At 40.9% G+C, this 1,153,433-nt stretch overlaps 25 protein-coding genes and 3 pseudogenes across 68 annotated transcripts in view; 16 read left to right on the forward strand and 12 right to left on the reverse strand.

The window, feature by feature from the left end:
• Window positions 1–90,320: 90,320 nt before the first annotated feature.
• On the forward strand, window positions 90,321–115,842 carry POU2AF2 (POU class 2 homeobox associating factor 2; the record flags this gene model as incomplete). Its single annotated transcript, XM_081062391.1, has 4 exons — window positions 90,321–90,428; window positions 111,331–111,373; window positions 113,874–114,169; window positions 115,441–115,842. The coding sequence occupies exons 2-4, from the start codon at window positions 111,367–111,369 to the stop codon at window positions 115,840–115,842; spliced, it is 705 nt and encodes a 234-aa protein (XP_080918517.1). The 5' UTR covers window positions 90,321–90,428; window positions 111,331–111,366.
• An 11,752-nt stretch (window positions 115,843–127,594) lies between these two features.
• Window positions 127,595–135,657, forward strand: POU2AF3 (POU class 2 homeobox associating factor 3). Its single transcript, XM_081064264.1, has 4 exons — window positions 127,595–127,929; window positions 131,932–131,986; window positions 133,384–133,613; window positions 134,993–135,657. Exons 1-4 carry the CDS (start codon window positions 127,744–127,746, stop codon window positions 135,365–135,367), a joined length of 846 nt encoding a protein of 281 aa, XP_080920390.1. The 5' UTR covers window positions 127,595–127,743; the 3' UTR covers window positions 135,368–135,657.
• Window positions 135,658–193,593: 57,936 nt separating this feature from the next.
• Window positions 193,594–218,742, reverse strand: POU2AF1 (POU class 2 homeobox associating factor 1; the record flags this gene model as incomplete). Its single annotated transcript, XM_081063014.1, has 5 exons — window positions 193,594–195,690; window positions 198,322–198,587; window positions 198,672–198,714; window positions 199,190–199,320; window positions 218,565–218,742. 5 exons carry the CDS (start codon window positions 218,740–218,742, stop codon window positions 195,376–195,378), a joined length of 933 nt encoding a protein of 310 aa, XP_080919140.1. The 3' UTR covers window positions 193,594–195,375.
• Window positions 218,743–255,228: 36,486 nt separating this feature from the next.
• Window positions 255,229–308,642, forward strand: LOC308503461 (uncharacterized protein; the record flags this gene model as incomplete). Its single annotated transcript, XM_081062737.1, has 32 exons — window positions 255,229–255,578; window positions 258,091–258,232; window positions 280,193–280,318; window positions 282,474–282,567; window positions 282,809–283,026; window positions 284,687–284,792; window positions 285,040–285,162; window positions 285,268–285,439; window positions 285,550–285,712; window positions 286,377–286,556; window positions 287,447–287,621; window positions 288,245–288,366; window positions 288,981–289,055; window positions 289,364–289,599; window positions 289,738–289,859; window positions 290,560–290,787; window positions 291,097–291,432; window positions 291,894–292,328; window positions 293,371–293,541; window positions 293,992–294,149; window positions 295,507–295,647; window positions 295,934–296,051; window positions 296,295–296,479; window positions 296,679–296,804; window positions 296,937–297,129; window positions 297,849–297,971; window positions 299,968–300,119; window positions 300,814–300,900; window positions 302,496–302,642; window positions 303,049–303,246; window positions 306,735–306,857; window positions 307,728–308,642. The coding sequence occupies 32 exons, from the start codon at window positions 255,229–255,231 to the stop codon at window positions 307,731–307,733; spliced, it is 5,331 nt and encodes a 1,776-aa protein (XP_080918863.1). The 3' UTR covers window positions 307,734–308,642.
• Window positions 308,643–321,655: 13,013 nt separating this feature from the next.
• Window positions 321,656–325,730, reverse strand: BTG4 (BTG anti-proliferation factor 4; the record flags this gene model as incomplete). The annotated part of the gene is made up of 4 exons (XM_081062827.1): window positions 321,656–321,838; window positions 323,785–323,983; window positions 324,947–325,084; window positions 325,558–325,730. The coding sequence occupies 4 exons, from the start codon at window positions 325,728–325,730 to the stop codon at window positions 321,656–321,658; spliced, it is 693 nt and encodes a 230-aa protein (XP_080918953.1).
• Window positions 325,731–340,567: 14,837 nt separating this feature from the next.
• Window positions 340,568–376,152, forward strand: HOATZ (HOATZ cilia and flagella associated protein). Its single transcript, XM_081062291.1, has 6 exons — window positions 340,568–341,197; window positions 342,815–342,853; window positions 343,332–343,402; window positions 372,902–372,961; window positions 373,565–373,617; window positions 375,672–376,152. Exons 1-6 carry the CDS (start codon window positions 340,972–340,974, stop codon window positions 375,727–375,729), a joined length of 507 nt encoding a protein of 168 aa, XP_080918417.1. The 5' UTR covers window positions 340,568–340,971; the 3' UTR covers window positions 375,730–376,152.
• A 3,492-nt stretch (window positions 376,153–379,644) lies between these two features.
• Window positions 379,645–397,555, forward strand: LAYN (layilin). 2 transcript variants are annotated; one of them, XM_081062292.1, is made up of 8 exons: window positions 379,719–379,988; window positions 380,606–380,629; window positions 382,809–383,106; window positions 386,643–386,800; window positions 391,216–391,248; window positions 392,412–392,495; window positions 394,738–394,837; window positions 396,435–397,555. In XM_081062292.1, exons 1-8 carry the CDS (start codon window positions 379,904–379,906, stop codon window positions 396,796–396,798), a joined length of 1,146 nt encoding a protein of 381 aa, XP_080918418.1. In that variant the 5' UTR covers window positions 379,719–379,903; the 3' UTR covers window positions 396,799–397,555. The 2 variants fall into 2 exon arrangements, with proteins under 2 accessions (XP_080918419.1, XP_080918418.1); XM_081062293.1 differs by lacking the exon at window positions 380,606–380,629 and having other exon boundaries at window positions 379,645–379,988; window positions 396,435–397,548.
• A 26,654-nt stretch (window positions 397,556–424,209) lies between these two features.
• Window positions 424,210–425,118, reverse strand: LOC308503462 (ubiquitin-conjugating enzyme E2 D3-like; the record flags this gene model as incomplete). The annotated part of the gene is made up of 1 exon (XM_081062738.1): window positions 424,210–425,118. The coding sequence occupies one exon, from the start codon at window positions 425,116–425,118 to the stop codon at window positions 424,798–424,800; it is 321 nt and encodes a 106-aa protein (XP_080918864.1). The 3' UTR covers window positions 424,210–424,797.
• Window positions 425,119–437,042: 11,924 nt separating this feature from the next.
• Window positions 437,043–557,803, forward strand: SIK2 (salt inducible kinase 2). 3 transcript variants are annotated; one of them, XM_081062450.1, is made up of 15 exons: window positions 437,043–437,332; window positions 448,575–448,691; window positions 451,078–451,141; window positions 516,875–517,036; window positions 529,180–529,304; window positions 529,747–529,870; window positions 531,170–531,390; window positions 532,948–533,100; window positions 538,867–539,028; window positions 547,717–547,945; window positions 548,412–548,696; window positions 548,840–549,003; window positions 549,756–549,863; window positions 550,481–550,572; window positions 551,276–557,803. In XM_081062450.1, the coding sequence occupies exons 1-15, from the start codon at window positions 437,198–437,200 to the stop codon at window positions 551,886–551,888; spliced, it is 2,754 nt and encodes a 917-aa protein (XP_080918576.1). In that variant the 5' UTR covers window positions 437,043–437,197; the 3' UTR covers window positions 551,889–557,803. The 3 variants fall into 3 exon arrangements, with proteins under 3 accessions (XP_080918576.1, XP_080918574.1, XP_080918575.1); XM_081062448.1 differs by having other exon boundaries at window positions 437,058–437,332; window positions 547,717–547,957; XM_081062449.1 differs by having other exon boundaries at window positions 437,058–437,332; window positions 547,717–547,957; window positions 550,484–550,572.
• Window positions 554,581–591,569, reverse strand: PPP2R1B (protein phosphatase 2 scaffold subunit Abeta; the record flags this gene model as incomplete). 10 transcript variants are annotated; one of them, XM_081062456.1, is made up of 17 exons in its annotated part: window positions 591,402–591,569; window positions 590,515–590,605; window positions 590,013–590,113; window positions 586,863–587,095; window positions 586,380–586,527; window positions 581,412–581,567; window positions 581,086–581,200; window positions 580,593–580,663; window positions 580,112–580,246; window positions 579,303–579,476; window positions 577,005–577,065; window positions 572,994–573,148; window positions 572,487–572,629; window positions 572,023–572,114; window positions 564,121–564,242; window positions 555,767–555,867; window positions 554,581–554,742 (listed from the first exon to the last, which is right to left on the reverse strand). In XM_081062456.1, the coding sequence occupies exons 1-17, from the start codon at window positions 591,513–591,515 to the stop codon at window positions 554,718–554,720; spliced, it is 2,037 nt and encodes a 678-aa protein (XP_080918582.1). In that variant the 5' UTR covers window positions 591,516–591,569. The 10 variants fall into 10 exon arrangements, 9 of the variants coding, with proteins under 9 accessions (XP_080918582.1, XP_080918583.1, XP_080918585.1 ...); XR_013994165.1 differs by having other exon boundaries at window positions 554,639–554,742; window positions 555,767–557,653; XM_081062457.1 differs by lacking the exon at window positions 555,767–555,867 and having other exon boundaries at window positions 554,594–554,742.
• An 11,154-nt stretch (window positions 591,570–602,723) lies between these two features.
• Window positions 602,724–697,014, reverse strand: ALG9 (ALG9 alpha-1,2-mannosyltransferase). Of its 4 annotated transcripts, none has more exons than XM_081062285.1 (16): window positions 696,758–697,014; window positions 695,727–695,865; window positions 694,733–694,867; window positions 688,255–688,325; window positions 684,511–684,599; window positions 682,495–682,630; window positions 678,425–678,512; window positions 678,029–678,134; window positions 669,464–669,586; window positions 666,633–666,787; window positions 664,532–664,661; window positions 663,260–663,407; window positions 662,185–662,314; window positions 632,808–632,938; window positions 606,120–606,238; window positions 602,724–605,850 (listed from the first exon to the last, which is right to left on the reverse strand). In XM_081062285.1, the coding sequence occupies exons 1-16, from the start codon at window positions 696,886–696,888 to the stop codon at window positions 605,810–605,812; spliced, it is 1,872 nt and encodes a 623-aa protein (XP_080918411.1). In that variant the 5' UTR covers window positions 696,889–697,014; the 3' UTR covers window positions 602,724–605,809. The 4 variants fall into 4 exon arrangements, with proteins under 4 accessions (XP_080918411.1, XP_080918413.1, XP_080918414.1 ...); XM_081062287.1 differs by lacking the exon at window positions 696,758–697,014 and adding an exon at window positions 696,122–696,702; XM_081062288.1 differs by lacking the exon at window positions 696,758–697,014 and adding an exon at window positions 695,979–696,100.
• Window positions 697,015–698,875: 1,861 nt separating this feature from the next.
• On the reverse strand, window positions 698,876–703,222 carry FDXACB1 (ferredoxin-fold anticodon binding domain containing 1). Its single transcript, XM_081062284.1, has 5 exons — window positions 702,999–703,222; window positions 702,608–702,764; window positions 701,562–701,765; window positions 701,247–701,405; window positions 698,876–700,878 (listed from the first exon to the last, which is right to left on the reverse strand). The coding sequence occupies exons 1-5, from the start codon at window positions 703,210–703,212 to the stop codon at window positions 699,699–699,701; spliced, it is 1,914 nt and encodes a 637-aa protein (XP_080918410.1). The 5' UTR covers window positions 703,213–703,222; the 3' UTR covers window positions 698,876–699,698.
• Window positions 703,223–703,470: 248 nt separating this feature from the next.
• On the forward strand, window positions 703,471–706,674 carry CFAP68 (cilia and flagella associated protein 68). Its single transcript, XM_081062289.1, is given in 5 exon segments — window positions 703,471–703,625; window positions 705,298–705,528; window positions 706,034–706,100; window positions 706,344–706,504; window positions 706,506–706,674. Coding segments are annotated over 5 exon segments (525 nt in total). The 5' UTR covers window positions 703,471–703,583; the 3' UTR covers window positions 706,530–706,674.
• Window positions 706,675–722,101: 15,427 nt separating this feature from the next.
• CRYAB (crystallin alpha B) lies at window positions 722,102–726,763 on the reverse strand. Of its 2 annotated transcripts, XM_081061636.1 has the most exons (4): window positions 726,724–726,763; window positions 724,962–725,360; window positions 723,706–723,828; window positions 722,102–722,447 (listed from the first exon to the last, which is right to left on the reverse strand). In XM_081061636.1, exons 2-4 carry the CDS (start codon window positions 725,160–725,162, stop codon window positions 722,244–722,246), a joined length of 528 nt encoding a protein of 175 aa, XP_080917762.1. In that variant the 5' UTR covers window positions 725,163–725,360; window positions 726,724–726,763; the 3' UTR covers window positions 722,102–722,243. The 2 variants fall into 2 exon arrangements, with proteins under 2 accessions (XP_080917762.1, XP_080917761.1); XM_081061635.1 differs by lacking the exon at window positions 726,724–726,763 and having other exon boundaries at window positions 724,962–725,532.
• HSPB2 (heat shock protein family B (small) member 2) lies at window positions 725,575–727,414 on the forward strand. The gene is made up of 3 exons (XM_081061634.1): window positions 725,575–725,705; window positions 726,148–726,297; window positions 726,773–727,414. The coding sequence occupies exons 1-3, from the start codon at window positions 725,657–725,659 to the stop codon at window positions 727,225–727,227; spliced, it is 654 nt and encodes a 217-aa protein (XP_080917760.1). The 5' UTR covers window positions 725,575–725,656; the 3' UTR covers window positions 727,228–727,414.
• A 2,657-nt stretch (window positions 727,415–730,071) lies between these two features.
• On the forward strand, window positions 730,072–737,126 carry LOC308502991 (uncharacterized protein C11orf52). Its single transcript, XM_081061637.1, has 4 exons — window positions 730,072–730,789; window positions 734,570–734,607; window positions 735,923–735,987; window positions 736,219–737,126. Exons 1-4 carry the CDS (start codon window positions 730,758–730,760, stop codon window positions 736,465–736,467), a joined length of 384 nt encoding a protein of 127 aa, XP_080917763.1. The 5' UTR covers window positions 730,072–730,757; the 3' UTR covers window positions 736,468–737,126.
• Window positions 737,127–737,570: 444 nt separating this feature from the next.
• On the forward strand, window positions 737,571–811,636 carry DIXDC1 (DIX domain containing 1; the record flags this gene model as incomplete). 4 transcript variants are annotated; one of them, XM_081061631.1, is made up of 21 exons in its annotated part: window positions 737,571–737,738; window positions 738,796–738,887; window positions 773,559–773,688; window positions 777,511–777,636; window positions 779,756–779,987; window positions 780,720–780,827; window positions 786,219–786,331; window positions 787,784–787,932; window positions 790,840–790,929; window positions 791,661–791,714; window positions 793,080–793,130; window positions 795,204–795,308; window positions 795,694–795,747; window positions 796,225–796,317; window positions 796,539–796,610; window positions 797,346–797,435; window positions 797,778–797,939; window positions 798,451–798,517; window positions 805,556–805,658; window positions 806,614–806,722; window positions 808,249–811,636. In XM_081061631.1, exons 2-21 carry the CDS (start codon window positions 738,831–738,833, stop codon window positions 808,327–808,329), a joined length of 2,046 nt encoding a protein of 681 aa, XP_080917757.1. In that variant the 5' UTR covers window positions 737,571–737,738; window positions 738,796–738,830. The 4 variants fall into 4 exon arrangements, with proteins under 4 accessions (XP_080917757.1, XP_080917759.1, XP_080917756.1 ...); XM_081061630.1 differs by lacking the exons at window positions 737,571–737,738; window positions 738,796–738,887 and adding an exon at window positions 745,227–745,692; XM_081061632.1 differs by lacking the exons at window positions 737,571–737,738; window positions 738,796–738,887; window positions 773,559–773,688; ... (1 more) ...; window positions 779,756–779,987; window positions 780,720–780,827 and adding an exon at window positions 783,122–783,609.
• A 2,227-nt stretch (window positions 811,637–813,863) lies between these two features.
• DLAT (dihydrolipoamide S-acetyltransferase) lies at window positions 813,864–840,527 on the forward strand. Of its 2 annotated transcripts, XM_081061638.1 has the most exons (14): window positions 813,864–814,233; window positions 814,672–814,773; window positions 815,099–815,223; window positions 815,393–815,546; window positions 817,685–817,811; window positions 819,566–819,753; window positions 820,709–820,862; window positions 825,323–825,390; window positions 826,249–826,341; window positions 826,680–826,787; window positions 831,625–831,740; window positions 834,919–835,081; window positions 835,644–835,780; window positions 836,363–840,527. In XM_081061638.1, exons 1-14 carry the CDS (start codon window positions 813,955–813,957, stop codon window positions 836,490–836,492), a joined length of 1,944 nt encoding a protein of 647 aa, XP_080917764.1. In that variant the 5' UTR covers window positions 813,864–813,954; the 3' UTR covers window positions 836,493–840,527. The 2 variants fall into 2 exon arrangements, with proteins under 2 accessions (XP_080917764.1, XP_080917765.1); XM_081061639.1 differs by lacking the exons at window positions 813,864–814,233; window positions 814,672–814,773 and adding an exon at window positions 814,530–814,624.
• PIH1D2 (PIH1 domain containing 2) lies at window positions 840,435–847,096 on the reverse strand. Of its 4 annotated transcripts, none has more exons than XM_081061645.1 (7): window positions 846,746–847,087; window positions 846,247–846,360; window positions 845,313–845,515; window positions 844,569–844,692; window positions 843,946–844,191; window positions 843,346–843,611; window positions 840,451–841,404 (listed from the first exon to the last, which is right to left on the reverse strand). In XM_081061645.1, exons 3-7 carry the CDS (start codon window positions 845,487–845,489, stop codon window positions 841,270–841,272), a joined length of 948 nt encoding a protein of 315 aa, XP_080917771.1. In that variant the 5' UTR covers window positions 845,490–845,515; window positions 846,247–846,360; window positions 846,746–847,087; the 3' UTR covers window positions 840,451–841,269. The 4 variants fall into 4 exon arrangements, with proteins under 4 accessions (XP_080917770.1, XP_080917773.1, XP_080917771.1 ...); XM_081061646.1 differs by having other exon boundaries at window positions 846,857–847,012; XM_081061644.1 differs by lacking the exon at window positions 846,247–846,360 and having other exon boundaries at window positions 840,435–841,404; window positions 846,746–847,012.
• On the forward strand, window positions 846,986–856,320 carry NKAPD1 (NKAP domain containing 1). Of its 3 annotated transcripts, none has more exons than XM_081061649.1 (6): window positions 846,986–847,122; window positions 848,260–848,336; window positions 850,404–850,504; window positions 851,978–852,127; window positions 853,531–853,584; window positions 854,004–856,320. In XM_081061649.1, exons 2-6 carry the CDS (start codon window positions 848,268–848,270, stop codon window positions 854,503–854,505), a joined length of 876 nt encoding a protein of 291 aa, XP_080917775.1. In that variant the 5' UTR covers window positions 846,986–847,122; window positions 848,260–848,267; the 3' UTR covers window positions 854,506–856,320. The 3 variants fall into 3 exon arrangements, with proteins under 3 accessions (XP_080917775.1, XP_080917774.1, XP_080917776.1); XM_081061648.1 differs by having other exon boundaries at window positions 847,053–847,674; XM_081061650.1 differs by having other exon boundaries at window positions 847,087–847,674; window positions 854,007–856,320.
• On the reverse strand, window positions 852,908–858,497 carry TIMM8B (translocase of inner mitochondrial membrane 8 homolog B). The gene is made up of 2 exons (XM_081061660.1): window positions 858,359–858,497; window positions 852,908–856,885 (listed from the first exon to the last, which is right to left on the reverse strand). The coding sequence occupies exons 1-2, from the start codon at window positions 858,485–858,487 to the stop codon at window positions 856,718–856,720; spliced, it is 297 nt and encodes a 98-aa protein (XP_080917786.1). The 5' UTR covers window positions 858,488–858,497; the 3' UTR covers window positions 852,908–856,717.
• Window positions 858,497–910,390, forward strand: SDHD (succinate dehydrogenase complex subunit D). Of its 8 annotated transcripts, none has more exons than XM_081061651.1 (6): window positions 858,551–858,681; window positions 861,433–861,546; window positions 863,056–863,200; window positions 903,702–903,846; window positions 908,072–908,170; window positions 909,749–910,390. In XM_081061651.1, exons 1-6 carry the CDS (start codon window positions 858,630–858,632, stop codon window positions 909,938–909,940), a joined length of 747 nt encoding a protein of 248 aa, XP_080917777.1. In that variant the 5' UTR covers window positions 858,551–858,629; the 3' UTR covers window positions 909,941–910,390. The 8 variants fall into 8 exon arrangements, with proteins under 8 accessions (XP_080917783.1, XP_080917777.1, XP_080917779.1 ...); XM_081061653.1 differs by having other exon boundaries at window positions 908,376–910,386; XM_081061654.1 differs by having other exon boundaries at window positions 909,605–910,386.
• Window positions 910,391–914,964: 4,574 nt separating this feature from the next.
• On the reverse strand, window positions 914,965–934,150 carry IL18 (interleukin 18). The gene is made up of 5 exons (XM_081061659.1): window positions 933,954–934,150; window positions 926,944–927,048; window positions 922,057–922,191; window positions 920,969–921,102; window positions 914,965–916,381 (listed from the first exon to the last, which is right to left on the reverse strand). Exons 2-5 carry the CDS (start codon window positions 927,038–927,040, stop codon window positions 916,163–916,165), a joined length of 585 nt encoding a protein of 194 aa, XP_080917785.1. The 5' UTR covers window positions 927,041–927,048; window positions 933,954–934,150; the 3' UTR covers window positions 914,965–916,162.
• Window positions 934,151–940,524: 6,374 nt separating this feature from the next.
• LOC308502999 (carotenoid-cleaving dioxygenase, mitochondrial-like) lies at window positions 940,525–986,780 on the forward strand (annotated as a pseudogene). Its single transcript has 13 exons — window positions 940,525–940,596; window positions 941,338–941,449; window positions 962,068–962,272; window positions 971,821–972,032; window positions 972,228–972,343; window positions 972,998–973,100; window positions 976,177–976,305; window positions 977,366–977,526; window positions 978,584–978,751; window positions 983,195–983,332; window positions 983,875–984,058; window positions 985,305–985,415; window positions 986,534–986,780. The product of its transcript is annotated as a carotenoid-cleaving dioxygenase, mitochondrial-like (transcript).
• Window positions 950,576–951,015, reverse strand: LOC308503531 (pre-mRNA-splicing regulator WTAP-like; annotated as a pseudogene). The gene has a single exon. The product of its transcript is annotated as a pre-mRNA-splicing regulator WTAP-like (transcript).
• Window positions 986,781–1,129,244: 142,464 nt separating the features above from the next.
• LOC308503463 (testis-expressed protein 12-like) lies at window positions 1,129,245–1,132,564 on the forward strand (the record flags this gene model as incomplete). Its single annotated transcript, XM_081062739.1, has 4 exons — window positions 1,129,245–1,129,307; window positions 1,130,050–1,130,161; window positions 1,130,259–1,130,314; window positions 1,132,424–1,132,564. 4 exons carry the CDS (start codon window positions 1,129,245–1,129,247, stop codon window positions 1,132,562–1,132,564), a joined length of 372 nt encoding a protein of 123 aa, XP_080918865.1.
• Window positions 1,132,565–1,135,435: 2,871 nt separating this feature from the next.
• The window catches only part of LOC308503637 (carotenoid-cleaving dioxygenase, mitochondrial-like), a 37,214-nt gene continuing 19,216 nt past the window's right edge, over window positions 1,135,436–1,153,433 (forward strand). Inside the window, exons 1-3 of one of the 9 annotated variants that reach the window (XM_081063088.1) lie at window positions 1,135,442–1,135,583; window positions 1,149,364–1,149,657; window positions 1,150,792–1,150,996. In XM_081063088.1, the coding sequence (XP_080919214.1) occupies window positions 1,135,496–1,135,583; window positions 1,149,364–1,149,657; window positions 1,150,792–1,150,996 (587 nt within the window). In that variant the 5' untranslated portion in view covers window positions 1,135,442–1,135,495. Of the gene's footprint in view, window positions 1,135,584–1,139,706; window positions 1,139,866–1,149,363; window positions 1,149,658–1,150,791; window positions 1,150,997–1,153,433 lie in introns of all 9 variants that reach the window. The other 8 variants (XM_081063091.1, XM_081063089.1, XM_081063096.1 and 5 more) reach the window with 8 other exon arrangements.
• Window positions 1,139,285–1,139,724, reverse strand: LOC308503638 (pre-mRNA-splicing regulator WTAP-like; annotated as a pseudogene). The gene has a single exon. The product of its transcript is annotated as a pre-mRNA-splicing regulator WTAP-like (transcript).

Below are 1,153,433 nucleotides of genomic sequence, written 5' to 3' on the forward strand. Positions count from 1 at the left end.
CATATCCTAGCCAACATTTGGTGTCATCAATCTTTTTAATTGTACCATACAGTGATGTGCAATGGTATTACATCATGGTTTTTATTTGCATTTCGCTGATATTAATGATATTGAGCATTTGTCATGTACTTATTAGCCATTTAAATATCTTCCTTTGTGAACTGTCTACTCAAGTCTTTTGCTCAATTGTAAATTGGGCTGCCTCTTTATTATTGATTTGTAGGAGTTCTTTATATATTCTAGATATGCCTTTTGTCAGATATATATGTGACAATTTTTCTCTCCTAGTTATGAATTAATTATGCATTTTCTTAACAATAATCTTAAAAGGTTTGATCTTTTAATGATCAGAAGTGTTTCATTTGATAAACTCCAATTTTTCATTATTTTTTCTTTTATGACGAAGTGCTCTCTGGGTTCAACTAAGAAATCTTTGCCTTAACCCAAAGTTGCAAAAATATTCTCCTATGCTTTCTTCTGGAAAAGTATTTCCCAACTTTTTTTACATTCTCACTCCTGTATTTGTTTCCCAGGGTTGCTGTAACAGAGTAACAAACTAAGTGGCTTAAGACAACAGAAATGTATTCTTTTCACAGTTCTAGAGGCTAGAAGTCCAAAATCAAGGTCCCAGCAGAGCCATGCTCTCTTTGACAGTTCTAGGAAAGGATCCTTCCTTGCCTTTCACTAGCCTCTGGTGGTTTGCCAGGAATCCTTGGCATTTCTTCGCTTGTAAACACTTCATGCGATGCTCTGCCTCTGTCTTCACGTGGCTTTCTCCTGTGTCTGTCTCTATGTTTTGTCTCCTCTTCTTATAAAGACTCTAGTTACATTGAATTAGGGGCCCACGCTACTCCAGTATGACCTCATCTTAACTTACTTCTTAATTACATCTGCAAAGACCCCATTTCCAAATAAGATCACATTCACAGGTACCAGGGGTTATGATTTCAACATACCTTTTTTGGCTCAGTTCAAACCACAACAATTCCAAAGGAGACTTTTTAGGTTTGTTTGTTTGTTTTTCCTAATTATCCATCTCCAACATGAAATGTTAGTACCACAGATATAGTGTGTATCTGTTTTTGTGCTATGGTTCTTTAGAGGACCACAAACTATTGTAAGAGTTAAGATGTTTTCACCCTCCAAAAACCAGTTTTCACCCCCCTTCACATTGAGGACTATTACCCATTTCTAACTAATTTTTGTGTATTGTGTGAGGTATATGTTGAAGATCACTTTTCTATATGGATATCAAGTTGTTGCAGAATCATTTGTTCAAAAGGTTTTTCTTTTGTCATTGCCTAATTTTAGTGCCTTAGTCTCAAGGCGTAGATTTATTTCTGAATTCTTACTGTGTGGCATTTATTTAGTTGTCAATTTTATTTTATTTTTAATTTATTGCGGTGACAATTGTTAGTGAAATTACATAGATTTCAGGTGTACAATTCTGTATTACATCATCTATAAAGCCCATTGTGTGTTGACCACCCAGAGTCAGTTCTCCTTCCATCACCATATATTTGATCCCACTTACCCTCATCTCCCACCCCCCATCCCCTTACCCTCTGGTAACCACTAAACTATTGTCTGTGTCTATGAGTTTTTGTTTCTCATTTGTTTGTCTTGTTCTTTTGTTGTTTTTGGCTTACATACCACATATCAGTGAAATCATAGGGTTCTCTGCTTTTTCTGTCTGACTTATTTCGCTTAGAATTATACTCTCAAGATCCATCCATGTTGTCACAAATGTTCCTATATCATCTTTTCTTACTACCGAATAGTATTTCATTGTGTATACATACCACAACTTCTTTATCCATTCATCTATCGAAGGACATTTTGGTTGTTTACATATAATGGCCACTGTAAACAAAGTTGCAATGAACATTGGAGAACACGTGTCTTTACGGATAAATGTTTTCAGATGTTTTTGGGTAGATACCCAGGAAAAGGATTGTTGGGTCATATGGTAATTCTACTTGTAATTTTTTGAGGAACCTCCATACTGCCTTCCATAACGGCTGCACCAGTCTGCATTCCGAACAACAGTGGATGAGGGTTCCTTTTTCTCCACAGCCTCTCCAACACTTGTTACTATTTGTCTTGTTGATGATGGCCATTCTGACTGGGGTGAGGTCATTTCTCTGATGATTAGTGATGTTGAGCATTTTTTCATATGTCTATTTGCCATTTGTATGTCCTCTTTGGAGAAATGTCTCTTCAGGTCCTCTGCCCATTTTTCAATTGGGTTGTTTGTATTTTTGTAGTTGAGCTTCATGAGTTGCTTGTATATTTTGGAGATTAGCCCCTTATCGGAGGCACTGTTTGCAAAAATCTTCTCCGTTCAGTTGGTTGCCTCTTTATTTTGTCGATGGTTTCTTTTGCTGTACAGAAGCTTTTAAGTTTCATATAGTCCCATTCATTTATTTTAGCTTTTACTTCCAGTGCCTTTGGAGTCAAATTCATGAAATGCTCTTTGAACCCAAGGTCCATAAGTTTAGTACCTATGTTTTCTTCTATGCAGTTTATTGTGTCAGGTCTTATGCTTAAGTCTTTGATCCATTTTGAATTAATTTTGGTACATGTTGACAGATAGCAGTCCACTTTCATTCTTTTGCACGTGGCTGTCCAATTCTCCCAGCACCATTTATTGAAAAGGCTGTCTTTCCTCCATTGTATGTTTTTAGCTTCTTTGTCAAAAATTATCTGTCCATATTTATGTGGTTTTATTTCTGGGTTCTCAATTCTATTCCATTGGTCTATGTGTCTGTTTTTCTGCCAATACCATGTTCTTTTTATTATTGTAGCCCTGTAGTACAAGATAAAGTCAGGGAGTGCGATACCTCCAGTATTGTTCACTTTTCTTAAGATTGCTTTGGCTATTCGGGGTCTTTTGTGGTTCCAAACAAATCTGATGATTTTTTGTTCTATTTCTCTAAAAAAAATGTCATTGCGATGTTGATGGGGATTGCACTAAATCTGTATATTGCTTTGGGTAATATGGCCATTTTAACTATGTTGATTCTTCCAATCCATGAGAACAGAATGTCTCTCTATTTCTTTGTGTCTTCTTCAATTTCTTTCAAAAATGTCTTATAGTTTTCAGCATATAGGTACTTCACATCTTTGGTTAAGTTTATTTCTAGGTATTTTATTCTTTTTGCTGCAATTGCAAAGGAAATTGTTTCTTGTATTTCTTTTTCTGAGATTTCATCGTTAATATATAGGAATGCAATGGACTTTTGTATGTTGATTTTGTAGCCAGCAACTTTACTGTATTCATTGATTGTTTCTAACAGCTTTTTGGTGGAATCTGTAGGGTTTTCTATATATAGCATTATGTCATCTGCAAAGAGTGATAATTTAACTTCTTCATTCCCAATTTGGATGCCTTTTATTTCTTTCTCTTGCTTGATTGCTCTGGCAAGGACTTCCAACACTATGTTGAAAAGCAGAGGCGATAGGGACAGCCCTGTCGTGTTCCTGAATGTAGAGCAAAGGGCTTCAGTTTTTCACCATTAATTATGAGATTAGCTGAGGGGTTGTCATATATGGCCTTTATTATGTTAAGGTATTTTCCTTCTGTACCTATTTTATTAAGTGTTTTAATCATAAATGGATGCTGTATCTTCTCAAATGGTTTTTCTGCGTCAATTGATAAAATCATGGTTTTTGTCCTTTGTTTTGTTTATGTGATGTATCACATTAATGGATTTGTGGATGTTGAACCAACCTTGTGCCCCGGGGGTGAACCCCACTTGGTCGTGATGAATAATCTTTTTAATGCATTGTTGTATTCGATTTGCTAGAATTTTGTTTAGGATTTTTGCATCAGTATTCATCAAAAGTATTGGTCTGTAGTTTTCTTTTTTTGTGTTGTCCTTACCAGGTTTTGGTATCAGGGTAATGCTAGCCTCATGAAACAACTTAGGGAGTACTATCTCTTCTTCAATTTTTTTGGAAGAGTTTGAGCAGGATTGGTATTAGATCCTGTTTGAAGGTTTAGTAGAATTCACTAGTGAAGCCATGTGGTCCAGGACTTTTGCTTTTGGGAGGTTTTGGATGACTGATTCAATTTTGTTATGGTGATCGATCTGTTTAGATTTTCCAGTTCTTCATGGTTCAGCCTTTGAAGGCTACATGTTTCTAAGAACTTGTCCATTTCTTCTAGGTTATTGAATTTGGTGGCATATAGTCCTTCATAGTATTCTTGGATAATCCTTTGTATTTCTGTGGTGTCTGTGATAACTTCCCCTTTTTCATTTCTGATTTTGTTAGTGTCTTGTCTCTTTTTATCTTAGTGAGTCTAGCCAAGAATTTCTCGATTTTGTTAATCTTTTCAAAGAACCAGCTCTTTGTCACATTAATTTTTTCTATTTTCTTTTTCTTCTCTATTTCATTTAGTTCCGCTCTGATTTTTGTTATTTCCTTTCTTCTGCTGACCTTGGGTTTCACTTGTTCTTCTTTTTCTAGTTCTTTAAAGTGTAGCATGAGGTTATTTATTTGGGATTTTTCTTCTTTCTTGAGATAGGCCTGTAATGATATAAATTTCCATCTTAAAACAGCTTTCGCTGCATCCCAAAAATTTTGGAAGGATGTATTTTTGTTGTCATTTGTTTCTAGGTATCTTTTGATCTCTCCTCTAATATGTTCTTTGACCCAGTCCTTCTTTAAAAGTATGTTGTTTAATCTCCATGTATTTGTGTTTTTTTCTGCTTTCTTTTCGCAGTTGATATCCAATTTCAAAGCCTTGTGATCAGAGAATATGCTTGGTATGATTTCAATCTTCTTAAATTTGCTGAGGCTGATTTTATGTCCAATATATGGTTTATTCTTGAGAATGTTCCATGTATACTAGAAAAGAATGTATAATCTGATGTTTTAGGATGAAGTGCTCTATATATGTCAATTATGTCCATTTCATCTAATGTGTCATTTAAGGCTGCTATTTCGTCATTTATTTTTTATTTGGATGATCTATCCATAGCTGTCAATGACGTATTTAGGTCCCCTAGTATAATTGTCTTTTGATCAATTTCTCCCTTTAGTTCTGTTACTAGTTGCTTGGTATATTTCGGTGCTCCCGCTTGGGGGCATAAATATTGATGACTGTTATGTCTTCTTGTGGTGTAGTCCCCTAGGGGACTATACAACACAATGGACCATTATGAAATGTCCATCTTTGTCTCTTGTTACCTTTTTTCACCCTGAAGTCTGTTTCATCTGATATCATTATGGCTACACCTGATTTTTCTCTGGGTACCATTTGCTTGGAGTGTCATTTTCCACCCTTTCACTTTGAGTCTATGCTTGTCCTTGTAGCTGAGATGTGTCTCTTGGAGACAGCATATGGTTGGGTTTAGTTTTCCAATCCAATCTGCTACTCTGTGCCTTCTTACTGGTGAGTTCAGTCCATTTACATTTAGGGTGATTATTGTTACGTGAAGATTTCCTGTCATTCTATCTTTAGTTTTCTGTTAAGTCTGTGTGTCTCCATTGTTTCTTTGCCTTTTTGTTGTTATCTATTATTTCTATGTGGTGGTATTGTATGAGGTTTCCCTCTGTTTCTTCTTTTATTACAGTATCTTTTTCATTCCGTATTTTTTTTTTTGAGTGGTTACCCTTAAGTTTACGTAAATCAAAGTTTGATATTTGGAGTATTCCGTTTTCTTCAGCACGCTTACTTTTTCCATTCCTATATTCCTGTTCAGGCCTTTACTCTCCCCCTTTTTATGTTGCCACAAATTGTCCCTGTTGATGGTGGTCAAATAGCCTCCATTAGTATTTCTTTTAGTGCAGGTTGTGTATTAGAAAATTCCTACAGCTTCTGTATGTCTGCAAAGGTCTTTATTCCTCCTTCATATCTAAAGGATATCTTTGCTGCATATATTATTTTTGGTTCATAATTTCTCTCTTTCAATAGTTTGAATATTTGGTTCCACTCCCTCCTCGCTTGTAGGGTTTCTACTGAAAAATCTGATGATAATCTAATGGGCTTTCCTTTGTAGGTTACCGTCTTCTTTTCCCTGGCTGCCTTGAGAATTCTTTCTTTGTCTTTGATTTTAGACAGCTTCAATACAATGTGCCTTGGAGAAGGCCTGTTGGAATTGAGGTAATTAGGTGTTCTATTTGCTTCTTGGATTCGAGGATCCAGTTCTGTCCACAAGTTGGGGAAGTTCTCATCAACAATTTGTTTGAATATATTCTGTTTCCTTCTCTCTTTCTTCTCCTTCTGGAATGCCCATTATTCTTATATTGCTCTTTCTGTTGGAGTCAGAAAGTTCTTGTAGAGTTCTTTCATTTCTTGTAAGTCTCAAGTCTCTTTCTTCTTCCATCTGTGTAATTTCCAGGTTTCCATCTTCGATGTCACTGATTCTTTTCTCCATATGGTCAACTCTACTACCTAAGCTGGTTATTTCATTCTTAATTTCTTCTATTGAGTTCTTTATCTCCAGAAATTCCATTTAGTTCTTTTTAAAAATTTCAATGTCTTACATAAAATGTTCATGTAGTTCTTTGATTGCATTTCTGAGTTCATTAAATTGCCTTTCTGTGTTTTCTTGCATCTCGTTGAGTGTTTGAGAACTGCCATCTTGAATTCTCTGTCATTTAAGTCACATATTTCCATATCTTTAAGTTCCTTTTCTGGAGACTTTTCACTTTCTTTCTGAGCTGTCTTGTTTCCTTGGTTATTCATGGCAATTACTGATTTATTATTTCTCTTCCTACACATCTACAGGAGTGGCTTCTGCAACAGGTTGATAGGAAGAGGTCTTTCTTTTGTTTTCCAGTACTTGTTGCTAGAATGTTTTATTTTCTCTCCAACTGTATCCTTTTTTTCTCTCTCACATGGTAGTGCTATGTCTTCTCTGCACTATTCCAGCTTCTCACACAATGGGGGGGATTCCCTGGGAAATGGGCTTCTCCTCTGTTCGCCTGGGTCATAGGTAGCCACGTCCCTGTGGGGATGCGGAGAGCTTTTGAAGTTCCAAAGCTCTTTGTGCACCAGATTCAGAGCCTGTATGTTTCAGCAGTTCTGTTTACTCCTGCAGGGATCCGACCAGATAGGTGGGGCCAGGGGTGGGGTGAATTGTGAGAGGTGGCCCAGAGCAATGGCACCGACCACCACCACAGCCGTCCGCTTCCACAGCTCCCTCCCCTTTATTGGAACTAGTTGGGCTGCAAATCTGTGTCTTCCGTCCACAGTTCTCAGAACAGAAAATATTCTGTTCTTTTGATCTGAGACTGCTAGTGTTCCGCTTCTAGCACCGGGCAGGTGGGGGCCAGCCGAGCTCTGGGAGATTGGGAGGTGGTGGCTAGTCTCAGTGCCTAAGGCTTCCGTTCTCTGCTCGGCAGTGAGGGCTTAAACCACTGTTTTCAGCCTTCTTCCTTCTGTCTTTTCTCCGAGGTCTCTGCCGTGAGCTTTGGGTTCAGCCATGTTACATGCTGCCCCCTCAGCCCTGTGGGCCATAAGCGGAGCCCTAGCAGTCTGAGTTTTTCCTTCTCCCGCAGCTGCGGTATCTCCGAGATGCCGTGAGCTCGGAGCACTGAGCTAGGTCTGCGTCCTGCGCCCTCGCGGCTACGTCTCCCTTCCAGCACGGCACTTCTCCCTTCCCTCCTCCTCTGCTCGCGGGATTCTCCCACCTTTAGGTGAATTCAGTAGTGGGCCTGTTCGTCATCTTGCCTGTCTGCTGTGCAGGGAGTCCTTTGTGGAGTTATTGTTGTTCCAATTTTTATATCTATATCTAATGCAGGTTTATAGTACAGTTCTTTTTAAAGATTATTTTGGAGATACACACACACACACACACACAAGGTCTGACAATTACGTTTGCGAACTCATCCTAGAAAAAGTGCTACATACCTTATTCCTTAATATCACGGTGGTCACCTTCGAAGCACTCCGCTGGGGAAGTTATGCCCTGACACCAGTGCCTAGTGCACCTTTCAAAGCAGTTTTGGAACTCTTCCTGGAATGGCCTTCAGAGCTGTCGTCGTATTACCCTTGATGTCCTCAATATCATCAAAATGTCTTCTTTTCAATATTTCCTTTCTCTTCAGGTAAAGAAAGAAGTCATTGGGGGCCAGATCAGTGAGTAGGGAGGATGTTCCAATACAGTCATTTGTTTACTGGCTGAAAACTCTCTAGCAGACAGGGCCATGTATTGTCGTGATAAAAGAGCCATGTATTGTTGGTGAAAAGTTCAGGTTGTCTAACTTTGCCATGCAGCCTTTTTAGTACTACCAAATAGTAAACTTGTTAACAGTTTGTCCAATTGGTACAAATTCATAATGAATAATCCGTCTGATATCAAAAAAAGGTTAGTAACATCATTGCAACAAAGTTCACAAACTTAATTGTCAGACCTTGTGTTTGTGTGTGTGTGTGTGTGTGTGTGTGTGTGTGTGAGTACACAGAGGGTGCCAAAAAATGTATACACATTTTAAGAAAGGAAAAATCTGTATTAAAATTGTAATAATATATACCAATAACAAAAGATGAATACAAATCTTGTGCATACATTTTTTTACTCCCAGTATACATTAGGTTGGTGTGAAAGTAATTGTGGTTTTTGCGATTATTTTTAACCTTGTAAACCGCAATTACTTTTGCACCAACCTAATATGTAACATGTTATCTATAAACAAAGAAACTTTTTCATCCTTTTCAATTTATATGCCTTTTAATTTTTTTTATTTGGTTTATTACCATGGCCAGAACCTCTAATACAATGTCAAACAGAAATAGTGACAGTGGACGTTTTTGCCTTGTTTCCAATCTAAAGATGGCAATTTTCAGATTTCACCATTAAATATCATACTAGCTGTGGGTTTTTTGTAGATGCCCTTTATCAGACTGAGAAAATTTCTTCTATTTCCAGTCACTTCTAGTTCCAGCGGTGTTTTTTGTAAACAAATAGGTTTTATATTTTGACAAATATTTTTTTCTCTGTTGAGATTCTGTGATATTTGTCCTTTATTTTTTTAATGTGGTAAGTTACATTAACAGATTTTCAAATTTTGAACCAATCTTATATTTATGAAATAAACACTAATTGGTCATGATGTATTATACTTTGTATATGTCACTGAATTCAATTTGCTAACAACTTGATAAGACTTGAACATCTATATCCATCAAGAAAACTTGTTTGTAGCTGGGTTGTTGTTGTTTTTTTCTCCGTTTGAGTTTTTATAAGAGTTTATAACTGATGTTATATACCGGAGTAAGATCTCAAAAGATCCAGAGAACAAAGTTTTGCAGCTTCTTTTATTTGAAATTAAGGAGTGGATGTAAGGAAAATTAGAGAAAACAGGGCTAGAATTGGTTTACAGGATAGCTAACAAGACTATGTGCTCTTCTGAGGGTTAATAACCCTTTTTGAGGGGTATTACTTCTCATATTTCAAAAATGTGTTAACTTAGATGTACAAGAACAATGGACAGGGTTGGCTTAAAGCAAATATAAACCTTTTACTGAAAAGTTATATGCCTGGGCCATGACTACCACCATGACCTGCCCAGTTAGGAATTTATAACCTCACCCTGTGAGATTACTTTCCATAGAACCCCATTTTTGTCCATAGTTCCCCCTTTTGGTCATAAATTAATCCAATGGATGCATTGACTACCAACCTTTTGATCAAATAGTGTGGTCTCACAATTCTTAGAAGTCTCATTCCTAGGAATTCTCAGTACCGACATCTTTTTGAACAATGGGGTTGAGGCAATACCAATACCATGGGATCTGAGTTGAGGTCAAATCTTTCCCCAAAAGGTAAGGGCAGGTAAATGAAAGGCAGTTAGGTCTTACGGCCTTCATTAAGAGAAAAACACTCTGGATCATTTCTATTGTATGTACTATCGTGATCCAAGTTTTACCTTCTATATCATTATTCCTGTAGTTGGCATCTAGTATAACATTTACCTAAGCCATAAAAAAGGCTATTAACAGTTACTGTATACATATTTAGTAATTATAAACAGTCAGAAAATAGAAAAACCCAGAGAACAACTATAACTATTATTATGACTAATATCATTAGCAAAAAGGTAAAAACAATCAAACAAAATGGATTCTAAGTTCAATAACAATCCATACGTATACAGGCCTTGGGATAGCTCTCTACCTCTGATGTCAGCAGCTTCTCATCCTAGAAGATTCTTTGATGTTTGATGTCCATTGTAGGTGGCCGTTAATGTCAAAGACAAAGGTACATATCTGTTCATGTTTAGAAGTCTGATAAGGACCCTTCCTACTAGACTGGAGAGTGACTTTTATTTGATGTTCTTTCTAAAAAAAAAAAAAAAAAAAAAAGAAAGCAGTATCTAAAGTCTTTGTCTCCTGGGAGCTCACTGTGAAAGGAAGTGGTTACCAACTTGGCATTTTCTTGTAGTGATTCTATCAAATTTTGGAAATAGTGTAAGATGTTTTATTTCAATAATTTCAGTTCCTAAGTTCCTTTGTCTACATCCAGTCTAAATGCACTGTGATGCATGAAAAATGGGGAGCCAGGAAGCAGGAATGAACCAAGCAGCTGTCTTGGGTTTCCCATAGCCCTAACTATTTGTTTAATTTACAACCATTTTTTATCCATACAATATACCCTAGAAATTTTCCACACTTATTTTATAATGTTTCCCATGCAATTTCAAATCCTTTTAGGTGTTCCAGGAACCCCTCTGAAACACAATGTGGGGACAGAGCCAGGAGTGCAGTTTCCAGGCTCCCACCCTCATGTGAAAAGGTGCTGGCTCAGGTAGTAAATGGCCATCAACTGTGATTAGATGGCCATCAGCTGTGGTTAGTTGGCCATCAGCTGTAACCAGTGAGCCATTGGCCACTAATATAATTGCCGTGGCTATGCTAGCAGAAAATGGGGACCAGCAAGAAGATGGTGGCTGAGCTAGCAAGTGCGGATTGCAGCTAGCAAGTGGGGTTGGCAGAGGCAAGTGGACGGCAGAATGTGGATAGTGTGGCTCCTGCTTCCTGTGTCTCCAACCCAGCTCCCAGTGAGAATATAGTTGCCTGACTCCCCTATCTATGGCTCCGTGGGTGTTCCTTTTTGGCCTCACCATGTCCTGAGTTCTTAGGCTGGGAGCGGGACTACAGACCCCACATGACACCCTGCATGATGCACAGTATAGTTATTCCCACATATATTGAGATTTTAACCCTTAAAATCCCAATGTCTAATGAAAACTAAGAGATAATCAATTAAGCTTGAACACTTTATAACCTCTAAAAACATTTTTCATATACATAAAAGTCAATTATCAACATGAACTTATTTTTGTAAAACCCAGGCAAAATAAAGACATGTCTGTTTCACTTAAACCAACAAACTTAAGGTAGCTTTTATTTACTAAGGATTAGTCTTAGATCATGGAAACTTGAAAAACATTTGAGTTAATTTCTATATTTCTGAGAATTTTAGAATACCCAATTCTTACAAGCTCTTGCCTTTAAATTAATTTTAACAATACCATCGAAAGGTAGAAAATTACTTGACGTTTACAACATACATATATAGAGAGACAGATACACAGACAGACAAAAGCCTTTTAGTCATGAGAAAAACTCATTACTTTATAAAAGAACAGTTGGATCCAAAATTTGCCCTGGGGCATTTACAATTTACCGTGTTTCCCCGAAAATAAGACCTAGCCAGACAATCAGCTCTAATGCTTCTTTGGAGCAAAAATTAATATAAGACCCAGTCTTATTTTACTATAATATAAGACTGGGTCTATAATATAATATAATATAATATAATATAATATAATATAATATAATATAATATAATATAATGTAATGTAATGTAATATAATTAATATAATTAATATATAATATAATATAATATAATAATACTGGTCTTACTGATTGTCCAGCTAGGTCTTATTTTCGGGGAAACACGGTATATCTGTCTTTGACAAGTCAAGTTGCAAATGACCTTCCTCTTTTAAAGGAAGGATAGTCATTTTTAATACCTCAAAGAATTGGGTTGACACCTAAAGACATCATAGGTTGATCTATTTACTTAATTCTTTTCTTTTGAAGCTTCAAGAGACCAATTAAATGTGTTTTCCATTCATTCTGACTAATTTTATAGTTGGCTTTTCTTAATTGTGCACACAAAAATTTAGAAGTATTCTACAGAATCCTCATTTTGGCCATTTTAGTATTAATAGAAGCTGACCTCATGGAGACTTGTCAGCCTCAGAGGCACAATTTCCTGTGTTAATTTTGAGGTCTGTAGAGTCTGAACAAACTTCTAGGGAAAACCAGCCTTACATGCACATCTCTGGACAAGCCAAATGCCATGGGTATCCCCATAGAACTGCTTTATACCCTAGAGGAAATTTTCCTCAGGCAACCCCACAAAGATTCTTAGTCACCAAAATATACTCCAGCAAGGGCCAGCAAGAGCTTCCCAGAAGCCACTGGAACCACAACTCTTTACAAAGCACGGGCCCCTCTCTAAGGCTCCTCTCTCTCTGGCTGAACCCATTCAGGGCTCCCTCAGAGCTTCTGCCAGCTTCTCTGGGATCAGCTGCATTACAGCACTGAACAACACCCAGCATCCATATCCACCACTCTGGATTTGGGAACCTGAACAACTATCATCACCTCATTGACTATTCAAATTAGAAAAGCAAGTGTCCTCTCTCTTTCAGAGCTAAAGAGAGTTCAGCCCCTTATTTACCCAGCAAAGATTTTGTTCAGACTCTCAGTAAGCAATCCAATTAAAAAGCCAAAATTAAAAGTAGCAACACATTTCCCCTTGCCCCAGTTTACCTCAACCCTTAACCACCTCCAGGATTTTCTAAGAACAGCTCAAATAAAGTCATGGCTGCTACTTAAAGCAAGGAATTCTGAGGGAAACTCACCCAAGTCCTCTCCATGCAAAGTGGTGAGCTGGTGTAGCCCAATGAGTCCTTGCTTGTACCTAAAAGGGGATCTAGGTCTGCAGGGTGGTCCTGGGCGGCCTTTTTTTTTTTGGAATCCTACCAACTACAGCAAGTAAATGTCAATGTAAGAAATGTCCAAACCTGTAGAGAATTTTTATAAAGGTTTATTTGAGCCAAACTGATGACATATGTGGGAGAGCAAGATCTCAGATGCTCCCAGTTTGTTGTTTTCACTTAAGGTCATTAGTTTTGGCATCAAAGGAGTATAATTCTGGCCTCATAAAATGAATTGGGAAGTATTATCTCCTCTTCTATTTTTCAAAAAGAAATTGCTTAGGATTGGCATTTTTTTAAACTGTTTGGTAGAAGTCAACCATGTAAACAGGTGCACTTTTCTTTCTTTTTTTTTATCATTGATTCTAAATCTTTCTTTTTTCTAATATAAGTATTAAAGCTATAAACGCTTCATATCTTTTCTGAGTTTTTGTCTACTTTTTTTATATCAATTTTTGACAGAAGATTGTTGAAATCTCCAAATACAGTTGTGGATTGGTATATTTCTCAACTAAATTTTGTCAGTTTTATTTTCATGTGTTTTTAGCTCTGTTACTAGGTGCATGCATAATTAAGACTGTTACATCTTCTTTATTAATTGACCTATTTATTATGATATGTACCTCTTTATTCTAATAATGCTCTCCATCTTGATGTCTACTTTACCTGATGTTAATAGAGCCAAACCAGCTTTCCTATGATTACTGTTTGCATGACTTTTTTCTGTACTTTTGATTTCAATCTGGCAGTGTCTTATAAAGTGAATCTCTTGTGAACAGCATATAATTGGGTCTGTAGTTTTCCAATCTGACCATCTTGCTTTTTAAATTTGAGTGTTTGTTGTATTTGTATATAATGTAATTATTGGTATGATTGGGTTTAAATCTACCATTTTGCTATTTGTTTTCTATATGTGCTCTCTGTTCATTTTTACTTCTTTTCCTATTTTAGGTTAACTAAAATATGCTTAGCACTCCATATTATTTCTTCTATGGATTTCAATCTTTTTAAAATTTGTTTTAATGTCTAGAAGTTATTCTGGGTTTTACAACTCTAACTTATCACAGAAAATGTTAAAATAATATTATGTCACTTCCTATATATATAGCAAGAATGTTATAACAGTATATTTCCATTTGCACCCTCCCATTCTTTATGCTATTGCTATGCATTTTACTTCTAAATTCCACAATAAATTATTATTATTTTGTTTTAAATAGAGATTAATAATTTTAACATTATTGAGATATAATCGGTATACATATTTAAAAATCTTTGCCTAATCAAAAGTTACAGAGATTTATTTTCCTATGTTCTTCTAGAAGCTTTATAGTTTTAGGTTTGAATTTTAGGATTATAATCCATTTTGAGTTAATTTTGTACATACTGTGAGAAATGGATTAAGTTTTTTTTGTTTGTTTGTTTGTTTTTTCCTTTTTGGCTTATGGACATCTAATTGTTTCAGGAATATTTGTTGAAAATATTATTCTTTCTCCACTGAATTACGTTTGCATTTCGTTAAAATCAATTGACCACATATGTGTGAGTGTATTTCTGTACTCTTTTTTCTATTTCACTGATCTATTTGTTTGTCTTTACACTATTACCACAACATCTTGGATACTGTAGCTTTATAATAAATCTTGAAGTCAAGTACTGTAAGGCTTCCAAATTTACTTTTCTCTTTTCAAAGTTATTTAGCTATTCCAGTTTCTTTGTATTTCCACATGAATTTTTAAATTAATTTCTAAATAAAAGCGCCTGAAATTTTGATTAGGATAGCTTTGAATCTATAAGTCAAATGAATTGATATCTTAACAACATTGAGTCTTCCGATACATGAACATGTTATATATCTCCATTTATTTAGGTTTCTCATTTCATTCAGAATATTTGTGTAGTTTTCAGTGTATAGGTCTTGCACATTATCTGTTAGATTTATCTCTAAATATTTCCTTATTTTTATGTAATTGTAAATGGTAGAGGTTTTCTAAATTTCAGATTGCTTATTGTTAGTATAAAGAAATACAATTGATTTTTGTATATTGATCTTATATCGTGCATGCACTTACTGATTCTAGTGGCTTTTTTGTGGATTCCCTAAGATGTTGATCATGCAACTGTGAATAAAGGCAATTTTATTTCTCCTTTTATGATCTTTTATGTCTTTTCTATCTTTTCTTTACCATATTACATTCTAGAACCTCTAGCACAATGTTGAATAGATTCCTACCTTGTTCCTTATTCTAGAGGATTTTCCCATTAAATATGACATTAACTCCAGATGCCCTTCAGCAAACTGGGGAAATTGTCCTCTAGCCCTAGTTGGCTGAGACACTTTATAAGGATTAAATTTTAAATTTTGTCAAATACCTTTTCTGTACCTATTGAGATTATCAGTTTTGCTTTGCTTTGCTTTTTGTTTCAGTCTATCATAGTGAATTAAGTTGATTGATTTTCAAAGATTTCATCAACCATGTATTCCAGTGACAAACCTCACTTGGCCATAATGTATTATTTTTTATGTAAATTGTACGATTTGATTATATAAAATTGTGTTAAGAAATTTTTCAACTATGTAGTTTTCTTTTCTTGTAATAGTTATGCTTTGTTTTGACACCAGAGTAAGGCTAGCCTCATAGAATGAATTGGAAAGTATTCCCTTTTTCTTGATTTTCTTGAAGATTTTATATAGAATGGTATAATTTCTTCCTTAAATATTTGGTATAATTCACCAGTGAAGCAATTTGGAACGGATTTTGTACGTGTGTGGGGTGGGGGGAAGGATTTAACATCAAATTTCATTACTTTAATAGATACGGAATATTTAGGTTATCTATTTCCTCTTGAATATACTTTGATACATAGTATGTATCTTTCATGAAATTGGTCCTTTTCATCTAAGTTGTCAAACTTTATAAAGCTGTTTATAATATTCCTTCATTATATTCTGAATATGTGTAGAATCTTAACTGATGTCACTCCTCTTGTTTCTGATATTGGTAATTTGTGCCTTCTCTCTTTAATTCATAATCAGTCAGGTTTGAGCTTAATCGATTATATTGATCTTTTAAAAAACTAACTTTTGGGTTCGTTGAGTTTCTCTATTGGTTTCCTGTTTTCAGTTTCATTGATTTCTGCTCTAATCTTTATTATTTCCTTTCTTCTCCACACCTTGGATATCATTTGTTATTTTTCCCCCTAGTTTCTTAATGTGTAAACTGAGGTCATTAATTTAAGAACTTTATTTTTAGTGCTATAAATGTCCCACTAACAATGGTTTAGCAGCATCCCAGAAATTGTAATATTTGCAGTTTTATTTTTATTCAGTTCAAAATACTCCCTAATTTTTCTTTTTATTTCTTCTTTGACCCATGAGACATTAAGATATATGGAGGCAAATAAGCATATGAAAATTTGCCTATGTCCATACAAAGACATGTATTCAAATGTTCATACTGGTTTTTTATTTTTTATTTTTTATTTTTTGTAATAGCAAAGAACACAAAATGACTTAAATCAACTGTGGTATAGCCATACCATGGAATAATACTCCACAATAAAAAGGGATAACTATTGATACATGCAACAACATGAATGAATATTGTGGGGACAAAGCCCCAAAAAAAACAGTTTCCAGGCTCTCGGCCTCACAATAGAAAGGTGCTGGCTCGGGTAGTAAATGGCCATCAACTGTGATCAGATGGCCAGCAGCTGTGGCTAGTTGGCCGTCAGCTGTAACCCGTAAGCCATTGGCCACTAATATAACTGCTGTGGCTACGCTAGCAAAAAAGAATGGGGGCTAGCGAGAAGATGGTGGCTGGCAAGCGCGGACTGCTGTTAGGCAGATTATGTAGATCCTGCTTCCTGTGTCTCCAGCCCAGCCGCCAGCGAGAACATATTGGTTTGACTTCCCTACCTATGGCTCCGTGGGTGTTCCTTTTTGGCCTTACCGTGTCCTGCATTCTTGGGCGGGGAGTGGGAGCTGAAACCCTGCACGACAAATGGCGCAGCGAACAGGGTCCCCCGCGTGACAAATATTTAAATAATTATGCTGCATGAAAGATGACAAATAACTAAGAGTACATACTATATTACTAACATAAAATTCTGAAAATGCAAATTACTTTGTAGTGGCACAAAACAGATGAGTGATTGCCTAGGGAAAGTGAGAGAGGACAGGGAGGGTGCAAAGGAGGGATTACAAAAGGACAAGAGGAAAGTTTGGGAGAAATGGACATGTTCATTATCTTGACTCTGATGATTTCACAGGTGCATACATGTGTCAAACCTACCAGTTTTACACATTAAATGTGTCTGGTTTATTGCATGTGAATTATACCTACATATGGCCCTTAAGGAAAAAATTCAAATCCAGAATAGAAACATTGGCTCATCTCTGCTCAGAATATTATGGCAGCTCTGGAAAGAGGTTATCCCTTTCCCTACTTCAGGGGCTCTGAAGTTCTTTGATTTACTAGTTGCTATGTCTACTTACTCCTCTCCTACTCTCCCTGTTTCACTGCCTTGTGTGTGCGCGTGTGCTATGTTGTGTTGTGTTGTGTTAAAACTCCCCAAGCGAGGAAGATCATAGGAGGAGCCTGGCTACGTCAGAGGTCATGAGATCTCTTTTATGATTGTCCTTATTAGATTTGTGTATCCAGTGTCTTGTTCAATCTATCGTGGCCAGAGAATCAGGCTGCCATGACAGAAAGCAAAAGATCCTATGTGGCAAGAGCTGTCTTTGGTTGTTTCCTCGAGGAGACGACTGTGACTAAGAGCGTTTCTTAGACTCACATCCTCCTTGCTGGTACAAGTAAAGAGGCCACAGCTCCCTGTTCACATGGTTTTCCAGAAACTCAGGCAACCCTTCCTTGTACCAGATTCTTGAAATAGGCTTAAAACCTCTTTCCAGTCCTTCTGCTTCTACACGCGCACACGCACACAGAAAAACAGATCACGTCAATGTTATCAAGAAAGGTGCCAATCAAACCAAGATAAAAATTAAAATTTTTAAGAATAATAATGACTTACTCAAAAATATGCTACCCTGAAGTATTTTAGAAGACATCACCATCGTTGTGCCTAACCACGTCATAATCTGTGCTCTAAAGGGGGAAAATGCAGTTCTCAACGTTTATCATCATCATCTCATCAGAGCCTTCAAGTCATAGTAACCCATCATCTCACACTTTAAATTTCTTCCTGATCTTACACATTCTGAAATATTTCCTAGTTTAAGGATGTTGATTCTCTAAATGTTTTATCATGCTGCTACTGTCAATTTTCTCCATCACTAGACTGCCTGTTGTACTAAGTCAGCATTCGAGTTCAAGAAGACAAAACCCAGAGGCCAGAACCAGAATTCATACTCAGAGTTTCTACCCTGCTTCATTTTTGGCTTTAACTTATTTCAATAGTTTAAAAAACTAGGTTCCTTGCCGAAAGTGCTTCATGAATAAGCAGTAAGAAATTCACTCCAAAATTGGAAGATGATTTAAACTTCACATTTTTCTTCCTGCATAATTTAGAGTTTGAATAAACAGACAAATTAATTTTAACCCAAAACAAAATAATCACTGCGTGAGCTTGACTTCAGTGGATGACTTCAAGTAAAATTATTCAAAATGTATACTATAAAAATTGTGTTGCTCTTTTATGTACCTCATTAAAATGTCTGGGGAACGGTTTCTTTCCTTTTTAAGTGCTATATAGCACCTATTGATTATGTTTTGACTGCATCTTTTTCTTTGTGAATTATAAAAATGGTAAAGGAATAAAATAACTGAAATAGAATTGACTGAGTCAGATCCATAGAGCAGAGAAGCCTGATTTTTCAGACCTGTGAGGGATGGCGTCAGTTGTTGCAAGCCTGCCTCATGTTGACACAGAGCTGAAGCTGCATTTTCTGCTCTCTCTTCTTCCTTTTAGCCAGGAGCACAGGGATGCATGAATTCACCTGCCACCCAGTATATACATGTGGCCACACTGCCTGCAGCACCTAACCCTCTCTCTTTGCTACCATCTCATCCCCAACTGCTATTACAACTCTACCGGAACGAGGATGCATTCGAACCACACAGAGGAGCAGCTTCACTGACAGCCCTAAATCTGACAGCTTGGCTAAGTGGATAGTTTCCACTTCAGCTAAGCTTTAGCTGAGTTTGAATGGTGCTGAAAGAATGATTTGCTATTCCAGCACCCGGGACACTCTTTCAGTACCTCCCAGAATAGCAAGAAAGACTAGGCTAATGAAACATCTGCCTAAGTGAAACAAGAGAAACTGTTCACAACCAGGTAGTGTGATTGTTACGGGAAGATGGCCAGTTGCTGCTGTACTCAACCTCCTCCCTGCTAACTCAACTCTATGCACAACTTGGTCCACCCAGCCCTAACCCATCCCACAATCACCAGTCTCCCACAGGGTAACGCCACTGTGCTTCCAGGTTTCCAGGTCTCTAAAATGGGGCACAGACACATCCCCCTGACTGATGGCATTCTTTCTCCCTTGTAGTAAATGGAGATGGCCAGTGTTCTCAGTTCTTTATAAAGCAATCATCACTCCTTTTATACAGCAGCCAACCACAAAAGGAAGGGAAGGGAGGGGTGTATAGATATATCACAATGGCTGAGCAGAACCAGTTGTTTGTTACAAGGACAAACTATGTGGGAGGAAGAAGGAGAAAAGGCAAAAGTGTACAGCATTTTGTTAAGTCTGAATTCTTTGTTATTAGTTCAAATAAATAACCCTGAGAAAAACGGCTCAAAATTCAAATCTTAGATATCTACTATGAATGCTTTTAAGCTGACTTTTAATGGGCTACAAATAAACAGAATAAGAAAATGGGTAACTACATCACAGAAGTGTTCAAAAGGATCACCAGATTGAAATCTAGTGCTTCCTCATTACATCATTAGAAATAATATTCCTTATGCTTCAAACTCCAGACTGCTCATGGTTTTAAGCTTTTAATCTGGCACTTAAAAATGGCAAAGAAAAAAACTTGTGCCAACTACCTTATCTGAGACAACATCAATTAGACTATTTCTTCTCTCCATAATCTGTCTTTATTTTGAGCAGATACTCCTCTAAATTAGATCACCCTGACCTAACCTCCCATTACTTACCGAGGAACACGAAGCAATAACAAAACTATTTTCTGTGATGGTGACTATGATTTGATTTTTATAATGATCCCAGAGAAAGCTGACTCTGTGTTTAAAAGATAAAAATCTTTTTCAAAAGTTCAAAATTCTTTGAATTGTGAATCTTGTTCTCAAGAATTAATTGTGTTGGAGCATTAACAAAATGCTTCATTTGGAATGTACTTTGCATCTCATTCTTTCTTTTAAAAGCATATCAGATTCTATGGTTGCTTGCCAAAAACAAAAGGTGAAATTTCATAAGTATAAAATTTTAACAATTGCAAGAAAGAATACCTCTTAAAATTAAATGGTTAACTTATAAATTTTCTAAAATGGCCATGCTTTACTTTTTGTAAAGAGCTGAATTTATAAATGAACTGTGTTTTAATAAAGTTTGAAATAAAATTCGCTTGTCCAAAGAAAAATAAAAATAAGGCCTGATCGCTCGGTGTGAGGTCAGAGGGTTAGTGGATGGGGGGTGGGGGGTTCACAGTGTGAGGGATATAAATGATGAACGTCTAAGTATTACCTTGTCTTGTACACCTGAAACTAATAAATTAAACAAAAATAAAAAAAATGCATGTCAGAAGTTATAACAATACCTAAGTGTGGCTTTGATCCCAGAAGTAAAATTGCTCACAGTGGCTGTAAAAACAAGCAATTAGTGCCCACCTTCTGGCCCATAAGACCACACACATTCTTTGAAAGTCCTTCAAATACAAGGAATTAAGCCATGATTCTTTCCTATAAAAAAATATGTTATATGAGAAAACTTCACAATACATTGGAAAACTTCACAATACACTTATACATTGAATTGAAAGTTAATAGCATCTTCTGAAAAATAGCATAATTAAAATTAAAAAATCTTCAAAGCAGAAACTATTGTTTTCCCAATATACATTTCCTCCTTTCTCCTTGGTATGAGTACAGAGGCTTGCATTATTGGGTGTGGCAATTTACCCAAATATAAAACTGCATTTCTAAGTGTCTCTTATAGATAGGAATGGCCAAAGAGATCAGAGTGAAAGTCATTGAGTGTGATTTCTTGAAAAGAGGATTGACTCAGATGGGAGGGAGGATGAGAAAGCCATGGCTATTGCAACCATCTTGAGAGCATGAGGTTACCCTGAAGGTGGAAGCCATTTACTAAGGGTAGTGGAGCAGAAAGATAGAAGGATACTGGCTTCTTGATAACTATGGAGTCACCATACTAGCCTCAATAACCTACATATAAACATATATTTCAAAGGAAAAGATACATCTCTGTCTTATTTAAGTCACTCTTACTTTGGGTTTTTCTTAATAGCATCCAAACCTAATAGTTTCTCCCTATTCTCTTTTCAATGTGCTTGATAGATATGATGACTAGGATATTAAACTAAATTATTAAAATTTAACTTAGATTATTCCAGCTATAGGAAAATAGCACCTTGCAGTTCCTGAGCATGATCACTTTAATGAAGAAGAATCTTGGGAAGGCAAAGAGAGGCATAGTAAGCAATAATTTAGGAGGGATTAGGAATCCTTCAATTAAAAAAAGAAAGAAAAAGACTCATTATAAAAATTAAATGATGGACATTGGCCTTCAGAAGGGCAAAGTCCTATACAGAGAGAGCTCAAAATCCAGAAAAACAGTCAGGAGAAAGAGGCCAAGGAGAAATGTATGTGTATGTGTATTTAATTAATCAGTGGAGGTGGTGAAAAATGGTTCGGGCAGCTATAAAGTATAGAAATCTTTGGCAATTAGAGAAAAAAGCTTCGGGAATAGAAATTTGAGACCTGTGGGCTTATAGGATAGATGTCATGTATCTATGGTAGAAGATACCTTTATCAGCAACATTTAAACATGTTAGAATTAATTAAGCTGGGGTCTACAAAATCATACTCCTGGCTTAGCACCCAGGCCCAAGGCTGAACTGGCCTGATGAGGCAATTGCTGACCTGTACAGAGCAATCGGAACACTTAATTTGAAGACCCCATCGTTGCTTCTATTTCTGCATCAGAAGCTGACCTCAGCTGCACCATTTGCTCCACAACTAAGCCTATTTCCTCATAACATTCTGCTCTTATGTCTGTCATGCATCTTCCTGCAAAAGAGCCTGGGAATTTGAGGGTTGACTTCTACATTGGGAAGGAAGACTCAACACAAAGAAATTTCCCCAAATACACAGAAGGACTGTGGGGACAGAGCCCCAGAGAGCAGTTTCCAGGCTCTCGGCCTCATGTGGAGAGGTGCTGGCTTGGGTAGTAGATAGCCGTCAGCTATGGCTAGTTGGCCATCAGCGGTAACCATGAGCCATTGGCCACTAATATAACTGTCGTGGCTACATTGGGGAGTCGAGGAGAGTTGAGGGAAGTCGAGGAGAATCGAGGAGAGTTGAGAAGAGTCGATCGGTTGACAGCAAAGCGGACAGTAGGTCGCACGTCGTGTGAACCCAGCCTCCAGTGAGACCATAGTGGTATGACTTCCCTACCTATGGCTCCTGGGTGTTCCTTTTTGGCCTCACCATATCCTGCGTTCTTATGTGGGGAGCAGGAGCAGACTTCGCAGGCCGCCCTGCACGACAAGGACTTATCAAAATATGATGGAAAGCTATGAATAAAATAAATATGTGCCACAAACCTACTAAAGAGGAAGAATTCAGGAAGTTTTGATTGTTAAAACTGAGAGAAACAACTGGTTAAAGAATTGAGACAACTGGTATAAGTACTGTCTTATTCTGAAATGAGGGCTACCCCTGGGACTAAGAAAGTCATGGCGTGCGTTCCACAGACACATGACTCCTCCCAGTCAGCAAGTAGTTATTGGGTACAAATACATGCCAGGCCCTGTTGTATCACCAGAGATTCTGCAGTGAACTGATATAAACTGATACAAGTTCTTGCCCCCATGGAGCTTACAATTTTTCACTGATGAAACAAATAACCTGAAAAGCCAGAAATAAGAGTTAGCCATTGCATACCTGCAATTTATCCAGGTTTATCAACCTGTGTTCTCTAAGTCTTTACCCAGTATCTCCCAAAATATGTTGTGCCAAGTGACAAAATGTGCTACAAGAATAAAAAGGGTTTGGTGATCATTGGGGAAATGACAGGAAACGAGAGTAAACAGGTTCGTTAAAGGCAGGATTTCACAGATGTTTTAATACATTTAATATATTCCAATATGTGCACTGGAAATCTCCAAGAGGGGGATTAGATTATGTATGACATGTGCCCAAACTTACATTACCATAGAACCTTTTTTATGAAGCATCTTGCCAAACTATAATACCCAATAACACTTTAGAAAATGCTTCCTTACTCTGTAACAAAGTTGATTTTGTTTTCAAAATAAGTCGTTGAGAAAGTGGAGGATGTGGCCCATAGAACAACAGTGAAGCTTTGGGTTTGGTTCTAAGAAGACTAGTCTTTGCTCTTTGGGTGACCCCAGTAGGAGGACGAAGCAGTATACATGAAAATATCATGTTTTAGGAGACCCTAGGCAGTTTTCACATAAGTGAATTAGCTAAAGGAGACAAATAGAAAAAGGAAATCATAGTTGAGTTGAGGAGGGAACCCAACAACAGAGAAATACATAAAACATAAGCAATGAACCATCTTATATTCAATTAAGGGAACTTATTCACAGAAAGAAAATTAATTAAGGATTATATACAAAAGAAACTTTTTTTTCTCTTATTAGGAGAATAAAATGTACAATTCATATGCTTTTCAAATTACCAACAGGTAACACCACATGGAAAGCAGTAATTTTAATTCCTTTCCTCACCAAACCTTTCATTACAACTATGGAAAAAAAAGTGTCAAACACCTCTAATTTTAATCTGATCTGTCCGTACACTTACGGGGTACTGATGAGTAGGTGAAAACTCAAAACACTTTTCTAGAATCTAGATGTACACATGTGCACAGACACACACACACACACACACACACACACACACACGGAAGAAACATAAGGGAAATGAATAATCTCTACAGGGTGGAGAAAAATGCCTTTAGATAATTGACAGGTAACAGAAATCCCTACAGGGAATAAGGACAAGTCTTGAGCACAGAAGACACCAAACATAAGGAAATATTTTTGAAAGATTACGTGAATCCTACCTCCTTTTCCCAGAGACCAAAGTCAGACAAACAAATCAGCATTTTGAACTCTGAACCATCCTCCATCTTTTAAGAGTCCTGACTTAGAATTTTAAAAGTCAGGGAAATTTTTCATTCCATTTCTTCTGTGTTAGTAGATGATGAAACACCACATTCTTTTTGAAGTTCTGCTTAAAATGGACAGTGTGTAAATACTGGGCATGTGAGATCAGATGGTTTATTTTCTAAAACTCAACAGGTATTTTCACAGGATCAAATCAAAAATAATCAGCCTTGAAATACACAAAATAATTTCTGGTTGAAAAACATCTATAGACCACCCCTCTCTGTATTATTGGTTTTCATCAGATTCAGTGTGTATGATTAGGCATGCTGAGACCATATTGACAAATATTGAGACCGTGCTGACAAAACTAAATTTCAAAAATTATTGTGGAGTAACTTGTATGTTCTCAAAATTATGTTCGTTTTTATGAGAGATATATTAAGGAAGTAAATGGCATAGTCCCACCCTCAGGAGCTGATAATCCCTTTGAGGGGTAATATTATACATGGGAAACAACCAGATTTGTAACAAATGAGGCCCTATGGAGGCAGAGGCCTCCTAGCTTGGAGCAATGGAGAAAAACGCCAGCTTCATGAAAGGAAAGAATCAGCTTCCACATACGGCTCTGGAATGTACTTCAGAGAGGCCCCTTGGGACAGAGAAAAAGGAAACAGAAGGGAAGGAGCCCTTCCAAGAGCCAAAGCTTGAGAGAACCAGGAAGAGAGAGAAAGAGATTATTGAGAAACAACCAAAGCCAAGGGGAAGGAGGTATTTCTGGGTAGCCTACAATGTTCCTCCAAGTCAGATGAAGCATTCCTGTCTGTTGTCCTTCATTCACCCACTCTGCTGTTCTTTATAATATTTTGTACATTCCTCTACTCATAACAGAGCATTATAATCACTTTGTTTATATGTCTTTTCCCTGCTAGACAATAAATCCCTCCAGGTCAGGGGCCAGACCACACTGAACTTTGTGTGGCCTAACAGTAGAGCCTAATCTACTGTGGTCTTTTCACTGACCACAGGGATGGGGACAGTCACAGGATCACTGCCAAGCAAACTGGGCAGCAGAAGGAGGATGGAAGAGCCACAGAGGAGAAGAGTCTGGCAGGGTCTAGGAGTCAGGTCAGAGGTCTGGGTGGGTAAGTCTGAATTTCATAGGAGAGAAAGTTGAGAAGAAATATCCTGAAGGGTAACCGAGGTTTCATTTCATTTTCATTCTCGTTTCTCCCCTAAAATTGATGTTTCTGTTCAACTTCCTCCTTTAAAAGATAAAAGCAATGGCTTAAAAATTCAGCCTTCCTTGGATACCAGCCAGAGTTCTTCTAACAAATATATGAAGTCTTCATCCAAAGAGACTAGCAGAAGTATTTGGAATTGCTGAATAGATTGCTAATTATTCTCAGTTCTTGCCAAAATATGAAGGGGAGAGAAAGTGATTTCTTTGTTATCTGACCATAAAATCTCTGTCCAAACCACAGTTACTAGTTAGGGTTGATGTGGTAAAGCCATGGCCCACTGGAATGAGAAGCCCTGTGGCTGCTCACCGAGTCACTCTGGTGCCTCCCTTTGCCTTACATGGCACAGAGCCTGCATATGGATTTAGCATCCGAGCGTTGCTATCTGTGATACACTGGACAACCAATTTTTTGGCAGTGCAGCCACCGTCTTATAGGTGCTGCCCATGTCAGCGTTGCCTTCTCCTATCATAAGCTGGCAACATTGCAAAGTAGAGCCTGTACAATTTTCCTCTTACAAGACCTAAGATAAGCTATGGTCCTCTTGAAGCTTAACAATGCCTGTTGGTGGTAATAAAAAATGTAAACCACTGTCTTGATATTTACCATAACCACACATTAATTATCATAGGTCTTCAGGAAGATAAAGAGATAGATAGAGATACACGTACTGATAGAGATACAGACAGAGAATCAGAGTTACTAAGAGACAAAGACTCAATCAAATAATGCCAAAGCATACATTTAAAAGATATTTAAATGGCGGATCTATTCATTAAGTGCCTAGACTGTGAATTATATGTAATCCCTTAATGAATCACATCCAGCCTTCTGTGCCTTTCTGAATTGTCATGACACTCAGCTATTTACTTGTTTGTGTCTCCCACTAGACTACCAGCTACCTGAGGGCAGGGACACAATCTTACTCCCTGCCTCTAGGAGTCTCATAAAGGACACTCAAAACTGTTGCTGAATGAATATTGACTGGTTCTTCCCCTCAAGGAGTTTATAAAATAGTCCTACGCGTTGCATATAGAAAAATATTGATAATACAAGGTAGAAAGTAATACATTTTATAAAGGAACTTAAAAACAACGTAGCACTTCAGTTCTATAAAGTTGCTATGAACACTGAATTAGCAAAGATGAAACTATTGCTTTTAGGGGAAATTCAGGATTAGGTTGCTGGGAGTCTCAGGTCACAACATTTTCATCAACTGAAATCCCCTTTGCATTATATAGATGTGTTTGCTAACTTCCTTGTAAAACAAGCCTATCTCATCAGCATCGAAAGCCTGCTCCTCCAAGGTACCTTTTTCCTGAATAATACTAGCATGCATTTTTCTAAATTCTTTTCCAGCCTCCTGATCTGCAGAACCTGCCTTTCCTACAAATTTAACATCTTACATGCCATATTGCCTTTTGGAATGTGTGAATCAGCCAAGACAACACTAGCCAGGAGGGGTTTAACATTTTCCTGACCGTGGGTAATGCAACCATAAATCTCTTTGGCTTTCAGCCTCACGAGTGCCTTCCACTCTGCTTTGCTTATGGGTCATCATCACATGAATCCACAAGTGTAGCTGCTTTTCTGTCTTTTCCATAACTTCATCATGCACTAGGAATGTTACTTTAGCACTTTCCAGAGTACCCTCATGTCCAGATCAGTGAAATTCCCCTTCTTTTTTTGGACGGACTGTATTGTTGATTCATTAACATTGAATCCATGCCCATGCCTATAACTCATGCCTGAACAACGCTTATCGAACACACATATTTTCTCTGGAAGGCACATCACAGCATCCTTCCACTTAGAAATACTAGACAACACTTCAGCACTACGTTTTGGACTATGATAAACAACAAAATTGCTACCCAAAAAACCCACAAAAATGCAAAATATGTGGCACTAAATAGACTGAGAAAAGGACACTTGTTGATAGGACGAGAGCTGAAACAAGAAGTTAGAACATCACCTTGTTCTTTGTTTCACCTAAGCTTAGAACATGTATGTTTAGCAATTTGAATTTTTCACCACTCTATACATATCCAAGAATGACCTCTGAAGTGCCAGAAGTATTCGTTATGGGGTTACAAATAAGTTTTTGCAAGTAAATGTGTTCACAAATATGGAATCTGAGAAAATCAGGAGCTACTGTACTATGGGGATGAGGTCCAGAGGAGGGAAATGTCTCTAATGAGATTATTTTGAGAATCAAAGGAGACAACATATAGAGTTCAGCACAATGCCTGACATATGTGTATAATTAGCAGTCAATAAATTCTTATTCTCGGGCTGATAAAATGAGGCCACACTTCAGAGACAGGTAACTTTTCAGCTGGCTCCTGAAAGATGGATAAGATATGGACATGCATAGATAAGAAGAATAATATTCCAGGCAGAGACAACAGTATAAGCCAAGGTGCACAGTCAGGACATTGAAGAATATGTATAGAGGAAATGAAATGGCCATACCTGGCTCAATCGTAAGATGTACAATGGAACTTGGTAAGAAAGAACTTGAAAAGATAGGTTGGGACCAATTTATAGAGCTCCGTAAGTTCCAGGCTGAGGAATCTGGACACATAAGTCTATAGGCAACAGAGCAGCTTTGGTATTCTTTGAACAGGAAAATGATAATCAGAGCTGAATTTTCAGAAGGATAAGCTGGTGATGGTGTGTAAAATGAATGATGAGAATGGGGTCAGCAACTCAGGAAACCCTTCAGAAAGTAAGAGCATCATTAATTTCAATAATTATGTGGTAATGTTGTGATTTTAGAGGAATATAAGAGGATCAAAAAGGAAGAAAGAGGAGGTGTTCCAAAATAAAGTGTTTTCCCAAACTACTTGATGAAAAGAAGTACTTGAGTTTCTCATTAACAATACAAATTCCGCAGCCCTAACCCATACCCCGTAGAATCATAACCTCCAGGACAGTGGCCTGGTGAGCCATCTGTCTTCCAAGCAATTTTGATTATTTCCATTAGGGAAGTTTGGGAAGCATAATTTCTGATAGAAACGAAGAACAGCTGCTCTCTTTCAGGTAGTCGAGCTGTGATCAAGAGAATATTTCCCTCCCATCCTAGATCATGTGTCCACAGGACATACTTGGGACAGAGACTATCTGCTTAGTTCCAGGCTTCACTACTGTTGACTTGTTTTGTCAAGCAAGTCTCTCTACCTTCTTAGAGAAGCAAGCATACTAACATTACCACAGAGCCCGTCACCCTGGGCCTAGTGAGGAGTGAGTGCAAATGGTTTCACAACAGATCAGCCTCAGAGAGGAATTTCATTAAAAAGCAGAGAAAATTGACTGTATTAATTTGAAATAAGTTTTGCTCTTTCTTTCTAAACTCTAAGGATAAACTCATTAATTTGTAATTCATTTTTAAATCCAACTTGCATAAAGCTATGAATAGTTTAATATGCACTCCAACTGCTAATGGACAAGTTTCTAAAAACATATAGCCTTCCAAGGCTGAACCATGAAGAACTGGAAAATCTAAACAGACTGATCACCAGTAACGAACTTGAATCAGTCATCCAAAACCTTCCCAAAAGCAAAAGTCCGGGACCGCATGGCTTCACTAGTGAATTCTATCAAACCTTCAAACAGGATCTAATACTAATCCTGCTCAAACTTTTCCAAAAAATTGAAGAAGAGACAGCAATCCCTAACTCATTTTATGAGGCCAACATTACCCTGATACCAAAACCTGGTAAGGACAACACAAAAAAAGAAAACTACAAACCAATATCTCTGATGAATACTGATGCTAAAATCCTAAACAAAATTCTAACAAATCGAATACAACAATGCATTAAAAAGATTATTCATCACGACCAAGTGGGGTTCATCCCTCGGGCACAAGGATTGTTCAATATCCACATATCCATCAATGTTATACATAACATAAACAAAAAAAAGAACAAAAACCATATGATTATATCAATTGATGCAGAAAAAGCATTTGACAAGATACAACATCCATTTATGATTAAAATCTTAATAAAATAGGTATAGAAGGAAAATACCTTAACATAATAAAGGCCATCTATGACAAGCCCTCAGCTAATCTCATAATTAATGGTGAAAAACTGAAGCCCTTTGCTCTACGTTCAGGAACACGACAGGGCTGTCCCCTATCACCTCTGCTTTTCAACATAGTGTTGGAAGTCCTCGCCAGAGCAATAGGTAAGAGAAAGAAATAAAAGGCATCCAAATTGGGAATGAAGAAGTTAAATTGTCACTCTTTGCAGATGACATGATGCTATATATAGAAAACTCTAAAGACTCCACCAAAAAGCTATTAGAAACAATCAATGAATACAGTAAAGTTGCTGGCTATGAAATCAACATACAAAAGTCCATTGCATTCCTACATACTAACAATGAAATCTCAGAAAAAGTAATTAAAAACAATTTCTTTTGCAATTACAGCAAAAAGAATAAAAATACCTAGGAATAAACTTAACCAAGGATGTGAAGGACCTATATGATGAAAACTGTGAGACATTTTTAAAAGAAATTGAAGAAGACACAAAGAAATGGAAAGACATTCCGTGCTCATGGATTGGAAGAATCAACATAGTTAAAATAGTCACATTACCCAAAGCAATATACAGATTTAATGCAATCCCCATCAAAATCCTAATGGCATTTTTAAAAGAAATAGAACAAAAAATCATCAGATTTGCTTGGAACCACAGAAGACCCAGAATAGCCAAAGCAATCTTAAGAAAAAAGAACAATCCCTGACTTTAGCTTGTTTTACAGAGCAACAATAATCAAAACAGTGTGGTATTGGCAGAAAAACAGACACATAAACCAATGGAATAGAATTGAGAACTCAGAGATAAAACCACATAAATATGGACAGATAATTTTTGACAAACAAGCAAAAAACATACAATGGAGAAAAGACAGCCTGTTCAAAAACCACGTGGAGAATTGGATAGCCATGTGAAAAAGAATGAAACTGGATTGCTATCTATCACCATGTACCAAAATTAATTCAAAATGGATCAAAGACTTAAACATAAGACCTGAAACAATAAACTGCATAGAAGAAAACATAGGTACTAAACTTATGGACCTTGGGTTCAAAGAGCATTTCACGAATTTGACTCCAAAGGTAAGGGAAGTAAAAGCTAAAATAAATGAATGGGACTATATGAAACTTAAAAGCTTCTGCACAGTAGAAGAAACTATCAACAAAATAAAGAGGCAACCAACTGAATGGGAGAAGATTTTTGCAAACAGTGCCTCTGATAAGGGGTTAATATCCAAAATATACAAGAACTCATGCAACTCAACAATAAAAAGACAAACAACCCAATTGAAAAATGGGCAGAGGACCTGAAGAGACATTTCTCCAAAGAGGACAGACATATGGCCAATAGACATGTGAAAAAATGCGCAACATCACTAATCATCAGAGAAATACAAATAAGAACCACAAGGAGACATCACCTCACCCCAGTTAGAATGGCTATCATCAACAAGACAAATAGTAACAAGTATTGGAGAGACTGTACAGAAAAAGGAACCCTCATACACTGTTGGTGGGAATGCAGACTGGTGCAGCTGTTATGGAAGGCAATGTGGAGGTTCCTCAAAAAATTACGAATAGAATTCCCTATGACCCAGCAATCCCTCTCCTGGGTATCTACCCAAAAAATCTGAAAACATTTATCCGTAAAGACACGTGTGCTCCAATGTTCATTGCAGCTTTATTTACAGTGGCCAAGACATGGAAACAACCGAAATGTCCTTTGATAGATGAATGGATAAAGAAGTTGTGGTACATATACACAATGGAATACTATTCGGCGTTAAGGAAAGATGATATAGGAACATTTGTGACAACATTGATGGATCCTGAGAGTATAATGCTAAGCGAAATAAGTCAGACAGAAAAAGCAGAGAACCATATGATTTCACTGATGTGTGGTATATAAACCAAAAACAACGAAATAACAAGACAAACAAATGAGAAACTAAAACTCATAGACATACAGACAATAGTTTAGTGGTTACCAGAGGCGGGAGGGGGTGGTAGATGAGGGTAAAGGGGATCAAATATATGGTGATGGAAGGAGAACTGACTCTGGGTGGTGAACACACAGTGGGATTTATAGATGATGCAATATAGAATTGTACACCTGAAATCTATGTAACTTTACTAACAATTGTCACCCCGATAAACTTTAATTTAAAAAAGACACATCATAATTAAAATGCCAAAGGTTAAATACAAAGAGAGAATCTTCAAAGCAGCAAGACAAAATCCATTAGTTACCTACAAGGGAGCTCGCAGAATGCTGTCAGCTGATTTCTCAACAGAAACTTTGCAGGCAAGAAGGGAGTGGCAGGAAATATTCCAAGTGATGAAAAGCAACAACATACATCCAAAATTGCTCTACCCAGCAAAGCTGTCATTTAGAATTGAAGTACAGGTAAGGAGCTTCCCAGACAAGAAAAAGCTGAAGGAGTTCATCATCACCAAACTAGTATTACAAGGAATCTTAGAGGGACTTCTTTAAGATGGGAGGGAGGTTAAGGATGGGTGAAAGGGGAAGGGATTTAGAAGTACAAGTTGGTTGTTATACAGTAGTCATGTGGATGTAGGGTATAGCATAAGGAATATAGTCAATAACATTGTAATAACTAGGGATGGTGCCAGATAGGTACTAGACCTATCAGGGTGATAGATGGGAGTGGGGTTAGGGGAAGGGTGAAAAAGGTGAAGGCATTAAGAAATACAAATTGATAATTATTACAGTATGGGGAATATAATCAACAATGTTGTAAAGATCATGTAAGGTGCCAGATGGGCACTGGACTTATCAGGGGAATCACGTCACAGACTGTGTAGATGCCTGACCAATGTGCTATACACCTGAAGAGCTGAAGTAGAATAATATTGAATGTCAACTATAACTAAATATATAGGTATATATTGTCACAGGATGTGGAGTACAACATAGGGACGATAGTCAATGGTATTGTAACAGCTATGTAAGATGTCAGAGGAGTAGTAGCTTGGGGATGGGGGGTTATCACTTTATGAGGGGTTTAAATGTCTAACTATTACATTGCTTTGTATAACTGAAACTAATAAAAAAATAAAATAAAATATTATTTATATTTACACTTAAGTAAACAGGTATGAAGCAAGTAAAAATTTGTCCAAAATTGATTTTGAATGAACTATGGATATCTACAAAATGGGGAAGCATTTTCCTGCCCCATGTCGTGGAGGATTGATGGTATTAGTGGCCAGGATAAACCAGCAGAGATCATGGAACAAAGGCCCATGCAGAATGAACAAAACTAGCTGGAGCCACAGTGGCACTAACTGGTGTGGCAGAATTCAAAATAAGGGTAACATGGACCCTGGGCACAGATAGTTCACCTCATGATGATGCTTAGAAATACTTGAGTGAAGGGTTTTAAGATGAATGAGGGCTCAGAATGAGTGTGCACATCTGTGTGTGGTTATATGTGTGTGTATAAAGTTACAAGTGAGTAGTCACAAATCCTCCCAGCTTGAAGTTGCTTTCTCTGGTCCAAACTCTTCCTCTTGGTTTCATTCTTGCCTGCAACCTGGCCCAAGATGCTTAAAAGAACAGTTTCAGGAGCACATACTGGGTTATAATCTTGGCTCTACCACATAAAGCTGTGACTTAGGCCATTGTTTCAACCTTTCCGTGCTCCAATATTCAGGTGCTAATGTTAGTATGGCCCCATTTACACAAACCTGCTCTCAAAACTTGGGGCATTCAAGTAACATAAGTAAGGAAAAAGAATCACTCCTATATTATAGGGGCCCACATCATTTTTTTTGTTAATTAATTCCTCCTATCCACTTCTCTGCCCATGTCTCATTTCTCAGAGAGTCTGAACCAACATTCCTACTGGGTGGGCAGCCAGGTTATCATGCCCATCTACTTAGCCACAGCCCTTTGAGCCAAGAGTAGACACCTAGCACAGCATCAGATCTCTCATACTATTCTGAATTGAGATTCAGAGTCAGGTCAGACTATGACATGTACCTGAAGTGATATAAAGCTGGAGTCTAGTCAAGTATGTGCGAAGAAGACAGAGCCATTTTGCACAAATAGAGAACAGTGATGTAAGCAGGGGAGCAGAGATGTGAGAACACACAGCCTGTAAGAAGGAGAGGGAAGAGGAAGCCAGCTGCACTTCTTAGCCTTGGTTCAGTGAGTTATTCCTGTATCCTTCCAATGACGTCCCCTCATGTATTTAAGCTTGCCTGAGTGGCATTCTGATCTTTGGCACCTGTCTTAGTCTGTTCAGGCTGCTATAACAAAAATTTCATAGATTGGATGGTTTAAACAACAAACGTTTATTTCTCACAATCTGGAGGCTGGGAAGTCCAAGATTAAGGTGCTGGCAGATTCAGTATCTGGTGAGGGCCCAATTCCTGGTTCATAAATGGCTGTCTTCTGACTAAGTCCTCACATGACAGTAAGGGGACCAGAGAGCTCTCTGTGGTCCTTTTATTAGGGCACTAATCCCATTAATGAGCCCTCCACCCTCATAACCTAAGGCCCCACTACCTAATAGCATTACTTTGGGGATTAGAATATGAATTTGGGGGAGACACAAATATCCAGTCCATAACAGTACCAAACAAGTCCAACTAAGACAACTGCTCCCCACAGGAGTCTCAATAGGTTAGCAGTACCTCTCCAATGTCATCCTTACACAAGGAGTAGCCACAAACAACACCTTAAACAAGGTGTGGCCACAAACAACAGCTGAGACAAGGGGTAGCCACAAAGAGCTGTCGCTATTGAAACAGCACAAGGTATTTAGTTCCAGGTTGCCTCAGAGGGCAGTAGATAAAAAAAATAATGCTCTCTAATTCAGGCTAAAAAGCCAGCCTCTGTACTTTCTTTGATGTGACCCTGCACATCATCAGACCAAATTATCTACCAAAATCTCCCATTAGTTTTGTCTTTTAAAGTTACCTTTTAATTATCTGTTTAAAAGTGCATTATAAATAGGTATGACAAAAATTACCACATTTGAGTTCTCGTTCTTAACCTATATTTAGCTTTAAGCTAAAAAAATTATTTATAAATGAGACAAAATATAAAAGCCACTGTGATGACACACCATTCCTACTTTAGCTTGCTGGGATAACATTCAGATGCTGTTTCAAGAAATAACATAAAGATGTCTTCAAAAAGCAAAACCCAGGTGTCCTCTGTACCATCGCTATGTGTGTGGGGCTACATGTATACTGTGTGTCAGGGGAGTATACATGTGTCAGTGTGTGCATATTGTGTGTACATGCTTGCAGCAAGTTACAAGTGAGCAGTCACAAATTCTCTGCTTTATAGATTCTTTCTCTGGTCCAAACTCTTCCTTCTGACTTCATTCCTGCTTGCATCCCTGCACAAGACGCTTAAGATGGCAGGCTCAGGGGCAAAGTGCTGGGTTCTAATCCTACCACTCCCTCATAGGGCTGCGACTTCAGGCAATTGTTTGTTTTAACTTTTCTATGCCTCAATTTTCTCATCTGCAAGAAGGGCCTATAGTAATACCTATTTCACAATTTTGTAAAGATTAAATGAGTACATATAAAACTCTCAGAAACATGTTTAATCACCAACTAAATATTCAAAACTACTGCTATTATTAATCATACCCTTTCATTATCAAAAATTTTCTTCATTACCTGAATCCCAGATCCACCCCTCAATTTCAGGTTGAAACTGTTCTGCTTATTGGTGAAACCTTGATTTAATAACCCCAGAATCTAACATAAGATTTTCTGGTGTTAATCTCTGCTATAAGGATCCATTAGCCCCCAGAAGGTTATCACCTCAGGGCTGCCCTCACTTTTAAGGTTTTATAACCCGATCCTTGCTTCATGGAGACCCCAGAGTTGCAGATTCAACCTTCCTAATACAGCATAAGGTGGTCTCTTCAGACAAGCAAAGAGTTTTTTAAGACAGATGGTTTAGATCAGTTATTTTATTATTCAAAATTCTGCCCCTCAACAGGAATCCATAGAAGTTTAAACTGAAGACGAGTGGCCATTCGCAGCCAGAGTCATCCTCATCCTGAAAAATACCTCTTCTCTTATGTTTAGGTTACACTTCCCTTTGATGGACAAACAGCTCCAGCTGTTTCAGCCCTTGAAGTGCCCCAAGCCTTCCTGGGCAGGCTTTATATCCCACTTGTCCTACAGAGACAAGGAGTCTGCATTCAGCCCCTGAGGATTAGAGAGGACCCATGTTTTCCCTCTGATTGTAGGCTAATTCTTTTTAGTAAATATAAATACATCCTCTTAGACTACAGCTCTGTAGGCCTCATTCACCCCAAAAACAGGAACTCCCAGTGTTTGCTACTGAGTACAATTTTATAAAGAAAAAAGAAAAAGAAAATTTAACATACCAGTCAATGGATATACAAATGTCGTTGGATGAACAGGAGAAAGTTCATTGGTAGAGCTGGGATTCTTACCAAATTCATACCGACAAACTTCCCATGATATCACCAAAACATTATTGTCAATTTCATTTGCTTTCATACGCAGTGTTTTGTTTTGTTTTTAAGGTATAGATTGACTTTTTCTAACTTTCTGGCCTTCGTTACTCAAGATCATATACAGTTCGTAATCTTTACCAACCAGATGTAATTCATTCCCTTCTTGATGTCAGACAGTGTGTTTGACAGATCTCATATTATAAACATCAAGACCGTTTCCTTCAAATCAAAGGCCAATTGCTGCATTTCCCATTTTATCAAATGTGGTAGCTTCCATTTTGCAATTAGAGCATTATATTTTATTCATCCATTTGATAGTTAAGAGTGAAAAATCTACTGTCAACTGGACTTGAACCTGACAGATAGACCTTGGTTCCTTTTATTCAAGTGGAAACTTATGTGCTGCCTCAGAAGACATTGAACAGAATGTATTAGCCCGGTTAGTGACATCCCTAGAGAAAAGTTCATTTTTCTTGCCAACAGTAATTCTACTGGGAATAGCTTTCTGGCTTAGGTAAAAATAGCTATTTTAATCAGTCATCACACTTCCTGTTCAGCTTTTATGTACATACAATTTTTACAAAAGAAAAGAATGTGGAGGAGTGAGACTTTAAATGGTATCAAATTCATAGTCTACATCTGTATTGAAAAACAGTTTAAAGTAGAAATTATAAATAAAGAAAAGTAAGAACTTTTCCCATATCAAAGAAACTGATAATTACAGACGCTTCCTGAGATTGACAAGATAGCCCTCATTCGATGAGACCAAATCTCACAGGCACAGTAAAATGCAGAAAGCCCAGCTTATCACCACATTGTGGTCTAGACCAAAAGCAAAGAGGCATTGCTTTCAGGGGAAGTAGATCTTTTGACAGAAAGTATGTTGGTAGCTACTTTCAGATAGCTAATAAGAGTAAAAATAAAAGTAAAAAGTTTAAGATGTGGTCACTCAAGGGTTATTCCTCCCACCATGGAAAACACTTTTGTAGTGAGGATATTTACCTTTGACATGTTCTTACAAACGTACCAAGATGTCATTTTTTAATATCCTAGAAATTATCTAAATATATAATAAAGATAAAGGAGGTGCATTCGTATCTACAACACTGTATTTATCAAAAATATCTTATTCTACCCCCAATTTATCAGATATTAAAATCGTGGCAGTTCAGAGATGGAAAGTGCTTTAGAACAACGAGGTCCTTAAGGTCTAAAGACACTTAAGGCTTGAGCAGCTGTGTGATTCCAACGTGCAGCCAAGGTTGAAAAGGAGCATTCCAAATCTATGATTCTCAAACCTTAATGGGCAAATTACTTGAGGATATTGTTGAAGGGCAGAGTCTGACTGAGCAGGTATGGCGTGGGACCTGAGACTCTATCAAGCTTCCAGGAGAAGCAAATGTTGGCATCTGAGATCACACTGAGGTAGCAACATCTCAGAGATCTCCTAGCACAGTGGCTATCAAACTGTGTTCTCAGAACTCTGGGATTCTGTGGGACCTGCAATCCTAGATTTACATTCGCTAGAAATGAGGTTCATTCGAGCCTGTGTCCAGAGCCCACTCTCCACCACCCCACATCTCCCAATTTAAATTGGTCTATTTATTAAAATAGAATCTGTCCTTCTCAGTGAATTACTTTACGATGTGTAAATGTTATAAATGTGAACTGAAAAATATAACATTTATTTGACAAGAGTGTACACTGCTAAAAACACTTCTCTCTTTCCCTCTATTTTACAGATGAAAAAACTGAGACCCAGATAATTGACTTTATGGAAATCATATCATATTTAGTTACAAGGCAGCACAATTCCCTTTCACAACACTCAGTTTCCTTGTAAAATTCAAGAGGAAACAACCCAACTGAGGTCAAAGAAATGGAAATGCAATTTGGCTTACAGATCTGTTCATTTATATGCCACTGTTTAAACTACGAAAGCAACAAGACTTAGAAATGCTGACATAACTCCTGGGCATGCTGGGTATGGTCACTCTAGTTTGTGGGATGGTCCTGACAGGGACTTGGTTGAAAATGAAAGGAAGACCATTTTTAGAAGCTCCAAGTAAACAAAAAGAAAAGAAATTGTGATTTGTAGAGAAACTCTCTAAAGGAATAGCAATCAGAAAGCAAAAAATGCAGGGGGGTGGGGAAAGAGACACACACTGAGGAGAGGCAGACAGGGAGAACCAAGACTGCTCTCTGAGGTGGATTGGCACAAGGTGAGAGCTACGAATTCAAGAAGAACTCTGACCAGGAAGGAGTTCATGCAAGCAGCCGTCTGATGGCCCAAAGGGCTACAGAGACCACAGCTTTGATTCGGAACCCGCGGTGAAGGTGGGAGCAAAGCTTTGATTCCTTGGGGGCTAAAGCAGGGTAAACGTAATAAAGGTGAATACTCTGGTTTTCATCTGGTGAATGTAATAAAGGAGAATCAGGTGTCAAACTGCAGAGACTGTTAGAGATCTGATTGTTGTATTCATTCACTTGCACTGATTTGGCCATGATTACACTTTGTACCTTGATATTCTTTTATCCTGGGATCTTCTTATAGTTAGTTTTTACATTTTAGCCACTGGGTAAAGCTATATAGTAAGAAGACCCCCTGTGGGCAGCACACTGTCAGGGGGGTGAAAAGTGAAGCCCCAGATCAAGGGAGTAGAATTCTAGGAACACGTCCCCTGTTGCTTTGGATGATGGCAGAATCAGTTGGGGAACCTTCCATTTGGAAACTCCTCAGAGGTTTTGCTGTTCTTATAATACTAAACAGTAAACTTACTGAAAGACATTTTAAAATCAAAGAACAGTATGTATAATATGTATATATAGTATGTATGTGTAATATATTTATATGTGTATATGTATACATGTGTGTGTGTGTGTATATATATATATATATATATATATATATATATATATATATATGATATATAGAACATGTGTGTGTTGATTTATTTAACAGGGCCCCAGCAGGAAACAGATGGCACATTCAAACAGGATAATTGAGGACAGTTTGTGGCGGAATATCAGGCGGAGTCTCAGCTCCCGCTCCCCGCACAAGAACGCAGGATATGGTGAGGCCAAAAAGGAACACCCATGGAGCCATAGATACGGGAGTCATACCACTATAGTCTCACTGGCAGCTGGGCTGCAGACACAGGAAGCAGGAGCCACACGATCCGCAACCTGCCATCCTCTTCTCTGCCAACCAACCAAACAACCCCACTAGCTAGCTGCAATCCTCCATCTGCTTCTCTGCCAACAAACCCCCTAGCGTAGCCACAGCAGTTATATCAGTGGCCAATGGATAACTAGTTACAGTTGATGGCCAACTAGTCACAGCTGATGGCCCTCTACTATCTGAGTCAGCAGCTTTCTACATGAGGTGGAGAGCCTGGAAACTGCTCTCTGGGACTCTTTCCACATAAGGGAGTTTTCACAAAGAAGATGTCATGGTTAAGATAAACCAGGGATGGTGAAGCACCCTGGAATAGCAACAGCAGGGAGCTGTACTCACCCCTAGGCCTGAAAGAGCAAGGACAACAAGCATTTACAGAAATCCAATGGGACCAATGGCTGAAGAAAAGGCTACCCAGGCCCAGCTGGACCTGCGACCTCACGTTGAGCTACTGCCAACCTACAGCCTAGCAAGGAGTGCTCCTGAGGGAATAAAGGCCCTGTCCTCCGTTTCCTTCTTTCTTCTTGCAACTCACCAGTGCTCCCGTTGGCTGAATATAACCAGAGGCCAAAGGGCAAATGAGCTTAGCTGACTCTGTGCATGGAGGTCAGCCTCCTGGGACACAGAGCAAGGGGGTGATCGAATCTAGAGCACAGGCTGATCTTCCCATTGTCGCCTGACATCCTGCAGTCACAGCAGGCTCCTCCTCGCTCTTCCACCACATACCATCCCTCTTTTTGTCTCCATGCTCTTTCTCCTTCCTGGAATACCCTGATGTCACCTCTTTTGTATATCTAAGTCCTCCCAACCTTCAAGGCTCTGGTCACACAGCTTTACACAATAAACCTTCCACTTTGGGTATAGTAGTGTTGTCCACTCAAATGAACAATAAACTTTTTGAAGGTGTGGCCACAATTGTCTCCAGCAAAAAGAAGACAGCCTATTTCCAGCAGCAGCCTGCTTAGCAGAAGCTATCACGCGATTCTCACTGCCCAAGCTCAGCGTATGCAGCTTAACAGTTTACCACGTAATCAGGGAGAGAGGCAGCATGCCAATGGGTGCACTGAGCTGCACATTATATTTTTGTCCTGCCTGCCTGTCCCCTATACCCTGCGTCTCTTAGTCACTAAATCCTCGACCATCTGTGATATAAACCCAACCTGCATAGGGGTTTGTAGTCTATACAACGAATTAACATTTGCAAGTTAGCTGCCATCATTTAAAATTCAGGAGATGCCACCTAATCTTGGTATACTACTTCTTTTAGAAAATTGGAAAATTTGGCAACACTAGGTCTCATTCTCTTGTGACAACAGCCAGCTGGAGCTGAGCGGTGACTGCTCCTTCAAATTGAGCACATGCTGTCCAGTCCATTCACAATACCCCCAATCTGTCATTAACTGTAGCTGATGTTTCCCAGTGCCATTTAAGTTTGAGATTCCTTTTTTATGGGCATCAATACTACAACATTCCCTTCCCTCTGACCAGTAATCTCTTACTGACCCCGTGTTTAATCCTTTCTGTTTATTTATGAAGCCCTCACTCTATTATAAACAAAATCGTCTTCCCTCAGTCTCATTTTGCAATGTCTCTTCTAGTCCCTTCCTTTGCGAGTTGAACTGTGTTCTCCAAAAGATATGATGAAATCCTAATGTCCGTGTATGTGAATATGACCTTATTTGGAAATAGCATCTTTGTAAATGTAATTAAAATAAGATGAGGTCATATTGGATTAGGGTGGCCCTACATTCAATGGCTGGAGTCCTTATAAGGAAAGAGAGATTTGAAGACGCAGAGGAGATACTGAAAAGAAAGCCATATGAAGATGGAAGCAGAGATTGGAGTTATACTATCACAAACCAAGGAACACTGAGGATTGCCAACAACCACCAGAAGCTGAAAGAGGCAGGGAAGATTCTCCCTCAGAACTATCAGAGGGAGCATGTCTTTGCCCAAACCATGATTTCAGACTTTGCCTCCAGGACTTGGACAGAAGACATTTCTGTTGTTTTCAGCCACTGAGTTGCAGTACTTTGTTATGGCAGCCTTAAGAAACTGATACACCTTCCTTTAACTGATTTTCTCTGAAAAATTCCCAAGAGAAGGATGGTCAAGGATTGATATTCTCATTGTACCAAACTGCCTGGGTCCATTCATTTGCGCTTATTCACAATTCACCTTCTTTTGAGGCCTATGACATTAGGTGGTGCATGCCCTTGCTCCATTATCACCTATCATAGAGGATAGGGTCCCCCCCTTTTTTAATTCCAATGCTTACCATTCCCTTGAATATCTTCAACGTTTGTGTAGTTGGGTTAACCATCTTGACCCTGGGGTCCTGGGCACCTCAGTTCCTCCCTTCAGATGACTTTCCCATCCTCCAGTTAGGCAGCTGCTCCCATGGCTACACCTGGAGATGGCAGGTCTGTCCACAAAATGTATAACCTTATTCTTTAATCATAATCACCTAATTTCCCCTGTCATCTTCCAAATACGCCTGTTCTTCATGGAGTCCTCTCAGTCAGAGGGGCTCTTCACTTGGAGTCCTTGATCCCCTAGATGGATTTCAGGGTTTCTGTGAATATCTTAAAATTACATGCAGATTGCAGTGTACACCTGAAGCTGAAGCTGAATAATAATGAAAGTCAACTGTAAATATATATATATAGTCATGAGATGTGGAGTGCAGCATAGGGAATAGAGTCAATGGAATTGACTGACAGCTATATATGATGTCAGAGGGGTAGTAGATTGGGGGAGGGAGTTATCACTTTGTGAGGGGTGTAAATGTATAATTATTACATAGTTTTGTACACCTGAAACTAGTAAAAATTTTATTACGAATTATTTGTCCAAGCTGCAGTTTACTGCTAGATAAAAATTATACATCCATGCAAATTAGAGCCACCACAATATGTGGATGACCCACAGTGCTGACCAGAAGTCCTCTTATTTCTTCTGAGGAAATCCTTTATTCCTTCAATCACCACCTCCAACAAACGTACAAGCTTCACCACCTTGCTGAAGCCCAGCAAATCACCACTCTCATTTTTCCCTCCAGAAACCTTGTTTGCTGCTTCACCACCTCCTTAAACTTGTGTATTAATGTGTCCAACCTTCCTTTGTTAACTTCTGTCTCAGAGGAAGAAACATTACACCTTTGCTCTCTGCTGTAGAAAGAGAAGAAAGACCCCTGGGGGGGGAGGGTCATCTCCCAAGCATCCTGTTCCAAGTGCCAATTGTTGTGGTTACTCCACAGAGGAGATGGATCATCCTACACAAACGTTGGTCCAAATGTCACGTCTGAAGCTGCTACACATGCACCAAAAAGGTATGAAAGGTTTATTACTCACATAATGAGACTTCCTGGCCAGAGTAGGGCAAGCTTCCGAGAAGGTCCAAAAATGGCTTGAGAGAGCAGAGAGAGGAGACTGGCTTGGCTGTTATTGTGATTAGAGGGTGGAGCTGATAAGAGGGCTCTCCTGCAGAAGCTGGGGCTTGTGTGGTTTGGACTTCCCACCAGCACTGAAAAAGGGGGAACCCAGACTTTCTTATCAGCTTGCCCAGATGGGGGCAGAAAATGAATGGGGAGTAGTGGAGCTTAAAAACTGCCAGCAGCCAAACATTAAAAATGAAGTCAAACTCTTTATTACATTCTCCAAGAAGAACTGAATTTGAATCCTAAGTATATTACTTAGAGCTGGGTGGCCCTAAGAAGTCATTTAACCATGGTGAGCCTAACCTCCTCACATGTTACGGGAGGTACAGGTGGCTAGTAACACCTTCCACAGTGTTGTTGTAAGAATTAAATAAGATAACATATCCTCAATGCCTAGCATATGGTGAATACTCAATAATGTTGGGAGTTTAGCTTCTCCAAGGCCAACCCTTTACCAAGTGCCTCAATCCCCTCCCCTCATGCCTTCTCTAAGGTCACGCTCTACCACTTATCATCTCTTTCTTCTGTATCTTCAATTTCTTTCTCGCCACTTATTTCTTCTCTAACTATTGGACACTTGAAGAGCAGTTACCTCCATCAATACATTCCGAACACAAACCCTTAACTACCCCACATTAACACATGCCATCAACCACAAGTCTTTGTGGTGCTCCAGAAACGTTAGTGTTGTTCTTAATATCTTCCTTCCACATGCCAAACATCTAAGTGGTGGCCTAATTTTGTGGAGTCCAGCTCAGAAATTTCTCCCAACTCTTTTATCTCTAACTCTACGACCATTGCTTTGTCCAATATCTCATTCTCTCTCATAGAATCCTTATTGATCTCTCTCACAAGTTTCTCAAGGCCCCAGTTTAGCTTCCAGTTTAATTAACTACTTCGTTTTTAAACCTCTGTCGATTGTTTTAGTTGTATGAAAAGCTGCTGGAATTACAATTTAAAAAAAGGTGGGGGAGGTAAATGTACAAAAGCCTTATAAACAGGATAAAACTGGAAAGAAATCAACTAAAATGTTAACGGTGACTTTCTCTGGTAGCAAGATAAGTACTTTTTCTTTGTACTTTTGTACTTTTGTATACTTTGTACTTTTCTACAACTGTACATATTACTTTCATAAATGTTATTTAAAATTGCAAACTCCACTGATTCCCTTACGATTATATTTTAAAATCCAACTCCTGGGCTATACATACAAGACACTTCACAGACTGGCCCCGTGGTAGCCAGCTTCCAAAATGACCCTCATCATTCTTGCCTTCCAGCTTTTATGCCCTTGTGTAGGCCCCTCTCTTACTGAATACTGTGTTTCCCCGAAAATAAGACTGGGTCTTATATTAATTTTTGCTCCAAAAGACACATTAGGGCTTATTGTCAGGGGATGTCATCCTGAAAAATCATGCTAGGGCTTATTTTCCAGTTAGGTCTTATTTTCGGGGAAACACGGTGGGGCCGACCTGTGTAACCATTAGGATATTGTAGAAACAATGAGTGTAACTTCTAAGGCCAGGTTACAGAAGACATCTGGCTTCTGCCTTATACTCTCTCACATCTGAGGAAGCCAGCTGACATGTCATGAGGACACTTAAGCAACCCTCTAGAATGGCCCATGACATGAAAAACTGAAGTCTTCTGCCAAAAGCCAACACTAACTTGTCAGGCATATGAGTGAGCCACCTTTGAAGCAGATTCTCCCATTCTCACCTGCAGATAACCACAGACCACGTGGATATCTTCACTGCAGCCTCATAAGAAACCCCCAGCCAGAACCACAAAGCTAAGCTGCTCCCCAGTTGACCTGCAAAACTGTGAAATAATTTCTTGTTTTTATGCTACTAAGTTTTGAGGTAATTTTTTATACACCAATAGATAATTAATATGGTCCCCAGAATATCTTTCTAATTTTATCTTCCAGAACTCTTCCTTATGCTTTATACTCCTATCGTACTGAACTTCTAAGCAATTCTTAGACATCTTCAGGAATTTATTCCCTTGCATTTGTTATTTCTTTTATTTAATTCTCCTTCTTTTATAGTCCTTCAAAACGTAGCTCAAAACTCACCTTCCCAGTGAGGCAGAATTAGTTCCACCCTCTTCTGCCCAGCCCTGGCCCTCTGTTCCTACCTTGATGACAGCATATATTCTTCTCCATTGTAATAAATCTATGGGTGTTATCACATCTCCCTCTGAACTGTGAGGTATTCCAGGCCACAGCCTCAACTTTATTTGTCTTTGTGTCCCCAGCACCTAAAAGTGCCTGACACACAGAAGATGAAAATAAATGGTTGATAAATGAACAAATATACAGACACCTGAATGACTGAGTGAAGAATTATTGTACCAAGACTGTCTTAACCAGAGAAGGAAACTCATACAAAAATCTCTGCATGCTAGCTCAGACAAGAGATTAAAAAACATCTTTGTGAAAGCAGTGACCCATAAACCACATTAACAATCCACAATCACTAATTAATCAGGGCAATATTATGTGAGCTGTGGAGTTAGCTAGTGAATAAATACCAAAGAATGAAATAAAATAGGCAAAATCTAAATTCAGAAGAAAACACAGTAGAATCCTACCATAGCAGGGCTCATTTGAATGTGGATTTAGATATAACTTTGGCTGATTTGTGTCTCTTAGAATATTATAACTGCCAAGGAAGGGGTAACTATGACATAGGGCTGATTCCCAGTAATTACTATACTGTTTGTAAATATTTTTCTTCTGAAGCCAGTGCTATGAATTGATCAGTAAAGTTAACTATCAAGATACATTTATCTGAAACACTTGTTGTTTTCAAATCAAGAAATGTGTGCCTTTTAGCGTGTACTGATTTTCATTAAAACTGTGGCTCAATTACTTGTTTGTAAAAATTTGTAAGGAGTCAAAATTTCATTTAAGTCTCTCTAAGATCCTGTCATATTACTTTTGAAGAATTAGGAATTTATAATAGGCCATGTCTAAGTTCATATGGCCATGGCTCAACCTCATCCACAAAGCAAAGAGATTTCCAAAATTGAAACTCAGAATCACAGAAAACGTTCATATAACAATGGTACTATATAGCAAATATAAATTATATTTGCTAGCAATCATCTATGAAATCCTCTGGGTCTCATGCATTTTTGTTTGTTGTTTCTCTTTTGGGAGAATTGGATGTTATATTTTTAACTACTGACTGAATTGCTTTAGTAATTTTAGATCTATTCAGGTTTTCTCTTTTTTCTTAAGTCAGTGTCATTCAATTTTATTTTTCCAGATAATTTTTTATTTCATATTTTAAATCTATTGGAACAAAGTTGTTCACAGATGTTCTTTTTATTTTTGTTAATATCCACTGGATCTAAAGTTTTGTTCCCTTTTATTTCTATTATTGTTTATTTATTCTATATCCTTTTTTATCTTAATAAGCTTTGTCAATATTTTGTCTACTTTACTAATGTTTTTAAAGAGCAACTTTGATTTCATTGAGCTGTATACTTAAGATTTGTACACTTTTTTGTATGTTGATTATACCTCAAAATTACTTTAATGAAAAATAAAGCAAGGGAATGTTAAACACAGGATTCAGAATGATGACTACTTTGAGTTGAGGAAGGCAGGGGAATGGGATGGGAGAACCACAGCAGTAGATTTAGACTCTTACCAAGGTCCTGGCTTTTGGTTGGTGTGGTGGTTTCATGCATTCTTATTATATTATTTAAAAAATAAATATACAGGGCAGCTGGATGGCTCAGTTGGTTAGAGCGCAAGCTCTCAACAAAAAGTTGCCAGTTCAATTCCCGCATGGGATGGTGGGCTGTGCCCCCTGCAACTAAAGATCGAAAACGGTCACTGGACTTGGAGCTGAGCTGTGCCCTCCATGGCTAGATTGAAGGACAACGACTTGGAGCTGATGGGCCCTGGAAAAACACTGTACCCCAATGTTCCCCAATAATTTTTTTTATAAAAAATAAATACACAAGTAGGCTTTGCTTAGACCAATGATGAGAATGATGAGTGTTTCATGGACCAAGGATTATAGTTAACCCAGTTCTGTGAACCTGGGTCCAAAGATTTTGTGGGGAGTCTTGACCAGTCCCGTAGCAATGTGGCATTGGTGCCTTCAGGTTGTGGCAGATGGCTGAATGCTCTTTTCTTTCTGTCTTGGAATGCTCCCTGCATTCCTCAGAGGTCCCCTCTTCTGAGAATCAACATCTGCATTTTCCTGTGCATGAGCAACCCTTCTCAAGGGGCCATTCAGGAGAACCCCAATTCTTGGTTTGGGGGTTCTATATCCAAAATCTTCTTGCTGTAATCATACCACTTCCTAAGCAAAATCTTTTTTCGGAGTCTCCCATCCACAGAGTCCACATCTGACCCACAGAACATTCATTACTACCCCCATTCAGTGGAAATGTTGCTTCCTCCCATTAGAACCACCTGTCACCACTCTGCCTTAAGGCATCTAGCCAGCCTCTTGCCAATATATATTTCCAAGCATAAACAGAAACCGGTTCCTACATCTCCTAAATCCCAGAATATAGGGAAAAGCTGTCTAAGTAGTTATATTTAACCTCCCACCCCCATTTGACTAGAAGAATGGGAGAGAACACTGAGCTCATCTACAACTCTCTCTCTCTAAAGAATTCTTCACTCTGGAATTCCTCTTAATCAATATTCAAACTTCTCCTTACCTACTCTGAAGGCAGGTCAAAAATCAATTTACAAATTTCACTTGTTCTCATAGGTGATCTGACACATGTTGTTCTCAGACTTTGGGGATCCTGTCAAAATTCTAAGACCACAGAAACACTGTTTAACATCGTAATTTGGATTGTGAGTTCCTCTTTAGCAGGGTCTTGTCAATGGGAATTCCGTGCAAACTACAGAGTCCTTTTGCACTCCTTCTTGCCAGGATATTACTGGCTCAGGGAAAATTTTTTGTGTTAATTTTTTAGCAGATAACATAAATTTAAACCCCAAGCCAGCATAAAGCATAAGCTTGTCATTAACACTTCTTACATTTTTCCACCCATGACTGACAGTCTTCCTTGTCACCTCTCTGTACCAATTAACTTTCTTCTTAGTTCATTCTTTTACATCCATTACATCTTTTCTACGTGTAAAACAATGTTGCTCCTCATTTCTTAAAAGCTGATAGGAAGCTAATTCACACCAACCAATGATTCCCATTCCTTGTCACCACCAGTCAGCCATTGACAGTCCAGTGGCTCTTCTCATAGACAGCATTCCTCCCACTGACCCCGTCTGTAGAAAACATGGAGCCCCCCAGTTCTAGACAGTAATCTGTAAGTGCCAATCTTCTCACACCCAAAAGTAAGCCCAGTCTTGGGTTTGTCTTGGTTAGGATACAGTGTGAAGGGCTCTCTCTGCCCTTCACCAAAATGGGACAGGACAGAGCCAACCAGGCCGTCAGTGGACACACCACCCAGGTTATAACACACTCCTGCCACTCTTTCTTACCCTCCTCCCAATCCAGATCCTATCCTTCTTTCAAGGTCAAATTTAGGAGTCTGTGGAGTCTTTCCCCATTGCTAGAACCCACACTCAGGTCACCATGATCCATGGTATTCTGTATCCCACCTGGTTATGTCTTGCTTCACACCATCCTTTGTTTTATGTATTAATATATATCAATTTAGTGACTTGCTTCAGTTTTACAACCCATTGCATTCACAATGGTAACTGATTTAAAAAAAAATTAGAATATTAGAATTTATGGATCTAACCAAAGGTAGTTTGAAGAAAAAAATTATATGCACAATATTCATATATATGTGTGTACTCTTATAATGTTATCATTGCTGAAAACACTTTCTTAATTCCGACACATTTCTTTATGGTCACATCTCAAATGTCTTAAATCTTCACTAAAACTAAGTTCTTAGAAGGCAGGAATCATGTTGGATACTTTCTAAAGCTCACACATGTACCAGATATACTGAAGTAGAGTTAGAGTGAGGTCCCTGGATGAGACATGATGAAGCGACTGGAAAACTGAGGTAAGGCATTGAGAGACCAGGATCTGACACAGGGAAATGGCTGGGGAAGCTGTCAAAAGTGGAACATGTTTAAAGGAGGGAAAAAATGTCCCTGACAATTAAGTCTGTGTTCTACATCAGCCATATTCCCCCATCACATCGGCAACTCTTGACCATGCTCTGTTTGTCTCTAGGAATCCCTTGAAAGACAAGGGCTCTCAGGTGAAAGTATTTCTTGCTCTTTACTGTTAGGCTTGGTACTAGAGAAGAAAACAGGAAACACTAGGACACTGTGAGAAGACCAGGAAGCAGGTTCTCTGCTCAGATACTTTTCAGTGCAGAATTTAAGCTTGAAGACAGGCATTCATGAGCGTTTTATTTCCTGTTTGTATCCCCAGCATTTCTACAGCACATAGTAGACACTCAGTGAATGTTTGTTGAATGAATGAGTGTTAGCAAGTTAAAGCCTTCTAGAAGCATGCTACCTGGTTTCCAGCTAACTGTCCAGGCCCTCAGGACTGACTAACTGACTTGACTTAAAGGTGTGAACTAGATGCATACTTACATCAGTGGAAAATTTCATTTCTCTGAAATGTTGTGAACTGAAAAACCAGTTGCATGATATAAATATAGGAAAATTAAAGGGCAGAATTAAAGCTAAACTGGAGTAAGACCTACTGTTCTTGAATGATGATTCTCTAATTCCTTACAATAGTTTTTATTAATTTTAATATTTAAACAAACATTTAAGTATTTAAATAGATGCAATTACAAGAAATGTGTTATCTCAATCTGGGCAAAGACAGCAGGCACTCAAGACAAGAGACCGCATGGTGACAGGCAAAATCTAGGAGCAGTTCATGCCTTCCTATCATCTGATGGAACATGAAGCCTTGGGCCCAATAGGTTCCAGCCTTAATTCTTTCGTCTAAATTCATTGTTGACACTTGGTAAATATGAAAAGTCTTCACTGATTTCCAAGAAATTATGAGGAGTATATTGCTTTAGATGACTTACAATTTTGGTATTTTTTAATGCTGCAAATGCTTTGCTGTTACAAATCTGAAGCAACACAAAAGAAAACTTGTGTTCTCACTAGCACCAAATTTTAGTGAAAATGTATGAAATTCCATTTTTATAAGCATCAAGTGTACTTCTAGTAACAAATGTTCCCAAAATATATCCCTTTAATTGTAGATAAATGTGCATAAACACACTCTATGCAGTATATGAAACCACACAATCTATGACTCACCGAGAATCAATGTTTGTATAGAATGTAATCCCAGTGGGAAGCCATGTTTAATAGTAAAAATATTTTCCTGTGGAGTTTTTGATAAAGGCTAAACCAAAAAAATAAAAACTCACATTTATACAACTAAAACAGAAATATTTTTAAACACTTTTTAGGGTAGCTCTATTTCTAATTTATGAATTCTTTTTGTGAACTTTACTCTAGAAACAGAGGTTATCAAGTGCCTCTGACCCTAGATTCTGGTTGGAGATAGCTGGGACAGGAAGCATAGAAAACTGCTGACTCAGATGAAGGCACCACATTAGGTGCTTGGGGCCCACAAATGTGTAAGAGCAACAAGCCCAGCCACTCTCCCTGGGAGCTGCCATACCATTAAGAGAGGACCATCACACTACAGTTTTCTACCCTCCTTTGAAAGAATGTCAGGGCCAATCCCACTATGCCTTCTACCCATTATCCCCAAACTCTCATCTCCACCCTGCTACCTCTACGCCTAATTCTGACCTATTCCTTCCTTCACAAATCCATCAGCTGGGTCCTTGATCCTCCCAATCTATAATTAGCAAACTCTCTTGTATCTTCTATTTCTTCTTGTGCCTTAAGTTAGTCCCCGGCTTCCTCCTGTGGATACTCTCTGGCCTCCTGCCCTCTCAGCCCTCTGGAAGCAGCTTTACATTCCTTTGGTAGGGGTCTTCTGGGTCCCCAGTGCTGCTTCCAAATAATTGTTCACATGTTCTTGGTCCTGAGAAGTTCTTGACACCTTCTACCTCTCCTCATAGCTGCTGTCTCCTCAACTTGTAATCACTTCCCTCAGTTTTTTGAAGAATTTGACTCCTACCCAGGGAAAACTTGGCACCCCAACTCATTACCTTTATCTGATGTCTCATGTGGTCTTTAATAAACATCTGAAGAAAGCAAAACTATATGGGAAAATGGTGAATGTCATTAGCAATTAAGCAAATGCAAATGAAAACAAAACTCATCATTTTCAATTGCTATCAGATTGGCAAAAAATTTTAAATTATAAGCCTGATAAATTGAGTTTGTTGGAGATGTGGATATGGAGAATTCTCACACACTCATGGGACTGTGTATTGGTTATAGCCACAGTAGAGAGTGATTTTGCAATAAAAGCCAGGTTGGAGACAAACATACCCAGAAACACTTCTTCTAGATACATGTACACAGAAATAAATATTGCAAAGTTGATTTCATTATTTTTATACCAGTATAATAACTCAAATGTCCGTTAACAAATGAATGAACAATTCATTGCTGCTTATTCATACACTAGAATAGTACATAGCAATTAAAATACATATACACAAAAATAAAAGCATGAATTTGGATAAAGGTTATTCTGGGGTAAGAAAGAGGGTCATGAGTCTGGGGATGGGTACACATGCATCTTCATCAATATCTATTATATTTTATATTACATTAAAAAGGAGAGAGAAAAACATGAAACAAAGCAAAAGAGTTAAACCTCAGTAACAGGTAAATTTAAAAAGAAAAAATATGTTCAGTCAATTCTTCTTGGTTACAAGATTGGAAATCCTAGATAATCTGAGAATTTCAAATAATCTCCTAGCAATATAAATGTTGTTTACATAGGAAAAAAGAAAGATGTTTGGCAGCTATTCAGTTAATTATGTCAGTATTAGACATCCAAGCTTAAAATTTGCATGAAATTAATTCATGTGAGGAATGAATTATTCTTGGGCATTTAACATTGATCATAATTACCAAATAACAGTCAAATCCACACTTCACTTTGTACTATATGGAAACAATCTTATGCAAGTTCAAATCTCCAAAAGGTTCAACAACAAAAAAGTAATTTGTTTCTACACCTGGCCTTACTTAAGGAGAGTAATACTTTATTTATTCAACATCATTGTGAAATGAAGTGTTTCAAATAATTTTATGCCTTTAAGTGCCAAGACATTTTTATTAATAATTTTAACCACTTGGATTGGAATCATTTTTGGAAAGCTAGTTGGAAGTTTTTCTCCCCTTTCTTAATACTGTAGACAGAATATGATTAAAGTTTTCATATTGACCTGGGGTCAAGACCAGTTCGGCTCCTAATCTCAATTTGTCTTATAATTCCAAAAGACCCTTGTTATCTTTGTCTTCTAGAAATATACATTGTACTAGTAGTTCCCTGTATTCTTTGGGCTGCTAAGCAATTTGTGAATGTTTCTCCAGAAAATTGCTTTTTCATATCCACTTAAACCACTGCTTCAATCAATTTCACTAAGCTTGAGTAACATCGCTTCATAAACACACATATGCCAATATCCCTTTATTTCTACAATGCTTCTGATTGATCTGTTCCACGTTTCATAATTGTCTTCACCAAAATCAATAGCAGTAATCTGTACATAAGGACGGTTTATCACAGCAGTAAATGACCACAAGGACAGGGATTTTGAATTGTTGTGTCTGTTTTAGACCTATGTCCTCCTTTACTCTCAGGTTGTCAGCCCCCAGCAGCAGCTGTCTTATTCCCCCCTTACTAATTTGCTGATTATGATCCATCCAGGGCTAGAAAATCAGGCGATTTATTCTAAAGAATAAATATGCTGTTAGTAATAAGCTAGAGTCTTTCCTGTGAAGGAAGTGTGTAAGCTTGGGTACATGAACCATTTTTCAAGCTCTGCATGTATGTCTATTTCTTGCCCCGGATAACCAAATCACTAGAGGCTCCCTCTGAAATGGTGAGCCATTGCTACGCATGGAGCCACCACCGTCTGTAAGTCAGAGGTGAATGGATCCCAGTGACTCATTTGCACTGTTATAGAATTTACCCTGCTTTGGATTCCTCCTCTGAACAGACAGGATGACATTTGATATTCGTTTTTTCTTGCTCTTGAAAACTTTCAGGTAAAATTCTGGTACTTGGGAAGTTTTCTTAAAGGACTGCTGACAAACAGATAGCAAAAGCATCCCTGTCATTACTATTCCATGCTAGATTTTATAAGTTGCCTACTAGCATTTATTTAATTCCACTTACTTTCAAACAAAGAAAAAGTTTGAAGTGGACATTCTACTCTCTAAGCCAGTTTGCTGAAACTACAGCCTGCAGGCCAAATGCGGGCAGTTTTTATAAATAAAGTTTTATTAGAACTCAGCTCATTATTTTACATATAATCTATGATTGCTTTCATGCTACAATGGCAGAGTTGAGTGGTTGAGACATAGAATGTATGGCCCAGAAAGCCTAAAACATTTATCAAAAAAGTTATGATTTAAGTTAACTAGTCACTCTCACCTGACAACGTTTATTTCCACAAAGAGTTAAATTCCAACAATATCAGACAGATTACTGCACAAATGCTTAATAGTTTCTGAGTGACTTTAATATGATTGGTCAGTTCTTAATGGTTGACATCGTTCCCACAGGACAAAAGCAGTTATAGGCAACAGTAGAGTTTACGTAAGCACTTCATAAGGGTACCAGAGATGCAGCAAAACTGCAGAGGAGAGAGCACATTATAATCTGTCTCAGACATAAAATTAGATAAGAAATGGAAAGTTCCTTAAATAATAATCGTGCTATACAATGTAAGGCACAATTGATGTGTTAGACCCACAGTTTGGAAAAATTAAAAACACTGAGAAATGGCTGGTAATTAATAGACTGTAATGGTATTAAAATTTATACTTTTTAAGAAACAAAATGTAAACATTATTTGGACCTACTTACATTTTATCTGGGTTATAGTAATATAACATTAAGAAAATACAATATAATTTTTTCCAAAATGATACCAGAAAATAGATACTTATAAAACTTATATTTTGTGATACATATGGAGCATTTGCTTGCTGGATATATTTATAATGTTTGAAGGCACATGAATTGCCTTATGTTAACCCAAATCCATGAAATAACTATTTAAATCTTTATAACATAAATGTATGTTAATCACATGTTGAATAGGCTCATTGAGTAGGATTTCATTAAAACTCAACTTTCTTTTTGTCTCCCCAATGCCCTTTGAAACTATTTGGTGAAAGAAGTTTTGCCCTTGCACTAGTTAAAAACTCAGCAGTTCTCATGAGTTTTCTATTTGTTTTAAGGTAATAGACACTGCCACAGTCAAGTAATGAAATACAGTCTCATTTCAAAAATTAAGAGTCCAGTTCAGGACTTTAATCCACACTTCACTCTCCAACCAATGTTACACATGACAGGTACTTACTAAGGACAGGTACTATTCTGTGTATTTTCCCTAAAAAACAACCTGAAAAGCTACAATACTCAAACGGCACGATACTGATGAAATAATAGAAACATACATTGGAAAAGATCAGAACAGAATAGAGAGCCCAGGAATAGACTAAAACAAATATAGTCAGCTGATCTTTGAAAATAGAGCAGCAATTCAATGGAAAAAAGGACAGTCTCTTTAACATATGACACTGGAACAATTAGATGTCCATATGAAGAAGAAAAAAAATCAACCTAGACACAAAGCTTTTACAAAAATTAACTTGAGTAGACCTAAATATAAAAGGCAAAACATAAAATTTCCAAAAGAAAATATAATTGAAAATCTAGGTGACATTGGATTTGGCAATGAATTTTAAATACAACAACCAAAGCAAAATCCATGTAGGAAAAATTGATGGAAATTTTTCCATCAATGGAAATTTAGTAAAATTAAAAAATTCTGTTTCATGAAAGACACTGTGAAGAGAATGAAAAACACAATCCACAAACTGGGCAAAAATCTTTGCAAAACACTTATCTAACAAGGGTATCACTTCAAAGACTGTACAGATGCCTGACCAATGCAGTGTACAACTGAAGTAGAATAATATTGAATGTCAACTATATCTAAATATATAGTCACAGGATGTGGAGTACAACATAGAGAAGATAGTCAATGGTATTTTAACAGCTACATAAGATGTCAGAGGGGTAGTAGCTTGGAGATGGAGGGTTATCACTTTGTGAGGGGTGTAAATGTCTAACTATTATGTTGCTTTGTACACCTGAAACAGGGGGAGAACCCTCATAAAACTCAACAATAAGAAAACAAACAACCCAAATAAAATTATAGGCAAAATGCCTGAACAAATATCTCACCAAAGAAGATATATGGATAACAAATAAGTGTATGAAAAGATGCTCAACATCATTTGTCATCAGGAAACCACAGATTAAAATAATCAGATCTCACCATACAGCTATTAGAATGGCTAAAATCCAAAAACGTGACAATACCAATGCTAACAATGATGCAAAACAGTAAGAATTCTCATTCATTGTTGATGGGAATGAAAAATCATACATCCACATTGGAAGACACTCTGGCAGTTTCTTAGAAAGCTACGTACAGTTCCATGACACACTCTTAGGTATTTATCGAACTGATGTGAAAACTTGTATGTCTACACAAAAATCTGCACACACATGTTTATAGCAGCTTTATTTATAATTGCCCAAAACTGGAAGCAGCCAAGATATCCTTCACTAGGCGAATGGATAAAAAACTTTGGAACATTCATACAATATAATATTATTCAATGATAAAGCAAATTAAGCTATCAAGACACAAAGAGACGTGGGTGAATCTTAAATGAATATTGCTAAGTGAAAAAGCTAGTCTGAAAAGGCTACATACTGTATGATCCCAATGATATTTTTTCTCTCATATCATTTTGGTAAACATCACTTTTATATCTTAATGCCTCACTTGGGACTTCAATTTTAATGCCCCGTTTTAAATATACATAAGCACATATTCAGCGTCTGAGAAATATTTAGCCACAAGTCACAATTCTAAATATAAATGTACTGATGTTATGTTGTTTCTCTATAAGTTTCTCAAGTGCTGTAACTGTATCTTGTACTTCTTTGTAATGTACACAAACACACACACACACGCACACAGAAACATAAATTCTATCCCAAAATTGACTCAATAAATACTGGTAGCTAACTTGTTGATGATTTATCTGTGTATACTTAATTCTACAAAAGCAATCAAGCATGAATCTGCTGTCAGAACACATAATTTGGAGCCAGAACTTGGACTGCTGAGTTTCCAGCTAAATCATTGGTTGGCCACTTGCAAAGCTGGCATTGGTTAATACAATTATCATCAGCCAAAGAAAGATCCAGATTACACGTCAACTCTAAAGATACATGGAATGACCGGATTGCATCCAGAGCAAACCGAACATCCAAATTGCTATCATAATACATCACTCAGGTAAAATATTATTTTATACCTTACAATTCATTTGAATCTGTAAAATTATCAACATTTTTAGTTGGGAGTTTAGTCATTCTAGACTAAAATGACACATTTCACCTGAATTTTGAGACTTAAAATTCAGAACTTAAAATTCAGGTGAAATGTGTCATTTTTACTAACAAGCTAGCAAGTCAGCTCATTTCATACTGAAGTATATGACAACAGGAACATGCCTCGGGTTTCCTTTGGGTCAAGGAAAATCCCACTGTTTCTGAACAGTTCCTCCTTGAGTGAGGATAAAGTTTTGAAGTTTTCCTCTTTTAACCGCTTCCTCATATAAGATGTTCCAAATCCCTCATCCTCTGTTCAGGGACTTGCAAGGATCCAAGACTGTAAGACAACAGGTTATGAACAAGCAGTGGATGGATTGGTAAATGCCAAGGGCCAATCACTCGCTCCATCTCTAATCTTCACCAAACCTGGGTTTCTTCAAACCCACTTCAAACACGCCAGTCTGCTTTATCCCTCCATTTCCTCTTCCCTTTTTCCTACCTACAGGCTTACCTCGCCTTTGGGCATGGAAAACTCTAGCTAACCATAAGCCTGCGTCAGGGTCTTCTCTTCCTGAGTTAGGCCAAGGGCTCCTTTAAGTCTTTGCTTCTGTGTGGGCTATGGAGGGGAAAACAGCCCCCAGGGAACCAGTGAGAGAGCAGAGAGGGCAAGTTATACTGACCATGTGTCAGAAAACTCAGAGATTTAATACTATGAACTATATAGCCCTGCCATAAATGCTTTCCAACCAGTACCCTTTCCTCTTTGCAAAAACTGCTGTCCTTATTCACCTCCTGTGTTGTGTTCTTTAAAAGCAAAATGGTTTGAAAACAAAAAGTGACACAGTTTAAAAATGTTTAACCAAGATAGACAGCAGAGTTTAATAGGCAGAGCAAAGGTCATGGCCCAATAAGAGAATTTAATAAGTTAAACTAAGTTGAGGTCATGGTCAGGGACAATGAGAAGGAAATCTTAGACAGACTTAAGGTCACAATTGATGGCCAAGACAAGGAAAGCAATCACAGGCTGAGAGAAGTTACGTCTAGTGTCCAGGCAAAAGTGGTGTCCATACAAGGTAGGTGCATTTTTCCGCACTTAGGTGTAGGTGTAGGTGGGGGAAGTGTTACTAAACTCTGAAGTAACTCTTAGTCCTAAGAGAATTAATTGGCATTCCTGTAGGCCGAGTATTTGAATTCAATCAGTCAAGACAGATGTGGCTTCTAGAATAGCTCCAAAGATGTTCCCATATGTAAGCCTGCTCTGAGAAATTTTTAATAGACATAATTTTTTAAATTCTTGATGAACTTTGAATCTACTCTAAGGAAGCTAGCAAGGAAAGTTTAGGCCAATAATCCTTAATCTTAGTCCCCCTATTTCACCCCAAAAAACATGGAAATCTATTAAGACCTCACACCAAGTGGCTTTTTATAATTTGCTTTTGATTAAAATATTGGTGTTAGGCAAAATTTGTTTTATACCAGTAACTTTTATAACTTCCCATTAATAAAGGGATCTCCAATCTATATTATAAACATTTCTTTTAAAGATTTAAAGATGTCTGTGTCCCTTTGGGGACAAATTATTTTTAAAAGGCTAGTAACAAGTATATTTCTCTGTCTCAGCTCAGTGGTATATGAACATGATGTAGTTTTATTTTTCTCTGATTATTGTCTTCAACCAAACTCAGTCAAATCTGTCTTTTGCATTTCTTAGTGACATCTTAGGCAGATTTCAGAATATTTTTTTGTTATTTTCAATTATTAAGCTGAGTCCAATTGAAACTTCAATCTAGAACTTGGTTTATGTATCACATCTTCTCACATTAGAACAGTTTTGAACTGAAACTCTTGGTGTTGAGATAGGAAGAGGGCACGGGAAGCTCGGAGCTGCCTTCCCTATCTCTTTTTTCAAGGCCTAATCTCCCCAGCACATTGGCAGGAGGGAGGCAGAGAGAGGTGTTTCTTATTTAACTGGCCCCTGTGGTTCCTTTCCCCATCCACTGCTTTGCTTCAGCATAACATTTACTACCTACAGACACCCCTATGTGCTTGTTGTTCAAATATCTGACCTTCAAAGAGCCTGTGTGGGAGTTCTTGTTGCGGCTACTGGGCCTTGGCCCAGCACTCTTCCCTGACTCAGGAGATCTACCTCTGGTTCTACTGTTTCCACCCCCGCCCCTCACAATTCCACCTTCAGAGGACGATGTCACATCATGGCAGCTAATGCCCAGGAGCCCTCTTGGTGGAAAGCTCTCTTAAGTGATGAAAGCCCAGCTGCCTTCCACTGTATCCTCTGGGCCCATAGGAGACATGTATCTGCACACGGCACACTTCTCTCTACCCCACCATCTCCTAGTCTTCTTTCCCCTGTTCAGAAGAGACCAGATGGGATCTGCCCTGGGTAGATCAGCAAGTTATCCACATGGAGATCAAGATGCCCATCTCCCCTTCTCCAATTTCTACAAGCAATTTTCTAGAAGTCTCCCCTTCTTGGCTTTTTGGCATAATATAACTCGTCTCCCAGGGGATAGAGAATGAATCATTTCTCAACAGAAATTCTGTACATCCATGGCTTTCCCCACACACACACAACCTCCTCCTTGTTCACTCCCTCTTTAGTTTTCTTGTGTAGACTTGGGGGGATAGGGTGTGGTTAGCAAGCAGCTGGTGGGACTATTTATTATTACTTCCTAATAAGCCTGGAGGAGGTGACTTCCCAGGGTCTTCCATAAGTTGGTGGCTCTCTACACAATGGCAGTTAGTTTCTGCTTGTTTTCAGCTTTGAGATATCAGGAGAAAGATCACTCAACATCCTTTAGCAGGATTCAACAGAAAAATGAACAAGCTTAAAAGAAGAAGGAGAAGGAGGAGGAGGACGAGGAGGAGGAAGAAGAGAAGGAGAAAGAGGAGAAGGAGGAGGAGGAGGAGGAGGAAGAGTAAGAAGAAGAAGAAGAAGGAGAAGAAGACAATATTTTCACCCCAGAATCCACGGCACAAATCTTTTTGTTAGGGATGAGTGAGGCTGTGTGTCTTTTTGTGTAGACTTGGAAAGCTTCTCCTATATGGAAAGTTCATCCCTTTTGCAAGCCAGTCAAGAAGGAATGACTATTTCTCTAGCTGAGGAAACCCAACAGCTGTTTGGTGACAGGAGACAGACCCTGAAGGTCTCAGGACCCTTTGGTGTCTCCTCTGATATCTGAGCTCATGTGAGAGTCAATTTCCCCTCATTCTCTGGTCTCCATTTAACACGAAAAGTCAGTCAATAGCCACTAATTGAAGGACAAATCTGAGTACATAAAGCACAGACAATTCAGAGAAGTCTAAGAAGTAAAGAGAGCTGTTATCAATAGAATATATGCTATTCCCTCTGTGATTTTCAGAGTAGACCCCTGATGAGATGGGAATTTTATTTTACCACTTGATTTAGAAAATAGAGGCCTACTGTGTCCAGGGGACTGTGTTCTCTCCCTTCACGGCTCTGTATCCCCCATAGTCAATGAATTGATGACTCTGCAGACCCTACTGTTCATAATGAGAATATAGCTGGTTCCTACCCCTAGGCTGCTGGAAGTGAAGATACACACTCCATTAACAACACCTCAGCAGATGATAACACAGTATCTGGCCATGAGAGCAACAGAACAAATGTTTTAAACCAAACTGATTTCAAAGATTTTGTATCTACTAGAGGATGCAGAAATGGAAAGAAAAAATGCCAAGTTAGATACACGATGGTTACAAAGGGATGAAGTGTCACGAGCAGGCTGGTCGTTGGGGGAGAGGCAAAGGGGCCAAGGGGAGGCAGCCAGCCTTGCATAGGAACACTGCTGTATAGTCTGAAGGCTCTGCTTACAAGGATATGGTCAACTGGAAGAAATTCAAGACCAGAAGAGCAGACTAACAGTCTTCTACCAGCTTTGTGGTCAGAGGTAGAGCCTTCCCAGTCCTGGGAACAGGAGGCATACTGTTTTGGAGAAAAGAATGGAAAAGACTTGGACTGATATTCTCTCACCAGGGCCAGTGAGATGACAAATTGATCCTATCAGGGACTAAATTTTGCTTGGTTTGATCTAGTACCTAACCTGAACGGGCCTAATAAATAATAGCTATGCTACCACAATGTAACAATCTTGAGGCAGGTCACTTTCCTTATCCCCATTTTATAGATGAGGAAACTGAGGCATGGAGAAGTCATGTGACTTGCCCATGTTTACATAGTTTATAAGTGCATTCAAACCAGGTTCAAACGTGACACAATAAATAGATCCAGGGCCTGTGCTTTTAACCACTTGGCGTGGCTGCCTCCCAGGAAGAGACTGGAGTTTCTACAGCAGGATCCCGCAAAGAAAGAGGCTCCTTCTCTACGTGCTGTTACCTACTTCAATTAGCAGCAAAAGGCAGAGGGAAGAGTCAGAGGAACAGGCAGAGAAGTTGGGGAAATGATCTCCTTCTCCGCAGGCAGCCATGGAAAGAACATTTAGGTTGATTGGCTTCCAGAATTTTCGGGAAAAAAAGAGTACATTCCTTCTATATTACTGCAGTTCCCCCCACCACCACCACCACCACACCAAAAAAAAAAAAAAAAAAAAAAAAAAAATCTTGTTCTTAACCCAGCTGTCAGAGCGAGCACTTTGATGAGCGACTGATAGGGTTGAGGCACCACCTAGTGGCTTAAACTGAAAATAGTCCCAAAGGAAGTCCCTGGAAAATCAGAGGCAGAGGGAAACAGTGATCAGTCCAGGACAGGAAAACACAAAGCTAAAACTACCCATGCCCAAAGACTTTCTGTATTTCCCTGTAGCCTATAGCCATACATCTTTTAAAGATGTCTTTTTTTTTTATGCCAGCCTATTCAAAGATTCACCCAGCGTATCAGGAACAAAGCAAGAGCTAGTAGAATCCTGATCTAAATCCCAGGCTCCAGTCCTTTACTCTCCAACAGACTGAAAAATTGTGTCTCCTATATCTCTCTCCAGAACTGAAAACCATCCTGGATATCTGTGCACCTTACTCAACATCTGGGGAAAATACACCGGGAAAGGTTGTGGACAATGAAGGAGCAGGAAGACAAAGGGGAAATGGGAAAGAGAAACTTCTTCCTTCTCAAAGAACCATTTCGCTGTGCTTATGCAAAACCTCACAGTAACAGGGGAAGGGCTACAGAATGTACTATTACAGGGTGTACCCCTTACTCCTTGTGATTTCAGGAGTCGTTAGTGGATGTTTATCCCTTGGCCCTTACACATGAAGGAGCATCCCGAGGGGATCTAACCAAGCAAGAACAAGGCAGCACACCTGAGACGAAAGTGTCACACACTTTTCTACAGCAACGACGTTTGCAGGTTAGGTCAACACCCCCAACTGAACTCTGGCCTAGATCGGGCATGTGACAATGAAGAGTTTAGGAAAGGGAGACAGTTAGGAGATGCAGTCTGATGAAACAGGATGTGAGCACAGCTTCCAGAACCCTGAGTAATGGTCATGCTCTGGTGTCAGGTGCAGATGAGACCATTAACTGGTGAAGACAGTTCAGGGTGGTTGGCAAGAAGGGTTTGTGGCAGGGTTCCGCCTCAGGAAACCAGGCCGCTGACTGGCTTCTCCCACCCTACCTGGGAGATGAAGACATTCCAAGCATTCAAAGGATCAGACAGGATGAATCTAAACAGAAATAGTAGATTTGGGAAGGAGTCAAATGTAGTGTCAACCAATGCCAGGTTCAGTGTCGGTCATTCTACACAGACATGGTCCCAAATAAGTTCAAGGTAGCTTCATGCTAAGTGTGAAAAACTCTTTACCTTGAAGGAACCATGATTCTGGTACATTTTCTAAGAGTGAGCCTGCAGACATTCCTCTCTGTCCCTAGGCTTTATTACACCTACTCTACAGGCAGCCTGGCCCCTGCAAGCCCCCAGTATTCAGACCAAGGCAGAGGATGGTATTTTAGCCTCAAGAATTCTTGCTCTCAGGTACACCTGGCCTGGAATTGCAGTTTACTCCTCCACCTTCCTATTAGTTTCTATGTTCAAGTCCCTAAATTTCCAGGAACCCTTGACCCTGTCTTGTCATTTAGGGTCATCTTTTTTTTCAGTTTTCAAGGTTGGTTATATCCTTGGGTGAAGTGTGGCCTCTTCACCTATTCTTCTAAGCTGAGCTCAGGGCTTAGTCTCACCGGAGATCATATGGCCTCCCTGGTCAGGAACCTCTCCATTGTATGCCAGATTCCTGCCACAGCTGCCAGAGCGCTATCTCTCCTTATTGCAAAGGCTCAGGCCATTGAAGAACTTACCCTAAACCCATTCAGGATGGAAGGGTCACCCCTAGAGCTTCATCTGTTTGTCACACAGAGCTGATTGGCATCCCCTGGTATCAACGAATGAATGAGCCTTCTTCTGTAGATGTTAATGGCCTCCCCTACTTATGTGTGTTCCCCATTGTATTTATTTGAAAGGCAAAACTACTGTAACAAAGAGACCTTGAATTCGAGTGGCTTAAAAATAAAGTTTCTTTCTCTCTCATGTTATAGTTCAGAAAAGTAACAAACTGTTTGTTGGGTATAATCATTCAAGATCTCACCTATTTTACCTCTTCACCATGTTTTAGAGAATTCTATGTTTAGTAAATATTTGAGCACTTATTATGTAAAATGTGATGGATTGTGTTCCTTAGCAGATATAGTCTCAGCCTTCTCAGAACTCCCCATCTAATGGGAAGACAAAGCAAGTGAATAAGTATGTTCAGAGAAGAAAAACAAGAACAATAGAGGGTCTGTAGGGATGAAAGGAGGGAGGACTCACCTTCGATTCAGGGGCAACAGGAAAACCTGCACAAAGGAAATTGTAGTGAGATGGAATTTGAAGGATAAGTAAAATTTTAGTAGATAAAAAAGAGAATAAAATGTTACCAATGGAAAATACAGTATGAGCTAAAGCTTGAATATAATACAATGTAGAAAATCTAGGAAGCAGTGTATTAGCAGAACAAGACTGGAAGAGGAAGGGAGAGACTGACTCATTGTAAGGGGCAGATAAGGAACCAATCTTTCATTTGTTGGGCCACGGAGTGTCTTTTGGGATTCCAAGATGAGTGAATGGTCAGAGCTCTAAAGTTGATTGAGACAGGGGGACTACAGGGGGAGGCTGAAGAAGGGGAAACTAATAGAAAACCACCACAATGGTCAAAGAGGAGACAACACTGGCTGGAATCAGTTTATAGGTACAGAGAAAGGAGCCTAAAGGGAAACCCTTTAAAGAGAGAACTGACAAGATTTGACAACTGGTTGAATGTTGGAAGTGAAAAGAAGAAAACATAACTCAGAGTGGTCAAGGTTTAGCTATTCAATCAATGGTGATGCTGCTGAGCTATGGAAATCAGAGTGTGAGTGAGATAGGACAAGGACAGATGGGTGAAAGGTTCAGTTTCCAATGTTGAGTTTATATTCCTAGTGACTCATAGAGAGGTTTTCTAAAAGCAGGTCAAAATCTAAGTCTGAAGTTGAGAAGATAAAGTTATTTCTAGCATAAGAGACGGATTTAAAAGTAGTCTGTAGGGAAAGAGATCCAAAAGGATAAGAGAACAAAAGATTGCCAAGGAAGAGGGCTTAAAGTACTTAAAGCAAGGAGAAAATCCACACACAATAATAGTCCAAGAAAGAATCTTCAGGAAAAGGAAAACTTATCTGAAAAGCTAAAAATCAGAGGTGTGCCATGTCCTGCGAGAGGAAAGAAAGAGTACTCAACGAAGACCAACTATGTCAAAAACAAAGAGAACTCCAGGATAACACAGCTAGAGAAGAAGGCATTGAATTTGATACTTAGTGTGTAAATCATAACTTTCAGAAGAGTATTTGAGTAAATGGGAAAGGATGAAAACAAATATATTAATCACTGAGTTAGGAAAAAAAACATAGAAAGTCAGGAAAGGAACAACAAAATAAACCAAAAGAAAGTTGGAGTAAAGAATTAATAAAGCAGAAATTATTGGTTAGAAAATAGAACTAATAAGTAATGCAAAAGGTGTATCTTTACAAAAATAAACTACTAGCTAACCTAGTTAATAAAAAGATAAAGCACCAATATACACAAAAAGAAATAAGTGAGAAACCACCACGCATAAAGAGAAATGAAAAGAATCATAATAGTCTACTTTGCTCAACTCTACATAAATAAATTTGAAAATCCAGGTTAAAATGATAATTTTATATATATATATATATATATATATATATATGTAATTTACCTAAACCATTACCAGATGATATGATTGTATAGTTGAAAAATACAATATAAATGACGGTAAAACTACTAGAAACAATCAGAAATCAGTAACATAAAAAGGTGCTAAATTAATATATAGAAATCAACAGCTTTTATATATACAATTATGAGTTAAAGTATAGTGGAAGAAAAGACTCCATTTTCCATTCCAAAATAGATAAAATAAATGAACAAATGTAATAAGAAATGAGGAAAATATATAAGTAAAATTTAAACAGCATCAAAATGGCGGCGTGAGGTGAGCCTCTGTAAAACTCCCCTGGAATTTACAACTAATCGAACAACAATAAATCCACAAAGGACTCCCTGCACAGCAGACAGGCAAGATGAACAGGCCCACTACTGAATTCACCTAAAGGTGGGGGAGGAGGGAAGGGAGAAGTGCGGAGACGGAGCCGCGCGGACATAGGACGCAGACCTAGCTCAGTGCTCTGAGCTCACTGCATCCAGGAACTACCGCAGCTGCAGGAGAGGGAAGAACTCGGACTGTTAGGACTCCACTTATGGCCCACAGGGATAAGGGGGCAGCATACAACACGGCTCAACCCAACACTCACCACAGAGACCTCGGAGAAAAGACTGAGGGAAGAAGCCTGAAAACGGTGGTTTAAACCCTCACTGCTGAGCAGAGAACGGAAGCCTTAGGCACTGAGAGTAGCCGCCCCCTCCCTACCCTCCCAGAGCTCAACCCGCAGCCACCTGCCCAGTGCTAGAAGACGAATAGTAACAGTGTCAGATCAAAAGAACAGAATATTTGCTGTTCTGAGAACTGTGGACCGCAGACACAGATTCACAGCCCAACTAGTTCCGCCAAGGCGAGGGAGCTGTGGAAGCGGGACCGGCTGTGGTGGTGGTGGCTGCCATTGCTCTGGGCCACCTCTCACAACTCAACCCACCCCTGGCCCCACCTATTTGGGTGAATCCCTGCAGGAGTAAACAGAACTGCTGAAACATACGGGCTCTGAATCTGGTGCAGGAAAAGCTTTAGAAATTCAAAACCTCTCCGCATCCCCACAAGGACATGGCGCCCTACTACCCAGGCGAACTGTTAACAGAGCAGAAGCCCATTTCCCATAAAATCCCCCCATTGTGTGAGAAGCTGGAATACTGCAGAGAAAACATAGCACTACTTTGTGAGAGAGGGAAAAAAAAAAGGCTGCAGTCAGAGAGAAAATAAAACATTCTACCAACAAGTATTGGCAAACAAAAGAAAGACGTCTTCCTATTAACCTGTTGCAGAAGCCACTCCTGTAGATGTCTAGGAAGAGAAATAAATCAGTAATTGGCATGAATAACCAAGGCAACAAGACAGCTCAGAAAGAAAATGAAGTCTCCAGAAAAGGAACTTAAAGATATGGAAATATGTGATTTAAATGACAGAGAATTCAAGATTGCAGTTCTGAAAAAACTCAACGAGATGCAAGAAAACACAGAAAGGCAATTTAATGAACTCAGAAACGCAATCAAAGAACAACATGAGCATTTTACAAAAGAAATTGAAATTTTAAAAAAGAACCAAATGGAATTTCTGGAGATTAAGAACTCAATAGAAGAAATTAAGAAAGAAATAACCAGCTTAGGTAGTAGAGTTGACCATATGGAGAAAAGAATCAGTGACATCGAAGATGGAAACCTGGAAATTACACAGATGGAAGAAGAAAGGACTTGAGACTTACAAGAAATGAAAGAACTCTACAAGAACTTTCTGACTATCAGAAAGAGCAATATAAGAATAATGGGCATACCACAAGTAGAAGAAAGAGAGAAGGGAACACAGAATATATTCAAACAAATTGTTGATGAGATCTTCCCCAACTTGTGGACAGAACTGGATCCTCAAATCCAAGAAGCAAATAGAACACCTAATTACCTCATCTCAAGAGGCCTTCTCCAAGGCACATTGTATTGAAGCTGTCTAAAATCAACGACAAAGAAAGAATCCTCCAGGCAGCCGAGGAAAAGAAGACGGTAACCGACAGAGGAAAGCTCATTAGATTATCATCAGATTTTTCAGCAGAAACTCTACAAGCCAGGAGGGAGTGGAACCAAATATTCAAACTATTGAAAGACCTAAATTATGAGCCAAGAATAATATATCCAGCAAAGATAGCCTTTAGACATGAAGGAGGCATAAAGACCTTTCCAGACATACAGAAGCTGAGGGAATTTTCTAATACACGACCTGCACTACAAGAAATACTAAAGGAGGCTATTTGACCACCATCAACAGAGACAATTTGTGGCAACATAAAAAGGGGGAGAGTAAAGGCCTGAACCAGAATATGGGAATAGAGAAAGTAAGCGTGCTGAAGAAAATGGAATACTCTAAATATCAAACTTTCTTTACATAAACTTAAGGGTAACCACTCAAAAAAAAATCGAGAACTGAAACATATACTGTAATAAAAGAAGAAACAGAGGGAAACATCATAGAATACCACCACACAGAAATAATAGACAACAACAAAAAGGCAAAGAAACAATGGATACACACACAACCTTACCAGAAACCTAAAGATAGAATGACAGGAAATCCTCACGTATCAATAATCACCCTAAATTTAAATGGACTGAACTCACCAATAAAAAGGCACAGAGTAGCAGAGTGGATCAGAAAATTAAACCCAACCATATGTTGCCTCCAAGAGATACATCTCAGCTACAAGGACAAGCATAGACAAAGTGAAAAGGTGGAAATTGACACTCCAAGCAAATGGTAAACAGAAAATCAGGTGTAGCCATAATGATATCAGATGAAACACTTCAGGGTGAAAAAGGTAACAAGAGACAAAGATGGACATTTCATAATGGTAAAAGGGACTATAAAACAAGAAGACATAACAGTCATCAATATTTATACCCCCAATCAGGGAGCACCAAAATATACCATGCAACTAGTAACAGAACTAAAGGGAGAAATTGGCCAAAACACAATTATACTAGGGGACTTAAATACATCATTGATAGCTATGGATAGATCATCCAAACAGAAAATAAGTAACAAAATAGCAGCCCTAACTGACACATTAGATGAAATGGACATAATTGACATATATAGAGCACTTCATCCTAAAACATCAGATTATACATTCTTTTCGAGTGTACATGGAACATTCTCAAGGATAGACCATAGATTGGGACATAAAATCAGCCTCAGCAAATTTAAGAAGATTGAAATCATACCAAGCATATTCTCTGATCACAAGGCTTTGAAGTTGGATATCAACTGCAAAAAGAAAGAGGAAAAACAAAAATACATGGAGATAAAACAACATACTTTTAAAGAATGACTGGGTCAAAGAAAAAATTAGAGGAGAGATCAAAAGATACATAGAAATAAATGACAATGAAAATACATCCTACCAAAATTTTGGGGATTCAGCGAAAGCAGTTTTAAGAGGGAAATTTATATCATTACAGGCCTAGCTCAAGAAACAAGAAAAATCCCAAATAAATAACTTCATGTTACACCTTAAAGAACTAGAAAAAGAAGACCAAGTGAAACCCAAGGTCAGCAGAAGAAAGGAAATAATAAAAATCAGAGCAGAACTAAATGAAATAGAGAACAAAAAGACAATAGAAAAAATTAATGTGACAAAGAGCTGGTTCTTTGAAAAGATTAACAAAATCAACAAACCCTTGGCTAGACTCACTAAGATAAAAAGAGAAAAGACACTGATTAACAAAATCAGAAATGAAAAAGAGAAAGTTATCACGGACACCACAGAAATACAAAGGATCATGCAAGAATACTATAAAGGACTATATGCCTCCAAATTCAATAACCTAGAAGAAATGGACAATTTCTTAGAAACATATAGCCTTCCAAGGCTGAACCATGAAGAACTGGAAAATCTAAACAGACCGATCACCGGTAACGAAATTGAATCAGTCATCCAAAACCTTCCCAAAAGCAAAAGTCCGGGACCAGATGGCTTCACTAGTGAATTCTACCAAACCTTCAAACAGGATCAAAACCAATCCTGCTCAAACTCTTCCAAAAAATTGAAGAAGACAGTACTCTTTAACTCATTTTATGAGGCCAGCATTACCCTGATACCAAAACCTGGTAAGGACAACACAAAAAAAGAAAACTACAGACCAATATCTCTGATGAATACACATGTAAAAATCCTAAACAAAATTCTAGCAAATCGAATACAACAATGCATTAAAAAGATTATTCATCACGACCAAGTGGGGTTCATCCCCGGGGCACAACGATGGTTCAACATCCGCAAATCCATCAATGTGATACATCACATAAACAAAATAAAGGACAAAAATCATATGATTATATCAATTGATGCAGAAAAAGCATTTGACAAGATGCAACATCCATTTATGATTAAAACACTTAATAAAAAAGGTATAGAAGGAAAATACCTTAACATAATAATGGCCATATATGACAAGCCCTCAGCTAATCTCATAATTAATGGTGAAAAACTGAAGCCCTTTGCTCTACGTTCAGGAACATGACAGGGCTGTCCCCTATCACCTCTGCTTGTCAACATAGTGTTGGAAGTCCTTGCCAGAGCAATCAGGCAAGAGAAAGAAATAAAAGGCATCCAAGTTGGGAATGAACAAGTTAAATTATCACTCTTTGCAGATGACATGATGCTATATATAGAAAACCCTAAAGATCACCAAAAAGATGTTAAAACAATCAATTAATACAGTAAAGTTGCTGGCTACAAAATTAATGTACAAAACTACATTGCATTCCTATATACTAACAATTAAATCTCAGAAAAAGAAATACAAAAAACAATTCCCTTGCAATTGCAGCAAAAAGAATAAAATACCTAAGAATACACTTAACCAAGGATATGAAGGACCTGTATGCTGAAAACTATAAGACATTTTTGAAAGAAATTGAAGAAGACACAAAGAAATGGAAAGACATTCTGTGCTCATGGATTGGAAGAATCAACGTAGTTAAAATGGCCATATTACCCAAAGCAATATACAGACTTAATGCAATCCCCATCAAAATCCCAATGGCATTTTTTAAAGAAATAGAAGAAAAAATCATCAGATTTATTTGGAACCAGAAAAGACCCCGAATAGCCAAAGCAATCTTAAGAAAAAGGAACAATACTGGAGGTATCACAATTCCTGACTTTAGCTTGTACTATAGGGCTACAATAATGAAAACAGCATGGTATTGGCAGAAAAACAGACACATAGACCAATGGAATAGAATTGAGAACTCAGAAATAAAACCACATAAATACGGACAGATAATTTTTGTCAAAGAAACTAAAAACATACAATGGAGGAAAGACAGCGTCACGCAGGGGACCCTGCTCGCTGCGCCATTTGTCATGCGGGGCGGCAGTCGGGGTCTCAGCTCCCGCTCCCCACATAAGAATGCAGGACATGGTGAGGCCAAAAAGGAACACCCACGGAACCATAAGTAGGGGAGTCATATCACTATATTCTCACCGGTGGCATTCACCTCTCTGCAATCCGCTCTTGCTAGCCCCCAATTTTTTCTTTTTTCTAGCGTAGCCACAGCAGTTATATTAGTGGCCAATGGCTTAGGGGTTACAGCTGACAGCCACCTAGCCACAGCTGATGGCGATCTGATCACAGTTGATGGTCATTTACTACCCGAGCCAGCACCTTTCTATGTGAGGCTGAGAGCCTGGAAACTGCTTTTTGGAGCTTTGTCCCCACAGACAGCCTCTTCAATAAATGGTGCTGGGAGAATTGGATAGCCACGTGTAAAAGAATGAAACTGGACTGCAATCTGTCACCATGTACCAAAATTAATTCAAAATGGATCAAAGACTTAAGCATAAGACACAATAAACTGCATAGAAGAAAACATAGGTACTAAACTTATGGACCTCTGGTTCAAAGAGCATTTTATGAATTTGACTCCAAAGGCAATGGAAGTAAAAGCTAAAATAAACAAATGGGACTATATCAAACTTAAAAGCTTCTGTACAGCAAAAGAAACCATTGACAAAATGAAAAGGCAACCAAATGAATGGGAGAAGATTTTTGCAAACAGTGCCTCCGATAAGGGGCTAATATCCAAAATATACAAGCAACTCATGAAGCTCAACTACAAAAATACAAACAACCCAATTGAAAAATGGGCAGAGGACCTGAAGAGACATTTCTCCAAAGAGGACTTACAAATGGCAAATAGACATATGAAAAAATGCTCAACCTCACTAATCATTAGAGAAATGCAAATAAAACCACAATGAGATATCACCTCACCCCAGTCAGAATGGCTATCATCAACAAGACAAATAGTAATAAGTGTTGGAGAGGCTGTGGAGAAAAAGGAACCCTCATACACTGTTGGTGGGAATGCAGACTGGTGCAGCCGTTAAGGAAGGCAGTGTGGAGGTTCCTCAAAAAATTATGAATAGAATTACCATATGACCCAGCAATCCCTCTCCTGGGTATCTACCCAAAATATCTGAAAACATTTATACATAAAGACACGTGTGTTCCAATGTTCATTGCAGCTTTGTTTATGGTGGCCAAGACATGGAAACAACCAAAATGTCTATCGATAGATGAATGGATAAAGAAGTTGTGGTATATATACACAATGGAATACTATTCAGCGGTAAGAAAAGATGATATAGGAACATTTGTGACAACACGGATGGATCTTGAGAGTATAATTCTAAGCGAAATAGGTCAGACAGAGAAAGCAGAGAACACTATGATTTCACTGATATGTGTATATAAACCAAAAACAACAAAAGAACAAGACAAACAAATGAGAAACAAAAACTCATAGACACTCCAATTCAAAAATCAGTATGCACTCCTATATTTATTGCAGCACTTTACACAATAGCCAAGATATGGAAACAATCAAAATGCCCATCGGTAGACGACTGGATTAAGAAGCTGTGGTACATTTATACAATGGAGTATTACGCAGCCATAAAGAAGAAAAAAATCTTATCATTTGCAACAACATGGATGGATCTAGAGTACATTATGTTAAGTGAAATAAGTCAGAAAGAGAAAGACAAGTACCATATGATCTCACTTATATGCAGAATCTAAAGAAAAGAATATGTGAATGAACTAATCAGAAACAGTTTTGAGGACACAAAGAAAAAACGGAGAGTTGTTAGATGGGCGGGGGGTGGGGGATTTGGGGATAAGGGGAAAGGTGAAGGGATTAGGAAGCAGCTGGTAACCACAAGATGGCCTCAGGGTTTTTTGAAAATTAATTTGGGGAACGTATTCAATAATGTTGTAAAGATTTTGTTGGGTATCCGATGGACATGCGTCCTATTTGGGAGACCACCTCAGGGATACTGTGGATGCCTGATCATGGCATTGTATACCAGAAGCTAAACATTAATGAATGCCAACTATAATTTTATATATATAATGTGATGGCTCGGTGTGAGGTCGGAGGTATAGTGGATGGGGGGAGATGGGTTCACAGTGTGAGGGATATAAATGATGAACGTCTAAGTATTACCTTGTCTTGTACACCTGAAACTAATAAATTTTTTAAAAAATTAAAAAAAAAAGAATTGTGAAAAAAAAAAAAACTCATAGACACAGACAATAGTTTAGTGGTTACCAGAGGGTAAGGGGGTGGAGGGAGGGAGATGAGGGTAAGTGAGATCAAATATATGGTGATGGAAGGAGAACTGACTCTGGGTGGTGAACACACAGTGGGATTTATAGATGATGTAATACAGAATTGTACACCTGAAATCTATGTAATTTCACTAACAATTGTCACCCCAATAAATTTTTAAAAAAATTAAACACAATAGAAAGATAACAAAAAAGACATTTTATCAAACAAAATGCATTAATTTGTAACTGTAACATGAACCCGATAAATAAACATACCCGAAGTATTTTTTCTCATTTTTTTAACTTTCTTTTCTTTCTTCTTCTTTTTTCTTTTTTTCTCTTTTTCTTCTTTCTTTCTTTCCTTTTTGTGACTAGACAATCTAATTTTAAATTTCATATGGGGGAGGGGGAATGAATTAGAATTACTAGGAAAACTCTGTGAAAAGAAGAGCAAAGAGGACTGGCTATCCCTATTAGATATTAAAACATAAACTCTCAACAATTCAAATGGTGTTTTGGTACATAAATAGACTAATGGAACAGAATAGAACATCAAGAAATACACTAAAATATATACAGAAATTTAGAATATGATAAAAGAGTCACCTCAAAACAATGCAGGAAAGATGAACTATTCAAAAACTTGTTTTGCTATCTGAATTCCAATTGGATTCAGGAGTTAAATATTTAAAAATGAATAAAATACTAAAGGGAAACATGGAAGTACTCCTTTACAAATCTGGCATGAGAAAGGACTTTCTAACTCAAAAACTAGAAGCCTTGGAGAAAAGATTGATAAATCCTGCTGCACAAACATAAAACCTACAAAAAAAAAAAAAACCTACAAAAATTAAAGCCATAGCAAAGTCAAAAGACAAATGAAAAACAAGGAAATTATTTGCAACTCATATCACAGAAAGAACTGATCTCAATTTATCAAATACTCCTAGATTTTGATAAAAATGAAAAATAATCAACCCAAAGTAAAAATAGACAGATCACAGAAAGTGAAATAAATATATAAAAAGATGCTCAATCTCACTGATAATAAGGGAAATGTAAGTTAAAACTATGCTGAGATAATATTTATCACCCATAGGCAATAATCTATAAATTTGATAACATAATGTATTCGTTTTCTATTGCCATTGTGACAAATTACCACAAATTCTAAGGCTTAAACAACACAAATTAATTATCTTAAAGTTTCATTGGACTAAAATCAAGGTGTCAGTAGGGCTACATTCCTTTCTGGAGGTTCTAAGGCAATACCTGTTCCCTGCTCATTCCAGCTTCTAGAGCCATCTACATTCCTTTGCTGGTGGTCCCATTCCTCCACCTTTGAAGCCAAAAACATTGCATCTCTCATTGCCTTTCTTCTATAGTCACATCTGCCTCTGACAGACTCTTCTCCTGTCTCTTTCCTGTACTTTTAAGGACATTTGTGGTTACATTGGGCCCAATTAGATGATCCAGAAAAGCCTCTTTATTTTAAGGTCTGCTGAGTATCAACCTTAATTTCTCTTTGCCATGTTACCTAACATAGTCACATACTAGGATTTAGACATGTTGCGGGGGGAAGCATTATTCTCCCCACTGCACATTCTGCCAGTGAGATGGACGGAAGCAGGCACACCATCATTACTGGTGGGAGGAAATTGTTGCAAGGACTGTATAGAGTAATTTGGCAATAGCGCTCAAGATTTGAAATGCATATAACCTTCCCAGTATACACATATAGCAAATCGTTATGTTGTACACCTTAAACTTATACAATGCTAGATGTCAGTTCTATCTCAATAAAACTGAGGAACATGTTAATAAAAAATTAAAATAAATGAATAAATGCACATGACCTTTACTCCAGCAATTCAACTTTGAGAATCTATTCCACAGATATACTTGCATCTACATGAAATTGATGAATGTCCCTGATTTATTGTAGCAATAATTGTAGCAGAAGATTGGACGACATGTCAAGTGTTTATTAGTAGGAAACATTGAATTAGTGCTGGTACATTCAAACAAAAGAATACTATGCAGAAATTTAAAAGAATAATCTCCAAGACAATTAAGTTAGGAAGCAAAAATTGGAAGGTGGCAGAATAGTATGTACAGTGTTTTAACATTTTTGTAGAAGCTGAGAGCTAGATAAGAATTCTATTTGTATTTACCCGTGAATGCATATAGAACTCCTGGGAAAATTCACAAGAAACAAATAATAATGATTATTTATACGGTTGGGTTGATAGGAAACTTTTAATTATATACCAACACATAGACACACATTTTCAAAACTCAGCTCAAATGCCTCCTTCTCTAAGAGTCCTTTCTGCCTTCTGAACACCTTCGCTAGGCCATTCATAGACATTTTGTGTCAATATTAGACCTTTGTGACAATATTAGAGAATCTATGTTCTTCTTTAAATTACCTTAATTTGAACAGAATTATTTTTTCCACTGAGAAGAAGAAAGAGGAGGAGAAGGAGGGGTAAAAAGGGGAAGAGGGAAGAGAAAGGGGGAAGAAAACGGGGTGGAAGTTGCCACTTTCTGAATCTTTAGAAGGAGATTTTTAATGTTTTAACAAAAATAAACATGAATTTTTAAGTGGTTGAGAATCAGTCCACTGCACTGCAAACACTTAGGGCAGGGACCATAATCTCCAAGCTGTACTTATCACACTGCACATTAATCATCCATTTATTTCTGCCTTCCCCACTGAACCATGAGCCCCTTAAGAGAATGGATTTTGCAGTTTCCTTGCACACAGTAAGCAATCCACTTGAAGGACTGAGTGAATTTGTATTTCTGACTAGAGGATAAGTTGGCAGCTTAGAAAAATGAATAGTCAGATACACAAATCTTATGAATTCTTTCTTATTTTATGGATTCTATGATGCATATGTTTTCACATTTCAGCATCTCTGAAATTCGCATGGCACCACGCGATCCCTGATGTACAAGCAGTGGTTATGGCTAGTCAGTTATCGCTGCCTGTGTCACTGCAACTTGGTGATAGCCGTTCATGCTGCCACTTCAATGGAGGTATGTGTAAGGTGACCACAGAATTTGATCTTCCAAACTGAGACTCTTCTGAAAGTGAAAGGGCACACTAACTGGAGGGATGCCATGACAAGAGTAAATGCGGACGTTCCCGTGGTAACGTGGACAGAGGGTCATCTTAAGGGTGTTAGATTTAAATGTCACCATGTATGTTAGATTTAAATGTCATTCAAAATGTCTTCTAATAGAATACACTGTGATAAGCATTAAAGTTAAAAAATGTCATGTCCACAAAAAGCACAGAAACAGCAATGGGACATAAATTTTATATTACTAAAACAAATACTCATTTTTGGAGAAATGACCACAATTCCATGTTTTCTTACACAGCAAAAACTAAGTAAAGTAGATACCTCAAGTCCACAGAGGAGTGTCACATTTTGGGATGGAAAACACATTGCAAAAGCATGTTTTAATAAATATATTTAAATGCTAAACATTACAGCTAAAGGTAGGAAAAATCATCACATCTTTCAAATGTGATGTAAGAGATTTCAAAGCAATGAGAGGCTCTGTAATCAATTCATATATCAGAACTATTGGCACTGATAATTTAAATGGCAGCTTTTGCTTTCCTTCTCTGTGACAACACAAAGTCAGACTGTGTCTTATAATTAAAGCACCTTAGATTCAAAGAGATATGATACTTTGTCCAGATAAATGCAAAAATCTTCCTCATCATGACAGACCAGGCTGTATGTATCAAACTAGAAGCTGCTTGTCGGGGAAGTTTGTCAAGTCTCCTCAGCGCCCCCTGCAGATGTGCTCAGGCTGCGCTTCAGGCCAAGCTCCTGCCAGAAAGCAAGAATCTCTGAGTGGGCTTACCTACCTCTTGCACTTAATAAATGTGAAATAAAATCCTTATTTAAATATAATCTACTGAGTCCACTTCTTGACATATATAGTCAAGCTCTCCACTTCAATTGCCACGTTCAAGATTCTCAAATATACGGGAACCTCATGAGTCTAAAATCCTGGCATTTTTGCTAAACATGGTTAGGAAGAGGGTTTATTTTCATCCCTTCTGTCAGTGCTTATTCCCCTCACTACACCATAGTTAAGGGACTCAGAAGCAGGTTCTTTCACCAAAGAGAAAGGTATGAGAGTTGAGGGTGGGAATGGGCAGGCATTCACCTTCTATACCACTATACCTGCACTCTTAGATTTTTCCCAAATCCCTGAAATTCCCTCTCTAAAGGATTCTGGGAATGAGCTCAAGGAATTGACTGGTGTCCTTAAGTGTAAGGTTCAGGGTCCAAGAACCAACTCAGGCCCTATGCACTGCTCAGCAAAAAAGCTCATCTAGCTCCCCTGTCTCCAGAAAGACACTTGGAGCAATCTCATTGCTTCCTGGAAGGGCCTATGGGTGTCCCATATTAAGCGTAACCTGAGAAATAAAATAACTGCTTCCCCAAAGGCTGTTTTAGGCCATATCATTCATTCTCTCCCAGGGCGAGAGATCAGTCTCCCCCTGAAGCATGCCCTGCCTCCAAAACATCCCCCCGCCGGGGGAGCTTCCAGAACCCTCTTGTCTGCAAGGCCGATGTACCTGCAAATAAAATGCCAGCATGGATTCAACCATTTTTTCAGGAGTGGTGACCTGCTCTGATCCAGCTGGTCTAGCATTTTTTTCCCATGCGAACTGAGAAATATAGGCTACCTGATGTCCGATGTCCCTTCCAGTGGAAACAGTCTATTATCCATATTTTATTCCCCAACTGAGCTCCCACATGCCCAAATGCCAGAATATTTGCAAAACAGCTGTTTTTGGATTCGAGGGAAAGCTTGCAGCCATGAAATTAGCCACCTGTAGAAGAATGGGATGACAAGTGTCCAGGTCACCCTGCTACTATAAATGTCTGGCAGGTTCGTTCCTTCAAATGACCAATCAGCTGGCTTAGAGTAACACATCTGGCATCTTCCCTGCCCTTCATTGTACCTCAGGCCAGGTATTGGCTCTATTCTCAAGCCATCTTTACACTTACATGGCAAACTCTGGTGTTTATACCCCTCCTCTCTGCTCAGACTTCTTCAGGATGACTATGCCTCTCCCGCACAGTGAAGCATGAAGCTGACGGAGCAGACCCAGAAACTTGCCATGGGGACAGATGCAGCCACCCCCTCTCAGAGTGCCTGAGCCCCACCAATCTTCACACCTATCCAAGTGTAGGAAGGAAAGAAATATCTGTCTGCACGTGAGAATTCCACCAGGCCCACTGGGCATGTGTTTGTTCATGCCTGAAAGGGGGGAAAAAGAAAAAGTGAGAAAGTTCCCTACTCCAACACTTCTGACACCAAATGTGTGGGTTTTCGCACACCAAGCAATTCTACAGTTCTCAGTGAATGCTAACTGAGTGTCCTCCAATTAAATTAAATTCTGACACTAACTACAGAGAGTTAGAGCAGACCCCACAGGTTAAGGGTTCAGTCCCATAAGACTTCCTCCCCATTTCAGACACCAATCACAAGTCCCACGTTGTCACATGTACTTCTGACTACCAGCTATAAATTGGGAGTTCCCATGATTCCTTCCTGAGGTTCAATAATTTGCTAAAACTGTTCACAGAACCCAGAGAAAGAGTTTACTTACTATTAACCAATTTATTATAAAAAATACAACTAAGGTATAGTCAAAAAGAAGAGATACACAAAGCAAGGGGTACAGAGCTGCCATGTCCTCTATGAAGGTATTACTTTCCCAGCAAGATGTGTTCACCAACATTTAAGCTTTTGGGCCCTGTAGTTTAGGGATTTTTATTGAGGCTTCTTCATATTAGTATGAGTAATTATTAAGTCAATCTCCAGCCCCTCTCCCCTCCCTGGAGGATGGGTGGTAGGGCAGAAAGTTCCAAGTTTTTAATCATGTGTTTGTCTTTCTGATGACCAGCTCCCATCCTGAAGCTATCCAGGAGCCACCAAATGTTGTCTTATTAGAACAAAGACACGCTTGTCATCTAGGAAATTCCAAGGGATTTAGTAGTTCTGTGTCAGGCACTGGAGTCAAAGACCAAATATTACAAAAATGAGATGCTCCCAGCACCCCTATTGCTCAGGAAAATACAAGGGTCTTAGGAGCTCTGTCAAGAACCCGGGGTAGAAACCAAACATATATTTCTTATTTTTGTCACAATGCTCATTCTTTTCTCCATTTAAAAAGTATCTCACGTGTTACTAGCACATTTCTCTTCTACATCCTAGTAGAATCCTTTCCCTTCTTCTCCTGTACCCTGTAGTAAGGGTGTCCTGGGTCCCTATCCACTGTGTAAAAGGAGTAGAACATTTCCCCCAAACCACTAAGCGGCCTTAACTGTTTCCTTCAACTCTTTCTCACAGTTAGGCCTTGGAAATACTAGAAAGCCTTGGAACAAAGATACAGTGGGAGGAACAGAGGTGGCTGCCCCGGTATCTCTCACACCTGCCCTCCACACCCTCACCTCCACTGTGTCTAAGCTCAGGAGCTACCCAAGCCACACAGCAGGTGCCCAGCCATGGAATGAATAAGGAAGCTGATACAGAAACGTTGTGGTTGGGAGTATCTGAGGGGTGTTCCCGATACGAGATAAAGAAGACAAATAGTACTCATGTCTGTGCTCTGGGGATTTGTGTTTACTCTACCCAAACTTACCCTTGTTTTCCCCTCCTTCACAGGCTGCCCCAGACCATCATCGTACCTCACTGTGACCCAACAATGCACCTGACTGCACATGTGCAGTGTTTTTGAACTCAACCACAACTGAACAAAACAGATAACACCCATCACCAACACACATCCTTCCACTCAAATCTGCCACAGACTCTTCCTTAGTATAAGAATACAACCTTTTCTGGTATTTTTTTTTTAATGTACTTAGTTCTCTGTAAACAATGCTGGAGTTCCATGCAAATGCAGCAAGCATACGAGAGGGTTTTTATAGCACGAGCACGTATCTATTGCAAATCAATTTCCCAGCTTGAATACATTTCAGCTCTTACGATGACATTTAACATCTGCAATGCTTCTACAGAGACATTTCTACATCAAACTTCCTCTCGAAAATCATCATGACTTTGAGTTTTGGGTACAGGACCAGCCTACAGGACGATGGTTACAAACTCTTCAGTGTTGTGTTCTGATTTTTGAAAGAGAAATTGGTTATATTTGTAACATTCCTTCATCATAAAAAATGATGCTATACTTCATCTTTTATGTACTGCTGTTCATACTCAGAAACCATTGTTTCTGATGGATTCTATGGCAGAGTTCAGCATGGCCAGCACTCACTGGGGACCTACTATGTGCACAGCACCATAAACACAGTTAAGTACTGTGGGAATTTAGAGAAAAGGAGAGAGACAAACTGGTTGCGGGTAGGGGGTGGATATGCAAAGGAGTGGCCAGAATGGAAAGTAGCATGAAATAAGTGCCATTACAGAGATTCAAGCAAGAGGCACTATTAAATGGGCCAGTGACTCCATCTTGGTGAATATACAAGCAAACTCTGGGGAGAAGATAGCATTTGTACTGAATGAATCTTGAAGACCACTGAGTTATCAGCAAGAGCTAGAACTGGGGCTTCCATATTTATTAAGAATCACAAGACAAACAAATGAAGAAACGAAAACTCATAGACACAGGCCACAGTTTAGTGGTTACTGGAGGGGGAGGGAGAGGGGGTGGTAGATGAGGGTAAAGGGGATCGAACACTGTATGGTGATGGAAGGAGAACTGACTCTGGGTGGTGAACACACAATATGAGATACAGATGATGTGTTATTGAATTGTACACTTGAAACCTATTCAATTTGACTAACCTTTGTCACCCCAACAAATTTAATTTTAAAAGAAGAATCATATAAATAGCAGGTAGAGGGAGCTTGTTTAAAATGCAGATTACCTGACATGATCGCCAGGTATTGTGATTCAGTATATCTAGAATAAATGGCATTTTTTAAGCATTGCAGGTGATTCTGAGGCAAGTGGTCCAGGACCACAATGTGCACTGGCATAGAGGCTGCGTGGAGGGAAGAAATGGTAGACAAAAGGAAAGGTAGGATGGGCCCAGATCACAGAGAGCTTCGAATGCCATGCTGAGGAGGTTGGACTTTTTTCTACCAGCAATGGAGTGTCACATCTGTGTTTTAAAACGGTTCCATCCTGCTTGAAATATTTAAAATATTCCAGCCTCTTTTAAAAGTACAGTGTCTAGAATAATCTACATGCTGGAGGAATATACTCGAGAAATAGTAAGTTCATGGGCCGGCCCGTTGGCTCAGGTAGTTGGAGTGCCGTGCTCCTAGCACCGGTGGCAGGCCGTGGGCTGCCAGGAGCAGCCGGTGGCCAGCGTGAGTGGCCGGCAGCCATCATGAGTGGCCGGCAGCCATCATGAGTGGTCGGCAGCCGGCGAGAGTTGCCGTGAACAGCCGACCGACTGCCTCAGCCAGGGAAGAGCGCAAGGCTCATAACACCAGCTTGGGCCAGGGAGCTGTGTCCTACACAACTAGACTGAGAAACAATGGCTTGAACTGGAGTGGAAGCAGGGGGAGGAGGAAAAAGGGGGGGGGAATAAAAAAAAAAAGTCAAGGAATTCATTTAAAAAAAAAGAAAAACATAGTAAGTTCACTTAATGATTTAATATTTTATTTTAATAGAGAGCTATTGGTTGGATGAGTAAGCAGGAATGAATTGGGATGACTGCTAGGGCACCTCTGCTTGAAAAAAGATACAAATCTCGGAGGCTATAGGATCAGTATAGTTATGCTCTTCCTTTTTCTTCTCCTTTGCTTAAAGGAGTAAAGGAAACAGGTGCTGGAAACTGGGAAATTGAGACAAATTATGTGTCACCCGATTTGTTTTAGAAATGTAGCAACCCTAAGAAGTGTGGTGTATCAGTAAGAGTGGCACAGACACAAATGTCTCAAATTTGACTGTGAGTTAGAGCACCAAACACTCATTTAAACTATAGATATCCTACCTGATGAGTGGGTCTCAGACCTTATCAAGGATCGCAAAGAGCTTTTTTTTAATGTGACTTGTATCCACATATATTTATTATATTAAAAATTAAAACTAAGAATTTAAAAATATTAATTTCAAATAATAAGCTATTACATGTTGCTATAAATAACCTTTAATAAAAAATAACTATGCTTTCCTTATCAAAAAACTTTATCGAGAGGGGTGGCACTGTTTTACAATTTTGCAAATGTCCTAAATGTCTGGTTTCATAGAAAATAGCTGGATTCTCATATCTACTTCTCCATTCAGTCTGTTACTATGTCACACGTCATGTAGCCTCTAGAAAACTCCTCTGTACATTCAAGGGAGAATGAGAGAGAAAAAGGCAAATAACCTATTAGTTTTATTATGAAATTAGTTTGGACTTCGTCGGTCTTCTGAATCAGTCTCCAGGACACCTGGGGATCTCCAGAACACACCCTGAGAGCAACTGCTCTCTAAATTCCATGGATCTGACGTGATTAGGACATGTGATGCAGGGAGCCAGGTTGGAGGAAACACTAGATGATACCCATTTGAAACTCTGAAATACCAAGTGTTACACAAATCCACACTGACTAGGAAGATGTCAGTAAGTAACTGTTTAGGATCAGGAGACAGAACCAAGATTAGGTTACATTACATTAAACAGTTGTGGATAAAGATGAAGAGGAAAATATCAGAAAGTACCTAAATCGGTTTCTTTAAATTTTGCTCTAGAGGAGTTCACGACATGACTGTGCATCAAAAAAGGCCCTTTTAAAAACAAAAATCAGAATGTTTATTTTAAAATACAGCGATCTGGGCCCTACTTCAAAAGATTTTGTATTAGAATGGGGATAGGGGCTGGACAAAGGGAGTTTTAACCAACTCGACAATGTTTAGGAACCTCTGCTACTTATCATATGTTTAGGTTTTGTTATATAATAAAAAGGCTATCCGATTGCATTAAGATGACATTCATTTTGATTTTTATTCCTAAATAAAAATGTCTTCCTGAGATTCCATCTGAAAGATGGCTAGCTGTTAAAAAATCATTCCATAATCTAAATATTCCAGGCATTGTGCCTTTATTTCCTACTGGGAAATACGGGCTTTTTCAGACAATCTATTTTTTAAAACCTAATTCTAAATTAAAGGGATAGAAATACCACTGTTATTCATAAAAAATAATCAATTCTTTGTTTCCATAATAAACTTTTAAAGGAGTTTGTTCCTAATGGAAACTCATTGTTACTGAATAAAAATCTTCTGGAGGAAAAAAGTACCTTCATATATAATCTACATTGGGGATGCAAATTGTAGAGAAACAGACACCAAAGGATTTGCATTTAATCAAATCTAAAGCAAGTCATTTCAGAAGCATCACTACCATGCACAGAAGCCTTTCCCATCAGTATCTGGCTGACCTTTCCAGGAGATCAAGGAGAATACGCCATTCACCAGAAACCCTACGTTGCCATTAAGAAGGAAATTCACCAGAACCATCCAGTATGGAAAGTGGTGAGTCAATGTCAATTATTAAAATTAGAAAAAAAAAGACTTTAATAATCCTAATGTTTATTTTTGATATCAGAAAATCATAACATAAAGCAAAGGACAAGAAGAAATATCCTTAACTCTGTCTAGGACATATAAAAATTTAAAAACACAGACCAGGGACCAACAATTTAGAACTCTTGGTAACATTTTCATAATTCTAGGCACATTTAATTACTAATTGTTAGATTTACTTTGCTGCATAGAGTTTAGGTATGTACTTATTCTGAAATATCAACTCTATTGAACATTATATTTATAAAATGAGGACTTGGATATTAAAGCATTCTTTTTCAGTATAGTGAACTTTTTTGTTAAATGTAACAACTTTTAGTTAACCTTGAATTTTAAGAAAAGTGCAGAAGAATTCACATTTATATAGAACCTGAAACAGCTTTTATTCATGCATCTTGCTTTAGGCTCTTAGGCTAAAAATGAAGGACTTTCCACATACAGAAGATGAGGAAGAGCTTGAGCCACTGTTTCATGAATTCTAACTATATATCTTTCTCAGTTTGTTCACTCTGAAGATACAAATGTTAGTGTCAACATAGAATTTGTTTAGGAACAAATCTGAGATTAGAAAGTTAGCGTTTTAAATGTGAATAAATAATGACAAGAGACATATTTCAAAATGTGTTGTAAAATACCTTAAAAGAAAAAATACTATTTTTTAAAACATCACAGCTTTTCAAAGTCTGATCTCAAAAAATAAGAAGATAGCAAGAGTCATAAATGCATCTGCTTTCTGCAGCATGGAACTGGTTATTGACAGAAATACTAAGGTTTGGGATCCTGCTACGGGGCTTAAAAGGTAGAAGAAAAGGTTCGCTTGTGGATGTCTGCTGTATTGGCAAACCAAACTTCTACAAAATCCTAACAGCTTAACTAATTTGGCCTTCCTCCTTTAAAAGTTTCAGTCTCTATTCCAGTTGAGGTTTCATAAGTGGTATATATTATTTTCTGCTTAATAATTAATGTTTTGAATATTTCAAGATTGGTAGCTGAACTTGCCTTTCCTTGTATTCTCGTGGAAGTTTCCCATAATAAAATTAATATGATATCATTTCCCCAAATCAGAAGTGGAACCACAAATGCTGAGCCTCTAGAGGGTGCGGACGTATATCAGATTCCTCAGTGGGTATCTACCTCCCCTGGTTGAGGGGATTCTGATGCTCAGCAAGGCAGGCTGAGCTGGGTTAGTGACGTGAGGAGCAGGGCACCCATAGAGCCGAGCCACATGGCACACCAACACCCTGCATTGCCACTGGGCTGTTTAGAACCTGTTCTTAGCACTTCCCTGACCCACAGAAATAGAACCAGCATGGACACCGTCCACCAATAAGCCATCATTCGGGATTTTTATTCTGCTCTGTCTTGAGTAGTAGTGTGCTTATATTCTGTACCTTGAGGGTCTACGATTCAGAGATATATCACCTATTATCTTAAATCTGCCATTGTCTAATGATGTAATTCAAAACACGAACTGTTCTTTTCTCAATTTACAGTATGGCTTTTTTGCTGTATTTTGTTGTTGTTGTTGTTTTGAACTACCGCTTTATTTCCATGTAACAAAACCTGTTTAGAGACTCTATAGAATTTAAAAGAAAAAAACATATATTCCAAAGAATAGAATGTCATCAAAAAATAATAAAATAAGAAGGTTCTTCAAATTCCATAAATGTATTTGATACTTAAAAACTAAAAGCAGTTTAGGAATTACCTGTATTTTAAATATTCAATTTCAGAACATAGAGTTTGGTTTGATACAGAAAATGTTTACTTTTCAAAAACAATATGAAAGCAACAGCACCATTAACTTTACCATGGGCCAAATTCAGCAAAGTAGACAGGAGGAATAAGGAGAGGATGTGACTGAGACAATTTGCTGCATATATATATATATATATATATATGTATATATATATATATATATATATGTGTGTGTGTGTATATATATATATATATATATACACATACATATATATATACAGTCATAATACTATAGTACAAATCTTTTTTCCAAATTCTAAAGGTTAAATTGATTCTTATTAATAAATTTGCTTGTATCTTCTCTCCGGAAACACATGTCTTTGTTTTCTCAACAACTGATCTGAATGCAAGTTTGTATCTAGAGTATTTGAATAAAAACTCTTCACCCTCTCCTGGTTTATGCAGGTGTGTAGTCTTTAAATAGACACAATGCATAGGGAAAACAATGTTTGGGAGTAGGAATACTGGTAACATTTTAAAACTCTGAATATCACTCCTCTCCAAAAAAGGAGGGCAGGGTAGGTTTAGGCACTGTCAGAATTCTCAAAAACATGAAGAATATTATAGATGATCATTTAAAGAATTTGTACTGTGTTCCATTGTTTAGTTACAATTTATTTTAATTCATCTTATGTGCTATGTAAACTGTTGGTATTTTCTCTTATGTACCACAGCTTCAGAATATGGTTTATCCCCATTGCCCCTGTTTACTCACCACCAGAGAAAAGGTTTCATTCCTACCTCTTGTGAAATTGTTCTCCCACTTTTAAAAAAGATCTGTACCTTTCCAAACCTTATGGTTTTCTGGGCCTTCATTTTCCTTAGCTTCTCTGAGGCATTTTATTTACTTCACAAGTATTTATTAAACACCTACTAGGTGCCAGCTACTTGACACCACACCACGAGTTATTCATCTTTCTCTATACTCCCTCTTTCTTTCATTTCCCTGATGCTACCACTCTGGTACATTACCTGCCTACATTTCTGACCTCCCCTCTCCTTTGCCCCCCTCAACCTTCCCTGTCCCCTGCCTTCCTCTGAGCATCAGAACTGTAGCATTTTCCTGAGACTCAGTGCTTGGATTTCTACTCTTCTTTTGATACAAAGTCTTCCTTGGAAAACTTGATTTTCATAGCTTCAATTACCATAGTTTTAGAGCTATTTCGTAGATGTACAATTAAGCCACCACAATCACACTAGTTCCTTACCCTTTCTACACGTGCCTTGCTCCTACCTGCCTCTGCTTTTGCTCATGCCATGCCTGATGTCTGCAATACCTTTCTTCCTCCTCCTAACCCATCCACATCCTTCTAAGTCCAACCTAAGTCCCATCCCTTCCCACAAAACGTCCATCAACAATTCAAAGTATACTCTTCCCCTCCCTTACTCTTTCACATGTGAATGTCTTATTTCTCTCACCTAAATAGGATCTCTTGGAGTACATCTGTTATGTGTTCTAAACTTATTTTGCATCCCCTGCGGCATATATAGCCCCAAACTTTGCACTAAGTTGGTGCCAACTAGTACGTAAGACAGACTGTTTTATGACAAAACTTCAGAAGTGTTGATCTGGTTATTTGCCGTCTCATGAACTTTATCCCTCTATTTATTACCATGTGGTTATTTGTTAAACTTATTTAGAATAGGTGTATTTCCTCTAGGCTTTTTGGCATATACATAAAGCATAAATAGGCATCCAAATTGAAATCATCAATTAAAAAGCCCTTCCAAAAAAAAGTGAAACCAAGACTGCCAACACACAACAGATCCAGTATGAACCTCTTCAACTCCCACCCATTTCTCCTTCTCATTCCTAAGTCCACAGCCAGCATCAACCAGTCAGATGTTCCCCTTTTTGCTCAGCCAGGGATACCTAGGCGAGACTTGGCCCCCACCTCCACAGAAACCATATACAGTCCTTACTCTTTTGTATACCTGTGGTTCTCAAACTTCAGAGAACATCAGTCTCCTGGAGGGCTTATTAAAATACAGATTGCTGGGCCCCCACACCTAAGATTCTGACTCAGTACATCGGGAGGAGGACCTGAGAATCTGCATGTCTACGTTTCTAGCTGCTGCTGCTGGTCCGGAGATCAGACTTCAAGGACCACTGTTGTGTATTCTCTCTTTGACTTGTCTATCTGGTTTTGTCCCCTGCCGTGTTCTGACATTTTGTACTTGAGTCATTCTCCTGCACCAAGCTGCTTCTAGGGGCACTAGAGGAGTCTTCGTCACTGGGCCGTCCACCCGGTCGCCACTCTCCCCTGCCCTTCTTTATTCCAGTTTCAGTGGCTGAGAGCCAATTTGTCCCTTGATCCCATTTTCTTGCTTCCTTTTTAAAACATACTTCCACCATTTTCTCCCTCTTTACTAAATCTTTAGTCCCTTCCTCTGTCCTGTTTAAACATCCTCAAATTTAAATACCCTCAAATATCTACCCATAGGTAGATATAAAAACATAAGCAAACCTCTCCTTGACCCTGGAGTTCTCTCCAATTATCATCCAACCTCCTGCTTCCCTTTTTCATTCAAACTTCAATAATAAGTAGTTTCTTTCCCTGTCTCCACCTTTTCCCTTGACATTATTATCTGTGAGGGGAGAGTATTGGGAGAGGAGATCAGACATATGGAGCAAGGTTCTAGCTACCCAACACGTCCAAAATTGCCACTGCTGAAGTCTAACACCAACACTGAACTGAAAGTATTTGATGCTTTGCTGTCTTCATCTCCCTGGATCATTCTGCTGCATTTCATATTTTTTCCTTCTCTCTTGAAATCTCTTCCCCTGATTCTGTGATGCCTTATTTCTCCGGTTTTTCCTGGTTCTTCTCCAACTGGTTCCTTCTTCTTCACAAGTCCTCTCTTCCTCTGACAACTCTTCAAGTGGGGATGTTTCCCAGGCTTCCATCTTTAGCCTTGGAGTCCAGAGCTTTCCAACCAGTGTGTCAGGAATTGGCGTTGTAGGAGTTCTCAAGATATTGATTCTCACAGCCCTTGGGAGTCGCATGGTCTGTTTATTCCAATGCGCCAGACACATTGTCTCTATGTGTGCCATTATAGGCCTCTACCTTTCAAACTGTTCCCAAGAAATTTCGTTCATTCTCTTTCTTGGTTTCTTTACCATCAACGTGCTGGCTCTGGACCTTATGTTCCAGACTAACCCCATGGTGGAAACTGGAGAATCACCCTTGAATCTTCCCTCTCCTTTCCCTCCCACATCCACATAATTTCCAAATTTGTCTGCTCCTTGCTCTCCTATTTATCATTACTCTTGCTGGAATTACTCTAGAATCCCTGCAGTTTTGTGATTCTTAAGTCCACCCCCTTCACACAGAAGCCGGAAAAGTCTATCCGGAAAATGCAAGTCTAACCACACTATGCCCATGCTTAAAAGCCTGCAATGGCTCAGTACTGATAGAATGAAGTCCAAATGCCTTTGCACACAAGAAACTTCATGACTGAGCCCTATTCACTTCGTTTCTGCAGGCTCACTTCCTACCGTTACTTTCTTCACACTCCTCTTTCTACACTTGCTCTCTATGCCTGATTGCTCTTGCCCATTTTGCCATCACCACACACCCTTACCTCAGTTTATGTGTCACCTTGACATCCTTAACTCCCTCCCACCCTCACAAGGCATTGACACTTTCTGTGTTTTTCCGAATATCCTAGTCATATTTCTCTTGTACTTAGCACATTTGCATTATAATTATTTTGTAAGTATTTCTCTCCGCCCACCCAACAGCACACAATGCCTGATACAGAAAACACTCGGTAAATTGGTGAATAGCTTGGGCTTTCCTAAGAGAGAAGACATCACACACAATTCTAGGAACACTGATTTCTTTGGAACAAACATAGGGTCATTAAGCTTCATATCTGAAGTAAAAGATATATAGACCAAATCCTGTCAAAATTAGACCCAAAAGACCATTCAAATAACTTTATTTTGCTGAAATCAGATTGTGTGTGGCTTTATTTGAATTAAATAATACATTGTCTTGGAAACTAGATATTTTTTCTCCATTTTGTACAGGCCTTTTGTGTAAACTTGGTAGTTTTCAAGCATTCCCTCCGGTATATATCATAAAACTCTGAAGTCAGCTATGAGGTGATTATTACACCTACTTTACAGATGAAGAAAATGGGGCTGAGAATCGTGATTTTTCCCAAATCAGTGACTAAAGCCTAGTTGTGTAGTACCGACTCCCAGGCCAACAGCCTTTTTTTTTTTTTTTTTTTTTTTTTTAGGTTTTGGAAATAACATTTATTTTTTTAAAGTTAATATGTGCATATAATAAGAAAGTGAAAACACAAGACAAAGTCATAATCACAAGCAGTTTGGTTTGATGTGTCCTTCTAGGTCCTGTGTGTATCTACACAACTAAGCTTCCATTTTTATGTAATTAAGATTGTATAGTTATGTATCAAGCTTTTTCACACATATGAATATTTACTATTTCAAAATCCCAAAACTATATGAGTGTTTTGATAACCAAGAACACACTATACCAACTCAATCTGGAAGAAAAAAAATGTAATTCTGCCTTTCTTGGCGACAAAAATTTTATAAAGGATAAAAATGACAACAGGCTTCTATGATAAAAGTACCAACAGCCGTTTGTATTCAACGCATCACTCTGTCTGTGGTTTGGGTTTGTTTTTTTTCTTTTCATTCTCTTTGTAATGAGATTTGACTCCTAAGTCAAATATATCCCAGACTATCTACAAATTCAACTAGGGAGTATTTTTGGTTATATATTTAATGCACATGTATGCATATGTTAGTATGTTCTGCCACACTCACTGATGCTGAGTTCTGCGCCAGCTGAAATGTCTGGTAAGCCAGGAACACTTCAATGAATTGAAGCCATCCAACCTTCTATAGAACAACAATTTCAGAGTTAGAAAATATCTTATTATTCCTCTAGTTCAACTACTAATTCAGTGCTTAAAGACTTTCTATAATAATCCAAACAAAATGTTCTCCTGTCTTTGTTTGATCATCCTTAGTGACAAGGAACTCACTCTCCCTAGAAGCAACGTTGCCAATTTCAGAACCTTGAAGAAACATAGTCTGTTATCTCTCTGTAATTTCCTCAGGGTAAAAATGGCAAATTTTTGTGGTCGTTAGAGCTACAATGAGACCTACATCTGGATCTCAGCTACTAAGTCACCCGATAAGTAGCTGTGAGAGCTTGGCAACATAACTTAGCCCCCAACATCAGTTTCTTCATCTGCAAAATGGATCAAATGAAATAATACATGTAAATTGTCAAGCACTATAATATGTTCAATAAGTATATGTGGTAAGTGCTTAATAAATATTTGTTGAATGAATGATTCTTCCCTTATCCTTGCCTAGTTTCAACTCAGCAACTCCTCATGTTGAATCACTGTATTTTCAAAAATAAAAAATACATAAATTAGTACAGTAAACAGAAACAAATGACTTTCTTCTTAGGAACATAATCTTCTTAAAACAGTCCCGTTGACCTGCTCACCACGTCAGGTAAAATTACTATACAGCAGGAACACTGTGTCTCTGTAACCTGAATCATGCAAATCCAACTTTTGCATCATGTAGTAAGAAGCGTGATTTCCAGTTGCATCAAATCCCTGATTTTGTGATGGAAGCATAAATTTTAAGTATTCCTGGAGTAAATCTCGACAAACCAGAGTACAAAAAAAAAGAGGACATTTTAAAGAGCTGTTGTGTAGAAGACGGAATAGTGTTTCGCTTACGCAGAGCTTGGATGAGTTTCTGTCAAGGACCAGTATGGGGCTGAATGACCTCTACTGAAGTCACTTCAAATTCAGGTCTATCATTCTAACGAGAAAATAGCATCATAATGATCAGCCCTGCATGCCTTCCTCCAGAGGTTACCCTGATCACTCCGTCCGCATTTCATTGTTACTATTCCATCTGCTTCAGTCCCAGGAGACTACAGCAAACGAGTGTATCAAGGTGTGCGAGTGAAGCACACAGTCAAAGACCTACTGGCAGAAAAGCGATCCAGGCAGACAAGCAACTCAAGATTTAATGTAAGTCTCAATTTAATACAGTCTGTAGTCTTTGGGGCTTTTAGTCTTCTATTAAGGTTAGTTCTCCCCTCTCCTTTATGTACACACCAATTTCTCACCTCTTGAGTCTGGTATTCTCCATCACAAAGCCCTCCTTCAACTGGCACAAACAATAGAATTACTATTATTAACACTACGGCACATCTGACAAGCCACAAGCAAACATTCCAAGAGCTCTACCAAGAACTTACTGGCTGGCAATAGTAGCAATGAAAGAATAATGCGTCCTTTTTCATTTCCCCCAGTCAGGAATTAACAAAGGCTCAGTTGGTGGAAATAATGCTGGCCTTCATCCACGTTGTTCTAAACCTGATAAGAGAACTTAGACAAATCCTCTCTGTAAAATGCAAAGTCAGATAATAAAATCCTAGTAGGAGATGTCTTAAATCTAAAACATCTATCTGCCATCCGTGTCTTCATCAATAGCACCATTCTATGCCTAAAACATTTATGTACCTGCACAAAATGATTCTAGAGTAGAAATAGCAATTGGCTGTAAAAGATGGGTATCTAATCATTTTTCTATTAGGTAAAATATAACATAATCATTATTCTATTAGGTAAAACATAACAACATGAATGTCAGGCATCTGTCCTGCTGGGTGCGGGACCTAAGAGCAGAAGGCCAGGAATATCTGAGACAACCATGTACAGTACCTAGAATTTCCAGTGCTTCTGCTCGGCGGGTGCCGGGCCCCCCGGGGCGTCTGCTCAGAAATTTGGCACCACAGACAAAGCTGTTCTCAAATCAAACTTGTAGAATTTATTTCAAGTGAACAACCCCAGATTCAATTCCTCCCATCCAACAACACCTTTTCTGTACATTTGCTGCCTCCCTTTCTTTTAAATCATCTCCTCTCTTCTAGTGCAACAAACGGAGCTTAGCTAATAAAGAGAAATCTAAATAATTGGCTCCTTGTCTGCTCCTAGTGCAGTGTTTCTCATGGTACCTGCTCAAAATCATCAGTGTGTGTTAAAAATATCCAAACCAATCAAGCTGAGAGAGAAAGAGAGAGAGAGAGAGAGAGAGAGAGAATCCAGAGTCTTCTCTCAATGAACCACAGCTTCATGGACGTAATGTGAACTGCTTGGCAGCCACTATAACTAAAATTGTGCAAATTCCAGGCATGCTGTCAATTAGGAAGACACGCGTCACAATGAGGATAACACCATAAACGAGGAGCAGATACTGTGTCTGCCTGATGTACGTGAGGCTATAACTCACCCCTTGGAGTGTCATCAATACCTGGAAGCAAATGACAAGGCCCTATACCCGACAGAGTTACATAAAAATACAGGAAGGTATATATCCAAATGGTAGATATAAATACAGTTTTCTTTAAAACATTGCCTAACATAACTTCTTGTTCAAGATCTGTGACTACCACATAGTGTGTTTTCTTCATGTTTGATAAGTTTTTACTTTTAAAGAGCGACAACAACATAAGCATAATTAATAATAAGCCACATTATTTGATTTAATTTTAACATGCAGCTTCCTGGTCCCTGTCCCATGTCTATTAACACAGTTATTGGGCTGGAGCCAAGGAATGGCCATTGGTAACAAGCTCCTTTAGGTGATTCTTTACCATGGAGCAAAGAGCAAAGCATCCAATCCTCACACACCACAGCCAAGGCTCTTATCGCTCCCCAGATATGAATTTCTTGGGTATTTCTACCTGCCCCGTGACACTGAAAGCACTGCACTGAATGCTAAAGACAAAAGACCAGCCAGCATGGCCATGCGGTATGAAGTCTGTAATGCTATTTACATAAGGACAGTTTAAAGTGCACTTCCTTCTGTGTTATCTCATTTGATAAACACACTAATCCTGTGAGACTGATATTTATGGCGTTTCCCATTTAACAGATTAAAAAGTTGAGAACAAAAGAAAGGAAGTGATTGTTTTCAAGCTGCACAGTTAGCAAGTGACAGGTTTTCTGATTTCTAATTCTATATTCCTTTTAAAAGGAAAGATCAATGTGGGCTAGAGTGGAAAAATCTCAGATTCATGCTGTCTTCATTTGAGCTGCCATAACAAAATACCACAAACTGGATAGCTTATACTTCTCACAGTTCTGGAGGCTGGAAGCCTAGATCAGGGTGGCAGTATGGTTGTATTCTGGTGAAGACCCTCTTCCAGGCTGCAGATTTCTTGTTGCGTCCTCACATGGTGGGAGGGCCTAGGGAGCTCTCTAGGGTCTCTTTTATAAAAGCATGACTCCCATTCATGAGGGCTTTGCCTTCACGATCTAATCACCTCCCAAAGTCCCCACCTCCTAATACCATCTCATTGGGCATTAGCATTTCAACATATGAATTGGGGGGGGACCCAAACATTCAGATCATAGCACATGCAAACAAAGAAAATCAAAACATAAGAAAATATATTATGTAGAAAGAACTTCTAGTGCTAGACATGTGCAAACCAGCTCTGACTGTGGCACTTATTCTCAGGCATCAGGTACGTCGGCCGTATGAACTTAGCCTTAACCTCATGTCCACGTACATTATCCAATGTCTAAACGCTGGTATCTTACTCTCATCCTCATTTCAATGACCTTTTAAATTTGGGTAATTAAATGCATATAAACTCAAAGTGTGGTTATTTGGACTTTAGGTATCTCCAAGAATTGACCTGACTGCCTACATGCTCATGTTTTACCTTCTCAACCACTATTCTAGAATATCTGTATATTCTAAGAAGGATATCATATTCATTAATCATCCACTCTTAATGACCTATTTCTGTGCCTGTTGCAAATGCAACCCAATGAGCAGGGATCCTGGAGACTCACATTACTGGCAGGCACTTTGGGGGGCTCTAATTGCATGGGTAATACTGAGAGTACCTCTTATTCTTTATACCAATGCACTAGGTGACAATGAGTCAGATATCTCAGATCATTTGTTAAAATGTTTTCAAAATTTGCTACTGACAACATAGACAATAACCAGTCAAAGGCTAACGTGAGGAGATTGGAAGCCCTGCCATGCAGTTTCACCTTACATATTGTGCTTGGCCAGAAAAATGAACCTCCCAACATCTTACGTCAGATCTCTGGACCCTCTGAATGTTGCCTTATGTGGCAAAATATGTGATAAAGTTAAGAATCTTGAAAGGAGACACTTACCCTGTATTATCTGGGTGGGTCTCAAATGTAATCGCATGTATCCCTGTAACAGGAAGTTTGAGAGACACACACACAGAGGTGAAGACACACAGAAGAGGAAGACGCAATATGATGACAGAGGCAGAGGTTGGAGTCAGGCAGCCCCAAGTCAAGGAATGTAGACAGCCACCAAAATCTGAAAGAGGCAAGGAATGTGTTCTCCCCGGAGTCCCACAGGGAGCACAGCCCTTCCAACATCTTGATTTGGATTTCTGGCCTCCAGATCCGTGGAAAATAAATTTCGGTCCTTTTAAGCCACCTTTTTGTGGTGGTTTGTTACAGTAGCCCTAGGAAGCTAATACACATAATACACATAACTGTCCCCCTGAATGAGTATTCTTTCGGAAGCTCCTATTCGATGTCCAAATTGCTGCCCTGTTCCTTGTGGTGATACTTTGATAAATTTATACTGGCTGTGTTGTTCCACAATTTCTGTCAAGGACATCTGTTTTTGATACAATGAAATGTTTCTCACATCTTTGCAGTACGAATTAAAGGAGGGGTGGGGGATATCCCTTGCATCAAAAAAGACTTTCACCAGACTGGATTTAAAACCACTTCTGTACATTGTAACCATAACTCTGTGGTTTCACACTATTATCATTGATATCTGTTTTTAAGTAATGGCTTTTCTCTTTCTTTCTCATGTTTCTGTTATTCTTTACTATACTACTAGGTCTTCTACCAGAATATTTAAGATATGAGCCATTCACCAACATCTAGTACCAAAACATGTATAAACTTTTGATGTAGGTTTATGTTGTATTTTTTCAATTACATTATTTCAGTTGAGTTCCAAAAAAAGCTAATCATTGAAAAATGTTAATAACATCACAAAATTCAATGAACTCTGAATTATCTATAGTAAAGAAAAAAGAGAATAACAAGAAGCAGCGGCAATATACACCTAACAACCACAAGTTTTCAGTTTGCTTTGAAATTCAATGAAAGATTTGCAGGCTATTGAGCTTTCCAATCAAGTTTTTCTTAAGCTATTATAAAGATTGATTTAAAATCATTGAATATACAATAGCTGGCATGAGGGGGGTGGAATTTTAACTTGCTGAGTAGGATAAAAATCAGTTTGGAATTAAAATTATGTAGTTTGGGGAGATTAAAAATTGGCCTGGGAATCAGGATCTGATGTTCAATCTAATTTTTTGGTTTATGGACTCGCTAATAGCTAGCCTGCTCTGCACATTCATCAAAATGCTATAGTGAAGAACAATAAGGAAATGGCTATGAAAATTATTTTAATATTCTACATGAAGGTGAGGAAAAATAAGTGAAGATTGGTGGTTGTTTCGGAAAGTCTGAACTGAGGAAAATGTTGAGGAGGTATAGCCCAATAGGAAATATATTTGGGTTATATTAAACTTGAATTATACCTGTTATACATATACAGACCAAAATTTAACTTTTTCTACTTGGCATCATTCTTTTATACCAACCTCAAGTGTTTGCTTCGCAAATTATAATTACTTACAATTATTTTCTCTTTTTATATCTTCCCAAATCCTTACATTTAAATTAGCTGCTAAAATCTCAAGAACACATAGGTTAAGACCATATTGTCAGCTGGGCATCTTGGTTAAAATCTTTCCTAATTATTTTTGGGAGGAAACCATTGTAAGTACAGAAAGATGACAATAGTATATACTGATTGGGAAAATTTGGAGGAACAGACGGTAAATAGGTGCCATATCATGCTTTTATGGCACAGAGTAATTGAACATGTTTGATCTTTGTTGAGAGGTGTAAACCCTAACTGCAGAACAGATGTGCATTGCCTAGCTCCATCCCTAATAACTGTCTGTCTTTCCATCAGGACTGCTAGTTAGAAGTTTGTTTAGTTATATATCCAGCTGCTATTTTGTGGCACCAATCACAGGTATTCTTCAGTTACTTCCCAGTGTAAACGTGATGTCCATATCTGTGATTTGCATTTGGATTTCTTGGGAAATATAAAAAAAAAAAACCCACACACAATTGGAAACTGTATATTGTAACATCTCAGAATGTATTTGATTTCCCTGAAGGTTTGGAAGATGCATCCAAGACATCTCTTCCACACCAAAAGAGAAATTGCTCCTTTTTCAGTCTGTTTGAACCCCTCCTTCTGGCTATCAGTGGTTTCAGACAATTTTTTCTCCTTTCTGGGCTTCAGTTTCCTTATCGGTAGAAGTAGAGAGTTGAGTCCCTCCCATGTCAGTATTCAATTTTAATACCCAAACTTTAAAAAGTTTATCCCATGCCTGTATCTTCTTTATTATTGTTATTCATGTTTCAAATGTTCCCATTTCACTGATTAGGATGTAAAGTAGATCTGACTTTCTGAGAATTAACTCATACCCACGGTGAAGCATCTTAGAACTGATGTTTCAGATTACTCGTCTGGTAACCTACACTTAGGTTGCGTGTGAAGTTCATCATCTAAGACACTGGCAGCATAGCATGGTGAAGAGTTTGGGCTCTGGATCCAGGTGACCCGAATTCGAATCCCAGCTCTACAATTTGCCAACTGTACAATAACTTAATCTTGTTGTTAAAGGAAGAAAATAGTACCGCCTTGCAAGGTTATCATAAGGGTCAGATTTAATATTTGTCAAGGACTTGGCACACGGTTATGTGCTCAATCAATGTTATTGCTATTAAATACTGACTGAATGCAAAGAACATTTGAATTCAAAGTGATGTAAGAAATTATGCGACCTGAAGAAATGTACAGTCCAGCTGTGGAAGAACAATTTACACACGAAATAAGTAATTAAAAATAAAAAGATGGGTGTGCTCCAATCTGAACGTGTGATCATGGCCGTCAATGAGCACTGTGGGGGTTCAGAAGAGGGGGAGCAAAGTGTGGACAGGGTGGGTGGGAGAAGACTTTTTGGAGGAGGAGGAATTTTGAGCTAAAATTGGAAAGTAGAAGATAATTCAGGTGAGCAGTGAAGAGGATGGAGTCCAAACAAAACACATGGAGTGGTCTAAAAAGAGAGGTGGCACTCTGTTGTGACATGCAGTGGGTGGACCAATTTGGTCTGCAGGGTGAAGTGAAACAGACGGTTGAAAGTTCTGGCCTGGTACATGACCCTTCAAAATTCAGTTCTAGTCTTGCCTTCTAAGATCTCTCAGATATTCTCCTTTACTCCCAGAGCCTCCAGGATATTTATCTGCTAAAATATTTATTATATTGCCCTATAACTGCTTGTTTTCTTAAATCTCTCTCCCAACAGACTAATGTCTTTCAATTTCCATTTATTCCTTTTGGAGTCTCCAGTCCAGGAGAAATGGCAGGGTGATAGAATGGTTAAGAGCTTGCGTTTATGAATCAGACAGACTGAGGATCTGACTCTAATGAGTGAAAGTGGCCTAATTTCTCTGGGCCTCAGTTTCCTCCTATGCAAATGGGGATACAGTTGGCATGAAAATGAAATTAGATAGTGTCTATGAAGCCCCTGGTACCGCTGTTACGTGGCATGTTGTAAGTGCTTGGCGAAAGGCAGCTTTTATGGTTTTTATAGTACCTGGAACATGGTAGCACTTAATGCTAAATAAGCGTTACAATGAAAGTATGCTGCCCAAATGTAAGTATCCACAAGACTGTGGCCAGCTCTGGATAGCAGACTTGGGCATTAGATACTCCTGTTTTTATTACTATAGATTCTAACATTATATAAGTAAGTCAAACTATTAAAAAGGCTATTGGGTGACTTTTGTAGGTTTGAAATATTGATTCATTATGAGGAATTAAACTATAAAACAGTAGAAGCCACAGTTAGGAACCTTATTTTTATTCTGACTCAGCAATGTCACCCTGCTCCATTCTGCAAGATAGCATGGCTAGAGGTAAAGCTCCAACTTGGGGCGTTTCATTAAGATAAATTCAACTGCTCCCATTCTGCAGTTATAAATATCCAAAGACTTAACTACTCTTGGATAACAAAACACGTATTACACTTACGCATCATGGGCTACTATTATATGAATGCTCCAGCCTCAAAAGGCAGGAGAAGGAAAGAAAAGTCTTAACATTTTAGTCAGGATTTGCTACCTATTTACCTACTTAATGAATATGTTACTTTTTTAAGCCAACATTACCTCAATTACAAAGGATCATATAATCTCATGAGTGGTGCAGATGGGAGGAGACTGGTTCTCATAATGTTTTTAATGTATCCTCTTCTCCCCACTGGGTACAGCTTTTTCTCTTTCTGACTTCATAGCTTTACCTGACTTTAGAGCATGTCCCATCCACAGGCACCTCTACCCCCAACCTCCAAGGCCAACCTGAACACCCTCTTTCTTCCGAGAATGGTAAATCCCCTTTCCTCTAGTTCAACTAGACTCTTGCAGTTTGAGGTTGCAAAAGAAATAGGGAACAGAAAAATCACATAAAACACAAGAACAATTATATGACATGCCAATGTTGTGACACTAACTGGTCGAAGATTGTCATGGGTGGGACAATTGGGATGACTTCTAGGACTGGGTCCCCTTTCATCACCTCAAATTTTCTCTGGGATAAATAATAATTCTTGAAAATAATAGCTATCATTTACTTCTAAACTCTTAAATAGGAACTTCACAAATATTTTCATTTATTCACATTCAAATGTATTTCATTTATCAACAAGAAGCACAACAGCCTTAAGAGGGTGGCACTCATCTATTTTTCAGATGCAGAAACTAAGACTCAGAAAGCAGTGAAGGTAAGATTTGTACCCAGGTTTTTTGAACTCCAAGGTCTTTACCCAATGTACCGACTTCTTAAATTTACATTTCTGGTCCAGGGAAAAACTAGCTTTGGAATAACCACTTCGTTCAGGTCCTCCGCTCAATGCTCATCTCACACTTCACACTCCATACATGATGTTGGGCCCCAGACATGACTTTGGTTCACTCTCCACCTCATGTCTGCTGCCCGGCAATGATTCTGTAGACTGCTCGGATGATGCTACACCCAGCTCAAATCAGAACCCAAGCCTTTCTTTCCTCCAATACCCAGACATCTAGATACAAGTTCTTAATTTCTTTCTAAAACCTATCTGTAGTTTTGTCCCAGAACCTGCTTTCATGTTATAGTTCCCCTCTGCCATTCCCCACCACTCCTGGACCCCTTAGTTTCTTAGGCACTTTGTGGTACTTGGTCCCCTCTGGAAAAGAGGAAAACATACCATTCTGACCTTGCAGAAGCCTCTTTGCTGTTCTCTTAGAGGTCCCTAGGGCCTGCCTGCCCTACCCATTTTGCACTGACCTTTTCTTCTTGCCTGAAGCTTACTCTCCTGCTATACCTTCTGATGAAGTATGACTTCTTTTCTGAATATTGCCAAGCTGACCTGAGAGGCTGGTATCCTATGGCTCACTCTTGGGACTGGAGGGAGAATGCAACTTCTCCCTCTTGAGAAGGCAGAAATCATAATCAGCTCCCTTTTGAGTGCTAGAAGAGATCCCTGAGCCCAAGAAAACATAGAGCTTACCAGCTCCATTGACCTGCTGTCTCTGGGGATCCACATTTTAGATGCTCTCCCAACCTCCTTGGTGTCCAGCATTCGCTCATAATTTTACACTTTAAAGAATCATATGCATATTATTAATAAATATAATAGCCACTAAGGAAAGGGGAGGGTAATTTCCTTATGCTCTTATCTTCTCATTAAAGTATGGGAAAAGATGCAGCGAAGGTGACCACCAATGGGCTCAATTCTTAAGTACTAAGCCAATTTTTAGTAGTCCTTATAAAAGACATATATGGGAGCCTTTACTAATATCAAAATTTAATTTTAATCACGATATACCCTCCAAACCCTACTAAAACTTGAACAATTTATGCATTCTGCTACTTCTCTTCTCTAATGGTGGTGCTAAACAACAATGAAAAGGCCAAAAGAAGAAAGAAGCAGGACATAAATAAGGCTATAAACTGATTATTCATGCCTTAAATTTAGGGAGTTGGCCATACATAAATTCAAGGACAAAATCACAGCTATTGCAGCCATCACTATACTAGCAAATCTAAGAAGAGAGCACATATATGTTATGTGGTTAGAGCAAGGGTAGGCTTTGGACAGACATCCCAAGCTCTGAAGACATATGAGTGCAAAAGTCTGTACCACTGCCATCACAAGAAATGTTCATGCTCTCCTCTGATTTCTTATAATTTACCATAAAAATTATTTTTCATTTCTTCTACTCTCATAAACTGAACCCATCCTACAATGTGTTCCAGCTTTAGTAAGATTTTCACACTTGCTTGGGCACAGCAAATGGTCATCAGATGGCCCAGTATGTGTCTACCTGCTTTGCTATTGTTTTATTTCTCTTATACTGTTTTTATTTTTTTTTTAGCAGTACCTGGTATCTTTGTATGCAATTACTAAATTTCTTGGGAAAACCATAATTTTTCTTTAATAAATACACCTCATTTTCCCTTCCTGCTTTTTTCGGAATTGCAAGCAGAAGGATGTATTTATTGGTAATATTTTCAGGTTATTGATAAAGGGAACCTGTGTACCCTAGCACACTTTTTTGCTCACTCTCATAGCACAGTGTTTTGCATACTGCTTGTTAGCATTGCCAACTAACCCTCTTCATGAGGCCAGAAAGAATTTAAAAAGAAAAAAAAACATTTTCTGAGCAGGTAATGCCTTATAAACTTAAAATACCAATGTTTGAATACAGAGGTACACCTTATATCCTTGGCATTCATTTGGATGAATGTTCTACCTAAGTCTTTCAAAATGTCCCATTGTCTGACTTTAATTAGCCCTCTGTCCTGCCCTGTTTAGAGAACTGAACCACATTTCTAAGGCTTTCTATGTTCCCAACCCAACCACCTGCTCCTTCACAATTGGAGAAATTAATAATAATAATAAAGGTGAATCTTTTGCAAGCAACTTATTTTTTCAGCTGTTCTATTGGTACTGTCGTTTCGTATTGTTTTTTTTTTGTTTTTTTAATGTCATGAAATTTAAAATATTTCCTGGTGGGGAATTTTTTCACACAGCTTGCAAAAATAATCAGGTTTGCAGCACAATAGCCGCAGCAAGTCCATCTGGCAGGGCTGAAGTTCTGCAGATTCTGTGACGGCCAAAGTATGCAGGACCACTTACCAACGTGCATCCCAGTGGCTCCTGTTGTTCTAACTTAGCTACATAAATACGAAAAGGATTCCAAAGGCACACCAAAACCCAAGGGTAAAAATTTTAAAAAATAAAAAATAAAAATGTGTTTTAATTTGTAACAGGCAACAGAAAACAGAAATCACTTCCTCACAGAGACAGCCTGGACATAATTTTGTGCCAAGCAGGAGAATTTTAACCATAAAATTTCAAGAAACTGTCAGAAAGTTGGAATTCTGTAACCATGCTAGCTTTCCAAAGGACATAAAATAGTTTATATAACAGAAACTTTTTTTTAAGACCCTTGGAATCATAGTTTTGTTTTTTTTTAATGAGATTTACAATAAATATACAATTCTGTTTTTTAAACCTTTATTAGCTAGTTGTTTTAATTACAAAAACAATGCCTGGTACAATTTCAAACAGAATACAAAAGTATAAAGTGAAAAGCAGAAGTCTGTTGACCTCCCTGACATCTCCTCCTACTTCCCAGGAGTCACCACACTAAGTTTCAGGTACAACCTTCCAAAATTTTGCTATGATATAAAATTAGGAAGAAATTAAGTTGTGGCACCAAGTTAATGAACATTAAAATCTATGTTAGATATTTACATTCATGATTACAAAATGCATAAATTAATGTTTTCGTGGAAAGTCCCCCAGAGAGACTTTAAACATGTGTTTTAGTCTTCATTTTACCTCTATACGTTTGAAGGCCTTAAACAAATCACTTAATCCTGTTTTATAGCAATTACCTAGCACCTGCTGATGCTGAGGCTAGTGATAATGCAGACAAGCTGCACAAAACCAGATGAGCTCTTCCTTTGTGAGCTAAATCCCCTATAATCAAGGCTCTGTAGAGACAAGGGAAATGTTTTTAAGGATATATGCTTCAATATTCCTTCCTCATAAATTCTTATTGGCCTTGGGATTGGGCTTATACAATGTACTATTAAATCATTTAAGAATGTCAGCTTTTTCTTTGTAAATAGAGCAGTATGAGGAAGACCAGCTAGTCCCCTCTTTACACACAGGTATCAGTGGAGAGGTTGGCAATAAAGAAGGAAAGAGAGAAAGAACCCTGGGAATTGGTACAACTGGGACAGGTGGCCAGCAGCCCTCAGCACCAACAGGGCGAGTATCAGCCCTTGGCAGTCTCCAAAACAAAGTCAGATAGAGGTGGATGTAAACATCACCTGCTAGCCTCCTGAAACCCCGCCCCTAAGGAGAGCTCATCAGACCCTGATCACTGAATCTCTGTTCAACTACAATAGCAGATACTGACCCCACCAACCATTCCTGACCCGTCATTTTCAGCACCAGATTAAATTACCTAGAATGCCACTTTCACCATGTCTACACTGCTAAGAAATTTCTAAAGGACCCTTGCCTGCTACCGGGCAAACAACCAAGCTCCTCAGCATAGCTCAAAAAAGCTTCTCATAACCTGGCTTCCACACTCTCCTCCAGCTTCTCTTCAGCTTTTCTGTCTGCACACTTCCCACACACATTCTGGGACATGCTATCCACACACTCAAGCCTTGCCTTGCTCCCCTGATCCTATCTGCTTACCGATTACCTTTCATGCTGCAAAACTGGACTCAGATATCACCTACAGTAGGATGTGTCCCATCACCTTCCCCCAAGACAGCCACTCCCTACTCTCATCCTTACTCCTCGCCACCTACCTACACTAAATACAGGTGACAGTGGATCTAAATTGGAATCCAGCCTAGGTCACTTACTAGCTTTGTGACTTTGGACAAGTCCTTTATACTGCCTATTAGTTGTCTCATCTGTAATCTAGAGATAATAACTTCCAACAATCTTTGTCATTGGTTAACAGTGAAGATTTAATGAAATAATGCATGTAAGTCATTTAGCACAGGGCAAAACACACAAATGTTAATTGTTACTGAACATGGGAAAACACACTATTATATGTAAAGTACCTGACACAGAGTCTGGCATGAAGTAGGTATTGATGAAACGCTAGTCCTCTTAACCCTTATCTTTATTATTGCACCAATTATGTATACATTTATGCAGTTGTGTTCCTTACGAACCTGTGTGCTCCCTAAGAACAAAATCCATGCCTTACTCCTTTTCGTATTTCTGGAAATCACCACAATCCTGATACATAATAAACACACAATACATTTTTATTTAATAAATTAAATGAAACTTCTGCTCCTGACAAACCAACTTGCTTATCATTCCTTGAAGAATACGAGGCAGAGGTGCTTTCCCACCTCTGTGCTTGGTTCACAAAATGCCTTGCATCTAGGAGCTTCCTTTTGCTTCCTTGCATCCTCTCATCTTCAGTCCTCAAATCCTTAGCACAGTGATATCTCCCCTCATCTGACTTCTAGAGGCTGCGTAGCATGGACCACGCACCTGGAAACTTGGTACCTGCTGTTATGCCATGAGCTACTTTGTCCTGGGTATGTCTGTGTCAGTTACCTAGTGCTGTATAAGAACCCCCCAAACCTTAGGAGTTGATAATACTGGTTTATGATTTCTCACAGTTGTCTGGGTTGACTGGGCATTTCTCTGCTGGTATCCCCAGGGTTCACTCGTACAGTAGCATGTAGCTGGAGCATCAGCCATGCTGGAAAGTCAAGGTAGCTCCTTCCCACATCTGCAAGTTGGTGCTAGCCATCAGCATGGCTGCCTGGCTTCACTCCCGCGTCATTCATCCTCCAGGAGGCTAGACTGGCTTCCTTAAGAGGAAATTGTAATGCAACATTTAAAGCAAGCGAAGGTAACAGCTGCAAATCCTCTTGAATCCTAGACTCTGAAACTCACCCAGCATCACCTCTGCCACGTTCGATTAGTCAAAGCAAGTCACAAAACCATCCCAGATTCAAGGGGTAAAGGTATAGATTCCACTTCTTGATGGCAGGAGCTGCAAAAAAAAAAAAAAATTATGGTCATATTTAATCAACCACAAATGGCTTGTGTCCCTGAGTAGGTCCTAATCTAAGCTGTTGGGTTGCATTCTTTCTAGCACCTGCAAATTTCAGCACTGTGCCTTGCACATCAGAGGTGCCCAGTAAATATCTGTGACCTGATAGAAGGCTACTGCAGAGAACCTGCTTGTTATGTCAGTGGCAGGTTAAGGGAGCATAAGTTTGGGAGTCAGAGAGATTGGGTTTAAATCCTACTTTTGTAGTTTACTAGATGGGTAACTTGGGACATATTACTTAACTTCCCTGTGCTTTCGTCTTTTGTAAATCTGAAATGATAATAACTACTTTATAATAAGATAACATTATGTAAAACACCTGGCACATGGTAGATGCTTCCAACTGTAGTTCCTATTCATTATGGGGATTCTTTCTAATTATGATTAAATAACTATGTAACGCAGATAAATGGTCCAGAAATCAAAACTTGTTTCAAACTTTGCAAAACTAATAAGATATATTAGAACAGGCTCGGTATAGTTTAATCACTGTATAAGATTTCACACCAGTCAGAATGCCCCTGGTCCTACTACATACTTGTCACATTAACTAAGGCATCTAATTCTCTTTGTCTATTTTCTTCTGGAAGAGAAAGGTATTTCAGCTTAACATTGGGTACCCATATAAAGGCTAACTGTGTCACATCCAGCATTAACTTTTCATTCATTTCAAAGCTAGAGGAAAATCATATGACCTATAGTGCATCTAAATTCAGATATTAAAACATGGTTTCAGAATGTTCAGTATAATATCATCACTTCCACTTCTCTCCCAACCATAGATATAATGACAGTGAGAAATTAAATATATAAAATATTGCGACTTCTTTGAAAAGGGACCCCAGCTATTCACAAGTGGTTATGATTATTACTATTATTATTTAAGCAGTAATAGCAATATATTTAAGTTTAAAGAGACACTTTCTAAACTATATCGTCAGAATTTTTAAAATATATTACACAGCCGAGTGAAAAATCTTGTACTAGTCAGAGATCTCTTCCTTAGTACGTTTCAATATATTCCTTTCACTTGGTTGGCACCTAAAAATATTATAGGGTCATAAAAATGACTATAAATGTACTCAAAGGAAACTCTTATCACTTTACCACCTTGGTGACCTAATACTTCAAATTAATTCATTTTCATTGAGGGGCTTTTGGGGCAGCTGTGAGGCTGCGGTGTTAGCTACAGGAAGTTGCAGACTGGCAAATTTCATTCAAATATAAACCTCTAAATTTGGCTACCTGGCATTGCAGGATCCTGTTGTTTGCAGTATGCAAAATAAAAATTATATACCATCTCATTTGGTCAAAAGTTATGAGCTGTTCAATATTAATTTCAATATTATTCCTGGAGGGTTCTTATGGTGAGAGGCAACTGTGTGAGTATAATATTTTGCACAAGGAAGAAAGGAATGTGTTTTCCCTTCACATGAGCAATGACAACTAGTGCTCATGCTGAAGGCTCGTGTTTCAGGCTGTTCTTTCTTAACCTATAAAATCTGGAAATGGAATGGAGGAGTAAGTTCTTCAATCTGTCCAGTAAAATCCTTCCCAGTCCCAATGGAGGCCCTTTAAAACTCTTCCATGTTCTGTGAGATTAACTGAAGTAACGCATTATCATTGTTTTTTATATTTATTGATCTGTTTCCCAGAATATCATAGAGAGGGCAGCACTAATTATAGCTACAAAATAATTAATTTTATGGAAATATTTTACATCATGCTTTTGATGGTGGCTTACACAAGTTTGTCAAATTTCTCATTCATCAAACTGTACACTTAAAATTTGCGAATTTTATTATATTAAATTATACCTCAATAAACCTGACCACTCAAAAAATTGAATATCCACTGAAAGACTAAGGAGATTATAGATGATAGATAGATAGATAGATAGATAGATAGATAGATAGATAGATAGATAGATAGATAGATACCAGACAGAGAAGTATAAATCTACTCAATCATCTTTGTGAGCTTTTATATAATTATATGATCCCTCTGGATTAGTACAAAGCCTCCTTTGTACTAAAATTTTTTAACTATGATGATTTCTTATTTTTACTTTTGAAGTATTAAAATGCTTAGAAGGCAAAAGGTCCTAATTTGATCCTACCCACCACCACCACCCACCTCTCCTGCAGGAGAACTTAGGTTATACTCTCTGTGTTTCAGTTTCCTCATCATTAAGATGAGAATCATGCTATCACCTTATCTTCTGGGGTTTTTGTGATAATTAAATGAAATAATGCTATAACACATTTGGCCATGTGCCAAACAGTGTGTTTACGAAATTACTATAAGTATGTGTTTATGAATTACTTCTATTATAACTTAAATCTCTGCTGGAAAATGTTGGAAATTATGGAAAAATAAAAGGTTTTGTACTGTGTAAAAACCAGGAGGATATCTACATCTAGTTCTAATATTTAGGGATTCAACTCTGTTTCAGGCAGACTAGACAGTCTAGCGGTGGGGACATCTCACTACAACAAGACTGGATCCTGCATAAAACACATTTTACTGAATTGTTGAGCTGGCAGGAAGTAAGGGAAAGCTGAGTGTGGGGGTGTGTAGGGTGGACATGGGCGATTGGGGAAAGGTTTGAGCAAAAATTAAAATATTGTATGATAAGAGGGTGATCACACCAGGAAAGCCTAATTTGTCACCATTTTCAAAATTTCATCATATTGTACACTTAAAACCTGAATTTCATTATATATAAATTATACCTCAATAAAACTGACCCCCCCTGGAAACAGAATATCCACTGAAGGACTAAGGACACCTGTCCCTGAGGCCAGGTGTCCAAATTAGTTTTATGTATGAAGATTGGTCTTTGAACTGTTCTTGCCAAGGTAAAGTTGCTGAACCTAGGACCCCAGTATTAAGCTGGGAACATGGGAGGGAGCTGGCTCCCATGAAATGCATACATAAATCTTCTGAAAAAAAGCAACCTCAATTTAGGACTCTAGATTTCCACAGGTTAAGGTTAACCAGATATGAATGTCAATCACCAAATGCGTGAAGAAACAAACCACTGTGAATGAGTGTCAGCATAAACAATCAACAATAAATTTAAATTCTCAGAACTTTCAGATATTAGAATTACCAGATACAAAACATACAATAAGTTAATAAATAATGAACACTGAACAATACTATCAACAATTACCAAACATTATTAATTTTTTGAAAGTGAAATGGAATTTATAGAAATGAAAAATGCACAATCATTAATAATTTTAAAAACTCAATGTATGAGTAAAACAACAAATTAACTACAGTTGAAGAAAGAATAAGTGAACTGGATGTAGATTTGAAGAAATCTGTATCAAGCTATGCCAAAATATAGAACAGAGAATTGTGTATATATGAAAAGTAAGGAGAGGTTAAGGGACACAGAGGATAAAGGTAAAAGACTGAACACACATTTAAACAGAGTCCCAGAAGGAAAATATAGGGAAGGCAATCTTTAAAAAGAGAATGGATGCAAGTTTCCCAGAACTTATGAAAAACATAAATCCTCAGACACATGGAGCACATTCTATACCAAGCAGGACAAATGTTTTAAAATCTACCTCTAAATAAAATGAGGTGAACTTGAGAATACTTAAAGACAAAGGGAGTATATTAAAATCAGTCAGAAAGGGAAGAAAGATTGTCACAAAGAATAACTATAAGGTTGATAGCAAACTTCTCAACAACAATCGTGGCAGCCAATCATAGAGTGATAGCTTGAAATTGCTGAGAGAAAAATAACTATAAAGTCACAATTGTGAATCCAACAATATTATCTTTCAAATACAAGGGCAAAAGAAATGATATTTTCAGATACAACTGAAACAATTTACCACCAACACCACATACGTAAAAGGAATTTTCTAAAGGATTACTTTAGAAGAAGGAAAAATTAATCTAAGTGAAAAAGTCTGGAAGAAGAGTAAGCAAAGAAAATGATGAATATGTAAGTAAATCTAATACAGATTTACTTAATAAAATGATGATAATTATGATGTTTAATTTGTGTAAGTTTAATAAACACAAGCTAAAATGGAAGCATATAACCTACCCATAACTTCGGAGAACAGTAGTAAGAATTAGTGTTCTAAGGATCTTGTCTGTCAGTGGGAGGTTTAAGATATTGTTTGTAGTCTTTGTCAAATACACAAGGTAAAACTTTTTAGGTAACCATAAAGAATGGAAATAGAGTGTTTCATTTTCACAGCAGGTAGTGGGCTGTAGAAGAAACAAACACAAGAGTCTTCTTTTCATCACATAATAAATCAAATCAACTACACTCATATATGTGAAACCTATGTAGAGTCTTCAGGTATTAAAATTGGGTTGGGCAGGATACAGTGCTGGGAATTCCACAGTAATAATTAAACCTGGGCAGAAGGAAAAGAAGGAGTGTAAGAAGAACCTAGGGATTGTTGGTGGGGTGGTGGAAGAGAAAAACAGGAAAGCTTTTACAGCAGAGATGTTAAAAGCTAAAGGGGCTGTGTGAGCAAAGACTGAGACGTTGCCATGCCTTGTGTAGAGGCTGGAGGCTGATGAAACAATGGCTGGCAGATGCTGAGGGGAGAATAGGATGCTGAAACTTATGCCCATCAAATTGGGCGTGTGTCTGCCTCTCACAGGAGCCCCCTCCTGGCCCCAGCCTTGTCCAGATCAGCTTAAGAGGAACAGACAGGGAGAGAAAGTGGGAGATGTGCAATGGGACGTCTCCCCAGACAGCACTCAGGACAGCTACCACCCTGCCACACCCTTCTGACACAGAAGGATGGTGAGGCAGAAGAAACCAGAGGGTGTAGGCCTTGGCACAGGCCGTCAACAAAAGACCCAGCCAGACAGCTGGGAATTGGAAGGAAACACTGGATAACACTGGATAACAACATGGGGAAATGTGCCCAAACACAAGTGCTTTTGTAATTCAGCACTGCCTCCTTTCCTTCCCATGCAAGGTGCTTGCTCTACAGCTGCCTGACTCCACCTGCCCAACAGTTCCCGTGTGCCACTAAAAAGGGTTAACTTATTAAACAAGAAAACACATAAATCAGAACATGTTTAGAAGAATATGTCATAGATTTGAAGGATATAAAAATGCATCTGGGAGATAATAGCTAATACTTATATCCTGCTTACACTATGCCAGACACTATTCTCAGTGCTTGACATATATGATCTCATTTAATCGCACGTGCCCAAGATCACACAGCTAATAAGAGGCAGAGTTGTGATTCAAACACAGACATTCTGGTTCTAGAGTCTTTACTCTTAAACATTATGCTGCTTCTGAGTGGTTGGAGGCTATGTCACCTGGAGAAGATAGAATTCCACGTCGGCTCCATGAACTGAATGTTGTGTTTCCCCAGAATTCATATGTTAATAATCTAATCCCCAAATGTAACGGTATTAGGAAGTGGGGCCTTTGGGAGGTGATTGGGTCATGAGGGTGGAACCCTCATGAATGGGATCAGTGTGCTTATAAGGGACACATGAGAAAAATGATCTCTCTGCCACATGAAGATACAGGAGACCAGCCATCTTCAAACCTCCACAAGAACCCAACCATGCTGGCACCTTGATATCAAGCCTCCAGAAATGTTGTTGTTGAGAAATGTTGTTAAGCCACTCAGTCTATGACATTTGTTATAGCAGCCTGAACTGATTAAGACAGTTGGGAAATGATGGGTTGTCTTGAAATATTTGAAGGGCCATAATGGAAGAAAGGTTAAACTTCTTCCGTATGGACTAAAGAGATTGTAATTTTAAAAGTGACCCTTTTATGCCTGGTCATGGCATTGTACACCAGAGGCTGGACATTAATGAATGCCAACTATAATTTTATGTGTATAATGTGATGGCTCGGTGTGAGGTCAGGGTGGTGGTGGATGGGGGGAGGGGGGTTCACGGTGTGAGGGATGTAACAATAAAATAAAATAAAATAAAACTACAAAAAAATAAATAAAAATAAATAAATAAATAAATAAAGTACAGCATAAAAATAAATAAATAAATAAATGCAAAAAAAAAAAAAAAAAGAAAAGTGACCCTTTTCAGCCTACTTTGTAACAGTCAGAGGACCCCAAAGAAGAAATGGGCTTTCTCAAGGGGTGCTTATTTCTTCATCACTAGAAGCTAAATGCACCCAGTGTTAATAATGTGGAGAGGATTTCATCATTGAGTGGGTAGTTGGATGAGACTCTGTAAAATCTCTTCCATGCTTTGAGAATCTATAGGACATGGAGGGTCAGGGCTAAGAGCTCAGATCCACAGAACTAGGTATTGAGAACTCTTAACTTTTATAACAGCTACATTTACCACCGAACTTTCTTCCTGAGCATCTTGAAGCCAGAATTTGCATTGGTATGTTTTAAGACTCTACCCACCTGAGTGCCCTTCCTTCAGAGGTCAGCGTAGGCATCATCTCCTCCATCCTTAATACCAGTTTAGGTGCCTTCCTCCCCTCCATCTTTCCCCAACCATGCCACTTCTCACACTGTAGTGAACTGTCTGTTTCATCATCCATCACTCCCTATATTTATTTCCTAAGGCTGAAGTAACAAATTACCACAAAAAGAGTGGCTTAAAACAACAGATATTTATTGTTTCACAATTCTGGAGACTAGAAATCCCAAATCGATGTGTTGGCGGGGCCAGCTTCGCTCTGATGGCTCTAGGGGACCATGCTTCCTTGCCTCTTCCTAGCTTCTGGTGGTTGCTGACAATCCTTGTCGTTCCTTAGCTTGAGGTCGCATCACTGACATTTCTGCCTGTCTTCACAGGGCCTTCTCCCCTCTGAGCCTATGTCTCTGTGTCTCTCTCTTCGTATAAGGACACCAGTCATGTTGGACTTAGAGCCCCTCTAATCCAGTATGACCTCATCTTAATTTAACTAGTTCCATCTTCAAAAATCCTGTTTCCCAATAAGGTCACATTCACAGGTACTGAGGGTTACAACCTCAATACATCTTTTGCAGGGACAGAATTCAATCAACATCCCCCAGCCTCCCATGCTCAATAGACTGTAGCTCTTTGAAGACTGTATATTTATTCCACATATTTTTATTACGTTGACTATGAACCACACTGTTCTGGGCACTGAGGACAAGTCACAGTCAAGGTCCTGACCCTTGGTGGAATTTCAGTTCTATGTGGAGGCAAATAGCAAAAAAGTGGTCATTCAATGTTGAAGCCTAATGTCAAGCATATGTAGATAGATAGATAGATAGATAGATAGATAGATAGATAGATAGATAGATAGATAGATAGATACTTAATATATATTTGATGAAGGATATTAGTGCAAGCTGTAAAAAAAAAAAAAAAAGGATAAATTATTCTATTTCATCCAGCTGGTGGTTTTTGGCATGTTTACCAGAATCTAAAATTTTGCTTTCCACTCTGTCCCTTGTAAAACTTGGTTCTCTGGAACTTGCTTTCTTATTCTCAATTGACTCCCCCCACCTTACCACCTCAAATAACATTTCTTAGTATCAGAAAGTAAAGCTTGTAAAATACATTTCTAATCTTTTTTTTTTTTTAATTCAAACTTGCAATTAAAGAAGAAACACTTGCTCTTTTTTGCTTTCAGGGCAGTGTCAGTTCCTCTCCAGCTGCCTTTGTCCAGATGCCTGGTGAGTACTTCAGTGCAATGTGCGATTCATTCATTCCCCTTTGAGTGTTAATGGGGCATTTGAGCTTCCATTATTTTATAACTGTCTTACACAGCACTTTCAAAATTTGGCTTTTTTAAAATAGTTGTTTTTAAAATATAAAATCAATGAAGAAAGACCTAATTAAGTCATTCTTGAATTTAGAATTCAGTCTGTCTTGAAGGTAGCCTTTTGATGTCTTGCCTAGCAGAAGCTTATGGGGGAAAAGCAATAGCATTTAGGCCCTTGATACAATTTTAAAATGTCTAAAATTTTGGTACCATGATCCAATGGATTAAGGACCTGCTTTAGAATGCAAAAAGAAAGACCTGTGGGCAGATGAAAGAACTTCCATTTGTAGGGTGCTCTCTGTTTGTCAGGCACTGAGTTAGGCATTTTGTATTCATTTCAATATGTCTTTTCATTAAATACTCCAGAGAGGATAGAAAAAGGGGTGCATTCTTCATAACAGTGTTGGGCACTCTCATGTGCATACTCACACATGTACATAGACACACACATTCCTTCCAGGAGAGGCATAGGCTTTCTCAATAATTTTAGTAACTTTCAGAGATGGATAAGGGAAAAGAATAAGAGAAGTAGAAGATGTTTGAATGTCTCTCCGTTGTTTCCCAATCACATTCACTGTCACTGGAATCGGCTCCCTTCTATTGAAGAAAATTTCTGCAGCTTCTCTTACCATCTACAATTATTCTTCCTCTTTTTAAAGAGAAATATATATGCTTAAGAGAGCAGTGAGTTTTTTCTTTGTAGTTGTTTTTATTCAGAAGTTGGAAATATAGACACTAAGACCCCAAAAGCCTTATTTACATAGTCTTTATTTTGTTCTCAGCCTTAACCACTCCTATGGATACAAATTCATGGTGTGAAACAGAACCTTGTTTATTGATATTAATTTTCATTTGCTCCAATTTTTTTTCTAGGGAAGTAATGCGTATGATAAACCCCTAGCTGCAACTTTCAAATTCATGAACAGATTAGAGGCTTGGGGCTATAAAACTTAAGATGAAAGTGGGGTGAGTAGAACCGTGCTGCAAGTTTCTATGAGGGCTTTTGATTTCTTCTTCTGAATTAATAAATTTACATGTAATTGCTGAACACAGTGTTAAATACTGGGTTTACAGACAATGTATAAGACATAAGCTCTGCCCCCGTAGAATCTGCAGGTCGATTGGAAAGAAGGTTGTAGCTCAGGTGAGAGAGTAGGGAACATAATACGAAGTGCCACATCATGTGTCAAATGCCAGCGTGCTGTCTGTGTAGAGTAATGTATGACTGAGTCATGATAACAAGGGACAGGCATCCTGATGAATCGGACTTCCTACAGAGGAGAGGGCAGAGTGGGCAGAGACAAAGCTCGGAAGTGGTCCAGTGCTGTTGGGGACAGGTCAGTAAGTGAAGCGCTGCATCTGCCTCCCAGCTCAGCCCTTTTGTGGACTCAGGGTGGAGGTCTTAGCTAGTTAGACCACGTCAGCCACCGGGTGAAACAATCTGTTTTATAGACCTTGATTGAGTCCATGCCCGTGAACATGTAAATATAACTGTGTTTCTTGCTACAGATGAGCTACAGAGTCAGAAAGTCTTTAGCAAACACATCTCTTCCCTTCTGTGTCCACTGGCCTTTCCTTAAATAAGACTCTTCTTAGTTTCAGTTTCTTCCCCTGTTTGCACCAAGGGAAACTTTCTGTGCCAGGCATTCTCTCCCCAAACTTGCAGTGCCCAGGTGAGCTGAGTGAGAGACTCAGTATGGCCACAAGAGGGCAGCAGATAACATGAGACTCCTCAAAGCCAGGAAACACTTTTTGTGGTCCTCCAACTTGGCTAAACAGAAGTCATTACCATCCCAAAGCAAGCAAGCCATGTCTGCTACATAGGTGCAAGACACAGATGTTAAAAGTCAGTCAGATTACAAAGAATTAGAAAAGTAGAGTACAACCTGCCTCGGATTGGGGGTTGGGGTCATAGCATCACCTTATCTAGAGACACTGAATCTCAGATAACATGCCCAGAAGCAGTTTCTTGTTAATGGTCCTGTGTCTATGAGGACAAAGCTCCAAGCTGTGGAAAAGATGCTTCATCCGATAAAAGGTAAAGGCCAAGGGATTCTTCTCTCGTTAAGCCCAACCCCTCTCTAGCACAGTGCATGGCACAAAGAAGGGACACAGAAAATGTATGTTGAGGGAGTGAATGATTGAACAGTTATTGGACCATCTAAAGGGAACTCATCCCCAAAAGGCAGAGGAACTTTAAACCTATCACTTATTTGGGCTGGACCAGTTAAAAGAGGTGATACAGCAGGATTTAACAGTGTCAAGAGATTTATCTATTTAAATGTTAGCCTTGTTGTCAGGCATAGTTAAGAAACACCATCTCACAGGTGGAGAAAGGAGTTCCAACAGAGATGCCTTGACTTTCTTTCCCAAGAGGAAAGTTTTGCCTGTTTGTTTTCATTTGCCAACAGGTTCACCGATCATGTCAGGTTACTATGGTGTCAGAAGATCGTTCCTATCTGACTCCGACTTCCACAACACCAAATTTGCAAACGACGCCAGCACCTCCAGCCTGGGGAAGCCCTTTCCCTGCGAGTCTTCCGCAGGGCAGAGCCACCCGACCCTCCTGGATTCCTACTTCTCGGAGCCCTACGGGGACCACAGAACGCCGGCCCTGAACCCCAACACTGGCTCTCTGTTTAGCGCCTCGCCCCTGCCGCCGCTCCTGCCGCCGCCCTTCCCCAGTGACCCCACACACTTGGTGCTGGTGAGTATGCAGATGTTTCATGGGTAGGGAGTAAGGTCCTGCAGGGCTGGGCAGGCAGCCCACGTGCTTGGCAACCAGGCTGAAGCCAGGTCTGGCTCGCTCTGGAAACCAGTGAGTCTGCTCTGCAGCAGTCCTGGGAGATGGCAGGACAGGACGTACTGCCAGGACACACTCCTAAGGAGCCTTCCATAACGCTCCGTACCACCCACTCCAGCAAGAGAGTCTATCTAGGGATCGGGAGAGGACAACTGATAGGGCAGGGTTTCTATCCATTTTATTCATACTCAATTGGTTTTACCAGATGTTCCCCCATCATTCCCCCAGCGCCTAAGGAAACAGCCCTGAAATTACACCTCAGACAACACTAGGCTTTAATCTTCCAGGGCAGGTATATCTGGACTGCTCTTGCCCTTCCAGTCCCCTGCCTCCCCATCCCCAACATTTCTACCTTATAGAACCTTGTTCTCTCTCAATCCTTTCAAAGAGGTGAGATCTTAAACATCTGAAGAACACTAACACCCTTCCTACAGAAAACTGTAAAGCCTCCAACCACAAAGGAATGAATCTCTAAAGATGGGATTTTAGACCAAAGGGGGTGGGGTGGGGATTGACATTATTGAGTACCTACTCCAGCCAGGAACTTTTATGTGCCTTTGTTCCTTTAATATTTGCAACATCTCAGGATGCAGTTATTAAAGCCCCATTTTACAAATAAACTAAGTGAGATGCTCAATCAGGAAGGCCGTAAGTGGCACAGCCATGAGTTAAACCAAAAATCCTTCCAGCTCCAAAGATGTTCCTACCTCTTAGCTGAGGGCACCGTGGCCTCCCCAGCCCCTTCAAAAGCCCACCACATAGTTTAGAGGCCCACTCCTTCCAGGAGCAGCTGGCCTGACTTTCCCACTGTGGAAAGGGCATTCTAGGACCCCAAGTATTGTGACAGTCAAAAAGAATGCTTGACGTAAGGGCATTGCAAATGTCAAAATAGTGCGTAAATGTTCATTTTATTATTCTCGTGTTTTACTCATTTAATGTTGTTTTTTAGGGAAAGGAATCTTAATGCACACAGGGAATTTAATTCTAGAGTAAGAAGGGAACTAAAAATTTCACTTCTGGTGTCAATCACCAGAGGGAAAGGCTGCGTGGTAAGAAGGCTTTGGACAGCAGAGGGAGGACTCTAAGTCCAGCAACACCCCAGGTTGGAGAGGAAATCTGTCCACAACAGAGTATCATCTAATGACTAACCCTGGTGACCTTTCCCTTCTCCTCAGAGGGACTCATGGGAGCAAACAGTGACGGATGGTCTCAACCAACCAGACCCTATGCCCACCGATGTCCTGCAGACCTTGCCACCCAGCACAAGTTGCCTCTCCCAGCTGGAATCAGGGAGCATCACCCAGCACAGGAGTTCAAGCTGGGGGCCATCCCTAGCTGGAACTCAGTCCTACTCACTGCATTCACTGGAAGATCTGTACCATACACCAGGGTACCCAACCCCGTCCCCCTACCCTTTCACCCCTTTCACAACAATGTCCAACGACCTACAACCCAAGGTGGTGCCCCTCTCCCCAGATGAGGGGGCAGATGCCTCTCCCCTTCAGGACCCTTCTCCATGGACCAAAGAAGATGGAAGCATGGTGTGGGGGTCATATGAATGCCGCAGAGCTTACTAAGGCGGGGGGGTTGGGGTTGGAGCACCAAGGAACTCATTTACTTTTCTTTCACTTGGGTTCTGTAATCCACAGATTGTTTTTGGTGTGGCAGCTCACTCAGAACTAGATTTTCAAGATAAGCCATCATGCCACCCTTTGTTAATGGATAATGGCATTTATTTGTAATCCTCCCCACCATAACCCCACTGAAAGCAACACAAAGTTAATTGCATTTATCAGGGACCGTATTCTAACGAGACAACCTGATAGTGAAGACTCTTTGGAACTTTAGTAACCCATTACATTCTGAATTTCCTGTTATCTTTGAAATATCATTTTTGGCACTGATATTTTTTTCTTAAATTACATTAAAAAGATTTTACAGATCATAAAACATACCGATTTTTCTGTTCAATTTTTCTTAGTTATGAACTATGTGTGTTCTTTAGTGAAGAGAATGCATAGGGTATAATATAGATTAGGGCATACAAAACAAACTACATTTTATATCATGTGACTTTAAAGCATGAATCATTATATATATATTTCTCTCCTTACAGTGGCTTGTAAAGGACCAAGAAAAAATATATCACCATATACAAATGCTTTATTGTCATTAAAGTAGGATAAGGTCAGGAGGGTATAGCTTCATAAATATATACTTTTGATTCTGCCCTAAAGCCCAAGATGTTTAAAAATTAGGCTAATCCGGAAATTCCCATCGGTAGATGACTGGATTAAGAAGCTGTGGTACATTTATACAATGGAGTATTACGCAGCCATAAAGAAGAAAGAAATCTTATCATTTGCAGCAACATGGATGGATCTAGAGAACATTATGTTAAGTGAAATAAGTCAGAAAGAGAAAGACAAGTACCATATGATCTCACTTATATATGGAATCTAAAGAAAAGACTATGTGAATGAACTAATCAGAGACAGTTTTGGGGACGCAGAGAAAAAACCGAGAGTGGTTAGATGGGTGTGTGGGAGGGGGTTGGGGATAAGGGGAAAGGTGAAGGGATTTGGAAGCAGCTGGTAACCACAAGATGGCCTCAGGGTTTTTTTTAAAATTAATTTGGGGAAGGTATTCTATAATGTTGTAAAGATTTTGTTCGGTATCCGATGGACATGCGTCCTATTTGGGAGACCACCTCAGGGATACTGTGGATACCTGATCATGGCATTGTACACCAGAAGCTAAACATTAATGAATGCCAACTATAATTTTATATATATAATGTGATGGTTCAGTATGAGGTCGGAGGAATAGTGGATGGGGGGAGGGGGGTTCACAGTATGAGGGATATAAATGATGAACGTCTAAGTATTACCTAGTTTTGTACACCTGAAACTAATAAATAAATAAATTAATTTAAAAAAAAATTAGGCTAATCCGAAAAACAATAAAGGCCAAAACTTACTTTGATCCATGGTAGCTGCAATTAAGCTAGACATCGTCTCTGTGATGGAATAAACCTTCCAGTTATAAGAGTGGATTAGTAAAATGGGCATTCTGTGATCAAATAAGGACCAATGCATTGTAAAGAAAATACAGAGAGCAGGACTGGGCTATCAGCAAGAAACAGTGGACAGCAGAACACCAAGAAGCAAAGGGACTTTGAAGGAAATATTGTCAGATGTGGGCCAGTAGCCTTACCCACAACGTCCACCATCTAAAGGAAGATCTTGTTGGTGGCTCATTGGTCAGAATTGTACAGCTCTTACTATGTATAAATGAAGAAACTGACATCTGAAGCATTCATCTATCTCATGTAAGTCTGACTGGTGTGGATTCCTTTACCAATTAAGTTCCACGAGTAATTCCCACCAAACTGTGTGCCTGTCTGCAAGTCAAGGCCATCTAAATGCCTCGCATACACTTTGACTTTGCAATGCATGAGTCAGGGCCCACAGGTCACACTTACACTATTCCTTTTATCTTCCTACCACCTTCCTTTATTCCTGTAACACATTTTCTTGACCCCTCTGGTCCCTTGTGACCTAATGCCGGTTCCCTCTATCTCCTGAGGACCCAGTCCTCTCATTTTCCACCTGGTTGCCCAAAACCCCTCAAGAGTCTTCATCAAATCCACTGTGTCTCATGCTCTGCCTTGCTAGGTAGGAGTCCAGAAAATCAAATAAAGACACTAATTTACACATAGAAGTGAATAATTCTTCTCTGGGCCTTGAAAGGTACTTCCTGGCTAAGCAAACACTCTCCTAATGTATGGAATGCTTGGATAGGGTGTCTTCCTTTACCTCACACTTCTCAGCTCTCTCCTGGGAGAGCATCTCTGCAAGAGCAGACCTAGGAGCACTGGTGATCCTCAGCTGTTAGGCCAGTCCCCTGCCTCACCTCTTCCCTCCTGCCTCTCCTTTTCACCACCTGATCTTTACTTTGCTCAGTATTTGCTTTCAATGGATTGGGGGAAACTTCTACTGTGGGAGAGATAGCTGCTCTTTCTTAAATCCACTGAGACTTGAGACCTCAGTCCTGGTTCCCGATACCCTTGGCAGAGCCATCTGTCACCCAGTCTCACTCATACCTGGACAGCAGATCCTTGCATCAGAAAGATGAGGTCTGGCCCTCTCTATAGGTTTAGGGGTTTTCACAAATGTCTCAAAGTCATTTTTCTAGATTGATTATTTAAAAACTATAATAATTGCAGTTATCTACTGCTTACCATTTGTTACTAAACAGCACACACATAACAATGGCTGTGTAAATCATAAGTATGTGTCCATATCACTTTAACTTTTGTTTGATTATAATGCCAAATGTCAGGTATGCTCATTTCTCCTAGTTTGCTATCTTCTCATATATTATATTCATCTCTTCACAACCAGAGGATGCATGGCTCTCAGATAAATATAGCTCAGCAACCAGTGGTGTCTACATTCTTTTCTTCTTAAACCTTTCCAACCTTTCATAACGCCTGACAAAATAAAAAAAGAGACATACACAGGCCCACTCTATCTATAATCCATTTAAGTTACCTAGTCTAAAAGGGATGGGGGTGGGGAGTGATGCTAATAATTCCACATGATAAATTATTTTTAAGAATTCTATTTGGCTTGACAATGTATTTCTATATTACATATATTTCAGTTTGGTTCAGGGAATTTATAATATTGTGTGAAAAAGTGAAACCAAGCTACAAAATTATGACAGGGAAATTAATGATATTTCCCTATCCCATTTCCCATTCGAGTACTGTCTATTTCCTACTGAATGCTGCGGGCTAAGCACATCTTTTAATAATAATGGACAATGCCAGCATAAGAAAAAAAATGCACATTCTCTTCCTCTTCTTCCTTAAAGCTGCTGTGCTCTGACTCACAGCTGTCCTGGGAAAGCCAGAGAAAATTAGAGAGCTTGGGTTCAAAATGCTATCTCTCTCAGGTCCTTTAAGCTTTAAAGTAAGCACAAATGGTAATGTCAAGTTCAAGCTACTTAAGAAAGCTGAGTAGATGGTAACGTCAAAAAGAAGCTGAAAACAAAATGTGGTCATGCAAAAGCAGTCCTTCCATAAATCACTGGAAACAGACATTATAACAGTTGTTTAAAGTGTTTATGTGTCTCTTACCATGTTATACAAGCCCTTAAAATGAGAAAAGAAAGGCATATCTTATCTCATTTATTTAATAAATGCTCTTAAGTGAGCATTATTACTTGCTACAGTTCAGTTACTAATACAATACGCGTATAATTGTACTATTGTGGCAGGGGAAGCAGTACTCTAATAGTGCACTACAAGAAATTCCACAAAGGGAAAAGAGTTACTAACCCCAATAGTAAAATATATATTTACATACATACATGCATACATACATATATAAAGTATTACTACTATCTTTTTGATCTACTATTCAATATGTAAATCTAAATAATACACTTATAAGAAGTGAAGCATCAGTAATATTTTAAAAACTGAAATAAAACAAAAACAGACTCATAGATACAGGGAAGAAACTGATGGTTTCCAGAGGGAAGGAGGGTGGAAGGATGGAAAGAAAGGGTGAAAGAGAGTAAGTACAAACTTCCAGTTATAAAATAAATAAGCCACGGGATGTAATGTACAGCCTAGGGAAAATAATAATAGTGTAATAGCTTTGTATTGTGACAGATGGTTACTACACTTATTGTGGTGATCACATCATAAGGTATATAAATGTTGAATCACTGTGTTGTACACCTGACACTAATATAATATTGTATGCCAACTATATTTGAATAAAAAATAAATTTTAAAAAAGAACTGAAATAACAATTGATGGCCAAGGTTTAAGTCACTTTACATTACAATGAGTCTACCAATCACACACCATAATTATTGTGTTCTGTCTCAAGTATCCTCTCTATTCAAAACAACATGACACTGTTCCTCTTATATACCATATTTAGTAACTATTTAAACTCTAGAGAATTTAGTCCAAAATCATACATCTTGTGAAAGAGTGACTGTCTAACTAGACTCGTCAAGGGGAAGACTCATGAATGGCTCAGCAATGTATCTCCAGCATCTGGCTTCGTGCCCAGAATGTTGTACGTGCTCAGTAAAATCTTTATTAAACTGAACTAAAACTAGACCACAAAGATGAATAACTATTTAGACCCTGATTCTGTGGGTGATGACTCTCTGAGACTGAGGTATAAGGAAACCTTCCCCATATTTAGTATTTAACATTAGACATACCCTCTGCAAATCTGACAATGGTGGATATTGGGTTTCCGTGGTAATATATTTAACTGATCAGTTTAGTATTTTTAAATGTGTCTAAGAAGGAAAATTACTGAACCTTTGACGTAGCACAGAAAAACGTTTATATATTCATTTAGTATCTACGTATACCATAATGTCAAGACAGCTTATAAATAAAAGTTATTCAAAGTTTGGCATTGTCTCCAATGTGATTTTAAAAATATGAAAAATAGATCAGGAGCCAGAATCCCCAATGATCAGGCTAAATAAACAGGGAGAAAATCTTCCATAATTATGGGCAAATGATGACACCATGTTATTTTTCATCTTTGATATAAACACGTCCTCTAATCATAACCTCTGATAAACAAGATATGTGAGTTTGTAACACGCAGTATCATTGTCGGTAAAACATTTGACAAGTTCCAAAAGGAAAAACAAATGTAGACAAAACAAATAATATCTAAGAATTCACTCTTTTGTATTAAGAAAATTGATAGATGTTCCTACTAACCTTCTCCCTAACCAAATATCTTGAGGGGGATAATCCAAGTTTAATGCTTAATAAATTAATTTGGTCATAAATGAAAGATCACTGAACTGTGTCATTGCTTAACCATGGTAAGATATTCATAGGCTTGTATCATGGTCATCTGTAGATATGTTTTTGTATGACATGTATTACATAATAAAAATGTTTTAAGTAAAAGATGAACCTTGCGAGCAGTGTCTGATGGTATTTTATTTAAATGATAAATCATTAAATGTTCACTCCCCGTGGAAGCTTCTTAAGGAAAAGTGAAAACTTTGAATATGTTTTATGGAAAGAGACTGACTTACTACAAATCATTACATAACCTCCAGCTAATAGTCTCCCTGGTCATTTTCATATGGACCAAACATTCACTCTGAGCTCAGTAACTACTTGTTTCCTCCACAGTTTGGGAACTTGATATTTCCCACAAAGTTTGGTAACAGTGTCTTAAAGATGAAACGACAAAAGAACTTTGCATTAATAAAGAGAGTTTAGAGTTGTAGTCAAATTTGGAGGGAATAAAGTCCTCTTTTTCCTTATACTGAAAGTCTTTTCATATTCATGTGTCTAAGTTCAATAAAGTCTCATACTTTGAGGAAAAAAAATACAATGTTCTGCAGTGTCATTTTGTATACAAAAGCCTGCCAAAAAATTCAGTGAAAATATCAATTTGAAACTTTAAAAAGAAGTGTATTTATTCTATTTCCACTATTCTGGGTGCTGAGCAACATTAAGAGGGTCAATGACAAACTAAAGGGTTTCTAAGCTCAGTGTCTCTGAAATCTGAAAAACTGTAATGTATGAAGAACTAGAGAAACTACAGATGGGAAATCTCAAAAAGAAAAGGCTTGGGGCAGGGGAGGGCATGGTAACTTTTTCAGATTTAGCACTGGGCCTGGTCAGAGTAGATAATCAGTATATGCTTGTTGAATGAACAAATGAATGAATGAATGAATGAATGAATGAATGAATGAATGAATCCATAGAGGAGAAGCAGTAGTGTAGAAGTGGGAAACAATATTCCATGTTCCTCACAGAGCAGTTGATGACAGAAAGCAGGACTTACTTATCTTTGTATTCCGGGTATTTAATACCATTCCTGGTACACAGATGGTACTCAATTAATACCTAACTGGCATTTGGTTCATTATATTTAAAGCAGTCCAACAGTCCAATAGAACAGGCTGTGTGACAAATAGTGAGCTCCCATTTCCTCAACACACGTCTACTATAGGCCCAGCCAAGCAATGGAGGGAGCCTGAGGCTAGATGACAACCAGCCAAGAAGTTGACAAAAGACTTGGTCTCTCTCAGCACCTCAAAGATCCCTTTCAACAGTCAAACATCAGGATCCTGTGTTACACTTTTAAGCAGGCGAGCCTGATAAAGCCTGTTGAAACCTCACATTTTTCAGCCTTGTAGTAGGACCCCCAGATGATTATCGGGACATCTTAGAGGTGACAATGCCCCCAGCAAGGGGAAGAATTCCCTGTCTGAGAAGTACAAACTGTCATTAGCATAATTAACAGCTCAGACTTCCTTCTGGCCAGCCTCTTCTTCCAGGTTCTGGTGTCCCCAGTGCTTACAGAATACTCTCAAGCCAGTATGCTGCACTGCCTTCGTCTCCTTGCACATCCTGATAGGAAAACAGATAGCACGTCAAAATGCTCCCACATGCACAGCAGGGATACGTATTTGCATGTCTCGTAGACAGTATTTTTCCAATGTTAGTCACAATGCATTAGTGGGCCACTAAATTATCTTAGTGACCAACATAGATTTTTTTCATCAATAGAATGAAGTGGAAAAGATGGAAATTTTCAGAGTGCTTCATATACATAGGTGTATGCTGTCTCATGAAGTTTGTTATAAATATGTAGATGTTATTATAGATACAGTATCGAACATGTAAACTGAATTTGTTACTGTGGGTTGAAGTCGAAAAAGTTTGCAAGGCTCTGCTATAAAAAATCAGGAAGGCAATAATGATAGTTAAGAGTCAGGACGTTAGCATCAGACTTAGTTTGATATGCAATCCTGCCATTTATGTGCTCAATAATCTTGGGCGTGTTGCTTACCCCTATGTGCCTGCTTCCTCATCTGTGAATCAGGGAAGCTACACAATACAGTGCCTGTTATCCAATCAACGCTCAATAAATGACAACTTCAAAAAGTGTCCTGTGAGGGACATCCAACTCTACGGGGTCTCAGGGCAGACCTGGTTGCTGCAGGTCGCATGGCATGCAGACCTGTAAAGATAAAGAGGACCACAGCATGCATTGAGAAAGGATTCTCCCTTACTCTTACTCTTACTCTTGAATACCATGTTAGAGTCTTACAATTACAGAAACAGCAGAAACCAAAACGTTTTAATGTTGGGCTAAAAAAACAAGGGATTTCTTTCTCAAAATAGGGCTCAGCCCTGAGGAACCCGTTTTTTGAAGCTGCTGGCCAGCAACAGCACAGGAACATCATCCCAGCATCAGGGGCCAACACGCAAGCCCCAGCACTGCTGCCATAGTTCAGGCAGAGGATTCTGGGCAAGGGACAGAGTTCTTCACTATCCTTACAGACCCCTGAGACTTCCAAGGAGCTCAGCTCTCACCAGCCCACCCCTTCTTCTTCACAGGGCAGCCAGTCATTAGCATCTACTTCAGGGACATTGCCACTGGAACTCTAAGGCCTCCTGCCATCCCTGTTCATCTCCATGGGAAAAGAAAGATTAGCAAAGTATTGAGCCTGGAAAAGCACCCCAGAACAGGGGAAAACAGACACTTGCGAGGAGCCAGGGAGAAAAAACCCCAATGCAGGCAAGAAATGGAGGAAAGCAGTGACAAGAAGAGAGGCAAAGAAAAGGAAACTCGGGGATGGGGTGGGGAATAAACAAAAAGGCCAAAGGACAAAGAGGAAGATGTTTTAAAGAAAACCAAAAAATAAGTATAAAACAAAAAGGAGGATAAAAAAGAAGTAACGGAAAAAACTATTAGGACAAGAGGCCATCCTTAATTCCACGCTGCTTTGTGTACTGTTCCTTCAGAAGAAGTGCCCAGGCAGGGAAGGGAGAAAGGAAACAGGGGTCCTCTGAATTCCAATGTACTTCCCCTCCTCATGAGTCTGGTCCTCAGCCTGACTTCCATCAAAGAAACTCAGGACACAGGCTCAGGGGGCTTTGGAGAAAGAGGCTTCAAGAAACACAGATTCCAGCTGAGCTGGAGATAAGCATACCCCATCGTGCCCTCCACTGTCAAGTGCTGTCTCATGTCTTCTCAGCCCTGATCCCCTCCCCCAGAGATAAGGCTTCAGCTGCCACACAATTGCTATCCATCAGACTCTGGTGTCTTGTCACTCTCAGAGAGCCCTGTTTCCTCACTGCCATATGTTCCACCTTGCATCAGACACATTTGAGGATATTCAGGTATTTTTCTAGTGGCCTATAGGGCTCAACTCCACTTTTGCATTTCAGAGAACTCTGGGAACGAGAACAGAGGCCTATAACATCTCTTGACCTGGCCTCATGGGAATGACTTGGCTTATTTGCCTGTCTTCCAGTGTTGCCCCCTTCCCTCGGGGGCTAGGAGAGGGTTTGGCCTGGCACTCTCTCCCTCTCTGGTCTACTTCTGTCTTCTCAAACCTCCAAATCACACAGAGGCAAAACAAGTGCTTGGAGTAAATGACCTAACGCAGTCCCTAATTATTTGTGAGGGGCTCAGCCCTGGACCAAGGGGGCAGCCTGACCTCATATCCCTCCCTCCTCTCACTCCAAAGTGTGAAGGCTTGAACATATCATGTCATTTCAGCTAAAATGAGCAGGAGCTAAGCTTATTATCATTTCTCAACACAAGCTCTTGCAGCAAACCTGCAGGGATTGTTCTTGAGGGTGAAAGAGGAGAGAAGCGAGAACTTCACAGGGAAGAAACCACCAGTCTCAGAAAATCTCCAGACTGTGAGACCCCATGGGCCTCCCCAGCTCCTTGGGGAGGAGCAAAGGGTCTTAACAGGCAGGGCTTCTGTGTTGAAACCCCAGTGTCTGGGGACCAGACAGAGAGTGGACAAAAGGGGAGGAAAGCCTCCCCTTGGTCAGGCAAGGCCAGAAGGAGATGAGGTGCAGAGCTAAGGCCTCTGCTGGGCCTCAGGCCTGCAATCTGGGCCCAGAGCAACTTCTTGCTATGCTGTACCTACTTGCTGCCAAGTTCACTCCCCAAAACCTGAGGTTTTCCCCTTAAAATAGAGATTGGGGATGTGGGAATCAGTCTGACCAGTCAGCCTGGCTCAGGTGGTCATGAAGTCCAGCCTAAGTTACTCAGGGCTCCTGAAGCTGCTTTTGAGGCAGAAATACAGAGCATCTTTGAGCACTCCTGCTCTGTCTGTGGGAAGGTGGGCAAAATGCTCAAAATATAATAAAAGCAAGGGTCAGGACCCAAAGGGGTCTCACTCCCTGTTTCTCTGGACTCTCTGTGGGGTGCCTGTGTGCAGGATTTCTGCAGAAGATAGTCCATTTTGTTAAGCCTTTGAATATTCAAATTGAAAGTACCGCGCAATCATTGATTGTCAAATCATGGGTTTCTAGAGGTTTTAAATACTTGGCATGAGGGGGAAAAAACTCAAACCTATACCCGAAGGTATAAAACATTAATTCTGTTTGTCTCCTGCTCCAGGAACCTGGGTGCAGCTGGATGCTTTGTGAAACTTTAAAAATGTTGCATCTCTGCTTCTCTCCTTGCACAGGAGCCCTCCTAGGCGCTGAGCCCCTGCAGCTGCAGCATCCAGCCACGGACCCAGCTTCTGCTGACCACCATGTCGGGTAACTCGGCTGCTTCTCCTGGGGTAGGGTCACGCGGGCCAGGGGCGTTTTGATCTGGGTGTATTTCCACATCTTTTCCTGCACAGAACAGAGAGGCACAAAGTCAGAGCATGCAAGGATGTGCCGGGGATCGTGTGAGAGGGCACGGGCCACACTGTGGCCGCTCCCCCTCGGCGCCTGCTCCCGAGAGCAGAGGTCCAGTGGCGGGGTTGGCCGCTGCGGACGTCCGCGTACCCCGGCCCACCACCCGCCCTCCCTCTTTGCCACAGCTGTGACCCTGGGACTTCGCAGCGCGGATTCTGCGCACCCAGAAGCGGCGGCGGGGGGAGCTAGAGGCTCACGGTGAGCCCGGGACGCGAGCAGGGCGCGCGGGGCGCACAGAGCTAAGCTGTGGCGGTCCCCGTGCCGACCCCGAGCTGCGCCCGCAGCCCGCGGAGCCGCGAACCCGGCGAGGAAAGCGGGGGGAGCGAAGGGACCGCGCAGGGGGCGCGGCGCCCAGGCCCTGCGGGCCGAGCACGGAATTCCCTGCGTCTGGGCGACAAATAGCGCGTCCTCTTTTCCTGGGGAGACCCCTCGCTCCTGGGTCCTGGCCTGGGGGCTCCCTGCTGTCCAGCTGCGGTCTCCGCAGTGACCAGGCGAGGCGCTGGCGGCCTGGCACGGTCGCCAGGCGCACAGGCTGCTCGCACGGCCGCCACAAGGCGCGGCGCCCGGCCCCTCCCCGCGCGAGTCACCGGCGCTCCCTCCAAGGTCGAGGTCAGAGTTGGAGTCGCACCGGGCTCCTGCGGCCACCCCCGACCGCGAAGGCTCCCGGGCGGGGCCCGGTGGGCTCTCCAGCCCGACCTACTCACTGCGGCTCAGCGGGGCCCACGGGCCGCGTCTGTCCCGCTCCCGGCACGCCGAGGCGCCCCCCCGCCGACCCTCCGGCGAGCGCTCGGCTGACCTCGCCAGCCCGGGCTGCCCGGCTCGGCCCTGCCGGCCCCGAGGGCGGCCCTTCCGGAGGGCGGCCTCCCAGCCGAGTGCGCGATCCTCGGGAGACCCACACGGCTTTCCCGGAACTCGCGCCGCGCCGACCAGACTAGGAGCCTCTGTGCGCCGCTGAGAAATGCCTGCACCAGGAAGGGAGGGGGTGTGGAGAGACGGGAGGAAGGGGAGAACAGGAGCGGGGCCTAAGGAGGGAGGAGGAAAAGACAGAGAGCAGGAAAGGCGGAGGAAGGGGGCGAGGGAGGGAAGTCTGAAGAAAGAGATGGACGGGAAGGAAGGAGGGAGTTCTCCGGGTCTGGGCCTTTTACTGGGGTCAGTCTGGCAGATCCCTCACCGGCCCAAGTATACAGCTCGCCCAACCCCACAGCTTGCCCCAGGGCTGGCTTCCAGACCAAGGGCAGGTAAAGGTCGGAGTCTCCTGAGAAGCCACACCTGGCCTGGTGGAAAAGGAAGGGACTCAGAGCTTGCGTGGGAGCATCACGGTGGGGTGGGCTAGGTCAGTGGCTACAGATCAGAAAGTGCCCTTGCTCCAAGCTCCCCCCCCAATTCCCCCCCCCCCCCCCCCCCCGCCCGCCCTGGCCCTCTCCAGGTCCATAATACCCTCTCCCAGGCCAGCGGGCTGGGCCCAGATACCCCCAACTTAGCCAAGGTGGCAAGCTCCCCTGGATTGGTCTCCACATTCCTGAGCAGAAAAACCCGTGTGCTATTGGTCTAGGCATAGGACCCAGCTTGGGGTGGGTGGTCACACAGGTTTCCATATGTTCTGATTCCCACTGAGTAGCTGCAACCTGCCCAGTTTCTCTTCACCCCTTCAAGTTTGATAAATTTGAATTTCTTTCCCACTTGTCTTTTAGCATTTTCTCTGTGTTCTCCAAACCTAGAAATCTGGCCTTAGATGCCATGGTCTATAAAGAGGACTCCCCCCCCACACCCCAGCCTGACACCCAGACTTCACACTTGACCACTGACTCACTCGGTTGCCTTTCCCCAGAAAAACCAAAGGTGTATCAAGGTGTCCGGGTGAAGATCACGGTGAAGGAGCTGCTGCAGCAGAGAAGGGCTCACCAGGCAGCCTCGGGGGGAACCGTAAGCATAAAACCTTCACTTACTCCCAACTCCTATACGACCTCATTCAACCTTGCATCTGGGAAGGGGTAGAGGCTACCCTGGGCCCCAGTCGCTAACCCCAGACCTCGCCTTCCTCCGGTGTTCTTATAACTTCAGTGCCCAGCTTCATCCCAGTTCACCACAGGAAGCCACAAAGAACAGCTGTGGCATGTTGTGGGGCTCAGGATTTGGGGGAATCCCATCCTTCACTGATCCTAGTTGAGTATGAAGGGCTTGTTGATCCTGTGCAGGGAGAGGAGCAGCCAGCAGGTAAGTAGGTTGTTATTCTGTTAGGAAGACAGTGTATGTGCCCTCACATATGCAAAGAAAATCTCTCCCAGAAACTCACTTCATTTTAGGAAGCCCTTCAAAAATAGAATCTCTGTGAAACAGACCCCCTTCCTTCCTCATTCTTCTGGAATAAATGCCTTTGAGGTCATTTATCTGTAAATCACCAGTTACTAAAAGTTCCCAATGGAAAGGGACCATGTCTGCAGAGGAGACAACTTGGAATATAGAACCACATCCTTAAGCTGTAATGAAGCCTTAAGTAGTTCCAGATTCACACAAGATTGACCTGGGCTGTCATAAGTGTTCCCTACCACTTATATGTGTCCTAAACCATAGTGCTACTAAGAGCTCTCAGGGTAATGGCAGAACCAAATAAACTAGGTCAGGTTATCCTCCAAGAGAGGGCAATTCATTGCCGAAAGCCCTTGGTCTTAGAATTGCTTGTGGTTGGTTTGGGCGTGGATGTAGGATCTGATAGCTGGGGCCCACATTGCCAATGTCAGCATTGGTCCTATCTCCAGCTTAGGGTTTTGTGCTGGTGCTGTTTGTGTGCAATGCACGACTTCATAAAATGGGCCTTTGTGGGAAGAGGCAAATGATGTAAGGGTGGTGATCATAGGTTCTAGAGTGGACTGGATTCGAAGCTCAGCACCTCCATGGTATATATCCTCTGAGCAAGTTACTGCGTCTCTTTTGCCTCAGTTTTCTCATCTTTAAACTGGAGATAATAAGATTCTGTGAGGGTTAAATGAGTTATTGCATATAAAGCACTTAGAAGAGCACTTTCCCCATAGTAAGTGCTCATTAATGTTAGTTATCATTATTATTTGTGAAAAGTAACAACAATAAAATTACGACCAAGGCTTGAAAGCCAGCTATCAATAATGTTCATCCACACCCTTTGCCCAGAGTTTAAAGTTCAAGTGTGAGCTTGCTGTGATATGGTACTAACAGCACCAATATTACATTTGCTGGAGAGTGTAGTACCTCCACATGCAGAATTTCAGCTAACAATAAAACTTCCACTTGTAGAGGATTTTACAGTGGTTCTCTTAAAGCATTTTTGCACACTCATTATTTCATTTAGTTCTTATAATAACCAGGGGAAGTAAGTGAGATCATGATATGCCTCTGTTACAGCTGCAGTTCAAAGTCTTGCAGTTATTGACAGTAGAGTTAAAAGTAGAACCAAGGTCTTATTCTTAATACAAAAAAATCCCCACCTATTGGCTCCCTAAATTCATCTTTCTACAGATCCAGCTGTGCTGAGCAGGAGTCTGATAGCCTCAACCATCAACCCCTTCAATTCAGAGATAATTATAAAATTAATAAAACCAGGAACAAGGGAACTGGGAAATGCTTCTGGAGCAAAAATAAAATAAAATAATCATCAAGATGTTCATAACAAAATGTAATCTTTCATTACGGAGCTTTGGTACATGGTAGAATTCTGCTTCAGCTGCACCTGTACAAGTACCACTGGGCATAGCAATTTTATTGCTGTTGGCCTCTTACAGATTGGTTTGGCCACTGTTCTCCTGTTAGCTAGCTGCAGGAAGAAAGGCAAGGGTTAAATATTTCACTTGTGTATCTGACCAGTATCTGTTCCCTGGGGAGATTTTACTTATCTCAGTTTTTCTGAATTCCCCCCACCCCGAGAAATAAAATAAAGCGGTACTGCTGAACCAGTGCCTTGCAGAGCAAAACTTGCTCTCTACTTCGCTTCCTTGAATATTATATCTGCCTCTGCCTGGAGTAACACACAGATGATTTAATTACAAGAGCCAGATGTAAAAATCCTTCCCTGGGAACCATCAGAAGGATCTGGGATTCCAGGAAAGCTGTGAAGGTATGCTCAGTAGGCAAGGATGGTAACACCAGGGGATAATGTATGCGCGCTTCTTGGTGTAGACTCTTCCAGTTCAACAGAGATGATCTCCAACTTGTTCAATGGTGGAAAGACACCTCTAGGAAGCTTTAAGCCAAGGAGAGAGTTAATTTTATCAAATATACAAAGCAGGAAGAAATTTATCTTAATTTATAAAGTCAAAGTAGTATCCACAATTTGACATTTTAAGAAGGCAATTGTGAATGGAAGTTGTGGATGGAGACAAATATCAGGGTCTCAAACAATGCCAGGAGAAATGTGTGCATGTGTACATGCAGGATTTCTAAATTTGATTTAAAAAAAGAAACAAAAAACAAAAAAACTTATTTAGGCCAGGTCAATTTGCAAACAACCCTGCACACACACACACACACACACACACACACACACAATTCTTTTACCTTTAGGATAAAGGGAAACTTGATAGTACTTATCAAAAGATATAATTTACCCTTTTTATAACCATTAAGTTTTTTAACAGCTTTGATGTGTTTTTTAAAATGTAGATTGTAGATTTTTGTGCTGTTTGAAATCTAAGTGAGGTGCCTTTCTTTGTATTTGTGGAGCAAAGTAGAAAGTGAACCCATGACTAGAAAGATAATATCAAGTAGGATATTGTAAATATACCTGAGGGAGATAAGGTGGGGAAGCAGACAAACAGACCATTCCGGGGGAGGAATGGGGTTAATGAGAACTCTACAATGAAGCAGAGTTTTTAAAACCCACTCCTTCCAAGTCCTTTAGCTCAAGCTGCAGCCAAATATTTGCATGAAGAGCTGGTGAAGGATTCCAGCTTCCTGGTTCATGACATTACAGCATGGATCATTTTCAAAATTAACACCACCTCCTGTTTCAGCAGTGGCTGTAAAATCTCCCAGTGGCTCCATGTACGGGAGTAAGTATACCCTGTAACCCGAGAGAGAGAGATGTGGTGAGCTCAGCTTCCCAGCACAGAATCAAAGAGTGATGCTGGTCCCTTTAAACTTTAAAGCCACCACCTGAAACCTAAAGAAAATAATAATAATAAAAAATCCTAAATTACTTGGTTAGTAATTTAACTCAATTTAATTAGAAGATACAAGTGCTTTACTTTAAATAGTTAGAAGGAACAATCTCATAAACTTCAAGTATTTAAATATAGCAGTGAAAAAAGTAACTTTTATAAAAATGAGTAACAAACAAAGAGTTGAAATATTTCCTGACCATTAACTAGAATATACATAGGCTTCAACTCGATGAATAGAGCTTTAAGTAAATATTTTCTATTTTAATATTTCATAGCTAGTAAGAACATGTGAATATTTTGAGCTATCCACGATTATCAAAGTTAGGAATTGTGTCCTTCAGGGAAAACAAATTCCTAAGACTAAGCAGCCAGATACTATATGAAAATTTTGAAGAAAATGATTGACTTGGTCACAGAAGTTAAGATTAAATCAATGTAAGTCCTTATTAATTTTAAATTAAATAGTTTAATAGGCTCTTTACTGGATTGTTTTTTTTTAATTGTTACATTTCTCTAATGTAAAAATCATTTAAATTAAATTTTTCTCAAAATCAACAGCTTTTAAAATGAAGTGGGAGGATCTGATACTGGAAAAAAAATCCCCAAGCAAACCTGAAAACTGAATCTAAATAAAATACAACATTGGTTGTATTTAACGACAGCACCTTTTATTAGAAGAAAGAATCTGGCTTACCTTAAAGCAGAAGGCAACATAGTTCACGTCAAAATGTCTTAGCTTTCCCTATATAGAACTTTGATTTCATTTTGTTTTATGGTCGTATTCTTGTTTTGGCAGCTGTCCGGAGAGAATAGTATCCACCTTCCAGATCCAGTCACAGCATCTTCTGCAGGTCAGTACAGCCAGCATTATAATTCCCTCAAAAACTCTTTCAAAAGTCCATCTCGAAAGTCTTTCAATGCTTGATTCAGGGGTTAAGATAGGCACCACCATTTAATTGCAATCCAACCAATCAGAAGGTGAAATAGGCACAGTGACTCCTGATGGAAGCCCCGCAAGGAAACAAAGTGCAAATGTTTTCTTCTTTCTAAACTGTCTGTTCTCTGCTGTCTCATCTGTCCTGAGTTTGTTCTTCTCATTTATTCCAGTCCCTCATCTCCAAGTAACTAAACTAGACTCAAAGATCAGAATTGTTTTTAGAAACTTGTTGTCATTTTTTAATGTACCATTAGATGGAATAGAGGTCCTGGAATTATGCCTTTGCTCTAGTTTAGTCAGTTTCTAGCCGACAGGGGCTTCCCTCCTCTTCTTTTCTCTCTCCCCAGAAAGCAGTTCAAACAAGTGTAAGTTTTCTCAGCCCAATATGAATAACTCTATTACATAAACACTCCTACCTATGTCACTCAACAGCTAAGAGTTTAAAGAGGTTATATATAAGGAAATATGCTTTTATGGTAGCTCACCACTGAATGTTCCACTTTCACTTAACCTCAAAGGAACCTTGAGATTTACAAAACTCCAGTGTTCTGTCGTTCCTCTGATAAACACACTCTAAACTTACCTCCTTTGAGCATTTAAGGATAATAACCACAAATTGGGCCTATTAATACTAAAAAGGAAAAGGAGTCGCATTTTCAGCATTGTTCTTGTTTGGTATTTAACAACGTATTTTAATGTCATTATCATGTTAACATGTTCCCTAAGAAAGCATTTTTACTTTTTGTAATTTAGAATAAATCGTACTAATTTGTCCCCTACATTCCTGGTTTCTATTTTTATAATTTGCATTGCCATTTATACTGCATCACTCCTCAAAATTTAAGTTGCTGAGTAAGTGTGAAAAGTTAATAACCCTAAATTAAGAGGATTACTTCCCATGACATCAGTTTTTCTAAAGCCGCAAATAATTCTGTATGGTACTTCTGAGAGGTTTACTTAAACTGTCGTAGGGGCTAGATGTGGATGCTTTTTATGGTCCAAGAAAGTAGAAGCTTGAACATTATTTGACAGTGACTGTTGGACACAGGTTGGATCACCATTCTTTCATTTTAGCTCTAGTCACATTCACAGCCAATTTCCACATTATTAACCAGATTCATTTCACTGGAACTTGAATTAGCTAAGGCAATGAAAAAATCCAGATTGCCTGCCTGTTTACTTTTGTAGAACTTCTTAAGCTTCCTTTTCCCTTAGACCTAGTAAATACTCAGATTATAAAATAGAAATTCATTGAAATCAATTAAGTGCAATTTTTAAACAACAAAAAAATATTTTTCCTTTCTCTTCTAGGACTGTATTTTGAACCTGAATCGATTTCTTCCACGCCCAATTATTTTCAACCCCGAGAGTTTTCCAGTTGTGTTTCTTGTGAAGAAAACCCAAGCTGCCTTGACCAGATCTTGGATTCCTACCTTCAGACAGAGACACACCTGGACCCTTTGCTCAATTCCATGCAAAGTACTTCACACTATTTCCCAGACAGCTTCCAGACTGCCCCTCTCTGCTTTAACCAGAGCCTGGTAATTTATTTCTGTTCTTAGCAAAACCTATTTATTGCTTACTATGGGGTAATAATGCTTTGTAAGAAAGTCTGCATCATCTCGTGAGAAATCATACAAACACTATCAACAAGGAAATCATCCAGGAAGGAAGCAGAGAACCATTTACAACTCTGGAGGTAAAAATAGCCACACATTTCCCAAGTCCTGTGCCAAGTTGGTGTGGGGCAATAAAAAGGTTTCCTGGCAATATATACTTAATGTTTTTAAACTGTAAAGTTAAGACATCTACTAATTGGAAATCACTGATTTAAACAATGGCCCTTGGATTTAGGGGTTGTTGAAAATGGAATTAAGGCTGTATCTACACAGTACCAAATGGTCATTCTGATAAGTGGGGTTTTTTGCTTTTTGGTTTTTGGGTTTTTTATGGTCCTTTTTTTTTTTGACATTGAATTGGCTCTACTAACTGGTTGTTTTGGTCTGGTTTAGACACAAGAACTCATTTGAGTCTGAGATGGTCAGTAAAAATGAAGCCCTAATACTTGAAAGAATTTGGATGGTCTGTTCTTGATGGACCTCAAATGTTTGAAAATGTATTATTTAAAATGGGGTAAGGTTTTCATTAGTAGATACTAATTGTTTTAGATGTCTTTTGGATACTCATATCATTTTTTTAAACCTTAAAATAAGTGTTTTTAATGTAAATACTTTTTTCTTTTGGTTAGTCAAAAGTCTGTGTAGGTCTCAGACTACTTTTAAGGGAATAGGAAATTAATGCCACAAAATGTGGACACAGGGCCCCCAGTCATCCAATTTCAATCCAGTTTGCAAGTTAGGCTTTCTCAATAACAATTTTAGACCTATGTAAGAGAAAACAGAAAGTACCTTTCTCCTCGGGACAAGACTTTGGTGACTGTAAGAGTATGTTCCGATCTTGGAGTCTCCCAGACACTGGATCATTGAAGATCCTAGTCCTATCTGAGTATGTTCACCTTGTTCTCCACAGCCAAGGTTGTGGAGAAACATCCAAGGTGCCACCTGCAGCTTATATTGTGGCACACAGCAGGATTTGATATGCAGGTGACTTGAAATACAATGGGATTTTGTGGTTTAAGGACAAAGCATCCTCTAAAGTATGGTTATAACAAAGAAAGCCAGTGAAGCAAGGCAATTAATTGTTGGGAAAGAAATACGTAAATATAGAATGTGGTATCATGAAATCAGACGATCATAAAATAAAATTACTTCTGCAGACTTGGGTTGGGTTGGGTGTTTTGTTGTGTTCTTTTCCTTTACCCCTAATGTTCTTAGTCTGAGTTAATAAATCCACTCTATTCAGTTCTCTTAATCCTATCTAAGTTATCAAGCTCTTTGTTCCTTGGTTTTCATTTCTCTAGACCCCAGGATCGCCTTCAGATTCCTCCACTCTCTCTGGTTCCTTAGACTACAGTTATTTGCCGGCTCAGCTACCTTCATATGCTCCAGAGAATTACAGTTCTCCCTCTTCTCTGGACATCAGAAACTATGGCTATCCCTCAGAAGACTACTCCTACCCTCACTTGCCCTCTCACGCCCAGTACGACTGCTTCTCCTCAGCCACCACCTCTGGCTGCTACTGTGCGTGCTGTGAGGCCGAACACTTGGACACCATCAGAGCATCTGAGTATTTTTCCTATCCCAGCACAGACTATGTGAACTTTGCTCCCTCAGCAGCAGCAACCAGTGATTTCTATATGAGAGAAACAAACTGTGACATCTGCTATAATTCATAGGAGTTCATTAATGTGGAACATGGCATGCGTGTATGTTTCTACCACGCCGAGTGACAACTCAAAATAGGCAATCTATGAACAAAATATCACAGGCGCAGGTTACGTGTCACAGCTTTCAATTTTCTGACGCTAACTTAGGCATTAAGATGAAGTCCTCAGACCCATCACTGTGCCATTCCTACTTTGTATGCTTACAGTTAAAATTTTTATAGGGAACATTCAATTGTTTTACTTTACTGTGTAATGAACAAATTCTAATTTTTTTACTAATAAATAATTTTGTATTATTAATTGTTGGCTTATTTTTTTTTAATTTTGAACAATGGTTTCCAATTTGTTTGAATAGTATCAATTACTTCTGGAAATCACTAATTACTTTTCAGTAGTTTATCTCACTTATTCATGAATTTAAAATTATTTTAATGTGGCGAGGTGCTTTGGCTCCCATGAGGATGGAGGGTACACACACCTGTGATGGGAGAAAAGTGAAAGTCAGCCTCACCTTTAAATGAGGATGTATGTATATCTTGGAGCAATATCACAGAAAGACATTTATGAATCATTAGTTTCTCGAATCTAACATTAGTCAATGAAATATTAATATGACCAAAAAGCACATCTTACCTACAGCAATATCAACCTGTAGATAATTCTTTTTTATTTCCAAAGTCTTGTTTTGTATACTTTCTGGGCAAATATTTAATCTTCTTTCTCCTGATGTCTACCTTGCAGTTGATGTATCGTAAAGTTTTAGAATACGTTGTTACCTTATATTTTTGAATGTCTGCTTTAGGTCCTTAAAAATGCATTACTTGTATTTACAGATTGATTTACAGGATTGGCCATGTTATTTACAACTGAATTTCAGAATTTAATTTCTCTATTAATCTATTTGAACAAGCCCAAATTTTCAAGGTGAAGAGAGTTACTTAAGCTACCTATGCTAGACCATATTGTTAAATCCTGTTTGCTGAGGACACTGAGTAAGGCACAGGACTTAATCCCCGCAGTGAAGTCTGGGAGGCATTGTCCACGTCCCAAGGTTCAGCACAATGATAGCAATACTGGTACCACTGGCACTGGCCAGAGCTGCCGTTTTCTGAGCCCTTCCTGTGCAAGAATTGTCTACAGGTTTTCTCACACATCATCTCATTTAATCTTCACAACAACATTGGTAGCAAAATGAGGAGTCTAAAGTTCAGCCACCTGCCCAAGGTCACCTCACCAATAAGCACCCGAACTTGGGTCTGAAGGACATCACAGATGTGCTTCTTTACTCACTCTCTGGTGAAGAATTTGATCCACTGTTTGTGAAAGACTGTTCAGGAACCTGTAAAACCATCCCCCATTAAACCCCAACTTCCTCTTACACACAAAGATATGTTCTCATCACAGCTAGTCAGAGCTCCCCAGAGGGGCTGGACTGTCCAGAGGCTACAAAGATACCAAGCATAAGAGCTTTCAGAGACCACCACTTTAGGGTCCAAGGGGAAGAAGCTGACCGATTGCCACTTCAGTGGGCTTCTTTCTATTGGAGGCAGATATGCTTTCAAAATCACACTGCCTGATTGTCCCCTTCTTGGTGACTCCACTAAGGCTTGGGCAAACAGGACAAGTTGCAACCTGCTTCATGGGATAGATATGCCAGGAAAAGAGAACAATTACTGCCTTTCGGAAATGCCAACAAAACTAAATTTTTAATAGTTTCAAACTAAATTGAAACTGGCCTGTTGTCAACAAATACCCATTCACACAGCCCCTGCATACCTGCCATCCACCCCCAAGGGACAAAAAGCAGAGAACAAAAAGATGTCCAGTGGTTGGCACCAAAATATCCCTTTCCTAGATGCCTTTTTTTTTTTTTTTTGATTCCCCACTTGTATTGTCTGCTTTCTGAATCGGTTATCTTGTAGCTCTAACAGAGAACATTTCTACCTCTTTGTTTCTTTGTTCTTGCTTCACATGTCCCTGAGTTTTTGCCTAAACTTAGTGTGGGAAAGATGCAAAAAGGAATGGGGGTTAGCTAGATTAACTTTACCTGAAATTGGTCTTTATGATATTTCTTAAATTCGGACCAACAGGTCACCTGGCACACAATGAAGTCAATGCACGCTGCCCACCCAGTCTCTTAATCACTACAGCTCATACAGAACAGCACAGGGCCCCTACAGCAGCAGGTAAAACACTGCCTGCAGCACTGGGACAACCGAGAATGCCTCTCATCAACATGTAACTGGGAAGCTATAGAAAAGATAGGCAGGTGCCTGTGTCTCCATGTGAGAAAGCCTAAGTCAGTAAGTCTGGGGAGCGCCCAGGCTTCTGCATTTTTTAAATGTACCTAAGTTGATTCTGATATAGATGGTCCTCTGTCTACATTTGAAAAACACTGACGTATTCAATGTCCACATTGTTCACTTGTAGGACCTAGCAGCACAAAAATGAGAGCTTACATGAACTAAGCTCTTTCTATGGGCCAGTGCTGTGGGCCTTATCTCAGTTAATGCTCAAACAACCACAGAAAATAGATACTACTATTGTCCTCATTTTAATTGATGATGAAACTAAAGTTTGGACAGATAAAATAACTTGCCCGAGGTCATATAACCTACAAATCAGAGTGAGAGTTCTCCAATTCAGGCTGTCTGATGCCTCAGTGTGAATGAACTTCCAGTAGACTCAGTAAACTTTCCATGCATTATACTTGCAGGAATTCAATCTTTTGCCTTAAAAAGTCACATGTATATCTGTAGCCAGTTCCTTATACCACAGGGGCATTTAATAAGATTATCATGGAAGTTCAAATGAATATATATATATATTCAGAACCATTAGAGAGATTAATAAAACAAAATAATGTAAGTGCTTACCACGTGCAAGATTAATTGTATGCCTTCAAAATACAGTCAAAGTTTAAAAAGGATGTAATTTCAAAAATTAAAACTTGAAGAATTTCAGGTAGGATGGGCATGGACTGATTTTCAAACTCTTGGGAAATTTTAATTAGAGGTCAACCCTTGAAGGCTGAGAGAGATAAGATCAAAGAAAGTCGAAGGTAGTAAACATTTGGAAACTATTACCTCAAGCAATGGCCCAAAGTGGTTGCATCTTGGCAGCTAACCTAAGCCTGCAGGTGGACATCAAGGAGAAAGGTATAGATAAGCATAGCTGAAATGATGGAGCTGGGGCAGGGGCAGGGAGATGGGAAAGAGATAGAGGTGGAGTGCTATCTTTTGATAAAAAAATGTTTTTAAAAATCATTATTCAGCCTAGAAAGACGAAGGCTAAAAAGAGAATCAAAGCCAATGAAAGTGTGAATAATGTAATTTAAAATAAACATGGTTTACCATCATTTCTCAATCCTCAAAACCTAGGTAACCCCCAGTACAATTCCCAGCAGGGTTGCCCGGGAACATAATTAACCCTCACACTGCCTCTCTTCCTCTTACAGATAAAGGGATGACAATGTCTTCCCTAAAAAACAGGTTTGGTCTGGGGGCATCGCAAAGCCTTGGGGGCTGGATTTTAGTGTGGCGGGGAAAGGGGATGGAACATTCGGGGATAGGTGGCTCTGTGCTTTAACAGGCAGTGTAATTGGGCCCATTTCTTATGCTCCCATAGGCCTCTGAGTAAAATGTAGGGTGGACAAATTTACCATTTGGAGGATGGACAAATCTGAGAGGACACAGCTCTGCACGGTAACAAAGCATCAAACTCATTGAGGACAGGAATCTGTCTAGAAAACAGTTTCTCTTACTTAATATGGATAGAGAACATGTGATTGGTCCTTGGGAAATGTGAAGTGTGTGTGTGTGTGTGTGTGTGTGTGTGTGTGTGTGTGTTCCATTCATTGCCACCTGGTTAATTCAGAGGAAAGAGGAGACATCTGCCCTTTAGCCTGTCAAGATTGGACCTGGAGTGCCAAAGATCTGAAGCCACCATCTCCCTTCCCCATTGTACAATTCTTGGTTGAATAAGCTAGATTTTGAGAAGAGCTCTGCTGTGGGTTACTCCAGTCCTAGGATAGCCCTGATGGGGGGATAGGGTGAATCCTAGGGAAAGATCAATTTGGGGGTAGGTGACACTTTCTGTAAAGGGGGGTAGGGTGAGAATCTAGACTAAGAATTGGGATACATCCTCAAGTGGGCTCACTGTGAAAGGTTTAATTTGGGGGTGCTTTTTCTTTTGGGATGTGAACACAGTCTCATTCAGTATTATGTTTAAATTTTTATCCTCCCGCACTGTAACTCCTGTTTGTTAACTGTAACTGTGCAGGCAGTCAGGTTTCCCATAGAGCTCTGGGTAGAAGTACAGAGACTAAAATGAAGGGATTTTAAAGGGAAGCAAGTCTGGCCCAGTTCACCCCTCTCTGTATAGACATGTGTGGAGCTGGTAGCATTTATTGCAAGGACTTGTTGTCCAGGGCAAACAGGAAGTGATCTGCAGCCAGTGAGTGGTGGCCGAGCGGAGGCGAGAATCATGGGGAAGGGCATTGATTGAGAAGATGCAGCTTCAATATAGTTAGAGGATAATGCTTGAAAGTGAAAGAGGCTGGAGCCCAGGTCACTCAAATAAGGGGTAACTTTAGGACAAATAAAAGAAAGTTTTTCTACAGAGGGTAATAAACTTAAAAAAACATATTACCCCTGCAAGTAGAACATTTAAATAGTTTCAAGAAGGGTTCAGATTAATTTGACTGATAATATTTTAGGGCTGGAAAGGGACCCAGAGATCATCTAGTTCAGTGGTTCTAAACCCTGGCTGCACATTACAATCACCTGAGGAGGTTTTAAAAAACATCGACGTCCAAGCCCAGATCAATGAATCACAATCTCTAGGGTGGGATTTGGGCATTAGAATTTTTTTTAACTCTTTATTTTGAAATTACAGTAAGTTGCAAAAGTAATACATAGAGTCCTATGTACCCTTCATCCAGCTTCCGTCAGTGGTGACTGACATCTTAAATAACTGTAGTACAATATCAAAATCAGAAGTTGACACTGGTACAATGCTGTTTACTAGGCTACGGATTTGATTCCGTTTTCACCATTTTTTACATGCATGCATTTATGTGTTATCAGTGTGTGGGGAGTTCTATGAAATAAGCATGAATATTTTTTTTTAAATCCCCTGAAGATCCTAATGTTCTCATCCCAGAGATGACAACTGGTGTTTCAGTCCCACCAACCTGCATTCCACGGGTGAGGAAATTGAGTCCAGAGTAGCAAAGTGACTTGTCCCAGGAAACCACCATGTTTCAGTAGGGAAGGCAGTGATGTCTCAGTTCAGTGTCCTTTATTGTTCATAAAGTTGTTACAGGGCAACAATGTGCTATTGAAAAAGAGCTGATTGTCTGAGGGTTGAAGAAAGAGGTAGAAGAGGTATACGCCTAATTTTTGAAGTTGTCTTAAGAGACAAACACACAAAAAGACTGGTTTCCAAACTGTATTCCAATATAGGTTACTGCAATACATTTTTTAAAAAATTGCAGAAAGCGTGGGCCCTGACCACTAATAGACATCCTCCTGTGTTCATTATTATTATCAGACAGTTCGGGCCTAGATGGGCCACAAGTCTGGCATCATGTGAACATTCTCATGTTCTTGTACTTTCTGTGTGGCTCCTTTTACTTGCTTCACTTTCAGTGGCTGGGAACATGTAGTCAGACTCGTTAAAATGAGTGTTCTCCCCAGGGAATATTCCTCCCATCTACACTTGAAACATTGAGCCCGGGTGAGCTCACTTACTTTCTGTGGGGCTTGTGTCTTCATTTTATGTGCTTTGGGCCTGAATAAGCCACAGAAACATTTTTTCCCTTCTACAGTACCCTGCTTCTACACAGTGAATCTCCAACCGCTCTCTGTGTGAAACACAGTACATCCAGGAGAATGCATAGAAAATGGCCGCTGCGTGAGTAAGATGGCTCCACACTAAGCCCGTCTCAGCCTCAGCACCTCACCCGTCTTAGTAAATCTTTTTGCACACCACCCTTTACTCGAAACAGAAAAACACAGCAAGGACCTCCGTGTAAACTTCAACTGGAGTCTGGGCCTAGGAAAGCTGCAGTGAATTGAGGTTCTCCAGAGATGGCTGTAGCAGATTAGAAGCCTGGAGCTCTTGATCCTGACTCTCCTCTGAGTGCTCTCCTGGGACCTGCTCATCAGTCCACCAGCTGCAGTCAAACTGAATTGGGTTTGAGGAGCCAGACTATTCCTGAACAGCTTGTCTCTCTGCCATGGGCTTAGAAAGCAGAACTAGACGTAGACTGCTGGAGAATCTCCCTGCACCCTCTTTAAATTTCTCTTTCAAGACTTTTAAGCATTCACTCGCAGCCAAGCTTTATGAATAAGAAAATGTAAAGGCTGAGGTTTTGTCTCTGTCCCCAACATTTCACAGGAGGTAAAGGAGGAATCAAAGCTACGATGGGCTTGGCTGCCCTTTCCTAAGGCTTCGTCTCCTCTTCTGTGGGAATGGATAGAGGAGGACCCCTTGCTTGGTGAGCAACCATTTGTGCCACCCCCACCATGTGCTGGCACGTTGCCTTTTCCTGGCTGGGGAGCAAGAACTCAATGATTAACTGGAGGAGGCCATCTGTGCAGGACGTAACTGAGCCTTCTGATCTGGTCAGTCATGCAGAGCCTGGCCTTGGTGTTATAGGAGAAAGGTGCATTCACTTCTGTACTTCTTCCTGCAGCAGGAAGAGAGGAATCCAGCTTCCCAGACATCGGCATCATTTCCACACAGAGCAGTACAGCCCAGACTTAAGCGCTCTAGAGCCAGACAAACTTAGGTTTGATTCCTGGTTCTACCATTTATTTGCTCTGTGATATTGGACAAATGCCTTAACCTCTCTGGTCTACAATTTAGTGACCAAAGTGCACAAATCAATGGGGTAAAACCTATTCATTCAGAAAAATTGGTTTTGTCCTGGGAACAACTTGTGAAATGCCATATATAAATGGAGATCATGTCAGGTGTCATCCCAGGAAGTCCGGTCATATCACATGGCCAGACTATCCAACACCTTTACAAATTTTCTAAGACATTGAAAAAAGAAGCCATCTTGTCTTGGAGAAAATGAGGATTGTGATAGCATCATCAATGGCACAAATGTCTAAGAAGAGTCATTTTTATTCCCTGGGAAGACTTCCCTGCCTATCTGGTTTTTATGTTGTCTCTGCACTTTAGGAAAAATTCATGTTTTGTTAACTTTAGCTGGTTACCCCTTGCAGATGGAGCTCCCCAGTTATTTTGTGTCTGCTAGACCATCTACCTGCCTCTATCTCATTTGATCCCTATAACCAGCCATTTTATAGATGAGATTGTTATCCCATTTTGTTATTGTTATCCCATTTTATAGATGAGAAAACTGAAATGCAGAGAGATTGAATCAAACGCCCAAGCCAATAAATCGTGTATGTTATGTGCCATTGAGTCAGTTATGACTCCTGGTGACCCTACGAATGAGTGATGTCCACCATGTCCTATCCTCAACAACCCTGCTCAACTCCTATAAATTCATGCTATAGCTTCTTGTATGGAGTCAATCATCTTATATTTGGTCTTCCTCTTTTCCTGCTGCCCTCTATTTTTCTCATAATTATTATCCTTTCCAAAGAACCCAGACTTCTCATGATGTACCCAAAGTAGGGCAGCTTCAGTTTTGACATTTTTGCCTTCAGTGAGGTTTCAGGCTTATTTGCTCTAGGAGCCACCTGTTCATTTTTCTGGCAGTCCAGGGTATCCATAGAGCTCTCCTCCAACACCATATTTTAAATGAATCAATTTCAAATTAATCAGTTCCAAATGAAACCAATAAATTAGAGGACCATAATTTAAATCTAAATCTGTCTAACCCCTTAATCGATGTCCTTCTTCCCATAGGAAAGAACCCAGCTGCTTCTAAAACAGAATTCTCCTGAGGTGGGTATTTCCCTGCCCTGACCCACTCTTCATCCATGCTCAGCATTGTCCATCGCTGAATGAGAGCATGCCTGACTCTGACAATGCTGAATTGGAAAGCTATGCAGTAAAACACGGTGCAGAACAGAAAAGGAACTAAGAGACTTTGATCAGATATTATCATCACCTCTATGAGGAAACTGCTACAGTATAACAGTATAATTTCAAACAATACCATAGAACTATTATTTTAAATGTCCTAAAAGTATGTCTTTAAAGGCCCTTTTGAGAAGCATTTTTGAAAAGAGCCTGGAGTCACTAGGCTTTTCCCCATTCAAAAAACATTTATTGTGCAGCTATTGTATAGAAAATGCATGCGGCACCAGACAATCTGCAGGTGGAAAGGTGATAAAAACACAGTCCCTGTTGACAAAACCTCACAATCTCATGTGAAATTCTCATATATGTATAATCAGGAGAGATGCAAAAATTTGAGTACTAAACAAAAATATAATAGAAATACAAGTAAAATGTTATTTACTCTAAGTAGAAGTACTTAATAAGTTGTTCTTTGTTCTTCTCTCTCATAAGTGCACACAGATGGCTAAATGCTTTTGTTGAGCTATTTTCAGAGACCTCAGCCTGTGGGGTGACTCAGAAAACAGGTGATGTTCAGTGGACGAGGTACTTGAAGTGTACCCAAGAATTTGGTTTCAGTAAACTTCACTGTTTAATAGAAGTGTTTTTGAGTAATTAGTTCTTATGAGCCAGTCTTGTTATTAGGTACATCATGAGTGGTTAAATATTTTTTTAAATAATAAAAAGTTATGTTCCTATAAAAAAAAAAGGATGAACTGAATTATGATCAGTTATCTCTGCCTTCTGCTCTTGAGAAAAATCCAACTGCCTCGGGCACACAGCCACAGGCCAAGACTGTGAGCATATCTCACTTATTCGAGTGTCACAGGGGTTCTCGTGACAGGGGAGATTGTGACTGGGCAGGTCTGGGGTGGGGCCTGAGAGCCTGCGTTTCTAACAGCCTCTCAGCTGATGGTGACACTGCTGGTCTCTTGACCACACTCTGCGGAGCAAGGGACAAAGATGATGGTTTACCTTGTGTCACATACACAAATCATAGTAATGGTGTCCAGAAATATATAATATACTTTGATAGGGCTAATCTCATGGACCCAAACATATGAAGCAAAAGCAAACATCATCACCCACTAGTGATGGTTTATTAATCTAAGAGTTCATTCTAGATTGGATTGCCTCCCACCAGCGCCTGATTCCTGAACACTTGCTAAACGCTGATACTCTACTTTTCCTTCTGGAGGTTGTAGGTTACAGGGGCTAAGTACAAGAGCACTAGGCATGTTAGCTTGGCTAAATGACTTAACCTTTCCTAAGCCTCAGTTTTCTCCTGTGTAAAATGGGCATCAAGACAGCACTTGTTTGCCTCCCATGGTTGTTTAAGGACTCAAGAATGTACATGAAGCAGCTAATCTGGTGCCTGGCCCTTAGCAAGGGCACCATCAGCCTCAGCTACGTAACCTTCAGGTTTCCCCTAAACCCTGCTGTGGAGACTTCTTGGCCCCTTCTCTCATGCATCTCGGCATTGTGGTCACAGCATGTTGCAACGGAAAACCAAGTTTTCTCCTTTGAAGTCTGGATAATGATATATGTTCATCTGAAATGATAATCCTATGAGTAGAATTAGGCAAATTCAGTTTTTATTTTCTTTGTGTTAGTTTTTCAGGTAGGCTGAGTCAGAAACTTAAGGCTCAGATATTTTTTAGTTTTTCCAGCCACTAAGAATTTTTGTTGCCAGCAGAGGAATAAAGAAATGCAGAGAAGGGGGAACTCTAGACTTACCTAGTTGGTATCCAAGACCTTTCTTCTGCTGAAAAAGGGTCTATTCATGGAAACAAGCAGCTGTGGGGGTGACACTGTGCTGAGAACAGGACGAGCAATTCAGGGCAGAAACAAACATCCATCAGCTACCAAAGCTGCCTGAGTAGCAGCCAGAGCCACAACCAAAGAAAGCGACCCAGAAGGGCTTGGGGAGGGAAGATAGTGATTCTGCTCTGGTCTCTGCAGTGTAGTCACAGGCCCGCCAGGAAAAGCCTCACTGAGAACCATGCTGACAAAGGTTTCTAGGAAGTCCCTGCATATTCCAGGAGGCTTGCAAGTTCAGGGAGCCCACAGCTCTGTGAAGGAGTCACAATTGTCAAGGGTTGAGACCAAAATCGATGTATTTTTTAAAAGGTTTGGGAAAGATAGGAAAGAAGAGGAAAACCAAGGAGCAGAGGAGGTTAAAGGAAAGAAAGAAGGAAAAAAGTAAGGACTCTATTCCAAGAATATGTCACAAATGTTGATTACAAAGAAACAGAACAAAGGTGAGGATTCTAGAATATTCACTGGGGGATGGCTCCTGACTTCTCCAAGAAAAGGAAATTCTCCATCTGAGCCAAAAAGAAGAGATATACACTCAAAGAGAAAACTGGTGGGTTTTGGCAGCTTGTCATACTGGGAAGAGCAGAACTGGGTTACCTTTTCTTCAAGGAAGACTGAGAAGTAGCCCTCTTTGTCCTCTATTTCTTTCACTTATAGCTTGTGAAGCTGGGGGAATGGCACCCACCGAGGGGATAAAGGGCTGAAACTAAGAGAACATCAGCCAGCTCCCAAGCTCTAGTCAGATGTCTCCAAAACCGTCTATCAAACCCCTGTGTCTTCAATTTGGGCCTGACTCATGCAACCATTACCTGCCTCTCTTTCTCCAATCTCATCTCCCCAAGTGGAGTGGGGGTTATACCTGACTCTCCAAGCGGGGAGCTAGGTGAGCCAAGATTAAGCGGAGGTCTCAGACTCACCCGCAACGTGATTTGCAGAAATCTGCTCCTCCTGGCCTAGTGAAGCTCCTCTTCACCCTGGTACCTCACAGCAATCAGCTTCCATTGCTAACAAGTATAAGGCCAAGTGGAGAAAACAGTGGTAAAGTTGTATCCACAAAGACCGCAGCTTCTCCAGCTACTGTGACTTTTTCCTTCATTTGCTGGAGGAGAATAAGATCGTCTTGTTTGATTCACAAGTCTGCACCTCTACGGGGTTGTTCCACTTTTTGGAAACTCAGGAGAACGCTGAGTGAACCAGAACTGCCCTCCACCCTCTCACCCAAATCTGAATTGTGTTCACCTGACTGGGGCTTCAGAACTGTAGGCTGGTTGACAAGGTTTTTGAGAATAAAGCTAATTTCAGGCTAAATTGATCAAAATCAAGACCCCAGGCTAATCTAGACAATTCTTTTATGACTCTCCATTAAGCCAGACCCACCCTCTCAAAAAGTGTCTCTGCAGAAACACCTTGCAGTCCATCATAGAGCCTTTCTTGGCAAAGGCTGTGCAGAGAATTTTTACAAGCCCCTGAAACAGTCAATCTGCCCTATCTGCTCCATGGCAGCAAACCAATGATACTTTGTAAAATTAGCCAAGTTCTCATAAAACATCAGAGTTTTGTCCTGAGATTGTTCTCAGAGATACACTATGCAAATATCCAGTTGATATCACCAGGGAACAGGAATTTAGCTTGGAAAATCGCAGTGACTAAGAAGCCAGAGCAAGGGCTCGGGGTCTCAAACTGGACCACTGGTCCAGAACGTCTTTGAGAGGGCTTCAGGGGGACCTGGCAGAGGTTGTCAACATCGGAGGCCACATTCCTGGTGTGACACCTTGTTCTCACTCTGGGTTTCTTAGACAAATGATCTTGGGCATGTCGCTTAAGTGATCAGAGCTTGGTTTGCTCACCATGATAATAATTGTAATACTGCCAACCTCACAGGGTTCTTGTAAATGCCAAGGGGAAGACTGGGGCCAAGGAATGCAGCCCTCCTGACATGAGAAAGGGGCAGAGAGAAATGAAGGAACTTGCCTGAGGTCAATTAGTGGCAAGCTGTGGTTTAAACCGAGGTGTGTCTGACATATACTGTGTTCTCTTTCCACTAAGCCCTGGATACGATGGACAAGAAACATGCATTTGCACATTGTGACTGCTATAGTTCCCAACTGGGAAATATAGCTGAGCTAAACCTCTCAAGCCATTTCAGGCCAGCAGAGACTTTTCAGGTGCAAAGTTCTGTCACACTCACACAGCCCTTTCTCAGCAACCTGGTGAAGCCCAGCTTTCCTACCTGTTCAAACTCAGAGTAAACTCCCTCTCACAGCTGACTACCTGCAACTGCGCTCCTCCAAGTCAGAACAAGCGAGATATCATGGCAGCCTCATAACACATTCTTGTACCTATCCCTGTCCACTCCCCTCTGAGCATATTCTAGCTCAGAGCTCTCAATGTTTCAAAAGCAGCTAATACCACTAAAAATAATGATTATTCATTTTAAGGAGCACCTAGAAAGGTAGGTCAGGCTTTTGTAATATTTGATATTCAAAGTGAAACTGAAGGTAAGTATTTTTCACCATTCCCATTTTATGGTAAAAAGAAGATGAGGTATAGAGAGGTGACATGACCTGCCCAAGGTCAAACAACCAAGAAAGGTGGGCAGGATTCGATACCAGATTCTTATACCAGAACCAGGCTTGTCCCAGGATGCCCTGCATATCTCTCGTTGCTGCTGAAGAGCCAGTGGCAGCAAGGGCAATACACCCAGCACCCCCATCCCCCTGCAGCCAAGCCAGACTCTCAAAACTGCAAAACATGCAGGACAGGCAGCAGTGGAAACGTGCACCCAGTCCAAAGTGGCTCTACCTTGACAGAAGCAAACCAGGTGGCCAGTTGGCCGTGGAATGTGCCCTACTGATAACAAGGCAAATGTCTGCCACCTTGTGCAGCCAGGACATGTGTCGGGTTTCACTGCTGGGCTGTGGCCAGGCAGAAGCTGTATGTGGTCTCCACCTGCTAGGACTAGCTGGCACTGATGCCTACAGCCCGCCAGGCATGACAAGCAGTGTGCCTCAAGGGGGCCTCCTCTTGCCCTAGGCAGCTATTCTAATGTCTTCCTGGTGGGAAGCCCCATGAGGCAGGAAACAAAGGAACACGGCTCCTTATAGACCTCTGCATTCCCCAACCCTACCCTTCTTTCAGTGACAACTCAGGCCACCCTCCATTATACAGACTCCAGTGCCAGCTCTAGCCAACTCCAGCTGTTCCGCCTTGGGTGGCTTATATCATGTCTCTGAGTTTCAGTGCCCTTTTGTGAATAAAACGACAGTAAAAAATGTTGTGGGGACGGAGTCCCAGACAGCAGTTTCCAGGCTCTCGCTGGGGGAGTGAATGACCATCAACTGTGATTGGTTGGCTGTCAGCTGCAACTGATTGGCCGATTGGTTACTGAGGTAACTGTGTGGCTGCATTGATTGGTTGGTTGGTTGGCAAGCACTGGAAGTGTATGGCGGACTGCGGATCGTGTGGCTACTACTGCGTGTGTCTCGCCTGGCCGCCAGAAAGATTATAGTTGTATGACTCCCCTACCTATGGCTCCGTGGGTGTTCCTTTCTGACCTCACCACATCCTGCGTTCTTATGTGGGGAGCGGGACCAGAGGCTCCATGTGTCCCTGAAGGACACATTGCGCAATGAGCAGGGTCTCCCGCATGGCCAATGTCCATCTCCCATGGTTATGGTAAAAATTAAGGTGTCCAGCCCTGTGAAGCCTGGCACATGATAAGTGCTCAGTAAATGCTAGGCACCCCCTCACCTCTCATAGTGGCCGCTCTACCCTTGCATTTCAATTCCTCTCATCGCCTTCTTCATTCAAGTTACCATTTTATTAAACACTGGCTTTGGTCTGTTTAGCTCATCTTTTTCTAGTAACGTGTAAGTCTTATCTCTCCCAAAGCTCCTTAGAGCTAAACTATATGGCCCATCTTTCTCTTGTCACCCCATGGAATACTGGGCACAGTTAGAACTACAGTATGACCAACCCATCAGTTGCTGCTGGGTTGGAGCACCTAAGTATGTTGAGAATACATTAAACAGAGAGGGAAACATTCTGTGAGAGTTTTTAAGCATCATATGTGCTATACTGTGTGATTTACATAATTATGTATTCCATCTTGGCAAAATGAACCGTTGTTTGTATTTCCAGTGTACATGTAACCAAGCCAGCGTGGCTAAATGAAGTAACCATAGTCACAAGGAAAAGTCAGGATTTGAATCCACATCTGTCCAACTCTAAAGCTCATGTTTTCAACTACTATCTTAATCCCAGTTACTGAGTCAGGGGCTATTCTCCTGTTGAACCACAGTATCCCACAAAAAGAAAAAGAAAAAAAAATGCCCACCAGTACTTAAAGAAAAAAGCAAAAATAGACAAGGAAAGATCAAAACAATCCCTGGCAGAGGGGGTGCCCAGAGTTAGCTAGTATCTTCCTCTCTGATGCAAGATTGACCCCCCCATCATTGTCCAAAAAACAGCCCCCATCCCACTCTTGCTAAACTTATACACAGAAAACAATGTGTCATATCGAAAAGCATGGAAAAAATCCTTCTTTTTAGAATTTCCTCCTTGAATATTTCCCTCTTGAACACCATAACCTAAAAGGACCCCAGGGTGGAAGAAACCCAAACCATTTCTACAGGAAAAAATAATCTCGCTTTTTAGCTATTAGCTTTGCGACAAGATCTACCAACAACGTGCTGGCCTATGAGCGTTGATTCCACCTGTCTGTTACACCTCAAATTAAAACCATTTGCATATTGGCTAGAGGGCTTTGAAATTTAGAAATTCATAATTTGAAAGCCAAAAAAGTCAATCAGAGCCAGCCAGGACTTGTTCCCAGGATATAAAAACTGAAATGTACAAGAACCCACCCCAGTGATTTTGGGTGCTTTCCCTGCAGGGAGACTGTCGCCGCTGTCTGGGTCTCAGCCGAGTCTGGCCTCCCCTCTCCAGGCGGCTGGACTGGGAGCCTAGCCTGGCTTTGTCAGTTACTCTAAGCCCTGGCTCCAAGTATGGGGCCCAACCCAAGTTGCTCTGGGCCTTCGTGGATGCTTCTGGACTCAAGGAAGACAGAGCAGATTGTGAGAGAAGGTGGCCTCAGGACCAACGTGTTAAGCAGACCAGGAGTGATTCCAAAGAGAGACACAAAGAAAGGAGCTCCTGTTCTATGCCAAGCCCTTGGAAGTATGTGAGCACCTTTAACTGAACCAACCACAGCTCAGAGATCAGGAATATTACCCCCGTTTTATAGAGGAAAAAACGAAGGCTTAGAAAGGCAAAGTTAGGAAATGGAATCAGGATTCAAGCTCAGGCCTGCTGGCCCCAGAGTTCACCTTGTTGCCGTTGGTCACTTTCCCCCTGAGAGCCAATAGCACCAGCACAAGGAGCTCACAGGGATGGGCCGGCACATTACCTGCACATACCACAGCCAGGCAGCTCAACTGCTTCATCCTGGGTCTCAGGTCAGATGGAGTGATAACTGGGATAAAGGGTCAAATGAGGTGGCCGCAGGGATCACCATTTGACTGTTTTCATGTCCTGGCGGCAGTGCTTGGTGTCTGGCAGCAGAGACAGTGGCTGGGGATGTGCAAGGTCCCAGCCAGGTACAAAGGTTAGTTTCTGAAAGGCCCCTGAAGCCAGCCAGCCCCATATCTCCTTACTGGCTTCAGGGTCCTACACTTTACAGGCCAGCCCTGGGCCCTGTTATCTCTCTCCAGGCTCCAGGCTTGTTGAGGCCTTGGCCCCAATCTGGCTTGGAAACACAAAGAGGAATGCAGGTGGCCAACCCAGCATCCCCACCGCCACCAGCCATCCAATATCAAACACACAGCACATGCTTCCCTGGCTAAAAATCCATTCCTGAGGGGTGCTGAGGGATCTGAGTCTAATAGAAATAGTAACCAGACTGTCTGTGGCCACGTGCCTCATTTTTAACAGCAGAAGAGAGCTGGGAGAAGGGAATTAGCATGTATAGAGTACCTCCTCTTTGCCAGTCACTGAGCAGATAGCATACTCATCGGTTCTTTCCTGGTCTCCAGCCTGCTAGCCCACACTGCAGATTTTAAATTTGCCAGCCTCCTTAATTACATGAGCCAATTTCTTAAGACAAATCTCTCTATATAGAGAGAGCTATCTATCTATCTAGCTATCTATCTATCTACACACATCCTATTAGTTCTGTTTCTCTGGAGTTACAGATAATAATACCTGATAATACAGATAATGATAACACCTCATGGGTTCGTAGGGTCCCTGTGAGAAATAATGAATTAAGATATGTACAGTTCTTAGCACCTTGCCTGGCACCTGATAAAATGACAATGTGTGTCACTTTATGCTGTACAGATGAGAACAATCGGTGAAATAACATAGCTAAGAGTTGAAATCCAGGACTGTCTGACTTTCAGGTTGGGTGAGGGGATTGGGATTGCTAATTGCTGAGACACAGAGGAGACAATGACACAAAGCCCATGGGTAAGAAAAATAAGGTGCCCAGACCCCATGCTGAACTCTAGTGGGTCAGAGCCAAGGGCATCCGGGTTTACACTCAGCCCAAGACCAAGGGCAGAAGGGTCTTGCCCTAATCCTTGGGGAAGAGAGTTTAGGGTACAAAGCAACTTGTCCTAGTTTACCCAAGACTCTCCCAGTGTTAGCACTCAAAGTCACATATCCCTAAAACTCCTTTAGTCTTGGGAAAACTGGAACAGTTGGTCACCCCAGGAACAATGTTCCTGGAAAAGCAGAGATCTGGAAATTGAGAAGCTCTTCATACTCATGAGACCCTCAGATTCACTAGTTTTGCTTTAGGATTTCTTGGAAACTCTGTTAATGTAAAGAGACTATTTGCGAATTTTACCAAGGAAGAGACAAGCCTCCTCTGCCAAAACTGTTGGGCTCTGTTCAACTGCATGCACTGTGAGCTGACAATCTCCCAAGCCTCTCACTCCACAGACAAGAAAACCAAAGCTCAGCGCCAAAGAGAGTTGCCCAAGGTTACCCAACTCCTTAGTCCTGGTCTCGGGGCTCCCAGTCCTATATTCTGTCAGTCACACCCAGGGTTAGAATACCATTTATGTTGGTTTTGGAGAGGGCAGTTCAGATACAGGCAAACCCCACAAGAAATGGTTTACCCTTAAAGATGGTGATGGTTGGGCCAAGTGCTGCTGAGCATGACTCGACAGGCCCTGGGGTGTGCAGTTTCCTGCAGACTAAAAGCCCCTGATGCCCAGACAGATCCACCTTCCTGTGCCCAGCTCACCCCATGTCTTTCCCTCCCAGGAAACAGGAGTTTTCAGGCTGCTCAGTGTGCACAGTGTGACTGTTGTCACACTGTGAAGGGAGTGTGACTTCTGAAGAAGGGAGAACTAACATTATAGTACTGGAGGTGAAGGGGGACACAACTGAGTCACCAAACAAGGATGGTTCCAAGCAGAAGGGTTTGCTTTAGAAGCTCCTTCTTCTCTCCTCTCTCCTCTCTCCCCCACACCCCATCTCCTCTCTCCTCTTTCCCCACGCCCCCTTCTCTCTCCTCTCTCCCCTACTCCCCTCCTGTCTGGTCTCTTCCCTACTCCTCCTCCTCTCTCCCCCACCCCTTCTCTCTCTCTCTCTCTCTCTCTCTCTCTCTCTCTCTCTCTCTCTCTCTCTCTCTCTCTCTCTCCATACTTAGGCCTGCTCTCCCAGGGCAGGTGTCTAAACCTCCCCACCATCAAAGCTGACCTCTCTGTTGTGCTGTTCTCTCACTGCCCTGTCTCAGCATTTCCATCTGACAGAAAACCAGCTCTGATGAGTTCCAAGCTAATATGCTTCTCCTCCTGTGGAATTTTCACCTTGGGTTTCAGCAGCATTTAAAAGCTAGAAAAAGAGGGATTAGGCCCGGGGCAATCCTTTGGTACAATGGAGTTGGGCATAAGGAAGGATGTAAGTGGGAGATGATAGTTTTAAGAAGCTCATAAGGGTTCAAGAGCTCTGGTTTCAGTACCAATCCACCATGCAAATTTCAGATCACCATGAAGGTCTCCAAGAAGCAGGTCTGGTATGCATGACCCCTTTGCTTTCTCCTGAGCCAAGGTTTGCCAATGTTGGTCTTACCTACCAGGCCTAAGAGAAGGCCACTTCTAAGGAGAGCTGGGTCCAGCCTGGCACTTGGAGGTCAGTTATTGCTATCATGGTTATGTTTACCCAGGTTGTCACAAATGCCTTTGCTACCTCCCCTGGCTTCCAGGCCCATCTCAGTCCCACAACCACTATGGTACCCAGTGGGGGAATTCCCACACAGATGAGTTCTGTACCTGTTCCCTTCCTTCCTCCCATCAGGGTCAGGATGTGCCCTCTCACTCTGAGGGTGTTTCTGGAGCCTTGTATATCAATCTGTTACCTCTCCCAATAAAACTTTTTGAGACATGGAGACACTAAGTCACTTGCCCAAGATCACAGAGCTAATGGATGTGAACCCACATTTGCCCCCAGGACCACCACGTACTTCTTATTGTGAGCACTAAATTAGATAATAACACACATACAATGATTAATCGGCACAATGTCTGGTATATTTTAAGTGTTCCACAAGCATTAGCTTTTCTTACAGACAATAGTATCTAATTTTTATAAAGGATTAGGACTTCAAGCAGTTCCCCAGTTTTCAAGATTACTCATATTAAGTGAAGGTCAGAGCCAAGAGGACTATGCCATGCTGATAAGGAAATGAAACCAATGAAATGAAGCATTGCTACTTTACTGGCATTGCCTTGATTGTCTAAAACCCTGCACATTAGACACACAAAATGTTAAAGAAATTAAGGTTTAAAAGTTAGGATATTTCAAAGGCAAAAACATCAAGAGCATTTCTTGTGTTTGTAATTTTCATAAAAAGGTAATGAATGTCTATGCTATACAGTCTTCTACCTCTCCTAGGCTGGCCTGTCAAACTGCAGGTCATGGCTTTTGTGGCTTATAGCTCTACTTTTAAGTTGGCTGGACGTCAATGCCATATTATCCAGTCTTTTGCCACCAAGGGATGGCAGGTGGGTCCAGCCCAGGTGTGGGCTTGCCGTCCCTCAAGGATATTCCAGGAAAGATAGCCCGGAACATTCCCTGTCCTCATTTCCTTCCCATGTAGCTAATGACAACTGTCAGCAAGTGCTTTGTATGTACTGGGACTTTTCATGTATCATCTTAATTAATCCTTACAACAGCCCTCTGAGTTAGTGAGATTTTTGCAGATGTGAACACTGAGGGTCAAAGAGGTTGTCCCCTGCCCAACTGGAAGGCCATGAAGCCACAGCTCACAACACTCACTGCCCACTGTCTGAGTGAGTGTGCTTTTGCCATGTAAGCCCATTTTCTCTTGTGTTGTCTTCCCTGGAGAAATGGTACTTTTCTGCAACGTGTGTGTAGCAATTGTTGAAAAGTTATTTATTGGGCAGCCACTTTGGAGGATCATTTATCAGTATCTATCAACATTTAAAATTTGCATAGTCTATCACATAAAAAATCTACTTCTGCCCTAGAAAAATACTCCCAAAATTGCACAGGATTTATGTTCAAGGATCTTGGTTGAAACATTGTGATAATGGAAATTTAGTAATAATTCAAATGTTCACCGACTTGGAAGTGACCAAAAAAAATAGGAAACAGAAAACTATGGTATACATAGTTTGATAATTAAATTGGCAAACTCATTCTAGAAAAAGTGCTACATACCTCATTGCTGTATATCACTACAGTCACTTTTGAAGTACTCCCCTTGGGAAGCTATGCACTGATGCCAGAGCCTAGTCCACCCTTCAAAGCAATTTTGGAACTCTTTTTCTGGAATGGCCACAGAGCTGTCATCATATTACCCTTGATGTCCTGAGTATCATCAAAATGTTTACCGTTCAATATTTCTTTTATCTTTGGGTAAAGAAAGCAGTCATTGGAGGCCAGATCAGGTGAGTAGGGAGGGTATTCCAATACAGTTATTTGTTTACTGGCTAAAAACTCCCTCGTAGACAGTACCGTGTGAGCTGGTGCATTGTCGTGATGCAAGAGCCATGAATTGTTGGCGAAAAGTTCAGGTTGTCTAACTTTTTCACACAGCCTTTTCAGCACTTTCAAATAGTAAACTTGGTTAACTGTCCAGTTGGTACAAATTCATAATGAATAATCCCTCTGATATCAAAAAAGGTTAGCAGCAGTGTTGCAACAAGTTCGTGAACTTAATTGTCAGATCTCGTATACCCATAATTCTAAATTCTAGGCAACAGTAGAAAGGAACAGATGAATCTCCTTATGGTTATGTGGAAAGAGTGCAAGACAAATTGTGAAGTTAAAGCAGCTCCACAATGATGCTGGTAAGCCTGATACCATGTATTAATGAATAGCAAATGATGCTGATGTTTTCTTTTTTGCTTAATATGGTTCAATTATAATGTGAAATATATCTATTTGTACAATAAAACACTATGACAAGATTTTTTTCCTTAAAAGTCTAGCTTTAAATTCTGCCCCACCCTATATATGTTCTGTCTCTCTATTTTCATTCCACTGTGTACTTGGGAACACTTTAGTGTACTCTACACATAGTTTTATACCTGGCTCTTAACTTCAGAATGTATCCAGTTCTGTAGATCAGAGTGTAGCAGTCCTCCTTACTCAATTCACAGGTATGGAAAACTGCTGCGCAGATGGGCCATGATGCATTTAGCCACTTCCCATAGGCATTTAAAGTGTTTCCACGAACAGCTTCTGCACCCATAAGCACACCTACTTAAGGCCCATTTAAATTGAGAAAGTATGTGTTAGGCTTAGCACTGGAGGATATTAGGCATGATGGTGATGGTAACATATTTCTTTTTGTTTGTTTAACTGCCCTTCATCTGGCTCCAACAAGGTCACTCTCCCATTGGTATTGATGATGGCTTCTGTGAAGTGGGAATGGGGATCATCCTAGTCACACTGATGGGAATAAGAATCCTTGGAAACTCCTCCTCCTTTGTCTTTATAACTTCACTGTGTTAATTAGAAACAAATTAAGACCCACTAACATAATTCTCAACCAACTGGTCTTAGCCAACTTCTTGGTGCTTTTATCCAGAGGGATCCCTCATATAATGGCAGCCTTTGTATCAAAAAAAAATTCCTGAAAGAGACTGGGTATAAACTTCTCTTTTATTTCCAGAGAGTGGCCAGAGGGTGTCGCTTCAGCACTACCTCCCTCCTCAGTGGCTCTCAAACCATTAGGCTTTGCCCCCATCTCTCTATGTAGATGGAGCTCAGAATGAGATTCCCCAAAGTACATTGGTTTCTGCTGTTTCCTCTGCTAGATGATGCATCTCTTAGTGAATATCTTTGTTCCTACCAAAATGACTGGTCCAATGCTTAACAAAAACTTTAGTGTGAAAATAAATTATTCCACACTCAATCCAGACAGATTTACAGGGTTTGTACTTGTAGTCATGTTCTCCTGACTGACCTTATGTATTTGGGCCTCATGGTCTATGCTAGTGGCTCCATGGTCCTTTTCCTACAGAGGCACTAGCAGCCAGTCCAACATATTCGGAGCAACCACAGATCTCCTAAGGCCAAAGCCACGTGTATCATCTTGAGCTCCTTCTCCTCCTTTTACTCATTGTCTTCTCTTTTGTCTATTTCGATAACTCTATTTGTTATTCTAGGCCGGTGGCTGATGGACTGCTCTATGTTTGTGTCTTCATGTTTCCCAACACTCAGCCCCTTTGTGCTCATTTACAGTGATACTCGTGTTTTGTTTTATCTGTGCCAGGAAATATCCATACCTGCCTACAGGATGGAATGGCGTGGGACCACACATCACTACCATGGTCTCCTGACCCACCATGCTGGTGCTGAGTGCCCTTCGCAAGGGTTTGCGGCACTGTATTCTGATGTTTTCTATGCTTACATTTACATGTATGTAAATCTATAGGAAAAGCTCTGAAATGATATTAACCAAACTGAGAATAATTACCAGTTGAGTGGGGAAAAGTGCAGAAAATAGGGTGTATTGATCAAAGGGGATTCCAGCCTTATTTAGCAGTTTTAATTTTTTTCACAAGAATAATGTATTTATGTGTTACTTGTGCGATTATAGTATATTTAAACTGGAGTTGATTCAATCATTTACATTAGAGAAATGGTAGCTTGTGGTTGTAAAGGTGGACCCCTATAGATCTTGGCTTTCATCCTGGCTTGACCACCCTAGAGATGTGTGACTTAAGTAAGTTGCTTGACCTCTCTGTGTCTCTTTAGCCTTATCTATAAAATGAACTTGATAATAATACTTAGCTCAGAAGGTATAATTAAATGAGACAATGGGTAAAGCACTTACCCCTGTCCCTAGAACCTAAATAATAATCAATAATTGTTGGCAACTTTTACTGCTTTTAAAGACCTCTGAGGAACTGTGATTTATACCATGGAGCTGGCAGAGATATACAGTGGTACCTCGGTTTTCGAACGTCTCCATTGATGAACATCTTGGTTTATGAACACTGTAAACCCAGAAGTAAATGCTTCGGTTTTCGAACACAACTAGGAAGTTGAACATGTCACGTGGCTTCCGCTGAGTGCAATATCCTGAAGCCTAGCTGTCGACTGTTTTTGAATGTTTCAGAACTGTGTATTACGTTCAAAAACTGAGATACCACTGTATTGGGGAGTACTAAATATTCCATCACAACTCCAGGATTTCCATCAGGAAAATACTGAGAGTTCATCACACACACACACACACATACACACACACACACACCATAGGAAGAGAAATGGAAGGAAAAGTGATATCCAGGAGAGCTGAGTGGAGAAAAGGGCGATACTAGTACTTGTTTGCTGAGATCAAAGGATGTTTATGAGAGCAGGGCCAGGACCCAGGCCTTAGCCACAGAGTATCTAACATCCTATCCCTAACATGGCAGAGCCTCTGAGTTCTGAGGACAGGCAGTCACCCCCAGGGAGACCAAATCCCTAGAAAGATTCATTTGGAAATAGAAAGGGGCAAATACAATAACTTAAAGAGAGTGTTCTTCCTTCCGGTAAGACTCGCTTGATTGACCCTGCTTAGCCCTGGCTGAGCAGAGAAAGTGGACAGAGGTGGGGGGACCGGGGCATGGGGGGCAGCAATAGGAAGAGTTTCCCTAACTGGGAAAGTCCAGTTAGGATAGGGGGCCTTTTCACAGAGAGTAAGGGCTGGAGCCCCAGGCTCTGCCCCTCCAGCCCAGCCCAGACAGAATCCCAGAATGGCTATCTAGGGGGCGCTATACAACACTGTGTATTCATTTAAATTCCTGTGACTATTTTTGGAGAAAATAACTCTGTAATCTTACCCTTAAAACGTGGGAAAGACTAATACTTTCCTTGGCTCCTAGCCAGAGTCTGCAAACACAGGTCCTGAGTGTCACCTTTATAGAGCCGAATGCCATGTATCCTGATTAAATATTGACAAGAGCCCTACCTGTCTTATCTTGATTTGATGGAAACCCCTTCCCCGAGCAGCCGCGCACTGCAGAATTCACCCTCCACATCACACACCTTAGAGTCCCTCACAAGCCCTCTCTGCCAAGAAACTACTGTAAGATACATAGAATCCAATCCATACTCCTCAGCCAAATAAGTTTTCCAAATTATTAAACCCTAAAATAAAAGTCTCCTTCAGCCAGCTGGGTTTTGGAGGCAAAGAGCAGGACTATCACCTGTGGGACTTACTAATTCACTCATTAACTTCTACTGGCAGGTTACCTTGCAGGTGCGGGGGAGTGGGGATTGGGAGGGGTTGAAGGGCTGGGAGCTGATCCCTGTACCTGGGGCTGCTCACTAAATCCAGGCCCTTCTATCCCAGGGTCAGCAGGGACCTGCTGGTCAAAGGGAATCCAAGAGTGCCAGGCCTAAAGGAAAGGACTAGCCTGAAGCAAAGGTTCAAAGGGGCAAAGGTTGTCCTCAGTCCCAGCTCGCCCAGTTCTCATCACATGGGGCCTCCATACTATGCTACCCAGGACCCCCGCCCCTTCGCTGTGTCTTCCCTGGGAACATCCCAGGTCCCTGCTCAAGACCCCTGTCCTACCCCTTAACGCCTGATAAAGGGGCAGGACTAGAATATGATTATCTCCCTGGAGGTGAGGCAGGGGTGGTCCCACATCCTAGGTAGGTCTCCTTGTGGACAAGGACATCAGAGTCTTCCTTACACGGAGGGCTTCTAATGTCATGCGTCACTACAGTGAGGAGGGCGGGGAGCTTAGGCTTTTGTAACTCACTCAGGGGTGGGCTGGGGTAGAGGGGCTGTTCTGCGGTGAGCCAGACATTCCTTGTTCACCCTAGCAGAGTAGTGAATCTAATTCGAACACAAATGCACAGGACTGAGTTTTCAGTATTCTAGACTCTTCTGGTAAAATCTTTGATTCAGTGTCATCCTCTGTTCTCTTCTGCCTCTCAACAGCCAGCAGATTGTCGAAGGGGATGCGGAGCCCCATGCAGGTGAGACACCTAGCCAACCCCAGAGTTCAGTGAGAGGGAACCACATGTCTCTAGAACACTGCAGATGATCTTCTGTTCTGGGAAGAATATGTTAGCATCGGATCCCATAGGCTTCAGAGAGGAGTCTCTGAGAGAACAGGTTTTCTTCCTCCTTATCATCCCAGCCACAGTCACTAAGATGGCAGGCCCTAGGCTAAATGCTTTATGTATATTATCTCATCTAATCTTTATGGCAATCCTTTGAAGGCTTACTTTATAGATGAAGAAACTAGAGCAGAGGGGCACCAAGCAACTTGCCCACAGTCACTCCACTACTGAGTGATAGAATCGGGATTTGAAACTAGATCTGTCTGACCTCACAGGTCAAGCTCTCGGCCAGTCACAAACTCCAGAGCAGAAGTGCTGAGGTTACTATAAGATGAAATGAATGAATACCTGTGAAGTACTTACAGCAGTGCCTAGCATATAGTAAGAGCTATACAAGTGCTTATTAAATAATAAAAAATGTTGTGGGACCACAGGAGATGACCCTGCACATCTGCGCCACCCTGATGAAGCCTACACATGAGGGTGTGGAGTGGGCTAGGCTGAAGAGCCTCTCAGCCCTCGCTGCCCCTTCCAAACTCCTGACCTTACTCCTAACCCAATATAGTGAGAAGACAGAGTCACCTCCAGCATAATTCTCACCCCAGACATAAGTTCTGTATGTATTTTTGCTGTCCTTGGGGCAAGAGAAGGGAAGGCTGATGTCCTACAAGGGCTCCCAGGAATGGGCCAATCAGCCCCCGAAGCCTAGGAAGTAATACAGCTGGAGTTCATTGGCATTGGGTTTGCAGGGCACTGAATCCTTCAGGAGATAAATCTGCATTATGCAAATCACTTGTACCAGGATCCTCCAGAAATTACCAAGTCACAGGGGAATTGCCTAACTGCTTGATCCTTTCTACCCAGCTATATAGCAAAAACAGACACTGTTGATGGATGCAAAGAGGTTTCCTGGATATGACAACCTGAATAGAAGAGGGTGAGACTGCTCAGAGTGGTTTTGTCCTTATAGTGGATTTGAAGCCCAAGCGCTGCTTCTCCATACCTCTTGAAGGGTAATGAGCTCCCTCTGGGCGATCCTTGTGGAAGCTCAGTCATTTGACTGGCCTGATCTCGGGGGTTCTCAGAGAAAGTAGTACGTGTTTGAATTGGGCATTGGAGGTGAGTCAATAAGGAAAGAAAGGGCAGGTCAAGGTCACAGAGGCAGGAAGTTACACAGCGTTTTTCTGGAACAGCAAGTGATCTAAGTGAAGTGGACTAGGTCACAAATAAAGGCAAAGTGTACTTTTTGTTTAAAAAAATCACTGTAACAAAGCTAAGAATGTTTAATAGAATCATAAGTTCATGTCTACAAGTTATAAAATTCACCACCTGAACAAGAAACAAACAACAAGAAAAAAAAAGAACAAACGATTGTTCAAATTTCCTAGATAGATTCCCCTCTGGTGGGCATTGGAGGTTTAGAAGGAAAAGGTGAGGTCTGAACAAATACAAATTTGTAACTGTTATTTGCATAGCTGAGCTCCTGGGTCTAGCTGGAGCAGCCATGCCTGAGGAGGACCAACAGCTTGGCCACCTGGGGCTTAGACTGCCAGGTGAAAAGCAAGGAATGACTCCTTTACGGAAGGTCACTTTCTCCAGGTGAGTGGCAGCTTGAGACGTCAGCTTCTCTTATGGCTTCCTTAAGAAGGAGTCTTGGAATCTTAGGGCAGGCAGCCAACCAGAGATCATCTTATCAATCCCTCTGCCTCCAGGCCAAACTGTACTACATACAACTAATGAAGATAAATAGCTGATGCTCATCAAATGTGTGTTGTGACAGTAATGTTCACAGGCCAGCCCCCCTCTGTGATACTGAGAGCTCTTGATGATTTCATTCACCCTCTGGTGATAATGTCTCATCACCTCTATAACCAAAAGCTTTTTCTTTAGAGTTAACCTTGAGCCCTGGAGTAAAACTGTGAGCAGCCATGTCTTTCGATGATCGACAATGAACCACTTTTTCTACATATGCTTCCTATATTGGCCCTCACTTATCATTTAACATGCCACTCTGAATTTCTCAAATTCTCCTTCCACTTAATCTATGAAAACATATCAGAATGGCCAAGAGCCAGGCACTGGAGTAAGATAGAAACAAGGCTCTGGTAATCACTAACCACTGTGTTCTTGGGAAAGTCCCTTAATTCTTGTGGACTCAGTTTCATCATAAAATGGCGATAGCAGCATCACTTTTCTGTAAGATTGCTATGAAGATCAAAGGACAGCATAGAAGCTAATTCTGTTCATAAATGATACACTATAAATATAAAATATTATGGTATTACTTCTACTTACAAAGGTACACCAATACCACTGAGCAAACAGTAAGCATAAGGAGGCTAAAGTGTCTATATTAACATCAAATAAAGTAGACTTCAAAACAAACAGCATGGCCAGAGATAAAGAAGTATATTTCATAATGATAAAATAATCTATTTATAAGGAAGGCATAACAACCATAATGTGTATGTACCTAATAACAAAGATTCAAAATACATGAATCAAAAGTCAACACAACTCAATGAAGAAATAAACTCACAATCATAGTTAAAGATTTTAACATCCCTTTATAGTAATTGATAGAGTAACTAGACAAAGATAATCAGTAAATACATAGTAGATCTAAACAACACTATCAATCACCTTAACTGAATTAATGTTTATAGAACACCTCATCCAACAATTAGAGAATTTGTTTTTCTTTCAAGAGACCTTAATATGTTCACCAAGAAAGACCAAATGTTGATCCATAAAACAAGTCTCAATACATTTAAAAAGATTGCAATCTTATAGAGTATACTCTCTCACAATGGAATTAAATGGCAAGTTGGTAATATTATAAAATGCCAAAATATTTGGAAATTAAATATAACACATTTAAATAATCTATGGGCCAAAGAAGAGATCACAAGAGAAATTAGAAAATATTCCTAACTGGATGATAATGAAACTATATCAAAATTTGTGATATTCAGCTAAGGTAATATTAAAGGGAAATTTATAGATGTAAATGTATATATTAGGGGTGCCAAAAAGTTGTATACACATGACTTGTACTCATCTTTTGTTATCTGTATATATTGAGTATTACAATTTTAATATAGCTTTTCCTTTCTTAAAATGTGTATACTTTTTTTGCCATATATATATATATGTACATATGTTTCATATATATATATATGAAAAATCAATGATCTTAGGATATATCTTTAAAATATAGATCAAATATAATTCTCAACCAGGAATGATTTTGTTCCTCAGGGGACATTTGTCATTTTTGATGTCACAACCGGATGAGGGAGAACTACTAGCCTCTGGGGGGTAGAGGCCAAGTTTGATCCTAAACATCCTACAATGCACTGGACAGCCTCCCACAACAAGGAATTATCCAGTCAAAAATGTCAATAGTGGAGGTTGAGAACCCTCATTAAATATGTCATCAAAAACATTCATTCCCACGAGAAAGCTATAGGCCCAGGTAATTTCACTGATAAATTATATCAAACATTTCAGGGAAAAATTAACACCAATCTTATACAAACTATTACAGAAAATGGAGAGAGAACACTTCCCAATTCATTTTGTGAGGCTAGCATAACCTGATAACAAACCCTGATAAAGATACTACATGAGAAGAAAATTACAGACCAATAGCCCTCTTCAATAGAGATGAAAAAATTTTACCAAAAAAAGTTACATTGTAGCCAAGTGAGATTTATCCCAGGAGTACAAGGTTAATTTAACTTAAAACAAAAACAAAAACAAAAAACACTGTCAATGTAATTAACCATGTGGGCAGAATGAATGAAAAAAAAAATACTTCATGATTATCTCAATAGATCAAGAAAGAAATCATATTACAAATTAAGCACATTTTTAAAAACTCAGCAAATTAGAAATAAAAGGATATTTCCTCAATCTGATAAAGGGCATGCATAAAAAACAAAACAAACAAACAAAAACAAACAAACAAACAAACAAACAAACAAAAACCACCGGCAACTAATATTATACATGTGGTGAAATAGTGAATGGTTTCTCCCTAAGACTGGGAATAAGGCAAGTAGGTTGTGTCTCACTACTTCTACTCAACATTTTACTGGAGGTTCTATCCCATGCAACAAAACAAGAAAAAAAATTAATCCAAAAAGATTGGACAGAAAGAAGTAAAACTTCTATGCAGACATGAATATTTACATAGAAAATCCTAAGGAATCTACAAAAAAAATAGCTATCAGAACCAATAAATGAGTTTAGCAAGATTGTAGAATATAATGACACTTTGTATCCTGATAGAAATTAATATTCACAAATATTAATTGTATTTGATATACTAGCAGCAATTAGACAATAAAACTTAGAAGTATAATCTCTTTTATAATAACACCAAAATTATCAAGAATAATTTTTTTTAGATATGTGTAGCACTTGTACATTGAAAACTACAAAACTTTACTGAAAAAATTTAAAAGATCTAAATATGTGAAGAAACATGCCACGTTCATATATTAAGATGCAATGTTTTAAGATGCCAATTATCTACAAATTGATCTATAAATTCAGTGCAATCCCAATAATAATCTCATCAGGTTTTTTTGTAGGAATTGACAAGCTGATTCTAAAATTTACATAGAAATGAAAAGGACCTAAAATATTCAAAGCAATCTTGAAAAAAAGGAGAACAAAGACTTACATATTTGATTTCAAGGTTTATTATAAAGTTACATTAATTAAGATAATATAATACTGGCATATGGATAGATAAAGGTATCAAAAAATAAGAAAAGAAAGTCCAAAAACAGAATCATACTTATATAGTCATTTTATTTCAACAAAAATATTAGAGAAATGCAATGAGAAAAGGAAATGCTTTTTAACAAATTGTATTTTAAAAACTGACTGTTCATGTAGGGAAAAAAAAAGAATCTTGAGTCCTATCTCATACAACACATACACAAAAATGGATTTTAGTTTTCAATATAACATAAAACTATCAAGCTTCTAGAAGAAAATAGTGACCATCTTCACAACTTGGGGACAGGAAACAATTCTTAGATAAGATACAGAAATAAACACCCATAAAAGGAAAAAATAATAAATTGTGCTGCATCAAATTTAAAAGCTTATCCTCACCAAAAGACATTATTAGAAAAATTAATGGGCAAGCTGCATCCTGGAGAAAAATATTCACAAAACATATACCTGACAAAGGAATTATATTCAGAATATACAAAGAACCCCTATAACTCAATAAAAGGAAGACAAATTACCCTATTTAAAATGAGCAAAAGATTTGAACTGACATTTCACAAAGGACGATAAATGAACAATACTTAGGTGCAGGATAAAGTGTACAACATCATTAATCATCAAAAAAATGCAAATTAAAACCAAAGTGAGATCATCTAAATGTTGCCCAGGATGTAACAGGAACTCTCACACGTTTTTGGTTGGAGTGTAAAATGGCACAACCACTTTGGAAAACTATCTGGCAGTTTTCTTATGAAACTAAACATTTACTTATTGTATGATCCAATAATTTCATTCTTAGGCATTTACCCAAGAGGAAAAAAAATATGTACACATACAAAGTAAACCAACCTGTACGTGAATGTTCTTAGCAACTGTATTTATAATAGCCCCAAACTTAAAATAGCCCAGGTGTCAATCAATAAGAAAATAGATAAACAAACTGTGGTATATTCATGCAATGGAATAGTACTCAGCAATAAAAAAGAAAAAATTACCTATGTATGCAACAACATGATGAATACAAAAAACATTATGCTGAGTGAAAGAAGAGTTACTCAAGACAGTGTATATTGTGTGATTCCATTCATATTAATTCTACAACAGGCAACACTAATCTATGTTGAAAAGAAAAAATGGTGGTTACCTCTAAGGAGGTGGAAGTAGAGAATGACTGATTAGGGGCATGAGGGAATTTGAGGGTTGATAATGATGCTTTGTCCTCATAGGGATTTAAGTTACACAGGTGTACTCATTGAATTTACATGCTACACTATATACAAATTTGACCTCACAATAAAAAAACAAGAACCCTAATCTAATATCAGTTCAACATTTGCATCCTAAAGTATTTAACAGTGAGTGTACTGATGTCTGCAACTCACATTGAAATACATCTAAATATAAAACAGAGTAATGGAGAAATAGAGGGTAGGTAGATGGATTGGACAGATTTGTGATAAAACAGAGATAAATGTTAACTGTAGGATCTATGAGGTGAGTATATGGGTGTTCACCAAACAATTCTTGACACTTTTGTGCATGTTTGAAAATTTTCATAATAAAAAAGGTAAGTAGAAAAAAGTAACACTGATGTGAAACATCACAACTCTCTCTGGTAACCTGAAAGCATAACCCTGAAGAATTCAGCCTCGGGTAGATGGGCCTTATCTCACCCCACCGCATACCAGCCCACCAACCCACCTGTGCCATGTACGGGCTTCTGATAAACCCATGTCATTGTATTGAATTTTCCCAGAAGAAGAATATACAGTGTTTTCTGTAAGTCTGTGTGTACATTCTAATTTTAACAACTGGGGTTACCAGTCTGACAAAGTTTATGACAACTACATTATTTCACTATATTAAAGGTGCTCTTACTTCAGACTTAAAACTGGTGAAAAATGACTGCTATAAATAGGAAGTTAAATTATTTTCCAGCCAGAACATTCTATTCCAATATCAGCTGTAAGAAAATTAATTTGCTTTTACATTTGTTTGTAAAGTGTTTCTAGCATACCTGGGAGCTCTTTTTAAATGTTAAAAGTTCAAGATGCAAGAACTTCTAACCTTCTACTTAAAAGGAACTAACATTTGTGGAAGGCTTATGATACGTCAGACATTACCGTGAACACTTAATTATATTATTGCATGTATTACACCCATTCAAACCTAATTTTGTCTGCTCCAAACTGTTCTTTCCATTCTGCTCCACTGCCTTAGAGGAGATGTCAATGGATTTTGACAAGTGGAAGAGCTTGTTATTCCATTTCAAATGTGCATCTAATCAAGACTTGGATATGGAACACAGCAGTGATTACACAGCAGTCTGAACCCATCCCTGTGATTGGAAGTGAGCTAGCAGTTCTACTCAAAAGCCCCTTCAGCATTATGAGGATCTCCTGCCTGCTTCTTTGTCTTCAAGTACACATCCAGTCACTGCACGCCAGAGAGGTTGGGGGGCGGGTCGTGGTGGTGGTAAATAGGGCCAACTGCTGCAACTCTGAAAAATCTTTATCTTGACTTACTTATCTAAGCAGAAAGAAGGCACTTTTCTAGAAATCCAGGTCAGCCATGACGGTTAGATATTTTTCAGGCATCTTTCCTCCTTGGACTCTTTATTAGCTTCTGCAGAAGGGATTATGCTATTTCTGTTTAATAAAATGGCTCGTAGACTTCTGTTTAAAAGGAGGGAACATGGGGGGTGGCTGGATGGCTTAGTTTGTGTCATGTGGGGGACCCTGCTCGCTGCGCCATTTGTCGTGCGGGGCGGCCTGCGGGGTCTCAGCTCCTGCTCCCCACATAAGAACGCAGGATATGGTGAAGCCAAAAAGGAACACCCACGGAGCCATAGATAGCGGAGTCAGACCACTATATTCTCACTGGCGGCATCTGCCTCTCCCAATCCAAGGTTGCTAGTTCAGCCACCCTCTTCTTGCTAGCCCCCATTTTCTGCTAGTGTAGCCACGGCAGTTATATTAGTGGCCAATGGCTCACTGGTTACAGCTGACGGCCAACTGGCCACAGCTGATGGCCATCCAGTCACAGTTGATAGCCATTTACTACCTGAGCCAGCATCTATCCATGTGAGGCCGAGAGCCTGGAAACTGCACTCCTGGCTTTGTCCCCACAGTTGGTTAGAGCACAAGCTCTGAAAAACAGGGTTGCCAGTTCGATTCCCACATGGGCCAGTGAGCTGCGCCCTTTACAATTAGATTGAAGACAGTGAGCTGCAGCTGAGCTGATGGAAGGGCAGCCAGATGGCTCAGTTTGTTAGAGCGCGAGCTCTAACCGGTTCAATTCTCACATGGGATGGTGGGCCGTGCCCCCTGCAACTAAGATTGAAAATGGCAACTGGACTTGGAGCTAAGCTGCATCCTCTACAAGTAGATTGAAGGACAATGACTTGGAGCTGATGGGCCTTGGAGAAACACACTGTTCCCCAATATTCCCCAATTTTAAAAAAATTACCAAAAAAAAGCTGAAAGATAAATAAATAAAAGGAGGGGACATGGACATGTAAGTCTAAGTTGTTTGAAAAAACAAAAGAGTATCCCTTTCAGAGTAGAAAGAAATACCTATTTCAAATTATCTCTATAAAAAATTCATACTGTGTTGAAATTGGCCAAAATGTTTAATGCATTTTATTTTAGCCCTTTAAATGTTCTGATTTGTGTTAAGTATGTCAAGAGACAAAGACGTAAGGAAACAAATTCTTGATTTGTAAAGTGTTCCAACACCAGGGCTGACATAATAGTTGCTCACCCTGATACTGTGATTGTGGGGACAGAGCCAGGAGTGCAGTTTCCAGGCTCTCGGCTCACATGGAAAGGAGCTGGCCCAGGTAATAAAGGGCCATCACTGTGATTGGGTGGCCATCAGCTGTGGCTAGTTGGCCGTCAGCTGTAACCAGTGAGTCATTGGCCACTAATATAACTGCTATGGCTACGCTAGCAGAAGAATGGGGGCTAGCAAGAAGATGGTGGCTGAGCCTGCAAGTGGTGCAGTGAGGGTTGCGAAGTGTGGCTCCTGCTTCCTGTGTCTCCAACCCAGCTGCCAGCGAGAATATAGTAGTATGACTCCCCTACCTATAGCTCCATGGGTGTTCCTTTTTGGCCTAGCCATGTCCTGCCTTCTTATGTGGGGAGCGGGACTAGAGACCCCGCAGGCCGCCCTGCATGACACATGGCGTAGCGAGCAGGGTACAGTGCCAGCCAAAGCTCTCCAAAGGATGGTAGAGCAGTTTGCACATATGAACACTCAGTCTCAGGAAGACCAGGAGGAGCAGCTGCTGGAGAGCTGGACCCGCGTGGAAGGTTGGAAAGATGTGGACTATTCCACAATCAGCATAAGACGGAGAAAGCGAAGGTCTTTGCGGCCTTGTGGGCTAGGAAGTTCTTGCTGAGACAGCCCAGATGCAAGACTTGTCTGTGGGGACAAAGCCCCAAAAAGCAGTTTCCAGGCTCTCGGCCTCACATAGAAAGGTGCTGGCTCGGGTAGTAAATGGCCATCAACTGTGATCAGATGCCAGCAGCTGTGGCTAGTTGGCCGTCAGCTGTAACCCGTAGGCCATTGGCCACTAATATAACGGCTGTGGCTACGCTAGCAGAAAAGGAATGGGGGCTAGCAAGAAGATGGTGGCTGGCAAGCGCGGACTGCTGTTAGGCAGCTTATGTAGATCCTGCTTCCTGTGTTTCCAGCCCAGCCACCAGCGAGAATATATTGGTTTGACTCCCCTATCTATGGCTCCATGGGTGTTCCGTTTTGGCCTTACCATGTCCTGCGTTTTTGGGCGGGAAGTGGGAGCTGAGACCCTGCACGACAAATGGTGCAGTGAGCAGGGTCCCCCGCATGACATGTCCCAGGAGGAAACGCTTGCTGTGAGATGAGAGTGAGGTCAAGGTCATTCCTCACCCCCAGGACAGCCTGGAGAATGACTATGGACTATGGAGAATTGCCTTCTATCCCTAATTTAATGGACCGCTTAAACATACCGCCATGTAGTGAAACTGGCAGATGTTTGCTTTTGTGACTTGACAGGCCGCCATTGAGAATATGTAAGCACCTTGACTGTGAGCCGCTGTTGTTCCAGCACGGTACCCTGAGAGGCCCAGGAGAGTCAGTGCCCTGAGAGTCCTGGCTGAGTCCAGGAAGTCTGGCTGTGCCCAGAGAGAGTGGCAGTGCCCTGAGAGACCCTGGCTGTGCCCAGGGAGACTGGTGGTACCCTAAGAAGCCCAGGAAGTCTGGTTGTGCCCAGAAGCACTGGTGGTGCCCTGAGAAACCCTGACTGTGCTGAGTGCTTGGCTGTGTCCAGGATATTGCATTCACCTCCAGGCTCCTCGCACAGCGCCCTCATGGAAGACGCTTGTCGCGTAGATTGTGAGGCGAAACCCAGTAGGAGTGGAGTGTGGGGACAAAGCCAGGAATGCAGTTTCCAGGCTCTCGGCCTCACGTGGAAAGGTGCTGGCTCAGGTAGTAATTGGCCATCAACTGTGATTAGATGGCCATCAGCTGTGGCTAGTTGGCCGTCAGCTGTAACCAGTGAGCCATTGGGCACTAATATAACTGCTGTGGCTATGCTAGCAGAAAATGGGGGCTAGCAAGAAGATGGTGGCTGAGCCTGCAAGTGGTGCAGTGAGGGTTGCGAAGTGTGGCTCCTGCTTCCTGTGTCTCCAACCCAGCTGCCAGCGAGAATATAGTAGTATGACTCCCCTACCTATAGCTCCATGGGTGTTCCTTTTTGGCCTAGCCATGTCCTGCCTTCTTATGTGGGGAGCGGGACTAGAGACCCCGCAGGCCGCCCTGCATGACACATGGCGTAGCGAGCAGGGTACAGTGCCAGCCAAAGCTCTCCAAAGGATGGTAGAGCAGTTTGCACATATGAACACTCAGTCTCAGGAAGACCAGGAGGAGCAGCTGCTGGAGAGCTGGACCCGCGTGGAAGGTTGGAAAGATGTGGACTATTCCACAATCAGCATAAGACGGAGAAAGCGAAGGTCTTTGCGGCCTTGTGGGCTAGGAAGTTCTTGCTGAGACAGCCCAGATGCAAGACTTGTCTGTGGGGACAAAGCCCCAAAAAGCAGTTTCCAGGCTCTCGGCCTCACATAGAAAGGTGCTGGCTCGGGTAGTAAATGGCCATCAACTGTGATCAGATGCCAGCAGCTGTGGCTAGTTGGCCGTCAGCTGTAACCCGTAGGCCATTGGCCACTAATATAACGGCTGTGGCTACGCTAGCAGAAAAGGAATGGGGGCTAGCAAGAAGATGGTGGCTGGCAAGCGCGGACTGCTGTTAGGCAGCTTATGTAGATCCTGCTTCCTGTGTTTCCAGCCCAGCCACCAGCGAGAATATATTGGTTTGACTCCCCTATCTATGGCTCCATGGGTGTTCCGTTTTGGCCTTACCATGTCCTGCGTTTTTGGGCGGGAAGTGGGAGCTGAGACCCTGCACGACAAATGGTGCAGTGAGCAGGGTCCCCCGCATGACATGTCCCAGGAGGAAACGCTTGCTGTGAGATGAGAGTGAGGTCAAGGTCATTCCTCACCCCCAGGACAGCCTGGAGAATGACTATGGACTATGGAGAATTGCCTTCTATCCCTAATTTAATGGACCGCTTAAACATACCGCCATGTAGTGAAACTGGCAGATGTTTGCTTTTGTGACTTGACAGGCCGCCATTGAGAATATGTAAGCACCTTGACTGTGAGCCGCTGTTGTTCCAGCACGGTACCCTGAGAGGCCCAGGAGAGTCAGTGCCCTGAGAGTCCTGGCTGAGTCCAGGAAGTCTGGCTGTGCCCAGAGAGAGTGGCAGTGCCCTGAGAGACCCTGGCTGTGCCCAGGGAGACTGGTGGTACCCTAAGAAGCCCAGGAAGTCTGGTTGTGCCCAGAAGCACTGGTGGTGCCCTGAGAAACCCTGACTGTGCTGAGTGCTTGGCTGTGTCCAGGATATTGCATTCACCTCCAGGCTCCTCGCACAGCGCCCTCATGGAAGACGCTTGTCGCGTAGATTGTGAGGCGAAACCCAGTAGGAGTGGAGTGTGGGGACAAAGCCAGGAATGCAGTTTCCAGGCTCTCGGCCTCACGTGGAAAGGTGCTGGCTCAGGTAGTAATTGGCCATCAACTGTGATTAGATGGCCATCAGCTGTGGCTAGTTGGCCGTCAGCTGTAACCAGTGAGCCATTGGGCACTAATATAACTGCTGTGGCTATGCTAGCAGAAAATGGGGGCTAGCAAGAAGATGGTGGCTGAGCCTGCAAGTGGTGCAGTGAGGGTTGCGAAGTGTGGCTCCTGCTTCCTGTGTCTCCAACCCAGCTGCCAGCGAGAATATAGTAGTATGACTCCCCTACCTATAGCTCCATGGGTGTTCCTTTTTGGCCTAGCCATGTCCTGCCTTCTTATGTGGGGAGCGGGACTAGAGACCCCGCAGGCCGCCCTGCATGACACATGGCGTAGCGAGCAGGGTACAGTGCCAGCCAAAGCTCTCCAAAGGATGGTAGAGCAGTTTGCACATATGAACACTCAGTCTCAGGAAGACCAGGAGGAGCAGCTGCTGGAGAGCTGGACCCGCGTGGAAGGTTGGAAAGATGTGGACTATTCCACAATCAGCATAAGACGGAGAAAGCGAAGGTCTTTGCGGCCTTGTGGGCTAGGAAGTTCTTGCTGAGACAGCCCAGATGCAAGACTTGTCTGTGGGGACAAAGCCCCAAAAAGCAGTTTCCAGGCTCTCGGCCTCACATAGAAAGGTGCTGGCTCGGGTAGTAAATGGCCATCAACTGTGATCAGATGCCAGCAGCTGTGGCTAGTTGGCCGTCAGCTGTAACCCGTAGGCCATTGGCCACTAATATAACGGCTGTGGCTACGCTAGCAGAAAAGGAATGGGGGCTAGCAAGAAGATGGTGGCTGGCAAGCGCGGACTGCTGTTAGGCAGCTTATGTAGATCCTGCTTCCTGTGTTTCCAGCCCAGCCACCAGCGAGAATATATTGGTTTGACTCCCCTATCTATGGCTCCATGGGTGTTCCGTTTTGGCCTTACCATGTCCTGCGTTTTTGGGCGGGAAGTGGGAGCTGAGACCCTGCACGACAAATGGTGCAGTGAGCAGGGTCCCCCGCATGACATGTCCCAGGAGGAAACGCTTGCTGTGAGATGAGAGTGAGGTCAAGGTCATTCCTCACCCCCAGGACAGCCTGGAGAATGACTATGGACTATGGAGAATTGCCTTCTATCCCTAATTTAATGGACCGCTTAAACATACCGCCATGTAGTGAAACTGGCAGATGTTTGCTTTTGTGACTTGACAGGCCGCCATTGAGAATATGTAAGCACCTTGACTGTGAGCCGCTGTTGTTCCAGCACGGTACCCTGAGAGGCCCAGGAGAGTCAGTGCCCTGAGAGTCCTGGCTGAGTCCAGGAAGTCTGGCTGTGCCCAGAGAGAGTGGCAGTGCCCTGAGAGACCCTGGCTGTGCCCAGGGAGACTGGTGGTACCCTAAGAAGCCCAGGAAGTCTGGTTGTGCCCAGAAGCACTGGTGGTGCCCTGAGAAACCCTGACTGTGCTGAGTGCTTGGCTGTGTCCAGGATATTGCATTCACCTCCAGGCTCCTCGCACAGCGCCCTCATGGAAGACGCTTGTCGCGTAGATTGTGAGGCGAAACCCAGTAGGAGTGGAGTGTGGGGACAAAGCCAGGAATGCAGTTTCCAGGCTCTCGGCCTCACGTGGAAAGGTGCTGGCTCAGGTAGTAATTGGCCATCAACTGTGATTAGATGGCCATCAGCTGTGGCTAGTTGGCCGTCAGCTGTAACCAGTGAGCCATTGGGCACTAATATAACTGCTGTGGCTATGCTAGCAGAAAATGGGGGCTAGCAAGAAGATGGTGGCTGAGCCTGCAAGTGGTGCAGTGAGGGTTGCGAAGTGTGGCTCCTGCTTCCTGTGTCTCCAACCCAGCTGCCAGCGAGAATATAGTAGTATGACTCCCCTACCTATAGCTCCATGGGTGTTCCTTTTTGGCCTAGCCATGTCCTGCCTTCTTATGTGGGGAGCGGGACTAGAGACCCCGCAGGCCGCCCTGCATGACACATGGCGTAGCGAGCAGGGTACAGTGCCAGCCAAAGCTCTCCAAAGGATGGTAGAGCAGTTTGCACATATGAACACTCAGTCTCAGGAAGACCAGGAGGAGCAGCTGCTGGAGAGCTGGACCCGCGTGGAAGGTTGGAAAGATGTGGACTATTCCACAATCAGCATAAGACGGAGAAAGCGAAGGTCTTTGCGGCCTTGTGGGCTAGGAAGTTCTTGCTGAGACAGCCCAGATGCAAGACTTGTCTGTGGGGACAAAGCCCCAAAAAGCAGTTTCCAGGCTCTCGGCCTCACATAGAAAGGTGCTGGCTCGGGTAGTAAATGGCCATCAACTGTGATCAGATGCCAGCAGCTGTGGCTAGTTGGCCGTCAGCTGTAACCCGTAGGCCATTGGCCACTAATATAACGGCTGTGGCTACGCTAGCAGAAAAGGAATGGGGGCTAGCAAGAAGATGGTGGCTGGCAAGCGCGGACTGCTGTTAGGCAGCTTATGTAGATCCTGCTTCCTGTGTTTCCAGCCCAGCCACCAGCGAGAATATATTGGTTTGACTCCCCTATCTATGGCTCCATGGGTGTTCCGTTTTGGCCTTACCATGTCCTGCGTTTTTGGGCGGGAAGTGGGAGCTGAGACCCTGCACGACAAATGGTGCAGTGAGCAGGGTCCCCCGCATGACATGTCCCAGGAGGAAACGCTTGCTGTGAGATGAGAGTGAGGTCAAGGTCATTCCTCACCCCCAGGACAGCCTGGAGAATGACTATGGACTATGGAGAATTGCCTTCTATCCCTAATTTAATGGACCGCTTAAACATACCGCCATGTAGTGAAACTGGCAGATGTTTGCTTTTGTGACTTGACAGGCCGCCATTGAGAATATGTAAGCACCTTGACTGTGAGCCGCTGTTGTTCCAGCACGGTACCCTGAGAGGCCCAGGAGAGTCAGTGCCCTGAGAGTCCTGGCTGAGTCCAGGAAGTCTGGCTGTGCCCAGAGAGAGTGGCAGTGCCCTGAGAGACCCTGGCTGTGCCCAGGGAGACTGGTGGTACCCTAAGAAGCCCAGGAAGTCTGGTTGTGCCCAGAAGCACTGGTGGTGCCCTGAGAAACCCTGACTGTGCTGAGTGCTTGGCTGTGTCCAGGATATTGCATTCACCTCCAGGCTCCTCGCACAGCGCCCTCATGGAAGACGCTTGTCGCGTAGATTGTGAGGCGAAACCCAGTAGGAGTGGAGTGTGGGGACAAAGCCAGGAATGCAGTTTCCAGGCTCTCGGCCTCACGTGGAAAGGTGCTGGCTCAGGTAGTAATTGGCCATCAACTGTGATTAGATGGCCATCAGCTGTGGCTAGTTGGCCGTCAGCTGTAACCAGTGAGCCATTGGGCACTAATATAACTGCTGTGGCTATGCTAGCAGAAAATGGGGGCTAGCAAGAAGATGGTGGCTGAGCTAGCAAGGGGTGCAGTGAGGGTTGTGAACAGTGTGGCTCCTGCTTCCTGTGTCTCCAACCCAGCTGCCAACGAGAATATAGTAGTATGATTCCCCTACCTATGGCTCTGTGGGTGTTCTTTTTGGCCTCACCATGTCCTGAGTTCTTATGTGGGGAGCGGGAGCAGAGAACCCACAGGCTGCTTGCTCGACAGTGATTTATAATAAGAAAAGTATATATTTGATCTTCCTCCCATTCCTGGCATTGAGCTCCCGAAACCCTTGGAATTTCCTAAGTGAGCTGAGAGTAGAAAAGAGTCTTTTGTTATGTTAATGAGGTGAATTTTAGAAAGTCCCCAGTAACCAAAAAATGGGGGTTAGTTGTCAGGAGGGAAACCAGTCATGTAATTAGAGGGTGGGTACTTTCAGTCCCACCAGCCCCCCACCCCAACTTCTGGGGAAAGGGAGAATGATTGGCTGTTGAATCCATCACTAATGGACAATGATTTAATCAATCATGTGAATGTAGTGGAGCCTCCATAAATACCCAAAAGGAGGTGGTTCAGAGAGCTTCCTCATTGGTGAGTATGTGTTGATTTGGGGAGAGTGGTTCACTCTGTAGGAGAGAGCATGGAAATTCCAGGGCCTTTCCCCATACCTTGTACTATGCTTCACTTCCATCTTCCATTCCATTCCACTTCCATTAAGTAGAATGTTTCTCTGAGTTCTGTGAGCTTCTCTAGCATATTAATCAAACCTAAGGAGGAGGTCATTGGAACCTCCAATCTATAGCCAGTCAGTCAGAAACACAGCCTGAACTTAAAATTGGCATCTGAAGAGGGGGTAGGGGTTGTCTCCTGGGACTGAGCCTTTAATCTATGGGATCTGATGGCTATCTCCAGATAGTGTCAGGTTAAAATTGCAGAATTGAAGTCACTAAAGCATTTGTTGAATGGGTAGACAAAATACCAACAAGAACGGGAGAAGGAGAAGGAGAAGGAGGAGAAGAAGGAGAAGAAGGAGAAGAAGGAGAAGAAGGAGAAGAAGGAGAAGAAGGAGAAGAAGGAGAAGGAGAAGAAGAAGGAGAAGAAGAAGAAGAAGAAGAAGCATAATGAAAATAATGTCCCTTGATTTTTGTAAAGCAACCAAGCATCAGCTTGCATTAAATGCTTTGCAGCTACAATTTACTAATCCTCAAAATTCCTCACTCTAAGAAGTGGGGAAATGATACTGCCTTTGATTTATAGAGAGAGAAAAAATATGAGCCCATAGGTGGCAAGGCAGGCTTACAATCTTAATGGCAACTTTCAGGATCCAGAGACCTGAAGAAGAGTTTTGGCACACAACCATGGTGCTGCCTCTGCCAATCTACTTATTGGCTGTAGGTCAACTAAGGGAAAAGCTTCATAAAGACCACAAAAGTACAAAATGGTAAGAATTCCAGCTACAATCCATGCAATCCATTTAATATATCCAATTGTGTATATCTACATCCATTCATCTAACTTATCTATATTGTGTGTATACTCTGCGTCCAAAATGACATTACCTTATCTAGCAAAAACCCCTGGGGCTTTGAACATTAGTACATAAATAATCAGCACTGTGAGATGAAAGTTTAGGGTACCATGAGGCTATTAGAGAGCATATATAATTTTGAGAAGAAGCACAACTCACCATCTGGATTCTAGATCTCAGGGTCACAGAGCAACCAGCATGCTGGTCTAACATCTTTCTAACACATCCCTTCTCTCTACACATCCACTCTGGATCAAGTGCTAACTGAGGGTCTTGGAGCACATGCATGAAAGCTTCACATCTACCTCTCCCTTCAAGCTCCCTTTGGAATAGATTCTCCAATATGCATACTCCCTGAGTTACTATAATTTGAGGGACTCTATGTGGGGGTAGAGTGTCTGGTTATCTTTACCCATAGTGTCTGGCACAGGGTAGACAATAAGTACTCGATGAATTGATGTCAACTGGAGTTACATCTTTTAAAAATAAAAGTAAAAGGCATCCAGATGCTGTCAATAACATTATTGGTTGTATGACACAATGATTAAAACAATGAACTTTCACTTCTTGTCAAGATGGCTCAGTAGGTAAACACTGTGCTCACTTCCTCTCACGACCACATCAAAATTACAACTAAACTATAGAACAACCATCCTGAGGACCACCTGAAGATTAGTGGAACAGAACTCTTATAACTAAAGATATAAAAAAAAGAAGCCACGTCAATACGAGAGGGCAGAGCACGAAATGGGCTGGTTCCACACCCCTATGTGCTGGTTAAAAATTCGGAGGGATATCGTGGCTGCAGAAGCCCCACTGAGGAGCAAGGTTTCCCAGACTCACACCAGGCTCCCCAGCCTGGAGTACAAGTGTCAGTAACAGGATTCCCTATAACAGCTGGCTGTGAAATCCACAGGGACTCAGTCTGGGTGAAATGGAGAAATGCTATAGACTCAGGTATCTTCTTAAAGGATGCAAGCACAGACTCACACACTCACAAACACTCATTCTAAGCTCCAGAGAAGGGACAGCACCCAGACACATATGGAGAGGAATTGACTTGTCTAACATCAGGGTGAGGGTTGGAGGGACAGCTCTCTCTAGAACTAAATTGCCATCAGATCCCATTGTTCCTTTGTTGAGCTCCCCCTTCTCCTCTCCTCACCCCCCCCCCACACACACACAGGCTGCAGGCACTGGTGGGAGCCAAATCTGAGTCTCCATTAACCTGGCTAACACTGCTCTAGGCACACACTGGTGATTCCCTGAGACCTCACCCTGCACAATTCAGATGCCTGGTGCGAACCCTTTTCAGAGGCTAATCCACACAAGTAGCAGGCTTAGCCCTGTGCTACAGACTTTCCTAAAATTTCTCAAAGGTCTACAAATCCCAAACAAGCAGTGGCTGGCCTTAGCATGTCCTGTACCTCTTCCTAAGTGGCCTCTTTCTAAGTGGCCTCATGCCTGGCATTAGTAACAGCCAGCCAAGTTTCATAGCATAATCACGCACAGGTGCCTCCAAGCCTAGCACAGGCAGCTACCAACAACAGATTACTTTGCAGCTACTACCAGGTGGCCCCCAGCTGGACTCAGGCAGAGTCTGACGTTGGCCTGCACCAGAGCTCCTCCCAAGAGGTCCCAGAATCAACACACTTAGTGGCCAGATTCAGACCATATCAGAGCACTATCCAACCTCCTCCACAAATAACACATCCAAACGGCAGACTGGGCAGGCACCAGAGTCCTGCTAAAGTCAATCCTGCTCCATAGGGTCAGCCCCTACACAACAGCTTATCTGTTGTAGTCCTTATAGCCAGTCAACCTGGGGGTCAATCCCACCCACTGACATGCCAACAGTAACCAAGGCTCAACCACAACAAGAGAACACACACAAAACCCACACAAGGGATACTCCTGGAGCACCTGGCTCAGGTGAATAAGGAGACTGTACCACTGAGCCCCACAGGACACCTACTACATTAGGTCACTGTGCCAAGATTGGGAGATATAACAGATCTACCTAATGTAAGAAACAAATACGGCAGCTGAAATAAGGAGACAAAGAAACATGCCCCCAATAAAATAACAGGACAAAACTCCAGAAAAAGAACTAAACAAATGGAGGCGAGCAATCTACAGATGCAGAATTCAAAACACTGGTTATAGGATGCTCAATGAACTTAGGGGAAGAATAGATGATCTCAGTGAGAACTTCAACAAAGAATAGGAAACATAGAAAAGGAGGTAGAAAACATTAAAAAAAATAGTCATGAATGAAGAATACAATAGTTGAAATGAAGAATATGTTAGATGAAATTAACAGCAATTTAGATAGAACAGAGGATTAAATCAGTGATTTGGAAGACAAGGTAGGAGAAAACACTCAATCAGAACAGCAAAAAGATAAAACAATTTTTTAAAATTAGGATAATTTAAGGGACCTCTGAGACATCAAGCATACAATATTCACATGATGGGGGTACCCGAAGAAGAGAGAGAGCAAAGGATTGAAAACCTATTTGAAGAAATAATGACTTAAAACTTTCCTTACCTGGTGAAGGAAATAGATATACAAGCCCAGGAAGCATAGAGAGTCCCACACAAGATAACCCAAACATCCCAACACCAAGACACTCATAATTAAAATGGCAAAGGTTAAAGACAAAGAAAGTATATTAAAAGCAGCAAGAGAAAAACAGTTAGATACCTACAAGAGAGCTCCCATAAGACTGTCAGATGATTTATCAAAAGAAACCTTGCAGGCCAGAAAAGATTGGCACAGAATATTCAATGTGATGAAAAGCAAGGACCTACAACCAAGATTACTCTACCCTGCAAGGCTGTCATTTAGAATCAAAGGATAAATAAAAAGTTTCCCAGACAAGAAAAGGCTGAAGGAGTTCAACACTCGCAAACAAGTATTACAAGAAATGTCAAAGGGACTTCATTAAAAAGAAGAAAAAAATATAAAGTATGAATCAGAAAATACCATAAGGAAAAAATTTCACATTGACAAAGGCAAACACCTAATAAAAGCAGTGGATCAACCAACACTAAAGCTAGTACAAAGGTTAAAAAAACAAAAATAGGAAGATCATGTGTAATTACAACAGTAAATTAAGGGATACACACAAACACACACAAACAAAAGATGTAAAAAATACTAGCAAAAACATAAATGTGGAGGGGGTGAGTTAAAATGATAATGATTTTGGAATGTGTTCAAACTTAACCAACCATCAACTTAAAATAGACTGTTATAAACACAGCTTAGTATATTTGAAGCACATGGTAACCACAAACCAAAAATCTACAAGAGACATACAAGAAATAAAGAGGGGAATCCAAAACAACACTAAAGAAAGCCATCAACATACAAGGGAAAAGAGCAAGAGAATAAGAAAGGAACAGAAAAGAACTACAAAAGCAATCAGAATACAATTAATACAATGACAGTAACTACATATCTATCAATAATTACTTTAAATGTAAATGGTTTAATTGCTCCAATCAAAAGACGAGTGCATAAAGAAGTGGTACATATATACAATGGAATATTACTCGGCCATAAAAAAGAATGAAAACTTACCATTTACTACAACATGAACGTACCTAGAGGGTATTCTACTAAGTGAAATAAGTCAGACCGAGAAAGACAAATGTCATAGTATGATCTCACTTGTATGGGGAATCCAAAAAAAAAAAAGCCAGGGGGCTGGCCCGATGGCTCAGGGGGTTGGAGCTCCGTGCTCCTAAATCCGAAGGCTGCCGGTTCGATTCCCACATGGGCCAGTGGGCTCTCAACAAAAAAAAAAAAAAAAAAAAAAAAAAAAAAAAAAAAAAAACACACAAAAATAAATAAATAAATAAATAAATGAACAAACAAAACAGAAACAACTCATAGATAACACACTGATGGTTGCCAGATGGAAGAGAGCTGAGTGAAAAAGATGAAGGGATTAAGAAGTACAAACTGGCAGTTACAAAATAGTCACAGGGATGTGAAGCACAGAGTAGGGAATATAGTCAATATTATTGTAATATAATCAATATTATTGTAATAACTATGTATGGTGTCAGGTGAGTACTAGACTTATGAGGTGAATCACTTCATAAGTTATATAAATGTCTAATCACTATGCTGTACAACTGAAACTAATATAATATTAAATGTCAACTGTAATTAAAAAGAACTTTTTAAATTAAAAAAAACACCACATACATTGTAAAAAATAAAAATAATAAATAAAATAAAAATATTTTTAAAAAGAATGAACATTGAACAAGCAGTGTTTGAACACCCACATGGCCATTTATTAATTATGTAAACTCGGACAGATTACTTACCTTTCTTAAGTCTGTTTCTTCCCCCCTATAAATGGGAATTAAAATGGTATATTCCTTATTTGTTTTTTGTAAGGATTAAATGAGATAGTGGTAACAACTTCATTAGCAAATGTGAAGGAGGTAAAGCATTTGCCTACCGATATTATTTCATTATATTGTAACCTTCCATTTTCCCCACTAACTCTGAGTTTCTTTTCTTTTCTTTTTTTAAATTTTTATTGGGGAATATTGAGGAACAGTGTGTTTTTCCAGGACCCATCTACTCCAAGTCAAGTCATTGTCCTTCAGTCTAATTGTGGAGGATGCAGCTCAGCTCCAAGTCCAGTCGCCGACTGCCAGCAACCTTGTTGTTAAGAGCTCACGCTCTAACCAACTGAGCCATCCGGCTGCCCCAACTCTGAGTTTCTCATAGTCAGGATTTTGCCTGACTTGTCTTTTAATTCTTTGATAGTACCCAGCACATAAATGCTATTGCACGTGGTAAATGAAGCAAGGATCTCCAGTCTGAGTTATCAGAAATTGGTGACAGCCTTCCTTAGTCTCCTGAGACCCCAGTCCTCCAGCTCTCTCATGCCTTCCAGACATCAAAATCTTTTTTCCACTGAAATGTGTAGAATCTAAGACAGCAAATACGGACACCAGTCATTGTTTAGTTATACCCTATTATTGGGATAAATAGATTTCTCAGTCACACATGGTTCATTCCTTACAGTTTGTTTGGCTTAAATGTCATAAAGCCCTCTGCCCAAGAAGGCCCCTGAATTGACCATAAGCAAAGGCTTAAATGGGGGAATTCTGCCATAGCTTCTATCTCCATTATCCTTTTTCAGCTGGCCCAACCCACTCCATATTTGAATACATCAATCCATTTCCAAAGTTCAAAAGTACACAGGTGAGAAAAGGGGAAGAAGGCTCCAACATCCTGCTATTTTCTTTATGTCCCATGCTTGCATTTGCTTGTGAGTGTACACACATTAAAAGAAAATCCTTGTGCTGTGATAATGGGCATTTAAAATGACTTAACTGGTATCTCTCAACTGAATATCCACTCTAGAGGCCTCATCTAGTGACTGTTAAGACCATTGGGCTTTCATTCTCTAATGGAGAGATTTTGCAAAGTTATAACCCTGCCTAGTTTGTAGGAAAACAACTGTAATTAAATAGAACAGCATCAAATCTTTGTGCCACACATAGGTGCATTTGAGATCTCTTTTTCAGCATTCAGACCTGACAACAATCCCACTACCACTAGAGGGGAAAGGGTAGGTGAACAATGGTTCTTAGCTTTGGCTGCACATTGGAATAACCTGGAGAGCTTTAAAAAGTGATGCCTGTTTCCTACTCCCAGCAATTCTGTTTTCACTAGTCTCAGGGACTACCTGGACACAGGGATTTTTAAAACTCCCCAAGTGATCCTAATGTGCAGTGAAGGTTCAGAATTGCTGAGACAGTTTCCCACCTAATTGAATTGGATGGGAGGAGATGGCATCTTGACCTTATGAACAATAGTTTCAGTATTGTGTGAACTTATATGTGGAATCACTTATATGTGGAATCTAAAAAGACTGAACTTATAGAAACAGAGACTAGAACAGTGGTTACCAGGAGCTGAGGGTGGGAGGAAATGGGAGATGTCAGTCAAAGAGTGCAAACTTCCAATTAAAAGATGAAGGCGTTCTGGTGAGTCTAATGTACGGCATGATGATTATAGGTTAATGATACCGTATTATGTACTTAAAAGTTTCCAAGAGAGTAGATCTTAAATGTTCTCACTGCAAAAAGAGAAATGGTAATTATGTGACGTGATGCAGTAGCAATCATTTTGCAATATACAAATGTATCAAATCAACACATGCACACCTTAAATTTACACAACGATATTGTCAATTATATCTCAATAAAGCTGAAAAAAACATATAAAATGACAACCTGTTGGTTTCCTCCTAAGATTTTTCCATATGAGTTGGCATTATCATATTAATATAGGTGTCACTTTAGGAACAGGTTGCAGAAAGGAAGCTGTATGTGAGAACTTGATTTTAATTTTAGGGAAGCGTGTAATGACTGTGTATCCCATACTACTCAAAGGAGAAACACCAGGATCCCTCCCTCATAGAACTTTAGAACCCATCATGGCAGAGTTCTTCAGGCCAGAGCTAGCTTCCCTCATGTAGTCACTAGAGGAGCTTTTAGTGAGAGTTTGGGCAAGCAAGAATCCCTAATACAAGATCCAAAGTGGGGTGCATGTATTCTAGGGATAACAGGAAACAATACATTGGAGAGCAGGAAGAAACTACTAATTTATAGGAAAAAAAGAAATTAAGATCTACTTGAATTTAATATGTGGACTGGGGTGACCAAATGTCCCAGTTAGCCCCTGATTGAAGGATTTCCTAGAAAGTAGGATTTTTTATGCTATACCAGAAAAGTTCCAGGCAAACCAGGACTAATTGGCCACACTAATGTGGACTAACTTGGTTATGTGTGACCGTTGGTTCTGAGAGTGTACTCAGGGACAAGAGGAAGTCATTCATGGGAGAAGCGGTGATGATAGTGGTACCCTCCCTCAGTTCATTCAGTTCCAACATATTGAGGTTTACAGGATGATTATTGGTGTGATTAATTTTATAGGCATAATACCTTTGAATGATACAATCTTTATAATGGTAAAAGATTCTATTGCACCACAAAGAGAATTACTGATTATTTCATGGCAGAAGACCCCAAAGAACTGTCAACCTTAAATATGAATTATATATTTTTAAAAAACACAAATATAATCATACTAAATTTGCTGATCTCTTTTGGTTGATAAGTTGACTGTCCAAAAGATGCTACCTCCAGATATTTTTAAAATAATAAACACAATTTGCATTTAACCGGGTCCATCAAGGTAAAGATAACACTTTAATGATGCTTTTAGAAACCCAGGCAACGGGGAAAACATTTAGAAAGTGTAAGTTTGGTGGATGTTTGGTAATATTTCTGTCATGTGATATGTTGCTGAAAACAATATAGGTGGATGTCACCTATAAAAACCTCTCATATCTTCACACTGTTTTTTTTTTTTAAATGTAGTAGCAGAATTTTTTAGTTTGTATAAAACTTTTTCAAATAAAAAATTTGAGTGGTTTTAACTCAATGTGTTAAAAATAGAAATGGCAACACATTCAATGAGTTGCAAGACTAGTTGACGTAAACTAAGATGAGAATTTACTAGTCAAATTTTTTGGATGGTTTTGTGCTACATCTTTTTCAACTGTGACAACCATTCAAAGTACTGAAATCAATTGAACTTAGACCCAGATCTTCAAATTGGTATATCACAAAGATTTTAGAAAATAATTAGACATATTCAATATCATTTCTCCTTCTAAATATTATTCATAGTTAATGAGCTCAGAAGATTTTCCTACCATTAATAAATTAGTTAAAATATTATTTATTTTATATTTACTTGGTCTGTTTAAATTTCTACATTATGACTAATTTTATAATGAATATTCTATTCATAGAGTAGTTCAGGGATATAGTTTATAAATAAGTAAATATACATATATAAGAATTGACATCATACTAAAAAAAAAAAAAAATCACTGAGCTAGAAAACTATTCCAAAGCAGAATCTTTAATAATTCATGATGCCTGCCTAGCCCAGAGTTGGCACTCAATAATATACATTCAATGAATAAATGAATGAACCTCTTCTCAAGGTTCATAGATGTTGCCACATATTGCAGAATTTCCCTTTTTAAGGCTGAATAATATGTCATTGTATGTATATGCCACATTTTTCTTTATGCATTGAGGACATTATACTGAGAGAAATTAGCCAGTCACAAAAGGACAAAAACTACATGATTCTACTTATACGAGGCATCTAAAGTAGTCAAACTCATAGAAGTAAAGAATAAAAGGGTGGTTATCAGAGGCTGAGGGGGAACAAAGGGGATAATAATCAATAGGTATGTAATTTCAGTTATGCAAGATAAATACATTCTAGAGATCTGAATTACGACATTATGCCTATAGATAACAATAGTATATTGTACACTTAAAATGTGCTAAGAGAATAAGTCTCTTACGTGTTCTTATCCACATTTAAAATTTTTTAATTAAAAAAAATTTTTAATTAAAAAATGTTTAGGGGCTGACCCAGTGGCTCAGGCGGTTGGAGCTCTGTGCTCTTAATGCTGAAGGCTGCCTGTTCGATTACCACATGGGCCAATGGGCTCTCAACCACAAGGTTGCCAGTTCAATTCCTAGAGTCCTGCAAGGGATGGTGGGCTCTGCCCCCTGCAACTAACAATGGCAACTGGACCTGGAGCTGAGCTGCACCCTCCACAACTACGATTGAAAGACAACAACTCGACTTGGAAAAAATCCTGGAAGTACACACTGTCCCCCAATAAATGTCTCGTTCCCCTGTCCCAATAAAAAATTCTTTAAAAAAAAACTTACTAAAAAAAAGAATGTTTAAAGCCCTTCTACAGGAACCATAGCTATACATAGCTATACATGGATGAACTGACAAATAGATTAAGAACAGCAGCTTGTGAAAGTTTCTATCAAAGCATTCAGAAAAAAAGCTTCTGAGGAGCATCATGTGTCTATAAGTCTAACAAAGGAGATTTCAAATAATCAGTTGCAATAATTCATATCGGTATTTTCTAAATAGAATGTAATACAGAATCTCCCTAATCAATTCAATTGATAGGAATAATCAAGTGCCTCATATTTGACTCACAAATGAAGAAACTTAATATGAAATAACTTACCTGTGATTTCTGACTTCAAGAAATTCGTGAGAGGACGTCATCAAAATGGCGGCATGAGGTGAGCCTCTGTTAAGCTCCCCTAGAATTTACAATTAATCGAACAACTATAACTCCACAAAGAACTCCCTGCACAGCAGACAGCCAAGAAGAAGAGGCCCACTACTGAATTCATAAAGGTGGGTGAATCTCACAAGTGGGGGAGGAGGGAAGGGAGAAGTGCGGAGATGGACCCTCACGGGCGAAGGACGCAGACCCGCAACTACCACAGATGCGAAAGGGGGAAGAACTCAGACTGCTAGGGATATGCTATGGCCCACAGGGCTGAAGTGGCAGCATATAACACAGGGGAACCCAACGCTCACAGCAGAGATCTCGGAGAAAAGACTGAGAAAAGAAGGCAGAAAACGGTGGTTTAAGCCCTCACTGCCGAGAAGAGAATGGAAGCCTTGGGCACTGAGACTAGCTGCCCCCTCCCGACCCTCCCAGAGCTCACCCAGCCCCAACCAGCCCGGTGCTGGAAGCAGAACAGTAGCAGTGTCAGATCAAAAGAACAGAACATTTGCTGATCTGAGAACTGTGGACCGAAGACACAGAATAGCAGCCCAACTAGTTCCAGCAAAGGGGAGGGAGCTGTGAAAGCGGGACTGGCTGTGGTGGTGGTCGCCGCCATTGCTTTGGGGCACCTCTCACAACTCACCCCACGCCTGGCCCGATCTATCTGGGCGGATCCCTGCAGGAGTAAACAGAACTGCTGAAACATACGGGCTCTGAATCTGGTGCAGAAAGAGCTTTGAAACTTCAAAACCTTTCCGCATCCCCACAGAGACGTGGCGCCCTATGACCCAGGTAAACTGTTAACAGAGCAGAAGCCCATTTCCCAGGGAATCCCCCAGTTGTGTGAGAAGCTGGAATAGTGCAGGGAAAACATAGCACTACTGGGTGAGAGAGGGAAAAAAAGGCTGCAGTCAGAGAGAAAATCAAACATTCTACCAACAAGTACTGGAAAACAAAAGAAAGACCTCTTCCTATCAACCTGTTACAGAAGTCACTCCTGTAGATGACTAGGAAGAGAAATAATAAATCAGTAATTGCCATGAATAACCAAGGCAACAAGACAGCTCAGAAAGAAAGTGAAAAGTCTCCAGAAAAGGAACTTAAAGACATGGAAATATGTGACTTAAATGACAGAGAATTCAAGATTGCAGTTCTGAAAAAACTCAACGAGATGCAAGAAAACACAGAAACACAATTTAATAAACTCAGAAACGCAATCAAAGAACATGAGCATTTTAAGAAAGAGATTAAAATTTTAAAAAAGAACCAAATGGAATTTCTGGAGATTAAGAACTCAATAGAAAGAATTAACAATAAAATATCCAGCTTAGGTAGTAGAGTTGACCAGATGGAGGAAAGAATCAGTGACATCGAAGATAGAAACCTGGAAATTACACCGATGGAAGAAGAAAGAGACTTGAGACTTAAAAGAAATGAAAGAACTCTACAAGAACTTTCTGACTCTATCAGAAAGAGCAATATGAAAATAATGGGCATACCAGAAGGAGAAGAAAGAGAGAGGGGAACAAAGAATATATTCAAACAAATTGTTGATGAAAACTTCCCAAACTTGTGGACAGAACTGGATCCTCGAATCCAAGAAGCAAATAGAACATCTAATGACCTCAATCCCAACGGACCTTCTCCAAGGCACATAGACTCAAAGTGAAAGGGTGGAAATGGACACTCCAAGCAAATGGTACCCAGAGAAAATCAGGTGTAGCCATAATGATATCAGGTGAAACACTTCAGGGTGAAAAAGGTAACAAGAGACAAAGATGGACATTTCATAATGGTAAAGGGGACTATACAACAAGAAGACATAACAGGCATCAATATTTATGCCCCCAATCAAGGAGCACCGAAATATACCAAGCAACTACTACCAGAACTAAAGGGAGAAATTGACCAAAACACAATTATACTAGGGGACTTAAATACATCATTGACAGCTATGGATAGATCATCAAAACAGAAAATAAATGACGAAATAGCAGCCCTAAATGACACATTAGATGAAATGGATATAATTGACATATATAGAGCACTTCATCTTAAAATATCAAACTATAAATTTTTTTTGAGTGTACATGGAACATCCTCAAGGGTAGACCATATATTGGCACATAAAATCAAACTCAGCAAATTAAAGAAGATTTAAATCATACAAAGCATATTCTCTGATCACAAGGCTTTAAAATTGGTTATCAACTACAAACGAAAGCAGGAAAAAACACAAATACATGGAGAATAAACAACATACTTTTAAAGAACAACTAGGTCAAAGAAGAAATTAGAGGAGAGATCAAAAGATACATAGAAACAAATGACAATGAAAATACATCCTACCAAAATTTTGAGGATGCAGCAAAAACAGTTTTAAGAGAGAAATTTATATCATTACAGGTCTATCTCAAGAAACAAGAAAAATCTCAAATAAATAACCTCACGTTATACCTTAAAGAACCAAGAAAAGAAGAACAAGTGAAACCCAAGGTCAGCAGAAGAAAGGAAATAACAAAAATCAGAGCAGAACTAAATGAAATAGAGAACAAAAAGACAATAGAAACAATTAAAGAGCTGATTCTTTGAAAAGATTAATAAAATTGACAAACCCTTGGCTAGACTCACCAAGATAAAAAGAGAGAAGACACTAATTAACAAAATCAAAAATGAAAAAGGGGAAGTTATCACGGACACCACAGAAATACAAAGGATCATTCAAGAATACTATGAAGGACTATATGTCAGCAAATTCAATAACCTAGAAGAAATGGACAAGTCTTAGAAACATATAGCCTTACAAGGTTGAACCATGAAAAACTGGAAAATCTAAACAGACTGATCAGCAGTAACAAAATTGAATCAGTCATCCAAAACCTCCCAAAAGCAAAAGTCCAGGACGAGATGGCTTCACTAGAGAATTCTACCAAATCTTCAAAGAGGATCTAATACCAATCCTGCTCAAACTCTTCCAAAAAATTGAAGAAGAGACAGTACTCCCTTACTCATTTTATGAGGCCAACATTACCCTGATACCAAAACCTGGTAAGACAACACAAAAAAAGCAAACTACAGACCAATATCTCTGATGAATACACATGCAAAAATCTTAAACAAAATTCTATCAAATTGAATACAACAATGCATTAAAAAGATTTTCATCATGACCAAGTGGGGTTCATCCCCAGGGCACAAGGATGGTTCAACATCTGCAAATCCATCAATGTGATACATCACATAAACAAAATAAAGAACAAAAATCATATGATTCTATCAATTGATGCAGAAAAATCATATGACAAGATACAACATCCATTTATGATTAAAACACTTAATAAAATAGACATAAAAGGAAAGTCCCTCAACATAATAAAGGCCATATATGACAAGCCCTCAGTTAATCTCATAATTACTGGTAAAAAACTGAAGCCCTTTGCTCTACGTTCAGGAACACGACAGGGCTGTCCCCTATCACCTCTGCTTTTCAACATAGTGTTGAAAGTCCTTGCCAGAGCAATCAGGCAAGAGAAATAAATAAAAGGCATCCAAATTGAGAATGAAGAAGTTAAATTATCACTCTTTGCAGATGACATGATGCTATATATAGAAAACTCTAAAGACTCCACCAAAAAGCTATTAGAAACGATCAACGAATACAGTGAAGTTGCTGGCTACAAAATCAACATACAAAAGTCCATTGCATTCCTATATACTAACAGTGACATCTCAGATAAACAAATACAAAAAACAATTCCGTTTTCAATTGCAGCAAAAAGATTAAAATACCTAGGAATAAACTTAACCAAGGATGTGAAGGACCCATGTGCTGAAAACTATAAGACATTTTTGAAAGAAATTGAAGAAGACACAAAGAAATGGAAAGACATTCCATGCACATGGATTGGAAGAATCAACATAGTTAAAATGGCCATATTACCCAAAGCAATATACAGATTTAATGCAATCCTCATCAAAATCCCAATGGCATTTTTCAAAGAAATAGAACAAAATCATCAATTTGTTTGGAACCACAAAAGACCCTGAATAGCCAAAGCAATCTTAAGAAAAAAGAACAATACTTGGAGGTATCGCACTCCCTGACTTTAGCTTTTACTACAGGGCTACAATAATCAAAACAGCATGGTATTGGCAGAAAAACAGACACATAGACAAACCAATGGAATAGAATTGAGAACCCAGAAATAAAACCACATAAATATGGACAGATAATTTTTGACAAAGAAGGTAAAAACACACAATGGAGAAAAGACAGCCTCTTCAATAAATGGTGCTGGGAGAATTGGATAGCCACGTGAAAAAGAATGAAACTGGACTGCTATCTGTCACCATGTACCAAAATTAATTCAAAATGGATCAAAGACTTAAGCATAAGACCTGACACATAAACTGCATAGAAGAAAACATAGGTACTGAACTTATGGACCTTGGGTTCAAAGAGCATTTTATGAATTTGACTCCAAAGGCAATGGAAGTAAAAGCTAAAATAAACGAATGGGACTATATGAAATTTAATACCTTCTGCACAGCAAAGGAAACCATCGACAAAATAAAGAGGCAACCAACTGAATGGGAGAAGATTTTTGCAAACAGTGCCTCTGATAGGAGCCAATATCCAAAATATACAAAGAACTCATTAAACTCAACAACAAAAAAACCAACAACCCAATTGAAAAATGGGCAGAGGACCTAAAGAGACATTTCTCCAAAGAGGACATACAAATGGCAAATAGACATATGAAAAAATGCTCAACATCACTAATCATCAGAGAAATGCAAATAAAAACCACAATGAAATATCACCTCACCCCAATCAGAATGGCTGTCATCAACAAGACATATAGTAACAAGTGTTGGAGAGGATGTGGAGAAAAAGGAACACTTATACACTGTTGGTGGGAATGCAAACTGGTGCAGCCGTTATGGAAGGCAGTGTGGAGGTTCTTTAAAAAATTACGAATAGAATTGCCATATGACCCAGCAATCCCTCTCCTGGGTATCTATCCAAAAAATCTGCAAACATCTATACATAGAGACATGTGTAAATTAGTCCTCTTTGGCACAGGAAGGTTTGGCCTCACCTACATGACCATTTGTGATGATGTTCCTGAAATTTTCTGATCTTGAGTGCTCTCAGTAAATCTTGTTAGTATTTATGAAGCTATTTGAACCATCTCTTCTTTTCTCTTTCTATCGTTTTTTCAATTCTCCACTTATCCTCTGCTGATCTACCCGATGCTTATAAAGTTTAGATTTCGGTTCAGTTGTAATTGCCAAAGAGGAGAAGTTAGCAATTAGGTCTGGGGCCTAGGAAAGATAGAAACATGAAATTTCTATGAGAATTCCAACAATCTGAACTGGTTGAAAGGGCAGCACATAGAAACTCCCAGCTTTCCAGGTTATCTCAAATGAGATGGAAACCCTGAAGCTGTGGGGACCTCGATGCTAATAGCATTTTTTTAACTCCCTTGGACACCACAGGAGGTTTAGGGACTTCTTAATGCAGCATTTTCCAAGGTATAAGAAACTACTGGAATAAGAAATAAAGGAGAGGCCTTTAGTGCAAGATTTCTGATTGTTCTTCAGTCTTAAAACATCTTAAAAGTAATGACATACAGGTTAAAAATTCTCAGATAGCTGTTTTGAAGGTCTGCATGTGTGTGGTTCAGTTTAACAAAGACTGTGCCCCAAATGGCCAATTTTCTGTGTTCTTTCTGAAATGCATTAGAACCCAGGGCTTGATGATAGCCAAGGTAAGGATAAGCACCAATCACAAACTTGGATGTATGTTTCCTTTTACCTATACTTTCACCTATAAAAGAAGCTATTTGTTTACTGTTCCCAGATCTTTTGTTTTCTATGCTTTGGTGTTCACAATGAAATGTCACTCAGGACACAAATTCTCCTTGAAAAAGGAACCATGGGCATCTGGGTTAGAAAGATAATAATGATTCCATCACTAGTAGTGGAAATAGTTGTGATGGTAGACAACATGGAACACTCGCCACATGTCAGGCAACCTTTTGAAGAAGAGTTCAGATGGATATGCAGCTGCCTTTGACATATAGTCAGTGTGGACTTGGTTGGGCTGGAGCTGTCACTCAAGTTTGGGAGGGAAAAGGGGACAGAAGAACAACAACAACAAAAAGACATGTGTGCTCCAATGTTCATTGCAGCTTTGGTTACGGTGGCCAAGACATGGAAACAACCAAAATGTCCTTCGATAGATGAATGGATAAAGAAGTTGTGGTATATATACACAATGGAATACTATTTGGCAATAAGAAAAGATGATATAGGAACATTTGTGACAACATGGATGGATCTTGAGAGTATAATGCTAAGCGAAATAAGTCAGACAGAAAAAGCAGAGAACCCTATGATTTCACTGATATGTGGTATATAAACCAAAAACAACAAAAGAACAAGACAAACAAATGAGAAACAAAAACTCATAGACACAGACAATAGTTTAGTGGTTATCAGATGGTAAGGGGGGTGGGGGGTGGGAGATGAGGGTAAGGGGGATCAAATATATGGTGATGGAAGGAGAACTGACTCTGGGTGGTGAACACACAATGGGATTTATAGATGATGTAATACAGAATTGTACACCTAAAATCTATGTAATTTTACTAACAATTGTCATTCCAATAAAAATTTTTTTTTAAAAAGAAATTCGTGTGTAGCTTTAGAACATGTCTTCCAGCTTCCACTTGGACATGGGTGCAGACTTGTGTTTTGAGAACTTGAGCCACTTGGTGTGATTTCATTCTTTAGTAGATGTTCAGCTGCTTCATCTCACCACACTCATCCTCTTCTTGTTCCCCTATTTCATGCTAGAAATGAAAGCACCAGTTTACCAGATGCTGGCCACCCTTTTCATGTTGGAGGTCCAGTAGTTCACAGTTTCACATTTTTAAGAGATCTTCCCCTATAGTGGAGCCTGAATAAAGCTGGAAGGGGGGATCCCTCAAATCCCTTTTCTTCCATGTATTCTATCTGGGTTATGATCAATATGGAGAATAAACAAAAAATACAATTTAAATAATCTAAAGTGAGCTAAATAACTGAATGCACTATTGTCCCCCAAAATCTGGAAATACGACATATGAAAGAATAAGGTGGACTATTAAATAATAATAAAAATAATAACTCGGTAAATATTAACAACAAAGGCAGGGAGTTCACAAGAACTTAGTAAACTCGTAAAAACACCAGGAAAAGGAGACCCCTCCAAACTGTTACGCACTCCAAGGATTGGAGTTAGAGGGGATTGGCGTTAGAGGGGATTGGCTGGCTTCTTGAATTTCCATTTCATTATGATGTGTGGCCTGAAGAGACAGTTTCCTTTGGGAATAGCACTTTGCATCATGTCGCATGGCCCTGGGTTCTGACTGCTGGACTTTAAGAGCCTGCTATGGAAATGCCAATGGTTGAACTTATCCCTAGACACCCAGGGTCATGAGAAGTTACTAGTGTAACATGACGAACAGGAAGAGCAATAATTAAAAAGCTTTGCTTCCTCTCCTCAGATCCCTGCTCTCCTGGAGACCAGCCTATTGGCCTGGGACTTTCTACTTGGGAGAACTGAACTGCAGGCACAGCACGCTGGTTTTGTCTTCCCCTTACAGCAGATCAAGTTGCAAAATCAACAAGACTGGTGTAAGCTCATTCCTATAATGATATGGGATTGTAAACTAAAGGGGGTTAATTTCATAAGAAATAAAACACTTTGGCACGGAAAAGTCTGAGCAAGTCTTTATTGAAAATGTTTCCATCTTAGCAGGAAAACCCAGGAAGAAAGCTAGATGGACTACTGCAACCAAGACATTTTACCTCAAGATAACAAGAAAAAAAGACACCATGTAAAACTTAGCAAATATGTAAAGTATTTTATTTCTTCACTAGTTTTTGCCAGCTTTACACTCCCTTATGGAGATTGCTTCTGCATCCTTGCAAATCCTCAAACAGTAAGCTAAATGATCTTGCATAGTGTTTTCTATAAGAAACCAAGGCTTTTAATCAAACAGACCTGAGACTGCCCCCCGCCCCAACCTGGCTATTCACCATCACTAGCAACAAAGATGGAAATTAGTCATCTAAAATGCTGTCGTAACCTTTTAAATCTAAAAATTAAGTCTGAATAAAAATAATTCAAGATATTTGTATTGAGATTTTAGGCAGATACTGAGAAATTTGGGTCAAAATAAACCCAAAATAGAAAAAAAAATGTTTTTAAAGGCAGCTTTATCAAGAGTTTTTATTTTAAATAGCCAAAAAAAAAAAAAAAAAAAAGTCAAAGGAACTGTCATGTCCCAGAAAAGTCTATTACTTCTACATGGATAACACCAACTAATATGTCTACCTAATAGTGACAGTGATGTCATTAGCAGACTGGTGTGCCAGTTCCCAAAGCACACAGCCAGTGTCAGGAGCTAAGCCCCCCAGTGACAACTGTGCCCAGGCCTCCACGTATTTGATGTTTCTCCAGAAAAAAAATTAAAATGGAAAGGAAGCATAATGGTACTTCTGGCTGAGGCTCTAAAAGTTCCCAGGAAGGATGCTGCTTGGGGAGGAGGCCTTGGTACCACATGATGGTGGCTTATGTAGGCTTTTAAGACACTAAAGAAGCACATGTGACAGCACTACGCAAGGGTCCAGTCATCACTGAGCCTCAGTGGGTCTTGGCATACACACAGCACCTCAGAGGGTCTGGACATGGGAAGAAATAGCCAGACACATCACTTGTCCTGATTATAAGAGCTCAGTTTTCCTTGCAAGTATCACCTGGAGATTAGCAAAACCACCTATCAAGGAAATATTTTTCTTTCATTTATTCTCCATAATATCCAAGTAATCTGGAACCAAACCATTCCTCTTGTGTAAAACTAAACCCCTCCCTCCCCCCCTTCCATCATATACACACACCCCATATTCACACATCATGTACGCATCCCTCCTCTGTCCCTCTGACTATGCCCCAAACTTCTCTGAGGTTCCTTTTTCACCCCTACCCCCACCCACCACCCCGCTGAGCCCCAGGCCTTGAGACTGATGCCTAGACTATAAATCTGGCCCATGCTGAGAACAGCAAAGAAAGGAGCAACTGTGAGAACTGACAGCTCAAGAACTTTGGCATTGGGTGTACCCTTGAAGGTGCTGGCAGGGCCAGTCTTTCCATGGGACACCCCGCACATCTCAAAATGACAGAGGGCAGGGCATCACTGATCAAATGAAGATGGCTCAGCAGGGCTGCTGCTCCAATGAAGCAGTGGGCACTCCAGAGAAGGATCCTTCTCCAGAAATGAAATGTGGCTGAAATAAAAGTACCTCGGCCACAGATATGCAATACTTGGCATCGAATATTATTCTAAAATTCCTATAATTCTGTCCCAAAAAGGAACTGAAATAGGGGGATGATGACAAAGGGAGACGAAGAAAGAAAGGAAAGGAGGGAGGAAGGAAAACAAAGGAGAGAGGGAGGGAGGGAGCGAGGGAGGGAGGAAGCGAAAAAGGGAGGGAGGAAGGACGATGTCAATCTACAATTCTAGCTTTGGGTAAAAAGTGTAGTCATGAAATGGCAACTCCATACAGATATGAATCTGAGGTTCAACACCAGTTTCAGGAGACGGGATTCTCAGGTGGGAGGGAGCCCCCCTAAAAGCCTTCCACGGAGAGCGTGTGGTTGAGCGCATAGGCGTCGCTCTCCTCCTCCTCCAAAAGCAGCTTGTCGATGGTCAGGGAACTGATGGCTCTCCTGGGGTCTTCCATGTCCTGAAGGACTGGCTCAGGGATGGAGATGGGGAGCTGGACAAACTGAGGCCCGGGCAGGGCTGGTGCCGGAGGCTGGTACTGCAGGGTGGAGGTGGGCAGTGTAGACAGGGGTTGAGGCCACGGGAAGTAGGTGAGAGGTGCCTGGTGCTCTGGGCCTTCCAGCTGGGGACCCACTGTGGGCGGGGCGGCGCTTCTGGTCTGTGATAGGGGAGACACAGGACTGAGGATTAACAAGGCCCTTTCCTGCTGTCTTTCTCACTCCAGGGGGCTCCACCTCCACCTGCTCAAAGACTCCCCCAGGGAGAAGCCAGAGGTACTTCTGTATCCCTGATTCTGTCACTCACTAGCTGTATGTCCTTGCTCATGCTGCTTCCCCTCTGAAGCCTATTTGCTCATCTGTAAAATAGGTTACAAATAGGACTGATATCATAGGGCTGAGCAAATTAGAGATGCTTCTCCAGATTTCATTGAATATAAAATTCATCCCAATTTTAGAGGTGTTAAAATGCTGGAGGCAGGCATGTGCATTTTAAAATCAATGGAAATACCACATATTAAACAATAAGCCTGTCACATAGCATAGAAGCTGTGTTACAAATGTGGCCACAGTCCTGCCCAAAGACAAAAACAGGCCTCATTCCACACAGCAGCTTTGGCATTCTGAGGTGCCCTTGGGCCAACACAGCTCCACTCACCTCCCATGAACTCAACTTCCTGTGTCTTTGAGCTGGACCATTGCAGGGACCTCCAAAAGTTAGGGCCCTGTTCCCAGATGCTCTACAAACAACCCTCTCATCTGCACAGCGACCACCCTACAAACCCCGGGTCAAGCCTGCAAGAGAGACACGGCCTGAATTCTCACTGTTTCCCACCATCGAGGAAGCAGGTGGAAGAGGAAAGTTTTTGCATGGAATGATGTGTGAGGGCCAGAGTGTCCCCTTCCCACCCCTGCCTCCCCTATCATATTTCTCTCCAGTTGTCACTGTGTCTTGAGAGTAAACTATTATAATCATTTAGGGAAAAGATTATTTCAATGTCCTGGGGATCTTGTGACAACAAAGATTCCAGTACATTAGGGCAGGGGTGGGGCCTGGATTCTGCATGTCTAATCAGATCCCAGGTGATGCCAATATAGCTAATCCAGAGACCATAGTTTAAACAGCAAGACTTTAGGGTGCTTTTCTATGCAATGATGGAGCTGGAAAGGGTCTCAGAGGCCTTCTGGCCTCCCAACAAGCCCTTGTTATTTCCAATATTTCAAAAATCCAAATGGAAGTCCTTCATTTTCCAGTTTGAAACCTGTGCAGGACAACTGCAACTGCAGATTTCTTTGCTCAGGGATAGAATTACACCAACCCAGTGCCATAACAGGTCTTATCTCCCGCTGATCAGGAATACCGATTGGGTAGCTCTAACCAGCTTTGATGAGTCAATTTACAAAATGGCAAAACAAATAAATTATTTCTTAATAAATATAGTTTGTTTGATACACAGAAATTTTCAAAGCAGGAGGTGGGGATGATGAAAGGATACATAATAAAAGAAATCCTTGGTCATGAAATGGTTGGGAACCATTAAGTCTGCCACCCCTCACCCCTCACCCCAGACCCCCTGATATGGAAATGAGTTAGTTGCCTGGGAGAGGTATTAAATTACCTCCTTCCTATCCAACATCATCCAGGCCCAATTTGTTTGCTGGATTGCCAGGTGGACATAGGGTAGGAGGGCTCCTGCAGGCCATACCTGGATGATACTTGAAGTTCAGGCGCATCAGGATGACACTGGACCTTTCAGGGAAACCTAGAGGATTTGGGGAACCAAAGCAAGCTCCACCATCAAGGGTGGACTCTGCAACTACTCATGAGGCCCCAGCTTCACCTCCCAGTTTTTCTTGGACTGGAGGTGGACACAGCTGTAACCATAGGCCCTTTCTCCTCTGAACACTCAGGGATTCCCATTCCTTTGGTCAAACAGGTACCATTCACATGAAATTATTTCTCTTCCTTCCCCCATTCCTGGGGGAGCAGGACCTTCCTTTCCTATCTGGCACTTGAAGGCAGCCCTTGATTCATGTTGTTAGCCGACTTTGAGGCAATTGTACTAACTAGCATTTATTGAGTGCTCTCTATATGCCAGTAACTATGCTAAGTATCATTCCATTGATCCTGACACCAACTCTCTTGTTAGTATTCCCATTTTACAGATGAGGACACTGAGGCTTAGAGAAATTAGGTCACTCAGCCCAGGGTTACAAAGCTATTAAGTGAAGGGGCATGAATTTGAACCCAGACAATCTTGACACTAGAGGCTGAACTCAAAAAATTATCCTGCAGGTGGACCTGACTCCATCAAAAGTAGTTTTCTAAAAGGTTATATCACTTGTTGCTCAGCCTAGAAATCTCTGGTAAATTCCATTGTTATGTGAATGATCACCCCCTAAGTTATCTGAATAGAAAGGAAAGGCTGCCTCTTGCAGGAGACCCCACGCATATCTCACGTGGTACCCCATTCATTGAAAACAGACTCATAACAAGACTCACTACTTATGGGGCAACAGGGATGCTTTAGAACAGAGAATCAGGAGAACGTCTCAACCCTGAGGAGCATGAGACATGACAAGGGAGACCTTGACATGTGGAAAATATTTTAGGTCAGTGGGATAAGAACAGGCCCTTTGGGAGGATGAGATGGGCTTAGATGACCTGACTATCCTGGGAATGAACAGCAGGGAAGATCAGGGGTCAGGAAGCCAACCCACGTTCTAAAAGGGTACTCTAGGCTGGGTTGGTGCAGGGTGGGTTGGTGCAGTTCTGCCTTTGTGTGACATACCGTGACATTAGTGATGAGCGGCTGGGAGGCGTAGGTCAGCACAGAAGAAGGCCCCACAACCGTGTAGCTGGGGCACACTGGCTGCACATACATGTCAGCTGAGTAAGGGCAGCTGACAGCTTCATGTGACACATACTCGGTATAGGGCGTCCACGGGGCCAGAGGCTGGAGGGTGGTGGGGGCTGGCTGAGAGAGCCAGCCGGCACACAGGGCCCCCTCTTCCGTCACTGTGGAGGCAGAGACCTCCATGTCAAGGCAGGAAGGACCTGTGGGAAGAAGGAAATTACAGAGCTGCAGGTGCCACTTAGATGAGGGGCCTGGATGAGGCCAGGGCTGTGAGGAGCTCTTACCCACTGTGGTATAGGTGGCCAAAGGCTGATGGGGCAGGACCACCTGGAGGGGAGAAGAGAAGACGAGGGTCAGTGTTCAGCCATCTCCAACTAGCCCTCTGCAGGAACCTCGCCCAAAGGACCCCAGGGAAGAAAAGTATGGTGGGGGGGAGCATCTGCTTTGTTAGAACAAAATGCCTGCCCCTATCCCAACCATTACCACCTATACTTTTGGGGGATCTCTTTTTCACCACCCATTTGCCAGTGGGAGCTCCCAACTCACACCGGCATGTGTAAGTCATTCCCTCACTCAGGCTCTGGCAATAGCTTTGTTCAGGGGGCCAAGGCAGCCACCCACATTCCTCATCCTACTTCAAGGAACCACCAACTTGTTCTGCCCTAGGTCCATTCTCCAGCAGCCATTACTCACTGCAATATCTTGCCTTTATGCCCCCAGTGAGCATCCCATGGAAGAAGGAAGTACACTCCTCCCTGACCCCCTGGCCCACACATACTCTGGCCACAGAGGACCCTCTCACCGCAGTAGGTGCAACTGCTGCCCCGCTGCTGGCATGGCCACGTTTCCTCCTCAGCAGTTCCTTCACTGGCTCCTTCACACGAACACCCTGGTACGGTCGGGGTGGGGCCGGGGCTTGTTCTGGAGCTGTGGCTGTGAAAAGTAGTGTCACTGGTGCTCATCTCCCTTCTCAGACAAGTCCTCACATCAAAGGTCTGCTCTCCTCAAGGATCTACTCACCCAAGTTGTATCTGAGCACAGAGGATCACATGACACTTCCTAGAATATTTCTCCCAGTATTGCCACTGCTCCTGCCCCCAAACTTCTATGGCTCCCCTCCACCCAGACAATTAAGGCCCAGTTCCTTACTCTAGAATTGAAAGTACTCCAGAGAATGAACTCAACCTATTTTTCCAACCACTTCACACACTAACGACCACATAAACCCTGACTCCAGCCAGAAGGTCTATCTAGACTTCTCTACATGTTCCTTGCCTGTCTCACTTTTTCATCTTTACTTGAGATTTCCCATGCTCAGAATTCCCTCTCACTTTTCTCAACCCCTTGATTCTTCCTGACACAAGACTAGTGCAACCTTCCTGGCCGACCAGTGTAGCCCACAGAATTTGTTTCATCCTACTACCTCTTAAACCCTTGGAGACCTGGCTAGTATTCATCACAGGGGGCAGTAGAGGACGACAGTCAGAGCAGGAGCTCTGAGTCAGATGGCACAGGCCTCCAAACCTTCCTCTGTCACATTCTAGCTGTGTAATCCTGGGCAAGTTATTACACTTCTCTGTGCCTCTTAACCTGCAATTTAAGGAATGTTATAAGGACTGACTGACATAGTAAATGGGAAGTATAGTATATGCTTAACATAAAATCAGATATAGAGTAAGCATTCAATACATTTTTAGACTGTGTAATAATTAGTTATCCTTTGTGGTATAAATTTCTTATGCCCCTAACTAGATTACAAATTTCTCAGTGCCAGGTATTGTACTTCATTTCTCTATATCTTCCCAAGTGGCATGTTCATAATAAGCTTAGTAAGTTATTTGTTAATTACTTGATTGTATGATTATTCAAAAAGTGCTGCCTGCCATTCATCTTCCCTCCACCTGTCCTGGGCCTTTAGAAAGGGCTGAAGCAAATAGTTCCCAGTTTCTCCATGGCTCCCAGGACCCAGGAAAAATAACCAGTGGTGATCCATGTGCTCTGGAGTCAGAGGGTGTCCAGCCTTGCTGCTGAGAGAAGGTTCCCTATGCTTTTTGTCATCAAAGCCAGAAAACCAAAACATGGAGCTGGAACATAGGGCTCTTCCTGGACTGGCAGAGCAAGCCCAAAGCAGCCATCACCCAGACAGCCCACAGCGTAAGGTGGCATGTAGCACTGGCCCTTAGGACTCATGCAGGGAGTTCATTATCATCCACTGATAAGGGAGCCAGGGACTGGGCTCTGAATCAAAAGCCCGGAAGCCTGGGTATCTATTAAACCCGGATCTGCAGCGTTGCCCTTGTTGAACTTTGCTCAGTAAATACCCAACTGATAAGATCCCATGGCTGACTCAGCACCAGAACTCCATCTGTGCTCCAGGCCCACACATGGCCTGGCCTCGAAGCTCAGCAGGCAGAGAAGGCAGCAGGAAGTGGGAAGGGGTGTCCAAGAGCCTCAGGAAAACATGATGTGGTGTCAGAGAACCCCAAACGCAGATTCATCCATGGGGACTTCCTGACCCGGCCACATAGCGTTTCAAAATACAGATACCCAGGGCCTACTCCCAGGGAGTCTGATTCTGGAGGTCTGATGTGGGCCTAGGAATCCTAGGATTTTATAAAGATCCCTCAGGTGATTTGGAAGCTGTGCTAGGATGAGACCCACTGATCATTCATCTCTGATCTAATACAAGGAACTTTCTCCAACATCCTGATAGGAGAGTGATTATCCTCTTAACTTCCCCTGTCATAACAAGAGATCTCTATTGGTATTCATGCATTCTTTCAGATATCCCAAGGCACTAGGAATATAGCCCTGAATAAGACAGGTGTGCCCCTTGCCCACATGCATCTTACAGTCTAGTGGGAGAGACAAGCAATAAAGCATTTACAACTTGTGAATTCAGGCTGAAATGGGAGTGTATAACAAAGGGAGCCAGCCTATTACCTGTCTATTACCTGGTCCTGTGCCCAGGACCACCTGTGGACCATCACCTTCATTCTAAGCTGAAGTGACAATGGACTTGAAAGTCAAAATTACTTTTATTCAAGTCTCAGATGATTTATTTAATATCCCGGAGCCTCAATTTCTTCATCTGTGAAAGGGGGATAAGAATTCCTGTCTCACACAGTAGTTATGAGGATTAACTGAAATAATACCTGGGAAGCTCCCAAAGCCATGTCCAGCATATGGTAGTTACTCAGCACATGTTATTTTCCTCCCCATCCCCACACCCACTTCCACCTTCCTCTGGAAAGCTGTAATATCAGAAAGCTTTTCCTCCTGCTAGACCTGCCTCCTGGTAATGATTTTTCCTTGCATCACCTTCTAATGAAACTCACAATTTGTAATCCACTCAGAGCTTCGTCATCTATAAAAAGAGGATCATAATGGTATGTATTTTGTAGGATAATTTGAGAATTACATGTAAATGTTTAACACAGAGCTTGCACTGAGTCAGCATCAAATCAAAGTGAGCTAACATATCCAGTAGTAGTAGTAGTAGTAACCCTTTCCAGCATCTGAAGACAGATACCAGGTCCCCTGCAGAGTTGGAACGAATATCTCTTTCCTTTAGCTCTTTCTTACTGACATGTTTTGAATCCCTCCATGTGTCCTGGGCACATCACTCCTGCACAAGTTCTACTTGCCACTTCCCCTTGTATAGGTGATGCCTAGTGTTGACCACCAACCCCAGGTGTAGCCTGACATGGCAGAGAACAGGGGCACCTGCCCTCCCACACTCTGCTTACTCATTCTCACAGTCACCCACGGCCACATCAGCCTTGTTCATACCCATATGGCTCAACCTACACTTGTCTCCAATTCGGTTTCCAGCTGTTCTTAAGCACAAAGTGCAGCCTGAGGCATTGCGCCCTTGGGAGAAACTCAGGGCACAGAGTTATTTGGAGGTGTGAGCACTGTAGCCACAGTCTTAATTCAGCTGGGGACAAGACAGTTTCAATCCCACATGCACACATCTCAGATCAGATCAAAGACAGGTATATGGCTAATCCCCCTCTGATTTGCATGTACTCTGGGGAAGGACTGAGAGCACGCTGGATCCTACTCCCTCCCAGGAAGTAGGCACATCCAACACTTGGCTGCAAAGTGGCCAGCTAGGCATTTTCAGGATCTTGTCAAGCAAAGGCTTCCTGCCTCCTGTTGTTTTTGAATCAATGAACAAAGAGGGCTTGGGGGAGGTGTTATGAGCAGAGGGCATCACCCTCTGATGTCTGGACTTCCTTGGAACTCACAGTGTCAACAGGTATGCAAGTCCTGGAACAACCACCATATGGAAAGCAGTACCTATTGCAGTCACAAAGCTACCACAGCTCCCAAGGAGCTCCCGACTGACTGCCCATCCATAAGTCTACCACCAGCTGTCAAAGTATCCTGTGACTGACTCCAGGTGAGTAGGCAAGAGTGAGGGTGCTTCTGATAGTATCTTTGCAAAGTGACCCTGAACTATCAGAGTCTAAAGACTCAAGACAATTCCCACAGGAGCCCAACGGCCAAGTGTATTTGCAAGGTGAAAACTTGCAGTTGGTGCCTTTCACACCAACCTTTGTGAAGCAACAATAAACACTTCTAATTCCACAGTAAACACTGTGCTCCCTACTGCCACCAGCATGAGAAATGAGCCCACAAATACAAATTTGGAAGAGGAAACAAAGTTTGTCTGAAATAATAATTGCTTTGCCTTGGGGCTTCTGGATCCTTGCATTGAGCTAGCTTTAAAACAACTAAACTATAATATTTAAAAGAAAAACTTTAAGATTATTAAAATAATTTCTTAAAATAATAATAAATAAACAAGAGCCAAAGCAAACAAAACAGGAGATTGAAATAATGAAAGTCCAGTTATCTAGAGTAGAGTTGACCAGAGATTTTGATAGCCTCCTGATCAAATTTCAGCTGCAGATAATACACCCTCAAAGCCTGTAGCATTCTCACCATTTTTCTTGTGTTCTGAAGGCCCTGTAAGTCTTCTGTGGGCATCCAAGTATCCACCACTGAGAAAAATCTTTTCACCTAAACAAGAGTCTCTTGTCCCTCTTTGGTAATCTCCTTTTCCAGTCTGAGAAGTTCAGCCATTTTGCCTTTCCACCAGTGGAAATCAGTCACCAGTGGAGTTTGGGAAGAAAACAAAACTCATTTACAGAAAAACCTATAAATTTGGCCCCAGTGAGGGCTTCCCTTTTCCAAAAAGAGCAACGAAAGAAATCTGAAGGTATAAAAAGTCAGCACAGGACATTTCAGTTCCTCCTGCCACACACCCGGACATGGTCCACACCACAAAAATAAGAGTCATGCAGCTGCCGTTCCACTGGAGAGCACAGACCATGACAGCCCTAAGCTGACTGGTCACCTCAGACAGAGCTCTGGCTGCATTGCGGGCATTATGCTTGCCTTGCACCAAGCTTAGGGAACATGTGGATTCTACTGATTTAAATAAACATGGCCCTCCAGTGCCTTGATGAAGGTATAAGAAATATCACTGAGGAGATATGCAAAATTGTCAGCACTTGTTTATTTAATGACTCTGTGCAAACCACATTTGTGCCAAAGTGAGGAAGCTACTCAGCTAAGAAGGCAGGTCCCTCCTAATGTCTTCTAGAGGAACCAGCACCCAGGCATTGATTGCTGCAACTTCTCCTCTGGGCGGCTTTAAGAGAGCCCTCTTCTGACAGGTGTTCCTAGAACAGCCTTCAAGATGCTCGTGAAAGAAGACGTCTCTCAGCCATTGTCCTGTTACAGATTTGCCAAGAGCTACCAGACCCAAGCAGTAAGTGGGACACCAGTTGAGACTCCTGCTCTAAGGGCTAAGTGAGATTCAGGTAAGCCCACATTTTCATTACCAGGGAACCAGGAAGAGGAATTGATCCCACCCATCTTGACAAGCTAGCTCTCTGGAAACGCTTTCCATTTACAACTGACTGGTTGAACCTCAAAGCTGCAGCCACACAAGGCCATTTTGAAAGACAAAACCTTCCTTACTCAGAAGGACACGTGATAGACTATTAATCACTGCAAGTAACCACAGTAAATATTATTCTCTTTTGTGGCTGAATCGTCAGTATTATTTAAAAAAAAAAAAAAAAAAAAAAAGACTCACTAAGGAGAAATACAAATAATTTTCTCTTTACTTGTAGCAAAACCAAAAACAAATAATTAAACAATAGGAATTCAAGCCTAGGGCTAACAAACTTGTCCTAGCTTCTAACTGAAAATAAAGTCAGAAAAGTTGCTGACACTTTTCACTTCAATGTAAAGAAGATTGTTTGTTTCTCGGCCTAAGATAGCTGAGGACTCCTGGGAAAGTTTAACTTAGGGAAGCTAAAGGATTATTCAGATCCTTAACTGAAACACTAACGCAAGTGTTCTTCTTATAGTGAAAGTTTGAGTGTCAAAGTTTTCAAATTTGTTCTTTCTATTCACGAACAATGGCTGATTTTTTTCCAAACGGGAAGAAAGAACTTGGACTTTGGCCAAAATTGGACTTGACACGCTATAGAAAGGCTTTCCCGCCCAATTTACACTAGATTATAGTGTACTGTTTTAAAAAAGTGTTGGCCAACAGAGAGATCCCATACGTATGTAAATGTGGGCTTTCTGCTCACTAATGTTTGAACTGAGAGGCCCAGCAACCAGGAAATACCAACACATCACCCATATATGCTAGCAATCTGGATAACACCCGGCCAGTGGGGAAAAATAAGTGCACAAAAAAGGAAGCTTTAAAGAAGGTGTTCAGAAGATACGAGAAAGTGGAACCTCAACTTAATTACAGTTTGGTCTCACTTGTGAGGCTGCTGGGACAGCCAAAGAGGAGTAAGTCATGACGTCTTAATGTCTCTATCAAAAAAAATCTCAAAAATGGCGGTAGACTCCATGTTCTCTGGTCTAGTCAAAGAAGGGAAGAGAACGGTCAGTGGCTTTTGCCTTCCCTGTGTCCCCATTCTAAGAAGCATATTCCCATCAGTCCCCACAGAGCTCACTCACCAACCATGGGCAGGTCACTGGGAAAGACTAAAGGAGGGCCACAATTAGTTAGAATTTCTCTAGAACTAAAAAATTCTAGAATGTTTTAGAATTTTTAGAACTAGAATTTCTCTAGAACAAAAAACCTACAGGGAACACCCTGATGAAGAAAGCCATGAGAAGCTCTCAAAATACTTTTGGGGTGATTGCAAAGAATTGTTCAGTCTTAGACCCACAGAGTCCCAGACCAAAAGTGTCTAAGAGCCAAGTGATCCCTCTTTAAAGGAAGCTACAGCCAGCCTGGAATGGTCACCCAGGGTGATCACACTCCTCCCAAATTACACTAGGCTTAAGTAGAGAGCCCGTTTACCCACAGCCCACACTCATCCACCAATCTCCTGCCTGAGGTGTACCCACTCTGCAGCCTCAGGATTACTTGGATTGTCCCAAAAGTTCTGGATGGTCCACCCCATGATCTTGGGTAGGGTCAGCCAAAAGACCTGTAGTGCCAGAGCCTTTAGACTTTTTCCTTCTATGCAATCCTGCTAAAGGTATCCTTCTTCCAGGAGCTTTTAGCACCTTTCACACCATGCATCCATCCTTCTTCTAAACCTCTTGCAGAGCAAGGAGACAGGGAAAGCTGTTGGATTCCACTCTTTACTCCCAGAGATAGTGTCAATTCCTCTTCTTTGTGAAGACTTGGGTATGTTGAATGAATGCATGCCAAGGGTCCATGTGTTTCCTGGTCACAACCTTAACTCCCAAGAACTCAGAAATAACCACAGTCACCTTTGCGTGATGTACTGTGCCTCACAAATCCTTTGACACAAATGATTTCATGTGAAGCCTCACCACAGCTTCTGAGATTGGCAGGGGATGTCTTCCTCTCACCCTCCTTTTCACTGATGAGGAAAGTAATGCTCAAAGGTGTTAAGCAACTTGCTCAAGGACTGTACTTGTGAATAACAGCGTCATCAATTAAACCCAGGACTTCTGATTCCAAGCACAGTCCATTTCTGCCTTACTGTCGACCTCTTTCCTACCCAGGCAAGCAACGTTTAGTTTTCTGGGTAACAGGAGGTCAGTCATTGAATGATGCCCTGTCCAATTCTAACCCTTCTTCATCCAGTTGGAGTCTGAGCTTGGACCATTCTGATTTAGTCTCCATTGATGGCCAACTCCCCCGCAAGAAATAGTGTTTCCCAGCTGAGAGAGAAAGTCCATGAGAAGTTTACCAGCAATCTGCTCACATGAGGAATGACGAGAACTGAGAGACCCAAACAATTCCCCGCAAAGTTTTATTTTTGGTATTTTCAACTGAAATGACAGTGGATAGGTCCACCTGAGAAACCAGCTGCATCTGCCCGCCTTTTACAGAAACTGGGGTCACTAGAGCAGAAAGGGCTCCCATGTCACATACACCACGTCCCAGGTGAGGGGCAAGACTAGAAGATCCCTGTCAGAGCATTCACTGAACAAGTACTTGCTGAGCAGAGTAAACCATGTTGCTGCCACCATGGAACTTACAGTTTAGTCTAGTGGGAGGTGTAGACTTTATGAAATAATTGCACAAGCAAACCTAGAATTACAAACTATAACAGGACTACATCTGCCTCGTGGTTGAAGGGTTCGGTCTTGTTTGGCTGGTTTCCATATTTACTTGATTCAGTAGGGCTTTAATGAGCAGCAAGCTGGGGGTCCCAATCTATAGGGGCTGTATAAAGAGGAAAGTGGCAAGAGACATGATTGCTCTATCTCTAGTGCAGAGTCTGCTCTAGGGTCATGTTCTACCCACACCATGAATGTAAGTCTTGCCTAAGGCATACAAAGTATCCCCAGATGTTCAGGGTTCTTCCCTAGTCTAGGGACCTGGATAAATCCAAAGATGTTTCACCAGCTGGTCCTATCCTCTCTTTGCAGATTAGCCCACTAGGGGAAGACCAGTCCTAAGAACTCAGATTCTAAGACAGAGATCAGCTGGCTTCAGAGGGTCTATACTGAATCTCAGATATAACATCCTGAGATTCAAATTTGCAGGGGCTTTTGAGTCAGACTACCACTACCCTCAATGAAATCAGAGCCCACCTCCATCTAAGGGTGGGTGTATTTCAATTGGGAGGGAAAGAAGCATCTAATGCAACCCTAAAATCCTTGGCATTGAGAAGTGGTATGGTGTAGTTTGGGACTCAAACAGACCTAGTTTAGAAAGGCTACTACATAGCTTATCACTGTGTGACTCTTTGCAAATCACTTAACCTGTATGTGCCATTTGCAAAATGAGAATAATATCCAACTGATGGGTTATTGTGAGGACTACATAAAACTAACACCGTTAAACACCCAGTCCATAGTAGGTGCTCATAAGTGGCTGGTTCTCCTTTGATCGCAGCCAACAATCCACTGCCCAGCACTTAGCAGAGAAGTACCCCTGCTTGGTCCAGTGGCCCTGGCTTGCCCGCACCTTGCTGCATCCTGACTCTGAATGTCTCTATCCTCAGAACATTCAGGACTCTCTAGTGCCGGCAAGGCTCTTCTCTACCTGCCTTCATTGTGCTTCTGGAAGTCATCCTTCAGATGCCTGGGCTTCGTGTCCCCAAGAAGGAGACAGGGAGGCCAATGATACCACAGAGAGACTAACCCAATACCTCACTTGCAAACAGGAGACATCAAAATCCTGGCATTGGCCTCTGGTAAAGATACCATGAGCTGAGCAGGATTTCGTTCTTCAGACACCACCAGAGGATTAAGTTTATGGAAAATTTGAGCTTTTAAAAGATGACCCCAGGGATATCCGATGGATATGCGTCCTATTTGGGAGACCACCTCAGGGATACTGTGGATGCCTGATCATGGCATTGTACACCAGAAGCTAAACATTAATGAATGCCAACTATAATTTTATACATATAATGTGATGGCTCAGTGTGAGGTCAGAGGGATTGTGGATGGGGGGAGGGAAGTTCACAGTGTGAGGGATATAAATGATGAACGTCTAAGTATTACCTTGTCTTGTACACCTGAAACTAATAAATTTAAAAAAAAAAAAGATGACCCCAGGGAGATTTTTGGAGATTTTTGAGTGGCAGACAAAGTAAGATGGCACGCTCTTGTCCTGACATGAGGAACCTGTACATATTTGCAAAAGGACAGGGACATAGTCATGGATACTTCTTCAAGGGGCTGGACGCCTCAGAGCCCATATCACATATGAGACAAAAATGTGAGGGGGCTCTTCAGTGGTCAGAGAGAGGACTTTTATCACCTACTAGTGCAAGGCAGATTTCTAGCTGACATATTGGGCATTGCCTCAGCTTCACGGAGAGCAGCAGGGATCAAAGCAGAAGAGAAAGAGCCCACACTGAGAGCACAAGACCATATCAGGGGGTGAACCAAACCAAGACGTCCACCCAAGTTCTATAGCAAGGCAGCACGGAAAGAGGAGGTGGAGCAGAGGACACTGGTACATCTTTCCTTATTAGATCAAGACCATAGCCTGGATCTAGAACGGCCAGTCTGATCTGGAACAGGAAAACTGTATGGTTAGGAAGCTGGAGGAAAGAAAATCTCGTTGCTTGTTCCTCAATTCAAGCAACATCTAGTTTGGAATTGTCTTTTTTTTTTTTTAAGGATAAAGAATATTCATTATAATTTAATACGCTCATTGCATTATTTTTTTAATTAAAGTTTATTGGGGTGACAACTGTTAGTAAAGTTACATAGATTTCAGGTGTACGATTCTTATTACATCATCTATAAATCCCATTGTATGTTCACCACCCAGAGTCAGTTCTCCTTCCAACACTATATATTTGATCCCCTTTACCCTTACCTACCACCCGTCTCCCCGCTTACCAAAGAGATTCTTACAGAAGAAATAAGTGCTCCCTGAGACCCTTAGGTATGGACCATTTCCTTGGAAGAAGGACTCTTCAAACCCAGCAACACCTGTACATTCTGGGTCCAACCCAACTATCCAAGCCCCAAAACTGATGGTAGCCTGGGGTGCAACATGTATGAGTAGCCCTAACCATTGAGTCATGATGTGGCATAACTGCCAGTCAAGATGAGCTCTTGTGCTAAGTCTCTGGGTTACTACCAATGGCCCCACAATGTGGGGGAGATTCCCTTGTGAAGGACATTGGAGAAGTGATAGAATGTCAAGCCTGGAAAAGAAGTCTTTAGGTTAATCTTTGAGGAATGTACCTCCCTCATAATTCCCACATAGACACCCACATTGACTGAAAATATGACCATCACAGCTTCATAAAGACAAATACAACTTGCTTCACAATAACTTTTCTCTAGGAACAAGGTCCCTACGCTGGAAGTAACCAAGGACCTGTGACCAGCTGTCAGGGGTCTTGCTGAAGGAAAGGAAGGTTGGTCCAGGTCAGGACTGTCAAGCTGTGATCTAAAGAACCCTGGAATACAGCAAAGGTGCCTATAGTTGCCGACACAAGAAAGGAAGCAGAGAGGTATGGGAGTGAATGAGCAACCAGAGCTCTGATATCCCGCAAAACTGTTCCACTTTTATTTTTGTTTTGGAGTTCTGCAGTAGATTTCGTTTGAATAAAGAAATCTGTGACAAAAATGTAGACATCAGCCTACATGTCCTTGGGTTTTCTTCCCTGTGCTCATATTTTCTGTCCTAAGATGCCTCTTCACCCCCAGCATCTAAGCAAAAAGTCTGGTTATCATTTATTCTTGAGGCTTCACATCCAATGCCATAGGCTCCATGACACCTTCCTTAAGTCCATCTTCCCCTTCCTCCTGCTGAAGATAACTGATTTTAGTAGTTGAATTCTCTGTTTGAAAATAATTCCATTATTGGATGGATGCATGCATGGGGTGATAAATGGAAGGTTGATTTTCTTTCCACACCTTTCTTTCCTGCATTGGTATTGCTATTATTCAGCATTAAAACTTGCTCCTATTTTCAAATTTTCTGCCTCTCTCTCTCTTTTTTCCTTTCTTTTTCATGTTCCCAGAAATTCTCAGTCCTGGAAAGTTATAACAATATTTGGACTCTTGCAATTAAATTATGATTCTTTCCAGAGGATTAAAAAATAATTCAGCTTTTCTTACATGTGGTCAAATCCTTTTTGGTCCCAACACCTGGTATGAGAATGACTCTGGTTTATAATTCTTTGGCTACCTGCTCTTCCCAGAAAGTGATACTAATGAAACCATTACTAAGAAAAGCAGGCAGCACATTGCTGTTTCAGTTTTCGGTATCATTTGTGCTATTTCTTGCATGCTCAAATGTCATCCTCCTTGCATCGAGATTATAAACACGTCAGTTCAATCTTGTGAATTAAAAAAACAAATACAAGTTGGCCAGTAAGTACAAGCCTGCTGCCATCCACCTTACGAAGTTGGTAGGAAATTGTGGCCCAGGTTCCAAGTTTGGTCACAGAATGGACAGCATAACCGTCAGCATTAGCCCTGATCAGAGTTACGAGACTGGAAATACGTGTTCTGCTATTTCACAAGAAATGCGAATTCAGAGGCCACACAAACTGTAATCTAGAATTACCTACATAACCTTTGTCCTCAGAGGTAAAAGTGAGAGAGAATGGGAAAATGATAATAGTAACTAATATTTATTAGATATAGAGTTAATGCCAAGCACAGGAGTAAACACCTACCACAACCCTCTGAAGTAAGAACTGTATTCCCATTGTGTACCAAAGGAAATGGCAGCAGAGTGAGGCAAAGGGACTTGCCTGCATCATACGACCAGTGAGGTATAAATCTGGGATTCAAACTCAGATCTGTCTGCTCCAGAGGCTAACTTTAAAACCACTAACGGCAAAGAAAGAACAGAGATGTCACTGTCTAATTCAAAATTAAACCCTACTCTCTATACCTTGCTTTCCACACCCTTACCTATACACACACACACACACACACACACACGCATGCATGTGCATGCACAAAGGAATAGCCTGACTCTTCTGAAGTCTAGACAGTTCAGAATGAAAGAAGTGCCAAGGAGGCAGAAGCCTTCGCTTCCAGCACAGGCTGTCACACAGGACTCTTCATTCGTGCTGCCAGAAAACAGGTGGGCTGGGTTATTTTGGGGACATTCTACGTCCCTCTCTTCCTTTTGAGCCCCCCATTGCAGCTAAAATATATGCAAAGAACCCATTGGAGGAGCCATAGCAGCAAAGCAAAGACCTTATTTCCTTCAATAAGTAAGCTGCATTAAAAACAAGTTTTCAACGTATTGAAGGACATTTGTTTCCATTTTTCTTTATTCTAAACTATTATCAAACATCTTCTTAAAAATTGTATTGTATCAATATAAAATATATACACAAAATGTACATTAAAATATGTATGGAGCTCAATAAATTATTATTAACTAGATAAATAGTTCAAAGAACAGAGTATTGAGAATCCCGGAAGTTTTCTTCAGATTCCCTCCCAAACATTCCTCTCTCTCTCCTCTTCAAAGTTTACAAGTATATGGTTTCTAACATTGTATATTAGTTTTTCTATTTTTAAACTTTACATAAATAGAATAGTCCAGTAAATAATTGCTTATGAGGGTGGCCGGTTAGCTCAGTTGGTTAGAGCATGGTGCTCTTAACAATAAGGTTGCCCGTTCGATCCCCACATGGGCCACTATGAGCTGGGCCCTCCAAAACTAGATTGAAAGAACTACTTGAGTTGGAGCAGATGGGTCCTGGAAAAACACGCTTAAAATAAATAAAAGTTTTTTTTAAATAAATAAATAAATAAAATTAAAATAATTGCTTATATTTGTGTTACTTGGCTCAAATTGTTGGATTTGTTTATTTTTGTACATGTAGTCATAGTTCAATGTTTTTATTGTTATATAATGTTCTGTTGACTTATTTGGAGTGGATGATATTTGCATGGTTACTAGTTTGTGGCTATTATGATTAATAATGTTGTAAATATTCTCGTACATACATATTCTTATATACACTAATGCATTTCTGCTAGATATTGCCAGATTATATATTATGTTTAAATTTAGTTGATAATGCCAATGTGTTTTCTAAAATGTTTGAAGCAAACGCTCAGTATTGACAAGGATACCATTGATCTACATTCTTACCAAACTTAAATTATAAAAATTTTTATTTTTAGACATTTTGATGAATGTCTAAAATAAGGATATCTCATTATTGTTTTATTTTCCATTTTACTGATGCTGATATAACTTCATATAATCATTGTCTATTTTGTTAAGTACCTTTTCAAATTTCTTACAATTTTTTATTATATCATCTTACTGATTTGTAATTGATTGTAAGTTAAATTTCTTATTGATTTGAACGCATTCTTTACTTATCTTGATAGGAGTCCTTTTTTGTTTATGTATAATGAAAACATCTCCCTCCCACAAAAAATGAGTTCTCAAGATATCAACAGACATCTGCCAGCTGGTGCATTTCATTTTGCCATCGGTCCTTTATCTAACATGGAAGGCCTGTGCTTTTACCAAGAACATTCTCCTAAGCCCTGTGAGTGAGACAGAGTAGCTTAGCAAGACAATATCCATGGTCTGGTTCAGATGGTTTTAGTTGTGTAGATGAATTACTAACCTAATTTTTAAGCTTCAGTTTTCTCATCTATGAAATGGAGCTTAAAATAGAACCTACCTCATGGAGTTTCTATTTAAATGAGATATGTATTCAAAGTGTGGTAAAGACCCACAGATGCCACAACCCAACATTGGCCCTCTCCTTCCTGACCAACACCCTTTGCATTATGGGAAGTGGCAATGTGCCCAGCCAAACCATTACACTATTGTCCCCTGCAGATAGGAGTGGCCATTAGATGTCAGCAGAAGATGTGTGTTGGTGGGGAAGACAATGATAGAAAGGCATAATGTTTTTGACTTTTCCTTTCCTTCTAATCTTAGTTATTCAAAACACAGATGTAATGGCTAAAGCTACAGTGGCAACTATGAAGCAGTCTTGAGGACAAAAGCCACATCCAAGGACAGCAGACCAGAAAGACAAAAGTGGCCTGGGATGTTGTGGCCACTGTAGAGACTCCACACAGTGCTACACAGCCTACTGTGGGCTTCTTTTATGTGAGAGAATGTGTATCACTGTCCTATTTAAATCCATGTTGTTTCAGGTCTCTTCACTAGCAACCAAATGTAATTCAAACAGATCCGACAGGACATTTGGTACACTGCATGCACCAAATAAGTACTCGATGCCCAAGAGTAGATATTTATCCCTATGAAAAGGATTGGGCATGTTCTGCTCACAAGTAGGGTAATGTCCAAAAGTATAGTAGAAGCCATCAATTTCAGTCTCCAGGTCAGTGGTCCTCACAGTGACTATATTAGAGTCACCTGGGAAGCATTTGAAAATCTAATGCCCAGGACAACTTCATGAGAACCTCTGTCTGGGTTGGGACCTAGGCCTCAGTATTTCTTAAATCTCCCAGAGCATTCCAATGTGTAGCCAAGGTTTAAAAGCACTGCTGTAAGCAGATGCAAGAATCCCTTCTGTTAAATTAAGGCTTCGCGTTTGAAAACATATATTTCTTTTTTATAAGCACTCATAAGAGCTCAGCAATTAAAGCTGGAAAACTGCAGTCGAGTTCAGTCTCCTTACCCTGAGGCAGGAAAAGGCAAGTCCCATTTTACAGCTGGAACACTTGAGACCCAAAGTGGTTAGGTGGTTTGCCTAATTACCCATGGATTGGAAAATAGAATCCATGTCCCCTGCCTGCAACAGCCATGTTTTGTCCATAGCATCATACAACCAGGACCAGAAGACTTCAGAGAAGGCCTCTCCATCATAGGCAGGCCCACTCTTACAGTTACTCTACAAAAATGAGAAAACTAGAATGTTGCTAAGAATTTCATAAAGGTAAAAATTATGTTAATGATCATAATCAATTAGCTAACTTTGGTATTTTTGGCTCAAAGGGAGAAACTGACGGACATCTTTATTCTGTGGGAAAATAAACTACTTTAGAAAGAATTCAGAGGAAAAAACACCTTTATTTTGAAAATGTTTAGAAGTAAAATTTTGCAGAACTTCTAAGTAAATTAAATGTCCAGATATTTAGTTAATAAGTGTAGACAATTTTTGTTGTTGTTGTTCCTCACAAACAGCAGAATAGATTTGCAGCTTTGAATGGAAGAGAGCTTTCAAAATCTCTGACTTGAGAACTTTCTGGGCGTCGAGGGAGACAAAGTTGCATTTTTCTGTAGTAACTTTAGGGAGAAGGAAGTGAAGCATCTACCTTGAAAATCATCTGCTCTTTTACCGGTTAATCTGTGAGTTTAGTAGATGTCACTTACTTCCCCTCCTTCTGAGAATGTGAATTCCTACCTGTCTTTTGGATCCTACTTGTCCTTATCAACAAGAACCATTGAATCAACAGATAAACATAGTACGAAGCCAAGGCGCTTATTAAGTAAGCAAAGGTTGTAACACAGAAGAGAAATATTAGAAACTGTCCAGAGACCTAAATTACTTCTTGTTATTTTTCTGAAGTTATGCAGGGGATAGAGTTCCAAAAATTATATGTTTATTACAAGTTTTTCTTATCTTTAACTGCATTTTTAACTGCCCTAAGGAATTGACCATTTAGTGGAACCCTGGAGTAAATCCAGAGTTCTATGTTAATGAGAATTTTGAGACCCTAATTTATCTGTCTGGTGAACCTCTGCTCTGTTCAAGTTGTCTGAAAGCAAAGGCACATCCATGCCATAATAATATGATAATAACTATTTCCTGTGCCTAAGGTGCCTCCTTAAGCACTACAGCAAAGAAATGCCAAGTCCAAGTCTATGGGACATCAGATAGACAGCCAGTTCAAAGGAAATCAGTCAGACCTGCCTTTCATTATCATGTAGATTTCCCCCTAATACAAGTAACGACAATAAAAATCAGTTCTTCAGTTCATTCATTTTCTAACAAATGGTGTTTAGTTTATTATACACGGTACCATTGCTTTTGAAAAAGAAGTCAACTGACTCTAATTTCGGCATCATGCAAATCACTTAATCAATTGACTGCAAGCTTTATCTCCATTGGTGCTGGCATTGTGCAAACTCAGGATACTGAGTGACCTAAGGAAATGAATAGCAAAGGTATTACCCAAATCATTTTAAGTCCAAGGTCAGCCAACGTTTTCTGCAAAAAGCCAGATAGTAAATATTTTAGGCTTTGCAGGCCGTATGGTCTCTGTGCCAACTACTCAACCCTTCCGTTGTAGCAAAAGCAGCCCCGACAATATGTAAATGAATAGACAGGGCTGTGTTCCTGTAAAATTACAACCCAGGACTGGTTTGGCACTCAGGCCATAATGTGCAGACCCCTTGGAAAACTGTTCATCAGATCATATCATTTAAGAATATTTTGATTGTGCCTTTTTATCTATTCTAATCAAAGTGTGGAAAAGGATAGACAGGAAGGACTTTGGTGTCACTCTGGTCACTCGAGATGGGCTTACAGGAGGTGTCACTGGAGGGAAGGTGCTCTCTCATGACTGTCATTACGTATCAGGAGACTTCATGACACTTTCCCTACATTCTCTACTTTAGCTCTGACAAAAACTTTGTAAGGCACACCTAAGATGTCCCATTTTCTATATTTTTAAAAATCTAGGTTTAAATAATTAAGTTGCAGAGCCAACTTTCAAACCCAGACTTGCTGACTCCATCGTGCCTGCTCTTTATGCTGCACTGTTAGTCGCTGGCCTTAACAAGGGCTTCTTCTTGGAGTGGATGTTAGTTCCTCACATCCACACGGGACCTAGAGGACCAAGTGCAGAATCCAGGGGGAGAATCTGCAGGTGGAGGGACTTTTTTATCCAATTGATCAGTCACGTAAATCTCAAATGTGTAGATGGGGCTTGAAGATTTCTACTTCTGTGTGCTATCAGGTCTGAGCTGATCTGAACAAAAGCCCATGTTCACACTTAGTCCACAAAGGAGGGTCATGGGCCAGGTAAGGAAGAGGCAACATTTACAAAGTGAATGTTTTCTTAACCCTTTCCAGAACCCTATAGTACAGTCATTTCAGCTCATGCCTTGAGGGTGTTTTCTGAAAAAAGAAAGTGCCTTTTCAGCACTCTTGGTGTCTGATTTCAAACCCTGCCCTTCCAGCAGGTGATTCTAAGTGGGCTGACAATGCTGCCCTGTTTTTACTGGTTTTCCCACAGGGTTTAGTCACCCAGGTGCCCTCGGTGCCCTAGACAAGGGCCTGACTTGGATCCTAGACAAGGGGTTGCGTCCAGTGCCCACGGCCTTTCCTAAGTTCCTCTAAGGTGCTAAAGGACAATTAAAGAGAATTTTGGTTGTGTGCATCTGAACACGTAGAACTGTTCACCCCAGTTATTCAACTGACAAGATTACAATGTGCCCTCCCCAGGGATGGAGTTATGCTGCACCTGATTTGACCTCCAGGGTGTGAACAGGAAACATGCCTTCAGCATCCCCTTTTAAAAAATTTCTAGTCTCTTAGGAGGAATTAAAGAAGAAAAAAAATGTAGTGTATATAACCAAGAGGGGAGAATATAAACACAGAGAAGCAAACTAGGTCTCAGACACTGAAACAAAACTAGAGCAATCAACATCATTTTGGTGGCATCTCTGCTTACTAAGGGGAGCTCTGCAGAATGGGTATTATCTCTACCCCATTTTACATTTGAGAAACCTAAAGATTATACATAAAAGGGGACTGACTTGCTCTGCATAGGTAGGAACAAGGCAGAAATCCCTCCAGGGCCTCACATAAAACCCAATGATTCAGTTCTAAGGGCATATGGACGTGCAGCAACTTCCACTAAAGACATTAATGCCCACCTGTCCTCTGCCACTTGGCACTCCCGTGGGGCTGGCTATCATTGCCCCCACAGGTTAGCTCTCTTCTCATTGAGGTAGCAGTTGCAAACCACCCATGCTAGAATAACTCCAATGATCTTAGAAGGATTCCATAAATCTCTAACTCAAATTAGAATTCACTTCTTTTTATTTAAAAAAAAATTGCATCTTGCTAATATCAAACAGTGATGAGACTTCAAAATCTGAGAAATTCTAAAATCTTTCTTCCATCTTACACATCAACCAGCTCAATTTCAGAGAATTTACACAAGAAATAAAGAAACAATGAATTAATGATAAAATGACAGTCGGTTATGTTTAATCAATGAAGGTATATTTTCGGAACTTTAAGGGCTCCAATAGAATATCTTTTTGTGGAAGAAATGCACTCCCTAATTTATCTTTTTCTGTAAATCTAGATTTTCTTATATTAAGTTTGCTTTTTATATTAAGTTTAAGGTGTACATAAATTTGTTAAAAAGCATTTGAAAGACCTTTAAAAAGACAGAGCAATTTTTTAGTAGTATTTCTTTCTTGAGGAAGTACAGAACTAAGCCCCAATAAGATTCAACTCTTATGAGGCCATTGAGTCGACTTTGTTATTTCAAGAAAGGAATGTTGTAGATAATCTCTGTATGACTTCAATTATTAATAACACAAGTCTCTGTTCAGTCCCACATAGTGGAAAATAAAGTTCACAGTTGTTCCATCCAACTGCAGGGATAAACATTAAGGTCAAAGATAAACCTGCTGCCCCCTTGTGCGGGGACACGCACGGCTTGCCACTGAATGGGAAGAAGAAAGACAAGAGGGAAGACAGTGAAGCGAGTGAAGACATGCTTGACAAAGCCAACTTCCCACAATGTCCCAATGAACTCACAGAAACAAATCACACCTTTGGCAGAAAGCTAAGTAACTCACAGAGAAACAGGCCAACAGACTTGAACCTAAAGACTTGGGCTGAAGAGTAGCTGTTTATAAAGTAGTAACATGTAAGAACTCCACAGCTTTCCCCTCCCAGCCCCAAACCAATATCACATTTGATATTTGTATTGTGAATCATAAACTGCCCTTTCTTCACCACAGTGATTCATGCACAGCAGCGGAGGTATGATGAGCTGTCCCACCTTGGAACAGTAGTTCGTTCCCCTCCAGCCTGGAAAATCAGCATCACCTCTGACAGGCTTGTTTCTCCACCAGGCTCTATCTCGCCCACCTCACTCCTCCCTGCTCCCCTGGCGAGGAACCTAGACTGCTGTTGCCCCCATCACCACTACCAGCTCTCTAATTACGGGCTAACTGGTAAACCCCCAGCCCCTACCTATGCTTACATGGCTCTGACAGCCACGGACAAACCACTTACGTTTTTGCCAGAGCATGGCCTGTGACAGGATGTTGCCTTTTCTCTTTGAAGCAGACAGTTTGGCTTCTTTAATGTGAGATCTGGGTGTGCTTTCCTCCAGTGTAGCCACTGCTTGCTCAGGCTGTTTCCTCAGCTTTTTAAAGGCCCAAGTTCCCGCTGCGCAGGGGCACAGCGTCATCACACCCTCCCACCTCAGGCACCATGCACTTTTTCTTCAGTGAGGCTGCCTGCCACCCCCCTGTGCACACCCTCAGAGGCCCACCGGCTGCAAACTACTTCACTCGAGGAGCCAGCCAGCTGAATCTGAACAACAACACAGCACAGAAAGCCCTGGTCCTTCAGACATGGCCACAGAGTGTGATGTGATGCATGGTGAGCGTGAAAGTGTGTATGAGTGTGAACAGTTGAGCATAAGTGTCAAGTCATATACCTCCACACACCAACAATGAGCCCAAAAGACCCCGTGGAAAACTCTGGGTTTTCTATGGTCCCCATTCAAGCTTCTACACCATCAGGATGTCAGTAAGACTCCGTCTGCCATGGGCCCTGCTCAGCGGGAAATGCTATTCCCAGGGGTCACTCGTTCTCACTTAGCACAGGAGGAAACACCTGTAGTCTCTTCAAGCCTCACTAAACAACCTCCTCATTCTTTTAATATTGCTTTTCTGTTTATTCCATTTTAAAACACCCCTCCCCTTGCCCTCCAGCTGCCACCAAAATGGTAAGGCTTAATCATGCTTCAATATGGGGGAACACTGGTTCTGATCATACATACACCCATTAAGAAAGAGGCCAACTCACTTGGGAAAGAAAAGAGAAGACACCCATGCTCTTTAACTGGAGCTGGTTACTCAAAGGGAACTTGCAGGCACAATATCAACAGGGCCTCTCTCCCAGCACCCACACAGCTGTTAGTATGAAGCTTCTCAAAGGAAGGTAGTGGGGTTCGCCATCAAATAGTGTATGGAGTGTCAGGCCAGACACCTTCTCAGTTTGGAAGCTGCTTTCTGCCATGGTTTAAGTAAAGTCCAAGACATGCTCAGGCCCTGGTGATCCAGTCAGTTTGGGGTTAAGATCACCTGGTGAGGGCCCCCTAGGTCAGTCTGGGGCCTTGCTGCTCTGCCCTCCAAGCTGCCTTAGAGCCAACTTATACAACCTAGATTGAATCACGCCATTCTGCAGCTTAAAAAGCCTCCCCCCACTCCCTTCAGCTACAGAACTAGAGGCACGTAAGGTCCCTCACAATCTAGTCTTATCGACATTTCTAGCACCATCACCCCCCACACCCCTCCACCCCCACCACCCCCACCACTGGTCCCCAGTGCCTTCTAAGCTCCATTCGTCACACATATGCAGCTCCCTGTCTTTGACCTTGATGCCCTCTCTTGCTGGGTTCCTATTCCCTAGTTCCTCACCTGAAAATCTTCTCTTCATTTTTCAAGATCCAGCTCAAATAGTACCTTTTATGGTTAAAAAAAAAAATGTTCTGACCCACCAAATCTCCCAGTCCGGAAAATATTAGTCCCTCTTTTCTTACCTCCTGGAACACTTTCTTCATTATATGACAGCAAATTGTTACATGAGTCCATAGGTTTCTTAAAGAGGTTTCATCTTTGTCTCCCTGGTACCTCCCATAGGACATGGAACATACTTGTCCCTCAATGAATGTTCATTTAATGAAGTAATGGATTTAATGAGTTACTGCATCTAATGGGTTGTTGGTTTGAGGGCAGGTCTTGAGGAGAAATGCTGTCTACATAAATAACTCACTCACAGAGAAGTTTATCTCCTGGCTGAGTTATGAGCCATCACTCCAAACCCTCTGGACTTTAGGACTTGGATGGCCCCATGCTGTCAGTGGCCTGGTAGGTAGCAATGTCACAAGGCTTTGGGCCACACTAAGAGTGTCCACTGGAAACAGAGACACATCCGTCAGGCCCGGCTCAGTTATAGGAGATGTGGCTCCCATCAAGGCTCTGCCACTGACTCGCTGTGCCCCCTTAACCAAGTCAGGTAACTCTTCTGAGTCTCCCTTTCCTTGTCTATAAAATGAAGAAGCAGTGGCAGACAGGTGACTCAGTTGGTTAGAGTGCGAGCTCTGGGCAAAGAGGCTGCTGGTTCGATTATCAAATGGGCCAGCGAGCTGCGCCCTCCACAACTAGAATGAAGTCAATGAGCTGACACTCAGCTGTTGGGTGGACAGATGGCTCAGTTGGTTGGAGCGCATCCTCTCAACCACAAGGCTGCCAGTTCAACTCCTTGACTCCCGCAAGAGATGGTGGGCTGCGTCCCCTACAACTAGCAACGGCAACTGGACCTCCTGGAGCTGAGCTGTGCCCTCCACAACTAAGACTAAAAGGACAACAACTTGATTTGGAAAAGTCCCAGAAGTACACACTGTTCCCCAATAAAGTCCCTATCCCCCTTCTCCCCTCAAAAAATAAAAAATAAAATGAAGAAGCAGTCCTCAGAATGTTTCACAGGGTCCCCAGAATGTCTCACAGGGTTCTTAGGAGAATATGTGACCTCACTGGTCTTCCCTCACATTGCTCTGTATTTTGGGTATCTCTCTTATTCTCTCCAAGTTCCATAAAATTAAGAACTTTCGAAATTCATCTTTGTTTCTCCACATAGGCCTAGCATAATGATTTCCATGAAAAATAATATTAACTAATTACTATGCACCAAGCTCCATGTTAAGCCTTAACTACATTACATAATCTAGTCAACTCTGGGAGGAAACTTCTAGCCATATTGTTTAGAGAAAAAAAGAAATGCTTAGGAAATTTAATTTTCCCAGTGTCATAGGGCTATCAGGTATAGGCTGGGTGTCAGATGCAAGTTCATCTGACTGGATCCAGAGCTTTAAAGAATTACACTAGTAGATATTCATTAAGTTGAAATCAGTGAAAGCCAAATGTCAGCCATGTTTATTAGTAGTAATATAGGATCACTGACATTAAAACCTGGAGCAGATCAATAGAAGTTTGTATCCCCTAGGATAAATCCTTGTCCTCTGGATAGAGGAGAGGAAGAGGACAAACCCAGAGATGCTCTGACAAATCAAATCTTGTATAGTGGTAGAGGAAAAAAAAAATGTCAGTAGGCAAGTCCACCCTCATGACTAGCCACCTCTGACAACCTTGAAGCACAGGAAACAGATTCCAGCTCAGTGCTTCCAGCGAGACCCTAGATATTAATCACCACTTATGGGCAGATAGTTGGGAACCAAGACTTGATCAAAATAGCAAATATTTTCTGAAGAGACGTTTTCTGTGACTCAGAATCAAAAGTCAAATTACATGGCATAATTCAAAAGAGGACAAGGTGTCCATGTTTATGCAATAACTCAAGAAGTAGAGGAAAAGAAAAAAATCCTGTTGTCATCCAGATGTCTCCAAACACAGGTGTGCTCACATTTGTAAAAAAATTTGATATACCAAATTAAAACTGCTAAAATAATTCAATAAAGAGCACTGATCCATATTGCAAAAAGAACTCAGCTTTGCAAAACGGATTCACCGTAGACTTCATTTCTTCCTTCTCTCAACAAATATTTACTAAGTGCTCATTATGTGCTATCATCCATACGAGGCCTTATTTTTCTCTTTCCATTTGGGTTTGCTCATCCTCTTTATCCGTGGCACTTTATCATCATTGGTCCACAAAAGGTCCCTCTCTCATTTATTTAGTCATTCATTCTTTTGTTCATTCATTCATTCACTCACTTTCCTTCCCATCTTCCATGCCTATTCTTTTTCCTGTTTCCCCCCACCTCCATCAGACATCCCCCATTCCAATCAAAGCAACTATTTTCATCTGGTTGATATCAATCCTTTTATTCGTAGCCGTTTGTAACCTGTTGTTACAAAATGTGTATTGCTTTGCGCACATGGATTTTTAATTCATTTAAGTGGTGTAGAATTACAGAGCTCATAGTGTTTCATATCTCAGCACTATGCTGTAAGATTCATCCACATTGCTATGTATACATTCCAACTGTCACTTCTAATAGCTTGAAAGTATTTCATGGACTACAAACACTGTATTTTCCTCAACCAGATTGTTTCTAACCTCTCCTTCCACAAAGCAAAGCAGCAGTAAACATTTTGATATGCATCCTTTCACAGGGGCATGTGAAAATTTCCTTGGGGTTATATCCCAGAAATAGAATTCCTAAGTCAAAGAATATGCGGCTATTTGACTAATTATAAACAGATTGCTCTCCAGACTCCCGGTAGCAGTTAATGAAGCTTCTTCGCATATTTCCACTTCAGCACCAGACTTGGCATCATCCAGCTTTCTGATTTTTGCCACCTAATAGATGTAGTGATAATTTATTGTGATTTTATTTTATATTACTAATACTAATGAATTTGAGAGTCTCTCATATGCTTCTTAACCTTCTGGATTTCCTCTTCCCTAAAATGTCTGTTCATTCCTTTGCCAATTTCTCTACTGGTATTGCTATGTGTTTCTTGTGGATTAGCAGTTTTTGTATATTCTACATGTACAATTCTAGCTATCCCCAGTTTTACTCAATACAAATTTCTTCTCCTAATCTGCCATCTCTCATGTTTTTTTTTTTCATCTCTTAGCTTTATTCATGGTGTCCTTTCTTTTAATAGAAATAATTAAGTTACATATATGGGCCTGCCTTTGAACTGTATTTTATTTCATTGATCTCATTGTCTGTTCCTGTACTAACACTTTACAGGTTTCATTATTTTTATTACAGTACATCTTAAAATTTTAGAATAAGTTTATCAAGTCCTTCAAAAACAATCCGACTGGAATTTTAAAAATCCAATTTCATTTAATTTATTGACTGATTTAAGGAGAGTCAAAATCGTTATACGAGTAATTTGGCACATCTAAGCATGGAATAGCTCTCCAACTATTGAGATCATATTCTATGTTCTTTATTATTAGAGTTTTAATTTTTTTCCATAGAAGTCAGTGTATTCTTAGATAAGTTAATTTTAATTACTTTCTAGTTTCTTTTGACATTGTGAATAGCATTTCATTTTTTATTACATTTTCCAGTTCGTTGTTGGTGTAAAAAAATTCTAATAGTATTTATGAGTTTATTTTTGGTAAACATGCTGAACTCTCTTATTAGTCCTAATAGTTTGTCTGTTGATTATGATGGTCCTTCTAAGTAAATGAGCATCTTTTCTGAAAATAATAGCAGTTTTATCTTTTCCCTTCTAATCCTTATATCTCTATTTCTTTCCTTAAAGTTTTGGCCAGTCTTACGATAAACTGCAATGGTGACAGTGGTTATTTTTGTCTTTTCCTTGTCTTGAAGATATGATAAAGATAAATACCGAAAACTTTTTTTTAATTATAAATTATCTAAGATTAAAAGTACTCGTGAACAGTACTCATGAACAGTCAAACAACAGAGGTAAGGAAAAACTAACACCTGGACACATTATAATACAATTTAAAAATAACTTATACAAAGAGGAAATTCTAAAAGCTTACTGAGAAAAAAAGAGGATATTAATAGTTGAAGAACAAGAATCATATTGATAATATACTTCTCAATAGCAAAATTAGATGCAAACAGAAATTTTTTCCCCCATGGAAAAATACTTTTTTAAAAAATTTTTTATTGGGAAATGTTGGGGAACAGTGTGTTTTTCCAGGGCCCATCAGCTCCAACTCAAGTCGTTGTCCTTCAAACTAGTTGTGGAAAACGCAGCTCAACTCCAAGTCCAGTCGCTGTTTTCAATCTTAGTTGCAGGGGGCATAGCCCACCATCCCATGCAGGAATTGAACCCCAACCTTGTTATTGAGAGCTCACGCTCTAACCAACTTAGCCATCTGGCCACCCCAGAAATATTTTTAATGCATTGAAGAAAAGAACATTGAACCTACAATTTTAAATCCAGCCAAACTGTCATTCAAATATTGTAACATGAGAAAAGTATCCTCAAGCAGACAAGGCCTCACATTAAAATTGCTCTTGGAGAAAGCACTCAAATAAAATAGGCAATCCAACAGGATGCTACAAAAAATATGGGAGCAAACAGTGGTCAAATACCTGGATAAAGTTTACTATTTTCTTAAAGTTAGAAAAAAAAGAGAAAATACATGCATAAGAATTCAGAACAAAATGTATAGAAAATATCAACATGATTGCAGAAGTCCAGGGGACACCATTCACATTTTATTTTATTTGTGCAGGCGTGTAATGTGTGGCCCTAAAGGAGACCAAAGGGAATTTAAAATGTAGTAATGTTTTTGTTTTATAAAGGAGAAAATGTAGCTATTGATAAATTTAAGAAATCGAAAGGGAAAATAAGTGTAAGTAGGGCACTGAGGTAAGGGGCATCTGCCACTTTTGTCCTTACTATAAGAACAGAAATAGAATGCATACTTTTCAAACCAGCTGAAGAAAGCTGATCTTTCTATGGAAAACAGGAAAGGGTTATTAAAAAAAACACAGTGACTGGAAAATAGAAATAAAGTAACAGGATGATTTCTAACATTACAGTAACTATAATGAATATAAAAAGATTAAACTAACCAGTTAAAAGACACAGATTCCTGGATTGAATTTAAATTTTTAAAAAATCCAATAATAAGTTGTCTCTTAGATATAGTAAAAAACAGAAAAAAAATCTAAGGTAGATTTCAAATAAAAAACTGATGTAATTCTTGATTTCAAAACTAGATAAGGTCAATACAAGAAAAGAAAGTTATAGGCCCATTTAATTTATGAACATAGATTCAAAAATCCTAAATAAAATATTAGTTTGCTGAATTCAGTGTTGTATTAAAAATAACATATGATGACGACATTATAATAATAATAGTAACAACACATCACAATAAAGTAGGATTTATCCTAGGAATGAAAGGATGGTTTATTCTATAAAATTTTATCAATGTAATTCACTGCATTAATAAATTGTAGGAGAAAAATTATGAAATTACCTTTATCAATGCCTAAACACTTGATAAAGTCCAACACCTATTTGTAATTGTTTTGTAAATAACTCCTAGAAAATTAGGACTAGAAGGAAATTTCCTTGGCTTAGTAAAGTTTATATACCAAAAATCTTCCATGATGTATATAATGGATAAATTACAGATAAATTCCCTTTAAGAACAAGTTTTCCTACTGCATTTATGTGATTAATTTCTAAACACTTTTACACACAACAATTTTCAGAAACATATTAAATACGAAAAATAAACATACAGATTATATCATGTAATTGAGCCAAGTACTGTTCTAGGCTTTAAGGATACAGCAATAAGCAAAACAGAAAATCGTTAGCATCGTACAGCCAGACATTTTGGTGGTGGGTAGACAGAAAATCCATGTGACTTTTCAATGAATGATTTATCATAAGTGCTGCTATGGGCAGACTAGAGTGTAGAGAAATTGATGTCCTACAGGCGAAATAGCCCCTGGACTATACAGATCATCTCTGACTCAGAAATTCAGAACAATTTATAAAGTCAAATATCTAGAGAAAGAGTTCTTGACCATAGAGGTGGAGTGGGAGGGAGGGGGAGAGCCTGGGTAATTTTAAAGGAGGGTCCTGTGTGCACATATACATTTTCCTTGGCAGACAGTCCGCAAAGTTCATGAGAATTCCGAGGTTAAGAACCACTGTTTAATTTAGAGAAATACTATGATATCAAATTTTTATACACATGAAAAATAAATTGCATATGTCCAGCTAGAACAATAATGGGCCCTGAGTGATGTGGGTAGAATATCAAACGCCATTGCTGCCTACAGGCAATCTCCCATGTTTCCTTCACACACTGAGGCAGCTAAGCCCATTTCTCATTTCTCCTGCAAATGAATATCATTTCATTCTTCCATAGAATTTGCCTCTGGCCAAGGCAACAGGGTATAGTGAAGAGATCACTCGAGTCAGAGGACCTGGTTTGGAATCTGGCTACACTGCTAGCAGTGTGGTCTTGAGTTGTTTAAACTCCCCTTGCTTTAGCTTCCTCCTCTTCAAAATCAAAGTAATAATAATAATAGTTGTTGTTGTTGCAATTATTAAATGCAACAGCCTAATGCAGAATCCTCTAATATATTAATTTTCATTGTTTCATTCCAATCAAGAGGCTACATAACTGAATTTATGATTTTGTTCTCAAAATTCATGTACAACAGGTCCCTACCACTTCAAGCTTCACTAATGTGTACTTTTCCAAGAGAAGAGCAGGCCCCTCTGCCCCTGCCAAAGAAGCGATGGGATTCTGACCACATCTCATCATCCCCAGTTCCCAGCCACCATTTGCAAATATGGCTGACAGCTATATGGCAGGTCCTTTTCTAGGAATGGCCTTAATGATTGGGATTTTCAGAAATTTTGTGCCTTAAATAATTAGATATTATGAATAGGAATAATTAAAAAGGAAATAGCATTTGTTCTGATGAAATAGAGATTGCATAGACCCAAGCCAGAGTGGCCTGGATGGGCACCAGTGTTCAGAAGCTAAGGATTTATTTTATGTAACAGGCTGGACTCTGTGGCAGGCTGGAGGATGCCCATCTCTCTTCATGGCTACCCTGAGTGCCCTCTGATGCTAGAAAGATGGAGTCTAGTCGTGTTGACCTCTCTTCAACACAGGCAGCATGCAAGTGACCATGCCCCCATTTTGCTAATGAGAAAACCAAGGAGTGTGGCTTTAATTATTATCTACTGCGAAAGGCTGCCATAAATAATCCTGGAAGATAAGGAAAAAAAAAAACAAAGCAAAAACCTAGTAATTATTACCTTTGATGTCCTTGTTACCATGGAGCTTTTGAAAATAGCCTTTGTAAAAGAAAACGTCTCTAGGCTATTCTACCCAACACTTGGTCCTTCCAAGGCAAAGAGGAGTTTTTGTTGTTTTGTTTTGTTTTACCATTATTTGGCACCACCACACTGAATAAAGGCCTTAATTTGATAGTTTTACATTCATGTCACCAACAGTAACTTCCTCCACAGTCTGCACAGTTAATGACTAACTTCAAGAAATATATTCCATGATACTTCTACAAATGCTTATTGAGTGCTCTGTGCTAGGAATCATGTTAGATGTTAGAAATACTAAGGTGAGGAAGACACAATCCCTGTGCTCAAGCAATTATCACTGGTGTGAAAAAATCTGATTTTTAAAAATAATGGAAAGTCCTACAAGAATTCCTAGAGTGGTTCTCATCCGTATTACACAAGATAATTATTACAAAAAGGTATTCCAGGGCCCCACCCTCAGAAAAACTCAGTAAGTCTGGAGTGGTCCATGACTCTGTTGGCTGGTTGGTTGTTTTCGTAAGAAAAAAAAAAAATCAGGTGACATTACACTGGGATTTAGAAAGAACCTATGCAATCTAATACTGGTTGTCACGCAGGGTGTCAGGCGGGGTCTCTGGTCCCGCTCCCCACATAAGAACGCAGGACATGGTGAGGCCAAAAAGGAACACCCACGGAGCCATAGATAGGGGAGTCATACCACTATAGTCTCGCTGGCGGCTGGGCTGGAGGCACAGGAAGCAGGAACCACACTATCCGCAACCTGCCCTCCACCTCTCTCTGCCAACCAACCCCACTTGCCAGTTCAGCCACCATCTTCTTGCTAGCCCCTATATTTCTGCTAGCGTAGCCACAGCAGTTATATTAGTGGCCCATGGCTCACTGGTTACAGCTGATGGCCATCCAATCACAGTTGATGGCCATTTACTACCTGAGCCAGCATCTTTCCACGTGAGACCAAGAGCCTGGAAACTGCACTCCTGGCTCTGTCCCCACACTGGTCCTCCCTTTTTCCTCAAGATCCCTTTTGCTATCTATCGTCTTTCAACTCTTATTCATTGGAATGCCCCTAGAAAGCCCTGATTAAGAAGAAAAACAATAATCTCCAGTTTAAGAGTAGCGTGGAAGATCCTTTGTCTAGCTAAGCACATAACCATTATTTGCCCCATACAGGAGGGAGCTTGCTCTACACCCAAAGACAATCCCTTTTCTGGAGTCCCCCGTCCCTCCACCAGCCAAGGAATAGTGATCAGGTGACCCTGTGACCAGGCACCCACGCTGCACACCCATGACTCACACCGCTCAGCCTCATTGCTTCTCTGTGTAGTATTTAAAGACCTCCAAGTGACCAGAGCCCCGCAAACAACAGACATAAGGGATACTGTTGTCCCTTGTTCCCCTTGAGCTAAAGGCTCAAAGGGGTAAAATAAAGGGCGTTTGTCCAAGGATTGAGGTGATACATGTTAATCATCCTTCCTTCTAAAAATGCAAAAAAGAACCTCCTCCTTTTCGTCTTCCTGAAACACCAAGCCCTCCAGTGACTCAGGATTTTCACCAGGTGTAATTCATGATTTGTGCCCAAACATTATGGAAACAGGAATTTCAATAAAGTCAAAGTCCATTTCCTTGTGAATCAAAGGTTTAGTTTACTACAAAAAGGAAAAAGCTCCAGCACGTCAAGACAAGTCTATTTGCATGCGTGCCATGCTCCTGGGCAACTTTCGGTCACGGGTGGAGCTGTTGGGCGGGCAGCTGTGCTGCTTTTTTTTGAACTGCCACTTCTCTAACTTAGTGGGAGAGCAACTTGAATGAATGAATTGAAGAGATAGAGAAGATAAAAAGAAATGTAAGTGGAGGAAGAAGAAGTAGAAAAGGGTGAGAAAGGAGAAAGACAACTCAGAATTTTAGATATCTGTCATGCAGGGCATCCGGCAGGGTCTCTGCTCCCGCTCCCCACATAAGAACGCAGGACATGGTGAGGCCAAAAAGGAACACCCACGGAGCCATAGGTAGGGAAGTCATACCACTATGGTTTCGCTGGAGGCTGGGTTTACACGACGTGCAACCTGCTGTCCGCTTTGCTGCCAACCGACCAACTCTCCTTGACTCTCCTTCACTCTTCTCCAGTCCCCCCCTTCACTCTCATCCAGTCTCCTCCTTCACTCTCCTCGGCTCCCCTCCATAGCCGCGGCAGTTATATCAGTGGCCAATGACTTAATGGGTACAGCTGATGGCCAACCAGCCACAGCTGACGGCCATCCACTACCCAAGCCAGCACCTCTCCACATGAGGCCGAGAGCCTAGAAACTGCTTTCTGGGGCTCTGTCCCCACAATATCTTCAAGGTCAAAGGAAAAAATTGCCTCCAAAGAACAGTTAACTCAATCAAGCAGTAAATCAATGTGAGGTATGTGTGGCCACAGTAACACCAGAAAGAGACTAGTGAATGAAGTAAGCTAAGCCTCACCTGTGTGAATCCAGAGACCGTCAGATACTAACAGTCAGTCGATACCTGAGTATTCATGATCTCCTGATCCAAGCAATGACTTAGCCACCAAAATATATAACAGCCGGCACATAGTAAAGGCTATAAATAGTAAAGTACATAAATTGTAGCCATTACTGTTGTTACTGTTTTCTCCTAATTATGACTATGAAAGCTTTTGACTTGAACTGTGTCTCTTCTCTATAGGAGCAAGTACAAAAAATGAAAAGCAAAACAGAGTAAGAGATGTAACAAGCATAAATAAGTATAAATTGATTGGCATGAGTATTTTTTTCTTAAAAAACAAATCTCCTTTAGCTAACATGTTCAATAAATAGGCACAATCAAATCATGGGGAAAAAGTAAGGAGAAGAGGATGGAAATAAAACAACTTCAGGAATTCCACGTGTACGTTCCAGTTTGCAAAACCAATGATAGGCAAGATTTCTGGCCATTTATTATATGCCAGGAACTCTAAATACTTTGCACATATTATTTCATTTAATCCTCATAACAATGCTTTGAAGTATTAGCTTCATTATACAGATGAGGAAACAGACAGAATGAGGTTAAGAAATTTGGCTAAAACACACAGCTCATTAGAAGAGCCGGAGTCCAACCTGGGCAAACTGATTGCCAGCTGTTTGTTTCCTTTTTTTAATTAAATATAATTGACATGTTATAATAGTTTCAGATGAGCAACACAACGATTTGATGTATGTATATATTACGAAATGATCACCACAAAGAGCCACGATTTTTTTCTATGATAAGAACAGCTCCTATCACTATATAACACTAACTCCCCACAAGAGAGTTTAGTCCCAGCCAATTATTCACGCATCTATCCCTCCATTCATCCCTCTATTCATCTGCCCATCCATTTACTTATCATTCATTCATTCATCTACCCATTCATTCAGCAAATATTTGTTGACTATCATCCTACTGTCATCCAATCTGTACCTAGCACCGAGGCTGTAACAGTGAACAAGGAAAACAAGGTCCCTGACTTCAAGGACCTCACATTCTAGTGAGCGTGGCAGCGGGGTCTGGAGGAGAGACAGCCAGCACAAATATCTTCCCACCAGGAGGAAAGCAGTAAATCAGAAAGCATCTCTCCAAATAAATATCTTGAGCCTTCCAGCCTTATATTTTCATAGGGCATATTTAGCAAAGCATTTCTGTGGTGATTGTAGTTAATCCTATTCTATATACTTGGAAGTTGTAAAGAGAGTGGATCTGAAATGTTTTCACTACAAAAAGAAATGGCAATTAAGAAATGGGAATTATATGACACGATGGACGTATTAGCTAAGGCTATGATGGTAATCATTTTGCAATATATAAACATCAAATCAACACTGTACATTTCAAACTTACACAATGTTGTATATCAATTATATCTCAATAAAACTGGAAAAATGCAAATACTAAAAAAGAAAGGAAGGAAGAGAGAGGGGGAGGGAGGGAGGGAGATGAAGAGAGAGGGAAAGAGTGAGAGAGAAGAAAGAGAGAGAGAGAGAGAGAGAGAGAGAGAGAGAGAGAGAGAGAGAGAGCATTTCTAAAAACCCAACTAAGCGAACATTAGAAACCATCCATGGCATGAAACCCTGATAGTCTATATACACCAAATACAGCAAACATCAGGTGAGCACCAGCCATTGTCCTCACAATGGCAAAGTGAAAACTGAGCTCAGGGAGGCCCAGGTTCACTCAGATAGTAGGAAGTGGGGACTGGGGCTGTGGTGGGCTTTCCACTCTGCCGCAGATGCCTAGGAGGGTTTTAACCAGGGAATGGTGAGCCCAAAAGCTAAAAGTCTAAATAGGACTCTGAACATCCTTGCCCTCCCTCTTTTTCCAAAGCATTGCAGTCACACATACACAGCCTGGGATGCCACTTAGACCACTTGTCTCTCTAAAACAAGGCGACCATTTGCACCGGTGAGGTGGCTTTCCCGGGCAGATGCACAGACTCCAGAGCCAAGTTGCAGACAGATTGCTAAGCGCTCCAGACCCACACTCAGGTGGAGTGTGGATTGCACCACATATAGATAATGCCAAGCCATGGAACGCAGAACCCTTGGCAAACGGCCTCTTCTGTGCAAGCTGTGTGAGTTCCTTAGGGAGCATCTCAGGTTCCTCTTGTGGCCACAAAATCTGACACAATGCCAACTGTGCTCAAAAAAGTCTCATGGACCTATTATTGATCACTGGTCCCTTTTTCTTTTTCAGAGGATGAGACAACCAGGTAGACATCAGTGGCTGCACCTGAAGTTGGGAGCACGTTCCCCAGCCCGTGTACGTTGACTGCAGTCACTAAACCCCAAGGACATTATTCAGGATGCTGATTGACGATTCCAATGGCTCCAGTTGCCACACTATGAGACTCAATCTCATGCTGTTGCCAATGCATCTATTTTCTGTTACTCCAAACATTTTGTAGGTTTTGAAACTCAGGCAGGAAATATATCCAGGTTTGTCTGGAGAAATGTCATGTGAGGTCCAGGGAAGAGCACAGTTTCGCTAAATGTTGCATGAGAATCTTATTTTTTCTTTCTTTCTTTCTCTTTCTTTCTTTCTTTCTTTCTTTCTTTCTTTCCTTCCTTCCTTCCTTCCTTCCTTCCTTCCTTCCTTCCTTCCTTCCTTCCCTCCCTCCCTCCCTCTTTTCTTTCTTTCTTTCTTTCTTTCTTTCTTTCTTTCTTTCTTTCTTTCTTTCTTTCTTTCTTTCCTTCCTTCTTTCCTTCCTTCCTTCCTTCCTTCCTTCCTTCCTTCCTTCCTTCCTTCCTTCCTTCCTTCCTTCCTTCCTTCCTTCCTTTCTTTCTTTCTGTCTTTCTTTCTTTCTGCCACTGGATTATGTTCTGTAGAAACTAGGACCTCTGCTGGCCAGGACTCCTTCCTTCTAACCATCCTACACACCTGTGTGTCCTGAGCAGAGTTGTGTCTGAGGCCTCTGCCATTTACAAGGATCAGACGCAGGCGGTCCTTCTTGGTGTTGCATTTGGAAAGCATAGACAATAGGGGGAGGGTCGCTGGACATTTTTAACTGAGGAACAACAAGGTCAGAGTTATGCTCCCTTTAAAATGTGGCTTTGGAAACAGTGTGGAAATATATTGGAGTTAGGAGAAAGTGGAGGTAGAAAGAGAGTCTTTCTAACAATGGCTCCAGCAAAAATTAACTAAGGTTGAATCTCGAGTAGGGACCATAGATGATCCCAAACCCCCTGGCTGTCATTGTGTTCCATTCCGCAGGGACAGTATCTTTGTATTCTCATAATCTGTCACATGGTAGGCACTCAAGTAATGTGTGTTGGATTAATGAAAAGTAAATGAACCTGGAGTGAGCCCTTCGTTTTAGAGATGGGGAAACCAAGATTAGAGAGATGAAATTATCTGCCCATGTTCATCTAGCTAGGCAATCTGGGTGCATATATTATAAAATTTTTGTAAGGATTAGATTCATTAATATGTAAAACACTACAACAGTGCCTGGCAAATAGTAAGCATCTAAGAGGGACAGCTATTACTATTACAATACCGTGGATGGGCTTGAGCCCGGGCCCCAGGGAAGTCCTGTGGTATTGCCTAGAACACAGGAAGGCATGAGAACAGGTAACAGGGTGATGAGAGATTACATGATACAGTCACCTAGATTCATCAACGAGTACAAAGATTGCTAGAAGCACAGAGATCACTGTGGACTGATGCTGTCTAGATCTCCCAGGCTTCCTCCAAGTCCACCGTTATCATGGCACTCTCCTGTTATTTCTCTGGGTCAAGGAACTAGTTTATACATGACAATGAGTCACATAATCTAATCTAGGCAGCTATATGCTCCCATCTGTCAGGGGCTGTGATGCCAGCGTGGACTGATTAGATTGACCAAAGCAAATGGCAGCCATCAAACATTTGAACACCTGCTCCTGTCCAGCCTCCAAATGCCTTCAGGCAGCATCAGCCGCTGACTGTGGAGCTCAGCCTCCACGGATGCCTGAGAAGGACAGCTGAAACCAGGCAGTAACTGGGTGTGGGTCCATGACGTGCTAGCCACCCAGAGAATTCTGTATTTGGAGGTCTTCTACTTTAGCCTGACATTTTGGATGCACCATCGGACTTCTAGAAGAATTTCCTCATTAGCCACTCCTGTCTTTGGGAAGCAGCTGGGAAGGGTTGCAAAAAGAAGCCATGATGGATGGCTCCCAAATTACTAAAGACGACAGTGTCTGAGGCTAGTGTGGGAAGGAAACACTCAAGGAGGGAAGGATGACTGACCAAGTGACATGACCCATTCCCCAAGTTCCATCTCACTCTGCAACTTTGTTCTCCCAGAGAGCTCTACCACCCCTTGAAAAGTTTCCTCCAAGCTTGAACTTTAGAAAGTATCCACAGCAAAAAGCAGTTAAGAATTTGATCTCTAGAATCAGATGTAGGTATAAATCCTGGCTCCAAAAATAAATAAATAAATAAATAAATCCTGGCTCCATGATTTAAACTGTGTTACGTTTAACAGGTCACTTAATGTCTCAATTTCCTCATCTGTAAAATACAGATAATAATTCCTCACCAGGCTGTTGTAAGGATCAAATAAAATACTACATGAAAAGGAGCACCACAGTTCCAGCAATAGTAGATACCCAACAAAGTTGGCCATTATATTATCAAAAACTGGTCAAGAGAGACTGCCCTGGGACTGAGCCCCGAGAATGCCAGGTGTGGTAAAGAAATCGAACCAACAAAGTCCAGCTTTTGGAACTTGCCATAAGCAGCTTATTCTCACAGGTCCTGCCTTTTACATACACGATGTGCAAACTAATGCCAGGTGCGTGGCCCACCTTCACTGCCTCCTCACTTCTGCGGTTTATCTCTACGTCAGCCCACCCTGACTCCACCCTCAGACGCTTGTGCCTGAGCCCGTGCGTGGTCTGAGATGCAAGCCTCCTCCCCAAGTGACTGACACCAAAAATGGTGCTGTCATCTCATCCAATTACTCCCACCTACCAAAATGTAGTTATACCTGTGTTGGCCCAACATTCTTAACACAGTGGTACAGCCCCAGCACACTCATAAAATCATTCCATGTAAAAGTCCATGACAGCCTACGAGGTGTCCTGTCCCATCCAAGCCTTCCCCCTTGGAAGCTGTTTCATTAGATCTTAGTCTCCCTGACACAGGGAGTGTCTCAGGATAGTTGGGCCATGAGGTGGCTAAGGGAGAAGGCTGAGCAACCTGAACACAGTGGAGAATCCTTCCAGGAGCAGAGCGGCCGTCCTCAAACATACCAGCAAATAAGGAAGGAATTGGCCCGGCCAGCGGGGCTGAAGCAGGCTTCCCAGCAACCGCTCCTGACATCTTCCAGGTGCCAAGGGCTCCGCTGCAGGTGTGGTCAGGAGATGTGCCAGGGGAGGCTGGCTTGGGATCCCCTGTGGCTTCCTGCCTGGACAAACACGCCCCCACAGCCCCGGTGGACTGTCACCTCCGCTGGGCCCCTCAGGCAGCACTCACACTGGCCCATTGTTCTTCCTCTGCTGGCAGTTCTGGAGCTCTTGCCCCCACCCCACCCCCCATGCCTGCCCCCAGCGACCACAGCAGAGCCTCACCTGGTCTGTGCACCCTGAGCAGATTTAGGGGCTCAGTGCTACCACCGCGGTGGGTGCCACAGCAGTCTGGGTGCTCAACCAGTACCTCCCCTATTTGGGGGACATTCCTTCAAACAGGGACCAAAACAGAATTTTCAACTCATTTCTGTCATCAGAATCTTTTTTTAAATATGAATTATGAAACGGATCCCCCAAATATAAAACAAATAGAAGAGGACCAACTCCAGTGAAAACAGGGAGGAGCATTAGGCTATCTTTGGGTTCTCTGGCCCTGAGTCCGGGGGGCCCCACCAGCATCTCCAGAGAACACGCACGGTTAGAAATGCTCTGCCCATGACACTCCCCTTTGAACTGACTTTGCAGACTAATGTCTTCTGGCCAGGCTGTGCCTGTTTTCTCTCAGCCTGGCCCAGACCTGCTGTTGCAGGTTCTAGTTTTAGTCCCTCTGCCCTTCAACGTCCTCCCCACCTGCTGCCAGGGTGGTGGCAGGTGATTATCAAGTGCCAACTTGTACCTAGGACTTGAGGGCAATTCAGAGCCAAGCCTAGCCTTCAGAACACAAGACCAGAATGTCTCAGTGCTGAGGGGCAAAGAGTGGGGCTTCCGGTGGGTGTGGCTTTAGAAATGGCCCCTTCCGTTACGTGTAACTTCTAAAAACTTCTTTGGCACTAGTAACGTGTTGAAAACCATAGCATACTGATATCTGCAGTGACCAGTCAGAGTTATAGAAGGCAGTGCCAGGGCCCCTTGCTCCCCCAGGCATTGTCCAAATCAACCCCACGTGCCTTTCCAGCCATGTCCACCCGCAGCTCCTAGTCTGCTGCTGTTCCATCAGGTGCAGCAGAAAAGTGACCACTCATTAAGAGGAGAATATTTACGACTCCCTATTCTTTGCTAAAAGCTACTCTGCTTTTCTATTACATCTGAGGTTCAGTGGACTTTTCCTGAAAATCAAGACAAATTAAAACTACAAATGTGGATCCCACCCAGAAAGCCCACTGCTTATACCCCCAACCCCCACACCACACACACACACACACTGTCCTCCCCATGCTTGGCCATCTACCCACTTCCCAGGGTCCTTCAAAGCCTTGCCCAAGACTCACATCTTCAGTGAAACTACTTCTTCTACTACTCTTTTTAGAGTGTTGATTCCATCCTCACTTTTTGATAATTAATCACATATTGCTTGTATTTTCAATGAACATGGAAGTGTTTTTATTTCCGTAGCTCAATTGTTAGTTTCTTGAGGGCAAGGACCAAGCATTCCTGGAATTCCCGATGGTGTCCAGCCATGTTTTAGTTTGTGATTTGCAAATGACTAGTGTTCAATTAACATTAGTTGACTCACTGGTGCTGTTGGCTACATACTTCATGTGTTGGATATACATACACTCTTTGAAGATAGCTGCTATAGGTCGGTTTTAACAAAAATGGGCTGAAAAAGAACATAAGAGGAAACCTACATTTTAATCTCATAATTTCATAGTTCATTTCATATTTTTCCTAAGCAAACATTCCTAAATTTAGTCTATATAATACACATCTCGTGTCTCTCAATATCCACTCTTCCCCGCTCCAATCCACTCTCCAAGATGCAGCCGAGAGATTTACTTTTCATGAAAATCTGTCATCTTCTTCCACTGCTTTAACTCCTCAGTGGCTTCCAATTGCCTTTCGGCCCTAATCCAAATCCTTCATCTAACTTTCTTGGCCCTCCGGGGTCCAGAGCTGCTGTCTCTCTCATCTCATCTTGTGTCATGTTCCCCTGTGCCCTCTAGGGTCCCACATATTTGGTTTGCATTTCTTAAAACTTCCATGCCATGCCTCTCTCAACTCCAGGACTCACACAAGCCCTTTCTCTGTCTATGAGACATAAGCCCTTTCTCTTTTCCTCCCTCCCCTATATCCCTTCACCTGGCTGATTCCAGTTCAACATTCAGTTTTCAGATTAAACCTCACTTACCCAGAGAGGACTTATCTGAGCCCCGGAACTAAGATCAGAGAAACTGCCAGATGCTCTCCCAGCATCTTTGCTGTGTCTCCTCTTCACTCGCGGTCTTCTAACCTGTTTGTTTTCCCTCCGAGATCCTGAGGTTACAGATAGTGTCCCTTTTGGCGGTGACACATCCCCAGTACCAAGAATCGTGCTAGTTGAGTAGAAGTGAAATGTCCCCACATTTCAGCCAATATTCAGGACAGCTTTCCCACGTAGTGCTCCAGGCCATGAAGATATCACTCTGCAGGTGAATGCTTTGGAATCACTGTTTTGAGATAAAATTTACAATGAATAGCATATACAGATGTCGTATTACTAAGATGTAGACCTGAAACTTATATAATGTTATTAACCAATGTCACCCCAATACATTTAATTTTAAAAAAAGAAATACTCTGCAGAAGATTTCCATGGCCGCTAATTCAGTTTAATTTAGCTTAACAAATCAAATCACTTAACTCCCCTACCAAAACCTTATTCTCTGTCTCTGCCCTGTCCACCAGCCTCACTTGTGGTCTATGGCTTTTGGGGCAGAAGACGAAGGAAGGGCGGAGTTATGACCACCAACATAACTACCACCAGTCAATACTACAACCCAGTATGTTGTGGCCACTTTAAATAAAACTGTCCTTTCTACTGGAAGAAAAGGTTCTAACACTGCTGGTGGTCTGCAGATCTGAGACAGCTTCAGTCAATCGACAAGGAACCACAGATGACTTATGGGTACAGGGACAAGCCAACCACTTACGGAGTGTGGTTTCACAGGGTACTCCAGCCCTCCATCTACATTTCCCCTACTCCTGACCAAAACACCCCAGTTTTTAGACGTTGGTCCTTTTGCTTAAAGCATTCTCTAACGTTAGTGTGCATCAGAATCACCTGGAAACTTAATAAAACAGATTTCTGGACCCCACCACAGAGTTTCTGATTGAGAAGGTCTGATTCGGGCCCCAAAATTTGCATTCCTAAATTCTCAGGAAACGCTGATGCTGCTGGTCTAGGGACCACACACTGAGAACCTCGCATTTAAACCACCATAGGAATGGTTTTCAGCCCTAGTTGTGCATGAGAACCCCCTGTGGAACTTTTTAACTATAGAGCTTGAGTGGGGCCAGGCTTCTGCATTTATCAATGTACCACCAGTGATTCTAACACATGGCCAAGGTTGAGAACCACATGTAAGTGTTTATCCCTGTCTAAAGGCAATGGTCCTTCTAAAGGACTAACACTTTGAAGTGGAATCAGTGCTTTATATGCCAGTATGAATGAGTGCCCGAGCTTTCCTGAGAGATTTTAGTGGAGGGAAAGGAAGTAAGTACTGAAGACCCTATACAGAGGGGCGTATGTAGATGAGGCACAGCAAGGGGAGGAAAACTGAGTCAGCCGAAAACCATCTGTACTCACTTCACCAAGAGGGTTGTCCAGCCTCTGAGAGCCATGTGCAGGAGCAGCCCTTGATGCTACAGTTGCAGCCACTTGCTTGGGCTCTCGCTCCCTTTGGTTCTGCTTCTTGGGCTCACTGACTATGGCCAAGACCGTCAAAATGGGCAATGTGAAAACCCAGCTGGTCAGACATTCTGACTGAAGACCTGGATACCACTTAGTCTCTGACCAGGGGACGGCCCTGAGCCTGACCTCTGGGCCCTTCATTGTCCAGAGAGGCCCTAGAGAGCACTTCAATATGTATTTAAGCATTGTACTCCACTTGTGCACAGGAACTGAGTGGGACTTTAAGTTCCATTTCTTTTACTTGGAGAAATGACATTTCTCTTTAGCTGAACATATCCAGTCACATGCTTGTCTCATAGCCTTTTAACCCTAGTTGAAGTGAGTGGGGGCGGGTAAGGAGGGACAATGTTTTCCTAGTTTCTTCCCCCAAATGCCAGCTTTGAGTTCTCACTGCCTCTTAAGAAGGTAAGACTTATTATCTTAGTCTTTCCATGGCTTTAAGCCGGCTCAGTCTTCTAAGGGAATTGCTCTCCTTGTTCCTGGCACAGCGGTCTCTAAGAATGAACTCCAAATTTAATAGAGTTTTCACTGTCAAATTGCAGCATCTCTAGCCCAGGACAGAACCTGGCTAAACTGGGAGTGAGGCCTCCAGCGCCTTGCTGGAGGATAGGAGGTCCTCTTGCTTTCAAGTTGCAGAGATGAGTTGGGTGTGAGTGGGGCATGAAGGTGTTTGCAAAATGTTTCCCTTAATCCTGTGTTGTCCTACGGATGGCCTGGATACAGGCCTTATCCCTGGTCTGCAGAAAGGAATGGAAGGCCGTGACTGTGGAAGCAGCTGGGTGGGTGGGGACAGAGATTGTACACATTCCCTCAGTTGCTACGGTGGTCGCACAGAGGAATTTACAGGGAAAGAGCCCTGAGAAACAGAAGGCCTAGTTTTCCTCCAATTGGCTAGCAACCTCAGAAAAATAGTGCCTCCTTTCTGGGTCTCAATTTCCTCATCTGGAGGAAACTGAGGGGGCTAGACCAAATGATTCTTGCATCTTACCCAGCCCCAATGTTCTATAAGTTCACAGTTATGTGATGGAACTGTTATTGGGTCATTTACTTTAAAATACATGCAATAAGCAGTTGCTATAACTCTATTAAACTTAAGAAAAGGTATTTCATCTGTAATACTCGAGTTAATTTATTAACAAGAACTTCAGAACCCTTCAATGAAAACACTCCCTCTCTTTCTCTCTGATATGAGTTCATGTTAAATGATGAATTTTCTAAATAAGGTGCTGTACAGATTAAATTTATGAACTTTAACATAACATCCCTTAAAGGGGAAATGCTATGATGCCCAAAGCCCTTAATCCCATAGACAGGATATGTAAGTGAGGAAAACTCAAGAGAAAAGGAAGCCATCTTCCAGGAGGCAGAGTTGAATTCCTCCTCCCCTTGAGAGTGAACTTAGTGACTAACTTCTGACATAAATTCTATAAAGAGGAAACATAACTGTGGTAGAGAAACCTGGCAGGTAACATCTTAACCAAAAGACCAAAGTCAACATGACCAGTGAGAAGTCATGTTGATGTCATGCATCCCTGATATAATGTTATGAGAAGGACATTTCACCTCCGTGACATTCTTTCCCCCAAATCCACAACCCAAGTCTAATCATGAGGAAAAAAACATCAAACCCAAATTCAGGGACATTCTACAAAATACCTAACCAGTACTCTTTAAAACTATCAAAATCATAAAAACAAGGAAAGACTGAGAAGGCGTCACAGATTGGAGGAGGCTAGCATTATAACTAAATGCAACGAGGTATCTGGGATGGGATCCTAGAGCAGCAAAACGACATTAATAGGAAAATTGGTGAACTCCAAATAAAGTCTGTAATCTAGGTTAGCATTATGCCAATATTAACTTCTCAGTTTTGATAAATGTGCCATAGTTATGAACATAGAGGGAAGCTGGATGAAGGGTATGTAGGAGTTCTGTTCATTTTTGCAACATTTCTGTAAATCTAAAATTATTTTCAAATAAAAAGCTGAAAACAAGACTCTGTGTGAGGTGGACAAAGTCATTAATGCTGAAAATGTGTTAACTAGTAATAAATATGGCATAACTCTTTGGATATAAGACATCTTTTTAAATGTAAGATTCGAAATCTGTATATCATTAAACCTGAATTAAATGTCAAAAAAACATGGCACCACTATCTTTGTCTCCACATTCACTAAATTACCCCATAATCTGTATGAGAGATTTTCTTTCTTGTTCATCACTGTATCCCTATCACCTAACTCAGAGTAGACATTCAGAATGTATGTGTTGAGTGAGTGAATGATGCTATTCTGGGCTTTATACACAGATAATTAAATAAGCTCAACCCCTGAATTCTTGGAACTTACACTCTAACAAGATATATTTAAATATTTTTATTTATATAAAATATATTTTATTCTGTATTAATTCATATAAATATGATAAATCTAAGATTTATATATAAAATATAAGAATATATACATTATATATAAAATACACACTCATATATAATCAGAGCACAATAATAATATTAAGCCAATCTGAGGGAAAGTGAATTTATCTTGGTTGGGATTTTTGTCTGTTTTTATTCACTGATGTATCCTCAACACCTAGAACAGGTTTGGCATTGGCTGACGCTCAACAAATATTTGTTCAATGAATAAATAGATCGGCCTCGAGTTCAAGCCAAAGGAATGCCTTCCAATTCCTCTCAGGTGAGTGTGTAGGAAGAGTGGGGTTGTTGCAGAGAAGCCCACAGTCTCCCAGCCTTAAGGCAAGTTGGCATGTGCTATGTTTGTGCTAAATGTTTCCCTTAGATGCCTTAGAGATCCTCCCACTCTGCCTTCCATGGCCTTTCAGAATCCGCATTGTGCACAAAGGTCTGACTGTGTTTTTATCCAAAAGCAAAAAAAGAAATACCACATCGGAAATGTCTCCACTCACTCATTTCCACATTGTAATTTGTGTTGACTTGGTGAAGAAATTCAACGGAACCGAACACCCCTTTTGCAGAGTGGAACTTTACCTGACAGCCCCCAAGCAAAAATATTAGAATGAGTCCCTTTACCCCATTGAATTACCAAATAAACATCTCTCCAGAGAAGGGTTGCTCTTGTGGGATCCCTAAGTGGTATTTCTGTCCATCTTCCAATGAGCATGACTCTGGACACAGCATGTGTAATTTCTCTACTTCAGAGACCCTCAAAGTATAGCCTCGAGTTACAAAGATGAAACACAATTGTGTACATAGAAATCTGTCTGGGAAGCCAAATGTAATTAACTGTGTGCTTTTTATGCTTCAGAATCATAACCCAAACATTGCTGTTGTTCTCTTTCAGCTACTCCCATTATTGTGGGCTAAAATTGAAGTGTGTTTTCTTCACCATGACATGATAATTAATAGGGAAAAGGGAAGTGATTTTAGTGGGCTAAGGTCTTCTTTACCTGCAATGTTACCATTGTTATTCATGGCAGAACAAAGAGAACTCAGTGGAAGAATTTGTCTCTGGGACAGATCCAACAGCTGCAGAGGAGGCCATGTGAGGAGCATCCAACAGTCCATACAACCAAAACTAACTTCCTTTCTTTCCCACAAGGTACTAAAATTGTCAGCATTAGTTTTCAGCAAGTCACTCCCTTGTCTCTGAAAACTTGAATAAAGATATTATCTGAGTTGGGTGACAAATGAAGCCATCGTCACAAAAAGAGAGCTCAGTATTTATCAGATTAGCCAGTCAGTCATTTTAAAAGGACCTAAGGGAATGGGTACGGGATTTACTGGTTAGATTGTAATGGTGGTGATGGTGGTGAGGATACGATGGTGGGGATGATGGTGTCGGTAATGGTGGTGGTGATGATGGTGACGACATTGCTAATGATGGTGGTAATGATGACGGCGATGATGGTGGTGACAGTGATGGGATGTTATTGGTAGTAGAGCTAATAATAACAGAAATATACCGTTTTAGAAAAATGTATTATGTACCAGTCACTATGATAAGCACTCTGTATTAATTATTTCAATTCATTCTCACATTCACTTTTATATATTCATTTTGTAGATGAGAAAAACTAAAGCTGAGATTAAGCAACTTGTCCAAAGTCACCCAGTTAGGAGAGAAAGGGCTAAAGCCCATCAGATTTAAGATGGTGCCCTAGCTGAGCGCCCCACACTTCCAGGGTTAGGGAGCAGTTTCAAGGTCCCTGGGAAGGTAAAAGCACACAAAAAAGGAGTAGACCTTGGCCTACCTTGGCCTCAAGTCCCCTCTGTTCACATCACTATGACAGTTACTACTCAGGGGTGACAGACCCCAAATTGACTTCTCTACCACCTCTGATGAAGAAATACATAGGAAAGGACAAAGACACATCTTGCTGAACATGACAGGAGCTGTTGGGTGAAGAATGTTTTTTTACATGGAATTTTTTTTTCTTCCCTAGGAAGGAAAGACACATTACCCATGCTGGGTACAGAGTCCCGAAGAAAACTTAGAACTTTGAGAAAAAGACCAGGAGATGAATGAGACACAACTAGCGATATGTTCCATTCATCTCCTACAGTCTCATTGTCAATCCTGAACAATTTCATGTGTTATTACATTATTACATCATGGTATTACCTTGTTATCTTGATCTATTGTTTCATCCATTTGATCTTTCCAACTACACTGCTAACTTTTTGTGGATGGAGAACACAATCCTGTTTCTTTTCTACATCATGCCCCCATGCCCTGGCCCAGTGCTGGGGCATGTTGTAAGTGCCTAATGAATATTTGTAATCTGATTGACGTACTTCCACTGCAGTCAGGCTCAGCTACCAGGGGCTCTGAAGGATACTGAGATGTCAGAACAATCAGAACCCAGGGAATTTAGAGCGATTATCTGGCCTACCTATAAGAACAAAGATGGCTCTCTTGATACTTTTCTACTAGCATCAGGGAAGCTTTCCCAAGGTTTGGGATCTGTAACAGACTCAAGACACTTCTCCAAATGTAGAGTGAGCTCAGTGTGAAGAATGGCCAGTTCCCCTGTTCAGGGAGCAGAGAGGATTACTTGAGATTACTGAAACATTCATAGGCATGCTTTATAAATGCTCATGTTCACATTCATCTTAACCACATGGCCGTCAAGAGCACAGACTTGGAGCCAGATTGCCCATATTTGAACGCTGATTTTGCTACTTACTAGCTGTGTGACTTTGGACAATTTACTTCTCTGTACCTCAGTTTTTCATCTGCAAAATGGATGTAATACCACTTATCTCATAAGATGTCTGAGAATTAAATATATATAAAGCACTTAGAAGAGTTCCGGACATATAGCAAATGCTGCATATGGGTTAGATGCTATTATTGCTATTATTTTAGCTATTTGTTTGTTTATTATAAAAGCATTCTGCAGATATGTTATCTTTATCACTCTTCATAATGTGTGATATTTCACTTTCTCCCCACAGATTCATGAGATTTTATTAGTAACCTCACTTTAGATAAGAGAAACATTAAGATCATAAGATTTAAGTGACTTGTTAACAATCCTGTGCTAGTTTCACTACACCATTCTTGTCCTTTGATGATGGTGCAGATAGTGACCTTCAGGTGACAGTCAGGTCCTGCGGTGCCTGGAGTGGGGCAGGGCAGATGGCGCAGCAAGGCATTGCTGGCCCCAATAGGCAGGAGGATCATGCCTCTTCATCGGCTCACCACCACATGATTAACTCCATGCTTGTGCCACCATCTTACCTCTGCGTACTCCTCACATACAGTCCCTAGCTGCAAAATGAACCCCCATTTTCCTTATTCTAATTAGCTCGGTGGTCATTTTCTCCCATTGTAGTATGCCTTGTGTACTCTAAGTGCTTTTCCCTGGGGGAAATAAATCTGCTATCTGCTGCCAGGCTCAGATACAGCCTATTTAGTTGGGCCAGAAATGAGCAGGAGACCAGGGCTTTGGGGACTGGGTACTGGGCTGCAGGTACTGGGTACATCCTCCCTCCCCAGGGTATTAGCTACTGAAGAGCTGGCATGTTCACTGATGGCATCTCCATGACCACTGCAAACCTGGAGCAATGTACAGGAGAGGTTATAAGGTTGAATCAGACACAGGCAATGCACCCATGAGAGTCACAGCCCAGAGGTGGGTGCAAAGCCCACATACAGCAAACTTTAATATTGGAGCCAGCCTACCACATTTCAAATGCTGCTCTTCAGCTCTTACTAACTTCGTATCCTTAGGCAAGTTGCTTAACTTTTCTGTGCCTCAGTTTCTTGTCTATCAAATTTGGATCACCATTATACCTACCTTGTCAGGATTCAGTGAATGAGTACACATAATTATTAGTATACATTATTATTAAAATAACTATATTTTATTACATGTTCTCTAGTAATACCAAGGAAAGAGTGATCATTTCTGACAAAGTGGGGTTGAGAAAGATGTAGTTATAAAACAACATACGAGTCACTATTTGTTGAGAGCTCAAAACATGCTAAGCCCTTCATAAGCATTATCTAATACAATCTTCACAAAACTCCATGAGTGGATGTTTACCACATTTTGGATGACAAAACTAATCTTCAGAGAGGGTAAGTAACTTGCACAGCAGTCCAGGTGGGGTCAGGATTTGCACCCAAGTCAGACTGCCTCCAGAGTACAAGTTCTTAACCAGCATGCCTTATTCCTCAGGATGTGTAGCTTCTGATGAAGATCAGAAAGGCAGGAAAGGTGTAGTAGGTGGGAGTCAGGATGGAGAGGGGCATGGATGCCTCTAGAGCCAGGAAACAGCGCTGGGGCAGCGTGGCTCTGTCAGGGCAAATGCAAGAATGGTGAAGCCCCCTCCATGCGGCACAGTCTCAGCTAGATCAGGGCCAGGCTCGTGTAATACTCAGCCTCTCCTGTCCTAAGCCATCAAGCTCACGTGGTATACCAAATGAAAGTCACAGAGGACAAGTGGAAATGGCTGTGCAAGTCGTCGGAGCTGGAACCACACTTGATTGATGGGGTGGTAGGAGGCAGGAAACCATCCCCCTTCTCATCTATCGCTCTTATATTCTCCCACTTCCTTTGTCTCCTGGCTGCTGAGATACCAATCACCAAGACCTACTCAGAGTCCCATGAGTCTGACTCACTGGCCCTGGGGAAAAATTCTTTAAGGGCAGAGGCTGCTGCAGCACCTGAAGGAAGGTCCCCAGCAGGAGTGAGTGAAGGAGCAGGCTCACTGCTGGGAGAATCAGGAGCTGCTAATGACTGGCCAACCCTGCCTCGTCCAGAAGCCATCCTCAACATCCTTACCTACCTCCATCATCTGAGAGAGTATTTCAGATAAACAGGACGGATACACAGCGGGGCCATAGTCAAAACAGAATAGCTCTGCTGTCATTCATTTCTGATTGAGGCTGAGAGGTATAAAGAGAGCCTGGACAAACTGGAGACGTTTTTCTCACCAGGAAATCCAGACCCTTTGAGGGCTGATAAAAGAGAAGCTAATGACATCATCTTCTGGGCAACCTAAGTAAGCACCATGCATGCATTCATTTATCAAAAAACATTTATTAAGAATATACTATGTGCCAGGCACTAGGCAGCTATAGAGATAAATAGGATCCTTACATTTTAGTGAGGGAGGCTTTTGAGTTAACAAATATGGAAGAAATCCAAAAAAATATGGATTTATGTTTGATAGAGGACAACAGTAGAGGGGCACCCAATAGCCAAAAGAGGGTGGACGGGGCAGGTGCAGCAACCTCTGAGTTGAGTTGTGAAGAATATGTGGAAATTAGAGTTAACTGAGGAAAGAGGCAAGATAACACCATTTCAGAAGGAGGAGGGGTTATGCAGACGTTTGTCAGTTGTAGTCACAAGAAATTAAAGGCATTCTTATTCAATAGCCAATATTTTCTCTAAGAGTGATGGAAGAAGTGGTGGAAGAGAGAAAGGTTTTAAAATCACCCTTTTAGGATGTGAAAGGAGCTGAAAAGGCAGCTGACTAGATACACTCATGAGGTTCACACAACTCTCCCATGTCTGAGTTCTCTTCCTAATGGTGCACTCAGTTTGGATTCTGATTATTTCCTCTAGTTTGGGTGGCTTTGGCATAAGAAATGCTGTGTGTTGTGCTAGGAAAAAAGCAGTTTCATCAAACAATTTTATGTAAATTATTTCATTTGATGAACTCTGTTTTACAAATGAAGAAGCTGAGTTATACAGGGGATAAGTAACTTGCACAGTGTCACATGCCTGCAGAAATGGAGGCCTAAGGAAGGTAAGGAACTTGGCTAATGGCAATGATGGGAGTTGAGCATAGATCTTCCAGCTCTAAATCTTAAGTTTGGCACTGTGTGTCAAGAGACATAGTTCTGGTCTCAGTTCTGCTACTAACCTGCAGTGGGATCTTAAATTAGTCACTTAACTTCTCTAGGCTTCAATTTCCTTATTTGTAAATGAATCTATGAGTCTTTCTGAAACCCTTTCTTATTCTCAGTTTGTAGAGTATCTTATAAGGAAACTTGCACAATCACTATCCCCTTGATCCGAGATTCAAGAATTGAATTGGCACTTGGGAGCCAACTCATGCTCCCTCTAATCCAGAAATGAGGCTTTGACGGGAAATATCATAGACGGCTTTCCCTACATTTCCACATCCCCATAAGATTTGAAAATTCCCCTAAATAAACAAATTTGCCTTAACAATTCATTGATCTAGAATCTATGCAAGAAAGGTTAGTGTGTAATGAATAGAAAAGACTGAAAACATGCTCTACAACCAACTAATTATATGCCCTTGATCAAAGCCTCACACAGACAGTTTGTTCATCTATAAATCATCGAAACAGATGATCATTAAAATTTATTAAATGTCTCCCACCTTAACTCATATAAGCAACTGCCTCCTCAGTATATCTGTTTAATATGCTACAGGCCCATGGACTATGCTTTGAGTAGCAAGAATATACAGTATATAGCAGGCATTAATTTGTTTATTGTCTGTCTTTCCCACTAAAATGTAAGCTCAGTGAGGGCCAGAACTTTGTTTGGTTTACTTCTGTAGTCCCTAGCACTTATATTACTGATTGGCACAGAATAGACATAAAATAAATGTCATTGTGTGAATGAATGAGGGAATCGTGAGGGTGTGGAGCAAGTATGGCAAGAACCCCAGAAAGACAACTAATAAAGTGCTAGGAGTTGAAGTGGAGTCCAATGGGATGATTTCCTGAAGCAGACAGAAATGCGATCACCCAGACAAAGCAACAGAGTTAAATCAGTTCAGCTGTATCCATCCAGTCATCAGATTTAAGAAATAAGTGGGGCTAGCTATGAGAGGCGAGATCCAAGAGTCGGAGCAGTAATGGACCGGAAAGCTACAGCAAGGGCAAAAGAGAAGTGAGAAGTTTCAAGAAAATTGCTTCAGTCGTGACTGCAATGCTCAAAGCCCACTTACGGTATGGACGTTACATGGTACATCATGCTCGTGGTTTAAAGGCACAGGACTGGGAAGGACAAATTTCATTTCAACCCATCTTGGAACTACTAATTTTAGAACATGAGAAACATGCACTCTAACATTTACTATTCACTGCATTTGATTTCATTTGTTCTAAATTTATTTCTTTCTCACTTGAAAGGTGTCCCATAACTCAAGTATTCCAGTACAATATGATAATCTGATAGTATACTGTCTACCACGTTAATGTCAACATGGTTTTTCGGATGATGATGACAATAATTATGTATATCCATCTTGACTTTCAAGAGGATTTGAGGCATTTTATAAAATAACAACAAAAAATCACATTCATGTGGTACTTACTATATGCCGACCACTGTCCTAAAGACTTTATAGATATTAACTCATTTAGTCCTCCCAACAATCTTATGAGATAGCTATCACTGTTATCCCCATTTTATAGGTGAGAAAACTAAATCCCAAGAGGTTAAGTGAGTTGTCCAAGATCACTCAGCTAGCTAATGGCAACATATACAATAAAACAAAAAATAAATTCTTTAAGAACCAGCAGGAGGAAAACTCAGGGGAGAAAACACTCCTAAAACTCACCACAAAACTTAACTATGAGCTTCCTTGCAGCCCAGGGGAAAAGGAAAATGGGATGGTTTCCAGCCATAGATGACCTCCGGCAAATTGTAAGACAGCCTTGTGAGACTAAGCCAGAAACATTTAAGGGGGGTAGTCAGTGTGAGCAATGCTGCTCTAGCGGGCAGAGTCAAATAGAGAGAAGAGCATAATCGGAGGCAAGAGAGGAAAAGATCAGCAACAGGGCTGTGTGAAATAAAGCCTAGAAGGATGAGGCAGGAGGTCCCAAACACAGAGGAGGTAAGAGTCAGTGTAAGCAATGGACACACAGTAGGATCAGCACCCACAAAAACCCTGGAAATGCAGGATTCTAATCAGATAGTCCTTTAGTACCTTGCTACTCAAAGTGTGATCCTTGGATCAGTAGCATCTGCAGCACCTGGGAACTTACCAGAAATATAGAATTTCAGGCCTACCTCGTTCTACTAAACCCGAATCTAAACTTTTAACAAGAGCCTCAGGTGATGTAAAAACACATGCAGGTTTGAGAAGCACTGCTATAGCATAGACCTTGGTGAATTTCCACATAGCACTAGGTTCCAGACACGAACCAGGTGCTTCACCGCCACGATCCCTTTGATCCTCATAATAATAATACAATAAAGATATCTTTTTTGTACCCACTTTACAGATGAGGAAATTGAGACCCACAGTGACAGTCACACACTTAATGAATGGCAGAGATTTGTTCCCAAACCAATTTGCTTCAAATTCAGTGCTCATTGGTAATTCAGTAGAAATCCACAGTAAGGGCCTGAGAAAAGGGTGACCTGACCAGGAGAACAACAGAGAAGCTATTGCTTGCATGTATCAAAGTTTGTTACAGTGAACAATTGAAAAAGGCTCCTACAGTAGAGATGGAAAGAAAGAAGGTAGATGTGAGTGGGTATAATTAATGTCTTATAGGAAGATCCAACCAGAGCCTTCTGAGAGCATGGCAAAGTTGTCCCTGAATCCTTTAAGAAAACAAATCCTTCCAATGTTACTACAGGGGACGTGTGGAGGAAGCTCCAGCCATGACATGCTGCCTTATCCTGAGCACCCCTCTCCTGTCCGCCCCCAGCTCAGCTAGCTGCAGTGGTGCTATCCTTCTGTTCCGTTCGTTCAGCAAAATGTCAGTGTGGGAGCAAACCGAGAGTGAATGGGTCTTTCATGTGCCAATTAGTCATGTACCACTAACTGCTCGTGTATGATTTATGTGTGTGTGTGTGTGTGTGTGTGTGTGTGTGGTTTGTTATTTAACTTTTCATTTATTATGGTCGGTCTCTCCACTCAATTTTTATTAAGTTCCATGTGGGTCAGGACTGTCTTGTATTTAACTGGATTCCCCAGAGCACAAGACAGACACACAGTGTGTATTTAATAAGGTTTATGTGATGGATTGCCTCTTCTGGAGAGTGAAAGCAGCCCAGCCTCACCCAGGTCCCTCAAGCTCCCTCCAGGAAGAGCAGTAGTGGTGGAGGTGACAAGTCCTGATTGCTAAGTGTGTCCATCCCACGGACTGGCCTGACGGTCTCAGTTGACCTCCCCATCCAGGGCTCAGGGAATCCCTGGTGTGCCTCACCTTCCACTTTCATCTTCATGGGAAACGGCAACATCACCGCATGTGGGTGTGTGGTGTGAAGACATAAGGTGGGGTTCTCGCCTGGGCAGCTGTTTTGCTGCGTTGTTTTCCTGCCCCTTCCTGAGGAGATAAAATCTAGACAGGCTTGCGGTTCTCTCCCACCGACCCTCAAAGGCAACCAGCAACCAAGTTCCCATTACTCAGGCGCCTCCTCAGAATCACACCCCGTTTCAATATCTGTAATGAGATCCGGGTCATTTAAAAGCAGCAGCGAAGAAAAACGAAAAACGCAGCTTCCCAGAACACAGGGAAGATCAATGTCTCTGAGCTTCCCTTTCTTCTCTGAAGATCTCCAGGCAAAACTGATTTGCATGGGCTGCCGAGTCAGTACCTCACAGAGGGAGTCTCAAGCCTGAAGTTGCTGGAGATGCTGCCACCTTCCCCGGCCCTGGGAGATGAGGGGAGACGATGACCTAAGAGAGAACTCACTGTGGGGGTCGTAGGGGAGCCTAGGGAGAGGGAAGCACTGCTCTGGAAAGATAGAAGAATACAGTCATATATCCTTGAAGAGGGAGACACAGCTAAAAGGAACAAATGGCTATGCACACAAACCCTGCTTCCTACCTGGCTCTGTAATCAGATTCCAGTTGCAAGGTGCCCTACGGTAATGGACTAACTCCTCTGGAACCCAGGCTGAAGCAGAGGTGGTCTTTCATGCAAAGTGCAGAATTAGCCCTGCTCAGTGAGCCTGTGACTGGTTTGCTGATTCCTAGTGAGTTCTGCCAGCCCCAGCGGAGGAAATCACACCTTCTTCTTCCAAGCCTTCTCCTTCTCCTTTATTACTCTTCAGTCCCCCTCATTTTATAAGCTGGTGATACCAGTCACCTTGATGCAAATACTTAACTGAGAAATCAGAGAGAGTGAGTATAAAAGATAGCACTGTGCAGAGGGCTTAAAAGGACAGAGGGTAAAAGAATTAGAAATGTCTTTTTTTACTTAAAAAGAATCATGCTCTCCTGACCTTAGGTCTCAGAGGTCAGGCTGAGGAAAGGGAGAGAGAGAGAGAGAGAGAGAGAGAGAGAGAGAGAGAGAGAGAGAGAGAGAGAGAGAGAGAGAGAGAGAGACTGGGACTCCTTATTCATCTCCTGGTAAGAAAAACAGCAGGACAAAGAGGCAGTGTGCCCCCATGGGACCTAGGGATGGCCTCTCCAAGTGGCCAGTCCAACAGCCTCGCACAACACATCCACATGGAACAAATAAAAGAACTGGTCTCCAGAATGGAAGTCCACAGGTTTGGAGGGTGTGGAAAAGGGAAAGCTGGGGTATTACTGATGGGATAGCCTGGTTGGGGAAATGAGATTATACAGACTGAGTCGGTTCCTTTCCGGACCCCTGGTTAGAAAGAATTGAGTCTCTCCCTCTCTGACCTCTTCTTGGTTATGTAATTACATTTAATCCTAGGTAAGGTATGCCCCTCACTTGACGTCCCCCAGACTTCTGGGGGCTCTGACTTCCTGAGGTTAGATCAGAATAGATTTGAGAAGCCATCAGTCATGCCAATGGAATTGAATAATTTGAGGTACCTCAGGTAGACCCAGAGCACACCTTGGTTCTAGTTCAATACCCATGCCTCCCCCCAGTACATCTCAAACCCACCAAAAGGCACAGAAGGTGTCTGCCTAAGGCAGAACCGTGTGACCATCAGAGCGCAGGCTTTGGGGTCAGAGCCCCTGGTCTTGTATTCTGGCTGCACCATGTACTTTGTAACCTGGACAAAACCATTTGACTTCTCTGTACCTCATTTTCTCACATGTAGGAAGGGGATAACAATGGTCTTTGATAGGACTAAATGAGATACTGCGTGTGCCTAGCACTGTGCCTGGGCAGATCAAACGCTCAGTTACTAATAGTGATCCTTATTACTTTTATTCCTATTATCATTGTTTTCCCCCAGATTGGTAGCCTCAATGGGCCTGCAATGAGTCCTCGTAGAGTGTATTTTCGATGACGCGAGCCCCCCAGCACTTTCCAAGTCCCAGTAAACTCTTGAGGACGTCAGTATGCACAGTTTGCTATATGTTAGTTTAACCATGATGGTCAGGATAGTAACGTGCCGCCTGAGGGTGGGCCTACCTTTTGAGCAGAGTTTGGTGACTCCAACAATTCTGTCTTATGCCTCGGGGTCTGAACCAGCTTTTTCATAGACTGAGAGATTAACTACATGAACATGCCCTTGTCAAAGTTTTATCAACTCTGATGGAAGGATTGAACATGATATTAACGAGCAGCTCTGACTAGGTTTCTGCCAGTCACTGCTTTGCATGGCTGCCTCAGCTTCTCTTTCTCTTCCTCTTCCTGTCCTCCCTTTGCTGATCTGGACTCAGCTTGGTATTCTTGTCACATGGTCATTGCCCAGGTGAGCTCAGCTCAGCATGAAACAAACAGCTCATCTAAAGGCACCACACTGTCTGTAGAGGGAGGGATACCGCCCTCCTCAATCTCATCCTCTGACAAGTGGGCTCTTTCAGTTCCACTTCGCAAAAGCCAGGCAGAAAGGGTTTTCATCTAAGCGCGTGCAGCCCTCCAGTGGGGACCACAAGCCGCCCTTTGGGTGCTGGGTGGTCTGCACCCACTCCCTCATTGCACCGTCTGGGGGTTGACCACTCAGCTTTAAAAGATGTCTTGGCACAATGTTTTCAAAAGGCTTGTATGTTTGTTATTTTTTGAACTTCAGTTTGAGATCGATTTGGGTGTTCTCCAGAGGAGAGCCATGCTGATTTGGCATTCAACCGTTCTCGCTCCCACACTCTCCTCCCTGCTCCCAAGCGTCTTGAATCCCTGCTGCACCAGCTGCTGGTTTGTGCATCTGAGGCTTTTTCGTGTTCTTGGGCCGTGGGGCGTATTTTATAAACACACGGTCAGTTTACACTGCCTGGGAACTTAGGGGCTTTCCTCTCTGCGGGAAACAGCTGTGAGGAGCTTGACCAACCTTTGCTTTGTGGAGAGCAAGACGTCGCCTCTGATCATGCAGTGGGGCAGGTGCACTGGCTGGGTTCCTGTTATTATGCCTGAGGATTCTCCCAGAAACGCTAAGAAGGGAAGCTCATTATGCTCTCCTCCCTCGTTTCCAGTTCAGTTGTTCATAAGTGACTTTGCATACTACAAATCCCCCGCATGTGTTCACCTTCATACTATTTGCCAGCAGCACCTTCCACCTTCTGACTGCTGTGGGCCTCTGAGGTCACAGAATCATGGAATCAGAAAGCTGGAAGGGACGTCAGGAAAGTCATTCATCCAACAAACAAGATGAGCTCACTATGTACAAAGCACTGTACCAGATTTCATGGGTGAAGGAAGGTAAACAAGACCAAGTCTCTGCCTTGGTAGAAGAAAGACTTCTGGTTCTGTCCTCACCTCCTTGAAACCTTCTGTGACCCCCTCCGGCAGGCGCAGGTTGTCTTCCTTTATGGTCCCATGTCCCTCTGCTAACCACTATCATGACACCTACATGCTTCAGCGAAACAATCTCCATGTCTTTCTTCCTCATAGAATGTGAGCTTCTGGAGGGTAGGACATGCTGGATGACACTGAGATTCTGCAGCTCATATCATAAGGTTTTCATAAAGGTGAAATAAGAAGAGATATGCTTTGTTTATTAGCCACCAATAGTGGTAGATATTTGGATAAACACCCAAACAAGATGAGGTTGGTGGCTTCCAGAAGAGGAGAGAACTGGAAAAACCAGAGGGATACCACCAGTCTTGAAAGCCCAAGAGATCAGTCAAAATAGGATAGTCCAAGCTACTTCTCTCATGGACCTTCTGCAAACCTTCTCTGCTATGTCTGGAGAAGGTTGTATTCATTTGCTAGAACAGCATGACAAAGTACCGCAGACTAGGTGGTTTAAATAACAGGCATGTATTCTCTCACAATTCTGGAGGCTAGAAGTCTAAGATCGAAGGATAGTAAGACTGGTTTCTTCTGAGAACCTCTCTTCTTGGCTTGCAGATGACCACTTTCTCCCTGTGTCTTCACATGGCCTTTTCTCTAATCGCTTCTTCTGATAAGAACACCACTCCCCATTAGATTAGGGCCCACCTATATGACCTCATTTTACCTTAATTACCTTTCTTAAGACGTTGTCTCCAAATACAGTCATATTCTGAGGTACTGGGGGTTAGGACTTCAACATATGGATTGCTGGGCTCCAGGGGGCAGAGAGACATAATTCTGCCCATAATAGAGATCAACGCTCTTGCTCACAGAAGCGCCAGAGAGTTCCTGATAAAAGCCACAGCCAATCAATCCAGGATCCAAGAAATAGGCCTGTGACTTCCTCCCTTCTTGGCTGACTTACAACTCTGGAGATTCCAAGCTTCAACCAACACTGGTGGCCAAACATACCCTATTTTATCACCCCCATTTCCTGTAAATGCCTCCTCATCCCTTCACCTCCCAATAGCATTGGTACTACCTGAGGTTTCTGTAGTTGAGCCAGGGGCAAAAGAAGGTGTCAATGTGGGAAAAAAGTAAAGAAACATGTCTCCCTTGGGACTAGGATGGGAAATGACATTGATGGAGGTGATTTCCAAGGAGAGCTACTGGCTTGTTTCCCAAGCTCATAAGCAGAACATAGAGAAAAGATCCAAATGCCCTGGCTAGATGGAGGAGAGCCAAGCCACCAACAAGCACCAGCAGTGCATTGCTGACTGCCAGCCAGCAGGAACCAAGATGGAGTGGAGAGAGAGGCATGGCAGCCGGATGGCCCTGCCCGCACCACAGTCCCTGCCGTTGGCTCGTGCAGGGTCATGCGTTCTCGGCAGCCTCGGTTCCCAGGGCTGTTCTTCACTGTTGGGTGCCAGGTGGCTAAATGTCATGTTGGAAAAGAGTACAGGATGCAAGCTTCCAGATCAACCGAATCATTGTAACAGACTTGGCTTAGCGTGGCTGCACAATGCCCAACAGCAGGGAGATGTTGCTGACTCAGCACAGGGGAGTTCAAGGACAGGCAGGTGAGGGAGTGGCTGGGGGTGGAGCTCGCCCACTAAGACAACTGGAGTGGCCTAGAGATGCACAGAGCTCAGCCAGCAAGCTGCCACCCAGTTCTCTAGAGGAAGCCAACTTCACAGGCAGGTGGCTCAGCTGCCCCAGAGCCAGGTTTCAAGGTGCGAAGTCCTGGAGGACTTGCAGAATCCAGATGCAGACTTCTCCAGATGTTAGAGCTTCTCCAAAACCATTCCAAGTAGTCCGGATGACCTGCTTCTGAAATTGCATCTATGGCAGGGTAGACCAAGTTCAGAAGCCTAGCTCTGGAGCTATAACTCAGGAGATGATAGCCAACAAACTTCCCTGGACCAGGTGGCATTCTGGGCTTTGCCTGGAGAAAGCCACATTTTTCGCACAAATACTAGAAGGCTAACAATCAGGAGGAAGAAGGCAGGGGGCCTGGTAGGAAATGGACCCTACCTTAGCAGGAGCAGATAAAAACAGGAGGAGATGAAACTAATGATCATCTTACAAGAGGTGAGCATCAAAAATCATAGGCTCTGCATGTAAAACTCCTTAGTCCACCTGTGGTTCTCCCCTTCCATGGGTAAGAACAGCACCTACACATTCTGGGGCAGGATTCTGTCAGCTAGAAGGTGGGAAGGATTCCTCTGGCAACATGATAGGCCCATTCGTTCACTCATCAGCACATATTGTTGAACACCTAATTTGTGCCTGGCACTGTGCTAGGTTGTAAACAAGATCAACTCATAAGCCCTACCCTCATGAAGCTCACATTCTAGCAGAGAAAAGATAATCAATTATACAATTCAAGCTATTTATAATTGTCACAAATGCTATCGGAGGCTTTGAGAGCATATGATAGGTCCTAGTCTGGGAGGTCTGAGAAGGCTTCCATGGAAATGACGCCTAGCCTGGGCTCTGAAAGATAAGTGGGAATTACCTAGATAAAAGGATGGGATGAGGAGAGGGAAGAACATGCAAGGAAAAAGGAGAAACACATGCAAAGACCTTGAAGTTGGAAAGAGCATGACAGAATCAAGAAACTAAGAGATCCAGAGTGACAGGAGTCCAAAGAATGATGTGAGATGGGCCTAAAGAGCATCCTTCTCTGGAAGGTCATATTATGTGAGGCCTTGCAGACTTTCTAAAGGGTTTTGATCTTTATCTATGATCAGTGAGGAGCCGTAAAAAGACTTGAAGGAGGAAGAGGTGACATAACTAGGTATGCCAACCTAAGCACTTAGGCCTCCCTTCTTACCTAATGTTACAGATGGGGAGACTAGACCTTGTGTCTGGGTCCATCATGATCTGAAAACTCTACATTGGACAACTCAAGAGAATTAGTTTGTTTCTAGTGAGCAGAGCAAGCCAAGTCATTTGCAATGATAAAGTTTAGGTTTGCACTTGTGTGTGCAGAAGGGCTGCACACACAAGTCCCTGTGGGCTCCAACCTAGGCCACACATTAACTGGTGTCGGCACTGCAGAGAGTCCACAGCATCCAGGATTCAGGAAAGAGAAAGTGAGGCAGGCTTCAACAGCACTGCTCCACACTGAGGCCTACAGGTGAGAGATGTGACAGGTGACAGTGCTTTTTTCATGGTACCATTGAGATCAAACTCATGGGACTTACAAAGCACGCGAGCTACTCTCCATCTCTGAAACTCTGTGGTTCACAGCAAATTCCATCACAAACAAGAAGGCAGTCTCTTCTCCTTTCACCCAAAGGGAATGTCTAATCCCCCGGTCTGGTAGAATTTTCCTAACTGCTCTGAGCCACACAGGCTCTTCTCTGACCCCAAACAGGAAGAATGTAGAGAGGGTCCTTCTGGTCCCAGGGAACTTCAAAAAGAATTCCAGCAAATTCTTCACCCACCTCTGAGCCAACCACCCTCCCTGGCACCCCAGTGTTCATGCCCAAGGTGCAAAGATTCGTCTTAGAAGTCATTAATAAGAGTAGAGTGATTCTGGATAAGACTACATGGCCCCACTTCTGTGGGCTTCTTTCCCACCTGCCCGTGAGAAATGGCTCCTGAGCTCAGCCTCTCACACCTTCCTGCCCCCTCCTGCTCCAAAGCCTGGACTCACACGAGCCAGTCTCATCTCACACACATGCAGGACTGACGACAAACCCAATGTCCTGTCCACAGGCTTCCCACAGCCTCATCTAGCATGAAACAGAGGTGGAGAAGCGGCTGTGCGACCTTCTGAGAAAGGGAAAATGCAAGTATCACCTGAGTATAAGACCTGCAGGAGATGGACATTCATGCAACTCACACCACCTCCCAGCACAAGAGTCCTGGGGACAGACATGCACATACACGTCTGTCCCACAAATGCTCACATGGCCACCGCAAGCACTGAAACAGAAGAATGTGTCCCTTTATCTCACCCTCATCTCCCCCCAGTCGAAAGCTGGGGGTCAGGTGCCTGGCAAAATAGTCAACCTGAGTCCAGAAGAAACTGTTACCACTTGGAAACATTCTCATCTAGAACCTTCCTGCCTTTGGCTGCAGATTGGCCAGGACCAGAGCAAGGCACCTCCTTGAGGGCCGCTCAGTGAGCGTGGACACGAGGCAGTTTCACAGGGCACATTCAGGGACTCCAGGTTCCATGCTGGGCCCCGCTGCAGCCAGACCCTGTGTGAGGACTATTCCAGTATGTAGGTGCTGTGGCAGCTACAGTCTTAGTGAGACCACACCCCTTCCTCCCTTTCCTCCTCACTAAGACACCCTAAGTCAGGACATTCGTGCAATTTGTGTGTGTGCTTAGCCTGAGCACCTTTCCAATCCTTGGGCACCAGACAAAATGGATTTCCACTTCTTTTCCAGGTGAGGCTCCAACAGCCTGTGATTTTTTTATCTATTCTTGAATAGTAATTCAGCGCATGCCTACAAAAGAGAGCCCCCTTTGGCCACTCCCCAAACCCCTCCTGAGGTCCCCAGACAGACCCACACCCCACAGGCAGGAAGAGGAAGCACTACAGTGACAGAGCTCCCCCTGCTGACAGCTCAGTGTGGTGGCAGGCCCAGGAAGGCCTGTGGGGTGAGTCTCTCTTCTAATCAACGTTCTGTGAAACTTGGTTCCCTGAATACCTTCTGGCTCCCCTCAATCCACCACTCCCAAATAAGTACAGCTTATCCAGGAGATCTTGAGAAGCAAATTTCTTTATGTCGGTGCCAAGGCTCCCCAGACAACACAGAAGGCAGAGCTTGAAATGACACCGAGGCCAGGCCCTTAACTCAGTACTGGGCCAGACAGATGGGATGTGTTCCAGGGTCCTCAATGCACCGAGCTCAAAGAATCATGTGTGCCAGGAGATTCAAATAAGTGCCCACGCTGACCGCCACCCAGAGAGCTGGCTTACCCCTCCCCAAAGGACTTCTTAGACACTTTGCCCACCTCTCACACTAAGCACATGCCTACAGCTTCTGAGGGACCCGTTGATGTCCATGAAATGAGTAACAATATAATGTACTTGGTTCTCAGCATACATGACATTGGTTATCTCATTTAATGCTCAACACCTCTACAATCCCCCTGCTCATTACGCAGATGTCACCAATCAGATGAGGAAACTGAGGCATGGAGAGATGAGGTCATGTGCCAGAGCTATTGAGCTGAGGACCCTAAGGAGTAGGCATCTGGGAACTAGGAAACCTCTGAGGCCTGAGATCTCAGGATCCTGCCAGACAAAAGAACCAAACTTTTCCTTCTTAGGCACTGAGTTCACCATAGGAAGCCTCCTCAGATCTGTACAGCCTTAGAGCCACCAACACTCCTGGAGAAGCAAAACAGAGGAGGGGAATTAGTACAGGCTCATAGACTTGACTGGCCTCTCCTGTCCTGACCATCACTATGAAATGCATCTTCAGGAGGGTCCAGGAGAGCTGTCAACTGGAAGGATGATAAGCTCTTCACGGGTTCGACCTCAGGGCATCTCCCGTCACAGCCCAGGTCGGTATAACCCTGTGCCCACACCACTTGGTGTAGGATTCACCTCGAGGTAAATTTTGCTGTAAGACAACAAATGCTAATTTGTTCACAGTTATGAGAGTTAATTAATCAATGCAGCAGCAGCAGCATAAATGAATGCTAATTGGCCTCAAAGTTATTCATCATCATTAAAGCTGAAAGATTGTGTGGTTACTAATCAACCAGACTTAAAGATAAGAGTAAAATATTTACCAGTCAGTTAGGTATTCATTTATTAATTCAGTAGATTTTACCTATAATAGTACCTTCCTGAGGAAAACATTGTATTAGGTGAAAAGATGAAATAAAATATCCCTGAAAAGATGAATAAAATATCCCTGTCCTCAAATAATTCAAACCTTAGTAGAGCACGATATGAGAAGTCCTCAAATATGCCAAGTGCCACTGGAGGGTAAAAACTGCCATGACAGTACAGAGAGGGGCTGATCATGTTCCTCTAGGCAATCACAGAGGACTTCATGAAGGAGGTGAGACTTGGGCTGGATCTTGAAAAGTGGGTAGAAGTAGAACAGACAGAGATGGTGGAACATGCATTCCAGGGAGAACATGTACAGTGGCAGAGGTGGGGGAAATGAAGGGTATTTTTTGGAAGCAGTGAGGATTTCTGATAGTAGCAGCATTTGTGTATAGGGAATAGTCCACAAGCATTGCTCAGGCCTGCCATGTGCCAGGCTGTGTGCTACAGGCAGGCTCTATACCAATCGTGGGGATACACCACTAAACAAAACAAGGTCTCTGACCTCACAGAGCTACAGTCCCTCCAAGGATAAGGCTGAAAAGGAAGATGGAGAACCCCCAATTCTGCCCTTTGAAGTAGTTTGGGGATTTTCAAGTTGGCACTAGGGAGTTAGTGACAGTTTTTCATATTGAAAGGTTGTGATCAGAGCCCTTTGGAAGATTGATCTGGCCCCAGAGTATAAGGCAAATTTCAGAAGAAAGAAGCAAAAATTTGAAAGTCCTGTTAGGAAGCTATTGCAATAACTTAGATAAGACATGATGACCAAAACCATGGTGACAAGTAAAAAGGAAAATAAAGGTATGAATGGAACAAACACTACCCAGATAGACTATACTGAATTTGGGAATTAGCTGGATGCAGAAGCAGGACGAGGAAAGCATCAAACTGAACTGGGCTCTAGAGCCCATGTGACTTAGAGAATGCTGGTGCCGTTAAAGTCAAGAGGAACACATTGGGATGGAAAGATGATGCGTTCAGGGAGGGTATGCCCAATGTCTTGCCCACCAAGGAGGCAAGGGATGTTCCATTCAAAGAGAGATGAGAATAGCCAAGAAACCAAGAAGAGAGGGCCAGTGGGAAGGGAAGGGAAATGTAAAAATGGCAAAGGAGGGCTAGATAGTGAGCAGTTACATCTCCTCAAAACCCTGGCACTTATTGTTGTCTCTACATGTCTCCAGAACTCTTTAAAATACACCTTCTCTCCTAAAAACCATAGCTTCTCCCCCAGAAGACCATGCAACAGAGAATACAGTAGAAACATGTGTGACAAATGTGGTGGGGATATTGAAAGGGATTTGGATTCTAGTGGTCGTGGGTGGCCCAGGGTTTTCATCTCCAATGTCCCTGGCAGTTCTCATACTTTACCTTGGCTTTTCCTCTGACAGTGATTCTCCTTCCATGTTCCAGAGACCCCAACTGCTGGTCCAAAGATCCTGACTCATCAGTTTTCCCATTACCCCCAGAGTCCAGGCTGGTCCTATTCCAGATGATGGCTACCACTGGCATCAGAAGGAGCAGATCAGAAGTCACGCTCTTGGCCCACACCCAGGGCCTCTTACCTCTTACCCCTTTACCCCCTATCACACTACATCAGAGGCAGGCAGGCCCAGGCAGGTCTGGAATGGCAGCTCCCAGGCTGGGATGGGAAAGTGACCTTTCCTCGGAGTTTACTCCAAGTGCATGTGCTCTAACAGAGCATGTCCTTTGGGACCGACCTCACAGGGACTGTGGTTGGCACAATTAGGACATTTCTCAGGCTTCCAGCAGCCAAATACAAGCATCTCCAATTTGCAACCCACCACCAGTCTCAAAAACAGAATGAAAATCAATTTCTACAAAGGAATTGATTTGCTTGGAGACCTAGAATTCCCTCAGTGGCAGAGTTTCTTCACAGATGGGTAAGAAAAGTCACTGCTGCCTCCATTTTCCTATTGGAACATGTCTTTTCTCTCATGATGCCATTAAACAAACCCCGGCAAATTGAAAAATAATTATTAAATGATCAGTTCTCTACACATCTCCAGCCCAGGAGATTAGAGGAAAAATGAGATCCAAGCACAGAACGATTCTCCTCTTTCCGGAGAAAGGCAGCCACATTATAGACTCTCTGAGCTGTGGAACGAAGCAGGATCCTCCAAGAGAGGCCAGGAGAGAGATGGTCGGCAGGCCAGGAGCGTCATCGTCACTCCGCCGACATTGCCGATGACCCAAATAACCGACCTCGGCTCACAGCTCGCAAAGTGCTCTTACCTCATTCAGGCAATATATGGCTAACTCCACATGAAAGGGCAGAAGAATAAAAAGGGATTTTTCCTAATAAATATTCTTTTGCAGCTAATCCACCCTTTGTAACTGTCAGGCTTCATGGGGCTGGCAATGAGCCCATCAGATAACAATGCAGCTGTGACCTGAGAAACGTGAGAAGAGAAGCAGATTAATAAAGATGAAAAACATGTTTGGTAACTGTGTCTGAGGGGAGGTGTGAGGGGAGTCCTCAGAGGGATACCCTGACAGCTCAGGGACCCCAAAACCAATGCCACCCAGAAGCTGCGCTACCCCACAGGGTGGGGGTCAGATGTGTGGGCCCTGAAAGTAATCAGCTGGTTTCTCTTACTTTTCGCACAGGTGTTTGCTTGCTGAGCCTTCCTGAGCTGGCTTAATGGCAAATGGCCACAAAATGGCAGAGCTGTCACATCACAAAAGGCACATTCTTTTGGTGTCTCTGATCCCCAGCGTTAAACTGAGGACACACACAGCTCTGCTGGGAGGCAACCCGAGGCAGTATCACGCTGCCCTCCCACTCTGACAATTCCCCGATAAGCAGCTCCCTCTGAGGATGAAGTGGTAGAGAGAGGGATTTGACCAATGACCATGAGTTAGGACAAACGGCCCGACAAGTTTATGGGTAAGGTGGAGATACCAGGGCAGAAAATTTCTGAGTTAGGGCTGTCCTGAAAATTCTAGGATTTGTACGACTGATCAAGTATAGAATGGCAATACTGGACTTCTTGGCTAATGGATGTGATAAGGAATGTGACATAGATAAAAGAAGAAGAAGATGATGAATGAATTGAGTTCCTTGTTTACATCTCCACCTGTTCCTCCAATCTCCCTCCCTCCATCACTGTCTATAATTATATCGTAAAGAACGATCTCCCGCAAACCAGCCCTCAGGATTTCTTCAAACCCAGCCGCGTGCTTCCTGCTGCTTTTCTTTGCATCCCTGTGCTGTGAGCCTACACAGGCCGTGCTGACCGACAGAGCTTTTCAGAGCCTCCAATCACAGATCCTCCTCTTCTACCCAAAAGGAACTGGAAACTGCAGGCTTGGGCTCCACAGTAACCACATGGGGAACAGCAGGCCAGTGGGGACAATAATCAGGCATCACTAGTGCCGTTCCCCATCCAGTTAAACTGCGGCCTGCAGGCCCAGAGCCCCAGGACACAAAGCCCGATGTTAAATTTTTATTGACTCCCCTCCACTATCCACCATTCTCTCCTGTGGGGAGTTACTCCTAGCCCTTGGTCATCAGCTGTCTGGAGCAGTTCAAGAAAAGTGGCCATACAGGCATTCACTCAGCTCCCTGAAAAGTCAGTGTGAATGATACCAGCATGACAGACACCAGTGTGAGAGACAGGAAGTGCTCCAGGGCCAGCCTCTGATAACCAGGAAGACAGAGGGAGGGTCTTGGCAGCTCAAGGAAGAGTAGGTCCAATGATAGACCACTAAATAATTAAGCAAAATTATAAGCGCTATATTAGACCACTCAGTATGGTCCAAGGAGTGTTCTAAATTTTTTCCATCCACTACTTTGTCCCATCGTCACAACCTACTTTTTTTTATTCAGATAAAAGTCACATAACATAAAATTCACCGTTTTACTTTTTATCTTTTTAATATTTAAGTATAGTTGGTATGCAATATTATGTTAGTTATATTAGTTTTAGGTGTACACTATAGTGATTTGACAATTTTATACCTTACAATGTGATCACCTCATTAATTCTATTATTCATCTGTCACCATGGGAACTTATCACGTAATATTATTGATTATATTCTCCTTAACCTTTTTCACTCATCCTCTCCCCTCTGGCAACCATACCTTTGGTCTCTGTTTCTATGCGTCCATTTTTGTTTTCTTTTGTTTGTTTAGTGTTTTTTTAGACTCCACATAAAAGTGAAACTATACAGTGTTTGTCTTTCTCTGTTTGATTTATTTCACTTAGCATAACACCCTCTAGGTTCATCCATGTTGTCGCAAATGGCAAGATTACGTTTGTTTTTATTGCTGTGTTATATATGTTATATATTATACATTATATATTATATATTTATATATATATAGATATATCATATATATCTATATATAGATATATATCACACATCTTCTCTACTCATTCATCTATCAATGGACATCTAGGTTGCTTCCATATCTTGTCTATTATAAACAACGCCACGAAGAACATAAAGATGCATATATCTTTTCAAATTAGCATTTTCATTTCCTTTGGATACTCAGAAGTGGAATTGCTGAGTCATATGGTGGATCTGTTTTTAATTTTGGGGGGAATCTCCATAGTGTTTTCTATAATGGCTGAACCAATTTGTTCTGCCACCAACAGTGGAAAAGAATTCCCTTTTCTCCACATCCTTGCCAACACATGTTATAGTTGACTTTTTGATAATAACCATTATGACTGGTGTGAGGTGGTATCTCATTGTGGTTTTGTTTTGCATGTTTCTGATGATTATTGATGTTGAGCATCATTTCACATGTCTGTTGTCATCTGTATGTCTTCTTTGGAGAAATGTCTTTTCATGTCTTCTGCCCATTTTTTACTTGGATTATTTATTTTTATGCTATTGAGTTGTATGAGTTCCTTGTATATTTTGGATATCAGCCTCTTATCAGATATATCATTTGCAAATATATTCTCCCATTCAGTAGGCTGTCTTTTTGTTTTGTTGGAGGCTTCCTTGGATGTACAGAAGATTTTTAGTTTGATGAAGTCCCATTTATTTTTTCTTTTGTTTCCCTTGATCCAAAAAGGTATTCTCAGACTGATGTCAAATACTACGTAGTTTACTACCTATGTTGTATTCTAACAGTTTTATGGTTTCAGGCCTTACATTTAAGTCTTTAATCCATTTGGAGTTTATTTTTGTATATACTGTAAGAGAGTGGTCCATTTTCAGGTTTTTGCATGTATCTGTACTTTTCCCAACACCATTTATTGAAGAGGCTGTCATTTCTCCATTGTATATTCTTGCTTCCTTTCTCACAGATTAGTTGACCATGGGTTTATCTCTGGACCTTCTATTCTGTTCCATTGATCTATGTGTCTGTTTTTATGCCAGTACCATGTTGTTTTGATACTATAGCCTTGTAGTATAGTTTGAAATCAGGGAGTGTGATACCTCCAACTTTGTTCTTCTTTCTCAAGATGGCTTTGGTTATTTGTGGTCTTTTGTAGTTCCATATAAATTTTAGGATTATTTATTCTAGTTCTGAGAAGAATGCCATTGGTATTTTGATAGGGATTGCATTGAATCTCTAGATTGCTTTGAGTAATATGGTCATTCTAACAATTAAAAATCACCATTTTAAATATTTATAAGTATATAATTTTGTGACTTCCAGTACATTCATAATGTTGTGCAACCATCCCCCTATTTAATTCCAGAACATTTTTATCAGCCCCCAAATCAAGCACCATGTCTTTTAAGCAGTTACTCACAAGAACCTGCTTTTGAGGTAGTGACCCCTACTGACAAAGCTTAGCATCATGCTTGCTGGAGGGAGAAATGTTTAGAGACCAACCAGTGTTGCAGAGCAAGTACTGGAAGGTGAACTTGGAGCCAGAGGCAATAAATAGATAAAAGGCACATTATTCAAATTTTGCACATGAGGAAATAGAGCATGGGACGTTAAGTAACTTGCTCCAGGTCACACAAGTGAAGTCAGGCTGTCTGACTCCAGAATGAGGCAGATACTTCTATCTGGAAGATAAAGGCTAAGAAGAAAGATGTTTCATATCTTCTCAATGATAAACAGTACAGATGAGGTGTCCATGAATTTGCTGACTAAACCTGAAGATATTAGGGAAAAAGGCACATTTATGAAACTTTGAACCAGACAGTTTTACAAAATTGAATGGAAGCACTCAAGAAGATTAGTAAACCTGTGAAAATTCATTATATAGAGAGACATGAGCCCGCCTAAATAGGCCAAGAATTTCAGTAGCAAATAATGAGAATTTGCTGAGCAAAGTACCATATGAGGCACAATGGACAATATAAAGAAATGACTCCCCAACTTCTCCTTCAATGGCTCCCACTTAATTTCTCATATCTTCCCAGATTATGCTCTCTATTCAAGCCCTGATGTATAGCCTACTGTCATCATACATTCCTTAGTCTTTCGGGGCTCTGTATTGTTGTTTTTTGTTTTGTTTTCCATCTATAGAGGATTCTTTTCTCTTCTTAATTTATCTAAATCCTGTCCCTTCTGATTAGCACAGGCCTTGGTGAACTCTTTTATTTGAATGCAGAAAAGACACAACAATAATAATAGTACTTAACAGTTATAATTAACACAATAATAATAGTTATTAACACCTTGCCATGTGTCATGCACTGTGATACGCACTTTTCAATGCATGACGTCATTTAATCCTCACAAAAGAACCCAGATGAGGAAACTGATACCTAGAGAGGTTGGAAAACTTACTCAAAGTCATAAAGCACTAAATGGCAGATCCAAGATTAGAATGTGGTCTTTGTGATTCCAGAACCTAATCTCTTAACCACCGTATTATGGGGCCTCTCAACTGAGTCTGGCCATCTGTAGCCCTTCATCATATAGAGCTAATATCGTCTCCTCATTATTCCATACATACTAGCCTTTCCTTCCTACCAGGTTACTTCAAAGACAGGTGCCATGATATAAAAGCAGTTCAGCACAGTGCCTCACATGTACAAATCCATCTCCTTCTTCTCACTGTGCCCCCAAAGTGTCCATGTCAGTGCTGAAATGGTTCCACCTCCAGAAGCAGAAATTAATGGATTTGTCTGAAGGGAGAACTGGTCCTTGCACTTTGATCCAGAGGATAAAGGAGGAATGTAGTTTCAGTAATGTACTAAGAGGTGAACTGGGGGTGGGGAAGTGCAATGCAAGCTGCACACGCTGCTTTGTGGCTGGCCTCGAACCCCGGGCTCAGCATGAATGTCAGCCTACTAATAACAACAACAGTCCCATTTTTCAAACCTCTGATATGTGTTAGACCCTGTCATAAGCTCTGAATTCACACAGCTCATGAGTCTACGTACTGAACCTACAAGGTAGGTGGTGTTATTATCGCTCCTTTATGGGTGAAGAAATCAAAATTCAGAGAAGTAACTTTTCTAAAAGTTCCTAGCTGCTAAATAGTAATTTTAGAATTTGAACTCAAGGTTTTCTGATTCCAAAATCAAAGAGGAGAGGAAGACCCCCAAAAAACTATTTAAGGAATAGCACTTCTCACCTGAGTTCAAATATTCAACTTTGATAAACTTTTCATATTATCAAATATTCATGACATATAAAGAGGTGTTAGGTGATATATAAAAGATATGGCCACTGCTGTGGAAACGCTCACAATTTAGGCAAGAGGATAGATGAAGGGAAAGAACTGGGACCACTGCCAGGGTCGGGCAACAACGAAATGGGCTGCTTTGTGAGGGAGCTGATGGGAGTAGAGTAAAAGCACAGGAAATTTAGGTAAGGGATCTGATTAGACAAAGTCTAATTTGTTTTCCAACACTAATATTCTGTCCTTCTGTTAATTGGCCAACAGTCAATGGGAGATGTAAGAAGTCAATTCTAGCAAGGTTCAGAGCTGAGGACACACGCTTCATAGCCATCAGCACAAAAGTAGTAGATGCTGTCACAAGAGTGGCTGGGGTCCCAGTGCAGGACACGGAGAGGGATCAGAGCAGAAGCCAGAGAACTGGATAGCAAGGAACACTGAGAATAGAGCCAAGGAGACTGTCAGAGATAAGGAGAATATAACAAGCTGGTCAGAGGGCGGCAGCAAGAGGGAGAATAGCTCAGTGCAAATCAGTGAGCCCTTAGGAGTAGCTACTTTTCATGCCTTTGACATTCTAGTCATTAACAAGTATTCCTTGAGTGCTACTCTGTGCCAAGCTCTGTTCCTGGAGCTAGAAAGACAGCAATGAACACACAAGTAAAACCCAGCTCTCTTTACGCTGACACTCTTGGGGAATGCTTATGAACGGGGCATTTCATTGTGGGGTGACATAGAGCATGATCCCTATGCCCAAATCAGTCAAAGCTGGCCTATGGATACTAAACAAACACATGGCAAGCTAAATTGCAATCCAATATTTAAGTAAGATGTAAAGAAAATAAAGGGAAAAAAAACTAGCAAGTCAAATAAAATTGTGTCCTGCCAGGTAGAACACGTTCGAAGGCAGGGAAGAATGCTAAACAAATTTAATTGAATACTGCTCTAGGCTATTTAAAAAATAAACATTCATATTTTTCAGAAACTGAATCTTATTACTGCTACTTCTCAAATAATAGATGTGCCGCTCCTAGGAGTAGTTCTAGGAGCCCTGTCATCTCAGCTGGGCCCAGTCAGGCAGACTTTCCAGAAGGGGAGACAGGAAGGAGCTGGTGTTCAGAATTCATTCATAAACCAGCATTTATTGTTCACACTGGGTCAATGACATAAAATGGTCATAAGATGTACACCAAAGATAGAAGGGATCTTAAAGATGATCCAGCCTGTTTTCTTTATTTTATAAATGAAGAAACTGAGGCATGGGATATAAACTGTTTTGCCCGTGCTTAATTGATGTCATCGACAGACTCAAATCCAAGTTTTCTAGTGAGCTCTCTTCCTCCGGATAGAAAAAGGACCATCTGTCCAGGAAGAGGTGGGGAGACAGGGAATTTCTGAGGGCCTCCTCGACAATATCTTTATTGACCCACCTCACCTATCACTCTCCCTGCCTCACTCTTTTTCATCAGCCATTCCAATTCTGGCTGCAGAATATAAGATTTCACCGGCAGGTCTCTACAGTTCAGACCTCAACTGGTCCTGGGAGTCTCCAGCAAGATGAAACTCAGAAAGACTGGTGCAGGCTTCCCCAGGGCTGCTGACTTCTGACCAGAACTCTGAAGTGTAGCAGTACATGCCCTGGAGGATCCAAAACCCATCTCAGCTTCTCAAAGCAAACAGAGATGAGGGCACCAGGCATAGGCAATGGCAAAAGACCTCTTTTGGTGGTTTTCTTGGCTGCAATGCACCTGCACCAGCACCACCCAGGGTTCGGAAGGAAATCCAACAACCCAGCCCCGGTCTCCACTGGGCCAAGGGAAGCGTCAAGCCTACTCTGTTCTCAAGGGCTGAGACCAGGGGTGAGCAAGATATCTAGGGTAGTGTTGGACAACACGAGGCCTCTTGGGGGTGGGTGGGGACTGGAGAAGGTCGGCTGCCACGACAGGTGGGAAGGGGAAGAAGGACTCCTGTTTCCCTGGAGGCTGCACCCTGCCCTGCAGAGAGCAGTTCCCCAGAAATGATACTTGAGGGCCTGGCTTGGGGCCACGAGAGCATAGAGCTGAGGGTTTGGTTTCCTTTTTACAAATGGAGGCAGGCAAGGAAAGGAATTCTTTGGCTGAGTAACACAATACTTGTGGGTCCAGCCTACCAGGTTTGGCCCTGGGAAGAGCAAACAAGCTGCCTGCCCTGTCCCAACAGGTTTGTGGACACTGGCTGCCAGCTGCCATTCACTGTGCTGAGGTGTGGACATGGAAGGAGAGGAAAGAAGCCAATCCTGGAGCAGTGGGGATGCTGGGGAAGCTCTCTACCCTAGTCCAGCCTCAACCCCCCAGAGCAAGGCCAGGGCCCAGCACTTACTGACACCAAACCATTAGCTGTAACTCGGTACCTTCACCTGAACTGATGCTATCTCAGTTCCCACTTTCCTCACTGACCCAGGCCCCAGAACACAACTGTAAGTCCAGGGTTTCTTCTCTATACACCCCATAAATTGAGGGACTTACCCAACGCTACCTGCCCAGATGGTGAGCCTCACGTATGCATATGTGTTCTGCATGTCACAAGCCAGGAGCAAGTACCCATGACCCAAATGGTCAGCCACAGAAGTAAAATGTTAACAACAATAGCATTCCTGAAATAGTCTACAATTTACAACGTACTTTTTATAAATATTTCTGTCCTCCTAACGACATTCTAAGTTAGGCATCATCATCTCCCCATTTTACAGATACAGAAGGAAGAGGCTCAAACAGGCATTCATTGCAATGGCAAAGTCAGGTCTTGACCCCAAGCTACCTAACTCTACTATTCACACTGGATCTGGCGCTACACACTCAGCGTCTTGCTCATTGGTATTGGCGGTCAGTAGAAGGGGTTATAACTGACTACAGCTTTTCTACCCCTGGCCTTCCAAACCTGGCATCTGAATGAATGAGAGGGTCTCACCTGGCAGCCTGAGTACATACTTGGGTACAGACCTCCCTGACCCCTGCACCCGCAGGCAGCCAGCCCAGGCCACAGCACAGCAGAGTCCCCACCCACTGGCAGGCGCAGGCGCACCTCTCCCTCCACCCACCCTGCCACACACTTCAGACCAGCACCCTCCATGCTGTTTGTTTTGCTGAGAGTTTCCGTTGGCTCGCGTGTGGGTGTTTGTTGTATTTCTTCTGCAGATGGCAGGCAGCGTGCCCTCCCCGCCATCACCCCATCCCGAGGGCTGTGTGGAAAGCAGACGCTGCAGGACAGAACAAAAGCCTAACAGGTGAACAGCCCGTCTGCCGGCATCTTTTATCCAACCCAAGTCCAGACAATATCTTTACAAAATTCCTTTCAACTCCCCCATCATCTGGGGCTCTGCCTGGCTGGCTCCCAATCAACTGGAGCCCCCAACATGCCCCCACCCTCATAGAGACATCTGCTCTTCTCATGGGGCAAAGGACACACAGTTCCTAAAAGCAATTTGCTTTGTTTGGGGCAGGAGTTTATTTTGTTCTGGTTTTTTTTTTTTTTTTTGGCTTTAATCTATTAGGTCCCCTCAGAACCCAGAGACCCCCATGCTCACAGAAACTTCTAGCAAAAAGAGAGGGGTGTATTGATCTGTGGAAGGCAGAAGACAATTCTCATCCTCCATGTTCAGATCTCCCCTCAGCAGAAGGGCCCACAGTGACCCTCCAATTTTACTGCCCCTGAAAATGTCCTTGATGCTAGAAAAGGATGGAATTTCTCTGCTTTTAAAGCAAATGTATCTCATTCCCAAATTCCCATCTGGCCCCAAGAGCTGTGCTCAGCTTGGCAATACTCTGGCAATACTGTGGGCCAATGCCAGCTAGCACAGGATACAGGGGCTGGCAATCTTCTGAGTGTCCTTCTGCCCATGCCTGAGCAAGAGGTTCCGTAGTGAATACCTGCAGCCATTCCCTGTACCCCCACCACTGCCCAGTGATCAGGAACCAGGCCGACACCCCAGTTTTCAACCTGTGGTCTCTTACCTGCTTCTACCACTCTGCCCAGGTTCTCAAATTGATGGCTTGACTACCCAGAGCTCCTGGGTTTTCTTTTCAGCCCCAGTCATTTCTTGGGTGATCTCCATCAGCAACACATCTTACAGCTCAAAGGCGCATCTCATTCCACCCTCATGCTCAGCTCAGATCTGCAGGACCCCAGATAGGTCCAGCGTCTGGCGGGCCGAGAAACTAAAGTCTACTACTCCTGACCCCTGCTGGACAATGTTTTTGCCCACCTGGAAGTAAGACCTTGGAGATGTCCAAGCCAACCCTGTTATCAAGGACCTAGAAGCAGCTAAAGATGCTGCTTAAGGGAAAAGGCAAAGAAACATGCCAGGGCGTCCATAGAGCCATCAGCAGGCAGGCAACAGGAGTCTCCGGGGCCACCCACTGGCAGTTCTGCAGATGCTGACACAGGGTCCCAGGCTCCTGAGACTGGACTCCATAGTTTGTGGGTTAAACTGCTGACTCCAACTCATGCAGGCCAAATGCGAGCACAGAAAGAGAACTTGGGCCTTGATGTGCAGAGGCTGCTTTGCCCAGTCCCTAAAGACACAATGGGACCCAGAGCACATTGGCAGCCTGCACCCTGTGCTTTCCAACTTGAACCCCTTGGTTCCCCAGCTCCTACCCTCTCACCTTCCCTGGCCTCCAGACCTTCAAGGCCTGGCCCCTTCCTAACTGAAGCCAAACCTTGTCTTAGGGCATTTCTTCCAGTGCTTACCAAATTCCGCCAGGTATTTTAGTTATCTAAGTACACATTTTATCTGTAAAATCCTGAAGGACAGAGCTATCTTACTCATCTCTGTTCTCACAGACCTCCCACTGCTCCCTGCCCCCACCACCTAGCACTGTACCTTCCATAAGCAAACATTTTCTGGATCAATAAATCCAGGTTAATCCCCCTAAGTCCTTCTGATAGGCCACTCGGGATCCTGGCTAATGGTTGAGAAAAAAAGAAATACAAGAAAACCAAAACATGTCCACTCCTCAGCAACAATATATATTACTCAAAGTTTCAAAAGAGAGAATGCTAGAGAACGCCCTGGTAATATTGTCAGAAGGTCCCTGGATAGAAGAACCTTCCCCATTCTTACTGGATATTGTCCTGAATTTCCACTTATACTTTCCTGGTGACACTTCTGCCCCTACACTCCTATTCATCCATGGGAAACTTCTGGTGGACATATTAAACACTTTTTCAAAACCCCAATTTTCTGAACTTGAGGAAAAACAGGCTTCCCTTGCCTGGGGAGCTGGGTGTTGCCCCGTCCATCCAGCGTGTGAGGCTGCCCTCTCTCCCTCACACACACCCCAGCGGGCGGCAGCTAAGCCTCTGTGGTCAGGACCCCAGTGAGGCCTCCTGGTGATTTGCATATAATTACACACAATGCCAGGCACAACAAAGCCACTCCACACAGCAGAGCCTTCTCAGCTGAGTTTAAGGTTTAATCTCCTTAATACAAAAGTTTCTGCTTTGCTTTGGATGGGTTCTGGGACTCTTGCTAATGATGCTAAACAAATAATCGCCCTTTATCCCCCTCCAGGAGACTTTGCCCCTCGCATTGTGGCCGCACAAGCCTGGTTGTTGTGGTTTACGGGCCAGGCCTGCACCTGCACTGTTTGTGTGAGATCACTGGGCACGCACAAAGCTCTTTAAAGGGAGCCAAGCACAGCGGGGCGGGGGCAGCCAGGAGAAGGCACCAGCCCAAGGGCTACTTGAATCCCTCACTAGACACCAGCTCTAGGCTTCCCATACTCACACAGGCTCCTGTTCTTCCCCCAACCACCACCATCCCACTCACTCACCCCCATGCCCTGCTCCCAAAATCCAGCTCCTTCTTTTCTGGTCTTCCAAGTTGATCCTCATCCTTTTCCAGATAGTGTTCGGCCCCCTCATACTTCCCTCCCAGACTCACCCAGCCCCTCAGTTTATGCACCCTTTGCCCCACTATCTGAGAGTCATTGAGTAGGTCAGTTTCCTATTTATTTCAGCACTCCACCCCTAGGACTCATAGGGTAGCCCAAGCAGAGAGTCTCTACGACACTATTTCAGAGTGATACTTAATACCTTTAGTCTTGGCTCCAGCCCTCTGCCACATCATTTTGAAAATGAACCATGATCTTCTGTCTCATATTGATATGGGATTTGGAAGTCTATAATTAAACAGGTGGCCTAGATGGGAGAACCTTGGCTGTCTCGGTTTATTGCTATGTAATAACCCCCAAATCTAGAAGTATAAAGCAACAATCATATTACATCTCACAATGTTGTCACTCAGAAATTTGTTCAGGGCAATTCTTCTGCTCTATGTGGCATCAATAAGGGTTATTCTGTGGTACTCAGCTGGTAAATGGGCTGATCTGGGAGTCTAAGACAGTGTCACTCTCAGGTCTCATGACTTGGTAAGTGTCGCCAGAAGGCTTGGCTCTGCTGGGACTATTGACCAAAGGGCCTATCCTTACATAGCAAATCAAGGCTGCCAGATAGAATGTTCCAAAAGAACTGGACAGAAGCTGAAAGTCTTCATAGGACCTAAATTCAGAAATCCCAGAACTTCACTTCTGTCACGTTCAATTGGTCAAGCAGTTTCAAGATGAGCAAATTTGCAGACATCTTTAGTTTACCACACCAGCTAAAAAGGTCTTGTCAGAATCCACCAGCCCCTGTAACCAGTACAGGAGCAATGTCCTGGGCCCAAAGCCTGAATAGCCTAACCTTGCAAATAGAACATTGCAGTTTTCCAGCCTGTATGCCCTAGGTGCTAACATCACTCTCCTTCTTTTTCCCAGAGACTCACACAAATTGTCTCCCCCTTGCCTAGTACAGCATCCCCAGTTGACATATTGTTGCCCTGTGGGGAGAATCTTTCATTTTTCTTGGCTGCTGCCAGACCTACAGCTGCCCTTTTCAAGTTTTTGTTCACAGATAGCTTTAGATGAGAGATAAGGAAGTTTGAGTCCATTTTTGCAGAGGCAAAGATACTACCCCAAGATAGGGGATTAATGTTCCAGACTTTCAATCCCATCCCAGCCATGGCAGAATCACACCAGCAGCAAGTCCCTTTTGAGGGAAAGGGTGGTCACCTGTATCGTGCTCTAAGGCTCTCTGTGAGTCAAAGGTGAGCCTTGAGCATGAGCAGGACAACAAAAATGGGGAGTGGGGAGGGACGTTTTTATCTGCCATACCACTTAGGTATTGAGTAACATACACACCAAGCAATGCTGGTCAGACAGGCTCCAGCAGACCCACCTGGCCCAAACTAGCTGCATTTTTCCTGGCTCCAGGCTAGGAGTGGCAGGCGTCTGGCAAAGCCAATTTTGCTCCAGGAGCAAGGGTGCAGGGTCATGTACGCCAGGGCCACACAGGCCTTTTGTAGTTTCGTCTTTAATATGTTTCAAATTTTATTATGAAATATTTAAGCCATACAAAAAGGAATCGTGAATGCAAAAATGAACATCCATGCACCCACCCCTCACTTAAGAAATAAAATGTCACTGACACTGTTGACATTCCCTGTGCCACATGTATTTTCAGGGACCTGGAGAGTTAGAGAGAAAAGGGTGTCTGCTCATTTCTACCCAGGAAGGGGAGAAGCATTGATAGGGAACAGGGAGGTTAACCTCAGCATTGGCAATCGCTGCTCCTTCCAGAGAAGGACCACTTATTGTGGTCCCAGTCAAGGGAGATTTTATGAGTCTGGGGAATGGACCATAGCAAATGTAGAACACTGTTTCCTTTAACTCCCAGCTCAGAGACTTCCCAGATCCCACAGTATGAGTTAGTCACTAGTTCCTTAGGGATTCTTCAGAGATTGACTTTTTCTATCTCCCACACTCAACTGTGAATTTCCTCCACGACTGTGCATTATTCATTTTTGATCTCTCACAAAGTTCTTGTGCAGAGTCACGAGTCTTTGTTATTGACTTGAATTTGTGATTAAGTCTTAGGAAACCCCCATGGTCAATGGGCAGGGGACAGGAAACTTAACAAAAGGAAAAGGAAAAGTGGGTTGAAAAAGAAGAGACCAGAGCACACTTAGCATCCAGATCTTGGTTTCTAATACCATTCCAGCACAAAAGGAATCAGGACTCCTTGGAGAAATGACTCATTCTAAGACTGGGGCAAGAAATAGACAAGATGGGCCTAGGGCATTTTCTAGTGCTGGAAAGTAAAGAAATGCTAAACAACAACAACAAAATACCCACAATGATAAATTATGTCAAAGGACCCAGGAGCCAACTGAAAGAGCTCCCAATGGCAAATGCTGGACCATTTTGAGAGAGAGAGAAAAAAAAAGAAAAACAGAAAGAAGTACAACCCAAAGTAAGAAATCAATAGCTATGAGTCCATACTCTATAAATAAATAACTGAATAAATAAATAGGGGAGAAGAAATCAATCTCTCGTGCAGAAGAATTCTATATAGTTATGTATTAGGTGGGTGCAAAAGTAATTGCAGGTTTTGAATTATTTTTGTCCTTTTAAACCACAATTACTTTTGCACTGACCTAATAGGTACTCCACCCTCAGGGAGGTGGAGCATAGCTCTCTCCTTCTTAAGTGTAGGGTATATATAGTGACTTCCTTCCAAGGGGTACAGTATAAAATGGAGAAAAATAAAAAGTAATGTTACAATGGAGAAAACCTGACAAACACCTCAGCCAGCTAATCAAGGTGATTACATCAGCAGTGATGCCTCCTACTGACAGTATACACCCTTGATGTGAAATGGTGAAAACAGCACCTTATCTCTGTGGTCTTCTTCCCAAAATCCCATGATGCCAGTCTGGTCATTAGAAAAACATCAGACAAATCTCAATAGAGGGATGGCCTGCAGTACATCTCATCAGTACGCCTCAAAACTGCAGGGTCATTGAAAACAAGGGAAGTCTAAGAAACTGTCACAACCAAGTGGAGCCAAAGAGACAGGACAACTACATGTAATCGGGGATCCTGGAATAGAAAAGGACATCAGGTAAAAGCTAAGAAAATCTAGACAAAATATGGACTTTACTTAATAATAATGTATTGGTTCATTAATTATAACAAATGTACCATATTAGTGTAAGATGTTAATTATAGGAAACTGGATGAAAGGTATAATATGTGGGAACTCTCTGTACCACCTTTGCAATTTTTCTGTAAATCTAAAACTGTTCTTTAAAAAAGTGTATCAAAAATAAAAATCAGCATGTTACAGGAAAAACTTAAATACAACTGTAAAAACAGAGAGAAAAGCATAAGAGACTGAGAGGACTTCAGAATCACGGACGTGAAGAAGTCCCCAACCTGTCTGAACCAGTGGAGAGTCAGTTAAAATCAGAACTGAAAGCTCTAGACCAGCTGGTGGTACTGCCAATGGCCTTGGAGAGGGCAGTGTTAGGAGATGAAGAGTATGGAAGGCAGAAAGCTAGGGGAGATAGTGCAAGGACATGGAAAGAGCAAATGTAGACAGACTCAGAAAGTGTGGCCTTTGGGGATAAACAAAAAGATGGGTGACACACTAAGCCTCAGTTAGAAGACTCAAACTAGATACACACTGAGAAACACAGGTGAATCTTTCAACCAGTGCTGAGGGGAAAAGTAAAAAACAAAACAAAATCTCACAATAACCTTTACTAACATTTTTAAGTGCACGTGCATAAACAATACTAATTTTGCACGGACACTCATAAACATGTATTAAATTTATTAGAATGATTGCTGTGGGGAGATGGGAGAATGAATGGGAAAAATAAGTGGATACAATAGGAGAGAGTTCCTGCCCAGACCAGCAATGAAAATATGCCATGAGCTGAGTAGGAACTCAAAGGGAACTCATCACTTTTCTGAACTCAAACTTCTACACCTGAGGAATGTAGGGGTATGGGGGAGAGATTGGCAAGAAAGAAAGGGAAGAGAAGGGAAACAGGAGAGCCGTGTTGCCAAGAAGTAATGGAATCAGATTTTCTTCAAAACTGGAGAAAAGGCAAAAGAAAAGGAAGTAGTGGAAAGGGAGAGGTAGGCGATGCCAAAGAAGAAAGGCAGGAGAGCACAGCATCTAAAGCCTAGTGGGGGATTTCTTTGTAGGAGAGGAGGAGCGAGGGTGGACTATATTAAACTCTCAATCAGGAAGTTTGTTTTTGAAAGCCACAAACATCCCTGTCAAGCAGGACACTCTGATATAAGCTTTAAGGAACAGGAAAAAAAATAAAGATCAATAAATATTGGTGCTGGGGTGAAAAGGAGAGACTGGCAGCTCAAAGGAAAACCTAAGGTTCCAATCAGGGTATCACGAAAAAAGCACTGATGGGAATTTGGGCACCTCATTCTCCCATCAACCAGTTATGTGACCTTGTGAAAAAAATCCCTTCATCTCTCTTAGCCTTGTTTTCTCATCGATGTCTAAGCTTCCTTCGCTGATTCCACCAATTAATGCAATTTGTGAGTTAAGGCAGGAAGGAAAATAAATAGCATCCCCTGAGAGTGGCTGGTGTTCTACCAGGCCTTTGTCATTTACTCTCCCACTCTCATTGCTTATTATGCCAATGAAGTCCAGGGAACATTCTCTTTCTGGGCCCTTTCAGCACGTATAGTCATTAGCACCGATTCTCTCTCTTTCATTGTGCCCTCATTTGTCATATAGGAATATACAGCCTATGAGGGCAGCGTCCATTCGTGTCTTGTGCTTTTTTTTTTTTTTGTATTCCCACAGGTCTGGGCTAAGGAAAGGGGCTCATTCAACACTTTGCCACTTCGTAGGCTCAAAATATATTCAATAGCTCTGAGGCCAGGCTTCCCAGGAAAGAATAATCAGGATCAGATTTTTTTATTCAATCTTTGATCTGAGGAGCAATCTGAACTTTCTTTTTTCTCTTTTCCAATTTATTATTTCTAGAAATCTGATCCAGCAACCTGACCTTATGGAAATTTTCCATCTTGGCTTGTGTTGACCCAAGACAAATCACTTCCCTTCCCTGGGCCTCAGTTTCCTCGTCTGCAAAATAAGAAGATTGAAGGACACAACCCCTAGGGTCTCTTTTAGCTGGAATACTCTCCACCCACTGGAGTAATCTGATGCTATTTAGGCCGCCAGCACCCTTTTACCAGCCAAGTACAATCTCACAGGCCCATTCACTGGGTAGAAATGACTGTTGAGATTGATTTCACAGCAAAAAGGGGAATGAGGAGATTTTCTGGCCATGATTGCAATAGACACAGGATAAAGAGAGTTCAGAAGGCTACAGAATTTCCCATAAGATCTCAGAGCAAGAAAAACTTCACCTATCTTCTCACAGAGGAAGGAAGGGTGATGAGATGAACCCACATTCTGCCACCTGGGAAATTTATGTGATTGATATGGAAAGTACATGCCTGGGAGCCAGATTACCTGGGTTCTACCCTTGACCTCACTTCCTATTAACAGTATGATCTTAAGCAAGTGACCTAACCTTATTGAGCCTCCATTTCTTACATGATAAGATGGGGTTAAGCACAATGTCTGTCGCATAAGATAGTTGTATCAGAAAGGATCGTGTATGTCAAAGTTCTTACAAAACTTCTCTGCATAAAATGTAGTAACTATGGCCTTATCTGAGAGTTTGTTAGAAATGTAGAATCTTCGTCCCCGCCCTATATCACCTTTAGTACTGAATCAGAATCTCTCTTTTAGGTACTCAAACAATCAATAGCAAGACAACAATCAACCCAATTTAAAAATGGGCAAAGGACTTGAATAGACATTTCTCAAAATAAGAAATACAAATTGCCAACAGACATATGAAAAGATGCTCAACATCACTAATTATCAGGGAAATGCAAATCAAAACCACAGTGAGATATCATCTCACACCTGTTAGAATGGATATCATCAAATAGACAAAAGATAACAAGTATTGGCAAGGATGCAGAGAAAAGGGAATCCTTGTGCACTGTTGGTGGGAATGTAAATTGCTACAGGCATTATGGAAAACAGTATGGAAGTTCCTCAAAACATTAAAAATAGAACTACCATAGGATCCAGCGATTCCACTTCTGGGTATTTATCAACATGAAATTAAATCAGTATGTTAAAGAGATATCTACACTCCCATGTTCACTGCAGTGTTATTCACAATAGCCAAGTTATGGAAACAGCACAAGTGTCCATCAATGAATAAATAGATAAAGCAACTGTGGGATATATAATGGAATATTAGTCAGCCATGAGAAAGAAGGAAATCCTGACATTTGCGACAGCATGGATGAAGCTGAAAGACATTAAGCTAAGTGAAAGAAACCAAACAGAGAAAGACAAACTCTCTGATATCACTTATAAGTGGAATCTAAAAAAAAAAATAGGGACATGTTTGATAAGGGGCACAAAGTTTCAGTTAGGTAAAATGAATAAGTCTAGAGATCTAATATACAGCATGGTAACTATAGTTAATAATACTGTATCGAATACTAGAAACATGCTAAGATAGTATATTTCTGGTGTTCTCATCACACACAAAAAAATAACTATGTGAGGAAACATGTTAATTAGGAAATACGTGAATTATATAGTCACTTCACTATATATGTATATCAAATCATCATGCTGTATACTTTAAATGTATACATCTTTATCTTGAAAAAATATATAAAGAAAAGTAAATAAAATTAAAAAATAAAAGATCCCCAGGTGATTGGTAGGGACGATACAGTTTTAGAATTGTTGTAAAACATTACATAGATGTTAATCTCAATTTCCACCAAAATAATTAAGGTAATGATACTAATTTACACACACACACACACACACACACACAAGTTCTCCCTTGTAACAGCTTTTCTTCTCCCTCCATTAGAGCAACCTCACCACCACCAACCACTACCGCCATTTCCTGCAAGCTCACAGTGCCACCTTCTGGAAATACAATGGCAGGACAACTCAATCACTCAAGGACAAAGCAGAGGACAGAGAGAGGGCAAAGGTGGGAGTGCGCTGCGGCTCACAAGCCTGCAGAGAAGTGGCTTTGCTGGAAGATGACACTCTGTGCTATCCAATATGGTAATCACTAGCCACTTAAGGCTACTGGACACTTGAAATGCGGCTAATCTGAACTGAAATGTGTTGTTAAGTATAAAATGGATTTCAAAGACTCAGTATGAAAAAATGTAAAATGGCATATTATTTGTTTTTATGTTGATTACATGTTGAAGTAATATTTTAGATACATTGGGTTAAAAGAACATCTTATTAAAATTAGTTTCACCTGTTTCTTTTTATTTTTATAATATAGCTACTACCGTGTTTCCCCAAAAATAAGACCTAACTGGAAAATAAGCCCTAGCATGATTTTCCAGGATGACATCCCCTGAACATAAGCCCTAATGCATCTTTCGGAGCAAAAATTAATATAAGACCCAGTCTTCTTTGGGGGGAAACACGATAGAAAATTTTAAATTATGTGTGTGACACATTATATTTTCATTGGACAGCACTGCAAGCTGTGTTCTTTCAGAATACGGGTTCCCAGGGATCTTAATTTCTTCCCCCTCAAATATACTTCTGCACCCCAGCAATCCTCCTTCTGGCTTCAGCTCCACAAACAGCACCCAACAATCTTGTAGTGCTTTTGGCACATTCTTATAGGAATCACCAGTCCTAGAAGACAGCGTGGTATATAAGTAAGCGCACAACAAATCTTTGTTGAATGAATGAATGAATGAATGAATGAATGAATGAATGAATGAATGAAGTGTCCTCAAGTAGAGGGACACCTTGTCCTTAACTGGTGGACCTCTTTTTAGAAGTAAGTAAGTCGTAAGTCAGTCAGAGGAAAATTTGGCTAATTAAGTGGGACAGATCAAATCAGATACACAATTTATCATGTTTTAAACCAAGATCTGAGTACAACGTCATACAACAAGTTCCCTTAAGGCTCTCCTAACCCAGTACTATTCAAACTGGAGTCAGAGGTCTCGTTTACCATTTGTAAGTTGTGCTTACAAACTGGGTGGCCATGAAAATCCCAGAACCTCACTTCCTTTCCTGAATAGCCACACTTTCCTTCACAGCCACACCTCATCCATTAGCGCTTCTGTTAACACTTCATGGCTTCCCAAGCACTGTCAGACCTGTTACTTGATTGATTTCCACAACTGTTATGGAGAAAACCAAGTAGCATTATTTATTATCACATTTTTACAAGTGATAAGTCAACTGATTATCCAATTTCCAAAGATAATCAACAACAAGGCCGGGACTTTAGCCTTTCTCTCCACAACCTGCTGCGTGCTTTATCCATTGCATCACGGGTTATTCCAAGGGCTCACTGGCTGGTTTACATTTCCAGGTATTTCGTGCGTGCCTATACTTCAAGAGCGCTTGACTGGTTGTGTGAATTTATTGAAACTTTCCACTTTTCTGGCCTCAGTCTTCTCATCTATAAATTGGGAGGACAGAACTAAATGATCTCTAAGGTCCTTTCTAATGTTGAAATCATGTGGATCTCTGGGCTGAACATGCACCAAAGGCAGAATATGTTTCATTCCCTTTGCAACTTTCCTGCAGGATTTTATACACACTGCTTAAATGAGGTTGACTGACTTTGCCTTGCAAAAGGAGGGAGCTGGCATGTCCCTTGCTCCCACAGAGCCCAGTTACACACACGCACGCGCGCGCACACACACACACACACACACCGGCTGCTCTAGCAAGTAAAATTGTATATGAAGAGAGGAAAAAGAAGGTGACACTATTTAAGTTGTGTGGGCCAAAGCTGCCCAGAAGATCCATATCTCAGATTTCATCTTCATAAAATATTCAGTGAGTGCTTCCTGAAGCTCCTGTGAGTGGCAGAGGCTCGCCTTTCTAGGCATTTCTCTCTACGTACAGATCCCTGGGCCCATCACTCTCTGTGCTGCTCCCATCCTGATCTCATCCTCTCCTGCTGTTGCTCTTTTGCTGTGTCTTTGCCTTCTGCTCCTCTCTCTCCATCTGCATCCCCAGAGGTCTTTCTGGGACACTGTCCTCCCCCCACCTCCATGTCTGCCTCTCTCCCTGCCACTCTCAACCCTGCTCAGGTGAGGATTTTCCCCTTCAGGACATGGGCCTGTGTAGCTCTCCTCTGCTTTGCCCTCCAGAGCGCCACGTGCCTGAACAGGAAGAATCCCCAGGACTGTGGGGACAAGAAACCCTGTACAGAAGAAGAGCCGGAGCAAGCAGGGTGTCCACAGGGTAGGGGTTGGGACTGAATTTGCTCCAAAGGAGTTGGGGATAAATTGACTAGTGGGGAAAGAAAAACATCTTTGAGGGGAGATGCTGGCTTTAGGAGATACCTAGGCTGGTCAGAAGCCCCTATATCAGGAAAGAGAACAGTCAGGGATCCACCAAGGGCCCCTGGGGAAATCACCTGGGGCCTCACAGCTTCCGGGAGCTTAGTCGTAGCCCTAATTACTGTGCGCTTGTAACTCCACAGGTAAACTCTGTCCTAGTGTACCACCTGCTCCCTGTCCCCCTGGAACTTTCCTCTCCAGACTGAGTCCCCACAACACCCCCTTCTGCCACCTCTGCCCTCGGGGATTCTTCAACCCCTGGCCTGGCCAGGATGCCTGTTATCCCTGTGGCTCGGTGGCCACACAACCGGAAGAGGGCAAGGAGACGTGCATCTGCCCTGGGCCCGGCCAAGTCTTCCAGGTATGTCCTCTGGCGGTGGGACCCAAGGACAGGGGGCATTTCCAGGACTGTTATGGTCTCTAGTCAAGTTCAGCTCAGGTATAACCCGACCTGGGTTAGCTCAGGTTTCCAAGTGACGTGGGGGTAGGGTTGCCCAGTTAAACCTGAATTTCAGATAAATTATGGATGAGTTTTCAGCATAAATATGTCTCAAATATTCAATGGGACGTACTTATACAAAGAAATTATTTATCTGAAATTCAATTTAACTGGGTATCCTCTATTTTTACTTACTAAATCTGGCAAACCTACTAGGAGGAAAGGGCAGACTTTTATTATTCTCCACCATGACCACTCTCAAAACACATGCTGCCCAACCCCTTCCAACTTGAACTTTTCCCATAAGCCAATAAATATGCCTGTGAATTCCTCCTTTCCTAAAATTCCCAAGTCTTTTTGACCAAAATGGATCCTAACCAGCATGTGCTAGGAACCTTCCCCTCTGATCTGACTCCTGTCCAGCCCGGTCCAGGAGGTTGATCCCTCACTTCCCCAACCCCACCCTTATTTTCTGGCCCATGTCAGGCGGTCACAGCCAAGGGGTTGTGTGTGGTTCACTTCAACCATGTATTAACCAGCCAGCCTGAAACTGTATTCCCTCCCTCCCCAACCCCTAGCCTAGTGACGGGCTATGCCCCTGCCTCCCAGGCTACCAAGACCTTGGGGAGCCAAGGGGCTGTGTTCAGCGGGAACACAAAAGCTGCAAGGATGGGGCCACCTGGAACCAGGAGGGGTTATGTTTGACCAAGGACCAATGGAATGACCACTGTGCCAATGAGGTAGAAGGCTGCTGATATATTGCACCCCTTGCATTCCTGGCCCTCTGCCCAACCGTTCACATGCCCAACCTCATAGCCTCTGGGCTCATTCCACTCACATTTCTCTGGAAACATGGAAACAGCTACACTCTGAAGCTGGAAAGAACTGGTGGGAGCTTCCCCCAGGGAGGGGTCCCCAAAAGTTAGTCTTTGTACAGGTATGTGCCACACCAGAGGATGCCCGTGGCTATGACCCAGGCCTGGGGCTCTGTCAGTGCTGGGGACAATACTCAAGTGGAATGTGTGGCCCCCCGTGCGCAGAGAGACAGAGACACATCCTGCAGCTCAGCTGCTCTGAGGGCATCGCACAGATTTCTATTGCTGAAGACACCGGGAGCCAGGTAGAGTGCCCTGAGGTCCAACCCCATGCTGAGCTGGGCCACTGCTGAAAGCAGAGACCTGTGGCCTCTGCCTCCTAAAGGGGAGTGTATGTGACATATGTGGGCACCAGATTCAGGCCCTGCTCACTGACCCATGTCACTGGCACAATCTCTGGTACCATAAAAATAGCCCCGTTGTTAATTTAATTTCATCCTATCAAACTCCTTGAATAACTCATTGTGTCCATTAAAGAAGGGAACTGTTATGGAAATATTCCCACGTAAGCAAGAGACATACCCAGAGTCATCACTCCAGGTTGCCTCTGCCCCACAGAGCTCTTCAACCTCTTCCCACCACCACCTCCCTCCAACAGGACACTCAGAGAGGGCTCGAGGAAGCCCTGTGCTCTCCTCACCTCCCTGCCAGCCAGTGTATTATAGTGTCTTAAGGGAAGAACTAACACTGGACCTCCCTGTTCCCAGGAATTTTATCTTCTGGACAGGCCTTCCTCACCACGCTCTGTGGGCCATCCATGCAACTTAGACCAAAGGCAGAAACCTGTCCCTCTGTATGTGGTCTGGATGGACGGTAAGAGAGCTGGACAGAGGGTGGCCCCAGGGAGGCCCGCGGCACAGGACCACATGTGGGCAAGCCTTGTCCACGCCCGGTGTAAGCGTTGCCCCTGCAAGTAGAAGCTGAGGGCTCCCCAAGAAGTACATGTGGATTCTGACCCCTCAGTTTTTTCAGAAAATTGAATCCTTCCATATGCAAATCAGGGATGGAAATCATCACTTATATCCATGCACCAGGAAAACTCTCTCCATGGGCCCTGTAGGTTCAGGAGAGCCCTGTCTTGTTCTAGAGACTGGCTTTCTGGGCTTGACCAGACCGGGCCGTGAACTGCTGCTTGCCCTCAGCCTGCCCCTCAGAGAGCCCAGGCTCCCAGGCCAGGACGCAGGTGAGTATCCCCACTGACACCTGTTGCCTCCTCCACCCTCACCAGTCTCAGCATGAATCCATTTGAAGAGTGGCTGCTCTCCCTCATGTTCTCAATCTTGACCAGGAAAGTCAAGGGAAGGACATCTGTCCTCTCCTTGGTCACTGAGCCTCAACTCCACACACCTTGGGGATCTGTCGACCCCAGAGCCAGGCATCCGAAACCCCACAGTCTGCCTCCAAATCAACAATACACTGGCCTTCCTGGTGACCCGTGAGCATTACCCTGAGTATGACCTGTGAGTGTCCAGAGAACATGGCCCTACCACTGAGCCTCCGGAGGGGAAATGCTCCTGTGCCTACAGCCACCTCTAAGAGACAGTATACCCCCTCTTTTCTCTATCCCCAGGGGCCACTTCTATAACACACTAAGGGAGTTTGACTGGGGACGCTTCCGGGCACTTGCTGAGGAATCCCCCCTCCATGATCAAAGCCCCTTCCTCTTTCTGCATCAGTTCCAGCAACCTGGGGTCTATGTCTTCCATCTGAGTAGCAACCGGCATCGGAAGATGGTTTGTCTATGATGGTTTGCTTCACTTAAGACGTTATCCCTGTATCTCCCCTCTCTTTAAAAAATACCGCCTCGTAACCATCCCAGACAGATCTGGGATGCCATGGATGGCCCACCCCCACCCCAGATTTCAGTCCTAACAGATAATTCTGGGGATGCCAAGAAGTTGCTCCATAATGCCCAACCTGTGAGGTGTGAGGAGGGGAAGACTGTGAGGATGAAAATTCAATGTGTATGTAAAGACATCAGAACATCTGTTTGTCTCTCACGGCCCTCGTCATTTTCCCCATCCCTACCCTCTTTCGTCCTGAGTGCACATATCCCAAGCCGCTCTACACAGGCTTTTCGCCATGTGACCTGCACATGACGCCACCACTGATGCTAGTGCTCTGTCTTGGTCAAATGCAGGATTTAGTATCTCAACCTCTCAGCGCACTTCTAAGAGGGGGTGCTGACTTAGCCCAGGAACATGCAGACAAGTAGTTATCTGACGTGAATTCTTTTCCCAGAGAAAACCCAACTTCTGCTCCCCTCAGGTTTGCATAAAGATCTGGACTATTCAGTTAATATTGACAGCCCTGGGTTCCCACTTCCCCCGCCCCCCATGCCCCGCCAGTCTCTGGCAGACAGTGGGACAAAGGCTAAACAGACTTTTTTTCATCTAGTACATCCGTACCCTCCCGCCAGGGGGCCAGTGCTTTGGGGAAGGGCCCTACTCCTTCACGACTCCCAGGTATCTCATCCAAACTGGCATTGCCAGGATCCCCAGGCTCCCGAAGAGTTCTGATTGGCCGGGAATCCTAGGGGAGATTGTCCTGCTGCTGGGTCTCTGCCTACTTCTGTTGGTGAGTAAAGCAGGACTAGTGACATTTTAACCACTATGCCACTCCAATCCCATGTAAATGGATCTTCCAGTCCTCTGTTACAGTAGGCATTATAACAGTTGCTAAGATGTCAAAGTGACAAAGGTACAGCCTCAGGCCTCCAGTGGGCTACCTTTAGTAGGGAGAATATAGACAAGGAAACACATAAATGCCAGTAAGTGTTGCAGAGCTATGGTGAAAGTATGTCCAGAGTGCCCTAGCTACACAAAGGAGGGAGTCGACTGTTCTCCCTGGAGGGTCAGACTTTCCAGAAGACGTGATTCCGGAATGAGGCTTGAAATATGAGACTATAAGAATGCAGTCCCTGTACTAACAAAGAGGTTGGCGAGCTGGGCGGTGGGAGGGTAAGGCAATTGGGAGGAGAGGAGGGAGGAGAAGAAAGGGAATATTATGATCAAGTCACAGAGGCATGACACAGCATTCACCTGCTCAGGGAACCAAACGTGGTCCCCAGAGACTGAAGCTTAGGGTGCAAGGACAGGAATGGGGCTGGCACTGGGAGACAGACCAAGTTGTGGATAGTCTCATGGGCCCTGCTAAGAAGTTTGGACTTTATTCTCTGGGCAGTGGGGATCCATTAAGAAATTTGAGCAAGGGAGAAACCCTAGTGAGACTTCCATTGTTTTCTCTAGCAAGACTTATGCTTATTCTAGCAATAGGGTGGAAGTTGGAAATGATTAGGGAGGAGAAAGCCCCAAAGACATAGGCTGTTAAAATAGTCCAAACAAGAGAAGATGAGGTGCTCTCTAACCATAGCTGTGCAGGGATCTTCCTCCTCTCAGAGTCTTCAGAAAGGATGCTTCTCCCTCACTTCCCCCTTTCCTTCACATCACCCATTATGTACCCTGTAGATTCAGTGTCACAGCCTGAGCTGGGCTCGGAAAGCTGCTCCCTACCCCACCTTCAGGAAGCATCAGCAAGGATACAACCTGGACGCCTACACTTCTCCAAAAACTGGGATGACATCAGTGAGGAGAGGCCTATCACACCAAGACTCTGATACCCCCAGGATGGAGGGAGGTCATGGTGAGTGACAGACTTGGGCTAGAATCCCAGCGGGGCTCACAAACCCAGCTGGCCAGCTCCTGCATCCTTCGTGCATCTTCCTAGATTACTCATTGTTCCATTCCTCTTCATTCACTCATTCATTTGCTCAATAAATATTTATTGAGTGGCTACTGTATGCCAGATACTGTCAGGTTCTAGGAATGTAAAGTGTAGAGGGGGACAAGGACCTCTAAGTACAAACTTTCCAAAAGAGAAGTGATATACCATGTACAAAGTGACAAGTCAGGGAATGACCAGTACTACCTAGAGGAGCAACTTGCAGAAGGCCTTACATGTCATGCTGACATGTTTCACCTGTCTACCCTTGCTACTCAAAGCATGGCCTTTAGATGGCAGCCTGGGATTCATTTGTTCTTCTCAAACTTCGGTAAGATGACAAATTACCTCGGGATCTTCTGCTGCAGTAGGTCTGGGTTGGGGTCTAGAATTCTGCATTTCTAACAAGTTCTTCAGCAAAGCTGAGGCTGCTCTTCCAAGGACCATACTTTCAGTAGCAAGACTGTGCCTAAACCATTGAGGAGCTGTAGGGAAGCTCATGTTTGCATTTCAGCAGGATAATCCTGCTTCCCGTCCCTGCATAGGTGGGAGCTGGGGGGCCGAGGAGCAGGTGGACCTGGAGTGGTTTGACACCGAAACCTTCTTTGAGGTCCTGCTCAGGCAGTCTCTGTCAGTGACGGCCAAACTCAGCCAGACCAAGGAAGAGGTAAGTGGAGAAGCTGGGCAAGCAAGTGGAGCTGGAAACAGATTCGCCTCTGGGAGAGTTGGTTATGGAACATAGAGCATAAATAAATCCTCAGTCTATCAGTAAGGAAGCATAAAAAAGGAGAGCATACAAGAGGGAAGACAGAAGGTTTCAGATTACAATTAAGACTGAGTTTATGAGATGTAAGGCCTCAGATCAATAGTAGGAATCTGCCAAGGTCACCTCTAGAGTTTCTTCTTAGATCCCCATTCCTGGTCTTCAGTAGCCCAACTGGGTGAGTAAATTCAGGCAGTAGGTGACAAATATTGGGAGCAAAAAGAACACACTAGAAGTCCACGTATGTAAACTAGGCCAGCGGTTCCCCAGACGGAATGTGCAAACTGACACTTGCCAACACCTTCTTCAACCGGTCTCCACCCCCATTCCTTCCAAGTGTCTCAGGCATGTTGTCCTCGGGAGTCCCTCCACAAACTAGCAGCAGGGGGCACTGTAATCACAGCAGTGAAAGAGGCTGGGTGGCCCCAGTAGCCAAGCTCAGGGGAGTACTACACCATCTCTCACAGCTCAAACTCCTCTGCCTCAAACTCGTGAGTGAAGCCCATTCTCTCCGGCAGCTGTGGGGTGCTGAGCGTGGCATCCCAGCCTCCACTGACCAGATTCTGGGGAGCCCCCAGAAGGAACGGCAACAGGTTGGGCTGTGTTCTTTCACACCTTTCCATCTGGCCCTTGTGCCCAAATGTGATTCTCCCTCCTCACTGAGGCCCATGCTCTCCTCTGAGCATGTCTCCCACCCATTCCACCTCCCAGGCCCCAGGGTAAAAGCCGCACACCCACACCCACCCCTGGGGATTTCTCACTCCCCTTGCCACTGCTGCCATCCCTGCCCAGAATGCTCTGGAGTTCCCAGGGGAAGCTGGGTGTCCAGTCCCCAAGGCTGCTGTCTCTGGTTGGCTATAACCCCTGCAGATAAGCCAGCCAGGGTTTTCTTTGCCCCCAGGCTGCTGAGGCAGCTGCCAGGGCTGCGGAGGAGGAGGCCAGGCAAAGGGGGCACCTGGCAGGCGAGTATGCAGCATGCCTCAGTTATCAACTGAAGCTCCTTCGCCAAGACCTCCATGCCAGGCAGGACCAGTGGGCCTCTTTCTGCTCAGCACTGATGGCAGCTCAGCGGCTACTGAAGGCACAGACAGGCTCCAGGCCCAAGAAGTCCTCTCAGGCTGGGCAGAACCCCAAAGGGTGTGTACTTAGTGAGATCTGCACTGAGGGAGGAATGAGGGTGGCTTCACTGGGTCCTGGAACTGACCACACCAATGTGTCCTTTTTCCATCCCTAATTGCCCCTCCCCCTGATGAGCCCACCCCCATGCCCCTACAGGGAAGTCCCCCAGCTGGATGCTGTGCTGGGCCACCTGTCCCAGGCCCTGCTGCAGGAGGGCCACCGCCTGAAGGCCTGGGGCATCCTGGGCACTGGCACGGGTGCAGAGCTGCTGCGGCCAGGTGAGCCCTTTCTCGGTCTCAGCCAGGACCCCAGGAAACCTGGCCCTGCATTCAGGGTGACAGGCCTTGCAGTAACTAGAGTTCCACCCTCAAGACACTCTGCAGGGGAGGAAGGGAGAAGGACAAAACAAAGTGGAAACCCCCAAGGTGGGGAGGGGCTTCCTGTGCAGTGCTCTGGGCAAGTGTCTGTGTGACAGAAGAAGGAGCTTCAAAAATGGGAAGAACAGAGAAGGAAAGAGACAAAACCACCACAAATTATAACTGTATGTATAAGGTAGCACTTCCTGAGAGCAAAAGCCTGACAAATGAATGCAAACCCCCAAGTTTGGAAAACGCTGGGCTTGCCTGGAAAGGAAAAGTGGGAGAAGGATCCCCTTGGGAACCCTGTGGGGCATGCTGAGTTCTGGGATTCCCCTAGTCCCATCTGATCACCCCATGCGCTGTCACCACCATCCCCCAAGGCTTTTTCCAGTTACTGCTGGCCTGCAACATAATGATGTCAAAGCATCATATTTTGAATGTGGAGTCCTGCCCTGGACTCAGTAAAAGATGAGATTCCCTGCCCTCGGGAAGTACCTACTGTGGGTGTTGTGGTGCGCTTCCTGATGGTGGCTCAGTGGCCAGTCACCAGCCAAGGGAGCCCCTTGCCTTCCTTGTTGGCCTCAGACCCTGGGCTGAGCAGACATTTGCTTTCCTGCAGCCTCAGCAGGCCCTGAAAGGGACGCTGATGACATCAGTGTGAATCCCATCACCAAGTTAATGGTCCCTGGCCCCAACTGTGCAATGCTTCCAGCCAGTGGCCACGCAGGGTCCATACCCCGTGGCTACTTCGTCCACCCTGACACTGGGCGGGTGCTGCCTGAGGCTGGAAATCTGGGATACGATCTGCAGGGAGCCACCCTCGTGCCCACCACTGACTTCAGTTCCGGTGAGACCCTGACCGCTAAGTAGCCCCAGCCCAGCCCTGGGCTCAGGGGGGCACTCTGGAATGAACCCCCAGGGGCACAGTGCAGGAAGGGCTCTCTCTTTGCGCGGGGTGTGGGGCTTGGTGACCAGCGGATCACTAAGGGCTTTCTCCCCACTTCCTCACTTTAACATTCTTGCTGCAGAGGGCGCCATGTTAGAGGGAGCGGCTAGATGAAAAAGCAAGCGCCAAAACCACTGTGCTCTGGCTCTGCAGCACTAGGGAGGGAGACTGGTGTGTCAAGGTTATCTAGGCCTCCCTGTCTCCACCCAGGTGCTGTGCGAACATCAGAAGCTGCCATCCTTCCCTATGTGCCCTACCCAACCTGTCCTGCCACAGAGTCCCCTGCAGCCACCCGCCTGCCTATCCTGCAGCCAAGAAGGACATCACAGCTGGGGGCTCTCATGACGGACCCCATTACCGGCATCGAGGTGCCTGTGCTCGCTGTGACTCTGCACCCCCAAACAAGACAGTGGCTCACTCTTGGGGGGACATACTGCAATCCCCTCACCAAGACCTTGGCTCCTCTAGAGTTGGGGAGTCCCATGGAGGATCCAGTCACAGGAGGCATCTCACCAATCCTGGGAGTCGGGTTGGACGAAAACACAGGTCTCCTGGCAGCCCTCAGTGCTGTCCTTCAACCTCTCCTCCCTGCCTGGCCTGGCTTCCCAATCCCCCCACCCTCACCCCCAGTCTCCTAGACCTTCACCCCAGCCGGTCTTTCCACCTACCATCCTCACTCTGCCTCTTATCCCCACTTTCCCTCTCCTTCCCAGCTCCCCTCACCCTTTCCCCATCTCCAGCAGAGTGCCCCAGAGAGGAAAAAGAGAATTGAGCTGTTGCTGCAGTAAAAGTAAATGGCTGTTTTCAACCAAGAAGGGGCATCATTCCCCCTCCTGCCACCACAGTGCCCTGTCCTTCGCCCCTTACTCTCCCCCAACCTGCAGCTTCCAGTCCCCCACCTCTGTGGCTCATTCTGCCCTTAGGCCCTGGTCCTCGCTTATGCCTTCCCTGTCTGCATCTCTGTGGCAGCCACTTTCCACCTCAACCTCTTGGGTTCCCAATTTCAGGTCAGGTGCTGGCACTGGGAGGGCTGCGAGATGCCTCAGGGAACCTCATGTTACCTGGTGACAGCTTTGTGGAGCCACTGAGTGGAAAGACAGTCCGCCTCCAAGGTGCTTCCCGACAGGAGGGCCGGACACTGCCCCACATGGGAGGGTCACAGACCCTGCTGGACGCCAATGTGCTGGTGGCCCAGAGGCGAGTGATTGCAGTGCTCCAGCAGTACCAGCAGAGGCCAGCATCGAGGGTACAGGGGCTTCTGGAGGCTGCCATCAGGGACATGAGACACGCACTGGCTTTGAGTCTGCACCATGTCCTACAGCAGGCTCGGAGATTGGAGCGACAGCTGGAGGCGGCACATGGCATCGAGGCCAGCGGTGGCAGGATAGGTACATGTCGACCTAACTCTCAGGCCCTGAAATCGCAGGCCCAGTGGTGCTTCGGTGAGGCTCAGCCTATAAGCTCAGGGATAGGACTGCAGCCCCACTGGCCATGCACACCCATGACCCGTACAGGGAAAGAGAGAAGGAATTCAATGACTTCATGCCCTGACCCATCAATGCTTGGCTGCCTCCCAGTCTTTTAAACTCTTGACAATTCCATTGGGTCTTAACACTTTATGTTTATAAAGTGTGTACTCTCTTATTTTGTAAGCTCCCCAAACACCATAACAAGTGTTACTATACCCATGCTCCATTGACAATCTGAACTTCAGGGAATTATGTAACTTGCCCAGCCAGGGTCCCCATAGCTAGTTAGCAGCACAGCCAGGCCTAATGCCCAAGACTCCTGAGTCTGAGTCCTCGATGCTCTTCTCACTTTTATTCCTGCAACAGCCTTCAACTTCCCGTTAACAAACTCAGGGGAGGAGCCCACCCAAACCCTCTAGGCGCCCCCACCCCAGCATTAATACAAGGAAGGGCAGGAACAGGAAGTAGGAATAGAATCTTCCCAGAGCTTATCTCACTTGCTCTTTCTAGAAGCATCCTTCTGCCCATGGTTTGACAAAAAAAGAACCAGAGTATGGGGCAGAGCTGACTTGAGTTTGAAGACTTGCTCCACCATCTATTAAATCTTTAACCTTGGGCAAGTTACTAAACCTCGCTCTGCCTCTGTTTTGGCATCTTTAAAATGATTGATATAGTACATACTTCAGAGATTTAGTTGTGAGAACAAAGAAAATATAACTTATATGGGGTTCTTAGCTCAGGTTCTGGTTATGGTAGGTACTCATCAATGTTTGTCCTCTTCTCATCTACCTCTTCAGTGTAGCCTAGAAATTGTTTCCAGCTTCCCAAACGTCCGGATGTCACTCAGTTCTTCCCTTCTGAATTCAAACTGCTAAGCTGATCCCAGAGGAAACAAATGAAATCTTTGCGGGAAGCGTCTCTGGCTAGGGATGTAGTCCTTTGAACCTGGACAGACCTTCAGCGTGGCACTTACCCCTCATCTCCTCCTCTCTGTACCCCCGCCCCCTTCTGTTAGGAATGATGTGCTATCCTGGGACAGAACTGTGGGTCCCTGTCCTTTATGGGATGGAGATCCCAGACCCTGAGGGCTCAGGGCTCATGGTACCCATCCTGGGCATGGAGAGTGATGGCAATGCTGCTGATACCACTCCTCTGGCAGGTTCCATGGAAGATGCCAACGGCAAAGGTAGGAGGGAACTTGTGGCCTCTGAAAACCCCAAGAATGTGACCTAGCCCGGGGAGAGAAAACCCTGTAAATCTCAGAGGGGTTCCCCCAGTCCACTTACTCATGTGGCAAGGAATGGGGTCATTCTGACGCTTCTGCTAGGGCTGCTGAGACCCAAAATAAAGGTGCTCAGATATTCCAGAACCCCAAAACCACCAGTCATGAACCCCCACTGATCAAATTTGGTCCTTTCAAAGACTAGTGCTTCAGGAACTCACCACCCACCCCCACCCTCAGGGTCTATGGCCACCAGAAAGTCCTCCAATCCAGTGCAGCCCCTCAAAGAGTTAAAGGGGTTCTGGGGGCCTTTTAAGCTCCTTTCCAGCCATGTTTCTTTCTTCCCATGACTGCCCTTCCTTCTTTCCCCCATCACTGGTTACTAAAGCCAGTGGTGGTCTTGGTACCCCACAGGTCTTGTCCCAATCTCAATTGGGGCTCAAGCCATAGACCCCTTGACTGGGGAACCTGGTCCTGTCATTGGTGCTCAAACGGATCCATCTACAAGAGTGGTGGTGCCCATCGTCCAGGCGCTGGAGGCCCTGCCTCGGGGAGTGAGAGGCCATGGGCTGGTATGTAAGGGAAGTTTGTTCTATTCACTTCTTCATTCACTCAGCAACTCCATATAGAGAACCTTTTATGTTCTAGGCACTGTGTTAGGTGTTGACATGGAAAGGCAGCTAGACAGGGTTGCTGTCTTCAGGGAACTGGCTGGACTTGGGTTCCTTTCTTCACTGTGGTTTACACGCACAGACGAGGGCCGTTTAGGCCACATGGAGGAGAGTTCAAGGAAGGCTTTCCAAAAGAGGCAACACCTGAGCTGAAACCTGAAGAAGCATCAGAAAAAGGCCTCGGGGCCAGCAAGTGCCAAGGTGGCAGATGTGAGATCACAGATGTCCTAGGAGAATGAAGAAGGTGTAGGGGCAAAGGCAGCAGGAGATTCCAATGAGGAAGGCAGGAAACAAATCTTGAAAAGCCTTGTATGTTTGGCTGAGGCCAAGAAATGTGACTTTTATCATGAAAGCCATGAGGAGCCACTGAAGGATTCTAAGTAGGTATGTTATATGATCAGATATGAAAACTTTTAAGACTTTTAAATTTGGAAAATATGTAACAATACAAGTAGGAAATAAATTACTCATAATCCTATTACATTTTAATTATGTAAATGAAGCATCAAAAGCTTCCTCCATTCCATTCCTCACTCCATCTGCCATCAGCACTCCCCATTGTGCTCTTCTATCCAGACACTACTCTCCTCTAGTCTCTCACCAAATGCATCTTTTATTAACAGGTTGGCACACCTCTCAGACATTTTTATTCTTATGTATGTGTATATAGAATCAGCATTCTAGAAAGTTCTCTCTGGCAGCAGCAGTGCAGAGGATAGATGGGAACAGGGCCAGACTGAAGCAGAAAGCTGTCAAGAGGCTATTGCAGTAATTCAGCCCTTGGCATATCTCCATGAAATGAAAATGATTTAGTGTTTTCCCATACCTTCTCAGACTAGTTACAGTTTCAAAAACAAAGATGGAGATGTTATAAAAGATTTTCGTTAGAAGGCAAGAAATTTAAATTCTAGCCCAGCTCACAGTTTCACAGATGAGTATGAAGGGGAGATATGAGCAGGTGAGAACGACTTCCCACTGCCATGTGCCGTCTCCCCTGGCCTCCCAAGAAAAAAGGTGGGTCGAAGGATAGGTGACTCTGGAAAGTCCAGGTGTTAGAAGGAGGGAGGGAGGGACTGGGAGCTTGAAGAAGGTGAATGGTTATTATTTTTCCTTTTACAAACAAGTCAACTGCTTCACCAAGCTTAGTCATGGGTACCCAGGGGTGGGAGAGTCTTGAGGAGCTTTGGAATCTTCAGTCAGACCATGTGGGGCTGGGAGGAGAAATAGCTTATGAGCCTAAACAAGCTGGATGTGGTAGCTGGACACCCTGGAGAGCGAGTTGAGAGCCCGGGAGCAGTACTGGCATCACCAGGAGCAGGAAGAGGTGCGGCTAGCAGAACACCTAGGGAACCTGAGCCAGGAGCTCCTCTCCACTCCAGGCAAAGATGCCAGGCAGCAGGTGAGGCCGAGAAGCACCACCTCACAGCCCCCACCTGCCTATCAGCCCAGACTCACGGGTTTCCCTGGGAAGTGGGAAGCCCTTGACTCTCCCTGACTACCTGAATGGAGCCCATCTCAGGGCAGACAACTCCCAAGATTCCCCAGCTGCAGGCCCTAGATTCCAGTCTCCCTATGTGTCTCAGCAGGATGGAGGCGGGGGAGAAGGGGCCAACATGAGGTGGCCCAGCCCAGAGCTCTGGCCTTTCCCTCATGGCCCATTCCTCTGTGCTTCCTGTCCTGTGTAGTTGAGGGCCGTTGAGGAGGCCTGTGCAAACCTGGAGTCCCGCTGCCTGCAGGAGACCGAGAGGAGAGCCAGAGCCCTAAGTGCGCAGAATGGTCCAGAACGGGTCCTACTCTCCCAAGGTGCAAAAGCATCCCCTGGGCACAGATCCCCAGAGCAGAAGTCTTCTGGGAGTGGTGCCACCACCCACAGCTGCCCAGTGCAGAGTCTCTCCTACCCACTGAATGTGCTCATCTCCCAGGCTTCCAGCCAGGTCCCAGCTCTGACCTGGCAGGGTCCCCTGGCTCCAATAAACCACGGTCTTTTCTTCTCCTCCCTAACCCCAATTGTGGCCGCTATGTCACCCTTTTCTCTGCTCCTTGCAGCGGACCGAGAGGAGTGGGAACGGGAGGCCCAGGTGGCACTGGGCATGCGGAAAGTCCTACAGAGTTTAGGACATGCAGCAGAAAAGCTCAGACAAGCAGCTGGCCGGCTGCAGGCCCAGGAGGAGGAGATGTGGCTACAGAAGAAAAGGAATCAGAGCCCACAGATCTGGAACCGTCCCAGGAAGGTGAGACTCGGAGGCTAACAAGAAGACCCATGAGGGATGTGCACATCCTCCCAGATCATCAGAGGTGGCTCTTCGGGGCAACGTAATTAATACTCAGGGATAGGTGGGCCCACGGAGCAGAGGATGAGCTAGGAAGGGAGCAGGAAGACAGAGAAAGAAGCTCCATTTTAAATTGAGGATTATGTTTCCTGTGTTCTAGGTGGTTCAGCATCTCTCTGATGAGTTTCAGGCAGTGGTGAGGGAGAGACAGAGCTTCCTGGATAGGGCCCTGGGTCAGTTGCAGTACCAACGGGAGCTGAGCCGCCTCCAGCTCTTGCACACTCAGGTATTGACCTCTGGACGTGGCCAAGGAGATCTGTATGTCATTCTCTGATGGGGGCTTCAGAGAGAAGCTCCCAAAGAAGTCACATGGGACAGGTATGAACCAAGCATGGAACTAGGTGCTATTTCATCCTAGATTGTTGCCTCAGGAACCCCCGTGTGTTTGGAGAATTACCCTGGAAACAGATTTTATGGAACAGTCACCACTTCTCTCAGGGACCAGGCTGCTGCCTGCCCACTATTAATCCCGTTCCTGAAGAGCCTCACTGCAGCTCTAGTGGCAGCTCAAGGCCATGGTCCAGGATTGGAGGACTGGGGCCCAGGAACAGGTAAGGCTGATCCAGGTCCAACGTTCCCTTCTGTTGCCAATTCTGATCATGTTTTGATAAGTTCTAATACCAGTTCTAATGAGGGCTTCAGGCACCATAAGAGTGTGGCTATGTGTACTTGAAGAAGAACATAGAGAAACCCACCATATTAGTTATACATTACTGCATAACAAATTACTCCAAAATTTTGTGGCTTAAAACAACAAATGTTTATTACCTCACAGTTCCTATGGGTCAGGAATCTGGGTGCAGCTTAGTGGGGGCCTCTACCTCAGGGTGTCAGACCAGGACTGCAGTCATCTTAAGGTTTGACTGGGGAACCCAAATGCACTCTTGCAGCTATTGGCAGACCTCAAGTCCTCACTTTTGGTGGCCAGAGACATCAATTCCTTGCCACATTGACTTCATAGGGTAGCTTACAACATGGCAGATGGCTTCCTTCAGCGCAAGGGAGAGAGGGCAAAAGAAAAAAAAAAAGGAAACCGCAGTCTTGTTGTATACTGATCTCATCACTTTTGCCATATTCTATTCATTAGAAGTACATCACTAGATCCAACCCACATTCAAGGGGAGGGGATTACACAGGGGCTTGGATCCACGTGGGGGGGGGGACATCTTAGAGACTGTCTGTCACACCTGATGCTATGTCTGGCTCTTTTTGACTTTGGCCACAGTTCTATGCCCTTACTTCAACAACTATTTTCTTCCCCTTTGTTCAGATGCAGATAAAGTTGACATCATGTGGACCTTACCACTCTTCTCCACCCTAAAGAAAGTAGACATCTGGTCCCAAGTCTACAAGGAGAGAGCTGAACTTCAAGGAAAAGTGTATCACAAACCAGGTAACTGCTTTACCCTGGTAGCCCCTGTTTGGAATTATCATGGCACACTAAAGGTATTCCATAGTGTAACCCCCAAGGACTAGGAAGGTCAGAATCCTGCCTGGCCAATCATCCCTTTCTTCATACCCTGACCCTAAGATTCCTAAGAAATTTTTCCATATAAGGAATAACAAATAGAAATTGAAGTCCCACTGTAATAATAACTTGGCTAATTCCTAAAAGGAAATTCCTAAAGGCACTCTATTATCCTACTAAACACTGACTCCAAATCTTGGGATTTTATCCTAGACTGACCAGCCACATCTCACAAGGAGTTAATGGGAAAAAATGTGACACATGGGGAGAAAGACAGAGGAGGCAAAGAGAGAGAAGAACTTGCCCCCACAAATAGGGGCCCCAGATCATATTACCACTCCTTGGAATTGGAAGTCAAAGGAGAATGTGCCTGGCTTGCCCTGAGGGTCTGTTTCAACTTGCCCACCTCCCAAGTGGAGGAGGATTAACAGAAAACCAGTGCATTCCTTTCAGTTGACCTCGATGCAGGCCACTAGTAAGCATAGTTCTGTGAACATCCTTGAACTGAACCAGAGGTCAGCAAACGGTGTCCCATAGGCCAACTCTAGTTTGCTATCGGTTTTTGTATGGCCCACAAGCTAAGAATGGTTTTACATTTGTAAATGACTGGAGGGAAAATGTCAAAAGAAGAATAACACTTTGCTGGAGTGCTCTACATACAATATGTGCTCTTCTAAATCTTTGGATATGTTAGCTCATTTAATCTTTACAACAACCCAGTGAAGTAGGTACTTACTCATTTTGTAGATAAGAAAATGAAGTTTCTGAATAGGTCAAGTAAGTGGTCAAAAATCTTACTGCTATTGAGTTCAGCTGGAATTCAATCCCAGGGAGTCTTACCCCAGAGTCTGTGCTCTCAGCCTGCATCCCCATATGAAAAATTATCGAACATTATAAAGGCTGTGCCAAAGGGAGATACAGGCACCACATTCTGGTGAGTTCCCAAAAATACAGATCACTGTCTATCAGAGAAACAAGGGAAGATTTTTTAGGAGAATGAGGCCACGCTTCTACCATGATGACAGGGAACATTACATTTGAACCCCGATTTTGGCTCTTGGCTGGGAAAGCCTAAAATATTTACTCTCTGACCCTTTACAGAAAAAGTTTGCTGACCCCAGAACTTGACCAATCTTAGTATTAATTCTGCCTCCCTTTGGGGGAAACTTAGAAGAGTATGGCAGAGAGGTGGGTCCTCCTTTGAGAGTTCCCACCACTACTTCAACCTTTTTCATCTTACAATTATGTTGAGTTTATAATATTGAAAGCAATTTTATATACAATTTTGTGTACACTTGGAAAACCAAACTCTAATTCTGTAAGGTAGTGGAAAATTAACTTATTTTTTTTTTTTTATAAATGAGAGAACTGATGCTCAAAAAAGGTAAGTGGCTTTCCCAGGGTCTTACAGAACCTGACCCAGAACTCATGTCTTCTGACCGTTAGTTCATCCCTCTTTCCTATATCATGCTACCCAAGCATTTCGTCATTGACCTCTCAAGAACAAAATGACAACAGAAAATGTTTAAAGAGCCAAGTCCCATTAGAGATGGTTTTGTAGGAAAATAACACTGCTGATACAGCTAACATTTACTGAGTAGATACCGTGCACCAGACACTGTCCTGAATACATTTAATGCTCTGAACAGCCCTATGAAACAGAAGAAAATCTGTTGCCATCTTTCCAGATCCCTCATTCTGTCATCTGGCTCCTCTTCCTATTAACTGAGACTCAATGGCTTTTCCATAAAGATGGGCAGGAGAACCAGAGGCACAGTGTATACACGTATATAGCACAGGAAGATGGATGGATGGATGGATGGATGGATGGATGGATAGTCACCTTTTCCTAAGCTGAATTGTGTTGTTATTAATATATCATTACTGTGAAATCATTACTGGTTTTTCTTGATCTCTGTAGCCCCAAAAAGCTCTTTGCAGGATGTCCCTAAACCTCAAATAATGCAGAAGGAAGCGCTGATAACTGTGCAGTCCACAGACCTTTCTGCCAGGGAGTTTGTGGTTTACCAGCATGGCGTCTCCATCCTGCACCTCCTCATCCCCCAGCTCCATGTAAGTCTGGTTTCTGGCCTCTCTGGGGATCAGTCATCCTTGGAACAAAGAAGGTCAGGGTGATTAGGAAGGAGGTTTTGAGGTGGTGGAAATTCCTTAGGATTAAGCACCTGGAGCAGGGAACTTTCTAGTCTCTCCTTTAAGTGGACTGATGGGAATCATTTTACCAATCTAAAGTCTAATTTCTCAAATGACATTAATAATAAATAGAATGAATTAAGCACTTTGTATATGCCAGAAAATGTTCTAATAATTTGCATGAATTAACTCATTTAATCTTCACAAAAACCCTGTGACATAGGTACTATTAGTTTTTTTTCATTTTAAAATTGAGGGGGAAAAATACAGAATGGTTGAGTCAACCTACTCAAGATAACACAACCAGAAGGTTAGAGCCAGGTTAGAATCCAGGCATCATGGTTCGAGAGCCCTGATGCGACCCTAGCTTACCTGTATTTAAAAAAGTAGTAAATTCATTCTTGTAGTTACCATAAATATCAAACACATAGTTGAATACTCTTTCCACTTTCCTATAGTGTATACTAAATCAACTTACCCTGTTAAAATTTAAATTAATGTTCCAATGCACTTACTTCCCATTGATTTTGTGGCGCTATGTAGCTGAGCTGCATGAGAATTTTTTAGCAAAAGTATGGGTTTCGTTTTCATTTCTGCTTGGTTTTTATCATTTCAGGCTCCAGAAATCACCCTGCAGATTGCTTCTCATCTTCCTGCTATGGAAGCCCCTGACAATGCCTTCCAAGGTTCCTTCTTCTATCAGGTACTGCAAATTCAGCTCTAGATGTGGGGTTACATAATTCTAGGGTCTAGTAAAGATAGACAGAAGGAAAAAAAAGTTATAAAACATTTTTCTCTCTCAAGTCCTGACATGTTTTATTCCCCCTTGGTAATAAATCATTTAGCTAAGGCATAGTAAATGTAGCCATGTAAGAGCTTTCTCTAATCATTGAAATGAATATGTCCTGGCTGGTGCCCAGAGAATCATAATGGCTTTGTGAACATTAATGAATCTCTATTATTACCAAAGCCAGTGGTTCCAGACTGGTGCTTCCCGTAAGAGTCATGGTTCCAGCTTCAGGAAATCCTGCACAATCAGCATCTTTCTACAGAAATGGATCTAAATTGTTGCTGTCTTGGTAGTTCTTCAGATATGTAGATTGTCAGTGATTTGGTGGAAACTCCAAGCCAGTGTATATAGACCTTAAATACTGATACCAGTACATTGGTAAACACTGATTGTGAGAGGAGGAACTGCTAATCAATGTTAGAGGACTAGGAAATGATTTATACTTGACTAGAGGTTGTTAGGGGATTTAAGGAGACCAAAAATTACTCATCTGTGGTACTCTCCAGCCATTATTTCACTTGATCATCAAAGCAATCTATGAAGTAGGCAAGCATTTAATCTCATTTTACTGATGGGAAAACAAACTCAGGATTCACTGAGTGCTGTGTGTCAGACACTTGGCCATGTGCTGCATGCATTATCTCATTTACAACTTACAGCAGCCCAGCCCCATTTTATGAATTAGGAAGTTGAGGCCCAGAGAGGCCAAGTAACTTAACCAGAATCACAGTATCAGCAAAAGGTAAAACTTCAGTCCAGGTATATTTGGCACCAAACTCATGTCTTACCTACTAGTTGGTGGTGCCACCCACAGCTGATTCCAGGGACAGAGCTCGGAACTGTCTGATTCCAAACCACCTAAGTCTCTTTCATGCCACACTACTGCCTCTTAAGAGAATGAACAAAGTTATTTCAAATCAATTCCACAACATGAATGTGAGAACTTAGTATTGATTACAATAAAGGCATGAAAGACAAAGAGAGCCTGAGAACCCTCTGAGACAAGATTCTCAAACTGTGGTCCTTGGACCTCACGCATCAACCACCTGGAGAGCTTGGTAAAAATGGAAAAGCTGAGGCCTCACCTAAAGCCCACAGAACCAGCAGTTCTGGGACAAGCCCCAAAAATGGAATCATTGAAGTGTGATTCTTATTCACAGTCAAGTTTGAAAACCATTGCATAAGGAACTAGCGATTGGAGAACATTGATAAAGAACAGATACATGAGTAATTTTGCTCTGAATTTCCAATAGTTTGTTTTCTGAAAGATGAGGAAAGCAAAAAAATTGGGAGGCAGTGGAGAATATGATTTATTCAGAGAGTTGAACTAAAATAATTTTTTCTTTGCCATCTGAATCTTTCCTTCAGTAAATTTCCATTAAGCCCAGGGAGTCCCTGACTTTATGATTTGAAAAGTTATTTTAGACTATATAAAACTAGAAAAAGAAAGGCAGTGGAAATGTTCCCTGAAGATACCATCTCTGTGTTTGGGTATTTTCTCCACCCAGAGTGCTGAAAACACACTGTTTATTGAGAGAGAGTGTTTGGCATCGGTGGGAAGCTTTGTTCTGCTGTTGATCCACTGCCTGGCCCACATCGTTGCTGAGGACTTCCATCAGGACTCCAGTCCCGCCTTTCAGAGGTCATTTTACAAGGTGCACAGGACTTTGTGCTTCTCTTTCTCTGTGACTAAGACCCCACTCCCCAGGATAATAAAGGCTATCAGCTTTGCAACATTTCAAATCTACTGATGTCCTATTGGTGGTCTTTGGTTCCTACTGCCTGGCCAGGAAGACTTTCCTGATGATGCATCCACCACTCTGTGAGAATTCTGGAGAGAAGTGGTCTTCCTATGAGAACAGCATCACAGCTTTCTGTGGCTCTTTCATTGTCAACACTAAGACTCACCATAATTATAAATGACAACAGTAACCCATGATGAGGACAAGTAAAAGTGATAAATCTCAAGCCCCATTTTTCTTTCAACTATGATTCTAAAGCTTTAATAGCAATTGCCTGAAAGTGTTACTGATCTTCCCCCTTCACCTCTTCCTTGACCAGGGGTTGAAGGCCTATTTCAGGGAAGCATTCTCTATCACACTGCAAATTTCAGCCATTTCCCGGGACAGGAAGCTGGATCAAAGCATAAGTGCTATTCTGCTGGAAGAGCAGCCCATCTCTGAAAGAGGAAGAGATCTTCTCTCTACACTCATTGAAAGGAAGCATGAGTCTCACTTGGAGCCAGAGTCATCAGAAGAGGTAACTAATTCTAACTTGTGTAGCACATGGTCTTGATTAAAACTGACTACTTGGGGCAGACCAGTGGCTCAGATGGTTAGAGCGCAAGCTCTGGGCAATGGGTCTGCCAGTTCGATTCCCACATGGGCCAATGAGCTTCATCCTCCGCAACTAGAAGGAAGTCAATGAGCTGCCACTCAGCTCCCGGGTGGCCAGTTGGTTGGAGCGTGGGCTCTCAACCACAAGGATGCCAGTTCGACTTCTTGACTCCCACAAGGGATGGTGGGCTGCACCCCCTGCAACTAGCAACGGCAACTGGACCTGAAGCTGAGCCGTGCCCTCCACAACTAAGATTGAAAAGACAATAACTTGACTTGGAATAGTCCTGGAAGTACACACTGTTCCCCAGTAAAGTCCTGTTCCCCTACCCCAATAATAAAAAACAAACAAACAAATAAAAAACTGACTTCTTCACAGAGTAAATGCCTCAGTATATGACCTATTCGGATATTTCTGGGTTCTCTAGGTAGTACACTGCCTTGACACTCAGCCTGCTTCTCAAACCATATATGACAGTGTCTTTTTTTTTAACTTTCATTTATTTTAAGTGTGTTTTTCCAGAACCCATCAGCTCCAAGTCAAGTAGTTGTTTCAATCTAGTTGTAGAGAGGACAGCTCACACAGGCCCATGCGGGGATTGAACCAGCAACCCTGGTGTTACCAGCATCGTGCTCTAACCAGTTGAGCTAACTGACTGCCGCAACAGTGTCTTTTTAATTCTGTATTCTACACGGCAGACAGTGGGTACCTGGCTCTTTGAATCATGCATGGGGATTGCAAATGTGTCTTCATATTTACTTAACTTATGTCCCACTAACATATTATCAATAAGTGAGAATTCCATATGTAAAACTCACTGCTACTTAGAGACTAAATTTAGATGCCCCAGTGGTAGCCTATTTACCAGAACTTACAGTGTGCTGTTTTCTGTGCAAGCTTCACAGTGGCATTCTTAATACTGTGTTCCTTTAAAGCACTTTTATGAGAATATTATCATCTCAGCTTTCTAACTATTAAAACTATAAAATTTAAATCTATGATCTTAAAAAGGTCATCCTCCATTAAAGGTCAATTCATTCCTGAATTATAAATAAGAACATACCTTCTTTTCCTTATTTATATTAAACTTTTAAAATTTCAAAGCACTTTTACATATATTGTCTCATTTGATCCACCCAGCAATCCTGCAAAATAGGTAAAACATATTTTTAGTCACATTTTGTACTTAATGAGAGATTAAGCAATTTGCCCAAATCATGAAGCTATTTGTAATGGTGGATCTGAGACTGGATTCTAGATCTCCTGACTCCTAAGCAAATGTTCCATATACATCTCTCTGTAATCAAACCTCTGTAAGTTACTAAGTTAGAGGTTTATTTTGTAGTTGATGCTGTAGATGGTGATATTGGTTACCCAGATCACAGAATTCTGTTACAAACTAGCTCCCACAAGTCACAGAGAATGGTCAGTTTCCTGTCCTCACCTAACAACAGCATTTGATACATCTGATCACTTTCTCCTCCTGGATACACATTCTTCACTTGGCTCCCAGGATACCAGCCTCCTCTGGTTTTCCTCCTTCCTCTCTGGCTATTCCTTCTCAGCGTCCTTTGCTGATCCCTCCTCTTCTCCCAGGCCTCTTAATGTTGGATGGCCAGGATCAGTCCTGTCCTCTCTCTTCTAAGTCTATATTCATTGGGGATCTCATCCAGTCTTCAACTTTAAATCCCATCCATATGTCAGTGACTTTCAAATTTTTATTTCAGCCCTAACTCATCTCTCTAACTCAACTCATATATCCAGCTGCTCACGACTCATCTCCCTCTGTCTAATAAGTATCTCAAAATCAACATGCTCCAAACCATTGTTTTTTGCAAACCTGCTCCATTCAAAACCTTCCCCATCTCAATTGATGACAACTCTATTCTTCTAGTTTTTCAGGCCAAAGTCTTCCTTGAAAACTCTGTGTGTGTGTGTGTGTGTGTGTGTGTGTGTGTGTGTGTGTGTGTGTGTGTGTGTGTTACATATACCCCACAACAAATCCATCAGGAAATCCTGTTGCTCTATCTTCAGAGTATATCCAGAATCTGACTTCTCATCACCTGCACTGCTACCTGCCCTGTACAAGGGGCCACCATCATCTCTTGCCTGGTTTACTATAACACTTACTACCTGGTCTCCCTAAGTCCAACTTTGTCTCTCTTCAGTCGGAGTGATCCTTTTAAAATGAAAATCAGATCGGTTCAAAATCCTGCTGTGGCTCCCTATTTCACTTAGAGTAAAGGCAAAAAAGCCAGTCCCCTTGTCTACCACCCCCTCACCTATTACTCTTCCCCTCATTCACTCAACTCCAACCACAGTTTCCTCCTTGCTGTTCTTCAGACATACCAGGCACAATCCCTTCCTAAGGGTTCCGTCTTCCTACAATACTCTTTCTTTTAAGGCAGTGGTCTTTAACCAGAAACATTTTTCCCCCACAGGACATTTGGCAATGTCTGGAGACATTTTTGATTGTCCTGACTCAGGAGACGGGGTTGATGTCAACTAGCGGTATACTGGATAGAGGCCCAGAATACTGCTAAACATCCTACAATGTATGGGGTAGCCCCCACAACAAAAAATTATCCATAAAAACATCAATAGTGCTGAGGTTGAGAAACCCTGACCTAAGGAGTTAGAGCATGCCTGCCTCCCTCACCTCCTTCATGTCTTTGTTCAAGTATCACCTTCTCGATGAGGCCTACCCTGACTAGCCTATCTTAATTTGCAACCCTCTTTACCCCCTACTTATCAGCTATTCCTTACTCTGTTCTACTTTCATTTTTAATATGTCACTTCCTAACATACTACATAATTTACTTACTTAAGCTTGCTATTACTTTTCTTCCCCTACTAGAATGTAAGCTCCATGAGGGCAGAGATGTTCGTTTTGTTTCCTGATATAATCCATGTACCTGGCTTATAGTAGGCTTTTGATACGTAGGCTTTTATTCACTACTATGTTATTGAATAAATAGATTTATATGCACCTTGATGCTAAATACTGCAACATTTCAATCTGCTAGAGCTAACTATAAGGAAGGTAATAGTAAACATTTATATCACACTTGCCACATGCCAGATGTTATACTAGGAGATTTACCTGCATTATCTCATTTACTCTTCCTCGTGCACTTATTGGGCAGATACTACTTTTATTCCTAATTTATAGATGAGGAAACTGAGGCTTAGCAGTGTTAAAAACAATGTGCCCAAGACAGAGATAGTTATGGAGCTGGAATGTGAGTCCTCTGACAAACAACATCTATAAAGAGATCTCATTTTATTTTAAAAGCAGAATTATATGAATATATAGTACTCCCAAGTCTACACTCTGGCTAAGAAGATCCAAGAGTACTTAAAAGAAATGGGAGCAAAAGTATTAACTTTGTACTCCACACTGTCTCTAGTACATTAAGAAAAACAAAGATCTTCTCCTCTTCACCAATATGGAACATTTCCTGAAAAGCATCCTCGCTGCAGAGCAACAAATCCCAAGAAAACCAAGAGATCAATTTGGAGGTGAAGATAAGGTGAGGGGCCCTTAGGATCTACAGCATTAAGATTATACTTTGTTACACACCTTGAAATTTTTTATTATGTGTTTGGGGCCATATTTATAATTGAACATGTCAGAATAAATGATTAGAAATTAATGGTGGCATAAATAAGTTGTATCATCAGCTTTTTATTTAGCTTTCCCAGTACCAACAGATGGTGGATCTTAGATCTAAGGGTTAGAAAGGACGCAAGTGATCACAGAGTTTTTATCTCTCTGCCTTTAAGCAGGTAAAGTATTAATCCTAGAGAGCAGAAATTGAGATTCAGACCTGCCCAAGTTTACCCAGCTGAAAGAGGACAAAAAGTAATTAGAATTTGGGTCCTCTGCCTTCTCATTCAGGGGTTTTTCTACTGTATCATAATGATGCCTACTGCTAGTTTATAAAAGATTGTTTGTTTTTAATCATAAGTATTTAAAATGTTATATCTTTAAAAACCAACAAATAATTGAATATGTTCAACTTTAGTAGATACTACAACCAGACTTCCAAAGTGATTGTATAAACACATACTACCACCAGCAGTGGATTAGAGTTCTGGTTACTCTTCATCTTTACCTGCACTTAATATTTTTCATCTTTTTTATTTTATCCATTTTTCTGGGTGTGTGGTTTTAATTTGTACTTCCTTGATGGCCAGTGAAAGTGAGCACCTTTCATATATTTATATACCATTTGAATATCCTCTCTTGAGAAGTGCCTATGCAAGTATTTTGTCATATATATTCAAGTATGTCATTATATATATTCAGTTTGTCATTATATTTGTCATTATATATGTCATTATATATATTCAGTTTGTCATTATATTCAAGTATATAATTTTTTTTCATTTTATTTTAGCTCTAGAAAGAAAACGGTGATCTCATTTCAGCCTGCATGATTAAATGGTATTAAATATGTCAATACAACATCTGATGAAGCTAAGAGAATTTTTAAAAATACCTACAACATTCATGTATAAATCACACAAGTATTTATTATAATCCTTGGTGGATATATAATATAACAAGGGTAAATATTTGACACAGACGATAAAGAACATGCTGACATTTTCACTCTGACTAAAAGATCATTAGACCACATATCTTATTAAAATATTCATTGTTTAAAGACACTGAATGAACCTCTTTTTAAAGATGTAAAATTTCTATTTATTATTATTTGTCAGGCTGACTAACTTATCTAAAATTGTCTGTTACCAAGTCACATAAAGTAGTTAGATATATTTGCACAATATTTGGTGATCTGGAATGAGAGTACATTAAATATAGTCCATGTGGAATACACAAAATTCACTTTGGAGGCCCTGTTTAGAATCCCTCAGAGATAAACAGTCATCTAAAACGAAGTTCCAGAATTTGAGTGCTGATCAAGAAACATACAACCCTCACATGAAAATGTGTAAGCGGAAAAAAAATTTTTTTCAAATACAAACACCAAATCAAAAGCCTGCTCAAAATTACAAACCCAATGCCAGCAATTCAGGTTGCTTCTTACATGAATAATTCTCCTTACTGTGCTCAAAGATGAGTAGCAAAGGGGATTTATATATAAAACAATTGTTGGTATGATTTGGTAGGTTATTTTGGGGTCTGGGAATGCTCGAAAATTTTTCCATGTCAATTAATGGTAATTGCTTCTTTGTTTTATGCCACTTTGGCTCATGAAAGGTTCAGTAGGAACGCTCTACTTCCAAATAGCGGAGGGAGCCTGTAAATGAGTTCCCTATAAACAAATACAATTTAATCGGTTGGTAAACAAAATAAATAAATAAATAAATAAATAAATAAATAAATAAAACAATTGTTGAGACTCTTGAGCAATGCAAGGAAGGCAGGCTAGTAAAGAAAACTTCAAACAAACACTATGTGGGTAGATAATGAATAACTAATTAGTGAATTCAATGTATAATTCATATTCAACATTTTTTAGCCCTCCAGGTCTTTTGTCATAATTAAGAGATGTTCACGCATAAATGAGGATTTAACTCTAAATCCAATCAAAATACTACTGGTGAATTCCTTTAAGAAAAATAAAATTAAAAACACTGTGCGACAACATGACAAGAAACTTTACAATTAAGGTTTAACAAAGAGTTTTAAATCAAGCCATGAGGAAGATCTGCTCAGAATCAACTCACTACACCTAATTCCTCCATTTCTCCCATCTTACACTGACCTTCAGCTCTGATTTCTTTGCTGCTAGAGGTTGGTCACTTAGTCATCTTAAGTAGTCATTCAGATTAAATGATTAGATTCACCATCAGGCTAAGTACCAATCTGTCAACCTTAAAACTCTTTCATTTAGTTACTATCTTAATGAAAATCACCAGCTCCCTTCATAGCACAGATACCAATAAAATGTTAGTTGCCCATAAGAATGAACTACAAACTGGGAATTCTTATACAAAGCACATCCCCTAATCAATGCATAATAACTTTTTAAGATTAAAGACTTCAGAGACGTCATCAAAATGGTGGTGTGAGCCTCTGTAAAGTTCCCCTGGAATTTACAACTAATCGGACAACAATAACTCCACAAAGGACTCTGCACAGCAGACAGGCAAGACGAAGAGGCCCACTACTGAATTCACCTAAAGGTGGGAGAATCGCGCGAGCAGGGAGGAGGAAAGGAAGAAGTGCGGAGACGGAGCCATGCGAGCGCAGGATGCAGACCTAGCTCAGTGCTCCGAGCTCCCTGCCTCCCAGATCACCAGTAACGAAATTGAATCAGTCATCCAAAACCTTCCCAAAAGCAAAAGTCCGGGACCAGATGGCTTCACTAGTGAATTCTACCAAACTTTCAAGGAGGATCTAATACCAATCCTGCTCAAACTCTTCCAAAAAATTGAAGAAGAGACAGTACTCCCTAACACATTTTATGAGGCCAACATTACCCTGATACCAAAACCTGGTAAGGACAACACAAAAAAAGAAAACTATAGACCAATATCTCTGATGAATACTGATGCAAAAATCCTAAACAAAATTCTAGCAAATCGAATACAACAATGCATTAAAAAGATTATTCATCACGACCAAGTGGGGTTCATCCCTGGGGCACAAGGATGGTTCAACATATGCAAATCCATTTATGTGATACATCACATAAACAAAATAAAGGACAAAAATCATATGATTATATCAATTGATGCAGAAAAAGCATTTGACAAGATACAACATCCATTTATGATTAAAACACCTAATAAAATAGGTATAGAAGGAAAATACCTCAGCATAATAAAGGCCATCTATGACAAGCCCTCAGCTAATCTCATAATTAATGGTGAAAAACTAAAACCCTTTGCTCTATGTTCAGGAACACAACAGGGCTGTCCCCTATCACCTCTGCTTTTCAACATAGTGTTGGAAGTCCTTGCCAGAGCAATCAGGCAAGAGAAAGAAATAAAAGGCATCCAAATTGGAAATGAAGAAGTTAAATTATCACTCTTTGCAGATGACATGATGCTATATATAAAAAACCCTAAAGACTCTACCAAAAAGCTGTTAGAAACGATCAACGAATACAGTAAAGTTGCTGGCTACAAAATCAACGTACAAAAGTCCATTGCATTCCTATATACTAACAATGAAATCTCAGAAAAAGAAATACAAAAACAATTCCCTTTGCAATTGCAGCAAAAAGATTAAAATACCTAGGAATAAACTTAACGAAAGATGTGAAGGACCTATATGCTGAAAACTATAAGACTTTTTTGAAAGAAATTGAAGAAGACACAAAGAAATGGAAAGACATTCCGTGCTCATGGATTGGAAAATCAACATAGTTAAAATGGCCATATTACCCAAAGCAATATACAGATTTAATGCAATCCCCATCAAAATCCCAATGCCATTTTTAAAGAAATAGAACAAAAAATCATCAGATTTGTTTGGAACCACAAAACCCCGAATAGCCAAAGTAATCTTAAGAAAAAAGAACAACACTGGAGATATCACACTCCCTGACTTTAGCTTGTACTACAGGGCTACAATAATCAAAACAGCATGGTATTGGCAGAACAACAGATACATAGACCAATGGAATATTACTGCGAACACAGAAATAAAACCACATAAATATGGACAGATAATTTTTGACAAAGAAGCTAAAAACATACAATGAAGGAAAGACAGCCTCTTCAATAAATGGTGCGGGGAGAATTGGATAGCCACGTGCAAAAGAATGAAACTGGACTGCTATCTGTCACCATGTACCAAAATTAATTCAAAATGGATCAAAGACTTAAGCATAAGACCTGACACAATAAACTGCATAGAAGAAAGTATAGGTATTAAACTTATGGATCTTTGGTTCAAAGAGCATTTTATGAATTTGACTCAGAAAGCAATGGAAGTAAAAGCTAAAATAAACGAATGGGACTATATGAAACGTAAAAGCTTCTGCACAGGAAAAGAAACCATCGACAAAATAAAGAGGCAACCAACTGAATGGGAGAAGATTTTTGCAAACAGTGCCTCCGATAAGGGGCTAATATCCAAAATATTCAAGGTACTCATGAAGCTCAACAACAAAAAAACAAACAACCCAATTGAAAAATGGGCAGAAGACCTGAAGAGACATTTCTCCAAAGAGGACATACAAATGGCAAATAGACATATGAAAAAACGTTCAACATCACTAATCATCAGAGAAATGCAAATAAAAACCACAATGAGATATCACCTCACCCCAGTCAGAATGGCTATCATCAACAAGACAAATAGTAGCAAGTGTTGGAGAGGCTGTGGAGAAAAAGGAACCCTCATACACTGTTGGTGGGAATGCAGACTGGTGCAGCTGTTATGGAAGGCAGTGTGGAGGTTCCTCAAAAACTTATGAATAGAATTACCATATGACCCAGCAATCTCTCTCCTGAGTATCTACCCCAAAAATTTGAAAACATTTATACATAAAGACACGTGTGCTCCAATATTCATGCAGCTTTGTTTATGGTAGCCAAGACTTGGAAACAACCAAAATGTCCTTCGATAGATGAATGGATAAAGAAGTTGTGGTGTATATACACAATGGAATACTATTTGGCGTTAAGGAAAGATGATATAGGAACATTTGTGACAACATGGATTGATCTTGAGAGTATAATGCTAAGTGAAATAAGTCATACAGAAAAAGCAGAGAACCCTATGATTTCACTGATATGTGATATACAAACCAAAAACAACAAAAGAACAAGACAAACAAATGAGAAACAAAAACTCATAGATACAGACAATAGTTTAATGGTTACCAGAGGGTAAAGGGGGTGGGGGGAGGGAGATGAGGGTAAAGGGTATCAAATATATGGTGATGGAAGGAGAACTGACTCTGGGTGGTGAACACACAATGGGATTTATAGATGATGTAATACAGAATTGTACACTTGAAATCTATGTAAATTTACTAACAATTGTCACCCCAATAAATTTAATTAAAAAATAATAATTAAAAAAAATAAAAATAAATAAAAAAATAAAAGATTAAAGACTTCTCCAGTACTTTGAGAAGAAGGTAAATCTTTGTTGTGATAAACACTGAATGTGTGTCCTCAAGAATTTTATTTAGTTATTCACATAAATTATGAAATATATTTCCTCGAGATTAGAGTGAAGATTAATTATGCCAGACATACAAGACTATTTAGGACATTTAGGTCAAAAGCTCAGGGCCTCTGAGAGAGATGGTAAAAAAAATGTCATGCAGAAATTAAAGATGTTTCTTTTGTATTCTTATTCTTGGCTGAGCAAGGCATCTACCAAAACATGATTCTATTAACTTCCTGGCTGATTTCTTGGGCCTTCAGTCTGATTCCACTAATACACTAACAGCTGTAGGCTTTTAATAAGCACATGCTTTCTAATGGAAATGCCAGATTACAAGGCAGGGATCATGTTCTCCTGCCTGCTGCATTATGTATATTTATTGCTGAATTTAATCAATAGCAATTTCTTCTTTTAAGTTTTGAGATTCTAGTTATCTTTAAGAAATTAGCTTGTATGCGCATACATATACACACACATGCACGGCCCACTGACAAGGAAAAGGATAAGAAAACTTTAATAGATACAGAAGCCATATTTTACCAACTTTTAACAAAAAGGATCCTTCTTCCCAAAATATAATAATTGTTTTAATAAAATTTTGTTTTTAGTTTCAAAAGTGGTAATATTCTTCTGCTTCCAAGAAGGTGAAGTAGGCATACTTTTCCTTCCTCCTCCCACCAAACACAACTAAAATCCCTGGACAGTATGTAAAAACAAACAAGAATATTCTGAAAGATATAGAGAAGAAAATACACCAACAAGGGATCCTGAGAACCCAACACAGGATATGATCGTGAACGCCACAGATTTTCTTTTTCCCTCATGTATTCCAGACTTGGAAATAAAAAAGCCAGCAACCCATAAACACCAAAGGGTATAGACCAAAAAATTTCCCCCAAAGCCTGCTTTCTCTAACCAAAGGAATAAGAAAGGAGCAGCCTAGCAAGGCACAAAACTTTTAGACAATAACTGCTTTTCTCCAGCCAAACATCACAGGCAAACAAACAACAACAAAAAAAAAAACTGTCTCCACCCACACCAACAAAAGATGAGTGGGGAGTCTAGACTTTCCACCTTGTCAGCCTGTAACAAGGCATCCCAACCTCCTTCTATGGTACCAAGCAGAGAGATGGGAATTTTCATCTTTTTATCCCCAGAGGGCAATAACAAACCCCCTCCACTCATGATGTCAGTCCATATGGGAAATCTAGATATCTATCAACATATGCAAGTAATAAGTCCCGTCACCACCACCTCCCTGCTGGAGTGGCATTAGCAGAAGCCAAGTGAAGAGTCAAAACTTTCACCATTGCTCATTGGTAATGAGGTCACCTCACCAAAGTAGTAGTGGAAACCACATGGGTAGCTGGATCTCCTATACCTGTCCAGCAGGTCTGAGGAATCCCTTCCTTGAGTATTAATGGAGACCAAGTGGGGAACATGGACTTTTATCTCCCATCAGGCAATAACAAGTCAACACCTTCTGGTTCTGCCCCCCCTCACTGCAATGGTGTCAAAGAAAATCAGCTTGCACAAAGTTTAAATAAGATTCCAAGTCTTATAACATAGCATCAAAAATGTATTTATACAAGACAAAAATCAAAAAGGATATAAAAGAACTCAACACTATCAATCAATAGTACTAATTAATATTTATGGAACGTTGTCCCAAACAACAGCAAAATACATTCTTTTCACACGTCCAATGAATAGCATCAAGATAAACTATATCATCAGGTATAGAAAAAATTTAAAAGACCTGAAAACATACAGAGTATATTTTCCCACCAGAATGGAATCAAGTCAGAAATCACTAACAGAAAAATACAGATAAATCTCAAAACACTTAGAAACCAAACAATACACTTCTAAATAATCCAAGGGTCAAAGAAGTCACCTCAAAGAAAACTTTTAAAATACATTGAACTGAATGACAATGAAAAGTTAACATCTCAAAGTTTATGGAACACAGCTCAAGTAGAGCTGAGAGGGAAATTTATAATACATACATTAGAAAAGAGAAAAAGTCTCAGATCAATAACCTAAGCTTTTCCCTCAAGAACCTGGAAAAAGAAGAGTAAAAAGCCAAAGCAAGCAGAAAAAATAAAATAATAAAGAACAGAAATCAATAAAATTAAAAAGAAAAAAATAGGAAAAAATCAACAAAACAAAGAGCTGTTTTCATTGGAAAGGTCAATAAAATTGACAAACCTTTAGCAAGACTAACAATGGAAAAGAGAGAGAAGATACAAATTACCAATATCAGGAATCAATGTAGAGATATCACTACAGACCTTGCAGACATCAAAAAGATAATAAGGAAACATGAACAACTCTACAAAACATAAATTTGACAGATCAAATGGACCACTTTTTCAAAAAACACAAACTACCACAACTCACCCAATATAAAACAGATTATTTGAATAGCTTTATAACTATTAAGGAAATTGAACTCATAATTTTGAAATTCCCAAAGAAGAAATTTCCAGGCCCAGATGGCTTCACCATATAATTCTACCAAACATTTAAAAACAGAATTAACACCTATTGAACACAAACTCTTCCAGAAAATATAAGAGGGATCACTTCCCAAGTTGTTTTAGGAAGTATTTATACTGTGTGTATATATTATATTTATGTATATTTATAGCATGATGATATTACCCTTATACCAAAGACAGTACAAAAAGGAAAACTACAAACCAATATTATTCATGAGTATAGGTGCAAAAATCCTTAAACTATTAGTGAACAAAATTCAGCAATATATAAAAATAATTATGTGTCACAATCAAGTGGGCTTTATTTCATAGATGCAAAGTTGGTTCAATATTCAAAAAAATCAATGTAATCCACATATCAACGGATTAATGCAGAAAACCACAAAATCATATCAGTGGATACAGAAAAGACATCTGACAAAATTCAAAGAAGCATTTGACAAAATTTGACTCATTTATGATTAAAACTCTCAGAAAATAGAAATAGAAGTGAATGTCCTCAATCTGATATAAGATCATCAACAAAAATGGTAAATATCTGCTTAATAGTGAAAGAACAACTGCTTTCCCCTAAGCTTAGAACAAAGCAAGGATGTCTGTTGCCACTATTCTCATTCAACCTAGTGCTGGAAGGTCTAGCCACTTCAACAAGACAAGAAAATGAAATAAAAGGCATCCAGATTGAAAGGGAAGAAATAAAGCTGTTCCTATATAAAGATATCATTATTATCTACTGGAAAATCCCAAGGAATCTACAAAAAAAATAAAAATAAAAAGGTTTTGGAACTACTGAGTTCAGCAAGGTCACAGAACAAGAGGTAAACATACAAAAGTCAATTGTATTTATATACAGAGGGTCCAAAAAAATGTATACACATTTTAAGACAGGAAAAAACTATTAAAACTGTAATACTCAATATATACCAATAACAAAAGATGAATACAAGTCACGTTTGACTTCTGCAATTACAAGAGGTGCTCCAGACACTTCTGATTATGGCAAACTACTGCTTGAGCTACGTTGACCAAAGTGTCCACTTGTATACATTTTTTGGCACCCCATATATTACCAATGAACACGTGGATAGATACCAAAATTAAACATACAACACGACTTGTAACTACTCAAAAATGAAATTCTTAGATGTACATTTAAAGTACACGTACAGGACTTGTATGCTAAAAACTACAAAATGCTGATGAAAGGAATCAAAGATAATCTAAATACATGGAGAAATATATTGCGTTCTTGGACTAGAAGACTCAATGTAGTAGAGGTGTTGATTTTCCCCAAATTCATATACAGGCTTAAAGCAATTCTTTTTAAAATTTCAGCAAGAGATTTTTTTATAGACATAGACAAGATTATTCTAAAGTATTTATGGAAAGGCAAAGGAACTCAAATAACTAAAACAAATTTTTAAAATGAAGAATAAAGTGGGAAGAATCAATCCACTCAATTTCAAGATTTTTATAGCTACTGTAATCAAGACTGTGTAGTATTGGCACAAGAATAAACACACAGATCAATAGAACAGAATATAGAAGACAGAACTTAACCCACATATATACGCCTAACTGAATTTTCACAGATGCTAAAACAATTCAATGGAAGCAAGATAGCTTTTTCAGCTAATGGTACAGGAGCAAGTGGATACTCACAGAAAAAAAAAAATAATGAACTTCACCAAAGTCTCATCACTCATACAAAATTTAACACAAAATGGATCACAAACTTAAATGTAAAACTATAAGACTTTGAGGGGGAAAAAAACAGAAAATCTTCAGGATCTAGGGCTGATTGGAAATGTCAGACTTGATGCCAAAGCACAATCCATAAAAGAAAAAAACTAATGAATTAAAGTTAATCAAAATTAAAAATGTTTGCTCTGCAGAAGACCCTATTTAAAAGGTAGAAAGATATGCTACAAGCTGGAAGAAACTATTTTCAAACCACATTATCTGACAAAGGACAGGTATCTAGAATAAAGAACTCAAAACTCAATTGATTAAAAAAGTAAACAATCCAATTTTTAAAATGGCCAGAAGACATGCACAGACATTTCACCATATAAGATATACAGACAGAAAATAAGTACGTGAAAAGATGTTTGACATCACTAGTCATCAAGGAAATGTAAATTAAAACTACAATGAGGTGACACTATTTTTTTTATTTTAGCCATTCTGATAAGTGTGTTGTGATAACACCAAAGGCTGGTACAGATATGGGAAAACGAGATCACTCATACATTGCTGGTGGGAATGTAAAATGGTACAACCACTCTCTAAAACAGGTTGGCAGTTTCTTAAAAATCTAAGCAGTACCATATGACCCAACAATTATACTCTTAGGCATTTATCCCAGAAAATTAAAAATTATGTTCCCACTCTATGTATATGAATGTTTACAGCAGATTGATTCATAATCCGCAAACTAGAAACAACCAGTTGTTGTCCTTCAATAGGTAAGTGGTTAAATAAGTCATGGTATATCCATACCGTGACACACTACTCAGCAATAATAAGGAACAAACTATTAATACATGCAACAACCTGAATAAATCTCCAGAGAACTATGCTTAGTGAAAAAAGCCAATCCCAAAAGGTTACCTACCGTATAATTCTATTTATGTTCTTCTTGAGGTGAAAAAATTATAGAAATGGAGAATAGATTACTAGTTGCCAGGGGGTTAAAGAAGGGATGAAAGTGGGAGGGAAGTGAGTGTGACTATATGAGGTGTGATCAAACAATATGGTGAATGTTTAAATAAATAAAAAATTTTACAGTAAAAGATACATCACCATTTAATACCCCTCAAAATACTTCCGCTTGTTTTGAACACACTTATCCCATCATTCTTGGCACTTTCTGAAGCAGTTCTGGAAATCCTCTTTCGTGAGTGTCTTTAGTTGTGCTGTCGTGGCTGCCTTGATGTCCTGAATCAATTCAAAAAGTTTACCTTTCATGGTCATTTTGATTTGGGGGAAAAGCCAGAAGTCACACAATGCTAGATCTGTGAATAAGGTGGATGAGGACACACCATAGTGTTTTTGACAAAAATTGCCGTACCAGAAGTGATGTGTGACACGGAGCATTGTCATGATAAACGATGAAGTAAAGATATTCATGAAAGAGGACTTCCAGAATTGCTTCAGAAAGTGGCAAGAATGATGGGATAAGTGTGTTCGAAGTGAGGGGGAGTATTTTGAGGGGAATTAATGGCAGTGTGTCTTTTACTGTAATGATTTTTTTTAAACATTCTCCTTATTGTTTGATCCCACCTGGTAAAAGGGCAACAAAGGGGATGTTTGTGGGTAATGGAAATGTTCTTTGTCTTGACGGAATCAATGTCAATATTACTATAGTAGAGTTTCACAAAATGTCACCATTGGTGGAAACTGGGTAAAAAGTATGCATGATCTCTTTATTTATTAACTGCATGTGAATCTACAATTCTCTCAAAAGTTTAATTTTTAAAAAAGAAAAAAATAGTACATACTCATAGAAAATCTCAAAATGCAGCTTAAGAAGATCTAATTTGGTTATTATACTGATATACTAATAGATACTAATATTCATTTATTTGGGACTTTTCAAATGTATTGACTACTTTTAACCACAGCAAAAATGTATATATGGTTCATTATATTTTCTCCTATACATTTGCTTCAGGGCCAAATAAGAATTTCTAAAGAATTATACAGGGCACTAAAGCTTTGGGTCAAATCCTACAACAGTGACGAAATTGATTTCTTCCTGAGTACCAACTTAAAACAATTCATTTTAATGGCTATCTCTAGTACTGTGTCGCATAGAATCTTGAGGCAATCTCTGTACCCAATTAAGAATATTGAGATTGATTAGCAATGTTCATCATTGGCATGGCGTAGAGGAGTGGTAAATATTTACCACAGATTTATCATCTCTGTTGGCAGGAATAAGGTTTTTTCAAACCATCCCCACAAACTTCAAGAGACACTTTGTTAATAAAACCCTCTGTGCAAAGGTTCTTAGAAACCCATCGTTCTGTCACAACTAGGTATTATGTTACATTTTACATATAATAACTATTTTATACAGTTCTTTCACTTTTCAGTCCCATAAATTGTACATGTGAATAACACCTACAGAAAAAGTCACTAACTGAAATCCAAAATAACACCATTATGGAATAAATAAGGCAGAAGCAAGAAACGCTAGACAGGACTGAGAACCAAACTGGCGGAAGGAAGGCTTAAGACAATTACAGTTTTTAAAAAAAGATGAACGATATTAAGGTAATGGGATAAATTATAGTTATAACAGACAAAAAATGATCCAGAATAAAAAGAGTTGGTGTTCCTAAAATGAATGGACAAAGAAAGTATTCAAAGATAATACTGCAGAAGTTTGCTCTAGAAAAATTAAACCTGCAGGTCAGAAAGTGGCACAATGTTTCACGAAAAATTGATACAGGATGATTGACTAAGACATAGGCTCCAAGTATAGGCATACCTTAGAGATAGTGCAGTTTTGGCTTAAGACCATGATAATGATAAAGCGAGTATCTCAAAAAAGGAAGTCATGATCTTTTGGCTGGTGGAGAGTCTTGCCTTCCATTTGTGACAAAAAAAAAAATAGGCAACACCTGTGAAACATGATAAAGTGAAGCTCAATAAAATGAGGCATGTCTGTATAGAGAGTTTTTCAGACTGACAGTCAAAGAAGTTACCTAAAAATGTAAGTGTACATGTTTGTTCACATGGCAGGGAGTTGGGGAAATCAAGGTGGCCTCGGATGTCTCCACAGCAACATATAATGCCAGAAACATAAGATTAGTGTGATGTCTACGAGTTTTTGTTTCTTCATGTGTTTGCCTCTTTAGTTGTTAGTGGTTACCAGAGGGTAAGGGGGGAGGGGGTGGTAGATGAAGGTAAAGGGGATCCAATACATGGTGATGGAAGGAGAACTGACTCTGGGTGGTGAACACACAATGTGATATATAGATGATGTAATACAGAATTGTACACCTGAAATCTATGTAACTTTACTAACAATTATCACCCCAATAAACTTTAATTAAAATATTATTAATAATAATAATAACAATAATAATAATAATAATAAAAGATTAGTGTGATGTCTACAAAGTTATAAGGGAAAGAAAGTATGACCTAAGATTTTAGTACTCAGCCAAGTTGTCTTTCACAAGTATTAAAGGACAGAGATCATCTCAGGCACAAATAAACTCCCAGAGTATAACACCTATGAGCCATTTATGAAAAAGCTGCTTAACAATAAAATCCAGCTAACGAAAGATGAATCAAAATAGATTTCACATATGCAAAAAGTTTATTGCTGAGCACTGAATCAGTTTAAATATAGAACTAAGAAAAAAACAACTGTAGGAATAATTGTTTTAAGACAGAACATAAATGTTAAATCTTGACATTAAAAGTGTTACGTATTTGAAAGTTGCCAAGAAAATGAATCTTAAAAGTTCTCATCACAAGAAAAGAAACATTGAAACTGTATAGTGATGGATAATAACTAGACTTATTGTGGTGATCATTTCACAATGTATGCAAATATCCTAATTATGTTGTACACCTGAAACTAATAAAATGTTGTATGTCGATTACAACTCAGTTTTTAAAAGTAACAGGAAATAAGGGACAAAGAAAAAATTAAGAGTGCTAATTTCTACAGCTTACCTAGCAACAAATAATCAATACTTTATAAAAAAATAATTTTTTTAAGTTTTAAAGATTGTTCCAGCCTCCTGGTGTTTTCCTTTAGAAAAAAAAAAAGCATAAAGAAGTCTTTTAGGAAATAAAATACTTTGTGATAGAAAAGCTTATGACTATTTCAACACTTCTTTCAGTTTCACTTAGGTTTCTTCCAAGTAAAATAACATTTTTCCAGGATCTCCTGTAGTATGGTTTTCTTATTAAATTATCTGTACATAGTTTCTTACATCTGTATATATAAGAAGATGACTAGGAAGATGGTCACCATTTAATGTTAATGGCAATTTCTGGCTGGATGGGATCAATTTTTACTTGCTTGGTGCTGTTTTTCTGCTTAGCTTGAATTCTTCATGATGAGAATGTATCACTCTTACAAAATTTTAAGTCATAATTATTAAGGCTATTAAAAGGTTTAGAAGTAAACTAATTTTTTAAAAAGGGAATTTTGTATCTTAAAGAGTCATTTTCAAACAAGCTGTCACTGGCCTTATGAAATAAAACAATGATGGTACACAGGTAATAAAGTAAAACGAGAATACTATATTATGTGGCTCACTCATTCCTAAATGAAGATTTACTTTTTTTTAATGGCTAATGAAGAAACATAAACTTGTAAAATGTTCTTGTAATAAACTGAAGTAGGAAAATATTAAAAACACATTTATTTAAACTGTTACTTTTCATAATTCATTGAATCTTATCACAGGTCAATATCTTCATTCTATCACCTTATTGGGTACACTCATTAGTGTTACATAAAACTTCATATAAAATTAAATAGTGTTACATAAAACTTCATATAAAATTAAATAAGAATTAAAAGTACAGCTAAGAACATAGTCATGATCTGTGTGAGAGAATTCACCACCATGCACCCTGGTCCCTAATGTGGTTATTTTTCCTGGGCCTCTCAACCTTAGACTAGTTTTGTTTTAGAGAAAAAAGTGGCTCCTCTGAGCTCTTTCCCACTTAGTGCCCAGCCACTGCATTATCGGTTTGTGTTGACCCAGTGGTACCTGTCCACCCGGTGTACAGCAGCAGGCCTCTGACCCTTAGGATTCTTATGCAACGCATGATAAGCATTTGCTAGGAGGCCCATATGGCCATCCATCATTTTCTTTTTGCAGGGGATTTGGAACCAAGATTGAAAGGGTTGTTTCAAGTTTTCAACCTGGAAAAAAAAGCGGGGGGAAGGTGTATGAAGATCTTTTATAAACTAATAAACTAGCTCTAAGGATTAAATAAAGTCTGTAACTCAGAAGTTAAACCTTTCAAACGCATAAGAAGTACAAATGAATAGAAATAAAAGTGGATAATCATGTTTGGAAAATTGACTAGTATTAGGGGTGGGGTATAAAGTAAGTCACTTCATACCTTTTAATAAAGTCAATTTTTTAGTCCAACTAAAATTTTTAAAAACACATTTATGCAAATTTCTATATATTCTTGAGTTCTTCCCTACCTCACTCCACCTCACTGACCCAACCCAAAACTGCCTAACCATGATCTCTGGGGTTGAGGTCTAGAAATATTCATTTTAAACATCTGAAATGACCAATATAGATGTTTTGCAGACCATATTTTGAAAGGATATTGCTCTAGAAGAATATAGCTGACTATGGATCTGAGCTCTAAGTGGAAGATGATCTTTCTAAACATAAAAATAGAATTAAGGGCAAATACTTCACTACCTAATTTTAAACTTGTAACACATATAGAACTATATATAAACTACACACACATATTTATATATATATATACATATATATATATGGTTTAGAAAACTAAACAAGCTAGAGAAGAAATATGTGCCAGTAATATGACAAGGAGTTAAAATATTTCTAAAGTTCGAAGAGCCTGTAAGAATACAATCAGAACTCAAACAATAGGTGGGTAAAGAAAAGTCATAAGACAGTAAATGCCTAAAACATTTGGGGACATAGAGATTTTTTAAATGTTTCATTTAATTAATAATATCTGCAATAGATAGTATTGTTATCAAACTATTTTTAAGTGAAAATACTCAATTTTAGGAAAAATGGTAAAGATTATCACACAAAGCTTGTTACACTACAAATAAATACAACTTTCTAGGAGGTACTTTGGCCATATATTGAGAACGAGTAAAATATCCATACCGATGACCCAGTAATTCCTTGTCTAAGAATCAAGTCTCCAGAAATAATTTAAAATTCAGACATCTCTGTACAAGTTATCAGCTTTTTTATATCACAACAACGTGGAAACAATCTAGATATCTGCCAATAGTTGATTAACTAAGTAAATTACTAGGAAAGCAAATGAATATCAAAATGTTAAATAAAATTGCTTTAACATGTTAATACATAGGGATTAATTTAAGAAAACATATAAACAAATATCAGGTTGGTACAAAAGTAATTGTGTTCTTTGCAATTTTTTTAACCTTTTAAACTGCAATTACTTTTGCACCAACCTAATATATACGTACAAAATGTCAACAGAGGTTCTCTCTAGATCAGTGTTTTTCAAACCATGAGTTGCCGCCATTAGTGAGTCATGAAATCAATTTAGGTGGTTGAAATCAATTTAATTTAATACAAAGTGTCAGGGGCATTGTACCTAGTAAGGATAAGTATTATTTCATGAAACCTATTTCAAAAATATAGCTAGGCATATCTTTCTATGGTTTTTGTTGTTGTTGTTTTGTTTTTTTAGCAAAACTGCTCTGTTAATGGGATTGCAGACTTTTGACCATTTCTTAATATTCCAAATTTCCTGAGAGGTATGTTATTTTCTATTGTCAAAAAAGCCCACTGATTTTAATATTTAATTCTGAAGAAATTTAAGTGAAAGGAAACATGTTCAAATACTATATGGAAAAATGGGCCTGCAAAAGATGAGATTGATCCTGAGCACCCAGCCAAGTAGAGGAACTACATATAGAAGAAAAAAACAGAAAAATCATTTTGTCAGAATATTAATATTGTGATTTTAATCTTTACAGTTTTGCTGTTTCCGTGTTTTCCAATTGTTTGTTTCTTTGCTTTTACAGTGAGCATATTCTTTTCAAAATTAGAATAGAAAATAATTAGAATAGAAAACAAAAGTATAGAGAAGAACTGGAACACACTTTACCTGATAAATACTCTTTGGATTGCTAACTTTAGGAATAACCTGAGGTTCTTTGTTACAACTTTCTTCATCGGAGGAAGTGCCGGAGAAGTAGTCTAGTGTGGCTCTATTAACAGCATAACTGATTTGTTGGGAGAGTTCCCATTCTTCCCACCTGCCTTTGAAAGAAGCAACTGTAAATGGATGATTTTTCTCACCATACCTAAATAGGAAAGGAAAATAAAGTATTCAATAGGGATTCAACTTCTCAGTTTTCTCTCCAATATTTTCTGGAGATAACTCAATAACTTACAAAAAGTTATTTTTAAAAACAAATTGAAATGACTTGACAGCAAAGAAAATTGAGAGATATTATCACCTTCAACTACTACACTGTCGTAATTAGTGGGGGTATTCTGTAAGAGCTATCTTGGTTAATTGCTCAGGTAAAAACAAAGACTAGTTTGTTTTAAATTAGTTTCAGGTGTACAAAACAACGTACTAGACATTTACACCCCTCCACCAATCTACTACCCCTACGACATCGTATATAGCTGTTACAGTTCCATTGACTCTATTCCTCATGCTGTACTCCACATCCTGTGACTATATATATTAAATTATAGTTGACATTTAGTGTTATTGAACTTCAGCTTCAGGTGTACAGCACAGTGGTCAGGCATCTACACTGTCAATTTGGAAAGATTAGTTTCTTTTGATTCAAGTAATGGGCTCAATTGCCCTGTGGTAGATAACTCCTCTTGCCCTTTGATTCTGCCTATAATACTTAGACATTATAATTTACTCTTGGTGTAATACAGAATTGTACACCTGAAATCTATGTAATTTCACTAACAATTGTCACCCCAATAAATTTTAAAAAATAACTTTTTAAAAATTAAAAAACAATAATAATAGTAATTTACTCTTGGCAATAGGGTGCAGGCATTAAAATCAAATTTAAAATATTATGCAAAGTCTTTGTGCTTCCCACTCTATCCACTTCTACTGGAAGTTTTTTGTCTAATAAAGTTTTATCTAAAATCTTAATCAACCAGTGCCCTCAGTGCCAATCTAAGGCTTTAGAGCACATTGTTTCACAAAGTTGTACAGAGCTGACTAAATAACCGAAGGTTTTCAGGTGTCAGAGAGCACACAAACTCTTAACTCCAATGAGAATACTCACCTACAGCAAACCTCAAAGGGATCTACCCATATGGTCATCTCCTTTGGAAGTCCCAGGTGGGAAAAATCCACATTACTTTCAGCACAAGCCCTTTGTAGAATGGGATCTTTATTCTGATTATGGTTTAACCTGATACACCTTTAAAAACAAAGAAAGGGAAACAAAGGCATGATAACTGATGCTTTAGCAAAAGAATCATGTTGGAGGCATACTGCTCCAATATACACAGCTCCCACCTCACCCCTGCCTTCTGCTGACCCCTTGCCCACCTTCCACAATTTTACAAGAGTAAAACATCCTCAATTTTTCTCTCAGCAACTCAGAATGTGGGTTGCATCACTAAGTCACACAATTAGTTCACCGAAAGTTCATTGCTTATCTTTCATGGTAAATACAAGTTAGAAATTGTTTAATCCACCTCACATAAGGGTTTTTTTTCTTTAATTTCAACCACACTGTCACCTACGGCATCTCTTTCTTTCAAGCCCACCTTCAAACAAATAAATGTAAGCCCATAAAACTTTCATTACTCATAGACTGCCAACACAATCGTTGCTGAGGGCATTACTTGGTTGTTACTTCCCTTCGCCATACTACATACTAGCTCTCACCTGAAGGCTTGCCCTTTAGAAGGGCAATCAGAGTGCCAGTGACTTCTGTATGTTTCAAACAAGATAGTCATCAGCTTTTCTGCAAAGTTTTCTACTTGCTGTTTACTCAATTTACCATGTTTTTTCACCAATCTTGTGACAAAGAAAACTGTTGTTGCAATTTCATCTCTCATGATTCAAGAAAAATCTATGAGGAGGTCTGCAACCATTAAAAGGAAGCAAGAAGAAATTAAAAAGAAACAAGGGTCTAATTTATCAACATGTAATTGCCATTTGGAAATTTTATAAACCTTAAATTTAAGACAAAAATCATTTGCTCATCCTTAATGAACTAAATAAGCACATCAATAGTATCAATCAACAAAACAGCCAAGAATACCAATTCCTCAACGAGCCAGTTTTTAACGATTTTCAAAGGAAAAAAAACATTTTATAAAACTTTAATACACTTAAGAAACAAATGAAACATCATTATGCAACTTACATTTTAAAAGTCCTGATTTAAGACAGTAATTACACCAAGCACCACTGTTTAAAAACGTATTTGCAGAGAGCAAAAGCATTTCAGGATACAGTATCATTCTAAATTGTGGCTCTTGGGTTGCATGCTTTAAGTAAAGGTTAAGATTAATCAAACATATTATACTTGCCAGCAAAAACTCTTTAGCCCCAACAAAAAGTGGGCCAGAGTTAGAAGACCAACTATGCTTTAAGTTTTCAATTCTCAGCCACACCTGTTTGTTACCTTTTAGGCTGAAATTTATATAAGCCTGAGCCCCAAAGCCTGATAAGTATTTAACCTTACACAGGCGCTGTCTTTTAGGATAATCAGGTAGTTGTTTCTAGGTCCGCGTGAGAGTGCCCCTTAGTATATGTAGAGTGGGTTCTTGAAGGTGTTTAAAGATTTTGAAACCAGATTAGTATCTTCCATTTTACTATTAGAGTCCTGTCTTTTTGACCGAGATTGAGAAGCAAGCCTTCTCCTTCCATATCCTAATATCCTACATTCCAATAATTTCATCTCTAATTGTAACTGTCAACATATTAAAGAATTTTGTCTTGAATCTTTTATAAAACTTAAGACAACTTTCTTTGAACAGTCATTATGTTGACTACACACATTTTTTACTAAATGTTTATTTGCAAAATAAATAGAAGAGATTTCAGAGTTTATCTAAGTGTGGGTCACTGACCACCTGCTTTGGACTCACCAGGCTGTTTGTTTAAAATGCAGATTCTTGGATATTTTCCCAGATCTACTGAGTCAATACTTCTAAACGTGAGGCCCGGAAATCGGTATTTAACAAGTTTCCCCAGGTGATTCTTATACCCACTAAAATGAAGAACCACCACACCTAACATATAAGTGTTTGACACCCACAATAAGTGGTCATTCAGGTTCTTCAACCGTAGAAAAGAATTCATTCTCTTACAAGGAAGCCCATTTCATTTCTAAAAAGCTGCAAACACCAGGCAGTCCTTCCTCCCTATGAGGAGCCAAATCCACCTCTTTTATTCTCTATATGTGCAGCCTAGTTTTTCCCTCTGGATATATATGGATTATATCTCATCCTCCACCACACAAAAACAGTTCAAATATTCTTCAGCCTTCTCTGAGTCTCCTCTTCAGGGGGCTAAGTATTCTCAACATTTTAATGGTTCTTCCTATAGAATTTCCTATACAACTGAGCCACTTTACATACTGGGCACTCACGTTGGGCTGAGTTTCAGGTGTGTCAGTAATGCTCTTTTAAAGTGTGGAGCCCAGAATCACACACAATCACCTACTCTGCCATTCCAGAACGGAGTGGGACTGGCCCCTCCCTTGCTTTGAAGACTCTATTTCTACAGTGCAGCCTCAGGTGACAGTCACCTTGTGACACCACTCACCTTGTGACACCACTGCCTCACAATGAACTAATGCTATTGTTTTGTGGCTTCTTTCCCTTCCTGCACAGCACAATGTTTAAGAATATGGGCTTTGGAGTCAGACAGACCTGGGTGTGAACTGCAACTTTCCGACTCACTATCTGTGTAACCTTGAGCAAGTTGCTTAACTTCTTGAACTTTCAGTTTCCTGTCTGCGAAATGGAGGGATAACAGCGACCTCATAGGGTTGTTATCAAGATTACAACCACTAATGTATTAAAGCATCTGACCTAACTACTAGTTACCTAGTAGTTGTTATAGGAAGGCAGTATAGCAGAGCACGCAGTTAAGAAAACAGCTATGAAATCAAGCATCATGGAATTAAATCCCAATCCTTCCGTTTACCAGAAATTTGGGTAAGTTTCTCAACCGCTCTAATCTTTAAAATCTCATTTGTGAAAAGGGGGTAAGAAGTATACCTAAGGCTTTGGAATTAGACTGCCAGATTTGTATCCTAGGTCAATTTACGGTGTGATTTTAACAAGTTATTCAACTTCTCTGTGCCTCAATTTCCTCATGTATATAAAGAAGAGAATAGCAGTGCCCACATTGTAGGGTTGTTATGAGAATTAAGTATAAAATGCCTAGAACAGCACCTGGTACTCAGTAAAAGCTCTATAAATGTTAGATATTACTACATTAGTAGTAGTACAATTACCATACTACTACTATTATCTCATGAGGATTTTGTCAAGGTTAAATTATAAAATTATATAATGCACTTAGCAGAATGCCTGGATATAGTAAGTACTCAAAAAGTGGAGGTATTTTTATTAATATAAGTTTATATCTATCATTTTAGTATAAATCATTTCTAATTCTTTGTGGATTAAGTGGAGTATAAAAGTACATATTACAACTATATCTATCATATTTCATTGCGTTAAATTTAAATTATCACTATAGGGAACTGAAATCATCTGTGATCCTGATTTTTGTCATCCAGTAAATTCTCTTTTTGGCTACCTGACATTTGTAAATTTGACAAGAAATCCACCTATGTCCTCCCACAAGTAATGAATAAACAAGTGAATAGGATAGAGATCAAGCAGAGTGCTTTGACAAAATCCTAGGATATGTTCCTTAAATACAGTCACTTCCACTCAAACAATTCATTCTGTTATCATCACCCAGTGAAAGCTAGTCAAGGGTGGATAAAGATATCACCCATTGCCTTGCTGCAATCTGCATACACTATTCCTTTAAACTACCAGTATTATAAAATCTAATTGAATAGAAAAGAAGACAAGTAGTTTAACCTGGTATGCCTTGTTCTTTAAGAGCCCAGGCTGCTCCAAGTAATCCCAACTTCCATAATAATTAGAAACCATCTATTTGGCAAGATGTTTCAAAATTTTGTCCCTCTTGAGGTCAAGATCATTGGTCTATAATTTAAGGTTTATATCGTCTTCCCCTTGTGAAAAACCAAGAAAATATGTAACTATCTCTAGTCGTAGAGCATCACTTTATGAAATATTCATATTAGAAGAACATCATTAATAAAATGTGTAATTACTATATCCCAACAGGTCAAAATTTAGATACATTTACAGTAGCATACATGTATGAATCTGGCACTTAAAATCAAAGCTCCATATCTTAACATCTGAGAATAGAAATTAGAGCCACTTTGTTTTCATATACTTATATAAGTTTAAAATCTTGTACAGTCCACCATTACGTATGTAAAGTTAGCATTCATTTATGGGATTTGAAACTCAAATGTAATATTTACAGTCTGCACCCCATAACTCAATTCTGTTTTTAAATTTTCATTTGCTTTCACAAAATGAAGTCAAAAGACGTAAGTTATAGTATATCTCCACTGTTCCCTGTGGTTATGGGAAAATTAATTAATCTTACTGTATTTCTGTTTTGTCTAATCATCCCTGTATCAATTTAGCTGCTCTGAATTTTTTAGAAAAAAACTAAATAAGATGTCTCAGTCTATAATATGAGCAAATATATAACATGAAAGACAATGGTAAAATAAATTTCTCCTTAGAAGTTCAAAATGAATGAAAAATCAAGTTAATCTTTAGGATTTACTATGCTTATATTCTACTAACAAGATGAAAATGATATCTAAAAACAACAACACACACAAGAAGAAATATTTCAGGTGCCTCTAGAACACAGTGGAATATGATTATTTTTTAAAAATCATTCTGTAGCCCAATTGTTTACAGTAGTATTAGTATTACTATTTTGAAACTATTATCTATAATATATAATAAAATGTAATTATAATATTATATAACATATAATTATGATTATTATATATAAAGTTTTATATTTATAACATTTTATATATTATAGATAATAGTTTCAGAATACTAATACTAATATTACTGTAAACAATTAAGTTTACTAATTGTATTTACTAATTAATATGATAAATAGCAAATATATATCTAAAGAGGGAGAGAGAATAGGCTAGGGTAATACAGATATTTATTTGTGTTTTATGAACTAAAATTTTCAACGTAAGGAAAAAAGGATAAAAGTGTAATATCAAAGAAATTAAGTAAACTCCTAAAATGTTAAATTTGAAAGGGCAATATTAATATTAACTTGTAATATTTTTTTCTTTACAAAAATATGTATTTTAGTTTTGTCCAGTGAAAAGGCCTACAATCAACAAACAATCCTAACACTCTTTTGTGGTTTCTAAATACCATTTCCCTCTTTAAAAAAAGAAATTCCTTAAAGAAATAGCTGATTCCAGTTCTAGTTCAGGTAATATATTAGATGAGCCTGGAATGTATTTTACCAGAAAGGAAGGAAGCTATACAAAATCAAAAGGTTATGTCAAAAGACAAAGGAGCCTACATGAAGCACTCCCATAGGCCAAAGACAAGTAATTCTGAACTTGATCATAGATACTGCAGTCCTTCAACCAGTTCCCCTCTTCAGGGTCAACACAGTCATCCTCCAATTTCTGTAACAGTCAGATACTATGGGTCATAGCTGCATCCCTCACTGGGAATTCTTCTCAGAAACTACCTCAGAATAAAGTCATCTGTCCCTTCCCCATGGGGTAGCTTGCAGCCCTTGACTGGCCATTGTGGGAATACAAAAATCTGGCCCCCTTGCTTCAATTTGCAACAATTCTGAAGGGCCATTCATCTCCAGAGCTTCCCCAAAGATAGGCTGAGGCCTCCATTGCGACCATGTCACTGAGCCAGTTGTTTCTCTGCCCATTTCTATCTTTCTCACTCCCTTTTGGCTAGATCTCTCAAGAGGACTCCCCAGTAAAACTTCTGCATGCAACTCCCATCTCAGAGCCTGTTTCTAAAGAATAGAATCTAAGACAGTTTGTACCAGGAAAGATTTAAGAAAGCTGACTCTACAATGGGATTTTGGAGATGGATTACTCACCTGTTGACTTGAATACAAACCTTATTGCTAGTGGTAGTAGAATATATGCATATGGATGGCTCCTGGCATGCTGGAGTGCTGTAACTGTGAAAATTTTCATCAGTGATGAAGATGAAGTACAGGTATTCGGGGGTGCATTGGCTAGTGTAATATCTTTGATGCTTAAGAGGTATGAGAAATAATAATATAAGAACTATGGAAATGGATGGCTGAGCACCTTGATATCTAGTAATGACATGATTTAATAAGGCTAATTCAATTCAATTCAGTAAGTATTTAAGTATCTCTATACAGAACATATAAAAAGAAAATAAAGTTGCAACTAGGACCTTAATGATCTTCCTCTTTCACTGTATCATTTATTTCAGCTTTCCATGATATATTTCTTACTCTCCCTATTCAATTACAGGAATTCCCAAATTGCTGCACTTTGGAATTACCTGAATATCTGTTTAAAATGCTGATGCCTGACTCCTACCCCCCAGACATTCTGATTTAATTGAGGTGAAGTGCAACCTGGGCATCAGGATTTTTAAAAGCTCCCCAAATGATTCTAATGTGCAGCAAAGGCAGATAATCATTAAGATAGATATCTCCTAGCTATCAAGGAGATTTTAAATTTACACTTTTGATTGCTTAGTAATGCCTTAAGCTTTAACAAAGATTATTATGACAAATTTATTCTCATTTTTTCTAGCCTTTGCTAGAATAACTTTTGCAAAGATTATTTTTTAAATTTATGTTAGAAATAACAAAATTGGAAATCAGGACAATTATGTATTGCTGAAATACAATTTGCTTCAGAACTAAAGGCAACATATGCATTAGCACATATTCAAATTTTTCCTTTTCAAATGATCAGTGTTTGCATTGATATTATTAAAACGATATCAGGTATTTAATAATTCTTTCATTATTTCACCTTCCCGGATGACATACTATTCTATTGCACTTTGAATTGGTGAAATACGTTAGCTGATGAAGCTTTGAACCCTCTCCTACCATTATTTTCTCCAACAGGCCCAGGCAGGCCTTGGAAGTTATGAATAGAACAGTACGATAACAATGTACTTAGATTTCAAGAAAGAACAATCAAATACAAACTAAACATCATGCAAGACTTCCTTCAGTTACTTGTTTATGATTTTAAACTCCTTATTTAAATCACCTCCTACACATTAATGACAACTATACCTTCTGCTATAATTAACATTCACTCAGTGACTATTTACTGACCATGTATTACATATTAGACACTGCTAAGTGGCCACCGAAATTGGTTACTGAAATTTGAAGGCAAAAGGCAGCTTTTCCACAGTGTTTATGTGGTGTCTAAAATTCCCATTACAGGACACTTATTCCCTTGATTAAGACATAGTCTTTCCAGGATTTCCTTTTGAAATTGTCAAGTGAGTTATCCACAGTAGAACAAAAGGATCATGTTCTGTCTGGAGATGTTTGTAAGAGGGGAGGAAGCCTGGGGGAGACACCACAGAAAACGGGAAACACGAGGTTTCTGGCTATTGGGAATGAGCAAGAAGAACAGAAAGAAGGAGAACATCAAAGACACATTTTACCTTCTTATTAAGCCTGTAACAGAGAATCAAATGGTGCTAAACGTGAAGATGACCAAAATGACCTTGTACAGTAACAGTTTCCAGAATTGCATATCTTCATTTTAACTGAGGGAATTCAACTTGATCGCTAAGGTATCTTCAAGCCCCAAGGTTCATCAATGACGGTAAACCTTGAAAATCTGATTCTACATTTGTCTTCTTGATTTTATCTAGACGTCAACTATAAAATGATAATATTTTTGCATGTAAGAGTTTAAAATAGGCAAATAATTTAAAATACCATCTAAATTGAACAATTAAATTCACTAGGCTTTTGATGTCATAGCCAATCAGACCTATTTGATTTCATTAGTTTTATTTCCTTAAGTTGCAAAGTACATTTCTAGGCTCATCTATCCATTTACTAGTGCGTGTCATTGTTAATAAATTAAAAAATATAGACGTTTTAGCAAAAATCTCAGTTCTGACAGACTGCATTTTTTTGACAACAGCAAGTAATGTAGCACCATTTTATATGACAATAAACTATTCTACAACCCATGCATGAACTCAGTCCCATTATGTTCAAACCACCTTCAGGAAGTTACATTAATTAGTGAAACAAAATTCATATGCCAAAATGTTACCTAATAAAATTGTACAGTCAAGCAATATTGAACCCAAAAGAAATTAAGTTTAGAGTTGCCTAATCTGCTAAGTGAAACACATTTACTGATAAATTAAATGAACCTTAAACTATATGATGATTCTTTTTCATAGTTACCACACAGTGCTTTATTTACAACAAGCATTTTTCCTACTTTGTATTTCCCATGTGCATTACTGAGCACTCATAATGTAAGTGGCATTGTGCTGGAGAGTGCAAATATGTATATATAGCATGCACCAACCTGGAAACCAAGATAGCCCACTAAAGATAATTCAGGGTATAAGAAAATTCATATACAGTGCTCTGTACTAATACAATAAATGTGTAATATGTACCAGCACACTCTGTTATTATAATAAAATGCTTTTCTTCAAAATGCAATTAGATGTTGGGGAATAACACTCTCCTACTAATGGAAGATACTAATTGTAGAGTGAATAAATTAAGTGCAAAGTGATTTAGAGAATAATCAGGATGAGCTAAGGTACCAAGAAGATTTTACCCAAGAAGTAAGATTTGAGCTAGAGATTTCAACAAGCTATAAATGAGCTAAGAGGGGAAAGACAATGTGATGAAATGAAATCCTTGAGACATATTCTATGGATATAGAGGAAATAAAGATAACAAATGAGAGCTATGTAATTTTTTACAACTAAAACATATAAATTTTACCTAGAAAAAAAGAAATAAATGGGGAGAGCAAAAATCAAAACAAGAATAAATAGACATAGAATGATGCTTTTAAAAATAGCATACAGTATTTTTGTTCTTGTAAATGAATTAATTAACAAGATAATCAATCAATGTCTTCCTTTTGCCTTCATAGAATTACAGAACACATCTGAGAGCTCTTAAGGGGCTCTTTCTTCACTGTGCACTACACTTTCAACCGTGCACCAGACTACTTGTTTGATGCACTGAAACCCTTAAATTATCTCAATAAACCTTAAAAATCTAGTCGAGGTCTTTTGGAAAGGTGACAGAGGCGGTCATGTAGTGACAGGCAGCCATGAAAGTTATTCTATTTATTAATAGCCTAGAGAAGTTCATGGACACTTTACTCACTCATGAATAAGGCACTGAGACAAACTGTTCTGGCTGCCCTGTGGCTAATTCCACTGACCAAATCTTGTGATGAGATGGTGCCTAGGTAGCAGTTACCCTTGAATTCATATGTGTATATGACCCCGTTTAAAACAGCTTGGCTCTCATGAGAGTCCTCTCTTCTGCTTCTCCTTCTTTGTGGGCTAACACTTCTCAAGGTTTATTTCTTCCTGCCAGCCTCTAAATAAGAGATGGATTCTTCAAAGTTGGTCCTGAGCATTCTGCTTTCCTGACTCTGTTCCCTATTCAAGAACTCATTGCTGTCAGTCGCCTACTCTGTCATGAGTGAACGATAGCAGGTGCGGGAGGGTCAATGAAAAAGAAGACAACGTAGCTCCTTGGCCATCTCATTTATCCTAGCAACTTCAACTATTACAGCTTCAGAAAACTGCGAAATCTCTATTTTCCGTTCTGGTCTCTTTCCAGAGTTCCAGCTCCATATATCTAATTCCACCACAATATCTTTCCCTTACCTAAAACTAAACATGCTTAAACCTAAACACATCATAATTAAGTACCATCTTGATACTAATATAATTACATATAACTATCTAAATAATACCTAAAATTATTGTATTGTACATATTAATAATAATTAATAGTCAGTCAGCCCTCCATACCCATGGGTTCTGCATCTGCAGATTTACCCTACCATGGATCAAAAATGTTTTTTAAAAATGTTACGTTGTTGCTGACCTGTACTATATAGGTAGGCCTAGGGTGCTTATGTCTATACTGAACATGTACAGACTTTTTCTTGTCATTATTCCCTGAACAATACAGTATAACAACTATTTACATAGTACATTTTAGAGAATCCCTACACTGAGTTCTCTAAAAATGTAAATATGCAACATGTTTGCTCCTACTGCTAAGCCATAACTAAGGACTCAAGCAACTTTAATTATAAAGCCTAGTTTTAGATTATCTCTGATTTACTAAAAGATTAATTTAACATTTTCATATTGAAAGCAACATTGTTGATTAATCAATAAGTATAAACAAAAAGTTAATTAAAATCTGGTGCACTCTTACTAATGAGAGTACAATGAAATGAAATCAGAAGTATAAAATTATAAAAACTGCTGGCAATTCATTTTAGCTACAAAGGAAACTCCTCTCATAATTAAACAGATTCAGTGATGTTTAGTTCTTCAAAGGCACTTAGCTGACTTCAATCTAGTCTTTCTTCAACATATAAACTAGTTCCTAAATGTATTATCATGAATGTTAATAAGATAATCTGACATTTATTGATCTATATAAAAACCGAAACATGGTTTTATATTTCCTAAGAAAATATGCCTTTAAAAACAGGTTTAAAAGAAGCCACTAAACTCCAATAATTTCTAATCAGTCTGATTCATCATTTCTTACTCCCTAACAACATCCTTCAAAAGCTATGGAAGACAGAAAATGTTCAGATGGTGTGTTCGTATGCATTGAAAGGAGAGAGCATGTTGTCTCCATCTTTTATAATTCCCACCTCGCACCACTCTAGTCTTTTATGTATGAGTGGTAAGTTTAGCCAATATAAATTTGCCAAAGCTAAAGCAGAAGGTATTCCTTTTCTATACTCTTCTTGGTTTCCTCCTAATCACTAATCTCACCTCCCTTCCTTAGTGCCCCTTCCCCATCTTCCTATTCACCAAAAGCCCAGAAATTAAATAAAACAGTAAACAATTCCACTGCAAGGTACCTTCCTGGTGCTGTCTAAAACAAACACAGTCTTCTGTTTGGGCATTTTAAACACCACAAGCATTCTTACTTAGATTAAAATCATGGGTCTCCCTGGTCTCCAGGCATGCCTAGACATGAACCATAAAGGGAATGAGAGCCTTGGAGTTTCTCTAGTAACTGCAGGCCAAATCAACAGCAACCCTAAGAACAAGCATTCTCTCTCTCTCTCTCTCTCTCTCTCTCTCTCTCTCTCTCTCTCTCTCTCTCTCTCTCTCTCTCTCTCTCTCTCTCTCTCCAGAACTAGGCCACACACGTTTTTTCTCGTTATTTCACTTTTTTAGTTGTACTACATACAAAATAAACTGCATTTCAAACAATTTATTGCAGTGGGCAAAGCATCTTGATGATTTTTATATGTGAGTTTTCTTTATTTTTTATTATCTTTGAAGAAAAGTTTTAAAAATCTAAATTTCAAGGCATCTACTGCAGCTATTGCCTTGGATGGCAACAATCCAGTTCAGGTAAGACATGTAAGATGCAACTAATAATCATAGAACGTCAATCAGGAAGAGATATTAAATCTTGTATTGGATAAAAATGACTAACAATTTGAAAGAATAGAATTGTTTTTTGTAACCATGTCCTAATCAAGACTTAGAAGTTGGTATATTGCTAATGTAATGGAGGCTATTTCATCCCTGATTTTATTTATATGTGTATATTTAAATATAAAATACAAAATTGGCTCTACAGTTCTCGCTAGAGAGCTCAGAGGTTAATTAGCTCAGATTTTAGTGTTGCCTGGTATGGCTTGCTATATTGCCCACGTGAAAGGAGGGTGAGGACTTATATAATGTGCCGTATGGTTCTGTGCCACGCCCAAACACAAGGTGAATACAAATTATTGCTAGTTGTAAGTAACCTGTCTTTTGCAATTTAACTTTACAAGTTAATTTTCACAATTAACATTTTCTGTACTGTACATTCTATACTTCACTTTGGTTTCTTACTCTTCACTTTGGTGTGCACAGAACAAGAGATGAATTTGACCCAAAAAATGTGCCTTCATATTCAATGATAATGCTATAACTTACTCAAACTCATCCTTGAGAAGTTCTGGTGTTTTAATAGTGTGAGTTTGGAATCTGTGTCGAGTGATCTAGGTCACGGGCCCCTATCCATGTTACTAGTGGGACTATTTACTGGGTTTAGGGAATCAATCTACCAGGGATGTAAAAAAAAAAAAATGTATACAAGTAGACACTTTGGTCAACGTTGATCAAACAATAGTTCGCTGTAATCAGAAGTGTCTGGACGCTGATGGTAAGGACTTTGAGCACCTCTTGTCATTGCAGAAGTCAAACGTGACTTGTATTCATCTTTTGTTATCGGTATATATTGCGTACTACAATTTTAATAGTCTTTTTCCTTTCTTAAAATAGGTATACAGTTTTGGGCACCCTCTGTAGAGCTGGGAAGTTTTGCTTTGTGGAAATAATTTAGAACTAAGCTTTCAGTGTCAACAACGGGTGCACTCCACTGGTGAAGATTTCCAGTTGAGTTCCACAAAATGTGGAATCGGAGAATATTCTTTATCCTCTTGTGATTCATTCATTGAAGGAAAAAGGAGGGGAGTAGAGTAACTAAAGGAAAGAATTATCAATAGAAGTCTCCCAGAAACCTTCTGTAACTGTCTTCTTTGCCCAACCTACTCCAAATACACATATATAAACACACCTACATCATCAAACGTGGGATTGTGAGGATAAGAAACCGTAACTGGTCGCAAGACATTGTTTCTCTGGCCTCCACCGTCCTTACCCCAAATATCCAAATTTAGTCTTGCTAAAGGACCTACTCAGTGTCACCTCCATGACACCTCCCTGACCAATTACAGTTCTCAATGCCGCACCCTTCTATTTCTACCCAGGTCGGTGATGTATTACTACTGTCTTGATCGGTAATGTGTTCCCTTTGTGTTATCACTTAGATTGTACATAGGGAGGGTGTAATGTATGACCTTGGGTGCTGAACACATAGCAGGTATTTAAATAAATATGTACTGGAAGTAGGAAGAGTTTTGTCTAAAGCAGACCTTGAGAGTACAAAACTGTGACGTTGATCTTAAGAGGACCCCACTTTGATCCAACTAACGGGCTGGATGGTTCCCTATCTGACTAACTGATCCAGCCTTCCACCTCACTGCATAGGCCTCCAAGGCTATAATGGGAACCCAAGGGGAATGCAAGGGTGCAGATGGGGCTTCCAAAGGCAGTCCTCTGGCATGTCACAGGGTACCCAGGTCTATCTCCATTTGGAAAATTCAATCTACAATTTGGTGCCTAGCAAGCTGTCTTCCCTGTGGACATGAGAAGTGGGCTTGTGGGGCTTCTTGAGGAGGCAGGAGGGGAGGAGGAGCTCTTTGTCCTTAGCCATAGCAGGTAGAGAAACTTTTCAAGAATCTGTGCCCTGGTCTCCTGAGCCTCTTCCTTACAGGGACCCGCCCTCCGCCCCTTCTCGCAGCTTCCTCCGCACCGCTGTTCCGCCCCTCCCCCATCCTACCCCAACACGCCCGCCCCGCCCCTCTGCCCGCGGGGTTCCAAGGGCGGTTGGCCGGCGGAGGCCAAGATCACTAAGCTGCTGGGAGCTGCGGGGAGCGCGGGGTTGAGAGTTTGGGCTGGGAACTAACTGCAGAGAAGTTATCTGGAGCCGCTGGACTGGGAGTGAGGGAGGTGGGAGCCTGGCCCGAGAAAGCTCAGGGGAAAGGAACTGGGAAGGGAACCTGGCGGGGAGGGCCCTGGGAGGTGCGGGAGCCTGCGGGACAGCGGAGGCCGGGAGCCGGGACTCTGCGGCTAAGATGAAACCGGCCAGCTGAGCGCGCCCGGGAGTCACCTGGGGCTGGGGTCCGGCCCCGGGGGTGCAGGTCCCCTCTGGAGCGCCGCCCGCTGGCCGTGCCGCGCCAAGTGTGAGCGGCGAGTCCTGCGGGACAGGTCAGCCTGCCCACCGGGCGAGAGCCCCCAGGGGGCCCGGGGGCGTCCTCCGGGGAGCCTTGCGCCCGGGCACTGGCGGGCATCGCCCAGGTGAAGTGTGGGGGCTAGGCGGGCCCCAATCCCGGGCTTGCCGGCTTGGGGACACCGCGTCGGCGCTGCGGACCGTCAGGGAGCTGCAGCCCGCGGGCGCCCGGTGCTCGGTTTGTAGGCAGTGTAATTAGCTGATTGTACTCTGGTGCTTACAATCACTAACTCCACTGCCATCAAAACAAGGCACACATCATCCGTCGCCCCGCCGGGAGGAGGACGCCACCCTCGGTGACACACGGCCGACCTGAAGCGTTTGAGAGGAGAAAGCTGCCCTTGGAGATCTGATGCGTCAGCGTTTGGTCGGCATTGCGCCGCTCGGCGAGCGCGTCGTCCAAGTGCGAGTAAACCCCCTGCAGACTCCGGCGGGCTGCTGCTTCTACATACACTTAAACTGTCCCCCCTCTCAGAGTAAAAACAAGAGCGTGCAATCCCGTGTAAGGAAAGCGAAATCTGTGGAGTTTAATGGCTTCAATTGTAAGATATTAGACTTTTAAACTGCTGGGAGGAACCCCCAGGTAACGTTTAATGCTGCATAGCTGTGATTTATTGTGCCTGTTTTTATGTAGTAGGGCATTCACGAACCCACAACTAAAGTGAGCTACAGCTGAACAATGACTTGTCTCTCCAGGCATGGGGGCGCCAACTTAAGACTGCAGTTTGTGATGAAAGTAAACCTTTTTTTTTTTTCCCTGTGAGTCTAGTTACTAGGCAGTGTAGTTAGCTGATTGCTAATAGTACCAATCACTAACCACACGGCCAGGTAAAAAGATTTGGGAGTTCATCCAAATAAGCTACCTGTGCACATCATTGTGTTTGGGGGTGGGAGTGGGAGGTTTGGAATAGGTAATATTATCGTTGCCTATGTATCAATAGCTCAGCCAAGAGAGAAATCAACATTTTAGCTTCTAAATAGACAACATATGTAAGATATATGTATTTTTATATATTTTTTCAATATTCCTTCAGGCTCTTAACCAGAAAATTTTCAGATTAGGGAATAGGAAATTTCCCTTAGCTGATATATGCTGTATAAACTTTGATTATCAAATTTTGAAGCATCTTCTCTATGAGACTGTATTAATATTTTCAAAGAATAAAGTGCCATAACATTGTAAGTTGTTATTATCCTGTGTCCATTTCCTTTCCTAAATTGCTTTGAGGATCATCTCAATTCCTGCCACAGTAATTACAGCTTTCTTATGGCTGAAATGGTTAAATCGTTCCTAGATTAACAAAATCTCCTGGGAAAGCTATTCACAAGCACTTGCTAATATTTTTATAAAACTACACTAACAAAAGTTTTCATAATTTATTTTTCACGAAGGGACTGAGTCCACTCATCAAATATGTTCCTTCTTTTAAGTAATCATTTCCAACTGTTGCAGTCTAGGCAGCTTTCAGTGGGACTGATTAGTAAATACAGTTACAATCTAAATCCAGCTTCTTTCCTAACGTTTGTCTTTAAATGATTCAAGGGGAAATGTATAACAAAAACTATATTCATGGTTACCTATTGGCCCAGTTCATACCTCTAGCTCCCAATCGGATGTTAAGGGCCCTACTCTTCATCCGAAGCAGACCCAGAGCTTCCCTGTAGAGGGTGCTGAGCTACGGCAATCTGGTGTGGAAGGGGAGATTGCAGCGTGGAGCTAAGGAATTGAAAGCTTTATTAGATATTTTGGGGGACATGGCAGCTGGAAAACAGGGAAAGCGAGTAGAAGAAGGCTGACTAAGGATATGAGAGCTGAAGTGCTCCCCCACTGACTCTAACAGGACAAGACACGCCCCCAAGTTGATGTTTCAACTCTCCTATCTCGACTCCAACGCTAAAGTTGATCCCCAAGCCTGTGATCACTGCAAAAGTGGGCTTCAGATGGCCCACCAACGGTAGATGGTCCCAAACATCTATCGAGGAAACTAAGGGCTTCCGGGCGGTTGTTGTTAACTTGGCGGTTCTCCAAGGGGCGGGGCTGGAAGAGGGGCGAGGGAGCGTGGAGAAGCGTCCTGAGTTGCCATGGAAACAGGGCCCAGTGCAAGTCCTAGCAGCGGAAAGGAGTCCTGTGAAATTTGTTCCCAGGGATTACTGGTGTTCACAGGTTCTTCGGAAAAGGACACCAACTTGGCCAAGCAGTTCTGGATCCGGGCGTCCATGTACCCTCCTAACGAATCCCAGTTGGTGCTGTCCAGAGGTAGCGCTCAGCGCCTGCCGGTGGCACGGTCCTCTAAGAGCAGTGAGCCTGGTGAGTAGCTCCCTCTAATTGGTGATTTCTACCTCCGTCATAACGAACTTGGAAGATACCAGAGCCCCTCCCAAGAAAAACTACTCAACATAATTCTTTTCTTTTTTTTTTGTCAATTACAGTTGACATACAATATTATATTAGTTTCAGGTATATGGACATAGTGATTAGACATTTATATAACTTAGGAAGTGGTCACCCCATAAGTGTAGTACCCATCTGACACCATACATAGTTACTATAATAGTATTACCTATGTTCCCTATGCTAGTCGATTCATCTTTTTTACCCAATAATCCAGCCCACTCACATCTGGCAACCACCAGTTTGTTCACTGTATCTATGAGTCTTATTTTTTAGATTCTGCAAATAAGTGAAATCATATGGTATTTGTTGTCTATGTCTGAATTATTCTCTCTGAAATATTCTCATAGAATTATTCTGAATAATTCTATGTCTGAATTATTTCACTTAGCATAATACTCTCTAGGTCCATCCACATTGTTGCAAATAGCAGATTTCCTTCTTTTTATGGCTGAGTAATATTCCACTGTATATATGTACCACACATCTTGATGCATTTGTCTAGCGAACCTAATTCTAAAATGAATATCTTTCATTTCAAGTGTCTAAAACCCTATAGAAATAGTTCTTAAACATTCTCAGCAATCCTTCCACCCCCAAAAGATCAGTGGTATCTTCGTTACATCTAAAAGTATAAGAGATATTTTAAAATAAAGTATCCCTTAGGTTATGGCATCTATTTGGCCAAATGGTATAGAATAATCTGAGGAAATGTTATATCGTAGCTGAAAAGATATTAAGGATAGTTGTTTACATAATTGAGTTCAAATATGAAATATCTAAAGAAAGTTGAAGGCAGAGTCAACCTTAGGAATCAAGTTCCCTGACCTGTAAGATCTTAGTAAGGCCTAAGACGTGAAAACTGTTATGCCAAAATAGTATTTCATTGTGTATATATACCACATCTTCTTTATCCAATCATCTATCAAAAGACACTTTGGTTGTTTCCATGTCTTGGCCACCATAAATAAAGCTGCAATGAATATGGGAGCACATATATCTTTATGGATAAATGTTTTCAGATTTTGGGGGCGTATATATGCAGGAGAGGAATTGCTGAGTCATATGGTAATTCTATTCGAAAAGATGAAATAGTGTCATTATGCTAAATGAAATAAGTCAAACAGAAAAAGTCGAGAACCGTATGATTTCACTGATAAATGGGATATAAAACTGAAAGCAACAAAGGAACAAGACATACAAAGAAACAAAATACTCAATAGACACAGACAATAGTTTAGTGGTTACCAGAGGGGAAGGGGAAGGGCTGATAGGTAAGGGTAAGGGGGATCAAATATATGCTGATGGAAGGAGAACTGACTCTGGGTGGTGAACACACAATGTGACATATAGATTATGATATACAGAATTATACACTTGAAACCTATGTAATTTTACTAACCATTGTACCCCAATAAATTTTAATTTAAAAAAAGAAAATTGTTATGCAATTTTTATAGGTATAGAAAGTTTAAATACTTTTAATACTGTGGTTTTCCAATGATTTCTTTACTTTCCTTTTGTATTTTTCAGTGAAACATTATTTGCAGTCTTTTTTCTTTGAGAAAAACAGTAAGTACCAAGTTTTATGCCTTTCAACATCCTGATTCTTAAATTCTTCAGGAAATGAGTAGAAAGTACAAGGATACAACTTTATATGTTGGCATAACTTTCTGAATTGCATACCAACACCCTGCCTCAGAAACCACCCTATTTATCCAGAGGAAAATGCCTCAATTCCTATAACACGTTGAATAGGAATGTGGAAATTAGAATCTCTGATAGTGCAAGTAGGTTCTCTTCAGAGACCTTTTCTTGTCTCTGAACTCAGGCTTACTCATCTTCTAACAAGATCGGAGGTTCACTGTAGCCGTAGCTAAGTCCATATCCAATTACATATGAATCTGGTTTATAAAGTTTCAAGACAGTACGTATTTGTGTTTACCTTCCTACTATATCAGTCTTTGACTCTTTGTCCAATTTTATATCAACATTATTGTAAAATCATGATAAAATCACTTCTGATTGAATTTGACTTTATTTCCTTTAGAGGGCATAGATGTCATTGCTGAAACCCTAAAGAGTCAGGAATCTGAAGAGAAAGAAAAGTATCTCCAAAAGGTAAGCCAATATTTCAGAAGGTCATCTGATTTTCATTAAACTTTATAAATAATCCCAATTATTCTTTTTTAACATATGTATATAAAAACTTGCTACTTCTGGTGTGTCTGCCTGAGCAAATGGAAAAGCTTTATCAAATTTTAATTGAAGATTGAGATGAGGGTAAGGGGGATCAAATATATGGTGATGGAAGGAGAACTGACTCTGGGTGGTGAACACACAATGGGATTTATTGATGATGTAATACGGAATTGTACACCTGAAATTATGTAATTTCATTAACAATTGTCACCCCAATAAATAAATTTAAAAAAAAAAAGAAATTCTATTAAACTTTGGCTATTCTCAGTCTCTGCAAAAGCCCAAGGATGTATAGGAACAACAGAATTAGAGGAGAAAGATGGATTCACAGACTTTCCATCCAATAAGGCCCCAAGCCATATACAATGTTGTAAGAACAGAAACATTATAAGAACAGGAAAAATTGAATAGAATTGACTGTCTTCATATGTCAAAATTAAATGATTAGAGGAATGAGTCTGTCATCTAGAACCATTTTCATCGCTAAAGGCTGAAATCAAACACATTGGTATTGTCAAACCAAGTGAACATGTCCTTTTTTTTTTTTTTTGGCAATATCCTTTGTTTGCTTTTCATGATGCAGGCATAGCCTTTAATTCAGCAATTAATGCAGTGATTTATAGAAACACTTTGTTTAGTTAATGGACAAATTCCATTCCTGTAACTGTTCCTGTGCTATAAAAACAAAGACAGAGGATTCGCTTTGGCCTAATGTCTTTAATCATTGGACATATTGGCAAACTCTGAAAGACTTATCGGGAATTCTACATAAATTACAGAACAATACATTTTAAGTTTACTGATCATATTAATTCACTTTGTGGACTATTGGTGATTCCTCCAAACAAATTAGGTGATTAGAAATAGTCAGCATTTTCTTCTCTCTTGAGGATATTAGGTACTGTATATTTATACCAGGACTTAACAGGAGGGAGGGAGCCTAAACTTCAGTGAGGTAAAAATCATTTAAAATGACTTTTTCAGCCTTTTTTGAGTTAAATTTTCATTTAATTTCATTTTTGGAAGGGATTAGAAGTAAAAGGTTAAAGTCAAACTGTTATCAATTTTTATCATCTTTTGTCAAACAATTAAGATAATATAATATGAGTTACAGGTAGATGTTCTGCTATGGACTATTATATTAGTAGCCTAAAAATTGGGTTCCTTGCCTCAGTATCTTCTATTAACTTACTGATTACTTAATTCCACAGGTATTTATTGAGAACCTGCTCTGTGCCAAGTACTTTACTAAGTTCTTGGAATGCAGAGATAAGTTGTGATCTCTGGTCTCAAGGAGTTTACAATCTGGTGGGAGAGATAGCCAATTAAAGTCAATAATTATGAGATATTATTATGATAGATTTGCAGAACATTGAAATCAGGCTTAAGGAATCAAGAACTCTTCCCAAAGGAGCTGAGTTGCAAAGACTGTATAGAGTTGACCAAACAAAAAATAGGCAAAGTAATTCTCCACATGGTTATCTTCCTACAACCCAAATCCAATTATGCTGTTCTCGTGCTATATTAGTCTACTAGGGCTGCCAGAACAAAATACTACAGAGTAGGTGGCTTAAACAACAGAATTTTGTTCTCTTACAGTTCTAGAGGCTGGAAGTCTGAGGTCAAGGTGCTGTCAGAGTTGGTTTCTGATGAAGCCTCTCTGCCTGGCTTACATAGATGGCCACCTTTTCATTTTGTCCTCACATGGCATTAGAGAGCTCTGGTGCCTCTTCCTCTTCTTATAAGGACACAAGTCTTACCATATTAGGGCCCCACCTTTATGACTTTATTTAACTTTATTACCTCCCTAAAGGCACTATCTTCAAATACAGTTACACTGAGGGGGAGTTAGGACTTCAATATAGGAATTTGGGGGTGACACAATTCAGTCCATACACCTACTTTCAGTTTTTTTCTGTGGCTCTCCATTTCTGTAGGATTAAGACCAAACCCTTCAGTGTGGCATTTAAGTTTCTTTTCAATCTGACCATAACCTGACTGGCTTCTCCTATCACTCTCTTCCCCTATATCTCTCCCCCACCCACGATGTAATATACTCTGTACAGTTGGTTCTCAACCACCAAAGTGGTGAACAGGTAAAATGTAGTTTTGCTAAACCTAAACATATACATTATTTTGTGGTATCTGCCAAATTGTACATTATTTTAAGTGGGTCCTGCAATGCAGTATAGAAGATTCTATTTTTGAAAGTAAAAGAAGCCTAACAAAACAGCCAGCCAGAGGGGAAGAAAGAGAATGTTACTGAAACTATGACTTGTGAGTATATAGGAAAGCTTAGTCAGTACTGCACAATACAGTTCTCTTCAAACAATCCCATGGTGCAAAGAGCAACCAAGAGAATCCTTCAATAACTGAATACTTTTATAGATAGCCTCAGATATTACTGTGATGTAGTATTCCTACCATGTTTCCTCGAAAATAAGACCTAGCCAGACAATCAGCTCTAATGCGTCTTTTGGAGCAAAAAATAATATAAGACCCAGTCTTATTTTACTATAACATAAAATCGGGTCTTATTTAATATGATAATATGATATGATATGATATGATATGATATGATATGATATGATATGATATGATATGATATGATATGCTTTGATATGATGTGATACTGGGTCTTATATTAATTTTTGCTCCAAAAGATACATTACTGCTGATTGTCCAGCTGGGTCTTATTTTCAGGGAAACACAGTAACAGTCAATTTAATGAGGGCATGCCATGTGCTATATAGTAAGCTGAGAAGTTTACATGTAGCTACTCATATTCTCCTTAAAACAGCCTCATGATGATTATCCCCATTTGATCAAACAAGGTTTAAACGACTTTCCAAAGTTCCCACAACTAGGAAGTGACAGAGCCTGCATTCAAAGCCTGTATCCTAACTCCAAAGCCCAAGACACTCATTGTGTGTAATGATTGCTGGCCATGGCATTGTTCAGGTATGCTGCCAAATATTCTAAAATTCAAAACTGCAGTATGAATACAAGTGTGAGAAACACCGATCCCAGCCCTGCAGGACCATAAGCTGTTTCTTCAACCTGCAATGCACTTTTATGTCTCTACCTAAAATGCTCCCCCCCATTTATCTTCAAGGCCAAGCTCAAATACCACATTCTCTGTGAAGCCTCCCCAGAAGTGACCTAGAGACGAACAGATGAACAACTTCCTTCTCTATGCTCCCATAGGAGGTCCCATATACCTCTCTCCTAGTATTTATCACAATCTCTGATCTGTGTTACAGGTAATTGTGTATGTTTCCATCTTTCCTGCTTGATTACAGGCACCATAGTATAGAGGACTTTGGAGACAAAGTAGGTTTGGAAGTCTAACTCTGCCACTTACTATTTATGTGACTTTGAGCAACCTATTAAACCCCTGTGAGGTTCAGCTTCCTCAGATACAAAAGTAGGCATGATAAAAACATCCACCTCATAGAGTTGATATAAGATGTAAAGTACCTGGCCACAGTTTGCCCTCAAAAACTGTTCATTTTCTTTTCCTCTGTTAGGAGAAAGGTTATTTCTTATTTGCTTACCCCCAGGACCTTTCCAGTTATTGAAACTCAAATATTTGTTTATTGAATAAATATATGAATAATTGAATTAATGAGTGAAGGTATGCTCTATAGTGATATTTCCCTTTTGTTTCGCCTTTCAACATATATCCATCTGGCAAATTTTCTAGGCTGATAATTTTTGCAGGAATACTCCCAAAAGCTAATCTGTTGGCAAGTCTGCTTAGGACCATTTTAGCGCATCACCTCTCTTACCAGTTTTGTGTTTATCTCTTGGGTCTATGTATGATGAGAGGAAAGGTAACTCCCTGTAATTATTAAAACATGAAATCTATTTTTGAATACCACCGTTTTTCTTAATTCATAGTACTCTCTGTGCATTGCTACCACCCCCATTTCAGAATTTTTAGCTTTAACTAATAAAACATTTATAATGATCTATTTAAGAGAAGCTACATCGTTTGACCACCTACATTCATAAGTAAATTCCTGGTATAATTTTCATTTTTAAGTGGGAAAAATATTTCCCATCACTTCTATTATAGGTTTTTTCTTCCACTATCTCCTTAAAATTAATGAAAATTTTAAAATGTATTTTCCATCTCTCCTAAAAAGTACCTTTATAGCTTTTTCTCCTCAACTGACATTGATTTTTCAGTTGTTGAAATTTTTTGAAACTTTAATGTTATCCTCCATTTTGGAATATTTTCCAGGTATACATTATAAATGCTTTTGGTTAGTGGACAAAATGCTATTAATCACAACTTCTATTTCTGTGATGGGTGTTCATGGCAGAAAATCAAAAACAATTGAGTCTGTCAAGATTAGATGGCTTACTCTGTCCATAAAGGGAAACTTATAGCACTATACTGAACCATTATTCTTCCTTTGAGAGTTCTAAAGTAGTCTCAAAACATTATAATAAATGAATAGTCAGCTCATTCTTTGAAATCATAAAACTAATTTGCTTTCTAGTTTTGCCACCTTTAAGAAAGCTCTTTAGATGATTATCTCTTTATAAAAAGAATTATAAATGATTCATCTGCTGGGAGAAAGAAAAAGAAATGAAAGCAGTATTTTAAGGCATGTATAGATGACATATTTGGAAATGTCCATCAGTAATCAAAGTTTTAACAAGAGGGAATATAAACTAAAAATTTTTACAAGGAAGCTATTCAATCTGCAGATCAACATCTCAGATAAACAATCTGTCCTATCATACAACCTTTACAACCAACACTGACCATAGTGTAAGTCTAACTCAAAAGTGAGTTTGCTTTATGCAACTGCTGTGAAACAGAAGCAAATTGTGCTATGATGAGGACATTCTTAAAAGAATTTTAGAAGCTTCACAAAAGTGTATTTCTACGCACTGAATCATGAAAGTGGAAAACTTTAATGTTGTCCTTTGTTATCCTACACTTTCAAAGTAGAAAGAGGGATACTCAGAATCACTAAAAGTAGTGTCATTGAGCCAAACCATATATGTAGGGAATTTCCTTAATGTCATTGCCAGGATGCTTAGATAAAGAAAATCCTCTATGACGTCATCAAAATGGTGGCGTGAGGTGTGCCTCTGTAAATCTCCCCTGGAATTTACAACTAATTGAACAACTGTAACTCCACAAAGAACTCCCTACACAGCAGACAGGCAAGACGTAGAGGCCCACTACTAAATTCACCTAAAGGTGGGAGAATCACGTGAGCGGCGGAAGAGGGAAGGGAGAAGTGGGTGATGGAGCCCCGCGGGCCCAAGACACAGACCTAGCTCAGTGCTCCGAGCTCGCTTCATCCCGGAACTACCACAGCTGTGGAAGAGGGAAGAACTCGGACTGCTAGGGCTCCACCTATGGCCCACAGGGCTGAGGGGGCAGCATATAACACGGCTGAACCCAACACTCATGGCAGAGACCTCAGAGAAAAGACTGAGGGAAGAAGGCTGAAAACGGAGGTGTAAGCCCTCACTGCTGAGCAGAGAACAGAAGCCTTAGGCACTGAGACTAGCCGCCCGCCTTACCCATCCAGAGCTCACCCTGCCCCGACAACCCCTTGACAGAAGCAGAACAGTAGCAGTGTCAGATCAAAAGAACAGAATATTTGCTGTTCTGAGAACTGTGGACCGCAGACACAGATTCGCAGCTCAACTAGATCCGGCAAAGGGGAGGGAGCTATGGAAACGGGACCGGCTGTGGTGGCGGTTGCCGCCATTTCTCTGGGCCACCTCTCACAACCCACTCCACCCTTGGCCCACCTATCTGGGAAGATCCCTGAAGGAATAAACAGAACTGCTGAAACATACGGGCTCTGAATCTGGTGCAGGAAAGCTTTGGAACTTCAAAAGCTCTCCGCATACCCACACGGATGCTGCACCCTGTGACCCAGGCGAACTATTAACAGAGGAGAAGCCGTCTCTCAGGGAATCCCCCCATTAAATGAGAAGCTCGAATAGTGCAGGGAAAACATAGCACTACAGTGTGAGAGAGAAAAAAAGGCTACATTCGAAGAGGAAATAAAACATTCTACCAACAAGTACTGGAAAACAAAAGAAAGACTTCTTCCTATCAACCTGTTGCAGAAGCCACTACTGTAGATGTCTAGGAAGATAAATAATAAATCAGTAATTGCCATGAATAACCAAGGAAACAAGACAGCTCAGAAAGAAAGTGAAAAGTCTCCAGAAAAGGAACTTAAAGGTATGGAAATATGTGACTGAAATGACAGAGAATTCAAGATTGCAGTTGTGAAAAAACTCAACGAAGTGCAAGAAAACACAGAAAGGCAGTAGAATGAACTTAGACACACAATCAAAGAGCAACATGGGCACATTACAAAAGAGATTGAAATTTTTTACAAGAACCAAATAGAATTTCTGGAGATTAAGAACTCAATAGAAGAAATTAAGAATGAAAGAGCCAGCTTAGATAGTAGAGTTGACAAGATGGAGGAAAGAATCAGTGATAAAGAAGATAGAAACTTGGAAATGACACGGATGGAAGAAGAAAGAGACTTGAGACTTAAAAGAAATGAAAGAACTCTACAAGAACTTTCTGATTCCATCAGAAAGAGCAATATAAGAATAATGGACACACCAGGAGGAGAAGAGAGAAGGGAACAGAGAATATATTCAAACAAGTTGTCGATGAGAACTTCCCAAACTTGTGGACAGAACTGGATCTTCGAATCCAAGAAGCAAACAGAACACCTAATTACCTCAATCCCAAAAGCCTTCTCCAAGGCACATTGTATTGAAACTGTCTAAAATCAATGACAAGAAAGAATCCTCAAGGCAGCCAGGGAAAAGAAGACAGTAACCTACAAAGGAAAGCAGATTAGGTTATCATCGTATTTTTCAGCAGAAACTCTACAAACCAGGAGGGAGTGGAACCAAATATTCAAACTATTGAAAGAGAGAAATTATGAGCCAAAGATATTCTTTAGATATGAAGGAGGCATAAAGACCTTTGCAGACATATAGAAGCTGAAAGAATTTTCTAATACACGACCTGCACTACAAGACATACTAAAGGAGGCTATTCAACCACCATTAACAGGGACAATTTGTGGCAACCGAAACATAAAAAGGGAGAGAGTAAAAGCCGGAACCAGAATATGGGAATGGAGAAAGTAAGCATGCTGAAGAAAATGGAATACTCTAAATATCAAACTTTCTTTTACATAAACTTAAGGGTAACCACTCAAAACAATTCCAGAACTGAAAAATACACTGTAATAAAAGAAGAAACAGAGGGAAATATCATAGAATACCACCACACAGAAATAATAGACAACAACAAAAAGGCAAAAAAACAATGGAGATACAGAATTACCATAAAACTAAAGAAAGAATGACAGGAAATCCTCACATATCAATAATCACCCTAAACGTAAATGGACTAAACTCACCAAAAAAAAGACACGGAGTAGAAGATTTGAAAAAAGCTAAACCAAACCATATGCTGTCTCCAAGAGACACATCTCAGCTACAAGGACAAGTATAGACTCAAAGTGAAAGGGTGGAAATTGACACTCCAAGCAAATGGTACCCAGAGAAAATCAGGTGTAGCCATAATGATATCAGATGAAACAGACTTCAGGGTGAAAAAGATAACAAGAGACAAAGATGGACATTTCATAATGGTAAAGGGGACTATACAACAAAAAGACATAACAGTCATCAATATTTATGCCCCCAATCAGGAAGCACCAAAATATACCAAACAACTACTAACAGAACTAAAGGGAGAAATTAACCAAAACACAATTATACTAGGGGACTTAAAGACATCATTGACAGCTATGGATAGATCATCCAAACAGAAAATAAATAACGAAATAGCAGCCCTAAATGGCACATTAGATGAAATGAACATCATTGACATACATAGAGCACTTCATCCTAAAACATCAGACTATACATTCTTTTCGAGTGTACATGGAACATTCTCAAGGATAGACCATATATTGGGACATACAATCAGCCTCAGCAAATTTAAGAAGATTGAAATCATACCAAGCATATTCTCTGGTCACAAAGCTTTGAAATTGGATTTCAAATGCAAAAAGAAAGCAGGAAAAAACACAAATACATGGAGATTAAACAACATACTTTTAAAGAATGACCAGGTCAAAGAAGAAATTAGAGGAGAGATCAAAAAATACATAGAAACAAATGACAATGAAAATACATCCTACCAAAATTTTTGGGATACAGCGAAAGCAGTTTTATGAGGGAAATTTAAATCATTACAGGCCTATCTCAAGAAATAAGAAAAATCCCAAATAAATACCTCATGTTACACCTTAAAGAACTAGAAAAAGAAGAACAAATGAAACCCAATGTCAGCAGAAGAAAGGAAATAACAAAAATCAGAGCAGAACTAAATGAAATAGAGAACAAAAAGACAATAGAAAAAATTAATGTGACAAAGAGCTGGTTCTTTGAAAAGATTAACAAAATCGACAAACCCTTGGCTAGACTCACTAAGATGAAATGAGAAAAGACACTAATTAACAAAATCAGAAATGAAAAAGGGGAAGTTATCACGGACACCACAGAAATGCAAAGGATCATCCAAGAATACTATGAAGGACTATATGCCTCCAAATTCAATAACTAGAAGAAATGGACAAGTTCTTAGAAACATAGAGCCTTCCTAGGCAGAACCATAAAGAACTTCCTAGGCTGAACCATGAAGAACTGGAAAATCTAAGCAGACCTATCACCAGTAACAAAATTGAATCAGTCATCCAAAATCTTCCCAAAAGCAAAAGTCCAGATGGCTTCACTACTGAATTCTACCAAACCTTTAAAGAGGATCTAATACCCATCCTACTCAAACTCTTCCAAAAAATTGAAGAAGAGACAGTACTCCCTAACTCATTTTATGAGGCCAACATTACCCTGATACCAAAACCTGATAAGGACAACACAAAAAAAGAAAACTACAGACCAATATCTCTGATGAATACTGATGCTAAAATCCTAAACAAAATTCTAGCAAATCGAATACAACAGTGCATTAAAAAGATTATTCATCATGACCAAGTGGGGTTCATCTCAGGGTCAAAACGATGGTTTAACATTCGCAAATCCATCAATGTGATACATCACATAAAAAAAATACTGGACAAAAATCATATGATTATGTCAATTGATGCAGAAAAAGCATTTGACAAGGTACAACATCCATTTATGATTAAAACACTTAATAAAATAGATAGAGAAGGAAAATACCTTAACATAATAAAGGCCATATATGACCTTTATATATAACCTCAGCTAATCTCAAATTAATGGTGAAAAACTGAAGCCCTTTGCTCTACGTTCAGGAACACGACAGGGCTGTCCCCTATCACCTCTGCTTTTCAACATAGTGTTGAAAGTCCTTGCCAGAGCATTCAGGCAAGAGAAATAAATAAAAGACATCAAATTTGGGAATGAAGAAATTAAATTGTCACTCTTTGCAGATCACATGATGCTATATATAGAAAACCCTAAAGACTCCACCAAAAAGCTATTGGAAACAGTCGACGAACACAATAAAGTTGCCGGCTACAAAATCAATATACAAAAATCCATTGAATTCCTATATACTAACTATGAAATCTCAGAAAAAGAAATACAAAACACAATTTATTTTGCAATTGCACAAAAAGAATAAATACCTAGGAATAAACTTAATCAAGGATGTGAAGAACCTATATGCTAAAAACTACAAGACATTTTTAAAAGGAATTGAATAAGACCCACAGAAATGGAAAGACATTCCGTGCTCATGGATTGGAAGAATCAGCATAGTTAAAATGGCCGTATTACCCAAAGCAATATACAGATTTAATGCAATCCCCATCAAAATCCCAATGCCATTTTTTAAAGAAATAGAACAAAAAATCATCAGATTTGTTTGGAACCACAAAAGACCCCGAATAGCCAAAGCAATCTTAAGAAAAAAGAACAACACTGGAGGTATCACATTCCCTGGCTTTAGCTTGTACTACAGGGCTACCATAATCAAAACAGCATGGTATTGGCAGAAAAACAGACACATAGACCAATGGAATAGAATTGAGAACGCAGAAATAAAACCACATAAATATGGACAGATAATTTTTGACAAAGAAGCTAAAAACATACAGTGGAGGAAAGACAGCCTATTCAATAAATGGTGCTAGGAGAATTGGATAGCCACATGCAAAAGAATGAAACTGGACGGCTATCTGTCATCATGTACCAAAATTAATTCAAAATGGACCAAAGACTTAAGCATAAGACCTGGCACAATAAACTGCATAGAAGAAAACATAGGTACTAAACTTATGGACCTTGGGTTCAAAGAGCATTTTATGAATTTGACTCCAAAGGCAAGGGAAGTAAAAGCTAAAATAAATGAATGGGACTATGTGAAACTTAAAAGCTTCTGCACAGCAAAAGAAACCATCGAGAAAATAAAGAGGCAACAGACTGAATGGGAGAAGATTTTTGCAAACAGTGCCTCCGATAAGGGGCTAATATCCAAAATATACAAGGTACTCATGAAACTCAACAACAAAAAAACAAACAACCTAATTGAAAAACGGGCAGAGGACCTGAAGAGACATTTCTTCAAAGAGGACATACAAATGGCAAATAGATGAAAAAATGCTCAACATCACTAATCATCCGAGAAATGCAAATAAAAACCACAATGAGATATCACCTCACCCCAGTCAGAATGGCTTTCATCAACAAGACAAATAGTAACAAGTGTTGGAGAGGCTGTGGAGAAAAAGGAACCCTCATACACTGTTGGTGGGAATGCAGACTGGTGCAGCCGCTATGGAAGGCAGTGTGAAGGTTCCTCAAAAAATTATGAATTGAATTACCATATGACCCAGCAATCCCTCTCCTGGGTATCTACCCAAAAAATCTGAAAAACATTTATACATAAAGTCACGTGTGCTCCAATGTTCATTGCAGCTTTGTTTACGATGGCCAAGACATGGAAACAACCAAAATGTCCTTCAATAGATGAATGGATAAAGAAGTTGTGGTATACATACACAATGGAATACTATTCGGCGGTAAGAAAAGATGATATAGGAACATTTGTGACAACATGGATGGATCTTGAGAGTATAAGCAAAATAAGTCAGAGAGAAAAGGCAGAGAGCCATATGATTTCACTGATATGTGGTATGTAAACCAAAAACAACAAAAGAACGAGACAAACAAATGAGAAACAAAACTCATAGACACAGACAATAGTTTAGTGGTTACCAAAGGGTAAGGGGTTGGGGGATGGGAGATGAAGGTAAGGGTGATCAGATATATGGTGATGGAAGGAGAACTGATTCTGGGTAGTGAACACACAATGGGATTTATAGATGATGTAATACAGAATTGTACACTTGAAATCTATGTAATTTTACTAACAATTGTCACCCCAATAAATTAAAAAAGAAAATAAAAGAAAATCCTCTTTGGTGTCAGCATTTATCAGGATTGGCTTCCCAGACAAAGATAAATTTTCTCAGTAACAGTGTTATCTGGCTTTGTTTTAATTTTGCTGTCCTGCCCTATTGTAATATTAACAAAGTTCCTTTTTGCTCATAAAACAAATGCCATTAGGAAGTGGTGGATTTCTCCTTCACCAATAAAAGATACTTACTCATTTAAATTTTTTTTCCTAATTTGTCAAAAAATTCAATTGGAATAATGATAAAAACAGACTGTGCATTCATAGTAACAAGCGAATATTTTGGTAGCAAATGTTAAAAGACTGTATAAATATGAATTACTCTTTTATATCATCTATAGTACCACTTTGTTTTCAAACATTATTTAATCTTGGGGAATGTTTTCAGTTAACAGATGAGGTTCCCCTCTTAATCTTCTTTAGTCACATCTGCAGTCCATGAAAACATACTTGGGAAAAGGAATGAGATTTGGGATCAAATAGCTAAATTCATTGCCCCAGAGTTGGATAAGGCCATGCTTCCAGATGCATGTGTCTTTTTTCCAAAGATCTGTATACTTTATCTTCTATACACATTCACCTTAAGAACAAAATTGAAACCCAAGGTGCAATTGGACAGGGACCCATACTGATTATCTGCTTATAAAACATGGTTGAATGAAACTGTTAAATGCAGAATGAAGCAAAAAAAAACGGATTATGTATTTTTTAAAATAAATGCAGCACTAACAATTTGATTCCAGTTACCGAAGCCTTATTTTTCAAATTAGTAAGCACCTTAAAAGCAGTAGGGCAAATCAAATAGGGTTTATTGGAGAACTGGATTATTCCGTGGATCAAATGACTCAGAAAAGAATCATGACATACCTGATATCAAAACTATAACTACCTGTTTCCTTTGCCTCTATCAAAGGCAAGATGAAAAATCTGTGGGCAAGCTATATTGGAGCCAGATAATAAATTTAAACAATTTCTGTATCTATATTTAGTTCATAATTGTATCATTTTTTATGATAAGTATGTTAGTCACATGAAGTGTGGTCAAGAATGCCCTCAGTCCCTGAGGTGATACAGTCATTTGTCTATTTAGCTCTTGAGATTTTACAGTTCCCCAAGCCACTGTGTTGGTAGTATAGTCAATCCTCATTTTCACGGGCTCCATATTTGCAAATTCACTTACTAGCTCCAATTTATCTATAACCCTCAAATTAATCATCATGGTGTTTTCATGGTCATTGGTGGAAGCTCACAGAACAGTAAAAAGTATGAGTTGCCCAACACACGTTTCTAGCTGAGATTGAACAAAGTGCTGCTCTGCCGTCTTCTTTCAGCTCTGATACTATGAACAGATTTCCTTTCTGTGGTTTATTTAGTGCCATATTTTTAGCTTTTTAAAAAATGATTTTGCTGTTTAAAAAATAGCCTCCAAGTGCTGAAGTGCTAGCAAATGTTACCAAGAGCAAGAAGTTGTGATGTGCCTTATGGAGAAAATATATACATTAGATAAGCTTTGTTCAGACATGAGTTATAACTCATGGCCCTGAGTTCGATATTGATGAATCAACAATGTATTTTAAATAAGGTGTCTTGAAAGATAAACACACATAAAACAAAGTTACATATTGATCCATCAATGAAATGTGACCAAAGGCAGGCAGGAACCTAGGAGCAATGGTTCAGTATTTGCTAATTCAGTGGTCACAGAAACCTTATGAACCATAGCTACCACAAATGAGAATTGACTGCACTAAAATTGGTTGAATCATAGTTTAATAATAAAGTCTTTCACTGTCTGCCTGCTGCTATACCTCCTCAGCCTCATTTACCACCATTCCCCTTTAAGTGCAATTCACACTATGGCCATTTGGAACAACTTGTAGTTCCAAGAACCCACCAAGTTGTTTCATACCTCTGTGACATTGAGCGGACCATTTCTTCTACCTGAAAATGCCTTTCTCCCATTCTTCCCACTTAGCTAATGCCTACCTGTACTTAAAAGCTATTCAACGGTTACATTCAAGTCTTTTCTTACCATCACCTATTCCCCGGTCTGATACAAATGCCCCTGTCATAGTCTTGACATATAGTACTGTGGTATATTTCTCCTGCAGGTTCTGCATTCCTTAAGGAAAAGGATCATGACTTCTTTGACTTTATAATCACAGGGTCTTGCAAATAGTAGATGATCTTCTAACTTACAAAATAAATGTTTACAAAGAAATAGATGCCTGATTTAACTTATCTCAGCCAGAATCCTGCATGATAGCCCAGTTCCTCACATTGACCAAAACTCAGAAGCCTCACAGACTCATAGGTCTGTGCAGACATGTAGTCAATTGTGCAAAAAGATGTGCAAGCAACAGACAAGAGTGAAAACACAGTCTATTGGTCACAGAAGAAAGTCACAGTAGATGAACATTGTATATTCTTTGAAGGAAGTGATACCAAGAAAAGACAAAAGACAGAAATTTAAGGTCATGTTGCCAAGGTTCAATAGCATGTAAGAGGAACCTTGACATAGGAATTTGGATACAGGGTCATGAGTGAAAAATAAGACAGTACCACTGTCCCAGAGTAGCTGGGATACTGTACAGGGAAACAAAACAAAGAATTGACATGGGACAAGACAATATTCCATATACCAGAACTGTGGTATGAGAGAGGACTGATTATACATAAGAAAGCAAAGTCCTAGAAGCATATACCCTTCCCCCAAATCACAGTCACATTGCTAAACAATTGTGTATTCCCTAGTGCCATGCCCAGAAAATTACTTTAGAGTCATCGGTATACAAGACAAACAAATTGACAAACTATGGTAATTTGGGGGATGGGGGCAAGCCAAAAATTTTGTTCAAAAATCAATTTACAGTTGATTCTATTGTTGAGATAAGCTCTGTTAAATAACTTTTTTAAAACGCATATTTTTTCATTGTAACCGTAATTCAGTAATTTATTCAAAAAAACTTAGAAGTTATTTAGGATAGTACAGCAGTTCCCTCTTACCATAGAAGATGTGTTCTAAGACACCACCCGAAACCACAGATAGGACTGAAACTTATCTATACTGTTTTTTCCTATACATATGTAAATACCTATGATAAAGAGTAATTTATAAATTTGGCACAGTAAGAGATTAACAACAATAACTAATAATAAAATAGAACAATAATAACAATATACTGTAATAAAAGTTATGTGAATGTGATCTCTCTCTCAAAATATCTTATTGTACTGTACTCATCCTTCTTCTGATGATGGTGTGAGGTGATACAATGCCTATGTGATGAGTTAAAATGAGGTGAATGACGTAAGCATTGTGACACTGCATTAGGCTACTATAAGAGTTACTTGAACACAAGCACTGTGATACCATGACAGTCAACCTGATAACCCAGATGGCTAAGTGACTAATGGGAGGGTATCGTATACATCATGAGTACACTGGACAAAGGGATGATTCACGTCCCAGGTGGAACAGATTGGGAAGGCACAATATTTCATCATGCCACTCAGAACAGGATGCAATTAAAACTCATGAACAGTTTATTTCTGGGATTTTCCATTTAATACTTTTGGCCCAAAGTTGACCGAAGGTAACTGAAACCATGAAAAGCAAAACCACAAATAAAGGGGGGCTACTGTATATCTAAACTTTGAAACTTTCATTATAAAGGATAAATTTTTAGAGCACTGAATAAGTAAAAACAGAAAGGAAAAAGATTGTGCTAAGGACTGGGGTACAACGATGAACAACAAAAAACATGTTTTAAAGATACAAACTGAGCCCTTACATGAAACTTGCAATCTAATCAGCGATACAGGTATTTATGAAAGAATTATACATGAAGTTAGGCAAACATTTACTAGGGCAATATTGATCTAATCAAGTGAATCAGGGAGGATTTCTGCAAAGATTATGCTGAGATTAGAAGGAAAAGTGGGCATTAATTAGGCCAGGAGGAGGGGGTAAGAGGAGCATAGTGAAAGCATTCCAGGTAGAACAAACAGCCATGCAAAAACCTTGTGCTTTGAAAAGGCATAGCTCATTTCAGAAACTGAATGGGCACTGTAGTAATGTGAAGGTTAGGCAATAGTGAGGACAATAAGAAGCCAAGGAAGGGTTTTAAGTCAGAGGATGACAATATCAGATTTGTTTGAAAAAGTTCAGGAGACTTAATATGGAGAATGTATTGAAAGTGGGGAAACCAGAGTGGAGGCCATTGCAATCATTCAGTTGGGAGGTGATGGTAGCTTGGATTAGGAAAAAGTAGATAGATCTGAAACGTATTTAAGAAGTAAAATAGCTAGGACTTGAGTAACATGTTGGATATGGAAGGTGCATATCAGGGTATCAAAGATAACTCCTGGTTTTCTGGATTGCCTAACAGGATGGATGGTGCCATTTTTTGAAACAAGGAACATCAAACAAAGGTCAGGTGTTGAGGTTTTTTGGAGGGGAGAAGGGGTTAAAAGTTCAGTTTAGAGTTATCCAGTTTGAGGTACCTTTGAGATAAGCAAAGATAAGCGTATTTGAGCTGTCAAATAAGCCCATGAATGTATGGGCTTGAGAAGTATGGGCCAGAGATGAGATAGAATGGGGAATCTGCCACCCCCTCCTTCTTACATCCTAATGGGCAAGACAGGAAAGATATATCTGAAAAATGAGGTCAGTCCATTTCACCCATTCATCATATCTATGTAACCATTAACATGATGAAAACCTTATTTATTTGTTTGCTAAGGACAAGCCTTAATAATTATTGCAGACTGAATCATCAATAGTACATAATTCAGTCATATATAGAAGTATTCTTCAAATATCTATATTTAATTTAAAATGTAATGTTTATTTTATGCTCATGTTTTTCAACATTAAAATTTAAATCTCACTGCTTTTTTAAAACAATGTTCCTTTAGAACAGCATCAAAGCAGTTTTTAAAAATCACTTACACTTTTACTTTCATGCATTTGTTCTGTGTAAGTATTTTAAAACAAGAGCTATGCTCTTCAGGTAATTATTATTGGTTTTCCATTATTATATATGTAACAGAACTAAGAAAAAAACGTATAACATTTTTTATAAAAAATGTATAACAACCAAGAAAATACACATTTTTCTCCTTCAAAACAGATAACTTCATATTTTATTGAAACCTACATTTAAGAAAAAAATATATCAACTCCCTCTTATGTAATGACTGATATGTTTTTCTCATTTTAGTAAGCTGTCATTTTTTAAATGAAAATTATATGTGACAGAGCTGGGAATTGAGCCAGGATCAAGCAATTTCCAGTAGGTATGGAAAGGTGCTGAGATATGCATTTTTTCCTGCAAGTCAGACTTCTTCCTCCATCTGATTAATAATTCTCTAGTATCTTTCATCAACTCTCATGGATAACTGCATTAGGTCTGCCTTCTAAAACTCAGATTCCTGCTGGAGAAAGTCATTTCACTGATTATTAGTCGGCCTTTTAAAGTGCATAGTAGATCATTTAAGGCCCAACATTTCTGTATCTTATTCTGGTAGACATACAAAATTTACTACATGGAAATTATAGAATCTACATAGCAGATTTCAATTAATAGACACAGCAAATGATATTAAATTCACAGAAGAAATTCATAGTTGAAGCATTCTGTTATCAGAATCAACAAGCTACAAGGTCCATACTGCCTGTTGGAAACAAACTCAAATGTGATACTTTTTATGAATACATAGTTTTACTTTAAGCCAATAGTAATTCTCACCTTCCTCAAGATTGCATTTGAAACAGAGACTAGAAATGGATCCTATGAAGAATTCAGACTCTGTGTAGAATAAGAACTAAAATTCCCTAGTGATCCTATTGGACATTTAACCCCCAATCAATAGCATAGAATTAAAAATTAAATTCTGGAGCCGTAAGAAAAAAATTAGACAATGTTCTCAATCTTTGTGAAACCATAGAACCTTGGTTCTGTTTAGGTAATATTCTAAATTTAGGGTGTAATTACCATTTTATACTCAACTTATAATCAAAAATCCTATCATAAATATTTAGTTTACATTAAATAAGATCATAAAAAGCTCATCAATTTAAAAGTGCCACCATAATTCAACTATTATTTACCCCTTAAAATGTCTTTTTAATCAAATGGCAGCGTGAGGTGAGCCTCTGTAAAGCTCCCCCGGAATTTACAACTAATCGAACAACAATAACTCCACAAAGGACTCCCTGCACAGCAGACAGGCAAGACGTAGAGGCCCACTACTAAATTCACCTAAAGGTGGGAGAATCACGTGAGCTGGGGAGGAGGGAGGGAGAAGTGCGGAGACGGAGCCACGTGGGCGGAGGACGCAGACCTGGCTCAGTGCTCCGAGCTCGCTGCATCCTGGAACTACCGCACCTGTGGGAGAGGGAAGAACTCAGACTGCTAGGTCTCCACTTATGGCCCACAGGGCTGAGGGGGCAGCATATAACATGGCTGAACCCAACGCTCATGGCAGAGACCTCGGAGAAAAGACTGAGGGAAGAAGGCTGCAAACGGTGGTGTAAGCCCTCACTGCGAAGCAGAGAATGGAAGTCTTAGGCACTGAGACTAGCCGCCCCCTCCCTACCCTCCCAGACCTCGCCCCGCCCCCACCTGCCTGGTGCTAGAAGCAGAACAGCAGCAGCGTCAGATCAAAAGAACAGAATATTTGCTGTTCTGAGAACTGTGATGAAGGAGGAATAAAGACCTTTCCAGACATACAGAAGCTGAGGGAATTTTCTAATACATGACCTGCACTACAAGAAATACTAAAGGAGGCTATTCGACCATCATTAACAGGGACAATTTGTGGCAACATAAAAAGGGAGAGAGTAAAGGCCTGAACCGGAATATGGGAATGGAGAAAGTAAGCGTGCTGAAGAAAATGGAACACTCTAAATATCAAACTTTCTTTTACATAAACTTAAGGGTAACCACTCAAAAACAATTTAGAAATGAAATATATACTGCAATAAAAGAAGAAACAGAAGGAAACATCATAGAATACCACCACAGAAATAATAGACAACAACAAAAAGGCAAAGAAACAATGGAGATACAGAATTACCAGAAAACTAAAGAAAGAATGACAGGAAATCCTCACATATCAATAATCACCCTAAATGTAAATGGACTGAACTCACCAATAAAAAGGCACAGAGTAGCAGGTTGGATCAAAAAACTAAACCCAACCATAGGCTGTCTCCAAGAGACACATCTCAGCTACAAGGACAAGCATAGACTCAAAGTGAAAGGGTGGAAATTGACACTACAAGCAAACGGTACCCAGAGAAAATCAGGTGTAGCCATAATGATATCAGATGAAACAGACTTCAGGGTGAAAAAGATAACAAGACACAAAGATGGACATTTCATAATGGTAAAGGGGACCATACAACAAAAAGACATAACAGTCATCAATATTTATGCCCCCAATCAGGAAGCACCAAAATATACCAAACAACTACTAACAGAACTAAAGGGAGAAATTAACCAAAACACAATTATACTAGGGGACTTAAAGACATCATTGACAGCTATGGATAGATCATCCAAACAGAAAATAAATAACGAAATAGCAGCCCTAAATGGCACATTAGATGAAATGAACATCATTGACATACATAGAGCACTTCATCCTAAAACATCAGACTATACATTCTTTTCGAGTGTACATAGAACATTCTCAAGGATAGACCATATATTGGGACATAAAATCAGCCTCAGCAAATTTAAGAAGATTGAAATCATACCAAGCATATTCTCTGATAACAAAGCTTTGAAATTGGATCTTTAGAGTATGATGCTAAGCGAAATAAGTCAGACAGAAAAAGCAGAGAACCCTATGATTTCACTGATTTGTGGTATATAAACCAAAAACAACAAAAGAACAAGACAAACAAATAAGAAACAAAAACTCATAGACACAGACAATAGTTTAGTGGTTACCAGAGGGTAAAGAGGGTGGGGGGCGGGAGATGAGGGTAAGGGGGATCAAATATATGAAGGAGAACTGACTCTGGGTGGTGAACACACAATGGGATTTATAGATGATGTAATACAGAATTGTACACCTGAAATCTATGTAATTTCACTAACAATTGTCACCCCAATAAATTTTTTAAAAATGTCTTTTTATTTTTCAGTTACTGTTGACATTCAATATTATATTAGTTTCAGGTGCACAGCATAGTGGTTAGACATTTATATAACTTACGAAATGATCCCCCCAATAAATCTAGTCAGGTGGGTACTAGTCTAGTCTAATACCCACCTGACACCATACACAGTTATTACAATGTCATTGACTGTATTCCCTATGCTACACTTTACATCCCCATGACTATTTCGTAACTGCCAATTTGTACTTCTTATCCTTTCATCTTTTTAACCCAACTCCCAAACCCCCCTCCTATCTGGTAACCATCACTTTGTTCTATCTATAAGTTTGTTACTGCTTTGTTTGTTCATTTATTTTGCTTTTTAGATTCTGCATAGAAGTGAAATCATATGGTATTTGTCTTCCTCTGTTTGACTTGTTTCACTTAGCATTATACCCTCTAGGTCCATCCCTGTTGTCACAGACGGTAAGATTTCATTCTATTCATGGCCAAGTAATATTCATATATATATATATGTATATATATATATGTATATATATATATATATATATATATATAAACTTCTTTATTCATTTGTCTGTCAATGGACACTTAAGTTGCTTCAATATCTTGGCTATTGTAAAATAATGCTGCAGTGAACATAATGATGCATGTATCTTTTTGAATTAGTGTTTTGGATTTCTTTGGATAAATACCCAGAAGTGGGATTGCTGGGTCATATGATAGTTCTATTTTCAATTTTTTTGCGGAAACTCCATACTGTTTTCCATAGTGGCTGCATCAATTTGCAACACCACCAACAGTGCACATGGGTTCCCTTTACTCCACATTCTCGCTAACTAATGTTGTTTGTTGATTTATTGATGATAGCCATTCTGACAGGTGTGAGTTGATAGCTCATTGCGGTTTTAATTTGCATTTCTCTGATCATTAATGATGTTGAGCATCTCTTCATATGTCTATTGGCCATCTGTATGTCTTCTTTGGAGAAATGTCTTTTCCTGTTCTCTGCCCACTTTTTAATGAATTATTTGGGTTTTTTATTTAGTGTTAAGTTGTATAATTTCCTTATATATTTTGGGTATTAACCCCCTATTGACTGTATCATTGGCAAATATCTTCTCCCATTGAGTAGGTTGTCTTTTTGTTTTGTTGATGGTTTCCTTGGCTGTGCAAAAACTTTTTAGTTTGATGTAGTCCCATTTGTTTATTTTTCTTTTTGCTTTCCTTGCCTGAAGAGACATATCTAAAAAAATATTACTAAGAGCAATGTCAAAGAGTTTACTGCCTATGTTTTCTTCTAGGAGTTTTATGGTTTTGGATCTTACGTTTAAGTCTTTAATCTATTTTCAGTTTATGCTTGTATATGGTGTAAGAAAGTAGTCTAGTTTCTTTTTTTTTATATGTATCTGTCCAGTTTTCCCAACACCATTTATTGAAGAGACTGTCTTTATCCCATAATATATTCTTGTCTCCTTTGTCATTGGTTAATTGATCACATATGAGTAGATGTGGGTTTATTTCTGGGCTCTCTATTCTGTTCCATTGATCTATGTGTCTGTTTTCATGCCATTAACATGCTGTTTTGACTACTGTAGCCTTGTAATATTGTTTGCTATCAGATAGCATGACACCTCCAACTTTGTTCTTTCTCAAGATTGCTTTGTCTATTTGGAGTCTTTTGTGGTTCCATGTAAATTTTAGGATTATTTGTTCTAGTTCTGTGTAAAATGCCATTGGTGTTTTGATAGGGATTGCACTGAATCTATAGATTGTTTGGGTCGTATGGACATTTTAACTATGTTAAGTCTGCCTATCCATTAGCACAGTATATGTGTCCAGTTATTTGCATCTTCTTCCATTTTTTTGTTCAATGTCTTGTAGTTTTCTGAGTACAAGTCTTTCACCTCCTTAGTTGCATTTATTCCTAGGGTTTTTTTGGTTGTTTGTTTTTTGATGCAATTGTAAATGGGATTGTGTTCTTAATTTCTCTTTCTAATAGTTTGTTATTGGTGTATAAAAATGCAAGCGATTTCTGAATATTAATTTAATATCCTGCTACTTCACTGAATTCATTTATCAATTTTTATAGTTTTTTTTGGTGGAATCTTTAAGGTTCTCTCTATAATAGTACCATGTCATCTGCACATAGATAGTTTTACTTATTCTTTTCCAATTTGGATGACTTTTATTTTTTTCTTGTCTAACTGATGTGGCTAGGACTTCCAATACTATGTTGAATAAAAGTGGTGACAGTGTACATCTTGCCTTGTTTCTGATCCTAAGGAAAACACTTTTAGCTTTTCACCATGGAGTATGATGTTAGCTGTGGATTTGTCATATATATGGCCTTTATTATGTTGAAGAATATTCCCTCTATTCCCACTTTGCTGACAGTTTTTATCATAAACGGATGCTGGATTTTGTCAAATGCTTTTTCTGCATCTATTGATATGATCATATGATTTTTTTATCCTTTATTTTGTTTATGTGGTGTATCACATTAATTGATTAGTGAATAGTGAACCAAACATGCATCCCAGAAATAAATCCCACTTGATCATGGTGTATGATCTTTCTAATGTATTGCTGAATTCAGTTTGTTAATATTTTTTGAGGACTATTCTTTTTACCCTTTAACCACTTTTTGCAAAGTGCTCCATGATACCATAAAATTAGTAAATTAATTTTGAACTAAATTGACTGTAAACTGGATTAGCTACCGCCAAGTGTGTATTCCATAGCACCCATTTTCTACTGGAATACGAATTTTTCTGTGAGAGTAGAGACTGTATTTGTCTTCTTCACTATGGTTAATCCCAATTAATTCTTCATTTTCAGAATGACTATTGAATGAAGAAGCTATTCTGTCAATGCTTTTGTTTAAGGTGTAAGTGTACCAAAATCTCTAGTATGTGTTTAAAGTAGTATAGCCAAAAAAGCATATGGAGTCAAACAGAACTGGGAGGCCAGGTACTAGTTAGTTAATAGTTAAGTGACCCTGAGGAAGGCTGTTCATTTTTATGTGGTTGAGTTCCTTCTATGTGTAAAGAAGTAACAATAATGATATCATATTTACCTCACTGTGTTAAGATTAAATGAGTAATCCCTCACCTCACACAGGCCTGACATCCAGCAGTTACTCAATTAAAGTTTGTTTTTATCTTCTCTGTGTTCCCTCTTTTTTGTCACCCATACTGAAAAAATAAAAGTTTAGCAGGTACAAAACAAGCTTTAGTATTAGATTAAATGTTTTGACCAAATTGGTAAATCTCAAAGGGTGATGAGCACATTACTAAAAGCATGGTCACCCAAGTATCCACAGCCTGATTAAAAGACAGGATTAAGACTGACTTGCTTGCTCATGCTGTTAAAGAGACTCTCATGATATTTTTTCCTTAATCTTCTTTATTTATGAACTGCAAAAATAAAAATTAACACTGAAAATATATTTTGAAATTTCAACTATGGAGCAAAAATGTGTGGGCAAAGTTAATTTAACCCTTGCAGGTAAATAAAAAGTAATGGAATTTATCGTAATGCCTCTCTCTACAAGTGTAGATTAAGAAATGAATGTCGTAATGATTCTGAAGGTCTGGATCAGTGGTTCTCAACCAGAACCCTATCAAAAATCAAGTATCAAAGGAATATTTTCAACTACACACAGCCTTTGCAACAACAGTTCTTGGAAACCTAGAGAAAGATTCTAGTAGACACTAACTTACTGAAGCCAAGGCACTATTAGAAGTGGTAAATCGTACAGCAAGTAGACCCAAGTAAATAGAGTTGATAAGCTAAATGGTGACTAAAATTAGTTGAAATGATTAATATGGCTGTAATCTACGTAAGTACCATACGTTTGATTTGCTTATTTATTTTGGTTTTCTGTTTGAGTAAATAGGATGGGCCTGTCTTCTATTTCTTGAAATAATTTAGTAAGTTATTTTTTTCTAGAAACTTTTCTGTTTCATTTACATTTTTAAATTTATTGGTGTAAAGAGTTCATAGTGTTTTTTAAACATCTTTTTAATCTCTACCATAGCTCTAGTTATAACCCTTTTTATTTCTAATCATTTGTATCTTTTTTCTTAAGTAATTATGGCAAAGCATTATCTATTTTAAATCTTTCCAAAAACCAACATTTGGCTTTATTATCCTCTATTGTATTTTGGGGTTTTATATTATTAGCTATTGATTTTTACTGCTTTTCCTTTCCATTTTGGGTTAGTTATTTTCCTTCTACCTTCTTTCCCTTTTCACTTGTTTCTTAATTTTCTGTTTTATCTCTTTTCTAATATAATCATTTATAGCTATGAATATCTCTCAAATTACTATTTTAATTGTACCTCATAAGCTATATAGTATTTTCATTATTATACCATTTTAAGTATTTTTAAATTTCTACTTTGATTTACAATTTGTCTCATGAATTATTTTGAAATATGCGCTTTAATTTTCAAATATTAGAATTCTTAAGTTATCTAATTTTTATTGCTAATTTAATTATATTGAGGTCAGAAACATAGTTCCTATCTTCTACTAAATTAAGTTTAAACAGAGATATCTTTACGTCAAGGTCCTCAGTATGATACCATTCAACTGTCCTACCCTTTATACCCCTATTCCCCAAAACACACATTTTTATCCTTGTAAAGCCAGGCTTATTACTATCTTTAAGCACGTTTAAGTTCATTTGTACCTCCATGTCTCCGCTTATTTTTAATTGGACTGCTGTTTTCTTTTCATCACTGAGCATGCTTTTTGTATTACCAGTATGATCATTAAACTAGCCCACTGCTTCCCTAGCTGCCTTTTTCCCTGTGATGCATTATTTTTAAATCCTTAGCAAATTGTTTATTTTGCAGCTTCTTTAATTCTTCTAAAGTTTTTATGTTTTAAAGTTTTAAACTTATACTAAGATTCAACAATGGATTTGTAAAAATATTATCTCCTTTTATGTGCTTTTTTATTCACATTTTCTGATGTTTGTGCCATAAGCATATATTGCATTTATATTCAATGGTAAGAATAAATGTATTTTTTTTAATTTACATTTAAATTAACGTATTTCTCCCAGTGCTTCTTCGTCTGTTTTCTTCATGGTTTTTTTCTCTTCCAGACCACCTGCTCCTCTCACTATATAATAATATTTTTGAGAACTAGCTACATAGCACGTAAACTATAAGTCCTTTACTCACATTCTCATTTAATCCTCAGAACAATTTTGTCTGAGAAGCATTATAATTATCTCTAGTACAGTTAGGAAGCTGAAGCTGAAACATGTAAGTGACTTATTTAAAGTCACACAGCTAAAATATAGTAAAGACAGTTTGAACCGGGTCTATATGACAATGGAACCAAGGTGCTTAACAACTATACCACACTGGTATCAAGAGTTTCTAAATTCTCTAAGTACTGGGATGGTTGCCAAGTAACGAAGCAAAGAGCTGATTTTGGAATCAATGCAATACTGCTCTAAGGTATTCTTAAGATTAAATTCAATAATTCAGCTTTTATACTATAGTCAAGAGAAATTTTCTTTTGGTAATGTAGATAAGTAATTTGATGAATGTTTCAGTCAAAAGATTTCAACAATAATACAAGGAAGAAATGCATTTTTCATACGCGAACCAGGTCTTAAGAAGAAAGGACCTTTCTTTTAAAGTCTAGTGTGTATTAAAAGGTTTTTTTTATACCTTAAGATTAACGAAGAAGAACGTTTATAATATACTGGAGAATTTGTAGACAGAGGAATTTGCACTTCATAACTCAGGGCAAATAATATCTTAGATATCTCTCCTGTCTTCCTTCCAACTCTATTCACCAACTCACCCATAGGTCAGAGGTTGAGTCATCAGAAATCCTCCATGCCTGTACACAGAAGGTGAGCTATCCATTGTTCTCTTCTTCTTCCCACTCTTCCAAAATTTGAAAGCATTGAAAGAAAAAATTTCTCTCATCATCATCATCACCACATAATATGATAGCTACCATTTATTAAATATGCACCATATGCCATGCGTTAGGTTAAGCAACGTTTGTATGGTTTCCAATTTTCCAACAACAACCTGATTTCCAATGATTTCCAACAACAACCTTCTTTATAGATGAGAAATCTAAGATTCAGAGAAGTGGTTCTTAGATTTACCTTAGATCACAAACTTTTAACCTGTGGATTAGTGATTACAGTTGGAGGGAAGAAAGGAAGAGCCAGGAGGTATAGTTAAGATATTATTTGCCTTCAATCACATGGCAGAATTGGGATTCAAATCCAAATGTATTTGACTCCACTAATCTATGTTTTCCCCCAAGTTGTTTGGCTCTGAATAGCCAAAAGTAGAGAACTAAGCAGTTTAATTATAGAAGTGACGCTAAAATTCATTATCCTTCTATGAGACATTAAATTTATACATTATCATATCCTAATTTCCTGGAATGAACTTTTATTCCATAATTTACTTTTTCAAGAATAGTATATAAATATAAATAATATAAATAAAATGTATAAGAAAATATCCAATATTAAAATATTGTAACTATAAGTTCTGACCCCCTTTTAGTATTATTTTTAAAATTAATATAGTAAATGAGTAAAATATCATAAAATTCCACTAATGAGCACAACTAAAACACTATAATTAGAAATAAAAATTCTTTTTTTGTTTTGAAATTAACAATTCAATTATTTATCCCTACTAATAAGGTAAATAATAAGGATTTTCTCTTACCACTGAATTTAGTTATCCTACCAGAGACTTCTTAGAAGAGACAGCAGTGTTTTAGTTCTGATGACACAGTTGTTTACAGTAGTTTTATTATTCATTCCCAGGAAACATGTCCAGGAAGCAGAAATCAAATCATATTTGAAAGCTTTGTTTCTGGCATATTATATTATATTATATTATATATTATGAAACTGATTAAACACTAAAAATCATCATAATAAAAAAAAACCTGAAATAAAAATAAAAAATTATTTTTTAATTTTTTTATTTTAGAATTATCTTGTAACTAAATATTTGTCTATTTTTATATTATTATACAAGCATTATGACAATACAACTTCCTATGGCTACCCAATGGTTGCACAGAAAATAATCATGTAGTTTTGTTCATAGGGGATTTTAAAAACTAAACTTATACCTGTTTAATTTCATTTTCTAAAACTTTTTTTTTTGCTTAGGCTAATAATTGCATGTTAGACAATGTAATGATTTCATTTCTACATCATGACGCAATTCAATTCAAGAAAAACTCATTGAGTATCATATACGAGGCACGACTAAGCTCTAAGGAAGGATAAAAAGATAAATAAGGTTCTGAAAGGGACATGGTAGCACCTATGAGATAAAGCAGGGAAAATAAGATCGATATCGTAATAAAGGTATACTCGTAAAGAGTTATGTAATCGCTGTATGGGGGCAATTGATTCTAATTGATTACATGTGTAATGGAAAAGTTGGAAAGAAAACTAACATTGAATACATACATTGAAAATATCCCAGGTCTTTATCTACAGACATAATTTTATTAAATCCACAGCAAGTTGACAAGTATTGTGAAACTTAGTTTTAAAAATACGTTGAATTTTTTTCTTTCAATAACTGATGTATGATAGCGAATATTCAAGTACACAGTAGAAATCTTGTCCCAAAATGAGTAACATAAAAACTTTGTAGGCTCATAAAAGGCAAGATTAATATGACTTGAACAGAATGATGCCAAGCCAAGGCACCTTTAAGCACCCTGCTGATCCCTCCTGGCCCCCAGCATGGGCTCTTCCTCTCACGTGTCTCAGTGGAGCACGCCTGAGGTTTGCAGCTTCTCTCACAGGCATCAGGACTGAAGAATCATGTTGAAGAATAACTCAGCAAGGCAGCACCTTCTAGGGTTTTGTACACCCTGTTTCCTCTGCCTCAAAAGCTTTCTTCCCCATTCTGTCTTTATTGTTATCTGGTGACTACCACTTTCAGGTCTAACCTTGGACATGACCTCCTCTGGGACATCTCTGAGTACCCCAACAGATACTTATGAGGGGTGATCAAAAAAAATGGTGAATGTTTAAATAAAATGTATTGATTGCAGTAAAAGACACATTGCCATTCATCCCCCTCAAAATATTCCCCCTTGCTTCAAACACACTTATCCCATCGTTCTTGCCACTTTCTGAAGCAGTTCTGGAAGTCCTCTTTCTTGAGTGTCTTTAGTTGCACTATCATGGCTGCCTCGATGTCCTGAATCATTTTCACTTTGGGGAAGAGCCAGAAGTCACACGGTGCCAGATCCAGTGAATAAGGTAAATGAGGACACACCGTAATGTTTTTATTTGACAGAATTGTCATATAGCAGAAGTGATGTGTGACATGGAGCCTTCCCATTGTGATCACCTTATTCACCGGATCTGGCAGTGTGCCTCAAAATGTGATCTTATTTGGAAATAGAGTCATGGTACATTAATTAGTTAAGAAGTTAATACTGGAGTAGGGTGGGCCCCTAATCCAATAAGACTGGTGTCTTTATAAGATGGCCATGTAAAGACAGAAACACACAGGAAGAAATCAGTGTGACAACAAAGACAGAGATTGGAATTATACAGCTGCAAACCAAGGAATGCCACAGATTGCTGGCAAGCCACCAGAAACCAGGAGATAGCAAGGAAAGACTCTCCACTACAGATTTCAGAGGGAGCATGGCCCTCCCATACCTTGATTTTGTACTTCTAGCCTCCAGTGCTGTGAGACAATAAATATCTGTTGTTTTAATCCTCCCAGTTTATGACACTTTGTTACAGCAGCCCTGGGAAAATATTGCAGTGCTCAATAAATTGGAATGGACGGATGGATGACTTAGAATTTTTACCTGGCTATGACAAATCTATGTCTACTCTCAGTTATTTCTTGCTTCTAGCCTAATCTAAACAGAGCTTCTTTCATTTTATTTGGCCATTTGAAGCGACAAGTTTTATTTTTCAGATTCTTAGGTTTTTCTTTTGTTCTCACCTACACCGGATACAATTTTCTGCCTGGCCGTCTCCAAAACTGAACATAACTGAATTCTATAAAAAAAAATTTTGTACCTATATTTGCCTCTTTTTATATAATCTATGTCTTGATAAATCGTCATGCCTGAACTAAACTAGTTTTTTACACTTAGGAAAACTTACCTCAGAATGTGCATATTTGTTATTCTAAGATAGAGGAGAGGTGAAAGAATAAGGCTGTCTTCCATATGCAAGCTACTAAGAAGAGCCCTGTTGTCGTGGACTTAGGCAGTGGTATGCTGATTGAGCTTGCTGATTTTGTATCTTGCTACTAACTTAATGGCAATTTAGGGTGGCAGTCAATAGCTTGGGCTCCATTGTCAAATACAGCTGGTATCAAATCCAGTTCTGCCACTTAATAGGTTGGGTAAGCTATTTAACCTTAGTAAGTTTCAGATTCCTCATCTGTAAAACAGGATAATAGTAATGTCAGACTTCTGAGTTATTGTAAGAAAATAATGACACAATGTATATGAAGTTCTTAGCAGAGTCCATATAGTAAAGTCTTAATAAAAGTTAGTTATTGTTAAATGGAGAAAAAAAAACCTTCCAAATTATATTGTAAAGCAGCATCCTTTGGAATAAAAACTGGATTGTGTTACAAATGAAAATCTATCACGGAAAAAAAAAATTTAATTCTGCCAAAAAATACAAGAAGGAAAATGGAAAAAAAAATTCTACCTTCGATGGACACAAAGCTTTATTAATGAATCAAAAGACTCACCCACTTTTTATTCCCCTTTTAAACAGGCTACAAGGAGAGATGAGATTCTTCAACTCTTAAGAAAACAAAGAGAAGAAAGGATCTCGGTGAGACATAAATGAGGCATTTGGATAAGTCTATCTGGGGCAAGTGAACTGTGGCAAATTCTCAGAGGTTTTATAGATTGACCCCTTAAATCTAGATACCCATGGTCTAGAGCTTCCTAGATACTAAAAGGGCGCAGGCTATAGACATCAGAGAATTTTCCAATCCTTGATAAAAACCAAATATATCTCCAGAATGTGTAGTTCTGCTGGCTTAGAAATGAGGTGTTACTGTCAGTGGGCATATTGTCACATACTATAAACCTGTAGTTTATTTACATGAGCTACTTCAGTGTTAATATTTGTTTTTCAGTGATTGATCTTACTTAGATCATACAAAAACAAATGTTAAATGAAGAGGAACAAACAATAAAAACAATATAGCACCCCGTAAACTTATGAATGTACAAGCATACACTCTCCTGAATGAACCCCAAATTCCCTAATCTGGAACACTTCTGACCCCCCACAGTCTCCAGATTTAAGAAGCTAGTCTGTATAAACTCTGTGATAATTTTACCTCAGTTTCTAATCAAGTAAGTTAATTTTAGTCAGTGCAAGAAGTAAAACATTTCCTTTTTCATTTTTTCGTTTCGTTTCTTTTAGAAAGAACTGGTTTCCCTTCCTTATAAACCTAAGGCCAAAGTACACAAAGCAAAGTAAGTTTACTTCTGTCAAATAGTCTCACCTTTCTAGTTCCCCCATAAAGAAGCACTTTTTTCTTACTCACTTTGTCCCCTACCCTCAAATCCTCTAAAAACCCACCCTCTGTTTTAGAAATTTCTTGCCTTGAATAAGTTTTCTTCTCGTCTACATTAATATTTGTGTGCCCACTTCCATATCTGGGCAATATGCAAGCACAAGTTGGTATAAAAAGGAAAGTAAATCAACCTTGAATCTCTGTACACATTCTCTTTCCCTCCTTTCTCATCCTGGGTTATTGTATTCATCTGCCATCTCTCCTTCTCAGCTCCCCTCTTCCCTACCCACACCTAGCCCCACCATCTTTAGCAAATCAGCAGGCCTTCTAGATTATCAATTCTGATATCACCAGTGGCATACCTAAGGTTGCTAAATCTAAATTCATGTAACAAGGGCTTTAGCCTCACAGTGACAGGTTAATAGCCTTATCCCTGGAATAACGTTAGAACAGGACCAGGCACATGGTCCAGAAGAGTTTAACCAGCTACCCCTAATAAAATTTTTTAAAATCTATTTTTGTATTATGACTGAAAACCCATATGGCTGACTCAACATTAATTTGACAAGTATTTATTTGCATACTACCTTAAAGAAAGAATAGATAGAAAATAATAGAATTTTTATTCTTATCTAATTAGTATTGAGGCTTGCTCCCTTTATCAAATGTTATTAAAGAAAAATGAATGTGTCTATACTAATTTTAATAACTTCTGGAAAAATGGAAAAATCATGTAATCATCTGGCTAAATTGTCTACATAATGCTCAGTAACTTAATTTCGTACTGTTTAGCCAGATGATTAGACGTAGCTTCGAAGGGTGGAGCAACAGTAGTCCACCTGAAAGATTCATTTACCTGATTCAAATAATGGATGAAGAGTGCTACGTGAAGAGCATCAACAGATGTATCTGGATGCCTTGGATTTCTGTGCATATTTTTACAGGAATGATCAGAATATTTCTGCTATTATGCATGGGGATCCACCTAAGAGTAAAACATTACTTCACAGCTTGAACAGATAATGTCCTTAATGATTTAAATGCTTACCTAATTCCTTTTGTGTATCAGCTTGCGCATTCTCTCTCCTCTTGTCCTGAAGCCTTGACTTTCATCCCATTACACTGTGAGATCTTCTTCCTCTGAGCTTTTTACACAATTACCATCTGTATCCTTCTTTTGGCAATTGACCAGGCACTATTTTCTGCCCATATTTTATACGTATTTAATTCTTATTATCTCGTGAGTTGTTATTTAATTTTTCACATGGTTTTAACTTGCAAGCTCTAGGAGAAACTAGGTCACCAAAGTGCCTAGCACCCTGCCTATATGTAGGAATTCAGAAAATATTTGTAACCAAAAAAATTTACTTCAAAAAGATCATGTAGTTCAGTATTAGCTAATTTAGGAAAAGATGTTTTTATAGTGTACATTCATTTATAAACTTTTTCATATTTTAAAATATTTTAGACACATTTGTAAAAACTTTAATTTGCCCTCTCTTTTCTCCCTCCATTCTTTCCTGTCTGCCACAAACCCCCCTACATACACAGATACACCCTTATCATTCCTTCTCCAACAGATCCTAAGACAATCCAGGTACCCTTCTGTCAGAAAGAAAGAACTAGAAAGTGTGTATATAATAAGATTTTAGTAGCAATATGTTTATTATCCACCCCAGGAATATTTGCATTATAAAGAAGGCTAACTGGAAGGAACAATGGGTAATCCAAAGAAATCAATTACCAATGATGAACTCTCATACGTTGACTTTTTGGAGAGTACAATATATTTAGGGTTAGGTGGTCTTCTCCCATGCCCTTCAAACCACACTCCACAGTACAGACTACTTCTCCATATAAGTTTATACACTTGGTTGCAAAATCTAATGCATATTCAGAATCCAAGACAGTAAATCTTTAATGGGGAAACTTTCAAAAGTTGTTTTCATGCTGCATTGTGTTCACAACTACAGAGTTCTGTGTCTTGGAACTGATTCATGTTACTGCCAACAGGAAAGTGATTCCAGAGTCAGATAAAGAAGACCAAGAAGAAGTCAAAGGCTTGGATTAATTTGACTGACACATGGTAGAGGATGGTTCACTTAGATCTTCACTTTTGAAACAACCTGCTCTTATAGCAGGATTATTGAAACCACTTAGTTAAAATAGACAAACAAATAAAAGTAAAATATGCAACACTTCTAGGAATTTTACCTGTTATTGGATACTTGTGTCTAGTTTACTTATTGGGTACTACTGAATTTGACACCACACAATAATCACCTCTCATTTTTCCATTCTTAAACTCCTATTTATCTTGTTTTCATTTGAAGGGTATTTCCAGAATTGCTATATTTGATCTATATTATGAATATCAGATAAATAAGAAATAGGGGCTTTATGTACCCCAACTTGTAGACCACCAGTAAAAACAATTAGTAAGGAAATAGGGATGAAGGGGTAGTCCTGAAAACTTGAAAGTCTTCTTATTATTAAAAAAATTACAAAATTTGATTTATTCAGTTTCTGGAACATGTCTGAAGTCAGAAATGAATTGCTTCTAGGTCTGTACCCAGCTGGCTTAGCATTCCTATGTCTTACACACATGTACGTAATACCAGTGCCAACCTCCCTCACTTTCAAAGGTCATTCCATTGGGTATATTTTGGAAAAAAGAAGGTTAATTATTTCTCCCTTCTGCATTGTCCAACTGGCAGTCTTACTCAGGGTGATATGCTGTGCTCCAGTGCTCGCAGCATTACGTAGAACAACCATTCATTTTTCTCTTGACTGCTACCTGCCACTCCTGGGCATAACATCCATACAATGCGGCTCCCACTCCACAGTGCCAACAGAGGAATGGGTGACCCACGGGTCAGAACTTAATCACAGGGACACACCAAACCTCAAGGAGGCTGAGAAACAGTCTTTAAATGGGTGGGGAGGGGTATCTGTCTAGTTAAAATTCAGGACTCTATCACTAAAGACGTTTAAAATGGATATTAGTAGACCACTAATGGTTTCTGCCACAACACTATTTGAAGAAAAAAGTCTTTGGAACATAAGGAAGGCAGTCAGGCCTAGAAAAGGGAAGTTTAGAAAGTTACGAAATGACAACTCATCTCAGCAGTATCAAGAATAAAAGGTACCCCATCAGGATGGTGTGTTTGTCTGCCAGGCAGATCGATCTCTAATGTAAAGATGGACATAGCAGATTTTCAAAGCCTAAACTTTCAAATCATGTAACTAATTCCCTTTGTTCTGATTCCATGCTCACTAAGAAATCTTCTGCCCAGAGGGAGAGTATACACTTAACAGGCCAATTCAAACATTGGTTTGCCTGATAATTATATTTCTCCATCTGTAAATATAATAATCTCTTAGATTGGGTGTAAGCTTCTCAAACTAAGGATTGGACCCTGGACCAAGATAATTTTACCAAGAAAAATTCCACTTTGTGAGCTTTCTTGGCAACCAGCCTTCCCCTGATAACCATTCTCTGCATTACCAAGTGTAATGGTTAGGTATTACTCAACAACACTTCATGTCAAAGTGATGTAAAACAAACATTTATTCTTGCTCACACATCTGTCAGTCAGCTGGGGGGCTGGCTGATCCAGGCTTGGCGAGACAGCCCTGCTTCAGGCTACGGCACCTAGGGCAGGTCTGCTTGCCACTACGCATCCGTTGATTGAGGCAGTTCTGCTCTTTGTATCTTCTTTGGGAAATGCATGGACCAGTGGGATATCTGAGCTATGTTCCTCTCAGAGAGTAGCAGAGAAGCAAAAGAACAAGCAATAACATGTGAGGTCTTTTCTAGCCTCAGAAACTTCTAGTTGATTCTATTGGCCAAACAAGTCACATGGTCAAACACCAAGACAATAAGTGGGGAAATATACTCTGCCCCTTTAGTGAGAGGAACTCAAAGTCACATAGTAAAAGGTGTGGATACAGGGTGGTGTGAAGAATTGGGGTTATTACTTCATAGACTGTGTAGATGACTGACCAATATGCTATACAGCTGAAGTTGAAGTAGAATAATATTGAATGTCAACTGTAATCATATATATATATATATGTATATATATATATATATATGGGTTGTGGAGTACAGCATAGGGAAGATAGTCAATGAGTCAATGGTATTGTAACAGCTGTATATGATGTTAGAGGAGTAGTAGATTGGTGGGGGAGGTTATCACCTTGTGAGGGGTGTAAATATCTGACTATTACATTGCTTTGTACACCTAAAACTAAAATAATAATAATAATAAATAAATAAATAAAAAATAAATTGGAGTTGTTATTGTAATCTACCACACTAGGTTGACTGCATACCTTAACAAAATCTATGTGGACCAAGGACCAGGGTATCAAAGGGAGAATTCAGGGCACAATCTAAGTAATTGGACCAAGGAAAAGCTTCTCTAAAGCCTCTCTAACTTGTAATAAATGTTGTAATATTGGAAATAAATATTTTGCACTTGACATTAAGTGCCCAGCTGTCTACATACTTGAATATTTCTTTGCCTTATCAACCCTTCACAAAACTCTTAAGGTAACTTTTAGTGTTAGGAAAAAAAAAAAACTTGAAGAAAAGCGGGACTGGAAACAGATATTAGATGCCAATTCAAGGGCTGCTTTTCACCATAGCCACTCTCTTTGATTGTTGTGATAATCAGGAGTTTCTAGAAAGAATGTATGTTGGATAAGAGATATTCTAATTCGGACATAAAGATAGGCTGTAAATGAACATGCCATAAAGTGAGTTCTCATCATGCTGATACTACTGTTTTCTGCAGTAGCAGAGCTTCCCCATATTACCGTGCTTCCCCCAAAATAAGACCTCGCCGGACAATCAGCTTCATTGCATCTATTGGAGCAAAAATTAATATAAGACCCAGTATTATATTATATTACATATTTACTATATTAAAGACTTGGTCCTATATTATAGTAAAATAAGACAGGGTCTTATATGAATTTTTCCTTCAAAAGACGCATTAGAACTGCTTGTCCGGCTAGGTCTTATTTTCGGGGAAACACGGTATCAGCTGGTACTGAAAAAGACTCCTCCTGCTCTCCATCCTGTATTCAGGCCTGTCTGTCTAGAACTGCAGGGGCTCCACTGAGACCAAAACCCAGTGGTCAGCAGCCCAGACGGACTTTCTGCTATGCTTCATAAGAGCATGGTGTGGGGGAAAGGCCAAGGAAATCACACCCACCTTCTGCCACTTAGACCTTTAGTTTTTGGACAGGAGGCTCACACTTTATTGTCTTAATATATTTGAAAATGTTTTGCTTACTACTATAAGAAGCAAACGTAGAATACAACTACTGTGGGAGTGTAGAATGAGCCCACACTGAGGGTTGGGTTGCTGAGGAAAGCTTTCCCAGAAGAACTGGGATCACTATTTGGGGAGGAGGAAAAGGGCGGTGATTCATTTCGCTTCTAATCACAAGTCCAAGGCTGAACAATCACCCCCACCTCCTAACGTGTGCCCCGCAAAAAGTAGTACAGTATTACTTCCTTGCTGATTTCAGGGTCACCCTTTGGCTTCTGGTGGGGCTACTGTCCTCTCAGCCAGAACTCCAACTTAGTCTCCTTCTCTGGACGCTATCGGAGCTGTCCCACAACTTGCCTGGCCAGTAGGCATATTGCCTACCTCAGCATCTCATTTCTCAGCAGCAGTCCTTACTCAGGGGTAGAACTGAGCGCCTGGACCGCACCCTACCCAGCCTCAGCCTCTGCCTTTGGCCCACACTGCAGAGCCTAGAGGGCTGGGGGACTCTGGCTATGCCCCCAGGAGTGCGGCTGAGATGAGGTCCTGTTTTTAGCCACAGTGCTCTCTTCCTCAGATTTTAGAGAAGCCAGCTGGGGTTTTCCCGGGCCCTGCGCTCTGGGCAAAGGCAGGAGCTCCCTGGAAAGCTCGGAGTGGGGCGGGAAGCTGGCTCCCCTCCTCTGCTCGCTCCCCTACCGCGGGTTGGGTGTCTGGCGCCTTGCTTGCAGGAGTAGGCTATCGGGGGCGGGGCAGCCCGAGGGGCTACCCTCTCCGCAGTGACGTCCCAGGGGGCGGAGGGGCGACAGGCTGGCTCCGCGCCCTCCCCGCCTCCTCCGGGTGCCGGGCCCGTCGGTCCTCCCGAGATGTTGCTGCCGTCTTTGCAGTTGTGGTGCATGCCGCTGCCTGTCCGCCGACTCCACCGGGGTAGCGCCCGTGTGTCCGAGGGCGCAGTAGAGCCGAGCCATGCAGCTGGGAGCTGCGCTGCAGGCCGTGCTGCTGGCCGCGCTGCTGGCGGAGCCTGGGGGCGCGACTGGTCGTCTGCAAAGTGGTGAGTGCGCGCGCTGGGGCGGAGGCTGGTTCCCCGACCGGCTCGGCTGATTCACCCACTGCACCCCAGCTGCTGCTGACCGGTTTCAGGGATGCCGCGCCTTTTCTCTGGTAGTCGGCGGAGAGAGGGGCGCCCCCACCCTGCTAGTAGACAGCCCTCCGGCGTCCCCTCTTCTAAAGGAGCAAACTCCCCGCGAATGAGACCCGCGCGGGTTCCCTGTACATCCTGCATAGCTCGAAGTGCTGTCCCAGCCCAGGGTTACGGGAAGTCGGGAGACGTAGGCTGGGTAGGACAGTGAGTAGATCTGCCCAGTAGGCTCCCCCTCCGCCCGCTCCACTGGGCGGCGAAGCAAAACCGCGACCCCAGCGCAGGGCGGGTTCACCAAGTCCCTTGTCCTGCGCCCTGGAGACGGAGGGCGTAGTAGGGATTCTGGATCGAAGGTGCCGTGGGAACCCAGCCCGTTACTCCCGGTCGCCTCTGTGGGGAGGATGGCTGCATGCAGCGCCTGCAATATGAGCGCTTAGAGATCGAGAAAGTAACCTAGTTAGCGCGGGACGTGCCCCGCCTGACTCCGGGAGATGACTCTCTGCTTCCTTCCTCTTGTCGTGTCACTGCAGCCTCGGACTTGGACCTCAGAGGAGGTACAGTGCTTTGGCCTCTTGCCTCTTCCATTCGTTCTGCATGTCGGGGAGAAAATGTCCGTGCTCCTTTCTCAGGTCCGCCTCGCAGGCGGCAGGCTCGCGGAAAGGGATGGAGAATGAAAACCTGCACTCGCTGATCCATGCTTCCGCTGCTGAGTAAAAGAATCTAAAGCTGGTTTCAGGATAGAGTGGGGTGCGGGGCAGCAGAAGCGGAGGGTAACTGAGTTAGGCTGCCTGGGTTAGGGCCGCATGGATTCTGTCCGTGGCCGTGGGGGCAGAAGGCCCTCCCGCCCTTCCCCTTCCTGCAAACGAGAAGAGAAAGACACTTCCTGAAGGCAGGGGAACCAGATGTGGCCCTGGGCCTCCTTCCAGCTCTGGCACTCACCAGCTGACTTGGGATGTATGACCAGGCTGGACCCACACAGGAAACTCCTTTACGGTCTCAGGTTTTCCCTTGGTAATCCCACGGTGGGAAAGCGGGGCCTGCCAGTAAATTTAACTCCAGTTTATGTTTTGCTGGTGGCGGAGATGAGGGTTCCTGGGACTCATTCATTTGTTGCTGCCTCATTTGGAGCCACCTCTAAGCACTCGTAGGAGCTGGGCTGACCCAGCCTACTCCGTAGACAGCAGCCCAGCCACAGACTCTTGGGCGGGTGGTCGCAGTCTCTCTGGACACACTTCTTTAGTGAGAATGTCCCGCTTTTGAGGCCTCCTATTTTCCTGGTGGACCAGTCATATTAATTTCTCCACTTAGCAATAGCAGAATGACAGACCGAGGAACAAGATGCAAACCTCTTATAACTTGTTGCTTATTGAGAATTTCTTTACCAAAGCGATGAAAGAAAAAACAGAAAATAAGAAATCACAGGAGCTTTCTGGATTATTTGAAAGTGCTCTGTTCTCATTTAGCACTGAAAATAATGAATGCTATCTGGCTCACTGCACCGCTGCAAAACAAGATAGGAAAATGAGAACATTCCATGAGGGCTGGGAAGAGGTTCCCAAACCAAAATCCTTTATCCCTTGCTCTATGGCAGCAATTCACACCCACAGCCTACGATTGGGCTCTCCAATGCAAGGGATTCCCCTTGTTGCCATTTGGTTTTCACTTTGTACATCTGGATCCAGAAACACATGCTGTCTGCTCCTGTGGGCTAGGAACTGGCATTGATTTCTGTATTTCCAGCACCTAGCACAGTGCCAGGCACAGTGTACATTCAGTACATGTGATTAAACAAAGGAATAATGAGGCTAATGTTTCAGGTGCAGCAAGGCTCCAGGCACCCAGACACAAGCCAGGTGTGTACCAGTGAACAATTTATTTGCACCTCAGTAGAATCCCATCTATTTGAAATGGTCTTCTGCCCTCAGGTGTCAATCAGATGAGACACGTTGCATGGGCTCCAGAGCAACCCGAGCCTGGGGTGGACTGGGAAATGGGCAATATAGTTCAGTGGTTACCGGCACGACTTTGTTATTAGATCTGTGTTCTGACTCGGGCAATGCTGCTGAGTGACCTTAGCCAAATTACTTAATTTTCCTAAGCCTCAGTTTTCTCATCTATAAAATGGGGCATAAACAATACCTACATCAGGGCATTACTATGAGAGTTCAGTGAGATAAAGAATGGGTGTAAATGTAAAAGCCCATAGCATAGCTCATGGCACATACTGAGAGTTCGGTAAACCTTAGCTGACCAGTAGCAGAAAAGCCCACGGATCTGATGCTCATAGTTTCTGCTTATACCACAGACTGGGTGAATTCTCTGCCACATAGGCAGAGGGCTCCAGGGTAGAGAAGCCCACACCCAACTTCAGAATGGCTCTCTTACCTGAAAGAATAACCAAACAGAGCTAACTCACTTTTAGCCACACTGTCACCTGATTTGTATGCCTTCCTCTACCTCTCTTTTAAAGGATAGTAAAAAATGTCTGCTTTTCAAGAATTTAGAATGGAACAAACAAAACATGGAGTCCCTACACAGTATAGTTTAACTCACGCATCTCCAGGTTGGAAGGGGTATTAATTTGTTCAGAGAACCCTAAGTGACATTGTAACAGTCCACTGGTGAGTAATCAGAATTCTTGCCCAGGGATGGCTTCATTCACAGGCTTCTAAGCACCCCTGCCCTGGTATATCTGAGGAGACACTGAAATATATTGGCTTCCTTTTTCTCTAGGGCAGCTGGTCTGTCGGGGAGGGACAAAAAGGCCTTGTTATAAAGTCATTTACTTCCATGATGCTTCTCGAAGACTGAACTTTGAGGAAGCCAGAGCAGCCTGCCGGAGGGATGGGGGCCAGCTAGTCAGCATCGAGTCTGAAGATGAACAGAGACTGATAGAAAAGTTCATTGAAAACCTCCTGGCATCTGATGGTGATTTCTGGATTGGGCTCAGGAGGCGTGAGGAGAAACAAAGCAATGGCACAGCCTGCCAGGATCTTTACGCTTGGATCGATGGCAGCACATCAACATTCAGGTGAGTATGTGGAACCCACAGCAGCTAACTCACTTGACACAACTCAAAAAGGAGGCAGCCTGCATCACTGCCAGGTCAGTGAGGAAGAGGAGGACTCACGAGGCTGATAATAGGCTGGTTGACATCAACTCTCTGAGCCATCTTGTCTCCCTGATTGCTTTAAGGCCTCTCACTAGATGCTTTCTGGTGGGCTTTAATATGTGAGAGAGTCTCATACTTTATGCCTACTGCCTTATCTATTCACATCTCTCTATCCAATGGCTCCTTGTCTCCAATCTTCCACTCTTTCTCCTTTAAGAAAGATTTTTTTCTGCTGATCAGCCGGCCAAGCTCTCTGCCCTACTCCTGAGTCTTTCTACATTCTCACCTCCAATAACTACTCTTCCCATACAAAGAGGTTAATTAGGTGCACTAACCAAGCTCTGGCCATTGGGAGAATGTCCCCTTACCACTTGGTCTTTCAAGGCCACCTCTGAGTGGGGCTATATTGCAGCTGTGGTCCATTTGGAGTTGTACTCCCATACTTGCCTGACCTACCACAAAGCAAGCTCAGGCTGCGTCTATCTTCTGGTTGTAAGGGATTCCCTTATGCAGCTGTAGGTGTAAGCTGAGAGAGGGGCTCTGGTACTACAGTGGGAGATGTCATGGCCATCTGCTCTGCCCACTCACACAGTGCTCTTTGGTCCTGTACATACCTCTCTCATCTTACAATGGACTGACCCCAGGCCTGCCCAACCTATGACTAGGTGTGTCTGACTGTACCTCACTCACGATGGGCAAATTGGATTGCATGGTCTCTTGGTGCTCCTTGCCTCGTAGTAAGCCAGGAGTTGTTTTACAAAGGGCGATCTTTCTCAGTTACAGATGACATGGCCTTACTGCAGGATCGTAGGTGTCTGTATTGTGATTCTCTCACTGGGGCTTGTCACAAATTCTATATGAGAGACATTATTTTCCCCACCACTGATACTTCTAATAGTCGACTTGATCCTATGGCCCAAGTGGCAAACAACTTGCACCACAGCCGAGGCCTGCTTCAGAGTCCTTTCCTGCTCTGGACCCCATTTTGTGTCAGCTGGTATATGGGCCACAGCAATATTTCCAGGTGTGAAATATGCTGCCTCTAAAACCCAAATAGGTTTACTAGGTGCTATGCTTCCTTCTTCAAGTTATTGCATGAAATCCCTTTTATCCATAAGGGATGCTCTGCATTCCCTAAATCACTAGACATGTACACATTTTCATGAAATGGCAGGCCCCTGAATTTTCACAGGATTTATCTCCAACCCTTGCAGCACATGAGTCTTACTTACTAAGGCCTCCAATGTACTAGCTACTTCTTGTCCATCTGACTAAATTAGCATGATGTCCACAAGATAGTGGACGAGTGTGATTTTCTGCAAGATGTGTAGGCAGCCCAGGTCTCCTCACACCATATTCTGACATAGGGTAGGAAAATTAGTATAGTCCTGGGGCAAGACCATAAATGTATACTGTCGTCCATTCCAAGTGAATGCAGGCTATTTCTGATTGTTTTTCTGATACTGATTGAAAAGAAAGTGTTCACCCAATCTACGTACTAAGTACTGAGGGCATGTTAACCTGCTCTAGCAAAAAGCTAGGGTGCTCACAGCTACCACTGAGACTTCTACTTGGTTGAGTTTATGCTACTCCAGTATCATCCTTCAGGATCTGCCTTTCTTTTTCCAGGAGCCAGACTAGTGAATTAAATAGAGATATGAGGAGGAATACCACCCTTGCATTCTCTAGATCTTTAGGGGTGGCACTACTTTCTGTCATCTTCCCCTGGATAAGATGTTGCTTTGGAGAAGGTGGGGAAGAATGCAGTTTCAGAGGCTTCCACTTGATCACCTCCACTATTTTAACTCTTTCCACATAGGCTTTCAATTTGTATATTTGGGGACTGGGGAATTACCACTAGGCGGGTTCCATGGTGAGCTGGTCCCGGGCCAGAACTCCACTTAATACCTGGCCTCCATAGGTGCCCACTCCAATGGGTAGCCTTGATGACACTTCAAGACTTTGGGCATCAATGCTAACTTATACCCTGTGTCCAACAGTCCTTATAATATTTGGGCATTCCTCTTCCCCCAGTGTATGGTTATTTAAATAAGCGGTCCTGGGTCCCTTTGGGAGAATAGGAGAAATCATTACCATGTGCGTCTGCACGGTCCTCCCTCCCAAGAACTTAGTCTCTCCTTCCATCTGTGAGTTCTGAGCCTGAAAGCTGGCTCAAGTCCAGAAACTAGGTGCCAGGTTTAATATTCCATCCATTCCATCACCTGTGAAATGAAATAGCATGAAGGCATAAGGCCCGTGGGAAGGAAAACGGGCAAGTCAGGGTAGGAGGCCCACCAATGTGGTTGTGAAATGGCCTGGAGGTAACTAATGAGGCGCAGAGCCCAGCCTCAGCCAGGGCCCCCAGCTATCCAGGCATAGTGTCCCAGCAGCTTTTCAAACTCAGTTGTTGTCCAGGCATATTCAACCCAGAGGGTAGAGGGAAGGATCTTTGTTTTAGTGGACAGCAACACAGCACTCAAACAGAGCCATAATGGGGTGCTATCAGGAGACCTATCTCTTAGCTGTCTCCTAAGGGGGGCTCTGACAAGAGTTAGGCAGAGCAGCAGGGCCCAGCTAATAATCTGAGCATCAGATAAGATCTGAGCGCTAGAAGGAAACAGCTCAGGTGGGTAACCAGGCAGACTAGAGAGCCCAGCACTGGGTCAACGCATGTGGTGGGTGCTCACAGCACATAGACTCTCTATGGAGTCCAAAGCCTTAAGTAACACCCACATATCCAACTGAGTGGTAGCATCATTTAATTCCAAGTACCACTGGATAGTGGAGCTGAGGCTACTAACGCATCCATCCAGGAGTTAGTGAGACAAAGACAAGAAATCTAACAGTGGAGGTTTACAGAAGGGCTCATGAGCCTGACAAAGTGGAAACAACTGCAAAAGACTTTGTGGGCCCCCTGCTCTTGTCTCCACCCCCTCACCTGCTTTGACAGCCTCTATATTTTGGAAAGTCTTGCTCAGATGCTTGAATTTTCCATCTGCTTCCCAGGGCTGGGAAGGTAGTTATAGCCAATTAAAAATGGGGAGATGGGTAGCAGGGCAAGCTCTGGGTGAGGTTAAATCATGCCTCTTCTCAGTGCATCAATTTCTAAAAATAGAAAAACAAACCTAGTTATCAAAAAGCAAGAAAGGGGTAATATTGTCCAGACTGGCACTGCTAACTGCTTTTTCTCATAATTACTTTGCAGAAATCATATAGTAATATATTCCTCCCTGCAAAGAGTTTGAGGTAAATGTCAGATGATTGACTGTGATGTCCATATTAGAAAGCGTGTGATTCTACTTACTGGCAGTACTTCTATTCCTCTCTTTCTGTGTATTGTGTTCTGAAGTAGAATCTTAAGTTCATGGCACAGTGGAATTTTATAGGAAATTAAAGGCTTTGAAGTCCTGTGGTACCTTCTCCAGTTACCTCTATTGTTGACTCCTTTCCTACAGGAACTGGTATGTGGATGAACCTTCCTGTGGCAGTGAGGTCTGCGTGGTCATGTACCATCAGCCTTCAGCACCCACTGGTATCGGGGGCCCCTACATGTTCCAGTGGAATGATGACCGATGCAACATGAAGAATAATTTCATTTGCAAATATTCCGATGGTAATGAATCCTCTCTCAAGTTATGTGGCTGAATTCTCAACTTCCTCTCTCATTTCTCAAGCAACTGCTAGTTCCAAGAATTTGTTAAGTAGTCTCTAAGAAAGCTTGCTGCAAATGCCAGCAGTGTTAAAGAATTGGGAATTCTTACAAGGGGAAATGTAATAACACTTTCTCATTGAAGAGTAATTCTAGCAAAGTGGAAGGGTATCAGATGCTAAGAGAAGGGATAAAGAAAAGAAAGGGGCTGATTTATATATGATAAAGCAAGAATTATGAGAACTTCAGGAAACAAAAAGCCCTCTAAGTGTACGATTACAAATTCTTATTCTTTCCACATGTGAGGTTGGCTGTAGGAACTTGGAATCAAGAAGAAATATGAAAGGAAGCTGGCCATTGTTCCTGAAAGTCTTCTAACAGCCATATGAGATTATTTTCTGGGGCTTTAAGGAAACAGAATAATTTCTGGGGCTTTAAGGAAACCAGAGAAGGTCGATGATAAAATACACCAGTTTCACTGAGACTGGGCAGAGAGCAGACACTTTGATGATCAGGCTCAAACTCCCAGGCCACCTTCTATGTATGCCTTGCAAATTCAACTGGCATTTGCTTATAGATCTGTTAAGGATTTGGGCTACAAGACTGTAGTCTCATTCTACTAGAGTCTCCCAAATTCCTCCATTATAACTGACTATGATCTAAACTTGAAGTAATTTTTGATCTGTCCCTGAAGTTTCTCATCTCCGTGAAGCCAACTTCTTGGCTCTAATTCTGCATCCTTTCCTGACCGGAGTAGAATGACTTGTTAGTTATATCCAATTGGTGATTAAATAATTCTATCATTTAAATATTGTTTGAATTGGACTATGCTTTTGCTGAAATTTTTGCTGCTAAAAGGTTTCTTTCCTCCCTTTTCACCCCCCTCGAATGAATTCTTTTCTCCAGAGACTTGGGCCTCTCCACTACACAGAGCTGTCTTAGGCAGGGAGATTGCAAAGACGGAGGCTGGCTTACTAGGTTACCTTTCAGAGCAATGAAAGCAAGACATTTGTTACACACTGGCTTCCCATCACTTTGGTTCATTATATTCTATTAGTGCCATAATTTTAAATTTTGTACTTTTTAAACATTTTTTAAAATGTGAGATTATGACAGTTGTTTTCATAGCCTTTCTTTTTTTGGATTCTGAACCTAGTTCAGTTTTTTGTTTGTTTGGTTGGTTGGTTGTTTTTTTTAATCATATTCTTCATTACTTTTGCTTTTACCTATATTAGACTGAGTCCTGGCAGGAAAAAGATGTCAGGGTTTAATGTCAGAGGAGAGTATAGTAAAGAGAGTATAGTAAAAGATGTCAGAGGAGAGTATAGTAAAAGGATATTTGCAGAAGTATGGGCAAAGAGCAAGAGAAGTGCCCGGGTACCAGCTATGATTGAAGCTGTTACTACCCATAGGCCTAAAGGAGTGAGGGGAGAGAATGGCTTTAGCAGAACCCACAGAAAGCTTGGAGTCATGAAAGAGGAGCCACCTAAAAAGGGGCTATAACCATACAATGCAGCTACTGTCAAAGTACAGTGAAGTGAGAAGGGGACCTGGGCCATAAATACCGGAACCTCTCTATCCTCCTGCTTTCTGATCTCCTACCTCTGCCTCCCTTTGGTTAAGACCAATCAGAAGCCAAAGGACAAGGGAGCCCCAATGACACAATCCATAGAGGTCAGCTTCCCAGGACACAGAGAACAACTAGAATAGATCTGGCAGAGGGAGATTAGCACATAGAAAAAACTAACACCTTGCTTTTATGTGGCCCCCCATCCTCAGGCTAAGTTCGCACACCTTAGCCTGCCATAAAGAGATCTGTGATCAGACCCTTGCCTGCCTCCAGCCTCATTTCTCACCACCCCTTTCCCCATCCCACCTTCTCTGCACTCTGTGAAGTTCCCCAAGAGTTCTTAAGTGCTGTTTCCTGTGCTTGAAAACCTCTTCTTTCTCGTCAACTCAGTCTCACCTTTCAGGCGCAGGTTAAACATCACCTTCTTTCATAACAACTGAGTGCAACAGGTGATTGTGGGTTGGATTCTGGATGATGATGATGATGATGATGATGACTTATAAAGAGCATTAGGAAAATTGGGAGAATTTAAATAAGATCTGTAGGTTAGATAATAGGATATCAATGCCGATTTCTTAGTTTTGATCACTGTACTGTGGTGATGTAAGAGAATGCTTCCCACCCCCACCTTCTAAAATACACATTGAAGGGCCGGCCCTGGCTCAGGCGGTTGGAGCTCCGTGCTCCTAGCTCCAGGGGCTGCCGGTTCGATTCCCACATGGGCCAGTGGGCTCTCAACCACAAGGTTGCCAGTAAAATACACATTGAAGTACTTAAGAGTAAAGTGTAACCATGTCTACAACTTACTCTCAAGAAAAAACTTATGCATGTGTCTGTATATGTTTTTATACATATATGTGGCTCTATGTAGACATAAATAAAAATATAGAGAGAGATAAATATAGATAGATACATAAAGAGAATAATTAAATAAATGAAATATGATAAAATGAGAACATTTGGGTGGAAGATACATAGGAATTCTTTATACTATTCTTGCAAATTTTCATAAATCTGAAATTACTTCAAAATAAGATTTTAAAAAAATAATTTCTTCTGGGAAACATTCAAGGGCCCCTCAAAACTAGGTTAGGTGTTCCTTCTATGAGGATCCTAACCACACACACACACACACACACACACACACACACACACGGTACTTTAACTGCCAGTGTACAAGCTTGCTGTTTACAAGTTTGTCCCCTTCACTATAGGGTTGGCATGAGGTCTGGAAACGTACGTGCTTCGCCAATTAATCCTGCCACTTGGTGGGCTGAGGGAAGTTCATCCAGTGTGGTTCCAACAAGATGTCACACCATCCATTATGCCAGACTGGCAAGAGACCCCGTTGAATAACATCAAAAACTAGATTTGACAACCATGACCACAAAAAGTAGGTGGCGTGCTAGCCAGACCTGAACACTTGATTACATCTGGGATATGCTAACGGCACAGGTGGACACGGTGAAAATCAGAGACAGGTCATCAGAGGCAACCTATTGCAGGTGCACTGCAGGGCTGAAGGAAATGATGCGTTCATGTGCTGTTTACCGAAATGTTTCCCAATGAATAGAACCATGGAGAAACAGGAAAATGAATAGATCATATATGCAATTGAGTATACTGTACATTGTAACATAATAGCACAAAATCAATATTTATTAATATTGTCCTGCGTTTCCATATTTTATGGCCAAACTGATAAGAGCCTTAGAGGGATGGGACCATTTCTTATTTGCTATTGAATCTCCACTACCTAGCACAGAGTTTGTCTCCTTGTGATTTGAACTTTTATTTGAATATTTTCTTCAAATCCCCCTGCGAGATTTGGACAAGTTATTTAATCTCCTTGTACCGCCGTTTCCTAGTGTACAAAATCAGGACCTAACTCAAAAGGCTGTTATCAGGATAAATTGTGTTTATTTTTATAACACAGAACATAATGATGTTTCCATTATATAGCATGCTCTATATAAGTGTTTTTTAAATAAATTAATGGATTTGCATCACCTCTACAAATTCACACACTTGTGAGAAGATGATTGAGTTTTCTCTTGAATAGATTTGAAATCCTGGCCTTAGGACTATGAATTCTAAAATCTTGCCCTTAAGAACCCCATCCCTATGAATCCCAGAGCATCTGATTAGCATAAGAGAGTGACTGCCAATATAAGAGGTTGACACACTCCCAGCCAAAAGTGAAAACATTTGACGTAAGTTGTCTGTGCAACCTGACTTTCCCAAGGCTCTGAAATATTTAAAGTGACTCAGGATTCTAGATCACCAGTCTTTGCCTTGGGGCTGGTCAGTGATCTATTTAGCCCCTCAAGCATTTCCACTGCTTGGAGATTCATGTTTGTTGCTTTCTAAAACATCCCCAGCAGGAATTGTTAAAATGTCTTGGGTTGCTTTAAAATAATCCAGACCTCAGTGTAGTTGGGGAGAAGTAGGGATTATTGCTGAAACTATGTTAGCCACATGTTGATAAGAGTTGACGCTAAGTGACGGTACATAGAGGTTCATTATACCAGTCTCTCTATTTTGTGTATGTTTGGAAATTCCCATATTTGAAAGTTTCAAAATACTTTTAAAAAAGAAAAAAGTGCCCAAGCAAAGCTAGGGGAAGGCTAGTTTTTGTGCACAAGTGATTCTTTTGACTTACTAACCCCATTTCTGGCATCAAGTAACACTAAGATAGTTTATTGGATGACTGAATGAGCAAATAAATGGATGCCATGATCGGGACAATTTCATTCAGATGGCATGGAAAGTTAACTACTATCTTCATTTTTGTTTCTTTCTACAACAGAGAAATCAACAGCTCCTTCTACGGGGTCCGGAGGTAAGCCTGTCTTTTGAGATTTGCGTTAATTTGGGCTATTTCGCAGCCCTTCTTCATAGGTTTAGAACCATATCTCCTTTAGACCAGATTATTCAACAGAAAAACCACTGGTGTTAACCCAGACCATTTGGACAGGTATACGAGGCCTGACAATTAAGTTTGAGAACTCATCCTAGAAAAAGTGCTACATTGATCACTATGGTCACCTTTAAAGTACTCCCCTTGGGAAGTTATGCACCTATGCCAGCACCTAGTCCACCCTTCAATGAAATTTTGGAATTCTTTTTCTGGAATGGCCATCAGAGCTGTCATCATATTACCCTTGATGTCCTGAATGTCATCAAAGTGTCTTCCTTTCAATATTTCCTTTATCTTCGGGTAAAGAAAGAAATCACTGGGAGCCAGATCACATGAGTAGAGAGGGTGTTCCAGCACAGTTATGTGTTTACTGGCTAAAATCTCCCTCACAGACAGTGCTGTGTGAGCTGGTGAATTGTCGTGATGCAAGAGCTATGAATTGTTGGTGAAAAGTTCAGGTCATCTAACTTTTTCATGCAGCGTTTTCAGCACTTCCAAATAGTAAACTTGGTTAATTGTTTGTCCAGTTGGTTCAAATTCATAACGAATAGCCCCTCTGATGTCAAAAACAGCAACATCGTTGCAACAAGTTCGCAAACTGAATTGTCAGCCATGTATGCCTCACCCAGCCATGGTAATCTCACTCTCTACTGTTGTCTATTTTTCAAAGTTGAAAAGAAATAGTTGCAAATTTGGTTTGGAAAGTTACTCATCATTATTGACAATATTAAAGGAAGAACTCGATCTAATTAAACAAGAAGTGAGACAAACTGACAATTTATGGTTCTAGAAGTGAGTCATTGGCTCTTCACCTTAGCACCTCAGTACTTTGTGTGCCTTGATGTCAACTGCTTGCTGGATATTCCAGTACATGATTCTTGGCAGCAAGAGTCTCACCAGAAAGATGAAGATAATTCAACCTCTACACCAACAGATTCTACCCTTTACTTTTCTATGTTTATAAATGGCACTGGTCACATTGCTACTGCTTTTTGGCATCCCACCTTGAACATGGTAGGACCTCAGGGAACATCTGGATTATGATGCCTTCCTCAAGGTTCTCAAGTCCATGTGTGTGTTTCCAGGTGAAGGAACAGAGCCAGCCATACCTATACTTCCAGAAGAGATAGAGAAAGAAGAGGCCAAAGAAACATTTAAAGAAAACAAAGGTATATTCAGAAGTCTCCTGGGAAAAATAGATAATGGCACTCTCTTGATCACAAATTACCTATGGTTGCATTCCCTATTTTCTTCTTTCCCACAGCTACTTAATAATGGCACTACATGGCATTTATGACTTTGCAGAAATTCTATTAAAGGTTAGATTTCATCAGAAATATGCAAATGAAGCTATCCTAAGATATTGGGGAGATTAGACTAAACAGGGGGTGAAAAATCTGTGTGAAGTCAGAGCCCTGGGAACCACCCAGAAGTGATGGGGAGGTGAAGAGGGCAGAGACTGAGAAAATAGACATAGAGAAATAAGAGTAGAAAGACCCAGGCTATATTGCATAACATCTAGGATTAATATTCATTTGTGAAACAAACAGAGAAAATGGGCAAAAACATTTTAAAAGTTAAATCACAAAAGACTTTTTAAAAATGAGATGATTAATTGGAGTGTTGATTGACTTTCAAACTCGACTCTCATCTTGAGTTTCAAGAGGGAAATCTGGGTTTCTGTCACTGGACAACAACAACAATAACAAAAACAACAAAAAAAAAACACTTAATTTCTCTGTGCTTCAGTTTAATGATTTGCATAACAGAAGTAATATTTTTCTCACCTACCTAAGAGACTGTGTCCATAAAATGAAATAAGATATTGCAATACTGCAATTACATTCTGACAGTAACCACCCCAAGTTATTGCAGACACTACAGGTTAAGGGGCTCAGACCCCAATAACAATGCCTTCATTTCACACATCAGCCACAAGTTCTGGGGGTCCCCAGGCCACCCACACTTCCGATTAAGTGGCTATAAATCAAAGGGGTGCCGACAACCCCCTCAGGTTCATTAATTTGGGAGAACAGCTCAGAGAACTCAGGAAAATGCTATAGTTATGACTACATTTCATTATAAAGGATACAAATCAGGACGAGCCAAATGAAACACATAAAATGAAGTCTGGAAAGGTCCCAAATGAGGAGCTTCTGTGTCCTCTCTCTGTAGAATCAGGATGCTTTTTCATGCTCCTGACACATCATCGATGAGTGCCCCAACCAGAAAGCTCCATTGAGCTTTGGTGTGCAGACGTTTTATTGGGGTATCATTACACAGACATGTTTGATTTGATCATTGGCCATGTAATTGAACTCCCTTCCCACCAGCCTCCATCCTGAGACATCTCTGTCGGCATAAACTCTGATGTGGTCTGAGGGGCTCATGAATAACAGTCACTCCTATTATCTGATAACTTTCAAAGATTTAAAGCCTCCCTCCCAGGAACCAAGGGCAAAGGCCAATCAAATTCATTATAATACAACAAATATGTGAAATATGTGAAATAATATGTGAAAATGTTTTGATAAAAGTACGAAGTGCTAGGCAGAGGTGGCACTTTTATTTTGTTACTAGTGTGGTAAAGTGGGTTTTGTTTTGGGGGTCTTCTGTTGGTCTTTTGTTTTTTGTTTTTGGGGTTTTTTTGATAGTTGTCAAGTTTGCAGCCTCACAGAAAAACAAAGCAACAGCCTCTGAATGGCCGGGAATCTTGGATCAGTGGGAGTAAAAAAGGGGTCAGTCCCCAATCCATGATTTCTCCCAAAGCCACTTGTGGAAAAATTCTCTGGTTCTAAGACTTAAAGGACAGGAAAGATCAGGAAAGCAGACTGCGAAGCATCCACCACAATCACTGCTCATGCACCCAACTGGATGCAGTTAGTCTTAATCAGAAATGTTGGGAAGTTTCTAGTCTGATTCATGTTCTTCATGTGACCTTCCTTTCCTGGTAAAAACTCCAAGACTTCTGGCTTGCTTCTTCTTGCAAGACTTCTGGCTTGCTTCCCCCACCCCTCCCCACCTTGGGAACTACCATTTCTGACCTTAGAGTCAAAGACATCCACACTGCCCAAGCAGAGCCTTTGTTAAGGGAGAAGAAGGACAAGAAAAGAGAGAATCTATTTCCTCTGGAAAAAAGAATTTAATAAACAAAACTGCCCTTTTGATATTTTGCACGAGACCCAAAATTTTAAATTTCTCTTCTCTACCATTTAGGATATTGGAACAGGTTATTTAAAATGCTCATTTGTTGAAACTGGAAGACTTTGCTAACTGGGTAATTAATTGCGTATCCCTTTCCTTCCAGGAATATGCTCTTTGGAATACTTTATGTTGATTATGCTTTTGGAAGACTGTTTTGCAGCACACAAAAACATCATTAATACTGATAACGTGTGTTTTTCTTTTCAGAAGCTGCCTTGAATCTTGCCTACATCCTAATCCCCAGCATTCCCCTTCTCCTCCTTGTCGTCACCACAGTTGTATGTTCGGTTTGGATCTATAGAAAAAGGCAAGTAACACCTTCATCGCGTAAACTTTTGTGTCTTCTGAACTCTTTAAGATTTGGACAATGCCCTGTTTACTTTGTTAAAAGTCATGGCAGCTCCAAGAGAACCACCACTGCAGAGATAAGAGTAAATTCTCTGCCGTGCGCAAAGCATTCAGAAATACTAAGCGTTTGTGTTTAGTTGTGATTAAGAGAATGATCTTACATCCTTTCATTTTTGTGTGTGGAAGATTTTAAACGACTTGAGGGGTGAGACTGTGTTATTCACCTCCTGTGTGTCCACTCAGCACTCCTCAAAGTTCTCTCACGAATGTATGCTTTCACTCCAAAAATTCTCGTTGGGTGAGTGAAGGACTGAATAGTGAACCATAGGAAAAATGATTGTTCCAAGGCATTCTGGCAAACATCTGAAACTAAATCACTTTATTCAAAATAAAATAGCCAAACTCTTTTAATTGAATTTTCTTTCAATTGTATACATAACTATAGATTGCTACGAAATAGCTACACTAAGTAACCTAGGGCTTCTCTGTTTATGGATCATGTACCACCATTTTTGAGGTGCCCAGAGCTCTTTTCAGCTACCTTTTTATTCCCCACCATCATGGTATACATAGTAGAAGGCTGGTGTGCTCATTTTACAACAGGAAAACTAAGGTCCGATTTAAGATTTGATACCCTTTGATGACCAATTTAAGACGAATTAGTAAGATTCTGGTGTAGAACCTACTTCATTTAATAACAACTTCCTTATAGGATTATTAGAATTAAAGCAGTTAATACATGCAGAATAGGCATGTAGTCAGCACTCAAAAATGTTAGCCCTTTCTATGATCATTTTTATTAGGTAATTCCTTTTAATCTGAAAATAGAATTCATTTCAAAAAGTTACAAATATATTTTCCAACTGCTTACTCTGCAGTTGGTTCTTGATTTCTCTTCCTTACTATTTAGCATCTCGCCAGGATTTGGGAATTGTGACTCAGACACTGGAGTCTATCTCAGAGGTTTTTAAACTTTTTGTGTGAGCCACAGATCCCTATAGCAGGCTGGTGAAGCCTACGCCCTCCTGCCCAGAACAATATTTTTTAATGCACAAAATAAACTACATTGGATTGAAGTAGAGATGAGTGTAAAATATGTTAAGGCATACATGTGACGTGATGAAATAGCTATGATTTCTGTTGGTGATCAAGGCAAAGGTATTACTAATTCTACTCTGGCTTGTTGCCTACATTCAGAATTGAAGGGCACACTAAATTTCACTTAGAGCTGGGTTTTTAAACGTGATATTCCCCCGCCCCCCCCCCATCCAATCCTATTCATGGACCCTCTGGGGGCTCTGGGGAATCCCAGGATAAGCACCTCTGCTCTATGCTCTGGCAGCAGTGAATGATAGATACACAATGGCTTTGATCATAACCACACTTTCCTGTTTGGTGAGCACGCCCCACCCCAAAGCCCTGACCTGTAAGTTCAGGTCAATGAGAAGAGCAGCATAGTGACTGCGGAATGGCTTCCTCCCGCCTGACCAGGAGGCACAGGGACAGTCTGAGTCCCCTCGTCTAAAATCCTCAGCCCTGGTTTTGTTTCATCCTAGGAAACGAGAGCAGCCAGGCCCCAGCACAAAGGAGCAGCACACCATTTGGCCCTCTTCTCATCGAGGAAACAGTCCGGACCTAGAGGTTTACCATGTGATACGAAAACAAAGTGAAGCGGATTTAGCCGAGACCCGGCCAGACTTGAAAAACATTTCATTCCGAGTCTGTTCGGGAGAAGCCACTCCTGATGACATGTCTTGTGACTATGACAACATGGCTGTGAACCCATCTGAGAGCGGATTTGTCACTCTGGCGAGCATAGAGAGTGGCTTTGTGAACAATGACATTTATGAGTTCTCTCCAGACCCAATGGGGAGGAGCAAGGAGTCTGGATGGGTGGAAAATGAAATATATGGTTATTAGGACACACAGAAAACAAGAACCAACAAGAATGGGAAAGAAAAGAAGCAAAATTCTCCTATTTTCTATAAGGAAAACACTCAGCCTATGAAAATGCTCAGATCAGGTCCTGGGGGTGAGCATGTGACCTCCATTAGCTCCTATTGTCCCCCAAGTTTGGGCTATAGCCCTTATTCCAGTCTCTCACCCAGCTCAACTTTATGAGGAAATACCTTGCTGAGGGTGTGGCTTGAAAATAAATGGCTTGAAAATAAAAGTTGAAAATAAATGTCAATTGATCGGTTATATCTCACGTTCAAAGGACAGTGCTTTCATTGGCAGAGATAGATTGTAGATGTGGGACTGGAAACCCATGCCTAGGTTCTGTTTTCCTTGCTCTATACAGTACCACATAATCACAGAGAGATAAAAAATTAGAGAAGCTCTCAAAGCCCCTGTATGCTAGCATTGGGCTGGCCTGCGCATCAGCAATTCTTATATCTCTTTTTTTCTTCAAAGAATTGAATCAAATAAAAAGCAGGAAGCACAGTGTTAGTCGATCTGCGTCTACAGTCCTTCCTCTGCATATGGTCTCAGGGGACCTTTGTTCTTTCTCTGACATCCAAACTTGGAAATACGCAACTTGGAAATACTTTAGAAACTAAAAATGAAATTTGAATCTTGGCTTCTCGGCTTATTTGTATTGCCAACCCTGATATTGCACATTGTTCGGTTTGTAAGTTTGTTCCAGCAAAGCATCAACATGATATTACTAATAATGAAAATAATGCTTCCTTTTTTGTTTTAGGGACCTGACTGTTTCTAACACCTTTGGACTCAAATCCAGAGAAACGTTTCATAGCCTCACATTGAAAGCCATTATTTAAAATTACTAGCAACCTCTATCGGTTGAATAATCCTATTATTTTAACCATTCTTCATATATCTTATTTTTGAAGAGTTTGTAACTTTGCCTCACATACGTAGCGCCAAGCTAGATAAAATGGACTGGCCTGGGTCAGAGCTGTATGGAACGCAGTGGATTGTATTCACTGCCCGATAACCCTGCCCACTAGGGCAGGGAACAGGGTGGACACAAAAACATCATGTATGCCTGCTTCGGGGAAGTGTGTTTTGTGGAATTACCACATTTCAACCAGAAACAGTGACCATGTGGTCTGAAGGACTAACTCATTGCTCTAAAACACCAAAGTCCCCATTTTGTGTCACACGTCTTGGCTCTGTGATCTGCCCCTTTATCCTCCTCTATGCCCCTCAACTCTGGCCCCTATTGGGCTACAAGCACCGTGAGGGTAGGGATTGTATCCACCCTGTCAGCGCTGTACCTCCTACAACCAAGAAAGACACTACCTTGCACAGGGTAGACAGTTAACACCTGTTGAATGGATGAAGAATTCATCTTTTAGGCTGATACACAAGTCTAAATATTTCAGCTTAAAAGTGTGTAGGGCCTGTTTTTCACAATCTACCTGAAGGGGGAGGCAACTGGGTCATTTTAGTTTGGAAAGCACTCCGACTGCCTAGGAAGAAGGGGGCGCAGTAACAAGTAAACGAAGCTGGTGAATTGTGTTAACAACTTACGTTAATCATGTCACTAAAACTTGAAATGAGGACCCATTCTTAAGGTTATCAGAGTAACCCATTCAACATCTTCCCTTTGTCATTACTGTGGTATCTCCGCTGGGACCCACAGATCTCTTCCTTCTGGGTTTGCACACAGTCAGTCTTACCCTGTATTTAAATTATTCCATTTCGTTTTCCTCCTCCGATTTACTAGCCTGAATTTATCCAACTCCATTTCTATCTCTGATAATTGCACTTTACTAATTTAACACACTTTGTTAAGTGTTTGTTTTGTTCAAATTAACCCTGAGCTTATTCATCCTGGTATGGTTTTTAAATGTTGTAAACCTGTTTCATCATTTAAAGAACCACAGTTCCCAGCATCCCCCCCCCCCAACTGTGTCACATACAACAGATGAAATGTATGTATCAAATAATTCCTTGGGTCTATCCACTTGAATTTATTGACTACCTACTATGTGCCATACACTGTGTTAGATATGACACAAAGCCAGCTGTCAGGCCAAGGCTTGGATAAGTTTGGTTGTAGGTTACATACATTTCCTGACATGCTAGCTATAAAGCTCTTTGTTTTTCTCACGTTATTCATTCCTTTATTCACAAAGTTTAAGCATACCTATTTTGTGTCAGAAAATATGCTAAGTGCTGGGCGTGTAATGGTAAATAAGATAGATACAGGCTCTATCTCATGGAGCTGACATTTGAGTAGCAAAAGAAGATACATTAGAACATAAGTGAGTAAAAGAGAATTTGCTATTATGTGTTTTTTGGGGTTTTTTTTGTTTTTGTTTTGTGTTGTTTGTTTTTGGTTTGTATACAACTCTTTCTATTCTTCCTCTCATTTCCCTTGCCTTTCCTTCCTCTCTGTTCCTGAACAGAAAGGAACTTCAGTCCCAACGGTATTAGGTAAGTCACAGGAAGGTAGGCGTCCATATCCAGGGAGGTGAGGGGACATGGTAGCTCAGAATGAGGGGCCGACCTAAGCAGGATGAAAAAGAGGTCCATACTGAGGACAGACCTTGCTCGCGTGTGACCGGAGTGCGTGAGGAGGCCATCTCGCAGGGCGTGGAGCAGCAGCCACAGCGGAATGTTGGTTGCAACGGGGGCGTTGATGAAATAAGTCAGCATACTAAGGACAAGTAGAACCAGGTTTCTCGCTGTCAAAGAAAGGAGTTGCAGATGTGAAAAGGGAAAAACTGGAGTGGAATCTGTGGCATTATATTTAAATTAGAAACACTGTTGTGACCTCATGATTTTCCATATAGTGTATATATCATATATCACATATATGTGTATACATACTACACATAAGCTAACACTGAGATCTTGGCTTCTAAATAACATTCTTCATGAAAATAAATCAGGACACCTTGGGGGAAAAAAGCCTGATTCCATGGCTGGAGCTGGGAAAATACTAAATTATCTTGGTAAAAATTTTGTGCCAGAAAGCAAGGAAATTTTCAAGAATAATGGGAATGTGTCAATAGATCGAAGAAGCCAGCTTATAGTGTCCAAATGTGGGATGATTTGAGCATCAAAATAAATAATTATAGTGATGGATTATAACCCACTGCAAAAACAGGATGAATCCACACTAATATAAAATAATAAATTGATATTTTGATGAGTTATGGAATATTTACATAGTTTCAAAATATGCTCACAAAATGCTTACTAATTACAAAGGCAACACTGCATGCCGATACCACTTTAAATCAAGTAATCAATGTGAACAACATCAATAATGTTGCAAATAATAATAATAATAATAATAATAATGAGGCAAATTGAAATTATATGCCACCTAATCAGATACAATGAGATAAACTCAGCATCATATCTGTGGTATTTCTGTCAAAGATGCATAATCTGAATCAAATTATGAGGAAGCATCATGCAAAAACAAATTGATGGACCTTCTATAAAATAATTGCAAACTTTAAAAGTCTCAAGGTAATGAAAGTCAAAAAAGACTGAGGAATTGATCTAGAGTGAATAAGACTAAAGAGAGTTGACAACTAAAAGCACTATTTGATTCTAAACCTAGTCCTGTTGTTATTAAGGAAATTATTGGAACATCTGGCAAAACTTGGATAGGGTCTGAGGACTAAACACCAGTACTTTATCAGTGTTAATTTCCTGATGTATTGAGGTCATCTAAGGATGTATTGAGGTCATTTAAGAGAACATCCTTGTTTGTGGAAACACACATGAGAATATTAATGGATGATGAGACATCAGGTTGACAACTTACTCTCAAAGGGAAAAATGTTTTTTGTACTGTACTTGCAGCTTTCCTCTTAGTTTCAAGTTGTTTGAGGGAAAGCATTTGCAAACAGTGGCGCTGTAATTATTAGTAACGTATTACCTGCAGTATACCTTGCATCTAAGCTCAACACACCAGTTTGTCATGATATTGTGGTTGAAAGCATTTGATCAAAGACAAAAATAAATCATTATGAAAGCTGTCCATCAGTACCCCCACCTCAGCCTCAGGGTCAGTGCCACATCCCACCTTGGCCATGTCCTTGAAGGCTACAGGAAGCCATACTGAGTACTTTCTGATTTGGACCATTACCACCCCAAAAGTCAATTCAGGAATTACTTTCTTCCAAGATTTCCCAAAGTTCCCCTGTGAAAACACAAACATATAGTGTGACCTAGACTAGAAAAGCTCTCGGGTGTCTCCCAGCTCTAAAATCAGTTGATTTCAATGTGATTGTTTTCTGGTTTATTGTTGAACATGTTATGTTACATCACTTCTGAACTTGCAGTAAGACATACTGAATGGTGGATAGCAAACTATATAGAGAGGTGCCAAATGAAAGTCAATTGCATGTCAGTAGATGGAAAAGCAACAAAGCCAATTTTTCTGTACAGCCCTCTTTTTTTCTTTCGAAGAGTAGTTAATGGTTAGTAATTGCTAATTAATCTTGAGTTATTTTTGAATCCTGAGTTTGAACAGCAGAAAGAAATTGGTGTCTAAAATGAGTCATCACGGCAATAAATCAGAAGAAACCAGTTTTCCAAAATAGAATAAGGCCCAATTAGGTCTCAAAAATATATAGGTTTTGAAAATGTAAAGTTGTTAAATATATGTTATCACAAAATAGGTACTCAAGAGTTTCCTATGGTAGGTTACATTATTTCATTCAGCAAAATTTAGATCGCTTCAGAGGCTCAACATTGGTACTGCTTTGCTATTATTTTTTTCTTACATTACTTGTGTTTGATTGAAAGCAGGATCAACCAGAATTCATAATTTCTTGACTGTATTGGTGTAATTAGGGGAAAAGGCCAGTGAGCATTTCATGCAACTTTTGCTGGGAAGTTGGAAACTGTTCTACCACCAGGTGGCAGTGTTAGGGCACCATAGAAATTTTACTTACTGTCAATGCTCAGTTTCTAGCAAGTAACCTCCTGCAGTTTTAAGGAAAGGGGCAGTAAAAAGTGATGTAAGGAGAAATAAGACAGTATAATGAAGTAGGTAAAATCCTGGGTTCTGTAAGTAGAGTGTCTAGGTTCTAAATCCTGTTTCTGCTACTTACTGGCTGTGCAATCATGAACAAACTACTTAATTATTTCCTCAATTGATCGGACATATAACAATAAGAAATGTCAAAAGGTGAAGGGATTGATAAGTACAAATTGGCAGCTACAAAATAGTCACAGGGATGTAAAGTACAGCATAGAGAATATATTTAATATGATTGTAATAACTATGCATGATGTCAGGTGGGTGATAGATTAATCAGGGGGATCACTTCGTAAGTTATATAAATGTCTAATCACTACTCTGTACACCTGAAATTAATAAAATATTGTATGTCAACTGTAATTTAAAGCTAAAAAAAAATTCAATAGGTAAAAAGTAAGAAATGACAATCATAACTTGGATGGCCAGCACAAAAACAAAAACAACAACAACAACAACAACAAAAAAAAGCACCACACACACACAAAAAAAAAAAACAGAAAAGAGGGAGTCACAAAAAAAAATAGTGATCAGTGTGTAATACCCAACACTACATAAGAGGCAAGGCCCTCAAATTTAACCAGTTTATTTCCAATGGTAGTCCGTTCATATTCCAGAGATGCATGCAAAAGCAATCATAGACTGGGAACCTCTGAATCATGTAACTAACCCCTAATTTGGATGCTTGGATTACAAAGCAATTTTAATAAGCATAAATAAGCTTCTCACGTAGATTTATCGACTGGGAGAAATACTCAGGCCATGGGCATTCTAGTCTGCATGATATTTATTTCATTACAGATTATCAGTTATTAGTCTGGTGTATATATAAGGCCATCATGATTTGATTCCTGTGACTCTATCTCCAGACTGAGTCCAGTTCACTCTGAGACCCTGGAAAGATATTGTTTCTACATCTGCAAATAAATGACACAGGCTCTTTTCTATCCCAGGACCTCAATGTGCATTTACTGTTCCCTCTCTTTAAGAGATGCCTTCTATGCCATTCCACTTTGTCTGGCTAACACTAATTTGTCCTTTATGACTCCAGCTTCAAGGTTATTTTCTCCACAAAGCTTTTCTAATCTCTGTCTATCTTGATTATGTGGGGCAACATGAAGTCAGGAACTTTGCATGTTCACCTCTACGTCTCCAGCGCTTAGCTCAATACCTGGCCCATAACTTGTCCTCTTTACGGGGTTGAAAGTACACTTAGATGAGAATGCTTATTGGATTCGTTTTTATGTCTTTCCAGAGAGCAAAGAAAAAGGCCATGTAACAGTAGATCAATAAATACTTGTTAGATATATAAATGACTAAATGTAACAAGTGAGTTCTTTCTTTTTATATTCCAAGGGAAAATATAATAAATAATCATGATACTAGAGCCGAACAAATCCAAAGGAACCTCCAGGAAACAAAAATGCAAATGTACCAAGAGGTTTTACAAGGTAAGTCCATATGGGATTTTTAAAAACAACACAAGTGTTGTAGGACTTTATTGTGAATTGGATCTGCCAATAGCAATACTGAAGAAGCCAATCCTGAAGCCAAATACAAGCATTTGTTTCCCAAACACTGATTAAAACAAATATTTTTCAGTTGCCATAGCTTTGGATCTATTTTTGACATGCACACGGAATGTAGCAAACAATATGGAAAGTCTGGCTCCTTTCATTGCTATTTGACATTGAGGAACCTAACCTCACTAGTGAGGCCAGAAAACACCAGCTTTACAACCACAAAAGATAACTTTCCTTGGTTCCAGGCAGCCAACTCCAGTACAATCTTTGTTGGTGGTTTGTCATTTCTACTGGTAGCATAGTCTTTAAAATTGAACACAGCCTCAAAGCAGCCTTCAAGTTTGGAAACTAGTTAAATTAGACTAAGCCCTATGTCATTGAATAAAAGCACTGACAATCTCTCTTTAATACTGCGTGTAGCCCTTTATATTATTATTTTTTAAATATGGAAATATTAGAATATACTGCCAACCCTCTGTATCTCCAGGTTCTGCATCCACAGATTCTACAACTGCAGATTCAACCAACCGTGGATCAAAAATATTCAGAACAGAAAAAGTTACATTGTGGTTGATGTGCACGGCGTGGTAAAGCATACAATTGCCTCTGTGTTGAGCATGTACAGACTTTTTTCTAGCCATTATTCCCTAAACAATACAGTTAACAATTATTTACATAGCATTTATATTGTATTAGGTATTATAAGAAACCTAGAGATGATTTAAAGTATATGGGAGAATGTGTATAGGTTATATGCAAATACTACGTCATTTTATATGAGGGACTTGAGCGTCCTGGGATTTTGGTATCTGTGGGAGGGTCCTGGAATCAATCCCCTGCACATACCAAGGGATGACTGTATACAGAATTAGAGAAAAGGGTAAAAAGATCTGAAGTACCTTTCACCCAGCTTCAACAATTACCAAATGTGAAAGAGGAACTCAGACACAAAACCATTAATTAAAGAATTTTTTATTTCACTATTCTGTAGGAGAGACCGTATTTGAGAACAACTGTGCTCTCCAAACAAAGGACACAGCAGGTATTTAGAGAGAAAAAAATTGAAAGTTGCTAAAATAGTAGTCAGTTTGTTCCTCACATAATTATAATATTGCAGGGGTTGTCATCAATCTGTAAAAATCAACATTGCGGGAATAAATTTGTTTGCCTTAGGTTGTTAGCAGCATATACCGTGTTTCCCTGAAAATAAGACCTAGCTGGACAATCACCTCTGATGTGTCTTTTGGAGCAAAAATTAATGTAAGACCCGGTATTATATTATATTATATTATATTATATTATATTATATTATATTATATTATATTATATCATATTATATTATTTTATATTACCGGGTCTTATTTTTACTATCAAATAAGACCGGGTCTTATAGTAAAATAAGAGCAGGTCTTATATTAATTTTTGCTCCAAAAAATGCATTAGAGCTGATTGTCCAGCTAGGTCTTATTTTGGGGGAAACACAGTAAGAAGAGTTCAGGTCTTCATTTAGAGGCTAATACCATGTTTCCCGGAAAATAAGCCCCAGTTAAGATTTTCAGCCAGACGGACACATTTAGTACATTATGACGATGTTCCAGAAGAAGATGACATGACTGTATTTGAATAAATGTTGATTGTTGTACGTGAAAAAATAAGACACTCCTGAAAATAAGCCCTAATGCGTCTTTTGTAGCAAAAATTAATATAAGACTTGGTCTTACTTTTAGGGAAATGTGGTATAAGACCTGGTCTTATTTTTGGGGAAACACGGTATTAAACAGGGCATTTCTGTCTTTTTAAAATTTATATAAGAATGCCAAGTATTTGTAGGGTTTTTGTTGTTTTATTTTCTCTTTTTTATGACTGTGGTACATGATGTGCTAAGTCAAAATGGCTGCAGGGCAAGTATCATTCTGCTTGCTTTGTCCCTCCTTCTGGCCACTTCCTGCCCCTTAAGCATAGTCCTGACCATAAAAGTTTGTTCTGCAATTTAATTATTTATACCATTAACTTCGTGGGTTTTTCTACTTGGCCACTTTAATTTACATAGGAGCCACAAGAGGTGTTAATTAATACACAAAGATTTCCTTATTGTATGGTTTAAAAAAAAATAAAGCCATACAATACTAATGCTTGGCAAATTAATTTCTAAAGTCTAAAGGCTTCATAAAGTCCCTTGTCATACTTTCATCATATCAGCGTTACAGAAGTATTTGAATTGCTTTTATCCATTTATCCTTTCTAAGTCTAGGAACAAAGACTTCCAGTTTTCCTTTACCATGCTTTCCTGCAGTAGCTATATAACTGAGTGTCCTTCCTTCTCTGAACATATCTGTCAATGTTCTTCATCTGTCAGGAAGTCACATTGTTAATTAACTATAAGGCTGAGATTTCAGTAGCCATAGAGCATCTACAAGGTAAGTTTTCTGGGAGGATTCTATAGGCAGCATGTCCGCATATGAAGTGCAGTCCTTGTTTCTTAACAGTGAGCTTATCGTTTCTAATTAAATGAGATTTGGTTTTGATTATGATATTTCTGACATGGTCTCTGTTACAAACTTTTTTATTTAATCATATCTCAGTAGGAAAAAGGCAGGTTTGTTCTGAACCCATGTAAATAAAGATATGATCGTGGAAAAGTAAAAGAAAAGCAATAAATGGCACTTTTGATGGAAAGAATCATTGTTCTGTGTAGTTTTACAGACGAAGCCAATCAATGCGTCACTATTTTCCTCAGAATCACTTCTTAGTTATCATTTCACAACATATACAAATATTGACTCATTATGCTGTATCTGAAACTTATATGTCAATTTTATCTCAATTTTTAAAATATATAAATCAAATAAAATATTTGTCAAAAAATAATTTTTCTTAGATTTTCATCTTAATTTATTAGCTTATAATCTATTTCCTAAGATATTTTATAGATTTGTTTTTCTGAATTCTGAGAGAAATTCAATAAGAAATTTCAATAAGAAATGCAATGAGACATCATTTAAAAAGTGTTTTGTGGGGTGGCTGGGTGACTCAGGTGGTTGGAGCACTGTGTTCCTAACACCGAGGTAGCCAGTTTGATTCCCAAATGAGCCAATGAGCTGCGCCCTCTACAGCTAGATTGAGAACAACGGCTGGACCTGGAGCTGAGCTGCCGTGTGCTGCCGGAGCAGCTGGTGGCCAGTGTGAGTGGCCGGACAGCAGCAGGCGACTGACTGGCTCAGCTGGGTAGAGTGCAATGCCCACAATACCAACATGGGCCAGTGAGCTGCGTCCTCCACAACTAGACTGAGAACAATGCCTTGACTCAGAATTGGGAGGGGGGGAAAGGAAGGGATGGAGGGAGTAAATAAAAAAGTGTTTTGTTCCACTTTGCACAGAGCTAGCTTGTTAAATCGAGAATAAGTGATAAATCCAGAAGAAAGAAGTGTTCCTATTTACCCAAAAGAATATAGAACATTATACACAAGCAAATTTTTCACCTTAATTTCCTTCATTCCAAGAGATTCAAGATGGCAGAGCAGAAAAACACTGTGCTGGCATTCTTCTGTGAACACACAAAAATTACAACTAAATTATAGAACAATCAACCTGGGAAACCAGCTAAAGTCTAGCTGAACAGAAGTCCTATAACTGAAAATATAAAGAAGAAGCCACCTCGAGACTGGTAGGAGAGGTGGAGATGCGGAACAGGCCCCACACCTGTGTGTATCGGTTGAGAATCAGGAGGGTTATCTTGGCTGCCTTGGTTCCCCCCAGAGTAGTGAGGGACCCCAGGCCCCCACACCAGGCTCCCCAGCTCAGAATACAGATGCCGAGAAGAGGAGTCCCCACAACATCTGGCTGTAAAAAACAGTGGAGATTCCAACCATTCAGGTGGACTGGAAGGCTGTGGGAAAACCAGACATCCTCTTAAAATGTCCATGCATAGAATCACTCACTCACAGACACGCACCTTGAGCTCCAGTGGAGGGATGGTGACTCTGGGGTCCTTGGAGACATACAGGGGACAGACTGAGGTGTGTGTCTCTGGGGGGAGAACTGGAGGAGTGTTGGCATTTTCCAAGTGAAGGGTCTACCTTCCATGCAACCAGCAGGTGGGCACCATCTTTCCTGTGTTGAGCCCGGCCAAATCTGAATCTGATTGGTCTGGTGACCTCCACTGCTCCACTCTGCTGACTCACTGGGACCCTGCCCCACCCAACTCAAGCAACTCCGGAGGCACTTTCTCTGCAAGCATCCAGCTCCAAGGGAATTGCACTCTTTCTTGAAAAACTATCAGATTCCAGCAGGCCCCAGGCAGGTGGTGACTGGCCTCGGTGTGCTCTGAGACTTTTGCTGAGTTGTTCCAGGCTCAGCACTGGCACCGAACCAGAATTGACATTAATTCTTCCCAATCTAGTGACCCCTGAGACCCTGCCTCACCCAACTCACATAGGGCATGAGACGTTTGTCGCATCCCGCGCAACAAGGGCAGTGAGGAGGCAAGAAGGGGCTGTTTGGGTTAAGTTTTTAAGAAAGAAACAAACAGAGACTTAATGTTGTTAAATCTCTCAGAAGGCCAGGGGTCTCTCAGTCTCAGAGTACTGGAGCCCAGAATAAGGCTGACTGAGGGTTTTTATTGATAAGTATACAACTACAAGAAAGCAACATTGTTTTTTACAAGGTCTGTGAGACTCATACATCATAGTAGAAAAATGTCTATTCCAATCTCCCTTTGTCTGTATACAGCCGAAGTACAAGGTCCCATGATGTCTTACCTAAGGTATGTACCTTCTCAGGGTCAAGTCTCTCATATTGTAACAGCTCCATTGAGATAAGTGGAGAGAACTGATCTTTATTGTTCTCATGACTTCTCTCACAAACAGGTGCAAGGGAAAAGCCAGGGCGCGCAACAGACTTTCCCAGGCAGGGGGAAGGGGAGGCAAGGCCCCTTCCCTTATTCTTCTAAGGTAGCTCTTTAGGGGTCCCCACTCGGTTCCGCCTGGCTTAGGTTGTATCTCCCGTGAGATATCTTACCCGTATTTGGCTGCAAACCATCTTTTGGGGACCAGACAGAGAGACATAATGTGTAAACACAAGGATGGAACAGAGTCCCAGAAAGGCACAATCTCACAGACTCTTCTTTCCTTAAGGAAAGACATGGAGGGACAGTGGTCTAGGCTGTTGTGCGACTACAGGCATTATCAATGGCTGAAATTTAAGGGAGCTAGCAGCTGGCAGCAGGCCTCAGGGTGTCCTGGGTTTTTGTGGAGCTATCCCAGACCTGATACTGGTGGTCCTCAGTTCATAGCGTGGCCTCTCCCATGTGCCTCCCAGTCCAGCACAGGCAGTGAATTACTGCAGATCACTTTGTAGCTCCTACCAAGCAGCCCCTGGCCAATCATAGGCAATGGCTGACCTGGGCCTTCACCAGAGCTCCTCCCAACAGGTCGCAGAACCAACATACTTGGACGTTGGCTTCAGACCACAGCAGAGCACTGACCAATTAGCTTCACGAGCGGCCCACAGAATGGGTGGTCTCAACAAGCACCAGAGCCCACTGGAACAAATCCCACTCAGTGGGGTAAGCCCCCTGCATAGCAGCCCATAAGCTGTGGACATGGCCAAACCCCACAGCCAGTTAGCATAAGGGTCAATCCCACCCACTGAGGTGCCAAGAGCGATCAAGGCTCAACTATAACAGGAGGCACACACAACCCACACAAGGGACACTCCTAAGAACCCAGCTCAGGTGACCAGGGAGACTTTGTCACTGGGTCCCAGAGGATACCTACTACATAAGGCCAAGGCTGGGAGATGTAGCAGATCTACCTAATACACAGAAACAAACACAGAGGCAGCCAAAATGAGGAAACAAACAAACAAAAATATGTCCCAAATAAAACAACAGGAGAAAACTCCAGAAAAAAAAATTAAATGAAATGGAGACAAGCAACCTATCAGAGACAGAGTTCAAAACAATGGTTATAAGAATGCTCAAGAAACTTAGTGAGAACTTCAACAAAGATAAAAAAGGACACAGAAACCATAAAAAAGAACTACTCAGAAGTGAAGACTACAGTAACTGAAATGAAGAATGCACTAGAAGGCATCACCAGCATACTAGATGAAGCAGAGGATCAAATCAGAGATTTGGAAGACAAGATAGCAAAAAACACCTTTATCATCAATAAATCAACAAACAACAAATGCTGGTGCGGATGTGGAGAAAAGGGAATTCTAGTGCACTGTTGGTGGGATTGCAGATTAGTGCAGCCACTATGGAAAACAGTATGGAGGTATCTCAGGAATCTGAAAATGGAACTACCCTATGATCCAGTAATTCCACTCCTAGGCATCTACCCGGAGAAATCCATAACTCCAATTCAAAAATCAGTATGCACTCCTATGTTTATTGCAGCACTTTACACAATAGCCAAGATATGGAAACAACCGAAATGCCCATCGGTAGATGACTGGATTAAGAAGCTGTGGTACATTTATACAATGGAGTATTACGCAGCCATAAAGAAGAAAGAAATCTTATCATTTGCAACAACATGGATGGATCTAGAGAACATTATGTTAAGTGAAATAAGCCAGAAAGAGAAAGACAAGTACCATATGACCTCACTTATATGCGGAATCTAAAGAAAAGAATAAGTGAATGAACTAATCAGAAACAGTTTTGGGGACACAAAGAAAAAACCGAGAGTTGTTAGATGGGTCGGGGGGGTAGGGATAAGGGGAAAGGTGAAGGGATTAGGAAGCAGCTGGTAACCACAAGATGGCCCCAGAGTTTTTTGAAAATTAATTTGGGGAACGTATTCAATAATGTTGTAAAGATTTTGTTGGGTATCCGATGGACATGCATCCTATTTGGGAGACCACCTCAGGGATACTGTGGATGCCTGATCATGGCACTGTACACCAGAAGCTAACCATTAATGAATGCCAACATTTTATATGTATAATGTGATGGCTCGGTGCGAGGTCGGAGGGATAGTGGATGGGGGGAAGGGGGTTCACAGTGTGAGGGATATAAATGATGAACGTCTAAGTATTACCTTGTCTTGTACACCTGAAACTAATAAAATTTAAAAAAATAAAAAATAAATAAAAATAGATGAAAAAAAATTAGTTACCACAAAAAAAAGAAAAGAAAAGAAAACACCCAATCAGAACAGCAAGAAAGAAAAAAGAATCCGAAAAAAATGAGGATAGTTTAAGAGACCTCTAGGACATCAAACATTACAACATTTACATCATAAGGGTACCAGAAGGAAAAGAGAGAAAGCAAGGGACTGAGAACATACTTGAAGAAATAATGACTGAAAACTTCCCTAACCTGGTGAAGAAAATAGACATATAAGTCCAGGAAATACAGAAAGTCCCAAACAGGAAGAAACAAAACAGGCCCACACCAAGACACATTATAATTAAAATGGCAAAGGTTAAAAACAAAGAGAAAATCCTAAAATTATCAAGAGAAAGACAACTAGTAACTTATAAGGAAGCTCCCATAAGACTGTCAGCTGATTTCTCAACAGAAACTTTGCAGGACAGAAAGGATAGGCATGAAATATTCAATGTGATGAAAAGTAAGGACCTATAACCAACACTAATCTATCCAGCAAGGCTATCACTTAAAATCAAAGGACAGATAAAAAGAGCTTCCCAGACAAGAAAAAGCTAAAGGAGTTCATCACCACCAAACTAGTACTACAAGGAATGTTAAAGGGACTTCTTTAAAATGAAAAAAAATAATAATAAATATATATATATATATATATATATATATATATATATATATATATATATATAGTGAATAATAAAATGGCAATAGCTACATATCTATTAATTACTATCTAAAATGGATTAAATGCACCAATCAAAAGACATACATAGAAGGGATGTATGAATGAGAAAACAAAACACTTACGTATGCCACCTACAAGAGACTCACTTCAGATTGAAAGACACACACAGACAGAAAGCAAAAGGATAGGAAAAGATATTTCATGAAAATGGAAATGGAAAAAAAAACTGGGGTAGCAATACTTATACCAGATAAAATAGACTGAAACAAAGGCTATAAGAAGAGACAATGAAGGACCCAGTAATCCCACTTCAGGATATTTATCTGAAGAAACCAAAATGCTACTTCGAGGGGATGTGTACATCCATATGTTCATTTCAGCATTGTTTACAATGGACAAGATGTGGAGGCATCCAAGGTGTCTGTTGACGGATGAATGGATAAAGAGTAGGTGATACATATATACACTGGAATATTGCTTGACCATGAAAGAGAATTGGTTCTTGCCATCTGTGGCAGCATGGATGGACCTGGAGGGTACTGTGCTAAATAGAGTATATCAGACAGAGAAAGACAAATGCAATGTGATTTCACTTATATGTGAATTCTAAGAACAAAATTAAGAAACAAAACAGAAACAAACTCATACAGTGTTTCCCCAAAAATAAGACATAGCCGGACAATCAGCTCTAATGCGTTTTTGGAGCAAAAATTAATATAAGACCCGGTATTACATATTATATTATGTTATATTATGTTACATTATATTATATTTATTATATTATATTATATTATATTATATTATATTATATTATATTGTATTGTATTATATTTATTATATTATATTTACCCAGTCTTATAGTAAAATAAGACCAGATCTTATATTAATTTTTGCTCCAAAAGACGTATTAAAGCTGATTGTCCAGCTAGGTCTTATTTTGGGGGAAATACGGTAGATACAGAAAACATTTTGATGGTTTCCAGATGGGAGGAGGGTTGGGGTGTGGGTGAAAAAAAGGGGAAGGGATTAAGAAGTATAAATTGGTTGTTACAAAGCAGTTATGGGGATGTAGGGTATAACATAAAGAATATAGCCAATAATATTTTAATAACTATTATAGTGTCAGATGGATACTAGATTTGTTGGGGTGATAGATGGGAGGGGGTTGGGGGCAGGATGAAAAAGGTGAAGGGATTAAAAAGTACAAATTGGTAGTTACAAAATAGTCATGGGGATGGAAAGTAAAGCATAGGGAATATAGTCAATGATATGGTAATCACTATGTAGTGCCAGGTGGGTATAAGACTAGTCAGGGGACCACTTCTTAAAACTAACCACTATGCTGGACACCTGAAATTAACATAAAATAATACTGAGTGTCAACTGTAATTGATACATTTAAAATAGGGGGACGGAGGAAGAAGAATACAATTTCCAAATTTCCTGGTATAAAACAAATAAGTCACAGGGATGTAATGTACGGCATGGGTAATATAGTCAATAATATTGTGATAGCATACTATGGTGTCAGATGGTTGCTGGACTTATCATGGTGATCACTTCGTTAGGTATATAAATGTTGAACAACTATGGTGTACACCTGAAACTAATATAATACTATATGTTAGCTATATTTTTAATAAAAAATCTTTTTAAATTTTTCCTTTATTCCTAGATAATTAATTCTTGTTTTCTATTCTTAGTATAATTGGTATACTATCACAAAGTCATCTGCTTTGGGACTGAAAAAAGTCCTGGAAATCTTCAGTCACACCGTCCAACTGTGTGCTTTGTGACGTCAGGCTTATACTGGAAAGCCTGTACTTGTGAATCTATTGCATTTAGTGTCAATAGTTAAGAGTACCTACTTCGGGCCTTTAGTGAGGTTATGACTCCTTTGATGTTTCTTGCAGAAGATGCCATTACTAGTATATAGCCTAACAACTGGGGTGTTTATGCAATTGTTAAGGAAAGAAGAACCCACCTATTAATGACAGAACTGAATGGCTTGGGTTAATGTACTATAATAACTAACAATATCTACAAGAAGAAAAATGAGACATAATGCATAATTGTTTTATAAGGATTTAATCAACAATTTCCCTGAGAGTAGTAACATGGTATGGACTACTAGAGCATTGACTGATCTCCAGAGCTTTTTACTTTATCCCATTAAGTGTGTATTTCATTGTAAGTAATTGACACAGATATTTTAAAATAGAAAACTGTGAATAAATTTTGTTGAGTTATTGTGCCAGTCTTTGCACATGAGCACGAGTACACTGTATCCCTCCTGAAGATACACAGTTGCTAAAAAATTTCATTTTAATATTAATAACACCTTACTTGTATACCTTGTATGCAACTGACCTCTGAAGGTTGATTTGCCAGCTCTTCCCACACTGTGGGCTTGACACACAGCTCTCACAATACAGAGTGCTCCTAATGATTTCTAGCATCCTTCCTTTTACAAAATGAGAAAGTAAATCTTTGGTGTTGTCCAGCAGCTGTCTGAGAAACCTCAAAAATAGTTTGGTTGCAAAAGACACCTGAGCAGTTTTCTAATTCGGAATTTGGGGCTGGATTTGTATAAGCCAATATGAAAAGTTGTCAGAAGAGACAAGATGAGAGCATATATCATAGATGACTAAACACAAGAAACTGTTACAGTCTTGGATATAGTGAATATAGACAGCAGTAAATAGCATTAAGTATCAGGAGCTGTACCCTTTTTAGAAGTAGACTTTTGTTTAAAAAATTATTTATGTACATAACCAAAAAATTTCACAAAATGTTAACAGGCTCTCTAAAGTATATTTTAGTGACACGTGGAATCTCTTCTAGCTGGGCATAGAATAACTTTTTGCTATTTCTTGTTCAGAGCAGATTGGATACTCAAAGCTCAATGTTCTTCAGAAATAGTGTACCAACTTTCTCTTCTTCAACATTTATAAGCTCCCTTTGTTTAATAATTTTAACCTTCCATCATAGGCATATATTTAGACATACAAAAATAAACATTCAGTTAAGTGGCAAGCATGAAGCTTTTAATTTTAATTTAAAAACATATTGCTCTTACCAGAATATTATGAGATAATGTTTATCTACATTAAATTTATTATCTTAATAAAACTGTAACATTTCCAGGTAAAGACAGTCTATTTAATAAATGGTGCTGGGCAAACTGGATAGATGCATGCAAAAAATGAAACTGGACCACCTTCTTAAGCCATATACAAGAATAAACTCAAAATGGATTAAAGATGTAAATGCAAGACCCGAAACCATAAAACTCCTAGAAGAAGATATAGGAAGTAAACTCTCAGACATAACCCTTAGTAACATTTTCATTGCTATATCTCCTCAGGCAAGGGAAACAAAAGAAAAAAATAAACAAATGGGACTACATCAAACTAAAAAGTTTTTTTCACAGCAAAGGAAACAAAACAAAACATCAACAAAACAAAAAGACATCTTACTAAGTGGGATAAGATATTTGCCAATGATATATCTGATAAAGGGTTAATATTCAAAATTGATTTTTTAAAAAACTCATGTAACTCAACACCAAAAAAATAAACAATCCAATTAAAAAGTGGGCAGACGACCTGAATAGACATTTCTCCAAAGAGGACATACAGATGGCCAACAGACATATGAAAAGATGCTCAACGTCACTAATCATCAGAGAAATGCAAATAAAAACCATAAGGAGATACCACCTCACTCCTATCAGAATGGCTATCATCAATAAAGCAACAAACAACAAGTGTTGGCGAGAATGTGAAGAAAAGGGAACCTTCATGCACTCTTGGTGGGATTGCAAATTGGTGCGGCCACTACGGAAAACAGTATGGAGAGTCCTCAAAAAATTAAAAATAAAACTACCTTATGACACAACCATTCCACTCCTGGGTATTTATCCAAAGAAATCCAAAACACTGGTTTGAAAAAATATATGCACCCCTATGTTTACTGCAGCGCTGTACAGAAACAACCAATATGCCCAACAATAGATGATTAGGATAAAGAAAGTGTGGTGCCGTTATACAATGCAGTATTACTCTGCCATAAAAAAGAATGAATTCTTACTATTTGCAACGACACGGATGGACCTAGAAGAGATTATGCTAAATAAGTCAGACTGAGAAAGAAAACTACCATATGATCTCACCTATATGTGGAATCTAAAGAACAGAATCAATGAGCAAACAAAACAGAAATAGACTCATAGATACAGAGGAAAAACTAATGGTTGCTAGGTGGGAGAGGTTTGGGGGTAAGGGAGAAGGTGAGGAATTAGAAAGTACAAATTGATAGTCACAAAATAATCACAGGGATGTGAAATACAGTATGTGGAATATAATCAATAATGTTGTAAAGACTACGTAGGGTGTCAGATGGGTACTGGACTTATAAGGGGATCACACCATAGATTATATAAATGTCTAACCACTGCGCTGTACATCTGAAACTAATATAAAATAATATTGAATGTCAACTATAATTAAATATGCCACCAAATTCAATAACCTAGAAGAAATGGACAAGTTCTTAGAAACATATGGCCTTCCTAGGCTGAACCAAGAGGAATTGGGAAATCTAAACAGACCAATCAGCAGTAACGAAATTGAATCAGTCATCCAAAACCTTCCCAAAAGCAAAAGTCCAGGTGGCTTCACTAGTGAATTCTACCAAACCTTTAAAGAGGATCTAATACCCATCCTGCTCAAACTCTTCCAAAAAATTGAAGAAGAGACAATACTCCCTAACTTATTTTATGAGGCCAACATTACCCTGATACCAAAACCAGGTAAGGACAACGCAAAAAAAGAAAACTACAGACCAATATCTCTGATGAATACAGATGCAAAAATCCTAAACAAAATTCTAGCAAATTGAATGCAATAATGCATTAAAAAGATTATTCATCCCGACCAAGTGGGGTTCATCCCAGGGGCACAAGGATGGTTCAACATCCGCAAATCCATCAATGTGATACATCACACACAAAAAATAAAGGACAAAAATCATATGATTATATCAATTGATGCAGAAAAAGCGTTTGACAAGATACAACATCCATTTATGATTAAAACACTTAATAAAATAGGTATAGAAGGAAAATACCTTAACATAATAAAGGCCATATATGACAAACCCTCAGCTAATCTCATAATTAATGGTGAAAAACTGAAGCCCTTTGCTCTACGTTCAGGAACACGACAGGGCTGTCCCCTATCACCTCTGCTTTTCAACATAGTGTTGGAAGTCCTCACCAGAACAATCAGGCAAAAGAAAGTAATAGAAGGCATCCAAATTGGGAATGAGGAAGTTAAATTGTCACTCTATGCAGATGACATGATGCTGTATATAGAAAACCCTAACTACTCCACCAAAAAGCTATTAGAAACAATCAACGAATACAGTAAAGTTGCTGGCTACAAAATCAACGTACAAAAGTGCATTGCATTCCTATATACTAACAATGAAATCTCAGAAAAAGAAATTAAAAAAAATTCCTTTTGCAATTGCAGCAAAAAGAATAAAATACCTAGGAATAAACTTAACCAAGGATGTGAAGAACCTATATGCTGAAAATGGATCAAAGACTTAAGCATAAGACCTGACACAATAAACTGCATAGAAGAAAACATAGGTACTAAACTATGGACCTTGGGTTCAAAGAGCATTTCATGAATTTGACTCCAAAGACAAGGGAGGTAAAAGGTAAAATAAATGAATGGGACTATATCAAACTGAAAAGCTTCTGCACAGCAAAAGAAACCATCGACAAAATAAAGAGGCAACCAACTGAATGGGAGAAGATTTTTGCAAACAGTGCCTCTGATAAAGGGCTAATATCCAAAATATACAAGGAACTCATGTAACTCAACAACAAAAAAAAAACAACAACCCAATTGAAAAATGGGCAGAGGACCTGAAGAGACATTTCTCCAAGGAGGACATACAAATGGCAAATAGACATATGAAAAAATGCTCAACATCACTAATCATCAGAGAAATGCAAATAAAACCACAATGAGATATCACCTCACCCCAGTCAGAATGGCTTTCATCAACAAGACAAATAGTAACAAATGTTGGAGAGGCTGTGGAGAAAAAGGAACCCTCATACACTGTTGGTGGGAATGCAGACTGGTGCAGCCGCTGTGGAAGGCAGTGTGGAGGTTCCTCAGAAAATTACAGAATGACCGTATGACCCAGCAATCCCTCTCCTGGGTATCTACCTAAAAAATGTGAAAAGATAAATGTGTGCTCCAATGTTCATTGCAGCTTTGTTTACTGTGGCCAAGACATGGAAACAACCAAATGTTCTTTGATAGATGAATGGATAAAGAAGTTGTGGTATATATACACAATGGAATACTATTCGGTAGTAAAAAAAAAGATGAAATAGTACCACTTGTGACAACATGGATGGATCCTGAGATTATAATGCTAAGCGAAATAAGTCAGAGAGGAAAAGCAGAGAACCCTATGATTTCACTGATATGTGGTATATGAACCAAAAACAACAAAAGAACAAGACAAACAAATGAGAAACAAAAACTCATAGACACAGACAATAGTTTAGCGCTTACCAGAGGGTAATTCATTCATACTGATATTTCCAATTCAAAATCAGAACTATAGATATAATCCTTCTAATCTGAGAAGCTTGGAAACTCATTGACCCTAACAGAGTTTCTGAAATCTATCTGATCAGCCTGTTTTGAATCTCATTGAATTTACACTATATGGGGTTACAAAAATAAAGGAAAATTTTGCGGGAAAGTGTTTGAAAATAATCCAGAACACAGGAATTAGAAGGAAACTTCGAGATCATGTAGTGACCAAAACTCTCATTTATAAGTGAGGAAAAGGGGGCCTAGCAAAGTTCAGTGAACTTGCTCCAAGTTTGATAACTACTTAGTGCCCCAGGCAGAACTAGGACTAGGCCACCTAACCCCTAACATTGTTTCTTCTGACTCTTTGCCCTAGTGTAACCACTCTCATGTTGCAGAACTGAGACAACAGAGCAGAGAGGAACAGAAGGAGGGTAAAATTCACTTGGGATTTCATAGTTCCTCTGTGGAACTGAGAACTCAGAGCTCAGTTATACCAGGGGTGCCAAAAAAATGTATGCAAGTGGACACTTTGGTCAATGTTGCTCAAGCAATAGTTCGCCGTAATCAGAAGTGTCTGGACGCTAATGGTAAACACTTTGAGCACCTCTTGTGATTGCAGAAGTCAAACGTGACTTGTATTCATCTTTTGTTATTGGTATATGTTGAGTATTATAATTTTAATACAGTTTTCCTTTCTTGAAATGTGTATACATATTTTTGGCACCCTCTACATGTAAGAAGCACTACTTATCCACCTTCAGTAGAAAACATTCCTTTGTTTTTCCCAAACACTTAGATGGTGCTGTGTCTTTTGCATTCTGTCCTTCACTTTTACCAGTGAACAAGCAGTTACACACTAGGTTGGCCAAATTTGGGTCATCTCAGCAAAGTAAAAGAGCTCAATTAACCAGCCCACTCAGGAACAGAATTAATGACGTGGTCTCATTAGTGCCACACACAAAAACAATCGATTAAGCAGGCAACATGGTGTAATGCCTCTTCAGTGAAGGATTTTTAAAGGATTCTGTCAATCCCTCCCTAAGCATATTAATCTTGTCCAATAGTCAGTTGTTCATTACCTCTTTCAGTGCTTTTTAAACTTTTCCACTGAAGTACCACGAGAGGAGAGTGCCAGCTGCACGCAACACATACACACCCACAACATCCCCACACACACACTGTGTGTGTGTCTGTGTGTGTGTGTGTGTATAAATGCACAACTCTGGGAAAGTGGCCCAACATAATCTTTAGGAAATAAACATTTCTCCAAAGTCCTTCATTCACCTTATATATTTGTTTAAATTTCTACCTACTCTTCTTTCATATGTAAATAAAAGTTTAAAAGGGAAAATTTGTATTCCAGAAGATGTAGTATGCTTAACAAAGACTTTGAGGAATCCTTCCCCCTCCTTAACCATAGCACATCGCATATCCTCATTTAAGAAACCCCACTTGAGAAACTGCTCATATAATAGATATTTATTGCTCTGGGGTAGAATTCATATTCATAAATGCGATTTAATATTTTTTAAATTTGCATTTTATCTACTCAACCAACTTTTATGGAGTAACTACTATTTTTTTTTACTCTTAGCAAAATCACTAATTAAGCTGTTATTATGAAGATTTTCATATAATTTATGTTTTACCAGTACTAAAGATATAAAATTAAAATGTAAGTGCATTTAAATTATATAAAATATGTTCATAAAAATGTAAACTAAATGTAAAAAATAAAAATGCAAAGTTATGTTTGCATCTATAGTCAAACAAGTTACATCTCTTCTAAATTATTCAAAGCACCTATTAAAATTAAAAGGAAAAATATAAATTAAAATTAATAAAAGTTAATTTTAAACTTTTTAAATTTTTGAAATTTTAATTAAATGTTATTAAATGGTATATAAAACAATTCCTCATTCAGAATTTATCATCCTTCTGGTTCCCAATGCAAAGAATTGATATCATGCTTCATAAATGTTTTAGTTAGATCTTCATATATATAATTTAAGAAGGATATCAATTATTTAATGTTGCAAAATACTCTTCAGCCACCATGTACAACAGTTGTGAAACCACCCCAAATTTATGAGCACAAAAGAAGTAAAACAAATGTACACTTAGCACTACTGCAGAATAGCAATTGAATATGCAAGGATCTATTCATTCTTGTTGAAAGAGAAGATTTGAAGACTGATTAATTTGCCTTTCCTCTTATCTAAGCATTTCCATCACTCAAATGCTCTCCACACTTCAGAGCAGCGTGAGCCTATCTTTGGGAACAGTACAACCCACAAACCTTTGTAGCATTCAGAGGCAGCTATCCTCTGTTTTGATGACATAAGGCAAGAGATATGGGGAAAGGTTTTCCTGGGGCTTAAACAGTGTTAGTTATATAATAAAAGGAGATATTTAGGTTTATGGTTATGTTATGTCAATGTTGAATGCCCAAGTGAGAGAGAAGCCTATGTGTTTTTTAATAATTTGGGGATAGGGGTGGGTGGATATGGGGGTGGGGTGCATTGTGACATGTAAGACCCTCTACAGCCAGCGCAGGCCTTGCTTGCTCTAGACTGAAGACAGTCAGAAGTTTTCAGCAGACAGGTGCATAATGAAATAGAAAAAGTGGATGTGATGTAACCCCCTCTACTCTGCTCCAGAGAGAATACAGAGAAGTGGACCTAGGAACAGAGTTTACAAAGTGCTTTCTCATATATTACCTAACTACCCAGTGAAGTTAGCATACAAAGCAGATATGATTACAGTATTACTACTTTACAAATAAGAAAACTGAGGCAAAAACTGAACTGAAGTGACTATCCAGCGGTTATCTAGCTACAGCTTGGTGGAGCCAAAACCAGAACCCAGGGCTCCTTGCTCCGCACACGCAGAAACTTACTGCCTTGTATCTAGCTTCTGGGTGTTCAGAGTTGCTCCTAAACTTCTGGCAAGGTTTTGTATCAAGTATTATGCGAGTCGAAAAGAACAAGAACAACAACAAAAAACCATCATATTGTTTTGCAGTCTTTAGTGTTTAAGGATTTGGAGGTGTAAGGAATGGAGGAAAAGGGAAGTCATTTTAATAGATGTTTTCTTAACTTTATTATTGAACTTCCACATCTTAGAACCAACATACCCTGAAATGTTTCTGGTCAGATAGTGATTATGGGCACAACAATAAAATTACTGTATTTAGTCTCCTGGGGAGTGGTCAGTATCTTCTTTCATCCTTTTGATTTGGATTTCCTTGGGCTACTGGACGGGGATGTTTTCTGTTCTTACATGGCAATTTGAGAGGAATAGCTAAGTAGCATAATTGTTATTTACTATGTGGTGTGCACTATTTGGGAATTTGGGGCTGAACCTGACAGAAAATTAAATGTGATTTCTGCCCTCAGAGGTCCTTATTTTACTCTGATGAATAGATTTGACATGTAAACACAGGAAGGAGAAGAGAACAGGAACTTCAGGGGAAATGGGGTAGAAACACACCCCAAAAAAACCCAGACGTCTGTGAGAGTAACTAATAAGTTTAATTTGATGATGAGTTGAAGAAAATCCATAGATTTTTCAGTTGTAAAGCAAAGGCTATAGATGCTGCCTCAAGCTGACCTCCACATCTCCAATATCCGTCCCCAAAAGTTTTTGTACAAGTCATTACATGGCATCTGCCCACAGACCAGGTTCTTGGTGACATTCTGTCTTCTTCACAAGAAAAGACATATCCCTCTCTTTCTCACTGTCAACTCTGCCCTCCAAAAAAAAAAATCAGCACTATAAATAACAAATTATCTTTACTCACAGGACTAGATGAATGCTATTTAGGAAGACTTTTATGACAAAATGTGGCTAACCAGTAGAGGGGGCATGAGCTTCAAATGGGTGTTCTTTAAAGAAATAAGAAACCAGAAAGAAGAGTGCTGGGATTTGGGCACAAAGTAGAATAAATTATGTGTAGACCAAATTTACAACCACTAAAAAGATTTTGCGAACATTCTCTTTATACCTTTCCATTCTTGCGTGGCACACGAAAAAGGAACATTATGCAGACTAAGGAAATGAATAACTCTTGATCCAATTGTGTATGGCATTTCTTACTTGAGCTTTCTTGCATTCAAATTTTTATTACTCAATATGATATGTGACTTCATTTTAACACAACTTTTCCATTATTACATGCATGTACAAATTCCTCAATTTGTCATGGCATACTTGTGCGGCAAAATACGTAAATGTGAAGTGAACTCTTACTGTCACATATTTAGAGATTGTTATCCTCAGCAGAACAACAGCTCTTGGTTGGTATCCTAGAGTCAAACAGATGAGACTTCAAATTCTAGATTGTACCACGTGCAAGCTTTGTGGACTCGAGCAAGTTTACAGAGTCATCTGTAAAAAGGGGTTATAGTAGTAACCAAAAATAGGATTGTTGTGTGGATTAATGATGACTAATAATAAAAGCAAAACATGGTGAGGAAGTTGATGTTGTCTTTTGTTTCCCACTCTCAAGTGCACAGAGTTGGATTATCTTGATTTATGACACTCTCATCATTGGCCTACGTATGACCCACTTTGTTTTTATTTATACATATTACGTAGTTATTTGTGTGTTTGTTTCTTATTATTAATAATATAAATACTTGTGAACCAACCACCAAACATAAAAATTAGAACATTAATAATCATTTACACCACCTATGGGCTCTCCCCAATCCATTCCTCTATTTCCCCTTCCTTGAATCTTTTTATTGTTTTCAAAAAGAACAGGTTTTAATGTGGCTATATGGATACACCAGAAACTGAAACACATAAAGCAATCTTCATCTGAATTTATCAAAAACAAAAATATAAAATAATATCAACAAAAATGTCCACTTATTTTGGAAACATATTACAATGTAAAACCAAAATTCTTACTCTGACAGCACCTTGGTTATAAGATTGTTAGAATAGTGCCAACTATTTACTTTTTAGTAATCAGATACTCTAAGGCATATTACTAATGACAAATCATTTTTAATATTCAGCAGTATATATATAGGAGGAAACAGAAATAAAAGAATATAGAAAACAGTATTTTGAAAATGGGACATTTTATGAAAGACTAGTAAACAGAGTAGATTTCAAAGTTTTTGACTTTTCTAGTGTGCTACCAGTCTTTCTGAATTTTCGTTGTTTTTTACAAATCTATACAGGTCACTTTACATAATTTCTAACATAAATGCTTGTGGTGTTATAAACTTTGGGTCAAATAGCATAGTTTGCTCTGCCCCCCCCTCTTTTTTTTTTTACTTTTTGCTATGACAAGTTTATTAGTATTGGCAAAGACAGACATTAAAGCATTTAAATGCTTATACTGTATATATTACATACAGTCACAAATAATTTAAAATTATGTTTGAGGACATAACTTTTTAAATTGTTTTTCATTTTTCAATTACAGTTGACATACAATATTGTATTAGTTTCAGGTGTACAAATAGTGATTAGACATTTATATAACTCACAAAGTGATTACCCTGATAAATCTAGTACCTATCTGGCACCATACATAGTTATTACAATATTATTGACTATATTCTCTATACTGTAATTTACATCTCCGTGACTATTTTGTAATTACCAATTTGTACTTCTTACTCCCTTCCCCTTTTTCACCCATCCCCTCAATCCCCACCCCACCCCCCATCTGGTAACTATCAGTTTGTTCCCTGTATCTATGAGTTTGCTTGTTTGTTCATTTATTTTGTTCTTTAGATTCTACATATAAGTAAAGTCATATGGCACTTGTCTTTCTCTGTCTGACTTGCTCCACTCAGCACAATAGTCTCTAGAGCCATCCATGTTGCTGCAAATGGCAAGATTTTGTTCATTTTTTATGGCTGAGTAATATTCCATTGCATACTATATGTACCACCTTTCTTTATCCATTCACCCATAGATGGACACCCAGGTTGCCTCTATATCTTGGCCATTGTAAATAATGCTGTAACAAACACATGGAAGTACATGTCCCTTTAAATTCGTGATTTTTGGGATTTCTTCAGATAAATACCCAGAAGTGGAATTACTGGGACCTTCTGTTTCTCATTATAGCATTTGTTTTAAAGTCTATTTTATCTGGTATAAGTATTGCTACTCCAACATTTTTTTTTGTTTGTTTGTTTTTGGTTTATGCAACTTTATTGAAGAAAAATAAATCAAATACTAGCAGAGCTATTAGTTGATCACTCATCCATTGACAACTTGCATCATTTATTCAGTGCTATATTAAACAGTGTATTGGAAGATAGATTAACTAATAGCTCCAAGCCTCCTAACAATTTAAATGAAAATTACAAAATGTTTGAGACCCTATTTTGGAATACAAAGGGTGTTTGACTTCCAATTTCCATTCTCTGTAGAACAAGAACAGGTCATTCCTTTATTGACATGCATAAAATACATCACATTTTCTGTTCTGCTGATGCTATAAATTCAATACCAATTCTCCAGCCACATCAGTTATGAGCATAAAGTATATCATGTAACCTCAGATCTCTAACAGTGGAAGGCTTAAACAAGAATGGATGCTGTTTGAATAATGCGGCTTCCTTTGATGTGACAACTGAGCATCCATCTCCCTCCCCCTCTGGTGATTTCTTCAGCATGTTAGAGCAGTGAGGAATGGTTTTAGTCTCATAACCAAGTCAGAGTGAAGACATTGGCCACATAATACACATGCTCCATTTTTTTTAAAAATTCTGAATCTTGGGCAACTGTTCTCTTGTAACTACTTTACAGTTTCTAAAAGCAGTTATTGTCCAAAGCTGGAAGAACTTAAGTCTTCTCAGATGAGCATGTGAATGAATGGAGGGAGGTAAACAAAAAATAAAATTAAAAAAGATGAGGTCTGATAGGGGAGCAGCCGGATAAGAAAATCAAAAAAGGAACAGTAATTTAAAGTTTATTCCAGCTATAATGCAGGTTATTCTGACTTTAAGGTAGCATCACATGGCATACTTCTGAGTCCATTCCCGAGATATTCTGTTGTACTTATCTCTGTCTGTTTTATAGATCCGTGCGATCTCTGGCACTAGGGGGTCATCTGGGTTTGGATCACATAGCAGTGAACAAATGGATAAAAGAACTTTAGAAATAGTTAAAGCAGGAGACCATTGTGACCTTAGAATATCGAGACAAATGCTGCCATTACTGTTAATATTTGGATGATAAATTCTTGTTGTAAATGCAACCTTAGGTGGTTTGAAGGCTACTCCAACATTTTTGTTGTTGTTTCCATTTGCATGAAATATCTTTTTCCATCCCATTACTTTCAGTCTATGTGTGTCTTTCGATCTGACGTGGGTCTCTTATAGGTAACATATGTATGGGTCATTCAGCCACCCTATGTCTATTGATCGGAGCATACATTTACATTTAAAGTGATTTTTGATAGGAACATAGTTATAGTCATTTTATTATTCATAGTTTTGATCTTCTTTTGTTTGTTTGTTTTCCCACTTCTTAAAGAAGTCCCTTTAACATTTCTTGTAATACTGGCTTGGTGGTAACAAATGCCTTTGGCTTTTTCTTGTCTGGGGAAGCTCTTTCTCTCTCCTTCAATTTAAAATGATAGTTATGCTGGGTAGAGTAGTCTTGGTTATGGACCCTTGTTTCTCATGACTTTGAATATGGTGTAGAATATTGTGTAGTCTATTATAGACATACTTTCTCATTTTGTTTTTTTGGTTTTTGCCAGTTTTTGAAAGACAACACCAAACTTTCTCCAGGTATTTATCTTTACTTTATATATCTCTAGTAGCATTTCCTGAATTTTCTTTTCTTGAGTACCTTTCCCAATACTGTTTTCAATATGGGTCTTTGTGTGACAAACCTTTTGAGGCCTTATATGCCTGAAAATATTTTTATTATGCCCTCACATTTAAATGAGAATCTGGCTGGATATAAATCTAGTCTCAAAGTTCTTTTGTCTTTTCAATACTTTAAAAACATTACCATTGTCTTCTTGTCATTCCTGAAAAGTCTAAGATCCTGATGCTTTTTGTTTCCTTATAGTTGATCAGCTCTTTCTCTAGAAACTTTTAGAATTTTATCTTTGCCTGTAAAACTCTAATTTCATTATAATATTATCAGGGTTCATTTCTCATTGCTCTTGTTTGGTACTACATAAATATGGCATCTTTCATCTTTCTTTAATTCTGGAAAACTTATTTCCATTTCTTCAAATAGTTCTTCTCCGTTTTTATTTTTCTCTCTTCCTGACATTCCTATTATCTGTAAGTTGAAATTCGCATTCCAATTTGATCTTACTTGTCCCTTAGATTTTATTTTATATATTATTTTCTTTATTCTTCCCTGCTTTTTTTTTAGAAGAGCTCCTTAATCTGCTCTTTCAGCTCACTAATTTGTTTATTAGCCATGTCTATTCTACTATCTATCTCATCTGTTATGTTATCTCTACTATTACATATTTTTCATGCCTAGTATTTCATGCGTAGTATTCTTGTCTTTTACAAATTTCTTATCACTTATTTATTATTCTTATTTTATATGAAGTCTGACAATTAGGTTCATGAATTCATCCTAGAAAAAGTGCTACATACCTCATTGCTGACTATCACTCTGGTCACTTTTGAAGTACTCCCCTTGGAAAGCTATACATCGATACCAGCGCCTAGTCCACCCTTCAAAGCAATGTTGGAACTCTTTTCCTGGAATGGCCATCAGAGCTGTCATCATATTACCCTTGATGTCCTGAATATCATCAAAATGTTTTCATTTCAATGTTTCCTTTATCTTTGGGTAAAGAAAGAAGTCATTGGGGGGGCAGATCAGTTGAGTAGGGAGGGTATTACAATACAGTTATTTGTTTACTGGCTAAAAACTCCCTCACAGACAGTGCCATGTGAACTGGTGCATTGTCGTGATGCAAGAGCCATGAATTGTTGGCGAAAAGTTCAGGTCATTTTTGTCTCTTTCACACAGCGTTTTCAGCACTTCCAAATAGTAAACTTGGTTAACTATTTGTCCAGTTGGTACAAATTCATAATGAATAATCCCTCTGATATCAAAAAAGGTTAGCAACATCATTGCAACAAGTTTGTGAACTTAATTGTCAGACGCCGTATTTGTTGACCATCAGATTTGCTTGTGGCGGCATTTGTAATCCAGGTTGTTGTTTGCTTTTGAAGTAGCTATGCTCTTGAGATATCTCATTACTTTGGCTTGTGAGCCTATATTTCTCTGATAGTATCAGCTATTGTGTCTGGGCATTTGGTATGGGAAAAGACCAAAGGGCAGATCCCAGGCTTTGTCAACATCCAGTGAGATCAAGGAGAGAGGAAAAGATAACCTTAGGGTAGAGAGTTCCAAGCACCAGACTAACCACCATTAATTGTTCAGGCTGGGTATCATGCCACTAAGTAATTCTTCTGGCCAGGGCCCTATCATGAGGCTCAACGCACTCACCCATTAAGGAAAAGCAGCCTTAAGAAGGAGACACTCCTAGATAGTAATTCACCAGCCCTAGGAGCTGGAAGGAATTGGGGAACGCAAGTGAGTAAATGATCAAGGTCAGTCAATCCTCACCAGTTTTTTACACTCTAGCTTGCTTCTGCCCTGAAGGAAGGACACACACCAGTAGTGGAGGACACACCGTGGAGGACACACACCAGCAGTCGGAGCCTTTGTTGATAATCTCCATAGAAGTCTCCTGCCCCAGGCTTCAGATGTACAAAGAGATATACACACAATACACATACATACACACACCAGTTCAAAACAGGCTTTTCTGTCCCGGAGATTTCTCTGTTTTGTTTTCCCCCTATTATTTCCTTGTTTCATGATGATTTTCCTCTATAGTTCCATCAAGACTGATCTTGGGGTCAGCAGCCAGTCCACGGTAATTCTCTATCTTGGCAAGATTGGAGGTTTTATGTAGGTTTATATTAGACAAAATTGTGAAACAAGTATTTCCTAGGACCTTAGTTGCACCAGCACAAACTGAGATTCAAAATCTCCATTACAATGTTTACCTATCTGAGCCTCTCTTCCCCATCATCAGTCAAAGGTCTCTGTGCTATTCCTTGCCTTCCTGAATCTCATTAATTGATGTTTGTTTTTTCCCTATGCAAAGACTTAATTAACTCAATCATAAAGCTAATGGAAAAAAATCACACCAGCAGAGAGGAAGGAGACCAGAGATTCTTCAGGTAACCAAAGTGCATTTTAATGGTCTTTGGAAGGCATTTGCTTTGTTTATTCCAAAGGAATAAGGCTTTGTAGAAAGGAAGTAGGAGGCAAGTGCAAGAAACATTTTAGACAAATACAATCTTTCAGCTTTCAAATTTCACTGTGTAGAATCGCACATCCATATATTATAATTCCTTTAATGTTTATAAACTAACAACAATAATTATAAGTCAACTTCTCCCACTTCAAACCTAATAGGTCAAAATGCACTTCATGATTTAGTATATATGGAACCTTATGTAATATGGTCCTAGCATACCCCTTCAGCCCCATCCTTATAGCTCCATTGTTACTACTCAATTGGAGTATTTACAGCTTCTTCCCACCTCAAGATATTCAAAAATCTTTTTACTTTCATTGGTAAGGCTTTCCCCACATCTCATCCCCTGGCTTACTCCTACTGATTTCTCAGATCTCACCTTAAATGTCACTTCCTTGGGAAAACTTCTTGACCCTCCACCCCCCAGACTAGATTAGGAACCCATGTTATACAATCTCATAGCACAGAGTATTTTTATTTTAGAGCATTTTCCATAATTATAATTAACTAATGAAATATATGGGGGATAGGGAAATTAGTGTAATATACTAGAAAGTGGAAACTAAAGCATTCTGATTCAGTTTTTGAACAAACATATACTGAAAACTTACTATGTTCCAAGCATTGGGAATATAGCAGAGGAAGAGGCAGACCACTCCTCTTCAGTTCAATCACAAATTCTTGAAGACTTATCATCACCTAAAACCATATCTAACTTAAATTATCAACATAGATATCATTCCTTCTCAAGATCTTTTACACCCTCGCTTTGTCTATCTCATTTATGCTCCAGACTCTTGAGCCCTCTGTTTCCGTCAGTCTCCCTGCACCTTCTTATTTTTACTTATTTTTCTATCGAGACTACATGGTACTTGTTTTCAGTAATTTTCTTGCTGAATCCTCAACTCCCTTGCCCTTTTGACATTCTGTAGGGTCTACCCAGCAAACTACAGCCCTATCATCAATGTGACATCCAGGCTACCAAACATTGTTGCAAAAAGTCCCATGATCATGTGAATTGGTATTTCTACCAATTCATAGTTTTCCTGCTTCAATTGAACCCTCTTGAAGCTTCTTATTGCCCTGCAAGTTTTTCTATACATCCTAATCAATTTCCTCTCCCATTCTCATAGCAGTTTCTTCCAAACCTTCACAACTCATAAAAAGCCTCCTATTCCTCCACTCTTACATTCTGAGGAAGATCTGCTTCCTACTTCACAGAAGAAACGGATGCCTAGTGTAAACTTCCTGCGAAGTCCTCACTTACCTGCAGCCAAAGCTGCTCTTGCTTTCTTCCCCAACCACATCAGAGTAAAGGAGGCATCTCACCTCCAGACTAAAGAGTCCCTTTTGTTCTAGATTTCATTACCCTCTATAGATGATTTCTAATCACCTTTGTTTCAATCTTTCCCTCCCTCTGGCTCTTTCCAAAATACTTTCCAAAAATGCTCAACTCTCTACCAACTGAAAAAACAAAAAACAGACTTCTCTTGACTCTATATCCCCTTCTATCTTCATTCCTTCACAGACAATTTCTTGAAAAAACAGTCTACACTCTTCTTCATCACTTCCCACTCATTCCAGTTTGACTTCCGCCCTCAGTATTCTGAAATCCTCTGAGAAGGTTATTAATTATCTCTTCATGCCTAAATGCAATGAATTATTTTCATCTTCATCTTGCTTGACATTTTTTCAGTGATTGAAAGTACACCCTACTTCTGACATTCTCCTCCTTTAAACTCTCTTTTCCCTTGATTTTAAAGATACTTTCCCTCTCCTCCATTCTCCTTCTATTTCTCTGATCTCTCTTCCTAGGCAGGGAGAGGATACCGCTCTTTATTTGCCCATTCTCCTGAGTGCTGAACAAATACTGTAGATTTGATTCTGTCTTCTTCACTTTTTTTTTGTGGGGGGGGGGGAGTGAGGAGTTTTTTATTGGCTTGTTTTTCTATTTTGTTATCTTTAGGCCAATTAAGTAAGCAAATAAATATATTCCTCAGTCTTGGAGACTAGAAATACATGTGATTGAAATAATAATTTTTGTAGTTACGAATACAAGAAATTTAAGTTGAACAAACACTTAACGTAAAAGTATCTGCTAAAACTAGGTTAAAATTAATAGTCACCAAAATTGGATATAATTATACAAAACTGAAATTTACATATTAATAGCTCCTAAAATATACCTACAAAACCAAAAGGAACAGGTCCATTAGTAAATTAGTAGCTAATAAGGCTCCAATTTTCACAGTATAACACATTTTCTGAGACTGAAGATTAGAAAAGAATGACTATTTACTTCCTTGTAATATTTGTTTCTTTCAGAGATGAGTCATAATGGCAAAAACCCAACACTGGCTCTCCAGTCTGTGGGTGTACCGCCTTGAGCTGTAAGTAACAGGCTCCTAGACTAGCAGAAGGCAAGGTGGCCGCACGTTCTTCTCCTTCCCTCCTGATAACCCCACTGCGTGATATCATCCACACGCTTGACTTCAACCATCAGTACTATCAATCTCTAAATTTGCAGCCTTGATCTCTCCACCAAGTTCCAGAATTACATATCCAGAGTTTGTAAATGCCAATGCAGAAATTTCACTCCTAGTACAACTCATTTTGCTCCAGTACACAGACATTATATATATTCATTTCTAATTATTTACTAGTCTTCCACAATATATACAGAGGGTGCCAAAACATGTATACATATTTTAAGAAAGGAAAAAACTGCATTAAAATTGTAATACCTATATATACGGAAAACAAAAGATGAATACAAGTCATGTGTATATATTTTTTGGCACATGGTATATTAGAGAAATAAGGACGAAATGTCTGAGTGAAATAGATTACGTGCTCTTTAAGAGCCAGGTCCATATTTCATCCACCTTTGTATGTCCAGTGCCCAGCAGAGTAAATGGCACATGTTAAGCTCTCAGTAATTGATTTTATCTATTCACCCCTGTCAAGAACCTGAGAGCAATCTTTGACATTTCTCTCTCTCCCATCCCTTATTGCCATCCCTTACATGTCATCATGCCACAGTTGTAAGCTACCGCTCCAGCAACTTATTACCGAGTTACAACTTCAGAATTTCTCTTTGGAGGGGTTTAGGAGCAACAGTCTGGCTGGAAAGGGAAGAGGAAGCCCTCCATGACCTGGTCCCATGTAGCTTTCCGTTTTATCTGTGGACACTCTCATGACTGAGTCTCAATGTTCACAACTGACGGTCCTAACCTGAGCACATCATGACTCTTCATACCTTCAGAACCATTGCTCATGCTGTTTCTTCTTCAAATGCTCATAAAAATCTTTTTTCACCTGGCTGACTCTTATGAGGCCTTTACAATTCTGAGGCAGAGAAAGGTTAAGCAACTTTGCCAAGGTCACCAGCTAGTATGTAGTAGAGCCACCGTTCGCACTTAAGCAGTCCGATTTGAGAGCTCCCATTGTAACCATGAATTCTCCAGGGCAGGGACGATGCCTTATTCTTGTTTGCATCCCGAGTCTACTACGGTGTCCAGCGTATGATGCAATAGCTGTCAAACAAAACTGCATTTTGAATTCTGCTTAAAATGTTTAAGAATTTCAAAAATGACTAAGATCTTTTCCAAAGAAGTTCACGATCTCGTGGGGTTGGCGAAGATTAATAAAATACTCCAGTAATAAAAAAGAATGAACTAAAGCGAAAGTAACTGAGAGGTAACTTATACATTGAAACGTTTGTATTAGAATGTTGAGGACACTCTTTAAAATCTTATCCCTGCAGCACAAACATAGAACTCATGTAAAAAAACCAAATCAAATTAAATGAATGTTGACCAATAAATTGTTGAAAGTACACCTGGAAGATGTCTATTAGCAAATATTAAAATTTGGCCCAGGCTTTGCCTTATTTACCAGTTTACCCATCTAGTCATGAACCTTCCAGGAGCCACACACTTGCACTAGGAGAGGTGATACAAAGACTAATGACTGCAATAAAGATATAGAAGGTGTGCTGGTCGAATTTGCAGATGGTTCAGAGAACTAAAGATTAGTTAATATAATAGATGGCAGAGTGAAGAAACAAAATGATTCTATTATCTGGAACAATGAGCAAAATTAACAAGATGACTTTTCAACGATCAGAATTTCCATTTATATTTTAAAAAAACCAATTGCCCAAGAAAATGGGAACAGTAATTATTATTTTAAAAGACCCAGGGGTTTTAGTTGGCCTTGATCTTAACCGTGGGCTATAGATGCTGAAAAGAAAATTAGCACAATCTTTGGCTGAATTAGCATGAGTTGAGTGTCTGGATTGAAGAGGGACTGGTCAATGGCCAGTATTCTGCATTTCTTAGACTATACCCAGGCTACTGAATTCAGTTTAGGGAACAACATTTAAAGAGGGACATTGACAAATCAGAGACCAGAGAAGCACAAGAAGAAAGGGTAGACTTCTAGAAACATAGTCAGCTTGACAGTGAATTTGGGAATGGTTTGCTTGGAGAATTGAAGAAAGACTGTGATAATAGGTGTGTGTCTACTTATTTGTAATGTCTTGCACCAGGGTAAAAACTAAAACTATAGACAGGAGTCAGAAAGAAGTAGCTATGAAGCCAATATGAGGAAGCATTTTCTACTAATACGAACTGTCTCACATATATCACATGTGAGACATGCAATGAAGCATGAAGCTGTAAAACAAGGCTTGATGCCATCTGTCAAGTGTCTAGAGATTTCTGTATCAGATGGGAAGATGAATTCGTATGATACGCTCTAAGATCTCTTTCAAATTTAAGATCCTAGGAAAATCTGTCATCTGGGAGGAGATACGAAAATTTTGAAATTATTTTCAAAGTTTGGAGAGAATCACATGTTCTTCATTTAAAGAAGGTCTATCACAGCTAAAACTAAACTTAGAAAAATTTAAACCAGGGCATGGTTACCCATCATTTTAAAGAACTAAAGAAATTTTCTTTAAATTACCTCAAGTCTCTAGTTTATCGTCTATCCATAATAGTACCTTAAACACTGTGTGTCACCAACATTAATGCGTGTTTCAGGATTACATGTATTTTATAATAAAAAGAAGTACTTATAATTGGCATGAGTCAGTGATTTGGATTTTCTCATGTACTTTCTGCCTTTTGTAATATAAAAAGCTAAGTATTCATTCTAGCTTTATAATCTTTTTTTTCTAAGCAAAGTCCTCTAATAAAGAGTTCATCAGTTTTCAATTTGAACTAAATCCAAATTCAGGCCTAAGCCTACTGGTGCATTGACTTTCATTTAGTCCTGAAATAATAAAACAGTAAAAATGAAGACATTGTTAATGATCAAGGAAACATATGGCACACACCTTGTTTTTCAAGTTCATGGGGTGTCTGTTTCACAAAATATGTATAGCACTGTGAGCCATGAAGTTTTATTTCCTCGCAATTCAAATTATTCTTTCATTACCTCTCTGCTAACTACTCTCCTCATTCCACATTTTTGTTCTAAGTCCATTTTATTCTAAGTTAAAGATGCTACAGAATTAATTCTTATTTTAGTCTCTTATAATCTTTCTTAATTATTTCCATATCTACACCCTTTTGCTTTTTGAAGTGTTATCTTAACTTTTTTAAATCAGTTCAATGGCAAATATAGCATTATACTCACAGCATTAGCTAGAAATGTTACATTTCAAAGTTCAAGCAAATAGGAAATCTGGTGACTACAGCACTCTACCTCCATGATACAAAAAACCCCAGATGAAAAAGATAGGAACCGTATGAAGCCTCTTTTCTTCTTCTCCCTCTTATCTTTTATTCTTTTTCCTGAGAGGTGGTGGTGGTGGTGGTGGTGGTATGTGTATGTGTTTGTGTGTGTCTAGGGAGAGAAAAAGAGAAAAGAAGAGGAAAAATAGGGAGAAAAAAAGAGCAGAAGAAAGTAGGAGTTGGATAATATTAATAAATGTTAAAACATATTTAGCTAATATTTAATTGAAGCAAAAGCACATAAGATACATACAGGTTGAAATTGGAGAGGGAGCAGTAGATCTTTTGGATTGCGGAAATAGAGCTGAATCGTGGATTCCAAGGCTGCAATATTGTAACAGTCCCCATGTATTTCTCCAGAGTCACATTTACAACCTACCACAATGCTCAGTGGCACACCCACTGCATTTCCAAGTAGCCAAGATTTGTTTATGGCATAGTCCCTCCTACCTTTCCCTAATCTCTGGCTGCCCTTTTTCCAACCTCTAGATGCTCAGCACGCTCACAATGAACTGTGGTTTGCAGAAAACATTTTGGTCCTCCGTGCCATTCCCTTATTTCCAGCCCTAAATCAAATCTTACTCCAAGATTGTCCACATAGGCAGTTGGCCTGTTATCTGATAAAAATAATCAGCTAGAAGTGAGTCTTAATATCTGTTCAAAAGACATACTTTAAAGGAGGAGGTTGTTCACTCCACTGGGTCTCTGTGTGCATTTTCTGGTTCTTGAGGAAGTAGCTTTTCATCAGAGTCTCAAAGGGACCTCCAAAGCAATTAGAACTCGTCAATCTAATAGGCAAAATGTATAAAGGAATAATTTTTTTAACGGGTACATATGTGGGTTCCTCCTGCTCAGTTAGATGAGCTCTCATATACTACTCCCAAATCTTATCAGTCTTAAAGCCTCTTCCCACCTTCCTCGACTTTGCAAACAACATAACTCACAGTAAATAAGGTATTGCTTGGGGAGAGTGAAGGGCAGAAGCACAGTGAGCAGGTGGAGGGCTCAAGAGTCTGTCGATCTTACACAAGGAATGTGAAAGTTAAATTAAAATAATAAAATAAAATGTATACATATATACTACTTCATTAAAAAATTTAAGCTCCATTAGAATTGCAAGAATACAATACACTATTGTATACTCTCTACCTAGATTTATCAATTTAACCTTTTGCCACATTTGCCTTATCTATCTTTGCTAAACCATTTGATAGTAAGTTGCATATATCAAAACCTTTATCCCTAAATACTTCAGTGTGTATCACTTAATAAGGGTACTCTCTTTCATAACTACAGCACAATTATGAAATTCAAGAAGCTTAATATTTAAACTGTACTATTATCTAATATATAATCCATATGTAAATCTCAACAATTCTCCTGAAAATATTCCTTTACGGAAATTTTTTTTCCCAATCCAGGATCACAGTTTGTCTGTAGTAGTATGTCTCTTTAATCCCTTAAATCTAGAATAGTCCCTAATCTTTTCTTTGTCTTTCACGACACTGACATTTTTTAAGAGTACAGACCAATGGTTGCATAGACTGTTTCTCAATTTGCATTTTTCTGACTTGTTTCTTTGTGATTAGATTCAGAATATGTATTTTTAACAGGGATACTACATAAGAGATATGTCCTTACTATCTCACATCAGGAGGCATGTCATGTCATTTTATCCCATAATTGGTGGCATTAACTTTGATCATTTTGTTAGGGAGATGTCTGTCATATTTCTCCACTGTAAAGGTACTGTGTTTATTCCTTATTTTAATGAGTAAAAACATCCAAAGGTATTTTGAGATTATGTAAATATCCTGTTCACCAGGCACTTTCACCCAATGATTTTAACATCTATTGATAATCCTGTCTGAATCAATTATTGCTATAATGGTTGCAAAATGGTGATTTTCCTAATTTCATCATTTCTTCTATGTGTATTATTAGTTGGCATTCCACTGTCAGGGAGAATTGTCATTTCCCCCTTTATATTTATTTAAAATTTTTAGGAATAAGTATGTACTTGTGAATTCCTTTTTAAAAACTCATTTCTATCATTAGTCATTCATGATACTCAAATTATCCCAGATTTGGTAAGTGGAGGGACACTCAAGCTAGCTTCTATTTCCTTTAGACATTTTTTGAAAATCTTGCTCTCTCATACAAGATCTTTCAAGGGCATTTAATACTTTCCCTTTCTCTGCCCCGGAATCAGCCATTTCTTCAAGGAGTCTGATTCCTTTCAGTGGAGAATGGTATTTAGAAATCAAGATCTGGAGGCATATATTTCCAAATTTTAAAATAACACTGTACCTGTTTCCTTGAGTCACCATGCGGAAGACTGGTGTGATTTGCAATCCTCACTCTAACATTACCTGCGTGACCTTGGCAATTCCCTTCATTCCGTGGGACATGAGTACTCATCTGAAAAGAAATTGGATTACATTAGGACGTATTTCTTAACCTTTTCGTGGTCACTCACAGGTTTGGGAATCTGATAAAAGCTATGGTCCTATCTCCTCAGAGACAAGTAAGCCAAAATTTGCATACATTTTAGGAGGTTCAAGGATCCCAGACCCATTTGAGACTACGAATTCCTGCATTAAATGATCTCTAGGGTCTCTTCAACGCTGACGTTCAGTGAGTCTATAAGCGACCTGCTGCTGTCAGGAGGATTCCTCAGTGACATCAAATGTGGAGGGATTTATATAGAAACAAGATGAGAAAAGGATACAAAGAAAGGAGCCTGTGAGCAATGCATTGCTCAGCCACTGTTCTTTGCCCGTGCCAAATTTAGGACGCACTGTAGTCATAGGTGAGAGGTTTTGGCGGGAAGGTCCCGGGGTGGGAGAACGCTGGCGCTGGAGAAGGAGACCTCAGGCCGGGTCCAGGTCGCTGCACCCCTCCGCTCCGCCCACCAGGGCTCGCTCTTGGCCTTCGGCTGGGAGGACGAGGAACTGGGCGGGCCAGGGGACCACCCCGCCCCAGGCCGCCGCAGCGCCGAAGGGAGAGCGGAGGGCGCCGGAGCCCGGAAAGAACGCCCCGTCCAAGCCCCGCCCGTCTTCTCTCCCTCCCTTCCTCCCTCCCGCCGCCGACGTCGACGCTGCTCCGGTCGCCATGGCGACCAATCAAGACCCGGTCCCACCCCCGCCCCCCTGCTCCGGCCCCCTGACGTCGGCGCACGTCAGCAGCCGCGCGCGCCTGGCTGGGCCCTGCGGAGCGGGAGGGACGGAGCGGAGGAGCGAGCGGAGCGGCGGTCGCCGGAGCTCAGCCGCGCCACCCGAGCTCAGCCGCGCCGCCCGCCCGCCCGCCAGCCCGCGCTCCAGTCCGCCGTGTCTAGCAGCGGGGCCCAGCATGGTCATGGCGGATGGCCCGAGGCACTTGCAGCGCGGGCCGGTCCGGGTGGGGTTCTACGACATCGAGGGCACGCTGGGCAAGGGCAACTTCGCCGTTGTGAAGCTGGGGCGGCACCGGATCACCAAGACGGAGGTGCGGCCGGGGGCTCGGCGGGAGCGTCCGAGGCTAGGGTTCGGGAGAGGAGCCGTTTCCCGAGCGGGGCGGCTGCAGCGGGGCCTTGGGGACACCCGGGAGGCCGGGTCATAGCCGAGACCGGAGGGCCTGGGACTGAGGACCCAGGCGGTGCAGGCGCTCGGTGAGCGCCTCAGGGATCGGGGTCCGGTCTCCCTTAGGCGCTCACCGCGTGTCGTCTGATTGGAAACCCACCGGCCAGGGCTTTGCCTTCCCTGCGCCACCCCCTGTGGCCACACAGAATTTCGCGCAGAGCCATCCACCCTGGCCCTGACCTGGTCTGTGGCCTCCGCTCCGGAGCCCAAGTTCCGCGTCTTCCCAGCTTTCGGCTGGGGGTGGGGTGGGAGGGGAAGTCTCGGTGCTCCCGGGCTGCGCGGTGAGAGACGTCGCCAGCCCCGGGGACGGGACCGCCCGCGCCCGAACTCCCGAGACGGGGCATCGCGCGTTCCCTGTGACCCGGCGCCCCTCCCCGGCCCGGCGAGGAAGGGGGCCCGGTGGCCGAGAAAGCCCCAACGGCCACTGTCCACCTTCTTTCCCTCCTTTTCCCCGACTGTGTCTCTGATTTGGTGTCACGCTAGCTTGTCGTCGTGCCTGAGGCATTTCCCTCTAATATTCCAGACAATGGAACTGGTTAAAAGGGTCATCTCTGCATTTGCATGGTTAGTAGGTCGGCCTTTCTCATCCCGGCTTGTCTCTTTACCAGGTGTACCTTCTGGCTGTGAATACTGGTTCCTTAAGCCGCGCAGATTCTACCTCTCTGCTCTTAGAGCCCTCAGCTGCTCCCCGACGGTGAATTCAGTCAGCATCACCCCCCCGTCCCCCCCCCCTCCATTGCACAGTCTAGTGCACGGCACACATTTTCTCCCAAGTCTCTGTTCTTACCTAACCCACCCCCTTCCTCCACTGCCTCAAGCTGCTCTCCTCGGGGTCTCTATTTTAAGACTCACAAATTAAATACTTTAGAAAACGGTAGACACAAAACCATTCTTTAGAATAAAACCTCGTGTTTTTGACATACTCTACTCTGCCTCGTTGTAGTTCTGGGATTTCATTCTTTTTCAGGTTTTTTTTTCCCTCCAGTTTTCATCCTTTTCAGTCCCCCCCCCCCCCTAATGGTGAATGCACTAGAGTTTGAATATGGAATAACATAGGGCTTTTTTTTTCTCAGAATGGTAGTGTAAGGTGAAGGGCATTTGAAAACTTGAGTGATTTTTTGTAGCTGTTTTTCTTAGAAGTTTTGCTTAACTTTGTTTATGCTTTGTTTTTGTGAAGGACTCTTATTTCCAAAAAGAAGAGGTATATGTCATTGTGTCATCTTCACTTTTTGCCCTCCCCTATTGATCCTGAAACAGTCCAAATATGACTTATTTTGTAGCATCAGGACCAAGGTCATAAGTTTTCCTCTCAAAAATTTCTCAGTGTTAGCAATTTAGATTAAGTGTGTAATGATAAATACTGTGACTATAGTGAAATTACTGTGATCCCTGCAGTTTTGAAAATGAAGAAATTGGTACCGTTCTTAAGAACCATGGCCTAATGCCATGGCGTTTCCCCTTAAATTATATGAAAAGAAGCCGTTTTCAACGTGTATTTTTGTATGCGCCCTTTCTTAATGACTGTCTAAATATGTAACAAATTGCACGTTGCAGAGAGCTTCTACAGAAACCCTTTAGGTCGTAAATATTTTTTGCTCATCAGCTCTTATCAGTATTAGTAGCACTATTTTATGAAGTCAGCTGTTATTTGTTAGGTCAAATTGAGGCAGTACAGTGTCTGTTTAAGAACTGCTTAAGTGGAGCTGATAGTGACTGATACTTTCTCTTGCGGTTCACAGTTCCAACGAAGTCTCTCTTGAACTGACATCTCCTGTAGAGCTAGGGGGCACTGTGGAGTAGTGTCACGGCTTGGCTATGTGAGATGGAGTGAGATCAATTTGTAATTGAAGGCACAGGTCAGGTTATGAAAGAGCACCCAGATCCAGAATTGTGTGTGTAGTGTATGTGTGTAAAACGATTAAGTTGAAAGTTAAATTTCTAGTCCACAGAGCCCATCTCCCTTGTGCTTTTCTAAAGAAGGTGTCCTTAACATATAAAAAGAAAGTGTGCAGTTAAGATGGATGAGTGTGTGAAAATTTGGTGTGATTGAAGATACCACAGTTGAGAGGCGTGAGTGAAATAGCCGCTTAATAGTGAAAAGTTCCTATAGATCTCAGGTTTGTAAAGTTGCTCTGTGAACTTTTATGGTAATTTCCACTTAGGAATTGTTTAGCTACAGCGCAGATACAATTATTTGTTAAAGTCTACTGTTCGTTGCTAGAGTTTTTTAAAGCAGTATTTGTTATCTTCATGCATTCATTGTATACACATTTATGCCTTTGACAAATACAACAACTTCTTCAAATACTATAAATAAGATGGCTAGTGGAAACTTTCGTTTTATTTAACATTACTTTAAGTTTTCATTGCTGAACATACTACAGTAATTACAGTGAAACCAATTAATGTATAAAGAACAATATCAGAAAAATATTATTTTACTTACTGCTTATAAAAGTCTCTTCAATATACTTTAACATCAATATAAGTTTGTGTGTTTTAAAACTTGCAGGTCTTTTTTACCAAGTTTGAACCCAAGGCAAATTTTAGGGCTTAGCTTAAACATCAATGTCATAAACAATTAGACTCTTATTTTTAATGGGCTCTTCTCTGTCTCTTGTTCTGTTTTGTTTTTTCTTTTTTTTTCTTTTACAGAACTTGGGAGATCCAAGACTGTTTGCCTTTTAGGAAGAAAAAAAATCAGTAGACAAAAGAGATCTTCATTTTGGCTTAATATAGCAAATAGCTTAACATTGTTTAAGAAATATAATTACATCATCATCTGAAGTGGTATTCTCATGTTAGATCTCTGTAAATTTTGCATGCAGAAGGGAAAGCAGGTGGTGGTCGAATCCAGCTTCCTAATATAATACTTCATAAAAGCTTTGTAGTATTGGTTTGTGATTTATGAATTAGAGTAGCTAATTTTATAAAATTAGCATAATGGGAAAAGAATAATAGCATTTAGACTGTTAAACTATTTTAGGCAGTAGTGGTTGCTAGTTTGCTATGCTATACATGTCCTTGAGTAGTGTTTTATTATTACTGTACTAGCAAATAACTTTTTCCTTCTATGACTAGTTTTTTGTCTATTAAATAAAATTTCAGAAAAGTCATTTGTGCCTTTAAACTTTTTTGTTTTCTGACTTCTAAAGTAATACAGTCTTAATGTAGAAAATCTAAAGAATATACACGTACAATTCCTCCACCAATGGGAATAAATAATTCTTAACATTATGGCATATTTCCTCTAGTCATCTTTTTAAAATACATTTTCCAGAGATCACATGGTAGGTACATTTATATAAATTGTACCCTTTTTTTCCACTTATCAGTATAGCCTGATCATTTTGTTTGGTATATAACTTTATAAAACATTTTTAATAGCTGTAGTGTTCTGCCTTTAGATGAATCCTATTTTACTTAACGATTTCATATTACTGGACATTATATAGTTTCTAATGTTCACTTATAGTAAATAATTTGCAGTGAATAATTTTTGTGTATACGAGGCTGTGTCTACATTTTTAATTTTTTCAGGGAGGAGGAATTAGGGGTAAATTCCTAGAAGGGAAATTTCCAAGTGAAAAGGTATTATTTTTACATTAAAGAGTAATATATATTCATCAAATCTGTCATGTTTATTATTGAAAAACTAAAAAGTATAGATAAACGATAAGAATTACCCGTTATATCATCACCCAGCAATAACCATCATTAGTTATTTTCAGACCTTTTCTATGACAGATAATTGAGTTTTCCTCAATACCATGCCTCTTTTATTACTTAGCTAAAGAGCATATAAATGTGTTGCCCATGGACTCTTAAGGTAATTTCACAGAGGTTCTGAAAATTACCGTATTAAAATGGCACTTAGGTGTTGGGAGAACCTGGACTGCAAACCTGATAGCAAGGACATTCTGTAAACTGCTTTGATTCACTGAATAGCTTTCTCTGTGCATTTGAGGGCTTTTATATTTAGGCATAATTCTGAAACTACTATCTTTAAAAGTTAGTATTTTTAAAGCTTTCCAACTAGTTAAAGTATCAAAATTGCATTTTTAGAGCAAGGGTAGAAACCAGAGAAGGGCATATTATACCCTGATTGCAACATTTCTTGAAGAGAACTTATTTTTTAATACCATTGAATTTTATATTTTGCTTTAAAATTTTAAGATTCCTCTTAGTAGTCTTAATATTAATCTTGTGCTCTGAAATATTCCAGATTTCATCTTACCATTTGCGACAACATGGATGGACCTAGAGGATATTATGCTAAGTGAAATAAGTCAGACTGAGAAAGAAAAATACCGTATGATATCACTTATATGTGGAATCCAAAGGACAGAATAAATGAGCAAACAAAACAGAAATAGATGATTGCTAGATGGGAGGGGGTTGGGAGTGGGGAAGAAGGTGAAGGGGTTAGAAAGTACAAATTAGTAGTCACAAAATGGTCACGGGAATGTGAAATACAGTATGGGGAATATAATCAATAATGTTGTAAAGACTAAGTAGAGTGTCACATGGGTACTGGACTTCTTGGAGGGATCACTTCATAGATTATATAAATGCCGAACCATTGCACTGTAAACCTGAAGCAAATATATAACAATAACTTTTAAAAAAACAGCAAAAAAAATGGCAGATTTCAACAAGTAAATGTACTATGTGCAACAAAAGGACTTGTTGCCAAATAATTTAATCACTAATACTTGTATCTAGATCTAGTCTGATCTTTGTGTGTTGAAATAAAAATTTTAGTTGTCATGAAGTATATATGTTTTATTAGAAATTGTTCCCTAGTTTCTTGGGTCTCAGACAAGTAATATTAGCAAATTATTCTGTTCAAATGTCCTGTTCTTTTTGGGGGAGTTGGGGAAGACATACATGAAAAATAAAGAGTTGTGTAAATTTTTATATTCTGTAGAAATTTTTAACTCTGACAGAGTTTGTGTTTTTTTAATTCCATTGGGAAAGTCTATCTCAGTATCAGGCAATTAAGAAAACATTTATTTGGAAATAACTGAAATTGGCCTCAATTCTTGGATTCACATGATGACATTTGATTTATGGCCCTCTGCTGATGACAGATTCATTTCCTTGGAGCCAAATGGATTCCAGAAATTCATTAAAATACTTTTTTTCTCTTTAGGATACCTAGTACCTCTTCTGCCTTCCACTTCTATATTTTTGAAATAAGTTATTTATGTAAAAGTTCCACTATACAGAACATTTGTGGAGAATGCTTTTTCACTCTTCAAAGAGAAAGAGCCCATGTATCCAGTTTGAGATTATTAGAAGAGTAAGAGACAATTACATTTGGGAATGTCATCAGAAAAATCTTCATTTTAAAAAACATTTTAAAAATACTTTAAACAAGTTAAGAGATGACTCTTGGATGAATTAAAAGAAAAAAATGATACTAAAATTTGCTTTAAGTTTTTTAAAATAAACATAGTATTTAGGTGTTTTTTTTCCTCCAATTACAAAAGGAATTATAAACATTGCTTATTTATTGTAGACATTGTTAAAGAGCTCAAAGAAGAAAATAAACATCCTTAATTCCACCATCCAGTCCAAGAGATAACCACTGTTAATATTTGGTTCAGATCCTCTTAGTTATTCACATGTATTTTATATGTAGGTAATTAAATTGATGTCATTTGTACATATAATCTGTGTTTTTCACTTAATGTGTTATGAACATTTTTCCCAAGTTTAAAAAAACTGTTGAAAACATGGTTAAATAGTATCCTTGCATATGACCTTCTGTATTTTATTTAATGAATTTCCTGTTATTGAACATTTAGATTATTTCTCTTGCTGTTTCTCTTTCTGAAATAATGTTCCAGAGAGCATTCCTGTATATACATCTTTATGTACCTATCTGATTATTTCCTCAGGGTAATCCTATAGCAATAGAAATGCTTGGGTCAAGGGGTATGTCCTTAGATCCATATCTTATGGCATAAGATGCTAAATTATCTTCCAGAAAAAGAGTACCTATTAATCCTCACCAGGAGGAATGCATATTTACCAGAAATTTGATTTTTAAACATTTTCCAATTTGATGGGAGAAAATATTATTCTAATGTGCATGTCTTTGATTACACAATTTCATATGACTATTTACATTTCTTTTGTAAATTGCTTTTTGTTCTTTGGCCCAATTTTTAAGTGAGTGTCTTTTTTGTTGATTTGTTTAAATAATTTTAAGATAGGTTATTTTTAATCAGTTCTTTCATTGTCTTTTTATGGATATAAAAGTATGCCGACGTTTACCTTTCTTCCAATTTTCCCTTACCCGAGTATTAAAATAATCAAATCCTTATATTTTAAAAGTCAAAATTTAAATTAGAAAACGTTTAACTTATTTTAAAGGGTAGTTGGAGAACTACCCATGTCATTTATACTACTGATTCTTTTACTGCTTTCAGAAACTCGCTCATTGTAGTCTACTCAATCACATTCACTTTTCAATCAAATGATATAGGCTGGTATGTTCTGATTCCACCTGTGATTTGATGTATAAGTTTTAAAAGTGTATTTAATTTTTAACTTCGACATCTAATTGTATGGTAAGCATATGCTACTTGGTACTTCAGAGGGACAGTGTAGAATTTGTGTATTAGTAGTAAATGTAACTGAAGCAGGTCTTACTTGAGGTAATTACTTGAGCAAATATGTTAATCCCTTCTGATTTGTTACTAGAAAAATAGTTCTTATTGTGTTACTTCCTGATAAAATCCCCCAAAGCCACTTTTATATGTGTGGTTCAAAGAAAAATTGCACAGAAAAGTATAAAGCAAAAAAATAAAACAATCCATTATTTTTTCACCCACTGATAACGTTTTTGTCATATTTGTATCTAGTTTTTCCTGGTGTTTTTCTATACATATCTTGTATTGAGACTGCACTGATACTCTGATTTTTAATTTACTATTTAGTCTAAGCATTTATCCATGTTATTAAAGGAACCATTTTAATGGTTGTGTAATAGTTATAAAGTTACCATAATTCATGTAGTTATTTTCCTAATTACTATTTCTATTTTTAATACTCTAGTGAATATATTTACACATAAATACTTATCATTTCAGATTATTTCCTTCAAATAATTTCTCAGAAGTAGAATCCTTAGGCTAAATGGGATGGATGATTTTTAAAGTTCTTGATAAAGATTGTCAGATTACCTTCCAGAAAAATTATAACCTATTTTATATTCTTACCAGCAATATGTAAACATGGCCTTCTCATTGAACCTTAACTCACAAGTGTGTTTGTTTTTTAATCTTTGTAGATATAATAAGTGAAAATGGTATTTTTGAGATATAATTAACATATTAGACGTTTTAATTCACATTTTCCTATTTATGAGATTGAATATTCAATGCTGCTACTTTACGTGGGATATAGTTTGATAGTAATCATTCTAGCCTACGCAGTACGCTCTATAAAGTTGTATAGGGATACCTAGAAGAAGGAATATTAATTTTTCTATCTCCAATAAATTCACTGAAGTTTTTTTTTTAAAAGATCATACATAATTAGGAATTAGAGAGTTGTATAATTTAGATGAACAATAACAACAAAGGGATCCTTCAGTTTACAAAGTCCCTTGCTTGAGTTTGTTACCACCATGCAGATTTTGTACTTGGCACTGTGTTCGAAACTAAATAGAGAAGGGGTGTGGAGAGGAAGTTCCAAGAAATCTAAGTTCATAGTTATCTTCAAAATGAACTGTTGGAATACAACCCTTTTGTAAGTTCAGACTTTTGTACACCATTGGGGAAATCCCCAAATGCAAATCATTTTTGGATAAAATTTGTTTTCCAAAATGCATTCTCTTTGTTCCCACAGGTCTATTAAGTTCCTTGAGGATAGGAATCAGATCTCGTTCATTTTTGTATCTCAAGCATAATTCTGGGCACACAACACGTGCTCAGTAAATGTGTGAATAATAGACTCTTTGAAATAGTTAGAAAGTCTGCGTTTTTTTTCCCCCATTAATTCACGTGAGCTTTGGGACCTTTGTAGATTATGAAACATATTTTGAACCTCACTTTCATCAACTCCTGGATGTACTGCTTGTTCCATATATGAAGTTGAGAAATGAGATAAACCTTGTTAAAATATGTTAAAGTGTTCTGTTTAAAAGTGCTGCACAGTTGTGAAAGACACCATCGTCATTATTTTATTTCTGAGAAGTACTTGGTAGGGTCCCATTGTTAAGAAATTACCTGGAAGAGTATGGCAGAGACTGCTAGCTCACCCGAAATTCAGTTTCCTCTTCTTCCTGGTCCTGCATCACTGTTTCTTGGCCTCCCTTGCATTTAGGTAGGGTCATGTGACTAAGTTCTAACTGATGAAGTGAACAGAAATAATGTGTACCACTTCTGGACCTGGCCCATAAAAACCTCTCATGAGGGATCCTCTGAGCTTTTTTCTCTTTCTCTCTGGTTGGAATGGAGACAGCCTTTAGAGTAACCATGGAAGCCACCCATTAAAGGTAGTTAGGCCTCCTGGAATCTCCAATGCCTTCATGGAAGAGGGCCACCTGCTATCTTTTCACCCATCCAGTTCTGCTACATGAGCAAGAAATAAGCTGCTTTTGTGTTTGAATCATTATTTGTGGGATCTTGTTGTTATAGCGGCTTCATTAGCCCTAACTATAATAAGGAACATGCTAACACGGTCTACTTTTTCGTTAGTGCTTTTCTTTTTCATAATCTTATAGCAGCCTTATAAACAAGGGATAACAATATAAAGATATAAATATAGAGACCTGTGGTCCATATATATATATATATATATGGACCGTGTGTGTGTATACATATACATATATATGGACCCAAGATAAAATTGAGAGAATTATATTTTGTCATTTGAAATTTTTTTTGGCTGGAAAACGTTAAGTAAAGTTTATAACTTCTTAAAATTTAATTAGATAATTTATATATTTTTCACTTTTTCATTGAGGCCAAGTTTCCAAAAGAGTATAAAAGAGAAGATATCTCTTGGTAATATCTTGCTTTAATTGGTATTTAGTATCCGAACTTTTTCTTTAACATTAAATACGATACTCAAGATGCATATAATAAAAATTTTTCTTAACAGTAATCATGAGCAATTTTACAAGTCATGATTCTTTTTACTTCAATTCTTTTTCTATTTATTAGATGGTTATGACCCATTTTGTTATAAAAGCTTTCTCTTGGGGAGGGGTTACTGGTGTCTAGACACACCAAAAATTGTAGGGCAACACATTTTCTTCAAAGTATGCCCTTGTACCTTCCTAAGGAATATTGAAGAGATTCAAGTATACATTTATGTTTTTGTTTGTCAACTTTTACCCAAAGTTACCCGAAGTAAATGATAATACTGTGCTATATTGGGCAGGAAGGTCACTTTAAATGTATTAGGTTGGTGCAAAAGTAATTACGATTTAAAAAGTTAAAAATAATTGCAAAAATCGCAATTACTCTTGCACCAACCTAATATTTAGGTTTGAGGTGGTCTCATACTATCCCTAATAGCAAGTACAATGTCAGTCTACTTTCTAGCAAAGTTTAGTACCTTTTGCTTTCTAGAATATTTTGATTACAGAAATAAAATACTAACAAACAATGAAAATAACAATCATAAAACTTACGTACTTTATTGCCTAGCACAGGAGCTACCCCCCTTCTTAGGCAAAATTTAGTTTTACACATTGAATTTAGTAATCTGATTTCCCCTGGGAAGCTTGAGTTCTTCTGTGGGTTACAATTAATTCAAATCAGGAAACAAGCTGTGACAGCAAATTAGAAATAGAGAAAGGTAAGAAATAAACCTTACAGTAAAGCTTTAAGAGACAACAGCGAAGGACAGAGTAGCCATAAGGAAAGAAGAGAAAACTAATTGCATAAACAGGAGTCTAAGGGAATGAAGTGAATTGACGAGCTGAGTACTATTTTCTTGGATACCTTTTAGGAGTATTGAAGTATTATAGCACTTACAATAATTGATAATTAAAAATTACCTTGTAAGGGGATCAAATATATGGTGATGGAAGGAGAACTGACTCTGGGTGGTGAACATGCAATGGGATTTATAGACGATGTAATACAGAATTGTACACCTGAAATCTATGTAAATTTACTAACAATTGTCACCACAATAAAATTAATTAAAAAAAAAATTACCTTGAAACAGCAACTTAAAACTGAATTATGTTCAGAACACGTTTTGGTAGAATGTGAAGTACATTTTCAAGTTTCTTCAGAACTTAACTATAGTTAAGTTTGGGTGGTTCCTAATTATCTGAAAATTTTGTTTAAGTCAGAATGGCTTATTTTCTAACTAAATACCTACTAATTTTTAAAAAATTAGTCTTTTTTGGTTGCATGAAAAAAAAATACATGATTGTTGGTTTCTGATTACCTAGTTATTCACCTTCAAATGAAGTTCTTTCAAATTAGTTATGACAGGAAAAGGTTACATTTTTCAAAATCAGATTCCTTTAAGGGAGTCAAAATTTAGTGTAACTACTGACACTTGAGCTTTTGCGCTTTCACTTTTAAAACAAAATTTAGTCCAATCGGTATCTTTTCATGTAGATGGATTTTGATACTTTATTTTTAGCCTTTTTCCAGAAAGGTTTGTCTATATTCTTTGGAACCTATCACTTGCTTTTCTAGAAAAGTTTTATATCAGTACAATACAAACTTCCTACTTGGCTGATCATTTGTTTATAGATACTTTGTGGAGGAATGATAAGTAGTTGAAACTTAAGATTTTATTTCTTCAATTTAAAATGGAGTGAAAAGACATTACGGTTGTACTGAAAGAGAAATATGTTTTATTAAAGTAATTTATCAGGGTTATTCTTCATAGCACACTAAATACACGGCCAAACAAAATCTACCATAGTGTCTTAACATATGGTAGATGTTTAAGAAATATTTGTTGAACGAATGAATGAATGAGCATTGAATTTAAACTAGTTATCATCTTGTCATAGGAACCTGCAGGTGAAGTCTGAGATGTCATTTATTAAAAAGATTCTTAACTGGAAAATGTAAACTATTTTATACTAATTGTATTTATTTGTGTCTGGGATGCAGGTGGCGATAAAAATTATAGATAAATCTCAGCTGGATGCAGTGAACCTTGAGAAAATCTACCGAGAAGTACAAATAATGAAAATGTTAGACCACCCTCATATAATCAAACTTTATCAGGTATGACTTAGCCTTATAGCTCTCCATGCTTCTCACATTCAGTTCTCTATTTTGCATCATCATTTTTCTCTTTTATATTAGTTTTTTCAGTCTACAAAAAGGATAATGACATGCTTTTATTATATTGAGTACTTCCATCTTTCTATATTTAAATAAAAAATTAGGAAATTAAAAACTAGTAGCTGAATTTTAACTTGTCTCTCAGACTGTAAGTTACTCATTTAAAAAGTTTACAGTTGTGTATTTATGATACCATGCTTCAACCTGCTGGTTTTGGTGGGGATTAATGAGGATATGGCAGTTTTGCTTATTTATAAAATATGCTGCTTATGTTTTATGAAATACAAAGGCCAAAATAGCATATTACTTAGTGGCATACTTTGTAATACCTAGAACCAAATCTTGTATTTTTGGGGAATTGTTTTGTCAGATAAAGTAAATGAGACTTTAAAAAAAAAATCAACATTATTAAGATATAATTTTTGTAAAATAAACTTCAACCATTTGAAGTATATAAGCTATGTTTTTTACAAGGAAGATTTTTCTCAGATTTTTAAAGAGTAATTCATGTTTAAGAATGGTAATGTAATACAAAGCACTTAGTATTTCTATTTATTAATATATAGAATTTTTGTATTGGAAAACTAGTTTTAAACTAAAATGTTACTGTATGCTAGCCTATGACTTTGGTCTCCAAAGTATGATGTATGCACCTAGTGGTATGCTGAATTTAGCCTGTGCTGGCTGATGAGAGCTGATTGTTAAATTTTTAGAAGTTTAGCAAGCTGATTAACATCATGTTAGTAGCTCAAAATCAGCGATGGCAGGAGTATTTACACCACAGACGTTGGTTTATAAGCCAGAGCCTTTTATTTTCCCCTCAGAGCTGGTACTAGCGCACCACATTGTGCACTGAAATGGATCAGCATAAGTGTCTGTTGGGGTGTAATAAGAAAATATTAGAACTTCTAATTATGTTTATTTTTTAGATTTATCTTCTGTGCATTTTTTTCATCTTAGAACAAACTTATTTTGTGTGCTGGTTTGGTCGGTCCATGGCTTTTTGTTTTCCAACTTGGATTCTGTGTGTATTTTATAATGTATATAATGTATTTATACAGTGGCACAGTATGTAATTTATGTCTCCATGTATATATTCATAAGTACATATATATTTGACTAAAAAAAACTTCATTGATAGAAATTTGCAATTAAAAAGGTTTGAAGACCATTAACATTACTATTAGCTAAGATTAAGAGGCTGTGGTGTTTGCCACTCAAAACAATTCCTGAAGTTCTAAACCTGTGGAAGACCTCTTAGGTCAAATTTATATCAGAGTATTTCTCCCTTTAAGATTTTTTATTTTGATTCCTAAAGAGGATACTTATAAGAAAATAGTAACATTCTTAGAAGTCTCTAATGAACCGTAAGTCAAACTGAGGTTAAAAACTAAAAAGAGTCACATGATAATTCTGTGTGTTTGAACTAATAATCAGTTTAATTGATTTACTATTTGACCTGTTTAGACCGATATGGTAGGTAGCTCTTAGTTTTCTGGCCTGACAGGGAATAATGCTAAACCTACATGTTAGAGCAAAATTAGTTTTAGCTTTTTAGTAGATAGCAATTAAATTTTATATTATTAGTTTGTGCCAGTACACAAAAGGATAGAGTGTTAGAGAGAAGCAATCTAAAATTCATTCATTTTGAATTTACAGATTCATTTCCTTTCAGCTCAGTATAGTTTGAAACGTAAAATTTATGATAATGACACATTTCCTTTCTGAACCTAAAAAAACTAATTTAAATAAAAATGTATAACAGTGGAGTTATGAAGAAACTTTTGAACAATGTTTTGAAATAACAGTACTTTGTAACAATATTAAAGTATGGTAGGAGGAATATCACATTGTGCTCGAATAGCTCGGCTACAGGCTGAATAAACTGAACTCTATTTTATTATTATTTTCTTAATCAGAGTCTACCACAGGGCTAGAAAAGTCAGTGAGGGGGTGGTAAAAAGTTGATCTTCAAAACTCCTGTTACCTATATCAGTGTTTCTGAAACTTAAATGTGCATAATAATCACCTGGGGATTTTGTTAAAATGTAAATTCTTTGTCAATAGGTCTGGGTTGGGGCCTGAGATCCTGCATTTCTAACATACTCCTGGGCAGTACTGCTGCTGCTGGTCCGTGGAAGAGCAAGCGTCTAGATTTTTCACAAAAGTGTTAGCATGAGAATATTTTCAGTTTTATAAACTTTGCCATATTCTGAATTATTTATAATTTTGACACTTCGTAGTTTAAAAATAAATAACTTCATAGAATGTTGTGGTAAATTGCAATCCTTTCCTGTCAGACTAATATGCAATTATTTATCAATAGGTAATGGAGACCAAAAATATGTTGTACCTTGTGACAGAATATGCCAAAAATGGAGAAATTTTTGGTAAGCACTTTTTCTTAACTTTTTTTATTTGAAAATGTCACTGATCTTCATGAATGGAGTATTTTCTATTAATTCTCCTGCCTGTTTAAGAATTGGTAACATGAACTAGAAATTTTTAAGCATTAAAACATAATAAAATATCCAGTAAGCTAAAAATATGGAATAGGATATATTCTCTTATATTTATAATATTAAAGCTACTGCTGAATTCTCTTATCTGTGTTAAAGAGATTGGAGAGTCAAAGCTAGGGAGAAACTTTCATATTGCAAGGGAGATTTTCTTTCCTTTTATCTTCCTTTTCACCTTTCTTTTTAGGGGAAAGATCAGCAACAAATATTTATTGAACTCCTGCCGTGTCCTAGGCATTGTACTAGGTATAAGGGATATAGTGGTGACCCAAATAACACAATCCCTGCCGTTAAGGACCCTAAATAGTTTAGTAAGCCATTAGCTCTAATTGTAATCCCTAGGGCAAGTCACTATACTTCTCTGGAACTCAGTTCCTTTATCTCTAGTAAGAAAGTATTTGACTAACTGGTTTCTTTGATCCATTCTAACCCTTAAAAAAAATTGTAAATATATTATTAGTTCTTGCTTTCATCTATTTTATTTTTACTTTGTGGAGCCAGAGCACTGTATGTAGTCTAAGTATTTTTGTTTTTTAACCTAAATTTAAGTTCAAAATTGTTTTCTAAACAGCCTTATTGAGGAATAATTCATATACAATAAGTTGCACATGTTTAATGGATACAATTTAATGTTTTCACACGCATGCATACTGTGTGTGCATGCATGTGAAAGAAACCACCACTACAATCAAGATATCCATCACTCCCAAAAGTTTCTTTGTGCCCTTTAATCTCTTTCCCCACCTCAGCACCATGCAACCATTGATCTGTCTTCTGTCACTATAAATTAGTTTGTATCTTCTGGAATTTTATGTATAAATGTAATCATATAATATGTACTCTTTGGTTTTTTTCTCTGAGTATAATTATTTTAAGATCCATTCATTTTGTTGTGTGTATCAACATATCATTTCTTTTTATTGTAAGTAGATCCTGTTGTATGAATATACCCCAATTTACTTATCTATTCATGTACTGATGGACATTTGGGTTGGTTTCAGTTTTGGGCTATTACAAATGAATTGCTCTGAACATTCATGTACAGATATTTAACTTATAGTCTACCTTCAAGTAATATTCAGCACTTCACATATAGTGTAAGAAGCTTGCAATAATATACCAGTACTTCCATTTGTCTTTCTGACCTTTGTGTTCTTGACATACATTTTTCTTATACCTATTTTATGCAGCACAAAATACAGTGTCGTTATTTTTGTCTAAAAAGTCAATTATGGTTTAAAGAGATTTCAATCTTTTTTAAAAAATTACATATTTACCAGTAGGGTTACTCTTAACCATTGCCACATCCCCATATATAGATGCATGTTTTCATCTTCATTTTTTTGTATGGATACATATTTTCATCTGATGTCATTTTTCTTCAGCCTGAAGGATTTTCTTTACCATTTCTTTAGTGCAGGTCTCTTAATGATATAGTCTTTCAGCTTTCATATGTCTAAAATAATTGTTATTTTGTCTGTTTTTGAAAAATATTTGCACTGGGTATATAACTATAGATTGACTATTTTCCCTTCAGTACTTTAGAGATGTTGCTCCACTGTCTTCTCACTTGCATTGTTTCTGACAAGAAATCTGCTATCGTAGTTTTCATTACTTCTCTGTATATAATGTACCTTTTTTCTTTGGCTACTTGTAAGGTTTTCTCTTTATCACTGGTTTTAGCAATTTGATTATGGTGTGCCTTTGTGTGGTTTTCTTCATGATTCTTATGTTTGGTTTTCATTGAGCTTGCTCGATTTGTGAATGTACAGTTTCCATCAAATTAAGGAAATTTTCAGCCATTATTTTCTTAAATAATTTTTCTGGCCTACCCCTCTCTCTTCTTCAGAGATTCCAATTATACATATGTTAGGCTGTTTGAAAATGTTCCACAACTCACTGATCTTTTCCATTTAAAAGAATTCCTATTTCTCTCTGTATTTCATTTTCGATAGTTACTGTTTCTGTGTCTTCAAGTTCACTAATCTGTTCTTCTTCAATGTCTAATCAGCCATTAATCTCATCCAGTGTAATTTTTTTCATCTCAGACATTGTCAGCTCTATAAGCTTGAGGGCCTTTTTAAAAAACATCTTCCATTGCTTTAGTTAGCTTTTTGAACATACTTTTAATAACTTTCAATGTCCATGTCTCCTAATTTGGCATCTCTATTAGTTCTAGGTCAGTTTTAAATAGTTGATGTTTCTCGTCAGTTTTGGTCATATTTTCCTGCCTCATATGCCTAGTAGTCTTTGATTAGATGCCAGACATTGTCAATTTTACCTAATTGGTTGCCACGTGTTTTTGTATTCCTGTACCTCACCTTGAGCTTTGTTCTGGGATGTAGTTAAGTTACTTGGAAACAGTTTGATCCATTTGGCTCTTCCTTTTATGAGTGGAGCAATGCTCAGTCTAGGTCTTAATTATTTCCCACTTCAGAGTACTCTACCAATGAATTCTGAGTTTGTTTGGTTTTTTGGTTTTATGTTTGGCCTGGCCAGTAGGAACAGGCACTATTCCTGGTACCCGGCACTGTTCTCTCCAATCCTCTCATATGGTTCTTTCTTGGCCTCGGGTAGTTTTCTCACATGTGTGGCAATCAGTACTCTCCTGAATGCTCAAGGGGGATCTTCTGCAGATTTTCAGAGTTTTCTCTTTGTGCAACTCTCTGTTCTCTGGTATTCTGTTTCGTGGCCTCTATTTGCTTTGTTCTTCCCAAACTCGGAGCTCTGTCTCCTCAACTCAAGGACTTTGCTAAGCTCTGCCGGGGTTTCCCCACCCTATGTTGTGTTCTACACACTTTCTCAAGGCATTAGTTAGAGCATTCATTGGTTTTACCTCATTTATTTCCTGTCTCTCAGGGATAGCTCTCCTTTGCCTGATGTTCAGTGTCCTGTTAACTAATATCATATATGTTTTTATCCATTTTTTTGTTTGTTTGTTTATTTGTTGGAAGGAGAAGATGTTTTCAGGCAGGATGATAAATTTGATTCCTGTTACTCCATCTTGGTTGAAAGCAGAAGTCTCTAATCCTCTCAGAATTATTTTTCAGTTATTTTAAAAACAAGGAATTACATATACTGCTGTAGTTTTTTTAAATGTATTATATAGAGTTGATTTTAAATAAATAGCTCCAATTCAATTATTTTGTAATCATATTTAAAGAAAGACAGTTGGCTTGCCTCTTTTACTTATTTTTTTTCTTTTATATGCTACTGCTTATTAAGCTTATTTAAATTCTTAGGATATTTCTTTCAACTAGAAACTTCCTTTTTTAAAAAAATTCGTTTCAGGTGTACAAAGCAAAGTTTCAGGTGTACAAAACATTTAGACATTTAAACCCCTCATAAAGCGATAACCCCTCCCCCCAAGCTGCTACCCCCGCTGACATCTTATATAGCTATTACATTGCCATCGACTATTTTTCCTGTGTTGTACTCCACATCCCATGACTATATATACCTATATATTTAGTTATAGTTGAGTTTAGGCAATTCTCAATAATGGTTGTTCCGTAGATTAGTTGTAATTTTGATATGGTTGTGTATGAGAGAAGGTAAACACAGCATTTACTTACTGTGCCATCTTGGTTGTCTCAACTAGAAACTTTTTTACTGGTGTTATAATTGATTGATATGGGCTTTGAAGCCAAGCTGATCTGGTTTATGATGTTGGCTATACCATATTGATTGTTGCATTGCTTTGAGCAAGTTTCCTCCTTTCTTTCCATTCTTCTTTCTTTTTGTTCTTTTCGTTTCTCTTTCTGTCTTTCCTTTTCTTCCTTAAATTCACTCATTCAGGTAGTCATTCAATTTTTCAGGAAACCTTTAATGAAAACCAACAAATCTTTAATGAAAACAGTGACACACTGTTCTGTGTGAAGAATAGCACAACAAACAAAACAGACAAAAATCCCTGTTCTCAAGAAGTTTACCTACTAGTGTGGGGAGACAATAAACAAAACAACTAAATTATGTAGCATGTTAGATCACGATAAGAACTATGGAAATAGTACAGCAAGCAAAGGGACATGAGGAGTAGAGAAGTTGATTACAAAATAGAATGGTCAGGGAAGGCCTCTCTGACATTTGAGCAAAGACTGAAAAGTGCATTCATAGAGATATGTGGGAAAGAAGGTGATCCCGGGAGAGAGAAGATTAAATGCAAAGGTCCTGAGTCAGCAGTGTGTTTGGTGTGTTCAAGGAATAGCAGGGAGGCCAGTATGGCTGGAAAGGAAAAAGCAAGAGAAAACAAAGAAGAAAAGTAGTAGAAAATGAGGTCAGAAAGGTAAATAGGAGACAGGAGTGGGGCCCATTTGTAGGTCACTGTAAGGACTTTAGCTCTTACCTTGAATAAAATTGGGAGCCACTAGAGGTGTTTGAGCAAAGAAGTGATTTCATCTAACTTAACGTTTTAAAAGCATCCCTCTGGCTGCTGTGTTGAGAATAGATTGTAGTGAGCAAGGGTGGAAACAGGGAAAACAGGTCGGAGGCTGTTGCAGTACTCCCGGCTTAGACTGCGGAAGTAGCACTGCACTAGTGCTAAGTGGTCAGACTTATGATATGCTTTGAAAGTAGAATCAGTAAAATTTCTTGACAGATGGAAACGACCTAAATAGTGAATATAATTAGGGAAGACACCAATGTCTGATCCCTGAGGCCCTCAATGATGAAGAATTTGGGGGGCCAGCCTGGTGGCTCAAGTGGTTGGACCGCCGAGGTTGATGGCTCTATTCCCACATGGGCCAGTGAACTACGCCCTTTACAGCTAAGATGGTGAACAACAGCCCTCCCTGGAGCTGGACTGCCGTGAGTAGCTGGAGGTCGATGTGAACTATGGTGGGCTTCCGCAGGCTGCTGAGTGCTTCTGCGGGCTACCATGAGCCACCATGAGCAGCCAGCAGCCAGCATGAGTGGCCGGCAGCCAGCGTGTGCTGCCATAGGCTGCTGTGTGCTGCCGTGGGCTACCGTGTGCTGCCATGAGTGGCCGGTGGCTAGCGTGAGTGGCCGGCAGCCAGCGTGAGTGGCTGGCAGCCATCGTGAGCGGCTGGCAGCTGGCGAGAACTGCCGTGAACTGCTGTGAGCGGCCGACCAATGACTGGCAACCAACTGCCTCAGCAGGGGGAGCACAAGGCTCATAATACCAGCATGGGCTAAGGAGCTGTGTCCTACACAACTAGGCTGAGAAACAACAGCTTTAACCAGAGTGGGCGGGGTGGGGGCCGGAGGCGGAAGAAGGGGGTGAAGAATTTGGGAAAAGAGGAGGAACCAGCCCCCAAAGGAGACAGAGAAGAAAACCAAGAGAATGCAGTATCCTGAAAATCACGTGGCATTTGGCTACAGAGGTGTTTTGGGGTGAAATACTAGGAAGATGAGTGTTAATATAGAATAGATTTAATTCATTCTGTGATGTAGCGGATGAGACATCAGGGAAAGAGCAGTACATTAGACATTATCCTGTGGGGAAAGGTTTAGAGCAGCTGGTGGTGCTCATATGATAGTCAAGGGATGAATAAAAGCATCAGTAATTAGCAGAGAGGGAGTTCGTGGTATTCTCATAGTCAGCAGTCCTTTCCAACCCAGGAGGAGAAAAAAGACAATATGAATGACCCAGGGTGGGGATTGGAGTGGTAAAAGGTCAAGTGCACATAGGAGTTGCTGTGGCCAGAGAGGTCAGAGTTGAAATGGCTGACTGTGAAAACCAAATTCAGGAGGGAGATAAGTGAAGCAACAAAGGCATCTCATGAGGTGAGAAAATAGAACAGTGGATGGATAAAGGTTATTAAAAAAAAAATGAAGTACTTTTGGGAAAAACATTCGTATACAAAAAATAAAAACTCTAAAGTTGAGCCTGTACATAACTTCCCAGCAGCTTGCCACTTTCAAGTTTTCTTCTGCTCCTGGCACTGACTGCCCTAACTATCCATGTTAATTCAGGAAGGGCTTTAGGTCTTTGCACTTTGCTCAGCTGCTGCTTCTTTGCACAGAGAGAGGTTTCCTGTACCATCTGGTGTTCTTGCTCCATCTGACTAGGTTTACACCAAAAGAGTGATTTTGGTGCCATGCTGGGACTGAGTCTACAATGTATGATTCATACATTGTGAAGCTGTAGTGTTTATGCCCTTTATTTTTGTTTGGTTAATTAGATTGCACCTCATTCCATAAACAGTTGAAATAAGGAGAATAATACAAAAACAATACTTCTAAAATATAAATAAGAAGAAGTTAATCAGAAAATATATAGAAGAGTAGAACACAATCACGGGAGGTGGGGGAAGAGAACACAATTGTTCAGGCAGTAAAGTAAGGTCCTAAGAGCTTCAAATTTGGCTCTAAACTTTCTGGCTGTCACAGTGAAAATATTTAGTTATTTACAGAATTTTATCTAAGAGAACTACAGGTATCTGTCCTCAAAGAAAGCAAAACTTTTTAGTAGTGAATTCTAGATTAAGTTTTTCCTTTGGGGAGTCTTATAAGAGGCACTAAGTTAGAGCGCGAGTTCTGAAAAACAGGGTTGCCGGTTAGATTCCCACATGGGCCAGTGAGCTGCGCCCTCTACAACTAGATTGAAGACAACGAGCTGCCACTGAGCTTCCGGAGGGGTGGTCGGATGGCTCAGTTGGTAGAGCGCGAGCTCTCAACAACAAGATTGCCGGTTCAATTCCCACATGGGATGGTGGGCTGTGCTCCCTGCAACTAAAGATTGAAAACAGCAACTGAACTTGGAGCTGAGCTGCTCCCTCTGCAACTAGATTGAAGGACAATGACTTGAAGGTGATGGGCCCTGAAGAAACATACTGTTCCCCAATATTCCCCGATAAAATTTAAAAACAAACAAACCAAAAAAAGGCACTAAGTAAGCCATATCTTTAAAACAAAAATCTGATTGAAACTGTTAAAAATTTTGCAGGAGCTTCAACTGTTTTAGGAATAAAGTCCAGAATCCTTAACAAGGCCAACAAGGATTATTACACTCTACACTCCCTAGCCTTAAAAACAATACAAATAAAGACGATCGTTTCTTGAACACTTACCATGTGCTAGGCATTGTGCTAATTCCCATACATATACAATGTCATTTTGTCCTCTAAAAACCCTTATAGATAGGGGCTATTAATATCTCTATTTTACAATAGAGGAAACTGAGGAACAGAAAAGTTAAACAATTTGCCCAAGTCACAGAGCAAGTAAGTCAATTAGTGGCATAACCAAGGCTTGAAGTCATAGTGTGATGTCAAAACCTGAGCTTTTAACAACTCTACTGTGCTAACTATTTATATACCTCCTTAAAGTTCTTTGAATTTAACAAGTTTTTTCTGTCTCTGACTCTGCGCATTACTCTTTGTTTTACCAGCGGTATTCTCTGCCCTCCCTTCGTCCCCTTAAGCATGTCAGTTAATTGAATTGAATCTTGATAGGTACCATTAATTTAATGTTATCATTATAGCTAGAAACAGGCAAAGCACGTTAACAGTTTTTTCCACTATGGTGGGTAAACTATTCTTGCTATAGCTTCTTATGTCACTTTGGTCCTATATTTCCTCCTTATCTTTTGTGGATGTAGGAAACACTTGGGCCCCTGTCTTCAGGGCTTTGGAAACTGGCCAGTGGACTTCTTACCAAATTTAATGACCAAATCTAATCTAATGACCACAAAACCCATACATAAATAGACTGTTCTCTACATTGGTTTACAAAGTAGAACATGTAAATTTCTGATTCCAAATCTGTGCTCACGTTGATCTGGAGCCTTAGAAAAAGCGCTTTGGTCTCTACATATTCAAATATGCCCCTTTTTAAGGGCCTAGCTGAAGTTCCATCTCTTCGATAAAGTCTCAATGAATTCAATCCACATTAATTTCCTCTTATGAGGATCATAGTTCTCTTGCCTGCACCTCATTTTAGAATTTATCTAATACTGCCTTTCATTGTTATTTAAAGATTTCATGTGTGTCTTTTTATCTCTAGTAGATTGTAGGCTGAGGACTTAGCACAATATACAGCATTTTATAAACACCTGTTGAATGAGTGATGTAATAGTCTACTTTGGCCTTATACACCTTATTTACTCAGTGAAACCAACAGGAGAACACTGCCAGGTTAAGAAGTCTGAGGTACTTCTTTGTTCAGATTTTGAAAGGAGTTTTCTGTTGGTTTATACTTCCGCAGATAAACATGAGTGAGGAAATGCTAACTGAATGGAGGGAGAGAAAATTGGCTTCCTCTAGTGTACTAAGCAGTTTTGAGTTCTTACTGGTAGTTACCTCCCTACAGTTACATTCTTTCTTCCAACTCCCTAAAATAACCTTTTCAGAGTATAATGGTAAATAAGGACATATAAATTTAATCTGAGTGATTTTTGTTTTCCAATTCTTGTATAGTAGTTGGTGCTCATCTCTGAAGGATATTATTTTCTTGATCTGGCAGCACGGAGTATATAATGGCAGAAGAATTTGCTAAAAAGAACCTTGGGTTATTTATAAATATAAGGTTTTAACTCTGAAATTTTCCTTTGAAATCATAGGTGAGATTAACAAAAGTTATTCAAGATTCCTACATGCTTTAGAAGTACTTCTCATATTTGTCCTGTGGTCACATGCAATAAATGGTGCAAAAATCTTAGGGTGGTCACCTCATCAGACAGTTTAAGCACTATTCAAACAATTAAACCGGCAGTCAGCAGATTCCGGCCTGGTAATTAAATTACCCGGGGCCTTTGTTTTCAGATTTCTGCTGCTTGATATGGTGTATCTTTCCAAGCCAAGCATGTGCCTGAGGTTTATTGATTCATTTCCTGTCTTTCCCTTTCAATGGTAGCATATTAGGATGCTGGTTGTGGTGACTAAAAAGGGGCTTTGTTTTAGCCAAAATACCTTTAGACACTTGGTTACTCAGAGAATCTAAAGGACAATTTTTGTGACCTTTGGTTACTATCTTAACAGTATGACAGTAATGGTAGAAAAGTTGTTCGTTTGCCCTTCATTGTGAGCTTAAATAAACTTTGAAGGTTTGAGTCACTTTGTAACATCAGTATTACTCTAGTAAGTTTTAGTTATTTGAGTTTTTAAATTGTGAAGCAATTGCAGTACTACTTAAATCTGTACTCATTTCTCCAATTTGTTCCATCATTCTTTTAGTTTGGACCTTCATCATTTCTCACTTGACTTACTTCAGCAAGCAGCGTAAGGTCTCTTTGCCTCCAGATTTGTCCGTCTTCTAATCTGTCTTCCATGCTGCTGTCAAAATTATCTTTCTAAAATGCAAGATCTGATCCTTGTGTTTTGCACTTAAAGTGTTTCTGTAGTTCCCCACTGCCTCCAGTATAAAATCAAGTTAGTATAGAATTGATACAATGATGCAGCCCCTACCTTTCCAGTCACACCCCCATCACGTTATATGAGTTTATTAACTGAACACAAAAGATATGTAGGAGAACGTTGCTTTCACACGTCTGAGGATGGTACCTGTCAGTGCAGAAAGATATTAAATTGGTGTATACTTCAGAAGGGGTATATGCAAATGTTGCATTCATGCAAATTAAATTGGACTGTCTTTGGATATATAAAATTTAGGATCTTTCCTTTTGAATTTTTGTTAGTTGCCTATAATACAATTACCTTTGAATAGGGCACATCTAATTAGATTATTTGTAAATCTTCCTGGTTAACTTTGAGGGAGACTAGTCACTGCATGAAAGAGCCGACATGATTTATGATTCAAAAATTTGTTGCTCCCCCCCTCACCTTTGTATAAATTAAGTCAAACATTAAAAGAAAAGTCTGGAGTGAGGTCTGTTTACTAGTCCTAGATCTAACTTCTAATACAAACATCTGGAGCAAGCCACATATTTCTGAACCTCAGTGTCTTCTAAAAATGAGGGAGTTGTATGAGTTTATTAAGTACTATGACTAGTGCTGGGGATTTATAAGAAAAAAAGAAATGAGTGACTTGGCCACTGCACTAGGAGAGATAACAGTCAATTTTCTAGGTCTAAAAATTTGATGTCTGTAAATCTCAGGAAATAAAGTTCATTTTATGAATATTTGATGAATGAAATGGATTTGTCAAAGATGACTAAATAAATTATTTTTAAGCTTCATATATTTGGAAATATAAGCATAACAGGCCTTAATTGAATAGACACTTTTGAAAAGCTGTCCAGTTTTCCTGTTAACTTCTATTTTAATTTCAGCTATCTCCTGCTGATTATTGGCAGCCTGCCCTTAGTTATGGTTCAAAGCTGACATTCTGTGCTGTGAGCAGTGAGCTTTTCCCATGTCTGGCAGCTGCAGCTAGGCTACAGTGAAGGGAGAGAGAGAAGCATCAGCTATTCTCATCTTGGCCATAACCATTCCCAGCCGAATTCTATGCATGTGAGGCTTTTGGCAGCCTATGTTTTCTGTTTCTTTCAGGATAAATTTCCATTAAGTGAATCATACTATTAAGGAATTTCAATAAGGTTGGATTAATTCAGAGCAAGTTATTTCTTTGTTTGTGAAAGGGGAGAACCAGAGGTAGATTTTATCTGCTAATTAAGGTGGTAAGAGGGATAGATTTCCTACTTAGGATAAAATGGGAAAACCATAGTCCACATAGAGACTGATCTTTTCTTCCCCTTTTGGAGAATATTCTTTCTGCTTTCAGAAAGAGGTCTCTCAGTGAGACCTTGTATTTCTGAAAATGCCAGCATTTTATCCTCATACATGAATAGATAGTCTGATTGTGCTATTGCTCCATTGTCTACTTAAATTATTTTTTTATTTCTATGAAAGCAATGCATTGTTTATTGAGGGTCTGTTGTATATGAGACATGGTTCTAGTCGCTCAGAACACATCAGTGAACATAACATATAGTCCTTGCCCTCTTGGAACTTATAGTGAGATTGTTTCAGGTTGGAGGGATTAAAAGAAAAAGTATTACGCCAGTGCGTCAGAGAAGGAAGACAGGGAAGTCAGGATGGGGTTGAAGATTTGTTCTTTTATAAAAGGTGGTCAAGGAAAGCCTTACTGGTACATGTTTGAGCAGAAACCTGAAGAAAGGATAATAGTACATTTTTTTGAGACCTTACATGGCTTGAGATCTTCCATGTTAACAATAACACTTCATAGTTAGTCTTAGAATAGAATTTTAAGTTGGAAATGATTTCCCTTCAGAATGAGGACATTGTTCTGTTGCCTTGTAGTTTCCAGGATTGCTTTTAAAAAAGCTTAAAGTGATCCAATTCCTGATATTTTGCTGGGAATTATCGTTTTCTGTCTGTGAGTTTGTAAGATCTTCTCTTTGTCCCTAGTGTTCTGAAATTTCAAAATGACGTGCCTTGGTTTTAGTGTAGGTCTGTTTTCCTTCATGGTGCTGGGCTATTGGGAGGCCCTTTAAGTCTAGAAACTCATATCCTTCTGTTCTAGGAAATTATCTTGAATTACTTAGTTGCTGGTTTTCTTCCCTCATTTTCATTGTCTTCTCTTTCACAAATTCCTATTATTCAAATATTGACATCCTGGACTGGCCCTCTAGTTTTTTTCTTTTTTTATTCTCCTCTTTTCCATGTCTTTGTCTCTTTGCTCTGCTTTCTGGTGGAGTTCATTAAGTTTTTCTCCAACTTTTATTTTGCTCTTGTATTTTATGAGTCAATTTTGGTTCCTGATTGTTCCTTTTAAAATCACATTCATTTTTTTGTTTGATGATTTTACAATGTCTTAGCTCTCTGAGAACAACAATAATTTTGTCGTGTTTTCTTCTTTTTATATAGTCACTTTTTTTTCCCTAAAAGTTGATATTTTTTCTGTTGGTGTATATGTTTTGGTCTATATTTTGTTAGAGTGTTTCTTTTTCTTTTTTTTCCAATTTATTGGGGTGACAATTGTTAGTGTAATTACATAGATTTCAGGTGTACAATTCTGTATTACATCATCTATAAATCCCATTGTCTGTTCACCACCCAGAGTCAGTTCTCCTTCCATCACCATATATTTGATCCCCCTTACCCTCATCTGCCTCCCCCCACCCTCTTTACCCTCTGGTAACCACTAAACTATTGTCTGTGAGTTTTTGTTTCTCATTTATTTGTCTTGTTCTTTTGTTGTTTTTTGTTTATATACCACGTATCAGTGAAATCATAGGGTTCTCTGCTTTTTCTGTCTGACTTATTTCGCTTAGCATTATACTCTCAAGATCCATCCATGTTGTCACAAATGTTCCTATATCATCTTCTCTTACCGCCGAATAGTATTCCATTGCGTATATATACCACAACTTCTTTATCCATTCATCTATTGAAGGACATTTTGGTTGTTTCCATGACTTGGCCACCGTAAACAAAGCTGCAATGAACATTGGAGCACACGTGTCTTTATGTATAAATGTTTTCAAATTTTTTGGGTAGATACCCAGGAGAGGGATTGCTGGGTCATATGGTAATTCTATCCGTAATTTTTTGAGGAACCTCCACACTGCCTTCCATAATGGCTGCACCAGTCTGCATTCCCACCAACAGTGTATGAGGGTTCCTTTTTCTCCATAGCCTCTCCAACACTTGTGACTATTTGTCTTGTTGATGATAGCCATTCTGACTGGGGTGAGGTGATATCTCATTGTGGTTTTATTTGCATTTCTCTGATGATTAGTGATGTTGAGCATTTTTTTGTATGTCCTCTTTGGAGAAATGTCTCTTCAGGTCCTCTGCCCATTTTTCAATTGGGTTGTTTGTTTTTTTGTTGTTGAGCTTCATGAGTTCCTTGTATATTTTGGATATTAGCCCCTTATCGGAGGCACTGTTTACAAAAATCTTCTCCCATTCAGTTGGTTGCCTCTTTATTTTGTCGATGGTTTCTTTTGCTGTGCAGAAGCTTTTACGTTTCATATAGTCCCATTCGTTTTCATATAGTCCCATTCGTTCCAATGGAACTTTTACTTCCATTGCCTTTGGAGTCAAATTCATAAAACGCTCTTTGAACCCATGGTCCATAAGTTTACTACCTATATTTTCTTCTATGCAGTTTATTATGTAAGGTCTTATGCTTACGTTTTTGATCCATTTTGAATTAATTTGGTACATGGTGACAGATAGCAGTCCAGTTTCATTCTTTTGCATGTGGCTGTCCAATTCTCCCAGCACCATTGATTGAAGAGGCTGTCTTTTCTCCAGTGTATGTTTTTAGCTTCTTTGTCAAAAATTATCTGTCCATATTTATGTGGTTTTATTTCTGCGTTCTCAATTCTATTCCATTGGTCTATGTGTCTGTTTTTCTGCCAGTACCATGCTGTTTTGATTATTGTAGCCCTGTAGTACAAGCTAAAGTCAGGGAGTGTGATATCTCCAGTACTGTCCTTTTTTCTTAAGATTGCTTTGGCTATTCGGGGTCTTTTGTGGTTGCAAACAAATCTGATGATTTTTTGTTCTATTTCTTTAAAAAATGCCATTGGGATTTTGATGGGGATTGCATTAAATCTGTATATTGCTTTGGGTAATATGGCCATTTTAACTATGTTGATTCTTCCAATCCATGAGCACGGAATGTCTTTCCATTTCTTTGGGTCTTCTTCAATTTCTTTCAAAAATGTCTTATAGTTTTCAACATATAGGTCCTTCACAATCTTGGTTAAGTTTATTCCTAGGAGTTTTAATCTTTTTGCTGCAATTGCAAACGGAATTGTTTTTTGTATTTGTTTTTCTGAGATCTCATTGTTAGTATATAGGAATGCAATAGACTTTTGTACGTTGATTTTGTAGCCAGCAACGTTACTTTATTCGTTGATTGTTTCTAATAGCTTTTTGGTGGAGCCTTTAGGGTTTTCTACATATAGCATCATGTCATCTGCAAAGAGTGATAATTTAACTTCTTCATTCCCAATTTGGATGCCTTTTATTTCTTTCTCTTGCCTGATTGCTCTGGCAAGGACTTCCAACACTGTGGTGAAAAGCAGAGGTGATAGGGGACAGCCCTATCGTGTTCCTGAACATAGAGCAAAGGGCTTCAGTTTTTCACCATTAATTATGAGATTAGCTGAGGGCTTGTCATGTATGCCCTTTATTATGTTAAGGGATTTTTCCTTCTATACCTATTTTATTAAGTGTTTTAATCATGAATGGATGTTGTATCTTCTCAAATGCTTTTTCTGCATCAATTGATATAATATAATCATATGATTTTTGTCCACTATTTCGTTTATGTGATGTATCACATTGATGGATTTGCAGATGTTGAACCATCGTTTTGTCCCGGGGATGAACCCCAGTTGGTTGTGGTGAATAATCTTTTTAATGCATTGTTGTATTCAATTTGCTAGAATTTTCTTTAGGATTTTTGCATCAGTATTCATCAGAGATATTGGACTGTATTCTTTTTTTGTGTTGTCCTTATCAGGTTTTGGCATCAGGGTAATGTTGGCCTCATAAAATGAGTTAGGGAGTACTGTCTCTTCTTCAATTTTTTGGAAGTGTTTGAGCAGGATTGGTATTAGATCCTCTTTGAAGGTTTGGTAGAATTCACTAGTGAAGCCATCTGGTCCCGGACTTTTGCTTTTGGGAAGCTTTTGGATGACTGATTCAATTTCTTTACTGGTGATTGGTCTGTTTAGATTTTCCAGTTCTTCATGGTTCAGCCTTGGAAGGCTATATGTTTCTAAGAACTTCTAGGTTATTGAATTTGGTGGCATATAGTCTTTCATAGTATTCTTGGATGATCCTTTGTATTTCTGTGGTGTCCGTGATAACTTCCCCTTTTTCATTTCTCATTTTGTTAATTAGTATCTTTTCTCTTCTTATCTTCGTGAGTCTAGCCAAGGGTTTGTCGATTTTGTTAATCTTTTCAAAGAACCAGCTCTTTGTCGCATTAATTTTTTCTATTGTCTTTTTGTTCTCTATTTCATTTAGTTCTGCTCTGATTTTTGTTATTTCCTTTCTTCTACTGACCTTGGGTTTCATTTGTTCTTCTTTTTCTAGTTCTTTAAGGTGTAACATGAGGTTATTTATTTGGGATTTTTCTTGTTTTTTGAGATAGGCCTGTAATGATATAAATTTCCCTCTTAAAACTGCTTTCGCTGCATCCCAAAAATTTTGGTAGGATGTATTTGCATTGTCATTTGTTTCTATGTATCTTTTGATCTCTCCTCTAATTTCTTCTTTGACCCAGTCATTCTTTAAAAGTATGTGGTTTAATCTCCATGTATTTGTGTTTTTTCCTGCTTTCTTTTTGCAGTTGATATCCAGTTTCAAAGCCCTGTGATCAGAGAATATGGGTGGTATGATTTCAATCTTCTTAAATTTGCTGAGGCTTATTTTATGTCCCAATATATGGTCTATCCTTGAGAATGTTCCATGTACACTAGAAAAAAATGTGTAGTCTGATGTTTTAGGATGAAGTGCTCTACATATGTCAATTATGTCCATTTCATCTAATGTGTCTTTTAGGGCTGCTATTTCGTTACTTATTTTCTATTTGGGTGATCTACCCACAGCTGTCAATGATGTCTTTAAGTCCCCTAGTATAATTGTATTTTGGTCAATTTCTCCATTTAGTTCTGTTAGTAGTTGCTTGGTATATTTTGGTGCTCCCTGACTGGGGGCATAAATATTGATGACTGTTATGTCTTCTTGTTGTATAGTCCTCTTTACCATTATGAAATGTCCATCTTTGTCTCTTGTTACCTTTTTCACCCTGAAGTCTGTTTCATCTGATATCATTATGGCTACACCTGATTTTCTCTGGGTACCATTTGTTTGGAGTGTCAATTTCCACCCTTTCTCTTTGAGTCTATGCTTGTCCTCGTAGCTGAGATGTGTCTCTTGGAGACAGCATATGGTTGGGTTTAGTTTTTTGATCCAATCTGCTACTCTGTGCCTTTTTATTGGTGAGTTCAGTCCATTTATATTTAGCATGATTATTGATAATGTGAGGATTTCCTATCATTCTATCTTTAGTTTTCTGGTAAGGCTGTGTCTGCATTGTTTCTTAGCCTATTTGTTGTTGTCTATTATTTCTGTGTGGTGGTATTCTATGATGTTTCCCTCTGTTTCTTCTTTTATTACAGTATATGTTTTAGTTCTGGAATTGTTTTGAGTGGTTACCCTTAAGTTTATGTAAAAGAAAGTTTGATATTTAGAGTATTCCGTTTTCTTCAGCATGCTTACTTTCTTTATTCCCATATTCTTGTTCAGGCCTTTACTCTCCCCCTTTTTATGTTGCCACAAATTGTCCCTGTTGATGGTGGTCGAATAGCCTCCTTTAGTATTTCTTGTAGTGCAGGTCGTGTATTAGAAAATAAGTTAGGGTGTTTCTTTAGATAATTACTGGACATACTTGGTTGTCAATTCCTAGTTAAGAGTGAGGAACTAAGTAAGAGCCAGTGGATGGGATCTATCAGCTATGAAATTTAGAGTAGAGCAACCTGACTGTGTTCTTTTATTGAAGATTCCCAGTGTTTGTATCTTTATTCTTGAGTTAACAGAGTCTTAGGAGAAGACTTCTACCCAGAAGGTAAAGGCCTGGTTGCCATAGTTTTGGCTATGAGGGTAAAGAAGGCTGAAGCATGTCAGTATCCAGAATGCATGTGTACTTAATCTCCGTTTTCAATGTGGTATCCTTGTGCTCACCTGTATCTAGGCCTTAAGTTAAGAAACCCTCTGTTTTAGTCTCTCAAAAGACTAAGCCTTTAGATTTCTTCTGGAATGTAAGTCAGGGTACTCACCCAATTACATAGAATGAGAGATGAAATCTAGGGGTGAAAACAGCTTCAACTGATCACCCTTGTTTTAGCTCACTCACACCAACTTTCAGCATTTCCTTGTGCCATCAGTTCTTGAGTCTTTGCAGTTGTCTGCTGTGATAACTATATTGATTCAAGGCAGTTTTTATTTTATTTTTTGCTGAAGGTTCAGGTTTCTCAAGTCTATTGAGGTTTGTTTTTCAGTAGCTTTTTTGTTTCCAAATTGTCTAATGATTTTTTCCGATTTCCTATACTTTTTTTCTTAAATGGGGTATATTCCCTTATTTCTGGGAAGATATTAAACACAAATATTAATTTCTAGATGTTCTTTTTTCTTATCACTATGTTTTCCTTTAAACATTTGAACATAGTTATAATAATTCCTTTAATGTCATTATCTGCTAATTCCTCCATCACTTTCATTTCTGAGTCTGTTTCTATTGTCTGTTTTTCTCCGTGTTATAGGTTACATTTTCCTGCTTCTTGGTATGTGTAATACTTTTTTTTTTATTGGACGCTGGACATTGTGAACTTCATATTGTCATGCCTCTGGATTTTGTTGTCTTCCTTTAAAAAGTATTGAGCTTTGTTAGGCAATAAAATTATTTATAGTTCTGTTGATCCTTCTAAGTTTTGTTAGGATGTGTGTTAGAGGATAACCTTTACACTAGAGATAATTTAGCATCATTATTAAGGCATGGTTTTTCTAAGGTCTCTATTGAATGCCTTGAATGATCAATAAGAACCCTCCACTTTGGCTGATAGAAATTTGATGATTCTCAGCTCCGTGTGAGCTCTGCGAACCATTCAGCCCACAGCACCCTACTCATTCTTTGCCCAACCTTGTAAAATGTCATCCCGTGCACACTTGCCTTAATATTATATTTAGCGAAGACTTAATGCTACCCCCATGCAAATTTGTAAGCTCTTTTCTGCTTAGTTCTCTCCTCTCTAGAATTTTGCTTCACATCTTCCAGAAACCTCAGGCTTCTTGAATTCTGATTTCTGTCTCTACTGAGCAAGACAGCCATGCTCAACTTTGGATCTCGTTCCCTGCTGTGAAGTCAGCATGTGCCTCCAGACAGAAAGCCAGGAGATCGGAGGCCTCACCTCATTCATTTCCCCTCCCTCAGGGATCCTATGTTGCCTATTGTCCAGTGTCTGAACACAGTTTTCTTATATATTTTTTCCAGTTTTCTAGTTGTTTTAAATGAAGAGTACATCTGGTTTCACTTACTTCATTATGGTTAGAAGTGGAAGTCAACATACTTATTTTAAAATCCTATCATGATTATATTTTAACTCTTTCTTGGGATATGTTCTTCATTTGTTAAGCTTGTTTTCTGTATTTAACGGTATTTACATTCCTCGAATGTAAGAATGAGAGTTTGCTCATTCTTTAACTATATATGCATCTTTATAATTGAAATTCCTTGTTAGATTCTCTCCTGCCTCTCTTTGTGCAGCCTACTTGGGAGAAGACTAAGACCTGCCTTTCGAATTTTCACTCGATTTTCAGTGGAAGTAAAGGAGTGAGTAGAAAGTATTTCTGGGCTGGATATCCTGGTGACTGATCTACTAGGAATGAACACTTTCCTTTCTTCCTAGATGTCATTAGCAACCCAGGACACTGCCCTGTCACTCTAAGATGTTATACTCATTATTCCTTCGTGGGGTCATATACCCTCTGTCACTGCCAGGGGTGTTTTGCAGGGGATGATCATGGGCGGATTTGACTTGGCTGCACAGCAATGTGGCATTCTAACTAATAATGCTGTTGATTGCCACTTGGCCCTTTTCTGTTTCTGTATTCCAGGTGGGCATGGAATACCTGGTAGTTCTATTGCCATTTTTTGTGTCTGTATTACCTTTGAGGATCCATGTTGATCTTAGCCTGTAATTACCTCTTTAATTTGGTTTAGTCTATTGTAGATCACAGATTATTCCCAGTTTCTACCTCTTCAATTCCTTAGTTCTCGTGTAAACACTAACTTTCTGTCATTTCCAGGGTTTGGTGGAGGAGGAGAAAACTAGCCAGTGCTCAGGCTGCCATCTTGAAACAGGCAGAATAATTTCTTTTGACCCTGTCTATCTTTAACCATTTTTAAATACATTTGTTTTTCATTAAATATCAGGGTTTGTTTTGTGTGTTTTTTTTTAAATAAACACCTAGCTTTATTGTTGGTAAAGCAAACATTAAATAGTGTAACATTTTCTCTGTGCTTCTTCATCCCATTGTGGGCCATTTGTTTGGAGTTTTGTTTAAGAAATAATTATTGAACTTCTTCTCTAGGTATTTGAGGGAGAAAGTACTGTCTAAAAGGAGAATTAAAGATACAACTATGCCATAATATAGTGTGTGATAGTGCTATTAGAAAGTATAAGAAAAGTTCTGTAGAAAGTCAGAAAAAAAAGTAGATAATCATTAATAAGCAGAGACAGTTAAGTATTTGCAGAATGTAGTTACAAACGCAGTGGCAATATAGCATCTGACAAAGGTCACCAGTGACCCAATGGCCAAATTCTGTGCTGCTTTTTTGTCCTCATTCTGTCTTCACTGCAGCAACTTGACACATATCAAGCACTCCTTTTTTCTTAGAAATTGTCTTCTGTGACAAGTTTCTTTTCCTGCTTTTAAGATTTGCCTGTCTGTCTCATTTTCCTGTCCCCTAAAAGAAGGAATTCTGTGTATTCTCTCACTGTGAACTCCTATATTCCAAAGGCTTCAGTGCCTCCAGGAAGGTGATTCTCAAGTCTTTGACCTGAGTCTTTACATTAGCCTGAACTCCACATCCTTACTTTCTGCCTTGATATCTGGGAAATAAGTTACGATACAGAACACATTCCTTTCCCTTCTAAGTAAGCTCTTCCTATGTTCAAAATTCTTATCACCACTGAATATCTTACTCACCTTCCTTCTTTGTGTTTATATTTAGTTATTTGCCTAGTCTTGCAGATTTTGTCTTTGAAATATTTCTCATTTCTGCTCTATATTTTATATTTCCATTGCCTTAACACTAATTTAGGCCCTTATTGATTTACTTCTAGCTCATAATTAAGCATTGCAAGTGCTCTGTTGCCTCTAGTATTTCCCTTATCCCTATCTTGCCAGTTTAATCTAAAGCTAATTCATTCACATTCTCATGGTTTTGTCTGTTGTAAAGTATCTTTATCAGTTTATGTATCTTTCTCCTATTCCACTGTGATATCCTCTAGGGCAGGGGCTGTGTCTAATTCATTATCTATATCTTTAGCATTTTCTAGCATCTTCTATATCTTTATCATTTTCTATATCTTTCATTTTCTATATCTATAGGATAAATACTTTAGCCAATAAAGTATTTGGCACATAATAGGCACTCAGTAGTTGAATGAATGAGGTAGGACTTGTTTTGATTTTAAGGTATATTACATTTTAAAATGTAGAGTAGGTAGTCAGGTAATCATTACAAATATCAATAGATTTTATTTTTTATAACAGTTTTTCATAATGGACTAATAATTTTTGGATATTGATTTTATTGCTTCACAAAAAGTAGGCAGTACCTTGAGGAAAACAAAACCCATGGGCATTATAATAAGACATTATTATCTGTTACCATGTCAAACAAATGTAGAAAATACTATTTTCCCAGAAGGAACTGGGAAAAAGGTGAAATTTTTCCTAACATATTAGCCACATGGCCTATATCTTGTTTTCTACGTGACTGCTCTCAATATTTCTACTGCTAAGAGCAATATTATTATCACTGGTTTGGGGAAATTCAGATTTGCTTAGAATGAGAAAAACTCTGCTACACATTCACCTGTTAGTTTATTTCCAAATTTATATTCTAAATGTATGATATGTCTCATGCTATGAAATGTGAAGGAATCTGAAAAAGAGGAAAACTAAAAGACTCAGAAACTCTCACCAAAAGGTTTTGCTTCTACATGGTATGAAGAATTTGATTTACAAATGTAGCACTGCTTTCTTGACTAACATACTTAAAAGCTTTCATTTATTTTAACTGGAATACAGACAGTCTGGTTACAAAATATTGGTTTTGTTCCCATCCAGTCATTGTTCTTTTACATATCTTTCCTGTTTTAAATTACAGTATAATTTCTGTACAATAAAGTGCACAAATCTTAGTTTATAGCTTGATGAATTTTCTATATAGGTGCCGTCTCAGGTAACCATCTCCTAACACAGAACATAGAACGTTTCCATCACCCTTGAAAACTCCCTCATGCCCCCTCCCAGTCAGTAGCCTCACAAGAGTAACCATTAGCCTTATCTGTCACCATAGATTAGTTTTGCCTGATTTTGAATTTCAGATAAATGTAATAGTACCCTTTTATGTACACTTATTTACTCAACCTTATATCTCTGAGAGTCATCCATGTTTATTATATTTATCAGTAGTTCATTATTTTTCATTGCTATTACATATTTTAAAGTTTATCATTTTTCACAAATGTAATATATTTATTGAACAAATTTTGGAAAGTATGTAAAAGTTAGAAGTGAAGATGGGGAGAAGAGAGAAGCAGATCCTGTAGTGCCCAAAACAAATATTCCTATGTTTTGGCTTGTTTTCTTTCATTTTTATTGTTTGTATATACGTATAGTTTTCCATAGTTAGAATCATGATATTTAAATTATTATGTATCCATTTTTTATTACATAATATGTAAATACTTTTGGAGTCACCAAGCAAAGCCAGTTGTCCTTCTGTTTAATCCTGGTTGAAATTACTAATGGGCTGCAAATTTCATTTATTCATTTAGTAATTCAACAAATATTTGGTCAGCACTGTTCCAGTTGCTGTTCTAAGTGCTAGGAGTAAAACAGTGGACAAGACAGGACAATTCCCTGTTGTTATGGAGGTTATAGTCTACCCTGGGGAAAGATGGACATTAAACAAGTAAAAGAAAACAAATTTTTAGGTAGCAGTAAGTGCTATGAAGATAATACATGGATATGAAGCTATAGGAACTTTCATATACTGTTGGTAGTATATAAATTGTAAAGTCAAAAATAATGTCCACCAATTGTAGAATGGATAAATACATTGTAATATATTCATACAACAGAATACTATATAGCAACAAAAACCAATGTTAGTACACTCTCTGAATGATTCTTAAAAATATGTTGGGGGAAAGAAAACAGACAGAATACATTTTATTTATATAAACCCAAAATTATGCATAAAAACCCCACTAAGTTATATTGTTTGGGGATACATACTTAGACAGTAAAATTAGTTTTTAAAGAAGTCATTACCATAAAAGTTAGTATAGGGTTACCTCTGGGGAGAAGGAGGAACTTGTGATTATGAAGGGGAATGTGGGAGAGGTCCTTCTGGGGTGCTGGAAATATTCTATTTCTTGACCTTAGTGGTGGTTATATGTGCATGTATGATTCATTAAACTACAAGTTTATGTTTTAGGCACTTTTCCATTTATGTTTTATATTTCAAACAAAGCAGTGGGATGATAGCATAACTATTGTGTGTGGGTATAGGGGGGAGGATATTAGTTGACACCTTTATTAAGGTACAATTGACAAACCATAAACTACACATTAAGACTATTCAGTTGGAAAATTGGGACAGAGGGTCCACAACCCCCAAAAGTTTTCTCATTTCCCTTTGTAATCCTTCCCTCCCATCTGTTCCTCCTCATCCCCTCACCCCCCAGCAATCACTGATCTGCTTTCTGTCACTATAGATTAACTTGTAGAATTCTCGAATTTTATATAGATGGAGTCATATAGTATGTACTCTTATGTTTTTGTCTGCTTTCTTTCACTCGGCATAATTATTTTGAGACTCATCCTTGGTGTTGCATATATCAGTAGTTTATTTTAATACTGAGTTGTATTCCCTGTTTGAATATACCACAGTTTGTTTATCCATCAGTTTGTTTTTCCATTTAATGTTGATGGATATTTGGGTTGTTTCCAGTTTCTGGCTATTACAAATAAAATTGCTATAAACATTCATGTACAAATTTGTGTATAAATACAAGTATATGCTTACTTTTCTTTCGGTTAAATACCTAGGAATGGAATGGCTGGATAATATGATAGATGTTTATTTAACTTTCTAGTAAATAAATATAAGTATACTTTTATACCTCCTAATAGCATGAAAATGTTTTAAAGTCAATAAATATATTCCTGTAAAATTATTTTAAATCACTATGTAATAGTCCGTCAATTAAATAAGAATAATGTGTTTAACCAGTTCTTTGTAGATGGACGTTTAGATTCTTTCCACTATTTACACATTATCATGAACATCCTTGAAACTAAGTCTTTGAACATGTTCCTAATTTTTTATTTAAGATAAATGAATAGAAATAAAATTGCTTGGTCAAACATTCAAGGTTTTGTTACAGATTGCGTTCTAGACAGATGACAAATTAAATCTTCATAAATCAGATTTATTTCATTTGAATGCTAGATTTATGTCAGATATAATTAGTCAAAACTATATGTTAGATACAGTTAGTCAAAATATTCCCTTTGTGTAATGAAGCATTTTTACTTTCTTTAGGATTTAAGGTGAAAATAACTCTAAAATCTTAAAATGGTTTGTTCTTTTTGTACCTGTTTCCCCGAAAATAAGACCTAGATGGACAATCAGCTCTAATGCATCTTTTGGAGCAAAAATTAATATGAGACCTGATCTTATTTTACTATAAGACTATAATGTAAGACTATATATAAGACTATATTAGACTTATTTGACTATAAGATAAGACTATAATATAATATAATGTAATATAATATAATATAAAATATAATAATACCACGCCTTATATTAATTTTTGTTCCAAAAAATGCATTAGAGATGATTGTCTGGCTAGGTCTTATTTTCGGGGAAATATGGCATTATTTAGTAAATGAAATTTCTCTTTCTGATTCAAAAGTAGCTGTGAACGAATTAGCCTTGGAATTAGGGAATGTATAAATTTAAGATATAAATTATTAAGAGAAAATAAATTGCAGAATAGTATGTATGGTATTTAGGTTTTCAAATACATTATTACTATCTATTACTGTTTAGTCCTCAAAGCAGTTTATTTAATATATGGTTCATATTGATATGATGTATTTATATAACAAATGTATTCATACATGCAACCTTTGTATTTCATCATACATAACATTTTCATAGACATAGGGAAAAGTTTAGAAAATATGAAGTGAGCTATACAATGGTGTGTCTGAGGGGTGAGTTTATTGGAGGCTTTCATTTATACTTTGTGTGTTTCTGTTTGAAGTTTTTTCCACAATGAGTATACACAGCTTTTTTATTGGAAAAAATAAATTTTCATTTGGAAAAATATGAGACAGCTCTGCACTTAAGGTCAGAAGACATTTTAGAGTGTAGATCTTTTTCTATTAAAATTTATTGGGGTGACAATGGTTAATAAAATTACATAGGTTTCAATTGTACAATTCTGTAATACATCATCTGTATATCACACTGTAGGTTCATCACCCAGAGTCAATTCTCTTTCCATCACCATGTATTTGACCCCATTTATCCCCACCTACTCCCCTCTCCCCGCCCTTACCCTCTGGTAACCACTGAACTGCGGTCTGTGTCTATGAGTTTTCGTTTCTTTATTTGTTTGTCTTGTTCCTTTGTTGCTTTCAGTTTTATATCCCACATATCAATGAAATCATATGGTTCTCGACTTTTTTTGTGTGACTTATTTCGCTCAGCATAATAATCTCAAGATCCATCCATTTTGTCACAAATGGCACTAGTTCATCTTTTCAAAGTGTAGATCTTTTGGATAAGTTTCAACTAGATGGGAGGCTAAGACGGGAGCGCCCTATTGCTGGAATATATGTCTTGTTTACCAATGACGCTCTGCCAGTCAATGTTTGTGTTCTTGAATTTTTAGTCAGCAAAATGAATACTTTTTTACACTTCCCTAAATTCTGTCAGGCTACACATATTCTGTAATGGATATGTTATGTCGCTTGTCAGTTCCGGTGTTTTAGTGCCTATTATATTTCAGCATACTGCAGCTGGTTAGGATAGTGTGACATAGTTTCATTCCTTTTTCCTGTGCTTTCGTCTCTCCATCTGTGAGTACAGCATTTTGTTGATCCTTGCGCATATTCCTTGTATCTGTCTACACTTTGACTTTGAATCTGCTCATCATACATTATACACGCTAGCTGGTGACCTCTGTGTTCTAATGTATTGTTGTTTTCCCAGAGCAGTTAACATCTTATCTACCAAGATAACCACAGGTAACAAAGTGAAGGTATTTGAATTCTGGATGTTTATGGTGTTATAAGTGGAAATGAGTTAACTAGATACCAGGAGACCCATGTGATTATCTTAGCTCTGTTGTGTACTTAGGAAGTTATATCATCTACATGAGGCTCACAATATTTGCCTGCTGAGGTAATGTAAAAAGGAATAAATATTCATTCATTCATTCATTCATTCATTCATGAGGATTAAGCGATGTAATGTATGTGAGAGTATTTTATAAATGATAAAGGACAATGCAGATATAGAAACACATGACTATCATTATCATTAGTTGTATATTCTACTTGCTGTTGTTTAAGACCCTGAGAGATTTTTGACCTCTGTATTGGAAGTCAATAAGAAAAAGCTCTTAATGAAAGTAGCGTTCCCCTAAAAAGCAGAAGTACTTCTTGCTTGTCATTTTGAAAATATTTACTGTGCACTTATTACAGAAATTGCAATTATATAATGCTCTAATTATAAAATCTTTGGCATAATTATTAATTTGGGGAAGTAAAAGCTAGCATCAGTATTTTTTAAATATTAGAAACATTTTGTTGATCTTAAATAACTCTCAACTTCTTCCTTTTTTCTATTCAGACCTCCAGTAATTCAAACACCAAAATATAAATTCTTTGAATTAACCATATTGCTTGTTTTTCCTAAATTATTTTATGTTTAAAATAAGAAAAATGCTTTTCTTAAAATTATGTTCTGTAAATGAAAGTAAAAATAATAATCTTAAAGCAAAATGTATTCAACAGAGCTAAAACCAAAGTGAGCTCTACTTTTATGTTTACCTAACAATATGGCAGGTCTCAGTAGGCATGAGTGTTCTAGAAATAGTACCCTTTCTTTATGAGTTTTAGCATCAAGGAAAAGTTATGTTTTCTACCTTTGATTTTATATATAAAAATAAAATTGATTTTTACTGCTTTTAGTGGCCTCTTTTGTTAAGAACACTTCTGAGTTCAAGTTAGATATATAATATTGTTAACTTGCCCCAAATACATATTCTTTGCTAAAACATTTAATCTTTCACATATAATATACATGGAAGATGGGTCTTTCATTCACTTGAGTAAATTAAAATTAAATAAAGATAATTTAAATTTGAGTTACTACTGTAATGATCTGTAGGAATTAGATAAGCTTTAACTGAGATCTAATGGGAAACTTACTTGTTTTCAGTTTGGGTGCTTTTTTTTTTCAAGACAAAATAATGCGCTTACTTCATTTTAGTCCAGTTGATGTATATAAAGGTAACCATTGTTTGTACATTCATTCATTCGTTGAACAGATATGCATTGAACACGTACATTATGTCAGGCACTTCAGTTTGATTAATTTGCTTCAGTATAAAAAGTTGTGGTTTTGGCTTTGTCGGTAGCAAATACTCTTATATTACTCTGGCCCGGGTGGCTTCACAGGCTCTGTAGCTTTCTTTTGGTGGGCTGATAATTTTAATGGAAATAATTTATGTAACACCTAAAGTGTTACATAAATGTTATATAAAAGTAATTATTAGCTGTACATTAGCTGTACCAAGAAGCCAATATCAGCTTTTTATACAAATGTGGATCCCATATAGCTTTATAATTGAAGATGATACATGGGTGCTTCTAAGATCTCATCTAGACACACTGTTTCTTTTAAAATCTGTCAAAATTATTGAGTATATACTAAAAAACTTACAGTAAAAAAGGGATAAATATTATATATAAATGTGTGTATATGTATAGTTATATATACATTGTTTTATATATATATCTACACACGTACACACACATTGTTATATATATAAATGTAATCCTGAGTTAACACAAAAAACATGTATAACTTGTCATTGGATACATTAAACTATGGGAAATTGGTGACTAGAGAGCTATGGCCAAAATTAATCACTTCTAACTTTTTAACATCTTTAAAGTCAAATGGGCCACTATGTGGAGGGGATTGGAAGTGGGAGAGAATGACAGAAATTTGTAAAGCGCCAGAATCAAATCTCCTGATCTGCAGCTTTGCCAAGAATCCTGGTGATAGACGGTTTGTCATTAATATCATCTTGAGGCAATGGTCTGCCTTGGCTCATCACTCCAATTTTAAACAAGTTTTTATGAAAAATGTGGACCACTTAGATGTGAATGAGAGTAACTTGAATTCGTGTGACAGGGCACCTAATTATTAATATAAGTGCTTGGAGAGACAAAACCAGCCAGATTCAAATGGCCTTGATTATAAAAGCTAAGTTTTAAGTTATTGTTTATAATGCTAATAACAATAACTGAAATTTATTGAATAATTACCATATGCCAGGTAATCAGCTGATTGCTTTCTACATCTTGTCCCGTAGGTAGATATGTTATTCTCATCCTCATGTAGATGAGGAAAGGGAGACTCATGGTAAAATAAATTTGTCCATGGTGACATAGTTAATAAGTGGAAGAGGTAGGATTCAGATTCTTGATGCTCTTAACCATTATAGTAATGTTTCTCAAAATGTATTTTGTAGACCACAGAGACCACCTCAGGGATACTGTGGATGCCTGATCATGGCATTGTATACCAGAAGCTAAACATTAATGAATGCCAACTATAATTTTATATATATAATGTGATGGCTCGGTGTGAGGTCGGAGGGATAGTGGATGGGGGGAGGGGGGTTCAGTGTGAGGGATATAAATGATGAACGTCTAAGTATTACCTTGTCTTGTGCACCTGAAACTAATAAATTAAAATTTAAATAAATAAATAAATAAATAAAATTATATTGGATAACTATATAAAAAAGGTTTCTAGGTCCCATACCAGACCTGCTGAATCAGATTTCTTGGGAATAGTATCCAGGGCTCTGCATTTTTAACAGACTTCTCAGTGTGATTTTTATAAACACTAAAGTGTGAGAACCACTACACTATATACTATATTGCTACATAGTTTGGGAATGTAAAGACAAATAATAAGGACTTAATAGGTAGGGTATTCCTATTATTACATGTGAAATCATGGACATGTGAATAGTTCCATGAGGACTGGCAATATTGGTAATATTGGAAAACATAGGTTGTGTAATAGAGGACTTACAGGACTCGGAAGTCTAAGTTAAAGATTATGACCGTGCTTTAGAAAATTCCTTCTTTTTAGAAAATAAGGAATTTCCCAGTAGATGGAGCAGAGTTGCGTGCGAACTTATCCTGCCCCATTAACACCTTGCTCACATCTTTATTTTGTACAGTGCTGAAACACTGTATTTCAGTTGTCTCTTTCTGCGTTAGACTACATCCTTAAGACTGGATATTCTATTTACTCGTGGCTGCGTTCCCATCTCTTAACCTAGTTAGTCCCTAGTACATACAGATCCATAATAGACATCAAAGTATCTCACTTTTTTAAAGCTGTTGGAAGGCCCAGACTGGTCTGGAGTCCTTTCTGGGCCAACTTTTAGCAATTTGACAGCCTTGAGTATCACCTTCATGTCTAGACCCTCAGATCCAAGAAGGAGCTTCAAGCTGTGACTTGGCTTCCATGAACCAACCACTGAAATTTAACCAAACCTGAAATCTATTTCCAGAGGCCCCAAGAAGAAAATTCGAGGAGCACACAGCAGCCTCTCTTCCTTCCTGCTCAGCAATACTGATAGAGGGCTCAGTAACTTGACCCTCAGCCCTGGGACCAACTATCCTTCCCCTCCACCAGAAAGAAGGGCCACCCCAAGAACAGGACAGACAGGAAACCATCCAACAATAGAGGTAATAGGAAAAGACATTATTAGTTCAATTCTGAAAAGACAATTTAGAAATCCTTCAGTCACAGTATACGTTATAAAAATAACTTCAGACTTGAATTTGAGTGTTGTTATTTCTTGAATCGTTCTGGGAAATGTAGAGTGAGAAGAGTAGCCTCTCCTTCTTCGTCCTCAACTCTGAAATGCTTAGAAACATGTCTCTCAACCCCAGTACCCTCCTTCCTCTGCACTAGAATAATTGTTCCAAAAGCAGGAGAGAAAAAAGAAAATCCAGCAAGAGAGGCAGTGGAAAAGGAAATTGGCATTTTCAGAGAGGCTTCTGACACTGGTTTAATGGAGGTTTGTCTTTCTCACAGGATGGAGATCAGATTGGATACAGACGTAAATGAATATAGCTTTGCACAGCAGCTTTCTAAGAACTTAAAACGGTGAGGAATGGTCAGTCATAGCAACAGGATGCAGATTTATGCCAAAGAATCATATCAGAAGAGAGATTCCATCCAGTTTCAGTGCCAGTACCAAAATGTTCCACACGTAATTTTAGGATCACTGTGTGGCAAGCTGGGAGGTTTCTGGAATGCAAGTTGTCTTTTTCCCTTCTCAGATCTGTCTTTCATCCCCTTTTATATCATCTGCAATTTATAAGTTATCTATATAGATTGAACACCTTTCTGATTTCACTTTACTTTATTCCATTTTATTGATTAGGGATTCTTTGGCACCTGTATGTGTGTTCTAGAATTCTAAAGTCAATTGTAAGATGGGATCCACTGTTAAGAATTTGAAACAAAAAGTAGAAGCAAAAGTAGAAATTGTTTTAGTGAAACATGATTGTGATAAAGTATATGTTAGTAAATATTTTTCCTCCATAACAATGATCTTATTATTCCCTCTTAAAGGAGTTTCTACTGTTTCACTTCATGTTGTTTGGTACAAAATTACCATGGTTAAAGGGGAGAAAAAACTCCTAGAAGCTCCAATGATGGGGCTAATTCTTATGGATAAACAAAAAGGAAAAAAAACTAGATGGCAGGGTTAGAGTAGATGATTTCTGATTTCCTTTTCTCTGCTAAATATTATTTCATTTTCTTGTTGAAATCTCTGATCATTTTATGTTCTCCTATGCTGCAGATTTTTACTCTTTGCAATATAAAATGGTCCAAGATTTGAGTCATTATTATTCAAACAGTATTTGGCCACTGTCAGCTTGTTTAGCCAAAATAGGTACCATTTACCTGCCTCTTCACTTATTTCTTGACTTAGTTGTATGATTTTTGTCATTTGGTACCCTGTATAGTTGTTATCTATATAAAAACCCAATTATGAGTTATTTCAAATAAAACGTAAATTCTTTAATATTGTGCTACATTTAATTGGCATAAAGTAACTTTTTTACATGTTGTTTTACAGTTCTAAGACAGGCATCTCAAGTAGCTTTTAAATTAATTCCCCACACCTAAATGCAAGTGAGAATTGTACATTTTTCTGCTTGTCATCAACTGCCTTTTCTCCTCAATCTTATCCATGTTTCACTAACCATGTCCATCTGTTGTGTCTTATTAAGAATCTGTACACCCATCAGCTTCACACTTTTAGAGGAGTACATAGTACAAACGCTTCCTGGAGAACATGACTTTATGTTTTACATGAGGAGAAATTTCCCTCCCCAGGTAAAGACTGTTTTTATTTTTCACTATAAATGCAAACCCTTTAGAAGATAATTATGAGTATGAAATCTGATGTCAGAAACAAATTCCTTTGAGGGAAAATTTAATTAAAATACTTAAAACATTCTGCAATGCAGCAATTTATTAGATTTATCAGTGGATCCTTTATATATTAATATATATTTATAATATATATAATGATGTATAAGGGACAGATTTTTAAATATTTTACACTTAAATATTTAAATTTTACAGATTTTTTTTCTTTCTTTCTTTTTTTCTTTTTTTTGGTCACCTTGTCTGACATCCTAAACTTCTCATATAGGTCGGGATATCAGTAATGTTTTTCATTTCTATATTTTATATTAACTCTTGCTTAAAGTCTGTATGGGGAATCTGCTGCTTTTTTAGCTGTGTATGGAGAGCCTTTTTTTGATGATAATGTTAGTGGTGATAGATGTTATTGAACGAACAATGGCCTGAGAAAGCCTTTCTAACTCCCTCATGCTAGGGAGTTGGGCAGAGCTCGCTTCTCTGTGCTTTTGTGATGGCTTGTGCATCACTCTCAATGTTGTACTTCCCGTTTTATAATTCTAGGTGCGTCTCCCCTACTAGACTGAATTCCTTGGGGGCAAAAAATATTTTTTATTTATGTTTGTACTTTCAGTTCCTGGCAGAGTGCTGCCATCAGCATATTATAAATATTCTGTACATGCTTATTAAGGAATTGAGAAAATTGACTAACATTTATGATTACTGTTTTGAACTTGATTGTGCTTCTGTGGACCAAGATAGTCAGACAGAAACATATTTATACTGCGTTTAACGACTTCTCTGTTATTAATAGTTCTAGTTATTCATTTACTAGAGAATGTGTTATTTTTCTGTTTATCAAGGTTTAATGTCTCAAGTGTATTTATGTGTAGATAATTTTGTTCAGTATAGTTGAGTGCTGATAGGCCTTAACATAAAGATACTGCATCCTGGTTACTATATGACTTCAAGCTAGTTTGTTACCCATTCTCCAAATGTACAGCTCACCAGTTTCTAGTTTATCACTCTATGAGGATAGCTGACATAGTAGTTGTCCCCATTTTTTATCTCTTTTTAGAGGAACTCTTTAGTGGATAGAAACAGGGATAAGTTATTCATAATGCAAAATAACTTATTCAATTTGTTTCTGAAATGCATTTGTTAACATTTTTGAAATGTCTAATCTGAAATTGTTTTGCGTTGTGCCTTACATGCACATAATATGTGATCTTTACTGTGAGTAATTTCGGCATTCCAAGTAAAATAATCATGTTATGAAACTATGACTTCAGTTGCTACTACCCATTTCAATTCCCATTCAATTTCCCACTTAACTTTTCTCAGAAACTTCTATTCCTCTGTTAACACAATATCATCACACATTTTAATTGTGTTTTTATACTCTAAACTAGATATTTAGCTAACTCAAATTCCCTTTGAGGGAGAAATAGAAAGCCTTTAAAAGGCCTTTCCTATTATTTTAACCTGAAGATAGAAAGGGAAACCTCAGTGTCCCTTTTGTTCACCAATAGCCTAAGAATAAATTTATGCAAATATTTATTGAACATCTATTACTTATAGGTCACTGTTCTTAGTGCTGTGGACTACAAATTGAGTAAGATGTGGTTTTCTGCTTTCAAATCTATTAGAATAAGTGAGACATATTCATATAACAATGACAAAGCTTAAAGATCAAGGCAGGATTTTTAAAACTAATTGTTTCATTTTTTAATTGCAGTTAACATGATATATTAGTTTCAGGTGTACCACATAGTGATTAGACATTTATGTAACTTACAAAGTGATCACTTTGATAAATCTAGTACCTCTCTTACACTATAGATAGTTATTACCATATTATTGACTATATTCCTTGTGCCATACCCTACATCCCCATGACTATTTTGTAACTACCAATCTGTACTTCTTAATCCCTTCCCCTTTTTCACCCACCCCCTGAACCCTCTTCCCAGCTGGCAACCATCAAAATGTTCTCTGTATCTATGAGTTTGTTTCTGTTTTGTTTGTCTGTTTGTTTTGTTCTTTAGATTCCACATATAAGTGAAATCATATGATATTTGTCTTTCTCTGTCTGACTTACTCCACTCAGCACAATACCCTCTAGGTCCATCCATGTTGTTGCAGATGGCAAGATTTTATTTTGTTATGGCTGAGTAGTATTCCATTGCATATACATACCACCTCCTTTTTATCCATTCATCCACTGATGGACACGCAGGCTTCCTCCATGTCTTTGTTATTGTAAATAATGCTGTAATGAATATATGCATGCACATGTCCTTTTGACGTAGTGTTTTCAGTTTCTTTGGATAAATACCCAGAAGTAGGATTATTGGGTCTTTCCTTGTTTCTCATGATAGCCTTTGTTTCAAAGTCTGTTTTGTCTGGTGTAAGTATTGCTAGCCGAGGTTTTGATTGTTTGTTTGTTTCCATTTTCATGAAATATCTTTTTCCATCTCTTTACTTTCAGTCTGTGTGTGTCTTTCAGTCTGAAGTAAGCTTCTTATAGGCAGCATAAGTAAGGATTTTGTTTTCTTCTCTACTCAGCCACCCTATCTTTTGATTGGTGCATTTAGTACATTTACATTGAACGTACTTGTTGATAGATATGTAGTTATTGCCATTTCATTATTCATATTTTGGGGGTTTTTTGTGTTGTTGTTTTTTGTCTTAAAGAAGTTCCTCTATGGGGCCGACCCGGTGGCTCAGGTGGTTAAAGCTCCATGCTCCTAACTCCGAAGGCTGCCGGTTCGATTCCCACATGGGGCCAGTGGGCTCTCAAAAAAAAAAAAAAAAAAAAGAAGAAGAAGAAGAAGTTCCTCTAACATTTCTTGTTGTACTGGTTTGGTGGTGATGAATTCCTTTAGCTTTTTCTTGTCTGGGAAGCTCTTTATCTGTGCTTTGATTCTAAATGCTAGCTTTGCTGGGTAGAGTAATCTTGGTTGTAGGTCCTTACTTTTCATCATGTTGAACATTTTGTGCCAAACCCTTCTGGCCTGCAAAGTTTCTATTGAGAAATCAGCTGATTGTCTTATGGGTGCTCCCTTGTAGGTAACTAAGTACTTTTCTCTTGCAACTTTTAAAATTCTTTCTTTGTCTTTAACTTTTGGCATTTTAATTATGTGTCTTGGTATTGGCCTCTTTAGGTTCATCTTGTTTGGGACTCTCTGAGCTTCCTGGGCTTATATGTCTATATCAGGGGTGTCCAAACTGCGACCCGTGGACCAACTGTGGCCCATGATCCATTGTTAATTGGCCCGCAGCAAATTCCAAAAATATATTTAGTTTACTTAAATAAACCAGGTGAGGCAATACGTACTTCACCTCAAGTGAGTGGTCTGGCTGTTTGTGTATTTTACCGCATATGGCCCTTGGTGAAAAACGTTGAAAAAAGTTTGGACACCCCTGGTCTATATCCTTTGCCAGTTAGGGAAGTTTTCTGTCATTATTTCTTCAAATAGGTTTTCAATTCCTTAATGTTTCTCTTCTTCTGGTACAACAGTGATGCGAATGTTGGTGCAATTGATGCTCTCCGAGTGGTCCGTTAAACTAAGCTCATATTTTTGGATTCTTTTTTTGTTTTCGCTGTTCTGTTTGGGTGCTTCTTGTTACCTTAACTTCTAAATCTCTGATTTGATCCTCTGCTTCATCTAATCTACTGTTGATTCCCTCTGATGTATTCTTTATTTCAATTACTGTGTTCTTCATTTCTGACTGGTTCTTTTTATAGTTTTCTCTCCGTTTTTACATTCCCTATCTCTTTGTTAAAGTTCTCACTGAATTCATCTGCTCTTCCCGTAAGTTCATTGAGCATCCTTATAACCAGTGTTTGGAACTCTGCATCTGATAGATTGCTTGTCTCCATTTTGTTTATTTTTCTAGAGCTTTGTTCTGTTCTTTCATTTGGGACATGTTTCTTTGTCTTCCCATTTTGGCTGCCTCCCTGTGTTTGTTTCTATGTATTAGGTAGGGCTGCTATGTCTTCCAGTCTTAGTAGAGTGGACTTATGTAGTAGGTGTCCTGTGAAGCACAGTCTCCCCTGGTCACCTGAGCAGGGTTTTCCAGGCGTGTCCCTTATGTGGGTTGTGTGTGCTCTACTGTTGTACTTGAGCTTTGATTGCTGTTTGAACGTCAAATGGAATGATTGACTCTCAATCTGATTGGTTATGAGGACTGCCGTGACTACAGTGGAGGAGCTGTTATTCGGGGGCTGACCCTATGGAGCAGTATTAGCTTTAGCAGGGCTCTGGTGCCTGCCCAGTCAAGGAAGGACTTTTTTAAGTGAGATGATGTTTGAGTGGGAACTGGAAGGACTATTGAAAGGTTCTTGTCTCTCTGACTGAAACCTTTGGATAGTACTTGCATCGCTGCTGATCTTGCTGATTAACTCCAGCTTTGGCTGTATTCTGTCTTCCTGTTTTGGTAAAGTATTGCTGACTTTGTAGTCCTTAAAATGATTTTTCATATATCTTCTCTGATCCATTCATATGCTGATTTTATTAATTAGAAGATGCAGTTTCTAAAACAATATTTCTTCTTTGTGCTACCTACAAAAGTGGAAGAGAATTTAGGCTGGGAGGCTGTTAGTTGCAGATGAAGGCAGCAGTATGAGCTAAAGCACAGAATTAGAAAATTATGAGGTTTATATGTAGACCAGTGCAGTTCATGTTGACTAAAGCAAATGTGGGAGGAAAGGTGGATAGTAGGAGGAGATGGTAATAGGAAGGAATAATATATCTTCTATGCCCTTACTATCTCTGTGTACTAACTAGGCTGGGGGCAGAGGTAACACGGGCTTACTGCCATAAAGATGGAAGCGCCACTGAGAATTTTTAAGCAGAGGGATGACATATTCAGAGTTCTGCTTCAGAAAGATTAACTTGTATTGGAATTAGTGATTACCATGGCAAGTATTATAGCAAGCCAAGTGAAATGTAATCAGAACTAACGTGGGGTAATACTAGCAGAACTCGGGCTGGAGAGGGGGAGTGGAGGGAGGAAAAAGGCACCAGACAGGAGAGAAGTTGCAGAGAGAAAATGTCAAGCCCTGGCATTCTTTTCCAAAAACATAAGAATAAATGAAAGGTAAAAATGTGTCAGGAAAGGATTTGAAAACCTAATGCTGACCTGAATACCTGTTTTGCAATGTGTAGAACATCTTTGACACTTACATGATTTATTCTTTTAGTGCCCAATTTGTTTGATACTGATTACATGATTATTTTCTTCACTTCTTATTTACTTTTATAATCTTATTTGTTAAATTTTACTGTCATTGGAGCCATTCTTTCGTCCCTCATCCATGATTTTTGGCCCCTTTAATTTGCAATTTTGGTCTAATTTGACTTTCCCCTTTCTGTCTACTCTGATGTGTTCTAAGACAGGGGTTGTTAAGTAGCAGAAAACACACTCTCAACATAACTCTCGTGAAGGAGAATGCAGTGTGAGGCTACAGACATATCTCATGGTAATTCATGGGGAAGAAAAGCTTAGCTAGGCATCATGGGAACTAGGAAGCTATAACAATGTTTTTTTCTTAAAGGAACTAGTATTTTCTCCGCTTCTTTCTACACATCTCTCTTTCCCTGTTCTCTATCCTAGCTTCCTCTGTCTGCTTATTCCTTTTTTAATGCTTCTTACAAGTTCCCTGTTTTTATATACTTATTCAGTTCAGTTCCTCACAACGAACTGGCAGCTTCCCTCTTTGTCTCTCGGCCCTAGTATTTCCCAAAAGAGGGAATCTGATTTACCCAACTCAATCCAAGTTATAGTACCCTTTCCGATACAGCAATCTTTCAGCTAACAGTAATAAAAACCAGACTCAAATTGGCTAAAAAATGAGGAAATGTATTATCTACTATAACAGGAAGTCCAAAAGAAGGGCAGCCTTTAGAGTTGGTTGATTGGAAGCACAAAAGTGTCATCAGGAACCTCAGGTTCTTTGAATCCCTTCAATCTACCATCCTTAGGATTGGCTTTATCCTTAGCAAAGTGGCTACAGCCATTCTAGGGATCACATCCAGGTACAAAATTCAGAGAAGGAAGTAGCCATTTCTTTCTTCCTTTGGCTTTTTCTTAGGAGTGAGAAACATTTTCCTAAAATCTACTCTAGAAATGAGCAGATTTCCCCTCGTGTCTAATGGACCAGATTTGCAATTAGAGATTTGTTTAGGATAATAAATTCTGTTGATAAAAAGAAGCCTCCAGAATATACCATTCTTAAATCCATCACTGGCAAGGGAAATGGAATTACACAGAGACTAAGTCAGGCCCATCTCTGAAGTTGTAATAGAAGTCATTTTCCAGTGTAGTAAATGAAACCTTATATCTGAGGGGTGGAGATGAATGGCAGACTATTGATGGGGCCTAGAAAAGTCCTTCTGTTCAGAGATAGAAGTCCATATACATTGGTGTATAAGGTCTTCTTTTTTTTTAATTAGTTTCAGGTGTACAAAACAATGTACTAGTTAGACATCTACACCCCTCACAAAGTGATAACCCCCCCTCCCAATCTACTACCCCTCTGACATCATATATAGCTGTTAGAGTCAATGGAATTATAAGCTCTTCTTTTAAAATGATAATTGCTCTGGGAATTTTACCTGACTACAGTTATCTTTGGGTCAAGTATGTACCCCTTTCCCAGTTAGCTATGGCCTGGAGAGGGAGGCACAGCACATAATAGATACATAGTAAAAAACAAAGCTACTTTATATTATGAGTGAAGACTCTCCCAAAAGGGCATGGCAGACAGGTATCCTGAAATATATCTGGTATATACCTCTTTTGGATCCATTTTCTAAATTCTTATAGACATAGTACTTCCTCAGAGATTTTCAGTAATAAATACATTGATTTCAGTGAAACAGTTCTTCTTACTACTGTCATAAAAAAATATTGAGTATTCAGTCACATAAAATTTTTGCAATGTATGGAATATAATTTAGAGAAAGTCCCTTTTCACAGTGAGCATACCGTAGAAGCTTATAGTATCAGTAAAGACATTCTTTCCAAAACCTGAACCTAATAGATTTAATATCCCCGCTGCATTATCTAATATGATTTTCATGATTAATTTCTAGTAGAAAGTATCCAATTTCTAATAAGAAGTGTCCACTTTGCATGGTGTATATCTTGCTGAATTTGTGCATACTAATTGTTAAGATGAACCTAAAAACTTTGAATATCTACTATGAGATTCTCTGCTTTATACAGTATGCAGGCAAAAGATTCAAAATAGAACATATGTTCATTGAAGAACAAAATTATTTATGGATCAAAAGGGAAACTAATGTAGGTTAGAAGCACAGAAAGGCTCTTCTTTTTATAGATATGTGCCAATACATATATCTGTAGTTTGAGATTTTTGTTTTTTCTTAATAAGCTCTGTTGGTAAGAAAGAGAACCCACAAAATATGGAAGAGGAATGGGGAAAGGATGCAGGAAAGGTGCCAAAGACAACTGTATTCTTTCATTTTTACCTAGAGGCCCTGATGGCCAGTTTTGAAAATGATCTTGCATACTTCTACAGGCCGGCATTTCCTACAGCATATTTCGCAAAAGCTAGTCCTTGGCCTGCTCCTTGAAAGAGGGTGCATTCCATAGTCACAAACAATGGGAAATAACAAATTCTTCTCCAGGAGATTTATACTATACTTTAATCAATTAAAGACCCTGAGACTTCTCTAATCCTGCATTTTACAAACGTTCCTAATCACCAAGTCTGTCTTTTCAGATAACATCTATTATATCTGACAAAGCACACTGAGGAACTACTGGGGTCGGAGAAGAGTGTTCTTGAGCAGAGGAATAACATGATGAAAGCAGGGTTTTAGTAAGAATAATCTAGTGGTCTGTAAGATGAATTGGAGATAGACTGGATGCATAAAGTCCTATTTGGAAACTGTTGGAATAATTTGGTATGGAAAAAAATGTTACAGATAGGATAATAGTGAATATTCATTTGTTAATTCAACAAATATATATTGAGCAACTATATACCAAGTACTGTTCTAGATCCAAGGGATACAGGGAAAAAAAATCAAAATCTTGGGCGGGCAGTTAGCTCAGTTGGTTAGAACACGATGCTCTTAACAACAGGGTTGCCGGTTCAATCCCCACCCACATGGGCGACTGTGAGCTGCGCCCTCCACAACTAGATTGAAACAGCTACTTGACTTGGAGCTGATGGGTCCTGGAAAAACACACCTAAATAAATAAACTTTTTAAAAATCAAAATCTTTCTTCTCGTGAAGTTTATTGACATCCTAAGAGAGGAAGAAATGCTATAAATAAACAAATGTACAAAATGGCAAGCGGTAAAGAGTGCTAAAAAGAAAACATAAAGCAGAAGAGAAAAAAGGTAGAATCGCTGGGTAGTGGTTAGAGGGAGGTCTTACTGATGTGTGGAAATGCAGACAGAGCCCTCAGTTACATTAGGAAGAAAGATTGGCTATCCAGGCAGAGGGAATGGCAATGCCAAGACAGTTGAGGTAGGAAGCCAGTGTGGCCAAGAACAGAGGGAGGTGGAAGATGGTAGGAGATGGGGAAACAGAGGATAGGAATGGGCCAGATTATGTTAGGGCTAATCAACCACAGTAAGGACTTTGGAGTTTACACTGAATAAGACTGGAAGCCATTGGAGCATTTTGAGCAGAGTGACATGGTGTGACTTAGTTTTTAAGTGTCACTTAACTTCTATCTGGAGAACAGACTAGAGTAGAATTGAAGTGGAAACAAGGAGAGTGGTTAGGACTATTGCCAAGGTCCAGATAAGACATGGTGGTGGCTCAGACTCAGGAGGTAGTGGTGCAGGGAGTAGGTAGTCAGCAGTCAGCTGCAGGGTAAATTTTGAAGTTAAGAATTGACAAGAATTACTATTGATGAGATCATGTACCAGGCTTTATTTTCAGTGTTTGACCCTAATTGTTTAATCTTCATAGAAAACTTTTGATGTAAGTACAGTTATTATCTGTGTTTTACAATTGAGAAGACCAAGGCACAGAAACGTGCCTTGCCCAAGGTCATGTAGCTAATAAGGGGTGGTACTGGATTTGGAACCCAGGCATTGTAACTCCAGAGCCTATGCTCTAACCATTATGCAATTCTAGCCCTGCAGCCACCTTATCTCCCCTCTTCCCTGGGGAGGAATTGGAGGAAAAATTTGAGCTGATACCAGGCAAACACTACGTAATGCCTTCTGCCTTCCATCCAGTATGTGCAAAATTCAAAAAAATTAAATAAAAGATTTTCTTTTTTAATTTGCTTATAAAGTTTGAGCTAGTTCTGCATAACCTTGCCCTTTTTCTTTTTTTTCTATGAAACTGTTTTTGAAGACTTTCGGTTTCTCAGGGAAATCATGTTTTCTGACTATTTTTCACCACAGGAAAAGGTTAGGCCTGCATAAACTGGTGCTGGGCATATTGGAGTGTGGGAGACAGTGAGATAAGATTCCAGGTGTACTTTGGGGTTAATGCTGACAGTTCTTTGAAACATTTCCCCCACACGCACATCTCCTGTTAGAGAACTGGTACAGCAGTCAAAATGTTGTGAACTGCCTTTGTTTCCCTGCTCACGATGGCCTAACTAACGTGAACGATTCTGATGGGCATAATTGAAACAGGACAACTCTTATTTACCTGTTCATCATTTTACTTTTCCTTATCTTTCCCTTTTTCCTCCTTGGCTCAAGGGATTCAAAGCACTTTCTGGGAGGGAGGAAACAGTCTTAGGAATTTACACATATGATACTGTTTTTTCTGGTTTCTGGTCTGGCATGTAAGGAGCTTGGAAGTCATCACCTTATCTTAACAACAAGTAAAAGGCTGAACAAACTAAAAAACAATCATAAGGCAAACTGATGCCCCCCAAAATTAGAGAGACAGATGGGCAAATGCAGAGAATCACATCTTAACCGGAGCAGGAGCCCACAATCAGAAACCTCTGTGGGAACCATTACTGGGGAGGGAAACCTGAATATTGAGTTGCCAGAAGCTCAGTGTGGACAAGTCTGAGAGTTAAAAACTCCAGGAAGGGGAGGCGGACATGGGGACGCCACACTTTATAGAACTATAAAAATGCTTCCCTTTCCTCCCACACCTCACAACCACACCTCTAAAGGCTATTTACCTGAGTTCCTTTTATCCACGTCTCACTTTCAACAAAAATTACAAGGCATATTAGAAGGCGAAAGACACAGTTTGAAGAAACAGCAAGTATCAGAACCAGACTCAAATATGACAGAAAGGTTAGAATTATTAAACTGGGAATTTGAAACAACTGTGATTAATATGCTAAAGGAAAAAGCGGACAACATGCAAAACAGATGAGTAATTTAAGTAGAGAGATGGAAATCCTAACAAAGATTTAAAAAGAAATGGTAGAGATCAAGAACACTGTAACAAAAATGAAGATTGTAAGGAAAGAATCTCTGGGCTTAAAGGTATGTCCGTAGAAACTTCCCAAATAAAAGACTGAAAAAAATGGGACAGAATATTCAAAGATTGAGAAAACTACAAAAGGTATAATATGTGTAATGGGGAAAGAGGAGGAGAAGGAAGGAACAGAAGCAAAATTTGAAGCAATAATAACTGAGAATTTTCCCACAAATCAATGTCAAACACCAAACCAACAGATCCAGGAAGCTCAAAGAACAGTAAGCTGGATAAAAGCCAAAACAAAATAAAAAACCCCGTACCTAGGCATATCGTATTAAAACTGCAGATCAAAGATAAAGAAAAAATATTTAAAGAAGTCAGAGGAAAAACACCTTACCTGTAGAGGAGCAAAGTTAAGAATTACGTTCAGCTTCTCAGAAACCAAGAAAGCAAGAAGTGAGTCGAGTGAACTATTTAAGTGTTGAGAGAAATATTTTGCTCCAGTTGCATTGGTTCTAGTCTAACCAACAAATCAATGTTAAATTAAATCTAACCCTTCTACCACAATTCATCGAACCCTGTTTCTAAAATAGTAGTCTTGAAAAAAAATAAAATAAAATAGTAGTTTTGGTCTTGGGAGAATAGTTGAACAGGAAGAAAGGAATAGATCCAGATACTGTAGGAATTTCATAGGATATGATGATGTACCAGGAATGCTATGAGGCAGGTGTAAACCAGAGATGGAATGAAATGATCAGAGTAAGGTCAAAATGAGTGTGAGGTATTAGAATTTAGAAATGGCAGAGGACCACTGAGCCTACCTTGTTTTCCATGGACTTTGGTTTTCCAAGTACTGCTCTCTGGGTTACTAGACCACCATTAAGGGTCAGAACCTTGGAGAGTTCCAAACAGAGCGAGGCTGGAGAAATGTGAATGTAACTGTTGCCCAGGCATGAAATAGACAGGATAAAGACTCTTAGAATTGATGCTAAAGTGACCATCTTGTTTGCTTCCTATTGGAATCTCCAGGATTTAAAAGACTGGCATCTCTGCCTCCCACAACCTCATGGAGATGTTAGTGGGGCTAGCGATGTCAGTCCATCTTATGCAAAAAGCACAAAGCCATCTTAGTGTCAATGGGGTTTCCCTTAAATTCTGATGTTAGCAGAGGGATGTGGGGCTTTCAGATACTCATGCTTTCTCCCAAAGATTCTCCTGAGGTATGGAGTTGCTTCTCTGTGTCATTTCCTGACCTATTATAAATTAATCAAAAACCTTGTCAGGGTCAGAAGAGTAGATTTGTCTAAAAGTTGTTTTCTGGTAGGCACTTATGTTTATAATTGAAAGATTAAAAAGATACTGTACATATTAGAGGTGTTTTATAAAAACTGAAGTAAGTTCAGGCTATTGCCAACAACAATGGATGTTTGCAATAGAGTTGCAAGTTGATTAGCCTCCTGATTACAATAATCTGGTGTGTTTTGTTGTTTGTTTTTAGGGCACTAAAAAATCCAAGCACTTATATTTACATTGTACTCTTTCTCCTCAGTTTAGGACATATTCGTGATTTCCACATCAGATTAATAAATTTCTAATGCTTCAACTAAAGCTTCACCTGTTTAAAAACCTTTTTTTAAAACCAATCTACGTTTATGATGCCCTATCAGCTAAAAATAGGAACTTGAATGTAAATTTCAGGAAACTCCTAACTAGTAAATCCTGCGGGTAATCATAGCAAAGGGCAGACAAATCTTATGAAAATAGAACTTACTGCAGAAAATAATTTACACTCTGTTACAGTTCTAAGATGTATTCATTATCTTTTTACTCTACCTGAGAGAACAGGAGAGTTAGAACAAATTCCTGAATGACTTAACTGATTTGCAGTGCCAAAAATAAATAGTTTCTAACAGGTGTGTGATGAAAAGGGACTCTCCAGGATTGCATTAGCATTCTAATCAGATTTTGGAGATTAAAAAAGTTAGATTTAGTTATGGATAGCAATAATAAGTATTAGTGAGAAAGATACAAGGGTTTGTGTCTCCTTCAAGAGGCATCTTTTAAAATATTTATTAAAAGCTATCAGTTATCTTAATAAAAGAGTATTAGCAAACTTACAGAAATTAGTATCAATAGTAAATTTTGGGTTTTTTAGAATGTTTCGTTTTGTTTTTTAAAAAGATTTTGTAATAAAATTATGTATATTAAAAAATAAATAAAAGTGTTATTTTTTTCTATGATGAGGTAGACCCAGTTTGTGTTTGTGAGCTGAGTTAAGACTGAAACTTAAACTTTTAGTTCATACCACATGAATCAAAACACCAAGAGGCTATAACTTCATGAAAGTTTCAGGTGTGCTGAATAGAGGAGGAGAATTATGTCCTGAGTGTGAATTTGCAGCTGTGAAATTAAAAGTAAAAACTAGAGAAGTTGACAGAATGAAGGAGAGGCAGATATCAAAAATGACTATGAAGGAAATACTGGTGCCATTAATAGGAATTGAGGAAGTTCCAAAAGAAACCAGTAAGTAATGAGTTCCATTTGGAACATGCTGAATATGAAGGATTTGATGATATCCAGCTGGAAATATTTACTACATAGTTGAAAATATAATTCATTCAACATAGATTTATTGAGCTCTAGAGATGCCCTTTTTTTTTTTTAACATTTGAGGAGATTGAGAGTAGTACAGGTTTCTTTCCTACTCCTATAAGCCCAGTAATGTGATCCCAGAGGGATTTTCTTAAGGAAATATTTTAAGCCAAATATATAAGATGTAATAATTGTTTTTTGGGTTGTTTTTTTTTTTTTTACCACCTCTGTGTTACATCTTATTATAATCACAAATTGATGATTTCCAAACTCAGGGACTGTTTTCAGTGTTGTTAAAAAAAATAATCTGGACCGGCCCGGTGGCTCAAGTGTTTGGAGCGCCATGCTCCTAATGCCAGAGGTAGCCGGTTCGATTCCCACATGGGCCAGTGAGCTGCACCCTCTACAGTTAAGATTGTGAACAACAGCTCTCCCTGGAGCTGGGCTGCCATGAGCAGCCGGAGATCTGCATGAGCTGCCTGGGGGCTGCTGCAGGCTGCTGTGTGCTGCCATGTGCTGCCAGGAGCATTCGGTGGCCGGCGGCCGGCATCCGACAAGAGCTGTGGTGAGCTGCTATGAGCTGCCTACTGACAACCAGCGACTGATTGCCTCAGTCAGCAGGGAGCACAAGGCTCATAATACAGTGGTACCTTGGTTTTCCAACGTAATCCGTTCCGGAAGACCGTTCAAGTTCTGAAACATTCAAAAGCAGCCATCAGCTAGGCCTCAGGATCTTGCACTTAGCGGAAGCCACGTGACATGTTCAACTTCCCAGGAGTGTTTGAAAACCGAAGCATTTATTTCCGGGTTTACGGCATTCGTAAACCCAAGTGTTCGTCAACAGAGACGTTAGAAAACTGATGTTAGAAAACTACTATACCAGCACGAGCCAGGGAACTGTGTCCTACATAACTAGACTGAGAAACAATGGCTTGAACCGGAGGTGGGGAGCCGAGGCAGAAGAAGGGAAAAAAATAATAATTCTCCCTCTTTATGTATTAGAAAACATTGTATTGTGTGAGTTGAATGGGTGAATTGTATATTGTGCTAGTTACTTCTCAATAAAGCTATTTAAAAAGTTGTTCTTCACTGCACACATTTCCAAGTAGATGTTGTTTAAGATCACTAGGGAAAGACCATAGTTCCATATGAATGGTAGAAATTGTAACGTACAAATTACACTGATGTGAGGGAAAGAGAGAGTAACTACCACTTAATTTTTACAATGAAGTTTCAGGCTGGTTTTTAGAATATAGAAAATATAGGTATTTTTCCTTTAATGTAGTCAACAAACATTGAGCACCTGTCCTACCCAGCCAGAGGAGTCAAGAATGCTTCCTTAAGGAGATGACACTCTGAGATGAATCTTGAGGATGAGTAGAAATTAGGACTGTGAAGAAGGTGGAGATGTTCAGAGGGAACAGCTTGTACAAGGGCAGGTATATGTGGGAACTGCATTCAGTTTGGAATTACTGGTGAGGATGTGTGTGTGTGTGTGTGGTGTATGACTGACAGAGAGGGAGAGAGCTCATTACACTTTTAACAGCTTCATAGTATTCCATAGTATGATTATATGCCATAAGTTATTTAACTATTCCTCTTTTGATGGACATTTAGATCGTTGCTTGGTTTTGGCACTGAACTTACTTGTATATGTGTCCTTGCAAACTTGTGGATGTAATTCTGCGTCAAAGGTTAGGCCTTGGTTTTGATAGACAGCATTGACAAATTTGAGTACATACTTTAGTTCTGAGCAATGACCAGTCCCATTTCATTATATTGAATAATTTTGGAGTCAATTATTTTGATTATATCAAAGATGTTTTCAGTTTCAGATCATTTATGGCCTTGTTCAGCATGGTAAGGACTTGGTTTTTACTCTTGAGTGATATGGGAAGCCATTGGGGGATTCTGGGCAGAGGATTGACATGATATGTAAAAATGTTTCTAAAGATCACTCTGGCTACTATGTCAAGAATAGAAGACAAGGTAGGCAAGGATAGAAGTAGGAAGAAGTCAGGCAGGGGATAATGGTGGCTTGGACTAGAGGAGGAATGATGAAGATGAAGAAAAATGGTGGGATAGTAGACATGTTGGAGTTAGAGTTGACAGCATTTGCTGATGGATTGCATGTGGAGAGAGAAAAGAGTCTCAAGAATAACTCTTAAATTACAGTGGCCTTTTCCTGAGTTAGGAAAACTGGAGAGGGTGCAAGCTTAGGGGAGATGATCAAGAGTTCTGTTTAGGTCATGTTAAGTTTGAAATGCATATTAGATATCCATATAGAGTTGGTGAGTAGGCAGTTCATAGATGAAGCGGAGATCAGGGTGCCCAATGTCTTATTAATGAAAGAATGCATTGTTGATTGGTTAATCAGGAAAGAAATGTATAAAATAAAAGTTTGAAATAGAACAACAGTGACAGTTAACTCCTATATTATGACTCACATACATGGTCCTTTTCTCTCCGCTTCCAGGTAGGTCTCATTTTGAATGGAATAGAGCTAAAATGGTAAGAGTTTCACACGGGTCAGACACACTTGTATATCAATGTTTATTTCTCTCAGAATCTACCTGTGTCTAAGAAATGACAGTCCTCAGAAAAATAGTTGCTATTAGTAATTCTACATAGAGATATTCTGGCCTTACGGAATTGCTATATTTCATCAAAACGATTTTAAAGAAAACCTTTTCATTTTGACTTTCATATAAAATGAGAAATGTTTGCACACACACACACACACACACACACACAACTAACAAAGTTAGAAAACTTCTTAGTAAACTAAATAGTAAACTAGCAGTTAAGTTGTTAATCATTTTGTGGTGTTCTGGCTATGGTAAGTTACCCAGCCATAATGATGTTATGGTTAATAGACCTTGTCTTTGATTTGCCTTTTCAATGCATCATTTCCTTAATCCCCTACCATCATTTCTGAACTTGCCTGTTCCTTTCTCAGTGACCACAGACTACACTGCCAAACCCTGCTGCACATTCTCGGTCCCCAAAGTATCTTCTCTGCCTTTTATCTCTGTGTTATGGGGATGCCCATATTTGGTAAAGCTACATTCCATTCGTGACACAAACTGCAACCTAATTATAGTAGTTTCAAATGCTGTGAATTAAGTTTTTGTCACTTATCTGCATGATGAAAATTTTGTTAGGAAACAAAGTCAGAAACTTCCTGCATGTGAATGATAAATCCATGTTGGCACTGATTGCTTAATCCTGTAGATTTCAAAGGAACAAATCCAAAGGTAATGACAGATCTCACTGGCTTTTTCCAATTTGTTTGGTTAATAGACATCCTTATTTATAGAAAAGCTTAACGGTCCACAAATATTTGAATAGTACATGAGGTATTCTATTTGAATTGTTGGTAATACTAACACATGATGGACTTTAAATTAAAAATATGGCAAGCTTAGAATTTCCCCAAGGCTCTAGCTTTAGTTCTTCTTGGAGTTACACAGCTCTAAAAGGCCCTAGTATTATGATATATGTTAAACTTACTCTTTGACTATGCTTACTAGGGTTTACTAGGGTGTTTAGTAAACCTTAGAGTGGAAATTTTTCTAGTGCACAATAAAAATTATAAAGGAATCAGTATTTTTTATTGTTAACATTCATATAATAATTAGCTCGTTAAACAGTGATTAGATTTAGCATATCTTAACAAATTCCTAGAAAGCATGGGCTTACCATTAAATTCTTTTTTCTTTCTGCTCAAAGAGGATAGAAAAGGTTTGATTAGAAAGATAGGCCGGAGACTACTGAAAACTGTTAATTAAACAACAACAAGGTAATCAGAAAACTCTCGCTCTGAAATCTATAGACAACAACACCTGCAAGAGGATACGAGGACTATTTTTCCCCTTCACCTTCCCCCTCCTTTTTAATTTTTCAGTTACACTTGACATTTAATATTACAGTTGACATTTATATTAATTTCAGGTGTACAGCATAGTGGTTATATAATTTTAGAAGTGATTCCCTGACTCATCTAGTACCCACCTGGCACTATACATAGTTATTACCATATGATTGACTATATTCCCTATGCTTTACTTTACATCCCCATGATTATTTTGTAACTACCAATTTGTATTTCTTAATCCCTTCAACAGCCCCCTTGCCACCTGTCACCTCAATAAATCTAGTAACAATCTGACACCATACATAATTATTTCAATATTATTGACTATATTCTTTATGCCATACCCTACCTTCCCATGACTACTTTGTAACAAATTTGTATTTCTTAATTCCTTCCCCTTTTTCACCCACTTGCCCAACCCCCCTCCCATTTGGCAACCATCAAAATGTTCTCTGTATCTATGAGTTTGTTCCTGTTTTGTTTGTTTGTTTTGTTCTTTAGATTCCACATATAAGCGACATCACATTGCATCTTTATTTCTCTGTGTGACGTACTCCATTCAGCACAATACCCTCCAGGTCTATCCATGCCACCGCAGATGGCAAGAACCCATTTCCTTCCATGACTGAGCAATATTCCATTTTATATATGTACTACCTCCTCTTTATCTATTAATTTATCGACACTCAGGCTACCTCCACATCTTGTCCATTGTAAACAATGCTGCAGTGAAAATATAGATGTACAAGTCCTCTCAAAGTAGTTTTTTGGGTTTCTTCAGATAAATACCCAAAGATGGGATTACTGGGTCCTTCTTTGTTTCTTGTCATAGCCTTTGCTTTAAAATCTATTTTGTATGGTATAAGTATTGCTACCCCAGGGTTTGTTTATTTCCATTTTCATGAAATGTCTTTTTCCATCTCTTTACTTTCAGTCTCTGTGTGTCTTTTAATCTGAAGTGAGTTTCTTGTAGGCAGCATAGATAGCGTCTCATTTTCTTTACCATTCAGCCACCTTTGATTGGAGCATTTAACCCATTTACATTGAAAGTACTTGTTGATAGATATGTAGTTATTGCCATTTTATTACTCATTTAAAAAAATTTTTTTCATCTTAAAGAAGTTCCTCTAACATTCTTTGTAATACTGATTTGATGGTGATGAACTCCTTTAGGTTTTTCTTGTCTGGGAAGCTCTTTATCTGTCCTTAGAGTCTAAGTGAGAACTTAACTTGGTAAAGTAATCTTGTTTGTAGGTCCTTGTGTTTCATCACTTTGAATATGTATTTCGTGCCAGCCCTTTCTGGCCTGCAAAGTTTCTGTTGAGATAATAGCTGACAGTCTTATGGGAGCTCCCTTGTGGGTAACTAACTGCTTTTCTCTTGTTGTTTTTAAAATTCTCTCTTTGTCTTTAACATTTGGCATTTTAATTATGATGTGTCTTGGTGTGGGTCTCTTTGGGTTCATCTTCTTTGGGACTCTCTGTGCTTCCTGGGCTTGTATTTCTATACCTTTCACCAGGTTACAGAAATTTTCTGTCATTACTTCTTCAAACAGGTTTTCAATTCCTTGCTCTATCTCTTCTCCTGGTACCCCAAAGATGTGAATGTTGGTATGCTTGATGTTGTCCTAGAGGCCCCTTTAACTGTCTTCCTTTTTTGGATTCTTTTTTCTTTTTACTGTTCTGATTGGGTGTTTTCTGCTGCTTTATCTTCTAACTTACAGATTTGATCCTCTATTTCATTTAATCTACTGTTGATTCTACTAATGTAGTTTTCATTTCTGTTATTGTAGTCTTTATTTCTGACTGGTACTTTTTAATGTTTTCTATCTCTGTTTTTATGTTTCCTTTTCTCTTTGTTGAAGTTCACCCTGAGATCATTGACCATTCTTGTAACCAGTGTTTTGAACTCTGTGTCTGGTAGATTGCTTGTCTCTATTTTGTTTAGTTATTTTTCTGGAGCTTTCTTCTTTTGTACATATTTCTTTGCCTCCTGCATTTTGGCTGCCGCCCTGTGTTTGTTTCTATGTATTTGGTGAGGCTTCTCAGTCTCGCAGTCTTAGTAGAGTAGCCTTATGTAGTAGGTGTTCTGTGGGACCCAGTGGCATAGTCTCCTTGGTCACTTGAACCATGTGCCCCAGGTGTGTCCCTTGTGTGGGTTGTGTGTGCCTTTCTGTTGTAGTGGAATCTTGGTTGCTGTTTGTACATCAGTATGAGTGATTGACTCTCAGGCTCATTGGTTGTGAGGACTGGCTGTGACTACTGTGGAGGAGCTGTGGTGCAGGGGCTGACCATACAGAGCACCAGAGCTTTAGCAGGGCTCTGGTGCCTGTCCATTCTGTCCTTTGGGTGTGTTATCCTCAGAAGCGACCAGGTGACGCTTTGGCTCAATCCAAAGCTTGTCACCAGACATGCCAGTGCCGGGCCCTCCTGGGAGGGGCCCCACCACAGGCCAAGTTCAACCACAGCCTTTGCCCTTCCTGGTGCTACCTGGCATGAGCCACAAAGCAATCCACAGATGGCCTCCAATGGCTCTGGGCTTGGAGGTGACTCAAGAACCAAAGCTGCTAACCAAGGCTGGCTGCCACTAGTGCCAGGCTTGGAGCTGCTCAACATGAGGTAGACATGCTGAAGCCCAGTGCTGCTTTTTTGGGTTTTGTGGACCTTTTAGAGATTTTAGGAAAGTCCTCAACATGAGCCAGGACAGGCCGTTTGTTTGGAAAAGCCACTGGAAATGGTTTGGGTGGGCCTGAGAGTTGGATGGGGCAGAGTCTCAGAATCACCAGGGTGGGGCGAAAGAACAATGTTAGCCAGGCTGATGGAGACTCAGATATGGCGGCCACCTGCATCTGCACATTGGGAGAGGAGAGGGTTCAACAAAGAAACAGTGGATTCAACCAACACTTCTGTCTGCAAGAAAGCTGCCACTCCAGCTCTCATCCTGCAGCCAGACAACTCAGTTCCTCCCCATATGTCCCTGACACCATTCAAGTTGCTGCCCCAGCTCTGCAGCTCAGAGTGAGTGAATCCATCAGTGAGTAAGTCCATGTGCGGGCCCTTTAAGAGGAGCACCTAAGAATGTAGCCACTCTCCATCTCACTCAGCCATAATCTCCACTGGTTTTCACAGCCAGGCATTGTGGGGACTACTCTCCCCGGCACTGGAACCCTGGGCTGGGGAGCCTGGTTTGAGACTGGGACCTCTTGCTCCTCTTTGGGGGGACCTCTGCAGCCAAGATATCCTTCCCGATTTTTAATGGTCACATGTGGGTGTGGGACCAGCCCTTCCTAGCAGTCTGTAGGGGACTTCTTCTGTATGTCCATAGTTGTTGGGCTTTGGTTCAGCGAGGTGATTCTCAATGATCATTATTCTGTAGTTGTAATTTTGATGTGACCGTGAGAGGAGGTAAGCACAGCATTTACCTACTCCACCATCTTGATGAGGATAAAAGGACTTTTAATGTCTTTCAAATCATAAAGCCATGTACTAATTTCAGTGGATATGGAGCTTTGAGATAAGGATGCAGACACTTTCTAAACTGTAAATCCAACCACTATTAGTTAAACTCTGACTTTAATAAAATTTAGGGATTAGTGAGAAAGGTACCAAACTGTGTCTTAGAGTGCTTTATTTTAACCTTTTTTGTGTCAGCAGTGCATGGTAATACTGTGCTTGGTTTTCCTAAGGATAGTAGCTAGAAACCCATGCTAATCTCTTTCCTGGTTAACCACACCTGTAACAGGACTGTTTACTTAAACCAAGTGGAGACATCATGAAATGTAAGAGCTGAATCTGCAAACCCAACTTTCTGAAGTCATGTCCTTTGTCAAATAGTAATCTTCCAAAGACCACAGAAGAATGTTGTGCTCAAGAATGCACCCGTTCCTCTGTTATTCATGGTCATCACTACTAAGTTCTTAGAGCCAGCAGGTTTCATAAACTTTTGCAGTTTCTTTTTCTGTTGTAAAAAACAAGCATTTGTTAGTTGGCTACATGGTTAGAGTTCTTATGTCCATTCTTTCATTTAGTTTTATTTCTGTCACTGGGACCATTCTTGTTTTGGCACACTACTACTGGCTTTATGAAATGTCAGATCTTGTTTTGTAAAACTACCAGAGGTAGAGATATAGGCTGTCCTGAATACTGCCCAAACTGGAACCATCTATCTTTTATCTTTCCTGTGGGCTTCTTGGATTTGATCTGTTTTCTTCTGGCTTCTAGCAGTCTTTTTCCACCTAGGATTCTGTTCTTTCAGCCTCACTGCTGAATGAGTAGTAGCTTCACAGATGTCTCCCCAATACATCTGACTTCTCTCCTGTCCTGAAATAAGTGCCCTAGTGATTTTTGTACCAGAAATTACAGGGAGGAAGATGAGGTAAACATAAACCGAGGGGAAACTGTACACTTAAAAACGGTTAAGATTGTTAATTTTATATTATGTGTATTTTACCACCACAACAAAAATTTTAATTAAGAAACCGAAGGGAAATTTGAAGTTGCATTTTTATACAAAACTGATAGTTTTGAAGTATTAATATTGAATTCAAAAGCAACCTTAGAACTTATATTAAGTTATATTAACTGTATGTAGAAACTGAGACCCAGAAAGATTAAGTGATTTGCATAAGGGGAGAATAGAGTCCAGTGTTTTCCACATTAGTCCATGTTGTTTTGGAGCTATCTTCTTTAATTACTCTCTAGACTTAGGAGTTAGCCATAACTAACTCCTCTATTTTATCTCCCTTTGGAATTGAATCATAATTGGTTCTTCAGAACCATGCCTAATAAGTTGCCCCCATTTCCCAGCACTCAACCTGGAAATAGGAGGCATGGGTAAATCTAGGTGCTAATAGTGGATAAACTGGCTTGGGAAAAGTGATTAAGAGACCACCTTCTGAAAGGAAATCTGAGTATTTTTTACATAATAAATGTAATAATTAACTTAGTCTACATGAGAGAAATCCCCACCCAGTTGTTCAAAGCCAGTAAGGTTGATTTTGATATCTAACTATGTCATCCAGATGTGTAAAAATAATACAAATGTATGTGTAAATATTAACAAAAAAACATTATATAAATTGTGTGGCAAAAATGTTCAAAAGATTTCTTTATGCAATTGTAGTTCATTTTATAGCTGAGCAAACCTCTCTTTTCTAATATTGGAAACTTCATCAGTCATATTTCGGCTGTGATAATGTTATATAACAAACAACTCTATGATTCAGTGATTTATATCAATAAATATTTTTTGTCTGTGGATCAGCTTGGGTGGCTCTATTTCAGGCTGTAGGTTGGGTTCAGTTCTCCATATGTCTAGGGCATGGTATTCTCATAGTAGAAACACAAGAGATCAAGTCAAACCACACACATTCCCCGTGACCAAAAGCAAAAGGCCAGGGATGTAATTACCTATTCTACTGGGAGGCATTGCAAAGCCACTCAACAGAGGGTATGGATAAATAATCGTGTTACAGGGAGGGTGTGAAGAATTGGGAACAAAAATCTACCACAGAAACATTTCAATCCTGTAATATCAGTTTGTTACTGAACTAACTGTCTGTTTTGATTTTTGAAACGTTGAGCAGATAGGTAGGGTGTTTGTTTGTTTGTTTGTTTGTTTGTTTGTTTGTTTTCCCAGCTAGCCCTTCTTTTTCTCTGTTATCTTGTCTCCTGTCTGACAGATGACTTTACAGTGTCACTATTACTTAATGTGTTTTGTGAGACCTCAGGAAACATACATCGTAGTCAAGCCACTGGCTAATAAACTAAGGAGCCTGACTTTTCCTGAACTTGTTTACCCAAGAAATTTGATTCATTATTTAACTAATTTTATTGCAGGAGCTTCATTGAAAAATTGTTCTTACTCAGCACAGCTTCATCTACATGTTGATCTCTCTGTGTCCATTTCTGAATGAACCAGTCTGGCCTGGTTTCACTGTTTTCCACTCTCAACTCACCTAAAGAATTCAATGAAAAAAATAAAACAAATATATTTGTCCTTTGACTTACAAGTAAATAATGACAATGTCTTAGATCTCAGTATTTGTTAAACACATATATTTAGAGTACATGTATATAGAAATTTGCTTTCTTCACCATCAGCAACTCATTCCTCAAGTTTGGCATTTCAATCCTAATTCCTAAAAATTGCACGGTTTGGCAAACCATAGTCTGTTCTTTGGACTATATTTCTTTCCTTCTTATGAAATAATCACATATCAAAATAGCTATCTGGAGCATTTATCTGTAGAAAGAATGTGTTAGAAGTGTGACCAGATTGCATTTATAAATATTATTATAACACTACCACAAATTGGGTAAATAGCACACACATCAGTAGTTCAGCTTAGAGTGACTCATTTATCAGTCCAGTCATAGTCATTACTCAGAAATAATTCACAACAGACTTTGAGGTCCTGTAGAGAAGATAAAAATAGGTGGGATGAAAATACCTATTTAGGGAATTGTCTGGAATGTTTTAATGCCATTGAGATGACATCATCATCTGGTAGTATTAAATATGACTCTGGGTGCTTTCCTAGGTCATTCAGTTGACATAATTTTTTTTAAAAAATCACTGCCTAAAAAACAGTTCTGGGACAGTTAATGAAATGTTACTACATATATCGAAATCAGTAAGAAAACCCAGCTATTGTTTTGGAATTAAGAGTTTATGATGTTTCAGACAGTATCTCATCTTATGTCTGTAAGCCAGTATTGCCTCATGACATCTATTATTGTCTGGAAGGGCTAAGTACAGTTTTTAGTATTTAACCTTCTTTTCACATACGTCTTGTACATTTGTTTGCATTAGGGACTGAATTTTATTTCCTTGTGTCTCTCACATCAGCTATCAGGATGATTCTCATAGTGGTGCTTAAATTTTTGTTTGGATTTTTGCTTAATGGAACTGTACCGCTGATTAACACAGAGTTCATAGTTCAGATTATTTTTAAGTGCTTTTAAAATGTAAATAAGATCAGGTCTCTCACCTACTCAAAACCATTAAATGGTCACCCAATATTTTAAAATACAGACTCCCTCTTTAGGCTTCTAAGTTCCTCTTGACTTGGACTTTCACTTCTGCACTTTCATCACATGCCTTCGCCTCTTCCTTGCCCATTATGCTTTAGCCTCATTTCATGTCCTTTTGGTTCATGAGTGTGCTACATCTGTTCCTTGAAAGCTTTTCTCCCCTGCTGTAATAGTACCTTCTCCCCTGCTGTAATAAAGGCCTCTCCTGATCACCCTATCCAAAGTGGCCTCCCCCAGATACTTTCCAGCTACTCACCCTATTTCCCTGGCATTTATTATGCTCTACAATTTTTATTTTTCTACTTATTTATTTTCATTTCCTCCACCCAAATGGAAGTTTCATGAGGGCAAAGTGCTGAGCACAGTGGCTAACACAAAGAAGTCATTCAGATATTTGTTAAATGAATGAATAAATGGATGACTTTTACACTTTAAATTCACTGTAGAGTTTAACTTTCTTCCTTAATTTGATTCCATGAAGGAGAAAGCATTGTGCTTTGAGATTGACTGAAGAGAGGCAGTACAATTGAGGGCCTAAGTAGTCATTCTGCTGTGCTCATTATTCTTTTGTAATTGATTTTATTCTGATTTGTAACTGAGGGGTGTGTGTGTGTGTGTGTGTGTGTGTGTGTGTGTGTGTGTGTGTAAGAACTATACACACTTACGATACTGGGCCAAAAATCCTGTTCTCGGTACATGTTCATTTTAGTAAGCCTTGTTGCTTAATTTGCCCTATTAAATATTTCAAAATTAGAAATGTGAATTTTTTCCTAATGCTTGTTTTTGTATTGTAACTACTAGATTCTTATTAGACACTGAGACAGCATGATATTTTCATGCAACAGGATAAAGAAATTGCTGTGTATGGACAGAAGCCAATAGAATACATGTAGAAATGAAACACTCTTAAAAAATTATTTGCCATAAAGTTAGAATTCATGTGTGCAGCAGTTCAAGGTAGGAACCTCCCACAAAGAGCAAAACTTGGGGTTTATTGCTGAGAAATCAGAGTTGTCCAGCACTGAGAAGTAGAAAACCGGTTCAGAATTAGGCTTGTTTGACTCTAGGACTTCTATTATGTTTCAAAATCTCCCTAGGCACTAAGAAATCAGAAATTTACTTTACTTATGTGTTTTATTAAAGATATGAATATTTTTTGAAGTTTTCTATTTGATGTCTGTTACTAGTATCAATAGATATTGCAACGTATTGGCTTCTACATGGGGGTTATAAATAATTTTAGAAAAGTGTGACCATATTTACTTTAATTGTTGCTGAAAATATAAACAGAGGGTCACAGAAGTCAATTGTAAATAATCTTTAAAACTTTAAACTATGTAACTAAAAACCCATTTTATTCTCAGAAGGCTATGGTTTGCTACAATAGTTCCAATAGCTTGAAGAAATGATTCAGAGTCTAACAGATGCGAACAGTCTAATGTAGGGAAATTGCTGAAAGCACAAATTGCCAGAGTATACCACAAGCAGCAATTTCCTTTAATTTTTGTCTAACACACAATTTGAAATTATTATATATTTATAAAAACAAACAGAAAAAAGTAAAATGTTTTAAAATCTATAATTTCGTATTCATAAATATGTCTGAGGTTTAAAAGTTTAATGTAATTTAATGTAAGTAATATTACAATCTAATGTTTTAAATTAAGATTAACCCATGTTATCCTAATTTAATACAGATTATATACCTAATCCATTTTTATTACTGTTCAGAGTGTAAGGTGATACATATAGTATTGTACTAAACACTGTTTTTCGGGTTTTTATTTTATTAATGGACGTTTTCTTCTTAGTTCTATTTTATCCAAGAATGATTTGTTAGAGTCAGCAAAATCTAAGTTGACAAAGACCAGAATACTGATCTACACTGAGATAGAGTTTTATTTTATAGCAACATTTTGTACTGATTAAAGGAAAGGAATGTTAGAGGAAAAGATAAGTAGAAATTTGAATCTGGGAATTGAAAATTACGGATCTTCAAAATATCTTGACGAGAACAAATAAGCCAGTTTTGATTAACTTATTGGTGTCTCAGAGTTTATACTGTTTATGAACTATTCCTCTTCACTATTCCTCTTCAAATTTAGTAATTAGAACTCCGAAGTCTTTGTAATTTTGTGGGTTAGGAACCTCTGATCAGGATTTAATTATCTGAGATGGGATTTTTTTTAGCCTTTTTGAAAGGCTGGTTAAGCATAAAATATTAAATTGGTATCAGCCTTTTTACTTTATTCCCAAATTACAAATTGATGAGATTACAAATTGAATCATTTTAACATAACATTAAATAATTAATTGCATACATTATTAATCTTTTGGACTGTTACGCAGCTCCAGCTTTAAGGGTTGCTAATAATTTCTGACTAAAGAATATGAAGCTTAAAGGTAATCTTCCAAAGATTCTGATATCCCTGAAACTTAAGGAAACTCATCTGGCTGGGTTTCCCTACTTCTTTGATAAGATGCTGGGAAACTGCCCCTTATCCCTGGGGTAAGAGAAGGGCTGCCATGTGGTAGTAATGGAGGTGATGGTGGTGATGATGATGATAGCAGCTACGTTTACTGAGCATTTATGTGTCAGGCACTGTGCTGTGAAATCTGGACTTACAAACACAGGACAAAAACATTGATTAATTATACTACATTAAACTTGTATCTGTATAATTTGAAACCTACTTATTGGGGCTTCAACTCTACTTAATTTAGGGGTTGGTAGAAGATGACTTGAATTTTTGAGGTTGAGTGACTGTAAGATGATAGTTATAGTAATTTAGAAGGTGGTAATGAAGTTTATAAAAAGAAAGATGAACTCAGTCTTGATAACACTGCAGAAGCAGAAAGAAAATCTGTGTAGATACACAATTGACTAACTGTTGAAAGGTCAAATGCGTCTCACAAATCTGGAAGTTATTTTTATAAAAATTCTAATCAATGAATGAAATCCCCCTAGGTAGAGTTTATTAACCTTGATTAAGCCTAAGATTTTATAGATCCCTTTGAAATTGCATATAAAATTTTATGTGTGAGTTTGTATGTAAGTATACTTTTCATTAAATTCTCAATAGAATCTGTGAGCAAAAGGCCCCAGGCCAGAGTGTTAAGACATGTCTTGACTGGAGTGACTAAAGCACCCTTGAGACAGGCACTAAATGAGAAGAGTGTGAAAGAGAACATCATGCAGCTAAGAATAAAGCAGGTCAACGGTTACCCTATCCACAAGAAGGTGATAATTGAGATTAATTCTATGAGGGAAGAGTTTAGAAATAGAAAGGCAGAGGGCTAGAATTAGACCATGGTAGTTTTATGTGGTAAAAAGAGAATGGAGCCAATTAAGTAAAAGATGGAGGAAAAGTTAAACAGAGTCAACAGGGAGATTTGAAACCCAATTAAATGTAAAATGTAATTGAAAGGTCATAAAAGGTGAGAACTGAGAAAAGGTAATTGGCTTTAGCCTAGGGTCATGCGGGAGACCCTGCTCGCTGCGCCATGTGTTGTGCAGAGTGGCATGCGGGGCGGCCTGCGGGGTCTCTGCTCCCGCTCCGCACATAAGAACACAGGACATGGTGAAGCCGAAAAGGAACACCCACGGAGCCATAGATGGGGGGAGTCATACCACTAGATTCTTGCTGGCGGCTGAGTTGGAGACACAGGAAACAGGAGCTACACTGTTCGCAACCCTCACTGCGCCACTTGCAGGCTCAGCCACCATCTTCTTGCCAGCCCCCTATTTTTTGCGTAGCCATCGTAGTTATATTAGTGGCCAGTGGCTCACTGGTTACAGCTGATGGCCAACTAGCCAGAGCTGATGGCCATCCAATCACAGTTGATGGCCATTTACTACCTGAGCCAGAACCTTTCAACGTGAGACCGAGAGCCTGGAAACTGCTTTCTGGGGCTCTGTCCCCACACCTGGTGAAATTGATGTTGACTCTAAAGAAATTCAATGAAATGGGAAACATAGAAACGGTATCATAAGGGGCTAATGGGTAGAAAGTAGTTAGGAAAAGAAGGTAACGAGTCAACACCTGACAATATAGTAACAACAGCAGTAATTATCAAGTTGAAATAATAGCGGCTAACATTTTTGAGAACTTAACATATGTCAGGCCTCATGAAGAGGTTTTATTCTTTTTCAGTTGTTTTTTTTACCATTTAATTGTCACATATCCTTGTGAGATGGATACTATTATTATCCCCATTTTGGATTAGCAAATGAGGTTTTTGAGTAATTTGCTGAGATCTCATAGTTAACAAGTGTGAAAACAATTTGAACCCAGGCAACCTGACTCCTGAGCCTTCGTTCTTAGCACCACACTACTAAATCCTGAAAGTATCTGCAATAATGTAAAAGGAATGTGGAAGATTTCTATGCACTGCTATGAAGTGGGGGAAAGAAAGGATAAATATTTTTGTGTAAGAAGTGGGGAGAATACAGTTATATATACGTTGTTGTGCAGGGTCTCAGTTCCCGCTCCCCGCCCAAGAACGCAGGACACGGTAAGGCCAAACAGGAACACCCACGGAGCCATAGATAGGGGAGTCAAACCAATATATTCTCGCTGGCGGCTGGGCTGGAGACACAGGAAGCAGGATCTACATAATCTGCCTAACAGCAGTCCGCGCTTGCCAGCCACCATCTTCTTGCTAGCCCCCATTCCTTTCCTGCTAGCGTAGCCACAGCCGTTATATTAGTGGCCAATGGCCTACGGGTTACAGCTGACGGCCAACTAGCCACAGCTGCTGGCATCTGATCACAGTTGATGGCCATTTACTACCCGAGCCAGCACCTTTCTATGTGAGGCCGAGAGCCTGGAAACTGTTTTTTGGGGTTTTGTCCCCACATACGTATTTTCCCATATAAAATGAAACACAGAAGGGTAAATCAAAAATTAATAAAAACAATTACCGATAGGCAGAGGAAGGGAACAGTGATGGAAGAGAGATTTCTCAGACTCTATCATGTTACATAGTTTTATATTTGGCATCATATTAAACATCAGGTAAGTGTTTTACATATTCAAAAAATTAAATCAAACAAGAGAAAGAAAAATAATCCCTAATAATATTTAAAAACCAACATATAAATGTACTATCTTTATGTCATGTTGGCAACATACAATACAGAGATAGCTTTTCAAGTAATTTAAAACATAGTATTTGGACTGTATGTTCTTAGGATAATATAATCTCAAGATAAATAGAACTGCAAACAAATGTTAACTTTTAAACTTCATCCAATAATGTTATTGTTAATGGTAATACTTGTATAGCTATTTTGAATATATCGGGGGTACCAAAAAAATGTATACACATTTTAAGCAATGTTATCTAAAATGTGTATACATTTTTTGGCACCCTCTGCATTTTATGAGTATTGTAGGATAGAACAAGTAATGTATGTTAATGTTAAAAACCAGAATATTTTATTTAACAGAAAAAGAAATACAAATATAAAAATCAAAAAAAGTAATCCTATAATCTTGAATTTGAAATGGAATGAATTCATTATTTCTTTAAAAAAAAATACTTATTTCATAGCTCTGTCCCTGAGAAGGCTTAGAATCAGTACCAACCCGTTAATTAAAAAGCACCCCAAGTACCCAGATACCATCCCCAGTAAAAAGAACCAAGGCTTCCAGAAAAATGACTGATTCCAGGTTTGGAGCAAGAAGTATTTAAGATAGCATGAAGCACTTTTATTATGTCAGAAAGCAGTAAAGATATTTAATATTTCTGTGGTCATACTAAAAAACAAAAACAGTATAAAGGGGTTCCCACTGGTCAAAGATGAGAAAATTTGAGCATCAAAAAAAAATAATGACTAGGTGATTGAAATAAATTGAATACGTAAAAATCCATGTACTTATTATTATACTTAAGAAAATAGTAAAAGAGAAAAAAGAAAGCTAAATATAGGAGAAAAAAAAGCTATTAAAAAAAACCACACCAAAACATACAAATCTTAATAGATACCATTGTAGGTAGTAGCCAGTGTACCAACCCCTACTCTGAAAATTGGTACTTGAGGAAAAATTAAGCATTCATCCTTCCTTGCCTGTTTTAGTTTATTTCAGGATAACTAAATAGACCTAACTGACAAGAGAAAGTTCTTCTCTACGGAAGAATTTCATCTAGTAAATGTGGCAAGAATAAAAAAGTTAAAAATCACAATTTTGTAACCCTTAATGAAATAATTGATTTGGATATGACCACCAGTGTCTACTAAAATTAGTTCTGTGGTTCTCAAAGTGGTTCTGGATACTTCTAAAAAATGTGTTAGTTCTTGGGCCCTTTCCAACACCTACTGTATCAGAAAATCTGGGGGTAGTTTCCAGTAATCCATTTTAACAAGCCTTCTAAGGGTTCTAACGTAACTGGAGCTTGGGGACCATATTAGGAGAAAGAGTGATGAGAATCTTTTATTGAAGCATCAAGGTATCACTCCCAGAACTCATTTAATCAATCTTGGCATTCCTAAAAGTGGGAGAACCAGATATTGTATTCCTCCTAGTAGATGCACCTAGGACATATTCTTGCCACCTTCCAAAATAATTATACCTGAATCTATTCTATTCCTTATACTTGAATTCCAATCTATAGGAAATACGGTAGATAGAAGAATAAGTTAAACAATATTATGAGAAAGCAAAGGACAAATCCAGAATGTAGGACGGCCAACCTAGTTTCTTCAAGTCAGTGGCATAGGAAAAGGGGTCGGGGACGGGGAAGAACTGTTCCAGAATAAAAGGGCTCCAAAGACAAAATAAATAAATATAAAATGTACACCTTATTTGGATCCTGATTCAGATAGCCAACTAGGGAGATTTGAATTCAGACTGCATATCAGATGATATTAAGGAATTGTTAACTTCGTTAGTTATGATAATCAGGATTGTGGTTATATAAGAAAATGTCCCTTTTTTTAGAGATACAAACAAAAGTATTTAGCGTGAAACAAAATGATGTCAAGATTTGCTTTAGGTTACTACAGCAAAAAAAAAAAAAAAGAAGAAGAAAGGGATAAAAGGAAAAAAGGATACATGAAGCAAGTATGGCAAAATGTTGGTAACTGTTGAATCTGGGGGATTCATTATACTATTTTCTCTACTTTCATGTATATTTGAGACTTTCCATAATAAAAAGGTAGAAAATTTAAAATGATCTGTAAAAATAATACATTTATTAGGATATATTTATTCCTGTGCTAGCCTTTATCACAGCATATTGTAATTGCCTGTTTATTTGTCTATACCACTATTTCTCAAACTATCAGTATTGAAAGACCAATTTTTTTAATTGTCCAATTTGTCACAGACCATGACTTTTGCAATGTACAGTAAAAACCAACTACCAGAAAAACAAAATGGAGGAAAGGACATATAAAATATAACCTTAAAAAGTTTTGTTACAATAGCAACAAGTGTTGGAGAGGCTGTGGAGAAAAAGGAACCCTCATACACTGTTGGTGGGAATGCAGACTGGTGCAGCCGCTATGGAAGGCAGTGTGGAGGTTCCTCAAGAAATTACGAATAGAATTACCATATGACCCAGCAATCGCTCTCCTGGGTATCTACCCCCAAAATATAAAAGCATCTCTCTATAGAGACACGTGTACTCCAATGTTCATTGCAGCTTTGTTTACGGTGGCCAAGACATGGAAACAACCAAAATGTCCTTCGATAGATGAATGGATAAAGAAGTTGTGGTATATATACACAATGGAATACTATTCGGCGTTAAGGAAAGATGATATAGGAACATTTCTGACAACATGGATGGATCTTGAGAATATAATGCTAAGCGAAATAAGTCAGACAGAAAAAGCAGAGAACCCTATGATTTCACTGATATGTGGTATATAAACCAAAAACAAGACAAACAAATGAGAAACAAGAACTCATAGACATAGACATAGTTTAGTGGTTACCAGAGGGTAAGGGGGGTGGGGGGAGGGAGATGAGGGTAATGGGGATCAAATATATGGTGATGGAAGGAGAACTGACTCTGGGTGGTGAACACACAGTGGGATTTATTGATGATGTAATACGGAATTGTACACCTGAAATTATGTAATTTCATTAACAATTGTCACCCCAATAAATAAATTAAAAAAAATAAAAAATAAAAAGTTTTGTTACTAAAGTCAACAAAAATGAAATCACATTTCACTTAATCAGAACAAATGCAAACATAGGAAAAGAACAATTTTTGAAAACTGTATCCATTTGTTAAAAATGCACGTAGTCAATTAGTATAAAGAATTGCTGTGACACTCATAAGTTTGTTCTACAACTATAATTCGTCAAGGATTTATCTTTTTATTTTAAGTGTGTTTTTCTGGGACCCATCAGCTCCAAGTTTCAATCTAGTTGTGGAGGGCACAGCTCACAGTGGACCAGTGGGGAATAGAACCGGCAACCTTGTTGTTAAGTGCACTGCACTCTAACTGAGCTAACCGGATGCCCTCATTAAGTTTTTAAAGTGAAACATGAGTGTGCTTTTGCATGTTTATTTGAGGTCCTTGTGCATTAACTTGAGCTTGGATTAATAACAATGTCCTTCACAGAGGATGATGTGTACCTAAACTGATTTTATTTGCAGCCACAGGTTTTTGCCTCAGTTACTTGTTACGGATTTCTCAGTAGATGATATAGTTTTGAAGGATGCCCACACTGCAAAAATAATTTGAAAAATGGGAAAGACAATAGATATGCTGGACTACTCACTGAAAATTTTGCTTAAGGAGTGAAAATACCACCTCTTTAAATAGTTGATCTCTTAGTCTCTGGATCGCAGATGTCATTTTTCTCGCACTGTGTTTTATATATTTATTGACATGTGATGCCCGTGGCTTTACATGTTAATTTTGGATTCAGATATACCATGACTTTATGTTTCAGACAGTACCCTTCTTGCCACGCTTCCAAGCTTTTCTTTCCCCTTGGCTATGGTGATACCAGATTGGACTGTTTGCTTTGAAAACAATATCAGTTGCTATAGATTCTGTTGTGCTTCCCAGGTCTCATTTTGTACACAATAGTTTGGGATCTGTTTCCAAATATGTTAACTTGTACTTGTTCACATTGGATCTGTTAGGTTTCTCTGTGTTGCCAAAATCTCAAAAATCTCTTCCACTAATGCACATTGACTCATCATTTTCAACAGGAAGAAATTTTGTCTATCTGGGGCAGCCAGTCATTTGTCTATGAAAAAACTGTCTCACTTGGTGATACAGTTTAAGTAGCATTTGGTGTGGAATCATAGGAAAGATTATTACTAACTAGCCAAAACAGATCCCCTCACAGAAAATGCTGCGTTCCTCACATTGTTATGTTTGCCCAAGAGTCCAACCCTTCGTTATGGATTTCCCAGCTCATTCAAGATAGAAGGAGACTTGGATTTACTCTTATGAATAGAGAGCACATTGTCCACTGCCAGTTTACTTAGATGTAGTCATTCTGATGACATTTTGGACATGTTGATTGAAAATTCTACATATTTGTTCTTAAACGATGGCTACTGCGTGGGCTCTGTAAAGGCAAAGTGAAGATGAGCTGATTATCTCGGTTTGTGTAATAACAGCAGATACCGAAGAATATACATGCCCACGTCAATTTAAAGCCTGTAACATGTCCAGTATAATACTACTACTCCACATTTTAAAGCACTGTTCATGGAAAGCTTCATGATAGCATCCATGATACTTATGCAGCTACGTGTTTGTGTACGGTACCTATGATGTTTGTGAAGCATTGTGGGGAATATGGAGAAGAATGATACGGTCCCTATCCTCAGCAAACTTAAATGAAGGTAACTTTTATTTTCTAAAACACAGTATGTTAGAATTAGGGCCTTGTGTGTACACACACGCACGGGCCCAAACGTGCACACATTTGTTGGGATATTCCTGATATATATGCAGATAAGTGTGAGACAGTGTGTTATAAGTGATAAGGAGTTCAGAGAATTGAGATTACTTCTACTTAAAGTGATAAGGGACTGTTTAAGGGCAAGGTGGCATTTGAGTAGTGTTGTGAAAGGATGGTTAAGATTTCAGCAGGAGTCTAGAAAAGAACCAGCTTGATATAGGGAAAAAAAAATCAAAGTTTCTAGTTCCACTTACTAAATGTATGAATTCAGCGAGATTGCTTAATCCCTCTGATACGCAGCTTCCTCAAATATAAGATGGGAGTTAGAGTGATTGTTATCATAGAGGAATTTTAGGAAGATTAAATGAGATACTCTGATATGAACATGCTTTCTAAGCTGTAATGTGCTATATGAATGTTAGTAAATTTTATAGTAAATATTGAAGATGAGCCAAAGGCATGGAATTTAAAAACCAGTAAATCACATAGTCTAGAGCAGAAAATGTGTCAGGATGACTGTGAATATTGATTCACCCATACAGTTCTTTACTTGGGAAAATAATCTTAAATAGAAAAGGCTTTCAAAACTTATACTGACCCTCTCTCCCTCAAAATATCATTTCAGAGGCCTTTTTAGATCTTTATGTGAAACTTGTGTGAGTTGTAATATTTAGTTTTTTTGAATTCATGTAAATATATGCACATACAATTTTCAAGTAAATTGCTTCAATAGATTATAACATTGCACAAAGACAGCTAATGTATCTTGCAAAGTATATTTGTTTAGAGAACAATGGCTATACTGACAGTGCTTGGTTTAGAGAACAAGTCTGAATAATCTTGGGTAGATCAGAATTGCTCCACTGAGCAGGAGAACAGGGTGTGAATTATTTAAGCTACTTCCAGGGACCACCGTATCTCATATTACAGGTGGTTTGTATAGTAACTACAGGAAATGATTGTTTAAAAGAAAGATTACCCTTGTCTGATGGGATGTCAGAGAATTGATTCACATTCTTTGTTTTACATAAATTTTATTTTTAAAATGTGGTTAGGAATATTCAATATTCAGTAAATTTTTCAACAAAAGAACAGAGGGAGTGCTTGGGCATCAAAGGCATTTTGAGTTGTACTGTGAATATTATGCCACTTGCTGTTGTCTGGTCTTGGACTCTGGTCTTCTTTTATCTAGACTCCAGTGAAATATGATTGGAATTACTTTTATCAAGGCAAGGAACTTGGAAAACAGCATTTTTTATGTTGGTTTTTTTTTTTTTTTGCACACTAATCTTTAATCATTAAAAAAGCTTTTTAATCATTAAAAAATCCTGAATACTACTAATAGTGGTGTCATTTTATTTTTTGGTGAATATTCTAAATTCTCTTTTCTTCTACAGACTACCTTGCTAATCATGGCCGGTTAAATGAGTCAGAGGCCAGACGCAAATTCTGGCAAATCCTGTCTGCTGTTGATTATTGTCACAGTCGGAAGATTGTGCACCGTGACCTCAAGGCTGAAAATCTCCTGCTGGATAACAACATGAATATCAAAATAGCAGGTAACTGGGACACAGCCTTCTCTTCCATGATCGGTTGTGCCATTGCTCTGGATGTGTGCAGAAACAGACCTGTAAGCAGAGGTTCAGGGGCATGTCTACCTATGACATCAAGCTTTCACCAAAAAAAAAAAAAAAAAAAAAGGAAAAGAAAAAAAGTGTATGTTTTGTTCATTTCTTTAGATCTATATGTAATGAAAAGTAAGAGAAATCAGTTCATTATTAATCTACACAGTGGCAGGGTACAGCTGGGATCTGATTTGTGTCCAGGGCCCTTTGTGGGCTCTGGCAGGGGAGGTACCTTTGTCTGGGGGTGTGAGTGGAGGCACCGAGAGGCCAGAGGAGCAGTGCAGGTTGCTGGCTCTATACCCTGCTCCTAATTTTGACTGGTAGCTGCAGAGAGGTTACAGACAGGAAAGACACAAAGGAGGAATGTAGATTGATACAGGAGGAGCAGGTAGGCAAAGACCAGAATACAAAGGATCTTGACTACAATGAAAAAGATTTGAGTTTATTCTGTAGGTTATAGGGAGTCTAATCTATTGAAAATTGGGAATAGGAGTGAAGCAGGACTGGGATCACAATTACATTTGCATAGTAGAAAGATGTCTCTGGCATCAGAGTAAAGACAGGTGGGAGACGTGGATATGACTGAAGACAGGAAGATTGATACGGAATCTAATACAATAGTCCAATTAAGAAAATGTGGGTCTGAACTAGAGCAGCCGCAGTAGAGGTTGTAGGTGTGGAATGGAGAGACAGAGATATATTTTGTTCAGGGTTTTGAAGAAGGTAAGGAGCACAAAGCAAAAGCTTAGCAAAATTGCAAGTAGTCGTGTTTTGTTCTAGGATCCTTCAAGTATAAGTTAAAAGTCTCTGGTGTGTGCATTTTAACTGGTTTATTTCCGTGCCATTTCCCATTGGTTTTTATCTTGAGCATTTTGAGGGAGGTAATTAATTTTTACTTTAACTTTTATTTACTTTTACTTTAATTTTAATAATTACTTTTAAATGCCAGTGTTACGTATGTTACAGGGAGGTAACGGATTTTTCCGTTCTATAGTCTGTGATATTTTTTCTAATGGGATTGCCTGACTACTAAGACAAACTGTTTAATAAGACAAAGTTAATTTGTTATATTCCCAGTATATGTAAAGCTTTGTTTGATTTGTCATTTTTTCTTGAAAATGCAATCTACAGTATTAGTGTTCCCATAGTTTATGTGTGCTCACGTTTCCTATCTCTGTTTTTTTTTTCCTTCTCCTTTTGGCCCTTCCGTTTCATCTCATTCATTTCACTCCTTTTTGCCAACCTTCTCTAATACACGTCACTGGAATTTTTGTTTACTTCTCATTGAAAGCATATGCTGCACTAAAATTGTCCTTTCATAGAAGGCTCTTGTTTTTTTGAAATTCTTAATTCTATAAAAAGAAGGCAGAAACCCCTGCTTCACCATGCATTCCTTTATCACCAAAACAAAAAATACCTCAGAGAAGTTTTGAGAGTGTTTTCAGACAGAGAAAGGTTAGAGGTGTGAACCACATGCTCTAGGAATTACAAAGTGCTCTATCACTAACTTCTAAAAAAAAAAAAAAAAATTTCCAAGTAAAACACCAAAGAAACTTGCAAACAAAATATACTCAGTTTTGCCTGGCTATATATACTATGTCTATAATATAGGTAGGTAAACTCAGTATTTGTAATGTCATTATGAGATACCTAGTTTTTTGTTTGCTTTTATTTTTGTTTTTGAATATCTAAACTTCAAGGCCTTCTAATTTTTATCTAGAAGACAGGTAAAATGTCAGAGACCTAAAGTGTTGTTCTCTCTGTTTAAGCTAGTATAATAGCTAACATTTATGGAGCCTTCATTATTTTCTCTGCTGGGTACTTGTATCATTTCATCTTCACAGCAACCCTAGGAACTGCATAGCTCTTGCCAGTTTTTCAATGTAACACAAAGAGATTAAATAACTTGCTAAGGAGACTCAGATAGTAAGTCACAAACCTGGAATTCAAATCTACGTCTCTCTGACTACAATATCTTGTGTTTCTTCCACTACACCATGTTGTAGTTTCCAAGCATTTTATTTGTCAGTTATTCCTCAAGAGGTACTCAAAAACTGAATTTGGGGTTCCATCATTCTGTATTTATACATTTAGTGTCTTTGATTCCATACCTCACAAGTATAGACAGACAGACCGACACACACAGTATAGCTAAGCACTCAGACACCTTCTTGCGTACATTTTTTTCCTCTGTCATCCTTACCACCATTCACCCCAAATTTTAGTAAATGTTTATTAAGCATTTACTATGTCCCAGGGCCAAGTCCTAGAGATTTAAATATTCCAAGACAAAAACAGCAACAATGCAAAAAAGCTCAATTCTGCTCTCACCTCAAGGAGTAAATCTAGAACCAGACCTTTAAGTAAATATAACACAAAGAGACAATTAGAAACTAACTCTACCTGCAAGATATATTGATTAAGAAGAAGATGATTGTGGTGGGATGGGGAGAGAATGTGTTGAGGGGTGAGGTAGGGATGGCAGCTCCAAGCAGATGGATAAGCATGTGCAAAGGCAGCCAGAAAACTCAAAATATGTAGGGAAATTACAGAGCAGTGATGGGGGACAGAAGTACCAGTGAGAAATATCAGGAAAAGAGCCCGACGGTAGGCCCAGCCAGATCATAAAGGATCCTACATGCCATCAAAAGCTTAGATGTATTCCAATGCTGTTAAAGCATTTCTCCAGGATATTTATCTTTATCCATAGATTTTATAACTTTTTTGTGGCCCTGCTTCCCTTTAAAAATATCATCTTCTGGTTTCAGAGAATTCTTCTTGAATTTGAAAGAAATCTAACACAAGTAGGAAAGATGGGGCTTCATGGAAAAATTGCAAGAACCCAGAATAAAATATAAAATTATTCCCTCAAATTATACTTTCTCTGTTTATTCTACTTATGAAGATCTCTTTAATTGCTAGATGGGCTGAATAAATGAACTGTTTTAGCCATCTTGTATGTTGAAATTGAAGAGAAGTGCAAACCAAAACTAGGCTTAAATTAAAATACTTGTTTCTATAAGACAGAAAATGATACAGTTCATTTTAATAAATATAGAAATGTGGCTTTGAAATCAGCATCTAATTTATGCTACTCCTGTGGATAGAGACTTCAGACACTGATGAGACTCCCCCACACCTGTGTGTGCTCATTGCCTCAATTAGGAGACCTCCGGCCTTTGCAAAATACGACTGTTAGAACATTCAGAATCACAGGCAGAATACGAAGAAATACTTGCTGTTGTTAGTTTTAGTAACTGCAGTACTGATTCCTCCTGCCTATTTTGGCTATGATTGTTCAGGCATTAAGGTGGAAATAATTGATGAAGGACATTTAGTTTTATTCTTTAACTTTCCTAATCTGAAATGTTTATGATAAATACTTAGATGGGATACAAATGTATGAATTACTCAGAGGACGTTTTCACAACTGTCACATTTCAAACAAGGCTTCACATAATGTGGAGTTTGATGTCAGACAGTTATAGGTGCAAATTCTGCCTGTGCCTCTTAATGACTGTGTGACCTTGGGCTGATTTTTTAACCTCACTGAGCCTAGATTTCCATATCTAGTAGGCAAAGATTACTGTTTCTCAGGAGCATTGTAGGGATTGGTGATAATGTTAGAAACAGGGAGGGTAGGTAGTAGGTGAGAGTATGGGCTCCAGAGCCAGGCTCCCTGGGTTTGAACCCTAACACTGGCACTTACAAGCTGCATGACCTTGGATACATTACCTAATCTCTCTGTCCTCAGTTTCCTTATCTGTAAAGAAGGAATAACAGAAGTTCATATCATGTGGTGGTTACTAGGTAATATTTGTCAAGTACTTAGAACAGTGCCTGGTACATAGTGCCACTTAAGTGTTTGTTAAATAAATTGTTCCTGGCACCGTGTAACCCTCAATAAAAGGTAGCTATTATTTGGATACAATGTGTAATTGATGCCACGTGAAAGCAAATCCTGACATTTTTGATAGCCATATAACCCCTTTCACCATGTTTTTTAGTTATCAAGTCCTTAAAGCCTTATTAATACAAAGGAACAAGGAAAGTTTATCATTCATATTTTAAATTGTCTCTGCTTGATGCAAATTAATTTTTTTCTGAGTGTCCTTCAATGTAATTAGTACTGTGTAATGAGCCTCATTCATCTGACCAGTGCATCACAAGTCCCTTGCCTTTAGCCGAAGAGCAATGCTTCCTTTCTGAGTTGACTCATGATCCCTGAGGGCCCCGTCATCTCTCATGGCTGCTAACAATCTTCTGGCTTACAAGAAGACCTGGAGACAGGGTTTCTGTGTATGAAATTCCATATTTTGTGCCCTGGAACGAAAAAGAGTGGGGATCGGGGGGGCCTAAGACAGATTTTATTGGTAAGATATTTATTAAAAGTCTTTTCATTTGTTATCCTCCTGCCACTAGTATTAGGTAAAATGTCAAAACAACTTTGCGTCAGCAAGCACAATGAGATTTTGCCTTTATCCTTCAAGCCTAGTTAGCACTAGCAGCACATTAAGCCCGGCATATGGAACCAGTTTCATTTGGTTTTGTTTTTCCCCTCATTGCCTCCCCACTCCATTTTGGGCTAAAGAAGATCATTTGTTTGTTTCTTAGCTCACTGAACTCTCATTGGACAAATAAATGTCTCACACTGGTCAGCAGGATCACATTTCATCTCAGCTGTGACGATTGTTCTTGTGCCCTCCTGTCAGGTAGGAGGGAGTGACTGACGTTTGGAAGTCAGCCGTCCAGCTGGCCTTTTCTCGCTGGTGGGCAACAAAGTATATGCATTGACGTCAGTGCTGGCTGATGGGTATTCAGTTTGTGCAGTGGGTCAGCTTCATCTCTGCCACCTGCCTACTTTTCATTTGTCACCTTTCACTTCCTCATGGCTGTCTTCTTCACTCCTATTATAATAATTACAAAAGATGTGTAACCCTTCAGCGAGACTTGATATCTGAATTCTACTGGTAATTTTAGAAACAAGGATAAACTTAACCCTAAAGCCGTCTGCGGGCTCTGTAAAAGGATTTTTTAAGTTATAAATTAGACATTATAACACACTGCTGGAGTTTAAAAACTGTCTTGGTTGTGTTGATTCCTAGAAATTGTTTACTTTTTCTTAGCTTTAACGACTGGTTTGCAATGTTTTGTTTGCTTTTTTTCCTTTTTTTAAAAATGACTTAGTTTACCTAATGACTTTGTCTATTTGGTCTTTATGTCATTTAAATACAAATCCAGAATGTATTTACTAATTATAACCATTTTGCAACACTAAATAGTGACAAGCTGTTAACATCTTCTCATCTGTTTCACAACCTCTGTTTTGTTCTCTCTCTCCTGAACCAGGAGCATGAGCATCACCTTGGAGCTTGTTAGACCTGCAGGGTCTCAAGCCCAGGCCTAGACCTACTGAATCAGAATCTGCGTTTTAGCAGGTTCCCAAGTGGTGTGCGTGCATGCTAATGTGATCTATTTCACTCCAGCAAACAACAGAATTCTCTCCTGTGCTTCATTCCCAGCAGACATAAGCAACAGAATCAGCTTATTTACTCTGTGCAGGGCCCTGTCATTCCTAACACATTGGTCCTTTGCTAATGATGTTTGCGCACTGATGATTTATGTAATTTAATGATGACAGTCATGATAATTGGGTTTTGTTATCAGGAAGATACAGGTCAATCAGTCACTTTCAAAATATAAAGCAGAAAACAATAATAGCCGTTCTGGCACTGTTTTCAAATGTATTATGGTCTGTTACTGGTTAGTTAGATAACAGGTAATTAGAGGATTCAGCTTTTGAAGCCAAGTTGATTTCTATGAGAGTCAGTCAACACTAATTGGTCTTTTCTGTGGTTCAAGACTCTATCCCAAACCCTCTCTTTTATTAGCGTTTTAGGCCACACAGAAACCAGGAAAGAGAATATGGATATATCAGGAAATCTCAAAAGTATTACTGTTAGAGTAAAACCTTGGAGTACATGCCTTACTGTTGTAGGGATGGGAGCATGGATCCTGTTTGCATGAAAAGGACAAGCAAGGTGTGTCTATTTAACACATCATGCATTCTTAAAATGAATATAGATTCCTAAAATAAACGTAGGTATATATTTCTGACATTTACTTTGTGTAGATATTAATTATTCCCATTCAGTTCTTAAAGATGCTGTTAACATAGCATCCAGTGTTGTAAAGAAGAGAAAGCCCTCACTTGTCAAGTTCTGCTGGCAGAGGGATAAATTAGAAAATCTTTGTATTTAATGTAAAGGATTTTTGCTGAATTTATGACAGCGTTACCTCCAGTTTAAAGTGGAATTTAACTTCTCTGATCCGTGGGGTTCTTGGAACATCTGTGGTGTAGTAAAAAAGAACACCTGGCTTGGAGTTCAGAGGACCTGTATTGGAATACTGGCTAAACCTCTTGTAGCTGCAGATACTTGGGCAAGTCAGTTAACCACTCTGAGCTCAATTACCCCCTTTGTAAGGTAAGGACCATGATACCTCACAGGGCCATCATCACGATTAAATGATGTAATAATGCAGAAATACCAAGTATGTAATGCCTATCCCAAAGTAGGCATGACATAAATGTTTTTGGATTTGAATATAACTCATCTAGACCATGTTGAAGGACTAGTCATTTTATTTCTAAAACGTACTATGATTTCACATTGAACTTTCTTAAAATTGAGAAGCTAAGAGCTTCTTTGAGAAAGTTTTGTCTTTTTCCCTACTATGTTCAAGAAATGTTGAAAATTGGTTGATCTGACAAATTCAAGGTGTGTTCTGAGGGGGAGTTCAAACAATTACTCCCACACAAATGACAAATTACTGCAGAGGAAAGAAACTTCTTTATACCTTCAAAATTTTGTCAGAGTTGCTCAATCACGTGTGAATAAAAATCGTATCAAAATAATGCCAGACTGAACCTTGGACTGGTGTGAGAAGGATCGGTATGAACTCAGGGATTTTTCTTAATACATATACATATACATAGGTACAAACATAAACATAGGGTCACCCGTGTATTCCCTAATTCTGACTGCTGACAGGGCCTCCAAGCTGTGACATCTCAGTTGCATTGAGCACGTCTAGGTTCTAGTCTTGGTTTCTAAATATCATTCCTCTGTAAAAGGAACCAGGGCCTTTTGGAAAAGTAGCTGATTTCAGGGCTGGGGCAGGGAAAATTCAAGATGAGACTGGAACATCTTCTGGTGGCAGAAAATAAGGAAATACTTAAAATGAAATTTTAAAAAGATGGGGCATGTTGAAAGGATACAGGAGCCAACCCAAATTAACTCCTAATGACCAAAGCTGGAACTATTTGAACATCAAAATAAATAACAATATAACAATAGTATTGAATTATAACCCAAACTAAAATAAATATTCATGAATAATATAATGTGACAGTATTATAAATAATAAATAAATGATTTAATTAATAAAAGGGGAAGAAGGGACAACTCTTCCTTAAAGAAGAATTGTATTAAGTGTAGAAGGAATGAGGGAAGTGAAAACTCACCATTGAAACTCCTCAGTAACCACTGCTGCAGTCAAGATTGACCAATGAATGCTAATTTACTGGGTGAAAGTTTAAGGAGAAACAGGGTATGTATAATCACAATGTATCTTTTCTAAATATCACAGGGAGAAAATAGTAACTTTACAATAGGGCAACCCAACAGATACCACCTTTAAGAGATCAAGGTCATCCCCACCAATAATTAGACATAATACCACACACCCCTAATATGATGCACCGAGAAGAGCACTTCACCTCTGTGATATTCGTTCCCCAAATTCACAGTCTTAACCTAATCATGAGAAAACATCAGCTAAGCCCAAACTGAGGGACATTCTGCAAAATACCTGACCTGTACTACTACTTCATGATCAGGAAGGAGAAGGAAGGACTGGGGAACTGTTACAAATTGGAGAAGAGACTAAGGAGGCATGACAACTAAATGCATTGTGGAATCTTCAACTGAAAAGGGACATTAGTGACAAAAACTGGTGATATCTTAATAAAGTCCATGGTTGTACTAATAGTAATGAATCAATGTTACTTTCTTAGTTTTGATAATTGTACTACTAGAGTTGGTAAAATGTTAACATTGAGGGAAGCTGGGGGAAGGGCATAGGGAATTTTCCTTTACTGATGCAACTCTTCTGAAAATCTAAAATTATTTCAAAATTAAAAGTTAAATAATATCAATGAATTCAACATTACATAGCATAAGTTTTATGACAAACGGGAAGCAAAATGTGTGCGGGACATAGCAGCCATCATTTTAGGTATTAACTTGCAGATCAGAGCATTACAGAAGACATTAAACTAGGAGGGTGTTTCCTTTCCAGCAAGGCCAGGCTGGATCTGGGTCTGGTATACAGAGGAATACCCGAGAGATTATTTTCATAATGCTTTCTAAAAGTCATGAGAATGTGGGGTCTTCTGTTATTCTCTGTTGTAATGAGACTCTCTTCTCTGTTTGTACAGTGGTTGACACATTATGCACTCAAATGTTTACTGAAGGAATGAGTGAATTGGGTTGGTGTGATGAGCCATTAACGCATTCCATCTGTACAAATGACGATAAGAAATAAATCCTGCATAACTATACCGCTTTCGTGTTTTATCCCTCTTGTTCACCCTGCATTTCACTGTGTGCTTTTAGGCAGAAAACTGCAGACTGAATGAAGCAAATTATCCAGATTCCTGTGTAGAAATAAAAAGGCTTTTATTTTTAAGTCCCTTTCCATTGCCACTACTTAAACCTGACCATTATTAACTTGCTCAAAAATAGCTGCGTATCACTGTGCCAGGGGTTCATGAAAGTGGTGGTAACAGTGAGGGTGAGGATTCTGCACTCAGATTTGGTTTCCGGTCCAGTTCTGCGACTTAGGATAGTCTCTAGCAAGGTACTTTACTTTCTACCCTCACTATCTCCTAAAATAAGGATACCAAATGGGATTATTAAGAAAAAACCTCCCCCTGGGTGCTTAGTTCAGCTTCTGACACACAGTAAACACTTTTAAAAGAGATGAGCACAACATATTCATTCAGCAAACCTTTACTGAACAGCTGCTGTCTACAGAGAGCGTGCTAAGTGTTAGGAGTGCAGACATACATCCTGTCCACCTCTGTACTCTCAAAGAATTTAGTCTGATGAGGGAGACAGATAAGTAAAACAATAAGAATTACTATTCTCCTGTTCTACTGAGTAGCTTACTCAATGGCTACAATTTATTGAGCGACTATGAGGCATGTTCCAATAGCATGCCTCAAACATTATATATATTATATACTTACTAATTATTTATAAGTAGTGACATAATATAACATGTAAATTACTCACAATAACTTTATGAAGTATCGGTACCGTCCCCATTTCACAAATGAGGAAAGCAAGTTTCTAAGAAGTAATTTACCCAAAATCATAATGGCTAAGTGGGAAACCCAGGATTTGATCCCTTATCTGCCTGACTCCACAGTCTTCCTGAACCCGTACATCAGATTACAAATACAATGTGTATAAGTGTTTTGGCAAGGTTATTGAAGACATCTGCATATATGCTGTTATAATAACTTTCGTGAACCTGATTGTCTCTTGGTGTTTTTTTTAATGTTCCCACAGGCTGAAGTTCCTATTTTCTCTAGTTACTTCTGGGAAATAGAAGTAAACATCTGCTTAGTACCAGTCCTTATAAGTTAACGGACGCTTCCTTTGCCCCAGACACGTAAAGCCAAAGTTGAGACTGGGATGCCATAGACACATAATGCTTTCCTCACTCTTGCTCTCTCCTTGCCTGTGAAGTGTACCAGTGAATAAAGAGGCCAGGCTGCCTTCCTGACAGGCCTCTGTCCCAGTCACTCCTTTAAGTTCATTCCACCAGGGAATTTCAGAATAAAGAAGTTCTATAATGGCTCTTTGCGATGTTAAAACTTAACAATGCTATTTGGGGAGTATCCTCAACTTACATGTACTAAAACTCATCCTGTGATTATGGTTTAAAGTACAGCAATTATTGGACCTATTTCAGGATCTCCCAACACACATCCCAGAGCTTCTTGTGCTTTTCTGTGTGAGTGAAATTAAATGTTATTTAAACATCTAGTCCTTGACTCATTTGAGAATATATTTTTTCTAGATTATCAGGAACATATATTGATATGGACATGTGGTATAATATGAGTGGTTAGTCATAGAGGTGGAATTGAGAAGATAAGGCCACTCTGACAGTCATTTTGGAAAACGAAATACGTGACTGAACTGTAGTAACATTGTAAAGGGGGAGGTTCTCATCCCCTCACACTCCTGGATGCCAAGGACAGACCACAGTGTTGTTCCACCAGGTTTAGCCAGTACCTGAGGCTCTTTCCCCACAGCACCCTCTTTTTCTCTTCTGAACCCTTAAGCTCCTCTGTCTTTTTCCACCCTTTCTGCCTATTTTCTCAGGACTTTTTTCTCTGAAAGGCTATAGTTGGTAATAATATTTCACCGAAGAAGGGCGCTGACATTTCTCATCTGCTGTGTTCCAGGGCTTTTACATTCTTTATCTCATGTAATCCTCAGAGCATCCTATCTGGATAGGTGGACTATCCCCACATTTATAGATACAGAAAGTAAGGTTCAGGGAAGTTAAATAATTGACGTAGAGGACCTGAAGCTAGGACACAGCAAAACGGGGGGATCAGCTCTCGTTCTCCCTAACTTCATAGGTTGTACTCTGCGCGAAGCTGTGGTGTTGGGGGTTGTGACTGTTGTTACTGTTGCTGTGCTTGCCACCAGCTTTCGTATAGGCTAGCTAAGAGAATGCTTCGCCTCAGGTACAGGGGGATGTGTCGTCTCAAGGTGTGAGTATGTGAACCCACTGGCTTCCCACAACAACCTGCTGACTGCGTATTTATTTTTTCAGCTTTAGAGATGGGGAAACTAAGGCTCACCAAGACTTACCCAAGTCACACAGCCAGTCAGTCTGTCACTGAGAACTTGATCCAGTCCCCTTGGGTCAGCTCTTAAAGCTCACTGTCCGTACAGTGCTATACACTAGCTGGGTGCGTGGCCAGTACCTGTCACGAAGGCAGTCCTTCAATCTGGGGTGCACGCTAACAGAAGCCAGTGTGCTATAACTTACAAAATAATAGGAATTTGTTTCTTCAGGAAGAACGTGAGGCCATGTGAAGGCTTAGCAAGTGGGCACGAGCTCACATGTATACCAAAGCTCACTGAATTCCACTGTAGTTTTCATGCATATTGAAGGCATCTGAGTGTGGTATTTCCAGAGCGCATGCCGTATATCAAAGCTATAGATTCAGTATGACTAACATAGGGAGAGGGCATTAACTGTTTTGAAGTATAAAGCCACTGCATTCCATAAATGAGGAAATACTGGTGACGGGTGACCTGTGGCTGGACCATATAGCTATCCCATGTTAATGAGCAATTCAGATAGGTATCTGCCTAAATCAGGCTGCAAATGGGAGATCAGCTCTCCTTCTCCCTAACTTCATAGGTTGTACTCTGCCACGAAGCTGTGGCCAACACTTCGACAGCTATTACTTAGGAAGCACTGTACTCAGTTGCCTTAAAATGTTATGTGTCTTGCTACCCTGGGGTCATGGCTATAAGAGCAGCCAGTCAGTAAGTTGTGTTTAGGTACATACCTTAGTGTATACTCATTTTATTCTTTCCTTATAGACCATATAAGACAAAGAACTCTTAATCATGGAGTAATTAAAATTCTAAGACTATCAAATTCAAGTTGGTTGTCCACACCACTAGATTTTCTTTCAGCCTTAAAAACACATTATTTAGTCTTTTTCCAATCTCTTACTCATTCTCTTCTGAGAAGAAAACTTGATTCATGTATACACTCATTCCAGAAATATTTATTGAATACTTAATATTTGCTAGTCATTATGCTAAGTGCTTGGGAAACATCACAAGATAAACGTCATCCCATTCCTCACAGTAGTGATATTGTTAATATAGCATATTATAAAATTTATTGCAGAGAAATTCAGTGTAGTTTGAGAGCATAGATGAAAGTAACATTTATTTCCATCCCAATAGATTTCGGTTTTGGAAATTTCTTTAAAAATGGTGAACTGCTGGCAACATGGTGTGGCAGCCCCCCTTACGCAGCCCCAGAAGTCTTTGAAGGGCAGCAGTATGAAGGACCACAGCTGGATATTTGGGTATTTCTTTGCTTTGCTGTGTTAAATGCATCTGTCGTGATAATACTTGGTACCCTGGCCCGCCTTTGAAGTTCTTGGTACCTAACACAGAGGCAGTAGTGCATACATTCCCTGTCCACTGGACTATAATTATATAATTAGATCATCTTGAAGTGGATTCTAGGAATTTCTAAGGACAAATGTTGTCATCCTCATATCAGCAATAATTTAAATTTAAAGAGTAATCAAAATGGTTAAATTCAGATCTTTTCGTATTCATTATAGCATACTTTATTGCAGTAATCAGGGTTTCGGTTTTTGGTTTTTTTCAAATTCAAGAAAATAGTAAATTCAAACAGAAATGTTTCAGTCCATATGATTTTTAGAGCTCTGGGGATGTTTGGGAAAACAGGGTGTTTCAAGTTTTTGTTCAAAAACTGACCCCGTTGTTTTCTTCCCCTAGAGCATGGGAGTTGTTCTTTACGTCCTTGTCTGTGGAGCTCTGCCTTTTGATGGACCGACTCTTCCTATTTTGAGGCAAAGGGTTTTGGAAGGAAGATTCCGGATTCCATATTTCATGTCAGAAGGTAAACAACCTGTTCATCTTACTAATCGTGCTTTATAGAATTTACGCTCCAAACGAAATGCCTAGGCAAAACTTCACTTTTTCTAAGAGTTTGGGTGCTAAATAAAGTGACTGAGTTACTTTAAAAGCCATAAAAATAAGTAACCCCATCCATGTAGGTGAGAAAAGTTCCAGCCTACGTCCTTGTAACTGAAAACAGAAAGGTTCCCAGATTAAGAACAGCAAGTCTTCCCATTTACTCTCCGTCTATAAATGTCCCACGTGTATTTCAGACTTAGGGAAGCTCTTTGTAGACCCAGATTCATAACCCTTTTACTCTAAGTATGAAATGGATTTTCCCGTATCGTTTGACAAGAAGTTGCAAAATTAAAAATTTTTAATTGAATTTAAAAACCAACTGTCCAAACTATTGAAATAAGATGAAATGCCATAATTCCTGTCAGTCTTGTATTGGTTTGTAACATAGGCAGCAGGTAAGTTTACTCCTGAGATTCATTTTTGGTTATCATCCTTAACTCCTGTGTTCCTAGTAGCAGTAGAAAAAATGCTCTCATAGTTAAGAGTGTAGACTTTGGATCCAGACTGCCTGGTTTTAATCCTGAGTTCACCACTTACTGGCAGTCTGACTTTAGCAAGTTATATCTCCTCTCTGTGCTTTAGTTTCCTCAATCTATAAAATGGAAATAACCATAGTTCCCAGTAGGGGTGTTATGAGGATTAATTAAATCAATCTGTATAAACCACTTAGCATGGTGCCTGGCACATAGCAAGTAATCTAAGTTTAGCTTCTGCTGGCTAGAAAAGAGCATGTCAGCTCAGAGAATAAGCTAGTGCCCAAAGTTGCAGCAGTCTGGTTTTCATAGTGTAATCAGAAGTAAATAATGTTTCACATTCATTTTTCTCAGCTGCACTGATCTGGAGAAAGCAACAATCCACTGGACAGCCCTTGCCTCGCATCCACAGCCTTAGTGTATCAGCCTTAGATGTGACTGGGACCCACTTATTATTTGCTTATTCTAGTTTCACTTAGCACAGAATTGGATAGACCTACAGCCTCCTGTTTTTCTTCCGTATTCGTTCATGGTGATGGTTAACTTTATGTGTCAATATTCACCATGTGAACTTGACAAATAGAAGTTAACCTTCATGTATTCACTTAAGTCAGTTGACCTTCTGCTTTCCAGGGGGCGCCCTGGAGGATACAAAGATAAACACCATTGTACAAAGTCACAGGAAGCAGGCAGATACTGTGAAGTACAAGGTGATTTACCTCACTTTTGCAACATTGTGTTTTCCATAGATTGTGAGCACCTTATTCGAAGGATGTTGGTTCTAGACCCGTCCAAACGGCTGACCATAGCTCAAATCAAGGAGCATAAATGGATGCTCGTAGAAGTTCCGGTACAGAGACCTGTTCTCTATCCACAAGGGCAAGAAAATGAGCCATCCATCGGGGAGTTCAATGAACAGGTTTTGCGACTGATGCACAGCCTCGGGATAGACCAACAGAAAACCATCGAGGTAAAGCGAGCCGAGCGTCAACTACAGCTCATTTAGGATTCCATGGTACTCAGTAACGTGTCAGTTCCTGCTCACACCTGCCCTCCTGGTCTGTTAGCATTGCCATCCCCAGCACGCAGGCATCCTGTCAGTTCTCCCTGGAGATGACATCGACTCTTATGTTTGCTTTTATTCAGTGTATAAATTACTCCCTCAGCCTCATCTGCCAAAAAATTCAAGAGGAAGGGTTTATACAGGACTGAGTCAAGACAAAATGGAAGCTTAACAAATACTAAGTGGAAAGTGTCTTCTAAGATGAAGCATAAAGTTTTATGTATGTGATAAATTAGTTTCTATGGAACATAAATGTGCAACTAGGGAACAAGGCTGACGGCTGAGCAGAAAACAAGAATGGTAGGCACCAGAAAGCCAATGGGATTTAGGGTGTGAACGGGAGAAACTGAGAAGGCAAAAACTGGTGAATTCCTAATAGTATGGAAATATTATGGGCCATAGAACTGAGAAGGTCACGAACCTGGGAAATTCCTCATCACTTTTATTTCTGTCTTTAGTACATGGTTAGCATATTCATAAGCTATGCATATCTTTAATACCTCCACAACAGTAAAAGAATAAATGGTACTTTCAAGGAGAACCATAACAAGAAAGACTATGAAATGCTCCCTTGTGAATACAGAGTGCTCCAAACAGTGCCGCCTTTTCCTCCGTTGTAGCCATACGTGAAACCAGACTGGCTTTCCCGCTCTGCTCATCATGTGCTCAGTGATGCTGTTCAGTACTTGACCATGAAGTAGATGAAGAATGGCAGCTGCGAGCACAGTGGTGCTGGCCCGGGATGTTTCCTGAGCATGCGCTGCCCCTGAGAGCACTGCACAGTGCCCGTGCAGACTGTCAGGTGGAAACCCAAGCCAACCGAGCAATTACTGCTCTGTTCCCTTAGTGTCCTGGGAAAGCTGGCCAACAAGGGATGTGAAAAATTGGGAAGCAACTTTCTTTTCAAGGTTTCAAGAGGGTGGGACTGCAAAAACAAGAGGAAAAAATTACCTAAGAACGGAGACACAGTGTCTCTCAATCTAGCATCCAAATGCCATTCTCCAGCCCAAAATAATCACTAGCAAGCTCCCCGAAGACTTTAATCATTCACTTTAGAGTTTGCAATGGTTTGGACTTGGCGTTGAAGTTGTGGAATTAGAGCCTCAGGGCTCAGGCTGCTAATCGGCCTAACGCCGTAGTTACAGCTCTGAGAGGAAACCATATGACAGCGTTGGGAAATGTCCACAGGAGACAATGGTGGCATTGTCTCTAAATGCAGAAAAATGAGCAGATCCTGTTAATGTAAAAGCACCGGTCAAGTCATTTAAAGGTGTCACCCTTTATATAATTCATGCTAGAAACTTGAAATGATCTTTCATTCTAAGTTCTGGAAGAGTTTCATTTTGAGGCACTCTGTTATTCTATTTTTAAGAGCACATGATTTCTTCGGTCTTTTTTTAGAAAGATAGAGCATTGGATTGGTTTTTATGGTTCTCTGCCTTCAGCACTTGTTTTCTCTTTCAGTCTTTGCAGAACAAGAGCTACAATCACTTCGCTGCCATTTATTACTTGTTGGTGGAGCGCCTGAAATCACACAGGAGCAGTTTTCCTGTGGAGCAGAGACTCGATGCCCGCCAGCGTCGGCCCAGCACCATTGCTGAGCAAACAGTTGCCAAGGTAACACCCCATTAGCCAATAGTCTTATCTGCATGTGCCTATTCACATGGTTGACACATTTTTCATCTTGTAGTACAAAGGGTTAGGATTTCATCCACTGCCTCTGTTGTTCTGTAAAGTTTCTGCCTGTCATTCACTAGATTCTCAAATGATTTAGCCCCTTCCTATTTCTAAGGATCAACTTTATTTCCAACATTTTTTTCTTGAAGCTATTTTTCATTGTTTTATCATTAACTCATGTTGAGGATTAATGTAACTAACTTGTTATTCAGTTTCTTTTAATAAGTTTTTATTGCAGATTTACCCTGTGCAAGCTTCTATTAATAGGCACTAGCGGGGATAAGGATGGATAAAATACAGTTTTGCCCTCAGAGACATTGCAGTATTGAAGCGAAAAAAAACATTATAAATAACCATGATTCAAAGTAGAGAAAGAGAAAGACAAATGCTGTAGAAGAACTAAGGGCAAAGAGGATAGAATGGGAAAGACATTGTGGGAGAGATGGCATTTAAGAGAGATCTTCACAGATGTGTAGGGCTTGTCAGGGAGAGGCAGTAGTTAAAAGCATTGTATGCGGGCAGAAGCAGCAGCAAGAGAAGTGCACAGGGGACAAATGCAGGCCTTGTTCAAATTAATCCACTTGAATTAAGTATAGGAAAATTAAAAAGTTGAAGTGATAGATTGAAGCCATGCTATGAAGGGCTTTGAATGCTGAGTTTACTTATAATTCAGGAAGTAGTGAGGAACAACTGAAGGGCGTTAAGCAGAAAAGTAATATAATTATATTAATGCTTTAAGCTAATTAATCTGGTAACGATGGGAAGGATAGATTGGAAAGGGAAAAGAAGAAATTTGGAGAGACCAGTTAGAAGATTATTATAGTAGTTGAAATGAGAAATCCTGAAGGCTTGAACTGTGTGGTTCTGGTGGAAGTAGAAGGAAGGGGTAAGTATAAGGGCCGTTTCAGAGGTAGACTCTGTCTGAATTTGGCAGTGGTTTGGAGAGGCAGCTCAGCGTGGTGTTTAAAAGCAGGAACTTTTAACCAATTTATGAGAAACTCTGGAGCAAATTGCAGATTCTGCCGTTTCCCTCTGTGACCTTAAAAAGTAACCTAAGGTCTATCTGTGCCTTGGTTTCCCAAGCTGCAAAATAAGGATAAGTATAGGATGTTATGACAGTTAAATTAGTTAATAATTGTGCAGCACTTATAACAGTGCTATGTGTTTGTTATATTAAGTAATAAATCAATGTTGGGGAGGAAGGGACAACAGTGAGGTAAAGGTGACTCCATTCCTGAGCCCAAGGCTGAGAGAACAGTGGTGGCACTGATTCTGTGACTTCGGAGGAAGAGTGGGTCTGGGTGCCGGGAGAGGGGCTGGGGCTAAAGAGAGTTTGGAAATCATCTGTATAGAGGCTGAGAAGACAGTGGTTCATTCATATGATCTATCAGGATTTCCATATACGCGTACTCTGTGAGTACCGACTGTTCAAAGTGCAAGGAAAAGCACAAGAGTTTTTTCTTGTTTGGTAGTTTTACAATATTTATAGAAAGATCATGGTAGAATTTCGTATTGGTTTCTATAGAGCATGTGAAAAAAACAAGGAAATTAAAATCTTGATTTTATTAGGCAAATGGTATACTTTGTTACACGTACTTACTATATAAAATAATGTGAATATTGATACTAATGTGGGTAAAAGTTCCAGGTATTTGGCTTAGAGTATCCTGAGCACTTGGATTCATTCAAATTTGAACGGTACCACTTTCGAGAACGAGAGGAGGAGGATGAAATGAGAATTCCTAAGTTGGGATAATAATAGTGAGGTGTCGTGGTGCCTCTTCCCTGTTGAAAGTGCTGCCAGGCAAAAGGAGAGGAAGCAGCAGAGTGCCAGTGCTGTAGCAGGCTTCCCTCCCAGCTCTCTTTGCTCTTAGTGAGTGAAGCTCCTCATCACTCACACGTTATTGTGCACAATTTCCTTTTGTATCTAAACTTAAAGCAAATTCCCTGGCAGATCTCAAATTGTATTTAATTTGGCTTTGGTGTTCAGATGTAGAACATGGCTTCTTATGTTTGATAACTTTTATTACCAGAATGAATTCTTTTCAATTCATGCGTTGACCTAAGTTGTCACAGAAAGCTACTTATTACTGTGACTTAAAATGCATGTAATCCAATCAAGAATCTTCAATATTCGTTTGCAACTTGTCTCGAGTGCAGTGCCTTCTGGATGCAACAGGCACTGGAACTGAACATGTTCCTTTCCCTCCGAGATTTCATATTCTCTGTTTTTATGCCTATAAATGTGCTTGAAGGTTTAGTAGAGCCTTCTCCCTTTAATTCTTTGTTCTAAATTTTTTTTTAAGAAGTGGCAAATCACGTATTTGATACGGCAATAAGAAATTGGGGAAATGACATGCTCCCATGCAAAGATCACATGAGCTATCAAATCTTACAAACCTTGGGTTCTACACTGAGCTGAGTGACTTCGACAAGTCAGAATCTCTGAGCTCCAGTGTCCTTAAATATAAAATGGAAACAGCAATACCTACTTCCGAAGTTTGCTACAAAGGTCAAATGAGTTAAACTGTACCAGCAGGTCAGTTCAGCACATAGAGCACCGCGTGCCAGGCACAGTCCCGGCCACTGTGGTCCGAGGTGCCTAGGAGATAGTCCCTGCCCTGCAGGGATTTATGGGCTAGTGACAGAGAACCCAGTATTACTACTTAGAAACCAGTGAGATTCCCATCTTACGTAGATATAGAGTACTTATATTTGCTGTGTAATATACAGGAAATGTCACATCTAATTGACTGCAGACAACTATTTAGAAAAACATGTGTCGTGCCTTTTTCTTGTGAATTCTAACTACTAGTTCCTAACAGCCCTTCCACTCCAAGTTTCTATCAACTGTAAGCAGACAAGAAAGATTCTTCCCAATTCTTCTTTAATTACCGATTAGAGGTCACCCTCCACAACTATAAGAAAAAGCGCTGTATTAGTCGACTAGGCTGTCATAACAAAATACCACAGACTGGGCGGCTTAAACAACAGACATTTCTTTCACACATTTCTGTAGGCTAGAAGTTCAAGATCAAGGTGACGTCACGGTTGGCTTCTGTTGAAGACTCTCTTCCTATCTTATAGACAGATACCTTCTCTCTGTGTCCTCACAGAGCCCTTCCTCTGTATGTGTGTGTTGGAGTAGGGGGAGGAGATATCTCTTGTGTCTCGTCCTCCTCATATTAGAGGGACACCAGTCCTATTGGATTAGGACCCCACCTTTATAACCTAATATAACCTTAATTACCTCCCTTAAGGCCCTGTCTCCAAATACAGTCACACTGGGGGTTAGGGCTTCAACATACAGATTTGTGTGGGACACAGCTCCGTCACTAACAAGCGTATTCCTATTGGAACAATAAAGATTTTCCCGTAGGAGAGAAGAACGTAATTTTCATGTTAATAGTTCTGGAAAGCACAAAGTCAGAAGAAGAGATTCAAAACAATAAACATGGTTTAAAAAGTCATTATAATTAGTTAGAAATGATCATTGTTTATTACCAAAGAAACTGTTAATACCTGCCTCCTTGGGATATTAATCAACCATCTATTCATTATAACATATTGTTTAGTCAGCTCTGTAGTGTTCAGCATGCCATTTGAATATTTATACCCTACCTTGTTCCAGACTTCTTTAATCACCTCCACGATTACAGGAATCCTAAAAAGCAGACCCTTAAAACCTACCGTGAAGTGCATGTCACAGTAAAATGTGTTATTCCTCTGTCCTTACCAAGTTCACGGTAAGTTGTTGTCGCAGTTCAGGTTGTGAAAGTTGTCAAGGGAAGTGTGCTATGCTTGCTCTGGCACAGCACACCTGCCATTTAAAAAGTCACAGCTAATGAGATGCAGGGACTGAGAAGGGACAGCACATCGTAGCGATGGTGCTGGCATCTCACATCCGGTGCTGCGTCTTCAAGCAATGCTTTGACCAAGTAACGTAGACTGCTTTCATATAGGAGCAGTCTGATAATTTTGGAAAACAGAGATCAAAGTTCAGCGTTATCCTTTGATTGAAAAGCTGGTGATGAGGGTAAGAAGATTATACCTAATATACTTTATTAGGAAATTTAAATTTTACATTGTGACATGGGGGCTAAAAAAATTAATTTAAATGACTAATGTTTGAAAGGAAGAAAAAGTTGTTTAGCCTCAAAAGTGGCCCAGACTATAAGCCTGAGGAATAATAATGGAAACTATTTCTTTATCACTCTCAGAGTGATATGCCATGTATTTTTTGTTTTTACCATCTATATAATAATCTAATACTTTGCCCGTGCTATTTTATTCTTTATCTCACGTAGTATATTTAATGAGTATAGCAAATATAAAGTGTATTCTAAGTATATTCAAATATAAAGTATATTTCTAATGTATCTCCCCATTTTTGAAAACCATCAACCTGAAATTTTAACTAGAAACCATTAGATAGTGTCTGAGGACAAAACTGCATTTTCATTTTGCAGTCTAATTCCTATATTAAATTCTTGTGATCATTTTAAGACTAGAAAGAAAGAGAAAGGAGGAATTAACATTACTGAGTGAAGAACTTTACATGTTACCTTTTACAATCCTCACTTCACTGTGGAGTAGATATTATGCCCTTTTTTACAGGTAAAGAGAATAAGATTCAAAGGGGTTAGGTTACCTGATAAAGTTTACACAATGAGTAAATGATGGAGCCAGGAATTAAACCCAGGTCTTGGGAGAGAAGAAGCTAGAATCATACTATTTGTTCCTTTTCATTTGTTTGAGTTTAAAACTTACCATCCTGTACCCCTTGAAGTGATTATAACAGAAAAAAATACAGGCCATTTCTCTGCCTAATAAATTATTCTCCTAGTTTGGAAGAGATGGGGAGGAAAGGATTACCCAACAGTTTCATCTTTAAGATCAGTCCTTGCCAACTGTCATAAAGGAAGATTGTCTTTTAAATGATTTTTTTAAAAGAAGAGTTTGTAATGCTGGTTTACTTAGCATTTTTATCAAGGGAGACATGAAGAATGGCCTTCAAGCCATCAGGAGCTTTCTATAGTAGAAAACATTACTTGTTCCGCAATTAACATCTGTCCTTCCACTGGGCCGGCAGGCTCTGTTCAGGCTGTGCATCTCCTGGATAGGACATTCTTGTCACCTTTAAGTAACTGCTGCTTTTTTCATCCTCTTTACACACATGCTTGCCAGGAAATACATATCGTCTCTCCCCACCAAAATGGGGGTGGTGGGGGAGATAGATAGATAGCACTTCCTCCGGTGTACTTTGTAGTATAGCTCATTGTGTGTGGGGGGGGTGTCCATCCCTCGTTCAGTTTTGAGCTCCTAGCGTCAGGGACTTCTCTTTACAGCTGTCCAAGGTAATACACGTAAAGATGTAGACAGTATGTTTGTTGAACTGAAAAAGCATCCTTAGATTCCTTACAAAGACTAGCTTTCTTGTCATCTCTATGAAAGCTATATTCCCCGTCATGGAACAGGAATGAAATTCTGTGCAACCTATCTCAGGAAAATCATTGATTTTCTGAGCCTGCTTCAAATCAACACCTGTACCATTTACATATTTCATCAAATCTTCTCAGGAGTTTCCACCAAAGAACAATTTATCCTTGAATGGTACCAGGAAGAATTATTTTACTCTAGGAAGTTTGTGTATTGATATGGAAAGTATTAACGTTCCCAAACTGTCTGTTCTTGCTGTGTTTACAGGCGCAGACTGTGGGCCTCCCAGTGAACATGCATCCGAACATGCGACTGATGCGATCTGCCCTCCTCCCCCAGGCATCCACTGTGGACGCCTTCTCATTTCCCGCCTCTGGCTGTCAGGCAGAAGCAGCATTTATGGAGGAAGAGTGTGTCGACACTCCAAAGGTACGTGTGTGTCTGAGAGACTCGGAGCTTGCAGGGCGACTGGAGACTTCACTTTGGTCCATAGGTGTGGCACTTTGCTTTGTTGAACTTTGTCATTTGTTGAAGTCACTCAGGAGTATTGTTTTTGTGCAGAAGAACCTGAGAGAAGAATTCAGGGGTAACCTCTGCTCTCATCGCCATCTTATCATTACGACCATTGTGTCACTTGTAAGGTCAGACCGCATATGTGCTTTTCAAAATCCTGTCTCTTTCCTTAACCAAATCCTTCTCTCTTAAAGTTTCTAGATCCCTCATAGGTTTTGGACATTTTTTTTAAACAAAGTGTAATTCTGAGAGCAAAAGTCTAACTATGGTGCTTCATTGGGCTTTGTGTTGTTGTTGCCTCTCTTCTGCAGCTACACACAATGAGGCATCTTTTTGGGTCAGTTATACAGCATTTTTTGTCCAGTTTGGACATGCTTAAAGGACATAAGTTCATCCTGGTGTACTGCATAAAGTTGGCTTTTAGGATATGGAAGATGACAGCTTCTCTCATTCGATGGCTATTTACTTCTAATATGTTTCATATGCTTAGCTTCAGTGGTGTACAGAGGATCATATGAATGGGCAGGTCTTAGAGTAATGTGCAAAATAAACTCTTGTTTATCAGCTCTGTGAACTTGGACAGAGTGACTAACTTCTTTGAACCTCCATTTTCTCTTGTGTAAAGTGAAATGACCAACTTTATGAGACCGTCGTGAGCATTAATTGAGATAAGAATGTGTGTGAGTTTCTGGCCAAATTGTAGATACTCAGTAAATATTGCTTTCCTGTCTTTAGCCTAGTTAGGTAATAAAAAGATGAGTCAGACATGAATTCTGCCTTGAAGTTTATAGTCTAGAAGAAGAGACATGCTGCATAACTAAAGACAATGTGCCACTTGCTGAATAAATTGATAAAACATAATTGGTCCTTTATTATTTTTTCCCCCATCTCCTCTCCCTCTCCTCTTTAGCAGCCATTAGCTTGTTGTCTGTATCTGAGTCGGTTTTGTTTGTTCATCTGTTTTGTTTAGATTCCACATATAGGTGAAATCATATGGTATTTGTCTTTCTCTGACTTATTTCACTCAGCATAATAACCTCTAGGTCCATCCATGTTGTCACAAATGGCAAGATTTCATTCCGTTTTATTGCTCAATAACATTCCATTGTATATATGTACCACATTTTCTGTACTCTCGTCCATCGATAGACGCTTAGGTTACGTCCATATCTTGGCTGTTGTAAATAATGCTGCAGTGAACATAAGGGTGCGTATATCTTTTTGAATTACTGTTTTTGTTTTCTTTGGGTAAATACCCAGAATTGGTATTGCTGAGTCATATGGCAGCTCTGTTTTTAATTTTTTGAGGAATCGCCATACTATTTTCCATAGTGGCTGTACCAATTTACAATCCCACCAACAGTGCATGAGGGTTCCCTTTCCTCCACATCCCCACTAGCACTTATTGTTATTTGTTGATCTTTTGATGTGTGAGGTGATATCTCATTGTGGTTTTAATTTGCATTTCCCTGATGATTAACAATGCTGATCATCTTTTTATGCCTGTTGGCCATCTGTTTGTCTCCTTTGGAGAAATGTCTATTCAGGTCCTCTGCCCATTTTTTAGTTGGATTGTTTGTTTTTTTCATCTTAAGCTTTATGAATTCTTTGCATATTTTGGATATTAAACCTTATGGATATATCATTTGCGGACATCTTAATTTCATTAGGAAGTTTGTCTCTTCATTTTGTTGGTGGTTTTCTTCACTTTGCAGAAACTTCCTAATTTGATGTTGGCCCATTTGTTTAGTTTTTCTTTCGTTGCCTTTGCCCAAGGAGACATATCCAAAAAGATATTGCCAAGACTGATGTTTACTGCTTATGTTTTCTTCTAGAAGTTTTATGGTTTCAGGTCTTACATTTAAATCTTTAATCCATTTTGAGTTTGCTTTTGCGTATGGTGTAAGAAAGTGATGCGATTTGATTTTTTACATGTATCAGTCCAGTTATCCCAGCACCACTTATTGAAGATACTGTCTTTACTCCATTGTGTATCCTTACTTCCTTTGTCATAGATTAATTGACCATGTAATTGAAGGTTTATTTGGGGGCTATTGTATTCCATTGATCTATATATCTGTTTTTAATGCCAGTACCATACTATTTTGATTATTGTAGTTTTGTAGTATATTTTGAAATCAGGGAGCTTGATACCTCCCACTTTGTTCTTTCTCAAGGTTTCTTTGACTATGTGGGGTCTTTTGTGGTCTGTATACATTTTAGGATTAGTTGTCCTAGTTCTGAGAAGAATGTCATTTGTATTTTAATAGAGACTGTGTTTAATCTGCATAGTGCTTTAGGTAGTATGGACATTTTAACAATATTAATCTTTCCAATCCATGAGCATGGTATATCTGTCCATTTACCGTGTTTCCCCAAAAATAAGACCTAGTCGGACAATCAGCTCTACTGCATCTTTTGGAGCAAAAATTAATATAAGACCCAGTCTTATATTATATTGTATTGTATTATATTGTATAAGACCGGGTCTTATAAGAAAATAAGACTGGGTCTTATATTAATGTTTGCTCCAAAAGACGCAGTAGAGCTGATTGTCCGACTAGGTCTTATTTTCAGGGAAACACGGTATTTGTATCCTCTTCAATTTCTTTCTTCAGTGTCTTATAGTTTTCAGAGTACAGGTCTTTCACATCTTTGGCTAAATTTATTCCTAGGTATTTTATGCTTTTTGATGCAGTGGTAAATGAGATTATTTTCTTAATTTTCTTCTAATCATTCATTATTGGTGTATATAATAATTGATCCCTTAAAGAAATATAAATCAGAGCGCTGTGAGACTGGACGGAAGAAAGAAGTGAGTTGCTTTTAGCTGGTTTAATCAGGAAAGTCTTTGGGTTAACTGCCCAAGCTAGGAATTGAGAGGTGCGCAGAATCTGGGTGGATGGAAACTGGGGTGTGATATCTTGGTAGAGGGAAAAGCCTGAGGAACAGCAAGCATCAGGAACGCCCAGGTCTAAGTCAGAGCAGTAGCTCAGTGTATCTGAAGAAAGAAGGTCTGAAGGGGAGTCGTACAAGTTAAAGATATATAACTTAGATGTGAATGGCAAGCCAAGGACTGTAGGCTTGTTCTCTAGGCCAGGGTTCTCAGCATGGGAACATGTGTCAGTATCAAGAGAACTGTTTTAAATGGACTTCTCCAAGGTAGTAGGAAACAATTGAAACTTTGTTCAAAGAAGCACTGTGATCCATGTTGTAGTTCAGAAATTAGCCAGGAAGGGTACATAGACTGCATTGGATAGGGGAGAGACTGGTGACAAGGACAATACAAGGTCAGACCATGTATCCAGGAAGGGAGACATTGACGGCCAAAACTAGGATAGTGCCCATGAAACTGGAGAGGAGGGGATGATACAAATGAGCTTGTACAGAAAAAACTGATAGAATATTGGGGTCCAAAGTGATGAGTATGTTGAGCCTAGATGATGGGGATTGTGAGTGCCATTATCAGAAGTTGGGAGTTCTGGAGGCAGAGCTGATTCAGAAGTTAAATAATGAGTTTAGCTAGAGCCTCGTCAGGGCAGCTTGATGCTGGGCTGCCACAAACAGGTGTGAAGCTGAGTTGTGACCACAAGGAGTTAGTGTCCATGCCCCGAGGACGCTGCTTCTTATGGACAGGCTTTTTTCTCTGCCTGTGGTTGTCTGGCATGTTCAGTAGCCTCATGCATAGCTACTACTTCCTCACCCAGAAATTTAGACATAAATTGGAGTACCATAATTCATTTATTTTTAAGATCTAAGTCCCTTGAAAAAATTAAAATGCAGTCTGCTAAAATCTTGTCTGTGAGGGCATCAGGCCCAAAACACAGATTGGGCGCTGTCTGCATATTATATAGGGCAAGTTATTTTTAAAGCTTGTGATTGTTACCGTAACTAGGAAACAGACAGGAAATGAATGATTTTGTGAAAGATATAGATAGTAGCTAGATGGTATATTTGCATTTGTAGGAAGAGCCGTGCCACGCTGGCACTGGCCACCCACACTAGCAGTGCCACCGTGGCCCTTAGCCAGGCCTTAGACATCCGCTGGTCTTACCCGTGGATCATTTTGTTTATGTCAGCAAGAACACTTATCCCTTTTCCCTCCCTAGTACCTCTTTCTTTGGGGCCCATAAATAAATGCACACACACAAAAACCGATCAGACAGAGATACTGTTCCTTTGTTGTTCCCACTGCTCGTATGCATTTGCTACTGTAACACCCATTGTTGCCTTCTGGAAAATGCTTCATAACTGCACGTATTGCTCATTCATTTCTGTTCTCAGTTGGGGGCAGGTATTGTGCATCTCAGAGATCTCACCTTTGAGGCAAAGGCCTCCAAGAAGTCTTCAACTTAAAACTGTTAGTAAAATCCCTTCGGGAGTTTGTGTCGAAGTGGTGGTTTGGGGTTCTTCCAAAAAACGCACCTTTCTGAGCTAGTCATCCAACTCTGAGCAATAACTGAGACCCCCAGGTGATAAAGAGACATATGGAGGACAGCTCACAAATTGTATAGCGTCAGACTTTCTCTTTTGAGGATTTCTTTGGGAATCTTGAATTTTTTACACACACACACACACACACACACACACACACTTCAGTCACTTTTAACATTTTATTAGAGATTGTAATAACTGGATTTTTCAAGTTACCACCTTCGTAGCTAGATAACAGAAGGGAACTGTGAAGCTAAACTGAAAAGGCATGTGTAGCAAGGGTGTTCCATGTCTGTTTGTATGTTTAATAAGTTTCGTTATTATAGTACTACAACATATAAGAGAAGGTCTGAAAAGGCCATACAGCAAACTCTGAATAATGCTAACCTCTAAAGCTTTGTAAAAGGAACAGATTGCACTTTTACTTCTGAATTTGAATTTTCCAATTTATAATTGAAAAAAATCAGAACGACACATGGAAAATTCAGAGAAGAGTAAAGAAAAAATTAATTTATCCATAACCCCACTACCCCAGAGATAAACATATTTTGGCCTATTTCCTGAGAGTGGGTTATAGAAAACTAGACAGGTGAGTGGGTGAGTATACGGGCAGTAAGTAGGTAGACTTTCAAAAATAAAATTATATGTTATTTTGTATCTTGCTTTACGTTACGTAACATCATGAGCGTTTTTCTATATCAGGAAATCTTCTTTGAAAGCATGAACTATTTTTAACAACTGCCTGATACATTGTATTAGATACACACTTACTTGAATATGTACTCTCCTATTTTCGGAAATCAGGTACTTAAAATTTTCTGCATCCTCATATGTGCTCCACGTGAATGTCCTTGTGTATAAATCTTTGACTATACTTCTGATGATTTCCTTCAGAGAAATTTCTAGCAATAGGGTTATACAGTTCTTCCTTTTTCACCTGGTTGTTTTATTTTAAGTTGCCTCAAGATGGTAAAAATGCTTTAGAAGAAAATGTTGTAGTTTTATTTTCATGTTTTGAAATGTTTTATTGTTATAAAGCATTCTCTTTTGTCAAGTAAAAATAATAGATACAATACAGAGGGTGCCAAAAAAATGTATACTACACATTTTAAGAAAGGAAAAAAACCATGTTCAAATTGTAATACTCAATATATACCGATCACAAAAGATGAATACAAGTCATGTGTGTACATTTTTTTGGCTCCCCCAGATACTGAATACCTAAGCTACTGTACTATTTTATTTATATTATTTTAGTTAATCCTCCCAAACAACTTTACTTCCATTTTACAAGTGAAAAACAATGGAACTTTATAGAAGTTAAGCAACTTGCTAATAGGTGATAGAGCTGAGGTTTGAGCCTACAGCACCTACTCAATATATGCCAAACTTGCTAGGCCCCTAGGGTACAAATTAAATAAGGCACATTCCCAGCCTCCAAACTCAACTGGGTAGTATTGTGTATTGGTCTACTAGGCTGCCACAACAAAATACCACAGGCTGGTTGACTTCGACAACAGAAATGTGTTTTCTCACAACTTTAGAAGTCCAAGATCAAGGTTCTGGCCAATTTGATTTCTGGTGTGGGCTCTCTTCCTGGCTTGGAGAGGGCAGCCTTCTCACTATGGCCTTCCATGGCCTCTCTGTGCTTTCGTGGAGAGAACGCTTTCTTGTGTCTCTTCTTATAAGGACACTAGTCCTACCAGGTCAGGGCCTCACCGTCACGACCTCATTTAACTACACTTCCATAGAAGCCCCATTCTCAAATACTGCCACACTCAAGGGGTGGGGAGACACAGACCTCAGTGCATAAATCTACCAGTCTCCTTCCTACAGAGCCTACAGAGTCTTTGTGGTAGGCGCGGGGACGTGATATCGCTTCGTGGCAGAGTCTCTCAGAGTTTGACTACTGCATGTATGTGAGGTCTCTTACTAGAAGTGAAGTGAGATTGAACTTGAAGGAAAGACAAAAACAATGTACTGGCAAATGTACATATCACCTATGTTGTATTCTGAATTCCTGTAATTTACAGTTAGCCTAGATTATTTCTTAGAGCAAACGATCTTACTCCTAACAGCCTAGTTAGATCAGCCCAATGTTTTGGTCACAAAATCCTGTAACTGAATTTCGCCTATTGTCATATCAAGTCCCTGGGTAGTAAATTGACAGGCAAAGGTAGCATGATTATCACCTGTTTCAGGAAATGAACTTATGGCTGAAGGTGTTCATACTTATGAGCGGGCCCCGCTGTGCTTTCCGATTTAATCATCAAACATCATCTGAAGAACAGTCATTGTTTTCTACCTGTCCCAGGATGAAATTGAATTCAGCAAACATTTTTAAATAAAAGACACAATTCCTCTTATAGTTTAGATGAGGAGATAAATTTATAAGCTGACAATTTGAGGGGGGAAAATTATAAATTTAGAGGGACTGAAAGGTTTTTTGAGTACTCAGAAAAAGGTAACTTTTCTCTATTAAGGATAAAAGGGCTTTGTAAGACTGTATTACAAGAAATATCTGGTAAAGGCTGATAAATATCTGCTATTTGACAGAGGCTGTAAGTGTAAAGATAGACAATTACTTAATAACAGTCTTTTTTCTGTTGCTTTATTCATTTCTAAATCATCCTTGGCAGTCTTAGAAAATTGTATTAGTAGACAGTTAAGGAACCTCGAGGTATGAATATAAGTTCCCAAGCAGCCAGCCATTCTTTCTTACAAGAAAACTGTTAAGTGTAATAAAAAAAGAAAAACTTATCTGGGGAAGGGCTGAGGGGAAGATAAGAGTCACTGGCCAGACTTCAGAGTTTTTGTTTTCTGGTGCCGTGGGGAAGATTGGTCTTAGTCTGGGAAGGAAGCATTTACCACTCTTCCTTTTAAATGACCACCCCTCACTTTAAAATGCATAACCCTGTAATGCATTAGCCACCACATTATCCAAGTAATGGCTACAGCCCCAGAACAGATTTCATGGAATCGCCGTCCCCTCCCCCAAGCAAACAAAGATCTGAGTCACCCAAGTCTCCCTCTCCAAATAAAGGGCCTTGCAGCGCCTTCAGATTGGTTGCCATAAGAGGAAAGTTTCCTGTGTCTGGCACAGGGATGTCCCACGTCACCTCTCACACACATGAGCTTCTCCTGCTTCCAAAAGAAACAATAGCTCTACCCAGTGTATCCAGGTGAAAGTGCTGCTTAGAACTCAGCGTCTTATGACTGGCCGGCCCTCAGCAGCTGTTCACAGGAGAAAACAGATTGACTGCCACAGGGGAATAGTTAAGGTAATGAGGTAAATAATTGCCTCCTCCTTGGGGCTTTTACCCTCCAGAAGAACTCGAAACCACAGCTCCCTTTTGTCTGCTCTTTCTGCTGCCATTAGGTGGTTTGTGTGGCAGCTGCCTGGGAGGGCAGAGATCTCACTCAGGAGCTGTGCTGAGCTCATCCCTGCCGGGTAGGAACTATAGACAGTGTGTATGTGTCGCTGCAGGACAGGAGCCAGTGCACTGGCGCTTGTTAACCTGCTGGAATCCGGGGCCTGTGAGCATTTGTTATTCTATAAGGGAAGGCTTTGGCTGCTTGCCATTCGGATTTTTTTCAATCCTTTTTGTGGTATCAGTCCATCTTTATTCTTTATTCCATTCTTCAGGCACACAGAACCAATTAAACACTGAGTCAAATGGGCAGGTACTTAAATTATAAATATAAAAGTATGTCTAGAACCTTACAGTGTGTTTAGTGGTAGAAAATGAAATGAATGCTGGTGACTACTCTTTTTTCTTAGCTATGAGCCTTGCAGGGTTTTTGTTTTTGTTTTTATCTCCCCCTCTTCATTTCTCTTATTTAAAAAAATAACTGGTAGGCCTCAACCTAATATACCCCTGTTCATCTGGAAACCACTAAAAAAAATTGTTTATTGTAATAATGGTGACTCAGAGAAACCTGGGAGGCAGTGCCAATTCGGGTCTCAATGGGCTTCTGTCTCCAAGTGCTGCAGTTGACTTGCCTTAACTTCTGATCTATATGTTGTCATCATTAGTAAGAAACATGTACATTTTTAACATTTTACTTAACTTCTGATTTGCCTCAAGTATTGACATTTTTTTCCGTGTGGATTTTTCTAATGTCTCAGCAGAGCAGCAATTGATAGTTCCCTCTCACCCTGACGTTTAGGTAAATGGCTGCCTGCTGGACCCTGTGCCTCCTGTGCTGGCGAGGAAGGGGTGCCAGTCACTGCCCAGCAACATGATGGAGACCTCCATTGATGAGGGGCTGGAGACAGAGGGAGAGGCTGAGGAAGACCCCAGCCAGGCCTTTGACGCGTTCCAGGCCACACGCAGTGGGCAGAGACGGCACACTCTGTCAGAAGTGACCAATCAGCTGGTCATGATGCCTGGTTCAGGTATGACATCCGGTAAGCTCCAGGTTAAGTGTTCACAGCATCAGCTCGTACTCCAGTCTCCATGAGGAATGATGGTACCGACCAGTTCCTGGAATGGAGTCTTTTTCCTTTATGGAACACAGTCGGCCGGCTGGAGGGTTAGGCCTGCTCAGAAGCTGCACAGATGGAAAGGAAATGTCTCCGAGTCGTCTCCTCTAACTCCCAGAATTCATCTAGGTCCTGTGTGATTCCTCAAGGGCCCTGGCTCTTTCGGAGGGGCAAAGATCTGAGGAGTACAGGTTCTAGAGTGTTCCCCACTAAATACAAAGCTGATTAGATTGACAAGTTAAAAGGTTCAGAAAAGATGTTTTTGTTGGAGATTAAGGACATTGTAGCTGTGAGAACTCAAGCTGGCTACGCTTTGTGTCTCATGTTCAAAGAAGATGCTCTTTGCTGTTGGTCATAATTGTTTTGTTTTCTCTTAAAGGGAAAATTTTCTCCGTGAGTGACAACCCCTCCCTTGACAGTGTGGACTCTGAGTATGACATGGGGTCTGTTCAAAGGGACCTGAACTTTTTGGAGGACAACCCTTCCCTTAAGGACATCATGTTAGCCAACCAGCCCTCAACACGCATGACATCTCCTTTCATAAGCCTGAGACCTGCCAACCCAGCCATGCAGGCTCTGAGCTCCCAGAAACGAGAGGCCCACAACAGGTCACCAGTGAGCTTCAGAGAGGGCCGCAGGGCATCGGATACCTCCCTCACCCAAGGTGACCGACTGCTTTCCCTTCAGGCTTTAGCACTCTTACCTGGTAGGACCTGACGGGGGTTGTTGCCATGCTGGTGTCCTACCTGTGGTCACTGAAAGGCCTTGTGTTTTGTTTAAACTGTTGGTCATTGTCCTTTCTTCCAGGAATTGTAGCATTTAGACAGCATCTTCAGAATTTGGCTAGAACCAAAGGAATCCTAGAGTTGAACAAAGTGCAGTTGCTGTATGAACAGATAGGCCCAGAGGCAGACTCCACCTTGGCGTCAGCTACTCCTCAGCTCCAAGACCTTGCTAGCAGTTGCCCTCAGGTGAGTGCTCTGGGCCCTTCCCACGGTGGCTTTGTGAGTATGAGGCGTGAGTTTGTCCTGAAGACGCGTCATTTCATTTAGAGGATTTACTCCAGTCATGGAGCAAATAGTTTCTTTTGGAAAGCTTTCCTTATTGCTGCCACCTGTCGCTGACAGGTGACACCTGTCCACACAGGCCCCAGTTGATCAGTACCACCTGGAGGCCTGGACACTGTGTCAAGCTGAGTTTGGTTCACTGGGTGGATTTTATATGAATTGCCTCTTATAGTCTCCTTTGAACTCCTGTCCCCCTGTGCACGCACACAAAAATTAAGAATAATAAACTTTACCCAAATGAGAAGCTTGTTACCACTACTTTTGATGTGCTATCACTTCATTAAATATTATAAGTGGATTATTTATATTAAAGAGACAAAAAATATTGCTGTTTATGCAATAAATTTTATTTTGAGCCCCTATTTGTAGAACATCAAGGATGTTACAGCATTTGAGGCCTGCATGAAGGCAGTGGCCCCGGGTGACCAAAAGAGCCTCTGCTCCAGTACTGACTCGGTACTCACTTACTACAGGTCCTCCATGTGTGGGCTCTCTGCAGAGTGATTAACCCCCAGCCTCCTCGTGATGTAGAAAGCTCTGCGCGGTACGCTGCCAGAGCGGGGATTCCTCTTGGACATTTGCCAAGGTGCTTAAACTCAGAACTGAAACTTTCTCCCACATGGAGAATTGAAAATGTTTCACCCTCTTGCTCTCAGGAGGAAGTTTCTCAGCAGCAGAAGAGCCCTGCCCTCCCCAGCGGTGCGCGCCCGCAGCTGCCCCAGCGGCAAAGCCTGGAAGCGCAGTTCCTGCAGCACAGACTCCAGGTGGGACCCTCCCCGCCGCTGCTCCGGCTCTCTGCGCTTGTCCAGAATCAGCCTTTCTGTGCAGCAGAAGCCTGCTTTGCTTGGTTTGGGCTTCTTGGGCTTTCATTTTTAGGGTGGCTGCCTGATTCCTTATAGGCAGGTAGATTTGACTCTGCACTTTTAGTTTCTAGAAATATGTGCAGACTTAATGTTATGTTCTGTGTTAGAAGAGGATTTTTCCTCAGGCCCCAGGAAAGGGTAACACCACTGAATGGTAGGAAAAGGAAATATCAGCTGTCTGCATTGGTGCCTGAAAATCTTTTTGAAAATGGTATTACAGAGAAGCAGGTGCTGCAGCCTTTGTTACCAAGATTTAACCCCACCTTTCTCATGGTTTTTAATTTCCATGAACGTCACAGTGCCAGGGGACTTTTAGAAATGGGAAACTGAAGTGGGTTAGAGCTGAGACAGCCCAGGCCTGCTATGCTGCTGGTCCCCAGGGCTCTACAAGGATCTGTCCCTTCACCTGGATTCTGGAGGCCACACTTGGCTTCATCTTCCAGGCAGAGGTACAATGTGATGGCTGCATCCTAGATGACAACACATTTCATGCTTATGTTGTTTTTCTGCCCTTCCAGAAGCCCAGCCTTCTGTCAAAAGCCCAAAACACCTGTCAGCTGTATTGTAAAGAACCACCACGGAGCCTTGAACAGCAGCTGCAGGAACACAGGTGAGAAAAGGTCTTTAGCCGAAGAAGTCACTTTCTTTTGTGGGAAACTTAAGAATGCTGGGTGATGTCCTTTCGCTCCAGAGGTTTGCCTCTGTTAGGAAAGTACATTTTTGATGCATGAGCCAGTCTTCAAGACGTGATCACTATTGAGGCTATTCCAGAGTCTGTGGAATATGGTTCTGTTGGGGAGTAGCAGCCCTAAATTTGCTTTGCTTACCTTTTCTTCTCACATATGCCCTCCGAGTTGTGAATAGACCTAAGCTTTCAGAATCCGTGACCTAATGCAGTTACAGTGGGTTATACTGCAGGAAAGGGCCTCCGTCTTCCCTGCACTCATTCGTGCCCCTGCCTCACAAGAAGCACCCTGACCAAGGTAGAATTACCTAGTTCATTAACCTACAGGCACCCATACAGTCCAAGGTGTTACCCCCTTCAAAACTCACTGGATAGGAAATCAGCCTCTCACTTCATGGGGAGAAACACTTAAGAAAATGAGTTAGTGTTCACTTTAGCACTGAGGAATCAGTCAGAACTGGGGAACGAAAAATAAGATTAGGTTTAAGAAAGCAGACGAGATTTGTACCTACCCCCACTTTGTTTTTCTGCCATGGAAAGAGAAGAGGACTGAAGCTAGTGCATGATACTGAATTTACATTAAAATTGCCATCAAAGATTTATAATTCTTTTGGTTTTGCCAATTTAGACTCCAACAGAAGCGGCTCTTCCTCCAGAAACAGTCTCAGCTGCAGGCCTATTTCAATCAGATGCAGATAGCAGAGAGCTCGTACTCACAGCCGAACCAGCAGCTGTCCCTTCCCCACCAGGAGACACCACCGCCATCCCAGCAGCCAGCGCCATTCAGCCTGACCCAGCCCCTGAGCCCCGTCCTGGAGCCTGCTTCTGAGCAAATGCAGTACAGCCCCTTCGTCAGCCAGTACCAGGACATGCAGCTGCAGCCCCTGTCCTCCTCACCAGGCCCCCAGGCACACTTGCAGCAGCCGCCCCCACCCCCACCCCCTACGCCGCCGCCACAACCATCAGGAGCCGCCCCGGCGCCCTTGCAGTTCTCCTATCAGACTTGTGAGCTGCCGGGCACTGCCTCTCCTGAGCCAGACTACCCCGCTCCCTGTCAGTACCCTCTGGACGGAGCCCCGCAGAGTGGCATAGCTGCGCCAGACTGTCCCAGGAGCTCAGCACTGCAGGAGGCCCCCTCCAACTACGACCCTCTAGCCCTCTCTGAGTTCCCTGGACTCTTTGATTGTGAAATGCTGGAGGCTGTGGACCCCCAGCACAGTGGCTATGTCCTGGTGAATTAATCGGCACAGGAAGTGAGGCAGGTCAAGTGAAGGAAGAGTGTGTGTTTTTATTTTTATTCCAGCCTTTTACATTTAAAGTCTAGTTTCCTGCCACCCCCACCCCCCCCCAAGGGGGAAATATCAAGTTGCCCAACTGGAATCAGAGGTCCTAGCCGGGTGGATATCGCTTCTTCCTGGCTCTGTCCTGCCAGTTTTCTGTGGCAAGTGCTGGAACATAGTTGTAGGCTGAAGTTCATGCCCTTAGGTCAAGTGAGGCAAGCTCTCATGGGAGACACCAAAAAATGTTTTTATAAAAAGACATCCTGACCTAGGTTTTATGCAGAACCATACCAATTCATTATTGAGAGAACCCTTGGTGAAAACAGGAAAAATGCGCGCCATTATATGTGGGGGAAAGAAAAAGGCAATATTTTTCACTGAAGCCAAGCCACAGCATGTTGCTTAAAGGCAAATCAAGAATGCATAATGAAATTTGATGCACAGGAAATAAAGGAAAGTTGTACTTTCTTGTTGAAGCATAAGTTCTAAGCTGCTCATGAAGTTGTTTCCAAGAGCATCACCAAGCAGTGGAGCGTGAGCTTTGTTTCAGGGGCCTCTAAGTAACAGCTGGTACTGACCCCTGAGACTGGCAGTCGTCTCCATCTGGGAGTAGGCAACACACCTCTTCAGAAGGTGCCCTGGATTACCTGGGTTATAGAGTCAGAGTGTATTCAGGACCCCAAAGATGTTGCCTGGAGAACTGACAGGAGATGCGCCGGAGTGGAGACTGGGGGGCGAGAACCTCGAGAAACCATCCAGAGCAGCAGCCCCGGGGCCAGGGAACGGCGGGCTCTTCCCAGTCTGTTGCGGACACTTCTGGTTCCGGGCGGTCGGTCTTTGGAGGACCTAGCGTCTCTTTTAAAATGTAGTAACTGCTTTGACCTTACACTATATGTTGCTAGTAGTTCATTGAGCTTTGTATATTTGGACAGTTTCATATAGGGCTTAGAAATTTTAAGAACAAGCAGAATGAACTTTTATCTCCCATGTGAAGTGGTAGTGCTGTGCCTTTTCCCCGCCCCCCAGATCATGCTTTACTTATTTCTTTTCTGTAGAAACCAACAGTTTTTCCTTTATGTCAATGCTAAATCCAAAGTCACTTCAGAGTTTGTTTTCCACCATGTGGGAATCGCATTCTTAATTTCCGTAAAGTTTTGACTTGTAATGAAATGTTCAAGTATTACAGCAATATTCAAAAACCACAGATGTGTTAACCATCTAAGCAGATCAATCTGTCAAATACATTATATTACTAGTAAAACTTAACGCTTATAATTCATTCATCAAAATAAGTAAAAAGTAGACTCTACAGCTAGTTAACTGTGTACCTAGAAGTAATGAGTCGTCTGTCCTTTGGACAGTAACATCCAAATGTTACAAATTCAGTATTATTTACAAAGATTATCATTTCTGTCGTTTAGAATGGCTTGTCCTATCAGCAGGTGAATGAATGCATTAAGCACAAAGCATCTTCCTTAAAGCACAAAGAGAAATACTACATTGATGCTGCACTAGAAACACCTTTAAGTTGCCTTTCCTCCTTGTAGTAAGTGTCGAGGCAGCGAGGAGAAGCGTAGAAGGTCTGAGGAGCTGTGCCCTGCACCCCCAGCCCAGCCCCTAGCAGCGCTGCTGGCATGTTACCGGTTCCACTTGGTGCGGACCCTTCGCAGGGCGCTGTGCGTGGGGCTGGACTCTGAGTGGCGCGGAGGACTGTTGTTTTTGTGAGTTAGTAACACACAATGAAAATCCAGGAAGAGTGAATTATGTTCCTTCTATGGATTGTTTATTCCTCCTCGTGCTTAAGATTGATGATTTCGTGAAATAGATAACATCATTTCATTTAACAGATCCTTTCATTAAGATCTCTGATCCGTTTTAAGTCTTTGCAAAACATAGGGCTTGATGTCTTTAGACTAAAGGATATTTTCCCAAAATAAACTATTAAAGTGCTGTAATATTTATGAAATTAACATGCCTTCCAGATTGAAAATGGAGGCCGCTCATTTCAGAGTCACAGGAATGGCACAGTTACAGATGGGCATAAACACCTGCCCCCAGCAAGGCCATGAGCCGCTCAGCCGGGGAAACCTAGGAGCGATGGCAAGACACTTAGGTCGACAGATGAGGGAGAGCAGAGAGACTGCTGAAGTGCAAGGACCCCAAGGCAGACGCAGGGAGGCACCCGGCGGTGACAGGTCTGTTAGGAAACCACAGGCCAGTGGCACAGCACTCCCCTGGCCAGCAGCACGACCTGTCTTGTTCACCTGTGTTGTAAGCTATTTGCTTTTCTCATTTATTTCAAACAAATCAATTCCATAGCCGTCTGTATTTACTGAAAGGTAAGCTGGTGAGAGGAGACTGGGTCTGTTGGTCAGTCAGGTGTTTTCCCAGCGCTGTCTGATCACCTCCATTGCTCTGTCCCCTAACTAGTGACCTATGTAAGCTTCCAAGCAGTTTTCTCTTTACAGACATTAACACTAAGAAGGCTTAATACCACTCTTTTGATGAGAGGCTACTTTGAAATAATGACTTTCCAGTCTGTTTCACATTAGCAGTGTGTACACTACTGTATAATAATCATTAGCTTTATTATCATGTAAACCAGGCTCCTCTGAAGAGACTTTGGTGAGATGAACGTGAGGTAAAAATTTCACTTGACAAAAAGTGCAATATGTGTGGTACTTTATTTTTTGTTTATGTTCTTTTTTTTAATCCTGGGGAATTAGTCTCTACTTTGGGAAAAATGCACTAGTTCTGCAATTTCCAGTTGGGCAAACGTGTCTCTAGTATTTACATGCAACTGATACGCTGGTCCCTGTAAGGGAAAGAGAGCACGTTAACACAACATAAAGAGGGTGGAAGTTCCATTTTAAAACTACTGGTGAGCTGCACTGCATCGGTCGCCGCCCCCTCGCCACCTCTGCCCCTCCCAGGCCTGCGTTGCCCTCTTGCTACCTTGGGAACAGAGAAAGGGGCAGAAGGGTCTCTGCACCAGCCACCCTCTACTGTCACATAATGGGAAACATCTGGGGCCCATGGAGGAGAACTAGGAAATGGGGCTGAAGGACTCTGTTCTGATACGAAGAAGTCGGAGTCCCTTCCCTCCTCAGAAATGAAGAACCCCCTAGTGTTTAAGCTGTGTCCTGAGTCGGTCCGGTGGGACTGGCAGGAACCTGGGATCAGGAAGTCAGCCATCACTTCAGAGGTCCCAGAGTAATGGGGGGCCCTGTGCTCTTAGGGAGGGAGGACCAGCTGGTGGGGGAGTTCCGCCCGCCAGCCGACGGGAGGCCGAGAGGCCGCTGCAGAAGGGACTCCTCATGGCACTGGTCTCTCCCATCTGCCCCCACACTGTCATCAGTGCCTAAAGGGGGGAACTCCTAGAGAAAAGAATTCCACATAATTGCTCAAGTTGGGAGGAAGGGTGTATTCTCAGCCACAATGGTGGCCAACCAGAAAGTAAAGAACAGTGAAAAGCGGCAGCATCCATCATAGCTGCTCAAAGATCTAGGTACACAGCAACTAGAGCAGCCTCTGGTCACGTGCAGCCAGTTCAGACATGTGGACATAATGAAATGAGTGGTTTTATCTGCGGGTAGAGACCTGATCTCTAGTCAAGACCCAGGTTCTTAAATATTGGGTTCTATGTTGGGGTCAGAATTCTCAGTTCAGTTACATTTAAAACCCTGTATCAACAGTTACACTCAAGTTCCCTATTGCTTTAAAGAAAATTCACACTCCAGATAACTTCACATTCCTCCTCTAGAGACAGTGCACAGTACCATTTGACAACATTGGTCCCAGTGACCGTTGGTGGAATCCCTGTGCTGTGCAGGGCTGACCTTGGCTGCGCCTGCGCCCCTAAGCCGGGCTGCCTCTCCTGCCTCCTTGGAAGCCACCCGAGCCGGTCGGTCTCTTTGTGCCTAGGCATCGAAGGTAAAAACTGGAGAACAGGTAGTAAGTTGGAGTCACTGTATAGGCAGGGATCTTTGATCATGTTGTTGCTTCTGGAAATTTTTACAGAGCTTATCTTCAGAGTCATGTGTGGAAGACGAGCAGTATTATCTGCCTCTGTTTCTAAACTGGACCCCCCAAAATGTTTTCAATCCGTATGTCCCTTCTGACAGGTCCAGTGGGACTGTCCTTCCCGGCCTGTGGTCCCAGGGAGGTGACTGATCACAGGACTCCTCCTGCATCTGCCTGTGGCCTCTGGAAGGCAGCGGAAGGAGCTAGGGCAGACCTTCCATGGGCCGTTAGCCCAGAGTCTCTGGTCTCACCGTGCCCCTTCCATACTTGTTTTATCATTTTTCCCCATTATGGTAGCCTGGCTGATCCTGGATGATTGACAGCCACTCTAGTTGCATCACATCTTATGTCCACATCTCGTGTGGGTAAATTTTGACACATTTGGCAGAACTGGGCACATAAAACCACATAGATTGAGAAACAGCAGCAGCACTGCGTATAGACTTAGCCGGTGATCCTTATGATGGTTCCTACCCACATACTCAGCTTGCCCATCCAAAGGAGCAACCGCTTATATTTGTACATTCATTTGCCAAGCACTTTCACAATCTCTTCTAATCCTCACAGCAGTTCTCTGAAATTAGTTGAGCAGATACAGTTCTCATTTTTTTACAGCTGAGGAAACCAAAGCTCTCAGAAGCTTGTGTGATTTGTCTGAGGACACAGCTTGTGGGGGAGGAGCCAGAACAAGCTCTTGTCTTCTGGCTTCTCACTCCGCTCTTTGCCCTGGTCAGTAGCAGCTGACTCTTTTCACGAACAAACAGCTTTGTTAAGCACCAGGCGAGGGTGACATTATCCCCTCAACCTTATTCTCCACTTGACAGCAGTCTGGCTTTGAGGGAGAGGTGCCCTCCAGGTGACAAGTACAGGTATCCAGGTGGCCCTCCTGATCAAGGCTGAGGGAGACAGGCCCCACACACGCTGCCATCCTTCCAGGGGCCCATTAACGAAACAAGTGTAGGTTCACGTTAAAGATGTCTAGTTTTTCCAAGTCATATACGTAATATAGTCGTTTCCTACCGAAGTCTATGATTGCCAAGGGGCCAGACTGCACTGCTCAGCCCACCACTGCAAGCCAACAGACGCGATCCCAAGAGATGGGGCTACTCACAGAAGAAGCCGAGCTCAGCCTGGTCCTGAGGATGGGCATAAAGTTTTACATTTACGGCCCATCAAGTAAAAGTGCTGATTAGACACTTTTAGGGTTAAAAATAATAATATACTTTGATTGAATACTGTGTCTTTTCAGAGGCAGAGTGGGTAGTTACGCAGGGAGCTTTAAAAATAGAAGTAAAGAATAGCATCCTGGAAAAATAGGGCCCCAGGTTGGCATGATGTTACATTAGTAAACACAGATAACGGGTTTGCCGCTGACTGTGATGCCTATCTGTTCAAATTTGCTCAATCAAGGAAATTTCAAGGGGTAATACCTTCCCACTACTGACAGTAAAAGAATCTCTCCACCAAAATCTCTGGAAAGAAGCAGAGAGAAAAGGAGGTTGCCTTCCCTTTCGGGACTGCAATTTAAGAAATAAAAGTGATGCGGAGATATTTGCACTTTGTAGGAAGGACAAGATTCCTTGCTTATTTCTAAAGGGAGAAGGGTGGTCTCTGCCGGATCTTTGGTCCATGAAGAGTTACTTTAGATAAAGTTAATCTAATTGTAGTTATTCTTTCTGTGTGCTTCTCTTTTTTTTTAATTCCTAAGGGAAAAAAAGGTGAGTCAATAGTTTCGGTATTTTGAGTGCAAATCATAATAGCTTCAATGTGAAAAATCAAAATGTAAGCTGTCACTCAATGTTAGAAAATTGCCTAAAATGCAGTTTAATAAATGATCTTTGTATCAAACGCAATTTAAATGGGGTAATTTTCTGCAAGGAAAATACACTGCTTTTATGTTTCCATCCCTCTTGAATTAAAATAAAAACAACTTGTTTTCTAAGAGCCTGGGTGATACGAATGTCAAGCGAATGACATGGGCCTTCACCTCATCAGGCCCTGGGTGGAATTTTTTAAAGTATGGAAGGTGGCTGTGTTCCCTGAGCTCTGGTGCTCATTTCAGGCTGCAGAGGAGGACAGTGGATAATATGTTCTCATTGACGTCAGCAGGGTAAGTAATACCTTGCTCTGAAATTGCCCGGGTACACGTTAGCTGCTGCAGAACGCTGCCGGAAGCGCTGCTAACCGCAGTCTGCACACGGACCAGGTCCGGCTGGGCGCTGCCTGGTGCCCGTGGCTTCTCAGGGCGGTAGTCAGGCAAGGGCCTGCAGCAGGAGGAGGGAGTCAGACATGTTGGGCTCCCCAAGGACGCAAGCTACAGGACATGGGCTGGGAACCGGGGGCCAGCAAGATACCTCTGCTTGCTCATGACAGCACGTCTTCAAAGGGGCCTGCCAAAGGCCTCGAGGCGCACATGCATCTGTGGAGCCCCACTCCGAGAGGCACCCGCTCACCGCCCGCAGGTGCTGGGACATCCCGTTTGCCGAGGCTTTCGACGCTGCTCTCATACGTTCGGGACTTGTTTTAGTGCCAGAGCCTGAGTGAAAGGGCAGTACTGAATCCTACTTTCTGGCAGCAAATTCAACAGATTTGGTTTCACTCCAACCATTCCAGCTGAGCCTATGCTGTAGAACTGAGACAGTTCCCAAACAGGGACCACCTGCGGGCGGGAGGGTGTGGAGGGAGGAGTGGAGGAGACCACCGAGGGCAGGAAGAGGCCTGGAGCGTGCTCCGTCAACTTGTCCTGCTGGCCCAGCACTGCTTATCAGGCACTCAGTCCTGCCCCCAAACGGCTGTTGCTGTTATGACCATTTGGCTGCCCAAGAATTCAGTAACAATGAGTTTCAAATGCGCCTTTTTTTTTTTTTTAAAGGAAAGCACTCCATTTCACAAACGATGTTTTGCAAACTTTCTCTTTCCCCACCAAATTTCTCCACATTTTTGTGTTGCCAAAAACAACCCCCGTGTCCAGGGTACAGGCAAAAATAACAGAACTGCCAGCAGAAACTGGCCAGAACTTCAGCAGCCGGTCAGGCCCCTGACCTCCTTCAGTTCTGTGGCCTCAGGGTGGAGTAGACAGACGGCCTGGGGGGACCCGAGCCCTAGACCTGGGACCTCTGCCTGGCCGGGCCGGAGGACTAGAGCTGACAGTGCCCACACTTCCACAGGGATGCAGTGCCGCTACCCAGAGCCCACCTCCGTCACGGCCAGTCGGGGGCCCGCCCAGGCTGTTCTGTTGTTGGCCACCTGCTCCTTTCTACCGTACTTCTTAAACTGACGTTTCACAGATCCGTTTGACACGCTGGTGAAAGCTTTGGCCCCTCTTCCCAAGAAACATGCATAGACACACAACTTGGGACAGATGTTTCAGGGGAGCAGTTGCCGTTTCGCCAAAAATAGGACCTAGCCCGACCATCAGCTCTAATATAATGCGTCTTTTTGAACAATAAGTAATATAAGACCCAGTACTATATATATTATATTATATATTTTTTATATATTATATTATATATTGTATTATATATTTTTATATTAATTTTTATTATATTATTTTTAATATTATATTAATTTTTGCTCCAAAAGATGTATTAGAGCTGATGGTCCGGCCTGGTCTTATTTTCGGGGAAACATGGTGGTTCCTGGGCCCCCTAAGGCGCATTCATGGATCCCAAGTTAAAGGATTTCTAATCCCTGACTTAGAAAGAGCATTAGTGTCTCCAACAGCAATCCCTCGTGCTTTTCAGTTATGGTTCTTACAGGGTCCCTCCGCACTGACAGTGTTCCAATCCCTCCCTGGTTGATCCAGGTAAGGGAGGGGGGCCCCCACTCTGCTTGCAGCCCCAGGACACTGTGGCAGGAAGTTCTGGGCTTTGTGCACGAAATCCTGGGCACCACATGGCTACAAAATAAGTGTCATCTGCACAGGCTACAGTGCTGCCCGTCTCAGTTTAACCCCAGCCACTGTGACTTTACAGAAATGAAAGGGCTGCGCAGCTGTAGTGGGAGGGGATACTGTGCATGGCTCATACTTTGCTGTCAGATGTGGGTCTTAACTGAAGTGAAGGCATTGGACCGTCACCTCAGAAACTAGCCGTCATTGGCATACCTGTCCCCACCCGGTATGAAGCTATGACCTCAATCACTGAGGAGGCCAAACCCAAAATCCAGGTCAGGCAGAGAGGGGAGCTTTACGTGCCTCCAGACATTCAACTCTAACTCGTCCTGCTGCCACATCCCAACCCACCGGGCAGCTGAATTCCTCTGGACCCATAGTTGCAACTACCCCTAGGGAATATTGATACCTCCCTTTGTGTAAGTTTCTAGGGGACTTTCCTAGCCACGACTGACTCAGAGCTCGTCTGAATTGGCAGTCTGCAGCCTGGGCAGAGCGGGCGCAGGGCTGAGCCACCAAGCAAGGAGCCTGGATGGGGGCAGGGAGGGAGGACACAGCATCATGGAAAGCAGACTCCCCCTGCAGCTGAGTCCCCAAGAGCTGGCTGGGCAGAAACTGGGTCAGAAAATCTGGACCCAGAAGAAATGAGGCATTGGGGAATTGGCTTCTCAAAGGGAGAACTGAGTCACTCTTCCCATGAGGCACTTTGCGAGTTTCTGACTCAATCTCCCTAACTCCCAAAGAGGAGGGAATAATGGGGCTAGACATGCCCAACAGAGGGCCTGAGAACTCTGACGCCCATCACCCCAGCAGGGCCACACAGGTCCCACAGCTGGGCAGTGGGACACACTGAATCGAGAAAGAGCCCCAAGGCCTCTCCTGGAAGCATACTGTGCGAAGGACCCTGAGTTCACAGCCTTGGCTAACTCTCAGTTCGACCCTCCGGTCACTGGAGAAGCCTAATGTTTAGCCAGCAAAGTGAGGGTTGAAGGGCAGGCAGCCAGTGGGAGGCCCCAGGGATGAAAGGGCCGGGCAAGGAGGGCCCGGACAGGAATGAGGCCGGGAGAACAGGCTTGCCTTCCCCCAGCCCATCCCCTGGAGGAGCCACCCTGGCCAGAAAGCCCCTCCAGACGGAGTGGTGCCTACCCATTCTCTGCCAGGGACAGCCCAGGAGGCAGCAAAGAACCTCTGAGTCCTCAGCCACTGGCACCTCTCCCAGCCCTGCCACGAACCTGGGCAAATCACTGCAAAGCCTTGCTGTCCCCACCGGTAACCTGGAAACAGAGACTGGCTGACTTAGCTACCAGGTTTACTGTGAGGTTCAAATGCAGCCCTCGCGTAACACTGTCCCCAACAAGAGAGTGCCCACAGGAGTCTCCAGCTCCTTTAGATGGCTTGTCCCAGTATCTCACTGTGACTCGTCTTGCTTTAACTCTCAACTGTCCCATCACTAGACATAGAAAATGATTGTTTGGTGCCTATGGAATCTCTTCTCTCATTTAAGGATGGCTGTCCTATTCTGAGCATCAGCTCCAGAACTGTGCCAAAGATTTCTTCATTTTTCATGAGTTCTGAGCAGCACCAGCCGTGGGTACCACAGACATAAGAGCACCCATTAGAATCCATGTCCCACCTTTTTCATCAGTCTCTAACTTTTAGGCCAAGCTCCTAGGCGGAGAAGGATAGCAGGGCCTGGGGGTCTCTCTCTGCAGAGATGCCTGCCCGGTCCCCAAGCTCCCACAGTGGAGAAGGTGCCAAGAGGAGGCTGGAGCCTGGGTCACCAGCAAGTGCTGGTAAGAGCATGGAGGAGAGACAGATGCTAGAAGGCAGAGGCCAATGATCCTAGGGGCTCCGAAGACTGAGTTTGGGGAAAATAAGGAAAACTGGGAAAATAAGAAGTAGAAACAAGAGTAGAAAAAGCAAGAGGTGCAGACAGTGAGATCTCAGCGGAGACTCAGGGTGCAGGGCCGGGCTCTGGCCAGCGTCCGTGCAGAACAGACTGTCTGGACAGAGAGAAGAGGAAGAGGAAGAGGGTGGGTTCGGTACGTCAGGGCCTGCAACCATGATTTATGGATGCTTCACTTGATTTCAGTCTCCAAACCTGGGCTCAGCATGGAGACTGAATGTCCCTCACAGCTGCTCCTTCCTGCAATAACAAGACTGACATCACTGTTGTCAGGGAAATGGTGTTTTGATTAAAATCATGTGACAGCTACTTCATGATTCAATAAACAAATCCTCTGTTAACCCTCGCTTGACAGGCCCACCAGCAGCTGTCATCAGACAGCTACCCTCGGACTGTCCAGGAGGGCAGCCCCACTTGCCTGGGAGGGGAGACCACCCATCCACACCAGGAAGGAGCAGCTGGGTTGACCCAGGCTTGACAAGGGTGTGCGTGGTGACCACACTGCTCCCTGGCAGGTCCCACATGGGGACACATGCAACATCCAGAGCACAGGCGGCTCTGCAGACCCAAGGCCCAGTCTCCAAGGGACCAAAGAGGCCCTCTTTGCCAAAAGGAACTGGCTCCCACCCCTTGGGGCCGTTCTCTCTTGGACCAAGTGGCAGGTCCAAGCCCTGGGATGCTGAATGGCTCCCACAGGGCCCTGGAGCCAGCCAAGACCTGAGGACAGTTCCCAGGGCTCTGAGGAGCCAGGGTTCACTCTGCCCCCATTTGGACAGATAGATGGGTTTGCGATGAACCACAGTGAGTGAAGGGTTAAGAACAATTTCTGGTTTGCAACTGGATGACTTCCTGGATCACTCACTTGGCTGCTGGCCCCTGACACACAGGGCTCTGCCTGGCAACAGCCAATTCCCTTTCCATCTTACCCCCGGCTCATTTTCCTTAAGTGAAACAAATGCAGGGAAGGCTCCCCGAGTATGGAGCAGGGCATTTTTCTGCGTGAAATGAACTGCAGCGTCAGAGGCCTTGCACTTCCAGGCCTCCACTGCTGGAAAAAGACCCCCAGGTAGACATAACAGCGATGTGGGGAGTCTCACCACCACCTGAAACGGAGCGGAGGCCGCCCACCCCCCAGGGCTGTTGTGAGGGTTAAGAGAGGTTCTGCCGAGTGCGTGGCAAGGTGCCTGCAGTTCCAATGCCCAAGGCTCTGGGGCAGCCATGCTCTTTCCACCATGATTCCACGCGCAGACCGGGGGCATGCCGTGCATTTAATGGCATGGCCAGTTGACCCTGAATTTGTAGGACATTCCCAAGAAAGTCTGTGGTTTAGACATAAAAACATGTAACTATCATTCCTGGTCCTTCCGTAAGGCCCAGCTGTGAAACAGACCTAAGGACACAAAGGGCTGACCGCCTCAGGCAGCTACCAGGAGCGAGGGGCTGGCTGCGGCTGTGAGGACACTGTCACCCCAGCACTTCCTCCCACGGCAGGGCCACTGCACAACAGCCCAGAGCTGCCTAAACACGATCACCTGACAAGCGTGTGGCACCATGGCAATGGGTGAACATTCTAAGAGGAAAGACTGCCACTAGGGGCCGGAAAATAGGAACGTCTTTGTGGCCTCAGTTCACATAACATGAAGGAAAAGCCAGGGACATTTAGAAGGCAGTCTCTTTTGATTTTAAAATCTCCACCAAGCAAACCCACTGGAGGAGGCGTGAGAATACAAATTATCTTCCAAATAAACCAATGCAGCTTGAGTTGAGAACAAGGCAGCCAAGCCCGTGTGCTGTTTCTGAATGTACTGATGTCATAAATCGCCCTCCGGAGGGAGAGGGGTCAGCACCCACTTTGATGGCTGAACTTAAACTTTGGCCTACCTCCTCCAGAGTGGCATCAAACGGGGCTCATAAAACATTTGGACTATTACACAGCAAAATTGACAGAAATAGTGTTTTCCTGAAGTGGAAATGACTACCAGAGAGGAGTAGTAGCAAATAAAAGCTGTGTCTATTCGGTGAGGTAAGTGGGAATGGCCTGCAACTCTACCAAACCACCCCTCTGTCCCCTGCATGGGCCTCGCTGTCTCTGATGGGGGAAAGGGAAAGACCTCAAGCCATGGACTGACAGAGCTCTAGAAAGTCCACTCCACTGCCTCAGAAAGCATTCCCAGAACAAAGGACAAGCAACAGGGCAACAGGCTTTCAAAATATACCGTTGACCCTAAAACCTGACTTTCTCCTCAGGGACAGAGTTAACAGCACTGCTTCTCGGCTTAGCCTGCTTTAGCACCAGGCCATGCTGGCCGCCCTCTGCCCACACCTACGCCCATGAGAGGGAAGGGCTCAGGCCGTGTGTCTGTGGCACTTACCTGCCCGGTGTCCTCTCTAGGCTCTCTGTGTCTCAGGAAGTGGTTCTTGTTAGTCCCAGGGGCGCTGGGCTCTTCACTGTGCTTCACAGGAAAATCTAGCTTCCTCAGCCTTTGGGCCACCACTAGAGATACAGACAGCAGCACCGTAACTGTCCCTGACCAGTGCATGTCCCTCTTCAGCCCACCTGTGCTTCCTGGCCAGGATGCCCTCAGTTGCTCCAGCATAGCAATGGGCCCCTGTGCGGAAAACGCTGGTTCACCCCAGGCCCTCACTGAAGGTGTCTTTCCTCAACAGCCATGGAAAGTGCCACCCCATCCAGCCTTACGGTTCCAGCTGGAGGCTCCCCCACATTTTGGACACTGACAGCCTACAGAGCCCCAGACAGACAAAAACGACCTGGCTGCATTTAGAACCGGTAATATCAGTTTAAAAGAACAACTCTGGAGAAAGAAATGACTTGGCTTTTCTACCCAATGAGTAATTAAACTCTCTTCGTCCTCCAGAAGATTTCCATTTCAACTGAACATTATGTAATTTCCTGGAAACAGCAGGCTTGTGCAGGCAAATGGGGAATAGAGAGACTATTCTAGGTACAAAAAAGAATTGGAGACATGTGAGTGAACAGGAAAGAGAAGAGCAAGGAACTGGATGGAAACAGGAATAGAAGAATCAGACGGAAACAGTTACATAACATCAGACCATAATCATTTCATCCGTTAAACCAAGGGAAACAAGGTGACAGCTCCTTCTCCCTCCAGAGTGTTACATCCAAGCAGCGGAGAAACAGGCTTCAAGATAATAGTGACAAGAGGAAAAAAAGTGTCAGAGGAATTTAAGTAAAATGCAAAAGGGCAGGACAAGCACCCAACTTGTTTTGGCTACCCTGCCCTGCCATCGCTAAGGGGATGGAACCAATGTGATTTCTACGGGAAAGCACCAGACTGTCAACTCAGTGACAATACAGAAATTTTAAACAAAAGTGCAACAAGAAAACATTGCCCAGCTTAACCTCTGGGTCAGGAATGACATACTTCTTTCCCCTGGAAGTCTATGCAATTATCTTGCATGCTTTGATAAGACAGCTCAAAGGTAGGCTGCTGTCTCTTTTGATTCAGGACAAGTTGTCCAGCAAATCCCCAGGGCCATGCATCACAGTGGCCAAGCTGTGGTATATCCATGAGCTGAGAGCTATTATTTCAACAAGGCCTCATTAAAAATCACACATTAACTGAGAGAGGAGATCCAAGATGGTGGAGTAGATAAACATGGTGCCTGCCTCCTTCCATGAACACATTAAAATTACAACTAAATTATAAACAACCGACCTGGAGACCATTTGAAGTCTAGCTGAACAGAAGTTTTACAACTAAGGACATAAAGCAGCAGCCACGCTGAGTCTGATAGGAGGGGCAGAGACAAGGAACGGGCCCCACACCCACGTGTGGCAGTTGAGAACCAGGCAGGATATCTTGGCCACAGAAGTTCCCCCTGGAGGATCTAGGGACCCCAGCCCCACACCAACCTCCCCAGCCCAGAACACTAATAACAAGAAGAGGAGTTCCCACAACATGTGATTGTGAAAAACAGTGGGGATTCTAACAGTTCGGGTAAGACGGAGGCTGCGGGAAAGTCAGGAGTCCTCTTAAACAGCTGGCACAGACTCATTCGCTTGCAGGCAGAGGAAGACTGACTCAGGGGGTGTCAGGGGAATGTGGGGGGGCAGATTGAGGTGTATGGCTGCAGAGCAAGGGCTGGAGGACGGTCCCATTTTCTCTTGTGGGGTCCTCCTCTTGTGTAGCCAGCAGGTGGGTGCCACCTTTAATATGTTGAGCCCTCCCCCTACACGTATGGCCAAATCCGAATCTGACTGGTCTGGTGAGCTCTGCTATTCCACTCTGCTGACTCACTGGGCCCCACCCCATCCAACACTGGAAGCACTTTCTCACGAGCAGCCAGCCCTGCCTGCACTGCACTCTTCTTGAAAAACTATCAGAGTCCAACAGACTCCAGGTGGATGGCTACTGGCCTCAGTGTGCTGAGACTTTTACTAAGTAGCCCCAGGCTCAACACTGGCACCAAACCATAATTTACGTTAACCTGGTGACCACAGCTCGTCCCACTCTAGTGACTCCGAGACTCTGCCTCACCCAACTTGCATACACAAGGTTTATTCAGTGGCTAAACCTTAAGGAAACCAGCAGGTGGCAGCTTGTCTCGGGGTGTCCTGGCTTTTTGCGGAGCGACCCCAGGCCCAGTACTGGAAGCAGACATCCTTGGTTTGCAGCGTGGCCTCGCCCACGCACCTCCAGAATTAGCACAGGCAGTGAACAACTGAGGATTATTTTGTAGCTCCTACCAGGCAGCCCCCAGCCAATCACAGGCAGTGACTGACCTGGACCTGCTCCAGAGCCCCAAATACAACACACTTGGAGGTTGTCTTCACACCACAGCAGAACACCACCCAATTAGCCCCACAAGCGGCACGCACAAAAGGTGGTCTCAACAGGCACTAGAGCTCCGTGGGGCAAATCCCACTCAGTGAGACAAACCCCCTGCACAGCAGCCGGTAAGGTGAGGATGTGGCCAAACCCCACAGCCAATCAGCCTTAAGGTCAATTCCACCCACTGAAGTGCCAATAGCAATCAAGGCTCAACTGTAACAGGAGGGCACACACAGCTTACACAAAGGACACTCCTGGAGCACCTGGAGCAGTTGACTAGGAAGACTGTGCCAGGGCGCCACAGGTCACCTACTACATAAGGCCACACAGCCAAGACTGGGATACATGAAAAATCTACCTAATAAATAGGGAGGAAAAAAAAACACAGAGAGGCAGCCAAAATGAGGACACAAAGAAACACACCCCAAATGAAAGAAGAAAACTCCAGGAAAAGAACTGAACGAAATGGAGACAAGCAACCTACCAGATAGAGTTCAAAACAATGGCTATAAGGAAGCTCAGGAACCTAGTGAGAACTTCAACAAAGAGATAGTGAGCATAAAAAAGGACACAGGAACCATAAAAAAGAATCTGTCAGAAGTGAGGAATACAATAACTGATATGAAGAATGCACTAGAAAGAATCACCAGCAGACTAGATGAAGCACAGGATCGAATCAGTGATTTGGAAGAAAGGAAAATGAGGTCGTTTAAGAAACCTCTGGGACATCAAGCATAAATTTCGCATCATAAGGGTACCAGAAGAGAAAAACCAAGGGACTGAGAACCTATTTGAAGAAATAATGACTGAAAACTTTCGTAAGCTGGAGAAAGAAATACTCAAGTCCAGGGAGCACAGAGTCCCAAACAGGCCCATACCAAGACACATTATAATTAAAATGGCAAACTTTAAAGACAAAAAGAGAGAATCCTAACAGCAGCAAGAGAAAGGCAACTAATTACTTACAGGGGAGCTCCCCTAAGATTGTCAACTGATTTCTCAACAGAAACTTTGCAGACCAGAAGGGATACACACAAAATGTCCGACGTGATAAAAAGCAAGGACCTACAACCAAGACTACTTTACCCAGCAAGGCTACCATTTAAAATCAAAAGACAGATAAAGAGCTTCCCAGAAAAGAAAAAGCTAAAGGAATTCATCACCACCAAACCAGTATTACAAAGAATGTTATAGGGACTTTTTTAAGATGGAGGGGGAGGGAAGACCAAAATTATGAATAAAATGGCAATCGCTATGTATCTACCAACAATTACTTTCAACATAAATGGATTAAATGCTTCAATAAAAAGACATAGAAGGGATGAATGGATAAGAAAACAAAATCCTTACATATGCTGCCTACAAGAGACTCACTTCAGATTGAAAGACACACACAATAAGGGATGGAAAAAAATATTTCATGAAATTAGAAACAAAAAACACAAAAGATGTGGTAGCAATATTTATACCAGACAAAATAGACTTTACAACAAAGGCTATGACAAGAGACAAGAAAGGACCCAGTAATACCATTTCTGGGCATTTATCCGAAGAAACCCAAAGTGCTACTTCGAGGGGACATTGTGCACCCATATGTTCACTGCAGCATTGTTTACAACAGCCAAGATGTGGAGGCAGCCTGGGTGTCCAACAATGGATGAATAAATAAAGAGGAGGTGGTACATGTATACAATGGACTATTTCTCAGCCATGGAAGGAATGAGATCTTGCCATCTTCAGTGGCGTGGATGGACCTGGAGGGTAATGTGCTGAGTGAAGTCTCAGACAAAGACAGATGCAAAGTGATTTCACTTAGATGTGGAATCTAAAGAACAAAATAAACAAACACAACAGGAACAAAGTCATAGATACAGAGAACATTTTGATGGTTGCCAGATGGGAGGGGGTTTGGGGGTGTGGCTGAAAAGGGGAAAAGAAGTACAAATTGGTTGTTCAAAATAGTTATGGGAATGTAGGGTATAGCGGAAGGAATACAGTCAATAATACTGTTAATAACTATGTATAGTGTCAGAGGGGTACTAGATTTGTTGGGGTGATAGATGGGGGAGGTTGAGGAGCAGGATGAAACAGGTAAAGTATCAATAAGTACAAAATGGTAGTTACAAAATAGTCATGGGAATGTATAGCACAGGGAATATAATCAATAATACGGTAATAACTATGTATAATGCCAGGTGGGTACTAGACTTATCAGGGGGATCACTTCTTAAATTATATAAATGTCTAACCACTATGCTGTACACATGAAATTAATATTGAAAAACAGTAACAGGAAAAAAAGCATTAGAACACACCAAAAAAAAATAAAATAAACCACACATTAACCTGTTTATTATTACGACACAGGATGCATTTTCAGGTTAGTATCTTCTTGGCAGCACAGAGACAAAAGATCTGGTCTCTTAAACCTGTGAATGATGAACCCCATGCAAATTGTAGAAAGAAACACTGAGGTGAATTTCATTGCTGATGAGACTTTATTGACATAGGTTTGCATGTTTGTCTCTGCTTCACTATCCTAATCGACCAAACAACTGATATAAACTGCATAGGATGAAAAAATTACAGCAATCTACAGTTGAGGCAATTGTACAAATCTAAGTGGAACTGTTGCCTAAGAGGCGGGACTAAAGAAAGGTCACATAAAACTTATTTCTTAAGAGCAGTAAAATCCCTTCATTGTGTCAGTGGGAGAATGTAATGTAGTTTGGTACCTTTGATCACTTGTTCCATGAATACAACACGTCAGAGGACAGATTTTAGAAATTCATTGAACACGTATTTATTGAGCACCTATTATGTACACCAGACACTGATCTAGGCGCTGGCGATACAGAAGACAAAACAGACAAAAATCCCTGCCCTTACAGAGCTCGTGGAGCTTACATTCTAGTGAAATCAAGTTAAGAAAACTAACTCATGGAGAAAATCACCAAGTTATGAGCCAAAAAACTTCTCTAGCAGTTACTAAAGGGATTCCCTACTGTTTAATTCAGAAAAAAGCAATGAAGTCCCTGAGGAGTCACTTAAGAAGACAGGCCCCTACTGAAATCCCTGACCCATGCCGAAGAAAGCAAGGGTCTCCCCTGTACCACAGTCCTAGGGCCAAAGGTCAATGCTCAGGGCTCCCAGGGGAGTACAGAAGGGCATATCCCAAAATCAACGGCATTTCTACCTAAGAGTAAAGCAATGGTTCTGTAAATTTGTTTCAAGAATCAACAATAGTCTCTCAAATATGAAATTCAATGAAGAGGAACACATCCTACAGGTAATAAAAAAATAAAAAGAACCATGAAACAAATTAAATGTTTACAACATAATAGTTTAAGATATAAAATGAGAACGTAGAAAATATTTTTGCTTAGGAAAATATTTAATCTTTTGCTCAAAAAGCAATAAAATAGAAAATTTCTATAAGGTAATTCAGCCATTTTAAATACAGGCAGGTAATTTCTGATTTAAATTTTTTTTAAATCAGTTTTTCTCTAAGGTAGGACAAGCTTGAAAAAATTTGCTCAAACTTGGCTTTACGTGCTGGTACGAAGTTTTACAGGCGTCTTTAGACTTCACAAAACAGAACAGGGCTCCCTGGGTTTAAAAGAGGCTGTCATTGGAAGAAACGATTCCAAAACCAAAACAGAAACAAGGAAACTACAGAGCAGGATGCACTGAGAGAAAAATGAGCTACAATGAAACCTCATTAATTAAAATTAATTAGGGACAAGGCAAGCTTGAGTAAGTAAAAATGCAAATACATTTAGATGAAAAAATATTTAACTTCTCCATGAAATACAAATGTGTATATTTCCGGGATAAAGAGTAAACTGAATGCATCTTTTGAAAAAAGGTGTGGCCTTATAAAAATTCTCATGAATGGTATTTTAATATAATTGAAAAGGGTGATTAGTAACTGGCACATCAAACTGGTAAAGGGTGATTTTTAAAGAGAGCTTTAAAATTATTTTAGTTCAGACCCAATTGGGCTTCCTTACATACTATTAATTTGCTTCAGCAAACCCTCCCTTCAGCTTAATTCATTATCTTAAATTCCAGGAGGAATTAATGAGGTTTTACTGTAACAGCAGAAAAACAAAGATTTCAAATGATAAGATTCCAGCATCACCCATAAACGAAACTTCAGTTGGAAAGCTACTTCTATGCAAGGCAGCAAGGACCAGATGTTAACACAGCTGGAAGCAGAACAACGTGAAGAGCAGGCAAGCCTCACAGTGTTAGACCAGTGGTTAGAAATACAAAACTGCGGTTTTACACTGATTAGGAGGCACTCAATTTTAAGTTTTCTCAGGGGAGAGAAGTATTTTTGAATGCACTCACAGTGGCAAGCTGTGGAAATTCAGTTTGACTTCAACATCACACATTAGTAGAAAGATACATCTGTACTTCAGGTTTCCAAATGACATGATTACAGTCAAAAGCAAGCAAATAAAAACCAAAACAATCAACACATGAATTCTGAGCTTCCACATTCCCCTTTTATGTAAGACACTGTTGCAGATCATCCAGGAAAATGTGTCTCCCAAATAGAGTGTTTATAAATTATTCTAAACTATGTACATTTAACTTTGGAATGATGGAGAGACACACAGATACATGTAAACACCAAGAGAATCACCGCACTCCATGTCTGGGTCCCAACCCATTCAGGCGTGGTCAGAAACATTAAGTGGCCCGGGCCTCATGAAACAGCAAGGATGCAGGAGCCCAGATGGTGCCAGACAATTCGTCAGGAGACAATCAAGAAATGATTGTACCGAATGTCAGGAATTGATCACAAACAATAAGAATGGTTTAAACATAATTATCCCAACAAGGAAGACAAATAAATACAATTCCATTTCATCTTCAGAATCAAGTCACAGAAATGTGATTTCTTTAAGTTGTTCCATTTGCTTAGATGAGGTCTTGAAGGTTTTCCATTTTTTCTCCACCCAGTTTAAGAACACATTGACTAGAAACCTGTGATAAGAATTTAGTAAAGTCTTTTCCCTCCTGTTTTTCATCATGCCAACGCCAGCACTGGAAAATTCCAAACAAAATCAAGTTAGTGGTACAGAAAGTTCATGGACTATCTATGTGACTATTAGGCACAACAACAATGATCCAAAAGGATGAGACTATGAACTTCTCATTGTGGTCAATTTCTTTACTCTGCCAGCTAATCAAAAGTTAAACTTTAAAAACTAATTAAAATCCAAACAAAAATTGTGATCACCAGTTTAGAATCACATTCTTACCCAGCCCTAGACATGGACCTGAGAAAATGGCCTGTTCAATGGTGGGCCAAGAAGAGGGGCACAAGCATTCTGGGAGCTCCCCACCCTCCCTGTCGCCCGCACGCTTATTGCCTTTCCCACTTAACACCACTCACAGCCTGTCAGCCAAAGCAGAAGCTGCCAGGCAGAGCACAGAAGGACATACCACTTAGAGCTTCCTGTGCGAAGTACTTGACATCCGTGTCTTCATCTTGGCCTAACTTCTGTAGTACCGGCCTAACTTCCTCCTGCAAGGCACTAAAATCCAACAGCATTATCTGTGAAAGTCTCTGGGCCAGAAAACTGTTATGGTAATATACACCCCAGGGTAATTTTTAAAGTTTAAAATAAAAAAAATATTTTAAAACACCTATAAATTTGACAAGTACTAAATAATTTCTAAAGTGGTCAGCAGAATTAGTTTCAATGATCTACACATATACGAGCTTAAATACAGAAGTCAGAGTGGATACCCTCAAAAATGATTGTTGAATTACTTTATTCTTTGCTTAAACAAACCCACTTCTTAGGTAAAGTGAAAATCACTGAATTTAATTTTAGCTATCATTCCTCACTATAAGGTAAAAATTTACATCTATTTTTAAAATAAGAATAGTATTAAAATCTTACCCAGAATCTAGAATTGGTCCAATTTTCTGTAGAGATTTGGCCACGTTGAAACGGACATTCGCTACTTGGTCTCCTGCCATTTTCAATACGATGGGCAGCATCTGCTTAGTAGTTATTTCCTGGCCACAGGCTTCAGACAGTGCCTAGAAAAGGAAGGCACATTTAAAGCACTTTCATTTTTTAAAATATGTCAAAATCTAAAAAGACAATATTTAATAAGAAAGTAAACTGATCAACAGGAAAATGTTTCTACTTTGAGCATCTGAATGATACAAGGTTGCATTCAAAAAACCCCAGAATTAAACCAGAATTCACAACTGACTTCACTATTGTAGATTTTAATATGATTTTAAAAACTGACATTTTCTCTCATCTCTTAACTGTCCAAATTAATCAGTATAAGAAATAAATTCCAAATAGAAGACAATATATTCAGAATTCAGAAACACAGTCCTGAATAATTGCTTTAACACCAGAGCACAGCAACAACAGCTGTGTAATACTTACATTAACGCAGAATAAAGTGGTCATTCTATGCAAATAATTAGGATCATTTGCCATTACTAACACTTTGGGAACGATGGTATTTTGGGCCCACTCAGTACCAAACTTCTGAACTAGTTTCATGAGGTTGTTGGTGGCAGCTTCACGGATGGCATATACTACAGAAGAGGTGAAAAACATATTGTCGTGCTGCTTACATTATAAGCATAACCTAGTTTACGTACATCATCAGCAAAACCCAAATTCTGCACACACACTCCAAATTTAGCCATACTGCAACGGCAAACATTTTCAGCTACAACTTATAATATACTGGTTTGGTCTTATAGTTTCAAAATGTGTAGTATGTCTAAGGAAAAAGGAGGTAAAGAGCTCATTAGAGGTGTCATTAATTAATTAACAAATATGAGTGTCTGTTATGTGTTAAAGAAGGAGTACATAAGATACTTCCCCTCAAAGATTTTACACTCTGCCAGAGAAATGAAAGCTAAGGCACTCCAAGAAGTCACATGGTATAAGACTGATGATAAAAAAGTATGAAATTGTGTAGTAAAGACCATGAGGGCTAGAGGAGTTTAGAGAAGAGAGAACAGGGAGGTCTGAGAAAGCTTTGGAAAGAGAGGCCTTGCACTGGGCCTTGAAGATTAGAGAGGATTTATGTAAATAGAGAGAAGAGGACATGGATTCCTGGAAAGGGTCAAAACAAATGTATCCAGGGCACAAAGGAAAAGAACTAAAATCTAAAAATGTGAGGTTGGACAGTCAGGGTAGACTCAGAACACAGAGCTTCTTGAAAGCTAAATTTACATGTTGTAAAAAACACAGTGATGGGTTTTGAAAGCAAACTTGTGACCTGGTGACCAGTGTGGTACTTTAGCAGGATTATTCCAGCAGTGGCAATAACAGCTGAGGAGAGAAATACAGTGAGGAAGTGGTTTAGAGGCCACTGTGGTCATCTACATAATAGCAAATGAAAACTTCACTCTTAAAAATGTTCATGTTGAGACATGTCAAATGTCTTCTGTGAATAAACATACCTGCTTTAACATCTAATAATTCCTTACAAGATCATTCATCAAAGATATCATAAATCTAGATAAGAAAGGCCTGAACTACACTATCTTCTCAACAACTGCTTGCTACATACAGCACTGAACAAAGACAGTGCTACTTCATTTCGCAGGTCCAAGACAACTCAACATTGCGGCATAGATAACAAATCTAGGGTGAGGGGGTACTGATTCCTTCTTCTTCTCTCTCCAGGTAGGCCCAAACCTGCTCGGTGACAGGATGGACAAGAATAGCTATGTAAGCCACAGCCCCAATTCTGGACAATTGATACAAAGCTTCCAGACAAGGAATATCCAACTCTTCCCAGTACATAGAGGCTTTTAGGCAATTCCGTTGATGAGATCAGGCAAGAGAGCATAGCCAAGGAACTATATATATTACCAACATGCAACCTGACCCAAGTCTGCGGGAGAATCAGCCTGTCGGTTTTATCTAGAAGCACTCTCTAAGGTGTAAGCCCACGTCAACTGTTTCATCCACAGTGCAGATTCTCTCCCTTGCAATTCATAGTCTTCGTCATTGGCACAACCTGTCCACACTGCCTCCCCTAAGGAGGGAGTAACTAGAGCATGTGTGTTCTCTAATTGTTTTTTAATTGGCTTGAGATTTTTTTCATCCTAATGCCATTACCATAAGAAGGGATGTCACTACAGAGAAACCAGAGGCAGCGCACACACACTTGGCCTTCACCCATTACTTGAAACGCACTCATCTCTACTTGGCCAGATGCCTACTATGTTCTTGGCTCCTCTCAATTTTGTTGCCAAAAGAATGCAAACCATTCCCCAGTTCTGCCTGTTTTCTCTCCTTGTTTTGTCTCTCTCCTTCTTTGCCTCTACCCTCAAGGTCTGCCTGACTTGCAAGGTTCTTCTGAATGTCTAACACACTCCATCTGCTCTTTAACTTCAATAGTTCTTCCTGTCTCCTATAAAAATATTAACTCCCCTTCTAAATTCCTCCCCGTGGTCAATGCTGTCCACTCAACCATGAGGACAGATTTCTTCCTTATACGTCTCTGGATTTTTCAGAATATTCTTTTAGTAGTTTAATAATCAGTTTCAAAAAATTCCAAAAGTTCCAAAAAAACTCACAAAAAATTCCAAAAGTTCCAAAAAAACTCATTGATCAGTGATCAATTAATACATAACAGTTATCTAAAATGTAAAAAATAAAACAAACAAAAAAATCTATGTGATTAAGTATAGAACAATTTCAGAGATGACATTTCATTGGTTCAAAGAATGCCTGTAAAGCCCACTTTAGCATACTGCTACTAAAACAAACAAACAAACAAACAAAGATCAGGGTCTCTCCTGCTCCCAAATTGGAAGAAAATATAAGAGAAAGAGGAAGGAGTAATCCTTCCTTACACAGAGCAATCCTACATAGAAAAAGTGTCAGGAATTAAATTCTTTGTGGAAGGCTAGGACTTTAGAAGTTCCTCAAAATAAATCTAGAATGCCAGCTTTCCAAGAAAGTATCGAATGACATTCTGGGAGATGTCATTCCCACTAACATTAAATATGTATCAAAAATAATATAAGCACTTTTTCCCTAAAAAAAAAAAAGAAATTTCTTTCCTATGATTTGTCAAACTTAAGTTTCATTTAAAAAAAAAAATTTGGCCATAAAATGGTAAATTTAGAAAAGCAAAAAGAAATAGTATTCATAGTCTAGTTTGAGAACATTGAAATTATCTACATATAGATGCCTTTACATTATTTGCATGTTTTTCTCATACCCCTCCTCTGCACTCTTAACCATATGACCTCCCATATGATCCAAATATGCCCTTAACAAAACCACCACCATGTCCAAGCAGATATCACCACTCCTCCCAAATACCCAGGCATAAGCACCCAGAAGAACAGAGATACACTCAACACATACGTAAGATGCTGTGGAACTACCATATCCATCAAAATATGAAACTGAAGGTCACAGGACATTATGTTCTGAGCCCCCAGAGCCCTCATCTGACAGATCTCAGACCACACTGAAGCTGCCAAGTCTGGACCTGGGGCCTGGCACTGGACCTCACTGGTACAAAGGGCGCCCTTCCCACCCACCGCTGCCTGGAAGACAAGAGGAGACACACAGACCTGAGACCTTGTCAAAAAGTCAACTGCTAACAAATTAACATATAAAATTGTTTTATATAAACATCAAGAGTCTTGTATATTATGATAAACAGCAGTACCTGTTTTCATTTGTAATACAGTTTGTGGCATTCGAAGAAAAGGATGCTGTGATTGCTGAAGCGAATTATGTTATAAATACAAAGAGAAGATAAAGTATTAAAAACTTGTTTTCTAAATGTTCTCCCATCTGACATGCCCTGAGCTCACAGTTTGCCATCTCTTAGCATTACAGCAGCAGTAGCCAAGGGTGCAGGCAGTGAGCTTGCCTTTCATTAAAAAAGAAATCTGGGCCCTCTCCGTCTTAGGTCACAGCTGACATCTCCCACTCCTAGACTCCTTCACTGTGACACTGTATACCTCCTTCTCTATGTCACCTCAAAGAAGACAAGTAGCCATTTCTTCCCCATAGACCTTTCATGAATCCAACTCAGTCTAGAGTGGCTGAAGACACAAAGAGGGAACCAGTCAAGCAGAAGACCTTGGGAAAAGAAAGGAGTAAGTATATGTATAAAAGAGATAGTCTGAAAATAATGTAATAGAGTAAGAAACAGGGCAAAGAGATTGTTTAATGGAGAAAATAAAGTTTAAGATCGAAGTAAACTGGTAGAAAATACAAATGTCAAACTTGTGTTCAGAGGAAGCTAACTGGACTTTAATCAGTCTTTCTTCATCTCTACATAGGTAAGGCAAAATACCTGCTCAGATTAGGATTCCTTTCCAAAAAATAAATATATAAACAAAATGTGATATATGCAAAAACATGAGCCTTCCATTAAGACCTGTTTTTAACTTATTTACTTACCATGGTCCACGAGCCAGGCCATACATAAAGAATTCAGCTTTTCATCAAAGAATTCCACACCCTATGGATACAGAAGAGTCCATTAATACACACCTCCAAAATTTAGAAATCAGGACAATCTATTTGTATTATACCAAAGTGACCTGAGAGCTAAAAAAACACACACAAAAAAACCCCAAAAAAACAAACACTTGTTTCCAAATAAGCTGAATTCATGAACCAGTCTGAAAAGGAATACCATGGCATTTGATTTACAAATTGTAAATCTATTTTATTGGATAGAAATCATAAACAAAGCAAAGTGAGTGAGATGGCCCAGACCTTGCTAAGTGGAAGAGAACGGGGTGGCCAGGAGCCAGATACAATACTGCAAATTGAGCAGAAAGAATGCAGTGTGGATAGTCTACCAAGCAATCTGTATAGTATTTGTAAGACTGAATTACCCAGGAAAACACCTGTCAATAATATTGATAATTCTCAAAATTTTCCCTTTTAGGTTAGTATCATCCTTATTAAATTATTAAGGATGAAGAAAATGACATCAAGAAGTAGAGATATTCCCAATTGCAGTTATTTCTGAGATGATCGGCGAAAGCAGAGGAAAAAGAATAAAGCAGGCACAAGACTGCAGGTGACAAGGCCCTAGTACAAGGGCACAGCTAAAGGCATCGCGGCTCTCCCAGTTTTGCTCTTCCTGTCAATGGGTGGCCACTCTGGCACAGGCTGGGGACAAGCTCCTGGAGCTGATTTACACAGACCTGTCACTGTGGGTCTTCAGCATCATGTGTGAGAATGTGTGATGTATGCTCTCCTAACACCTCCCTTCTAACACCTCCCTTTTGAGCTCCACGTTTCTTTGGATCCTAAGAAGTCCAGTGATTACATATTTTAAATTAAAAGATATGGTGTAAGTTTCAGCATTTTGAAAATAGTGATTTAACAGCATAAAATAGTTTTATAATAGATTTTATAAACAAGTTTTAGCATACACTTAGATTACCATGTCAGTTCTCAAAGATTTCATTTTCATTTTAAGTTATGGATCTTTCTTGAGTCCTAATTAACTTTCATTTCCTGATTTTTGTGATTCAACTTTACATTTATGCATGATGGCCCACAAGCCAGGCCATACAGAAAGTCATAAAAGACTTTTATAAATTGACTACCTGATATAAAAACCTTTACAGATAGGGGCGGCTGGTTAGCTCAGTTGGTCAGAGCATGGTGCTGGTAGCACCAAGGTTGCCAGTTCGATCTCCACATTGGCCACTGTGAGCTGCGCCCTCCTTAAAAACAAACCTTTACAGATAATAAAACAAAAATAATATATATAATACTAACAAGAAGTTGAAGTTGTATAACAAAATGTTCATGACCACTGCATGTGACCCTTGCCAGACAGCAAAGTCACCATCTGCCTTGCTGCCTCCATAGAGCTACCAACTTTTACTGACCTCCCACGTCTACAAAGAGCAGAGGTTAAAAAAAATAGTCCTTAAATTCACCTTCCCTCTGGACAGTTTTTTCAGTCTTTAGCAAACCAGTCAGCCACTGCTGCTTTCCACTCTGGAGAGGTGAATCATGAGAGTAACCAGCAAAGAACAGGAGGTGAACCTCAGCAGTTGGAAGTGACAGAAGGAAAGGAGGCAACAAGATGACTTCGTCTGACCCTTTTAGCTATATATTGATCTTTGGCATTCATTTTGAAGAGTGGGACACTTCAAATTTTATAAAACATACGATGCCACAGACATGCAAAAGATGCATTTCATAAACTAAATATATCAAAATTAGCAATACAAATTCAATGGTCCAAGAAAGGAAAAAAATAAATCCCATATGCTATGATCTGAAAGGAATGCAAGTGGGGGTGAGAGAAGGGAAACAAACTGGAGTACAGTAATGTTAGCTGTAAACTGACATGATTTTATGAGCTTTCTCAAAAAATATTCAGGTATTCATTTATTCAACATTCCACAAATGTTAAGTGCCTGATGAATGCCAGGCACATGAAATAAAACACTGAACACAGTCCCTACCCTAAAAGAGACATTGTCCATCTCCCCAACTAGATTTGTAAGAGACAGTTAGAATACTGTGATTCTGTAATTCCTTTTTGTTCAAAGTTACTGCACTAATGAAAATGAAAGCCATCCTACAGGCAAGTAGAACAGGCCACACTTAGATGTGTCTAAATGAACATAATCCTACAAGTTACTGGGGCCTCTTACTTGCTTTCCTGGTAAATCTGCTCCACTACCTGTGTTACCCTTCACCTCACAGAGCACACATACTCACCAGCTGGCCCGCCAGGAGTGGCATATATTCAATGATGGCCAGCCGGACCCTCCACTTGGCATCTTCAGCCAGCTCCACTATGGCAGGAAGGAGAGACTGAGAGAGCTGACAGATTCCAATCACTTCATTTACACAATCCAAATTAGAGATGATATTCAAGCGAACTTCAGGACACTACAAGTATACAAGCACCAAAATAACACATATAAACAATCAAGTTTTCTGCTCAGTATTTTCCTGCAGTTATAAGGTAAAAACCGCTAAATAAAGTTTAAGAAAGTATTGAGTCAGGTGAAAAAAAGTATAGTCTTAGAAGAAATACTGAATAATGAATGAGTACACAATTCAAAGCACATAAATGTAACGGATCTTAAGCAGAAGTTTCAATGAAAAGTCTATAGGATAATAAAGAGCATTCACAGGCTCTGGATTCAAATTACATGCATTCAAATCCCAGATCTGCCACTGCCGAGAATTTGGGTGAGTTATTTTATCTCTTTGTGCCTTGGCTTCCTCATCTGTGAAAATATAACTGCATATTAAGTTTAAAGAGAAGAAATCAGTGCATATCAGCAGGAATCAGGCAGAGAATGGATAGACACTTTAAAGTCTGTATCAATGGCTCCTTATGCCCATTTCCTGGGGAATTTGCAACCTCATAGTTAAACACAGGGATTGTCACTGGTTTAAAATAAGTTACTTTTTAAAATCCCTTCATCCCTGTTTTGGATTCTATTTTAGTGAAACCCCAAACCAAAACCAAAGCAAATCACCAACTATTAAGCAACAGAATTTATAGCCAGACTCACCTCATCCTTTAACTGAGCTAAAAAAAGGGGCAGAAGATGTTCAATGGTATTCTCTTTGCCCAAAATGGTAGACAATCCCATAATTACAGAAGCTAGAGCTGATTTGACATGTTGATTTGTATCGGATACTAATTCCTAAAATAAAATCAAAATTAAAAGACTTTCTTTTTTGCAAGATAACAGAAACTTCAATATAATTTCCCAAGGAATTTAAAAAGACAGCACTATTTCGATATTGATTTAGATGATTTAGACCATTTGTCAGACAACATAAACTTATGTACCAAAGAGCATTTTACAATTACAACACACTAATAAGTGATAAATAACAATGTCACACATTAACATATCTGTCCCATTCATCCCTTGTCCACCTTTAAACTCAAAGAACTTTAAAGTAAAACAAACAAACAAAAATTAACTGAGCTAAGGTCTGCCTCCATAGAGGGCAAAGTAAAACAAAAACTAAAGTTGGGTTTACCTTTATGTAGGGTAGAATTTGATTCATAATAATGGTCTCTCTACCTTCAATAGGCAAGTTCTCACAAAGTTCTAAAAGAGATGGAAAAAATAAATAGAAAAAAATAATGCTTACACAGAGCCATTTACAAGGAGCCAAATGAAGAAATTTAACAAGGTTTATCAACAGTTTCAAGTTCAGTCAAACCATGGTTAAGCAAATAAGCTCCAAGGAAGAAAAATGGCTCTTATGCTAAATGCACTTTTTTGTAAATCTATAGGCCATCTTGTATTACACTAATCCAACCTTTTATATAGAAACAAGATAAAATGGCTGTTTGGTTTTAAATATAATGGAAGCAGATTTATATGATATTGTAACATTTCCACACATTGAAATCATTTCTATTAACTTGAAACCATGTTCTAGAACAAAAATCATACAAAATTCACTAACAAAAGACAATGCACCAAAATAAATGATGACACATGCTGCAATATAAATTGAACTCAACCTTTTACTTTGTGGGCAGCAGCTGCTCGGACTTCAGCTTCACAGTCTTTAAGCAGGTTCTGAAAGGCGGGGATGAGGTCATTCAGGGTAATCTTAGGACCCACGGCTTTCTGGAGCTATAAAAGAATTTGCACAGCTTTTAATGCATATTAACAAAATAATTAATATGAACAAAACAAACTACTATAATCCTTAGGTACGTATTTTATTCACAAATACTTCCAATTCAGAAGAATTAATTCAGAAACTTTTGATACAACAGCAAATCTGTGGGTTTGGATTTTTTTTTTCTTTAGTTCTTAAAAAATGTCAGTGCAATCATTTTACCTCTGAAAATTTGTCAGCTACCATATAGCGAACTCTCCAAGATTTATCTTCCGCTGCTTGTCGAAGTGTAGGCATCACCAAAACCTCAAGGTCATCCTGAGACAGTAACTGGGCAATACTGACACAAGCTTCCACAGCTAGGAGGCGCACTGAATCCTAAAGGTACAACATTCTTTCTGTTAGACTATATTTACTGACGGCCAGATTGCATGGTGTGGGGCAGTGCTGTGGGTATCAATTAAAACACACACACACACACACACACACACACACAAAATGCAGCGTCAAGTCTTTATGTCTTGAAATAGCTGTTCCCTTGGCCTGAAATGGCACATCAAAGCCGTAAAGGTAGAGACCACGTGTTCTAGGAGTGAGCAGCAAAATAATTACATTGGCTGGAGTACAGACTTTTTATTAAGGAAAATGAAGTGAAAATGTAAAATGAAAAAGCGAGAACATTTTAATGATGTCTTCCAAGCCTCATTATACGAAATTGAGGGATAAAAATGAAAACTATGTTTGTACAAGTTTATTAACAGATCAGAACAGAGAAGGAGACTAAGGGTAAGGGAATCAGCTTTCAAAATAAAGGTACCCCGCCCTCACCGTTTTTCGACAGTTCACTTTATGCCACTTTGCTTTTATAAAAGACCTACATTATTAGTACCTGTTTTCACTACCGAAAAGAAATCTGAAAAGAATTTTTACTTTTACAAAAAAAGGTGAAAAGCAAAAATAGCGTTCAGCAGTTGTTTGAGCCGTTATAGAGGCAGGGCACACCCCAAGCGGCAAGAGTGGGTCTGCCAAGCTCCTTTCCAGGAACCACACTCAGCATCTCAACAAGCTGCCATAGCTCTGAACTGTGTCTGTGAGCATCCGTGCTTATCTCGGTTTATTTTGTGCGTCTGTTAGCAAGACGTGTCCTAAGGTAATTGCTTCTGCACTTTACACCATTTCAACTTATGAAAGGTTTCACAGGAACGCTCAGCTACTTTCAGATAGCAGGGGAAACCTGTACTCAGTTTCAAAGGGCAGAAATAGAAGTTTAGGAATGAGATGATGACTTGGAAAGAAAAGCAAATTAATATTGTAATAAAAGAAATGTTGGATATAGATGTTGAGGATCGAGAACAGAATAACTTTGATGTAGCACTAAGCCTAGAAAAACACAGCAATTAGAAAGATGGGATTAATGAACTCAGCTTTCGAAATGTAAACTGCAAAGTGTCAATGTGATACCTACGTCCTTTGAGCAAGGAGAAATATACAACTAGACAAATCAATGAGAAATTAGGAATTGAGACTACAGATTTGAGAATCATAAATATGAAAATACAAACTGAAAATATGTAAACATATGAGCACCAAGGGGGAACAGGACCAAATTTTAATACTATATATATATACATATATATATATATATATATGTATATGTATGTATATATATATATATATATATATAGAGAGAGAGAGAGAGAGAGAGAGAGACATATAGATATTTTATATATATAAAACATACGGGTATGTGTATGTACATATGCACATATATATACACAAGAGATAACAGTGACTCCAACTTTCCAAAATATTAAAAATTTAAAAAATTGTAGATCAACAATAATTTACTACTATACGCCCAAGATTCCTTTATCCAAATGAACAGTCTAAAAAAGGCAGAACGAGGTTCTTGGAATCTATAGATATTTTTAGATTCCAAAAACAATAAAAAAATCAAGGGACTACTATCACCCATGGAAATATATACCAATAAATATTTGTTAATCAATTACTTCTCTTCCGGTACTCCCTATACCTGCTCCTCTTCCCAGAATCTTCTCCGTCTCAGCAATGACACTACCACCCACCCAGTTGATCAAGCCAAAAATCAAGACCTTCTTGATGCCTCTTCCCCTCATTCGATCCAATCACAGTTCGACTAACTCTACCTCCCAACCTATCTCCTGATTCTCTTCATCTTCACTATACCTCCCTAGTTCACCACTGTGTCTTACCTGGGTTATTCACAAGCTCCTGTTTCTACTCTCGCCCCTCACCTTACAATTTAGTTTCCACCCGGAAGCGAGAACGATCTTTAAAAAATGGAAACTACATCAAGTCACATCCCTGCTTAAAATTCTAGGTGTATCCTCATTGCACCTAAAAAAGAAAATCTAAACTCTGTGCCCTGGCCTAAGGGCCCTCCATGATAGGGCCCATTTCTCTTCTTCATCTCTTACCAGAGTCCTTTTCACTATGTTCTAACCGTAGGGTCTTTACACCAGAGTCCTCTCTTCCTGGAATTCTCTTTTCCTAGAGCTCTGACACTCTAAGAAAGGGTATGGCTGGCATTTTTCTTTCTTGTCTCAGTTTACGTCACCTTTTCATAGTCCTTCTGACTAGCCAGTCTAGAGAAAATGCCCTATAATAAATCACTCCCTATCATGCCACCCTACTCTATTCTCATCATAACTTTTATCCCTGATACTCTGCTTATTTATCTGTTTTCCTTTGTTAAAATATAAACTCCATTACGGCGGGGTCCTTGTATGCCATAACACTGTATCCCAGCACTAGAACAGTGACTGATATGTATAATACCACGTTTCCCCAAAAATAAGACCTAGCCAGACAATCAGCTCTAATGAGTCTTTTGGAGCAAAAATTAACATAAGATCGGTATTATATTATTATTATATTATATTATATTATATTATATTATATTACATTACATTATACTATAGTATACTATACTATATAAGACCAGGTCTATTATATCAAAATAAAACCGAGTCTTATATTAATTTTTTCTCCAAAAGACGCATTAGAGCTGATTGTCCGGCTAGGTCTTATTTTGGGGAAAACACAGTAGTAGGTGCTCTATAAATATTTTTTTCAGTGAATGAGTAAGCCAGGAACAGCAATTCTATCAGTGGTCAAAAGGAATATACATACACATCTTTTACAACTAAGCACTTCATATTTTTTTTAGCATCAATTGCTAATACCACAACTAGACATTAAATGCCTCTTGAAGGATGAAAAGTACACCCCACTATGAAGTGATCATATCATCCCCAAAATATCAAACTAAATCTCACTGAGCCTCTAGATTAGGGGTGGGAGAAACACTGGCCAAATCCAGGACACAGCTAGTTTTTGTAAATAAAGTTTTACTGGAATACTGCCACGCCCATTAGTTTATATATTATGATGCTTTTGTACTACAACAGCAGAGCTGAGTTGTTACAACAGAGACTGGCCCACAAAGCCAAAAATATTTACTATTTGGTCCTCTACAAAACAAGTTTGCGAAAGCCCCACTCTAGATTCAACCATCATTTTGCAGGAAATAGAGAGGGCAAAAGAAAATGTTGAATTATACTCTAGGAAATGTAATCAGCAAAATCGCAAACAAAGATTCTAAAGCTGTGCTGTCTGTCCAATGTGATAACCACCTGTGGCTTCTGAGTACGAAAAAGTGGTAGTGCCACACGTTCAAACGGTAATTATCTGGGGTGTACTGGGTTAAATAAAATATATTATTACAATTATTTTCACCTTTTTACTTTTTTTTTTTAAGGGCACAGCTCACAGTGGCCCATGCGAAGATCAAACTGACAACCTTGGTGTTATCAGCACCACGCTCCAACCAATGAGCGAACCAGCCACCCTGTTTTTCATTTTTTAAAATGTGGCTACTAAAAAACGTAAAATTAATAGGTAGCTTACACTACAGTTCTGTTGGACAAGTGCTGTTTTAAACTATAACATTTGAGTAATAAAAGTGCAAAGAGAAGTGAGGAGATGGTAACCATAAAAGTCGAACTGCAGTGTTAATCTTAAGTGGGTGGGGAGTGAGGAGTGGTGAATGGAGGGGACCCTGTGTTTGGGATGGAGCCCGGGGAGGGCTTCTGCGGTAGCAGCTATCAAAGTTCTGTCTCCTTCCATGACGACAGTTATAAGATGACGTTACCTTACAATAATTCATTAAGTTGTCTATTTTGTGCTGTTTTCTATATGCCATTTTATGAAAGTTAAAAATTTATTTTGAAAGGAAGATTTAAGATCTTTAGATTCAGAAGTGAAAAATGAGACTATCAGTATGTGCCTGGTGCTCTTGGTCCCGGACACAGGTGATTCTAGGTCAGACACTAGGCAAATTAGAAACCCAAAAGCATTTTCTAGACTCCAGAAATGCTGGGGGCTGACCCTCCGAAGCACTATACAGAGGCAGGCAGTATAACATAGCTGTGAAGGCTGTGAACTCTGGAGCCAAACTGCCTGGATTCCAATCCCAACTTCACCACTGTTAACTATGCATCTTTGAGCAAGTTACTTCAATTTTTTGTGCCTGTTTCCTAATATGTAAAACGGGGTATCTACCTCATGGAGCTGTTGTGAGAACTGAATTACTTCATACATGCAAACCACTTAAAACGAGCTGAGGAAGGTGATGTCCTTTATTTAGGTGCCTGCTCTTATTATTATTGTTATGTCTACACCAAAGAGATCTAGACCCTTGGATTAAAATTGCTATTACATGTAGTCATCCTATACATTCATAGAGAGGATTCAAAGGGTCAAAAAGCTTTCCTAACACATGCTATGCTTGTTATCTGAAAGTCAAAAATTCCAGGAAACATAACCCTCCCTTCCGACAATCCAGCCTACCATGCACAAAGGTATGTTACCCCTTAATGCAGTTCTGATCTTCCTTTCTAAGTATGGCTCCCGTTTCCTGACTTCCCCTTCTTTTAACAGCTGCTATGTAAGAGAAAATCATGGTCTGATTACGAAAGAAACATAAAGACACTGAGGTGGGTCATATTAAACTTTATCCAGGCCAGAATTAGGTATTAATTTTATCAAACGAATCCTAACGTAAGAACCAAACTCCCCAAAGAAATTTTTTAAACATTAGAGGAAAGGGGCATATCTGTGTACCTTAAATACTAAGAGTTAACTTACCTGTTCATCTGAAGCTAGATTAGTGAACAATGGAACAATTTCACTTTTCACACTATCTAATTCTAACACTTTTGCAAATTCACCCAATTTGGAAGCAGCAGCACGGCGTACCATTGGTGTGTCATCTGAGCACAAGGAACGGAAGTGCCTGGAGCAAATAAAATAATGAAGGTACTTTCTGTCAAATACCACTGATTAAATACCTCCAATACACACACACACACACACACACACACACACACACACACGCGCGCGCGCGCGCGCGCGCGCACGCAGTCATTTTAGAGGTTTTTTCTTACATACATCAGTGATTACGCTTCAATTCATAGAAGTAACAAAGATAAAACCACTGGTATATTCAACTGGACAATAAAAAGTGACGTCATTAATCCTACTACCCTGATATCAGCCACTCACTGCTAACAGTTGTCAGCTATGAGTTCCCATAACCCCAAATAACAACAAAGAAATACCGTATCTTACTGTCTAATTTCTGCTTTGACAGCATTCGAAGCCCTGGGATAGCAAACGCTGAACAAACCACACGCAGATGTGCGAGAAGTGAACCAATCCCCACTCGCAAGGCGTTTCACCAGAGGTACAAAATGAGCTTCCAGGGCAACAGGAGTATGCTCCTGGGAGAGCTGCCTTAGGGATTCCACAGCCTTGTCTCGAACCACAGTCTCTTCCACGGTCGCCAGACTTTCCAAAGGAGGCTGAATAGGCCAAAAAGGAAAACCAGAGAAGAAAACTTACTGAATCAGGTTGGATACAGATTCTCACCTTTTAAAGTGAGTGAAGGGAAGTGGTACATGTAACCAGAATGTTAGCTACATCACACCAAATGGTTACTTTTAGTTCACACAGTGGTAACATATGGCGTGTCCAACCTGAAGACACGACTTCTGTAGGACAGCCAAGATCTCTTGTCCCAGATGGCAATTCCCAGATGGTGTCTACAAATGACACAGTGGAAGAGACTTGACATAATATTAATATTATTGTGAGCTGAATCACTAGGTTTAAAAGATATGGAGCCATATCCAGACAGGAGCATGTATATTTCCTTAAGGTAAGTGCAAAAAACATGAGCAACACTGGGCACTACAATTACATGATGACATCTCATCAGGCCACTCAGTCCACAGCCTTTCAAGTATTATTCTACCACTCCTGGAGGCACAAGCAACCCTTGTCCACTAGCTGTACTCCATCAACTCAGCCAACCTATAAAAGGCTGAGTGCAAAATCACTTTTTTTCAGCATATATCCAGAATCATTCCATGAACCAGACAGACATACAGCAGCAGTTTCTAACAGAACAATTCAGTGAAGCGTACAGAGATGGTAGGAATCCTTGCTTGCAGCTTTAGGAACAGAACAGACCAAAGGGGTTGGTCTGGACTAGGATCAGTAACAGACACTGCCCAGTGAAAAGTGAAAGCGGGCTGGTTCTGTCAACCTTTATATTTGGTCAGGTATATATTTGGTCAGGTAGATTTACCATATGCCATGAGATGCAAATGTTAAAGACAAAATCCACATGTAGAACTGACCAAGAGAATAAAACATAATTATAATGAGTCAAAGGAAAGAAGCGTGTCTACTTACTCTATTTCGAAAATTGTTTTATACAAAGGTAGAAAGTACTCAGCTTTCGTAAGAAGTATTTCAGAAGCCCTTTGAAAAGATACTCCTTCCTTACATGATCTGCCCGTCTTCCCTGATGCAGTATCATTGGATAATCTCCATCACTACACTACAGGATAAGACCACGCTCCTGAACACTACATACGAGTTGTTCTTGATTTGAACTCTGCCTATTTCTCCATGCTCTTTTCCTACTGCCCCCGGACCACCACTCCTACCTACGCCAGCCCAATACTTTATACTCCAGCAACACAACCTGTCTCCAAGTTCTGAAACATCAAGTCTTTCATGAAGGATTATTGTTATATTCTAGCACTGAAGATAGAGAAGAAACAGGAAGACAGGTTCCTAGTGGAAGACAGGTGTTCTAGTGGAGTTTATATCTAACGGAGGAAGACAACTAATCAAGAAAACAATCAGATGGTGATGAGAACTCTACAAAGAAAGAGAACAGGATATGATAAGGGGTGGTCTTCTCTGAGAGGACATATTGAAGTGGATATCTGAATGACAGGGAGCCAATCCAGGAAGCTCAAGAGAACATTTTATTAAAGGGAATACCTACAGTCTTTATTAGAGGGAAAGACCAACAGTCTTAAGGCAATAATAAGTTGGGTTGATTCAAAAAACAGAAAGAAGACCATTGTGAATGGAATGAGGTAATCAAAGGGGAACATGGTATGAGATAAGCTCACAGAGGCAGGTTTTGTAAGCTAAGGGACAAGCTAAGGTAGGAATTTGGATTTTTCTATGAGCCATGGCAGGGAGTGATCCCTGCGAAGTGAAGAGTGAACTATGGGGGAGAGGGGGAGGTAGGAGACAAGAGTGGCAGGCAACTAGTTAGGAAGTTACTACAGTAATCTAGAGGAACGACGAGCTAAGTAAGAGGAGGGATGGAGGAAAGTACACTGATTTAAAATATAGAGAGAATCCATATAAGTTACTAATGGACTAGATGTGGAAAATGAGAGAAAGAAGATTCAAGAACGTCTTCTAGGTTTTGGCTTGTGTAACTGGGTAGATGGTGATGCTATTTACTGAGACGGGACAACTACATGAGAGGCATATTTTTGGGGAGAAAACTGAGTTCTATTTTATGCATGTTAAATTTGAAATGCCTGTTTGACATCTATGTAGAAAAATCAAAGAAAGATACAGAGAGAAACAAACAGATATTTGTATCTATTTTTCTATATCTATATGTGGAGTTCCATGGAAAGGTTTGAATAGAAACAGAAATCATGAGAGTCAGCATCACACAGACAGTATTTAAGCCTTTAAGCATACATCCTTATCTGTCCAACTGTGGAATTCCTAGTTGTCCTTCAAAACCTAGTTCAGACGTCATCGCCCAAGAGGTTTTAGTTGATCACCCCAGGTTAATCCCTTTCTCCTCTCTATTACTTGGGTACCTTGTACGGACTTCTAGTTTTCCACCTAACACTGTATAGTAATTATTTGTTGACACATAAGAACAGAGACCTAATTCCATTCACATTGGTCTTCTTTAGTATCAACATTGTAACTTCATGGTCTGATACAACAAGCTCTCCATAATTGTCAACTAAATTGAACTGAACTCATCAAGTTCACAAAGTAAGTCAGAAATAAAAGTTATGCTTACAATCAAAGACAAAAAACTAATAAACATTTTCAAAGTCATGACATTACTAGATAAGAATATTTCCAATTTCAGGGGGGAAAATACCATAAAGAAAAACAATCAAATCTTTTTTCTCCCAACCTCTAAACTAACTAGTAAGTCTCCAGAGACAGACAAGAAAAGAGGAAGAACACCTTATATTTGTGGTCAGAAAAAATAAGAAAGGGTTAATTGAGTCCAAAGTTATTCTCTCCACAGCTAGCACTAGGACTATCCATAAAAAGATCTGCATTAAAAAATATTGCAGTGTGCCTATCACAAAACAATGTGTCATTTATACTGCAAAAATTCTAGAAGGAAGGTAGGCAGAATGTACTCACCAGCAAACAGTGGGCAAAGTCAGGACCTCCCACCAGGCCAGTGAAATTTCCCAGCTGCTCAGCAAGGGCTAACAGTACTTCATCTTCATCATAAATTGTATCTGGAAATGACAACAACCCAGTACTCATCAACAAGGATAGTTGGCCCAGAGCTGGACACTCACACAAAACTAGGAATAGATTCAATATGTAACCAGATGGTCCGGTCATTATCCTAACAGCATTTTCTTCCTTCTCAATCAAGAGTCTTCCTGGATCTGTTTTACACAATGAATTAGAAATTCATAATCCCATTATCAATTACTTTTCTATTAGCTAAATAGTTCATGTCTGAATACGTCTGACCATATTACACTATGCTCCATCCTGTTCCTTTTGCACAGAAATCATCACACTCAGTTTAGTACTTAACACTGCGGGTAATAAATTCTAAAAAACAAAGTTTTAAAAACCACTGGCAAACAGTAGTGCCCGTGCCTGTCTTTAAACAAGATTCACATACCTGTAAGGAATGGCAGCAGTTCAGTTCTTGTCCTTTCTACTCCAAGTGCTAGAGCAATTGTGGATAACTTCTGAATACTGTGGAGACGGAGCTTTAGAAAAGGAAGTGGAAAGAACAAAGAAACAGTTGTGATTTAGACCAAAGAAAAAAGTGGCAAACAGGTGAGATAATGACATGATAAAAATTAGGAAAACCTTTAGATTTTATTCTATGAGAGCATCCTCTGGGGCGGTGTAACACGGCTTCGTTAGCCAAAGGAAGATATCTCAGTAGAAACATTCTGAAGGGCCCATTAGAGAAATGAATGAAAGAGAATATAATATCCAGGAAGTGAGGCAATCTTACAAAGAGAACTTTGGCAGCGGTGAAGCAGGTAAAACGGTTGAGTGCACCTCCTGCCTTTTCAAAGCAGAGTTCCATTAGAGCTGAGACACGGGCTCGTCTAGGTTCATCAGCTATCCCTCTCTTCCTACCCAACCCGCCTGGCCGGTCTCCAAGGCGAGAGGATGGCATTCATCCACCGGCACTTACAAGGGCATCCCTGTAGCCTGCTGCAGCCACCTCGCCGCCCGCTCATCAACAAGACTACCGGCCCAGCTCAGAGCTCCCACCGCCCGGCCAGACAGGGCTGCTCAGGTGGGAAGCCGGCTCTCCCGCAACCGCCGGCGCCCCAGAGGGTCGGGAGGAGGAATACCGGAGAGGTCCAACGGACCGCCCGGCCGAGCCCCTCCCGGTCTTTCCCACCCTCCGCCTCACGTTTCCGCTCCGAGTCCAGCTCTTTCACGTTTCAATCCCCGAGCCTCCCCGACTCGGGCGCCGGCCTTCCATTCTCTACCACACGCTCGGCCCGGCCCGCCCGCCTCCGCTCACCGGCCCGATTCCAATACCTGCACGTCCTCGTTGCGGAGCTCGTCAATTAAAACCGCGATCGGGTATAGCGAATCGTCTCCATCTCCGCCCGCTGCCCCGGGGCTGGTCCCGGGCCCCGCCGCGCCCGCCATGTTCTTTCTTCTCCGCCGGGTCACAGCCGCCCGCCTGGTACCCAGGCCCCGCCCCGCCCCGAGGCCCCGCCCCGCGCCAGGTTCCGCCCCGCGCCAGGCCCCGCCCCGCGCCCAGGCCCCGCCCCGCGCCCAGGCCCCGCCCCGCGCCCAGGCAGGCGGAGCTGAGCCCAGCGCTCCCGCTCCGCTGAGGTGGGAAAACCGAGTCTCTATCCGTTTGGTGGAGGCCTACTCCCAGCCCCCCCCTGCGAAAACTGTAGTTCTGAACTCCAGAAGGAGAGTGGGCTGGGAAAGCAAATGAAGTCCCCGCGTCGTTTACCCGGCCGAAAGAAACAGGGGCAGGGATTCATCCTACTCGTGGTGTTCGGAAAGGGTCAGGGACCTACGCAGCTGAGTGATCTGTGCTGTGACCTCTTTAGGACTCAGGCGAACCAAAGAGGATGCCCAAGGCCAGGAGGAAAAACGATTTATCGCCTCCCCTAACTTCATCCTGGCCCAGAGCCACTGGATCTCCAGCCCTCATTTACCCACTAGCCTCAAGCTTCCACAAAACCCCTCCACCACTTCCTTCTGCTTTTGCGCCAGAACTGTGTATCTGGCTCCTGCTCCGTAAGACAAATAACGCGGGCGGTGAGAGAAAATGAACAGTGTTATCCAAACTCCCCAGTCAATATTTTTTCTGCTTTCTGCATGCAAGCTGTTAAAAACATGCTGCTCTCTTGTTTTTGTGTTTCTTTTCAGTTTGGGACTGGAATGGTGCCTTCTGTTGTATTTTTTTCCTCCCAATTTTTAGGTCTTTAGCGTGCTAAAAGTACAACAAGCAAAAGTAGGACAAGCTTGAATACTTCCAATTTGGGTGGAGTGGCTACTCCAAGAGTCCTCAAAGGCAGCAATGGGAGGAGGTGAGGGTATGGAATTCTTTCTTACAAAACAATGGAAAGTTTTTATTTACCCTTGTTTGGGCAGCACAGATTAACTAGAATATCCTGCCTTTTCTGTTTGTTTTGGACTATAAGCAGCTTAGAGTAATAACTATATATGGTGATCACAAGCTCTGAAATGGTGATTCTCTGTGTCTGATTAATAAAAACGTAAAATTATTAATAAATGCAATTTAGGAAACTTTTTTTAAACACCACGTACCTGGAAATAAACACAATAGATAGGGCATTTGATATTAATAGTAGTGAAAGTGGGAACCAATGGACCTGAACAGTATTTGTCAAATTAGGTCTGTGGATATATTCTCTGGGGTTTTAATCTTGTTTTCATCTTGACGATATTTTTTAGATTTGCATAGGCATATTCTGTATTATGTGAATGACCACTTTATAACTTGGTGTTGCCACACGATTTCAACACCTACATTTGCCTGTGGGTTTCAGTGCTGCTTTTATTGTTCTAGGATAATGGGAAAAGAACAGAAGTAAATTTATAATGAAAATAGTGTTTTCATGAACAAAATGAAATGACATCAGGGGACTGCACTGTCACAGTAGTTCTAACAGAAATGTACTGAAAAAAAAGAGATGTCGTAGGTAATTTGGTGGCACAGTGAACTCAAAAGAAGCTGAGCTTGCGTAGGCAATACCATAGTCACAATACAAGGGCTAATTTCATCTCAGCAAAACACATCGTTTGTCATGTTAAATTACTATAATAGTAATATGAATTGTATTAGTTTTTTGGTTTCATTTTTATTTCATTTGTAAATCTACTTTGGTGTTTTAGTTGTTATAAGAACTATAAATAAAAGGACATTAATTTCTACTTTGTATTTGTAAATTTAAGTAACATTGTGATAAAAATAACTTTAAGTTGACTGAGTTTTTAAGATTTTTTCTCTTTAGAAATGGATTCAAATACTACTCAAGTTTGAGAAACTAAGGGCTTTTTGATTTAGTTTACTAGTTAGAAGATCAGAGAGGGTTCCTATTGGCATGGAGAACAGAAATCTGTTCCCTTATACTTGTAAAAAGTCTTCAGAAATGATTAAGGAAGCAAGCGCAGAGAGAAGCATATTAAGTCAGTTCCACACATACCATCTAGACGTTAGCTCAAGCTTAGCCAAGCCTCGATATGTTAAATAAAAATTAGCACAGTGATTGATGCTGAACGATTTTGTTTAAAACTCGAATATTCTTTGCTTACCCAAGCACAATGAATTGGACACTTATGGAATAACTATGATTAAGTATGAAATCACAAGCTGAGAAAATAGGCCCCAGAAAATTGCCTGGTTTTAGAGTCATCAATTCTGGACTTCAGTTACCACCTCTGTCTCTGACTCATTGTGACCTACTTCTCCCTGTGTCTCAATCCCACCTCCCACTCCCTCACCCCCAGTAAAATGGAGCTCACCACCTCTGGATCCCTCTCTAGTTACTGTGACAATATGAGAATGAAACAGGTAGTAAACATGGAGATGCTAATAAATCCTTTCATAAAGAAAGTGATTCAAACAGATTGCAGCAGAAAGAAGCTATTTCAAAAGCTGGGCCAAATGGAAAGTAGAACAAGACAGTCTTTGGGGAGTGTGGTCCACTGACTATCTGAATCACCTAAGATGCTTGTTTAAAAATCCAGATTCCTGGCCCCCATCCCAAACCTAGTGAATCAGATTCACTGAGAATGGGTTGAGACATTTTACCATGGACCCCTGGTGATTCTAATGTACACCGATGTTCAAAGGTCATTGATTTAAAAAGCTCATCTGCAAAAATAATTTCCATGTCAACAAAAAAGCATCTACTCAGGTAGAGTCTGAAAAGAATCTTTGGAGGCCACTTCTATCCAGCAAAAGCAAATGACAGGTGTAACTGCTTATCAATAAGCAATTCTGTCCCTATTGGCTGTGGTGTTTGCCAGAGTAAAATGATCCCTCCTTTGCTAGACAATCAGCTAAGCACTACAATTACTGTGGCACTGAGCTGTTTCCATATGCTCCTTCCCTCCTCTCCCCTCCTCTCTATTGCTCCCTGTGGTCTCCTGTCCATGTCCCACACATACCACAAGAAATAATGACCAAGGAGCGCCAGAGGCAACAGCTGAGATTAGGTTGTGGATGTAAGGCAACTCTCGGGGAAAAAAGACGACATTTTCGGCACAAAAGCACTGACTTCTGACACCCACGTACAGCTCACTCACTCAGTGAACGAAGGGAAGACAGGGTTAGACTTGCCCAGTTTCTGTCAGGTGCAGCACAGGCAGATGGGATCAAGAGCCATCAACTCTTGTGCTTGTAACCACTCTCAGTGCCATAACAGAAACGGGTCAGTCCTGAGCAAGTCTGAGTGACATCGTTGTGCTCTCCGGTCTCTTGCCTCAAATTTACTAAGCTTGCCTCTTTCTCACAATGCATGAGAGAAACAGTATGCAGGTGATTAGCTCAGGGCAGACTCAGAAGTGTCATCCCTTTGAAAAGGCCATCAGGGAAGTGGTGGGTCATCCAGTTCATGCACAGAAAATCTGAGACACATGCTGGCATTTCCCAACTATCTTCATTTAGCAAGACAACCCTGGTAAACTGATTCTCAGGTTTGAATTTAATTCATTAAAAAGTAGTGATTATCACCATAGCATTAATGATATTTTACATATTTCTATTTATACAAAGAATGTCTCCATTCCATGGGACTCAAATATTTTCTCAACTTCACCTCAATATCTCTGTTTCTTTCTCTTCTCTACTTTGTGACCAAATTTTAATTCCATTTTTATACTGGGAATACTTGACAAAGAGAAAGAGACTACCTGGAGTTACACAACAAATCAGAAGAAGCTATGGAACTCATAATCAGGAATTATTACTACTCTTTGCTTCATCCTCTACGTCCATGCCACAGTTTATCACTATATATAAGAAAAGTATTGGATTTCCAGAACAAAACTTTCCTTGAATTCTCGGAGCAAATCGAAGAAATGGGACAGTCAGTTCTGATGCAGGGCAGTGTTGCGACCTGCACAACACAAGCCGTGGGAAGGCGGGGGAGGTGGCGAGGGTTAAACTATAATAAAGAGACAGAGACTCATATACAGTTAAATCACAGATGACCAAGGGACTCGCAGTCTCAAGAGACTGGAGCCCCGAATCGGGTCGCCGACAGTATTTGTTGATTACAGACTTGTGGACATCACATGATTAGGGGCGGGATCTGTGAAACTCTTACACTATTTTAAAAAAATGATACCAATACCCAATTATTTGTCCCAAAACAGCCGAAGCATCTTGTCCTCTGATGACTAAGGTGCGGTATGTACCACCCTGGGGGAGAGAGTCCCTCAAGGTGAAACTATCCCATGAGCTGAGTAGAAAGAGCGTGATCTTATCGCTCTAATGGGCTTCTTTCACAATAAGGTGAAAGGGAGTAGCTGAGGCAAGCAGCAGCTTTCCACAATAACAAGAAGAAGGAGGGGCAAGGCTCCCTCATATTATTACTTATAACAGCTCATTGGGGTCCCAAAGGGGTCCCGTCTGGCTTGAGTTGTCCCTCCCGTGAGGAATCTTACTCGTCGTTGACCGCAGACCCTTCTCCTGAGGAGCAGATGGAGAGACTCAGAATATTACAAACTCCATCCCAGAGAGGCACAGTCCCACAACTTCTTTCCTTAGGGAAAGGTTGGAGGGGACAGACGGCTAGGCTGCTGTGTGACCACAGGGCAGCATATACAATGGTTAAGAGAATATACCCTGGAGTCAGGAAGACCTAGATTGACACATCAGCTCTACCAATGACAAGTTGTGTGACTTTAAGCAAATAACCTCTCTGAATCTTGGTTTCTGCACCTGTACAGCGGGGGTTTTAAAGCGTACTGTATGGAGATGGTAAGATTAAATCATTCATATATAACGCTTAGATTAATGCTTGACAAGCGTAAGCCCTCAAATATGTGCCATTAATAGTTATTATCTACTGAGGAAGTAGAAACAAGTAAGAAAACATTCCAGTGAATTGAACTTTGGCAACAAAGAGAACCAGTGTGAAAGAGAGTGAGTGTGAAAAGAGCACGTGATTTAGAGTTAGAAGACCCGACTGCAAGCCTTCCAGAAGATTTTTTTTCATCGGTAAAATAGGGGCAAATCTTACCTTATTTCTCTCGGGGTTGTTGTGATTAATAAGATCCATAAGGTAAAGTTCTTTGCAAACAGAAAGCACTATGCAAATATTAGAAATTATGTTATCGATTACCAAGGGCTCACTGAATTTGATGCCCAACCCAAACACCAAACAGAAAACCTCTGGAGATCTATGCTCAAGGTGTGCAGGCCCCTGATCCCCCAAGAACAGAATTAGTCCTTCTTCTAAGCACCAGGGTAGATTCAAACTACAACAAACCGGGAGATCACACAGCCATGGCAACCTTTCTCAAGAGTCGGCCTTTGACATCCATTATGGGCTCTAAAATGTTTAGGTCAGAACCCTGGTGATCCTTCCAGATGCTATACACAGCTCAACAAAAACCCTTTCTTCCAGTGTTAAATGAAAAGCAAGTCACACACTGTTATTGAAATTGTGGGGTGTAATTTAAGCTGAAAATGTTTGGAAATAATAGATTGTTCCTATTAAAATACCTTCAGATTTTTAAAAAAGCAAGTGCCAGCACACTGTATCTTACCATTTTTGTAAAACAGAATGCATACAGATGTGCTTGTATAGGCATTAAAAGAATCTCTAGAAGGACACATATGACTAATTACAGTGGTTGATTACGGAAAAGTAACTGGGGAACAGAAATGGAAGGGAGATTTTTCATTGTACAATATATCCATTTGTCCTTTGGTTCATTTGCTTTTTTACTATTTACTAAACTCTAGATTTTCCTCAAATTTCACCCATTTTTCCACCAATGTCTTTTCTGTTTCAGGACCCAGTCCAGGACACTGCATTGCCCATGGGCTTTTTGAATTCTGAACCACGAAAATTGTTACATATCCAAACAACCTTTTGGCTCATGGTTACCATCCTGTAGATTGGACACTGCTTCCCCCTGGCTGGTCTTCCCCATGGCATCCATAGATGTGGATAATAGGCCCCTCCTGCCAGCTATTCCCTGTCTAGCCCTGCTATGTCCATGGCGTAGTGCTCAGATTTCCTTCTTTTATTTTTGAAAGCCCTTATCAACACGTCTTATACTAGACTGCCAACGTAAGTAGTAGCTTTCAGCATCTGGGCACACTGTCCCCAGACTCCAACTAGACAGAGGTTTGATTTAGCAAAGGCAGGGATAACTTAAAATGTTCCTTGTCCCCTGAAAGGTTTTCCCTGTGGTGTTTCCCTGAGGATGGTATTCTTTACCACTTCCTTTTGTGACCTGTCCAGCAGAACTGTTAGGAAAAAGGACATAGGGGCAAGAAAGAACCAGTGCCAAGGCCCCCTGGACAAGCCCCTCACATCTCAACAGAAACTCAGCTGGGACTGTAATCAGAAACCGGAATTTCCACTAACTTCTAGGACTTCAGGAAATCAGCTCCTTTTCAGATCTGTGATTAAAATTAGCTGGGGGCCCCCAGTAGTCTAGAAAAGCCCCTACAAAGACTGAATCTGTGTACTCCTTAGGCTGTGATTACTGGAAGCCGATTAAGAATGTGGTTTAAAAAAGTGAAACAACTTCAACTAGATCCTATTCTTATCCCTGCTCATCTGATCATTCCAGATACTTCAACATAATATCCAAAAAAGATCAAGCGCTGTGTATGTCCAAGAGCTCATGAAATAGAGAGCATAAGGTCATGGTTAAGAGAGAAGGTCTGGAGTCAGCCAGACCACTCGAGTTTAAATTCAAGGTATGCAACTTTCTACCTAGATAATCTTGAGCAAGACATTTGATATCTCTGAGCATCAGTTTCCTCATCTTTAAAAAGAGGATAGTTTAATAGTTACCTACCTCATATGGCTGTTAGATTTTGTGAGGGAAAAAATGTTACTTGAAATATTTATAACAGATAGTAAAAGCTTAAAAATGTTAGCTATTATTCACATTATTTTTCCACAGAGAAAATACAACAATCTAGAGGGTATAAAAAACAAAAACAGAAAAACACCTCAAAATAACAACAAAAAACCCAAATCCCAATACATTTCCCTAAGACAGAGTTCAAAGGAAGGGTATCTATCAGATGTTACACACATAAAGAAGAGAATCTCCTTCTATATCAAAGAGCTGAACTTGTCTTTTCCTTAAGACCTAAATCTGCCTATGTGCATACCCTACACTTTTCAATGCAAATTCTACTTCCTTCTGCAAATGTTGGCTTTTCACCCTATGACTGACCACAGCATGATGAACAAAGGTATTCCAAGGCATTTTACTTTATAGGGCCAAGTCCCTGCTAAATGCTATTTACTAGCAGATATGTTGGCTTCTGGCAGAGGGGAGAACGCTGGACAGTCATATATCGTTTGGGTTGCTTTGACGGTATCAATAAGTTAGCAGAGGCAAAGTTAAGACTGTGTGTATGACATGGTTTGCTCATGTGTAGAACCTTGAAAGTGGACAAATGGCGGGTAATTACACCTAAAAGTAGCTGCTTCCCCCTCTCCACCAAACACGTATCTTTTATGCCTATGAATAGCATCAATGCTATGTCAAATGGAACTGAAATTAAATGAGAATTGACCTGGATCATTTACCAACCAGGGAATCAATGTGACTGGATGATCCATCCCCCATAAATTATGGGCATGGCTTTCTCCAGGAAATTTTTGCAATTATGACAATGTAAAAGTGCAATGCAGGGATAAAGAGTCTAGAGAAATACAACTCAGATATTTCAGTTTACCCCAAGAATAACAGCAAATACTGAAACTAATTAGATTTCTGGAGGAAAAGGAGCTCTGAAAATTATAGTGAGAATAGGCTGCCCTCTGCAGGACACTCTATGATGGCACTGCCGACAAGGCCTCAAGCAGTTCTCTGAAAGAGTGATGTTTGGGAGTAAAACAAAAACAAAACCAAAACAATATGGCAACAAATTTAAACGTTGGTGCTATTTTTCAGAATATTTATGGCAATAACAGACTGTGGGAACACAAAGAAAAAGGCCCAAGGAAAGGTGAAAGGCATAAGATAAAAAAATTCATAAGATTCTTTTATGAATGTAGCACGGTAAAACTAGTTCCTTTTCTACACAATTCCACAAATATCTCACTGGCAAGAAAAAAATGGGAACGTATTATAGGAAATGCCACAGAGGCTTAAGAGACATATTAACAGGGATACAAAAAAGAAGCAAGACCAATTCCTGAATGATAACATGGTGTTTTCTTGTTGGTTGAGTGAACACATTTCAGGTCATTTCTCTCAAAATGAGATTAACCTTTGCTCTCATGTCTGAGGGGGACAGCAGCAGCTCCAGAGAAGCTCTGCAGACCAGTGGAAGAATAACAAAGGAGAAGTCCTCACTGTACTTGTCTAAAATAAACAGAGCTAAGTATATAAAATCTATAAAGCAGGCTCCCCAGCATGTCCTGAGCAAGAGGACCTAACAACTTCACACGTTTTACATTTCATTCTCCAGCTCAAGACAGCCCCCGGTCCTGATTTCAGTAGGCCAAGCAGTGCCAATAATAGTGTCTGAACTTCCAAGGCCAGGCACTCTTCCTGAAGGTTGGATCTGCCCGCTCAAACTGTCTCCTCCCACCTAATAAATAAAACGGCACTTGAATGGTTCTGGAAATTGCCAAAATTAGCCATTCCGTTTTCCAGATGTGTTATCATTCAGATATACTGAGATGAGATCAATGGGAAGAGAACTACAGTAAATTATTAACATCCATTAGTGTACTTCAGTACCATATTAGTTAATTGTTTCCCAGAAAGCAAAGCCCAGTGAGAATGGCAGATAGGGCAGGGAAGGTTTGATAGGCTGGAAAAGGTAAAGAGTTTGGGGAGGGGAAGAGGCCTAGATGGAGGCCTGGGTAGCCAAGCGTTGTAACTGGAAAAGGACATCAAACATTTTGTCTACTTATCTTTGATCTTTGGTGTGATTATTTGCCTTCCAATCTCTAATACCAATAGCATTTGCTATTAGAAAAATCACCTAAGGCATTTTTAAAAAATAATGATGCCTAGGACCATCTCTGGCCACTAACTCAGAATTCCTGGGGGGTGGGGTGGGTCAAACAGATAGTGGCAAGTTTTTAAAGGGTCCCCAGAGGATTCTCTCATGCAGCTCTAGTTGAGAATCACTGCTGTATAGGTCACATTTTCTCCAACATTGAGTACAACACTGCTGACGCAGGTAGCAAAATAAACCAAAAAGCATACCCTTCTCATTGGACAACCTAGGACTCAGAAGTAAAAATTGGCAGATTATAGGCGAATGGCACCAGTTGCCAAATACTGGTTCTGCAGGCAAATGAAAGACAAAAAGAACTCTCATAAGGCAGATAATGGCTGGAATCCATGGTTGTAAGTCTGCAAAATACACTTGCCAGAAGTTTGTTTCAACTCACACAATCTTTTGGCTGTTAGGACCAGTGAGAGTCACCTGGTTTATACTTTTAACTCCAGGCATGTAAAGACAAAACAAGCAGCCCAGAAACTAGAAGCAAAATGAAAAATAAAAAATCCTACCACCTTGAAGTGTTTTATGAAGATACCTTAAGATTCACTCAAATTTTTTAAAAAATGCTCTTAGTCAGGTAAAATGCTGTTTAACCCAATTGTTAATTTAATCGCAAGAATTTATTCTAAGAAGCTACAATAGGAGTTCCCAGTTTATCTGTGTCACTGCAATTCTGTAATCTCATATCCCTTAGCTGAATTTCCCTCATTTCATTGATCAAATCTGTTGGTTACAATTTGTTTCAGTTTGAGGGCTATGTTGAACCCCGTATGTTGAACTCCGTAGCAGAAGGAGCCAAAACAGCTTTTAGTTTTAAGTCACTTGCTACTTGCTATATATTACTGTACAATATATCACTACGAAGTCATCTTGCGATTGGATTTCCTTTTCCTAGCAGGGCATGTACTTGGTAGGAACAGAGCACCTCCTCACCCCTGGAGGACAGGCTTTCTGCCCCACATTCATTTAGAAGGTCTCCTGGGCTAAGTCTGACCCTCCAAAATCAAGTAATAATAGAAAACTTCAATGGAGATACCCACTCTCTCTTTTTAGAAGGTACTCTGAGGATTCTGCCTTCATGTGAAAACCTGTGTCCTTCAGAACTCCTAAAATATACACTCTATCGAACCTCATTCACATCTTGCAAATCACCCTTTCTTGAGTTTTAGAGGACTTACGAAATTGCTGTATTTTCTGTGGCCTAGAAATCTGCCAAACTGAAAACTATAGCTGTATATTAGTTGCAGGTTTCTTTTTACTTTTCTCTTTCGTTGTCAATAAACAGGTACAGTCCACCATGCTCGGGGAACTATATCGAGCCCTGGGAATACACAGAAGTGTGACAGTCTTTGCCCCCAGATGTGCCAGCAGTGCTCTTAAGAGACAGATTTACAAGGGTTGCATGTTAGGTTCTGTGCCTTTAGTAAAGACACTAGGTACTCAAGAGGATTAAGGAAAAGAAGTAACCACAGGGGTATGAGTCTAGAGACTTCTTACGAGAGAGGGAGACTCAAGCTAGCCCTACAAGTAAAAGTAACAGAGGGAAGTATGACCTTCTAGATAGGGAAAAACAATTATATTCATAAAGCATCCTTCTCTAAAATAACTTGGGAGAAAGAAATCAAACTAAGTTTCGTGGACATTTTGGGTCCTATGGGAAGAAAACTGATAACCAATGATATAAAACCGGACGGCTACTACAAGGTATTGGCTATAAGGTGCAAGGTGTAAGAATGATATTCGGAATTCATTCACAAAGAAAAGTTTCATTGCTCCCAACAACTCCCAACAAAGGGAGAAATTTCCTAAATGTTAGATATTACAGATCCACATTTCTATATTTTTTCAGACTCTCACACGATGGACATTCTTAATCCAAAATTGTAAGATGAACCCAGAAACTCTCTTTTATGTACAACATTGACACACTGAGTAATTCCTACTGTACTTGATTTTTCCACAGAATGAAACTAATCCTCACGGGGTTTCTCAAAGGCTTCTTCCTAAACTTTTGAGAATAAATAGTCTGAGCTACTTGGCTTGTAGAAGGCAGGTTCATACACAAGGGTGGGTGTGGGATAGATGGAAGGAGTTGAGCTCCTTTAGTTTCCAATCGCTACCAAAGAGAAAATATCACCTTAAGAAAAGGAAAACCAAACTGCCAAGATTTATTTAATTTTTTTCTTTCACAGAAAATACAAGTATGAATGTAAACATTGACACGTGAAATAAAGCACAAGGATCAGGAAGACAAATGAATTGGACAATACTCTTGCTTCAGCGCTTTACTGTTCCTGATTTCATTTGCAGCATGAATCACATGGTTATATATATTGGAAAAATTGAAGGCAACCTTCATTTAGATTCACTGAAACACCAGAGAGCCTGTGAAATACAATACCATACGGATGTCTGATGTTCCCTTGCAAAAAATTAAAACTCAACACATGTCCGTTTATCCATTTACCCAAGGCATTTAATTTAATGTAGGAGCATAAGAATGAATTAACACATGAGCTTTAATATGCCTGTGGAGACAAAGATTAAACTGTGCCTCTTTTGCCTCTTCAGAGAAAATAAAATTAACCAAATTAAAAGCAGAGCTGCCTGACACTGGCCAGAAGACGATACAATCACAGCAAGGTCTTATTTCAATAAATCCCATGAAATGCCAAACACAATAAAGGATTGCCACTGGTGCTCTGCTCTGCCCAAACGGTCACTTCCAGGTCTAATGCTGCAGAATCATGTAGGATTTTCAAGGTTCTTTCCCAGAACTCCAAGCTAGGAAACATGACCCACATAAATGGTTGGCATCAAGAACCACCTTGATTTAAGACAATCTGTTTCTAAACTTGAATTCAGTAATAAAGAGTGTGGGCCTCAATTCTCTGTGATTATCCCAAGAGATTAAAATGATGAGTCTTTCTTATCAGATGACACCCACGAGGTGACAGGTAAACTGTGATAACAGATGCCTACTATAGTCTGGTTTAGTAATGGGACTCAGTGTCGTAAACCTGGGGTTCAGATAAGGTTGCTTAAGATCTAGAGATGAGAGAGTCCTGGTATTCCCAAGTATACCTACTCCCTCACTCGGCTCCATAGTCAAAGGTTGTTATAAACAATCTGTAGTTCTTCATCCCTTGATACTCAACAATCTGCGCAGTCAGTTTATGCTGAACATCGATTCTCTGGAGGAGAAATGTTACTCTGACCAGGTGTTTTGAAACTCTTTTCCCAGGGAAAGCTAACCTCCCTAGATTGCCGAGACGGTGATTTTTAAATGAGTTTATATAATATCACATGAAAACCACCGTCATAACAAAACCACTCATTTGTCCATCCCTTACCTATAGCATTGGGCACGGTGTTGAGCAGTTTATTGTGCTGTCACTAAAGATATGTATAGAACAGAGAAACCCAAAATCAGGTTTTAAAAGGGATACGAACTGATATTCCCACGGAATCCCTGCTTCAGTCATGACCTTTTTTGAGCTATATTACCGTTAAGTTCTTGCTCAGAAAACCTTTTTTTTTTTTTTACATGCAAGATGATAAAATAAATCAGCACTGCACTCCTTGGATTAGAAAAAAGCCACTCATCATGGATCTCCGTCACTGAACTCTCCTATTTACCTCTGCAAAAAGTACAGGGCTTTAGCCACTGGGAAGGACCGTACACTATTAATGCAGGGATGGCAAGACATTTCACTGAAAATTCACTGTCCCGTAGTCAGAAGAAATGTGCAGCAAGTGGGACCCGTTTTGCTTCACTCTCCAGTTATCATTCTACACTGTCGAGACCTATTCCTCTCCAGTGCTTCAATCCCATCCCATATATTCCTTTAGAGGGGCTCCTAAAAGGGAGACTTTTTATATGGTGACTAGCCATTTCTTCCCTTATCACTTCTCTCCTCTCTTGGGATCAGTTCCTACTGAAAAGTCCTTCTCTTTGAAAAAATATGGAAACTGTAAAATAGATTCAGATACTATTTGCAGATACTAGACACAATTACTCTTAGGGAAATAAGGCACCTGTAATGTGACCCCAGATTGACTACAGAAGTGGAACTGATACTGGATCCTGTGTGGCTTACAAAGGAGCATGACTTCTAAACATGAGCGCTGCTTCCCTGCCACCAGCCAGGCTGTAAACACAGAGCCTGCTGTGATGGCCCAACCAACAGAGAGACTAGAGGGTCCAAAGAACTCAAAGAAATACAGATAAAATTCTTCCTTAAAATAGAAAGTTACATTATCAGTCAGGTCTCTGGCCCATCTCATCATTCTTTCAAGTATGGTTTCATAGTCAAGTGAGAAATGAAGAGCAGTAGATGAGAAGTTAGGCAACCTAGGTTCTAGTCCTAGTGTTATTACTTACTTGTTGTGTGACCTTGGGCAAGTCACTTTACCTCCCCCTGTAGTCTCAGTTTCTTCATCTGTAAAAAGGGGATAAAACCACTTGCTTTGTCTACCTCATGTTGTGACTGAGGATCAAATGAGATAATGCGAAAGTGCTTTGCAAACTATGAAATACTGTATATAAAGGTAATAGTATATACTTATTATGCTTTAATGAGGTCCTTATAATTGCCTATTTGACAAGAACTGCCCCATGCAGGATGTGCTTTGTAACACACAGACTCAAAAACAGGTGCTGTAAATATACATTGGTCTTTTTCACGAGGGTTGTTTTAAAAAGGGAAATTCTCAATTTCCTCAGAAATGGCCTCAGAATACATTACTTAAAGATGTGATATTATCCAAATGTACCAACCGGTAGAATTAAATTTCTCCAAATATGTCCTATATAACTATAGTCTGGTCTGTTGGTATCTTTATACAGGGAAGTCTTGAATGCAATAGAATATATATATGTAGTTTGTTGTAAAGGGAATAAAATGAAAATAAGAGGCATCCTATATAATGAAATTAGGTCACACTTCATCAAATAGTTGCCTTTTTCCTGAGATATCTCCAGGACAGGGTCCTAGTCCTGTGAAGAACTTTCAGAGAAGCTTAGTCTTGCTGGAGGTGCAAAGGACATGTAGGGTGGCAACTGGGCTGTGCTCATTTTCAGTACTAGGATTTGAACAAGAAGGTCTGCTAGGAGCTGCCACACAGCTTTGGTGAGAAGCCCATATGGCCCAAGAGAGGCTTGCGAGTTCTCGGATGCCAGGCCAGAGTGTGGAGAACATCCTAACACAGCCATCCAGTTCAGGGACTTTCAATTCTTCCTGTGAGTTGGTTCTGCTCTTCTCCGGTCTACTAAATAATTGAACAGAAGAAAAACAATGAGAAGTGGAGCGCTATAGCTACCTACACTGCCTAGCCACACAAACATTACATGCAGAACAGAGACACAGGCGAGACGTGACTGTGGTGGCTCTGCCCGGCCCAAAGCAGCCAGGTTCCCGTATTTGTGGCGGACGGCCTTTATTACACACGTTATAAGAGATGGCTTGGAGGGAGCCCTGTCAGTGGAATCGCTAGTGAACAGGATGGTAGTCCTTCGGGGCCACAGGCATGTTGCTAACCTCCACTCTTCTTCCTGATTTGCTTTGCTTTCCGGGGCTTGAGGATGGTATAGTTTGCATACACTATATACTGATCTGACAAGAAGGGGACATAAAATGCCCGCAGAAGCTTGGAAGATCTGAAAAACAAGGACACACACAAAAAAGACAGAATTTAATCATTTTAGAGAATTTAATAATGGTATTGGAAGTGATTAAAGGAAATAAAATAAGTGCTGTGGTGAGGATTATATTTTATACAGGCAGCAAAAGCCTGTTATTTAGCGACTAGATCATGATAAAGACTTAATCAAAACCAAGTACCCAGTTATCCACACCAAAAAGACAGTCTCCCTATCAAGCCACAGTATATCCTTCAAAATAGCCCTAGGTCTTCACTTTGCATTAGAATATACCATAGGAAACTTTCAGACCAATCAAAGGACCGCTCTTACTGTAATACATTCTTAATGCCCAATGGTTTCTACATATAAGAAACTGTAGAGATGCCAAATGCTCAAATGACCCCGACCCCAACTTTAAATTTTCCTAAAGAGGTAAAGAAAACCATGTCCTAGGCTTATGCATAGTGTTCGCCAATTCTTAAGTCAAAGAGAAAGTCTTACACATGAGCTCATGTCATAACATGTCCCTGGCAAGTTAAAAAAAAAAAAAGAAAAAAATATACGTATATGTTATTTTGTATATATATATATGTATATGGCACACACACACACACACACACACACACACACATATATATATGTATATATATATAATGTTATTAAAATATAGGAACAGCTGAAAACCCGAATTTCTCATGAGTTTCTGAAGAATATGAAAAATACTTCACATTTATTGAACACTTAGCATTGGACAAGCACTAGGAAAAGTGCTTACACTTTTAAAGATATTGTTTAAACTATCCAAAACCGTAGGAGGAAAGTGATATTATTATTCCTATTTTATAGATGGTAAACTGAAGCTTACATAGATTAAATAAATTGTTCAGGGTCACACAATAAGTGACAGAGCCCTCATTCAAATCTAGATTTGATTTCTAGAGTCTGTACTCAACCACTATGGTTTATCCTGCATCTCAGGAACAGGCTAACAGGATTCATGACTTCCTCAAGATAACTGGACGTGATAGTTTCAAATTCTCTATCAAATATTACCTCTTGACTGTGATTTCTGAGTCTAAAAATCCAAAGTTGGCGGTTATTGCCACCCTAAATGAGGGAGCTGAAGGGTGTTCATTGCCAGTCCTTTTCCAGATTCTAAACTTGTAAATGTCATGTCAACGTGGCATTTGTACTGGCAGCATATCCCTGGGCTTGGCAGACTCCTGCAATGCCTGCACACAATGATATCGTGCTTGGCATACACACCTCTTAGAGATTCTGCCCAACTGGGACACTGGCAGTGCTCTGTGCTCAACAGAGATGCACTTCACTTCAACAGCTAACAGCTCAAGGGCTGATAGAGAAAACAGGCTTAGAATAGAGACACACGAGATAAAGCAGGGCTCCCACAAACAAAATGAACAGGAGGAGGAAGCACCTACCTCAGTCAAAAAGAAGTTAATTTATTTTTATTGTCCATGCTGCACAGATAAGGGGAAGGTCAGAACAGAAAGCTGTAAGCTACAGCAAACTCCTGTAAGCTTAAGTGTAGTAAAGAAAGGCTAAAACTAATTCAGTGTCATTTCCCTTCCAGTTGACTCCACAATAAAAGCTTCATTAATATAGTCAGCATAACATTAGGGCCACTGGGCCCAAATTTAGTGTTTGACTTTCTTTTTGGAAAAATTCCTTACTATTTGGGAGGGCTGTTATTTCATAATTTTATTCTTTTAGAGTATTCAAAAAAACAAAGAGAAACTATTTTATTTTATTTTTTTATTAGTTTCAGGTGTACAAGACACTGCAATAATTAAACATTTGCACCCCTCACAAAGTGATAATCTCCCTTCCTCAATCTACTACCCCTTGTACATAGCTGTTACAATTCCATTGACTATCTTCCCTATGCTGTACTCCACATCCCGTGACCATATATATATATATTTGTTTTACATAATTTTACTATAATTTTACATATATACATATATGTATATGTAAAAGTAGAGTTGACATTCAGTATTATTCGGCTTCAGCTTCAGGTGGACAGCACGGTGGTCAGACATCTACCCCGTCCATGAAGTGGTCTCCCTAATAAGTGCCCATCTGACCCCCTACAAAATCTTTACACCATATATAAGAATAAATTCAAAATGGATCAAAGACTTAAATGTACAACCCAAAACCATAAAACTCCTAGAAGAAAATATAGGAAGAAAGTTTGCAAGGGTATTACTATACTACCCTTGGTAATATTTTTACTGATCTATCCCCTCGGGCAAAGGAAGCAAAAGAAAAAAACAACATGTGGGATTACATCAAACTAAAAAGTTTTTTCACAGCAAAGAAAACCATCAATAAAACAAATTTGGCATTCTACTGAATGGGAGAAGATATTTGCCAACGATACATCTGATAAGGGGTTAATATCTAAAATTTATTTTAAAAACTCATACAATTTAACACCAAAAAATCAAACAACCCAATTAAAAATGCGCAGAGGACATGAAGAGACATTTCTCTAAAGAGGGCATACAGATGGACAGACATATGAAAAAATGCTCAACCTCACTAATCATTAGAGAAATGCAAATAAAAACGACAATGAGATTCTGCCTCACACCTATCAGAATGGCCATCATCAATAAATCAAAACACAAGTGCTGATGAGGATGTGGAAAAAAGGGAACCCTCATGCACTGCTGGTGAAAGTGCAGATTGGTGCAGCCACTATGGAAAACTGTATGGAGGTACATCACAAAAATTGAAAATGAAAAACTATACTTATTTTAAAAAACAGAATAAAACTCATTCTATCTTATAATTACCATTTGGATCAACTGTAATCTTTTATAAACTTAAGCTATATTATAGGATCTTAGTGGTCTTATTTTTTCCGGTATCTTAGACTATTTACAACTATGCTTAAAAAAAAAAAAGACTAAAATTACAAGAAAAAAGACAATGATGAAATCATCAAAAAGGATGCAACAGTAAAATAGTAGTATTACATTATCCTTCAATTTTCTTACTGCATTGCTCAGTGTTGAATCATTTTTTTTTTTTTTTTTTTTTTTTTGTTGAGAGCCCACTGGCCCATGTGGGAATCGAACCCGCAGCCTTCGGAGTTAGGAGCACGGAGCTCTAACCGCTTGCGCCACCGGGCCGGCCCTGAATCATTTTTAAATAAAGTATAAGACTGGAGACTACCTTTGTAGTCTGTTTTTAGCTTTCATTGAACACAGTTCAGAATTCACATTTTTAACTTTTCTGTTCATAATGGCAATGAGAAGAAAATTGACAGAGGAAGACACTTCACAATTATTAGACAAAACAGAAGATGAATGCAAAGAGACAAACAGCAGCACTCAAGACTAATGATGATGGTGAAATTGATCATATAAGCAAAATTTCAGACTATGTGTCTTCAGATGACAAATTACTAGATGACTTTTCTCAAACTCAAGAACTGAGGAGTGAACAATATATTTCTAAGAACAAAAAGGAAATAAGGTAGTCTCATTCAGTTAGTCATTCAACAGGAAAGACTTCATCATGTGATATTTTGCAACAAGAACCTACACCATACTGTTATGTTAAAAGGGCATATGACCATATTCTTTCATCTTTTATGATGTCTATGTGCCAAGTATTATTCGATACAGTTCCTAAGTGGACAAATGCTGAAAGCAGGTTCATATACAAAAGTAGTTGGAAGGATATAGATGATAAAGAAAAAAATTCAATGGATTGATCATTTTTAATTGTTTATAAGTCTAAAAATAAAAATGTGTGAATTATAGAGCAAGAAAGATAGCTGTCCTTTCTTTGACAAAATTATGAGCCATTAAAGCTTTCAAAAAATTCTTTAAATTTCACATTTTTATGATACAAGTGCAAGAACTTCCAAAGGATATAAGCTAGAACCTATTAAAGATATATATGAAGTCCAGAATCAGTATTTTCAAGATGGATATATTCCAGGTTCATGCATGACAGCTGTTGAGCAGTTAGTTGCATTCAGAGGTGTCCATTTCAAAACTAGGTGAATATGGAATAGAGATTTGGGGTTGTTACATTTAAATTATTATCAAAAATTTAACCGAAGTTTTTTTTTACTATCCTTTTATTCTTATTTTTTAAAGTTTTTTACAAATTAACTAAAAATATAGAAACAAAATGTGTCTACTGGGCCAAGACAGTAAATGATGTGTTGACTATTTTTCCTGGTATGCTAACAGATCATATCAAGAAGTTCTAAAAGGTAATTTCAGAACACCATCTTGGGCTATACATGGGACATAGCACCAGTAAAAATACTGACTGCCCTGAAATGGAAGAAGGGCCCACTATACATTATTGTGGAATGCAAAAGGCAAGCTGAAACAAAGGTAAAAAGATAAAGCAGACTAGAACAAAATGTTTGCAATATATATAACAAAGGATTAGTATCTAGAATATATAAAGTGTTCCTGCAATCAAAAAGAAGACAACTCAACAGAAAAAATGACAAAGGACATGAACAGAGAAAAGAAATGTAAATGGCCAATAAACATATGAAATAATGTTCGGTACTACCAGTAATCAGGAAAATGTAAATCTAGATGTAATTTTTCAATACTCAGATTTGGAAAAGTTGAAAAGTCTGACAGTATCAAACTCTGGTGAGGAATTAGGAAAGAAATTGCCTATCTAAGTAGCTGTGGAAAACTGCACAGCTACTTAGAAAGGCGACTTTAGCAGTATCAATTAAAGCAAAAATTATGCAGCCCCTATGATACAGCAGAGAACTTCTATTTTGTACTTTATACCATATTGCTTATTTTTTCTTTGTTTTACAGTTTACTTTCCATTTGTTACTATAAAATATTTCAAACATATACAAAAGTAGGTGAAATACAGGGGGTGCCCAGAAAAAGTATACACATTTTTTCTTCTTCTTAGTTTTTTAAAAATTTTATTGGGGAAGGGAAAACAGATTTTATTGGGGAAGGCAAACTTTTTTGGGGAACAGTGTGTACTTCCAGGACTTTTTCCAAGTCAAGTTGTTGTCCTTTCAATCTTAGTGGTGGATGGCACAGCTCAGCTCCAGGTCCAGTTGCCGTTGTTAGTTGCAGGGAGCACAGCCCACCATCCCTTGTGGGAGTCGAACCGGCAACCTTGTGGTTGAGAGTCCAATCAACTGAGCCATCCGGGAGCTCAGCGGCAGCTCAGTTCAAGTGCCGTGTTCAACCTTAGTTGCAGGGGGAGCTGTCCACCATCCCTTGCGGGACTCGAGGAATTGAACTGGCAACCTTGTGGTTGAGAGCCCAGTACTGGCTCATGTGGGAATCGAACTGGCAGCCTTTAGAGTTAGGGGCTTGGAGTTCCAACCACCTGAGCCACCAGGCCGGCCCCTGTATACACATTTTAAGAAAGGAAAAACTGTATCAAAATTGTCAGTTAGCTCAGTTGGTTAGAGCCCTGATGCTCTTAACAACAAAGTTGCCGGTTCAATCCCCACATGGGCCACTGGGAGCTGCGCCCTCCACAAGATTGAAACAAGTACTTGACTTGGAGTTGATGGGTCCTGGAAAAACACACTTAAGTAAAAATTATAAAAAAAAAAAAAAAAAAAAAGGTAAATTTCATTTAAAAAAATTTGTAATACTCAATATATACCAATAACAAAAGATGAATACAAGTCATGTTTGACTTCTGCAATTACAAGAGGTGCTCAAAGTGGTTACCATCAGCATAATTTTAATAGTTTTTACTTTTCTTAAAATATGTGTACTTTTTTTGGCACCCTCTGTATGCTACTGTAATTATTCTTTAAAACCAGGAGACAAATTTTTATGTAAAGGAAATGTCAAATCCTTAAAATAAACAAATAAAACCCCTGTGTACTTACTGTATGTAGTACTTTGTGTGTAGGCCCTGAAAACACAAAAGTCTCCGTTTTCAAAGAGCGAACAATCCAATTGGGAGAAACAGAATATGAATGATATGTAAACCATTACTTAGCATATAGTAAATACTAAACAGCTGGTACAGAAATTCAATGTGATAATGTACACATTCAAAAGAGAAGACAAACACTGAGGGTTGCATAGGTGTAGAAGAAGCATTTACTATACATTATTTCATTTTATCCATCCAACATTCCAAGGAACTAAACAACAAAAGCAACTTCCCTATTCATAACCAAATCTATAGGCATCTCTGTTCACTCAGTGGCAACTGAGTTTGAACAAAGAGTTTGAACAAAATGCAAACTCTTCCTCATGGCCTACAAAGCCCTAGGATATCGAGCCCTTGCTTACCTGTTCCACCTCACATCGTGCCATTTTCCTCCTTGCCCCCTACGCTCCCACACTAGCCTTCTCTCAGTTCTTCAAAATTACAAGTTCTTTCTTACCCTAGGGTCTTTGCTTATGCTTTCCCTCCTCTGCCTGAAACACTTTTCCACCCTGTTTTTCTCATCATTAAGTCCATATCATTTTTCATTCCTCATCTTAAATATTACCTAAATATTATCTTCCAACCATCCTAGGAAACCACTTCTATCACTTAACCTCTTTCAGTGTACCTTGTGTGTTTCTTCATTACACTTCATCATTTGTAATTATATATTTATTTGTTGGTTAACTTGTTGATTGTCTGTCCCCCACACCCTGCCCACCAGATTTCTGGGACCATGTCTGTTTCATTTACAGTGTCTGGCACATAGTAAGTGCTGAAAAACAAAAGTTGGATGGATGGGTGGATGGAAGGAAGGGAGGGAGGGAGGGAAACAGGGAGGGCTGATGAAGAGAGCAAAGGAGGGATTTTATACAAATGAGATACGAGTTCAATTCAATTCAGTTCAACCACAAGTGACTAAGCCTCATGTTAAGCAATGGGTTAAGTGCCAGGAATACAATGATGGACAGAGAGGGTTCCTACTCTCAGTGAGGAATTCAAAGTCCAATTGAATGTGTGGTTTGGAATAACCATCTTGCCAAGGACAAACACAGGTCTGACCTGGATTCATTAAGAGATCCAAGAAGCATCCTGCCATTCTTCCCCAGTGTACAATAATAAGAAATTCAGCATTAAATTCTAGAAAATGTGTTCAAGAGGCAAGGAGGCATTTCTAGTTAAGCCTGAACACAAGTCGATATAAAAGGTGGGACTAAACGTTGGAGAAGCTAAGAAGAATCTATTTATCATCAGAGCTGGGTACTAGAAAAATCCTTGTTACAGGATGAACCTCCTTTTCTCCTGCAGATTCTGCTTGTGATCTTTAATAGCATTATCTATCTTTGACACCTAAAGCCACTAATTTCTTCTAGAAGATGAAGTGAGGAAATAGTCAATAGACACATCCCTGAGGTGGGATGGGAAGATTCTGTGATTTTTTTTTTTAAACCAAAAGAACAAGTTAGGTTGAATTGTTCGTTTCTAACACTACAGCTACTGTTCTAGGTTAATTTCTTTACCATCAATAGCTTTAACATGTTAAATGTGACTAGGCCTTTTAAATTGTTAGATTGTATAATTGCTGGAAAAAGGAAAATCAAATTGGTTATTTGCCTTTGAAAAGAGCAGTTGAGCATTAGAATAATGTATGTGTACACATTCATACACACGGAAACACAGATCAGAATGAATCACAAATTAGAACAAAACTAATGCCTATCAAAACTCATATGACAATGCCTGTAATACTGTGAAATGCCAAAGTATTGTCCTAGGGAAGTACAGGCAGCATAATTTAAGGAGATGTAAAATATGTGCCTCTATCATGGCAACTAAAATACTTCTCCCAGTGAGCAAGTCACTCCAGCGATTCAAGGATGAAACAGACCTGGACAAAGCAATTGCCTGAATAGCATAATTAGCTGACAGCTCAGAATGTTTTCTAATTCAATTACTGACCCTGTTTATCAGGGTTAGGGAGCATTCTGCTGCGGAGATTTAAATCTGCTCTTGCTGACATCAGTGGAAGACAGGCTGCCAGTCCCTGATGTTGCCAGTTCAGCAGGCACAAATGGAAAGCCTGGGTCAATTTTTCATTTTAAAAAGAAAATATCCTAGTACTCAGTTTTTTTCTTTTTTAATTTTATTTAATTAATTTATTTTTTTATTAGTTTCCGGTGCACAAAACAAAGTAATACTTAGACGTTTATCATTTATATCCCTCACACTGTGTCAAACCCCCTCCCCCCATCCACTATCCCTCTCACATCGCACGGAGCCTTTCCATTTCCACTGTCTCTATTCCTAATGCTGTACTCCGCTTCTTGTAAGTATATACACACACACATATATATTTATATGTATATATATATCTATATTTATACATATATATACACATATATATATAGATAAACTTGTAGTTGACATTCATTGTTGTTCAGCGTCAGCTTCAGGTGTGCAGTGCAGTGATCAGGCATCTGCATCATCCCTGAGGTGGTCTCCCTCATGAGACAAGTGTCCATTGGATACTCTACAAAATCTTTACAACATTATTGATTACATTCCCCAAATTGACTTTCGTATCCCCATGGCAATCTTGTGGTTACTGACTGCTTTCTAATCCCCTCACCTTCTCCCTTATCCCCACCCCCCATCTGAAATATCCCTGTGAACCTGTAGTCTACACTGATTGCCAGTTTTCTTTCTTTTTTAAGCTAGTTCCTTCGATGACTCTCGCTCTCCCTTGCACTTAGTTCACATTTCAGTGACAGAGTTTCTACATCCTTCAGCGCAGAACTGGACTTTCACAGCAATCTTCGGTTCTGAAGAGAATCTCAGAAATCCCTCAAGACTTAATCTTAGCCATAGTCAATGTATAGTCCCCTATCAAGCATTTTGAGAACTGCTCAAAAAGCTGGTATGCCCCAAAAATGTGACTGGTTCTTTAACATTCTTTAACAGGAAGTGGGGTGAGGGGCATTAATGGGCAATAAGTAATGCACAGGTGACATTTATAACACGAAAGAGAATGCACACAGGAGTTACATGCTAGATATTATACTCTACTAGAATGTCAGTCCCCTGAAGACAGAACTTGACCTGTCTAACTGCTGTATCGCCAACTTTCAGAACAGTGCCACAAAAAGTGCTCAATAGATTGTCTGTGAATGAATGAATGACTATGCCTTGACTCTTAAGTCAGAGCATTAGTTGATCTACCTCACTTCTGCCAATATTCATTTTCCACAAGGAAAAGGAAATATCAAAAATAAGACGAAGATCTTCTTCCTAAAATTTCAGTCCTAAAGCTATCAGGTGAGGCAGAGCAAAATAGGAGTCTATAGTGTATGGAGTGGAAGGAGGGGCGCTGCAGTGGACCATGAGATGTTACATCACAAGTGCCATGTGGAGAGCATCCATATTAGCAAAGAAAATATTCATGCAAAAGGTCAAGTAACTTCTCCAGGTTTCAGTTTACACAGCATTTGCTCAATCATCATTACCCACGTCATCAAAATGACACTTTATTTTCAGCAGGCATGCCCAACAGACCCCTGACATTCAATGAATACATTCACAGTTTCGACTATTTGGTAGCAAGGGTCAATACTGCATATGATTTGGAAGTTTGCTGAGGCATAAATTGAAATCACAGCACTAAACAACTGGTTTACAGAGTGAATCACTTCACTGATTCGTGGCCCTGGGTCAGTCTGACAACATCATAACCTCTTGACCAGTCACCTTTACCCAATATTCAAAATTAGGGAATTGAGAAAGAACTACTATTAGGCAACTGCCCATTTTCTGACCTTCAGTCCCACTAAGGCTGCTTAGGAAATGCTCTTCACCCATCCTTTTTCCATCTGATAGCTACTTGGATGTGAAGGTACTCCATCCACCATTCCTGTGGAGCAGACACTGAACAGTGGTCAAGGTGTTTGCCCCTGCTCTTTGAACCCTCATTTCTGTGTGACAAAGAGTAAGTAGCTTTGGAGACCACAACAGGTAGATGATTCTGTCAGGTTCTACAGAGATGAAAATAATGAGTATAACTTTAAAATAACTCAGCAATCTTTATTGTACTAAATAAGGGCATCGGAAGTTTCTGAAGAAATCTTTATTTCACTTTTATTTTTATTTTTCATTTTACTCTGGCATAAATCCAGTTTTAAGAATGTGAAATACATCAAACAGTCAATATTTTCTGAGACCCTACTATGTGCTAGGAGTTGTAGAGAATCAATAGGAGATGTAGTTCCAACTCTCAAGGAACTTAGAACAAAGACCTCTGATGATGCTAGCTGCTGGGTCTAAGCCGGGTAAAAGCAGTGGTAGCCCTAAAGCATTGTACACACCCTTCAAATCCGTGAGTCTCTATAGTATGGATTTAGGGCACAGATGGTCTGCACATAGTCTCTTTCTACAGAACTAATTTTACAACAGTGGAAAACAAACTCTGAGCTTCAGAAAAACAGAAAAGATTTATTCTTCTTACAATAGCCAAGATATGGAAGCAACTGAAATGCCCATCAACGGACAACAGGAGAAAGAAGATGTGGTACATACAGTATACAATGGAATATTACTCAGCCACAAAAAATGAAATGTTACTATTTGCGACAACATGGATGGACCTAGAGGATATTATGCTAAGTGAAATAAGTCAGACAGAAAGAGACAAATGCCGTATGATCTCACTTATATGTAGAATTTAAAGAACAAAACAAACACATAAAACCCAGAAACAGACTCATAGATACAGAGAACGAACTGATGGTTACCAAATGGAAAGGGAGTTGTGGGGCAGGGTGAAAAAGGTGAAGGGATTAAGAAGTACAAACTGGTAGTTAGAAAATAGTCACAGGGATGTGAAGTACAGCATAGGGAACATAGTCAATAATATGGTAATAACTATGTACAGTGCCAGGTGGGTACTAGATTTATAAGGGGGATCACTTATAAATTATATAAATGTCTAACTACTATGCTGTACACTTAAAACTAATATAAAATAATACTGAATGTCAACTATAATTGAAAAAAAAAAGTCAGCAGATCTCAATTATTAAGCAATTGAAGAACACAATGAGCAAAACACCAATGTATTTTGAAGCCAAATCTAGCCTGGAAAAGCTCTGCCAGATGAAGGTCTAGGAAAGTATCTGGGGAGAAGGAAAAAAGTAAAGGCCCAAACTGATAAAGAAACAGAAATTATGAAAGAATAATGAGCAGATAAAGAATTACAGAAGTAGGGCAACTTCTTTCTTACAGCCTGTCAGTATTCTAGGCATAGATGAAGGAGCTGGAGACACCACCATGACTGATGTATAGTGAACGACAAGAGCACGTCAGTTACTGGTTAGGAGAGAGAACTTATTCTACCCAAAGAATCTGAACAGCATCTGAAGCATGTCGAATTACTGGACTGCCACCAAATTCTGCCATAGGGTGTAGTCTCCATTTCCACCTGGGTAGTAAGAAGCTGCAGATGGAAACAGCCTGCTGGACTATATTGTGTGCCATATGTCTCTTCTCTAGAAATTTCCTTTGAAAGGAAAAATTTCAGAAATTATCCAGTTTGAATGAAGAATGGCATCAAAAGAGCTGTGATGGTTTTAAACCGTGTCTGTAAATTCTTTGACACTCCTCCCATCAACAGGGAAAGTCTAATTCCTCTCCCCATGAATAGGGACTATTTATTTGAGTGGCTTGTTTTCAATGAACAGAATGAGGCAGGACTGTTAACTACAAGACGAGGTCATTAGCTCTTGAGATACTAGCTCTTGGAAGCCAGCCACCATGCTGTGAGGAAGCACAGGCCACATGGAGAAGCCACATGTGGGAGTCCTGGCTGACAATCCCAGCTGAGATCCGGTCAACAGACAGCATGTGAGAAAACCTTTGAGGTGCCTCTAGGCCCGACCACCATCTGATGGCCAATGCATAAGAAACCTGAGTAGCTGAAGAACTAACCATCTGAGCCCAGACAACCCCAGAACCATGGAAGAAAACAATAATACATAATTTTTGTTTTATATCCCTATGTTTGGGATGGTTTGTTACACAGCAATAACTGGAGCAAGAGCTTCCAACCATTCACAGTGATTATTCCAATGGTCGTCTTATTATCTGCCAGAAATAAATAGTTCTGTTTCTGCTGGGTTAGGGACTGGGCACACAATGGCTGCCATCAACCCGACTACACATAAGACCAAAGTGGATACAGGTGCCATGGGATCTTTACACCAAAGCTGCCAGATTCACTTCTTCGTGGATGATAAAAGTAGAGTCCTAGTCTCAGTAAATAATCTCCATAGCAGCTAAAGCTCAATGGCCACTAAAAAGCCTGTGCTGGGTACTGAAGGAATACAAATAGCTGATTCTATCAGCACAATTCCCACCTTGCTACTGTCCTCTGACTTGAAAAGGTCCCTCTCCTGCCATATCAGCCAAAGGTGTTAACTTCTAACTCCTTACCTGCATCTACTCTTCATATATAATTACTGATTTTCAGGACTTTGAAATCCTGCCCTATTTAAGTCTCCCCAAATTATCTTAAGCCTTAATTAAGCAAGCCTAAAATTCAGTTAGATGAGGTTAATCTGCTTCAAAATAAGGAAGAATAAAATCTCACAATACAAAAATCAAAGGTGAAAGCAAAGCAAGTAAGACAAAGGCACTTAAAATGAAGGTAGAGGGCAGGCGGAAAGTGGCTGTGCAAAGCAGTGATCGTCAGGACCTCCAAACTTGTTTCCAAAGCTACAAACGGGCTCCGTAGCTCAACAGGCCAACTCCAACATCCTAGAGAGGCATTTCCCTCCAGACTTCCACAGTCATTTTCACCACACTTAGAAAGGAACCCATCATTGAGCTAGTCATTTATTGCAATATTCTCCCTTCACTCCACTCTAGGAAATCTCAGAGTACGCATCACATCTACTCTCTTTTTAAATTATTTTATACAAGTAGCAATTATAACATCCTTCAAAGAAAAAAAATTATCTTTATTATAAAGTACGTAACATGAGACAGCCATAGTGACAACTGTGTTTGGTTTAAAAAGTGATATTGTTAACTAGTGTAGATTCCCATATCCTGGGATGGGGTATGGGAATTGATAGCCCTTTATAAAATTAGCCAAACACAGACATGGCAAACTCAGGAGAAGCTGCAGCTACCGTGTTTCCACAAAAATAAGACACAGCAGGATCATCAGCTCTACTGAGTCTTTTGGAGCAAAAATTACTATAATACCCGGTCTTCCTTTACTGTGAGACTAGGTCTTATATAATATAAGATATAATATAATATAAGATATAAGATATTAATAATATATATATTAATTTTTTCTCCAAAAGATGCATTAGAGCTGATGGTCCGGCTAGGTCTTATCTTCAGGGCAACATCGTATATGGTACCAACTAAGGGGTGACTAGTAAATGGTTACTAAGATTTTATGTCTGTATCCTCTTCCAAACTAATTGGATCTGGGGCCTCTAGCCCTCTGATGAAGCAGAGAAGAAGCCTATTAAGAAGTGAATGATCAAAATGGTGGCAAGAGGTGACCTCTGGAAATCTCCCCCAGAATTCACAACAAACTGAACAACTATAACTCCACAAAGGACTCCCTGCACAGCAGACAAGCAAGACAAAGAGGCCCACTACTGAATTCACCTAAAGGTGAGGAAATTGCGCGACCAGCAGAGGAGGGAAGGAAAAAGTGCGATGATGGGGCCATGTGAGTGCAGGACGCAGACCTAGCTCAGTGCTCCAAGCTCGGTGCATCCCAGAACTACAGCAGCTGCGGGAGAGGGAAGAACTCGGACTGCTAGGGCTCTGTTTATGGCCCACAGGGCTGAGGGGGCAGCATATAACACAGCTGAACCCAACGGTCACGGTAGAGACCTCGGAGCAAAAACTGAGGGAAGAGGGCTGAAAACGGTGGTTTAAGCCCTCACTGCCGAGCGGAGAACGGAAGCCTTAGGCACTGAGACTAGCCGCCCCCTCCCTACCCTCCCAGAGCTCGACCCGCCCACACCTGACCGATGCTAGAAGCAGAACAGTAGCAGTGTCAGATCAAAAGAACACAATATTTGCAGTTCTGAGAACTGTGGTCCGCAGACACAGATTTGCATCCCAACTAGTTCCGGCAAAGGGGAGGGAGCTGCGGAAGCAGGACTGGCTGTGGTGGTGGTCGCCCCCATTGCTCTGGGCCACCTCTCACAACGCACCCCACCTCTGGCCCCACCTATCTGGGTGGATCCCTGCAGGAGTAAATAGAACTGCTGAAACACATGGGCTCTGAATCTGATGCAGGAAGCGCTTTGGAACTTCAAAACCTCTCTGCATACCCACAAGGACGCAGCACCCTATAACCCAGGCGAACTGTTAACAGAGAAGAAGACCACCTTCTAGGGAATCCTCCCCATTGTGTGAGAAGCTGGAATAGTGCTGAGAAAACATAACACTACAGTGTGAGAGAGAAAAAAAAGGCTGCATTCGGAGAGAAAATAAAACATTCTACCAAAATGTACTGGAAAACAAAAGAAAGACCTCTTCCTATCAACCTATTGCAGAACCCACTCCTGTAGATGTCTAGGAAGAGAAATAATAAATCATTAATTGCCATGAATAACCAAGGCAACAAGACAGCTCAGAAAGAAAATGAAAAGTCTTCACAAAATGAACTTAAAGATATGGAAATATGTGACTTAATTGACAGAGAATTGAAGACTGCAGTTCTGAAAAAACTCAATGAGATGCAAGAAAACATAAAAAGGCAGTTTAATGAATTCAGAAACACAAAGAACAACATGAGCATTTTACCAAAGAGATTGAAATTTTGAAAAAGAGCCAAATAGAATTTCTGGAAATTAAGAACTCAATAAAAGAAATTAAGAATGAAATAGCCAGCTTAGGTAGTAGAGTTGACCAGATGGAGAAAATAATCAGTGACATGGAAGATAGAAACCTGGAAATGACATGGATGGCAGAAGAAACAGACTTAATATTTAAAACAAATGACAGAACTCTACAAGAACTTTCTGACTCCATCAGAAATAGCAATATAAGAATAAACGGCATACCAGAAGGAGAACAAAGAGAGAAGGGAACAGAGAGTATATTCAAACAAATAGTCGATGAGAAGTTCCCAAACTTGTGGAAAAAACTGGATACTCGAATACAAGAAGCAAACAGAACACCTAATTACCTCAACCCCAACAAGCCTTCTCCAAGGCACAGTGTATTGAAGCTGTCTAAAATCAAGGGCAAAGGAAAAATCATCAAGACAGCCAGGGAAAAGAAGACAGTAATCTACAAAGCAAAGCCCATCAGATTATCATCAGATTTTTCAGCAGAAACTCTACAAGCCAGGAAGGAGTGGAACCAAATATTCAAACTATTGAAAGAGAGAAATTATGAGCCAAGAATAATATACCCAGCAAAGATATTCTTTAGATATGAAGGAGGAATATCCTTCCAGACATACAGAAGACATACAGAAGAGGAGGGAATTTTCTAATACACGACCTGCACTACAAGAAATACCAAAGGAGGCTATTCGACCACGATCAACAGGGACACCTTGTGGCAACTAAAACATAAAAAGGGGGAGAGTAAAGGCCTGAACCGGAACATGGGAATGGAAAAAATAAGCATGCTGAAGAAAATGGAATATTCTAAATATCAAGCTTTCTTTTATATAACTTAATGGTAACCGCTCAAAAAAAATCCAGAACTGAAATATATACTGTAATAAAAGAAAAAAACAGAGGAAAACATCATGGAATACCACCACAGAGAAATAATAGACAACAACAAAAAGGCAAAGAAACAATGGAGACACAGCCTCATAAGAAAACTAAAGATAGAATGATAGGAAATCCTCACATATCAATAATCACCCTAAATGTAAATGGACTAAACTCATCAATAAAAAGGCACAGAGTAGCATGTTGGATCAAAAAACTAAACCCAACCATATGCTGTCTCCAAGAGACACATCTCAGCTACAAGGACAAGCATAGACTCAAATTGAAAGGGTGGAAATTGACACTCCAAGCAAATGGTACCCAGAGAAAATCAGATGTAGTTATAATGATATCAGATGAAACAGACTTTAGGGTGAAAAAGATAACAAGAGACAAAGATGGACATTTCATAATGGTAAAGGGGACTATACAACAAGAACATAATAGTCATCAATATTTATGCCCCCAATCAAGGAGCACCGAAACATACCAAGCAACTACTAACAGAACTAAAGGAAGAAATTGACCAAAACACAATTTTACTAGGGGACCTAAATACATCACTGACAGCTATACATAGATTATCCAAACAGAAAATAAATAATGAAATAGCAGATCTAAATGACACATTAGATGAAATGGACATAATTGACATTTATAGAGCACTTCATCCCAAAACATCAGACTATACATTCTTTTCTAGTGTACATGAAACAGTCTCAAGGATAGACCATATATTAAGAAATAAAACAAGCCTCAGCAAATTTAAGAAGATTGAAATCATACCAAGCATATCCTCTAATCACAAGGCTTTGAAATTGAATATCAACTGAAAAAAGAAAGCAGGAAAACATACAAATACATGGATATTAAACAACATCCTATTAAAGAACGACCAAGTCAAAGAAGGAACTAGAGGAGAGATCAAAAGATACATAGAAACAAATGAGAATGAAAATACATCCTACCAAAGTTTTTGGGATGCCGCAAAAGCAGTTTTAAGAGGGAAATTTATATCATTACAGACCTATCTCAAGAAACAAGAAAAATCCCAAATAAATAACCTCTCGTTACACCTTAAAGAACTAGAAAAAGAACAAATGAAACCCAAGGTCAGCAGAAGAAAGGAAATAATAAAAATCAGGGCAGAACTAAATGAAATAAAGAACAAAAAGACAAAAGAAAAAATTAAAGTGACAAAGAGCTGGTTCTTTGAAAAGGTTAACTAAATTGACAAACCCTTGGCTAGACTCACTAAGATAAAAAGAGAGAAGACACTAATAAACAAAATCAGAAATGAAAAAGGGAAAGTTATCACAGATGCCACAGAAATACAAAGGATCATCCAAGAATACTGCAAAGGACTACATGCCACCAAATTTAATAACCTAGAAGAAATGAACAAGTTTTTAGGAATATAGCCTTCGTAGGTTGAACCATGCAGAATTGGAAAATCTAAACAGACCGATCACCAGTAACAAAATTGAATCAGTCATCCAAAACCTTCCCAAGAGCAAAAGTCTGGACCAGATGGCTTCACTAGGCACAAGGATGGCTCAACATCCACAAATCGATCAATGTGATACATCATATAAAGAAAGTAAAGGACAGAAATCATACGATTATATCAATTGATGCAGAAAAAGCGTTTGACAAGACACAAAATCCATTTATGATTAAAACACTTAATAAAAATAGGTATAGAAGGAAAATACCTTAATATAATAAAGGCCATATATGACAAATCCTCAGCTAATCTCATAATTAATGGTGAAAAACTGAAGTCTTTTGCTCTATGTTCAGGAACATGACAGGGCTGTCCCCTATCACCTCTGCTTTTCAACATAGTGTTGGAAGTCCTTGCCAGAGCAATCAGGCAAGAGAAAGAAATAAAAGGCATCCAAATTGGCAATGAAGAAGTTAAATTATCAATCTTTGCAGGTGACATGATGCTATATATAGAAAACCCTAAAGACTCCAACAAAAAGCTATTAGAAACAATCAACGAATAACAGTAAAGTTGCTGGCTACAAAATCAACGTACAGAAGTCCATTTGCATTCCTATATACTAACAATGAAATCTCAGAAAAAGAAATAAAAAAAAAATTCCTTTTGCAATTGCAGCAAAAAGAATAAAATACCTAGAAATAAACTTAACTGAGGATGTGAAAGACCTATATGCTGAGAACTATAAGACATTTTTAAAAGAAGTTGAAGAAGACACAAAGAAATGGAAAGTCATTCCGTGCTCATGGATTGGAAGAATCAACACAGTTAAAATGGTCACATTACCCAAAGCAATATACAGATTTAATGTAATCCCCATCAAAATCCCAATGGCATTTTTTAAAGAAATAGAACAAAAATCATCAGATTTGTTTGAAACCACAAAAGACCCCGAATAGGCAAAGCAATCTTAAGAAAAAGAACAATGCTGGAGGTATCACACTCCTGACTGCAACTTGTACTACAGGGCAACAATAATCAAAACAGCATGGTATTGAAAGAAAAACAGACACCTAAACCAATGGAATAGAATTGAGAACCCAGAAATAAAACCACATAAACATGGACAGATATTTTTTGACAAAGATATTAAAAACATACAATGGAGGAAAGACAGCCTCTTCAATAAATGGTGCTGGGAGAATTGGATAGCCACGTGCAAAAGAATGAAACTGGACTGCTATCTGTCACCATGTACCAAAATTAATTCAAAATGGATCAAAGACTTAAGCATAAGACCTGACTCAATAAACTGCATAGAAGAAAACATAGGTGCTAAACTTATGAACCTTGGGTTCAAAGAGCATTTCATGAGTTTGATTCCAAAGGCAAGGGAAGTAAAAGCTAAAATAAATGAATGGGACTATATCAAACTTAAAAGCTTCTGCACAGCAAAACAAACCATCGACAAAATAAAGAGGTAACCAATTGAATGGGAAAAGATTTTTGCAAACAGTGCCTCCAAAATATACAAGGAACTCATGTAACTCAACAACAAAAAAACAAACAACCCAATTGAAAAATGGGCAGAGGACCTGAAGAGACATTTCTCCAAAGAGGACATCCAAGTGGCAAACAGACATATGAAAAAATGCTCAACATCACTAATCATCAGAGAAACGCAAATAAAAACCACCATGAGATATCACCTCACCCCAGTCAGAATGGCTTTCATCAACAAGACAAATAGTAACAAGTGTTGGAGAGGCTGTGGAGAAAAAGGAACCCTCATACACTGTTAGTGGGAATGCAGACTGGTGCAGCCGTTATGGAAGGCAGTGTGCAGGTTCCTCAAAAAATTACGGATAGAATTACCATATGACCCAGCAATGCCTCTCCTGGGTATCTACCCCCAAAATCTGAAAACATTTATCCATTAAGACAAGTGTGCTGCAATGTTCACTGCAGCTTTATTTATGGTGGCCAAGACATGGAAACAACCAAAATGTCCTTCGATAGATGAATTGATAAAGAAGTTGTGGTATAGGGGCTGGCCTGGTGGCTCAGGCGGTTGGAGTTCTGTGCTTCTAACTCCGAAGGCTGCCGGTTTGATTCCCACATGGGCCAGTGGGCTCTCAACCACAAGGTTGCTGGTTCAACTGCTCGAGTCCCACAAGGGATGGTGGGCAGTGCCCCCTAAAACTAAGATTGAACAGGGCACACTGAGCTGAGCTGCTGCTGAGCTCCCACATGGCTCAGTTGGTTGGAGCGCGTCCTCTCAACCACAAGGTTGCCAGTTTAATTCCACGACTCCCGCAAAGGATGGTGGGCTGTGCCCCCTGCAACTAGCAACGGCAACTGGACTTGGGGCTGAGCTGCATCCTCCACAACTAAGACTGAAAGGACAACAACTTGACTTGGATAAAAGTCCTGGAAGTACACACTGTTCCCTAATAAAGTCCTATTCCCCTTCCCCAATAAAATCTTGAGAGAAAAAAAGAAAAAAAGAAGAAGTTGTGGTATATATACACAATAGAATACTATTTGGCAGTAAGAAAAGATGAAATAGGACCATTTTTGACAACATGGATGGATCTTGAGATTATAATGCCAAGTGAAATAAGTCAGACAGAGAAAGCAGAGAATCTTATGATCTCACCGATATGTGGTATATGAACCAAAAACAACGAAAGAACAAGACAAACAAATGAGAAACAAAAACTCATAAACACAGACAATAGTTTAGTGGTTACCAGAGAGTAAGGGGGTCGGGGTGGTAGATGAGGGTAAAGGGGATCAAATATATGGTGATGGAAGGAGAACTGACTGTGGGTGGTGAACACACAATGGGCTTTATAGATGATGTAATACAGAATTGTGCACCTGAAATCTATGTAATTTTACTAACAATTGTCATCCCAATAAACTTTAATTAAAGAAAAAGAAGTGAATGGATGAGCATCTGGGCTACCATTCTCCCAAATGGGCAAATGACATTTAGCCCTATTTAGTGAGTCCTTGTCCACCAGTCCAACAATAAAGGCCTTGCTTATCTTCCAAGAATTTCAACAGAAAACAAGTCTCTTCGCATATTCATAGATATTCAGAATCCCTCAATTTGCCAATCACAGTAATGTCCTAGCAGTCTTTAGGTGGCTTCGTCTGGAGTTGAGTCTCCACTGACAAACACCCTCAGAGGAGGATTTTTCAGGTGCCAGTACAGTACTGTCTTCAAACTGTCCTGATTGCTTCCCTTTCAGACAGTTGAGGCCTAATCTTAGGAATGGATCTGAAATGAAAAAATGACCAAAGAATGCCAGCAAATGAAATCAAATAAGTAAACCAGGAGCAAATCCACATAGGAAACATGAACTCTGGGTCAAAAGAACTGTATCTATGTGCTTCATTCTCCTGTCCTGCTGATCACATTAAAGCAGGATGACTACACATCTCAATTTTCCCAGGGCACGGCCAGTTTACTTTCAAAAATGTTCTGCTTTGGACGATATATTATAGATCACTTTACCTAAAAGCAAATTTAAACCAGCCGAAGAGATAAATTAAAGTTTTCTTTATTGACCTTCAAGGCCCCTCATCCAATGGGCTTCTTTCATCTTATGCTCATGATTTCTTCTCCTTGAATTACATAAGTGATTCTACCCTCTTTACCACTGGTACAAATCCTCCTTTTCCTTCAAGCCTCAGCCCAAGCTCCTTCAGGAAGCCTTCTCCGTGTACTCTAACCTCCACAGATCTCTCCTTTCTTTGACCTTCTAGCACATCACTTGGCGCCCTCTGAGGTTTTAATACTAGTTTCAAGTTGTTTTCGCATGTGTAACTACCACAGTTGTAAGTTATTCAAGGAGAATATCTGTGTCGAATTACTTTTTTAATACCCCTTATACACGTAATCTAGCTCTGTGACAAGGACACAATAGCTTTTCAATAAATATTTTCTTATTTCCAAAGCTGCCTAAGCAGCTGGCTTCAGGACATAACAAGATGAGTCCAGGTACCTCCCACTGCTGAATCCTTCTCTCACAGCACCCTGTACTTTTCCTTTAAAGCGCTTAACACAGGTTGTAATCATATGTTAATTTGTAGAGTTTTTGTTTAATGTCAGTCTCCTCATTATACTGTATGGTCCAAGAGGACAGGAAGTTTGTGTGTCTGCTCAGCACTATACATTTAAGATCCATCACAGTGCCTGGCAGTGTTCAAACAAACTGCTGATCGGACGGATGTTAGGTGCACAGACAGGTGGATAATGGAAAAAGAAAAATGATCTCCAAGTGATCTATAAAGAAAGCAGAAACTTAAATTGTAGGCACTTAAACATTTGAGAAATGAACCTGTTTACATTTCTGAAAAGGTCATGTGGTGGTATGTCACAGGCATATTAAAACCTCCTTTCCTCAGAAAGAGCTAGAATAGCTAGGCCTGCGGCCCCATCGTATCTAGGATCTGAGACGTGAGTGACCATTTCATGGGGATGGTACCATTATTTCTCCTTGTTATATAAATTGCTAAAATATAAAAACCATTGTTTCAAGAAGACAGATGAAACCTAACAGCCCTAGTGAATAGGCTCAAAGGCACTCAAGGACCACCAAGCTCCCAAGAGCATTTCATGCATCACTTCAGAGTTGACAGCTCTGAAGCACACAGCACAATCTAACTTAATTGACCCAAAATCAGCAACATGAGATGTCTCGGTACTGACAGTTATAAATTGCTGTGGCAAACTGGGCTGTATGATCGCTATTTTTGTAGTTAGATCAATATATATATATATATATATATATATATATATATATATATATATAATAAAATACTGAGGAAGAGAAATATAAAGAAAATCAGCATAATATTGGAACTCTAGGCAGACTGCTAATTAATTGAAAGGCCTGACATATGCTTTAGAATTGAAAAACACTTTCATATTTCTGCTCTCATTTAATTCCTTACAACATTACCATACAGTAAATAAAATATTATCTCTGTTTTACTTATTTATGGAAATTTGGGAATCAGAGAGGAACAACCAGCAAGTAGCCAAGGTAAAATGCACGAGTCTTCTGACCCTAGGCTCATTTCACTATACTTTGCACACCTTCAAGTGAACTGCACCTTTTCAGTTCTTAAACCAAATGATTTCTTTCTTTCTCAGCATATGATCATGACAAGAATGCCAATTTATGGGAAATTAGTATAATGTATGGGAAATGGAAAACCTCTAAAGGCATTCCCTGGTATCCCTCTCCATCCCTCCACCTACACTAGAGGTGTGCTCAGTGGGTGAATGGGAAACAAAGCAGCAGCAGCGTGTCCACGATATACAACGAAATAACCTTAGAGTATGATCTCTCAAGGAAGTTCTGCTCAACTGGCAAAAAAGCTTCTGGTCTAGCTGGGACCAGCCCAGCTGGAAAAAGCAAACCATAACGATAACTAGTATCACATTTCCAATATAGCAAAGGAAAATTTTAAAAGCTTGACACAGGGCACTGGGGAAAGTCGTGGATTTCCGGGATCTAAAACTTGGCCTCATCTTTCTCTGAAACAATGAGTCCCCTGAGTCTATCCCTTACTTCGCAGTTGAGGTCACTCCCTCATTACCTTTCATCTAGTCAACTAACACAGCCTTCTAACTTGTTTCCATGCCTCCAACTTGCCCTCCTTTCAGTCCCCCTCCCACACAATGCACTCTTCAGACGGCATTTCCTCTTGAAACCTTCCTTGATTCCTTCCAGCCTAGCCCTTTTGAAATTACCCCTCCCTCCTATGCTGCAATAGCACTCTTCTGAACTACAGTGTATCTCCCCACATATACTAAAACTCCCCAAGGCAGCGTCTTGTCTGCACATAGTCTAAAGTCTTAGATGTAGAATATGTTCAATAAATGTTTATCAAATTGATCCAGTTATGCTTTATTTCTGCCCTTAAAATCTAGCTTGTTAGGAAAGCAGGATATTCAGTGGGGAACAGCAAGTATGTCCTCCGGGAAAGGCACTCCTATTTCAAAGTCTCCCAATGTGTTACCTGCTCCCACTGGCTTTAGAGGACACTGAATACAATGGGGCCTGGAGCAGTAATGCTCAGCCACATCACTTGTGTGACTGTGTAATCACGTTCAGTCACTCTGCTTATCACAAGGCAGGCGGGAAGGTGACCAACACCTTTTGATCTTCCTCAAAAGATTTCAAACCTTGGGGCCGGCCTGGTGGAGCTGAGCTGCGCCCTCCACAACTACGACTGAAAGGACAACAACTTGACTTGGAAAAAATCCTAGAAGTACACACTGTTCCCCTACAAAGTCCTGTTCCCCTACCCCAATAAAAAAAAAAATCTTAAAAAAAAAAAGATTTCAAATCTTTTCCAGTGAGGAAGTTCACAAGTGTCAAGTTTCTTCTCCTTGTTCCAAGGGCACTAAGTTTCACTTTGTTAACAGGATCTGCTGTCTGTCCCCTCAGAGCTAGAGGTCTTTCCAGGTCCAGTTTGTCACAGTTTTCTCAACTCCAAAACGAAGGTACAATAAAGACCTACCCAAGTACTATATCAAATAACAAGCCAGGCACCAAAGAACATGTATTATGCAGAGAACCCTCCCTGCTGCTTCTCTTTCCAGCTCTCTGCTCTTACTACTCCAATTCTGACAATGTTTCAAATATCAATCCATCCATAACCCTACCACTTTTCCTGGTCTCCCACTCCGCCAATGCCTTCCCTCCTCCCTCCTTATTCAACTTAAGGCCAATAATCATTATATTATTTCCCTGCATAAACCCTCAATTCCTTTGCCCTTTCTTTGGCTAAAACCCAACCCTACACACAAAGACAGGCACATGAATGTTCAAAGCAGCATAATTCATAATAACCAAAAAGTAGAAATAACCCAAATGTCTATCAACTGGTGAAGGCATAAACAAAATGGGTATATGAATACAATGGAATATTATTCAGCAATAAAAAGGGACAGTCACTGATATGCTATAATATGAATGAACCTCAAAAATATGCTAAATGAAAAAATCCTGACACAGAACCCCACATATTACATGATTCCATTTATATGAAAGATTCAGAAAAGGCAAATCTATAGATAGAAGGTAAATGAGTGGTTCCCTGGAGGTGGGGGTGGGAATTAGGAATTGGACTAGGGTGGTTGAAGTGTTCTAAAATTGAATTGTGGTGATGGTTGCACAACTTTGTAAATTTACTAATCATTATTGAATTCCACACTTAAAATGGATAAATTTTATGTTATGTAAATTATATTTCAATAACGTTTTATTTTTTAAACAAACTTTGGTTCAATTCACCTATTTTTGTGATTCATTAGCTATAAATAGCTGAAGAAAAAAAAAAGCAACTACACTGGCCCCACTTAAAACTCAAGTGAGTTCTTGATCCTGTCCTCAATCATACTATATTTCTCAAGCTCTTTTTATCTCCTATTCTCTTCAACTATTTCACACCTTCTCTCTCCTCTAATCTCCAACACCTCATCCCCTATTCTTCCTTCTCATCTGATAATCCTACTTCGTACTTCCCTGAGAAAACTGAGGCCATTAGAAGAGAACTGTCAGATTCCCATCATCACACCTACCCCTTGCCTGTTACTATTATGCTCTGTCTAGTAGCTACGTTTGTGTGGCTATTTAAATTAATTAAGATTAAGTAAAATTAAAAATTCATTTCCTCAATCTTACTAGTCACATTTCAAATGCTCAATAGCTACATGTGGCTTGTAGCCTCCATATTGGACAGAGCAGATACAGAACATCTCCATCACTGCAAGAAGTTCTATTGGACAGTGCTGTTCAGGGATGATCTATCTGTACATCTATCTAAAACACATCCTTTACTTAATATGCATCTCCTCTCACCTAACTCAAACAGCATTGTTCCAGCAATTCTTTCCTTTCTCCCACATGATCAGTTTTCAGCTCTATAAGAGATCATTTCCAGCAGTATATAACTATGACTGTTATTTTCCTCATCTTAAAAAAATAAAAGAGGAGCAGTTTGGAGTGTTGAAAAAGTTTTGGAAATAGATAATGGTATTCTCAACATACACAAAAAAATGATGAACATGTGATATGATAAAGGTGTCAGCTCATGGTACTGTAGTAATCATATTGCAATATACAGAGGGTGCCAAAAAAAAGTATACACATTTTAAGAAAGGAAAGAACTAGTAAAATTGTAATACTTGATACATACTGATAAAAAGATGAACACAAATCACGTTTGACTTCTGCAATAACAAGAGGTGCTCAAAGTGGTTACCATCAGCGTCCAGATACTTCTGATTACAGCAAACTATTGCTTGAGCAACGTTGACCAAAGGGTCTATTTGTATACTTTTTTTGACACCACTGGTATAAATATTTAAAATGGCAAATTTTATGTAATATACATGATATCATAATAAAAAAAATTTTAAGGACAAAAACCTATTCCAGTCATCACTTACCATGCACCAGTTACAGTTACAGCCCTATTTCTGTGTGTCTATTTATTGCAAAACTCTTCAAAAGACTTGTCTATATTGACCTTCGCCAATTCTTGTCCTTTGTTTTTGCTTTGACCCCTCTAATCTCTCAAGTCTCTATGCCGCCACCACTGCACCAAAATTGCTTTTCTCAGCTGCCAGATCCAATAGACAGTTCTTATTCTTCATTTTACTTGATTTATCAGCAGCTTCTGATTACTCCCTCCTCCTGAAAACCTTTTCTTTTCTGTTTCTGAGTCCAGACCTGCCTCTCAAGACCTGATCCTCTACCTTTTGCTCTCTGCTGGACATCTGGACTCTTGGGCTATACCCTGAACCTCTTTAACTTCAACTGTGTTTACCTGGACCTCTGCCACAGACAATCTGACCACTTCAACTCATCCCCCTATTATTCCTTCGCCTGAATGTCCTGACTTCCCACTTATCCTTAATTCTGAGACCTCTCTAAAAAGCCAGCCAAGCCCTGGTGTATTTGGTCTCTTTATTTAAGATTTAGTAAGGCATGTCCCATCCCTGAATGAGCCCTGAGCCCAAAAATAATGGTTATGAACTTCTAGTTCCTTAAAGGACATAGTCAATCTTCCTAATTGTGTTAGAATACCCTCTGTTAAGGTAGCTGGTTGCCAAAAATAATCAATGTCAAACACTTATTTGCATTTTCTTCAGTAAATCTACCTGCTTTACTTAAATTTTTTTTTATTTGGATGATATCAGAATATATTTTACATTCTGGTGCCTGGAAACAGAGCACACTCAGATTTCTCAGGAAACTGGACAAGGATAGAAGGTGTGTTTGAGTCCAAATAAAAATAAAATAAAATGATGGCTATGAGAGTCAGCCCACAACTAGAAGTTATTCAATCTTAGATTCCAATTTTCACCCTTACTAATCTTAGTATCTCTCTTAGGATTACAACCACATACCTAGAAGCATCAAGGAATGGTCTGTAGGCCAAGCTGATCCATTCTTCTTTATTGGATGAATATTTCGGCTCCCGGGGTGTTTCTCTCATGGTGTCCAAATCCACTAAATAATGGCATTTACTGATGTCAATCTGCAATGGAGAAAGGCCAACTCTTCATCAGTAATTGCAAAAAGGTCCTTTCAGGGTGAGGAACAGCAGTTGCAATCCTAAGCATTCCCACAGGGCTTCAGAAACACAAACATCCAAGTCCTCTGAAGATGTTACCTGTGCTCTCTCCACTCAGAGAAGAGCGTTGGGTGTTGGGGTATTATGTAGACTCCTAGGGGGAAGAGGGAGACCTGCGCTCACCCACCCAAATATGTATGTAAGCTTTGGAAGTTTTGACTCTAGTTTGTGTATTAAGTTCTTCTAGCCTTAGAAGCACTTCTGAAGCTAGTATGAGCCCACAACTTACCTAAAAACTATCTTCGGCTTACTATCAAACCTTTCCAAACTATCACCTCTTATTCCAGAGATTGAAAGGGCACAACTGAACACACATGCTAATGTGTGAGGAAACCCCATCTTTGCTGACAGAACCATATGAGGTTACCCTCTGCTTCGCAAAAGGTACAGAAATATATGTATTGTTTCCTTCAAAAATTCAACAGAACAAACAGAGAAATGGGAACTGTTCCTGCAGCAAAACGTTAATGAAACTAAATATCAGAATTGCAAGAGTGGAAAAGATTATGAAAAATACATATAGTAACTACAAGCAAAACTATAGTCATTCAGTTGCTCATAAGATGGATCCAACGGTACTCATAAGTAAATATGAATACATTTCATTTAAAATCAGGGTACTATTATTCTCACTAAATTAATTGAATGGAGCACGCTGCAAAACCTGGAGGATACTTCTGCAGTTAAATAGATCATTTCAAACAATAATTACATTCTTTCTCTCATCTAGAAGCTTTTAGAATATTTCACAGCCACAGGGAAATTCTGAAGCCTTTTCCATTTGTTAAAAAGTTTCATTCTTCTATTTTTCTATTTTTAATAAAAAAATTGCATTTATTTAGAAGCATTCAGAATGTCAACAAAAACTTTTTTTGCAATTACAGAGTGGTATTCAGTTAACAGAATAACAATTATTTTGGATAAGTTGCATCAAAAAATTTTTACTTTTTTATTTCTATTTTTTTAGTTTATTGGGGTGACAATTGTTAGTAAAATTACATGGCTTTCACGTGTAGAATTCTGTATTACATCATCTATAAATCCCATTATGTGTTCACCACCCAGAGTCAGTTCTCCTTCCATCAACATACATTTGATACCCCTTACCGTCATCTCTCATCTCCCAGCCCTTCCCCTCTGATAAACACTAAACTATTGTCTGTGTCTATGACTTTTTGTTTCTCATTTGTTTGTCTTGTTATTTTGTTGTTTTTGGTTTATATACCACATATCAGTGAAATCATAGGGTTCTCTGTTTTTTCTGTCTGACTTATTTCGCTTAGCATTATACTCTCAAGATCCATCCCTGTTGTCACAAATATTCCTATGTCATCCTTTCTTACTGCCGAATAGTATTCCATTGTGTATCTATACCACAACTTCTTTATACATTCATCTATCAAAGGACATTTTGGTTGTTTCCATGTCTTGGCCACCGAAAACAAAGCTGCAATGAACATTGGAGCAAACGAGTCTTTATAGATAAATGTTTTCAGATTTTTTGGGTAGATACCCAGGAGAGGGATTGCTGGGTCATATGGTAATTCTATTCGTAATTTTTTGAGGAACCTCCACACTGCCTTCCATAGCGGCTGCACCAGTCTGCATTCCCACCAACAGTGTATGAGGGTTCCTTTTTCTCCACAGCCTCTCCAACACTTGTTACTATTTGTCTTGTTGATGATAGCCATTCTGACTGGGGTGAGGTGATATCTCATGGTGGTTTTTATTTGCATTTCTCTGATGATTAGTGATGTTGAGCATTTTTTCATGTGTCTGTTTGCCATTCATATGTACTCTGGAGAAATGTCTCTTCAGGTCGACTGCCCATTTTTCATTTGGATTGTTTGCTTTTTGGGTGTGGAGTTTCATGAGTTCCTTGTATATTTTGGATATTATCCTCTTATCGGAGACACTGTTTGCAAAAATCTTCTCCCATTCATTTGGTTGCCTCTATTTTGTCGATGGTTTCTTTCACTGTGCAGAAGCTTTTAAGTTTCATATAGTCCCATTCGTTTATTTTTGCTTTTACTTCCATTGTTTTTGCAGTCAAATTCATAAAACGCTCTTTGAACCCAAGGTCCATAGTTTAGTACCTATGTTGTCTTCTATGCCGTTTATTGTGTCAGGTCTTATGCTTAAGTCTTTGATCCATTTTGAATTAATTTTGGTACATGGTGACAGATAGCAGTCCAGTTTCATTCTTTTGCACGTGGCTATCCAATTCTCCCAGCACCATTTATTGAAGAGGCTGTCTTTCCTCCATTGTATGTTTTTAACATCTTTGTCAAAAAATATCTGTCCATATTTATGTGGTTTTATTTCTGGGTTCTACTCCATTGGTCTACGTGTCTCTTTTTCTGCCAATACCATGCTGTTTTGATTATTGTAGCCCTGTAGTACAAGCTAAAGTCAGGGAGTGTGATACCTCCAGTTTGTTCTTTTTTCTTAAGATTGCTTTGCCTATTCGGGGTCTTTTGTGGTTTCAAACATATCTGATGATTTTTTTATTCTATTTCTTTAAAAAATGCCATTGGGATTTTGATGGGGATTACATTAAATCTGTATATTGCTTTGGGTAATGTGGCCATTTTAACTATGTTGATTCTTCCATCCATGAGCACGGAATGACTTTCCATTTCTTTGTGTCTTCTTCAATTTCTTTTAAAAATGTCTTATAGTTTTCAGCATATAGGTCTTTCACATCCTCGGTTAAGCTTATTCCTAGGTATTTTATTCTTTTTGCTGCAATTGAAAAAGGAATTGTTTTTTGTATTTCTTTTTCTGCGATTTCATTGTTAGTATATAGGAATGCAATGGACTTCTGTACGTTGATTTTGTAGCCAGCAACTTTACTGTTATTCGTTGATTGTTTCTAATAGCTTTTTGATGGAGTCTTTAGGGTTTTGCATATATATATATATATATATATATGTTAAATTATGTTAAATTATCACTCTGCAAGTGACAGTTATCACTCTGCAAGTGATTATCACTCTGCAAGTGATATATATATATATATATGTTAAATTATCACGCTGCAAGTGACATGATGATATATATACACATGTATATCATCATGTCACTTGCAGCGTGATAATTTAACTTCTTCATTGCCAATTTGGATGCCTTTTATTTCTTTCTCTTGCCTGATTGCTCTGGCAAGGACTTCCAACACTATGTTGAAAAGCAGAGGTGATAGGGGACAGCCCTGTCATGCTCCTGAATGTAGAGCAAAGGGCATCAGTTTTTCACCATTAATTATGAGATTAGCTGAGGGCTTCTTATATATGGCCTTTATTATGTTAAGGTATTTTCCTTCTATATCTATTTTATTAAGTGTTTTAATCATAAATGGATGTTGCATCTTGCCAAACGCTTTTTCTGCATCAATTGATATAATCATATGATTTTAGTTCTTTATGTTGTTTATGTGATGTATTATATTGTTGGATTTGCGGATGTTGAATCATCCTTGTGCTCCGGAGATGAATCCCACTGGGTCGTGATGAATAATCTTTTTAATGCATTGTTGTATTCAATTTGCTAGAAGTTTGTTTAGGATTTTAGCATCTGTATTCATCAGAGATATTATTGGTCTGTAGTTTTCTTTTTTTGTGTTGTCCTTACCAGGTTGGTATCAGGGTAATGTTGGCCTCATAAAACAAGTTCGGGAGTACTATCTCTTCTTCAATTTTTTGGAAGAGTTTGAGCAGGATTGGTATTAGATCCTCTTTGAAGGTTTGGTAGCATTCTCTAGTGAAGCCATATGGTCCCGGACTTTTGCTTGTGGGAAGCTTTTGGATGACTGATTCAATTTCGTTACTGGTGATTGGTCTGTTTAGATTTTCCAGTTCTTCATGGTTCAGACTTGGAAGGCTATATGTTTCTAAGAATTTGTCCATTTCTTCTAGGTTATTGAATTTGGTGGCATATAGTCCTTCATAGTATTCTTGGATGATCCTTTGTATTTCTGTGGCATCCGTGATAACTTCCCCTTTTTCATTTCTGATTTTGTTAATTAGTGTCTTCTCTCTTTTTATCTTAGTGAGTCTAGCCAAGGGTTTGTCAATTTTGTTAATCTTTTCAAAGAACCAGCTCTTTGTCACATTGTTTCTATTGTCTTTTTGTTCTCTACTTCATTTAGTTCAGCTCTGATTTCTGTTATTTCCTTTCTTCTGCTGACCTTGGGTTTAACTTGTTCTTTTTCTAGTTCTTTAAGGTGTAACATGAGGTTTTATTTGGGATTTTTCTTGTTTCTTGATATAGGCCTGTAATCATACAAATTTCCCTGTTAAAACTGATTTCGTTGCATGCCAAAAATTTTCGTAAGATGTATTTTCATTCTCATTTCTTTCTATGTATCTTTTGATCTCTCCTCTAATTTCTTCTTTGACCTGGTCGTTCTTTAACAGTATGTTGTTTAATCTCCATGTATTTGTGTTTTTTCATACTTTCTTCTTGTAGTTGATATTCAATTTCAAAGCCTTGTGATAAGAGAACATGTTTGGTATGATTTCAGTCTTCTTAAATTTGCTGAGGCTGATTTTATGTCCCAATATATGGTCTATCCTTGAGAATGTTCCATATACACTAGAAAAGAATGTATAGTCTGATGTTTTAGAATGAAGTGCTCTATATATGTCAATTATGTCCATTTCATCTGTGTCATTTAGGGCTGCTATTTCGTTATTTATTTTCTGTTTGGATGACTTATCCATAGCTGTCAATGATGTATTTAGGACCCTTAGTTAAAACTGTGTTTTGATCAATTTCTCCCTTTAGTTCTGTTAGTAATTGCTTGGTATATTTCGGTACTCCCTGATTGGGAGCATAAATATTGATGACTGTTATGGCTTCTTGTTGTATAGTCCCCTTTACCATTGTGAAATGTCCATCTTTGTCTCTTGTTATCTTTTTCACCCTAAAGTCTGTTTCATCTTATATCATTATAACTACATCTGACTTTCTCTGGGTACCATTTGCTTGGAGTGTCAATTTCCACCCTTTCAATTTGAGTCTATGCTTGTCCTCGTAGCTGAGATGTGTCTCTTGGAGACAGCATATGGTTGGGTTTAGTTTTTTGATCCAATCTGCTACTCTGTGCCTTTTGATTGGTGAGTTCAGTCCATTTACATTTAGGGTGATTATTGATATGTGAGGATTTCCTATCATTCTATCTTTAGTTTTCTGATAAGGCTGTGTCTCCATTGTTTCTTTGCCTTTTTGTTGTTGTCTATTATTTCTGTGTGGTGGTATTCTATGATGTTTCCCTCTGTTTCTTCTTTTATTACAGTACATAATTCAGTTCTGGATTTTTTTTTTGAGTGGTTACCCTTAAGTTTATGTAAAAGAAAGTTTGATATTTAGAGTATTCCATTTTCTTCAACACGCTTACTTTCTCCATTCCCATATTCCGGTTCAGACCTTTACTCTCCCCCTTTTTATGTTTTGGTTGCCACAAATTGTCCCTGTTGATGGTGGTCGTTTAGTATTTCTTGTAGTGCAGGTCGTGTATTAGAAAATTCCCTCAGCTTTTGTATGCTTGAAAGGTCTTTATTCCTCATACATATCTAAAGGATATCTTTGCTAGGTATATTATTCTTGGCTCATAATTTCTCTCTTTCAATAGTCTGAATATTTGGTTCCACTCCCTCCTAGCTTGTAGAGCTTCTGCTGAAAAAATCTGATGATAATCTAATAGGCTTTCCTTTGTAGGTTACCGTCTTCTTTTCCCAGGCTGCCTAGAGGATTCTTTCTTTGTCATTAATTATAGACAGCTTCAATACAATGTGCCTTCGAGAAGGCCTGGTAGGATTGAGGTAATTAGGTGTTCTATTTGCTTCTTGGATACAAGGATCCAGTTCTGTCCACAAGTTTGGAAAGGAAAAAACTATTAAAATACTCAGTATACACCGATAACAAAAAATGAATACAAGTCACGTTTGACTTCTGCCATTACAAGAGGTGCTCAAAGAGGTTCCCATCAGCGTCCAGACACTTCTGATTACAGCAAACTACTGCTTGAGCAACGCTGACCAAAGTGTCCACTTATATACATTTTTTGGCACCCCCTGTATATACCATACACACAACAATGGAATATTATTCAGCCATAAAAAGTGGGAAAGATGGCTATTTGTGACAAAATGAATGAAACTTGAGGACATTATACTAAGTGAAATGTCAGACAGAGAAAGACAAATAATGTATGATCTCACTCGTATGTGGAATCTAAACAAGTCAAACTCACAGAAACAGGCTGTGGTTGCCAGGGACTGGGGAAAATGAAGTGATGTTGGTCAAAAGGTACAAATTTCAGCTATAGGATGACCAAGTTCTGAGGATCTAATGTACAGCATGATGGCTACAGTTAACAAGACAGTGTTGTATGCTTGAAAATCTCCTCAGAAAGTAGATTTTAAATGTTTCACTCTACACACACACAAAATGGTAACTATGTGAGGTGATGGTTAACTAACCTTATTGTGGCAATCATTTCAAAATATATACATATAACAAATCATCACATTGTATACCTTAAACTTATACCTTAAAGTTACATCATTTGTCAATTATATCTCAATAAAGTTGGAAACATTTTTTACTTAAAAAATTAGAAGAGGAGCTCCAAGTCAGAAGCACAGATTCAGGTCTGGGCTCCACCACAAACTAGCTGAACTGACCCATACTCATTTAAGTTTCTATACCTCAATGTTTTCTTTTGTAAAACAAGGACAATACCATTTACCTCAGAGTTGCAATGGGGATTAAATGAGATAATCCATTTATTTACTTTATTTGGGAACAGTGTGTACTTCCAGGACTTTTTTCCAAGTCAAGTTGTTGTCCTTTCAATCTTAGTTGTGAAGGGCGCAGCTCAGCTCCAGGTCCAGTGGCAGTTCCTAATTGCAGGGGGCGCAGCCCACCATCCCTTGCGGGAGTCGAACCGGCAACTTTGTGGTTGAGAGGACGTGCTCCAACCAACTGAGCCATCCGGGAGCTCAAGGTGCCGTGTTCAATCTTAGTTGCAGGGGACGCTGCCCACCATCCCTTGGTGCCGTGTTCAATCTTAGTTGCAGGGGACGCTGCCCACCATCCCTTGCGGGACTCGAGGAATTGAACTGGCAACCTTGTGGTTGAGAGCCCACTGGCCCATGTGGGAATCGAACCGGCAGCCTTTGAAGTTAGGAGCACGGAGCTCTAACCGCATGAGCCACTGGGCCGGCCCGAGATAATCCATTTAAATAAAACTTGTAAACTATAAAGCACTACATTAATAGCTGTAACATTAGAAGGAATCCTTGACTGACTGTGAAATGTGAGAACTTGACTGATTGAAAGGAACCCTGGAAAACTAGAGCACATTAAAATAAATTATTTTTGTTTTCAACTTGATTGGTAGTTACTATCAATTCAAGTTATGCCCAACATGTAGGACAGAAGGGTTACAATATTAACTACTCACAGTCCTCGATTAGCCATGAATTGGCAGCATTTATTAGGTTGGTGCAAAAGTAATTGTGGTTTTTGCAATTATTTTTAACCTTTTAAACCACAATTACTTTTGCACCAACCTAATAGTAAATGATATTAAAATGAATCTTCTGGGCATCATCAAAGCCTTTACTAAGAACCTATTTGGTGAATCCTAAACTAGGATATATAAAATTCCTGTAAGACACATCTGTTATTAAAGTATAATTTAGATCAGGAAATGATAACAGCACATATAAAATACAAAAAGTATTAAAAGAGCAATCAGAGTTCACGGAGAAAGATATCACTGGGGCCCACAGTAGTTGAAAAGATGTCCTAGAAATGGTGATAAAAGAGAGAACAGAGGAGAAATGGGAGAAATGAGCAAAGTTTACAGGTGAAATAGGAGGAATATCTGCTTGTCCCAACATGTATGTATTTAGAAACAAAACTAGATAATCTGAGGACTGATAATGGAGGACCAAATCAGGAGAATCACATTTGGAGCATCAGGAATCTACTCTAGGTTTTTCAGCCAAGGAATAACGTGATTTAAAAATGGATCTCAGGGTCCGCCGGATGGCTCAGTTGGTTAGAGCGCAAGCTCTGAACAACAGGGTTGCCATTTTGATTCCCACATGGGCCAGTGAGCTGTGCCCTCCGCAACTAGATTAAAGACAACAAGCTGCTGCAGAGTTTCCAGAGAGGAGGCTGGATGGCTCAATTGGTTAGAGCAGGAGCTCTCAACAAGGTTGTCGATGGTGATCTGCGCCCCCTGCAACTAAAGATTGAAAATGGCGACTGGACTTGGAGCTGAGTGCCCTCCACAACTAGATTGAAGGACAACGACTTGGAGCTGATGGGTCCTGGAGAAACACACTGTTCCCCAATATTCCCCAACTAAAAAAAAAAAAAGAAATGGATCTCAGACAGAGAGGTCCATCCATTCTGGCTATGCTGGGGAGGATGGAGTGAGAAAGTGCTGAAGGAAAAGCCTGGAAGCAAGGACTCTATCACGAATGCAGAATCCGGATGTGACGTGATGACGTCTTGAAGTTCTATGGTGGTGGGAATGAAGAAAGAAGAAAGAGTAAATTTCAGGTCTATTTCAAAGGAAATCAATGACATCAAGATTTCTAATCCAGTGAACTGGGGAAAAGAGGGGGTTGCAGTGAAGAAGCCATTTGGGTGAGACTGAGAGATGATAACTTGCGTTTTACATCCACTGAGGTGGGAAGAAGCATGGTATATTCAAGTGATTGACAGAGAGCCCATGGAGTGGTACACTGAGAGTCAGAGTTGTCTTCTGTTCCTACTGTCTAGAACACTCCTTGTTTTCGCCTTACATTTCTACTCATCCTTCAGATTTCAGCTAAAAATGATCTCTTTAGGAAAGATTTCATTGTCCACTTAAACTAGGACAGCTCCCAAATTACATGCTCTCATAGCAATCAGTACTTCTCCACTAAAACATTTCACAATTACAATTTATGAATTAATTGGGAAATAAGTCAATTCTATGGAAGCTGAGGCTGTGTCTTATCTCATTCACTCATGCATTCCAAAAACCTAGCATAGGACAAAGTACACAGTAGGTGCTAAGTAAATGTATATTTAACAAATGCATACCAGAATGCATGAAAAAAGTGACATTAAGAGGTGGGAGGAAAAGGTGAAAGCATAGGAAGAGGGAGAGAAGAAAAGACTGGAGAGGAACAGAAAAGCGCAGTAAGTTTGGGAGAATGCTTACAGTACTGGGCAGAAGGAAGAAGTGGAAGCAAGGGACAGAAGCAACCTTTAGAGAGGTTGTAAGAGAAGAATCAAAGAAGCACACAGTCTTGAAATTCAGGGGGGAGAGTGGATTTCAAAACCCACAGAAAAGGTGGGAGGAGACTAAAAACTGAGAAAATGTAACAACAGGAATGGGTTCAACAGTTGGAGCAAACAGTAAGTTTATTGGTTTAGAATGCCATATGGGGACAAAGAAAGAGAGACTAGTCCAACCTTCTTTTCTCGGGGACCTTCCCTGCTGTCTATCCAGCTGCCTGAGCCAAGCCCCACAAGTCCTAAGACAGGAAGGATGTGAACTTGCATTTAGCTGGTAATGACAATGACGCACATAGCTGTAAAAATAAAGATCTCTGGCAAGGGCCAGCATGAAGTTCAGGGAACACCAGAGAGAAACCACCTCTATATATAAAACAGGTCTTATTTCTTAAATGTCACTAAAAATCCTCTGGGAAACAAATGCAATAAAGATTCCAAGAGTTTAAGGGGACATGTGAAAGATCAATCAAAATCAACTGTCCTGTAACTTCCAAGGCAAGTGGGAGGACTGAAGCTGAAAAAACTGTTTAGAGACTTTGCCCTATAACTAAGTAAAATTTGGTCATAACTGAGGCTATCATGCAGCAACAGTGGCTGACATATGGTATGAATTTAATATTTAACTTTTAAGCTGTATTCAGGATGTCTTCTTTCTTTCCAAAACATGTATAAATTTTGATCCATCACATGTCCTCATATCCCTCTGTGAGCAACTGCAGCAAAGCCCAGGACTTCTTACAGCTGAGCCTTCTAAGCTCTGTGAAGGCAGGGACTGTCTCCTTCATCACCACTGTATCCCTGGTGCCTGGTCCAGCACGTAGCACATGCAGGCATCAAACAGTATTTTGTAGAAGGAAAGAAAGGTCACAAGCTGCAGCAGGATGCCGGACAACTTCAAACACCAAGAGTTAAAAAGTAAGACCAGCTATCTGTAAGTGCCAAGAATTTCTCCTCTTAGTTCCTAGCCCTGGGAGGAAAATCCAGTTCTTCAAAATACCATACAATAAAGATCAAATCACATTGTAATAAATCTACTAAAAAAATCTCTAACTAGCAAAATGAGTTCAAACTCCAATAAACTGACTACCAATTTTGAGTAAGGCTAGACAATTCACCACAACAAGATTTGACTTACTTGAATATTTTATAGAATGAAAAATTCAAATATGAGAGTTGCCTAGAGAAATCTATTTAAACAATTATTCCTGGACCGCTCTACTGGGATCAGAATTTACAACTTCATTCAGATCTATGAGTACTCCTGTTATTGGGAAGGGGATTAGTGAACTCAAAGAGCACAGAAAATGAACAGAAGAACCACATTTACGAGCAAACCAAAATTCTACATGGATATTCCTTGCTTATTCCCAATTCATAGACAAGATGCTAGAGATAATTAAGTCCAGTTTTGCAAGCTTACAGAATCTTCTGCACATTAAGAATTTCTCTGAGAAGCTATCTCTTGACTCCATTTTAGGCACAATCTTTTATTATAAAAAATACAAGTATAAAAAGAAATCCTATTGTATATGTATCCTACTATGTTTGGATGTGAATTATATCAGCAAGCAACTATAAACCAAATGTTGTTTTTTTCATAATAAACAATTCATTATAAACCGATTAACTTATTCAACAAATACTTATTGAGAGCCTGGTACTGGAGTTATAACAAGCTTGTAAAAGCCCATGCTGTCACATTGGGAAGACACAGATAATAGTATATGCTAGTTGGTGATAGATGCTGTGAAGAAATTCCAGCAAGAAAAGGAGGCAGACTGTGGCATTTGTGGGACTGTGGCATTTTTTTTATCAGTTTCAGGTGTACAAAACAACACATAATGATTAGACATTTACACCCCTCACAAAGTGATAACCCTCCCCCAAGGGAGCGTTACTACCCCACCCCACTGACATCGTACACAGCTATGACAATACCTTTGACTATATTCCTTATGCTGTACTTTACATCCTGTGACTATATACCAGGGGTGCCAAAAAAATGTACACACATGACTTGTATTCAGCTTTTGTTATCGGTATATATTATTACAATTTTAAAACACTTTTTTCCTTTCTTAAAATGTGTATACATTTTTTGGCACCCTCTGTGTGTGTGTGCGTGTGTGTGTGTGTGTGTGTATTTAATTACAGTTGACATTCAATATTACTTTATATTAGTTTCATGTGTACAACTCAGTGGTTAGGCATTTATACAATCTCTGAAGTAATCCCCCTGGTAAATCCAGTACCCATCTGACAGTCTACACAGTCTTTATAACATTATATTCCCTAAAACTGTATTTCACATTCCCATGATTACTTTGTGACTACCAATTTGTACTTCCTAAATCCTTCACCTTTCTCACTCATCCCCTCAACCCCCCTCCCTTCTAGCAACCATCAGTTTTTTTCTCTATCTGACTCTATTTCTGTTTTGTTTGCTCATTTATTCTGTTCTTTACATTCCAGATATAAGTGAGAGCATATGGCATTTGTCTTTCTCAGTCTGACTTACTTCACTTAGCATAATATCCTCTAGGTCCATCCATGTTGTCGCAAATGGTAAGACTTCATTCTTTTAATGGCAGAGTAATACTCCATTGTATTCAATTGGTGCAAAAGTAATTGCGGTCTAAAAGGTTAAAAATAACTGCAAAAACCACAATTACTTTTGCAGCAACCTAACATAAATGTACCACAGTTTCTTTATCTAATTGTCTATTGATGGGCATTTTAGTTGTTTCCATATCTTGGCTATTGTGAATAGCACTATAGTAAACATAGGGGTGCATATATTTTTTCCAATTAGTGAAAACAAACAAATGTTTGAAAGAGCTAACCTTCTGAAATGACATCATCAGAAAAGCAGAACAATGTTCTAAATGCCCTGCCTCCAACTAAGCGCTCTTCTTATTTAAATCTGTCTAATGTCACCATTTGAGTCAAGAAATGGGACCTCTTTACTCTGCCTCTAGTTAGAGCTAGAGTTCTGTGATTTAGGGAAGTCACTTAATCTAGTCTCAGAGGTTTTACCATCCGTCCAAAGGGACTGGACTGCAAACCACTAAAACCCCTCTCAACTTCTCAACTCTAAGAAAGGATCATTATAGGGAAAATAATTTCATCACAATTGTAAATATACTCCACACTGCTGATTCTCCTCTTCTCAAAGCTACTACTGCTCATCATTAAATATGTTTTCATATTGAAAGACAACCCTGTACTGGAGGTAACAAATACATAGAATCTGCTTTTTATATTGCCAAGACTTGAGCAATTAGAAAGTCTGTCTTACTTGTAGCACTGAACATAGCTGAATATACATATCTGTCAGGAATGGCAAAGGCAAAATAAGATCGTTTAGTTCTCTGAATTTGCTGATGTTGAGGTGCTATTTAAAGCCCAGATGTATTACTGTTATTCTGACATTGAAAGGAATGTCAGTGAGGGGTAGGGAAATTTTGTGGGGCTTGCATACCTGAAAATACGTTACCTTTTTACAGAGCTTCTTCAATTGTGAGGGCTTTATCAATATAAAATGTATGATTTGGGAATGGGTTACATGTCTTACCTTGAGAGCCTAGAATCACCGCATAGACCTATCCTGAAGTTGGCTGATGACACACACAGAAAGCTTAGCTGTTTCCCTTCCCACTGCTCATGTTAGGTATCACTATCACTGTGGCACTCTTTCACTGACCCTGGATACAATCTCATCATGGTTTTCAACCTGGGGCTCCATTAAGCTGTGTCCAATTGATCAGAATTGTCAAATGAACAAAAACTGTTTACCAGCCTTGTGAAATCAGTACCATGGGGGCAACACCCACAATGGTGAGAATGCCACTCAGTGAAGCCAAAGCGCCATCTCTCTCAGTTCTCAACAATATATTTCAATATAAATAAACCTACTACTTTATACGAAATGCATATTAAGAAAACTGAGAAATCATGGGAGATTGCTTAATTTCTTTTGTTTTACAATAGCAAATTTAGGGTTTCTTTTACAAATTTGACTTTTAAAATATCACTTTATATAAAATATTTTAAGACTACATGTATAATATAGAATGAAATTCATTCATTCTTATAACTAAAGTCAGGATCACTACCATCATTAGGAAAAGCCTATGAAGTATAAAATTAGGAAACAGAAACTGAATCACACAATTTTTCAGAGACTTTCTACTTAAGAGTTGAATCATGTGTACAATAAGCTATACAGTTTTTTGTCAAATTTTTCAAGTTTTTTCTTTAAAGTTTTGATATTGTCATAATTTAAAAGAGGACCAGGAGAAGATAAACATAGATAGACACCTGCCCTTCAGGAACTTACTACCTAAGATGGACAACACCAGAAAAATAAACTTTAAGTGACATTCAACCAATAGAATAAAGCAGTTATGCCAAAGTATAAATACAAAGTAACAGGAAATTAATTTTTGATCATCCAGAGTTGGCAAAATATGCTCACAAAAATCTTTTGCTATTATAATTTTCTCTGCTTAATTGGTCAATTGACATTATGATCAGTTTCTGGTATACATTTTGTGATCCAAAGAGAGGGAATAACTTTTTTTTTGGGGGGGGGCAATGACTTTTTAAACTCAAACCTTTTTCACAGTTATTTTTATTACCCATTCAAAAGAGTATAAATTCAACAGATGAAGTTCTACCCCAGTTAATATGTGCATCAACCTATGAAATTATGACTTGTTTCCTACATAAAACAGTGGGAAAAGCTAGGTAGGGAAAATGGACTGAAGATAGTGACCAACCTTCTGGTGATTCTTACGTTGGGTTTCAATGTGTAACTTTGTTAGCTTATTTGAAATCCTGTGAATTCCCAAAATATTCTAATATTGACGTGTTAATAGAAAAATGTATTTCAGGAGTAGGGATTATTTATGTACTATTTCTTTTATTAACATAGATAATTGAGGGCCGATTATATTATACATGTTAAGAGTATGGATTTTTTAAAAGATTAAGTAGATTTTTAAAAGGGAAGTGGATAGTGCATAATTATTGGGAGACTGGGCATGGGAAAATTGTGTCACAGTAACAAGATAAAAAGAAGTATCAGTAGCTCTCCCTTGCTCAATCTGCAAGGAACTCCCATAGAAAACAAGATCTGTAGCCTGAAGAACAGTTTGGAAGACTAGTTGGAGGAAAGGTAGTAGAAAAGAGTGGCATTATAGGAATAGCAAACGACCTCTGTAAAGCTCACAGGTGTAAATGAGCCAGACAGACTAGGTGGAAGAGGCTAAGTTACACAGGCAGGCTATGGCTCCCAGGCTTTGAACTAGAGTTTCTATAAATGACCCTGACTGGGATGAATTTCAGAAGCATCTACATGAAAACATACCTAACATAGCTAAAAGGAAAAAGAAAACTATTCCATCTTCCTCAATATATCAAACTTCATAGGAAACCAGCTAAAATATAAATCTACCAAACACTAAACTGTGCCAACTTACATTAGAAACAAATGACAGAAGAAAACCAGACTATTTCTCAAGTGATTCTCAGGTCATAGTTAGGACACTGAATGTCTCTAAAACAAAGAGATGATATTTTCAACTTCTTTTCAAGTTAAAGGTTGGGACTTTGGAATAGAAAAATAACGGAAGTGAACAGTAGAATATAAACAACAGAGTCAAACCATAGGACTGTTTGCTAAATGAAGAAAAAAAATTTAAACTAAAATCTGAAAGAAGAGGAGAAAAAAAATCCCGGATAAAATCATAAAATGAGACACTCTAATCCGAAAGATGTGATATTTTAAAAAAGCACACAGGAGGAAAAACTAAATTTTCAGGAGAAAACAGAGAACAGGCTTAGAAATAAAAACTGATGGCCTCAAATATCAAATATCAATGAAGCATTTAATCTGATATGTTAAAAGAAGGCAGCAAATAAAGAGCAAGAATAGGTACTTTTCCATATTCCTCCTGCTAAGTCTAGCTAAAAACCCCGGACATTATGTATGAAACTAATACAAGACGACTCTAAAAGGTAGAGAAAAGAAGGCAAACCATCTAGGAACCTCCAGACCTGAGGACTAATAGTTTTAGATAATAATCACTCTATTCCAGCAGTGATAATTAATATTATGTGTCAACTTAGCCAGGCCACAATACCCAGATATTTGGTCAAACACCAGACCAGTTACTGCTGTGAAGGTATTTTTTAGATGAGATTAATATTTACATCAGTAAACTCTGAGTAAAGCATATTACCCTTTATAATGTGAGTCGGCTCAGTCAATCAGTTGAAGGTCTTATGAGACAGAGTGAGGTCTCCTGGGGAAACTTCTGCCTCCAGACTGCCAACATCAATTCTTCCCTGGGTTCACCTGCCAAACTACCCTGCAGATTTCAGACTTACCAGCCCCCTCAACTGTGTGAGTCAATTCCTTAAAATAAATTAAATCTCAGAAAAACTCATAGACACAGACAATAATTTAGTGGTTATCAGAGGGTAAGGGGAAGGGGGCTGGTAAATGAGGGTAAAGGGGATCCAATATATGGTGATGGAAGGAGAACTGAGTGGTGAACACACAATGTGCTATATAGATGATGTATTACAGAATTGTACATCTGAAATCTATGTAACTTTACTAACAATTGTCACTCCAATAAACTTTAATAAAAAAAATAAAAGTAAAAAATAAATCTCTCTCTCTCTCTCTCGTGTATAAATATATATGCATACATACATGCATACATACACACACACACACACACACATTCTATTGATCTGTTTCTTTGGAGAACTCTTACCAAGACACCAGCCAAAGACAACCCCTCCAAAAAAAAAATTGTTATACCACCCATAACTCTGACAGTAAGTGTCCAATGGAGAGCCTAGACTTCCACCTTCACCAGGCAGTAATAAGGGGTCCCTCCTTCTGGCGTGGATGGTGTCAGAGAAGATCGAGTAGGGAGACAGGACTTTCAACCACTGAGTAGGGAGACAGAGTTTCCACTCTCCACCTCCCACGGCATCAGTGCAAACCACACAGGAAGCCTGGACTTCCACTTTTCCTGGCAGTAGTGAGGCACCCTTCCTTCTACATGCTGAGGTGGTGTCAGAGAGAGTCAGGACTTTCACTACTGTCCAGTAGTAATGTGGCCACCCTCCATGATGTCAGTGGAGGCTACTTGAAGCTACTTGGTAAGCAGTGACAAGGCACCCCTGCCCATCTCAGCCAAGGTGATATCAGTAGAGGCCTACTGGCGAGCCTTAACACTTGCTGCCACCCCTGTAACAAACACCCCTGTCCACCCCTGGGTATCAAGGGAGGCCAACTGCGGAATCTGGACTTCCATTTCCATCTGGCAGTAATAAGGCAACACTCCCTTTCTCCTACCAACGTAGGGACAGAGGAAATTGGCTAAAACAGAAAGACTTAATAAGATTCAATCTCATAATACTCCAAATGTCCAGGTTTCCATGAAAACTCACTCATCATACCAAGAAAAAGGAAGATCTCAACTTGCATGACAAATGACAAGTAGATGCCACCATAGAGATGACAAAGATGTTAGAATTATTTAATGAAGATTTTAAAGTAGCCATGATTAAAAACACTTCAATGAGGGGCGGCTGGATGGCTCAGGTGGTTGGAGCGCCAGCTCTGACTGGTGGGGTTGCCGTTCGATTCCCACATGGGCCAGTGAGCTGCGCCCTCTACAGCTAAGACTGTGAACAACAGCTCTCCCTGGAGCTGGGCTGCCATGAGCAGCCAGAGGTTGGCGTGAGCTGCCACCATCTGCTACAGGTTGCTGTGAGCAGCCGGTGGCCAGCGTGAGTGGCCAGCAGCTGGCGTAGAGAGCTGCCCTGAGCTGCTATGAGCTGCCAACCGATGACTGGCGACCAACTGCCTCAGCCGGGGAGAGCACAAGGCTCATAACACCAGCAGGGCCCAAGGAGCTGTGTCCTACACAACTAGACTGAGAAACAAGGGCTTGAACTGGAGTGGGTGTGGGGGAGGCAGAAGAAGGGGGGAAAAAGAAAAGAAAGAAAAAGAAAAGGACAATAACTGAAATAAAAAGCTCAGTAGATGTGCTCAACAGCAGAAAGAAGGAATCAGAGGAAAGAATCAGTGAACTGGAAAAGAGAATAATGAAATTACACAATCTGAGTAACAAAGAAAAAGGACTGAAAACAAAAAAAATGAAGAGAGCTTCATGGACCGGTAGACCTATAACAAAAGATCTAACATTCATTTAATTGAGTCCCAGAAGAAGAGAAAGAGGGCAGGGCCGGAAAACTACAAGAAGAAACAATGGCTGAAAGCTTCCCAAATTTGGCAGGAATATTAAACTTACAGAATCAAGAAGTTGAGTAAACTCCAAATAGGACAAACTCAAAGAAATTCACTCCAAGACACATTATAATTCAACTTCTAAAAACTAAAGACAAAGAAAATATCTTGAAAGCTGCCAGAGAAAAATGACATCTTGCCTATAGGGGAGAAACAATTAGGATAACAGAGATTTCTCATCAAAAACCAGAGGAAGGGGCACAATGTTTTTCAGCTGCTGATAGAAAAGAACTGTCAACACAGCATTCCACATCCAGAAGGGCAAAAATTCTTTAGGCATGAAGGGGAAATCAAAACATTCTCAAATGAAAACCAAAAGAACCTGTTGCTAGCAGACCTACCCCAAAAGAATGGCTAGGGCCGGCCCCGTGGCTCAGGCGGTTGGAGCTCTGTGCTCCTAACTCCAAAGGCTACCGGTTCGATTCCCACATGGGCCAGTGGGCTCTTAACCACAAGGTTGCCAGTTCGATTCTTTGAGTCCCGCAAGGGATTGGTGGGCAGAACCTCCTGCAACTAAGATTGAACATGGCACCTTGAGCTGAACTGCCTCCCGGATGGCTCAGTTGGTTGGAGCACAGGCTCTCAACCACAAGGTTGCTAATTCGATTCCTTGATCCCACAAGGGATGGTGGGCAGCACCCCTGCAACTAATAACGGCAACTGGACCTGGAGCTGAGCAGCACCCTCCACAACTAAGATTTAAAGGACAACAACTTGACTTGGAAAAAAAAAAAAAGTCCTGGAAGTATACACTGTTCCTCAATAAAGTCCTGTTGTCCTTCCCCAATAAAAATTTTTTTAAAAATGTTAAAAAAAAAGAATGGCTAAAGGAATTCTTGAAACAAAAAGGAAATGATAAAAGAAGGAATCGTGGAATATTAGGAAAGAAGAAAGAATAACAGAAAAAGTAGGAATATGCATAAAAACAACAGAGTTCCTCCTCTTACGTTTTTGAAATTGTTTAAAGTTTAAAGCAAAAATTATAACACATTCTAATGTGGTTCTCAACATATGTAGAGGAAATATTTAAGACAATTATATTATAAACAGAGGAGGCTAAAGGGAGTTAAGATCGCTACACTTCACTTGAACTGATCCAGCCTTCCAGAAAACAGTTTGGCAGTATCAAAAAACTAAACATATACCTACCATATGATTCAGCAATGACTTTCCTGGACATTTATCCCAGAGAAAAGAAAACATATCTAACAGGATAGACTCATAACAGCTTTATTTGTAAAAGCCCAAAACTGGAAACAATCAAAATGTCTTTCAATAGGTGAATGGTTAAACAAAGTAGTACATTTATACCATGGAATACAACTCAGAAATAAAAAGGAAAAAACTACTAATCACACAACTTGGATGTATCTCAAGGGCATTATGTTGAGGGGAAAAAAGCAATCTCCAAGGTGGTATTCCATTTACATAAAATTCTTGGAATAGTAAGATTACAGAGCTGGAGAACAAATGAGCGGTTGCTAAGGATTAGGGGCGGTAAAGGTAGTGTAACTGTAAAAAGAAGTAGTTCAAAGATCTTTGTGGTGGTGACATAGTTCTTAACTTGATTGTATGGTGGTTACATGAATCGATACAGTGGCACAGAATTATACTAATGTCAATGTCCTGGTTTTGGATTTAACTATAGTTATATTGAGAGAAACTGGATGAAGGGTACATGTACCCTTCTCTGTACTATCTTTTTAACTTCCTATGAATCTTTATTTCAAAATCTTTTATTTTTAAAATCTTTATTTCAAAAAGTTTTTAAAATTAAAAAAAGCAATAAGAAGCCTCAAGATTTAGGAGGATGGTACATGTGACTGAAATTGGTTAACTTGTGTCTGTAATACAAAGGTATATCTTTCTCAAAATAAACTCAAATAATATAAACTAAATGGCAATAACTCCTATGAAATCCTCATGAAAAGCCTTCAAAATGAGTGTAGAAATAGAGAAAACTGAAATGCTGATGAGACTTGACAGAGGATAAAAACATTAATCAAAAGAAATATCAATCTTGTTTTCTAAAAAATAAACTGCTAATCAATCTTACAGTAAATACTATGACAGTAAGGCAATCAATAATATGAATTTTTTTTAGTGGGCTAGCATCTTGCTAGGTAACATAAACCTACCTAGTTCTATTCTTTAGTAAAGGTAGGCAGAGACAGCTACAGAAATCAGGGGCTTTGGTAATTTAGGATTGAATTAAAACAAGAGGAAGCAGGAGAGTTAGGTATTTCTTAAAGTCTGGGATCTGTTAATAAAGACTGAAAAGATTCATTAATTAACATCTGTCCGGTGCTGGACCATGTTGGTGATGCAGTGATGGAAAGGGCATGATCCCTGTTCTCAGGACCTTGGAACCTAGTACTCTACCTAGAGTATATACCTAGACCTTGAAGAATGGCAGTGCTTGAGTCCTAATTAGTCTAAATTGCTATTATTATCCTGGTTTGGGGAGGCCTCTCTTCAGTTCAAGAAGAGTAAATGAAGGGCTATTTTAGTACTTCAGTTAAAAATTTTCAAATCATCTACTATGTATAAGCCCTATATTAAATACTGTGGAGGTTTCAAAGATTAAGGACAATGACATGAACTTGTCCTTAAATAAATGTATAATTCAGCAGAGAACACACACATACATAAATATATGAAAATAGGGAAGAAATGAAAAATGCTCTGCCCAATTAACTAAAATCTAAAAACCTGAAACCATTTATTTTCCCCTAAACTTACTCAACGTTCTTTCATCCTTCAAGCATTTGCCTATGTTGTTCCCTTTTTTTTTTTTTTTTTGTTAGAACAACTCACAAAATAAAATTCTGGTTTATTGTTGGACAATATTGTTTCACACATACATCAAACAGGCCAAAAAAAATAAACAGCAACTTCATAGACAAAAGAAAAGGAAAAAAAGAAACCTTTTATCTTTGGCCTTTTTAACCATCTCATACAAACCAACTACTTATAGTACAGCTAAGTACATACACAAAAAAAGTTACTGGAATGCTCGGAATAAGATTGTTTTTTTGTTGTTGTTTTTGCTTTTTTTACAAGGTTTTTTTCTCCTTTGAGATTATAATGAACATGGTCACACCACAAGTAAAGTCAGAAGTAGGACAGAGAACGCTCCAAAGGCTGGTTTGGTCATCAGGAGATCATTAAAAATGGCTGACCCCTAACAATATGTACAAAAATATAAAATGTAAATAAAAAATACAAATTTTCCTTTTTGAAGTACTTTTAAGAAAAAAAGCAGGGCCTTGGAAGTTTTTGTTCTTTTTTCCTCCCCTGTTGCAAATTCATGTTGTGGTTTTGGTTGGGTGGTGGAGAGCGTGTGTCATCATCTGCGGGTGGCACTGACCGTGGTGGGCGGGCAGGTGGGCGGGACTCTCTACTCGAAGGTGACAACGTTTAGATTCTGAGACGGGAAGTGGAAGGTGAATAGGTCACGGCGGCCTTTTTTATTTTTTAAGTTTAACTTTTCCTTTTTTGCTGTCTAGTCATCTTCATCGGTCTTCTGCTTCTTGGTGTCAACATCGTCATCCTCATCATCTTCAGCTGCCCGCTTGCCCGTAGTTGCCTCAGCCTCCTCATCTTCATCCTCTTCCTCACCATCACCTTCCCTTTGACTGGAATGTTAATTTCCCCTTCCTCCGCCAGGGAAATCTTCATCTTCCTCTAAGACCCAGATCCTATGCCACCACTTAGGTGAAGCTGTTCCCAAAGAGAGAAGAAGAGTCCTTCCTGTTGGCTCTGTGCTCCCACACAACATGATGGCACTCATTACGTTGTTAAATATTTGAGAAGTGTCTCTCCTATTAAACTCTGAGGGTAAGATTTATGCCCTTTTCTGAATTCATCTTTAGCTTTATCAAAAGAATGTATGTGCATAGTTCAAAACGTCAATAGTGCAAGGAGCTTATTACGAAAAACAGCAGTACCCTCTTTATTCCCTGGTCCTGCTTCCTGGCGGCAACTCTTTCTGCTTTTTTTCTGGTAGCTTTTCATTTTTCAACAATGAAATAATAATACGCACTGACTGCTTTTGGTCCTCAATACAGCGTGGTACGGATCCTTTCTTATGCGTCATTTCAGGTACACTTTGTGGGTTCCTTCAATCTGAAAAACGATGACCTTCAGTTCTGAGGAATTTTCTCATGTTCTTTGGCAATTTTCTCTCCTCCATTTCATTTGCTCTCTCTTTCTGGACCTTCCATTAGATATATGTTCAATCCTCTGATCTTTTTTCTTTTTTTCCCTATTTTCTATCTCTCTCTTTTTTTTTTTTTTGTATTGTTATGGTATGGAAGATTTCCAGAACTTTATCTTCTAATCATCCTATTGATTTTTTAAAATCTACATTATCTTATTTTTTAATTTCTAGGCGCTCTTATTTTATGATTATTCCCTTTTCAAAGCCATGTTTTTATTTTATGATTCCCAAAATTATCTTTTATCCTATCAGGAAACATTGATTATAAAAGATTTTTGATTAAGAAAACTTTTTTCTGCTTCCTACAGTGTTTATTCCTCCCAATTCCTTTTTTCACCATAATTTTTTTCTTTCTTTTTTTTTTCTTGGTAGAAAATTTTCTTAAAGAACAGGTCACCTTTGTATTTTCACAACACACAGTCGGAAACAATAAAAAGTTCCTGATTTTGAATGAATGGGTGGATGAATGAACCAATAAAGGAACAGAATCAGAAACATTAAAAAAAAAAAGCCAGAAGATTGAAGATTAATGATATTGTACTGGTAAGATTTACGGATCGTGATCTTTTTAAGCCAGTGATCCATGACTATTAGGAAGACCCCAGCCAACAGGTAGTTTCTGGCACACTTACTGAATGGACAGGCCTTTCTGTCTGAACCCCAAAAACAGGCAATTTTTTTAATTTTTAAAAAATCTGTATTCAATTCTTTAACTCCCCTCCTACCTAGAAGCGTTTAACATATTACACTGCATAGTCTATTTGCCACAGCAGCATCCTCTTTTACTTCTAGGTATTTTTTGTTTGTTTGTTCGCTTCTAAAGATTTTATTGGGGAAGGGGAACAGGACTTTATTGGGAAACAGTGTGTACTTCCAGGACTTTTTTCCAAGTCAAGTTGTTTTCTTTCAATCTTGGTTGCGAAGGGTGCCGTTCAGCTTCAAGTAGTTGTCCTTTCAGTCTTAGTTGTGGAGGGCGCAGCTCAGCTCCAGGTCCAGTTGCCGTTGTTGTTGCAGAGGGTGCAGCCCACCATCCCTCACGGGAGTCGAACTGGCAACCTTGTGGTTGAGAGGACGCGCTCCAACCAACTGAGCCATCCGGGAGCTCAGTGGCAGCTCAGCTCAAGGTGCCATGTTCAATTTTAGTTACAGGGGGCGCTGCCCACCATCCCTTGTGGGAGTCGAGGAATCCAACTGGCAACCTTGTGGTTGAGAGCCCACTGGCCCATGTGGGAATCAAACCGCCAGCCTTTGGAGTTAGGAGCGTGGAGCTCTAACTGCCTGAGCCACCGGGCCGGCCCTACTTCTAGGTTTTTAAAAACATTTTTCTGGGGCGGCCGGTTGGCTCAGTTGGTTAGAGCGCAGTGCTCGTAACACCCAGGTCACAGGTTCTATTTCCACATGGGCCAGTGAAATGCTCCCTCCACAACTAGAATGAAAACAATGACTTGACTTGGAGCTGATGGTTCCTGGAAAAACACATTGTTCCCCAATATTCCCTAGTAAAAAAATTAAAAACAAAACATTTTTCCTCATCTCTTAGAATAGGTAAACCACATTCATTTCTTTGAAGCAATCAAGATCTAGTTTGCAAAAAGAGCAGCAAAAGTACTCTTAGATATAATGATCGAAATTACTTAACTAAGAAGAGGCCAGAAGGCTAAGAGGTAAAAATTACTTAATAGAAAATCCATCTCCCAATTTTAAGGTAAAGGTTCTTGTGCTCAAAGACATGAAACCAGAGGTCAGGTAACAGCATGTTGAGCATTGTTTGTAAAGCATCCAGAGATCTTCTTGATAGTTTCAAAGATTTGATATCTATAGCCCATTATGCTTATTTATATTTTTAAATAATAAAAGTAAAACATGATTATAATATATTAAATGTATTTTTAATATCATCGATAATCTTACCACCCAAGAAAACCACCATCAACCTGTTAGTGTATATCCCAGACTTTATTCTCTGAAGAAACAGATTTTTCCTCACAAAATCTGATCATGGTATATATCCTGTTTTACTGTGACTATTTTCAGTCTGACATTTCTCAGTCTGAATCCCTGGTAACACCAAGTGACTGCCCTTAGGTGTAAGAGTCAGAATAAAAAAGAATAGTTTCTTCTCTCAATTTTATTAGTATCTCACGTGCAAAATCTGAGAACACGCTCTGTAGCCACATCATCTACAATTCAAAACTCAAAAGACATGATTTAAATCTGCCTTAAAGTGTAACCAAAGAGCTCATTTTTTTATTTCTTCAGATTTAATCATTCTTTTTATATCAAAAATAACAAAATTGTAGGGTGACATTAACACATGATCATGAAACAAAAATGTGTTTCATTTCATTAGTCATAGGCTACATATCAACCAGCTGCTGAAGCTAAAAATATGCCTTCGTTTAAAATTTTGTAAAATACATGCATATAAGACTCATTCTGAAAGAAATGTGACTTCTTTCAGTTTCTAACAACCCACTACATGCTTTGGAGAAGAACAAATCAGCATCTCTAAACCAAAAGAAAAAAAGATGGTGGTGAGGAATTCAAACTAATTCATTGATAATCAACATCACATTGTTTACATCTTATCAATAAATGTACATTAAGAACGTAACTGTATTTAACAGCTACAGTTAAAAATGACAGTTTAATACTACTTCAGATGTAAACAAAAATATATATTCTAAAAGAAAAGAAAAGGCCTGAGACAGAGGTCAAGATAGCAATAATAAAAGGTATGCATTTTGTTGGGAGAGGAGTAAGCGAGGAGAATTGTGTAATAATAAATACTCTCACAGCTTTTCCTCATCAGCTATTACAGAGATTCTGACAGGGATGGAGTCTGTAGTGATGATATCTTCTCAACTCTCAAACATCAGTATAACACTCAGGTAGCATGACACAGCACAGTGTCAGATAGTCATCCCTTCTGGGTTAGAAGTAGAATATAGACTTCCACCTCTGGTCATTAGGTGCCATGGCTCAAGGAATAATGTCTCAAGATAATATCTGCCACCATAAAATATTTGATTAGAAAAAAAGGTAGTGGGATAAGAAATCTAAACACTTCAACTGGATTTCAGGTGTAATCACAGCAAATTGGAGAGAGCTGCAAAGCTATTCCAAGGGTCTTGAAAACTTACAAAGTCATATAAGAAAATACACTTCGTTCAGTTCTAGAAAAGCATCACAGGTTCTCCTAACTTCCAGCCCAGTGTTCTTGTCACTACATTATTTTTCCAGCCATTAACATTCTCCCATGATATTTCCTTTTTTAAAAAATAGAAGCACTGAGGCCTAGGAGGAAACATTTGATAGGGAAAGATTTCGAATATTTTTCTTGCTTTTCACTTCTTCTTTCATATATAGTCCAATTAAATTTTTAAAAATAGACATCACCCAGAGGCACAGACTGTTTCATAGTTTTATTGTCTACCATATAACCTTGCTAAATACATACTTGTCGATTGAATCTTTAAATGCACAAGTAAAATTTGACTGCACTGTCAAAATGTAAACTTGCAGGTAAAAATTTTTGGTCATTGGGTGGAAGATCATGGAAAGAAACATCATTTAATTTCTAAATACCAATGGATATGGATAATTTCTAAATACACAATGGCAATGGATACTAGCGAATTAATTTTAAAGAAATATGTTGAACAGCCTTCATTTAAATTCTTAGTGGATTCCAATCTTACTCTACTGCATATATTAGAGCAATTCGAATCTGCTTGCTTTGATACTCAAGGCTGATAACAATTGGTGAAAAAATCTATAGGTCGATTTATTTTCTCCTCCAATGAGGACTTCCAATAAGGGTCAGAGAAAGGATTAAAAGAGAAAGAAAAAGAAGAGAGAAAAAAGAAAAGAGAGTAAAGTCTGAACATTTCTATTAACTGATATACACAATAATTACCATGTAAAGTGCCTGGCATATATATGACAGAGCTCTAGAAACGGAAAGTAACCTTTTTAAAAAGTAATGTTCAACTACTTAATGTCTATTCAGCCCTGTTACATCAAAGAATGATTAACCATTGCATGAAAACATATATTCAAGTGATATGCCATATGGTATAAACTACAAGTGACTTTGGAAATAAGAGGAGGTGTGAAAAGAATATTGGGGAATCCTGAAACCAGGCTTCTTATCCTAGGACTAATGTTTGTCAAGTTACAACCTCTCTGAGCCTCAGTTTCTTCACCCATAAAATGAAGAAATAATAGACTTTATGATATCTCAAATTCCCTTTCAAATCCATTAATTCTTTCCACTGACTAAATGGTAAAAGCAAGGATAAAGAAAAACAAGATATAGAAAGCTTTCACTGAAATATAGTCAGTTCTGTTGTAACACACGTTTTGAAAACGCAAACATGTTCTAATGCCAACTGATATATTAGGGCACAATTTAAGCATAATTTAATTTTTGCATTTGCTTATTTGTCACTTAATCCACAAAGAAAAACTGGGTGAATCCGGAAAACTGCACCAAGTACAGCCATTTAGCATAGGAATATACAAAGTTTATATAAGCACACACTCAAATATCTCCCAGCTTCTTCAACTATCTGCATGTTATGAGCCACACCCATCCATATTTGGTATTATAACTTTCTGTCATATTTCAGATAACCCTTTCAGTACTTCACAAGCTGCAACCCTTCCAACTCCACTTCCATAAGCAAACTTGAGATCTTTTTCAAGGTAAACTAAATGTATCCTCTAAATTCAGACCTGGATTCTGGCAGAAACCCTTGGCATGTACCACTATAAAAATGCCACCTGCTCAATAATGGAATATTTAACAGCTAAATAGTTACCAGGAAAGAATATGAAATAAAAATATATTATTTCTGCACTATAATTATAATAATGCAGAAACCACAGAACCTTTACAAACACTCACTCCTAATTCTTGATAAACTCAGAGATACAAAAGGTTAAATGAAATAAGAAGGTCACGCATGTTTCCTAGTTTCCATGCAGACTAGAAATAGGAGACAGACCCAAATAACTTAGCATTGGAGCCAAGAGTTGGCTAAAACCTGTCACTCAGAGCCAAAGGGCAGATAAAAATAATGTTGCTATTTAGCATGCTCAGGAAAAACAGAGAACATACTTATTTTGCCTTTTTGAATGAACCCAGACTTAAAACCAGGACCGACACCCGAAGTAACAAACATAAATATAGTACAGCATGTGCGCCTATACGTCCAGCCAAGTTATTTGGCCATTACAGTCTTGAGCCTTGCACCATTTCTTAAAGAACTACAATACTTAAAAATACCACACACAAAAAAACCCAAGATTTTTGTTTACATATATATGCACATATGTATGCAAGAGAAAAAAGTGAAAGAAAAAAACATCAAAATGGTAACAGTAGTTTCAAATGAAATTATAGATGATTGTTTTTCTTACTGATAGATTTCATTATCATTACTTTTATCATCAGAGGAAAACAAATATTTTTTAAACAGTTAACTAAAAGAAATGAATCACTGGGGCGGCCGGATGGTTCAGATGGTTAAGAGCGTAAACTCTGAACAACAGGGTTGCCAGTTCGATTCTCACATGGGCCAGTGAGCTGCGCCCTCCACTAGATTGAAGACAGCGAGCTGCTACTGAGCTTCCAGAGGGGTGACTGGATGGCTCAGTTGGTTACAGGGCGAGCTCTCAACAACAAAGTTGCAATTCCCACATGGGATGGTGGGCTGCGCCCCCCTGCCACTAAGACTGAAAACGGCGACTGGACTTGGAGCTGAGCTGTGCCCTCCACAACTAGATCGAAGGACAACGACTTGAGCCTGGGCCCTGGAAAAAACACACTGTTCCCCAATATTCCCATAAAATTTTTTTTTAAAAATTAAAGAAAAAAAATGAATCCCTGATCACAGTACATGCTAAATATGACAGAGACATTAAATATCCAATCTCATAATAATCTTCCAAAATAGATATGGGGTAGAAATGGTAGTCTAAAATGGCAGCACCATCTTCCAGATAGAAACTGAAATTAGTTGAACAGAGAAGTTAACTAATTCTCCAAAGGTCACTAAGATAAGCAACATAACTGGGATTTGAACTCAGGCCTACTTGACTCCAAAGTCCACACTCATTTTTACTACCTTATGCTACCTCTTCCTAAAACATAACTCAACAACATCACTCTGAATTTATTCCACTCTTTTGACTATCTAGTAGTGTCCCAATAGCGATTCTCTGTACATTAAAGCATGCTCTCAGGAGAGCATCTGCAGCTAAAATGAAAAGGAACAGTAACAGTTTACCCTGCCCAAGGGTATTTCCACTGTTACAGGAGCCAGAGGCTTAAGTTAGAAGGAAGCTGCAATATAAGCCACTTAGTGGAAAACATATCTTCCCTTCTCAGTGGGCCAGGCCAAGTTTGTATCCTATGACGTCCTTTTTCATCGCTCATAGCTAAAGCTCTCACAGTAAGAATCTCACTCATAAGCCCTGAGAGTCTCCATGGAGATCTAACCAGCTCCAATCTGGGAGACAAAAGGCCAGATGTGGTTGCAGGTTTGCTTCAGAAGAGAACTAAGAATTCCTGACATAAGAAAACCTAAACAAAATATATTTGACATTTAAATTGTTAAATGTTTCTTTAATGGACAGGCTGCCCCAAAATGTGCTTTCTAATAATTCTATAAAATAATGTTTTACTGTCCCTGGGAACCAGGAAAACTATCTTCACTGCTCTCACCTTTTCCACAATCAAGGATTTTACTGGTATCAAATGGCAAAAGTGTCCTCTTTCCAAGGAACTGAAATAATATCCACATGGGATCTCAGTGTGCGTAAAGACAAGTGGGTAGAAGAGCATGGCCCTGACAGATATTGCTCCATGGACTATGAAACCGGCTTCACTGACCGTCCATTTGCTAAAACCAGGATATACTAGTAGTTAGGTCAATGGTATACTGATAACTTACAAATTCGCCGCCATGTATTTTAATGGGCCAAGGAATGATACGAGTTTCAGAATGTTTCAAAATGATCTGAATTCAACATAAGAAAATTTCTAGCCCACCTTAGAAAATGTATTGAATAATATGTTTTACACAGAAAATAAAGTAATTGGAAAATAAAAGTGATACTGTTCATTCTTTCTCAACAAAAGTTGTTATGTCCTTCACCCAAAAGAAATCACTTTTTGAGAAATCCCCATTTCATCAGTGTTCTAATATGTAAGCCTAATGTGTAAGACTTTAGGGGCAGAACGTTTTTCAAAGTAGTAAAAGGAGAAGTTGCCCTTACGTATCTGGATGGCTCCTCTAGGTTCTGGTCATTCATGTCAGTAGGAACAATCCGGGTGGCCAGTGGTCCCTCCGCAAAAGGTTTTGGTAACTGGCCCCTGAACTCTGATGGGATGAACTGAAGTTGCCAACTGTCAGAAACACAAATCAGGAGAATGATAAAAACACAGGAGGCTCATGTTGCTAAATGCATTCGAAATACACAAGCTGAAAAAAAATCCAAAATGTGAAAAACATTTCATTTCACTAAGAGAAAAAAACATTTCTGCTAAAATCTCATCCAAGGAGCATAGAGGCAGAGGTCACAATTCAGTCCAAACTCGCTAAGACATTTTCAACTAGCGGTCTCTCAATCCATCTCAACAACTCTCAGCAATGAAATTTGCAATGAATTGGTCATACCACCAAACGACCAGAAAAGCATCAAAGTGTATTGCCAATTACCACATGATCACAGGGATTTACCAAAATTAAATCAAATCATTAGGCAGATAGTAAAAAGAGTGAAATGTAAGAACTCACCATAACCTGATACTCCTTTTCCCTAAACAGGACTCCTCCCTGTCCATACTAAACAAATCCAAGGAACTCCAGAGCCCATGCTATCACATCCAACAAAAGACAGCTTAAAGGAAAGTGGTACAGGTGTCTTAACCACAGCTTTTCCCAATGTCCATACATTGGTGAACTTTCACTGTTGTTGCATGACAACCATTTCTTCTCTAAAAACACTCTTCTTGCTAGACCATTTTTAGAAGTGAATTAATATCAGATAATTATAGAAATTTATATAAGATTCCTCAGGAAAAGCCACCAGCAGAAGCCTGGGGCCCAAAGCGGTTTTAGAAGTCCCCAGACCGTTGTGGTAAGGGCAGTGAAAGGTGCATAACCAGACCAGCATTCAGCATACTGAACACAGGCGATGGGTGCGCAGTGATCCCATAGCTCTATGAGATGGCAAATTATTCACAAACTTTTTGTGAAAAATCCAAACGAAGGAAAATTAAGAAGATATTGTCAAAGAATTGTTATTTTACTCCTTGACTGAAAACTGTGGGAATGAAATGACAACTTACTTATCGGGCAGAAGGAAGCTGCTAGGAAATCGATACCATTCTTTTCCTACACAGACATTAACAGGTCGGCCTTCTGGGACAGTGTGGATGGTTGGGTCTGTAGCAAGTCGGTAAAATTCTGGATACAAGTCAAGGGGCCCATGATATCCTGGAAGGGAGAAAGGTTTGTGAAAGCCAAAGAGGAGTAAGATGAGATTCTGACATTTACTTATAATGGATGTTAATGTCTCACTGTAACCCATGCGAAATTTAAGAGTGTGAAGGTTCACAGCAACAACTCCAGCAGGAAGCCCGCTCTACTGGCATAAAATGCCTCTACAGTCAGGAAGATGAGTACAGCAGAGGTCCTATTTTACCTAAAATAATGGGTTGTTTTTACTCCTGTGTTTTAAACTTCATGTTCTTTGACACATTTTAATATTCTGGATCCAAATGATTGTAAGAAAAAACACAATCACAGGAATTGAGCTCCAAATTTGCATCCTAAGTTTAAGGCTTCCTTGATTCATCCATTAAAAGGAAAAAGCATCCTTTAAAAGAAAAACAAGTCAACTGGAGGGGCCGGACCGGTGGCTCAGGCGGTTCGAGCTCCATGCTCCTAACTCCGAAGGCTGCCGGTTCGATTCCCACATGGGCCAGTGGGCTCTCAACCACAAGTTGACAGTTCAATTCCTCGAGTCCTGCAAGGGATGGTGGGCTCCGCCCCCTGCAATTAAGATTGAACATGGCACCTTGAGTTGAGCTGCCGCTGAGCTCCCAGACGGCTCAGTTGGTTGGAGCGCGTCCTCTCTTGCCAGTTCAATTCCTCGACTCCCCCAAGGGATGGTGGGCTGCGCCCCCTAAAACTAGCAAGAGCAACTGAATCTGGAGCTGAGCTGCACCCTCCACAACTAACACTGAAAGGACAACTTGAAGCTGAATGACACCCTCCACAACTAAGATTGAAAGGACAACTTGACTTGGAAAAAAGTCCTGGAAGTACACACTGTTCCCCAATAAAGATCTGTACTCCTTCCCCAATAAAATCTTTAAAAAAAAAAAGTCAACTGGAGAGAAAAATTTATAGTTAGTCACACTAAAAGGAATTCTCAATCTGTTCAATCCTAATGTGTAGAAGTCACATCCCAGTGTTAATATTAAGTCCACCTGTTCTCCCTTTAGAAAAATCCTCCTTTCAGCTTAAGCTGAATTATACTAAACAATCACATATTAAGCAAAAGCCAACGTGAAATGCCTTACGAGTATTGGTTAAGACACTCTCGGTGTATCTACCTCTGAACAGGGCCACAGAGCGAGAAAAGGATAAGAGTCCAAACAGGAATAGTGTTCCTAACGCCAACCAATTTGAAGTCACAGTATAATGCTCCAGGCGGTATCGCTGAAACACGAAGTGGTAACATTTCTAGAAGAAAAGAAAACCATATTGAAATAAAAAGATATACCTTGCAGGACATACATAATCATAAGACATCATAGTAACACCAAGAGGGAAAAAGAGGCAGAAGAGATTCTATCAAAGGTCTGAGATTTGCAAATTCTTAGTGAGGTACCTACTCCAAATTCTAAGATTAAAGCAAACTCCGCTAAGACTATCTGCAGCTCAGCCAGCCAGAGGGCTTCCCAAGGATGAAATCTCACTGGCTTAATAGGAAAATTGTTTGCATATTTCTCTAGTGCTAATTATTTATTTTATTTTTTTGCTTCTTGGCAGTTTTTTGTGTTTTTTTTTATATCAAGTATCTCAATCTATTTTGACATAACAAGTATTAATCTTTACTTTTCTGGTGGACAAACGTCTCACGACCAAGCAAGAAGAAAACAGAATTTATCTCATAGAACATTAGAAAAATGCTGTTTGTTATTTGCTAACCTACTTTACAAACTAGGTCAATATTATTGCAAATATATATATACACGTATGAATTCTGTAGTCTTTGAGTACCATCCCATTAGATTTCTTTCCCTCCTAGATAGAACTACTTTTAGAAAGCAATTTTGCAATATATAACAAGTGCCATAAATATGTTTGAACTCCTTTCATATTTTGGGGAATCTGTCCCAAGGAAAGAATCCAAATACTTAAATGAAGACATTTATCCTAGCATTATTTATAATACAGAAATAAATGAGCAAACTAAACTCTAATATAAATTGCATTATAGCCAATCATTATTATATAACCAATTCAATGTGTTACATATTAGATTATACAATAATGACATATTCAATTCAGAACAATGTACTGCTATTAAAATGATGGGTATGGATATGGCAACATAGAGAATGTTGTGATACAATCATATTAAAAGGGATATAAAGTTATATATGTACACTTAGATTACAACCATAATAAACTTTGATATGTGACAGGCAAAAATACTGGAAGGTGTTTTGTTAGGGTAGGACTAATTTAGAAAGTTGTAAAAGAAAAATTATCTGCAATGAAGTTCAATTACTTTTATAATTAAAATTACTTAAAACTCTCATCCTAGCGTGGATGAGCCCTAAAAACATTATGCTAAGTGAAAGGAGCCAGTCACAAAAGACCACATATTTTATGATTCCATTTATATGAAATGTCCAGAATAAGCAAATATATAGAGACAGGAAGTAGATTAGTTGCTATCTAGGGCTGGGGAGATATGGGAAAAGGGGGTGACTATAGCTAAAGGGTACAGGGCTGTTGAGATCATGAAAATGGTCAAAAATTGACTGTGGTGATGGTTAAACATATCTGTGAATATACTAAAAACCAGTGAATTGTACACCTTAAATGGGTGACTTGTATGGTTTGTGAATTATATTTCCATAATCTGTTAAGGAAAAAACCTATCGCCCTGATTATTCTTTTCTGTTCCTTGCAAATGGTAGAAGTCAAAAAAGAGTCTGAAGCTTCTGAGACCACAAATGCAGAGGTGTTCAAGATTAATTCTGACAGGGATTGACCTGAACAAGCTTTAAGGCAGGATTACAAAGTGTTGCATTCTGCTAACCGCATGATGTTATCCCAAACAGGTAAGTTTTATTCTGATCTCATAACTGAAGAGCATATACTGCATTAGCTCTGCTTCGCTGCCACCATTCTGTGGCAGGCCCATACAATGACTTAAAAAAATTTCTTTAATAGCAATTGGATTCTTGTTGGCAACAGAGACAGCACTCAAATTAACACTGCAAATTTGTAATCAGCAAATAAAGAGTACAATCAACAGCTAAGCAATCTCTATACAGAGCTTTAATAATATGATATGTATCAGGTATAACGTATGAATAAAATATCTAAGGTGAAAGCATCTTGTAATTTGCCTTCAAGCTTTATGAACAATTTAAAAAGTGAAACAGAATGAAACAGATGTATTTCCCTGAAACTCACCTGAAGTGCAGAAAGGGCCACAGCGCCACAGAGACATATAAGTGGATATACAGGGAAAAGAAATCTCTCCTCTTTATGAGGCTGGATGAAGAAAATTATAAACCAAATATACATGGGCGCCAAGGTAAGCCAATATGGGTGGCCTAAATTCTGTACTGCAAGACAGAAAAATATCCACTTTTCACCATATTAGAACAAAACAACATAGTTAGCTTCAATGTTCTCAATCTCAAACTAGAAAGTATGCCCTAGGGCACCCCATAAAATGTTTCAACTCTTGTATTCACACCTTCTCTGACACAATAAAGGAGTCAGTAGAAAGAGGTCTATACACCTTAACTCTCCCAAGAGATCCAAAATCTACAGGGCGGCACAATACTGGATTTGGCTAGAACACAAATGAAAGCCAGGTGAATGGGTAACAGGCCTTAATAATTTCTACACTGGATGAAGAAATAAAAAGCCTTCTCTCTCTAATGAATCCTGCCACTAAGATTAAAGGTTCCTGAGATTAACCAAAAGCATAACATAAACTCATTTCTTGGTTTTTAATTCCTATGTTCTGTATAATACATTAATCTTCTTAGCTATACACCAATCAGTCTGCTCAAATAGCTACAGATGAAAGAAAAGAAAAAGAGTTGGATTCTCAAACCTATCACTAGTTTTTGTCAAGCCACAAATGACAGTTTCTTTTGAAGCAAATATAAAAATACTGTTACAGGAAGTTTATTGATCAAGTTTTCTTTCCTCTTTTGCAAATACCCATCCACTCTGAATCCCAAAATTGGAACCAAAATGTACATAAAGCATGTGAAAAAATGAAAGGAATTTAATGAACAACATATTTAAGACCCAAGCGCCTGCTGGAAAGTTCCTGTGGTTAGGTACATGAACACGGAGTGATAAGCCTGCAACCCACAGTGAAAGCTTTCCCCAACTGTGCTTATATTAGTAATAATGAGCAGGGCATAGGAATCGCAGGCAAATGGTAGGTAGAGAGTGCCCCCTGGTGTCCAGTATGTCTATAATGAACAGGTTTAGATGAAAAGATCTGACTGTAAAAAGATCCGCCTTATTTTAGCAATGTCTAATTTAGCGTTCCTAAGTTACCTGTATTTTTGCAGAAATTCTTTAGGGATAAAAATTCTTGAACTGCAAAATAACAAGCTTATCTTTTAAAACTTTCCACTCTAAGATTTTATCATGAAATTTTAGGCTGTAATTTAGAATTTATACCTCCCCAGGAAGAATTTTAGGTTGGAATTTTCTGAATTATAAGAACATAAATCTATTTCTAAAAGTAAGCAGTCTTTTTCTCTTGTGTGTCTTAACTGCTAACAAATACATTTTTAAAATATGTCCTAAATTTTTGAAATGTCCTCAATATAATATATAAAATCATAATCACAGTTAAGCTACATGATGGGATAAATGGGTAATTTCTTTCCTACTTCTTTATATTTTTCTATGTTTTTTTCTTTTAAAAAAAGTATAGTTCATATTATAAAATACACTAAAAGTATAAAAAAACCGGAAAGCACTCATTTTCTCACTAGGTGGACATGTATGTACATTATACATTTTTAAACCAAAACTGTATTCATACTTATAGAGAACAGCTTACTGTACTGCTTTTATGCTTACATCACAAGCTTTTCCAAATTTTGCACAAGCATAAATTATTTTTGTAGTCAGAAAAATAGTTACTTTTCAAAAAAAGACAAAATAATCCTTAAGAAATACAAGGAATGGAGGAATAAATTATCACCTCAATGGTACAAACAGCTGAACCCAAATGTGGGACACTAGGCAAGATGAATGATTTGATTTCTTTAGAAATCTTTGGGAGGAAAAAGGCGATAGTGAGGAACCTCTTAAAAAGCTTAAGAAACACACCAAATTCAGTATATGACCCTTGCTTAGACCTGCTTCAAACAAACTAACTGTGAAAAGCTATTTTTTAGACAATGTAGAAAATCTGAATATCACCTGGATATTAGATGATATTAAAGAATGACTGTTAATTTTGTTGGAGTAATGGATTGTGGTTATGTTAAAACAGAAGTCCTCAAACAAAACAAAAGTAACTCATATTCTGTTATTAACTATGGGCACTAGATATCCAGAGCCATTATAACTTGAGAAAACACAGGCTCTGCAATAATATAGAATCAGGTCAAGCAAAATAAATGACAAACCAAACCTTCCCCAATAAGGCAAACACAGAAGCAAAACGCAACAAAGAGAAACATCATGCTTCTTCGGAAATCCAAAGCTTCTCTCACTTCACTATCCAATTTGAGGGAATCCCCATGTGGTCTCTTTTTCAAATTTTGGGTGAAAATAATTTCCAAAAGAATGTTTGCCTCTAATACTGATTATCTTAAGCAATCTATCCTGCTAACACATGCTTCTTTAAAAAACAGAAGACTTAAATAGGACTATCTTCTGAGATTTTATAAGTGTTTTTGCCTCCCCAGGTGGTTCTGTAAATTATACTGACTTCCTCATTTTAAGGGATATGAAGCTCTTCATTGTCAGTATAACTTGCAATTTTTTTTGGTTAAAATTAGAGTTTTTAAATTAGTTTCAGCTGTATAAAACAACATAGTGATTAGACAGTTATATACCTCACAAAGTATAACCTGCAATTATTAACCAAATTTTCCCAAGGGTCTAAATAATCTACAGATACAGATCAAAAATTCAATGAGCCAATTATTTTCATAGGAAGAAAATGGAGAATAAGTAGATTATTTTTCACTTCTTGGTATACATTATTACTTGCTTTATCCTTCCATAATCCAATCATCCCTTACGCCACTCACCATGAAATCTCTGTAGTAGGTATTCCATAAGAGAAGTCAGTGGTAAGACCAGAAGAGCCAAAGCAAAGACTACATTAAAATTCAGAAATCCATTAATTAAATAGAAATACCAGGGTTCTGTACCTAAGGGAGACAAAGAGATAAGAAATCATTAGTGGATGCCTCCGAAACCTATTCCTGTATTTGATACATAACGTTCTTCATTGGAGTAATGCTGATGACCCATTGACACAAGTTAATGACACTCCACAAGTTCACTCTTCTCATGCTCAGCCACATACAAGAAAGCACATGAGTAGAAGACGGGAAGAGAATGGCATTGGTCACAATTTAGATAGAAATCAAGTTTCAAATACTAAGCTGTATTTTCTAAACTGACCACTATATTTACCCAAATGGCCATGCCCAAATGGGACTAAAACTTTTCAGAAAAACCAAATAAGTGAAACAGCTTAGTGGTGATACTGTGATTTATAATAAATACGTATTTGGTCTTCATCCCCATTCTTGGTATAGAACTCCTAAAACCTTTAAAAATTCCTAAGTGATGGGAGTGATAGTGTCTTTTGTTATGTTAATTAGGAAACCTTAGGAAAGCCCCTAGGTAACCAAAGGATGGGACCTGCATGTCAGGGAAACCAACCTTGAGATTAGAGGGTAAAAATTTCAGTCCTACCCCCTGAACTCTGATCTCAGGGAAGGGGAGAGGGTCTGGCAATAAAGTTCAATCACCAACGGTCAGTAATTTATTTAATCAACCACTTCTGTAATGAAGCTTCCATAAACACCCAAAAGGGCAGGGTTCAGAGAGCTCTCAGGTCGGTGAACACAGAGCTATCGGGAGAGTGGCGTGTGCTCTTTGCGCTCCAAACCTTGCCCAATGCATCTCTGGGATCTGGCTGTTCACTTGTATCCTTTATAATAGATTGGTCAATGTAAGCACACATTTCTCAGAGTTCTGTGAGCCACTCTAGCAAATTAAATGAACCCAAGGAGGGGCTGTTGGAACTTCCAATCTATAGCTGCCAGAAGCACGGGAGACAACCTGGACTTTCCACTGCCAGCCGAAGTGGGGAGAAGCCGGCTTGTAGGCCTGAGCTGTTCAGGCCTTTCTCATTTCCTTGTCACCTGCTCAGCCATGTACATTCTAGTATCTTACCATTTCATGTGCTCAACCACTGCTTTATAGTCATGGATAGAGGAAACCTTGTTTGGTAAATACGGTGTTTCCCCGAAAATAAGATCGGGTCTTATGTTAATTTTTGCTCCAAAAGACACATTAGGGCTTATGTTCAGGGGATGTCATCCTGGAAAATCACGCTAGGGCTTATTTTCCAGTTAGGTCATATTTTCGGGGAAACATGGTAGCAAAACTTGTCTTCCTTAGGAAAACAATGTTCAGAGACCCAGACCCTGCTCAGAAGTTTTGAAGACTCGGAATGAAACAAAATGACTGAAAACACAAGCCTTCCACTAGCTTTGATTCTTTAACTCAAAAATCCTTAAGCCCAAAAGATGAGAAACAGCACCCCCTACACATTAGCAGGTTTTTCATCTGCTCTGCCCCTCTGTGTAATTACTTCAATCAGGCAATGAATGACACATGAGGGCTTTAATCACTGTGTGTTGTGACACCCGCCCTGCACCGCAGCAATTTCCTGCAATCAGCATTGCTTAAAAGGGTAATCAAAAGGAACAGTCAGAAAAACCTGACATTTCTGCAGCTTGCACAGCAAAATAAGATTAGAAACCAAACTCATAATGCGAGAAACATTTAGGGCAGGAGTAAGAGGGAGGGGGGTACCCTAAGGAAGAAATCAAGTTCAACTGTGCGCCACCTTTTGGGAAAATACAATGAGACAATTCAGGAACACAGCTCCTGTCTGAGGCCAAATTCATTAGAGACATTTATGTCTTGTATTCTTTACAAATAACCTTTTGGGTTACAGAAAACTAACGGATGGTTTTATTCGAAACAGAAATAATAGTCTTCTCTGGATTTTAATTAATATTAACAACACGTTTCCTAAACTGAGCCTTTTAGGAGTCTGGTTTCCAGAGAGGTTAAGTTTTTGCACAATCCTCTCCTGATTGCCAGCGTGGAGGCAAGGCTATCAATAGAAAAAAAACCTCTTTCTCTTTGATTCTTGCAAATACATATTGTTTTTTCAGGGAAGCTATTTAGTTTCCAGCAAATACCGGGGGTGCCAAAAAAATGTATACAAGTGGACACTTTGGTCAACTTGCTCAAGCAGTAATTCGCCACTATCAGAAGTGTCTGGACATTGATGATAACCACTTCGGGCACCTCTTATAATTGCAGAAGTCAAACATGACTTGTATTCATCTTTTGTTATCAGCACATACTGAATATTACAATTTTAATAGTTTTCCTTTCTCAAAATGTGTATACATTCTTTGGGCACCCTCTGTATTTCTCTCTACCACAACTTCTTACCAACTTCCTGTTAGGGCTGACTATTTTTTACCTAGGTATACCAAATTCTGAGATGCAGAACCAAAAGTATTAACTTGGTAAACTCAATTATTTGTATGTGTTAACTGCTCATAGACCAAGTTACAGCTAAGTTGTGAACATTTCATAATAGACTTACTTCCCTGAAGGATGGGGCAAAAATTGGGGGAAAAGCCAAGAGAGGGAAAGGTTCAAGTGACAACACTCTTAAAAACAAGGGCAGAAGGGGAAATCTGTTAGCCAGTGTCCTCCCCTACTTGATGAGACATCTGCCTTAAAAGAGCAAAAGAGTAAAAACTTTTATCTCCAAGGAGATTACTCAATGCTGCTGCTCAAAAAGTATCAAAGCTGAACTATGCAAAAAAACTGCTTCAGAAAGACAAGCTAAGCATTGAATTGGTGCAAAAGGTAAGGTGAAAGAAAGCTGGAAGCAGGGTCTCTGCAGGGAGTGACTCACCAACCTCCCTCTTTAGGGAAAGCACCTCAATTCCTCTCATTGAAATGAGCTAAAGGGAGCTTTAAAAGAATCTAAAAGAAGATGGGAGTTTTACTGTTCCATAGATTGAATGACAGGAACCGTTTTATAGGCTTATAATTTTATAGAACTGTAGGAAGTAAATTATAGTAAATCATCCTTATAAATGTCAAATTTGCACCACCAAGAGGGATAAGCCACCAAGGTTCAAAAATGATGAACAAAAGAGTGAAAGCTCTAGAACACTTCTGATTGGCTGTCAGCTCCCAGCAGGCCTCCAAAGACTTCACTGGGGCTCCATCCTCTGCCATAGCAAGAACGGACCACTGTGGCCTTTTAATAGATGGCATTCTCTTTTACCTTCTGAAATTTCCTGCCTGGTGATCTGACAGATGCTGATAAAACACATGAACAGGCAGGGATCATATCCTAAGCTGCAAAGTAGCATCCTTGAGCAGAGCCACTGTTATTTTCGAAGGAAGAGCGTTTCTCTGACCTGTCCTCCCACGCCTTCCCTGGGCCTGTGTACTCATTCATCCCTACTAGAAAATACTTAGCAACTTCAACATCTGAGAACTCCAAATGTTACCAGGATAAGAGGAAAATTCAGTGCCAAGACCACTTTCTTTTTTGCAACATTAAAATGCACCTCTTCATCTTTGACCCCATAGAGATATTTTGCCTATGACTTTGCAATTTTACGTCTGCACTATTCTAAACTTCCTAAATGCCAGGTATTCTTTACCTCATTCAAACATTCTTTTTCTTTGACAAGGGTCTGGCGCAGTGCTCCAGGTGAAAGAGAGCCTGCCAGTGTGCATGTCACTCTGCCACCAAAGCCCTCTGGGGGCTCCTGGTCACCCTCCGAGCACCAGGCTTTCAAAGGTACTACTTCCCACCCGTTCTATAGGTGGGATCTTTTCTTCTACCACCCCTAACTTATGCTCTCTTTTTGCAAGCATATTCTCCTGCAGACTCTCAATAGCCAAACTCCAGGGTTTTGCTAAGGTTGTTTTCAGAAGAAAGAATACAGCCTTTGGAGACAGAAAACCCTGGGCTCTTATCCCATTTCTGCCACCTCTTTAACTACGTGGCAAGTCTCTCACCATCTCCAACTCAGTTTCCTCATCTGGAAATAAAGATAAATAACGCTTATCTCACAGAGTTTTTCTAAAGGGAAGTAGACGGTACATGTAAATTTTCTGGGAGGCATTCAATAAACAGAAGCTATTGTAATTAACAGCTATGAAAAACTTTACATCTTTCCCCTGGCTTTGAAAGACATCTCAGGTCTGGAATGTGTCGTTAATATATGCCATCGTGCCAAGAAAGCATTGAATGGTCCCTTTGAAAACTGGGAACCAGAAAACCAGAGCAAATATTTATATTATTACAATCACAATGGAGAGTAATTATCTTGCTTATATCTGTGTAGTTTGTACCTAAAATTCAGCTAATGCTGTAAAACTACTTCAAGTTTTTTAAGAAGAACTCAAATCATTTTGTCTCAGTAGTCCCTACACCTGACATTCTATTTGTCTGACATGCATCTCCTTCATGTCTACTGAGGGAACTCCTACTCTTCCTTCAAGGCTCAGCTCAAGGAGCACCCATCTAAGAGAAGTCTTTCCTGACCCCACCAGATGGACCAGCTCCTATGATCCCCTATCTTTTCACTGTAGCATGTAAAACATTGAACTGTAATTATCTATTCATGTGTCTGCAGCCTTATCAGACAGCAAGTTCTATGAGGACACATGATAAATGCTCAAAATCAATTTATTCAATGTTTCCTTAACTCAAAACCATTTATCCATTTATACAAGAAGTACTTGTGGGCTTATTATGTTCTTATGTATAAGCGATAGCATTAAGGCATACATGCAAAAACCATCAGCACAATGCATTTTAATTTTCAGATAAGAAACAGTGTGCCTACCATAACTAATGAAGGACTCAGAACAGGAGACTTACAAAATAAATAGTCAAAATAGTGCCAAATAGTGCCAAACATTTGTAAGTAAAATAAAAGAGCTGGAGTTTCCATGACAAAAGACATGCTGTCTCACTGTTTGATAACTGTATGACATCAAAGCATCTATTAAAAGATAAGTTTTTATGATTAAGTTAGAGGTAAGATCTGTCTTCATTCTGTTAACATAGTATCCCCTATGGAGGCCTAGCACCATTTGTTGAAGACACTATGCTTTTTCCATCGCATGATCTCACCACTCTTATCATATTATAGTTGACATAGATGTTTAGGTTTATTTCTGTACTGTCAATTATATTCCATTAATCTATATTTATATCCTTGTGCCAGTATCAAACTGTCAGTCCAAGTTGATGCCTGAAACTTCGGATAATGCCAAACCCTAAATGTACAACGTTTTTTCTTACACATATTATATAAACCTATGATAAAATTTAATTTAGAAAGTAGGCACAGTAAGGGATGAACAACAACTGATAATAAATTACAATTATAACAATATACTGTAATAAAGTTATGTGAATGTGGTCTCTAAAAAAAAAAAAAAAAAAAAAAAAAAGATAAGTTTTTAATATTTACTGAATGGACTCACTAATTATAATAAAAGTAGCTGACAATCTTAAAGTACCTTAGGGTTTAAAAAGTATTTTTATCTCTATTATTCCAATTTGGTATCAAGAAAATCCCAATGTAGTACACCACAACAGGTCTAACCAAAATAATCCTAGGACATTATAGTGATCAGGGCACTAATGCGCTGATGGATACATCAGAATTTGTTCATTCATTCATTCATGACCAATCTTCCTTAAAGACTAGAATACTAGTATACGAAGACAGGCTACTCTTAAGATGGAACAAGTATTCTCTCTGCAGGCCTGCTAAAGCAAAAAGGAGTTAACAATCTTTAAAAGAATGGAACTCAGTCCCCATGAACCCCCAAAATTGCCAGATTCAAAGATGAGGTAAAAGCACAAAAATTTTACCATCAAAGAACAACCACCTAGGTCAAATATATGAGTATAATAACATGAAAACTAGACTTTTGGTGGTGAGCACGCAAGAGTACACAGATGTCGAATTACAATGCTGTAAACCTGAAATTTGTACAATAGTACTAACCAATGTTACCTCAATAAAAATAAAGAAACAACCCTCTATAATCTGGCTGACTACAGCCCTGCATCAGTCCTACTGACACCTAGTACGACAATTCCTACTGTGCCGACAAAGCTTTTTCTATCACTACGAAAGTGATCAGTTCCTATACATCCAAAATGGTAAAATCTGAACTGAAGCTATCCCAGGTTCATCAAAGCAGACAGAATGGAGCCCCAATGACTCTTCCCAGTAACATGTTGGCCAAAATGAAAAACAGATGCCAACGTTCAGGGAAAGACTGGCCATTGCTCTGCTGGATCCCCAAAACCTACCACAGGAGTCCCTGACCCACCCATTGTTAAACTAGAAATATAAACTTAAATCAGAATTGTTTCTTTCCTACTTTCCCTACCAACCTGCTTATTTATAAACCTCATCAATCTAGAGGACTACAAAACATATGTAACTTTCACATACTTTCACACAGTTTTACAAGCAAGCACTCAAACTATCAATAAGTAATAACCCATTTAAAAGGTGGAAAGCCAATTTTTCAAAATTAAGCTCAATTTAACACAGCCTATTCACCTCATACATAATGGATATTCATGCTTCCAATAGGTTCCCTGTAAACCAATTTTTAATGTGCAATATGGGTTTAAGAGGAAGTCTCCCTTGCCTCATAGAATCAAATAAAATTTGACAAATAAACTAAAACAAGGAGCAATTAAAAACATGCAAACTCTCCCTAACTAAAGGGAGCCATCTAGAGGCAAATGCTTAAAATTGGGGCTTTTTCTCACATCCTTGGGGATCTTGGAGCCACAAAGGAGCTTATTAAGATTCCTTCACTTGGCAATTATTCTCCAACCATGCAATTTGTGAATTCCATTCACTGAATAAAAAAAACATTGTTCGTTTTAACCTTTTATTTGCCATCTAAAATGACAATATTCTCCAAATCCCAGGAGGCCCAATTAAATTTCATTCATATGCTTACTTTAAATCTCCTCATTCAATCTGTTTGTTCTATTGGCAGAGTGGCACAGAAAAAATGATAGGCATGGCTTACAATGATAAGAGACACAGATAGAATATTAACATGCTTCATAGCAGAGCCCCAAGACAGTCTCACATATGGAATGGTCTAATACCTTCAAAAGATTAAGGCAGAAGAAACTCCAGTTAATTTAATGAAAAACTGTCTCATAAAATGTTTATTGACTTGGATGATCTGATCAGAAAGATCTCTAGCTCATCCCTCCATAGCCTGCACTAACTCAGATGCCCTCAAGGGCCAAATGGCCGGCGGGGGTAAAAAATGGCTGATTAAGGAGGGAAAGGCATCAGGGGAGGGGTGGAGATGGAGGTAAACTGGAGACTGCACCCCCACACTAAAGGCATTCCTTGTTTTTTCTTTTAACCCTAACCTGGCCAAACTGCTGTGGATGAAAAAAGGGATTCTATGGAAAGTAACCTCATAGGGTGACCTGAACATAAATTCCTAACTGGGCAGGTTATGGTGGGTAGTCACGCCCCAGGAATATAACTTCTTTAGTTAAAGGCTTATCTTTGTCTTAAGCAAACCCTGTCAATGGCTTCTGTGCTTCTAGGTTAAACATACCATGAAATACCTCTTTTGAGACCCCTTCTAAAGCGTGACCACCCTCAGGAGAGCACAGAATCTTAACTTTAGTCTTAATCCGATCCCCTTGCTTTCTCCCTCTCTCATGTAAACTTCCTTATGTTCCCTCCTTAATTTCAAATGCATAAAAGAAGCTGCAACACTGTTATTCTCTGGAGCATTTGAGATCTTGCTCTCTGTGATATAAGAGTATAATCAGTTTGGTTCCAATAAACTCTTATAAAAATCCTCTACAGGTGTGGATGCTTGTTTTATGTCGACAATACCAAACCTCTCATTTGCTAGGCTTTGTCTTCAGATTTTCCAGACTTTCATCCCTAATGCCTGATTCTGAAGTAACGCAAATTAAAAAACAAAAAACGCGGGAGCATTTTCTCAATCCCTTGAGACTTTGCTTCCCGGCATCTATGGTCAGTTTGTCTCAAAGTCTTATAAATTTAAAAACAAAAAACCCCCAGGTGCTAACAAGAGCTACCTGGAGCTTATGGGATCATGAATGTTTGTATTTTCTTATTTTTGTTCTACTGGTTTTCTAACGAGAAGAGAAAAAAATAAGTTTTAGTTAAAAAATAGTATCAAAAGCCATGGCATACCCAATAGAGTCCTCCCTACTCTGAAACTGAGAAGAACAGACAGCAGGACTAACAGAAAGCTTGATCTGAATATCACATTAATCAAGGAGAATATGCGTATTTAAGGGCAATTTATCATCACTGTACTATATTCAAATATCATTTATTTTTAAATAAGAAAAGAATACTACCAGCAAAGAAATGCTATATTTGACAAAATGAGGCAATTGAATTAAAACTTCAAAGCTCAGGAAAATTAAGCTATGTGCCTCCTAACTCTCCCCCAATCTCATAAGGCCTTACCATAAAGATCAGGTCCATGAGGCGTAAAGACATTATACAAAACAATGTTGAGCGGTGCAATCACCAACTTCCCATAATAGTAGCTGTCAATGACCACCACAGGCACCTGAAACAGAGCATAAAACATAGCAACTGTAGTTTTGCTCTGGAAATATTCTCACAATGCTAAGAGGGTAAATTTCAGAATGAAAAACAGAATCAACTCCTAATGTTCTCTTTCCCACATCAGAAGCTACTTTCACACAATGGAATATACAAATGACGTATTAGAAAATTGTACACCTGAAACTCACAAGAAGTTATTAACCAATATTACCCCAATAAATTAAATTAAGAAAAAAAGGAGTTGTCTTCATTACAACTTTAGAACAAAAACAAGAAAAAGAGAAAACTCACCAGAAAGAGTATTAGGGCCACCAGCGACCAATGAAAAAAACTCTTCCACCTATGTTTCATGACCAGCAAATCAAAGGCAATAGGTAAACTATTTAACAGAGAAATAGAAAGTGGGCAGTTAAATACTTAGTGAGAATATAGACTCAAACAGATCATATTCACAAATACCTCATGACGAACTGAGAATAAAATGTCTCTAGCAGTTCTAATAAGGGAAAAAAGGTGGTACATGAGAGGATGTCTTCTCAAAAATACACTGTTCTCTTCACAGGACCATTAGAGTGCTATGCATCCCGCAATGCACAAGAAATACAAATACCAAGCTTCTAGAAGGAGCTCCATTTTGTACAGTTATATTATATATTATACATATTATGCATAACGGACTTTTAAAATATATGAATTGTAAGTAAATGTACCCTATTGTCCTACACACACCCTGCCAAATGAATAAATACTGATTTCTCCCTTCCGTGTATATTAAGATTTTAGCACCATCCTATTACATACTTGACTTCAATTCTGATATATCCTCTTCCAATACCATTTGTACTTCTTCCTTTCATTTACATTCCTCAAGCAAGTGGCATATATGTGTGTCACCTTCACTACTTCTTCCTTGAGGCCCAGCACCAAGCTATTGAGACTGTTCTAAGGTCAGTAGGAACCACCCCTTGGCCAGACCCACCATCTCTTCACAAACGTCATCTCCTCTGTCTTTCTGCTGCACTTGACACAAAGCATCTGTTCCTTCCTCTTTAGACTCCCGAACCCCCATTCTTTTCTGGTCTCTTCCGTAGTGCTCCTTTTAGGCTTCTTTTTTTTTTTTTTTCTATCCCATGGTAGAGCTCTATCATGGTCACACCTCCCCAAAATGAGCTTCTGCTTTTCTTTCTCTACACTCATTTTTCTCAGTAGGTTCTTCCACTCTTATTGCATGAACAATCACCTTCATGTCCATGATTTCCAAATTTAGGATTCTAGTCTGAGCCTCTACGTATACTCTAATCACAAAGAATTCCCTCTCCACACCAACCTATTTACACAGAATCTACCCAAATATGAACTACGGGCTCTGCTCCCATCTCCTCCAGAAAATCTCTGCAGAACCAATTTCTCCCATCTCTGAATTTATATGGCACTATCATCTCTATCACTTATTTGGCAAATGTCACGTAGTGTCACAGGACATCTTTTAAGATTTGAACTTCCACATTCCATTACCCAAATTTTGCATTAACATTTTGTGTTTTCATTTTTTTTTCCCTCCCCAACTAGCTACATTTCCATAGTACCTATATTTCTTCTTTGATAAGGCAGGGTTCTTTGGAAAAGACAACATTTCTGTGAAAAATAGAAGGCCACAGGAAGAGAGGAAGACCACATATGAGATGGATTGACTCCATAATAGCCATTGACTTGAGTCTACAGGAGCTGAGCAGGGCTGTTGAGGCCAGGACATCATGCACGTCACTCACTCACAGGGTCGCCAGGAGTTGAAGCCAACTCAATAGCACATAAGACACCTGTCACCATACTTTTGATTACTTGTTTAATGTCTGTATTTCCTACCAAAATGCAAACTCCAAAAGAACAGTAACCATAACCATTTTATCTATCACAATATCAGCTGTGCCTAGCACAAGGTATTCAATAAATGATGGCAGATTGCTAACTGACTGACTGTGATCGTGCACTTATCTTGGCTAAAGGGAGACTAATCAAAATGTACCACCATTTGGGGAACTCACGAAGTTCAATGTAGACGTAGAGAGTAAAAGGAATGGAGGAACTGACAAAAGGAGATAAAAGGAATGGAGGAGTTAAAAAGGAAGAAAGATAAGGGCTTTGTGAGTCATGTTAGAGTTTGGATACTATAAAGCAGGGGTAGGCAAACTTTTTATTGAAAGGACCTGACAGTATGTATTTTAGGCTTTGCAGGCCACATATGGTCTATGTTGCATATTCTTCTGTCTGTGTGTTGTTGTTTAACAACCCTTTAAAAAATGCAAAAATTTTAGTTCTTGGTCTACACAAAAACAGGCCAGCGGTATTTGGCCCACAGGCTACAAGTTGCCAACCTCTGTGACATACAGCAATGGGAAAGCTATGATAGAGTTTAAAATAAAACAGGTTGTAATACAATCATATTTACATTTTGGGAAGATAACTCTAGTTTAAATGTGGAGAATAGATTTACAAGATCAAGACTAGAAATAGTAATATCACTCAGGAAGATGAATAGTAACCCAGGAGCAGTGAGAGGTAAAGAAAATTCAAAAGATATTCAGGAGGTATAACGAATTAACACGACACGAGAAAGAGAAAATTGAGTCACAGATAATTTTCAGGTTCCTGGCTCAGCACAGATGGTGGTACAATTTACTGAGATAAAAACATAGGTAAGGAAACAGATACGGAGGGAAGGGAATGAGTTTAGTTTTATAAATGTTTACCTATATAAATGGAGACATCTAATAGTCATCTAGGAATTCATGAGTGAAACTTAAGAGATGGTTGGGGGAAAAAAGAGAGAGATGGTTGGACTAGATATAAAGATATGGGAATCATCAAGATGGTTAAGAGATAGCAGAAAGTGTAGAAGAGAGCCTCACACAAAATCTTGAAGTATATAATAATTTGAGGATGGCATGCAAAATAGAAAAAGACTGAGGGTATGAAAACCAGCCTTTAAAAGGCGATTAAGAAAATTGAAAGGTGGCCGGATGGCTTAGTTGGTTAGAGCGCGAGCTCTGAACAATGAGGTTGCCGGTTCGATTCCCACATGGGCCAGTGAGCTGCACCCTCCACAACTAGACAAAAGACAACGAGCTGCCGCTGAGCTTCTGGCGGGGCAGCCAGATGGTTCAGCTCATTACAGCGTGAGCTCTCAACAACAAGTTTGCCGGTTCAATTCCCACATGGGATGGTGGGCTGCACACCCTGCAACTAAAGATTGAAAACGGCGACTGTACTTGGAGCTGAGCTGTGCCCTCCACTAGATTGAAGTACAACCACTTGGAGCTGATGGGCCCTGGAGAAACACACTATTCTCCAATACTCCCCAATAAAATGTAAGGGGGAAAAAAAGGAAAAAATTTAAAATGCCTATCTTTGACTTAGTAACTCCCCTCCTAAAAATTTATCCCATAGATAAATTTTCACAAGTATATGAACATATGTACAAAAAAATGTCCACTGAAGCACTGTGTGTAACAGAAAAAAAATTAAATGGCTACCAATAAGGCAGTGACTAATAAATTATGGACAGCCATATAATGGAATGCTATGAAACTGATACAAAGAACAATATAAGTCTATGTACAATAGAAGATACACATGTATCTTTGAAGGTTGGGTTATGAGAGAAGAGAATTAAAAATTCTTTTTACATCATATAATCTGATACTTTTTTATGTAATAAAGACACACTACGACTATAATAACCTTAACATCAAACTAAAATATTTTTCTAAATTACTAGTGGCAGAGAGAATAAATTAAGGCAGCACAAACTAGAATAGAAGTGGTGGGAACAAAAAGCACAAAATGAATGAGAGATACTATAGAACTTGGAAAAAAAGATGGCAGGGGTAAGAAAGGAGAAGAACTGAAAGGAAACACAAATTTCAAGCCTTGTGACTGGGAAAATGCACAGCACAAGGTGATGCAGTGTGGAAAAAACACCTGCTGTAGGTTCAGAAATGTCCGGATTCAAAAGCAAACATACTCTTAATGGCAAATTATTCAACCTATTGGACTCTACTTTCTCATTTATAAAGGAATAATAACTGTATTTCTCTTGCTGAGTTGTTATAAGATTTAGGGATAAAGTTTGTAAGGGGGTTATCAATGCCTAACATACAGCAGGTGCTAAATAGTCACTATTCTTATTAGAATTAATCAAAACAATAAGCACAAAGAGAAATATTCTTCCGTTTCCCAGTATTTGTAGGTCCAAATAATTCCTCTAATTTTAGATTCTATCCAGAGAATATGAAGATAACCTAACATTAAGATTTACTATATGTGCAGTGATACAAGGAAGACAAACTGTGTTAGTTTCTTACCCAAGAGCCACACTGAATGGCCAGCCTAAGATAGCCCCAGCTGCTACTCCGAGCACAGCAATGGAAGTCTTGTCCATAAACCAGCCAGTCATGGCTATCAACGTAGTATACATACAGAAGCTACTAGGAAGGAATGCTGCAAGAGTAAAGAAACAAAAAAAGGAGACAGAGACAAGAGTGAGATCTATTGGGTATCAATGATTAAAAATCTACCTACATTGCAAAATGTCCATAATCAGGAACATATTTTGAGCAATGCTATATTAAGAAATGGGCAGCAAAGTGATACTCCTTTAAAAAAAATAAAGTGTGATTATTTTCTCACTCCTGTTTTTTAGGTACCAACACATCATGCAAATATATAATATCAACCATGCCATCCTTCTCCTGGCATGTACCCCAAATCTAAAAGTTGCAGAATTCCAGGGCCCCAGGTACACCCCCAGATTATAGTTCCAGGCAAGGAATGTGCTTCAGGAAATTCAGAACCACTGATGCCAATCTATTTCTGAAGGGGTCTATTTTCTGATAGTGTTCTGAGACTGTCCTGGTGACAACCTGTGTCCCCCCCAGGAATTCTCAGAAGGCTTCTCAGGGGCCAAATGCTGGATGGCAGCACTGCTATGCATCCTGCATTCACTGACATAGACCATTTTGACCTTTTGATGCCCCCCTAATTTCCATCTAGCGTTACTTTGTGGTGTATACAGCAGAGGTTCTCTGCAACAGTGACGTTCAATCGAACTGTTTCTACCAACTCTACCCCAAAATGCAGATCTGCCTCTCCCTGCTGTATGAGGCCTGCTTTACCTAGCACTAGGGAAGAAAAGACAGTACCAACTCTAGTAAGAACCACAAGGAACAGGCATTCTGGTTTAGGAAACTCAGCAAAGAGTTCAGAGGCTCTGTATCAAAGGATACCTTTAACGTATCTGTGCCTTAACATCCTCAACTGAAATTACAAAACTAGACACTCCCAGAAAGCTCCCTCACATAAGAATCGATTTTAGGAGCAGCAAAATAACTAAAATAACATGTGAGGCACAACCTTCACAGATAAATGCTAAATAGTATTGACATGATCCAAAGCTATCCATTCCAGCTGCCAATGTAGAGGACAAGGGGAGCAGAGGAATCTGAGGTCTCTGCCCGCTCAGAAGGTAGAGCACAGTCTCATTTAGGACAGTGGCTCTCAAAGGCGTGGAGCCCCGAGGTCTTTGCAGTACAACATGGATTGTGATAGTCAATGAAGAAAGACATATACTTTTGTGCTGGATACTATTTTTTGTGTATATTTAGTGCACATACCAGATTCTGGTACACACAAGCAGAAGCTAAAATTGAAATAATTATATCTACTAACTTAATTTTTCCAGAAAGTTGGGAACAGGCTACCTTTTGGCAGCAGGCCATCTCGGCTTAGCTCACAGAACATAAATGTTCACTGGCAACATAGTATGAAAGCTAGCACTCTAAATTAAGGTTTCGATTCTCAATTTCTACAAGCTTACTATAAAAAAGAGCCCAATAGAAGATGTACACTTTTATAGAATACACTGCAAATAATGGGCAGAAAGCAGAACTATCAAGAACAGGGGTTTCAGGCAACAAAGACCTTCCTTGAGCAAAATAACAAAATTATTTTCCTTTGCCCAAAAACAAAGAAAGGCAGTGGGTGTCTGAGTTTTTCTGCCTTGAGGTGATAAAAAAAATACAATAATATAAGAGAAAGCAACCTGATAAAAATGACAGCTCTAGCACTTAGGAATTCTTTGACTTTCAGTAAGTCATTTCACCTTTCTAAGTTTCAGTGTCCTCACCAACAAAAAACGAGAACAATATTTATCTTACTTAGTTCCACAGGATTGTTGTAAAGGTCCATCAAGATCATGCGGGTAACAGTAATCTGGAAATTACTGACATGTTATAGAATATAACCTATATCTGGACAAGTTCTTTCAGTGCAACTGTGAAACATCGATGAACCTGTATATCCTCACCTGCTCTCTTACTTACCTGATGATGAGCAAAACATGCCAGTGCTGAGAACCAAGAAGGCTAGCATCATTCGACTCACATGCAACCCAAACTTTTTGCACACAGCCCTAGGAGAAAGGCAAACTATCAACATAGCAAATCTTAGGGATGGAAATTTCAAATTAAAGAACAAAAACATGCCTACATCACAGAGAACCCTGACAATGTAAACCTAAATACAAGTGTCTCAATAGGTCTGTTAGCAATTTTCATGTGCATAAAAAACCCAATCGTTCTTATTCCTCATGCAGGAGAGAAGCTGTCTCCCTAAGAGGAAATGGATATTTCCTGCGCTAAAAGTATGTCTGCTACCAATAGGAAAACATAATGATGTTGTGGAAAAATAATAGGCCTCAGACTCAGATGGGCACAGGTTCAAATTCAGGGTCTGCCACTTACTAGCAGTGGTACCCTTGGTCTAGTGACATAATCACTGTGTCAGATCCTTCACCTGTAAGAGGAGGATAATGATAATACCCACTTTGTAAGGTTTCTGTGAGGACAATACATGGTAAAATGCTTAGAAGAGTGCCTAACACAGAGTTGCTTAATAAATGACTGTTACTAGAAAAAAACACTAGGAGATACATCAATGTGTTAATAAGTACTTATCTAAGTCAGTGTTTCTCAAACTTAAGCAATTACACACTTCCTTTTACTTCTTTCTTGCAGGTTTTCAAAAAAATATTAGAGATTATTATTGCTTCATTCAGTCAATATTTGTTCAGACATACCCATGTGTTAACCATTTTCTTGCTTAGTCTCCTTATTCCATCTCAGAGCTTCTTTCTGAAATAATTTTGCTTCTTTCTAAGTATATCCTTTAGATGTTCCTTTAGTGAAGATCTATTAATGGCAAATTCTGTTTTTTGTTTGGTTTCTTTTTCTTCCAATTTTTGTCTAAAAAGTATTTAGATCTTGGTCTTAAAAGATGGTTTAGTTGAGTACACAATTTTAGGATGACAATCATTTTCTCTCAGCACTTTGAAGATACTACTGTTTTTGTCTTCTGGCTTTTGAAAAGGCTTCTGTCAGTCTAACTGCCTAACATTCCTTTCTAGGTATTCTATCAGTTCTCTGTCAATTTTTAAGATCTTTTTCTTTGTCCTTGGTGTTAACAACAGTTTCACTAATTCCTTTTTAATTTCCAGATCAGGATATGTTAAACTTCATGAATACGATGGTTAGCATCTTTTTTTCATCAATTCTGGAAAATTCTTATTGACTACTTTCTTCAATATCTCTCCCCATTCTCCTTATCTTCCCCTAGAATCTGATTAGGTATATGTCAGATCTTTCAACTCTACCATACACGTCAGTGGACATATAGGTTGTTTACAATTTTGACTATTATGAATAGTACTGCAACGAACACTCTTTTTTCTTAACCTCTTTTATATTTCCTTTTATTGTCACTCTGCACTGCATTCTTTGTAATTTTTTCAGATTTTCTAGTTTACTTGTTCGCAGTATCTAATCATCTGTTTAAACTATCCACTGAATTTTAAATATCAATTATTATTTTTTTAAGTTCTGAAAGCTCTGTATGGTTCTTTTACAAATGTGCCTGGTCATTTTTGTAGTCTCAGTTCTTTTCATCTTTTTTTATTTTATTGTGGTAAGAACACTTAATATGAGATCTTACCCTCTTAACAGATTTTTAAGTGTAAAACACAGTATTATCTATAGGCATAATGTTCCACAGCAGATCTCTAGAACTAATTCATACTGCATAACTGAAATTGTATCTGTCCATTGATTAGCAATTTCCCTTCCCCCAAAGTCCTGTAAACTACAATTCTATTCTTTTTTTTTTTTTTTACAATTCTATTCTTTTGCTTTCATGAATTTGACTATTTTAGATACCTCATATAAGTGGTATGATGCAGTATTTGTCCTTCTGTACTGGTTATTTCACTTAGCATAATGTCCTCAAGGTTCATCCATGTTGTTACATATTGCAGGATTTCCTTCTTTTTTAAGACTGAATAATATTCACATTCCATATGTACATATAACATTTTTCCCCATTCATCTGTCAATGGAAATTTAGGTAGTTTCCTAAATTTGGCTATTGTGAATACTGCTGCAATGAACATGGGAATGTGGATATCTCTTCAAAATTCTGATTTCAATTCTTTTAGATAAATACCCAGAAGTGGGATTGCTGGATTACTGGTAGTTCTATTTTTAATTTTTTAAGAGACCTCACACTGTTTTCCATAATGGCTGTACCATTTTGCATGCCTACAAACAGTGCACAGGGTTCCAACAATTTCTCTACATCCTTGCCAACATTTGATGTCTTTGATTTTTTTTTTTTATAATTGTCATTGTAACGGATATGAAGTGATCTCACTACGATTTTGACTTGCATTTTCCTGATGATTAGTGTCAGTGACTATCTGTTGGCCATTTGTATGTCTTCTTCAGAGAATTGTTGATTTGAGTCTTTAGTCCATTTTATAATCAGATTTTTAGTTTTTTTGCTATTGAGTTGTAGGAGTTCCTTATATATTTTGGAAATGAACTTATCAGATATATGGTTTGCAATTATTTTCTACTTTGTAAGTTCCTTTTCGCTCTATTGTTTAGTCTCGTTTCTTATTCATGTTTTCAATTCTGTCTTTCATTTCTTTAAAAATCTTAAATATACTTATTTTATATTCTTATTTTGATAATTCCTAATAAACGAAGTTTTGCAGGTCAACTTTCTGCTGATTGTTCTATCTGGTGGCTCTCACTCACAATGTCTTGATCACTTCTGTGCTTTGTTATTTATTTTTATTATAATTTCTTGTTCACTAGAACTTTATGTATAGTAATTCTTTGGCACCTGGGCTAAGGATTCACTTCTCTAAAGAAATTTTACATTTGTTTTTGCAGCTGCCTGGGGTACTACCAACCCAGAACAATTTAAAATAAATTCTCTTGGGGTTTAAGGGACCATGTGGGTGATTTGAATTCAGTCCTGAACCCATATGAAGACCTACTTATGGTTACAATCCTCAAAGACAGCACTGGCTTTCTTTTTTTGGTAAACTGGGCAGCCTTTATTGACTGATTAGTTGGAGTGCACTGGCTTTTTTTTTTTTCCTCCCCCATTCTACCCAGAATCAAGGCCAAAGAATTTTTTCATCTGACATTTTTAGCTGTTTTGCAGTGGGAAGATGTTTAATAATGATCATTAAGTCCAAATCCCTTTTAAGGCACTTTTAAAATAATAATTTTGTTAGGTTTCATATAAAAAATGTAGCTATTTTTTTATTACTGGAACACTTAAATGCCACTTCCACTAATATTCAATCAACCAATAGGTACTTGGGGAAAGGCAATGAACTGGGTGCACGTTAAAAGCAGTGAGTCCCAAAGGAGTAAGCTGCTATCAGATAAGCTCGAGCGGAAGAGGTAAATCATGATCCTATATCTTTGGACTCAAAATAAGGCTGTACTAAACCTTACCAAATAAAAGATCAGTTATATATGTATTAAGAAAATTAAAACTAATAACATGAAGATACAGTATTTATGAATCTCAGGAAAGAAAGTGATATTCTCCTCCAAAGGTTTGTTTCAAACAAGAAATCATATTTTAGATATAAGTTTAGGCGCTAGAAGGAAAGTGTTTTCTATTTTTAAACACTGCCAATACTATCAGAGAAATAATTTATACTATATTGGGCTTCCTCATAGCACTTTTAGAAGCAAAGCTTTTATACTCACTTGTAAAAGTAAAGTTCACAAATGCAGCTCACAAAAGCCAGAAGACATCGTAAAAAGTAAAACACAAGAATCTGAAAGAAACCCAGAACAGGAAAACAGAAGGCACAGATAAAAGTTAGCAAAACGCTAATGAAACTACTCTCATTAGTAATACCACAAATTGGCATAATCTTATAAAAAGCAATATGTATCCAAAAACATGCAAATTTTCATATCCCTAAATCCAGTATATCTATTTCTATGATTCCAGGTCACAGAAGTAACCATGTGAGTAAATATGTAAGTAAACATGGGACAGGGATTCTATTCATGAAAATGTTAACTACAGCACTATTAATTTAGAAAAACTTATTTAAAAACTACAAAATGTCCAATTATAGGGAAAAGGTTAAATAAATCATGCTAAAAAAAATCATGCTATATCTATTTCATGGAGCATTATACAAATATTAAAATTTATGGTTACAAAACAATGGAAACATTCTTATGATATAAAGTTCATTCATTCAACAAGCATTTCTCAGACAATTATAATTGTATAGATGGAGATGTGAACAAAACCAACTCCATCTCTGTCTCCAGATTTCATTTCATTTTTAAGTTCCATGCTGTGATCTTTGATAAACTTCAAGTCCTTAGCAAGCATATCAAAGCTTTGTTGATGATTATCTGTGTTCCTTACAATGTAGCCATAAATATTTTTGTTAGCAACAGCCGAAATAGCATGATAACCAGTTTGAGATAAGTATCAAACTGGTAATAGTAGCGATTATAAGCAATCATCTATCACAAGACCACCAGGAGGTATGGCCCCTAGCACTACTGAATTCTTTCCCTTCCTCTTGTCAATCACTAGTATCCAAATTATACTATAAAAAAAGTACTGTAACGGGTATGGTAGTGGAGAATAATTTGTGCCAAACTGCTGAGCCATCTGTCTGCTCCGGCCCAATCTTCCCCTAAGAAAATTACCTTATAATAAATTCTGCTACAGTCTCTGGAGTTGCCTGCTTTGTCTTTCAGTCTGAAGACACATTCTCATTATGGCGGCCATTATACCTCTATCCCACAGTCGGACAATATATTAGGTACCGATTATTACAAAACACTGAATGAAAATGCATAATACAATATTATTCATGCATCAGAGTTATAGCTATGGAAATCAGAAGTACACGGAAAGAAATATAGTAAAATGGTGAAAATGGCTGTATCCAGTCGTGAGATTTAGGTGCATAATTTTTCTCCTATCTCCAAACATCTGTAATGTGGTTTTATTAATTTTATAATTAAGAACATCAATTTAATAAAAACAAAAATAACAAAATAATAGGGGTTGTACTGAATAGTTTTTATACTATAGTATACTGGTATGTTTAAGAGCATTGAATACCTCAAAATATAAGCATACTTAAATATGTATATATGGTTAAAGCATATAACACGGAAATACTTTCCATATTCATCATTATAACAAAAAAATTCCAAAAATAGTTCATGAAGTAATAAATAAAAGCCCAGATTCATTCATTAATAAAAATGTCCTGAAAACCTACTATACAATGAGCACTATTCTAGGAATACAGATATTTTAGTACAAAGTGTCTTTGTTTAAGAACTCCTCACCTAGTGGGAAAAACCCACTTACAAAGTTAAAAATTAACACAAGTTAATATAAGAATTGTATTTGAGAGCAGGACAATGATGCCCCCAAACAATGAACACTCAACTAGTACTTGGAATCTGATCAGTGCAAAGAGACACAAAAAATAAATGTGGTGTAAGAAACAGAATTTAAAAAACTAAACTCTATATATATAAATGAAATAAAATCCAAGTGATTCACCTAACAAACCATTAACACTAATAAGGAAATTCAGCGAGATTTAGATTAACGTCAAAAAGCAAAAATCAACTGTGTCCCTCAGTACCAGCAATGACTACCTAAAAAAGTTACAGAAAACAAGGTACCATACGTAATAGCAAGAAAAAGTATAAAGAATCTAGGCATTAACCTATCAAAGACTGCATAAGACTGAAATGGATTCATTTTAAAATTTTTATTAAAAGACACAGAAAACCTGACTAAACGGATAAATATATCATTTTAGGGATGGAATAACTTAACACTGTAAAAATACTCATTTAAAAATTAATATGTAAACTCAGTGCAACTCCAATGAAAATCCAGCAGAATCTGGGGGAGAGGCAAGCTCATTCTAAAATGATATTTAAAACACAAATTTTAAAATGGACAAAGTGAGAAATTCATCGACCAGATATTAACACACATTACAAAGCCGTAATAACAACAAGATGGTACTGCCTGACAAATTGACCAATGACATAAAGAGGCCAGAAACAGACCCATATATATGAGATGAGGTATATGGTAGAGATATTACAAATCAGAAAGAAAGGTGTATTATTTAGTAGATATACTAAATATCTACTGGAAAATCTAGCTCACTACATAGCAAAAAATAAAGCTAGATCTTCCCACAATTTACGAAAATAAAACTCACATGGATTAAAGTCTTGTATGTAAAAGGTAAAATTATAAAGCTAATGGAAGAAAATACAGAAGAATAACTTTGTGACCTGTGGTGAAGAAGGATTTCTTTCAGAAAGGCCCTAAAACCTACCAACCACAAGTGAATAACTAACTGGTTTGACTGTACCAAAATTAAAGATTACTGTTCAATAAAGGACCATACACAAAGTTAAGAGAGGTGACAGCCTAAAAGAAAGGATTTCTAGTATCTAAAACTTACAAGGGGTTACTATTGAGAACTTCTACAAATCAGGAGAGGAAACCACAAAATCCAATTAGAAAGCAGGCAAAGGATGTGAATAGGTAATACACAGAAAAGGAAATCTGAATGACTAATGAAAATATGAAGAAATGCTCCCCTTAGTAACTTAGTAATAATCAGAGAAATGCAATTAAAATGAAAAGCATCTTACATACATGAGAAGGGCAAAAATTAGAAAGTCAGAAATATCAAGTGCTCAAATGTGAGGAAGCTGAAATATCAAACATTATTGCAGGGACCGTAAAGTTGTATAGCCATTCTAGAAAGTAATCTGTCAGTACTCCATGAAATTAAGTAGCCCATGGATCTGTGTATGGGATCCCAATCCTGAGTGCATGGTTCAGAGAAATTCTGAACCATACAAACGGATCCATAGGGAGACAAAACAAAGGTATTCTTGTTTAGGGTAGCAAGAAGTTGGAAAGGTAACTATCACTAGGAGTGCCAGTTACTACCACATTGTCTCTAATCAACAACTTACCGTTCTCCACTCAGCATTATGATGCTGGGTCTGGAACCTCTACAAGCTACCAGTCTCCCTTCCCAAGTAGTTAGTTCCCTGTTGGCACCCACTGGCAAAACCTAACAGGGAGAAGATTGGAAGTAAAAACAAGGGACAAAGGGAAATCTTCATTCCTGTTCTGCTTGCTGTTTGTATCTTTAAGAGGAATAGTGATGTAGAGGAAGAATTGTCTGTTAAATATGTCAAATTTGAAGTGATAGTGGATATCCAAGTGGAAATAAAAACTTTGAGCACTGCATATTGTCATTTCTCCACTAAGTCCTTCATTCTATATATTGTTTCTCTGATAAGTTCAAAAAAACAGAAATGAGATTCTAGGTGAGGGAGACATAGAGTTCTATCACTTTCTACAGGTGTTACTTTTCTGATCTTTTTAAAATGCAAATGTAATCATGTCTCTCCTGTACCTAAAATCTTTCGATGGCTTCACAATATACTTGAGGAAAAAAATCGAATTTCTTAATAGAGCCTACCAGGTGTTGTATAAATCTGGCCTCTTTCTACCTCTTAGTCTCATCTAATCCACTCCACCAAACCTATTTATACGAGAAGGCCATGCCGGCCTTCTTTCCAGACTCAGGGCCTTCCTCCCTCATTCCAATTCTTCCTTTACCTAGAAGACAACTCCAACTTACTTACCTTCTAGTTCTCTAATCAGGGACTTCTACTTCATGGAAGATGGATTAGCCATACTTTTCCCTATTCCTCATGCTACGTAAAGCCAAAAACTCTGGACATTATACATAAAACAAGCATAAGAAAACGCCAAAAGGTGGAGAGAAGAAGGCAGACTGGCTAGGGATTCTGGGACTGAGGAATAGCATCGTGGTGAGTTCCCTGGGTTTCCTTTCTGTCTTCTACGTTCCAGACTTGGATTAAAGAAGTTGGCAACTAGAAATGCCAATGAGCACAAACAAAAAACACCAACGAGAGCCTGCTCTATCCAGCCAAAAGACCATGAAAGAGGTAGCCTAGCAAGACAGAAAATTTTTAGACAATAACCACTCTATTCCATCCAAGCATTCCAGAAAAAAAATGTAGCCCCACTCCCACCCATGCCATCAAAGGTCCAGTAGGAAGCCAAGACTTTTATCTTTGCTAATGGTAATCAGCTCCCTCCCGCAGTGTCAGTGAAGATCACTTGTAGAGCCTGGACGTCCACCTGCCCCCAACCTAGCAGTACAGTCACGCGCCGCTCAATGACGAGGATGTATCCCTATGTGAACATCATGGAGTGTACTTACATAAACCTAGCTGGTCGACTGCGACCATGTTTACCTGAAAACAGGACCAGGTCTTCTATTAAATTTTGCTCCACAAGACACATTAGGGCTTATGCTCAGGGGATGTCATCCTGAAAAGTCATGCTAGGGCTTATTTCCTGGTTACGTCTTATTTTCGGAGAAACACAGTACACACACAAGCCACACAGTATAGCTTTTTGTTCCTAGGCCATAAGCCTGTACTGCACATTACTGTACAAAACATGAGATTTAATCAAGCACAAGAGAAAATGATGCAATCAAGAGATACAGTAAACATGAGATATATGAGGCTGCTATTGGCCTAACATGGTATAATGCTTCACAGCAAACTTTTTTTTGTAAGTAGAAAGAGTATACTCTATAATAATGATAAAAAGTATAGTATAGAAAATACATAAACTATTAACATAGTCTTTTTTATATAATTATCAAGTATTATGTACTTGTATGAGCTACATTTTCACACAACTCAAAGTGTAGTAAATTTGTTTACACCAGTATCACCACAAACACGTGAGTAATGTGTTGCATGTGTCCTTGACCGAAGTGCCATTATGTATTGCACTACTATAATGAGGTGCCTTTACCCTACCCACCGGGGTGGTATCGGTGGAAGCCTAGTGGGGAACTTGGACTTCTATCCCAACTTGCAGTAACAAGGTGGAGAACTCCCTCCTCTCTCTTGCTGGAGTGGTATCAACAGAAGGCAGCTAAAACAGAAGGCTTCAATAAGAGCCAGAAGAGCAGTGCACTGCAGAGGAAGCATGCTGGACCCATGAGTAGGATCCAGAGTCTCATAATGTAATACCCAAAATACCCCAAGTTTCAACTGAAAATTACTTGTCAACCAGGAAGATCTCCAACTGAATGAAAAAAGTCAGTCAATAGATATCAAAAAAACAAAAACAAAACAACAACAACAAAAACAAAGAGAGCGATGTTACAATTATCTGACAAAGTTTTAAAGGAGCCATTATAAAAATGCTTCAATGAACAATTAAGAATATGCTTGAAACAAATGAAAAAAATAAAAAGTTTCAGTAAAGAAATAGAAGACATTAAAAAAAAATGAAAGGTAAATTTTACAACTGAAAAATATACTAACCAAAATAAAAGCTCAATGAATAGGGTCAACAGTAGAATGGAGGGAACAGAGAGAAGAATCAGTGAACTGGAAAATGGAAGATTAGAAATCGCTCAATCTGAACAACACAGAGAAAAGAGACTAGGGAAAAAAAAGTCTCAGGGACTTGTGGAACTAAAATAAAATACCTAATATTCATATCATTGGAATCCCAGTAAAGGAGAAAAGGGGCAGGGCTGAAAAAGTACTCAAAAAAATAACAGCTAAGCACTTCCCAAATTTGGCAAAAGACCTAAGCCTAAAGATTCAAGAAGCTAAATAAACTCCAAACAGGACAAACCCAAAGAAAGCCACGCCAAGACACAGCATAGTCAAATTTCTGAAAAGTAATTAGATTAGGTCTCAGTTAACTCCTAATTATTCTTCAACACTGTTCAAATTATCTTCTCCTAATATCCTAATATCCTCTCCTAATATCCTATCCCCCTGTTCACTATAGTCTTCCTTCATAAGACTCACTGCATTTATAATTACTTGCTCAATGTTTATCTTCTCCATTAAACTATAAATTCTACTAGGGCAGTGATTTGGTCACTGTTACATCCACAGTAGTTAACAGTGTTTACCAAATAAAAGATGCTCAATTAATATTTGTTGACAATGAAAGAGTGATTCTTCTTCAAAAAAAGTTCCCTCTTAACCACCAATCTGTTTTGTCCTTTTCTCAAAACTATCCCAGAGACTCACCTCTTGATCAGTTGTGATTGCTTCCAGGTTGGCCTGCACTTACCTTATTAGTTTGTAGAATTCTTGCATGAAATGCAGCTGGCCAGGCATGAAGTAAGAGGTAAGCATAGGAGCGAATGGCATAAACTGGGGAATATTCCCAAGTCTGAAACCCCTTCCCGTAGATGAGGTAATGTGTCTGAAAGTACAAAACAAATGGATTCTGGGTTATATTGGCAAAAAAATCCTTGTTAAAAGGATGCAGATGAAGTTTCTAGGCAAAAATATTAATGAGCGAAGATACACAAAAATGCGGAAACTCTCAACAAGATTTTCAACTAACGGATAAGAATTAAAATGACCCAATATTGAAAAATATTAGGACATTATAAATTAATTCTACATTATAAATTAATTCTACAAGACTGTTATTTGATCAACATTAAAAATTCGAATTTTATCTTCTATTTATTTTTTTAAATACTCATTAACCAAAACAGACAAACTCTAAATTTTGTATTTTCCTTAAACTGCCTATACTAAACATTCTTTATTTTTTTGATGTGATCAGAAAATTTGACTTCTGTATTTTCTATAGCAGGAAGTCAACAGGCTTATAAATCTATAAATCAAGAAATAGAAGTATAAGCATACTATTTAGTAACACTGTTTTAGTAAACATCAGAAGAAATAACGGAAAAAAGTTGAAAGAAAGTGGTTGCCTCTGGGGACTGGGATTTGAACATAAGAAGTGAAACAAGGAGCTAATGTTTTTCCTTAAAGTTTTGTAGTAATGGTTATCTTTAAAGACTATCTCAAAGTATTATTTTGATTAAAAATAATTTTTAAGGAAATTACAAATGATATCTTTTTGTAAAACAGCCAAATTCCCTATAGCCTTCAATAGTAGGTAAATCATCAGCCTACAATACTAAAGTGAAAATAAAGTTCTTTTGCTAGTAGTCACTCTTGTGTATAGTGTTTGCATCTTGATCGGTAACAAGGTCCCAAGCAGTGGAACCAAGAACACAAAACAAAGAAAGAAAGAAATCACCTACTGGTTCCCAGTAGTTGAATGTTTCATCACAGTCAGAGATGTTGCTCAGGAGAGCAGCACATAACCTCGCAGAAAGCAGACACTTGAAAGCAGTAGATCCTTCAGGTGCCCAGACTTGTCCTGCTTTGTTCGCAGAGAAGCTGCTCAAAAACAAAAAAAAAAGTAAGTCAGGAAGGACCTGCTAACTAGAAAGACTAAAACTAAACATAAAGGAAAAGAATGGCAAGAGACATCAAAGCACTCAAGTATTCACCTATAAAGGTGAGTCATTACTTGTTCTTAGATCAACTGTAATCATCCCTTCCACTTCCTGTTTTTCACGTGTAAAGTAATTCATATACTTTAATTCATTGCATCTCCGACGCTCCATTTATCCCATGCCAGCTAATCACTCACTTGAAGACCACAAAACTCTCATTCTCTCTTTCTTCTCTTAAGGTCATTAGTTCCCACGGTTTCATTCATTTCTCCATCTGTTCCAATGTATAGAGGCCTAATATGTGCAAGGTTCATAACCTCTTCCAATTCCATACGTTGACAGCTGCTTTAATGCAGTCCTAACCTCCCCGGGCTTGAGGAGCGAGGTGATTGCTGGTCCTACAGATTGGGGGGGGGGGCCCACAAATTAAAGTCAAGAGTCGGGACTTTTGTGAGAAAGAAGGAAGCAGTGAGAGGCAGCCGAAAACAGTAAACTCTGTGCTCCTGCCAATTTCTCCCAGAGGCTCTGCCAACGCAAACACCCGGACGCCAGCCCACTCCGGCTGGGCCTGGGACAGGAGCTTCACAGACCCGCACCCCAGGTTTCTTTACAGAAAACATGGGACCTGAGGTGGGGCGTCTATGACGGGGTGACGACCGAACGCTGACCCGCCCAGGAAGAGCGGGAGGACGTGGGTGCAGAGGCCACCCGGCCCTCCGGGCGAGAAGGCCCGCCCCAGCGAAGCCCAGCGCGGCGCCGGCGCGACCCTCCCGGGGTCAGCCCCTCGCGGCGCCGCCGGCCCGGCCACGCCCCCACCGCGACCGCACACCTACTCGGTGCGGGGCTCCGCGCCGCCCGCCTCCCGGCTGCACAGCAGCTCCCGCAGTCTGTCCGCGGCAGAGGCCGTGTCCCCGGCGCTGCCTCCGCTTCCCTTCAGGCGCTGCCGAGCCCCTCGGCCCGCCATGGCCTGCGTGGGTAAAAAGGGTAGAATTCGGCACCCTACGAAGGCGGCGAGCGCGGAGACATAGCTTTAGCTGGCGAACGGTGTCCGCCGAGGGACAAAAGACCTTGACATGCGCAGACAAGACCAAATTACAGCGTTATGGGACCGATTGGGGCAAATCCCTGAGTAGAAAAAGAATCGAACCTGAGACTTTACTTTTACCGTCATAGTTGTCCCTTCCCCATACTTGTAATGCTGGGCATTCCTCCCTCCAACTCTCTTCCTTCACTTTTCAGCATTCTCCACTACTACAAAAAAACCGTCCTTCAGCTCGTCTATCACAAAGTAATTAAACACCTGCAAGGTGAGTACGCGTAGATATATTCAGTTGAAAATCATAGCACAGCTGCCTATCAAAGGGTAAGTCCTTAAAAGGTCACTGACAAGTTGCCCTCTCTGTATTTTAGTAAGAGTGGTAGGGACAGCCCAAATGGCAGAATATAGAATGAGAAGAAAAGGGAAAGACTTGAAGAAATTTTGTGCAGCAAATTCAACCAGACACCACTGACTGCCATTGCTACTACAGCATAATGGTAAGCATTTTACAGTTTTTATCCTTTTTAAATTGTATACTCATAACAACCTTGTTTTATCAAGAAGGAAGCTGAGGCCCAAGGTTGCATAGTTAGGAAATGGTGGAGCCATATACTAACCCAGGTCCAACCCAACCCAGGAGCCGTATTCCAAACCAGAACTTACTACAAAGCCCATGCTCTTCCAACAAGGAGATCAGGAGAAAGCTCTTGATTTCATATGGGCATTTTTACAAGTATACGGGCATCTAGATGGTATCATGCCTGTGACTCCCAGGGTTCATTCACCTGTTCCTGACACTGTGCCCACTCCCCCAATCAAAGAGCTCTTCCTACCCTGTGGTGCTCTGTACCAGTAACTAAAACAAGTTTATAGAGGAAATGCTAACCTTGACAGGGTCTAAGGTTGATTTCATACTAAAAATTTCCAAGTATTGAAAATGGTGATTGATGATATTGCTCAATTCCCATGTGCAATTATTAGTTACCAAGTTTGGACATCCCAGCCTAGCTATATCTCATACATCCATCTCCTTTACATTTCACTCTAACATCAGCTCCTCTTTGCCTCTACCTAGGACTACAACAGCATCCTTACAGGGATCTCCTATCTCAAATTCATCCTGTGTAGCACTGTCCAGTTAATTCTCAAAAGCATGACTCTTGTGTCACTTCCTTAATCAAAACTCACATTTTTCTTATTGCTTGCCAAATAAAGTACAAACTTCTTATTTTTGCATTCAGTCTTTCATGAACTAACTCCAGCCCCACCTGCTTTTCTAATCTTATCTCCCACTACCTTCCTATACACATTTTACATTCCAACTAACTAGCTTGAAAAGTGCCCCAAATGTGCCCCCTTACCTATACCTCTGCTCATATGCCCGCTACTTGGAATGCACACCCTCCCTTGCCTAACAATCCTATGAAATCCCTGCCTTTAAGATCTAGCTCAAATGTAACCTCATCAATGTACCAGGCACTATTGAGGATAAAAGAAAGCTGTAAATCACATTATATGCCCTTAATTAGTTTATAGTCTATGTGGAGAGCTAAGAAATACATGTGTCCATAAGAGATCCCTTGATTCTTCATTCCTCAAACTTACTCCTACGCCAGTTTTCCCATTCATTAATGACCTCTATTCTTCCAGGTGCTCAGGTCAAAAAACCTAGGGATCCTTCTTGATTCCTCTATTTCTCTAACTCCACACTCTCCACCCATGCATGTATATTTAATTCATCAGCATGTCCTTCTAAATAGTACCCAGTCTAACAACTTCTTACACCCTGGTCCAGGCCACCATAATCTATTGTTTGCAATATCATAATAACCTTCTAATTTGTTTCTTTGCTTCCATTCTTGCCTTCCGATATGCTTTTCTCCAAATACAAGAATAAATGAGACAGTTATTTCCTTCACAATTTTACAATACAATTCCAATCAATGGAGCCTAACTATTAACAGGAACATACATGAATCCACATTAGAGTACCCCATTCTTCAGTCCTGGGCTGAGCCAAGCTCACAGTGTCTCTTAGAGATGCTTACAACAGAAGGACCCAGAATCTAGGCAGGCAAACTTTAGAGTGAGTCACAGTTGAGAGATTACTGTGAAAAAAGACTAGAGAAGGAGTACAGTAACAAAGTGGCAGAAAGAACATGGGCTGTATGTAGAGTCAGACAGAGCCAAGTATGAACTCTAAATCTGACACTTATTGTTACCATGACTTTAACCGTAGTCAACCACAGAATAAAAATAATGATGATACCAATATTAATTATGGAGTACTTGCAACTTACCCAAGCTAATAAATGTTGGTCTGTCTGACTCTAAAAACAACTCTTATAAATTCCTTTAGTGAAATGATACTATAAAGGGAAGAGAAAATGACAGTGTGGAAGATGTATTTTAATATGTATACGATGAACACTAGAGTTCTACTGCCTCTTTAGCAATAGAGCATCTAAAGTACAAGATGTTGTTTTATTTGTTTGTTTTCCTAGCCGTTACTCAGGATCAAAATACTGCACAACTCCAAAAATCACTAATCACATTATAGTCTATAAGTTTAAGTGACCGAGTCACAGATATCCTTATAATCAACAGTGGGTATAGTCACAAGGTAAATATTAAAAAAAAAAAATAGTCCAGAAAGGACTACCAGTTACAAATTGGTCTTGGTCTTTTTCATCCCACACCCATGAGGATCACACTGTAGAAATGAATTTACTAAACTACCGAGGTGTCACATGTAGTCGTTGTTGAATCTCTTTCCTAAACTGGGACTGCATTGATGTTACCTGCTGCTGGGTAAGGGCTTTGTCACAGGTCTGGTAGGTCAATCTATAGCAGAGACTGACCTGTTCAGTCTTGGGATGCTGAAAACAACTGAGGAATTGTATGGATATGACAGTGTCCTGGGACACTGCTCGGGCCACAGTATGAAACTCTAGTTCATCAAATCCTTTTTTCTCATCTAACCAAAAACTAATATCATGCACAAAGCATGGAGGACATAGGGAATAGCTTTTAAAGGGTTCTGTTTTCCCAGGAATAAAATTATTCAGGAAACGTTTATCAAAGGTCCACAACATCCTCCAGTCAGAGATACCCCAAACAAGCATGGCTAATAGGTCCAAGTTCATAGACACAAACACAAAATCCTGGTCTTTGTGTATAATGCTTGTAGCAGGTGTGGTAACAGATCCAATAATCAGATCCTTGGCAAAATCTGGGCCAAAATTATGAGACTTCACATTAATCATATAATCTTTCCCATTTGGTTGAAAGGCAAATTCCACTGAACTGCTCAGTTTAGAGCCCTCCGGAAATGTCTGAGTCAGAACGCTATCTAGAATGCCCTTCAAATGATCCAGTAGTGACTGAAGACAGCCATCCTTCAGATTTTGATTAAATCCAAGGATAAATAAAGTCTCATGAAATGCTGGCATTGTAAAAGGCAAGATGAGGCACTTCCGAAAGACAGGTCCACTGAGGATGTGCAGAGAACCCGGGAGGAAGTCTGGTGCTTGAATGATAGCCTGAACATGAACTAGGAGAGAAGGTCTGAGGCAGACCTTGGCTTGGCCATAGATTCCTTCGTGAGCTTCTTCCTTACCATCTCTTCCAGAGCTCTTGGGAAGGCTAAGTTCTGAAAATGACTCTAAAAAGTCCTCCATGTCTTGTGTTGTCCCACCAGTTAGGGGCTCAGAATTTGAGTTATCCTCAAGGAGATTAACCCAAAAGGCTGCTGATAGATCACAGTTCCAGGAAGTGAGAACACTGGTGTCTCCCTGTGGCAGCAAAGGGAAGGAGCACGTCAGCCTTTTTAGAGGGAAAGCTTTGCCCACTTCAGCAATCAGTTTCTCATTTATGGTTTTGATAGGATGACATGAAGATGCTTCTAGGAAACCCCTGTTTAAACACAAAATGACATTTTTAACTTAAAAAAATAAGTAATTATAATTAGCTAGAATTAAAAGTACAAATAGCTGAATAAAAAAGAATTATCCTTAAGTTGATCCTGAAAGGAGATAAAGAAATCATCCACCATAAACAGAGAAATCATATGTTTCAGAATTCTGACAGCCATCATCCCTACAATATACCAGAAAATATGACAATTTTCAATTCTAAAGAGGGTTATGGAGGCCAGATTGACAAGTATTCACAGCACTAACATCATAAACAGTATATGTAGCATTCGTTCAATATACGGTTGCCATCAAGCCAATCGGGATACAGCTAGAGACAGAAGTGATTTCTGGTAAAATAACAGTTACCTGTTCAATTTTCCTGCAAGTGCTTCTGGTTCTAGAAAGGAAAACCACTGGCCACCCAGTTTGATCCTGAAGACTCTTGGTTTCAAACCGTCCAAGGGTAAGCTCTGGGTGAAGATATGGTTCACAGCACCTTCTATGTGAAAGGACTTATCTTGACTCCTGGCAAAATAAACACCAAGTATGAAGTCTGTCATTAAAGAAAGCAAGTGTTTCTAGAAATTGAGTCAGAAAATTGGCAAAGAAAAAGTTTGCCTATGAAATATTTTTATCATTAGTGAGAGAGATGAAAAGGCTTAGACTTCTGGTATTACTTACCTATATCCAGTGCACTTGTACCCCGGCACAGCCTCACAGCTGAAGGGATGCACATCACTTAAAATGAATCCCCCCAGAGCTGCCATGGCAACCACTTGCCAACTGTTGTGCCATTCTCTTGTGGGATTATCAGCAGGAGTCCCACCTTGTCCTCTACACAATGCCACATGGACTTCTCCTTCCTCTGCAAGAACCTCTGCACAGCTAATGAGGGGAGGGGGACACCAGCCATTTATCAGAAACAAGTAGAAATTAGCACAGGAGTTAGCTGTATATACATGGTTTGGCTGTGAAATAATTAAAATTCATCATATCCATTTGCAAAGGTCTACTGGACTTCAAACATGCAAAGAAAGTAGCTGGAAGTAAATAAGAATATAAATTCAATGTTCAACTTATAACTGATACTAGTGGCTGACCAGGTTGTATTTGCATTGTTCATCTACCGGTATATCAATGTCTGCCAAGTTCCTATACATGATTCACTGATCAAGCTGTTCTTCCCCTTGGAGAAAGTTGTTCTTTTCACTCCTCTCTTGCCTATTAAAATTCTATAGTAAAAATACTAACTTAAAATACTGCCTCTGTAAAAAGTTTGTTAACAACTATGATCCAAAGAGACCTCCAATTATATCACATTTTCGTATAATAGTGTTAAGCACTGTTTTAAGTTCACAATTTTATGAGGTAGTCACCGTAAGAACCCGTTTATAGATGATGAAAAAAAGGATTAATACCTAAAATCAAACAGCTATTAAGTGGTAGGTGCGAATTTGAAGTCAGGCAGTGTGGCTCCTAAATCCATAGTCTTAGCTATTAAACTATACTGGCTACCATTATTTTGCATTATCCAAGGGTAGTCCTCCCCTTACACGTCTGCCTTTCCAACTAGATTGTGGGTTCCTTTGGAGCTTTATACGGTATTCTCTCTAAACCTATCCTAGTAATTTACACACGTATGCCTAATCTCCCATACTATTATGTTTGAGTGCAGTAACTATGTAATGTACACCTTAAACATTTTGTGAGTGCTCGCCTTTCCTCACCTCTGGAAAAACTTGGCAAGCAGTTCCCTGTTCCTAGCTACTCCAGCTTTGCGTCCACAGTGCGGAAAGTTAAAATAAATTCGATCAAACTCCCTGTCGTGCAGTTCAAAGGCATCTGCCAGCTGGGTGCAGTCCACACCAAAACGTATCTTGGCACCTGGCATGAAATATAGGCAGGAGGATGTCTTAAGACCTGGAACCAGAGAAAACCTCTCCCTAACCTGAACCGTGCGAAACAATCCAGGTTTAGGCACAGAGCCGGCTTTCACTAAATGTCCGCGGGACCTTCAAGAGCAATCCCACGTTGCCTGAATCCCCAAGTGCCCACCCTTTCCACTTTGGGCCACGCAGGAAGCTGGGCGGGGCTTCGCGGAAGGGGTGACCTCACTACCTCGCTCGTGCAGGCGCTGCAGGTTCTCCCGGGCCACCGGGTCCCGGGCTAAGTCGGTCGGATGCTGGAGGCAGGTGGCGGTTAGACTAGTGCTGGGATCAAGGGTCTCGCTCAGAGCGGCGGCGAAGGAGAAATTCCCCTCCCCAACCAACAGGAGGCGCCGAGGGGCCATGGCCTCAACTTGCTCCCCGCTCGCGTCCTCGGAGGCGCTCATTTATTACGTCACTTTCGCGGGTCGCTTGCCAGCCACTCTTCATCGGTCGCTTGTTAATGACGCACCCGCAGCGCCTGGTTGCCTTGACAAAGGAGTACTGCGACTTCCCGGGAGGGAAATAACCATGCGTGCAAAAGCGAGACGCCGACCACGCGGCCCTCTCAGTCCCCCACTCACTCGGGAATGTCAAAATAAATGCCTTTTAGCTCGAGGACTGCCTTGAGCGATTTCGTTACACCTGCATGAGGTCACAAGTGAGGCAAGTGGGGCAGTGAAGGAAGCGGGGCAGGGCTGAGGCCAAGCAGAGGTTAAGCTGTGTTCTTCATGTTCGTGTCACAGAGGATTTTATAACAGTCTTCATCTCATCCGAAATGGCTGCTGCCCATTGTCTCAGCAGCTCGGAATTGCTCCAGGTGCCTCTATCTTCTGCCTTTTATTTATTCAAGAAATACGAGTGCCTGTTATGTGTCACTGTGAGGGTGGTTAGATAGGTATATGGATGAGCAAAATGGGGTCTACGATTTCACTGAGCTTGTAGTCTGGTGAAGGATACACAACAAAAGAGGCAATTCAGATATAGTGGGATGCCGTGCTATGAGTGGAGTGATTTCAAAAGATTTTAAATAGGAAGATGACACAGATTTTCAAAAGTCCAGCTCTCTTCTGGAGAAGGATTGGAGAAGAACGAGGCTGATGGCAAGATCAGATAGGAGGCTACTGCAGTAATAGAGACTAGGGCTGATAGTGACCCGAAATGGATCTTGGCGGTAGAGATGGAGAGTAGTGGACTGATTCAGAAATAAACAAGACCTAGTGATTTGGATGGATGTAAGGGGTTAAAACAGAAATCAGAGTCAAAGATAAACCACAGGTTCCAGGAGTGGACAACTGAGTGGATAGTGACGTTTGTCCTTACAGTCCCAGGACAGTGTCACCTTGGTCTACAGTCTGAGTACTAGGCCTGCTGGACTTTGTGGGACCAGCTACTCTTTAATCATCATGCTGTTTGTTGACATCACTACATGCATCTAGCTTCACAAAGGCACGTGATGTGAGGACAGTTGCTTTTAAACTTACAGTATTGACTTTGTCCCTACCTGTGGAAAGGTGGATGGGTGGTGACTCCCAAATCATGGCCGTCTGTTCATGGTGATCTGGTTGATCCACATTATTTCTTTGCTTGGAGAACTGGGAGAGCCAGGTTTGGTGACATCTCTTTTAAAGAACATGGACCAGAAGAGTAAGGTTTTCTGTTACTCTCCTATAGAATCTTCGAACAGAAGCTACTCAGCATCAAATTACTCTTCTTCGGGGAAGGTATTGTCTTCCTCCTAAGCCAAGAGGCCAGACTTAATTTTTGGACAAAAAAAAAAAATGGTTAGGGTTTTGATTTCTATCAAAAAATTGAAATTCAAACATTGGTCATCTGGTATGTGCAAAGCACTGTTGATTGGAAGGACAGGCAGAAGGAGAGGGTGTGATAATGAATAAAACACATCCTGCCCACAAGGATGTACAATTCGGCATAGGGGATTCAACACATACTTCAAGAACTCTTAACACATGGTAGAAAGTTATAAATACAGAAAGATATGAACGTAAGTTCTGTGTGAGACAAATGAGAAGTTAACAAGAGAAGGCATATGGAATAAATGTATTTGAACTGGGCCTAGAGGGAAGGAAACTATTATTTAGTGATCACTTATTGTGTTATCTAGTTTTCCAACTCTCGCTTCTCCCTATTCTCTTTGACTATAGCAATACTCCTAATCCTTAAATTCCCACATCTCTAAATTAGCTGAACATTTAGCTGGTTCTCCATATAGTATTGGGTGTACTAAAATTCCCTCCCTTTTTGAGGGGTAGTATTTAATCCATATAGTAATCCACTACTGCTGAGTGAGAGGATAGGTGAAAGAACTCGTGGACCTGGAGAAAAAGAAACAGAATTACAATTAAATTGGCGGGAAAGCCTAGATCCATAGTAAGATGTGCTTATATTACGCTTGGCCAAGAATGAGAAAGGGATGCCTCTTCTGCTTTCTGGTTTGTGCAACAAGCTTTTCTATTCTTACCTTTTCCCAGAGACAGTTCCTCACCTGTTTCCTTGCAAACCCACACTATGGCAGCCTCATTAATGCAGATGGCCACGCTGAAGTGTGGACAGATTGGAATGATATGTCCAAGTTTTTCCAGTATGGATGGAGATGTACCACTAATGAGAATGCCTATTCAAACCGCACCCTTATGGGCAACTGGAACCAGGAAAGATATGACCTAAGGAATATTGTGCAGCCCAAACCCTTGCCTTCCCAGGTACTCCAACTTTGTTTCCTTCTGTTAGCAAAAGAAATACCAGTGGCTATTTGAGAGGCAGGAATCTGATAACTTCCAATGCTGAGTTCTGTCAGGCTTCTGTTCAGTGAAGTAGTTTGGGGAGGGCAGCAGTCCTTAGCCTATCCCACTTTAATCTCAAATTGAATATTAATTATTGTAAGGTAATAAAAGCGTGGGTAGTACTCTTTCTCTTGCTTCTGTTTAAACTTTATTCATCTACAGAAAACATATAATGTCTTCTGACTCAGACTAGCCTTTCCCCTGGTCCTTATTTACCTAGACTTGTCATTTATTCGTATCTTGCCCTTATATCTCTCCTAAACAAACAAACAAACATACAAAGGTTATGGAAGTTAGTAGGACATATAGAACTCTAGTCAATTTAAAATATGACAGAGCCTGTTAGAATTCATGTCGCTGTGTCTTTTATTTCCCAATATTGGTTATAGACTCCTATATTTTTAACATTACTTTTTCTTTCCAGTTTGGACACTACTTTGAAACAACATATGGTACAAGCTTCAACAACAAAATGCCACTTTCAACCCATAGTAGGTGGACAGTTCTTTCTGATTTTTATGTTCTTAGGACCCAACTCAGGCCTAGAATGTAGAAGGAACTTAAAGTAAGCTGAATGAGTGAATAAGTGTATGAATGAGTGGACGATTTCTGTTTTCTCAGTTTTGACAGGAGTCATTCTCTATTCCCTTAGAAATAACAGTGAGGTTGGCTACCAAGACTCCTTGCTATTGACTGATTCCACTTGTCTTTGCTTCTCTTTTCTCCTCCCTCAGGATATAAACGAGAGCCTCACTGGTTTCCAGGACATCAACCCGAGCTGGATCCTCCTCGATACAAATGCACAGAAAAGTCAACTTATATGAGTAGCTATTCAAAACCTCATGTTGGGCATCACTGTGTGTGTGTGTGTAATCAAAATAACTGCCAATTTCAGGGTCCAGGATTCTAAGAAAGAATAAGAAGCTTCATTTTTTCAGAGTAGAATGTTGGAGGGATCAAATTCTAAGCACAACCAAGAATGTAGCAGACTATAGCGCAATTTCACTCTCTGAATAAATAAAGCACAGAAAATGTTCTCTACCCCCCCTTTTTTTTGGTTTTAACCAAGATTTAAATGTAAAATTTAAGTTGATTACATCTACTCTTAGTTCTACATTAGGGGTGTTGTGGGAGAGCATTAAAAAGGATTATTTCTAAAATCTGCAACCACTCTGCTCTTCCCTGCCTTCCATCAGTAGCAGAACTACAAAATCCAGTATGACTTAGGTTACGTTTGGCTAGATGATTTCTGGGCGTGAGCCTGGTAGTCATGGTGATATAGTGTAACTTTATTGTGATCTTAAGAAACATCCCTCTAAAGGACTAGGAAAAGAAAAATAACTTTTTTGATTATTATAGAAAATTTAAAACATACAAAAGTAGACAGAATATTATAAAGAACTCCCATCTTCAAAAAGTTATGACCAATTTTATCCCCCCTATCTACTTTCTCTATTTTTTAAAAATTAATTTTGGGGCAGGTCACAGAAATTACATCATTTCTTCTATTAAGACTCCATTTATGTTTCAAAAAGATAAGACTGTCAATTTTTGACTCCCCACAAAGATCACCACAGAAACTTGTTGATCAAACAAGCGTGAGTTATTAAACCTGTAGCGAGGAACATCAAGTTGACAGTCTTGTTAATGATTCAAAAGGGAATGTTAGGGTAAGGTATTTTCAGAAATTCGGGATAAGGGCTCAGTTGGTTTAAGTTTAAGATGGGTCTTTCAAAGTGGAGGACTGATAGGGATTGAGAAAAGGTTGTGATTTATTTAGGATTAGTGAACACAGGGAGACAACAGTCTTAATTTTAAAATGGCAAAACTTATCAGCATTTTCCTATTTTTTTGTCTCATGTTTAAGATGACAATATAGTATATATTACCTCCCAAGCCTTTATTATTTTATGTTATAGATATGGAATTTATGTTGACTATGATGTTGGGTAGTGACTAAGTTTCATTTTTGTCTATATGTCTATCCCAGCGTTCGTTATTGAAAAGATATACTTTCTCCACTGCTCTTCAATCAACTGTCTGTGTACTCTTAGTTCTGTTTCTGCATTCTCTATTGTATTCCATTGGCCTAATTGTCATTCCTTATCCTATCTTAGCTATAATGCCTTAATTATCTCACTATCTTAATTACAATAATTTTACAAGCCTTAAAATCTAATGGATCAGATCCTTTCACCTTGTTTTTGACCCTTTGCAGTTCCATATAAATTTTAGGATCACCTTGTCAGTTCCTACAGAAAGATACTGTTTGGATGTTGATAGAAATTGCATTGTATTGTTAGATCAGTATTAGAATTTGAGTTGTTTCTTATTAATTTTAATAATTCATTGGTGTGTGTTCTTTCGATATGAATACTATTTTAGAAGCACATATTTTATGTTTATGTGTTATATATCTTATTCTATTCCCTATGTATCCAGCACAATTTTTTTGTGATAAAATATACATAACATAAAATTTATCATTTTAACTATTTTTATGTATACAATTCAGTGGCATGAAGTACACTCACATTGTTGTACAATCCTCACCACTGTCCATCTCCAGAACTTTTTCATCATCACAAACTGAAACTCTGTACCAATTAAGCAATAACTCCTTATTCCCCTCTCCTCCCAACCCCTGGAACCTCTATTCTATTTTCTGTTTCTATGAATTTGCCCATTCTAGGTACCTCATATAAGTGGAATCATATAATGTTTGTCTTTTTGTGTCTGGTTTATTCCACTTAGTATATTTTAAAGGTTCATCTATGTTATAGCATGTGTCATTTTTAAGACTGAATAATATTCCATTCTATGTATATACCACATTTTGCTTCTCTATTCATTTGCTGATGGACACTTGGTTGTTTTCACCTTTTGGCTATTGTGAATAAAATGCTGCTGTGAACATTGGTGTAAAATATTTAAGTTCCTGCTTTCAGTTATTTGGCGTATATACCCAGAAGTGGAATTGCTGGGTCATATGGTAATTCTTTTTAACAGTTGGGAAACACCACACTGTTTTCCACAGTGGCTGTACTTTTTTATATTCCCACCAGTTGCAGTTGCACAAGGATTCCACTTTCTCCACATGTTTACCAAGACTTATTTTCTGTTTTGTTTTTGTTTGTGTTTTATAATAGCCATCCTAGTGGGTGTAAAATGGTATCTCATTGTGGGTTTTTTTAAAGATTTTATTGGGTAAGGGGAACAGGACTTTGTTGGGGAACAGTATGCACCTCCAGGATTTTTTTTCCAAGTCCTGGTTGTTGTCCTTTCAATCTTAATTGTGGAGGCTGCCACTCAGCTTCAAGTTGTTGTCCTTTCAGTCTTAGTTGTGGAGGGCACAGCTCAGCTCCAGGTCCAGTTGCCATTGTTAGTTGCAGGGGACACAGCCCACCATCCCTTGTAGGAGTCAAACCAGCAACCTCGTGGTTGAGGTTCGACTCCAACCAACTGAGCCACCTGGGAGCTCAGCGTCAGCTCAGCTCAAGGTGCCGTGTTCAATCTTAGTTGCAGGGGGCACTGCCAGCCCACCATCCCTTGTGGGACTCGAGGAATCGAACTTGCTACCTTGTGGTTGAGAGCCCACCGGCCCATGTGGGAATCGAACCAGCAGCCCTCAGAGCTAGGAGCACAGAGTTCCAACTGCCCAAGCCACCGGGCCGGCCCTCATTGTGGTTTTGATTTGCGTTTCCTTAATCGATAGTGATATTGAGCATCTTTTCATGTACTTATTGACTATTTGTGTAATGTATTTGGAGAAATGTTTATTCAAATCCTTTGTCCATTTTTTGAATTGGGTTGTTTGCTTTTTTGTTGGTGAGTTGTCAGGATTCTTTATCTTAATATATTCTGGATGTTAATCCCTATTCAGATATATGATTTGTAAATATTTTCTCCCATTCTGTGTGCTTGTCCTTTCACGCTTTTGATAGTGTCCTTTGATGCATAATAGTTTTCAATTTTGATGATGTCCAATTTATCTGTTTTTTCTTTTGTTGCCTAAACTTTTGGAGTCATATCTAGGAAATCATTGCCAAATTCAATGTCATGAAGCTTTGTCCCTATGTTTTCTTCTAAGAGTTTTATAGTTTTAGCTCTTATGATTTAGCTCTTTGATCCTTTTGGGGTTCATTTTTGTACATTGCATAATATATAAGGTAATTGTATATTGTGTCAGGTAAGGGTCAACTTCATTCTTTTCCCAGCACCATTTTGTTGAAAAGACTGTCCTTGTCCCATTGAATGGTCTTGGTGCCTTTGTCAAACATCATTTGACCATATATGGGAGAGTTTATTTCTGGGCTCTGTGTTCTATTCCATTGGTCTATATGTCTGAATTTATGCCAGGACCACACTGTATGGATTACTATAGTTTTGTTATAAGTTTTGAAATCACAAAGTCTGAGTCTTCCAACTTTGTTGTTCTTTTTCGAGATTGTTTTGGCTATTTGGGGTCCTTTGAGATTCCATATCCAAATAGGATGGATTTTTCTATTTCTGCAAAAACAAAACAAAACAAAACAAAATCGTTGGGATTTTTATAGGCGTTGCATTGAATCTATAGACCACTTTAACTAGTATTGATATCTTGATAATAATATGTCTTCCAGTCTATAAACATGGATATCTTTCTATTTGTGTCATCTTTGACTTCTTTTAACAATGTCTCATAGTTTTCAGCGCACAAGTATTTTCCTCATTAGTTAAGTTTATTCCTAAGTATTTTATTCTTCTTGATGTTATTGTAACTTGAATTGTTTTCTTAATTTTTCTTTTTAGATTATTCATTGTTAGTATATAGAAATACCATGGATTTTTTTTTATTAGTTTCAGGTGTACAAAACAATGTAATAGTTAGACATTTACACCCTTGACATAGTGATAACCTTCCTCCCCCAATCTACTACCCCTCTGATATCATATATACCTGTTACAATTCCATTGACTCTATTCCCTATGCTGTACTCCACATCCTATGACTATATATATGTATATTAAATTATAGTTGACATTCAGTATTATTCAGCTTCAGCTTCAGGTTTACAGTGCAGAGGTCAGGCACCTACACGGTCCATGAAGTGGTCTCCCTAATAAGACATGTACCCATCGGATGCATTATTGATTATATTCCCCATGCTGTCTTTCTGATCCCCATGGCAATCCTGTGGTTACTAATTTGTGCTTTCTAATCCCTCCACTTTCTCCCTCATTCCCACCCCCTTCCCACCTAGCAATCTTCAGTTTTTTTGCTATTATCTCTGAGACTGTTTCTGATTAGTTTGCTCATTTATTCTATTCTTCAGATTCCACATATAAGTGAGACCGTATGGTATTTGTGTTTCTCTGTCTGACTTATTTCGCTTAGCTTAATGTTCTCTAGGTCCATCCGTATCATGGCAAATGGTAAGATTTCATTCTTCTTTATAGCTGAGTAATACTCCATTGTATAAATGTACCATGGGTTCTTCATCCAGTTGTCTACCGATGGGCATTTCAGTTGTTTCCATGTCTAGGCTATTGTGAATAGCGCTGCAATAAGCATAGGGGTGCATATATTTTTTTGAATTAGTGTTTTGGATTTCTCTGGATATATACCTAAGAGTGGAATTGCTGGATCATAAGGTAGTTCCATTTCCAGTTTTTTGAGGTACCTCCACACTGATTTCCATAGTGGCTACACCAATGTACAATCTCACCAACAGTGCACAAGGGTTCCCTTTTCTCCACATCTGCACCAGCACTTGTTGTTTGTTGATTTATTGATGATAGCCATTCTGACTAGAGTGAGGTGGTATCTCATTGTGGTTTTTATTTGCATTTCTCTAATTACTAGTGAGGTTGAGCATTTTTTCATATGTCTATTGGCCAGCTATATGACCTGTTTAGAAAAATGTCTCTTCATGTCCTCTGCCCATTTTTTATTTGGGTTGTTTGTTTTTTGGGTGTTGAGTTGAATGAGTTTTTTATAAATTTTGGATATTAACCCCTTATCAGATGTATCATTGACAAATATCTTCTCCCATTCAGTAGGAAGCCTTCCCGTTTCATTGATGGTTTCCTTTACTGTGACAAAACTTTTTAGTTTGATGTAATCCCATATGTTTCTTTTTTCTCTTACTTCCCTTGCCCAAGGGGCTATATCAGTAAAAATATTACCTAGGGTAATGTCTGCAAATTTACTTCCTATATTTTCTTTTAGGAGTTTTATGGTTTAGATCTTACATTTAAGTCTTTAATCCATTTAATAATTTATTCTTGTATGTGGTGTAAGGAGGTTGTCCAGCTTCATTTTTTTCAGATTTCCCAGCACCATTTATTGAATAGACTGTCTTTACCCCAATGTAAATTCTTGCTTCCATTGTTGTACATTAAATGACCACATAGATATGGATTTATTTCTGTGCTCTCTGTTCTGTGCCATTGATCTATGTGTCTGTTTTTATGCCAGTATCATGATGTTTTGATTACTGTAGCCTTGCAGTATGATTTGATGTCAGGATCGTGATACCTCCCACTTTGTCCTTATTTCTCAGGATTCCCATGGCTGTTTGGGGTCTTCTGTAGTTCCATATAAATTTTAGGATTATATGTTCTATTTCTGTGAAAAATGTCATTGGTAGTTTGACAGGAATTGCATTGAATCTATATATTGCCTTAGGCGGTATGGCCATTTTAACTATATTAATTCTTCCTATCCACGAGCATGGTATGTGTTTCCATTTATTTGTATCTTCTTTAATTTCTCTCTTCAGTATCTTATTATTTTCTGAGTACAGGTCTTTTACTTCTTTGGTTTAATTTATTCCTAACTATAGTTTTTGAAGCAATTGTAAATGGGAGTGTTTTCTTAATTTCTCTTTCTGATCATTTATTATTGGTGGATACAAATGCAACTGATTTCTGAATATTAATTTTGTATCCTACTTTTCTAAGTTCATTTATCAATTCTAATAGTTTTTTGGTGGAGTCTTTGGGGTTATCTATATATAGTATCATGTCATCTGCATATAATGACAATTTTACTTTCTCCTTTCCAATTTGGATGCCTTTTATTTCTTTTCTTGTCTGATTGCTGTGGCTAGAACTTCCAGAACTATGTTGAATAGTAGTGGAGAAAATGGACAGCCTTGTCTTGTTCCTGATCTTAAGGGAAATGGTTTTAGCTTTTCCCTATTGAGTATGATGTTAGCTGTGGGTTTATTATGTTGAAATATGATCCCTCTATTCCCACTTTGCTAAGAATTTTTATCATAAATGGCTGCTGGATTTTGTGAAATGCTTTTTCTGCATCTATTGATATGATCATGTGATTTTTATTTTTCATTTTGTTAATGTGTTGTATCACATTAATTGATTTGTGGATGTTGAACCACCCTTGCATACCAGGGATGAATCCCACTTGATCATGGTGTATGATCTTTTTAATGTATTGCTGAATTCTGTTCGCTAATATTTTGTTGAGGATTTTTGCATCTATGTTCATTAGGGATATTGGCCTATAATTTTCATTTTTGTAATGTCTTTGTCTGATTTTTGAATCAGGGTGATAGTGGCCTCATACAAAGTGTTTGAGAGCCTTCCCTCCTTCTGGATTTTTTGGAATAGTTTGAAGAGAACAGGTGATAATTCTTTTTTGATTGTTTGGTAAAATTCAGCTGTAAAACCGTCTGGTCCAGGGCTTTTGTTTATTGGGAGCTTAGTGATTACAGATTCATTTTCACTGGTAGTAATCAGTCTATTCAGATTTTCCATTTCTTCTTGAGTTAGCTTTGGAAGGTTGTATGCTTCTAGAAAAATATCCATTTTTTACAGATTGTCCTATTCGTTGGCATATAGTTGCTTGTAGTATTTTCTTAAAATTTTTTGTGTTTCTGTGGTGTCTGTTGTCACTTCTCTTTCATTTCTGATTTTTTTAATTTGGGTCCACTCCCTTTTTTTTTTGATGATTCGAGATGGTTATCTTTTTGAAAAACCAGCTGTTGGTTTCATTAATTTTTCGTATTGTTCTTTTTGGCTCAATTTTGGTTATTTCCACTCTGATCTTTATTATTTCCTTCCTTGTACTCCCTTTGGGCTTATTTTGCTGTTCCTTTTCCAGTTCCCTTAGGTGTAAGGATAGACTGTTGATTTGAGATTTTTCTTGTTTCTTTAGGTAGGCCTGCATTGCTATGAATTTCCCTCTTAGAACTGCTTTTGGTGCATTCCATAGATTTGGGGATGTTGTGTTTTAATTTTCATTTGTCTCGAGGTATCTTTTGATTTCTTCCTTGATTTCATTGTTGACCCATTCATTATTTAGTAACACGTTATTCAGCCTTCATGTACTTGTGTGTTTTCCAGTTTTTTGCTTGTAATTGATTTCTAATTTTATAGCACTGTGATCAGAAAAGATGCTTGATATGATTTCAATTTTCTTAAATTTATTGAGACTCGTTTTGTGACCTAACGTGTGGTCTATCTTGGAAAATATTCTATGTGCACTTGAGAAGAGTGTATATTCTGCAGCTTTGGGGTGAAATGCTCTAAAAATATTGATTAAATCCAACTGGTCTAATGTGTCATTTAAGGTGTCTGTTTCCGTATTGATTTTCTGTCTGGGGGATCTGTCTCTTACTGTCAGTGGTGTGTTAAAGTCCTCTACTATGATAGTGTTATTGTTGATCTCTGTCTTTAAGTCAGTCAATATCTGTTTCATATATTTTGGTGCTCCTATGTTGGGTGCAATTGATGTTTACTACAGTTATGTCCTCTTGTTAGATTAAACCCTTTATTATTATGTACTGCCCTTCTTTGTCTTTTGTTATATTCTTCATTTTAAAGTTTATTTTGTCTGATATAAGTATTGCTACTTCAGTTATTTTTTCTCATTTCCACTTGGAAATGCAACTGATTTTTATGTGTTGGTTTTATACTCTGCAACTTTGCTGAAATTGTTTCTTAGTTCTAACAAGTTTTTGTGTGTGACTCTTTAGGGTTTTCTACATGTAAATAAGATGTAGAAAGTTTTACTTCTTCCTTTCCAATTTGGATGTTTTTCTTGCCTAAATTTCTGGTTAGAACTTCCAATAATATATTGAATAGAAGTGATGAAAGGGGACATTTTTGTATTGATCCTGATCTTAGAGGAAAGACTTGCAATCTACACTGTTAAGTATGATGTTAGCTGCAGGATTTTCGTATATGGTCTTTATTATGTTTAGGTAATTTCCTGCTATTCCTAGTTGAGCATTTTTATCATGGAAGGGCATTGAATTCTCTTAAATGGTTCTTTTGTATTAATTTAGATCATTATGTTTTTTTTTTCTTCACACTGATAATGTGGTGTATTATATTGATTTTTTTTATATGTTGAATCAACTTTGCATTCCAGGAATAAATCTCCCTTGGTCATTGTCACATAGGGTGCCATGTGGGGTCTCTGGTCCCGCTCCCCACATAAGAACGCAGGATATGGTGAGGCCAAAAAGGAACACCAACAGAACCATAGATTGGGGAGTCATACCACTATATTCTTTCTGGCGGCTGGGTTGGAGACACAGGGAGCAAACATCCGCCAGTACCCCAACAAGGGGTCTTTCTGCACCCCCATTTCGCTGATGGATGGGCGAGACACACAAAGTAGGATCCACACGATCTGCAACCTGCCGTCCGCTTTTCTGCCTGCAAACCAAACAACCAATGCAGTCACGGCAGTTAGATCAGTGGCTAATTGGCTAACTGGTTACAGCTGATGCCCAACCAGTCACAGCTGATGGCTATCTACTACCTGAGCCAGCACCTTTCCATGTGAGGCTGAGAACCTGGAAACTGTCCCCACAGTCATGGTGTGTAATCCTCTTATTATGCTGCTGAATTCAGTTTGTTAGTATTTTGTTGGGGATTTTTGCATCAGTATTCTTAAGGGATATTGGTCAGTAGTTCTCTTGTAATGTCTTTGTCTGGCTTCGGTGTCAGGGTAATGCTGGCCACATAAAATGAGTTAGAAAGCGTTTCCTCCTCGGTGGGCATGGGCTACTGTGTGCGGCTGTGGGCTACAGTGTGCTGCCATGAGCAGCCGGTGGCCAGCGTGAGTGGTCTGCAGCCATCATGAGTGGCTGGCAGTTGGCGAGAGCTGCTGTGAACAGCTGACCACCAACCAACGACCGGCAACCTACTGCCTCAGCCAGGGGGAGCACAAGGCTCATTATACCACCATCATGGGCCAGGGAGCTGTGTCTTACCTACACAACTAGACTGAGAAACAACGCCTTGAACCGGAGTGGGTGGGGGGAGGCGGAAGAAGTGGGGGAAAAAAACCCAACAACTTGACTTCGAGCTGATGGGTCCTAGAAAAACACACTGTTCCCCAATATTCCCCAATAAAAATTTTGAAAAAAAGAAGGTGTCCCCTCCTCAATTTTTTTGGAAGAGTTTGACAAGGATTGGTGTTAATCCTTATTTAAATATTTGGTGGAATTCATCAATGAAGCCATGTGGTCCAGGGCTTTTCTTAGTTAACATGTCTTTATTACTTATCCATTTTCTTTTAGTGATAAGTCTATTCATATTTTCTATTTCTTCATGATTAAATTTTGGTAGATTGTGTGTTTCTAGGGATTTATTCATTTGATCTGTGTTTTCCAATTTGCTGGCATATAGTTTTTCATAGCATTCTCATAATCCTCTTTATTTATTTTTATTTTTTATTAGTTTCAGGTATACAAAGCAACATACTAGTTAGACCTTTATACCCCTCACAAAGTGATAACCACCTCCCCCAAACTGCTACCCCTCTGACATTTTGTATAACTGTTACCATACCACTGACTATCTTTCTTATGCTATACTCTACCTCCTGTGACCATATATATACATTTTTTCTTATAGTTGACATACAATATTATTCTACTTTAGCTTCAGTTGTACAGCACATTGATCATGCCTCTACCTTATCATCCTTTTTACTTTTGTAAAATCTGTAGTAATTTTCTAATTTTCGTAATTTGATTTTTCTCTCTTTTTTAGTCTAGTTAGAGGTTTGTCAACATTGTTGATCTCTTCAAAGAACGAACTTTTGGTTCCATTGATTTTTTTCTATTATTTTTCTAGTTTCTAATTTATTTCACTCAAATCTTTATTTCCTTTCTTCTGTTAGCTTTGGGTTAGGTTTGCTCATCTTTTTTGTATTCTTTAAGATAAAATTAGGTTATTAATTGGAGATCTTTGTTTTTAAATGTATGTGTTTACAGCTATAAGTTTCCTTCTTAGTACTGCTTTTATTGCATCCCATGAGTTTTAGTATGTTGTGTTATTGTCATGCGGGGTCTCTGGTCCCGCTCCCCACATAAGAATGCAGGATATGGTGAGGCCAAAACGGAACACTCATGGAGCCATAGATAGAGAAGTCATACCAGCACACTCTTGCTGGCGGCTGGGTTGGAGATACGGGAAGCAGGAGCTACACTATCCGCCCGCAACCTGCCATCCGCTTTTCAGCCAACCAACCAACCCCACTTGCTAACTGCAATCCGCTCTTGTTAGCTCAGCCACCATCTTCTTGCTAGCCCCTATTTGCTGCTAGCGTAGCCACTGTAGTTATATTAGTGGCCAATGGCTCACTGGTTACAGCTGACAGCCAACTAGACACAGCTGATCCAATCACAGTTGACGGCCATTTACTACCTGAGCTACCACCTTTCCACGTGAGGCCGAGAGCCTGGAAACTGCATGCCTGGCTGTGCCCCCACAGTTTTCTTCTTTTATTTGTCTCAATATATTTTATAATTTCTGTTGTGATTATTTTTCCTTTATTCCAATGATTGTTTAAGGGTGTGTTGTTTAATTTGGGAATTTCTATTTTTCCTTCTGTTATTTCTAGTTTCATTTCATTGTGATCTGAAAAGATACTTTGTATGATTTCAATCTTTTAAAATATATTAAGATTTGTTTTGTAGCCTGATGTATGATCTCTCTCTCCATGGAATGTTCCATGTGTACTGAAAAAAATGTGTATTTTGCTGTTGTTAGGTGGAGTATTCTGCCACCACATTGTAATTTGCCTCTAACTCCCCACTGTCAAACAAGGCTGCACAGAGTATTCTCATATATGTCCCTTTATAGATCTGTGTAAATTACCCTTTTGCTGAATTGCTGAGTCATGAGGTATGCAAATGTTTAAATCGACTGTTGCTCTCAAGAATGGCTGTGCCACTCACACATCCACCACCAATGCCTGGGGTTTTCTATGTTGCCATATCTCTGCCAGCACTTAGCATTATCCAGCTTTCTATTTTTTGCCAAGCTGATAGATGCATAAAGTGGTGGTTGTCAACCAGGAGCAATTTTGTCCCTCAGGAGACAATTGGCAATGTCTATAGACATTTTTGATTGTTATAACTGGTATGTCTACTGGATCCAGTGGGTAAAGGCCAGGGATTCTGGTAACCATCCTACAATGCACAGAAAAGCCCACAACAAGGAATTATCTGGCTTAAAATGTCAGTAATGCAATATGGAGAAAGCCTGCTTTTAAATGATACTTTATTGTTATTTTGATTTGCATTTCACTAACTACTAATGATTTTCAGCATTTCTTTATAAGCATTTTGGCTTTTTGGTTTTCACTTCTATAAATTTCTTATGTATAGTCTTGGTTCATTTTTTTTTATTGGAATAGCTGTCCTTTTCTTGATTTGCAGGAGTTCTTTTGTATGTTCCATCTATTAATTCCTTGTAAATTTTAGAGAGTGCGTATATCTTCTCCCTTTTTGTCGTCTCCTGGGGAGAACTCAAGATGGCCACAAATTCCTTGACACTTCTCTCATCAACAGGTGGAAGTCTATGCCCCTTCCTTTTAAATGTAGAATCTATAGTTGCAGGTTCTGGAACTGCTTTGACCAAAAGAATATTGCAAAAGTAACACTGTGCAAATTCCCAGGCCCAGGCCTTAAGAAACTGGCAGCTCCTACTTACTGTCTTGTGGAACACTCCTTGGAGCCCCGAGCCACCGTATAAGAAGTCCAGCTACCTGACAGAGAAACCCAACAGAGAGGCCCTGACTCTACAAAGAGAGGGAGAGAGGCCCAGCTGAGCCCGGACTTCCACTCATTGTCACCAAGCTAAGGAATGAGAGTCATGTCATCTTAAAGCCTAAAGATCAGACTACCTACCAGCTGAATACCACCAAGTGACCCCAGTGAATGCCACGAGGAGCTGAAGTATTGCCCAGCTGAGCCCTGTGCTACAAAATAGTAAGGTCTAATAAAATGATTACTGTTTTAAGCTACTACATTTTGGGGTAGTTTGATATGCAGGAATAGATAACCAGAATAGTATTCTATACGCTTGTATCCTACGAACTTGTCAAACTCTGTTATTGGTTCCAATAGTTTGTCTGTTGAGTCTGTTGGGGTTATGTTGGCAGAGGATTATATAATTTACAGATTATGATAGTTTCATCTCTTCTCTTCTAATTCTTACATCTCTTATTATTTTTCTTTTATTATGGCATCAGCCAGAACCTTTCATGCCAAGTTAAATATTAGGAGTGATAGTGAGCACCTTTGTCTTGCTCAGAATTGTAAAAGTAGTATATTCAAATTTTCTTTGGTAAATATAATGGTTGGTTTGGGGTATTGCTGTATCATGTTTACCAAGTTAAGGAAACTCCCTTGTATTCCTGGTTTGTTAACAGACAGGAATTTTCCCCCCTATAAATACGGGGCCTGAACCATACATAATTTATAATCATAAGATTTATTTTCTTTTACTCTATTAAGGTAATAAGTTATATTGAGAGATTTTTCCAACATTGACATCCTTGCCATTCCTGGAACATTTTATTTTGAGTGACAACTAAAACCACAGGTTAACAGCTATTCCTACCCAATCAGCACTTTGAAGTCATTACTCCATATGCTTTTGATCTTTACTGATGCTGAGAAGTCTGCTGTCGGTCTATTTGTAATTCATTTATAGTCAGTGTATCTTTTTGTCTTCCTATCTTTTAAGATTTTCCCTTTATTTTGAATTTTCACAGTGATATTGTGTAGGTTCACATTTGCTATTGTTCATCCTGCCCAGTCAGTATCTGAGGATTCAGGTTTGACTTCAATTCTGGAAAATCTGTTCAAATAATGCTTTACCATTTTTTTTCCATTAATTCTTCTAAACCACCTATTTGGATACATATTGGAGTTTCTCATTCTTTCTACCATGTATCTTAACTGTTCTGATTTTTTAATACCTTTTTTCCACAACTTGCCCCATTCTGAGTGAATTCCTCAGCTATCTTTCAGTTTGTAAATATGAAGCTTTGTCCCTTATGGCATTTATAACATCAGCTAATTTCTAATATGTATAAATGGTTTTTTCATATTCATATTTTTTTAACATGTCTGCTTCTCTTTGTTTAATATTTGTTATTCTTTTCAAATGAAGTTATTCCTTCATTTTTCTTTTTGTTGATTTTATTGCTGTCTATTTTGGTTTTCAAAATAGGTCAAATAATTCCTTGATTTCTGGTTTTGACAACTGTGTGAACTTATATATAATATAAAAAATGAGTGGTTAAGATATATAAAATAGAACTATGGGATTCACCAAGATATGGAATACATTAGGAAGAAAAAAATTGAGACAGAAGATTATGAATACAGTTGTAGGTATTTTGAGTTGTGAGCCTTTGGGAATTCAAACAAACATTTGATAAGTAGTTGGACATGTAATTCTAGTTCTCTGGGGACACATCTGGCATGGGAGTATAAATTTAGAATATGGAAGCACATTGGTGAGAGTTGAAGATATGGGAGTTAATAGTATAATATAAGTTTATCAAAAAGAGGGATGGGAAAAGGCCAACAACAGAATTATTGGAAAGGCAAACTTGAATTACTGGCAGAGAAAGATGAGCTCATAAAAAAAGAGAAGTGATCAGGAAGATGGGAGAAAAACCTGTTTAGCACAATGTCACAGGAACCAAGGAAATGAGATTTAAAGAAAAGGTGGGTAGTCAAATGGATTAGCAAATGCAGAGTATAAACGTCAACAATAGTGGAAGTGTCCATTAGATTTAGCAAAACTTTCACTTTTATAAATACAGTCTCAGAAAAGTGGTAGGCTGAAGAGTAAAATAGGAGACAGACTTTTTGACAAGATAGAACAGTAAGTTCATGTTTGATGCAATCCCTCTGTTCCTAACACATAGCAATCATAGAGTTTTTTAAAGCAGAGAAGATAACAATATGAACAAAATAAGTAACAAAATATTTAAATAAATAAAAATAAAATTCAGGAAATGGGCACGTTAGCTTCTAGGTCTAGAAGCAAACAGTGGCAGCTATGAGTTTGACTTCTACGGAATAAAGGGATTAAAAATGCTCAATCCAAGATGGAAGAAACCAGCTCATTGCTTAAAGCCAGGAAGCTATTATGGGATTTTCCCATTTGTGAAAAATCTGGGAGAATCCTGGTCATCAAGCTTCTGGGGGGGCTGTAGTTGAATAGAAACTCTGGGCTTAGTGAGGTGGGAGACACAGACATAGCATCGTGATTGCAAACTTATATAAGCCATCCTGTGGCACTGTGATGATACCCAATATAACAGGACAGCAGCCCCACTCATCACTGTAAAACCTGGTTTAGAACTGGGGAGGGATGTAGAAAATGAAATGGAGGCCAGTGCAAAACTCCTGGGGAGTAGGGAATGATGAGCCCAGAGATAGAGAAAGAAAGAAGAAAAAACATTTATGCCACATAACATACACCAGGGCTGTTTTTCATTAATTGAATCAGAAGTTTTGTCTAGGCTAACAAAATGAAATGAAGATGTTTTTGTAGAGTAATATGTCCTTGTTTAAATAATAGACTCACTTATTGATCAGTTATTAATTATAATTCTAAAGCAACTTTTTTATGGTGGGTCATTGAATTGGGTATTTCCCAGTCCTGGTTTTAATAGGTATTTGCAGGGTAATTTGGAGACTACACCTGAGAGACTTGTTTGATGATAATCACTCAAGTCCTATTGAATTGCCTTTGTGAATCAGCTGAAGGCAATCCTTATCAATAGGAAAATGTCAAATATCATGGGCAGTGGGATGGTACCATCTCCTCCCTGGAAACATGATTAATTTCAGAGAGGCACTAGGGCTTTTTATGTGTTGTTTTCCAGAGTTTATTCAGATTTGTTGTTGGAACTGAGGGCCTAAATCAAAGAGGGAGGACAGAGAGGAACTCCTTGAACCCTGCCAAGGGCTTTAACTACTTTTTCTCATTAATTTACTCCTTACAACAAGTGTACAAATCAGTACCCCCATGTTATAAATGGAAGTCCCACAGGCTAGAAAGATTAAGTGACTTGCTAAACTTATACCATTAGTAAGTGGTAGAGATAGTCATTCTGACTCTGGAGCCCCCTAAATCATAATGTGATGATTAAATGGATGTGCTGTATTTGTCCATTTAAAAAAGTAAACGTGGAATATTCAAACACAAGACAGTTATCTGTTGCTGAATGATATTTTATTAGCTTAATAATTTGGGCCTGCCCTTAGCATTAATAAGCTTCAGCACTAGTCAGAAGATTTCCATTCACTGGTGGGGAAAGTTTTTTGTTTTAAAAAATGCAATTAGAGAGAGGGCATCTACTTCTTGGGGGCTGCAGTGACAGCAGGCTTATCTTCACGGGTGATGGGAATGGTGCGCTCGGGGCCAGAGGCCTGTTTCCTTGGTCCATTCACGGTGAGGACCCCATCAGATGACAGGGACGAAGTAATGGCTAGAGGGTCCACATCCGCTGGGATCCGGTATTTCCTGTGGAACTCCCGGGAGATGAAACCATGTTCATCCTAATCCAAGAGAACAAGGAAAGAGGCAGAGAGATAAGAACAGGAAAATAGCACCACAGACATCCTCCTTCCCCTTAAGTATGACCAATACCATGGCAACATGAGAAAAAGCTGTCCTGTTTGGGACTAAGAAGAAGCTGCCTAGGTGGTCACTCCTACCAGTAAGAATCTGAGAAGTCTGAAACAGGCAAAACTTCATAACCCGGAGGCATGGATATGTTTAGATGTATTTCCCAGAGGATTAGATCTATGTTTGTTGGGCCTACAGGATTTGGAATATCATCCAGCATTGAAGATCTGAATCCCTAAGGAAGCTTAGAAATTGTCTTGACTCTTCAGGGAAAGTCCCAGAATGTTCCAGGCCAATAGGACTGCTACCGTTAAGGGGGAAAAAAAAGAAAAGAAAAAAGACTTCATCCAGGGAGACTCTGACCCAAACTAAAATCATACACACAAAACAGAAATAGGCTGAGGACCTAAAACTGTACTGTTTGATGAATAAGGTTCTCAGTTATCACCAATTGGAAAGAAGCAAACCCATCAAAAAACCTTCCCAGAAAGTAATGAGAAGTTATTCCATTCTTCAGTGTTCTGCTAAAGAGCAGTTGACCCTAACCCTTATATCTGCTGAATCTCAAGCATTTATCCAGACAGGCTCTTAATTAACTGATTTCCACATGGGCTCTACAGTATTAAGAGCTGAGTACAGCTCAGAAACTTAGGCAGATCATGTAGTTCGGGACTAAGAAAGGCTAAACAGAAGAGGATTCCTGAACATCTAAAAGAAAAATCCCAAACTCAAGAGCCTTCGGGGTACATGCAGTTAATGTAATTATGAAAAGCAACCAGGTGTCGGACAAGCACTATGCCTAAGTCAGTGGTCTTCATCCTTGACTATACATTAGAATTACCTAGGGAGCTTTATAAAAATGTTGATGCCTAGGTTCCATCCCTAAAAATTCTGATTTAATTGGTCTGAGATATACCAGAGCACTGAAATTTTTAAAAATTCCCTTCGTGATTCTAACGTGGCTAAGGTTTCAGACCACTGGCTTAAATGGGAAGCCCATTTATCCTATCTAAGGCAATCAAATCAAAACAAACAACAGATCATGTCTCTGACCGAAACAACAACAACGCCAGGTCTGTCCCTGTTCCAGACCGCAATGGTTTAGTACTGAAATGTTGTCAGCCTCAGAGGCTGATGGCATATAGTACGCCCTAAATGAATGAACAGAAGAGAAAACAAGCTACATACCTGGCGCTCTTCATGTTTGCCGTGCACCTCAATCACATCTCCCAGCACCTTGACCTTGAGTTCCTCTGGGGAGAAGTGCTTCACATCAAGGTTGACAGAGAATCTGTCCTTCTCCAGACGCATCTAGAAATAGTAAGGTGGAGAGGAAGGGGTAGGAGAAAAAAATGGTAGGAATGTGGATTAGTAGTGCAGTCTTAACATTCTGCTGACTTGCTTTCTAGGCAGATAATTTAGTCTCCTCTTTTTGGCAAAAAATTCCTTTTTAAATAAACATGATTCTCTGGTTTAGGGGAGCCACCACAGTGGTACCCAAGGCACAGCACTTGGTCATCAGGATCAAACTTTATTTACAGGGACAAGGGAAGACGACAGGCCACCCAGGGGGAATAATCACAAGGATGGGCCTGGGCCTGGCTTCTACTGCCTCTCTGACCCCAATGCCTGGCCTTGTCATTTGTCTGTCAGACAAAGGCCTCTTCTTCTTGCTCAGGTCTCTGCCAAGTTTCCCACCCACTCAATCTGGAATGTTGTGCTGGCCATGATTGTCCTTCCAAAGCCCTTGCCCACTCAGCTCCTATTTATTCACACTTGAATATTTTTAAACTAGAGAGTTATCTGTGACGGCGTCTGTCCACCTTGAATGTTCACTCCATTCTCTAGCCCTCTTAGGACAAGTGGGGGTCCTAAGACTGGACCTATATTCTTTCCTCCTTAGGCTTAGACCCAGGCCAGTGCCCTGTCACAGCCCTGAGAAACTCAGAAAATCTCAGAAGAGGGAATAAGAAGGAAGAAAATAGCGGTTGCTGTCTCCAGCTCCACTCAGTGGGGATGACAAACTCATGATGAGGTAGGGCTGTCTCCTGGTCTGAAACTTAAGACGATAAAATTTGTCAGGAGTATGAGGTATTAGAAGTGGTGAGCAAAGGAGTTTGAAGGCAGCTCTTTCCCTGTAGATCCTTATGAATGAAACTAGAAAGGGGCATCCTACTTAGAAGTTAGGGTACAGATGATCTTCCTAGCACATGGGGAAGATGTAGTAAGTAGGTACAGAGAAGCATCAAAGACAAACAGGTGACTGGGGGAGAGACAGAGGAACTAGTAACCTCATCTTTCTTCGCTGCAGGACACGCAAGTGCCTAAGAGATTTAGGACACGTAGACCTAGCCAGATTTAGACAGACAGGAGAAGTAGAGCAGACAGACATGTTTCCAGAAGGTTCAGAAAGAATTCTCCTGTCCTACAGAGGGGAGACTTACCTCTGAGAGCCCAGTGTCAAGCCAGCTGGGTGCCCGCAAGAATGAGGGCAGCCGAAGGTAGAAGGGGCTCAGGGAAGTAGAAGTTGGGAAGAAATCAGGCTCCAATAGGTGCTCTCCAAAGAACTGGTCAAAGAGGCGGCTGGGGGAGTGGAAAGGAAAGAAGGGGCGTCGGATCCAGGGGTGGTGAATGGCAATATCCATGGTGGCTTGGTGACTGTTGGGGGTCAGCTGGCTGGTCAGCTCCTTCAGCTGCAGTTACAACCAGCCCTTTATATATGCAGTCTTGTGAAGCTTCTGGAACGGTGATGTCAGGGGTTTTATTATCCTAGCTCACCACCCGTTCATAGAGACTTGTGATCGGAGATTTGGCAGTGTGACACATACCCAGTACTCACTGAGCTAAGAAAAGAGAAATACAAACACGTCTGAGCTGTCCAGTGACTTGCCCTGGACTTGTTTCACTAGCTTTCTGCCCACACCCCACCCCCACCCCATCCCCCGCCCCCCTTGACTGGGACGGAGTCAAGAATCCCAAGCAGGCAGGAGGTGTGCCCCTCCTCCTCTCCAGCCTAGGGAGCCAGGGGAATCCAGCCAGCAACTATCTTGGGCCTGGGCAGGAACTGGAATCTTCCTTGGCTGGGCCCCAGAGACATTAACTCTTTGTGGGTCCCTGGAGGAGAGCAGTGATCACCAATATGTCAGTGGCAGGCATCTGTGTGGTGCTCAAGGTTGATGTGGGTTCAGGTAAGGACCCTGACATTAATCTGGGCAGGAAGAACCCTCACCCCACCCCAAAGAAAAGGTAGAAAAGTGTTCATCTTTCACCTTATAAGGCTGGCAGAACATTAAATCCAGGAGGGCTTTATGAAGTGGGGTGCGACTAAGGAGGAGACAAGGTGGCGTGGACAATGTGCAAACTGTGAGGGTCTCGGCGAGGCCTGTCTAGGGCCTCCAATGCTAGTCGCCGCTCCCCAGCTCACTCCCCAGCCAGGACCCCCAGCTGTCCTCTGGAGTCCCCTGCGACAGCTGAAGGGTGTGCAGGGGAGGGGGCGGGGGTCCAGGCAGCGCTGGTCACACACTCTTGGCTGGCGCTCAGGGCCCCGCTGCCCGCCCCTCCCCGAGGCTCGACACTATTTTGGGTGGTGTAGACCCCGCCCCCACCTCGGACCGAGCCCTGGCTCTCCAGGCAGCTGGTGGGGTCTTGGTGCACCTCGGACCGGGGCCTCTGACACATCTGCAACCATGTCGGGCCGCTCGGTGCCACATGCCCACCCAGCCACCGCCGAATACGAATTTGCCAACCCGAGCCGCCTGGGCGAGCAGCGCTTCGGAGAAGGTATGGCACAGACGACACTCCCTTGCCTCCCACCCCCACCGCCTGAAATTCTGGGCTGACCTCCCAACGGTGCTGGCCTCCACCCCACTCCGGGCTTAACTGAACTCCTGGGGCGAGCCATCTCCCACCCCAGCTCCCCCCTCACTCCCTCCAAGCAGGGCTCTTTCCCCTTCCTTCTGACCTAAGCGTAGAGTGGTAAGAGCAGTGCTCTGACACCTGACCCCTGCCCCCCTAAGGATGCCTCTTGTTCCCCTTCTGTTTACCCAGTTCTGCTTTGGTTTGCCCTCCTCTGCCCCCATCTCACTTCCTTTCTCAATCCCTTCGCCCGGTTGCCTCCTTCTAGTCGCTGTGTCCCCCCCCCCCACCTACTTCTGACTCCCCTCCTGCTCTCCCCAGTCCTCAGCTCTCATTTCACCCTGTTCCTACCTCATGCTCCCTCATCCTGCCTCTTGCCTTCTCTTTCTCTGCCCCTCAGGCCTCCTACCAGAAGAGATCCTGACCCCCACCCTCTACCATGGCTACTATGTCCGGCCCCGGGCCACCAGAGCTGGGGAGGGCAGCAGGGCAGGGGCCTCCGAGCTCAGGCTCAGTGAGGGCAAGTTCCAGGCATTTCTGGACGTGAGCCACTTTACCCCAGATGAGGTGACCGTGAGGACTGTGGACAACTTGCTGGAGGTGTCTGCCCGGCACCCCCAGCGCCTGGACCGCCACGGCTTCGTGTCCCGGGAGTTCTGCCGCACCTATGTCCTGCCTGCTGATGTTGACCCCTGGCGGGTCCGTGCTGCTCTCTCACATGATGGCATCCTTAACCTGGAGGCGCCTCGGGGTGGCCGACATTTGGACACTGAGGTCAATGAGGTCTATATCTCCTTGCTCCCTGCACCTCCTGATCTGGAGGAAGAGGAGGAGGCAGCCAGAGTTGAGCCCTGAGTGCCACAGACCCAGCACCCAGCACTTTCTCCCTCATGCAGTGGTATGAGCAGCTGCCACCACCGGAGAGGCAGCAGCATCCTTGGGGGAATGGAAAAGTGCGTGGGCCACAATGTATGGTTTGGTCCCTTGGGACATGTCCTAGTCTTTGGTTTAGTTCTGGGTGGAGCTGAATAAACCCAAATCTCAGGGCCTTGTTTGTGCCGCTCCCGATTCTGTGGCCTGGAGGATGGGGTGGGCAGGGAGGGAAGACGTCATAGCCATCTAGAGAGAACGCTCCTCAGTTAGGTGCACCCAACACTACAGAACCCTGAGCTCGCACTTGGATGCTGAGAGCACACCCAGAAGCGAACACTGGCTCCAGATCAAATTCCTCACAATGCAACAAAAGAGAGAGTGATCCTGGGAGGGAAAAGGGATATGCCATCCAAACAGCCCAGAGGGCACTGTCTGAGCTGGTGATTAGAAACACAAAAACAAGGGTCTCCGGACTGTCTGGCTTATTTGGGGTAGGGGTTGGGAAAACAGATTTTGGCTGGAGGGGATTGCCTACAGCCCTGTTTTCCCATCCTGAGGTCTGTCCACTGAAAATGGTCTCTGATTCTGAGGGACCAAGTATGTATACACAAGGGTACAGACACAGGAATCTCTGCCATTATCACCAAACCACTATCCTCTGCACAGGGGAGGCCCATGACAGAAATTTGCCTCCTATCTTGGAACATACCAAGAGGGGAACCACTGCATCATAACCCCACACATCGTCATTCCAGGCTAAACGCAAGGGAGTCCAGGGCTGTTGGTGTGGTGGTGATGGCCAGTGCAGCGTGCTTTGGAAGATGAGTCTTATTACTAAAGGTATGATGTGTGCAAGAGACCCTGGGTATCTGACCGCTCAGTTACTCTCTGTGATCAAGAGAGCAGGCGTGTGTATGATTTGGAGAGTACCCAGACCTCCCTGCCCCAAAACATACCTTTTATGAGGCTGTAGTGGACATCTGAAATTCTTCCATTAAATTAAAAGTGGTGGATTCTTAGCTGTGCTGGGTTATAGACCTATTTGAAAATCTGACAAAAGCGATAGATCCTCTTACCAGAAAAATATATATGCTCCCAAATTTGGCATACAATTTGAATAGGTTCATACAGCTCTTAAGGTCCATTCATATGCCCCTCTTAGGGCTCTGTGGACCCCCCCAGGGTAAGAACCCTCACTTGATTAAAGGATTTCCATCAATTTAAAAGGAGAGCATGCTTCAGAGAAATAACTGTTGATATATCCATTTGTTTGCTCAACATATATTTGTTAAACCCCAAGTAATATACACTATAGGGGATACACATTGTAAGTATAAACTATAAAAACTATGGTCTTTTATTGTTTTCTCTCAGGAATCTTAGTACCGAGCTGAGAAGAAAAAAATAATAAAAGGATCCTATTCAGACTTCAATCAGAACAGCTTCACATTGATCTGTTTTGTAACTGGGATTTTTACATAAGCTTTACTTAAAAGAAAGGGTTCCTTAGCTAGGAAAAAAAATTTGAGACCTTTGATTTAGTTCAAATCCCCACCCTGTTCAAATTGTTTCAAGATTATTAGTGAACTTCTTCTGGGACATTTTGAGTGACATAGAACTAAAAACTTCATAAAGTAGCCTACTTCATTTTCTTTTTGACAAATCTGTTATAAATTCTTCCTTCTATTAAGCCAAAATCTGCATTTCAGTACCATCTGCCCATTGGTTCTGGTTATGTCCAGAAAATAAATGCAATTCTTCTTTCACTTGAGGTTCTTCATCTGAATGACTTAAAGATAACCATCCTATCCTCCTAAGGCTTCCCTTCCCCAACTAAACATACCTAATTCTTTTACCCATATTTTACAGGACATTCCATAACAATTATTACCCAGACAACTCTCTCTTGAACACACTGCCTTTTGACAACACAATCTGAAATTCAACATGTAGACCTAAAATTATTATTCCACGGACTGACTGGTACCGCGTTTGGTGAAGTAATCAATACTCTTGTTTATCACTCTAGACTTCTATTAGTGCTGTTTTAAGTGTATCACATTTTCTGGAGACCGCAACACACTGTTGGTTCTTTTGGAGTTTCTGGCCATATAAAATCTCTTGGGTGTTTTCCTTTACATTTCTCCTTTAAATTAGAGAAAGTGTCTGGAAAGGGACCAGATGCTTTGAGTGCCAGGCTAAGAAGCTCAGGTAATAGGATGAAAAGAATACAGTTTATAGTAGAGTACAGAATGGATTGCAGGGCAGAAGCATGACCACAAAATAAGACTGGTGCAATGACCTAGCACAAGATACTAAAGCAAGATGCTTTACCATCTGACAATTTGCTGAGAATAAGAAGTGATAATAATAACAATAGCTAGGGCTTACTGAGAGCTCCCCATGTGTCAGATCCTGGACTGGAGCTTTATACATATTATCTCATATAATCTTCACAGCAATTCTGTATGACTGTCACTCCTACTGTCCCCATTTTTCATAAGGAAAGAAGATGGGGAGAAGTGAAGAGTCCAGGGCATTCTCTGTGGAGTGCAGGGCTGAGTGGTGGGTTTTGAATACCCATCAAGAGCACACAAATGACGGCATCGGAGCAAGACACTAAAGATGCGGGTGGGAGCATAGGAGACAAGAATTACGGGTTTTACAAATTCTTCTAGAGCCCATTATTTTCTACAGAAGAATTTGCTTGACTGTATCCTAGTTGCTGGTAAACGTGGAATGAGTGTAAGTTTGGGTCATTGGAAGGAGAAGCTGAGTTGAAGTTTACTTGGAGATTCTGTAATTCTGTACTGGAAATGGGGAAGTGAGTGGTTCAGAAGTACTGAGGCCATTCCAATCATAGAGTCCTATGATTTTTGACCAGAAAGGGGAGTAGGTAATAGGTTCAGCACTCCATTTCACAGTCCTAGAAAAAAGTGATTTGCTCAAGTTAATTCCAAAAGCAAGGGAGAAAGAATAGAAAAGGAATCTATTTCCCTAAATTTAAGTTTCCAAGAGACGCCGGTATTCAAACCCAGATTCTGGACAGAGATAATAAGAAATTGATACTGATTGCCTTGAAAGTGAAACTCAATTAAAGCTGAGTAGTGCTGGGAAACAGACGGTAAGACTCTTTATTATGGAGGATATATTTCAATGACAGTGTGATGTAGTGGAGAAACATTTCCTAAGGAAAACCAGAGCCCTTATCTAGCTCAGGTTTCTTTTCACTGAAGCTTGAAGCTCAAAGTTCATAGCTTCATCAAAGCAGCTCCAAATCCCAAAGCTGAGATAGTTCTCACCTGGCGTCGGTGTGTGTTCCCTCTACCCTTTGGCTGGGAGCAGTCACCTGGGAATCATTCCAGCAGGTGGCTTCCAAAGTCCAACCTGCTAGGTTGAAATCTGACACTAACAGAGACTCCCCGGGAGTCTGAAAGCTAAACCAGGAACCAGGAAATGCACAAGCCTCTTTATGTAGAAAAACAGCTGGGCTCCCTCAGAGACAGAGCACCATGGGAAACCGGCTGTGCTGCGTGAAAAGCTGGTGAGTAGGGGGCAAGGGGGAAGGTAACATCTCTGTCAGTAGACATGGAAGCCCTGAGAATAAGATAGAGCCTGCACATAGTTCTCTGCCGACCTCCTGCTGCCACCTTCCTCTGCCTGGCACCTCCTGGTGCCAACACTAGAATAGCACCTCCTTCTGTGCTCACTCCTTTCAGGAGACTTGGGAAAACACAGCCAAGCCAGCTGTCTATAGAATACCCAGAGGAGAGCTGGAATGGTGAATTGGTATTGTTTCTCTTTGTCTTCCCTTTCCATTCCTGTCCCTTCCCTTCTTCCCCCGATGATGATAATTGTAGCATTTGATAGCTTACTATGTGCCAGGTACTTTACAGAAGATCTCATTTAATTTCCCCAACAATTCTAAAGGGAGGTGGCCTTACTCCTCCCATTATTTACAGCTGAGAAGCTGAGGTTCAGAGCAGTTGTCCGAGGCCACATGGCTACCGTGTTTCCCTGAAAATAAGACCTAACCAGAAAATAAGTCCTAGCATGATTTTTCAGGATGACATCCCTGAACATAAGCCCTAATGCATCTTTTGGAGCAAAAGGTAATATAAGACCCAGTCTTATTTTGGGGGAAACATGGTAGTAAGTAAATAAACCAAGATTCCAAGATAGGTCTGTCTGATTTCAGAGCCCATACTTTTAACCACTGCATAATACTGCTTCCCAAATCAAGCAAATCAACTTTGGAGAAATGTTTGTTTGGAAGGGCAGAAGTGGGGATGAGACTCTCCATGGAATATTTGAATATAACTTTCATGCTTATTTGCTGTGTGGCCTTAGGCAAAGCCTGTAACTTCTCTTTTTTCTCATATATCAAATATAGGTAACATGACCTGTGTTGTTTAGATCACAGGCTTGAAGAGTAGAGAATATGTGAAAGCCCCATTGTAAATTAATTGTAATGTCTTTATTGTTCTTTCCCAGAATTGTCATCACTATAAAACCCTAGATCTGGTTTTATCCTGTCTAGTGCCTTAGCTACACCATTCCATGCCTGGGTCAGTCTTGAGGATGTCTTGTTTATGAATAAAGCATTATTATATTTAGAGAGCTAGGTGAGGTACATTGAAAAGTGCATATACTTACATGATTTGAAGTCAGTGCACTGGATTCAAGTCCTGTTTCTACTAAATTATTTATTAAATATTTTATTGAACATTTATATGTACCAGGCATAGAAATAGATGCAGAAGACATAGTAATAATAAAAAATTTGGTTCCTGCTTTCTTAAGATAAAGTGTTATGGCCTTAGTTGACCCATCTGTAAAATGGGAACAATAACACATTTCCTAGAACGTTGTCAGGATTGAAAAAAACAAATCACTTTTTAAACTCTGAGATGTCCTACAAACATAAGACATCTAGAAACATAAAAGCTTCTAGAGAAAGGGATGTAACAGCTTCTTTCACTTCCTCTCTTCCCAAGTCTTCGTGTTCTTCATTTTTGGTTATTATTTCCTCTGATGGTGGTGTCATAGTAATCAGCTTTTCCTGATGCTCATTATAGGCCAGGCACATAGTTGAGTAGTTTACATTCATTATTTTACTTAATTCTTACAATAGTCCCATGAGGTTTAGGCTCCGTTATTATCCTCTTTTATTAATTAAAAAAAGGAAGCCTAATGAAGTTAAAAACTTACTAAAGTTCACACAGCCAGTCTGATACCGTCAGTCTGACTCTAGAACCTGGCTAAAGATGTTATATCAGATATTCTAACCAAAATATATTTTTTCCTCTTAAAATGTTAGTAAGACTGGATAAATATTATTTTTCTCTATTTCTCATCCCAATAAACTTCCAAACACTTAAAGATACTATGATAATTGAAGAGATTTTTATTTTAAAGTATTATTTCTTTTTGATTACAAAAGTAATACATATTCACTATAGAAAATTTAGAAAATACCAAAGAGTAGAAAATAAGAACCATAAATCGAAGCACCCAGAGACGACAGGAACATTTGCGTGTATATCCATGTAATCCTTTTTAAATGCCTATGTGCATAGTTTTTATCCCCAAATATATCTTACTATCTTTTTTTATTAACTTAATAAAGAGCATCAAAAAATTTTATTAACTTATTTTTTTATTAACTTAATAAATAGCATCAAAAAAATTTTGATGCTATTAGATGTTCTCCCAACATCTTTCTTAAATGGATGTGTAATGTTCCATTGATTGGAGATGCCATTTATTCAGTTTGTTACCAATGTTGGACATTTAGGACATTTCCTGTTTTTGTGTGTGTGTTTTTTGCAATTGTAAATAATGTTACGAGCATCCATATTTGCACCTGTCTGATTATTTATTAGGATACAGAATTGCTACACATTTATGTTTAAGGCTTCTTATTGCCGATTGTGTTCTAGAAAAATTGCACCTAGTTTTACTCCTACTACCAATATAGAAGAGTGCCCATTCAGTTTCCTTAATTCTAAGCTAAAAATAAAACCTTATCATCTGTGAGTCTAACTAAATATTCCATTTGGGTTGTGTCCAGGTTTTGTGCAATATCCAACTTGGGAACAGGCTCTGTTCACCAAAATTGGGTCACGCAAGTATGTTATTTTAGAATTAATATTTTATTTATCCATTTAAGTAGAAGTAAGCAGGAAGACAATAGTGACAAGGAGCAAGGAATTAGAGGTTAGGATAAGGCTATGACTAGGCAGTGGTAAGAGAAAGGAAGAGCTGATGTGGCAGAAGAGAAAGTAGAAAGACCTAGAAGTAATTTCAAAGCTTTTCTTCTGAACCACCTATAGAGTTAAGATGGTGACTCTAACTGCTTTCAACTCAGCAAGTTAAAACCACAAATCAAACCAAAACACAAACCTCTGTCAGATTTGTGTGGGAAAATCCTGATTTTTCCACAGTAGTGAAATGGACATGATTTAGAAGTTTACTTCTTTTGAAGTAGCAAAACAAGGAAATTTCCTTGGGGAGACAGAAGTTAGACTCTGTGAGAATTGGAAATGTACTAGCAAGATAAAGCAATGTAGTAAGCCCCAAACTATTCAGCCTATTTCCTCAAACAAGTGTGGTTTCACTGGACATCAAACAGTTGACAATCACAGAGACATACTGTCTCCATTGGGGACCCCAGGGGTTCAGAAATGAGTATTAGAGGTCTGTACTGCAGCAAGGGCAGGGTAGCTGAGTCATTCACCAAAATCAGAGCTCCCTGTGCTGTGGACTTTAAAGGTTAAACATCTCTCACTTTCTCTGTTAATTAAAAACAAGACAGGGAAGTAGGGAGGGAGGTCACCTGTTAGGATAGGGCTTTGAGGAACCCTAATTAGTCAGCCCTAGTTGTGGCAGCTACTGTGACTCCCAGAATGAGAACTCTGGGTGGCAGTGACCCCCAAAAAAGCACTGAAGCAGAAGCAAGAGGGTCTCTGAATCCAGGAATATCTCATTATTTGGCAGGTTTCCCTTACCCTCTGCTGGGATTAGCCTGTTAGACAATCCCAGAATAGCCCTCAACTCAGCTACATCCCTGGCATGTAGTGCCTGATGCTGTATTTTGGGTTTGGTTATGTCAGTTGTACCATGCTGCCTTCCAGAACCATCCCTTTGGGAGAGGTGTGGTACCCCTGATAAATGCTTTGGGGCTGGCTTAGGGGTGACTATGTTAGAGGAAGGTGAGGGAAGGTCATCCCAGAATGTTAAGAAGATGACAGAGCAAATGATGAAGGAGGGAAGATAGAGGCCAGGGCTCTTACACATGAGTGATCTGTTTTTCTTTTCACAGGAGTTGCCCATCAATTTTCCAGAGGAAAAAGAAAACAGGTAACTGTGGGGAGGAGAGGGACTTGGGTGGGGTGGGGGACAGGGCGCAGGGGGCTAGCCAATTAGAAAAGATAATAGAAACGGTGTCTTTGGAAAAGAGGAGTCTTGGAAGGGATAAAAGGAGATAGTACATCAAAGAGAATCTTTGGGTTACTGGGTTCAAGACCAACTCTGAAACTCTGAGTCTTATCCTTTCCATTATCTCAGAGTAGCAAGCTTGATTGTTCATTCATTCATCCAGCAAAAATTTCCCAAGCACTTATCCTGTATGTGAGGCACTGTAGAATCCCAAGCAGGCAGAGAGGCACAAGAGGAAGGATACACTGTCTAGGTCCAGCAGAGCAGAAAAATCACATTTGAGAGATAGATACTTAATTGTAATGCCATCCACTCGCGCAATAATAGGTGCATGTTCATGCTGTGGGACAATGGGAGGAGTTCACAAGTTGAAAGAGGAACAGGGAGGAGAGGCTATTTTTAGGCAGAGGAATTATCTCATGCAGAAAAAAGAAAGAAAAGAAAGAGAAGCGACTGACTTGATTGAAAGTGACCAATTGTTTGGTGTAGCTGAATACTTATCACATTGCACTGTAATAGTCTGAGTACTTATTTGTCTCCCCCAATAGACTGTAAGCTCCCTGAGGCAGAAGAAACAGCCTACTCATTCTTCTACTCTCACAATGTGGCAAACAGAGAATTGAATGGGCTTTCAACATATATTTGTTGAACTATGTTAGGGTCTGGTGAAAAACGAGGATGGAAGATTTTTTTAAAAAAATTTTTATTGGGGAATGTTGGGGAACAGTGTTTTTCCAGGGCCCATCAGCTCCAAGTCAACTCGTTGTCCTTCAATCTTGTTGTGGAGGGCGCAGCTCAGCTCCAAGTCCAGTCACCATTTCGAAGAATTGAACCAGCAACCTTGTTGAGAGCTCATGCTCTAACCAATTGAGCCATCGGGCCACCCCTCCAGAAGCTCAGTGGCAGCTCGTTGTCTTCAATCTAGTTGTGGAGGGCGCAGCTCACTGGCCCATGCGGGAATCTAACCAGCAACCCTGTTGGTCAGAGCTTGCTCTCTAACCAACTGAGCCATCTGGCTGCCCCCAAGGATGGAAGATATTCTGAGATTGTGAAAGGGCCAAATTGCATACCCTGCTAAGAAGTTTAGATGTGGGAATGGTAGAAGTGAAAAAGGTGAGAACAGAGGCAGGGAGATTAGTTAGAAGCCCACCATATAATTTAACAGAGATTTGAAGAGGGTAACTTCGGTAGAGACAGGGAAGAGAGAATGGATTTAAGTTGGATTTCCTCATCTCAGGGAGTCAACCAAGATGGACACTGAAGCAGCAGCAGCAGCAGCAGCAGCAGCTGAATAGCACAAAGGTAATGATAGGCCTCTGTCCCTTCCTGCTTAGATATGGGATCCCAGGACTTGGCTTTTTGACCCTGAGACAGACACATCTCAGTCATCTGCAGAACTTGCTTGTTCTGCCCATCCTCCTCTGCTCCCCAAAGGAGCAAAGTGAAGGGACATCAGTCTAACTGAGCCTGCATTGAAGGTGAGGGACCAAACCAGCCAAGAATCTCCATTTTAATACTGTCCATTCCTCACAGGGCCATGACTCAACAGGACACAGGTGTGAGCGGGTGTTAGAGCAGCCTGCATCTCAGGAGAGGAATCAAGGCTTCAGATCGGAGGAGAGCAGCTTATATTACGCAGACATTCAAGTGTGCAGCCGGACCCAGCCACGCTCTGCCCAGGAGGTGAAGCACCTGCAGTTACAAAATGCTACAGAGTATGCCACACTTTGCTTCCCCCAGGCCACACCCTGCTATGACAGCAAGAACAGGACCCTAGTGTGAGCCTTGGGGAGGAAGGACCAGTTTCCATCATTTCACCACAACTCCTGTGGGAGAATCTATTGCTCAAGGATGGCGGCCACATTTTAAGCTTAAAGAATTCAGGATCCCCTGGAATCGTGTATCCCCTATCTTGCTCTCTCCCCTAGGTCTCTTATTTGCTGCCATTAGCTTGGAGTTGTATTTGGGTTAGCTAGGGGTGGATGGAGTTGCACAAAATGAGGGGGTTAGGCTGATGTGCAGGAAGGTAGGTATCTGACCCCTACCTTTACTGCTGCTCTTAAGAAAAGTGCAGAATCACCCTTAAGCACTTGAGCTGATCTTGTTGAATCTAACGGCATCATTACACTCCTTACTGCTATCCTTAAACTCCAAAGCTGAAGAAGAGGTGCTCTGAAAAAGCATACTGAGCTTTGTACACAGCCCCCAGGCCTGGCTTGGGCCATTTCCTCAGTGGCTGGGTCAAGAGTCCCCGACCTAATCAGAAGAATGAGGGCAGAGGCTGAGGCGCGGAGGAAGCATTCTCAGACCATTGGTTGCAAGGACTTTAAATCACTGGTACTGACTGGTAGCCCTGCGTGGCCGGGAAACTCCCCTGGGTGGGCCTGTTGGCTTTCACAGGTGCGAAGCGGCGAGGATCAATAAATCGCGTACGGAACCTTATCTGGTGCGTTTTCCGGGGCGGGGATTTGCGGGCTTCACGTTAGGGCAGCGGGTCTCGCCCAGCCTAAGGGCGATATGGAGGTCCAGCAAGTAGAGGCAAGGCTTCCCGCCGCACTCTTCAGGCCTGCCCTGGGCGGAGCGAGGGTGTGGTTGGACCGACCGGAGGCGAGTTCCCATCTGCAGAAGCCGGAGCTCTCCGGTCAGGGCCCAGACCGGTATGAGGCGCCTCTGTCCAGGCAGGGGACGCAGGCCAGGCAGGCAGGAGGCGGGGTCCAGGCCGGCACGATACCGTACCCGCTCGGCCAGCAAGGGGAGGGTCAGGACGACCAGGGGGAGGGGTCAAGGCCTGCGAGGCTTGTGGTCTGGGCCGTTAGAGGGCGGGTCCGGAGCGGCAGGGGGCGGGGTCTGGATCAGCGAAAGGTGGAGTCCGAGTCGGCAGGGGCGGGGGCGTCAGGGGCTGATTCGGGCAAGCTGGAGGCGGGTTCGGCGGTGGCCGGCCTCCGCGTCACCATGGCAGCGGGAACGCTGCGGCGACGCTGTAGCAGGAGGAGTTGGTGCTCGGCAGGGCAGGGGACAAAGATGCTGAACCAGACCGACCGAGGATTTAAGAGGTAAGTGCTGAAAGGCGGCGAGTAACTGGGAAGTATTAGCACCGACTGATCAGAAGTGGGGACACGCGGAGGGGCGAGGGTGGGGTGGGATGAAGTAGGCGGAAGTTTCAAGTTCCGAACCCGCTTGGAGTCTTACAGGTTCTCAGTGTACGATTCCTGATTCAGACTTTCAGAGCTTGGCGAGGAGTGGTAATGCATTTACTTCCCTTTCTCAACCTGGTTACCACCCTCTGGATACCACTGGCCCTCAGTTTGTCCCTGATAGAGATGAAACCTTAAGATGGATAGAGTGAAAATGGAATCACAGCACACAAAAAGTTGGTATTAATAGTATCAACTTCGAGAGTGTGAGAATTTTAAGCGCTTGAAAGTGTACATAGTATGTAAATGTTAACTGCCATTGGCATCATGATCATTGTCACTGTTTTCCCGACCTGTTCTCTGGCACAGACCTAGTGCAAGTGGATTCAAAAGAGATGGCTAGAAAACTGCCTCCATCACTAATTGGCAGAGCAATTCCCTACCCTATTTCCTATTAGCTGAGAGTAATAAAATGAACTCTATTTCCAAGAGTTCTATGACGGTCAAATAAGATGATGTAGGTGATAGCACTTTGTAAACATAAAGTCTATATAAAAATTTCTGCCTTGGAATAAATGCTACCTTTCCAGGTTAAAACTGAATTTCTGAGGATGAAGGGAAGTGCTCTCCAGACGCAGAGCTCTTAGTATTTCTCCTGATTGTCTTCAGAATCCTTCCTATGGTCTTAGACTGATAAATGTCGGGAGGAGGGAAAAATGCAGCCTTACTTAACTAAGGATAGGGAAGCATTAGTCGTTATTACTATTAAAACCTAATTGGCCAGTTTTTTAAATGCCATTGGGATACCCTTGCTATTATTATAATACCTTGGGCTGGACTTCCTGCTAACTAGTGCCCTATTTCTGATTCTTCTAGAGGTTTGAGGCAGGGGCCTGACCCCACTCGATTGGGTTAGCTTTTGGAATTTTTTTTCTGTCCTGTATTTTTGCACATTTCTTCTTTTTCCCATTTCAAGGTCGCCCTGATCTGGCTCTTCTAGGGACGCTGAAGATGGGAACTCAAATGGTTATGAGACTCTGTAACTCCCTGCTGCCAGCAGAACCCTCTGTAAGTTTCTGGTGTACTATTTAGAGGATGTGATGACATTAATGGATTTTTAGTACAGTTCTACAACTGCGGGATTTCTCCATCAGGACTCAGATCCTGGAATAAAATTGTAATATATTTGCTTTCTTTTCTTGCTTCCCCTTCTTGTGGAAATTCTAGCTCACATGATTCATTGCCTTTATCAGGAATTAATAAAACCATGCAGAAGTTGAAAATTCTAGCAATTAATCAGAACATATGTACTTTTTAAAAGATTTAAATAATGTTTTAATAAAAACAGTTCATATTAATTGTAGAGTATTTAAGAAACAGTGCAAACCATGATTTAAAAACAAACAAAAAACCCAGAATTCTCCCATCCAGAAGCAATCATTGTTAATATTTTAGAATGTTTTCTTCTAGTCTTTTTTTCTATGTATTTTATTTACATATTTGAGGTCACGTGCACACACTTTTTGACTTTTGCTTTCTTAACTTAATGCTTGTCAATAAGAAATTGTTAAAATGTTTGTTTTAATGTGGATACCAATATTTGATAAACATTATAATGTCTGTAATTTTCTTGGTCTTTCCTGTATTGTTGGACTTTCAGATTTCAGTCTCCCTATTGTAAAAAACTAATTGATTTCCTCATTTAAGACACTTTTTCTTAGGGTAGAGTCCCAGAAGTGGAATCTGTAGGTCAAAGGATGTGAATGTTTTAAGTAATAAGTACCTTTTAAAAGAATTGTGGTGTCAAATTTTGCATACATCCTTCAGAAGGCAGAGAGACAGTAGCTGGGAGATAGAAGGGTCCTTAGTAGGAGTATGGATGGCTATCTCTGGCAGTGAGACCCTGGAGAAAGATGATTTCATGGTAGTGTAAGTAGGAATGTGAAGCCCTAACACATAATGAATGGCAATTCAGAGGCATAGGGGCATTTACAGTGTTTTCATAGCAGAGAAACTCAAGGATCACTTCCAAAACATCCACCAGATGTCGCTAGTCTCAATTTAATTTTTACCTGCAGGATAGAAGGCAGAAAACTTTGAAATGTGAATTTTAAAAATTCATGTTGAATAAATATATTCGCATATCTGGTTTGGTACAGTTTATATTAAGCACTAGCGTCTGGTGATTACTTTAGTGACATCCTACTCTAGTCTCTCACCATTCTGTCTCTTTTATCCTTTTTCTACCCACTCAGTCTGTCACACTCACCCTGTACACTTGGTCCCCACATAATTAATATTGGATTCTCCGTTTTACTAGTCTCCTTTTACCATTCTTTCAGTCTTGTTTCTTGTGTATGTGTATATTTATGTGTAACTGAGTTGAAGTTTTTCTAAAAGAATAGGACCTGGAATTTAGTAACATATAATAGTGCTCAACATATTTTTAATAAATGTTTAATGAAAGAATGAATTCATTAAGGAGAGGAAATATAGAAAGATATCAGAAATTACTTATATTTGTTTTGGAAATACAGTAAAAGAGACAAAGATTCATATTCCTAAATCAACTATAAGTGCTAAATGGTATAGTATACAGCATGCTATGACCTTTGAATTTTAAAGAGAGGAAGATTCATTCATTTCTTCAGCCAATATTTATTGAGAATTTACTATGTCACAGGAAATAATTCCTGGTTCTGGAAATAAACCAATAACAGAACATAAATACAAAATTCCCTGCCCTCATAGAGCTTGCATTCTGGGCAGGGGGACACTGACAATACGCAAATAAACAAGTAACTATGGAATATACAAGATGGTGATGATGTTAGGAAGAACAATGAAAATAAAGCAAGCAAATAGGTTTGAGAAGTGGGAGTGAGGGAGTGTTGTCATTTTAAACAGAGTGATCAGAGAAGGCCAAACAGCTAACACGGCATTTGAAAAGACCTGAAAGAAGAACAGGAATGAACCATGGGATATCTAGGAGATGAGTGTGCCAGATAGATTATGATCCGATCTGTCTTGATTTTAACAAAATCCGGAGTGGTCAGAGAAGTTTTACAAGAAAGTGGAACTTGAACTGGGAGTAGCAGAGATTTGAGTAGCAGAAGTGTGGGACATTCTAGCAGAGGGACAGTCATGAAGGCATGGAGGTGAAAATGAGCCTTGTAAATGAGGCATTTACCTATGTAATGTCTCTAACCTAAGAGCCTGCTAACCGAAGCCTCGGGGATTTGGGGGGAGGCTTTAAGAGCTGGGCACGAGGAATTCATATCTGACATACTAGGAAGTGGGAGTTTTTGAAGACATTTGAGCAGTTAAGCAGCAAGATAAATGTATTTTCTAAGGAAGATTAAGGGATACAGACTGGCAGAAAAGCCTGGGGACACAAGGAGCAGTTTAGGAAGCAGGACACGTTTGGAACCTTTGTGGGTCGATGTGAGCCCTTCTGTGTATATTTATGATAATGTCTCTGAAGATAAATGCAATAGAAATTCTAAGCATATGTTACTACCAAGGAACTTGTTAACGTGGGAAACAGAAGAAAGATTAAGAAATTATTTCAGAGAGTCATTTAAAATATTTTTATTGACAGGTTTTTTTTTTGGTTTTTTTTTAGTTTCAGGTGTATGAAACAACATGATGATTAGACATTTACACCCCTCACAAAGTGAAACCCCCCAAGTCTACTATACTACCCCTCTGACATGTACACAGCTATTACAGTACCATTAGCTCTATTCCCTATGCTGTACTTTACATCCCATGACTAATTATCTATATATGGTATATATATATATATATATATATATATATATATATATATTACCATATATAGATAATAATGTTGTAAAGACTATGTAGGGTGTCAGATGGGTATTAGACTTATGGGGGGATCACTTCATAGGTAATATACATGCCTAACCACTGTGCTATACATCTGAAACTATGAGCCCAATAAAATTGACTCTTAATTCCTCAAAAAAAAAAAAATTCAGATGTATAGCACAGTGGTTAGGCATTTATATTACCTATGAAGTGATCCCCCCATAAGTCCAATACCCATCTGACACCCTACATAGTCTTTACAACATTATTGATTATATTCCCCATACTGTATTTCACATCCCCGTGACTAGTTTGTGACTACTAATTTGTACTTTCTAATCCCTTCACCTTCTCTCCATCCCCCAACCCCCCTCCAATCTAGCAACCATCAGTTTTTTTCTCTGTATCTCTGAGTCTATTTCTGTTTTGTTTGCTCATTTATTCTGTTCTTTAGATTCCACATATAAGTGATTCATTGACAATTTTAATTACTTGTTTACACAAAACTGCCTATCTACTTCTCCATAGTCATTAATGATTGCCCATAATAGATGTATTAAATTTTACATAGGTGTGTCTTTCACCCATCTTCCTTCTACCCAGGGAGAAGTCACAGTCAATATTTTCATCAATGACAGTTCAAAGCCTAATATCTGTATTAAAAGAAGTGATGAATAAGTTTGCTGTTTCCTCCACTGGTTCATTCATTCATTCAACTAAAAATATTTACTGAATACCTTCCATGTTGCAAGCATTGGATACTCGTAAAAGTATTGCATAATGATTAAGAACCTGGACTTTGGCATCAGCACTTAGTAGCTATAGGGTCTGGGCAAATTACTTATCCTCCAAATCTCTCTTCATACGTAAAATGGGGACAATAAAAAAATCTACTGTTTATGGTAATAGTGACTATCAAATGAGCTAATGTATCTAAGTGCTTAGTATAGGGCTTGGCACATAGTAAAAGCTCAATTTTGCTTGTATTATGGTTGTATATAGATATTTGGGTAGCTTTTAGTTTTAGTTGGTGAGGGAGGTATCTGCCATCATTGTTAAAATAATGCAGGACTGAGGAAGCCAGGTGTAATTTCAGAAATCAAGCAGCATGGCAGAGATATGCAGAAAGCAGCACGCCTGGGTCATTCACTTGCGCCTGGCAGTGTGAACAACAGGCCTGAAGCAGTGGGAAGTGGTTCCAGCTACCCAGACCAGCTTGTTGTTTTCCCACATACAGGCACTACAGTATGCAGATCATTGTCTTAGTTATTCCTAGTTCTTTCAGCTAACCCACTTATTTTCCCAGCTCTTATGTTGCTATCACAATATAGTGTGATGGGGAGGATGGAAGGAATAATAAATGTTAGTGCTGCTTAGACAAAAGCTCAATTCTTTACCTAGACCACCTTCGAAGGCAGACCTTGATAAGTATGGTGAACATATCTTCTGAGCAAAAAAAGATTAGAGATTATATGGTCCAACAGGAATTTTGTGTTTTTTCCAAGTATGAAAGGCAGACTATATATGAAAATTTTTGGAACATTTCAATAGTTGTTTGGGGACATTGGACCAGAATATTTTGAAATTGTACTATCTAAATTTAAATGAATTAAAAGTAAATGCCACTTAAATTTTTGTTCACATTTGCATTAGCCACGTTGTAAGTTCTTAGCAGTTACATGTGGCTAGTGGCCACTGTATTGGACAGCACAGATACAGAACATTTCCACTATCACAGGAAGTTCTGTTGGACACTACTATAGAATATGTGGTTGATATAATTATAGACTTTCAGAGACTAATGCAATCTTGGACCTTATGCCCTATAGTAAATCTTTTATCAATTCACCACAATGCTAATTCCTCCAGCATGCTGTGAGATACAGGCAAACAGCACAGGGTTGGTCATTAGAAGCCTTTAGTTCAAATCTTAGCTCCCACAGACCAGCTGAGTGACTGTGAGCCCCTCTTCTAGTCTTGGTTCCTTTATCTATGAGATGAGGGAGTTGGGCCAAGTGAGATCTTTTCCTGTAGCTTTAAAATTCAGTGATTTAATGAGTACTTTCCCAGGTAAACTGAGTTCACAGGTCCTACTTAGATAAATGACTTGTTTGAGAAACAGTGACCTCTTGGGATAGATAACTGTTAGCCGGACCTCCCTCTGGTGTCTCAAAATTTTCTGTTGTGGCAAAAGCATGATGAACTACCAACCAATCAGAATCCTCTCTCCAGAGATCCACCAAGTAGGTGTTTTGGTTTTCTATCGCTATGCATGTAGATGTGTTGCATGCAATTTTATACTTTTGGAAGTGTCATACTTCTCTTTAAAAAGGGCCTGATTGTGTTAACATGGATTAGTGACTCACCTGATGGCATTATACCTTGAACTGTGGTTGTGGTGAGGAGAGTTCTTGACAACTAAATTCACCAGCTAGATTATGAAGGACAGTGGTCTTCTGACTTGTGGGTTGCTCAAGTTTAGTTTGATTTGTTGTCATGACTTCTCCCCAGCCTTAGCCAGAATGGAATGCACAGTGTTCAACCAGCAGAAGCCACTAACACCTCCCTCCTCTGGCTTTCTGCTTCCTGCTTGCTGTGGTCAGAGTAAGGTGTGTCTCTTCTCAGAAGCGTCTTTGTGTTGAGCAGCTTTAGACATTCAGGCAGGATGTTGCTAGTTCTGACTGCTCTGGGGTAAAGATTTTTCTCTAGTGGCCTGAGGAGGAGGTCATTAGTTTGAACAAGAGTCTACTGACTTTTCTTGCTAGGGTACTAATGGGGATTTGGGGAGGGATTCTGGGCCTTGGGCAAAATTATGAGTGTAGAGTCCTAGCTCCTCAAACTGCCTCTGTCACTGACCAGCTGTGTCCTTGTACAGGCCCTGACCCTTCTCTGAGCCTTAACATCTGTAAACCCTTTCCCTCCATCTGGGATAACGAGGTGTAACATAATACGTCTGGGTGTTCTTTCAGCTTCTAGTTTTCCTATAGAAACAAGAGTATGCACTGAGAGTACAAATGACTAGTGTTCTTAAAAATAATCAAGGCTATGACTTGAATAACTAGAAACAGAGGGGAATAGTGCTCAGTTTCACTTGAGCAAGCTTTACTTAACTCTTTCAAAAGCACCAGGACATTTTGCGGTTTTTATTTTAGTTAAAACCCATTTAATTAACTTAAAACTCATTAAAATTACAGGGTTTACATTTTAGCAGTTATTTTAAAAATAAAAGGTTTTTTTTGCGTGTGAAAACCCTGGTTATCCTTAGTTTGCCCTTGATGTTTCTGTTGTGATCCTTTGTGATTTGTTTAGCACGCTATTTATATTAAATGTGTCCTAATAACCACCAGGAAAAGAAAGACTAAAGTTTTCTCTTTCTATCCTTTTTTTCCCTCTCTCCTTCTGGATGGTTCTTCTCTTTCTCTTTTTTGTTTCTCTCCCTTACACTTCTCATTCTTTAGCCTAAACTCACTGTCCAGGCCCTATGTGGGTAAAGGTTGCTGTTTTCAGCCAGTTTGGGGAAAAAAATCCTATGATTCACTCCCCTTCCCACTCACCATGTGGTAGGGTGCTTGTGGCCTTAAATCAGCAGATCGTGTGTGTGTGTGTGTGTGTGTGTGTGTGTGTGTGTGTGTGTGTGTGTGTAGTGCGCGCACACGCCAGCCAGCCCGCCTGCGCGCCCGTGGTGCTGTCCCTCAATCAGGCGGGGGCCCCCTGCCGCCCGCCAGCGCCCCTCCAGCTGGTGCGCGCCCAGCTGTTTCTATAGGAACAGCAGCAGCACCCAGGCCCCTCCAGCAGAGGCCCCCGAGCGAGCATGCCCAGTGGAAGTCGCTAGTTTGACTCCGATCTGGGTTTGCAGTTAGTGGCACGCGGGACTCGGGAGTGATCCCAATGAGCTGAGCAGAGAGTCTTTGTGTGCAGAGGGAGGCGGCGGCGGCCGCCTGGCCTGGAGAACCCGCCCGGGGAGCCCCCGGCAGGAACAATGCTAGCCTGCCTGACCCGGGGGAACTTACTGGACGTCCTGCAGGAGGGCTTCAATGAGGTAACTGCTCCTCCCACTCTCTAGTTCTCCTCCCCCAGTGCCTCCCGCCTAATTTCTCAAGGGGTCCTCCGCCCCTCTCCTCCAGAGGACTCCGGAACAATTCGCCCGCTGAGCCCTAAGGGGGCAAAGGTGGTGGGTACGGTGTAGACGAGCCGGGTGAACCGCGATAAATCAAAAGGGCTAAGCTGGGCAGTGACCTTCCCTGGGAGTTTACTTGAGCCCAGAAATCAGGATCACAGATTAAGAAGACATCTCCTCCCAGAAGAGGTCTCCACCCTCTCCGGGGATTCTACTCAAAGAAATCCCCTGAATATATGGCAAAAGTGCTCATTTTATTTGAGCCTAGGGAGGGGTGAGGATGGTATTGCATTGGTAGAAAGTTTGAGAGAGGGCAGGGTGAGTTGGTGGTCCATATGAAGTGCCCTCTTCATGTTGATATCTTTTTCTAAATCCACTGCAGTAGATTTGCCTACGACCAAGAGCATGGTTGGCAGAGAGAACCGAAGAGGAGAGAGGAGGCCTGGATTTCTGGCCCAATTCAGGGGAGCCAGCATTTGCTCCCTTCTGTGTGAAAGTGGGGAACTGGGGCTCCCAATCTGACAGACAATACGGGCAAGGGCTGGCTAGGGTCTTTTTCTCGTCACTGTTTTCTCTCAAAATTCTATCATTATCCCGTTTCCTTCTCTTGTGACCCCTCCCCCTTGTGATTTGCTGCATTTGTCTTTCTTTGCTTCTGAGCCCCACCCCTTTGGGTTGCCTTATCTCCGCATCCAGGGAGATTCCTACAAGGAGACCTAGACTGTTGTGTCTTTCTTCCTTTCTCATTTTCTTTCCACCTCTCCCTCTCTTCCCTCTCTGTCTTTCTTTCTTAAATTTTAAGATTTTAAAAAACAGTTTTTAGTTAAACATTGATCATGTGAATACATTCTTTTCTTAAATATGAACATTACATGCAAGACTGGGTGGCTTGGCCACCCCTCCAATCCTGACCTTTCCTTTGGTGGTGGGGTGTCACTACCTTCATTGAAGGGCAGAGCTTGCATCCTGCCTGCACTGCATGGGTCCTCTTTGAACACAAGTAAGGGGATTGTTAACAAAGAGTCACAGTCTGAGAGTTGAAACACAGACAAGCCAGGAAGCCACCTCTTTTGGGTGTTTCTGGCATTCCTGGTTCCTCTTTTCTCAATCTCTGCCTTTGGGCTTCCCCTGGTCTCAAGTTTCATACATCTGAGTCTAACTCATGCACCAATTGTGGCAGAAGCTCCTTAGGTCCTTTTCTGGCCTCCGCCTTTTAAAACTCAATCCTCAGGTATCAGGTCCCTCTATCTTATCTGGAGGAGAACACCAGCACAGAGTCAGTCCTACTCTTTGCCTTCTGCTCATTTTCACTTCCAATCTTTTCAACTGAACAGCCAAGAGGCTTAGCTATCTTTTTCATGCTTTAGTGTGTCCATAAATATTTCTTGACCTCCAATTCTTGTAAAACGTAAGGGAAAGGGCGAGTAGTAGTGGAGTCTTAATAAAAACAACAGACACACAACTTTATTATTTATTATTTATTATTAATTCATCTCCAGAATAATGCAGTGATGCCTCTTTTTTCTTTCTGACATTTGATTTTTCTACCCTTCCTGTAAACTTCCGTCTACCCCTTCCACAGGCTAATGTATAATCCATTCCCTTCTATTGGTAGATTTGTTCTCTGATATTCAATGAGTACTTTTGGTTTCTCTGAGAAATTGACAGCAGCTAAATAATACTAAAGTAGTATGTTAAATCTCAATGGTTCCTTATCTTTTAAATAATTCTTTCACATATATAATAAATTATATTAAATAATTCTTTTCACATACTGTATCACAGTTAGTGTTATTGAATAATACTATGATTACTTATTTCAGAGTTGATGGAGCCCTGATTGACCTATTCCAGCCTCTAGGGTTGCTTAATAGATCCAATAATATTCAATCTTGTTCTCAGAGTCATGTGATAAGGATGTAGATAGGGATTTAAAAGCCAGTGTCAGAATACACTTCAATTCCTCTGAGAAACTCTTCCTACTGAGGCTAGGAATACCACACATGTATCCAATCATCTCTGGGGAATGATCCAAGCATATCTGAAGCTATTCTTCATCACCCAGATGCTTTAAGGTCTGTGTGGTTAGGGCTGTGACCTCATTCTCTATGGCAAAGAAAACTGCCACAGGAAATGAAGCTATAGCCCTAACTGATTAATTACTTGGGGAACCCTGCGGCAGAGGGAAACCTTGCCCTCTTAATCAAGGCTTCCCTTTACCCACTGTTGGCTTCTGTTCTCAATCATATGCCACTGTGCATCACTGTGCATGACAGAATTTTCTTCTACCACGTTCCCTGAATAAAGCCCTAGTCTCAACGCACCTGACAAATTACTCACAGAATTGATCCATGTCAATGCTGTCAATGCAGTCCCTTTTATTGACATGGTTCATTTGCACTGTGAATTTTCCACAAGTTTTGGCTACTGCCACATTCTGTAGCCCACCCTGGCTGTCATCCCCTGTCTCCTATGTTCTGGATATGGATATTCTGTAGTTCACGTTTTCCCTTTCTGCATCTGCCTCAAAGCTATTTATTTGTTTTCTCTGCCACTTGGTATTGATGTTGTCATATGAATGTTGTCTTTGTTATTGAGCCAACATGAAATTCTGCAAGTGTTTTTCTGGGAGCTGGACTTTAAAAAAATACTTTGGTGCTTATGTTGGAAGGTTTTGGTAGACCTAAGACTACAATGTAGTTTGGCCAATAAGCATTCATTCATTCAGTTATTTAGTTCATTTATTGGGTGAGGGGATGCATAAAATAATTGAAAAACACCTGGTTCCTGCTTCCAAGGAATTTATAGGGAGAGGTTTAGGTGTACGGAAAAAAACCATAATAGGATGCTTAATGTGAAAAGTGCCATGAAAGAGGTAGTGTTTATGGGACATCATAGAGATATCTTCTACTTAATGATATCATGAGAAGTATCAAATATTTACCAACCTACCTGCTCATCCAGACCAGACGTTTTTTTTCCTGTCAGTCTGGTAAACATGCATGCACTCAATTCAACAGACATTTCCAAATTACTGTGTTTACCAGGAACTGAGCCAGGCTCTGAAACTAAAAGTCAAATAATAGAGAGTCTGTGCCCTAGTGGAGCCCACAGGTCAATGAAAATAAAGTAAATGTTCAGAGTGTCAAACTTGGGGAAATTGTGGTGATGTAGAAATTCTGCCTGTCAGGCAGAGCGAACCTGTGCCTGGCTGGAGCATGAATGGCCTGAGGGACTGAAAGTTGTGGGGATTTAAAATCCCTAACACTGACTAGCAGTGTTGGTCAACAGGAGATCAGTTGTCTGAGCCTTTTGACCTGAGAAACTTTCTCAACCAGTTTTTCTCCATGTAGAAAAGTAGAAATTTAAATCTCACATGGAGATTTATCTGCTTGGTAGTTAGTCCCTGAGAAAGAGCCTTTGTCTGGTGTCATCCCCATAAGGGGGACGTAGAATGAGTGAGGAAGAGGGTTGGCATGTGGAGCAGCTGCAGCAAACCTCTCTCCTAAGTGCCTCATGCCTTCCATGAGGTAGGATTTGCAAATGGGCCTAGCAGAGGCTTTTAGATATTTCCACAATGAATTCCTCTGTGCTTTGCTGTATAAATTAAAGGCCAGTTACGTCTGCAATGTGACAAAGCACCACACTCCCCAACCTTTTTTCTATCCTGACTGATTCCTCCTCTCCTCACCCAAGCTCACTGGCCTTGTTCCCACAGGAGTCAATGCCAGCTAAACAGATGCTCCCTGGCAGCAAGCTATCAGGCAGCATTATGTTCCTCACGGTGAGTGATGGGCTGGCCAGGCGTGTGGAGCAGTGATAGGGCACTGTTTGCCAGGTGCTGCTCCCCCAGGCAGTTCAGAGAGTCTGAGGAGCACTAGAAATGCTTTGTCAGCCATGACTCGCCTTGTTGTCTAAGCTGAAAGGACCAAAGACTCGAACTGTGTGAAATTTTCCTGACTGTACCCTTATTTGTTATCCCCAAACCAGGCCCCATTTAAGTGGTCATGGACGTAACTTTCAATGGGCCGATATGGTAAAAGCATAGGGAACCAATCCCAAAGGCCCTAAGGGTGGGTTCCATGCCCTCTTTGGGGGGCAAAGGACACTCATAGACTATACAGTGATAAACTCATTCATTCATTCACATGCATTTATTGAACACTTACATTATAGCATATACTTGTGAAGAACAGACGGTTTACGAAACTCACAATTAGTGGAAATTTAAAAATAAGGTTGAGAGATGAAATCTTTCAAAAAAATCTTTGGCTCTTTACTTTCTGGTATATTATCATTTGACCACTGGGCTGAATACTAGTACAAAGAGCCCTACCCATACAGGGAAGAAAAATTTAATTTTTTTAAAAAAAAGGTTTTATTGGGGAAGGGGAACAGGACTTTATTGGGGAACAGTGTGTACTTCCAGGACTTTTTTCCAAGTCAAGTTGTTGTCCTTTCACTCTTAGTTGTGGAGGGTGCCATTCAGCTTCAAGTTGTTGTCCTTTCAGTCTTAGTTGTGGAGGGCGCAGCTCAACTCCAGGTCCAGTTGCCATTGCTAGTTGCAGGGGGCGCAGCCCACCATTCCTTGCGGGAGTTGAACCTTGTGGTTGAAAGCCCACTGGCCCATGTGGGAATCGAACCGGCAGCCTTTGGAGTTAGGAACACGGAGCTCCAACCACCTGAGCCACTGGGCCAGCCCCGAAAAGTTTAATATTTTTATTTGTGAACTTTATTTTTACCTAATTAGCCACTAGGTTTAATGACTAAGTAGCCTTTCCTGGTTCAGTAAAGACCTGAAGGAGTTAATGGAAAAGAAATACCATATTATGTTATTTTACTGGCAGAATTTAGGCCAATAATAACTAAAGATTTCCAAATCTCGTGCTTGCCTCTCAGTTTCTCAGCGATGTCCCCACCCCCATCTCCTTGTCTTCTGCTGCTTGAGGGTCTCAAAGTTCTAACCAGGTATCTGGTTTCACTGTAAAACTGATTTGCTTCCTGAGCCTTTCAGGTTTCCTGAACTCTCTCTCCAGCATACCACAGGAGCTCTGCTGCTTTTCTTCTTTGCATTTCTTGCTTGCCAGCAGGGAGCCATAAAGCCCACTTCTTGGTTGTTTCCACACAACGAATGGTAGGTCCCACAGACTTCCCTGGTGAAGCCCAGTTAGTGCTTTTGAAACTCTAAACAAACAGGTCTCCTGTAGAAATTATCTTCGACCTTGAAGCTCAGAGGAGATAGAGAGCAGAGGCTGGGTTTACAAACTCATTTGGAAGGAAGGGCAGTTCCCCAAAAAACCCAGAAAGTTACATTTTGCAGCAAGAAGCTTTAAAAGTCCAGATTTCCTGCACAAATTAAGATGGTGGACAGAATTGTCTATGCTGGAAGAGTTTTAACTTATATTGTAGGGTTATTTGGAGTGTCTTGGAGGAAGCTGATGGGAGAGTATGGGGTTACGAAGGCTTCCCCTACCAGCCACTCTCACAGCTTTAGAGCGGTTCAGTCTTGGCAAGCCAAAATCCTGCTCAGACAGCTTTCTTTTCTTTTCGCTGAGACTTGGCTCAGAGGATTGTCAGAAAAACCCTCAGTCTTTCTAGACATCTGGATTACTCAGGCATCCTTCTAGCTTCCTCAGAATAAGTTAGAGATGTTAATTCTCAGCCGAGGTTAGTTCTATGTGGTCACAGACATCGTTTGAGTGTCTTGCAAGTGCCAAGAACCCAACTTGAACGAGCAGAGATAGAGTCGAATCTGTTGACTCATGGCATCCAAAGAAAGGCTGAAAAACTAAACCATGGAAAAGGCAAGCATGGAGCAGAGTCTCAGAGAAAATCAAGAACTCAAACACCGACAGGATCTCTCCCTCTGTTCTTTGCCTCTTATCCCTGGTTCTTTCTGTGAGTGGCTTTATTCGCTTTCTCTACAGATGGCTTTTCTCTCTCAGGTGAGCAACATGGCCTATGGCAACATCTAAATGTTGTATCTTACAACTTTGTCAAAGAGAGACTGGGAGAAACTGAAAAAGAGGGTGGGGAACGGCGGGAAAGGGACTGATTCTTTTCTAAATGCAAGATGAAAAAATTCCAGAGATCTGCTGGGCTTGAACTCAGGGAGAACAGTCAACTGGTGGTGACGTGTTTCTACAGAAGAGGAAATCATTATCAGCTGGACAGCTATCCCAAGAGCTCTTAGCTACTCCCTCCACCCCCTCTGCTGTGGGCCTGATTGTAGTCCTACCTGCTTCTCCAACTGTTAGAAACAGAGCAAGAACTAGGGGTGTGTTCAAGATACGTTTCTTAATATTTCAGATATTTTAATTTTGCTGAACCTACTGTATGTTGTCTTCACTGAATAATTGACTTATAAAATGATAGTGCTAGAAGTAAACAAAATTCAGTGGGCTTTTTTTTTCTCTAGCTGATACAGGAAGCCCTTAAGAGGTTACTTCACATGGCATGTACTGATGGGGGTTGGGGAGGAACAGGCTCAGAATCCGAAACCCTACCTTAGCCCTAACCAGAGAAGCTCTGCTTTTCCCTATTTTACATATCTAGATTCACACAAATTATAATTTGAGAAAAGATTATGAGGCCAAAAAGAAAAAGAAAAAAGAATAAAAGAAAACTGCTAGGTCACCCTCCAGAGAATAACAACCTTGTGCAAAATGCATATGGTATTTCATCTGCTACAGAAGTACCTCTAGTAAATTTTAAAACTAAGCAGTAGAGCAACTCAGAGCCTAGGCTTGCACTACAAGCCTCTTTTAAGATCAAATATCTTTGTGGGGGAAGTGGGTGCTATGGCTGATCCTCGTGAGTGTCTGCTTTCTCCTTCAGATCAATTTTTTCAGAGCTAGTAGTAGGCATCTATAGCAAGAACAGGGTCTTTCCTGCCTCTCGGGGGAGAAGTACAGATATCTTCAGGTCAAAGAAGAGACAAACTGAGACTTAGGTAAGCGGTTGGATCCCCAGATTAGATTTAGAGGGAGGGGTGGAGAAAAGTCAGCGTAACCCTTAACCTGGAGATAAGAATAGCCCCACTCTGTTGTGAATCTCTGTTCTCTTTGTTAGATGCCATTTAATAGGTCTCTGTCAACATGCGGACATAGTAGTGACATGACAAAGGAGTTTCTTCAATTACAACTATTTTTTATCGGTGATTTCATTGAAGGCATGCTTATCGGTTTTTAAATTACATGAATCTGGGCAGAATAGCAAATATCCTCAGCATTTTAATATCCACCACTCCCTGGAATGACTTCAGGATTCATGATGAAGATAGTCGAGCCTCCCAATTCCTTGACCATCTCACTGCACTGATTGTCCCCCTCTGTGCCACTACAGTGCCATATACCGAGGCTATCTCCTGGAGCTTACTCCACAGAATTGCCCTACCCTTGAAATCTTGAACTCTGAAACTATTCTCCATTTAAAACCCCTTTTTCCACGCTCCTCCATTCCTATTAAACTTATGCTCAATCGCATCAAGTTCTCCTCTCCTTACTCTTCACTGTCCTCTCAGTTTATGTGCTCTCCTTTAATTTCTTTTCCCCGGTGCAGATTCCACATCCATCCCTTCAAATACACTCACTTCCTTTGCCCTGGTGATTGCTGCTTGTCCTCTGACCACTTCCAGTCCTAGATTAGCCCATTCTTGGTTTCTTCAACTCATGGTCAGGCCTGCTGAGCACTTCTAGGGGAAATCACATAATTTTGCTGATTAATTTAATTACAGAATTATGATTTCCACTCTTATTGAGTCCATGGGGCCCCCAGGAAATCTTTAGCAGTCAGTGTTCTTTCCAGCCTCCCACAGGGTCCCTTTCCTGAAGTCTCCTTCATTCTCTTCATTCTCCTTGTCCCTTTCACACTCAACAGGTAAACCGTCTACTTCATCATGAATAGAGGGGCAATTGGATTTGGGCTCCTTAAATTTCCCTGTTCTCCACCTCCCAATTTCCCCACATGCATCTGTGTTTCTGCCTCCTCACTGTCAGAGGAGGAAGTGGCCCTCTTCCTCTCCTCAGGAACCTTGCTGCATCATTCACACCCCTCCCCTTGTATCTGTTTCTTCTCTAAACCCTCATCTCGGCCTACAAATGTCCTCTCATCCTAAAAACCCCTCATTTTCTATTCCATCTTCCTCTCCAGCTAATACCCTTCCTCCTCCCCTCACTGCTTCTGTTTTTGTACTTTCTGAGGTCTTCTCAGTTCACTGCCATCTGACTTTTAACCCCACCATTCTACAGTGCCTGTTCTCAAAAAAGTCACCAGAGCCTGTTAATTATTAAATGAAATGGGCCTTTTAGTCCTCAGCCTGATTTTGTACAGCATTTGAACTTAATTGACCACCCATCTTAAAATTCCCTTATCCCTGGGTTCCCATATAACACTTTGTCCTGATTCTTTTTCTGTCTCTTTGGTTGCATGTTCTAAAATAATTTTTCGTTGCTCATTTCACTTCACTCGTCCTTGTAATGTTGATACATCCTATCCTCCGCCCTGAGTATTCACTTCTTTTCTGTATTGTATGTTCTCTCTGGTGTAGTAGAAATAATGTATTCTTTGGAGTGAGATGGAGTGGGTTCAAATTCCAGTCTCACCAATTGTCGGTGCTATGATCTTACGCAAGGTTTCCCATATGGAAAATGGGGCCACTAATATTGATTTTAATGATTGGGAATGAAGATTAAAGGAGACAAGGCATATAATGTGCCTCATTCAGTGACGGACAAAAATTGGTACTCAGTACATTTTGATTCTCTTCCTTCCCTTCAGTGCCCTCTCCCCACTTCCTTTCCTGCCAAATAACTGCTTATAGTTCACCTTACTTTTTGGGATATTGTAAACCCAGGATTTGGAGCCAGCATTGAGTTCTGATCCTTCTTCTGCCACTTACCAGCCCTGTGACCCTGCGCATGTTGCTCTGAAACTTGTTTTCCACATGTGTAATGTGGGAATAATAGTTCTTTATATGATCAGTGTTGGGGGGGATATGTATGTATGTATGTATGTATGTGAAAAACTGTGGTAAAGTGCTTAGCACAGTACCTGCAATGTAGTAAGTGCTCAGAAGAGGGTAGTTATTATCTCATTTGCATCTATGGCTATACCTGTCACACATAGGTAGATGCTCTCAAACAGGCATCTTTTACCCCAGCCCGTCTCTTGTCCTCTAGACCTGTATTTTGCCACCTGACTGTGGAACATCTCTACCCTGATGTTTTACAAATAGCTCAGACTCTTATTCAAAACTGAATTATTTGCTTTTCCCCAATACTTGGGCTTCACATATTCTCCATCTCAGTTAAAGCATCGTTATCCATTCAGGCATGACTTTTCAGACTTTTTTTTTGCCACTGCCTACATCCTATCAGTCACCTCAGACTTGTTTCTGGAATTTGTCGTTTTCTAATTATACTTGTAATGATGAGCGGGGAAAAGAGAGCGGAGGGACACACTCTAGAGTGGGACTAATGAATTTATTTAGCAATATCTAACCAATTTATTTAGCAATATGTAATAGCAAAAGACAAAGGCAATTAATAGCATGTGCTAATGACAGAAAGTAAAGGTGGTTAAGACTAAACTATATACATTGATACCAATGTCACGTCAGAGGAGTACACATACATATAAGTTTAAGAGATCCCAACATATGTTTATTACTGATCGAAAATCACTTGGTTAAATACACAAATGTCATCAGTAAGGATTATCCAAAAGCAGTAATAAGCTCTATAGGATAGTAACTATTACAGTAGATGCCAAAAGCTCACCAAACCAGGGGAGAACAACACTGGAAAAGTCATAAATCAAAACCTTGCCAGGCCTGCAGCTGAGAGAAACTCAGGCGTCTCCCACACTGCTGCTTGCTAGTTCCCAAGAATGCTGCTGCTGTTGCTATTGCTGTTGGCTGTTGTTGTTGTTAGAAGTCAAGATGCTGTAAGCTGCAAGCTGCACACAAATTTTCTAGATGCTAACAAGTTCTCAAGAAGGCTAACCGTGGGGAACAACACTGGAAAGATCAGGAACCAGCCAGACCTTACCAGGTTCAGCTGGAAGTCAGGACATACCCTGGTGTTATAAGCTACACGTTGCTGGAAGTCTTCAAAATGTTAGAATGATGATGAATCACCAATGACATATGACCAAATAACAAAATAATAATTACACTGCCAACTGAGGTCTGTCTTATATATTTTCTCAGACATACCTTAGAGCCACGGTTCTTGTTCCTGCCTCCCCTTCCGGGAATGGTCAGTTCTGGGAGGGTCTGGCAGTTACTGATATGAATGCTGCCCAACCAGCCGAAGGGCCAATTCATCCAGATAAGCAACAATGCCTGGCAATATGCCTGTCACATAATTCTGATATAATTTAGCTATTTCTTCACTTCATCTACTGATGCGGGCGAGACAGACAGAAAGCAACTTTATCTCATATCTGCCCTTCCCCGGAAAATGAGACCAAAGGGGGAATTCTCTCAGCCCCTGATCAAAGAATTCTTTTAACCCTAAGCTATCACCTCACGTGCAGTAAAAAGTCTCACAGCACAAACAGAAAAGCAACCTCATCTCATACAGAAAGCAACATTATCTTGTATCTCCCACTCGGGAGAATGAGACCAAAGGGGGAACTTACTCAACCCCTGACCACAGCACAGAAATCACCTCACATGCAGGAACAGATAAAAGCTAATAGACAGAAGCTCACATCAACCAATGAAGGCAAATTTTCCTCAACATCTACCCCATGATACTGCTTCAGTTTAGGCTCTCATCTTCTCTCACTTGAATTGTTGCCTGGTCACCTCGTTGGTTTCTCCAAATCTAGATGCTCCTCTTTCTGTCCCATATTCTATGCTATGTCCGGAGTGATCTACCTGAGATGCAGGTCTCACAGTTTCACGCTCCTGTTTCAAAATTCCAGGCTTTCCTGCTGAAGGTCTTTAATCCTTAAGTCTGAGTGCTGGTTGGTCTTGTGCTGACCCATTTCTACACGATCATCGTCTGCCACTGACAGCTCTGACCACACACTAATTTGTTAACTGGTTATCCCTTCGATATACTGTATGCCTTCAGGGCGCTTCCTTTTTTTTAATCACCTCTCTCTAGGATGCTCTTCTCCAACTGGCAAACATCCTTAAAGATCCAGCTGAATGTCTCCTTCCCTCTTGACTCTTCCCTGATCCCCACATTCTTCCATCCTGTTGCTCCTTCTCTGCATAGATAGTAGTATCTTTTAGCGTTTCTCCATTGCTGCAGTAATCCTTTTGTGCCACAGTTATTCATGTGCCTATAAATGCTAGGTTTGGCACAATTCCTGGTAGTGTTGGTTGATTTGACTGAGTGAAATGACAGGATCTTGTGAGATGGACTGTAACAAGTTGACATTTATTAGAGGTAAATGTGGATCAAGAAGACAAATCTTAAAAGAATGAGGATGGAAGAGATTGGTTTAACAGGAGAATGTGTTAAAAATTACTTAGGGGTTGTGGTTGACTGGATTGTGTGAGTCAACAATAAGAGGTGGAACAAAAAAATGAAGAAAAAGGGGGGAAAAGAATGTGAAATATTTTGGATGAGAAAGCTAAGCGTCTGGTTTTATATCCAGAAAATTGTGTTTGGTTTTAGGTATCCTGGTTTTAGAGGGACTTAAGCCAGAATAGCAATAATTCTTGAAAGCATTTTTTAAAAGATTGTTTAAAAATATTATCAAAATAGACAAACTACTAGCTAACATAATGAAAAAAAAATAGAAAGCAAAAATTGACAAAATGAGAAATGATAATGGCAAAGTAACCAATGAAACAAAAAATTATGAATCTTTGCAGGTCTATGCAGATATATTTTAAAAGGTTGAGGAAATGAATAATTTCCTTGGGAAATTCTGATTATTAAAATTGATAGGGACAGAAAATGTAAACAGACTGATTTTTTTAGAAGAAATAGAGAAGCTTATTGAGGAACTATTTCTCAAAAAAAATACCAGGCCCAGATTATTTCATAGGGGAATTCTACCAAACATTCACATTATCAGATAGTCCTAAAACTCTATAAATTATTTTCTAGTATTGAACATGAAGAGAAACTTCTTACTTCTTCATATGAAGCAAAGATAATATTAATACCTACATTTGATAAAGACAATGCAAAAAAGAAAAATACAGACTAATATTTAGGAATACCTTGAAGAAGTGCTACATATATAGTAATAATGTAGCACTAATAAATAGTTTATTAATGGACAGAATCCAAACCACATTAAAAATGTAATTCACTATGATCACGTGGGTTTAATTCCAAGAATGCAAGCTAGATTCCTTATTAGGAAGTCCATTAATATCCCATAGTATTATATTAATAGGTCTCAGGAAAGATAATCATAAGATTAGCTCCATAAATGCTGATAAAACTTTCAAAATTCAACATCCATTCCTTATAAAACTAGTGAAGAAAATAAGACTTGATAGATACTTTCTTAAAATGAGAAAATATATAAAACTTAGATCTAGAACCAGTAACTTACTAAATTGGGAAACATTACAAGTATTTTCTCTAAGTCCAGAAACAAGGGAAGGATGCCAACTATCTCTACTTCATCATTGTACCTGAGGAATTAGCCAATGCAATTAGACTAAAGAAATTAATTAGAGGCGCAAGGCTTAATAACAAAGTAAAGCTATTTCTGTTTACAGATATATGATAGTAATCCTGGAGACCACAGAGAATCATTGATAATAAAACTCAATCAATAAAAGATAGTGAAGGGGCCAGCCCGGTGGCTCAGGCGTTTAGAGCTCCATGCTCCTAACTCCGAAGGCTGCCGGTTGGATTCCCACATGGGCCAGTGGGCTCTCAACCACAAGGTTGCCAGTTCAACTCCTCGAGTCCCGCAAGGCATGGTGGGTTCCGCCCCCTGCAACTGAGATTGAACACAGCACCTTGAGCTGAGCTGCCTCCCACATGGCTCAGTTGGTTGAAGCACAGGCTCTCAACCACAAGGTTGCCAGTTCAATACCTCGAGTCCTGCAAGGGTTGGTGGGCAGTGCCCCCTGCAACTAAAATTGAACACGGCACCTTGAGCTGAGCTACCGCTGAGCTCCCGGATGGCTCAGTTTGTTGGAGCACATCCTCTCAACCACAAGGTTGCCAGTTCGATTCCTCGACTCCCGCAAGGGATGGTGGGCTGCGCCCCCTGCAACTAGCAACAGCAACTGGACCTGGAGCTGAGCTGCACCCTCCACAACTAAGACTGAAAAGACAACAACTTGAAGCTAAATGGCACACATCACAACTAAGATTGAAAGGACAACAACTTGACTTGAAGAAAAAAAAAAAGGCCTGGAAATACACACTGTTCCCCAATAAAGTCCTGTTCCCCTTCCCCAATAAAATCTTAAAAAAAAAAAGGATACTGAAATAGATATCAAAAAAGTTGTAAAATAAAAACTACCACTGTAAAACAAGGAAAAAGATAAGGTAACAGGTTATAAAATTAACATACTGAAATCAATAGCTTTCATATACACAAAAAGTTACCAATTAGAAAACATAATGGTAGAGAAAACCTCATTTATGATTATAACAAAGAAGATTGAATACTTAGAAATGAACTTAACAAAAAAAATGTGTAAAGCCTATAGGAGGAAAATGTTAAAACACTCCTAAAAGACACATTTGAACAAGTAGAATAACAATTATTCTTGAATAGGATGCGTCAACATCATAAAGATGACCGTTCTCTATAAATTAATTTATGAATTTAATGTAATCCCAATAAACTTCCAACCGGCATTTTTTGGAAGTTAGGTAAATAGATATTAAAGTTAATATGGAGAAATAAACATGCAAGAATAGTTAAGAAAACACACGCAAAAGAAGTTTTTCAGGGAGAGGGACTAGCCATATTAGACATTACAAGCCTCTATAAATAAAACATTGTGGTACTGGTGCATGAATAATAATCAAATATACGAGTGAAGTAGACTACAAAGGCTGGATACCGACCCAAGAACTTACATAAATTTAGTATATGATAAAGGTAGCATCTCAAATCACTGGATTAAAGAGGGACTTTTTAATCAACAGTGCTGGAACAATTGGGTAACCATTTGGAAAAAGATAAATTGGATCCATATTTCACATCACACACAAGAATAAACTCCAAAGAGAACAGGGATCTAAATGTAAAACTTGGAACCATAAGAGAACTAGAAAAAAACAGAGGTGAATTCTTTTTTCTAACCATGTCTCAAAATTCAGAGGCAATAAAATAAAATATCAATAAATGTGATTATATAAAAATAAAAATTTGGGGGGTGGCTGGTTAGTTCAGTTGGTTAGAGCATGGTGCTGATAGCACCAAGGTTGATGGTTCAATTTCCGCATAGGCCCCTGTGAACTGTGCCCTCCTAAAAAATTTAAATTTTAAAATGAAAATAGAGTCAGGATCAAAATGGCGGTGTGAAGTGAGCCACTGTAAATCTCCCCTGGAATTTACAACAAATGGAATACCTACAACTCCACAAAGGACTTCCTGCACAGCAGACAGGCAAGACGAAGAGGCCCCCTAAATGTATTCACCTACAGGTGGGAGAATCGCGCATGAGCGAGGTAGGACAGAAGGGAGAAGTGCGGAGACAGAGCCGCGTGGGCGCAGGACGCAGACCTGGCTCAGTGCTCCGACCTCCCTGCATCCCGGAGATATCGCAGCTGCGGGAGAGTGAAGAATTCGGACTGCTAGCGCTGTGCTTATGGCCCACAGGGCTGAGGGGGCAGCATATAACACCGCTGAACCCAACGTTCACGGCAGAGACCTCGGAGAAAAAACTGAGGGAAGAAGGCTGAAAACGGTGGTGTAAGCCCTCACTGCTGAGCAGAGAACGGAAGCCTTAGGCACTGAGACTAGCCACCCCCTCCCTACCCTCCCAGAGCTCGCCCCGCCCCCACCTGCCTGGTGCTAGAAGCGGAACAGTAGCAGTGTCCGATCAAAAGAACAGAATATTTGCTGTTCTGAGAACTGTGGACTGCAGACACAGATTTGCAGCCCAACTAGTTCCGGCAAAGGGCAGGGAGCTATGGAAGCAGGATCAGCTATGGTGGTGGTTGCCACCATTGCTCTGGGCCACCTCTCACAACCCACCCTGCCCATGGCCCCACCTATCTGGGCAGATCCCTGCAGGAGTAACCAGAACTGCTGAAACACACGGGCTCTGAATCTGGTGCAGGAAGAGCTTTGGAACTTCAAAAGCTCTCCTCATACCCACACGGACACTGCGCCCTGTGACCCAGGTGAACTATTAACAGAGGAGAAGCCCGTCTCCCAGGGAATCCCCCTATTGTGTGAGAAGCTGGAATAGTGCAGAGAAAACATAGCACCACAGTGTGACAGAGGAAAAAAAAGGCTGCATTCAGAGAGAAAATAAAAATTTCTACCAACAAGTACTGGAAAACAAAAGAAAGACCTCTTCCAATCAACCTGTTGCAGAAGCCACTCCTGTAGATGTCTAGGAAGAGAAATAATAAATCAGTAATTGCCATGAATAACCAAGGCAACAGGACAGCTCAGAAAGAAAGTGAAAAGTCTCCAGAACAGGAACTTTTTTATACATGATGTAATACAGAATTGTACACCTGAAATCTATGTAATTTCACTAACAATTGTCACCACAATAATTTTTTTTTTTTAGAAAGGACTTTAAGGTGTGGAAATATGTGACTTAAATGACAGAGAATTCAAGATTGCAGTTCTGAAAAAACTCAAGGATATGCAAGAAAACACAGAAAGGCAGTTTAATGAACTCAGAAACACAATCAAAGAACAACATGAGCATTTTACAAAAGAGATTGAAATTTTAAAAAAGAACAAAATAGAATTTCTGGAGATTAAGAACTCAGTAGAAGAAATGAAGAATGAAATAGCCAGCTTAGGTAGTAGAGTTGACCAGATGGAGGAGAGAATCAGCGACATCGAAGATAGAAACCTGGAAATTACACGGATGGAAGAAGAAAGAGACTTGAGACTTAAAAGAAAGGAAAGAACTCTACAAGAACTTTCTGACTCCATCAGAAAGAGCAATATAAGAATAATGGCCATACCAGAAGGAGAACAAAGAGAGAAGGGAACAGAGAATATGTGCAAATTGTCGATGAGAACTTCCAAAACTTGTGGACAGAACTGGATCTTCGAATCCAAGAAGCAAATAGAACACCTAATTACCTCAATCCCAACAGGCCTTCTCTGAGGCACATTGATTTGAACCTGTCTAAAATCAATGACAAAGGAAAAATCATCAAGACAGCCAGGGAAAAGAAAACGGTAACCTGCAAAGGAAAGCCCATTAGATTATCATCAGGTTTTTCAGCAGAAACTCTCCAAGCCAGGAGGGAGTGGAACCAAATATTCAAACTATTGAAAGAGAGAAATTATGAGCCAAGAATAATATATCCAGCAAAGATATCCTTTAGATATGAAGGAGGAATAAAGACCTTTCCAGACATACAGAAACTGAAGGAATTTTCTAATACATGACCTGCACTACAAGAAATACTAAAGGAGGCTATTCGATAGACCATACATTGGGACATAACATCAACCTATGCAAATTTAAGAAGATTGAAATCATACCAAGCATATTCTTGATCACAAAGCTTTGAAATTGGATATCAACTGAAAGAAAAAAAGCAGGAAAAAACACAAATACATGGAGATTAAACAACATATTTTTAAAGAATGACCGGGTCAAAGAAGAAATTAGAGGAGAGACCAAAGGATTCATAGAAACAAATGACAATGAAAATACATCCTACCAAAATTTTTGGGATGCAGCGAAACCAGTTTTAAGAGGGAGATTAATGTCATTACAGGTCTATCTCAAGAAACAAGAAAAATCTCAAATAAATAACCTCATGTTACACCTTAAAGAACTAGATAAAGAAGAACAAATGAAACCCAAGGTCAGCAGAAGAAAGGAAATAACAACAATCAGAGCAGAACTAAATGAAATAGAGACAAAAAAGACAATAGAAAAATTAATGTGACAAAGAGCTGGTTCTTTGAAAAGGTTAACAAAATTGACAAACCCTTCACTAGACTCACTAAGATAAAAAGAGAGAAGACACTAATTAGCAAAATCAGATATGAAAAAGGGGCAGTTATCACGGACACCACAGAAATACAAAGGATCATCCAACAATACTATGAAGGACTATATGCCACCAAATTCAATAACCTAGAAGAAATGGACAAATTCTTAGAAACATATAGCCTTCCAAGTCTGAACCATGAAGAACTGGAAAATCTAAACAGACCAATCACCAGTAACGAAATTGAATCAGTCATCCAAAACCTTCCCAAAAGCAGAAGTCCGGGACCAAATGGCTTCACTAGTGAATTCTACCAAACCTTCAAAGAGGATCTAATACCAATTCTGCTCAAACTCTTCCAAAAAATTGAAGAAGAGACAGTACTCCCTAACTCATTTTATGAGGCCAACATTACCCTGATACCAAAAAATGGTAAGGACAACACAAAAAAAGAAAACAACAGACCAGTTATCTCTGATAAATACAGATGCAAAAATCCTAAACAAAATTCTAGCAAATCTAATACAACAATGCACTAAAAAGATTATTCATCACGACCCAGTGGGGTTCATCCCTCGAGCACAAGGATGGTTCAGGGTCCGCAAATCCATCAATGTGATACATCACATAAACAAAATAAAGGACAAAAGTCATATGATTATATCAATTGGTGCAGAAAAATCGTTTAACAAGATACAACATTTATTTATGATTAAAACACTTAATAAAATAGGTATAGAAGGAAAATACCTTAACATAATAAAGGCCATATATGACAAACCCTCGGCTAATCTCATAATTAATGGTGAAAAACTGAAGCCCTTTGATCTACGTTCAGGAATATGACAGGGCTGTCCCCTATCACCTCTGCTTCTCAACATATTGTTGGAAGTCCTTTGCAGAGCATTCAGGCAAGAGAAAGAAATAAAAGGCATCCAAATTGGCAATGAATAAGTTAAATTGTCACTCTTTGCAGGTGACATGATGCTATATATAGAAAACCCTAAAAACTCCACCAAAAAGGTATTAGAAACAATCAACAAATAACAGTAAAGTTGCTGGCTACAAAATCAACGTACAAAAGTCCATCGCATTCCTATATACTAACAATGAAATCTCAGAAAAAGAAATACAAAAAACAATTCCTTTTGCAATTGCAGCAAAAAGAATAAAATACCTAGGAATAAACTTAACCAAGAATGTGAAAGACCTATATGCTGAAAACTACAAGATATTTTTAAAAGAAATTGAAGAAGACACAAAGAAATGGAAAGACATTCCATGCTCATGGATTGGAAGAATCAGCATAGTTAAAATGGTCACATTACCCAAAGCAATATACAGATTTAATGCAATCCCCATCAAAATCCCAATGGCATTTTTTAAAGAAGTAGAACAAAAATCATCAGGTTTGTTTAGAACCATAAAAGACCCCGAATAGCCAAAGCAGTCTTTAGAAAAAAGAACAATGCTAGAGGTATCACACTCCCTGACTTTAGCTCATACTACAGGGCTACAATAATCAAAACAGCATGGTATTGGCAGAAAAACGTACACATAGACCAGTGGAATAGAATTGAGAACCCAGAAATAAAACCACATACATATGGACAGATAATTTTTGACAAGAAAGCAAAAAACATACAATGGAGAAAATACAGCCTCTTTAATAAATGGTGCTGGCAGAATTGGATAGCCACATGCAAAAGAATGAGACTGGACTGTTATCTGTCACTTGTACCAAAATTAATTCAAAATGGATCAAAGACTTAAGCATAAGACCTGACACAATAAACTGCATAGAAGAAAACATAGGTACTAAACTTATGGACCTTGGGTTCAAAGAACATTTTATGAATTTGACTCCAAAGGCAAGGGAAGTAAAAGCTAAAATAAATGAATGGGACTATATGAAAGTTAAAAACTTCTGCACAGCAAAAGAAACCATCGACAAAATAAAGAGGCAACGAACTGAATGGGAGAAGATTTTTGCAAACAGTGCCTCCTATAAGGGGCTAATATCCAAAGTATACAAGGAACTCATGCAACTGAACAACAAAAAAACAAACAACCCAATAAAAAATGGGCAGAGGACCTAAAGAGACATTTCTCCAAAGAGGACATACAAATGGCAAATAGACATATGAAAAAATGCTCAACATCACTAATCATCAGAGAAATGCAAATAAAAACCACAATGAGATATTACCTCACCCTAGTTAGAATGGCTATCATTAACAAGACAAATAGCAACAAGTGTTGGAGAGGCTGTGGAGAAAAAGGAACCCTCATACACTGTTGGTGGGAATGCAGACTGGTGCAGCCTTTATGGAAGGCAGTGTGGAGGTTCCTCAAAAAATTATGAATAGAATTACCATATGACCCAGCAATTCCTGTCCTGGGTATCTACCAAAAAAATCTGAAAACATTTATACATAAAGACATGTGTGCTCCAGTGTTCATTGCAGCTTTGTTTACTGTGGCCAAGACATGGAAACAACCAAAATGTCCTTCTATAGATGAATGGATAAAGAAGTTGTGGTATATATACACAATGGAATACTATTCGGCGGTAAGAAAAAAATGAAATAGGACCATTTGTGACCACATGGATTGATCTTGAGAGTATAATACTAAGCGAAATAAGTCTGACAGAAAAAGCAGAGAATCATATGATTTCATTGATATGTGGTATGTAAACCAAAAACAACAAAAGAGCAAGACAAACAAATGAGAAACAAAAACTCATAGACACAGACAATAGTTTCATGGTTACCAGAGGGTAATGGGGAGGGGTGTGGGAGATGAGGGTAAAGGGGGAGGGAGGTGGGAGTTGAGGGTAAGGGGTATCAAATATATGGTGATGGAAGGAGAACTGACTCTGTGTGGTGAACACAATGGGATTTATAGATGATGTAGTACACAATTGTACACCTGAAATCTATGTAATTTTACTAACAATTGTCACCCCAATAAAGTTTAAAAAATAAAGAAATTAATTAATTGTAAAAAAATAAAAACTGTCATGGCCAGAAAAGCACTGTAGAAAATGTCAAAAGACAGCTGACAAACTGGTAACTATCTGCAACATATATGAAAGACAAAAGGGTAACATTCCTAATATATAAAGAATTCTTAAAAATGGAGGACCAAAGGACTAAAAACTTTGTTAGAAAAATGGGAAAACAACATGAACACACAATTACGTAGATATGAAAAAAGAGAAAAGATATAAAATGGATCAAAATAGTACTAAAAGGGTTCAAACTCATAATTAAGGACATGAAAATTAAAAGGAGACTAAGATACAATTTCTCACCTATCACATTGGCAAGAATGAAAAGGTATAACATATTGTGTTGGTAAGAATGTGGGAAAGCACTCTCACATATGCGAAGTGCTGATGGGAATGTAAATGTTCCAACCCTTTTGGCAGGGAATTTGGCAATATCTAATAATATATGCTTACTTGCCTTTTGACACAGTAATTCTACTTCTTGTAATCTACCTTGAAGATAGACCTCCATCAACATGAAAATGCATATGCGTAAGGTTGCTCGTTGCAGCATTGTTTGCAATTTCAAAATATTGGAAAAACCAAATGCCCAATTATGGGAGAATAGTTGAATAAACTATGGTATATCCACATAATGGAGTACTATGTATCTGTAAGAATGAATAAGAAAGCTCTCCAATCCAATGTAGCGTGTGATTTCCAGAATATATTAAGTGAAGTGAAAAGTGCAGGTGCAAAAATAATATTAATACTATTCTATTTTTTGCATAAGAAGGAGGGAAATAAGAAAATATGTATGCTTTGTTTTTTCCGGATAAACTGGAACTAATGAGATTGATTACCTACAGGAGTGGATAGCAATGGGGTGGAAAGAATGGAGAAAAAGTAGTAGAAACAGTGATGGGGGAGTGACACTTTTCTGGATAAATGTTTTTTGCATCCTCAGACTTTTAAAATCATGTTAATCTTTCACCTACCCCCAAAATAATTAAAATCAACTTAAATGTGGGAGAACCCAGAATGGATTACAAATGGTAAGAAATGAACCTAACTGTATTACAGATAAATAATGTAACCACACTGAAGGGGGTTGAGAAGAAAAGAAGTAACTTAAGTCACTCTGGAATCAGTATTTTGACTCTATACTGTAAGGCTAGAGACAAAAAGAACTGTATGTAAATATTATGGTTAGTAAATTAATTTTTCATAATGTATGGATTAGCAAGTCTGACACTGTTTTCTAGGATTGAGCAAATATTAGTAAATGTATCGTGGATAGTGAGAGTCGGGTTTCTCATTGTGGAAGAAAGGAATTACAAATAACAAAACGGGAAAGAATGAACCCTGTGATGTTGGGATACGGGAGGGATTAGTATAATTTACGGTATAATTTATGGTGTGTCTTCATCGAGGTAAGTAGATACAGATATGTGTGTATACATATACATATTTCCTAGCCTACTACTGAGAAGGCCAAGCATGTTACCCCAGTGGCATGAGTACACCTCATGCCTAAATTTTGGTTTCTAAAAACTATTTTTTAATAAAAAGAACCAGAGTGCTTTTGAGAAATAGCTGATTCCAGAGCTGAGGCAGGGAACGTATAAGATGAGGAATCTGGAATATCTGATGATGCCAGGAAGTAAGGAAGTGCTCAAAAAATGATCAGGCCGTATGAGCCAGCAATCCTACTTCTGGGTCTATATCCAGAAGAATTGAAAACAGAATCTTGAAGAGACATCTGCACACCCATGTTTGTAGCAACGTTTTTCACAATAGCAAAGAGGGGAAGCAATCCAAATGTCCATCAACAGATGAGCAAGTAAACAAATGTGGTATACAATTGAATATTATTTAGCCTTAAAAAAGAAGAAAATTATTTTTTTAAAGATTTTATTGGGGAAGGGGAACAGGACTTTATTGGGAAACAGTGCATATTTCCAGGCTTTTTTTTTTTTTAATTGGGGAACAGTAGTGTGTTTTTCTTCCCCAGGGCTCATCAGCTCCATCCAAGTCAAATTGTTGTCCAAGTCAAGTTGTTGTCCTTTCAATCTTAGTTGTGGAGGGCTCAGCTCAGCTCCAGGTCCAGTTGCGTTGTTAGTTGCAGGGGGCAGAGCCCACCACCCCTTGCAGGAGTCAACAACCCTGTGGTTGAGAGCCTGCGCTCCAACTGACTGAGCCATCTTGCCCTCTGGGAGCTCAGCGGCAGCTCATTGACTTCATTCTAGTTGTGGAAGGCACAGCTGGTAAATTTTATGTGTTTTTTACAACAATTTTAAAAAATGACTGGGACATATGAAAAGGATATAGGAACTGGCCCATGTGGGAATCAAACCAGCAGCTTTATAGCCCAGAGCTCTCGTTCTAATCAACTGAGCCATCCGTCTGCCCCAGGAAGGAAATCTTGTCACATGCTACGTCATGGATGAACCTTGAGGACATTGTGCTCAGTGAAATAAGCCAGTCACTAAATGACAAATACTGTATGAGTCCACGTATCTGAGTTGTCTAAAGTAATCCAATTCATAGAAACAGAAATTAGAATGGTGGTTGCCAGGGGCTGAGAGGAGGGAGAAAATGTGGAAATGTTGTTTAATGGGTATAGAGTTTCAGCTATGCAATATAAAAAAGATCTGTAAGACTCTTTACTCAATAATGTTAATATACTTAACACTACTGAACTGTACACCTGAGAATAATAAAGTTGGTAAATTTTATGTGTTTTTTATGACAATTTTAAAAAATGACTGGGACATATGAAAAGGATATAGGAACCAACATAAAGGAACCAACATTTATCCTAATGGCCAAATCTGAGCACAAAATAATGATAGTAATAGATTAACATATTAAATAAATAAAAATAAAACAAATATCCATGAGTCATACTGATATAAATAAACAAATGGGGGGAAAGGAGAGAGCTCTTCCTCATATTATAAATTCCAGTTAATAAGTAGAGAAGGAATGATTAGAAAATCATCATTTGGGAAGCACCACAATAATAATTGTTGCAGGAAAGAAAAATTAATGGATGTTGAATTTAAAATGAACAGGTAAAGTGATGATGACCAAAAGGGTATTTTTATAGTCTCAAAGCATTTTCTCACAAGATACTTATTAATTACAAAGGGAAAAATGGCAACTTTACAGTAGATGAACCTGGCAGACAATAAATACCTTAACCAAGTGATCACGGTTAACTTCACCAATAATAAAATGTGTTGGTATCATGTGCCTTTTGATAGGATGCACTGAGAAGAGCACAGTATGACTTCTGTGGTATTCTTGTCAAAAATCCACACGCTGAATTTAATTACGAGGAAACCTCAGACAAATCTAAATTAAGGCACACTCTACAAAATAACTGGGCCAATATTCTTCAAAATTGTGAAGATCATGAAAGACAGAAATTTAGCCACTCTCCCAGACTGGAGGAGACTAAAGAGACATGGCAACTAAATGTAGTGTGAGGTCTTGGACTAGATCTTGGACCAGAAAAAGGACATTAGTGAGAGACTTGGTGAAATTTGAATAAGATCTGTAGATTATTTAATGATATTGTGTCAATGTTAATTTCCTGTTTTGATCATTGTACTATGGTTATGTAAGATACAAACATTTGAGGAAGGTGGGTAATGGGTATAGGGTAATGTGCCATTTTGCCTCTTTTCTATAAGCCTGAAATTATTTCAAAATGAGCACTTAATAAAATAAAAATAATACTTAGGGATTTTGAATAAACCCCTAGTGTGTGTTCTGGTGGCCAAGGAAGGAAAGTGAAGGAACGAAGAAGAAGGAAAGAAATGAAGTATAAATACCTTGAATGAGGAATCTGCATGTCTCCTTTTATACTCAGAGGATTGTATGAAGTTCTAATGTCATGATTTCAGAGAGATTTAGAGAGGAAGATCAATAATACTTGAAACCATTTTATGTAAAGAATGGTTAACCTTGGCTCGCAACTCTGTACGTATCTGGGAGCACTTAAAGAAAGTTCGTATACCTGGGCCCCAGCCTCAAATTCTGACTGGTCTATGATGGAGTCCAGATATTAGCTTTTTTAGAAAGCTCCCTAGGTGATTCTGATGGGTAATCAAGGTTGAGTACCCTTTTGTTAAGGGAATTGGAATCTTTAGCTAGAAGACTCAAGTTAGCTCTATAACAATCATGGAGGAGCTTGGGAAAATAAAGCTTTCTGAGTTCTACTTTCTGGACAGAATTTGGTGGATTTGGACTAAAGGTCTGCACATCAGTACTTTTGAAATCTTTCCTCGTGATCTTGATATGCAGCTAGGTATGGGAAGAGTAGGCTGGATCAAACTTCTCAAACTGTAATGTACCTATGAATCACCAGGGGATCTTTTAAAATACAGGTTCTGATTCAGTAGGACTGAAGTGAGGCCTTAGAGTCTGCATTTCTGCCAGCCTCCCAAGTGACGCTAATGCTGCAGGTCCGGGTACCACATCTGAGTAGTAGACAGCTACTTAGTGTAGAGCATTACACAAGAGACTCAAATATGGATGGATGTGGTGGAGGAACTGGGTTAGGACTAAGGTGCCTTCTGTTCTGAAAGTTGGAGTGAGGTCATTTAAACCTCAGGGATGCATTGATTTAGGTAATGGTGTGGTAGAGTGGAAAAAGCATTGGCTTGGGAGTTAGAGTGAATCTCATATTCATACTATCTGGGTGACCTCAACAAGTTATTTCACCTTTTTTGAGTCTCAGTTTCCAATTAGCAAGATAGATACAATAAAATCTCCCTGGCAAATTAGCATTAGAGAAAATGTGTTTAAAGGACCTACCAACAAAGCACTTGTCACAGTATAGGTGTTCAGAAAAGTGGTGACTATTATTTTCGTTTATACTGTAGAATCCTTGTTGGAAGACCAGAGCAGTGATTAATGTGCATGAAAAGTACTGTTAGGAACCTCTAATCACTTTTGCATCAGAGACCACTTCTGTTCAATAGCCAAAAGAAGGTTATGGTTACTTAAGTAGAAATTATCTTGGCCTAATGAAAAAATACTTGTTCTTGTCTACCCCTGCATCATTAACTTTAGCAATCATTTTAAGTCTTGGCCTGATGAAATGTGACAAATGAGTCACTGATTCAAACAAATATTGGTTGAACACCTGCTACTCTGAGTCCAATAATTTTGAACTGTTGTAACTCCCTACACAGAGCATAGTTCAGACCTGAGCTCCTTTGGGCTCACTGACCTCTTTGCCTCCTTTCCTCCTTCAAGAAACACTTCCTGAAGTGTTGTTTTTTTTTTTTTTAGCACCCTAAGCACCCCTCTTATAGCACTTGTCTCTCTACCAGCATACAAGCTTCTTCTTCTCTTCCTGTCTTCCTTTTTTCCCCTTCAAGCATAAGCTTCTCTGTAGCCCCATAACTTAATACAGTGCCTGTACTCAAATTATTGTCGAACTATTTGTGTGACAGGCCATCCTCAAGGATATCAGAGTCTGAGGTGTTTGGGCGGGTCAGGGAAGACTTACTGGGAAAAGGTGATGCTTGAGCTAAGACTTAAAAGGAGATGGTAGGAGGCAGTGGGAGGTAGAGGGGCTGGAAAGTGAGGTGGATTTGGGGCACTGCATATGGTTTGGATGAGTTGAAACATGAGGCGGGGGCATATGGAGAGTAGTGAGTGGAGCTGCAAAAGAGGCAAGGGCTAGCACATGACAGCCTCCAATGCAGCTACGGATATTGGATTTTATCTTACGGAACACGAGAGGCCAGTGAAGGATTTTATTCAGGAGTGTGTGGAGAGTGGGTTGATGGTGATATTATCTACAGGGAGATTGGTTAAGACTTATTTTTTTTACACATGGTTAGGAGATTTTATACATCAGCCAGGTAATCAGGTCCCAGCTGTTACTCTTACTGCCTTTTCTGGTTTTAACTCCTTTCCCCAGAGCAGAGTAGTTTACTGTGGAAGCACCGTTTCTCTGGTCTGCCTCACACAGTGCTTTGGCTGTGCAGTGGGAGCACACCTTAGATGGCAGTCTAGCCCGTGTTAGGCAGAATGAGTTGGATAGCAAGAGGCCCTTGGTAAATGCTTGGACCACATTTACTGTGTTTCAATACCAGGTCTGCTCTGTCCTATCTATAGGGACATTGGAGAAATTACATAACCTCTCTGAACCTCATCCATAGACCAGAGATGATACCGACCCTTCACTGCTTTTGTGAGAATTGAATTAGAGGATGATAATGAGTAAAATAATAATGACCATTTAATAAGCATCAATTGTGTGGCAGCCCTGTTCTAGGCATGTTCATTAGCTCATTAAAACATGTATAAAAACACCAAAAATAGTGTTTAGTTCATGGTAGGTACTCAGTAAATATTAGATCCTCCCTCCACCTTCTGCTGATCACTACATTTCCTATAGTTGTCAGTAGCTGATAATTATTGCCTTCATACTGTCTTCCAAAGGATTTTATTTATTCCCACAGATCAACATAGAGAAAATAATGAAGATTTAATTTAAGCTCAGGAAGCAGCCAGTGAGCAATTTCCAATATCATTTTATTAAGGAAGTACTTGGGGCTTAGAAATCAACTGTACTTTAACCCAATTATAACTTAATACTGTTAGCTCTTGAACTTAATTTTTAGGTTAAGGGTCTTGCTGCCTGTATTATGACATTGTTAATGTGCTATTTTGATATTTAGTGCCCATCTTCAGACCAAATAATCAGAATAAACATCCACATACAAGCTCTGTTTAGGGGACAAATGGAATATGTAGGTTTTCTGAGGGTTGGGATGAGTTATGTGTCCCTACCTGGGCCTAAAAGGTTTTCTTATGAGTATTACAGTTGATTGTACATACAGGACATAAACGAGAAGCATTAGAAGCTTCCTGAGAAGCATGATAGGTTGCTGGCAGCAGTGATTACACCCCAAAACTGGCTGTGGTTCTGGGCCCAGCCCTCATCCCTGAGCAAAATTCAAGAAAAGTAGGAGTCTTAGTCATCGAAACACTGGTCTGCTTATACGTGTGTACATTGCCACACAAATCAGAGGTTATTAGCTTATCCTTGGAGACTAGGATAAAACTAGAAAGTTTTAGAATATGCTCCATGTCTAACCATCTTTCTTCCCTTCTTTTTTTTTTTTCCTTTCCTCCTCCCCCTCCACTCTAGTTCAAGCTGTTGTTTCTTAGTCTAGTTGTGTAGGATACAACTCCCTGGCCCATGCTGGTGTTGTGAGCCTTGAGTTCCACCGGGCTTGACGTAGTTGGTCAGCCGCTCACAGCAGCTCACGGCATCTCACGGCAGCTCTCGCCAGCTGCCGGCCGCTCACGCTGGCCACTGGCCACTCATGTGGCAGCACACGACAGCACACGTCAGTGGGCAGCAGCTCATGCCAACCTCGGCTGTTCATGGCAGCCCAATTCCAGGGAGAGCCATTGTTGACAATCTTAGTTGTAGAGGGCGCAGCTCACTTGCCCATGTGGGAATCAAACTGGCGACCTCGGCTTAGGAGCATTGTGCTCCAACCATCTGAGCCACCAGGCAGGCCCTCTTTCTTTCCTTAAAACCTCCTTTTCTCTCTGGATATAGATTGCTCACCATAGCTCAATCTCAAATGCTACCTTAGAGCGTACAGGGTAGAGATGAAGAATAATATGCAACCTTTCTCTTGTTTCCACCTTTCATTTTCTAGCAACAGCTGCAGGCATATGTGGCCTGGGTGAATGCACAGCTGAAGAAGAGGCCAGCGGTGAAGCCTGTGCAGGACCTGCGACAGGATCTTCGGGATGGGGTGATCCTGGCATATCTAATCGAGATTGTTGGTCAGTTGGCCCTGGACCCTGGTGCTATCATAAATGAGAACATGGCCATCTTTATCCTCCATATGCCCTTCAGAGCAGATTGCTTCTTCTTTGAAATATATGCAAATAGACTTAAAGTACTGGCCCACGGTTAATTCATGTATTTATTAGTCAATAAATAACTGTGTGTGTGCCAGGCACTGTAGTATGCTTTCAGAATGTGATGATGAGCAGTCTATGCTCTGAAGAGTCTCCCAATCTAGTTGGAAGGACTGGAAAGTGAAGTCATTTCTATTAATGTACTTAGTGCTCTGATGGAGTAAGTACAAATAGGAGCACATTGCGGGGGGGCTCATTCAGTCCAGTCTTAGGGGTTCAGGAGTGGCTTGCCAAAATAATTGATGTCTGAACTGAGGCTGGAAAAGGAAATAATAGCCCGGCAAAAAGAAGGTGTGCTACCAGCAAAAGGACCCCTCTACGATACTCACTACCACACTGCTGCATGAAGTGCTTGTCCTCTTGAAGCCCTGGAGTTGTTGCCAGTCATTCTTATTAGGTGGTACCGTAACCTTATTTTCATATCATTGTCCATAGCTGTTATTATATTCCATTCACTGAATGGTAATTGTTTACCCATCTCTCCAGTATAGACTGAGATCTTTAACAGAAGGTACAGTATAAATTTTTCTGTTTCCACAACTTCTACCCAAGTGCCTGGCACATATTAGGTACTCAAATATTGATTCCCTGTTTTCCCGAAAATAAGAGCTAGCCAGACAATCAGCTCTAATGCATCTTTTGGAGCAAAAATTAATATAAAACCCAGTATTATATTATGTTATGTTATGTTATGTTATGTTATATTATACCTGGTCTTATAATAAAATAAGACTGGGTCTTATATTTATTTTTGCTTCAAAAGATGCATTAGAGCTGATTATCTGGCTTGGTCTTATTTTCGGGGAAACACAGTTATTAGTCAACTGATGTTGCTTAGAGTCTTTAAGGGATGTGAAGCTGCAAGTGGTATGGAAGAAGCCAGGTTTGCTACCGTTAGCCTATACACGAGTACCTCATTGGGACAGTTCATGGATTCATTGGAGTATTCATTTATAATGATAATAACAATGGTAATAGTAATAGCACCTGCCATTTACTGAACACTTTCTGTCTCGTGTAATTTCATTTAATCATCAACCTTTGAGAAACAGATAATATCCTCATTTTCAGGAAACTTTAAAGAGAAGATTTACGAAAATAAATAAAATCATTGAGTACTTAGAATATATCAAGCATTGTGCTAACCATGCTACTTTGATTGATTTATGACACAGTATGATATGAGAACCACTAACTTACTCATTTTATGAGGTTTAAAAAGGCTAAGCAACTTTACAAGATCACATAACTGTAAGTGGCAGAGCAGAGGTACAAATCTGCTTTAATTCAAAGCTCATTATAAACATTTAATTTTCTACTTATATGAATAGATTATATTTAGAAATATAATTAGGTAAAAAAAATCCAGAAAATACAAAGGATATTAAGTCAAAACCTTTTTTCCAACTATGTGCCTCTGCCAGCTACTTGTTCTTTCTGAAGACAACTAATGGTAGCAATTTTTTGCATTTCTTTCCAAAGATATTCTATGCATACACAAGCAATACAAATGTGTTCCTGTTTTCCCCAAACCCACATTTTTTTGATATTTTATTGTCACTTTGCTGTCTAGAAAAACTCACTGAATTCACTTCCTTTTTTCCCATTCATCCTTTAACCTGCCCTCATTAGTCTTTTGATCCTACTACTTTACTGAAACTAGTGTCCCAAGGTCGCAAGCTCTGCCTTGTGAAATCCAGTGGCTGGGCCTCAGTCCTCATTTTATTCAACTTAACAGAATTTGACACAGTTCCTCACTCTTTCCTCCTTCAAACACTCTTCTTTAAAAAAATTTTTGGATAACATTGGTTAATAATAACATTATATAAGTTTCAGGTCTATTTTTATAATACAATATCTGTATATTCTATTGTGTGCCCACCACCTGCAGTCTAGTCTCCTTCAATCACCACATATTTGACCCCCTTTACCCTCTTTGTCGGCCCCCAACCCCCTTCCCCTCTGGTAACCACCATTACGTTGTCTGTGTCTATGAGTTTATTTGTTTGTTGCTTTTTATTTTATATCCCTCACATGAGTGAAATCATACGGTTCTTGTTCTTTTCATTCTGACTTATTTCACTCAGCATAATATGCTCAAGATCCATCCATGTTGTCGCAAATGGCAATATGTCATCTTTTTTATGGCTGAGGAGTATTCCATAACATATATGTGCCACACCTTTATCCAATCATCCATCAAAATGAATGGGACTACATCAAACTAAAAAGCTTCTGCAGAGCAAAAGAAACCATCAATAAAACCAAAAGACAACCAAACATTTTCTTTACTTGGTTTCCAGGACCCTGTGGACTTAGTTTTCCTCCTTCCTCACTGGCTCCATGTTTGCTTTGCTGGTTTTTCTCCTTCTTCCTGACCTCTGAATGTTGAAGTTCTCCAGGTTCAGTCCTGAGCCCTTGTATATTCTTCCCTGTATATATGTTATATCTTTAACCCTAAACTTTTCCTGGAGTTCTAGACATGCATATCAACTTACCACTCAACATCTCTACTTGGATGTCTAAAATGCAACTCTAACTTCACATGTCCTAATGAGAAGTTTTGCTTTCCTTCTCCCCACTAATCCTTTTATCCTCCAGGTTTCTTCATCTAAGTAACGCATCAGAGTACCATTCACTCAGCTCTTAAAGCAGAACACTTAAAAGTGGTCCTTAATTATTCTCTTTTCCTCCTGTATCATATCCAGTCCTTCACATGTGCTCTCTGCTTTAAAAATTTACCTGAGACCTGACTTCTCACCTGGCTGCCTCTTCCACTCTAGCCCTTCATTATCAGTTGCCTTGGCTATTTTCATTTTCTTTCTAATTAATCTCCGTTTCCTCTCCAGATAACCTATGTCCACATAGAGTCAACTTTTAAAAACACGAATCATATCATGTAACTCCCTTACCTCAAACTATCCATTGGATGTCCATTATACTTAGAATAAAATTCAAGCTCTTTCCTGTGGTCCACGGAACCTTACATGACCTGGCCTCACTTACTTCTCTACCTTCTCTTAGGATTTGACTCCTCTCTTTCTCCACTCCACCCACATTGAAGGCTGCCTTGTTGATGTTCCTCATAAGCTGAGCTTATCTCCTCCTGGGGGTTTGTACCTGTAGTCTCGCAGTCTGAAATGCTTCCTCCTCAAATCTTAACATCTCTTACTTTATTCAAGTCTCTGCCCAAATGTATTATCAGAGAGGCCATTATCACTCTTCTGTATTCTTCCTCAGAATACTTAACCACTACCTGAAACTGTATTAAGCATTTATTCGTTAACTTGGTCAGCTGTCAGTGCTACAGACAGAAACTCTATGATGGAAAGGACTTTATCTGTCCTGTTCACTGCCATTTTTCTGGTGCCCAGAACAGTGCCTGCTCAATAAATATTGAGCACACAGTGGGTGCTCAATAAATATTTGTTGAATGAATAAATATACACACAGTGATTTCACAGGCCCCTGGGAATGGACTTGAAAATTTGAAGGCCCTTTAAAAGGCTTTCATTTTCCTATTCTCCATCCAAATTACAAATACTAAGTCTTTACTCACTTGCATGTTTACATACGTAGAACCTTAGTTTTTACATCAAATATTCCCTTTCTCTGTGTCTGGCTACTCTGAGACTTTCATAATATTCCTACCTATAACTTCATATGTTTTCTCTCTTGTAACAGCAGGAGAAAAGCTGAGTGGGGTACAGCTGAGTCCTAGTAACCAACAGGAAATGAAGAACAATGTGGAGAAGGTGCTACAGTTTGTGGCCTCCAAAAAGATTCGTATGCACCAGACTTCAGCTAAAGGTCAGTGCCTCTTCACGTTCTTGGCGAATGAGTACACTCATCTTTAACTGATCATTGTCACCCTCAGAAGTACCATAGGTTGTGTAGCTGCAGGTTCTAATAGACATGAGTAGGATGAAGCCCATGACCTCGTATCATTTTTTCCCCTTAAAGTTATCCTTTCAGGATGGAGTAATTATCAAAATCTGACTGCTTTGGAAACCTGGGTAAAGATAGAAGTTCTCTATTCATTTTAATTGAATAAAGGTTTGCTTGAGTGTATGTAGGACAATTGATAGAGAAGAAATTACAAAATTGTGATATTAACTTTAGAATGTCTCATATAAGTTATCAATAATGAGGATAGATTATGTTTTTCAAGTTTCTAGGGTTTCATGACCAAGAGTTATTTCAAGTCATAATAGCCTACATTTTTTCCCATCTAGTTTTCCAGAAGGAACATATTTTTCAGCTTTTTTTTTTTTTTTTTTTTACATCATAGAACATTTCAGGCAGGATAAAAAGGGCTCTGTGACCTCTGCATAGGCCCTCTCCTATAGCCACATGGCCAGAAGAGGACACTTCTCAGTCTGTTTTGAACTCAGGCTGCAAAGAAGAAAGGGTGCAGGTGTCCTCGGAGAACATAGGCTCCCTAGGCCTCTCATCATTTCTCGGGAATGGATGGCGATCTGGTTCTGTTTCAGCTTTAGTTCCTGGGCCTGATTGCCTGTGGCTCTGATGAGAATCGGGGCAGAGGGAGCACTCCTTTCATGTTAGATTATTGATGTCCTCTGTGTTGGAGTCATTCGGGGCGGGGGGGGAATAGTGACCCCTGAGAGCACCTTGTAGAAGGTATTAATCAATCCTTTTCAAAGCCTTGTGTATTTAAAAGGCTTTAAATGATATGGAAAAAAATAGAATTTTATCCATTTCCTTACACAAACTTTCACCAGCCCTATCACATTGTTTTCTGCCTGCATTCCTCTTTTCTTTCTAGGGCAAAATTTAGAATGCAATAATATCTCTGATCTGGTCCCCATGAGGAGTGGGCTTGGGGATCTGGCCCATTAAAGTCAGCTATTTTGAGGGAACAGTGCCACCCAGGACATCATTGTCTTTTACCTGGAAAAGGGCAACAGCTTCCTGATTAGTCCCAGTGCATTGATTTTTGTCCCCTTCCCATCTGCTCTCCTCACTGCAGCTAGAATGATCTTTCTAAGAGTATCTACGCTCATGCCACTCCTCTGCATCTGAGGGCCCTTAGAATAAAATCCAGAGTCCTTTTTGTGGCTTATCATGCTCTTTCTGACTTGACCTCCTATTCATCCCCCTCATCTTTCGCCTGCTCTTCCTGGACTCTGAGCTCTAGCTATGCTCACCTTCAGTTTCTCTACACAGCTGTGCTATAGAAATAAAATGCAAGTCACATGCGTAACATAAAAGTTTCTAATAGCCACATTAATAAAAGAAACAGTGAAACTAATTTGAACATTTTATTTAACTCAATATATTAAAAATATTATCATTTCAACATGTAGTCAATATAAAACTTAGATATTTAGATATTTTGCCTTCTAGTTTTTGTACTAAGTCTAATGAAATATTTTTCATTGTATTGAGTGTGTATATGTACATGCTAAGTAAGCAGTATACTTACAACACATTTCAATTCAGACTATAGCTACCTTGTAAGTGCTCAGTGGCCACAAGTGGCCAGTGGCTCCCATATCGGACAGCACAGCTCTAATGTGTCATGCTCTTTCGCCTCTAGACCTTCATGCCTGCTGTTCCTTCTTCTTGGAATACTCTTTTCCTTTTCTTCCCTCATCTGATGAAACACTATTCAAGTCTCAGTATAGAACTCACTTCTTCTAGGTATCCTTCCCTGAGCCTTCTAGACAAGACAAGATGCCTCTATTCTGAGCCCCCCCAAAATCCTGTACTTCTCCTACCATAACACATTATTGTAGTTTCTTGTAATTGCTTTTAAATCTTCTGTCTTCCTGCTGAACATGGCTTTGTGAAGACAGAGACCTTGACTGCCTTGTTCACCTGCATCACTAGCAAATGCATATTAAATGAATGAGTCTTCAGCTCTCTGCGTCCCTCTTAGGGCCTCTCGGTCTGTTCTGTCCCTCAGATATTGTGGAAGGAAACTTGAAGTCTATCATGAGGCTGGTCCTTGCGTTGGCAGCTCATTTCAAGCCCGGCTCTAGCAGGACAGTGAGCGAAGGACGGGACTCCAGAGACCCTCTACAGAGTCACCAACCACACTGTGCCACTGCTGTGGCCCAGGGAGCAGCTGCTGCTCTGGCTGATGTGTGTCATGATGTGTCACGGTCAGGACGGGATGTCTTTCGATACAGACAGAGGTAAGGGTAAAACTCTGGGGATGGGAACTTGACTCTCTCTGATATTTCTTCCCTTAAATAATACTATGCAGTAGATGAAAATACCACCTAAACAGCCCCACGTTGCAGAAAAGACGTGGAGTGGAGGGTAAAACTCTGGGGATGGGAACTTGACTCTCTCTGATATTTCTTCCCTTAAATAATACTATGCAGTAGATGAAAATACCACCTAAACAGCCCCACATTGCAGAAAAGAGCGTGGAGTGGAGGTTGGAGAGGGTACTCCAAAAGAGAAAAATGCCCCTTCTTTTAGGGATGTTTATTTTGCAGGTAGCCGAGAGTAAAGGAATTATATATGTAATTGTTTGCTCTGGTGCCCAGAATTTTAACTATATGTCTTTGGCACGGTGTGTTTTTTTTCACTGGGAGATATGTGGGAGCAATGTTCCCATTCATCTGAGGGAGTTTCTCCCTGGAATGTATCCTAAAGGCCAAGCTGTCCTGGAGAGTCATGGCAGGAAACACATTTGTGTATCTGCTGAGAGAGAGCAAGACCCTGAGGTGTTGCAAAGATTGGTGGAATTGTTTTTGTGTCTATCTTCCCTACAAGGTTTCAAGTGTGTTTAAGGCAGGGGCTTTGCCTTATTCATCTTTTTTCCCCCGTAGCACTCACAGAGTGGCCATCTGTCAGTACTTGTTGAGTTGACCTGAAGGACTGACACCTTCTCCTTTGCTGGTGCCCCCTGACTTTAGGAACAGCAGCATGGATGAGGAGATTGAGAATCCATACTGGAGTGTGCGAGCTCTGGTGCAGCAGTATGAAGGGCAGCAAAGGTCCCCGTCTGAGTCCAGCTGCTCCAGGTAACTGTGGCCTTAGATTCTTTATCACTACAGTCCGAGCTAAAACCTGAATTCTTGGGGATTCTCGGGGTTCTCTGTCTTGAGTAGCAACGTAACAGACAACAAGGCACCTAAACTCTTTCTCTTTCCCTCAGTTTATGTTTGGCTTTCAAGGGTTAGCCCTCAGGACTGCCTCGTGGTTTTGTGCCAGCAGGAGGGTAGGGTGGGTTGCCGGTGAATTTCCCACATGTGGAAGCTTTCTTTGTGCAGAGCTCCAGTGCCAGTGCTTAGCTGTGACCACATGGGGGCACAACTGGGACCTGTCAGGGCCCATCCGAATGGTTCTGATACTTGCCTATCAGCTGCAGTGTTTATGAGAACCAGTTTCATTGCATTGTCTTTGTGCCTGAGTGTAACTCTAAGTTGTGGCCTGAGAAGGCTAAATACAGCTCCACAGCAAGAGAAAATGAGCAGAGTTGTCTTAGAGCATCAGAATGTTTCCAACTTTCGTTTTTAGGGCTGAAAATTGTGGCAGATTAATACGCATTTGAGAGGGCTAATGATGTGTGTGACTCTATCTGAAAGGCTGTCTGTTTCCTTTAGAGCCAAGTGTAGAGACCAAAACAGGACACAGTGCTCTAATAAAAGCCTGAGCAATGCCAAGTAGAATGGCAGGAAAAGACTACTTTCCTGGCTCATGTAAATCATGCTCCTATAAACACATCCCCAGACCATGTTAGCTCATTTACTAATTTCATTGCTGAATCATATTTAATTTATGCTCTTTTTACCTTTTCCCTCCTACTTCAACCCAGCTTAGTCTGTTCTAGTTAAGCCTAGTTGTCCTTTGTCTTATATGTATTTTACATGTCTTTGTTTTCTTCCTTCTATTTCTTTTTGTCATAAAATTCCATCTTAGTTTGATGGACCATTTCCTAATTTATTGAGGTCACCTGGAATTCTTTCCAGCATTTTAATATACTGGTAACCTTACTCAATTCTCTTTAATTTTCACATTTAATAGATGTGCTTTTTTATGTATAAATTTCACATAACAAAATTAATCATTACTCATCTTAAAATGTACAATTCAGTGACATTTAATACTTTGTAATGTTGTGCAACCATCACTTCTATCCAGTTGAAAAATATTTTCATCACCCCAAAAGGAAACTGTGTACCCATTAAGCAATAGGAGTGCTTTTAATGAGAATCTAAACCATTTCTTCCTTGCTTGCTGCTTAGACTATCACTCGGGTACAGAGTCAAAGGATGTTTCGTTGTATAATGAGATCTATTGCTTCCTGCATGGCTATAGGCCTTTGCTCTTCTGTGTCTGGTAGTGCCTGGCAGTTAGAGAGAAAGAAAAAAAAGTCTGGATTTCTTCCTGAAAGCACCTGCTTTCTTCCTCTCTGGCAGGACTCAGATTGGGGCAGGGGCAGTGAGGCAGTGAGGCACGGGCCCTCTGGAAATAGGGCTGCAGTGGGCTCATGGTGACAGTTTTCTAGTAGGGACTCAGAATAGTTTTCATTCCTTTGCCTTTCACTCCTTCCTGATTTTGTCATTTTCTTCTAAGTGGACCTCTCACTCACCTCGTTGGGTTGCTTAGTTGGCACCCTGCTTTTTCCCTGAGACCCAGCAGGCTAGGGCGCATTCTGCCTACTCCCTCCACCCCGGGGAGCCTATCTCATGGCACAGTGACTTTGAAGGCCAGGAGACCCTGGGATGTGACTCAGAACCAGAAGAAAGTTAAGATAGGAAAGATAGCCCCCAGTGTCTAATCCCCACTCCCAACATCCCCCCCCCCCCCACACACACACAACTCCTTGAGAAACACCCTGGCGAAGACCTGCCTGCCTGTTGCTTCCAAGACCTCGGGCCAGCCTCTCACTGTATCCAAGCAGAATGATCCTTAGTTGGGAAAAAAAGAATACACGAAATGACCAAGGGGAAGGTGGGAGGAGATGGGCGTTCGGCGGATTTCCGAGGCAGACCCCTCCCGCGAGGAGCCGGCTTAGACCTAACCCGACCTCCGTGTCCACCAAGGGAAGGCTCAAGGTAGAAGAGGCAATGTTTTCAGACCTGAGGTTCTCAGGACGAGCACCACAGCCCCTCCTGGGGATTCTGCCCACCCGCGGCCCCTCCCAGCCTACCAGATGCTCCCACTCGGCCCCCCAGCCCGGCGCCGCCCCTGCCTCCGGCCAGAGCTCTAAGCCTGCTCTTGAGAGCCCGTCTCGGACCTAGCCCGGCGCTGCCAGGCCGCGTGTGACAGCCTGAGTAGGGGGTGGGGAGGGGAGGGGCAGGGAGGGAATGGGGAGGTGCTGCAGAGCTGGGAGCGCCCGCACGCTGGTCGCCCGGTACTCAACCGCGCAGCGGGAGCCGCGGGAGCGTTTCTCGGGGTCGGAGATGGGTTGAGATGCCTGCGCCCGGGGGTTTGCCCGGAGCCGCGCGGCCGCGGAGACCACCATGCAGCTGCCGGAGACCCGCAGCTTGCGAGGGGAGGCGGCTTCCGCCGAGACACTGCTGCAGTGTCTGAGCTGCCGGGACAGCGCTCCTCAGAACCGGGAGCATCCCGGTCCCTGGGGCCGAGACGCCTGCCTCTCTGTCCTTCCTACTCTCTCCCGCGATCGGGGCCAGCAGCTCTGGTAGTTGGCCTGCCCGTGGAGTCGTTCTTGCCCCAGCTCTGGGAGATATGCCCGAATTTGGGAGTGCTGTGACTCTCAGCCTCCCACTTCACCCAGGGAAGCAGGCTTGCTGAAGCCAGAGCCAGGAGAGGGACCATGGGAGGGACGCAAGTCAAATGGTGAGCTGAGACCACTTTGGCTTTGGAGGTGGGGGCATGGGTGGGAGCAGGGCCAGGACTGAAGGATGCTTTTGGCCAGTGACAGATGGGCATGGGTGGAGGCGCTATACTGGGGAGAACAGGCTGCTGGCCTGAGATTATCCCCATGAAATCCAGTGGGTTAAGGAACCTGGAGCCAGCATAGGGAAAAGAGGAGTGGCCCCTTACAGTCTTGTCTCTGCTAAGGGAGGGCATTTCAGGAAGGGAGCAGTACTCTCTTCCTTATCACCCATTACCTATTTTTTTAAAAATTGATTTGACTCTAATTTGTAAGTATCTTTGCTGGGGGACTGCTTGTCTGATAAATTAAGATTGGAGAGATGTGAGACCTGTGGGAATTAAGTATATCAGTTGGATCTGATTTGTAATACAGTTGTTCCCTGACTTGTGTGGATTATGATGGCAAGTAGGGGATTACTTGTTTATAAAATAAGGGTTTTAAGCTAATCAGGGAGAGCTTATCATATATCATATAATTAATTAGCCATGAAAATACTTTTCTTTGACTTGAGGCAGAGGATTTAATAATGCACCATCCTCATCCATGAGGTTCTTGGGGAGGCAGCAAGATGCCTGCTCTGCCACGTGCCTCAGGGTTTTTCTTCCTCAGGTCTTTTCTCTTTTAACTTGGCTATCTAATTTCATGGTCTTACCTCTCTGGCCTCACATACTGGCAGCCTCAATTCAAGAAAGAGAAATGTTGTTTTCTTCTGGCTCCTCTGCCACTCCCCCACTGGGGTGGGATATGCAGACATCCGCCTCCTTCTGCCCTTATATGGGAGACAGCTCACTTAGGAGGGAGAAGGTGGAGCTGAGCATGCGTCTCTGCTTTTAGGAAAGCAGTTTTCCAGGTTCACGCCACCCCTCCCAAGCCCCCTTTTGTCTCACACATTACCCATTGTAGCCCAGCCAAATGCAGACAGTGGAACATGTCAACCATAGCACCTTGTCAGCTGCGAAAGTGTTGTCTTATTATTTCTCAAAGAGGAGCAGCTGTTGCAGGCCTCTTTCTGCAGTTGGATCCCAATTTCTGTAAGAAGGCGAATGCTGAGGCCTGAACAGTCATAAATCTGTTCTCCTTAGAAATGACATAGTACCCTTAGACTAGTGCTTTTCCAGCAGCTAATTCATACTGGCCGGGAAGTCAGAGTGCCTGAGTACTGAAAGATGGATACGAGATCTATAAAGCAAACACCACTTCTTGCCACTCTTCACTCCTTTTACCTGTTATGGTTGTCGATCTATAGATAGGGTTGAGTGCCTTTCTTTAATTCGAAGAAGCAAACAACTTTAAATTCTTTTCTGTGGCTCTGATAAGGATGAGAACGTATTACTGGTTGAGATCATTCCCACCAAAACCCTTACTTAAACTGTGGACAACGAGGAGGATGAGACCCTAGTCCTCAGGTTATTTCAGAGGTTTTGAAATCTCGAGCTACATCAGCTTGTCTTGGCTCTTGTTTTTACTGGTTTCTAGAGGACGAAATGTTAACTTCTGATCGTGGTTCTGTGAGGATTAGCCTGGGAGACTTCAGGGGCACATTAAGTGGGTCAGTGAATCCTAGACACTGTCACTGTTGTCTAGGTGATGGATTTGGAAAGAATTCCTGAGAGGGGGCTGGGCCTGCAGACCCCACAGCCCCTGAGATCGTTTCAGTGCTGATGTTCTCAAGGTGCAGTGCAAGGCAAAAGGGCTTTCAAATGGAAGCATCAGCCTCACATTCCCATCCTGTCTTATAGATCTGCTGTTCTGGGGACTTAAAATTCCACTTCCCTAAAAATCTGAACAAGTTCTTCCAAGGCCAGTAGTTTTCTCAGAACTTAAGAATTGTTGTGAGGTTTCTGATGACAATTTAAAAGTAGTATGGCAGAGATGTAAATAAGTCTTTGATGGGAATAAATCAAGTAAACCTCTACCATTTCTAGCAGCTCTTTTTCCTTTTTGACCTATTACTCTTTGCCTAATTGCATACTAGCTTTGTTGTTGATATATTACTGCCCGTTTGCCCATCCTGGTGACATCCACATTCTAGCAATTGCTCCTTACTAAGTCATCCTCCACCTCATCCCCTCCTTTGGGATCAGCCCAGAGCTGATCTGCTATGATTATTCTGCTAGTGTTGCTTGTGTCTGTGATACGTCAATGTATTAGAAATAGATTTTATCCTTCCATCTCCCAAAGCACTAAAACACAGGCTACATCAGTCTCTGAACTTGGGCCCAGGGATGGTGGTGGTGGAAGTGGTGGTGATGGTAAATAAAAACAAAACAAAACAAAACTTGGAGCTCTTTAAAATGTTAGATTACCCACCCTTCGGATAAATCTCTTCTCAATGAATTAGGCTTAAAGGCAGCCTTGTTGTAGAAAAGATTTCCATGGATTGGGTCATTTATTCATTCAACATTCATTTTGTTCTTTCAACAAATATTTGTTCTTATTGTGGGCCAGTTAGTGTGGTAGGCAGTAGGAATAAGATGAATAAGAATATGTCGCTGGGATAAATTATGACAGTTGGCTTCTAAACAACTATTCATAATAATTGTTTCTCTTTCTTTTCCTTTGATCACAGTCTGACTTCACCCAGTCCTATCCACAGTGCAAAGAGCGAATCCATTATCACCCAGTCGGAGGAGAAAGCAGATTTCGTGATTATCCCCTCTGAAGGAATAGAGAACAGAACAGGTACTGTTTCTCAGCCTACCCAGGTTGGCTCAAGGAATAGCCCGCAGCTTGAAGAATTTGGGGATCCTGACTATCCTGTAAGCTCCCTGGCCCATGCCTCTCCACAGTCGGTGCATACAGGGTCAGCTCTAGAGGGCTCTAATGCTTTGGAGCCAATTAATGTAATTATCCTCTTACACAATGTCACTTACTATCACCTAGCTGTCATCTTGTAGCAATATAGACAGGCTGTTCCTCAGCCAGCTGCCTATGAATTAAGAAATGACTGGAATAGTCAGAAGCCTTACTTAAGTAAATCTTTTTTATTATTTCTGTGTTATACGAATAATTTCAGTACTTCCCTAACTTAAACTGGGGTCAGGAATATAGAGTAGGAGCTGAGGTATCTGTGAGAACACGCAGTAAGGAGTACGTAGGTCTACATCAGACTTGGTATGAGGGCTACAGAAAGGATCAGAAAAGGAGTTCCATTTGTTTAGACTTCTCCTTCCTCTGTTTCAGTCACTCTTCTTTTACTTACATAAACAAAGAGGGAAACATGGAAGAAGTAAAACACATGATTTAGGTAGAGTTTTATTCATCTATAAGGGATGCAATGTAACCAAAGCCCTCAGAAGAAAAACTGGAATTAAATTCTTCCTTATTCCACTCCTCCTCTAGCCCTGGCATTAGTATCACAGAATCAGTCATGTTACTGAGTCAGAAACTCCTGGGACCCTGCGGAGGGAGAGGGAGAGCAGTTATGGAGTGCTCTCTCTGAGCCAACCACCACAGGGCCCTGCACATGTTACCTCATTTAATCTTTGCAACAACCCAAAGGGATTATATATTCATTCTTACGAATGAAATCAGAGCAGAGAGTTAAGGTAGGAAAATAAAACCAGAGAGAGATTAAACAATTTGTGCAAATATGTTATTACTGGTTCGTTTCCTGTGTAAATCACATGGTGTTATATGTAAAAGGGGATCCCTTAGGACAGTATGGGCAAAGGAATATTGACTTGAGGTTTCCCCTCTGAAGCGCCAGAGCAACCAACAGAAACTTTGTTTTCACTGCATCTGACAGCTCCCCTCTTTGTACCTGGCTGAATCAAGCTCTGAGAGGACCAGTTCTGAGAATTAAGAGTAAAATCTATGTCCCACACCAAGACCCCCAAAGAGGCGGTCTTATTGCTTCCTAAACTTCTAAGAAGGATATGTTCTTCCTTCTGCTGAGGAAGAACGTTTCCCCTGTTGAGTCAGGGTTGCTCCCTTAAGCCTGGAGTCCGAGTCAATAGCCTATTCTTTATGTGTCACAACCCCACCTGGTGGCGGGTCCAGTTTGTGCAGTGAGGACAGGTTAAGAAGGCAGGTGACCTGAACTTGGGAACACAGAGGACTGTCTGTGAATGCTTCCTGCTGGAAACTCGGTTTCCTTCAATATGAACTGTACTCCCTCCTTTCATTTTGCAGAGGAGACAGACTCTCCATTATCCCGAGACTGGCGACCAGGTAGCCCCGGAACCTATCTGGAGACTTCATGGGAAGAACAGCTGTTGGAACAACAAGAACATTTAGAAAAAGAAATGGAGGAAGCCAAGAAAATGATATCAGGATTACAGGTAGCTCTTTCCCTTGTAGTTTGTTTTTGGTGCACCAGTTTATTATTCTTAAGTCACTGGTATCTGTTGAAAATAAACTGACTCAGTTTTGTATGAGGTGAGTTGAATGGGGAATTTAGATAGAGGGAGTCTTACACAGAGAACAGAAAATTCCTCTTAAATGGACGTTATGGGCTCTTGTTTACAACACAGCTGTTAGGAGTTCTGCAAGCCTGGGAGCCATCATTGAGCCCTACCAAAACCTTATTCTGGCTTTCTGCTTATAAGTGGGTTTCTCCCCTACTTGCAGCTACAAACCTGCAATGGCAGCTTTGACCAAAGAATGGCACTGTGAATAGTCAGGGATTTTCTCCTGGGAATTTTTCAGCAGGAAGGATATAAGAGCCAGTAATACCACAGGTCTCTATTCCAATCTATTAATAGCTAAGGGATTTAGTTCACTCCTAATGCATTTCCAAGTGAATGCCAAGGCGTGATGATCAGGTAGAAGAGGTTTTCATGGAGCAACAAAGCCCTTCATTTTTTACTATACCTTCAGAGCCAGCTCAGCACATCTCCCCCAGAGACCGACTGACCCACTTGACTTAGTTTCTACCCTGAAGTGACCCCCCCATCCTCTCTTTGTGCATCTGTCCCTATTTGGGGGAGCCCGTGTAGTGTGCTGATGACCCTGAAATTGCCTAGGAATATCCCTTTCTGTTTGTGCTGGGAACTGCACTGCCTCTGAATTGTCAAATATTTATGGACATGTAAACAAAGGCCACATTATGTGTGAGGGCTCTGGCAGCCAGCAGGCGGTGGAGGGAGGGTGTGCTCCCAGCAAGCCAGCAACAGGGCGGGGACACAAATCGTTCCTCAGGAAAGAAGGAGATTGGTGCTGTGGGGAAACAATTTGCATAATATATGCCTCAGGAACTGAGAAGAGTTGGAGGAACGTTTACTGCCTAAACATTGCCAAAGATAGTTGTTGATTTCTCCCCATTTGCTGTGTATATTTAAAATGTCTGCCTTTTAGATCCGTTTTCTGCTACTTCATTTAATTAATGGAATGGGTTTTTTTGTATGGGAAATTTTGGGATTACACCCAACCAGGTTTTTCCCAGGATAATTTCATTATATGAACATAGATACCCATCAGTTTAGCTCTCAATCTGGTTTGCATTTTTCAGTCTTGGAGAAATCCAATGGCAGATTACATAGAAAAAGACGAGAATCGATAGGCAGAAAGTCAGCATCCTAATATTCTCTGCAAACAGAGGAATCTTAATTCTCAGCCACATGATCACAATGACAATTGAGTTCCAGTACAGAATACAATGGGGCTCACAGCATCCATTGGGCTTCTTAACTCTTTCAGTGATGAACAAGTTGCATGCTGAGCCACGTCCAGGATTTCTGACACTTATTAGTATGCCTAAGTTAGAGCCAGTTGAACACTTTGCCATTAGCATCGGTATTTCTGTAATGTTACTCTCCCTTAGTTCCCTGCAGCCCTGTAGCTTCTTACACTTGTCTATACTTTTTGCCACAACTCCATTGGATAACCAAATTAATTTGATTGACGAAACTTTTATTGTTAATTAGTGCTTGGTAGACCAACCAGTGGTTGAATGTTTAAATGTTTTTATATACCAACATTTGTGGTGTAATTTGTGTTATATTTATTGAAACGGGAATTTAATCTCTGTAACTCTTCTCTTTTGATTAGATTGAGAAAAACTCATGATATAAAATGGGGACACATTTTAAAATCTTTTACTGAGCTGATAGGTCTTGTGATACCTACCTGAAGCCCTGTAGATCCAAGTTTTGTGAGTCCTAAATACACAATTTTGGGGGCCATCTTTAAGAATAAGTTTACATTGTGCATACAATATTAGACATAGGACCTTGGGAGGACAGTGAACATAGGGGGGCCCTGGGGCTTGAGTTTTCTTAGTTTCAGGGTAAATTTGTACCCCTACCCCCAATATTCTAATGAAAACAAAGAGTGGGGAGTGGAAATGAATGAGGACGTCTCTCTGCAAACATGTTTTCCTTCTTGTTCTATTCAGATTGCCTTAGAGAGTAAAAATGCAGAACTATTAAAACAAACCTAAGGCAGTGCTCTAAATGTATTCTATTAGGTTCCTGCAAAAGTAAATTGCGGTTTAAAAGGTTAAAAATAGGGGCCGGCCCGGTGGCTCAGGCGGTTGGAGCTCTGTGCTCCTAACTCCGAAGGCTGCCGGTTCGATTCCCACATGGGCCAGTGGGCTCTCAACCACAAGGTTGCCAGTTCAATTCCTCGAGTCCCGCAAGGGATGGTGGGCTGTGCCCCCTGCAACTAGCAATGGCAACTGGACCTGGAGCTGAGCTGTGCCCTCCACAACTGAGACTGAAAGGACAACAACTTGAAGCTGAACGACACCCTCCACATCTAAGGACAACTTGACTTGGAAGAAAGTCCTAGAAGTACACACTGTTCCCCAATAAAATAAAATAATTTTAAAAAAAGGGTTAAAAATAATTGCAAAAACCCCAATTACTTTTGCACCAACCTAATTACTAGATCATTATAATAAACTTTTCAATGCCAGGATAATTCTACACTGCTTTTAGTTCACTTTTCAGCTGGCAAAATTCAGTTTGAGCAGCTCAGGTTTGAAATGTGACTTCTGAGAGGAAAGTTTATTTTCGATTGTTTTCTGGAGCCAAGGAGCCTTGGAGCAGAGGACTTAGGGGTGTTCTGAAAGAACTCCAGGTAGACTCAAGATGAGAAATTGGAGGTATCTAAGGATCAAAAATTACCAAGAGATTTCTAGAGGAAGACTGGTTGTGATTTCAATATGGGATGAGCCTACCAAGCCCAATCCTAGACTCGGTTATCTGATGGGAGTTCCATTTTTTTCTGCCTTTGTGGTTATTCAGGCCTTACTGCTCAATGGATCCTTACCTGAAGATGAACAGGAAAGGCCCTTGGCCCTCTGTGAACCAGGAGTCAATCCCGAGGAACAGTTGGTGAGTGCCATTTCAATGAGTCGTAAGTTAAACAGCTTTTCTCTCCCTTCTCTCCCCACTACCAAAACTACTTTTCATTTTGGGTTGTCTTTCTTATCACTATCCACCTACTCAAATACCCAAAACAGAAATCTGAATTATCATCCTTGAATCTTTTCCGACCCTTCCCTCTGCATACAATTAGTTACCAAGTTTTGTCAATTGACTTTTTAAATATCTTCGTACCGTTTTCTCCATACTCACAGCCACTACCTTAATTCAGGCCTCCATTCAGTATTTTAGAGGCCTTCTAACTTGCTTTCCTGATTCCTCTCCTGTTCTCTAATTCATTTTCTATAAAACAGCAAGAACAATTTACCTTCAAGGCAAACTTCAGTTTTTCATCTCTTTGCCTAAAACTTCTCATTGATTCCCCATTGCCCTCACTGGCCTTTCATGATCCGGCCCCTATTTTTCTCTCCAGCTTCATGCCTTGCCATTTCTCTTTTCGTTTGCCAAACCCCCTGCACCCAACATACACACAATCATTCTAAACTATCCATGTTAATTTACCTGTACCACCCTGGGCATATGCTTCCATTAGAGGGCAAGGACTGTTTGTTTCCTGTTCTTCTTTGTATCCGCAGTAGGGGGCTAGTGTCTAGTAAGTGCTCAATAAATACTTGTTGAAGGAATGACCTCTGAGTTTTATAGCATAGGTACATAACCATCTCTTTGTTCCTTATATTCAGATTATAATCCAGAGTCGTCTGGATCAGAGTATGGAGGAGAATCAGGACCTAAAGGTATGTCAGGACATGTACATTTTACCCTTTGAAAAAATAATGGGAATGTGACACATCAACTGCAGGACAGCAAGGGGGAGAGGGAAAGGGATGCAGACTCAGGACTTTAGTTGTATATGTATTATGTCTTTAATTGAAAGAGAGAGATACGTCCTAAATATGACAAAAAGGTAGTATCTTTTTAACCTCGGTGGTGAGTAGTAGGTGTCTAAGTCATTATTGGTTGTACCTTTCTGTATGTTTAAAATGTTTCATTGTTTTCCTTTTTTAATTAGAATTAAAAATGGATCTAATATCAGTATGGTTCATTTTTTGTACTTGTATATAAAACATATAACATTTTATTAGTTGTAGGTGTAAAACATTGATTCAGTATATGTATGTATTGTGAAATAGTCACCACAATAAGTCTACTTAACATCCATCACTGCACATAGTTATAATGTTTTTCTTCTGATGAGACCTTTTAAGATCTACTCTCTTAGCAACTTTCATATATACAGTACAGCATTATTAACCATAGTATAATATGATCATTTTTAATGACTACTTCCCAGAATTCTTTTAGGTCATTGATTTTAACTTCTGTGGAGTCATAAGTATATTGCTAAAACTATTAACTGTCTCCCCAGAAATATGCATGAGTGCATGTACACACACTCACTGACTTGAATTTTTATTAGCCCACCTGTAGCATCCAGGTTAAACCCCCATTTTAGATATGTTAATTCCAAACTGTCGATATGATGCAATAGGAAAAGAAGAGAATGGGGTCCAAGTTATGGGTTTTCTCTCCTAAAATCTCTTTCCTGGTGACAATCATGCACATATATTTAATCAATTGTAAGGGAGGGTTAATTAGTATTTCATTATTGGCTAAATGTGTTTTTCTTTGGTTCATAAAGAACAATAGCCTCTCAGAGAATCAGAAACGCTCTAACCCTTTGTCAAACATTTAAAGCTAAGATAACTTTATGACATCGAGGGTAGGCATATTAAGATATGATTATGTATTTCAGTGAGAGGGATTTAGATCATTACAATTAAGTTTTCCTGTCGGTGAAGATCGCTAAATACGGAAAGGAGAGCCTATGGGAATGTATAGTGTCTTCTTTCTTGGTAAGACTCTTCTGTACATGGGCAGTTGAGTCTGGGTGCCACAGGGCAAAACAGAACAAGTCATGTTCTTGTTTCTATGGGTCAGCCTTTACTGTTTACCAGACCAGACCTGTTTTCTGCCTCAGTAGATGGTTAATTTTTCATGGAATATTTTATCTGAGTTCTGTGTTTTTACTGACAGAGTGAGGTAATGATTCTGAAGCAGCTCAGACGCTAGTACCTGATCTAACTATATTTGGTTTGCAGAAGGAGCTGCTGAAATGTAAGCAAGAAGCCAGAAACTTACAAGGGATAAAGGTAAAAAGGAAGACATTTAACTCTTTAAGTAAACTGTCTACAAGGTAAAGTAGTCTACTGGTGAGAGGGAGACTAGTGGGTCCTATAGTCTGTTCTTGCGGGCCCTTCACTGGCTTTGTGCTGTGGGTAAAGGGGGGCTTTGAGGGTGGGAAGGGAGACATGTTGAGGAATGTACTTTTGTTGTCTGAGGCTCATATCTGGTAGTTATGACTCCTTGTGATGTCACTTCCCTGTGTGCCACCTTGATTGTTTCTATATGTAAAAACAATCAGTTTTCTTTCCTTCAGTTTCAGTTTTTTATTAGTTTTCTTCAGTTCTAAAGAAGAATGTCCTATTTTAAAAAAAAATGTAATTTACTTAGGTTTTGAATAGTAAATAATGTTCAAATGGTTTAAAGTAAAAAAGATACAAAAGGATAATCCTTGAAAAGTCTGACTTCCAGCCCTGACCACCCCCAGCCCCATTCACCTAGTTCTTTTTCCTAGAGGCAGCTTGTCAGTTATCAACAAATATGTGTGTATATAATTTCCCCTCAAATAATAGTATACTATAAATAAAGCTTGACACATTGCTTTTTCTCACTTAGCAATGTATCTTGGAGGTCATTCTATTTTAGCATATAAAGACCTCCCTAGGTCTTTTTTTATGCTTGTATAATATTCCAATATATGTGTATATGATAATTTATTGAATCAGTCTCCTACTAATGGTCTTTTAGGTTATTTCCAACCTTTTGCTAATATAAAACAGTGATCTAGCTAGTAGCATTGAATAGATGTTGTTTCACCCAAGTGGGAATATATCTGCTATGTAAATACCTAGAGGTGGAAAAGGATGTTCTTAGACTGCTACTTTTCCCCTCTTCCCTACACTTACATTCATAGACTTGACTAGAGTGTAACTCAGCAGCAGTTTTCACAGTATATTCTGTAGCCTTAGTCCTTTGAGATACTTCAAATGTATCCTATGGTCAAATAAGTTGGAGAAATGCTCTACCGACTTGAAGAGGACTTGAGAAGGTTTCTCATAAAGAGGTTGGCCTAAAAAAAGTTTAGAATTATTAATCACCAAAGCGCTTTTTCTCCCGTGCAACACTTACTAACATCCGATACAGCACACTTTGGGAAATGTTCCTCTGAGCTGCTGATGCCCGGAACATCTTAGAATACCTTTGCCCTGTGATGTTATGGCAGACAGCATATTTGAGAATGAGCTCCCACATTCTCCAAAGCCCACACCATTTCTTTGCAGTCTGTAGAGAGACAAAAAGTCAGGGTAAATATACTGGAATGCAGCTCTAGTCCATAGTTCCGTTTGAAGTCACTGTGGTTGGAGGAATGTGTCACTGCTGACCTACCGTTCCTTAAGCATGGTAGGAACCAAGAGTGTCCATGATGAGGGAAAGATGGCCTAAAGTTGGTAAGATTCGAGGGTATTGAGAAGAGAAACCATCAGTCCAAGAAGAGTTCTGAGCATGGAAATATAATCCCAGTCCTGAACCAGACAAGGCATAGAAGCCAGTGGCAGAAGGGCAGAAGCAGGGCTCTGGAAGGCAGAGTGGGGGTGATTTCAGGGATTCTATATGAACAGGGTGTCAGGCAGAGATAGGTCCCAGCCCCCTAGGAAATGGGGAGTTGGCAGAGAGGTAGATTGAGCATTTATATGTTCAAAATATAGATGAGAAAGCCAGGGTGGGAGGAAGGAGAGTGCATTGTCATGAAAGTAAATGGTAGACTTGTAATTTGAATCTAAGTCTGTCTGATCCCAAAGGTCTCTCTCTATTATATTATGCTGTCAGGAATAAGGTAGAGGGTAGTGGTGAGAAATAGGTGGGGGGAAAATCAGATTTCAGTCAACTTGGTAGAACAGTAGATAGGATTTCCCTTTATACGGTAGTGTCCTTGAAGAGCACAAGAAAACCCTGCTTACCTCCTGGGCAAGACCCTGTGCTCCTTTTGTCTCCCAGTTTGCCAGAACTAATGCTGAATACGCATTGAGGGGTTTAATAACTTTTAGTAATAATGGGCTGATTAATTAATTGGAACCTCAATAATTAGTATACTTTTCCCCCAGGATGCCTTGCAGCAGAGGTTGACTCAGCAGGACACATCTGTTCTTCAGCTCAAACAAGAACTATTGAGGGCAAATATGGACAAAGATGAGTTGCACAATCAGAATGTGAGTTAAATGAATGAACTCTGACCTCGTTGTGTCCCAGTAGCAAAATAGGATACTACCCTGTTAAATCTGCCATCCTCATCTCATCTTAATTCAGGAGATCTGCTCTCAGTGGCTGCAATTATTTTATTCCGTGTCAGACTCATCTCTGTTCTTAGGTGAAAGCCCACCCCACACTGGCCTCGACCTTTCAGCTTTGAGGACACTGCTGAATATTGCACTAAAGACATGGAAAGCCAGCTGTGTGTTTTACCATAGCCGTTCCCTCTCTGGACTGTATACTGTAACTGCTAACATGAATTCTGGTTACTAAATAGCTAATTTCCTACTAGAGTCAGCAGACAGTACCTCCATGCTAGTTAATTCTTTCTTATCCTTCTTGCAGGTGGATCTGCAGAGGAAGCTAGATGAGAGGAACCGGCTCTTGGGAGAATATAAAGTAAGAATGAACATCAGTGTGGAAATGATTTCCATCTAACCTTTTATGAACAGCCCATTGTTGCTGTTGTTCAAAGAGCACTTAAGTACTCTGTTCTCAAATTTGCTTTCAGCAAGGAAATACTTCTCTGTGTTCCCTTGATTCACTAACCATGAAGGTAGAGAACATGGCTAGGAGAAAGAACACAGAACTAAGAGCCTGGAAGCTTCAGTTCAGTCTTAACCTTTATCTCTAACTAGCATGGATTGCATGTAGTGGTCTTCCTACAAACAGTAATTCCCTTTCTCCTTACCCTCCCAAGAATCCTTTGCACTGGGCAAGACTGCCATGGTGTGTGATATCTTCTGGGTGTAGCTTGAGGAAAGGACCGTTTCCCCGAGGCTCTACTTTCCCTCAGGTGGAAACTGCATCACAAAGGGTAAACTGTTCAATGTCCTTGGATTTGCCATATATCTGAAAGCTCTCTCTCTGTTGCAGAAAGAGCTGGGGCAGAAGGATCGCCTCCTTCAGCAGCACCAGGCCAAGATGGAAGAAGCACTCCGGAAACTCTCTGAGGCCAGTTACCAGCAGGTGGGAACATTTTAACCACTGACTTTCCTGCCCCTCTAACCTGAAGAAATCTTTTTCTCCTTTATCTTTTTTTTTTTTTTTTTTTTAAGGAGGGTGCCCCTCACAGTGGCCCATGTGGAGATCGAACCGGCAACCTTGGTGTTATTAGCACCATGCTCTAACCAACTGAGCTAACTGGCTACCCCAAGAAATCCTTGTCTGATTTAGTCTCTGATTTGCAGGTGGATCTGGAGCAGGAGCTAGAACACAAAGATGTCCTTTTGACTCACTGTGTGAAAAGAGAGGCAGATGAGGTAACAGCTCGGGGTCTCCCTCCCACATTTACAAGGGCAAAGAGGGAGATTGTGTCTCTGACTCAGGGCTGAACCAAGGCCACAGGTTGGTTTGTTAGGAGGCTATTTGGTGCGGGGGTTATGAATGCAGATTCCAGGATAAGAAAATGGTTCAGATTCTAGCTTTACCACTTTTGACCATTGTGTGACCTTAATTTACTGAGCTTTGGAGCCTTAGAAATGAGGCTCATTTGGAAAGTGGAAGTAATTGTGACTCTCTCTGTCATTATGAAGAACACCTAAAATAATCCAGGTAAATAATTAAACACAGTCCTGGTAGATCCACCCGGCACAGAATGAAGCTCAAGAAATGTTAGTCATTTTTCTTATTTTTTAATTACTGAAGGAAAGACAGGAAGTTCTAGAGCAACATTCTCAGGCCCTCCGGTGGCCAGGCAGACCTGGGTGGGGATGGGGCCCCCAGAGTAAGGTTTCCATTTTCTTCATTCTATATTCCACAATGCCTACCAAGTGTCAAGTACTGGGGATACAGTCAAGTACTGGGGATACAGTAGTGAACAAAAGGGATAAAATCTCTGCGCTCACAAGGCTTACATTCTAATATAGAGAGATGCGAAACAAATACGTAATTTTATACTATGTCAGGACGTGGTAAATGTAAAGAAGGAAAATAAGACAGGACATCTTGGTTTGGAATTCTCTCATAACAAGCATCATTTCTTCTTGCTGCCACAGGTGACCAACTACAACAGTCACGACTCTCAAAGCAATGGTTTTCTCCCTCCAGTGGCAGGAAAAGGAGCTGTTTCAGTCATTCACAGAGGGGTAGGTTCTCAGGACTCAGTACCACCTGCCACCTCCAGCTAAAAGTGGAAGGGTACCTTAGCCATCGCCCGTGGACTAGACCTTTGATATCCCAGTGCCCTAATTCTTGCAGCTAGTGGGTGTGGAAAGATGTAAGGCACTTGTTATCCAAAATTAAGAATTAGTAGGCAAACAGTAGGCCCGCTTCTGTGGAGTCAAGTTTCCTAACTTCACATCTCCTCTCTCAAAAATAAAAGATCTGTCTTGGAAACCTCTCCCCTGTGTCTTCCTAAGCCCAGGGGTTGGGATGTGGTTCATAACATGGTGCGGCCCCATGCCAACAGCACCTCACTTTGCCCACAGACCAGCGACCTGCAGCTTGTTCGTGATGCCCTCCGCAGCCTGCGCAACAGCTTCAGTGGCCATGACCCTCAGCACCACACCATCGACAGCTTGGAGCAGGGCATCTCTAGCCTCATGGAGCGCCTGCATGTCATGGAGACACAGAAGAAACAAGAACGGAGGGTAATCCTCTTTCTGTGGTGTTTCTCCTAGGCAAGCTTCCCAAAAAGCTTGGTTCGATCAATTTTAATTTAGATGAGTGCTGTGCTAAAAGATGAGACCCTGCTGAAGGTTACAGTTGCTTTTCTCTTTGGTTTTCCTCCTGGCAGAACTAACTCTCCATCATGGTGTGACAATCCAGGGAGAGAGTTCATGATAACTCTTGCTCCTAGCAACTGTATAACTAAGGAACTGTTGTTCTTGACCCCCTAGGTCTCTCTTTACTGCTCATTTCCCTTCCCCTACCCCTGCGAATGAGCTTGGCAATGGATGAGGAAGTACATGGGAAAATGCATAGGAAACCAGAAAGCCTTTTATAAATGTGCGTTATTATTGTTAGGATAAGTACGTCCAATTTTATATACTTATACAATTGGTAGAAATGAGTATATTTTAGGTACACTTTTATGATTTAATTTCTTGGTTAAGTTCTCTCATTTATCATAATTCTTGTGATTTTTGTGTGGCTCCCCAGGTTCGGGGCAAGTCACCCAGAACTCAAGCAGGTGGTGAATACTGGGAATCCTGGCCCCTTAATTCAAGTAAGTACTCATTACATTAGATAAAAAGTTTAGTATTTTTCATGCTACTAATATTTAGAAGATAGAATTTTTCTTGTAGTATCTCACTTTTATAATATGTTGTTTCTGTAGCAATAATAGAATCAAGTTATTTCTAGGACTGTGAAGACACAGAGCATCATCATCACCTCCATCACCCCAAGTACCACTTAGCCACCTGCAGGATGCTTATGACTTCAAGAGGCTAAAATATCTTTGGAAAATCTGTGCTCAAAACATTTACACTGAACAAAGCAAAATATAAAACAACAAGCACACACACAAATCATCCTACAGTCCCAAATAGCACAGAAAATTTCCAGTTCTTCCTAGAGGCAAAAAGCTGTTTCTTTGGGGATTTTCTTTGAAACTTTGAGTGCTTTCAGTTTAAGCCCTGCAAAATAGTTGCGCCATCTAGTGGCCATGGCTAGGAAGTATGTTTTAACCAGCTCTGTGCCCACTCATCTACATTTTTTTCCATATTCTTTCCAACATGTTGGAAATCTACCCTGCTTGGTAATTCCTATTTTGCTTTGTATCTTACCTTTTGGTTTAATAATTTTCACATTTTCTTATCTTTTATAATTTACCCATGTTTAATCTAAAAATACCTAAATAATTTACAAAAGACAAATAGTAAAAAGCTAACTGTAACCAATTTTGTATGTTACATATACAATTTAAAACAAAACATTAAAAACAAAACCTAAAGTAAAACACTTAAAATGTTTACACAAATATGAAAAGTAGAATTTTTTTGTCAAGTAAGTAAAATAGCATTCTCAAGCGTCCAGATATATTTTCTTCTTGAATAAGGGATTACACTGGGAACGAAACAAAGTTTCTTAGTACAAAAATTAGTTTCAGTTCCTTTTTCCAGCATTGCTTTGGAACAGTGATTCATGTTTTCTTGAGAGGCTTTTTATTTTATTGTTATTCCAATACTTTCTTTAGGTTATTATAAACTGCCAATGTAGATAAGTCTAAATATTTAGAAATTATTTTTCAAAAAATTTTCCTCTTTGGAAAAACCCTTTTGTATATATGAAGCACTTAATCAAAATACTGCAAAAAGGGCCAGCCCGGTGGCTCAGGCGGTTAGAGCTCCATGCTCCTAATTCCGAAGGATGCGTGTTTGATTCCCACATGGGCCAATGGGCCATTGACCATGTTGCCAGTTCAATTCCTCGAGTCCCGCAAGGGATGGTGGGCAGAGCCCCCTGCAACTAAGATTGAACATGGCACCTTGGGCTGAGCTGCCTCCCAGATGGCTCAGTTGGTCGGAGCGCGTCCTCTCAACCACAAGGTTGCCGGTTCGACTCCCGCAAGGGATGGTGGCCTGTGCCCCCTGCAACTAGTAATGGCAACTGGACCTGGAGCTGAGCTGCGCCCTCCACAACTAAGATTGAAAGGACAACAACTTGACTTGGGGAAAAAAAAAGTCCTGGAAGTACACACTGTTCTCTAATAAAGTCCTGTTCCCCTTCTCCAATAAAATCTTTAAAAGAAAATACTACAAATAAATTCACAGCAGCCTGTAAACTAGGGTGTTAATCTAATATATGTATTCCCATATTAGTTGAAATCTCTCATCAGAAGATACAAAAACTAATGTAACTCACTAGCCATCTCACTACTGACTTTTTTCTCTTATTCTCCTACATCAAACTTCTTGAAAGAATAGTCTACACTTGCTCTTTTTTCATCCTTACTTCCCATTCATTACTCAAGCTTCTAGCTTCTAGTTGTACTTTTACTCAGTTACCCCACTTAGTGTTCTTTTTGTCAGATCAATGTTGGCTTCTTGTTGTTGAGTCAAACATATAATAAGTACATTAAATATAAATGGTCTAAACATATCAATTAAAAGATGAGAGATTTTCAAATTGGATGAAAATAAGATTTAACTATATGTTATTTATAAGAAACCCACTTTAACTATAATAACACGAGTACTAGGTTGAAAGTAAAAGGCTGGAAAAAGATACCATGGAAACACTAATCAAACGTGTTATTGATTTTATTAATACAGTAATATAATTTTAATATTATTAATATCAATTAACTATTAATAATTAATGATTAATTATTAATATTGGTGTTAATTTTATTAGTGTCAGATAAAGTATACTGCAGAACAAGGAATGTTTACAGGTATAGAAATATAATACAATGATAAAGAGGTCAATTCACCAAGAAGACATCATAATCCTGAATGTGTATGCCTAATAATAGCTTCAAAATACATGAAGTGAAAACTGATAGAAAGGTTTTGCAGTTGGAGACGTTAATACTGTTTTTGCAGTAATCAATAGTACTAGTGAAGAGAACATCAAATAAGAATATAGAAAACCCGGAAAACACTATCAATCGACTCTTTTGATTGACATTTAAAGAACATTTCACCCAATGACAGTAGAGTATATACTCTTTTCAAGTACATTTGGAACAGTGACTGAGATAGCCCCATATTTTGACCATAAAACAAAATTCAGTAAAGTTAAAAGAATTAAAATCATATAAAGTGTTCTCTGACCATTATGGAATTTAACTTGAGATCAATAAGAGAAAAATATCTGGAAATTCTCAAATATTTGGAATTGAACCGCATACTTCTAAACAACCTATGGGTCAAAGAGAAATTCATAAAGGAAATTTAAAAATACTTTGAATTGAATAAAAAAATGAAAACACAATATCAAAATTCATGGGATGCAGCAGAAGCAGTGTTTTGAGAGAAGTTCATAGCATTAAATACATTAGAAAAGAGGAAAGTTCTCAAATCAGTGACCCTCTAAATGATCTAAACTTTCACCTTACGAAATCTGAAAAGAAGAGCAAATTAAACCCACAGAAAACAGAAGGAATGAACTAATAAATATAAGAATGGAAATTGATATTAAAAGCAGAAATCGGAATAAAATCAATCAAATAAAAAACTGGTTCTTTGAAAAGTATAGTAAAATGGATAAACCAGCCTGCCCAAGAAAAAAAGAGAAAAGACACAAATTACCATTATTAAAAAGAGAGGACACCACTGTAGATCCTGTAGACATAAATGCATAATTAAGGAACAAATAACTTTATGCTCATAAATTTGACAATTTTGATGAAATGGATAAATTCCTTGAAGTCACAAACTACCAAAACTTACTCAAGAGGAATAGATAAACTGAAAAGGTTTATAGTTATTAAATAAATTGAGTTCGTAGTTTAAAATGCTCCATCCATCAAAGAAAACTCCAGGATCAGATGGGTTCACTTAAGGAAAAAATAATACCAATTCTTCACAAACTCTTCCAGAAAACAGAATAGGAAGGAACATTTCCTAACACATTTTATTTTACCCTGATTCCAAAACCAGTATCTCTAATGAACATAGATGCAGAAAAAAGAAATAAAAGGCATAGAGATTAGAAAAGAAGACAGAAAACTGCCTCTATTTGTGGATGATATGGTTGTCTATGAGGCAAATCCCAAAGAATCTATAATAAAGCTACTATAAGAAGTGAGTTTAGCAAGGTCACAGGATACAAAGTCATTATACAAAAAGTCAATTGTGCTTTTATATAGTAGCAATGAATATTTGGAAATAGAAAAATAATTTTAAGTACCATTTATAATAGGACCAAAAAACATTAAATATGTAGGTATAAACTTTACAAAATATGTGCAACGTTTCTATGTTGGAAACTTTAAAACAGATTAAATAAATCAAAGAAGATCTAAAGAAATGGGAAGATAGACCATGTTTATCGATTGGAGTACTCAACATTGTTAAGACAGTCCATTCTCCCCAAGTGATATAGCTTCAATGCAATTCCAATAAAAATCCTACCAGACTTTTTGTAGATATAAACAAGTTGATTTTAAAATTTATATGGAACAATAAAGGGACAGGAATAACCAAAAAAAAAAAAAAAAGTTGAGAAAGATGAACAAAGTAGTTGGATAACCACACTGTATGATTTCAAAACTACCTAAAAAGTTAGTGCAGTATGCATAGACACATAGATTAATGGAACAAAATAGAGAATGCATAAATAGACTCACATGTATTTGGCCAGTTGATTTTCTACAAAAGCTCTTTAATGGCAAAAAGAATGAAGGTTTGGGTCATCTAACCAGAAAAAAAAATGGCAAAAGGATAGGCTTTTCAACAAATAGTCCTGGAAAAATTCATGTAAAAACGAGTCTTGACCCATACTGCATACCATATACAAAAATTAACTCCAAATGATCATAAACCAAAACTTAAAAGCTAAAACTGATTTGTGATGCCTTTTAAAGTCATGTATTAAATTTTCATACACAAAAATGTTTGTCAGTCATTCTGTTTTGTACATGATTTTTCTAGTAATGCCGCACTGAAGTAACAATTATCATTTTATCATGATTTAGTGTTGCATAAGACTCGTTCTCCCTCATTACTCTCTTTTCCTTTTTCACTAGAAATTTTTGTGTAACCCAACTCAGTTTTCTTTACTAGTCAATTGAAACTACTCTAATGTCACCGATGACCAAACCCATCTTTATCTACTATACCTCTTTGTGGCATTTGACATCATAAATTATTCGTTCCTTGAAATTTATCCAAAATATGTACATAACATTTATATTAGTCAGCTGGGGCCACCATAACAAAATAACATAGACTGAGTGGCTTAAACAACAGGAATTTCTCACAGTTTTGGAGACTAAGTCCCAAGATCAGGACACCAGCATGGTCAGGTTCTGGTGAGGGAGAGCTCTCTTCCTGGCTTGCAAATGTCCACCTTCTTGCTGTGTCCTCACATGGTGGAGAGAGAGCTCTGATGTCTGTTCCTCTTCTTATAAAGGCACCAGTTCTGTGGGATCAGGGCTTGCTCCACTCTTATAATCTCATTGAACTTTAATCCTTCCTTAAAGGCCCTATCTATATTACAGTCACATGGGGATTTAGGGCTTCAATACATGAATTTTAGAAGGACAGAATTCAATGTATAGCAATATTATTTTCATATTTTATTATATTGTAACTGTTTTGCTCTTTCACATACACCCCCACCCCCCACTAGACTTGGAGCTTCTTAAGGGTGGGGATTGGATCTAATTTATCTTTGCAACTCTAGTACTTACATAATAGACAACCAAAAAACATTTTAAATGAATAACAACTCATTTCTGTTCCCCATCTTGGTTAATCGTACTACCATGCATCTTTTTTCCCAGATTATAACTCTCGTTTTTGTTTTTTTCCTTTTTCCCTGATGTTCAATTTTGTCCCAAGTACCAAGACTTTTATCTTCTTAAGTTTTCTCAAATCCATCCCTTCTATGGTTCTAGGACTACATTTTGCCCTGCCTCATCTTTCAAATGGTTCTAATTGCCTCTTAATGGGATTACTGGTTTCTGGAGCTCCTCCCATTCAACCCATACTTTGCTGCTAGATTGTCCTTTCTAAAATGCCAGCCTGATTATATCAGTCCCTTTTAAGTATCTCCCCAACACTGAAGACTAATATCTAAATGTCTTAGCCTGGCAGAGTCCTTTGTGATCTGGCCCCTCCCTCCCTACTTTATTATCCCTATCTTCCACAACTTCTCAACGTATTCTTTGTGCTCCAGCCTTATAAGTTAACTTGAAGTTTTATAAATATATGATCACATTTCATGCCTTTACATGTATCCTTCCCTCTTAGAATGCCCTTACTAACATCTCTATCTGATGATTTTTTTAAGTGCTTTGTTTAAGGATTCCCCAACGGTGGAGTCTTGCTGATCTTTTCCAGGTGGAATTAACCTCTCCATCTTCAGTCTTTTTGTACATTTTATACAAATCTGATTTTAGTATATTGTAATTATTTGTAATCATATATGTCATCCATACTAGACTATAAACTCTTTTGACATCAGAGACCACATGTGGTTGATTTTTATAGTCTCAAAATCTAGCACACGGTAAGGGTGCAATAATCATTTGTTGAATGAATCAATCAATCATAAAATGTAATGATAAAAGTGAATATTTTATTTTATTAAACAGCCACTATGTGTCAAGCATTGTTCTAGGTGCTGGAGTCAAAGGAGCGTCATGGCATGTAGGTTTCAGTAATTGGCATTCTTTGAAGAAAAAATCTGAAAACCAACTGTGATTCCTTTACAAAGGGAGAATGTCCCCTTGTCTTTTTTCTCCTGTATTAATTCATCCCTCACACTCTCCCTATTTTAAACCCCTTCCTAGAAATGCTTCCTGTGGCTGCCAGTTTCATTGGGATCAGTGCCTGGAATTAGTTAAGAAAATATGTGTAGATGGAATTTCAGGAGAGATTTTAATGGAAGTTTAATTATTAATTTTTGGTCCTTATGATAAACGTTTCTGATTGGTCTTTTCTCCTGGTCTCTTAAAGTCATAATCATAAGTACTCGTTAATAAAATTTTTCCATAAGTACCTACACAAAGGGTAGAGACAAGATGTGGATCAAGAGACCTGAGTTAAAAACCATGGGACCAACACATACTGATCCTTTGTAGCTAAGGGATAAGGTATGTTTTACACCTTTTAGACTGGAAGCATGAGTCCCCTTTAGAATCTGGAGTTTCTAAGATTGTTTCACTCCTGGTTCTTGTTCCTGTTCATTTCTCTTTTAATGAATTGCATGAGCATTCTCTACCACTGACCTTAAATGTTGGCAATGTCTGCAGCTCTTGCTGTGTGTTCATTCTGCCATAGCTGAAATCTTTTGACTCTTAGCAATAATGCCTGTCAGAACAGTTGCTGTTTCCCTGCTAGAAATACCTGAAATGGGTAATAAATGATGGTCCTTATGATGATGTCCGTGTCCAAAGCACCTCTTGTCTTTGTGACCCTGGTGGTGACTTCCTGTGTGTTATGCCCTGTGGACATTGTGTTGAATGAGGATGTACCGTACTGTGACTTCAGGCAACTTCCTTCTCCTGGGACATTTTGAATAATTGGAAATGAGGGGTGGTTGGGAGAAAGTTGAATGTTCTGAACACAAAGTCTCTCTCTGATTGCAGAGTTGCCTCATTCACAGAGCTCTCCAACTGTCAGCGCCTGCACTAAAGTGCTCTATTTTACTGACCGGTCACTTACTCCCTTCATGGTCAATATACCAAAGAGGTGAGATTCTAGGATCATTATTTCTCTTTTAAAAAAGGACAGGAAGGCAGAATCATTAGTTACTGCCTATCGAACCAGCTGAGTAGTTGAGAAGTATGGTGTAGCGAGAAGAGCAGAGGAGAGAGATTCTAGATCTAGCTTTATCAGTGGCATTACAAGGGAATTAACAAGTCAAGATTTGTTGCTAAGCACAGACACAATAATAATCCTTCCAAACCTGCTAAGCAAATATGCTCCAAGTCAGGAAAAACAGTTTTTTTCAGTGCTCAAAAGAGCTCTTGCTGATCGGCCTTGGATTGCAGTGTAGCACTCCGGGGCGATTGCTGATTGATCTTTGTTATTATTTGATGACTGGAACTAATCTATTGAATTCATGTTTAAAAACGTTCAAACCCTCAGCTAATATACTCCATTCTAAGGTAAATGACTTTAAAATAAAGATTTTTAAACCGCGGAACCAAGTACTGAGAAAGGTGATAGGATTTCCCTTTCCTAGGCAGTATGCTCACTCGGTCTAGGTTAGAGGTGAGCTTTCTGAAGCTAGAAGGATAAAGATGGTGATACTTGATTTAATTCAACCAGTCTACAGAGTGGAATATTGTTGCAAAAAAGGAAATCAAGAGAACTTAGACATGACATATTGATAGTTCAACAAATTAGATTTCAGAGGCCTTATATCTTATTTACAGAGAAAAACAGAGAAAAGTGATATGGCTGCTGCTTAAGCACTAAATCTATTTTAAATCCTCATATCACCCCATATGCAATGTCATTTTCAATCCCTAATGGTGACTGGTTCCCTCACCTCTGCTGTTTTAGAATTATCTGAGTGATCAGGGATAGTGACCTAACAAGGCCATGCTATTTCTGCCTCAAGAGACTTTGGCAAGGACCTGGGTTTAAAGCCAACACCTTATGTTTCCAGCCTATTGGTAAACAGTCTATTTTGTTGCAGGTTGGGGGAGGTGACACTTAAGGATTTTAAAGCAGCTATTGACCGGGAAGGGAATCACCGCTATCACTTCAAAGCACTGGATCCGGAGTTTGGCACTGTCAAAGAGGAGGTACAGAATCCCTGAGGAGTCTGGGTGGTATTATTGGTTGCTCCTGAATCCCAAAGCCCCCTACTCACAGACTAGTACCTAGAAATACCTGAGTTCCCTAACCAGGTCAGAGGAATTTCCCAGAGCCTCAGACCAGTCTGATTACTGTGGACTGAGAAGGTCAGGGCATGGCCCAAGAAGTTGATAGCTTCTTTAGACAAGGACTTAATCATTTTGACCAAACTTGGATAGAATTTTTTGTTTAAAAAGGAAAAGGTTTTCTTAGGAAAAATAAAGGACCAAAGCTTGAACGAAGCTTGGCTTTGGGGTTACTTTTCTATCCGTAGCCAAATCTTAGAAAACTTTCTGCTTCCTATGTAGAGCAAAATAAACAAACAGGTACTAATATATGGAACTGTATATTGTGGTGGTAGTTTCTCAGATAACAAAAATGCTGAACTTCTGGAAAGTCATCTGTGCTTATTCTTAACTCCTGAACTATTTTCTTAGCCTACGCTTCTCTTTATAAGCCATTTGTCAAAAATTGGCTCTTTTTTTTGGAAGAGAGTTCTGGGTTATGTTCTGGTGTAGAATTAACCCCTGGTCATTTGCAGAAGATGAAAGCATTCACAGACTCAAAAGGAATAGAAGTTAGAAAATTTATTTAAGAAGACAGGTGCTTGCAGAGAGGCTGCTGGGGGACAGAATCTCCAGTGGACAACTGCAGCTAACTTTAGGTTAGCTTTTTCTTATATAGGGGAGGGGGAGTCAGTCAGGCAGATTTGAGGGCTGACATCCTGACATATGTTTCCTGGGGTCTAATCTGTTTGAAGATAATGTTATCTTGGACTCTGGACTTGGGCTGGGGCTTTCTGTGTCACCAGTAAAAACTACAAGGGAGTTGCAAATTGGATTCCAGATGTCCGGGCACCTGAGGATTAAGAAATTGCTCTTTTCCTGACTCGTCAGGTTACAGTGTATTGCAAGTGCCCTCATTGTGGTTATAGAAGGAAAAGAGTTGGGAAAGCCAGTCTTTTATTTTGTAAAAATTTCCTCACTGAAACTTTTAATAACCCTGTGTTATTAGTGGCTTAGTAAATGAATGAATGAAGAGAACTGAATGCAAACATGTTAAGACTGGTCTTTTGAACCCTTTATAAAGCCCGGGACAAAAATTTTCCCCTTTCTTATTTTTTTTAATGCTTAAATTACTGCTTTTTCCTGAGAAGCCCACAGTGCTCTATGGTTAGTAATTTATTAATTCATATAAATTTCTATGAGCAAAGATTGGTAGGGATGCTTTTACCATTTTATAGATGTGGAACTAAGAATATTTGTTGTTATTATTATTATTATTATTATTATTATTATTATTTTATGGCTTATAACTTTAGGGACAAAAACCAAAGGGACATAGACTCTAACCCAAACTTTCCTCTACACTTTCTTATTCTTTAGTTTGAGGTCTTATTTTTATTAGCAGCAGTTGTTTAATGAGACTCTATCTTACTGTTATTTTTTCATTGTGGCTTTTTTTCTTTCTCTAGGTTTTCCACGATGATGATGCCATCCCTGGATGGGAAGGGAAGATTGTAGCCTGGGTGGAAGAAGACCATGGAGAGAATTAATGCTGAGTGTTAGATTGGGACTTGTGGAACTTGGCACTCCCTGGCAGCTTCACTCAGGAAAGAGGACTAAAACTAGAATACACTAAGAAGTTTCTAGTTTGTGCTGCCAAAACAGAAGCTTCTCCAACTGTGACAGCCACAGGCCAGTCCTGTCTCGGTGCCTGGCATACGTGGTACTAAAATCCCTGTCCAAATGTTGACCATGGGTTCATCTGGAGTTCCTTGTCCATGGGAACGCAGTGTTTTATTCTACTCTGAGGACAACAAACCGAAGGCCTTAACCAATAGGAATGGATGATCTTGCTCTTGTAGGGGCATGGCTGCTATTATTTGGACCTGGGGATTGGAGGCATCACTCCTGTGTGTTACACTATTATTTTAATTGGCCTCAATGGTTGCAGCAATCAGAGTCCCAGCATTTGTACTCACAGACAAGGCAAAGGTACCAGCTTTTTTGCTTCTTTGCAGCTATGACAAACCAAGAATAACTCATGGGGTGGTACCAAAGATGAAAGCCACTCTTCAGGAATCTTTTGGACTGGACATGGATGGTGCTGAATTGTTCATTGGATGGAAAAAGGGCTGCCCGTATTGTGCTATGCTATGCTAAAACCATAATTAAGTAAGACCTTGGGCCGCCTCTTGTGTCTTAACTGGTTCTGCAACTTGTCCTTTAGCCCACAGAGGGCATATTTTATGTACTGCTAGTTCTTTCTGGGGACTCTTCAACTTTAGAGCCATTATTTTTTTTCCTTCCAACTGATGAACTTTATATTTGAAAGGAAGAAGGAGTGAAAGTCTCCTTAAAAATCCAGGCGGGTATGGAAAGGTGCTGCTACCCATATCTTCTAGACTTTCTTTCTCTCATGACTTTCTTTAGCTCATGGCATCTCCTTGGCAGTCAAAAGGAGACCGAGCATTAATTTTCGTATTTGTGATTTATGAAGTACTGAGCATGAGTTACTTGTCTGCCTCTCTTTGTTTAAAGACCAGAGTTAATTTCTATTATATATTTAGTCTAGGCTGATCCTTTAGGGCACAATAGAAACCATGGGGCATGGAGCATGAGTTATAAATGGCAAGGTTGATTCTGGGTGAAAAAACCTAGAATCCTTCCTCGTGTGCCACATTGTCAACTGTAGAAACTAAAAGAAAATAGTTAGATTTCTAGAGATTACTTAATAACTTGGGTTTTCTCATTCATTCACCAAACATGATCAACCAATTGGCCATTTTACATACAGAGAGAGAGAGAGAGATGTTTTGCCCCCCAAAAACAGTCTGCCTGCCTGTACCAACAATGTACACTGCCAACCGGAAGAGGAAGACGGATCAGTTCTGGGTTCTTGACCTGTCTCTAGCTCATCTTCCCTTTTCAGCCATTTCAACAGACTACTCGAGCTCTGAGATAACATTTTGTTGTTTTATATAAATGTGTCTTTTTAAAATTGTTCATGTTTGGAGAATTCTTTTGTACTCATTAGCTTTTTTGTCTGAGAACCATGTCTATTTTTATAACTTGAGTGTGAGTTCTGTATATTCTCACATTCTGTATACTGTATCCATTTTCTAGAGAACCCAGTAGCTTTTATACAGGCTATTTTCTTCTTATCAGCCCTTGTGGTTTCAGAGTAAGCTTTATTTTATTACAAGCATACTAATGATAACTAAGTCCTGTTCCAATTCTACCTGCCATTTTAATTGTGGAGGTAATTTTACATAATCTATTTGATTGCTCCTCTAGCAGGCAGAAGGAGCTCAAAAGACACCTGATGTCTTTCATTTAAGTTTACCTGGTCTCCTATTGAAAAATGATTTCTCATAAGAAATGACTGCGAAAGTTTGGGAAAGTCATTCTAAAGCAAGAATAATTCATTATGAAAGCAAACAGAAGAAAACATTATATTCTCAGTTTCTTTTTCCCAGGAAGTCTGGAGAAAAAGTCCACGTTCTCTGTTGCATGAATTTTAATGTTTTACTATAAGACAGCATGAGGGTTAACAGGCCAAAATTCGTTATAGTATTTCCATTACAATTTATCTTGAATGTCTGTATCTTAATTCAGTTTCTACTTGTCAGTTCTCTTTCAGTAAACATTCTTAGCATTATGTAGAATTTACCTTTTCAGAGAAAATTAAATCAGAGGAAGTCTTCTACCTTATTTGTCTTTTATCTCTATGTCCTTTGGAAAAGGAGCTGCATGGCCTTAATGCCTCCATAGAAAGCTGAAGTTGAGTTCAGGGGAGAAAGAAAATGAGATAATTTTCCCCCTTTAGCTTATTAATCTCATATGCCACAGGTAATAACTAAACACCATTACAGGATGTCACCCCAATAATTCTTGTGTAAAATGTGTTGCTAATCCTCATTCCAGTTTCTAAAGACAGAGGAACCTTTTGAGGAGGAGTGTGCATTGATTCATTCTGGCTTGGACAGTCTCCTCTTCGATATACTGTGGCTGCACTCTAGGATGCCTCTTGACTTATTCCGAGTATTGTCCCTAGAGGCATTTTTGTGGGATAGTCCATCCTGTTACTGCTAACGTTCTATTTCTTTGAGAATACTAAGGAACTAGAATGTTTCGAGTTCTAAACTAATCTGTAAAACCCTGTTAGATTTTTTAAAAAGACCCTCTTGTTAAAAACTAGTTTAGTAGAAAGTTCAATTCCTTAAAGTCTTCATTTAAAAACAAGACTGTTTTCACTCAGTTCCCTAAATTAGCTGGAATTGGAACACTTTACAATTTATAATTTATACCTAAAGAATTTAGGTTCAACTTACTTGAAAATGGCAATCCTACTTACTGACCAACTTTTCAGCTCTGTTTGACCAGGATGGTTGTAAATTAGGGAAAATATCTTTATGTTCTACTTCCAATCCAAGAGGACTCTGATTACTTAAAAGCATTTAGGTCATAATTATAATAGTTTTCATTGTTTTCCATAAAGTAAGTGTTACAATTGCACACTCCTTCTATTGTCTGAATTTATGTAAGAGGTATAGCTTGCTTAAAATATATATGTAAAGTTATATTTTCTTAGAAACATGGATGTTTGCAACAATTGCTTTCAAAGAGATTATTACTGTGTATTCTCCGTTTTACAATGTTTTCATGAAGACTGTGTTATACCAGAGGCTTCTGAATATCAAAGTAATAACCAGTTTTAATTGCCTGTATATACCAGATTTGTGAACTAATTAAAAAAATTGAATAAAATGGAGTTTGCAAACTAAATACTATTAATCATTTTCACTTGCATTTATCAACTGAAATTAATCAATAAAGCAATTTACATTTAGTGAAAGTAAATTTCCTCAAGTGATCTCCTTGGTAGCATGTTTACTCATTACTTGGGGAGTGGAGATAAGGACTACTTTATTGCTACAGATATTTTACTGTTGGTATTTCTAATGTAAGCACAACATAGGTTATTATTATCAAAGAGAATTCATTGATTTGGCATTTCTTTTGAAATTATGTATAAACGTGCAAACAAATAAGAACACAAGAGAGTAAACCTTAGAGTTTTGAACCTTCCTTTTCCTTAAATTCCTTCATCCAGTCTGTTTAGAGATATTCAGGCCTATTCTCTAAGAACTGATTTGACAAACCTAATTCCTAGCCTACCTCTGGGGTCAACTTACCCCCCACCCTGGATTGTTTGACCTATACCCTCCTATGATTCAACTACAACTGTCAAAAGCATATTCAAAATGCAAACTTGCTATGTACAGAAAAACGGAAAACAAGGTTTAAGCAGGCCTCCCTAAGTAAGTGAACAGAAAACTGAAGATTATCTCCTACAAAAGCTAACTTGCAACACTTGGTCCATTTATTAAATTCAAATGCAGTGGAAGTATTATTTTAGCCAATTCAAAATTGTTACATTTTAATAGTAATTTACAAAGTTATAGTATAGCCCTTTCACTAATCACAATTATTTTTCCATTGATTCTTCCAATTATTTGTAAGCAGTTTTACATAATTTAACGATAATTGCTTTACTCGTAATATTATTTCAAATGTGCTTTTCCATTTAACTTGGAAATTTTATATTCAATTGTATTGCCTGCATATTATTGTTAGGCAGCTGTGCCTGCTTAATCTTGTCCTCATTTTTGGATAGATATGTTTTTCCATTTCTTTCACTATTATAGATACTAAAACATTTTTTTATCTTGTTTTGAATGCCTCAAGGATGGTAGGATAGGATTTTGGAGGGGAAATGTGAACATTATTTTCTCGTTATTGATATTTCTTAGTATATTGCCATCTGTAAAAGACAACCAATATTTAGTGCCCTCAATGAGTGCATCTTTCTCTGTAATCTCATTAATACTGGGTTTTTAGACTTTTTAAAGTTTCTAATTTAAGTAGGTGTGAAACAGTACCTCCTGGCTGTTTTAATTTCCAAACGTTTAATTACTAGGAAAGTTCACGTTTTCAAATGTTGCATTTCCTCCTATTTCTTGTGTTCTTAGCCTTCTCTGACCAACTGTACACTGGGGACTTAAGAGATAGTAACACAGCACTTGCTTCCTGCCAATCTAATGTCATTCTCAACTCAGAAATGAGATATTTTCTAATTACACGATGATATTCCTACAGTAAAGGGTATCTGACAAATGTAGGTAACCTTTTGTTGGTTAATTCCAAAGACAGGCATTCAGCCTCCACTATTTCCCAGAGACCAAACCTTGGGGAGACATCAAAGAACAATATAGACATGCTTCCTGCTCCATGGGCTTTTAGTTTAGTTTTAGTATGATGTATTTCAAGCATAACAAAGCTTTTTGCGATTTAAAGGGGTTTTATGGCAAATTTAGAAGTGCAAATCTGTTTTGTAAACCGGTATCTTCACACAGGGGATTGTTCAAACCCTGCTTACAGTACACCTGAATGTTGGAATATACTTAGCTGCCCTTCACACCATTTGGCTGGAAAAACCTGTTCACTCTGGTTTCTGGTTGGGCAGCAAACCTGAAATTACATCTTTGTAACCCAATGCAGCCTGTGCGGAGCGGGGCCGCAGCGTCGGGCCAGCAGGGGCACGTGGTACCACCAGTGTTAACACTTACACCCACCACCTCGGGGTTCCTCGCTCGCATCCCAACAGGAGCGCTCCGGACCCCGCCCCTTAGTCTAAGGCGCACCGGGTCCCCGGGCTCTCTTCCGTTTCTTAAAACTCGGCCACGCCCTCACCGTCTCAGACCACTGTGCTGGTTAGCCCGGCTCTCACCGCCTTGTTAGGCCCCGCCCTGTCGCCGTGCCCTTCACCTCTGCGGGGCCCCGTCCTACGCCGAGATGCCTCTCTTAGGACCCTACCACTTTCTCCTCCGCTCAACGTCTTCTTTCTCCCACACGTGGGCCTGCTGAAATGCCCCTACCCCCGTGGCTCCAAAGGAGCCGCCCCTACCCGGTGTGGGCCACCCTTTCCCCTGGACTCCACAGAAGAGCGTGTGTCCCAAACATGTCTGGTCTGGGCCGGGGGTGGGGTCAGTCTTTGGAGCCGGTTTTACGACAACGTGCGGCTGCGCGACGTGGCTGACGGCAACGCCGCACTGCTCTTGGAGAGGTCACTTCGGAGACGGCGTTGGTTTTGGGGTGTGGGGGTCGTTGGCACTATGTGGCGCGTCTGTGCGCGGCGGGCCCAGAAGGCGGCCCCCGCGTCGGGATTCAGGCCTCGGTGGACGGCGGTGCGGGAGGAACCCGGGGCACCGTGCGTGACCCCGCGGGTTGGTCCAGCTGCGGCTCGTTGCAACAGCTCTCCCACAGGGTATGGCAGAGTCCGGGCACTCTGCGGCTGGCGCCCCAGCTCGTCGGCCATACAGCGGAATCGCTTCCTGCAGCAGCTTTTGCGATCTCCTGGCCGTCGCTGGTACAGTCTTCCCCCGCATCAGAAGGTGAGACCCAGACCTGTCCTTCGCGGGACCCCGTTGTCCTTCAGGGCCGACTTCTTGGCCTCGCATCTTCCCCCGGAGGCCCCAGTAATCCTCCAACCCCCTCCCAGTACGTGCATTGTCCCTTTTCCGATACCCAACTTTGCTATAGCTCTTGAGTTCCCTCTCCTGATCAATTCCTTTGGAAAAAGAACTCCAAACCTGGGGCTGTATGTGGATGCCTGCTAAGGTACGTGCTCTGTCAGACCCACAGGACTGTGGAGCGGGAAGCCTGTCACTGGAGAGCTGGTGGCTGGAACTCCTTTTATATCCCCAGGGCCCAGCGTGTTGCGGAGCTCAAACTCTTTGCGTTAAATTAAATTGAATTGAATGAAACATTAAACCAGACTGAGAGGTAAGTAGCCCTTTTAAAATTTCGCGTTTCTCCTTTTTCTCCTCCAGGTTCCGTTGCCCTCTCTTTCCCCCACAATGCAGGCAGGCACCATAGCCCGTTGGGAAAAAAAGGAGGGGGACAAAATCAATGAGGGTGAACTAATTGCGGAGGTAAGTTGTTTTAAAATATGGAAATGAGTTAGAAGGGACTGGTTTATTAGTTACACTACCTGAGCATTAACTTTCGGAGTGGGTAGTTACTCCTTTTGCTTAAGAAACTTAGATGTTTTTTACAACTTGATGTTAAAGAAGATTGGTTAGGTAAGCGGTCAACAGCTAGCCAAACTGATTTTTAGCTAAGATTTAAAAAAATAATTTCCTTCTTTCATATCTGTGATAGAGGCTTTATCTTCACGAAACTATGATTCTAAACACAAACTAATAATGATCTTCATACTGGGAGCACAAAGCTAAGCGCCTGCTTTTGTGTTAAAAGGTGGAAACGGATAAAGCGACCGTTGGATTTGAGAGCATGGAAGAGTGTTACATGGCAAAGATACTCGTTGCTGAAGGTACCAGGGATGTTCCGGTTGGATCAGTCATCTGTATCACAGTTGAAAAGTGAGTAGTGCCCTGTTAGTTTTTGGAACTTAGGTGATTTTGAAAAATTTGAAAAACTCCAGAATTGAGAAATTAGGAGTTAAAGACTTAACTCCTTAAGACTACTAATGTAGGGGCTAAATCTGCTTTATAAACCCCCTTGTACTTATGCATTTTTTCTCTTCCTTAGACCTGAGGATATTGAGGCCTTTAAAAATTACACATTGGATTCCTCGGCAGCACCTCCCCCACAAGCAGCCCCAGCACCAACCCCTGCTGCTGCTGCTTCGCCACCTACACCTTCTGCTCAGGCTCCTGGTAGCTCATATCCCACTCACATGCAGGTGAGGCTCAGCCTCTGGGTGTTTGCTCTAGAAAGTTTATTATTTATTCATTAGTTTTTAACTTATGACATTCTGGAAACTGGCATTAAATATGGCTACCTCTTGTCATTTGAAAGTAAATAGAAATTTAAACAAGAAAATGGACAACTTTTATTCCTAGTTGCTATTTCCAGGTGTGTGAACTTGGACAGTTCCTTTATAACTTAGATCTAAATACAAGTTAATAATAATCTTCATACTGGCAGCACATTTATACTCCCTACCTAGAGCTTTTAGTAGGCTTAGTGCTGTCTATTGAATGAAAGTCCCCAATTGGTGTTTTCCTTTGACGTATGGTATTCTCTTTTCTAAGAGTGGGTGAAGTCCAGTAGTATTAAATGAGAAAACTGACAATAAAGAATATATATATATATATATATATATATATATATATATATATATATATAAAATAGCATTGTAGCAAAGCTAAAGGCAACAATCACTGTTGATTCTATTAACTAAATCAGTTTCTAAGAAACTAAATCAATTTATTAACTATTAGGGTTATCCCATGAGTAGTTAAGATACTGGAAATGTATAAAAACCAGATAGCCTTTTTCTAAAGGTTTAAGACTAGAACTTTAACTTCACTTAATTTGTAGAAATTTCTGTATAGGAATCCTTTTTTTTCCTTTGGACATAATGTTCTACTCCATGGTCTGTTATTAACATTCATTCATAATGAAGTTTTGCCTGGTGTTCAGTTCACATATTTATTTCATCCTGTTCAGCAAATTCTGTCTTACTACATAAGGCTTACTTCATTTCTTTCCATTTTATGCCTGCGGTTTTGTACGCAAGTGTTAGGGTTGTGTCTTCATTATCCTTAATGATACTATATAGAAAGAGTTACCAGCTCCACTAATTTTTTTTGTGAGGGTTTATTATTATTATTAGATTTATTGGGATAACATTGGTTAATAGCATTATATAAATTTCAGGTGTACAACTTTATAACACAACATCTATATATTATGTGTTCACCACCCGAAGTCTAGTCTCCTTCCATCACCTTGTCTTTGACCCCCTTTGCTAACTCTTCGTCCTCCCCCTCTCCTCTTCCTTCTGGTAACCACCATTCTGTTGTCTATATTTATGAGTTTGTTTTTTTGTTTTGCTTGTTTCATTTGTTGCTTTTGTTTTATATTCTACATAATGAGTGAAATCATATAGTTCTTGTTCTTTTTTTATCTGACTTATTTTACTTAGCATAATAGTCTTAAGATCCATCCATGCTGTCACAAATGGCAATATTCCATCTTTTTTATGGCTTAGTAGTATTCCATTTTAAGAGTAGATGAAGATGACAAATCCTGATCAAGAAAAACATTTTTAAAAAATTTTTGATTAGAGTTCTGAGTTTTGTTTTACTTTTTCTCCCCCCTTCCTGAGACATCAGTTGAAATGATATTTTCTCTCAGTATAATCCTATTGTTAATTAGACACAAATGACTTAGAAGACAGCAAATAAAACCTATAATAATCAAGTAAGCATCCAATTTCAGTAAACACACAAGCCATATAAATAGGAAAGCAATTTTACATTTAGATCAGCCAATATGGCGTTTAGATTGTATTGAGGTGGAAGTGAGTATTGTAAAGAACAGTTCTTAATATTAGTTTTTTTTATCTTGGAAATGTGTCTGGGAAGTTGGGAGAAATGACGTTTCCTCTGAGTAGAAAGGTAGATGCTAATACAGGCACAGCAAAATTTTAATGGAATAGTCTGGACCAAGATCATTCTGTGAAAAAGAAAAATTCTAGCTTAATCTAAGTGTTAAAACAGATGAAAAGAGGACCTTTGCTTGGACATTGAAGAGTTCGTTTTGACTGTCTAGAAAGAAATCTTTCCCATCGGCGCATTGCTTTTAACTTTGGGAGGTGGGTCAGAGTATCGCTGATACTATAAAGGCTTACGGTTTGAAGGATGATTTAACTGGTGGGACACTGTTGAGCACTGAGCTTTTGCTGTTATGGGGATATCAGGCAGATGGGAATTTGGATTGTCATAGTCACTATCATTCCATAAAACTAAGCTTGCGTGAGTGTTATTGTATCCAAGGCTTCCTAGTATTAAGCAATAATTTTTGTTTCTACAGGTGGTTCTTCCTGCCCTCTCTCCCACCATGACCATGGGCACAGTTCAGAGATGGGAAAAAAAAGTGGGTGAGAAGCTAAGTGAAGGAGACTTATTGGCAGAGATAGAGACTGACAAGGCCACTATAGGTGAGATTTCTTCAACTCTTAATGGTTGAGACACTGACTTTTCCAATGAGGGAAGAGGATTGCCGCCCTATCCTATAATGAGTGAGTGATAACATAAAACATTTTAATTCTTGGGATTCATTTCCTGGAATAGGATATTTCATAACAAAAGTGCACGTGGTCAGATTTGTCAGTTCTATACTGCACTTTTCATTGAATCAGGGATGTGTCAACTTAGAGATTATTTTTAAGCCAGAGTTTAGCCTTATGTTACTGAGTAGCTATATCAGAACTGCCATTGTCTAAAGTGGGCGAGTGAGAAAAAGAGAAAATAACTTGTAAGGCAAGAAATACCAAAACCTTTAAGATGAATTTGAGGGAAAACAAATTAGGATTTAGATTATTTTCATAGTTTGAGAATGATTGATGTGTGTATATATATACCTATTTAGATATCACATTTCCATGTATTTCTTTTCTAATTAATTGTTATGTTCTGAACAAAACCCACATAGACAATCATATATTTGTGTTACTGTTTATAGGTATTTATAGGTAAATATATTTCTTTTCTGTCCAGTCCACAAAGAGGCAGTGGGAGATTCTGGGCATCCTCTGCAGTGGTTGTTTTCAGATTGTGTTCTGAAATCATAAAAACGTTGGTTTGAAACCCAGTGATTCCTTGATGGCATCTTGGGGCAAAGGAGGACTTAAGAAGCAGGGCTCTAATGTGCCCTGTCCCCTCCCTCACTTCCACCAGGGCAACAACTCCTTTTTATCTTTTTGCATATTGTGCTTTACCCTCATAATATTTTATCAGAAGAAAAGGTTCTATTTGTTAAAAAGAAAGAAACAAACAAAAAACCTTGATGACAATAGATCTGCTTTGCATACCAGTATCTGCTTCGAATACCAGTATTACTGTAGAGGCTGGTATTCTACAGACTAGTCACTAGAGAAGTATTACCTCAGTCAGACTCTTTAAACCCTATTGTGTCCTTGGAGTCCTTTCTTTCTAAGCATATCTTTTATCGGATATTATTTCTCAGTTGGGAAATAGAAGGATTCATCAAAGATGTGTTCATCAGGGAGAGGCACAATGCCACAGAAAGCGAAGATCTAGAAGGTCAAAGTTGTCCCCTGCAGTGGCTTTAGTTTTACTTTTGCAACCCTTCATGTTTTGAGTTCCTTGTAAGAGAAGTAGCAGCTGAGTAAAATGTTAGTTGTCAGCACCATAGAAATCCTAATAATGCTGTATTTCTTTACATTAAAATATTTGATGTAATTCCAAATATAACATCTTTGAAAAACTCCAAAGATGCTTTGAGGGGTGTAATCCCACATCACTGTCAAGCCTGGTAGCTTCCTTTATTTAACATCCATGTGGTTTTGATCTTTTAACAGTACAGTTGGTGACATCGTGGAGTCTTGTCTGCGTAGGGACTGCTCTTGGAGGTGTTTTTAAGAAAATGTTTAGAACTAACCACTACCTATAATCTCTTACACTTTTATTTAATAGATATTTATTTAGTGTTTACTTTGTACCTGGTACTGTTTCTAAGTACTTGAAAAATATTAATTCATTTAATTTTCATAACATCCCTGTGAGGTAGGTACTATTATTATCCCCATTTTGTAGATAAAGAAGCTGAGACACAGGTGAAACAGCTTACAAAAGGTTATACAGCTAGTTTGAAGAAGAGCCTTTTACTTAAACCTGTGCTTTGAGTTTGGTGGGATAGTGGAATCCATAATGGTTTTTCTTTCTATTTAAGGTTTTGAAGTACAAGAAGAAGGTTACCTTGCAAAAATCTTGATCCCAGAAGGCACAAGAGATGTCCCTCTCGGAACGCCACTCTGTATCATTGTAGAAAAAGAGGCAGATATACCAGCATTTGCTGACTATAGGCCAACTGAAGTAACTGATTTAAAACCACAAGCACTACCACCTACCCCACCCCCGGTGGGTATACTTTTATAATTGAACTCTTATTTTATTCCTTTCTAAACGGAGTAATTAGATTAGATAATATTCTGGGTTCCTTCCAGCTCTAAGATTCTATGAATAAGAAAGGAGATAGTCAATTAACATTTGTGGACACCTACAGGTTGTGTGGCACTGCGCCATTCACCCAGTAAATAATTTGATCCTTGTAGCTTTCTTTTTTTTCCTGCTGTCTTGAGTCCTGCTGAGAAAATAGTTGAGGTGACGTTCCTTTTCTTCTTTAGGTGTAGATATGCATATGGAAGGTAGTGCTTTTTCCCCCATTTTTTATAGAATTTGCTATGTTATCTTTGTTACTGTCAACCCTCTTGGTATTCACATAAGGTGGATCAGCCTTATATTTGTAATGCATTTGAACCTTAGCATAACATGGCTTGTTTTGCATAGAATTGAGTCTGACACTATATACTATACCTATAACATGAATGTGTATGAACTCCAAGCACTGATAACACTAAAACAAGGCTTCTGCGAATGCCAGAATCATCGATAGTTTAGAGTAGGCATACATTTCTGTCAGAGAAAACTTGATTTCTGACTGCCATACATTCATGGATAGCTGGCAAGTAGTAGTGTTGGTTTATTTCTTAAGGGACTTTCAATATGGAATAATTTATTATTTTGAAATTAGGTTAGTAAAAACAAAAACTACATTGGTGATGTAAATATTAAATTCTATGCCTCTCTATGTTATGGAGTAAGATGACATTGTTCTGTCTTTGACATAAAGTATTGCTGTTATTCATATGGCTATATTATGTTGGCTAGGTAGGGAAAATGTGCATTATGATCTTAGGAAAAAAAGTGAAGTTTATTTAATTACTATGCCTTTGACTTAATAAAATGTAAACTCCTGATCTTTCAGACCAATCTCTGCAGTGGTGAATTAACAATCTGTAACTTTCTTAAAAAGGTGGCCCCTGTTCCTCCATCTCCCCAACCTGTAGCCCATACACCGTCAGCCACCCGCCCAGCTACTCCTGCTGGACCAAAGGGAAGGTTGTTTGTTAGCCCTCTTGCAAAGAAATTGGCAGCAGAGAAAGGGATTGACCTTACACAAGTAAAAGGTAAGTCTTTTTTCTATGGAATGGAGTTGTAAAGCTAAAATTTTATTGAGCTTCTTCCTTAAGCCCAGCAAGTACAACTACTGTGTTTCCCCAAAAATAAGACCTAGCCGGACCATCAACTCTAATGCGTCTTTTGGAGCAAAAATTAATATAAGACCTGGTCTCTTTTACTGTAAGAGCGGGTCTTATATGATATAAGACCGGGTCTTATATTAATTTTTGCTCCAAAAGACACATTAGAACTGATGGTCCGGCTAGGTCTTATTTTCAGGGAAACACGATATGTGCTAGTCATGTAATGCCACACTAAATTTATAACACACTTTGAAGTAAGAATCAGCATTCCCAATTTTTTGGATAAGAAAATAGACTCTAAAGGTATTTCCCTTCTTATTAAGTAGTAAAGTTACAATTCAAATCTAGATTTGTTTAGTTCTAAAGCCTGTATTCTTCCAACTACCCTATGTTGCTTTCTGTTTTGATATTCTGCCATCCTTAATTACTGGAGAAAATAGTGGTTATTTCCCCAATTGTCTAGCTGTGGGAACTAAGCGCTGGTTATCATGTCTGCAGTCTCGTTATGTGGTTAGAAGGCAAGCCCATCTCCAAAAACACAAGAATAGGATGTTATAAATTTTTGGACCTCAGAGGATTCTTGTAATGTTGGAAGATCCTTTTTTCCATCTTAATGCTAGTTCATTAGTATATTACTATACTTTATATATCTGTGATTAGAATCAGGGACAGCAATGTAAGTTGGAATACATTTTAAGGGGAGAAGGGATTGGGTTAATAATTACATCTGAAAAATTTAGACAGATAAAGAAGGACCATTTATTAGGTATTTAGCAATCTTAATAAAGATATAAGTGGTAAAATCCCAGTATTCTTATTATGCAGATAGAGTTAGGTGATTCATTTATTATTTAAACAAACACTCATCGAGGTTTTGTTATGCAGTCAACATTTGCTCATAAGACACAAGATTTCAGTTGCAGATGGTTATACTACCAACAAAAAAGAATTAAATGAACAGAAAGGGAGTATAGTATAGTAGTTACAAGTATGGACTCTTACTGGAATGCTTGGGTTTGAACCCCAGTTCTGCCGTGCCCTAGCTATGTGACCTTTTGTGTCTCAGTTTCTTCATCTGTATATGCAAATGATACCTTATAGGTTGTGAGGATTAAATAAGTTAATAAATAATATCTGCACATAGAAAGCATATATAGGTATTAGCTATAATGATAATAACAATATTATTATTAAATAAGATTATTTGAATGCTAAAAAAGAAATAAACCAGATGATATATTAGTGAGTGACAGGGTGAATATATGTGCAGTTACAGCTGTTTTTAGATAGAGTGATGGGGGAAGATCTTTCTGATGAAGTGACATTTGATCTGACCTGGAAGATAAGAAGGAGTCAACTATGAGCCAACCATGTGAAAAACTGGGGGAAAAGAATTTGGGTCAGAGAGACCAGTAGTACACATTCTGAAGTGGGAAAGAGCCTGGTATATTTGAGGAACATAAAAGTGGCCCATGATAATGGAGCATAGTGAGAAAAGTCTAGTGGTAGGAGATGAGGTTGGAAAGGAATAAAGGGGTGAGAACATGTAGGACTTTACAGGTCATGGTAGTGATAGAATTTGAGTTTGATTTAAAGTACAAAAGGAAGCCACTGAAAGATTAAAATGAGGAAATAACATAATATTTTTAAAAGATCATTTTGGCTACTCTGCAGATGGTTCAAAGCCACGCATCTGTTAAGGTTCTGTTTCTGGATCCAATCGTGGTAGGTTAGACAGCAGCGGTGGGAGTGGAAAGAAATGGGTAGCTTCTAGATACATTTTTGACATAGAATCAACAGAACTTAGTCAAAGATTAGAGATGGGGACTTGGCAACAGTAATTTCAAAAGAAAGGTGTGATGGAAGCCAGCCTGGATGGGTTGAAAAGTGAAAAATGGATGAAGAAGAGATAAGATAGCATTTGGACAAATCATTCAGGAAGCTTTGTTATGAAGAAAAGCATAGAAATAGAGGTATAACTTTGGGAAGGTAGAGGTTCAAGAGAGGACTTTTGAAAATGAGTGATAGGAGAATGGGTCTAGTATAGAGTTTCTCAACTGTGGCACTATTGACATTTTTGACTAGATAATTGTTTGGGAGGGTGGTGGTGTGTGTCCTATGCATTGTTAGATGTTTAGCAACATCCTTGACTCCTACCCCAATGTGGTGGTAGCATCCCACACTTGTAATAACCATCGGACACCCTACAAAATCTTCACATTATTGATTACATTTCCCCAAATTGACTGTCGTATGCCCGTGGCCAACTTGTGGTTACTGACTGTGCTTTCTAATCCCTTCACCTTCCCCCTTATCCCCACCCCCCGTCATCTAGCAGCCCTCAGTTGGGAAAAAACTTTAAATCCTGAATCCTAATGTTCAGAATTTGGCTTGTCTCAAAGCTACCCACGTTATGTCTTGTGTTGCTTTGATGCAGGGCATTTGCATATCATTATCTTATTTTAAAAATTTTTAATTTTTCAGTTGCCATTGACAATATTATATTAGTTTCAGGTGTGCAACTTAGTTACTAGACATTTATTGATACATAATTTATGAAGTGATCACCCCATAAATCTAGCACCCATCTGACACCGTAGTTAATACAATATTATTGACTATATTCCCTTGCTGTACTTGACATCCCCGTGACTGTTTTTATAACTGTCAATCACTATTCCATTTCATCCTCAACGTTCCTGTGAGCAGGGCTGGTAGTATATAATCTCTATCCTACAGCCGAGGCAGAAGACAAGATGAAGTTAAGTGACTATAGTTAATCTGTCTAGTTTATGTTTGACAAAAACCCTACATTTTTTACTCCTAGGCTAGTATTCCCTTTTTACCACATTGCTTTATGATGGCCTGTTGTAACTTCTTAGGGATATAGGCAAAAGAATTTTAAAGATATCAACTAACTCCTACCGGGTTTCCCCGAAAATAAGACAGGGTCTTATACTGTATTTCCTTGAAAATAAGACCGAGTTTTATATTAATTTTTGCTCCAAAAGACGCATTAGGGCGTATTCTCAGGAGATGTCTTATTTGTTCATGTACAACAATCTACATTTATTCAAATACAGTCATGTCATCATCTTCTGGAACATCGTCATAACGTACTAAATGCGTCCATTTGGCTGATGATCTTAATGGGGGCTTATTTTTGGGGTAGGTCTTATTTTCGGGGAAACACAGTAATAGGAAATTCTTACTGGTGGCTGAAGGTTACCATGAGGCAGGTGGTACTACTGTAGCTATCCTCCTTTTGAGGGGTTGCAGTATCCAAATCAGCCTTGGTTTAAGGGGAGGTTATGGTTTCTGTCTTTTGTAAAGGAGGGGAATCTAATAGGGGTACTGCTACCTCTGTTCTAGAGCTCCTGGTGAGGATAAACACAGTCCTAGCCAACTCAGTTTTCATAATGAAGGAAAGGAGTTGGGACGAACTGCATACAACGAGAATCCTTTTAAAAGTCTGCCTTGGGGGAAGATGAATCAATTTGATCAAATTTTTTCTAGAAGTGGGCCAGTGTAAAAGGTATTTTAATAACTAAATTCTGAATCTCCTTAGAATTAAGGTTCAGGATTATCCACTTGGGTCTGAAGTTAAACCTAAGAGGTTGTGGATGGGAGGAGGAAGGAAATTGTAAATGAAATTAAGCCTATTGAGAGAACTTGGAAGACGTTTTCTCATGTGTGGCATTGTACTCATTTCCTTCAGAGTCTCTAACACAGGCCAGTTTGGAGCCTCAGCTACTGTGAGAAAGCTATGAAAAATGGAGACCACGTAAGGAATGAGTGATTCTAAAGATGAGATCATTACAATTAAGATTTATTCATGCTGTTTTGGGGTAAAAAAATTGACTTGCCTGGTTTATCTAAAACAATTGTTATGTCTGTCAACTCTGTACAAAGGGAATTCTTTATGGTCAAATGAAGGTAGACCCAAATGAGATCTATTTTAGGGTTCAGAAGGGTTTTTTTGAGCTAACCAGGAGGAGGCACCTAGAATTCTTCCTGGAGGTATAAATTGTATTTAGCATTGTCCTTATACTGGTATTTCCTGATTTAAATGTAAAGAAGATATTATAAAAAAATAAAGTACAACTTAATTAGATAAAACTTTGAAAGAGGATACTTGCTATAGTTAAAAAGAAAAGTACCACTACAGATCAAACAAGATCAACTTTGTGTTAATTAAAATGAATAATTGAAAGAAGCTAGTGTTTTTAGGGAGAACTTTAAGGGGCACGATTAAGGCTTTGGTTCCTTCAGAGGGTCTTTGGTAGAGAACCCTTGGAAACTTGCACTTCCCGATCACAGTGTAGGTCTCTTTGAGGACTCAGCAGTAGGCTCTCATCTGTGTGGTATTTATGTATCTCTTCCAGGAACAGGACCAGAAGGCAGAATCATCAAGAAGGACATCGACTCTTTTGTGCCTTCTAAAGCTGCTCCTGTGAGTTACATTGGGCTTCCCCCCCATTTGTCCCTGCAAAGTGCTTTGTCCAGCCTGTTAGACCCTTTCATACATTATTTATGAATGAAACATACATTATTTATGAATGTTTTCTTTTGTCTAATTTCACTGGCTGACAATATATAGATATAAATGTGATGTCATTCATCTGCAAAAGCAAAGATGATATATTACATGGACATACATTCCAAATTGGGTTTTTTTGAGTAGTGATACTAAATTTTTTTCTAATGCATCCTCTCCTTTTCATTCAAGCCCTGTTTTTAAAAGCATGTTTGGAAGTCGGTTAATTAGGGTTTGAGTTTTATTTGGTTAATAATCCACACAGGGATTAAATTCACATAGCCAACTTCTGTTTGATTGGTTAAGGTGCTAAGATAATAAGCTAAAAGTAAGAAAAATGATTTAGTTATTTAGACGTTTACTTCAAAATGAAAGATTTGTCATTGTTTTTTCTTAACACTCTTCAGGAAAATGAATTACTTTGTGTATATTTATCTCAGTCTTTTCAACTTAATTCAAGAAAAGCTTTGATTGCTTTTCTTGAAGATAATTTTGCAAAAACAAAATTATTTTGACATAAACTACTCATTAAACATATTCTGGCTCAAAGAACAATGACACTTAAAACATGATTACAGAATGCTAAGTATAAAAATTAAAAACAAAGCACATCCAAATCTGAGTCCATTTTGCTCCCTTTGGCTAGAAATAGCTGTTTTTCTGTAAGCCGTTTAATTTTCACTTTGTCATCTGGAAAAGAGTCACTAGTAGTTGTTCCCAGTTGCTCGTTAAGACTGAGCCCCAGTTACTGAAAGCATTTTTCCCTTCCCGTAGGCCCCCGCAGCTGCTGTACCTCCCCCAAGTCCAGGAGTGACACCAGTTCCTACAGGTGTCTTCACGGATATCCCGATCAGCAACATTCGTCGAGTAAGTGTGTTACCTAAATCTGGAGCTAAAGCTGTTGAGGACATGTTTATTGCATCCATAGTTTGAAACACAGAGACTTTTTTTAGTTGGGTATCTTAGATGATTAGTTTAAGGGATGTTTGGTTTGGCCAGTTAAATACTTGGGATAAACAAATACTGTGTTCTGATTCAATCCTATTAGAAGGGGCTAAGATATGGTGGAGTCCTCCGTGTTCCAAATCTAGTAATGCTTGAGGTAAGCATTACCAGGGAGCAGGATATAAGGTCAAACAGAGTCCTGAATTAGGTAAGGTTTCATCTCAACTCGTGATAATTGACTGGAATCTCTTTGATTTCAGGTTATTGCACAGCGGTTAATGCAATCTAAGCAAACCATACCTCATTATTACCTTTCTGTTGATGTCAATATGGGAGAAGTTTTGTTGGTACGGAAAGAACTTAATAAGGTAAAAGGTCTGGAAATTCCAATTCTATAAATTCTAAAAATTTTGTTTTTCCCCACTAAATATTGATATTTTTGCCCATATTTTTTGTAACAGTATGTCAGTTGATGGTAGGAGATGGGTGTCATCTTAATTTTAACTTGTAAAGACTGTCCTGGAGAATTTTCATCTTCTAACCCTTGATTAAAGCTTATCATTTAAAGTTGATCCATGGATCCGTTTTAGCCTAGCAGAGTCACTGATTCTGTGAGACTACTTGAGTCTTTTGATAGGTAAGAAACAGTATGTTTACTTTGTGTTTATAGTTAAGTATCAAGCACTTAGGCACTTTTAGCCTGAGGCACTTTTGGGAATTCAGCATAAGGCATAAAACTCCTCCATGAATTGATAATTTAATTGAAGAGATAATGCATGTGAAAGAGAGGAGGCAATTTTTATTTATTTATTTCCTTTTTTATGCCTGGCTGTCACTACTCACTTTTTTTTTTTTTTTTTAAAGATTTTATTGGGGAAGGGGTACAGGACTTTATTGAGGAACAGTGTGTACTTCTAGGACTTTTTTTTTTCCAAGTCAAGTTGTTGTCCTTTCAATCTTAGTTGTGGAGGGCGCAGCTCAGCTCCAGGTCCAGTTGCCATTACTAGTTGCAGGGGGCACAGCCCACCATCCCTTGCGGGAGTCCAACCGGCAACCTTGTAGTTGAGAGGACACGCTCCGACCAACTGAGCCATCCAGGAGGCAGCTCAGCTCAAGGTGCCGTGTTCAATCTTAGTTGCAGGGGGCGCTGCCCACCATCCTTTGCGGGACTCGAGGAATTGAACTGACAACCTTGTGGTTGAGAGCCCACTGGCCCATGTGGGAATCGAACCGGCAGCCTTTGGAGTGAGGAGCGCGGAGCTCTAACCACATGGGCCACCGGGCTGCCCCCGAGGCAATTTTTATTAAAGTAAAAGTATTCATTTGTAGACCAGTTTCTTTATGGTAATGCTCCTCATCTGCTAGATTACATTGTATATATGTTAAGTGTTATAGGAGTTCAGAGAAAGGGGAGACCACTGAAAGCAGTTGGGGAATTTACAATGGTATAGGGAGAACTTGGTTGAGCCATGGAGCATAGGAAGCATTTGGATTGGCAAAAAGCTGAAGGAAGTTCATTGTCATGATGGAATATCATAAAGTTGAAGTGCTTTAAAAACAACAAATAGATACAGAATATGTGGGAGATAAGTTACCTGAGTCTCTAGAGTGGATACATAGTTGTTGGTTTAGGGAAGACCTTGATTTATAAGCAGAATAATTTGGACTTGATGAATTAAACACCAGTAAAAGTGACATGATGATAGCAATATTTTAAGAAAAGTTAGTCTAATATATATATATACTGGCATATCTTAATGTCCGAGACTGTTTTTGCTTGTCATATAATCATGAAGTGATAAGGGTCTGTATTAGAGGGTTGCATTAAGAATGGAATAGGAGAGAGGAATCTGATATTTTCAAGGACGTGGGTGAAAAGTGAAAGGTATACTCCTTAGAGTGGCACACAGGGCCTTATACTGGCTGTCTGTAACCTCTGGACTTCCTCTCCTACTACTTTCCCAATTGCTCACTCTGCTGCAGACACAGTGGTTGCCTTGCTGTTCTGCCACACGCCACCTGTACACTTCTACTTTAGGCCCTTCGCACTTGCTGTTCCCTTTGCATGGAATACCTTCCTTTAGTATCTTCCTGGCTTCATTCCTCCTCCTCCTCCTTAAGGATTTTACTCAGTACAACCTTCTTTGGTTTTCTCTGGTCACCTTATTCTAAAGTTAAGGGAAGCTGAGTGAGGTGAATGATGAGTTCTCTCTTTAGTTCTTTTTCCCTGCTTTATTTTTCTTCTTAGCACTTAACACTGCGTAACATACTATGTTTCACTTATTTCTTGTCTATCCATCCCCTTTAGAATGTAAGCTACCTGAGAGTAGAATTTTTACCTATTTTTTTCACTGCTTTATATCCAGGGCTTTAGAGGTACATGCCCAGTAGAGTAGACTTCCGGATATTAGATGCATGAATGAGTGAAGGAAGCAGTCAGTACAGCTTGGTAACTGGCTACAGGGGATAAAGATGATGGCATACTTTTATTTTCAAAATATTAAAATCATTTTACAATAAATTTATTTGGTACTTGGGCATGAAAATATGTCCAGTGTATTGTTTTATATAATTCTTTTAAAAATTTATTTAGATATATTAAACAGCATACCATCCACCCATTTGAAGTTTACAGTTCAGTGGTTTTTTAGTATATTTGGAGTTGTGTGACAATCACCACAATAAATTTTAGAACATTTTCATCGTCCCTAAATGAAACCATACATCTCTTAGCTGTAACCCCAGCCCCAATCCTCCCATCCTCCCCAGTCCTAGGCAACCACTAATCTACTTTCTGTCTTATAGATTTGCCTATTCTGGATATTTCTGATAGGGGTAAGGATTTCATCGACTCTGTAGATCAATTTGAGGAGTATTGCCATGTTAACACTATTAAGTGTTCCCACTCCATGAATATGGGATGTCTTTCCATTTACTTAGTTCTTTAGTTTCTTTCAACAATTTTTGCAGTTTTGGAGTACAAGTTTTTGTACTTCTTTGTTAAATTTATTCCTGGGTGTTTATTCTTTTTAATACTATTGTAAATTTTATTTTCCAATTGTTCATTGCTGCAGTTGACTTTTATATATTGATCTTGTTTCCTGTAATCTTGTTTTTTAGTGTGTTTCTTAGGATTTTCTATATACAGAGTCATGTCATCTGCAAGTAGAGGTAGTTTTTGCTTTTTCCTTTGTAGTCTGGATGCCTGTCATTTCTTTTTAATGCCCAACTTCTCTGCCTTGTACATCTAATAGAATGTTGAATAGAAGTGGCAAGAGTGGGCATCCTGGTCTTGTTCTTGATCATAGGGGGAAGTTTTTTACCACTGAAGTATAATAGATTGTGAAGTTTTCGTAGATCTGTTTTATCATCAGGAAGTTCCTTTCTATTACTAGTTGATGTTTTTAATTTGAAGGGGTGTTGAATTTTGTCAAACGGTTTTTCTGTGTCTATTGTCCTATATATAGTGTCTATATATGTAGTGTCCTATATATAGTGTCTAGTCCTGTGTATAGTGTCCTATATATATTCTGTTAGGACATTATTACATTAATTGATTTTCAGATATTAAAGCAACCTTGAATTCCTGGGACAAATCCCATTTGGTCATGGTGAATAATACTTTTCATATATTGCTGGATTTGGTTTGCTAGAATTTTGTTTTGAGGATTTTTGTATCTGTATTCAGAAGAGAGATTGATCTGTAGAATTTTTGTTTCCTTTTTTTATTGTGATATCTTGGTCTAGTTTTGGTATCAGGCTAACACTGGCTTCAAAATGAATGGGGAAGTGTTTTCTTTCTTTTTTTTTTTTTTTTTTTTTTTGCCAGAGTTTGTGAAGAGTTGATATTACTTCTTCTTTAAATGTTTGGCATAATTTACCAGCAAAGCCACTTGGGTCTAGGCTTTTCTGTTTAGGTAGTTTTTTATTATCAATTCATTCTCTTTAGTAATTATAGATAAGTTGAGAGGTTCTATTTCTTTTTTATTTAGTTTTGGTAGTGTGTATCTTTCTAGGAGTTTCTCCATTTCATCTAGGTTATCTAATTTGTTGGCACCTGGCTGTCCGTAGTATTATCTATAATCCTTTTTATTTCTATAAGGTAGATAGCCTATTTCTCCGAAAATAAGACCTAGCTGGACAATCAGCTCTGATATGTCTTTTGGAGCAAAAATTAATGTAAGACCTGGTCTTATATAAAACCCGGTATTATTATATTTATTACATTACAATATATCATCATATCATATCATATCATATTATATCATATCATATGAATCCTTAAAGACCGGGTCTTATAGTAAGACCGGGTCTTATATTAATTTTTGCTCCAAAAGACGCATTAGAGTTAATTGTCTGGGTAGGTCTTATTTTTGAGGAAACATGGTAGCAGTATCCCCTACTTCATTTCTGGTTTTAGTAATTTGAATCTTCTTTTTCTTTATCACTGTAGCTAAACATTCGTTGTTTTGTTGATGTTTTCAAAGAACCAACTTTTGCTTTTGTTGATGTAAATGAAAATGAAGACATAATATACCATAATGTATGGGATGCAGCTAAGGTAGTGCTTAGCAGGAAACATATCCATAGAGACCTACATTAAAAAAAAGACGGAAAGGGCCGGCCCGGTGGCTCAGGCAGTTAGAGCTCCGTGCTCCTAACTCCGAAGGCTGCCAGTTCGATTCCCACATGGGCCAGTGGGCTCTCAACCACAAGGTTGCCAGTTTGATTCCTCGAGTCCCGCAAGGGATGGTGGGCAGCGCCCCTGCAACTAAGATTGAACATGGGACCTTGAGCTGAGCTGCCGCTGAGCTCCCGGATGGCTCAGTTGGTTGGAGCACGTCCTCTCAACCACAAGGTTGCCGGTTGGACTCCCGCAAGGGATGGTGGGCTGCACCCCCTGCAACTAGCAAGGGCAACTGGACCTGAGCTGAGCTGCGCCCGCCACAACTAAGACTGAAAGGACAACTTGACTTGGAAAAAAAAGTCTGGAAGTACACACTGTTCCCCAATAAAGTCCTGTTCCCCTTCCCCAATAAAATCTTTAAAAAAAAAATAAAAAAGACGGAAAACAACTTTTGATTTCTCATCTTTCAGGACATTTGTATATGCCTCCCTCCCCTACCCTCCATCCTTTCTCAAGATTATAGTTTCAGTCTTTGGGAAGAGAATTTAAGAAACGACAATGGTTTCTTGTCTTTGCAGATGTTAGAAGGGAAAAGCAAAATTTCTGTCAATGACTTCATCATAAAAGCTTCCGCTTTGGCATGTTTAAAAGTTCCTGAAGCAAATTCTTCTTGGCTGGATACAGTTATAAGACAGTGAGTATAACACTGCTGGGGAAGGTATATATCCATCAGCAGTTTTCTTGTGTTATCTCATGTATAAGTAGGAGTATAGGGGGTAAGGAGAAATGAAATACAGAGGGAGAGGTGACTTCCATAGGTAAAAAAATTTGAAAACTACATAAAACTACTTAGGAGATAGTGCTAAATTTCCTTAGTAAAGATTATAAATTCTTTATATGAGTTCAGGAAAGGAAGATAAGTATATAGATACGTATAATTAATTTGGTAATGACTCTTCCAAAGCAGGGTTGAGATGGTTTTTGTTCACCAGTTAGTTCTGCTGAACTTGGTGGGGGGAACAACATTGCAAACAAACTATATAACAGTATTTGTTAATGTTGTAGTGGCATGTGACTTTGCTCAGGTATCTTTCGCATGATGTCTTATTTAATCCTTATGACCACCTTATACTCTTTAAGTTAGGCGATTGCACTCCCATTTTCTATTTGAAGAAATTGAGGTTCAGTGAGTTAAATTTAACTTTCCCTGAGTTAATATGTTAGTAAATAGCAGAACTGTGATCGGAATCAGTATTCTGACTTCTAAGCCCAGGCCTTTTCTACTATGTAGACTCTTTTATATTACTATTATTATTATTATTATTATTATTATTATTATTATCATCAACTTAATTTTTATTAAAATAATAGTATATATATTAGAATATTGCTCCATGGCTTATAGTGACCTAGTCAACCTTTAATCTGAGGTGCACTCCCAAAGGGAAACACAACTTTTAAACTTTTATTTCTTCTGGTATTTACCTTCATTATTTCTAAATAACATTTTTCTGTTTTTATGGATTTTTTTCATTTCTCTTACTTTATTGACTGACTTCCTATTAAAGAAGGTTAAGAGATTAAATTTAGCTTTGTTGTACACACACACACAAACCATCATTCTACCAAATTGATTATAGCACAAATTTTGGTTAAATCAATATTTTATGAAAATGTTGTTCATGACTGACAGAACACTGAATACTAACTTGATTTTAATGATTGCCTAAGAGAGGGCTAGTTTTCTATGTATTCATGAATTCTTTCTGAAACTCCCCAAGAGAATTCTAAACTTTTCAGTCTTGTCACACATATTAGCTGCTGATCCACTGATTCTAACTTTTTCCTTTGTCACCCCCCTCTTGGAGAACATGAGGGACTTACTATTACAGTTTCCTAGGGCTGCCATTATAAATTACCACAAAATTTGTGGCTTAAAACGAAAATTTATTCTAGTATAGTTCTGAAGGCCAGAAGTCTGAAATCAAGATGTCAGCAGGGCTGTGCTCCCTCCAGGAGCTTTAGGGGAGGAACTATTCTTGCTGGTTCCAGTTGTGGTGGCTCCAGGCATTCCTTGGCTTGTGGCTTCATAACTCCAACCTCTGCCTCTACCTTCACATGGCCTTTTCTCTGTGTTTCTGTCTTTGCTGTCTCTTGCAAGGACACTTGGCATTGGATTTAGGGCCCATCCAGATAAACCAGGATGATCTTATCTCAAGATCTTAATTATACCTGAAAAGACATTTTTACTAAATAGGTTCACATTGATAGATTCTGGGATCAAGACATAGACATACCTTTTAGAGAGTTGTTATGAATATTTACGTATAATGCATGTTGATGTATATTTTCATTTCTCTTCAGTAGATTCCTTAGAGTGGAATTGCTGGGTCATGGGGTAAATTTATATTTAGCCTTTTAAGAATATCTAAAGAAAGCACGACTTAGATCAAAGAATCGAGCTAGCAGGGCAAGTTCTATGAATTGTTCATTGATTCTTACCAAATGCCCTTCATTCATTTGTTTATACAGCCATTTGACAAATATTTATTGAACATGTACTGTTTGCTGGATTTAGTGTTAAACAAGATAGAAACACCATACAATAAACAAATAATATTGTACTAAAACGCCATAATTTAATTAAGAAAGTATTTGCAGTGTGATACCTTGGCCAGAGCCCAGCTGTGGTAGCCACTAAGGGTCTCATACTGCGTTATTCCAGCGGGTCCCTTTGTTTGCAATTGGCAGAGAAGCCTGCTGCCTTTGGCAAGCTTGGGCATTCTGGTCAGCTTGGGTATATTTTGGGATTTGGTACCCATAATCTTCTAAAGTTTGTGCCTAGAAAGAGCTGGAGTTTTCCTTCATATGAAGTTTTAACTTTTTCTTGATTACACAATACTTTACCAGGGGCCCTTACACAAATGCCCAAGGAGACTGGATACAATTCAGGAGTCTGGGAACGTGGATGGTGGAAAGAATCAGTGTTTTCCATTAACCTGTAACTGAAATGTAGCATTTCCTCTTGTTAAAAATGTAGAGAACAAATCAAAGAGGTATTAATAGTACTTGTGATGACCAGTAAAAATCAGTAATTTTCATATCACATTGTAGTTGTTGCAAGTATCTTAAAATACTGTTTTGCTTATCACTACTTTAATATTATAGCCATCATTAGCCTGCTGCAGGTTCTTATTAATGAGTTAATACAATAGCACATACAACGCAATTTCATTTTTTGAATAATTTGATAACTAAATTTCACTATACTTGTTTTTAGTTTTTTAGGGAGGATTATTTGGTGACTTGAGTATTTCTGTGTTAAAAAATACACATATTCTGAGAAGGGACCCAAATGCAAAGATGCCCGTGGCATAGAAAATATTAGGAATCTTATGTTTTGAGGTGCTACCACCCTACATCCTGAGAACTCCTGTTTCGCCCACAATGCAGTGAAAGGGAACCTTTCCCTTCACTCTTCCTTTCATCTGCTCATGCTCTGCTTGCAGACTCAACTCCAGCCAATCCACTTTATCTCAAAATCTACGGAATTCCTTTTTAATTCTCACTTTGAGTGCTGAGCCTTTTTTTCCTCTTACACCCATATGTTAGGAGAGGCAAATGGGCAGGGGTTGAGAGATTGCATGTAAAACCAACCTACTGACACATTTTTCATTCTAAACGTGTAAGTCAAGGAGGGGCACAGCAGAATGTAAAAACCAGGAAAGATACCTGTCTCGCTGAAGAGTAGTACAAACTGAAGTAAATATCAATATTCTTACTTAACATGACACATAAGCTCTTAACGTGACACACAATCAACCAATACTGATGATTATTGAGCTTTCCTTTTCTTTTTTCTTTTTAAATAGAAATCATGTTGTTGATATCAGTGTTGCCGTCAGTACTCCTGCAGGACTCATCACACCTATTGTATTTAATGCCCATATTAAAGGACTGGAAACCATTGCTAATGATGTTGTTTCTTTAGCAACCAAAGCACGAGAGGGTAAACTACAGCCACAGGAATTCCAGGTAAGCTGCTATTTATTTACCTTCTGAATGTTAAGAATTACATTATTTTTAAGGTTGGCATTATGCTTTTATTGCATATTCTACCTTTTGATTCTGCCCTGTATTCTCATTAACACAGGTCCTGAAAATAAAGAAAAAATTGAATAACCTATCAAAAGCTGAAAATAAGACGTTTTCCAACTAGTGTACAAAAGCCACACGACTGACTTTTGTCCATATTGTAATGGTTGTATATTTTCAGTAGAGAGTTCCATTCAGACCTTTTTTTCCCCTCTTTCAGCTTTATTCATCTATAATTAGCAAATAATTATATAAATTTAAGGTGTACAGTTTGATGTTTTGATATGTGTATACATTGTGAAATGATCACAATCAAGCTAATTAACAAATCTCACTTCATATACTTCCATTCCTCCCCCCTCCCTTTTTTTTTCCAATGGTAGTTCAGAGTGCTTTCTTAAAGTAAAAGATTATCTTAAGGTCTTTTCACAAAATGTTTGTCATTTTTTCAGATTTACGTTAAGCAATTAATATGATCTATTTTTAATTTTCTTTCCTCTAGGGTGGCACTTTCACAATCTCCAATTTAGGAATGTTTGGAATTAAGAACTTCTCTGCTATTATCAATCCACCTCAAGCATGTATTTTGGCAATTGGTGCTTCAGAGGATAGACTGGTTCCAGCAGATAATGAAAAAGGGTAAGTGCCAAAATAGAGGGGGAGTTGAAAGCTTATTTTCCTTACATTATACCTGTTTTTGAGTCTCAGTTTTATAATTATTGTCATGGCATATTGGAGCTTCAGGTAGAGTCAGGTTTAAGTATAGAATGAAGTTTCTCAGGACAGCAGCTCTTCTTATTTTACTAAATGCAATTAATGTTTGAGATGGGAAGCCTTATTTACTGTAGGACAGCGGTCACCATACTTTTTTCTCAAAGAGCCAGATAGTGAATATTTTAAGCTTTGTGGGTCATGTGGTCTCTGTTGCAAATACTGCATTACAGTGTGAAAGTAGTCATAGGTAAATGAATTCCAGCAAACCTGCATTTGGTGGGATGTGGCCTGTGGCCTATAGTTTGCCAACCCATGCTCTCTGTTTGGTCTGTTTCTTCAAGCTATTAATTTGGGCTACAAGTATACAGAACACGAAGAATAGGAAGAACATAATGTTATCTGGTTGGGATTACAGGGTAGCAGGTGGTATTTGGGCTTGTTACTGGTACTGGCTAAAATCCGGTGATTGTTTTCAGAATACCTAATAATGTTTTTATCTTTTTCTAGATTTGATGTGGCTAGCATGATGTCTGTTACTCTCAGTTGTGATCATCGGGTTGTGGATGGAGCAGTTGGAGCCCAGTGGCTTGCTGAGTTTAGAAAGTACCTTGAAAAACCTGTCACGATGTTGTTATAATTAACCCAAGAATTTCTAAACTCTTCCAGTCACATTGGTTGATCTTATCAAGATATAAATATGTTATTAAAAAGGTGGTTCTTTTTATTTTAAAGCTAACCAGTTATTTTTGAGTCTGTCTATATAAGTTATTTGTAATGGTCATTACTGAATTTTTTTAAATGCCAGTTACACCCAAATGTTGTGCACATTTAATAAATACTGTATTTTAAGCTGTGTGCTCGTAGTCAAGGGACATGTGGCCTAGCCCTTTGGTGATAAATATGGTAAATACTTCCACTGGGAAATGTAGAGGTAGAATTGTGGTTCTCTATCAAGTCAGGTACACGAAAGTAACCTGGATGAAACCTTAAGGTTTTGAAATTTCACTGCCTCACAGGTTTTGCTTAGCTTTGAGGGAAAGAGAAGTCACGAAATTCTTGGGGAATGGGTTTGAATTGAAGGTTGATTTTGGAATTTAACCCTAATTTAAATGTATCTGTTACATGATCTTGGTTTATAATGGATGGGAAGGGTAGAGAACTTCAAGGAAAATAAGTGATATTTTAAGTCACTATTTTCTTAGACTTCTTCAACCAACTGTTCTTTATTTTTCTATAAATCCCAAAATGGTTATTTCGCCTCTTGAGATGAGATATGACTATAAACCAGCTACTTGGTATAAATGAGAATTTGTGTGGGTATTTATTTAAACATCCTAAATGTGTAATTCTGAGAGCAGAATTCTACAATTACCTTCAAATAAAAGAATAATGCTTATAGAATTTAACAGAGAAGTTGTGAAAGTAGAATTTTTCTTCCAGTATTAACTGGTGGTGGTTACTTGCAAATGAACTTAATTACCAGAATTTACTACTCAAATTACTTTGGAAAACTATATCATATAACTATGGAATAAGCGTACATATGTAAAGTATGGTTTCTAGTGAGATATGTGCCAAAGTCCATATATCACCAAGTCTTGTCTGAAAAGAAGGAGAGAGATTAATTGGTAAACAGTTTAGAGTACTAAGGACAATGACCAAAACAAAGTGGTCATTTCTACTTACTGTGTTTCCCCAAAAATAAGACCGGTCTTATACTAATTTTTGCTCCAAAAGATGCATTAGGGTTTATGTTCAGGGGATGTCATCCTGAAAAATCATGCTAGGGCTTATTTTCTGGTGAGGGCTTATTTTCCAGTTAGGTCTTATTTTGGGGGGAAACACGGTAGATAAAGTAAAAAAATTGAATGTGTATAAAAAAGGTGTTCTGTGTGTTTCTCTCCCAGGGTTGTCTCATGTAAAATCAGAAAGCCCTAAAGTCCTATTGGAGAGAAAACAATTACTTAGATTGCTTACTCCTGTATCAGCCTAAATATTTTTTTCCATTTTGTTATGATTGGGCGTTCTTCTGCTGGAGGAGAAGGAGGAGGTGATATTCAAGATAATAAAAATGAATTGGGAACATTATCACAATTCCAGGATTTCTGTTGAATTGACGTGTTTTAATAAATATTTGGGATTGTTTATGGCTATTTAAAATAAATCTGACTAATGCTTCCTTGTATATGTAGTATGTGGAGCAGTGCCTTGAAATTTAGGTCTTTCATTGTTGAATGTTTCTAAATGTTTATTATTACGTGGTACACAAATGACACTCCATATATTCCATAAATATTTCCTTTACTGTATTATTATAAAAACAAGTCAATACAGTAATTAATAATTATAGCTTGATCTGAAGGAATTAGCTTATCACAAGGGACCATCATCAGTATGAGCCACCTCTGGTGCACATACATGAAACTTCAAAGATAATTCATTCTTTGCTGATACTTATGGCTCTTCTACTCCCTTGAAAGAAAAATAAAAAGTTGACTTCTAATAAAAATTGTTCTGAGGTAAAAATCTGACCTATTATCTAAAGCTGGATTCAGTCTATTTCTCTTACCAGAACTGAAAGAATAAGTTAGAAATAGTGGTTTTGGTTCCAATTAGATTGTTTACAAATGAAACTATGTTTTCAATGTGCCTGGTCTAATTTTTGATCTCTTGGTAATTTTGACATTAAATGAGTAAGACAAGGGACAGCTATGTATGTGTAAACTCTTAATACAGATATATTTTGAGTTTATAGAATTAGTAAAATAGGAACCGTTTAGAAGGATATAATCTGATAGTGGAAGCTCATGTTGGGGTGTGGCGCACAGCAAGAGGAAGGAGGGCTGGCTCTGTTAGGGCTATTTTATTCCAGTCCTGAGGTTTGTGAGGGTAGTTACATCCTCCCAAGGCATGGTCTACAGGAGGGGTTGACTAGTACGAGAGACGACAGGACTGTTGCAAGGGTGACCTCAAACCAAGTTTATAGAAAAATCTGGTCTCTAAATCAAGGGTAATTAATGTCCATCTCAAATAATTTCCCGTTTTCAAGAAAAGATCTTGGGAAGATTCAAATTTAAATTACTCCACAGTTCATTATTAGTTAATGCTCTTCTGGGAAAAGTTGTTTTCTGTAGGGAGGTGGAGATGGGATGTTTTTATGAATATAAAATCCACTGAAATAAGTGAAAATATTTTGGAAAACAGGATATAAATTTAACATTTAAACATTAAGTGTATTAGATCTTGGTATGTTTTTTATTAATGAGTACACAAATACATAGCTGCTGATGTAACATGTAAGCACTGGGAGTTGTCTAAGGAACGTCCAAACCTATAGAGAACTTGAGTTTATTTGAGCCAAACTAACAATTGCTGGGAAGCAAAATCTCAAACAGATTAGGAAATGTTTTAGAGAATGGCAGTTTGGCAGCTTATTTTATAAGAATCAAAGGAGGAGACAGGGTTACATGAAATCCTTTGATGGTAGATTAAGGGGGTGGGAGAAAGCAAAGTGAGGAAATCTATTGGATTGGATAAAAAGTAAAATGGAAGGACACATCTTTTACATTGGTGGGTAAAGCACATAGAGATGGTATTCGGGGGAACAAGAACAACGAGGGGTTCTATGGTCTGAGGCTCTGGTGTGGTGGGTTTTGCCCTGAGGAGTCTGGGAAAAAGGATAACTCTGACATTCTAAGGGTATGTTATCTTAGATGCAAAAAGGTAATAAGACAGGCCTACTTATGGTAGACATTGACCTTTGTCAAGAAAGCTACAGGCCAACGATGTAACTACCAGCCATGACCCACTTTTATTTAGGAATTTTTATGTTCAGAGGATCCTATGTGGTTAATTTCGGTCTCTGAGTTTGTAGGGCCCACCATGCAGGCTTCTCTTGAGCTGGTCAGGTTTAGTATGTGGCCCCTTTTCGTCCACAGAGTGTAAGAGTAGAGATTAGCCAGTTTCATGTGGTTACAGGAGTTTCTAGGAAATAACATTTGACTGATGTTGTCAGAAGAAACGATAGGGTGAAAGCATTCTATGTTTTTTGAGGGATGAGACTATAATAGCTTTGTTAATTTTAGGACATCATACAGTTCTAGAAAATTTTCACATGATAAATTATCCTATTGCTAGAAAGATTCAAATCCAGGCCAGTTTTAAGAAAATTATGTTTTTAAAGTCACAAAAGTTAAAAAGTTTTAAAATAAGGACTTAATTATTTAAAGACATAAAAGCTAGTAATTAAAGAACTAGAAACTAGTAATTACAAGGAAGTTTTTTTGTATCTAAGAAAGATAATTAGGGATGTTTAAAGATTGTAAACATTGCTTGCTTGGGATATAAATTGGAAAGTTGATACCTTTGTATTAAACAGCTATCTGACAACTCAGATGAATGGGAGTTGAAAAGTACATCACTTCTGTATTTTTAAAAAATACTTTCTTAAGAGAAAGGCACTTGTCCTAAAGTCAATTCCCTTTTCTTAGAGTTGGATGTATTTTGTATCATATGCATGGGCAGCTTGGACTCCTGCCAGAGCTGTTTTATAGAAGCAGAGTCATAGAAGCATAGGCTTGTATATTATTACACTGGATCTGTACTTTTATTGCTGGAGGAAACTTACTGCTATGGCCCACTTTGGTAATAAACTTCTTGCAGAATCTTGCAGAATCTGGGATTTATTTATTTTTTTTAAGATTTTTATTGGGGAAGGGGAACAGGACTTTATTGGGGAACAGTGTGTACTTCCAGGACGTTTTTTCCAAGTCAAGTTGCTGTCCTTTCAATCTTAGTTGTGGAGGGTGCCGTCCAGTTTCAAGTTGTTGTCCTTTCAGTCTTAGTTGTGGAGGGCGCAGCTCAGCTCCAGGTCCAGTTGCCGTTGCTAGTTGCAGGGGGCACCATCCCTTGCGGGACTTGGGACTCGAGGAGTTGAACTGGCAACCTTGTGGTTGAGAGCCCACTGGCCTATGTGGGAATCGAACCAGCAGCCTTTGGAGTTAGGAGCGCGGAGCTCTAACCACATGAGCCACCGGGCCGGCCCTGGGATTTATTCTTGATGCAAAAATTTACTAGAGACAAATATTTTTTCGACGAGTAAACAGTATTCTCACGTTACTTAGAAACAAACAGAATTTTCCCAAATGGTATTTAAGCTACTTAAGACCATTACAAATACCTTCAAAACAAGTACATCATGGCATTACTGTTTTCAGTAGTTTTTGCTTAATGCCAACTTTATTTGAGGAGAAAGTTTTAAAAAGATGACAGCTGATGAGAAAATCTCATTCCATCAAATGGAACTCTTACAAAATATGAAACTAATATTTAAGATAAGCCCCTACTTCTCTTCCCCCATAATGAAGGTCCTATAACTTTAGCACTGAAAACCAAAAACACATGATGCTCTTGACTTACATCAATGGCATTGTGACGATTAATGTAGCTTTCTCTTTGATAAATTTTGCTGTCGTCATTTCAGGATTCACAGGTTCTGGAAGATTCAGATGTAATCTGTACTTTTCAGAGACTTCAATCAATAAATCATCCTAAAAGTAGTAAACCAAGAATGATTTTAAAAGACGAAAATATGAAAATATTTCCTGCTTAAAATTAGTATTATTGGATTATTGTGCCCAGTTATTTACTGCTCTCCCATCAGAAGAGAATCCCACTTATTGCTATGTGCCTTGCAATGAGCAATAAAGTTGCCAGATGTAAATCCTTGAGCTTTTGAGATTATTTGTTACTGCTTCTCAACACATCAACAGTTAACTGATAGCAGTACCAGCACATAGGTATTGTCATCCTAAATTATGTGCATTGACTTTGGGGTGGATTAGCAAACAGCAAGAAACCTTTTTCCACCCTCAGGATTTCTTTTTTCCAGTTACAGTTTACATTCAATATTATATTAGCTGCAGGTGTACAGCAACTGCAAAGAAACTTACTGGAGACTGGAAAGCTGGTGATCCATGTTTTAAAGTTATAAAGCCCTTAGTAAAACTACCACAATAATTTGAAAGAAAAATTATGTGCCTAGTTAATTTGTGGCTTTAGGTTAAAAAGTGGAGGAAAAAAGAATGTTGGTACCATGCATTGATTTTATTGGCTACATTTAATAAGGTATTACAAAAAGACATGAGCTTAGAAAAGAATTTACCAGTTTGCAAGTAGAGTTGAAAGAGAATATACAGAGCCCAGAAATTTTAAGACTTGAGGACAAAAATGCAACTAATTTTTATTTTCAACCAGTAAAGAGTAAAATTGAGAACTTTTTGTATCAACAGACTGATTAAGACAGCAGAGAGGCAAAGACCAAATCAAACATCTTTATACCCTTTCTTGAAATCTCTAACTGGGTTAAGGTGGACCTCAATAAATCCTTACATTTGGCCCAAATAACAGCTATTAAGTTAAAAAAAAAATAAAAGGCCACTGAAAAATCAACATGTCTAAAATAGAATTGTGGGGTATAGCACTGACTGGAATTAAATAAAATGTTGCCAGCCTGGATTAAAACTAAGTTAAAATAACCTTTGGACCCAACATTTCATGGGCACGAAATAGGCACCTGAGAATAGCATATTCTCCAATGCTCTTTTTAGATGTGGCCAAGGTAGATAATGAAGGAAAACAAAAACACTTCCAAAGAATGGAACTGAAGGTAATGGAAAACAATGCAATGAGGGGGCTAGGTAATAAAGGAAACTTGTCATGGCCCTAAGTAAGAAAATCCTCTATCTCTAGGAAAGGAACCCTCGAAATATCTGCTTACCAGGATTTCAGAATCACTGTGCACCAGTACCTGCTGTGTGCCTCATATTTTTCCCATTTCTGAATTGACACTTAACTGTAGTTATCTTCTATGTTGTACAGTGTGTGGGGTTACGAGAGTAGATAACTTGTGTTTGGAGTTCATAAGTCTGGTTCAGGAGGAGCAGAATCCAGACTACAATGACAAAATCCTGTATTTTGGAGTCTGATACTGGGATTGGAGATGTTTTCCTTGGGGAAAGATGCAAATATTTGTGACCAAGAGGGTTGACTGTGGTAGACTGTAGGACTGTTGCCAATTATTTGCTCTTCTGTGAGAGGATTATACATATACCACTGCCATGTGACTTACTGTGACTTCCCTTAAGAATATTCTTCCCTGCCCTATTGATGTAGGACTTGGCCTCGTGACTTGCTTTGGCCAATAGAATGTGAGTCTAAGTGATACATGCTATGTCTGAGAGGAAGTTTTAGGATCCATGGCATGGTTTGGCCATTTCTATTTTCCCTCTGCCAGGAGAATGCTATAGTTAGATAGGAATTGCTTCTTCACCTGTATCATGAAATGTGCAAGATTTGTGGAGCCGAGCAGGCCTAGCTGATCTGTAACCTGAGCAAATTATTGTAAGCCACTAAGATTGTGGAGTTTGTTACCACAACATAATATAGTGAAGTGACTGATACAAATTTACAGTATTATCTATTCAACCTACCTCAGAAACACTGAGGTCACAGAGAGATACTGAATTAATACCAGGTAATTCAACTTTTAATTCAATTTTCAGCAGTTTCTCATTGTGATCCGCCCCAATTTTTAATTCATAGGCGGGTCTCTTCATCTCCGCCTGGGTCTCTGTACTGGAAATCTCTTCTATCAGGCACCCTGTTTTGCCTGAAACATGGTCTTTTGGCAGTAAAAGTTGAGGGAAGTCATCCTCATTGCTCACAGTACTGTTTCTTATCTGTTCAAGGGTTAGTTCTTTATGAAAAAAAGGGGAAGATGAAATCACAAAATTAACCAACAACATAAAATAATCATGCTATGACCTGTAATGTATGTAGTGTTATCCAAGATGGCAAGACACAGATAAATTAGTTTGGGAATCTTAAAAAAATCTTAGACCAAATCTTACTTGGTTTAAAAGTTTGTAGGGTTTAAAAATCTTTAAGGACATGCAAATATTTCTAATATCTTTATCTTTTTCTATCTCAAGTTTCTCATCTTTTAAAACTGAGACTTCTAATTTGCAAAATGTACACAGGATGCAAAAATTTAAATCAGTTTAATTTTTCATTTACATTTGTTAACTTACCCTTTCCCATTTTCTCTCTTAAATCTGTGGGGTCAGCTTGAAGTCCCATCAGATTTTGTTTCATTCTTTGAATGCTTCCTTTTATTTTAAACTTAGTAATATGGTAAGAATGTGAGAGAGTGAACTGGAGTTTTTCCTCAATGCATTTCATGGCCATCTGTATTAACTGATCTTTTCTCACTTGGTCCTTTTCTGCTGCTTGGAGAACATCAGGATTGTAGGCAACATCAATGACTGTATAAACATCTGTGTGTGTAATTCAAAGGGTGTGAAATGAAGACAACTTGTTTCACTACCAATATGGTCAGGTAATATGTTAAGCCATAATTCTGATAAAGCTAGAAACTATAAATTCTATTCCTATATTTTTCAGAAGCAATCACAATGATGCTATGTACATAAAACTTCAATTAAGATATTTCTTGGCATTTTACATGGATTAAAAACAGCTCACATTATTAGACAAACAGTATGAATTTTGCATAAAGGTACATTTATTAGTCATTACATTATAACCAAATAAAACATTTTACTTGTAATGCCTTTTAACAAATAAGATCTGGTCCACGTTATTCCCAATAAAATATTTTAAAATGTGCTTTCTCTCCCATAATTCTATTTACCTGATGTCTCAGACATATCTTCTGGTCTGCCAACACTTAGAGGTACTGGGTGAGTAGTTGATTGGGGAGCTGGAATCCTTTTCCACTGACATAGGTTGATAAAAAGTAGTTTTTCTTTAGGTTTCTAGAAATCAAATAATTTTGTATATCTCAAAGCCTAGCACTTTATTTTTAAATAACATCCTAAAGGTAATACATCACAGAATTGGAAGAGTGAGAATTTTAGGCTCCAAGTAAGTCACTGCATGTATTAAAACCATGTTTGAGAAATTATTTGTTACTTTATTTCCCCAGAGCTGCTGGCTTTTCATCAAGAATCCAGGTGCTGCTCCCAGAGGAACTGGGAGGAGGAAGGGGGAATTGATCTGAGCAGGTGTTCTAGGCGAATTTGTTTGAGCCTCTTTCATCACTTCCTTACCTCCCCAACCAAATAAATTCTCTTTCTTTGAAAATCCCCAACTCAATGGTTCTCTATTAAATCATCACATTACTTTTTATCTTCATTCTAGCAGAAAAAAAAAGGCTCATTTTGAGATCTCCAAAATATACCAAATATGAATTTCCCACTTTTACTCCTTCAACACAATCTTCCACACTACATTTCATTTTCCATTTATATGTAGAGTGGCAGTTCCCCTGAAGTTTTCTTGTGTTAAAGTTGCAATAGTTATGGGTAAGCTCATCTCTGGTTCCAGGATCATTTCATTCAGGACCTCCCCAACCCTGGGCACCAATTCTACATACCAGGATTCTGGTTTGTAGACAGAGCTGTGGTTCTGGGGCAGCACAGAGCCGTTTCCCTTCTTTCAGCTGCTGTTGAATGAACTTCTCATAGCTCTCAGGGTTACTTTCAGACAGGTCATCTAGGAGGTTCCAGAATTGAGTAACTTGGGTGAGCAGACACTTTGAAGATGATTCCATGATTGAGATGAATAGGCCTCTTAAGTCTGTGGAAAGACATGACTTAAGGCAAAAAACAAAACAAAACAAAAAAAACCTGTGTAACTGTTGATTCATTTCTTCTTTGGAGGAAGGAGGAACAGGTCAGGAATTGTTTTGGTGAACTTAACAACTATCCTTAAGACCTATGTCTAAAAGATCAGCACCATTTTACCTTTTCCTTACTCTCAAATTATCTAGTACCCTTCCTAAATTCTCAAGTTGTCCTCTCAGATAATAAGGTCTTACCTCTGCTTCGACCCTCACAAGCCCTAGGGGGACAGAGTACTCATTTTAAGACTGATTTCCCAAGTGATTTTCTTTTTCCAACACCTGGGTTTTGGCTGACTGGTTCCTATCCAGTCTGGAAATTGCCAAGGTTTGTGTGAGGTGAGGGGCACATGAGACTTCCTCAATCCTCAGCCTAGCTTATTAGTTAAAAGCATGGTTGGAGCCAGAATGCCTTCATTCCTAAATCTTAGCTTTATCACCTACAAGCTGTGACCCGGAGCAGTTAATTTGTATATGTTCCTCAGTCTAGTCTCCTCAAAAATGAAGAAGGTAGGGGCCAGCCCGGTGGCTCAGGCAGTTAGAGCTCCATGCTCCTAACTCCGAAGGCTGCCAGTTCGATTCCCACATGGGCCAGTGGGCTCTCAACCACAAGGTTGCCAGTTCAATTCCTCAAGTCCCGCAAGGGATGGTGGGCAGCACCCCCTGCAACTAAGATTGAACACCGCACCTTGAGCTGAGCTGCTGCTGAGCTCCAGGATGGCTCAGTTGGTTGGAGCGCATCCTCTCAACCACGTTACCGGTTTCGATTCCCACAAGGGATGGTGGGCTGTGCCCCCTGCAACTAAGATTGAAAGGACAACAACTTGACTTGGGGGGAAAAAAAGTCCTGAAAGTACACATTGTTACCCAATAAAGTCCTGTTCTCCTTCGCCAATAAAATCTTTAAAAAAAATGAAGACGGTAATACATATCTCATAGGGTTATTGTGAGTATTAAGGGATTAAGTAAGCAGAGACGCTGGAACACTTGGTAAACTATAATGAGAGAAGTAATATCCTTTCTATGTCTTGAGATAACCTTCGCAACTCCCCTTCCCTACTGGAAGGTGTCCCAAAGCGTCCATAGAATGAGGAAAAGAGGTTTGGGTTCTTTGAATACTATATTAAGGTTAGACTAAAGGGGAAACTTAACTAAAGGACAATCATTCCAGAAGTGTGTGAACCCACCTCTTCTCTCAGTTCCCGACAAACCGCGATGCCTGTTACCAGGGTAACCAGACTGGGTACATCATCTAATTGGGTCCGGGAAGCTCCCGGTAGAAAGGTCTTTTTACATACTGTTCCGGAATCTCCTCCTTCTGGTGCTGGCCTCGCTTTTCACCTGAGCCCGACCCGATTCTTTTCGGGGAAGGCGCCCGCCTCTCTTCTGCATTTGTCGACTTCTTGAGTGTCCTGAAAACCCTCCCTGTGGGAGTCTCGATCTCCTGCTGGTGTGGGAAGAATTTCTCAGCAGCACGACTTCCGGCCTGAAAGGGAAGCTTGCTCCCTTTTCTCCCAGGCCCCTTCCTCCCCCTAATCCCCGCCACGCGAGGCTGCGGCGCACGGTATGGGTGTGTTTGTGTGTATTTGTGTAGGGAGGGCGTTTGGAGGGAAGGTTACCGGGAGCTCCTTGGCCGCTGGGAGGCAGGGATCCCGGTGACAAAGATGGGGGTAATTTCTCTGTCTTCGTCTTGGAAGCCTCAGTCCCCACTTCAGGCACTTTAGATACTTCTTGGGGCCCAGTCGAGGGTCGTACCGGTCCAAAGCGTCCCCACTGGGAGCGAAACCCGGCCTCCGGGTCCATCCCAGAGGAGCGTGAGCCGGGAATGCTCCCGCCGACCCCGGCGTCCCGATTCCGCGCCGGCGCCGCCTCGGGCCTCAGTCCGGAGAGATACCTGCGGGTCGGTCTAGGCTGAGGGCAAGGCATCCGCGGCCTCGGGCACGGGTCAGGGCAGAATAACCCGTGGGAAGGCTGCGTTTTCACGAAGGACTCGGGTGATGCTGCCGAGCTGCCTTTGAGCCCTGACTCCTTGGTTTCCTGGGTCGGAGGAGAGCTTGTAATGGAATGGTTCTTCGTCTCACACTAACAAGATGCCTGAGTTCTTCAGGATCGAGGGGTGAGTGAGCGGTGGGGTGGTTACACAAAGCCCCTGCTAGCTACACACGCGAATAGCTTTTTTTCGAGGCTTTTGTACAAAATAGACAATAAAATTCCCTTGAATGGAGAAATATAGGCCATCTCTGCATTTGATGTTTTTAGGCGTCAGTTTTTGTTATTGTTGATATGTGTGGTCCCTACCACACCAATTGAGGTATTTGCTTCCTCGCAGACTAATTTTGGGATTCGAGAGTTGATTTCTAATCTGGACCTTGTTTGCCTTAGACTGTGGCATGCGGCAAGTTATGGCTTTAAGGGCATTTCCAAAACAAGATACTTGCCTCATAAAACAGTTATTTTGAGGATTAAATAAAATGCTGTCATTTCAAAGAACTCCAGTGTACATTATCTCCTTTCATCCTCAGGTCAGTGTGGTCAGGCATTTTCTTCTGTTAATGGTGAAGGAAAAAAACTACTCCTCAAGACCTCTGACTTTAGTTCAGTGATCTTTCCCTTACCTCATGCTTCTTTATACCATTGTAATAAAAGATAAGGTAATAAAGGCAATTATAATTATTAAATGCTATTTATTGATTCATTTCAGATTGAATAATGTCCCGAGTTCCACTGGGGAAAGTCCTCCTGAGGAATGTCATCCGGCACACAGATGCTCATAATAAGGTGAGAGGTACAACCTCCTTATTCCTCAACCCTAAGTGAGGGCCTACAGTGTGCCAAGCATTATTTTTCTACAGTTGGGAGATACAAAGATGAATAAAATAGGTAATTACAGTACAGTTTGTTAGGTATTGTAGAAATATAAAATGTTTTACTGCACTGAGTAAGGAATAATGAAATGTGCCTTAGGGAATTAGGAAAGGCTTTATGGAGTGGGTGGTATTTGAGGTGCTGATATTAGAACTAGTTCTGAATGAACAGGTTCAAGTTTACCAGGTGTAAAAGATCATTCCATCCAGAGAGAACATCATGTACTGACACATGGCCACAAGAAAATGCATGAAGCACTTGGGGCATGGCAAGAAATTGTGTGCATCCATAAAGTAGGGAATGTGGGGGTTAGTGTCAGAAGATGAGGCCTGAGTGGATTGTGATACTTAGAGATTAGACTTTTTCCTGTAGGCAATAAAGAAGCCATCAAATATTTTAAAGCCAGGAGTGACTTGATTTTATTTGTATTTTAGAAAGATGTTTTAGCTGCACAGGAGATAGATCAGATGGGATGAAACAGTAGACCAATTAGGAGGGAATTACAGTGTTCTAGGTGCGAGACGATGAGGGGTTCACATGAAAGCAGTGACAGTAGGGATGAAGATGATTAATTTAGGAGGTAAAATCCAAAGAAATTAGTGACTGGATGGTAGTGATAATTAGGGAATTAACTATAACTACCTTGTGAAACTGGGTGAATGATGGTGATACCATTAATTGAGATGGGGAACAAAAGGAAAAGGACAAATATGATGGAAAGGTAATTAGTTTGGTTTTGAACATGTTAATTGTGAGGTGCTTGTAGGATATCCAAACAGGTGGAAATTTGTATTTGAAGGAAAGAAGTTGAGGCTGGACATACAGGTTTGGGGATTATTGATACCATGTTTCCCCGGAAATAAGACCTAGTCGGACAGTCAGCTCTACTGCGTCTTTTGGAACAAAAATTAACATAAGATCCAATCTTACTTTACTATAAGACCCGGTATAATATAATTAATATAATAAAAATAATATATAATAATACCAGGTCTTAATTTTTGCTCCAAAAGACGCATTAGAGCTGATTGTGGCTAGGTCTTATTTTTGGAGAAACACGGTATGTAGGAAATGATAGAGATCATGAGAGTAGTAGACGAGGTCACTTAGGAGAGCACATATAATGAAAAGAGGGCCAAGGCCTTTGGTTTTCTTTGAACTATACAACTCTTAGTTTGATCATAAGTGTTATTATCATATCACCTGATATTTTGATTCTGAGTCAGGATATATCTATTACCTAAGCAGCCTCTGCAATTGCATTAAACCACCCCTAGTTGAATGGGAGCTTAGATTTGAAAGTGGTGGATAAAAAAGATAACTCTGAACAGATTTAATCAAATATTACAGGCGGACTAGGATATAAAACACATTCTTGTTTTTTGGTCAGTTGTAATCTATTCAGGAAATGCTCTAGCAATTTTTATTCAATTGTAATCTGCTTTTCAGGAAATTCTCTAGCAATTCTCATGCTGTTTTGTTTTGCTTTGTTTTTAACGAAACATGTAATGTTATGAAAAGAGACTTAGTCTGGAAAGTTTAAAGACCTGTCCTTACTAGCTTTTTCACTTTGGTAAAATCTCTGAGCTTTTGTTTCTTCTCAGTAAAATATAATGGTATCTGCTTCGCTTTCCTCTTAGGATCGCTTAAGGGTCTATTGAGATGATACAATTAAAATCATACAGCATTTTCAAAAATAAGGGATTATCATTTGCTAATTGCAGCATACTTGCAAAATTGATGTGTGTCTATGCAGGGGTTGAAAAGTTCTCCTGTTGCTGCAGAATTCTACATGTTTGAGATTTAGTGGGTGGGATTGTTTAACCACATTAGAGAAACCAGAATTAGTTTCCCAGGTTCTTGATCATAACCCACTCTAAAATCCAATAATTAGTACAGACTGTATTTTCAGTTACTTTCCTGTGATGTAGTGTTGTTTGTAGTTAACTTATTTTTATTTTCTTTAAAAAAAAAATCTAGATTCAGGAGGAATCAGATATGTGGAAAATAAGAGAATTGGAGAAACAGATGGAAGATGCTTACCGGGGAACCAAAAGGAAAATGTTACCCAGCAGTTCAAGGTGAAGTTGCATATCTGAGAAGCAAAATAATGCTCATCTTATTCAGAATCAACTTATGTTTAAAAACATTTTGGTATGGTATAGATGAATTTAGTTCTGTGAGTCCTTAAGCCTTTTCCTCTTTCATAAATCTAGACCCAAGCTTGAAGGTAATGGCTATGCTGCAGATGGTCCCACTCTTTGTACTTATTTGCAATGGAAAATTTAAAAATTCCGCCTTGAACAATTGTAAATGTTAAGGATTCTGTGGATTCTAACTTTATCTAATGTCTTTTAACCTCAAATTTTCTATTTATATCTCTCAGCCTTTTCTTTACCCTACCATTTTTGCCAAATCACACAGCCTTTGACATTACCTTCTTAATAATGAGTGTAAATATGAAGGATTATACAGGCTTAGTTGTTTTTCCTGTAGCAATGTAGAAATGTCTGAGTATTAGGAACATCTGTTGGGCCTCATATGCCTGTTAGTGTACAACTGGGTGTATGAAGTGTTACTAAAATAATACTGATTTCTAAAGCCATCCAGGGAAATAGTTAATAGTGAGATACTTAAGGAGAATGAATGTGCCTGCAGAGTATGTGGACTTGGGAGTGTGACGGCTATGTGTAAGTGGCTTCAGATAAGAAAGTATGCAGGGCATCCATGGTAAAGAAAACAGTGTCAACAGAAAAATACTATCGTTTCAGTCTGTTTTCTCTCTGAAAATAGTCCTTTGAGAATTGAGAAGTACTGTTAGTGCAGATGATGTGTTTTGTATTGGTTGTTCAATCCCAAGTGGCACTTCCTGGAACAAAATACTGTTCTTAGAGTGGGCTATTAATGCCTGTCATGGTGAATAAATCTTTAAAACATATTCTCTATAGAGGCAGGGATTCTGATTTGTCTCACTTGCATTATTTTCCCAGTAGCTAGAACAGTGCCTGGCGCAGAGGAGGTCTTAAACATTTTTGGTAACTGATTAGCTATCTTAGTGACTGGTTTAGTAGATATTCTAAGTACAGGTTCAATCAGTGTTCTCATCTGGTTTTCTACCCCAGCATACTCATGGGTTGGGCCTTATTTCCATTGTTATTGTGACCTCACTACAGCAAGTTGCTGGTTTTCCAGGAAGGGAGTGTGTTTCAGAATCTCTAGGGTAGTTTGGAATGTCTCCAGCTGTGATTATTCTCTGCTTCCCACTTTGCATGCCCTTCTAGTTGAGTATTAGTGAGCTATATAGTGTGCCCTAGTCCACAAGTCATTTCATTTATATTCTGCAATAGGATGGGTAGTAATAGTCAGATTTTCATTGGACAACTGTACAAGCTTATAGAGAGGAACATCATGTCTTTTTATATGATTTTTAAAAAATATTAAGTATCAGGTTGTTTTGTTCACCCTTAAATTGTTCAATCAGTTTTGTGGATGGTGTTCCACAAAATAACAGAGATCGCTTACAAATCTAAAAGTTCTTCTGTTTTCTCATATAGCCGGATGCGTAGTGATGGTTTTGATGAAGAAACTCAGAGAGACTACTGGAGGCCAAAGAATGAAATTTCTGGAGCACTGGAAGATAATTTTCTTAAGGCTAAATCCTGGAACAAGAAGTTATATGATTATGAAGCTGACATGCCAGACAGGTTTGTGACTAAGTTCTTGTGACCATTAATGAGATTTGGCCTGAGAATGTGTACTTTTAAAAATTAATTATCCCGGGCAGACAGGTGGCTCAGTTGGTTAGAGCACGGGCTCTGGGCAACTGGGCTGCCGGTTCAATTCCCACATGGGCCAGCAAACTGCACCCTCCGCAACTAGAATGAAGTCAGTGAGCTACCGCTTAGCTCCCGGGTGGCCAAATGGCTCAGTTGGTTGGAGTGCATGCTCTCAACCACAAGGATGCCGTTCGACTCCAGCAAGGGATGGTGGGCTGTGCCCCCTGCAACTAACAACAGCAGCTGGACCCTCCACAACTAAGACTGAAAGGACAACAACTTGACTTGGAAAAGTCCCAGAAGTACACACTGTTCCCCAATAAAGTCCTGTTCCCTTTCCCAAATAAAATCTTAAAAAAAAAAAAAAATTAATTATCCCAGGTGGCCGGTTAGCTCAGTTGCTTACAGCGTGGTGCTGATAACACTAAGGTTGCTGATTCGATCCCCACATGGGCCACTTGTAAGCTGTGCCCTCCTTAAAAAAAAAAAAAAATCCCTACATAAATTTATACACAAATGTTCATAGTGTAATTATGCATAATGACCAAAAAGTGGGAACCTAAATGTCTTAGCTGATAAATGGATAAATAAAATGTGGTATATGGAATGGTAATAGAATGTTACTTGGTAGTAAAAGTACCGATACATGCCACAACATGGATGAACCTTGAAAACACAATGCTAAGTAAAAGAAATGAGATGCGAAAGGACACATATTCCAATGATTTTTTTTTTCTTATATGAAATGTACAGAATAGGCAAATTCAGAAAGTAGATTAGTGGTTGCCATGGGCTATAGGAGAGGGAGGAATTGCGAGTGACAGCTAACAGATGGAGTTTCTTTTTTGGGGTGATGAAAATGTTCTGAAATTAGATAGTGGTGACGGTTGCACAACTCTGAATATACTAAAAGCAACTGGATTTGTACATTTAAAAGTCTGAATTTTATGGTACGTGAATTATATTTCAGTAAGTTATTTAAAGAAAATTGTACCAATGTAGACAGCATGTCATGAAGTGCTTTTGGAGAAGTACTGCATAGCGAAAGTGCAGAGTGGAAAAGCTGCTCATGTTTCTTTTTTTTGCTCATGTTTCTTACGGAAGAGAATGGCAAGTTCTCTTACAAATGGACAAAGGAATCCTTTGTGTCTGAAGTGATAGTGTACAGTACAGAAACATGTAGCCATAAGCTATAATGTGGAGTTGGCTCTACCATATCTCTGTTTTCTTTATTCTGAGTGTACGTCTGTATGCATGCACTCCTGAGTCTATTTTAATTTTCAAAAACATGTGTATTGCTTTAACAGTATGTGTAATATGTCATCCTACAGATGGGGTCACAGTGGTTATAAAGAGTTATACCCTGAAGAATTTGAAACAGACAGGTAAGGCAAATAGGCTTACTTGAAAAAATTAGAAACTAAGGTTAGTACAAAGCCTGAACTGTAAACTGAGTTCCTAATTTTTACACAGCATGTAATATTTGCCATTAAAAAATATAACAGAAGTAACAGGTGATTTAGATGGGAGACAACTGATATTTTGCCTTTCCTGATTGATGTTCGACATATCTATAGCACTTAGGTTTTTATATATAGTATCCCATACAGTAATTTAATATGGCAGATTAGAATTTTTCTATTCATTTTAAAGATGAGGAAACAAAAATTCACTGAAAGTCTCATAGTAACCCTATGTCAAACTTTTAAAATTCAGATGTTAACCTCAACTTCCTATCGAGAATTCAGAATATTAAAATATACTTTTTATTTTCTGTAGTAAAGCAGTTTCTCTTTTTTATTAGTAGTGATCAGCAAGATATTACCAATGGAAAAAAAACATCTCCCCAGGTAAAATCATCTACCCACGAATCTCACAAGCACAAGAAGTCAAAGAAATCCCACAAAAAAAAGCAGAAAAAGAAGTCACACAAAAAACAGAAGAAAAGTAAAAAGGAAGCCATAGATATAATGGCAGATTCCTCAAGCGAGTTCTCAGAAGAAACCGGAGCTTCTAGTACTAGGAAACAACCACATAAGCGTAAGAAAAAATCCAGGAAAAAGTCTCTCAAAAAATCAGCTTTAGTCTTAGAGGCAGAAAGTGACACTTCTCAGTCAGGAGATTCTGCATCTAGCAGTTCTGAGAAAAGTGAGGAAAGAGACACTAAGAAAACCAAAAGAAAAAAGAGAGATAAAAAAGTCTATATTCCTGTAGTAAACAATGAGATACAGGAGAGGACAAACAAACGCACAAATTGGAAAGTGGCTACAGATGAAAGGTCTGCTGAGAGCTCAGAGGATGACTAAATGCAGAAGAAACATTCTTCAGTTTCCCATGTGACTGGATATTTACAGCTATTACACCTTGGGGCTTTGCCAGTGACTCTTATTGCTCACCACAGGGGGCCTGAGGGCAGAGCTCTTCTTGCCACCTGTGTGTGTGCTGATAGACTTGTCTTCTATTTTGGCCTGTTAAACTTGATCCTCTTGTTGATAATGGGGAATCTGGTATTTTGTTATGAAAGTGTCTTGAAGAGATTATTTTTTGCAATTAATTACATTCAGCATAGAGTGCATATACAGCAAATTAAAGGACCCAGAAAGCTGAATCCAGTGACCTGGGTATACCAATTGAAATGTTGAATTTTGGAGAAAGCAATACCGTGTAGAATGGTCTAAGGGAACATTGTGTTACTCTCATCGGTTTATTAACCAGTTGCCACTTGACACTTTTGTCTTCAGCCTTGGTGCTTTTTATTTTGGCCCCATACGTGTGGTCCAATAACAAATATTTTCCCTTTATAACACCCACAGACAGCTGTTATTAAAAGAGGCTAGGGTTTTCTGTCAAATTTACCTGCTGGACAGGGACTGTAGCTATACTTAGTATACCCTTAAAACATGGTAATTGTCTAGTAAATGGTTTTCTAGTTCCATTGCTGTATATTGCCTAAATGGACTTGTGTTCAAAATTATTTCTTCACTAGTCTTAGGTAAGTCCTCAACCAAATGGGGAAGAATTCGGAATCAGTCATGCTGTCTGATGGTGCTCTAAACAGGATTCAGGGCAGGGTCTGCCATTTAAATGTTGTCCTCCTCGTGCATTCCTAAATTAATGAACTTTAGATTTTTCCTGAAACTAGGTTGAATCGGTTCCAAAATGAAACAGGCTTCTCAGGGACATACTCAATTCTTCCCAGTCTGCTTTTGGATTAAAGAACCAAGCAGAAACCATATTTCCCTTTGCTATATACTGTAATCCCTGCTATGTTAATTAAGAAACCAAAATAACACTGAAACGATGGCAGAACACAAGTTAATTTTTTCATTATGGCAGAAGATCAAGTGACATTTTTTTTTCCTGGTTGTCACTTCATTGGCTAAGTAAAAAGCTTGAAAACTCAGACTCATTCTCTTGGTTCTGGCACTAATTGGTTATGAGGTCCGGAGCAGGTAAGTAAACCTCCCTGGCTTTTAACCCCATGTGTAATACAGAGATACTTCTTGATAAAATGACAGTGTAAGACACCAGCAGTAGAATATAACGTTTCATGAGGTGGTAATATTTTGTAGTTCTAACTACTAAATTTGTTCTCTTTACAGATTTCTAATAAAATGCTTAGTCATAAAATACATGGTTGGCCAGAGGTTCCCTATCCTGTGAATATAAGCAGGTGCTACCTTTTGGGATATTTATTTGAAAATAGTAATACTTTGGTACTCAACTGTCAATGTTCCATGGTGTATATTTCTACCTTTGGGATTAATAGGGGCCCAAGGGGGGAAAGAAGTCTATAATTACTACCTCTTAACCTAAACCAATTGTTTTGTTCTTGGAGCAACTGAAATTTTTGTTGTAAGGAGTGTTCACTTTTGTGTTTTTGTAAGCACTGCTTCTGTGCTATGCTATGAAAGTACTGATTCTAAGCAGACTCAGGAAGATGGGCCAGTGGAACAAGATATCTCCAGGAAGTTGATTCTGTTTGGGTCTTGACCTTCCCTTCCTCCCATACTAGCAGGCCTATCTCTTTCCAAATGAATGCACATCTTGCCTCTTGTTTTTTTGCCATGTTTACCTTTTCTTGGTCATGTACAAGCAATAAAGCTATTTTCTGTTCTTCATCTTTCTCTTCTATGCTGTAGGCTAAATAAGGCTTTTATGGTTCTTCCAGCCTCCTTAAATAGGGCTTAGGGTGGCTCTTCAAAACCTAAGCTCTCCCATTTGCACTGGCTTTGGAACATTTATTTCTAGTGTTCCTGCCAGAGATCTCAATAAATCCTAAAATGGGATTTAAAAAATGATTTGGAGAATTCACATTTATTGAATAACTATTGTGACACAATGTGGAATTTCTGAATTCCAAATAAATAAATTTCACTCCTGAACATTTGATCTGTTACTTCTTAACACCAGTAGGCCTGAAGTTGACATGACAGTGAGCTGACAGCTTTCCTCCACTGGCCCTTCAATCTGCTTAATAAGTCCTTTGCTGCTTGTGTCACTGTCCCAACGAACAATCTATTGTCCTCCTTTTTGTACAATCTGGGCAAACCTACTGGTGATAGCAAGAGTAGTGTCAATGAAGCGGTCCACACAGCTAGACAGGCAGTTTTCAGTGCGAGAGTCTAGGCGATTCCCTGGCTTCTCCACACATTTATCCCAACATAGCTCCATGAAGTGATGCACCTAAGAGGAAAGAAAAGTAGTAACCATTGGGGTCTGCATATGGGCCTAACTGCCAATTTTCTTACTTCTTTACCATTTTTACTTTCTGTCACCTGACTAAACCATTCTTTCAATCAGCAAAGCATGGTCTCTTTTTCCTCACTTCCTAATCTGTCACCCATATGGTCCAGTTCTTCATCCCTACATTGCAGTAATCCTTTTATCCTTTTCTATTTTTCTCTTCTTTAGTAATTAAAAAATACTTTCCATCAAGTCACCTCTGTTTGTTTAATGCGTCGATTTCTCTGTTCGCCAGGGCACTGCCTTGGTTAACCCCAACCCACACTATTTCAGTGAGGCCCACACAGTATACTCAACTGGACTCTTAATAACACTCCTGGAATGCCCTCTGGAGAGATTTTATTCATTGTGCAAACAGTTCAAATTCTTACTTCCTTGAAGACCACTGTTTATTACTTTCTAATTGTCTCAAGTCCTTGATCAGAATGTAAATTTTCAGAAGGTAAATATAAAAATTTCTTTTATATTCCCAAGCTAACACCACCAATTAATTGCCCCCCCAAACCACTGTACTCATTCTAAACCTATCCCTTAGAGAATAGTACTCACGATCTTAACATTTTGGGGGTCATAACACAGTTGAGACTCCAAAGCAGCCAGAAAAATACACGTAACAGGCACCGAAAATGTGCACTTTCATAGTGTTCAGGACCCAAAGAGTTCTAACCAAGGTTCCTGCTGCTTATCCACCATGAATCCCAACAACTACAAACAGCCCCCTCTCCCTCCCCAAAAAGGGTGGGGGAAATAACCGTTTACGGAGGGCTCACTATTTGGGAGGCTGGGTACTAAGCATTCAGTTCAATCCTCTATGCCACCCCCTTTTACCGGGCGTGGTTAAGTAATAGCTCAAAGTCAGGCAGTTAAGGGACCACGCCCGGGTTACAACGGAAGGGTTACATGCCGAAAGGACTCCAAAATAACTACTGTAAAACGAACAGACGTTACTTCAGAGTCCACCTTTTCCCAATAATGTTCTGCCGCTATCGTTATCGAATACATCATCGCATTTGATCCTCACAATCCAGTGGGGCGGCGGGCAACTACGAAACCACGCCACAGAGTGCGGATGGTGTCTCGTCAAGTGCACGTGGCTCATAAGCGGCAGAAGCAGTTTTAGAACCTACATCTTCCAGAGGGCTCACCGACAAAGTCGGCTCACTTGACCTGGCGTCGCCTAAACCTTCCTTTCTGCTTTACATCTTCTCTTTTCCCCACGCTGGGCATCCTTAGCGGGCACCTGAGCACCACTGTTCACCAGCGGCAGGAATGCCACCACTCGGTTTCTTTTGCGAGGGGAACCGCGCGGAGCAGAGACGCCTCCCCGCGCCGCCGACATACTGAGAGCTCCCCGGGTGCCCGGGACTTGTACTTCATCCTCATTTCTCTGTACTCTGGTCCTTGTCCCCGTACCTGTGCAGTGAACTGTGCCTTCTGCTGTTCGGCCGCCACCAGGCGCTGCAACTCCGCTTCGTCGGCCTCCCCCAGCTCCGCCATCGTCGGCAACCGGCTCCGGCCCTGCCGACCAGCGCGTATGCGCATGTGCGGCGGGCGCGCGCCGACTTCCGACTTCCGACTTCCGGTTCACAACGTCTTCCTTTCCTTGTTTTCTTTTGTCGCTGTGGGGTGAGAGTTGTACGACTGCTTCCGGGTTGCTGGATGACCTTGAGCCTTTAGTAGCGAGATGGCGTGTATGTGGAGACTGAGTGTCCTTTGCAGTGTCCAAGGAGGCCGAGGTGAGGGGTGCTGGCAGCCGGAGGTTCTTAGCGCAGCCTCCAGCGGGAGAAGGGATGCGGTGAGGCTTCGTTGCTGGGTGGTGAGATCTCTGCAGCAGGGAATCCCTCCTTCCTGCCCTTTGGCCTCTCTTGCTCCTGCTGAAACCACAGCAGTGACCACCGTTGCTTACGGGCCCAGAGATTCGCCGGAGTGCATATCTCCCCTGCTCTGGGCCGACATGTGAGGGGGTAATCTGAAAGAACTCCTTCTGGAAGTTACAGCCCTCCTGAGGCTATTCATAAGACCGCTCATTTTCGCCCCATTCACTGTCCGACCCTGAATCGTAAAAGAGGGTCCAAGTCCCAATGCCTGGTCTTGGTCGTTTGCCCTGGAGCTGGTGTAGGGGTGGGAGGGATCAATTCAAATGCCATGGAACTGGGCATTTGTGTTATACCAGACAATATCGTAAGTTTGGGATACAAATGTGAATAAAACATAGTTCCTGTCCTCAAAGAGTTTTCTTTTTTTGTGGGGAAAACACATGTAAGCATAATTTGACATAAAACAAAAACTGTTAACTGTTGTGCTGTACATAAATTGTTAAGCCAGTACAGAGGGAGAATATATTTAGCTCTGTGTTCGGAAGGATTACTATGTCTCTATTTCTGAAGGAGATGTGCTTGATAAGAGTCTTGAGTTTCAGGAAGTCTACAGGAAGACAGGCATTACAGTTAGAGCTACTGGGGTGAGCCAAAGCAATGGTGAAGGTGTAGAAACTGGTTGGTATGAGAGAAAAACAGAACAAATCGGATATTACTAGAGCATGAAGTTCAAGGTAAGGAATGAGAGATGAATCTGGAAAGGTAAACGGGATTCAAATCACAGAAGTTGTCTTGATAAGGACTGTGCATTTTGCCTGGTATGAAGGGGGAGCCTTTAAAAAATTTGACATAGATTTGCAGTTTAGATTGACTACTTTAGTAACAGTGTGGTAGATAGCCATCATGGGAGATAGGGCAGCCTAAGACACAAGTCAGGAAAATGAGATAGCGCACTGTTGTGGTCCGGGCAAGGATGGTGAGGTCCTGGACTTGGAGAGTAGTACTGAAAAAAGACAAGGTTGTCTCAAGAAATGATGAGATACATCAGTATGATTTGGCGATTGAATTTAGGGGGGAAGTCTTACATGACTTTAGATGCCTGGGTTAGGTTAAAAAGTAGCTGGGATGTCATTAAAGTGGGAACATACAAATGGGAGACAAGTTTGGATGAGAAAGTGAGTTGAAGGATTTTAGTTTTTGGTATGGTGAGTGTGAGGACCATATAGAATATCTCAAGGGAGAGGCCCAGCAGGCACTTAAACTTCTGAAATGAGAGATATCAGGGCTGAAGATGCAAAATTGGGTGTCGTTAGCTTATAGTCAGTAGAAGCTGAGTGGACAAAATGGCCAGGGGTGGCAGAGAAAGAGAGGAGAGCTTTAGGCAGATGACTAGAATTCTGGGAAAACATTTAAAAGTGAATGCAGGAGGAGACTGATGATATATAAGATGGTCAGAGAATAAAAGGGAGAACTAGAAGAAAGCTCTGTCAGAGCAAAGAAGGGAGGAAAGACCACCCATTGCCAGGTGATGCAGAAAGGCTCAATAAGATGAAGATTGAATGAATAGTACCTGTTGGATATGGCCACTTGAGACCATTGGCAACTTAGCAAAGTAGCTTTGGTGGGGATAAAAATAAGTTTCAGATTTTTTTTTTAATTAAATTTATTGGGGTGACAATTGTTAGTAAATTTACATAGATTTCAGGTGTACAATTCTGTATTACATCATCTATAAATCCCATTGTGTGTTCACCACCCAGAGTCAGTTCTCCTTCCATCACCATATATTTGATCCCCCTTACCCTCATCACCCAACCCCTCCCCATAAGTTTCAGATTTGAAGAATGATAGGGAAGTGAGGAACTTCAGGTTATTTGGACAACACTTAAAAGAAGCATGGTTGGAAAGAGAAGAGGAAGAGTACATGGGCATTAGAGGACATAGGATCAAGGGAAGGGTTAAGTATATTACATCAGTCGAGGGAAAATGGCCAATAGGAAGGAGAGGTTAAAGATACAGGAGAGAAATTACCTTTTATCAAGTGCTTATACTATTCTGAAAATTAACACCTTGCATATGTTATTTAATTATCAACAGTATTATGAAGTAAGGGCTATTATTTCCATTTTACAAATGAGGACATTGAGGCTAGAGGGCTTATTTAACTTAATTGCTGATCATCTCACAGCTATAACTGATGAATTAGGTGAACTTAGGTCTTTCTGTTTTTTTAACCAAGAGACAGGATCCCAAAGGGGACAGAAAGGGATGGGTTTAAGGGTATAAGTGGAGAAATTGATTTTGAAAAGGAGGACGGTAATAAATGAACTTCCCAAACTAGACTGAATTCTTTGAGGACAAAAACTGTATCTTTTATCTCTTAACTCCAGTGCACAGCAGATGAATAAATGGAAAGACAAAGGAGCTATAATTTACTTTTTAAAATTAGTTAAAGTGAAGCCCTTTTACATAAGTAGTTCGCTGACTTTTCAATCTTCCAGTGACTACTTAGTCTGACCTCACAGCAACCCAGTGAAATAGATGCTATCCTCATTTTACATGAGATGCTATCCTGTTTGGTTGAAGTAGCTTGCCTATGGTCATTTAGAAAGTCTGTCAATCCCATTAAAGGAGAGGTGCTTATGATCCCCCTAATGTCTCTTTCCTCAGTTCTCCTCCGAACCCCAGTGGTCAGACCTGCTCACGTCTCAGCATTTCTCCAGGACCGACCTACCCCAGGATGGTGTGGAACACAGCACATTCACCTGTCACCCAGCCGCCATTGTATGTTTTCTCCATTGCTGCTCTTTTCTGGGCTCTCTGGCTGTCCTCATCTGGGCTATTATCATGCCTCTGGCAAGATTTGCTGTCTGTAGGGGAACTGTTGTGTCCAACTCTGTCAAATGAAGACCTAGCCTACACCTTTGGGCAGACAATGGCAGCATGGTTGAATGATGCCATTTACACTCATAGAGAACCTTCTCATCTAAGTCTTTTTTAAATTTTTAATTTTTTAAAAATAGAAAATAGCTCTATAGGAAGAGTCTGTTCAATACAGTTTAGTCACTCTTATTTAGCTAATGGAGAAGAGCTAGATATAAATAATTTAGAATAGTAGACAATTTTAAAAAGTCATGCATGTATACATATATAGTTGTAATTGGCTTGCTTATTTTTATTTAGGTTGATATTAAAATCATGGCATTTCTTGGATGAATACTATTAGGTTGGTGCAAAAGTCATTGCAGTTTTTGCAATTTTTAACCTTTTAAACCGCAATTACTTTTGCAGCAACCTAATATTTAGATATTATTTAAATTAGTCTTAGAAAATCTGTAGATGAATAAGGAGTTAACTGTATTCCCATTTTTAAAGTCTGGAAGGAGCAGTATTTTACAAAGATAAAAATTTCTTTTGATTCTTACATCAACCATTTAGATATAGTTGCATCTGAGTTATGAGAAATTAGGCAAGTGTCGTCTTTCTGCATTTTAGAATAATTTTATCTTGAAAAGTTTTTGTTTCTGCATTCCTTTGCTTATTTCAGTTAGATTTAGAAGAGTGGCTTTAACTTGCGGTTCATAGGACGGAAGGAAAGCCCCTGAAGTATAGAGTTTTCAGTGTATGTGTCCATGTGCATTTTTCCAGGAAGTCGCTCCATCCTTTTATTAGGTTCTCAAAGGGGTCTGTAACCAAAAAAAGATATGTTCTCAAAGAAATGTTTAAAGTTCATTTTGTTTTTCACTTGTTTAAAAGAAGTTTTTGTGTTCCATATCAGTTTTGAGCAATTTATAAATGATGGGACAGAACCACGACCATCATCCTAAAAGTTGACATCAAAACTTTGCTTCTCTTTGAGTTGGCTAGTTTAATTTTGTTTTAGGATGATTTTTAATAATACCTTACTTCCAAAGATTAGAAGGTAAAAATAAAAGAGTAGTATTTCAAAGGAATTTCTCAGGTGTCACTTACATACATAAGGTATCTGTCCATTACACTGAAGTCCAAGATTGGTAATTCTGTAAAGATATTTTGTCCATCTTCTTGCCTGTAAGTAAAGTGGGTCTATCTTCTAAGCACAATATGTAGGTGTTGAGGCACTCTGTACTAAAAGAAGGGTGATAGCACCTCTTTTCAATTACCTCTTTTATTTTACCCACTTTATGCTCAGAGTTAAGTCTTATATGCATACTGTTTGCCATTCTATCAGTTTGGGTTACTTTGTGGCAAATATCGAATGTGAGATATATCTCCCCCTTCAACCGTTATGAAGCTCGTCCTTCCTTTCTATAGCTGGTTCCAAGGCTGCGTCTCTTCACTGGACTGGTGAGAGGGTTGTCAGTGTTTTGCTCCTGGGCCTACTTCCAGCTGCTTATTTGAATCCTTCCTCTGCAATGGACTACTCGCTGGCTGCAGTCCTCACTCTCCATAGTCACTGGCAAGTACAGCAGTATTTTCAGTATTATGTTGTCTGCTCAGTTTGTTTGCTGTTAGTTTGTTTTATTATTGCATATAAGGGAGAAGTTGACTGAGATACTCATGACCTATAGAAAACTTGAAACCATACATAAAGTATTTCTATGTCCATATTTATAGGCACCTGCCCATTCAATGTCTTCACTCCCATATCTAATAGGCATTTTGAATGTAGCGTGCTATAAAACTGAGCTTCTAATGTCCCCCAAGATCTCTTCCTCCAGAACTCTTGCCCATCTGAATTAATAGTATTTCCATTCTTCTGTTTGTTCGAACCCCAAACTTGATCACCATCCTTGATTCCAGTAGTAGTCTCCTAACTGGTTCTCCTGTCTATTCCCAACACAGCTGCCCCAGTGATCCTGTTAAAATATTAAGTCAGGTCAAGACATTCCCCTTCTCAAAACCCTTTGCTGTCTCCTAATCATACTCAGACTAAAAGTGGCTTATGTGGTCTAGACTGTATGATCTGGCCCCCTGTTTATTCCTTCATCTCCAGCTACTCTCTTCTTCATTCACAATGGCTTCCTTGATAATTCTCGAACATGCCAGGGACACTCCAGGCCTCAGGACTTTATTCTTAACTGTTCCTTCTGCCTGAAACCCTTTTCTAGTTATATACTTGGATTGTTCCCTCATTTCCTTCACATCTTAAAAGTTACTTTCTTAATGAAGCCTTCTCAAACCACTTATTCAAAATTGTACTGTCCTTCTCAACATTCCTTATCTCTCTCCCTTGTGTTATTTTTTTCAGTAGCACTTAATTACATTCTAATATACTATATCATCTCTTCATTATTTTATATATTCCTTGTCTCCCCTCAATGGAGTAAAAACACAGGTATAGAAAATCACAATCATCAAATCTGTGACTAAATGAATAATTATAAGGGTAATACCACTTGGGTTAAGAAATAGAACTTGGCCACCTACTCCAGAAGCCTCTTCCTTGTGTTCTATCTCTCATAACTATACACAGTCCTTCACCAGGAACCATTATCCTGATTTTTATAGTAATAATCACTTCCTTACATTTCATCATAACTTTATCATCCAATGTGCATCCTCTATAGTATAGTTCAGTCTTGCCCTTTTTTTTTTTAAATTTATTTTTTAAGTGTGTTTTTCCAGGACCCATCAGCTCCAAGTCAAGTAGTTTCAATCTTGTGGAGGGCGCAGCTCACGCTGGCCCATGCGGGGATCGAACCGGCAACCCTGGTGTTACAAGCGTCGCCCTCTAACCAACTGACCTAACCGGCCGCCCCTCAGTCTTGCCCTTTTTTAAAAAAGATATATGATGTAGGTTTTGAACAATTTTTGTTTGTTGTTATATCTTTAGTGCCTAACAGTGCCTGACACATAGCACTCAGTAAATATTTGTCGAATGAATGAATTTCATTTCTATTTATTTTATCCAGTGTAGTTTATTAGATTTTTTTTCAGTTAATAAACCTAGAAAGTTTGTAAATAATAGTTGGGTTCTGTGAGTTGTTCATTTTATGTTGTTTTGCAAGGACAGTATGATATAGGTAGGGGAGGCATTTTGGATTGTTAGAACTAAAAGGATTTGGGGGAGTATCTTAACCAACCCTGTTATTTTACAATTGTGGAAACTAAACCCCAGCGAGGTTAAATGACTTGTCAGAATTATTTCCTAGCTAGTAGTGTTAAAGGGGATTTTTTGCTTACCTAGTTTTCTAGGGTTGGCTAGTTTTCTAAGGTCCTTTAACCACATGGACCTTTCAAAATAAAGGAGTCCAGTTGAATATGAAATATTAGATTACAAGTACAGTAATATTTCTCTAATTCATGTTTCTTGGAAGGAGATCCCATCTAAATTAATGAAAAATCAAAATAAGATAATTCTAAAGTAATACATTCTTTTTTACAATTGATTTTTACAATTGACAATTACCTCACTAATTCTCTCTTCCTTTTCACACACACAGAAAAATAACTTGAAAGAATTGTCTATAATTGTGCACTAGTTCCTCAGAGTCCAGTTTCTCTTTTTCTTTCTCTCTTTCTTTTCCTTCCTTCTTTCTCTTTCTTTTCCTTCCTTCTTTCCTTCTTTCTTTCCTTCCTTCCTTCCTTCCTTCCTTCCTTCCTTCCTTCCTTCCTTCCTTCCTTCCTTCCTTCCCTTTCCTTTCCTTTCCTTTCCTTTCCTTTCCTTTCCTTTCCTTTCCTTTCTTTCTTTTCTTTTTTCTTTTCTTTCTTCCTGCTCCCAGTGGCCTATGCAGGGATCGAACCAACAACCTTGGTGTTATCAGCACTACACTCTAACCAACTGAGCTAACCAGCCACTCAGCGTCGTCTGTTTTAACCTACATTAATTGGGCTTTTATCCCAACTATTTAACTGAAGTCATTCTTACCAAAATCATGAAAGACCCTCATTTTTCCAAATCCAGTTGTCTGTTCTCTGTCCTCTACTTATATGAACTCCCAGCAGTATTCAACTTAATTGAATATTCCCTCCTTAAATAATTTTTCTTTGGCCACCTAGATGTCATGCTCACCTTGTTTTCTTCCACCTCACCAGCTATACCTCAGTCTCTGCCAGCTCCTTCTCTTTCTGATCTCTGAATAATAAAGGTCTGAACCCAGGGCTTAGTCTTAACCTTCTTAATTTCTCTATCCATACACTTTCCCAAGGTGAGCTCAGATCGGACCTCTTTTCCTGAGCTGTAGATTTATATTTCCAGTTGTCTAACCGATATAGCCACTTTAATATCTAATAGTTATCCTAAATTTAACTTTGCCAAAATCACTCTTTTTTCCCCTCACATCTCTTGATTTCCCCTAGAAACCTTCTGTTCTTCCCTAATTCAATTAAATCTAGTTGCTCAAGCCAAAAATCCTAGAAATCATTCTAGATATTTCTTTTTGTCTTAACCCACATCCAGTCCATCAGCTCTTTCTGTTAGTTCTGCCCTCTAAACATAGCATAAATTGTCATTTCACACCATCTCCTGTCCCCAGCCTAGGTTAAGCCAACAGTCTTGTGTAGACTACTTCAGTTGACTCCTAGCTAGTTTTCTGTTTCTGTTCTTGCCCTTCTTCTCCTGCCTGCACTGTCCAGTTGCCACACTATAGCTAGCGGGACCTTTTTAAAAAGTAAAATTACATGTTTCCAGAGAAGATACACAGATGTTCAATAAATGCTCAATATCATTTGATATTAGAGAAATGCAAATCGAAACCATGAGATACCACTTGACACCTACAAGGATGGCTGTAATCAAAAAGGTGGGCAGTAAGTTGACTGGGAGGAGGGTTATCACTTTGTGAGGAGTTTATACTAATTATGTATATCTAATAATTATGTTGTTTTGTACACCTGAAACTAATAAAAAACAAACAAAAAACCAAAAAGATGGGCAGTAACAAGTCTTTCAAGGAGATCAAAAAGTTGAAGTCCTCATACATCTCTGCTGGGAATGTTGAATGTTGCAGCCTCTTTGGGAAACAGTTTGACAGTTCCAACAAAAAGTTATAGAGTTACTATATGACTCAAAGATTGTGCCTTTAGGTGTATACCCCCCCAAATTGAAAACATAATGTCCCCACACAAAAACTTGTACAGTGATGTTCATAGTATTATAGTATTTATAATAGCCAAAAAGTGGAAGCAATTTAAATGTCTATGAACTGATGAATACCTAACCAAATGTGACATATTTTTACAAAGGAATACAGGTATACCATGGAGATACTGTGGGTTCAGTTTCAGACGAGTGCGATAAAACTAATATTACAATAAAATGAGTCACATGAAATTTTTGGTTTCCCAGTGCATACAAAAGTTGTTTACACTATATATGCTGTATAGTCAATGAAGTGTGCACTAGCATTGTTTTAAAAAATGTACATAATTTTAAAAAGACCTTTTTGCTTAAAAAATGCTAATTTCGGCCAGTCATGATTTTTTTGCTGGTGGAGGGTCTTGCCCTAGTAACAGCAAAGATCACAGATCACCACGCAAATATAAAAAATGATGAAAAAGTTTGAAATATTTTGAGAATTACCAAAATGTGACATGAAGAGACATGAAGAGAGCAAACACAATTGGAAAATGGCACAAATAGACTTGCTCGACACAGGATTGCCATAAACTTTCAGTTTGTAAAAACTCGCAATATCTGCAAAATGCAATAAAATGAGGTATGCCTGTGTTTCTTGGCCATACAAAGGATTGAAGTATTGATACATGCCACAACATGGATAAACCCTAAAAACATTATGCCAAGTGAAAGAAACGCGACACAAAAGGCCACATTATTGTATGATTGCATTTATATAAAATGTCCAGAACAGGCAAATTTACAGAAACAGAAAACGAATTAGTGGTTGGGTAATGGGCTAAAGTACAGGGTTTCTTGGGGGGTGATGCAAGTCTTCTGGAGTTAAATAGTGATGATGTTGCACAACTGTGAATAAACTAAAATTGTGCACCTAAAAAGGGTTAGTTTTATGGTATGTGAATTGTAGCTCAGTAAAACTGTTGCTAAGAAAAGCAAAATTAGATCACTCCCTACTTAAAGCATATCTGTAGTTTCTCATTATATTTCAAATGAAATTCAAATTCTTTTTCGTGACCTTCAGGGCCCTATGTGATCTGTCCTTGCCTTCTGATCCCCATGTTCTCCAGCCATACTGACCTTTTTACTAGTTTACAAAGATGCCAAGGTCATTGTAACTTTTGCTTGGAATGTTCTTCTCATTCACGTCATCCTTTTAAAAATATTTCTTCCTAGCACATATGTGCTCATTTCTCCTTCACTAGAATGTATGTTTCATAAGAGCAGGGATGCTATCTTCCTTGCTCTACTCCCAAAATCTATAACAGATGCTGGCACATAATATCTGCTTAATACGTTCTTTCTGAATCAATGAAAAACTCCAGAGCATTTATTTTAGTTAAAGAAAACCCAAGATTTTGTAGACAGAGTAGCAATTAATTACTCTCTCTCTCACATAAATAACCCTGGAAAATTGAATCTGAAGAATGAGAAGATGTCTATTATATTATGAGGGAACACTTGATTCCTTTATTTTGACTTATGACTGACTCTTGCATTTTGAACCTGATTATCTTTTTGCATCCAAGTTATGTGTATAGTCTTCTACCATCATTTGTGGTTTTTCATTTGTACTCTGATTTTTTTTGTCCTTAGGGGCCTTGGACAAGTTGCTACTGACTATGTGCATGCGAGTGCATTGCAGAAAGCTGCCAAGGCAGGCCTTTTGGCACTCTCAGCTTTAACATTTGCTGGGCTTTGTTATTTCAACTATCATGATGTGGGCATCTGCAAAGCTGTTGCCATGCTGTGGAAGCTCTGACTTTTTTGACTTCAGATGTTGAGAATTGATTGTACACCTCTTTGCCTCTGCTCTGTCATGCCATTCTACTCACATAAGAAGGAAATAAAAGATAAGTCTATTGGTGAGATAAATCTCTTCTCCCAATCACCTGGTTAGTCTTACAATTTAATCTTTGAGGAAAAGGTTTATGAGGAATTGTATTCAAGAAATTGTGAGACCGAGTTCCTCATTCTGGTGAGTTGATGGGGTTGTCTTCCAGCTTCTCACGAGACTCACATCATAACTAAACATTATGTATGAGCTTTTGCATTTTAATTTATCAAACTCTTAAAAGAAATGCAGCTTTATTACTATCAGTACCTGATCAAACTTCTGTATTTGTCTTGGGAATGATGGAGAAAGGAAAAGACTTTTAATTCATAAGTAAAAACTGCAGACACTTAAGCAGTGCTTAATGTTTGAAAACTTCCCCCTTTGTTCAGTTGATACCAGTTACTCATGGTTGTGTGTCCTTAAGAAACTTTAAAATTAGGAAATGCTAATATTTCACATTACTAATTTCTAAATCCTAAGGAAAAGAGCCTGAAGAACTTCTGAATATAGAAAAATTCCATGTAGGGAAGAGGTTCCATATTAGATGCGTCAAAATATAACAGATTCTAAACTGAGATTTAATCCTCAAATGTGTTCATTTTACTTTTCTTGAAATAATCTGTCCACAAATATAAGACTTTAAGTAATAAATTGTTATTTTTCCCACTGTGGGAATCTAATGTGAAAATGTATTGTATTAAAACAAAGTTTTTAAAAAAAATAAAATTCGATATGATAAAAGTGTATTCTACCCTTTTATGTATTAACTGTCCCCGGTTTTATTCAATAGAATTGAGTGTTGCTTCTAGAGCTCTAAAACAGTGTTTAAATTTCCTTCTGGGGACTGAGTGTTTAAATTTCCTTCTGGGGCTTAGCAGTTTGGTGAATCAGACACAAAGTACTGAAACACAAAAGAACTTACATGTAATAGGCAGAAATACACTGAGTAGAAGTAGTTTGGTATGAGGAGAGTATTAGTAGGAATTAGAAGTAGGTCCAGGTTCTGGCATTCTCTGAATGCAAGCCTTTAGAACTCAAGTTATATTCTGTATACAGTTAGTCTGGTCTGTGGGGTAAGGCATGATGGTTTGTTTCTCCTAGCAAAATAGAGGAGCTGGGACTTGGCACATTTCACTCACTGAAGTCCTTACTGGGCAGCTGAGGCAAACTGCTGACGGGAAGCTGGCTAGAAGGGTAAGTGTGTTCATCAATGTCAATACTAGGGGTTAAACATAAGCTCCCCTTAACATGCTTATGGCCTCGTAGGAGATGCAGATGTGCATTAAAGGTTTAGGAAGAGGTGATTTATTCTGTTTTGCGGTGGCTTAAAGGTTTCCAAATGGATTAATACCTGAATTGCAGTGGTTCTCTAAGAAGTGGTGATGGCGCGTCAGTCCTCCCTGGTGGGAGTAGTCTTTTGTTGCTGACGTTGTTTAGAATTGCTATTTCATGATGATGATAAAGAGCAGACCTTTTGTTTTATAATTGTTTTGAAATTCTCTAGACAGTGATCCCCTTCGTGTCACTCCTCCCCTCACCGCAGCCCCCCCTACACCGCTGCTGTAAAGTGTAGTGATGAAGTGGAGTTTTCCATGTAGTCAGAATAGGGAGGGCAGTAACTGGGTAATAGGGGAATCCTGTAGCTGTCACCAGTACCACCAGATCCTAGTTTGGATCTGGAAGCGTGTCTGACGCTAATACGCTTCATTCGATGGAGACTGAGAAGTTACAGTGGAGGCTGGTTGGGCACTGTCTGCCCTTCCTGGTTGGTTTCATAATTAGGATGGAGCCAAACTGTCAGTTTGGAAAATGTAGGTTGCTGTGAGCTACCGGAGCAGCAGAGAAAATGAGCTACAGCAATAGGAGGTTTCTGAGGTTGAGCAAGACATGTCAGAATTGTACTTCAGAAAGAATGTAGGCGACATTCTGAAGGTTGATAAACTGGAGGCGGAAGGATGTATAGGAGGATAGAGGTACTGGGATAGTGGCAGTGGAAGATAGGAGTCGATTCCATAAGGTATCGCACACGTCAAAACATTCATTGGTTGATACTGAGTAGCTCATGTAATTAGCACTGTGCCAGGTACTATGAATGGAGATAAGAATTTCTTTGCTCTCTAAAGGAACTCATAATCTAGTTGGAACAACAGATAAATGATTGCAGTACAGGGTGATAAGTGCAATAATAGTTAAGCACATTGAGCAGTGATGTAACAAAGGGTACAATAAGAATTTGCTTGTTAGTTTCTTGGAAGATAAGAATTTTGACCTGGGTTCTGAAAGATAAGAAGCTGCTGGGTATCCAGGGAAGCTGTGGTGAGGTGTGAGGCTGCCTGGAGGATGTTAGATCAAGCAGAAGGTGGCACATAACTTGGCATGATTATAGCATAGAAAGGGACTAACTGTAGAGGACCTTCTATGCCATGATAAGTAATGAGACTGTTTTCGTGGCAATGAGGAGTCACTGAAGATTGTTCATTATGCAAATGACATGGTCATTTATTTGAAATAAGTTATTCTAGGAGCTGAATGAAGGATGGATTTGAGGGAGGTAAGCACAGAAACAGAGACACTATTTCAGTGATCCAGAAAAATGAATTCTGAAGGCAGTAGTAGTCAGAATGAAGAAAGAACAAATTCAAGAGATATTTAGAACTTAGAATCAATAAGAGTGATACTGGGGTGTGAAAGATCAAGAGAGGAAGTATGCTCAATTTTTGGTCACAAATAGGTAGATGGGAAATGGTGTCATTAAGTTTTGAAGGGAAATTAGGTATGGTACTGGAGGGATAGGTCACTACCAGAGTTTTCTATCTGTGAGATATCCAGGAAGAGATAGAATTTGTCAACTTGGCTGAAGTCTACAACAGACTAAATTTTAGAAATTATTTTGCTATGACACACCTAAGAATGTGTGTCATACAAGAACGCCTTTTAAAACATGACTGAGCTTACAAAACAAAATCCTCTGAGACCAGAACAAAATGAGCACATTCAGGAAGTAAGCAAATGCTGAGGACATCAATGGCCGTAGGAGCACTTACTAATCCCAGGTGGCCCAGATTTTTAAGGTGACATGGGCCAGGAGCAAAGCTTTGGGCTCAAGTGGGAGTTAGGTTGGAGACTAAAACCAAGAACCACAAAGAGTTTTACCGTCATAGAAAGGGTAAATTTTTTAAAAATTAGCTGAAAAAGCAGCAGAGAAACTTGTCGGCCTTGGTTCTGGTTGGAGGAAAGAAAGTCTTCGAGAATATGTAGCTAAGGGCCAGCCTTTGTGCCAGAATGTGGCCTGAGTTCGTGCTATCTACATGTCTAAAATGACAACACGCTGTGAAATTAACATGTGTCTAGGTTGGTAGTACCCTAGATGGCTGGTAGAAATAAACAAATCCTCCCTGGAGGAAGGTTTCCCCAACACAAGCCTCGGAAATCCCCACAAAGTTCAAATGAATGTGAAGTTCCAGCAAAAAAATTCACAATACCGACCAGCCTGGTGGCTCAGGCAGTTGGAGCCAGTTCGATTCCCACATGGGCCAGTGAGCTGCCCACTCTATAGCTAAGATTGTGAACAATAGCTCTCCCTGGAGCTGGGCTGCCGAGAGCAGCCGGAGGTTGATATGAGCAGCTGTGGGCTGCTGTGGGCTGCTGTGTGCTGCCGTGGGCTACTGTATGCCACCATGAGCGGCCAGTGGCCAGCATGAGCTGCTGTGTGATGCTGTGGGCTACCGTGTGCTGCCATGAGTGGCCGGCGGCCATTGTGAGCAGCGGCAGCCAGCATGAATGGCCGGCAGCCAGAGAGAGCTGCCGTGAGATGCTGTGAGCAGCCACCTACAACTGGCAACCGACTGCCTGGGGGATGGGGAGGGGGCGGGGGAGATGTGCAAGGCTCATAATACCAACATGGGCCAGGGAGCTGTGTCCTATACAACTAGACTGACAAACAACGGTTTGAACTGGAGTGGGAGATGGGGAGGCGGGTGAAAGGGGGAAGAAAAGAAAAATCAGTACATACAGGAACACTCTGACAAGAGTCAGCACAAATAACAAGCAAAACCATACCCACAAAGAATTCAGACCCTGGCAGAATTTTCAGACAATATAAAATTGAGATCGAAGTGTAAATGTAGCTCAGTTGTCAAATCTGGGATCAGAAGGTCTTTGGAGAAAGTGGTCTACACCCGATGTTATCTTCTCCATCCCGTAGACCCTTGGGAGATAGGTGTCTGCTTAGCAAAATTGTCTGTTTCTCTGGAGTCCTTGTAATGAATGTCAGAGTCAATTCTCTAGGTCTGCAGATCCAGGTTATAGGATCCTAATCACCACACTATGCTCTGAAAAGTGTCCCTGGCTGTGGGCCTGGAGTTTAAGAGCTGTATGTGAAGTTAAAAGTACCTGAAATGGTCACTTCCAGTGTGGTTGTAAGGCTTACTTTTATTGGTGTCTCTTTTAATAAGTCTAATCTCCCAGCAGTATTGCATGCTGGTGATGGTGGGGGACAGAATATGTCAAAATATTCAGAAATTTCAGAAATACAGTTTGTGTGTTGGGCGGTGTATATGAGATTCATTTTTGAAAAAGACATGTGGGCACAAAGCCCCCAAAAAACAGTTTCCAGGCTCTCGGCCTCACATAGAAAGGTGCTGGCTCGGGTAGTAAATGGCCATCAACTGTGATCAGATGGCCATCAGCTGTGGCTAGTTGGCCGTCAGCTGTAACCCGTAGGCCATTGGCCACTAATATAACGGCTGTGGCTACGCTAGCAGGAATGGAATGGGGGCTAGCAAGAAGATGGTGGCTGGCAAGCGCGGACTGCTGTTAGGCTGATTATGTAGATCCTGCTTCCTGTGTCTCCAGCCCAGCCGCCACTGAGAATATATTGGTTTGACTCCCCTACTTATGGCTCCATGGGTGTTCCTGTTTGGCCTTACCGTGTCCTGCGTTCTTATGAGGGGAGCGGGAGCTGAGACCCCACCTGCCGCCCTGCACGACAAGACAACAATTGCAACATACTAACGATGTATTAGAAGGCGAGTCAAGCCCAGCCTCCTGGGATTTTTCTATAACAGTTTCATATGGGAGTCTGTGAGGATTTTGAAATGTAAATTGCAATATCTTTAGGCCTACGCATAAAATTTAGAACTAAGGGAAAGTTTCAGTCCAACCAGAAAAGATATGGACTCTTACTTAAAAGTACTTAAAGGGTTATCATTTGGTGAACCGAATTAAATGCATTTGTAAACGTTCAAATGCTCTTTGATGTAGGGATTTCTTCATATGTTTTCTGGGTTATAATTAAAATGAGTAAACTTTTTACCACTTGTTGAGCTTCCTAGGTAAAATTTTTTTTGACTAATATTTTTGGAAAGTTTGAGCCAATTTGTCCCTATACTTTGGGTTGTTATTATTTTCTCCAGGGTAAATATCAGTTTGGAGGTAGTTTGGGAGACACCATGCAGCACAAAACAGTCTTGACAAAGCCAGTGTCGTTCCTCTTATCTGCCCTCCCACCCCAGGGAGGGCAGAGTGTTGTAATGAGTTCTTCTTACACAGAAATCAGATGGAATAACTGGTTTTGTAAGGTGCTGAAACGTTAGAAAGGGCTCTTTGTATGGTAGCAGGCTTTAAGGTATTAAGTTTGGTATAGGTTTTATTCTTTTTTTTTTTTTAACAGTACTTTATTGGGGAAGAGTGTGTACTTCCAGGACTTTTTTTTTTTCTTCCCAAGTCAAGTTGTTGTCCTTTCAATCTTATTGTGGAGGGTGCCGTTCAGCTTCAAGTTGTTGTCCTTTCAGTCTTAGTTGTGGAGGGTGCAGCTCAGCTCCAGGTCCAGTTGCCATTGTTAGTTGCAGGGGGCGCAGCCCACCATTCCTTGTGGGAGTCGAACGGGCAACCTTGTGGTTGAGAGCCCACTGGCCCATGTGGGAATTGAACCGACAGCCTTTGGAGTTAGGAGCTCGGAGCTCCAACAGCCTGAGCCACCGCCCAGCCCCTAGGTTTTATTCTTAATAACGGAAATTTTCTTTGGGTGTCGACAATAAGAATAATCTCAATTTTTGTTTGCCTGCGGAGGTTAGGAAACCCTTTTTATTGCACAATATGCTGAAAGCTCAAGCAATTCCGAATGCTCATTCATAGACAGTACAGACGTTAATTCTTAATTCTTTAGCAAGATGGCATGCTCTGTCAGATCAGCTGTCTGAGATGTTAGTTACAAAATATTCCAAAATAGAGTATTTCCAAAGATACAGCATATTTAGAACAAGGAATACCTTGATTCTTTTTATGTTATGAGTCATCATCAAAAGATAACTTATCAGGATTGTACGGGATAACATCAGTTAACTCAAGACTGGGGTGCTTAATGTTTAACAACTGTTGAACAATATTGAAATCAGGAAGGGGAAGTAAGGTAGCTAGATTTAGATTGCAGCAACATTTAATAGTTACAAAGGAAGTAGACAATAAAATATTATAGAAGGTAATGAGCTTATATGGTTGCTACTTTTGAAGAATCACTAAAACACAATCTTGTCTTTCACATGTACAGTGAGAAGTGTTTAGCATAGTTAGGAATGCCCAAAGAGATTATTAAAAGAAAGACTATTATTTAAGAAAGAAAAGGCCTGTGGAACATCTGTTATCTCATGGTCAGAAATCTGGGACATTTTAAGGTCAGCTCATATAGTGTTTTAGCTAATCAAAATATGAAGAATACCAAACATACCTAATTATTTTCAGTATCTCTCCTTTCACGGGGTAAGAAAATAACATAATAACCACCTGGATACTCCAAAGAAAGGTTAGCTATAAAAGACTTTTTGACAGTTCTATTATTCTGAATTTAAGCCTTGTGTTCAGGAAGTGAAAACAATTATCAAGGAAAATTGATTAAAATATAGGCACAAGTCATATATTACAAAATACAAGAAAACATCTTGCTTTAGAGTGTCAATACGTACACTAGGAAGCTGTTTTTAGAAGTGAGGAACTTTTGCTGAGACTGATTCAAGAGAATGACAAACTCAATCTTATTCTGATTTTCTCTTTAAAAATGATTTACAAGTGTTTTTATTTACTAATCTTAATATATCTTTATATGTATATTGTTATACATATGCAAATATGCAAATAAATGATAGATTTCAAGCTTTTTTCCTTTAGCTTTAAAATGTAGTTAATCTTAGCATATTAGGCAAACACATATCTTGTTGGATTTTCTACCTTAGTAAACTATAAAAATTGTCTTGATGAATGGACAAAACATACCCATTTTTTCAAATCTGTATATTCTTTTATTGCAACTACTATATCTAGTATAGTCTTAATCATATTAGTTATAACCTTTAACCACAGCAATAAATTTTTGTTCCCTTATAGACAGAGGAAATCAGAAAGCAGGTGACTAAGAGCTCATTTACAAAGTACCTCAGTAAAACAAATATCATCCAAGGGCATAAGAACTTTCTATTAAACGTGTTAATTGATGGGCAATCTATAATGTATAAAGATATTTAAAAGTACATGAAAACTAGATTGGTGACCAATGTTTTGTATTCTCTCTCTTACTTAGAAATTGCCCAGGTGTCCAAGGATGATTGGCTAATTAAATTAAACAATAGGAGAGGAAAAGGAAGAAATGCATAGTAAATTGCCCCAAATAAGATGGTAGAAATTAAATCCAGATACAGCACTGATCACTGGGAGGGCAAATGGGTTAACCTTGCTGGTTAAAATATAGAGATTCTCAGATGAGATAAAATGAAAGTTAGCTATATAATGTGTAAGAGATATAGCTAAAATGTAAGAACACAGAAAGGATGAAAGTAAGGGGGTAGAAAAGTACAGTACAATACAAACCAAAAGAAAGCTGGTATATCTATATTTATATCATTCAAAGTAGACTTCAAGGCAGAAAGCATTGTTAAACAGAGAGGGTCCAATAGAGAGGGTGTCAAAAAAATGTATACACATTTTAAGAAAGGAAAAAACTGTATTAAAATTGTAATAATATATACCGATAATAATATATACCGGTAACAAAAGATGAATACAAGTCATGTTTGATTTCTGCAATTACAAGACATGCTCAGGGTGGTTACCATCAGTGTCCAGACACTTCTGATTACGGTGAACACTGTTTGGTAGACTTCTGTGGCGAGCTTGTAAACTGTTCCAACACCACAGCAGAATCAACAGGACTTGTTGCTGTGCGAGGCCTCCCGAATCTTCCCTTGTGCACATCACACACAGCACCAGGCGTCTCAAACTTATCACAAATGCCTGCAATTGTTAGGTGTGTTGGAGGTTCAGTTGCATACTCGCACCTCCATTGTCATTGTACTTCCACAACGTTCTTGAATTTCAAGAACCACTTCAAAATGGTCTGTAGTCCTCGAACGATAATCATTTTCTTTGACTGTTCTGCCTGTCACATGGTGATGCTAGTATTCATTTGATTAACACCATCTTTTGAGTGAAAGTCATACTACACATTGCTACTGTAATTCAATTCAACTTCAAAAAGTAATACATAGAGGGGTGGTCGGGTGGCTCAGTTGGTTAGAGCACGAGCTCTGGGCAACAGGGCTGCCGGTTCGATTCCCACATGGGCCAGTGAGCTGCGCTGTCTGCAACTAGAATGAAGTCAATGAGCTGTTGCCACTCAGCTCCCAGGTGGCCAGATGGCTCAGTTGGTCGGAGAGCGTCCTCTCAAACACAAGGTAGCTGGTTTGACTCCTGCGAGGGATGGTGGGCTGCGCCCCCTACAACTAACAACGCAACTGGACCTGGAGCTGAGCTGCGCCCTCCACGACTAAGATTGAAAGGACAACAACCTGACTTGGAAAAGTCCTGGAAGTACACACTGTTCTCCAATAAAGTCCTGTTCCTGTTCCCAAATAATAAAAAAAGTAATACATAGATAACATCTCTTAAAATGTATATACATAATTTTGGCCCCCCCCGGTATAACAATCCTGAACCTGAATGCAATTGATAATCATAGTCTCAAAATTTCTAAAACAAAATTTGACAGAATTTTATTGACATAATTGACAGAAAGTGTGGAAAATGTCAAGTGACTTTTAGAGTTGGATGGATCAATTAGACAAAAAATAATGATATAAAGATTTAAATAATAAAATTAGCATGCTTGACTTAGTAGACATATAGAACTTTGACTCTAGCAATTAGAGAATACACATTCATTTCAACACCACACCTGACCATGTATGTAGACTACAAAAAATTGCCTCAAATACCAAAGAATCCATATCATACAGATCACATTTTCTGACCACAGTGCATTAAAATTAGAATAACAATAAAGATAACTAAAACAACTCACTGTGATCTATTTGTAAAGTAAGAGATACGCCAGAATAATTCATAGGTCAAAGAATGAGTTATAGTGGAAGTTAGATAATAGAGAATATACAACTAAAAATGATATACAGCAAAACTTGTTTCCTACTGTCAAAGATATCCTAGATGCTATATTCATAGCTTTATAAACATAGAGGAGAAGGGAAGAAAGATTGAAAATTACTGAGCTAGGTGTCCAACTTAAGAAAAACATTAAGTACGATGGAAGGAAGGATTTGCCTATTAGGCAAAGGCTTACATCTCACTTCTTGAAGGTTCTAGTCTCAACTCTTCATTGCAGCAAATGTGATCCATTTAACAGTCAAAGAAATGACAATACACTTAGATCTTCTACCATGCCTAATAGTTTAGATGGTTTTTTGGACTACCACAGATCATTAAAGAAGTGTTGGTAACTCAGTGAAGACAATGTAGTCGGGGGTTTATCTGGATATAATCTCACACTCTAAGCAATGTGATTTAAATAATTGAATAATTTTAGTAGATGTTCTTCACAGTTTATCTTCCTCCCAAAGCATACACATCATAACCATACTATTAACATAGTTACAGTACATATTTTGGTAATGTTGTTTGTTTGGTTTGTGGCAGTCAACATATATTCCAATCAGAAAAATAGATTAAAAAAATAAAACAGTGCATAGGTAGTGTGTATTTTATTATCCTGCTGGTATTGACCTCTTCCTCCCCTTCATTCTTTGATGAGATTAGCGGGGTGGGTTTCAGTAGTGAGAAGACATACTCAAGCTGGTGATCTTAATCTTTATTTTCAGACTGAAGAGTGTTGATATCTGGAGACTTCTACATTCTCACTCTCCAGAAAGTGTGTTCACTTATTCAGTTAACATTTGAGCACAGGGGATGGATATAGAGACAAATTTGTTGGTATTGTATGAAATTTTAAATAATGATGTAGAGGAGAGGAAAAAATGTATAACCACAACTGAGAAAACAGGGCTAACACACAAAGATAATTCTTCTAAAAGTATTAGTTATTTGAAAAGTCTACTTGTTCTCCTGAGCATGGAATGGATCGGGAAACGTAGATGTAAGCTCAAATTGGGGGACAAAGACTGAGGAGAGCTAAATTGTTCTGCAAAATAGAATAAGGAGAATTTGAATGTCCTAGAACTAATCCAGGAAGGGACTTGGGAAAGAGGTCAGAGGCATAGATGAGAAAAGAGTTGGCAAGGAGTGAGGCTAGGATCTGGACGACCTTGGGGCAATAATAGCCAGTGAAAAAAAATCTGATTGTGGTCTGACCAAAAGATGGACAAGGGGGTCTGTGTGCAATTTGAGGATTTTTTTAATCTTGAAAACATAACTCATACTTTTGATCTTCACAAAGTTTCAGTAATATTTTGCTACCATGTTTCACCAAAAAGAAGACTTAGCTGGACAATCAGCTGTAATGAGCCTTTTGGAGGAAAAATTAATATAAGACTCAGTATTATATTGTATTATATCATATTATGTTATATTATACCTGCTATTATATTACATTATATTATGTTACATTACATTACATTACATTACATTACATTACATTACATTATATCTGGTCTTATATTATAGTAAAATAAGACTAGGTCTTATATTAATTTTACTCCAAAAGATGCGTTAGAGTTGATTGTCCAGCTAGGTCTTATTTTAGGGGAGACAGGGTATGTCTTGCAAAAGTGATAGTGTTTTATTTTATTTTGGAAACTACCAGGAGTGACTTTCTATCAGGGTCAAAGCGATGTCCTTATTGCAGAGATCATGTTAGATGCCAAGATGATTACAGACTGTATCAATTTCCTGGAAGAAGGAGCCAGATGGGACCATGAAAATGTAAGCCTCCTAGGAATTTGCAGAAATCTTTGGGGTAGGAGGTGGGGGCTTAGAGCTTCCATATTGCATGGAATACTGCATCTTCTTCTTCTTTTTTTTTTAATACTGCATCTTAAGGAAACTTCAGATGACATCTGAGATACACTATGCAAAACTCCTGTCCAGTGTTCCTTTATACTGGGGTTACCAAAAATATGTATGCAAGTAGACACTTTGGTCAATGTTGTTCAAGAAGTAGTTCGCCGTAATCAGCAGTGTCTGGACACTGATGGTAACAACTTTGACTACTTTTTGTAATTATAGAAGTCAAACGTGACTTGTATTCATTTTTTGTTATCAGTATATATTGAGTATTACAATTTTAATACAGTTTTCTTTTCTTAAAATGTGTATACTTTTTTTGGCACCCTCTGTATAAATAGCATTCCGGCTCAGCCTTGTGCATTGAGTTTTTGCACCACTTACAAGGTGTGATTTGAATTAGCTCTAGCTCCTAGACCTAGCCTACCTGGGTTTTGTCTTCTCTTCTGTCTGAAGCAAAAATCTTACCTGCAACTCTATTCGTTCTTCTAGTCTAGAGAGCACGAGTGAGGCATTATTTCAGCAAAGTCTCATCTACATTACAGAATTGCAGTAAAGATTTTTTTTTTTTAATTGGGGAAGGGGAACAGAACTTTATTGGGGAACAGTGTGTACTTCCAGGACATTTTTTTTCCAAGTCAAGTTGTTGTCCTTTCAGTCCCAGTTGTGGAGGGCGCAGCTCAGCTCCAGGTCCAGCCGCCATTGCTAGCTGCATGGGGCACAAGCCACCATCCCTTGAGGGACTTGAGGCATTGAACTGGCAACCTTGTTGTTGAGAACCCGCACTCCAACCAACTGAGCCATCCAGGAGGCAGCTCAGCTCAAGGTGCCATGTTCAATCTTAGTTGCAGGGGGCAGAGCCCACCAGGGGACTCGAGCAGTTGAACCAGCAACCTTGTGGTTGAGAGCCCACTGGCCCATGTGGGAATCAAACCGGCAGCCTTTGGAGTTAGAAGCACAGAGCTCCAATCGCCTGAGCCACTGGGCCGGCCCTGTAAAGATTTTAAAAGATGTTAAAATACTTAGAACATTTAAAAATGCTATACCAATATAAACTTTTATAACTGTATTATTATTGCTTTTATTTCTAATGATAATGATGATAGTAAAATTAAATTAATAGTTACCTATAATTATATACCAGGTACACTGCTACCTTTCTCATTTAATATTCATGACATCTCTATGAGACAGGAGGTATCATTTTCATCCCCATTTTAGAAATGATGATAAATACCCAGAGCCAGCAATTAAATACAGATCCACCTGACTCCAAAACTATCCTTTTAATGGTTAAATACCATTTTAATGGACTTACAGATTAACTAATTGTTGTCTTAGAAAATAAATCAATGAGAAAATACAAATAACTCTATAGAAAAATGAGCAAGGATTATAGACAAATGGCTTTTAAATATCTGAAAATTACAATGATTTATAATGAGAACCATAATTAGATACCATGGCAATTACTAAAGATGAGAAAGCTTAATAACACAATTGGCGAAATTATAGTGAAGCAGGCAGAAACGCAGAAAAGATGAAGAAAACAAAACAGCTTGCTGAGGATCCTGTGAGAAAGAGAAGTTAGAGTCATTCAACATTCTGTCCAGTTACATTCAACATAGTATATATAAATATTCACAGAAAAAAGGGAGTTTCTGCACCCCAGGAGCTCCTACTTTGGGGGGGAGACACATAGGTAAGTGGAAGTTTATGATACAGACTGTAACAATAATATTGAATACGTTTACAAGATAAGTCTAAGGAGAAAGAATGGGGAATGAGATTCACACAGAACTTAATTTTCCCACACAGCATTTTAAAATTACAGTGTGGGAAAGGATTGATTAAAAGCAAAGCACCTAGGCCACCCCATTGAAAGATGCACTAATAGTTGCAGTGAAAGTGAAGAGAGGCTTCTGAGATGTACAATAAAAAATTTCCTGTAATAAACCAAGTGAAGATGCAGTGTAAGAGGAAAACTGAGCAATGGTACATGGTAACAGGTGGATAAGCAATCAGAAGCTGAAGTAGAACTATTACCATACTTTTGCAACTCCTATTTCCTTTGCATGGAATGACCTTCCTCATCTTCTCTGTCAACTCTTCTTTTGTCACACAGCAGCCTAGCAGACTGTCCCCCCATGTCTTTCTTGAAGGAAAGAAGAGTCTGTGAGACTATGCATCTCTAGGACTGTACATTTCTCTCTATTTAGTCTCCAAAAGAGGGTTTGCGGCCAATGATGAATAAGATTCCCCACGGGAGGAGGTGACTCAAACCAGGTGGAACCCCATGGAGAACCCCCCATGAGCTGCCTTAGAAAGATCTGGGGAGGGGCCTTGTCTCCCCATCCCCCAGCCTGGGAAAAGCCGCTGCTGGCTCTGACTTTTCCCTCTCACCTAATTGGGGAAAAAGTCTTGAGAGTGATAAGATTAAGCTCTCTCTGCTCAGTTCTGTGAAACAATTTCGACATGTGATATATGTCCCTTAAAGGAGTTGCATACCTCACCTCAAGGACTTTCTGTTTCAGCTGTTTGAAGATCAACATAATTGGTTTGGGTTGTTTCTATAACGTGATAAGTGAGTCTCACAGACCGTGCCCAAAACACTGCTGCTCCCTTGTATACTTATCAATAAAAACCTCTAGTCGGCTTTATTCTGGGCTCCAGTCTTTCAGAATTGTGAGAACCCTGGCCTTCTGCGATTAAAATGCATTAAGTCTCTGTATGTTTCTTTCTTAAAAACTGAACCCAAAGCCGCCCCTTCTCGCACCCTCACTGCCCGTGTTGTGCTGGACACAACATCTGGCACCCAACATGGGGCTGCAGGAGAAGGGAAGGAAGACTTAGAGTCTTAGGGTTCTGCAGACATGGCTGAGGGACTCCAAGCATCTGCCGCGGCAACTACCTGGGGTAAGGAGGTAGTTTATGGACTTGGAGAATTTAACCAGGGTAATGAAGGAATTTAAAAGAAACAACTAACGTTTTCGTGTGAAAGAGTGTGATTGTGTGAGTGAATGCTTACAACTCCACGGTCTTTTTGGCTACGGAGTTTGCTTGGGCTTGTAACTGCAGTTCTGTAACGCGTCATATGGCATAATGGTGATCTGGGGTCTCTCCAGCCAGGGTTGGGTGTTATATGACCATGCCTTAGCCAAGACATGTTCTAAGGTCTCGCGAGAGACACGGCTCGTCTAACATCAGAGTGGGGATCGAGTGAAAGTCCTTCTCTTTCCTTTTCTGTTCCTTTACTAACATGGGTAATACAGAAAGCAAGTACAGACCTTATATTTGCCTGCTTAAGCAGCTTATTAAAAAAGGGAAACATAAAACCTCAGAAAAGAAATTAAAAAAACTCCTTAAAGTAATTGAGATTCATTGTTCCTGGTTTCCAAGCCTAGGGACGCTTGACTTAGATAAATGGGAGACAGTTGGCCACGACCTCTGTGATTTACATGCTAACAGAACGTCCTTTCCCAGTTCAATATGGAAAACCTTTGAGCTGGTTCATTCAGTTTTAGAACCGCTCCAAACAGATCCAAAAGAAAAGAGAAAAAAAAAAGAGGATCAAGATCAGCTTAAAAAAGACAAAGGAGGGTCAAGATGACCCGGGGTCCAGGACAGCATCCACTATCATTCCTAAAACTCTGTATCCAGATTTGAAGGAATGTTTTAGGGATGATTGTCCCCCTCCTTTATCTCATTGGCCACCTCCACCACCCCCTAGCTTAGAACAAAAGTGGGAACCTTCCGAATATCCTAAACAAAATAATAATTCCTTTCTCAGTAAAAATATTCCTCAAACAATTAAAAAGGATATGCGCTCTTCATTGTCAGCTATAGGGCGTGGCGTACATCAAGCTAAACTCGAGGGAGACATAGATACTCTTGAATTTTCCAGTTATCTTTAGACAGACTGAAGCCCCTAATGCAGACCATCCTGAAGGGGTCCATGAGGTGATTTATGAGCCTTTCACTTTTAAATTGCTAAAAGAATTAAAACAAGCAGTTTTGCAGTTTGGAGTCACTTCTCCGTATACCGTCGGCCTTGTTAAAGGTATTGCTGATGGCAGTAGGATGATTCCCGCTGATTGGCATGCTTTAGCTAAGACCTGTCTGACTCCTTCTCAGTTCCTCCAATTTAAAACTTGGTGGATTGATGGTGCAGAAACACAGGAGAGACAAAAATCAGGCTCTTCATGTAGATATTTCTGCTGACCAGCTATTAGGAAAGAGACTTTGGTCTGAAACACGTGATCGGGTAGATATGGAAGAATTGGCTGTTGGACAATTAAAACAAATTTGTCTAACAACATGAGAAAAGATTGAGATAGAGGGTAAAACTCCCTCCTCTTTTCAAAAAAATCTTACAAGGTCCACACGAACCTTATTCAGATTTTCTTGCCCATTTGCAAGAGGCAATTCATAAACAGATCACCAATCCTGCTGCTGCAGATATCATTTTACAAATTATGGCTTTTGAGAACACAAACAAAGATTGTAAACGTGCCATTGGCACACAAAAAGAAAAAACTGATGCTATAGGATGTCTTAGGCTGTGTCAAGAGGTAGGGACGGAAGACCATAAAGCTGCTCTGTTAGCTCATGCCATTACAGGGGCAATTCAGGAAAAAGACAAGTTTTCTGGCACTTGCCATAATTGTGGCAAGTCAGGACATACTAAAAAGAATTGCAGAGTTAAAAAGAAAAGCGGTTTCCAGCCACAAAGTCCTTCACCTCCCCGGGGTCCTAAACAACCTGGGGTTTGTCCTCGGTGTAAAAAAGGAAACCATTGGGCATCAGAATGTAAATCAAAATATGATCAAGATGGGACCCTGCTTCAGGGAAACGGGAAGCGGGGCCAGCCCCAGGCCCAGACAGTAACCGGGGTGTTTGTGAGTCAGGCAGCACCCCAAAATTACCAGACAGTGCCTCCTCCTCAAAACTATCTATTCAACAATTAACTCCTGCCACTGAAGGGAGTGCTGCAGTTGATGTTTATACAGCTCAAGATATACTGCTGCTTCCCCCTTCGTGTGCCCACAGGCATACTTAGACTATTCCCTCAAAATACAGTTGGATTTTCCCTAAGAGGTTAAGTCCAGCTCCAATTTCAAAAGCTGTAACAGTTTTTATTGATGGCTCTAGTAACTGCAGAGCAGCGATTGTGAGTAAAGTAAATCAACAGGTCATTCAAACTAATTGCACCTCTGCACAGAGAGCAGAGTTAGTTGCAGTTTTAACTGCCTTACAAGATTATACTGAATCTTTAAACATTGTCTCTGATTCAACTTATGTTGTACACACAGTACAAAATATTGAGATGGCATTACTGTCTAACAACTCAAACCTGTCTCTCCAGTTTGTTTTTAATCAACTCCAACAGGTTGTCAGAAACCAACAACATCCATTTTTTTTACTCATATACGCGCTCACACCTCCCTACCCGGACCACTGACGCGTGGCAATGCTGCTGCTGATTTATTAATTGCTAATGTTTTGGTTACTGAGGCAACTGAGTTTCATTCTTTAACCCATACAAATGCTGCTGGCCTTCGAGCTCATTTTCCTATTACTTACAAACAGGCCAGACATATAGTTCAAACTTGCCCAACCTGTCAAATTCTCAATGCTTCTCAAGAATGCCCTGAAGGGGTTAATCCCCGAGGATTAGTCCCTAATGCCATCTGGCAAATGGATGTAACTCACGTCCCTTCATTTGGACGTTTATCTTTTGTTCATGTCACTGTCAATACCTCCTCTGGTTTCATCTCAGCCACCGCTCAAAGCTGCTAAACGGCTGGACATTCCCGCAGACATTTGCTTATCTGTTTCTCCATTATAGGCCTTCCTCAGGCCATTAAAACAGATAATGGCCCTGCTTATACCAATAATAAGTTCATAAATTTTGTGAACAGTGGAAAATCAATCATATCACAGAGATTCCTTATAATCCCCAAGACAAGATATTGTAAAACGTGCTAATTGTACCTTTAAAAAACAACTTCAAAAACAGAAGGGGGGAGACAATCAGGATCCTCCACAAGTACAACTAGCCAAAGCTATGTTTACTTTAAATTTTTAAAATTCTTCTGGCTCTAGCAGTAATACAGAGCCACACCTTGCGCGCACAGCTGCAGAAAGACATTTGAACAATCTCCATAGTCCTAAGGCCTTGGAGAATGTGCCCATTTGGTGAAAAAGCATTCAGACTAATCGATGACATATAGGAACTTTATTAACATGGGGAAGAGGCTTTGCTTGTATTTCTCCAGGTCCTGAAGAAAAACTTTTATGGATTCCTGGTCGGTGTGTCAAACCATACCATGAGTGACAGCCCACGGAAGAAAAGACATCTATGGATACCCATCCACGTCCCTAGAGTGTGGGAAAGCTCTCACTCTTCACAGGAGAGGAGACACTTCCTGTGGCTACAGAAGGACTTTCTCCTTTAAATCTTGTCAAATGGATAAAAACTTTGGGTGATGGGTTTGCTGGTGCCATTGTTATTCTGTTTATTGTTCTTTGTTTATTTTGCTTAGTCCTCAAATCTAGACAAGCCGCCCTCCGGTGAGCCGTAAATGAAGGAACTGCACAGTCTGTGTTTTTCATGCTTCAAAAACAGAAAGGGGGAGATGTTGTCACACAGCAGCCTAGCAGACTGTCCCCCCATGTCTTTCCTGAAGGAAAGAAGAGTCTGAGACTATGCATCTCTAGGACTGTACATTTCTCTCTATTTAGTCTCCAAAAGAGGGTTTGCGGCCAATGATGAATAAGATTCTCCACGGGAGGGGGGACTCAAGCCAGGTGGAACCCCATGGAGACCCCCCCCATGAGCTGCCTTAGAAAGATCTGGGGAGGGTCCTTGTCTCCCCTTCCCCCTGCCTGGGAAAAGCCACTGCCGGCTCTGACTTTTCCCTCTCACCTAATTGGGAAAAAAGTCTTGAGAGTGATAAGATTAAGCTCTCTCTGCTCAGCTCTGTGAAACAATTTTGACATGTGATATATGTCCCTTAAAGGAGTTGCATACCTCACCTCAAGGACTTTCTGTTTCAGCTGTTTGAAGATCAACATAATTGGTTTGGGTTGTTTCTATAACGTGATAAGTGAGTCTCACAGACCGTGCCCAAAACACTGCTGCTCCCTTGTATACTTATCAATAAAAACCTCTAGTCGGCTTTATTCTGGGCTCCAGTCTTTCAGAATTGTGAGAACCCTGGCCTTCTGCGATTAAAATGCATTAAGTCTCTGTATGTTTCTTTCTTAAAAACTGAACCCAAAGCCGCCCCTTCTCGCACCCTCACTGCCCGTGTTGTGCTGGACGTGACACTCTTCCTCATCTTTTTATTCATGTCTATAATTCTATAGAACTCTGTGTGTACATAGTTGCCATCAATGTCTTTTTTCTTATTTCTTAATTTTTAAAAAGATTTTTATTAAAATATAGCTAACATGTAATATTATATTAGTTTCAGAGGCACACCATAGTTATTCAACATTTATATACCTAAAGAAGTGATCACCATGATAAGTCCAGCAACCATCTGACACCGTACCACGCTATCACAATATTATTGACTATATTCCCTATGCCGTACATTACATGCCCGTGACTTATTTGTTTTATACCTGGAAATTTGGATCTCTTATTCCCCTTCACCTTCCACCCCCCTTTTTAACTTTTCAATCACAGTTGACATTCAATATTATTTTATATTAATTTCAGTTATATAGCATGGTGGTTAGACATTTATATAATTTAGGAATTGATCCCCCTGACTAGTCTAGTACCTACCTGGCACTATACATAGTTATTACCATGTTACTGACTATATTCCCTATGATTTACTTTACATCCCCATGACTATTTTGTAACTAACGCTTGTACTTCTTACTCCCTTCATCTTTTACACACTGTCCCCAACCCCTCCCATCTATCACCCCAACAAATCTAGTACCAATATGACACCATACGTAGTTATTACAATATTGTTGACTATATGCTTTATGCTATATCCTACATCTCCATAACTACTTTGTAACAACCAATTTGTACTTCTTAATCCCTTCCCTGTTTTCACCCATTTCCCCCTCCCCCCTCCCATATAGCAACCATCAAAATGTTCTCTGTATCTATGAGTTTGTTTCTGTTTTGTTTGTTTTGTTTAGATCCCACATATAAGCGAAATCTCATTGCATCAGTCTTTCTCTGTCTGACACTCCACTCAGCACAACACCCTCCAGGTCCATCCATGCCACCACAGATGACAACAATCCATTCCATTCTCTGGCCAAGCAATAGTCCATTGTATATATGTACTACCTCCTCTTTATACATTTATCCATCGACAGATAGATACCCAGGTTTTCTCCACATCTTGGCCATTGTAAACAATGTTGCAATGAACATATGGATGCACACATCCCCTTGAAGCAGCATTTGGGTTTCTGCAGATAAATACTCTGAAGTGGGATTACTGGATCCTTCTTTGTCTTTTCTTATGGTCTTCTTTTAAAATCTATTTTATCTGTGATAAGTATTGCTACTTTAGCTTTTTTTTGTTTGTTTTTTTCATTTCCATTTTCATGAAATATCTTTTTTCATCCCTTTACACTCTGTCTGAAGTGACTCTCTTGTAGGCAGCATATATGAGTCTTGTTTTCTTATCCTTTCAGCCACCCTATGTCTTTCGAGTGGAGAATTTAATCAATTTACATTGGAAGTAATTATTGATAGATATGTAGCTATTGCTGTATTATTATTCATAATTTTGATCTTTTTTTCTTCCATCTTAAAGAAATCTCTCTAACATTCCTTGTAATACTGGTTTAGTGATGATGAAGTGCTTTAGCTTTTTCTTGTCTCAGAAGCTCCTTATCTGTCCTTTGATTTTACATGATAACTTTGCTGGGTTAAAGTAATCTTGGTTGTTATTTCCTTGCTTCTCATCACTTTGAATATTTCCTGCCAGTCCCTTCTGGTCTGCAAAGTTTCTGTTGAGAAATCAGCTGGCAATCTTATGGGAGCTCCCTTATAAGTTACTAGTTGCCTTTCTCTTGCTGGTTTTAGGATTCTCTCTTTGTCTTTAACCTTTGACATTCTAATTATAATGTGCTTAGTGTGGGCCTGTTTAGGTTCATCTTATTTGGGACTTTCTACACTTCCTAGACTTGTATGTCCATTTCCTTCATCAGATTAGGGAAATGTTCAGTCATTATTTCTTCAAATAGACTCTAGAACTAAAACAAATGTTATGGTAAATAAGTATATGAATGAGAAATTTTAACCTATACCCATTTATACGGTTCTGCTTTAGGTATTGTATTAAATCTGTATATTAACTTGGAAAGCATTGCCATCCTCACTATGTATAGTCTTCTTGTTCATGAGTGTTTTTTAAATCTGTTTTAGGGTTCCTTTATTTCTCTTAATAAGTTTTATCATTTTTCTCTGAGTAGCTTTTATTACATAAATTAGATTATTTCCAATATGTTCTTACTATTATAAGTGAAATTTTAAAAATCATGTTTTTTACACGTATCACTTATATATTGATGAAATTATTTTATGGCATATGTAAAATTTTGCAATTTTGCAAAATTAGCTCATTCCCTTGAATAAATCTTTAGTTTTAAAAACTTTTGCTATAAAAAATTTAAAACTTACATAAGTACCCATCACCAAGCTTCAACAATTACCAAAATTCTCCTTATTTCTTCTATTTCCCCACTCCCACACATTCATGTCTTCTTCAATTCCACTTAATATGCCCAACAATTTCCTATAATTTTTTTATGGCTCCAGCAAAAAGTCATTTTTGCCAGCTGATTTCTCAACAGAAACTTTGCAGACCAGAAGGGACTGGCAGGAAATATTCAAAGTGATGAGAAGCAAGATGTATGTAAAGCTTCTGAATCTTTGGAATACTTTTTCTTTTCTCTTGTTCTATTGTTTTGTTTTTAAATAGTTTCCATGATGATTTCCTGTTTTTGTTCTCAACTCTGAACATGGTGATATCTATTTAGATTCAGCGTGTTACCAGGCAGAGTGAGTAAGGATTTCCTTTGGCTCTGACTTCTGTTCGATGGCCTTGAATCCTTCTTTAAAATATATATGTGGAGAGCAGACTGATGTGCATATATCCCAGCTTTATTCCCGGTCCAGCAGTTTCTCACTTAGTATACTTCTGCTCTGTTGAAGTTGCATCTCTCTCTTACTCTTATTGCCTGGTTCTCTATTAATCTTAGCTAATTTAGTACATGAGCAGTTGTGATTTTCAAAAAATGCTCTCCAAGTAGGATTTCCTTTGCTTCTTCTCCTAACTCTAGGTCACACAAGGGTTTTACTCAAGGACTAGCTAATTCCCCCAAACTTTTTGCCCAGTTGTTTTTTGAGATTTATTTGATTGAAAGACAGACAACAAAACAAAACAAACCAGTTCTAGTATGATTTTCTCTTTTGGGAGAGGCATAGAATGGGTGATTTTCAGGAGAGGCAGAGTGAACAAAAAGCAAGAAAACTGCTCTTTCTAGTGGAAAGAAAGGGATATTGTTGCTACTTCAGGACTAGCTTATCCAAATCTCTCCTGGCCTATCTCAATATTTTACCATACAAAGATTTTTTAAAAAATATCATACACTTAAAAGGAAATTAGGATGTTGTGAATAAAGAAGAAAGTGGTACTCTCTATTGTCTACCAATTCTACTTCTGGTCTTAATATTCTTCCCTTAAGCAGATGGGTGTGACTGATGGCTGATGTTGAATTAACGGTGCCTCCTGAGCACCATGTTGGTGGCTCTGCCAAGTTTGTGGCCAGGGTACCTCCTTCCCAGTCCTAAACTATGACCATGACATGTTCCTCTCCCTTAAGGCTGTGACAGCAGAATTAGGGGATTATTTATCATTGGTTTATATCTTCCTGTGACTTGGAGGCTTGGAGAATTCAGTAACTGTTTATTTAGCCTCTTTGTCTTACCTAATAAGTTTAGAAAATCAAAATATTCTTCTGGCCAGATCAGGGTCTAACACACAGATTATCTTCGAGTTGGTGTGCATTTTAACCCAAATATATTCAACATCTCACCAAATATAATTAATATGACCTCTGTCTTTTTCTAAGATACAATGATCCTGATAATATTCTCTGGAAAATTTTCACTCATTCACTGACCTATATTTTTGTTTTTCTTCATTCCCATCCTCCAAGGTAAAAGAAATGCAAACAGGAAGTTTTACACAATCTCCTCTGGAGATGTTACCCAGTTTCCTATTAAGTCTAGAGCCTGAGTTTCTGAGTTGGTGGACTCATAGTGCAGAGGTATAAAGTTTTAGTTTCAGGGTTCCCCTTCTCTCTCTTCCTATCAATTCATTCTTATATTTTGGTCATTTAAAATGCTTTAAAAACCTTATTTTCTGTACTTTATATCTCTTACAATGTTATCTAAAACATTAATTGACATTAAGATATTAATCTTGCTTTTATAAGTGTGCATCTTCACTCGCTTTCCAGTGTTTGCTTTCGTACTTCCCTTGCTCCTACTGTGAAGATGGGCACATCAGTCTGTCAAGCTTAATGACACCATTGCTTATTCATAATCACAATTCTTTGTTTATATCATGCCTTATAGTTGCAAAGAGATTTCACATATCATTATTTATTCATTCATATATTAAAAAATATTTAAGCATCTACTATGGACTAGGCACTGTGATGGGCCCTGGGAATATAAAAATGAAAGACAACTTGTGATTTCCAGGCCACAGTCTCAATGGGGAGGCACATAGGACAATAGACAGGATACTGTACTCAAAAGTAAACTTCTGAAAACAGTTTGGTTTCTAAATGGATTTTTTTTTAAACTGGAAAGTGAATATATTGACTAACAGACACTGGAATTTTGTCCATTTGACAGTTTTATTGTGTGTATGTGTGTGTGTGTGTGTGTGTGTATACACATGTGTGTGCATAAAACCTGAATTAATTGGTATTCTGGTTTTTGAATTAGTCTCCTAAGAGCATGGCCAGAATTAAATCTCTACTGGTCTCCGGACAAATGTAAGGATGTGATCCTTGAACTTGAAGCTCATATCCTTGATGACACCTGGTGTGGGGACAAAGCCCCAAAAAGCAGTTTCCAGGCTCTCCGCCTCACATAGAAAGGTGCTGGCTCGGGTAGTAAATGGCCATCAACTGTGATTGGACGGCCATCAGCTGTGGCTAGTTGGCCGTCAGCTGTAACCCGTAAGCCATTGGCCACTAATATAACTGCTGTGGCTATGCTAGCAGGAAGGAATGGGGGCTAGCAAGAGCGGATTGCAGAGAGGCGGATCCCGCCGGTGAGAATATAGTGATATGACTCCCCTACTTATGGCTCCGTGAGTGTTCCTTTTTGGCCTCACCATGTCCTGCGTTCTTATGTGGGGAGCGGGACCAGAGACCTCGCCAGACGCCCCGCATGACAGATGGTGCAGCGAGCAGGGTCCCCTGCACGACACCTGGTAATCCCACCAAGGCTCAGGCAGATGGGAGCCCGGTCTGGTCAGTCAATTGTCCCATCTTTTCTTCTCAACATTGGTTAGTAGTGCCAGATAATCAAAGGATTCCTGTAAAAGGTAAAACTTTTTTCTCGTTTGCTAGCATTCACGTTGTAACTCACACAGAAGGAATTGAGCCTTTTCCCATGCTACTTTGTTAACTCTGGCATTATTCTAAGTGGAAATGGATTCTGATGGCGTAAGTATTATTTCCTGGGCAATAAACATCTTAAATAGAGAAGTGAGTCAGCAGAGCCCATGAAACTTAAGAAATAAGGTCAGTCACATGGGTGGTGGACCTGCTTCATTTGAATACAACTTTCTTTTCAGATCATTTTTCTTGAACTTGGGTGGAAAGTCCCACCTCTCTTGCTCAATTTGACAGCTGCAAGGATGAGCTAAGGCAATAGTACTCTCACTATACTGTAGTGATATCTGTAGCTATATTTGAATAATCACAGTAGCTAATCCATTTTAATTTGAACTTTCCCTTTATATGTTATTAAGAATATTGTAATATCCAATTGAAAGGAAAGATGATTAAGAAAAGGACTCAGAACCACAGCAAAAACTAAATGCTGTTGTCATGCAGGGTGTCATGCGGGATCTCTGATCCTGCTCCCCACATAAGAACACAGGACATGGTGAGGCCAAAAAGGAACACCCACGGAGCCACAGATGGGGGAGTCAGACCACTACATTCTCGCTGGTGGCATCCGCATCTCTGCAACCGCTCTTGTAGCTCAGCCACCATCTTCTTGCTAGCCCCCATTCTTTTGCTAGCGTAGCCACGGCAGTTATAATAGTGGCCAATGGCTCACTGGTCATAGCTGACAGCCAACTAGCCACAGCTGATGACCATCTGATCACAGTTGATGGCCATTTACTACCTGAGCCAGTACCTTTCCATGTGAGGCCGAAAGCATGGAAACAGCACTCCTGGCTCTGTCCCCACAACAAGTAAACTTTAATTTCAAACCTGAATTTTTGCATTGAGAACACAGAAAGGTTATTTCTCAAGTTCTAAGCTAATTAATTTTAAGTGTGGTCGGATGTCTGCCTCATAAGGCAGAACTTTAAGATGATGCCATTTCTTGACTTTTAAGTGGAGGCAGAAAATCACTCATGGCTAAAATTACCCAAAGAAATCACTTGATTGGCCTTTCCTGACTATGGGATTGTGACTTTTTCCCCATTGCCCAAGGGAGACAGTATAGCTATCTTCTCTGCCCTCTTGCAATTTCATTAATGCAACAGGAAGTGGGTGGAAATTTTCCACCTCTGAGGAGGAGATAGACATTTTATATAAGGAACTCAGGAGCCTGAGTTAAAAGGATAGGCTCTAAGAGTTCAATCTCTTGTTCCAACGTTCAAGGTTAGGGAGCCTAGCAGGAAGGAAACTGTTTAAGACTTGGTGGCAGGTAAGGCTAGGAGTTCCAGTTCTCTGCTACAAAATAACCACGATGGCTGGAGATGGAACCAGTGAGCTGGGCAAGTGAGGAAGAGAAGGGCACAGCACTTGTTCTGTGAGGTGGCCAGTGCTGGAACTGGGGTCACCCAACTTTCTCGGCACAGACTCACTTTCTGAGGAAGTAGCTGTTTCAAAAGAGCTGTCATCTTGAGAACCCCTAACTGAACTTCAGAGTGAGGCATGAACTGGTCCTTTCTCAAGGAACTCTTTAGTCTAGACATAGCAAATGGAAATGGAAAGTCCCTCAGGGGTTCCTCAGGGCATCTGTGACACTAGCTCCTAGAGTGACCCTTCCAGGAACAACTCATCTAGTGGAGATGGAGGTATCCTTCAGCTGCAAATATCAAGTGGGCTTGAGCATCTCCTTCCCTCTTTGGACACTATACTCACACAGGATTCCTGCGCACTTAGGAGGAGCAGAGGGCCTTGAGGAGACGGAACTGGACTTGTACTTGGGAGGCTGAGCATTCCATTTTGGGGGGAGGGCATTGTTCACATCTCCAGCTGTGGGGTTCGATACTACAGTTACACACATATAAGAGCAAACAAACATTTAAAATAAGAGGCTTAATTCTTTCTGTGAAAAATAAGGGAAGAGATGCCCCTCTTTTTCTTAGAGCATTTACTTTAGAAAACTTGTAATTTTAAGTTCTTTAGACTGCTCTTTGAAGTATACTTAATACTTTTAAAAGTTAAAGAACTGTTTTTGCCAGCTTTGTGACCCTCGAATGGCTTTCTCAAAGACCTGGGGGCCACCCTTTGAAATGTAAACATTCAAGGAAGATAATGCCTTGATCTCTGAGTTTCTGTAGGTGGGAAGGAGCCTAATATCTGTGAGCACCTGCTCCCAATTGCAAAACTACCTCCTGCCTTAAAGACAGAAGTTTATTTTTTCTTTATATTATGACGTCCTTTTCCTTGAGGACCAGTTATTGCTTACCTTGAGAACGTGTGTGTAATGGGATGTATCTGCTTAGCTACATATGTATGACTAACACACAGAGATTTCTTTCAGTCTTTGCAATCTCTTATTTGGATTGCCTGGGATATGTATCACATTCTTCTTTAATGTCTATTCAATAATAAAACTGACTTTGTCTTCCTTTGTGGATCGGTTTTCTAGGTTGGGAGAAAATTTTGTTTTGAATTATATTTCTCAACACACACTAATGCCACAACCCAAGAGAACACAGATAGGAAAAAAGAAAAGTTTACATCTAATTGACTCCCTCAGAAGACCTGACTTCTAATTTATTCCTCTCAGACTTTACAAGAGAGCTGCCTTATCATTTATTCCTTGTCCCTTTCTCCTCCCCTCAGTTTCTCCAACTTTTTACTTTATTTATTTTTTGTTTCTTTTATTGGGGAATACTGGGGAACAGTATGTTTTTCCAGGGCCCATCAGCTCCAAGTCAAATTGTTGTCCTTCAATTTAGTTGTAGAGGGCGCAGCTCACTGGCCCACGTGGGAACCAAACCGGCAATCCTATTGTTAAGAGCTCGTGTTCTAACTGAGCCATCCGGCCACTGCTCTCCCACTTTCTTATATTGCCTGTCTGTCTTTTATCCTGTTGAAAGATAACTTTCAAAATAAGCCTAGTCATTACTCATACAGACATATAAATAAGCACATATTGTAGATTTTATTCTACTCATTAATCAGTGAGGAAACCAGGAAGAAATTACAACTGGTTCAAAAGAGAATCCAAAGAACAGACAATTTTTAGATCAAGAATATTGAAATAAGTATGCAAATAGTAGCAAAACTGGTTTTCCAGAAAGGAGGAGGGAAGGCAATTGCTCTTCCACTGGACAGGACAGAACTTGCATGTCTATAGACAAGAATTATTCTGTGTTGCTTTAAGTTATGTGTAACTTACAGAATGGTAAAATAGCTCCCATAGAATTGGAATCAGATAACTGGAGGAGTCTCCTTAAGTCCATCAATGGATGAATGGATAAAGAAAATGTGGTGTGTGTATATAATGGAATATTATTCAGCCATAAAAAGGAATGAAATCTTGCCATTTGTGACAGCATGGATGGACCTTGAGGGCATTGTGCTAAGTGAAATAACTCAGACAGAGAAAGACAAATACCATATGATCTCACCTGTATGTGGAATTTAAAACGACTATAAAAAAAACCGCCAAGCTCGTAGATAGAGAACATATTGGTGGGGAGTGGGGAGGGTGGGAGAAATGGGTGAAGGGGGTCAAACTTCCAGTTATAAAATAAATAAGTCATGGGGATATAATGTACAACATGGTGACAAGAGTTAATAATACTGTATTATATATTTGAAAGTTAGTAAGAGAGTAGATCTGAAAAATTCTCATCACAAGAAAAAAAATTCTGTAAGTATGTATGGTGACAGATATGAACTAGACTTATTGTGGTAATCATTTCACAATATATACAAATATCCAAATATTATGTTTTACTCCTGAATCTATGGTATTTATTAGTTATACCTCAATTAAAAAAAAAGACAATGCAGTTCTCCATTGAACACAAATTTTCCTCTACAGTCTTATTCTTCTTATTGTAAAAAAACAAACAAAACACATGTTATGATACTTTTGAGAAGTTGGCAGTATGTGGTAATTGTTTCCTCTTTTTCTCTACCAAAACAAGTCTCTTACATAAAATCTGATTAAAAATCACTTATTCTTTTTTTAATTAAAGTTTATTGGGGTGACAATTGTTAGCAAAGTTACATAGATTTCAGGTGTACAATTCTGTAATATATCATCTATATATTCTATTGTGTGTTCACCACCCAGAGTCAGTTCTCCTTCCATCACCATATATTGTATCCCTTTTACTCTCATCTAGCACCCTTCTTACCTACTTCCCTCTGGTAATTACTAAATTATTGTCTGTGTCTATGAGTTTTTGCTTCTTCATTTGTTTGTCTTGTTCCTTTGTTGTTTTCAGTTTTATGTACCACATATCAGTGAAATCATATGGTTCTTGACTTTTTCTGTCTGACTTATTTTGCTTAGCATAATAATCTCAAGATCCATTCATGTTGTTACAAATGGCACTATTTTATCTTTTCTTGTGGCAGAATAGTATTCCATTGTGCATATATACCATAACTTCTTTATCCATTTATCTATCGAAGGACACTTGTTGTTTCCATGTCTTGGCCACCATAAATAAAGCTGCAGTGAACATCAGACCACATATATCTTTATGGATAAATTTTTTCAGATTTTTTGAGTAGATACCCATGAGAGGGATTGCTGGGTCATATGGTAATTCCATTCTTAATTTTTTGAGGAATTTCCACACTGCTTTCCATAGTGACTACACCAATCTGCATTCCCACTAACAGTGCATGAGGGTTCCTTTTTCTCCATAGCCTCTTCAACACTTGCTATTATTTGTCTTGTTGATGATAGCCATTCTGACTGGGGTGAGGTGATATCTCATTGTGGTTTTTATTTGCATTTCTTTGATAAAAATCACTTATTCTTGGAAGAGTTCACTGATTACCTAGCTTGGCTCTCCTGTCATTATCATCATCATTAATAAACATTTTTGTATTTAATGTGCTATTGTTTTGTCTGACACTTATTGTCAGTATCAATAATTATAACTCTATAAGGCCACGAATAACTGCAATAGTTATTAGGATTACTAGTAAAGGTGAAAAAAAATTTAAGCAATTGCTTTTCTTCAATTGCAAGATGCCAAATAACCTCCTGACTAATTAAAAACAAACAAACAAACAAACCAATTTTAAAAGCTGAATTTACTAAATGAACGGATGATTTTGGCTTACTATAGATGCTGTATATAGTGTCTTTTTTATTTTCTTTTTAACATTTTTTCAAATATATTTGTTTTATTTTCTCTCATAGAAAGTCACATTTATTAAAAGCAGCTACTATGTCTGGTTCATTTTTGATGTCAAGCACCTCGTAAAAGGCCTGCACATTGTTGGTGCTTCATAATATCTGCCAAATGATGAACTCTCTGGCTCTGAATTTCTTGAGGGCAGGGATCTTGCCTGCTGTCTCTCAGGCATGCTCAGTTGATATTGGCTTGAGTGCCTCTACTAAGGTCTCAATTAGTCTATTCATTTTGAACCTCAGTTTTCTTCTGTCCTTGGGGCCCAGACATGTCCAATAAATAGTGTCATGGTTAATGGGAAAACCTAATGGCATCATGGAAAGAGCACTGGATTGATTAAGGGCCAGGAGGTCTGGCACTACCAGGGACTAGTGAGTGAACTTTGGACAAAATATTTCACTTCCTGAGCTTCCATCTTTTATTTCCTCTGCACCTCAGTTTACATTTCTGTGTCATAGGAATAACAGCTTCTCTCTCTCTCTCTCTTTCTCTCTCTCTCTCTCTCTCTCTCTCTCTCTCTCTCTCTCTCGGATTGGGGCATTATGATTATAAACAGGATCTATTCTATATGTTGAGTTCTATAGAAGCAATTAAAGGAGGTGGAAAAATATGTGCTGCAGTTTTAAGTTTTCGTCTCAATTTTTAAAGTCACAGGCAGGTATGTTGGTTGTGTATATTATGAATACACATACAGTAGGTTGTTCTCTCAGTTGTTTTAGGAATTGAAGTTACACTTTCTTTGTAGTTATTATTTCAAACACGCGGCAATTCGGTAATCACTATCAGGCCTATATGGAGGCCTTTTTGAAAATCTCTGTCTGTATGTGATATTGCCTGTGGACAACTCCATTGTAAATGTAGTGGGACAGGTTTTTATAGAGAAAGCAAATAGTAAATGAACTATACCTTTCAGGTATTCAGCTTGCTTGAGAGGTAAGGTCGAATAAGTCGGGTGTCTGTTAGCACTATGATGTCGGTCCCAAACCCAGGGATCATTTTGGATTTCTCCCTACTCTTACCCTCCAATTCACTGGCAATTCCTGCTGCCTTTCCTCCAAAACACACATGAATCTGACAGTTCTCTCTGTCTCCACGCTACCTTCTCACCCACTATCATCATCCCTACCTGGGCTAGTGCATTGTTTCCTGTCTCCCTGTTTCCACCTTTACCCACTAAGGTCCATTTTCCTCCTAGTGGCCTGAATGACCTTTTAGAAACATAATTAGATCACACACACCCTGCTTAAAGCCCTCCATTAGCCTTTAGATAAAATCCACACTTCTCTGACCAAGCCCCTCCTACCTCTCCTATCCCACCCATGGCCACTCTCCTTTCTGCCAACTCTCCTCCACCCACAGTGGCCTCTTTCTTTGCCTCACATACCCAAAGCTTATTCCAGCCTCAGCGCTTTTGCACTAGCTGTTTTCTTTGACTAGAATGTGTTTTCTCATAATCTTAGCATGGGAACCTCTGTCTTGGCATTCAGATCTTAATTTAACCGTCACCTCTTCATAGAGGTTCTGAATTCTCCACATAGCATTTTTCATTATCTGATATTTTGATTTTTAAGAAAAATTAGTCTCATTTCTCCTCTACTAGAATGTAAGCCCCTAGGAACAGGGATATGTCTGTCTTATTTGCAGAATTGTTAGAATCTATAAAAGATTTCAGCTTGTAATGGGCACTCAATAAACTTTTGTCAATGCATTAAAGGCACTTAGTGCTTGTTAAGTTGGTTTGTCTTCCTCTACTTGTGGGTGAAACTAACATGTGAACTTCAAAGATGCAACATATGGCTTCCAACCTTGATGAGCTGGCTGGAAAGCAATGAGGTGAGGTGGTACGGTGGCAGATCAAAGACTCATATCAGACTATGAAGATGGGAAAGGGCCAGGAAAACAGGCTGTTTTCTTCATGGAACCTTCAACTGATAAAGCTGGTGACTTTGGCAGGCAGCCCAGGCTTAATCACTACTTAGTATAGTAGGCAGACTCTGCCCTACCTCCCAACACTTCAGGTTGCTTTTACTTCCTTAAGCAATTTAGGAGCACCTATCATAGACTGTACCAGTCTTTGGAGTCTCTGCAGTAGGAACTCGATTCATGGATATCTGTATGGTTACATGAAATAATGTCTGCCACATAATAGGCATTCAATAGGGTGGGTTTTCATTACCCTTTGCCTGGGTACAACCATCCCTGTCAGGATTGCCAGAAGAAAGGGTGAAACCTTTCCAGATATTGGAAGGTTGAGGGTGTGAGGTGTCAACAGGTGGGAAAGGAATGTGGATCAGCCAGGGCCACTGTGTTAGTTTTAGTTTTGTACAATGTGCACCACCTGCACAGCTCTCCTCGGTGCCCTCGCTCCAGCAGGTGTTGGTGTTCTTCTACAGTAAGTATGTACACTGTCAGATGCCGAGGCTTCTAGCCACTGCTGAGTGATGGGCAAAATCAAAAGTCACAGATGTTGCCCTCTGCCCCTCTCAGAAAGCTGACGCAATTGCCTGGGGTTCTCAAGACTTCAGAGAAGTTGGAAGTTTGTGCTTTTGGTCAACTGACCTGCTGTGTCTGTATGCCCCAGAATGTATGCTTTCCCTTCTTCATTCGCTCATATGTTTGTATATTGAGTATAGAGTACCCGCTATGTGCCAGGTTCTGCACTAGGTGGTTAGGATATACCAGTGAACGAAACAAATGAAGGTCCTTGCCCTCCTGGAGGCAGCACATCATTGGGGAATTGGACCATAAATAATAGCATAGTGTATACATTAATTATGTAGTATATTAGAAGGTGATAGGCCTATATTTTTTTTTTATTTTTTTTTTATTAATTAATTTATTTATTAGTTTCAGGTGTACAAAACAAGGTAATACTTAGACGTTCATCATTTATATCCCTCATACTGTGAACCCCCCTCCCCCCATCCACTATCCCTCCGACCTCACACTGAACCATCACATTATATATATAAAATTATAGTTGGCATTCATTAATGTTTAGCTTCTGATGTACAATGCCATGGTCAGGTATCCACAGTATCCCTGAGGTGGTCTCCCAAATAGGACGCATGTCCATCGGATACCCAACAAAATCTTTACAACATTATAGAATACCTAAGGTGATAGGCCTATAGATGAAAGTCATGCACTGTAAGGGGAATCAATAGTGCCTGGAGGTGGGATGGAGCAGGTTATGGTATTAAATAGAAGAGTCAGGTAAGCCTCATTGAGAAAGAGAGATTTCATCAAAGCCTTGACGGAGGTGGGGAATTAGTCAATGAATATCTGGGTGAGAGAATTCCAGGCAGAGAAAATAAGTAGACCCTAAGGTGGAAGTATGCTTGGTGTGTTTGAGGGACAAAATGGCCAGTGCAGCTGGTGCAGGTAGAATGAGAACAGAAAAAGGAGACAAAATCAGAGAGTTAAGTGGGGACCAGATGCTATAGGGCCTTGTAAGCCATCATAAGGACTTTGGAATTTACTCTGATGGAATGGGAAGCCCGTGCAGAATTTTGAGCAGAGATATCTCATGATTTTACTTATGGTTTCAAAAGGACCTGCTATGGGGCCGGTCCGGTGGCTCAGGCAGTTGAAGCTCCATGCTCCTAACTCCGAAGGCAACAGGTTCGATTCCCACATGGGCCAGTGGGCTCTCAACCACAAGGTTGACAGTTCAGTTCCTCGAGTCCTGCAGGGATTGTGGGCAGTGCCCCCTGCAACTAAAATTGAACACGGCACCTTGAGCTGAGCTGCCTCACGGATGGCTCAGTTGGTTGGAGCGCGTCCTCTCAACCACAAGGTTGCTGGTTTGACTCCCGCAAGGGATGGTGGGCTGCGCCCCCCTGCAACTAGCAACGGCAACTGGACCTGGAGCTGAGCTGTGCCCTCCACAACTAAGATTGAAAGGATAACAACTTGACTTGGAAAAAAGTCCTGGAAGTACACACTGTTCCCCAATAAAGTCCCGTTCCCCTTCCCCAATAAAATTGTTTAAAAAAAAAAAAGGACCTGCTATGTTGAGAATAGGTTGCAGAGAAGCTGATGGCAGGAGCTTAGGACAAAGTGGGAAGTTGTTGCAGTAACACAGGTAAGAAATATCTGGTTCAGATCAGGGTAGGAGCAGTGGAGGTACTGAGAAGTGATTGGATTCTCAATAGATTTTAAAAAGAGCTAACCTCATTTCCTGATAGGTTAGAAGTGGGGTTTAGAGAAAAAGAGGCATCAAGGGATACTTAAAGGTGTTTGGCTTGAATAACTAGGATAGCGTTGCTATCAACTAAGATGCAAATAACTGTGAGTGGAACAGGTTTTGGGGGGCAGGGGAAATTCAACAAAAATTGAACTGAGCTGTAGGTACAAGCAAAAACTTGAATGAATCACAGAGACATTTTGTTGAATGGAAAAAGCCAGTCCAAAGCATTTACATAGTATATGATTGCATTTCTATGACACTTTGGAAAAGATAAAACTATATGGAAGGTGAACAAATCCATATTTTCTGGGGGTTAGGGTTGAGAGGTGGGTTTGACTACAGAAGAACAGTGTGAGGGAATTTGGTTGATTAATTATTCTGTATCTTGTGTTACTAGTTTCATGAATGTATACCTGTTAAAATTCATAAACTATACACCAAAGCAAAGTTAATTTTATAGTATGTCAATTTAAAATTAACATATTAAAACATTAAAAATATTATTAAGTGTTTTTATTAATATTATAAGAATTAATTATTTATCTGACAATAAATTGAATTTTTTATTATTTATCTGGAAATTAATATTATTTACCTGTACATAGTAATATTTGTGGAATTTGACAGCTTTTAAAAATTACAGTTTGGTTTCTTTTCTTGTTCTAAATAAGTGTTTACTTTGCACCTGATTTTTTGTTTATAATATTGTATCGTTATTCTTTTTTTTTAAATTGGGGAATATTGGGAACAGTGTGTTTCTCCAGGGCCCATGAGCTCCAAGTCAAGTCGTTGTCCTTCAGTCTAGCTGTGGAGGGCACAGCTCAGCTCCAAGTCCAGTTGCCATTTTCAATCTTTAGTTGCAGGGGGCGCAGTCCGACATCCCATACCGGAATTGAATCAGCAACCTTGTTGAGAGCTTGCGCTCTAACCAACTGAGCCATTCGGCTGCCCCTGTATTGTTTTTCTTAAAGAGGCTATTCAATTGGATAGGCCTCAGGCCCCCACAAAACCAGAATCTGTTCCTGCAGTGTTGGAACAGGCATCGGACTGAAGACCCTGTGCAGTAAGAAATTCACTATTGGTCTATACTTCTCCATTTTCTGGGGACTGTACCCTAATCAATCAGTGGTTATATAAAAGTTCACTGTCAACTACTGTGCGTGCAGAAGGTAGATTGAGGGGGTACTCCTGGATACTAGGATCCTCTAGGCAAAGCCCTGCAGGGACAAGTGCAATGAGAGCATAGGCAGGAAGGCAAGGTTTAGTGGTGACAACAGCAGAGATGCCTGAGGGCACCATACAACCTCTATTTCTAGGAGGAGTCTGCCTAGGCCATGCCACAGAAGGTACCCCTCAAGGACTTCAACCACAAATCATGGTCTGGAGAACATTCAGGGCTATGGTGACAAAAAAAAATGGAGGAAACTGCTAGAATGATTTCTATTTTAGACAAAGGAAGCATGAGACGACTGTTAGGCATCCAGGCAGAACTGTTGAGTAGAGAGTTGAATATATGAGTCTGTAGTTCAGGGGTTCTGGGTTTCAAATATAAATTTGAAAGTCAATATTTATATGGTATTTATTTCTGATTCAGCTCTTTCTCTGACCAGAGAGCACTGCCATGTGATGATTCTCCCTTCATTTTCTGTTTTTTTATGTCATTCTTTGGCCTTCACTCCCCAGCCCACCAACAATTCAGCCAAGGAAAGGAAGAGGACCCAGAGGAGACACAATTGATTTGGAGGTACAGAATGAGCTGGCTGCCCTCCTACAACTAGTACCCACTCTCCTTCCCCATCTAGGAAAGGAAGCGTCAGCAGAGGAGGAGGTAAAAATGGAGGGAAACCAATGAGAACTTTCTTGTTGAGTGGGTCATGGAAACCTGATTTCCCACCAGACTGAGTTCTAGGAATGGGGTATAGGTCAACTCCCCTACCAACAAACACAGATTGCTTTGTGAGATATAGGAGTAGAGGGGATCTATGCTCCCCTCTTTTGGTTTGAGCCCTAGGAGGCAGCAAGACAGCAAAAAAAACAAAAATAAAATAAAAAATAAAAAATGGTTATGTGATATATCTAGTAAATAAGACTTGAAAAACCTCTCAGAATTCTCTGATCTTCAATGGGTCCAGAAAAACAATATACCTAGGAATATCACTGAAGTAGGCTAGCTTCATTAGAATGCTTGTGTCTGAAGTAATAAAGAAAAATCCAATTCAAATGGATTTAAACAATAAATGGATTTTATTGACTCAGTAATAAAGTTCAGAGGTGGAAGTGATTCATCAGGCACTGGCTCCATTGCTATTCTCTTATGGGTGTTAGCTTTGTCCTCAGGCTGGCTTCCTTTCTAATAGCAAAATGGTTCTGTCAGTTCCAGGTCTCACTTCTGCCTGTTCAGAAAGGGAACTCCTTTTCCGAACCATAGAAAATTACTCCTGTTTGCACCAAAGTCAGTCATGTGCTTCCCCCTAAAAGAACAACTGTGACTAAGGACTTGCCATTAAGGCAAGAAGGGTGGGATTATGCCTGAGCCAATCAGGGCGCACCAGTGGAACTGGTTGGGAGGGGTGGTAGTTTATGTCAGTTTCACTCCAATCACATTACACATGGAGAGGGATCACATGGATCCTGGAGCAGCAACCAATAATGTCAACCATGTATGTGGAGAGAGCCATACTCCTAAAAGGGCTTTGTGGACAGAAGTGAGGGCCTGTTCAATAGCAACTGTGTGGACAGTTAGTCAGGGACCAAAGGGAATGATGAAAATCTCAGCAGATGTCAGAATCTGTGATAATCACCGAAGGTTAGATTCCCTTGACACCCTGGTATTATTTTTATTTATTTATTTATTTTTTATTTTTTTAAATTATAGTTTTTATTGAGATATGATTGACATATAACATTATATTAGTTTCAGGTGTGTAAAGTGATACGTTATTTGGATACACTGTAAAACGATCAGAAAAATAAGTCTAGTTACCATTCATCACCATACACAGTTGCAAATATTTTTCTTGTGATGAGAACTTTTAAGATTTATCCTCTTAGCAACTTTTTTTTTTTTAATGTATTAGTTTCAGGTGTACAAGACAAGGTAATACTTAGACGTTCATCATTGGTATTATTTACTCTATGGAAGTTAGATACAACTTTGGAGAAAGAGGGGCACCCAGCAATGACTAAAATTAAGTTTCTACTACCTGAGCTTTGTGACAATCTGGAGTAGAAATTAAAATACAGAAAATGAAGTTGCATTTCTTACCCATCAGAGTTTAAGGACTAAGACTTATGCCTGCTATGTCAGTTAGCACTCTGACCTTCAGAGATAACTTCCAACAAATCCATGTTCACATGCTAGGAGGAGACTGTCCTTCCTCAGTTTTGCGTATTGAAATTCTTTTTGTCCTTCAAGGCTTAGCTTTTTCTGTGAAGACTTCCCCGACCAGCCAACAGGAGGTCCTCCTCTCCTCTGCCCTTTGCTTTTATCCCTCTTGTTGCCAGCCATCTTTGTAAGGCCCAAGGCTCTGCCTAATATGTGCCTCTGGTTTTAAAAGGCATTGTGTTTAGGCATTGTGTTTAGAATATGGTATCTGACAGCTTCCTGGAAACAGCTCTGCCTGTTTTTTGGTATTTCTGATATCCAGATATTTCTGGAAATATCTCCAACAAAAGTGTCTGTTGTTTTGTTTTTATCACATGGCTTAAAAAAAAAAAAGTTAGTGGTTCTAAAATATCTTGCAGACTATCTTGCATTCTTAGAGCCAGAAGGAGAAATTTCTTCCTTTGTAGGTCAATTGAGGAGCTCTTTGGGGGTGGGGGAGTCTCAGGCATCCTACCCCAAATTTCATGATTTTCAGTGCCTATACCTTTGACTGCTTTCACTTTCTAGATTCCTGAGTTAAGCTCTGTGAGATATACTTAATTTAAGTCCTACACAAAAAACTGTCTGCTCATGGAGATGAGGGCCCATCCACAAGTAAACCCATGACTATTGGAAGAAAAGTCAAAGGCTGAATTTTGAGTATGCCTTCAAATGTGAGGAGAAAGTTTTGTTCTGCTATATGGGTTTTGTGGGTCCAGAAACAATTATCAATAGATTTAGCAAAATTGCAGACTGTGAATTGCTATTTTTTGTGAACTAGGTGAAATTAGATTTCTTTTGTGCAACAAAATAAAGTGTTTAAAATTTGGATAATGACAAACAAAACAAAACAGGCTTGTCTATGACCTGACATTTTCCTTTCAACTATAAAGCCCATGTGTTGAGAGAAGATAGGGGGAAAAGCTACATATGTGTAAGTGTCGGAAAGAATGGTAGAAAAGCAGTGATGTTTTTATTTTTCAGAGTGAACAATGAGTTTACACATTACAGGAAAAGAAATTACCTAAAACAGGATGGGTTTAGTTCTTCTAGGAAGGAAAGATCCTGTTTCTTTCTGACAGGTGATGTACGCATGTTTGCGTGTGTACATGAGAATGCAGGTAAAGTGAATGGTGGGTGCATGAAGCATGAGAAGGGAAATAATACTTATTAGCTATCACGTTCCAGTGCCAGTTACTACTGAGAGCTTTACATTATCTCACTTAATCTGTACAACTACCCTACGAAGTAGCTGTTTTTCATTTGCATTTTATATGTGAGGAAAATGAACCTCAGAAAGATCAGTCCACAGCACCCGTCTCTTGTGATGTGTGCTTTGGTTATGGGACAAGTCTTGGGTTATGGGATAAGATTCAAGCAAGGTTGCATATCTCCAAAACCCATTCTCCTGATTTCATCACATCATGTTACCTCCTGAAATATCCACATTATATTTTCAGGAGTCAAAATATAAGGAAACAAGACCAAAGGAGTTTAGAAAACAATGGGGCAGTCCTTCAGTTTCTTAAACCTGACAAGGCCTAAGACAACTAAGCTGTTCTTAGGTACATTATGTTCTGTATTAATCATTACTTTTTATTTTATAAAAAGATTTAAGAATGTCAGGCTTACAGATAAGATGATCAGCACATGATCAGATTTATTTTTCTAAGACCCAGGACTGTGGCAAACTGATTTTAGCTTCGAGTCAATTAAAAAGTGGTCAAATTATTCATGTACATTGTAGATGCCTGACCACTGCACTGTACACCTAAAGCTGGCTTACAGATAAGATGATCAGCACATGATCAGATTTATTTTTCTAAGACCCAAGACTGTGGCAAACTGATTTTAGCTTCGAGTCAATTAAAAAAGTGGTCAAATTTTTCATGTACATTGTAGATGCCTGACCACTGCACTGTACACCTGAAGCTGAATAATATTGAATGCCAACAATAACATATATATATATATATATATATATATATATATATATATCAGTCAGTGTGTATGTGTGTGTGTCTGTGTGTGTGATGGGATGTGGCGTGCAGCCATAGGGAATAGTCAATGGAATTGTAACAGCTGTATACGATATCAGGGGCAGTAGATTGGGGGAGAGCAGTTATCACTTTATGAGGGGTGTAAATGTCTATTACATTATTTTGTACACCTGAAACTAAAAAAAAAAAATGGTCAAGTTGTGTAATTAAGAGGAAAAGGACATAAGATAGTCTATTTATTTGAACCTAGTATTATATATTTTTTAAAAGTACTCTCCCTGTCTATTAAGATCTTGTTAAAACAGTCTCAAACCCCATTCTATGAATTGAGTAAAGTCTAAAGTTCTCAAAGTTTCTTCAGATTCCTGAGACTCAGGGCTAGACTTGGTTCTAAGATACTGTTTCCTCCAACAGTGATTATCTTCATGTCCAAAGCATGTCACTCTTTTGTCGCTCTTCCGTTCACACTGATTCAGATGTGAAACTCAGCGATTCCCCTTAATTTTCTAAAAAAAAATGAATCACTCAGTGTTCTGTGTTTAGCAGACTTTATTAAAGGTTTATGGAGATGAGGCGTTTACATTAGACTAATGCAAATAGAATTGATGAAATACAGATACAATTTAAAAGTAAGACATGAACTCTTCACATTTTAATCTCTCTCTCTCTTTTTTTTAAAAAAATTAAAGTTTATTGGGGTTGTTACCGGAGAGCGAAGAGCGGGCCCGTCTCAGCACAGTGTCCAGGTTCTTGGGCATCTCGAGCAAAGAATTGAACAAGATACCGAGGTAAAGTAGTGAAAAAGCAGTTTATTAGTAGAAAAACTACACTTTAAAGAAATAGAAGCTGACCCGAGCAGCAGACTATGGCTCAAGGGCCATTATTAGTAGAGAAAGTACACTCCAAAGGATTTGGAGCGGTCCCGAGCAAAGGCAAAGCTCAAGAGGCCCTGACTGACGACGACTTGGAGTTTCTATCCCTTTTTTTCTCTAGAATGGGCTGTTCCTTTCCTGGAGTGAGACCAATTGATTGACAACAGGCTATTACCTCATCTTTTTAGACTGTGCATGTTCCTTCCCAGAATTCAGTCTGTTATAATGATATTAATGAACTTCCAGGCATATGTATGATATTCTAATGATGGTATAATGAGGCCCAGGTGAAATGAAGGTCGTTGTGGCCTTTACGTTGTGCAGGTCTGAGTGGCCAGTTTAATTTAGTTGGGTATTTTGTACCCATTTGTTCCTGATAGGTGTAGATGATTACAATGAAAAGGGGAAGTTTTGGGCCGAGAGGGGAGGTCTTTTGGGCAGTCGCATTCTGTGGGTTGCGCAGTGTGGGGACAGATCCAGGAGTGCAGTTTCCAGGCTCTCGGCCTCATGTGGAAAGGTGCTGGCTCAGGTAGTAAATGGCCGTCAACTGTGATTGGATGGCCATCAGCTGTGGCTAGTTGGCCGTCAGCTGTAACCAGTGAGCCACTGGCCACTAATATAACGGCTGTGGCTATGCTAGCAAATATGGGGGCTAGCAAGAAGATGGTGGCTGAGCTAGCAAGAGCGGCTTGCAGTTGGCACCACGGATTGCAGCTAGCAAGTGGGGTTGGTTGGTTGGCAGAGACAAATAAACGGCAGGTTGTGGATAGTATGGCTCCTGCTTCCTGTGTCTCCAACCCAGCCGCTAGCGAGACCACAGTGGTATGACTCCCCTATCTATGGCTCCGTAGGTGTTCCTTTTTGGCCTCTGTCGTGCGGGGCAGCCTGCGGGGTCTCTGCTCCCGCTCCCCACATAAGAACGCAGGACATGGTGAGGCCAAAAAGGAACACCCACGGAGCCATAGGTAGGGAAGCCATACCACTATAGTCTCACTGGAAGCTGGGTTTACACGACGTGCGATCTGCTGTCCGCTTTTCTGCCGTATCCTGTGTTCTTATGTGGGGAGCGGGACCAGAGACCCCGCATGCCACCCTGCATGACAACAAGTTTTAGGGTAATTGTCTAAAACAGGGGTAGGAGCTGAAAAATTGGGGAAAAGGAAACTTAAGGAGAAGGAAACTTAAAATTTCTATAGGAAAGAAAACAAAGCTTTTCATTGTGTGGGGCAGGTCTACTCGTTGGCCCGTATCAGGGTGACAATTGTTACTAAAGTTACATAGATTTCATTTTAATATCTCTGAAATAAGAATGTGCTTTACAATTGAAGGCGGTGTCCTTTTCTTTCTTAGTGGTATATAAAGTAATGGTACATTTTACAATCAATGGCATCTTAGATTCAATGAAAAAGGAAATTATACCTCTCTGTTTTCAAAACGTCTTTGGTGATTTCTACTACTTGAGCTCTACCTTCTTACTGTGATGCTTTGGTCCAGGCAGGTGCCATTTGTCACATTTCTTCATCCCAGTATAGAGCATATAAAATGTATTATATATGTTGGATTGAGGTTTGCAAAACAAGTTATTTACTAGTAGGGACAGGATTATGGCTGCACATGTGTGAGACTGATAAGAGTGAAGTAAAAAACATGTTTTTGTGTGAAACTGAGCATAACAAAATTGAATAATAAGGACCTTTACCAAAACAACTTCTGGTTATTACCTAAGAGGTAAAAAACTCCTGGCAAACAACTTCTGGTTACCACCTAAGAAGTAAACAAGTCCAAGGAAAAGAGGACAAAAGCAGAACTCCAGAGCAATGCTGTGAGCAGTCTGGGCACTCGGCTAAGACCCTCCACGAGCCTCTGGATGAGACACTATCTGACAGAGGCCTCTGCAAGTGGCAAGCCACCACACCAGGACTCTCTGAAGTTCTCCTTGCAAGACCAGCTTGCCTCAGACCCGACGTGGGCCCAGTCGCCTCTCCCGGACCAGGGACCTTCACCACCTCAATTGACTCTGGGACTTGATTCGTTATTAAATTCTATTCTATTCTGTATAACCTTCTGTGCTTACCAGAGCATTGGCCTCTGAAGGGACATTGGCTCCCAAATAAAGCTGTGTTACTCACTCTATCTGAACCTGTGTGCTAGGACTTTGTTCCCCACTTACGTCACAAGTACCAAGCAGGGATGTAGGGCCCTGTGGAGGAGTTAATGTCCCCTTGACTTTCAGGAAGAGACTGAAATGTGATTGTCCTTCACAGGCGCTCGCGACAAGCCCACTTCTGTTTTTGGCAGTAACTGTTACAGACAGTTCCATGTCAGCTCATACTAACAATATTACCTTTAGTGTGCTGTGTTTTTTCATTTTCCACTGCAAATAAATCTGCTTGGCCAAGTGTAACTGCAGAACCAGCTCAAAATGGTCCCATTTGGTTTAATGAGATATTGAGTTGCTTTTCAGAGACAACAGACTAAAACCACAAGTCATGCAGCCAAAGCATGAGCAGAGGAAAGAATATTGACTTCCAGCTATACCAGGAACCAAAGTCTTGTTCCCCACCCCTTCCACCAGAACTAAAGGACTGCGACAAAATGGGAAGTTGAACACTTAAACCCTTTCAAAAGCAAAGGGCATCTCCAGGAAGATCCCGGGCTGATGCCCCTTACCATAAGTGGCCAAGCTCCAAGGTCCTCCAGTTAAAACTTGCCCTACCAGTGCTACCAAGTACCTGTTCTCCCTAATTTCTTAAAAACTCTCCCCAAACCATGGATCAAAGAGTTTGGGCTTTTGAGCATTAGCTTCCCATTCTCCTGGTTGGCGCCATTCATAATAAAATAGCCGAACTTTCTTTACTGCAATTCTCCGTGTTTAGTGTTTGGCTGTGCTAGCCATGGGTGGACGAACTCTTTCTGTTCGCTAATACAAGCACAGCTCAGAAGTGTGGGAGTTAACATCCCCAGGGCAACATTCAACTAATGGTTGTCAGGACCTGGTGGGTAAATGCCCCCCTCCTTTTCTCCAGGGATGCATTCTGCATGCTTCTCAGGAGGTTCTGGACAAATCAAGTCACAGTGACAACTTTGACAACATACAGGTACTTCATACCAGTTTTTTCCCCTTCCCTTTCTCACCATCTTAGCTTTCTCACTGCTGCTCTCTGGGATCATGTCTCAAATTACCTGCACACAAGTCCTTGTTTCAGGCTCTGGTGTGTGGTTTTTTGTCTTGTTTTATTTTGGTGGGAAATAACTCAAGCGAGGACTCTCTCTGTACATTCCCTTTCAGAGCCCCATCTTTTCTTATTTGGAACCATACAACTCTTTCCATTCCTTACATACAGATTGAGCTCAGGCTCTTCCTTTGCATTTCCAAGATTTCAACTGCAGCTTTGAAAGGATTGTTGTAAATGTACACCAGATTCTGTCTAGGGTGAGAGGTAGGGAGTGTTTCAGTTTTTCAGCTTAAATTCCTGTAGAAAACAAACAAACAAACAAGCAAAAAACAGTAAGGAACTTGCCAAAATGTCAAAAATGGTTATCCGAAGGTGGAAGGATGGGTGCTTTAAATTCTCTTCTTTTTGTACTATTAAAAAAAGGAGACAATGGGCCCAAAATGGAGTCACTTGTGCTAAGCCCATGTCACCAAACCAAGACTTAAACTAATTGCAATTTCAGCCTCTACCAGGAATGTAATCTTTAACCAGTCAATTTGGAATTTTCTGGTGAGCAGTAGTGAGACAATCCGCCTGATAGATCCCTTCTGTCCTGCAGAGAAAGATGAGGTAATCTGCTCTTTCCATGTCCCTGTCCCTTTTTCCTATCAAAGCCTTCAATTTTGTACAGCTCCTAGGAGCTCCTTTCTCCTCAGAGCTCCTTTCTATTTGCTAGATGGGATGCTACCTGGTTCATGATTCATTGAGTAAAGCCAATTAGATTCTCAGATTTACTCAGTTGAATTTTGTTTTTTAACAGTTTCTTTGTATTTTCTAAAATTTCTGTGATGAATATATCTTAATTTTATAGTAAGGAAAAAACAAGAAAAGTTAATACAAAAATTTGATCAAATTGACTTTTTTCTCTTTTAAAAATAACTTTATTGAGGTATAATTTACATACCATAAATTCACCCATTTTAAGTATACAATTCAATGATTTTTAGTAAATTTACCTAGTTGTGCAACCATCAACATATCCAGTTTTAGAGCATTTTTTTTCTCCAATAAGATCCTTCATATCTGTTTACAGTTAATCCTCATTCCTACCCCAACCCTAAGCAAACATGAATCAGTTTTCTGTCACTATAGATTTTGCTTTTCTGGACATTTCATATAAGCAGAATAATATGTAATCTTTGCGTTTGGCTTCTTTCACTTAGCATGTACTTAAAATTTATTCATGTTGTAAAATTCATGTGTATTTTACACTTTTTTTGTTAGTATTGGTATTCCATTATGGGTATACCACGTTTTGTTTATCCCTTCAACAGTTGATGTGTATTTGGGCTCTCTCCACTTTATGGCTATTGTGAATAATGCTGATATGAGCATTCATGTACGAATCTTTGTGTGACCATGTTTTATTTCTCTTGAATAGGTAGGAATGGAATTGCAGGGTCATATGAAAAATTTATATTTAACCTTTTAAGAAACTGTAAAACTGTTTTCCAAAGTGTACTTCTTCATATTCCCACCAGCAATGTAGGAGAATTTCTGTTTCTTAACATTTTTTGTCAACACTTGTTATTTTGTCTGTCTTTCTGATCGCAGCCATCCTGATGGCTATAAAGTAGTAACTCCTTGTGGTTTTAATTTGCATGTCTCTATCGACTAATGAATGATGTTGAGCATTGTTTCATGAGCTTATGAGCCATTTGTATATCTTCATTGAAAAAATGTGTATTGAAATCTTTTGCTCATTCACAAATTGGATTGTCTTCTGATTGAGTTATAAGAGTTCTTTCATATTCTGGATACAAGTTCTTTCTTTTTTTCCCCCCCATATATGTGATTTACAAATATTTTCTCCAGTCCTTGGCTTGTGTTTTCATTTTCTTAGTGGAATCATTTGAGTGAAAAGTTGTTTTTAAAGACATTTAAACTTTTAAGTAAAGATACACAGGAAATTGCAAAGGTATTATAAAGAGGTTATATGTATCTTTCACCCAGTTTTACTCCCAAATTTTGAATTTTTGGTAAGTCCAGTTTATTAATTTTTTTCTTTTATGAATCATCCTTCTTGGGTTGGGTCTAAAAAATGTTTGCCTAACCCAAGGTCTTGGCATTTTCTCCTGTTTTATTCTAAAAGCTTTATAGCTTTAGCTCTTACATTAATGTCTCTAATCCATTTTTAATTATTTTTGTATGCAGTGTGAGGTAAGAGTCTACTTTTTTTTTTTTTTTTTTTTTATGCAGATATACAATTGTCCCAGCACCATTTGTTGAAAATTCTCCTTTTCTATCAGGCTGCCTTTGTCAAAAATCAACTGGCCATAAATATAAGGGTTTATTTCTGAATTCTCAAATCTGTTCCATTGATCTATGTTTATCCTTATGCTAGTACCAAACTTCTGATAACTGTAGATTATAATGCTTTAAAATTGGGAAATGAAAGTTCTTCAACTTTGTTCTTTTTAAAAAATTTTGGTTATTCTGTGTCTTTTGATTTCTATGTACGTTTTAGGTACAGCTTGTCAATTTCTGCAAAAAAAGCCTGCTGGAGGAATTTTGATAGAAATTGAGTTGAATCTAAGGATCAATTGGGGAGAACTTGCATCTTAATATATTGAGTCTTCCAATCAATGAATATGGACTGTCTCTTCATTTTAGATCGTACTTGATTTCCTTCAGCAATATTTTGAAATTTTTATTGTACAAATCTTGCATTTCTTTTGCTAAACTTATTTTTATATTTCTTTTTAGTAATATTGAATTTTATTTTATTTTCAGATGATTCATTCTTTTTTTTTTTTTTTTAACGAGAAATTTTAGAGTTTAATAATATAATTAATTACTCACCCCCAAAACACTTGGCACAGCACACAGGCAAAATAAATATTGCAGTGTATAAGAAACGCAAATAAAAGATACTAAAATTTGTTTTATCCATTTTTATAATATCTGAATATTTTAAGAGTAGTATATAATTACGTATACTGCTAGAATTTTTCTACAGCAAGATATACACAACTAATTTTTATTAAAATAGGATCATATTACAGAGATAGTTTGGCAGTCTGCTTTTGTTTTATTTAACAGCATTGTGAACTTTCACCCATGCCATTAGCTATTATGCTAGATTACGTTTAATGCCCTGGGAGTATATGTCCTTTTCTAAAAAAGTGGTTTTAGGAAATAAAGTTTTTATTGTTAGCTTGAGGGTAAGAGGTACCCTGTATTTTAGTCATTGAGTCTTTAAAACAAGGCTGTATGTTAGACTACACATCTATTTTATAATAACACTTTCCCCTGCTTTTGATGCCATACATATATAGTGAAGCTGAGGTAGGAAAACAAAGGTTTCTTGGGAAAGGCGCCTCATCCCTATTTTAGGCCAGAGAAGAGTCATGCTTGTGACTCTCATTTGGTTCCATATGTGAAGAGAATAAAGTGTATATTTTTTATTTGGTTCCTTAAACGTCTTTCCTAAGGCAAATTTTAAACTCTGTAATGAAAGGCAAGTGGTAGTAGTTTGTTTTTTTTTTTTTTTTTCAGAGATTTAATATGATTTATTATAATTTACATAAAGTTAGGTTCTGAACTCCTTGTGAGCAAAAGCAAATAAAACTTGTACTTTCTATTCCTTAAGTTTTAACTGTACATATAGTGAAGGTTTTTGTTAAGCCTAACAGTATACAGTATGTATACATTTAGTAAATGTTAGCTTGCTGCTTTCATCCACAGGTTACCTGGTTTAATTGTCAATGTCCCAGCCATCTTTTAAAACAGATGATTCATTCTTGTATATAGAAATGAAATTTATTTTCATAATCTTGTATTCTGCCACCTTGCTAAAATTGTTTAACAGCAGGTTTGAGTGCATGTTTGTATGCACCAAAGTGTGTGTGTATTCTTATCTTCTACCTACAGAATCATGTTGTCTGCAAATATGGACAATTTTACTTCTTCCTTTCTAATCTGGATGTCTTTTCTTTTTCTTGTGATTGTACTGGCTAGAACCTCCGCTACATTGTGAATAGAAGTTGCAAGAGCTGACATTCTTGCATTTTTCAACCTATTTAGCTGTAGGTTTTTCACATATACCCTTTATCACAGTGAGGAAGTTCTCTTTCAAGTTTGTTGAGAATTTTTATTATGAATTGGATTTTGTCAAATGCCTTTTCTGCATCTATTGAGACGATTATGTGGTTTTATCCTTTATTCTATTAATATATTACATTAATTGATTTTAAAATATTAAACCATTTGCATTCCTGAGTTGAATGCCACTTGCTCAGAGTGTACAATCCTTTTTATATGTTGCTGGATTCAGGATCAATATGACTATTAAAGATATCCTGACTTTGGAAGAAATGCAGAAATTAGTCAAATCAATGGTCTCTTTATAAAATCTTGATGGTTTTAATGATATTAACAGAAAATTCAAATATGGATATCTTTCATCATTAGGATCATTCATCCAAAAGATTTAAAACACTTCTACTGAATATAATCTATGTTCCAATTAAAGATGTAGAGTGTGTTTTCAAACTATGCATTCTTTTTACTATGCAAATATTTTATTCATCTGGATAAGGGGGAGTCATTTCAATTTTGTGAAAGCTTATTATTCATTTCATAGTGGTATCTGTTGAGATCATTACTTATTTTATTTCATCACTACAATTATAGGCTCAAACTCTTTTCCAAAAGACAAAAACTCAAAGTTCAAACTATGCAATTTTAATACCTAGTCCTTGCTTTGAACAGCGAACATTATAGATTTATCACCAACGTTGTCCTTTTCTTTCAAAATGAGTTTGAAAAGGTCATTCTCTTTTATACAAGCTAGAAAGTATCCTTCATACAATGAAGACTCGAATGTTATCTTGTCATGTCCTGGAACACATCTCTGAAAGAATATCATGTCACTTTTTTCATCATTGATGTTATCAGGAGGACTCATTTCCTGTAGAGAAAAAACATTAATTTTTTTAGGCCATGAACAATTTGAATATGTGCAGTTTATTTAGAAATATATTACTGCACAGACCTAAAGGAGTTTTTACTCTCAAGATTTAAGGAAAAAAATCTCTGAATATAGGAGTACTAATCTCCTCTCCCTCTTAATTTCTAATCTCCTATTCTCCTTGTCCACTTTGGTTTTTCCCACCATGTAATGCACATTCAGGTCTAGGTCTCTAGTTTTTCCCAGTATTAATCAGATAGCTTCCTTCTCGCCTCTCCCATTGAGGGAGCACATAACTGCCAAAGATGAAGTAGAATTCCAGTAAAGACCACAACCTTTTTGGGCTAATGTAGTTCCTGTCTTTTCCAACCATTCAGAGCTAAAGACACTGATGACCTCCATCCATAGGCCTAGCCAAGCTCTAGTTTGTGAGCCAACTGTGAGAGGCAGAAGTGGCAGGAAATCTCAGCTTCTTCTTTCCTTCAGTGGATCCTAGAACTGAAACTTGCTGTAAGTTTCACTTCTAGGTGCTCTAGGGCTAGGGTCCACTGCAGCTGCCCTAGGGCTAGGTACTGGGTTTCTCTATGGTCTTGGCATACTGATCTAATCAGCAGCTTTTGACTTTTCCCTGCCAGTACTCCAGTTCCATATTAGTCCTGAATTTCTATTCTGAAATTAATCTCTTGTCTGGGTGCTGCTCTGGAAGGCCAAATGCTGATTCCTATATCTTTCAAACACAGAATAGAGTTTGCTAAAGAATGGCTAGAACACTTGAAACTATAATCCTGCTGGTCACTTAACTGACAGTACTGTCTACACTTTTCTTATTATTGCTCCATTCCTACTTTTCAAGATGGAGTATAAAATCTGAGGACCACCCAAGGTTCTTCCCATATAATCCTGGAACCAGTAGACATTTGAACTTAATTTTGATCTTAGGTAGCAAAGATTCTTATTATCCTAACTAAGGACTGACAGGGAGATCTCCAAAATAGCATTCCAGCTTCCTCTTAGGATGTCTAAGAAGTTTGGGTACCTCCAAACTTCTCAATTAATTATGAAATTTATAGTTGTTGACTGGCAAAAATAACTCTCCAGATAAACCCACAAGAAAAATGGTTTATTCAGGAAAAAAGAAAAAGAAACAAAAACCACCAACGCAGTGTGGGAAATGCACACCTCCAACCTGGGGATCCAACCAGCTCCTACATGAAGAAGAAAAATAATGGCCCGATTCCAAGATGTCTATTCTATTTATTAGCATCCTGCCCCCTGAAGTTACCAAAAAGTTCAACAGGAAGTCAGGGCTAGAGAGTCAACAGGGGGTCCAGCTCCACCCACAGTCCTCCCAGCTCCATGGTGAAGCATCCCAAGATGTCAGTTCACTTTTATCATAGACATAACTCTTAACCTTTGTCCTTTATCAACAAGTGTGAGTACTGAATTAATGACAGTATAAATTGGTGCCCCAACTGGAACATATTTTTGCAGCTGTCTACAGTATCCCAGAATTTAGGAAGAGACCCTAAGATGGTGGAGCCAATTTGGGACTAAGCTAAAGTATAATGTAATTGAGAAATAATCCTTAGGCAAAACTTCAAAAGCTCTAGAAATATTAGAAGGAGATGAACCGGTTAGTTCCAACCTAGCATAAAGTTATAAAGTTGGGGTGTGGATAGGTAGAATAGGCAATCTCTAATCATAGTTCAATGTCACATTGCAGAACAACGGCAAGGAAGCCAAGGAGGCAGTAGCTTTCCTTGGTTTTGGTGTTGACTATTCATAACCGTCATAGGGAAGATGCACAGCAAATGGATGTGACAACAATCCTGGTGACCGTGAGGAACCCCCAACTTGGAAAGCCCTACATGGTGAAACTTAAGTGCTCCAAGGGCTCTAAGGGATTCTTTACAACAGGAAGAGTTGAATCTGAACCCAGGGAATGTGAAGCTTGACCTAACATCTGCTTTTTTTGGCCCTTTCCCAAGTGCATTAGCAAATTTGAAAGAATCCTGACCATTCCCGGATGTATATATCAATATAAGAAATGGACAATAACAGTACTTCTTGAAGAATCCCTCTTCATGAAGGTGCTTGCACAAAGAAAACGGGTAACCATAAGCACTAGGACTTTATTGATAGCAATTAACACAGAAAGATGAACACATAATGGTAGCCAGGTGTGTCTTATTATGTAGAACGTAGTCTACATTTACAATCATTGCTAAGATCCATATTAGTGTGGGGAAAAGGGATTAAAGAGCACGAGCTAAAACTAGCCCCCTTCTTACTTTCCTTCCTTCATTCCTCCAACTAATATTTACTGAGTTCCTTTCAGAAGCAGATTTGCTCTGAAGCTAATGAAGCTTAAATGTCAGACTACCTCACTTGCACAGGTCTCTTCTAAGGCCCCTTCTTTTCTTATTCTAAATAAATCAACTTTGGTAATTTTTTATTCTCCTTCTTTAAAAGGGTTGTCTAACTTGTCTCATTAGGGAGACCACCACAGGGATAATGTTGATGCCTGATCACTGCACTGTACACCTGAAACTGAAGCTGAACAATAATGAAGGTCAACTACAATTTCATATATGTATATATAGTTACAAGAAGTGGAGTACAGCATTAGAAATAGAGGCAGTGGAAATGTAATGGCTGTTTGCGATATCAGAGGGGTAATAGATGGGGGAAGGGGGGTATTACTGTCTGAGGGATATAAATGATAAATGTTTAACTGTTACATTGTTTTGTACACCTGAAACTAATAAAAAATGTTCACAACAATAAATAAATAAATAAATAAATAAATAAATAAATTAATTAATTAATTAATTAAAAAGGGTTGTTGTGGGGACAGAGCCAGGAGTGCAGTTTCCAGGCTCTCGGCCTCACGTGGAAAGGTACTGACTCAGATAGTAAATGGCCATCAACTATGACTGGATCGCCATCAGCTGTGGCTAGTTGGCTGTCAGCTGTAACCAGTGAGCCACTGGCCACTAATATAACTGCTGTGGCTACACTAGCAGCAAATGGGGGCTAGCAAGAAGATGGTGGCTGGCAAGTGCAGATTGCAGTTAGCAAGTGAGGTTGGTTGGCTGAGAAGCAGACAACAGGCTGCGGATCACGTGGCTCCTGCTTTGTGTGCCTCCAACCCAGCCGCCAGCGAGACTATAGTGGTATGACTCCCCTACCTATGGCTCCGTGGGTGTTCCTTTTTGGCCTCACCATGTCCTGCGTTCTTATGTGGGGAGCGGGAGCTGTGAGTCCCTGTGTGACAGTTGTCTAAATTGTTTAAGTTTCAGGCTACCTAAACTTGGATTTGCTCCAATTTCTACTATATGGCAAGCATTCTATCTTTTTTTAACACTCCCGTTTCTCTCAATAATAATTCAGTTATAGTTCAGGCTTATCCAACTTTCTGAATCTGCCTCTGCCGCTGAATTTGTTTTCCTCTGCCCCACATGAACTGAGTTTGGCCAACTCCCTCCTTCTTTTCTGATTTTGTTGCTAAGTAACAACATGCTTACTCATCACCCTGTTCGTCATCCCAGGCCTCTAAAGACATTATGATAAGTAAGCTTCCTGCTTGTTAGGCCAGAAAATAGGGACTCCAAATTGCCACCCAAAGGCATGACACTCTGGCTGGAGAGGGATGGCTAAGGGATTTGTTTGGAGGCTGTATTTGTGGCATACACACTGATTTTACTTGGATTATATTTTAGATTGGCGTTTTCCTTCCTCCCAAATTGCCCCTTGGCATATCTACTAAGGTCATACTCTAATCTTCAGGGGGAACTGGGTGATCTTGACAGCAGTTCCTTATTGGCAAATCCCCACTCAAAGTCTGTGTGACGTGGGAGTCGCTTTTGAAACACTGTCAATTTGTGGGCATCCCCTGGCTGCTCTTGCTGGGAGAAGTTTGCAGGGTTAATCTGCTACTGTTAATGGTCATTTATAAATAATAATGGAGAAAATAGAGAAAGATAATGAGAAAAACATGGAGAATAGAGGAAAAAAGCAGTGACCAGAAAGATTTCAAACCTGGCTTTGAGATACAACATACCATTGTTTTTACAGATGATCTTGTTAATTTTCTTTACTTAGATTTGCATTAAAAATAACATACATAAACTGAAAGCTGAAGGATGTAACCAGTAAGCAGGAACAAAACAATTAGGGATTAAAATAACCATTATAATTCACAAAGTATGTAGAGAGATTACAGAAGGAAAATTAGCTTCATTCTATGTATAAGGACTCATTTTGGAAAGTCACATGCAATTTTCCAATATGATAATTCACATATGTACTCTACATTATTATTTATCTATAGATTGATTATTCTGAAGACCCAGGTTATGAAACAAGTGTTGAACCCCTTTCACCCTATGGCAGGCTCAGGCTCAGAAAAAGCATGATGTTATTACAATAGGTTAAAGAGTTGGACAAGATTTAGTACTAATAACTATTTTAATGGTTCTCTGCTTCTTGCCATATTTGTTCCAGACAAAAGGATGAACTCAGGGCATTTAGGTTTTCTAATTTTTCACATAAATATGACTAAAACAAATTTATGTTCAGTCTTACCTTAAAGGAAATAATTTTGTTCTTACAGGAGAGAGTAGACATTTTATCACACTTCACAGCGATGGCTACTGCCAGACCTCTAATGAAGCTATCTTTATACACATATATGATGAATTCCGTCTGGGGTGCATTTACTGAAATAAACATTAACAAATGAGAACACCAGTTAGAAGAATTTTTGCAAATCAATATTTATAGAGATTAGTCAAAGGATAATCTTTAATAGATTCATTACTCATCCTGCACTCTGAGATTCAGCCAATTAGCAGGAGACTATACATAGTTGCTCACACATTCTTTAAAATACATTCAAATACGTAATACAAGACAAGATTGTCTTTAACTTTAAATGCTAAATGGAATAGTAAAAATTTATCTGTTAAGGTAGAAGTTCAGTATTTTTCAAGAGTGCACATTCACTGTTTCAACTCTGTCTAAACTTTGATATTTAGAATTCATATCTTGGAAGGTACAGTAAACTTATTCATTTTCTAAGGCACTCTACATTTCTGGTAGAAGACAGACTTATTTGGAATACTTGTGTATTTATTTTTAATTTTGAGTTTTGAAAATGCTATCAGCAAATTCAGCTTTAAGCAGCAGGTATTAAGGATCCAACTCTACAGAGATCTTATACACTTAATGCAATTACAATGAAGGAATTGGTGATCCAAATGTAGGCTCAGAGTACCATGACCCATAGCAATATCTTAAAAAAATATTGTCTAATTAAATTAATTGGGGTAACATTGGTTAATAACATTATATAAATTTCAGGTGTACAACTTTACAACATCTGTATCCTCTACTGGGTGGTTTCCACTGAAACCTAGTTTCCTTCCATCAACATATATTTGATCCCTCTTACCCTGTTCCACCCCCCAGCAATATCTTTATTGTATCAATTTTTTACCCCAACTAAAAATTATGGATGCTCTATAAACTTTCTTGTAAGTGAAATGATTACTACTCCTTTCATTCATGACTTTTCATTTAAGGGCTAGGTCTATCATAGAAAAATGTAGTCAGTAAAATGTAATAAGAAGTAACTTCTTATTTCTATGTTTGCAAATATATTTTAAAAATACCTGCACAGTCGGCATCAGTCATATCTTCAAACAGAGGGTGTATTCCCTGGTACATGAAGAGAACTTGGTTGTTCAAATTTCGTATGACTGAGAATCTAGATTCTAGCTTGCCAAAGTGATCTGATTCCAGGTTTTCTACAATGCACATTAAATCTCATTAAATAATAAGGTTTATCTAAATTTACAAATAGGCAAACTGTATATTTCAGTTTTCAATAACTATTAATCACAATCTTATGCTACAGATACAGCTAAGATGAATCTGCAGATGAACTTGCGCAATGTTTTTTAACCCACCTCCAATGTTTTTTAACCCACTTCCACGGGTACACCATTTGTTATACTTAGAATTATTCTACCTCTGAAATTTTAAATTCAAATATCCTGCTTTCTGATCTCAATCTCCTATCCTTCTAGTTTTTAAAAAATTTTTATTGGGGAACAGTGTGTTTCTCCAGGGCCCATCAGCTCCAATTCGTTGTCCTTCAATCTAGCCATGGAGGGCACAGCTCAGCTCCAAGTCCAGTCATCGTTTTCCATCTTTAGTTGCAGGGGGCGCAGCAACTAATTTCCATGAGGAAATTGAACAGGCAACCTTGTTCAGAGCTTGCGCTCTAACCAACTGAGCCATTCGGCTGCGCTAGTTTGTTTGTTTTTATTTTTTAAATACTTTTCCTCCATTTCACTGAGTCCTCCTGACTCTTGCATTTCCTATCTAACCTCTTCCTGTCTTTCCTTCTTCATGAAGACTGGACCTCATGGTGTATTATTGGATCGACCCTTTTGCCAGTATCTTCAATCCCGAACTCATTTGTCTTTCTACTATAAAACTCCAAACCTGGCTGCTGAGTGCTGTTGGTAAACAATTATACAAACATGCAAACTGGTGCCAATACAAACATATCAGCTGTCAATAGTTTTTTGTTTGTTTGTTTGTTTGTTTTTACAGTTCAGCACCCTCTCCCATAATCCATAGGTGCAATTTCAAACCTTCTTCACTCTCCCCAGGATCTCTACATCACCTCAGCTTTCACTTTCAGCAAATGATTTCCTGCTACTTCACTTATAAACTTAACTGTGGCACCACCAGTTATTTCCTCTATCCCTCTTGTCCCAAGGGGAAATGTAGAAAGTGGCCCCTTCTGGGATCTAAGCCTAACCCTATCTGTGCTGATGTACTTTCTCCCGAAGCCTTGATTTACAAATCATCCCTTCTCTTGTATCAACCCAGCAACTCTATTTTCTCGATTTTATCTTAAAGAAACAATTAGACAAATGTATAAAAATTTCTCTACAAAAATGATTATGGGAGTACTGTTAACAATAAACTGGAAACAATTTAGATGTCTATCAGCTGGGGATTGAGCGAATGAATTCTGATATGTCCTTACTGTAGCTATCATGCATTTAATATAACTGTAATTATTCATTGCCATGGAAGGTTGTTCGTGTGTATTAAACTAGAGAAATAAGCTTAGTATAATATATACTGAAAGAAGTGTAGAAATATTACATCCAAATGATAGCAATGATTATTTCTAGGTTCTTTTCATGTTTTTCATGTTTTTATTTTTCTTCATGTTCTTAACTTCATTGCCTGAATTACTTATAACGCATTCTTTTTATAATTAGGAAAACATAAAGCTCTTACAGTTTGAGATTTAACACTCCTCCATCAACCATATCCTACTTTGTTGCTAGCCATGTTTCTCTCCTTTTAGTAACCAAGCTTCTGGCAAGAATTTCCCTTACTTTCCATTCACTCTTCTACTTATTGTAATCTGCCTCTGCCTCCATTTCTCTGTCAAACTGCTTTCACTGAGATTGCTAAACTCCCTATTGCTAAATGTAATAGATGCTTTCCTGCTCTTAATTTTCAAGGCTGTAAAATTCAACACAGTGCCTATTACCTTCATCTTGAAAACCTCTCCTGGGATTCTGTGACAATCTCTTGGTTTTTCTTCTTCCTCTTTGGTTACTCTGCTGTTCTCTACTAGCGTCTCTTTCTACTGTATTCTTTAAATGTAGGTATTCCTCAGAGTTTAGTTCTTGGCTTTCACTTTCCCATTCTACACATTTCCTGATATCTTTTTTCCCTCTGACTTCAGATGTCATTTCTATCCATACACCTCCTATATCTGTATCTCCAGCCAAATTTTCATCCCGAGTTCAGAACCTTATGTCCAAGAGTCTACTGAACATTTCCACTAGGATGTCCCACAGATAAGATTCAAAACTAGATTCATCATTTATCTTCCTTTTTTGCCCTACATACTTCTTGTTTCCTATTTCACTGAATGGTATAAATGGCCTAAGTGAGAAAACAAAAGACATCGTCTTTTCTGTCTTTCTCTCTATCCGCTTCCAAATCTAACCCAAACCATGTCCTATTGATTCTTCCAAGTATTTCTAGAATCCATTCTCAGCTCTACATAGGCATCCCATTGTGCCTGCCTGAATTCATGCCACCATCATTTCTTATAGGGACTGTAATAGCCATTTAATTGGCATCCCCCATTTTTGTCCCCACATCAATTTTTTATATTGATGTGTACAACTTCCACATAGAGCCTTTTAAAAAAATGGGCCTGTCTTTCTCTTATTGTGAACACTTTCTTGCTAGCTGAGACATGGACTCAGGAAGTGTGATGATGATTTTCAAATATATGAATGAATTCAACAACTAGGGGATGATGGAATAACAAGGCAGAAGAAACCGGAGATCCCAGCATAATAAGGCGGCATCTAACTATATTAACCTTGAACTGCCTACTTGGACTTCTATTTTAGAAAAGTTATTATCTATCATATTCAGTCACGATATTTTCAGATCATTTTGTTGCAGCACACTAATCTGTATCTTAGATCACACATATTGTGCTTAATGAACCCGCATTACCCCCAAGATAAGATCCAAATTCCCTATCTTGGAATAAGAGAAGCTTCTCAATCTGCACCCTAGTTATCATTCTCCTATGCCGGTCCTATGGCCATTCTGACGTGCTCGTAATTCCTCATACATGCCGTTCTTTCCTTCACATCTTGGCCTTTGAATGTGGTCTTCTCTCTGCCCAGAATACCTTCTCCTATTCATTCTTAAAACATGTGCCTCCTTCAAAGTGCCCTACCAGAATCTACTGGACTGAATTAGGTGTCCTTTCTATCTGCTCCCATAGCATCCTGTGCCTAAACATACCATATGCCAATTGCCTTCCTATGTGCCTGCTTCTGTCTATAGGAACTGTGTTTTGCTCACTCACCACTGCATCCTAGTGCCTAACAGTGCGTGTGATATGATGTCAATATGTATTGAATTAATAAATGGAGAATAGGGCAATCTTTAAGAAACATGAGGAGTTACACGTCAATTATATCTCAATAAAGCTGGAAATAAAGAAACATAAAGAAATAGTATTTTTTTTAAAGTTGCTCTTTCCTATTTCTAGAACACTAAGGATCACCTAAATGGGGAGCGTGCTGTTTTTAAGGAAAAGTATGAAAAACTAATGACCTTTAATAATCTAGGCATCTGTTAGAGGATTACAGGCTAGATGAGTATGATCGTCCTTGAATGTCAGAAGGAGAAGGGCTGGGTACATCCACTTTATGAAAAGACTTAACGACAACCTCATAGTTCTGCTTGCTCCAACCTTCCCTATCTCACTTTTTGAGAAATTTTCTTTCCCTGGGAGTCTCCCAGGTCTCTTCCCAAAGCATTTCTGAGAGAGAGGGTTGAAGAAGAAAGATGTACTTGGTTATGGATAACAATTCTCATGTTTTTCCTATGTACTCTAGAGAATCCGTGACGTCCTACTAATCTCAGAAACTGTGTTAACAGGCAAGGTCTGTTTCGTAGATTTCAAGAAGCGAAGAATTTCCTAAAGTGCACAGAAGCAATTTCGTTAGAAGTTCTTTTTGGTATTCCTTATGGTCATTTTTATTCCAAGGCTGTGCTATTGGGCCCACATTCCTCTGAGGGGAGATTAGCTTCTCACATAGATTGGTACTGGTTTCTCTCAGCTGAGAATGGTGATATGGATATCTGTGGGATGCTTACTCAAGTAGCTACTTTTACTTTTGCAAAAAAAGAGAAATAAATTTATACTTTACCATCATTTTCAGCTAAAGGGGAAAAAAGAGAAACAAAATATGTTAAATTCAATATTTCAATTCAGAATTTCCTCTCATCCTACCCTTTTATGACTCTTCTCTGCCACTCCCCATTATTTAACCTCTATTTTACTGATGATGGCCTCTGTTGGCCTCCATTAGAAATATTATATGGTCATCCAAGAGTTCCCATAAAATGAAGCTCATTAGACTTAGTGTGTTCTCAGGTAAGTTAGATATAAAACCTAAATCTGAGGCTTATAAACATAAATTTGTAGCTAAAAATAAATTTTATAAAGTGATAGATTTTACTTTTAAATTTATTGCTTCAATGGAAGGTCACCTAAGGACTTTCTATGAAGCTTTCAAATGAAGCCAAACTGCCGATGGAAGATTAATAAGAATGTTTTTATTTGTCAAATAAATGTACATTAAATGGTGTAACTCACTCACAGAACTCTAGATTTAAGGCATCTCTTACATAATTCACTAATTAGCTTTGGGAAATTGTATTCCCTAAATGTACCCAATTTTGAGGAATTTTCATGATGTACACCTGCTGCCATCTTGTAAGTGGGCTACTGCTAACTAAAGTGCCAGGACATTTGCTGGGACAAGGTGCTGGGACCTTGGAGATATTATGGTTAATTTACAGAGGCCCAATATTTTTTTTTCCAGAGAAGAATGTCATTAGCATTACAATGCAATAAGGAGTAAATAGTTCATCTCACAACATCTTTTCTAGTTGAATACATATGTCTGAGCCCTGTACTTGGCCTATTGCTTTTGACTTACCTATAAAGTAAAGTGTATTGTCAATAAATTTCATTCCCACAAAGTTGATGCAATTGTCTTCTACTGATTCAGCAGCCATCTTTATTCCTAATGAAAGCAAACAGTCATTTGTTAAAAGGTAACGATTGTTCCTTGTACACAAAAGGAATCATTTATTCCTTACTGCCTGTATTGCCTCCAAACTCAGAAGTCAGTGTGCTGATGAACACTCTGTGTACATTTAATAAATGCCGGGAGTCTTCAGCTTATGAATACACATGTTCAAAAGTTCTGTAGCAAACCATCAGATATTTGGAATCTGGAAAGTATTTTCTCTTTAAACAGTGTTACAAAGGGTGGATAAGTGGTTCATTATTGCACTGATTTATTGTCCCATTATTGAACTGAATAATGTTATCACTATAAATACGGGATACCAGAAACACACCTAAATCATGTCCTTTAGCTACAGATTGGTTCTATCTGTCTTACAACCAGTGGCTTCCTGTGCATGAGAAACTGAAGGTTTGTGATTGCATTATCAAAGTACTACATGGTGTTTCCACCTGGGAGCTGGGGCAGAGAGGGAGGAAGCTGAAGGGCTCTAGCATCTGATGGCCCCTTTCTCCCTGAGCAGCAGCAGTTTTTGATCTAGAATCTGGATACTATGCTTTTTACAAGTAATACATAAACACAATTTTTCTGTTAAAAAAAAATCAAATAATACAGGACTTGAAAATGTTAAAAATTCCTCTTTCTGCTCTTCTCCCCTGTCTCACCCTACCCCACCACACTCCCATATGGTATGTGTCTTTCCAGACCTTTGTCTATGGAGCAAGGGTTCTAAATCTGGGAAATTTGTGAACTTGGATGGGAAAAAAAAAGACATTTATTTTCACCTACTTCTAACTGAAATTTAGCAGTTCCTTCTAGTATGGTATAGGAAACAGACCACAGTTATCAGCAGCAGTACCTGTAACTGTCACTAATAGAAATACATATTTCCTATCGTATTGTAATTGTTGCAAAGACCTTGAAATATCGTTTAAAATCATTACTACTTTGAAATATATGGAAGTTTTTAGTTCCACCGGTAGATTATTTTATTTAATGTGTTAAGAAGCATATATATACTATATCAAAATTTGTTTAAAAAATTTTTTGACATGCTATTTTAATATGGTGGGTTTCCTTTACAATCCTAAGTATTTAATTTTATGCATGTAAAAACATTACTCTGAGAAGGGATTCACAGACTTCACCAGATTGCCCATGGTAGTGGTGGGGGTGGGGGTCTATGCCACAGAAATGATTAAGAAACCTACTCTAGAATTCAGTAGCACCTTGGGTCCCTGAGGGCAGTTGTGGTTGGGGCTCCAATGAAGGTGGCTGGGTTGCAGTTGTCACTTGTGGTAGGGGTATTTATAAGTCTATGCTCAAATTTTTTCTAACATAGTCTGCTGATTCCAAACAAATATGGTAGAGGAAGCAGGAAATTAAAACCCAGTTGCAAAAACCTAATCCAAATTAAGTTAACCACAAATACTTGTTAGTTGGTTGCTATTTAAGTTTTATCTAGGTTCAGTTCCTTACAAATACAAATGTGGATAGTTATTAAATTTACGTAGATATATAATATACAAACGTGTGTATGTGTGTGTGCGAGAGAGAAAGAGAATGGCTACAGAGCTCTTCTCTACAAACTTTAACATTATACATTATGTAATGCACACATACTTTATGAAAGTAATTCATCTGAAAAGTAGTAAGCAGTGAGTGTAGGAATTGGATGAAAATACTAGTGTTAACTACAGTAAGTATTTAGTTTAGTATTTAGTTAGTCAATGAGTGAATTAATTTAGAGAACACAGTTACCTTAAAAAACAATACTATATCGTATTTGAATTCATTCATTTATGAATTATTGAGTATTTACTATGTACTAGGCACAGGGCTAGAAAACAGACAAAACACACATGCATTAGACTTAGTATCTTTCAATTACTCAGTCTAGTGGGAAAAACAAATATGTAAACAATTGCAAAATAGTATAATGTTGTAAGAGCTGGATTTATAAGAGATCCTCCCTCTGCCTGGTGATGTTGAAGGTTTCTTAGAGAAAATGATGATTGTGCTATTGACAGAGAGGCAAGAATGTTCAAGGCCAGGGGAAGCGCATTCCATAAAGAGGAAACAAGGTGAGCAAAAGCCAGGACGCAAGGAGGCTTGGGCCTCATCATTTGTATGTAATTAATGCAAATGCAGTCACATTTTACAGAAAGAATGTATTTCTGAAGATCTCACATAGTTCAAGATTAACTTTTCCTTGGGAATAAATATAAAAGTATGTGAGGAGATATCTTTGGAGACCATAAATCTGCAACCAAAGTATATTCTTGCTTTCTTTTTTACAAAATTTTCAGCATTATTACTAATGTTTTGCAGAGTGCTCTCTCCACACGGTCTATGATGGTGGTACTTTGGCCATTTTAATATTGTTTTCTTGCATCTAAATTTTGTTCCATCTTATTTCTTTGGAGATGTTTTTCAGCACGAGCAGTAATAATACCCCCTAGCACTAACAATGTTATTAGATTTAAAAAGATTTTGAATTACAGTAGTAGTGAATTTTAAAACATCAATAGCCCATCAATAACCTGTGTCTCAAGCCTTTCTGAGATATTTCAAGGATCGTCTAGCTACTAACAAGGAAGCAGATGCTGACATGGAAGCAGCTAATTCTACAATAGTGTGACAATAGTGATAACAGTGCACAACTCACTTGGCCTACCAGCTTTGATATTATGTCACTTTAGATAGGCTAATTTGGAGTTTACATACCTCTATTTTGCCTGTAAAGTGAGCTTATTATTTTCGTATTACGTTTGTTTGATTTTGCCTAATTAAGTCACATAAAATGCAACTTGCAATGTAGTTTTGTTTGACAAAAGCTTGTAAAGGGGAGTCAGATTATAAAGGCCTCGTTTAAGTAAGCTAAAGAGTTTGAAAATTTTCTTTTGAAAAAAATACTACCTTACTTTAAGTAGGAGAAAGATGCGGTCAAATTTATGTTTTAAAAAGTGCACTCTGGCAGCAGTGTAGAGAATGGATTTGATGGGGCAAGAGTAGATAAAGGCCAGAAAACAACCTTAGAAGGAATTTTAAGTTAAGGTAAGAGTTGATGAGGCATTCTAAACTAAAATAGTGGCAGCAGGGATGAAAGGGAAAGGATGGCTTCAAGAAAGATTAAACAGCAGGATGTTTTAGCTGATTGGAAGTAGGTCAAAAGAAAGGAGGAACTGAGGATGACTTAGAAGTTTTTGACTTGGGCAATTTGTTGAGCGTTACCTCATTAACTAAGAAAAATAATGAAAGAGAGGCTTGAGTGGAAAATAGTTCATATTTTAGTTCATATTTTAGTTCATATTTTTTGAGTGGAAAATCTAAGAGAGAAATGTCACAGAAGTCAAGGGAGAAAAGAGCTTCAAGGAGGGGCTGCTTGAAATCACACTGCAGTGTTCATAACTTAGGTACAAGCTTAAACTTGTTCATTGAATTTAGCATAGGCAGTTTTGGTGTCAGTAGAACAGTTTGGGGAAAGTGGAGGTAGCAGAAGGCAGGTTGAGACGGATCTAAGACAGAATGGGGTGGGAAAAACAGTAAAGATAGTAAATACCAACTATTCTTTCAGGAAGTGTGGCTATAAAGAGAAGAGAGAGGGTGGTAGTTATTTGGGGACATATAATTTGCAAATTTCAATTTCTGGTTCCAGATTCACACTTCCAACTGTAAGATGCACTAATGAGTTACTTTCCCAAACATGTCCAAATAACCTGTCCAAAAAATTGAAAACTAGAAGTCCTTCTTGACTCCTTTCCCTAACTTTTTCTGTCTCATAAATACTGTAGATTACAACTCAGAAATGTCTTTATAGTTTGGTGTCACCTCTCTATCTCCACCATCACTCTTTTAAATCAAGCCCTCAATCTCTCTCAGCTTCTTCTGCTTGAATACTCCTTTTCTGGGTTTCTTGCTACCAGATTCTTTTCCACTCCATACTATTGCCAGAGTTATTTCCTCTGTCAGGCAGGAACTTCTGCTTTTTTTTTTTTTTTTTTGCCTGTGAAGCTCTTCTTTATCTTTTAAGTCCCAGCTCAAACATCTCCTCTAGGAAAACTTCCCTGCCTCCTCCATGCCCACCTAATCATTCTCAGTACCCACCTCCCCAACCCTCCCTCTTTCACACTTCTGAAATAGCTCTTACATTGAATTAAGATTATTCTGATGACAAACAGTTCTGTTCAGCTTCAATGTGAGTTTTTTTAAAACAACAAATTGTCTTTTTCTTTAAAATCTTTAACACCTGAAAGGATTTATACACAGTCCATGAATAAATGTTTGCTATGATAAAACTTTCCACCATGACAACAATGTGTAAAGGGCTGGTAGAGTTTTTTTTCTGTCTCAATACTTTCAGTCCATCTTAAAGCCAATGAGAAAAATAAAGAAAATGAGGTAAGTCTGAAAACATTCTAAAAAATAGAATAATTTCTATAATATTCCTCCTCTTTATTTTTCCTAGTAGCTTCTTTTTACTTCACGAGTGTTGATTTTGAATTCTTTATTCTTACACTCTTTTTGTTAGATCTCAATGCATCTATGATTACAACTATTGTGTCTCCTTCTTCTCTTCACCGGAACTTTCCTTTTCCTTTCTCATCTGTGTTCCTTTGCTTTCTTAATTCTAATCTATGAAAATTATATTTCTCACTGAATAGAAATGCTTAAAGATATCTCATCTAAGATTCTCAGATTATTGACTTTTTTTAAAAAAAAAGAGTTATAAACCACTTCAGAAAGATCCTCCCAGGAATATATAGTGACAATTGGTTCTTTGAAACAAAAGAAGTTTTAGTTATACAAGCCCTGGAAATTAACTGGAGGATAGTGGATGGTAAAAAACCATGTTGGAAATTAGGTCACATGTGTTCCAGTCCTGTCTGGGGCTAGTCATTTAATTCTGAGGGTCTCAGTTTCCTCATTTGGATAAGCAGGGAGTTGAAGGTCCATCTTTAAGGTCTTTTCCAGCCCAAACATTTTGTAATTCTAGATTCTAGATAAGCTGTAAGGAGAGAACCATGTCTATGTGGCAAATGCCCTAGTAGCCACTTCCTCATAACTCTAAAACAACACATAATCATTATTTATTATATAGCCAGCATTGTTAAGCTAGTAGGAGTTTAAAAACATACTATTAGATTAAAAGTAAACATGCCTTGAACTTGAAAAGCAACTATAACTATGTTTATCCTTGCTGTGGAATTCCAATTCTGTGGAACAGCGTAGCATGAAATGAGGAAGCGTATTACCTAATACCCTAAAATCGTGTATGTAGTTATTGTGACAGCAACAAGAAGATCAAACCTAACTTTTCAGTTTTGTAAATCATTTTGTCCTTGAAACTGTTGCTATCTTCTTAATGTATGTATGTGTGTGTGGCAGAGGTGGGGGTGAAAGACAACTTCGGTAAAAATTTACGTAAATAATTAAGGATAAAAGATATATATATATATAAAATCAACTGCTAAATATAAGCTCAAAGCAAAAAGCCAAAACGAAACTGATGTAGTTGGAATGGCTTCGTGTGAAAAGGAGAATTGAGTTTAATCTTAAAGAATGTTTAAGATTAAATAGAAGAACATTTATGTGATAATTAAAACAATGTTGTGGTGTAGGGTGAACTGAATGGGGCCATTTTTTAAATTGTAGCAGACCAATCCTGCTGCCCTGCAGCAAACACAAAGTACGGTGGGGCTAAAAGTATGGAAGTGATTTGGAAGTCATGTAGAAGTCATGAAATTAATCTCAAAGGCAATAGGAAAATGGGCTATTGAGCTGGCAAGCGCATTATGAAAAAGATTAGAGACACGTTATGAAACTACTCTAAGAATTCGTGTAGGATTTCAAGGAAGAATTCGTAATATTCATGTTGGCGTTATATGAACAAACCAGCCAGATTAAAAAAGATGTTTTGAAGGAAGATTTAATAGGACTTGAAATAGCTGTATATAGGCAAAAAGAAAAGAAAAATTTTTTAAGGGTGTCCTAATTTTTGTTATTCATCTTTCAAAAGAGAGATACTTATTCAGCCCCTTCTTTATTGTGAAATAAAATTCTCCTGAGGAACGCTATAATATCCAACTGTAGCCCAGTCTAAGGGTGCTGATGCAGATTCCATCAAGAGTATCAACCTTTGGCAAGTTTTTTGTTTGTGTCTGAAAGGGCGTTGAGACTCCCTTTAAAGAAAAGCTTATTTATTTTATCATTCTAAAGCAGCAATTCTCAGGGGGTTCACAATGTCAAAGCTATTTTCATAATAACTCTAAGTTATAATTTGTTTTTTTCATTCTCATTCTTTCATGAATATACAATCACGTTTACCAGAGGCTACATAATGTGTGATATACAGAGACTGAATCAGAAGCAGACGAGAATGCAGCTCTCTTCTATTAAACCAGATTTATAAAAAGATTTATAAAAAGAAAAAAGAAAAAAAACAATGTCACTCTTCACAGATTTTTTTGAGAATATAGTTATCTATAATTAAAAATGTTATTTATACTAACATGTAATGTGCTTATTGTTATTTTAAATTAATAGGTCACTTATTTTTAAAGTTTCTGTTTTAATTTCTAGTACAGTAAATAACAGTAATACAGTATTATAAAAGCTAGAGAAACAAAAATTCTTCTGGGTTCTTAATAATTTTTAGGAATGTAAAGATGTCATAAGACCAAATAGATTGAGGATATTTGCTCTTAAGTGGTACTCTCCAATGTTGGCTAAAAGAGAGAAAAAAGTTTCTATTCTGACTTGGCCATGTTACTTATGTTGTTACTGACTGCCCATCACAGTGACGTCAAAACTTAAATTCCTCTCAATTGCTTTTCTAACTTATTGATTGCTAATTGCCATGCCCAGGTTTCCAAATAAAGAGGAATGATATTTCTTACCTGTGCCCAATAGTTTCCTAGGAGAGAAATCGATTTGTAAGGTTTGAAGTCCCTTTCTTTTCCTGAGGCTATGCAGATGGTAGAATGTGGCTGCTCTTTCAGCAGCAAAAGGAGACAACCAGGAATGCAGAAAGCCTTGAAATCAGACTCTTTGCTGTTCGTGAATCACAGCTCTTTGAGGAAAGGCAATCAAGCGCGAAGAGGAACGAGGAAGAAGGTTGGAGGGAGGCGACTCCTGGCACGCCTTGGACCCGCCTTCAAATGTGGGCTCTTTCTTAGGCAATAGGACTTAAATTGTCAGAGAATATGGATAATTCTTTAACGTAAAATCGCTATTTTAACGAAATAATTTCTCTGTAAAAGTTGGAGTTCTGACAATCCTAAACTTGTACCTCTTTCAAAAGTACACCCAAGCAACTTTAAAAAAAGCACCTGCTTGGTTAATTAGAAGCATCTTTCTCACATTAATCTGTTTGAGACTTTCTACTCCCCTTTCAGAACAAAACTTTCTTAGCTAACAGTGCTGAATAATTAGCCCTATTAGAATAATTCCTATCATGCAATGATAGCACCTAAAATGTAACTTTTGAAAAGCAGAGTATAAATGTGACAGCCTTGAAAATAATTAGCAGAAACAAGGTTTCTTAGACAATTTTCTCTTGAATGTGGTTTCTCTTTTTTTTTTTAATTAATTTATTTATTTATTAGTTTCAGGTGTACAAAACAAGGTAATACTTAGACGTTCATCATCTACATCCCTCATACTGTGAACCCCCCTCCCCCCATCCACCATCCCTCCGACCTCACACTGAACCATCACATTATATATATAAAACTATAGTTGGCATTCATTAATGTTTAGCTTCTGGTGTACAATGCCATGATCAGGTATCCACAGTATCCCTGAGGTGGTCTCCCAAATAGGACGCATGTCCATCGGGTACCCAACAAAATCTTTACAACATTATAGAATACCTTCCCCAAATTAATTTTCAAAAAAACCCTGAGGCCATCTTGTGGTTACCAGCTGCTTCCAAATCCCTTCACCTTTCCCCTTATCCCCAACCCCCTCCCACACACCCATCTAACCACTCTCGGTTTTTTCTCTGCGTCCCCAAAACTGTCTCTGATTAGTTCATTCACATAGTCTTTTCTTTAGATTCCATATATAAGTGAGATCATATGGTACTTGTCTTTCTCTTTCTGACTTATTTCACTTAACATAATGTTCTCTAGATCCATCCATGTTGCTGCAAATGATAAGATTTCTTTCTTCTTTATGGCTGCGTAATACTCCATTGTATAAATGTACCACGGCTTCTTAATCCAGTCATCTACCGATGGGCATTTCGGTTGTTTCCATATCTTGGCTATTGTGTAAAGTGCTGCAATAAACATAGGAGTGCATACAGATTTTTGAATTGGAGTTTTGGAATTCTCCGGGTAGATGCCTAGGAGTGGAATTACTGGATCATAGGGTAGTTCCATTTTCAGATTCCTGAGATACCTCCATATTGTTTTCCATAGTGGCTGCACTAATCTGCAGTCCCACCAACAGTGCACTAGCGTTCCCTTTTCTCCACATCCGCGCCAGCATTTGTTGTTTGTTGATTTATTGATAATAGCCATTTTGACTGGAGTGAGGTGGTATCTCATTGTGGTTTTTATTTGCATTTCTCTGATGGTTAGTGAGGTTGAGCATTTCTTCATATGTCTTCTTGCCTTCTGTATGTCCTTTTTAGAGAAATGTCTCCCCAAGTCCTCTGCCCATTTTTTAATTGGGTTGTTTGTTTTTTTGGAGTTGAGTTGAGTAAGTTTTTTATAGATTTGTGATATTAATCCCTTATCAGATATATCATTGGCAAATATCTTTTCCCATACAGTAGGATCCCTTTTTGTTTTATTGATGGTTTCCTTTGCTGTGAAGAAACTTTTTAGTTTGATGTAATCCCACATGTTTATTTTTTCTCTTACTTCGCTCGCGCGAGGGGATATATCAGTGAAAATCTTACTCCGGGTAATGTCCATGAAGTTTCTTCCTATATTTTCTTCTAGATATTTTATGGTTTCAGATCTTACATTTAAGTCTTTAAGCCATTTTGAATTTGTTTTTGTATATGGTGTAAGGAGGTGGTCCAGCTTCATTTTCTTGCATGTGTCTGTCCAGGTTTCCCAACACCACTTATTGAACAGACTGTCTTTACCCCATCGTACATTCTTGCTTCCATTGTCGTAGATTATATGTGCATATAGGCATGGATTTACGTCTGGACTCTCTATTCTGTTCCATTGGTCTATGTATCTATTTTTATGCCAGTACCATGTTGTTTTGATTACTGTAGCCTTGTAGTATAGTTTGAAATCAGGTATCGTTATACCTCGAATGTGGTTTCTCTTGAAAGGCTACATTGTATTGCCTTTCTAGCAAGGGAATTATGAGTGACTTTTTGTTTGTTTGTTTGTTTTGCTTTTTTGCTGGTACAGAGACTGTATGGAAATAGAGGGCTTCTAGGGTTAAGAAACAAAATGCTTATATAAACAGTTGGTTGTAATTTCTTTTGTTTTGTTTTTAACAAGATAGTGTTTTTATTTCATAAGGTCATAAAAACATCATGTCCACAGTAGTGATTACAAAGGAAGTCTGTGGTAAGATGGTCAGAGGTGCTTGGTGTGGTAGCTATCAGCAGAAAAAAAAAGCACATTTAAGAAGCATATGATAAGAATACACATGATTGAAATTGAAATAACAAGTTTTCATCCTCCAATTGTAGTGTCTAATTGGGCCAATTAACATGAAAGCATGAAGTAGAGTCAAAAGGTGATCAGTAGCAAAGCACCTAAGAAGTTAATGTTAAATGGCCAATTGCCAATTATTTTTCTCCAGCTGTAAAGATGTGGAATGCATAATTTAACCCATTTCTTAGTTTTGGGACAAACATTTTTTTATTTGATATAGAGTAACGCAAATATCTCCATGTCCTGCCTACTTCATAGGGTTGTTTGTGAAGATTTAATGAGATAATGATAGCCCTTTGAATATTTCAAAGCACTAGACAACTACAACCCTCCACACGGTCTCACTTATTCTTACTCATTTAGTTTATACAATGGAGATACAATTTGAAAAATAGGATAAAATGTCCATGGTATTCTTTTAATCTGATGTAAACATTTATGATTAGATGGAATCATTTTTCCTGGAAATATTTTAAGAACTAAATAACTACCCATTTAGAGATCATACAATGTGAAGGCTGGGAGAGGAAATTAGATCAGTATTTCCCACACTTTTGGATTTAGTGGACCATAAAAATAATTATAACAATAATGATAATAATGAAGAAAAGATAAACAGAGTGGACAACTTTATATTTCACTAAGTAAGGAAAGGACATTGAAAATCTAAAAATTCTTTATATTTTTATTTTATGAAAGGAGACTTTACCACCAAAAAGATTGGTAAGGACATAGAATCAGAATAACTGTATTCTTTAAAGTAAATACCCTGGCTTTATGAAATGTTCATTACTTTTCTCCTTATTTTACCATAGGTGGGGAAAATCTCAACAGATTGTTATCAGTTGTCAGACAATGATTGGGATTCTTTAAAGTCTCTCACTAACTTCTCAATAACTACACCACAATTATCTAGCCTCATTTTATTAAGTGTCTGATAGTTCACAATATTAGCCAATCAAGTTAAAACAAAATGAATACCTGTTTCCTAGAAACTTATTTAAAACAATTGGTTTTTTCACAACCAACCAATAAATAAACATACACACGTAATGCTTACAAGTCTTTATGACAACTGACATTTAAATAAGCCAAAGGGGGAAAACATTAAATTTTATATGTTAAATCTAATTTGCTAAGGTGTGTTAACCATAAACAAGAGTCCAGTAGGTATTCCATCAGCAAAAAGGATTTATTCAGAAAAAAGAAAGGACTGCAATCCAAAACTTGCAGCCCTGGTGAGCCATGTGGAGCTTCACACTGGATAAAGATGGAGGAGGTACTTTGCAGAGAGGAAAGTAAGAAGAGGGGCTTTCACAAACAACCCTACAGCTGTTATAGAGTTCTATCTGTCGGGCTTTTAAAGGACATAGGGTGTGAGAGCTCCCTAATCCAGTCTAGGTTATGGTCTCCATAAATTTTGACAGGTATAAATAAGATCGTGTACTTGGAATTTATGGGAGGTGTCATTGACCTTTGTTTTATGAGCTGATATTCTTTTTTTCTTCCACATCAGCTAACTAGGCATTAGTTTGAATGTCTATCTTTTAAATTGCAGGTCAAAGTCAGAACATTAAAGCACCCAATGAAGCTAGCTTCAAGTATGTGGGTCATGAATGTTACAAAATATTTTTTGAAAGCTGTCAATTAAGTCTAAGGTTGTCAATTAAGACTAAACTTATTGACACATGAAGCAAGTAATTTTCTAAAAGGGTGTGTTTCTGAAAGTTTAGTTGCAACAGAGAAAAAGGTTAAGGAATGGAGGCTCTCATCTAGAAATCTTGCTTGCAGGCCAGGGGAACTCAGGTATAAACTCTTCCTTCACACAAACCATCTGGAATAAGATGTAACTTGACCGAAAAAGTGGTGCTGGGTGTACTAGTTTGTGTTCCTTTACTGAGATTCCAAGCGGCCTCACACAGTTTGGCCTTGCTCTGGCAATGCTTCCACGTTCTTTCCGGAGAGACCAATCTCAGATTTTTCCCTTCTTCCCCAAACACACACTGGGTGGAGGGGAGAGATTTTTCCTTTTACATAGATTTCAAGTGGAAGGGAAGATGAGAAAGAAGCGGAAGAGAGCTGCTTTTCCCGGCAGCCCCTGAGCGCCCCATGCCGGGCAGGCCTTCTCCTGGTGTCCGGAGGCTGCGCAGCCGCATTACGTGATTGGTGTGCGCTGAACGCCCTGACGCCAGACGCCGCCCCTCACGGAGTCTGCGCACTTGTGCTCACCCGGCCTCTTCATTCCCGCGCTTTCGCTGAAGAGGAAGGTCCTGACGCCGCCGCCATGTAGTAACCTGGTCTTGGGTTTGGGCTGGAGGGGTGTTCACCTGTGGGAGTGTGAAAGAAGGCAGTGAAAGAGGATGGATCCTGCCTCTCAGGATTTCTAGGGGGACTGAGTCACAAGTAGGGAGGAGAGGAGAGGGAGGCGGAAGTGAGAGACAAGATGGGTAAAATGGCCGGGACGGACGCGGTGTTGAGGAGAAAAAGAAGACTAGAAGAAAAACAGTTGTATAAGGCAAAGGGGTAGGGCTTGGTAATGACTAAATCTCCAAGGCCTTAGATTGCATAGCTGGGGGCAGTGGCTGTGAATGGTGTTTGTCACAGGACGAGGCCCAATCTCTTGATCAGGATTCATCTGAGTCCCTAAGTTGTGACGGAGAAATTAATTAATTTTTTACAGAAACAACTGATTTTAAAAGTTTTCATTTGATATGTGCCCGTGTAGTTATTTTGAGAGAGGAGAGGAGGAAGAGGAGAGAAGAGAAAAAGGGGAAGGGAGAAGAGAACAACGCTCATGCTGGCTTCTCTGAAACGTTTTCAAAATTTCCAAGGCAAAGCGAGCACAGTACATGTGTATTGTTTTCTACCTATTCCTATTTCGGCCCTTAAACTGATACACTCCTAGAAAGGTACTGACAGGAATGTAGAAGCCTTATACAGAATTTAGTAAACCAACATCTTTATTATTGTTGCTGTCTTTCTGTCATATATATATGCATATATATGTGTAAACGTATATTTGCATATATATATGAGAATATTATATGTGACTAATACAGGTTCATTACAATATCCAGGTTAGCATAGTTTCTGAAAAAACAAGCTAAGTAAACTGGTAACTTGAGTGTAGACAGGGTTCCTCGTCTTGTAAGATGTAGAGACTATACCATTCTAGGTTTCAACATGTTTTCTTTAAGTTTAAACTTAATCTTTCAGACTCCTAGGTAAATTACCTTTAGGATTTATGGGAAAGTAATTTAAAAGTAAAATTTGATGCTATATGAATGCAAGATAGGACAGTGGAGAGAACCTCAGCATAAACGCAATCTTGGTTCTAATCTGGCCCAGTTTTACTTGTTTGAACTTGGTCAAATATCTCTCCCCGTTTTCATGTCTGTGAAGTATGGAATTGTCTTAGATGAACTATCAAGGTTGATTTCAACATTAAGATATTATGAAGGTAGAAGAATCTTAAATGAATCCTGAAACAAGGCAGAAGTCCCAGAGACTAATTTGGCTGACTGTACATAGAAGGAATAGATGAAAGTCATGGGGATAGTAGGTTGACCTCAGGTGATGCAGGACTTTGCATAGATGAACTTATTCGGGAACAGTGACAAACGGAAAAATTTTGAGATAGGGGAATGCAGTAATTAGAGTTTTGAAAGACTCTCCAAATAGCAATTGACAGCATGAAATAGAGTAGTAGGTAAGTGACAGATAATGAAAGCCTGGAGTAAACTGGCAGTAGGAGTGGAAAGGGAAGGATTGAAGAGATCTGTAGCATGGAGTTTTTACTTACATTTGACATTGCTCTTAATTTTGCAGCAGTTGCCTCCAGAATATGATGGCAAATCACGTTATGAAAACTGATACTAGAAATTGCAAGAGATCAAGAGAGTTGGAGGTAATCTCTATGTTTCTGGAGGCTTAATCTGTTATGTAGTTGTCAAACTTCTTCCATTTAAGAAAGCTTTATTGATAAGTGGAATTTAAGTGTTCATATTCCAAGAGCCAGGATGGGCCCAGAAGGAGCTATGTTAACTCCAGCATATTTTTTAGTAAGCATATGAGAAAGCCTCCAAGAAAGATTTGGGAGATTTCTTTGTTGTAAGTTGAGATCTAGAGACAGAAAATGGGTTCATGCCTTTATGATATGTAGGACTTTAATAATTTTGATATCATAAATAGGATACCTAGGTAGTGGAGTTGCTGATTTTTTAAAGAATACTGTATCCTGCCTTTTTTCACTAGTACCCTCACCAATTGGTGAGTTTGCATGTTGGGACATTACTTGCTCACTTAAAGATTATGTTATCTTGCAAAATTTTTTAAGCATTTGGCTATTGTCTAAATGAGAGTTTTGCTATATTTCTATGGAAGTATCTACTGGTTCAAGATACAGGAAACTTTCTTATCGGGGATTAATACCACATGAAAGTCTAATAAAAATTAGAATAAAATTTAGTATATTGAACAAGATGCTTGTTGGAACTAAAAGTTTCCTTGGTAATAAAATTTCAAATGACTAATTAGGACACAAGAACAAAATATCTAGCATGTTTGCTTTTTTTTTTTTTTAACAGAATGTATATGTCCTAAGGATCTTGTTGACTGTTTACCTGTTTTCTTTACGTTCTTGTATTAGCCTCAAATGCCAGATAGTCCACAACTATCCTCTCTTGGAAAATCAGATTCCTCTTTCTCTGAAAGCTCTGGACTGTTTTATAAAGATGAAGCCCTGGAAAGAGATTTGAATGGTGATGTATAAAAATGCTTGCTTATATTTCTATAAATTTATCTTGTAATACAGAAGGTTTATTATATTTCACAACTTAACTCTGATTTTTTTAATAGATATGAGCGAGGAAATTAATCTAATGTTGTCTACATATGCAAAGATCTTAAGGCAAGTACTTATAGTATATTCTCTTGAGTCTTCATCTTAGAAATTTTTTTCTGGAAATTCCATAATGGTAACTTTAGTTCAGTGGCTGTGGAAGCTATCCAGTAATTATAATTTTGGAATTTTTTATTCTACCTCAATGTCTTAAAATAGATTAGTTGGTTGCTCTCAAAGAATAACTCCAACTTTTCCACTAAATGTCCTGTGTTTTGCTATTACCAAAACTAATAGTAGGCTGGACATATTTTGGTCTCTAATTAGATGATAGAACATTTAAAATTTTATGAAAAAAGACCTCTTTGAGAACAATACCATCTGGTGAAGTTAATAATAGAGTGATATTAAAGATAAAACAAATGTATTTATGAAATATTTAAATATTATCTGCATATATTTGAAGGTTGCATTTAAATATTTTATTGTCCTGACGTTATCATGTTTTATAAGGTGCTTTTTTAAAGTACTAGATAGTCATTCTATTTGAATAATGGTTTATGTGGCTGTTAAAATAATGTATAGTTATGCACCACATAGCAATGTTTCAGTCAGCAACAGACCACAGATACGACAGTAGTTCATAGGATTATAATGGAGCTGATTTCCTGTAAGAAATGCAGGGATTTGTGGTTTCGAAGGAAGTTTTTTCTCTGATGGGAGCAGTAACTGTGAGGCTTGGCAATGGATTCTCTCGTACCCAGGGCCCCTCAATTTTCAGTGCACTAATTACATCCCAATCAGTCAGCCACGGATGTGTTTCGGCACAGTGAAGCCTGTTTCCTACATATTCATACGGTGCTGTGGCCCTACCAGGTCTAGGTTGATAGCCTTCAGAATTCTTTGTTGAGGACCTGATATCCTGTACACGTACACAGTTCTGCAGGCGCTACATTAACAAGTATTAAGTTCCACTGCAATTTAGTAAAATCTTTTTTTGGGTAGTGAGGAACAAGCCTGTTCCTCTACTTTGGAAATATTTTCAGGTTGTAATGATGTAAAGCAAAGTTTTATTTCTTCCATCAATTCAGGGCTCTCAGAGAGAGCTCTTTGTGCCCGATAAAGTCAATGGAACTAAAAACAAATTTCCAAAGTGAAAATATTGAGTCCTCAGTTCTATACCCTCTCCATGTTAAATACACTTTTATTGAATATATACAAAGTTCCTTAATATGATTACCGCTGCAACATGCAATAGGCAAACCACATTGCCATGACAATCCCCTATTTTCCTTTTTCTCTCCGTCTTGATTTCTAATTCCTACTGAGCCTCAGACCACCTTTCACTTCCTCCTGACAGTCACTGTTACAGTGATTTCCACCTTACCCAGCCAGTTTCTCCGGGATATTTCCAGTCAGTCTAGCCCACATTACTATTGATGGAGCAGCATTGACAGCTTCAGGGTTCTATTTCTGACACTATCAGAGGAAGCAGGGGGAGGGCTGTGGAGCAGTGTTTATAAAGCCTACAGCAGTGTACAGTAATGTCCTAGGCCTTCATTTTCACTCACCACTCACTGACTCACCCAGAGCAACTTCCAGCCTTGTAAGCTCCATTCATGGTAAGTGCCCTATACAGCTATACTGTTTTCTAATATTTTATGCTGTTCTTTACCATTTCTCTGTTTAGATAAATAAATACTTACCTTTTTGTTACAATTGCCTACAGTTTTCAGGACAGTAATATGCTGTACAGGTTTATAGCCTAGGACCTGTAGACTATACACTATAGCCTAGGTGTGTAGTAGGCTGTACCATCTAGGTTTGTGTAAGTGCACGCTGTGATGTTCACACAATGACAGAATTCCCTGATGACACATTTCTCCAAACATATCCCCTTTATTAAGTGAAGTATGGCTATGTATAGTTTAATATTAGAATTATTATCTATATTATACGTAGTCTCTGGTGTCAGGAGACTTTGAGTAATCAAAAATATATGTGGAATTAATTTAACTTTTGCTGAAGAGTGGAAATTACTAAAGCTTTTCGATGTACGAAGCTATTTAAATGAAATAGCTAACAAACGTAGCTTAATAAAGAGCATCACTATGATAGTGTGTTTAGACTATTTATAGTTGTGTTACAGCTATTTAGTTTAATGTAAAACTTTCCCCCCCTTAGTGAGAGAGCAGCAGTAGACGCATCTTTTATTGACGAGATAGATGGACTCTTCAAAGAAGCCGATACTATTGAAAACTTTCTAATACAAAAAAGAGAGCTGCTGAGACAGAGGTTTACAGTGATTGCAAACACATTGCACATATAAGATTGTATACTTTAAATAAGCTGAGAATTTAAACCATTATTGTTGTAGTGAAAGAATGACATCTATGCTCTGAGAGCTTTCTAGTTGTTAAAGAAAACGTATACCTTAAACATAAGAAGGGGAAACTCCTTGAGTTTCTTTTCTAGATTTAAAAGGGGCTTTAACTGGATGTTAAAATAAAGTTTGTAGCTTTTCTTTTGAGGGTCAACTATTTGGCAGATTTCATAAAAGTGTATTACTTAAGTTATATATGGATTCCTTTCTTTTTTTCTCCTAAATCTAGCCTTCTTCAACTTCTAAAAGAGCGTTCAATGAGTTAATTTGATAATGTTTAACAATATTGCACTTTTTCTTTTAGAATATTTTGTTTAAAGAGCTGATAGCATTGGAGATCATTTAAAAATGTTTTTCATGGTATTATAAAAAAGTTAAAACTTAAAGGTGATTTATCTAGTTTCTGAATATGTAATAAATTATAACTGTGCTGTTGCTATTTAATATTACTATTTGATTATTTTCACTATTAGTTATACATGGCTAATAAAAGGTCTTCGTGTAAAATTATTTTCTTATGATAAAAGTGGTAAAATAAAAAACAAAATTTACTAACGAGAACCTTGTATGAGTTTGCTTTTTTTATATAACCATATCAATGTTTCAGTTAATGAATTGTACTCAGAAGCCTTACCAGTTTGTGGTATGGGATAAATATTAGCGATCCAGAAGTAATGAGATTAGCTAAACAACAAGGCAACCTTGGTAAGTCATTTCAATCCTATTATAGTTCAGAAATTGAATTTGGGGTAGTGGATATCTAATACTTATCTCGCTAAAAAAAAATCCTCCCTTTGATGAAAGGTACTATTATTGTATTGAAAATTTTCAATGTTATATAATTATGTGTAATAATTATGTTAATCAGATTTTTACGAATCACAGCACCCATTTTTGAACCATATAGGTAATTCAATCTATTATATGTATATCTTGCCAATATAAGCAGTCACAAATTTGGACATATTTACAAACAATACTACAAGGAATTTAGCATTCATTAGGTGGACAGCATGTTTGCCTTACTGCCTTCTAAATGTCAAAATAAAATCTCATTACATCACATTCCTATTTTGAGGCATATATATCACATTACATGAATACTCATACAAGAAAGGATTGAAAACTGTAAAATAAAATATTTACTAATATTGGTTATTAAGTGGAAAAATTATTAAGGTTGTAGAGGTATATACTAATGGCACAGGATAGGTTGGAAGCTTATGAAACAACTGTTAGAAATGGGATTTTAAAATATTAAATGCAATCAGAAGTATATTTGAGTTGATATGCCATATCAACTGGGTTTTGAATTATGCTGTTACCTAGTAGAGTTCTTGAATTTTCTGAATACAAAAATGACTCTACTGGCCCATCATAAGAAATGTTCTTGAGTTATTTTTTCTAAGCATTTATTATTAATGGGACAGCTAAGGCTAACAGATTGTTTCAGGATGGATTTTTAATATGCTTACTATATCTTAATGGTGTCACCATTGTTCAGCATCTGATTCTTCCCTGTTCAGGTTTAGAGAATTGATTTGATCATTTCATTTGGTATGATTAAGACTAGGGAAGTGATTGTTTAGTCAAACAGGTAGGTACCTCACAGGGTAAATGTTCCTGAATGCCTAATTAAGGCTTATTTTTATCAAATTTTGATGTCTTTGGTACTATCCACATAAGCTAGAATAATTGTCTCACCATTGGAGATATGCTGTTGCAGGAATACCATTGCCCTTTAATTTATACTTCTAATGTCCCTCTTTCATGTCAGTAAAATCTCAAGTTAAATTATTTTTCACTGATTACAAATCAAAATATATTGAATATCTTTGTACGTCATATTCTGTTAGGTACTGTGGGAAATACAGAATAGTTTAAGATACTCTTCTACCTTTTGACAATTTTAACCACTCCTTTTTTGAAATACACTTACATGTCTTTGCTGGAAAGACGTGATATATAAATGTTCAAAGTACTCTGTGGCACTGCTAAAAGTCTTGCTGGGAGTTATTAGAAGGCCTTTGGCAAGGGGGTCAGAGTGGTAGATTTTGAAGTGGGTTTTTGAAAGGAGGGTTTTGAAAGAGGGAGGATATTTCAGGCATGAAAAAGTTTGTTTAAAGGCCTGGATGAACAAAAACATGTATGTTTATAGTCATTTCACTGGACTGATAATTCACAAAGGGGAATATGTATCATCTAAACTTCTAGAGAGCAGGGACTGAGTCTTGTTTCTTGATATTCTCAATTTGTAGCACAGTATTTGATACATTGGTGCTCAAAAATGTTTGTTAAATTAATAAAATTGTATATGGTTATAAGTTTCTTAAGGGTATACCTTCACAGGGGCTTATTCACACTACGTTGTCAGAAAATGTTTTGTAAATTAAATGAATAGAAAAGAAAAGAAAGCATGAAATGCCAGAAGGGCAGAGAGACAAAGGATAAAAGGTAGGCTGTGGCCAGATTATAGAGTTCTTTGTTGACAGATTAAATTTGGACTTTATTCTGTAAGGAAGGAAGGGAGCTGAATCTTTCAGAGAGGAGTGGCAGAGTAAAATTGATCCCATGGATCACCTGAATTGTGGTGTAAGGGCAGATTTGAAAGAGAAGGTTTAGGGAGGAAGACCCTAAATTGGTGGTCCAATTTCAGTATTTTAAACAGCTACTTATTATAAATAGGTTATTGGAATACTTGTCATGGAAATGAGACTAAGAGAGATTGCTGGTGCTTTGTAGCCCCACCTTTCCATTCCCTCCTATTCTTTCAGTGAGCCATGGACAGCCCAGTAAATGTTTCACTTTATTCACTCTGCTAATGAGTGTGAGAATTTGGAAATCATGGGATCTGCTGTTACCTAATGCGATACAAAAGTGTTTTTTCAACTCTTTCTCCGTTTTGTCAGCAGTCTTTCTACCGTTGCAAGGGAATTCCTTTCTGTGATGGTATACTGGATCTCAGGTAGGGGATTTGCCCCTCCCTCCTCCTATTCCTGTCATCCTGTACTTAGAATTCTGTGCCTCTTTCCTGAAGAATACTGGGGGCTTCTGAAGTTTTCCGCTCTTTGGGGAGCAGATATAGGCAGAAACACCGTAGAACTGGAAGTTAAAGAAGACAGAATCAGGATTTGTTTACTTGTCATCAGGAAAACAACCTTCCAATTTGTATATTTTATATGACATAGTGGCAGGTCTCAGGGTTTCTCTTGAATCTGCAATAGGAAAAATATTCACTCTTTAGAACTTTCTCAATTGAAAATCAGTTACACATTCTAATGTATTAGGTTGGTGCAAAAGTAATTGTGGTTTAAAAGGTTAAAAATAATTGCAAAAACCGCAATTACTTTTGCACCAACCTAATAAATGTTTGGTTCTTCTATTTGCATTCTAGGCATGGCCTTAAAACCTCTGTTTATTGTTTTGTAGCTTTTCACTGTAGCTGTTATTGTTACATGATTTTATTTCTTGAAATTGGCTGATAATGATGCTATCAGAAATCATACTGATGTGCACAATAAACTTTAAAATTATTTAATTCAATAATTCAGTGTGAGGCAATGTGTTAGGCACTGGGGTGGAGGCAAAAACAAGACCCTGTATTCAAGGAGTACTGGTAGTAGAAATTATGAAGTATATTCGTCTTTATTGCACAAGACAGATGACAGTAAGTGCCATTAGAGAGCCAAAACAGATGCTCTGTGAGTTCAGACTAAGGAGGATCAGTCCTTGCTATAGGAAATATGAATGTTGACTTATAAAGCAGGTGACATGGACGCTGGATGTTGAAGGGTGAGAAGATAAGTGAATTTCACCTGAAGATGGGAAATTCCCTACATGAAGAGAAGGGTACAATTATGAGAAGAGGAGAGAATGGGGAGTGGTCCAGATTGGCTCCAGTGGAAGGCATTAGTGAGAGGTAGAATTGGACAGGTAGGTTGGTGTGAGAGTATACAGTGCCTTCCGCAGTGCCTAAACAAGCAGTTTAGACTTTATTTGGTAGAAAATGGAGTCATTTGTGAAGGTTTTATGGAGGAATATGTAATACAATCAGATCTGTACTGAGATTAATTTAATAGCAGTGCTTCCCAACATTTTCACATCATAACACCCATAAAAAATGATAATAGTTTTACCTTACACTGCAGTAAATTGGATGTGATCTGGAGCCTCAGTGAACTGCTAAGAGCTGGAGGCAATTGTCTGGGGCCTCTGGCCATCCCAAGGGCTAATGGGATCAAGAGGCCAACCAATTAGGAAACTCAGGTTTAGAAGATAGCTTCCCTATCTAGTTTCTCTATCTAAATAAGAGGCTGTGATAATGTCCATCTAACAGCTTGTGAGGGCCTTAATTAGGAAAGTAGAAAGAAAGTGACTGGTAGGCAAGAGAAGTTGAAACATCAGTGTTGATGAGGAAAAGTTCAAACCAGAAGAAAAATCAGAGGGATGGGGGGTTGCCCAGGAGAGGTGGACTGGCAAATCTTTGCAAAGGATTTGCCCCAGGCACCCTTGCAAACTTCTGAGCCCTAGTAATTTATACTGGCTACCCTATCTCATCCCCTTAGCATCTTCTTTCCAGGCCTCTGTTAGTATAGTCAGCAGAATTTAACCCTAAGTGAATGTGGATGGGACAGTGAAGATGACGGATTCAAGACCCACAGAGATTTTGAAGCTAGGTTATTGAGCAGATAGGAAAGTTGGTTTGGAAGGCAGAAAATGAATTCTCTTTTGACATGTTGAGTCACCTGCAAAAAGTAATTGGTGAAATTAAGAGTCTAGATGAGATTACCAAAGAAGAATGCTGAGAGTAAAGAGTAAAGGTCCAAGGTCAGACCTGAGGAACACATTCATGAGGTGATAAGGGGAAGAGGAGCCAGTAAAGGGAATTAACATTTGGAAATTATCTACAATCATTATATTAAGTTATGATAGACTTGAACTGGAGGTGTTATCTTCCTTTTATCTTCATTATCCCCATTTTATCATTGAAAACCTGGAGGCTCAGAGTGTTTAGTAACATGCCCAAAGTATCAGCTGATAGGTAGTGAATCTGGCATAAAGCAAGCAAAGAGGGAGCAGAAAAGTTAGAAAAGTGCAATGTCTTGGAAGTCAAGAATAGAAAGGGGTTTAAGGAGGTGTTGACCACTATATCAAGTACTACGGAAAGTTTAAAGAGTATGTAATAAACTGCCAACAGCATGCTATGGAGTACAGAACATACAGAGATTTATTTGTCTTCTAAAATGTAAAATGTTTTAAATTCATGACTCTCTATTCAAATATTCTGTCAGGGTATTCAATTTAATTTTACTCAAGTAAGAGAAGTAAAATACCAGAACTCAGGGAATTTATTTTAATCTAAGTGGAGAGTAAGACAGTTATGCATAATATTAATAAAAGTAGTTTTATTAATATTCTCTAAGTTTTCCTCTAAGTTTTCTCTAAACTCTAATTCTCTAAATTATCCTCTGTGTTTTCAAAGCGCATCTTTATATTTCTAATATTGTGATTCTCAAAATTTCGGATGCCTAAGAACACCTGCTTGCCCTACCCCAGAGATTCTGAATTAGTAGGTCGGGAATGGAGTCCTTGAACGTACATTTTAGCAATAGCACCAGGTATTTCTTTCTTTCTTTGTTTTTCAAGGCATATTTAATTTAACATCAAGAGTGCGATACAAAAGGCCCAAATACAATGAAGGAACACATTTCTCTATTAACACCATTGACAGTTCTCTTTCAAAATGTGCTTTTTGAATGCAATGGGGATTTAATAAATTTCACTACTAAAGAAAAAGAACACAGTGAGTCCCATCACAGCCAATATTCTTATATACAATCTAGTTGTGAAATGAATGTTTATAATGCTTCAAACAGTTTCAACCTGAAGTTTGATACCACACCTTCTCGTGTGTACAGTCGTCGGTGAGATTATCTACAGTATTAGCAAACATTCAGAGAACAAACCATTGATTAAAACCACACTGATTTAAGGCTCGATCAAGTAATACAGAGTCCCAAACTAAATGGTTAAATAAATGAACTACTTGAACTGACATCTATTAGTTGATTCTCTCATCGCTATTAAGTTGTTTCTTAGGAAATAAACCCTTTAAAGGCAAAATTCACCTCATTTGAGTTTGACCCATAAGTTCAACAACAATCACAAGTCCACAGTCTTACTGGCAAAACTGTATACAGTGTCTCTAAGTCACTGCGCTCAAGGTTAAGAGTGATGCATTCCATTTTTACATTTTACTGGAATTTTATATGTTCAATTCATGACTTTAAATCTCTAGGTTTTCATTCTTTCAAACTGTCTGAAGACACAGTGTGCCCCAGACTTAAGACTTCTGTTTCTCCCTCTACTTTCTTCAAACAGAAACATTTCTCAAGTGTCTATATGTTCTAGAAGGGGAATTTTTCGGAGGTGGCCACTTCTTCAGGCCTGTGAGCCAAGGGGAGGGGGAAGAGAAAAAAGCTGAAACACAAGGATGATCTGGAAAGTTTTACATTAACCATTACACGCTGGATAGTATAAGAATGTGGCTTTTTTTGGCTCAAAAAGTCTGAGTCTTGGTGTGGAAACGAGTACTTGGCGTCCCACCACAGCTTTCTCGTAGTGGGAATGTCAGGGAAGTCTTGACTGGGGAGTATGATTTGTTTACCTATCAGGCATAAACTTCCAGGCACTCAGTTCATTTTGGGCTTGTTCCAGTTTGTCTTTAGTCTGTTCCAGTTCACCTTTCATTTTTAGGAAAAACAAGCTGATGGCTGGGTCCCCCATTATTGATCTCAGTTGGGCCCCACTAGGCTGCTGGACTTGCTTCCGGCACTGCATTTGAGTAGTACACTCTTGCATCTCTTGCTCCGTGGTGGCACGTCACATTACAAGGATGTTTTGTCTGTGTGCAGACTCTTGCTGTTGTAGCTTTAGGTTTTCTTCTCACTCCCTTAAGACAGTTACGTCATTAGAGTTAAGATCTGTGTACTTGTCCTCCAAAGCTCGCACATATGCTTCATACCGTTCTCGTCTCGGCTCATAACTTTGAAGTCTGTTTCACTCAGTTGAACATTTTTGGGAAGAGGTTCCTTGTTGGTCATCGTGAATCTGACCAGTGGCCTCCCGATGGGGATGCAACCGCCACCCACAGCCGGACCCCACCGCGGGGAGGAAAGGCAAAACACAGCGCCGACCAGGGGTCTCAAAGCACTGAGGAAGGGGCTGCACCTCATAGCACCAGGTATTTGTGTTTCAAGTAGTCCTCAGACCATATTTTGAGAAATAACGCTCAAACAGAACACTGATTACAGTGTAAGTGATCTGCTTGTATGTCTGTTTACTAGACAATGAGTTCCTTTACATCAGGGTTCTAATACTTTTTATCCTTTACCACTGCCTAACACTTTCTTGAATGAATAAATAACTCAAAGGAAGAAGCTATTACATGTTGTTGGATTGATCATTAAAAACCACATGAATAATAGCTAACGTTTTTTAAATATTTACAATTTTTAAAACCTTCACATAGCCTAACTCATTTATTATTTATAGCCTTAGAAGTAATAAGAATTATTATAATATCATCCCCATCTTAGAAAGGAGAGAAGAGCATAAACAGGTTGTCTTATTCAAGGCTATTGATTTGGAGAATGGTAGGCCAAGATTTGAAAGCAAGGATTCCAGAGACTGGCAGAGCCTGGGTCCACACTTCGAAGTATTACACTGTGTTGCTTTTATTCATTTATTTATTTATTTAATTATTTATTTACTTACTTACTTACTTTTTTATTTATTTCTATTATTAGTTTCAGGTGTACAAAACTATGTAATAGTTAGACATTTATACCCCTCACAAAGTGATAACCCACCTCTCCCAATCTACTACCCCTCTGACATCGCATACAGCCGTTACATTTCTACTGTCTCTATTCCTTCTGCTGAATTCCACTTCTTGTGACTATATGTATATACACATATGTACATATACATACACACACACACAAATTATAGTTAACATTCATTATTATTCAGCTTCAGGTGTACAGTGAGTGCAGTGACCAGGCATCTACACCATCCCTGAATTGGTCTCCCTAATAACACAATAACCTAATAACACAATAATGTCCATCAGATACCCTACAAAATCTTTACAACATTGTTGATTATATTTCCAAATTATCTTTCGTATCCCCATGGCAATCTTGTGGTTACCAATTGTGCTTTCTAATCCTCTCACTTTCTCGCTCATCTCCACCTCACTCCCATCTAGCAACCCTCAGTTTTTCCTCTATATCTCTGAGACTGTTTCTAATTAGTTTGTTCATTTATTCTATTCTTTAGATTCCACATGTAAATGAGGTCATATGGTATTTGTCTTTCTCCATCTGACTTATTTCACTTAGCATAATGTTCTCTAGGTCCGTCCACATCGTTGCAAATGGTAAGATTTCATTCTTGTTTATGGCCAAGTAATACTCCAATGTATAAATGTACCACAGTTTCTTGATCCAGTCGTCTACCGATGGGCATTTCAGTTGTTTCCATGTCTTGGCTGTTGTGAATAGTGCTGCAATAAACATAAGGGTGCATAATTTTTTTTTTGAATTAGTGTTTTGGATTTTTCCGGATAGATACCTAGGAGTGGAATTGCTAGGTCATAAGGTAATTCCATTTCCAGTTTTTTATCTCCATACTGATTTCCATAGTGGCTGCACCAATCTGCAATCCCACCAGCAGTGCATGAGGGATCTCTTTTCTCCACATCCTTGCCAGCACTTGTGGTTTGTTGATTTATTGATGATAGCAATTTTGACTGGGGTGAGGTAGTATCTCATGCGTTTTTTTATTTTCACATTTCTTTAATGATTAGAGATTGAGCATTTTTTCATATGTCTATTTACCATCTGTATGTCCTCTTTAGAAAAATGTCTCCTCATGTCCTCTGCCCATTTTTCAATTGGGTTGTTTATTTTTTTGGTGTTAACTTGAATGAGTTTTTATATTCAACGCAATTCCTATCAAACTACCAACGACGTTTTTCACAGAAATAGAACATATAATCCTAAAATTTATATGGGACCATAAAAGACCCCGGATAGCCTCAGCAATCTTGAGAAATAAGAACAAAGTGGGAGGTATAACGATACCTGATTTCAAACTATACTACAAGGCTACAGTAATCAAAACAACATGGTACTGGCATAAAAATAGATACATAGATCAATGGAACAGAATAGAGAGTCCAGACGTAAATCCATGCCTATATGCCCATCTAATCTACGACAATGGAAGCAAGAATGTACGATGGGGTAAAGATAGTCTGTTCAATAAGTGGTGTTGGGAAACCTGGACGGACACATGCAAGAAAATGAAGCTGGACCACCTCCTTACACCATATACAAAAACAAATTCAAAATGGCTTAAAGACTTAAATGTAAGATCTGAAACCATAAAATATCTAGAAGAAAATATAGGAAGAAACTTCATGGACATTACCCGGAGTAAGATTTTCACTGATATATCCCCTCGCGCGAGCGAAGTAAGAGAAAAAATAAACATGTGGGATTACATCAAACTAAAAAGTTTTTTCACAGCAAAGGAAACCATCAATAAAACAAAAAGGGATCCTACTGTATGGGAAAAGATATTTGCCAATGATATATCTGATAAGGGATTAATATCACAAATCTATAAAAAACTTACTCAACTCAACTCCAAAAAAACAAACAACCCAATTAAAAAATGGGCAGAGGACTTGGGGAGACATTTCTCTAAGAAGGACATACAGAAGGCAAGAAGACATATGAAGAAATGCTCAACCTCACTAACCATCAGAGAAATGCAAATAAAAACCACAATGAGATACCACCTCACTCCAGTCAAAATGGCTATTATCAATAAATCAACAAACAACAAATGCTGGCGCGGATGTGGAGAAAAGGGAACGCTAGTGCACTGTTGGTGGGACTGCAGATTAGTGCAGCCACTATGGAAAACAGTATGGAGGTATCTCAGGAATCTGAAAATGGAACTACCCTATGATCCAGTAATTCCACTCCTAGGCATCTACCCGGAGAAATCCAAAACTCCAATTCAAAAATCTGTATGCACTCCTATGTTTATTGCAGCACTTTACACAATAGCCAAGATATGGAAACAACCAAAATGCCCATCGGTAGATGACTGGATTAAGAAGCTGTGGTACATTTATACAATGGAGTATTACGCAGCCATAAAGAAGAAAGAAATCTTATCATTTGCAGCAACATGGATGGATCTAGAGAACATTATGTTAAGTGAAATAAGTCAGAAAGAGAAAGACAAGTACCATATGATCTCACTTATATATGGAATCTAAAGAAAAGACTATGTGAATGAACTAATCAGAGTCAGTTTTGGGGACGCAGAGAAAAAACCGAGAGTGGTTAGATGGGTGTGTGGGAGGGGGTTGGGGATAAGGGGAAAGGTGAAGGGATTTGGAAGCAGCTGGTAACCACAAGATGGCCTCAGGGTTTTTCTTTTGAAAATTAATTTGGGGAAGGTATTCTATAATGTTGTAAAGATTTTGTTGGGTATCCGATGGACATGCGTCCTATTTGGGAGACCACCTCAGGGATACTGTGGATACCTGATCATGGCATTGTACATCAGAAGCTAAACATTAATGAATGCCAACTATAATTTTATATATATAATGTGATGGTTCAGTGTGAGGTCGGAGGGATAGTGGATGGGGGGAGGGGGGTTCACAGTATGAGGGATATAAATGATGAACGTCTAAGTATTACCTTGTTTTGTACACCTGAAACTAATAAATAAATTAATTAATAAAAAAAAAAATAAATTTTGGATATTAACCACGTATGAGATATGTCATTGACAGATATCTTCTCCCATTCAGTAGGATGCGGTTTTGTTTTATTGATGGTTTCCTTTGCTGTGAAAAAACTTTTATTTTGACACAATCCAATATGTGTATTTTTCCTCTTACTTCCCTTGCCTGAGGGGATATATCAGTAAAAATATTACTAAGGGAAATTTCTGCAAACTTTTTTCCTATATTTTCTTCTAGGAGTTTTATGGTTTCAGATCCCACATTTAAGTCTTTAATCCATTTTGAATTTATTCTTGTACATAATGTAAGGAGATGGTCCAGCTTCATTTTTTTGCATGTGTCTGTCCAGGTTTCCCAGCACCATTTATTGAATAGACTGTTTTACCACTATATATATTCTTGCTTCCCCTGTCACAGATTAAATGACCATATAGGCATGGATTTATTTCTGGGCTCTCTATTCTGTTCCAATGACCTGTATGTCTGTTTTTTATGCCAGTGTCGTGCTATTTTGATTACTGTAGCCTTGTAGTATAATTTGATTTCAGGTATCGTGATACTTCCCACTTTGTTCTTATTTCTCAAGATTGCCGAGGCTATCCGGGGTCTTTTATGGTTCCATATAAATTTTAGGATTATATATTCTATTTCTGTGAAAAATGTCCTTGGTAGTTTGATAGGAATTGCATTAAATCTGTATATTGCCTTAGGCCGTATGGACATTTTAAATATATTAATTCTTCCTATCCTTGAGCATGGTATGTGTTTCCATCTATTTGTATCTTCTTTAATTTCTCTCCTTAGTGTCTTATAATTTTCTGAGTACAGGTCTTTTACTTCTTTGGTTAAATTTATTCCTAGTATTTTATAGTCTTTGAAGCAATTGTAAATGGGACTGTTTTCTTAATTTCTCCTTCTAATAGTTTATTATTGGTATATACAAATGCAACTGATTTCTGAACATTTATTTTGTATCCTGCTACTTTACTATTCATTTATCAGTTCTAATAGCTTTTCGGTGGAGTCTTTTGGGTTCCCTACATATAGTACCATGTCATCTACATATGGCAATTTTACTTACCCCTTACCAATTTGGATACCTTTTATTTCTTTTTCTTGTCTGTTTGCTGTGGCTAGAACTTCCAGAACTATGTTGAATAGAAGTGGTGAAAGTGGGCAACCTTGCTTTGTTCCTGATCTTAAGGGGAATGGTTTTAGCTTTTCCCCATGGAGTATGATGGTAGCTGTGGGTTTATCACATATGGCCTTTATTATGTTGAGATATGGTCCCTCTATTCCCACTTTCTTAAGAGTTTTTTTAATCATAAATGGCTGCTGGATTTTGTCAAATGCTTTTTCTGCATCTTGATATGATGATATGACTTTTATTTTTCATTTTGTTAATGTGGTGTACCACATTAATTAATTTGTGGCTGTTGAACGAACCTTGCATACGAGAAATGAATCCCACTTGATCATGGTGTATGACTTTTTAATGTATTGCTGAATTCTGTTTGCTAATATTTTGTTGAGGATTTTTGCATCTATGTTCATTAGGGATATTGGCCTGTGGTTTTCTTTTTTTGTAATGTCTTCGTCTGATTTTGGGATCAGGGTGATAGTGGCCTCCTAAAAAGTGTTTCGGAGCCTTCCCTCTTGGATTTTTTGGAATAGTTTGAGGAGAATAGGTGATAATTCTTTTTTGAATGTTTTGTAAAATTCACCTGTAAAGCCATCTGGTCCAGGGCTTTTTTTTTTTGTTGGGAGCTTGTTGATTACTGATTCAATTTTCCTGGTAGTAATCAGTCTATTCAGGTTTTCCATTTCTTTTTTGAGTTAGCCTTGGAAGGTTGTACGCTTCTAGAAAATTATCCCTTTCTTCCAGATTGTTTAATTTGTTGGCATGTAGTTCATATTAATTTCTTAAAATTTTTTGTATTTCTGTGGTGTCTCTTGTCACTTTTCCTCTTTCATTTCTGATTTTATTAATTTGGGTCCTCTCTCTCTTGTTTTTGATGAGTCTGGCTAAAGGTTTGTCGATTTTATCTTCTCTAAAAACCAAGTCTTGGATTCGTTGATCTTTTATATCATTTTCCTGATTTCTATTTCATTTATTTCCACTCTGATCTTTATTATCTCCTTCCTTGTACTCCCTTTGGACTTATTTTACTGTTCTTTTTCCAGATCCCTTAAGTATGAGGATAAACTGTTGATTTCTGATTTTTCTTGTTTCTTTAGGTAGACCTGCATTGTTATGAATTTCCCTGTTAGGATTGCTTTCGCTGTGTCTCATAGACTTTGGGTCGTTATATTTTCATTTTTGTTTCTCTTGAGATATCTTTTGATTTCTTCCTTGATCTCATGGTTGACCCATTCATTATTTAGTAACATGTTATTTAGCCTCCACGTATTTGTGTTACTTCCAGTTTTTCTTGTAATTGATTTCTAATTTCATAGCACTGTAGTCCAAAAAGACACTTGATATGATTTCAATTTTCTTAAATTTATTGAGACTTGTTTTGTGGCCTAACATGTGGTCTATCTTGGAAAATATTCCATGTGCACTCAAGAAGAATGTATATTCTGCAGCTTTGGGGTGAAATGCTCTAAAAATATTGATTAAATCGAACTGGTCTAATGTGTCATTTAACGCCGCTGTTTCCATGTTTATTTTCTACCTGGAGGACCTGTCCATTGTTGTTAATGGTGTGTTGAAGTCCCCAACTATGATAGTGTTACTGTTGATCTCTGTCTTTAGGTCAGTCAATATCTGTTTTATATATTTAGGTGCTCCTATATTGGGTGCATAGATGCTTACTAGGGTTATGTCCTCTTGTTGGATTGACCCCTTTATTATTATGTAGTGCCCATCTCTTTCTTTTAAGATATTCTTCTTTATTTTAGAATATATTTTAGAAGAATATAGAATATTCATCTATATTGTATATTTTAAAGTCTATTTGTCAGATATAAGTATTGCTGCTGCAGCTGTTTTCTCATTTCCATTTGCATGAAATATCTTACTACAACCCTTCACTTTCAGCCTGTATGTGTCCTTTGATCTGAGGTGAGTCTCTTGTTTACAGCATATACAAGGGTCTTGTTTTCTTACCTATTCAGCCACTCTATGTCTTTTGATGGAGCATTTAATCCATTTACATTTAAAGTGATTATTGATTGATACATAGTTATGCCATTTTGTTATTCGTATTTCTGGTCTTCTTAGTTAGATTGTTTCCATCCTCAATTTACAGAAACCCTTTTAACATTTCTTGCATTGCTGACTTGGTGGTAATGAATTCTTTTAGCTTATTCTTTTCTGGGAAGCTCTTTATCTCTCCTTCAATTTTAAATGATAGCCTTGCTGGATAAAGCAATCTAGGTTGTAGGTCTTTGTTTTTCATCACTTTGAATACATCCTGCCACTCCCTTCTGGCCTGCAATGTTTCTGTAGAGAAGTCATTTGACAGTCTTACAGAAGGTCCCTCATATGTAACTCATTGTCTTTCTCTTGCTGCTTTTAGGATTTTCTCTGTCTTTAACCTTTGCCATTTTAACTGTAATGTATCTTGGTGTGGACCTGTTTGGGTTCATCTTGGTTGGAACTCTCTGCACTTCCTGGGCTTGGACGTCGATTTCCTTCACCAGGTTAGGGAAGTTTTGGGACTTTATTACTGCAACTATGTTCTCAATCCCATGCTCCCTCTCTTCACATGCTGGTATTCCTATGGTGTGCATGTTGTTGTGCTTGATGTTATCCCACAGATGTCTTAAACCATTTTCATTGTTTTTTATTCTTTTTTCTTTTTGTTGTTCTGCTTGAGTGATTTCTGCTAAGTGTCTTCTAAATCGCTGATTCGATCCTCTGTCTCATCTAACCTGCTGGTAATTCCTTCAAGTGTGTTCTTTATTTCAGTTACTGTATTCTTTAGTTCTAACTGCTTGTTCTTTATGATTTCTCTATCCTTCACTATGTCATCGCTAAGCTCCTTAAAGATTCTTATCAGCCAATTCTGGAGGTTTCTTCTGTTCTTTTATTTGGGACATGTTTCTTTGTTTCCCCATTCTGGCTGACTCTGTGTTTGCTTCTATGTATTAGGTAGATCCCCTAGGGTTCTCAGTCTTTCCTGGGTGGTCTTATGTAGTATGTGTCTTTTATATTTCTCTTGCACCACTTCCTTATTCTCCTGTGTGTGTGCTCCAGAGGGGACCCTTGTGTTGTGTGTATTGTCCTCTTAAAGTTGAGTTTTAATTGCTTTTGGCCTGTCAGTAGGTGGGATTGACTCCTGGCTGACTAATTGTGAGACTTGGCTCTGCCCACAATAGATGAGCTGTTGCGTGACACTTGACTGTTTAGATGAGGCTTGGCCTCTATGGGCTCTTATGCCTGTAGAGAATTCCCTCTGGGTGTGTCACTTCTTGTAGGTCAAACCTGGTAAACACACTGGTTTGGTCTGGAGTTGGCCTCTGGGTGTGTTGAATCTTGTGCCTCTTGGGCTGGGCCCTGGTGTAGGGCAATTTCAGATCAAAACAAATCAACAAGCACAACAACAAAGAAAAAACCAAATACACTCACATGTAAAAACAACCAACAACCAAAGGTCAATACAGGCAAAAATACTAAAACTACAAAAAACAAACAAACAAAACTAAAGAAACAAAACAAAAAATAGCAAAACCAAAAAAAAAATCAATATAGAAAAATGGAAAGAGGGAGCAAAAGTAGGGCAAGGAAAAGAAAAAAGAAGAGAGAAAGAAAGGGGAAAAAATATGTATATATACATATACTGTCATGCAGTGTCTCAGCTCCCTCTCCCCATATAAGAATGCAGGATATGGTAAGGCCAAAAAGGAACTCCCACGGAGCCATAGATAGGGGAGTCATACCACTATACTCTTGCTGGCGGCTGAGTTGGAGACATAGGAAGCGGGAGCCACACTGTTCGCAGCCCTGTCTGTGCCACTTGCAGGCTCAGCCACCATCTTCTTGCTAGCCCCCATTTTTCTGCTAGTGTAGCCACCGCAGTTGTATTAGTGGCCAATGGCTCACTGGTTACAGCTGATGGCCAAGTAGCCACAGCTGATGGCCATCCAATCACAGTTGATGGCAATTTACTACCTGAGGCAGCACCTTTCCACGTGAGGCCGAGAGCCTGGAAACTGCACTCCTGGCTCTGTCCCCACATACATACATACATACATACATACATACATATGCTAAAAATGATAGTAACACTTTAAAAAAAAGCAGCGCCAATTTTGGCTTAAGCTCACCAAGCTATGTCCAGGTTGTCCTCTGCTGTACAGACTCCTCTGCGTCTTGTGGAGGCAGAGCCGGCCACCTGGTGTCCAGAGTGTCCCTGGCACTGCAGTTCTAGATAAGTGGGGCTATGGGGTGTGGTTTGTAGGTTTTACAAAGTGAGTGCAGTTTCTGCTCTCACCTGCACAAACACGCACTGATAGCACCATAACCAGCCACTGGGAGGTGGCTTATTCCCTGTGTTCAGGTCTCCTGAGTCTTAGGGCACATTCTTCCTATCAGGGTGTATGGAGGGTGTGAGATATCTGAGCTGCTGAAAGCCCAGAGCTGCCTCTGCCACCTGTTGCTAACCCCTGTGTGTCTCCACAGCTGTAATTGCCCTGCTTTGAACAGGCCAGAAGGTGGGGGTGGGAAGGGAGGAGTCTTCTGTCACCCCGCCCAGCTTTTCCCCTAGGTCAGAGCTGCAAACTGGGTCTTCCCAGATCCTGGGCGCTAAGGCTCCTCTGTAATCTGACACTACCCCTCAGTTCAGGGACCAGTTTGAGACTCTGGAAAGGTGGCGGGAAGGATTGCTGTGGGAGAGTGGGGGGGAGGGGCACAGGTATGGCATTTGTTTTTGTCTTTTCTCGACCTAGGGCCCAGCTGGAGATCTCAGCTGAGGATACTGCCTCAAATGCTGGATACGCTGCTCTCTTGGCAGGAAAGATCAGCTGTGGGACACAGGGAAAGAGCCCAGAGCCAGGCTCTTGTGATCTCTGGTGTGTGTCCTGGGGCCCCTGCGTCTCCACAGCCCCAGATGTAGGCCATGTCTTCACACTGCTCCCTTCCCTTGTCCCCTGCTCATCTGGTTTGCCCACCTTCAGGTTTTCAGCTGTTCTGTGTGATGAGCAGAGTCCTTTGATGGGTTATAGATGTTCAATGTGTGGTAAGTTGCGGAGAACTCAAGAAACTCATCTCGCTGCCACCATTCCTATGACTGGCTAGGCTCCAATTCTTGTGGCCATGGTATACCTGAAACCTCTTTGAGGCCAGTGTTGCTTTTTAAAGGAAGTAGTATTTAAGATAGGCTTTGAAAAATAGATAAAATTTCCTTGGGGATAAATTAGTGGGAAGGACATTCAGGTAAAAATGTTTTATTATGGAAATCAGGAAATAATTGGATTTGACTGAATTGTTACATATAGGAAAGTAGAAAGTCCCGTGGACTTTAAACTAAATTTTTGAAAGATTTGAAAGAAATGGGATAATAGCTATAATACTTTAAAATATTTTGCTAAAAGCACGCAAATCTCACTTCTTCAGAGGAATAGTGTCCCTATGTGTTAGTTCTTCTAGCTTAGAGCTCTGCATCACTGTTAAAAGTTAGTTATATATTTGACCACCCCGCTGTGTTAGGCATTACTGCTTGTGAACATTAAATAAGTATGAAATAATAGGGACAGTTTTCAGCTTCTTGTTATATAATAATGTTTCTTTCTTGTGACTTATAAACTTCAGGTGATTTTAGACTAGATATCACTTTATAATTTGGTACCCTTCTCCTAGAAAATACCATGTACATTCATGTATATGCCATTAAAATAGAAGAAATTAAATTGTAGATCATACTAAATGCCCCATAAATTGCTATAGAATCTTTGGGATCACGTTCTGGTATATATAAAGTACTGAGGTCAATGTAATTATGATTATATTGAATGGTGGTCATTTTTTTATGATAACAATGTGGTTGCTATTAGCACATCCAGGGTTAGCATGTAGATTCCATGTTGTGAAAAGACAAGTATTGCTCAACTATGAGAAATGATAATAATAATTAAAGTCCTGAGTTAATGCTTAAGTCGATTTGTACTGCAAGAATACAAAAAGGATTGTTGTTCAAAAATGGAGAATCAAAGAGTCATGGTCTTGGGAATGAGGAAGAAGAGAAAGGAATTTAGAGACTATATTGGTGTTAGGTTTACGTTTCCCAGAGCAGTAGACAAGATTATTGGAGAAATAGGAGTGTTTCTAGAAGACTGGTGAGAACATTTTGTGCTTTTGATTTCCTCTTCACAGTTTTGAAGACATACATGGAAAATACTCTTCAGACAAAAGAGATGTTCAGTAAGAGGGAGAGTCTTCCGTGTATTGCGCCACTAGTAACCACGGTGGAGGAGACTCCGCAGATTATCTCTGCTAAAGTCCGAGGACATTTTCCTAAGTGGCTCAATGGCTATCTACTTCGAATTGGACCTGGGAAATTCGAGTTTGGAAAGGATAAGTAAGCCTTGATTTTTGGAGAACACTTGGGATTTCTTAGCATGGTCTGATTCTGTGAAATATGCATCAATATCTGCTTCCTCTCTGAGGCTAACATTACCATGCAATCTCCTTGGTGAGGAAACTATAGTCTGTAGGGGAAAAAATTCATTTTAAAAAGTTCTGACATTTCTGCTCTGCAGAATATTATGAATTTGAAGTCCTCTGAAGGTTTAAGCCAAAAGAGAAGTGTCAGGAACGGTGGTGTCTATTTCATCACAAGTTCCTGAAGGAAGGGGCAATGTCTTCACCTCATGCCACTCCCTCACCCAGTACTTCCCAGACACAATGGCTCTTTCAGTTCCTCAAAGTGGGCACGTTTATTTTTGCTCAGACTCTTGGCTTTGGCTCTCTTTATCTATCTTCTCAATGATTCTTATGATTCATTTTTATCAGTCAGCTCAAATCTCATGTCGTTTGAGCCTTCCCTGGTTTTCCAATATAAAAATGCTATTATTTATTGTATTGCCCATAATAAAATAGATATTTTAATTATTTGCACCACTATCAATGTCTACTTTTTTGTTTGTTTGTTTATTAGCTGTGTTCCCTCACTAGAAAGTAAGTTCCGTGAGGGCAGAGACTTTTACTTGTTCACCCCATGTCCCCAATATCTAAGACAATGCCCTGCACTTAAATAGCACATAATAAATATATGTGAATAAATGGGAAAAAACCTCAGTAACTTCTTTTATTTGGGACATGTTTCTTTGTTTCCCCATTCTGGCTGACTCTCTGTGTTTGCTTCGATGTATTAGGTAGATCCCCTAGAGTTCTTAGTTCTTGCTGGGTGGTCTTATGTAGTACGTGTCCTTTATATTTGACTTGCACCACTTCCTTTTTCTCCTCTGCGTGTGCTCCAAAGGTGACTCTTGAGTTGTGTATATTGCCCTGTTAAAGTTGAGCTTTAATTGCTTTTGGCTTGTCATTAGGTGGGCTTGACTCCTAGGCTGACTAGTTGTGAGACGTGGTTCTGCCCACCGCAGGGTGTTCTGCTGCGTGAGAGTTGACCACTTAAATGAGATTTGGCCTCTATGGGCTCTTGTGCCTGTAGAGAATTCCCTCTGGGTGTGTCACTTGTAGGTCAGACCCGGTAATACTCTGGTTCGGTCTGGAGTTGGCCTCTGAGTGTGTTGAATCTTGTACCTCTTGGGCTGGACTCTGGTGTAGGACAATTTCAGAACAAAGCAAATCACCAAGCACATCAACAACAACAAAGAAAAAACCAAATTACACTCACATGTAAAAGCAACCGATAACCCACTCAACACAGGCGAAAATATCAAGAATGTGAAAACAAAACAAAACAAAAAAAGCTGCACCAGTCTTGGCTTAAGCCCACCAAGTAATCTCCAGGTTGTCCTCTGCTGTACCAAAGAGTCCTCTGTATATTGTGCAGGGAGAGCTGGTCACCTGGTGCCCAGAGTGACGTTGGGACTGCTGATTTAAATGAGTGGGGCTAAGGGGTCTTGATGGTAGTTTCTACAAAGCCAGTGTACTTTCTGTGCTTGCCTGCACGTATGTGCCCTGAGTAGCACCACCAGCCCTGTGCCCAGTTCGCCTGAGTCGTGGGGCACTTCCAATGTGTGTGTGTGTGTGGGGGAGATTTCTGAGCTGCTGAAAGCCCAGAGCTGCGTTTGCCACCTACTGCTGATCCCTGGGAGTGTCTCCGGAGTTGTAATTGCCCTGCCGTAGGCAGGCCATAAAGGGTGAGGGCTCGAGGTGGAGGAGTCTTCTCTCTCCCTGTCCAGTAATATCACACTCTTCCCAGCCTCTTCCCTGGGTCAGAGCTGCCAGCTGGGTCTTCCCAGATCCTGAGCACTAAGGCTCCTGTGTAATCTGACACTACTCCTGAGTTCAGGGGCCAGTTTAAGTCTCTAGAATGGCAGGGATAGGATTGGGAGGGGCGGGAGGGGCCCAGGTATGGTGTTTATATCCTTTGTCCGACCTAGGGCCCAACTGGAGGTCTCAGCTGAGGTTACTGCCTCAAATGCTGGATATGCTGCTCTCTTGGCAGGAGAGATCAGCTGTGGGACGCAGGGAAAGAGCCCACCTCCTGGCTCTTGTGGTCTCTGTTCCGTCTTGAGATCCTGTGTCTCTGCAGCCGTGGCCAGCGTCTCCACTCTGCTCCCTTCCCTCTTCCCCTGCTCGCCCAGTTTGCGCACCTTCAAGTAAACCTTGTAGGAGTCTCTTAGCTGTTCTGTGTGATGAGCAGAGAGTCCTTTGATGGGTTATAGATGTCCCGTTTGTTGTAAGTTCCAGAGGAGAACTCAAGAAGACCATTTCGCTGCTGCCATTCCTGTATCCTCAATAACTTCTTTCGTGTATCATTTCTCTTTGTGTCTACTGGGACATGAAGTGATACGAAGAAACCCCTATGGTTAGGAGGGAATCTGCTTTGCTTTAAACATTTTTAAATATTACAAACTTTTTTTGTCATTTAAAGGTTTTACCTATATGAAACTTTTTGAATTGTGGAACAGAAAGGGGAAATGTATGTATTACATCCTCTGTTAGCACTTTGGGGTATTCCCTGCTAGTCTTTCTCTCTTTTCTATAGGTTTGTTTTAAATAATTATAATCATATTATATGTATGATTATACACATAACGTGTATAATCAGACAAAAGAGATCTTTTAAAAATGTTTTTTTTTTGAGTTATAATTTTTTTATTGAGGTATAATTGACACGTACCATGTAGTTTCAGGTATATAATGATTTGATATTTGTATATATTGTGAAATGATCGCTACAATAAGTATTGACATCCAACACCATACCTAGTTACAAAAAAAATTTTTTTTCTTGTGATGAAGATTTTACTCTCTCAGCAACTTTCAAATATGCAATACAGCATCATTAACCATAGTCACAATGCTGTACATCATATCCCCATGACTTATCTATTTTACAAATGGAAGTTTATACCTTCTGACCCTCTTCACCCATTTTGTCTCTTCCTCTTGCAACCACCAATAAGTTCTCTGTATCTCTGAGCTTGGTTTTTCAAATTATTGATTTATGTTACAGATTCTACATATAAGTGAGATCAGATGGTATGATCTTTCTGTCCTTCTCTGTCTTACGTATTTCATTTAGCAGAATGATGTCAAGGTCCATCCAGTTGTCACAAATGGCAAGAATTCCTCCTTTTTAATGGCTGAATAATATTCCACTGTATATATACGTGTGTGTGTGTGTGTGTGTATGTCACATTTTCTTTATCCAGTCATCTATTGATGGACAGTGAGTTTGTTTCCAAATCTTGGCTATTGTAAATAATGCTGCAGGGAATATAGGATGCGTATATCTTTTTGAGTTAGTGTTTTTACTTTCTTCAGATAAATTCCACCCAGAAATGGAATTGCTAGATCACATGGTAGATCTGTTTTTAATTTTTTGAGGCACTTCTGTACTGTTTTCCATAGTGGCTACATCGACTTATATTCCTACCAACAGTGCACAAGCGTTCTCTTTTCTCCACATCCTTGCCAACACTTGTTATTTCTTGTCTTTTTGACATTATCCATTCTAACAGATGTGAGGTGGTACCTCATTATGGTTTTGATTTGAATTTCCCTGATGATTAATGATGTTGAGCATCTTTTCATGTACTTCTTGGTCATCTGTATGTCTTCTTTGGGAAAATGTCTATGCAGGTCTTCTGCCATTTTCTAGTCAGATTGGGTTTTTTTGCTATTGAGTTATAAGAGTTTTTTAATGTATATATTTTGGATAATAACCAAATTTTTTTGCCCTGTTTGAAAAACGTCACACTATCATCAGCCTTTTTATCGATGTTGCTATGAAATCTGAACAACAGTTATTTTTAGTGGCTAAATGATATGCCAGGAACCATGGCTTTTCTTAAAAACTGGGGTAAAATACTGTATTTCCCAAAAATAAGACCTAGCCGGACCATCAGCTCTAATGCGTCTTTTGGAACAAACACTAATATGAGACCCGGTCTTATACTACAATAAGACCCAGTATTATATTACAGTATATTATTTTATGTTATATGTATTATATTATATGTTATATTTTATATATTATATTATATTTTATATTATATTAGATTATATTTATTAAAATAAGACTGGGTCTTATATTAATTTTTGCTCCAAAAGATACATTAGAGCTGTTGGTCCAGCTAGGTCTTATTTTCAGGGAAACACGGTACACATAACACAAAATTTACCATCTTAAATATTTTTAAGTATACAGTTCAATAACATTAAGTACACTGACATTGATGTGGTATCATGACCACTGTCCATCCACTTTTTGTCTTGCAAAACTGAAAGTCTGTACCCATTAAACAATACTTCCCTCCCCCAAGTCCCTGGTAACCATCCATTCCATTTTCTGTTAGCCACACCATTCTTGTGGGCCTGGTGGGAATCTGATCATGGTCCTACTGTGCTTTCCTAGCTGTTGTTGGAAACAGGTCAAGAATTAGACATATGTTTGAGATATATTTCTTAATATTCCATATATTTTAATCTGCTGAGCCTGTTACGTTTTGTCTTCATTGAACAATAGACTTATAAAATGACAGTGCTAAAAGGAAATAAATGCAGTGGTCCCCCCACCCCAAGAGCTGCTACAAGAACCCTTGCAGAAGTTGCTTTAGATGCCTGGAGTGGGGTTTAGGGCGGGGACTGGGGAGTTGGGGAAGTGGCTTGGAGGTAGAGAAAAGGAGGGTAAGTGAACTGGCCCATGAATCCCCACCCTGCCCCTAACCACAGAATCTCTACTTTTCCCTATTTGATGTATCTGGCTGTCATACAAGTTATCATTTGAAAAACAGATTATGAGGCAAAAAGGAGGAGGAGGAAGAGAAAAACAAAACAAAACTACTAGTTCAATGCCCAGAGAGAAGCAGTCTCTTCCAAAATGCGTATGGTATTTCATCTGCTACAGAAGTACCTCTAGTAAATTTTAAAACTAAGCAGTAGAGTGACTCAGGGCCTAGGCTTGCACTACAAGCCTCTTTTAAGATCAAATATCTTTGTGGGGGAAGTGGGTGCTATGGCTGATCCTCGTGAGTGTCTGCTTTTTCCTTCAGATCAATATTTTCAGAGCCAGTAGTAGGCATCTATAGCAAGAACAGGGTCTTTCCTGCCTCTCGGGGGAGAAGTACAGATATCTTCTTTGGAAGAGACAAACTGAGACTTAGGTTAGCGGTTGGATCCCCAGATTAGATTTAGAGGGAGGGGTGGAGAAAAGTCAGCGTAACCCTTAACCTGGGGATAAGAATAGCCCCACTCTGTTGTGAATCTCTGTTCTCTTTGTTAGATGCCATTTAATAGGTCTCTGTTAACATGCGGACATAGTAGTGACATGACAAAGGAGTTTCTTCAATTACAACTATTTTTTATCGGTGATTTCATTGAAGGCATGCTTATCAGTTTTTAAATTACATGAATCTGGGCAGAATAGCAAATATCCTCAGCATTTTAATATCCACCACTCCCTGGAATGACTTCAGGATTCATGATGAAGATAGTCGAGCCTCCCAATTCCTTGACCATCTCACTGCACTGATTGTCCCCCTCTGTGCCACTACAGTGCCATATACCGAGGCTATCTCCTGGAGCTTACTCCACAGAATTGCCCTACCCTTGAAATCTTGAACTCTGAAACTACTCTCTGTTGAAAACCCCGTTTTCCATGCTCCTCCATTCCTATTAAACTTACGCTCAATCGCATCAAGTTTTCCTCTCCTTACTCTTCTCTGTCCTCTCAGTTTATCTGCTTTCCTTTAATTTCTTCTCCCCGGTGCAGATTCCACATCCATCCCTTCAAATACACTCACTTCCTTTGTCCTGGTGATTGCTGCTTGTCCTCTGACCACTTCCAGTCCTAGATTTGCCCATTCTTGGTTTCTTCAACTCATGATCAGGCGTGCTGAGCACTTCTAGAGGAAATGACATAATTGTGCTGATTAATTTAATTACAGAATTATGATTTCCAGTCTTATTGAGTCCATGGGGCCCCCAGGAAATCTTTAGCAGTCAGTGTTCTTTCCAGCCTCCCACAGGGTCCCTTTCCTGAAGTCTCCTTCATTCTCTTCATTCTCCTTGTCCCTTTCACACTCAACAGGTAAACCGTCTACTTCATCGTGAATAGAGGGGCAATTGGATTTGGGCTCCTTAAATTTCCCTGTTCTCCACCTCCCAATTTCCCCACATGCATCCCTGTTTCTGCTTCCTCACTGTCAGAGGAGGAAGTGGCCCTCTTCCTCTCCTCAGGAACCTTGCTGCATCATTTACGCCCCTCCCCTTGTATCTGTTTCTTCTTCACTAAACCCTCATCTCGGCCTACAAATGTCCTCTCATCCTAAAAACCCCTCATTTTCTATTCCATCTTCCTCTCCAGCTAATACCCTTCCTCCTCCGCTCACTGCTTCTGTTTTTATACTTTCTGATGTCTTCTCAGTTCACTGCCATCTGACTTTTAACCCCACCACTCTACAGTACCTGTTCTCAAAAAAGTCACCAGAGCCTATTAATTATTAATTGAAATGGGCCTTTTAGTCCTCAGCCTGATTTTGTACAGCATTTGAACTTAATTGACCACCCATCTTAAAATTCCCTTATCCCTGGGTTCCCATATAACACTTTGTCCTGATTCTTTTTCTGTCTCTTTGGTTGCATGTTCTAAAATAATTTTTCGTTGCTCATTTCACTTCACTCGTCCTTGTAATGTTGATACATCCTATCCTCCGCCCTGAGTATTCCCTTCTTTTCTGTATTGTATGCTCTCTCTGGTGTAGTAGAAATAATGTATTCTTTGGAGTGAGATGGAGTGGGTTCAAATTCCAGTCTCACCAATTGTCGGTGCTATGATCTTACGCAAGGTTTCCCATATGGAAAATGGGGCCACTAATATTGATTTTAATGATTGGGAATGAAGATTAAAGGAGACAAGGCATATAATGTGCCTCATTCAGTGACGGACAAAAATTGGTACTCAGTACATTTTGATTCTCTATCTTCCCTTCAGTGCCCTCTCCCCACTTCCTTTCCTGCCAAATAACTGGTTATAGTTCACCCTACTTTTTGGGATATTGTAAACCCAGGATTTGGAGCCAGCATTGAGTTCTGATCCTTCTTCTGCCACATACCAGGCCTGTGACCCTGAGCATGTTGCTCTGAAACTTGTTTTCCACATGTGTAATGTGGGAATAATAGTTCTTTATATGATCAATGTTGGGGGGGATATGTATGTATGTATGTATGTATGTATGTATGTGAAAAACTGTGGTAAAGTGCTTAGCACAGTACCTGCAATGTAGTAAGTGCTCAGAAGAGGGTAGTTATTATCTCATTTGCATCTATGGCTATACCTGTCACACATAGGTAGATGCTCTCAAACAGGCATCTTTTACCCCAGCCCGTCTCTTGTCCTCTAGACCTGTATTTTGCCACCTGACTGTAGAACATCTCTACCCTGATGTTCAGACTCTTATTCAAAACTGCATCAGTTGCTTTTCTCCCATACTTGTGTTTCACGTATTCTCCATCTCTGGTAAAGCATCATTATCCATTAGGGTATCACTTTTGAGACCTCTCTTTTGTCTCTGCCTACATCCTATCAGTCACCTCTGACTTGTTTCTGGAATTTGTCCTTTTCTAACTATGTTGCTCCAGTTTAGGCTCTCATCTTTTCACACTTGAATTGTTGCCTGGTTTCCTCATTGGTTTCTCCAAATCTGGATGCTTTAGTTTCTATCCCATATTCTAAGCTGTGGCTGGAGTGATCTATCTAAGATGCAGGTCTCACAGTTTCACACTCCTGTTTCAAAATTCCAGGCTTTCCTGCTGAAGGTGTTTAATCCTTAAGTCTGAGTGCTGGTTGGTCTCATGCTGACTTGTTTCTAATGTAATCATATGGACAAAAATGATTGCTCAGTGAAGACAGTTATCTTATTTGCTTTCTTTTGCATAATTTTGATGAATTTGAAGATTTTAAAAGTAAATGAACAATGTAATACATGTAAGATATGAAGATAACTATAAAATCTTAGGGACCCATTTGAATTTCGGAAATGTCAAGCGTTCCATATCCTCATGCTATTCTCTTGACTATAAGGTGTAAAACAAAGAACTTAACTTCCACGGCTGAAAGCCTTTTTAAAAGAAAGGATTTATTGGACCATTGCTAGCAAGAAAAAGACCAAGTCCCAGGACGTGAAGTCTAAACCACCAAGCTGGGTGGAAAAGACAAACCTGTCTGCTGTCCTGGAATTGAAGGGCGTTTTTATACATCAAGTAGGGGGAAGAAGGTTGTAAGTTGTTTTGAAAGAATTTACATTGGTTACAGATTTACATATAAGTGGGTAGGATAAGGTGAAAGGGGAGGGGTCAGTTCTGGATACAGAGTCTGTCAGGCAAAAGTGTTTGCTCCTTTGGATTTGTTGTGGAAAGTTCATATGTAAGCAAGAAGCAGAGGCTTCTGGGATACGGTGGTTCCTGGCTAGTCTCTTTTAGATAATTGTGGAAATAGCCACCTGAAATTCATTCAAAGTTCCAACATATGCTCAGGAATGTAAGCAGTCTTTTGTTGGTTTTGCCCTGTTGTTAACTGATTAACCCCTTGTCTCTTCCTTTTACCCTCTGAGCTGCTATAATTCAATATAGGACATCTCAGAATTTTCTCCTTGTCAAAGTAAAGATCTGAATTACTTTAGGAGGCACCATCTTAGGGTTTCTCTTTAGCCCTCAGAAGTGTGAGGTTTTCTAAAGTGGGTAAGGATCAGGAGAACGTACCGTATTTTGCCATGTATAATGTGCACTTTTTTGCCCAAATTTGTGAGGGAAAAATTAAGGGCGTGCATAATCCATAGGTAGTACTAATTCCACATCTATATAAATGTTTTTAATTCTTTTATTTATGCTTATGAATTAAAGGGGTAACTCTAGAAATCAATAACAATATCCGTATGCAAGTACCCTGGAATACAATAATCAGTTTTGTTGAACTTATGACTCACTTGCAAAGACAACGAAGAGATTTTGGCCTTCTATGATGTGTAAATATAGTTAATTTGTTACTGATACATAGAATTTTTTGTACCTTGTAGCTGTTCTTGTGTTTTGTAATTATTTGTTACATAAAATTTCTTGTACTATAATATGTTAAAAAATAAATGCTAAAATTCCTTTATAATACAAAAAGCAATTACCTAAATGTAAACAAATAAAAATTTAAATTAAAAAATTAAACCTAAAAATTTTTCCCCTCAAAGTTTGGGCCATAATCGTGGGTGTGCATTATACACGGGAGTGCATTATATACGGCAAAAATACAATAAATTGTGCTATCCTATTATACTCCAGGATATACTCAAAAGCTATCATCCCGTAATTTGAAGTTCTCTTGTCTGATCAGGTTTTGCCAGGACCCATCCCATTTTCTTATCTCTATATTTGAAATCTCTCATTTTGACGTCATGTCTTTCTTACTAATAATTGTTTCTCTATGTTTGTTCTTGTTTGAAGGTACAATCATTGGTTTGATGGAATGGCTTTGCTTCACCAGTTCATGATGGAGAAGGGTACAGTGACATACCGGAGCAAGTTTCTACAGAGTGATACATATAAGGCCAACAGTATTCATAATCGAATTGTAATTTCGGAATTTGGCACACTGGCTCTCCCTGATCCATGCAGGAATGTTTTTGAACGTTTCGTGTCAAAGTTTGAGCTGCCTGGTAAGCAGCTGTTAATGTGCCCCAAATTTGCAAGTGATAGTGATGACTATTTCAATTGTTATGATATATGACTATGTAAATCTTGAAATTGATTTTTTTTTTTTACATTTTTTTTGTTTTTTGGTATGAGAGGATGTTTAGACTCCTTCCTCACTCTGATGGTGGTATTTCAGTAACTCTGGGGTTTGGTTTCAGCAATGACTGATAACACCAGTGTCAATTATATGCGGTACAAGAGTGATTACTACGTTAGTTCCGAGACCAACTTTATGAATAAAGTGGACATTGAAACCCTGGAAAAAACAGAAAAGGTAAAATACGGGTTAAAAAATGAACAAAATGGACCCTAGAATTTCTTTTCATTCAAAATTCTTTTTACAGTAGTAGATATCTGAATAAGAAATTGGAGCCTTAACCAAACAGGAAAAATACCCACTGATTCCGGTCGTTGTCCACACTTTTTCCTGATTAGAATGGCCTGTTGGCTTGGTTTTCCATAATTTTAGACTTCTTCTTCCTTAGTCCTAATATCTGATGTCTAGGGTAAGGGAGAAATGGAATAGATTTACTTTGGCCAGCTCATCTATCTTCCTAGTTACAGGTAGAATTTGGAGATTGTCTAGACCTATATTGCTTTCACTTAACACATTAATTAAAAATTAAAGTTTGGACCAGAATTTTAGTCTTAATTCTTATTCTTTTGAACTTTCCTTGGGGAAAAAGAAATCACCCTTATTGTATAATTTTTTTTGTCCATTTTTCGTTTGTTGGTGGAGAAGTTTTTGGCTTTTTTTGCAGGAGAGTTAATTTTTTTTTATTATTTAGTAGGAAAAATGATTTTGATTTCTCAGAGGTAGTTTTCATACCTTATTTTAAAGCTATTTGACACATCTGTGCTATCTATGCATCTAAACAGAGATCTGCCCAGTGAAATTTAAAAGTCTCTGATGGTCTTAAATTTGTAGGTAGACTGGAGCAAATTCATCGCTGTGAATGGAGCCACTGCACATCCTCATTATGACCCGGATGGAACAGCATACAACATGGGGAACTCCTATGGGCCACGTGGTAAAGCTAGGATGAAGGTCTTATTAAAAATAATTGGGAGTGAACTGTCTTCCTGGGGTTCCCAGGTTAAGATGGTTAAGATGTAAACATGTGAAACTTCATTTGAAAGGTTCAGAAATAAATTTTCGAAGTCTCATTACTGAATTTAAAGCATATAATTTATCACTAAGTATGAGTTCTGTGGTCCTTTTGCACATATGCTTAGCAGCTGATTTTCTATTTGACCTCTTCAGCATCACTCACGTTTTTATGTTCTGTTATGCTTTTTGGCTTACAAACATTGTAGGAATTTTCAACATGTGTTTCTCAAACTTGAATTTTGAAGAAGTATCAGATTGTAAGTATAAGAAATTGAGAATGCTTCAGCGAAGATTTAGGGAAGGACATTGACTATCACATGGGAAAGAATTTATCTTTATCATGGGAATAACATACTACAAAGTAAGTTAAGGTTGCCTTCTCAACCACTTACATCACATCTCTTTCCTGGCCATCCACATACTTCCCCAGCTGCCTGCCAATCAGAAAGTTCTAGTAACTAATAATGATAGCTAACATTTATGGAATGCCTCGTATGTGCTGGTGTTAAGCAATTTTCTATATATTTTCTCATTTAATCTTTATAACACTCCCTATTATATTATTACCTCATTTTACAGCAAGGGCAATGAACCTTAAAAAGGTTTAAGATACTTGCTAAGGCAAGCTTCTAAGTGTCTAAGAGCAGACTTGGCACCAAGCCTGAATTACTCCCAAAAGCTTCTATTAGTTACTCTGGTAGACCACATTAATTTTTATCTCTGAGTGAAGAAGACTCTCATGACATGCAAATTCATGTTCCTATATATGAGTACACATGTCACTGTTTGTAAGGTATGTGTATGTATTAGAGATTTCTGACTGTCTTAGCTGTCAATCTGTCATCTATGATCTATGAAATTCTTGTATAGGTTATTGTATAACTTTGGTGAGTAATTAGCTTTGTGGGTTGTTCAATTCTACCTCTCCATTTACACATATATATGAAAATGAATATTGCTGGTTCGTTTCTTTCCTGCCTTAAGTAGAGATAGAGTACCCTGGAAACTTCATCACCCAGCTCTCTCACCTCTTTTTTATTACCTGATCTTAGGTAGGAATATATACTTGAAAGCTGTTATAGGAAATAGCAAACATAAAAGGATGTTTCAACAAATGTAAAATGTTTTAGCAAATGGGTAAACTGACTCAGCAGTTTTTTGTCCATCTATCTTTTTTGATCATTACAAAAATCCATTTATTGATAAATTAACTCTGTTAATCAAGTATTTAGATAACTATAAGTAGTTCATAATGAGAAATAATGTATAACCATTCTGAAATATTATACTCTAAAATAGTCATTAGGTCAGTGATTCTCAGCCTTTAGTGTGCATAAGAATCATCTGGAATGCTATCTAGCAATGTTGATAATTCTGCTTCATCTGCAGAGATTGTTTCTCAGTAGACTTAAAAGAATTGAACCGTCCCCTCACTCCTTGGTGCATTTTAACAAAGTTCCCAGGTGATTTTGGTGCAAGTGGCCCCTGGATCTTTGAGAAACCCTACCACTAATGATCAGAGCCTGTGCTTGTTACAGCCTCAATTTGCTGTTTATAAAGTCCTGAAGAATCTTCCAGAGTTAGACTCACAGTATTGGGCAGGTCATTCCTCTGGGTGCATTCCTCTGCTGGGTGTTACCCTGATGTCTGTTTGCCTTGCTCACATCTTCAAGACTTGCAGTTAGAACAACTTGACTTGGAAAAAAAGTCCTGGAAGTACACACTGTACCCCAATACAGTCCGGTTCCCCTTCCCCAATAAAATCTTTAAAAACAATTACAGATACTAGCTTCCATATTACGTACTTACTCATGATCTCCATTATGTAGTTTTTCCATTACAGTTCTTTCCATCATCTGCATTATTTTTACTTATTGTATGATTTATTAGAATTTGAGCTCTATAAAAGAAGAGGCTTTGTCTTTTTTTGTACTCTGATATATACAAGTGTCTAGAATATGGTACTTATGACACTTGGGAGAGTGCCTGGAATATAGATAGCACTCAATAAGTAGTTGTTAAATAAATGAATAGAGAACTGTCTGGTTATCTTATTCCAAAAGAAGCTTAGTGATTGCAAAATTCTGTAAATTACCCAAGTTCTTCAGGACTTATATTGACAATTCTAATACGAGGAAGATAATTCAATATGACGTCAATATTTGTTCATTCACTGAATGATTTAACAAACATGTTGTTAGTCAATCCATCAATAGCTATTTATAGTGTAAAATGCTGAATCCTTGTTTGGTACTGAGAATGCAAAGATGAATCAGATGCATCTGTCTTGAAAAGCTCTGCTTGTTAATCTGCTTCCCAGTCTACTGGGAACATAAACAAGTAGATAATTATAGTACAATGAAATAAGTGCTATGACTGTATAGGAGATAATCATGGCGTAGAATACCAAATGCTTTTGGGGTGGGAAAGAATGAGGAAAGGCTACTTGATGAGTGAATGGACACCTGAGTGATTCTTGAAGAAGTATCATAGTCGGATGAATGATTGCATGAATGAATGTTGATGAGCTAGGATGAGATGGGCCCCAAAGCAGCCCCAGGGGTCCAGAGAGGAGTTGGACATGTATGAGTATGCAAAAGGTTGTAGTTGTTGCGATTGGGGGGTGGGAAGAAGGAAAAATAGAGTTTGAGGATATTCCTGGCTGCTACTTATCCTTCCTATGAAGTAGGGATTGGCTTCATCTTTAGGGAGCAAGAGAATAGCCATTTGAGAGCATTAAAATATAAGAACCTGTCAGTTGATGACTTTGTGTGTGTTGTTTCAAAACCTTAACGAATGACTTTCATAAAGTTCATATATTTTTAATAGCCAAATCTGTTTGTAATAACCATTCATGAAATGTGGGTGTCAAGCATGGGTGTCATGCATATTGCAAAAATCTCTTAACTGCTCTTGCCTAGCCCACAAATGCAAGGGTTGTTTTTTATTCTTAGAATGTATATAAAACAGTTAAGACAGAACATTCTATTTTCCAGGTTCTTTCTATAATGTTATTCGGGTTCCTCCAGAGAAAGTGGACCTTGGGGATACAATCCATGGAGCCCAGGTGATATGTTCTATTCCTTCTGCAGAGAGGATGAAACCTTCTTACTACCATAGCTTTGGTGAGTGCAGAGATGAGGCAAATTGCAGTGGGGCTTGCCTTAATATCACTGTAGCAGAGGGACTAACTTTGGTAAGTCCTATGTTAATAAAGTTTATCAGAATATGGTGATAATGAGACCGAAGTGTCATTTTACTGCCAGTTAAGTTTATTCAAGTTAGTCATATACTTCTTACTCCTACTAACTTACTGCTTGAAAAGATATAATTATTTTAGTACAAGCAATTACTAAAAAATTGACAATACAAGTAGTGAACCATAATGTAAACTATGGACTTTGGGTGATACGATGTGTCAGTGTAGGTTCATCAGTTGTAAGAAATGTATCACTCTGTGTAGGATATTGACAATGCAGAGACTATGTATATATGAGGACGGGGGTATATGGGAAATCTGTATTTTCCCTTCTGTTTTACTGTGGGGTATATGGGAAATCTGTATTTTCCCTCAGTTTTACTGTGAACCTAAAACTGCTCTAAAAAGGTCAAGTCTTAACTAAAAAAAACAAACCATTGACCATAAAGTTAATTGACAGGATTCAAAAATTTTGGTAACTTTAAATACCACAAATAGTAATCATATATGAAAAGATTTTGACTGTGTTTTTTGGGGGAAATTCATATTCTACATAGATTGCTTTAGCTTTGTCTTATAATATTTATCTTCTGCATTCTAAACCTTTATAGCCAATCTGTTCCTGGATTCTTATCCCCAGTATAAATAGTAAAAGGATTAAGGGATAAAGGTCCAGATCATAAATCACACCTTAATATTATGCTTCTTTACTTTGATCTTAAATAATAACAATTTTAAAGAAAGAAAAAAAGGATTAAAAGCAAGTTGAGGTCATTCAACCTAAACTGTTTTAAACAGTTCCCTTTTTTATGTAGGAAAAGGAACTACATATAGCAAAGCTGGGAAACAGTGAAGACTTATTTTGGGCTGGACTTTATTTAGGTCAGCAGTAATATGTGCAAGCATTCAGACAAGTCATGTAACTGTCACATTTCAGACAACTCTGGTTTACCAAATACATTGCATTGTTTGCTGGAACCTTTTAGGAATGACAAAGAACTACATAATCTTCATAGAACAGCCTCTGAAGATGAATCTATGGAAAATCGTCACTTCTAAAATTCGGGGAAAGTCTCTTTCAGATGGAATAAGCTGGGAACCCCAGTATAATACACGATTTTATGTGGTGGATAAGCACACTAGACAGGTGGAGTATTTTGAATATATTTATCATGAAAATGATTGGAAGCAAAGGCAAATTTCCATATGGTCGATTTTTATCTTCACTGGGCATTACTTATGAATACATGACACTGAATTGAGGATATTATTTTATTCCATAGGTAGGGCTAGCTATTTATTAAGACAGTGGATTTTGCATATTACAAAATTGTAGGAAATGGTTTTATCCTTCTAATTATCTGATGCAATTAAAATGGCATCTAGAAACCCTCTTAGCATGGGTTTTTCCATATAATATTTGCAAAAAAGGATGTTGTTTATACAGAGGTCTTTTGTAACTTTTGCAATGATTCTTTAATTAGTTGCTTCTACAACTTCTTGATATGTAAATATGATAATCCTCCTGAAGTCCAAAGCACATTGGTTAAATATCTTTCTATACTCCTGATTGATAGCACTATTATATTTGTCTTTTTTTACCTTTAAAAGAGATAGTATCCTAAATTTACTGTACCTTAATTTCACTACAAAAAAATTCCATTTTAATAATGAGTGCATTTATCAAAGAAGTAGTCACTTAAATTGATCATAAGTTACTTAATAACAGTATTTTCCACTTAACCGTGCATTTAGAGTCCAGGAATTAATTATCCTTCAAAACACTGGGCCATATTTCATGAAGAATTTTAACTTAGTTGTACCGTGTTTCCCGAAAATAAGACCGGGTCTTATATTAATTTTTGCGCCAAAAGATGCATTAGGGCTTATGTTCAGGGCATGTCATCCTGAAAAATCACGCGAGGGTTTATTTTCTCGTTAGGTCTTATTTTCGGGGAAACAGGTAACAGTTGGTTTATCGTCCTAATTCAATGATTAATAGGAGACGAGATGACTTAAGCAAGCAAAGCTTAAATCAAAGCATGTTTGCTTCTTCATTCTAAATTCTACTTTTTTGCACCTACCAGGCCTGTCACATAATGGGGGAAAATCTTAATTTGAGCTTGGTGGATCTGTTCCCTAAAGGAAAGAAAAGAAAAGACAAGAAAATGTCTCTTTTTCATTGTTTGTCTTTCCCCCTGCAGCTTCTTCCAGGGATGTACTACAGTAAACCTTTTGTTACTTTTCATCAAATCAATGCCTTTGAGGATCAGGGCTGTGTTGTAATTGATTTGTGCTGTCAAGATAATGGAAGAAGCCTAGAAGTTTACCAACTGCAGAATCTTAGGAAAGCTGGGGAAGGGCTTGATCAGGTAAACATGTCTGATTTATCAGGAATTATCAAAATAATTTTGAACCACCCAAGTTCTGGCTTTGGCTTTGGAACTAGCTGCTTATTTGCCTCTTTGGCAAATAAAAAAGGAGAATAGTTTTAAAGTATTGAAGGCACAGTTTTGTCATTTATTTAATATTAAAAAATAATTGGAAGTACTGACTTAATATCTAATAAATAAAAAGCATGTTTTTTAAAAAAGCCAAGAGATATGGTTTGAAGCGCTTGTGATTAGTTGCTCATTACACTTCACCACTAAACATACTTAAATTTACTGGAAGGGAAAGCAAAATAGACTATAACCATAATTCTCTGATAAAGAAAGTGTATCCGTTCATCTAGTTGAAGTGTTTCACTTTTTTTGTGATATTGAAACCAAGGTACAATTTTTCCTTGGATTGTGTAATGTAAATTGTTTATAGCTATGGTTTTATTTTTAAACCTTTTTAAAACATTGCTTTTAAAGTTTACTTACGCTTACTAAGTTTATTTAATGTTATAGCCATAGAATAGGTCTTGAAATCTGCAGTATAAGTCCTCTATTCATTTTTAAGATTGCCTGGGTTTTTCTTGGCTTTGTGCATTTCCATAAATCATAGAATCAACTCATCAATTTTTACAAAGAAAAAAACCACCTTGGTTGGGATCATGTTGCCATATGGATCAATTTGAGGATAATTGATATCTTTACAATAATGAGGAATATTGGGTCCTCCAATCTGTGACCATGAATATCTCTCTATTTATTACATTTGAGTCTTTTAACATTTCTCTCAGTAATATTTATACTTTTTGGTGTAAGGATATTACATATCTTTTCTTAAAAGTATCCCTAGGCATTTAGTGTGTTTTGAAACTCTTGTAAATGGTATCTTTTAAAATTTCGTTTTCTGTTTTTTTCTGGATAATAGAAATATAATTGATTTTGTATACTGACCTCATGTTTAGAGATCATGGTAAATTCACTTAACAGTTTAAATAGTTGATCCATAGATTATTTTGGATTTTTGATGCATACAGTCATGTTACCTGAGAATAATGCAGATTTTCCCCCCTTCTTTCCAATATGTATGCCTTTTATCTTTCTTGCATTAATTGTACTATCTGGAAACTCAAGTTGAAAAGAAGTGATGATAGCAGTTTATTAAACATTTCCCCTATCCTATTTGGAAAATGTTTAATAATTCACTATTATGAAATTGCTACAGGTATTTTTCTAGAGACCCGTTTCAGTTTATTTATTTACTTATTTATGTAGTAATTAATCTTGGGGGCTAACATTGGTTAGTAAGATTATATAGGCTTCAAGTGTATGTCTCTGTTCTATGTCACCTGTATGTTGCATTGTGTGCTCACCACCCAGTGTCAGTTCTCCTCCTATCACCATATATTTTGCCACCCTTTTCCCTCCTCTACCCACCCCTTGCCCTCTGTTAACCACTGACTTGTTGTCTGTGGCTATGAAGTGTTGTTTCTTTCTATGTCTTGAGATTATCAGGCTAAGCTAAATAAGTCAGAAAAAGTCAAGAACCATACGACTTCACTCATATGTGGGATATAAAACTGAAAGCAACAAAAGAACAAGACAAAGAGATTATCTTAATGGTGCCTTTTGATAAACAGACATTGTCCAGTGTATCAATCTCTTCCTTTATGAATAAAACATTGTGTATCATGTTTTAGATATTTTCCCATGCTAAAGTCATGAAAATATTCTTCTATATTATCTTCTCAAAGAATTTTCAATTTGAAAAATTAAGTGTTCATATATGTATTATTGTTTCTGGACTCGATGTTCTGTTCCAGTTGTCTACTTATGTATACTTGTGCCAGTACCACATGGTTCTAATTACTATCATTGTATAAAAAATATTGATGTTTAGTAGATCAAGTCCTCCTAATTTTACTTCCATAGTGAGCATCATGGCAATTCTGGCCCTTTACATTTTTGTATAAATTTTAGAGTCAGCTTGTCAGTTTACACACACACACACACACACACACACACACACACACACACACACACACACGCGCGTGCGCACGCGTACACACACATCTCAAAAACTCTTATGTTTAACGTTTAGAGGAACTGCCAAACTGCTTTCCACAACAGCTGCACCATTTTACATTCCAACCAGCAATGCACAAAAGTTCCAATTTCTTCACATTCTCACCAACACTGTTATTTTCTGTTTTTTTTTTAATCTTTTATAGTAGCCATCCTAATGAATGTGAAGTGTTTTAATATGCGTTTTGCTAATGACTAATTACGTTGGGGTCTTTTCACGTGTTTATGGGCTATTTCTGTATCTTTGGTGAAAGATCTTTCAGTCCTTTGCCTATTTCTTTTCATTTATTAAATTTATTGGGGTGACATTGGTAGTAAAATTACATAGGTTTCAAGTGTACAATTCTGTAATACATTATCTATATATCACATTGTGTGCTCACCACCCAGTCAGTTCTCCTTCCATCACCATATATTTGACCCCTTTTCTCCTCTTCTACCTCCATTTTTAAATTGTTTTTCTGTATTGTTTCTTACAACTGCATGTGAATCTGCAATTATAGCAAAATAAAAAAGTTTAACAAAACAATTCCTTGATTTTGTCTGGCTCTCAGCTGCTTCTTTCCCAAAGCAGCTAATGTCTTTAGGGGAAAAATGGCCCCTAATATCTAGTTCATCTCTGTGGGTTTCCTTCTCCTCTCAAATCTGCCCCATTTTTCTTCACTGCCTCTTTAGCTCACCAGAACAGCTGTTTTATTATTATCTTTTTTATTTTTTTATTTTTACGCAGGTTTATTTTTATGCAGGGCACAGCTCACAGCGGCCCAAACCGGCTACCTTGGTGTTATCAGCACCACGCTCTAACCAACTGATCTAAGTGACCGCCCCCAAACAGCTGTTTTAAACATTTTGTCCAGCTTTTCTGGGTGTTCTCAGTGGGACAGTTGATCCACATTACGTAATCCATCATTATTGGAAGTCTCTTTTTGTTCAGCTATGGTTTTGCAGAAGAAAAAAAATGTTTAAATAAATTTAAAAGTATTTTTTTAAAAGCTAAGTCTTTATGTAGCTTAAATTAGCACTAAATTTTTACTCAATATAAGGCATTTCTATATGAGAAGGAGAGAATATGGACTAGGAATATGGGAGGAAATGGCAGTTTGTTGTCCATCTTATAATATTTTAAGAGAGGAAAATGGGCTTAAACCAGTCTTATTGTCAGAAGAAATACCCTTATTTTATTAGGGTCTCCTGCTTAAACATCATCTCTGCAGAGAGGCTATATTGGGGGTCCCCAAGTCCACCCTTTGATGATTCACTGGGAGGACTCACAGGTCCCAGAAAAATCAGCAAATGGAAGAGGCACAGGGGATGAAGCGTGGAGGAAACCAGGTGCATGCTTCCAAGAGTCCTCTCCTAGTCGAGCCACACAGCACGCACCTGATTCCTCCAGCAATTCACTGCGACAACTTGTGTGAAATGTTGTGTGCCAGGAAAGCTCACCCAAGTTGGTTGTCCAAGGTTTGTGTTGAGGATCTGCACGTAGACATACGGCCCCCACCTGAGTCACCTTAGTTACTGAAGCGTCAGACCCTCATTGTAAAATCAGGTGTTCATCACAAACCACATTCTTAGCATATACTGTCTGGACAAACTAGTACAACGTGACTCAAGGATTTGTAGTGATTGCTTAGTTCTCACTTATTTTCTTCAGTGTCGGTTTTCTTCAGTGAGGGGACTAATACCCAATAAGAGTTTGTGAGAGGGCTTGGTAACTGTGGTTCTTATGTCATTTTAACACTGTACCTCTTTCCATCATGTATATGAATGTGTAAAAGGTTATTGGCACGCAAAAACACTCTTATCAGACAGGACAGTCCAAGGAAGAGCTCAGCTCCCGGGTGCCAGACAAGGGCCCATCATGAAAATAGGTCTTTCACGAGAATGTCCCGGGTTTGAGCATCGTGGGCCTGCTACGTTACCCCTTTTCCACACACAGGTGTGTCCTGACCAAACCTGAAGATGGAAGCGTCTCTTGTGGCTGTCTAGGCCCTCATCCTGTAGTATGTGTTTTAATGGCACTTAACACTATTAGATCTTGGGCTATATAATCATTTGTTTATTTGACACAAATTAAATAACATTTTATTTCTCACTTATTATCATTCTTTCTCCACTACAATATAAGTTCCATGAGGCCAGGGATTCTGTTTTGTTCACTGTTGTAGTCCCAGTGTTCAAACTGTGCTTGGCTTATAGTAGGAACTCAGTATATATTTGTTAAATGAATGAATGGAAATGATCATTTATGCAATTAGGAATGCCAATAATGTTGACTGGACCTAATTTATTGGAACATGCTGTTATTCTCTGAATGACAACTTTCTCATCTGTTTATTTCTCTCTCCTGAACAGGTTTATAATTCAGCAGCCAGGTCTTTCCCTCGAAGGTTTGTTTTGCCCTTATCTGTTAATTTGAATGCCCCTGAAGGGGAGAACCTCAGCCCGTTGTCCTATTCTTCAGCCCGTGCTGTGAAACAGGCTGATGGAAAGGTATGCTATGAACCGACATTAGACTAAGACTTTGAACTTTATTCCACAGTGCTTGGTGCACAAGTTTCATAATATTCAGCTGAGCAGGGCAAGGTCAATGCACATTGCTTGCACAAGAACCACAGAATTCTGGGGTGGGAGGGAGCACTGTTTACCTCTATTCCCTTTGTGTTTTGAAACAGATATATGCAACTTTCTAATGGTTGTGAAATGTCTAAATATTTGAGATTGGTACTGACCATCCCTACGTTTTAGATAATTTGTGCTTACTACAGGCCTGTCATTGTGTGACATATCAATGTCTTAGCTTTGGTAGAATACAAAGCCCACATCTACCTCCTATGCCATTTGACAGCTTAGTCACAAAACCCAATACTCTTTTGTACATTCACACACATGATGGAAAAAGGAACAATGTAAAAATGACATAGAGCCTCAGTTTCCAATACTGTTATAAGGTATTAGCCCCTGTAGGGACTTACACTGAAGATAATAAGTGAGAATTAAGCAATCACTACAAATCTTTTGGGGACCTCTTTTAGATTTGGTGCTCTTATGAAAATCTACATTCCAAGGACTTAGAGGAGCAAGGAGGTATTGAATTTCCCCAGATCAACTATGGCCAATTCAGTGGCAAAAAATATCGTTTCTTCTACGGCTGTGGCTTTCGGCACTTGGTTTGGGGATTCTCTGGTCAAAGCTGACGTGGTGAACAAGACGCTGACGGTAATGAAAATCTCTTTCCTTTTTTAAGCCCTTAAAAGACCGGTTCTGCTCTTTGAAATAGTTTCTATTTTGTTTCAGGTAGCTTTGAGATTCTTTAATATTTAAGCAGCTCAGCCATTTCCTTTTATTAGGTTTGAGAACCATGGAATCACTTAGCTGAGGGGTATGTTCCCTCTAAGGAATCTAAATGAACCACAAGCCCAGAAAAATTATTCTATTATTTATTTATTTTTTAAGGATGTTTTTTTGTTGGGGAAAGGAAACAGGACTTTTATTGGGGACAGTGTGTACTTCCAGGCCTTTTTCCCAAGTCAAGTTGTTGTCCTTTTAATCTTAGTTGTGGAGGGTGATGTTCCGCTTCAAGTTGTTGTTCTTTCAGTGGAGGGCACAGCTCAGCTCCAGGTCCAGTTGCCATTTTCTTTCTTTCTTATTTTTTTCTTTTTCTTTTTTTTTTACATAAATAAAAAAATAAATTATTTTTTATTGGTCTTTCTGGGGGCTCTTATGAGTCACTAGCTCCTTCCTTCTTGTGGTGAGCCACACCCTGAATATGGCCATGTTCAGGCTGAAGGGAATGTTCCAGCTTCTGGTGCTGGAGTCGGATGTGCTGCAGGATGCCTGAGCCAGGTCACATGTCCTAGGACGGGGCTTCCTGGGGACAGTTGCCATTTTTCTAGTTGCAGGAGGCACAGCCCACCATCCTCTGGGGGAGTCGAACCGGCAACCTTGTGGTTGAGAGCCCATGCTCCAACCAACTGAGCCATTTGGGAGGCAGCTCAGCTGAAGGTGCCATGTTCAATCTTAGTTGCAGGGCGTGGAGCCCACCATCCCTTGCGGGAGTTGAGCTGGCAACCTTGTGGTTGAGAGCCCACTGGCCCATATGGGAATCGAACCGGCAGCCTTCGGAGTTAGGAGCACGGAGCTCTAACTGCCTGAGCCACCGGGACGGCCCCAATAATTGTATTCTTAATGTTATTTTGAGAGCAATCACAGGGTTCAGGTTGTTGGGACACCTATATTTCAGGTTAATGGGAAATTATAATTTCAGAAATTGTGTTTGATGATGATAGAATCTGTAGCTGCAAAAGCGGCCTCTGTCTCTCCTATGTTCAATTTAGTAAGCCTAATTCTTTTACTGTTGGAATACAATATTGACAGCCAAATTCATGCTGAGAGAGACAAAAGCTATACAAAGCTTCCAGCTCATAACTAACTTTTTGTCAAAAACTTTTTTGGGGACTTACAGGTGTGGAGAGAAGATGGCTTTTATCCCTCAGAACCTGTTTTTGTACCAGTACCAGGAACCAATGAAGAAGATGGTGTTGTTATTCTTTCTGTGGTGATCACCCCCAACCAGGTAAATGTAGCTCCTTGTCGTAGTCAGAAAGAAAAGTAGCCCCGAGCCTTTTGAGGGTTATATTTAGTGGTACTGTTGATAGTTTAGTTTGATTCCATTGCTGTACTTTGTTCTTTTTTCCCTCTTCTTACTATTTATGCGTCCTCTTATCATAATCCAAACTTTATTAGTGTTTTAAATTTCTATTTGTAGAAGTGTGATACTAATTTATATTTGCATAGAAATATATTTACAAAGGACTCTCATCCATATTATCTTATTTAGTCATCAAAACACCTTCGTGGGATACCATTTACACATGTGGAATTTGTAACCTAAGAAAGTCGAAAGAGACTGTCATTGGATCTCATAGTAGTAAAGCCAGTATTTAAATTCCAATCTTCTGACTTGGAGTCTAATATTCATAACACCGTGTGTGCTGCCAGTTTCAACTGAATGACCCAGCAGTCTAATGTCGTAAGCCCTAACCTAGTGTCTCAATAATGTTGATATGCAACTTCTCATTTAGGGCAATTTTGTGGCAAATAGGTTTACTGGAAGTACCAACTTTGATCAATTATTAGGGTGTAGCATTCTGAGCCTTTTGACAGGTTGGTGAGAAATGTGCTGTGATCAATTTGTAATGTCTGCCATGGGCTTAGGAGGACTTAGTTCTCATACCACGTACTTGCCGCTCCCATAATTGTACCAGGACAAATCTCTGCCTTGCAATGCTACCTTTTGAACAGCTCCAAAGTAACACAAAATGGAGGCATTTCAAATTTGGAGGAAAGAATTTTGATGTCTCTTAGGAGATTGAAAAGGAACAAGTAAAAAGATCCTAAACTCAAAGAGATCCTATGAAGGTGATTGATAGAAACAACTTATTTTTTTTGCTCTCGTCATGAACTTCTAAAGCCATAATCTCCTTTTCAGTCCAATTCAGCAATTCAGCAAACATTTAGTGCATGTATAAGGAAGGCACTGTTATAGGTACTGGGCATAGATAGGAAAATGAATAACACACGGTCTCTCCATTAGTAATTTGATACTAGTAGTAATTTGATCGAGTGGAAGAGATAGCCAGATGTTTTATAGAAAAAAACTTTTATTTTTCAGTATTGTTTTTCCTTTTCTAGAACAAAAGCAATTTTCTCCTAGTCTTGGATGCCAAGAACTTTAAGGAACTGGGCCGAGCAGAGGTGCCTGTGCAGATGCCTTATGGGTTCCATGGCACCTTCGTAAACATCTGATGGAAGAACCACAAGGTCTGGGAAGTAGGTTTGAAATGAATGTGCTCTGTACAGAAGAGAAACCAAAAAGGGAACCTTCCAAACCATAGACATCTGGTTTTTAAATTTCTATTAAAAACAGAATCCATGAGATAATTATGGTTTTATATTTTCTTTGTGCTCTCCCTTGAATGCAGTAAGCAAGCACTGATGCAACCTTTTTAAAAAAGATTTTTTTTAAATGGCTTTCACACTTTAATTGCAATCCACAGTACGAAGGACATTTTATAGTGCAGCCTAGCACCTAGGTAGTCTATAGCTATACATCGACAAAGTTTTATGACACAAAAGTTTTATGAACAATAGTTTATGAAACAAAAGTTTTATGAGAAATAATTTCTTGTAGCTATACTCTGCTATTTTCTATTTTATTCTGTTTCATTAAGAAATTCCTTGTTAGAAGCAGGGAAGGCCAAGATGGCATCTGTGGCAGCTGAAACCCAGGCGTTGGGTTGCAAAGGGCCTCCTCACCCCACATTCAGAGGGAGCTCCCAGATGGGCTTCAATACGACGGGGAAAGGTGATGCTGCAGCAACTAGAGGAGCAGGCCAGTGAGGAGCTGGGCTTTGGATATCACAATCCATGCCTGGTGCAGGAGCGAAGAGGCTCATGGGCCCTGCAGACAGGTCAGCCCTACCTGACACCTGGGAGGAAGCTCTGGTCAGCAAGGTAAATGGGATGGGGGCTGAGTGTGAAGTGATGCCTGGCAGAGCTGTTCCCTGAGACGTGGGTAGGCGGGGCCTTTCTGGCTAGTTTCCCACAACTGGGGGTTGCTGTGTTCCCAGGCATTGGACCCTCCTTGGCACGGTGTCCAGGTTCTTGGCATCTTGAGCAAAGAATTGAATGAGACACATAGGTCAAGTGGTTAAAAAGTTTATTAGAACAGATGGTATACTCCAAAGAATTAGGAGCAGGGGGAGCACTAAGAAATGCTGCTCAAGGCTCAGGGCTCAAGGTGGCATTGTTATTAGGGGAGAAAATACACTCCAAAGGGTTTGGAGTGGGCCCCTGGGAAAAGGCAAGGCTCAAGAGGGGCTCAAGGTTCAAAGCTCAAGAGGGAAGTGGCTTATGGCTCAAGGGAGCCTGGGGGTTTTATCTTTTTGCTCTGTGATGGGCTCTTCCCCTGTGGGACTACTTGATTGACAGGTGATTGATAAGGGGCCATTATCTCACTCTGTTAGACTGCGCATGTGTTTTCCCAGAGTTCAGTCTGTTATAATGATATTAATGAACTCTGGGCATAGGTATGATATTACACTGAAGGTGTAATGAGGCTAGGGTGAGATGGAGGTTGTTGAAGTTCTTTGCTGCAGACTGGTCTAATGTATTGTCTTTTAGTCTCCTCACAGTGGCTAACAGGGCAGATAAGGGAAGAATTTGAGAGGTGTCCAAGGCGATGCTCCCCATAGATTGAGACCCAATTACCTGTTTCTAACTGCCTGCCTTGATTTCCCTGAGAGAAGTGAGCCCCATAAATTTCTGTGGGGAGTTCAAGGACAGGAGGTCTCTTCTGTATCTCCTTCAAGCTGAGCAAGGGGGTAGAGCTGTCCCCACCTAATGGGGATTCACGAAACTCTAACCCTATCTGATCTTAAATAAAAAGAAGGATCTCTTCTTACTTGATCAGGTGCACTGGGAGAATCGCTAGGACATAATTCGTATCCTGACTGGCCAGTAGATGGGGAGAGACAGGTATTAGTAAATAAATTAAAAGTACAGGCTCCGGGGATGGCTCTCAAAGCATATTTATCTTATTTTTAGCCCGGGGTTAGGTATGGACTGGCCTGGAGTAGTGTTAAAACCCATTTGGTCTCTGGGATGGCGTTTTATTTATCCAAGAGTTAGGTCTGGAATGGCTTGGGGGATTGTTTGGCTACAATGATCACAGTTAAGGAGTTTTTAAGTAGTTATCTGAAACAAGGTTGGGAATAATTTTGTGATTTAGGCTAGGAACAATCTTTAGGATTAAGAAACTGATTCGAAGAGTGATTAAAACGAGGGGCTAAGGAGCTAAGAAACTAGGGAAAAGAAGACTTAAACTTCTATACTCAGGAGGCTTAAAACTTCCAGAGTGACGGGGCTTAAAACTTCCATAAGTGAGGGGGCTAAAAACTTCTATACTGAGGGGATTTAAAACTTCTTAGTGAATAGACTTAAAACTTCTATATTGAGGGGTCTCAAAATTTCTCTACTGAGGGGGCTTAAAACTTCTATATTGAGGACTCTTAAAACTTCTAGTGCAGGAACTTAAAACTTCTATAGTGAGGGGACTAAAAACTTCTGCAGTGAGGGGCCTTGAAACAACTTACTGAGGGAGCTTAAAAGTTTTATACTGAGGGGAGGTGAAACTATAGTGAGGGGGCTTAAACCTTCTATAGTGAGAGCGCATGAAACTTCTATAGTGAGGATTCTTAAAACTTCCATAGTGAGGGAATTTAATTACTATCACTGTATAAAAACATCCCGATGTATAATACATCAAGTCCTCCTAATTTTACTTCCATAGTGAGCCTCATGGCCATTCTGGTCCTTCACATTTTTGAATAAATTTTAGTCAGCTTGTCAGTTTACACACACACACACACACACACACACAAACACACACACACACACCAAAAACAAAAACATAAAGTCTCTCAGATTTTAATGCATCTGCTCTGAATCTATATATCAGCTTGAGAGAGAATTAACATCTTAACATAATGTTAAGTCTTCCAGTACATGAACACAGTATATGCTTTTATACATTTATTTGGGACTTTTTAAATTTCTTTCAGTGTTATACAGTTTTCTGGGTACAAGTTTTGTGTATCTTTTGTTAAATTTATTCCTAGGCATTTGACTTTTTTGACATTATTTAAAATATGACTTACTTTTGCTTTCATTTCTGTTACTACTGTTGTATTGCAATAGAACTGATTTTTGTTTGTGGATCTTATATTCAGTAATGCTGCAATTACACATATATAATAATTAATATTCTTTGTGATTTTGTACATCTACGGTCATATCATATGCAAGTAATGACGGTTTCTTCCTTTCAAAAGTATTTGTCGGCTTTCTGTTTCTTGCCTTATTTCACTGGACTTCCTGTACAATATGGAATGTAAGGGGTAACAGCTGGCATCGATATTTGGTTACCAGTCTGACAGGTAAAATTTTCAGCATTTCACCATTAAGTATGCTGTTGATGTAGGTGATGTTGGATCTGCGGGCAGTTTCTGAGTGAGGGCCGGGATCGTGTCTCGTGAAGCCGAAGAATGCAAACACGGACCAGGGAGAGGCAAAGAGTTTTGAAAAAGAGGATAGTTTATTAGAGGCAGGAGAAGAGGTTGCAGCTCCCAAGCGGGAGGGTGTCCCGAATGGGGGTGCCCCGTGACTGAGGCAAAAGCTCTTACTTTTATACCTTCCCTTGCCTGCTCGGGGAAGAAGGGAACTTGTTTGAAGAAGGGAACTGGCGCCTTCTAATGAAAATCGTCTACCGGGTTTGTTCTGCTTGCCCATCCTAAAGGAATTAGCAAAGTGACCCACTCTTTCTCTCTCAGATCTGCTCCATTTGTCAGGCCAAAAGGAATGTTATGATTAATCTCAAGGCCTTGTGTATCGATAAGTATTATCGATTGCTGTGCAGAGACTTATTTTCAAGGCCCGATACGCAAGACACACCACCACAAGCCGGGATGAAGGGGTTAAAGTGTTTTATTACAAAGTGAAAGTAAGTAAGACAAGACAGAGATTAGAGGAATATATTATCATACCACTAATAAGCAAGGAGGCAATTCATCATACCACCAGGGCCCGGTCAATTAGAGTCGTAGAAACAGCAACGGCCTTTCATCAGCAGGGCAAAATCCCAATCGAGTAAAGTTATCAGCACGGGCGAAACATCATGCGCAGAAACAGCACCGGTAAAAAATCAACACAGGCAAAACATCATGCGCAGAAACAGCACAGGCCCTTCATCAGCACGAGTGAAACACCTTACAGCAGCCCAGGCGGCCGGGGAACACCTGTTGCTGTTGCTCCTCCGCTTTCTGGGGTTTTGAGGACTTCACTAACAACAGCAGCAAGGAGCCAATAAGCATACGTGTTAACAACACAAGGAACTGGTCTCGGATCTGGCTAGGAGCCGGGGCCAGTCCTTGGTATGAGATTAGATGTATCAGAGCTCGGCCCACCTGTGGCAAGGCGAAGGCCAGGCTCCACATCCTGTAAATATTTTCTTGGTCCTTGGGAGGGTAGCCAATCCTTCCAAGGCCAAGCACGTATCCCAGCCACTGTGAGAGTTTACATCCCCAAATGTTCCCAGGCAGACCTTCATATATTCTATTCCTTACACCTTGTTACATTATGTCCTGGAGCGAAGGAGTGATTTCAAAACCTGAAGTTTTAGGATAGGACTGTCTTTGTTTATTCCACCAGGGACCTCCCTGTCTACCGAGGGACATGCTAACTCTCCTGTATCACTGTTTGCCATAGGTTAAAAAAAAACACACCTCATAGACGTTGTTTTCTAGAGAAGTTTTGGATTTAAAGGAAAATCAAGCAGGAAGTACAGAGTTCTCACATATTCCCTTCCTCTTATCTCTCCAGCTTCCCCTGTTATTGACGTCTTGTCTGGTTGGTACATTTGTTACAATAGATGAACCAATGTCGACACGTTGTTAACTCAGTTCCATAGTCGACATTACAGTTCACCCTTTTATTGTACAGTTTTATGGATTCTGACAAACGCGTAATGTCATTTATCCACCACTATAGTATCCTACGGAGTAATTTCACTGCCCTAAAAATACTGCATTCCACCTATTGTGACCTCTCTAATTCCCTTAACCCACGGAAACTACTAATCTTTTTACTGTCTCAGTACTTTTTCCTTTTTCAGAATGTCATGCAGTTAGAATCATGTAATGCGTAGCCTTTTCAGACTGGCTTCTTTCATTTAGCAGTATGCATTTAAGTTTTCTCCATGTCTTTTAGTATCTTGGCAGCTAATTTCATCACTAAATAATATTTTATTTTACGGGTGTACGGCACTCTGTTTATCCATTCACCTATGGAAAGCTATCTTGGTTGCTTTCAGTTTTTGCTAATTTTGTATGACACCGTCGTAAACATCTGTGTGCAGGTTTCAGCTGTGTTTGTCTATTCATTCTGCCTTGAAACCTAGCCACTAAGTTCTTAAACTCATTGCGTTTTTCACTTCTAGAATTTTGGTTTAGTTTTCTTTTATAATTTCTAGTTGTCTGCTTAGTGGTCAATTTGAGAGAGTTTCCTTCAACATATTCAGAATAGTTAGAGTCTGATAACTCTATCTAGGTCTCCTGTGGCTTTGTTTCTGTCATTTGTTGTTTATCTTGTTATTTTTTAAACCATGATCTCTGGACCTTTCAACCATGTGTTGGTTAAAAATATATAACAAAGGGCTGGCCTGGTGACTCAGGCGGTTAGAGCTCCGTGCTCCTCCGAATGGTGCCGGATGGATTTCCACATGGCCAGTGGGCTCTCAACCACAAGGTTGTCAGTTCAGTTCCTGGAGTCCCGCAGGGGAGCAAGGGATGGTGGGCAGCGCCCCCTGCAACTAAGATTGAACTCAGCACCTTGAGCTCAGCTGCCTCCTGGATGGCTCAGTTGGTTGGAGCTGGTGCTCTCAACCACAAGGTTGCCAGTTGGATTCCTGACTCCCACAAGGGATGGTGGGCAGCGCCCCCTGCAACTAAAATTGAACACGGCACCTTGAGCTGAGCTGCTGCTGAGCTCCAGGATGGCTCAGTTGGTTGGAGCGCGTGTTCTCAACCACAAGTTTGCCGGTTTCCACTGGCGCAAGGGATGATGGGCCTTGCCCCCTGCAACTAGCAAGGGCAACTGGACCTGGAGCTGAGCTGCGCCCTCCACAACTAAGACTGAAAGGACAACAACTTGAGTTGGAAAAAAGTACACACTGTTCCCCAATAAAATCTTTAAAAACAAAACAACAACAAAAAAAATCCCAAAGGAACCCTCAAGGAAAAGGTGTGGGGGCCTCTCATCCTGTAGGAAGGAGTTCAGAGCTTGGATTAGAGAGTGATTCAACTAAAATGCGAGAGGCGTTGATTTAAAAAGTTGTCTGCCCTGTCCGCCTGTCCAGGGGAGGGGAGATAGCAGAGGAGGGTGAGGTAAAGGATAGGGGGCAAAAAGAGGTAAAGTCTAGACCCTCTTAATCCTTCAGAGTACAAGGGAAAATGGCAGGGCGTCCTGCTGTCGGTTTCCTCAGGACCCGCGGAGGGGAAAGGTGCAGACGGGGGCAGGCGTCCCTGCCCACGGCTGCTCCAGGGGCCTGGCCCCCGGACACGGTCAGGCCTAGCGCTAGGTCTTGTATCCGACGGCAAATCTGACCGAGTCGGAGGATGAAAGAGGGAAGACTTCCCTAAGTAAGGGTAGCAAAACGGACTGAGGAAAGTTTGAGTGCAGTGGAGGGTGGGGGGACGGTACAGAACAGAGGCGACAGGGAAGGGCAATAGGGAGGAAAGATGGGGTAGTAGGGGCAGTTTTCCAGCGGAGGCAGCTGGGGCCCTCCCAAAGGGCTCCTGACTAGTAACAGGCTCTCCAGAGAGAGAGAGCCATGGACCATGGCCCTGGGGAGGATGGCCCTCTTTGCTGGCCCCTGCAGTGTATAACGGAAGGAAGGGAGAGAAGCGGGGAGGAGAATCTTAAAAGGATGTCCCTCTGGGGAACATAAAAGGATGTCCCTCTAGCAGGTAGCTATGAGGTGAGAAAGTTTCCCATAGACCCCCCACAATCCAGACGAGAGAGGGAGAGAGCTTGCCGGAAAATTCAGGGAGTGCCAAGTAAGTGGCCTCCTTGTCTTGAAGAAATGGCCTCACCTGCAACTAGGAGAGTTACCCGCACATGGTGGAGCTGGAGGCCTGTGATGGGACTGGGCACCTTCATCTTCATGGGTGCCGAGTATCCCCAGGAGGGGAAGATTATTGGCCAGGGCCAGGAAGTGGATGTTCCTGAGCCTTGAGGGCCTGGAGGGCAATCTGACATCCACTGGTCACCACGGCCACATAGGGGGCCACGCTTAGTAGGAGGCCGTGTGTTAGGGCAAGAGCGGCTCCAGTGTCCCGGAAGACCACATTTAAAGCAGGCACTTGGTAATTAGGCTGTGCAGAGGATTGGGGTCCCAGTTCTTTCCTTTGGGGCCGGCCCGGCCTAATGGCCTGGGAAACTGCTGCGGCAACCATGTGTAAGGCCTGGGTATGGGCCTGTCTACTCTCCGTCTGGATTATTGAAGACCTTAAAGGCCAGATCTAAAAGATCTGTTTAGTGGGGGGGTGAGGACCCTTCTCTAATTTCTGAAGCTTCCTGCGAATATCAGGCCCACTGGGAGATGAAATGCATGGCTCAGGCAGCTCTGCCATGCGGAGAGTCAGCATTAATGTTAGTGTAGGTTTGTAGGGTCCTGAAAGGCGAGAGAGAAAAACAGCTGGGTTCTCAGGGCGGTCCTGGTAGATTTCCCTAACTTTTTCATACTTGACAGCTTTCTGAATGGCTGCCTTCATGCCCTGAAGGAGACAATTAACCACATGGTCTCTCTTTAAGTGGTCCGGTCCGGATTGGGCGGTTTCCCTAGCTTTTCAAATGATAGCATCCCTTTCGTCAGAGTTAGTTCCCGTGGAAGGAACAATATAGATGTCCCGCCAAATAAGGTCATAGCTAAGTGTGAGGTATTCGAACTCTAGGAAAGTTGGAGGGACCTGAAGAAAAGAAGCCTAGCTCAGATTCAGTGTGACTCAGGTCTGTCATCGAGAAAGGCACATGGACCCCAACAGGGCGTCACCGCCTGCCACTTCCCTGAGAGGGATCTGGGTGGCTGGGGGTGCATAAGGTCAGGTTGAGCAGGGCAAGAAAGGTCCGGAGGAAGCAGGGCAGTGGTGGAGTAAGTATCGGAATGGGATGTGGGGGCAACGGTTTGATACGGTGTGGGGATTTGAACTAGCTGTAGTCAGGGATGAGAGGAAAAACCAGGGGGTCCGGAGCAGAGGGAGAAGAAGAGAGGACTTCAAACTTCTATAATGAGGGGCTTAAACCTTCTATAGTGAGGGGATTACTCTTCTATAGTGAGGAGACTTGAACCTTCTTCACTGAGGGGGCTTGTGGGGACAGAGCCCCAGAAAGCAGTTTCCAGGCCCTCGGCCTCATGTGGAGAGGTGCTGGCTCAGATAGTGGATGGCCGTCAGCTGTGGCTGGTTGGCCGTCAGCTGTAGCCATTATGCCATTGGTCACTGATAGAACTGCCGCGGCTATGGAGGGGAGCCGAGGAGAGTGAAGGAGGAGACTGAAGGAGATTAAGGAGAGTCGAGGAGAGTTGGTCGGTTGGCAGCAAAGCGGACAGCAGGTCGCACGTCATGTAAATCCAGCTTCCAGTGAGACCATAGTGGTATGACTTCCCTACCTATGTGTCGTGCGGGGTGTCCGGCAGGGCGGCCTGTGGGGTCTCTGCTCCCGCTCCCCATATAAGAACGCAGGACATGGTGAGGCCAGAAAGGAACACCCAGGAGCCATAGGTAGGGAAGTCATACCACTATGGTCTCACTGGAGGCTGGGTTTACACGACGTGCGATCTGCTGTCCGCTTTGCTGCCAACCAACCAACTGTCCTCGACTCTCCTTACTCTCCTTCAGTCTCCTCCTTCACTCTCCTCGGCTCCCCTCCATAGCCGCGGCAGTGATATCAGTGACCAATGGCATAATGGCTACAGCTGATGGCCAACCAGCCACAGCTGACGGCCATCCACTATCTGAGCCAGCACCTCTCCACATGAGGCCGAGAGCATGGAAACTTCTCTCTGGGGCTCTGTCCCCACTCTCCACCCCTACAGGTTCTCGCCTCATAATCTACACAACAAGCGTCTTCTGCGAGGGTCCCTGTGCCATAATAGACTATTGACACCTATGGACGAAAAGAAACGGTAGTCTTAGGAACCAATAATGGCAAATCCCTTCCATCTGGGAGGATACATGCTAGCTTTTCGTCCTGGGAAAGGAGGGTCGCTGCCACTGGCACTGTGGGGACAAAACCCCAAAAAAACAGTTTCCAGGCTCTCGGCCTCACATAGAAAGGTGCTGGCTCGGGTAGTAAATGGCCATCAACTGTGATCAGATGCCAGCAGCTGTGGCTAGTTGGCCGTCAGCTGTAACCCGTAGGCCATTGGCCACTAATATAACAGCTGTGGCTATGCTAGCAGAGAAGGAATGGGGGCTAGCAAGAAGATGGTGGCTGGCAAGCGCGGACTGCTGTTAGGCAGATTATGTAGATCCTGCTTCCTGTGTCTCCAGCCCAGCCGCCAGCGAGAATATATTGGTTTGACTCCCCTACTTATGGCTCCATGGGTGTTCCTTTTTGGCCTTACCGTGTCCTGCGTTCTTGGGCGGGGAGTGGGAGCTGAGACCCTGCACGACAAATGGCACAGCGAGCAGGGTCCCCTGCGTGACAGGCACCTTTCCCGGTTTGTGGTACCAGACTTTTATGGCAGTGCTTGGGATCCCTTGCATAGTTTCAACATGTAACAGTACAGGGGACCCCATAATAGGCCATAGTGAGAGCACATAGGTTCCCTGCAAAATGATCCCGTGTCGGGACCTCTGTATACTACAGTCACTTGCGGTGGCCACTCAGCCACCACCCCTGGCGTCACTTGCAAATCATGAGTCAAACCGGCCCCCCATGGGGCTATCAGGCCCAACCATCTACAGTGGGGGCTTTTGACCTGCCAGGGCCAAGTCCATTGCTGCCGTTCCCCTGCTTTCAAGCATGTGGGGGCTGGCAGCAAAATGTTTCCATTTCTGCCGTGGCCTGGCTTTAACAGAGTCTCACTGCTGGTAACCTGTAATTGAATGGGAGTGGCCGTTCGATGTAGCAGAGCTTCTACCAGTGCCGGTCCTCCCTTTCGTGGTCTCTCATTCAGGACTCTCAGGACATCCCATAGACGCGAGGCCCAGTCCCGCATCGTGGGAGGGTGTTTTGACACCCGGAGGCCTTGCTTCAAAAGGCCATTATAGCGTTCAATCATGCCAGCTGCTTGTGGGTTATATGGAGCATGAAACAACCATTGCACGTCCATCCTGGCAGCCCAGCGCTGCACCTCTTGCCCTGTAAAATGGGTACCCCTGTCACTTTCAATGACTTGGGGGCTCCCATAGAGGGCGCACAGCCGTGTAAGAGCGACGACTGTATGCCGCTGATCCGCGGCCGGACACGGCCAAGCAAACATCAACCCCGTAGCCGTGTCCACTGCTGTGAATGCGTATATCGCATTGCGGGCCTTAGGCAGGGGTCCAATGTAATCCACTTGCCAGCGAGTGAGGGGCACCCTCCCTCGCGTTATCTGCTGTGTCTCCCAGGGGAGCCTCCGCCATTGGGGACTGTCCTGGGCAAGGATGGCACAGTCATAGTAGGCATCTGCTATCTCCTGCCATTTCAAAGGCAGACCCTAGCGTCTGCTCACCTGGCACATGGTTCGGCTTCCATCCAGCGTGCTGCAATTTCCTGTACTGAGAGCTGGGCGGTGTTCCGGGGCCTAACGTTGTGGCTCCCTACATGGAAACACCAAAACTGGTTGGTAGGACACCGTCCACTGTGGGGTCAAGCCATGTGGCAGGACCTCTGGGATCTAGGGCAGAGAAAGGAGGTAACCCTAATGCATGTCACAGGTCACTCCCCCTTAGTGCCTCCAGGTAATGATGAAGCAGATGCCCTAGCACGGGTCCGATGGTTAGAATGGGCTCCTGCCACTAATGTGGCCCATTGGCTGCACAGGAAATTGCAGCACGCTGGATGGAAGCCGAACCATGTGGCAGGTGAGCAGACGCTAGGGTCTGCCTTTGAAATGGCAGGAGAAAGCAGATGCCTGCTATGACTGTGCCGTCTGAGCCCAGGAGAGTCCCCAAAGGCGGAGGCTCCCCTGGGAGACACAGCAGATAACGCGAGGGAGGGTGCCCCTCACTCGCTGGCAAGTGGATTACATTGGACCCCTGTCTAAGGCCCGCAATGCGATATACGCATTCACAGCAGTGGACACGGATACGGGGTTGATGTTTGCTTGGCCGTGTCCAGCCGCGGATCAGCGGCATACAGTCGTCGCTCTTACACGGCTGTGCGCCCTCTATGGGCACCCCCAAGTCATTGAAAGTGACAGGGGTACCCATTTTACAGGGCAAGAGGTGCAGCGCTGGGCTGCCAGGATGGATGTGCAATGGTTATTTCATGCTCCGTATGACCCACAAGCAGCTGGCATGATTGAACGTTATAACGGCCTTTTGAAGCAAAGTCTCCGGGTGTCAAAACACCCTCCCACGATGCGGGACTGGGCCTCGCTTCTATGGGATGTCCTGAGAGTCCTGAATGAGAGACTACGGAAGGGAGGACCGGCACCAGTAGAAGCTCTGCTACATCGAACGGCCACTCCCATTCAATTACAGGTTACCAGCAGTGAGACTCTGTTAAAGCCAGGCCACGGCAGAAATGGAAACATTTTGCTGTAAGCCCCCACATGCTTGAAAGCAGGGGAATGGCAGCAATGGCGTTGGCCCTGGAAGGTCAAAAGCCCCCACTGTGGGTGGTTGGGCCTGATAGCCCCATGGGGGGCCGGTTTGACTCATGATTTGCAAGTGACGCCAGGTGTGGTGGCTGAGTGGCCATCGCAAGTGACTGTAGTATACGGAGGTCCCGATACCGGGATGATTTTGCAGGGAACCTATGTGCTCTCACTATGGCCTATTATGGGGTCCCCTGTACTGTTACATGTTGAAACTATGCAAGGGACCCCAAGCACTGCCATAAAAGTCTGGTACCACAAACCGGAAAGGTGCCAGTAGCAGCGACCCTCCTTTCCCAGGACGAAAAGCTAGCGTGTATCCTCCCAGATGGAATGGATTTGCCATTATTGGTTCCTAAGACTACCGTTTCTTTTCGTCCATAGGTGTCAATAGTCTAATATGGCACAGGGACCCTTGCGGAAGACGCTTGTTGTGTAGATTATGAGGCGAGAACCTGTGGGGGTGGAGTGTGGGGACAGAGCCCCAGAGAGCAGTTTCTAGGCTCTCGGCCTCATGTGGAGAGGTGCTGGCTCAGATAGTGGATGGCCGTCAGCTGTGGCTGGTTGGCCATCAGCTGTAGCCATTATGCCATTGGTCACTGATATAACTGCCGCGGCTATGGAGGGGAGCCGAGGAGAGTGAAGGAGGAGACTGAAGGAGAGTAAGGAGAGTCGAGGCCAGTTGGTTGGTTGGCAGGAAAGCGGACAGCAGGTTGCACGTCGTGTAAACCCAGCCTCCAGTGAGACCATAGTGGTATGACTTCTCTACCTATGGCTTCGTGGGTGTTCCTTTTTGGCCTCACCATGTCCTGCGTTCTTATGTGGGGAGCGGGAGCAGAGACCCCGCAGGCCGCCCCGCCAGACCCTCCACACGACAGGGCTTAAAACTTCTATAGTGTGGGGGTGTCGGGACAGAGCCCCAGAGAGCAGTTTCCAGGCTCTCGGCATCATGTGGAGGGGTGCTGGCTCGGGTAGTAGATGGCCGTCAGCTGTAACCATTGAGCCACTGGCCACTGACGTAACTGCCGCGGCTACGGAGGAGAGTCGAGCGAGGGAAGTCGGTCAGTTGGTAGCAAAGCGGACAGCAGTTTGCACGGCTTGTGAACCCAGCCTCCAGTGAGACCATAGTGGTGTGACTCCCCTACCTATGGCTCCGTGGGTGTTCCTTTGTGGCCTAGCCACATCTTGCGTTCTTATGTGGGGAGCGGGAGCTGAGACCCAGCAGGCCGTCCTGTATGACGAGTGACGCAGCAAGCAGGGTGTGGTGTCGGCCGAAACTCTCCGGAATGTACTGGAGCAGTTTTTATGTAGAACAGCTCAGTGTCATAAGCAGGGTACGGTGCTGGCCAAAACCTACCGAAGCATGGTGCAGCAGTTTGTGCGTGTGAGAGCCCAGCTTCGGGAGGCCCATGAGGAGTGACATGGGGAATGGGAGGCGCCGTCTGCCTGGGAGACTCAAGCCTCCATCAGTCACACCACCGTCTTGGCCATGGACGGCGTTTCTCTCATTTTGGTGACCTGCTGCGGCCTTAGGCTCCGAGGCTTGTTGACATCTTCTGCGGAGGCCTCCACCCACTCAGACACCTGGCACAGTGAGCAAGATTCCGACCAGGTAGGAATGGAGTCTGACTCCGGGCAGGAGGACGTGGGGTCCCGCACAGTGTGTGGTGTCCGGTAGCCACTGTTCTCAGGAGTTGGACCCCGAAGGAGGTGTGGGATTACGTGGAAGGCTCTCCGGCCAGCGTGGAGAAGGCCCTGCAGGCTCTGGCTGAGGAGTTGCTGGAGGAGGAGAAGCCTACAGCCGGCCGCGTGGGCTGGATGTTCCTCACAGCCTTGAGCCTCAACAGGGAAAGTGCGCTTAATGAAATGTCCCAGGTGTTGGACCTGGTGTCCCAGTTGGAGGTGCTGGAAGTCTGGGTCCGCCTGTTAGAAGAGGGGCGCCACCTTGGAGACTCTGAGGTAGAGGCGGAGGAAGCGAGTGGAGTCCATGCAGCTCCCAACCCACAAACTCCGGCCAATCTTGACACAAAAGATAAAGGGGAGCAAACTTTGGGCACCGGGGGCATTGCTGCCGGCGACCCAGCTGTGACTGAGTTCACAACCTACACCCCTTACACTCCCACTGAGTTGCAAGAGCTGGAGGGGCTGTGCCCACAGCGCCCTGGAGAGCCAGTCTCCCCTTGGCTACTACGTTTATGGGATGAGGGAGCAGAGAACACTCTCTGCTCCCCAGGCGAGATGGAAATGCTAGCCCTCGTGACAGTGCATTCGTCCCTGTGACAAATGTTACAGAACTGCCATAGGTTGGCCCACGACCAGGCCAACCATTCTCTAACGGAGTGGCTCACTGCTGCGGTACGCACAGTATGGGGACAGGCTGGCGAGCTGCCAGACACTGTGAGTCAATGGCAGTCATATACGGAACTTATGCAAATCATCCGTGAAATGGGTATGAGACATGCTGTTTTTAACCTTAACGTGCAGGGGCCAGATGACGGAGGAGATTGACAGCCAGCATGAGAGATCTGGTTTTGGATACTGCACCTGCGAGTGCTTTTGGATCCTTGGTTGCTATTCTTACACCTTCTGTAGGACGACGGATCCATGAAGTTACAACTGCCATGGCCACCCTAGGGGATGTTGAGAGCCGCAGGCGAAGGAAGATAAGACAGCAGGTCCATGCAGTTGAGACCTGGAAGCCCAAACCAAAGGTAAAGGGGCGAGGTCGCGGGCCTCAGAGAGTAACATGAGCACAGATGTGGCCTGATCTCGTGGCAGCAGGGGCCGATTGGGAGAAAATAGATCGAAGACCCAATGCACTCCTGCTGTTACTTTGGAAACAGTTATGTCCGGAACAACAATTCTGGAGAATCCTAAAGGAGAAGTCTGAGACAGCGTGACCCGTGTCCATCCAGGACTTCATGCAGCCGCTTGAGGCCGACTCCTTTCAGGTTGATTAGGGGTGGGGTCAAGGTACCCGGTCAGAGGGGACGGGCAGGAACTGGAGGCCCCACGTGGACTGTCCATACATTGGTCCCCTTCTAATGTGCAGAGGGTTTTGGCCCTAGTTGACACTGGCGCACACTGCAGTCTTGTCTATGGAAACCCAGAACTGTTCCCTGGACCAGCAATCTGCATTGATGGCTACGGGGGAAAGACTGTGACTGTGAAAGCCATTTCCTTACCACGGGGTATAGGAAGGCTTCCCCCTCGTACCTACAAGGTTTATGTCTCCCCCGTTCCGCACTATATTCTAGGGGTGGACGTGCTACATGGCCTCAGTTTACAGACATTGGTGGGAGAGTTCTGTCTCTGGAATCGGGTGATGAAAGCGGTGACACGCGTGGCCTGATCACCACCCTCCTCAAGTGTTGCCACAGCCCTGGCACGTGGTGACAGTGCCACAGTACCGCCTGCCAGGAGGGCAGGAGGAGACTGGTGGTAGCCTAAGAAGTCCAGGAAGTCTGGCTGTGCCCAGAAGGACTGGTGGTGCCCTGAGAAACCCTGGCTGTGCCCAGGATATTGCATTCACCTCCTGGCTCCTCGCACAGGGACCCTCGCGGAAGATGCTTGTTGCGTAGATTGTGAGGCGAGACCCTGTAGGGGTGGCGTGTGGGGACAGAGCCTCAGAGAGCAGTTTCCAGGCTCTCGGCCTCACGTGGAGGGTTGTTGGTTCCGGTAGTAGATGTCCGTCAGCTGTGGCTGGTTGGACGTCAGCTGTAACCACTGAGACATTGGCCACTAATATACCTGCCACGGCTACGGAGGAGAGTCGAGGGAAGTAGAGGAGAGTGGGGGAGAGTCGAGGAGAGTTGCTTGGTTGGAAGCAAAGCAGACAGCATGTCGCACGTCATGTTAACCCAGCCTTCAGGGAGACCACAGTGATATGACTCCCCTACGTATGGCTCCGATGGGTGTTCCTTTTCGACCTCACCACATCCTGCGTTCTTATGTGGGGAGCGGGAGCAGAGACCAGGCAGGCCGTCCCTGCAGCACAGGGTTAGGCTTAAAGCTTCCATAGTGAGGGGGCTTAAAACTTCTACAGTGAGGAGACTTAAAGCTCTTATAGTGAGGGGGCTTATAACTTCCTTAGTGAGGGGGCTTAAAACTTCTACAAGAGGGGACTTAAGGCTTCCAAAGTGAGGGGATTAAAACTTCTTTACTGAGGGGAAGTAAAACTTCTATTCTGAGGGGCCTTAATAGTTCTATAGCGAGGGGGCTTAAAACTGCTATTCTGAGGGGACTTCAAACTTCTATAGTATGGGGACTTAAAACTCATATAGTGAGGGGGCTGAAGACTTCTATAGTGAGGGGTCTTAAAACTTCTATAGTAGGGGTCTGAAAACTTCTATTCTGAGGGGATTTAAAACTTCTACATTGTGGGGACTGAAAACTCATGTAGTAGGGGGCTTAACACTTCTATACTGAGAGGGCTTAACACTTCTACAGTCGGGCTGAAAACTTCTACAGTGAGGAGGCTTAAAACTTCAAAGGTGAGGGGACTTGAAGCTTCTAAAGTGAGGGGTTTAAAACTTCTTTCCTGAGGGGACATAAAACTTCTATTCTGAGAGGCCTTAAAACTTCTATAGTAGGGGGCTGAAAACTACTATACTGAAGGGTCTTAAAACTTCTATAGTGAGGGGACTTAAAACTCATATAGTGAGGGCATGAAAACTTCTATAGTAGGGGGCTGAAAACTTCTGTACTGAAGGGCTTTACAACTTCTATCATGGGGGGACTTAAAACTCTTATACTGAGGGGGCTTAGAACTTCTTTAGTGAGGGGGCTTAAAACTTGTACAGTGAGGGGCTGAAGACTTTCACAGTGAGGGGGCTTAAAAGCTCTACAGGGAGGGACTTGAATATTCCAAAGTGAGGGGATTAAAACTTGTTTACTGAGGGGACCTAAAACTTGTACTCTGAGGGGCCTTACAACTTTTATAGTCAGGGGGCTTAAAACTGCTATTCTGAGGGGACTTAAAACTTCTACAGTGAGGGGACTTTAAACTTCTCCAGTTAGGGTGCTATCCCGTATCACGGCCTCTGGCTGGGAGAAGAGGGGGCCTGGTGAACTGCGCCTCCTGGGTGACAGAGATGCACAGATGTAGCCCCTCTAGCAGAATCTGGGAGAGTCATGGGGCCTGAGCAGGCCTGCTTCCTCCTGTATTTCGCCAGCTATGGATTCATGCTGGGAGCTGCAAGAACAGCTGGTGCAGGACCGCTCCATACAGCACGTATGGCACCGAGGTCTGGGATGGTCTCAGTCTCACCTCCCTGAAGTGCTCTGTGGATGCTCTGGAGTGCAGCTTCCTTCTCCCTGTGTAGGTGTTCTGCTGTGACTCGGAAACCCAGCTCAGGGGGATTTGGCAGACTCAGAGGGTCCCCTCGCCTGCGCGGCAGAAGACAAGTGTTTCGTTTTCCAGGCCTGGAACTGTCACATGTGGGTGAGCCGTCTGTCTGGTTTGGCTTCTGCCCCTTTGTTCCACCTGCCTCCTTGTCATGCTGGCACTTCTGGGAAAGCCCGGGAGCCGAGGAGGTAGAAGGACCCTCCTGGCTCACTTTTTTGGAGGATTTCTGGACTAGCCGAGCACGGGATGTGGCTGTAAGCCTCTTCCTCTGCGCCAGTGGGAAACCTCCGGTGGAGCTGTATGAGCTGGTGATGGCATTTCTTCTGGGGCAGGAGATTAGCACGGAGGTCTGGGATTTCTTGTGGCCCTTGTCTTCTGAGATCTCCGTATGGGGGATTCTCTGCAGGGCCCTAAATGCAGACCGTGCTCGGCCAGTGCCATCGGGGTTCCTTCCCGTGTCTCCTGAGAGCTGCTCATGGAGGATTCTCTGCAGAGTCCCGGGCCTGGGCATGAAGAAAGAGTGGCCTCTTCGGACCCCCAGGGGCCTAAATGCAGAGTGTGCAGCCCCAGTGCCATCGGGGTTCCTTCCCTGATTGGCCTGCTGCTGTCTGAGTGCAGGGTCTTCCTCCTGCTTGGGTGCCCCTTTGGCCCTCAACAAGCTCTGCTCTGTGCAGGTGTTGTGGGCACCCCCGGGTGTTGTGAGGGGCATGTGGGTGACTACCCGGTCCTGTGCCACACGGTGACTGACTCTGCCCACCGGAGACACTGTGCGACAGGCCACCTGTGAGAGCAGAGCAGACAGCACGGCTTCCCTCTGATGGCCACGGCTGCTGATTGCGATGAGGGACCCCAGAAACGTGCGCAGCGTTTGAGAGAGCTTGGAACATCGCCGCACAGACGCTGTGAGAAAGCAGGAAGACAAACTCATCAGATACCTGCAGTTTGGCCTGCGAGAGAACGGAGGGGCACGGACCGCTGTGTGAGGATGGCGGGCCAGATGAACGTGGTGGGCATGGCGAGCGCAGGGGTGCTGGCCCTCGGGTGCCCGGGGCGGGCGTGGGAGACAGATCCTGCCCTGATAAGCGCCCATGGGTCACTTGGGTGAGGTCTGTCTTTGGATCCACAGCAGGCTCCTAGCTAGCTCCTTCAGCTGTCAACAGGGCTGAAGGCCAAGTGCCCACCGTTGGGCCTGTTGCCTGGATGCAGTAGGGAACAATGGGCGCGCGTGCCCGAGACCGCCCAAAGCGCGCGGGGGCGCGCCCATCCGCGCGGAATGCCTGGCAGCGCGCGGGCGCGTGCAGGGAGAGTCAGCGTCAAGGGGGCGTGCAGCGGGTGCCTCAGCGCGAGCCTCAGCGGCTGCCGGAGGCCCTGGCGCAAGCGGAGGCGTGGCGCCCCCTGGCGGGCACTCCCAGATCTGCAGAGGGGTGGAGGTGTTGGCTTCAGGGCCGGCAGCAGGAGCCCTTTGACAGGCATCAGCCCTTTCTCCCCTGGGGGCCACACAGCTGTGGGAAACTTAACTGTACAGCAGGGGGTGCCTCCCAGCAGAAGGGAAACCCTGCTCCTCAGCGGTCACCCCGGGATAAAGGTATCCTTTAAATAAAATGTTGTACTTTGGAAAAAAAGAAAAAAAAAGAGGAAACTCCTTGTTATGACCCACTAAATTCATTTCTCGACCAGCAGTAGGAAAAACACAGTGTTTCTAAATGGCACCAAACTCATCTGAGTTGGGAAGAGAAAAGAAGATCGTGGGCAATCCAAATAAATTGCCTGAACATAATATTGTAAAAATGACATCAAGTTAAATCCTTGAATAGTAAAGGTTAAGGTTCAAGTTTTTGTTAAACTTAATCTTGTTAGACTTATAAGGACCGTTAGAACAATGATATTGAGTAACCCAGATTAGCGATAACAATAATATTGAAAAAAACCGAACAAATGGCAGAGGGGGGTTCGTCCCCCAGTGTTGATACAATTCCACTGGATTCTATTGTACCGCTGATACACGCCCGTGGTTCCATTTCAGCACATAGAGAATTCCATCAAGGGTGTCAACACAAGCTAAAAGCGTGTATCTAAGGGAATAAAATGTTAGTACTTGATCATTTGTGACACCTCCCTCCCCCCAAAGGAAATTACAAGAGCTGAGGATTTTATTGTGGAATAATACCAAGATTACCCGCAGCTGGCAGAAGCTTCCACATGTTCTGAAGGTGCTCTCAATTGGGCCAGAGGAGACGATAATCTGGGAAAGGTAACCAATGGAGGATGAAGTTTACATTTGTAGATGAGCCTAATGGTCATGTCGCAAAGGGCCAAATGACCACCTTGAGAAGTCAAAGCCCAGAAAAAGATTAAGATGCTTCTCTACCCCATAATTCAAACTTAAGGAAAAGTAAACTGATCTGGTCCCCAACGACTTCTTTCTTTAGCCGAATTGAAAGGAAATATTGCAAGGAAGACATTTGGATGACATTCAGGACATCGAGGGTAATAGGATGACAGCTTTATGGCCATTCCAGGAAAGGAGTTCCGCAATCGCCTTGAAGGGTGGACTAGGCGCTTGTGTCGCTGCATAGCTTCCCAAGGGGAGTACTTCGAAGGTGACCATAGTGAGGCTCAGCAATAAGTTACGTGGCACCTTTTCGACGACGAGTTCTCGAACCTAATTGTCAGTCTGTTCATAGTTCACTTGATTATTGAGACAAGCTTTTGAAGAGAGTTTTAAATTTATAGTTACCGGATATGGAGATAGCTTCCTCTAGGGAACAAGAATACATGAAAGAAAAAGTAGCACTGGGTCATTACCACCACCAGATAGGTGGGCGACAGAGATGCTCACACTTGGGAGAAGACATACAAATATAATCATACGTAGAGAGCGCAAGATGAATGTAGATCTGAAAAGCACCTTGTGTTTTCCCATCACAGCCTGCCTGGGACTACTGGTCCTCAGCTATGAGAGGAGGCTTCTTGGAAACTGGCTGTTTCTCTGCTGTCCACAGCAGATGCCACTGCAGTTGAACCGCCCACTACTACCTCCCACCCTGCCCCTAGCTCGGCCTTGGGAGGGTGGTGTTTTGCGGGACATTGCTAATAAAATCAGGCCTTTCTTCTCATCTCCAGGTGGATAATTCTCCAGGGATTAATGAGGAGCTGGTAGTTCCTCATTTAGTTGGGCAACAGATGGCACTAGAGACCATTAGATCTCCACGTTTCTAAACACCACCAGTTTTTACCCATAGCATAAATCAGCCTGGGTCTGTCACGTAAGCCCCATTCTTGCCAACACCCTCAAAATCCCATGTTCCCTTTTCCTTCATTTATACTCCTTCCGTCCGCTGAACTCTCACCCTGGGCCAGTTAAAGCATCCATGCTCCCTCTGCGTGTCGAATATTGCTGGAGATGTCCCCCAAACATGTCTTTCGGGAGTGACTGTGAACTTGTGATGAGATAGATCGCCTCGCGGTCCCGCACCAACGTAGTTTGTTCTCAGTTTTCCTTCAGAGTTATAAACATCACAAACCCTGTCCTCCGTAGTGAAGTGTTCCACACATACAGGTGCGAAGGAGTGATTTCAAAACCTGAAGTTTTAGGCTATGACTCTTCGTTTATTCCCCCAGGGACCTCCCTGTCTACCTAGGGACATGCTAACTCTCCTGTATGAATCCCCCCATCTGAAGAGGAAACCCTAACTGCCGTTAGGGGATAGGGGCGACGATCGCTCTGGCTACTTCAGGCTGAGGAGGGACGTAGAGAGAGACCAGCAGCTAGGGCTTGTCCAGAGGTCTCTCCAATGGTCCCCGGTGGATGAGGAGATCCAGATGAGGAGTTTGTTGCTCTGAAGGCCGTCGTAGCTGGCTAGTGAGTGGTCCACAAGCCGAGATACACCGTCGGTAGCAGCAAGAGATGATTCCTATAATCACGAATAACAGAAATATGAGAAAGGCTTCTTTAAGTCCTGGTACGCTAGGAAGCCAGAAAGTAAGGAAGGACCAATCTAAACCAAAGGATCTCGTTTTTAGTTTAATATTGGAAACCTTTAATTAACTGTGAACTATCAGAGAGACTGAAACAGCCTAACCCTTTAAACTTTTTTATATTCTTGATTGTGTTTGAGAAGTAGATAATCGATGGCAGCTTTGTTTGAGAACTGTTATTCTGACCTGTCCTACCTTTTGTCTCATGGCATGGATAGCCTGTGAGGTGGCGTTTAGGGATGTTGTTACTGAGTAAGCTATTTGACTGTCTAGCCTTTTGTATGTCCTTTTCTATAAAAGAACTGTCATCGGTGCAGAGCGTCCAATCTGGGTTGTCTAGGGGTATTTTTTTGTACGTCCCTTTTAGCAGTATAGGCTTGTATTAAAACTTATTGGCAGTTAATTCTTCCTCTGTCTCTGCGAGCAAGGTGGCGAGATTAAGGGTGGAGCAGGTCCATATTTGAATTACAGGACCTTTGAAGAAGGCCTGATGTTGTAGGAGGCAGATATCAGGTGAGCCTGTGACTCTTATTAGCATTAAAAAACCCTTGAATGTGGTGTGGGGCCAAAAGGAAAACAGTTAAGTCTTGTCCCCTTGGGAGCTTGGTGGCTTTGGGAACTAGGATGGCAGCTGTAGCTATGGCCTGGAGGCAAGCTGGTCAGCCGCGTGCTAAGATGTCTAGTTTTCTACTTAAATAGTTTTCGAGTCTTTCTTAAGTTTAATTCTGTTTAGTTTATATTTTCTTCAAGGTATAGACCAATGATAAGAAACAGGCTGAGCAAAATGAGCCCAAATCTGGGGGCTGTCTTTATTTTTACAACCAGAGCAGTTTTCAGAGGAAAAAGGTCCAGAGTGAGCAGTTGAGACAGAATAAATTGTCTTTTTTCTTTTTTAAATCTTCAACACCTGAAATGATTTGTACACAGTCTATGAATAAATGTTTGCTATGATAAAACTTTCTAGCATGACAACAATGTGTAAAGGGCTGGTAGAGTTTTTTTTCGGTCTCAATACTTTCACTCCATCCTAAAGCCAATGAGAAAAAGAAAGAAAATGAGGTAAGTCTGAAAACATTCTAAAAAATAGAATAATTTCTATAATATTCCTCCTCTTTATTTTTCCTAGTAGCTTCTTTTTACTTCACGAGTGTTGATTTTGAATTGTTTATTCTTACTCTCTTTTTGTTAGATCTCAATACATCTATAATAATTAATATTCTTTGTGATTTTGTACATCTACGGTCATATCGTATGCAAGTAATGACGGTTTCTTCCTTTCAAAAGTATTTGTTGGCTTTCTGTTTCTTGCCTTATTTCACTGGACTTCCTGTACAATATTGAATGTAAGGGGTAATAGCTGGCATCCATATTTGGTTACCAGTCTGACAGGTAAAATTTTCAGCATTTTACCATTAAGTATGCTGTTGATGTAGGTGATGTTGGATCTGCTGGCAGTTTCTGAGTGAGGGCCGGGATCGTGTCTCGTGAAGCCGAAGAATGCAAACACGGACCAGGGAGAGGCAAAGAGTTTTGAAAAAGAGGATAGTTTATTAGAGGCAGAAGAAGAGGTTGCAGCTCCCGAGCGGGAGGGGGTTCCGAATGGGGGGTGCCCCGTGACTGAGGCAAAAGCTCTTACTTTTATACCTTCCCTTGCCTGCTCGGGGAAGAAGGGAACTTGTTTGAAGAAGGGAACTGGCGCCTTCTAATGAAAATCGTCTACCGGGTTTGCTCTGCTTGCCCATCCTAAAGGAATTAGCAAAGTGACCCACTCTTTCTCTCTCAGATCTGCTCCATTTGTCAGGCCAAAAGGAATGTTATGATTAATCTCAAGGCCTTGTGTATCGATAAGTATTATCGATTGCTGTGCACAGCCTTATTTTCAAGGCCCGATACGCAAGACACACCACCACAAGCCGGGATGAAGGGGTTAAAGAGTTTTATTACAAAGTGAAAGTAAGTAAGACAAGACAGTGATTAGAGGAACATATTATCATACCACTACCAAGCAAGGAGGCAATTCATCATACCACCAGGGCCCGGTCAATTAGAGTCGTAGAAACAGCAACGGCCTTTCATTAGCAGGGCAAAATCCTAATCGAGTAAAGTTATCAGCACGGGCGAAACATCATGCGCAGAAACAGCACCGGTGAAAAATCAACAGGGGCGAAACATCATGCACAGAAACAGCACCGGCCCTTCATCAGCACGAGTGAAACACCTTACAGCAGCCCAGGCGGCCGGGGAACAACTGTTGCTGTTGCTCCTCCGCTTTCTGGGGTTTTGAGGACTTCACTAACAACAGCAGCAAGGAGCCAATAAGCATACGTGTTAACAACACAAGGAACTGGTCTCGGATCTGGCTAGGAGCCGGGGCCAGTCCTTGGTACGAGATTAGATGTATCACAGCTCAGCCCACCTGTGGCAAGGCGAAGGCCAGGCTCCACATCCTGTAAATATTTTCTTGGTCCTTGGGAGGGTAGCCAATCCTTCCAAGGCCAAGCACGTATCCCAGCCACTGTGAGAGTTTACATCCCCAAATGTTCCCAGGCAGACCTTCATATATTCTATTCCTTACACCTTGTTACATTATGTCCTGGAGCGAAGGAGTGATTTCAAAACCTGAAGTTTTAGGATAGGACTGTCTTTGTTTATTCCACCAGGGACCTCCCTGTCTACCGAGGGACATGCTAACTCTCCTGTATCACTGTTTGCCATAGGTTAAAAAAAACACACCTCATAGACGTTGTTTTCTAGAGAAGTTTTGGATTTAAAGGAAAATCAAGCAGGAAGTACAGAGTTCTCACATATTCCCTTCCTCTTATCTCTCCAGCTTCCCCTGTTATTGACATCTTGTCTGGTTGGTACATTTGTTACAATAGATGAACCAATGTCGACACGTTGTTAACTCAGTTCCATAGTCGACATTAGAGTTCACCCTTTTATTGTACAGTTCTATGGATTCTGACAAACGCGTAATGTCATTTATCCACCACTATAGTATCCTATGGAGTAATTTCACTGTCCTAAAAATACTGCATTCCACCTATTGTGACCTCTCTAATTCCCTTAACCCCCGGAAACTACTAATCTTTTTACTGTCTCAGTACTTTTTCCTTTTTCAGAATGTCATGCAGTTAGAATCATGTAATGCGTAGCCTTTTCAGACTGGCTTCTTTCATTTAGCAGTATGCATTTAAGTTTTCTCCATGTCTTTTAGTATCTTGGCAGCTAATTTCATCACTAAATAATATTTTATTTTACGGGTGTACGGCACTCTGTTTATCCATTCACCTATGGAAAGCTATCTTGGTTGCTTTCAGTTTTTGGCAATTATGTATGACACCGTCGTAAACACATGTGTGCAGGTTTCAGCTGTGTTTGTCTATTCATTCTGCCTTGAAACCTAGCCACTAAGTTCTTAAACTCATTGCGTTTTTCACTTCTAGAATTTTGGTTTAGTTTTCTTTTATAATTTCTAGTTGTCTGCTTAGTGGTCAATTTGAGAGAGTTTCCTTCAACATATTCAGAATAGTTAGAGTCTGATAACTCTATCTAGGTCTCCTGTGGCTTTGTTTCTGTCATTTGTTGTTTATCTTGTTATTTTTTAAACCATGATCTCTGTACCTTTCAACCATGTGTTGGTTAAAAATATATAACCAAGGGCCGGCCTGGTGGCTCAGGCGGTTAGAGCTCCGTGCTCCTCCGAAGGGTGCCGGATGGATTCCCACATGGCCAGTGGCCTCTCAACCACAAGGTTGCCAGTTCAGTTCCTTGCGTCCTGCAGGGGAGCAAGGGATGGTGGGCAGTGCCCCTGCAACTAAGATTGAACTCGGCACCTTGAGCTCAGCTGCCTCCCGGATGGCTCAGTTGGTTGGAGCTGGTGCCCTCAACCACAAGGTTGCCAGTTGGATTCCTCGACTCCCACAAGGGATGGTGGGCAGCGCCCCCTGCAACTAAAATTGAACACGGCACCTTGAGCTGAGCTGCTGCTGAGCTCCAGGATGGCTCAGTTGGTTGGAGCGCGTGCTCTCAACCACAAGGTTGCCGGTTTCCACTGGCGCAAGGGATGTTGGGCCTTGCCCCCTGCAACTAGCAAGGGCAACTGGACCTGGAGCTGAGCTGCGCCCTCCACAACTAAGACTGAAAGGACAACAACTTGAGTTGGAAAAAAGTACACACTGTTCCCCAATAAAACCTTTAAAAAACAAAACAAAACAAAATAAAATCCCAAAGGAACCCTCAAGGAAAAGGTGTGGGGGCCTCTCATCCTGGAGGAAGGAGTTCAGAGCTTGGATTAGAGAGTGATTCAACTAAAATGCGAGAGGCGTTGATTAAAAAAGTTGTCTGCCCTGTCCCCCTGTCCAGGGGAGGGGAGATAGCAGAGGAGGGTGAGGTAAAGGATAGGGGGCAAAAAGAGGTAAAGTCTAGACCCTCTTAATCCTTCAGAGTACAAGGGAAAATGGCAGGGCGTCCTGCTGTCGGTTTCCTCAGGACCCGCGGAGGGGAAAGGTGCAGACGGGGGCAGGCGTCCCTGCCCACGGCTGATCCAGGGGCCTGGCCCCCGGACACGGTCAGGCCTAGCGCTAGGTCTTGTATCCGACGGCAAATCTGACCGAGTCGGAGGATGAAAGAGGGAAGACTTCCCTAAGTAAGGGTAGCAAAACGGACTGAGGAAAGTTTGAGTGCAGTGGAGGGTGGGGGGACGGTACAGAGCATAGGCGACAGGGAAGGGCAATAGGGAGGAAAGATGGGGTAGTAGGGGCAGTTTTCCAGCAGAGGCAGCTGGGGCCCTCCCAAAGGGCTCCTGACTAGTAACAGGCTCTCCAGAGAGAGAGAGCCATGGACCATGGCCCTGGGGAGGATGGCCCCCTTTGGTGGCCCCTGCAGTGTATAACGGAAGGAAGGGAGAGAAGCGGGGAGGAGAATCTTAAAAGGATGTCCCTCTGGGGAACATAAAAGGATGTCCCTCTAGCAGGTAGCTATGAGGTGAGAAAGTTTCCCATAGACCCCCCACAATCCAGACGAGAGAGGGAGAGAGCTTGCCGGAAAATTCAGGGAGTGCCAAGTAAGTGGCCTCCTTGTCTTGAAGAAATGGCCTCACCTGCAACTAGGAGAGTTACCCGCACATGGTGGAGCTGGAGGCCTGTGATAGGACTGGGCACCTTCATCTTCATCGGTGCCGAGTATCCCAAAGGAGGGGAAGATTATTGGCCGGGGCCAGGAAGTGGATGTTCCTGAGCCTTGAGGGCCTGGAGGGCAATCTGACATCCACTGGTCACCACGGCCACATAGGGGGCCACGCTTAGTAGGAGGCCGTGTGTTAGGGCAAGAGCGGCTCCAGTGTCCCGGGAGACCACATTTAAAGCAGGCACTTGGTAATTAGGCTGTGCAGAGGATTGGGGTCCCAGTTCTTTCCTTTGGGGCCGGCCCGGCCTAATGGCCTGGGAAACTGCTGCGGCAACCATGTGTAAGGCCTGGGTATGGGCCTGTCTACTCCCCGTCTGGATTATTGAAGACCTTAAAGGCCAGATCTAAAAGATCTGTTTGGTGGGGGGGGGTGAGGACCCTTCTCTAATTTCTGAAGCTTCCTGCGAATATCAGGCCCACTGGGAGATGAAATGCATGGCTCAGGCAGCTCCGCCATGCGGAGAGTCAGCATTAATATTAGTGTAGGTTTGTAGGGTTCTGAAAGGCGAGAGAGAAAAACAGCTGGGTTCTCAGGGCGGTCCTGGTAGATTTCCCTCACTTTTTCATGCTTGACAGCTTTCTGAATGGCTGCTTTCATGCCCTGAAGGAGACAATTAACCACATGGTCTCTCTTTAAGTGGTCCGGTCCGGATTGGGCGGTTTCCCTAGCTTTCCGAATGATAGCATCCCTTTCATCAGAGTTAGTACCCGTGGAAGGAACAATATAGATGTCCCGCCAAATAAGGTCATAGCTAAGTGTGAGGTATTCGAACTCTTTAGGAAAGTTGGAGGGACCTGAAGAAAAGAAGCCTAGCTCAGATTCAGTGTGACTCAGGTCTGTCATCGAGAAAGGCACATGGAACCCAACAAGGCCGTCATCGCCTGCCACTTCCCTGAGAGGGATCTGGGTGGCTGGGGGTGCATAAGGTCAGGTTGAGCAGGGCAAGAAAGGTCCGGAGGAAGCAGAGCAGTGGTGGAGTAAGTATCGGAATGGGATGTGGGGGCAACGGTTTGATACGGTGTGGGGATTTGAACTAGCTGTAGTCAGGGATGAGAGGAAAAACCAGGGGGTCCGGAGCAAAGGGAGAAGAAGAGAGGACTTTAAACTTCTATAGTGAGGAGCTTAAACCTTCTATAGTGAGGGGATTACTCTTCTATAGTGAGGAGACTTTAACCTTCTTCACTGAGGGGGCTTGTGGGGACAGAGCCCCAGAGGGCAGTTTCCAGGCTCTCAGCCTCATGTGGAGAGGTGCTGGCTCAGATAGTGGATGGCCTTCAGCTGTGGCTGGTTGGCTGGCCATCAGCTGTAGCCATTAAGCCATTGGTCACTGATATAACTGCCGCGGCTATGGAGGGGAGCGGAGGAGAGTGAAGGAGGAGACTGAAGGAGAGTAAGGAGAGTCGAGGAGAGTTGGTCGGTTGGCAGCAAAGCGGACAGCAGGTCGCACGTCGTGTAAATCCAGCTTCCAGTGAGACCATAGTGGTATGACTTCCCTACCTATGTGTCGTGCGGGGTGTTCGGCAGGGCGGCCTGCGGGGTCTCTGCTCCCGCTCCCCACATAAGAACGCAGAACATGGTGAGGCCAAAAAGGAACACCCAGGAGCCATAGTTAGGGAAGTCATACCACTATGGTCTCACTGGAGGCTGGGTTTACACGACGTGCGATCTGCTGTCCGCTTTGCTGCCAACAGACCAACTCTCCTCGACTCTCCTTACTCTCCTTCAGTCTCCTCCTTCACTCTCCTCGGCTCCCCTCCGTAACCGCGGCAGTTCTATCAGTGACCAATGGCTTAATGGCTACAGCTGATGGCCAACCAGCCACAGCTGACGGCCATCCACTATCTGTGCCAGCACCTCTCCACATGAGGCCGAGAGCCTGGAAACTGCTCTCTGGGGCTCTGTCCCCACTCTCCACCCCTACAAGTTCTCGCCTCATAATCTACACAACGAGCGGCTTCTGCGAGGGTCCCTGTGCCATAATAGACTATTGACACCTATGGACGAAAAGAAACGGTAGTCTTAGGAACCAATAATGGCAAATCCCTTCCATCTGGGAGGATACACGCTAGCTTTTTGTCTTGGGAAAGCAGGGTCGCTGCCACTGGGACCTTTCCCGGTTTATGGTACCAAAGTTTTATGGCAGTGCTTGGGATCCCTTGCATAGTTTCAACATGTAACAGTACAGGGGACCACATAATAGGCCATAGTGAGAGCACATAGGTTCCCTGCAAAATCATCCCGGTATCGGGACATCCATATACTACAGTCACTTGCGATGGCCACTCAGCCACCACCCCTGGCGTCACTTGCAAATCATGAGTCAAACCGGCCCCCCATGGGGCTATCAGGCCCAACCATCGACAGTGGGGGCTTTTGACCTGCCAGGGCCAAGTCCATTGGTGCCGTTCCCCTGCTTTCAAGCATGTGAGGGCTGGCAGCAAAATGTTTCCATTTCTGCCGTAGCCTGGCTTTAACAGAGTCTCACTGGTGGTAACCTGTAATTGAATGGGAGTGGCCGTTCTATGTAGCAGAGCTTCTACTGGTGCCGGTCCTCCTTTCCGTGGTCTCTCATTCAGGACTCCCAGGACATTCCATAGACGCGAGGCCCAGTCACGCATCGTGGGAGGGTGTTTTGACACCCGGAGGCCTTGCTTCAAAAGGCCATTATAGCGTTCAATCATGCCAGCTGCTTGTGGGTTATATGGAGCATGAAACAACCATTGCACGTCCATCCTGGCAGCCCAGCGCTGCACCTCTTGCCCCGTAAAATGGGTACCCCTGTCACTTTCAATGACTTGGGGGCTCCCATAGAGGGCGCACAGCCGTGTAAGAGCGACGACTGTATGCCCCTGATCCGCGGCCGGACACCGCCAAGCAAACATCCACCTCGTAGCAGTGTCCACTGCTGTGAATGCGTATATATCATTGCGGGCCTTAGGCAGGGGTCCAATGTAATCCACTTGCCAGCGAGTGAGGGGCACCCTCGCACGCGTTATCTGCAGTGTTTCCCACTGGAGCCTCCGCCTTTGGGGACTGTCCTGGGCACGGATGGCACAGTCATAGCAGGCATCTGCTATCTCCTGCCATTTCAAAGGCAGACCCTAGCGTCTGCTCATCTGGCACATGGTTCGGCTTCCATCCAGCGTGCTGCAATTTCCTGTGCAGCCAATGAGCCACATCAGTGGCAGGAGCCCGTTCTAACCATCGGACCCGTGCTAGGGCATCTGCTTCATCATTACCTGGGGACACTAAAGGGGAGTGACCTGTGACATGTATTAGGGTTACCTCCTTTCTCTGCCCTAGGTCCCAGAGGTCCTGCCACATGGCTTGACCCCACAGTGGACGGTGTCCTACCAACCAGTTTTGGTGTTTCCATGTAGGGAGCCACAATGTTAGGCCCCGGAACACCGTCCAGCTGTCAGTACAAATAACTAGGGGCCCAGGCTCATGGCTGATTACCATCCACACAGCCCGTAATTCAGCCCATTGGCTACTCTGGCCTATCCCAGTATCAAACCAAATGGTGTCTGTTTTGGGCTGCACACCAATAGCCGTCCAAACAGCTGCAGCCCCTCGGCTAGAACCATCAGTAAACCAGGCATCCTCAGGTACTGGGGACTGTCCTTCTTTGTAGGGCGAGGGCTCCAAGTCCTCCCCTCTAGGCAGAGCGCTTGGCACAGCCTGGGCTACTAGCTCCCCAGGCCCCAGGACCTGTGGTAGCTCTGTGCTCAAAGGGCTTGAGCTAAGGGTGCTACACTGCTCCAAGTAGGCACCCCACTTGGCGAGGGTGGTGGTCTGTGCCACCCCGGTTTTTGGTCCCTGGGTCCACGTACGCACCCACCCCTGGACAGCATAGGTTGTTCGAACCACTACCCGTGCCGTTCCTGTGATCGCTTCTGTGGCCACTAGGGCTGCGTACACAGCGGCCAGCTGTTTCTCTATCAGAGAGTAGCGGACCTCCGCTCCTTTCCATAATTGGGACCAAAATCCCACTGGCAACCGGAGACGCTCCTGCCGTTGCCAGAGGCCCCATCCATACTCCTCTTGGGTTACATGAACATCAAGTTCAAATGGGCGGCCAGGGTCCACTACTTGCAGAGCCTGTGCCTGCTGCACTGCCCGTTTCGTGGCAACGAAGGGTTGCTCTATAGCCTCTGTCCAATCCCATGAGGCCCCCTTTTTAATCATGTTGTACAAGGGCCTTGCCATTTGTGCCATGTGGGGTACAAATGCCCACCAATATCCTAGCAGACCCAAATATGTCTGCAGATGGCTACTTGACAGGCCATACTGGATAGTTAAATGGACTGTGCGTTGGCCTCACAATATGTGCCTTCTCCAACTCCAATATTGTACGACCAATCTCCTCCTGCCCTCCTGGCAGGCGGTACTGTCGCACTGTAACCACGCGCCAGGAATGTGGCAACACTTGAGGAGGGTGGTGAGGATGCCCGCGTGTCACCGCTTTCACCACCCGGATCCGGAGAAGGAACTCTCCTACTGGGGTCTGTAAGCTGAGGCCATGTAGCTCATCCACCCCTAGAATATACTCCTGAACAGGGGAGACATAAACCTTGTAGGTACGAGGGGGAAGCCTTCCTATACCCAGTGGCGAGGAAACGGCTTTCACAGTCACAGTCTTTCCCCCATAGCCATCAATGCAGATTGCTGGTCCAGGGAACAGTTCTGGGTTCCCATAGACAAGACTGCAGTGTGCGCCAGTGTCAACTAGGGCCAAAACCCTCTGCACATTAGAAGGGGACCAATGTATAGACAGTTCCACATGGGGCCTCCGGTCCCTTCTTGTCCTCTCAGACCGGGTACCTTGGCCCCGCCCCTAATCAAGCTGAATGGAGTCCTCCTCAAGGACTCAAACCAAAGGTAAAGCCCAAACCAAAGGTAAAGGGGCGAGGTCGCGGGCCTCAGAGAGTAACACGCGCACAGATGTGGCGTGATCTCGTGGCAGCAGGGGTTGATCAGGAGAAAACAGACCAACAACCCAATGCACTCCTGCTGGAACTTTGGAAACAGCTGCGTCCGGAACTGCAATTCCGAAGCCAAAAGGAGAGTTCTGGGAAAGAAGGACCCGTGTCCCTCCAGGCCTTCATGCTGCCACTTGAGGACGACTCCATTCAGCTTGATTAGGGGCGGGGCCAAAGTTGCCGGTCAGAGGGGACGAGTAGGGACCGGAGGCCCCATGTGGAACTGTCCATACATTGGTCCCCTTCTAATGTGCAGAGGGTTTTGGCCCTAGTTGACACTGGCGCACACTGCAGTCTTGTCTATGGGAACCCAGAACTGTTCCCTGGACCAGCAATCTGCATTGATGGCTACGGGGGAAAGACTGTGACTGTGAAAGCCGTTTCCTTGCCACTGGGTATAGGAAGGCTTCCCCCTGTACCTACAAGGTTTATGTTTCCCCTGTTCCGGAGTATATTCTAGGGGTGGACGTGCTACATGGCTTCAGTTTACAGACCTCAGTAGGAGAGTTCCTTCTCCGGATCCGGGTGGTGAAAGCGGTGACACTCGGGCATGCTCACCACCCTCCTCAAGTGTTGCCACAGCCCTGGCGCGTAGTTACAGTGCGACAGTACCGCCTGCCAGGAGGGCAGGAGGAGATTGGTCGCACAATATTGGAATTGGAGAAGGCACATATTGTGAGGCGAACGCACAGTCCTTTTAACTCCCCAGTATGGCCTGTCAAGAAGCCAGACGGGACCTGGCGAATGACTGTGGGCTGTAGGGAGTTAAATAAGGTGACACCACCCTTGCTCGCTGCAGTGCCTTCAGTACATGGTTTAATGGATCGTCTGACTGTCAGCCTGGGGACATATCACTATGTAGTGGACTTGGCCAATGCATTTTTCTCCATTGCCATTGCACGCGAGTGTCAAGAGCAGTTTGCTTTTACTTGGGACGGGCGGCAGTGGACTTTTCAAGTCCTTCCACAAGGATACTTGCACAGCCCCACTATCTGCCACGGGCTCGTGGCCCAGGATTTGGCACAGTGGGATCACCCGTCCTCTGTGGCCTTGTTTCATTATGTCGATGATATTCTATTAACATCAGATTCTCTTTCTGATTTAGAGAAAGCAGCTCCCTCTCTTCTCCGCCACCTGAAGTCACGCGAGGAAAAGGTCCAAGGCCCTGTCTTATCCGTCAAGTTTTTGGGTGTTGTGAGGTCGGGTAAGACAAAGGTTATACCCGAGGCTATTATTGATAAGATACAAGCCTTTCCCCGGCCGACCAAGGTCTCCCATCTGCAGACATATTTGGGTCTGCTAGGATATTGGCGGGCGTTTGTACCCCACATGGCACAAATGGCAAGGCCCTTGTACAACATGATTAAAAAGGGTACCTCATGGGATTGGACAGAGGCTATAGAGCAAGCCTTCGTTGCCACGAAACGGGCAGTGCAGCAGGCACAGGCTCTGCAATAGTGGACCCTGGCTGCACATTTGAACTTGATGTTCACGTAACCCAAGAGGAGTATGGATGGGGCCTCTGGCAACAGCAGGAGCGTCTCCTGTTGCCAGTGGGATTTTGGTCCCAATTATGGAAAGGAGCGGAGGTCCGCTACTCTCTGATAGAGAAACAGCTGGCCGCTGTGTACGCAGCCCTAGTGGCCACAGAAGCGATCACAGGAACGGCACGGGTAGTGGTTCGAACAACCTATGCTGTCCAGGGGTGGGTGCGTACGTGGACCCAGGGACCAAAAACCGGGGTGGCACAGACCACCACCCTCGCCAAGTGGGGTGCCTACTTGGAGCAGTGTAGCACCCTTAGCTCAAGCCCTTTGAGCACAGAGCTACCACAGGTCCTGGGGCCTGGGGAGCTAGTAGCCCAGGCTGAGCCAAGCGCTCTGCCTAGAGGGGAGGACTTGGAGCCCTCGCCCTACAAAGAAGGACAGTCCCCAGTACCTGAGGATGCCTGGTTTACTGATGGTTCTAGCCGAGGGGCTGCAGCTGTTTGGACGGCTATTGGTGTGCAGCCCAAAACAGACACCATTTGGTTTGATGCTGGGACGGGTCAGAGTAGCCAATGGGCTGAATTACGGGCTGTGTGGATGGTAATCAGTCATGAACCTGGGCCCCTAGTTATTTGTACTGACAGCTGGGCGGTGTTCCGGGGCCTAACGTTGTGGCTCCCTACATGGAAACACCAAAACTGGTTGGTAGGACACCGTCCACTGTGGGGTCAAGCCATGTGGCAGGACCTCTGGGATCTAGGGCAGAGAAAGGAGGTAACCCTAATGCATGTCAAAGGTCACTCCCCCTTAGTGCACCCAGGTAATGATGAAGCAGATGCCCTAGCACGGGTCCGATGGTTAGAACGGGCTCCTGCCACTGATGTGGCCCATTGGCTGCACAGGAAATTGCAGCACGCTGGATGGAAGCCGAACCATGTGCCAGGTGAGCAGACGCTAGGGTCTGCCTTTGAAATGGCAGGAGATAGCAGATGCCTGCTATGACTGTGCCATTTGTGCCCAGGAGAGTCCCCAAGGGCGGAGGCTCCCCTGGGAGACACAGCAGATAACGCGTGGGAGGGTGCCCCTCACTCGCTGGCAAGTGGATTACATTGGACCCCTGTCTAAGGCCCGCAATGCGATATACGCATTCACAGCAGTGGACACGGCTACGGGGTTGATTTTTGCTTGGCCGTGTCCGGCTGCAGATCAGCGGCATACAGTCGTCGCTCTTACACGGCTGTGCGCCCTCTATGGGCGCCCCCAAGTCATTGAAAGTGACAGGGGTATTCATTTTACAGGGCAAGAGGTGCAGCGCTGGGCTGCCAGGATGGACGTGCAGTGGTTATTTCATGCTCCGTATAACCCACAAGCAGATGGCATGATTGAACGTTATAATGGCCTTTTGAAGCAAGGTCTCCGGGTGTCAAAACACCCTCCCACGATGCGGGACTGGGCCTCGCTTCTATGGGATGTCCTGAGAGTCCTGAATGAGAGACCACGGAAGGGAGGACCGGCACCAGTAGAAGCTCTGCTACATCGAACGGCCGCTCCCATTCAATTACAGGTTACCACCAGTGAGACTCTGTTAAAGCCAGGCTACGGCAGAAATGGAAACATTTTGCTGCCAGCCCCCACATGCTTGAAAGCAGGGGAATGGCAGCAATGGAGTTGGCCCTGGCAGGCCAAAAGCCCCCACTGTTTTGGTTGGGCCTGATAGCCCCATGGGGGGCCGGTTTGACTCATGATTTGCAAGTGACGCCAGGGGTGGTGGCTGAGAGGCCATCGCAAGTGACTGTAGTATATGGAGGTCCCGATACCGGGATGATTTTGCAGGGAACCTATGTGCTCTCACTATGGCCTATTATGTGGTCCCCTGTACTGTTACATGTTGAAACTATGCAAGGGACTCCAAGCCCTGCCATAAAAGTCTGGTACCACAAATGGGAAAGGTGCCAGTAGCAGCGACTCTCCTTTCCCAGGACGAAAAGCTAGCGTGTATCCTCCCAGATGGAAGGAATTTGCCATTATTGGTTCCTAAGACTACCATTTCTTTTCGTCCATTAGTGTCAATAGTCTAATATGGCACAGGGACCCTTGCGGAAGATGCTTGTTGTGTAGATTATGAGGCGAGAACCTGTGGGGGTGGAGTGTGGGGACAGAGCCCCAGAGGGCAGTTTCCAGGCTCTCGGCCTCATGTGGAGAGGTGCTGGCTCGGATAGTGGATGGCCGTCAGCTGTGGCTGGTTGGCCATCAGCTGTAGCCATTAAGCCATTGGTCACTGATATAACTGCCGCGGCTATGGAGGGGAGCCGAGGAGAGTGAAGGAGGAGACTGAAGGAGAGTAAGGAGAGTCGAGGACAGTTGTTAGTTTGGCAGCAAAGTGGACAGCATGTTGCACGTCGTGTAAACCCAGCCTCCAGTGAGACCATAGTGGTATGACTTCCCTACCTATGGCTCCGTGGGTGTTCCTTTTTGGCCTCACCATGTCCTGCGTTCTTATGTGGGGAGCGGGAGCAGAGACCCCGCAGGCCGCCCCGCCAGACCCCCCGCACGACAGGGCTTAAAACTTCTATAGTGGGGCGGTGTCTGGACAGAGCCCCAGAGAGCAGTTTCCAGGCTCTCGGCATCATGTGGAGGGGTGCTGGCTCGGGTAGTAGATGGCCGTCAGCTGTAACTATTGAGCCATTGGCCACTGACGTAACTGCCGCGGCTACGGAGGAGAGTCGAAAGAGGGAAGTTGGTCAGTTGGTAGCAAAGCGGACAGCAGGTCGCACGGCTTGTGAACCCAGCCTCCAGTGAGACCTTAGTGGTGTGACTCCCCTACCTATGGCTCCGTGGGTGTTCCTTTGTGGCCTAGCCACATCTTGCGTTCTTATGTGGGGAGCGGGAGCTGAGACCCAGTAGGCCGTCCTGCATGACGAGTGGCGCAGCGAGCAGGGTGTGGTGTCGGCCGAAACTCTCCGGAATGTACTGGAGCAGTTTTTATGTAGAACAGCTCAGTGTCATAAGCAGGGTACGGTGCCGGCCAAAACCTACCGAAGCATGGTGCAGCAGTTTGTGCGTGTGAGAGCCCAGCTTCGGGAGGCCCATGAGGAGTGACATGGGGAATGGGAGGCGCCGTCTGCCTGGGAGATTCAAGCCAGCATCAGTCACACCACCGTCTTGGCCATGGACGGCGTTTCTCTCATTTTGGTGACCTGCTGCGGCCTTAGGCTCTGAGGGTTGTGGACATCTTCCGCGGAGGCTTCCACCCACTCAGACACCTGGCACAGTGAGCAAGATTCCGACCAGGTAGGAATGGAGTCTGACTCCGGGCAGGAGGACGTGTGGTCCCCGCACAGTGTGTGGTGTCCGGTAGCCACTGTTCTCAGGAGTTGGACCCCGAAGGAGGTGTGGGATTACGTGGAAGGCTCTCCGGCCAGCGTGGAGAGGGCCCTGCAGGCTCTGGCTGAGCAGTTGCTGGAGGAGGAGAAGGCTACAGCCGGCCGCGTTAGCTGGATGTTCCTCACGGCCTTGAGCCTCAACAGGGAAAGTGCGCTTAATGAAATGTCCCAGGTGTTGGACCAGGTGTCCCGGTTGGAGGTGCTGGAAGTCTGGGTCCGCCTGTTAGAAGAGGGGCGCCACCTTGGAGACTCTGAGGTAGAGGCGGAGGAAGCGAGTGGAGTCAATGCAGCTCCCAACCCCCAAACTCCGGCCAATCTTGACACAAAAGATAAAGGGGAGCAACCTTTGGGCACCGGGGGCATTGCTGCCGGCGACCCAGCTGTGACTGAGTTCACAACCTACACCCTTACACTCCCACTGAGTTGCAAGAGCTGGGGTGGCGGTGCCGACAGCGCCCTGGAGAGCCAGTCTCCCCTTGGCTACTACGTTTATGGGATGAGGGAGCAGACAACACTCTCTGCTCCCCAGGCGAGATGGAAATGCTAGCCCTCGTGACAGTGCATTCGTCCCTGTGACAAATGTTACAGAACTGCCATAGGTTGGCCCACGACCAGGCCAACCATTCTCTAACGGAGTGGCTCACTGCTGCGGTACGCACAGTATGGGGACAGGCTGGCGAGCTGCCAGACACTGTGAGTCAATGGCAGTCATATACGGAACTTATGCAAATCATCCGTGAAATGGGTATGAGACATGCTGTTTTTAACCTTAACGTGCAGGGGCCAGATGACGGAGGAGATTGACAGCCAGCATGAGAGATCTGGTTTTGGATACTGCACCTGCGAGTGCTTTTGGATCCTTGGTTGCTATTCTTACACCTTCTGTAGGACGACGGATCCATGAAGTTACAACTGCCATGGCCACCCTAGGGGATGTTGAGAGCCGCAGGCGAAGGAAGATAAGACAGCAGGTCCATGCAGTTGAGACCTGGAAGCCCAAACCAAAGGTAAAGGGGCGAGGTCGCGGGCCTCAGAGAGTAACATGAGCACAGATGTGGCCTGATCTCGTGGCAGCAGGGGCCGATTGGGAGAAAATAGATCGAAGACCCAATGCACTCCTGCTGTTACTTTGGAAACAGTTATGTCCGGAACAACAATTCTGGAGAATCCTAAAGGAGAAGTCTGAGACAGCGTGACCCGTGTCCATCCAGGACTTCATGCAGCCGCTTGAGGCCGACTCCTTTCAGGTTGATTAGGGGTGGGGTCAAGGTACCCGGTCAGAGGGGACGGGCAGGAACTGGAGGCCCCACGTGGACTGTCCATACATTGGTCCCCTTCTAATGTGCAGAGGGTTTTGGCCCTCGTTGACACTGGCGCACACTGCAGTCTTGTCTATGGGAACCCAGAACTGTTCCCTGGACCAGCAATCTGCATTGATGGCTACGGGGGAAAGATTGTGACTATGAAAGCCATTTCCTTACCACGGGGTATAGGAAGGCTTCCCCCTCGTACCTACAAGGTTTATGTCTCCCCCGTTCCGCACTATATTCTAGGGGTGGACGTGCTACATGGCCTCAGTTTACAGACATCGGTGGGAGAGTTCTGTCTCTGGAATCGGGTGATGAAAGCGGTGACACGCGTGGCCTGATCACCACCCTCCTCAAGTGTTGCCACAGCCCTGGCGCGTGGTGACAGTGCCACAGTACCGCCTGCCAGGAGGGCAGGAGGAGACTGGTGGTAGCCTAAGAAGTCCAGGAAGTCTGGCTGTGCCCAGAAGGACTGGTGGTGCCCTGAGAAACCCTGGCTGTGCCCAGGATATTGCATTCACCTCCTGGCTCCTCGCACAGGGACCCTCGCGGAAGATGCTTGTTGCGTAGATTGTGAGGCGAGACCCTGTAGGGGTGGCGTGTGGGGACAGAGCCTCAGAGAGCAGTTTCCAGGCTCTCGGCCTCACGTGGAGGGTTGTTGGTTCCGGTAGTAGATGTCCGTCAGCTGTGGCTGGTTGGACGTCAGCTGTAACCACTGAGACATTGGCCACTAATATACCTGCCACGGCTACGGAGGAGAGTCGAGGGAAGTAGAGGAGAGTGGGGGAGAGTCGAGGAGAGTTGCTTGGTTGGAAGCAAAGCAGACAGCATGTCGCACGTCATGTTAACCCAGCCTTCAGGGAGACCACAGTGATATGACTCCCCTACGTATGGCTCCGATGGGTGTTCCTTTTCGACCTCACCACATCCTGCGTTCTTATGTGGGGAGCGGGAGCAGAGACCAGGCAGGCCGTCCCTGCAGCACAGGGTTAGGCTTAAAGCTTCCATAGTGAGGGGGCTTAAAACTTCTACAGTGAGGAGACTTAAAGCTCTTATAGTGAGGGGGCTTATGACTTCCTTAGTGAGGGGGCTTAAAACTTCTACAAGAGGGGACTTAAGGCTTCCAAAGTGAGGGGATTAAAACTTCTTTACTGAGGGGAAGTAAAACTTCTATTCTGAGGGGCCTTAATAGTTCTATAGCGAGGGGGCTTAAAACTGCTATTCTGAGGGGACTTAAAACTTCTATAGTGTGGGGACTTAAAACTCATATAGTGAGGGGGCTGAAGACTTCTATAGTGAGGGGTCTTAAAACTTCTATAGTAGGGGTCTGAAAACTTCTATTCTGAGGGGATTTAAAACTTCTACATTGTGGGGACTGAAAACTCATGTAGTAGGGGACTTAACACTTCTATACTGAGAGGGCTTAACACTTCTACAGTCGGGCTGAAAACTTCTACAGTGAGGAGGCTTAAAACTTCAAAGGTGAGGGGACTTGAAGCTTCTAAAGTGAGGGGTTTAAAACTTCTTTCCTGAGGGGACATAAAACTTCTATTCTGAGAGGCCTTAAAACTTCTATAGTAGGGGGCTGAAAACTACTATACTGAAGGGTCTTAAAACTTCTATAGTGAGGGGACTTAAAACTCATATAGTGAGGGCATGAAAACGTCTATGGTAGGGGGCTGAAAACTTCTGTACTGAAGGGCTTTACAACTTCTATCATGGGGGGACTTAAAACTCATATACTGAGGGGGCTTAGAACTTCTTTAGTGAGGGGGCTTAAAACTTGTACAGTGAGGGGCTGAAGACTTTCACAGTGAGGGGGCTTAAAAGCTCTACAGGGAGGGACTTGAATATTCCAAAGTGAGGGGATTAAAACTTGTTTACTGAGGGGACCTAAAACTTGTACTCTGAGGGGCCTTACAACTTTTATAGTCAGGGGGCTTAAAACTGCTATTCTGAGGGGACTTAAAACTTCTACAGTGAGGGGACTTTAAACTTCTCCAGTTAGGGTGCTATCCCGTATCACGGCCTCTGGCTGGGAGAAGAGGGGGCCTGGTGAACTGCGCCTCCTGGGTGACAGAGATGCACAGATGTAGCCCCTCTAGCAGAATCTGGGAGAGTCATGGGGCCTGAGCAGGCCTGCTTCCTCCTGTATTTCGCCAGCTATGGATTCATGCTGGGAGCTGCAAGAACAGCTGGTGCAGGACCGCTCCATACAGCACGTATGGCACCGAGGTCTGGGATGGTCTCAGTCTCACCTCCCTGAAGTGCTCTGTGGATGCTCTGGAGTGCAGCTTCCTTCTCCCTGTGTAGGTGTTCTGCTGTGACTCGGAAACCCAGCTCAGGGGGATTTGGCAGACTCAGAGGGTCCCCTCGCCTGCGCGGCAGAAGACAAGTGTTTCGTTTTCCAGGCCTGGAACTGTCACATGTGAGTGAGCCGTCTGTCTGGTTTGGCTTCTGCCCCTTTGTTCCACCTGCCTCCTTGTCATGCTGGCACTTCTGGGAAAGCCCGGGAGCCGAGGAGGTAGAAGGACTCTCCTGGCTCACTTTTTTGGAGGATTTCTGGACTAGCCGAGCACGGGATGTGGCTGTAAGCCTCTTCCTCTGCGCCAGTGGGAAACCTCCGGTGGAGCTGTATGAGCTGGTGATGGCATTTCTTCTGGGGCAGGAGATTAGCACGGAGGTCTGGGATTTCTTGTGGCCCTTGTCTTCTGAGATCTCTGTATGGGGGATTCTCTGCAGGGCCCTAAATGCAGACCGTGCTCGGCCAGTGCCATCGGGGTTCCTTCCCGTGTCTCCTGAGAGCTGCTCATGGAGGATTCTCTGCAGAGTCCCGGGCCTGGGCATGAAGAAAGAGTGGCCTCTTCGGACCCCCAGGGGCCTAAATGCAGAGTGTGCAGCCCCAGTGCCATCGGGGTTCCTTCCCTGATTGGCCTGCTGCTGTCTGAGTGCAGGGTCTTCCTCCTGCTTGGGTGCCCCTTTGGCCCTCAACAAGCTCTGCTCTGTGCAGGTGTTGTGGGCACCCCCGGGTGTTGTGAGGGGCATGTGGGTGACTACCCGGTCCTGTGCCACACGGTGACTGACTCTGCCCACCGGAGACACTGTGCGACAGGCCACCTGTGAGAGCAGAGCAGACAGCACGGCTTTCCTCTGATGGCCACGGCTGCTGATTGCGATGAGGGACCCCAGAAACGTGCGCAGCGTTTGAGAGAGCATGGAACATCGCCGCACAGACGCTGTGAGAAAGCACGAAGACAAACTCATCAGATACCTGCAGTTTGGCCTGAGAGAGAACGGAGGGGCACGGACCGCTGTGTGAGGATGGCGGGCCAGATGAACGTGGTGGGCATGGCGAGCGCAGGGGTGCTGGCCCTCGGGTGCCCGGGGCGGGCGTGGGAGACAGATCCTGCCCTGATAAGCGCCCATGGGTCACTTGGGTGAGGTCTGTCTTTGGATCCACAGCAGGCTCCTAGCTAGCTCCTTCAGCTGTCAACAGGGCTGAAGGCCAAGTGCCCACCGTTGGGCCTGTTGCCTGGATGCAGTAGGGAACAATGGGCGCGCGTGCCCGAGACCGCCCATAGCGCGCGGGGGCGCGCCCATCCGCGCGGGATGCCCGGCAGCGCGCGGGCGCGTGCAGGGAGAGTCAGCGTCAAGGGGGCGTGCAGCGGGTGCCTCAGCGCGAGCCTCAGCGGCTGCCGGAGGCCCTGGCGCAAGCGGAGGCGTGGCGCCCCCTGGCGGGCACTCCCAGATCTGCAGAGGGGTGGAGGTGTTGGCTTCAGGGCCGGCAGCAGGAGCCCTTTGACAGGCATCAGCCCTTTCTCCCCTGGGGGCCACACAGCTGTGGGGAACTTAACTGTACAGCAGGGGGTGCCTCCCAGCAGAAGGGAAACCCTGCTCCTCAGCGGTCACCCCGGGATAAAGGTATCCTTTAAATAAAATGTTGTACTTTGGAAAAAAAGAAAAAAAAAGAGGAAACTCCTTGTTAGGACCCACTAAATTCATTTCTCGACCAGCAGTAGGAAAAACACAGTGTTTCTAAATGGCACCAAACTCATCTGAGTTGGGAAGAGAAAAGAAGATCGTGGGCAATCCAAATAAATTGCCTGAACATAATATTGTAAAAATGACATCAAGTTAAATCCTTGAATAGTAAAGGTTAAGGTTCAAGTTTTTGTTAAACTTAATCTTGTTAGACTTATAAGGACCGTTAGAACAATGATATTGAGTAACCCAGATTAGCGATAACAATAATATTGAAAAAAACCGAACAAATGGCAGAGGGGGGTTCGTCCCCCAGTGTTGATACAATTCCACTGGATTCTATTGTACCGCTGATACACGCCCGTGGTTCCATTTCAGCACATAGAGAATTCCATCAAGGGTGTCAACACAAGCTAAAAGCGTGTATCTAAGGGAATAAAATGTTAGTACTTGATCATTTGTGACACCTCCCTCCCCCCAAAGGAAATTACAAGAGCTGAGGATTTTATTGTGGAATAATACCAAGATTACCCGCAGCTGGCAGAAGCTTCCACATGTTCTGAAGGTGCTCTCAATTGGGCCAGAGGAGACGATAATCTGGGAAAGGTAACCAATGGAGGATGAAGTTTACATTTGTAGATGAGCCTAATGGTCATGTCGCAAAGGGCCAAATGACCACCTTGAGAAGTCAAAGCCCAGAAAAAGATTAAGATGCTTCTCTACCCCATAATTCAAACTTAAGGAAAAGTAAACTGATCTGGTCCCCAACGACTTCTTTCTTTAGCCGAATTGAAAGGAAATATTGCAAGGAAGACATTTGGATGACATTCAGGACATCGAGGGTAATAGGATGACAGCTTTATGGCCATTCCAGGAAAGGAGTTCCGCAATTGCCTTGAAGGGTGGACTAGGCGCTTGTGTCGCTGCATAGCTTCCCAAGGGGAGTACTTCGAAGGTGACCATAGTGAGGCTCAGCAATAAGTTACGTGGCACCTTTTCGACGACGAGTTCTCGAACCTAATTGTCAGTCTGTTCATAGTTCACTTGATTATTGAGACAAGCTTTTGAAGAGAGTTTTAAATTTATAGTTACCGGATATGGAGATAGCTTCCTCTAGGGAACAAGAATACATGAAAGAAAAAGTAGCACTGGGTCATTACCACCACCAGATAGGTGGGCGACAGAGATGCTCACACTTGGGAGAAGACATACAAATATAATCATACGTAGAGAGAGCAAGATGAATGTAGATCTGAAAAGCACCTTGTGTTTTCCCATCACAGCCTGCCTGGGACTACTGGTCCTCAGCTATGAGAGGAGGCTTCTTGGAAACTGGCTGTTTCTCTGCTGTCCACAGCAGATGCCACTGCAGTTGAACCGCCCACTACTACCTCCCACCCTGCCCCTAGCTCGGCCTTGGGAGGGTGGTGTTTTGCGGGACATTGCTAATAAAATCAGGCCTTTCTTCTCATCTCCAGGTGGATAATTCTCCAGGGATTAATGAGGAGCTGGTAGTTCCTCATTTAGTTGGGCAACAGATGGCACTAGAGACCATTATATCTCCACGTTTCTAAACACCACCAGTTTTTACCCATAGCATAAATCAGCCTGGGTCTGTCACGTAAGCCCCATTCTTGCCAACACCCTCAAAATCCCATGTTCCCTTTTCCTTCATTTATACTCCTTCCGTCCGCTGAACTCTCACCCTGGGCCAGTTAAAGCATCCATGCTCCCTCTGCGTGTTGAATATTGCTGGAGATGTCCCCCAAACATGTCTTTCGGGAGTGACTGTGAACTTGTGATGAGATAGATCGCCTCGCGGTCCCGCACCAACGTAGTTTGTTCTCAGTTTTCCTTCAGAGTTATAAACATCACAAACCCTGTCCTCCGTAGTGAAGTGTTCCACACATACAGGTGCGAAGGAGTGATTTCAAAACCTGAAGTTTTAGGCTATGACTCTTCGTTTATTCCACCAGGGACCTCCCTGTCTACCTAGGGACATGCTAACTCTCCTGTATGAATCCCCCCATCTGAAGAGGAAACCCTAACTGCCGTTAGGGGATAGGGGCGACGATCGCTCTGGCTACTTCAGGCTGAGGAGGGACGTAGAGAGAGACCAGCAGCTAGGGCTTGTCCAGAGGTCTCTCCAATGGTCCCCGGTGGATGAGGAGATCCAGATGAGGAGTTTGTTGCTCTGAAGGCCGTCGTAGCCGGCTAGTGAGTGGTCCACAAGCCGAGATACACCGTCGGTAGCAGCAAGAGATGATTCCTATAATCATGAATAACAGAAATATGAGAAAGGCTTCTTTAAGTCCTGGTACGCTAGGAAGCCAGAAAGTAAGGAAGGACCAATCTAAACCAAAGGATCTCGTTTTTAGTTTAATATTGGAAACCTTTAATTAACTGTGAACTATCAGAGAGACTGAAACAGCCTAACCCTTTAAACTTTTTTATATTCTTGATTGTGTTTGAGAAGTAGATAATCGATGGCAGCTTTGTTTGAGAACTGTTATTCTGACCTGTCCTACCTTTTGTCTCATGGCATGGATAGCCTGTGAGGTGGCGTTTAGGGATGTTGTTACTGAGTAAGCTATTTGACTGTCTAGCCTTTTGTATGTCCTTTTCTATAAAAGAACTGTCATCGGTGCAGAGCGTCCAATCTGGGTTGTCTAGGGGTATTTTTTTGTACGTCCCTTTTAGCAGTATAGGCTTGTATTAAAACTTATTGGCAGTTAATTCTTCCTCTGTCTCTGCGAGCAAGGTGGCGAGATTAAGGGTGGAGCAGGTCCATATTTGAATTACAGGACCTTTGAAGAAGGCCTGATGTTGTAGGAGGCAGATATCAGGTGAGCCTGTGACTCTTATTAGCATTAAAAAACCCTTGAATGTGGTGTGGGGCCAAAAGGAAAACAGTTAAGTCTTGTCCCCTTGGGAGCTTGGTGGCTTTGGGAACTAGGATGGCAGCTGTAGCTATGGCCTGGAGGCAAGCTGGTCAGCCGCGTGCTAAGATGTCTAGTTTTCTACTTAAATAGTTTTCGAGTCTTTCTTAAGTTTAATTCTGTTTAGTTTATATTTTCTTCAAGGTATAGACCAATGATAAGAAACAGGCTGAGCAAAATGAGCCCAAATCTGGGGGCTGTCTTTATTTTTACAACCAGAGCAGTTTTCAGAGGAAAAAGGTCCAGAGTGAGCAGTTGAGACAGAATAAATTGTCTTTTTTCTTTTTTAAATCTTCAACACCTGAAATGATTTGTACACAGTCTATGAATAAATGTTTGCTATGATAAAACTTTCTAGCATGACAACAATGTGTAAAGGGCTGGTAGAGTTTTTTTTCGGTCTCAATACTTTCACTCCATCCTAAAGCCAATGAGAAAAAGAAAGAAAATGAGGTAAGTCTGAAAACATTCTAAAAAATAGAATAATTTCTATAATATTCCTCCTCTTTATTTTTCCTAGTAGCTTCTTTTTACTTCACGAGTGTTGATTTTGAATTGTTTATTCTTACTCTCTTTTTGTTAGATCTCAATACATCTATAATAATTAATATTCTTTGTGATTTTGTACATCTACGGTCATATCGTATGCAAGTAATGACGGTTTCTTCCTTTCAAAAGTATTTGTTGGCTTTCTGTTTCTTGCCTTATTTCACTGGACTTCCTGTACAATATTGAATGTAAGGGGTAATAGCTGGCATCCATATTTGGTTACCAGTCTGACAGGTAAAATTTTCAGCATTTTACCATTAAGTATGCTGTTGATGTAGGTGATGTTGGATCTGCTGGCAGTTTCTGAGTGAGGGCCGGGATCGTGTCTCGTGAAGCCGAAGAATGCAAACACGGACCAGGGAGAGGCAAAGAGTTTTGAAAAAGAGGATAGTTTATTAGAGGCAGAAGAAGAGGTTGCAGCTCCCGAGCGGGAGGGGGTTCCGAATGGGGGGTGCCCCGTGACTGAGGCAAAAGCTCTTACTTTTATACCTTCCCTTGCCTGCTCGGGGAAGAAGGGAACTTGTTTGAAGAAGGGAACTGGCGCCTTCTAATGAAAATCGTCTACCGGGTTTGCTCTGCTTGCCCATCCTAAAGGAATTAGCAAAGTGACCCACTCTTTCTCTCTCAGATCTGCTCCATTTGTCAGGCCAAAAGGAATGTTATGATTAATCTCAAGGCCTTGTGTATCGATAAGTATTATCGATTGCTGTGCACAGCCTTATTTTCAAGGCCCGATACGCAAGACACACCACCACAAGCCGGGATGAAGGGGTTAAAGAGTTTTATTACAAAGTGAAAGTAAGTAAGACAAGACAGTGATTAGAGGAACATATTATCATACCACTACCAAGCAAGGAGGCAATTCATCATACCACCAGGGCCCGGTCAATTAGAGTCGTAGAAACAGCAACGGCCTTTCATTAGCAGGGCAAAATCCTAATCGAGTAAAGTTATCAGCACGGGCGAAACATCATGCGCAGAAACAGCACCGGTGAAAAATCAACAGGGGCGAAACATCATGCACAGAAACAGCACCGGCCCTTCATCAGCATGAGTGAAACACCTTACAGCAGCCCAGGCGGCCGGGGAACAACTGTTGCTGTTGCTCCTCCGCTTTCTGGGGTTTTGAGGACTTCACTAACAACAGCAGCAAGGAGCCAATAAGCATACGTGTTAACAACACAAGGAACTGGTCTCGGATCTGGCTAGGAGCCGGGGCCAGTCCTTGGTACGAGATTAGATGTATCACAGCTCAGCCCACCTGTGGCAAGGCGAAGGCCAGGCTCCACATCCTGTAAATATTTTCTTGGTCCTTGGGAGGGTAGCCAATCCTTCCAAGGCCAAGCACGTATCCCAGCCACTGTGAGAGTTTACATCCCCAAATGTTCCCAGGCAGACCTTCATATATTCTATTCCTTACACCTTGTTACATTATGTCCTGGAGCGAAGGAGTGATTTCAAAACCTGAAGTTTTAGGATAGGACTGTCTTTGTTTATTCCACCAGGGACCTCCCTGTCTACCGAGGGACATGCTAACTCTCCTGTATCACTGTTTGCCATAGGTTAAAAAAAACACACCTCATAGACGTTGTTTTCTAGAGAAGTTTTGGATTTAAAGGAAAATCAAGCAGGAAGTACAGAGTTCTCACATATTCCCTTCCTCTTATCTCTCCAGCTTCCCCTGTTATTGACATCTTGTCTGGTTGGTACATTTGTTACAATAGATGAACCAATGTCGACACGTTGTTAACTCAGTTCCATAGTCGACATTAGAGTTCACCCTTTTATTGTACAGTTCTATGGATTCTGACAAACGCGTAATGTCATTTATCCACCACTATAGTATCCTATGGAGTAATTTCACTGTCCTAAAAATACTGCATTCCACCTATTGTGACCTCTCTAATTCCCTTAACCCCCGGAAACTACTAATCTTTTTACTGTCTCAGTACTTTTTCCTTTTTCAGAATGTCATGCAGTTAGAATCATGTAATGCGTAGCCTTTTCAGACTGGCTTCTTTCATTTAGCAGTATGCATTTAAGTTTTCTCCATGTCTTTTAGTATCTTGGCAGCTAATTTCATCACTAAATAATATTTTATTTTACGGGTGTACGGCACTCTGTTTATCCATTCACCTATGGAAAGCTATCTTGGTTGCTTTCAGTTTTTGGCAATTATGTATGACACCGTCGTAAACACATGTGTGCAGGTTTCAGCTGTGTTTGTCTATTCATTCTGCCTTGAAACCTAGCCACTAAGTTCTTAAACTCATTGCGTTTTTCACTTCTAGAATTTTGGTTTAGTTTTCTTTTATAATTTCTAGTTGTCTGCTTAGTGGTCAATTTGAGAGAGTTTCCTTCAACATATTCAGAATAGTTAGAGTCTGATAACTCTATCTAGGTCTCCTGTGGCTTTGTTTCTGTCATTTGTTGTTTATCTTGTTATTTTTTAAACCATGATCTCTGTACCTTTCAACCATGTGTTGGTTAAAAATATATAACCAAGGGCCGGCCTGGTGGCTCAGGCGGTTAGAGCTCCGTGCTCCTCCGAAGGGTGCCGGATGGATTCCCACATGGCCAGTGGCCTCTCAACCACAAGGTTGCCAGTTCAGTTCCTTGCGTCCTGCAGGGGAGCAAGGGATGGTGGGCAGTGCCCCCTGCAACTAAGATTGAACTCGGCACCTTGAGCTCAGCTGCCTCCCGGATGGCTCAGTTGGTTGGAGCTGGTGCCCTCAACCACAAGGTTGCCAGTTGGATTCCTCGACTCCCACAAGGGATGGTGGGCAGCGCCCCCTGCAACTAAAATTGAACACGGCACCTTGAGCTGAGCTGCTGCTGAGCTCCAGGATGGCTCAGTTGGTTGGAGCGCGTGCTCTCAACCACAAGGTTGCCGGTTTCCACTGGCGCAAGGGATGTTGGGCCTTGCCCCCTGCAACTAGCAAGGGCAACTGGACCTGGAGCTGAGCTGCGCCCTCCACAACTAAGACTGAAAGGACAACAACTTGAGTTGGAAAAAAGTACACACTGTTCCCCAATAAAACCTTTAAAAAACAAAACAAAACAAAATAAAATCCCAAAGGAACCCTCAAGGAAAAGGTGTGGGGGCCTCTCATCCTGGAGGAAGGAGTTCAGAGCTTGGATTAGAGAGTGATTCAACTAAAATGCGAGAGGCGTTGATTAAAAAAGTTGTCTGCCCTGTCCCCCTGTCCAGGGGAGGGGAGATAGCAGAGGAGGGTGAGGTAAAGGATAGGGGGCAAAAAGAGGTAAAGTCTAGACCCTCTTAATCCTTCAGAGTACAAGGGAAAATGGCAGGGCGTCCTGCTGTCGGTTTCCTCAGGACCCGCGGAGGGGAAAGGTGCAGACAGGGGCAGGCGTCCCTGCCCACGGCTGATCCAGGGGCCTGGCCCCCGGACACGGTCAGGCCTAGCGCTAGGTCTTGTATCCGACGGCAAATCTGACCGAGTCGGAGGATGAAAGAGGGAAGACTTCCCTAAGTAAGGGTAGCAAAACGGACTGAGGAAAGTTTGAGTGCAGTGGAGGGTGGGGGGACGGTACAGAGCAGAGGCGACAGGGAAGGGCAATAGGGAGGAAAGATGGGGTAGTAGGGGCAGTTTTCCAGCGGAGGCAGCTGGGGCCCTCCCAAAGGGCTCCTGACTAGTAACAGGCTCTCCAGAGAGAGAGAGTCATGGACCATGGCCCTGGGGAGGATGGCCCCCTTTGGTGGCCCCTGCAGTGTATAACGGAAGGAAGGGAGAGAAGCGGGGAGGAGAACATAAAAGGATGTCCCTCTGGCAGGTAGCTATGAGGTGAGAAAGTTTCCCATAGACCCCCCACAATCCAGACGAGAGAGGGAGAGAGCTTGCCGGAAAATTCGGGGAGTGCCAAGTAAGTGGCCTCCTTGTCTTGAAGAAATGGCCTCACCTGCAACTAGGAGAGTTACCCGCACATGGTGGAGCTGGAGGCCTGTGATGGGACTGGGCACCTTCATCTTCATCGGTGCCGAGTATCCCCAGGAGGGGAAGATTATTGGCCGGGGCCAGGAAGTGGATGTTCCTGAGCCTTGAGGGCCTGGAGGGCAATCTGACATCCACTGGTCACCACGGCCACATAGGGGGCCACGCTTAGTAGGAGGCCGTGTGTTAGGGCAAGAGCGGCTCCAGTGTCCCGGAAGACCACATTTAAAGCAGGCACTTGGTAATTAGGCTGTGCAGAGGATTGGGGTCCCAGTTCTTTCCTTTGGGGCCGGCCCGGCCTAATGGCCTGGGAAACTGCTGCGGCAACCATGTGTAAGGCCTGGGTATGGGCCTGTCTACTCCCCGTCTGGATTATTGAAGACCTTAAAGGCCAGATCTAAAAGATCTGTTTGGTGGGGGGGTGAGGACCCTTCTCTAATTTCTGAAGCTTCCTGCGAATATCAGGCCCACTGGGAGATGAAATGCATGGCTCAGGCAGCTCTGCCATGCGGAGAGTCAGCATTAATATTAGTGTAGGTTTGTAGGGTTCTGAAAGGCGAGAGAGAAAAACAGCTGGGTTCTCAGGGCGGTCCTGGTAGATTTCCCTAACTTTTTCATACTTGACAGCTTTCTGAATGGCTGCTTTCATGCCCTGAAGGAGACAATTAACCACATGGTCTCTCTTTAAGTGGTCCGGTCCGGATTGGGCGGTTTCCCTAGCTTTTCGAATGATAGCATCCCTTTCGTCAGAGTTAGTACCCGTGGAAGGAACAATATAGATGTCCCGCCAAATAAGGTCATAGCTAAGTGTGAGGTATTCGAACTCTTTAGGAAAGTTGGAGGGACCTGAAGAAAAGAAGCCTAGCTCAGATTCAGTGTGACTCAGGTCTGTCATCGAGAAAGGCACATGGAACCCAACAAGGCCGTCATCGCCTGCCACTTCCCTGAGAGGGATCTGGGTGGCTGGGGGTGCATAAGGTCAGGTTGAGCAGGGCAAGAAAGGTCCGGAGGAAGCAGGGCAGTGGTGGAGTAAGTATCGGAATGGGATGTGGGGGCAACGGTTTGATACGGTGTGGGGATTTGAACTAGCTGTAGTCAGGGATGAGAGGAAAAACCAGGGGGTCCGGAGCAGAGGGAGAAGAAGAGAGGACTTTAAACTTCTATAGTGAGGGGCTTAAACCTTCTATAGTGAGGGGATTACTCTTCTATAGTGAGGAGACTTGAACCTTCTTCACTGAGGGGGCTTGTGGGGACAGAGCCCCAGAGGGCAGTTTCCAGGCTCTCGGCCTCATGTGGAGAGGTGCTGGCTCAGATAGTGGATGGCCGTCAGCTGTGGCTGGTTGGCCGTCAGCTGTAGCCATTAAGCCATTGGTCACTGATATAAGTGCCGTGGCTATGGAGGGGAGCCGAGGAGAGTGAAGGAGGAGACTGAAGGAGAGTAAGGAGAGTCGAGGAGAGTTGGTCGGTTGGCAGCAAAGCGGACAGCAGGTCGCACGTCGTGTAAACCCAGCCTCCAGTGAGACCATAGTGGTATGACTTCCCTACCTATGTGTCGTGCGGGGTGTCCGGCAGGGCGGCCTGTGGGGTCTCTGCTCCCGCTCCCCACATAAGAACGCAGGACATGGTGAGGCCAAAAAGGAACACCCAGGAGCCATAGGGAGGGAAGTCATACCACTATGGTCTCACTGGAGGCTGGGTTTACACGACGTGCGATCTGCTGTCCGCTTTGCTGCCAACCGACCAACCGACCAACTCTCCTCGACTCTCCTTACTCTCCTTCAGTCTCCTCCTTCACTCTCCTCGGCTCCCCTCCGTAACCGCGGCAGTTATATCAGTGACCAATGGCTTAATGGCTACAGCTGATGGCCAACCAGCCACAGTTGACGGCCATCCACTATCTGAGCCAGCACCTGTCCACATGAGGCCGAGAGCCTGGAAACTGCTCTCTGGGGCTCTGTCCCCACTCTCCACCCCTACAGGTTCTCGCCTCATAATCTACACAACGAGCGGCTTCTGCGAGGGTCCCCGTGCCATAATAGACTATTGACACCTATGGACGAAAAGAAACGGTAGTCTTAGGAACCAATAATGGCAAATCCCTTCCATCTGGGAGGATACATGCTAGCTTTTTGTCCTGGGAAAGGAGGGTCGCTGCCACTGGCACCTTTCCCGGTTTATGGTACCAAAGTTTTATGGCAGTGCTTGGGATCCCTTGCATAGTTTCAACATGTAACAGTACAGGGGACCCCATAATAGGCCATAGTGAGAGCACATAGGTTCCCTGCGAAATCATCCCGGTATCGGGACCTCTGTATACTACAGTCACTTGCGGTGGCCACTCAGCCACCACCCCTGGCGTCACTTGCAAATCATGAGTCAAACCGGCCCCCCATGGGGCTATCAGGCCCAACCATCGACAGTGGGGGCTTTTGACCTGCCAGGGCCAAGTCCATTGCTGCCGTTCCCCTGCTTTCAAGCATGTGGGGACTGGCAGCAAAATGTTTCCATTTCTGCCGTAGCCTGGCTTTAACAGAGTCTCACTGGTGGTAACCTGTAATTGATTGGGAGTGGCCGTTCGATGTAGCAGAGCTTCTACTGGTGCCGGTCCTCCCTTCCGTGGTCTCTCATTCAGGACTCCCAGGACATCCCATAGACGCGAGGCCCAGTCACGCATCGTGGGAGGGTGTTTTGACACCCGGAGGCCTTGCTTCAAAAGGCCATTATAGCGTTCAATCATGCCAGCTGCTTGTGGGTTATATGGAGCATGAAACAACCATTGCACGTCCATCCTGGCAGCCCAACGCTGCACCTCTTGCCCCGTAAAATGGGTACCCCTGTCACTTTCAATGACTTGGGGGCTCCCATAAAGGGCGCACAGCCGTGTAAGAGCGACGACTGTATGCCGCTGATCCGCGGCCGGACACGGCCAAGCAAACATTAACCTCGTAGCAGTGTCCACTGCTGTGAATGCGTATATCGCATTGCGGGCCTTAGGCAGGGGTCCAATGTAATCCACTTGCCAGCGAGTGAGGGGCACCCTCCCTCGCGTTATCTGCTGTGTTTCCCACGGGAGCCTCCGCCTTTGGGGACTGTCCTGGGCACGGATGGCACAGTCATAGCAGGCATCTGCTATCTCCTGCCATTTCAAAGGCAGACCCTAGCGTCTGCTCACCTGGCACATGGTTCGGCTTCCATCCAGCGTGCTGCAATTTCCTGTGCAGCCAATGGGCCACATCAGTGGCAGGAGCCCGTTCTAACCATCGGACCCGTGCTAGGGCATCTGCTTCATCATTACCTGGGGACACTAAAGGGGAGTGACCTGTGACATGTATTAGGGTTACCTCCTTTCTCTGCCCTAGGTCCCAGAGGTCCTGCCACATGGCTTGACCCCACAGTGGACGGTGTCCTACCAACCAGTTTTGGTGTTTCCATGTAGGGAGCCACAATGTTCGGCCCCAGAACACCGCCCAGCTGTCAGTACAAATAACCAGGGGCCCAGGCTCATGGCTGATTACCATCCACACAGCCCGTAATTCAGCCCATTGGCTACTCTGGCCTATCCCAGTATCAAACCAAATGGTGTCTGTTTTGGGCTGCACACCAATAGCCGTCCAAACAGCTGCATCCCCTCGGCTAGAACCATCAGTAAACCAGGCATCCTCAGGTACTGGGGACTGTCCTTCTTTGTAGGGCGAGGGCTCCAAGTCCTCCCCTCTAGGTAGAGCGCTTGGCTCAGCCTGGGCTACTAGCTCCCCAGGCCCCAGGACCTTTTGTAGCTCTGTGCTCAAAGGGCTTGAGCTAAGGGTGCTACACTGCTCCAAGTAGGCACCCCACTTGGCGAGGGTCGTGGTCTGTGCCACCCCCGTTTTTGGTCCCTGGGTCCACGTACGCACCCACCCATGGACAGCATAGGTTGTTCGAACCACTACCCGTGCCGTTCCTGTGATCGCTTCTGTGGCCACTAGGGCTGCGTACACAGCGGCCAGCTGTTTCTCTATCAGAGAGTAGCGGACCTCCGCTCCTTTCCATAATTGGGACCAAAATCCCACTGGCAACCGGAGACGCTCCTGCCGTTGCCAGAGGCCCCATCCATACCCCTCTTGGGTTACATGAACATCAAGTTCAAATGGGCGGCCAGGGTCCACTACTTGCAGAGCCTGTGCCTGCTGCACTGCCCGTTTCGTGGCAACGAAGGGTTGCTCTATAGCCTCTGTCCAATCCCATGAGGCCCCCTTTTTAATCATGTTGTACAAGGGCCTTGCCATTTGTGCCATGTGGGGTACAAATGCCCACCAATATCCTAGCAGACCCAAATATGTCTGCAGATGGCTTCTTGACAGGCCATACTGGATAGTTAAAAGGACTGTGCGTTGGCCTCACAATATGTGCCTTCTCCAACTCCAATATTGTACGACCAATCTCCTCCTGCCCTCCTGGCAGGCGGTACTGTCGCACTGTAACCACGCGCCAGGAATGTGGCAACACTTGAGGAGGGTGGTGAGGATGCCCGCGTGTCACCGCTTTCACCACCCGGATCCGGAGAAGGAACTCTCCCACTGGGGTCTGTAAGCTAGGCCATGTAGCACGTCCACCCCTAGAATATACTCTGAACAGGGGAGACATAAACCTTGTAGGTACGAGGGGGAAGCCTTCCTATACCCAGTGGCGAGGAAACGGCTTTCACAGTCACAGTCTTTCCCCCATAGCCATCAATGCAGATTGCTGGTCCAGGGAACAGTTCTGGGTTCCCATAGACAAGACTGCAGTCTGCGCCAGTGTCAACTAGGGCCAAAACCCTCTGCACATTAGAAGGGGACCAATGTATAGACAGTTCCACATGAGGCCTCCGGTCCCTTCTTGTCCTCTCAGACCGGGTACCTTGGCCCCGCCCCTAATCAAGCTGAATGGAGTCCTCCTCAAGGACTCAAACCAAAGGTAAAGCCCAAACCAAAGGTAAAGGGGCGAGGTCGCGGGCCTCAGAGAGTAACACGCGCACAGATGTGGCGTGATCTCGTGGCAGCAGGGGTTGAGCAGGAGAAAACAGACCAACAACCCAATGCACTCCTGCTGGAACTTTGGAAACAGCTGCGTCCGGAACTGCAATTCCGAAGCCAAAAGGAGAGTTCTGGGAAAGAAGGACCCGTGTCCCTCCAGGACTTCATGCTGCCACTTGAGGAGGACTCCATTCAGCTTGATTAGGGGCGGGGCCAAAGTTCCCGGTCAGAGGGGACGAGTAGGGACCGGAGGCCCCATGTGGAACTGTCCATACATTGGTCCCCTTCTAATGTGCAGAGGGTTTTGGCCCTAGTTGACACTGGCGCAGACTGCAGTCTTGTCTATGGGAACCCAGAACTGTTCCCTGGACCAGCAATCTGCATTGATGGCTACGGGGGAAAGACTGTGACTGTGAAAGCCGTTTCCTTGCCACTGGGTATAGGAAGGCTTCCCCCTGTACCTACAAGGTTTATGTTTCCCCTGTTCCGGAGTATATTCTAGGGGTGGACGTGCTACATGGCTTCAGTTTACAGACCTCAGTAGGAGAGTTCCTTCTCCGGATCCGGGTGGTGAAAGCGGTGACACTCGGGCATGCTCACCACCCTCCTCAAGTGTTGCCACAGCCCTGGCGCGTAGTTACAGTGCGACAGTACCGCCTGCCAGGAGGGCAGGAGGAGATTGGTCGCACAATATTGGAATTGGAGAAGGCACATATTGTGAGGCGAACGCACAGTCCTTTTAACTCCCCAGTATGGCCTGTCAAGAAGCCAGACGGGACCTGGCGAATGACTGTGGGCTGTAGGGAGTTAAATAAGGTGACACCACCCTTGCTCGCTGCAGTGCCTTCAGTACATGGTTTAATGGATCGTCTGACTGTCAGCCTGGGGACATATCACTATGTAGTGGACTTGGCCAATGCTTTTTTCTCCATTGCCATTGCACGAGAGTGTCAAGAGCAGTTTGCTTTTACTTGGGATGGGCGGCAGTGGACTTTTCAAGTCCTTCCACAAGGATACTTGCACAGCCCCACTATCTGCCACGGGCTCGTGGCCCAGGATTTGGCACAGTGGGATCACCCGTCCTCTGTGGCCTTGTTTCATTATGTCGATGATATTCTATTAACATCAGATTCTCTTTCTGATTTAGAGAAAGCAGCTCCCTCTCTTCTCCGCCACCTGAAGTCACGCGGCTGGGCGGTGAATGAGGAAAAGGTCCAAGGCCCTGTCTTATCCGTCAAGTTTTTGGGTGTTGTGTGGTCGGGTAAGACAAAGGTTATACCCGAGGCTATTATTGATAAGATACAAGCCTTTCCCCGGCCGACCAAGGTCTCCCATCTGCAGACATATTTGGGTCTGCTAGGATATTGGCGGGCGTTTGTACCCCACATGGCACAAATGGCAAGGCCCTTGTACAACATGATTAAAAAGGGTACCTCATGGGATTGGACAGAGGCTATAGAGCAAGCCTTCGTTGCCACGAAACGGGCAGTGCAGCAGGCACAGGCTCTGCAATAGTGGACCCTGGCTGCACATTTGAACTTGATGTTCACGTAACCCAAGAGGAGTATGGATGGGGCCTCTGGCAACGGCAGGAGCGTCTCCTGTTGCCAGTGGGATTTTGGTCCCAATTATGGAAAGGAGCGGAGGTCCGCTACTCTCTGATAGAGAAACAGCTGGCCGCTGTGTACGCAGCCCTAGTGGCCACAGAAGCGATCACAGGAACGGCACGGGTAGTGGTTCGAACAACCTATGCTGTCCAGGGGTGGGTGCGTACGTGGAGCCAGGGACCAAAAACCGGGGTGGCACAGACCACCACCCTCGCCAAGTGGGGTGCCTACTTGGAGCAGTGTAGCACCCTTAGCTCAAGCCCTTTGAGCACAGAGCTACAACAGGTCCTGGGGCCTGGGGAGCTAGTAGCCCAGGCTGAGCCAAGCGCTCTGCCTAGAGGGGAGGACTTGGAGCCCTCGCCCTACAAAGAAGGACAGTCCCCAGTACCTGAGGATGCCTGGTTTACTGATGGTTCTAGCCGAGGGGATGCAGCTGTTTGGACGGCTATTGGTGTGCAGCCCAAAACAGACACCATTTGGTTTGATGCTGGGACGGGTCAGAGTAGCCAATGGGCTGAATTACGGGCTGTGTGGATGGTAATCAGTCATGAACCTGGGCCCCTAGTTATTTGTACTGACAGCTGGGCGGTGTTCCGGGGCCTAAAGTTGTGGCTCCCTACATGGAAACACCAAAACTGGTTGGTAGGACACCGTCCACTGTGGGGTCAAGCCATGTGGCAGGACCTCTGGGATCTAGGGCAGAGAAAGGAGGTAACCCTAATGCATGTCAAAGGTCACTCCCCCTTAGTGCACCCAGGTAATGATGAAGCAGATGCCCTAGCACGGGTCCGATGGTTAGAACGGGCTCCTGCCACTGATGTGGCCCATTGGCTGCACAGGAAATTGCAGCACGCTGGATGGAAGCCGAACCATGTGCCAGGTGAGCAGACGCTAGGGTCTGCCTTTGAAATGGCAGGAGATAGCAGATGCCTGCTATGACTGTGCCATTTGTGCCCAGGAGAGTCCCCAAGGGCGGAGGCTCCCCTGGGAGACACAGCAGATAACGCGTGGGAGGGTGCCCCTCACTCGCTGGCAAGTGGATTACATTGGACCCCTGTCTAAGGCCCGCAATGCGATATACGCATTCACAGCAGTGGACACGGCTACGGGGTTGATTTTTGCTTGGCCGTGTCCGGCTGCAGATCAGCGGCATACAGTCGTCGCTCTTACACGGCTGTGCGCCCTCTATGGGCGCCCCCAAGTCATTGAAAGTGACAGGGGTATTCATTTTACAGGGCAAGAGGTGCAGCGCTGGGCTGCCAGGATGGACGTGCAATGGTTATTTCATGCTCCGTATAACCCACAAGCAGATGGCATGATTGAACGTTATAATGGCCTTTTGAAGCAAGGTCTCCGGGTGTCAAAACACCCTCCCACGATGCGGGACTGGGCCTCGCTTCTATGGGATGTCCTGAGAGTCCTGAATGAGAGACCACGGAAGGGAGGACCGGCACCAGTAGAAGCTCTGCTACATCGAACGGCCGCTCCCATTCAATTACAGGTTACCACCAGTGAGACTCTGTTAAAGCCAGGCTACGGCAGAAATGGAAACATTTTGCTGCCAGCCCCCACATGCTTGAAAGCAGGGGAATGGCAGCAATGGAGTTGGCCCTGGCAGGCCAAAAGCCCCCACTGTTTTGGTTGGGCCTGATAGCCCCATGGGGGGCCGGTTTGACTCATGATTTGCAAGTGACGCCAGGGGTGGTGGCTGAGAGGCCATCGCAAGTGACTGTAGTATATGGAGGTCCCGATACCGGGATGATTTTGCAGGGAACCGATGTGCTCTCACTATGGCCTATTATGGGGTCCCCTGTACTGTTACATGTTGAAACTATGCAAGGGACTCCAAGCCCTGCCATAAAAGTCTGGTACCACAAACGGGAAAGGTGCCAGTAGCAGCGACTCTCCTTTCCCAGGACGAAAAGCTAGCGTGTATCCTCCCAGATGGAAGGGATTTGCCATTATTGGTTCCTAAGACTACCATTTCTTTTCGTCCATAGGTGTCAATAGTCTAATATGGCACAGGGACCCTTGCGGAAGATGCTTGTTGTGTAGATTATGAGGCGAGAACCTGTGGGGGTGGAGTGTGGGGACAGAGCCCCAGAGGGCAGTTTCCAGGCTCTCGGCCTCATGTGGAGAGGTGCTGGCTCGGATAGTGGATGGCCGTCAGCTGTGGCTGGTTGGCCATCAGCTGTAGCCATTAAGCCATTGGTCACTGATATAACTGCCGCGGCTATGGAGGGGAGCCGAGGAGAGTGAAGGAGGAGACTGAAGGAGAGTAAGGAGAGTCGAGGACAGTTGTTAGTTTGGCAGCAAAGTGGACAGCATGTTGCACGTCGTGTAAACCCAGCCTCCAGTGAGACCATAGTGGTATGACTTCCCTACCTATGGCTCCGTGGGTGTTCCTTTTTGGCCTCACCATGTCCTGCGTTCTTATGTGGGGAGCGGGAGCAGAGACCCCGCAGGCCGCCCCGCCAGACCCCCCGCACGACAGGGCTTAAAACTTCTATAGTGGGGCGGTGTCTGGACAGAGCCCCAGAGAGCAGTTTCCAGGCTCTCGGCATCATGTGGAGGGGTGCTGGCTCGGGTAGTAGATGGCCGTCAGCTGTAACTATTGAGCCATTGGCCACTGACGTAACTGCCGCGGCTACGGAGGAGAGTCGAAAGAGGGAAGTTGGTCAGTTGGTAGCAAAGCGGACAGCAGGTCGCACGGCTTGTGAACCCAGCCTCCAGTGAGACCTTAGTGGTGTGACTCCCCTACCTATGGCTCCGTGGGTGTTCCTTTGTGGCCTAGCCACATCTTGCGTTCTTATGTGGGGAGCGGGAGCTGAGACCCAGTAGGCCGTCCTGCATGACGAGTGGCGCAGCGAGCAGGGTGTGGTGTCGGCCGAAACTCTCCGGAATGTACTGGAGCAGTTTTTATGTAGAACAGCTCAGTGTCATAAGCAGGGTACGGTGCCGGCCAAAACCTACCGAAGCATGGTGCAGCAGTTTGTGCGTGTGAGAGCCCAGCTTCGGGAGGCCCATGAGGAGTGACATGGGGAATGGGAGGCGCCGTCTGCCTGGGAGATTCAAGCCAGCATCAGTCACACCACCGTCTTGGCCATGGACGGCGTTTCTCTCATTTTGGTGACCTGCTGCGGCCTTAGGCTCTGAGGGTTGTGGACATCTTCCGCGGAGGCTTCCACCCACTCAGACACCTGGCACAGTGAGCAAGATTCCGACCAGGTAGGAATGGAGTCTGACTCCGGGCAGGAGGACGTGTGGTCCCCGCACAGTGTGTGGTGTCCGGTAGCCACTGTTCTCAGGAGTTGGACCCCGAAGGAGGTGTGGGATTACGTGGAAGGCTCTCCGGCCAGCGTGGAGAGGGCCCTGCAGGCTCTGGCTGAGCAGTTGCTGGAGGAGGAGAAGGCTACAGCCGGCCGCGTTAGCTGGATGTTCCTCACGGCCTTGAGCCTCAACAGGGAAAGTGCGCTTAATGAAATGTCCCAGGTGTTGGACCAGGTGTCCTGGTTGGAGGTGCTGGAAGTCTGGGTCCGCCTGTTAGAAGAGGGGCGCCACCTTGGAGACTCTGAGGTAGAGGCGGAGGAAGCGAGTGGAGTCAATGCAGCTCCCAACCCCCAAACTCCGGCCAATCTTGACACAAAAGATAAAGGGGAGCAACCTTTGGGCACCGGGGGCATTGCTGCCGGCGACCCAGCTGTGACTGAGTTCACAACCTACACCCTTACACTACCACTGAGTTGCAAGAGCTGGGGTGGCGGTGCCGACAGCGCCCTGGAGAGCCAGTCTCCCCTTGGCTACTACGTTTATGGGATGAGGGAGCAGACAACACTCTCTGCTCCCCAGGCGAGATGGAAATGCTAGCCCTCGTGACAGTGCATTCGTCCCTGTGACAAATGTTACAGAACTGCCATAGGTTGGCCCACGACCAGGCCAACCATTCTCTAACGGAGTGGCTCACTGCTGCGGTACGCACAGTATGGGGACAGGCTGGCGAGCTGCCAGACACTGTGAGTCAATGGCAGTCATATACGGAACTTATGCAAATCATCCGTGAAATGGGTATGAGACATGCTGTTTTTAACCTTAACGTGCAGGGGCCAGATGACGGAGGAGATTGACAGCCAGCATGAGAGATCTGGTTTTGGATACTGCACCTGCGAGTGCTTTTGGATCCTTGGTTGCTATTCTTACACCTTCTGTAGGACGACGGATCCATGAAGTTACAACTGCCATGGCCACCCTAGGGGATGTTGAGAGCCGCAGGCGAAGGAAGATAAGACAGCAGGTCCATGCAGTTGAGACCTGGAAGCCCAAACCAAAGGTAAAGGGGCGAGGTCGCGGGCCTCAGAGAGTAACATGAGCACAGATGTGGCCTGATCTCGTGGCAGCAGGGGCCGATTGGGAGAAAATAGATCGAAGACCCAATGCACTCCTGCTGTTACTTTGGAAACAGTTATGTCCGGAACAACAATTCTGGAGAATCCTAAAGGAGAAGTCTGAGACAGCGTGACCCGTGTCCATCCAGGACTTCATGCAGCCGCTTGAGGCCGACTCCTTTCAGGTTGATTAGGGGTGGGGTCAAGGTACCCGGTCAGAGGGGACGGGCAGGAACTGGAGGCCCCATGTGGACTGTCCATACATTGGTCCCCTTCTAATGTGCAGAGGGTTTTGGCCCTCGTTGACACTGGCGCACACTGCAGTCTTGTCTATGGGAACCCAGAACTGTTCCCTGGACCAGCAATCTGCATTGATGGCTACGGGGGAAAGACTGTGACTGTGAAAGCCATTTCCTTACCACGGGGTATAGGAAGGCTTCCCCCTCGTATTTACAAGGTTTATGTCTCCCCCGTTCCGCACTATATTCTAGGGGTGGACGTGCTACATGGCCTCAGTTTACAGACATCGGTGGGAGAGTTCTGTCTCTGGAATCGGGTGATGAAAGCGGTGACACGCGTGGCCTGATCACCACCCTCCTCAAGTGTTGCCACAGCCCTGGCGCGTGGTGACAGTGCCACAGTACCGCCTGCCAGGAGGGCAGGAGGAGACTGGTGGTAGCCTAAGAAGTCCAGGAAGTCTGGCTGTGCCCAGAAGGACTGGTGGTGCCCTGAGAAACCCTGGCTGTGCCCAGGATATTGCATTCACCTCCTGGCTCCTCGCACAGGGACCCTCGCGGAAGATGCTTGTTGCGTAGATTGTGAGGCGAGACCCTGTAGGGGTGGCGTGTGGGGACAGAGCCTCAGAGAGCAGTTTCCAGGCTCTCGGCCTCACGTGGAGGGTTGTTGGTTCCGGTAGTAGATGTCCGTCAGCTGTGGCTGGTTGGACGTCAGCTGTAACCACTGAGACATTGGCCACTAATATACCTGCCACGGCTACGGAGGAGAGTCGAGGGAAGTAGAGGAGAGTGGGGGAGAGTCGAGGAGAGTTGCTTGGTTGGCAGCAAAGCAGACAGCATGTCGCACGTCATGTCAACCCAGCCTTCAGGGAGACCACAGTGATATGACTCCCTTACGTATGGCTCCGATGGGTGTTCCTTTTCGACCTCACCACATCCTGCATTCTTATGTGGGGAGCGGGAGCAGAGACCAGGCAGGCCGTCCCTGCAGCACAGGGTTAGGCTTAAAGCTTCCATAGTGAGGGGGCTTAAAACTTCTACAGTGAGGAGACTTAAAGCTCTTATAGTGAGGGGGCTTATAACTTCCTTAGTGAGGGGGCTTAAAACTTCTACAAGAGGGGACTTAAGGCTTCCAAAGTGAGGGGATTAAAACTTCTTTACTGAGGGGAAGTAAAACTTCTATTCTGAGGGGCCTTAATAGTTCTATAGCGAGGGGGCTTAAAACTGCTATTCTGAGGGGACTTAAAACTTCTATAGTGTGGGGACTTAAAACTCATATAGTGAGGGGGCTGAAAACTTCTATAGTGAGGGGTCTTAAAACTTCTATGGTAGGGGTCTGAAAACTTCTATTCTGAGGGGATTTAAAACTTCTACATTGTGGGGACTGAAAACTCATGTAGTAGGGGGCTTAACACTTCTATACTGAGAGGGCTTAACACTTCTACAGTCGGGCTGAAAACTTCTACAGTGAGGAGGCTTAAAACTTCAAAGGTGAGGGGACTTGAAGCTTCTAAAGTGAGGGGTTTAAAACTTCTTTCCTGAGGGGACATAAAACTTCTATTCTGAGAGGCCTTAAAACTTCTATAGTAGGGGGCTGAAAACTACTATACTGAAGGGTCTTAAAACTTCTATAGTGAGGGGACTTAAAACTCATATAGTGAGGGCATGAAAACGTCTATGGTAGGGGGCTGAAAACTTCTGTACTGAAGGGCTTTACAACTTCTATCATGGGGGGACTTAAAACTCATATACTGAGGGGGCTTAGAACTTCTTTAGTGAGGGGGCTTAAAACTTGTACAGTGAGGGGCTGAAGACTTTCACAGTGAGGGGGCTTAAAAGCTCTACAGGGAGGGACTTGAATATTCCAAAGTGAGGGGATTAAAACTTGTTTACTGAGGGGACCTAAAACTTCTACTCTGAGGAGCCTTACAACTTTTATAGTCAGGGGGCTTAAAACTGCTATTCTGAGGGGACTTAAAACTTCTACAGTGAGGGGACTTTAAACTTCTCCAGTTAGGGTGCTATCCCGTATCACGGCCTCTGGCTGGGAGAAGAGGGGGCCTGGTGAACTGCGCCTCCTGGGTGACAGAGATGCACAGATGTAGCCCCTCTAGCAGAATCTGGGAGAGTCACGGGGCCTGAGCAGGCCTGCTTCCTCCTGTATTTCGCCAGCTATGGATTCATGCTGGGAGCTGCAAGAACAGCTGGTGCAGGACCGCTCCATACAGCACGTATGGCACCGAGGTCTGGGATGGTCTCAGTCTCACCTCCCTGAAGTGCTCTGTGGATGCTCTGGAGTGCAGCTTCCTTCTCCCTGTGTAGGTGTTCTGCTGTGACTCGGAAACCCAGCTCAGGGGGATTTGGCAGACTCAGAGGGTCCCCTCGCCTGCGCGGCAGAAGACAAGTGTTTCGTTTTCCAGGCCTGGAACTGTCACATGTGGGTGAGCCGTCTGTCTGGTTTGGCTTCTGCCCCTTTGTTCCACCTGCCTCCTTGTCATGCTGGCACTTCTGGGAAAGCCCGGGAGCCGAGGAGGTAGAAGGACCCTCCTGGCTCACTTTTTTGGAGGATTTCTGGACTAGCCGAGCACGGGATGTGGCTGTAAGCCTCTTCCTCTGCGCCAGTGGGAAAACTCCGGTGGAGCTGTATGAGCTGGTGATGGCATTTCTTCTGGGGCAGGAGATTAGCACGGAGGTCTGGGATTTCTTGTGGCCCTTGTCTTCTGAGATCTCCGTATGGGGGATTCTCTGCAGGGCCCTAAATGCAGACCGTGCTCGGCCAGTGCCATCGGGGTTCCTTCCCGTGTCTCCTGAGAGCTGCTCATGGAGGATTCTCTGCAGAGTCCCGGGCCTGGGCATGAAGAAAGAGTGGCCTCTTCGGACCCCCAGGGGCCTAAATGCAGAGTGTGCAGCCCCAGTGCCATCGGGGTTCCTTCCCTGATTGGCCTGCTGCTCTCTGAGTGCAGGGTCTTCCTCCTGCTTGGGTGCCCCTTTGGCCCTCAACAGGCTCTGCTCTGTGCAGGTGTTGTGGGCACCCCCGGGTGTTGTGAGGGGCATGTGGGTGACTACCCGGTCCTGTGCCACACGGTGACTGACTCTGCCCACCGGAGACACTGTGCGACAGGCCACCTGTGAGAGCAGAGCAGACAGCACGGCTTCCCTCTGATGGCCACGGCTGCTGATTGCGATGAGGGACCCCAGAAACGTGCGCAGCGTTTGAGAGAGCTTGGAACATCGCCGCACAGACGCTGTGAGAAAGCACGAAGACAAACTCATCAGATACCTGCAGTTTGGCCTGCGAGAGAACGGAGGGGCACGGACCGCTGTGTGAGGATGGCGGGCCAGATGAACGTGGTGGGCATGGCGAGCGCAGGGGTGCTGGCCCTCGGGTGCCCGGGGCGGGCGTGGGAGACAGATCCTGCCCTGATAAGCGCCCATGGGTCACTTGGGTGAGGTCTGTCTTTGGATCCACAGCAGGCTCCTAGCTAGCTCCTTCAGCTGTCAACAGGGCTGAAGGCGAAGTGCCCACCGTTGGGCCTGTTGCCTGGATGCAGTAGGGAACAATGGGCGCGCGTGCCCGAGACCGCCCAAAGCGCGCGGGGGCGCGCCCATCCGCGCGGGATGCCCGGCAGCGCGCGGGCGCGTGCAGGGAGAGTCAGCGTCAAGGGGGCGTGCAGCGGGTGCCTCAGCGCGAGCCTCAGCGGCTGCGGGAGGCCCTGGCGCAAGGGGAGGCGTGGCGCCCCCTGGCGGGCACTCCCAGATCTGCAGAGGGGTGGAGGTGTTTGCTTCAGGGCCGGCAGCAGGAGCCCTTTGACAGGCATCAGCCCTTTCTCCCCTGGGGGCCACACAGCTGTGGGAAACTTAACTGTACAGCAGGGGGTGCCTCCCAGCAGAAGGGAAACCCTGCTCCTCAGCGGTCACCCCGGGATAAAGGTATCCTTTAAATAAAATGTTGTACTTTGGAAAAAAAGAAAAAAAAAGAGGAAACTCCTTGTTATGACCCACTAAATTCATTTCTCGACCAGCAGTAGGAAAAACACAGTGTTTCTAAATGGCACCAAACTCTTCTGAGTTGGGAAGAGAAAAGATGATCGTGGGCAATCCAAATAAATTGCCTGAACATAATATTGTAAAAATGACATCAAGTTAAATCCTTGAATAGTAAAGGTTAAGGTTCAAGTTTTTGTTAAACTTAATCTTGTTAGACTTATAAGGACCGTTAGAACAATGATATTGAGTAACCCAGATTAGCAATAACAATAATATTGAAAAAAACCGAACAAATGGCAGAGGGGGGTTCGTCCCCCAGTGTTGATACAATTCCACTGGATTCTATTGTACCGCTGATACACGCCCGTGGTTCCATTTCAGCACATAGAGAATTCCATCAAGGGTGTCAACACAAGCTAAAAGCGTGTATCTAAGGGAATAAAATGTTAGTACTTGATCATTTGTGACACCTCCCTCCCCCCAAAGGAAATTACAAGAGCTGAGGATTTTATTGTGGAATAATACCAAGATTACCCGCAGCTGGCAGAAGCTTCCACATGTTCTGAAGGTGCTCTCAATTGGGCCAGAGGAGACGATAATCTGGGAAAGGTAACCAATGGAGGATGAAGTTTACATTTGTAGATGAGCCTAATGGTCATGTCGCAAAGGGCCAAATGACCACCTTGAGAAGTCAAAGCCCAGAAAAAGATTAAGATGCTTCTCTACCCCATAATTCAAACTTAAGGAAAAGTAAACTGATCTGGTCCCCAACGACTTCTTTCTTTAGCTGAATTGAAAGGAAATATTGCAAGGAAGACATTTGGATGACATTCAGGACATCGAGGGTAATAGGATGACAGCTTTATGGCCATTCCAGGAAAGGAGTTCCGCAATCGCCTTGAAGGGTGGACTAGGCGCTTGTGTCGCTGCATAGCTTCCCAAGGGGAGTACTTCGAAGGTGACCATAGTGAGGCTCAGCAATGAGTTACGTGGCACCTTTTCGACGACGAGTTCTCGAACCTAATTGTCAGTCTGTTCATAGTTCACTTGATTATTGAGACAAGCTTTTGAAGAGAGTTTTAAATTTATAGTTACTGGATATGGAGATAGCTTCCTCTAGGGAACAAGAATACATGAAAGAAAAAGTAGCACTGGGTCATTACCACCACCAGATAGGTGGGCGACAGAGATGCTCACACTTGGGAGAAGACATACAAATATAACCATACGTAGAGAGCGCAAGATGAATGTAGATCTGAAAAGCACCTTGTGTTTTCCCATCACAGCCTGCCTGGGACTACTGGTCCTCAGCTATGAGAGGAGGCTTCTTGGAAACTGGCTGTTTCTCTGCTGTCCACAGCAGATGCCACTGCAGTTGAACTGCCCACTACTACCTCCCACCCTGCCCCTAGCTCGGCCTTGGGAGGGTGGTGTTTTGCGGGACATTGCTAATAAAATCAGTCCTTTCTTCTCATCTCCAGGTGGATAGTTCTTCAGGGATTAATGAGGAGCTGGTAGTTCCTCATTTAGTTGGGCAACAGATGGCACTAGAGACCATTAGATCTCCACGTTTCTAAACACCAGTTTTTACCCATAGCATAAATCAGCCTGGGTCTGTCACGTAATCCCCATTCTTGCCAACACCCTCAAAATCCCATGTTCCCTTTTCCTTCATTTATACTCCTTCCGTCCGCTGAACTCTCACCCTGGGCCAGTTAAAGCATCCATGCTTTCTCTGCGTGTCGAATATTGCTGGAGATGTCCCCCAAACATGTCTTTCGGGAGCGACTGTGAACTTGTGATGAGATAGATCACCTCGCGGTCCCGCACCAACGTAGTTTGTTCTCAGTTTTTCTTCAGAGTTATAAACATCACAAACCCTGTCCTCCGTAGTGAAGTGTTCCACACATACAGGTGCGAAGGAGTGATTTCAAAACCTGAAGTTTTAGGCTATGACTCTTCGTTTCTTCCCCCAGGGACCTCCCTGTCTACCTAGGGACATGCTAACTCTCCTGTATGAATCCCCCCATCTGAAGAGGAAACCCTAACTGCCGTTAGGGGATAGGGGCGACGATCGCTCTGGCTACTTCAGGCTGAGGAGGGACGTAGAGAGAGACCAGCAGCTAGGGCTTGTCCAGAGGTCTCTCTAATGGTCCCCGGTGGATGAGGAGATCCAGATGAGGAGTTTGTTGCTCTGAAGGCCGTCGTAGCCGGCTAGTGAGTGGTCCACAAGCCGAGATACACCGTCGGTAGCAGCAAGAGATGATTCCTATAATCATGAATAACAGAAATATGAGAAAGGCTTCTTTAAGTCCTGGTACGCTAGGAAGCCAGAAAGTAAGGAAGGACCAATCTAAACCAAAGGATCTCGTTTTTAGTTTAATATTGGAAACCTTTAATTAACTGTGAACTATCAGAGAGACTGAAACAGCCTAACCCTTTAAACTTTTTTATATTCTTGATTGTGTTTGAGAAGTAGATAATCGATGGCAGCTTTGTGTGAGAACTGTTATTCTGACCTGTCCTAACTTTTGTCTCATGGCAAGGATAGCCTGTGAGGTGGCGTTTAGGGATGTTGTTACTGAGTAAGCTATTTGACTGTCTAGCCTTTTGTATGTCCTTTTCTATAAAAGAACTGTCATCGGTGCAGAGCGTCCAATCTGGGTTGTCTAGGGGTATTTTTTGTACGTCCCTTTTAGCAGTATAGGCTTGTATTAAAACTTATTGGCAGTTAATTCTTCCTCTGTCTCTGCGAGGAAGGTGGCGAGATTAAGGGTGGAGCAGGTCCATATTTGAATTACAGGACCTTTGAAGAAGGCCTGATGTTGTAGGAGGCAGATATCAGGTGAGCCTGTGACTCTTATTAGCATTAAAAAACCCTTGAATGTGGTGTGGGGCCAAAAGGAAAACAGTTAAGTCTTGTCCCCTTGGGAGCTTGGTGGCTTTGGGAACCAGGATGGCAGCTGTAGCTATGGCCTGGAGGCAAGCTGGTCAGCCGCGTGCTAAGATGTCCAGTTTTCTACCTAAATAGTTTCCGAGTCTTTCTTAAGTTTAATTTTGTTTAGTTTATATTTTCTTCAAGGTATAGACCAATGATAAGAAACAGGCTGAGCAAAATGAGCCCAAATCTGGGGGCTGTCTTTATTTTTACAACCAGAGCAGTTTTCAGAGGAAAAAGGTCCAGAGTGAGCAGTTGAGACAGAATAAATTGTCTTTTTTCTTTTTTAAATCTTCAACACCTGAAATGATTTGTACACAGTATATGAATAAATGTTTGCTATGATAAAACTTTCTAGCATGACAACAATGTGTAAAGGGCTGGTAGAGTTTTTTTTCGGTCTCAATACTTTCACTCCATCCTAAAGCCAATGAGAAAAAGAAAGAAAATGAGGTAAGTCTGAAAACATTCTAAAAAATAGAATAATTTCTATAATATTCCTCCTCTTTATTTTTCCTAGTAGCTGCTTTTTACTTCACTAGTGTTGATTTTGAATTGTTTATTCTTACTCTCTTTTTGTTAGATCTCAATACATCTATAATAATTAATATTCTTTGTGATTTTGTACATCTACGGTCATATCATATGCAAGTAATGACGGTTTCTTCCTTTCAAAAGTATTTGTTGGCTTTCTGTTTCTTGCCTTATTTCACTGGACTCCCTGTACAATATTGAATGTAAGGGGTAATAGCTGGCATCCATATTTGGTTACCAGTCTGACAGGTAAAATTTTCAGCATTTTACCATTAAGTATGCTGTTGATGTAGGTGATGTTGGATCTGCTGGCAGTTTCTGAGTGAGGGCCGGGATCGTGTCTCGTGAAGCCGAAGAATGCAAACACGGACCAGGGAGAGGCAAAGAGTTTTGAAAAAGAGGATAGTTTATTAGAGGCAGAAGAAGAGGTTGCAGCTCCCGAGCGGGAGGGGGTTCCGAATGGGGGGTGCCCCGTGACTGAGGCAAAAGCTCTTACTTTTATACCTTCCCTTGCCTGCTCGGGGAAGAAGGGAACTTGTTTGAAGAAGGGAACTGGCGCCTTCCAATGAAAATCGTCTACCGGGTTTGCTCTGCTTGCCCATCCTAAAGGAATTAGCAAAGTGACCCACTCTTTCTCTCTCAGATCTGCTCCATTTGTCAGGCCAAAATAAATGTTATGATTAATCTCAAGGCCTTGTGTATCGATAAGTATTATCGATTGCTGTGCACAGCCTTATTTTCAAGGCCCGATACGCAAGACACACCACCACAAGCCGGGATGAAGGGGTTAAAGAGTTTTATTACAAAGTGAAAGTAAGTAAGACAAGACAGAGATTAGAGGAACATGTTATCATACCACTAACAAGCAAGGAGGCAATTCATCATACCACCAGGGCCCGGTCAATTAGAGTCGTAGAAACAGCAACGGCCTTTCATTAGCAGGGCAAAATCCTCATCGAGTAAAGTTATCAGCACGGGCGAAACATCATGCGCAGAAACAGCACCGGTAAAAAATCTACAGGGGCGAAACATCATGCACAGAAACAGCACCGGCCCTTCATCAGCACGAGTGAAACACCTTACAGCAGCCCAGGCGGCCGGGGAACAACTGTTGCTGTTGCTCCTCCGCTTTCTGGGGTTTTGAGGACTTCACTAACAACAGCAGCAAGGAGCCAATAAGCATACGTGTTAACAACACAAGGAACTGGTCTCGGATCTGGCTAGGAGCCGGGGCCAGTCCTTGGTACGAGATTAGATGTATCACAGCTCAGCCCACCTGTGGCAAGGCGAAGGCCAGGCTCCACATCCTGTAAATATTTTCTTGGTCCTTGGGAGGGTAGCCAGTCCTTCCAAGGCCAAGCACGTATCCCAGCCACTGTGAGAGTTTACATCCCCAAATGTTCCCAGGCAGACCTTCATATATTCTATTCCTTACACCTTGTTACATTATGTCCTGGAGCGAAGGAGTGATTTCAAAACCTGAAGTTTTAGGATATGACTGTCTTTGTTTATTCCACCAGGGACCTCCCTGTCTACCGAGGGACATGCTAACTCTCCTGTATCACTGTTTGCCATAGGTTAAAAAAAACACACCTCATAGACGTTGTTTTCTAGAGAAGTTTTGGATTTAAAGGAAAATCAAGCAGGAAGTACAGAGTTCTCACATATTCCCTTCCTCTTATCTCTCCAGCTTCCCCTGTTATTGACATCTTGTCTGGTTGGTACATTTGTTACAATAGATGAACCAATGTCGACACGTTGTTAACTCAGTTCCATAGTCGACATTAGAGTTCACCCTTTTATTGTACAGTTCTATGGATTCTGACAAACGCGTAATGTCATTTATCCACCACTATAGTATCCTACGGAGTAATTTCACTGTCCTAAAAATACTGCATTCCACCTATTGTGACCTCTCTAATTCCCTTAACCTCCGGAAACTACTAATCTTTTTACTGTCTCAGTACTTTTTCCTTTTTCAGAATGTCATGCAGTTAGAATCATGTAATGCGTAGCCTTTTCAGACTGGCTTCTTTCATTTAGCAGTATGCATTTAAGTTTTCTCCACGTCTTTTAGTATCTTGGCAGCTAATTTCATCACTAAATAATATTTTATTTTACGGGTGTACGGCACTCTGTTTATCCATTCACCTATGGAAAGCTATCTTGGTTGCTTTCAGTTTTTGGCAATTATGTATGACACCGTCGTAAACACATGTGTGCAGGTTTCAGCTGTGTTTGTCTATTCATTCTGCCTTGAAACCTAGCCACTAAGTTCTTAAACTCATTGAGTTTTTCACTTCTAGAATTTTGGTTTAGTTTTCTTTTATAATTTCTAGTTGTCTGCTTAGTGGTCAATTTGAGAGAGTTTCCTTCAACATATTCAGAATAGTCAGAGTCTGATAACTCTATCTAGGTCTCCTGTGGCTTTGTTTCTGTCATTTGTTGTTTATCTTGTTATTTTTTAAACCATGATCTCTGGACCTTTCAACCATGTGTTGGTTAAAAATATATAACCAAGGGCCGGCCTGGTGGCTCAGGCGGTTAGAGCTCCGTGCTCCTCCGAAGGGTGCCGGATGGATTCCCACATGGCCAGTGGGCTCTCAACCACAAGGTTGTCAGTTCAGTTCCTGGAGTCCCGCAGGGGAGCAAGGGATGGTGGGCAGTGCCCCCTGCAACTAAGATTGAACTCGGCACCTTGAGCTCAGCTGCCTTCTGGATGGCTCAGTTGGTTGGAGCCGGTGCTCTCAACCACAAGGTTGCCAGTTGGATTTTTGACTCCCACAAGGGATGGTGGGCAGCGCCCCCTGCAACTAAAATTGAACACGGCACCTTGAGCTGAGCTGCTGCTGAGCTCCAGGATGGCTCAGTTGGTTGGAGCGCGTGCTCTCAACCAAAAGGTTGCCGGTTTCCACTGGCGCAAGGGATGTTGGGCCTTGCCCCCTGCAACTAGCAAGGGCAACTGGACCTGGAGCTGAGCTGCGCCCTCCACAACTAAAACTGAAAGGACAACAACTTGAGTTCGAAAAAAGTACACACTGTTCCCCAATAAAATCTTTAAAAAAACAAAACAAAACAAAACAAAATCCCAAAGGAACCCTCAAGGAAAAGGTGTGGGGGCCTCTCATCCTGGAGGAAGGAGTTCAGAGCTTGGATTAGAGAGTGATTCAACTAAAATGCGAGAGGCGTTGATTAAAAAAGTTGTCTGCCCTGTCCCCCTGTCCAGGGGAGGGGAGATAGCAGAGGAGGGTGAGGTAAAAAATAGGGGGCAAAAAGAGGTAAAGTCTAGACCCTCTTAATCCTTCAGAGTACAAGGGAAAATGGCAGGGCGTCCTGCTGTCGGTTTCCTCAGGACCCGCGGAGGGGAAAGGTGCAGACGGGGGCAGGCGTCCCTGCCCCCGGCTGCTCCAGGGGCCTGGCCCCCGGACACGGTCAGGCCTAGCGCTAGGTCTTGTATCCGACGGCAAATCTGACCGAGTCGGAGGATGAAAGAGGGAAGACTTCCCTAAGTAAGGGTAGCAAAACGGACTGAGGAAAGTTTGAGTGCAGTGGAGGGTGGGGGGACGGTACAGAACAGAGGCGACAGGGAAGGGCAATAGGGAGGAAAGATGGGGTAGTAGGGGCAGTTTTCCAGCGGAGGCAGCTGGGGCCCTCCCAAAGGGCTCCTGACTAGTAACAGGCTCTCCAGAGAGAGAGAGTCATGGACCATGGCCCTGGGGAGGATGGCCCCCTTTGGTGGCCCCTGCAGTGTATAACGGAAGGAAGGGAGAGAAGCGGGGAGGAGAACATAAAAGGATGTCCCTCTGGCAGGTAGCTATGAGGTGAGAAAGTTTCCCATAGACCCCCCACAATCCAGACGAGAGAGGGAGAGAGCTTGCCGGAAAATTCGGGGAGTGCCAAGTAAGTGGCCTCCTTGTCTTGAAGAAATGGCCTCACCTGCAACTAGGAGAGTTACCCGCACATGGTGGAGCTGGAGGCCTGTGATGGGACTGGGCACCTTCATCTTCATCGGTGCCGAGTATCCCCAGGAGGGGAAGATTATTGGCCGGGGCCAGGAAGTGGATGTTCCTGAGCCTTGAGGGCCTGGAGGGCAATCTGACATCCACTGGTCACCACGGCCACATAGGGGGCCACGCTTAGTAGGAGGCCGTGTGTTAGGGCAAGAGCGGCTCCAGTGTCCCGGAAGACCACATTTAAAGCAGGCACTTGGTAATTAGGCTGTGCAGAGGATTGGGGTCCCAGTTCTTTCCTTTGGGGCCGGCCCGGCCTAATGGCCTGGGAAACTGCTGCGGCAACCATGTGTAAGGCCTGGGTATGGGCCTGTCTACTCTCCGTCTGGATTATTGAAGACCTTAAAGGCCAGATCTAAAAGATCTGTTTGGTGGGGGGGTGAGGACCCTTCTCTAATTTCTGAAGCTTCCTGCGAATATCAGGCCCACTGGGAGATGAAATGCATGGCTCAGGCAGCTCTGCCATGCGGAGAGTCAGCATTAATATTAGTGTAGGTTTGTAGGGTTCTGAAAGGCGAGAGAGAAAAACAGCTGGGTTCTCAGGGCGGTCCTGGTAGATTTCCCTAACTTTTTCATACTTGACAGCTTTCTGAATGGCTGCTTTCATGCCCTGAAGGAGACAATTAACCACATGGTCTCTCTTTAAGTGGTCCGGTCCGGATTGGGCGGTTTCCCTAGCTTTTCGAATGATAGCATCCCTTTCGTCAGAGTTAGTACCCGTGGAAGGAACAATATAGATGTCCCGCCAAATAAGGTCATAGCTAAGTGTGAGGTATTCGAACTCTTTAGGAAAGTTGGAGGGACCTGAAGAAAAGAAGCCTAGCTCAGATTCAGTGTGACTCAGGTCTGTCATCGAGAAAGGCACATGGAACCCAACAAGGCCGTCATCGCCTGCCACTTCCCTGAGAGGGATCTGGGTGGCTGGGGGTGCATAAGGTCAGGTTGAGCAGGGCAAGAAAGGTCCGGAGGAAGCAGGGCAGTGGTGGAGTAAGTATCGGAATGGGATGTGGGGGCAACGGTTTGATACGGTGTGGGGATTTGAACTAGCTGTAGTCAGGGATGAGAGGAAAAACCAGGGGGTCCGGAGCAGAGGGAGAAGAAGAGAGGACTTTAAACTTCTATAGTGAGGGGCTTAAACCTTCTATAGTGAGGGGATTACTCTTCTATAGTGAGGAGACTTGAACCTTCTTCACTGAGGGGGCTTGTGGGGACAGAGCCCCAGAGGGCAGTTTCCAGGCTCTCGGCCTCATGTGGAGAGGTGCTGGCTCAGATAGTGGATGGCCGTCAGCTGTGGCTGGTTGGCCGTCAGCTGTAGCCATTAAGCCATTGGTCACTGATATAAGTGCCGTGGCTATGGAGGGGAGCCGAGGAGAGTGAAGGAGGAGACTGAAGGAGAGTAAGGAGAGTCGAGGAGAGTTGGTCGGTTGGCAGCAAAGCGGACAGCAGGTCGCACGTCGTGTAAACCCAGCCTCCAGTGAGACCATAGTGGTATGACTTCCCTACCTATGTGTCGTGCGGGGTGTCCGGCAGGGCGGCCTGTGGGGTCTCTGCTCCCGCTCCCCACATAAGAACGCAGGACATGGTGAGGCCAAAAAGGAACACCCAGGAGCCATAGGGAGGGAAGTCATACCACTATGGTCTCACTGGAGGCTGGGTTTACACGACGTGCGATCTGCTGTCCGCTTTGCTGCCAACCGACCAACCGACCAACTCTCCTCGACTCTCCTTACTCTCCTTCAGTCTCCTCCTTCACTCTCCTCGGCTCCCCTCCGTAACCGCGGCAGTTATATCAGTGACCAATGGCTTAATGGCTACAGCTGATGGCCAACCAGCCACAGTTGACGGCCATCCACTATCTGAGCCAGCACCTGTCCACATGAGGCCGAGAGCCTGGAAACTGCTCTCTGGGGCTCTGTCCCCACTCTCCACCCCTACAGGTTCTCGCCTCATAATCTACACAACGAGCGGCTTCTGCGAGGGTCCCCGTGCCATAATAGACTATTGACACCTATGGACGAAAAGAAACGGTAGTCTTAGGAACCAATAATGGCAAATCCCTTTTATCTGGGAGGATACACGCTAGCTTTTTGTCCTGGGAAAGGAGGGTCGCTGCCACTGGCACCTTTCCCGGTTTATGGTACCAAAGTTTTATGGCAGTGCTTGGGATCCCTTGCATAGTTTCAACATGTAACAGTACAGGGGACCCCATAATAGGCCATAGTGAGAGCACATAGGTTCCCTGCGAAATCATCCCGGTATCGGGACCTCTGTATACTACAGTCACTTGCGGTGGCCACTCAGCCACCACCCCTGGCGTCACTTGCAAATCATGAGTCAAACCGGCCCCCCATGGGGCTATCAGGCCCAACCATCGACAGTGGGGGCTTTTGACCTGCCAGGGCCAAGTCCATTGCTGCCGTTCCCCTGCTTTCAAGCATGTGGGGACTGGCAGCAAAATGTTTCCATTTCTGCCGTAGCCTGGCTTTAACAGAGTCTCACTGGTGGTAACCTGTAATTGATTGGGAGTGGCCGTTCGATGTAGCAGAGCTTCTACTGGTGCCGGTCCTCCCTTCCGTGGTCTCTCATTCAGGACTCCCAGGACATCCCATAGACGCGAGGTCCAGTCACGCATCGTGGGAGGGTGTTTTGACACCCGGAGGCCTTGCTTCAAAAGGCCATTATAGCGTTCAATCATGCCAGCTGCTTGTGGGTTATATGGAGCATGAAACAACCATTGCACGTCCATCCTGGCAGCCCAACGCTGCACCTCTTGCCCCGTAAAATGGGTACCCCTGTCACTTTCAATGACTTGGGGGCTCCCATAAAGGGCGCACAGCCGTGTAAGAGCGACGACTGTATGCCGCTGATCCGCGGCCGGACACGGCCAAGCAAACATTAACCTCGTAGCAGTGTCCACTGCTGTGAATGCGTATATCGCATTGCGGGCCTTAGGCAGGGGTCCAATGTAATCCACTTGCCAGCGAGTGAGGGGCACCCTCCCTCGCGTTATCTGCTGTGTTTCCCACGGGAGCCTCCGCCTTTGGGGACTGTCCTGGGCACGGATGGCACAGTCATAGCAGGCATCTGCTATCTCCTGCCATTTCAAAGGCAGACCCTAGCGTCTGCTCACCTGGCACATGGTTCGGCTTCCATCCAGCGTGCTGCAATTTCCTGTGCAGCCAATGGGCCACATCAGTGGCAGGAGCCCGTTCTAACCATCGGACCCGTGCTAGGGCATCTGCTTCATCATTACCTGGGGACACTAAAGGGGAGTGACCTGTGACATGTATTAGGGTTACCTCCTTTCTCTGCCCTAGGTCCCAGAGGTCCTGCCACATGGCTTGACCCCACAGTGGACGGTGTCCTACCAACCAGTTTTGGTGTTTCCATGTAGGGAGCCACAATGTTAGGCCCCAGAACACCGCCCAGCTGTCAGTACAAATAACCAGGGGCCCAGGCTCATGGCTGATTACCATCCACACAGCCCGTAATTCAGCCCATTGGCTACTCTGGCCTATCCCAGTATCAAACCAAATGGTGTCTGTTTTGGGCTGCACACCAATAGCCGTCCAAACAGCTGCATCCCCTCGGCTAGAACCATCAGTAAACCAGGCATCCTCAGGTACTGGGGACTGTCCTTCTTTGTAGGGCGAGGGCTCCAAGTCCTCCCCTCTAGGCAGAGCGCTTGGCTCAGCCTGGGCTACTAGCTCCCCAGGCCCCAGGACCTTTTGTAGCTCTGTGCTCAAAGGGCTTGAGCTAAGGGTGCTACACTGCTCCAAGTAGGCACCCCACTTGGCGAGGGTCGTGGTCTGTGCCACCCCCGTTTTTGGTCCCTGGGTCCACGTACGCACCCACCCCTGGACAGCATAGGTTGTTCGAACCACTACCCGTGCCGTTCCTGTGATCGCTTCTGTGGCCACTAGGGCTGCGTACACAGCGGCCAGCTGTTTCTCTATCAGAGAGTAGCGGACCTCCGCTCCTTTCCATAATTGGGACCAAAATCCCACTGGCAACCGGAGACGCTCCTGCCGTTGCCAGAGGCCCCATCCATACCCCTCTTGGGTTACATGAACATCAAGTTCAAATGGGCGGCCAGGGTCCACTACTTGCAGAGCCTGTGCCTGCTGCACTGCCCGTTTCGTGGCAACGAAGGGTTGCTCTATAGCCTCTGTCCAATCCCATGAGGCCCCCTTTTTAATCATGTTGTACAAGGGCCTTGCCATTTGTGCCATGTGGGGTACAAATGCCCACCAATATCCTAGCAGACCCAAATATGTCTGCAGATGGCTTCTTGACAGGCCATACTGGATAGTTAAAAGGACTGTGCGTTGGCCTCACAATATGTGCCTTCTCCAACTCCAATATTGTACGACCAATCTCCTCCTGCCCTCCTGGCAGGCGGTACTGTCGCACTGTAACCACGCGCCAGGAATGTGGCAACACTTGAGGAGGGTGGTGAGGATGCCCGCGTGTCACCGCTTTCACCACCCGGATCCGGAGAAGGAACTCTCCCACTGGGGTCTGTAAGCTAGGCCATGTAGCACGTCCACCCCTAGAATATACTCCTGAACAGGGGAGACATAAACCTTGTAGGTACGAGGGGGAAGCCTTCCTATACCCAGTGGCGAGGAAACGGCTTTCACAGTCACAGTCTTTCCCCCATAGCCATCAATGCAGATTGCTGGTCCAGGGAACAGTTCTGGGTTCCCATAGACAAGACTGCAGTCTGCGCCAGTGTCAACTAGGGCCAAAACCCTCTGCACATTAGAAGGGGACCAATGTATAGACAGTTCCACATGAGGCCTCCGGTCCCTTCTTGTCCTCTCAGACCGGGTACCTTGGCCCCGCCCCTAATCAAGCTGAATGGAGTCCTCCTCAAGGACTCAAACCAAAGGTAAAGCCCAAACCAAAGGTAAAGGGGCGAGGTCGCGGGCCTCAGAGAGTAACACGCGCACAGATGTGGCGTGATCTCGTGGCAGCAGGGGTTGAGCAGGAGAAAACAGACCAACAACCCAATGCACTCCTGCTGGAACTTTGGAAACAGCTGCGTCCGGAACTGCAATTCCGAAGCCAAAAGGAGAGTTCTGGGAAAGAAGGACCCGTGTCCCTCCAGGACTTCATGCTGCCACTTGAGGAGGACTCCATTCAGCTTGATTAGGGGCGGGGCCAAAGTTCCCGGTCAGAGGGGACGAGTAGGGACCGGAGGCCCCATGTGGAACTGTCCATACATTGGTCCCCTTCTAATGTGCAGAGGGTTTTGGCCCTAGTTGACACTGGCGCAGACTGCAGTCTTGTCTATGGGAACCCAGAACTGTTCCCTGGACCAGCAATCTGCATTGATGGCTACGGGGGAAAGACTGTGACTGTGAAAGCCGTTTCCTTGCCACTGGGTATAGGAAGGCTTCCCCCTGTACCTACAAGGTTTATGTTTCCCCTGTTCCGGAGTATATTCTAGGGGTGGACGTGCTACATGGCTTCAGTTTACAGACCTCAGTAGGAGAGTTCCTTCTCCGGATCCGGGTGGTGAAAGCGGTGACACTCGGGCATGCTCACCACCCTCCTCAAGTGTTGCCACAGCCCTGGCGCGTAGTTACAGTGCGACAGTACCGCCTGCCAGGAGGGCAGGAGGAGATTGGTCGCACAATATTGGAATTGGAGAAGGCACATATTGTGAGGCGAACGCACAGTCCTTTTAACTCCCCAGTATGGCCTGTCAAGAAGCCAGACGGGACCTGGCGAATGACTGTGGGCTGTAGGGAGTTAAATAAGGTGACACCACCCTTGCTCGCTGCAGTGCCTTCAGTACATGGTTTAATGGATCGTCTGACTGTCAGCCTGGGGACATATCACTATGTAGTGGACTTGGCCAATGCTTTTTTCTCCATTGCCATTGCACGAGAGTGTCAAGAGCAGTTTGCTTTTACTTGGGATGGGCGGCAGTGGACTTTTCAAGTCCTTCCACAAGGATACTTGCACAGCCCCACTATCTGCCACGGGCTCGTGGCCCAGGATTTGGCACAGTGGGATCACCCGTCCTCTGTGGCCTTGTTTCATTATGTCGATGATATTCTATTAACATCAGATTCTCTTTCTGATTTAGAGAAAGCAGCTCCCTCTCTTCTCCGCCACCTGAAGTCACGCGGCTGGGCGGTGAATGAGGAAAAGGTCCAAGGCCCTGTCTTATCCGTCAAGTTTTTGGGTGTTGTGTGGTCGGGTAAGACAAAGGTTATACCCGAGGCTATTATTGATAAGATACAAGCCTTTCCCCGGCCGACCAAGGTCTCCCATCTGCAGACATATTTGGGTCTGCTAGGATATTGGCGGGCGTTTGTACCCCACATGGCACAAATGGCAAGGCCCTTGTACAACATGATTAAAAAGGGTACCTCATGGGATTGGACAGAGGCTATAGAGCAAGCCTTCGTTGCCACGAAACGGGCAGTGCAGCAGGCACAGGCTCTGCAATAGTGGACCCTGGCTGCACATTTGAACTTGATGTTCACGTAACCCAAGAGGAGTATGGATGGGGCCTCTGGCAACGGCAGGAGCGTCTCCTGTTGCCAGTGGGATTTTGGTCCCAATTATGGAAAGGAGCGGAGGTCCGCTACTCTCTGATAGAGAAACAGCTGGCCGCTGTGTACGCAGCCCTAGTGGCCACAGAAGCGATCACAGGAACGGCACGGGTAGTGGTTCGAACAACCTATGCTGTCCAGGGGTGGGTGCGTACGTGGAGCCAGGGACCAAAAACCGGGGTGGCACAGACCACCACCCTCGCCAAGTGGGGTGCCTACTTGGAGCAGTGTAGCACCCTTAGCTCAAGCCCTTTGAGCACAGAGCTACAACAGGTCCTGGGGCCTGGGGAGCTAGTAGCCCAGGCTGAGCCAAGCGCTCTGCCTAGAGGGGAGGACTTGGAGCCCTCGCCCTACAAAGAAGGACAGTCCCCAGTACCTGAGGATGCCTGGTTTACTGATGGTTCTAGCCGAGGGGATGCAGCTGTTTGGACGGCTATTGGTGTGCAGCCCAAAACAGACACCATTTGGTTTGATGCTGGGACGGGTCAGAGTAGCCAATGGGCTGAATTACGGGCTGTGTGGATGGTAATCAGTCATGAACCTGGGCCCCTAGTTATTTGTACTGACAGCTGGGCGGTGTTCCGGGGCCTAAAGTTGTGGCTCCCTACATGGAAACACCAAAACTGGTTGGTAGGACACCGTCCACTGTGGGGTCAAGCCATGTGGCAGGACCTCTGGGATCTAGGGCAGAGAAAGGAGGTAACCCTAATGCATGTCAAAGGTCACTCCCCCTTAGTGCACCCAGGTAATGATGAAGCAGATGCCCTAGCACGGGTCCGATGGTTAGAACGGGCTCCTGCCACTGATGTGGCCCATTGGCTGCACAGGAAATTGCAGCACGCTGGATGGAAGCCGAACCATGTGCCAGGTGAGCAGACGCTAGGGTCTGCCTTTGAAATGGCAGGAGATAGCAGATGCCTGCTATGACTGTGCCATTTGTGCCCAGGAGAGTCCCCAAGGGCGGAGGCTCCCCTGGGAGACACAGCAGATAACGCGTGGGAGGGTGCCCCTCACTCGCTGGCAAGTGGATTACATTGGACCCCTGTCTAAGGCCCGCAATGCGATATACGCATTCACAGCAGTGGACACGGCTACGGGGTTGATTTTTGCTTGGCCGTGTCCGGCTGCAGATCAGCGGCATACAGTCGTCGCTCTTACACGGCTGTGCGCCCTCTATGGGCGCCCCCAAGTCATTGAAAGTGACAGGGGTATTCATTTTACAGGGCAAGAGGTGCAGCGCTGGGCTGCCAGGATGGACGTGCAATGGTTATTTCATGCTCCGTATAACCCACAAGCAGATGGCATGATTGAACGTTATAATGGCCTTTTGAAGCAAGGTCTCCGGGTGTCAAAACACCCTCCCACGATGCGGGACTGGGCCTCGCTTCTATGGGATGTCCTGAGAGTCCTGAATGAGAGACCACGGAAGGGAGGACCGGCACCAGTAGAAGCTCTGCTACATCGAACGGCCGCTCCCATTCAATTACAGGTTACCACCAGTGAGACTCTGTTAAAGCCAGGCTACGGCAGAAATGGAAACATTTTGCTGCCAGCCCCCACATGCTTGAAAGCAGGGGAATGGCAGCAATGGAGTTGGCCCTGGCAGGCCAAAAGCCCCCACTGTTTTGGTTGGGCCTGATAGCCCCATGGGGGGCCGGTTTGACTCATGATTTGCAAGTGACGCCAGGGGTGGTGGCTGAGAGGCCATCGCAAGTGACTGTAGTATATGGAGGTCCCGATACCGGGATGATTTTGCAGGGAACCGATGTGCTCTCACTATGGCCTATTATGGGGTCCCCTGTACTGTTACATGTTGAAACTATGCAAGGGACTCCAAGCCCTGCCATAAAAGTCTGGTACCACAAACGGGAAAGGTGCCAGTAGCAGCGACTCTCCTTTCCCAGGACGAAAAGCTAGCGTGTATCCTCCCAGATGGAAGGGATTTGCCATTATTGGTTCCTAAGACTACCATTTCTTTTCGTCCATAGGTGTCAATAGTCTAATATGGCACAGGGACCCTTGCGGAAGATGCTTGTTGTGTAGATTATGAGGCGAGAACCTGTGGGGGTGGAGTGTGGGGACAGAGCCCCAGAGGGCAGTTTCCAGGCTCTCGGCCTCATGTGGAGAGGTGCTGGCTCGGATAGTGGATGGCCGTCAGCTGTGGCTGGTTGGCCATCAGCTGTAGCCATTAAGCCATTGGTCACTGATATAACTGCCGCGGCTATGGAGGGGAGCCGAGGAGAGTGAAGGAGGAGACTGAAGGAGAGTAAGGAGAGTCGAGGACAGTTGTTAGTTTGGCAGCAAAGTGGACAGCATGTTGCACGTCGTGTAAACCCAGCCTCCAGTGAGACCATAGTGGTATGACTTCCCTACCTATGGCTCCGTGGGTGTTCCTTTTTGGCCTCACCATGTCCTGCGTTCTTATGTGGGGAGCGGGAGCAGAGACCCCGCAGGCCGCCCCGCCAGACCCCCCGCACGACAGGGCTTAAAACTTCTATAGTGGGGCGGTGTCTGGACAGAGCCCCAGAGAGCAGTTTCCAGGCTCTCGGCATCATGTGGAGGGGTGCTGGCTCGGGTAGTAGATGGCCGTCAGCTGTAACTATTGAGCCATTGGCCACTGACGTAACTGCCGCGGCTACGGAGGAGAGTCGAAAGAGGGAAGTTGGTCAGTTGGTAGCAAAGCGGACAGCAGGTCGCACGGCTTGTGAACCCAGCCTCCAGTGAGACCTTAGTGGTGTGACTCCCCTACCTATGGCTCCGTGGGTGTTCCTTTGTGGCCTAGCCACATCTTGCGTTCTTATGTGGGGAGCGGGAGCTGAGACCCAGTAGGCCGTCCTGCATGACGAGTGGCGCAGCGAGCAGGGTGTGGTGTCGGCCGAAACTCTCCGGAATGTACTGGAGCAGTTTTTATGTAGAACAGCTCAGTGTCATAAGCAGGGTACGGTGCCGGCCAAAACCTACCGAAGCATGGTGCAGCAGTTTGTGCGTGTGAGAGCCCAGCTTCGGGAGGCCCATGAGGAGTGACATGGGGAATGGGAGGCGCCGTCTGCCTGGGAGATTCAAGCCAGCATCAGTCACACCACCGTCTTGGCCATGGACGGCGTTTCTCTCATTTTGGTGACCTGCTGCGGCCTTAGGCTCTGAGGGTTGTGGACATCTTCCGCGGAGGCTTCCACCCACTCAGACACCTGGCACAGTGAGCAAGATTCCGACCAGGTAGGAATGGAGTCTGACTCCGGGCAGGAGGACGTGTGGTCCCCGCACAGTGTGTGGTGTCCGGTAGCCACTGTTCTCAGGAGTTGGACCCCGAAGGAGGTGTGGGATTACGTGGAAGGCTCTCCGGCCAGCGTGGAGAGGGCCCTGCAGGCTCTGGCTGAGCAGTTGCTGGAGGAGGAGAAGGCTACAGCCGGCCGCGTTAGCTGGATGTTCCTCACGGCCTTGAGCCTCAACAGGGAAAGTGCGCTTAATGAAATGTCCCAGGTGTTGGACCAGGTGTCCTGGTTGGAGGTGCTGGAAGTCTGGGTCCGCCTGTTAGAAGAGGGGCGCCACCTTGGAGACTCTGAGGTAGAGGCGGAGGAAGCGAGTGGAGTCAATGCAGCTCCCAACCCCCAAACTCCGGCCAATCTTGACACAAAAGATAAAGGGGAGCAACCTTTGGGCACCGGGGGCATTGCTGCCGGCGACCCAGCTGTGACTGAGTTCACAACCTACACCCTTACACTACCACTGAGTTGCAAGAGCTGGGGTGGCGGTGCCGACAGCGCCCTGGAGAGCCAGTCTCCCCTTGGCTACTACGTTTATGGGATGAGGGAGCAGACAACACTCTCTGCTCCCCAGGCGAGATGGAAATGCTAGCCCTCGTGACAGTGCATTCGTCCCTGTGACAAATGTTACAGAACTGCCATAGGTTGGCCCACGACCAGGCCAACCATTCTCTAACGGAGTGGCTCACTGCTGCGGTACGCACAGTATGGGGACAGGCTGGCGAGCTGCCAGACACTGTGAGTCAATGGCAGTCATATACGGAACTTATGCAAATCATCCGTGAAATGGGTATGAGACATGCTGTTTTTAACCTTAACGTGCAGGGGCCAGATGACGGAGGAGATTGACAGCCAGCATGAGAGATCTGGTTTTGGATACTGCACCTGCGAGTGCTTTTGGATCCTTGGTTGCTATTCTTACACCTTCTGTAGGACGACGGATCCATGAAGTTACAACTGCCATGGCCACCCTAGGGGATGTTGAGAGCCGCAGGCGAAGGAAGATAAGACAGCAGGTCCATGCAGTTGAGACCTGGAAGCCCAAACCAAAGGTAAAGGGGCGAGGTCGCGGGCCTCAGAGAGTAACATGAGCACAGATGTGGCCTGATCTCGTGGCAGCAGGGGCCGATTGGGAGAAAATAGATCGAAGACCCAATGCACTCCTGCTGTTACTTTGGAAACAGTTATGTCCGGAACAACAATTCTGGAGAATCCTAAAGGAGAAGTCTGAGACAGCGTGACCCGTGTCCATCCAGGACTTCATGCAGCCGCTTGAGGCCGACTCCTTTCAGGTTGATTAGGGGTGGGGTCAAGGTACCCGGTCAGAGGGGACGGGCAGGAACTGGAGGCCCCATGTGGACTGTCCATACATTGGTCCCCTTCTAATGTGCAGAGGGTTTTGGCCCTCGTTGACACTGGCGCACACTGCAGTCTTGTCTATGGGAACCCAGAACTGTTCCCTGGACCAGCAATCTGCATTGATGGCTACGGGGGAAAGACTGTGACTGTGAAAGCCATTTCCTTACCACGGGGTATAGGAAGGCTTCCCCCTCGTATTTACAAGGTTTATGTCTCCCCCGTTCCGCACTATATTCTAGGGGTGGACGTGCTACATGGCCTCAGTTTACAGACATCGGTGGGAGAGTTCTGTCTCTGGAATCGGGTGATGAAAGCGGTGACACGCGTGGCCTGATCACCACCCTCCTCAAGTGTTGCCACAGCCCTGGCGCGTGGTGACAGTGCCACAGTACCGCCTGCCAGGAGGGCAGGAGGAGACTGGTGGTAGCCTAAGAAGTCCAGGAAGTCTGGCTGTGCCCAGAAGGACTGGTGGTGCCCTGAGAAACCCTGGCTGTGCCCAGGATATTGCATTCACCTCCTGGCTCCTCGCACAGGGACCCTCGCGGAAGATGCTTGTTGCGTAGATTGTGAGGCGAGACCCTGTAGGGGTGGCGTGTGGGGACAGAGCCTCAGAGAGCAGTTTCCAGGCTCTCGGCCTCACGTGGAGGGTTGTTGGTTCCGGTAGTAGATGTCCGTCAGCTGTGGCTGGTTGGACGTCAGCTGTAACCACTGAGACATTGGCCACTAATATACCTGCCACGGCTACGGAGGAGAGTCGAGGGAAGTAGAGGAGAGTGGGGGAGAGTTGAGGAGAGTTGCTTGGTTGGCAGCAAAGCAGACAGCATGTCGCACGTCATGTCAACCCAGCCTTCAGGGAGACCACAGTGATATGACTCCCTTACGTATGGTTCCGATGGGTGTTCCTTTTCGACCTCACCACATCCTGTGTTCTTATGTGGGGAGCGGGAGCAGAGACCAGGCAGGCCGTCCCTGCAGCACAGGGTTAGGCTTAAAGCTTCCATAGTGAGGGGGCTTAAAACTTCTACAGTGAGGAGACTTAAAGCTCTTATAGTGAGGGGGCTTATAACTTCCTTAGTGAGGGGGCTTAAAACTTCTACAAGAGGGGACTTAAGGCTTCCAAAGTGAGGGGATTAAAACTTCTTTACTGAGGGGAAGTAAAACTTCTATTCTGAGGGGCCTTAATAGTTCTATAGCGAGGGGGCTTAAAACTGCTATTCTGAGGGGACTTAAAACTTCTATAGTGTGGGGACTTAAAACTCATATAGTGAGGGGCTGAAAACTTCTATAGTGAGGGGTCTTAAAACTTCTATGGTAGGGGTCTGAAAACCTCTATTCTGAGGGGATTTAAAACTTCTACATTGTGGGGACTGAAAACTCATGTAGTAGGGGGCTTAACACTTCTATACTGAGAGGGCTTAACACTTCTACAGTCGGGCTGAAAACTTCTACAGTGAGGAGGCTTAAAACTTCAAAGGTGAGGGGACTTGAAGCTTCTAAAGTGAGGGGTTTAAAACTTCTTTCCTGAGGGGACATAAAACTTCTATTCTGAGAGGCCTTAAAACTTCTATAGTAGGGGGCTGAAAACTACTATACTGAAGGGTCTTAAAACTTCTATAGTGAGGGGACTTAAAACTCATATAGTGAGGGCATGAAAACGTCTATGGTAGGGGGCTGAAAACTTATGTACTGAAGGGCTTTACAACTTCTATCATGGGGGGACTTAAAACTCATATACTGAGGGGGCTTAGAACTTCTTTAGTGAGGGGGCTTAAAACTTGTACAGTGAGGGGCTGAAGACTTTCACAGTGAGGGGGCTTAAAACGTCTACAGGGAGGGACTTGAATATTCCAAAGTGAGGGGATTAAAACTTGTTTACTGAGAGGACCTAAAACTTCTACTCTGAGGGGCCTTACAACTTTTATAGTCAGGGGGCTTAAAACTGCTATTCTGAGGGGACTTAAAACTTCTACAGTGAGGGGACTTTAAACTTCTCCAGTTAGGGTGCTATCCCGTATCACGGCCTCTGGCTGGGAGAAGAGGGGGCCTGGTGAACTGCGCCTCCTGGGTGACAGAGATGCACAGATGTAGCCCCTCTAGCAGAATCTGGGAGAGTCACGGGGCCTGAGCAGGCCTGCTTCCTCCTGTATTTCGCCAGCTATGGATTCATGCTGGCAGCTGCAAGAACAGCTGGTGCAGGACCGCTCCATACAGCACGTATGGCACCGAGGTCTGGGATGGTCTCAGTCTCACCTCCCTGAAGTGCTCTGTGGATGCTCTGGAGTGCAGCTTCCTTCTCCCTGTGTAGGTGTTCTGCTGTGACTCGGAAACCCAGCTCAGGGGGATTTGGCAGACTCAGAGGGTCCCCTCGCCTGCGCGGCAGAAGACAAGTGTTTCGTTTTCCAGGCCTGGAATTGTCACATGTGGGTGAGCCGTCTGTCTGGTTTGGCTTCTGCCCCTTTGTTCCACCTGCCTCCTTGTCATGCTGGCACTTCTGGGAAAGCCCGGGAGCCGAGGAGGTAGAAGGACCCTCCTGGCTCACTTTTTTGGAGGATTTCTGGACTAGCCGAGCACGGGACGTGGCTGTAAGCCTCTTCCTCTGCGCCAGTGGGAAAACTCCGGTGGAGCTGTATGAGCTGGTGATGGCATTTCTTCTGGGGCAGGAGATTAGCACGGAGGTCTGGGATTTCTTGTGGCCCTTGTCTTCTGAGATCTCTGTATGGGGGATTCTCTGCAGGGCCCTAAATGCAGACCGTGCTCGGCCAGTGCCATCGGGGTTCCTTCCCGTGTCTCCTGAGAGCTGCTCATGGAGGATTCTCTGCAGAGTCCCGGGCCTGGGCATGAAGAAAGAGTGGCCTCTTCGGACCCCCAGGGGCCTAAATGCAGAGTGTGCAGCCCCAGTGCCATCGGGGTTCCTTCCCTGATTGGCCTGCTGCTCTCTGAGTGCAGGGTCTTCCTCCTGCTTGGGTGCCCCTTTGGCCCTCAACAGGCTCTGCTCTGTGCAGGTGTTTTGGGCACCCCCGGGTGTTGTGAGGGGCATGTGGGTGACTACCCGGTCCTGTGCCACACGGTGACTGACTCTGCCCACCGGAGACACTGTGCGACAGGCCACCTGTGAGAGCAGAGCAGACAGCACGGCTTCCCTCTGATGGCCACGGCTGCTGATTGCGATGAGGGACCCCAGAAACGTGCGCAGCGTTTGAGAGAGCTTGGAACATCGCCGCACAGACGCTGTGAGAAAGCACGAAGACAAACTCATCAGATACCTGCAGTTTGGCCTGAGAGAGAACGGAGGGGCACGGACCGCTGTGTGAGGATGGCGGGCCAGATGAACGTGGTGGGCATGGCGAGCGCAGGGGTGCTGGCCCTCGGGTGCCCGGGGCGGGCGTGGGAGACAGATCCTGCCCTGATAAGCGCCCATGGGTCACTTGGGTGAGGTCTGTCTTTGGATCCACAGCAGGCTCCTAGCTAGCTCCTTCAGCTGTCAACAGGGCTGAAGGCGAAGTGCCCACCGTTGGGCCTGTTGCCTGGATGCAGTAGGGAACAATGGGCGCGCGTGCCCGAGACCGCCCATAGCGCGCGGGGGCGCGCCCATCCGCGCGGGATGCCCGGCAGCGCGCGGGCGTGTGCAGGGAGAGTCAGCGTCAAGGGGGCGTGCAGCGGGTGCCTCAGCGCGAGCCTCAGCGGCTGCGGGAGGCCCTGGCGCAAGCGGAGGTGTGGCGCCCCCTGGCGGGCTCTCCCAGATCTGCAGAGGGGTGGAGGTGTTGGCTTCAGGGCCGGCAGCAGGAGCCCTTTGACAGGCATCAGCCCTTTCTCCCCTGGGGGCCACACAGCTGTGGGAAACTTAACTGTACAGCAGGGGGTGCCTCCCAGCAAAGGGAAACCCTGCTCCTCAGCGGTCACCCCGGGATAAAGGTATCCTTTAAATAAAATGTTGTACTTTGGAAAAAAAGAAAAAAAAAGAGGAAACTCCTTGTTATGACCCACTAAATTCATTTCTCGACCAGCAGTAGGAAAAACACAGTGTTTCTAAATGGCACCAAACTCATCTGAGTTGGGAAGAGAAAAGAAGATCGTGGGCAATCCAAATAAATTGCCTGAACATAATATTGTAAAAATGACATCAAGTTAAATCCTTGAATAGTAAAGGTTAAGGTTCAAGTTTTTGTTAAACTTAATCTTGTTAGACTTATAAGGACCGTTAGAACAATGATATTGAGTAACCCAGATTAGCGATAACAATAATATTGAAAAAAACCGAACAAATGGCAGAGGGGGGTTCGTCCCCCAGTGTTGATACAATTCCACTGGATTCTATTGTACCGCTGATACACGCCCGTGGTTCCATTTCAGCACATAGAGAATTCCATCAAGGGTGTCAACACAAGCTAAAAGCGTGTATCTAAGGGAATAAAATGTTAGTACTTGATCATTTGTGACACCTCCCTCCCCCCAAAGGAAATTACAAGAGCTGAGGATTTTATTGTGGAATAATACCAAGATTACCCGCAGCTGGCAGAAGCTTCCACATGTTCTGAAGGTGCTCTCAATTGGGCCAGAGGAGACGATAATCTGGGAAAGGTAACCAATGGAGGATGAAGTTTACATTTGTAGATGAGCCTAATGGTCATGTCGCAAAGGGCCAAATGACCACCTTGAGAAGTCAAAGCCCAGAAAAAGATTAAGATGCTTCTCTACCCCATAATTCAAACTTAAGGAAAAGTAAACTGATCTGGTCCCCAACGACTTCTTTCTTTAGCCGAATTGAAAGGAAATATTGCAAGGAAGACATTTGGATGACATTCAGGACATCGAGGGTAATAGGATGACAGCTTTATGGCCATTCCAGGAAAGGAGTTCCGCAATCGCCTTGAAGGGTGGACTAGGCGCTTGTGTCGCTGCATAGCTTCCCAAGGGGAGTACTTCGAAGGTGACCATAGTGAGGCTCAGCAATAAGTTACGTGGCACCTTTTCGACGACGAGTTCTCGAACCTAATTGTCAGTCTGTTCATAGTTCACTTGATTATTGAGACAAGCTTTTGAAGAGAGTTTTAAATTTATAGTTACCGGATATGGAGATAGCTTCCTCTAGGGAACAAGAATACATGAAAGAAAAAGTAGCACTGGGTCATTACCACCACCAGATAGGTGGGCGACAGAGATGCTCACACTTGGGAGAAGACATACAAATATAACCATACGTAGAGAGCGCAAGATGAATGTAGATCTGAAAAGCACCTTGTGTTTTCCCATCACAGCCTGCCTGGGACTACTGGTCCTCAGCTATGAGAGGAGGCTTCTTGGAAACTGGCTGTTTCTCTGCTGTCCACAGCAGATGCCACTGCAGTTGAACCGCCCACTACTACCTCCCACCCTGCCCCTAGCTCGGCCTTGGGAGGGTGGTGTTTTGCGGGACATTGCTAATAAAATCAGGCCTTTCTTCTCATCTCCAGGTGGATAATTCTCCAGGGATTAATGAGGAGCTGGTAGTTCCTCATTTAGTTGGGCAACAGATGGCACTAGAGACCATTAGATCTCCACGTTTCTAAACACCACCAGTTTTTACCCATAGCATAAATCAGCCTGGGTCTGTCACGTAAGCCCCATTCTTGCCAACACCCTCAAAATCCCATGTTCCCTTTTCCTTCATTTATACTCCTTCCGTCCGCTGAACTCTCACCCTGGGCCAGTTAAAGCATCCATGCTCCCTCTGCGTGTTGAATATTGCTGGAGATGTCCCCCAAACATGTCTTTCGGGAGCGACTGTGAACTTGTGATGAGATAGATCACCTCGCGGTCCCGCACCAACGTAGTTTGTTCTCAGTTTTCCTTCAGAGTTATAAACATCACAAACCCTGTCCTCCGTAGTGAAGTGTTCCACACATACAGGTGCGAAGGAGTGATTTCAAAACCTGAAGTTTTAGGCTATGACTCTTCGTTTCTTCCACCAGGGACCTCCCTGTCTACCTAGGGACATGCTAACTCTCCTGTATGAATCCCCCCATCTGAAGAGGAAACCCTAACTGCCGTTAGGGGATAGGGGCGACGATCGCTCTGGCTACTTCAGGCTGAGGAGGGACGTAGAGAGAGACCAGCAGCTAGGGCTTGTCCAGAGGTCTCTCTAATGGTCCCCGGTGGATGAGGAGATCCAGATGAGGAGTTTGTTGCTCTGAAGGCCGTCGTAGCCGGCTAGTGAGTGGTCCACAAGCCGAGATACACCGTCGGTAGCAGCAAGAGATGATTCCTATAATCATGAATAACAGAAATATGAGAAAGGCTTCTTTAAGTCCTGGTACGCTAGGAAGCCAGAAAGTAAGGAAGGACCAATCTAAACCAAAGGATCTCGTTTTTAGTTTAATATTGGAAACCTTTAATTAACTGTGAAATATCAGAGAGACTGAAACAGCCTAACCCTTTAAACTTTTTTATATTCTTGATTGTGTTTGAGAAGTAGATAATCGATGGCAGCTTTGTGTGAGAACTGTTATTCTGACCTGTCCTAACTTTTGTCTCATGGCAAGGATAGCCTGTGAGGTGGCGTTTAGGGATGTTGTTACTGAGTAAGCTATTTGACTGTCTAGCCTTTTGTATGTCCTTTTCTATAAAAGAACTGTCATCGGTGCAGAGCGTCCAATCTGGGTTGTCTAGGGGTATTTTTTGTACGTCCCTTTTAGCAGTATAGGCTTGTATTAAAACTTATTGGCAGTTAATTCTTCCTCTGTCTCTGCGAGGAAGGTGGCGAGATTAAGGGTGGAGCAGGTCCATATTTGAATTACAGGACCTTTGAAGAAGGCCTGATGTTGTAGGAGGCAGATATCAGGTGAGCCTGTGACTCTTATTAGCATTAAAAAACCCTTGAATGTGGTGTGGGGCCAAAAGGAAAACAGTTAAGTCTTGTCCCCTTGGGAGCTTGGTGGCTTTGGGAACCAGGATGGCAGCTGTAGCTATGGCCTGGAGGCAAGCTGGTCAGCCGCGTGCTAAGATGTCCAGTTTTCTACCTAAATAGTTTCCGAGTCTTTCTTAAGTTTAATTTTGTTTAGTTTATATTTTCTTCAAGGTATAGACCAATGATAAGAAACAGGCTGAGCAAAATGAGCCCAAATCTGGGGGCTGTCTTTATTTTTACAACCAGAGCAGTTTTCAGAGGAAAAAGGTCCAGAGTGAGCAGTTGAGACAGAATAAATTGTCTTTTTTCTTTTTTAAATCTTCAACACCTGAAATGATTTGTACACAGTATATGAATAAATGTTTGCTATGATAAAACTTTCTAGCATGACAACAATGTGTAAAGGGCTGGTAGAGTTTTTTTTCGGTCTCAATACTTTCACTCCATCCTAAAGCCAATGAGAAAAAGAAAGAAAATGAGGTAAGTCTGAAAACATTCTAAAAAATAGAATAATTTCTATAATATTCCTCCTCTTTATTTTTCCTAGTAGCTGCTTTTTACTTCACTAGTGTTGATTTTGAATTGTTTATTCTTACTCTCTTTTTGTTAGATCTCAATACATCTATAATAATTAATATTCTTTGTGATTTTGTACATCTACGGTCATATCATATGCAAGTAATGACGGTTTCTTCCTTTCAAAAGTATTTGTTGGCTTTCTGTTTCTTGCCTTATTTCACTGGACTCCCTGTACAATATTGAATGTAAGGGGTAATAGCTGGCATCCATATTTGGTTACCAGTCTGACAGGTAAAATTTTCAGCATTTTACCATTAAGTATGCTGTTGATGTAGGTGATGTTGGATCTGCTGGCAGTTTCTGAGTGAGGGCCGGGATCGTGTCTCGTGAAGCCGAAGAATGCAAACACGGACCAGGGAGAGGCAAAGAGTTTTGAAAAAGAGGATAGTTTATTAGAGGCAGAAGAAGAGGTTGCAGCTCCCGAGTGGGAGGGGGTTCCGAATGGGGGGTGCCCCGTGACTGAGGCAAAAGCTCTTACTTTTATACCTTCCCTTGCCTGCTCGGGGAAGAAGGGAACTTGTTTGAAGAAGGGAACTGGCGCCTTCCAATGAAAATCGTCTACCGGGTTTGCTCTGCTTGCCCATCCTAAAGGAATTAGCAAAGTGACCCACTCTTTCTCTCTCAGATCTGCTCCATTTGTCAGGCCAAAATAAATGTTATGATTAATCTCAAGGCCTTGTGTATCGATAAGTATTATCGATTGCTGTGCACAGCCTTATTTTCAAGGCCCGATACGCAAGACACACCACCACAAGCCGGGATGAAGGGGTTAAAGAGTTTTATTACAAAGTGAAAGTAAGTAAGACAAGACAGAGATTAGAGGAACATATTATCATACCACTAACAAGCAAGGAGGCAATTCATCATACCACCAGGGCCCGGTCAATTAGAGTCGTAGAAACAGCAACGGCCTTTCATTAGCAGGGCAAAATCCTCATCGAGTAAAGTTATCAGCACGGGCGAAACATCATGCGCAGAAACAGCACCGGTAAAAAATCTACAGGGGCGAAACATCATGCACAGAAACAGCACCGGCCCTTCATCAGCACGAGTGAAACACCTTACAGCAGCCCAGGCGGCCGGGGAACAACTGTTGCTGTTGCTCCTCCGCTTTCTGGGGTTTTGAGGACTTCACTAACAACAGCAGCAAGGAGCCAATAAGCATACGTGTTAACAACACAAGGAACTGGTCTCGGATCTGGCTAGGAGCCGGGGCCAGTCCTTGGTACGAGATTAGATGTATCACAGCTCAGCCCACCTGTGGCAAGGCGAAGGCCAGGCTCCACATCCTGTAAATATTTTCTTGGTCCTTGGGAGGGTAGCCAGTCCTTCCAAGGCCAAGCACGTATCCCAGCCACTGTGAGAGTTTACATCCCCAAATGTTCCCAGGCAGACCTTCATATATTCTATTCCTTACACCTTGTTACATTATGTCCTGGAGCGAAGGAGTGATTTCAAAACCTGAAGTTTTAGGATATGACTGTCTTTGTTTATTCCACCAGGGACCTCCCTGTCTACCGAGGGACATGCTAACTCTCCTGTATCACTGTTTGCCATAGGTTAAAAAAAACACACCTCATAGACGTTGTTTTCTAGAGAAGTTTTGGATTTAAAGGAAAATCAAGCAGGAAGTACAGAGTTCTCACATATTCCCTTCCTCTTATCTCTCCAGCTTCCCCTGTTATTGACATCTTGTCTGGTTGGTACATTTGTTACAATAGATGAACCAATGTCGACACGTTGTTAACTCAGTTCCATAGTCGACATTAGAGTTCACCCTTTTATTGTACAGTTCTATGGATTCTGACAAACGCGTAATGTCATTTATCCACCACTATAGTATCCTACGGAGTAATTTCACTGTCCTAAAAATACTGCATTCCACCTATTGTGACCTCTCTAATTCCCTTAACCTCCGGAAACTACTAATCTTTTTACTGTCTCAGTACTTTTTCCTTTTTCAGAATGTCATGCAGTTAGAATCATGTAATGCGTAGCCTTTTCAGACTGGCTTCTTTCATTTAGCAGTATGCATTTAAGTTTTCTCCACGTCTTTTAGTATCTTGGCAGCTAATTTCATCACTAAATAATATTTTATTTTACGGGTGTACGGCACTCTGTTTATCCATTCACCTATGGAAAGCTATCTTGGTTGCTTTCAGTTTTTGGCAATTATGTATGACACCGTCGTAAACACATGTGTGCAGGTTTCAGCTGTGTTTGTCTATTCATTCTGCCTTGAAACCTAGCCACTAAGTTCTTAAACTCATTGAGTTTTTCACTTCTAGAATTTTGGTTTAGTTTTCTTTTATAATTTCTAGTTGTCTGCTTAGTGGTCAATTTGAGAGAGTTTCCTTCAACATATTCAGAATAGTCAGAGTCTGATAACTCTATCTAGGTCTCCTGTGGCTTTGTTTCTGTCATTTGTTGTTTATCTTGTTATTTTTTAAACCATGATCTCTGGACCTTTCAACCATGTGTTGGTTAAAAATATATAACCAAGGGCCGGCCTGGTGGCTCAGGCGGTTAGAGCTCCGTGCTCCTCCGAAGGGTGCCGGATGGATTCCCACATGGCCAGTGGGCTCTCAACCACAAGGTTGTCAGTTCAGTTCCTGGAGTCCCGCAGGGGAGCAAGGGATGGTGGGCAGGGCCCCCTGCAACTAAGATTGAACTCGGCACCTTGAGCTCAGCTGCCTTCTGGATGGCTCAGTTGGTTGGAGCCGGTGCTCTCAACCACAAGGTTGCCAGTTGGATTTTTGACTCCCACAAGGGATGGTGGGCAGCGCCCCCTGCAACTAAAATTGAACACGGCACCTTGAGCTGAGCTGCTGCTGAGCTCCAGGATGGCTCAGTTGGTTGGAGCGCGTGCTCTCAACCACAAGGTTGCCGGTTTCCACTGGCGCAAGGGATGTTGGGCCTTGCCCCCTGCAACTAGCAAGGGCAACTGGACCTGGAGCTGAGCTGCGCCCTCCACAACTAAAACTGAAAGGACAACAACTTGAGTTCGAAAAAAGTACACACTGTTCCCCAATAAAATCTTTAAAAAAACAAAACAAAACAAAACAAAATCCCAAAGGAACCCTCAAGGAAAAGGTGTGGGGGCCTCTCATCCTGGAGGAAGGAGTTCAGAGCTTGGATTAGAGAGTGATTCAACTAAAATGCGAGAGGCGTTGATTAAAAAAGTTGTCTGCCCTGTCCCCCTGTCCAGGGGAGGGGAGATAGCAGAGGAGGGTGAGGTAAAAAATAGGGGGCAAAAAGAGGTAAAGTCTAGACCCTCTTAATCCTTCAGAGTACAAGGGAAAATGGCAGGGCGTCCTGCTGTCGGTTTCCTCAGGACCCGCGGAGGGGAAAGGTGCAGACGGGGGCAGGCGTCCCTGCCCCCGGCTGCTCCAGGGGCCTGGCCCCCGGACACGGTCAGCCCTAGCGCTAGGTCTTGTATCCGACGGCAAATCTGACCGAGTCGGAGGATGAAAGAGGGAAGACTTCCCTAAGTAAGGGTAGCAAAACGGACTGAGGAAAGTTTGAGTGCAGTGGAGGGTGGGGGGACGGTACAGAACAGAGGCGACAGGGAAGGGCAATAGGGAGGAAAGATGGGGTAGTAGGGGCAGTTTTCCAGCGGAGGCAGCTGGGGCCCTCCCAAAGGGCTCCTGACTAGTAACAGGCTCTCCAGAGAGAGAGAGTCATGGACCATGGCCCTGGGGAGGATGGCCCCCTTTGGTGGCCCCTGCAGTGTATAACGGAAGGAAGGGAGAGAAGCGGGGAGGAGAACATAAAAGGATGTCCCTCTGGCAGGTAGCTATGAGGTGAGAAAGTTTCCCATAGACCCCCCACAATCCAGACGAGAGAGGGAGAGAGCTTGCCGGAAAATTCGGGGAGTGCCAAGTAAGTGGCCTCCTTGTCTTGAAGAAATGGCCTCACCTGCAACTAGGAGAGTTACCCGCACATGGTGGAGCTGGAGGCCTGTGATGGGACTGGGCACCTTCATCTTCATCGGTGCCGAGTATCCCCAGGAGGGGAAGATTATTGGCCGGGGCCAGGAAGTGGATGTTCCTGAGCCTTGAGGGCCTGGAAGGCAATCTGACATCCACTGGTCACCACGGCCACATAGGGGGCCACGCTTAGTAGGAGGCCGTGTGTTAGGGCAAGAGCGGCTCCAGTGTCCCGGAAGACCACATTTAAAGCAGGCACTTGGTAATTAGGCTGTGCAGAGGATTGGGGTCCCAGTTCTTTCCTTTGGGGCCGGCCCGGCCTAATGGCCTGGGAAACTGCTGCGGCAACCATGTGTAAGGCCTGGGTATGGGCCTGTCTACTCTCCGTCTGGATTATTGAAGACCTTAAAGGCCAGATCTAAAAGATCTGTTTGGTGGGGGGGTGAGGACCCTTCTCTAATTTCTGAAGCTTCCTGCGAATATCAGGCCCACTGGGAGATGAAATGCATGGCTCAGGCAGCTCTGCCATGCGGAGAGTCAGCATTAATATTAGTGTAGGTTTGTAGGGTTCTGAAAGGCGAGAGAGAAAAACAGCTGGGTTCTCAGGGCGGTCCTGGTAGATTTCCCTAACTTTTTCATACTTGACAGCTTTCTGAATGGCTGCTTTCATGCCCTGAAGGAGACAATTAACCACATGGTCTCTCTTTAAGTGGTCCGGTCCGGATTGGGCGGTTTCCCTAGCTTTTCGAATGATAGCATCCCTTTCGTCAGAGTTAGTACCCGTGGAAGGAACAATATAGATGTCCCGCCAAATAAGGTCATAGCTAAGTGTGAGGTATTCGAACTCTTTAGGAAAGTTGGAGGGACCTGAAGAAAAGAAGCCTAGCTCAGATTCAGTGTGACTCAGGTCTGTCATCGAGAAAGGCACATGGAACCCAACAAGGCCGTCATCGCCTGCCACTTCCCTGAGAGGGATCTGGGTGGCTGGGGGTGCATAAGGTCAGGTTGAGCAGGGCAAGAAAGGTCCGGAGGAAGCAGGGCAGTGGTGGAGTAAGTATCGGAATGGGATGTGGGGGCAACGGTTTGATACGGTGTGGGGATTTGAACTAGCTGTAGTCAGGGATGAGAGGAAAAACCAGGGGGTCCGGAGCAGAGGGAGAAGAAGAGAGGACTTTAAACTTCTATAGTGAGGGGCTTAAACCTTCTATAGTGAGGGGATTACTCTTCTATAGTGAGGAGACTTGAACCTTCTTCACTGAGGGGGCTTGTGGGGACAGAGCCCCAGAGGGCAGTTTCCAGGCTCTCGGCCTCATGTGGAGAGGTGCTGGCTCAGATAGTGGATGGCCGTCAGCTGTGGCTGGTTGGCCGTCAGCTGTAGCCATTAAGCCATTGGTCACTGATATAAGTGCCGCGGCTATGGAGGGGAGCCGAGGAGAGTGAAGGAGGAGACTGAAGGAGAGTAAGGAGAGTCGAGGAGAGTTGGTCGGTTGGCAGCAAAGCGGACAGCAGGTCGCACGTCGTGTAAACCCAGCCTCCAGTGAGACCATAGTGGTATGACTTCCCTACCTATGTGTCGTGCGGGGTGTCCGGCAGGGCGGCCTGCGGGGTCTCTGCTCCCGCTCCCCACATAAGAACGCAGGACATGGTGAGGCCAAAAAGGAACACCCAGGAGCCATAGGGAGGGAAGTCATACCACTATGGTCTCACTGGAGGCTGGGTTTACACGACGTGCGATCTGCTGTCCGCTTTGCTGCCAACCGACCAACTCTCCTCGACTCTCCTTACTCTCCTTCAGTCTCCTCCTTCACTCTCCTCGGCTCCCCTCCGTAACCGCGGCAGTTATATCAGTGACCAATGGCTTAATGGCTAGAGCTGATGGCCAACCAGCCACAGCTGACGGCCATCCACTATCTGAGCCAGCACCTCTCCACATGAGGCCGAGAGCCTGGAAACTGCTCTCTGGGGCTCTGTCCCCACTCTCCACCCCTACAGGTTCTCGCCTCATAATCTACACAACGAGCGGCTTCTGCGAGGGTCCCCGTGCCATAATAGACTATTGACACCTATGGACGAAAAGAAACGGTAGTCTTAGGAACCAATAATGGCAAATCCCTTCCATCTGGGAGGATACACGCTAGCTTTTTGTCCTGGGAAAGGAGGGTCGCTGCCACTGGCACCTTTCCCGGTTTATGGTACCAAAGTTTTATGGCAGTGCTTGGGATCCCTTGCATAGTTTCAACATGTAACAGTACAGGGGACCCCATAATAGGCCATAGTGAGAGCACATAGGTTCCCTGCGAAATCATCCCGGTATCGGGACCTCTGTATACTACAGTCACTTGCGGTGGCCACTCAGCCACCACCCCTGGCGTCACTTGCAAATCATGAGTCAAACCGGCCCCCCATGGGGCTATCAGGCCCAACCATCGACAGTGGGGGCTTTTGACCTGCCAGGGCCAAGTCCATTGCTGCCGTTCCCCTGCTTTCAAGCATGTGGGGACTGGCAGCAAAATGTTTCCATTTCTGCCGTAGCCTGGCTTTAACAGAGTCTCACTGGTGGTAACCTGTAATTGATTGGGAGTGGCCGTTCGATGTAGCAGAGCTTCTACTGGTGCCGGTCCTCCCTTCCGTGGTCTCTCATTCAGGACTCCCAGGACATCCCATAGACGCGAGGCACAGTCACGCATCGTGGGAGGGTGTTTTGACACCCGGAGGCCTTGCTTCAAAAGGCCATTATAGCGTTCAATCATGCCAGCTGCTTGTGGGTTATATGGAGCATGAAACAACCATTGCACGTCCATCCTGGCAGCCCAACGCTGCACCTCTTGTCCCGTAAAATGGGTACCCCTGTCACTTTCAATGACTTGGGGGCTCCCATAAAGGGCGCACAGCCGTGTAAGAGCGACGACTGTATGCCGCTGATCCGCGGCCGGACACGGCCAAGCAAACATTAACCTCGTAGCAGTGTCCACTGCTGTGAATGCGTATATCGCATTGCGGGCCTTAGGCAGGGGTCCAATGTAATCCACTTGCCAGCGAGTGAGGGGCACCCTCCCTCGCGTTATCTGCTGTGTTTCCCACGGGAGCCTCCGCCTTTGGGGACTGTCCTGGGCACGGATGGCACAGTCATAGCAGGCATCTGCTATCTCCTGCCATTTCAAAGGCAGACCCTAGCGTCTGCTCACCTGGCACATGGTTCGGCTTCCATCCAGCGTGCTGCAATTTCCTGTGCAGCCAATGGGCCACATCAGTGGCAGGAGCCCGTTCTAACCATCGGACCCGTGCTAGGGCATCTGCTTCATCATTACCTGGGGACACTAAAGGGGAGTGACCTGTGACATGTATTAGGGTTACCTCCTTTCTCTGCCCTAGGTCCCAGAGGTCCTGCCACATGGCTTGACCCCACAGTGGACGGTGTCCTACCAACCAGTTTTGGTGTTTCCATGTAGGGAGCCACAATGTTAGGCCCCAGAACACCGCCCAGCTGTCAGTACAAATAACCAAGGGCCCAGGCTCATGGCTGATTACCATCCACACAGCCCGTAATTCAGCCCATTGGCTACTCTGGCCTATCCCAGTATCAAACCAAATGGTGTCTGTTTTGGGCTGCACACCAATAGCCGTCCAAACAGCTGCAGCCCCTCGGCTAGAACCATCAGTAAACCAGGCATCCTCAGGTACTGGGGACTGTCCTTCTTTGTAGGGCGAGGGCTCCAAGTCCTCCCCTCTAGGCATAGCGCTTGGCTCAGCCTGGGCTACTAGCTCCCCAGGCCCCAGGACCTGTTGTAGCTCTGTGCTCAAAGGGCTTGAGCTAAGGGTGCTACACTGCTCCAAGTAGGCACCCCACTTGGCGAGGGTGGTGGTCTGTGCCACCCCGGTTTTTGGTCCCTGGGTCCACGTACGCACCCACCCCTGGACAGCATAGGTTGTTCGAACCACTACCCGTGCCGTTCCTGTGATCGCTTCTGTGGCCACTAGGGCTGCGTACACAGCGGCCAGCTGTTTCTCTATCAGAGAGTAGCGGACCTCCGCTCCTTTCCATAATTGGGACCAAAATCCCACTGGCAACCGGAGACGCTCCTGCCGTTGCCAGAGGCCCCATCCATACCCCTCTTGGGTTACATGAACATCAAGTTCAAATGGGCGGCCAGGGTCCACTACTTGCAGAGCCTGTGCCTGCTGCACTGCCCGTTTCGTGGCAACGAAGGGTTGCTCTATAGCCTCTGTCCAATCCCATGAGGCCCCCTTTTTAATCATGTTGTACAAGGGCCTTGCCATTTGTGCCATGTGGGGTACAAATGCCCACCAATATCCTAGCAGACCCAAATATGTCTGCAGATGGCTTCTTGACAGGCCATACTGGATAGTTAAAAGGACTGTGCGTTGGCCTCACAATATGTGCCTTCTCCAACTCCAATATTGTACGACCAATCTCCTCCTGCCCTCCTGGCAGGCGGTACTGTCGCACTGTAACCACGCGCCAGGAATGTGGCAACACTTGAGGAGGGTGGTGAGGATGCCCGCGTGTCACCGCTTTCACCACCCGGATCCGGAGAAGGAACTCTCCTACTGGGGTCTGTAAGCTGAGCCATGTAGCACGTCCACCCCTAGAATATACTCCTGAACAGGGGAGACATAAACCTTGTAGGTACGAGGGGGAAGCCTTCCTATACCCAGTGGCGAGGAAACGGCTTTCACAGTCACAGTCTTTCCCCCATAGCCATCAATGCAGATTGCTGGTCCAGGGAACAGTTCTGGGTTCCCATAGACAAGACTGCAGTGTGCGCCAGTGTCAACTAGGGCCAAAACCCTCTGCACATTAGAAGGGGACCAATGTATAGACAGTTCCACATGGGGCCTCCGGTCCCTTCTTGTCCTCTCAGACCGGGTACCTTGGCCCCGCCCCTAATCAAGCTGAATGGAGTCCTCCTCAAGGACTCAAACCAAAGGTAAAGCCCAAACCAAAGGTAAAGGGGCGAGGTCGCGGGCCTCAGAGAGTAACACGCGCACAGATGTGGCGTGATCTCGTGGCAGCAGGGGTTGATCAGGAGAAAACAGACCAACAACCCAATGCACTCCTGCTGGAACTTTGGAAACAGCTGCGTCCGGAACTGCAATTCCGAAGCCAAAAGGAGAGTTCTGGGAAAGAAGGACCCGTGTCCCTCCAGGACTTCATGCTGCCACTTGAGGACGACTCCATTCAGCTTGCTTAGGGGCGGGGCCAAAGTTCCCGGTCAGAGGGGACGAGTAGGGACCGGAGGCCCCATGTGGAACTGTCCATACATTGGTCCCCTTCTAATGTGCAGAGGGTTTTGGCCCTAGTTGACACTGGTGCACACTGCAGTCTTGTCTATGGGAACCCAGAACTGTTCCCTGGACCAGCAATCTGCATTGATGGCTACGGGGGAAAGACTGTGACTGTGAAAGCCGTTTCCTTGCCACTGGGTATAGGAAGGCTTCCCCCTGTACCTACAAGGTTTATGTTTCCCCTGTTCCGGAGTATATTCTAGGGGTGGACGTGCTACATGGCTTCAGTTTACAGACCTCAGTAGGAGAGTTCCTTCTCCGGATCCGGGTGGTGAAAGCGGTGACACTCGGGCATGCTCACCACCCTCCTCAAGTTTTGCCACAGCCCTGGCGCGTAGTTACAGTGCGACAGTACCGCCTGCCAGGAGGGCAGGAGGAGATTGGTCGCACAATATTGGAATTGGAGAAGGCACATATTGTGAGGCGAACGCACAGTCCTTTTAACTCCCCAGTATGGCCTGTCAAGAAGCCAGACGGGACCTGGCGAATGACTGTGGGCTGTAGGGAGTTAAATAAGGTGATACCACCCTTGCTCGCTGCAGTGCCTTCAGTACATGGTTTAATGGATCGTCTGACTGTCAGCCTGGGGACATATCACTATGTAGTGGACTTGGCCAATGCTTTTTTCTCCATTGCCATTGCACGCGAGTGTCAAGAGCAGTTTGCTTTTACTTGGGACGGGCGGCAGTGGACTTTTCAAGTCCTTCCACAAGGATACTTGCACAGCCCCACTATCTGCCACGGGCTCGTGGCCCAGGATTTGGCACAGTGGGATCACCCGTCCTCTGTGGCCTTGTTTTATTATGTCGATGATATTCTATTAACATCAGATTCTCTTTCTGATTTAGAGAAAGCAGCTCCCTCTCTTCTCCGCCACCTGAAGTCACGCGGCTGGGCGGTGAATGAGGAAAAGGTCCAAGGCCCTGTCTTATCCGTCAAGTTTTTGGGTGTTGTGTGGTCGGGTAAGACAAAGGTTATACCCGAGGCTATTATTGATAAGATACAAGCCTTTCCCCGGCCGACCAAGGTCTCCCATCTGCAGACATATTTGGGTCTGCTAGGATATTGGCGGGCGTTTGTACCCCACATGGCACAAATGGCAAGGCCCTTGTACAACATGATTAAAAAGGGGGCCTCATGGGATTGGACAGAGGCTATAGAGCAAGCCTTCGTTGCCACGAAACGGGCATGCAGCAGGCACAGGCTCTGCAATAGTGGACCCTGGCTGCACATTTGAACTTGATGTTCACGTAACCCAGTAGGGGTACGGATGGGGCCTCTGGCAACGGCAGGAGCGTCTCCTGTTGCCAGTGGGATTTTGGTCCCAATTATGGAAAGGAGCGGAGGTCCGCTACTCTCTGATAGAGAAACAGCTGGCCGCTGTGTACGCAGCCCTAGTGGCCACAGAAGCGATCACAGGAACGGCACGGGTAGTGGTTCGAACAACCTATGCTGTCCAGGGGTGGGTGCGTACGTGGACCCAGGGACCAAAAACCGGGGTGGCACAGACCACCACCCTCGCCAAGTGGGGTGCCTACTTGGAGCTGTGTAGCACCCTTAGCTCAAGCCCTTTGAGCACAGAGGTATAACAGGTCCTGGGGCCTGTGGAGCTTGTATCCCAGGCTGAGCCAAGCGCTCTGCCTAGAGGGGAGGACTTGGAGCCCTCGCCCTACAAAGAAGGACAGTCCCCAGTACCTGAGGATGCCTGGTTTACTGATGGTTCTAGCCGAGGGGCTGCAGCTGTTTGGACGGCTATTGGTGTGCAGCCCAAAACAGACACCATTTGGTTTGATGCTGGGACGGGTCAGAGTAGCCAATGGGCTGAATTACGGGCTGTGTGGATGGTAATCAGCCATGAGCCTGGGCCCCTAGTTATTTGTACTGACAGCTGGGCGGTGTTCCGGGGCCTAACGTTGTGGCTCCCTACATGGAAACACCAAAACTGGTTGGTAGGACACCGTCCACTGTGGTGTCAAGCCATGTGGCAGGACCTCTGGGATCTAGGGCAGAGAAAAGAGGTAACCCTAATGCATGTCACAGGTCACTCCCCCTTAGTGCCCCCAGGTAATGATGAAGCAGATGCCCTAGCACGGGTCCGATGGTTAGAACGGGCTCCTGCCACTGATGTGGCCCATTGGCTGCACAGGAAATTGCAGCACGCTGGAAGCCGAACCATGTGCCAGGTGAGCAGACGCTAGGGTTTGCCTTTGAAATGGCAGGAGAAAGCACATGCCTGCTATGACTGTGCCATCCGTGCCCAGGAGAGTCCCCAAAGGCGGAGGCTCCCCTGGGAGACACAGCAGATAACGCGTGGGAGGGTGCCCCTCACTCGCTGGCAAGTGGATTACATTGGACCCCTGTCTAAGGCCCGCAATGCGATATACGCATTCACAGCAGTGGACACGGCTACGGGGTTGATGTTTGCTTGGCCGTGTCCGGCTGAAGATCAGCGGCATACAGTCGTCGCTCTTACACGGCTGTGCGCCCTCTATGGGCGCCCCCAAGTCATTGAAAGTGACAGGGGTATTCATTTTACAGGGCAAGAGGTGCAGCGTTGGGCTGCCAGGATGGACGTGCAATGGTTATTTCATGCTCCGTATAACCCACAAGCAGATGGCATGATTGAACGTTATAATGGCCTTTTGAAGCAAGGTCTCCGGGTGTCAAAACACCCTCCCACGATGCGGGACTGGGCCTCGCTTCTATGGGATGTCCTGAGAATCCTGAATGAGAGACCACGGAAGGGAGGACCGGCACCAGTAGAAGCTCTGCTACATAGAACGGCCACTCCCATTCAATTACAGGTTACCACCAGTGAGACTCTGTTAAAGCCAGGCTACGGCAGAAATGGAAACATTTTGCTGCCAGCCCCCACATGATTGAAAGCAGGGGAATGGCAGCAATGGAGTTGGCCCTGGCAGGCCAAAAGCCCCCACTGTTTTGGTTGGGCCTGATAGCCCCATGGGGGGCCGGTTTGACTCATGATTTGCAAGTGACGCCAGGGGTGGTGGCTGAGAGGCCATCGCAAGTGACTGTAGTATACGGAGGTCCCGATACCGGGATGATTTTGCAGGGAACCTATGTGCTCTCACTATGGCCTATTATGGGGTCCCCTGTACTGTTACATGTTGAAACTATGCAAGGGACCCCAAGCACTGCCATAAAAGTCTGGTACCACAAACCGGAAAGGTGCCAGTAGCAGCGACCCTCCTTTCCCAGGACGAAAAGCTAGCGTGTATCCTCCCAGATGGAAGGGATTTGCCATTATTGGTTCCTAAGACTACCGTTTCTTTTTGTCCATAGGTGTCAATAGTCTAATATGGCACAGGGACCCTTGCGGAAGATGCTTGTTGTTTAGATTATGAGGCGAGAACCTGTGGGGGTGGAGTGTGGGGACAGAGCCCCAGAGAGCAGTTTCCAGGCTCTCGGCCTCATGTGGAGAGGTGCTGGCTCAGATAGTGGATGGCCGTCAGCTGTGGCTGGTTGGCCATCAGCTGTAGCCATTAAGCCATTGGTCACTGATATAACTGCCGCGGCTATGGAGGGGAGCCGAGGAGAGTGAAGGAGGAGACTGAAGGAGAGTAAGGAGAGTCGAGGACAGTTGGTCGGTTGGCAGCAAAGCGGACAGCAGATCGCACGTCATGTAAACCCAGCCTCCAGTGAGACCATAGTGGTATGACTTCCCTACCTATGGCTCCGTGGGTGTTCCTTTTTGGCCTCACCATGTCCTGCGTTCTTATGTGGGGAGCGGGAGCAGAGACCCCGCAGGCCGCCCCGCCAGACCCCCCGCACGACAGGGCTTAAAACTTCTATAGTGAGGGGGTGTCGGGACAGAGCCCCAGAGAGCAGTTTCCAGGCTCTCGGCATCATGTGGAGGGGTGCTGGCTCGGGTAGTAGATGGCCATCAGGTGTAACCATTGAGCCATTGGCCACTGACGTAACTGCCGCGGCTACGGAGGAGAGTCGAGCGAGGGAAGTCGGTCAGTTGGTAGCAAAGCGGACAGCAGTTTGCACGGCTTGTGAACCCAGCCTCCAGTGAGACCATAGTGGTGTGACTCCCCTACCTATGGCTCCGTGGGTGTTCCTTTGTGGCCTAGCCACATCTTGCGTTCTTATGTGGGGAGCGGGAGCTGAGACCCAGCAGGCCGTCCTGCATGACGAGTGGCGCAGCGAGCAGGGTGTGGTGTCGGCCGAAACTCTCCGGAATGTACTGGAGCAGTTTTTATGTAGAACAGCTCAGTGTCATAAGCAGGGTACGGTGCCGGCCAAAACCTACCGAAGCATGGTCCAGCAGTTTGTGCGTGTGAGAGCCCAGCTTCGGGAGGCCCATGAGGAGTGACATGGGGAATGGGAGGCGCCGTCTGCCTGGGAGACTCAAGCCTCCATCAGTCACACCACCGTCTTGGCCATGGACGGCGTTTCTCTCATTTTGGTGACCTGCTGCGGCCTTAGGCTCCGAGGGTTGTGGACATCTTCCGCGGAGGCCTCCACCCACTCAGACACCTGGCACAGTGAGCAAGATTCCGACCAGGTAGGAATGGAGTCTGACTCCGGGCAGGAGGACGTGTGGTCCCCGCACAGAGTGTGGTGTCCGGTAGCCACTGTTCTCAGGCGTTGGACCCCGAAGGAGGGGTGGGATTACGTGGAAGGCTCTCCGGCCAGCGTGGAGAAGGCCCTGCAGGCTCTGGCTGAGCAGTTGCTGGAGGAGGAGAAGGCTACAGCCGGCCGCGTGGGCTGGATGTTCCTCACGGCCTTGAGCCTCAACAGGGAAAGTGCGCTTAATGAAATGTCCCAGGTGTTGGACCAGGTGTCCCGGTTGGAGGTGCTGGAAGTCTGGGTCTGCCTGTTAGAAGAGGGGCGCCACCTTGGAGACTCTGAGGTAGAGGCGGAGGAAGCGAGTGGAGTCAATGCAGCTCCCAACCCCCAAACTCCGGCCAATCTTGACACAAAAGATAAAGGGGAGCAACCTTTGGGCACCGGGGGCATTGCTGCCGGCGACCCAGCTGTGACTGAGTTCACAACCTACACCCCTTACACTCCCACTGAGTTGCAAGAGCTGGGGGGGCGGTGCCGACAGCGCCCTGGAGAGCCAGTCTCCCCTTGGCTACTACGTTTATGGGATGAGGGAGCAGACAACACTCTCTGCTCCCCAGGCGAGATGGAAATGCTAGCCCTCGTGACAGTGCATTCGTCCCTGTGACAAATGTTACAGAACTGCCATAGGTTGGCCCACGACCAGGCCAACCATTCTCTAACGGAGTGGCTCACTGCTGCGGTACGCACAGTATGGGGACAGGCTGGCGAGCTGCCAGACACTGTGAGTCAATGGCAGTCATATACGGAACTTATGCAAATCATCCGTGAAATGGGTATGAGACATGCTGTTTTTAACCTTAACGTGCAGGGGCCAGATGACGGAGGAGATTGACAGCCAGCATGAGAGATCTGGTTTTGGATACTGCACCTGCGAGTGCTTTTGGATCCTTGGTTGCTATTCTTACACCTTCTGTAGGGCGACGGATCCATGAAGTTACAACTGCCATGGCCACCCTAGGGGATGTTGAGAGCCGCAGGCGAAAGCAGATAAGACAGCAGGTCCATGCAGTTGAGACCTGGAAGCCCAAACCAAAGGTAAAGGGGCGAGGTCGCGGGCCTCAGAGAGTAACATGAGCAGAGATGTGGCCTGATCTCGTGGCAGCAGGGGCCGATTGGGAGAAAATAGATCGAAAACCCAATGCACTCCTGCTGTTACTTTGGAAACAGTTATGTCCGGAACAACAATTCTGGAGAATCCTAAAGGAGAAGTCTGAGAAAGCGTGACTCGTGTCCATCCAGGACTTCATGCAGCCGCTTGAGGCCGACTCCTTTCAGGTTGATTAGGGGTGGGGTCAAGGTACCCGGTCAGAGGGGACGGGCAGGAACTGGAGGCCCCATGTGGACTGTCCATACATTGGTCCCCTTCTAATGTGCAGAGGGTTTTGGCCCTCGTTGACACTGGCGCACACTGCAGTCTTGTCTATGGGAACCCAGAACTGTTCCCTGGACCAGCAATCTGCATTGATGGCTACGGGGGAAAGACTGTGACTGTGAAAGCCATTTCCTTACCACGGGGTATAGGAAGGCTTCCCCCTCGTATTTACAAGGTTTATGTCTCCCCCGTTCCGCACTATATTCTAGGGGTGGACATGCTACATGGCCTCAGTTTACAGACATCGGTGGGAGAGTTCTGTCTCTGGAATCGGGTGATGAAAGCGGTGACACGCGTGGCCTGATCACCACCCTCCTCAAGTGTTGCCACAGCCCTGGCGCGTGGTGACAGTGCCACAGTACCGCCTGCCAGGAGGGCAGGAGGAGACTGGTGGTAGCCTAAGAAGTCCAGGAAGTCTGGCTGTGCCCAGAAGGACTGGTGGTGCCCTGAGAAACCCTGGCTGTGCCCAGGATATTGCATTCACCTCCTGGCTCCTCGCACAGGGACCCTCGCGGAAGATGCTTGTTGCGTAGATTGTGAGGCGAGACCCTGTAGGGGTGGCGTGTGGGGACACAGCCTCAGAGAGCAGTTTCCAGGCTCTCGGCCTCACGTGGAGGGTTGTTGGTTCCGGTAGTAGATGTCCGTCAGCTGTGGCTGGTTGGACGTCAGCTGTAACCACTGAGACATTGGCCACTAATATACCTGCCACGGCTACGGAGGAGAGTCGAGGGAAGTAGAGGAGAGTGGGGGAGAGTCGAGGAGAGTTGCTTGGTTGGCAGCAAAGCAGACAGCATGTCGCACGTCATGTCAACCCAGCCTTCAGGGAGACCACAGTGATATGACTCCCTTACGTATGGCTCCGATGGGTGTTCCTTTTCGACCTCACCACATCCTGCGTTCTTATGTGGGGAGCGGGAGCAGAGACCAGGCAGGCCGTCCCTGCAGCACAGGGTTAGGCTTAAAGCTTCCATAGTGAGGGGGCTTAAAACTTCTACAGTGAGGAGACTTAAAGCTCTTATAGTGAGGGGGCTTATAACTTCCTTAGTGAGGGGGCTTAAAACTTCTACAAGAGGGGACTTAAGGCTTCCAAAGTGAGGGGATTAAAACTTCTTTACTGAGGGGAAGTAAAACTTCTATTCTGAGGGGCCTTAATAGTTCTATAGCGAGGGGGCTTAAAACTGCTATTCTGAGGGGACTTAAAACTTCTATAGTGTGGGGACTTAAAACTCATATAGTGAGGGGGCTGAAAACTTCTATAGTGAGGGGTCTTAAAACTTCTATGGTAGGGGTCTGAAAACTTCTATTCTGAGGGGATTTAAAACTTCTACATTGTGGGGACTGAAAACTCATGTAGTAGGGGGCTTAACACTTCTATACTGAGAGGGCTTAACACTTCTACAGTCGGGCTGAAAACTTCTACAGTGAGGAGGCTTAAAACTTCAAAGGTGAGGGGACTTGAAGCTTCTAAAGTGAGGGGTTTAAAACTTCTTTCCTGAGGGGACATAAAACTTCTATTCTGAGAGGCCTTAAAACTTCTATAGTAGGGGGCTGAAAACTACTATACTGAAGGGTCTTAAAACTTCTATAGTGAGGGGACTTAAAACTCATATAGTGAGGGCATGAAAACGTCTATGGTAGGGGGCTGAAAACTTCTGTACTGAAGGGCTTTACAACTTCTATCATGGGGGGACTTAAAACTCATATACTGAGGGGGCTTAGAACTTCTTTAGTGAGGGGGCTTAAAACTTGTACAGTGAGGGGCTGAAGACTTTCACAGTGAGGGGGCTTAAAAGCTCTACAGGGAGGGACTTGAATATTCCAAAGTGAGGGGATTAAAACTTGTTTACTGAGGGGACCTAAAACTTCTACTCTGAGGGGCCTTACAACTTTTATAGTCAGGGGGCTTAAAACTGCTACTCTGAGGGGACTTAAAACTTCTACAGTGAGGGGACTTTAAACTTCTCCAGTTAGGGTGCTATCCCGTATCACGGCCTCTGGCTGGGAGAAGAGGGGGCCTGGTGAACTGCGCCTCCTGGGTGACAGAGATGCACAGATGTAGCCCCTCTAGCAGAATCTGGGAGAGTCACGGGGCCTGAGCAGGCCTGCTTCCTCCTGTATTTCGCCAGCTATGGATTCATGCTGGGAGCTGCAAGAACAGCTGGTGCAGGACCGCTCCATACAGCACGTATGGCACCGAGGTCTGGGATGGTCTCAGTCTCACCTCCCTGAAGTGCTCTGTGGATGCTCTGGAGTGCAGCTTCCTTCTCCCTGTGTAGGTGTTCTGCTGTGACTCGGAAACCCAGCTCAGGGGGATTTGGCAGACTCAGAGGGTCCCCTCGCCTGCGCGGCAGAAGACAAGTGTTTCGTTTTCCAGGCCTGGAACTGTCACATGTGGGTGAGCCGTCTGTCTGGTTTGGCTTCTGCCCCTTTGTTCCACCTGCCTCCTTGTCATGCTGGCACTTCTGGGAAAGCCCGGGAGCCGAGGAGGCAGAAGGACCCTCCTGGCTCACTTTTTTGGAGGATTTCTGGACTAGCCGAGCACGGGATGTGGCTGTAAGCCTCTTCCTCTGCGCCAGTGGGAAAACTCCGGTGGAGCTGTATGAGCTGGTGATGGCATTTCTTCTGGGGCAGGAGATTAGCACGGAGGTCTGGGATTTCTTGTGGCCCTTGTCTTCTGAGATCTCCGTATGGGGGATTCTCTGCAGGGCCCTAAATGCAGACCGTGCTCGGCCAGTGCCATCGGGGTTCCTTCCCGTGTCTCCTGAGAGCTGCTCATGGAGGATTCTCTGCAGAGTCCCGGGCCTGGGCATGAAGAAAGAGTGGCCTCTTCGGACCCCCAGGGGCCTAAATGCAGAGTGTGCAGCCCCAGTGCCATCGGGGTTCCTTCCCTGATTGGCCTGCTGCTGTCTGAGTGCAGGGTCTTCCTCCTGCTTGGGTGCCCCTTTGGCCCTCAACAGGCTCTGCTCTGTGCAGGTGTTGTGGGCACCCCCGGGTGTTGTGAGGGGCATGTGGGTGACTACCCGGTCCTGTGCCACACGGTGACTGACTCTGCCCACCGGAGACACTGTGCGACAGGCCACCTGTGAGAGCACAGCAGACAGCACGGCTTCCCTCTGATGGCCACGGCTGCTGATTGCGATGAGGGACCCCAGAAACGTGCGCAGCGTTTGAGAGAGCTTGGAACATCGCCGCACAGACGCTGTGAGAAAGCACGAAGACAAACTCATCAGATACCTGCAGTTTGGCCTGCGAGAGAACGGAGGGGCACGGACCGCTGTGTGAGGATGGCGGGCCAGATGAACGTGGTGGGCATGGCGAGCGCAGGGGTGCTGGCCCTCGGGTGCCCGGGGCGGGCGTGGGAGACAGATCCTGCCCTGATAAGCGCCCATGGGTCACTTGGGTGAGGTCTGTCTTTGGATCCACAGCAGGCTCCTAGCTAGCTCCTTCAGCTGTCAACAGGGCTGAAGGCGAAGTGCCCACCGTTGGGCCTGTTGCCTGGATGCAGTAGGGAACAATGGGCGCGCGTGCCCGAGACCGCCCAAAGCGCGCGGGGGCGCGCCCATCCGCGTGGGATGCCCGGCAGCGCGCGGGCGCGTGCAGGGAGAGTCAGCGTCAAGGGGGCGTGCAGCGGGTGCCTCAGCCCGAGCCTCAGCGGATGCCGGAGGCCCTGGCGCAAGCGGAGGCGTGGCGCCCCCTGGCGGGCTCTCCCAGATCTGCAGAGGGGTGGAGGTGTTGTCTTCAGGGCCCGCAGCAGGAGCCCTTTGACAGGCATCAGCCCTTTCTCCCCTGGGGGCCACACAGCTGTGGGGAACTTAACTGTACAGCAGGGGGTGCCTCCCAGCAGAAGGGAAACCCTGCTCCTCAGCGGTCACCCCGGGATAAAGGTATCCTTTAAATAAAATGTTGTACTTTGGAAAAAAAGAAAAAAAAAGAGGAAACTCCTTGTTAGGACCCACTAAATTCATTTCTCGACCAGCAGTAGGAAAAACACAGTGTTTCTAAATGGCACCAAACTCATCTGAGTTGGGAAGAGAAAAGAAGATCGTGGGCAATCCAAATAAATTGCCTGAACATAATATTGTAAAAATGACATCAAGTTAAATCCTTGAATAGTAAAGGTTAAGGTTCAAGTTTTTGTTAAACTTAATCTTGTTAGACTTATAAGGACCGTTAGAACAATGATATTGAGTAACCCAGATTAGCGATAACAATAATATTGAAAAAAACCGAACAAATGGCAGAGGGGGGTTCGTCCCCCAGTGTTGATACAATTCCACTGGATTCTATTGTACCGCTGATACACGCCCGTGGTTCCATTTCAGCACATAGAGAATTCCATCAAGGGTGTCAACACAAGCTAAAAGCGTGTATCTAAGGGAATAAAATGTTAGTACTTGATCATTTGTGACACCTCCCTCCCCCCAAAGGAAATTACAAGAGCTGAGGATTTTATTGTGGAATAATACCAAGATTACCCGCAGCTGGCAGAAGCTTCCACATGTTCTGAAGGTGCTCTCAATTGGGCCAGAGGAGACGATAATCTGGGAAAGGTAACCAATGGAGGATGAAGTTTACATTTGTAGATGAGCCTAATGGTCATGTCGCAAAGGGCCAAATGACCACCTTGAGAAGTCAAAGCCCAGAAAAAGATTAAGATGCTTCTCTACCCCATAATTCAAACTTAAGGAAAAGTAAACTGATCTGGTCCCCAACGACTTCTTTCTTTAGCCGAATTGAAAGGAAATATTGCAAGGAAGACATTTGGATGACATTCAGGACATCGAGGGTAATAGGATGACAGCTTTATGGCCATTCCAGGAAAGGAGTTCCGCAATCGCCTTGAAGGGTGGACTAGGCGCTTGTGTCGCTGCATAGCTTCCCAAGGGGAGTACTTCGAAGGTGACCATAGTGAGGCTCAGCAATAAGTTACGTGGCACCTTTTCGACGACGAGTTCTCGAACCTAATTGTCAGTCTGTTCATAGTTCACTTGATTATTGAGACAAGCTTTTGAAGAGAGTTTTAAATTTATAGTTACCGGATATGGAGATAGCTTCCTCTAGGGAACAAGAATACATGAAAGAAAAAGTAGCACTGGGTCATTACCACCACCAGATAGGTGGGCGACAGAGATGCTCACACTTGGGAGAAGACATACAAATATAATCATACGTAGAGAGCGCAAGATGAATGTAGATCTGAAAAGCACCTTGTGTTTTCCCATCACAGCCTGCCTGGGACTACTGGTCCTCAGCTATGAGAGGAGGCTTCTTGGAAACTGGCTGTTTCTCTGCTGTCCACAGCAGATGCCACTGCAGTTGAACCGCCCACTACTACCTCCCACCCTGCCCCTAGCTCGGCCTTGGGAGGGTGGTGTTTTGCGGGACATTGCTAATAAAATCAGGCCTTTCTTCTCATCTCCAGGTGGATAATTCTCCAGGGATTAATGAGGAGCTGGTAGTTCCTCATTTAGTTGGGCAACAGATGGCACTAGAGACCATTAGATCTCCACGTTTCTAAACACCACCAGTTTTTACCCATAGCATAAATCAGCCTGGGTCTGTCACGTAAGCCCCATTCTTGCCAACACCCTCAAAATCCCATGTTCCCTTTTCCTTCATTTATACTCCTTCCGTCCGCTGAACTCTCACCCTGGGCCAGTTAAAGCATCCATGCTCCCTCTGCGTGTTGAATATTGCTGGAGATGTCCCCCAAACATGTCTTTCGGGAGTGACTGTGAACTTGTGATGAGATAGATCGCCTCGCGGTCCCGCACCAACGTAGTTTGTTCTCAGTTTTCCTTCAGAGTTATAAACATCACAAACCCTGTCCTCCGTAGTGAAGTGTTCCACACATACAGGTGCGAAGGAGTGATTTCAAAACCTGAAGTTTTAGGCTATGACTCTTCGTTTATTCCCCCAGGGACCTCCCTGTCTACCTAGGGACATGCTAACTCTCCTGTATGAATCCCCCCATCTGAAGAGGAAACCCTAACTGCCGTTAGGGGATAGGGGCGACGATCGCTCTGGCTACTTCAGGCTGAGGAGGGACGTAGAGAGAGACCAGCAGCTAGGGCTTGTCCAGAGGTCTCTCCAATGGTCCCCGGTGGATGAGGAGATCCAGATGAGGAGTTTGTTGCTCTGAAGGCCGTCGTAGCCGGCTAGTGAGTGGTCCACAAGCCGAGATACACCGTCGGTAGCAGCAAGAGATGATTCCTATAATCATGAATAACAGAAATATGAGAAAGGCTTCTTTAAGTCCTGGTACGCTAGGAAGCCAGAAAGTAAGGAAGGACCAATCTAAACCAAAGGATCTCGTTTTTAGTTTAATATTGGAAACCTTTAATTAACTGTGAACTATCAGAGAGACTGAAACAGCCTAACCCTTTAAACTTTTTTATATTCTTGATTGTGTTTGAGAAGTAGATAATCGATGGCAGCTTTGTTTGAGAACTGTTATTCTGACCTGTCCTACCTTTTGTCTCATGGCATGGATAGCCTGTGAGGTGGCGTTTAGGGATGTTGTTACTGAGTAAGCTATTTGACTGTCTAGCCTTTTGTATGTCCTTTTCTATAAAAGAACTGTCATCGGTGCAGAGCGTCCAATCTGGGTTGTCTAGGGGTATTTTTTTGTACGTCCCTTTTAGCAGTATAGGCTTGTATTAAAACTTATTGGCAGTTAATTCTTCCTCTGTCTCTGCGAGCAAGGTGGCGAGATTAAGGGTGGAGCAGGTCCATATTTGAATTACAGGACCTTTGAAGAAGGCCTGATGTTGTAGGAGGCAGATATCAGGTGAGCCTGTGACTCTTATTAGCATTAAAAAACCCTTGAATGTGGTGTGGGGCCAAAAGGAAAACAGTTAAGTCTTGTCCCCTTGGGAGCTTGGTGGCTTTGGGAACTAGGATGGCAGCTGTAGCTATGGCCTGGAGGCAAGCTGGTCAGCCGCGTGCTAAGATGTCTAGTTTTCTACTTAAATAGTTTTCGAGTCTTTCTTAAGTTTAATTCTGTTTAGTTTATATTTTCTTCAAGGTATAGACCAATGATAAGAAACAGGCTGAGCAAAATGAGCCCAAATCTGGGGGCTGTCTTTATTTTTACAACCAGAGCAGTTTTCAGAGGAAAAAGGTCCAGAGTGAGCAGTTGAGACAGAATAAATTGTCTTTTTTCTTTTTTAAATCTTCAACACCTGAAATGATTTGTACACAGTCTATGAATAAATGTTTGCTATGATAAAACTTTCTAGCATGACAACAATGTGTAAAGGGCTGGTAGAGTTTTTTTTCGGTCTCAATACTTTCACTCCATCCTAAAGCCAATGAGAAAAAGAAAGAAAATGAGGTAAGTCTGAAAACATTCTAAAAAATAGAATAATTTCTATAATATTCCTCCTCTTTATTTTTCCTAGTAGCTTCTTTTTACTTCACGAGTGTTGATTTTGAATTGTTTATTCTTACTCTCTTTTTGTTAGATCTCAATACATCTATAATAATTAATATTCTTTGTGATTTTGTACATCTACGGTCATATCGTATGCAAGTAATGACGGTTTCTTCCTTTCAAAAGTATTTGTTGGCTTTCTGTTTCTTGCCTTATTTCACTGGACTTCCTGTACAATATTGAATGTAAGGGGTAATAGCTGGCATCCATATTTGGTTACCAGTCTGACAGGTAAAATTTTCAGCATTTTACCATTAAGTATGCTGTTGATGTAGGTGATGTTGGATCTGCTGGCAGTTTCTGAGTGAGGGCCGGGATCGTGTCTCGTGAAGCCGAAGAATGCAAACACGGACCAGGGAGAGGCAAAGAGTTTTGAAAAAGAGGATAGTTTATTAGAGGCAGAAGAAGAGGTTGCAGCTCCCGAGCGGGAGGGGGTTCCGAATGGGGGGTGCCCCGTGACTGAGGCAAAAGCTCTTACTTTTATACCTTCCCTTGCCTGCTCGGGGAAGAAGGGAACTTGTTTGAAGAAGGGAACTGGCGCCTTCCAATGAAAATCGTCTACCGGGTTTGCTCTGCTTGCCCATCCTAAAGGAATTAGCAAAGTGACCCACTCTTTCTCTCTCAGATCTGCTCCATTTGTCAGGCCAAAATAAATGTTATGATGAATCTCAAGGCCTTGTGTATCGATAAGTATTATCGATTGCTGTGCACAGCCTTATTTTCAAGGCCCGATACGCAAGACACACCACCACAAGCCGGGATGAAGGGGTTAAAGAGTTTTATTACAAAGTGAAAGTAAGTAAGACAAGACAGAGATTAGAGGAACATATTATCATACCACTAACAAGCAAGGAGGCAATTCATCATACCACCAGGGCCCGGTCAATTAGAGTCGTAGAAACAGCAACGGCCTTTCATTAGCAGGGCAAAATCCTCATCGAGTAAAGTTATCAGCACGGGCGAAACATCATGCGCAGAAACAGCACCGGTAAAAAATCTACAGGGGCGAAACATCATGCACAGAAACAGCACCGGCCCTTCATCAGCACGAGTGAAACACCTTACAGCAGCCCAGGCGGCCGGGGAACAACTGTTGCTGTTGCTCCTCCGCTTTCTGGGGTTTTGAGGACTTCACTAACAACAGCAGCAAGGAGCCAATAAGCATACGTGTTAACAACACAAGGAACTGGTCTCGGATCTGGCTAGGAGCCGGGGCCAGTCCTTGGTACGAGATTAGATGTATCACAGCTCAGCCCACCTGTGGCAAGGCGAAGGCCAGGCTCCACATCCTGTAAATATTTTCTTGGTCCTTGGGAGGGTAGCCAGTCCTTCCAAGGCCAAGCACGTATCCCAGCCACTGTGAGAGTTTACATCCCCAAATGTTCCCAGGCAGACCTTCATATATTCTATTCCTTACACCTTGTTACATTATGTCCTGGAGCGAAGGAGTGATTTCAAAACCTGAAGTTTTAGGATATGACTGTCTTTGTTTATTCCACCAGGGACCTCCCTGTCTACCGAGGGACATGCTAACTCTCCTGTATCACTGTTTGCCATAGGTTAAAAAAAACACACCTCATAGACGTTGTTTTCTAGAGAAGTTTTGGATTTAAAGGAAAATCAAGCAGGAAGTACAGAGTTCTCACATATTCCCTTCCTCTTATCTCTCCAGCTTCCCCTGTTATTGACATCTTGTCTGGTTGGTACATTTGTTACAATAGATGAACCAATGTCGACACGTTGTTAACTCAGTTCCATAGTCGACATTAGAGTTCACCCTTTTATTGTACAGTTCTATGGATTCTGACAAACGCGTAATGTCATTTATCCACCACTATAGTATCCTACGGAGTAATTTCACTGTCCTAAAAATACTGCATTCCACCTATTGTGACCTCTCTAATTCCCTTAACCTCCGGAAACTACTAATCTTTTTACTGTCTCAGTACTTTTTCCTTTTTCAGAATGTCATGCAGTTAGAATCATGTAATGCGTAGCCTTTTCAGACTGGCTTCTTTCATTTAGCAGTATGCATTTAAGTTTTCTCCACGTCTTTTAGTATCTTGGCAGCTAATTTCATCACTAAATAATATTTTATTTTACGGGTGTACGGCACTCTGTTTATCCATTCACCTATGGAAAGCTATCTTGGTTGCTTTCAGTTTTTGGCAATTATGTATGACACCGTCGTAAACACATGTGTGCAGGTTTCAGCTGTGTTTGTCTATTCATTCTGCCTTGAAACCTAGCCACTAAGTTCTTAAACTCATTGAGTTTTTCACTTCTAGAATTTTGGTTTAGTTTTCTTTTATAATTTCTAGTTGTCTGCTTAGTGGTCAATTTGAGAGAGTTTCCTTCAACATATTCAGAATAGTCAGAGTCTGATAACTCTATCTAGGTCTCCTGTGGCTTTGTTTCTGTCATTTGTTGTTTATCTTGTTATTTTTTAAACCATGATCTCTGGACCTTTCAACCATGTGTTGGTTAAAAATATATAACCAAGGGCCGGCCTGGTGGCTCAGGCGGTTAGAGCTCCGTGCTCCTCCGAAGGGTGCCGGATGGATTCCCACATGGCCAGTGGGCTCTCAACCACAAGGTTGTCAGTTCAGTTCCTGGAGTCCCGCAGGGGAGCAAGGGATGGTGGGCAGGGCCCCCTGCAACTAAGATTGAACTCGGCACCTTGAGCTCAGCTGCCTTCTGGATGGCTCAGTTGGTTGGAGCCGGTGCTCTCAACCACAAGGTTGCCAGTTGGATTTTTGACTCCCACAAGGGATGGTGGGCAGCGCCCCCTGCAACTAAAATTGAACACGGCACCTTGAGCTGAGCTGCTGCTGAGCTCCAGGATGGCTCAGTTGGTTGGAGCGCGTGCTCTCAACCACAAGGTTGCCGGTTTCCACTGGCGCAAGGGATGTTGGGCCTTGCCCCCTGCAACTAGCAAGGGCAACTGGACCTGGAGCTGAGCTGCGCCCTCCACAACTAAAACTGAAAGGACAACAACTTGAGTTCGAAAAAAGTACACACTGTTCCCCAATAAAATCTTTAAAAAAACAAAACAAAACAAAACAAAATCCCAAAGGAACCCTCAAGGAAAAGGTGTGGGGGCCTCTCATCCTGGAGGAAGGAGTTCAGAGCTTGGATTAGAGAGTGATTCAACTAAAATGCGAGAGGCGTTGATTAAAAAAGTTGTCTGCCCTGTCCCCCTGTCCAGGGGAGGGGAGATAGCAGAGGAGGGTGAGGTAAAAAATAGGGGGCAAAAAGAGGTAAAGTCTAGACCCTCTTAATCCTTCAGAGTACAAGGGAAAATGGCAGGGCGTCCTGCTGTCGGTTTCCTCAGGACCCGCGGAGGGGAAAGGTGCAGACGGGGGCAGGCGTCCCTGCCCCCGGCTGCTCCAGGGGCCTGGCCCCCGGACACGGTCAGCCCTAGCGCTAGGTCTTGTATCCGACGGCAAATCTGACCGAGTCGGAGGATGAAAGAGGGAAGACTTCCCTAAGTAAGGGTAGCAAAACGGACTGAGGAAAGTTTGAGTGCAGTGGAGGGTGGGGGGACGGTACAGAACAGAGGCGACAGGGAAGGGCAATAGGGAGGAAAGATGGGGTAGTAGGGGCAGTTTTCCAGCGGAGGCAGCTGGGGCCCTCCCAAAGGGCTCCTGACTAGTAACAGGCTCTCCAGAGAGAGAGAGTCATGGACCATGGCCCTGGGGAGGATGGCCCCCTTTGGTGGCCCCTGCAGTGTATAACGGAAGGAAGGGAGAGAAGCGGGGAGGAGAACATAAAAGGATGTCCCTCTGGCAGGTAGCTATGAGGTGAGAAAGTTTCCCATAGACCCCCCCACAATCCAGACGAGAGAGGGAGAGAGCTTGCCGGAAAATTCGGGGAGTGCCAAGTAAGTGGCCTCCTTGTCTTGAAGAAATGGCCTCACCTGCAACTAGGAGAGTTACCCGCACATGGTGGAGCTGGAGGCCTGTGATGGGACTGGGCACCTTCATCTTCATCGGTGCCGAGTATCCCCAGGAGGGGAAGATTATTGGCCGGGGCCAGGAAGTGGATGTTCCTGAGCCTTGAGGGCCTGGAAGGCAATCTGACATCCACTGGTCACCACGGCCACATAGGGGGCCACGCTTAGTAGGAGGCCGTGTGTTAGGGCAAGAGCGGCTCCAGTGTCCTGGAAGACCACATTTAAAGCAGGCACTTGGTAATTAGGCTGTGCAGAGGATTGGGGTCCCAGTTCTTTCCTTTGGGGCCGGCCCGGCCTAATGGCCTGGGAAACTGCTGCGGCAACCATGTGTAAGGCCTGGGTATGGGCCTGTCTACTCTCCGTCTGGATTATTGAAGACCTTAAAGGCCAGATCTAAAAGATCTGTTTGGTGGGGGGGTGAGGACCCTTCTCTAATTTCTGAAGCTTCCTGCGAATATCAGGCCCACTGGGAGATGAAATGCATGGCTCAGGCAGCTCTGCCATGCGGAGAGTCAGCATTAATATTAGTGTAGGTTTGTAGGGTTCTGAAAGGCGAGAGAGAAAAACAGCTGGGTTCTCAGGGCGGTCCTGGTAGATTTCCCTAACTTTTTCATACTTGACAGCTTTCTGAATGGCTGCTTTCATGCCCTGAAGGAGACAATTAACCACATGGTCTCTCTTTAAGTGGTCCGGTCCGGATTGGGCGGTTTCCCTAGCTTTTCGAATGATAGCATCCCTTTCGTCAGAGTTAGTACCCGTGGAAGGAACAATATAGATGTCCCGCCAAATAAGGTCATAGCTAAGTGTGAGGTATTCGAACTCTTTAGGAAAGTTGGAGGGACCTGAAGAAAAGAAGCCTAGCTCAGATTCAGTGTGACTCAGGTCTGTCATCGAGAAAGGCACATGGAACCCAACAAGGCCGTCATCGCCTGCCACTTCCCTGAGAGGGATCTGGGTGGCTCTCAGATCCCTCAGGGTGGCTGGGGGTGCATAAGGTCAGGTTGAGCAGGGCAAGAAAGGTCCGGAGGAAGCAGGGCAGTGGTGGAGTAAGTATCGGAATGGGATGTGGGGGCAACGGTTTGATACGGTGTGGGGATTTGAACTAGCTGTAGTCAGGGATGAGAGGAAAAACCAGGGGGTCCGGAGCAGAGGGAGAAGAAGAGAGGACTTTAAACTTCTATAGTGAGGGGCTTAAACCTTCTATAGTGAGGGGATTACTCTTCTATAGTGAGGAGACTTGAACCTTCTTCACTGAGGGGGCTTGTGGGAACAGAGCCCCAGAGGGCAGTTTCCAGGCTCTCGGCCTCATGTGGAGAGGTGCTGGCTCACATAGTGGATGGCCGTCAGCTGTGGCTGGTTGGCCGTCAGCTGTAGCCATTAAGCCATTGGTCACTGATATAAGTGCCGCGGCTATGGAGGGGAGCCGAGGAGAGTGAAGGAGGAGACTGAAGGAGAGTAAGGAGAGTCGAGGAGAGTTGGTCGGTTGGCAGCAAAGCGGACAGCAGGTCGCACGTCGTGTAAACCCAGCCTCCAGTGAGACCATAGTGGTATGACTTCCCTACCTATGTGTCGTGCGGGGTGTCCGGCAGGGCGGCCTGCGGGGTCTCTGTTCCCGCTCCCCACATAAGAACGCAGGACATGGTGAGGCCAAAAAGGAACACCCAGGAGCCATAGGGAGGGAAGTCATACCACTATGGTCTCACTGGAGGCTGGGTTTACACGACGTGCGATCTGCTGTCCGCTTTGCTGCCAACAGACCAACTCTCCTCGACTCTCCTTACTCTCCTTCAGTCTCCTCCTTCACTCTCCTCGGCTCCCCTCCGTAACCGCGGCAGTTATATCAGTGACCAATGGCTTAATTGCTAGAGCTGATGGCCAACCAGCCACAGCTGACAGCCATCCACTATCTGAGCCAGCACCTCTCCACATGAGGCCGAGAGCCTGGAAACTGCTCTCTGGGGCTCTGTCCCCACTCTCCACCCCTACAGGTTCTCGCCTCATAATCTACACAACGAGCGGCTTCTGCGAGGGTCCCCGTGTCATAATAGACTATTGACACCTATGGACGAAAAGAAACGGTAGTCTTAGGAACCAATAAAGGCAAATCCCTTCCATCTGGGAGGATACACGCTAGCTTTTTGTCCTGGGAAAGGAGGGTCGCTGCCACTGGCACCTTTCCCGGTTTATGGTACCAAAGTTTTATGGCAGTGCTTGGGATCCCTTGCATAGTTTCAACATGTAACAGTACAGGGGACCCCATAATAGGCCATAGTGAGAGCACATAGGTTCCCTGCAAAATCATCCCGGTATCGGGACCTCTGTATACTACAGTCACTTGCAGTGGCCACTCAGCCACCACCCCTGGCGTCACTTGCAAATCATGAGTCAAACCGGCCCCCCATGGGGCTATCAGGGCCAACCATCGACAGTGGGGGCTTTTGACCTGCCAGGGCCAAGTCCATTGCTGCCGTTCCCCTGCTTTCAAGCATGTGGGGACTGGCAGCAAAATGTTTCCATTTCTGCCGTAGCCTGGCTTTAACAGAGTCTCACTGGTGGTAACCTGTAATTGAATGGGAGTGGCCGTTCTATGTAGCAGAGCTTCTACTGGTGCCGGTCCTCCCTTCCGTGGTCTCTCATTCAGGACTCCCAGGACATCCCATAGACACGAGGCGCAGTCACGCATCGTGGGAGGGTGTTTTGACACCCGGAGGCCTTGCTTCAAAAGGCCATTATAGCGTTCAATCATGCCAGCTGCTTGTGGGTTATATGGAGCATGAAACAACCATTGCACGTCCATCTTGGCAGCCCAACGCTGCACCTCTTGCCCCGTAAAATGGGTACCCCTGTCACTTTCAATGACTTGGGAGCTCCCATAAAGGGCGCACAGCCGTGTAAGAGCGACGACTGTATGCCGCTGATCCGCGGCCGGACACGGCCAAGCAAACATTAACCTCGTAGCAGTGTCCACTGCTGTGAATGCGTATATCCCATTGCGGGCCTTAGGCAGGGGTCCAATGTAATCCACTTGCCAGCGAGTGAGGGGCACCCTCCCTCGCGTTATCTGCTGTGTTTCCCACGGGAGCCTCCGCCTTTGGGGACTGTCCTGGGCACGGATGGCACAGTCATAGCAGGCATCTGCTATCTCCTGCCATTTCAAAGGCAGACCCTAGCGTCTGCTCACCTGGCACATGGTTCGGCTTCCATCCAGCGTGCTGCAATTTCCTGTGCAGCCAATGGGCCACATCAGTGGCAGGAGCCCGTTCTAACCATCGGACCCGTGCTAGGGCATCTGCTTCATCATTACCTGGGGACACTAAAGGGGAGTGACCTGTGACATGTATTAGGGTTACCTCCTTTCTCTGCCCTAGGTCCCAGAGGTCCTGCCACATGGCTTGACCCCACAGTGGACGGTGTCCTACCAACCAGTTTTGGTGTTTCCATGTAGGGAGCCACAATGTTAGGCCCCAGAACACCGCCCAGCTGTCAGTACAAATAACCAGGGGCCCAGGCTCATGGCTGATTACCATCCACACAGCCCGTAATTCAGCCCATTGGCTACTCTGGCCTATCCCAGTATCAAACCAAATGGTGTCTGTTTTGGGCTGCACACCAATAGCCGTCCAAACAGCTGCAGCCCCTCGGCTAGAACCATCAGTAAACCAGGCATCCTCAGGTACTGGGGACTCTCCTTCTTTGTAGGGCGAGGGCTCCAAGTCCTCCCCTCTAGGCAGAGCGCTTGGCTCAGCCTGGGCTACTAGCTCCCCAGGCCCCAGGACCTGTTGTAGCTCTGTGCTCAAAGGGCTTGAGCTAAGGGTGCTACACTGCTCCAAGTAGGCACCCCACTTGGCGAGGGTGGTGGTCTGTGCCACCCCGGTTTTTGGTCCCTGGGTCCACGTACGCACCCACCCCTGGACAGCATAGGTTGTTCGAACCACTACCCGTGCCGTTCCTGTGATCGCTTCTGTGGCCACTAGGGCTGCGTACACAGCGGCCAGCTGTTTCTCTATCAGAGAGTAGCGGACCTCCGCTCCTTTCCATAATTGGGACCAAAATCCCACTGGCAACCGGAGACGCTCCTGCCGTTGCCAGAGGCCCCATCCATACCCCTCTTGGGTTACATGAACATCAAGTTCAAATGGGCGGCCAGGGTCCACTACTTGCAGAGCCTGTGCCTGCTGCACTGCCCGTTTCGTGGCAACGAAGGGTTGCTCTATAGCCTCTGTCCAATCCCATGAGGCCCCCTTTTTAATCATGTTGTACAAGGGCCTTGCCATTTGTGCCATGTGGGGTACAAATGCCCACCAATATCCTAGCAGACCCAAATATGTCTGCAGATGGCTTCTTGACAGGCCATACTGGATAGTTAAAAGGACTGTGCGTTGGCCTCACAATATGTGCCTTCTCCAACTCCAATATTGTACGACCAATCTCCTCCTGCCCTCCTGGCAGGCGGTACTGTCGCACTGTAACCACGCGCCAGGAATGTGGCAACACTTGAGGAGGGTGGTGAGGATGCCCGCGTGTCACCGCTTTCACCACCCGGATCCGGAGAAGGAACTCTCCTACTGGGGTCTGTAAGCTGAGGCCATGTAGCTCATCCACCCCTAGAATATACTCCTGAACAGGGGAGACATAAACCTTGTAGGTACGAGGGGGAAGCCTTCCTATACCCAGTGGCGAGGAAACGGCTTTCACAGTCACAGTCTTTCCCCCATAGCCATCAATGCAGATTGCTGGTCCAGGGAACAGTTCTGGGTTCCCATAGACAAGACTGCAGTGTGCGCCAGTGTCAACTAGGGCCAAAACCCTCTGCACATTAGAAGGGGACCAATGTATAGACAGTTCCACATGGGGCCTCCGGTCCCTTCTTGTCCTCTCAGACCGGGTACCTTGGCCCCGCCCCTAATCAAGCTGAATGGAGTCCTCCTCAAGGACTCAAACCAAAGGTAAAGCCCAAACCAAAGGTAAAGGGGCGAGGTCGCGGGCCTCAGAGAGTAACACGCGCACAGATGTGGCGTGATCTCGTGGCAGCAGGGGTTGATCAGGAGAAAACAGACCAACAACCCAATGCACTCCTGCTGGAACTTTGGAAACAGCTGCGTCCGGAACTGCAATTCCGAAGCCAAAAGGAGAGTTCTGGGAAAGAAGGACCCGTGTCCCTCCAGGACTTCATGCTGCCACTTGAGGACGACTCCATTCAGCTTGCTTAGGGGCGGGGCCAAAGTTCCCGGTCAGAGGGGACGAGTAGGGACCGGAGGCCCCATGTGGAACTGTCCATACATTGGTCCCCTTCTAATGTGCAGAGGGTTTTGGCCCTAGTTGACACTGGCGCACACTGCAGTCTTGTCTATGGGAACCCAGAACTGTTCCCTGGACCAGCAATCTGCATTGATGGCTACGGGGGAAAGACTGTGACTGTGAAAGCCGTTTCCTTGCCACTGGGTATAGGAAGGCTTCCCCCTGTACCTACAAGGTTTATGTTTCCCCTGTTCCGGAGTATATTCTAGGGGTGGACGTGCTACATGGCTTCAGTTTACAGACCTCAGTAGGAGAGTTCCTTCTCCGGATCCGGGTGGTGAAAGCGGTGACACTCGGGCATGCTCACCACCCTCCTCAAGTTTTGCCACAGCCCTGGCGCGTAGTTACAGTGCGACAGTACCGCCTGCCAGGAGGGCAGGAGGAGATTGGTCGCACAATATTGGAATTGGAGAAGGCACATATTGTGAGGCGAACGCACAGTCCTTTTAACTCCCCAGTATGGCCTGTCAAGAAGCCAGACGGGACCTGGCGAATGACTGTGGGCTGTAGGGAGTTAAATAAGGTGATACCACCCTTGCTCGCTGCAGTGCCTTCAGTACATGGTTTAATGGATCGTCTGACTGTCAGCCTGGGGACATATCACTATGTAGTGGACTTGGCCAATGCTTTTTTCTCCATTGCCATTGCACGCGAGTGTCAAGAGCAGTTTGCTTTTACTTGGGACGGGCGGCAGTGGACTTTTCAAGTCCTTCCACAAGGATACTTGCACAGCCCCACTATCTGCCACGGGCTCGTGGCCCAGGATTTGGCACAGTGGGATCACCCGTCCTCTGTGGCCTTGTTTCATTATGTCGATGATATTCTATTAACATCAGATTCTCTTTCTGATTTAGAGAAAGCAGCTCCCTCTCTTCTCCGCCACCTGAAGTCACGCGGCTGGGCGGTGAATGAGGAAAAGGTCCAAGGCCCTGTCTTATCCGTCAAGTTTTTGGGTGTTGTGTGGTCGGGTAAGACAAAGGTTATACCCGAGGCTATTATTGATAAGATACAAGCCTTTCCCCGGCCGCCCAAGGTCTCCCATCTGCAGACATATTTGGGTCTGCTAGGATATTGGCGGGCGTTTGTACCCCACATGGCACAAATGGCAAGGCCCTTGTACAACATGATTAAAAAGGGGGCCTCATGGGATTGGACAGAGGCTATAGAGCAAGCCTTCGTTGCCACGAAACGGGCATGCAGCAGGCACAGGCTCTGCAATAGTGGACCCTGGCTGCACATTTGAACTTGATGTTCACGTAACCCAGTAGGGGTACGGATGGGGCCTCTGGCAACGGCAGGAGCGTCTCCTGTTGCCAGTGGGATTTTGGTCCCAATTATGGAAAGGAGCGGAGGTCCGCTACTCTCTGATAGAGAAACAGCTGGCCGCTGTGTACGCAGCCCTAGTGGCCACAGAAGCGATCACAGGAACGGCACGGGTAGTGGTTCGAACAACCTATGCTGTCCAGGGGTGGGTGCGTACGTGGACCCAGGGACCAAAAACCGGGGTGGCACAGACCACCACCCTCGCCAAGTGGGGTGCCTACTTGGAGCAGTGTAGCACCCTTAGCTCAAGCCCTTTGAGCACAGAGCTATAACAGGTCCTGGGGCCTGTGGAGCTTGTAGCCCAGGCTGAGCCAAGCGCTCTGCCTAGAGGGGAGGACTTGGAGCCCTCGCCCTACAAAGAAGGAGAGTCCCCAGTACCTGAGGATGCCTGGTTTACTGATGGTTCTAGCCGAGGGGCTGCAGCTGTTTGGACGGCTATTGGTGTGCAGCCCGAAACAGACACCATTTGGTTTGATGCTGGGACGGGTCAGAGTAGCCAATGGGCTGAATTACGGGCTGTGTGGATGGTAATCAGCCATGAGCCTGGGCCCCTAGTTATTTGTACTGACAGCTGGGCGGTGTTCCGGGGCCTAACGTTGTGGCTCCTTACATGGAAACACCAAAACTGGTTGGTAGGACACCGTCCACTGTGGGGTCAAGCCATGTGGCAGGACCTCTGGGATCTAGGGCAGAGAAAGGAGGTAACCCTAATGCCTGTCACAGGTCACTCCTCCTTAGTGTCCCCAGGTAATGATGAAGCAGATGCCCTAGCACGGGTCCGATGGTTAGAACGGGCTCCTGCCACTGATGTGGCCCATTGGCTGCACAGGAAATTGCAGCATGCTGGATGGAAGCCGAACCATGTGGCAGGTGAGCAGACGCTAGGGTCTGCCTTTGAAATGGCAGGAGAAAGCAGATGCCTGCTATGACTGTGCCATCCGTGCCCAGGAGAGTCCCCAAAGGCGGAGGCTCCCCTGGGAGACACAGCAGATAACGCGTGGGAGGGTGCCCCTCACTCGCTGGCAAGTGGATTACATTGGACCCCTGCCTAAGGCCCGCAATGCGATATACGCATTCACAGCATTGGACACGGCTACGGGGTTGATGTTTGCTTGGCCGTGTCCGGCTGCAGATCAGCGGCATACAGTCGTCGCTCTTACACGGCTGTGCGCCCTCTATGGGCGCCCCCAAGTCATTGAAAGTGACAGGGGTATTCATTTTACAGGGCAAGAGGTGCAGCGCTGGGCTGCCAGGATGGACGAAAAATGGTTATTTCATGCTCCGTATAACCCACAAGCAGATGGCATGATTGAACGTTATAATGGCCTTTTGAAGCAAGGCCTCCGGGTGTCAAAACACCCTCCCACGATGCGGGACTGGGCCTCGCTTCTATGGGATGTCCTGAGAGTCCTGAATGAGAGACCACGGAAGGGAGGACCGGCACCAGTAGAAGCTCTGCTACATCGAACGGCCGCTCCCATTCAATTACAGGTTACCACCAGTGAGACTCTGTTAAAGCCAGGCTACGGCAGAAATGGAAACATTTTGCTGCCAGCCCCCACATGCTTGAAAGCAGGGGAATGGCAGCAATGGACTTGGCCCTGGCAGGTCAAAAGCCCCCACTGTTTTGGTTGGGCCTGATAGCCCCATGGGGGGCCGGTTTGACTCATGATTTGCAAGTGACGCCAGGGGTGGTGGCTGAGAGGCCATCGCAAGTGACTGTAGTATATGGAGGTCCCGATACCGGGATGATTTTGCAGGGAACCTATGTGCTCTCACTATGGCCTATTATGGGGTCCCCTGTACTGTTACGTGTTGAAACTATGCAAGGGACCCCAAGCACTGCCATAAAAGTCTGGTACCACAAACGGGAAAGGTGCCAGTAGCAGCGACCCTCCTTTCCCAGGACGAAAAGCTAGCGTGTATCCTCCCAGATGGAAGGGATTTGCCATTATTGGTTCCTAAGACTACCGTTTCTTTTTGTCCATAGGTGTCAATAGTCTAATATGGCACAGGGACCCTTGCGGAAGATGCTTGTTGTGTAGATTATGAGGCGAGAACCTGTGGGGGTGGAGTGTGGGGACAGAGCCCCAGAGAGCAGTTTCCAGGCTCTCGGCCTCATGTGGAGAGGTGCTGGCTCAGATAGTGGATGGCCGTCAGCTGTGGCTGGTTGGCCGTCAGCTGTAGCCATTAAGCCATTGGTCACTGATATAACTGCCGCGGCTATGGAGGGGAGCCAAGGAGAGTGAAGGAGGAGACTGGAGGAGAGTAAGGAGAGTCGAGGACAGTTGGTCGGTTGGCAGCAAAGCGGACAGCAGATCGCACGTCGTGTAAACCCAGCCTCCAGTGAGACCATAGTGGTATGACTTCCCTACCTATGGCTCCGTGGGTGTTCCTTTTTGGCCTCACCATGTCCTGCGTTCTTATGTGGGGAGCGGGAGCAGAGACCCCGCAGGCCGCCCCGCCAGACCCACCGCACGACAGGGCTTAAAACTTCTATAGTGAGGGGGTGTCGGGACAGAGCCCCAGAGAGCAGTTTCCAGGCTCTCGGCATCATGTGGAGGTGTGCTGGCTCGGGTAGTAGATGGCCGTCAGCTGTAACCATTGAGCCATTGGCCCCTGACGTAACTGCCGCGGCAATGGAGGAGAGTCGAGCGAGGGAAGTCGGTCAGTTGGTAGCAAAGCGGACAGCAGGTCGCACGGCTTGTGAACCCAGCCTCCAGTGAGACCATAGTGGTGTGACTCCCCTATCTATGGCTCCGTGGGTGTTCCTTTGTGGCTTAGCCACATCTTGCGTTCTTATGTGGGGAGCGGGAGCTGAGACCCAGCAGGCCGTCCTGCATGACGAGTGGCGCAGCGAGCAGGGTGTGGTGTCGGCCGAAACTCTCCGGAATGTACTGGAGCAGTTTTTATGTAGAACAGCTCAGTGTCATAAGCAGGGTACGGTGCCGGCCAAAACCTACCGAAGCATGGTCCAGCAGTTTGTGCGTGTGAGAGCCCAGCTTCGGGAGGCCCATGAGGAGTGACATGGGGAATGGGAGGCGCCGTCTGCCTGGGAGACTCAAGCCTCCATCAGTCACACCACCGTCTTGGCCATGGACGGCGTTTCTCTCATTTTGGTGACCTGCTGCGGCCTTAGGCTCCGAGGGTTGTGGACATCTTCCGCGGAGGCCTCCACCCACTCAGACACCTGGCACAGTGAGCAAGATTCCGACCAGGTAGGAATGGAGTCTGACTCCGGGCAGGAGGACGTGTGGTCCCCGCACAGTGTGTGGTGTCCGGTAGCCAATGTTCTCAGGCGTTGGACCCCGAAGGAGGGGTGGGATTACGTGGAAGGCTCTCCGGCCAGCGTGGAGAAGGCCCTGCAGGCTCTGGCTGAGCAGTTGCTGGAGGAGGAGAAGGCTACAGCCGGCCGCGTGGGCTGGATGTTCCTCACGGCCTTGAGCCTCAACAGGGAAAGTGTGGTTAATGAAATGTCCCAGGTGTTGGACCAGGTGTCCCGGTTGGAGGTGCTGGAAGTCTGGGTCTGCCTGTTAGAAGAGGGGCGCCACCTTGGAGACTCTGAGGTAGAGGCGGAGGAAGCGAGTGGAGTGAATGCAGCTCCCAACCCCCAAACTCCGGCCAATCTTGACACAAAAGATAAAGGGGAGCAACCTTTGGGCACCGGGGGCATTGCTGCCGGCGACCCAGCTGTGACTGAGTTCACAACCTACACCCCTTACACTCCCACTGAGTTGCAAGAGCTGGGGGGGCAGTGCCGACAGCGCCCTGGAGAGCCAGTCTCCCCTTGGCTACTACGTTTATGGGATGAGGGAGCAGACAACACTCTCTGCTCCCCAGGCGAGATGGAAATGCTAGCCCTCGTGACAGTGCATTCGTCCCTGTGACAAATGTTACAGAACTGCCATAGGTTGGCCCACGACCAGGCCAACCATTCTCTAACGGAGTGGCTCACTGCTGCGGTACGCACAGTATGGGGACAGGCTGGCGAGCTGCCAGACACTGTGAGTCAATGGCAGTCATATACGGAACTTATGCAAATCATCCGTGAAATGGGTATGAGACATGCTGTTTTTAACCTTAACGTGCAGGGGCCAGATGACGGAGGAGATTGACAGCCAGCATGAGAGATCTGGTTTTGGATACTGCACCTGCGAGTGCTTTTGGATCCTTGGTTGCTATTCTTACACCTTCTGTAGGGCGACGGATCCATGAAGTTACAACTGCCATGGCCACCCTAGGGGATGTTGAGAGCCGCAGGCGAAAGCAGATAAGACAGCAGGTCCATGCAATTGAGACCTGGAAGCCCAAACCAAAGGTAAAGGGGCGAGGTCGCGGGCCTCAGAGAGTAACATGAGCACAGATGTGGCCTGATCTCGTGGCAGCAGGGGCCGATTGGGAGAAAATAGATCGAAAACCCAATGCACTCCTGCTGTTACTTTGGAAACAGTTATGTCCGGAACAACAATTCTGGAGAATCCTAAAAGAGAAGTCTGAGAAAGCGTGACCCGTGTCCATCCAGGACTTCATGCAGCCGCTTGAGGCCGACTCCTTTCAGGTTGATTAGGGGTGGGGTCAAGGTACCCGGTCAGAGGGGACGGGCAGGAACTGGAGGCCCCACGTGGACTGTCCATACATTGGTCCCCTTCTAATGTGCAGAGGGTTTTGGCCCTCGTTGACACTGGCGCACACTGCAGTCTTGTCTATGGAAACCCAGAACTGTTCCCTGGACCAGCAATCTGCATTGATGGCTACGGGGGAAAGACTGTGACTGTGAAAGCCATTTCCTTACCACGGGGTATAGGAAGGCTTCCCCCTCGTATTTACAAGGTTTATGTCTCCCCCGTTCCGCACTATGTTCTAGGGGTGGACGTGCTACATGGCCTCAGTTTACAGACATCGGTGGGAGAGTTCTGTCTCTGGAATCGGGTGATGAAAGCGGTGACACGCGTGGTCTGATCACCACCCTCCTCAAGTGTTGCCACAGCCCTGGCGCGTGGTGACAGTGCCACAGTACCGCCTGCCAGGAGGGCAGGAGGAGACTGGTGGTAGCCTAAGAAGTCCAGGAAGTCTGGCTGTGCCCAGAAGGACTGGTGGTGCCCTGAGAAACCCTGGCTGTGCCCAGGATATTGCATTCACCTCCTGGCTCCTCGCACAGGGACCCTCGCAGAAGATGCTTGTTGCGTAGATTGTGAGGCGAGACCCTGTAGGGGTGGCGTGTGGGGACAGAGCCTCAGAGAGCAGTTTCCAGGCTCTCGGCCTCACGTGGAGGGTTGTTGGTTCCGGTAGTAGATGTCCGTCAGCTGTGGCTGGTTGGACGTCAGCTGTAACCACTGAGACATTGGCCACTAATATACCTGCCACGGCTACGGAGGAGAGTCGAGGGAAGTAGAGGAGAGTGGGGGAGAGTCGAGGAGAGTTGCTTGGTTGGCAGCAAAGCAGACAGCATGTCGCACGTCATGTCAACCCAGCCTTCAGGGAGACCACAGTGATATGACTCCCTTACGTATGGCTCCGATGGGTGTTCCTTTTCGACCTCACCACATCCTGCGTTCTTATGTGGGGAGCGGGAGCAGAGACCAGGCAGGCCGTCCCTGCAGCACAGGGTTAGGCTTAAAGCTTCCATAGTGAGGGGGCTTAAAACTTCTACAGTGAGGAGACTTAAAGCTCTTATAGTGAGGGGGCTTATAACTTCCTTAGTGAGGGGGCTTAAAACTTCTACAAGAGGGGACTTAAGGCTTCCAAAGTGAGGGGATTAAAACTTCTTTACTGAGGGGAAGTAAAACTTCTATTCTGAGGGGCCTTAATAGTTCTATAGCGAGGGGGCTTAAAACTGCTATTCTGAGGGGACTTAAAACTTCTATAGTGTGGGGACTTAAAACTCATATAGTGAGGGGGCTGAAAACTTCTATAGTGAGGGGTCTTAAAACTTCTATGGTAGGGGTCTGAAAACTTCTATTCTGAGGGGATTTAAAACTTCTACATTGTGGGGACTGAAAACTCATGTAGTAGGGGGCTTAACACTTCTATACTGAGAGGGCTTAACACTTCTACAGTCGGGCTGAAAACTTCTACAGTGAGGAGGCTTAAAACTTCAAAGGTGAGGGGACTTGACGCTTCTAAAGTGAGGGGTTTAAAACTTCTTTCCTGAGGGGACATAAAACTTCTATTCTGAGAGGCCTTAAAACTTCTATAGTAGGGGGCTGAAAACTACTATACTGAAGGGTCTTAAAACTTCTATAGTGAGGGGACTTAAAACTCATATAGTGAGGGCATGAAAACGTCTATGGTAGGGGGCTGAAAACTTCTGTACTGAAGGGCTTTACAACTTCTATCATGGGGGGACTTAAAACTCATATACTGAGGGGGCTTAGAACTTCTTTAGTGAGGGGGCTTAAAACTTGTACAGTGAGGGGCTGAAGACTTTCACAGTGAGGGGGCTTAAAAGCTCTACAGGGAGGGACTTGAATATTCCAAAGTGAGGGGATTAAAACTTGTTTACTGAGGGGACCTAAAACTTCTACTCTGAGGGGCCTTACAACTTTTATAGTCAGGGGGCTTAAAACTGCTACTCTGAGGGGACTTAAAACTTCTACAGTGAGGGGACTTTAAACTTCTCCAGTTAGGGTGCTATCCCGTATCACGGCCTCTGGCTGGGAGAAGAGGGGGCCTGGTGAACTGCGCCTCCTGGGTGACAGAGATGCACAGATGTAGCCCCTCTAGCAGAATCTGGGAGAGTCACGGGGCCTGAGCAGGCCTGCTTCCTCCTGTATTTCGCCAGCTATGGATTCATGCTGGGAGCTGCAAGAACAGCTGGTGCAGGACCGCTCCATACAGCACGTATGGCACCGAGGTCTGGGATGGTCTCAGTCTCACCTCCCTGAAGTGCTCTGTGGATGCTCTGGAGTGCAGCTTCCTTCTCCCTGTGTAGGTGTTCTGCTGTGACTCGGAAACCCAGCTCAGGGGGATTTGGCAGACTCAGAGGGTCCCCTCGCCTGCGCGGCAGAAGACAAGTGTTTCGTTTTCCAGGCCTGGAACTGTCACATGTGGGTGAGCCGTCTGTCTGGTTTGGCTTCTGCCCCTTTGTTCCACCTGCCTCCTTGTCATGCTGGCACTTCTGGGAAAGCCCGGGAGCCGAGGAGGTAGAAGGACCCTCCTGGCTCACTTTTTTGGAGGATTTCTGGACTAGCCGAGCACGGGATGTGGCTGTAAGCCTCTTCCTCTGCGCCAGTGGGAAAACTCCGGTGGAGCTGTATGAGCTGGTGATGGCATTTCTTCTGGGGCAGGAGATTAGCACGGAGGTCTGGGATTTCTTGTGGCCCTTGTCTTCTGAGATCTCTGTATGGGGGATTCTCTGCAGGGCCCTAAATGCAGACCGTGCTCGGCCAGTGCCATCGGGGTTCCTTCCCGTGTCTCCTGAGAGCTGCTCATGGAGGATTCTCTGCAGAGTCCCGGGCCTGGGCATGAAGAAAGAGTGGCCTCTTCGGACCCCCAGGGGCCTAAATGCAGAGTGTGCAGCCCCAGTGCCATCGGGGTTCCTTCCCTGATTGGCCTGCTGCTGTCTGAGTGCAGGGTCTTCCTCCTGCTTGGGTGCCCCTTTGGCCCTCAACAAGCTCTGCTCTGTGCAGGTGTTGTGGGCACCCCCGGGTGTTGTGAGGGGCATGTGGGTGACTACCCGGTCCTGTGCCACACGGTGACTGACGCTGCCCACCGGAGACACTGTGCGACAGGCCACCTGTGAGAGCAGAGCAGACAGCACGGCTTCCCTCTGATGGCCACGGCTGCTGATTGCGATGAGGGACCCCAGAAACGTGCGCAGCGTTTGAGAGAGCTTGGAACATCGCCGCACAGACGCTGTGAGAAAGCACGAAGACAAACTCATCAGATACCTGCAGTTTGGCCTGCGAGAGAACGGAGGGGCACGGACCGCTGTGTGAGGATGGCGCGCCAGATGAACGTGGTGGGCATGGCGAGCGCAGGGGTGCTGGCCCTCGGGTGCCCGGGGCGGGCGTGGGAGACAGATCCTGCCCTGATAAGCGCCCATGGGTCACTTGGGTGAGGTCTGTCTTTGGATCCACAGCAGGCTCCTAGCTAGCTCCTTCAGCTGTCAACAGGGCTGAAGGCCAAGTGCCCACCGTTGGGCCTGTTGCCTGGATGCAGTAGGGAACAATGGGCGCGCGTGCCCGAGACCGCCCAAAGCGCGCGGGGGCTTGCCCATCCTCGCGGGATGCCCGGCAGCGCGCGGGCGCGTGCAGGGAGAGTCAGCGTCAAGGGGGCGTGCAGCGGGTGCCTCAGCGCGAGCCTCAGCGGCTGCGGGAGGCCCTGGCGCAAGCGGAGGTGTGGCGCCCCCTGGCGGGCTCTCCCAGATCTGCAGAGGGGTGGAGGTGTTGGCTTCAGGGCCGGCAGCAGGAGCCCTTTGACAGGCATCAGCCCTTTCTCCCCTGGGGGCCACACAGCTGTGGGGAACTTAACTGAACAGCATGGGGTGCCTCCCAGCAGAAGGGAAATCCTGCTCCTCAGCGGTCACCCCGGGATAAAGGTATCCTTTAAATAAAATGTTGTACTTTGGAAAAAAAGAAAAAAAAAGAGGAAACTCCTTGTTATGACCCACTAAATTCATTTCTCGACCAGCAGTAGGAAAAACACAGTGTTTCTAAATGGCACCAAACTCTTCTGAGTTGGGAAGAGAAAAGATGATCGTGGGCAATCCAAATGAATTGCCTGAACATAATATTGTAAAAATGACTTCAAGTTAAATCTTTGAATAGTAAAGGTTAAGGTTCAAGTTTTTGTTAAACTTAATATTGGTAGACTTATAAGGACCGTTAGAACAATGATATTGAGTAACCCAGATTAGCGATAACAATAATATTGAAAAAAAACGAACAAATGGCAGAGGGGGGTTCGTCCCCCAGTGTTGATACAATTCCACTGGATTCTATTGTACCGCTGATACACGCCCGTGGTTACATTTCAGCACATAGAGAATTCCATCAAGGGTGTCAACACAAGCTAAAAGCGTGTATCTAAGGGAATAAAATGTTAGTACTTGATCATTTGTGACACCTCCCTCCCCCCAAAGGAAATTACAAGAGCTGAGGATTTTATTGTGGAATAATACCAAGATTACCCGCAGCTGGCAGAAGCTTCCACATGTTCTGAAGGTGCTCTCAATTGGGCCAGAGGAGACGATAATCTGGGAAAGGTAACCAATGGAGGATGAAGTTTACATTTGTAGATGAGCCTAATGGTCATGTCGCAAAGGGCCAAATGACCACCTTGAGAAGTCAAAGCCCAGAAAAAGATTAAGATGCTTCTCTACCCCATAATTCAAACTTAAGGAAAAGTAAACTGATCTGGTCCCCAACGACTTCTTTCTTTAGCCGAATTGAAAGGAAATATTGCAAGGAAGACATTTGGATGACATTCAGGACATCGAGGGTAATAGGATGACAGCTTTATGGCCATTCCAGGAAAGGAGTTCCGCAATCGCCTTGAAGGGTGGACTAGGCGCTTGTGTCGCTGCATAGCTTCCCAAGGGGAGTACTTCGAAGGTGACCATAGTGAGGCTCAGCAATGAGTTACGTGGCACCTTTTCGACGACGAGTTCTCAAACCTAATTGTCAGTCTGTTCATAGTTCACTTGATTATTGAGACAAGCTTTTGAAGAGAGTTTTAAATTTAGAGTTACTGGATATGGAGATAGCTTCCTCTAGGGAACAAGAATACATGAAAGAAAAAGTAGCACTGGGTCATTACCACCACCAGATAGGTGGGCGACAGAGATGCTCACACTTGGGAGAAGACATACAAATATAATCATACGTAGAGAGCGGAAGATGAATGTAGATCTGAAAAGCACCTTGTGTTTTCCCATCACAGCCTGCCTGGGACTACTGGTCCCAGCTATGAGAGGAGGCTTCTTGGAAACTGGCTGTTTCTCTGCTGTCCACAGCAGATGCCACTGCAGTTGAACTGCCCACTACTACCTCCCACCCTGCCCCTAGCTCGGCCATGGGAGGGTGGTGTTTTGCGGGACATTGCTAATAAAATCAGGCCTTTCTTCTCATCTCCAGGTGGATAGTTCTTCAGGGATTAATGAGGAGCTGGTAGTTCCTCATTCAGTTGGGCAACAGATGGCACTAGAGACCATTAGATCTCCACGTTTCTAAACACCACCAGTTTTTACCCATAGCATAAATCAGCCTGGGTCTGTCACGTAAGCCCCATTCTTGCCAACACCCTCAAAATCCCATGTTCCCTTTTCCTTCATTTATACTCCTTCCGTCCGCTGAACTCTCACCCTGGGCCAGTTAAAGCATCCATGCTTTCTCTGCGTGTCGAATATTGCTGGAGATGTCCCCCAAACATGTCTTTCGGGAGCGACTGTGAACTTGTGATGAGATAGATTACCTCGCGGTCCCGGACCAACGTAGTTTGTTCTCAGTTTTCCTTCAGAGTTATAAACATCACAAACCCTGTACTCCGTAGTGAAGTGTTCCACACATACAGGTGCGAAGGAGTGATTTCAAAACCTGAAGTTTTAGGCTATGACTCTTCGTGTATTCCACCAGGGACCTCCCTGTCTACCCAGGGACATGCTAACTCTCCTGTATGAATCCCCCCATCTGAAGAGGAAACCCTAACTGCCGTTAGGGGATAGGGGCGATGATCGCTCTGGCTACTTCAGGCTGAGGAGGGACGTAGAGAGAGACCAGCAGCTAGGGCTTGTCCAGAGGTCTCTCTAATGGTCCCCGGTGGATGAGGAGATCCAGATGAGGAGTTTGTTGCTCTGAAGGCCGTCGTAGCCGGCTAGTGAGTGGTCCACAAGTAGAGATACACCGTCGGTAGCAGCAAGAGATGATTCCTATAATCATGAATAACAGAAATATGAGAAAGGCTTCTTTAAGTCCTGGTACGCTAGGAAGCCAGAAAGTAAGGAAGGACCAATCTAAACCAAAGGATCTCGTTTTTAGTTTAATATTGGAAACCTTTAATTAACTGTGAACTATCAGAGAGACTGAAACAGCCTAACCCTTTAAACTTTTTTATATTCTTGATTGTGTTTGAGAAGTAGATAATCGATGGCAGCTTTGTTTGAGAACTGTTATTCTGACCTGTCCTACCTTTTGTCTCATGGCATGGATAGCCTGTGAGGTGGCGTTTAGGGATGTTGTTACTGAGTAAGCTATTTGACTGTCTAGCCTTTTGTATGTCCTTTTCTATAAAAGAACTGTCATCGGTGCAGAGCGTCCAATCTGGGTTGTCTAGGGGTATTTTTTTTGTACGTCCCTTTTAGCAGTATAGGCTTGTATTAAAACTTATTGGCAGTTAATTCTTCCTCTGTCTCTGCGAGGAAGGTGGCCAGATTAAGGGTGGAGCAGGTCCATATTTGAATTACAGGACCTTTGAAGAAGGCCTGATGTTGTAGGAGGCAGATATCAGGTGAGCCTGTGACTCTTATTAGCATTAAAAAACCCTTGAATGTGGTGTGGGGCCAAAAGGAAAACAGTTAAGTCTTGTCCTCTTGGGAGCTTGGTGGCTTTGGGAACCAGGATGGCAGCTGTAGCTATGGCCTGGAGGCAAGCTGGTCAGCCGCGTGCTAAGATGTCTAGTTTTGTACCTAAATAGTTTCCGAGTCTTTCTTAAGTTTAATTTTGTTTAGTTTATATTTTCTTCAAGGTATAGACCAATGATAAGAAACAGGCTGAGCAAAATGAGCCAAATCTGGGAGCTGTCTTTATCTTTATAACCAGAGCAGTTTTCAGAGGAAAAAGGTCCAGAGTGAGCAGTTGAGAGAGAGTAAAATGTCTGTTTTCTTTTTTAAATCTTCAACACCTGAAAGGATTCATACACAGTATATGAATAAATGTTTGCTATGATAAAACTTTCTAGCATGACAACAATGTGTAAAGGGCTGGTAGAGTTTTTTTTCGGTCTCAATACTTTCACTCCATCCTAAAGCCAATGAGAAAAAGAAAGAAAATGAGGTAAGTCTGAAAACATTCTAAAAAATAGAATAATTTCTATAATATTCCTCCTCTTTATTTTTCCTAGTAGCTTCTTTTTACTTCACGAGTGTTGATTTTGAATTCTTTATTCTTACACTGTTTTTGTTAGATCTCAATGCATCTATGATTACAACTATTGTGTCTCCTTCTTCTCTTCACCTCAACTTTCCTTTTCCTTTCTCATCTGTGTTCCTTTGCTTTCTTAATTCTAATCTATGAAAATTATAGTTCTCACTGGATAGAAATGCTTAAAGATATCTCATCTAAGATTCTCAGATTATTGACTTAAAAAAAAAAAAGAGTTATAAACCATCTCAGAAAGATCCTCCCAGGAATACGTAGTGACAATTGGTTGTTTGAAACAAAAGAAGTTTTAGTTATACAAGCCCTGGAAACTAACTGGAGGATAGTGGATGGTAAAAAATTATGTTGGAAATTAGGTCACATGTGTTCCAGTCCTGTCTGGGGCTAGTCATTTAATTCTGAGGGTCTCAGTTTCTTCATTTGGATAAGCAGCTGCAACATTTTGTAATTCTAGATTCTAGATAAGCTGTAAGGAGAGAACCATGTCTATGTGACAAATGCCCTAGTAGCCACTTCCTCATCATTCTAAAAGAACACATAATCATTATTTATTATATAGCCAGCATGGTTAAGCTAGTAGGAGTGTAAAAACATACTATTAGATTAAAAGTAAAAATGCCTTGAACTTGAAAAGCAACTATGTTTATCCTTGCTGTGGAATTCCAATTCTGTGGAACAGCGTAGCATGAAATGAGGAAGCGTATTACCTAATACCCTAAAATCGTGTATGTAGTTATTGTGACAGCAAAAACAAGATCAAACCTAACTTTTCAGTTTTGTAAATCATTTTGTCCTTGAAATTGTTGCCATCTTCTTAATGTATGTATGTGTGTGTGGCAGAGATGGGGATGAAAGACAAGTTAGGTAAAAATTTAGGTAAATAATTAAGGATAAAAGATATATATAATCAACTGCTAAATATAAGCTCAAAGCAAAAAGCCAAAACGGAATATATGTAGTTGGAATGGCTTTGTGTGAAAAGGAGAATTGAGTTTAATCTTAAAGAATGCTTAAGATTAAATAGAAGAACATTTATCTGATAATTAAAACAATGTTGTGGTGTGTGGTGAACTGAATGGGGCCATTTTTTAAATTGTAGCAGACCAATCCTGCTGCCCTGCAGCGAACACAAAGTAGGATGGGGCTAAAAGTATGGAAGTGCTTTGGAAGTCATGTAGAAGTCATGAAATTAATCTCAAAGGCAACAGGAAAATGGGCTATAGAGCTGGCAAGCGCATTATGAAAAAGATTAGAGATGCGTTCTGAAACTACTTTAAGAATTCGTGTAGGATTTCAAGGAAGAATTCGTAATATTCATGTTGGCGTTATATGAACAAACCAGCCAGATTAAAAAAGATGTTTTGAAGGAAGATTTAATAGGACTTGAAATAGCTGTATATAGGCAAAAAGAAAAGAGGATTTTTTAAGGGTGTCCTAATTTTTGTTATTCATCTTTCAAAAGAGAGATACTTATTCAGCCCCTTCTTTATTGTGAAATAAAATTCTCCTGAGGAACGCTATAATATCCAACTGTAGCCCAGTCTAAGGGTGCTGATGCAGATTCCATCAATAGTATCAACCTTTGGCAAGTTTTTTGTTTGTGTCTGAAAGGGCGTTGAGACTCCCTTTAAAGAAAAGCTTATTTATTTTATCATTCTAAAGCAGCAATTCTCAGGGGGTTCACAATGTCAAAGCTATTTTCATAATAATTCTAAGTTATAATTTGTCTTTTTCATTCTCATTCTCTCATGAATATACAATCGCGTTTACCAGAGGCTACATAATGTGTGATATACAGAGACTGAATCAGAAGCAGATGAGAATGCAGCTCCCTTCTATTAAGCCAGACATTAAAAAGATTTATAAAAAGAAAAAAGAAAAAAAGCGATGTCACTCTTCACAGATTTTTTTGAGAATATAGTTATCTATAATTAAAAATGTTATTTATACTAACATGTAATGTGCTTATTGTTATTTTAAATTAATAGGTCACTTATTTTTAAAGTTTCTGTTTTAATTTCTAGTACAGTAAATAACAGTAATACAGTATTATAAAAGCTAGAGAAACAAAAATTCTTCTGGGTTCTTAATAATTTTTAGGAATGTAAAGATGTCATAAGACCAAATAGATTGAGGATATTTGCTCTTAAGTGGTACTCTCCAATGTTGGCTAAAAGAGAGAAAAAAGTTTCTATTCTGACTTGGCCATGTTACTTATGTTGTTACTGACTGCCCATCACAGTGACGTCAAAACTTAAATTCCTCTCAATTGCTTTTCTAACTTATTGATTGCTAATTGCCATGCCCAGGTTTCCAAATAAAGAGGAATGATATTTCTTACCTGTGCCCAATAGTTTCCTAGGAGAGAAATCGATTTGTAAGGTTTGAAGTCCCTTTCTTTTCCTGAGGCTATGCAGATGGTAGAATGTGGCTGCTCTTTCAGCAGCAAAAGGAGACAACCAGGAATGCAGAAAGCCTTGAAATCAGACTCTTTGCTGTTCGTGAATCACAGCTCTTTGAGGAAAGGCAATCAAGCGCAAAGAGGAAGGAGGAAGAAGGTTGGAGGGAGGAGACTCCTGGCATGCCTTGGACCTGCCTTCAAATGTGGGCTCTTTCTTAGGCAATAGGACTTAAATTGTCAGAGAATATGGATAATTCTTTAACGTAAAATCGCTATTTTAACGAAATAATTTCTCTGTAAAAGTTGGAGTTCTGACAATCCTAAACTTGTACCTCTTTCAAAAGTACACCCAAGCAACTTTAAAAAAAGCACCTGCTTGGTTAATTAGAAGCATCTTTCTCACATTAATCTGTTTGAGACTTTCTACTCCCCTTTCAGCACAAAACTTTCTTAGCTAACAGTGCTGAATAATTAGCCCTATTAGAATAATTCCTCTCATGCAATGATAGCACCTAAAATGTAACTTTTGAAAAGCAGAGTATAAATGTGACAGCCTTGAAAATAATTAGCAGAAACAAGGTTTCTTAGACAATTTTCTCTTGAATGTGGTTTCTCTTGAAAGGCTACATTGTATTGCCTTTCTAGCAAGGGAATTATGAGTGACTTTTTGTTTGTTTGTTTGTTTTGCTTTTTTGCTGGTACAGAGACTGTATGGAAATAGAGGGCTTCTAGGGTTAAGAAACAAAATGCTTATATAAACAGTTGGTTGTAATTTCTTTTGTTTTGCTTTTAACAAGATAGTGTTTTTATTTCATAAGGTCATAAAAACATCATGTCCACAGTAGTGATTACAAAGGAAGTCTGTGGTAAGATGGTCAGAGGTGCTTGGTGTGGTAGTTATCAGCAGAAAAAAAAAAGCACATTTAAGAAGCATATAAGAATACACATGATTGAAATTGAAATAACAAGTTTTCATCCTCCAATTGTAGTGTCTAATTGGGCCAATTAACATGAAAGCATGAAGTAGAGTCAAAAGGTGATCAGTAGCAAAGCACCTAAGAAGTTAATGTTAAATGGCCAATTGCCAATTATTTTTCTCCAGCTGTAAAGATGTAGAATGCATAATTTAACCCATTTCTTAGTTTTGGGACAAACATTTTTTTATTTGATATAGAGTAACGCAAATGTCTCCATGTCCTGCCTACTTCATAGGGTTGTTTGTGAAGATTTAATGAGATGATGATAGCCCTTTGAATATTTCAAAGCACTAGACAACTACAACCCTCCACACGCTCTCACTTATTCTTACTCATTTAGTTTATACAATGGAGATACAATTTGAAAAATAGGATAAAATGTCCATGGTATTCTTTTAATCTGATGTAAACATTTATGATTAGATGGAATCATTTTTCCTGGAAATATTTTAAGAACTAAATAACTACCCATTTAGAGATCATACAATGTGAAGGCTGGGAGAGGAAATTAGATCAGTATTTCCCACACTTTTGGATTTAGTGGACCATAAAAATAATTATAACAATAATGATAATAATGAAGAAAAGATAAACAGAGTGGAAAACTTTATATTTCACTAAGTAAGGAAAGGACATTGAAAAATCTAAAAATTCTTTATATTTTTATTTCATGAAAGGACACTTTACCACCAAAAAGATTGGTAAGGACATAGTATCAGAATAACTGAATCCTTTAAAGTAAATACCCTGGATTTATGAAATTTTCATTACTTTTCCCCTTATTTTACCATAGGTGGGGAAAATCTCAACAGATTGTTATCAGTCCTCAGACAATGATTGGGATTCTTTAAAGTCTCTCACTAACTTCTCAATAACTACACCACAATTATCTAGCCTCATTTTATTAAGTGTCTGATAGTTCACAATATTAGCAAATCAAGTTAAAACAAAATGAATACCTGTTTCCTAGAAACTTATTTAAATCAATTGGTTTTTTCACAACCAACCAATAAATAAACATACACACGTAATGCTTACAAGTCTTTATGACAACTGACATTTAAATAAGCCAAAGGGGGAAAACATTAAATTTTATATGTTAAATCTAATTTGCTAAGGTGTGTTAACCATAAACAAGAGTCCAGTAGGTATTCCATCACCAAAAAGGATTTACTCAGAAAAAAGAAAGGACTGCAATCCAAAACTTGCAGCCCTGGTGAGCCATGGGGAGCTTCACACTGGATAAAGATGGAGGAGGTACTTTGCAGAGAGGAAAGTAAGAAGAGGGGCTTTCACAAACAACCCTACAGCTGTTATAGAGTTCTATCTGTCGGGCTTTTAAAGGACATAGGGTGTGAGAGCTCCCTAATCCAGTCTAGGTTATGGTCTCCATAAATTTTGACAGGTATAAATAAGATCGTGTACTTGGAATTTATGGGAGGTGTCATTGACCTTTGTTTTATGAGCTGATATTCTTTTTTTCTTCCACATCAGCTAACTAGGCATTAGTTTAGAATGTCTATCTTTTAAATTGCAGGTCAAAGTCAGAACATTAAAGCACCCAATGAGGCTAGCTTCAAGTATGTGGGTCATGAATGTTACAAAATATTTTTTGAAAGCTGTCAATTAAGTCTAAGGTTGTCAATTAAGACTAAACTTACTGACACATGAAGCAAGTAATTTTCTAAAAGGGTGTGTTTCTGAAAGTTTAGTTGCAACAGAGAAAAAGAAGTTAAGGAATGGAGGCTCTCATCTAGAAATCTTGCTTGCAGGCCAGGGGAACTCAGGTATAAACTCTTCCTTCACACAAACCATCTGGAATAAGATGTAACTTGACCTAAAAAGTGGTGCTGGGTGTACTAGTTTGTGTTCCTTTACTGAGATTCCAAGCGGCCTCACACAGTTTGGCCTTGCTCTGGCAATGCTTCCACGTTCTTTCCGGAGAGACCAATCTCAGATTTTTCCCTTCTTCCCCAAACACACACTGGGTGGAGGGGAGAGATTTTTCCTTTTACATAGATTTCAAGTGGAAGGGAAGATGAGAAAGAAGCGGAAGAGAGCCGCTTTTCCTGGCAGCCCCTGAGCGCCCCATGCCGGGCAGGCCTTCTCCTGGCGTCCGGAGGCTGCGCAGCCGCATTACGTGATTGGTGTGCGCTGAACGCCCTGACGCCAGACGCCGTCCCTCACGGAGTCTGCGCACTTGGGCTCACCCGGCCTCTTCATTCCCGCGCTTTCGCTGAAGAGGAAGGTCCTGACGCCGCCGCCATGTAGTAACCTGGTCTTGGGTTTGGGCTGGAGGGGTGTCCACCTGTGGGAGTGTGAAAGAAGGCAGTGAAAGAGGATGGATCCTGCCTCTCAGGATTTCTAGGGGGACTGAGTCACAAGTAGGGAGGAGAGGAGAGGGAGGCGGAAGTGAGAGACAAGATGGGTAAAATGGCCGGGACGGACGCGGTGTTGAGGAGAAAAAGAAGACTAGAAGAAAAACAGTTGTATAAGGCAAAGGGGTAGGGCTTGGTAATGACTAAATCTCCAAGGCCTTAGATTGCATAGCTGGGGGCAGTGGCTGTGAATGGTGTTTGTCACAGGACGAGGCCCAATCTCTTGATCAGGATTCATCTGAGTCCCTAAGTTGTGACGGAGAAATTAATTAATTTTTTACAGAAACAACTGATTTTAAAAGTTTTCATTTGATATGTGCCCGTGTAGTTATTTTGAGAGAGGAGAGGAGGAAGAGGAGAGAAGAGAAAAAGGGGAAGGGAGAAGAGAACAACGCTCATGCTGGCTTCTCTGAAACGTTTTCAAAATTTCCAAGGCAAAGCGAGCACAGTACATGTGTATTGTTTTCTACCTATTCCTATTTCGGCCCTTAAACTGATACACTCCTAGAAAGGTAGTGACAGGAATGTAGAAGCCTTATACAGAATTTAGTAAACCAACATCTTTATTATTGTTGCTGTCTTTCTGTCATATATATATATATATATATATATATATATATATATATATATACGCATATATATGTGTATATATGCATATATATATGTGAGTATTATAGGTGACTAAAAGAGATTCATTACAATTATCCAGGTTAGCATAGTTTCTGAAAAAACAAGCTAAGTAAACTGGTAACTTGAGTGTAGACAGGGTTCCTCGTCTTGTAAGATGTAGAGACTATATCATTCTAGGTTTCAACATGTTTTCTTTAAGTTTAAACTTAATCTTTCAGACTCCTAGGTAAATTACCTTTAGGATTTATGGGAAAGTAATTTAAAAGTAAAATTTGATGCTATATGAATGCAAGATAGGACAGTGGAGAGAACCTCAGCATAAACGCAATCTTGGTTCTAATCTGGCCCAGTTTTACTTGTTTGAACTTGGTCAAATATCTCTCCCCGTTTTCATGTCTGTGAAGTATGGAATTGTCTTAGATGAACTATCAAGGTTGATTTCAACATTAAGATATTATGAAGGTAGAAGAATCTTAAATGAATCCTGAAACAAGGCAGAAGTCCCAGAGACTAATTTGCCTGACTGTACATAGAGGGAATAGATGAAAGTCATGGGGATAGTAGGTTGACCCCAGGTGATGCAGGACTTTGCATAGATGAACTTATTCGGGAACAGTGACAAACGGAAAAATTTTGAGATAGGGGAATGCAGTAATTAGAGTTTTGAAAGACTCTCCAAATAGCAGTTGACAGCATGAAATAGAGTAGTAGGTAAGTGACAGATAATGAAAGCCTGGAGTAAACTGGCAGTAGGAGTGGAAAGGGAAGGATTGAAGAGATCTGTAGCATGGAGTTTTTACTTACATTTGACATTGCTCTTAATTTTGCAGCAGTTGCCTCCAGAATATGATGGCAAATCACGTTATGAAAACTGATACTAGAAATTGCAAGAGATCAAGAGAGTTGGAGGTAATCTCTATGTTTCTGGAGGCTTAATCTGTTATGTAGTTGTCAAACTTCTTCCATTTAAGAAAGCTTTATTGATAAGTGGAATTTAAGTGTTCATATTCCAAGAGCCAGGATGGGCCCAGAAGGAGCTATGTTAACTCCAGCATATTTTTTAGTAAGCATATGAGAAAGCCTCCAAGAAAGATTTGGGAGATTTCTTTGTTGTAAGTTGAGATCTAGAGACAGAAAATGGGTTCATGCCTTTATGATATGTAGGACTTTAATAATTTTGATATCATAAATAGGATACCTAGGTAGTGGAGTTGCTGATTTTTTAAAGAATACTGTATCCTGCCTTTTTTCACTAGTACCCTCACCAATTGGTGAGTTTGCATGTTGGGACATTACTTGCTCACTTAAAGATTATGTTATCTTGCAAAATTTTTTAAGCATTTGGCTATTGTCTAAATGAGAGTTTTGCTATATTTCTATGGAAGTATCTACTGGTTCAAGATACAGGAAACTTTCTTATCTGGGATTAATACCACATGAAAGTCTAATAAAAATTAGAATAAAATTTAGTATATTGAACAAGATGCTTGTTGGAACTAAAAGTTTCCTTGGTAATAAAATTTCAAATGACTAATTAGGACACAAGAACAAAATATCTAGCATGTTTGCTTTTTTTTTTTTTTTAACAGAATGTATATGTCCTAAGGATCTTGTTGACTGTTTACCTGTTTTCTTTACGTTCTTGTATTAGCCTCAAATGCCAGATAGTCCACATCTATCCTCTCTTGGAAAATCAGATTCCTCTTTCTCTGAGAGCTCTGGACTGTTTTATAAAGATGAAGCCCTGGAAAGAGATTTGAATGGTGATGTATAAAAATGCTTGCTTATATTTCTATAAATTTATCTTGTAATACAGAAGGTTTATTATATTTCACAACTTAACTCTGATTTTTTTAATAGATATGAGCAAGGAAATTAATCTAATGTTGTCTACATATGCAAAGATCTTAAGGCAAGTACTTATAGTATATTCTCTTGAGTCTTCATCTTAGAAATTTTTTTCTGAAATTCCATAATGGTAACTTTAGTTCAGTGGCTGTGGAACCTATCCAGTAATTATAATTTTGGAATTTTTTATTCTACCTCAATGTCTTAAAATAGATTAGTTGGTTGCTCTCAAAGAATAACTCCAACTTTTCCACTAAACGTCCTGTGTTTTGCTATTACCAAAACTAATAGTAGGCTGGACATATTTTGGTCTCTAATTAGATGATAGAACATTTAAAATTTTATGAAAAAAGACCTCTTTGAGAACAATACCATCTGGTGAAGTTAATAATAGAGTGATATTAAAGATAAAACAAATGTATTTATGAAATATTTAAATATTATCTGCATATATTTGAAGGTTGCATTTAAATATTTTATTGTCCTGACGTTATCATGTTTTATAAGGTGCTTTTTTGAAGTACTAGTCATTCTATTTGAATAATGGTTTATGTGGCTGTTAAAATAATGTATAGTTATGCACCACATAGCAATGTTTCAGTCAGCAACAGACCACAGATACGACAGTAGTTCATAGGATTATAATGGAGCTGATTTCCTGTAAGAAATGCAGGGATTTGTGGTTTCGAAGGAAGTTTTTTCTCTGATGGGAGCAGTAACTGTGAGGCTTGGCAATGGATTCTCTCGTACCCAGGGCCCCTCAATTTTCAGTGCACTAATTACATCCCAATCAGTCAGCCACTGATGTGTTTCGGCACAGTGAAGCCTATTTCCTACATATTCATACGGTGCTGTGGCCCTACCAGGTCTAGGTTGATAGCCTTCAGAATTCTTTGTGGAGGACCTGATATCCTGTACACGTACACAGTTCTGCAGGCGCTACGTTAAAAAGTATTAAGTTCCACTGCAATTTAGTAAAATCTTTTTTTGGGTAGTGAGGAACAAGCCTGTTCCTCTACTTTGGAAATATTTTCAGGTTGTAATGATGTAAAGCAAAGTTTTGTTTCTTCCATCAATTCAGGGCTCTCAGAGAGAGCTCTTTGTGCCCGATAAGGTCAATGGAACTAAAAACAAATTTCCAAAGTGAAAATATTGAGTCCTCAGTTCTATACCCTCTCCATGTTAAATACACTTTTATTGAATATATACAAAGTTCCTTAATATGACTACCGCTGCAACATGCAATAGGCAAACCACATTGCCATGACAATCCCCTATTTTCCTTTTTCTCTCCGTCTTGATTTCTAATTCCTACTGAGCCTCAGACCACCTTTCACTTCCTCCTGACAGTCACTGTTACAGTGATTTCCACCTTACCCAGCCAGTTTCTCCGGGATATTTCCAGTCAGTCTAGCCCACATTACTATTGATGGAGCAGCATTGACAGCTTCAGGGTTCTATTTCTGACACTATCAGAGGAAGCAGGGGGAGGGCTGTGGAGCAGTGTTTATAAAGCCTACAGCAGTGTACAGTAATGTCCTAGGCCTTCATTTTCACTCACCACTCACTGACTCACCCAGAGCAACTTCCAGCCTTGTAAGCTCCATTCATGGTAAGTGCCCTATACAGCTATACTGTTTTCTAATATTTTATGCTGTTCTTTACCATTTCTCTGTTTAGATAAATAAATACTTACTGTTTTGTTACAATTGCCTACAGTTTTCAGGACAGTAATATGCTGTACAGGTTTATAGCCTAGGAGCTATAGACTATACACTATAGCCTAGGTGTGTAGTAGGCTGTACCATCTAGGTTTGTGTAAGTGCACGCTGTGATGTTCACACAATGACAAAATTCCCTGATGACACATTTCTCTAAACATATCCCCTTCATTAAGTGAAGCATGGCTATGTATAGTTTAATATTAGAATTATTATCTATATTATACGTAGTCTCTGGTGTCAGGAGACTTTGAGTAATCAAAAATATATGTGGAATTAATTTAACTTTTGCTGAAGAGTGGAAATTACTAAAGCTTTTCGATGTACGAAGCTATTTAAATGAAATAGCTAACAAACGTAGCTTAATAAAGAGCATCACTATGATAGTGTGTTTAGACTATTTATAGTTGTGTTACGGCTATTTAGTTTAATGTAAAACTTTCTCCCTTTAGTGAGAGAGCAGCAGTAGACGCATCTTTTATTGACGAGATAGATGGACTCTTTAAAGAAGCCGATACTATTGAAAACTTTCTAATACAAAAAAGAGAGCTGCTGAGACAGAGGTTTACAGTGATTGCAAACACATTGCACATATAAGATTGTATACTTTAAATAAGCTGAGAATTTAAACCATTATTGTTGTAGTGAAAGAATGACATCTATGCTCTGAGAGCTTTCTAGTTGTTAAAGAAAACGTATACCTTAAACATAAGAAGGGGAAACTCCTTGAGTTTCTTTTCTAGATTTAAAAGGGGCTTTAACTGGATGTTAAAATAAAGTTTGTAGCTTTTCTTTTGAGGGTCAACTATTTGGCAGATTTCATAAAAGTGTATTACTTAAGTTATATATGGATTCCTTTCTTTTTTTCTCCTAAATCTAGCCTTCTTCAACTTCTAAAAGAGCGTTCAATGAGTTAATTTGATAATGTTTAACAATATTGCACTTTTTCTTTTAGAATATTTTGTTTAAAGAGCTGATAGCTTTGGAGATCATTTAAAAATGTTTTTCATGGTATTATAAAAAAGTTAAAACTTAAAGGTGATTTATCTAGTTTCTGAATATGTAATAAATTATAACTGTGCTGTTGCTATTTAATATTACTATTTGATTATTTTCACTATTAGTTATACATGGCTAATAAAAGGTCTTCGTGTAAAATTATTTTCTTGTGATAAAAGTGGTAAAATAAAAAGCAGAATTTACTAACGAGAACCTTGTATGAGTTTGCTTTTTTTATATAACCATATCAATGTTTCAGTTAATGAATTGTACTCAGAAGCCTTACCAGTTTGTGGTATGGGATAAATATTAGCGGTCCAGAAGTAATGAGATTAGCTAAACAACAAGGCAACCTTGGTAAGTCATTTCAATCTTATTATAGTTCAGAAATTGAATTTGGGGTAGTGGATATCTAATACTTATCTTGCTATAAAAAAATCCTCCCTTTGATGAAAGGTACTATTATTGTATTGAAAATTTTCAATGTTATATAATTATGTGTAATAATTATGTTAATCAGATTTTTACGAATCACAGCACCCATTTTTGAACCATATAGGTAATTCAATCTATTATATGTATATCTTGCCAATATAAGCAGTCACAAATTTGGACATATTTACAAACAATACTACAAGGAATTTAGCATTCATTAGGTGGACAGCATGTTTGCCTTACTGCCTTCTAAATGTCAAAATAAAATCTCATTACATCACATTCCTATTTTGAGGCATATATATCACATTACATGAATACTCATACAAGAAAGGATTGAAAACTGTAAAATAAAATATTTACTAATATTGGTTATTAAGTGGAAAAATTATTAAGGTTGTAGAGGTATATACTAATGGCACAGGATAGGTTGGAAGCTTATGAAACAACTGTTAGAAATGGGATTTTAAAATATTAAATGCAATCAGAAGTATATTTGAGTTGATATGCCATATCAACTGGGTTTTGAATTATGCTGTTACCTAGTAGAGTTCTTGAATTTTCTGAATACAAAAATGACTCTACTGGCCCATCATAAGAAATGTTCTTGAGTTATTTTTTCTAAGCATTTATTATTAATGGGACAGCTAAGGCTAACAGATTGTTTCAGGATGGATTTTTAATATACTTACTATATCTTAATGGTGTCACCATTGTTCAGCATCTGATTCTTCCCTGTTCAGGTTTAGAGAATTGATTTGATCATTTCATTTGGTATGATTAAGACTAGGGAAGTGATTGTTTAGTCAAACAGGTAGGTACCTCACAGGGTAAATGTTCCTGAATGCCTAATTAAGGCTTATTTTTATCAAATTTTGATGTCTTTGGTACTATCCACATAAGCTAGAATAATTGTCTCATCATTGGAGATATGCTGTTGCAGGAATACCATTGCCCTTTAATTTATACTTCTAATGTCCCTCTTTCATGTCAGTAAAATCTCAAGTTAAATTATTTTTCACTGATTACAAATCAAAATATATTGAATATCTTTGTACGTCATATTCTGTTAGGTACTGTGGGAAATACAGAATAGTTTAAGATACTCTTCTACGTTTTGACAATTTTAACCACTCCTTTTTTGAAATACACTTACATGTCTTTGCTGGAAAGACGTGATATATAAATGTTAAAAGTACTCTGTGGCACTGCTAAAAGTCTTGCTGGGAGTTATTAGAAGGCCTTTGGCAAGGGGGTCAGAGTGGTAGATTTTGAAGTGGGTTTTTGAAAGGAGGGTTTTGAAAGAGGGAGGATATTTCAGGCATGAAAAAGTTTGTTTAAAGGCCTGGATGAACAAAAACATGTATGTTTATAGTCATTTCACTGGACTGAGAATTCACAAAGGGGAATATGTATCATCTAAACTTCTAGAGAGCAGGGACTGAGGCTTGTTTCTTGATATTCTCAATTTGTAGCACAGTATTTGATACATTGGTGCTCAAAAATGTTTGTTAAATTAATAAAATTGTATATGGTTATAAGTTTCTTAAGGGTATACCTTCACAGGGGCTTATTCACACTACGTTGTCAGAAAATGTTTTGTAAATTAAATGAATAGAAAAGAAAAGAAAGCATGAAATGCCAGAAGGGCAGAGAGACAAAGGATAAAAGGTAGGCTGTGGCCAGATTATAGAGTTCTTTGTTGACAGATTAAATTTGGACTTTATTCTGTAAAGAAGGAAGGGAGCTGAATCTTTCAGAGAGGAGTGGCAGAGTAAAATTGATCCCATGGATCACCTGAATTGTGGTGTAAGGGCAGATTTGAAAGAGAAGGTTTAGGGAGGAAGACCCTAAATTGGTGGTCCAATTTCAGTATTTTAAACAGCTACTTATTATAAATAGGTTATTGGAATACTTGTCATGGAAATGAGACTAAGAGAGATTGCTGGTGCTTTGTAGCCCCACCTTTCCATTCCCTCCTATTCTGTCAGTGAGCCATGGACAGCCCAGTAAATGTTTCACTTTATTCACTCTGCTAATGAGTGTGAGAATTTGGAAATCATGGGATCTGCTGTTACCTAATGCGATACAAAAATGTTTTTTCAACTCTTTCTCCGTTTTGTCAGCAGTCTTTTTACCATTGCAAGGGAATTCCTTTCTGTGATGGTACACTGGATCTCAGGTAGGGGATTTGCCCCTCCCTCCTCCTATTCCTGTCATCCTGTACTTAGAATTCTGTGCCTCTTTCCTGAAGAATACTGGGGGCTTCTGAAGTTTTCCGCTCTTTGGGGAGCAGATATAGGCAGAAACACCGTAGAACTGGAAGTTAAAGAAGACAGAATCAGGATTTGTTTACTTGTCATCAGGAAAACAACCTTCCAATTTGTATATTTTATATGACATAGTGGCAGGACTCAGGGTTTCTCTTGGATCTGCAATAGGAAAAACATTCACTCTTTAGAACTTTCTCAATTGAAAATCAGTTACACATTCTAATGTATTAGGTTGGTGCAAAAGTAATTGTGGTTTAAAAGGTTAAAAATAATTGCAAAAACCGCAATTACTTTTGCACCAACCTAATAAATGTTTGGTTCTTCTATTTGCATTCTAGGCATGGCCTTAAAACCTCTGTTTATTGTTTTGTAGCTTTTCACTGTAGCTGTTATTGTTACATGATTTTATTTCTTGAAATTGGCTGATAATGATGCTATCAGAAATCATACTGATGTGCACAATAAACTTTAAAATTATTTAATTCAATAATTCAGTGTGAGGCAATGTGTTAGGCACTGGGGTGGAGGCAAAAACAAGACCCTGTATTCAAGGAGTACTGGTAGTAGAAATTATGAAGTATATTCGTCTTTATTGCACAAGACAGATGACAGTAAGTGCCATTAGAGAGCCGAAACAGATGCTGTGTGAGTTCAGATTAAGGAGGATCAGTCCTTGCTATAGGAAATAGGAATGTTGACTTATAAAGCAGGTGACATGGACGCTGGATGTTGAAGGGTGAGAAGATAAGTGAATTTCACCTGAAGATGGGAAATAGCCTACATAAAGAGAAGGGTACAATTATGAGAAGAGGAGAGAATGGGGAGTGGTCCAGATTGGCTCCAGTGGAAGGCATTAGTGAGAGGTAGAATTGGACAGGTAGGTTGGTGTGAGAGTATACAGTGCCTTCCGCAGTGCCTAAACAAGCAGTTTAGACTTTATTTGGTAGAAAATGGAGTCATTTGTGAAGGTTTTATGGAGGAATATGTAATACAATCAGATCTGTACTGAGATTAATTTAATAGCAGTGCTTCCCAACATTTTCACATCATAACACCCATAAAAAATGATAATAGTTTTACCTTACACTGCAGTAAATTGGATGTGATCTGGAGCCTCAGTGAACTGCTAAGAGCTGGAGGCAATTGTCTGGGGCCTCTGGCCATCCCAAGGGCTAATGGGATCAAGAGGCCAACCAATTAGGAAACTCAGGTTTAGAAGATAGCTTCCCTATCTAGTTTCTCTATCTAAATAAGAGGCTGTGATAATGTCCATCTAACAGCTTGTGAGGGCCTTAATTAGGAAAGTAGAAAGAAAGTGACTGGTAGGCAAGAGAAGTTGAAACATCAGTGTTGATGAGGAAAAGTTCAAACCAGAAGAAAAATCAGAGGGATGGGGGGTTGCCCAGGAGAGGTGGACTGGCAAATCTTTGCAAAGGATTTGCCCCAGGCACCCTTGCAAACTTCTGAGCCCTAGTAATTTATACTGGCTACCCTATCTCATCCCCTTAGCATCTTCTTTCCAGGCCTCTGTTAGTATAGTCAGCAGAATTTAACCCTAAGTGAATGTGGTTGGGACAGTGAAGATGACGGATTCAAGACCCACAGAGATTTTGAAGCTAGGTGATTGAGCAGATAGGAAAGTTGATTTGGAAGGCAGAAAATGAATTCTCTTTTGACATGTTGAGTCACCTACAAAAAGTAATTGGTGAAATTAAGAGTCTAGATGAGATTACCAAAGAAGAATGCTGAGAGTAAAGAGTAAAGGTCCAAGGTCAGACCTGAGGAACACATTCATGAGGTGATAAGGGGAAGAGGAGCCAGTAAAGGGAATTAACATTTGGAAATTATCTACAATCATTATATTAAGTTATGATGATAGACTTGAACTGGAGGTGTTATCTTCCTTTTATCTTCATTATCCCCATTTTATCATTGAAAACCTGGAGGCTCAGAGTGTTTAGTAACGTGCCCAAAGTATCAGCTAATAGGTAGTGAATCTGGCATAAAGCAAGCAAAGAGGGAGCAGAAAAGTTAGAAAAGTGCAATGTCTTGGAAGTCAAGAATAGAAAGGGGTTTAAGGAGGTGTTGACCACAATATCAAGTACTACGGAAAGTTTAAAGAGTATGTAATAAACTGCCAACAGCATGCTATGGAGTACAGAACATACAGACATTTATTTGTCTTCTAAAATGTAAAATGTTTTAAATTCATGACTCTCTATTCAAATATTCTGTCAGGGTATTCAATTTAATTTTACTCAAGTAAGAGAAGTAAAATACCAGAACTCAGGGAATTTATTTTAATCTAAGTGGAGAGTAAGACAGTTATGCATAATATTAATAAAAGTAGTTTTATTAATATTCTCTAAGTTTTCCTCTAAGTTTTCTCTAAACTCTAATTCTCTAAATTATCCTCTACGTTTTCAAAGCGCATCTTTATATTTCTAATATTGTGATTCTCAACATTTCGGATGCCTAAGAACACCTGCTTGCCCTACCCCAGAGATTCTGAATTAGTAGGTCGGGAATGGAGTCCGTAAACGTACATCTTAGCAATAGCACCAGGTATTTCTTTCTTTCTTTGTTTTTCAAAGCATATTTAATTTAATATCAAGAGTGCGATACAAAAGGCCCAAATACAATGAAGGAACACATTTCTCTATTAACACCATTGACACTTCTCTTTCAAAATGTGCTTGTTGAATGCAATGGGGATTTAATAAATTTCACTACTAAAGAAAAAGAACACAGTGAGTCCCATCACAGCCAATATTCTTATATACAATCTAGTTGTGAAATGAATGTTTATAATGCTTCAAACAGTTTCAGCCTGAAGTTTGATACCACACCTTCACGTGTGTACAGTCGTCGGTGAGATTATCTACAGTATTAGCAAACATTCAGAGAACAAACCATTGATTAAAACCACATTGATTTAAGGCTCGATCAAGTAATACAGAGTCCCAAACTAAATGGTTAAATATATGAACTACTTGAACTGACATCTATTAGTTGATTCTCTCATCGCTATTAAGTTGTTTCTTAGGAAATAAACCCTTTAAAGGCAAAATTCACCTCATTTGAGTTTGACCCATAAGTTCAACAACAATCACAAGTCCACAGTCTTACTGGCAAAACTGTATACAGTGTCTCTAAGTCACTGCGCTCAAGGTTAAGAGCGATGCATTCCATTTTTACATTTTACTGGAATTTTATATGTTCAATTCATGACTTTAAATCTCTAGGTTTTCATTCTTTCAAACTGTCTGAAGACACAGTGTGCCCCAGACTTAAGACTTCTGTTTCTCCCTCTACTTTCTTCAAACAGAAACATTTCTCAAGTGTCTATATGTTCTAGAAGGGGAATTTTTCGGAGGTGGCCACTTCTTCAGGCCTGTGAGCCAAGGGGAGGGGGAAGAGAAAAAAGCTGAAACACAAGGATGATCTGGAAAGTTTTACATTAACCATTACAAGCTGGATAGTATAAGAATGTGGCTTTTTTTGGCTCAAAAAGTCTGAGTCTTGGTGTGGAAACGAGTACTTGGCGTCCCACCACAGCTTTCTCGTAGTGGGAATGTCAGGGAAGTCTTGACTGGGGAGTATGATTTGTTTACCTATCAGGCATAAACTTCCAGGCACTCAGTTCATTTTGGGCTTGTTCCAGTTTGTCTTTAGTCTGTTCCAGTTCACCTTTCATTTTTAGGAAAAACAAGCTGATGGCTGGGTCCACCATTATTGATCTCAGTTGGGCCCCACTAGGCTGCTGGACTTGCTTCCGGCACTGCATTTGAGTAGTACACTCTTGCATCTCTTGCTCCGTGGTGGCAAGTCCCATTACAAGGATGTTTTGTCTGTGTGCAGACTCTTGCTGTTGTTGCTTTAGGTTTTCTTCTCACTCCCTTAAGCCGGTTACGTCATTAGAGTTAAGATCTGTGTACTTGTCCTCCAAAGCTCGCACATATGCTTCATACTGTTCTCGTCTCGGGTCATAACTTTGAAGTCTGTTTCACTCACTTGAACATTTTTGGGAAGAGGTTCCTTGTTGGTCATCGTGAATCTGACCAGTGGCCTCCCGATGGGGATGCAACCGCCACCCACAGCCGGACCCCACCGCGGGGAGGAAAGGCAAAACACAGCGCCCGACCAGGGGCCTCAAAGCACTGAGGAAGGGGCTGCACCGCATAGCACCAGGTATTTGTGTTTCAAGTAGTCCTCAGACCATATTTTGAGAAATAACGCTCAAACAGAACACTGATTACAGTGTAAGTGATCGGCTTGTATGTCTGTTTACTAGGCACTGAGTTCCTTTACATCAGGGTTCTAATACTTTTTATCCTTTGCCACTGCCTAACACTTTCTTGAATGAATAAATAACTCAAAGAAACAAGCTATTACATGTTGTTGGATTGATCATTAAAAACCACATGAATAATAGCTAACGTTTTTTAAATATTTACAATTTCTAAAACCTTCACATAGCCTAACTCATTTATTATTTATAGCCTTAGAAGTAATAAGAATTATTATATCATCCCCATCTTAGAAAGGAGAGAAGAGCATAAAGAGGTTGTCTTATTCAAGGCTATTTATTTGGAGAATGGTAGGCCAAGATTTGAAAGCAAGGATTCCAGAGACTGGCAGAGCCTGGGTCCACACTTCGAAGTATTACACTGTGTTGCTTTTATTCATTTATTTATTTATTTATTTATTTATTTATTTATTTAATTATTTACTTACTTACTTACTTTTTTATTTATTTCTATTATTAGTTTCAGGTGTACAAAACCATGTAATAGTTAGACATTTATACCCCTCACAAAGTGATAACCCACCTCTCCCAATCTACTACCCCTCTGACATTGCATACAGCCGTTACATTTCTACTGTCTCTATTCCTTCTGCTGAATTCCACTTCTTGTGACTATATGTGTATACACATATGTACATATACATACACACACACACAAATTATAGTTAACATTCATTATTATTCAGCTTCAGGTGTACAGTGAGTGCAGTGACCAGGCATCTACACCATCCCTGAATTGGTCTCCCTAATAACACAATAACCTAATAACACAATAATGTCCATCAGATACCCTACAAAATCTTTACAACATTGTTGATTATATTTCCAAATTATCTTTCGTATCCCCATGGCAATCTTGTGGTTACCAATTGTGCTTTCTAATCCTCTCACTTTCTCGCTCATCTCCACCTCACTCCCATCTAGCAACCCTCAGTTTTTCCTCTATATCTCTGAGACTGTTTCTAATTAGTTTGTTCATTTATTCTATTCTTTAGATTCCACATGTAAATGAGGTCATATGGTATTTGTCTTTCTCCATCTGACTTATTTCACTTAGCATAATGTTCTCTAGGTCCGTCCACATCGTTGCAAATGGTAAGATTTCATTCTTGTTTATGGCCAAGTAATACTCCAATGTATAAATGTACCACAGTTTCTTGATCCAGTCGTCTACCGATGGGCATTTCAGTTGTTTCCATGTCTTGGCTGTTGTGAATAGTGCTGCAATAAACATAAGGGTGCATAATTTTTTTTTTGAATTAGTGTTTTGGATTTTTCCGGATAGATACCTAGGAGTGGAATTGCTAGGTCATAAGGTAATTCCATTTCCAGTTTTTTATCTCCATACTGATTTCCATAGTGGCTGCACCAATCTGCAATCCCACCAGCAGTGCATGAGGGATCTCTTTTCTCCACATCCTTGCCAGCACTTGTGGTTTGTTGATTTATTGATGATAGCAATTTTGACTGGGGTGAGGTAGTATCTCATGCGTTTTTTTATTTTCACATTTCTTTAATGATTAGAGATTGAGCATTTTTTCATATGTCTATTTACCATCTGTATGTCCTCTTTAGAAAAATGTCTCCTCATGTCCTCTGCCCATTTTTCAATTGGGTTGTTTATTTTTTTGGTGTTAACTTGAATGAGTTTTTATATTCAACGCAATTCCTATCAAACTACCAACGACGTTTTTCACAGAAATAGAACATATAATCCTAAAATTTATATGGGACCATAAAAGACCCCGGATAGCCTCAGCAATCTTGAGAAATAAGAACAAAGTGGGAGGTATAACGATACCTGATTTCAAACTATACTACAAGGCTACAGTAATCAAAACAACATGGTACTGGCATAAAAATAGATACATAGATCAATGGAACAGAATAGAGAGTCCAGACGTAAATCCATGCCTATATGCCCATCTAATCTACGACAATGGAAGCAAGAATGTACGATGGGGTAAAGATAGTCTGTTCAATAAGTGGTGTTGGGAAACCTGGACGGACACATGCAAGAAAATGAAGCTGGACCACCTCCTTACACCATATACAAAAACAAATTCAAAATGGCTTAAAGACTTAAATGTAAGATCTGAAACCATAAAATATCTAGAAGAAAATATAGGAAGAAACTTCATGGACATTACCCGGAGTAAGATTTTCACTGATATATCCCCTCGCGCGAGCGAAGTAAGAGAAAAAATAAACATGTGGGATTACATCAAACTAAAAAGTTTTTTCACAGCAAAGGAAACCATCAATAAAACAAAAAGGGATCCTACTGTATGGGAAAAGATATTTGCCAATGATATATCTGATAAGGGATTAATATCACAAATCTATAAAAAACTTACTCAACTCAACTCCAAAAAAACAAACAACCCAATTAAAAAATGGGCAGAGGACTTGGGGAGACATTTCTCTAAGAAGGACATACAGAAGGCAAGAAGACATATGAAGAAATGCTCAACCTCACTAACCATCAGAGAAATGCAAATAAAAACCACAATGAGATACCACCTCACTCCAGTCAAAATGGCTATTATCAATAAATCAACAAACAACAAATGCTGGCGCGGATGTGGAGAAAAGGGAACGCTAGTGCACTGTTGGTGGGACTGCAGATTAGTGCAGCCACTATGGAAAACAGTATGGAGGTATCTCAGGAATCTGAAAATGGAACTACCCTATGATCCAGTAATTCCACTCCTAGGCATCTACCCGGAGAAATCCAAAACTCCAATTCAAAAATCTGTATGCACTCCTATGTTTATTGCAGCACTTTACACAATAGCCAAGATATGGAAACAACCAAAATGCCCATCGGTAGATGACTGGATTAAGAAGCTGTGGTACATTTATACAATGGAGTATTACGCAGCCATAAAGAAGAAAGAAATCTTATCATTTGCAGCAACATGGATGGATCTAGAGAACATTATGTTAAGTGAAATAAGTCAGAAAGAGAAAGACAAGTACCATATGATCTCACTTATATATGGAATCTAAAGAAAAGACTATGTGAATGAACTAATCAGAGTCAGTTTTGGGGACGCAGAGAAAAAACCGAGAGTGGTTAGATGGGTGTGTGGGAGGGGGTTGGGGATAAGGGGAAAGGTGAAGGGATTTGGAAGCAGCTGGTAACCACAAGATGGCCTCAGGGTTTTTCTTTTGAAAATTAATTTGGGGAAGGTATTCTATAATGTTGTAAAGATTTTGTTGGGTATCCGATGGACATGCGTCCTATTTGGGAGACCACCTCAGGGATACTGTGGATACCTGATCATGGCATTGTACATCAGAAGCTAAACATTAATGAATGCCAACTATAATTTTATATATATAATGTGATGGTTCAGTGTGAGGTCGGAGGGATAGTGGATGGGGGGAGGGGGGTTCACAGTATGAGGGATATAAATGATGAACGTCTAAGTATTACCTTGTTTTGTACACCTGAAACTAATAAATAAATTAATTAATAAAAAAAAAAATAAATTTTGGATATTAACCACGTATGAGATATGTCATTGACAGATATCTTCTCCCATTCAGTAGGATGCGGTTTTGTTTTATTGATGGTTTCCTTTGCTGTGAAAAAACTTTTATTTTGACACAATCCAATATGTGTATTTTTCCTCTTACTTCCCTTGCCTGAGGGGATATATCAGTAAAAATATTACTAAGGGAAATTTCTGCAAACTTTTTTCCTATATTTTCTTCTAGGAGTTTTATGGTTTCAGATCCCACATTTAAGTCTTTAATCCATTTTGAATTTATTCTTGTACATAATGTAAGGAGATGGTCCAGCTTCATTTTTTTGCATGTGTCTGTCCAGGTTTCCCAGCACCATTTATTGAATAGACTGTTTTACCACTATATATATTCTTGCTTCCCCTGTCACAGATTAAATGACCATATAGGCATGGATTTATTTCTGGGCTCTCTATTCTGTTCCAATGACCTGTATGTCTGTTTTTTATGCCAGTGTCGTGCTATTTTGATTACTGTAGCCTTGTAGTATAATTTGATTTCAGGTATCGTGATACTTCCCACTTTGTTCTTATTTCTCAAGATTGCCGAGGCTATCCGGGGTCTTTTATGGTTCCATATAAATTTTAGGATTATATATTCTATTTCTGTGAAAAATGTCCTTGGTAGTTTGATAGGAATTGCATTAAATCTGTATATTGCCTTAGGCCGTATGGACATTTTAAATATATTAATTCTTCCTATCCTTGAGCATGGTATGTGTTTCCATCTATTTGTATCTTCTTTAATTTCTCTCCTTAGTGTCTTATAATTTTCTGAGTACAGGTCTTTTACTTCTTTGGTTAAATTTATTCCTAGTATTTTATAGTCTTTGAAGCAATTGTAAATGGGACTGTTTTCTTAATTTCTCCTTCTAATAGTTTATTATTGGTATATACAAATGCAACTGATTTCTGAACATTTATTTTGTATCCTGCTACTTTACTATTCATTTATCAGTTCTAATAGCTTTTCGGTGGAGTCTTTTGGGTTCCCTACATATAGTACCATGTCATCTACATATGGCAATTTTACTTACCCCTTACCAATTTGGATACCTTTTATTTCTTTTTCTTGTCTGTTTGCTGTGGCTAGAACTTCCAGAACTATGTTGAATAGAAGTGGTGAAAGTGGGCAACCTTGCTTTGTTCCTGATCTTAAGGGGAATGGTTTTAGCTTTTCCCCATGGAGTATGATGGTAGCTGTGGGTTTATCACATATGGCCTTTATTATGTTGAGATATGGTCCCTCTATTCCCACTTTCTTAAGAGTTTTTTTAATCATAAATGGCTGCTGGATTTTGTCAAATGCTTTTTCTGCATCTTGATATGATGATATGACTTTTATTTTTCATTTTGTTAATGTGGTGTACCACATTAATTAATTTGTGGCTGTTGAACGAACCTTGCATACGAGAAATGAATCCCACTTGATCATGGTGTATGACTTTTTAATGTATTGCTGAATTCTGTTTGCTAATATTTTGTTGAGGATTTTTGCATCTATGTTCATTAGGGATATTGGCCTGTGGTTTTCTTTTTTTGTAATGTCTTCGTCTGATTTTGGGATCAGGGTGATAGTGGCCTCCTAAAAAGTGTTTCGGAGCCTTCCCTCTTGGATTTTTTGGAATAGTTTGAGGAGAATAGGTGATAATTCTTTTTTGAATGTTTTGTAAAATTCACCTGTAAAGCCATCTGGTCCAGGGCTTTTTTTTTTTGTTGGGAGCTTGTTGATTACTGATTCAATTTTCCTGGTAGTAATCAGTCTATTCAGGTTTTCCATTTCTTTTTTGAGTTAGCCTTGGAAGGTTGTACGCTTCTAGAAAATTATCCCTTTCTTCCAGATTGTTTAATTTGTTGGCATGTAGTTCATATTAATTTCTTAAAATTTTTTGTATTTCTGTGGTGTCTCTTGTCACTTTTCCTCTTTCATTTCTGATTTTATTAATTTGGGTCCTCTCTCTCTTGTTTTTGATGAGTCTGGCTAAAGGTTTGTCGATTTTATCTTCTCTAAAAACCAAGTCTTGGATTCGTTGATCTTTTATATCATTTTCCTGATTTCTATTTCATTTATTTCCACTCTGATCTTTATTATCTCCTTCCTTGTACTCCCTTTGGACTTATTTTACTGTTCTTTTTCCAGATCCCTTAAGTATGAGGATAAACTGTTGATTTCTGATTTTTCTTGTTTCTTTAGGTAGACCTGCATTGTTATGAATTTCCCTGTTAGGATTGCTTTCGCTGTGTCTCATAGACTTTGGGTCGTTATATTTTTGTTTCTCTTGAGATATCTTTTGATTTCTTCCTTGATCTCATGGTTGACCCATTCATTATTTAGTAACATGTTATTTAGCCTCCACGTATTTGTGTTACTTCCAGTTTTTCTTGTAATTGATTTCTAATTTCATAGCACTGTAGTCCAAAAAGACACTTGATATGATTTCAATTTTCTTAAATTTATTGAGACTTGTTTTGTGGCCTAACATGTGGTCTATCTTGGAAAATATTCCATGTGCACTCAAGAAGAATGTATATTCTGCAGCTTTGGGGTGAAATGCTCTAAAAATATTGATTAAATCGAACTGGTCTAATGTGTCATTTAACGCCGCTGTTTCCATGTTTATTTTCTACCTGGAGGACCTGTCCATTGTTGTTAATGGTGTGTTGAAGTCCCCAACTATGATAGTGTTACTGTTGATCTCTGTCTTTAGGTCAGTCAATATCTGTTTTATATATTTAGGTGCTCCTATATTGGGTGCATAGATGCTTACTAGGGTTATATCCTCTTGTTGGATTGACCCCTTTATTATTATGTAGTGCCCATCTCTTTCTTTTAAGATATTCTTCTTTATTTTAGAATATATTTTAGAAGAATATAGAATATTCTTCTATATTGTATATTTTAAAGTCTATTTGTCAGATATAAGTATTGCTACTGCAGCTGTTTTCTCATTTCCATTTGCATGAAATATCTTACTACAACCCTTCACTTTCAGCCTGTATGTGTCCTTTGATCTGAGGTGAGTCTCTTGTTTACAGCATATACAAGGGTCTTGTTTTCTTACCTATTCAGCCACTCTATGTCTTTTGATGGAGCATTTAATCCATTTACATTTAAAGTGATTATTGATTGATACATAGTTATGCCATTTTGTTATTCGTATTTCTGGTCTTCTTAGTTAGATTGTTTCCATCCTCAATTTACAGAAACCCTTTTAACATTTCTTGCATTGCTGACTTGGTGGTAATGAATTCTTTTAGCTTATTCTTTTCTGGGAAGCTCTTCATCTCTCCTTCAATTTTAAATGATAGCCTTGCTGGATAAAGCAATCTAGGTTGTAGGTCTTTGTTTTTCATCACTTTGAATACATCCTGCCACTCCCTTCTGGCCTGCAATGTTTCTGTAGAGAAGTCATTTGATAGTCTTACAGAAGGTCCCTCATATGTAACTCATTGTCTTTCTCTTGCTGCTTTTAGGATTCTCTCTGTCTTTAACCTTTGCCATTTTAACTGTAATGTATCTTGGTGTGGACCTGTTTGGGTTCATCTTGGTTGGAACTCTCTGCACTTCCTGGGCTTGGACGTCGATTTCCTTCACCAGGTTAGGGAAGTTTTGGGACTTTATTACTGCAACTATGTTCTCAATCCCATGCTCCCTCTCTTCACATGCTGGTATTCCTATGGTGTGCATGTTGTTGTGCTTGATGTTATCCCACAGATGTCTTAAACCATTTTCATTGTTTTTTATTCTTTTTTCTTTTTGTTGTTCTGCTTGAGTGATTTCTGCTAAGTGTCTTCTAAATCGCTGATTCGATCCTCTGTCTCATCTAACCTGCTGGTAATTCCTTCAAGTGTGTTCTTTATTTCAGTTACTGTATTCTTTAGTTCTAACTGCTTGTTCTTTATGATTTCTCTATCCTTCACTATGTCATCGCTAAGCTCCTTAAAGATTCTTATCAGCCAATTCTGGAGGTTTCTTCTGTTCTTTTATTTGGGACATGTTTCTTTGTTTCCCCATTCTGGCTGACTCTGTGTTTGCTTCTATGTATTAGGTAGATCCCCTAGGGTTCTCAGTCTTTCCTGGGTGGTCTTATGTAGTATGTGTCTTTTATATTTCTCTTGCACCACTTCCTTATTCTCCTGTGTGTGTGCTCCAGAGGGGACCCTTGTGTTGTGTGTATTGTCCTCTTAAAGTTGAGCTTTAATTGCTTTTGGCCTGTCAGTAGGTGGGATTGACTCCTGGCTGACTAATTGTGAGACTTGGCTCTGCCCACAATAGATGAGCTGTTGCGTGACACTTGACTGTTTAGATGAGGCTTGGCCTCTATGGGCTCTTATGCCTGTAGAGAATTCCCTCTGGGTGTGTCACTTCTTGTAGGTCAAACCTGGTAAACACACTGGTTTGGTCTGGAGTTGGCCTCTGGGTGTGTTGAATCTTGTGCCTCTTGGGCTGGGCCCTGGTGTAGGGCAATTTCAGATCAAAACAAATCAACAAGCACAACAACAACGAAAAAACCAAATACACTCACATGTAAAAACAACCAACAACCAAAGGTCAATACAGGCAAAAATACTAAAACTACAAAAAACAAACAAACAAAACTAAAGAAACAAAACAAAAAATAGCAAAACCAAAAAAAAATCAATATAGAAAAATGGAAAGAGGGAGCAAAAGTAGGGCAAGGAAAAGAAAAAAGAAGAGAGAAAGAAAGGGGAAAAAATATGTATATATACATATACTGTCATGCAGTGTCTCAGCTCCCTCTCCCCATATAAGAATGCAGGATATGGTAAGGCCAAAAAGGAACTCCCACGGAGCCATAGATAGGGGAGTCATACCACTATACTCTTGCTGGCGGCTGGGTTGGAGACACAGGAAGCGGGAGCCACACTGTTCGCAGCCCTGTCTGTGCCACTTGCAGGCTCAGCCACCATCTTCTTGCTAGCCCCCATTTTTCTGCTAGTGTAGCCACCGCAGTTGTATTAGTGGCCAATGGCTCACTGGTTACAGCTGATGGCCAAGTAGCCACAGCTGATGGCCATCCAATCACAGTTGATGGCAATTTACTACCTGAGGCAGCACCTTTCCACGTGAGGCCGAGAGCCTGGAAACTGCACTCCTGGCTCTGTCCCCACATACATACATACATACATACATAAATACATACATATGCTAAAAATGATAGTAACACTTAAAAAAAAAGCAGCGCCAATTTTGGCTTAAGCTCACCAAGCTATGTCCAGGTTGTCCTCTGCTGTACAGACTCCTCTGCGTCTTGTGGAGGCAGAGCCGGCCACCTGGTGTCCAGAGTGTCCCTGGCACTGCAGTTCTAGATAAGTGGGGCTATGGGGTGTGGTTTGTAGGTTTTACAAAGTGAGTGCAGTTTCTGCTCTCACCTGCACAAACACGCACTGATAGCACCATAACCAGCCACTGGGAGGTGGCTTATTCCCTGTGCTCAGGTCTCCTGAGTCTTAGGGCACATTCTTCCTATCAGGGTGTATGGAGGGTGTGAGATATCTGAGCTGCTGAAAGCCCAGAGCTGCCTCTGCCACCTGTTGCTAACCCCTGTGTGTCTCCACAGCTGTAATTGCCCTGCTTTGAACAGGCCAGAGGGTGGGGGTGGGAAGGGAGGAGTCTTCTGTCACCCCGCCCAGCTTTTCCCCTAGGTCAGAGCTGCAAACTGGGTCTTCCCAGATCCTGGGCGCTAAGGCTCCTCTGTAATCTGACACTACCTCTCAGGTCAGGGACCAGTTTGAGACTCTGGAAAGGTGGGGGGAAGGATTGCTGTGGGAGAGTGGGGGGAGGGGCACAGGTATGGCATTTGTTTTTGTCTTTTCTCGACCTAGGGCCCAGCTGGAGATCTCAGCTGAGGATACTGCCTCAAATGCTGGATACGCTGGCTGCTCTCTTGGCAGGAAAGATCGGCTGTGGGACACAGGGAAAGAGCCTAGAGCCAGGCTCTTGTGATCTCTGGTGTGTGTCCTGGGGCCCCTGCATCCCCACAGCCCCAGATGTAGGCCATGTCTCCACACTGCTCCCTTCCCTTGTCCCCTGCTCATCTGGTTTGCCCACCTTCAGGTTTTCAGCTGTTCTGTGTGACGAGCAGAGTCCTTTGATGGGTTATAGATGTTCAACGTGTGGTAAGTTGCGGAGAACTCAAGAAACTCATCTCGCTGCCACCATTCCTATGACTTGCTAGGCCCCAATTCTTGTGGCCATGGTATACCAGAAACCTCTTTGAGGCCAGTGTTGCTTTTTAAAGGAAGTAGTATTTAAGATAGGCTTTGAAAAATAGATAAAATTTCCTTGGGGATAAATTAGTGGGAAGGACATTCAGGGTAAAAATGTTTTATTATGGAAATCAGGAAATAATTGGATTTGACTGAATTGTTACATATAGGAAAGTAGAAAGTCCCGTGGGCTTTAAACTAAATTTTTGAAAGATTTGAAAGAAATGGGATAATAGCTATAATACTTTAAAATATTTTGCTAAAAGCACGCAAATCTCACTTCTTCAGAGGAATAGTGTCCCTATGTGTTAGTTCTTCTAGCTTAGAGCTCTGCATCACTGTTAAAAGTTAGTTATATATTTGACCACCCCGCTGTGTTAGGCATTACTGCTTGTGAACATTAAATAAGTATGAAATAATAGGGACAGTTTTCAGCTTCTTGTTATATAATAATGTTTCTTTCTTGTGACTTATAAACTTCAGGTGATTTTAGACTAGATATCACTTTATAATTTGGTACCCTTCTCCTAGAAAATACCATGTACATTCATGTATATGCCATTAAAATAGAAGAAATTAAATTGTAGATCATACTAAATGCCCCATAAATTGCTATAGAATCTTTGGGATCACGTTCTGGTATATATAAAGTACTGAGGTCAATGTAATTATGATTATATTGAATGGTGGTCATTTTTTTATGATAACAATGTGGTTGCTATTAGCACATCCAGGGTTAGCATGTAGATTCCATGTTGTGAAAAGACAAGTATTGCTCAACTATGAGAAATGATAATAATAATTAAAGTCCTGAGTTAATGCTTAAGTCGATTTGTACTGCAAGAATACAAAAAGGATTGTTGTTCAAAAATGGAGAATCAAAGAGTCATGGTCTTGGGAATGAGGAAGAAGAGAAAGGAATTTAGAGACTATATTGGTGTTAGGTTTACGTTTCCCAGAGCAGTAGACAAGATTATTGGAGAAATAGGAGTGTTTCTAGAAGACTGGTGAGAACATTTTGTGCTTTTGATTTCCTCTTCACAGTTTTGAAGACATACATGGAAAATACTCTTCAGACAAAAGAGATGTTCAGTAAGAGGGAGAGTCTTCCGTGTATTGCGCCACTAGTAACCACGGTGGAGGAGACTCCGCAGATTATCTCTGCTAAAGTCCGAGGACATTTTCCTAAGTGGCTCAATGGCTATCTACTTCGAATTGGACCTGGGAAATTCGAGTTTGGAAAGGATAAGTAAGCCTTGATTTTTGGAGAACACTTGGGATTTCTTAGCATGGTCTGATTCTGTGAAATATGCATCAATATCTGCTTCCTCTCTGAGGCTAACATTACCATGCAATCTCCTTGGTGAGGAAACTATAGTCTGTAGGGGAAAAAATTCATTTTAAAAAGTTCTGACATTTCTGCTCTGCAGAATATTATGAATTTGAAGTCCTCTGAAGGTTTAAGCCAAAAGAGAAGTGTCAGGAACGGTGGTGTCTATTTCATCACAAGTTCCTGAAGGAAGGGGCAATGTCTTCACCTCATGCCACTCCCTCACCCAGTACTTCCCAGACACAATGGCTCTTTCAGTTCCTCAAAGTGGGCACGTTTATTTTTGCTCAGACTCTTGGCTTTGGCTCTCTTTATCTATCTTCTCAATGATTCTTATGATTCATTTTTATCAGTCAGCTCAAATCTCATGTCGTTTGAGCCTTCCCTGGTTTTCCAATATAAAAATGCTATTATTTATTGTATTGCCCATAATAAAATAGATATTTTAATTATTTGCACCACTATCAATGTCTACTTTTTTGTTTGTTTGTTTATTAGCTGTGTTCCCTCACTAGAAAGTAAGTTCCGTGAGGGCAGAGACTTTTACTTGTTCACCCCATGTCCCCAATATCTAAGACAATGCCCTGCACTTAAATAGCACATAATAAATATATGTGAATAAATGGGAAAAAACCTCAGTAACTTCTTTTATTTGGGACATGTTTCTTTGTTTCCCCATTCTGGCTGACTCTCTGTGTTTGCTTCGATGTATTAGGTAGATCCCCTAGAGTTCTTAGTTCTTGCTGGGTGGTCTTATGTAGTACGTGTCCTTTATATTTGACTTGCACCACTTCCTTCTTCTCCTCTGCGTGTGCTCCAAAGGTGACTCTTGAGTTGTGTATATTGCCCTGTTAAAGTTGAGCTTTAATTGCTTTTGGCTTGTCAGTAGGTGGGCTTGACTCCTAGGCTGACTAGTTGTGAGACGTGGTTCTGCCCACCGCAGGGTGTTCTGCTGCGTGAGAGTTGACCACTTAAATGAGATTTGGCCTCTATGGGCTCTTGTGCCTGTAGAGAATTCCCTCTGGGTGTGTCACTTGTAGGTCAGACCCGGTAATACTCTGGTTCGGTCTGGAGTTGGCCTCTGAGTGTGTTGAATCTTGTACCTCTTGGGCTGGGCTCTGGTGTAGGACAATTTCAGAACAAAGCAAATCACCAAGCACATCAACAACAACAAAGAAAAAACCAAATTACACTCACATGTAAAAGCAACCGATAACCCACTCAACACAGGCGAAAATATCAAGAATGTGAAAACAAAACAAAACAAAAAAAGCTGCACCAGTCTTGGCTTAAGCCCACCAAGTAATCTCCAGGTTGTCCTCTGCTGTACCAAAGAGTCCTCTGTATATTGTGCAGGGAGAGCTGGTCACCTGGTGCCCAGAGTGACGTTGGGACTGCTGATTTAAATGAGTGGGGCTAAGGGGTCTTGATGGTAGTTTCTACAAAGCCAGTGTACTTTCTGTGCTTGCCTGCACGTATGTGCCCTGAGTAGCACCACCAGCCCTGTGCCCAGTTCGCCTGAGTCGTGGGGCACTTCCTATGTGTGTGTGTGTGGGGGGGAGATTTCTGAGCTGCTGAAAGCCCAGAGCTGCGTTTGCCACCTACTGCTGATCCCTGGGAGTGTCTCCGGAGTTGTAATTGCCCTGCCGTAGGCAGGCCATAAAGGGTGAGGGCTCGAGGTGGAGGAGTCTTCTCTCTCCCTGTCCAGTAATATCACACTCTTCCCAGCCTCTTCCCTGGGTCAGAGCTGCCAGCTGGGTCTTCCCAGATCCTGAGCACTAAGGCTCCTGTGTAATCTGACACTACTCCTGAGTTCAGGGGCCAGTTTAAGTCTCTAGAATGGCAGGGATAGGATTGGGAGGGGCGGGAGGGGCCCAGGTATGGTGTTTATATCCTTTGTCCGACCTAGGGCCCAACTGGAGGTCTCAGCTGAGGTTACTGCCTCAAATGCTGGATATGCTGCTCTCTTGGCAGGAGAGATCAGCTGTGGGACGCAGGGAAAGAGCCCACCTCCTGGCTCTTGTGGTCTCTGTTCCGTCTTGAGATCCTGTGTCTCTGCAGCCGTGGCCAGCGTCTCCACTCTGCTCCCTTCCCTCTTCCCCTGCTCGCCCAGTTTGCCCACCTTCAAGTAAACCTTGTAGGAGTCTCTTAGCTGTTCTGTGTGATGAGCAGAGAGTCCTTTGATGGGTTATAGATGTCCCGTTTGTTGTAAGTTCCAGAGGAGAACTCAAGAAGACCATTTCGCTGCTGCCATTCCTGTATCCTCAATAACTTCTTTCGTGTATCATTTCTCTTTGTGTCTACTGGGACATGAAGTGATACGAAGAAGCCCCTATGGTTAGGAGGGAATCTGCTT

The sequence above is a fragment of the Rhinolophus hipposideros genome (assembly GCF_964194185.1).
Source record: "Rhinolophus hipposideros genome assembly, chromosome: 10".
NCBI classification, from domain to species: domain Eukaryota; kingdom Metazoa; phylum Chordata; class Mammalia; order Chiroptera; family Rhinolophidae; genus Rhinolophus; species Rhinolophus hipposideros.

Excerpts from the sequence above, each read along its gene's own strand:
- POU2AF3 (XM_081064264.1), top strand. The coding sequence starts at position 127,744 with ATGGTCTATAAAGAGGACTCCCCCCCCACACCCCAGCCTGACACCCAG. Across the intron at positions 131,987-133,383 it reads AGTCACAGCATCTTCTGCAG|GACTGTATTTTGAACCTGAA; the intron begins GTCAGTACAGCC and ends TTTCTCTTCTAG. Across the intron at positions 133,614-134,992 it reads TCTGCTTTAACCAGAGCCTG|ACCCCAGGATCGCCTTCAGA; the intron begins GTAATTTATTTC and ends TCATTTCTCTAG.
- HOATZ (XM_081062291.1), top strand. The coding sequence starts at position 340,972 with ATGGAAACAGGGCCCAGTGCAAGTCCTAGCAGCGGAAAGGAGTCCTGT. Across the intron at positions 342,854-343,331 it reads TTTTTTCTTTGAGAAAAACA|AGGGCATAGATGTCATTGCT; the intron begins GTAAGTACCAAG and ends TATTTCCTTTAG. Across the intron at positions 373,618-375,671 it reads GCCAAAGTACACAAAGCAAA|GAAAGTGATTCCAGAGTCAG; the intron begins GTAAGTTTACTT and ends TACTGCCAACAG.
- LAYN (XM_081062292.1), top strand. The coding sequence starts at position 379,904 with ATGCAGCTGGGAGCTGCGCTGCAGGCCGTGCTGCTGGCCGCGCTGCTG. Across the intron at positions 386,801-391,215 it reads CATTTGCAAATATTCCGATG|AGAAATCAACAGCTCCTTCT; the intron begins GTAATGAATCCT and ends TTTCTACAACAG. Across the intron at positions 392,496-394,737 it reads AACATTTAAAGAAAACAAAG|AAGCTGCCTTGAATCTTGCC; the intron begins GTATATTCAGAA and ends TTTTCTTTTCAG.
- SIK2 (XM_081062448.1), top strand. The coding sequence starts at position 437,198 with ATGGTCATGGCGGATGGCCCGAGGCACTTGCAGCGCGGGCCGGTCCGG. Across the intron at positions 531,391-532,947 it reads ACCAACAGAAAACCATCGAG|TCTTTGCAGAACAAGAGCTA; the intron begins GTAAAGCGAGCC and ends TTTCTCTTTCAG. Across the intron at positions 548,697-548,839 it reads GGATACCTCCCTCACCCAAG|GAATTGTAGCATTTAGACAG; the intron begins GTGACCGACTGC and ends CCTTTCTTCCAG.
- ALG9 (XM_081062285.1), bottom strand. The coding sequence starts at position 696,888 with ATGGCGGGCCGAGGGGCTCGGCAGCGCCTGAAGGGAAGCGGAGGCAGC. Across the intron at positions 688,326-694,732 it reads GAATTCTACAAACTAATAAG|ATTCTTGTGTTTTACTTTTT; the intron begins GTAAGTGCAGGC and ends GGTTTCTTTCAG. Across the intron at positions 664,662-666,632 it reads TGGCCCTTTCTGCACTTCAG|AAATGTTACCACTTCGTGTT; the intron begins GTGAGTTTCAGG and ends CTTTTCTTCTAG.
- FDXACB1 (XM_081062284.1), bottom strand. The coding sequence starts at position 703,212 with ATGAGCGCCTCCGAGGACGCGAGCGGGGAGCAAGTTGAGGCCATGGCC. Across the intron at positions 702,765-702,998 it reads GCAGCGCCTGCACGAGCGAG|GTGCCAAGATACGTTTTGGT; the intron begins GTAGTGAGGTCA and ends ATTTCATGCCAG. Across the intron at positions 700,879-701,246 it reads CTTGCAGGAAAATTGAACAG|GGGTTTCCTAGAAGCATCTT; the intron begins GTAACTGTTATT and ends GTGTTTAAACAG.
- CRYAB (XM_081061636.1), bottom strand. The coding sequence starts at position 725,162 with ATGGATATTGCCATTCACCACCCCTGGATCCGACGCCCCTTCTTTCCT. Across the intron at positions 723,829-724,961 it reads TTGACACTGGGCTCTCAGAG|ATGCGTCTGGAGAAGGACAG; the intron begins GTAAGTCTCCCC and ends TACTATTTCTAG. Across the intron at positions 722,448-723,705 it reads GCAAACATGAAGAGCGCCAG|GATGAACATGGTTTCATCTC; the intron begins GTATGTAGCTTG and ends CTCTTGGATTAG.
- HSPB2 (XM_081061634.1), top strand. The coding sequence starts at position 725,657 with ATGTCAGTGGCAGGCATCTGTGTGGTGCTCAAGGTTGATGTGGGTTCA. Across the intron at positions 725,706-726,147 it reads CAAGGTTGATGTGGGTTCAG|GCAGCTGGTGGGGTCTTGGT; the intron begins GTAAGGACCCTG and ends CTGGCTCTCCAG. Across the intron at positions 726,298-726,772 it reads CGAGCAGCGCTTCGGAGAAG|GCCTCCTACCAGAAGAGATC; the intron begins GTATGGCACAGA and ends TCTGCCCCTCAG.
- LOC308502991 (XM_081061637.1), top strand. The coding sequence starts at position 730,758 with ATGGGAAACCGGCTGTGCTGCGTGAAAAGCTG. Across the intron at positions 730,790-734,569 it reads CTGTGCTGCGTGAAAAGCTG|GAGTTGCCCATCAATTTTCC; the intron begins GTGAGTAGGGGG and ends TTCTTTTCACAG. Across the intron at positions 734,608-735,922 it reads CCAGAGGAAAAAGAAAACAG|GGAGTCAACCAAGATGGACA; the intron begins GTAACTGTGGGG and ends TCCTCATCTCAG.
- DLAT (XM_081061638.1), top strand. The coding sequence starts at position 813,955 with ATGTGGCGCGTCTGTGCGCGGCGGGCCCAGAAGGCGGCCCCCGCGTCG. Across the intron at positions 820,863-825,322 it reads TGACCTTACACAAGTAAAAG|GAACAGGACCAGAAGGCAGA; the intron begins GTAAGTCTTTTT and ends TATCTCTTCCAG. Across the intron at positions 835,082-835,643 it reads TACAGCCACAGGAATTCCAG|GGTGGCACTTTCACAATCTC; the intron begins GTAAGCTGCTAT and ends TCTTTCCTCTAG.
- PIH1D2 (XM_081061647.1), bottom strand. The coding sequence starts at position 846,950 with ATGCAGAAGAGAGGCGGGCGCCTTCCCCGAAAAGAATCGGGTCGGGCT. Across the intron at positions 845,516-846,856 it reads AAGGAGGAGATTCCGGAACA|ACTTAAGAGGCCTATTCATC; the intron begins GTATGTAAAAAG and ends GTCTTTCCACAG. Across the intron at positions 841,405-843,345 it reads GTGACCTCAGTGTTTCTGAG|GATGATTTATTGATTGAAGT; the intron begins GTAGGTTGAATA and ends TACTACTTTTAG.
- NKAPD1 (XM_081061649.1), top strand. The coding sequence starts at position 848,268 with ATGTCCCGAGTTCCACTGGGGAAAGTCCTCCTGAGGAATGTCATCCGG. Across the intron at positions 850,505-851,977 it reads ATGTTACCCAGCAGTTCAAG|CCGGATGCGTAGTGATGGTT; the intron begins GTGAAGTTGCAT and ends TTTCTCATATAG. Across the intron at positions 853,585-854,003 it reads GAAGAATTTGAAACAGACAG|TAGTGATCAGCAAGATATTA; the intron begins GTAAGGCAAATA and ends CTTTTTTATTAG.
- TIMM8B (XM_081061660.1), bottom strand. The coding sequence starts at position 858,487 with ATGCGCATACGCGCTGGTCGGCAGGGCCGGAGCCGGTTGCCGACGATG. Across the intron at positions 856,886-858,358 it reads AGGCACAGTTCACTGCACAG|GTGCATCACTTCATGGAGCT; the intron begins GTACGGGGACAA and ends CTTTCCTCTTAG.
- SDHD (XM_081061651.1), top strand. The coding sequence starts at position 858,630 with ATGGCGTGTATGTGGAGACTGAGTGTCCTTTGCAGTGTCCAAGGAGGC. Across the intron at positions 858,682-861,432 it reads CAGTGTCCAAGGAGGCCGAG|TTCTCCTCCGAACCCCAGTG; the intron begins GTGAGGGGTGCT and ends CTCTTTCCTCAG. Across the intron at positions 903,847-908,071 it reads AAGCGTCAGCAGAGGAGGAG|TTTATTGGGGTTGTTACCGG; the intron begins GTAAAAATGGAG and ends AAAAAATTAAAG.
- IL18 (XM_081061659.1), bottom strand. The coding sequence starts at position 927,040 with ATGGCTGCTGAATCAGTAGAAGACAATTGCATCAACTTTGTGGGAATG. Across the intron at positions 922,192-926,943 it reads AGGTAAGTCAAAAGCAATAG|AAAACCTGGAATCAGATCAC; the intron begins GCCAAGTACAGG and ends TGTGCATTGTAG. Across the intron at positions 921,103-922,056 it reads GACTGATGCCGACTGTGCAG|TAAATGCACCCCAGACGGAA; the intron begins GTATTTTTAAAA and ends TGTTTATTTCAG.